Source organism: Ambystoma mexicanum, chromosome 3p, assembly GCF_040938575.1.
Source record: "Ambystoma mexicanum isolate Mex_15411 chromosome 3p, UKY_AmexF1_1, whole genome shotgun sequence".
NCBI classification, from domain to species: Eukaryota; Metazoa; Chordata; class Amphibia; order Caudata; family Ambystomatidae; genus Ambystoma; species Ambystoma mexicanum.
This window is the reverse complement of record NC_090925.1, coordinates 1,029,734,951-1,030,581,201: the sequence shown is the minus strand read 5'-3', so window position 1 is coordinate 1,030,581,201 and position 846,251 is coordinate 1,029,734,951. Positions and strand designations below refer to the sequence as shown.

Here is an 846,251-nt window from a genome sequence, read left to right as displayed (position 1 = left end):
GCGGAAGAGTTTTGCCTTGTTTTAGATGTTGGCGGGTTCTCCGTCCTGCTGTCTTGGCAGGGGCGCATTGAGCTTGGTGGGCAGCGGCGATCGAGTTGCTTCACTGATGCCAGCCCGTGTTGAGTATTTCAGGTAGGTCTTATTGCTGTGAATATTGCTGTTCTTGCATGCCTTTTAAACAATGTCTTTTTCTTCATAGATACGCAGAAGTCCAATATGTGGCAAGGCGGAATCTGTGTTTCGCCGGTAAGTATGGGCGTTTTTGGAGCGCCTTGATGCGGTGAGTAGGCGCTATGCGCTGCGCTTAAGATGCCTTGCCTTTGCTAACCTGTTATTTTTTCCTCTCCACAGGCCACGGTACTCGGCCGGAATATGGAATTTCTGTCGTGATGCTGATTGAGGAGCGGCCGGCGAGGTAATCCTTTCGGTACAGTTCGTTAATTGTACAATGTCTAATGCCTTGTTTCTTCTCTTTTATAGGTCCGTCGATCCGGGGGAGCGCTGGTTCCAGGATGATGGTCGGAAGAGCTGCGGACCGCTGGCAATGAAGTAAACTGCTGCCTTTTTCTCACAATGTCTTTCACTTTCCTTTGCAGGTGCTGTCCTTACGAGGTTCGTGGCTGAAGCTGAACACGGTGAGCATTACTTTCCAGTAATGCAAACTAACGCAAAGCGTGTCAGTCTATTCAGGTGTGGTTTAAATAGCTTCAAGAAAGAAGTCCAGGTAAAATAGTCCCCATGGTACCACACCCAAAAACACTACACTGCAAGCCTGGTTTCAAGGAGCCAGGTCATGAGGATGCCTCCACATGACTGGCATTAATGAAAAGTAGTTCCCAAGCACAAGTCCATATTCAAACATGAGCCTGGCGCCTAAGGCGCCAGGACTGGCCCCAAGAAGTCCTATGCTGCAATTTCTTGGGTTTAGTGGGGGCAGGAATCAAGACTCTCCTTGGCCCATAGGTTGGCCAGGGGGTCTTCAGAGTGTGGGTCGTGACAGCACTCCCCCCCAAGGCCCCACTCAAGGTGTTCCTTCTGTCCGGCCCAGGCTTAGTTGGGAAGTTTCGATGGTAGCTTTTGCTCAGACGCGATGCGTGAACATTTTCACAGAGTTCCCAAGATCTGTCTTGGGGTCCAAAACCTTTCCAACCTATTAGATAGTATAGTCTCCCTATTGACTACTTAGAATCCAGTATGCCTTTAACTTCGAACTCAAGGTCTCCGTCAACAAGAATGGATTTCGGAGCTGCTTCAATCCGTGTACCAGGTTGCATTGGTTTTAAAAGGGACACATGATATACCGATGGATGTGTAGATTGGATGGTAAATCTAACTTGACGGCCGCTGGACTGATAATCGTCTTGATGGTGCAGGGTCCCAAATACCTGGGTTGAAAGGTCAGGGTTCGTTTGATGGGTATAAACTTGGTGGCTAGCCAAACCTTGTCTCCTACTTGATAATCGGGGGCCTTCATCCTGTGTTGGTCGGTGAATTGTTTTTGCTTGGCTTTGGCGTGAATCAGATGTTCTCTGGCCTTTTTGAAAGCCTGAGTGATGCTGGTGTGAAGGATTTTAACCGCAGGCATTTCCAATTTGGTTGGGAGATCCAATTCTGAAATACGCGGGTGTCTACCATATAAGGTATAAAAGGTGTTTGCCCAGTACTGGAATGTAAGGAGTTGTTATATGCATACTCAGCTATCCATAGTAAGTCCTTCCAGTCTCTCAGCTCGTGATGCAACAATCACCGTAAGTATTGCTCAAGGGTCTGGTTGGTCCTTTCAGTCTGACCGTCTGTTTGGGGGTGGTGGCTAGTGGATAACCGGACGTCAATTTGCGCCATTGCACAACACTTTCTCCAAAAGTTGGAAATGAACTGACTACCTCGATCAGAGATCAGGACTGATGGGAATCCATGTAATTTAACAATATTGTCCAGAAATACCTTGGCTAGAGTGGATGCATCTGGAAGGCCTTTGAGTGGAACAAAGTGGGCCATCTTCGAGAATAGGTCTACGACTACAAGAATGGTGTTAAACCCTTGACTGGTAGGCAGATCCGTGATGAAGTTGAGGGAAAGGGTGTGCCATGGCGCTGGAGGAATGTCCAAAGGTCTCAAAAGACCAGATGGTTTATGTTTTTGCGATTTGTTTTGTGCGCAGACTCCACAAGATTGAATGTATTGGATTATATCTCTCCGCCAGGTAGGCCACCAAACGTTCTGTTTAACCTTGGCTAAGGTCTTGGTGATTCCAGGGTGCCCTACGATTAGGGAATTGTGGTAACCTGAAATGACCTGCTGTTGTAGGTCCTTGGTGGGTATGTATAGGCGGCCCTTAAAGAGGGGTAAGCGGTCTTGGATGGAATATTGTTCTCCTTGCCATGCAAGGAGGGCATCCGGATTCATGATTTGTTGAATTTCCTTTTTCAGCTCCATGTGTGTTAAGGCTGTGGTCAGGCCTAAAAGTTTGTCTTCAGGTATGATGGGAACTGGATCTGGGGCTGTAAAAACCAAGTCATCAGTTCCAGTACAAGAAAGTACGTCAGCCTTTCCATTCTTGACGCCTGGTCGAAAAGTTATGACAAAATCGTATTCAGCGAAGAAGAGAGCCCATCGCAGCTGGCGTGAAGATAGGGCCTTTGCTGTTTTAAGATACTGCAGGTTTCGATGGTCAGTAATAACTGTAATGCTGTGTCTGGCTCCCAGAAGGTAGTGTTGCCAGGCTTTGAAGGCGGATTTGACTGCCAAGAGTTCTTTGTCAGTGATGGCGTAGTTAATTTCTGGAGGTGAAAACTTCTTTGACCAGAAGGCCACTGGATGTAGCTGGCCAGTTTCGGGATCTCTTTGTGAGAGGACAGATCCCATTGCTATACTGGAAGCGTCCGTCTCTACGATATATGGGAGGTCAGGACATGGATGTCGTAAGATCGGTGCTGAGGTGAATCTTTTCTTTAGTTCCTGAAAGGCTTTTTCTGCGTCTTCGGTCCAGGTGAATTTCTTGTTATTTTTTCGTAACAACACAGTGATTGGGTGTACGATTTGGGAGAAGTCTGGTATGAACCGACGATAAAAGTTTGCAAAGCCTAACATACTTTGTACTCCCTTTATTGACGTCGGTGATGGCCATTTCAGAACGGCGTCGACCTTGTGCAGGTCCATCCTGATGCCTCCGGAAGTAAGGATGAAGCCTAGGAACTCCACTTCGGTTACATGAAAAAATAACTTTTCGAGCTTGGCAAATAAACGATGTTCGCGGAGCTTGGCGAGGACTGAACAGACGTGCTTGGTATGGTCTTGTTTAGAAGTTGAGTACACCAGGATATCTTCTATGTACACTAGAGCGCAGACATCAATTAACTCTCTCAAGACGTCATTCATGAAGTATTGGAATGCTGCCGGTGCGTTGCATAACCCAAAGGGCATGACTTGATATTCGAATAACCCATATTTAGTACGGAAATCGGTTTTCCATTTGTCGCTGCTTCTGACCCGAACCAGGTGATACGCTCCCCGAAGATCCAATTTGGTGTAAATATGAGCATCCTTGACCTGGTCCAGCATTTCCGGAATCAGTGGCAAAGGGTAACGGTTCTTCACCGTGATCTGGTTTAATGTGCGGTAATCAATACAGGTCCTTAAATCCCCTTCTTTTATTGGCACGAAGAACAAAGGACTGGCTGCCGGCGACTTCTATGGACGGATAAATCCGTTTGCGAGGTACTGGTCTAGATAGGACTTCAGGTGAAGATTTTCAGGTTCAGTCAGAGCATAGATCCTCCCAGAGGGAACTTGGGCACCAAGAACAATGTCGATTTGACAGTCGTAGGGCCTGTGGGGTGGCAGGGTATTGGCTTGGTCCTTCTGAAATACATCCTGGAAATTGCGGTATTCCTCAGGTAAGGTACTGGTTACACCTAAGATAGATGTCGTGGTTCCGGGAGTCGTAGAATTACTGAAAGCAGTCTTCTGTTCTTGATAGAAACAGGCTGGAGAGCAGTCACTGGGGAAGGTTAATTTTCTGGCTCGCCAGTTAATCGAAGGATTATGAGTGACTAACCATGGCATCCCTAGTATAAGCCGAAATTGAGGTGCCTTGATGAGGTCGAACGAAATGAGTTCCCTATGCCCGTCCTGGCACAGCATTGTTATCTCAGCTGTGCATTGGGTTACGGGTCTGGAAGCCATTTCAGTCCCATCCACTGTAGTCACCTTATCTGTAATCGGCTTGGAACATAAGGGAAGTCCCATCTCTGCAGCCAGATCTCGATCAATATAATTCCTGACTGCCCCACTGTCAATGTAAGCTTCTATGGCATGCATTCTGGACGACCGTTGGTTATTGATCAAGATCATTGATATTGCAAAGTGTGAGGTCGGTGGCTCCTTTCCCTCACTCGACAAACTGACCTCTACGTTTGCCGAGCTGGGAAGTTTTCCGATTGATGTTCTTTCTCTTGGTCTATTTCTGTGGCCCCAATGACCTTCCCAAGGGGTTTCACCGGGCAGTCCTTCAAGAAGTGCCCAGATTTTCCACAATACAGACACAGTTGTTGTCGCCTTCTTTTATCTCGCTCTTGTTTTGTTAATGGGGGTCGCACTCCTCCAAGTTGCATGGGATCAGCAGGGTTTTCTTGTGCATGAGTTACATTGTCTCTAGACCGAACATACACCGCCCGTCGATCCATTTTGGAGCAATCTGCTTTTCGGTCTTGCAGCCTGTGGTCTAATTGTACAACCAAATTTATGAACTCCGAACAGTCTCGAGGAGGGTCCACTACTTGAGCTAGAACATCTTTCAATTTGCCTCGTAAACCCCGATGAAACAACGTGGTTCTTTTGTTTTCAGGCCACCTAGCTTCAGCGACCAATCTGTTGAAAGTAGCAATGTATGTGTCCTGATTTCCCTGTCGGAGGGAAAGGAGTTAATTGTCCACTACTTGCTCTCGGGTATGACGAGCAAAAAGTTGCTCCATTTCCCTCTGAAATCCCCCAAAGTCATGTAGTAGAGGATCATCATGTGTCACCAATGGAACTGACCAGTCTGCTGCGCTACCGCTCAGGTATGACAAGACAAAGGCCACCCGAGATTGGTCATTTGGAAATGCTCCAGGCCTGTAAAGAAACTGAAGGCGGCATTGATTCATCAATGTGGCGTATTTCCGTAGATCACCCGTAAATCGCTCCGGTGGGGCCAAAGGAACAGTTCCTGGTAGCACGACTTGCACCGGAGTAGAAGAAGTGGATGGCAGGGTAGGATTCTGCATCGTTGGGTTGTTTCCCGGTAGGGGGGTCTGGCCCGCTTGTGATTGCAAGTATTGTCTGCTAATGTCTTCAGTGCGCTCCTTAGTCACTATTAAATCTCTTCTGAGAGCATTAGTTTCCTGACGGGCAGAATGAACCTCAGTGCGCAGTTCTCCTATTAGTTGGCCCAATTGGTCTAATTCTGAGGTTTCCATGGCGCCCATGTGGATTTAGTTTTGGAGGCTTTGCGTTCTGTTACGCTCACCTGGTTCCACGGGGCGCCACCCAGCAGTTGGGGTTCAGATGTCCCTCCTTGCGATGCCCAGATGCGACCAGCGGAAGAGTTTTGCCTTGTTTTAAATGTTGGCGGGTTCTCCGTCCCTGTCTTGGCAGGGGCGCGTTGAGCTTGGTGGGCAATGGCGATCGAGTTGCTTCACTGATGCCAGCCCGTGTTGAGTATTTCAGGTAGGTCTTATTGCTGTGAATATTGCTGTTCTTGCATGCCTTTTAAACAATGTCTTTTTCTTCCTAGGTATGCGGAAGTCCAATATGTGGCAAGGCAGAATTTGTGTTTCGCCGGTAAGTATGGGCGTTTTTGGAGCGCCTTGATGCGGTGAGTAGGCGCTATGCGCTGCGCTTAAGATGCCTTGCCTTTGCTAACCTGTTATTTTTTTTCCTCTCCACAGGTCACGGTACTCGGCCGGAGTATGGAATTTCTGTCCTGATGCTGATTGAGGAGCGGCCCGCGAGGTAAGCCTTTCGGCACAGTGCGTTAATTGTACAATGTCTAATGCCTTGTTTCTTCTCTTTTACAGGTCCGTCGATCCGGGGGAGCGCTGTTTCCAGGATGATGGTCGGAAGAGCTGCGGACCGCTGGCAATGAAGTTCAGGTAAGCTGCTGCCTTTTTCTCACAATGTATTCTCCTTTCCTTTGCAGGTACTGTCCGTACGAGGTTCGTGGCTGAAGCTGAACACGGTGAGCGTTACGTTGCAGTAATGCAAACTAACGCAAAGCGTGTCAGTCTATTCGGGTGTGGTTTAAATAGCTTCAAGAAAGAAGTCCAGGTAAAATAGTCCCCATGGTACCACACCCAAAAACACACACTGCAAGCCTGGTTTCAAGGAGCCAGGTTATGAGGATGCCTCCACATGACTGGCATTAATGAAAAGTAGTTCCCAAGCACAAGTCCATATTCAAACATGAGCCTGGCCCCAAAGGCGCCAGGACTGGCCCCAAGAAGGCCTATGCTGCAATTTCTTGGGTTTAGTGGGGGCAGGAATCAAGACTCTCCCTAGCCCATAGGTTGACCAGGGGGTCTTCAGAGTGTGGGTCGTGACACACTCTCAGAGACAGAGCAGCGATACTCCCAAATTGAACGGCAGGCTATGGCAGTTCTTTGGGGGTTAACAGCATTCCTCGGGAGACCGGTCACGGTAATAACTGGTCACAAACCGTTGCTGTCAGTCATGGCAGGGTCGTTCCTCAAAGCCGCCAGCATCCTGCATCGAACGATGGATGCTGGCACTGTTGGAGTATGGGGTGAGCCTGGTTTACTGGCCGGGGTCGCATAGCACTGCAGACTATCTGTCAAGTCACTGCTACCCAGCTAAGTGCAGAGCTGAGCATGGAAGTAAGTGAGGCAGAGGAGCATGTGAACCTTGTGGTGGATGAAGCCACACCCGTCTCGTTGTCAATATGAGATCTAACTGAATCCCAGAACAAGGAAAAATGTTTCTGCCTTATAAAGGAGGCAATGAAAAATGGAGAGTGGAAGGAGTTTCTGATGGGGTTGAACAAAATAATTCAAGGAGCCAGAATAGAACTTGAGCAGATGTAGAGAGTCTGACATGAATTGTCATTCAGGCAAGAAGGACTATTGCTGAGGGGAAGGACAGTTATAGTTCCACGTGTGTTGATTCCCCAGGTGGTGGAGCTAGATCACCAAGGACACCACAGATCCGCCAAAACAAAGGCCCAGATGAGACTAAAAGTGTGGCTCCCGAATCTCGAAAATTACATTGATGAATATGTGCAGAGTCACGTGTGATGGCAGGCAGCTGCGCCAGTGCACCGTGAGCCTCAAATAGAATCCATGCCAAGGAGTGAAAAGCCATGGGACACAGGAACACATAGACTTTGGGTTCACAGGGAGGGGCACCCATTTTCTGGTATTGATCGACCAATGGTCACGATATCCCGAAATAGAACTGATGGAGTCTACTTCGTTTGACCACATACTGGCAATAATGGAAAAAGTATTTGCAGCCCATGGGTTTCCAAGAGAAATATGTTCAGGCAATGGCCCTACGTTCCAAGGAGAGGTTTGCAGAGTTTCTGTGAGAGTGTGGTGTGAGACACCGGAAGATATCCCTTGTGTGGCCGAGTGCTAAAGGGGAAGCAGAGAACTTCATGCAGACACTTAACAAGGTATTTAGGGTTCCCCAGGGCCAGCGTCTGGAGCGCGCACTCTATCAATTCCTAAGGGAATACCGATCAACCCTGCACTACTTGACCAGGGTAGTGCTGGCTGTGGCACTGTTCAGAAGGTGTCCCATAGGTCTCATCCCTGACAGAGATGGGAGGGCCCCAGTTGAGATTGATGACATGAGGGTGTTCAAAGACAGAAGACTCAGGAATGAATGAGAAAATGTTAGGAGAAACCTCCAGCCACACAACATATCTCCAGATGACAAAGTGCTCATGAGAAACAGGCACCTGGAAGGAAAACTATCACTAAACTATGAACCTCAGCCATGGACGTGATCAAGGTAAAGGGGTCCATGGTCATGGCTGCATACGACAGAGGGGCAGTGACCAGAAATGTGAGTTTCTTCCGGAGATTGGGAGAAGCTACACCGTCCGACGATTCAAGCAGGGGCGCTGACATTGGGAACAATGAGAAAGAAGATCAGTGGTATCCCCAAGACCCAGTTGATCCAGGAACGGTTAGTGAGGCCGACCAGGAGAGGGAGGGACACAAGGATACCCTCAACGAGTTGGGAGGAAGAGGCCCTCTCGGTTTAATGACTATGGGCCTCATTACGACCCAGGCGGACTTCGCGGTGCTAAATGCACCGCGAAGCATGGCGGAAAGCCGCCGATAGCGCCATGGGGGTTGGCGGATTTACCGCCCCATTCCGACCTCGGCGGAGCGGTAAATCCCCAATCCCCATTCTGCCCTTCCCCATTCCCATTTCTGCCCCATAGGGTATAATGGGAGTGGGGAAGGAGTTAATTACGCCACCGTAAAATACGGTGGCGTAATTAACAACGAGGTCCCGTAGCGCCATGGTTTTCTCCGGCTGGTAAAACCAGGCGGAGAAAACCTCCATGGCGCTACGGGAACTCGTAGTATGGCGGAGAGGTACGCCATGCACTACGCTGGCGTAATACCCTCTCCGCCAGGGTCCTAATGAGGCCCAATGTCGTTAATGGGTGAATTTGAAGCCTGCAGAGTTTTGGAGTGGGTGAAAACCCTCTGGATTAATGTTGATTGTGATTACCTGTTGTGATCATTTGTTTTGGTTATCATTATGAAAAAGGAGGAATGTAATGTGTCACGTGATGGTGCGCAATGGAGTGATGTAACTCTGCCACGCGGTAATAAAAGGGGCGTTTCTGAAAAAACCAGTTAGTGCGAGCCGAAAGCTAAAGAACGCATGTGTAAGGAAGGCATGGTATCAAAGTGAGACAGACACAAGTGATCACAGTTCAAGTGTGTTTATTGAACTTTTATCAAAGGGGTGAAAACTCCTTTCTAAACCTACATCTAAGATCGGAACAAGCTACAGCCATCCAAATATGAATAATGCAGTCCTAGTGGAGTCTTCGTCGAAAAATAAAAGGGCCTATACTAAAAATCTATTGCCAATCCTTAACTCTAAGTTTACAAAGAATGTGGGGAAATGTTCATGAAAAAAAAGAAGTGTTCACAAAATGATAAGTCAGGCTGTGTAGGCCATTGGCCTCCCTTCCCCACGTTTTCAGCACGGGACAAGGCGGGTCACTCGAGCACAGCACACTCCTGGGCTTCTACACAAGGACACAGTTCTATCACATGCACCAGGGACTTGTACGCCCAAGTCTCTCATTTTATTCAAAAAAGTCTCTTGCTTCATAAGACTTGATGAATCAAAGAAACAAAAAATTCCTTCTCTGGTAGTCACATGGGGTGATTTACTCTTCACCCGGGATCCTCCTGAGGTGGTCTTCTTCCTAAGGGGAAAGGACAAAGGGAATTCCCTCCTTGCAACCCTTTCTGGTCTTGCTGCCTTTCTCCTTGTATTAAACCGCCATCTCCGAACTGCTGCTTGCTCGTGTATTTTTTGCCTTTCTCAGAGTGGACTTTCATGCTCTGCCTTTTATCTGTGTGGGGAAGTGTGATGGAAGTCAGGTGTGTGTAATTATCAGTAATTGCCTGACCCTTGTGTTGGGACATGTCAGGTATACGGTTCTAGTGTTAGTCTGTTGCTCATGATGAACTACCCGTGAGAAAGTGTTTATATTGCCAAATGGGTGGGGGAGAGGGTGCTGAGTCTCTAGATATCCCACCTGGCAGGATGGGAAAGGGTGTTATTAGTAAAGGGATACCGCGTCTCGCCCTTCGGTGTCCCACTTCCACTCCCCGAAGAACCCCCCAATCAAGGTGATCATCACGCACTGTACCACACACAGGAACTGGATCCAATAGCGATGGCCCTGTCCTGGCCACATAGATGTCAGATCCTGGGGACTAGCGAGTGAGACACCTTCAGGTTTCTCACAGTCCAGAGCAGAGCACCGTGGAGTGCGTGTGAGTGCAGACAGGCATGCAGCGAAGGCCAGGATGTCCCTTGTACAGAACAGCGTATCATTATTTTCAAATGCGGTGAGTGCAACAAAATGTATGTATAAGCTGCGCCGCAGAAAGAGGCATATAGAGTCCACGGCTAAGAAAATCAGTGCTGAGTGCCTTGAGCAAGTGCGTGCATTTCCCATTCCTGTATCCCTTGTTCTGGAGATGGTGGAGGCGGTACAGGCATTGTGTTTAAACCTACCCCTGTATCACTGCTAGAAGCCCAAACTCATAGTTTGCCAAAGTGGTGGCTACAACTAGTGGTGTTAGTAAGGAGTATTTAAATTCCAATGTGGATAATCAGCAAAAAATAACATCCTTTTCCAACACTCTGAAAAATGGGCAAAGTGTGCTGAGCCCAATTTTGGGGAGAAGACAATCCCTTACGGATTTCGAACTTCTGAATCTGACCCTAAATAATTCACAAGAGCGTGAGCATTAGAAGTCTGTGGTAGTTGGGGACGTGTTCCTGAACATACCACCAAATTTGGAAGAAGAGCTGTCTAAAGTCAATTTAAGTTCTATAGACTCGTCACCTAGATCAATGAGAAGGGAGGGCTATAACTCATTTATGAAGCAGTTTGATATAAAGGGGAGGGGCAAAACTCCTTGCCATTCATGCCTTAAATTTGATTTGATCTTAATTCGTTTGCCTATATGAAAATATTACAATGGAATTAAAGCTGCACACAGTAATTCTTGAATCAGTTAACAAAAAATTGAATACTATTTCTAAAACGGATGAACTGTGTAATCATTTTAAAAGAATCAATCGGAAGAAAATGCCCGATAAGGATGGCATGCCCCGTCGTCCTCAAACAGCCGGTAAAGAAATTGAAAAATATAAAAACAAAAACAAAGGTGTCCATTAGGTGTGGTTCAAGGAAGTTTTTAAGAATCGTGTCACGGTCCCTTTCGAGTCAAACCCCATCTTCGGCACATAATGTAGGAGTGCAAAAACAAATACGTTCATCCAAACATTCTGGTTGGTCATGATGATGCTAAGCCAAAAGCACTTGGGGTTACCTTGGAACAAGGTGAGCTAGTTAAAGGAGATCAGCGGACAAAGTCAGGTAAAGGGGCTTTAAATAGTGCTGTATTGTAGTAGTCATTTATATAGCGCCTTTTCCTATTACTATGGTCGCAATGCGCTTGTTGAGGAAATGCCCTCGGGGACCGCAGCCTGAGTATGGAACATTCTCATAAAACCTAAGGATGCGTGTGTGCATTTGGCCAAGATAAGGAGTTAGGTGGGCTGGCCGGGCTCCAGTAAGCAACTTGAGAGATCAGGCATGTGGATGGGTTCTGAGAAGGTCAGGAGAGTGTGTGAGTGCAAGAGACTCTTTATGTGTCCCCATGGACCGAATTTTGTCTTAGGTCGTCGCTACATTCTGATGGCAGTGCTGTTGAGGCTTAGTCTAGTGTAAGGAGGCGAAAGCGTTAAGTGCCCAGCTAGACCGAATTTATCATAGGTTGTCGCTGCATTCTGATGGAGGCGTGTGGGTAGCTATGCTTGTGGCCGAAGTCCACCAAAACGGTGCGTTTATATGTAACGTTAGGTTTGAATAGAGCTTTGTTATTGACGCCACTGTTTAATCTTGTTGTCCATGTGAGAAAGTCCCCTAGGCACACTAGCTGGTTTGCCGTAATAGGTCTTCTGAGCGTCATGAACAAGCAATCATAATGCATCTTCTAAGCCTGATAGACCGGTTGTCTTACTGTCTTCTAGGTGCGATATCGCGGCTACTCTCTTATCTTTAATTGCAATTCGCTGGCAATCCTCATACATATCAGCGCAGTAGAGGGGCTAAAGTCAAGGGTCTTCTAGGTGTAATGACAGAAGTAAGTGTGGAGGACAGGAGGACAGACTATCCTAATAGCTAAGGGAAGGATGTCTTAAGGATTCAAATGCGGGTGAGCTTTCCGAGATAAGCAGTTAGGAGAGCTGGCTGTGCTACAATATGCCTCCTAAGAGGTCATACATATGGTAGGGTGCTGAGGAGTGTGTGCGAAAGCAGTGGGTTCGTTTATATGTCTATTTTACTCTTGGACATATTGATAGTTTATAGACTTTAGATGGTTGATGTGCAGTGTGTATTTAGAGGAAAGCAGGTTTCCCTAGGCGGGGCCGCCGCGATAACGCCCGGCTTCCTCCTGGTGGAGCGTGACTACGTTCCTGATTGGGGCACTTGCATTAGGTCTTACCAGGTCCAGCTGGCTCGTAGACAGGTTTGTAGTCTGCGGATGACCAAAGTGATTTGTGTGATTAGTGGTCTGCAGTTGCTAGTTTGCGAATGCGGTCTTCTGCAATTACAGCCGGTTTATGCCTAGTGGACCGTGACCATATTCCTGATTGGGGCATTGCATTAGGTCTTACCAGGTCCAACTGGCTCTTAGACATGTCTGCTTATGACTGATGTGAGTTGTGTGATTAGTGGTCTGTGGTTGTCATTCTGCAAGGGTGGGCCACGCGATTATGTCTGGTGCAGCGTGGTGGTGTCATAGTCTGTACCTGGGTGGAGTTTTGCAATGGAGTTGGATGATCGACCAGACTGATCAATGTTATGCTACAGCTTGGAGAGCGTCAGGCTTGTATACATACATGGCTGTGGCTGGATGAATGATGCTATCGTGTGTCATGCCCCGTGCTCTCCCGGGCCATCCCCGTACCCGATGCTTAAGGGCTTGGCGGTTGCCATGGAGATTGGGTCAACGTCAGCCGTGACAAAGGCCCTGGACTACAAATCCCATTCACCGTAGCGCGCAGTGATGCACGTGGAACGCTGACCATCGTGCGTTCCACGCCTCACCCGGAAGCACAGTTTTTAGGGACACCCTAGCTGTTGCCTGGTGCTCCTAAACTGCTTTGGCTCCGGCGCGGTGAAGCTGCAACGCTACTTGTATCCATTGTTCCTATGTCACCTGAATTCCGACCCGGGAACTCATTCTGGCTACGGTCCTGCTTTGACCCTCTCAGTGTGTGACTGTAAGAACTCTACGATATTCCTGGTTGGAGTTCTGCTCCGGCAGTTGAACCCGTCGTGTAGCCGACAAGTTCTTTCTGCCAATGTACATCTCAGGGATGTATAGCAATCACCCGAGAAGTCTATTGACCCAAAGATGCATGGACGCCACAGGATTCCGCTGACTTGCAAAGGAATGTCAGGGTTAGTAAAAAAATGTATTTATGTGAACAAATGACAAGGCAAGATCGGGATTAGCAGGCAAAGTCCCAGTACTAAGATCAGTAATCCTGATGTAATGTTAATAGGCATATCCTATGAAGTGGATAACAGAGTATTGGAAATGGGTTAGTTAACCAAGAAGAGTAGCAGTGGCACGAACAGTATGACAAAACAAGACAACACTCTTACCATATGCCCAAGAGTAGGGTTCCGTAGAATGTAATATCCGGAAGTGGATTTGTTAGGGAATGATGTTGAAAACACCTACCAGCCGGAGAACAGTCCTTGTCCAACTGACGTGAAGAAATGCTCCTCCTAACACCTGCCGGCAAGAGGACGCCTGGCAGAGTTCCCAGAAGGCAGACCAAGTTCCACTGATGTGAAGAAATGCTTCTCCTAACACCCGCCGGCACGAGGACGCTTAACAGAGTTCCCAGAAGGCAGTCCAAGTTCCACCGATGTGAAGAAATGCTCCTCCTAACACCCGCCGGTATGAGGACGCCTAACAGTGTTCCAGGAGGCAGTCCGGGTACATGCGAGGAAGAAAGTCTCAATGAAGGTAAGAGAGCAAGGATTCCTAGGGTAATGCGGGAATGGTTATTTGAATGCGTGTGATGAACAGCAAGTTGCGAGAGCAGTATTGGTAGACAGGGAGTTCCGGGTCGAAACCCTTGCAGACAGAATGAAGTACAAAATCGGCCGACGTAGCAGGTCAAAAGTGTTCCAATGGTCATAACGTGGCTTTCATGAAGGAGACAGACAGGGAGCAAGACAAGGAGATTCTGTAAGACGTAGCCAGGTAGGTAACCAAGAAAGCAATATCACCAAATACAAAAGGCCTTAGAAAACAAATTCAGAAGCTGTGAAATCAAAAACAGGGGGAGCATAAGTAGGAACCCCTCATCACATGACAAGGTGAAACTGAACTTTACGTGAAAAGACACGTGACGAGATGAACGCGGAAGGACCTCGTTTCCATGGTAACCTCCAACGCCGCTGAACAGATACATGGCAGATAGTCACGGCTTTGGGATTACGTGGAACAGTTGCTTGAGAGTGGGGTGAGGGAGAACTAGGCAGCGGAACCCTTACTTGAATACGGGTTCTTAGTTTCTCCGAGTTTCTGGGCCGACGCAGTTTCCTGACAGTATCCTCCCCCATTGGTGACACACCCCTACCTGACGAAAGGAAACGGGACATGAGGAGCGGGGCATGAATATTAGGGGCAGGTTCCCACGTCCGATCCGCCGGACCATAGCCTTTCCAGTCCACCAGAAATAATCTAGTACCCCTGGAAACCGTGGTGTCAAGGATGGCATTGACTTCGTATTCTTCAGTGCCTTGTACCATAGATGGGGAAGGGCGAACAGGCAACCTAGTAGTCTCCACACAAGGCTTGAGTAACGATATGTGATGTGAAATACAGGATGTACTTTTGTCACAATTCCCACTCCTGTTCCCGTACGTACCGCCGTCACCCCTGGGGTTCCCCCAGCACGCCCACATCACGCTGCTTCTCCACATGTCTCTCACCTGGGTCAAGACTCACGTGTGCAGTTAGATACCCCTCAGAGACGGGCACGGCATGTTGTGTACTCCCGAATGCACCCGCATTTCCATTGGCAACTGGCCTGGCGCTTGGGACCGGCAGACGCAGACAAACACTTCCTCGTCACGTGACAGCCTCCTCTCATCCACATGATTCGACTCCCCGTTCACGTGAGGTTATTGCACGTCACATGATGAGGAAGTAACAGGTATTTAAGCGTCGATTGGCTGTATGCTTATCGCTTCACAGCTGTTCTTTTGAACTCTCTGTTTGGCGCCACGTACCTTAGTCTGCTTTGAAAACCTACGACCTCGGATTGCTACAAGGACTTCTTTTGGATCACCCTCTTGCTTCTGGTACCTTGCTTCGGACTGCTCTCTACTGCTGATGGATCTCAGGACTGTTTTTGTGGACTCCATCGGATTTTCCTCTCCTGTTCTGGTGTTTCGGTATTTGGACTTCTGCTACCTTTCAAGGGACTCCTTGGGCCTCTCTACGGACATTTAGTATTGCTCTTCAGCTCAAGTCACAGGTGGATCTTCAGTGTGAACCAACACACCACTGGGCACTACATCACTCTCGCCTTCATCTGAGGTAACTGCACACGTGCCCTTCCACGGACCCTTTGCCCCAGCCCTGTATGGGTAGCAGCGACCCTACTATCATCACCTGGTAAGCCTCTTCCCTTCTTGTACTGCACACTATTAGTTACTGTTTTTTGCCTGTTACTAATAGCTGATTCCTTTGCAGCGGCTTCGGGGTAGCCAGTGTTCCGTGGCCCCGGATCTGTCATCACCTTCCACCTGTGGCCTCAAGGACTGCACAGCGAGTGATCTTGATTTCTCTCTGTGTGTTACTTGGGGACGGAGGTCTCTTATTCCTTCACAACAATCAACTCACGACAACTTTCCATGACCTTGGCAACTCCAACCTGACCACCACCGGATTGATTAGTGCCTGTACCAAAAAAGGACCCAGAAAGCAAGGCAACAGACACTTATGGCCCGGGAGGCGGAGGTTTTTGGTGGCCAACCATACCTTGGAACCAGTGGAATACCGAGGGCCCTCCTGACGGTGTCGGTCAGCATAAGCCTTAGATTTTTCTTGGGCCTCTGTCAAATGGACACTTTCTGCTTTATGCACTACAGAAAGGTCCTGAAGGCAAGCGTGTACTGACGGGTTGGACCTGTCAGGAGTTAAGTCCATAGGAATGGTCCGTGGGTTTTGGCCATACATGGCATGGAATGGTGTGGTACCAGTAGAGGCATGGATGGAGTTGTTGTAAGCAAACTCAGCATGAACAAGAACCGAAAACCATGTTTCTTGGTATTGTAGAGTGAGACAACGCAAATACTGTTCTAAGGTAGCATTAAGACGTTCAGTCTGCCCATCAGTGTGTGGATGATAGGCAATAGAATTGTGATCTTCAATAACAATGGAAATGGTGAGGTGTTTCCAGAAACGGGAGGTGAACTGCGTCCCCCGGTCTGATACTATAACATCCGGAAGACCAAACAAACGAAATACCTTGTGCAGAAACAGATCAGCGAGAGCAGGAGCGGTAGGTAGTCCCTTACAGGGGATAAACAGAGCTAGTTTCGTAAAATAGTCAACTACCACCCATATGGTGTCATATCCCATGACTGGAGGGAGTTCCACAATGAAATCCATTGAGGTCCTGGACCACGGACGTTCAGGAACAGGAAGAGGCTGTAAGAGTCCCATCGGTTTAGCCGTAGTACCTTTACATTGGGCACATATGGAACAAGAGGATATGTAGGAGGACACATCCCTGTACATAGAGGACCACCAGTACCAACGTTGCAACAGTTCCAGGGTTTTGCATTTACCAGGATGTGCAGCCACCAATGAATCGTGACACCATTGTAAAGCCACGTGTCTTGTAACTTGATCGGGAATGTAGACAAGGCCTTGAACGTATGGCAATTTCTTGATCACATCCATGTTGTAATCCTTGATTTCACTAGGGCCTTCAGCAACCCATTCCTGGATCAATGATTTCAATGTCGGTTGTAAAGAATAGACCACCTGGTTATCAAGGAGGATGGCACCATGTCCGTGATGGAGAACCGTGGATCCGTGAAAGAGCATCCGCCTTTGAGTTAAACTGACCTGGACGGTCCGTTAACATAAAGTTGTACATAGAGAAGAATTTGTGCCATCTGGCATGACGAGCCAAGGTACATTTCAATGATTGCAATGCGAGTAGGATCTGATGGTGCCTCCATGGTGGAGAGACAGTACCGAGTAGATGGTGCCTCCATATTACGAATGCATCCCTAACAGCTAGGAGTTTGCGTTCAGTGACGGTATAGTTCTGCTCGTACTGTGCGAGTTTACGTGAGTGATAGGCCACTGGATGTAACAAACCAGTATCATTGCATAATTGAGAAAGGAGTGCACCAACCGCGACTTCTGGGGCGTCAGCCTCCACATGAAAAAGAAGTCCAGGATCAGGGTGTTGCAGGACTTGTGCGGTCGTTAAAGCCGCTTTCAAGGCCTCAAAAGCTTGTTGGGCCTCTTCACTCCATATGAACTGACGTTTGTTACTGGTTAATGCCGTCAATGGAGCGTCGGTTTCCGAAAAAGACCGGATAAACCACTGATAAAAGTTTGCAAAGCTCAGAAATGACTGCAAGGCTTTAACAGTTGTAGGGGTGGGCTACTCCAAAACGGCCTTAACTTTGATATTGCTCATCTTGATGCCCATGTTAGTGATGTCGTACCCAAGGAACTCAACCTCCTTAACATGGAACAAACATTTCTCAAGCTTGGCATACAGATGGTTTTCCCTTAAATGTTGTAGAACAGTGGACAAGTGTGTTGATATCAGATCAAGGAAGCACTTGAAATGGAGCAACTTGCCTCGTCGTGTAGATGATGAAGTCTTCCAAATAATGTACCTGTCTGGCTATTAGAATAAACAACCAGAATGGTCCATTACTGGAAAGACAGGAGACCGATGACCCAGGCGCCGTAGAAGAGTAGATACGATATACAAGGGGACACACCACCAGCTGAAAACAAGGCAAGTATCAGAATATGCGTAGACAAGTAAACCAATACAATATACCATACACAGAATACCACTAACCTGCTAATTCAGGTAAGACAGGTTGAAACGGCTGGTAATGCAGGCATCTGATGTCGTGTTGGACTCCTGTCCAATGGTAACATGGAGTTCGGATGGGCACTAGACAGTTTGTGGTAAGATCCTTCGTTGGATTTCAGAAGAAAAGCAAAGACACCCACAACGTACACCTGAAAGTCTCTAGTCCGTGTACTTGTGAATAACGAGAGCAAGGCAGTTCAAAGTTCGATGAGGAACGAAGATGAAACAAAATCCCAAAGTGATCCGAAGTGGTCCAATGTCTTTAAGGTAATGGGCGACAGACTTTAAGGTATTCCAAGGCAAAATCCAAATTCGGTCCAAGGTCGAGCAGGGAGCGCGCAGTGCAGACAAAATCAGTATCCAAGGCAAAAACAGGAGCGGTCTGCGGTCAGGAGGGAGAAGGCAACCAGATCAAAGGCGGATTTCCAAAAAGCAAAACAGAAGCAGTCCGAGGTCATAACAGGGAGGACAATGATAGGGAAACGGGGTTCAGGAATACGGGAATCAAAGTATCAGGAACAGGATAACATAATCCGTAACGCCACCGAAGAAAGTTCAGAAGTGCCGGTGGAATCACAGGGAGGAGCTTATGAAGACGGTATCATGTGACTTGGTTTGCGTGATACCGTCAGAGCAAGGCGAGTGCTCCTGCAGTGTAGAGGACGCCAGCGTTGCCAGGCTACCTTCCAGGCACCACGCTGCATCCTGGGTGAGCAGAGTATTTGTCTGCTTCGGTACAACTCTGGTTTGTGCTGAAGCATGTTTTGATCGCGGATGCGTCGGTGTTCAGCTGGCGACACCGTGCTTTCTTTCCCCGCTACCAGATTGGAATGGCAGTGAGATCTGACAGTATCCTCCCACAAAGAGGTCCTCACCCTTCAGGCAGACCAGAAACCGGACACCAGAGAAGGAGCATGAATGTTACACGCAGGTTCCCAGGTACGATCCTCCGGACCGTACCCCTTCCAATCTACTAGGTAAAACCGTCTACCTTTGCGTATCCGTGTGCCCAAAATAGCGTTCACTTCATATTCGTCAGAACCGGAAGCGGGTGAGACGGGAGCCTAGTACAAGGATGGCAGGGTTTAACAAGAGAAACATGAAACACCGGATGGATTTTCCAGGTAGGCGGGAGTTTCAACCGGACAGCCACCGGATTAATGACCTCCGAAATGACGTATGGCCCTACGAATTTAGGTATTAAAGCCTTGCGACCAGGTATTCGCAGGTTACGTGTAGACAGCCACACCTTGGCACCTGGTTTGTATTTCGGAGCCGGAGACCTATGAGTGTCCGCAGTTTCTTTCATTTTCGCCTGAGCTTGAAGTAGATGTTGTCGAACCATTCTGCGTGTTTCAGATAAATCCCTCACACAAACCAGGGCTGCGGGATTATTCAGTGGAAGTTCAAACTGTATAGGAAGAGATCTTGGATTCATCCCATACATAGCAAAGAACGGAGAAACACCTGTCGCAGTATGCAGAGAATCGTTATATGCATATTCGGCAAAGGACAGAAGCGAGACCCAAGAACCTTGATGCTGACTGATAAGGCAGCGTAGGTATTGTTCCATAGTCACGTTTACGCGTTCAGTCTGCCCATCGGTCTGTGGGTGATAAGCACTGGAGTATCTACCATCAATATCCAGGGTAGAAGTTAGTGCTTGCCAAAAAAGTGAGGTGAATTGCGTACCCCGGTCAGTAACGATGATTGACGGAAGACCAAAACGCCTGAATACGTACTTCAGAAACAGGCTCGCCAGAATAGGAGCTGTAGGAATTCCTTTGCAAGGAATGAACAAGGCCATCTTTGTGAGATAGTCAATTACAACCCATATTGTGTCATATCCTTCCACCAGTGGTAGTTCAACAACAAAGTCCATGGAAATCATAGTCCAGGGTAGTTCAGGTATGGGCATAGGTCGTAACAACCCCACTGGTTTGCCATGAAGGGTTTTGCACTGAGCGCAAACTGCACAGGTTGACAAATGATCCGCAATATCTTTCGCAATACAGGGCCACCAACACCAACGTTTCAATAAGTCCAGAGTCTTCCGGATACCTGGATGAGCGGCAATGGAGGAGTCGTGGCACCATTGCATCGCCTGTTGTCTCGTAGAAATATCGGGTAGATAGACCTTCCCATGTTTATAAGGGAGAGACTGCACTACCTCTAACCCCAGATTGACTATTTCCGTGGGAGACGTTTCCACCCAGTCTCGTAGCTTGTCTTTGAGAAACGGTTGGAGGGTACAGCCACATACCACTTGGTTAGGTAAAAGCAGAACCCCATCCATGTTACTGGGCTCAGGGTTACCGTGATTACGAGAAAGTGCATCAGCTTTAGAATGGAGGGCTCCTGGGATGATACGAGATAACAAAATTAAACATTGAGAAAAACTCGTGCCAGCGGGCATGCCGAGCTGTGGTACACTTAACCGACTGGAACGCAAGCAGGTTTCTGTGGTCGGTAAAAACCTGGAAAGGTTCTGGGGTACCCAGCAAATGGTGCCTCCATACCATGAAGGCATCTCTTACTGCCAACAACTCCCGTTCCGTGATAGTGTAATTCCTTTCATATGAGGTGAGTTTCCTTGAATGATATGCAACCGGGTGAAGACCATTGGTTTCGGGGCATAGTTGCGACAATATCGCCCCAAGGGCAATATCGGACGCATCTGCTTCCACAATGTAAGGCCGTGCCGGGTTGGGGTGCTGGAGTAGAGGCGCAGAGGTAAACGCGGTCTTAAGACTTTCAAACGCCTTTTGAGCTTCCCCATTCCAGCGAAAAGGTCTCTTGGAACTGGTCAAAACCGTGAGCGGGGCAGCAATGGCTGAGAAATCTTTTATGAAGCGTTGGTAGAAATTAGAGAACCCCAAAAAGGACTGTAGCTCTTTCAAGGTCACAGGGGTTGGCCATTGTAATACTGCGGATACCTTGGAGGAACTCATTTGCACCCCATGGTTGGTGATATTGTAACCGAGGAACTCCACCTCCTGTACATTAAATGTACACTTCTCCAATTTGGCCAATAAGTGGTTTTCTCTCAATCGCTGCAATACACTGGACACATGTGTAATGTGTGTTTCCAGAGAGGGTGAGTAGATCAGGATGTCGTCCAGATAAACCACTAGATAACGGTCAAGCATATCGTGGAAGACTTCATTGATGAAGTACTGAAAGGTAGCCAGGGCGTTGCACAGCCCGAAAGGCATCACACAATACTCAAAGAGCCCATATTTGGTTTTGAACGCGGTCTTCCATTCATCTCCCTTTCGTATTCTTACCAAGTTGTATGCTCCTCGCAAGTCCAGTTTGGTAAACACCACTGAACTTCCGAGTTGATCCAACAAAACGGAGATCAGTGGGAGCGGATATTTATTTCTTATGGTAACCGCGTTCAGAGCCCGATAATCAATACACGGGCGTAGTTCCCCCTCCCTTTTGGGGACAAAAAATAAGGGAGAGGCTGCAGGGGACTTTGAAGTGCAAATGAAGCCGTTTTTTAATGACTTCTCAATATACTGCTTCAAGATTAGGTCTTCGTTGGGTGTCAGAGAGTATATACACCCTGATGGTATCTTTGCCCCAGGTACCAATTATATCGGACAATCATAAGTCCTATGGGGTGGCAAAATGTCTGCTCCACCTGCATCAAAAACGTCCTTGTACCCTTGATATTCCTTTGGCAATAATGTGTTGATAACAGCCCCCACAATGGGAGGAGTATCAAGCCAGGAATGACTAGGTTTCGATGTGTCTGGGCAGCTTTCCAAGCATTTATTTTCACAGTGATCAGAGAGGAACATCACCTCCCCAGATTGCCAATCTATTACGGGATTATGTAGCCGTAACCAAGACAGTCCCAATATGCACCTAAGCTGTGGAGCAGCAATGAGATCAAACGTTATGTTTTCTTTATACCCACAGCTAGTGGTCATTACCAACGTCGCAGTACACTCTGTTACAGGGCCTGAAACCAGAGAGGACCCATCAACCACACTCACGGTTTCTGGAAAAGGCTTAATTACGATAGGCAATCCCAACTCTCGAGCATAAGTCTCATCCACATAACAGCCGGTGGCTTCCGAGTCTAGGACAGCCAAGACCTCTTTTAAACCACCTGTGTCAGAAGAAAGGGTAACCAAAAGGTAATATGGGGTGGACGATTTAGAGTCCATGGAGGAAATGCCCGGCAGCTGGACCCCTTCTACTGCCGAGCTTTGGCGTTTCCCTGCTTCTTAGCTGGTTTCTTGGGACATACACGCAGAAGATGATCTGAGGCCCCGCAATAGAAACACAATCCATTCTTCCGCCTGTGTTCTCTCATCTCAGCGGAGAGAGGGCCCCGTAATACCCCTATTTGCATAGGTTCCGAAGGACCAGATGTAGGAGCGGGAGGTGAAAAGGGGGTGGGAGGAACAGTTCGCTTTTCCCCTTTCCTTTCCGCTCGTCTTGAATCGATTTGTAACACTAAATCGAGAAGTTCAGGGAAGGTATTTGGTACAACCGGGACAGTGGCCAGGGTATCTTTCAGGGGTTCAGAGAGGCCTTTGTAAAACAATGATGCCTTTTTATCTTCAGGCCATCCAGTCTCTGCCACAAGCTGATTGAACTTGGCCAAATATGCAAGTAGGGACATATCCCCTTGTTTGAGGCCGAGTAACTCCAGGTCTGTTGCTTGAGTGGCATAACGTGTATCAAACATACGACTCATTGCATCGATCAAGGCGTCACAATTGTACAGTAAATGACTGCCATCCTCTAGCAATGGATTAGCCCAGGCGGCCGCTGTACCACCCAAATGGAACAGCAAAAAGGCGGCCTTAGTCGTTGAGACAGGGAAGGAAGAAGGTCTACAAAGAAAATGCAACCTACATTGATTCAGAAAGGTCCTGTAAGATTTAGGATCCCCATTGAATCGTTCTGGGGGGCCAATGGAAACTGAGCCGTCATGTACACTGGCCCAGCCCCCGGTGCCAGAGGTCCTAAACCTGACCCGGATGCCATGTCAGATGGTGGTGGTTGTGCGCCAGGGGGTTGCATAGCTCATCAATCCATCGTTGGGTGACGGAATGGGCAGCAGTCATATCATTACGAAGCTCTGCACTAATTGTAAAATAGCGGCCAAGATCTCGTTCGCGTCCATGAGAAAAATGGCTTCTGAATCTATCAGATCAAGGAAGCACTTGAAATGGAGCAACTTGCCTCATTGTGTAGATGACGAAGTCTTCCAAATAATGTACCTGTCTGGTTATTAGAATAAACTGTCATGCCGAGGCATTTCACTCCTCGTCTTTTCCACGTACCGCTCTAGGCGTTGTACGCGATCGTGACCCGGAAGTATAAAGCACTCCACTTCCGGGTCGCATACGCGTTGCAACGTTTCCGGGTTCCCTCCTGTGTTGCTGCCGCTCCCGTTACTGGTGAATTTCCTGCCTTTCTGGCTTTCGTTTGGCTGTTCCCACGCAGCTGTGTTCCACCCTTGTTTCTCTGCCTTGCACATTGCCTCGTCCTTGTTTAGCCTTCCTTTCTCCTTTTCCCCCTTCTTTTTTGCCTCTTCTTACCTCTTCCTTTACCCCCTTTTTTCCCCTTCCTTCCCAGTTTTGTCCTTCTTTCCTATCCCTTTTACCCATATTGGATCCTCTACCTGCCAGACCTGTGCCTGCCTACCGGACTCTCTGTGTTCAATCCCTTGTACCTATTTGGAACTTCCGTCTACCAGACCCGTGCCTGCTTACCGGACTGCCTGTGTTCAATCCCTTGTACCTATTTGGAACTTCCGTCTACCAGACCCGTGCCTGCTTATCAGACTGCCTGCGCTCAATCCCTTGTACCTATTTTGGAACCTCTGCCTGCCCGACCTGTGCCTGTTTATCGGATTGCTCTTCCATCAGCGAACTTACCTTCTTCAATCATCCACCTGAAATACTACTTCTAGGGTTTTTTTTGTGCCTTCCGGCTTTTTTCCCCCTGTGAGGCGCTCTCGGTAGGGTAACCCCTGTTGCCCCTATCTTAGTGGCACGGTGGCATCCTATCGAGGGCGTCCTTATCTTCACAAGAAAAAAGAGAAGCCTCCACGACATAAGGACGGAAGGATCAAGCAGAAAGAGGAAGGTGAGGAGTTGGGGAAACGGGGAGAATCTGCAATTTCATCCGAAGAAGAAGATATAACCGACATTACTGACAGTTTGCAACGCCAACAAGAAACTGAGATGGCAACCCCCCCAGCAAGTACAGGAACTTATAGCTACCGTCCAAAACCTTAATTTGGAGGTTCAGAACCTTAAGACAACCAACGCAGCATTGCAGTTAAGAATGAATGAACGGGAGCGACCCTCTGCAGACCTACCTTCGCTCCCTTTGGTTTCAGGCAAATTTGATGGATCGCCAAAACGAGTCAAGGAGTTCTTAGATGCCTGCAATCTCCACTTTTCCTTCCGTCCGCAGACCTTCACATCAGATCATGCCAAGGTCGGATTCATGATTACCCACATGACGGATAATGCCCTGGCGTGGGCCACCCCTTTGGTAAACCAACCAGATCCTGTGCTGCAGAACTATGATGATTTCAAAACGCTGCTGCAGCAAACGTTTCTACGCACAGAAAGTACTTTTCTGGCCTCTGAGGACCTCTTAGACATCCGCTAGGGAAACACAGATCTTCTCTCCTACATCACTACATTCAAGCAGATAGCCACCGAAGCTGGCTGGCAGGAACAGGCCCAATATGCCATTTTCCGTCGAGGGTTGAGAGAGGATCTCAAGGACGAACTGGCACGTATCGACCGTCCGTCCTCCTTTTCGGATCTTATCACGGCCGCTCTTCGGATTGATTTCCGGCTCTCGGAACGACGGTCAGAACGAAAAAAGAACAAACTCTACAGTCTCCCTCCCCTAGAAGCCCATTTGCCTTCTTCTCTACCACCTTCACGTCAAGGCAAAGAGGAACCGATGCAGATCGGTACTGCTCGTGCACCACTCACCCCGGAAGAACGGAAGAGACGAAGGGATGGCAACATGTGTATATATTGTGGAGCCTCCAGCCATCTGTTACGGAACTGTCCTGATGTCCCTCCGAGGCGTTCGAGAAACGAGCGCCCTCGGTGAGTGTTGGGACGCACTCCCGAGGGGCTATTCCTAGTCCTTACGCAACTCTGTCGATAGCATCTTCTGGTATACCGGAGGATTCTAGGTTGATGGTTCTGTCAGTCACTCTTATTGTGGGCAGGACCGTGGTCCCAACTCAGGCTTTACTTGACTGTGGTGCAGCCGGCAACTTCATAGATACCTTGTGGGCTAAACAAAAGGGCATAAATCGTCTGGCCAAACAGGAGGATCAGAAAGTCGAAGGAGTGGATGGTGAGCCTTTGATTTCCGGCATGATCACACACACCACTGAAGAATTACACCCAAGTATCCAGCAACATACCGAAAAGATCTCGTTTCACATCATCCGAGCAGCCCATTTCCCTATCATACTAGGGATAAGCTGGCTCCGAAAGCACAACCCTCACATTGACTGGGCAAAGAACGTACTCAGTTTTCAGTCCACCTTTTGTAGATCAGAATGTCTACCTGAACCAAAGTTTGAGACTGTACAGACTACCAGTGTTTACGACTCCAGACTCATACATTGTCTTCCACATCATCTACAGGAATACGCAGAGGTAGTGACAAAAAAGACGCCTAGCGACCTTCCTCCCCACAGACCGGAAGACTGCTGTCTGGATCTTGTTCCTGGTGCACTGGTACCTTTCTGTAGGATGTTCCCTTTATCTCTCAGAGAAAGACACTTCCTCCGGGAATATCTGGATAACAATCTGGCCAACGGGCTTATAAGACCTTCAAAATCACCGGCTGGAGCTTCACTGTTTTTCATCCCAAAGAAGGACACACAAGAGTTGAGACCCTGTATTGATTACAGGGGTCTAAACAAGGTGACCATTAAGGACAGGTATCCCATGCCTCTTATCACCGAAATCATCCAAGCTGTTCATGGCGCCACAATCTTCACAAAATTGGATCTCCGGAATGCCTACCATCTTCTCCGGATCCAAAAAGGGGATGAATGGAAGACAGCTTTCAGGACCCCCTATGGGTTGTACGAATACCAAGTGATGCCCTTTGGGCTCGTCAATGCCCCTTCGGTGTTCCAGCGTTTTATGGACCGGCTTCTTTCAGACCTGCTGTGTCAGACCACGATTGTCTATCTCGACGACATACTGGTGTATTCAAGAACTCCGGAAGAACATGTAGTCCATGTCAAAGAGGTCTTCCAGAGACTAAGAGAAAACCACCTCTCGGTCAAGTTAGACAAGTGTGTCTTTTCTGCAACCTCCATCCCATATCTGGGTTTCATATTATCCAGTCGGGGTGTCGCCATGGATCCCCGCAAAGTATCCGCCATTTTGGAATGGCCTTCACCTAAATCCATCAAGGATGTACAAAGGTTCCTAGGTCTGGCGAACTTTTACCGGAAATTCATATCCAACTTTTCCCACCGGATTGTACCTATTACCACTTTACTCAAGAAAAGCTCCAATCCATTTTCCTGGTCCAGAGAAGCTGAGGATAGTTTCCGCAATCTCAAGGAAGCCTTCTGTACCGCCCCCATCCTTCAGCAGCCAGATCAAGACCAGCCCTTCATTGTCGAGACAGATGCTTCTTCATCAGCTATGGGGGCAGTTCTTTTGCAGGAACATCAAGGAGTGGAACATCCAGTCTCCTATTTTTCCAAGACTCTCAACGACAGCCAAAGGAACTACTCAGTCATAGAACACGAATTACTGGCCATGAAGTCAGCCTGTTTGGAGTGGCGTCACCTCCTACAAGGAGGTAAACACCCATTCTCCATCAGAACCGATCACAAGAATCTACAAGTCCTGCGACAGTTCGAGTGCTACAACACACGTCAAGCACGTGGGGCTCACTTCTTTGCCCAGTTCGATTTCGACATTACCTACATCCCAGGGCAACAGAATTTGGTCGCGGACGCTCTGTCTCGCAGAGGAGACTATGTGACAAAATCCGACAGGACACACAATCTGATGTTCCCTTTGCCAAGGTGAATAGGAGTACTGTCCACTTTCTTAAAGCAAGTGAAAGAAGCTTCAAAAGTGGGTTTTGAATCTGAGAGACACCCACAAGACATCGTCTACGACGTCAAGAAGGGGCTCTACTTTGTGGAAGGCAAATTATATCTACCCACTCCGAAATTTCGGAGATTGGCGTTAAAGTGGTGTCACGACTCCAAGTTGGCAGGTCATCGAGGTACCAAGGGCATGTTGGATTATCTGCAGAGGCACTTTTATTGGCCGGAGATGAGACAAGACGTGGCCTGTTATGTACAATCCTGCGTGACCTGCCTTCACAGCAAGAGTTCCCGTCTTAGACCTTTGGGGCTTTTGGAACCTAATCCTGTTCCCGACGGTCCTTGGGAAGTTGTTTCTACCGATTTCATTGTGGACTTGCCTCCTTCTCAAGGGTTCACATGCATTATGGTGGTGATCGATTTCTTCACTAAAATGGCTCACTTCTCCCCGTTACCAGGTGTACCGACAGCAGTAGCTATGGCCGAAACATCCATCAAGGATGTCTTCCGTCTCCACGGGGTGCCTAAGAAGATCATCTCAGATCGAGGCGCCAATACACCTCTCGTTTCTGGAAGAATCTCTGCAGCCGTTTGGGTATAGAGAGAGCTCTAAAGTCTGGGTTCCACCCTCAGTCCAACGGACAGACGGAACGTCTGAATGTCACCTCAGAGCAGTACCTACGATGTTACGTGAACCTTCAACAGGATAACTGGGTTTCTCTACTACCCCTGGCAGAGTTCTCCTACAATAACTCCTTTCATACTGCTCTCGGTTTCACCCCTTTTTTCTGCAGCTATGGCTACCATCCCCAGTCTATACTGCCGGTCTCTAATGTCTCCACCACTTTACCCACAGTTGATTCCACTCTCGCCTTGTTGAGAGACGTTCACCTGCAGGCTAAACACAACCTTAGCGAAGCACAAATGAGATACAAGGGCCAAGCTGACAAACTTCGTAAACCAGTACCTGAATGGGGGGTGCGTTCTTAGGTCATGTTGTCCACAAGATACCTACCACGATGGGTACACCCTTCCAAACTCTCCCCTAAATTTCTGGGTCCATACGAAATCACCCAAGCCATCAACCTGGTAGCTTTTCGTCTAAAACTACCCAAGAGCCTTCAGAGAGTTCACCCGGTGTTTCATGCCTCTCAACTTAAACCATTCCATGCAGACATCTGGTCCCGTAAAGAGAAGAAAACTCCCTTGCCTGCCACTTCGACCCAGAAGGAATTTGAAGTAGCCCAAATCTGTGACTCCCGATACCGCCGGGGACAGCTGGAATTCCTGATACGGTGGAAGGGGTATCACTGGTCAGAAAACTCTTGGGAACCAGCCTCTCATGTACATGCCCCACTTTTGGTCCGCAGGTTTTATCGCTCTCATCCGGGTAAACCTGGGGGAGGCCTCCCTAGGAGGGGGCATACTGTCATCCCGCGGCAGGGATGGCGGGTGTGGAATCGATGGCGGTTCTGTCCGCCGTAGCATTTCACGCCTCGTCTTTTCCGCGTACCGCTCTAGTCATTGTACGCGATTGAGACCCGGAAGTATAAAGCACTCCACTTCCGGGTCGCATACGCGTTGCAACGTTTCCGGGTTCCCTCCTGTGTTGCTGCCGCTGCCGTTACTGGTGAATTTCCTGCCTTTTTGCCTTTCGTTTTGCTGTTCCCACGCAGCTTTGTTCCACCCTTGTTTCTCTGCCTTGCGCATTGCCTCGTCCTTGTTTAGCCTTCCTTTCTCCTTTTCCCCCTTCTTTTTTGCCTCTTCTTACCTCTTCCTTTACCCCCTTTTTTCCCCTTCCTTCCCAGTTTTGTCCTTCTTTCCTATCCCTTATACCCATTTTGGATCCTCCACCTGCCAGACCTGTGCCTGCCTACCGGACTGTCTGTGTTCAATCCCTTGTACCTATTTGGAACTTCCGTTTACCAGACCCGTGCCTGCTTACCGGACTGCCTGTGTTCAATCCCTTGTACCTATTTGGAACTTCCGTCTACCAGACCCGTGCCTGCTTATCGGACTGCCTGCGCTCAATCCCTTGTACCTATTCTGGAACCTCTGCCTGCCCGACCTGTGCCTGCTTATCGGATTGCTCTTCCATCAGCGAACGTACCTTCTTCGATCATCCATCTGAAATACTACTTCTAGGGGTTTTTTGTGCCTTCCGGCTTTTTTCCCCCTGTGAGGCGCTCTCGGTAGGATAACCCCCGTTGCCCCTATCTTAGTGGCACGGTGGCATCCTATCGAGGGCGTCCTTATCTTCACAAGAAAAAAGAGAAGCCTCCACAACATAAGGACGGAAAGATCAAGCAGAAAGAGGAAGGTGAGGAGTTGGGGGAAAGGGGAGAATCTGCAATTTCATCTGAAGAAGAAGATATAACCGACATTACTGACATAAACAACCAGAATGGTCCATTACTGGAAAGACAGGAGACCGATGACCCAGGCGCCGTAGAAGAGTAGATACGATATACAATGGGACACACCACCAGCTGAAAACAAGGCAAGTATCAAAATATGCGTAGACAAGTAAACCAATACAATATACCATGCACAGAATACCACTAACCTGCTAATTCAGGTAAGACAGGTTGAAACGGCTGGTAATGCAGGCATCTGATGTCGTGTTGGACTCCTGTCCAATGGTAACATGGAGTTCGGATGGGCACTAGACAGTTCGTGGTAAGATCCTTTGTTGGATTTCAGAAGAAAAGCAAAGAAACCCACAAGGTACACATGAAAGTCTCTAGTCCGTGTACTTGTGAATAATGAGAGCAAGGCAGTTCAAAGTTCGATGAGGAACGAAGATGAAACAAAATCCCAAAGTGATCCGAAGTGGTCCAATGTCTTTATGTTATGGGCAACAGAGTTTAAGGTATTCCAAGGCAAAATCCAAATTCGGTCCAAAGTCGAGCAGGGAGCGGGCAGTGCAGACAAAATCAGTATCCAAGACAAAAACAGGAGTGGTCCGCTGTCAGGAGGGAGAAGGCAACCAGATCAAAGGCGGATTTCCAAAAAGCAAAACAGAAGCAGTCCGAGGTCATAACAGAGAGGACAATGATAGGGAAACGGGTTCAGGAATACGGGAATCAAAGTATCAGGAACAGGATAACAGAATCCGTAACGCCACCGAAGAAAGTTCAGAAGCGCCGGTGGAGCCACAGGGAGGAGCTTATGAAGACGGTAACATGTGACTTGGTTTGCGTGATACCGTCAGAGCAGGGCAAGTGCTCCTGCAGTGTAGAGGATGCCAGCGTTGCCAGGCTACCTTCCAGGCACCACGCTGCATCCTGGGTGAGCAGAGTATTCGTCTGCTTCGGTACAACTCTGTTTTGTGCTGAAGCCTGTTTTGATCGCGGATGCGTCGGTGTTCAGCTGGCGACACTGTGCTTTCTTTCCCCGCTACCAGATTGGAATGGCAGAGAGATCTGACATTTGACGTGTTCTTCGTAGGAAGGAGAATATATCAGGATATCATCCAGATATACGACTACGTACCTATCGAACATGTCACTCAGTACATCATTGATGAATCTCTGGAGCAGTTGATGCGCCAGGATGCCCGCAATCTAACAGAGAGAGTGACCACAGCAGAAATGCGACTCCACAAAACTATTGAGACGACGACCGACCTGAAAGCCAAGGTTCAAGAACTGGAGAGGAAAGTGGCACAACTGGAGGCGAGGTCTGAGGATGCGGAGGGGCTCACACGCCGCAACAACATTCGCATTTTCGGAATCCCGGAGGACATGGAAGGGTTAAACCCAATGGAGTTTGTGGAGACCATGTTGCAGCAGGAAATCAGGGTTGGCCAGCTGTCTCAAGGCTTCTCGGTGGAGAGAGCCCAGAGATCACTACAAAAGAGGCCCCCGCCGGGCTCTTACCCATGCCCGATGATTGCAAAGATTTTGAATTTCTGGGAAAGAAAAATAATACTTTGTTATTCACGAGAAGGTGGAGAAATAAAAAGAAGCAACTATAAGATTGTCATCTACCCAGACTATGCGCCCGCAGTACAACAAGCCAGGAACTCTTTTGTGCCAGTCAAGGCAAGGCTCCGAAAACTAAACCTTAAATACATGCTGCTATATCCGTCACGTCTCAAGGTTCTCTGTAAGGGGAAAACAGTATTCCTGGAAACACATGCTGCAGCCAACATGTGGATGGAACATAACAGACTGGCTGGTGATGAAGAGCCCATTACATGAGCACCCTAAGGTCGAGTGGGTGAGCGGGGTCACATTTGAGTCAAAAGACAACACAAGCAGCCGCAGCCATATGACCACGGCACCAAGCACAATTGCTGCGGTGTCCCATTGATCGCTAGTTCAGACGGTGTGTTCGCTGGGCCTGTTGCCAGCACATCACCCCCGCCAAATGACCTGGACAGGTCCAGACGGCGAGGGCGCACCTGAGCGCTGTCATCCTATAGCAACTGCTGGGAGCAGTTGTTTGTTAATATTTTTTTTCATAGGTTATTGTTTGTTTTTCCTCCCATAATGGCGGGAGTTAGGACAGTTGCAGAAACTCCAGAAGAAATTGAGCGCGATGCGGGAGGGTGGGTGTCATCAGACCCGTTGGGAATGGATCCCACCAACTGGGCAGTTGGCGGGGATTGTAAAGTAGTCCCTTAGAGACATGGCGAGGGAGGCCCGCGGCTGCTCTTGTTAGGGGTTCCAACACTAACATGGCAGCGCAAGTCACAGTGCTAACCTGGAACATCCAGGGTCTGGGCACCTACCTCAGTAGGAACAGAATAAAATCATACCTAAACAGAAAGCGGGTGGGGATAGCCCTACTGCAAGAGACTCATCTGACTGGTAAGGGCACGGCCAACCTAAAGGAGCACTGGGGAGGCCAAGGATTTGGAGCGGGCTACTCCAAATTTGCATGAGGGGTGTTCACGTGGATCAGCCCCCAAATCCCCTTCAAGTTGCTCAAGGAAGAATCAGATCCAGGGGGCCGATATGTGATAGTGCAGGGATACATAGAACAGGTGGAGGTGTGCCTAGTGAAATCCTATTTTCCCAATTGCAACATCCCAGCCCATCCAAGCTACCATACACCAAAGTAACTCATCACAGAAACAGCTTTTTCATATGGGGGGGACTTCAAATGTGTCCACGACCTAGATCTAGACAGAACTGCTCCACCCCCAAATCGCGTTGCAGCAGCCTCCACCGCGCTGCACAAAGGCTAGACCTGGTAGACGTCTGGGGAGAATTACATCCGGGGAGGCAGGGCTACTCCTATTACTCATCCACGCGCAATCTATACACCAGGATAGATCACATACTTACGGGCAGGGAGTGTCTTGTCCACATACACTCGGCACAATATTTGGGGCGATCCATATCTGACCACTCGCCACTACTAGTACAATGGAATGTAACAGGTCCCAGACCCCCCCATCCTGCTGTGGAGGATGCCAACCAAGGCCCTGAAAGACCTGGCATTCAAAAGCGACTTCCAGGAATCTTTGGAGAACTATGTTGAGGAAAATGAGGGCAGTGTCGAAATGGTGGCCACTGTGTGGGAGGCCCTCAAAGTAGTAATTCGGGGGGAAGTCATTGCTAAAGCTGGCAGTAAAAGGAAACTATTGCAAATTGAATTAGAACAGTGCGAAAACAAAATCAAAAAGGTGGACTCCATCCCCCCCAGCACATACCAATATGAGGAGACACTACGTCAGCTACGAGGTAAATGCAGTGAGACATGGGGCAGACTGGCCAAGTTCGTCTACAAGGCCAGAACTGCCAGGGCACACACAGAGGCAGACAGACCGGGCCATCTCCTAGCCTGGCTCTGAAAAAAGGAACACCCAAAACACCTCACAACCTCATTAAAGGCAGCAGATGGCACCTCACTTCAAACACAGCAGGGCATCAACGACGCATTCAAAGTTTTCTACACCCAACTTTATTCACACGATACCCTCATCCCGCGGGAGAATATTCGTGACACATTAGAGGAAATTGGCCTTCAAAAATTGACACCTACACAGAGGGACGCCCTAGACATAGAAATCACAGCCGAAGATATCACAGAGGCCATAAATTCTTTAGCCACCGCCAAAACCCCAGGTACTGATGGGCTGCCCCCGGAATTTTACAAAACTTACGAATCATCACTCACACCACTACTATTTAAGGTATTCCAGGAAGCAAACGAACTAAGGACTCTCCCAGAGAGCATGAGGGAAACACTCAAGCCCAGAAAACCAGCCGATGAGTGTGACTCCTACTGCCCACTTGCAATGCTTAATTATGATGTCAAGATATTGACCACGATTCTGGCTTCAAGGCTCTCGAGACAGATCGGTAGGCTTCTACATAACGATAAAAATGGCTTCATACCCGGCCGCAACACTACAGCGAACATTCGCAGGCTCCAGCACATCATAGCCCAAACCGACCAACACGAAGGCCCTTACGCACTACTATCATTGGACGCCATAAAAGCTTCCGACTCCATCTATTGGGAATGGTTACTAGCCACGCTCAGGGAATTTGGGTTTGGGGCTGGCTTTATTAAGTGGGTGAAAATTCTATACACCAATCCCAAAGCGAGAGTGAAGACTGGCAGACTGGGATCTTCCATATGGGACATTCGCAAAGGGTACTAGACAGGGCTGCCCACTGTCCCCCATGCTGTATATATTGCGTCTGGAACCAATTGCAATCTACATTAGGAAGCAATTCTTCGATGCTGGCATTCGGCTGGGCGGGAAGTATCACATAATATCACTCTATGCGGATGATGTACTCCTCTACGTCAGAGACCACCACTTAAGTGTGCCCTGTATGCTGGAAGTCCTAGACAATTTCTCCACTGTCTCAGGCATACATTTTAGCAGACCAAAATCTTGCCTTTTCCCACTAGTAGGCCTTAAGGGTATGAACATAGAGGATCTTGCGGAGGTTGGAGTCCAGTGGCAACCAACCTCATTCAGGTACGTAGGGGTCCCCGTGATGCACTCCCCAGAGTTGATGCACAAACACAACACCGGAGCCACACTGAAAACCTTGCTCAAGTCAATTGGCTTCTCGTCCAAGCTCCCCCTGTCAGTAATGGGCAGGGCATCAATTATCAAAATGATAGTCCTCCCCAGAATTCTTTACCACTTCCCAAACGTCTACCATTACATCAAATCCTCCTTCTTTCGCACACTTGAAACAATTTTCAAAGTTTTTTTTGGGGGGGCTGGTTAGCGTTGTCCACACTAACATTACCTTATAGGGCAGGCAGCGTACAACTCCCAGATTTGGAACAGTACTACCTGGCCGCACAACATGGTTTTGTGGCCTGATGGTTGTCTGATGACACCACAGCAGAAACCAGACTGCTTCAGCATCTAATTAGTCTCCTACGCTTGAAAGAACTCATCTGGGCCCCACAAATATGCCTTAGTAATCCACCCATGTTAGTGGTCGTAGGTCAGCATTAAGAGGTACCCAACTGATCTAATAAGACAGATATGAGTGGTATAGGGTATTGATTGTATATGGTTATTGCATTGAGTTCCCGTTGATCAATAAATGGACGCAGGTCCCCTTCCTTCTTGAGTGCATAGAAGAGAGGAAAGGCAGCCGGAGAACGAGGGGGACGTATGAAACCGTTCTCAAGAGCTTTGTCCAGATATTCCTTCAGGACCGTATTCTCCTTTTGAGTAAGGGAATAAACCCCCCCTGAAGGAATCCTAGCCCCTTCCACAAGGTCAATGGGACAATCATAAGGACGATGTGGTGGTAATTTCTCCACCCCTACCTTGTCGAAAACGTCCCGAAATGCTTCATACTCCTTGGGTAGAGGAACCGAGGATATGCCCCCAATCACAGAAGCTGCATCTAACAGTGGGAAACACTTCGAACGTTGGGGCAAAGCAGCGGTTTTCACAGTGTTTAGAAGTGAACCTGACCATACCAGATTGCCAGTCCACCAAAGGGTTATGCAACACTAGCCATGGTAAACCCAGGATGACCTTGAACTGAGGTGCTGCAATAACATCAAAATGTACCTCCTCCACGTGCCCGGAGGAGAGGGTCATAACAAGGTTTACGGTACGTTCAGTGACCAGACCTGATAATAAAGTGGTACCATCCACTGTGCTGACCAACTCTGGATGGTCCTTTGGTGTGTCAGGGATGTTCCAATCATGTACATACTGAGCATCAATGTAATTCCCTGTTGCGCCGGAGTCCAAAACAGCCTGAACAGACCATGAATCTTTAGAAGGACAAGTCAGCGTGGCATGTAAGACAAAAGGTACTGATAAGCAGGAACCCTGTTGATTCTTGCTCGGCAAAGGGGTTCCCTCTATTACCGGGCCCTGGCATTTCCCTGCTTCTTAGGTTTTTTCTGGCATTCTCTTAGGAAATGTTCAGCAGAACCACAATAGAAACAGAAATTGTTCTTTTTACGGTGTTCCCTTTCCTCGAAAGACAGGGGACCCCGTGTTGCCCCGATCTGCATGGGTTCTCCATCTGCTGTGGATGGAGTATTTACAGGAGGTGGAGCAAGAAACACACCTCTTTTCTCCCCTTTCCTTTCCGACCTACGAGCGTCTATCTGCAAGACTAGGTCCAACAATTCGGGGAACGTGGAGGGCACCACCGGAACCGTGGCAAGGACATCCTTCAATGTGTCCGACAAACCCTTGTAAAACAGGGCAGCCTTCTTTTCATCAGGCCACCCTGTCTCAGCGACCAACTGATTGAAACGGGCAAGATAAGCAAACAAAGGGGTGTCCCTAGGTTGCAAGGATAAGAGTTCCAAGTCATTGGCCTGGGATTTGTATCTGGTATCGAATACACGTGACATAACAGTGATTACTGCATTACAATCATGAAGCAATTGACTCCCTTGTTCCAGCAACGGATTAGCCCAAACCGCCGCTGTACCACCTAAATAGGACTAATTGAATGCAGATTTGGTGGTAGAATCTGGGAACTACCAGTGTAGTTTACACTGATTGATTAAGGTACGAAAGTGTTTTGGATCACCATGGAAACGTTCCGGTGGAGCAAGAGGAAATTGAGCTGCCATGTAAACAGGGGTACTCTCCTGTCTGGTGGAGGAACCGCGTGAAGCGGAAGCTGAGCCCGATGCCCCCCTTGAGGTACTTGCTCCACTAGGTTGCATGCTGGCACGAAATTCGTGAAGGTCTCGTTGAGTGGCTTCATGAGCGGCTGTCATGTCAGCCCTTAGGTCTACCACGATCTGAGCCAGCGCGGCCAACGGGTCACTGGTAGCGCCCATTCAGGAAAGAGGCTTCTGAATATGTCAGAACTCTTTGATATTCCTGGTTGGAGTTTTGCTCCGGCAGTTGAACCTGTCGTGTAGCCGACAAGTTCTTTCTGCCAATGTACTTCTCAGGGATGTATAGCAATCGCCTGAGAAGTCTATTGACTCAAAGATGGATGGACGCCACAGGATTCCGCTGACCTGCAAAGGAAAGTCAGGGTTAGTAAAAAAAATGTATTTATGTGAACAAATGACAAGGCAAGATCGAGGAGTAGTATCGTTAGACTAGCAGGTAAGGTCCCAGCACTAAGATCAGTAATCTTGTAATGTTAACAGGCATATCCTATGAAGTGGATAACAGAGACAAAACAAGACAACACTTTTACCATATGCCCAAGAGTAGGGTTCCGTAGAATGTAATATCCGAAAGTGGATTTGTTAGACAATGATGTTGAAAACGCCTATCAGCCGGAAAACAGTCCTTGTCCAACTGACGTGAAGAAAGGCTCCTCCTAACACCCGCCGGCACGAGGACGCCTAGCAGAGTTCCCAGAAGGCAGTCCAAGTTCCACTAATGTGAAGAAATGCTCCTCCTAACACCCGCCGGCACGAGGACGCCTAACAGTGTTCCAGGAGGCAGTCCGGGTACACGCGAGGAAGAAAGTCTCGATGAAGGTAAGAGAGCGAGGATTCCTAGGGTAATGCGGGAATGGTTATTTGAATGTGTGTGATGGACAGCAATTTGCGAGAGCATGAATGGTATACAGGGGGGTTCCGGGTCGAAAACCGTGCAGACCGAATGAAGTACAAAATCGGCAGACGTAGCAGGTCAAAAGCGTTCCAATGGTCGTAACGTGGCTTTCATGAACAGACAGACAGGGAGCAAGACAAGGAGATTCCGTAAGACGTAGCCGGGCAGGTAACCAAGAAAGCAATATCACCAAATGCAAAATGCCATAGAAAACGAATTCCGAAGTAAGAACCCCACATCACATGACAAGGTGAAACTGAGCTTAACGTGAAAAGACACATGAACTGATGAACGTGGAAGGACCTCGTTTCAATGGTAACTTTCAACGCCGGCGAACAGATACACGGCGGATAGTCACAGCTTTGGGATTACGTGGAACAGTTGCTAGAGAATGCAGACATGAGTGAGAACTAGGGAGCGGAACCTTTACTTGAATATGGGTTCTTAGTTTCCCAGAGTTTCTGGGCCGATGCAGTTTCCTGACAGTGACGTTCGGCTCCTACAGACTGCCTCCCTTGATTTTCTCTGACGTGGACGTTTACTGGTTCTGTTTTGTCTTGCCCCTTTTTATGTCCGTTTGCCCTCAACCCTCCCCGCCACTTCTACGAGCCTCATACAGGTGAGGGGACGAATTTTCTTACCTTCCACTTAGGTCCACAGACGCTTTGCTGCTTCTTCACTGGATTTTTCTCTTCCTTGCTTCGCTTCGGATCCTTCCCCCCACAAGACCTATTGGGATACACGTTCTGGTGCATGTTTCTGGTGACTTACTCATTACCCCCAGCTGCACTCTCATTCCATCCGGGTCAGGGATTATCCTTGTGTCCTCCTGCACCTTGGAACCCCTCAACGTCCCTTGCCTGACTTGGAAGTACCCTGGACTCTCCTGCATCAACAGCAGAGCGCTGAGCTGCAAGTAGGTTTTCCAACCATCTAACATGACGACAGGTAAGACTGTGGGATTTTGGGGCCATCTGGGTGTTCGGATGGAAGTCAAGAAAAGAACCATACTTACTGGTCATTCTTGTGTTTTTCCCTTCTTAGCTCTTCTGTGTTCCCCTGCCTTTTTGCCTGACAGGTTTTTGTACCCTGCAGGCCACACTCTCGGGAGAAAAGTCTTCCTATCTTTGTCAGGAGCAGGCCCTGTTACCTTTTGGGTCTGTTGGCAGGCCCACACAGATAGTGACATTGTGATAGAGATGAGGGAGGGACTCCCTTCCACTACACGTTTCAGAATGTCACAGGAAATAGCCATGTTTTGAGGTCCTTTCTGTAGGAGAGGTAGTCTTTGGTGCAGCGGATGTGTAATGAAAGGGAGTTTCAGATGGAGGGGGCTTGGATAGAGAAGGCGGATCCTCCCATTGGGGTGGAATTGTGAGGTGGGATAATGCGAAGCCTGATCAGAGGGTTCTAGTGGGTTGGTAGCAAGCGATCTTGCTCTGGAGGAACTCTGGTCCAGTATTATGGAGGGTGCAGTTTGTGATGCACATAGCTTTAAAGGTGGCCCGTCGTCTGATAGGGAGCCAGTGTAGTACTCCGAGGGTGGGGGTGATATGTTCTCTCGGTGAGAGGGCAAGGAGGAATCTGGACGCAGAATTTTGGATTTATTGGCGTTGATGTGCTGGGAACATTGAGTGGCACTATCATGTACGGTATCACCCTGAAGAGGCGGGTTTGATTGAAGGCATGAATGGTTTGTTGAAAGAGCAATTGGGCAAATCAGGCAATGGCAAGCTGGTGTGATTGTATGTTTGATGCTGTGCACATTTTGAATAGTAGGCCATTGACTGAGATTGAAACACCAGCATTACAGATGCAACCTAATTCAGCTGAAGAGTCTCTGGGTGTCATTACGAGTTTGGCAGTAACCTGCCGGTGCTACCGGCGGGTTGGTGCCAAACTCATAACACTGTTTCCGCTGCCTGATATCCCGTGTAACATTACGAGTCCTGCCGGCCCGGGATATCAGGGGGGGGAAAGTGTAAGTCCCCATTCTCATGGAGTCCATTGGACTCCATGAGAATGGGGACAGGGAGGCACTGGCATCATTGCCTACGGTGCTGGTGCTTCCATGACAAGTCTGCCTACCGGGGCCGTTGCGTCTGGCCGGTCAGACCTGCAGGTGCAAAGGCCCCTGCAGGCAGACTTGTAGTGTGGCGGGGTGCTTTGCTACCGGCACCCTTTTTTCCGGGCCGCCACACTTGTAATGAGGCCCTCTGTTATTTTGGGAGATAACTCCATGTGCTTTAGCTCCATAACACACAACCTGTCTCGGGAGGATAGCTCATGGGCAATGCGCTCATTTTGGGAGCAAGACGATGCGGAGCAACACAGGTTAGATCCCAGGGTCCTCGCTTAGAAACCTCTGGGTATTAAGCGCATTATAAATAACTCATTATAATTACAATTACAACCCTAGAATCTGCACGGGTAGAGTTGCATGTTCATCAAGAAATCAGGTTAGAACAAAGAGGTATGATAGTAATTGAAACTGGGACTGGAGTACAGATTCCACCAGAACTCATGGGATTGATTGTCCCTAGATCTGGATTAGCATGAAAGGGCATTGAAGTACTGGGAGGAGTAATAGATGCTGATTACCAAGGAGAAATGAAAGTAATTTTAATGAACAGCAGAGACCAAGTGCTACCTAGTCATAAGGGAGGCCGAATAGCCCAACTGATTGTCATACATGTTTATTTATTTATTTTATTGTTCATTTATAACGCGCTTAATACCAGCAAGTAGTTTCTCAGCACAGGATCAGGATTCGAAGCTGTGTTGCACCACGTTGTCTTGCTTCCAAGACAAATGCGTTGTCCCTGAGCTATCCTTCCTCCCCAATTGTCCATGATCAGAAAGTGGAAGCCCCCTACAGTGTTAACTACTTGTGGGGACTGTGGTTTTGGCTCATCAGACAACAAAGGTGTGGTTTGAAAAACCAAGTGGCCCACCCGTACCCATGGATGTCATAGCATAAGGCAAGGACCAATTTGTTTTAGTAATGGAGCCTGGCGAGGAGAAATTAAACTATGTACCAGCAGACAAATGCTATTTAAAAGAATGATTATCAACATTAATGTGTCTTTTTCGGGTTTGCCTTGTAGAACCTGTGAATGGCTGATGTAATTCTGATACTAAATGGACTCCATTTGGAAGGGTCAAACGACACACTGCAACAAACGCAAGATGACGTATTTGCGGAGCCAACCAATGTGAGTCTGACAATGCTGAGAAATGATGCTGTTCTGCTTAATTTATGCTTGGTTCAAAATGGCGCGGGCGCGCAATGCATTCTGGGAGCGCTAGGAGCCATGTTGGATATTTACTTGACTCCGCAGTGAAAGGCTGCACACATTTTGCTGAAGTGTTAGATTCAGAGTGCTGAGACAAACATGCTTTTTCAAACTTGGTATGCAGTCAAGGCCATTTCTGCTGGGAAAAGCTAACGTTATTATGGCTTGCCCATGTTCTCCGTGGAGCATGTTTTTAGGCAGGGAGGCCCTGCGTTCCTTGGGGGGAGCTCTCGATTGACCCAGCTGGCAACCGACGGCTGTTCCTCAACTGCGCAGGTGCAATTCCAGAAGGTTCGAGAATGAACTCCCCTTTTGTGGAGTTCCTATATATGCGGAACCCCGGAGGGGTCAGGTGAGACTTCAGCCAGAGAAGGACGCTCTATCTGGCCTTCCTGTGAGCTGTAGCACTCTCTTCCTGGCTGCCCCCCCGAGATGAGGACAAGAATTACGCTCACGGTGATGTATTTCTTTTGACTTCTTTACTTCTTCTGTGATCTATGTCCATGTTAGTTTTATGAGTTATTTCTATGTACTTGTAATCTTTGAATAAATAGCCGTAAAGAGCTGATTATCTTCTAACGAGTGCGTGGCTGTGAGTTATTGTGTATGTCTGTTTATGGGTTGAAGTATTTGCTCTATAATTGCACTGGTGATTTATGGTAGTTCTGTGCACTTTTCAGGGGAGAGCAATACATTATGGCGCTGTGAGCAGGGTATTTGTGATGAAGTGTTCCAAATATTCCAGCATCTGTTTGAACGTAGATCGGCTTCGGTTATCTTGCAAACGAAAGTAATTTGGCAGTGAGTGTTGAACAGTCTTAAGCTGTTTTTTTCCTTGCTGGTGTGTGCATGCTTGTGGGAGTGATTGCAGTGAGAAAAGAAAACAAAATAGATATAAAGAGGTTTTGTACCATTTTGCAGTAATGAATAGTTTTTTCAGGAAAAAGAGTGTTCCCGCTGGTGGTGAATGTCCTGATGTTATCATTCCAGGCTGGACTAAGAGTCCATATGATAAATTGGCTCAGGCATGGGCCTCTGGTGCCGGGCTAAGTGAGACCTGGGATCAAGGATTGGGGGATGCCGATCCGGCTGATGTAATTGCATGCTTGCAACAAGTTTCAGTAGAACGTGGTAAAGAATGTGCGGCATTAGGCAGGCGAGGTTGGGTTCTTTTGCATGCTTATAGGAAAATACATCAGAGGCAAATGGATATGAAAAATGAGGTTTTGAGATTAGAGAGAGAGCTAGGCTGCAGAACGGCAGACTGCTTTAATACAGCAGATTCAAATGAAACTGTTTAAAGATAAGGCCGACACATATCAGGCGGTGGCCGAGGGGGCAGCAGTCAGAGTAGCTTGTTATAAATATAGGAAAAGACGGGGAGGGGTCAACAAAAGAAAGGTGGCAACTGTAATTGCTCCCGCTGGCGCAGACTGGGATCCAGACAAGTGGGATGGTGATATTTTTGATTCCACCAGTCTAGAAAGTAGTTCTGCAGAAGAGTCTGACCCCAAACCAGAGGCAAAACAGAAAATAGTGGCGGTGAAGCCTGTTAGAAGGCGGCGAGCCGGACCACACCCGCAGAATCCTCATGGTGGTATGGTGGATTTAACCACGCTGGAGGATTACAGACAACAGGAGGTTGGGGAAATTATTACCCGTTTGAGGCAAAAATCAGGGGAAGCTTTATTGACATGGATGGTGAGATTGCTAGATAGGGGTGCTGCAGGGTTGTTGGTAGATTCTACTGATTCACCGCGTTTTTTACCCCTGTCAATTGACACCAATGTACAGGAGGTCCTAAGAGCAGGACCGCCCCCTGATGCAAATGGTCAAGATACGCAGGTGTCTTTGTTGCACTTGATAGCCCAAGCATGTAACCGTAAATACCCCATTACCACAAATTGGCCTACTGAAGAAACGAAGTGGTATACATTGAGAGAAGCAATTAAAAAAGTCAGAGAGCATGCTATGAAAGAGGCGATTCACATAGATGCTCCTGATCACATGGGAGCCGTGCTGCTCTCAGTTTCAACTTGAAACATGGTGATTAGAACTGCGCCACCCGCATACAAATGTATCATTATGACTTTGCTCGTAGGCATGACGGGCAAGGCTACTGATGAGGTAGCAGATGCCATTCGGAAACTTGCAGATTTGGGGAAGTGGGACAAGAGCGATAACAAGCCACGGGAGAGAGAGGGGCGTAGTGAGAGAAGAACTGAAGGCAGGCGGCAAGATAGCAGAGACTCCCGAGTGTCCCGAAAAGATATGTTTTTGGCTTTGTTAAAAGATGGTGTGCCACATGAAGAAATTGATGGCATTGAAACCAGAGTAATGTATGAATTATACAAAAAACGAGGACTTGCAGCAAAAGAGCGCTATAAACAGGTTAAGAAACAAGTAGTCACCACACCACAGGGGGATGCCTCACCTTCTGCTCCTCCTGCGGAAGAACAAGATGAAGGGTCTATGGGGACACCTTCCCCGTACCAGCCGACATACGCTGATTTGAGAAAGGTGGTGAGTGCAATGCTAGAGGCGGAGTCAAGTCACACTCATTTGAAGTTTGACTAGGGCTACGGCCAAGCTCCGGCAGCGTCTGCCCGCATAAAAGTGGATAGGTGGCCTCATGTTGATGTTAAGATTTTTTTGGGGCCAGGAAATACACAAAGGGTTCGAGCATTGATAGACTCCGGGGAGCACAAGGACATTTCCGACACCATCGAAGAGTACGTGGAGGCGGGTGTATTACGCCCTATTACCACATCATGGAACAATCCGCTCTGGCCCGTATAAAAGGGGGATGGGTCGTGGAGGATGACGGTGGATTACAGGGAGTTGAATAAACATACTCCTCCCTTAGTGCCCGCAGTCCCAGATGCCATTATTTTGATTGAGAATGTCCAAAAGTTTGAGGGGACTTGGTATGCAGTGATAGATTTAGCTAATGCATTTTTCTCCGTGCCAATTGCTGAAGAGTGTCAAGAACAGTTTGCATTTACGTGGGGTGGACGTCAGTACACTTTCACGAGACTACCCAAGGGGTACATACACAGTCCGACTATCTGTCACCGGCTGGTGGCAGAGCACTTAGACAAGATACCGTGTAAACCTGACATACAAATCTCTCATTACATTGATGACATTTTGATTCAGGGCAAGGATGAGCACAGCGTGCAAAGTCAGTTAGATGTCCTTATGTAAGGATTGAAAAAGGAAGGGTGGGAGATTAAGCCGAGTAAACTTCAAGGTCCAGCTGAAACAGTGATATTTCCAGGGATTCAGTGGCATCATAGGCATCGAGAGATGGTGCCTAAAGCTCGACAGAAAATACTTGAATTCACCACTCCAAAGAACAAAAAGCAAGCTCAGCAGTTTATAGGACTGTTTGGGTTTTGGAGACAGCACATTCCGCATTTAGGGCAGATATTGGCCCCCCTCTATAGGTGACACGAAAGAAATATGAGTTTCAGTGGGGGGAAGAGCAGCAGAGAGCCTTTGAGATGGCGAAAGCATGTGCTTGATTTATGGCCCTTGAAGGAAGATGAAGTGGAATTAAATGTGTCTGTGCAAGACAATTATGCTAACTGCAGTGTGTGGCAGAAACAAGACAGGAAACATGTGCCATTAGGGTTTTGGAGTCGTAAGTTGCCCGATGCTGGTAACTCATATACTCCGTTTGAGAAACAATTGCTGGCATGTTATTGGGCTCTTGTTGATACTGAGCAAATGACGGTGGGCCATGATGTATTGATGAGGCCAGAAATACCAATCATGCAATGGGTACTGAGCTCTCCTAAAACACATAGAATAGGACATGCTCAAGAAGCCAGCATAATTAAATGGAAATGGTACATTCAAGACAGAGCCAAATCAGGAAAGTGTGGAGTGGCAGTAGCCAACATACGGCCCTCAGATTACATACCACCAGAGGTGCCTGAAAAACGTGAGTCTCCCGTGAAATGGGGAGTACCTTACAGCGATTTGACCGTGGAACAAACAGAGCATGCTTGGTTCACATATGGTTCAGCCCGATACGTGGGAACTGAGCGGTACTGGAAAGCAGTGTTGTACAATCCCAAAACCAAAAAGATGTTAACAACGTCAGTGAAAGGGAAGAGCAGTCAGTTCGCAGAACTTTACGCAGTTTACCAAGCATTGAAACAAGAGACCCCTGGTTAATGTTATGTGTACACAGATTCATGGTCAGTGGCGAATAGATTGGCAGTGTGGTTGCCAACTTGGCAAAAGAATGGATGGAAGATTCATTCAAAAAGTTGTGGGGAAAAGAACTGTGGCAAGTTATTGCATGAATGTTGTTACAAAGTGAAGTCACTGTATATCATGTGGACGCACATTGTGCCACATATTCATTAGAACGTTGGTTTAATTCTGTTGCAGATGAACACACCAAGATTGCCTCAGTGGATGCAGAGGCTCGGGAAGACGATATGGAGGGTTTGGCCAAATGGGCCCATCAGAAATGTGGGCACCTTGGAGAAAAGGCTACTATCAGGTGGGCACAAGCTCGAGGCATCAGTCTTCCTTTAGAAGTAGTGAAAACCATTATTTTGCAGTGTCCCGTGTGCCAACACCAATTTCATAGATCTATATCTCAAATTGTTCAAGGCACATTGAGAAGAGGAAAATTACCAGGTCAAATTTGGCGGATTGATTATATCGGTCCTATGCCAATCAGCAGAGGTTGTCAGTATGCATGCACTATTGTAGATACATACTCGGGATATTTGATGGTTTTGCCGTGCAAACGTGCAACCCAATTGAACACCATCAGATTGTTAGATCATATTACATTATGGAGTGCCTTTGCAGATTCAAAGTGACAATGGGTCACATTTCAAAGGCAAATTAGTCCAGGAATTTTGTCAGGAAAAGAGCATTGAGTGGGTATATCATATTCCCTACCACTCAGCTGTAGCAGGGCTAATTGAACGAATGAATGGGTTACTGAAAGAACAGTTGTGCAAATCTGGAGACGGCAGTTTGGCAGGCTGGCTTGATCGTGTGTTTGATGCGGTGCAAGTGTTGAACAATAGGCCTGTGTATGAACATGAAACTCCTTTAATGCGATTAATGACTCCTACTTTGCAGGTTCAACCCAATTCAGTCAGAGAAACACTATTATACTGGAAAATTACACAAGGTTCTTTAGCTCCCTATCGAGCAACTCCAGAGTCAGCAGGGGTAGACTTGCATTCTAATGAAGAAATCAGATTAGACCCAAGAGGAATAGTTGTAATTGAAACAGGGATTGGAATACAGATTCCCCCAGAGCATATGGGATGGATTGCCCCTAGATCTGGCCTAGCATTGAAGGGAGTTCAAGTGTTGGGAGGGGTAATTGATGCTGATTACCAAGGCGAGATTAAAGTCATCCTAATGAATAGTGGGGATCAATTGTTATCAATCCACAAAGGTGATCGAGTGGCCCAATTGATAGTTATTCCCATTAAGTTGTCCATGATTAAGAAAGGGGAGCCTCCTACAGTGTTAACTACCCGTGGGGATCGTGGTTTTGGCTCTTTAGACAGCATGGTGCCGGGTGCAAAGGTGTGGGTGGAACAGCCAAGTGGTCCACCAGTGCCAGCAGATATCATTGCATCAGGCAAAGATCAAGTGGTTTTAGTAATGGAGCCTGGTAGAAGGAAATGACAATATGTACCCGCAGACAAATGTTACCTAAGAGAGTGATGTACAACACTGATATCTCTTTTCTGGGTTTGCTTTGTAGATCCTGGGTCTCGTTGGTGTGACTGTGGCACAAAATGGACTCCATTGGGACAGGTTAAGAGGTCTTCTGTCACCAGCAAAAAATGTCACATCTGTGCCAGTGATCAAGCGGATACTGATAGTGATGAATAATGTTGTCCCCAAGCAACCCTATGCCAGTGCCGACAAGCCTGTCAGACCGAAGACATGGATCCGTGAATTGCGACAAACACATCAGGAGCAAGTGAAAACAACCTTGATGCCAGTTGTGCAGGAGCCCTTTGTAGGACGGAGGAAACACTCTCCTATGATTACTCAAGAAGAAAATATGTGGATCTATTTGGCACAGCAAGTACTGAATATATCACACTTTTGTTTATCTGATGTGCCCAATTCTGAAGCTTTATTGACTACATGTTTAGTAGCGGTGCCAACGCCTGTTCAGGTTTTAAAGCATATTTTCGGCGTCACACATAATGGTTCTTTAGTTCAGGACTCAGACATTAGACAATCTTTTTCAGTATACGAGTACTGCCGGTTCTGCCAAGAAACCGACAAGAAGTGGAGAAATTTGACACGTGTGATCCAAGGTGATGTGTGTTATATTATGACGTGCAAAGCACAAGAAATTGGTAAATGCAGACAAATAGAGTTGACCGATCAATACAATCATACTACATTCGAGAGGATACTGTGTTCACGAATGTCACGCAAATGCACCAGTGTAAATAACACTATGTCTTGCAATCATACAGTGATAATTGCTAGTCATTTGAATCATGTGAAACCTCCAACAGGATGGCTCTTTTCATGTGTTAACATTACATATACTTATATTCCAGCTAACATTTCTGGAGGTCCATGTGCTTTGACTCGATTAGGACTAATGATGTTTCCTTTACACTCAGCGATAACTCCAGGTAAAAGGTCAACCTATGAATCTGTAGGGCTATCTCCTGACTGTGATTCACATGTACATTTGCTATCAGAAGCTGAGGTTTTACCATTAGCCCTTTCATTAGTCAGTGTTTTTTGGTTTAGCTGCTGGAGGTTACAAATCTTTGATGAAATTAGCGTGTTTAGTAGTTAAAAGTCTTAATCATGGACTGAAGATGGCCGCCGGCACTGTGTAGACGTGCCGACGGCACTCTCCGGACCCAGCAGCATAGGGGAGCCCACCTCCCCTGTCACAGGTGTTCTTGGTGAATGAGACGCCTTACCGGAGAGGGAGGGGAGTGCGGAGAGCAATTTGGAGCCGACATAAACCCTGGGCGGCATCCCCTGGAGGCCTTGGATGTGAGGCTGTGGCGTCACACGGGCCAGCCGTGGAGGAGGTTGGAGGCCGCGGGGAGGAGCAGCAAGGTGACCAGGAGCGAGGCCGAGGGCTGAATAGAGCAGGACCCGCGATCTGGATCTCGCTCTGAGTGCTCCGTGGGGGACGAGAGAGGAGCTGCGGGGGAGTGTGTGAGCGCCCCCTCCCTCCCGCGTGTGAGGAGCAGGCGGAGAGGCGGTGGAGCGGCTCCGAGTCGGATTGGGGTGCCGTGCAGAAAAGGATTTCCAACGGTGAGACGGCGTGAAGATAAGGCGGTAGCTGCAGGGACTTTATTTTTTGATTTTGATTTTTTAAATTTTTTTAATTTCTTCTTCTTTCTCCACGTCGCGAAGAGTGGACACTGTGTAGGGGGAGCAGGCTGGGGGAAGTGCCTGCCTCCCAGTCACTGCAGAGGACCCATTTGCAGAGGGGGGGGGTTCGGAGCATTGCCCCCTGGTGGAATCACCCCCCTGGCATCAGAAGCGGCGGGTAGATGGACAGGGGCCGCCTCACAAGGAAGCTGAATCGCGGTCTGCGGTGCCGCGCGACCCACGTGGGACCCGGGGGACGGGCCTCCTGGTGATACCCTTGCCTCCCCGCAGATACAGGCGCTCCTGCTGCAAGGGACGGGCGGGAGAGCGGCTCTCCCCCAGAGGGAACTGTGAGGACTTCAGGGAGGTGCTTTTAGGAGACTGCCACGGGGGTCAGTGTAATCGGTGGTGCCCCGAGTGGATCTGCCGTCCGGCTGGAGGGGGAGCAGGGGGGCACCTCTGGCAACCGTAAGGATTTAAAGATTTGAAGGTCCTCTTGCCTATTTTTATTTATTTATTTATTTATTTTTCTTCCTTCACGACGCTGCTCCGGGTCCCCGGTGGGTTAAGAGGTGGGATCCGTGGACTCTGGCTCATCCACGAGCCCTGTTTGGGTCTGGCAACTCAGGAGGTGACAGCGGGGACTGCTACAACATGGCCTCCAAATCCAAAAACAAAGGTGGGAAGGGGGCGCCAGCCGGAGGTGATTTAGTTGGAACACTACCTGCAATTTGGCCGGCGCATACCCCAAGAGAGGTCCCTGGAGAAGCCCGGGAGAAGTCGGGCGACGATGCAGATCAGGATATGGCGGAGGGGCGCTCGATGATGACTAGAAAGGAATTCTTGGGAGAGCTCCAGGCCTTACAACTGAATTTAGCCAAGACCTTTCAAGATCAATTTCAACTAATGAGATCAGATCTGAATGAGGCCCTGGGAGAGATAAGGCAGGAAACGCGCCAATTGGGGGAAAGGACAGATACCCTTGAAAAGGGCCTCCAAGAGATAGAGGAGGAAACCACGGCCAACAGTGAAGCCATAGAACGTTTGGACATGGCTACGAGGAATCTGGAGATCCAACTCGAGGACTTAGAAAACAGATCACGTAGGGTTAACATCAGAGTGAAATCGTTACCAGAATCTGTCTCGGATAAGGATCTGAAGGAGGTTCTCCAGGGCATCTTCGCGGGCATCTTGGGCGAAGGGAACCCTGAGAAGATCGAGTTGGACCGGGTTCACAGAACCGGGCGGTTTGTCAAAAGCCAGACAGCGAGACCCAGAGACGTCCTGGCGGCGTTTGGTAGATATGCCCAAAAGGAGGCAATCCTACATGCGGCAAGAAGGAGCGAACCCCTTATGTTTGAAGGCCAGCAGATTGCATTGTTTCAAGACTTGGCAGCTAGCACTCTTGTGAAGAGGAGGCAAATGGGTCCGCTAGTGAAAGTGTTGAACGAGAAGGGCATTCGATATAAGTGGACTTTTCCATTTGGCTACTTTTTGAATGGGAGGGAGCCCAGAAGCGAGTGACAACCCTGCAGGAAGGGGCCGACGTACTTCACATTGAACTAGAGGAAACTCCGACGAGCTCAGGAGCTAGGGGAGCAATAGGACGCAATAGGCCGAAACCATGGAGCTGGTCAACTGTGGGAGAGAGGAAGAGGAAAAGTGGCAAAGATGGTATGAGGAGGCAAAACGGAAGTCCTAATGAAGAGCGGCGTAGCTCTCCCAATGTCATATAAATCTAACTCGAAAGGAGGGGCGGTGGGCCTCAAGAAGGAGAAATGAGGACTTGGGTCGGAGGAGGAGCAACCATTTTGGGTACGGTAAGGGCGGAGATGCCCGAGTTGGGAGTGATGAGTAGGCGGGAAGGGGGGGTCTTCCAGGGAGGGGGAGGGGAGGTTTGGTGGGGGAAGGTGGAAGGGGGGTGGGAAGGGGTGGGGATGGGGCGCGACATTCAAGGAGAAGGGAGGGAAGACAGTTGTCCAGAGGAAGATCTCAGTCGTAACTATTAACCTCTTAAGTGGATAACGCATAATGTGCGTGGATTAAACTCTCCCCTGAGAAGGAAAAAATTGGAACTCTTTGCGAGAAAGGAGAGGCCCGATATTATGGGACTCCAAGAAACACACTTGCTATCCAAAGACCAGGGTCGGTTGAAGCTGAGAGGCTTTGATCAGATATTGCATGCCTCAGGTCATAGTAAAGCAAAGGGGGTGGCACTGGCTATCCGGAACACAGTTAATATCAGAGTGAGAGAGGTCACGAGAGATAAGGAGGGGAGATACTTGGTGGTTAGAGGGGAATGCCAGGATACCCCTTACACAATAGCGGTGGTATACAGTCCCAACTCTGGTCAGGAGCAATATTTACTGTCGGTGTTGAAAGTGTTGGAAGAACAGTCCTGGGGGCAAATTGTCCTATTGGGAGACCTGAATATTGCATGGGATGGGGTACGAGATAGAAGTGGCTACGGATCCAGAGGTGGAGGAGCAGTCCTGTCGGCAGAATTAAAGGATAAGGTAAGGAACCTGGGGATGCGGGATGTGTGGCGGGAGATAAAGGGAAACGCGGAGGGATATACCTTTCTATCGGGGGTCCATGGATCTCAATCTAGAATAGATTATATATGGGTCTCAGCTGAGTTAGTGGGTTACATTTGGGATGTGCAGGTAGGACCGATTGGAATAGCTGACCATAAGGTAGTATCAGTGGTGATGGATTTGGATAGAAGGGGGAGGGGTGTATGGGGCTGGAAGTTTCCTAGTGCGCTTTTGAGAGACCCGGTAGTTCGGGGAGAAATTGAGGAGAAGATTAAGACCTCTTTGCTATAAATAGGCTGGAGGACACGGGGGAAGGGATACGGTGGGACGCTTTTAAAGCGACTATCAGAGGGGATATAATTGCTGCATCCGCTTTTCGAGTGAAGCAGTTTAGCGCTTTGGAGGTGCAATTGGAGGCAGAGGTTGAGGCAGCTAGGTAGATAGCAGGGGCAACTCCATCCCGGAAAGCTATGCAGGAATATAGGAAGGCGCTGGGCCAGTTAGAATTGCTACGTACCAAAAAGGCGGAAGGGGCACTCCTAGCCATGAGACAAAAGTATTATGCAAAGGCAAATAAAGCGAGTATGCTTCTAGCACGGCTACTTAGAGGAGCAAGGGCCAAAAATGCCATCACGGCCTTGAAACTGGATAATGGGGTGAGGATAACTGAGAAGGAAGAATTGAAGGAGGCCATTGCAGAGTTTTATGACTCCCTATACCCGTCCCAGAACCCCCTTAGTGAGGCGCAAGACAGGTTTCTACAATCAGTCCAGCTGCGGGAAATAGAGGGCGACTCGAGGGAAGCCTTAAACAGAGTAATCACGGAGGAGGAAGTAAGGGGGGTGGTCAGGGCTCTCCCAGTAAATAAAGCCCCCGGCCCCGACGGTTATACCGCTGCCTTTTATAAAATGTTTATTACACAATTAGCACCGCAGTTGACTTCCCTATTCAACACGTTTCGACGGACTGGTAAGATTTCCCCGTCGATGGAAGAAGCAAAGGTGACTCTCGTCCTCAAGCCGAATAAGGATCCAGAGGAGAGAACGGCTTATCGCCCCATTGCTTTGATTAATATAGATGCCAAGATTTATACTAAAATCTTGGCAAATAGGTTGAACACTATTTTGCCCTCGCTCGTACATCCCGACCAGACGGGTTTTGTCAAAGGCCGGCAGACAGCAGATAATATCAGGCGGGTGGCTCACTTAGTTGAAAAAGTCCAAAGGACATCTACCCCAGCGGTTTTGGTAGCGCTTGACGCGGAAAAGGCCTTTGACCGTGTGGAGTGGCCTTTTCTGTTTTGCGTAATGGAAAGGATGGGCATTAGGGGAGAATTTCTCAAGATGGTCCAGGCCAATTATCAAGCACTATCCGTTAGAATAATGGTTAACGGGTCAGCTACTAGAAAGATCAACTTGCAGAGAGGGACTAAGCAAGGCTGCCCACTATCCCCTATTCTCTATGCTCTGTACCTGGAACCCCTTCTGCAAGCGATCAGGGAAACACCGGATATACGAGGCATCCCGTTTGGGGGGGAACAGCAGAAGGTCGCAGCTTTTGCTGACGACATGCTGCTGATGTTGACGGTGCCCAAACAGGCGCTTCAGGTTAGCTTATCCATATTAGAAAAATTTGGGGAGGCCTCGGGTCTCAAGGTTAACGCAACCAAGTCAGAAATCCTCAATCTAACGCTTAGGGGACTAGAACTTGAGGAGATGAGGGAAAGTACTCCCCTATTGTGGAGTCCAGGTGGGATTAAATACTTCGGGGTAAAGATTACGGCAACAATCTCAGGGTGGTACTCAGCGAATTTCCCCCCGCTCATTAGAGCTTTTCACAGTGACTTTCGTAGATGGCAGAGCCTTAGAGTGTCATGGCTAGGGCGGATCGCAGCAGTGAAAATGGTTGTGCTCCCGCGGCTGCTGTATTTCTTCCAGGCTATCCCACAACCTGTCCCATCGAGCTTCTTTAGGGAGCTGGGGACTCTGACGGGGGATTTCGTGTGGGAAGGGAAAAGACCGGGAGTGCGGGGCGGCCTGTTAATGGCATCTAGACAGGAGGGGGGGCCTGGCTTTGCCGAATTTTCGGCGGTATTATGAGGCCACTCAGTTACGGATTGTCAGGGAATGGCTGCAGGGAGAGGAGAGCCAGCGAGAAAAAATCTGGGTGAGAATGGATAGAGAGGTAGCCCACCGTTGTCTCTCGGAGGTCCTATGGCTCCCGAAGGAGCATAGGCCGCGGCACCTATATGAAAGCACGATCACCAAACTACTGGTCGACATTTGGGATGCCATGGTGCGGGCCAAGGGAATTACTTCTTTCCCGTCTCCTTACGCCGCTATTCGGAAATGGCGACTTCTCCCTGGGTTTGGAGAGGGGGGCTTTTGTGTGTTGGCAGGAAGGGGGATGTGGGAAGTTATGTGACATGTTCCGGGAGGGGGCATTGTTATCATTCGAGGACTGCAAGAGGGTTTTTGCAATACAGGAGAAGGAAAGATTGCGCTATGCTCAAATAAGACATTGGGTACTACATTCGGGAGTTAGGAAAGCAGCAACTAGGGGTCCGACAAAATTTGAAAGGTTTTTGCTGACCAATGACGGTGCGAAAGGCCTTATCTCCAATATCTATAAGATCCTGAATAGTTCCGATTCCGATCTTCAGTGGCCATATATGCAGAAATGGGAAAAGGCTCTAGGGAGGGAAATCAGTAGAGGGGAGTGGGAAAGTCTTTGGAAGAAGATACCCAAATTAGCCAGAGCCTCCCAGCTCCAAGAAGCATGGTACAAACTTCTATTCCGATGGCACTACACCCCAGCCAAACTGCATAAAATGTTTCCCACGAGACCGGATGGATGTTGGAGGGGGTGTGGGCAGGTAGGCACGGCAGAACACGTTTGGTGGCAATGTCCCAAGATTGCTTCTTTTTGGGCCGAGATACAAAGGGCGCAGGAGAGGCTTTTTGGCCCAGGAGACACGCGGACCCCGATGCAGATCCTCCTGGGCGTCCGAGGGAATTCTGATGAGGGGAGGATGGGGGGGTAGGGAGAAAGCAAGAGTAATTTTGACGCTGGCAGCCCTTTTGCTGATAGCCCAAAGATGGAGGAGCCCAGAGATTCCAAAGGAACAAGACTGGCTGCGGAAAGTTTGGGACATAGTAGCCTTGGAGTGGGCAACATATGCCATGGAAAATAGAACTCAAAGTTTTGCTGCCGAATGGGGAGAGATTATGGGCCTCATTCCGAGGCTGGAGGTAAGGGTTAACGGTCACCGTTAATGGCAACGGTGACCGTTAACACTTACCACCATATTCCGAGTTCCCTTTTGCGGGTTGGCATTTAACGCCTGCTTTTAGCAGGCGTTAAAAATCCAACCCGCAAAGGGACCTTGGAGTAAATTACGGCACCGTAATTTACGGTGCCGTAATTTACTCCTTCCCCATTCCCATTGAGCCCTATGGGGGCAGGAATGGGGATGGGGAACCGGTATGGTGAATGGGGACTTACCGGTCCCTCCAACCTTGGAATGGACCGGTAATTACTCCATTCACCATGCCGGATATCCATGGAGTAAATAGCTCCATGGTTGCTTACCATGGTGCTCTTTACTTCATGGATAGCTCCAGCCTCGGAATGAGGCCCTATGTCTTTTCTCAAGGATGACTACAGAGTGATATGGTGTCCTCAGCGACTGAGACTCCTTGAGCTACAATAGGGCAAGGGAACTGTCTGGGAGAGGGACTATGAGGGATTTTGAATGCTCGTTGTCCTCGGTAGGGGGAGTGCAATTTTTCTTTCTTTATTGTTGCATTGATGTTAAAATCTGAAAAGTTCAATAAAAAGAGTTTTCAAAAAAAAAAGTCTTAATCATACTTAGCAAGCTTTAGAAGAATTACTCCTTGATAGTCAAGTTATTAGAAAAGCTACCTTGCAGAACAGAGCTGCTGTTGATTACTTATTGCTGAAACATAATTTAGGGTGTAATGCCTTTGAAGGTATGTGTTGCTTCAATTTGAGTGACCACTCACGATCCATTGAAAGTCATATTCGTGGTTTGAGGGATCTCATTTCTCAAGTGTCTCAAGATCGTAATAAGAACTGGTGGGATTGGTTATTTTCATGGATATCTGATATTGGGGTTGCACTATTATATTTTTGCTTGCATTTATATTATTCTGTCTATTATAATTGCTTGTTGTTGTTGCCTTCAATGTATTCCCAATTTAGTTTTAACATTTCGTAGGTTTCAGAGACCAGTTCCAGTGCCACCTGGCTACGGAAGATAAATATCCAAAGGGTGGAAGTGTTCTGCTTAATTTATGCTTGGTTCAAAATGGCGCGGGCGCGCAATGCATTCTGGGAGCGCTCGGAGCCATGTTGGATATTTACTTCACTCTGCAGTGAAAGGCTGCACACATTTTGCTGAAGTGTTAGATTCACAGTGCTGAGACAAACATGCTTTTTCAAACTTGGTATGCAGTCAAGGCCATTTCTGCTGGGAAAAGCTAACATTGTTATGGATTGCTCATGTTCTCCTTGGAGCATGTTTTTAGGCAGGGAGGCCCTGTGTTTTTTGGGGGGAGCTCTCGATTGACCCAGCTGGCAACCGACGGCTGTTCCTCAACTGCGCAGGTGCAATTCCAGAAGGTTTGAGAATTAACTCCCCTTTTGTGGAGTTCCTATATATGTGGAAACCCAGAGGGGTCAGGTGAGACTTCAGCCAGAGAAGGACGCTCTGTCTGGCCTTCCTGTGAGCTGTAGCACTCTCTTCCTGGCTGCCCCCCGGAGTCTTCGAGCCGCTTCTGGACGAGATGAGGACAAGAATTACGCTCACGGTGATGTATTTCTTTTGACTTCTTTACTTCTTCTGTGATCTATGTCCATGTTAGTTTTATGAGTTATTTCTATGTACTTGTAATCTTTGAATAAATAGCCGTAAAGAACTGATTATTTTCTAACGAGTGCGTGGCTGTGAGTTATTGTGTCTGTCTGTTTATGGGTTGAAGTATTTGCTCTATAATTGCATTGGTGATTTATGGTAGTTCCGTGCACTTTTCAGGGGAGAGCAATACAGATGCCTGATGCTGCAGCCGACACACCAGCCACAACAGACACGAAGAATAGAATTTGCAAATCTTTGAGAACACGGCAAGTACACGCATAAGAAACAATGACGCTGGCTGTAAGAGAAATGTCTTTAGCACGGCAAAGATATACTCTGATGAATGCCCTATCGGTGAACATGTGGGCATATCTTGCACAAAACGTTCTGAACATTTTGTATTTCAGTTTAATGGATTTGCACAAAGCAATGAACCTACTAACTACATGTCTGGTAGCGGTGGCAACGCCTGCTTCTATTTTGAGACACATATTTGGAGTTATAAACAATGGAGATCATTACGAGGTTGGCAGTGACCCGCTGGTGCGACCGGTAAGTTGCCCCCAACCCCGTAACACTGGATCCAGTGCCAGACTTCCCGGTACCACTGGGACATTACAAGTCCCAACGGCGCGGGAAGTCATGTGCCGGATTCCCATTCCCACAGAGTGCCATAGGACTCTATGGGAGTGGGCAGATGGGAGCACCAGTACTGTTGCTAATGTTGCAGGTGCATCCGTGATGATTCAACCTACTGAGGCCGATGCGCCCGGCAGGGTCAGACCTGTCGGGCGCAGAGGCCCCGGCAGGCAGACTCATAGTGTGGGGGTCCGGAAACAAGTTGCCGGTAAGTTTACCGGCACCCTTGTTTCCGGGCCGCAACACTTGTAATGAGGCTTAATGGCTCTTTATTGGAGGAGTCTGACGTGCGACACTCGTTTTTCTGTCTACAGATATTGCAAGTTCTGCCAAGAAACAAACCAAAAGTGGAAAAACCTTGCCCAGATAGTGACTTACAATATCACCCATGGTGATATCTGCTATAAAATGACCTGCTACCCAAAGGAGGCGGGCAAATGTCAACAGCTGAACATTACCAAAGAGAAAAACCAAACTGTGCTTGGGAAGCAATTGAGTTCACGGACTCCAAGCACATGCACCAACGTTAATAATACTGCTAGTCATTTGAACCATGTAAAACATCCAATAGGATGCCTTTTTTCGTGTGGTAACATTACATATACTTACATTCCAGCTAACATTTCTGGAGGACCATGTGCTTTAAAACAGCTTGGTTTAATGATGTTTCCTTTGCAGTCAGCATTACATCAAATGAGAAGATACATTATTTAATCTATAGGGCTATCGCCAGACTGTGATTCAAATGTGCATTTCTTATCAGAATCAGAAGTTTTGGCTCTTGCATATTCATTGGTGAGAGTTTGGGGATTAGCTGCTGGGGCTTTACATCTTCAATTAGGTTAGCATGCTTAGTAGTGAAAGGGTTGAATCATACCTCTCAAGCCTTAGAGGAACTGCTTCTAGATAGCCAAGCTATGAGAAAAGCAGCCTTGCGGAGTAGGTCTGCTATTGATTATTTGTTATTGAAACAGAATTTGGGGTGTAACGCTTCTGAAGGAATGTGTTGTTTAAACTTGAGTGATCATTCCCAATCTGTGGAAAACCACATCCAAAGCTTGAAGGACTTGATGAAAAAGGTAACACAATGCCTGTTTTCTTTTTTTTTTCAACAACACTTTATTGTTTTTCATATAAACATTAATAGCAAAAGTAACAATGCTTCACAATCAGCAGAAAAAGTGAAATTTACAAAAGGACTAGAGCATCATAGATAATACAGCTCAAACAAGGAATCAACCTTAGTGAAGCATAACCAGCAAGATAACCACAACCACACAAGACAGGACAAACAAACAAAAAAACAAACAAAAAAAAAACAAACAAAAAAAAACCTTTTTTCCATCTACCCATCAATCATATAGAGCCATAAAGGGACCCCAAAGATTCAAATAGTCTTCATCCTTATCTTTATTATGAAATGAAACCTTATCATACTGTGCCAAAACATGTAATTCCATCAGCCATTCATCTACATTAGGTTTCTTCCTCGATTTCCAAACCCTGAGTATTAACTTGATAGCCACCATTATGGCTCTATCAATCCAACAAGAATGTCTCATAATCCGACGACCCCTGTCCTTACGGGAAAGTAATATGATACTCACTGCCGACCTCCGCAAAAACACATCAAAAATCAAGTCAATTCTATCAATCGCTGCCGACCAAAACTCCAACACTCTCGGGCAATCCCACAATAAATGCAATAATGTACCCCTATCATTATTACAACCCCAACACAAATCATCTGACCGGAGCCCGAGTCTAAACATCCTAACCGGCGTCCAATATAATCTTCCAATAATTTTTTGTCTAATCAAACTTAACCCCATATCAGGACCCAATGTCAAATTAACCTTCAGAATTTATTTCCAATCTAACTCAGAAAGTTCAACCAGAACATCATCCGACCACACATTTCTTAATCTAGACCATGCCCCCCTGAGTTTCTCATCAATAGGCATAAATTGCATATAAGTACTTACCCCATATTCCGGACCTTCCAATAAGTACCAATCTCCGGTTTATTCCCAATAGAACCATCAGCCAATTCCAATCTATTATTTATCATATTCTAAAAAGCTAAGTACCTATGCAGTTCATTTTGCCTCAAACCGTACCTATTCGTCAATTCCGCAAAACTCAACAACCTATCTCCATCCAACACATCTGCCAATTTCAGAATACCCTTGTTAATCCAACTGAGCCAATTCAAACATTTATTATCAATCTGTAAGGTAGTATTGTACCATATAGAAGCATCCCTACTGAAACCATAACTAATTCCATTATCTCGAAACCATCTTCCAAACACCTGTCTAGTAGCCACAATCGGGCGCAACTTCAATCTATTAAGTGGCAATTTATCCATACTGTAGATGGACCTCAAGTCAAAAGGAGCACAAATGCCCCGTTCCATACGTAACCAGATTGGTTCATTCACCCCACAATCTCTAAAATAATAAGAGCTTTTTTTAAGTAAAAAAGCATTATAGTATTTTACCAAGTCAGGGAATCCAAATCCCCCATCTTCAACTTTTTGTACTAGCATGTATTTCGGAACTCTAGGCCTTTTTCCAGAACCCCACAAGAATGAAGAAAAAAGTTTTTCAATTTTAAGCAGCTGATTCTTATACAACAACAATGGGATGGACTGAAGAACATACAAGATTTTCGGCAAAAGAACTATTTTAATTGCATTGATCTTAGCCCACAGATTCAAAGTCAACCTCTCCCATCTCCTAATCAATAAAGACATTTGCCCGGTTGTCAAATCCAGATTATATTGCAGTAATTTCTTTAAGTCCCCAATAATATGAATTCCTAGATACTTAACCCCCCCTGGAGACCATTTACAATTCCACGAACTCAAAATTGAACCGTCACACCGACCATACAAGGGGAAAACCTCAGTTTTTTCCTAGTTCACCTTATGTCCCGACAGTTCACCCACTTCTTGAAATATCTTGGATTCCAGATATTGGAGGAACTTTGCGTTATGCCTTTGCTTGTATTTGTATAATTGTTATAATTTAAACATTTTGTTGCTGTTGTTTTAAATGTATTTTTAGTTTAGTTATGATGTTTTATCGGTTTCAGAAGCCGGTGTGAGTACTCACGGAAAGGTAAGTGGACCGTTGGATTGTTCTTCTCGAAACCCCAAGTCTAAATGTTACTCACCAGCTGGCTGAAATGGCCAGGGCCTTGCTCAGATCCCTGATCCACAGATTAGGGGAAGCTGCTCTGGGAAATTGTTCAGCCCAAGCTGGCATAACTTCCTAATACAGGAAGGTAACCAGAACCAGGCCTCCTCAACTCGAGGTTCTCTTTAATGCAATAAACCCCTCTGCTGTTTATGTAATAACAGACAGAGGTGTTGATTACCCAAAAGAGTGGGATACCACACAGATGCGCCAAGGCTGTAAAGGAAACAAGAAACTGATTAGCATAGCAAGGAGACAATGCCTAAAATCAGTACTCCTAATAGCGATGAGTATACCTTGAAGCCTTGAACTGGAGTACAATGGTATGGGAAATGGTAAGTACTGGAAGAACCAACCCCTGGGGAAAAGGAAGACCTATTACTAACACACAAGTAATACAGGATACCCTTATAAGCTGTTAATAAGGAAAGCTTACCCTGAAGGGAATGAAGGATGCCGTATGAATAGGGAACAACGACAGTGTAAAATAAAAAATGGGAAGGTTAGTAAGGAATTCTCCCCGGGCGACATGCAGAGCACAGCTAGAGCCGGGTTGGTGCAAGGAAACAGGAGAGCGTCCAGACTTGCACAAATGGGTCCAACACACAAACCGCTGAAACACATGTCACTGTAAAGTTAATTAAAGCAGGTTCAACAAGGTCGGTACAGGGGATGGTTCTTAGGTTGCAGCTTGGTCAACCAGTGGTAAATAACTATATGTGAGGTAAGACAGTAACCGTGAGGGTGCGTATCTATGTTGTTCAGTATGCTCGTAGAAGAGCACGCAGGCCAGGTGGAATGGCAGAAATGGGAAGAGTGCCTCCGGACAGGTGGCTCGGAAAGCGGCGTGTCTGATGTGTGATCCAAACCCTGAAATGACTGAAAGGGAGACGCACACCACGACCAGCGCCAGAAGGAGCAGTTAGAAAACAGGCAGGCTATGTACTGAGGCTTTGAGAGGAAGAAGTCTGTAAGCAATCCCAGTCGATCCAGGAGAGACGTGTAGCAAGGCAACAGGCACAGTCAGTCAGTTGAGAAGTCCGAATTCGTAAATGAAGATCTGGTAGCGAGGAATAGACTGATAGTGTAGTGCTCAATTAGAAGTGTCTTTCAGGAGCGAGAGGAGTGTTTTAATGGGCTCAGTGGGAGGCGCAGCTTGGGCGAACGTTCAACACGCAGCAAGTTTGTCACGGGACCGGGATGTAGATTCTGATTTCCGGACACAGGGATGCTTTGTCTCCAGGGCAACCGCCAACGCTGTAAGTATGGAGCAGCAAGTCTCCTGGCCATATAGAGATGCAGACGTCTAATGCACGTGAACCGTGCAAGCCGCGAGGCCGTACTTGTAACAGCATCTGCCCACAAAGGCCACTGGAACCCTCAAGCAGCATGGAAGGCCCGCAACAGGGCCGGCGAGTGGATATGAGCTAAAGGTTCCCAAGTACGGTCCTTCGGACCATATCCCTTCCAGTCCACCAGATAGAAAAGCTTGCCCCGAAACAGCTTGATATCCAAGATTTCCGAGACCTCATACCCCTCCTCCCTATCCACCATAACAGGAGTCTGCCGGCGAGGCAATCGGGTCCCGGCAGGACAGGTCTTCATCAATGAAATGTGAAATACCGGATGCATATGCCAAGCGGTAGGTAATGCCAAATGAACAGCCACAGGGTTGATGACAGCAACAACTTTGTAGGGACCAACGTATATGGGCAGGAGTGGTTTCCTCCCAGGTATACTTAGGTTCCGGTAGACAACCAAACCAACATACCAGGTCGGTACAAGGGTGCTGAAGAACGGTGTGCATCTGCATATTTTTTGGCTCTCTCCTGCGCTCGCAAGAGATGAGAACGGACATCACGATAGAGTTGATCCATCTCACGTACACAAGTAAGAGCCGCAGGATTGTCAGTGGGCAATGTAGGATCCAGCGGCAAGGAGCGTGGGTGGAAACCATACAAAGAATAGAAAGGAGAGGCCCCCATAGCTGGATGCAAGGAGTTGTTGTAAGCAAATTCGGCCTGCGGCAATGCCTCCAACCAGGAGCACTGGAACTGTAGGCATAGGCAACGCAAATACTGTTCCATGGTAGCATTTGTCGGTTCAGTTTGTCCATCTGTCAGAGGGTGGGAGGCAGATGAAAAATTGTCCTGGATACGGAGGGAAGAGGTAAGAGCTCTCCAGAACCTTGAGGTGAACTGCGTTCCCCTGTCGGTAACAATGATGGAGGGCAAACCAAAGTGTCTAAACACATGTTTTGAAAAGAGAGTAGCCAAGACAGGAGCCGAGGGCAGACCGGAATATGGGACAAAGACTGCGTACTTAGTGAAGTAATCTATTATCACCAGGATGGTGTCACTTCCTTTGACAGCTGGCAGTTCCACAACGAAGTCCATTGACGCCATCTGCCACGGTTTGATGGGGACGGGAAGCGGTTACAGAACTCCCATGGGTTTAGACCGGGTCGATTTGCACTGAGCACAGATAGTGCAAGAGGACAGATAGTCCATCACATCCCGGGAGATCGAAGGCCACCATGACCAACGCCGGAGGGACTCAAGCATCTCCTGGTGTCCGGGATGCGGCGCTATCACCGGATCATGGGCCCGCTGTCGGGCATGTGATCGTGCCCAGCTAGGAGGCACAAACACCCGGCCTTGAATGAACGGCAGGCCTCCCAAGACATTAAGATTGAGTGAAGTGACCTCAGCTGAATTTGAGAAAACCCACTTTTCTATGAGAGAACGCAGTGAGGGTTGGATCAAGCAACCACAGATGACTTTGTCAGATAATAGAGAAACAGGTGGCTTATGCTCGTGCTGGTCACTCGAGGCTTGCCTAGACAAGGCATCAGCTCGAACATGAAGTTGTGCCGGACGATAGGTGATGACAAACTGAAATTGGGAGAAAAAAAAGATGCCATCGGCTTGTCGTGCAGTGAGGCACTTCATAGACTTGAACGCCAGCAGACTTCTGTGGTCTGAATAAACAATGACAGTATGTTTGGCCCCCAAAAGATGGTGCCTCCATTCCATGAAGGCGTCCTTCACAGCCAGTGGTTCCCTCTCAGTTATGGGATAGTTCTGCTCGTAGCCAGAGAGTTTACGAGAATAATATGCAACAGGTGTATTACCGCTGTCAGCGGACAGGTTTGGGAGAGAACCGCACCTACGGCATACCCTGAAGCATCAGTCTCCACAAAAAACATCTGATCTTGATTTGGGAGCTGTAAAACCGGGGCAGACGTGAAAGCGTCTTTAAGCTGAGTAAACCTGAGTAAATGCCATCTGGGCTGCATAGTTCCATACAAACAGGGTTTTGGAGCTGATTAATGCTGTGAGAGGTTCTGCAATGACAGAAAAGGAGTGAATGAAGCGGCGATAAATATTTGCAAAGCCCAGGAAGGATTGTAAGGTTTTCACGTTCCTATGGACGGGCCATTCTGCTACAGCTTTTACCTTGGAGGAACTCATTCTAATACCCCGGTTGGTAAGATCGAACCCCAGAAATACAACCTTGTGGCGTGAAAATGCATTTTTCTACTTTGACGTACAAGTGGTTGTCTCTAAGGTGTTGCAGGACATTGGAGACCTGTTGGATGTGTTTGACCATGGACACTGAATAGATGAGTATATCGTCCAAATAAAGCACGACATATTGGTCTTGTATGTCATGAAACACGTAATTCATAAACACCTGGAAAGTGGCGGGGCGTTGCAAAGGCTGAATGGCATGACCAAATACTCGTAGAGACCAAAACTAGTTTTGAAGGCCGTTTTCCATTCGTCGCCGCTTTGGATTCATACCAAATTATAAGCACCGCTCAGGTCTGATTTAGTGAAGACTTGTGAACTACCCAATTGATCCATGAGCACCGATATCAAAGGTAGGGGGTACTGATTCTTCACCATTACCTCGTTCAGTGTGTGGTAGTCAATACAAGGGCACAAATCACCCTCTTTCTTAGGTACAAAAAAGAGTGGTGAAGCTGCTGGGGATTTAGATGGCCGAATGAATCCCATTGCAAGGACTTTGTCAAGATACTCCTTTAGTGCCTGATCCTCTTTCAGAGACAAAGAGTACACTCGACTGGTTGGTACTTTAGCACCAGGTACCAAATCAATGGGGCAATCGTAAATCCGATGAGGCGATAGGGTTTCAGCCATGCCCTTTTCGAATACATCTGCAAAGCTGGAGTATTCAGGTGAAATGGACGCAACTGGCTTATTTGACACTGCCCCAATGCAGGAAGAGACAGTAGTCAAGACCTGACTTGGTATCCCAGAGGTGACTCCCAGAGTATTGAAGCAAGTGCTGTTACAGAGGGTTGAAGGAAACTGCAGTATTCCTGACACCCAGTCTATTACTGGATTCTGGAGGCAAAGCCAAGGAATACCCAAGATCACTTTATAGTCTGGGGCCTTAATTACATTAAAGATGATGGCCCTCATTACGACCCTGGCGGATTTTTTCCGCCATCGGCGGACTTTTCCGCCATGGCGTAAAGTCCGTTTACGCCATGGCGGATGGTGGATTTACCGCCCCATTCCGAGGTCGGCGGGGCGGTAAGTCCCCATTGACCCATTTACCCTTCCCCATTCCGGCCCCATAGGGTATAATGGGAGTGGGGAAGGAGTTAATTACGCCACCGTAAATTACGGTGGCGTAATTAACACCAAGGTCCCATAGCGCCATGGATTTTTACGCCCGCAAAAAGAGGGCGGAAAAATGACCATGGCGCTCTGGGAACTCGGAATTGGCGGTAAGGGGTCGGCGCAGCTAACGCTAGCGTAAACCCCTTACCGCCAGGGTCCTAATGAGGCCCGATGTCTTCCGCATGACCGTCCAGCATGCACATTTCCAAAGACACGGTTTGTTGAGTAACCAGTCCGGACACCAGAGCAGAACCGTCCACTGCACTAACCTACTCAGGTTGTTCTTTAGGAACCAGGGTGATCTTTGAGGCGGTAGCGAAACTGTAGTCGATATAGTTTCCGGTGGCGCCTGAGTCAATAACATCAGAAATGGGAAAAAGGGTACCTGGCTTTGCCAAGAAGGTGACGGGTAGACAAAGCAAGGCTGGCTGGTAAGGGAAACGGTTTTCCCGACGTATGGACTGCGTCTACTGTCGAGATCTGGCATTTCCCGCCTTGTTTTTTGGTTTCTTGGTACACTTGGGAAGGAGGTGTTCAGAGGAGCCACAGTACATACATAAGTTCTGACTATGGCAGTATTCCCTCTGGGTCCGGGTTAGGGACCCCCAAACCGTTCCTATCTACATTGGCTGGGATTGTTGCAGTAGGGATGTCCGGGAATGGTGGAGGTGGAACAGTGGGTCTTTTCTCACCCTTCCGTTCCGCTTTACGGGCATCTATTTGGAGCACCATGTCCAGGAGTTCCCCAAAAGGGGTCGGTACTTCAGGTACCGTGGAAAGAGTGTTTTTCAATTCTTCTGATAAACCCTGATAGAAAACCACCAACTTTTTCTCCTCAGGCCAATCGGTTTCCGCTGACAGCCGGTTGAAGCAGGCTAGGTAAGTAAGGAGAAGTGTGCATCATTGTCAAAGCTTAAGCAACTCCAGGTCTGAAGCCTGGGTTGTATACCTCGCATTGAATACCCTGCTCATGGCTGTCAGCAATGCGTCGCAATTGTATAACACATGGCTGTTGAACTCCAGCAAGGGTTTGGCCCAAGCAGTGGCCGTACCCCAAGTGTGATAGGATAAAAGCTGCTTTGGTGGTAGACGTAGGAAAGGAAGTAGGCCTGCACAAGAAGTGCAGTTTACATTGGTTGACGAAGGTCCTATACTGTTTTGGATCGCCTGAAAAACACTCAGGTGGTGCCAGAGGAAACTGTGCAGAAATAACGATAGGAGTGGCTTCCTGGCTATGCGGAGGGAAGCCAGAACCAGATGCAGCGGCCTCCATGGCCTCACCTTCCTGTGGAACTGGAGTGGTAACCAAGGAGTGAATAGCGTCTATGTGCTGTTGCATCTCGTCTTTCAAAGTGGTCATGTCCACTCTGAGTTCTGCAATCAGTTGCAGGATCTGTGCCATTGGAATCTGCGGTTATTCTTTGGCTTCTAATTCTGTTACTCACCAGCTGGCTGAACTGGCCGGGGCATTGCTCAGACCCCTGATCCACAGATTAGGGGAGCTGCTCTGGGAAATTGTTCAGCCCAAGCTGGCATAACCTCCCAATACAGGAAGGTAACCAGAACCAGGTCTCCTCAACTCAAGGTTCTCTTTAATGCAATAAAACCCTCTGCTGTTTATGTAATAACAGACTGTTATCTCTGACAATAGGTATCAATAAGTATTTGTTCAACAGTATTCACTAACCTGACCAGACAGCTACTTCCCGTGGAGGAGGCAAATGCTGAAATGAAGATCTCCCGGACAGCCCTGCCCCCTCCTCACCAGAAATAACAACAAAACCAATGAGGGAAGGAGCACGACCCCCAGGGAAACCTTCGGGGGGACAAAAAAACCCTGTGTAGATGCAGCTTACAGGACGTCTGGAAGAGGTCTTGAGGTAGGTAGTAATCTTCTGGATAGTGGAAGGCTTGTGGCTGCATTGGATTCTCTACGGACAGAGACAGAACAGGTAAGTATACTGCTGTGAGAGGAAAGAAAGGTAGAGTAGGATAGGACGGGAGGCTCACACTTACTGGCCGATTCTGCCGGAAGTAACTGAAGGGCTAATGCGGACCCAAAATACTGGAGGTACAAAACCTCTCTTGAAGACGTGCAGAGTCTGTACCACTGTCTGCAGCACCGTCAATGAAATCAGCGGCCATCTTAGATGTACTAGCCCGTATCGTGCCACATAACCGTCGGCGCTGCCAAAGAGACCAGCACCGGAATGGTGTAACAGTATGCCCCCTCCTCAAGGGAGGTGAACCCGGCTTCCCTGGGTGCAACCGAAAATATTGACGTATCAGTCTTGGAGCGTGAACCCCAGAAGCCGGTTGCCAGGTCCTTTCAGCTGGGGAATACCCCTTCCAATCTATAAGAAATTGAAGGCAGCCCCTATAATAACGGGAGTCACAGATGCAGGCCACTTCGTATTCAGGACCGGTTTCCATGATCGGGGGAGGATTGTTTGCCCGTAGAAAACGGTCTTTCACTGTCAATTTGATTTGTGAAAGATGAAAGACCGGATGTACACGAGACCATGAAGTGGGTAATGCCAATCGAACAGCGGCAGTTCCCACCAACGCTTCCACTTTGAAAGGACCAAAGAATTTAGGAGATAGTTTAGAAGGGGCTAAATGCCTAGGGAGGAACCATGAGGCTAACCAGACTGAGTCTCCCACATTCAGAACTGGCATCTCACAGCGATGGCGATCTGCATATCGTTTAGCTCGATCTTGCGCAGCTTGAAGAGACAAATGAGCGATCCGATGCCCATTCTGTATATTTGTTATGAGATCGTCCACCCCAGGACAACAGGAGGAGAGTGATGTAACTGTAGGTACAAATGAAGGATGATACCCATATGAACAGTGGAAGGGACTAGTCTTCAAAGCTGAATGAGTAGCGTTGTTGTATGTGAATTCCGCTAAAGGAAGTAGGTCCACCCAATTATCCTGAGCTGCTGAGACAAAACACTGCAAATAGCACTCTAAGGTCTGATTAAAGCATTCTGTCTGCCCGTTGGTCTGGGGGTGGTAGCCCGAGCTAAGTGCTCTCTTGATTCCCAGTATGTGACAAACGTTTTTCCAATAGAGGGAGGTGTATTGGGGGCCTCAGTCTGACACTATAGTTTCTGGAAGGCCAGACTTGAAAATATGGTTCCAACACACAAACCGCTGAAACACAAGTCACTGTAAAATTAATTAAAGAAGGTTCCACAAGGTCGGTATGGGGGATGGTCCTTGGTTTGATATTTGTCGGAGAAGGCCAGACCAATACGGCAGACACTTTCTTGGGATCCATGGAGATTCCTTGAGCAGACAAGACGAATCCCAAATAGGTAACTCGTTCCTGATGAAATTCGCACTTCTCGGCCTTGCAGTATAATAGGTTGGACTGTAGGCGGTCTAGGACAATGTTGACGTGTCGGATGTGTTCTTCTTTGTTTGATGAAAAGACCAGAATGTCATCCAGATATATAACGACAAAGTGAAGGAGGATGTCTGCAAATACATGATCCATAAATCGCTGGAAATGGCATAACATGGTACTCATAATGGCCAAATGGTGTCCGAAAGGCTGTTTTCCACTCATCACCCGGAGCAATCCGTATAAGGTGGTAAGCACCTCGGAGATCCAATTTTGTGTACAGAGAAGCCCCCTGAACCGCCTCTAAAATATCAGTTATCAAAGGCATCGGATATTTGTCAGGTATAGTGATCTTGTTGAGGCCACGATAGTTCTTCCAAATCTTTCTTCGGGATGAAAAATAGAGAGGCTCCAGCCGGAGATTTGGATTCCGTTATCGACGCATCGAACTGCAGTTCTTCCATCAATATATGGAATCACGTGACCAGCAAGTAACGTCTCTTGAAGACATGCAGAGTCTGTACCGCTGTCTGCAGCACCGTCAATTAAATCAGCGGCCATCTTGGATGTACTAGCGCGTATCGTGCCACATAACCGTCGCCGCTGCCAAAGAGACTAGCGCCGGAATGGTGTAACACAGACAGAGGTGTTGATTACCCAAAAGAGCGGGATTCCACACTGCTGTGCTAAGGCTGTAAAGGAAACAAGAAACTGATTAGCGTAGCAAGGAGACAATGGGCCTCATTATGACCCTGGCGGAACGAGTTAACGGGTGCCGCAAAATGATGCGGACCCGTTAAACCCGTTCCGCCACATTACGAGGTCCCCTCGTGGGACACTGTAAGCACACCTGGCAAAACCAGGCATGCTTACCGGGTCCCTCAAGAGGAAGAGGGAGCAAACAACGGTTCACACGTAATCGGCCCGTTGTTTGCTCCCTCTCCCATTCAGCCCTACTGGGGCTGAAATGGGAATGGGGGAGGTCCGGGTCCTTGGAGGGAGGAATTACCAGGCCCTCCAAACTCGGAATGGCCCGGTAATTCCTCATTCTGGGAACCCGAACCTGGACGCGATTTCGGCGGCAGCCATGCCGCCAATAGCGGCATGGCTACCGCCGAGGTCGTAATGAGGCCCAATGCCTAAAATCAGTACTCCTAATAGCGATGAGTATACCTTAAAGCCTTGAACTGGAGTACAATGGTATGGGAAATGGTAAGTACTGGAGGAACCAACCCCTAGGGAAAAGGAAGACCTATTACTAACACACTAGTAATACAGGATACCCTTATAAGATGTTAAGGGAATGAAGGTTGCCGTATAAATAGGGAACAACGACAGTGTAAAATAAAAAATGGGAAGGTTAGTAAGGAATTCTTCCCGGTTGGCACGCGGAGCGCAGCTAGAGCCGGGGGTTGGTGCAAAGAAACAGGAGAGCGTCCAGACTTGAACAAATGGGTCCAACACACAAACCGCTGAAACACAAGTCACTGTAAAGTTAATTAAAGCAGGTTCCACAAGGTCGGTACGGGGGATGGTTCCTAGGTTGCAGCTTGGTCAACCAGTGGTTAACAACTATATGTGAAGTTAGACAGTAACAGTGAGGGTGCTTACCTATGTTGTTCAGTATGCTTGTAGGAGAGCACAGGCACCAGGTGGGATGGCAGAAATGGGTAGAGTGCCTGCGGACAGGTGGCTCGGAAAGCAGCATGTCTGACGTGTGATTCAAAACCCTGAAATGACTGAAAGGGAGACGCACACCACGACCAGCGCCAGAAGGAGCAGTTCAAAAACAGACACGCTACGTACTGGGCCGCTGAGAGGAAGAAGTCCGTAAGCAGTCTGAGTCGATCCAGGAGAGACGTGTAGCAAGGGAACAGGCAGAGGCAGTCCGTTGAGCAGTCTGAATTCGTAAATGAAGATCTGGTAATGAGGAATAGACTGATAGAGTAACGCTCAATTAGAAGCGTCTTTCAGGAGCGAGAGGAGTGTTTTAATGGGCTCAGCGGGAGGCAGAGCTTGCGCGAACGTTCAACACGCAGCAAGTTTGTCACGTGACCGGGACATAGATTATGATTTCCAGACACAGGGACGCTTCATCTTCAGGGCAACCGCCAACGTTTTAAGTATGTAGCAGCGAGTCTCCTGGCCATATAGAGACGCGAACGTCTAAAGCACGGGAAACGTGCAAGCCGCGGGCCGTAGATGTAACACTAAATATACCGGGTCTCCTCAATGAGGGCAACATTTCTCATGAAATGCTCCTCTGCCCTTGTTAATCCGACCTGCACAGTAGCTGTACAGGTGAAAGCGCAAAATATCACCAGGTATACAAGCCAGGTTGCAAAAGTAAGGATACGGTTTTAGTGCCAATCACTAAAGCAGAATAGAAAGAATTGAGTATTTAAGACAACACTAACCTGTGTAATGCTGGGCGCTGATCTGAGTCCTAAGAAGTTGTCTGGTGGCAATACTCGTTGTTCTTACTCTAAGGTCAAAAAGAACAGATAGAGATGTGGAACGTGTCCAAAGATAGGCTAAACTATTCTGTCTAAATGACGCTTACCTAAGGTGTGCAGAGTAAGAATCCTGATGAAAAGGGGATTGTAAGAAGGTAGGAGAGAGAACTATATGCAATATGAGAAGGGGGGTTAGTATGGTTAATAGGACCTGCCCCCGGGCGGAACGAGAATGCACTAACAGCAGTTACTGTGCACAGCTGTTTAAAGGCTGCATAGCGCCCGAAGTCCAGTGCACAGAGTTAGTCCAGTAATCAAGCAGTCTCTCACTTTCCAATCACTGAACAAAAGACACAAGATTGTTGATATCAGCAGGAGCAAGGAAGAAAGGTAATCCAAAAGGCAATCAGTAGAGCAGAAGCAGGGTTTGTTATCCAGGAAGTCAAGAAAAACTGTACCAGAGCATAATCCGAAAAGGTAGATCGATGAATGTTAGGGAGAATTCTCATTATATGGCTAATTTCCCTTACCTGTAGAGTCCCCCAGCAGCTTTGCTGGATTTGAAGGGTTTGTTTCTTTTTACATGCTAAGAGTGAGACTCTTTTTCGCAATTTTAGGCATTTTTGCTATGTGTGTTCTAGGCTATTTTTGTGTTTAATGCCTATGGGATTTTCTGAACCCCATAGGAACCATCTTTATTCACATGTCTTACACAGCACCCTCAGTGCAGTGACACAGGGGGGTTGTAGCAACCCCCAAACATAGACTCCATACCCTGGGACTGACTACTGTGTCCCAGGGCATGTAAAGTCCCAATTGACTTTACTAGTCAAATCCTATGAACTAAACCAGTACAACCCATCTTACTATGGAGGTACTGGAAAGGGTTAATAGTTTTTCCCTCATGTTCATTTTCTAGAGGGTACCGTACAGTCCATCTCTCAAAAGTTTCTGGCTGGTGGCATTGGTTACTACCATAAATATTCGACTGTGAATATTTCCCTATGGGATTTTCCCATTGTTCGCGGCTACCACTTTTTCTGACAGCCTCTAACATACCGCCGGTTTATTTTTATATTAACTTTACTCCGGTAGGTTTTATTTGCCAGAACTTTAATATAACTTCTTTCTCGTGTCTTTCTCTAAACTGCTAACCCAGGTCGGGGATCCTTTGTTCGTCCTTTTGGCGTGCTTTTACCGAGAAGACCTCCTTTCGGTGCCACTGAGTCTGGGGTGGGTCCATTGTGTGGGAGGGGGAGTAGGACCCCTGGACAGGGTTGCCTCCGCAACCCATGTCCCACTCTATCCTGATAGGCTGGTGGGTCTCCCGCCAAAATGACCACTCCACTGTGTGAGTGACAGCTAGGCTGTATGAATGGGGATCTTTTTGCATAAAAGCAGGGTCCTGAGGACTAGAAGAGCAAGACGTCACCACTGGAAATAAGCAGCCAAAGAGGAGAGAAGCCAAAGACATCTGCAATGACTGAACCACCGGTGAAGCCCTGCTGCAGCGTTTCACCACTTTTCTCCACACGACGAGAGAAGATCTTCATCTGCAAGAGCCTTCTTCCCTTGAACTAGTGGGGCCAATCAGTTTGCCAATCGCCTTCCCAAATCTGCCTTGGTCGAACCTCCCGTAATCTGTACTCGGAGGCCGGATAGCCAGGCACCAGTCCACTCGAACCTTCCTCCACGACGAGAGCCTCTCTTCCTCTGCTGGATCACCCGAACTGCAGGAACTACCATGGACAACCGCCACCGCAGGAGCCACTTCTTCATTTAAAGGTACATTGTTCGGCCAGGCCGCCCTTTCTTCGCGGTAGCACTAAAGGTATTTTAAATCCTTTACCTACCTGTTGGGTTGGCTGCCCCTCTCTCTTAAACCTTGTCTTTTCAACTTCTGCATCCACCTTTTCAAAATCGTTAACCAAAGACTTGACTGCAGCTACAAGAACATTTTGCTCCTGGGCCCTTGCCCTGTACCACTGACTCTGGCACAAGCCTACTGACTCTGGCTACATTTGTTAGATCTGCCTTCTTTAGATTGATTCTCCTCTAGAACTGTGTGGTGCACCTATTTCTTACAACTGCCCTTTCCTTCCTTTTTCTAAACCTTGTGAAATGCCATTTTGCTCAGTTTTCATTTAAGTATTGCCTATACTGATGCACTGTCTTGCTTACATTGGTTCACAAACTTATGGGAAGTGTTGCTGGGGTGTGTAAGAAAGTATTTCTGAACAACTTGTATTTTCTCTCCCTTGTGAGAAATTGCTAGAGTACCCCCTGTGTGTGGTTTTCACTGTGCCGTTTTGCTCAGTTTTCACTCTGGTTCACTTGGTCTACAATTTAACTAGGGAGTGTGTATATTTTTCCTTTGATTTAATTTAACTTGCTTGATGACTGTGATACATGTGTTTTATTAGAAGTGTATAAAATAAATATATTACTACTTTTTAATACAAAGCTTTGGTCAGTGTTTGCCATAGTACTGTAGGCCTATTGTGTAAACCCTGAATACTGCTCATCTGCCTCTTGAGATAAGTATGACTGCTCAGCCACAGCTACCAACTAAATCTTTGTGGTACAGACTGATACCAAAGGGGATTTATTGCTCTCACCTGTAGTCTTAATCTTCTGTAGTGCTCCCTAAGGGAACTGCGCAGGATTCTGCCTAACAATGAAGCAGAAGTGAGGTTTGTTAGCCAGGAAATCAGGAAAAAATAGTACCAAAGCGTAATCCAAATCGAGAGGTCAAAGATACAGAAGCAGGGTCGGTAGATTCAAAACACAGGAGAATGTCAGAGGTTTGAAAGCCAAATACTTCAAATCAAAGCACCAGTGCCATGGGAACACCGCCCCTTTATTCATTGCGGGTTTGATACCAACGTCCCGGCATACCAGCGTTCGTTGGGTAACCATGGCAACACATGGGGCCCCATTATGACTCTGGCGGTAGCCGTGCTGGTAAATACCGGCATGGCTGCTGCGGGAGTCATTTGTTTGTCATTCCCACATAGAGACATTACCATTGGACTCAATAGGAATGGGGAGGACGGATGCACCGGCACTGTATCCAACAGTGCCGGTGCATCCGTAAAGGTCTGCGAGCAGGTGCCGTTCTGCACTCCAGGTCAGACCTGGCGTGCTGAAAGGCACCCGCTTGCAGAACTCGTAATTTGTCAGTCCAGAAACATTGGTACCGGCAAGCTTACCTGTACTGTTATTTCCGAACCGGCAAACTTGTAAGGAGGCCCATGATGTCTTGCGGCATGGAAGCATGGTATTCAGCGTACATTGAGTATGCACATGGCGTTGGTATATGCGCCATGGTAACCGCCAGGAATGTAGGAAAGGGAACTGAATACTATGCTGTTTGCGTAGCACGCGAAAAATTCATCCCTTGAGTCGTGACAGCCGGCTTTAGTTCCACTGAGTTATGGAAGTCAAATGTCCAAGGGTGGATTGTCATGCTTTTGGCTAAAATATGGCATATGTGCACAGTGCATTTTGGGTACTCCCAGAGCCCTAATGGACATTTTCTTCAGGCCTCAGTGAAATCTGCACATTTTCTTCAGGCCTCAGTAAAAGCTGCATTTAATGTGAACTCATAACATGGTTTGGATTATTCCACTGGCAAACATGTTTTCTTGCTTCTGCATTGCTTCAAGGGCTGTTTTGAAGAAGGTGCCAGCTGGTATTTGATAACGTTGCAAGGGAATCTTGCAAAGTTGAAGAAAAGGTATGTAGCTGTTTTCATGCTTTATTGGGAAATGCATTGGGTCTGCCTCTGGGAGTCACCATGGGTCACTCCAGCCGGGGGCCCATTTGTGCTGTCCACAGATAACGAATTCGAGAGCCAGAAAGTTCTGGAGAGTGCCATGATGCATTTGCGGATGGTTTATAATGAGGGGTACCAGAGCAGTCGGACAGAAAGCTTCTCTGGAAGAGTGGAATCTCTCTGCCTGCGCCTGTTGTGGGGCTTTTCAGTGCATTTCTGGTGAGATGAGGACTTCTTTTGCAGTTGCTTCAACCGTAAAGTATTTTTAAACTTTTTACATTCCTTATATCTGTAGTAATTATTAATTCATTTAGTATTTTTACTGCATTCATTTATGTATGTTTTTTGTGAATAAAGGGCCGTAAAGAGCCATTTTCCCATTTTAGCTGAGTGTTTGTGTCCATAATCGCCCTTCAGTGTTCAAGGTTTCTTCATTTTGTGTGCTGAGGCTGTGAAATATTTTCTGTGCACTTTTGAAGCAAAACAGAGGGACGGCAGGGGGAGGGGTGGAGGAGGAATTGGTGGGTCGGGGGTGTGATGGAAGGATACACAAGGGAGAAGAATATCAGGAAGTGATCCATCCAGATTAGAGGACAAGGAGGGATGGTGAAGATTAGGTCTGATGTGCTGATTAAGGTGTCGAGGGTCTGTCCTGCGGTGTGAGTTGGGAGGCATATCAGCTTTGTCAAACAGAGAGCTTCCAAATTGTCACTGAGAGAACAGGTCATCGGGTTGGTTGGGGCGTCAAACCAGATGTTGAAGTCTCCTAAAATAGTGCAGGATGGATGCTGGATTAGGGTGGCTGATGGGGAGTCACTGAGGCAGTCGGCGAAGTTCCTGTTATAGCGGGGAGGCCTATATAGAAGTAAGACACTGTGGGTGAAGAAGGGGTGGAGGTGGATCTTTACTAGTAGTGATTGCCATTCAGTTCTACAGGGTAAATTCTCAGTGGATACGACTGAGAGGTGTTGTTTGTGGAGGAAGGCTAGTCCTCTTGCTCTGCTGGACCTATTTTGTACGATGTGAGAAATCTGAGGGCATTCTCACATTTTACCCACTCAAGAACCCACCTCAGGTAACCAAGAGAAGGGAAAAACTGTCCGATTCTGACCTCAGGAATGAGGCTGCGAAGGTGTACTACTGGGATGGATGGTCTTCGAAGAATGGAAGTGAGATGTTCGAAGATGTTTCCACGGGAGCACCTGCACCGTTATTAACTGTGCTGGTACTTCTGTGGTCTCCACGCCCATAGAATCCTATGCAACTCTATGGGAATGTGGACTTACAATATGCTGGTGCCTGACATTCCAGTCCGCCAGGGTTGTAATCCCCTGTGTTTACCGGGAAGTCAGACGCCAGTAAATCATTACAGGTCCAGCAGCAACCCGCCGGTATCACCGGCACGGTTACCGCCGGACCGGTAATGAGGCCCAGATTTCTTATGAGAAGCACCACTTTGGTACTGGGATGAAGAAAATGCAGTTAGAGGCACATCAACATCTTCATAGGCCATGTCCCACTAACAAGATCAGGCAGGGTCAGGCAATTGAAATCCACCATGCCCACCTGCAGCCTATCAAGTCTTCAGGAGAGTATAAATGAAACATAGAAATCAGCAAAGAGAGCGAGTTGGGAGAAGAGCTGAGGAGACGTGGCTGCCCAGGACCAGCCAGAATAAACAGGGATGCAGAGATGCCAAGGGTCTGTGTGAGGAAGCATCCGGGAGAAGCATGACTAACGACCACTGTTTCCAGCAAACAAGGGAAGTCTGAAGAAGGGAGCCGTGAGGCGTGCTGATCGCTTGTTACATTGGAAGAATGAAATGATTGTTCCCCTGAGCCAGGACAGGAGCCCAGGAGTTTCTGAGGAGCAGGTGGGGAGACCCTGACCCCAGATAACAAAGACGTTAACCCAAGAACCTGGGAATGTAAGATTGATTCTATACAGGGCTCAGAACTTTTGAGGGTTAAAGTATCCATTAATGCGGAAACTACCCTGAATGTTTTGGTATTATACAGAGCTCCTTCAATTGATCCTACCTTTGCAGCGTCTCTGAATAGTTTACTATTATCTTTCCTTAAGCCTAAAACTGAATTACTTCTGGTGGGTGATTCAATTTATGGTTGGGTTGTGCTACTAATGTTTTAGCCAAAAATATGGAAAATATCCTTGACTCCCTTGATATGTCTCAACATATTCGAGCCCTGACTCATATCAGGGAACATACTCTTGATTGGGTTTCCACTCTAAACCTTAGTCTTGTTAATCAACAGGTGCTTGCGTGCCCTTGGTCTGATCATTTTTGTATTCATTTTTCAATCCAGATGGATTATTACAAAAAGAGAGCTCCTCTCCCTAAAATATCTACTAAGGCGCATAACTGCAGGAAGTTAAACCTTACACACCTGGCGGAATGGGCTTTATCTCTCAATAAGCAGATTGTCTTCATTGACAATCTTGATGAAATGCCCACTACTCTCTCTGAGGCGATGGGCTCAATCACAGAGAACTTGGCACCACTGAAAAATAAATCAATACCTGCAGAGGTACATAATGCATGGTTCAGTAAAGAACTTCAAACACTCAAATCTAATAAAACTAACCTTCTACATACTTGGCGAAAAAATAAAAACTGTGTGGACCTTGATGCTTATAAAAAAGCTGCTAAAGTCTATAACACAGCTATTTATTTAGCCAAGAAAGAGTCCTTTGACACCAGGATTATAGAGGCTAAATCGGACAGCCGGGAATTATTCAAAATCCTAAAAGAACAGGCACAAGCCCCCAGATCTGCTCAAGTGACCTTTATTAAGGATGAGGCATGGTGTACGGAGATTCAATCCGCCTTATCTAATAAACTTGATAAAATTAGAGAGGGGATTGATTTGAAGAAACTTGACCTACCAATTCAAGTTGTAGTGAATAGTCCTCTGCCCCCCGCTAAAAAATTGGAGAGTCAAGCTATATTCAGCTTTCAGCCCATCTCTGAGCAAGAATTGGCCAAGGTGATCTCCAATTTAAAAAGTATGAGCTGCAAAAAAGATCCTTGCTCCTCTCTTATAATTAAGGAGTGCTCCCCTGTCCTCATTCCAGCCTTGACCAAGTTTGTTAATGCCTCTCTTTTAGCGAATGAAGTACCTGGCAACATAAAAAAGGCGTGGATTACTCCATTATTAAAAAAACCTAACCTCTGTCCCCTCACTGTTTCTAATTATAGGCCTATTACTAACACTCCTTTTCTGTTGAAGATCTTGGACAGAGTTGCCTACAATCAGATCGCCATCTTTTTGGAGCAAAACCAGATTCATCATAAATATCAATCAGGGTTTCGCTTGAATCATGGTACAGAGACGGCCTTGTTGGCCCTTAAATCTCATCTCCTGCAGAGGACGAATGGTGGTTACATCTCACTCCTTATGATTTTAGATTTGTCGGCTGCCTTTGACCTGCTGGACCATACCATACTGTCCACCAGGCTAAAGAGGAATGCCAACTTCTCTGATGAAGCGACAATCTGGGTCATCTCCTTTTTGAAGAACAGACAAAATAGAGTGGCAAGTGACATTGCCGAAGCAAAACCGACAGTACTTACGTATGGGGTCCCTCAAGGAGCCTGCGTGTCGCCTTGCTTTTATAACATATTCATGATCGCCTTTCTTCCAGATGCTGGAGACAGAGGGGATCATATTTGCAAATAATGCGGATGACACCCAATGTGTCATCCTCATATCTTGTTCCCATGTGGAAGATGAACAAAGAATTAATGAAATCTACAAAGAAATTCAGGATTGGATGGTGCTGAATGGCTTAGCCATTAATAGCTTCAAAATAGAACTTCTACTTATCGGCTCAGAGTCCAAATTAGAGAAGGTAGGACCTAGCTACAAGTCGTTTCTCATAGATAGCTGCCACATTGAAGTTATGAGCAAGGTGAAAACCCTCAGCATTTATCTTGACAAAAATCTGAATATGAATGCCCAAGCAAATAGTCTTGTTTCATCGGCCTCTTACTTCCTCAAGTCGTTTCACTGCCTTAGACCTTTTATCTCAGAATCAAACTCCGAAACCCTGGCAAGGGCCATAATTGGATCTAAGATCGACTATTGTTGTAGTCTCCTTGTGGGGTTGCCGTTATCGGACGTCCATCGGCTACAGGTCATACAGAATGGCGCAGTTATGGTAGTGAAAGGTCTATCTAGTAGAGACCATGTGTCTGAAGCACGGCATAGTTTACACTGGTTACCTGTGCAGGCCAGGGTTGTATTTAGGCTTCTCCTCATCACACACAAATGTATACATGGAATCATGCCACTCTATCTGAAAGGACTAGTCATGATAAAAAACAACATTAGATCCCTTCGATCGGACGAATCTAATACCTTGGCTATGCCGCGCTTGAAAACAAAAAGATCCAGGGACTCAGCATTCATCTCGGCAGCCCCCCTGAAGTGGAATTCGCTAGCACACTGAGGATCACCTCTTCCATGGAATTATTTAAGAAGAGGCTGAAAACCGTACTTCTCGCATAAAATACTTCTGCCTCACGCTTGTTCCTGTTCCTGATTGATTCCCTTCCGGAGTCAATCTCAGATTTAGTTTCGTTTTTCTGGCTTTGTTCTGTTTGTCTGTTTTTATGTTTTACAGTGCAGCCTTAGGGTACCTGGTTGCGCTATATAAATGTTAAACATAAACATAAGAACAAAGAAAAAAACACTGGTGAGTGAAGCGCAGTGAAAGCCCGTTATGTATTGAAGTAAGCGAGCAAAATACAATGTTGCAGCCCCGAACGTGTAGGGCTGGAGATGCGGTGGGTAAAACTGACAAATGGAATTACAAGTATACATAGTGGCAGAGAGGTTGCTTGTATGATTACATTTTCTCAAAATGAAGTGGGAGCAAAATCCCCAAAACTGACAGAAAAGTGTTCACAACAAACAAAGTGCGTTGGAAAAGCATTGGGGTGGCCACAAGGCACGAGATTGATCCAGGCTGGCCGCAGAAACCCGAGAATAGGCAAAGAGTGTTGGAAAAGCATTGGGTTGGCCACCAGGCGGGAGATGATCCATGTTGGCCGCAGAGACCCCAGTATAAGGAAAAGAAAACTTTATTAAGGATAAGACATCTGGTTGCACGACCTGTAATGGGTGGACCGTGCGGTCTGACAACTACGCCACGACCAGTGGAACCCAATTGAAAGAAAGGAGCTGCATAATAGTGTGAATCAGAGGGCTTCTGGCAACACGGAAAGGAGACCAGAGAAGCCTAAAGAATTTACCAGGAAAAGGTACAGTGAATTTCATTTGTCAAGTGAACTCTTTGCCAAGTGAAACCTGAGAGACTTGTGGAACTTTATAATCCTGAGTGCCTTAAACTTGGGGAAGGGAGCTGCAGAAAGGCTCCATTGTCACAACTTTATTTTGACCCTATTATTTTGTAGAAGTGAGGACAAACATAGGTTTTGACACAGACAGTATTTTGTTTTGGACTGACAGACTTAGACTTCCATTAGTTTTGTTTCTGTTAGGGAACATTCACTTCTTAGAGTTAGGGCAAGTTAGGCGTTACACCATCCTGACCACTGAGAATACAGGTTTTCAAACTTTGTTTCACTTGTCTGTGTCGTCTCTTGATACCATGCCTGTCTCACAACAATCAGGGTATAGTCAGGGGGAAAGCCTTGTGAGCGATGGGTTTGTAGTTGTCAGTGAATCAGGTTTCTGTGATTAATAGGAAAATCATGGTTTTCATAGGAAATATGGTCGAAAATGTATTTGTTTTTGGAGACAGATCTGGTGTTAATGAGTATGCAGGATAGCTAGTGTGGTTTCTGGTTGAGGGTAGGATTGAGGATGGGAGGAGTGGTTGGTTTATTCTCTGAATTTCACTTTTTGAATTGGATTTCATGCTTATTCTGATGGATATGAATGTGTGTATACGCATATTTATTTGGATAATTTTGATCAGTAGACAATGGAAGGCCCTGCCGAAGGACTGAGGGTACGAAATGCATAGGCCAAGAGTCTCATTTTGCTAATAAATGCATTCAGCAACAAATAAAATCTTTATTTTCTAACAACTCGAATAACAAGTGCTTCAGTGTATCATTATAATTATACCAAACCTATTACAATTTGACAACTTATGCTACAAACCCAGGTGGGTAATAGGGTGTGCGGCCCACACCGAAGGCTAATAAGCCATGGTCTCTCTTTCTCACATATACCCAGTGCCTCACACAGTGGCACTTATTAGTGGGCTACACCCACGCACTAATTAACAAGAAGTTTGAACTTCAAAGAAGATTGTTAGATATTGGAATACATAAGCAAGCAGGGCCCACTCACCCATTCAATATTGTACTTACCACTTTGGTGTACTTGCGAGTGGAGGCACGCCATCATGTCATATGATGAAATCAAACATTTAACCAAACTAAGAGCCACAATACTTGGTTTTTCAACTGACGAAGCAAACGTGATACTTAGCCTGATTAAGGAAACAAACTTGTTCACACAGCACACAGATCTTCAGAAAAGAATTAAACAACTGGAATATAACATACGGAAATCAATCAACTGGAAATTGCATACAGTAATGCTGGGTCATTACTAAAGAGTGCAACAAATACCTTGAGAGCTTAGGATCCCACTCACTGTGCAAAGAGAATAAGGAGTTCGTAAGAAAATGGGAACAGAATTTGAACAAGTGTTCTTTCAATTTGATATTACTCACAATTAAAGAACATTTGGTAAATCTTGAGACTTTTGAGAAAGAAATCAAGACCTTACCACAGAAATTACTGCATTGACGGACACAGAGACATTCACGGACGTCCTGGCAGATATTAACAATCACCTAGAAAGTTTTAAGGCAGATCTTGAAGCGAGAAAAATTAGAAAATTCTGCTGTGATACGTACAATTTCCTGAACAACAAAGTTTATACATGGGTGGATAAATATCAATTCCAGCCCCCCAGGAACAATAATCCAACTTCAGATAATACCTCTGATACTGATTCAACTAGAGGTGATATTAACTCTCAAGCATAGGCTAAGAACACTGAAACAACAAGCACAGGAGCAGGACAACCTAGCAACAGCGAAGCAGGAAACTCAAGACCTTTTTAGGAAGTGGCCAAAGGGGAAAAAAATGAGGAGGGGTGGAAAGGAAAAAGTCAGGGATTGATAACAAGATTACAGCCACAAAGAACTTAGTAGTGAATATTTCAAGCAGAACTTTAACAGCCAAGAAAACAACACACTACAAAAAGGTTTGAAATTCGTACCCACATACAGGACAAGAATGTTTAACACCAAAGTGGAACTACATAAATTGGCCCGGAAAACTGAAGTTGAAAGTATTCTTCACCGAACTACCCCCATAGGACAACAGAGAAACGTCACTAACAGAATTTGTGTAATTTAAGCCTAAAAGCACATTTGTGGCACCTATAAGTGTACCGGCCATCAAGATATTTGAGAAAATGTTGCTTGCAGATCTAAAAAAGGTGCAGTTTGGAAAACCAAGAAACAACAACTTGAGTAGAGGAGAAATGTCTATCATCCGAACACTTTATATAGATGAAAGCATCACCATAAAACATGCGGATAAAGGACTTGACGTCCTCAACACTGAGGATTACAAAAAGGAATGTAGATGACAATTAAGCGACAACACGATTTACTCAAAGACAGACCATGATCTAACTAATGACATTATGAGGGATTTGGAAGAACTACTACAGAAAGCAGAGCAAATGGAATACATCTCACACAAGACCAATATGTTTCTGCAGAACAAGCAACCTCAAATTCCACACTTTTACCTCCTTCCAAAGATTCATAAGAGTCTGACAAATCCACCAGGTCGACCAAGAAGTGTCACCAGAGGCGGTGTTCTACAGCCATTAGGAACATACATTAATTATTTCTTGCAACCACTATTCCAGCAAACATGCACTTATGTGAAAGATAATACTAATTTTCTGAACATTTTGGAGAAGATCAAGCTTACAAATGTAGACACTCTGTTTAGTAAAGTCGTAAGTAGCCTCTATAGAAGAATCCCGCATGACTTAGGTCAAGAAGCTGTGCAATGGCTTTTACTTCAGGAAGGTGATATTGAAGGAGCAAAAGAGTTTATAATGACTTTATTGACATTTATTTCTGTCAAATCTTACTTTAAATATGAAAAGGAATTCTACCTACAAACATCAGGGGCAGCAATGGGGCCATCATGGCACCCCTTATGCAAACTGCTTTATGTATCAATTGGAGAAAACACATATTTTGGACAACCCACAATGGACAGCATTAACACGTGGATCAGAAATATTGACGACATCTTCAGTATATGGCATGGAACCAAAGCAGCACTTGTACAATTCTTGAGATACATCAATACTATGGATCAAAGAATTCAAATTACTGCAGAAGTTGGGGATCCAGACATTCACTACCTTGATGTCAAGGTCAGAGTTATCAATTTGCAGGTCACGTCATCTCTATTGACCAAGCTAACTGATCGGAACAATCTATTGCACAGAATGAGCTTTCACCTGCAGAACACCCTAAGAAACCTACCATACGGACAAATGTTAAGATTGAAAATAATAATCAGCGACCCAGAAGAGTTAAAAATTAAATTGGAGAAACTACTTAAAAAACTTCATGAATAGTGGATATCCGGATGAGGATCTACATACGGCATCTGACAAGGTGACAACGAGATCAAGGGAGAGTCTTTTACAAACCACACCCAAGCCAGTAAAACCCACAGTGGTGTGCATCTCTAAATTCTCAACCCAAAGCACACAAATCAAAAGATGTAGCAACAAACACTGGCAAATACTGACCAGTGATAACAGAACAAAAGACCTTTTTGGGCACAACCAGTCTTTGCATACCAAAGAATTAGCAACCTGAGAGACCTATTGATGAATACAAGGGAGGAAAGACGACAGGTGCAAACGAACTGCAGACAAGGGACCTTTCCCTGCCTTAATTGCAGTAACTGAAACAACATAATCAACGGCGGGATTGTATCACATCCACGTACAGGAGAAAAGATCAGACTCAGATATTTGCAACATGTAACACTGAGAACACAGTATATTGTATAAGATGCCTGTGTGGCATTTATTACGTGGGCGAAACAGGAAGGAAAATCTGGATACGTATGAACGAACATAAGTCATGTGTCAGAAATCAAAACATTAACTCATCAGTAGCAAGACATTTTATGGAAAAGAACCACAGTGTGGCTCAACTGAAATTTCAGGTGCTAGAAGTTATAGAAAGATAAGATCATCAACATGACATGGAGAAGAAGAGGCAGCAACGAGAGGCATATTGGATTGACCGCTTGGACACACTTGTGCCAAATGGAATGAACGAGGAGTGGGACCTCAACTATTTTTTGTAGACACATGATACTATGGGCATCTAACACAAGACGACAGAAGAGGAAACACAACTATTTCCCTTGCTTAGGTGGCTTCTGGAACATCAATGCAGCAATGAGTGGACTAGATAAGCCAAGTGAACGTTCTTTATCCTTCATGAGAACAAAGCTACTACTTGCTAGTGGGTCATGAGCTGCACACAGTACGAAAGGAACAATGATGTGACCATACGGCATGCAAATAACAATAATGCAACTATCACTTGTTGGTTTTCTGTTAAGCAAAAGGCATATGTAAATTGAATCACATTCGGAGACACTAGCTACAAGTAGTAGCCATGAGGTCCCACTTTGTTCCAATTACAATGTTTTGTTTTCCTAGAATGTTTTGTTCTTATGTTGATGCTCATCATTTTCACGAGTACAAATAGAGAGCAACTAATTGCACACAGCGGGCATTATGATTCAGTGACATTATTATTCAGTGGCATCCATATACACACCCCATAGCTCCCTACGACTATGCTCAGGATTATTTTTATTTTTTATTATACTTTACTATTTTCGAGAGAGCATAGCAGACATGTTTTAGGAACGACACCTATGAGCAATTCATACAGATTGGCCATGAGCAATATTTGGGACAACATTGCGCACAACAGGGCATGAGCGTCATACTCTTCATCAAGTATCAGATCTCAGGCTGTTAGCTCTCCTGACAATCATTCTTGATCTGAACGCTGAGTATTAGGATTGACATGAATATCTTAATTTTTAATAGAATTATTTGAAATTAATTTCTTTTGTAGTTTCATGCGTTTATGTATTCCACATTATTTAATACACAAAACTGTAAGCTCTACACTTCCGCTATAATTTAAACATTGTATCAATTGTAGAATGCAAACACAGCAGACTACCCAGACCTCGCGTTCTTAGTATCACTGACCTAAAATGACCGCCTGGGTTACAACTGGACGGCCATCTTTTCAGGCTGACTGTCACATGATCACCTTGGCAACAAAATGGTTACAAACCCAGTAGGCACGACAGTCATGCTTGACTGCTGCCGCGCACAATGGATCATAAACCTCTGGAGACACATGCCAGGTAAGCGTCCACGATAAATGGATATTTAGGAACAACGAGGTTCCCTTGTGAAAATTGTAACTAATAGGCACACTCTGCCTTCCTTTACAGAGCGCACGATCGGCGCAATCACAGTGATCTACGTTCGCATACTGCAGGTCAGATTTTATCTATAACATCACCACGCACACCTCTAACTGTGGCACGGTGGACATACATTACAGGGGTAGAATATTATGGAGAAGTTCATACATTATCATCTAATGGCCACGATGACTAACTTTTTTTACACTATTATTTGCACAGTAAATCAGTACTAAGACTAACTGGAAATTAGCCCTACATTTACCTTATTATTTTCACATTAAATCAGAATGAAGATTAACCGGTAATGAGCCCTACCACTGGCATGCGTGTAATAGTCAAGCCGCATAGTAAGCACTAGCATGAGTGGTCCAAAGATGTCAGCTACTGCTTGCATTAAATGAACTAACCAACCAAGTACTTTAGTACTGTACTTAGGTAATGTACATTTGTTTTCTTGTTTTTTACATTTTTTTAAAAATTTATTTATTTGTTTATGACTCGCAAGACTTTACAAAATTAGTATAAAAATTAATACAACAAAAGGAAACACAATTCATAAATGTACAATCCATATTTCTCTGCATTTAAAGTTTCCAGTGTTATTTTTCCCGTGTCCTGTCTTTTTAGTTTCACCTCCAATGCTGCTTAAATGGTCACAAATGTTCTTAGGTAATAATTTCACAGATTTTTAGGACACGTACCACCGCAGATGTCGCACTACACCCTTAGAGTATTCAGTCCCCAAAGAATTCTGTGATAAGATTTTCTGTGTTTCTCATAAAACTCCTAAAATGTGCTAGGCGCAAGTTCCAGGTCCCTTCACATTCCATTAATAAATGTCTGAGTGATTGTTTTGCTGGTATAACACACACTTTACACAACTGTTTCGCTCTATCTCCCTGTTTCCGTTTTACAAGTACTTCTCCACAGTGAACCAGATTTAACCTCTTCCTTAAGAAGTTTTTACGTAATATGCTGTCCGGAAATTTCATGAGGTAGCTTGAAAGGCACATATGAGAATGGTAATGGAAGTATAAATTCAGTGCACAAATCTCCAAAAATTCTTGTTCAAGTCCATAAAACAATGAATTTGGCTTCAGATCCCAGTTTATTAGTTACTACACAGTCGACACGTGTTTCGACCTTTCAGGTCGTTTTCAAGGCTGTGAATTGATCACACCAAAAGGTAAACATGTATTAAAATATGACATCATAATCAAAGGATAAGTAATACATCCCAATCACAGTTGGAAACAAAGAAAAATAGAAAAAAGGAGAAAATAACATATCAATGTTCAGTACAAAGTTGTAGCCAATATAGGGGAAAAAGGAAAAAACAACAATAAACAATCATGAAACAAAGGATTTTCTACATTAGTTATGAGCTGCTTTGGCAGCATGGATTTTACACTGTTATTGATAATGAGCTGTGGGAAGTTGCTACGTACCGTGATTCCAAATAAGTAATGAACAGATTAATGTATGAAGCAATCAGAAAATTTCCCTGAAATGGTAATGGAATAGCCCTTATTAGTATGAACAACAACAAAGCAAATGGCTTGTTAAATTGCTAGGAGAAAAATACAAAGTAGTGGTGTAAGAGATATTAATAGGATTCATCCACACTGGCAGTGTAAGAAAAAGAGTCAAACTGACTTACCCTCCAATGGGTGTTAGACTTTAGGACTGTATGGGCGGTCTAGAAAGTAGAGTGTTATGTCAAAGTTAAATACTGCTACATAGCCTAAGGTATTTAAGGAAATCGAAAAAATTCAAAAAATGAACTGTACATGTAGCTGAATAGCTTGTGTGTATTCAGGGGTCATATCCCCATGCTTTTTACTCAGCAAACAAATTAACGCTGGCGTCGTGAGGCACCTAGTGTGTATATCACGAGAAAATGCAAAATGTGTCTGCGCGCGTGACGTCACACACACGTTTTGCGGGTGACGTCATGCGCGTACGTGATGTGAGTGACATCAGTGCGCGTCATCAAATACGGCCCATTGTTATTTTAAGACACAGATTAATGCATATACGTTGCTGAGGTAATCCTGAGGTTAAATAAAGTGTGGTCTAATTGAACGCATAATCAATGACAAGTGGGTATTAGCACGATGCACGTGTGTTTTTAAACACTTAATATGTGTATTAGGGTTTGAATACATGTATGAGAGAAGTCCTAACCCATCTGGTAGGTGCTACTTAAGCACTAGTGCCTACTGGTAAATTGGCAATTAGAAAGGAATATACAGTATATGTGCCAGTGAGCACTTATTAAATATAGTTCCCTTGCTATGTCATTGCAGATTAAATGTGCAAATTCCCACAGCACATTGAGGTTTGGCGAGAAGATTCTCTAGGCCATAAATATTGTTGAAACAAAACGAAGCAAGTCATGCAGAGGCTGCTGAGGCATGTCTAAACATCTGAAAAAATACCATAGTCCTAGTATTCTGATATCAAGCAATAACATGGGCAGTTAAACTGCAGCAAAGCTGAACTTTGCAATTATGAAATATATAGAGGGCCAGAACCTGTCAACATATGAAAAAACTAGAAATATTTGTTGTATCAATAATGTCACATCAGATATGTTACCAATCATACAATAGTAAATTAAAACTTAAAGCATATAATGTTTTTAGGCAAGGCAAAACAAATAATAAGCAGTATCATCTAATACTTCCTCATAGAAAGACATGCATTTCATGGTCCGAATTCAATCCCACTGTTGTGCATCTAAAGTGGTAAATAAGCTTACATTTCAATCTCCTGAGTTTCATGCAAAGATTGCCTCCACGTTTGTTCGTAGATGCCCTAGCCAATCCCAAAAACCGTATGTCTGATTTGCTGGCTAGTTGATGTTCTGATTGCCAGTTTAAGGCTAATGGTAAGTTGACACCGGTTTTGTTAAGACTAGAGAGATGCTCCCTTATACGAATCCTCAACTGTCTGATCGTGCTACCTGTGTATAGTTTCTTATAGACACATATGATTGCACAGACCACATATTTTGTTTTGCAATTAATAAGATCTCTGATTACAGTTTGTATCCCATTCTGATCTACATAGGTCTGACAATTAGGATGAGCATATTGACACTGGTTACAATTATCACATTTGAAAAAAACCTTTCGTATTTGTCAACCATGTTGCTTGTCTTTCTGTGCCGGGAAAATCAAGGAAAGAAGGACTAAGTCTATTACGAAGAGTGTTAGCCTTTGTGAAAATGAAGTTGGGTCTATCAGAAACATATGGTGCAAGATCTGAGACAAATTTTAACAAATGCCAATGTTTCGAAACTAGTTTGTACAAAGTTGAAGAATCACTGTTGTACTGTGTAATTAGAGAGACAGGTCTCTGTTGGGTGTTCATTTTAGGTTTGATACCCATCAGATCCACCTGTTTAGTGAGTTGATATTTGTGAGATGCCTTATGCAGTGAAAGAGGTGGGTAGCCGCGTTGTTTAAAACGAGTAGTGAGCTGTGCACATTCTGTATGAAAATCTGTATCTTTTGAACAGTTTCTCCTTGCTCTATAGAACTCACCGTAGGGAATATTATGTATAGTGGATCTTTGGTGACAGCTTTTCGCATATAGAATGGCATTAACTGATGTAGGTTTTGCGAAAAGTTCTGGTTTGTAGAGTATCATCCTCAATGAAGATCTCCAAATGTAGAAAAGTAATTATATTTGGGCTTGAGTAACCTGACAGAGTAATTCCAAAGTTATTGGTATTGATGTGTTTAACAAAGTCTTCAAATGTACTGTTAGTGCCTTGCCAAATGATTAGAACATCGTCTATGTATCTTTTCCAACATACCAGTTTGTTCCTAAATTCCAGTTTGTCAAGAACATGAGTTTCCTCAAAGTGAGACATGAACAAATTTGCCAAAGACGGTGCAAATTTGGCACCCATGGCGACACCTTTTGACTGCAAGTAATGCACATTATTGAAAAGACAGACATTATTTGAAAGTGCAAATTTGAGAAAGGATTTGACCATTGCTATGTGACTATGATAAGATGTGCTCCAGATGCTCCTTCTAAATGCACTGACTTTGTACAATTCCAAATTGATCTTTTCAAGTTCACCAGGAAATTGAAATTAAAAACGTTTTTTGCTACGCAGGTTAAAACATTTGTACCTAAACCAGAAGTACCTCAGCTCAGCCAACATACCATGATGGATATTATCATATTGAGACATTGGTATCTCTTACCTCAGATACACCCCCAGTTAGAGAACACATTTTGTCAGACCTTCATGTCCAAACTAGGCATTTAGACATTAAGGAGCTCATGTCATGATGCCTACCCCCGGGCATCCGGATCAAGCCCATCAGCCCCGGGTGTCATGCGCCCCTTTTTCATGAAGCATTGGTTTTGATGGAGGCTCGGCCGCCATTGAAATGTTCCACCACGTTACAGCAGCAACACCTGGCTGCATGCTAGTCTTCTCCAAGATGGCCGCCGCCAGGGCTATCAGGGCTCTCACTCCTCGAGCAAACTCGCGTTGCAACCTAGTTCTTTTCTGCTGGTGAATACGCTAGTGCTCTCTCTTGGCTCTGCTGAGCCCCCCTGCCCTGCCTTGGGCCCCTGCCTGACCCTTTCGTTCCTTCTGTTTCTCTCTCCGTCTCTCTCTGGCGGACGGTCCTTCTTTCTTTGGCTCCCGTATCTTTTCTCTCTGGCTCTCTGTTTCCGTATTGTTACGGATTCCGGCTTTCTCCTGCCATTCTGCCTTCCTCCCCCCTCGCTACTTACCATAGATCTCTCCCTGGATGCTTGGACCTCATTCCTTCTCGTTCATTGATCCACCTCGCCTGCAGACAACTCTGATTCCATTGCGGGTGAAGTCCGTACCTGCAGCCCGGTTCCCGTGGATCCTCGAAGACCAAACTCTTCCGCTGAAGTTATTGGGACTCTGTCCTCTGACATCAAGGAGTCTCTGGGTTTTTTGCCTACTTGGCTTTTTCCCCTCCGGTTATCGCGGATCCGGGGCCACTGGTTTCCGGTACTCTTCGGAAACCATTGTGGCGTCGTTTTGCGGTAGACCATATCTAATAAAAAAGAGGACCTACGGCAAAGAAAGAAAGGTGAAGACAACAAAGGTCCTTTCTTCAGGTGAGGAGGAGGGGGAAGATACCGATTTGGGAAGTGACCTCGACATTGCAGATAAACTGGAGATTTGTGACATCGGGAGCAGGCATCCAGACATTTACAAAAACCCAAGCTGCCGCAGCTAGGGGCTATCTGGGTTCAGTCCTGGCGCCGTAGGCACCAGGCTCATAATAAAAATCAGTCCTGGCGCCATAGGCGCCAGGCTCATAGACATTACTTACCTCATGCAGACCATGCTGCAAATAAATCCAAGCCAACGTGAGGCCTGGATGGGACTATTTTACTACAGGGACTATTTTTCACTCGGGTGTGGTCCTGGGGAACTTCTTTCCTGGGACTACTTTGGAGGCTATTTAAACCACGCCCGAACAGCAGCACATGCTTCGTGTTATTCTGCATCCAGCAGCGTGACTCTCACCGTGCCTGCAGCCAGCATCCAGTCTTCTGCCACGCCCGCATTCCTGCAGCCAGCATCCAGTTTTCTGCCACGCCCGCCTCGAATCCGGAGCTCCTAGAATAAAGTGGAAGAAAAGGACAAGGTTAGAAAACAAACTTATTTCAAATTCCTCACCTGATTCCGGATTCATTTCATCTCCCGACCTGGAAAGTACATCAGTCCTGCACGCATCGCTTTGCCAGCTCCAGCACGGCGCCATACTCACCAGTTCTCACAGCATCGTTCGATCCGGCACTGTCTCCATCATTTCTTCGGCACACTCCGGCACCTAGGGGCACAAGAATAACAAGGTGAGCCAAGGGAATCAACAAATACCTCTTACCACCATAGACTTACCTGATTTACCACCGGCGGTATTATTCTCCATATCTTCATATGCCGCATCTATCAAGAGGGAGAAAAACAACACGTTAACGCATGCAATAGTTACCGGACAGCGTTGGGTAACACAGACTCTTACCTGAACGCCAGCAGCAGCTACGAGACCTTCTTCTCACGAACTCAGTTGCAACTTAAGGAAGGAAGGGGACAAGAGTGAACATCGGGCACATTGAACTCTTTGAACTTGATACTTACCAATCCCGCCTGGGACTTCAGAGTCAATTCTTACCGGAACTCTCCCAACGCTTTCAAACCAGTGAAGTAACTGGTATCTACGCGCCCCTGCAAGACACGCAGGATGGAGAGCTCATCTTTTACAAACATAAGGTGAGGTTACTAAGGGGATATCGGAGGTGATTAGTGGGGGAGAGCGAGAACAGTTGGGAGGCCATCACTAAAACCCAGAGGTGGCTAATCCCTGTCTCCACTTGCAGGAAAATACTTCTTCGGGTCCAGCAGACAAGACTAGGCGGGCCAGTCCAGACAGTCATCTCTGCACTACGCATCACGTTGACGGAGACCGCAGCTGTCCGGGTCTGATCGACACCCCTGTGGGGTCCAGGTGAGCGTAACAGAACACAAAGCCTTTCTAAAAATACCCACCCGGGTGTTATGGAAACCTCGGAAACCGACCAACTGGCCCAATTATTGGGGGAACTTAGGGCGTAAGTACATGCCGCTCACCAAGAGACTAATGCCCTCAGGAGAGAACTGATTGTCTCAAAGGAGCGCACTGATGATCTGGCTAGGCAACTACTGCAAAACCAAGCTGGGCAAATGCCCCTACCTGGATATGGGGGAAAACCAACCCCCGTTTCATCAAGCAATCCCTTGCAAGTGGTTTTACCAGGAAATATTCCGTTAGCTCCACCCGAACGCTTTGCTGGGGTCCCCAAAAGGTTTGCCGTGTTTATGAACCAAGGCTGCTTGCACTTTTTATGCAGCCCGGGAGCCTTTCCAAATGACCACGCCAAAGTAGCCTTTGTAGCGTCATATCTTAGTGGCAGCGCAGCGGATTGGTCCATTCCGTTAGTCAACCAGGATGATCCTCTTCTCCGGGATTTTCAGGGTTTTGAAAGGAGCATGGAAAAACTATTCGCCAGACACTCACAGGGTCAAGCCCTGGACAACAAACTTTTATCCTTACGACAGGGTAACCAGGATCTGCTAACCTATATTGCAACCTTCAATAGGTTGGTGGTGGAAACCGGGTGGCCGGAGGAAAAACGAATTACATTGTTTCATCGTGGACTTCGGGGAGAACTCAAAGACGTCTTGGCTCAAGTTGTGAACCCACCTCAGGATTGCACAGAATTTATAGACTTAGTGGTCCAGCTAGACCACCGACATCAGAACCGAAAGACTGATCGAGCTAAGTTCGAGAATCGGGTATTGGTTAAACCCAAAGTTGCCCCCATAGGAACAGATGCATCTGAACCTATGCAGATCGGGGGGGTTAAAGGACCCTTAACTCAAAAGGAAAGTGAAAGAAGACGACAGATGCAGTTGTGTCTGTACTGTGGACCCTCAGGACATTTTCTACGGGATTGCCCTACAAAACCACCCACGAAAGTGGTAGGAGTTGCTGATAAAAGCCACATAGAGCCTGATTCAGGAAACGACCACGCCCGGCAAGCGTAGAGGTCCGCTTGCCGAGCTTAAAGAAGGACACTCAGACCTCGTATCTGATCATCCCAATGGTCCTACTTGATCCCAGGCAGCCATCACGTAGGCACGCAGTAAGGGCATACATAGATAGCGGGGCCATAGGAAACTATATGGACCACGAATTGGTGTCAAGGATGAATCTACCTCTTTGCAAAAAGACCACTTCGGATGTCATCACCACAGTTGATGGAACTGAGATTGCCTCGGGGCCTGTAACTTATTCCACTACAGTGATGACACTGTTGAGTCAAGATGGGCATCGAGAGACTATTGTGTTTGATCTAATCAAAGCCCCACAGTTCCAGATAATACTGGGGATGCCATGGTTGGAAACACATAATCTTTGTATAGAATGGCGAGAGAAGAGAATAACCTTCCCGGATTGTGCACACACCTGTTACCAGGAGAAAACTTTGAACAAATACCTGGCTACAGTCGTTAACCGAATCGTGCAGTTACCTCAGGAATACCAAGAATTTCAGGATGTTTTTCAAAAAGAACAGGCCAATACATTACCTCCTCAAAAATCATACGATTGTCAAATCGACCTCCTACTCGGTGCACAACCCCCATGCAGTAGAATCTACGCCCTCACAGAACCTGAAAATCTTCACCTACGGCAATACTTGGACCAATACCTTGCTAATGGCTTTATTCGTCTTTCCAAGTCTCCTGCATCCTCAGCTTTATTCTTCGTGCCAAAAAAGGAAGGTGACCTTAGAACGTGCATAGATTACCGCGCATTAAATCAGATTACGGTAAAAAACCAATACCCATTGCCTCTGATCCCCAAATTACTAGACCAAGTAAAGGATGCTTGTATCTACACTAAGTTAGATCTCCGAGGGGCATATCATCTGGTACGTGTCAAGAAAGGCGACGAATGGAAGACTGCCTTTCGCACCAAGTACGGATTATTCGAATATCAGGTGATGCCCTTCGGGTTGTGCAATGCACCAGCAGCCTTCCAGTATTTTGTGAACGATGTCCTTCGTGAACTCATTGACGTCTGTGTCGTCGTATACATAGATGATATTCTAGTGTACTCCTCAGAATCAGACCATGTTAAGCATGTGCGTGCAGTCCTTGAGAAACTACGCCAGCACAAGTTATATGCAAAATTGGAAAAATGTGTTTTTCATGCTACAGAAGTTGAATTTCTTGGATTTATCCTGACTCCAAAGGGAGTCCGAATGGACTCTCGAAAGGTGGACGCAATTCTCAAGTGGCCATCACCCAGTTCAGTCAAAGGGGTACAAAGCATGCTCGGATTTGCTAATTTCTACCGCAGATTCATTCCGGACTTCTCCCATGTTGTACACCCCAACACAGCACTTTTGCGAAAAAACAAACGCTTCTTGTGGACCGAAGAGGCTGAAAAGGCCTTCCAAGAGCTGAAAGCGAAATTCACATCAGCACCTGTCTTAAAGCATCCACGCCCTGAGCTTCCATACATAGTAGAAACTGATGCATCCAGTTTAGCCATGGGAGCTGTCCTGTCCCAGAAGGATCCTGAAACTGGTCAACTTCACCCAGTAGCGTTTTGGTCCAGAAAGTTCTCAGCCCCTGAGTCAAACTATGCGATTACCGATAAAGAGCTATTAGCTATCAAATCCGCCTTTAAGGCTTGGCAGCACTACCTTCTTGGTGCCAGGCAAACCATTACCGTAATCACTGATCATCGGAACCTGCAGTATTTAAAAACAGCCAAAGCCCAATCATCGGGACAACTTCGATGGGCATTGTTCTTTGCCGAATTCGATTTTGTGATCACTTATCGACCAGGCTGCAAAAATGACAAAGCAGATGCCTTATCCCGAATAGGGATGGGAGAAGCATATGCAAACCCGGAACCGGTGCCAATAATTCCTGAGCAAAGAATTCTTGGCATAACTACTCAACAGACACTAGAAGATGTTCATTCAAAAATCCAACAACTCTTCGATCCAGCAACCCTGCAGGACTGGGTAAAGAAAGGCCCGGACTACTCAGTCGTCAATGACCTACCTTACTATCAAGGATGACTATTTCTACCACACAAGGAAATACAAGAACTAGTCATCTCCAATTACCATGACACCCTGATGGAAGGGCACCCAGGTATCGCAAAAACTGAAGCGAAAATTAAGAGACAGTTCTGGTGGCCCACTTGGCGAAAAGACGTAAAGTCATTTGTGATGTCTTGTGGCATTTGCGCCCAAAACAAAAGCAGGAAGAAAAAACCTGCTGGCCTTTTACAACCTTTGGATATTCCACCTACACCATGGCACACCTTATCTTTAGACTTTATTACAGATCTACCTCCATGTAATGGATTTAACACCATCCTAGTTATTGTGGATCTTTTTTCCAAGATGGCCCACTTTATTCCTTTAAAAGGATTACCTTCCGCTTCAATTTTGGCCAAGGAGTTCCTCGAAAACATTGTTCGAATACATGTATTTCCTTCCGTATTGGTCTCTGACCGAGGCAGTCAATTCATTTCACAATTTTGGAAGAAATGTTGTCAATTGGCGCAAACCGACCTGAGGTTATCAACCAGTCACCATCCCCAGACCGATGGTCAGACGGAGAGGACCAACCAGACCCTTGAACAGTACCTACGTTGCATGCTGCACCAGACCGAAAGCAATTGGAAGGATATTTTATGGATTTCCGAATATGCATACAATAACTCAGTACATTCTGGAACCGGACAAAGCCCCTTCTATACCATATACGGACATCACCCTCGAACCTCAGAACTCGATTCGCCTCAGCACTTAGAAATGCCTGCAGTTAGTCATTTACACTCTACTATTACACAAGCCTTTAAGGAGGCAACAGGACATTTGAAACAAGCGAAAGAGAAATATAAGAAAAATGCTGATCACGATGGGGGATCAAGTTTGGCTGGCTACAAAACACATACCTCTAAAAGGAACTCAGACTTTTAATCCTAGGTATTTGGGACCTTACACTATTAAGGCCTTTATCAACCCGGTGGCCGTCAAGTTGGAATTACCCTCTAATATGCGGATCCATCCTGTCTTTCATGTTTCACTTCTGAAACCAGTTCATCCCGGGACAAGACTTGCCAAACCACCTGACCCCATCCTAATAGATGGAGAACCTGAATTCGAGGTAAAGAATATCCTGGACTCTAAGTTGGTTAAATCAAGACTTTTTTATTTAATCGACTGAAAAGTTTACGGACCACAGGAAAGGTCATGGGAGCCTAGTGACCACGTTCATGCACCTCGGTAGGTGAAGAAATTCCATCGGAACTTCCCAGACAAACCAGGGCCAAGGGGAAGAACAACTTTAGGAGGGGCCTTGGGGGGGGAGTGCTGTCATGATGCCTACACCCGGGCATCTGGATGAAGCCCATCAGCCCCGGGAGCAGGCATCCAGACATTTACAAAAACCCCAGCAGGCCAGCTAGGGGCTGTCTGCGTTCAGTCCTGGCGCCGTAGGCACCAGGCTCATAATAAATATCAGTCCTGGCGCCATAGGTGCCAGGCTCATAGACATTACTTACCTCGCAGGATGGAGAGCTCATCTTTTACAAACATAAGGTGAGGTTCCTAAGGGGATATCAGAGGTGATTAGTGGGGGAGAGCGAGAACAGTTGGGAGGCCATCACTAAAACCCACAGGTGGCTAATCCCTGTCTCCACTTGCAGGAAAATACTTCTTCGGGTCCAGCAGACAAGACTAGGCGGGCCAGTCCAGACAGTGATCTCTGCACTACGCATCACGTTGACAGAGACCGCAGCTGTCTGGGTCTGATCGACACCCCTGTGGGGTCCAGGTGAGCGTGACAGCTCAAACCCGCTCCTAAATTTACACCGACTTTTGGGAGTGACAACATTATTGACACTTTCCATAAGGCTATGACCAAGGACTTACATACCTTTTTGGATAACCCAATAAATAAAGCACGACACTGTAATTTAGACATACGTGAAAAATTAGCCTTAAAGCAACTAGAGGACGATTCCACCATTATCATCAAGGAAGCCGACAAAGGCGGTAACATTGTGATCTTAAACACAGAGGACTATATTCAGATGGGATTGAAGCACTTACAGACACCAGGTTGTTACACTAAACTCAGTAAGAATCCTACCAAACAAATTGTACTTGAACTACAATCTTTAATTGACCAATGCTATACATCTGGATTCTTAACAGATGACTAGAAAACATTTCTCACCATTACTGACCCTACAATGCCTACTCTGTATTTCTTGCCGAAAATACATAAGAGCTTTACCAATTTACCAGAAGTGAGGCCAATCATGAGCGGCATCGGATGGGTCACAGAAGCCATCTCTCAGTACCTTGATGAGATTTTTCAGCCCTTTGTCGTTCAAATGAGTACCTATATTAGGGACAGTGCACAAGTATTACAATATTTACAAACTGTTGTATGGCAACCCTCCTTTTGTCTGGCCACCCTTGATGTTACAGCTCTATATTCCAACATCAAACATGATTTAGCCATTCAGGCAATTGATTGTGTCTTCCATAATACATCAGCATCTTATCATAGTCACATAGTAATGGTCAAATCCTTTCTCAAATTTGCACTTTCAAATAATGTCTGTCTTTTCAATAAGGTGTATTACTTGCAGTCAAAAGGTGTAGCCATGGGTGCCAAATTTGCACCTTCTTTGGCAAATTTGTTCATGTCTCACTTTGAGGAAACTCATGTTCTTGACAAACTGGAATTTAGGAACAAACTGGTATGTTGGAAAAGATACATAGACGATGTTCTAATCATTTGGCAAGTCACTAACAGTACATTTGAAGACTTTGTTAAACACATCAATACCAATAACTTTGGAATTACTCTGTCAGGTTAATCAAGCCCAAATATGATTACTTTTCTACATTTGAAGATCTTCATTGAGGATGATACTCTACAAACCAGAACCTTTCGCAAACCTACATCAGTTAATGCCATTCTACATGCGAAAAGCTGTCACCAAAGATCCACTATACATAATAGTCCCTGCGGTGAGTTCTATAGAGCAAGGAGAAACTGTTCAAAAGATACGGATTTTCATACAGAATGTGCACAGCTCACTACTCGTTTTAAACAACGAGGCTACCCACCTCTTTCACTACATAAGGCATCTCACAAATATCAACTCACTAAACAGGTGGATCTGTTGGGTATTAAACCTAAAATGAACACCCAACAGAGACCGCTCTCTCTAATTACGCAGTACACCAGTGATTCTTCAACTTTGTACAAACTAGTTTCGAAACATTGGCATTTGTTAAAATTCGACTCAGATCTTGCACCATATGTTTCTGATAGACCCAACTTCATTTTCACAAAGGCTAACACTCTTCGTAATAGACTTAGTCCTTCTTTCCTTGATTTTCCCGGCACAGAAAGACAAGCAACATGGTTGACAAATACAAAAGGTTTTTTCAAATGTGGTAATTGTAACCAGTGTCAATATGCTCATCCTAATTGTCAGACCTATGTAGATCAGAATGGGATACAAACTGTAATCAGAGATCTCATTAATTGCAAAACAAAATTTGTGGTGTATGCAATCATATGTGTCTGTAAGAAACTATACATAGGTAGCACGATCACACAGTTGAGGATTCGTATAAGGGAGCATCTCTCTAGTCTTAACAAAACCAGTGTCAACCTACCATTAGCCTTACACTGGCAATCAGAACATCAACTAGCCAGCAAATCAGAGATACAGTTTTTGGGATTGGCTAGGGCATCTACGAACAAACGTGGAGGCAATCTTTGCATGAAACTCAGGAGAATGAAATGTAAGCTTATTTGCCACTTTAGATGCACAACAATGGGATTGAATTCGGACCATGAAATCCATGTCTTTCTATGAGGAATTATTAGATGATACTGCTTATTATTTGTTTTGCCTTGCCTAGCAACATTATATGCTTTAAGTTTTAATTTACTATTGTATGATTGGTAACGTATCTGATGTGACATTATTGATATAACATATATTTCTAGTTTTTTCATATGTTGACAGGTTCTGGCCCTCTATATATTTCATAATGGCAAAGTTCAGCTTTGTTGCAGTTTAACTGCCCATGTTATTGCTTGATATCAGAATACTAGGACTATGGTATTTTTTCAGATGTTTAGACATGCCTCAGCAGCCTCTGCATGACTTGCTTCGTTTTGTTTCACCAATATTTATGGCCTAGAGTATCTTTTCGCCAAACCTCAATGTGCTGTGGGAAATTGCACATTTAATCTGCAATGTCATAGCAAGCGAACTATATTTAATAAGTGCTCACTGGCACATATACTCTATATTCCTTTCTAATTGCCAATTTACCAGTAGGCACTAGTGCTTAAGTAGCACGTACCAGATGGGGTAGAAGTTCTCTCATACACGTATTCAAACCCTAGTACACATATTAAGTGTTTAAAAACACATGTGCATCATGCTAATACCCACTTGTCATTGATTATGCGTTCAATTAGACCACACTTTATTTAACCTCAGGATTACCTCTGCAACGTATATGCATTAATCTGTGTCTTAAAATAACAATGGGCCGTATTTGATGACGCGCACTGACGTCACTCACGTCACATACGAGCGTGACGTCACCCGCAAAACGTGCGCGTGACGTCATGCGCGGAGGCGCATTTATCATTTTCTCGTGATATACACACTAGGTGCCTCAGGACGCCATCATTAATTTGTTTGCTGACTAAAAAGCATGGGGATTTGACCCCTGAATACACAAGCCATTCAGCTACAGGTACAGTTAATTTTTTTGAATTTTTTCGATTTCCTTAAATACCTTAGGCTGTGTAGCAGTATTTAACTTTGACAGAACACTCTACTTTCTAGACCCCCCCATACAGTCCTAAAGTTTAACACCCATTGGAGGGTAAGTCAGTTTGACTCTTTTTCTTACACTGCCAGTGTGGATGAATCCTATTAATATCTCTTACACCACTACTATGTATTCTTCTCCTAGCAATTTAACAAGCCATTTGCTTTGTTGTTGTTCATACTAATAAGGGCTATTGCATTACCATTTCAGGGAAATTTTCGGATTGCTTCATACATTAATCTGTTCATTACTTATTTGGAATCACGGTACGTAGCAACTTCCCACAGCTCATTATCAATAACAGTGTAAAATCCATGCTGCCAAAGCAGCTCATAACTAATGTAGAAAATCCTTTGTTTCATGATTGTTTATTTTTGTTTTTTCCTTTTTCCCCTATATTGGCTACAACTTTGTACTGAACATTGGTATGTTATTTTCTCCTTTTTTCTATTTTTCTTTGTTTCCAACTGCGATTGGGATGTATTACTTATCCTTTGATTATCATGTCATATTTTAATACATGTTTACCTTTTGGTGTGATCAATTCACAGCCTTGAAAACGACCTGAAAGGTCGAAACACGTGTCGGCTGTGTAGTAACTAATAAACTGGGATCTGAAGCCAAATTCATTGTTTTATGGACTTGAACAAGAATTTTTGGAGATTTGAGCACTGAACTTATACTTCCATTACCATTCTCATATGTACCTTTACTGGTGTGCACTAGGGGATGCCAGTGGATGTGTTTCATTGCTGCAGGCCACACTACTTTCCTATACTTGTGGTATCAACTAGCGCACGGTCTATTAATACGACCCCTAGTCTCTTTACCCTTGTATTTATTGGTTTTATGACGGTGCTGCTGACAACCACATTTTCTCAGTTTTAAAAATGGCAGTATACTTACTCAATAGAGAACAGGATCAGGCTGCTCTGTTTGCACCTAGAGGTAGCACAGCAAATGCATTCAGGAGTAATCTTAGTTCAATAGAAGCACTAAGGCAAAAATGTATTAGATTGGAACGTCTTTCAAAGAAAGAAATTAACAAGTATTGGGAGCAAGCTTCCCTAACCAACTACTTGGAAAATGAGAAAACACCAAGAGGCTTACGCATTCTTATATTTCCAAATTTTACTAATGAAGAAGACGCTGATCTAGCTAAAAAATGGGAAGCCAATCTCACTCAAAGTTCTCAAACTATGATAGAATTACTCATAATGCATGCCCAAAGGGAGCACACTAGAGTTCTATCAGCAATAGATTCGCTCAAAGAAGAGATTAAAGCCATGCCGAATCCTGAAACTACAAAAATCAGAAATGTTGATACAATGAATGAAATTCTCAGGGAATATCAGGACGAGATTAAATTTAGAAAATTTCAAAAATATTTTAGAGATGACCAAGATTACAGGCAAGACTGAGTATACACTTTTCAAACCAAATATGTCACTGTTCCATCCAGAACAGGAGGTAGTACAGCTAATACCAGTCCCATGAGTTCAGATCCGGACTCAAATACTGATATCTCACCAACCACGTCTGAAACTCCCAAATCGGATACTGTCACTACCAGTGGCAAGGGTTTTGTAGAGCAAATCAGACGCTACAAAAAGGGCAGCCAGCCTACCAATTATAGCAAACAAGTAAGATTTCGAAATCCTCCAGTGCAAAATATGCAAACACCTATTTCCATGCCAGGTGCAGCAGGGGAGGAAAATATAAGCCTAGAATCCAGACGAACAGGAATTCTAACAAGAGCAAACGCCAAGAAACAATTGAGCAGGTGATTCAGACTAATCTAGTGGTCAACTTATCTAACCACAATTTGACAGATGATCAAATAAGTGTTCTTAATAAGGGACTTTCATTTGCTCCTTCTAAGCGCATTGACTTTGTACAATTCCAAATTGATCTTTTCAAGTTCACCAGGAAATTGAAATTAAAAAAGTTTTTTGCTATGCAGGTTAAAACATTTGTACCTAAACCACAAGTACCTCAGCTCAGCCAACATACCATGATGGATATTGATCATATTGAGACATTGGTATCTATTACCTCAGATACACCCCCAGTTAGAGAACAAATTTTGTCAGACCTTCATGTCCAAACTAGGCATTTAGACATTAAGGAGCTAAAACCCGCTTCTACATTTACACCGATTTTAGGGAGTGACACATTATTGACACTTTCCATAAGGCTATGACTAAGGACTTACATACCTTTTTTGGATAACCCAATAAATAGAGCACGACACTGTAACTTAGACATACTTGAAAAATTAGCCTTAAAACAACTAGAGGACGATTCCACCATTATCATCAAGGAAGCCGACAAAGGCGGTAACATTGTGATCTTAAACACAGAGGACTATATTCAGATGGGATTGAAGCACTTACAGACACCAGGTTGTTACACTAAACTCAGTTAGAATCCTACCAAACAAATTGTACTTGAACTACAATCTTTAATTGACCAATGCTATACATCTGGATTCTTAACAGATGACTAGAAAACATTTCTCACCATTACTGACCCTACAATGCCTACTCTGTATTTCTTGCCGAAAATACATAAGAGCTTTACCAATTTACCAGAAGTGAGGCCAATCATGAGCGGCATCGGATGGGTCACAGAAGCCATCTCTCAGTACCTTGATGAGATTTTTCAGCCCTTTGTCGTTCAAATGAGTACCTATATTAGGGACAGTGCACAAGTATTACAATATTTACAAACTGTTGTATGGCAACCCTCCTTTTGTCTGGCCACCCTTGATGTTACAGCTCTATATTCCAACATCAAACATGATTTAGCCATTCAGGCAATTGATTGTGTCTTCCATAATACATCAGCATCTTATCATAGTCACATAGTAATGGTCAAATCCTTTCTCAAATTTGCACTTTCAAATAATGTCTGTCTTTTCAATAAGGTGTATTACTTGCAGTCAAAAGGTGTAGCCATGGGTGCCAAATTTGCACCTTCTTTGGCAAATTTGTTCATGTCTCACTTTGAGGAAACTCATGTTCTTGACAAACTGGAATTTAGGAACAAACTGGTATGTTGGAAAAGATACATAGACGATGTTCTAATCATTTGGCAAGGCACTAACAGTACATTTGAAGACTTTGTTAAACACATCAATACCAATAACTTTGGAATTACTCTGTCAGGTTAATCAAGCCCAAATATGATTACTTTTCTAGATTTGGAGATCTTCATTGAGGATGATACTCTACAAACAAGAACCTTTCGCAAACCTACATCAGTTAATGCCATTCTACATGCGAAAAGCTGTCACCAAAGATCCACTATACATAATATTCCCTGCAGTGAGTTCTATAGAGCAAGGAGAAACTGTTCAAAAGATATGGGTTTTCATACAGAATGTGCACAGCTCACTACTCGTTTTAAACAATGAGGCTACCCACCTCTTTCACCACATAAGGCATCTCACAAATATCAACTCACTAAACAGGTGGATCTGTTGGGTATCAAACCTAAAATGAACACCCAACAGAGACCTGTCTCTCTAATTACGCAGTACACCAGTGATTCTTCAACTTGGTACAAACTAGCTTCGAAACATTGGCATTTGTTAAAATTGGACTCAGATCTTGCACCATATGTTTCTGATAGACCCAACTTCATTTTCACAAAGGCTAACACTCTTCGTAATAGACTTAGTCCTTCTTCCCTTGATTTTCCCGGCACAGAAAGACAAGCAACATGGTTGACAAATTGTCACCGGGGTCGGTGATATCTTCGTCCGAAAGTGTAGTTTCTGAAATCTCCCCCTCCCCCGACTCCTCACCTTCTTCTTCCTTCCAAGAACCCTTCTTTTCTTTTCTTCGAGCTGACACCTTTTTTTTATGAAGATAGGGACGACCCCGGAAGGAAGCCACCGTGCCCCCCCCCCAAGAGGGGAGACCGGGGGGCCCCACCCCCGGGATCGACCAAGAGGGGAAAAAGCCCTTAGGCACAAAAAACCCCTGTATTATAGTTGGGTGTCTTGTAGGCGTGGAAACAGGAATACTTGAAAGGTAAGAGCTGGTGGAAAGTGTCTGGAGGCAACACGTGGAGTGAATACTCCAGAACTCAGGCAGTCCAGTAAGCGGTCCGAGGATCTGGTACACAGGCTAGGAGTGGAAGTAACTAATACAGCAAGCAAAGGCAGTCCAGGGGAACAGGCCGGAGTCTGGTACACGGGAGGTCACAGCAAGCAATACAGAAGGTAGGCGAGGGAAGAGCGAATGAGCGGAACAGACAAGAGGAGAAAAAAAACGGTAAGAGAAGATGGGAAGGAGGGAGGGTAAGCAAGTTGGAAGGAGCGCAAGGGAGACAGGTGAATCAAAGCAAAACCAAGGGAGTGAGAGAAAGGCAGATAGGACTAGCGGAAGGAGGAAGGAAGAACAGAAGGGGCCGGACAGGGTACGAGGACCCGACCAGCAGACAAACGAGAGACTCGAAAGAAAGCCACAGGCAGCAAGCAACTCAGCTAACGGACGAAACCGGAAGCGTTGCGAAGCATCCATGACCCGGAAGTGGCCGGTTAAAACACCGGGCCGCGGAGCGCCCAACCAATAAGAATCAGAGGAAGGGAAACCAGGAAACAGGGGGCGTGGCCAAAGCGAACGGAGCTAAGTTCCGCATCGCCAGCGGCTCCATAGACGCCAGGAACACGGCGGTATGACAGTATGCCCCCTCCTATAAGCTCCTCCCCCTGGTTTCCTTGGATGAAAGAAGTGGTACTTGCGAAGTAGGACAGGAGCATTAATGTGTGTGATGGGTTCCCAAGAGTTTTCCGAGGAAGGGTAGCCCTTCCACTTAACCAAATATTCCAGCCTGCCCTTATGATACCTGGAGTCACAGAGTTGGGCGACCTCATATTCAGCTCGAGTGGAACCCTGAGGAATCGGGGCCTGTCTAACCTGTCGTGCCCATGTGTCAGCATGAAATGACTTGAGTTGGGAAGCATGGAAAACAGGGTGGACCCTTTTTAGGTTGTTGGGTAGCTTTAAGCGAAAAGCCACAGGATTGATTTTCTGTATGATCTCATATGGCCCTAGATACTTGGGAGATAACTTGGAGGGATGTACCCAATGAGGTAAATATCTAGTGGAGAGCATGACTTGGGTACCCACATCCCATCCTGGTACAGGTCTATGATGTTTGTTGGCTTGGATGCAATACCGGGCTTGGGCTGACTTAAGGCCTTCCTCTACCTTCTTATGTCTCTCTCTAAGGAGGGAGAGGGAAGAATCTACTGATGGTACGTTAGTAGAGAGGCCTGAGACAGGAAGAATGGAGCGAGGGTGAAAACCATAAGTACCAAAAAAAGGACTGAACCCCAGAGCGGCATGTGTGGAGTTATTGTAAGAGAATTCAGCTAGAGGGAGTAGCGTGCACCATTTGTCTTGTTGGGAGTTGATAAAGCACCTTAAGTACTGTTCCGGGGTTCCGTTCAAGCGTTCAGTTTGCCCATTGGATTGTGGATGGAATCCAGAGGTGAGAGCTCTTTCGATACCTAGTCTGATACACAGGGCCTTCCAGAACCGGGAGGTGTACTGACTACCCCGGTCTGAAATTATCTTGTTAGGTAGACCGTGTAATCGGAATATGTCTTGGAGAAACATTTCTGCCATCTTGGCTGCAGTAAGGACGCCAGACAATGGGGAGAAGTGAGCCAATTTGGTAAATGAATCCACTACTACCATGACACAGGTGCATTCTTCAGACGGGGGTAAATCTACTATGAAATCAGTAGAGATCGTGCTCCAGGGACCCTTGGGTACAGCATTTGGTTCCAGTAGTCCAATTGGACGTTTACGTGATGACTTACTCCTCAAACAGACGATACATGACTGAACATACTGCTCTACATCCCTTCTCATTGTAGGCCATTAGAAATGTCTTTGAAGATAGTCGTGAGTGCCAGCCACTCCCCTGTGTCCTCCTAGTTTGGAATCATGACACCAGACAAGTGCGGTCTTACGAAAAGCCGGAGTGGGTAGATAAAGTTTTCCTCCTACAAGGTAAAGGCCGTTCCTGATTTCATAGGCCAGATCTTTAGAGTGTCTTTCAACTTCAAAACGACCTCCAGAATCCTCCTGTACCTGCTGAAGGAATTTAGAAATAATTCCAATAGTCCTGGACTGTGGAAACATCCGTTCAAGATGCGTCTCTGACTCTGGCAGGTAATCACTCCGGCGGGAAAGAGAGTCGGCTACAACATTCGTTTTGCCAGGGATGTAGGTTATGTGGAATTCGAATTGGGCGAAGAAGTGAGCCCATTGGGCCTGTCGAGTATTGTAGCACTCGAACTATTTGAGAACCTGTAAGTTCTTATGATCGGTCCTTATGGTGAACAGGAACCTTCCTCCTTGAAGCAGATGGCGCCATTCTACACAGGCCGCTTTCATGGCTAGAAGCTCTCGCTCAATGACCGAGTAGTTCCTTTGACTGGAGTTTAGGATCTTCGAGAAATAAGCCACTGGATGTTCTGTACCCTGGATCTCTTGAAGAAGCACCGCCCCTATTGCGGCTGAAGAAGCGTCCGTCTCTAGAACGAAGGGTAGATGTTGGTTAGGTTGTTGTAAAATGGGTGCTGAACAGAAGGCTTCCTTAAGATTTCCAAAGCTGTCTTCCGCCTCCGCTGTCCATTTGAATGGAGTTGCAGACTTCTTTAAGAGCAAGGTGATGGGTAGTATCTTTTGAGAGAAATTAGGGATGAATCTCCTGTAGAAGTTTGCTAACCCCAGGAATTTCTGTATCTCTTTGACTGAGGTGAGTGAGGGCCATTCAATGATGGAAGATACCTTGTTAGGATCCATGGAGATACCGTGATCTGACAGAATGTATCCTAAATAAGGAATGGAGGAGGCTGAAAACACACATTTGGCGAGCTTAACAGACAACTGATTTCTCTGTAGCCTTCTGAATACTTCCCTGACATGTTCCACATGGTCTTCAGGTGTACGAGAGTATATAAGAATGCCATCTAAATAAACCAATGTGGTTTGGCACAGGAGATCGGAGAATAGTCTGTCCATAAATCGTTGGAATACCGACGGGGCGTTTACCAACCCGAACGGCATTACCTGGTATTCAAAAAGTCCAAAAGGAGTCCGGAATGCTGTCTTCCATTCGTCTCCTTTCTGCACCCGGAGTAAGTGATAAGCATTCCTCAGGTCGAGTTTGGTAAAGATGGTAGCACCCTGTACAGCTTGTAGGATATCGGTTATCAATGGCATAGGATACCGGTCTTTTATGGTAACCTTGTTTAGACCGTGATAATCTATACACGGCCTCAACTCCTTTGAATCCTTTTTTGAGATGAAGAACAGGGATGCCCCTGCAGGGGACTTTGAAGGTTTATGAGCCCGTTCTCCATGTTGCTGTCCAGGTACGTTCGGAGGTATTGTTTTTCTTCTAATGACAGTGGAAACATCCTACCGAAGGGTACCAATGCACCTGGGGTGAGATCAATGCAACAGTCTTCAGGCCGGTGTGGAGGGAGCTCGACGGGTATCTTTTCAGTTGCCACTTTATTGAACTCCTTTAGGTAGTGTGGGAGACAGTGCACCGTTCTGACTTCGCAGCTATTTGTGGTCTTGACGGTCTCGAATCTTGGTTCTGGCAAGCATTCCGATTTGCATAGGGAGGACTGAAAACTAAGTATGTTTCTAGACCAGTCAATACTGGGGTTGTGTCTGCGTAGCCAACAGATAGCCAGGATAAGAGGGACGTGAGCAGCCCTGATGATATTGAATGTGATACTTTTGGTGTGTTGTTGGATGGACAAAGTAAGTGCTTCAGTGGTGTGAGTGATCAAACCCGAGCTCAAAGGTTCGCCATCAACTCCTTCCACTTTTTGATCTTCTCGTTTGGCTATCCTCTTGACTCCATGTCGTTCTGCCCAATGGGTATCCATGAAGTTCCCTGCTGCTCCACAGTCGAGTAGGGCTAAAGTGGTTACTTCCTTGGGGCCTACTCTAAGAGAAACTGTGAGCACCATCAACCGGGAGTCCTCAGATGTTTCTGTAGAGGATACAGAAATTGGCGCGTAGGGACTAAGAGCAGCCCCTCGGTAATGCGTCCCAATGTTTACCGAGGGCGAGCGTTTCCCGACCTACTGGGTGGTACTTCCAGACAATCTCTTAATAAATGTAATGAAGATCCGCAGTACATACACAAGGAACCCTCCCTGCGCCTTTTCCTTTCTTCTGGTGTGAGCGGGGCTCTGGTGGTTCCAATCTGCATGGGTTCTTCTTTAGTTGTCCGTTGGAAGGGTACAGATGCAGGTGAGTGAGTCTCCACGCGAGGGGGTACACTTAGCCTGGTCTTCTTCTTTTATTGACGTCTTTCCAACATTCTGAAGTCAATTCGGAGGGTAGCTGTCAGGAGTTCGGCGAAAGACACTGGTCTTTCTATTCGGGCTAGTTCGTCCTTCAATTCCTCCCTTAAACCTCGCCGGAACATGGCATACTGAGCCTGTTCCTGCCAACCTGCCTCAGCTGCCACCTGTTTGAAAGTGGTGATGTATGTCAGTAGATCAGAATTCCCCTGACGGATGTCAAGGAGGTCCTCCGAGGCCAAGTATGTACTCTCTGTTCGCAAAAAGGTTTGTTGAATCAGGGCCTTAAAGGCATTGTAGTCCTGTAAAACCGGGTCTGGCTGGTTTACTAGAGGGGTAGCCCAAGCCAGGGCATTCCCGGTAATGTGGGTGATCATAAACCCCACCTTGGCGTGGTCTGAGGCAAAGGTTTGAGGGCGAAAGGAAAAATGAATATTGCATGCGTCCAGAAACTCCTTAACCTTCTTTGGGGATCCATCGAACTTCCCCGATACTAGGGGAAGTGGAGGTAAATTGGTTAAAGGTCTTTCTCTGTCTGTCAGACGCTGTTGAAGGGTGGCGTTAGCTGTCTTGAGGTTCTGCATCTCCAGACTTAGACTTTGTACAGCGGCTACGAGTTCTTGTACCTGCTGTGGGGTGGCCATCTCTTTTTGGCGTCGCAAACTGTCACCGGGGTCGGTGTTATCTTCGTCCGAAAGTGTAGTTTCTGAAATCTCCCCCTCCCCCGACTCCTCACCTTCTTCTTCCTTCCAAGAACCCTTCTTTTCTTTTCTTCGAGCTGACACCTTTTTTTATGAAGATAGGGACGACCCCGGAAGGAAGCCACCGTGCCCCCCCCAAAAGGGGAGAGCGGGGGGCCCCACCCCCGGGATCGACCAAGCGGGGAAAAAGCCCTTAGGCACAAAAAACCCCTGTATTATAGTTGGGTGTCTTTTAGGCGTGGAACCAGGAATACTTGAAAGGTAAGAGTTGGTGGAAAGTGTCTGGAGGCAACATGTGGAGTGAATACTCCAGAACTCAGGCAGTCCAGTAAGCGGTCCGAGGATCTGGTACACAGGCTAGGAGTGGAAGTAACTAATACAGCAAGCAAAGGCAGTCCAGGGGAACAGGCCGGAGTCTGGTACACGGGAGGTCACAGCAAGCAATACAGAAGGTAGACGAGGGAAGAGCGGAATGAGCGGAACAGACAAGAGGAGAAAAAAAACGGTAAGAGAAGATGGGAAGGAGGGAGGGTAAGCAAGTTGGAAGGAGCGCAAGGGAGACGGGTGAATGAAAGCAAAACCAAGGGAGTGAGAGAAAGGCAGATAGGACTAGCGGAAGGAGGAAGGAAGAACAGAAGGGGCCGGAGAGGGTACGAGGGCCCGACCAGCAGACAAACGAGAGACTCAAAAGAAAGCCACAGGCAGCAAGCAAATCAGCTAACGGACGAAACCGGAAGCGTTGCGACGCATCCGTGACCCGGAAGTGGCCGGTTAAAACACCGGGCCGCAGAGCGCCCAATCAATAAGAATCAGAGGAAGGGAAACCAGGAAACAGGGGGTGTGGCCAAAGCGAACGGAGCTAAGTTCCGCGTCGCCAACGGCTCCATAGATGCCAGGAACATGGCGGTATGACACAAATAAGAAAGTTTTTTCAAATGTGGTAATTGTAACCAGTGTCAATATTCTCATCCTAATTGTCAGACCTATGTAGCTCAGAATGGGATACAAACTGTAATCAGAGATCTTATTAATTGCAAAACAAAATTTGTGGTCTATGCAATCATATGTGTCTGTAAGAAACTATACATAGGTAGCACGATCAGACAGTTGAGGATTTGTATAAGGGAGCATCTCTCTAGTCTTAACAAAACCGGTGTCAACTTACCATTAGCCTTACACTGGCAATCAGGAGGCAATCTTTGCATGAAACTCAGGAGATTGGAATGTAAGCTTATTTGCCACTTTAGATGCACAACAGTGGGATTGAATTCGGACCATGAAATCCATGTCTTTCTATGAGGAATTATTAGATGATACTGCTTATTATTTGTTTTGCCTTGCCTAGCAACATTATATGCTTTAAGTTTTAATTCACTATTGTATGATTGGTAACATATCTGATGTGACATTATTGATACAACATATATTTCTAGTTTTTTCATATGTTGACAGGTTCTGGCCCTCTATATATTTCATAATGGCAAAGTTCAGCTTTGTTGCAGTTTAACTGCCCATCTTATTGCTTGATATCAGAATACTAGGACTATGGTATTTTTTCAGATGTTTAGACATGCCTCAGCAGCCTCTGCATGACTTGCTTCGTTTTGTTTCACCAATATTTATGGCCTAGAGAATCTTCTCGCCAAACCTCAATGTGCTTTGGGAATTTGCACATTTAATCTGCAATGTCATAGCAAGCGAACTATATTTAATAAGTGCTCACTGGCACATATACTGTATATTCCTTTCTAATTGCCAATTTACCAGTAGGCACTAGTGCTTAAGTAGCACGTACCAGATGGGGTAGGACTTCTCTCATACACGTATTCAAACCCTAATACACATATTAAGTGTTTAAAAACACACGTGCATCATGCTAATACCCACTTGTCATTGATTATGCGTTCAATTAGACGACACTTTATTTAACCTCAGGATTACCTCTGCAACGTATATGCATTAATCTGTGTCTTAAAATAACAATGGGCCGTATTTGATGACGCGCACTGACGTCACTCACGCATGTACGCGCATGACGTCACCCGCAAAACGTGTGCTTGATGTCACGCGTGCAGGCGCATTTCTCATTTTCTCGTGATATACACACTAGGTGCCTCACGACGCCAGCGTTCATTTGTTTGCTGACTAAAAAGCATTGGGATTTGACCCCTGAAAACACACAAGCTATTCAGCTACAGGTACAGTTCATTTTTTAAAATTTTTTCGATTTCCTTAAATACCTTAGGCTGTGTAGCAGTATTTAACTTTGACATAACACTCTACTTTCTAGATCGCCCATACAGGCCTAAAGTTTAACACCCATTGGAGGGTAAGTCAGTTTGACTCTTTTTCTTACACTGCCAGTGTGGACGAATCCTATTAATATCTCTTACACCACTACTATGTATTCTTCTCCTAGCAATTTGACAAGACATTTGTTTTGTTATTGTTCATACTAATAAGGGCTATTCCATTACCATTTCAGGGAAATTTTCTGATTGCTTCATACATTAATCTGTTCATTACTTATTTGGAATCACGGTACGTAGCAACTTCCCACAGCTCATTATCAATAATAGTGTAAAATCCATGCTGCCAAAGCAGCTCATAACTAATGTAGAAAATCCCTTGTTTCATGATTGTTTATTATTGTTTTTTCCTTTTTCCCCTATATTGGCTACAACTTTGTACTGAACATTGGTATGTTATTTTCTCCTTTTTTCTATTTTTCTTTGTTTCCAACTGTGATTGGGATGTATTACTTATCCTTTGATTATGATGTCATATTTTAATACATGTTTACCTTTTGGTGGGATCAATTCAAAGCCTTGAAAACGACCTGAAAGGTCGAAACACGTGTCGGCTGTGTAGTAACTAATAAACTGAGATCTGAAGCCAAATTCATTGTTTTATGGACTTGAATAAGAATTTTTGGAGATTTGCGCACTGAACTTATATTTCCATTACCATTCTCATATGTACCTGTACTGGTGTGCACTAGGTGACGCCAGTGGAAGTGTTTCATTGCTGCAGGCCACACTACTTTCCTATACTTGTGGTATCAACTAGTGCACAGTCTATTAATACGACCCCTTGTCTCTTTACCTTAGCTTGAAAGGCAGCATAGCTTTTTCTCACCCCTTAAAAAAGGGTTAACAGGAGAACCCATTCTCACTTTCTCAGTTGTTCTTATCCAATCCGTAGTTTCTAATTTCTTCTTAATTTTCAAGGGATTGGAGATGAGTGTGTCTATATCAAGGTCGACCATGGAAAGGCACTCTCTTACCTTGCTCTCCAATAACAGTAAGATTGCTGATTTAGAGTTTGACATATGATGCTTAATGTCACTATAAAGAGTGAATTCTTTACAAACCATAATCTCCCAGGTATAGAGAGATTAACTTCCAGTTCGCCTTGCATCCCAGAGATTTTAAACCAAGTTCAAATCTAAGACTCCAACTGGGTGTGCAGGCAGGAAGTCCTAAGGCTCTTTTCCAAAGCCGACCTTCAAATGTGTCCCAGTTAATAGACCAGAGTCGTGATCTAAACTCCAGACCGTAAAGGATGACTGGAACTACTTTTAGATAGTGTCTGACTAATGGGGAGATTGAGAATTTGCAGAATTTCTGATTTAGTTTCAACATTTGCGCTGCACTCTGCACTATTTTGGCTACTACTTCCGCCTCCACTTTATAGAGAGCTGGAGAGGCATAGATGTTATACCCCAGATATTTAATGACCTCCACTTTTTGGATCTTTAACCCATTAAGTTCCCAATTTGAAAATGTGATTTTTTGTGTGGATGTTTAAAGACAATGATGTTTGATTTGGCAGGGTTTACAGAGAGCTTATTTATCTCCGCATATTCACTCAGTTTGGTCAACAGACGCTGTAGCCCAATTGGCGTACTGTCTAGCAACACTATATCATCTGCATAGGACAGCCAAAAGATCTTTCTCCCATTCAGCACCTGGCTGACCAATGCAGATGATTCCAGAGAGAAACCCAGGTCCGAGAGGAAGAGATTGAAAAAAAGGGGGGCACCAAGACATCCTTGTCTCACCCCCCTTTTTACCTCAATGATTTCTGAGAGGTATCCCAACTCCTCCAATCGAACACTTAGGTTAGTCTCTCTGTGCAGCTCTACCAGCATTGCTAGAAGTGTTTCGGGCAAGCCCCAATGTCTCAGTTTGTTCCACAGTAAGGCCCTGTCTACTTGGTCGAAAGCTTTGGAAAGATCGACCTAAGCACCATACAGGGGCAATGAGCTATCTCCTTCTACCTGTACACTCATTAAATTTAGTATCAGGCCATTTACAGCTGTTGACATGCCTTTCCTAAAGCCTGTTTGGTAGCGGGACAGGATACCTCGATCTTCTACCCACTGTGTCACCTCCCTGAGTGCGAGCTTCATGAAGATCTTGCTTTCTATGTCGAGCAGACCTATAGGTCGATAATTAGCTGCCGCTCCACACTCTTGAAGAATTGAATAACCAACGCAGTCTCCCAAGATAATGGGTATCTCAAGAATCTCCTTGAACAAACAAGACAAAATTTGCGACCACATAACCTGTTCGTTTTTGAGTGTTTGATATGTCAGACCATTGGGGCCTGATGCTCTTGAGGCCGAAGACTTAACAATTATTTCCTCTATATCCCTCTCATTGAAGTTCAACAGCCAGGGTATATGCTGCTTCACTACGAACTAGGAATCTCTGGTGCCCCTGAAAACCTCTGATAAATAGTCCACCCAACCTTTCTCAGAGACTAGGTTACACAAAGAACTACCAGTGCCGCCCTCAAATTGGTTAATTAATGCCTAAAAGTTCTTCGCGTTTCCTTCTCTGAGTAGCTTAAGCACCTGCTCCCCATCATTCTGCAATTGGGAAGCCTTGTGAAGGGATGACCATGATTTATAATTGATCTTTACTTTGTTAGTTTCTGCTCTATAGGCCCCTGGTGAAAACCCAGCCATCTTGATTTTCCGTAGGGCTTTTCTATTCTCTTTTTTTCCTTCTCTGTATTTCTTCATTGAATACATGAGTGTGTTTTTGTTTAGCTAGACCTGCAGGTTCATTAGGAGCAGATGTGGCCCAGAGAAATTTAGTAAGACCACCTCTGCATTCTCAGCCAAAGTGTCAGTGAGCATGTTGAGTTCATCCTCGGAGAACCGCTCCTTCCGCCGCCGCAATACCCCTTTCTTTATAGCCTTTGGCATGGTGCTGGTGGTGTAGAAGATGATCTGAGTGCCTTCTAATTTCTAGAAAAAAGAGGCATCCCGGAAGCGGAAGGAGCGGTTCTCCGAGGATGAACTCAACATGCTTGCTGACACTCTGGCTGAGAATGGAGAGGTGGTCTTTGCCTCTGACCTGAAAAGAGCAGCACAGCTCAAATAGAAAGAGATATGGGAGCTATTGGCCCACAAAGTAGGTGCGGTCGGCACCACCCCCGCACAGTGAAGGACGTCAGAAAACGTTGGGACGACCTGAGCCTCAGAGTGCGCAATATCTTGTCTGCCAACCGGAGCCAGGGCCTGGCTACTCGCTGTGGCTCTAACTCACCGATCAAACTTAGCCACTGGGAAGAAACCTGCGCCAGCACAATCGGTATGGAGTCCATAGAAGGTGTGGGAGAAATGGAACATGGAGCCTCGTCATCGGCAGATGGAGGTGAGTGTTCTAAGAAAACACTGTAATGCAAAGTATGATGATAGTTCACCAAAGTGACCGTGCCATGAGGCAATGCATGGCCCATCACACACACATGGACACACCCCTGCCTAGATGCCATCCCCAGCACTGACACATCCACATGCATGCAGCATGCCAATGCCATACCTGAGACACACACCACAAACAGGGAAACGGCATTTGTCACACTGCACGCAGTCCACAACACAAAGGCATGTCACACAGCAGACACCACCTCACACTTGTGTGAACCTAACGTATGCCTGAGCAACCCCACCAAATGGCAGATGACCTGTATGCCACAACAGTAGGACAGCAAGTCATCAAATGTGTACAACTGTACTGATACCATTGTATGCATGATGCATGTACAACCATCACTGATGCCGTCCCTCTTATGGTCCCCCACAGGCCGTGATACCGACAGCGATGCAGAGGACTCTGCAGCACAGGCCACCACTCCTACGAAGAGGGCCAGGTCCAGGGAAGACACTAATAGGCCTTCCACTTCCAGGGCACTGGCAAGGCACATCAGCAACTGAGGACAAAGGCACCACTGGATGGCAGGGGACAGGAGCGTCCTAGGTCATCCACTACTCCAGAAGTTCCAACACCTGTGGAATCCACAGCTGTAGAGCCGGTGGCAGATGGGACCCTGTCTGCAGCTGGCAGATGGGACCCATCTGCAGCTACAAGTTCGGTTGGGGAGGCAGCTGCCACTGCGCCACAGAGTGGCGATGAGGTACTTTCCCAAGGCGAGGTCTGTGTCCCTGAGGAGGACAACCGCTCCATGGAATTCCTTGGCACACCTAGCCCCACCCAAGCACACCAGTACACACCCATTAGCTCACCCGATGGCACCTCGCATGTCCAGTCAGGAGGAGAGGCTGAAACAGAGGCCTGGAGCCCCACACAGGACACACCAGAATTGGGCCCCTTGCCACACCTGCCATCCACCTCCACAGGGGTCTGGGATGGGGAGTTCAGGAAGTCACAGATGGAGATACGCCAGCAGGAACTGACCAGCCTACTGAAACAATATGTCACTGATGGTGATGTGACGAGGAGGGAGGCCCGAGACAACACTGCGGCCATGAAAGGGGCCATAGAGTCGAGCACCCAGAAGATCTGTGAGGAGCTGTCGGCAGTGAGGCATGTACTTGCCAGGATTGCGGATGCCATGGAGGCTCTGCATCCTTCCCCGACAGTAGAGCATGCACCCACGGGGTCTTCGTCAAGCTCCACACAGTTGTGGACACCTATGCAGACACGAGTGGCATAACATTGCACGCCATGTGTGGGGGAGTTGTGGGGGGAGGGGATAGGGAAGGGGCTGTGTGGGGGAGTTGTGGGGCGAGGGTGTGGGGAGAGGGGGTGTGTGGGGAGTTGTGGGGGGAGGGGGAAGAGGGTGTGATTGAGGTGGAGGGTATGAGCACTTTTTTCTTTTTCCTGTTAAATACACCCGTTGTGTACCAGAAAAAATACTTGCCTAGACATTCCTTATTGTGTATATATCATTTATTGGTTTACAGTGCATAGTGTCCATGTACCCCACACCCAGTGCCCTCAGTCCCACATTCATGGCACCCTCTGCACCCATGTGTCTTAGAAATATTGGCCTATCACAGACTGGCGCACAGCACGTCACTCCTGTGCATCGCCACCGGGATGATGTACAACCCCATCTTATTCATCTTCTTCATCCTCACCTGGTGGTTGCTGTTCAATGTCAGGGGGCAAAAGCACGTTCCGTCGGATGCACATGTTGTGCAGCATGACACATGCCATGATAATCTTGGCCACCTTCTCATGCCTGTACAGGAGTGCCCCACCCGACTGGCTAAGTCAGCAAAAACGTGCCTTCAACAGGCCAAAGGTCTGCTCGATCACCATACGGGTACGGTTATGGGAAGGATTGTAGTCCTCTTCGTGCCTGTTCTGCGGGTTTCGGACAGGGATGAGGAGCCACATCTTCAAGGGATAGCCACTATCACCTGCATGGATGAAAAATAAGGTATGTGTAAGTGAATTCCTGATGGACACCTGTACTTATCACACATGCCTGCAGATATTTGTTGTTCACATGCACATGTCCAAGGTTGTATGCACACATTTTAACTTGCCACAATGTGTGCTGTGCCATGGTCTTATGGTGTGGGTTGCGTCTTCCAGATGAAACAAGGTGTCCACTCCCTTGCTGTTGTTCATGCACTGTGGTTGCATACCGCTGTGTTTGGTATCATTATGTGATGTGTAGTGATTAGTATGATATTATTACTGGCAGCGTTGGCAGAAGTCTCAGCATTATTCATCATTCAGCGCTTATTATTCCCATGGTGACATGCAACGCTACTGTGGTGGTGGTGGCCCTGTGACAAGCAGTGTATTCCCTTGGTGGGATTGATTTGTGCACTCTCATGGATGCTTGTCCTGTGTTGTGAATTGCTGCGGACATTTACATTGTGCGTACTCACAGCATGTTGCTGGATTGTGTTACGGAGGGTGAGGTCTGATGATGGGTGGTGGACGTGTTGTGGGATGTGGGCTGGTTGAAAGTTAGGCATGTTGTAATTGGTGTGCAGTTTCCATCATTGCTATGGGGATTGGTTGTCATGTTCAGTTTGGGATGCTTTGGGGCACAGTGTTTTGCGATGTGGACATTTTGCTGTCACCACAACAATGACGCGATGGTGGTGTGTGCATCTCTCCCCATTACACTGCCATGTGCCTGTCATGCGACTTACCTAGCAGCCAGGCACGTCGTCCTGCATGTCGCTCCATGTAGAGTGGTAGCGTGTAGTTCTGCAGGACCGTTGAGTCATGAGTTGATCCGGGAAATCTGGCACAACAATGTGTGATGATGTTGCTGGAGTCACATACCATCTGTACATTGATGGAGTGATATAGCTTACGATTGCGGTACACCACCTCCGTGGCATGCGGGACCACCAATTCAACATGGGTGCAGTCAAGAGCACCAATACAATTTGGCATGCCTGCCAGTGCATGAAAGCCAACTTTTGTGTCAAAGATCTCCTGGGCAGTCCATGGTAGGAATGTTACTCACCGGACGGGGAGTATAGCAAATCGGTGGCCAGAAGGCACAGGACTGAATTATTGATTGAAGAGCTAGATCGGAGCCTCCAACCAAGCCTCCTCTCTGTGAGGGCACAAGACCTTTTTAACGATATGACTCTCTGCTGGGTAGGACCAGGCAGAGAGACTGATCGCTCAAAAGGGCGGGGAGGACACGCCGCCAAGAGCCCAGCTGTAAAGGAAAAACAAGAGGTGAGCAATTGAGAATAAAGAAAGATCCCTTTCCCTCGATACTTCTTTCTAGTAGTACCTGAACTATGCCCTCCCCTTGTTTCAAGGCAACCGGAAACCACCTACAAGTAAGAGAGGAGAATGTAACCTGTCCTGACTATAATCTGATAGATTATAGATCTGTTGAATCTGTAATGTCCAAAGAGTTCATGACAACGGAAGTGCAAAATAACAAATAGGTAGGTTAGTTAGGGAAACTGAACCCGGGCGGAACGAGGGCCGCACTAGAGTCGGGTTGGTGCACTATCCGCAAAGCGTCCCTGTGCACTACTGAAGAATGTCCAATGGAAGTCTGATTGTGGAAAGAGGATGATAACAGCAACAACAAAGGACACAATTGAGTTGGAGTGTTGCAGGTGATATAGTTCAGCGGCAAGGTACAATGAGTACAGGAGATGTGCTTGTTAGCAAGTGGTGAAAAGAAGAGTCTTACCGTTGCCATGACCACAAGGTTCCAAAAGCTGCAGGCAAAAGCAGTCCGTGAAAGAAGAAACAGGTCTGGTACACGGGTAAGTAGTTTTCCAAAAGCGGCAGGCAAGAGCAGTCTGTGAATGAGGAAACAGGTCTGGTACACGGGTAAGTAGTTTTCCAAAAGCGGCAGGCAAGAGCAGTCCGTGAATGAGGAAACAGGTCTGGTACACGAGCAATTAACGGAGGATTGAAGACGGAACTTCTAAATACCGGGATGCAACTTTAATCAGAAGCAGCGTTTCGCCCGGTTCCGAGGTTTAAATTGTGAAGGAGAAGGCAGAACCGGACGAAACCGGGGCTAACGCATCATCGCCTCTGAGCTGACAGCGGGAGGCGGAAAGCTGGGAATTGTAGTCCGAACTTGCCGCAGAGTGCTGCGGAGTGAGCCGAAGCCACTATTTTCCAGGGCAGTTGCCAGTGGGTATAGAATGGGTTTGCAATATGACGCATACCCTTACGGAGGGCAATAACCTTCCTGTGGGCCTGCCGAGGCGTAACAGGAATATGTAGTTCCTTGAGTGCTTCAGGAGGGCATCCAGCACTTGGTTCAGCATGCGAGAAAATAAGGGTTGTGATATGCCATGCATGTGCCCCACTGTGTGCTGGTAGGTGGCTGTGGCCAGGAAGTGGAGCACAGACACTACCTTCAGTAGAAGTGGGATGGCGGTGCGTATTTCAATCAGGTTGACAATATCGTCGTATATCATGTCCACAATGGTTTATTTATGTTTATGTTTATTCATTTATATTGCGCGCCAGACCCGAAGGTATGAGGGCGCAGGAACAGTAAGGTTATTCTCAGCTTGGACACAGTGCTGTACAATAGTTTACAGAGTGCACATAGGTTAATACAGTTGCGATGAATACAGTGATATACAGTTTACAAGTATACATATTTACATAGTTTGCAGAGGCGAGGTCAGTTTACAACTATACATAATTACATAGTTTGCATAGGCGAGGTCAGTTATTGGTCATTATTCTTTAACCACTGAATGTAGTTACGTCTAAAGTGGGGGTAAGTTTGGGGTGTCCTTAGGGAGGGTGGTAGAGAGTTCCAGTGTTGGCCTGCTTTCACCTGGAAGCTATTACCGCCCATTTTGGTACGATTGAACCTAGGAGCTGTACCTGTAACCTGTAAGCAGGTTAGCATTGGTGGTTCCGGTGGACCTGTTAGGGGTGTATCTTATTATTCTGTCGATTAAGTAGTGGGAGGCTGCATTATTGAGGCATTTGTGTGTTAAGGAGGCTACTTTGAGCCAGATTTCGTCGGTAGTGGTAACTCAGTTATGGGTTCTCCTGATGTTAGAGATGTGTTCTCTTTTGGGGAGGCTGAGCGCTGCTCTGAGAGCATTGTTTTGCAGGGTCTGGATTGTATTAGTGACCTTTTTGTTGGCTCCCACATAAAGGGCGTTGCAATATTCCAGTTTTGAAAGTACAAGGGCTCTGGCTAGGGTGATGCAGTTCTGAGTGGATAGGAAATGTTTGGCTGCTCTTATAAGCTTACAAGTGTAGGCTGTGGAAGAGGACATGGAGCTAACCTGTTTATGGAAGGAGAGGGCGGAGTCTAGGTAGATTCCTAGGGTTTTCACTACCTTGGCTACCTTGATGGGGTTGCCGTCTATGATGAAGCTAGTGTAGTTGTGGTGCAGTTTGTTTAGGTTTGGGGTAGATTCGAGGATGAGGAGTTCAGTCTTGTCATCATTCAGGCATAGACTGTGGGAGGCCATCCATGCCTGGATGATGAGGAACACCCTGTTCACCAAGGCCAAAGGTGGTGGTGGTGATGGTGTCCCGGTCCAGATGGTACAGGGTGTGGATCTGCTCAGGGGTTAGGTTGAATGGACTGGCTCTGATGCGAGAGATTGGGGGCTGCCTGCGTGGTACCACTGGCTGCACTGGTGGGGCTTGCTGGGCCTGTCTCACCTTCCTTCTCCTCCAGCGTCTCCTCTGTGGTGCCTGTTGTTGTTGTTGCTGGTGTAGCAATGCAAGCATGCCCTCCAGCCCCAATATTGCTACTGCAAGTGGAATCATTTTGGTGTGGAAAGCGGTGTGGTGTGTGGGTGTGCTCCTTTTGTGCTGGGCCAGACTCCATTGCCTCCACCATTGCTGATTGTGTGCACCTGTGGCATTTGGGAACACTGCAAATCGCTGTTTGCGGGTGGTTAGCGATGCTGGTGATGCCGGCATCCCGGTTTCCCTTATTAACGCCTTCATGATGCCGGTATTTGCACGTCCGCGTGACTTGTGATGTCCTCCTGTTAGCGCAATCCCGGTATTGCCGGACCGAAGGGCCGCGTGCCAACGCTTGCCGGTACGGGGGTGCACGCTATCAGCAGTGGCGCTGATACCGGGTTGTTGACTTGTAATAGCCCGGAGCGGTATGCAGTGTCAGTAATCCCTTACCGGCAACGTTTTTCCATTACCGCCTACCTCGTAATGACCCCCTATGTCTCCTAAATCAAACAAATAATCCTGCATGCCTCTTGCCTTGAAAGTACTGGAACCCTGCGTGTTCCAACTCACTACATTTAAACCCTCTCTTCTAAAGCTGCTGGGTACCTACACCCAATTTCTGCAGGACCTGGGAAAGAATCTCTGGCAGGAGGGAAAGTGTGTTACCCTGTAAATTCTGCTCAGCTTTGGAGCTATGCCTTTCCTTCCCGAGCTCCAAGGAGACATCTCCCATTGCTTGACTTTTTATACTGTGTTCTAAGGACCTGCTGCACTCTTCGGGATCGCCCCTAGTCTCGCTGATTGAAACTTCTAGACCATAAGCTTCCAATTCTCTTGACATAGAATGACATTTTTTGCACTAGATGATGTAAAGATTACTTCTACCAAGAAGGGGTCTTGTGCCGTAGGGAATGTGACACTTTCAAGATCCTCTGACAAAATCAGGTACAGATTTTTAACTTTTTTAACAATTCCCAGGATCACAGAACGGCTCAAAGATTTATGTTGTCTAACTTTGTTATAAAGCCTTAACCATGCCCTTGGAATAGCGTAGTCTTCTAAATCTTTTGTTGTGATTTCCACTGTTGCTTGAGCGGCTGCCTGCGACATATGTCCATCCTTTGCTTCACTTGGTTGTACAATGTATGCCACAGATTTCCCACTGCCGTTTTGTAAGCAATTTGCTTCTATAGACTTTGTTTTACACGATTCCCCAACTTTGCCAGCTGATGAAGTTGTTCGTTCTGCCAAACGTTGTTCTGCACTTTGTTTAGTTTTTGGTAGAAAAATCAGAGCCAGCATTAAAGTGGTTGAGTATTATTGGGAACTGGGATCTCTTCTGGAGACCTGGTACCGTTCTCACTCAGTGTCACCAATCCACATTCTGCCACTCCTTGGCCTAGTGGGAAGTCCTCCTCTAAGAGGCCCACACTAATAATGGCCTACATCCACTATGGCTTGCTTAGGTAAGCCCTTGCAAGCAGTATCCCCTTTCCTATGGCCCTGCGCCTTACACATGAAACAACCTTTGGGTGGTGAGAACACAGTTGTCCCAGTGTTGCATTCTTCTTTTCGGTGTGCATGGCTGAACTAGAGTTTTGGGATTTTTGAGGACCTCACTTTGAATAGGATTGGACCTTTGTCCTTCCCATCTTTGTTTACTTTTTTGTCCGCCAATTTTTCTTCCGGTTTCAGTGTGCTCGCCTGAGCCTTTTTCTGGACTAGAGTACTCACAAACCTGTCAACAGCCTTTGCAAGCTGCTTAGGGTCTGTGATAGTCTTGTCCACAAGATGCTGGTGTAGGTCAACCTCACAACTGTTCAATACATGCTCACACGCAATCAAATTGTACATCCCTTTAAATGATATTTAAACGACAAGTGTGTCAATTCTTCAAATGTCTGCCCACGTTTCTTTCTGAGCTCTCTGAAGCTCTTGAGATACTGTTCTGGGGTTATACAGAACTTCCTGAGGAGGGCTGCCTTCATGCTCTCATAAATAGGCCTTTCCTCAGGAGTTAACTGAAGAATTGCATCAGTCCCGGGTGTTGGTAAGCCACTCATCAGGGCTACACCCCCCACAGTACCTCATCCACCTCCTATAGCTGGAAAGCCAGCTCAAGCACTTCAAACCAGTCAAAAATATCCTAACCCGTTCATAAGCCTGCACTAAGTCTTTGGGGATGTGCCGCCGGGGCTTATCCTGGGCACTCCGGTTAGAGCCACTACTGCTGCTTTCGCTATAGCTGGATCTGTTGGCCTCCTTCTTCTCGTCCTGCTGTTTCGGTTCCTCTAGTGCTAGTCTCCTCTCCTCGAGCAGGAGCTTTCTATTAATAATACTTTTTTTTAAAGCGCTCACACAGTCCGCATGTATTGAGGCGCTGTTACAGGAATTGTTTGTTTTTAGTTGCGTAGTTGTTTTTGTGTTAGTTGCGTATTTATGACGCACTTAAATACCCAGAGGTTTCTAAGCGTGGACCTGGGGATCGAACCTGTGTTGCTTTGTGTCATCTTGCTTCCAAGGCGAACACGTTGCCGCTGAGCTAACCTGCCAACCGCTACCTCATTAACAGCCGGAATAATTACTGGGCCACCTAGAGACTGTGCTGAGGCCTGGGACCTGTGGGATGCCCCTGTCCTCACTAACACTCTCGAGTGTTGAGAAACCACACTTGCCCCCCGGCGGGATGATTGGCGAGAAACTCTGCTCATGCAGTCATCCTTGTCCTTTTCTCCCTCCGGAAGGTCTTGTCCACTTGGGTACACGGGGCGTAGCCCGTCCCCTGGGGTCTTCTCCCCAACTGCCCTCGCTTCTACCCAAGCTTGGAGGCTGGTCAGCAACTCAGCTTTATTAACCTTAGTGCTGTGGGGGAAGTCCCCTCTCTTGACATAAGACGCACAGGACATCCTTGATCTTGCCTTTTACAGTCTCCATGCCAAAATCCATGACTACTACTAATACCTAGCAGTAACTAAACGTTGCCTGCAACAGTACTTTTATTGTTGGGTGACTAAGCTGTGCGCAAGTCTCCAACTGATCCGACCACTTGTAACAAATGAGAAGAATCAACTTCCAGGGCACCAGTGGTCCAGGGATGAATATCGGTTTCTAAACCATCAATCAGACCCACACCTCTAGTATGCCAGAAGGGATCCGAACAGATTGGAAAAATAATTCAATTATAAACCTCTGTGTACAATTTTGGTAACATGGACAGAACGGCAGGCTTATCTCTGCAAGGTCGTGGATCGTTGGTTAGTTGCAACACCACGAAAATACAATTATTACTCAATGATAAAAGGGACTGTCCAGTCAAGGTTGTATAAATATATAAACTTTATTATTATTAAAAAAGATAGTTCTAGCACACTACAAAATACAACCCACCCTGTAAAGGAACACAGAGGACAGACAGTTTCACAAAGGAAAGGGATGCACTCTGGTTACTGACAGGAGGGTAGTCGGTAAAGCAATCAGACTTAACTGTTCAAGGTTATTAGGTTTCAGCACCAAGGGAGCAAGGGGTCATAAATACCACCAGGGGGATTCAGAGGAGGACCAGGGGGACAGAACCACAATGTACCTGGTGCTTGAGATGCCCTGTCAAGTCCGTTCCAGGACGCTTTTCAGCTCCTGCCACAGAGTTCAAGGCGGCAAACAGCTGCAGGTATCAGGCAGCAGGCAGACTGCAAGCAAGGCTGGCTTACACGGCAGCTTGAGGACAAGAATCATTGTGTCTCTGCTAGTTGGTGGATCTGCAACGCTGGTTGAGGTGTCTCAGATGGCTTTAGTGATTGCAGCGTGACAACAGTCAGTGGGGCAGCCGGTCGCGATTCGGGGGCTCGTCTGCCTCAAAGGTTTCCTTGAAAGATGGATGGTGGTTGATGCTTGTTGTGGCACTCCTCCTAGCTTCTTTGCAGAGCTTGTGTCATTCTTTAAGGCAGACAGCCCAAAGCTGAGGAGAGCGTTTGCAGGCAACGGCCTTGTCAGAGACTCTTTGACACTTCCCACCTAGGAAGCTTGCTGGCAGAACCTAGCAGGGCACGCTGTGTGGGTATCGGTTCTGGAGCTGCTGGACTGGTCCTCTGAGTCCGGTATCTCCCTCTGTTCCCTTGGAGATGTTTTGGGGAGGGATCTTGCTTCCCTCTTGGAAATCTTAGCCTTTCTTCACTGGCGGAAGCTGTAAGACAGAGTGTACCTTCAGCCAGGGTCCAAATGAGTCCTTTTCTTACTCCTGTTGAAGTCATCAGATGATTTGCTCAGTGAGGGGCTCAGCTCTCTTTTAAATCCAAATGGGCCCCAGTGATTGGTGCAGGCTAAGCCTACCTTAAGGAACCAAAGCTGGGTCCCCACTAACAATCTTATGTTATGCGTGAGTTCGTAACCAGAGTGCTTTGCAACAGGAAAGGTAAGGGGTGACAACAGGTGCTACTAAGTCCCACCCATCTTCTTGTATGTTGTGGCTCAAAGTGTCTCTCTGGTTAATTCAGCTCTCTGTGACTCTTGATCAAAGCACAGGGCTCCCTTGAAGTTTGTGGTGAGAACTGACTTCTGTCCCCCTCAAATCACATACTTTGTCCATCTGAAAGGCGCTCCCCCAGCAGGGGGTGCCTACTATAAGTAGTTGTCCCAGACATGTCATTCACTGCCCTTCATACAGAGAGGTGGAAGCTAGCTTCAAGTTGACACATTGAATATCAAAGAGGTGTTAGTGTCCTGCCCCTTTCTGTCAGTTCTGCGCTCAGGCCTATTTCAAGTAACTCATCAGTATGCGCTGCCACCAGCAGAACTTTAGACAATAGAGAGGGCAGATCCATGGGGCCTTTGATATTTTAATTAGGCGGGCCATGGACGGAGGAAGGTGTTGTCTTCCCCCTTCCTGAGATGCTTTGATGTACCTGTTGCTTTCACATTCCAGCTAAATGTGACAGGGAGGAATATGCCTGTATGCTGTGTCCCCTGGAGTACACTTGACTATGTGTTTGTTGTGCAGTGAACAGAGGAAAATGTGTGCTGATTAGTCTCACACATTTTCTGAGGTTGATCTCCTAGCATTCATTTAAATTCTTGGGAGGATAGCTCAGGGGCAATGTACTTATCTTGGAAGCAAGATGACATGAAGCTACACAGGTTCGATCCCCGGGTTCGCACTTAGAAACCTTTGGGTATTAAGCGTGTTATAAATAAGCAATTACAATTACAAAACTTCAAAAAGTCCAAGGCGATCGCACACTATCCGTGCGGATGGTAAAATTCCTCACACCTACAGAGACACAATCCGACTCATCCAAATCCCCTCAGCAGACTGATGGACTGCAGGAATCGGAGAAGGTTGATCGGGTGAAGTGTGTCCTTTGTTGGTGCTGGAGAAACAGCGCCAAAACCGTAGACTGATCAGAAGAGCTGAAGAAATCGGTGCCAGAGGTCCCCCTCAACACTGCTGCTGAGGGGTCTCGTCCATTGCCCTGCCTTTCGTCAACAGACCAAGAAATCCGGAGGTTGGATCCCACTGCTGCCACCAGTGTTAGGATAGTTTTTCTAAGGTCCAACTAAGGACATCATAGAATCATACATCCGAGGCAGTACATTAGCTGCACTCTGAGCATAAGGCTGCACCACCTGAAGGCTGTAGCTTGGTACGGTTTTATGAAGCTGTCATACACCGCCCCTGGAAGTGCTGGCAAAAGTGTAAATACATGTAACATGGTGGTCCAGAGTTCCACAGTAACGCTCTAGTCTATTTCCAACATGGCTGCCTACTGTTAATGTACGAGCATCTGGGAGGAGGAGTGTGGGATATTCACTCAGGAGTCTGACAGTATACAACGCCAAGAACGCCAAGAAATCCAAATGGACTCCCTTGAACAGTAGCAAGAGTTGTGTAATGCCATTCAAGGTTCACGTGTCGAGATGCAGGCTGTTCACGCCGAAAATGCTGCACTGCGTCAACAGGTTTCTGCCCATGAAGAGGGCAAGGTCGACCTGCCAGTTATGCCTTTTGATGTATGGCAAATATGATGGCAACCCAAGACAATTGAAAGAATTTCTAGATGCCTGTTCGGGCTACATTTCCTTCAGAACTATAGCTTTTGAGACAGACAGGCCCGGTATGGGGTTCTTGGTGTCGAATCTGGCTGGTAGCACATTGGCATGGGCTACACCATTGGTAATTGGCAATGATGCACCGATTGGTAATTACAACCAATTTATCCAGAGTTTCAAAGACAGATTTGAGAGACCTGACGTCCAATTATCCACCTTTGAAGCAATATTGGAAGTAAAACAAGGTAATTAGGAAGTCCAGACGTATGTTTCCCAATTCCAGAGATTGGCACAGAATGCGGGATGGCCCGACACTGCTCAGCAGACCATCTTCCGGAGAGGTTTACAGGAAGAGATCAAGGATGAGTTGGCCCGGATTGCTCGCCCAAACTCCTTTCAAGAATTGGCAACGCTGTCCTTGCAGATAGAATCTCGGCTAAGTGAGAGAAGATTCAAGAAAAGGAAGAACCGTGGGTTTCCACCTCCTCTCAACATTCCAACTACTGCTAAGGAAAGACCGAACACCGAGGAACCTATGCAGATCGGTGCCACAAGGGGTCTTCTAACCTCTGAAGAGAGAAAGAGGCGAAGAGAGCTGAACCTCTGTAGGTACTGTGGTTCTTCAAAACATTTACTGCGTAATTGCTCTGATGTCCCTCCACGCCATCAGGGAAATGAACAACCTTGTACTTATGCAAGGGAAGCAACGGGGAGACAAGTACAAACCCTTGCAGTTGCACCAGAACCAGAATCCAAGGGAACAACCGCTTAATGGTCTTTCAAATTACTTTATCCACATCTACCGCGTTTGCCATGCCATCTAGGCGCTTGCCATGTTGGACTGTGGGGCCGCCAGCAACTTCATAGATGCTACTTGGGCCAAGGATCATGACATTCCTCTGGTGCGGAAGGACCAAGCCATTCCTGTAGAAGGAGTTGACGGAAGGCCTCTATCTTCTGGACCCTTAGAGATGGAGACTTATCCTGTCCAAATCGTGATGGAGGGTCACACTGAGAAAGTCACCTTTGATGTGATCAGAGCCGCTCACTTTCCGGTTATTCTCAGAATCACTTGGCTCCGTCTACACAATCCCAGGATTGACTGGAGTGCCATCCGACTCAGCTTTGATTCTGAATTTTGTGGTCAGAATTGTATGAAGGATCCTAGGAGAGAGACACACGCTGGTTGCTTGATGAATTACCAAATACTTCCATTTCCTCAATACAAGTTAATTATCAAGCTTGTTCGGAAGTCTTTGAAGATTCCTCCCACCTCACCATCTCGAAGACTGTGCCATCGATCTTAAGGAAAACGTACCTCTTCCATTTGGCAGGATGTTCCCACTTTCCCAACGAGAGAAGACTGTACTTAATGACTATCTCGAGGTCAATTTAAAGAATGGACTCATCAAAGAATCCAAATCCTCTTGTGGTGCTTCATTATTTTTTGTGTCTAAGAAAGGATCTGAAGAGTTATGTCCATGCATAGACTATAGAGGTCTTAACAGTATCACAATTCGAGACAGGTATCCCATGCCCTTGATTCATGATATTTTGGAGGCTGTACATGATGCTCGGATTTTCTCCAAACTGGATAAGAGAGGTGCTTATCATTTGCTTAGGATAAAAGATGGTGATGAATGGAAGACCGCTTTCCGCACCCCACTGGGTCTTTACGATACCGAGTGATTCTGTTTGGCTTGGTGAATGCTCCAGCAATATTTCAGAGGTTTATCGACAAAATATTCTCCAATATGCTGTATATCTCTGTAGTGATCTAGCTGGACGATATCTTAGTCTTTTCTTCAGATCTCCAGACCCATCGTGTGCATGTGAAGGAGGTTCTCCATCGGCTGAAGGCTAATCAACTGTATGCTAAACCCGAAAAATGCATTTCTGTGGCCACTGAGGTTTCTTACATAGGGTATGTTCTTTCTGCAGAGGGTGTTCGCATGGATCCGGATAAGGTTAAGGCAATACTACAAGGGCCAGAGTTAAAGTCTGTTAATGAGGTCCAAAAGTTTCTGGGGTTGGCAAACTTTTATTGTCGTTTCATTCCTGGATTCTCCAACGTGGTATTACCCTTAACCTCCTTATTGAAGAAGGACATGACATTCTCTTGGAACCTGGAAGCACAAAGAGCCTTTCAGCAGCTCAAGGAGTTGTTTACGACGGCTCCTATATTGATGCAGCCGATCAATCCAAACCATTCCTTTTGGAAGCCGACGCTTCGTATGGTGCAGTGGGTGCAGTTTTACTACAGACAGATCAAACTGGTATCGAACATCCTATCGCCTATTATTCCAGGACTTTGGCAACAAGCAAGAAGAATTATTCTGTTCTGGAGCGAGAGTTGATAGCCATCAGGTTGGCTTGTGAAGAGTGGAGGCACCTACTTCAGGGCGCTTTGAATCCTTTTGTGGTACGAACCGACCATCGAAATCTCAAGATTCTTAAACAGATGGAGTGTCGGAATGCCAGACATGCTAAATGGGCTTATTATTTCTCTGGGTTCGATTTCTCTATCACCTATATTCCTGGTTCACAGAACATAGTAGTAGATTCTTTATCTCGTTGTTGGGTGAAGGATATTGGCAAGCTACAGACATCTGAATGCTTGATACCTGAAGAAAGGATTCTGGCTCTATGCAATGTGTTTCATAAAGAGGTCAAAGAAGCAGTATCAGGTTTCAGATCGATAGAGATTCGGCGTTACGCCCTTAACCGAAAAGATGGACTTCTCTTTCACAAATCAGCACTATTTATACCTTCCCACACTTCGCGCATCCAGGCCCTACAGTTCTGTCATGATCTGCCTGCAGCAGGTCACAAGGGGGAAAGGGCGACAACTGAATTGTTATCTCGAATCTTCTGGTGGCCGTCCATGCGGCAAGATGTACAGGCATATGTATCTGCTTGTCCCATCTGTACATCCCACAAAATATCTCGACAGAGACCGTTGGGATTGTTACAAGGTGAATTGCCTTCTAGACCGTGGGAACATATTTCTATGTATTTTGTAGTCGAGCTTCCTCCTTCCGAAGGAAAGACAGCGATTATGATAACAGTAGATTCATACTCCAAACTGGCACACTTCTCAGCCCTACCTGGAGTTCCTTCTGCCTCTGAATCCTCTTCAGTCTTTTTAAGGGACATTGTTCGACTCCATGGCATTCCTGGTACTATAGTTACCGATAAAGGTACCCAATTTACCTCTCATTTTTGGTCTGCATTATGCAACCAACTTGGCATTCATAGAGCCGTGTCATCAGAATATCATCCACAGACTAACGGTCAGACCGAACGTCTCAATGCCAACCTTGAACAATATTTACAATGCTTTTGCAATAAAAGACAGACAACTGGGCAGGATTGCTTCCCATGGCTGAATTCACCTATAATAATAAGTTCCACAATGCCATAGGAATGAGTCCGTTCAAGTGCACATATGGAATTCATCCTAGTTTCATATCCATGTGAGGCCTGGCAGCTTCCAAGATCCCAGCTGTGGAAGAACTTTTGTTCGAGTTAGACAAGACACACAAAGAGGCTTGGGTCACCTTAAAAGAAAGTCGGAAGGAATATAAAAGATATGCAGATCTCAAACACAGGTACAACCCTGAATGGAAATCAGGGATGAAGGTATGGCTATCTACCGGATATCTTCCACGTTGGACTCTCTTGGGGAAGTTTTCTCCAAGATATCTGGGTCCTTTTAAGATTCTTTCTAAGATTAACCCAGTTACTTACAAGCTATTGCTGTCATGAACTTCAGATCACGCCCTTTTTGGACCTCTTGGTCCTTGTCTCAACGGGGCTTACATTCAGTACTACTTCCAACATGGCCGTTCAGAGCCATAGCCCTTGCTCGCTCCATGCGCTGAGCGCGGCGTGGTCTATTTATAGACCATGCCTTCCGCGGCTCCGCGCGTCTTAATGCTATTGCAGAGTAGCCCAGACGTGTGTTCGTAGCTCGCGGTATTGTTTCCTTTATCCCAGTCCTATTACCAACTCCTGTCCCTTTCCCCCTTCCTGGTCCCGGGCATTTCTAGCCTTTTCAGTCTCCCGGATTCCTGGACTCTGCGATCCCGGAACTAAACGCAACCTGGAACCAGACGAGACTCGAGCAGCGCTGTTCAAGACCAGGAGCGTTTGCAAGAAGGCAGCGATCGAAGACACCGGCAAACACCGGACGCAGGTGAGAAGTGGGGAACTCCTTGACAATTACTACCCAATAACATGAAAAGAATCCACCCATTGTTTCATGCTTCCCTTTTGAAGGCTTATGTGGAAGACCCCTTTAAAAGGGCTGTTCACAGAAGCCTTGTTCCCAAGCCCAAGGAGCCTGAAGAGTACGAGGTCGCCAGGTTAGTCTACTCCTGATACCACGAGGGCACCTTTCAATATCTGGTGCATTGGAAGGGCTATCCCGATTCAAAGAGGTCTTGGGAACCCAGAAGGTATATTCATGCTCCCCAACTTCTCCAACAGTTTCACAGAAGGTACCCTGGCAAGCCAGGCAGAGCCGGTTACAGAAGGGGGCATACTGTCATACACCGCCCCTGGAAGTGCTGGCAAAAGTGGAAATACACGTAACATGGTGGTCCAGAGTTCCACAGTAACGCTCTAGTCTATTTCCAACATGGCTGCCTACTGTTTATGTACGAGGATCTGGGATACAATCCTTGCATTGTATGGTCTATGGTTCCTACTCAGAGTTTCTGTGTGTTCCAGTGACTTGCTTCGGCTATCCAGCACTCTGTTGCTACATCCTTCTCTGTTTTGTTTCCCTTCGCTCTGTGTTTTCCTCCGTGCACTCGGGTGATCGTTTATCTCATTGAGGTATAGTGGTTTATATACTTTTGTTTCGCTTTGCTTACTTTTACACGATTTCTCTATTCTACTTCTCTGTTGCCTTTCCCTACAGCTACCAAAGCCTTCTGACTTTGGTGGCTGTTATTTCTGATCTTGCACGGCGTTCGAATATCCTTACCTTTAAGTTTGGTGCCGTTGTCATGTTCTGTATTTCTGTCTCTCACAACGCCTTTTCCTCCGCCTTTGCCTCCGATACGCGGCATCCACGAGAGCACTGTTTCTTTTCTTCGTTTCCTTTCTGCTCCTCGGCTCCTGTTGTTCATCTCCTTCCTCATAGCCATTTACTTCTGCTTCTTCTCTCTCAACGCCTTACCTCTGACTCATTACCTTTCACATACGGCATTCTATAGCAAGGCTCATTTCTCTCTTACCGCTTTCCCTTTATCCTTTTGGGTTTACTTACCTGTTCTTGCTGCAAGCCTTCTATCCTTCTGCAGCATAAAGAAGGCAGTCAGTAGACCTTACTTTCAGTGGGACCACGATTCCCAGAGTTCTTCACTACTTACCAAGACCCGAATTGTTACAAAGAAGGCAGTCAGCAGACCTTACTTCCTGTGGGACCACAATTCCCAAAGTTCATCTCTACTTACCAAGACCTGGATTGTCACAGTGCTTAACAACTCCACCTGAAGACAAGATTTGGAACAAACTTCCATATTCCATCTACCAGGGTTTTTTCAGCCAGGAGGCTTTTTCCCTGAGACTTTTGGGTCCTGCTCCCTGGGGTTCACCTGGTCTGGTTAAAACCTTCAGTCAGGGTGGCCTCTGAGGGAGCACGTCCTTATCTTCATCAGAAGAAGGAGATAAAACCTGCAGAACAAAGGAAACCGCGAAGAAGGAAGGCTTCAGAAGCATTGGACAGTTCAATGGGGGATACAAGTGAGGAGGAGTGTGGGGTATTCACTCAGGAGTCTGACAGAAGCCCTTAGTTGGACTTTAGAAAAAGGGTCCTAACACTACGAAACAATACGATGACAAGAAGGAAACCTTTCCAGGAACAGTGACACCAGATGCCCTTCACTAGTCCTGGCTAAGCACCTTGCTCGGCTATTAGGAGCCAGTCGTGCCAAGTCCCTTTTCCATTACTCCTTTAACATTCTCCCGATGCACATGCTATGCATATCACCCCACTAAGAATATTCTTGAAGCAACCAGACTCAGCTGTGACCTTAGGGCTAACCGCCATCTTCCTTACCTGCTAGTACATTTCTATGTCCTAAATCCTCACAAGAGACTTCCGTTGTTAAAGCACCAAGACATTGTGATGCTTTCCCAGTGCCAATGAATTTATGTGTAAAGTCAGCAATCTACGCCAACTGCCTAATGCTAAATTAACCACATAGGAAATGCATACATGTCAATCCTTCTGATTAAGGCAGGAGACACACGATTTTTCTATAAAAAATGTTGGTATTTTTTACTTTCTCCCTCTTAAAATAATCATAACCCTAATGCAATTCAATGGGAAAATTGTATTCCCCCGCTTTCTGAGACCAAATCTTCCTCCGAGCTGATCGAAAATGTTGGATAAATCAAAGTGAAACGGTCTCATAAGTTATTCATTAGTACAAATACCTTACTTTTATTTTTTTTTTATTTGCATGTAATTGAAAAAATTCTTTAGCAAAACAAAATTACATCTTACATCTCTATGTAAGAACCCCCCGATCCGTTTGCGTTCACACCAATCTCTAACCACCTCTCATCCACTGACCATCTGTCCACTCGCCCACCCCTTCCCGACTCTACCCACACCCCCCTGATATCCTCCTCTGCCAGTCTACTCTTCCCATCCCCCACTGATGTAACCCCATCCCCCGCCACTCATAATCTGCTGGCACCCTCCCCCAATACTATTCTCCTCCTCTCCCAGTCTCAACAACCCGGAATACCCCACCTTTCCTTCCCCCCGCGAAACCCTCAAGCGCCTCCTGCCCACTTCCCAATGACCTCCTCCATGACCACTGCCAAATCTGAAGTCAAATGCCTACTTTTTAATGGCTGCTCTGTAGCAAAAAACAGACACATCATCTTCGACCTTCTCTCCTCTGACAAACCTGACCTAGTCTTTATCACTGAAACCTGGTTCTCTGACGACTTAACCCTTGTTGCACACGAAGTATTCCCCCCCGGCAACTCGCTCATCCCGCTCAACAGACCTTTCAGAGGAGGTGGGGTGGCAGTCCTCTATAAATCTAATTTCTCCGTCTCACTTGTTAAATCTCAAACATGCATTCCATCATGCGAATCCCTCCCAGTTAAACTCTCACTAACCAGAACTATCTCCCATAGCTTTCTTCTTGTCTACAGACCTCCTGGCTACTACAGACATTTTTCAAACAACCTCTGTGACTCATTTTTTTTTTGTAAAGTATTTTATTAGCATTTGTGCAAATACATATACTTTAATAATGAACAGATATTAACGTAACAAACAAACAGATAACCAATGCAGTCTTCATGTTGCAGTGTGAAGTTCTTGTCGATTTGAGTGAGGAGGGGGCAGGTGTCCAGCAATTCTGACGCCAGAAGGGGTTTCCATCTCTCGGGGGGTTCTTCGCCAACTTGCTGTTAAGGGTGCATTTTCAGGGGGGTTTATGGTCCGCGGCGTACTGTATGTCGCGCAGCAGAGCTTTCCATGATTCTAGGGTGTCATTGGCATTGTCGCCGCCTGTGTTGATTCCCTCCTGCCAGGCTCTGGTCTCAGCTTCCGTCCATCTTTCTAGGTCTTTAAGCCATCGTTCATGCCTCGGACCCCCCGGGGACTTCCAAGCCATTGCTATGGATCTCTTTGCGAGAATGCACGCTAAGTCCATTAGTTTGAATAGGTGTTTGTACTTGCTCAGTCTGGGATAGGCCCCTAACAACCATTCTTTTGGGTTCCACTCATATCTGGTTAGGCCAGCGTTCGTGCAGGTGTTTTTCACCATGGACCAGAATTTTGCCGTTTTGGTGCAAGTCCAGAACATGTGGATCATGTCAGCTTTGTCGTTTCCGCACCAGGGGCATTGTGGGGATACCTGTTTGTTGAAGGTAGCCACTCTCGATGGGGTCATGTATGTTCTATATAAGACGTTTAGCTGGATCTGTTTGAATCTGGTGTTTCTTGACACTTCTTTGGGGTATAGTAATATTCGCTCCCATTCATTATCTGATAGTGTGATTTCCAGCTCGGTTTCCCATTTTTGTCTCAGTGGCGTGCTTTTCGTGTTGGGTCTGTCGATCAGTTTGTTGTATAGGCGGGACACCGGTTTCCAGCCGTCAGCTAGGTCATACATATCCTGGAGGAGGGGATCTGGCCAAATTGTCCATTGTTTTTTGGCAGTTGTCTTAAGGCGATGGTCCCACAGAAATTGGCCACTCGTGATTCCTTCGTTTGCTTGTAGCGATTCCAGTTCTCTGAATGTGCCCTCTTCATACATATCGCCTCATGTGTAGATTCCGATTCTTTCCCAGTTTCTGGCCGTCGCGAGGTCCATCTGTGTTTTGCAGGCATCGGCCAGGATGGGGTTGTTGGGAGTGTAGGGGTGTTTCAGTTGTCGGAGGAAGCAGATTCTAGCCCATATCTGCCTGCCTAGGGTTACTATCCTGGGGACGTCAGATGGTTGTTTCATCGGGTTCCAAAGTATCTACTTGGGGAATAGCTTGGAGGATGATTGCCGCAGCAGCCGCGATTCGGCAGACGGATCATCGAAGAGCCATTTAGTCACATGACTGAGTTGTGCATCTAGATAGTATCTTTGGAGGTCTGGTAGTTGTATCCCTCCCTCTTTGTACAGGAGCGTGAGTGTAACTAAGGAGAGTTTATGTCTGGATGACCCCCATATGACCTACCATCCTTGATTAAAGATTCCAGTTTTTTGAAGAAAGGAGGTCTGATGTAGTGGCAAACATTCACGAAGTAGTATAATAGTCGGGGGAAGATTATCATTTTGACAATTGCTGCTCTGCCCATCATTGCGAGCAGAAGCTTTGACCAAAACTTCATGGATTTGCAGAGGCCTTTTATCGCTTTTTCCGTGTTATGTTCGTGTGTGAGCTCGGGGGTGTGGCTCACGTCGACAATTAGGTACCTAAATACCTCTGGTTGCCACTTCACCCCGACGTCTGGTAAGTCGGAATTGTCCAAGCTCCTGAGCCTTGCTAGTGGGAACGCACAGGATTTTGGCCTGCTAAATTCGATCCCGGAGTATCGGGCGTAATTGTCTAGGATGTCTAGCGCGACTCGTGCATTGAGCTGTGGGTCCCTCGGGTATAGGAGAATATCACCCGCGTACAAGGATATTATGGAGTGATCATTGCCCAGCCTGATACCCCATCAGAGTGCTGTTTTCTGAAGTAAATGGCCACTGGATCCAGGCCTAGGATGTATAACATCGGAGATACCGGGCATCCTTGTGTAGTGCCCTGCTGTATCGCCCAGGATTCAGAGACCGTTCCTCCAGTCTTTACTCTCGCTACCGGTGAGTTGTATAGCACCTCGACCCATCGCACAAAGCCTTCGCCAAATCCAAACTCTCTTAACACCTCAATCAGCCATTCCCAGTAGATGGAATCGAAGGCTTTTATGGCATCGAGCGATACACTGCTAGGTCTTCGTCTCTGTCGTAGGTCTCCGCCACAATGTGCTGAAGTCTCCTCAGATTTGCTGTGGTGTTGCGTCCTGGAACGAAGCCATTCTGGTCTTCATGGATCAGGGTTCCCACCATCCTCGCCAGCCTCTTGGCCAGGATTGTAGTCAGGATCTTACTATCGTAGTGAAGCATTGCAATTGGGCGGTATGAATCGCACATGTTGATAGGTTTGTCGGGCTTAAGTATGGGAATGATTATTGCTTCTTTAATGGAGTTGGGTAAGATTCCATTTTCGTATGCCTCCATATACACCTCGTGCAGGACCGGGGTGAGGGTAGCTTCATACGCTTTGTAGAATTCTGCCGGAAGTCTGTCACTCCCTGGGCGTTGCATGTAGCTAGCAATCTAATCGCCTCCGTCACGTCCTCCACGGTGATCTCTGCGTCTAATAGTTCTCTTTGGTCTTCCGACAATCTTGGGAGCTCTATTTCCTCTAGGGTGGATCTTATGTCCTCCACTGGTATTATTGTGTCATGTATTATTGTGTCATGTGCGTACAGTTTAGAGTAGAAATTGGCAAATGCACGATTGATATCTTGCTGGGCCCTATGGGTTACCCCCTTTTCATCTGTAATCTCGGTTGGGAGGTGTCTTGGGAACTCGCGTTTGCAAAGCCAGGCCAACATTCTGCAAGGCTTGTCCGCTTCTTTGTGTGCCTTGGCTGTGTAAGTTGTGTAGTCGAATTTAGACAGTCTGTTCCAGGCGGAAAAGCATTCCTCCCGAGTTTCTCTTAGTTTTGTCTCAGTGTCCGGTGAGGCATCAATTTCGGATTCCAGATGCGTGATCTTAGTTTCCAGGTCTTCTAGTTCCATTTTCAAGTGTTTGCGGATGCCTCCCGCTCCAGATATCACCTCTCCCCTTGTAACTACTTTCATGGCTTCCCATAGTGTGCCCCAACTTGTCACTGAGCCTTTATAAATGTCTAGGTAGTCTTCCAGTTTGGTTCCAAGTTCCTCCTTGAATGACTGATCTGTGAGTGCTGCTGCTGGCATTCTCCATAGCGGGATTGGTGGTCTGGATCCTCTAAGTGTCCATTGCATGACCAGCGGGGAGTGATCCGAGATGGATCTGCCTAGGTACGTTGTGGATTCCACCTGTTGTGCCAGCTCTTGGTCTATTAGCAGATAATGTATTCTTGTGTGGATCTTGTGTGGGGCCGAGTAGTAGGAGTAGCTCCTCTCAGTGCGGTGGTGTTCCCTCCAGATGTCCACTAGGTCGAGGTGTGCTATTGTGCTGTTTAGTGCGTTAGCTGCGGTGTTGTTTAGGTGTGTGGGGGGTCCGATCTGTCCATAGTTCCGCTCCTGATGCAATTAAAATCGCCTCCCCATATGAAAGCTCCCTCTCTGTGGAGTATCATTTTAGCGCTTAACATTTTGAGGTGTGAGGGTATTCCGTGTTGTGGTAGGTATGAGTTTACCGGGCATACGGTCGTGCATTCGATAGTTCCCCACATTATTTGGTATCTGCCCTCTTTATCGGCTTCGTAGTCCAGTAGTTGGAATAGCACTGTTGGGTTTATCCACGTGAATACTCCTCTGGCGATCTTGGAACATGGTGCCCCTCTACTGGTTCCTCCCCATCGTTCGGACAGTTTGGGTGTGGATTCATCCGTAAGATAGGTCTCTTGAAGCATTGCAATCGAGATCTTTTCCCTTCGCAGGTAGGAATGGATCCGGTTCCTTCTCAAATATGTGCCCATTCCCCTAACATTCCACGTCATCACCCTGAGTTGAGATGCCATTGCGATGATAATTTGGTCTCTGCAATCCGGTCACCCCAGATTTCCCGGGGGAGCTGTCACCCCTGGCTGTGAGGTTCCTTGCACAGGTTTCGGTGTTCCCTCGTCTCTGGTCTCCGAGGTCAACTGGCCACATGCCTATCCCTCCTTGGTGTTTTGAAGACTGCATAACTAACAAAACAATTAACATAACTTGAACTGGTGTGCCCAGCAACTACAAGTTCCTTTCGGTGCTCAGGCGCCCCCGTGCCGTCTGGACCCATCCGGGTGTCGGGCACGAGTAAGGTCGGTCAGGCAACTGGCCTGCCCTGAACTGTTCATAGGGGTGGGGCCCTGTGTCTGGCATGGGGCCGAGCGAGGGCCACATCTATATAGCTGACAGTTGTGTGGTTTTACCTCCTTGGTTTTTGTTTGCCTTGTTCATGTGTTGGCCTTGTGAGCCATGAGCCATTCCAAGTTTTGGTCGATTGCGACGGGGGCTCGTTACTCTTCCGAAGGCTGTGTGTCTTTACCCTCTGCCAGGTTGTTGTCTTCCAGCCACATGTTGGCGGCTGCGGGGTCTCTAGAAAAATCGCACGGCCCTTGTGAATCACCTTCAGTCTTGAGGGGTATAACAGCATGTATTTCAAATTCAGGTGTCTGAGCCGCGCTTTGATCGGGACAAATGAGTTTCTCTCCCTCTTGACTTTCTGGGTGTAGTCGGGGTAGATGGATATTTTAGAGTCTCCTCGTTCAAAGGGTCCCTCTTCTCTGGAGTGCCATAGGATGATTTCTCTGTCTTGAAAATTGAGTATTTTGTCGATTATGGGGCGAGGATGTGAGTCCGGTGGAGGTCTTTTTTGTAGGGATCTATGCGCCCTTTCGACCGAGAAACCTTGTGTTAGTTTTTCAGCGCCTATCTCTTGTTGTATCAGGGACTCTATGTAGGCCGTCGGGTTCGAGCCTTCGCTTCCTTCTGGGACCGCAAGTATTCTGACATTACTACGCCTAGCCCGGCCCTCAGCCTCCTCAGCTTTGGCCTCAAGCACGGGCACCTTCCTTTCCAGGTCGACAACCTTAGCTTTCAGTTCCGTTGCGTCGTCAGATTTTTCTTTTATGGTTGTCTCAGCGCTCGTCACTCTCTCGGTTAGGTTGCGGGTATCCTGGCTCATGAGTTGTATTTCGGATTTGAACTCACCAATTCTGGAGTCCATGAATGTCCGTAAGGATGCAATGGCTTCCAACACCTGGGTTTGGTTTTTGGAGGACTCAGCTACTTTTGCTTGTACCTGTTCGGGGGTGGAGGGATGTGGTTGCGGGGGGGACTTCGTTTTGGTGGATATGTATGTGTCCATGGTGGCTATTTTCCCCTTGTTTCTGGCGGACATGATGAGGGGTGTGCAAGTACTCTGCCCCGTCTGTTCCAGGGGTGGGAGCGCCCGCACACTGCAACGACCTGGAGGGGCAGCCGTATGGTTGGGTGGGTGGACTTGGCTTGGTCCTATACACTGTGCTTTGCGCGGGTTGTTTCCAGGGTCCGGCCTGGTGAAATTAGTTTCCCGGTCTGTTCTTAGGGGAGTGTTCGTAATTATGCCAGTGGTGCATATCTATGGTCCCCTATAGTGGAAGTGTTCGGCGGCCGTGTTGATTACGAGCCCCCTCCCGCGGTTTTCCTCACCTCGAGCTCTTTGGGCTCTCTGCCGTGGAGGCGGGTGAGAGTCGGGGTTGTGTAAGGGATGGGGTCCGTGCGTCTCCTTGCGGCGTCGCTCCCTGGCGTTCCAGCTGTGCTGCTCTCCTGTAGGCCGTGGGCCAGCTACTTCTTGTCCCCTCAGTTGGTTGTAGTTCTCCGTGCGGCCAGGGGGCTACCCCGGTTATTTCAGGGGTCGGAGTCAGGGATCTGGATCCAGCTTCCCAATGCGGGAGCTTCTACTTCTTGTCTCCCCCGGCTGGATGTTTGTGTCCCCCCGCAAGGCAGGGCTACAGCAGCGTGTTGCGGTCCGCCGGTGACGAGCGTGGAATCATGCTGGAATGAGCCCGGGCGGGGGGACGGGGTCTTCTTTAAATCCCGATCCGCCTCAGAAGCGTTCACCAGTTGTGGATTGGGGCTGATGTGGGGGCGGCCGCTGTTTCTGTCGGCGCCGTTTTCACAGGGTGGCCCCCATCTTGAATCCCGCTGAAGGTAGGGGGGGATCGTTACGATGACGATCCTGCTGGTTTGGAGGCTTTGATCCCAACAAATGTTGTGGGGTCGTGTCAGGAGCCGGTTCCGCTTCACTCGGCCCACTTTTCTCAGCCTCCACTCGCCATGAGCTCCAGGTCACGCCCCCCAAACCCTGTGACTCTTAGCCACCATTCAAGTAAATCACCCCTCGCTGACTACGAGACTTCAATATCTGGCTGGACATTCCCAACAACCCCATCACCCATCCTCTGGTCGACAGTCTTGACGCGCTCAACCTCTCCCTTCATACGAACGGTCTAACCCAGGCACACACTTGATGCACTCTTCAGCTCTCATGACCTGATTCATCTACCCTCCCTTACCCCTCATCTGATCCGACCACTTTGTCATCCCTTTCTCCATCCTCACCCCTGACCCCTCCCCTACACCACCCTTGGCCTCACCCCAAGACCTAAAATGCTGGAACAAATTAAAGATCCTTCCTGACCCGGCCGAAGCCCTACTACTTAGATCCCCTACAAGGCCCCCCCCAGACAGATCCCTAACCGTCAACTTCTTCGACTCTTGGCTCAATGAATCGCTAATCCCTCTCACCCCCTCACGCCCCGCTTCCTTACGCAATGAACCATCTCCCAAATGGTTCACGCCCGAACTGAGGAACACCAAAAAACTAAATAAATCCCTATAACGCAAATTGCGAGCATCAAAAACCAACCAGGCCCGCCTTCGCCTTGCACCATCGTAACTACAAGGCTGAAATCTGGAAAGCCAAAAAAGCCTACTACAACAAACGAATTCTCAACTGTGGAAACCACAGCAAAGAACTCCATAAAATAATTTCTGAATTTATCAAACCCACTTGCACCTCTACCCAATCTGGCCCATCACAATCGCTCTGTGACTCAGTCTCCCTACACTTCTATACCACTGCTCTTGACAAAACGACCGTCCTTAACAACAAACTGTCCCTCCTCTCCCCGCCCCAACGACCGAGCAACCCATCAACCACCCCTCCCTCTGCTGACCCATCCCCCGACTTACCCACTTTCGATTCCTTCAGACACATCTCCAGCGACAGGTTTCTTGACCTACTATCTGCTAGCAAACCGTCTGGCTCACCCCTTGACTCCTGCCCCGCCTCTGTCCTGGAAGAAATATTCTCATCCACCTGCGCAGGAAAACACGCGAGAACCATATTAAATAACTCTCTCAGCTCTGGCACCTTCCCCGATGCCTTCAAAATCGCGCATGTCAAGCCTCTTCTTAAAAAACCATCCCTCAACCTTCTCGACCCCAAAAACTACAGACCCATCTCAAACACCAGATTCCTTGCAAAACTCATTGACCGGACAGCATGCTCCCAGCTAAACGCCTTTGAATCCACCAACTTCCTCAACCCGGCACAATTAGGCTTCAGTGTTCTGTCTTGATGGTTGTGCAGATTATGAGAACCTCCGTCCCCAAGTACCACACGGGGAGATAGTAATACAACTACCCGTGCGATCCTTGAGGCCACAGGTGTTCAGTGCCAAGGAACAGGAACCAGGAAAGCCGGAAACTCCCCTGACCGCTGTAAGGCAAGCAAGGGTTAAGTATAAGGTAATGGCAATGTAGTTGATACTCAGAACACAGGATGTGAACCGCAATAAGGCTTGCCTCGGCGGGAGAGGAGTGGGTGTTAACCATACCCCGAGTAGTGACAAATGGGCAGGAGCTTGAGGATATCCGGCAGCAGCAAGAGGCGTAAGAGGCCCTGTGTAGCACTCCAGATGGAACACACTATGCACCTGTAAAGGCAGTGAGGGTCAATGATCAGGTTTCAGAGTGGGGTAATCCGTGAGCAGTGCAAAGAACAATCTGAGATCAGAAACCAGAGAGTAATAACAAATCCAGGGGAAATCCGGATCAAAACCAGTTAGCAATGCCAGGAGTCGGTAGTCCAGAAGAAAAACATGAGGCAGTCTGTGATACAAGGAAGAAGAACAGGGGTCCGTTAACTTTCCGTAGTCAAGAGCTGAGAAAAGAAAGTCCAGAAAACGCCAAACACTACTCAATACGAAGCAGCTGTGAAGCACTTTGTCAGCGCATGCTCGCTGTTTTTTAATTGCACTGATGAGCCAGGTGATAGACGCTTGGCACGTTTCTCCTGATGCTTCCGCGTCACGTGCTCTGTGAAAACTGCAGGTGATCATCTCTTCCCGATCACGTGACGCAGAACCAGGTTGAGCTGGCGGCCCCGGCACACCGTTGAGCAGCACCATGGCAACTGCCAATGAAGAAACGGTCGCAACGACCTCGGGCAGCCGTCCCGGCCCGCCTTCCTCTGGGTGTGCCAAGTTTGATCACCATACTGCTGCTGTCGGGTAAGTGGGGGTGAATGGGCAGTAAGGGAGGTGCTGATATTGGAACAATGGGGTTTTGTAACAGCGTGCAAGACATTCAGACCTCGACATGGTGCTGAAACCACTCTAACCTCGATCTGGGATGATCTTAAGGCCACTGCAGACTCTGAAGGATGCGCAGCATTAATTCCCCTCGAACTCTCTGCAGCCTTTGACACGATTAACCACTCAATCCTCCTTGATCATCTCCACTCTCTTGGAATCCGTGGCACCGCTCTTGAGTGGAACGCCTCCTTCCTCAGCAACAGGAAACAAATAATGCTGCTCTCCCCTTTTGTCTCAGCCACTCACTCGGTTAATACTGGAGTACCGCAAGGCGCATGTCTATCTGCTCTCCTATTCAACCTCTATATGTCCACCCTCCCTGGAATCATCCGCCCGCACAACATCTTGTGCTACAACTACGCTGACAATACCCAAATCATCCTTAAATTCCACAATTCTGACATCAACCCCCAGCCCGACCTTGAAGCCTCTCTCCTAGATATTGACCTATGGATGACAATAAACCACCTCCTCTTAAACCCCACAGAAATTGAAATCATGGTGTGCGGCAACACAGCACTTCTACCTCATCATCTCCCTTGGCCCCCTTCCCTAGGCCAACCCACATACCCTCAGACTGTCAAAGTTAGTGGCCCAAGAACACACAGACACACGCAAACATGGGTTATCCACCCCCATACTGTTGTGGGGGCAATGCACAAAAGGCGTGTCTTGGGTGTCACCCCTACTGACACCCGTGGAATGTGGTGAAAGGCCACGTGGATCTCGCCCTGGCACCTATGGCACCAGGCTCATGGGAAGTGTAAAGAACATTGAAAGACCAACGACTTCCTGGTACTCCAACATGGTTGAGCATTGAGCCAATGTCCCTATCTACACATGCAGACCATTGTATGAGTGTGGCTGGCCTATTGGGTGTGGCTTGCTATATAAGGCAGGGGCCTTGCATCGTGTTTCGCGTTGCTCTGCTAACAAGCAGCGTAACACTCACCGCCGTGATCAGCAACCTGCAAAGAAGACAAAGAAGCGTTAGGATCTGCGATTGGCTTCAGCCGCTTCATCATATTCAGATTCTACTTACCTGAGCCTCTTCCTCGGTCTATCCCGATCTGCTGCAGCAGAATCTTCAGTCAGCTTCTGAATCATTCCACGGAGCCACGGAGCAGATCGACCGGCACCTGGAAAGAGAGAAAACAAAGTAAGCACAAGAAAGCAGCGTTTGCAAAAACATCAAACTCTTAACTATAATGCTGCACCTGATTGGGCGTACGCATACTTACCCCCGGCAATCCAGTGCACCGAATTCTCCTGTACTTGTTATCCACGCCGGAGCCGACTTGGTGCACGCACATCCGCCAAAGCAGTAAGTCCAACATCGAAACCTGCGAACAAGGAAAAGACTATTACTCGAACAAGGAAAACACTACTAATCAAGGAAAAGACCATATTCAACAAAGACTATTAACCAGACAAGGAAAGACTTCTAATCGGAGCAAGGCAAGCAAAGGGGCAGATAGAGTCATTGCCACAGCTGGACTGGGCTTGAACTCTACGGATTTATGAACCAGAGGAGCAACTTGGTTCTACAATACTGAAACTGAGCTCTTGCTGAGAGCAAGCAGGACAGATAGCTTGCCTACAAAATAAGGTGAGGGGTATTCTGGGGGGAAGAAAGAAACCCAGAACCAAAGGAACCGATACACGGGGAAGTGGGAATTAAGGAACACAGACAGTCCTCATTTATTGCTATTTCCTCGTTATAGGTGCTGGCCCCAGAGCAGAACAAACAAACATCACTGCTGATCCAACCCTGAGCAGACATCGCACGCCCAGCAACGTCTGATGCCCCCTCAGAGACAAGGTGAGCATAACACAGACACAGTAAAAAACCTAGGCTGCACTATGGATGCTGGCCTAACCCTCTCACGACAGATCAACAATGTGCCTAAATGTTGTCACTACCATCTCAAACTTCTTAGGCACATCTTTCCCTACCTCTCCCCCCCGAACAGACTTGCCGCTGTTATATCTATTGTAATGTCAAGACTGGACTATGCCAACACCCTATACCTAGGAGCGCCAGCATACCACCTTAATAAACTCCAAAGATCGCAAAACGCTGCTGCTAAACTGCTTCACGTCCTAGGTCTTAGAGTCCACACCTCTCTGGCCCTCCGAACCCTCCACTGGCTCCCAGTCGGATGAAGGGGCTCCTTCAAGACCCTCTGCATCACTCACCGTGCAGTACACAAGACCGGCCCATTATGCCTGCAAGAAAAGTTAAAACTTTACCTCCCACCCGTACCCTAAAATCAAGCACTGCCCTCCTCTAAGTGATCCCTCCCACCAACTCTGTCAGGATCGGAAAGCATCTTTCTCTACATTGGCCCTGACTTAGTGGAACTCGCTTCCCCCATATATTCGACTCACCCAAGACTATATGACATTCCGCAAAGTACTAAAAACATGGCTGTTTCCGTAACACCAACCTCAACCTTAAAAGCGACTGGATTTCCAACAACCCATTGACTAAATACACACTGGGACTCCCGCCATGTCTTCAATGAATACGACCATTAATTCAGCTATAGACAACTGCATCCCTGAATCCAGAATAATGATCTCCTTGGATCAAAACCCCTCCAATCTCCCTGTTCGACAACTTGTCTAGTCCTGTGAGGTCGCTGTGTGACCCGTATGTCGCTGTGTACCGTAGCCACCTGCTCCGGTGATGTTGCAATGTACCCCTCTCTATGCCCCTCACCTCTAGTCCCTGTGATGTTGATGCCCCACTGTGCCAGTGTAACACTGTGTACCCGGCCTCATTCCCCTTAATGTTGCTATGTATCCATCTACCCCCCGTCCTGTCGCTGTAAGTCCAGCCCTCTGGCTCAATGTGCCCCTTATGCCCCTGTGCTTCTGTGTACCCTTGCCCTCTGCTCCAGTGATGCAGCTATATATCCCTGTGTTGCAGCTATATGTCCCTGTGCTGCTGCTATATATATATCCCTCACTATTACCCGCCCCTCCAGTCCCCTTGATGTCATTGTATGCCCCACTGCGCCTGTGTATCGTTATGTGCTTTACCTCCCTGTTCCCCATGATATTGCTATGTATCCCCTACCCCCGTCCTGCTTTATAACCTCAACCCTCTGTCTCTCTGTCCCCGTCTTGTGCCTTTCCACAAAGCATATGAACTCTGATGTTTCTATGTATCCCTCTATCCCCGTACTGTCGCTGTAAGGCCAGCCCTCCGTCTCCCTGTGCCCCCCATGCCTGTATATCGCTGTGTACCCTGCCCTCCTCTTCCGGTGATGCTGCTATATATCCCTCAGTATTACCCGCCCCTCTAGTCCAGGTGATCCCACTGTGTACCCCACTATACCCACGTGTTGCTGTGTATCCCCCCTCCAATCCCTGTGATGTCGCTGCATGTCCAACTGTACCTGTGTATCGCTGTGCCCTGCCTCCTTCTTACCCATGATGTCACTATATATCCCTCTACTCCACCGTCCAGTCACTGTAAGCTCAACCTTCTGTCTCTCTGTTCCCTTTTTGTGCCCATCCACAAAGCATATACGCTCTGTGGATGAACTATCTTATCACACCATATCATACCACTATGCTTATTCTCTACTCTATACCATCACACAATTAGAGTACAGCTATAACCCTCGATAAATTCGGCCTTGCTGCTCACATATGAACACTACCCCTTAGACACCTCATCACTCTGATAAAACACAGCTATATCCCATGACAAACCGGCCTAGCTGCTCACATTACCGTCCTACAGGCCTAACGCAGCCAGAACCCAGTCTGGGTGCACACCCACCAGACTGCACACATTCAAAAGATATTGCCACCACCACTCCTAATGCTAGGATGCAGCTCACATCAGGCTATTATATCAGCTGCACATATAATTGGTGCACCCACGCACCGTACAACCCTACCCCTCTCTACTCTCTCCACTGACCTGAACTGCGGTCCCTGAGGCCGTTCAACCCACCAGCGCTTTGAGGTCATACCAATGATATATAGAGCGCTATATAAATGCCAAATAACATAACATAACATTAATACTGTAAAGAAAAAGATTACTTTGGCTAGTGAGCGAACTTGAGCAGATGCAGAGCAAAGTAACTGCAAAACCATGTAAATTACAATTATGCCCGTACAACATAGAATCGAGGACCTGTTGTTACTAATGCAAAAAAAGACACAATCCAATTACGTGATTTGGATGACATGTCTTATCATATACTTATTGGATTTGAGGGAGCACACAGGGGAAAAGCCATTTACCCAGGTCCGTTAACATATACGAAATATCATGGGTTAAAATCATCTACTAATATTTAGTTAAAACAGCACAAAAGATTCAAACTTCGAGCATGTAGTAGATTCTTTTAATCTCTACGAGTGTATTAATTTATACATTCGACCTGCATTATTACTTATTTTTAGATGTTGCTTTGCCAATGATGGCGTTAAATTGGTGAAATGAAAAAAAATCCCCAATTTGTAACATTAAAGCAATTGGCAGGGGCAATTTCGGAGTTGTTTGCTGCTTCGCATGATCTCATTCGGCATTCTTCTGAGCAGCATTATGTGCGGATGCTGGGCTTGTCAGCCAGGAACAGGGCTCCTTTAAAACAGCGAACGGCCGGGCAGGCTCAAGCCCCGGCCCCTCCTTTTCCTTAGAGCAGAAACAATTAGAAGCAGAAGGGAGAGTGCCCAGTGATACTAGACGTCATCCCTCGCCTTCTCCACAACCGTTGTATTATGTGCTGCTCCCCCAGCTAGCAACCCAGCGCCCTAGAGGAAGGCGGGAACTGGAAGCGCTAGTACAACAACAGGTGAGGCGGGGCACAACCATGTAGGACAACAGGCGAGGGAGACGAGAGAGGGGACTCCCTTCTTTTCCCAGAGGCTGGCAAGGGGAGGTTCCTGCACCCTTCCCGTGCTCCGGTGGGTTTGGCAAGTTAAACCGTCTGTTTACAATCTCGAATTAGATTTCGACCGAACCGTTGTTAAGGGCCGCTGTGCCCGTTGTCAGGGCATCCTTTTGACTTGTCAATGCCTCCTGCTGGACTGCGCGAGAACGGGAATGTGGAATCAACTCCCCATTGGTACAGTGAAGTCCCGCTTGTGATTTTTGAAAAAAGTGCGCCGACTTGTGTAGCCTGGAAATGAAATGGAGCTGGCAGATCTTCTATTGTTAATGTTAAAGGTATTTGTGCAGTGCACCGTCACCACCGGAGTGTTCCCCAGGCGCTCTGGCGGATCTGGGAAGGGAAGAGGGTAGGAACGTTAGTAGGATTGAGCGGGAGATATTGTGAGGAATTTCATTCGTTTAAAGTGTTACGCCCCTTTTTATTTATTGCAGAAACGTGCAAACGAATTGCACTGAAACAGGGATCCGAGTATAAAATAAAACGTGGTGCTGCACGATAACGTCCCCTAATTTGAAAAAAACAGACGACCTATTTTATCAAGCGTCCTGGACGCATATCCCATTTCGGTATACTTTGAAGAAAATACTGTTTACAAAGTATGGTTTGCTGCTCCTAGTAGTGTTGTTCTTTTGTTTTCCTGTCATCTAATGTATACTATTATATATGGTGTGATGTGTGAGGCTCCGATGGTGAGGAGATTCACGTGAGCGCTCAGGCATGGGCCAGTGAGGCGCATAGCAGACAAAGGAACACACGACTAGCTTGTCTAATGCATAAACCTGGACTGGTGCGAAGCGCATGGTCTGGTGATTTCCTTTAGTTAAGGCCCCACCCCCCAGCACGTGACTCAGTCTCCCGCGACACGTGACATCACATTCCTCCCAAATTTAGAATGCTTTTTCCAACAACACATAGTAAAATTTCATAACATTCTCACAGTCTATTCTAGTCCCTTAGGAGCGCGCCCTTGTCGCTCTCGACCGGTGGTAAACACATTGAACGACATACCCTTGGAGGCGGGATGACGTTCGCGGCTTCTCCCTCAGATGGTAGCAGGGATGGGTCCTCTCCGTCTCTTCCTCTTGAGGGTTCTCTGGTCTGGCATCGTCCATGCGCAGTGTCGGTTCTCGGGCTTCTTGGGGTGCATTGTGTTACTCTGTTGGCCGCGGGGCCTCTGTCGACCTGGTGATTTTGGTTCTTCTCTTTGGCTCCCCGGCCTTTCTTCCCACATAGCCGCTGGGACCTTTTCGGAAGGGAGATACGTTTCTGGTCATGGTCTCACTCTGGTGGCTGTGACCATGCTGTGGTTTGTGGTGCTTACTGTCCATGGTCGGGGCTCAAAGTTTAGTGTCATCTTCTTGGGCAGAGCCGTTTCTTGGCCAGCACAGTGTCTCCTGGCTGCAATTCCCGGTGGCTGGCGTGTCGGGTGTGGCTCTCTTGTTCATTTTGCTTTACCCGTTTTGCCTCCATGAGGGAGATGTCCGGATCTGGGGCTACCCAGTTCGGGTGTACTGGGAGTTCTGCTTGGATCGGCACCCCGAACATGAGGGCTGCGGGGCTGATGCCGGTTGATGAGTGCTGCGTCTGGCGGTGAGTCCTCGGGAAACGGTACACGGCAGTTAGCCATGAGTGGTTGCGTTCCTTTGCAATGCGGATCACTTTATTCTGCGATCCCATAAATCGTTCGGCGTATCCATTGGCTTGTGGCCAGTACAGGGTGATCTTCTTGTGCGTATGTTGAGGTCTTGGTAGAACTGCCGAAGTTCTTGACTCGTAAACCGAGGGCCATTGTGACTCCTGATTTTGGTCGGGATTTCGTGTGTCGCAAATATTTTCTTGAGTGCCTGGATCATTGTCTCTGCGTTGGTGGACGCTACATGTTCGACCTTCGGGTAGCGACTGAATTTGTCCATTAGGACCAGCAAGTATCCTTCTCCCACGATGGTGCAGTATTCTATGCTGACGGACTCGCACCTTTTGTTGCTCCTTGGGGCCCTGATGATTGGCTCAGAGGTTGCAGCTTTCCTGGTGGATTGGCAGGCTGCACAAGATTCTATGAGGTCCATGACCCGCTGTTGCATGCAGGGCATCTACATTCGGGACTTCAGGTATGAGGTTGTCTTTACAATCCATTGGTGCACACTGTTGGCTAGCTTGAGCACTCTCTCCTAGCGCTGTTGGTAATACAATTCAGTTTCCTTTTAGTATTACCCCTTCGGGGGCTACAGTGAGCTTGTGGTGGATCCCAAATATGGCTTGTAGTTTCTCCTGGGCCGCCGCAGCCAAGAAATTCTTCCAGTTCCCCCTCTGGATGGCTTGTGTGGTTTGAGTCAAGATGGTATCTGCCTTGGTCTCATCAGCCATTTCTTGCCGTGTGAGGGCCCACGGTTGGGCGCAAGCAATGACGTGACATACGTGTTCATCCGTCTGTGCAGCGTGTTGTCTCTCTTGTTCTGTAGAAATATATTATGCATCAGGGTTCAGAATGACATCTAATAGACCACGAGATGAGAGCAATGTATACTAGTAGAATGAGAATTCATGAGAATAATAATTTGGCACTTATATAGCGCTACGAACCCTCAGGTATCTGACCGCTGCTTATTATTACCCACGTGTGTGGTGCTCATTTATCGACCTCGGAAGGATGAAAGACTGAGTTTGGCCCCGCCGGGATTCGAACTTGCGTTAGCAGGCTCTGCACGGATGTCAAAGCGAGCGCTCTACTCGCTGTGCCACCTGATTGGCTGACAGCTCAGGAGAACATTGTGCTGAAAGCTACTCATCTTTTTGTGTATGGCCCCTGTGTCTGCATTTTCTACCTTTTGTGTTGTCCTCAAGGGCCAGCATTGCAGGAGGCAGAGACAGAACTATAAAATATCATTTTCCCTCTCCACAGTAACCTAGGCATGGGGGTAAAAATACTTAGGAGAGAAAACGCCACCACCTGCTGTGATGGCATATCAATTACATAATCCTTTACCCTGACTTTACAGTAGGAGAATTCAGCATTCAGAAAGGGCAATAGTTGCTAATGGGAGCTTTTCACAACATTGCAGTGATGCCTGTATTGCTTACTTAAAATAGTCATATCAGTGATAGCACACATTTAGACCTGACGTCAGAGCGGGCTTCTTCAGTACTTTCCCACGTTTGCATTTGATAACACAAATGACCTCCAACCTTGTTAACCCCCACCACACGAAATGAACTTACCTCCCCACTTCTCAATTCGGATGGGAGGATAGCTTGGGGGTGTCGTGTCCGAAAGGAGGACACGGTTAAAGAAATGTGACAGGGCTCTGTCACGTAGCAAGGACCAATGGGGGAGGAGGGGGGCATGCTCAATGAGGATCTTAGACGTGGTACGCAGCAGAACGGGGTGAGCGTAATAAAGAATAAGATTCACATCTGTTAGTCTCTATCCTTTATTATGCGCGCATTTCTCCCGCGAAGGTGTACTTCAAAGGGCCTGGCTCTCACGACGAGGAGACACGAAAACTGGTGACGAGGTTGGGATTGGGGCAGATCCATCTTTCCTCACGACAAGGACATCATTGATCTCTCACTATACCAATCAGTCAATCCCACGGCAGGGCTATTTACAGAACGACCAAGGAGGCACAGAGAAATGAAGCATCTGATGAGGAAGGACCGAGTGCAGACGCTTTTCGCCGATCACTCACATTTGACATGGGAGACCAGCACACTTTAGGACCAAGATGGGAACGAAGACTCGGGAGATTTGAAAATTATTTGGCTGCGTATGAAGAGAATGCACCAGATAAGTGTGTCAGAAGGTTGCTTTTGAATTTAGTGGGAGATGAGAAAGGACCTGATTTCCCCCCCCCCCAACTTTTGCACCTGATGAGGTAAAAACATTTGAAGGACTCAAAGGCGCATTGAGTTCCTACTTCTATCTGCAGCGCAATGTGGACCATGAGAGGCACATGTTCAACACGGCAAGTCAACTGAGTGGTGAATCCTTGGTCGCTTTTGCAACCCAGTGGTGCAAACTTGTAGCTCATTGTGACTTCCACAAGTTCATGAAAGAATAAGCCATTCTACTGCGAATTATAGGAGGATGCCTTTCGACCACTTTTAGAAAGAAACTACTGTGTGAGCCTCTCCCTCTTGCTACAATCTTACAGATGGCAAGAACAGAAGCAAGGGTTGATTCCCAGGCAGCACAAATCAAAACAAGAAAGGGGTCTATGAGAGAGCAAGAATAACAGGTCAGCTAGAGAGGGAGAATCACTTCGCCGTTAATATGCTCTCAAGGAGGTATGGGACGACTAGCCGATGCTTGAGATGTGCCCTGCCATTTCCACATGAAGAGGAAGTAAAGTGCCATGCATTTGGACATAAGTGCTCCAACTGTGGGAGAGACAACCACATGCCCAGAGTGTGCAATGCGCAAGAGTGATTTGTCACATCAAAAACTGCTTCAACTATAGTGACAGCATTCTGGCTTTCGGGAAGGACATGTATCAACACGACCATGGCCTCTAAGAGGTATGCTCAGCACTGTTGCAAGCAGGGTTGATCCTAAACCTGGAAAAGTGTGCGTTTCACAAGAGAAACCTTAAGTTCTTCGGACATGTGTTCTCACCGAAAGCAATGAGCCCAGATCCAGGAAAGGTAGATGCTATCATTGAGATTTCACCTCTGCAGGAAGTAAGTGAAGTACGTACATTCTTAGGCATGGCCAGCTATTGCAGCCGTTACTTGAAGGACTTTGCCACTGATAGCGGACCCTTGAGGGAATTTACCAAACAAGATAAAGAATTTCAGTGGGACCGCAGCTGCGACGAGGCATTCAGGCAGATCAAAAATAGGCATTGGGTCAGCAGAGTGCATGACCTATTTCGATCCGACTAAGTGCACTGAACTCACAGTTGATGCCAGCCCGGTAGGATTGGGTACCATTTTGGCACACCACAGTCCGGGAAGGGAGGGCTCAAAAGCAGTCATTGCGTATGCCTCCAAAAGTCTGTCAGAAGTGGAGACTAAATACTTGCAGCCCGAGAAAGAGGGGTTGGCTGTAGTCTGGGCATGTGAACACTTTCAGATGTTCTTACTCGGTCGTTGCAAACCACAGGCCCTCACCACCATATATGGGAATCCCAGGATCGAGAGGTGGGGGTTACGATTGCAGGACTCCAACTTTTCATTCATACACAAGCCAGGGAAAGAATACAATCCAGCAGACATCATATCGAGGAATCCCCTGGCTATGCATAGAGATGAATCACTGATAGCTGAGGAATACATCGACTTTCTCCGCGCACGAGGAATGTGGTGCGAGAACACACTTACAGGGACAGAACAATGCAGAAGTTAAGGGAGCTTGTAGCTTCTCGGAGATGGAGAGACGTTGATGCGGAGAGTGGAGGAGTGTTCAAGCACGATATGCAGGCATTCCAAAATGTGAGAGAAGAGCTCTCGATGACAGCGGATGACATCCTAATGAGAGGGAACCATATAACCATAGCAACTGACCTGCAACAGCAAGTGGTGGATTTGGCGCACAAGGATCATTGAAAAATGGTTGCCACGAAGCAACAGATAAGAGACGCCATGTGGTTCCCAGGTATAGATGCCATGGTTGAGAACACAGTGGAAAGGTGTTACCTATGCCAGTGTACAGAGGCAATCGTCCAGAACCGTTGAGGATGTCAGAGATGCCGGAAGCCCCATGGACAGATGTCGCAGTTGATTTCTTCTGACCATTTGGATGCAGCAAAGACCGGATGGTCATGATGCCTCCTCTCGTTTCCCTCTTGTGCAGATGATCACTTCCACTGCGGCTAGCACCGCCATCCCTGAGCTGGACAATATATTCTCCGCGTGGGGTATCCCTGAAATACTGTAGTCGGACAATGGGCCGCCATTCGGCATCTCAGAATTTGCAAGGTTTGTGGAGTACTTGGGTGTCGGGCATAGAAAAATAATGCTTTGGACACAAGCCAATGGAATGGTGGATACATTTGTAGGACGTCTCAATAAGGTACTGCAACAAAACAAATTGAACAAAATGTCACTAAACCAAGCCGTATGCAACATGCTCAGAGATTATAGGAACTCACTGACCGGACAACAGGGAAGTGTCGCTCGGAGATCGTTTTTCAGAGGAAAGTAAAAACAAGACTCCCCCCCCCCCCCCCAGGAAGCAATTGCAAGAAAGCATGGCTCTACAGAGAGAGGATGCAGTCAAGAAACAAGAGATGGAAAGATAGGCAGATGAGAGGAGAATAGCAAGAATGTCAACACTACACAAGGGAGATGAGGTGCTTGTGCATCGCAGGCAAGAAAGAAAAAGTGAATCCAAATTCTAGCCATCTTACCCACTAATATCTTGGATCAAACGATCGATGGTTAACTGACCTCCGGGGCGTGTAATCAATATATCATAGTTCAAACTATATTCTGAAGGAAAGGTTGGAGAACAGGAGGAGCCCAGAAGCGGGCGTTAGCGCCACTGGACCAGGCCTGGAAATACAGAAAAGGCCAAAGCGGTGTATCAAGAAACCAATAAGACTGATAGAGGAGCTATGAGATGAACTGTGAGTATATTGCATTTATTTTGTCCGCAAGAGGAAGATGTAATGTCCGGAGAGGATACGGTTAAAGAAACGGCCCGTCTCGTACCAAGCTCCTATGGTGGAAGCCGCCGGACGCATGCACAATGGGGGTCTTAGCCGCAGAACACCGAGAGCGTAATAAAGAGTAAGATGCACCTATATTAGTCTACGTATCCTCTATTTCGCGTGCATTTCTCACCGCAAAGGTGTACTTCAAAGTGCCTGGCTCTCACAACCAGGAGACGCGAAAGAGGGTAATGAGCTCCCCTTGCGAAAAAGACAATGCTGTGCAATGTGGGTTTATTCCCTTGTCCCGAGCTTTGAAGTTGGATTCTAGTTTTAAGTGTCATATAAATCAGTAATAACATATAAGAGAATTAATACTGACAACTTTGGGTGTAGGGCATGGCCGAGTTGCTTTATTTGACAGGAGTTAACTTGGAGGTGTTCCAACATTACTGCCCAGCCACAGGATTCTGACCTAAGCAGCCATTCTAACTTTATTATTCTATTCCTTTCTAGTTTGGGAGGGCTATCCAGGTTTGTTTCTAGGTCTGGTGACCTATTTCTAGCCATTTCTCTTGGGGATTCATGACCCCTCTCATTCTTGGGCTTTCCCCAAATTTGGAGGTGTGGAAGTACTTCAAGACCTCCCCTTTTTTCCTATTTAAAATGTCGTTTCTCAGTAAAAACAAGAATATGTTAAATACCATTAACAAGTGAATCCCCAAACATTAGTGTGTGTAACAGACCTATAAAGTAGCTTTTGCTTATCTGTGTGTGTGTGTGTGTGTGTGTGTGTGTGTGTATATATATATAGTTCTCATTGTATTTAGGAAAACATGCCTAGCAACCCCCTCTTAAACCCACTTCGCTCTACTGCCTCACTGAGTTCTTGTACCCCAGATCACTGTTAGTCTAAGCTTGTGGCTGCACAGTACCCTTGTGGTTCCTAGCAGTACTTTTGTTCAGTGGGTGGAGAGTGTAACTCTGTCATCGCTTCCGGGTTTATTCTTGAAGGCAGTGCTGGACATGGACAAAATATACTGGGCGGAGGAGAAGTACTGCACCACGCTTGCGTGGCGTGGATTGTCAGTGGTGTGGGCAGGAGAGAGGGCGGAGCTACGTGTTGCATGATGTATGTGCCCTTAATATAGAATGCTGCCTGCTTTGCATAGAAACAAAGTGCAGTCCCAGACTCACTGTTTGCCTGGTTCACTACCCAGCAAGGTATATTCCATTCCAAGGGCTCACTCTCTTTCATCCAAGAAATTGTCATGGGTGCCGGCTCCTGGAAGCAATGGCACAGGTATAGGTGGTGTGGCCATTAACTATCCCATCACGTCTGCCATTCATCACATGGTGGCGCTCTAGTCTTTTTCACGGCTCGGTTCGAGGTGCGGAATGGCGGGAAGCATTTAGCTCCTTCACTTCCGGTATTCCACGCGTTGCAACGTCAGAGTTTTCGCTTGTCGATTGTTGCTGTGCTTTGTTACAGCGCTACTGCTCTTTTGTCCCTTTTATACTCCCGGTGCTACCCCCTTTGTTAAGCGTCTCTCGGCAGCTTTCCTTCTCTTTTCACAATACCTTACATGCCCTTCGTTTTACGGGTGTGTGCAACTTTGTTTCCAGTCATCCGCGCTACACTTGCTTCTTTCTTCTGTTCTACCTTTCCCTTCTTCCCTCTTCCGCTATCAGAAGCTGCTTGCGCGGTCCTTCTAGCTTTATGCTCTGTTTTTGTATTTCCTTTTGGCTGTCTGCCTTTCGTGGTTGCCAGTCTCTCCCCTGTTCTCGGCAGCTAAGAAGTTGTTTACCTTTTTCCCTGTCGATCGCATCGGAGCTTGAGTTTTGCTACACCGGAACCAGAATTAATTCTGCTACCTCATTCTGCTGCGGAATTCTTATTACCTGCTCCTGCTCTTCAGCGTACTCTTCCAAGGCCTGACGCATCGGACCTAGGGGTTTTTTTTGTAGCCTAAGGCTTTTTCCCCATATATTTCTACCTGCTTCGGTGGTGGAGACACAGGTAGCCACAGCTCACCGGTGGCAACTGTGGCTTCATATCGAGGCAGGTTTCAATCATCTTCTTCACTGCAATATCGAGAACCTGTAGGATACAGTATGGAGTCCAGTTCCACAGGTGAGGAGTCGAGGAGGGTAGCCGGTCAGACGAAGGGTTTTGTGACAGAAATAATGCCTTTCCAGAATCTGGTCACTGCCCCTTTCTCCGCAAAGTTCTTTTTTACTATCAACTCCTCTTTCAAATATTGGGTCACCAACCTTTTCTTAACACTGGTTGTATTTGTATCAATGCCCTTCTTCAAGCATTGCGGCACCGACATGTTCTTCACACTATTCGTTTAAACCTCTCTAAGTATTGGATCACTGACCCTTTCTTAACATTGTTCGTATTTGTATCAATTTCTCTTTCCAAGATTTGGGTCGCCAACCCTTTCTTAAAACTGTTCATATTTGTTTCAGTTCCTCCAATTACTTTAATTGGGTTTTCTCACGCTGTTAATGGTATGCAACACTTGTTCTCAAGTGCTACGCTTACCCATTAGCTCTTTATGGGCTTACCGCGCAGCTCTGGTGGGTGTTCCTCGCACCCTTCTCTCTTCTTCGGTTCCGTGACTGGGGCACATCCCGTTAGCCGTTGGGTTCCCGCTTTATCTTCCTTTTCTTCTGGCAGCTCCAGTAATCAAGCATTGAGTTTTTCTTGGCCCTGTGTCTGCACGCCGTTCTCGTCCACCTCTGTGCTGCCTTCCACAGTGTGCTCGCCCCTGGCGTTCCAACCAGCATCCACACAATCTGCGTTCTGCTGCAGACTCTGCCTCTCTCACTTGTATTCTGTTCAGCTGTGTGTGTTTTGAACTTCTGCATTAGACACTTTCCAAAGACTAGAATGCTGTTCTCTTACCGCTCTGGTCAGCCTCATTGTTCCATCCCTCTCCTCGTCTCATGTGGTTTTTGGTCCAGAAAACTTGGGAATTCTTTATCTGCATTACAATAAGCCGTACAGTCATGCTGCAAAGGCACATGAGTGTTATCAAGAATAACATCGGAAGGTTTATTTGATTAATTGTTTTCCTGTCTCACTAGAGGTTTTTCTCCCATATGTGGTCCTGCCGCAGACAGCCACCCCCAGGGTCAGAGTCGGGTAGATTCTGCCTTTCCCTGGCCACATAAGAGAAGCTTCCCTGCAGAGAATCAGGGACGATGTTGCTAAATTCATCAAATACCTCACTGTCCATTCCTTGCCCAGAATGAATTGTGGGGTGGGATTGTATATATGGGAATGTGAGAATGGAATGCCACATCTGCATGAGCCAATTCTATAAACAAATAAAAAAAGCAACTATTTCTACAGCTCATCAGTGCCTTCCAGGAATAAAAAAAAAAAAAAGTGCATTGGCCGTGGAGAGTGGTGGCTCTGCAGGGCACTGTTCACTCAGCTCCATGCATCTAGTGATTTCCCTCTCCTCTCCCTCTGGCATCGTTTTCAAATACGTTTGTGGTATGGCTCCTTCATAACTATCTTCATTGATTTCGATACACTTGTATAGCAAACTACTACCCAGTAGTCTATAGGCGCTTGCTGCATACTGCCTACGTGAATAAGTAAGTGACCTGAACAGCATAAGGGAGGTGATGCAGCGAATAGCGAAAAGCAGCCCATTCCAAATTTGGCTGGATGAAGAGAAAAATTCCTACCATCCTTGGTGCTATGGTGAAAAGCAGGGGCTTGCCAAAGGTGTAGGGTAACACATTCAAGATTTTTGGCAGTAGATGTTGAGTCAATTTAATCAAGCCAGAGGATAGGGGCCATATTACTGATATATAAAAAGGCTTGAAAAGCATTTTAACTGTATTCCACTAGCCAATGTAATGAAGACGTAGCATCTGGCTGACATATGGTCTCAGTCTCCAAATCCGACGCACTGCAGCATTTTGGGCCCTCCTTGGTACAGATGGGGACAAGCCCTTCTAGAGTATGTTGCAGTAGTCCAATTTGGAATTCGTTTTTGGCTTTCCTTGTTTTTTCCTACACATGGGATTTATAAAGCGCAAACCTAGCTGGGAAGCAGCTAGATCGATGTACGAAGGGGGTGCACCAAAGGGTTAGAAGTGTGATGCAGGTGTAGCATGCAGTGTTAGTGGGAGGGGGAGAAACGGTTCAGGGGAGTAATCCGTGATTGGCGAGCTGTTCTTTGAAGATTAGGGTCTCTAGGTCCTACCAGAAGTGTAGCATGGATATGGCCTGTCCCTGTGTTGGTGGCTTTTCCTGTAGCATTTTCCATGTCCTCTCTCCCCCGCACCTCATCCCTTCCTACAACCCATTCTGTTCTCTTCGCTCATTATCTCTTCCCCTAAAGTGCTCATAGTTTTGCTCATGATGCTGAGCTTTCATTCTTGCTACTTTCCCATCTTTACTTAAGACCTACTTACTTTCTTCTCATTCTAATTTGATGACGTTTATGTTTTCGTTCATTGCATTTACTGTTGCTTGTATTTGTAACTGATTGTTTAAATGTGTACTGCGTTCATTATTTAAATGTGTACTGCGTTCTAGCGAAAATGCTTTATAAATTTAAATAAATAACAAACATCTAAGCACTTGAATTAGATAGCATGTGAAACAGTGAATTCTTTTTTTTTTTTAAATAAACCTTCATTGTATTTATTCATGGTAGGGCTGCTTTGGTCTGCCCTGCATCCTGTCTGGGCCATAGCAAAGCCGTCAGTGCCTGGTCTGCAAAACACCAGGGAGGAAATGCTTGCAACCCAGCTGTGTTCTTTATTGTAAACCTGTGCATTTCATTGTTGGAAACCGGCTACTTATGACTGTGACTCACATCCATCATTGGTAAAAGCACCCCACTACATAATTTTTGTCAGACGATAGGTATCGTCTACCCTTTTTTTTTTTGTTTTTAAAAAAAAGTGAAATTGCTATTTTGATGTCTCAAATCAATGTATTGTTTGATACGTGCTTGAGACCAGATTGACAACATTATTGGTGATCCCTAGAACGAGGGTCTGCTTAGAAAATAATGCCACAAGGTACCATGCCAGCCTGATGGTTATTACCAATACGTCACTTGTGACACACTACAGTTTCCTTTTATTTGTTGCTTAATAATTTGTTTGAAATGCAATATAATGCATTAACATAGGCAAATGCTCGGTATTTACAATGTTTGTTCAAGATCACAAGGTTGCCCTTCAACACCATCCCCCCTCGCACTTATGCTGACCCAGGGACTAGTGGTTGTCCAACTCCAGGCCTCAAGGACCATCAGATTTTCAGGATACCTCTCATTAATATTCTTCAGATAAATTTGCATGCAATCATTCTAAATGCATGAATATTCTTTAGGGATATCCTGAGAACCGGTCAGTATTCGGGGCCTAGAGTTGGACAACCCTGCAGGAAGCTTCAAAATCCTAATTTGAGGGGCACTGGGCATCGACCACTAATGGACACTAAATAAGTGCTGCTTAATTGCTTTTTATTACTCTGACAGTAAAAGTGTTAAATGTAGCTTTATATTTCGGTCTCTTGAGCCCAGAACCTGGAACTATTGGTGGGGCTCAAGCTCCACCCGCCAATAGTAAATGCCACGAATGCCATTGTATATTGGCCGTACGTGAAAGACTATTTTAGTGTTTTCCCATTGGAACCAAAATTCGAAATACCATTGCCTATGCTTCACCGTGCACATAATCGTGAATGCGCTCTGCACAACACTAAGCCATTGCACCTCTCTCTGTACATAATCCTGGAAGTGTCATAATGTGGGGCTGTGTAGAGATCAGCCACCCCCCCATTCCCTGCAGAAACCCATTTCGTTTGTAATAACTGACCATGACGGACCAAACTCTAAGCTGTTGCTGCCACACCTGAGCAGGCGAACGGCCTCTCAGGTTCCCCCAAAAGGATATTATATGCACCCTCTTTCTGCTAGTTTACAGAAGATGTTGCTTGTAAATATTTCCATGCCCTCTATGGATAGGTGAATCCGATCTTGATGGAAAGCTCCCTGTTCAATGATATGGCCAGTGTTTGATGAATGTGAGGCCAGTGTATTTACAGAAATATTCCAATGCTTTGTTCATTTTTTTCCCCTTGATATTTCTATTGCTTTGTTAGCATTTGCCCCAGCCAGTAGTAACTGGGCATTATTTCAGAAGGCATGATTTTGGGCTTTCTTCAGCAATCTGAAAATCTACTGAGCGAGCTGCACGTTTATGTAAAAAGTTCCTTTCTCCCCCTAGTGTCCAGTCATTCCCGCCCAGACGTAAAATGAGGAATTCTGGGGGATCCTTGCAACCTATTGGATCTACCAACCAGTCATGGAGGTCACCCCACTTCAACCCCATGTTCCCCACCGTGAGGGGATTGTCTTATTGAACTGCAACCCTTTATTTGTGTCTTCTAACCACCTTCCTGCTCGTGCCACAAATGGGTGGCCCCATTAAATCTGATCTTTTCTGATGTCACTTCTCTAAGATTCTGACTTCCAGCACCCACCCCCTTAATTGTTTTCTTGCCCAGGCCCCATCCAAGCGGAGTTTGCTGCCGCCACGCAAAAAGAATGTGACCCAAATTCTGAAGGTTCCCAGCCCGCTATTCTTATTGCTTTTCTAAATACTGTCATAAATTAAAAAATGCATAGTGACTTGCCACTCTTGTGTATCAGTAACTGGCCCTATGCATGTGGGCGGATGAGAAGGAAAGCCTTGTTTGTACCTACGGTACATTATCTGTGGTCATCGATACTATATACATTAATCCGCCTCCCTCACACCGCCTGATCTGTCTTGGACCTCCTCAGAAAAATTGTCATGCTTTCTCTTTCCATGGTAATGTCTTTGAATACTAGCCATCTGAAGTTGTGTTTTTTTTGCTATTATTTCGCTAATCCTAACTGCCCGAAAATAATTTAGTTTGAGTGCACCTCTGAATAGTGTTGTTTCTTAATCATCTGCACAGACTTTGTGTAGTGCCTCTAGCCTTTGGCATATCTAGCTAATGTGCTGTGAGTGGGATCAATCCCCCCGGCCAGCCTGACGTAGTAAGAGACTGCCGACAAATGAGATGCTGCTCATGACTTTTTCTTATTCTACTTAAACGCCCACTCCAGAAATTCGTGTATTTGCCCCCCTTTGAGGTCCTTAATTTTCTTCTTTTAAATTTGTTTTCATTTTCTTTTACAACAGTGTATGGATGTTCCATTCCACAAAAGTATAATGGGACAATTCAAGTTTGATTGTTAACTTTCATGTAACACCTAAAAACATGAACTTCCTTCTCCCCATCCCGGCCCCTTAACTAGCCTCTGTATAGTAGCTTGTTCTACTTCCTGTCACTTGTTTCTGTTCCCTTCCGCATTATAAGCATGGTCTCTCTTCCTGAGACACTGTTCCTTTGTTCTCACGTTTCCGACTTGAATAGAGTTGGTGTAAGTTCCGTCCACTGTAACATGCCCTACCCTGGATCTTGTTTTTGTACATTAATCGCCTGTTTCCATACTTCGGTCTCAGCCATTGTCCATTTTTGCAACCACCCTTCCACAGGCGGGCCTGTCCTGGTTTTCCAGTTCATAGCTATACAGCGCTTGGTCAACACATATGCTAAGTACTTCAATTTCCCCAGCGCTTTCCTATTCTTACTCCTCAGAAGAGTCCCAGTATACAGGCCGCAGGGGATTGAACGTCTATTTCCCCATTAGACAGTTTATGAGCAATGTCTTCCCAGAGCTTCCTTCTAATTGCACATCCCCAAAACAAATGTAGCATTCCCACGTTTTCCATGTTAAATTTGGGGCAACTCTGTCTAACTACCCCTTTAAATTCTGCTATTATCTTTGGTGTAAGTAGGCTCTCTGTATTACATACAATTGTAGCAGTTGCAGTCTCGCATTTCTGGAAGCCGCCTTGTGATAAGGAGTTACCTTCAACCATTCCTTGTCTGTGAAGGACTTGCCCAACTCTACTTCCCATCTAGGCCTGGTACGTAGCTCCCCGCCTGAGTTATTGTCTAATAAAACATCATACAACCTTGATAGGGCGTGCCCGCCCTCTGAAATATTTATTATCGTTTCCACTTCCTAACTTTCCATCGTGTCTTCCCCTACTAGTTGCCACCTTTCCTTAACCGTATTCACAATTGATTGGTGTAGGAGTTATTGTCTGCTATGTATTCCTGTTATTTCTTTAATTCTTGAAAACTTAATAGGGTAACATTCCCCCCTCAAATACACAATTGTATCAATCCCACACTTCTACCAATAAATTTGCACGCTGGCCCTAAGCCCTCTATTATCGGTCATAACCGCTGCTAAGGGTATGTGTGGCGATATTGTGTCTTTGATCTTGAGTTTTTCGCAGGTTCTACGCCACACTTGCATGCCCAGTTTCACCAAGCGTGGGTATTCCCGTGGTTCTGGTGGGTGTACCCACAATAAGTGTTTTGAAGGTGTTGGAGTGTTGTGTCCATTGTAGGATTGTCCGCTGGCCAGCCTACCACGTACTGCATCTGGCATGCTAGGTAGTATCGTTCAGAATTCAGGATTCTCAGCCCTCCTCTATCGTAGGGTCTTTAAAGAGTACTCGGCGCCACTCTGTGCCTACCACCTTGCCATAAGAAATTCCTACACTCTTTGTCTAGTTTTGCAAATAATTGTGTGGGGATGTTGTAGGAGATATTCTCAAAGCAGTGCAGCATCCTGGCCAGCGCCACCATTTTCAATAACGCTGCTCTCCCCATTACCGACAATGGCAATTTACTGCAGAATTTCATTGAGTTCACTAAACCCTCCAGTACCATAAGTGTTCATTGTGTGTGTTCTTGCTTTGGGGGCGGACGGGGTATGATAAATATCCAGCCACAGGTATCGGAAGTTACCTGTCACCCACAGGAGTGATGGTGTCGGTAGCTCTGCTTTACCTTTCTCAGCAAGCTTGGCTAGCGGGAATAAACTGGATTTACTTCTGTTGATCATGATTCCCGACAGCCCAGTAAAGTTATTGAGTACGTCTAATATATGTTGCAAGTTCGTCTCATGGTTTTGTAAATACAATAGCATGTTGTTCTCATGCATGGACACTACATGCCACAAACCATTTGTTCTGATTCCTGCTTCTTGGTATTCTTCCCTTAGCAATGCAGCTATTGGTTCCATTGCTATGATATAATGCATCGGGACAGCGGGCAGCCTTGTCTGGTGCCCTTTTGTAAATCCCATTTATCAGAGAATATGCTGCCCGTTCTGAGCCTAGCCATTGGTTTAGTGTAAATCAGTTTTATCCATTGCATATATTTGGACCAGAATCCAAATTTCTCCATGGTCGCATAGAGCCAATCCCAGTGGACTGAATCAAATGCTTTCATTGCATCTAGTTAGGCCACCACACTGTGCCCCTCCTAGCCTTTTGAACCCAGTCTTTTGTACTACTAATAACGTGATGTAACCTCCGTAGGTTCCAGGAAATATTCCTTCCTGGCACATATTCCATTTGGTAAGGACTTATTAGGTCAGTTATGGCTCTCATAAGCCTCTTTGCCAGTATTGCTGTGAGAATGTTGTTATCCTGATTAAATAGGGACAGGGGCCACAGTCGATTTGTATTTTTATTGGGCTTGGGCAGAGGAATGATCACAGCTTCTCTCATACTTTCCGGGAGCATTCCTGTTTCAAACGCTTCTGTGTATACTCTCAGCAGGACCAGTGCAAGACTGTCTGCATATTATTTATAGAATTCGCCCAGCAGCCTGTCCATGCCTGGTGCCTTACCTGAAGGCAGCATTCTGATTATGGCTACTACCTCTTCTCTCGTTTAAAAATAAATAAATAAATAAAAATATATATATATAGATTCTTTTATTTGTTTATTGGCATTTTGTCAAATACAGCAGTTGAGCGACATTAAGTCGTACAATTATAACATCTTACTTAATGCCTTGACAGGCCAATAAATCTGAACAGTAAAGAAAAAGCCAACAAACAAGGGAGGGAATAACCAATATTGAGAAAGGGGGAGAAATAAAGGAAACCAAGAAACCAACCAATAGTGCCACAGGGTTATGTGTTCATAGTGTTCTCAGTCAGTACTGCATTTTACTTCAGTTGAGGAATAAATCTCTGTGATTTAGTGTTCTACACAGCAAGGGGGCACCTATGTTCTGCTTCACTACTGTCAGCGCCTCAGAAGGGCTGACAAGAGACTGTCATGATGCCTGCCCCCGGGCAGCTGGACCAAACCCATCCGCCCCGGAAGCAGGCATTCAGACATTTGCTTAAACCTCAGATGCCCCGGCTAGGGGCTGTCTGGGTTTAGTCCTGGCGCCTTAGGCGCCAGGCTCATAGTTGGAATCAGTCCTGGCGCCTAAGGCGCCAGGCTCATAGTCATCACTTACCTCAGGCAGACCATGCTGCACATGCTTCCAGGCCAACGTGAGACCTGGAAGGGACTATTTTTCCACAAGGACTACTTTTCACTCGGGTGTGGTTCTAGGGACTTCTTACCTGGGACTACTTTTGAAGCTATTTAAACCACGCCCGATCTACAACACACGCTTCGCGTTATTCTGCATTTGGCAGCGTAACGCTCACCGTGCCTGCAAACCTGCATCCAGTCTTCTGCCACGCCCGTCTCGAACACGGAGCTCCTAGGAGAGAAAGGAAGATGGGAGAAGAGGTTAGATTACGGATTTTAATCTATTCCTTACCTGATTTCGGATCTTGCATCACTCTGAGCCTAAAGGGACATTCTTTCGGCACGCATCGTATTCCAGCTGCAGCGCCGCTCCATTTTCACCAGCCCATAGCATCTCCGACTCGGCGCTGCCTCCGTCATTTTCTTAGGTGATTTTCAACATCTGGGGAAAAGACAAGAAAATAGCAAAGTGAGCCTAAAGAGACTAAAAAGACAATCACTTTTATTACGAGACTCACCTGATTATCACCGGAGGCTTTATCCTTCAATACGCCGCATCTTCTTAGGCTGCATCTAGGAAAGAAGGAAAAAACAATGAGCTAAAGTCACGCAGCTTTACAGGATAGTTTGGGTGATACAGACTCTTACCTGAACGCCGCCAGCGACCTCCAGACAGGATTTGTCGCCGCAAATCAACCGGGGAGTGCAAGAGTGAACATTGGACATTTTGAACTCTTTAATCTTGGCAAACTCCGGAGTCAATAATCGTCCAGAACTCCAGCACCTAAAACCAGTGAAGCAACTGAAATCTACGCGCCCCTGCATGCCACGCAGGATGGAGAGCTCACCAATCAAAAACATAAGGTGAGGACACTGATTGGGGATATCGGAGGTGGCAAGTGGGGAAATCGGGAGCAGGGGAGGGGGTCTGCATTCACACCCATGGGGCTAAATCCCTTTCTCCATCTACAGGAGAATACTTCTAAGAGTCAAGCTTACAAGACTGAGGGGGTCCGTCCAGACGGTCATCTTTGCCCTACGCTTCACGTTGGTGGAGGCCGCAGCTGTCCGGGTTCGATCTATGCCCCTGTGGGAACCAGGTGAGCGTAACAGACTTCATTGCCCAGGGTAGTTCATGGTGGTTTGTCGTCGGAGGGATAAAGGGCAGTGCTAAACAATGCCTTCCATGCTTCGAAAAGGAGACCTACCACTCCCTCATGCACATTTATAGCGTGTCCCCATGCTTATGTTTCAGCTGCATTCCACCGCTGCATCTCTTTTAGCCATACTTCAATCTGTGGACCTCTACACGATTTCCACGTCATAGCTATACATCTCTTACCCTGTATACAGGCTAAGTCCATAAACCTAGAGACGTGTTTGTGTTTAATGGTCCTGGTGTACATTCCTAGTATGCATTCCTGTGGGGTCCATTTGTATCTGGTGATTCCTTAGTTTTCACCATGTATGTTTAATTTTAGTCCAAAACCTTTGTACAGTATTACATTCCCAGAACATATGCATCATATGGCCACCCGCCTGACTGTTGAATTTAGCAACCCTGGATGGGATCAAGTACGTGCGGTGAAGAACGTTAACCTGAAGGAGTCGGAACCTAGCATTGTGTGAGCCATTTTTACTGTGGCTAAGTGCCCACTGCCACTGTTTCTGTGAACGCTGCCCCCAGATCTGCTTCCCATCTTGACATGAGCTTAGTGTGGTCAGTGATCGTGCTTTCCATTAGGGCCTTGTATAATCGAGACACCTGTCTCAAGCCGTTTTCCAGGTCATACATAAGTGTTAGGAGCACATTCAGTTGGGGCTCAGTTGGCCAATCCAGCCAAATGTGTCTAGCAAATGTAGTTATCGGTATATATCTCAGAAACTGCCCCTTCGGGTGTCCCTCTTTCTGAGTGAGGTCTGGAAATTCTCTAAGTACCACTGTTGTACATGTCCCCCCCCCATGTTGCAATGCCCACCTCCTCCCAGCATTGTGCTACTTTCAACTCTTGGGAGTCCCACTGTGTCTTAACTAATATGGGTCTGTGCTGAGAATAGGGGTATGGAAGTTTCAGGATTTTCGTCGTTCGTGTCCAGACTTGTCTGCCCACAGACAATAGTAACGGTTGAGTAGCATGTTTACTTGGTGGGTACCAAGAGCTTCTCTCCGTCATAAGGGACGGATCAGGGATTCCAATAAGTTGTGTTATATGTTAGGTTCATAGTCCAACCATTTGGTAATAAAGCTAAGCTGAGCTGCCAGGTAATAGTATTCTAATTTCGGTAGTTGGATTCCACCTTGTTCAAAGGTGAGTGTCCGTATAGTTGTGGATCCTAGGGCCCCATAAGAAGGTTCTAAGGATGGTCTCTAGTTCTCGGAAAACGGGGGCTTTAATATAGTAAGTGACCTTTGTTTTGTAAATCCGTATAATAGACGTGGTAATATGATCATCTTCGTAATGGCCACTCTGCGCATAAGCGAGACCAAAACACCATTGATTTTTTTTTTTTTAACTCCCTCCACTGCTCTTAGCTTGTTTAGGGCATGCATCTGTTCTGGGGTGTGTGCAACCCTTATGCCTGTACCTGAAGAAATCATGTTTCCTCTTCAATCTCCAGTCCAGTGTCGGGGTTCATGTAGTGTTGTTCAGCCCAGCTAGGGGAAAAAGGCACAACTTGCCTTTATTGAATGTGATCCCAGACAGTTTCGCAAAGTTGTCTAATATTTGTAGTATAGTATCTGGGGCAAATTGTGCTGTGGGTATGATAGGTAGAGTAGCACATCATCCGCGTACAATGAGAGTAAGTGGGTAGAGCTCCCAACACGTATCCCAGCCCCGGGGAACTCTTGTCTGAGAAATGCAGCAATGGGTTCCAGTGCCAGTATATAGAGCATTGTGGAAAGAGGGTGTTAGGCAGAAACCTGTGCATTTCCCTCTGGGACCACTGCAAAAGATTTAAGACTACAGGTGTTTGGCAGTAAACCCACTTGGTAGCAGTCTGTACCACACAGATTCACTTGGTAGCTGTGGCTGAGCAGTCAGACCTCCCTCAAGGTGAGTTAGGCAGTATACAGAGTATTCACAATAGGTCAAAAGAACACAGTAGAACAAGCAAACACTGACCAGAGCTTGGTGTTAAAGAGATATAATTATTTATTTAAAAACACATCTAATAAAACGCACTGGCACTAATATCAAGCAGTTCATAAACACGGTCACTAAAAGATATACACTCCCTTCAACGATTAGTTAGACAAGTCTTAAGTAAAGCAACACTTATTTTGAGACAGCGGTGAGCGTTTAACGAAGATGGCACTCTAATCAATCGGTTTAGAAGGGAGAGAAAGGCAGAGCAAAGATAGAAACAGATCCCAACACTTTCGGAAGAACACAGTAGGAGAAGAAGGCAGGTTAAAACCGTAAAGTCAAAGTTAACGAGGCCGGACCCACTTTAAGAGACTCCGGTCGAAATATGTCCAAGGTCACACGGTTCAAAGTTCCCAAAAGTCTTGCAATAAGTTCAGAAAGAGTTGGACCAAAAAGAAAGGGACCAGTTAGATGGTCAAGATGGCCAGCCCAGTCCTGGCGGACACAGTACCTTAACATGGGGAGAATACTCCAGCGGGGGCAGTTGTTCCTGGCAACGGGTGCAAGTTGGTGCTTCGTCCGGGGGAAGAGAGGATCTCGTCGGGGAGGAAAGCGGGAGTCAGTTGCACTGCCAGGGAAGAAACCAGTCGCAGAGTTCTCAATTAAAAGGAGCGGTCCTTTTATTCGCGGTCCAGTGGTAAGTGGCTATCAGGTTGCCGGGGTGCTTGGCACAGGCAATTCGACCACAAGACGTCCTGGGATGCGAGAAAAAAAAGGTAAACTGGTTGTGCCCAACAGTCAGGGGAAGAAGACTCTCCAGCCGGGAGATCTTCTCTGTCGTTGGGAAGTGGTGAGTCGGTTCAGCAGGGCTCCACCGGTGGTGTCGTCGTAGCAGGTCGGCTCAGCTTCTCCCTCGTCGGATTTTCAGGTCCTGTGGCGACTTCTGAAGTTCCAGCCCCAAAAGCCCTGCTTTTATGCAGCACACCCCCATTCACTCAGCCTAGCTGTCAATCAAACATGCTACCACTTGGGCCAATCACACCAGAGTGCGACTTGAGTTACCAAGGTAACTCAGTCCAGGGTGCCTAAACCCCCTCCCACACCCCCTGTGGTACCCAGACAGGGTGGCACCACTTTTGGAGGCTTCTGTGGAGAAGCCTGCCAAAAGTGGAACAAAGGGCTCGACCTTTGGTTTGGAGTTACAGAGGCGAACACAAACGCCATTTTAAAACAGAGTTCTGGCAGAAAATACCGGTGAATTAATATTAAACAAATAAACCGGCGGTATGTTCGAGGCTATAAGAATTAAATAATTAAAGTTGGTAGCCTCGAACAATGGGAAAATCCAATAGAGATATATTCGCGGTCGAATATAAAAAGTGGTATCCACTGCTGAAAGGGGCCCCTAGGGGTCCCTCGTGCTATGGAAACAAGGCAATGACCATACACGAAAAGATGCGCCAGACACGAGGTTCAAATTCCCATGCTAGGGTTTATTGCAAGCAAAAATAGTATCAATTGGCCAATTCTGATCTCACGCCCCGCGACGTGAGTTTCCTAGACCTCGAGGGACGCAAGAGAGCGAATTACGTACATCAGTTACATATATACAAAATGTATATCTACAATCAGCAATGTCTTGTTTAACACCCCTCTTTATTAAGTTCCTTTGAACTCGGGATGACGATGGACATATCTGACGAGCATGACGATTATGACACTTTCGATGTCTATTCTAGTAACAATGTGCAATTAGAAAGTGCGGAGGCATCTTTTAATTGTTGAACAGAACACGGTGGTTCTGTTCTTGGAAGCAAGCGGCACACGGAGGAAGAGCCACATTCCAAGCTTTGCTATCTATGAGGTACTATTCGTGTCCTGGGAGCCGACACGTTCTAAAGGGTCTTGCGGGGGGGGGCGTAAGAAAAGCATAATTCAAGCCTTTAGCTGTATTATTCTAACATATTCTACCATCGTACGAGACTGGCTGGCAGCTGTGAAGTGATTAAATGCCCTGCAGCTCTCTCCCAAGGCTACAGAGAGGGAGCGTGGGCATTCCTCTCTGGGCTACTCATGAGGAGTTTCAACAAACTCTTCAGTCCCCCGACCTTGTCCTTTCATATTCAGACAACAATGTTAACAGTTGAGCAGAGTAAGCAGAATCCGCAAGAATTGCAAGCTGCAAAACAGTTTTTTGGACAGAAAGCAATGAGCAATGGTTAACAAGCAAAATGGCGATTCTTGCTACATTTAAAATGGTTGCTCGTTGGTCAAGCATAGCAGTTTATATTTCTATAATTCGGTGCATAAGACGGTTGGCCCACGCCCATCAAGTTACGTCTATCATTCAAATGAAGGGTATTCATTTTTCCAGATTGACACTGCCACCAGCCAAAACTCGATCGGGGGGACGGAGACGTGCCCCCTCGAACAACAGACCCCGGGGCAATCGAATTGCCTCGACCAGTACGTCCACAATATGATGGTTTGTACTGATTTCTGTTCATAATTTGGGACTAGCAAAGCCAATGGTGACTTTACATGCCCTAGGAGACAGTAGTCAGTCCCAGGGTATGGAGTCTATGTTGGGGGGGGGGGTCACTATGACACCCCTGTGTTACTGCACGGAGGGTGCTGTGTAACACACATAAGAAAAACATATGAGACCCTTTGGAGTAAAAGACCCCATAGCCCATGAAACACATTAACATTCAAAGGAAGACCATAAATCATGTCCAAGAGGGAGAGAAAAAGAGTCTCATTCTTGGCAGGAGAAAAAAAACAAACTCCAGAAATCCAGCAAAGCTGCTGGGGGACTCACTAGGTTAAGAAATTCAGCCTAAATGGAGAATTCTCCCTAACAGAGGGCATCCTTGGCGTGTCCCTCTCTGGATGTCCCACAATTTGGATATGTGTTGGCCTGTTCTGACTCTTGCGGTGGGGGAAGTGTAAAGTATTTTGACCCATCTCCTAAAATATGACCCGAAACGAAAGCTCTTCTGAGCAGCCTCTATCCACTCCCAATAAACTGAATCAAAAGCTTTAACCGCATCCAGTGATGCCACTACATAATGCTCTGGCGTAAATTCAAGGTGGTGCTGCAACGCAGTCCAGAAACGGTTTGGTCTCAGTGTATTAGTGTCGCTATACAGTGACGGAGTCGGAATGCAAGCATTGTCATCGGTAATTGAACATCACAATTTAGCATAGCCAATGGTCTGTATGAGTCGCATGTATCTGCTGGTTTGAGAATGGGACTATCTATGTTTCTCATATTGTGTCAGGGAGTTTCCCTGCTCCAAGGCCTCTTCAAAGACCTTTAAGAGTGTCAAGGCTACTATACCTTGATAGGTTTTGTAAAATTCCGCCGGGAGGCCGTTGCTTCCCATCGTCTTCCCTTGGGCGGATGCAGTGATCGCTTCCTCCAGATCTTGTACGGTTAAGGGTTGGTTTAAGAGATCGTGCTGGCTGTTGGTGAGCGAAGGTAGGTTCATTTCAGTGAAAGCCTCTGTTATGTCTTCTGTCGGGATATGGGCATTATGGCTGTATGATGTGGCATAATAGGTAGCAAATATATCATTAATTGTAGTTTGTGCCCTCCGTGTTTCTCCATGATCGGTGGTCTTGTGTGCTCCCTGCGGCATAACCAGGCAAGGAGCTTCCCGGACTTATCTCCTTCTGTGCGCATGCGTGCCGTGCTGGTGGCGTAGTCCAACTTTGACAATTGCTCCCAAGTGGCCTGATGGTCGAGCCAGGCCTCTCGCAGGGCTCGTTCCACAGCGTATTCTGGGGGTTGTATTACTTCCAATTTCCTCACTTTGCTTTCTCAAGCTTCAAACTCCGCTTTCAATTGTCTCCGAACTCCCCCAGCTCTTGCAATAACTTCTCCCCTTGTAACCACCTTCAAAGTTTCCCAGACTGGCCCATCTTTCTACACTGCCAATGTTTTCTTCGAGGAAAAAGGGCCAGTGCTTCTTGAAGTTGTTCTCGAAAGGCTGTATCTAACAGTGTGTCAGTGGGCAAGCGCCACGTTGGAACAGGGGTGCGCGTTGTCTCATAGTTCCACTCCACAATAAGGGGAGAGTGATCTGATAGTACACTGCCCATATACTCCGAGCCTGTAAAGTGCTGTAGGTGTTCAGTGCTCACAAAGACATAATCTAACCTTGTGTGGATATCCTGTTGCGAGGAGTAGTGGGAGTATTCCATCGGCCTGGGTGAATCTTGCGCCATACATTTGTTAAGGCTAGGTCAGTCAGACCAGCAGTATTGAGAACCGTTGCAGCTGGAGAGGATTTAAACCGGAGTGGTGCAGATTTATCTTGTGTGGTGTCACAAATGCAGTTAAAATCTCTTCCCCATATAAAGAAGGCATCTCTGGGGGGGGGGGGGGTATACGGACAGTCAATGTTTCGACATGAGTCGGTATAGCATGATTTGGAAAATAGGAATTATGACTACCTCCATACTACCAATGCGCCCCCTGAGGATGACATATCTGCTTTCATTGTCTCCATCACAACTTAGGAACTGGGATGGGAGCAAGCCAATGACCCACATAAGGACCCTTCTTGCATACCTAGAATATGGAGCCCCATATAGTGCCCCTCCCCAGTGTTTGACCATAGTCTCTTGCTCTTTGGCTGTCATATGGGTTTCCTGTAACAGTGCTACCGAGATCTTCCTGTGCTGAAGATATGACGTAACTCTATTTCTCAGTACATATGTACCTAGACCTCTCACATTCCATGTGATAATTTTAATCTGTGTCATGGTTCCTTACCCATTTTATTTACTAGCGAGCACTGGTGCCCTGTGTTCCAGGGCACACAGAGGTGTGAAGTTGTGAGAGGTGTCTCATACATTTCAAGCAGTAACCATGTTTGCATGCCTGCGAGTTTCATGCAGCATGAAGAGCAGGGGGTATTAAGTATCACGTTGGCTGGGTAGAACAAACAAAACATAAAGAACAATCCTCTAAACATGCAGTTCTAACTATGCCCAAAAGATAGGGTCTGCTCGGGCCTGCTAGTGCCTGCTTCTGCAAGCAGACACTTGCCAAGAACTTCGACAGGAAGGTCCCGCCGAGTGTCCATATGGATTGGGGCGGGTGCCATAAGTGCTCTCTGAACTGGGACCCCAGCTCCGGCGTGCTGGTTGCCATTTCTATGGCATCATTGGTCCATTAATTTAAGTTGTATATTGGCTATAGGAGTTCTTCCTTCAATATTGAGGCATTTCATAACTGCGAGATGCAATGGTGTGCCCTGGTTGCTGCATCTAAGTGGTCAGAGTTTCTGTCCCTTGGTGCACAGGGTCCTCGTACGTGTCCAAGTCGTCTTTCATCTGCTTCTCACTGGGAGTGAGGTCCCGTTTCTACCCTCCTGGCCATCTGTTGTTCTCCTGCACATGTGGAGTTTGTGCCTGGCTGCTGACCATTCCTTTAGGTAGGTGCACTTTCTGTGCATTACTGCACCTCTTGGGGAATTATTGAACCTGAAAAATCGAAATTCGAAAAAAAGGAAAAAGAAAAATAGAGGAAATTTGCATAATATTGTTGGAAAGGACTGTTTTATTTGGCATTTTCATCGTGCAGCCATTTTTTGAGCTTTTTAATACCTGGAGCTGCGTTGCTATTTTGAAAGCACTAGTTTTTTCCTCCTATTGCTGCTTATTTGGCTGTTTGTGGCCCTTCCAAGATGGCCGCCATGGTTTTCTTTGTTGTGTAGACAGGCTGTGCTGAATCACCTCTCCCTGTGCTGCACTCCCATTGGTTGCTGAGTGTTTTCTTCCATCCAATCAGGCACTGGCAGGCTTCAGCCGGCCCTCTCAGCAAAAGCCCACTTCCAAGGCCCCTGTCTGCTCCCTGTCCGCTTTCAGAACGCTAATTGGGGTCCTCCCTGAACCTTAACCACAATTATGCGGCCACCTCTCACCTCTAAGAAATCCGGACTGCCTTGACTTTGCCACCTCCAGAACTATGGGTTAGTTCCCTCCTCATGGACTCGCTTCTACTGACTTTGACTATCACTGTTCTTTCTGCTTGTTGCTCCCATGTTGTCATCTTGCTGCGCAGTGCTTCCTAAACCCTTTGCCAACATCCGATTCCAAGATTGAAAAAGTCAAATCTTGCTGTTTTTGCTTTGCTCTTAAGTCATATCTTGCTGCCCAGTGCGAAATTCTGTATTTTGCTTGTATACTGTTTCTTCTCTGTAACTTGCCAGCCCAGTGACCTCACCACTCTCTTTTGTCTCACACCTACCTGCCTTAGCCCCCCAGTATCTCCATCCTGTGCTTACTTCCACCGCAATGGCACTTTCTGTTTCTCCTATCTTCTACAACTGCTTCTCCATTGACTATCCTTCCCTTCTCACTACGTCTGGTAGGAAGAAGTTCAAAAAGGATATCTTGGCCTCTAGTCCTGGTCTTCCTATCGCCAACACCTACTCCAATGTTTCCGCCAGACAGACCCTTCCCGACATCCTCTTTGTCGTTCCTTCGCCAGATCTATGGACTCCCCCATATGGTCTCTGTGCTCTGCCCTATTTCCTCCGTTCCCATTAATGGTGGCACTCGCTAGGAAGTTCTCATGGCTTCCTTCGACTCCGCTAAAGTCATCATTAATGCCTACCTAAATGGCACTGTCATGGTCCAAGGCCCTCAGGCCAATCTCCTCCTCTTTGATAGGCGCTTCCCTCGCCTCATCAATTTCCTCTCATCTCCTGCTGTCCCCTCCTCTCCCCCCTTGGCTTCCTTGCCCTCTCTCTCTCCTCCTCCTCTGCCACTCCTAGGGCTCTTTCTCCTCCGCAGGACATACCTCTGATCTGTACCCCTCCCCGGAAGGTCTTTAAGGCTAGCAACCTTCTTAATATTGGCACTCTCAACTCTCGCTCTGCCGTCAAACAATCCTCTGACATCTGCCACATCCTTGAAGAACTAGACCTTGATGTCCTTGGTCTTACTGAGACATGGTTCACGGCCAGCTCTGTTACGAGCTTTTACACTCTCCTCCCTGATGGCTACAAGATCCTCTCAGCACCCAGATCTTCCCGGTCCGGTGGGGGGATAGCCCTGATCTTTCCTGAGTGGATTCCCACCTCTATCATTCCCACTCAGACCTACTTCTCTTTTGAATGCCTTGTCTGTAGGCCTTCTCTCTCGCCTACCCATTCTCTCACTGTGGTTACCATCACCGGCCTCCTGGTCAAATCACCTAATTTCTCTCTGAGTGGGCAGACCTCTCCTCCTCCCTCCTGGCCTCTACCACTCAACTCCTCCTCCTCGGTGACCTAAATATACATTTAGACTCTCCTTGCTCCTCCTCTGTACTCTTCCGTGATCTCTGCGACTCCCTCACCCTGTCCATCCTCCCCTCTGGCCCGATTCACTCTGCAGGGCACACACTCGATGTCTTGATCTCCTCTGATCTCCCCCTCTCCATCCCTCTGACCACTCCTCTTTCCTGGAGCGATCACTCCCGCCTCTCATCTCTCCCGCCCCCCCCCCCCAAGCCAAGCCTACCCCAACACTGCCACCTACCTTCTCGGACATCCGCCTCATGAAGCGTGTGTCAGTTGAGGCTTTTTCCGCCACTTTCTCTCCCCCCCACCCCTCCACCTTTTGGCTGTCTCTCATCCTGATACAGCCCTGTCTCTGCTCTACTCTTCAGTATCTGATACGCTTGATGTTCTTGCCCCTGTCATGAGGATCCGTTTGAAGTCCAAAGCCAAGTGCAATTCCTGGTATGACTCTGACCTAGCTACACTTAAACGTAAGTGTAGGGCAGCTGTGAGGAAATGGAGGACATCCTGTTCATCCTCTGACAAACTGGCCTGTCGCCTGCTACAAAGGCAATACCGACTCTCTATCCTCACCAAGAAGAGAGTCCACATTCAAGCTCGTGTCTCTGCGGCATCTAACAACTCGTCCGAACTCTTTAAAATCTGCAAGGAGCTGGCCAACCCTGCTGCAGTCTCTACCCCTCCTGTTGCCTCCCAGGCTCTTTGCAATGTCCTTGCCTCTCACTTCATTTAAAAAACCCAGGACATCCTGTCCACCCTCTCCACCCACACTTCTCCTCTTCCCTCTCCATCTGTGCTTGCTGACCCCCCTTTAGCCACCCTCCCTCCATCCTTCTCGTCCTTTCCTCTTTTCACCCCTGACGAGGTTGCTAGACAAGTCTGATCTATGAAAGCCTCTTCAAAACAGGTTCATTCCTGTTCCTCTAAAACCATCAAGGGCCACATTGACACCCGCGCTCCGGCCCTTGCTGATTATTGCAACCACTCCTTTGCCTCTGGATCCTTCCCCTCCCCTCTGAAGCACTCCTTTGTGCATCCTCTTCTCAAGAAACCCTCAGCTGATCCTTCTTGTCCAGTTAACTATCGCCCAATTTCCATTACTCCCTTTCTTGGAAACACCTGGAAAAGTTGGCCATCTCTCAGCTTAACCTTCATTCCAATTCTGTTGGCTGTCTCCATGACCACCAGTCTGGCTTCAGAGCTGCCAGAAGCACGGAAACTGCTCTCCTAAACATCCGTGAAGATCTGCTCACCAACCTTGACTCTAACATTCCCTCTGTCCTCATCCTCCTCTATCTCTCTTCTGCCTTCGACACGGTCAACCATATCATCCTGCTCAACCGTCTCCGTGAAAACTTGGGTATCACTGATCAGGCTCTGGCCTGGCTGACCTCTTTCCTCTCAGATCGACCCTCCCAGGTCCAACTTGGCTCCTTCCTTTCATCTATCTTCCTCTCTACCTGTGGTGTTCCCCAGGGGTCTAACCTCTCGCCCTGGCTTTTCAACCAATACCAGGCAACTCTCGCCCACTGCATTGCCATTTTCTGCTCAAATTTCCAGTGCTTTGCTGACGACACTCAACTCATTTTCAGGCTGCCCTCTGCCACCTCCTCTCCCTCTCTCATCTCTGATTGCCTAACTGCCATTCAAGATTGGTGTGCCGCCAATGATCTTAGTCTGAATGCCAGCAAGACGGAGATCCTCCTCATCGGCATACCTTCACCATCCTTTCGCCTGACTCTCTGGCCGGCCTCCCTTGGCCCTCCTCCTACCCCCACCTGCAAGGCTAAAAACCTCAGGGTCATCTTTGACTCCACCCTTTCCTTCTCCGCCCACATCTCTGAGGTCTCTAAAAAGTCACATTTCCTACTGCACCTCCTCAGAGGTACTCTGCCTTTCCTCTCCTTCCCCCAGAAGCTCATGGTATCTCAAGCTCTGGTTCTCCCTAGCTTGGACTATTGTAACAGCTTCTTTCTAAATCTACCTGCCTCTACTCCCCGCCCTCTGCAACTATTCCAGAACAGGACTGCGAGACTTGTCCTTGGCCTCAAGCCCTGGGATCGTATCTCTCCAGCTCTGAAATCTGTTCACTGGCTCCCAGTGGAAGCAAGGATTAAATTCAAAACCCTCTGCATTGTCCACAAGGCTTTCTAGGGCCTGGTTCCAAAATACCTTCAGCTATCCCTCCGCAAATACCTCCCCCCTCGAGCTCTTCGCTCCTCTACCTCCAACTCACTCAGGGTCAGTCTTTTTTCTAAGAAACGAGCTGGGGGTAGATCTCTGTCTTCGGCTGGGGCCTCCCTCTGGAACAGCCTCCCTGCCACTCTAAAACTTGAGGAGAACAATCTCCGGTTCCGGAAGCACTTCAAGACCTTCCTCTTTTCTTCTGCCTTCGCTCCCCCTCTCCCCTGCTGAACAGTTCTCTCTTGGCACCGTGCACCTGGCCACCCTCTGTCTTTTGGGCCCAGGTACCTGCTCATCCTGTCACCCTCCCGCACTGCCTCCGGGCCACCCCTTGCACTGGGGTCTGTATCTGTACCCATACTCCCTCCCCCCCCCCTCCTTTTTCTTTCTGCACTTATTGGACCTACCCTGTCTGCTGCCTTAAACCCAGCACTTGCAAATTGCTGGCTGCATTACCACTGTTTGTTGCCTTTATTATTTAATTATTGTTATTTATCTGTTTCTCCTCTGCTTCACACTTTCCACCTCTCCCCCCTTCCATGCACTTGCGTGTTCCCAATGTCACTGGGCCTATTAAGATCGCTGTTTTGTTCTCCCATGTTCCCCTCCCTTTCCTTGTTGCGCTCTGAAACACTTGTGTACAAGCACGATAGAAATAAAATATCAATCAATTAATCAAGTTGTTGTGTTCCAGCCACATCATTACAGCCTCAGGGCTATCAAAGAATGGTGATTTGCCTGCATGTATCACTTTGAGCCTCGCAGGGTACATGAGCATGTATCTTATCCCCTTCTTCCGGAGCCTGGCCCGGAAATGAAACGGTTTCGTTGCTGCTGTACCATGGGTGTATAATCTGGATAGATGGCCACTTTGGAACCATCACGTTCTATCACTCGCCCCTCTCTGGAGAACTGCAACAGAATCTCTCGATCCCGGAAATTCTGTATCTTGGCTATAATCGGGCGGGGGCGTGACCCAGGTGGGGGCTTCTTCTGGAGGGATCTGTGCGCCCTCTCGACTGCAAATCCTTGCATCAGTTTGCCGGCGCCAACCTCCTGTAGGAACAGATTTTCAATATAGGTTGTGGGATTTCTGCCTTATGTGTCTTCTGGTATTACAAGAACTCTGACGTTGTTCCTACAGGAACGACCCTCCGCATCTTCAGCCCTCTGTTCCAGGAAGCGGTTTTTCGTTTCCAGAGTCTTCAGCCTGGCAGCTAGGTCGGTGGTAGCTTCAGTTGTGTCTTTTAGCTGTTCCTCAGCGTTTGTGACTCGCTCAGCGAGAGACTGCACATCTTGGCGTAATAATTGTACATCTATTTTGACCTCATCTATCATGTGCTCCAGAGAGGTTCGGAGTGCAGCGATCGCCAAAAGCACGTTGTCTTCCTATGGTTCAGAACGAGCTTCTTCCTCCGCTGTTCCGGCATCACTTCCTGCTGCAGTCGGCAATTGCGTCTTTCCGAGTCCTGCAAAAGAATCCATTATGCTGCCCTTCTGCTTATTCTTGGAAGCGGGCCTATTTTTCTATCTTGTGGGTAAGCTGTCGGTAGCATCGCTGATGTGCCTTGGTAGCACACTTTGTGGGTCTCTCCTTCTGTTGCAGATGTACTTTCTGTTGTGCATGATGGCCTGTGTGGACTGTTGTGCCTGATGGCCTGTGTAGACGTAGTACAATGCCGGCTGTCTATTGGGGTAATTCAACTAGTCTAGCTGCGTTTATGACTTCTAGCCGTGGGCTGCTATCCTCTAAGGAGTGATCGGATACTCTATGCAGCTCTTCAGATTGTGATAACATGTGGTCACCTTGGACTGCCCATCTGCAGGATCGAGTCAGGAGTTCGGGGAGCAACATATCTGTAGCATAACCTCGTTCTTGTACTAAACAATGTTTCGCCTAGCAACTCGGTTTATCTCTTCAAAGTAGGCTAGGCTTCAGGACCCAGACCCAGGGAGGTTTGCTGATGCATGAGCCTTTGTGTAGAATGCACTTGCGCCAGTGGTTGTTGGGGTGGCACCAGTCTGTCCACTCTTGCGTAGGTGCCGTGTATCAGTGCTAAGGTGTTGTCCCAGTACACTCTTTAAATGTAAAATGGCCTATCAAGGGCGTCGGTCTGCGCTAAATCCAGCATTCAGTTGGGAGAAGGCAGTGAAGCCACTTACCGAATCTGCCGACTGGGCCACAGCGTCCATTTCTTGACAATCTATGATCGCCGTTCTGTGGGCGTCTTTCAGCGGCAGCAGCTGGGGGCTCCGCGGTATGTACCTATTGTGAAGATCTGGGAACTATGCTTTGCAGGTGGGAGAAGTTCATCTCTGCTGGCTCATGCACTACGTGTTCCACTCTGCATGCGCTTCCTAATGGTTTAATTGTTCGCCGCTCCTCTTCAAGGCCACTTCATATATTGAGTTAAGGTAGCGCAGTTTCCGACCTCGCGGCAAATGCCAAGCATTGGGCTGGAGTTCCGTCTGCTGTGGCCCAGGCGGGTGTCCGCCGACCACATCGTTCAGACGGAGCTAGTAGAGCGTGGGTCCCCTAGCGCAGCTCTTTTCAGTCTCCCGGATCACCTCTAGTTTCCAGTATCCACAGACATTTTCAGAGCAGGGGGACCTGTTGTCCTCTGGTCACCCGGTGCTCACTGGGGTGCAAGCTCTATTACAGCAGCTGGGCTACATTTTGAAATGTCCGTTGCACTCCGATTCAGTGCAGGATTTCGTCCCTCAACATTCGCTTCCTATAGATCTGCTCCCACCATTCCGCAACTCAACGTGTCAGCACAGCGGACTCCGGTGGCTAGTCGGACCAAACTCCAGGATGGCTACCAGGCCCCGGGGACCTTATCAGGGTTGTCGTTGGGCAGTATACCAAGTCGTGCCACCGGTACCTACCACTGAAAGTTCTTATGGCTGCGAGTAAGACCCTCGCAGCCTCGCTACTCCGTCACAGCCGTCTGGCTAACTGCTGATGTCCTGCATCGTTTTGCTGTCTTCCTCAACGCAGCTTCAGCGAAACGGAGCTGTGTGCATGTACCAACGTCTTCCCTTCGGGCGCGTCCGCAATCACCCCCCCGCTCATAACTTTGAATTATTCCCCTACCATGCCTACTGCATTAACAGTTCCTTCATCCTAAAAAATTCCTCCATGTGTTTATGCATATGTTCCTTGAACGCTGTGTCTAATAGCGTCTTGCTTCGAAGTCGGCCAGGTTGGTATTGTCGGTCTAGGTGCAGTTATAACCCACGTTAGTCTTAATGGGGCATGATCTGACAATACTCTTGCTTTTGTATTCCGCCTCCTCAAATCCCCTCATGTGTTCCTCCCCCTCAAATGAATAATAGTCCCTCTCTAGCTGGTGGAGTATTCTCCATATGTCAACCAGATTGAAGAATTGCAAGAAGGTATTCAAAACATTTTCAGGCAGTGCGGGCCCACTGGGTTTAGTGTACAATAAGTCCCTACCCCACAACAGGACTCCACTTCTGTAAGGACATAATATTGCATATAGTGATCAGAGAAATGTTGTAGCATCTTGGTTCAGTGCATAAGTATTCACTGTATATATTTCCCTATTTTCTAGGGTACCACCGATCAATACCATCCTGCCTTCATCGTCATATTTAGTACTTAGTATCTTCGGTGTGACTGTCAGGGCTACTCAAATGAGCACCCCCAGGCATATGCCAAGTATGTTTATCCCGCTACTGTCCCTCCCCATTTCTGGGCTAGTTTGTCTTTTCTGGTCTTAGTGAAGTGCGTCTCTTGTAATGGGGCAATACCTATCTTGTTCTTGCGTAGGTATGTAATTATTCTGTGTCTCTTGACATAGTTATTAAGGCCTTGGATGTTCCATGTCATTACCTTGATACTACTCGCCATTATATGCCTGTATGCTTATACTCTGCTGGTGTCTACCCACCAGATTTTCCCTTCTCATGATTGTCTCCTTGATGTCCTTAATGTTGTTTACTTTAATAATTTCGCCAACATTTGATAGGCACTTACTGTAGAGCCTGGCCGTCCTCTTGCCTCTTGGCCAGCACATTACTTGCCAAATCCATAATGATGCTTTTGGGCTCCCCTTCTGCTGTATGGCCCTACATTTCTCTTGTAGCCCCCATGCATTGTGTGCGTTCCCCCTCAGCCCCACCATATGGTTAGCTGCTTGTGCTGCCTGCCTTTTGGGGCATGGGCAATCCTCTTTTGGCTTATTTTGATTATATTTATAATATACTTGAGGGTTCTTCCGCCGTGTGTGATCCTAGGCAATCTCTGCAGCCCCCGTGAATTGGGTGCTGTTCTTTGCAGTACTGCTGTCAACTTCCTTCAGCGCACAGCCCGGTGCGTGGAAAATGCATCATCAGTAGCGCCATTCATTTTGTTGGCAATCCACCTGGCATTTAGCATAATGCTGTATTGCAATGCCCATCTTGTTATTGCCCTCAATATTGTCAGCGCCAACTGGCATGATGATTGTTATGCTTAGCCACTACCTTGCCTAATGCGTTTTTGTTAGGTGCAAGATGTGGGCTCTCTCCTTCATATCTGGACCCCGCCATATTACCTGAGTAGGGGTGTCAAGGTATTCGTTTTATAACGGTACGATAACCTTTTTGCCACATAACGGTATATCATGGTTATCGCAGTATAGCAGGTGGAGATAACTAATCTTAACAAATATTTTCTAAAAGGTCATAAATTGTCAGATTTATCATCACAAACAAAACGAGACACCCAGGGCCAGAATTGGGCTTTTCAACAAACTTTCCACTGAAATGCCACCCCTTGCTTCCACCAAACAAACACACGTGTGGAGAGGCGGAGAGGTGTGGGTGGGGGGCCCTGCTGCGATTGGCAAAGCAAACTAAATAGCTTTTCTTAAGTGGTCATTTAGGCTCGGGCCAAAAGGTGTTCAGTAATCACAGACATGTTACTCTTTGGTATGGCAGCAGGGAATAGCCACAGAGATTAGTGAATTTCGCAGTGTGACTTATTATATGTAAATTCAATGATAGAACCAGGGAAATCCCCCATTGTCATATGTTTGGAGAACATTCAAAATTATAAATATATAAACCCCAAAGCCGACAACCCAAAGTAAACCCTTTTCCTTCTTGACACTGTATCTATTCTTCCTATTGCTAACATATTGATTTTGTGTCAGGCACGTGTGGTTTATGGAATAGCATTAAAAACTGCTCCAACTGAAACTACTTGGCACATCCAACAGTGCAAGACCAAGACTGCGCAGCACTTGCTGACTGCGCAGCACTTGCTTATTGCAGCCTTTCCAAATCAGATTGAAAAGCACACTTAATGGTATACACGGTATAACGGTATAAACAATCTGACGGTTATTATTGTTCAATTAATTGGTTCACGGTATCTTTAATGGTATACCGTTATACCGTTACATCCCTATACCTGAGCAGGTGGTCCATACTGTAACCTACCAGACAGGGTTCAACACCTAACTGGCAATCCATATTAGGATTATTCCCCAAATTCTTCCTTTTTTCTCACACCTTGTAGTTCTGCCAAAACACAGTGCCTTTAAGACCAGTCTATTATACTTGAGGGCTCCACTCCCTGCATCCCCGTCAATTTGGCACTTATTGCAAAGGTAGGCCGTATTCCTGGCCAAAGCTTTTGCTGCCAGGACTATTGCTATACTGGAGGCCACTTCTGCTGCTGTGCTATTCTGACCACTCACTGCAGCCCCCCTCAATTGGGTGCCGTTATGTGCAGTAAGCCAGCAATTTCCTTCTGCACACTGTCCCGTGTGTGGAAAATGCATCAGCATTGAACCCAAGCTTCAAAACCTTTATTCATATTACTACTTTATCTATTCCAATTTAATACACCACTTAACTTGCTGCACTGTTCAGACCATCTCCGACCTAAGAAAAACGTCTGGGACATAGCCATTGGACGCCAGTTGTGAAGCCATTGTGGGGGGGGGCGTCACCCCAAGCCTGTCGTCGCACCCCCCCCCCCCACGGAAGTCCCCTTTCTACTCCTTGTAATTTCTTTCTCTATGGTTCACTTCTAGCCATTATGCAGCTCCCTTTTAACTATCTCCTATTGACCCAATTATGTCCCCAGCTATAAATTAGCCTGATATACCTTAGCCTAAATTAAGAACGCATTTGAACTCTGCCACCTGTGTACTAAAACCTTTCCGCTATTCTGTAGTGTTACTAACCTTGTACCCATTTAGTTACATTCCAAGGTTTATAGTAATAGTGTCTTATAGCGTTTACTTAACCAAACCCAAAATGCGTAATACTGCTACATGACAACATGTACAACCCCTCTCGTTATTGTGGCTTTAATTTTCACATCCTACCTGTTAACTATAAGTCCCAGAATGGAGGGTGATGTCACCTTACAATTCTTGTTAATCCCAATGTACTTTCCGTGATTTAATACCTGTAAACCGGAGCTGAGCAATATGCATCATGGATTAGCCAATTGCGATGTCGTTGCTATCCCCGATGTTGGACATATTTCATTAGTTGCTTAACGCCAATGTTTGTGCATGTCACAATGACAGACATCGTGGATCTTTTTAATGGGCGCTTTGTGCTGGGATTTGTAAGGTAACTGGTGCTTAGCGAGCTTTTTGAGTTGGCAAGATCCAATCGTGCATATGAGAGGTGCTGCCCCTGTTAAAAGAAATGTTTTCAACCTAAGCACCTTAAAGACCTTTCAGCACCCAGGGCGCTGTTTGACTGCCTCACTGCCACCTGGGAAACGGCCAGTGCCCGCATGTCCGGCCTAAGCCAAACCATTTGCTAGGGCTATGAAAATTCCCATGTTCTGTCTGTCGACGTGGTATGGTGTTCGTGTGATGCACTCGCAATGGTTTGCTTTTTGTCTATTTTTATTGCACCAATCAAAGTTGGTTCCATGGTCCGGAACCCGGATCTGAACCGGGGACCTCTTGACCTGCAGTCAATATGTGCTACATATTTTCCCTTGCAATGCTGTATTTACAACCTACAGAAACAACCCAATTTTTGTAGAAAATTCTCATCTATATTATGACACTTTAAAGACGTCTTGGGAGTTCCCGTAACCTCTACTTTTACTTTATGTAATTTATAACACGGACCAAGGACCCTGAGGTTTACGGGCGCACATATACTGTAACATATAAAAACAGAGACCCAGAAGAAAAAAAATTCCTAGGGAGAGCAAGATGCACAGTCAAATACATTAGTCAGAGGTCTTTGGATCGTAACAGTAATCAGAAGAATAACAAGGTTTTCAGCCTCTTTCTAAAAACTGCTGCTGAACACAATTTTCTAAGATCAAGGGGGAGGGCATCCCATGCCCTGGGTGCAACTGTCACAATTCAGTCTTTCTGGATTTGCATGCAGGTATCTTCAGCTGATTGGTATTGTTAGACCTGAGGAGCCTTACACTGGATTTTTCAGACAGAGCCTCACTTGGGTAAGCTGGCATAGATCCGTCACTGCATTTGTGGGTAATTAAAAGTAGATGGTAGTGAATCCTGGCCTCTGCTGGAAGCCAGTGTAAACTACGTCTGGCGTTGGAGATGTGATCTTTCTGTTCGAGGCCGGTGACAGCTCTCTCCGCATTGTTTTTGGATAACTTTAAGGCGATTGCATTCCGATTTAGGAATCCCAACTAAAAGACTGCTGTAATAATCTATCTTTGACCCCACAATGGCCCTTGCAATAATTTCAGAGTTCTTTTGAGAAATAAAAGGCCGGAGGTGTGTTAGCAGCTTTATATAGTAGGCTGAGCAGGCGACCAAACTACTCACCTGAGCTTTCATATTCCAGTTCTGGTCCACTACGATACCTATTCACTTTTTTGTTAGTCAAGATATCCCACCCAGTGATGGAAACACAATCGTAGTCTTGCCCTAATTTCCTAATTATAAACTCAGTCCCTACTACCATCTATTCAGTTTTTTCTTTATTCAGTGCTAGCCCATTCTGTATCATCCAAGTCTGAATGAGGTCATACATCTTGTTGATGTTACTTTCATCCTCCAAGTGTATTCCTGTTAGCGGGATGACACATTATGTGTCATCTGCATAGTATGTAAAAGCCACACCAGTTTCCTCAAGAAGATTAAAAAAACAGTACCCTTAAAACATTGTATAGAGAGACGGACACGCTCCCTGTGGAACACCAAATGCCAACGGCACTGGTATGGCCTCTGATTCCCTACTGCACACCCTGTACCATCTATCACTCAGGAAAGAAGTGATCCAGAGCACAGCATTATCTGAGAAGTTAGCAACTTCCTTCAACACCAGGTCGATGGCAGCAGACAAATCCAGTAGCATGAGTAAGGTGGCTCGACCTTTATCCATTGAATCCAATAGTCTGGATTTAAGGTCCAAATGCGCTGTTTCCGTACCATGGCCTTGCCTAAAACCTGGCTGCCATTTGTTTAAAATCATGTGTTAGTTCAAGTGAGCGGATATCTGGAAATAACCCACACAATCAAACATTCTTGAAAGAAATGGTGTGTTGGTAATAGACCGGCAATAGAACACAGTCCGGGTTTCTTTAATAGTGGGGTAATCCAGGCATTCTTAATCCCTACAGGCACATGGTTTTTGGCAAAGGAGGCATTAACACATTTACATAAGGCATTGATCAGGATAGGTGAACATGACTTTATAATCATTGCCAGGCAGGGTTCCCCCTTGCAACTTGTAGGTTTATGGTGGTGAATAATATTTGCTAGTTCGACTTCAGAAACTGAAGTGAAGTTAAATTGGTGATGCAGTGTTTTTTTGTACCGGCATCACCAAATCACAAACGTCGGTTACCATGTTCATATTTGCCTTTTTTACTTCAATATCTTTCTTAATCCGATCTAGCTTTTCCCCCACATGGCATCTTGAATTGAAGTTCACCAAGCGTCATCTTTCACCAATGTAGTAGTACTCTTCTGGTAAGGTGTTTCCAACTCTCAATATTTTAAAGAGTTCTTTGGCCTCTGAATGGGATTCTGGGATTCAGATATCTTATCATTAAACATATCTTTCTTGGCAGCTATGATTGCTATTTTATAATCTGGTGCTGTGCAGATGCAGCACCTTAGGATGGTGAGACGCTGCGCAAGCTGCTTGGAAGGCGGTGCTTTTATCGGCAGGACCTCATCTAGCTGGGCTCCCATGGCCTCCTCAAGCACCCATTTCCTTCCGTACGTGCCGCCCGACTCGGCACATGCACGCTGGCCGCCCATCTGTCGCTAGACTTTGACCTCGGCTGAAGAGAATGCACCAATGTCACTTTACTTCCAGGGAGCTGATCTCCCCCAGTGCTCATAGCAGGCTGAGAAATGCACATTTTACGCAATCTGCTTTTGGTCCCATCCTGCCCATGGTCGGTGCTGCAAGAGGACATGCCTACCAACACTGGTAGTTCTAAATCGTAGCTCCGTGTAGAGCCTGATCTTTAAAGAAAATTAGATCTTCAACTTGCTAGCAATCAAGAGGCATGAAAATGTGGCTGTTTTGCAATTGTTTGCTGCCTAGCAGAAATCGGCCGTGTTCATGCCCCTGCTGCAAAGCGCGCAGGCTTGCTGTGAAGGTCAATGAGCACTTCTTGGCAGATTATATGGGGCCTGTTCACGGAGTAGCCCCAGCATTCTCTGGACGCTCTTCTTACCGCTGCCGCGCAAAAAATCTCCACTCCTGGTCTGGGGCCACCTTGGCTGCACGATATGCCTGCCGTTGCTTACTCTGAGTTCCGAAAAAGGGTTACTGCTTCGCCCAGCTCTATTTCGCCCGCCCGGTGGATGTTGCACTCGGTGAAGTTGTTCCACATGCTCTCTCTGGTCTTCCCTCTCTGTGTGGAAAGGTGGTGAAGGAAAGTAGTGGCTGTGCTGCAAGCGCTTGTTCTTCTTGCTGATAGATTTTTATCCATCAGCGGTGATTTTTGGATACCGAGGCTTGAGCCTCATCACTCCATCTTCTCGGGTGTGCTGCGCATTGCCCAAAGGCTTATAGACCGTAGTTTGCCCGAAGGCATGGAAAAATGCCTCAGAGGGTGACTGAATAGACCGGTGGGGCCCAACCTGTCCAGTTGGCGGCCCTCCCTTTGGTCTTGTTTTGTTCTTTTGTTCCTGCATGCATTTCACTGGTATGTGTCTGGGCCTGTGTCCCAACCCCTCAGTGCTTGGGCACCACTGAGTCTGTCCTCCTTTTGGCTCTTCCGTACCCAGAGAAAAACAGGCAGTGAAGTGTCACATTGTTGGCACTTCCGGTGTTATTGTTGCAGCCTTCCTGCCTGCTCACATACAGGCTTAGTTTTTTTTTTTAAATAGTTTTTTCTTATTTATTGTATGCCATAACACACAACCGCAACACTACTTAATTACATGTTGTATCCGATTTTCAAATCACATACCAAACTACCACCCCCCTTCCTGTGCATACATTCCGATTATTCGTTATGTCCATTATTCCACAGTCTGCCTCTGGTACTTTGTTTTGTATTCCTACTTCGCCCCTATCTTGGTTGAAAAGGGTCACTGTCAGCTCGATCCACTGCTGGATGTCCATGCTCATTTCTTGTTTCTCCTCTCTTAGCGCCCTTTCCCATACCCCCGTTTCCAGTGCTGCCCATTTTTTTCAAGTCTTCCCACCATCTGGCCACACTTGGAACTTTAGTGTCTTTCCACCTCATGGTTATACTGTGTTTGGCCAGTATATGCATTAGGTCTTCCAACTTGTTCAAAGGTTTATTTTTCACGCTCCTCTTATATGTGCCGAGCATGCATGCCTCCGGGGATTGTATATCTAAATCAATACCCCCTCGAGCCTCCCTTTGCGCCACCCCCTCCCAAAATCCCTGCACCACTGGCCATCCCCAGAACATATGTATCAGCCCTGCCTCCTCTTCCCTGCATCTGGAAAATTCTTGTTTGCCCGCTCCCTTGAATTTTGCAATTGCCGCCTGTGTGAGGTAAGCCCTATGTGTGATGTAGAGTTGTATCAGTTGTAGTCTGGCGTTTCTGGAGACCTTTTTTATGGTATATTGTTATGGCACTCCATTCTTTATCTTCAAATCTCTTGCCCAATTCAGTTTCCCATCTCCCCTTGCACTTCAATTCTGTGCTTGAGTCTCGCTTTATCAATACTTTTTATATATCAACGAGACGGCGTGCCCACCATCTGATACTCTGAGCCGGTCCTCTATTTCCTCTTATCCTACTGTCTCGTCATTTAATGCACGGCCACCTCCCCCTCGTTACCTTCAGCACTGCACTGTGTAGAAGGAATTGCCCGAGTGTATGCCTGTGAGCTCTTGTAATTCGGCAAATGTCATCAATCCTTTTTCACTTCGTAAGTGACCCTACATATTTCCCAACTGGTTCGCACCCTGGTACTACTCCCTGGCATGTCTGCCATTATCGACGCTATTGGGGGTCTGTGGCAAGATCAGGTCTATTGTGCCAATGTTTTTGCTGGTTCTTTTCCACATTTGAATTCCCAGTTTCACTAGGTAGAGATGACTTTTCTGCTCACCCCTGGGAAGCCAAATCAGATTCCTGAAGTAGGTCTTTTTCATGTCTTGTTGCAATAAAGTCGTTTCCGTTGAATAATCCGCCATCCTTTGTACCACGTGTTGCAACTGGCACGCCAGAAAATACAACTCCAAATTTGGTATCTTCCAGCCCTCCTGTCAGTAGGGCCTTTGTAGTATATTCAGCACCACTCTATGCCTCCGTCCCTGCCATAGGAAGCGCCTACAAAGCTTCTCCAGGTCTCAAAAGAATTGCCTGGGAATGTTCTATGGGACATTACTAAAGCAGTTGTGGGCTACATTGACCCACTGAACAGAATTTCTCCAAAACCAAGCTGCGCTTCCACAGAAACAGCAAAATGGTTGCGCTGGTTCCAGTGAGCACCATGGCCTCAAAACTGCGTTGTGCAGCAAGAAAAAGATGCCTGCACCATCTTGCTAAGCACATAGTGGGCAGGATGGAACAAGGGGACACACTAAGGAAGCTTGCCAGTGTGTTCTTACACACACATAAGAAACAGTGAAAAAGCAGCGCTGTTTTGCTGCAAGCCCAAAATCCCCATGGAAAAATAACATTTTCACCTTTAAAATAATGCTGCTGACGCTATTTTCATCTGCTCTTCCTTTAAGCCACTGTGATTAATAAGGCCACGACCATGCCCATTCATTTCTCCCCTGTGCTTCAGCAAAACCAAGCATGACCCCTGAATGACGGGCTCCGTTAAGCCAAATCTGAAAACGAGGCCCAAGAAATCTCACTTTCTGCCGTGCACGGGAAACACTTTATTTTGTGATACAAAGTGTCAGGAATGAACCCTGCAAAAGAAATCCTAGCTCTGTGCACATGTCAATTTCAATGCTTCTGTGCTTCAAACAAAACTCTTGACTACATGAGAAACTTTTACTACAGGAGGAACTAACTATGGCTGTAAAACAATGTGGGAATCTAGATAGAAAAACCGGTTTTTCAAGAAAAATTCAACTTTCAGTCCCCACATGGGAAATGTACTTGTGCAAAATAAAGGAAAATATCTGTTTTTAAAGGGCATGTTGGATAAGGCCCTGCCCTTATCTAGCAATGTGAAGGGGATAGTGATGTGAAAATACAATGAAGAAAACGGTTCTATTTAGCAGATTTTCTTACAATTCAGAGCCAAAATAAATACAATTAATTCAAACTTCAGTGGCTGCTGGGGGGAAGTCAGCTACAAAAAAAAATAGGTTTCTGCTGAGAGGATGACCGAAACAAAAGTGCCTCTCAGTAGATACTAACACCTCTGTGATAATTACTAGGTTGGACAGAATCTAGTCTAGGCTGAACCCACTGACAATGGAATTTCCAGGACAAGGATATGTGAAAAGAAAGTCGCATGTCTTTGTGATTTCTACAGGAGGCTTCAGAGGAGATCTCCATGACGGCCCTGCTGTTCAGGGGGGTAGCTTGGAAGCTATCCCCAAATATGGGGGGCCAAAGGACTGCCATTGGTTTCCAAAGACTATTTATGAATAAAAATGTAAAGACTTTTATCTCTGCAAAAGGACTTTGTAAAAATGTACATTTCGCAGTTTAAAAGTGATTTTTGTGGTTTATAATTTGAGACATTGTAGAATTCACTGACTCCTTGGGGATAGAAATGGCAAAGAATCAGGGATTACAAGGAAAATGTCCATGATGCCAATGCTAATTTTCATATTTACATCCCTTATGATGATCCACACATATGTATAAAGTTATGGAATTATAGGCCGAACATTTCACACTGAAAAGCGCAAAAAACTGGTAGAAGGGCGAAACAATGTCTCACAAACTGGAGGATTGGACTGATATGTGCTGCATAAAATATGTAACCTGTTTATGTAATTTAGATGTTTCCATTTTATAAAGGTGCCATTTAGAGGCAAAACTGGATTTTTTTGTGGGAGGTTTTGGACATTGTAAAATTTACATCATAAATCTGACATCATTCCCTTGAAATCCAACCAGCTTAGAGCGAGGCAGGGACTAGCAGCCCTGACCAATCTAGTAGTTTAGAGGCGTGCTTAGCTAAACCTGCTCAGCCATATACTTTTATGATGTCACTATGCATTATAAATAAGAGTCCCTGATAAGACTCCACAGACCCTCTTCCTGAAGTTCCTGATCTGCTACATCCAGATTCCAGACCCCACCACAAGGCCAAAGCATTGCTGACCCTACTCGGAGCCCACTGCAAAACCCAAGCATAGCTGATGTCTACTCCAGCAAGATTATTGATGCAGAAAAATCCACTAAAATCCCAAATAACCAAAGGGGAAAGCTGTGGTACCTTTTTGCATCCTGAAATCAGCCTGGCTTGCTGCCCACTAACTGCATGCCCGCTGCAATCCTGCCACCCAGCTGACCTTTAGTATCCAGTGAACAGAATTGCCATTCTGCTGTCCTTGCCATCCGGTGACCAGAACGGCCCAGCTGTTTTCTTTTGCCAGGAGCGCAGCCATGTGGTGACCAGAACCTGTTGACGGTCCAAAAATCCTAAAACTAAAAGTGGACTGTGAGTATAATCCCTACCCCATAGAAACCTATAACCTATCTTGTCTTGCATTTGTCCTTCTCCCACTCTCTAAGCCATCCTGTCCTTATCCTGATAACTTGTTAAAAACTGTTCGAAATATCTGTGCACCCTGCCCGTGACTTTCTAAATTGCTAGCACCATTTCTTTTCAATTTTGTCTTGTGTAATCCTAAACCATTAGTCCTATTTCGAGTGATCGGACTGGTTTCCGCCAGGGTTGGGCGCTGGGGTGACAAGGTTGAATTCGCAAATCAACCTTGGATCTTACTGTATCCATCTTTGGTGGTCTAGTTTGAATACTCTAGTTTAGAGTAAAACTGTTCTTGTCACAACTGATTTCCTTTTCTATTTCATGGCTTCATTTTGCTCAAAGTGCACCTTTTTATATCTTGCATAACTCATCCAGTTTCATAGCTAGAGACCTAACTCTGGAATGTCTGTGTGATATATATCTATCCCCCAACCCAAAGACCGCACTCCAAATCACAGTATTTCACCCGTTTTTATTAAAAACCGTTTGGGTAATTTAAAGCGGGAATTGAAAAGAAATGCAACTTTTACATGTGTCATTTGGCTGCAATCTGTTCTAAAATGTCCACTCATTTTCGAAATGTATGCCTTTTGCTGATTCATTGCTTTGTGATTGCCAGTGATATAACCTACATGCTATTGTGAGAAAACATATGTATATTATAATTTAACCACACATTAATTCATTATTTGCCATTTCCGAGTGCTAATTTAGGCCTTTGTTAAGGGTTTAATGTCAGTTTTTGCCTCTTATTCTGTGAGGGAAGGTCGGATTTTTATTCTGTCTTCTGCCTCTTATTCCTGATTACCTTCTTTCTATCCACTCAGAATTCGATTATCTGTGGGTTGTGGGAAACTTTCCAGGGTGAAACCTTAACTTGGGTGCTATCTTTCCTAAATCAAAAAGTGCTCCTATTCAATTGTTCTGTGTATAATGTTCTAGGAGAAGGGTAACCAAGTGTCTTAATTCCATTTGCATTGTGATTATCACCCCATTGGTGATTGCTGCCCCTATTAAAAATTCTATGTTTTTTTAATGTTAAAATCAATAAATAAATATTGCATTTTACCAACCAGCCTGGTTCATGGTCCATTGTGACTCTGGGTATTTGAAAAGGGGGTGTGATACAAGTTGTGTACCATCTCAAATTGAATCTGCATAAAATAAGGAGCAAAGCATCTCAGTTGTGCGCTACATACTAGGCCGAGACCAAAGTGTGTGTCGCCTGATTGAAATCCTTAACAAACTGAATCAGTCTCGGTAGTGCCACCATCTTCAGTAATGCTGCCCTTCCCACCACGGACAGGTGTAGCTTGCTCCAGAACGCCATTGATTTCTCCAACCCCTCCTTGGCTCGTAATGTGTTGAACACATGCTCTGCTTTGGGGTCATGATATATATTCACACCTGTACCTAAACGATTCTGTGCTCCATGGCAGGGGAAAGGACTGGCAGGTCCTCTCTTTACTGTCGTCGTATTGGCCAATTGGAATAGGCAGGATTTATGAATCCCCGTTGATGCACTAGAGTTCTCGAGTACCTTCAGCACATATAGCAAATTGACCTCCGGGTTACTCAGGTACAGTAACGTGTAATCTGCGTACATAGAAAATACATGCTGCACTCCATTTATCGCAATTCCTATATCGCCATATTCCTTCCTCCGATAGGCAGCCACGGGTTCTGCTGCAATAATATATTACATGGGGGACAGCGGGCAACCTTGTCTCGTGCCCCTGTGTAGTTGCACCTCCCCGAGTATGTGTTCCCAGTCCTGACCCTGGCCACCGGTTACATGTTTATAAGCTGTACCCACTTCATGTATTTTGGCTCTATTCCCATCTTGCCCAACATGGCATACATCCAGCCCCAATGGACGGAGTCAAATGCCTTTGTCGCATCCAGCGATGCTACAGCACATTGTGCGTTGCTGTCTTTCTTGCTGTAAATTACATGGTGCAGTCCACACAGATTCTCTGCCATGTTTCTGCCCGGAACGTACCCAGTCTGGTCCCGGTGGACCAGCACGGGAATTACCCTCCTGAGTCTGTTTGCCAGGATCGCAGTTAAGATTTTGCTGTCTTGGTTTAGCAGGGACAGCGGCCTGTACGAACCGCAGTCTGTGCTCTCCTTGTTTGGTTTCAGCAGCAGGATTATTACGGCTTCTCTCCTACTATCAGGAAGGATTCCCACTTCATATACTTAGTTGAAAACCGTGGCGAGGAGCGGTGCCAAGACGTCCGCATAAGCTTTGTAAAACTACCCTGTCAGCCCATCTAGACCAGGGGCCTTCTCAGAAGGCAGCGTTCTAATAGTCATGAGGACCACCTCCGGGGTTATGGGTTCCTCTAGCATCTCCAATCGTGGCAGGTCTATGAGGTCCAGGGTATGTGTATCTCACCCTTGGCCTCAGAGTGGGGGTCAGCATACAGTGTCTCGTAGTACTTTGAGAAAACCCTGTTAATTCTCACTTGTGTGTTTACCTCAATTTGGTCCGAATTACGGATGGAGCATATCGGGGACCTGTTCTTTGTGTTTGTACAGCCAAGCTAACATTCTGCTGGGTTTGTCCCCCTGTGCGTGGCTCCTTTCTAGCTATCTAGTGTGGTTGAATTTACACAGCCTATCCCACTGCACCAGACATGCTTGCCTCAACTCGACCTCTTCCTTGACATGTTCCACATCTGCTTTAGCCTCCTTCTCCAACCCCTGCAATTTATCTTCAATGCTTGTAAGGGTATTTACTATGTACTTCTGGATTCCCCCGAGGCCGCCATCATTCCCCCTAAAACCACTTTGTATGCTTTCCAGACCGTTCCCACATGTTGTACACTCCCCTCGTTGGTAGCAATGAAATCTACAGTGCTCTTACTGATGTGTTCATTGAATGCTACATCTAGCAGCGCTACGCAATCTCCAGGTGGGCACGGGCGCCCTTTGGCCGAATACCTTCCATTTCACTGAGTGGAGAGTGATCTGACAGGACCCTGGTTAAATACTCCAAGAATTCCAACACATGTTTTTCCCCAGCGAACAAATAATAAATTCTCGTATGCACACCGTGTGGTGCTGAGTAATGGGAATATTCTCTACAAGTCGTGTGCTGTTCCCTCCACAAGTCTCTCAGCTGAAATTGCTTAAGGAGTGAGGCCAACACTTCGACTGGCGGTGACGGCCTTTTATGTTTAGCATCGGACCTGTCTTTGGTAGCATCCATTGTACTATTGAAATCTCCGCCCCATATCATTAACCCATCCCTATAAGGTCCTAGCCTTTCATATAACGATCTGAAAAAAAGGGTGGCATCGTGATTTGGTGCATACCTGTTCACAATGCATATTTCCTGGTTCTCTAACGCCCCGTGTATTAGTGCCATTCTCCCCTCATTGTCCATTTTTAGAAGTGAGTACTTTGAACGGGATGGTCGGGTCTATCCAAATCAGGACCCCTCTAGCGTATGTTGAGTACACCTACACCCCCCCCCAAGCTCCCGCCAAGTTATTTTGTTTCTGAGCATGTAGGTGTGTTCCTGTAATAGAGCAATCCCATCCCTGTTCCTTTTTAATGTGCATGCTTCTCCTCTGGCGTTTCACATAACTGTTTAGTCCTCTGACGTTCCACGTCATTTTAACACATTCAGCCATTATACCTCACAATCCAGGGTATAATATGCCTAATGTAGTCTTTGGTAGACCATGTATGCAATGTACCCTTAGGTATGGCAGGCCTCCCTCCCCAACCTCCCCAACCTCCACCTCAACACCACACTCCAACTGTCCAGCCATGCCGAGCATGCTGGCACTTCCGTTTTTGCCCCATTCGACCTGGCCCATAGACTAGTCTCTTGGCACCCTACGGGCGGGCCCTATACATCAGCCCTAAACTAACTGTGGTGGGAGTAGAGGGTCTGCTTACGGCGTTACCCCTACTGGGTTTCTGAGCCCACTTCACTTCTCCTGCTATAACTATGCATCCTGTTAGCTTCCATATATCCAGCATCCTCTTAGGCGTGGCCTAGTCATCGTCGTCCCCCTACCCATCCGACTCTCTGCTCCAGTTATCACCACCTCAGTCGGGTGCGTTGACTTTGTTCTCTAGTCGCTGGCATCTGTTCTCTGTCCATCCAGTCCTGTGCTTCCATCGGTGCCTCGAAGAAAAGTGTTTAGCCCTTGTGGATCACTTTCAACTTCACTGGATACAGTAGCATGTATTTGAACCCGCCTTGCTTTTGTATCAGTGAATTGGGCCCTACTTTTTTGGACCTGGAATGTGTATGAGCAGGTCTTCGACGTATGTAGTGGGGTCCGTCCCTTCTGTTCCCTCCGGCAGCCCAACAATTCTTATGTTTTGACATGCCCAGCCCTCCACCTTTTCAGCCCTGTCCTCAAGTAGCTTTACTTTCTCTTGGAGGACGACTGCGTCCTTCGTAGTCTGAGCCCGGACCTCGGTGTTCTTCTTGACCTGCTCCTCCAACTTCCCAGTACTTTCCGCTATGGCTCGCACATCTTGTCTGAGTAGCCCCACGTCGATGGCCACCGCATCCACCTTGCCTTCCACTATAGTTAGCAATGCCACAATGCCCTCCAGGATCTTTTGGTTCCCTGGGTCGGTCTTCTCTGATGAGAGAGGTATATGTTCCTTCGCCTTGTCCCTGATGTCCCCCTCAAGGTGGTGCTTTTGGCCCTTAGTGAAGGTTTCCATCGTGGTCTGCTTGTTTTTTGCTTTACTTCCTTTGGTTGTCATTATACGCAGCAGAACACATGTACACCCCTGCTGGCAGGTGCTGAAATGGGGGCTCACTGCTCCGGTGGTCCCCCGTCCTCGCCACTCGTCCGACTCCAGGATCCCCTTATTATTGCTCAAGTTGGGCCCCTCCTCTGTTATTTGGCTCACTGCCCCAAATGTGATGTCTTCTGCGGGAGGCACTAGCCAGTGTATGGCGCCCCCTCTTGTTTCTAGGATTTGGTGCTTGGCTCTAGTCTCCTTTCCGCCACCTCTTCCACGACTTGCTTCGTGTTGATAACCCCCGCTCCCTGATTTTGCCTGGAGCAAGTCTTACTTGCTGCGACGTTGGCGCCCCTGGTTTCCCGCTGTCTAAGTTTGTTTCGTGTGCTAGATCCAGGAGGGGGCCCCGATCCTGCGCGTGTATTTTGCTCTGCCAGTCCAGCGTGCCCCACTTCTCTCAGCACTGCACTGTTCCTTATAGGCTGGCGACCCCACGTCCCTCGCGTTGCCTCTTTAGTTTTGGCAGCCCCCACCTCTGCCGATGTTATGCTGTGTGGCTGTGCGCGGCCACCTCTCATGTACGTTATGTGGGAAGTGGGGGTCTCTGGGCACTCTATCCCTGTTCAGCCACACTCACAAATATGGCCGCACCTGATACAGCCTAATGCCTTGTGCGCCGTTTCCAGGAGGTTTCTCTTCCTTTCCTCTGAGGCCTCCTGTGTATGTATGGCTCAAAGACGCTGGCCTCCGTGGCCGCGAATGTGCTGCATTACAGCATTCACACTGAGGTGAGAGTCCTCATCCAGGGAGGCGCTGTCAGCGTACTGTGCCCCTGCCCCCCTGCGCAGTGTTCCCACCTCTCTGCACCGGAATTAGACGAGGAGCGGGTCGGGCCCTGTTTAAATCAGTGTGTTCCAGCTGCTACAACCCGGTATCAGGCCCCCCCCCCACCCTTCACTCCTTACTGCCTCTCCGGATGGATGTGGCTTACTCCTCTGGTCCCGCCGGCATGCCCGCTCTGTCTGCTCCTGGGACTAAGCCCTTTCTCTGCGCTGCTCCCAGGGCTCCGCACTGGTGGCAGCCCCTCCCGCCACTCACACTGCCACCTCTGCTGGTGGCCAGGGTCACCTACAGTCGCCTCTCAAACCTCAACAGTGTATGTGCTGGCTGCTGTTCGCCGTCTGCTGGGCTTTGCTTACTGCACCTCTGCTACAGCACGTTTCCTTTTGTTCTTGTGTGCTTCTCACATCAGCACCCAGGTTCTGCGAACTGTCTCGGGCCACAGTTTCTTTGCTCTCCGGGTCTCTCCGGGGTCAGTCTCCCACACCTGGACTAGTTGCACAGTTGTATCCCGTCCCGCCGCCACCATTTTCCCTCCTCACCACGGTGGCACTTCTTCAGCTAAATTTTTGCTTTCGTTTATGTTAAAGGACATTTGTACCGTGCACTATCACCGCCGGAGTCGTCCACTGGCGCTCTGGTGGCTCTGAAAGAGGAAGGGTGGGGCGGGGTTAGTGGGAAGAAGCTGGAAAAGTGCAAGAGAGCAGTGATGTGCTGTTGGTGGCCTCAGCCCGGTGGGTCCGTTGGCTGGGCCTGGGGTGTATTCGGTCAGAAGTCGTTGTGTACGGTTGTGCCAGTTATGTGAGTTTTTTTTATGTTGTTGCAATGTAGTGCAATGTAGTGAAGTTTGTGCCGTTTGTTGTGCTGAAGGTTTGTGGTTGTGTTTGGTTTGTTGTTTGAGAGGTGTATGCAGAGGTGGGATTGTTGGTGCAATTGGTTAATCCTGAATTGAGGCACTGGGCTTACGTAATCTCCCCAGGTGGGGTTCGGGAGCACCCTTGTGTCTCTGTTCTGATCTGGATCCATCCGGCCTTCCAGGTCCCTTTCACATCTGGTCCCCTCCTCCCTCAGCCTCCCTTGCAGCGCTACATGTCTTCCCTTCCCACTCGTAGGGCTAGTGCCCCTGTCAGTGTCCACAGCTCTGATAGTGTGGTGATTGCCAATATCCTGGTAATTCCACCACACTGTGGTACCTGGTGGCAGCTAAGGTGCTTGTGTGGGGATATGTGTGGGTTGTTGACTCTGTGTCCGTGTGTGTCTCCTGTATTCCACTCTGACCGGTGTCCATCGTCCAGGTGTCGTGGAAGTTTCTTCACATAGGGAGTTGTTCACGGTCTGTACTGGGAGTTGTCCGTGCCCACTCCAGTTTGGTCATCCCTTTTCCTTTCTTTTTCAGTTTTCAGTTTGAGTCTGTGGTGTTGAAGAGCCAGGTTTTTAGTAATTTCCTAAATTTTAGGTGATTTTTGGTGTTTCTTATTTCTTTTGGGATGTTCCAGGTTTTTGCGGCTAAGCGGTAGGAGGTGCCTCCAAGTTTCTTCTTGAGGTATGGTTTTGGTTCCAAGCGGATTTCGTTGCTCGACCTGAGGAGTCTTGTTGGCTTGTAGATTATTTTCTTTTGTAGAAATTCTGCTCCTTGTCCACCGATTGCCCTGTGCATTATGCACATTGTTTTGAAGGTGATGCAGTGTTTTACTGGGAGCAAGTGTGGTGTTTTTCCGGCAAGAGTGATGTGTTCTCTTCTTGATAATTTGAGTAGTCTTGCTGCTGCATTTTGGATCCGTTGTAGTTTCTTCAGGAGGTATTCTGGTATTCCGAGGTAGTGGCTGTTTGATTTTTGACATGATGAGGGCTACAATATACAATAGTGAGAGTTTTGTGCGTGAAGGAGAGGAAAGGTAGGATTCTTCTTGTCTTGTGGAGGAGGAAAAACATTTCTTGACTGTTGCATTTACTTGTGGTTCTAAGGTTAGGGTGTTGTCTATCAAGACTCCCAGATTTTTTACTACCTTAGATGATGATGGTGCGGTTCCCATTTCCTTTCTCGTGCAAGTAATCTGGTCTTCCTGCGCGGGCTGGGGTTTCCCAATGGTTTCACCTGCCGGTATCTTCTTTTTCAAGGTGTAATTGTAGATTTTAGTTGCTTATTGGAGCTTCTCACTAGTCGGATCTGCAGGAGCTGTCTGTGAGCTCTTCCTCCTCAAATGGCAGCTAGCCACACCCCCCCAAACACAGGCTTATTTACCTGCGACTTCCACCTCAAGGGGCTTTGCCCTCGTGGGTCCCAGGGCATGGTCATCAGAAGGATGTTTTCTTTAGAGCATGTCTGCTCTTTCTCGGAGTGACACAGGGCTACAGCAGCAGTGGCTGATTGTGTTCAACCTGGGCACTAAACCCCAAATGTGATTTCATAAGCAAGAAGGGCATTCTGATTCTTGTTTTTGTTGAATAGCCTTTGGGAAATATTAATCACCCACAGCTCTACTCTACATTGGAGTTCATTTTACAATAAATATAAGCTTTATTGATCATCTATTGCACACATAACTTGGTCCTGTCACATAAGAACTAAAGCAGTTTGACAACTAGGGCAGAAAACTTGAAACCAGTAGAGCGTGTCTTTACGTCATCTGCTGTTGAACAATCTCTGCCTCTCAATAATCGCTGTGAATGCAATGTACACACACACCTTGGTTAAATGATTATACATTCTGGCAGTGAAGTGTACATTTTAGTAGTAACGTGCAAGTTTGGGTAGAATTGCTGGAAGTATACATAGCACAGCATGCACGTAACTGCAGATGACATTTGGTGTCAGATGGTGGTAACGTGCGGGGAGTGGATTTTGACACTGGTTATACTAGAGGTTCCGTTACAGTGCAGTATATTTTTTAGGAACTATGGATTCTTGAAGATGGTTTTAAAATTTTAAATCCACTAGCTTGCCCATAAAATTACAATGAAACATGGCGCCGGCATTGGGGTAGTCTAGGGGGGAAATAGTTCTTAGAAACTGTTTTCATTTCTTATTTATTAACCCTGTTTTCAGGTCTTTTTTTTGTTTTTTTTTCTTTTCTTCTTTCTTTTAGCAAAGTCGGTAATGGGCTAATGCACTCTGCAAATAACCAGTGTAGTCTTTGTTCTATTTGACTTGTGGGTTTAGTGCTGAGGTCCAGGTTGAACTCTCATAAGCGTGAATGGTAACGTTGCAGGGCCACCCAAGTGTTACAAGTCTTGAGGAATTATAACGGGGAAATAATCCGCTGTAGCCAATGATGACCATTCCATGAGCATTTTAAGAAGCACAAGTATGTGAAGCACAAGAAAGTGAAGATTGCCTAGGCTGCAGCCTGTTTTTGCATGCAAGAAGACATTTACACCATGCAGTTAGTTAGGCCCGTAGATTGCCTAGACCTTCTGGGCAGAAGGGGGAGGCAGTCTCAGGTCAGGTTTTTAACTGGGTTTTTTAGACTGAAAATGGTCGACTGACGAACAGTCTTTAGTGGTTCCAACCATCCCAAAAGGTAGTAGATGCCCATGGCACAGAGGCATGCCCATCCAAGGTAGATATCTGGAAGTTCGTTTACTACCCAAGGAGAGATGTGGCATCCTACAAACAAATGTGCCACTTCGGTTAAGGAGGAGGTTCGCTCTTCTCCAGAAATTAGTGTATTAACATTAAATTATACATCACGTCGCCTTTTCAAAGTGGTTGTAGCTGCATGTGAACTCATTCGTTCAGTAGTGCCACTCCTTGGTCTCTAAGTAGCAGTCCCCAATGTTGGAAAAGCTTCACTCGCTGATGTCTTGGGCCATTTATACTCCAGAAGTGTTTTTACATTTGTGAAGTGTGGAACCTTGTTTAAGCGCACATATTAGAAATGTTTATCTGTTGGCTCTTTTAATTTGTTATTTACTTGTCTTTGTCTCCAGGGATGTAGATTGCTGTGCTATGGCATTTTTTTCTCCTAGGCGATTCGTTGAACACACTGTAGGAGATGTGTATGCTGACATACAAATTCCCAGTAGCCTAGTTGCCACATCACGGAAACCAGTGATTGGTTTTTGCAACAAGTCGTTTTCTAGATGCTAGTGCCAGGAAAGGCCAACAATGAATGTGTCCTGCTATTTAACTATAAAGAAGACCACTCCAAGGAGACACTGAGCCAAAGTGGTAATTACGACTGCTTTGTTTTCCCTGCTCCCCCACAATATTTAATCCAAACAGAAAACATTGCTGTACCGTGCAGAAGTCGATGCTGATTGCTTCCCACTGTGCTGTGCCTCTTTTCGCGGACTGTATTGGGTCCGGTCTCGGGGGGGGGGGGGGGGGGGTGCCCCGATCACTTGGCATGGGTGACAGGAAGCAATGGTGCTTTCTACTGTCTCGTCAATTTGGGGGAACCGCAACCTATTTCGTAGTGTGTCCTTGGTTCTGACTATCCCCTGGTGGCCTTTGTGGGCCAGCGTGATGATATGGTCCTGTAGGCTGCTGGGGATGGGAATCCGCGTGCCTTGATACACCAATTCAAAGTCATATTGTTGGCGGTGCAGCAGCCATTTTCTGATTCTCGCAGGCGGGTGCCTGGAAGATCCTGTGAATATAGGCAGTAGGTGCTTGTGATCAGTGTATGCCTTGAACATTCGCCCATATAGGTACAGGTGGAAATGTCTGCAACCCCATAGGACTGCAATGGCCTCCTTCTCAATGTGTGAGTATCTCTGTTCGGTTGGTGACGTCATCTGGTCTGTCTTGCTTCTGCCATAGGACAGGCGCCACCCAAATCCACCCCTCCCTCTCTCCCCTTCTCCCACACCGCTGCAACTCCTTCCCCTGTCCCATATCTGAATATTCTAGCTGTTAAGCGCCTCATAAATGACTAATTAAATAAAAATAAAATAAATTATACTGTCCTGCATTTGCCTTCTTAACACCTCCTGCTGCACATTCGCCTGCTTTGCATCTGCCTCCTTCTGTTGCATAACTTCATGTAGCACCTGATGGGCCTCATCCATGCTCTTGTTCCTTCGCCTGCGAAACAAGCACATTTTCACATTTCCTTCCTCCTGTTGCCCCTAAATTTTTGCCTCCCTGTGTTCCACCTCCCGCCGACCCTCCACCTCATGCAGACCTTCCGCCGTACTGGGAGGTGGCCTGTTGCTAAAGAGATAGTTATTCCATCGCTGTTGTGGGGTGCACAAAGGGAAATAATTTCACAAGTTTGCAGAGGTTTTCACAACTAGCTTCCCATGTCGAAACAATGATCTGGTATAATTAAACATTATCAGAGTTCTCTGCGCCAGAGATCCACACAAGTATGTTCTAAACAAAGTCCAACTGTCTTTCGGCCTACTTGTAGTAGGTGTCATTCCTACATAGTTTTCATCACATTCATTAACGTATGTTAATTCTTTGAGGAAATGTTCTGTGCGTGGGGCATGAACGCTTTTCCATGATTGAAGAATACATTTCTTTGCTACCACACATGCAACATTGAACAGTCTTCTAGCTTTCTCCGGTACTTTCCCTATGTCCCCACAGGTATTTTTGGGGTGTAAGGTGAGCTGTGATCTGTGTGATTTCCTCCAGTATTCCCGCAACCTCCCGCCAGAACCCATAAATCAAAGGGCATGTCCACTACATATGATATGCGTCCGCACTGGGACTCCGCATTTCTGATATTTTCCAGATATTGTGTCATAGAATTTTGACATTTTAACTTGGAGTCTATTTAGTACAGATAGAAGGCAGTACCTTGACCATTTCCCTTCTTCTATAGTTATGGTCATGTCTGTCTCGCAAGAGGTTTTGATGTTGTTCGATGGTTGTGATTGAGTTTGTATTATATTGTATAACTTTGATATGCCTGTACCGGTCTGTGTGTATAGTGACTAGAAACATGCATGCAAGGGTGGTTCCTCAGGGACTGTTGGCTATTGTTTTTTAAATGCTGATTTCATGCGGTGGTATTGTAGGGTGGCCAACTGCCCCCACCCCCCCCGTCCCCACCGTGTCTGCAAATCTTCTGGCGTGACGAACCTCCCGTTCGGGAACATGTCTCTCATTTTGATTTCATATTCCGGGACCCATGTCTTGTGTATGCTAATATCATATGTGGGTTTAATGCCTGGGAAGTTTGACAGCAGGGCCTGTGAGTCATAAGGCACGTCTATTTGTAATCTTTTACAGATCGTGGCCCAAGCTGCGATCGTGGAGGTTACCGGATCGAATCTGCATTCATCCCTGTGAGTTTTTATAAATATTGTGGAGCGCAGGTCAGTCGGCCGAACAGTGTGTCGCTCGATGTGGACATGTGGTGTTCTGTCTGTCGGGGCTTGCCAGTATTTAGCGTATTGTGCTTGAGCTACAAGGTGGTGCAGCTATGCCCCCCCCATTTCATAGGGTTCCACCAGTTTCTCCCATTTCATTCTGTTTGCTCCACTGTTCCATATGAATGTTGTCGCCCTGGATCGCAGGTTATCATAGAAAGGTCTGCCTGGCCATATTGGAACATTGCTATACACGTATAGGAGCTTGGGAAGGACTACTATCTTGAGTACTGCGATACGGCCGATGAGTGATGTGGGGAGTCTGGCCCGTATTTGTAGTTTGGCGTGAATTACCTGTAGCAGGGATTTGTAATTGTCGATGCATAGGGACGTTCTGGCTCTAGATACAAGAATTCCCAGATATCTAATATTGTTAGGAGACCATCTAAGCCCGTGAATATGAGTCGGGCAGGTGATAGCAGGTGTTCGAAATCTCGGATTTTTTATTTTATATCCCGAGTGCACAGTGAATTTTTCCATTACTTCCAGCATGGGAGCAAGATTCTTCTCTGGTTTGCGTATGTATAACACTGTGTAGTCCGCATATAACTATATGGATTGGGTATTGCAGCCATCCTTATGCCCCTCTGTTTCTGCTCTTGTCTGACCGGCGCAGGTACTGGTTCTATAGTGAGGGCAAAAAGGATGGGAGAGAAGGGGCAACCTTGCCTTGAGCCTCTGCCCAGTGTGAAGCTGCTGGACATAGTGCGGTTCGTAAGGACCTTGGCTTTTAGGGAGGCATATAGAAGTTTGACACCCTGTATGAAGTATGGGCCAAATCCCAATTTTTCTAGGACTGGGAACAGGTATGCCCAGGAGACCGAGTCGAAGGCCTTCTCGGCGTCCAGTGATTCAGCGACTGCCTGCGCATCGGGGTTTAATCTGTGCCATGACTCCAAACGGTCTGCACAAGTTTAAGGCCATAGATCTCGTTGGGATGAAGCCACATTGGTCGGGGTATATCAAGGTAGTCATCTTGGGTAGCAATCTAGTTGCGAGTACTTTTGCAAACATTTTAGCATCTGTGTTGATTAATGAAAGCAGACGATAGGAGGACATTTCATGGGAAGGACGTCTAGGTTTTAACAATACAGTGATGATGGCCTCTGTCGTGTCCGGGAGTGAGCCGCATCTCATTGCTTCCTCCCATACAAGAGTTAATACTGGGGAGAGTATCGCAGAGTATTCTTTGTATAGTTCTGTACCCAATCCGTCCGGCCCCGGGACTTTTCCAGATGCCAATGATTTGATCGCTTCAGCAATTTCTTCACTGGTTATCTGTTGTTAAAGGGCTAAGGTATTGCCTATTGAATGCTTGGGGAGAGAGTGTGATATTGCTTAGGTAACCCCTCCGGTCTGCTTCAACACATATGTCGTGGTTTGAATATAGGTAATTGTAAAATTTGGTGAATTCAGCATTTATTTATTCTTCTCCATTTACAACCTTCCCAGTTCCCGTCATAATACTTGTGATGGGGGCACGGTTTTGTTCACTTTTTAGTAAGCATGCTAGTAGATGCCCTGCTTTATTGCCTTCCCTGCACCTGCGCGCCCTGACTGGTGTAGCCATGTACTTTTGTTCTTTTATTGCCAGTTCGTTACATTTTTGGTGGTATGTGTTGATTTCGGCTAGTGTCTTGTTATGTGTATAGCGCTGTAATCGTTCTCGGGTATTTCTCAGTTTCTGTTAATTCAATTCTGACTAATTTTAGAAGTCCAGTTGTTTTAGACCCTGTTACCCCTTATCCATACCTTGAAGGATTCCCATATGGTTGACCATTTGTCCACTGAACCTCTGTTCAGCTGGAAGAATTCTAACATTTCAATATATAGTGACTCCACCACATTCGGGTCTTTAAGGATATTTGGGGGCATCCTCCATCGCCTGAATGGGGGCCCTATATTCTGGATCATCACTTCAAGGGTAACTGGGGAGTGGTCAGACAGTGTACAGGGGAGTATGTCACATTGTTTAACTGAGTTCTCCAAATGGGAGGAGATAAACCAGTAGTCTATCCTCAACTCTGTATCGTGTACTTATGAATAGAACGTATACTGTCTTTCCACCGGATGTATCCCCCTCCAGGCATCTACAAGGGCTAATTGTACCAAGGTTTGTGTAGAACAGTGGCTGATCTAGTGAGGTTTCTTTGTTTATTAGAGGATCTGTCCAGGGAAACATCAAGTATGGTGTTGAAGTCTCCTCCCCATAACACACATGTGTTCGATACCGGGCTGATTTCAGCAATCACACCGTCGTAAAAGTCGGGGTAATCTGTGTTTGGCCCATAGGTATTAACTAGGATCAATTCCTCACCCACCACATTGCCCCATACGATCACATATCTACCCTGGGGGATAATTTTACTTTTTTCGGTTACAAAACCCAGAGCGGGGTGTATCAATGTGAGGACTCGCCTGGTCTGAGATGAATATTCAGTGTAATGTCTATTGCTTACCCATTGTCGTAGAATACTATTGTTAGCATTCTGTAGTGCGTGTGTTTCTTGCAACAAAGCTATGTGTGGACGGTGTCTGATATAAACCCCGACTGGCTTTTGATCTATTGTTCAGCCCGCAGACTTTCCACGTAAGCAATTTAAGCTTCAGCCCTGTATTTTGACTTGTATGTTGTACCATTTAATCATGATCAAATAATATGTGAAAGGAGCTTTTTCCTTGTACAGTACAGCTTGTGATATGTGATCGCAACTTTTCAACATTTCAAACATGTTAACTTTGACTCCTGGTGCCCAACAGGTTGTCTATCAGGAAGTCCAATTATTCTCTCAACTGGAGAGCATGTTTCTGTATGTTCCAAGCCCGACATTCTTTTCCCCATCAAACAACAAAACAATACTCTGTGCTCTGTGCCCACCGCCACCCACACCATCAGCTCCAACATGATGATGACCCCTTATTGCTAACTTGTGGACCTTCCAAGGGGTACCGGGGGGTCGGTGTTGTAGCCACAGCCCCTGTAGTCGAGCGCGTCTCATCCGGCTCGTACTTAATTTTAGGAACTGCGCCCCCTAGTCACCATTGTTAAGTTAATAAAAGATATTGTGGAGTTGCCTTCAATCATTGGGGTTCCTCATCTCTCCCACCGGTTGCTGTAGGCCGTTTTGATCGTTGTTGCCCCTTCCCGGAGGGAGGGGGGGATAGAGGCCTCCACATAGGCCATTGCCGCAGCAGGAGTTTCGAAGAAGTGTGCACGGCCACCGTGTTGTATTTGCAGCTTTGCAGGGAACAGCAGGGCGTAGGTGACTTTCCTCACTCTGAGTTGACGCTTGATCATTTCGTATGATCGTCTTTGGGTTTGGACTCCCGCTGCAAAGTCGGGCTAGATGTGGATGTTGTCGTTGCCCTGTTGCAGGGGGCCCGTTTCTCTAGCTAATCTTAGTGCAGCATCTCTGTCTCTGTAATTTAGTAGTTTAGCAATGACCGTGCGAGAAGGGGCACCCAGTTTAGGCACCGGGGCTAGGTTGTGGTGTGCCCTTTGGACCAAGAACTGTGGGGAGAAGGAGTTTTCGCCTAACAGGGATGTCAACAGGGATTCAATATGCGACTCTATTGGGCCCTTGCAGAAGGACTCGGAGAGACCAACAATCCGTATGTTATTGTGGCGCAACCTTGATTCCAGGTCATCGCATTTGCCCCGGAGCTTAGTCCTCTCTCCTTTTTAGAAGTGTTATGTCGTGGGTATTTTGATGAATTGAGTCTTGGTTGGAGCCGATTCTGTTTTCAGCTTCCGTGATTCTGGCACTTTCTTTATCGACACAGGCTTTAAGAGAGACTATTGTTGAGACTATATTGTCCAGTTTAACATTGACCGCCAGAAATCCATTTTGCACTGTGGCAAGGAGATGGTCGAATTTAGTTTCATCTGTGGCCGCTCAGGAGGTGGCAGCTTGTGGGTCTGGGAAGTCAGTTGAGGTTTGGGAGCTTCTACAAGAATCCATTTGGCCAGTCTTCCTGCTCTTTACAACGTTTTTCCCAGGCATTTTGAAAGTGTCAATATTGTGTAACTGTCAAACCTTTCTCTCTTTCTCACCTGTTTTTCCTTGCTAGTGGACTTCTTGGATGCGAGTTCCTTCTTTCTCGCTGTTCGAGACTTGTACAGGGTGGAGCGCGTCTCTTCAGGTTCCAGCGTGGGTAGCCGGCTGTCTAAGCCGGACGGTGTTCAGTATCCAGGAAGGTAGTTGGTGATCCAGGAAGGAGGAGCACGAGCAACGCTCGTAGGAGTAAGTACACGGCACCGAAGGTAGCACGGAATTCGGGAAGAGGGGAAAATGACTACGGGGACGTAGGAATTTGAAAGAGGGTTCCAGGATGGCGACAAGAAAGGTAGAAACGTTAGATAACACAGATAGCAGATTCGAGCACACGTTTAGCAACTCCACGCAGAAGCGTTGAGACGTGCAGAGCCGCAAGGGCGTGCCTGTTTTCTAGAAGGCAGGGTGTTGCGCGTCAAGGCTAGAGCTCAGCGTTTCTGGCCCGTCTGCCATCTTGGAGGAAACACTGAGCTTAAGCCGTGGTGCATCATGGACCACGAAGTCCAAAAAGGTCGAATTCGGTGGTTCATGACAGTAACCCTGTCTAGCTGGTGAGTTAGGTCAGCCGATCTGTTCTAGGATCAAATGTACCAGAATCGGGGTCTGCGCAAGTGTGAGCAGGGGATGCGATGATGTCAGGAGAGACAGTGTAGGAATGTTATTTGCATCCTTGTCTTCGATGAATAGGTCTCCCAGTGCCGACCTTCCCCAGCTTGATGTGCCCAGCGTTTGATTTCAATCCATGAACAGTTGCAGATATCGGCTTGGATTATTTCTGGGGGTTTCGTTTCTGTTGGGCGGTAAATGTTAGTATTCTGTTTATTCGGGCCTTTAATTCTTGTCGTCTGGTTGTTCCCAAGGAAGGACTGTGTCCTCCCACGTATTTTCCCCTCCTTAATCTGCGTTTCGATAAGGATAAGTAGTACCGATGTGTGGGGCCTTTCTATGCCGTGTTGGCTCAGTTACTGGCTTGTGTTAGAGCAGGGATGTGCCCAGTCCTGAATATGGCGTGGGCGGTAAAGAGATTAGCGCGGGGCAGGTCTGAGGTCAATTTTGCGTTGATTGTGCGAGTTGCTTATCACGGTGCTTGATTATCTGTGTGGTCTGCCACTCATTAGCCTGTTTTGCGGTACTGAGGGCCGTCTCCGTGCAGTGTGCAGGTTGCGTTCAGCGCACTTATAATAACTTTCTGTCATGATGAGCCCTGCCTTCCAACCACACGGTAGGTTACGAGCATAGGTATTAGCAGCTCTTCCCTCGTCGTTCCCGAGGGCCTTCATTGGATTTCTTTACGCTTTTTCGACCCCGACCACAGGCTTATTCCCGGTCGACCCACAGAAGCCATTGACACTACGGCACCCAGAAGGCAGCATTACTTAGGGGCCACGCCTACGTCAGCTGTAGGTAGGAGAATCTCTCCTCTTCTTGCCTGGTTCCCGACATCATAGCTTCTTCTTTTCTTCCTGTTACACTATTTATCCCACTGCATTCTCTATCCCCAGCTATTCTGCCCATCTCCCAGCACCATTCTTGTTTCGAGTCCTTATTACCGAACAGAGGCTGTCTTACCTGCCTGGGGTAAGACACAGAAGATCTCTCTGGGGAGCTTTTCGTGGGCAACAGCCACTGAGGATTCTTGTTCTAATGTCCTCTTCCCATATTCACTTAGCTAAAGCCTGGAAGAAATCTGATCCTGCCAGCACCACAATAACCGATCCAGGATCTCTTTGCCACCGATCCTGATACACTGGAGGTAACGCACCCCAGCAGCACTCATAGGGTTTTCTCCCCCAAGAGGGTTTCCCTGGGAACCTCTCGGTGGTCAAGCCTTTGAGCAGGGCCACAGAGGGGTTTTCAGGAGAATTCTTACAATCAGCTGGATTCAGCAGTGGTCCTTCTCATCAGAGGTCGGTGATCTTCTGGATCTTACCTGAGCTCTTTTGCGTAAAGTTATTTTGTAGTATAACAAAGGTTCTGTCAAAAATGTATTCTCCAAGGTGGCCCTTCCTGCTCCCTGAAAAAAGAGCCAGAGAAGGTGAGTGATCCCACCACGTCTAACAAGACCAGCACGGAATCGAATAAGACTTCAACCTGTGCACCCAAAAGCCTGAGTTAGAAGGCCTCGGGAATGTTGTCTTGAGAAGCGTCGATGGTGTTGACCATGAAGACAACATCGAAGCCAAAGGGTTCTGTGCCCTCCTTGGTGATGAAATCAAAGTCGGAGGGCCCTTCGACGTCGATCTCTGATCCAACTTTGAGTTGCAAACCTCAGTCTAAGAAATATTACTTCAAATATTTTAGATCCATTTTTGAGGAATACTAGGAGGAAGACATTATTCTACCTTTTGGGTATCAATGTTTCAGAACATCTAATATTCCAGAAGAGTTGATCTCGTCTAGAAGACCTAGCTACTTGCCTGAAGGAAGCCAGTGGTCTAGATACCTCTCCTGAGGTTGAATTGAACACTCCAGATGTGGATGCAGACCCTAATCCGACCTATAGAATAGTCATGAACAGGGTAATACAATATTTGGGTTGTGGAGTCCTGCAAAGGACATAACTCGGAATGATCTTATAGACTTCCTGGATAAAGGTCCTCCTAAGGAGTCTGTTGCCCTTTCATTCATTTAAAAAAAAAAACAATCCTAGAGAATTGTCAGAAACTGGATACCACTCCCGCTGTAAACAAGGAGCTGATGAAGAAATACAGACCACCTTCTGTGGACCCTGACTTTTTTCAAGGCACCCAACACCAGCTCCTCCAGGCCCTTCAGCTCCAGGATTGGATGGTATCACTTGATCTTCAGGATGCTTATTTTCATGTGCCTATACATCCAAAGCACAAAAAGTATATGAGATACGCCATTGGCAGTTCTCGCGATCCATTTCTAGTACTTTCAGACTCGCCTCTGCCTCAAGTGTCTTCACCGAGTTGATGGCGTTGGTGGCAGCGAAGCTAAGGAGGGGTGGGATTTGCATCTTTCCCTACCTATAAGATTGGCTGATCAGAGCTTCTTCGCCTGAACAGGCTCTAGAACATCTCAACAGCAAATGCCACTACAGAAACTGGGCTTCTCCCTCAACTTCAAGAAGTCCCAAATGACACACCTTCTGAGAAGCTGCAATTTATTCTAGCGGTCCGGGACTCTTCCTCTGGGAAGCCTTCGTCTCTGAATTTGAGGGCTCAACAAATCTTGCAAATGGTGACGAGATTTCAGAATGCTCAATATCTACCGGCATTAGACTTTGTGAGGTTGCTGGGCCTCATGGCATCCTGCATTTTCCTGGTGCTGGAGGCCTGCCTAAGGATGAGGTCCCTCGAGTGGGGCCTCCGATCCCAATGATTTTGGGTGGGCCTGCGAGGAGAATGTGATAATAGGAGAACCCTTTTGGCAACCCTAGCCAGAGATAACAGTAGTCACGGTCCTTTAAAGTCTCAGGCAGGGTGGGAATTCATTTAACTCCTGCAAAGGATCATCACTGCACAGGAAGACTCATTATACTCCGTTATAAAAGCTCTTATGGAATTAGGCAAATTGACTCTATTGGAAAATGTAAATCTTCTTGTGGAAAAACTACTGTCGGATGCTGATATAGAAAGCAAATTATTAACAGAAGATCTGACGAAAGCCAAAAAGAAATGGACTGGATCCATACAATTGAGAAAATGAGATCAGGACCCAACCCAAATCCCCTTCAGGTTATAGATCGGAAACTTGAATGTCACCAAAACAGGAGAGCTCCTGACAAAAAGAGGAATGGGTGATCTGGCATTAAAGCTGTGCCAGATCTGTGAAAATCCAGAACGGCAATCCATTAAACATCTATTGCTGGTCTGTGATGGCACATTGGAGGTCAAACAGCACTTCTTTAGCAAATTCGCACACCCTGAACAATATTATACGCACGAATCCACGGTAAAGAGGGTGTGTAATGGTATGGTTTCGATTTCTCCTATTTTGGGTTAGAAAGGGTATGGTATTTGAAGCTTGATTTCATTTATAATTTTATTAGGTTTTGAATGTTATATGTTAGTTTTTTAATAACAATCTGGAATTACTTTGAACTATTTGTAAAAGGTTAATGATCACCATATGCAATAAAAATAAAGTAGCCACAGAATCTTCCCTCACAGGATGGGGAGCTCACTTGAGCAATCTCACGATCAGTGGACTTTGCTCCCCATCAGAATCAAGACTACATAAACCTGTTAAAGCTGAGGGTGATCCGACTGGCCCTGATGGCCTTTTTACCTTCCATACAGGGAAAGAACATCCTGATGATGACTAACACATTGGGCATGCATTACCTCAACATAATAGGTGGTGTAGGATCACTACCACTGTGCAGGGAGAAAATGCAGCTTTGGTTTTAGGCATTAGAAAACAGGATCTCTCTATTGGCTGTTCACCTAAATGGAGAAGCGAATACGATGGCGGATGCTCTAAGCAGGAAGAGCGTGGTCTCCCACGAGTGGAAGTTGACTCAGGAAGTCCTTCTAGATATCTTTACCCTTTGGGGAACCCCTCAATGGATCTGTTCAGGTCTAGTATCAACAGGACATGTGACCTCTCAGAGAGGAGCTATGGGGGATATGTTTGCAGTAGACTGGGAATTTCTACTCCTGTACGCGTTTCCACCAGTCAGCGTTATTCCTCGTGTCATTTGCAGGTTAAGGAAGTTCAGAAAATCCATGATCAAAATTGCTCTGGATTGGGCCAGGAGGATGTGGTACACAGACCTTCTAGACATGCCCACCTGCCCTCCATTGTGTCTTCCACAGAGAGTGTACCTTCTCTTACAAGAGGGAGGCAGTTTTCTTCACCTAGAACTCTGAACCTTCACGCCTGGTTTCTGAGAGGTTAAGATACAAAGATTGGGACCTCCTGGAAGACGTCATGGGGGTGTTGCTTTCATCCATAAATGCGGTTTCTGCTGTTAGAATATGTTTTGCAGCTGGTGTAGAGCTAAAGGTTTTGATCCTTTTACTTACAATATACCTGTAGCCCATCAAGGACTGCAGGTGATTACTGTCAAGGGATACCTGGTGGCCTTATTCATTTTTAAATGCACGCCAGAGCAAGGCTCTTACTTTAGATGCTGATTGCCATTCAATTCCCCAAAGGGTTAACAAATACTTTCCCACCAGTCCTTGTTCTGGTTCTGTCCTGGGATTTGATGCTGGAATTAACTTTTCTAATGGGAGCTCAATTTGAACCTCTTCACTCTTGTCCGCTTTGGTTATTAACCTTGAAAACATCTTTTTGGTAGCCATCACTGCCATCCCTTCTGCTCACAGAGTGAGCGAGTTACGAGTGAGCGAGTTACAAGCCCTGTCATGTAAACCACCATTTACAATATTTTCCAAGGAGAAGGTAGTTTTGAGAGTTCATTTAACAAAGAAAATAACTTCACAAGCTTTTTATCCACCCCCTCACCTTTCTAAGGATGAAGAGATGTTGCACAGCCTTTACTCAAAAAGGGCTCTTAGTTTCTGCACTTCTAGGATGGCAAATGTAAGGCAAGATGACCAACTGTTTCTTGGTTATACCAGCCATAAACTAGGCCAATTCGTGACCGAACAAACTTTATCATGTGGGATCATCCTCTGCATTTTGGAAAAATATGTCCCTTAGAAACTAAGAGCTCATTCCATCAGTTGAATGGCAACCACTTTGTGTCTCCAAAAATGTGTACCAATGGAGGACATTTGTAATGCCACAACCTGGTCCTCCCTACACACTTTCTCAAAGCATTACTGATTGGACACACTGTCGGGCCAAGACACTCAATTTGGAAGAGCTATTCTGCACAATATCTATAATCATAACATTATACAAAAATTCCACTTGTCCAACCTCCATCTACAAACCTGCTAGGGGAGCGTAGATGAGGAATCCATGGGAGGATACAATACATTAGAAGAACAAATTAGGTACCTCTGATAATGTTTTTTCTACTGGATGTTCCTCCCACTGATTCCTGGTTGGCCTCACAGGCTACCCCTCTGACTGCGGGTGATTCCTTTTTTTTTTTTAAATTATTTTTTTTTAAATTATACTTCTTTCAACGTCCATGCAGGTTATTTAATCCTCAAGTTGGCTGTGCAGAAAGAGCGCGGAAAAACTAAGAATTAAGGCAATGGGCGCAGTGGGTGCTATTTATACTGTCATTGACATTGCGTCTGGATGCAGGAATGGTAACCGTCGAGGGACATCGACTTGATGCCACACAGCACCCTTTGCTGTTGAACATGTTTCCGACTGCAAAGCAGAATATGGATATTATCTAATATGATGAATCTGTGGGTGGAACATTACCAGGGGTAAGTAATTTTCTTTTTCTTCTTTTTTTGGGTGAAAAATTGACAGTTCAGGGAAAGTGTTAAAAAATAATTAGAATGGGAGTTCATTTAGTGTTTTTCCCAAAGTGGAGGGGGCCGGGAGTGGAGTCTGACTTTATGAATTGAGTCAGAAAGGAGTGTGGGGTATATCCTCAGCCCAGAGTGAGGTAAGAGGACCCGGAGAGGAGATGGGGTCGGGGGCAGTCGAATTAATACAAGGAAAAATGTTGGCTGAACCCAAAAGGCACACGGTTCTTCTAGGAAAAATTGATTTTGACTAGATGAATGAAGAGGGGTACGGATGGGCAGACTTAAACCCTTGATTTAGGAGAAAGGCAGCCTATTAAGGGGAGTCCGGGGGAGCTGGGGAATGTGCAACGGAGTTCAACAAAATGTCAGCCAGAGTCTTAACTCCCTCTTTAGGTGAAGGAAGACGAGAGTTTAAGGACTCACTCACTGACATAAGCTCTTGGGGTAAAGTAGTGAGTTCTAGGTGTCCCCCCCCCCCTCCCCCCATTTTAAAACTAAAGAATCAAATATAAAGAAAAATAAAAACAACAAACGCCTAGCAGGCAAAGGACAGTATAAACCTACTAGGAATACATGGCGTAATTTGATTAAAGAGGACATGGTAAATTCCGAAAGTGCCTAGTTCCTCGACTCGTCAGGAGAGGGGGGAGTCTCTCTGTAGTCGTGAAGTGGGCACCTTGGCTACAGACACTATATCGGAATCTGTGAAAAATAAAAACCAAAAACAGAAGGGATCTAACAAAGGGCAGACATTTGAAAGGCTCAAGTATGGTATTAAGGGGATATATACAACTTCTTTTTGAAAAAAACATTAAATGAGAAATCGGTGGATATCTCTGCTTAGACAGGGCCTCTTTTGGAAAAAAAAGGCCGAAGAGCTACAGGCTAATGGTTCAAGCAACGAAACTGTCGACACCCTATCTAAAAGAAATGGTCCAAATAAGATTGGTGTTATTACAATAGTCACTCCCATGAAGTTTGCTAATTTGTCTGATAGAACAATACATGGGGATGAACGGCAGTCAGGCTCTCAGTTTAAAGTTTATGGGATCACAGGAAGTTCTCCCAAGCACTCCATGACTACCATGGGTCGGGGGTCTTACAGCGACCACATTGGTAACGGAGAGGGGACCCTGTAATTTAAACACACATGGATTAACTAGTGGTATAAAAATACCTGAGAAAAGGCTGGGAGAGGATCCTCGACATAGAGGGCTTGATAAAAGTGGTGAGGCAATTAATGGTGGAACAAAGTAAAATGACCGTGATAGCACAAACTACCATTACAGACACCTAAATGGCTGGAAAAAACACTAATGATGTTAAACACACATTAGTGGAGAAGCAAATTAGGCCTGTCGACTGAACGATCCCTTTTGCTCAGGGTAATTCTGGAACTGAGAGCTCTAGGATCGGCGATCAAGATGTTTCACAAAATGTGGCAAACATTGGAGAAGGGAGTACAAAAGAAATTCCATCAACTTTGTCCTGGAATTAACCTAATGAGGACATCTGTGCCAAGAGTAATAGTCAACATATTTGGAATCAGCCAGTTAGTACGAGACATTTAAATGACTTCCACTCAAATAACAGCCAGGATGAACAGGAGGGGAGACACATATTACATAAAAAGGCACGGACTAGTGATTTGAAAAATGTACACTGGAGACAACCTGCTTTTCTAGAATTCCCTAGTGTGTTGGTGTATTACTTGTTTGATCATGAGGGCCTGAGTCTTTAAATAGGCCTCGAATTTTAGGTCTATTAAATGAGATCTCCACATTGAGAATGCTGTCCTCGGCTGACATAAAGCTGGTTGATTATATAGACCCTGAACGGTATGATCATGGAAGGTTGGTACTTAATACCACTTCAGTGTATGAGGCGCTTCTACAACAATCAGAGGCGTTTAACAAACTAGTCTATGATATTCTATCATTCTCCCCAGGCTCTCTGGAAGAGCAAAATGGTAACATTGTACAAGAGAGAAGGAAAACTAGCCCAGTGAGCACTATGCCTATAACCTCGAATAACTTTCAGGGGGAGGGGGAGGATGATGCTAGCTGGCGCTGGCTAGCCCTCACACGTGGACCTCTATCCACCAGCTAAAGGATCTAAAGGCAACATTTTAGTAAATGTGAACTTTCGATTCTTTCTTGAAATGTGAAGGGTCACGCCCATCTGGTAAATTCTGTTGATCTTTGTTTTCAGTTTTCAAAATACTCACTGTTATGTTTCCAGGAGACCTGGATGACAACCTCATATTCATTGCATGGTTTTGATTGTTACTATGAGTTAGCCGAGCAAGGTCCTGTTGGGCAGCCGGCAGGTGGCCTATTGGCGGCTGTTTGGCTGGACAAGAAAAGAATGTCATCATAACTAAACTAAATGCACTAATATTGTTGAAGGCATTCTGGCTCTCAAACTGGACGTCAAAACTGATCTGTACTGTTCATATATTGTTGATAAATGTATACTGGTCACCAAAGAATAACCTGTTGTTGGTTCTGGGTATTGTGAATAATTTTATTGTGGACGAATTGTCAGACTGTATAGGTCTGCAAGTTGTAGTGGTGGGTGATCTAAATGTTCATTTGGAAACTGTCTGTGTGCCCTTTGTCCAGAGTGAAAGACACTACTTTGAGTAAAGGTAAGCCTCCAAATTTAGTAGTTTTAAGAGTGGAAAGGATACGGAACAGAAGGAACAATGGAGTACATTTTTTCAAAGTTGGGGTCTAATGTCTGCCAGAGAAACTGAACGTACTTGCCATAATATTCCAACCTGGACAAATGGGCATAAATCATCTCTAATAGATTATATATTCATGTACAAACACTTGTCTGATCTCACTCGATCATTCAGAATAGTGCCATCTTGTCTGAGTGATTATAGCAGGTTGGAACTAGTTTGGGATTTAGGTGAGAAGCGAGAAATGAACTATTGTATGACAACTAAGGTTTATGTTAATCAGGCAACAACTAGGCTCAGCTGGCACCCGGGGAACATAAAGAAGCTCAATGTACTCTTTGAAAAAGACATTGAAAAAACGACAATAGCTGAAAAAATGTGCACTGTTCACACGATTTTGGATTATATACTAATAGTCAAATATTTTTTTTTTAACTTTTATTTTTGTTGACAGAGGCATGTAGCACACACAAACATCGGAGCAATAAAAACAAATATGGTACATGTACAGATGAATACAAGGTATATAATCAACAGTAGGACTACAGTAGTTGGGGGGGGATGACACATCATGGAGCAAACAATTCTCAAACCGTTAATGAAGAGGGCTGGGGGACTCGTCCACCTAGGAAATGTCATTTAAGCTATTCAAGTAGGTGCTGAAGGCGGACCATATATTTTGGGGACGAGAGCGGACTGGGAGCATACCCAGGAACTCCTCCTTGCAATTTCTGGACCACGTAAGTAAATGTAACCATTTCTGGAATGAAGGGGCGATGGGTCTCTTCCAGCTCTGCAAGACACATTTCTTGGCTACTACACAACTCACGTTCAGGAACATCACAATGCCCTTAGCCCCCCCCAGGCTGCCACACCCCAAACAGAACCCCCATCGGGTCAGGATCAACAACAGAATCAGTAATTGCAGACAGTGTCTGTATGATCTTACTCCAGAACGTGGCCTGTTCCGGGCAATCCCGAAACATGTGTAAATGATCGGCCTCCTCCGCACCGCAGCGAGGGCAGAGCAGAGGATCAGAGCGTGTAAACCTTGAGACTCTATGCGGAGTGTAATACAGCCTGTTGAGCAGTTTATATTGTATGGTGCGTTAGCGGAAGTTCAGGGACACCCTGTTGGTATGAGAGCACATCTTCTCCCACTGTTGATCAGTGAGTTCCAGCTCGGAAGCCCAGTCATCCCGGGCCCTGTACGGCCGGGGGGAGGCAGTGGTCAGTAGGAGTTTGTATAATGAAGAAACCACCCCACGGGCACCACCCGAGTTCGCGATGGAGGCAATCCCAGGGGAGTCCTGGGGTTCATTGGGGAAGTCAGGCCATGCATTTCGGAACGCAGTGCGGAGTCTGTAGAACTGCAGGAGTTCCAGGACGGAGCCGAGTGACCTGGTCTCCACGTCTGCGGTGTTATAAACTGCCCCTCTGGGTAGAAATCTGTGAGGGTGCGGTATCCCAGTGCCTCCCAGTGTCGCGCCAGGGCGGCGTCATGTGTGGGTTCCAACCCGGGAAAGTTCCAGGCGGGGAGCCACTTGTAGTACGGGTATAGTTCGTCACAAGTTTTGAACATCTGGCCCCAGGCCTGCACCGTGGTCTGGACCGGGTCAATGGGCGAGTCTGGTTCATACTGCCGGTTTAGAATCAAGGACATTACATTGGTGTCTGCCGCTGCCAGGGCTTCTAGTTTGACGTGAGGGCGGGGAGGGGGCCCAGGGTACCAGTAAGATGCGAACTGTGCCTGCGATGCAGTCCAATATCGCAGCAAGTCTGGGGCGGTGAAGCCCCCTTTATCGTAGGGTAGTGACATGTCCGACCACTTTTTACGCACCATGCCAGAGTGCCATAAGAATTGAGCGAACAGTTTGTGCAGGTTCGTGAAGTATCTCCTACCCGGCCAGACGGGGACATTACCGAATATGTATAGCAACTTGGGGAGCAAGATCATCTTTACCAGAGAGAGTCTTCCAGCCAGTGATAGTGGAAGGGTGTGCCAGCGCATAATTTTGGCCTCAGCCTGTTCTACTACAGCCCGGTAGTTGGCTGCTAGTAGCGAATCTTTGGTCAGGGACACCTGGACTCCCAAGTACCCGATCCCATCCGGGGACCAACGGAGCGGGTATTCAGTGGTGGGTTGTAACGTGGAGCTAGTGAGGGGGAAGATCTCGGATTTAGCATAGTTTATAGTAAACCCGGAGAACGTGCCTATCCGGGTGATATCGCGTAGGATTGGGTCTAGATGAACATCTAGGTCTCTTATGAAGAGTAAAACATCATCCGCGTAGAGCAAAATAATCTCAGGGGAGTCTTTCAACCGTATCCCTTTGCGCGCGTGTCGCTCCCTGACGTAGTCGGCCATTGGCTCTATTGCCAGTGCGAACAGAATCGGGTTAAATGGGCATCCCTGTCGGGTGCCTCTGAAGAGAGGGAACATTCCGGACGTCTGGGAGTTAACTCAAACCCTGGCCATCGTGGAAGTGTACAGCAACTTAATATATGAGATCATATTAGGCCCTATACCGATTTTTTCCAAGACACCATGTCGAACGCCTTCTGGGCATCCAGCGTGACCACCACTGCGCTCGAACCTTGGTCAATGCACAACATTACATTAAGCAGCCTTCTAATGTTGTGGGAAGTTGATCTCCCAGGCACAAAGCCTGATTGATCGTCGTGGACCATGTATGACATGACCGGGAGGAAGCGGTTGGCAATCACTTTGGCGAAGATTTCGGTGTCCAAATTCATTAGCGTGAGGGGCCTATATGATCCGCACTCAACAGTAGGTTTACCGGGTTTGAGCAAGATCGTAATGACCGCCTCACGCAATTTTGGGGGGGAAGGGTGCCCAGCCGGAGTGACTCGTCCCAAACTTCAAGAAGCCTAGGGGCCAGGATGGCCACGTGCTCTTGATAGAACTCTGCTGTCAACCCGTCAGGGCCAGGTGCTTTTCCTTTGGGGAGTTTGGATATCGCCTCGACTATTTCGTCCAGCAGGATGGGGGGGGTCCAATAGGTCTCTAGTTGAGGGGGAGACGATAGTCGTAGGGATCTGCTCGAGGAAGTCATGCATATGGGACTCACTGTGCTCGGGGGTGGGGGGGTTGGGAGTACAACTCTGAGTAGAAATCCGTGAAGACTTCCGGGATTTGTTGGTCAGACCACCGTTGCGACCCCAGCTGTCCTTGACGCAAGTAATCTGTGCCTGGCCCCACTCACCCCTAGCCAATGCCGCCAGCGTCCTGCCGGGTCTCTATCCCCCTCTCCATATTTACGAGCCGCCTGCGGACGGCTGAAGTATGGGACTTCCATGGTGGCCTGCTCATTAAAGAATTGGAGTTCCTTGTTGATCAGAGAGAGAGTGGCCGGGTCAACGGATGTAGGATGAGCACTCTCTAGTTCGCGTAATTTGGCTTCGGAGCGGGCAAGGGCCGCTCTTACAGCTCTGAGAACTCCTGCCTCCCTAGATATAGACATTCCCCTGATGAAGAATGTGAAGGCCTCCCGACGAACCCCTCAGGGGGTGGAATGGGATGGATTAAGCTCGAAATAGGACTGGATGTCAGAAAGAATGTCGGCCCTAAATACTATGTCCTGTAAGGCCAAGGACTTGAAACGCCATGTGTTGATGGTGGGGGCAGGCACTCCTAATTCTAAGGATATCCAGATCGGTGAATGGTCCGATAGGGTGCAAGCCAATATTTGAGTATCCACCACCCTCCCCAGCAGTGTACTAGAGAGCAGGAACATGTCGATTCTAGAGCAGCTGTCATGCACAGAGGAATAGTGAGTGTATTCACGCGTCTGCGGATGCAGTACCCGCCAAGCGTCTCGTATGTCAAGTGTAGTGCTATGCGCCAGGAGTCTGCGCGCCGCACTGGAAAGCGGTCTGGGGGTTGTGCCTGTTCTGTCCAGTGTGATGTCTAATATAAAATTCATGTCCCCCCCCCCCAGATGATCTCCACCCCCACATAGCCCAGCAATATGGATGCCACCTGGTCGAGAAAATCGGGGGGAGTCCACATTAGGGCCATACGTATTAACCAGTAAGTATTCCCTGTTAGCTATTGCACAGTGTAGGATAATGCATCGTCCCTCTGGGTCTATATAGCTCTTGTGAAGTACAAACTTAAGTGACCTATGGATCATTGTCAATATCCCTCTGGCACGGGTCGAGTAAGAGGTGGAATATCTATGGGGACCCCATGATGGTGCCATGCACCTGGTCAGAGGGCCCTTAGAGTGCGTTTCCTGCAAGAGTAATATTTTACATCCATGCCTGTTGGCATAGGCCATCATTTTGCGGGCCTTGGTGTAGTTACTTAAACCCCGTACGTTCCAGGACATCACTGTTGTAGGCATTTCAGGAGACTAGGGTACATCCCACAACTGTCGTTGAAACTTACATGTAGAGTGAAGGAAGCCCCCGTGGGGATGCCCCGATGTCGCGCGTTCTGCCAAACTGCCCCTGTCATTTAGAATGCCGTTACCCAGATCCCCAACAATACCACCCCTTACCCTCCCTGCCCACCCCCAACTTGCAGCGGATGCAGGTGCCACCAGCTAAACCGACACTCGCTGAGAGGTAGAGGTCGGAGGGCAAAATCCAACGGGGATATGCCCCCATCCAGGGCCCAACTGGGGCCAACAAGCAGTAGCAACCAACAAAACATAGGCATTGCAATTGCAGTGACGTGCGCTGTTGCCGTGTGGGCGTCTACTTGAAAGTTGTGAAAGACAGCGTAGGCTGTCAAACGAGTTTCTGCGGAAGACGGAGTCTGTGTAGGGCCCCAAAGTCAGTAAGCTATCAGAAGCAGGGCGAGACTGAAGAGGCGTCCAAAGCCAGAGACCAGCTCCACTCCCCGCGAGGGAGAAGGAGGTCAATGACCACAGCGCCAGAGCCGGGCTGCGGCCCGGAAGTGTGTCGAGGGGGCCTAGTCCACATGGTTATTGATAGATTCTTGCCATCGTCACATATGACATGAAGGATTACCAGCCAAAATGAGCCTCGTCGGGCTGAGTCACATTTAGTTAATCATCGTTGGCGTGGTCAGCTGCCGGATTGTGAAGTGGTATGTGCGCCTCGATGAACTTCACCGCTTCACCCGGGACAGTAAAGAAGTACAGTTTGCCGTTGAGTTATTTTGAGGCGTGCCGGAAACAATATGGCGTATGGGACACCACGCTCTCTAAGCAGTTTTTTAACCCCAAGGAATTGGCGCCGTTCCTGCTGCACCGCTATTGAGCAGTCCGGGAAGATCCTGATGGTGTGGGACTCGAGGCGGAGGTCTCCCTTTTCTCGTGCCAGCTGGAGGATAAGGTCTCTGTCCCGGTAATTGAGAATCCTGGCGATGATGGGCCTTGGGTTGTCCCCCGGCCTGGGGCGTGGTGATAGGGCTCTGTGCACGCTCACAGTAAAGTACGGAGAGAGAGCCGGATTGCCTAGTAAATCCTTGAGTAGGGCTTCGACAGCGTCCTCCAGGCGCCCCTTCAGAGCGTTCTCAGTGAACCCAATTATACGTAAGTTGTTTCTACGGGAGCGCGATTCGAGGTCATCGCACTTAGCTCTCACACTCTTCATGTCGCGCGACAGTGTTCTGTAGCACATGGATCTCATCTTCATTCGTTGAAATCTTGCTTTCAGCTTCAGTAATTCCGGTGCCTGCCTGATCCAATCGGGTTTTTAGGGAGGCAACATTTGCATTTATGTCATCTAATTTCTCGTGGGAGGAGGCAAAATTCTTGGCCATGGACTCCATGAGTGTAGTCAAGTCAGGGGTCCTTCTCAGGGTCCTCCTGCAGGGATGATGTGTGGCCCGTCTCCGCTCTTGGAACAGACTTGGCAAATTTATCCATGGTTCCCCTCCCAGAAGCCCCCTTGGAACTATTTGGCATTATTGACACCGACTTGGCGTTAGTGGGGGGGCCACCAGAGCAGTCAATGAGACAAAAGGGGACAGCCAATGGACTAAAATGTCGAAGAACCACGGGCACCACACCAGTGGCAGACAGGAGACCAGCCTCCAGTAGCAGCAGAGGCGTGGTGGGTGCAGTTGGGTAGCGGGCGCCGGGCCACTCGTGCAGTGAACTGGGGGGAGGCGCTAACAAGCAGTAGCAAGTGGTAGTTATGGCGTGCAGTTATTCTCCTACATGTGGTCGGGAGGCGCTGCAGGGCACACCTCTCCAGGGGCTCGCCAGCCGTCGCAGTAGGAGGATGGGCGCTCCTTGCAGAGTATATGTGGAGGGCAACAGTCTTCAGGGCGTGCAGCAAAGAGGCGAATGAGACTTGGTAGGGTAGTGGTAGCACCGAGGAACACAGTCATCTGATGTGGAATTAAGCAGGTGAGAGCATGCACCCCCAATGAGGCAGGCGGGCACACACTTGCCAGTGGGTGCCATGCTACAGCCCTGAGAGAGCGCGGCCTGCTAGGGTAATTTTATCACAACAGTCTCGTGGGGTCAGCTGACAGGCAAGGCCACACATAACAGGCACAGTCTCCCACTCCTCACCTGCCCCGCAGTCGTTGCCCTGCAGTGTCGTTGCACAGCTGAATCCGGATGGTAGAGGGCCCTGTTGCAGGAGCGGAGAAACCAGGTGCGGGACACCTCCAGGGCCCGAGATAACAGTCCGGCCACCCAGAGCAGCGGGCGTGGATCCGGAGCACGGGGCCGGGACCGCCGCAGGCTTGGGGATCAGGAAGACGGAGGTCGAGGATGCCTCGTTCCAGGGAGCGGAGCGGCCCCTGATGTCGCAGCTACAGTGGGGGGCCCAGCGCGGGGCCGGCCAGACTTAGTCTGAGGCCCGCAACGTCAGCAGATGAAGGCGGGCCCAGCTCCAGGAGCTGCTGGAGCGCGTCTCCGCCAGGCCCAGGCCCCAGACCGCCCCACAGGGCTGCGCGCCGCTCAGGGGGGAGGCACCACAGAGGGCGAGGCCACGGCGTTCAGGCCGAGCCCCGGCCGAGGACCCGGGCAGACAACGCCGGCGGATGCACCACCCGCCGCCTCAGCGGGCCCCGTTGCCGCAGGCAGGCAGGTGCGGGAGGCCAGGCACCCAGAGGGGCCGGGGAGCCTGATGGGATCGGGCCGCCGCCACAGGCGCCGTATCTCAGTCCCCAGAGTCCCGATTCAGCCCAAAATCTCAGTGAGTCAGCAGGAGGGCATAAGCTAGCAGTCTTTAAAGAATCAGGGCGATGTAGTGCTTCAATCCGCAGATGTGGCCGGATACTTCACGATCCCACACAGAGCTTGGGAGCAAAGCAGCCATCTTGGGCTGCTCAACAGCGCCCTACTAATACTCTAATTGAAGCTGTAGCCAGTAAAATCTCTTTTAGAGGTCAACAGGAAGTTAAGCACAGATATGGGTATGACAGCCTTGTAAGAGAAAAGAAAAATGAATGTAATAGGCTGGTTAGATGGCTGAAGAATTCTGGCTTAAATATCTTTGTAATTAGAGAAAAGATCAGGAAAATCAAGTCAAAGCGTAAAAATTGGATTAAAAACCATAAGCTAACTATCACAGGAGGAGAATGAGAAAATGTTGGCTGCCCTGAAAAATGGCTCCAGTAGAGGTTTCTGGGTATTAGTTAATAGTTCGGAATCCAGTAATAACATATCCCCGACTAATCCTATGGCAGAACAAACCTGACTTGGTTATTTTGGAACAATATATGTGCAAAATACTAAACCCAAAACGTGGGACCATGTCAAGAAAATACTCTGGGATACTAAATTCACGGTCGATGAAATAGAAGCACAGATAAAGAGTGCAAGTTTCTCATGGGCTGTAGGACCTAGCAACCTATCTAATGCTTTGTTGAAAGGGGACAATACGTTATGGGCTAGGGCTATAGCATTTTTATTTGACGATATTGTAACAACTAAAATAATTCCTCTATCTTGGCATTTCTCTTATATTATCCCTATTTATAAAAAGGGTGATAGAGTTATCTCAAAATTATCGCCCTATAGCGATTTTGGAAGCTGTATCCAAAATCTTTGCGGGACTAGAGTTGTGTGATTAAAAACATACTATCGCTGCAGCAGTTTGGCTTTAGGAGGCAAACGGGAACAGACGCCGGGGGTTTGGCATTGACTGTGCTACATCGAAGGGCATGGAGAGCTGGGTCGCCCGCGCTTTATATGGCGGCGATCAACCTCTCATGGCTTTTGATTTAGTCGATCGGGATACCCTTTGGCAAAAGTTGCTAACCTTGGGGATGCCGGGAAACTTACTATCTATATTAATACACCTGCATGAAGAGTTGCATGTGCAAGTCCATTTGAACAATGAGGGCTTGCTGACGGCCCTGATTAAAAATTGCTAATGGCCTGAGACAGCGATGCATATTTGCACCGACACTTTTTTTTCTGATGCTGCTAACTGTTCAGACGGGGCCTTGTTTGTTTCTCCACAAATTGGTAGGAAGAAAATTGCATGGTGTTCCTATGCAGATGACTTCCTTCTGTTTGACCTAACCCCAAAGGGATTGCAATACATGCTGACAGCTTTTAGTGCTTATGTCTGAGTGAATCATCTTCGGATAAACGCATGCAAAACAGTTATTATGAAATTGTCTAATCGCAAATCCATGAAGGGTTATCAATAATGAGATTCTAGAAGTTAAAAACTCAATGAAATATTTGGGATACCCGTTTTTTTTTTAAATTTTATTATTTTTTTTTAATATATTTTTATTTTGTTTTTTAAGGTCAAACAAACACACTACAACTGTTTCCAAACATAGAAAGCATCATATTTCAACACATTTTCAAACTCCCCAACTCCCCCACCCCCTTTAAACTAGAGCCAGTTCTCACATATCATATACAGGAACATCACTGGGTGGCACACTACCTAGACTGCCATCAACCGGGTCCTCTGTTTCTTTGTCAGCCTGGTGAGGGTTTGCCAACGAGGCCACCAATTGCTGCCAGGCCAGCAAGGGCCCTACTTCTTCTTCGCCCCCCCTGGTGACCGCTTCAAACCAGACTACAGATTCAGCTTCCGCCCATCTCAAGAGGTCTGTCCACCACAACTCCACCCTAGGTCTATGGGCTGCCTTCCAGCCCATGGCGATCCTACGTTTGGCCAAGACATAGGCCAGGTCCTTCATTTTGCTTATGTGTTTCAAATGCCGGGGTCTAGGGAATAGTCCAAGCAAGCATGACCAGGCCGATTCCACATCCAGCACTACCCTCCCCCCGCCAGCCAGTCTCGTCTTGACCTCGTTCCAAAATCTATGCACCTCCTGGCAAGCCCAAAACATGTGTAGCAGTCCCGCGTTCACCTCCCCACACCTGGGGCATTGTTGTATAGCTGATCCCCCAAACTTTGCAATCTTCCCGGGGTTTAAATAAGCCCTGTGGGTAACATACAATTGAAGCTGTTGGAATCTCGCGTTACGGGACACCTTTTTATGGTACATCTGGGCCCGTTCCCACTGCCCATCCGTCATGGGTCCTCCCACCTCCTCCTCCCAATCTTGTCTCAATTGGAGCAACTCCTTCCCTGCCCTTGTCCGCAGGAGCTCATATATCCTCGATATTTTGTGCCCGCCGATACATCATACATGGTTTCCAGGGAGGCATCTGGATCCCCCGTGAGCACTGTCTCCGGCCATCTTTCTCTAGTCTTTTTCACCAGCCTAGTGTAGGTTATATATTGGCCACCATGTACTCCCGTCTCTTCCTGCAGTCACTGAAAGTCCACCGCCTCCCCTTCCTGCCATATGTCCCCGAGGGTGGTTCGGCCTACCTGTTCCCAGTATCTGCGGACCGATTCAAGTAGTTGGGAGTCGCTCCCACACAGAGCCGCCAAAGGGGCCTGCTGGGAGTATGGTTCCAAGTCCCCCCCAATCTTCCATGTCCTGTGCCAGATCTCCCAGCCCAACCTCAGTAACCGCCCCTTGCCCACCAGTTTATCTCTGCTCAACCACACCACTTCCATCAGAAAGTATGGGGCTGTATCTTCGCGCAGGAGCCTGGCTTCCGCCGAATCTTCAGTCGAGAGCCACCTGGCCACGTACTGCAGCTGCCCCGCCAGGTAATAGAGTTCGAAGTTGGGCAGGCCAAACCCCCCCCTGTCGCACGGGTTCTGGAGCTTCCACAGAGCCACCCTATTCCTAGAGCTGCCCCACACAAAACCCCTACACACGCTGTGAAGTTTCGCGAATAGGCTTCTGGGTATCAGAAACGGGACGTTTGTAAAAAAAGTGCAAGAGTCTAGGCAGGACCACCATCTTGAGCAAGGCCGCCCTCCCCATCATGGTCAGGGGCCGTCTGGAGCAAAATACCATATTGTTCTTAATCCCCTCTATCGCCTTTCCCGTGTTATGCTTGTGTTCTGTCTTGATCTTGTGGTAAATGTTTATTCCCAGATACCTAAATGTTACGGGCTGCCATGGTATTGGCAGAACAGGCAGCCTCTTCACCGGGACATCCCTATATCTACCCAAAGAGAACAGGCTGGACTTTCCAGGGTTCACCGATATACCGGAGAGGATGGCGTACCGTTCTATCACCTCTAGGACGTACTGTAGGTTTTCTTCTGGGTAGCGTAAATAAAGGAGCATACCATCCGCATATAATGATATCAAATGCTCTCCACTGGCCGTGTTTATGCCCACCTCCCCATATTGTTGACGCAGGCATATTGCCAGCGGCTCCAATGCCAGTGTATATATAGCATAGCTGACCAGGGACATCCCTGTCTGGTCCCCCTGCCCAGTTGCCAAGAGTCTGAGACCGTGGACCCTGGCTTGACCCTCGCCATCGGGGTGCTGTAAAACAACTGTACCCATCTGAGGTATCCAGGTCCCACTCCATACCCCTTCAGGACCGCTTTCAGCCAGGGCCATCGTACCGAGTCGAAGGCCTTGACCGCGTCTAACGACACTATAGCCAGCTCGCCCGTGTCCTCCTCAGTTTGGTCTATGACATGGTGTAGCCTCCGGTGGTTATCGGTGATGTTCCTGCCCGGAATGTATCCCGTCTGATCTGAGTGTATCAGTTTCTTAATCACTCTCTTCAGTCTATTGGCCAGCACCGCCGTGAGTATTTTGCTGTCCTGGTTGAGCATGGACAACGGTCTGTAAGACCCGCGCTCCACGGCCGGCTTGCCTGGTTTCAAGAGTGGGATGATTACAGCCTCACGGAGGGACAACGGGAGTTCTCCCTTCTCATAGGCCTCGTTGAAAGTGGCAAGCAGTGGCTGGAGCAGCTCTTGCTGGTATGTTTTGTAGAACTCGCTGGGCAGCCCATCCGAACCCCGCGCCTTGCAAGTGGGCAAGTTCCGAATCACTACCTCCAGGTCATCCGAGGTGACGGGTGCTTCCAACTCGGAGCGTTCTAGATCATCTAAGGTGGGCAGCTCAATGTCCCCCAATGTGTCTAGTATGTTTTGGCCCATATCCTCCCCCGTGTCCTCATACAAGTGCCTGTAAAACTTAAGGAATTCCTCATTTACCTCTTTCTGGGTGTTGCATATGCTACCTCCTTCGCCCTGAATCTCACTAATCACCGAGCAGGGGGTCTCACTCTTGTACAGCCAAGCCAGCAATCTTCCCGGCTTATCGCCCCCTGCGTGTATCCGCTCCGTATATTTCCTGTAGCTGAGTCTGCACAGTCTATCCCAGAGTGCACTGCAGGACAACTGTAGCTCCTCTACCTTGGTTCTGTTATCATGAGCGGTGCTCATGCAACGTGTGAGCTCCTCTAGCTCCCTTTCCGCCTCCCAGACCTCCCTTTCGACCTCCCCCTGTAGCCCTTTGACTTGGGAAATAGCTATCCCACACACCACCACCTTAAACGCTTCCCACAGTGTGCCCACAGAGCTTATGCTTCCTGTGTTTGTAACAAAATATTCTTCAATGGCGTCCCTCAGGCCCTCCCGAAACCCCTCATCCTGCAGAGGCTCGGTCCCAAGTCTCCATGTAGGGATCTGCGGGCGTGGGGGCTGGTGTCTCCAGTCTACCATCAAAGGCGAGTGGTCTAACAGCACTGGGGCCTTGTATTCTGCTCCTTCTATTTCTCTCACTATCTCGGCTGTTACAAACATGTAGTCTAACCTTGTGTACAAATCATTTGGCGCTATGTAGTGTGAGTACTGTCTATGCGTGGGATGCAGCCTCCTCCACGCATCCTCTAGGCCTAGGTCTTTCAGTAGGGTACTCAGTGCTTTAGCCGCCGGTGCTGTTTTTCCTGCCCTATCCTTGGGCCTATCCATACTGGGGTCTACGGTACAGTTGAAGTCCCCCTCCCCCACACTACCGTACCCCCCGCCAGGGGGCCAGGTTTACCGTAGAGGGTTCTAAAGTAAGCCGCTGTATCGTTATTGGGGGCGTACAAATTTATGATGTGTATTTCTCTGTTTTCCAAGAGACCCGTCACCACCACCATTCTACCCTCCGGGTCCACCGTAGAATCAAGCACTCGAAACGGCACATGGGGCGCCACCCAAGTGACGACCCCTCTGGCATACGCGAGTACGCCGCCCCCACAACGGTGCCCTTCCATTTCCTCCCGAGCACCTCCAGCCTTTCCCTAGTGAGGTGGGTCTCTTGCAGCAGGGCTATGTCCACGCGCATCCTCTTTAAATACATCATCACTTTGTTGCGTTTAAGGTAGCTGTTGAGGCCCCGTACATTCCAGGTCACAATTCTCAGATTACCCGATGCCATCTAGTCGGTCTATCTCCGTCCCATCCCTCCCCATAATGTTCCCCATGTAGGGTTGTTTCCTGGCTCCTTCCCTTCTGTTAATGAACCGTGCCCCCCTCCCGCCTTCCCCAACCTCACACCACTGCACACAATTCCCCCCCCCCCCCCACCAACCCCAACAATAGCCCAGCTCCATCCCTGGATCTCAGGCCTACCCACGTCTGGACCTATCTCGTGACCAAGAACAAGGACCCCGCGGGGTGTCACCAATCTAACAGTGACCTAACAGTGTACTGCTATCGGGTGCAGAGGTTGCTCCCCAGGAGCTCCCAGTCATCTATTTAGGAGAAGTGAATTCAACGGGACCCGCCGGCAGATGCCGTGACTTCTCCCACACAAGCACAATATCAAGCTATATTCTAGTCCCAATGTCATAGCTATGGCCTCACGGGTGCCTCTGCAGCGCGCTACTTATCTCCATCCGCTTCTGTCTGGGCATCCGATTCCTGTGGTCGACCTTGCATATCCAGCCATTCCATCGCGTCGCTCGGCGTCTCAAAGAAGAGGGATCTGTTCTTATGGATCACCTTTAACCTGGCGGGGTAAAGCAACATGTAGCGGTGGCCTGCTTCTCTGAGCCTCCTCTTCACCGTTCCAAAGTTCATTCGACTCCGTTGTACGAGCAGCGTGTAATCCGGATACGCTGTTATATTCGCTGACCCCCTTTCTATCGTGCCCCCTTTCCGGAAAAATTTGAGAATCTTCTCGCGGTCACGATAGTTCAAGATCTTTGCAATCAACGGCCGCGGGGGGGCTCCTGGGGCTGGTCTCCTGGGCAGGGCCCTGTGCGCCCTTTCGACCGCGAACCCCTGGGTCAGCTCTCCACCCGTAATCTCCTGCAAAAGCATGGTTTCAACGAAGTCCGTGGGGTTCTATCCTTCCATTCCCTCCGGTACCCCCACTATGCGAATGTTATTGCGCCTGGCGCGCCCCTCCGCCTGCTCTGTCCTCCAAATTGCCCACTCGCTGCACAAGGGCATGAAGTTCCTTGGCGTGTGTATTGCACGCCTCCACGGTCGGGGCCAACTCCTGCTCCAGTTCCCCAGTGCGCTCCGCGATCGTTCGCACATCCTGGCGCAACTGGTTCACTTCTTCTCGGACCGCTCCTATCTTGAGGTTTAGGCCCTCTAGCAACTCTTTCATGGCCAGGCCCAGCTTCGTCTCCCAGGCCACCTTCAGGTCAGCAATTGCTGCCAGCACCTCCTGGATGGTACCCGGTGGGTCCGTCGCTGCCGCAGGGGTTTCTTTGCTCTTGCCCCCTTCCGCGCCCGAGGGCGACCTGGCATAGGTCTCCATCGTGGGCTGCTTGATCCGGGGTCGCACCACCTTGGAAGACATCTTGTTGCGTCGATTGGGCCCACGCGCCCAGCTGTATCCTCGCGGGGTTCGCTCGCCGGCCCCTTCTCAGCGAGGTTTCGCTGAACCTGGGTTCACTCTGCTAGCCCGCTACAACCCATGGCCTCTGCAGTGGGGGCCCTTATGTTCTTGTTTTCAGCCCGAGGCGCATGCGACCCGTCTATCTGGTTGGGCTCGCCCACGTTCCGACCAACCTTGTCTTCCTCAGCTCGTCGGACCTTTTATGGCCCTTTGTCCACAGGCGGCCATCTTGGGTGCTCCCCTTCCTTTGCGTGACTGCCAACTTCTTCGGGGTCTAGTTCCGTGAATATGCAGTCTCGCCGTTGGGGAGGGCACGCAACGTATGCCCCCCACTTTCATACGCCATTAGATGCACCGTGGGCTCGAAAGTCCGCCAAAAACCATCACTTTTTCCCCAGGATCAAGATCGGCTCATCGGGAGCTCCTCCAAGGAACGTCCTCTCAAATAGCCATCAAGCCACGCCCCCCCGGATACCCGATTTTTGATACTCTTCGTAGAGAGACTTCTTAAATGTATCTATTGAAGAAAATATCCTTAGAAATTATTCAAATGAGAAAAGTTGATCAAAAATATGGAAGATTCTCTTTAATCCCATTAATTTGGTTCCACAAAACTGAAGGTTATGCCAAAGATTTCATATGGCTTGGAGTTATTTCCAGAGAGTCTCAGTTTTGATATTAAGACATTTGAGTCCAAGATATGAAAGACTTTACTGTTTTGGCTCCCAAAATCGATTCCGATTGAGGTATTGCGATATGATATACGGATGTTATCTTTTGAGTATCATGTTCTTTGCCGCAAATTGTCGTTGTATAGAAGGTTGGTTGTCGACTTGGGGAACAACTTGAATAGAATTCTGAGTGAGGGTCTGAAGGTAGGTCCCACACAGGATGAAACCGTAATAAAGCTGCAGGTATTATCTATTAAAATTCTAGAAGGTTTGGACCTCACCATCAGTACCCTAATTGAAAACCCGGTGCGAGTTAAGAAGTTTTTACAGTTTGCAGATTGGGCTGCAACGGCAGAGAAAGTTGCCTCAATTGCACTATTTAGGTATCTGGTTACACATCAAAAGAAACTCGGCGGTTTAGAGGCATATCTGTGCAAATTTCCTAGTAAAGGGTGGAGAAATGCTTACATGAGATTTCGGTACAATGTCTGTTTGACAGGTGAAATTGTTGAAATTAGAGCGCGTAATACAGCCTCTGGGGCACAAACCGGAATGTATAGTTGCCGATTCTGTAAAGTTAAGGAGGTTAAAGAAGCTCTTGCTCATTTACTGTTGTATTGTAAAGCATTACTTCTGGAACGGATCAATGTGTTTAAAAGGTTTGTTTCAAATTTAGAAGGTGTAAACTCTGATGCCCTATGGTGGCAGATGCTCCACAGCCCATCAGTATCGCAAAAAATCGCTTTGGTTTACTTTTTATCACCGATCTGTGGAGTTGTCTCCATTGGGGTGCCTAATGGTTCTACCGGATAAAGCCTATTGAGTCTGTTGCCATCAGGTAAACGACCATGGTAAAGTGGGAAAAAGGGAGAGGTAGTTGTGTTGGCTTTTGTATGAAACAAAAGTTTTATCAAGGAAACGGGATACATATTTTTTAGTTGGGAATGGAGATATTTTGGATTATATTTAAATTTTCAGTTGGCAGTTTTTTAAGTATTTATGAAGTGTTTTAGTTGTATTCTTGTTTGAAGTTTGCTTCTTCTCTTTTTTCTTGATAACTTGTTGTTGATTTATGAAGGGAATAATTTCAGAGCTGGAATAATATGTTTTTATATTGTAATCACATGTTTTAGTTTTGTAAAGATTTGTTTATCAAATCCTGTACAAATAATAAAAAATAAAGTCTTCAGCCCTGTGCTTCCTTCTAGCAGTCCAGCACCAACCGACGGAGATCCAGGAAGCAAGTGGGTCTTTTTATCGTTTCATCCAACTGCCTAAGCGAGTTGGTGGTTCTGACTGGCCCCTGCCTACGCTCTGTAGGACGTTCAGAGGTTGATTTGCTGATGATTGAATGTCCCAGGTTCCGAATCTCGCAATCCATTTGCGGATCTATTTTGCGCCAACGGATCCTGCGAGATCTTGGAGGACTGCCAAATGTCGAACGCGATATTCAGCTCGATCCAGCGACGGGCTTTGCCAACCCTCATTATCAAATATTTGGATGTTAGGAAATCCTCCTTTGTTTATATTGCGAGGAGGCTTGTTCATTTGGGAGGGAAAGTTTGAGCAGTTTAAACTCCCAATTTGAGCAAGTGCGTGCAAGTATCGGCATGGCAAACGCATCTTTTTTGCATTGCTTGCTCTTATTACTGGTTAATTTGTATAAAACGCCCATCCCACATTTGCAAATGCCAATTGCCCAAGTTTGTAATTCTGCACCGATTATGTCCCTGCACAACTTCGTTTGCGCATGCACACATTCATATTTTCAGAGTTCATTCACACATTTATTTCATTCTACTTGTATTTTCTTTTTTTAGATTCGATTCCTGTACTGTGCACCAGGGAGTTTAATAAGGAGTCTTCTAATTGGGGTAAGTGCCCGTAGCAATCTTTATAAAGCATGGGCTAGCGTCTGCTTGAGAATTCATTAAACGCACTGTGGTTTGGTTTTAGGTAATTTCATTGCTATGCAAGAACGCATGCTGCCAAACAAATAGTACCAATTATGCAGCATGATGGTAGCGCATTCATAATGTATACTTGTACGCATTAATTAACTCTTGGGTGCCATGATATCAATAACCGTAATTGTGGGGGGAAGGAACTTTCTATTAATGGCAATGGAACCATGTTTGTCAATGGTAATGAATGAGTCGGTCATGAAGTTTATTTTTAGCGCCAGTTTTGTCACTACACATCAGGTTGTGCAATGGTACACATGTGGTCGTGGGCGCTCATCAGGGCCTCGAATGTTGTGAAACCAATGAATTAATTATAACCAAAGTGTGCTGTACTTGTGGTTTTCCTGATTGGGCTGTTTAAAATGCTTCTCGGATGCATACTGGACAGTTACCCTGTTTCTTTTTACATATCTACCTGAGTCATACTCGTTTAATAGGTGCATAAACTTTAGTGAGTAATGCAGATGATGTAAGAGGTTGCCTTACCTGCTCAGTTATAAGTTATGCAAGCACGGCTTTACAGTGGATTACTTGTTTAACCCAGAACAAATAGGGGTGGCGGAAATGCTTGTGCAATCTCTTATAACTCCATGAGGCTACTACTTTTGCCATAATTTTTAGTTTATTTTAAACCAAGACAGGAACAGGTTACAAATAGCATGGCACGACAACATTGCTTGTTTTTAATAGTTCCCTTGAGTTCATACTCTGTCCCCTCCCACACTTCCCCTCTCCAGTCCTCTGTCTCCCTCTCCCAGTACTTTCGTTCCGCAGCTCAGGTGGACTACCTCTCAAGTGGACTCCTGATCCTTCAGAGCCCATCGGGTGTTGATCGGTCTGAATGTCCAGGCGGGGAATCGCTGGTCATAGTGCAGCACTGGGGCCCAGATGTTCTGGAAGCGGTGCAGGACTCCCGCCCTCGCCGCGGTTACCTTTTCCGCGGTGAGGACGTCCCATAATTTTCCCCACCAGTGAGAAACATGCATGGCCATCCGGGGACTTCCAGAAGCGGGCCAGCACAGTTTTGCCTGTCAGGAGGCATTGCGTTAATAGTCCCGCTCTGTTTCCGGAGCGGGGGTAGACCCCGGGGGTCGGGACCCCCAGTAGGACGGTTTCAGGTTCCAGTGGGAGCGCGCTCCCCGTAATCTGTTCGATAGTCGCCAGGCACTGGACCCAGAATTGCTGGTTCTTGGGGCAGGTCCACCACATGTGAAAGAAGGAGCCAGGCTGGGCGCTTCCCCTCCAGCAGGAGCAGTCCACTCATGGGTTCATGTGGTGTAGCCTAAGCGGGGAGTAGTACCATCGCAGCATGAGCTTGTATGCGCATTCCTTGTTGGTGACACAGGTGGATGAGGTGTGGGTGCGCGTCCAGTTGTCTACCTAGGTTTGATTGTCGATCGAGTGACCCAGGTCAGCCTCCCATTGGGCCATGCCTCGAGTTTTTGCCATTAGGAAGTCCCCCTGGAAGCGTCTGTATAGGGTTGAGGTTCTGCCTCTAGATGCTAGGTCCTTAAGCGTTAGCTCAACGGGAGTGAGGGGGCATTTGGCCGCCTGGAGTATCTGGGGGTGCGAGCACCAGTGGCGGAGCTGGCAGTAAGTGAATCTATCTCTTTCCTGGAGTTGAAACACCTCCTTGCACTGTTCGAAGGTGCGGGGGTTTGTTCCCGAAGTATAGCTGTTCCAGGGTTACGAGGCCCCGGTCTATCCAGTTCTGGAAGTTACAGGGGTTTGTCCCCAGCGAGAAGTTTGGGTTATGAAAGATTGGTGAGAGGGGACTTTGACCTCTCGGGATTCCCTTTTGTTTCAGAGCCCAGTCCCAGGAGTTTAGCGTGTGTTTGGTCGTCCGCAAGAGGTTCCTCCAGCGCTCTCTAAGGGGGGCTGGCTATGTGGGAGGAATCGCAGGGGGAGTGGAAGTTGAGCTTGCTCCAGTTCCACCCATCTGGGGCGGTCTGTACTTATCTGCCAGGCGTGGATGTGTGCCAGCTGCGCTGCTGTTTTATATGCCCGGAGATCGGGGACCCCCAGTCCAACCAGAGTCTTGTGGGGGATTCTGGCCTTCTTGCCCCTCCATATGAACTTTAGCATTTTCCTTTGTAGCTCCTGAAGGGCTGGTGCTGGGATGGCTACTGCGAGGGAGGAGCAGGCATAGAGAAATCTCAGGAGCAAGTTCATTTTGGCGGCCGTGATTTGTCCCATTAGTGAGATTTCCTGTGTGGTCCAGCACTTCAGGTCCCCTTCCAGTTCTCGGAATAGTCTGGGGAAGTTTGCCTGATGTGTGTCTTTTGGGTTTGCCGCGATGTGAACTCCCAGATAGGGGATGGACTTTTCCTGCCACCTGATCGGGCACAGCCTAGTTAGTGCCTCCCGTTCCTCCCGTTGGAGGCCGATGCCCAGGGCCACTGATTTGGAGAAGTTGACAGTGAAGCCGGTGACCTCCCCGTAGTTCTTTATTTCCGCCAAGGCGTGCCTCGCTGAGGTGCTAGCTTCCGAGAGCGTCAGCAAAACGTCGTCAGCGTATAATGCAATTTTGTGTTGGGATGAGCCAACCTGCGGGCCCTTGATAAGCTTGTTCCGCCTGATCCTCTGGTCGAAGGGTTCCATTGTTAGTGCGAAGAGAAGGGGAGACAGCGGGCAGCCCGGTCTTGTCCCACAGGTCATGGAGATCGGGGTTGAGAGGGCGCCATTGATCCTCAGGAGGGTTTTAGGGGCTTTGTAGTTGGCCAGCACCATAGACTGGAACGTTGGACCGAAGACTTTGTGCGCTCCATGAATGACTGGTCTACCCTGTCGAATGCTTTGGTGGTTTCAAGGGCCATCGGAGCGAGGGTATGGGAGTTTCAATGGGTAATGTCTACCAGGTTCAGGGTTCTCCGAATATTGTCTCCTGCAGCTCTGTTCAGAATGAAGCCCGTTTAGTCAGGGTGGATTATATCTGGAAGTATGTGTGACAGCCGGTTGGCCAGGATCTTGGAGTAGAGGTCGGCGTCTATGTTTAGAAGGACGATTGGTCTATACGAGGCTGGGTCCCTCGGGTCCTTCCCTGGCTTAGGAAGGAGGATAGTTGTGGACTCCTGCATTGAAGGGGTCACGGAGCCGGTCTCTTTGAATGAGTTGAACAGTGTCACCAGATGGGGGATCAGCTGGGGTTTGAATATTTTATAGAATCTCGAGGAGAGCTTTGATGGCTGCGTTGACCTCCTCGTCCATAATTGGTGCCTCCAGCCTCTCTCTCATTGGGTCAGGTAGGCGTGGCAAGGCTGCCCCCCCGCAGGTATTACTCTTGTTTGGACCTGTCTCATGGGGGTGCAGTCATTACGTGGGTCGGGTCAGGTGGTCCACCGCCAGTTGTTGTTTCTTTATCTCAGTGTAGTGAGTCACCCCTTGTGGGTCTCGGAGCCCTGTGATGGTATTGGTGCGTCTCGTTTTGGCCATGTTAGCTACCAGTAGCTTGTTAGCTTTGTTCTTGGCATAATGGAATTGCCTGGTCTTGGCCAATAGTTGCGCGGTATGCTCTGCGTAGTGGGACTCTAGCTTCTTTCTGTCTGTGCGGATGGCTCGTTGAGTCCTGGGGGACCACCCTTTCTTCTTTTGAGCATCTTCTGCTGTTTGCAGTTCCTCTTCCAGGGCTTGCCGGGTTTGTCTCCGGTTGCGGTAGAATGCCACCCCTTGAGCTATCAGGGCTCCCCTAATCACTGCTTTCATCGCGTCCCAATTGTTAGCAGGGGAGGTGTCCATGACCGAGTTCTCCTTGAAGAAATTCTTAATAGTGGTTGCGATCTTGTCTCTAATTAGCATGTCATTGAGGATCGGGTTGTAGAGCGACCATCTGCGTGGGGTGTTGGCTTTGGGGTCCTGGATTCGAAGCTCCATTATCATTGGAGCATGATCCGATAGAATCCTTGGACCGATGGATAGATATCCACCTCATTGGCGAAAGCGAGGGTTTGGGGCGAAGTTAGGAGGAGGTCAATTCTTGAGAAAGTTGGATGAACATGGGAGAAAAAGGAATAATCTTTCTCGGTGGGGTGGAGCACCCGCCATGTGTCCACTACTTCCAGGGTTCTGAGGAGGCGCAGGAGGCTAAGGGCTTGTGTGAAATCACCAGGAGCGGGGGGGGTGGGATTTATCTCTGGTGGGGTCTGGTACTCCATTGAAGTCTCCTCCTATTATTGTTTGGCCTTCTATGAAGCCAGAGAGGGAGGTACCCAATGAGTCGTAGAAGCTTGCCTGCCCCGGACTGGGGGCGTATGCTGATACGAAGGTATAGAGGTCTCCCAGTAAAAGGCATTTAATTGCCACGAAGCAGCCTTCTGGGCAGGTTATTGTGTCCAATATCTGGGGATTTAGGTCTTTCCTAAACAGGAATGCTGTGCCCCCTTTCTTAGAGTCTCCCGAGGTGAGGAACTGACGTGGGTATATACGGGATCGTAGGCGTCCAAAGTCTGCCGGAAGGAGATGAGTTTCTTGGAGCATCGCCACCCCAGCTTCTTCATCTTGTAGTTTCTGTAGGATCGACTTGTGCTTGGAGGGGGCGTTCAGCCCGTTAACGTTTAGCGAGAGGCACCGTAATGTCTGATGCTCACGGGCTAATGCCTCAGTCACCCTCTGATCCGGGGGGGGGAGTTGGGAGAGCACCTATTAGTTGCCATCATAGGAGTGGGTTGGATGCGCGCTGTCCTGCTCTTGGGGTTTTAACACCGGCCCCCAACGGGAAGCCAACTTTTTAACTGGAGGGGTGGTCGACATTGTGAGTGCGGCCAAACCCATGGCCAACAGGGCCATTTGAGACAGTAGGAATAACGTGTGTTTCCAAGGACACAAAGATGGAACATACCTTGGAATGGGCATGGGCCGTGGGTGAAGCCCGCCGCAATGGGTAGTAATGATCTTGTGCAGGGCCGGAACTGGCGCTTTGCAGTAGAAAAGGGTTGGGTGTCTAGTCCGATAGTGCAGCAACGGATCCTATAGTGAACTGTTTACCTCCTCCTCTTGTTTCGAGATGCCCTTGACCATGAGTACCGCCTGGGTTGCGGGGGAGGGGCTGCCTCAGGGCTCCCTGTTGCCTCCGGGTTTCGGTGAAGTGGCCTCTTTGGGGGAAGTCGGGTGCATGATCTTACTGGCATCTTCCAGGTGGCTAATTCTCTGCATAGAGCCATTAAATGAAAATTGCAGTGCCGTTGGGAAAAGCCATCTGTACCGGACTTGACCTTCCTGAAGGAAGAGGGCCAGGGGTCGGAGCGCCTTTCTCCTCTGGAAAGTCAGGAGCGAGAGATCTTGATAGATCTGGAGAGGCACGCCCTGAAAGGTGAGCTCATCTCGTAAGCGGCTGATAGCGGAGATGGCTTCTTTCGTGGAGAAGAAATGGACTCTAGTGATGACATCTGGATGGAGGTCCGAGTCTACCCCCCGGCGTGGGCGCAGTCTGTGGGTACGATCTAGCAGTAATTGGGTTTCGTCCAATTGCGGGAGGAGGGTCTGGAAGAAGTCCCCTACATATTCTGGCAGGTTTTTGTCTGGGACTGAGGATGGGATTCCCCGGATCCGAAGGTTGTTGCGGCGGGCCCTGTTCTCCAAGTCCTCCTGCTTGAACTCGAGGATTTCACATTTGTCTTGGAGAGCTCTTACTGCTTGTTGAATGTCCCCTAGTGTGGTTGCCTGGTCCTTGGAGCGGTCCTCGACCTCACCCAGCCTTTGCTCCACCTCAGTTACCCTGTGGTCGGTTTGCTCCAGTTTGGTGGGGAGTTCAGACATGCAGGACCTACATTCAGCTTTAATGTCTACCATGAACGCCAATCGGTCGCCCCTGGTAGCCGGGGTATTCCCCCCCATCCCCCCTCCTGGGAATCATGTGGGGTAGGCTTGGCAAGGTCAGGTTTTTTTCCCCCTGTCTGATGCTGTAAGCATGGTGGCCATGTCAGCGTTTTTGCTTGTTTTCGTTTGTTTGGACATAGTGCTGGATCGTGGGGCGGAGGAGGTATTAGAGAGGCTGGTTTTGCGTTCAGCTACGGGGGCGCCGGTTAAGGCTTGGGGGTGTTGGTCCTGGAGTCTGCAAGCGTGAGGCTCCCCAGGGTAGAGGGTCAGTCCCGACAGGTCTGAGGATTTTGGGTGGAGAATATGTCCCCTCTGTCTGGTGGGGAGAGGAGGTAAATCACTCCGCCACAGAGAGACATTAAATCTAATGGATCCCCTCAGGTCGCAGGTTAGGTAAAGGAGCCTGAGTGGGGAGGTGGGCCGGGGCGCCCCATGAAGTGGATAGCTGAGGTGTGCCGCTTCGGAGAACGATATGGGGTCAGAGCCTCCTCCTTGGAGCCGAAGCAGGGCAACCCGATCTAGTGCCCGCCCCTGCTGAGTGGTAGCTGTGAGTTCCAGGACTTGGGGCTGCAGGTTGGGGGGGGGCGTAGGCCTGGAGATGGGTGTAGGTGGGCCCCCAGGGCTTACTGGGTGGGGTCTGATGAGCTCACCAGACCCCAACTTCATCCAACATATTGTGGGAGAGAGTGAGGAGGTTCCTCCGCTTCTCGGGCCAGAGGAGAGGCGCTGCATATGGGTATGGGCCGGGGCGCCCCAGGAGTCGAGAGCGCGGGCTCAGTGCTGGCTGTATCTCTCCCACTGGCACTGATCCGCGTCGAAAGTGGAATGAAGAGAGTTCCAGGGGCTGCCGGGGAAGCTGCCTCTCTGCACCCCTTTGGTGCGTGTACTGTAAGCTCCTCTGGTGGAGGCCCGGGTCGGCGGTGAGAGGGCCCCCACCCCTCCCTCGCCCCTCAGCAGCCCCTACCTGATGATGCAGCGACTGTGCCGCCGTCCTCTATGGAGCCGAAGCTGTGATCCCGCATAGGAAAGGCGCTGCACCCCGCAGGTCACGGGTCGGTGCGGAGTACGCTGTGGGGGAGGGGCTCCCCCAGCCTTGAGGGGCACCGCGGACCTCGCTGTGCGGCCTGCCGGGGCCGAATGCTTCAGTGTAGCTGCAGGAGGGGATTCCGAGGGGACCTCCCACTCGGCCACGGGTCGAGAGTGATGCTGCGTGTCCTCTGCAGTCTCGGGTCCCGGGTTGGCTGCGCTGTTGCTGGGGGCCGTCCTCAGGGCTCTGGAGGATGGTAGATGCCATGGGAGCCGTCGGTGCTGCCTCTGATCTCCGGGGGTAGGTGCGGCCGCCATCTTGCATTTTTCGGCGCCGTTCAGAGTTCAGAGGCCCGGCTGAATAACTTTGTCCCAATTGAGCGTTATGCTCCCTTCTTCGGCCTAGTCACGCCTTGGGTGTTTCGACGCTCTGGGTGTTAATTGGGCCCGAGCTGGGTAGCGGGACGACGCATCTTTTTTGTTTTTGCGGCGGGCTTCATTCGGCTGGCCTTAGGGGAGCAGCCACATCGATGGCGCTCCAAGCCACGCCTCAACAAGTCTCATCATTTTTAGTTTTAGCGCCACCTATAAGCTAAAACGATTGCACTAGAATACAGTTGGGGAGAAATGGCATATGAGGATGGACACAAGGAATGTAGGTGTTTGGTTATTTAACCACCCATTGACTGTCCATGGCCATGCTAATGGCCATTCCCACCCACTTCCTGCCCCTACCACCCAAAACACATCCTTCTGGAATGTCTTTGAGCTAACTTTATTAAGCCTTACCATCTAAATTTGTCCTGAAAGTGCCTGCCAGTGTTTTTTCGAAGCAGTCTTTTGAGAGTTAATGACTTAATTGGAGTTGTAAATATGTTACTGGTGTAATAAAAATGTCTTAACCAGGTCTGCCTTCAGCTACAAGATTTATTATAATAATATCTATTTCTTACATAGCGCTATACACCCATGGGTCTCAGAGCACTGAAATAACAGATGATGATATTATCGCACAGAGTGGTACTAAATTTATCGACCTCGGAAGGATGAAAGGCTGAGTTGACCTTGCCACAAATCGAACCTATCACAGCAAGCTGCGCACAGATGTCAGGGGCGAGCATTCAACTCGCTGTGCTATCTGACCGGCTGATGTGTCCTCCACTGAAGCCCTGTTAAAAGCCAGCTCTTGCAAAACCAACACCTTTGGCTTGTGTTCAAGTATTAGGCATTTGCAAGGTACTGCTATTATATGCTCAGGTACTCGCACCATTTTGCAGCTTCTATCATCGATGTCCAGTTAATACCACTATGGCAGTGGCGACACAAAAGCAAAAACTGTTTGCATTGCTAAATGCATGTTATTTTTCCACTTAAGGTGGTGCTCATGTGCTATGTAAAAAGGCACATATTTTGCATAGCGGGTTTAGGAAAACCTGGCATTGTGTTTGCAAAAATGTCCTATGTAGCAGGCACGCTGCACTTTGCTCATGTGCAGATCCTACTTATCCGATGCGCACTGCCTTGACTATCTCTGTCTGGGACGTAGGAGGAGGCCTGTAACCAAACTAGTCCTGTTTATCAATGCCAAAATGGTTATCTTTGCTACACACAAAATAGAATGAGGATGTAATTTATAACATAAGTTATGCCGCCGTATCTGGTTAATAGTTTGTTGGAAACACATAATACACATAGGAAAATACAAATACAGTTTTATCATATAAAAACATCACAATATACATACACATAAAATATCATAAAATGCAATGTGCTAATATCCACCACCACAATCCGCTAATTGTGGGTTAATGATAGAAGAATATATATACACGCCACTAATAGGCGTGGGTCAACAATATTTGTACACCCTAGAATCTAAACCCTAAGCATAGGTGTCCTAATTGATTTGAAACAACCATAATCAATGGAAAGAACCACAGTCTACTAGGTGAGGAAGCTTTAACAACTGTCTTCCAGGTTTTAATAGCGCTTTTCCGGAGGGTCTACTTATTTTCCGCTCCTCCTAATTTCAACATCCCTTCTGTTCGAGGAAAAGGTTTTCATCAGGACAGGTGTATCCTAAACAGAACAAGGATAAAAGGAGCCATGACTAAGTCACAATGTATTCTTCTCCCATGCAACACGTCTACCAACATAATACAGACATAAATGAGTGCACTTACAAATTTCATCACAAAAATTGCGTGGATCAGGTCAGTTCTCCTGAGTTGATCAACTGAACCCTGAATCGCAAAGACAGGAAGGCAACAACCCATTACTTGTGTTGTCTGACTGCCATGTGTGCGCATCTCCTGTGGAATTTAAAGACAAACAAGATACTTGCAGTATCTCTACTACATCATGGATTAATGTTCTAAATTAAATCCTTTCATCAAGTGGTGTTCATTTGCCACTAAAGTGAAGACAACCAATCAATGGTATTCATTTGCCACTGAAAAGAAAACCAATGGGAAATCAACAAGTGCGCTAACGGCATATTAATTGCTAAACAATTCCCTGCTTTCCAATGGACACCCAAAGCGTGGGTGGCACATTCTTCCTCAATGTGGCGAAATGGCCCAAAAGTTATCTCCAGTTCGCCCAAGATAAATCCACTAATCTGTAAATCCACCACAATGAAAAGTCTTGAATACTGTGTCGCCTCACAATGCTTGGGGCTCTGTGAATGAAACATAACTATTACCTTTGCCAGTGCTTGTTGGTAACTGCACCGTTATAAAAGGGTACACTTGTTTGTCTCCTCTCTTGAAGAGAAGTAATGTACCACCAGGCACAATATTGTCTTCACTGATAACAAGCAGTCCTAGGCAGTTCTACCTACTTGGACTCCACCTTTGAATTTTAAGATATGACTCTACATTAATCCTGCAAGGCGTCCACATCTCACACTCTGCCGATGCATTGAGACCTGAACAAAATTGGGGAAATGTAAATGCTTGCCAAGCAGAGTTATTTGTGTGTGCTGTGGCGGGTCGGAAGAAGGAGTCGGACATGGAGGACCCGTTATCTTCCATTAATGAAAATATAAGAAAAAGGCCTATCTTTCCCCATTACTAGAGGGAATGCCCTATCTATCTAAATTAACTAAAGGTGCTTGTTTGTCGTCAGGAAGTCAAAAAGTATATTATGTCCTCCGTCCCAAACCTACTTCCACCTGACCCTACCACTGATATGAATTACACAAAATAGGCCAAGAGAGTATCTCCTCTCCTAGTCGTCTTTCTTCTTGTATTCGTCTCAGTGACTTTCCCTTTAAGTTTGTATCTTATCGCCTGTGGTTATTGATACACAAATGTGTCTGTTTAGACTATAGGATTCTTTAAGATATCTTTCCTGATAGTTTTTTGACGTTTTCTTTAATGAGCTCCTGTAGCTCCTCCCATAAACTTGTGGGCCTTGCACTGGATTTAATGCCTGCTTTATGACAATTTTCCTTGAAATAGGTCTCAACATACGGTCTCTACTTATATCTCTTACATTCTTTTTTTTTTTAACTTTATTTTTGGTTTGGATGTCACATCACACTCGCTTCAATTTCCCTCCAACCTAAAGATGCATGTACTTTTAATAATGATTCCCTTCCTCCCCCCTTCAGTCCATACATTGAACATATATGCTTACACAGTTACATTATTTTTAGTTACAAAGAGGTTCCGGGTTGAGAGGTTACGTGGTGCGTTGATTGATTGATATTTTATTTCTATCGCGCTCATACACAAGTTTTTCAGAGCGCGACAAGGCAATTCAGGGGCACAGGGGAGAACAAAACAGCGATCTTACTAGGCCCAGTGACATTGAGAACGCGCAAGTGCATGGGAGATGGGGGAGGGGAAAAGTGCATGGAAGGGGGAGAAGTGGAAAGTGCGAAGCAGAGGAGAAACAGATAAATAACAATAAATAAATAATAAAGGCAACAAACAGTGGTAATGCAACCAGCAATTTGCAAGTGCTATGTTTGAGGCAGCAGACAGGGTAGGTCTGATAAGTGCAGGAAGAAAAAGGGGGGGCAGTATGGGTACAGATAGAGACCCTAGTGCAAGGGGTGGCCCGGAGGCAGTGTGAGCAGGTACCTGGGCCCGAAGGACAGAGGGTGGACAGGTGCATGGTGCCAAGAGGGAACAGATCAGCAGGGGAGAGGGGGAGCGAAGGCAGAAGAACAGAGGAAGGTCTTGAGGTGCTTGCGGAACCGGAGATGGTTCTCCTCAAGTTTTAGAGTGGCAGGGAGGCTGTTCCAGAGGGAGGTCCCAGCCGAAGACCGAGATCTATCACCAGCTCGTTTCTTTGAAAAACGACTGACCCTGAGGGAGTTGGAGGTAGAGGAGCAAAGAGCTCGAGATGGGAGGTATTTGCGGAGGGATAGCTGAAGGTATTTTGGCCCCAGAAAGCCTTGTGGCAATGCAGAGGGTTTTGAATTTAATCCTTGCATCCACTGGGAGCCAGCGGAGAGATTTCAGAGCTGGAGAGATATGATCCCAAGGCTTGAGGCCAAGGACAAGTCTTGCAGTCCTGTTCTGGATTAGTTGCAGAGGGCAGAGAGTAGAGGCAGGTAGATTTAGAAAGAGGCTGTTACAATAGTCCAAACTAGAGAGAACCAGAGCTTGGGATACCATGAGCTTCTGGGGGAATGAAAGGAAAGGCAGAGTACCTCTGAGGAGGTGCAGTCGGAAATTTGACTTTGTAGAGACCTCAGAGATGAAAGGATGGTGAAAGTGTGCCGAAAAGGAGGATCTCCGTCTTGCTGGCATTCAGACAAAGATCATTGGCGGCACGCCAATCTTGAATGGCAGTTAGGCAATCAGAGATGAGAGAGGGAGAGGAGCTGGCAGAGGGCAGCCTGAAAATGAGTTGAGTGCCGTCAGCGTAGCACTGGAAATTTTAGCAGAAAGTGGCAATGCAGTGGGCGAGAATTGCCAGGTATTGGTTGAAAAGCCAGGGCGAGAGGTTAGACCCCTGGGGAACACCATAGGTAGAGAGGAAGATGAAAGGAAGGACCCAAGTTGGACCTGGGAGTGTCGATCTGAGAGGAAAGAGGTCAGCCAGGCCAGAGCCTGATCAGTGATACCCAGGTTTTCACGGAGACGGTTGAGCAGGATGGTATGGATGACCGTGTTGAAGGCAGAAGAGAGATCGAGGAGGATGAGGACAGAGGGAATGTTAAAGTCAAGGTTGGAGAGCAGATCTTCACGGATGTTCAGGAGAGCAGTTACCGTGCTTCTGGCAGCTATGAAGCCAGACTGGTGGTCATGGAGACAGCCAACAGAATTGGAATGACGGTTAAGCTGAGAGATGGCCAACTTTTCCAGGAGTTTGCCAAGAAAGGGAGTAATGGAAATTGGGCGATAGTTAGCGAAGGATCAGCTGTGGGTTTCTTGAGAAGATGATGCACAAAGGAGTGCTTCAGAGGGGAGGGGAAGGATCCAGAGGCAAAGGAGTGGTTGCAAAAATCAGCAAGGGTCGGAGTGAGGGTGTCAATGTGGTCCTTGATGGTTTTAGAGGAACAGGGATGAACCTGTTTTGAAGAGGCTTTCATAGATTGGACTTGTCTAGCGACCTTGTCAGGGGTGAAAAGAGAAAAGGATGAGAAGGATGGTGGGAGGGTGGCTAAAGGAGGGTCAGCAAGCACAGATGGAGAGGGACGAGGAGGGGTGTGGGTGGAGAGGGTGGGCAGGATATCCTGGGTTTTTTAAATGAAGAACGAGCCTGGGAGGCAACAGGAGGGGTAGAGACTGCAGCAGGGTTGGCCAGCTCCTTGCAGATTTTAGAGTTCGGCCGAGTTGTTATATGTCGCAGAGACATGAGCTTGAATGTGGACTCTCTTCTGGGTGAGGATAGAGAGTCGGTATTGCCTTGATAGCAGGCGACAGGCCAGTTTGTCAGAGGGTAAACGGGAAGTCCTCCATTTCCTCTCAGCTGCCCTACACTTACGTTTAAGTGTAGCTAGGTCAGTCATACCAGGGATTGCACTTGGCTTTGGACTTCAAACGGATCCTCATGACGGGGGCAAGAGCATCAAGCGTATCAGAAATTGAAGAGTAGAGCAGAGACAGGACTGTGTCAGGATGTGAGACAGCCAAAGGTGGCGGGGGGGGGGAGAGAAAGTGGTAGCAAAAGCCTCAACTGACACACGCTTCATGGGCCGGATGTCCGAGAAGGTCCGAGAAGGTAGGTGGCAGTGTTGGGGTAGGCTTGGCTTGGGGGGGGAAGAGAGGGAGAGATGAGATGAGAGGAGGGAGTGATCGCTCCAGGAGAGAGGAGTGGTCAGAGGGATGGAGAGGGGGAGGTCCGAGGAGATCAAGACCTAGAGTGTGTGCCCTGCAGAGTGAGTCAGGCCAGAGGGGAGGAGGGAGAGGGAGTCGCAGAGGTCACAGAAGAGTACAGAGGAGTCACTATCTGAGTTCTGTGTGTCCGGTGGGGTAGCACCCAGGTATGTTCTGAACAGAGTCCAAATGTCTTTCGGTTTGCATGGTGTGGGCACCATTCCTATATAAGTTTCCTCGCATTCGTTAACGTATGTTAAAGCCAAATTGTTCTGTGTGTGGGGCATGACTGCTCTTCCAGTTTTGAAGAATGCATTTCTTAGCTACTGCGCAGGCGACATTAGTCTTCCAGTTTTTTTCTGGGGTTTTTCCAATGTCGCCGAACAGGTATTTTTGGGGGTTGAGCTGCGCTGGGATTTGCGTCATGCCTTCCAAAATATTCACCACTTCACGCCAGAACCCATCTATCAGGGGACAGGCCCAGTACATGTGAAATGCATCCGCACGAGGGCTGCTACATTCCGGGCAATTTCCAGACAGGGTACTATGAAACTTTGCCATTTTGACTGGAGTGTAATGGAGCTTGTTCAGTATTTTGAACTGTATTAGTGTTAGGCTGCATTCAGCGAGACTTTCTTAGAGAGGAGGCAGTATATGGACCATTTCCCTGCCTCTATTGTTGTGCCCATGTCCTTCTCCCATGAAGCCTTGATGTTGTTCAGCGTTTTTGTGTGTGTTCGCACTATGTTGTATAGTTTGGAGACCCCCATGCCCGTTTGTGAATATAGTGATTGATAACATGCATGTTCGGGAGGTTCTTCTGGGTATCTTGGCCATCGTTTCTTGAATGCCGCTTTCATACAGTGATATTGTAAAGTGACAAGTTGGTTTCTCCCTACTGTGTCTGCAAAATCTTCTGGGGTTACGAATCTACCATTTGGAAACATGGTTTTCATTTTAAACTCCTACTCCGGGATCCAAGCCTTCTGTATGCTGATGTCGTATGTTGGTTTAATACCTGGGAAGTTCCATAGCGGGGCCTGTGAATCATAGGGTGTGTCTATGTGGAGCCGCTTGCTAATTGCGGCCCATGATTCGATTGTGCAGGAAGCCAGGTCAAATTTGCAATCGTCTTTGTGAGATTTTGCGAATATTATGGATCTCACGTCAGTTGGGTGGACCGAGTGTCGCTCGATGGGTACATGTGGTGTTCGATCTGTGGGGTCTTGCCAGTATTTAGCATATTGTGCCTGCGCCTCTTGATAGTACAGCTCAAAGTCTGGTGCGGCAAAGCCTCCCATTTCATAGGGTTCCACTAGTTTGTCCCATTTCAACCTACTGGCTCCACCATTCCATATGAAAGTGGTCGCCGTGGTAGGTTGTCAAAGGTTTGGCTGGCCATATTGGCACATTGTAGAAAATATAAAGGAGCTTGGGGAGTACTGCCATTTTGAGTACTGCGACGTGGTTTTAGACATTATGCTGCCCCTCACACATACCTTGAATGTTTCCCATATGGTTGACCATTTGTCTACTGACCCTTTATTCAATTGGAAGAATTCCTCCATTTCGATATATAGTGATTCTACAACATTCGGGTCCTTAAAAATATTGGGGGGCATTCTCCACCGCGTGTTGGTCGTTTAATGCTATGTAGTGATACCTCGAGTATGACCGCGGAATGATCCGAGAGCGTGCGGGGGAGTATTTCGCAGCTCTTTACTGAGTTGATCAGGGGGGGAGGAAATTAACCAGTAGTCTATTCTGGATTCTGTATCATGTACTGATGAACAGAACGTGTATTGCCTATCTTCTGGGTGTATCCCTCTCCAGGCATCGGTCAAGGCCAGTTCCTCTAAGGCTTGGTGTATGATGGTGGCCGATCTAGTGAGGTTCCTTTGTGTACTCGAGGACCTATCTAATGAGACATCAAGGATAGTGTTGAGGTCCCCTCCCCACAAGACTCATGCGTCCACTGTCGGACCAATTTTGTCGAGGAGATGGATATAAAACTCGGGGGTTTATTGGGCCATACGTGTTGACCAATATACGTTTTTCGCCTGCCACGGTGCCCCAAACCACAACATATCTACCCTGTTGGTCAATTTTGCTTTTTTCGGTGGAAAACCCCAAGGAGGGGTGTATTAGCGTGAGGACACCTCTGTTCTGGGATGAGTATTAGGTATAGTGTCTATTATTACCCCACTGCCGCAAAACACTCTCATTGGTCCCTTTCAACGCATGTGTTTCCTGGAGCATGGCGATGTGTAGGTGGTGTCTGTTGATATATGCCCCTACTTTGCTGGCTTTCGCCCTGTTGTTCAGGCAACGGATTTTCCAAGTGAGCATTTTAAGTTTTAGCCCTGCAGATGACTGTTTTCTGCGCCATTTCAGTGGATTGCAATCAAGCTTGGAGAGCGGGTCGTCTCTTGGAGGGGGTCAGCGCATGATACAGTGAATGCATTTTTAACGGCAAACAAACCAATTAACCTCTTCTCCTGGTGCCCAACTGGGGCATTCAGTGGGAGTAACAGTGTTCTTGAACAACAGAACAGTCCTGTGTTACCTGTGCCCACCCCCACCCACACCATCGGACCCAACTTGATGATGATCCCTCGTTACTAAATTGTGGTTTCTCCCGAGAGGGGGTCGGGTGCTGCAATGCCGCTTCGTTTGTCGAGCACGGCTCATCCGGCTGCATTTAAGGTTTGGAAGCTGTGATATTCCCTTCTACCACTTTATCTCCATTAATTCAGGCAAAAGACAGGAGTAAGGTAGAGCTGTAATCGGCCAGTGGGCCTTTTGAAGCTTATACAGCCTGTTGCAGGCCATTTTGATCCAATTCCTGTCTTCCGGGAGGGAGGGGAATTGAGGCCTCCACATAGGCCAGTGCCGCGGTAGGAGATTCATAGAAGTGCGCTTGCCTGCCGTGTTGTATGCGCAACTTTGCAGGGAACAGAAGAGCGTAGGGAACCTGTCTGTCGCAGTTGACGCTTAATGGACTCGTAGGATCGTCTTTGGGTTTGGACTCCTGTTTAGAATTCGGGGTATATATGGATGTCATTACTGTATTTCAGGGGCCCTTTTTCTCTCGCCAATCTCAGAACTGTGTCTTTGTCCCTGTAATTCAGTAGTTTGACGACGATGGTGCTGGGGGGAGCCCCCGGCTTGGGCGGCGGAGCAAGAGTGCGATGTGCTCGTTTGACAAGAAATTGTGGGGAGAATGTGTCTTCACCCAGGAGAGATTTCGGCAGGGTTTCGATTCGGGATTCCATTGGGCTTTTACAAAAGGTTTCTGAAGATCGACTATACGGATGTTGTTCCGTCTCGATCTCGACTCCAAGTCATCACACTTGTCCCGGAGTTTATTCATTTCCCGTTTCAGGAGTGTTATGTCATGAGTGTTTTAGTGAGTTGAATCTTCGTTCGCACTAATTCAGTTTTCGGTGTCTGTGATCCTGGCACTTTCTTTGTCCACTCGGACTTTAAGGGAGCCTATTGTTGAGACAATGGCCCTCATTACAAGTCAGGCAGTGGACCATGGTGCTATTAGCACCATGGTCCATGCCGGGTTCCGCCATGGTGTATGGCGGAATTACCACCCCATTCCAAGGTGAGTGGGGCGGTAATTCCCCATTCCCCATTCACCATTTTCCCTTCCCCATTCCCATTTTTGCCCCGTAGGGCATAATGGGGATGGGGAAGGCGCTAATTACGGCACCGTAAATTACGGTGCCGTAATTAGCACCAAGGTCGCTTAGCGCCTTGGACTTTAACGCCTGCAAAAAGCAGGCGTTATAGTGTGAATCAGGCGTTAAGGGTTAACGGTAATGAGGGCCCATGTCATCCAACTTGACATTGATCGCCAGGAACCCATTTTGCACCGTGGTTAAGAGGTGATCAAATTTTGTGTCTTCTGTAGCTGAGGATGTGGCAGCTGTCGGTGGGTACGGGCTTTCGGAGGGTGTTTGTGAATTCGTGAAGGAGTCCATCGGTCTGGTCTTCCTGCCCTTGACTACGTTTTTCCGAGGCATCGCTACGGTATTTGTGTTAATTGTACTGGTTGAAGTGGCGAGGATGAATGTCCAAGTAAGTTCGAAAATGACTGCGGCAAGGTGTAGGGCCACTTGGGTGCCAGTTGATTAGTAGTGTGGTCTCGAGGTCGACTAAGTCACAGTGCTGATTTCCGTTTCCTTCTCGTCCCTTTACTCTTCAGTGGTTGGCTGTCCGGACCTCTGTGATCAGGCTTGCTGATGGCGTATCCAGAGTAGTCTGGGCTGCGGAGTAGGGTGTTCCGGGTAGTACTGACACTGTTGTATTGGTCTATGTCGGTGGTTTGCTTGGCTTCTCCCACTAGCGCTCTCAGGAGTGGACTGTGTCTTCCCACGTTTCCACACGTTGCTAGGATTATGTTCCTGGGAAGGGCGGTGATCCCTTCGTGTGCTATTCTGTGGATTATTTTGCTGGGCTTGGGGAACAAGCCAACTCCCACTTTTGAAGTTTACAGGGGCGGAATGCTCCGCATGTGTTATTTGATGAACGGTGCTGGTGGGCTATGTGGACAAGAGCCCTTTCAGCACCTTCGCGGATAATGGCCGAGGGTGCGTTGTGGCCTTACATGAGTCCCTGAGTTCCTGCCAAATGTTGTTGTGCAAGGGCCTGATGCAATTGGTTTAGACCAGGGTCAGGGCAGTTGGTCTCCTCTCTGCCCCCCCCCCATCAGCTGTAATATCGGAGCGTCTTGTTCGGCGCAGTCCCGTCTGCAGGTCCCAGGCGTCACCCCCCCCTCCGGCGCCGGCACCCACGGCTAGCGGGCGCGAGCCGGTCTCGTGTTACTCGCATGTCTTCCGCGGTGTAAGGGGCCCCCCCCTTCCTCTTCTGCGCCTTTCCTCTCACTAGCCCACGTATGTTGCTAGGTGTGCCTGGTCCGGGCTATGCAACTGTTGTTAATTATGTGCTCCGGTAAGTGGTTGGGTCCTGGACCACGTGCATGGCGCGTATGGCTGGTGTTTCGCTGTGATGTGGGAGCTGTGTCGGCCGTGTTCTGGCCTTTGCAGTCGAGTGCCACTCCGGGGGCCGTCCCTTTCCACGTGTTTTGGGGTGATGAGGTCGCCTCAGGCTCCGACAGCACAGGGGACGTGGAGGATATTCTCCGATGAGAGGCGGACCGAGGTATGTAGCACCTGTGCCCCGCCCGGGACCGCGGTAGGGCGCAGGGGGGGCAGCACTGTTCTTACCAGCTGAGGTTCTGTCTTCGGCAAGCCGCCAAAGTATACTGGTGTCCGGGGCGGTCTGGGTTGATGGTGCCGTTACCCTCCACACACGTCGCCCGCAAGGCCGACTCCGCCCACGGGAGGCCTGCGTATGATTAGGAGACTCGGCTCTCACGTCGGTTCTTCTAGAGCCGAGGGGCGGCCTAGAGCTTTTCCTCAACGACCCCTCCTGTGTTTAGGCATACAGAGTCCGTTTTCGTCCCCTCTTTCTGTGCGCGGCCTCAGGATGTTTGCTGCGATCAGCTCTGCTGTTTTTCGTGCTTCGGGGGGAACCAGAAATAAAGTATATTTGAAAAGGATATTTCTCCAGCATGGGGTCTGGCATGGATTCACATGCTCATGAATATTCCCCGTCGTCAGGCTGGGAATCCTCGGTAAAGAAAAAACCAGTATCAGTTTCGTTTCTGATCTGTCCTTCGCAGTAATAACCAATCACTGGTCTCTGCGTCATACTGACCACAGCCAATGACTGCCCTCTACCTAAGCACCGCCTCTGGCAGCCATCTTCAGATTTTTACCGCACGTTCATGTGTTGGGATCCTCGTGCTATTGCTCTCGAGCGTTAGTGCTATTTTTTCGCGCTTTTTCACAAAAACTTCGATTCTTTCGGTCAAAAGAGCCTCAAGCTCCACCGATCCTACATCCGATCAACGGGGACCCGTGTCGGATTCATCTGTGCCCCTCAAGGGTGAAGATTTCGTCGAGCTACACTTCGGAGGACTCCAGAAGCTTCTCAGGCCCGGTCTCGGAGATGGCCCAGGAGAAGGGAAGCTCGACGCCCGGAAAGCTGTTCAGGGCCTGCCCTGGATGCCAGCTGCAGAACGTCTTCAAGGAGGACGAACACTCTTTCTGCCTTTACTGCCTTCATGGGGACAAGACGCACGTGGAGAAGGACTGTGCGTTTTGCGGCAACATGTCGGAACGGACCATGAAGGACCGCCATCAACGTCTCGCCAGCTGGCTGGAGGGTAAGAGCCCGTCTGGCGAGAAGAAGAAGAAATCTGAGCGGTCTTCTAAGACCTTTGAGGGCGCCCCGGCGACGGGGGCCCAACATAAGGCCAAGCACCGCGAGTCCGCTGGCACCGGGAGCGCCGAACGGTCGGGCTCTACGGGCGCCAGGCAGGGCGCACCCTCCCCGGCACCATCAACCACGAGCCAACGCTCTGGGTCGGGTAAGAGGAAGGCCGAGCACCCGGCGAAGCTCCTGGAGAGGCCCCGGTCGAGCTCTAAGGCAGAGGAGGAGCGTGGCAGTGCCCCCTCCCTCAAGGATAAGGCGGTGAGCGCACCTAAGGTGGTGAAGGCCTTGATCCATTCGACCAAGCCCTCTATCGAAACGGTCGCGGCGGCCCTGGCCCAGCCTGTGGAGGCTGCACCAGTGGTGGCGGCCTCGGGGCCCAGAATCTCCCTGCCTCCTCGGAGGGAGTCTTCTTTCGTGCCCATCGATAGGACCCCCGTGAAACCCTCCGTGGGGAAGAAGAAGGGGGGGCAGGGCGTCGTCGTAGATTCGGCCTCAACCTCAGAAGAGGAACTGATCGAGGTCTTAAGCCACGGCCTAGGCGTGGAACAAGACCAGCCCGTCGGAATGGGCCCCGACGCAGGTGACGACGACGACATCGTCGAGGATACCGACGGGGCCCCTGCTCGCCCGTCGGATTCCCCTCTGCCAGCGCTGCAAGACAACTCAGCGGCCATTTTGTTGGCTATACAGTCCTTATGCTCCGAGATAAGGACGAGACTACCGTTACCGACGGAGGAACCTCTCCCGTCGGGGGATCCAGAACCGGGACCTTCTGGTGTTCCCCCTACCAAGAAAAGAAGGATCCATCCACCGCCTCCTTTTCAACCGTCGCGCCCCGTCCAGCCCTCCTCCCCGTCCACCCGAGGGGATGATACGGGGACTGACACGGCAGCGACGGGTACGGACGACGAGGCATACGACGAGGATTTTCCGTCTTCGCCTCCCACCAGGGCTTCTCCGCCCGACGAGATTGGATCGTTCCACTCAATGATCGCCAGGGCATCCGAGCTTTTCCAACTCTGCCCTGAGGAGAAGAAAAAGGAAGGCTTCCTTTACCAACGGCGCGAGGCCAAGAGGAAGACGGTCCTCGCAGTGCCTCTGTTGGACGACATTTGGGATGAGGGCCTTTCCCTCCTCAAGAACCCTTCCACGACGCCAGCGAAAAGAGACCGGTACGAGAAAAAGTACCGGGTCCCGGACTCGGCCCCCCTATGCCTCCGGGCGCAGCCTACCCCGGACTCCGTCGTCTCCGCGGCAGCCAGGAAGAAAGCGGGGGGGGGTGCGGCCTCCACGTCGACTTCCCCGCCGGACGGCGAGGGAAAGAAATTGGATGCCATGGGACGCAGAGTCATCTCGTCGGTGGCGACGACGATTAAAGCGGCCAACGCCTTGGCTATCGTGGCCCGCTACGACAGGGAACTCTGGTACAAGATAGCTCCCCTGCTGGATTTTCTGCCGGACGACAAGAGGGCGGAGGCCCTTGAGATCCTGCAGGAAGGTGAGGTGGCCTCGGACCACGCCATCACCGTGGCGACGGACATCGCCGACACTGGGTTCCGCCAGATGGGCAACGGCGTTTGCCTTCGACGTCGCGGATGGCTCAAGGCTACGGACTTTCGGCAGGACGTCCAGACCAGGGTCCTGGACATGCCCTTCGACGGGAACAACCTGTTTGGGAAGACAGTGGACGATTCCCTTCAGGCCATCAAGGCGGATACTGAGACGGCCCGGGCCCTTGGAGTACTGCAGCAACGGCGGACGCCCTTTCGGAGCGGCGGAGGCAAGGGCGCCTCCAAAGGTTCCGGCGGCGGTTTCGCTTCCTACCGTCAAGCGGCCCGCTCGTCGTCGCAAGAGGCCTACAGAGGACGAGGCAAGTCTGGCGGACCCCGCCGTCGTCGCCAAGGAGGCCAAGGCGGCAAGGCCGCGTCCAAGCAGGATTGAACCGGCCGTGGGGTCGGGCCCCCACCGAAGCACCCCGGTGGGAGGCCGGCTGGCGGGCTTCGTCAGCGTGTGGGAGTCCATCTCCACCGACCGTTGGGTGCTGGACGCCCTGGCCCGGGGCCATGCGCTCGAGTTTCAAAGAAGGTGCCCGCGCGTCCCCCCCGTGGCCAGGAAAGAACTTCACGTCCATCAACTTCTCCTGGAGGTAAAGGCGATGCTCAGAAAGGGCGCCATCGAACTCGTCCCAAAGAGGCTTCGGGGCTCCGGAGTCTACTCGCGTTACTTCCTCGTGAAGAAGAAGACGGGAGGATGGCGCCCCATCCTGGACCTGCGACGCCTGAACAAGTTCATCAAGGCGCAGAAGTTCCGGATGGTCACCCTCCAGCACGTCCTGGGTCAGCTGGAGGAAGGAGACTTCCTATCGTCGTTGGATTTGGAGGATGCCTACTTCCACATTCCCATCCTAAAGGGGCACCGAAAATTCCTCAGATTCGTGGTCCAAGGGCGTCATTACCAGTTCAAAGCCCTTCCCTTCGGACTACGGTCGGCACCCAGGGTTTTCACCAAGTGCCTCGCACCGGTGGCGGCGCAGCTGCGCCGCGAGGGGATTCACGTCTACCCCTACCTGGACGACTGGCTCATCCGCGCCAAGACGAGGGAGCTCGCCGTGGTCCACACGGCAAGGACCGTCCAACTCCTCACGGACCTGGGATTCTCCGTGAACTACGCCAAATCCCACCTGGTGCCCGCGCAAGTCGCACTGTTTCTGGGAGCGAGGCTCGACACAGTGTCCCTTCTGGCCTCCCCGTCGGAGGAGAGGACCAGGACCATCTTGGGCAAGGTGCAACGGATGTTGGTGGCCGACGCGGCCAAGGTGAGGTCCATCAAGTCCCTCCTCGGGATGATGTCTTCCTGCATCTACCTCATTCCCATGTGCAGGCTCCGGATGCGCCCGTTGCAAGAGTTCCTGGATGCGCGCTGGATCCAGACGACGGGCAGCTTCGAGGAAAGGATCAAGCTCGACGAGAGTTTCCGACGAGCGATACTGTGGTGGGGCACCCGCGCGCATCTGACGGCGGGCATGGACTTCCAGACCCCAGCCCACCAGGTGACTGTGACCACGGATGCCTCCCTAGAAGGGTGGGGAGCGCACACCGAAAATCTGCACGCAAGGGGACTCTGGCTCCCGACGGAGAAGTCCCTGCATATCAACGTCCTGGAGCTCCGTGCAGTGTTTTGGGCCCTCAGGTCCTTCCTTCCGTCCCTCAAGGGCAAGGTGGTGAGGATCTTCACCGACAACACCACCACCATGTTTTACATCAGGAAACAGGGCGGAACCAGGTCCCCAGCGCTGTCCAAGGAGGCGCAGGACCTGTGGCATTGGGCCGTCGCCCAAGGGATTCTTCTGGTGCCGTTTCATCTGGCAGGGATAAAAAACACCATCGCCGACTCACTCAGCAGGGAGCTGCGCTCGTGCCACGAGTGGGAACTACGGCAGGATCTGGTGGATCGCCTCTTCCGACGGTGGGGCACACCCCAGATCGACCTGTTCGCGACGGCGACGAACACCAAGTGCCGGAGGTTCGCCAGCAGGTTTCCCCAGACGAGGAGCATGGGCGATGCTTTCTCGTTCCCCTGGGAGGGCCTGTTCCTCTACGCGTTCCCTCCCTTGCCTCTGCTAATCCGGCTCGTCAATCAGCTCAAGAGGTCACGGTGCAGGATGATCCTCGTCGCACCTGCGTGGCCGAGGCAGATATGGTTCCCGGACCTTCTGGACTTGTCAGCGTCCCCGCCGATCAAGCTGCCGGCGGACGCGGATCTACTCTCCAGGGAAGGAGGCGCCATCCTCCACCACGACCCGAAGTCGCTGAACTTGCAGGCCTGGCTCCTGCAGCGCTAGAGTTTGGAGGATACGACATACCGGCCGATTGCAGAGAGGTTCTTGCAAAGGCCAGGGCGTCCTCGACTCTTAAATGCTACGGACACAAATGGAAGAGGTTCTCTGTCTGGTGCCACGCACAGAAGATTAACCCTCTACGGATTACGGCTCCCCAAGTGCTGCCGTACCTGCTGACGCTGGCCAAAGCTGGTCTGGCACACGCGTCCATCAAGATTCATCTTGCTGCGATCTCCCGATACACCAGAACCACGGGCCGGACGTCCTTGTGGTCTCATCGTCTGGTGAAAGAGTTCATGAAGGGACTGTTCAGATCGTTCCCGCCGGTGAAGGCTCCGGCCCCGGCGTGGGAGCTCAACGTGGTGCTGACCAAGCTCATGGGACCTCCGTTCGAGCCTCTGCACTCGGCCCCGTTGAAGTTTCTATCGTGGAAAACAGCTTTTCTCGTGGCCATCACCTCCGCACGACGAGTGGGAGAGATCCAGGCCCTTTCCTGCAAGGCCCCGTACTTGACTTTCCACGACACGAGGGTAGTGCTCAGGACGCACCCCTCCTTCATGCCCAAGGTACCGTCGGACTTTCATCTCAACGAACCCTTGGTGTTACCTGTGTTCTTCCCGTCGCCTTCGTCGCCGGCTGAGAGGACTTTGCACTCGCTGGATGTAGCTAGAGCGCTGAAGTTCTACGTGGACCGCACGAAAGGTTTTCGGAAGACGTCACAACTCTTTGTGAACTTTGGACCTGTCAATCAGGGGAAGGCTCTCTCGAAGGCTTCCATCTCCAGATGGCTCTCCGGCTGTATCATGTACTGTCACCGGTTGGCAAACCGACCGCTGCCTGGCCGTCCGAGAGCCCATTCCACCAGAGCGATCGCAGCTACCACGGCGTTCCTATCTGGTGTGCCCCTGCTGGACATATGCAGGGCTGCTACGTGGAGGTCGACGCACACCTTCACGAAATTCTACTGCGTCGACCGGGATTCCAGGGAGGAGTCCAGGGTCGGCCAAGCAGTGCTGCGCAACCTGTTCGCCTGAGGTGAGCCTGGTGAGGAGGTAAGATGCTTAATGTTGAGTTGATGTGATGCTTAATGTTGAGCCTTTGCCACCTCCCGTGGTTGTGCATGTGTGTACTGCTATGTATTCTTTATTCATGAGCATGTGAATCCATGCCAGACCCCATGCTGGAGAAGGAACAAGTTACTTACCTGTAACTGTTGTTCTCCAGCATGGGTCTGGCATGGATTCACATGCGAACCCTCCCGCCTACCCCTCTGCGGCTCTTCACTTGGTCATACTGCCACTTCACGTGCTTCCAAATCTGAAGATGGCTGCCAGAGGCGGTGCTTAGGTAGAGGGCAGTCATTGGCTGTGGTCAGTATGACGCAGAGACCAGTGATTGGTTATTACTGCGAAGGACAGATCAGAAACGAAACTGATACTGGTTTTTTCTTTACCGAGGATTCCCAGCCTGACGACGGGGAATATTCATGAGCATGTGAATCCATGCCAGACCCATGCTGGAGAACAACAGTTACAGGTAAGTAACTTGTTCCTTCGCCGGAGAGGAGTTTCACACTTGGGAGGCCATCTTGTTGCGCAACAGCGCCCCCTTCCGTCTCTTACATTCTTGAGGGTTCACAAACCCTAGGTTTTGTATGACTTTATCCAAACTATGAGCCCCCCCTCTCCTGAGTTTTTTTGATTGTATTCTCTCTTTTTTATGATTCTGTTCCCTTGACAGTCTGGTTTCACAATACTTGTAACACTTCTTTGTGGTGGGCCGTTTCCTCTCTTCAAGCCTCAGTACCTCTGGACTTCTTTCTTATTCCCAGGGTATTCGCTTCTACTTTCTATCTGTTTCCCAAAGAACATTGTCTGTCATGCTTGTCTGTTCACTTAATGTTCGACTTTCATACTTGTAACATTGAGAGTTTTCTCATGCCAATACATTGCCACGGCGGGCTTCCGCCTCTCCCATTCGCCCTGTCTACAGACGCGGGCTACAGATAGCTGTCAGTACCCCCTTCTCCGGTGGTCTCAGCGTTGTTCACTGGGCGTCATTAACTACAGCCATAGTCGCACCGCGACCTTGCAGAGGTCTTTGGTCCCTGTTCGGGCAACGGTTCCCCCGTTGCAGGATTTGACTGCTCTCCAGAGTCTCACTCCGGCGTTCCTTGCCTTTCCAAAAGTCGTGACCTCCACCATTCCGTTCTGCTCTGCCTCTTCAAGGCATAACACGTCCGGGGGCTTCTCGTGCATGCGATACTCACTTCTCTCAAGAGTTACTCGTTCCAATTATATTCACGTCTCCTTTCAAAGAGACTTCTCCTTGATATGACTGTTTTGTACCCACATTGCCTGAAGCCAAACATAAGGATGACCGATTAGTCTTCATAAACTGTAGTATCATATATGCAGATATGGTATTGTGCCTAGGTTCCTCATCAAAATGTGATTCCTTGTCCCTTAAGGGGAGTCACTCCCATTAAGGTCCCAATTGGCCATACCCCTAGTATCATGAGGGAATTGGCACATCATGGCAAAAATATTGAATTCACAGTTCATAACCTACGAAATCCATTCATATCAATGTTTACTAAACACCAATATTTTAAATCTGTTAAAAAAAAAATGTTTAAACATGAAGCTATATGAGGCAAAATGGTTGTCCGATAACTTGATATGTATAAATCCCTACATATTTGCCCCGTGTCTTGTTCACTGATTTTCTTTGGGAGAAAATATATTCTCACTACATCATATAGCATTAGATTTCATGTTCAATTCACTTCCTTTAATGTTTACGTTGTCAGACCTTGAAATCTTTAAAATCCTGCTAGACCTGTTACTTACTATATCTAGTTGATCTAAGAGAAATTAACTAGCCCCATGAACCTGTTAAATATTTTTTTATTTTTCTGTTGGACAAACATTGTGACGCATGAAAAAACAATGCAAAAACAAAAGATGGGCTTACCACTGGTAAAGAAAAATTAGGCACAAATCCTATTTATGAGCTGTTGTGGCAAAGGTTGGGTTATTACTTTAGTAATACCATATTAATAAAAAGCCTGCACTGTACATCACTATAGTTTGTATCAACGGGTGCATTTTGTTGCCATATCGCATTAAGAAAATGTTTGTGAATAAAAATAATAGTATAGGATCAGACAATATTGATAGCGAATAACAATACAAATTGTTACTTTATTGCGAACAATGATTTAAAAACATTAAGCAATATAAATCAATTCCAAACATGAAAGACTGACAAACATAGACTGAAACAGTAAAGAAAAGAAAAGGAGAAGGGCATTTTCATCAGAAGTGTTGGACCCTTAGTGGGTTTCAGAACATAGAACCAAATTCTATCTGTAAAAAGACCCCCTACCTAAATTCCCTTCACTAGTCATTAAATGGCATAAATAGGAATGTGAAAGGGAGTGGAGAAAAGTTAACATCAAATCATACAAAGTGCAGATAAGTTAAGAAAGCTGCTTGTGGTCTATTGCTTGGTGTCTAATTTCTATAATGTAAAGGATGATTGTCGCTACTTCTATCGTCCCAGTGTCATTTAACAGAGGGCCCCTTGGGGTCTGTAAAAAGAACACGTTTCAAAATTATATTTGTCTTAATGCTGCACCCCTAGCACAGTGGGCGTCTTTCTTTTGGGGTTAGCTCAGAGCAAGGGCTGTCGTCTGCCAACGTGAGAAAGAAATGATTTCTGTTGTCTGACGGAGGTTAGTCGTCAATTCATGAGTTGCTCCCCCCCTACCCCTCTGTTTCCTTCAGGTTTCGGCGCAGCTCGTAGTGCAAACCGCCTTGTTCAGGGCATGATTTCGACCCTGTGGGAAACGTGTGTGTGTTAGATGTGCAAGTGCAGGTGATGGTAAGGTATAGGTAAAAGATGCCTCTGTGTAAACCGTGGGGGTCACAAACCCTCTGGTTGTCAATCCATACCTTCACCGCGGCTGGGGGAGACACTGCAGACTGCGGCGGGTAGAGATGTGTCTAGGTTCAGTCAAAAACCCTTGGAGGGGACTGGTCCGTTCCTATCGTGTCTTGGTTTAGTCAGAGACACGAAGTGAGGTGTGATCTTGAACATTCCTAAATCGATATTGGGAGCCAGCTATGGTGGTGAGCAAAATGGGGATATGTATATAGCACTAAAATGTCCACACAGTCGAGTAGTGTTGCCCTAATGTGTGGCAGGACGTGTGGAGCAGATAAACATTTTTACCTGCCTTTTTTTATGGAGCATTTTTCTAAAACCTCTACATGCAAAGGTAAGGCTACCGAATAATTATTAAAACCATCATTCAATTTGTCTCTAGATCTGGGGCTACAATGGACACACTAGATCTTGGGTTTGTGTTAATTTGGTATTCAGAGGTAAAATAGTAGATGCCTACATACCCTTGCCCAAGCTTATGTCTTTCCCTACCCGATTGTTTTTCTGTTTTCACAAACTGTAAACCCTCCACACCTCTTTGATCAGATTGGTCATTTACTGTAGTTCATGCCTCATTCCCCAGGGATTGATGAGACTGGTATGAGTGAGCAAAAAACCTCCACCTCTACAGATGCAAGGTGGATGATATAAGCACTTAATTCTATCAAAGTGGTTCTGCCATTCTGTTCTGTGATCGAACTCCCTATGCCCTAACTAAGCCCCTAACTGCTATTTTATATGGTCTTAAATAATCTCTTAATGTATAACTGTGTCCAAAATGTTCAAAAAAACAACCCATTGGCTTTCTGTAATTATCGGGGGTACATAATATCACCCAAAGTGAAGAACATGCCCACTTAAGATGCTGTGGGATTGTGTTTGCACACCATTCTTAATGTTAGTGGGCAATGTTCTGAAAGTTCTAAGCAAAGGTTGATTAACTTAATGTGACAAATGAGTAAATTTGGAATACCAAAAGTAATCCAGAAAGAAAAATGTAAAAGATGGGAAATAAACAGTGCAGTCTGTTTTTTTTTGTGTGTGTGTGAAGCTAACCCCAATAATATTTCAAATGAAGTTGTACTTAGCAATAGTAGCCTTTTCTCCAGCATGGGGTCTGGCATGGATTCACCACGTGCTCATGAATTTTCCCTGCCACCAGGCTGGGAAGCCTCAGTAAGAAAAGAAAGCAGTCTTGCTTTTAAAAGCTTGAAAACTGCCTTACTCTCTTTATCCAATCACTGGAGACGGGGTCCTACTGCACCCACCCAATGACGACTGTCTACCCGAGTAGCCCCCGGCGTTCATCTTCATTTTTTACTGCACATTTTGGTGCAGGGACTCCTCGTGAAGCTATTTTTTCATGGTTGTTGTTTTTTGATGCAAGAAATTTCCTGTTTGTGTCCTAAATCTCTTGTCCGCTGACTCGTCCGTACCGGTAGCAGCGATCCATTGCCGGTGAAGATCTACAACTACGTTGGATCTTCGTGTCAAGTATTGGAAGGCCTAGTGAGGCTGACTTTGCGCCTCACCATGTCGGAGGAAGGCAAGAGGAGTCTGTTCAGGCTCTGCTCCCGGTGTAATTTGAGGAATGTCTACATGGTGGACAGGCACATGAGGTGCCTCTATTGTCTGCATCCCGGCCATGACGAAGACTGATGCAACATCTGCCGAAATGTTTCACAGCCAAGACTAAGAGACCGTTACCGACAGTTGGTGGTGTGGCTGAAGGAAGACAGGGTAGATCCTAGATGCAGTCGACCTCTGTAGAGCTCTCCCTCGGGTAAGAGGTCGAGATCGGCTGAGGATGTATCCCCGCTGGGTGTCAGTAAGGTCAAGTGTAATGCTGCTGAGCCAACTGGAGACCCCACGGCTGCGGGTCCTAGTTCGGGGCACACTTGCTCTTCGTCGCCATGCCCATCCACGGTAAGCTTGTCGGTGGGTGGTGTATCGTCTGTGAGACCTTTGAAAAATGGCCCTTTGTCGAAGGATGAACTGAGAATGCATTCCCGTAAGGAGGCCATGTCCATGTCTACGATTTTATCGGCGGCACAAGCAGAGGGCCCGATCAACGGTTGCCCCGTCGACTGTGGGCTGCACACACCCGTCGACGGCGCCGTCTGTGACCCCGTCGAACGACTTGCCTGACAACAGCTACCTCGTAGACAGCCAGGGAGAAATCCAGGGTATCGCTGCCTCCAAGGCCCACGACTTCTTCGACCACGACTACTGCCTCATCATCTACCACTACTGTCAGTAAAGGCACCAGTGGTATCTTCTGCTTTGAAGGAAGAGGCAAGACCAATGGTTCTGCTCCCACCAACTGATTTTCTTCCCAGATTGGGGGCCGGGGAGGTTGGAAGGAGGTCGCAAGCTGTCCGATCATGGCGGTCTATACGAGTTCTGAGGAGGAAACGTTGCAGGAATGCCTGGACATGGGTGGGAACAAACAGCCTGATGGGCATAGAGTTACCAAGGCGTACTACCACGATGAGGTGCATTAGCCCTCCGTCAGTGCCCCAGCTTTTGGTACGCCCCACAGGCCTCAAGGGACATGTCAGGATATTTTCACTGTGTTGAGTTCTCTGGTCTCGGAGATACAACAGTGGCTGCCACCAATAGCAGGCCTATCTGGGAGCATGCGCATGTACAGCCCTCCAAGTCCTCCGCATAGGCATCGCTCGGCTACCCTGAGGCAACCACCAATGCCACCTTCTGCCCCAGCAGCAGGGAACACATCACAGAAGGATACTGCAATGGGCTCTGATACGGGCACCACAGACACGGATGAGTTTGACAACGTTATTCCTGCACTTAGGGACCCGATGGGTGTCGATGATACCCCAGGGCTTCTCCCCCAGATGATGGTAGGGGCATCTGCCCTCTTCAACTTAATTCCTGAGTAAAAGAGAAAGGTGGGTTTCCTTTACCAGAGGTGCACAGCAGCCAGGAAGACAATATGGTCTGTCCCTTTCTCCAGCATGGGGTCTGGCATGGATTCACATGCTCATGAATATTCCCCGTCGTCAGGCTGGGAATCCTCGCTAAAGAAAAAACCAGTATCAGTTTCGTTTCTGATCTGTCTTTCGTAGTAGTAACCAATCACTGGTCTCTGCGTCATACTGACCACAGCCAATGACTGCCCTCTACCTAAGCACCGCCTCTGGCAGCCATCTTCAGATTTTTACCGCACGTTCATGTGTTGGGATCCTTGTGCTATTGCTCTCGAGCGTTAGTGCTATTTTTTCACGTTTTTTGCTCAAAAACTTCGTTTTTTCGGTCAGAAGAGCCTCAAGCTACACCGACTCTCCATCCGATCAACGGGGACCCGTGTCGGATTCGTCTGCGCCCCTCAAGGGTGAAGATTTCGTCGAGCTACGCTTTGGAGGACTCCAGAAGCTTCTCAGGCCCGGACATGGCCCAGGAGAAGGGAAGCTCGACGCCCGGAAAGCTGTTCAGGGTCTGCCCTGGATGCCAGCTGCAGAACGTCTTTAAGGAGGACGAACACTCCTTTTGTCTCTACTGCTTACATGAGGACAAGACGCACGTGGAGAAGGACTGTGCGTCTTGCGGCAATATGTCGGAGCGGACCATGAAGGACCGCCATCAACGTCTCGCCAACTGGCTGGAAGGGAAGAGCCCGTCAGGCGAGAAGAAGAGGAAGAAATCTGAGCGGTCTTTTAAGTCCTTTGAGGACGCCCCGGCGACGGGGGTCCAACACAAGGCCAAGCACCGCGAGTCTGCTGGCACCGGGAGCGCCGAACGGTCGGGCTCTACGGGCGCCAGGCAGGGCGCACCCTCCCCGGCACCTTCAACTACGAGGCAACACTCTAGGTCGGGTAAGAGGAAGGGCGAGCACCCGGCGAAGCTCCTGGAGAGGCCCTGGTCGAGCTCGAAGACCCCATCGGAGGGGGAGCGAGGCAGTGTCCCCCCCCCCCCTCAAGGATAAGGCGGTGAGCGCACCTAAGGTGGTGAAGGCCTTAATCCATCCGGCCAAGCCCTCTATCGATACTGTCGCGGCGACCCTGGCTCAGCCTGTGGAGGCTACACCAGTGGTGGCGACCTCGGGGCTCAGAGTCTCCCTGCCACCTCGGAGGGAGTCCTCTTTTGTGCCCATCGATAGGACCCCCGTGAAATCCCCGGCGGGGAAGAAAAAGGGGGGGGCAGGGCGTCGTCGTAGATTCGGCTTCAACCTCGGAGGAAGAGCTGATCGAGGTCTTAAGCCACGGCCTTGGCGTGGAAGAAGACCGGCCCGTCGGGATGGATCCCGACGCGGGTGACGATGACGTCGTCGAGGGTGCCGACAGGGCCACTGATCGCCCGTCAGATTCCCCTCTGCCAGCGCCGCAAGACAACTCAGCGGCCATTTTGTTGGCTATACAGTCCTTATGCTCAGAGATAAGGACGAGACTACCGTTGCCGACGGAGGAACCTCTCCCGTCGGGGGATCCTGAACCGGGACCTTCTGGCGTTCCCCTGCCCAAGAAAAGAAGGATTCACCCTCCACCTCCTTTTCAGCCGTCGCGCACCGTCCAGCCCTCCTCCCCGTCCACCCGAGGGGATGATACGGGGACTGACACGGCAGCGACGGGTACGGACGACGAGGTATACGACGAGGATCTACCGTCGTCACCTCCCACCAGGGCTTCTCCACCCGACGAGATTGGTTCGTTCCACTCCATGATCGCCAGGGCATCCGAGCTTTTCCAACTCTGCCCTGAGGAGAAGAAAAAGGAAGGATTCCTTTATCAACGGCGCGAGGCCAAGAGGAAGACGGTCCTCGCGGTGTCTCTATTGGACGACATTTGGGATGATGCCTTGCCCTCCTCAAGAACCCTTCCACTACGCCAGCTAGAAGAGACCGGTACGAGAAGAAGTACCGGGTCCCGGACGCGGCCCCCCTGTGCCTCCGGGCGCAGCCTACCCCGGACTCCGTCGTCTCCGCGGCGGCCAGGAAGAAAGCGGGGGGGGTGCGGCCTCCACATCGACTTCCCCACCGGACGGCGAGCGAAAGAAATTGGACACTATGGGACGCAGGGTCATCTCGTCTGCAGCGACAACGATTAAAGCGGCCAACGCCTTGGCTATCGTGGCCCGCTACGACAGGGAGCTATGGTACAAACTGGCTCCCCTGCTGGACTTCCTACCGGACGACAAGAGGGCGGATGCCCTGGAGATCCTACAGGAAGGTGAGGTGGCGTCGGACCACGCCATCACTATTGCGACGGACATCGCCGACACTGGGTTTCGCCAGTTGGGCAACGGCGTGTGCCTTAGGCGGCGTGGATGGCTCAAGGCTACGGACTTCCGTCAAGACGTACAGACCAGAGTCCTGGACATGCCGTTCGATGGGAACAACCTGTTTGGGAAAACAGTGGACGATTCCCTTCAGGCCATTAAAGCGGACACTGAGATGGCCCGGGCCCTTGGGGTTCTGCAGCAACGACGGACGCCCTTTCGGAGCAGCGGAGGCAAGGGCGCCTCCAAAGGTTCCGGCGGCGGTTTCTCCACCTACCGTCAAGCGGCCCGCTCGTCGTCTCAGGAGGCCTACAGAGGACGAGGCAAGTCTGGCGGACCCCGCCGTCGTCGCCAAGGAGGTCAAGGCGGCAAAGCCTCGTCGAAACAGGATTGAACCGACCGTGGGGTCGGGCCCCCACCGATGCACCCCGGTGGGAGGCCGGCTGGCGAGCTTCGTCAGCGTGTGGGAGTCCATCTCCACCGACCGTTGGGTGCTGGACGCCTTAGCCCGGGGCCACGCGCTCGAGTTTCAAAGAAGGTGCCCGCGCGTCCCCCCCGTGGCCAGAAAAGAGCTTCACGTCCCTCAGCTTATCCTGGAGGTAAGGGTGATGCTCAGGAAGGGCGCCATCGAACTCGTCCCAAAGAGGCTTCGGGGCTCCGGAGTTTACTCAAGATACTTCCTCGTGAAGAAGAAGACGGGAGGATGGCGCCCCATCCTAGACCTGCGACGTCTGAACAAATTCATCAAGGCGCAGAAGTTCCGGATGGTCACCCTCCAGCACGTCCTGGGTCAGCTGGAGGAAGGAGACTTCCTGTCGTCGTTGGATTTGGAGGATGCCTACTTCCATATTCCCATCCTAAAGGGGCACCGAAAATTCCTCAGGTTTGTGGTCCAAGGGCGTCACTACCAGTTCAAAGCCCTCCCCTTCGGACTACGGTCGGCACCCAGGGTATTCACCAAGTGCCTTGCACCGGTGGCGGCGCAGCTGCGCCGCGAGGGGATCCACGTCTACCCCTACCTGGACGACTGGCTCATCCGGGCCAAGACGAGGGAGCTCGCCGTGGAGCACACGGCAAGGACCGTCCAACTTCTCACGGACCTGGGATTCTCCGTGAACTACGCCAAGTCCCACCTGGTACCCGTGCAAAACGCACTGTTTCTGGGAGCGAAGCTTGACACAGTGTCCCTTCTGGCCTCCCCGTCGGAGGAAAGGACCAGGTCCATCCTGGGCAAGGTACAGCGGATGTTGGCATCCGACGCGGCCAAGGTGAGGTTCATCAAGTCCCTCCTCGGAATGATGTCTTCTTGCATCTACCTCATTCCCATGTGCAGGCTCCGGATGCGCCCGTTGCAGGAGTTCCTGGACGCGCGCTGGATCCAAACGACGGGCGGCTTCGAGGAGAGGATCACACTCGACGAGAGTTTCCGCCGCGCGGTCCGGTGGTGGGGCACCCGCGCGCATCTGACGGCGGGCATGGACTTCCAGACCCCAGACCACCAGGAGACAGTGACCACGGATGCCTCCCTGGAAGGGTGGGGAGCGCACACCGAAAATGTGCACGCGAGAGGCCTCTGGCTCCCGACGGAGAAGTCCCTCCATATCAACGTCCTGGAGCTCCGTGCAGTGTTCTGGGCCCTCGGGTCCTTCCTTCCGTCCCTCAAGGGCAAGGTGGTGAGGATCTTCACCGACAACACCACCACCATGTTTTACATCAGGAAACAGGGCGGAACCAGGTCCCCAGCACTGTCCAAGGAGGCGCAGGACCTGTGGCATTGGGCCGTCGCCCAAAGGATGTTTCTGGTGCCGTTTCATCTGGTAGGGATAAAAAACACCATCGCCGACTCACTCAGCAGGGAGCTGCGCTCGTGCCACGAGTGGGAACTACGGCAGGATCTAGTGGATCGCCTCTTCCGACGGTGGGGCACACCCCAGATAGACCTGTTCGCGACGGCGACGAACTCCAAGTGCCGGAGGTTCGCCAGCAGGTTTCCCCAGGCGAGGAGCATGGGCGATGCTTTCTCGCTCCCCTGGGCGGGCCTGTTCCTCTACGCGTTCCCTCCTTTGCCACTGCTAATACGGCTCGTCAACCAGCTCAAGAGGTCACGGTGCAGGATGATCCTCGTAGCACCTGCGTGGCCGAGGCAGATATGGTTCCCGGACCTTCTGGACTTGTCAACGTCCCCGCCAATCAAGCTGCCAGTGGACGCGGATCTACTCTCCAGGGAAGGAGGTGCCATCCTCCACCACGACCCGAAATCGCTGAACTTGCAGGCCTGGCTCCTGCAGCGCTAGAGTTTGGAGGATACGACATACCGGCCGATTGCAGAGAGGTTCTTGCAAAGGCCAGGGCGTCCTCGACTCTTAAATGCTACGGACACAAATGGAAGAGGTTCTCTGTCTGGTGCCACGCACAGAAGATTAACCCTCTACGGATTACGGCTCCCCAGGTACTGCCGTACCTGCTGACGCTGGCCAAAGCTGGACTGGCACACGCGTCCATCAAGATTCATCTTGCTGCGATCTCCCGATACACCAGAACCACGGGGCGGACGTCCTTGTGGTCTCATCGTCTGGTGAAAGAGTTCATGAAGGGACTGTTCAGATCGTTCCCGCCGGTGAAGGCTCCGGCCCCGGCGTGGGAGCTCAACGTGGTGCTGACTAAGCTCATGGGACCTCCGTTCGAGCCTCTGCACTCGGCCCCGTTGAAGTTTCTGTCGTGGAAAACAGCGTTTCTTGTGGCCATCACCTCCGCACGACGGGTGGGAGAGATCCAGGCCCTTTCCTGCAAGGCCCCGTACTTGACTTTTCACGACACGAGGGTAGTGCTCAGGACGCACCCCTCCTTCATGCCCAAGGTACCGTCGGACTTCCATCTCAACGAACCCTTGGTGTTGCCTGTGTTCTTCCCGTCGCCTTCGTCGCCGGCTGAGAGGACTTTGCACTCGCTGGATGTGGCTAGAGCGCTGAAGTTCTACGTGGACCGCACTAAGTGTTTTCGGAAGACGTCACAACTCTTTGTGAACTTTGGACCTGTCAATCAGGGGAAGGCTCTCTCGAAGGCTTCCATTTCCAGATGGTTCTCCGGCTGCATCATGTACTGTCATCGGTTGGCAAACCGACCGCTGCCTGGCCGTCCGAGAGCCCATTCCACCAGAGCGATCGCAGCTACCACGGCGTTCCTTTCTGGTGTGCCCCTGCTGGACATATGTAGGGCTGCTACGTGGAGGTCGACGCACACCTTCACGAAATTCTACTGCGTCGATCGGGATTCCAGGGGGGAGTTCAGGGTCGGCCAAGCAGTGCTGCGCAACCTGTTCGCCTGAGGTGAGCCTGGTGAGGGGGTAAGATGCTTAATGTTGAGTTTGATGTAATGCTTAATGTTGAGCCTTTGCCACCTCCCGTGGTTGTGCATGTGTGTACTGCTATGTATTCTTTATTCATGAGCATGTGAATCCATGCCAGACCCCATGCTGGAGAAGGAACAAGTTACTTACCTGTAACTGTTGTTCTCCAGCATGGGTCTGGCATGGATTCACATGCGAACCCTCCCGCCTACCCCTCTGCGGCTCTTCACTTGGTCATACTGCCACTTCACGTGCTTCCAAATCTGAAGATGGCTGCCAGAGGCGGTGCTTAGGTAGAGGGCAGTCATTGGCTGTGGTCAGTATGACGCAGAGACCAGTGATTGGTTACTACTACGAAAGACAGATCAGAAACGAAACTGATACTGGTTTTTTCTTTACCGAGGATTCCCAGCCTGACGACGGGGAATATTCATGAGCATGTGAATCCATGCCAGACCCATGCTGGAGAACAACAGTTACAGGTAAGTAACTTGTTCCTTACATGACGAGGTATGGGAGTGAGGCCTCGCGCTAATGAAGACCCCATGCTCCGTACCAGCAAAATGGGACAGGCTTGAGAAAAAATACATGGTGCCTGTGGAAAATCAGTGGGTGTTTCACAACCTAGTCCCCGGATATCCCGTACTCGGGTTGCCCGGGAAAGGCCATTGCTTTTGGATCCCGACCGTGGGGGTGGACAAGCGAGGGAGGACCACCTTGGTAGGGGCTCATCAGGGAGTGGGGGAGAAGCACCCAATGGTGAGACATGGTAGCCCCTTTTTCCCACAACACATCTAACCCCCTATCCCTGCTTATTTTATGTGAAACTACAGCTTCCAATTTTCCTCCTTACTTTACATTGACAACAGTACTGAGCCGAGGAAGATGAGGAATGATGTCAGAAACATTACCTACATTGAATTGCATTGGGTCTGTCCCTGTAATGAGGTCAGGCAGTCAGGCACGTAGTACTAACAATGCAGCTTCCGCAGTGAGAATAAAAGGTGGCACGCATAGGCACACTCTGTGTGAGGCTTGATAGGAGAAGGAACAGCTCTTTCGGGGCAGATGCAAACCAGGCTGTGGAAGTTGGAAGGCCAACGGGCTGATCAGCAGTTGCTCGGATCGAGGGAGCCAGGAGAGAAATCCACACTTTCGGGAAGCCATAAGCGCTTCAAGCCTGAAACCGAGTGAGCGGAGGAAAGAAACCTTAAAGTTGCATGAGTGGCTCGCGACCCTCCCTGGGTGAACGGCTTAGGGAGGAGCAGAGAAGGTGTTGGTAAAGGCCTTGACTGCTGCATGAATAAGAAGAAAGAAAACCAATTAACAAGAGTTATCAAGGGCAACAAAGGTCCAGTTTATTTTAAAAGCAAAAGTGACTGTAATTTGAAAGTTGAGGGTTGTGTGTGCGCCGATAAAACTTGTATGGGAAGGACAATTGCTGCATTGTAAAAGGAAAGCATACAAATTAAGAGTGGTCCTGCGAAGCAAAGCCGCACATTCGAAGTCTCTGTGAAATATTATGAGAGTTGAAAGTTATTAAAGCAGGAACCAAAGAAATGAAAGTAACCGCGATATGGAAAAAAAGTTGAATAAAAGGAAAGGAAACTATGCAAACTTTGAAAAAGGCCAAGAGGGCAAACTAAAGAGAATACGAACTACAAGTACCAAGAGGCATTTCAAAATTGTTGAAAGAGAGGTCCAAGTGGTCATGCAGAGGTCTAAGTAAAATCCTTGCAGTTTCGAAAGTCTTCCACATTACGATAAAACGTGGGGAAGCGAACCCCCACAAAGAAGACCGGCTCGAGCCCGGCAGAGGGAAGCCTGTGCAGAACTGAAAGTGAACAGAGTATTGATGACCAGGCGGGCGAAGCCTAAGGAAGTGATTGAACTATCAGAAGTGGAAGCCCAAAATGGAACTATTGAATTGTACCAGTAAGCCAAAGTGTGCAAGACTGATAGAATTGTGCCATCGACCTATCCATTTTAAGAAACTCTCTAGACCCCGTGGGGTTAAACGTGGGGAAGGGAGTTGTTACTTAAGCCATTCTGACATTTCCTTTGAGACACTATTTTCCTTTGTATTCCGTTAACACGTTTGTCATTTTGAGAAGGAGGGCAGGGTTAGGTTTTCTTATTGTAGGCCTTTTTATTTTGAATAGACTGACTTGGACTGGTTTGTTATTTGTGTAATGGTCAAGACTACACGAATTCTAGAGTTAGGAATTCTACCAACCCAACCATAATATTAAATAAAGATTTTCAAAACTTGTATCAATTGTGTCTGTCTTCTGCTCGATATCATGCCTTCCTTACAGTGCCAAACTCAGCCCCCAAGTGTCTCTGATCACAGCCATCACCAGATTCCATAGTCTCAGCCGCATATGGTTCCACCAGACTGGGAAGGAAATAAACTGGATGCAATGGGCAAGTGTCATATACACCGCAGCGTCAACCGTAAAGGTCGCCAACGCTCTGGCCATTTTAGCCCGTCTGATAGGGAGTTGTGGTTCAGACTGGGCACAGTCCTAGATTTCTTGCCGAATGACAAGGAAGACTGAGGCTCTCGCACTTTTTCAGGAAGGAGAGGTGGCCTCCGACCACACCGTTACAGTAGCCATGGATGTCACAGATTCAGGTTTTCGTCAGATGTGTAATGGTGCGGCATTCAGGCGCCAAGGCTGGCTAAAAGCCACCAACTTGAGACCTGATGTCCAGGCCAAGGTTGTCGATATGCCCTTTTGATGGGGATAACCTCTTCAGAAATGTAGTAGATGAGACGCTGCAGGCGATTAAAGACAGATGCAGAGATGGCAAGATCCCTAGCGACCCTGCAACAGCGTTGACAGTCTTCCTTTCGACATTCAAGGGGAAAGTTCAGCAGATCTTTCAGAGGATGTGCCTCTACCTCCTACTGTCAGCTGTCCTACTCCAAGGTGCAAGAAACATACAGCTGCCGATCGAAAGCCTTCGGGGGATGGTCGCAGCATCGACTACACCTGCAAGGCATGACGCAAACACCCAAGCAAGCCTGACTCGGCCCAAGGCCAGAACCCCTACGGTTGTCTTATCAAATGTCATCATCGATTGGATGGACATCACCACCGACGAATGGGTGCTGGACATACTTCATCAGGGACGCACCCTGGAGTTCGAACACAGGTGCCCTTGTATTCCCCCTGTAGTGAGGAAGGAGCTACACATGGCCCAGCTGCTACAAGAAGGGCAAGCCATGCTGACAAAAGGGGCAATAGAACCCATCCCTCTGGGGCTCAGGAGTGTACTCCAGATACTTTCTGGTCCGAAAGAAATCAGGAGGTCGGTGCCCAATCCTGGATTTGTGACACCTCAACAAATACCTAATATTCCAAAAGTTCAGGGTGGACAAGTTGCAGCAAGTGCTCGGCCAACTGGAGGAAGGGGATTACATGACAATGCTGGACCTGAAGCATGCCTATTTTCATGTCCCCATACACCCGAAGCATTGTGTTCCTGCACTTCGTAGTTCTGGGACGTCGCTATCCGTTCAAAACTCTGTCTTTTGGCCTAAAATCGGCACCAAGGGTTTACACAAAATGCTTGGCCCCAGTGGCGGCTCCTCTACCCCTCAAGGGCATACATGTATACCCTTACCTGGATGACTGTTCTCAGGACCCGACGATACAGTACACAGAAGAAACCATACGCCTACTGACGGAGCTCGGATTCACATCAGTTACCTGAAATCCTGCAAAGTGACATCACAGGTCGCTCTGTTTCTGGGTGCCCATCCTGGTGGTGGCCATCCTGCGATAAGTACATCGGCTGTCCGTGATGGAATCCGCGACTATTTTAGCAATCCAGTCACTACTGGCCATGATGTCCTCTTGCATCCACCTGGTCCCGTTCTGCAGGCTGCAGATGAGGCAGCTACAAGAATTTCTGGACGCCAGGTGGCACCAAGCGCATGGAAACGGACAAACAAGATTTCCCTCAACCTGGAATTCAGACAGTCCATACAATGGTGGGTGGTGTGCTCACACCTCACTCAGGGTTCCCTGTTTCAAGTCCCACCTTTTGCATGCTACAGTCACCACAGATGCCTCTCGGGACGGATGGGGGGGGCTCACACCGGGTAGTTCCATGCCATGGGTCTCTGGTGGCCGGAAGAGAAGTATCTGAACATCTATGTGCTGGAATTACAGGCCGTATTCTGGGCTCTCAAGTCATTCCTTCATCTTCCGAGGGGTCTGGTATTAAGGATCCTCACAGACAAAACCACCACCATGTTCTACATCAGTGTTACACTTCGAGCTTCCTTGCAGAATACGACTCCTTTACAAGCTCCTCTGTGGACCAGATACAGGTTGCCATGGCGCCTGTACAAACTACGACAGAGTCTGTGTCAGCTGACACGTCCTGTACGTGGAAGACGTACGGCAAGACATGCCCCCATACGGTTTTAAAACCACCGTCTTTCAAGTGGCTCATTGCTGCTAATTAGCGTTACAAGCTACAGCGGTTACGTCCGTTTACTCCTTTGTGTCTTCTCCGCACGGATTCCTAATCTGCTTACCTGGTTTTGACCCTTGCCTGGTTTCTGGATTGGCTTGCCTCCTCCTTTATTCCTGTCGTGCTCGTCTGGCTTTTGACCCGGAACGTTATTGGATCCTGCTTCCTGCTGTCTCTTGCAGTACTTTATTCCAGCTAGCAGCTACTAGACGCGGAACCACTTTACCTTCCTCGCAGGTGACTTGCTATCAACCACCCGGAACTTTTCTATGCCTTATCTGGATGCGTGTGTGCTCAGGTACACACTTGTAATTGGCAATTCCACCCCTGCTATTAATTTTCTCCACAGCCTTGTTTGGATCTTTGCCTTTTGTTGGATTCTGGGACATTGAGTGACTATATTGTGAACTTGTCTTCAAGTGCATATAAACGCTTTACTGATACTGCACCAACCCGGCACTAGTGCCACCCTTGTGCCGTTCGGGGCTATTTCCCTATTTCCTGTTTGTTATTTTCTCCTTTCGTTGTCTTCTATTTCATGGACTACTTTCCATCCTCAAAATATCCATATTTCAGGTTAGTTGTTATTGGTTCGATACTTTAGGAAGTCTCTTTAGAATTATTCCCACTCATTGTGCTTATTCATATTTTTGTAGATTCACCCCAGGGAAGCTCCACTCCAATACTTACCTAGGTATATTCCTGTAAAATACTGCTGTTCTCATTACTTGGTTTATTTTCAACACTGTCTAATATCTTTGTATTCCCTTGCAGCATTGGTATTGGCGGTGTGTGTTCTCCCCGCTCTTTTATTTAATTGACACCTCTGTCTGTCCCAATCGAAACAGCAGAGAGGTACATTGTAGAAAAGAGCCCCTCTTTGAGGAAGCCTGAGTCTTGTACTCAAGGGAGCTGGGATGGAAGGCTGAATATCGATTCTTGTACAACCATCATCTCCAAGGTCACTCAGCCACATCTTGGGCCTATTTCGGAGTGGTGAGTAATAATCAGGAAGTAGGGCGGGACCCGATCCCCTGCTTTTTCGCTAGAGGCTTAGACCTTGCGGCACTGGGTGATTCTTCAAGGCATGTTACTCGTCCCGTTTCACCTGGCAGGCATTAAGAACACTATAGCGGATGCCCTCAGCAGGAAACTGCGGTCCTGCCACGAATGGGAGATTCAACTGGAACAGGTGTCTTTCCTCTTTAGCAAATGGAGCTGTCCCCAGATTGACACCTCTGCCAGATCTGGTACGCAGACCTGCTCTGCTTGTCGGTGGCTCCAGCCATCCGTCTGCCTCCTCTTTCCAACCTACTCTCTAGAGAAGGGGAGACCATTCTGCATGATGACCCAACATCATTGAATCTCACGGCTTGGCTCCTGCAGCCCTAGAGTATGTCCACTATGATCTTCCTATGGAATATAAGACGGTTCTTGTCAAGGCCAGGGCGTTGTCTACACTGTCGTGCGACAGGCACAAGTGGAAGTGCTTCAGGGTGTGGTGCAGGTCCCAGAAGATCACGCCTCTGCGCATCATAGCTGCACAGTCCCTGCCATACCTACAGTCGCTAGCCGGTGCTGCATTAGCCCACGCCTCTATCAGGGTGCATCTGCCAGCTATATCACGATACACCCACTCGCCGGGAAGACGATCCTTGTGGTCCCACAGGCTCGTCAAACAATTCATGAAGGGCCTCTTCAGCTCCTACCCTCCAATGACGGCCCCTACTCCAGCATGGGAGTTTAATGTTGTCACAAGGCTTATGGAGCCACCATTCGAGCCTTTGCATGAAGCCACCCTGAAGTTTCTTTCCTGGAAAACAGCGTTCCTGGTAGCTATCCCCTCGGCCAGGCGGGTCCGAGAGATTCAAGCTTTCTCCTGCAAACACCCATACCAGTTTCATGTTGCAAGGGTTGTGCTTCGGACCCACTCTTCCTTTATGCCCAATGTTCCGTCTGCATTTCACCTTAACGAACCCCTGGTGCTTCCAGTCTTCTTCTCGAATCCTGCTTCAGCTGCTGAACGTCCCTGCATACAGTGGACGTGGCTCGAGTCTTGAAGTTCTATGTGGCTTGCACAAAGGATTTTCAGAAGACTGCTCATCTTTTTTGTGAACTTTGGTCCTGTGAATCAAAGAATGGCTTGTCAAAGGTTCCATATCCAGGTGGCTCTCCGGCTGCATCATGCACTATCATCCTCTGGCCACCAGACCACTCCCGGGCTGGCCTAGTGCTCATTCCAGTGGAGCCATCGCTGCAACAACAGCGTTTCTCTCTGGGGTTCCCCTGCTGGACATCTGCAGGGCTGCTACGTGGAGGGCTATGCACACTTTCACGAGGTTCTACTATGTCGACCGGGATTCCAGGGAGTAGTCCAAAGTCAGTCAAGCGGTGCTATGCCACCTGTTTGCTTGAGGTGAGTATGTTCCAGGGGTAAATGTGTGTACTTCTGTTGAGCCTTGCCACCTCCCGTGATTGTGTATGTGTACTGCTGTATAACCGTATTCATGAGCATGTGAATCCATGGCAGACCCCATGCTGGAGAAGGGACAAGTTACTTACCTCTAACTGTTGTTCTCCAGCATGGGTCTGACATGGATTCACATGCAAACCCTCCCTCGTTCCTCCCTCTGTGCTTCTGGGTTCATACTGGCACCTCACTTGCTTTGAACCTGTAGATGGCCACTTGGGGGAATCAGGTAGATGGTCATCATTGGATGGGTGCAATAGGACCCAGTCTCCAGTGTAAGGGAGGCATGGTATCACAAGTATGGCACCTACAATTTTCAAAACCTTTATTAAATTCTTGGGTTTTGAAATCTCCTACTTTGCCCTGTATCTACGATGGGAGTAGTACCTACCATCAAATAATAAAGTAAGCGTTCTAACATAAAGGATCGAGGTGGTTGAGACCACTCTCCTCCTCATGTTGGACAGCACGGAGTAAGGCGGCCCACATAGACACATGACGCACTCTGGCTCAGGTTAAGGCAGTTCAAAATGTGTGTCGAGGCCCACTTGGCCTTCCACGTTAAAGTCGCTTGTTTTCAGTTCAGCAAAAGTTCTTTCACAGTTCAACAAAAGTTCATGTAAGTCTTCCTCTGTTGGGCTTGGACTTCTCAAGGCATCAACAGTTCACGTAGGTCTCCTCCTTCTTTCGGGCTCAGACCTCTCAACAAAAGTACCTGATTCATCGTAGGTCTCCCTTAGCCGGGCTTGGACCTCGCAATCATAGCACTTGCAGGGTTTCTCTTCCCTATGCATCATTCACATTTGTTAGGGGTTCCCTTCCCTTAACTTATTTCACATTCCAGCTCTCCCTCAGTCGGGTTCGGACCTTTCACTGATGTCAAAGACTTGAAGTGTATAAGGGTTTTTCACAGACCTCTGCAGGACCACTTCGACTTTCACTTCAGCTCCCCCTTATGTTATTTGCCCCAGTGTCTCTTGGTCTTGGTAGTTCCATAATACAATCAGAAAAGTTAAAAGAAATCTTTCTCTTTTAAAGCGTTCACCTTTTAATTTCCCTTTTCGTCGGTTTGGATTAATCTTGACCATTGCGCATTTCAGAGTTTCTGTAACGCTCACCTGATTCCCACGGAGGTGCCGATCTGTTCTGGACTGCTATTACCTCTTCTAAGGTGATGCGCAGGACTCGGAAGACGGACTGGACCGGACCCCCAAACCTCGCCTGTCTGGCCCGTAGAAGAATCCTTCTGTAGATGGAAAAGGGGATTAACTGTCTGCTGGATAATGTGTCGGATTCCCCCCTTCCCCCTCTCACACTCCTCGAACCCCCTCCGCGATTCCCCGTAGAGTCTCACCTTAGAGTCTGAAAGGACGAGCTCTCCATCCTGCTTCCGATGCAGGGGCGCGTTGATTTCCAGTTACTTCACTGGATCTCGGGTTTGGTGAGTATTCAACTCCGCTTGACTTTTCCGATATGAGGCCGTAAGTATTCAGTTGCAAAAGTTCAAGCCTTAATTGTCCGTTGTCCTTTTCTCTATTTCAGATGTAGGATGAAGAATCCGCGTAGAGGAATGGATTCGCCAAAGGTAACTCTGGTGAGTCTTTTTGATGGATGGTTCCCTTAGTGATCTTGCTTCACCCACTAATGCGTGTGTCTTTTTCCCCTTAGGGGCCGGGGTACGGAAGTGCCAAAGAAGCGGCGCCGACCCGAGGTGAGGAAAGATTGTCCCAACAATAATCAGGTAAGTCTTAAGGTGGAAGAATCAGGCCTTCCTCAATCTGTTCCTTCGCTCACCTTTGTTTTGTCTCTTTTTCCCCTTAGGGGCCAGGGTACAGCAGTGCCAAAGAAGCGGCGCCGACCCGAGGTGTGGAAAGATTGTCCCAACAAAAATCAGGTAAGTCTTAAGGTGGAAGAATCAGGCCTTCCTCAATCTGTTCCTTCACTCACCTTTTGTTTCGTCTCTTTTTCTCCTTAGGCGCTGAAAGGCGACGGATGGTGCCAATGGTCGCTGAAGAGCCCGAGGGCGCCTCGTGAAGGTGAGTGGAACGCGGCGCTGCAGCGAGCGATGCAATGCACTTCTAAAAATAATGTCTTTTCTCAGGATCGTCAGAGTGATGGTTCCGGACTCCGGATGGAGGTAGGTAAAGTTCAGTTATTCAGCTTTCTCTCCTTTCCTTCCTTTTCAGGTGTTCCAGGTTGCAGGCGGGCGTGGCTGGAGCCAGGATGCAGGAGCAGACACGGTGAGCATCCAGCTGCTAGATGCAGAACAACGCGAAGCGTGAGCTGCTGTCTGAGCGTGGTTTAAATAGCCCCCAAAGTAGTTCCAGGTAAGTATTCTTCCTCAGCCACGCCCGAGTGGTAAAATAGTCCCATAGGTAAAATAGTCCCTTTCAGACCTCAAGGAGGTCTGGATCCGGCAGCATGGTCTGCATCAGGTAAGTCCATCCAAGCACTCCCATAATGAGCCTGGCGCCTATGGTGCCAGGACTGATGCCTTCTATGAGCCTGGCGCCAAAGGGGTTTCTGGGTCCCTCCCTGGGGACATGTCTGCTTTCGGGGACGCTGGCCCTGAACTGGCTTCCCGGGAGTAGGCATCATGACAGCTTGGTCCCTTTGTTGCTTTATAACAGGACATCAAACATTTCGTGGAGACTTTAGATCGGGCCATTTCCTTTCGCCGTACCACTCTGCTATTCTGTATCACTGGCTTCACAGTGATCAGTAAGTTTAAAGTTCACTACTGGTTTGCTTTCTTTCGCGTCTGTGAGAAACATGAAGGTGTCTCCCTGATTAGTCCACGGGGGTTAGTCATCCAGGTGGCCAGGACACGGCCATCGCTATTGGATCTAGTTCCTGGGTATGGACCAGTGAAGGAGGATCACCTGGATGGGGTGTCCTCGGGAAGTGGAAGTGGGACACCGTCGGGTGAGATGCGGTATTCCCTTCTTATGACCACTTTTCCCCAACCTACCACGTAGGATACAGAAACCCTTTACCCTGCCCCTTTTCCAACACAAACACTTTTGCATATTACAAAGGACGATGGACTAACACTGGAGCCATTTACCTGACATGTCCCAACACCAGGGTTAGGCAAAGTCAGGGAATTGACCAGAACCGCACACACATGACAGCCCTTTTCCTTCCCCACAGAGATAAAAGGTGGAGCACAAGAGCGTAACACGAGCAAGGCAGACCGCATGACGAGAGCGCTAACTCAGCACAGCAGTTGAATAGGAGGAGAAAGACAGCGCATACCGAGAGGGTGACGAGGAGAGCAGCGACAATGCCCTTTCCGAATAATGCCTGTTTCGACCAATGCCTGTGAAACCTCAGCAGAAGGACCGTAAGACTGCAAACAATAGCCAACGTGTGTTGCAGCAGATGTCAACGGTACACAAGACCCTCCTCCTCTGAAAACCAAGCTCGGGAGAGAAGCTTGTCTCCATGCTACCAACCTTAACTCCAAAGAGAAAGAAAGTCAAGCAGTTCATCAGAACTAGTGAGTCGAGGGGAGAGTCGATAAGAAACCTAACTGTGTTTAACGAAAAGTAGCAAACAGCTAATTTTAAATGTGAAAGACTAAAAGAGCTATTGATGCAAAAAGGGGGAAAACCAGCAACTTGAGTCCGGACCACGTGGGTGTTCAATCAGGAAACTCTGGGCGATTACCCGATTGTTGAAACTACCATAACCAGAAGGCCTTGGGAAAGGTGAGAAAGGGGTCAAAGTGGTCATACAGTGGTCTTGTAAAATCCTCTGTACAGTCGAAAGTCTTTGACCGACAGATGGTTGTGAAGATCAGGGAAAAGAATTCTGCATCGTAAGAATTGAATGAGAAGGGCACGATTAACAAGATTGGCAAGAGTGAATCCGAAAGAGGGATGCTGATTAAAAAGCGGGGGCGAAGTCTAAAGTCCTGAAATATGGTGTGTTGACAAGAGTGATCCCGGCCGAGGGATGTCCCCAATGAAGTGTATAAAAAGACATTAGGATTCGCAAAGGTCACAAAAATGTTGTATTGAAAGCCATAGTGAACACGATCTAGGGAGGTGAATAATCGAGTCGGATCTGCGCCCGGAAGAGGGGGATCCAAGGGTGAGAAGCCAAACTCACTGACCTGTGAATGCAACAAAGCAAAGTACAAGAGGGAAAACCGTTTTTGAATGAGTGCCATTACCAGAGTGACTTCAGACAAAGAAAAGTTAATATTCGAGAGGGGTCTGAGCCCAGAAGAGGGGGAACTCGGAGGGGAAGATCTGTCGCCCAAATAAAAACCGATAAGAGCTATAGAATTTTTTGTTGAATCTTTTACTTTGAATCTGTCAGGCCCTCGAAAGCAAGAAACCTAGCTATCAGAAGTCCTGGTATCATTAAGGAATTTTGTAGGGATCTGCGCCTGTAAGAGGGGGATCCAAGGGTGAAAGATATCACCCAACGTGCAAGTTGAAAAGAACCTTTGTTTATTATTTCTAAACATCAGGTCTACGGAGGCAAGAGACTTGTCTGTAGCAAAGAGACTTACCACCGAAGACCCTGAATGCTGAAAGCGGAACTGTTAGCTCCTGCTGGGAAAGCTCGAACTTGTGCTGTGCTCCGAAATCCTACCTTGTCTCGTGCTGAAGGGAGACCCCGACTACCGCATCCTGACTTATTTGTGATCACGTCCTTCTTTCTTATGAACATTACCTGACATTTCTTTTTGTATTTAGCATAAGGATTGGAAATAGGTATTTTTAGTATAGGCCCTTTTATTTGACACCAGGACTGCCTTATTATTGTTTGATGGTCGAAGCCTACTCCCGTCTTAGGTTTAGACTAGGTGTTTTTCCAACAGAACTATACCGTTTAGTAAACACCCTTGAATTGTGATCACTTGTGTCTGTCTTTACTGTTGCCACCATGAGTTCCTTACATGTCTCATCAGCACACGCAGAAGGTGAGGTCTCGCATGCGGGGCTATTCTAAAGCCTTCTTGTTGCTTAGCATGCTATTGAGGCACTGTCACATCATTTAAATTGCTTTTAAACTTACAGATTGTGATTTTAATTTTCATTCTTCATTGTGTGTTGCTAGGACGCCAAATATCGCTTGTGTGGTCACCAGCAGTCCTCTCTCTGCTTCCGAGGAGGCGGGGCCATTTGCCACGTGTCATCCTCTCCGGCATTTAAGTGCCGGAGAGAATGCCCGTGCAGTGGTTGGGTGCAGTGGGCACGCCTTTGCGTGCCAAAGGCGCGCTTAAGGCAAGCCCGTCTGTGCTCATACATGCACAGGACTCACAGGGGACAGCTGTTGATGCTGATGGGAATGTTAGGAAAGGTACGCTGGAACGCAGAACCTTGCTATCTCTTGCTCCATGTAACACTATTTTGCCTATAGGCTTTGTCAAATATCCTACTCAACCTAACACTCCTTCTTTGGCAGGTCTGAAAGGTGGCCTGTTAAACACTCGTTCCCTGGTGGCCCATTCTATGGACTGCCATGACCTAGTACTATCCCACCAGTTTGTCTTTTTCTGCCTTACTGAAACATGGCTCTGTGAGTCGTCCGGGCCGGCAATTGTACAGGCCCTCCCCCACCTGAATATGAGAGAGTGCACAAAAATCGCGTGGCTTTGCATCCTGGTGGTGGAGTGGCCATTATACATAAGGCCAAATATAATACTGTTATCATCGCACTGGAACACACTCTGAAAATGGAGAGTCTTCTAGCTCGGATCTCTATATCTTCCTCTCTGACACTCACTATTTTGGTTTTCTATCGTCCCCCTGGAGTCGACGGTCTGTTCTGTATGGAGTTTCCAGCACTTGCGATGGAGTTACTGCTTAAATATTCCAACCTCCTTGCCAGCGATTTCAATCTTTTAGGAAATGCTACAAACTCTGCCCAGGTCACTAACTTTTTGTCTCTTATGGCTGACCTTGGCCTCCCCCCGCTTGTCAGTGAGCCTACTCACCAGCTAGGAAATACGCTTGATTTTATCTGTGCGCCCAAGGAGTCTATTTTTCCCCTTCTCTTCCTATAGTATGGTCGGACCATTTTCTTGTCTTTTTTAACCCATCAGGCCATGCACATTAGCCCTCCACCTAAACCTGCCATTTATTCCTAGACTCAGCTGGAAAAGGTTACAAACCATCATCTAGTGGCTTCATTGACATCTCACTGTAAGTCGGACTCTTCCTGTTATCTCGCTTCGATAGAAGCCTCATTCACTGCAGCAGTTGATCTGCTTGCTCCTCTAAAAACTGGAAAACAAAAAAAACCTTCCTTCCGAACCTTGGTTCTTGGAAGAGCTTAAAGCAGCAAAACTAAAATGTAGACAAGCTGAGAGGAAATGGCGCATTGACTATTCCCCTGAAGCTAGGCGTGTTTTCCGCCTCTCCCGATCAGCTTATCACAAAGCTGTTACTGAAGCCAAAAAAGCGTGGAATCGGCCATAAATCAGCCTAGGGCCCTGTTTGAGCTGGTGCAGTCCCGCTCTGCTCCAACCAAAACTGGGCCTCAGGCGCCACCGACTCAGGATCTGTCTGATTCGCTTTCTTCCTTTTTTCCACACAAAGATTGAGGCCATTAGGAAGAACACTGAAGAGGGGGCTGGCCTGTCAGCTGCGGCCTACACTCCTACAGACCCCACCCCCCTAGTTATATCTGGTCAGATTTCCCAGTATTCTCGGAGTTTGATGTGCTAGCAGCAATTGGGCACCTCAAATCGGCCTCTCATGCTGATGCCATCCCCTTGACCCTTCTTAAAGAAATCTCTGCTGACTGGATCCCCTTACTCACCACTGCGGTCAACACCTCTTTTCGTGAAGTCTTTATTCCCGCGACTCTCAAGCACTCAGTGGTTGTCCCTCTTCTCAAAAAACCCTCTCTTGACCCCGCTATACTTGCAAATTTCCATCCCATTTCACTCCTCCCGTTCCTCATGAAGTTGTTAGAGGCTCTGGTATCTCTGCTGCTGTCCACTTTTCTTGAGACTTCTGGGTTTTGCGACTGTTTCCAGTCTGGTTTCCGTCCGGAGAGGGGGGCCGAATCGGTCGTAAACTCAGTGATGGACGACTTGGCTCGCCTGGTGGACCAGGGGGAGTCGAAGCAGTATTGGTGTTAGACCTGTACGCTGCGTTTGACACGGTGGACCACCCCACCCTTATCTACCGTCTATCCTCGGCCGGTCTGTCCGGACAGGTTCTGAGATGGTTCACTGCTTTTCTTACTGATCGATCTCAATCTGTCTCTCTTCCCCCTTTTCGCTCAAAACCTATGCTTCTTGGATGCAGTGTCCCTCAGGGGTCCGCTCTTTCTCTGTTAATGTTCAACATTTATATCCGGCCCCTTCTTTCTCTCATCTACTCTCATGGTGTCTGTAATTATTCTTACACAGATGACACATGGATCTTGCTGCCCCTGGACCTTACCCGCCCTGACACTGCCGCCCGTTTCAGGAGGTGTCTGGAAGACATAGGGGCGTGGATAACAGCCAACTGGCTAAAGCTTAACGGAAATAAAACTGAGGTTCTGGTTGTGGGCACAAGTACCCCTTTGTTGTTTTGGACGAGTGATTTCTGACCTACATCCTTGGGCCCTTTCCCACTGCCATCTCCCTCTGTCCGGAATCTGGGGGTACAAATTACCTCATCCCTCTCGATGCATGTGCAGGTTCCGGGTCCCTTACATTACGGAAAAATTGAAGGCTCCTGTTGTGGCAGCTCTTGTGCTGAGTGCAGTTGATTACTGCAATTCTCTATATCTGGCTCGGCCACGGTTTCTTATAAAACGCCTTCAACTTCTGCAAAATGCGGCTGCCAGGGCCATTCTTCATCCTCCCCATGGGGCGCATATGTCCCCCTTGCTCAGACAGCTTCATTTGCTGCCAGTCGGAGCTGATCCTTTTTAAGTCCTTATGTCGTGTTCACCACGCGTTCTTTGGCATAGGAGCAGAATATCTTCAACAAAAATGTCCACGGTATGTGCCATCTTCGCTCACAGTCAGTCTCTGTAGTGGCAGTTCCTCTTGTTAGACTCTCCCGCATCGGCGGCTGGGCGTTTTCGGTGGCTGCCGCCAAGGCCTGGAATGTTCTTCCCTCTGCCCTGCGAACTACTGTGGATCATCTTGTCTTTCGCCGTCTGCTGAAGACGCATTTCTTCTAGCCCCTCACAACATGCTATTGCTGCCAGCGCCATGATGCCTTCTGGCAAAAGCGCGCTTAAGAAATACGGATAACATAACAGATGCACTGTTGCGGCTTCAATCTTTCCTTGACACAAACCGGCCTTTCATGTCTTCTGCTAACTCAACGGTTGTGTGCATTCCTTTCTTTTCTCTGCGTTTTTGATTCACAAGTCATGGTTGATAAGACGGGCTTGGCCTTGCCTCCCCAACTCTGCCGTTCACCCGGCAGGGTCACTGGCATCCTTGAAACACAACCAAGCTTCTTCTTGTCTGAAAATTGGCTTTCTCTGTATGCTTCACGGTTTCCCAGAGGCAACCACCTCCTGCAGGGATCTTTAGAGTTTCCCTACCACTCGCTCTGGTCCCTCGATCGATCACCCTGCTCCAGTGGGTTCGCCTTCGCCCGGGAAGATCTGCTCCTTCTCGCGTCTCACCTTGCACAGAGTGTGTCTCAATGTTCTGCCTTTTATCCGTGTGGGGGAGCTAATGGGCATCAGATCCATGTAATAAAGGTCAAGTGCTTGACTTTTCCTGACCTTATTAACGGGACATGTCCAATGAGATATGGCAGTGTTAGCCTCTTTACTCTCTCTACTCATCTTCCTCAGCCCAGTGTTTGTGTAGAAAGGGGGGGAAGGAGTTGGAACGTTGAAGAATCCTATAAAATAGGATGGGGTATGGGGAAAGGGGGAGGTCCCTCAGCCAGGTGATCCTTCTGCACTGGTACACCCCCAGGGTCTGAATCCAGAGGCGATGGCCGTGCCCTGGCCACCCGAATAGAGGATTCCCCGGGTGCCCCCGGGAGAATACCCAGAGGTTTCTCACACCAGCGATTGGATAGTTTTCAAGCTTTTAAAAGGCAAGACTGCTTCCTTTTCTTACCAAGGATTCTTGCCCTGATGGCGTGGAATATTCATGAGCATGTGGATCCATGCCAGACCCATGCTGGAAAACAAAAGTTACAGGTAACTTGTTCCTTACTACCAGAGTAGACTGTATACATATTGTTAAAGAAGTCTTTTGGCAGAGTCAAATGTGGCATTGATATAATCTCCCCTTATTAATTTTAGAACTAATAATAAACAAATAGCCTTAATCCCTGTATGTTGGTGAAATTCTGCAAAATCACCACTCTGAGTTAACATGGTCCTTGGATTTTTGGTCTAGTATAAAGCACTTGTAATATAAATCACCAAAAAATTAAGGTTCAAATATCAGTCAAATGTTAGAATTGAAAGCCCATTCTTAAGGCTGTGTGGACCTATGGAGAAAGACCAGGACACCTCCACTCATATTGCTAAATTCAGAGCTACAACACCAGGGATAAAAACAAAACTGAGCAAAACGAGGTCCTCTGCAAATATTGTCAAGAGCTGCAAAAGAAGCATCAAAAAAGAATGACCAAGTACAATATACTTAAAAATAATGTATTATTGTGCTAAGCCGATATTTGAAATTGCACATGAACACAATTACATCAACATTTAATCAAATTCAATTATTTACAATTTGATAAAACCCAATAATTTCAATGTTTCCAAAGTCAGAAAAGTCTCATGGCCAACTGAGTATCTTCTCCAAAAGGCCTCCGTGTTTATCCACTTGATTTTATCAACAAACCGGGAAAAATACTCGACGCTAAAGGTCTTAGTAGCCCAGCGTTCCGACAATGTGTCTGAGAATTTGAGTTGGCATTTCCCCAGAGAGGTTACTGTTAGCATCCTGATATTGCAGTTTATTACAGATTGTCAAGATTCTTCTTGTCAATACCAAATTGAGTCGACATGTTAAGCATTCCGTTCTCCAGTTTGGAAAGGGTTGCAAGTAGGAAGGGACTGACCCTCTTTGTTTTTCAATAATATGGAATGATTTAAAGATCACTAATTTACTAATCTCAGCTCTAGTTAGAATCCAATGCATTGTCATAACAGTTTTTTAACTTTGTTTAGATTCATTCTCAATTCCACCTCTGATGAGTCACAAGTAAACAAAATGTTTTAAAGAATCAACCTTCAGACCAGATGGTACCCTACAATGTCCTTGCTTCAGAAGTTATCCCACATCTTCATATAGTGAGTTGCTCTGAGGAACAAGTATTAATCTATAAAGTGAGACTACCTTCGAGTCCAAGAGTGTTCTTAAAGATTATAAACCCAACTCCTATCGTGATCGGGCAATGCACAGAGAAGTTGGAAGATTTAAAACCACCTTCAATATGTTCCCTTCAATTCTCGCCCAATTGACCTTCCAGGCACGAGACACAATGTCCATACCGGATAGAATTTTGGTATAATTTACGCCCTATAAAACCTTATAAGGAGCAAGGAGAATCTACAAAAATAAAATCCTCTTCAGCTGGCACATGAGTTGTACTAATTTATCTTCAATATCCAATTCAACAACTCTTATTGTCGGATTGTATAGGAGTCTAAAGCCTAAATATAAAACGCCCTTTAGTACTAGCTGGTTGCTTAACATCCACCTAAACCTTTATACCCTTTTTAAAGGATTACAAAAGGCTAAAATGTTATATTTAGCAGGATTGATTTTGAAATCATTTTTTGATGCATACCCGTCAAAGGCTGTGAAAAGAACTTGGAGGCTGATGGGCGCGTAGTACAGCAGAACCATGTCGTCAGCATAAGCCAGCCAATTAATTGACTCCAGAGACGATTTTGGGGCTTGCTAATGCATGAGTATTAAAGGTTTCTGCAAGATCTGCTAAATAGAGGTTAAACAGTCAGGGAGCAAGTATGCAACCCTGCCTCACTCCTCTTTCATTGGCTACGTGCAAGGACAGATGACCTTGAGCGTACCATCTTATTTGTATTGTAGTATTTTCATGAGGATATATAATAATCGCAAGCAAACCTTCGGGCAATCCCCAATACTTTAACTTAAGCCACAAAGGACCTATGTTAATCATTCGAAAGCCTTTGACAGTTCAATCCATGCTCCATATAAAAAAGAACCACCCCTTGACCAGAACCTGTCAAATATAATGCTCCATATCCGACCATTCAGTGCTGTGGAAAGGTCCTTCCGACAACCAATGTGATATTTAGATGGAATACTCTTTTCAGCAATCCACTCCTCTGACTCTTTCAGAATCATGGCAGATAATATTTATCGGCATCGAGAAGGGCGATTGGGTGGTAATTAGCCGGGTCTGCCCAAGCACCCTTCTTCTATATAGGGATAGTAATTACCTGTTTCCAAGAGGCGGGACGTCACCTGGCTGCCAGTATACCCTTGAATAGAAGCAATGGAACTTGAGCCAGACATCATCACTCTTAAGGGTCTGATTTGTCAGCCCATTAGGAGCAGCGGTCCTTGAGCCAGAGGCCTTGATTATTAGAGCTTCTGTGAGCTCTTGAGCTAGATCTAGTTTCTGCGATACATCATTAACTAGCTAATTTTGAATAGGATTAGACTCCCTATACAAATTCCCGAAATAATGTTGCCATGCAATCTCTGACACTACATTACCTTGTAGGTGGCTTTGAGAGTTCTGGTGTCGGCTAATCATCAACCAAAGGTTTCTAGAATTCCCTGAGCCGATTACCTCTGACATCTGGCCATCGTGGGTGCTGCGCAAATATTTGTGGCTCCTGGACCAATTTTTATAGTCATTGTATAGTTTTTTCTTTGAGAGAAGAAAGTCCAGGCTCTCAGCCATTGGATTATTAAGAACCCTGATAGATTTTTTTTAATTGTGAACGGAGGATATCTCGGGGGCAATGAGCTGGTCATGGAAGCAAGACAACGCAGAGCAACAGTTTTGATTCCCGGATCCGCTCTTAGAAATCAAACTCGGGTACGGTATTAGGCACGTTATAGCCATCTTTCACTGTGATTTCTTCTAGTGGGCTTCTTGCCCAAAATACTTCAGTCGTTAAGAAGTGAGAATCCAAAAACAAGGATAAACTGCAACACGCAGGGCTCAAATAGGGATTGAGAAACACAATTGATTGAGTGGCACAACCTACTCTGAGAAAGGCCCTCACGGCCAGAATTCCTTGGACATCTGCACTAATGAAATCTAAATCTATCATAAATGAATTACGGGCTGCTATTAATAAGCCTCTCGAGGGCCGACCGCCATTAGGATTAGTGGCTCGTTGCTCTATTAGCTGAACTCCATCGATCTTGAAACTATCCTGTAGCTAGGTTTTTAAAAATAGGATCATGTCATGATTATGAAAAATATACTCACTTATGTCCTTATTATTAAAGAACTAGAGCACTGCGTGTTGAAACTTACAAAATTCACCTGTTTGTTCACTAAAGCAAATCTTTGCTAACATTTAAATTTTGAAATACTTGTGTCAAAATGTCCGGCAACAGGGGCCAGATCTTCGTCTTAGTGCCAGCCAAAGAAGTGCTTTCACTAACTGCAATGGTTGCACCTCTATCATTTCCCAGTCTGTTACGTTCACTCTCATCCCTGCCATTCATTTCTACACATGATCTACTTTCATTGATCTCATTAGAAGGCCTTACTGGTTGATTATCTGGTTGGGAAGCCAAAATCTCAATTGCCAGCCTCCTAAATTCAGTTTCGGGATTCAAAATTGCATTTGCACCTAGCCATTTTTTAAATCCAACTTTTACTGCATGTGTTGATGCAACAAATTTAAATTGCGTGTACTCCATATCATGCGTGGAAAATAAGAATAGATCAGGTATGTCCCTCATAATGGACAAAAAAGCACTTCGGTTCAGCACTCTATGGCCATCACTGTTGTTTAGCTGCGGGGCTCAGTCACTAGATCCATTTCAGTTATACTTTCATGATCTATCACTGATCCTGAAAACCTCTCCGTAATCGTCTGGGCAGGAATAGTTGCAGACTCGGATGCCCAGCATCTAAGACATTGACAGACAGTACGGTTGCTAAAGTTAAATCTGCAGAGACTGAATTCACAAATGGAGGATTTAGGTTCAAACCAGTAGTAGCTGCATTCTTTTTTCCTCTATAAAAATGGGCTCCCACTGGATCGGTTGAGAGATTACTTTCTCTGTTTGAAGTCCCACACAAGATTGTAATAATGGAACCTCAACCACTGGAGTGGCCACTCTTTGTATAATAGTACCCGAGTCGGCTCCTATTTGCATTGAATTAGTAGGCCATAACACATATTAGTCTGTTGGCTAAAGGTCTTGGGAGAGGAGAGGTTCACACCCACTCAGGAATCTTACTTGAATTAACGAAAGAACTTAGCTGCTGTGATTCTTCTACAGTTGGCATTAAAAGTGGAATAACCATGACTCTTATGGATGCATCCATTGGCTTAAAATGATCATCTAGAGACCGGTTCGCTGTCAAAACAGAGAATCGTGATGGTTTTTTCAACATTGAGTAATGTCTCCTTTCATCGATTCCAGGCGATAGTCAATGTTGAAAAAACCATCACGATTCTCTGTTTTGACAGCGAACTGGTCTCTAGATGATCATTTTAAGCCAATGAGTGCATCCATAAGAGTCATGGTTATTCCACTTTTAATGCCAACTGTAGAAGAATCGCAGCAGCTAAGTTCTTTGGTTAATTCAAGTAAGATTCCCGAGTGGGTCTGAACCTCTCCTCGTAAGAGCTCAAACACACCACACCACTCCCGCCCCTTCCTATACTGGAACAGGAGCCCCCTGTGTTGTAGCCGCTGTGTGCTGCAGGAGCAGCACACTCAACTCAGAAGCACCATGCAGAGGAGGTAAGCGTTAGGCATTTTAACCCACTGCCTTGAAGCCCCTCACTGCACCCCGATCCGCGCTACCAGCTGTTAGGTTTTCCCTGACATCCACAATCTTCTAGTCTTTAACCGGATTGGCTGCTGCATTTGTTTTTACTTTGGCCCAATAGCCAGCAGGCTAATAGCCGGTCTAGGAAAAAAGGCCTGTGCTGACAGAGCTGACAGAGCGTCACAGGAGCCATGTGCCATGATTCCCTTTGCACTTGAACTGCCTTGCAAATACTACTGAGGTGAGTCCAGCCCATGCTCGCCACAGCGTAGATAACTACAAACTCTACCACTTAAATCCTTTATAAACTACTGATTATCATCTTGCTACACGCATAACACTCACTGCGCTATGGACATTGATAATAAATTGCCTCTCTATGCCTAATTTGGCTCATTAATTGGTGACTGTGACCACCACTCTTAGCTTTTACACATTAGCGTGTGAAAATGTGTTCACCACAATGCCTATACGATTAGCATATGTATGACATCCATAACCTGCTGTCTATCTGTAAAGACTGGTAGGGGGTGTATGTACTTCCGCTCTCTATATGGTAGAGGAGAGGCACAGAAGACCCCAGCCAAGATTCTCTATAAGGTAGCAATGGACGAGCAATCAAGGCCTAGCTTCTCAGGAGGTGATGCAGGCTGGTTCTGAAGTACAGTGTAGTCCCCAAACCCCCACAAAGGAATGTCCACACACTGTATTACTGAAAACAGCCTTTATATAATTAATATTCAAAGGTATGTACACGATCACAATAACGCACTTTGTACTTGGAAGTCAATAATGATAAATGTATACAATTCTAAAGTGGTACCACCAATGTTATCAAATCTCATTAAAGTGCATCAACTGTACGGTTAAAATGTCACACAGATTAATAACGAGGAAACCAGCAATAGAGATAGGAAGGAACGCAAGATGGTTGAAACAGTAGGCAGAATACTGGCCCCGTACCCTAGACACAGTTCTGTGTGGCGATTCCCCCCCCCAACCTGGGCAACCTGTAAAATAAGATATATCGCAAAAGCCCAGTTCATATGTTCAATAGTCTCACTTCTTCCTATTAAGGTTTTTATCCCCCCCCAATGTACCTGGTGGAGTAGAGTTCTCCGACGATGCTTCGACCGATCCTTCTCGAGTGCCTCCCTTTCAGGCGGGAGCCACGGATCGTCGAGAGGTGTCGGGGAACTTGGCGTTCGGTGTCGGTGAATCGACGGCCGTACTTGAGTGCCCTCCCTTTAAGGCAGGAGTCACGGGTCGTCGAACGTCCGACGGTGAACAGGGTGAACTACGGCAGGGAAGTGGCAGCTTTGTTCCTAGCGGTGCTCGTCGACGACAGAGCGTTGGCGTCCTGCAAGGAAGAGGCATGCGGGGCACCTCGGTGACGATAGTTCTGAGCCACAAAGATATGATGAAGAACTGTGGCCCAGCAAGGGCGTTGAGTCGTCGGCGTCTCTGCGGTCTTTAGGTGGCGGGAAACCCACCGGTGGATGCTCCTCGGCGCGTCGACGGTCGGCCCTTCTCCAGCGGGAGACAAGCGGATGACGATGCAGACGAGAGCGTCCGATGATCAATTAAAGTTCTTAGGCAAACGGGAGCATGGCGGCTCCGGTCGGCGACGGCAGTCGTCGACAGTGGCGGACAACAGTCTGGGTGCTTCTCCTTGGAGTTCCGCAGCAGTCCCCGTATCGGGTCGGCAGCCTGTCGTAGGTCTGTCTACCAGGGAGTGTTGGCAAAGATCAGCTGTGCACGATGGTCCCTCGTAGCTCGGGAAGAGGGCGCCTTACCAGGTCCTCTCTGGGTCAGTCCTTGGAAACACAGCAGCTTTCAGATTGCGAGGGAGAGCCACAGCACTCCTTCTCGTCCAGTGGGGGTTTCAAGGTCAAGCGTCAGTTACTCCAGTTACTCGTCGTAGTGAACTTCAGCTTCTGAACACGATTCCTAGCAGTGAGAGGTCCCCAGATATACTGTTGATCTCCCATTCATTCCGCTGGGTCACACTCAAGCATCCAATCACGACTACGGGCATTCATGCAGGCAGGCAGCCAATCAGGCACACGAGGTATTCAGGCCATTCACTTCTCTCCAGACACTCACAACAAGTTATGTGTATTGGGACAAGTACCGAGCCATTCAACACTCCAAGCTGCATTCATACCGGTTTCGGGCAGGGTTGTCTCAGTCATTGTGTCAACCACCAGATACTAGACACCCACAACACAGAATGCATATTCGTCACACTCTATTCACCCAGGTCCCACCCACAGGAGGTACCCACAACATACATGACCGGGAAGGCTCCAGCTAGTCTTGCCGGGCCTTCACAACAATACCATACACGGCATTTCCACCCAATAGCCATTCAGGAGGAAGGGACAGAGTCGGGGCTTCCCAGGTCTTTGGGAAAACAAGGTAATGGGTAATAGAAAGCAAGAGGCCACCGGGGCCATCTTGTTTCCCATCAGCAATCAACGGATCCCAATGGCAGGGCAGGGCTATCCCAAAATGGAGGATACGCCGCGCACCTGTCACATTCAGCATGGAGCTGCCACCAGCCCATACCCTGCTCTGCGGGTCACCCACAGGTGCCCAAAAAAATACACTAGGGGCACAGGGTTGTACCCCCACCCATGGGTGCCATAAGGGTATCCCACGGGTCCGTTCACCAAACCAAAAGAAAGAGAGCTGCACCGCCAGGAGTCACACATGAACTCCTGTGCGGAAAACATGACAGAACACACGATAAAAAGCAGTAAAGGACAAGGATACGGAGGCCCTGTCCCTCCGATGCATTTCCAGCATCACACTATCTACAGTTATTGAATGCCTGCATTTACAAATCGCATTTGTTGATTATCAATACTATTACCTATAGTTATATCTGACTCATTAATACGGGCAAACTTTACCTTCATTATCTAGCGCTACTACAATGTTCATTTTATGATAATTATACCCTGCTACTCTAGAGATCCTTTAACTCAATTGCAACTGCCTATACACTGTTCAAGTTTCTGTTTAGTTTGATCAGCCCATTGACTTAAACTAGTTTGTACCAGGTGCATGCCTGATTTACTCATTTGGTCCATGTTCACAATGTTTATTATCTTCCTTCACCTGACTGCCCTTAGGTTGATAATGTCACCCCCTAAATATGCTGAATGAAATCCCCAAATGTACTCTTAGACTAGATGTGATCTCCCTAAGCATGGAACAGACCGTAGGAAAGGAATTTACTCCTAAACTTATTATAGCTAACATTCCATGTGACCTCACACAAAGGAACTCTAAGCTACGCTCGAGATTACCCAAGATAAAAGAACTGCCTGCTAGATACCTTACTGCCAGTGCTCATAATAGGAATCATCACAAGGATACTGCTAAATTAAACTACTCCTCTGTAGATACTACTACCTACTACCAACTACAAAGATAAAACTGACAAACACTACAAACGACACACCAGCCTATCCAAACACAATAGATCTGCCTTACGCAGCCCAACCCTTAAAGGAGCACTCATTAATGCCAGGTCATTAATAGCCCATGCCACAGAAATTGATGACATTCTAGAAATAGGTAACTACGACTTCTTAGCCATTACCGAATCTTGGTTACACCAAGCAGCCGGCCTAGCCTCAATGCTCGCTGTGCCCACTAATTAGACAATTTTCAGGGAAGACAGAACTAATTCCCGTGGAGGAGGCCTAGCACTCATTGCCAAAAGTGATTTGTCAATCAGAATAGAAACACCCCTGCACACCAAATCATGTGAGTCCCTAACTGTCAAGCTTTTAACTTCCAACTCACAAACCATTAACATACACCTGATCTATAGGCCACCAGGACTCATTGGTTCTTTCTAAGAGGACATCTCTACGATACTCTCTGACAATTTAAAAAATACTTCTCAAGCCATTCTATTAGGAGACCTGAACCTGGGCTTCAATGATGTAAAAAACTCACAAGCCACAAACATTGCCAACGTCCTATCGGAGCTGGGCTATACCCAAAGAGTGACACAGCCTACCCATGAGAAAGGCCGAACACGTGACTGGGTGGCGGACCATAAATGCAACACAACTATTACGGCAACACTGGCTTTATGCAAAGATGGAAAAGTGCTCCTTTCATGTCGCAGAGGTCGGTTTCTGGGAATTGTATTGACATCACAGCGCATAAGGATGGACACCTGCCCTTCACCAACGTCTGTAAAAGGGATCCTGAGTTTTCTTGGGTTTGCTATCTTTTATTGCCGTTTTTGTTCCCGGATTCTCCCAATAAGTGCACCCAATCACATCTCTGCTTCGGAAACATGGGAGATGCGAGTGGACGCCATAAGCGGAAGACACGTTACAAGCCTTGAAAGGCAAATTCACCACGGCTCCAGTCCCGCAGCACCCATGACCCAATCTCCCTTACGTGGTCGAGACGGATGTGCTCTGTGTTGCTTCAGAGTAGTATTGTCACAGAAGAACCCAGATACCGTTTTGGTCAATGAAGTTGAATTACGCCATAACCGACTAGGAACTATTGGCTATCAAGGATGCCCTCAAGGAATGGAGGCACTATTTACTAGGAGCCAGACACACCATCAAAATCATCACTGACCATCGGAACTTGCAATATTTGCGGTCGGCAAAGACACAATCTTTGCGTCAGCTTCGCTGGGCTCTGTTTTTCGCCGAGTATGATTTTGTCTTCACATATCGACCTGGGATATGCAATGGCAAAGAAGATGTGTTGTCGCGCATAGGCAAAGGAGACAACGCTTACGTCACCCCCGAACCTGTGGATATCATCCCAGGAGAGAAACTGCTTGGGATGCTAGGAACCACAAACTCTCGATTAGAAGAATTAAAAGCAGAAATAAGACGCTGTATGCCAGCCATTGAGTTGCAAGCCTGGCCGGCCAAAGAACCCTGGTGTACTATCCAGGACAATTTACCATATTACCACGATCGTTTGTACGTTACAACACTAACCCTGCAAGACCAAGTCATAGCAGATTATCACGACTCATTGGTGGAAGGGCTTCCAGGTGTAACTAAGACTGTGGAGAAGGTCAAGCGTTCATACTGGCAGTCAACCTGGCGCAAAGACTTCATCCGGTCATATGTGATTAGTGCTCAGAACAAAGCACAAAACCAGAAACCACAGCACTCCTTCGACCTTTGGCCATCCCACCAACACCATGGATTTTATCACAAACCTACCCCCCTGCTCTGGATTCGATACTATACTAGTCGTAGTAGACCGCTTCTCAAAGATGGCTCACTTTGTGGCTCTAAAAGGGGTCCCAAAGGCCTCAACCTTGGCCAAAGTCTTCTTGGAACACATTGTGAAGCTCTATGGTTTCCCTTCTCCAGTGGTGTCAGATAGGGGAAGTCATTTTGTGTCTAAATTTTGGAAGAAGAGTTACGACCTGGCAAAGATAGAGGTGCGTCTATCGACGAGCCATCATCCCCGGATGGATGGATGGATGGATGGATGGATAGACGGACGGAATGTACTAACCAGACACTAGAGCAACACATCCAATGCATGCTCCATCAAACAGAGAGTACTTGGGTAGTTGGGCTCTGGATAGCGGAATACGCATATAACAACTCGGTGCATGCCTCCACGGGACTTAGCCCCTTCCACACTCTTTACGGGCGACATTGTCGGACCTCTGTTTGCGATCCACCAGAACCTCTGGAGATGCCAGCAGTTAAGATTCTGCACAATGACATCACTCAGGCTGTGAAGACGGCCATGATGCACCTTTCCATAGCAAAAGAGGCACACAAAATGTTTGCAGATCGCCATCGCAAGGAAGCCCCTGTGTATCAAGCTAGTGTTGCGGTATGGTTAGCCATGTTCCCTTGAGAGGGCAGAGGAAATTCCACCCCAAGTTCTTGGGCCCGTTCACCATTGAAGCTGTGATAAACCCTGTAGCTATGAAATTGACTTGACCATCCAATATGCGGTTACACCCAGTGTTTCATGTCTTTTTACTCAAACCAGTTCAACCAGGAACTCGGATTCAAACACCCCCAGCTCCAGTGACAATGGAAAGCGAACCAGAATATGAAGTCAAGGACATACTGGATTCCAAGATAGTCAGAAAGAGACTGCACTACTTGATTGATTGGAAGGGGTATGGACCGCAAGATAGAACATGGGAACCCAGTTGTAACATCCATGCACCCCGTTTACTCAAGTGATTTCATCAGAATTACCCAACCAAACCTGGACCCGGGAACCCATCGTTGAGGGGCCTTGGGGGGGTGGGAGGGGGTAGTAAGGGGGGAAACGGTCAGGATCACTAGGAAACCAACCCAGTCATAACACTCCACCCCAACCTCCTATAGGAATTCCACTCCCTTTGGCACCAGTAAGTCCAAGATCATACACATTGGGGCCACATGGTTTCTTGCTTGGCGTGCTAGGCGTTCACCTCAGTTACTCAACACAGTTAGGGCACACTAGTCCTAGCAGAGAATGGACTTCTTTATTCCACTAAGATGTTCACCCAGCAGGCCATGGTCTCGTTTAAGGGAAGTACTAGTCTCTGGGAGTGGCTGCCTATTTAAGCCACGGCCAGAGTCCAGCCTGTGCTTCGCGCTGATCTGCTCACAGAAGCGTGCCGCTTGCCGGCACTCCTGTCCGAACCGGAAAGGCAGGAAATACAACGTTAGTCACAAACAATTAAAAGCAGGTAACACCGAGCTAAAAGCTTACCAGCGGTATCTGGCACAGAGGAACCTCCATGGAACCTGCATCCGACGTTCGGCGCTCGCCTTGATCACTAACTGCCAGCGTCTCAGCATTTCCAGCATGCCGAATTCCAGCAAGTTCAGCGGCATGCCCCTGCAGAGGAGAGGAAAGAAAGGGTGAATGAACAGCTGATTTCACGCACATATTGCGCTCATACATCAAAGGCAAGCAAACCTTTATAGTATGAGCATAACCAACGCATGCACCGCAGGAGCAGAGGGGCTACGTGCGCAGCGCAGATAGACTTACCTTCAAGTACTGCAACACCCGAGCCTTTCTCAAAGCTCGTCAATGCACGCCGTGCATACTACCAGCAATCAAACCTCTGCTTCCTCATTGCCAGTTCCAAGCAGTTCTCATCTGCAAGCAGTCCTTCAGCATGCGCGCAGTGCTGGCAAACCAACAGCACAGCTAGAACCAGCACAGCTAGTCCATTGACTGTACAGACCCCAGCAACTCCTAAAGAAGGCTTTTACATACTGAACAGCACACATCTCTGCAAGAACAGTTTGGGCCTCCCAAGTCGCACCTGGACTGGACTTGGGCGCCAGTTAAGTAACTGGCTCAGCCTATCATAAGGAACAGGTCTGCCCTGCAAGACAGCAGGACCATTGTGAACACCCAGGTGAGCAGGAGCCCAAGCTGAAGACCCCGGGATCCTTTAGGGTGAGGGAGACTGAAGGGGGGACACAGCTGGAATCCACAGGGTAACCTTGTCCTCCTTGTTTTAGGCGCAGCCCAGTACACAACGCAGCCCTGATCAGCACACCCACAGCACCCATTGTCCGGAGGCTCCCTACGCTCCTGCAGAGGTCAGGTAAGCGTTAGAGATACCACGTGGGTGCTCACTCAAGAGTTACTGGTTGATTCCTCTTTTCATTGAAACTATCGATGCCAAAAGGCCTTAGGAGAGCTGGCAGGAAACGGTCAAAGTGGTCATACAGCAGGGGTCTATCAAAATCACCTGAACGGTCGAAGTCTTTGACCGGCAAATCATTGGAAACTAAGGGAAGCGAATCCCGCGTAGTGGGAAAGCAGAAGGAAGTAAAAGGTAACTGCGAGGCTAGCAAACGTGAACCCGACAGAGGGATGCCTGCAAAGCGTGGCGAAGCATGATGCCCCAATGAACATTGTGTTGAGAAGAGTGAAACCGGCAGAGGGATGTCCACAGTAGATTGTCTAATAGGAAATTAAGACACAAGACTGCATTTCCGTTCTCCGGTATCAGGACATTCGGTGGGTAAGTCCCTTTTCTACAAATAGTCTCTTGCCTCAGAAAACCTGATGTGTTCAAATTAACGAGCAAAAAAAGTTCATTTCTGTATGGACGTTGGGTGATTACTTTTCACCCCCGGGTACACCACTTCCGGGCTCAGACCCTTCTTAGATATCTGCTTCCCTCCGTCGGGTTCACTACGGCTTTTCTTCCAAAACAATTTCTCCTGTGCTCAGGAGTCCCGCCTTGTCTCGTGCTCAAAATGTGGGCAAGGGAGACCCCCGGCTACCACATCCTGACTTATTTGTGAACACTTCTTTCTTTCTTGTGAACCCTATGCCACACCCTTTTTGGTATTTAGTTGTAAAGATTGGCATTAGGTTTTTGTTCGTATAGGCCCTTTTATTTGACACAACACCACTAGGACTGTCTTATTATTTTTTGATGTTCGTAGCTTTCTCCCATCTTAGATTTAGGTTTTGATTAGGTGTTTTTCCAACATACCTATACAGTTTAAAAAACATCCTTGAACTGTGATCACTTGAGTCTGTCTTTATTGTTGCCACCACGAGTTTCTTACAATGCCCACTGCTTTATATAGGGAAAACGATAAGAAATGTCAAAACACGGTAAGCGAGCATAAGAGTTACATTCGCAATACAGTAAAAGAAGCACCTATGGTTGAACACTTCATAACAAAAGGCACAGTTGTGAAGAAATAAAGTGGACAGTGCTATTCAGAATATCCAAAAGCAAAGAAAGCAACATTGATAAAGATCGCCTTTTGAAAAAAGAACAAGAATGGATATTTCTGACAAAATGCTACCAGGTAGGACTGAAAGAAAATATCGAAAGGCACACGATAAAACTATAAAGAGCAACCCATTAGCAGTGAGACATACATGCTCACAAGAAACAAGCATTACGAGTAAAGATACAATGTCTGACCCTACGAAATACGCAGGCAGAATTCACACATGAGATACATTGCGTAAGTGAGAGCCAGGCACAAGATCAGCTAGTGCCCATAAAATGGTTGATATGTTGCAAAAAAAGGGTTACCATAGGTGTAGATGTGAATGAATGATGTTGATGTGAAGGAAAAAATGTCTAGAAAAAGATTTGGGATTTGTGGCAGCAAAGTTGTTTGACGCTGTTCCAGTGTAACATGAGGCGTTTCACGGTACAGTCTATGTTGTAGTCATTGTGACTAACAGACCAGCCAGCATGAGGTACATTGACAAGTTATAGCTACCACCTGAGCAGTGTGAGTGTTTAACTTCAAGCCCTACAAGAATTACAGCTCTTATACTAGGTATATGAGATAATGCACAAATACATAATGAACAGCAAGATGGTACACCTATGGAGGATGGAAGCCTACGACAGAGTGCATATTATATTATGTGTGTTAGAGAGGAAAGTTAGCCGTATGGGTTGCCATGCCAAACGACGTGCAGTAATCGCGCAGCATTGGAAGGGGGGGATCCGCTCCGCGATGCGTTACCCTAGCGAGATGAATACTTGATTAATCCTATGATCTTGGGATTTAGCAGAAGTAATGTTGGAATTAACCCACAACTTTATGATAAGTTCATATTCTACAACGCCACAATGGAGCGATATTAAGAATTGCGTAAAAAGAGGAGAACCTAAAGAGTAACGGTCTGAGTTTAAAATCAATACAAATGAGCTTTGACTATAATAGGGCCCGTATCAAAAGCAAGGGATCCATGCGACAAAAGAACATCAGTTATCAGAATAGAATTAAGCCTCTACAAGATGGGGCTCATGATAACTGTGTTGAAGCACTCCACAGAGAGCATGCACCTGCGTTGCCCCTGGTTATCTGTATAAACTATAGAGAACACGCTCAGCGTTGTATCAGACACAAGCGCTCAATCCGAAGCAGATGATACACACGCGATTGTATCGATAAGCAAAATCAGATGGGGCAAGGAGCCCGCTCAGCATGATACACCTCACAATGGTGCACATTTTTTACTAATAGATCAACATGATTCTTTGGCTTTCAGTACGCTGTTACAGCTCAGCAGAGACTGTATGCCGAAACGAGCACAGCCACATACTAAGGACAGATGCTGAGATACTTATCTGGCAAGTAAGTGGCGCTGTGCAATATAGACATTCGATAACGAGTAAATAGAAATAGGAAGTGTACTAAAACGGTTCAAATTTCCCTTAATTTTCTGCAAAAGGGACAAATGGTCAAGCTGCCTTAGATGGAGGAAGAATTTCTTAAACGTACATGTAAGTAAAACTAGGGAGAAGACTGTGAGTCATGCCACACCTACACCAGAGACAGCTATCCCATAAGCTTTTATTTTGTGTTTATTCATATACACATTTATAGAGATTAGAAGCTGCTCTCGTCTCCAAAGAATACAATGGAGAAATAGTAAGTACTAAGACACACAACATAATAGTTGGAAAATATTACAGCTAAAATATATGCAATATCTAATGAACATTTTATGTGATCATCCCACAGAGAGTTACGAATGGCAAGCAGTAAGATGCTGGACGGCGAGCCGAAACGTGTAATATGGTCTATAGTGTCAAGCTCTAACTAATATAAGCTGACACGAATATATTAAGTAAACTTAAGGTGACCTTAAGAGTATTGTGACTATGTATAGGAGAAGAGGGTAACTAGGCGGGCCAGTCTTGTACGGCCCTTAGAAGCATAGATTAGCGACTACTAGCCTTACCGATGAACGCAGAATGGTCATAATCATCCCAGACAATTGCTTTTTTAATGTGTAGAAGGTCAAAAAGCCCCTGAAAAATGTCCTAAGATTAAGTATGAATCAAAAGGAATGAAACCTGGCGGGCATTATAATGGGTATTAGATCTTTAATAAAATCTTTAGATTAGCTGCAATAGCTGCACAAATAGAGGTTCACAGAGACGATGGTACTGAGCACGGTGACACTTTCAGCACAATGCACTTTAAATGTTTTTTTAATATGCGTTTTAAATGTAGAGATGTATATATTGCTGGTTTGTATATTTGTGGTGCTACATTCTAGTGAATGTGATGGGTGACAGACTTTTTAAAGAATATTAAAAATGTATTTCAAAAGAATCTAAAATTGTGCAATGGTTATGCGTCAATGTTTAGTTAGACTCAACCTATACAGGCAGTCCGGGAGGGTTTGTTTATTTTAAAAGTGTCAAACCAGGGATAACCCACTTTCTGCTATACCAAATGCACCCAGGGATCTCCCCATAGTTGAAATAACTTTTTTTTACTGCCTCTACCACCCCAAGGAAAGGTGTGGGCAAAGATGACAACCTATTCAAGCCATAAGCGGGCCTGTTAATTATAGCCCTATTCTTGAGACTCTAGCTAAGACGGGGGTCTGGAGGAGCGCAACTGGAGTCCTTGCGATGATGATGCTGCTTTACATGAGAATTTATTTGCTAGCTTTTCTTCTCAGATTTCTAATATTGACCTGCAAAGGTCTTTGTTTTATGGCAGTGGTGACTAGCATAGCCAGGACTGGTTGGGGGCTGGTGAGGTACTCCCACATGACTTGGATAACTTCATTCATCAGGAACTGATCTTTCCTTCATGTGCATCATTTATCAGTTTACCCGATTGATTGTAGTTATCAGATGTATAATTGCCTGTTTGATATCGAATCGGTTGTGTCCAAGGTAAAAGTATTGCGTTAAGAGCTGTGTTTTATGATTTACTTACTGAGTAGGTTCTTAGGCCACTTCTGGCATTTACTTACTTGAAAAGATAAAAAATGCCTTTGTGGTTCAAAAACTGTTCTGTTCTCAGTAATCTGACATTGTGACTTTTAATTGACATCGTCCGCAGTTGACGCTGTAATCCTTTTTTTCTTTATCACTAAAGATATCCTTATTAGTCTTGGTCAAACACTGAAAACGTGTTGCTGTACAGAGTGTGTCAGAATATTCGACCTGTTTGAACTAATCCGCCTGGCCCTGAATGGTACAAGGACACAAAGTGCATAGAGTTCTGAACATGCAGAAATCACGGCAAGGCATACCTAGCACAGAGCAGCGACTTTTATGGAGATGTCAATTACGAGGCAACCTGTGAAGGCAAAGAAACTTGAAAGCTGGTCTGGAAATCTTGTGACCAAATTTGACATGAGTATAATTTCTTAACAAAAAAAATCAAAAATAAGAAAACCACCTTGCTTTTTCTGGCTGTCTGGAGACAACTGCATTGGAAGGTAAGTCTGGTCTCATGTTACTACATCTGTCGGGGTAAGCAGAAAAGGCTTACAAAGGTGGGCAAAGGAGAGGAAAACGGTCTGCATTCTCTTTATGCATTATGATGCTGTGTGGTGTTCAGAAAGGTTTACGTTGTCAATTTGACCGGATTACCTTTAGTAAAGCTTTGTATCTCCTGTGATCCTTGCACATCCTCTGTAGATCCAGCACAGTATTCAATCTTTCAAACTGACTGTAGAATTGTTCCTGCCGGATATCAAATTAAACTTCTTGTCCTGCTGCTCTTTGGTACAGATTTGAACTATTGAATTGGATCTTAATGATCTCTCTATACACTATTGCTTTGATATACATTACAGTGGCGGCCAATGAGTAGTTCTTGTTGGACTTGTGTAAGAAAAGGTTATTTTGTGTGGCTTGTGACTTTGGTGTCTGTGTACATAACAGCTCCAAATTGAACATAAAATATACATCCCACTCGGAATGTAGTTGGGAAGTTTTTTTCTTCAAAATCTATCCTGGAAAGGGGCAGGCCAAGTGATTTGGAAAACATTCCCATGGAATTTGCAATTACCTTAGGGTATATTCGCTATGACATTGTGCAAAAATATGTGTGTTGTGTGTGTACATGTTTTTCTATTTAACTAGCATGCTTATGTGCTGGCTTCATGTTGTTAGGTTCTAAATAAAAATGTAGATCCGACGTAACTAGAGTTTTTTTTTTATGTACTTTACAATTCGTTAAAAACCAAAAGAATTTAGGCTGAAGAAGCACATTCATTATAGCATAGAATGTACCTACACACTGAAGTGCTATTTTGTGAAATTGGGAGGGTAAATGGCGAGCCATGTTAATCCTGCGAGTTTACTTAGATGCATGTAAATACCTATTGATGTGTAATGCATACTGTAATTTATGGATCCATGCGCTGGGTATGTTTTCACACCCATAAGACTTAATCTCATTCATCGATTCACAATTTCTCAGTTTCCGTATCCATAATTGTTCCATGGATATGAATGGCAAGTTTTCTTTGCTTTAGCGATGCAGGTTTCTTAAATATACTGGTAAACAATAGGTGTATCCCTTTTCGGGTGTAATGCATCCTATAGCTTACCTAGAGAGCTGTTTCTAAGATTCCAACAACTGAGCAAAACTCTAGTTACAAGCTTTAAAACTGCACTGCAATCTTTTTTTAATACTTTTTTTAATTGTTTTATATCGCAATTAAAACAACAATAACATGTAAGAACTAGCAGGTCCATCCACAGGTAAGTAATGGTAAATGTCTCACCAGTCGCCAAAAGCATTTCTCAAAACCCTCTATGTATTTGTTCAAAGTCACACCACCATTGTCTGTGGGTTCTAGGGCACCCCCTTCTTCCCACCTCCCCCATATTTTGGAGGCTTTGGTAGCCGGCTTTCAGGCTGAAAGCACTGGACATTCTCTCCCCGACCCACTTTCAGGCACACCTTCACTGTATAATGGGGGCACCGGCAGAGGCGGATCTAACGGTCGCCAGGCAGACAAATGGCGACGGGGCCCCTGCCCCAGGCCCCACCCCTTCCACACAGCAAAAGGCCCTTTCTGTTGTGATGTCACTCCAGTTCGAGTTGTGTCGTGTGTGCGTTTGTTCTGCCCTTCTTTCACAGTGTCAAAGGTTTAGCCTAAAATTGTGAAAGAAGAGCAGAACTGTTCAGGGTGTGCATTTGTTATTTTGGGAATGGGGAGGCAGGCCACCAGGTATGAGTTACATGTTGGCTGTGTTGGAGGCAGGGAACCAAGTAGGGGCCAAGTTTCTTGTCTTATTCGCTAGCGCCGCGGTTTCCTTCCCTAGGCGCTACACTACAGTCCAAAGCCGTGAAGGGGACTACATTCTTGGTGGGCTTTTCTTGTGAAAAGCACCCTGAGCTGGGGACAGTTATGAATGAGAAAGCCTCCCACTCCCCCATCACGACCTGCACCAGTGAAGGGAAATGCCTGCCTTTGGCTGGATGGAGTGAACACAGGCTGCGGCCCCGAACAGTGCCATCTGCACTGATGTGCGCCCTGAAGTTGGGGGCTGCCCCAAAGGAAGCCCCAGGAGAGGGACCATCCCTGGCCTGGTAAGTCAGAGACTCAGGGCCCGGCGCAGAGGACCGCAGCACTGCGTATAGCAGCTGCACGGCTCCCCTGCAGCACACAGGCTGCCCTCAGGGGCCCACCTCGTTACCTCTGTGGCTCTCTAACTGAGTGTGTTTCTCTATCTTTCTTGTCCTGCCCGCCTTATTCTCCCTTCCCCTCTATCGCCCTATCTCGTTTTTCATCTGTTTCTCTAGCATTCTCTCACCTGTGTTCTTCTCTAACTCCATCGCCCTTCCCCCACGACTTCCTCTTCCATCCTATGTTCCATCTTTCTTTCTCTTTACTTACTTTATACATACTACCTCTCCCAGCCTCCCTGTCTTTACTTATATTTCTTTCTCCTTCGTTCTCATCCCTTCATCTCACTTCTCCCTTGCCCCTGTCTGTCTCCCTCGCCCCTCTTTCTCATCGTCCTGCTCTTGTGACCACACTTAACTCCGCCCACCCAAAGCTCCGCCTCCATGACCCGCCCACCTAGGGCCCACACCAGGTGCTCCCCACGGGGCCCTTTGCCTTAAATCTGCCACTGGGCACCGGGATGGTGAGGGGGCTGGAACCTAAACAGAAAAAATATAGAGCAGGCCCGATCTATCATGGACATGCCTGGAGCTGGCATCTGCCGCCGGTGTGCTTCCGGAGGTGGTGTCATTTGCAGGGCGGGATTCAAGCAGCAGGGCAGAGTAACTGGTCGTGCTGCAGGACAGACAAAGCATGGTTGGTGTCTCAAGCTAGTTGGGTCCCTCCTAACTCCCCAGTACTCGTACTCCTTCCCTCCACCACCCCAGAAGGCCCCACTCTTAACAGGATGGACTCCCCAACAGGCAAAACCCACTGCACTGCCGAGAGCCTGGAAGTCGGAAACCAGCAGATGTGCAGGGGAGTTTTCGGGTGGCTGTAGTAACCGTGCAGAGGAATGGAGGATGGATGTCTTGGAGCGGACTCTCTGGGAGCTGGATTCATAATGTGTAGAACAGGTCACTTGGACCAGAGTTTGCAGAGAGGTTTGGCTAAGCTACGGGATCATGCTAAATGAGTGACCTTGCAAAGTGTGGAAGCAGCAGAGTTCTGTATCCAGGCTGCTGGTGCAGTTGTCATTAATCATCGATGATCAGGCTCATTGGTGCAGCTTTCTGGGTTCATGCTGTGGACTTCAACAAACTGAACTCTTGTTTTGCATCTGGTAAGCATCTCGACCTTGGGAATTAAGGATCTGCTGGTGAATGATGTGAGATCCTGCCCAACGCTTATATATTAATTTATTTGGTTATTTATATAACGCACCTAACCCGGAGGTATCTGGCCGCAAGTTAATATATAATTAGTGCTGGGCGACATATTGTAATACATATACCTAAAACAGTCAACAGTGTTGTTTACAATGTGAATCTTATATGTGTCTCTATATAAGGTACTAAGAAAACAAAGAAATGGGGTCCTACAGCGATAGAGGCATGAGTATTTCTGTTGTGACCCCATGGCATGGAATCCTCAACGTTGTCACTCTTTTGCAAAGTGCCATGTTTTCAGTTTTTTGCATTGGTGGAAATCGGAGCATGTCCAGAGCATCTTTACGATCATGACTTGAAAAGGGAATTGACAAAACCTGCTATAGTACCTCTTGAAAAAAAATGCACCAGACATCCCCAGATTTGCTACAGGGAAAAACTTTGACATCAAAACAGTGTATTTTATTTTTTAATTTTATATATTTATATAGCGCCGCAGGCATCAGGGCGCATTACATATAGACGAGGACAACAAGGGGTGACAGGACAAACATGGTATCCTAACTGCGTGTCAGTGTTTAGATAAGGAGTTTCTGTCTAAGTACTCTAGAACTCAATTATTTAAAAAGCAGGGTTTTGAGCTTCTTTCTGAAACATAGATAGTTTGATTCTACTCTCAAATGGTTTGGTAGTTCGTTCCATCTGGCGATGGCTTCAGAGGAAAAGGCTCTGCTTCGTCCATTGGCTCTTTTTTGACCGGCTGACGTTTAGAAGTCCTGGGATTCTCTCAGCATCCATTACCCAAAAAACATAGCACCTAGAATCCACACTGCGAGTTCCCACCAGCAGCATTACTCAGTGAGGGCAGCTTTCAGCTGGTCTTCCTGGATGTTCTCCACTCAAACCACTCCGATGCCAGTGGGGTAAAGCTTCCCAAGCTCCCTTGTCGACGGATCAGTGCAATGAGCGCAGTACCACAGTACCTGGATCTGGCTCGCTGAAATGCCTGGGTCCATTGCTTCACCCCACTGAGCAGGCCCTCTGAACGTGCTACTGCTGCTTGCCATGAGACACCAACCTTTCGAGGGGCTCTACACGTGACTCGTTGCAGGCCGCACTCGCCACACCACCCGGATAGCGGGTCATTTTGGGGCTATAAAGGGTTGCTCCAAACATTTATCGCTGCAGACCAGGAAGCCTGTTAAGATTGTGCAGCCATCTTGTCTGGGCTCTCTAGACCCCCCCCCCCACCCCCTCCCGACAGCAGATTATTTTGATACCATATGGCAAAAAGATCATGAAGTACCCGACTTGTTAAAACTGACACTAGTGTGAAATTGGACCTTTACAACAGTACCCAAAAGCATAGTGTGGGGAAATTAGTAAGAGGCTTAGGGTAGAAGCTATAGAAACGAATATCGCCATTGGTCTAGCTGCATAGTCACTCATTGTTTGGCCATCCAGATGCTTTTGCCTTGAACTCCCATGACCCCAATCGAGCAAAGCAAGGGGTGAAGGATCATGGGAGGTGAAATCTGAAACATCTGGTTCTAGAGGGTCAGTTGGCTGGGAAATAAGTGTTATGTGCTGGTTCCTCCAAAATGCTTAACTACGTGAGCGGGCATTGCAGGGTTGTCACCCGCACCCCTAGTTCAGCAGTATTGGCTGATGGGGTTTTAGGGCTGTTCCCTGTATACATTAAAGGAAAAGCAGGGGACAAATGCATAGATTCCCAAAAGCTTGAGTTTCAAAAAATGCGAGCAAGTCGGCTTCACAATTTTGAAACTCAAGCTTTTCGGTATGCGTTTACGTAGATCCGACTACACTTGCTTGACATGATTCTGGTTGGCAGTTATACCAGAATGCAACAAGGTTTGGACTTTATGTAGTGTGAGAAACTAACACTATTATGCCACCAAAATAATAATTTCCTGCCCCTGGTCTTCCACAGAGGACATTTCCATACATTGGCAACCTGTGACTGCCAAACAAGAACAGCAAGTGCACTTGTTCACTTCTACCATGGTCTGTCCTTAAAGATTCTCTATTGCATGCATGAGTAAGTTATTGTGATGAAACCTGCAGAATCTTCACAAAAACCCTATATAAAGTCTCCTCCCAGGTGGCCATGAGATGGTAGCCGCTACCTGATCCTGACCCTGGGGGTGGTATTAGCCAGGTGGATCACCTGGAAGGAGAAGGACCCCAAAGGAACAGGAGGGTTCTGTAAGGAGAGATGCAGTAAATATCCTCTTCAGAGAAGATTTATACTAAGCCTGAATATGTAATGGCGTGTTGCCAGAGTAAGACTCCTCTACATAGTTACCCATGTTTATGGTGATGAAAGCTGATTTAAGTAAGCAAAAGAGAACAATATATATCGAAATCGGAACTTTTTAATACCCATATTTCTGATGAGCATTATTCTCCCTTAAATAGGGGTCAGCCCTTAAACCCTCTAAAACCCTTCTTTAGAGGACTATTTAATGCCCAGGATAAATCCAATAAAGTTGAAATTGGTATTCCTAAAAGAAAAGATAATCTTAACATTGGGGGATTCCTGTCCCACCGTGCCCAAAGTACTGGGACGAGGAAGAGGGACTCGGAGGCACTAGACTGCAAAATGCAGTCTAGTGGTTCTAATGACCCATACCAGAGCTGGACTTTTGAATATATAAGGCCCCCTCCGGTGCAGGCCATTAGAACATCAAGGAGTTGTAGGAGTCGCCAGCAGGAGTTGCAGTGGAGGAAGAAGGGAGACGCCGCTGCTATTGCTAATGCGCATGTCTGTCCTGAGAGGGTCTCAGAGCCTGAAGTCCTTGAATGCAGAGGCTGCGCAGTGGAAAGCAGCGCGGTTATGAGCTTTTCCCCTGGAGGGAGAGGCTCTACTAATTGTGCACTGTGTTCCGATGGCTGGCGAGCACCAGAGTGTGCTGGGAGCAAGAGAAGCTCCTTTCCTGGTCAGCACAGACCACAGGAAATGCGCAGCAGGCAGCCGTGTGAAAGGCATCAGAAGCAGAATGAAGCTTTGCGGCAGATTAAGTGGACGCATTTACAGAGACCAGTGAGTTTACCATTGACAGGCAAACCCATTACGTTCTGTGATCGATCGCTGGCCACTGAAATCACTTTTGAATATCAGACTAATGTAAGGAAGGCTACTGAAAGCACTTTTGAAAAATCATATAATAGTGACATCACTAAAAAACTGGACAGCCAACTAGATACTTCTTACATTTCAAAGCACTAAAGCAATCCCCACAAATCATTAAATGGGCATTTTCAGAACAATTTAAACCAAAACGTAAGTAGTACAGTACCTTGTTTAATTAAATACAAAATACAGTACACTGTGTAACATAGTTTGAATGCTGCAATAAATATATTTTAAAGCATCAATCAAGTTAAATAACTTTTTAATAACATTAAAACATGGCGGCTGCCATTCTGGAATGGAAAATGGCTGATAAATTCACCATATAGTAGAACATCAGCCAAAGAGTGCAAAAAGAGGAGTGTTGTGGAAAGAGATGGGTAGGAATGGGAGGAAAACCCCTATAGATTTAGCTTGCCGTTACATGGGTGGCACACCTGTCCAAACTACATAATATCCATCCTCATACGTCAACCTGCATTGAAAAGCATTACAAACGTGCATGCAAAGCCTCTATTTCAAGCTTTCATGTTAAGGCTCTTATTTTAATTACCATAGTTTCAGCTTTATAGGTATCGCTTTCAACGTCACCTAATAGCCAAAACTAACGAGGATAAGAGAATGTGGTGGTAAACATTGACGACCAAGACTGCCCGCCGCATCTTATCCACATTTGGAGTACAAACTGCAGGCAGTGGAGCACCGTGCACTGGCATCACCCCAGGACATAGCCTGGCACTGCAACATGTAGCACCTTCATCTTAAGTTTCTTCAACCCCCAGGGTCCCTTGGCAAAGATGGATGCAGGAGATTTTGACATACTTGGAAGCAACCGATGGTCACACCCATCTGCAAAAAAATGCAATTTTATTGAATTGTTTAGGTCTGAGGCACAGGAAGTCAGAAAGCAAATACCCCCTGTACAAGTACCCCCAGAAGCAGCTCCCATGTCCCCTTTTGAGGAAACATTGCAAATGTTAGACCAATATTACGTGCTCAAATGGAACACTGCTATGGAGTGACAACCGTTTTTACACACGAGAGCAGCAGCCATAGAACATTATGTAGCAGCTTTGAGAACATTGACGCATGCAAATTCGGCTTGTTCCAAGACAGTGATTCAAGATCAGCTTATGGTGCACATGAACAACCCGCATGAGGAGATTGGCTTTTATTGGCAGTGGAGCTGACACAAAAAATGTGATTAAACCCAAAAGTGTCTATTAGCCAGTGTTTGCTGGGTGGCAGCACAGTTTAGGAAACCGGGCATGCCCAGCATGGCGAAAAAGGTGTACGACGAGTGGGCAGATGAATGATTTTGCTCTAGCATGTCTGCAGCACAGATGTTCACAAACGTCAAGTAAAATGACGTTAAACGTCCACAGAATCAATGTGGCAACAAGCTATGAACGCTATCAAATATCTGTAGACGAGGAAGAGTTGACGAACCAGCTCTCAAACACCGTACTGACGATTGAAAGGCCAGAGGAGAACCGGCCCGCCCTGACCTACCATATAAGTGCAAGTGGTTGGCACCCATCTGTCCTTATTGCTAATTCGGGATCAGTACAGTGATTCCTGAGGAATTATATGCACAACAATTACCACCAGTTGCAACCCCTCTTACAGCATACCACTGTATGAAAATATTGTGTTATTTTCAAGCAGAACTGCGATACAAGAACCACGCTATTATAGGTATCATTTACATTGCAGCTAGGGGGCCACTGGTAATCGGCTAGAAGCACAAGGCAGCATTTCACCTGACCCATCAGTTGGGTGAAGATTAGCAAATCATTTCGTTGAACAAACCTCAAAGACTATGTAGTTTTATGAAACAAATGAATTGCAAGTTACAAGAAGAGGGCGATGGCTAGGCAATGCTCAATAAGTTCGTTCAGCAGTACCCCATGTTTTTCACTGACCTGATTGGCAAAATAGGTTATTTCAAACACTGCATGGTACTGAAACAGGAGGTCCAAGCAGTAAAGCATCAGGTATGCAAGGTACCGTTCAGGTTGCAGGACCATTTTGAAAAAAGAACATCGAGGCAAATGTTGAAGGCAGGCAGGCATTATACAAGTGGAAGGCACACAATGGTTAGCTCACATTGTACTTGCTAGGATCTTTGCAGTCCAAACAAGAGCATAAATGAAGACGCAAATCCTTTGCCCAAGATTTCAGGGAAGGTCTGCAGAATTAAAGGTTCAAGATTGTTCTCCGCTTTAAATCTATGATCGGCCTACCATTAAGATGCGCTTGCACAAGACTCGAAGGAGCCGACTTCCTTCATTACACTATTCGGAACATATCAATGTTTAAGAATGCCGCCAGAGTTAGCCTATCTGGCTGTATTTGAGCGATGGACACATGGAAGTAGTGCTCAACTTCCAGGATGACCTGTTGATTTGCACCAGTTCAGCTGAGAAATATGCAATTACTGCATCAAGTACGGAAGACCCTGAGACATTTTGGACCCAAAGTGACCAGATGCAGGCTATTTCTACTTGAATTGGAAAACGGTGGACATACCCTTTCATCACAAGGAGCCAAGCCAAAAGTGAAATGTCTAGAAGCCATTGCTGGAGTGCCTCTCCAAACTATGAAAGAGGATTTGACATTATTCCTTGGATATGGGAATTCTACGCCAGGTTTGCACAGAATTTTGCAGCGATTGTGGAACCGTTGCAGTGTATAAGCAAGAAAGGGGTAATATTCCATTGGGGTAAGCAACAGCAGAATGCTTTTGAATGCACAAAACTGTTCATAGTGGAAGCCACAGCCTCAAAATCTCTTTATACATTGAATACATCGATTCTCACGGTGGATGCTGACAACAAATGTTTGGGAGTCGTTCTTTCACAACTGGAGGATGCTAAGGACAGCACAGGAGCTTTTTTGTGAAGAGCGCTCAAACCGGCAAAGGTTAATTATTCCATCATAGAAAGGGAAGCTCTATCTAGTGTGCTGGCTGTCCAGCATTTCAGTCAAAGACCTTTGGGGAACATTTTTTATACTCTGAACAGATCAGACGATTGATTCAGATCCTTTCGGCATTCTGTACAACAAGAGTAATCCCTAGATTGGCTAGGTTTTCTAAACCTGGAAAGAGCAATGTTGCAGCAGACTGTCTCTCGACAATGCCGGTAGAGGAACAATTCAGAAGATCAAGTTGATGTGGCAAATATTGATGAACTGGATGCCAGTTTTGACCATGTGAGCAAGGAAGAATGGATTCAGGCTGACTACAGAAACCATTTTACAAGAAGTAGAAAGGCATGTTCGTAGTGTGTGGTGTGAGAAACCGGACAATGTTGTCCCATCTACTCCCCCGGGATGCCCTAGTCAGGTTGCCAGACAAGGGCCATCGCTTTTGCATCCTGACCCTGGGGGTGGACAAGCGAGGGAGGATCACCTGAGTGCAGGGTCAGTGTGATGAAGCAATTTCTGGGGAACCAGTGGTCAGTTTCTAAACCATCAATCATCCCCACACTTATAGTACACCAGAAGGGATCCAAACAGATTGGAACACAAGTCAATAATAAACCTGCTTGTGCAATTCTGGTAACGTGGATGGAACGGCATGCTTATCTCCGCAAAGTTATGGTGTTGGTTAGTTGCAACACAACGAAAATGCAATTATTACCCAATGATAAAAGGAACTGTCCAGTCAAGGTTGTATAACAATATCTACTTTATTATTATTATTATTATTATTACAACAACAGACAGTTCTAGCACACTACAAAATACAGCCCACCCTGTAAAGGAACACAGAGGACAGACAGTTTCACGAAGGAAAGGGATGCACTCTGAATACTGACAGAAGCGTAGTCGGTAAAGTCTTAACTCTCAAGATTATTTGGTTTCAGCACCAAGGGAGCAAGGGGTCGTAAATGTCACTAGGGGCCTTGGACAGAACCATAATGTACGTCGTTCTTGCGATGATCTAGATGTTCGACAGTTTCAAGTCGGTTCCAGGACGCTTTGCAGCCCCTATGACCGAGTTCAGGATGGGAGACAGCTGCGGGTATCAGGCGGCAGGCAGGTCAGCAAGCGAGGATGGACGGACGGCTGCAGGCTGGCCTACACAGTGGCTCAGGGTAAAGAATCGTTGTCTCTGTGCTGGTTGGCGGATCTGGAACACTGGTCGAGGCGTCTCGGACGGCTTTAGTGACTGCAGCGTGACAACAGTCGGCTCGACTGCCTCGAAAATGTCCTTAAAACATGGACACGGGTTGATGCTTGTGTGGTACTCCTCCTAGCTTCTTTGCAGGGCTTGTGACGTCCTTTCAAGGCGTCTGGCCCAAAGCTGAGAAGAGTGTTTGCAGGCAACTGCCTTGTCCTTTGTTCAGAGACTCTCTGGCACTTCCCACCTAGGAAGTGTGCTGGCAGACCCTAGCAGGGCACGCTGTGTGCTCTGGAGCTGCTGTATGGGTCCTCTGAGTCCAGTATCTCCCTTTGTTTCCTGGGAGATGTTTAGGGGAGGGATCTTGCTTCCCTCTTGGAAATACTAGCCTTCCTTCACTGGTGGAAGCTGTAAGGTAGACTGTACCTTCAGCCAGGGTCCAATGCTGAGGTCTTCTTTCCTGCTTCTGCTGAAGCCTTCAGATGATCTCCTAAATGGGGCCCAGTGATTGGTGCAGGCTAAGCCTACCTTAAGGAATCAATCGAGGGTCCCCACCAACAATCTTCCATTATGCGTGAGGTCAGGGCCTGTGTGCTTTGCAACAGGGAAGGTAAGAGATGACAACATGTACTCCTAACTACCCCCCCACATCTTCCTATATGTTGTGGCTCTTGGTTAACTGAGCCCTCTGTGGCTCTTGACCAAAGCGCAGGACTCCCTTGAAGTTTGTGGTGAGAACAGACTTCGGTCTCCCTCAAATCACATACTTCGTCCCTCTGAAAGGGGTCCGCTCTGCAGGGGTTGCCTATGATGAATAGTGGACCCAGACATGCCATTCACTGTACTTCATAAAAAGGGGTGGGAGCTAGCTTCAAGGTGACACATTGCATATCAAAGAGGTGTTAGTTTTTCTGCTCATTGGTAAGTTCTGTGACCAGGTCTATTTGCAGGCCTGCTTCAATTATCTCTCATCAGTATGCGCCGCCACCACACAGAACTTAGACAATAGAACATGGAGCCTTCAGTATTTAATTAGGCTGGCCATGGGAGGAGGAAGGTGTTGCCCTTCTCTGGATGTTTTCGTGCACCCCTCGCTGTCACCTGTCAAATGTGACTGGGAAGACTGCGCCTGTAGGTTGTGACCCCCGTAGGACACTAGACTGTTTGTTGTGCGGCGAGCATTAGAAAATGTGTGGGGATTAGCTCCACACATTTTTGGAGGTCGATCTCCCATTGTTCCATTTCCTAAAAAATCATCCAAAAAAAATGTCCAGACGAGCGCACACTCCCTGTGCGGCTGGTCGAATCCCTCACACATTGGGAGGAGAACATGAGAGGGCGAGACATGTCACTCCCCCTTTTCCCAGTTTTCATGGGGTATTTCCAAACCGATTCCATCTCGCCCTCCCAATTTCCAACAAATACTGGGACGATGAAGAGGCAACCGGGAGTAGTGAAGATTTCCTATAGGAATAACATGGGCACTGTAAGGGAAACTGGCTGTAGAAACAACTTAAGTTGTCCCATTGATAGTCAGGCGCTTATTAATTATCACTCACTCCTGACTCCACTTGACTGTTTTCACAACTATAAAAGGCGACGCTCTACACAGGTGAGAGAGCGAGCTGGGGACATTGTCTGGACTAGGGAAGCCGTGGAGCAGAGAGCAGCAGGAGCTAGTGCCCAGAGGAGAAAGGCATGCCGAGATGCTGGCCCGGTGTTGGTGAGGGGCTGCAGCGTGGCTAGAGTGCAGGTTCTCCAGAGAGCAGGAGCGAAGCACCCTGAAGGCTGCTATTGGCGGAGTGTAAAGTGTGCACGGGAAAGCTGGAAAAGGTGCCAGTGGGCACGGAAATATAAAGCGAGTGCAAGTGTGCATGGAGGAGGTTAAAGAAGGTGCCAGTGGGAACGAGAAAGTAAAAATAGGTGGGAACATGAAGGGGGTGCAGAAAGCCCCTGTAGGGAAAAGTATAAAAGAAGAAAGAGCAGGAAATTGAAGGGGTTGAAGCAGGGAGTGGGCGCGCTTAGGAGGAGCAAAGAACCTCACGTTTTCGAAAGCCTCCAATGCTATCCCTTGAAAGAATTGTTTGTGAAAGAACTTGTATTTTGCAACTCAAGAGGCCTGAGCATGGGGAAGGGAATCTTCATTATTTTGTCACTGAAGGATATATTATCCAAACTATATATGGCAATGAACGAAACCTGCCTACAGGGGAGGCAAACCTTCCAGAGATATTGGGTGGAGTTAGTAGGTGAAGCGATTTCAGAGGAGGAATGGGCTCGCATATATAAGGCGGTCTTCCAGGGAGGATTGTTCACCTCCGCAATAGAACATAACTTTAAACTGCTAATGGGATGGCACAGGGATCCAGTGAGACTGTCGCAGATGTTTGCGGGAATCATCTCTGCTGTGCCCTGGGGATTGCGGAAACCGTGGGACCCTAGCCCACATGTGGTCGTGATGCCCCAAGGTACAAATGTTCTGGAAAGAGGTGCTGAGCTGGATGGAAGAGGTGACGGGGATAGGACCGGACCTAGATCGACTGCAGTTGCTGCTAGGGCTCCCGCAAAAAGATAGGGAAGAACAGAGACTTCTGAAGATGTGGGAAGCCATGCTGAGGGCGGGGAGACTGGCCATTGCCCAATGTTGGAAAAACGATACGCTCCCCACGAAAGTGGTGTGGGAAGGGAAAGTGCAAAGCATGATGGTCATGGAAAAACTCACTGTACTGAAAGGTAAAGCGCGTGCAAGTGTGCATGGAGGAGGTGCCAGTGGGAACGAGAAAGTAAAAATATGGGGGAACAGGAAGGGTGGAGGTGTCACGCTTAGGAGGAGCAAAGAACCTCACGTTTTAGAAAGCCTCCAATGCTATTCCCTGAAAGAATTGTTTGTGAAAGAAAGATACATCCTGACAAGCTGAACTTATATTTTGCAACTCAAGAGGCCTGGGCATGGGGAAGGGAATCTTGATTATTTTGTCACTGAAGGAATTGAACCATGCAGAATGAAACCCTGAGACACTTAAAGGACTGTGTTTTTTTTTTTGTGGTTATATTTTGAACTTGGAAGGACTAAAGCTTGGGAAGGGAACTGCTAAAATCAATGAAACTGTTTGAACCATGGAAAAGGTCCTAAAAGCAGTCCCTTTTCGATTGAACTGATTTCTTTTGAAGCTGACCATCCTACACGCGGTGAGAAAACCACCTGAAACCAATCCAGGTTTCCTATTTTTGTTGAACCACCACTTTTTGCTTTCAAAAGACCTCCTAGCACACTTTGTTACAGTGAGGGCAAGCATAGGTGTAGAGACGGATTTTATTTTGAACTCTCGGACATTGACGGCACTTGGAAACATACCTTTTGGTTTTAGGGCCAGTTAGGCACTACACCAACTAAGGAACTTTAGTAAATAAAGGTTTTAAAACTAATATCTTTGAATCTGTGTTTCTCTTGACACCATGCCTGTCTCACAGCAGCCATTTCCCAGACAATGAGCGCAGCCTTCTTCCGTTCTGCAAAGTTAAAGAGGAACTGTCCTTTATATACGGGAGGAACAATGCTCTTTTGATCACAAAGGAACCCAACATAGATTAGACATCAGATTTGACAGGAAGCAGTGAGCCTCTTACAATGGGGTGAGTTCCAGTGACGTTTTCATCAGGTTGAACAGTCACTGGAGACAATACATGGGTGGACATGCATAGATTAAGGACAACCAACATTAGACATTAAGTGCAGGTAGGCAGTATGGCCATCTGTTAGGGATGTGACCATGATGGATGAAATGCTAGAGTGGAGGCAGAAAATATGAGGGACAGAGGCAGGTTAAGCAAGGGAAAAATGTTAGCTAGAAGGCAGATGAGAAGTAGGTTAATATGATATTTTGGAGACCATGAGGTAGGCTTTTAGTTTGGTCTTAGACAAATCGGTGAGGACTGTTTCTCCGATTTCTGGGGGGGGGGGAGCATTCCATGCAAGTGGCGCAAGAAGAGCGGAAGAGTGAGGAAGCAGAGGGAGAGTACTGCCTTACCGTTAACTACGAGAAAAAATGTCAATCCGGCCCCGTTTTGCATAGGCGGACATCCAGCCTGGTGACGGTACGAGACAGTAGGTGTAAAGTGAGGGAGTTCAAAGAGTCCTAGTATCGAAGTTAATGATTATGTCTAGAGGACAAAAAGCATAGTTGGGGTGACCAAAGGGGATGCTGATGCAGTAGTCCGGTTTAGAGGAGAGCTTGGTCAAAAGATGCTTGGCACTGTTGAAAGGATGGAGGTGCCTGATTTTCCTAATATTCGGGAGGTTGAGGCTAGCAGGATGTAATACAGAGTAGACAAACGTGGTGCTGCCAGTTTGTGTTCGGGTTAAGTTATTACAGTCGGCGCATCAGGGACATTTACGGATAATGATCTCAAAAATAGTGTTAAGTGAAAGCTATTGGTGGCCTGCTGTTGATTTCGACATTGCAATATATAAGAGTGTGTGCTCAATCTGACAAATATTTTGATTACAAATCCGACACCCATCACACCTATGCCCATACCAGAAGGGCCTTGGAGTAAAATAGCCATAGAAATAGTGACGCCCTACAGTACCCTCCCAGCTCACTAGAGATATGCAGTTGTGGTCATTGATCATTTCTCCAAGTGGAACAAGGTTAGATTTGTGGAGACGGTCACTACCTCATCTGCAATGACGTTTTGAGAACTGTTTGGGAGCGAGCGACTACCAGAAATATCCATATCTAACGAGGGGTACAGTTAATTTCTGTAGAAATGAAAACTTTTTCAATTCATGTGGGGTGGCTCGCCGCACAGCATCACTTTATCAACCACAAGCGATTGGCATGGTGAAGAGGTTCAATAGGGCTTTGCCCTCTCCCTTACAGTAAGCCATATCAAATGATTTAGAGCCATTACTAGCAGTTCAATGGATGCTGTCTGCATAAAGGATTACAGCAGCAAGAATAACAGAGTGGAAAAACACCCTGTAAGGCCCAGTGCTCCTCCTTGCTCCCATTAGGAAGCTAAATTCATTCCTCTGTATTTTGTAGGTTTATATTAGTATTTCAGCTCCATACTGTAAAGTTACGGTCATTCAAGCTATAGGGTTTATAAATGAGATTTCAAACACTTTCTTCATATATTTACTAATAGGTTTGTGTTTTAATCACACAGTGTTATAGGTTTGTGTTTTAATCACACAGTGTTTTACGCGAATGTGCAATTCCTCAGCTTAAAGTATCGGCTCTTGCCAATGCATTTCGGTGCCTAGCACCATCTTCAGGGCTACATTTTAACATAATGAATACCATTACATTATGAACAAAATTATGTAAATTACAAATGTACATACCATCACGTTCGTCAAAATTTTCACAGGACACATCCCATCATGCAGGTAGAAAAAGGGAAAAGTTAACGGTGCGTTCATTAGTATCCTCCCTTGAGGGGGGGGTGTGTGTATTGTTTCGCAACATTATAATAAGAATCCCTTGTACACATATTTCATGAAAAGTACACACACGTGATGTCATCAATGACATTTGTGATGTCATCTTTGATGTCCTGGGTGTTAGTCTTAGCAGTGCACGGTGGTGGCGCGAGTTATGGTTGCTTAGCTTACCATGACTGGCGAATTTAAAGGGTTTTTCGGTTTTACTTGGAACCATAACGTCCCTTTGACAAAGTTTTTTCATTGAATTTCATAGGTTTTTATGAGTGCAACTTAACGATAACGTCCCTGTAACATTTTCTTTTTACTAAATTTTGAAGAGTTTTATTAGTGCAACGTCACCTTAACATCCTTTTCAATAGATGAAGACCACTAACTTATTATGTCCTCAAAGTGGGAACGCCGGGGGTTTAAAAAAAAAAAGATATTCCTTTCTACAACGGGACGCCTGCGGCGTCCCGGTGTAGGAAGGAAAATCTTTTACCAAGATGACCACCATGGAAAGGGAAGGCGGGGTGTATAAAGAACACAACAGGGCATGAGCGGGGGTGGGGGGGAACAGGGGAGACACATGGGCATGAGCAGGGGGTGAGAGGGAACAGGGTACAAACGGGGCATGAGCAGGGGGTGGGGGGAAAGGGAAGGAAACACGGGGCATGAGCGGTGGTGGGGGGAACACGAGGGAGACATGGGGCATGAGCAGCGGGTGGGGAGGAACATGAGGGAGACACGGGGTATGAGCAGGGGGTGGGGAGGAACACGAGGGAGACACGGGGCATGAGCGGGAGGGTACAGTGCACACAAGGGACATGAGCAGGGGTGGGCGGGAAAGGAGAGAGACAAAGGGCATGAGCGGGGGGTGCGGGGAACACGAGGGAGGCACGGGGCATGAGCCAGTGGTGGGGAGAACCGACACGGGGCATGAACGGGGGGTTGGGGGCAACAGGAGACAGACACGGGGCATGAGTTTTGCCTTTGCCACGGCTCTGACAAGGCTGATTCAATTAAACATAACCAAAGCATGAACCAACTTTCCTTGTAGTCCGTATGGTGCTAATAAAGCAATGTATAAGAAGTTGAGTAGTCATGAGTATTCAGATGGAAATAATCCAAATTGGATCTCTTGGGTTGTTGAAAATGAGTTGTAATTAAAGTGTATCAATAGTAGTCATACAATAACCATAATTCATAGTTGTGAAAGCTGGATAGCCCATTAATATTGTAAACAAGGAGCCTGGGTTATTTCAGTATGAGGCACCGTTCCGCGTGGCAATGCCTAACCATGCCCCTGGGTACATGCTGCAGAGTGTTACCTTTGACTGGACGAAACAATATTTATCAAAGACTTTGTTCTCGCACTATGCTAATACATTTTTCAAACAGCTGACGCAGGTTTGCCGTTCAACCCTTAAATGTCTACTTTGTCAAACGCAGCCGAGAGTAAAAGAGGATCCATGAGGCATGGATGGCCACCATTGAGGGTGCTAAAGGCATTGTCAATCACTTTGATGGAAGCCGTTTCTGTGCTGCATCTGGATCTGACACCACATTGGCAGGGCTGGAGGAGGATGTTGGAGTTTGTGTTGGCGTTGCTTGGCTACTGCTTTCACACAGATCTTACCTAGGAATGTAAGATGAGTGGTAGGTTGGTGGATTCAGTGTTGGTTTTTTGAGAAGCATGAATATTTCTCGATTCTTGAGAGGAAGGTGCCTTGAGTGAGGAAGATGTTGATTGCCAGGGTAAAGGACTAGTGCCACAATCTGAATGGTCTTGAGTACGGTGGATGTCGTCTGTATACAATGCGGCCTTGATCGCAGTCGGGTCTTCCATGGTGAGTGTCTTCAAAGTTGCTCAGGTAGTTTTTTTTTGTTTTTTTGCTATTGATGTTTTTGTGGTGTGCTGTCTTGTCTGTGGGGCTGATGTCTGTGTTCTGATGGGTCATGCTGATCTTGTTGATGAACAAAAGTTGATGGCAGTGGATTTTTGATGGAGTGTGCTACAGGTTGGTCCCGTAGAGGGTTGAGCAGTACTTTGAAGAGGGCACTGCTTTATTGTTGGCCTGTACTATGGTGTTCTGGTAGTAGTTGGCGTTGGCAGTGGGCACCAGTCCTCTGTTGTCACGCACAGTTCCTTGAGCAGGGGAAGGTTGTATGCACTGCAGAAGTGGTGTCAAGTCTTTTCCTGTTTTCTGATGGCTCTTTTGTTGAAGTTCTTCAGTGTTCCAGGGTGCTGAAGGTTAAGACTTGAGGGTGCATTGTTTCACCGGTGCATGGTGGTTGATGTTGGTTGCGAGTGTGATGTTATCCTGGGGACGCGAGTCACAGTCCTGTTTCGTCTGAGGTAGATCAGCCCATGGGAGGAGTGCGACGGGGCCCGGGACTGGACCCTGTCCAGGGGGGTGGTGGGGCAGGCACCCCTCCAAACATGGGGGAGGGGGCCTACCGGGATGAGAGCCAGAGGCTGGTTGTCCCAGCACTGAGGAGTTGGAGTGGGGAAGGGGGGGAGGCAGCCCAGTTCATGTCATCCAGAGGGAGTCCATGCTGTGTGTGGTGATGAGGTTGGTGATGTCGGCTGCGTGATTGATTGTTGAGCAGGTTTTGGGAAGCATCAGTTTTCATGTAGTAGTGGATAATGAAGTGCTGATTGGGTCACTGGTGATGCGAATGAGGTTGATGTGATGCAGTGTCCATGATGTTGCTGGCGTGTGGCGTTGTGGCTATGGTGGGGAGGGTGTGGGCTGTTGGAAAGAGGGGTGAAACACATATTTGAGGGAGCTTCCCTGATGTTTGAGAGGCAGTGTTTCTGTTCCGGGATCCTTTGTCTAAACAGGAATTGCCCTTTTGTTCATCACGCCCTCTGCTTCCGACGCCCTGGTGTGAGCCGCCCTGTGATGTAAAAGTAAGGATATAAAGTGAAAGGAGGGTGGGGGCTAAACAGGTGGGTGGGAGAGAGGACATGTGATAAGTCAGCTGATTTAATGGCTTACCGCTGCATTCTACGGAGTCCTCCCTTTTGGGGCTTTCATTCTTAATAGTTTACCCTGCGACAGCTGGTGTGCCAGTCATCATATGTTTTTTTGTTTTTCGGCTGTCCGTCATTTGCCAAATACACATACAAATCGCATAGACATCATAACAATTATATTTGATTTTAAATACCAATGCATATCGAATTGATACAGAGGGTGTAGTTAAAAAATGGCTACACAGCAATTATAAAACGCAATGAAATAGTATCTTCACATTATCTTGGCAGTGATATGTCACTATGTTCAAGTCTGTTCTTTATTTTTTTTTACTTTATTTTATTAGCGTTTATAACGAGAAACGGACATTGTTGAGGTTCCCTATTCCGGTGTTTAGGTCGAGAAGGAGCTCTAATGTCTGTGGAGTGGCAGCAGTTTTCGTCTTGGTTTATATCACTTGGCGAGGGGTCGTGTTCGTTGATCAATCTGGGTGTTTTAGGAGCTGAGCCCATCTCGAAAATTCAGTTTCCTTTGAGATTTATCTGTTTTCCCCATTTTCTTTTTACAGAGGTGGCTGGCATCATGGGCTAGCTAGTAATTCAGGCGAGGGTTAAAGTTTATTCTCGAAGTAGTGTTTGACCTTGTGCCTGTCGCCACACTTTTGAGTATGTGTAGCTATCCTGATTAATTCTGTTGGACTCGTCGATCGTTAATCTTCCCTTATTTCGTGTCGTTTATTTCAGCGTGGTGACTGTAAGCGTCGGCAGCCTTGCTGTGTGTTTTGTGCCAGTGATTTGGAGGCTTTTCTGCGCTTGTTTCCTGTATTGCCCTCAGGGAAACACTTGTACGGTCGGAGGCTCTTGTTGGATGTGGTTGAAAAGGGGGTCTAATCAGCGCCTCTTGGAGAGCTCCGGAGGTCGGTGCTGTGGGTTGTAATGGCCAGGGAGGTGATGTTTTAATGTTCGCTTGGTGGGCGCGAGAGACTCTGCGAAGGTAGGATGTTGCGCGCTTGTCTAGTTTATTATCTTGCTGGTTTGCATGCGCTGTACCTGGGCTCCGTGGACTGCTTCGTGGTGGAAGGAGCTGCTGCGTTATTCCGCTCACCAGGCTTCCCTCCACGGCGCCTGAAGAGCACTCTTGGTGTGCCGGGACTCCGACTGCAGCTCCCAGGGCCAGAGAGGGGTGGTGGCCCGGCCGCGTCTCTGCCGCGTCTCTCCTGCCGCCGGGGGCCGCGGGTTCGGGAGGTGCCGGTTCAGAGCTGCCCGACAGTGGGGTCCACGAACCCCGCCCGGTGTGAGGTGCCCTCATTCGATCGCGGCGACTATCTCCCTGCGGCACAGGCGTGTCCAGTCTCGTGCATGCTCCGCTATTTTGTCTGATGTGGGGCTGGCGGGTTGGCGGAGGTCAGGCCGCACCCGGCCGCGAAGGGGCCGCCGGGTGTTTCCTCGGATGACTGGGAGGCCGTTTTTGGCGCCTGGACCGCCTTGTTCAGTTTTTTCTTCGCGCTTGCCAGTCTTTCACCTTTAATGTGTGAAATACCATCGGATGAATGTGGCAGTCCCAGGAAATCGGCAGGATTTTACAGAATTCATTCGGGGCCGCGCTGGAGCTCAGAGTTGCGGCCATCTTGGTCGGCTCTCTAGCGCCCTCAGATAGACATTATCAATATAACAAGAAACATGTGTAACCAACATTGGCAAAAACAGTCTAGATCTCCCAACCCCTTCAGCCTCCTCCCCTCCTCCATCTCCCCAACCACTTGTCCAAATCAACTGTTATACAATGATGTGTGTTTCCTCTGTCGTTGTCTCGGATCCAAAGGTACTCATAACGTCTGTAAATGTCCCTTGTCAGCTCCTCTCCGAGGCCCTCCCTCCACCTCCCCATTCCACACTTCCCACTGCCACTCCAAACACACACTTGACTTACCTACTGGCTGTCCTCCTCCAGCCCCTTTAAGCAGTAGGGCAGACCACTCCATATGGAATCCCTCCATTTGATCATTCACCACTGCAATGAGTTTTTCCATGACCATCATGCTTTGCACTTCCCCTTCCCACACCACTTTCGTGGGGAGCAGATCGTTTTGCCAACATTGGGCAATGGCCAGTCTCCCTGCCCTCAGCATGGCTTCCCACATCTTCAGAAGTCTGTTCTTCCCTGTTTTTTTGCGGGAGCCCTAGCAGCAACTGCAGTGGATCTAGGTCCAGTCCTTTCCCCGTCACCTCTTCCATCCAGCTCAGCACCTCTTTCCAGAACATTTTTACCTTGGGGCATCGCTACCACATGTGGGATAGGGTCCCACGGTTTCCGCAAGCCCCAGGGCACAGCAGATGATTCCCAGAAACATCTTCGACAGTCTCACCGGATCCCTGTGCCATCCCATTAGCAGTTTAAAGTTATGTTCTATTGTGAAGGTGAACAATCCTCCCTGGAAGACCCCCTTACATATGCAAGCCCATTCCTCCTCTGTTATTTCTTCACCTACTAACTCCACCCAATATCTCTGGAAGGTTTGTCTCCCCTGTAGGCAAGTTTGGTTCATTGCCTTGTATAGTTTGGATAATATACCCTTCCTTGTCACAGATTGATCTAGGAGTTTTTCTACTGGTGTTAATTCTCTTGCTGCCCCTGCCCCCCACTTTGGATCCGTCCGGATACCCTTAATGCAAAGAAATTTAAGTATAGAAATTGAGTCCCCTCCCATTATATCCTGCCCCTTATCCCATTCATGGAAGTTCCCATCCTCAAGGATTTGTCCCACTCTTTCAAGCCATGCGTCTGTCCACCTCTGCAAATTCGTAAATCCCTTGTTCCCCAGGTCAAAAGGCGGCCCCCATATTGAAGAACTAGGGGAGGGCCAGGAGGTATAACCCTGTGCATCCCTAGAGTCCTGCCAGATCGACCAAATAACTCCTAGTGTCCGGTGGGACCGCAAGCGTTCAGGTATTGATCTCGCCGGGGACCAGAAGTAGTTCCTGACCTTCAAAGGGTGCGCTATAAGATCTTCCAGGTAGGTCCAATAAGTCCTCGGATCATCCAGCATATGTTCCAGCATCCACCTAATTGGTGCCGCCGTGTAGTACAGGTGGATAGCCAGGAAATCAAATCCCCCCCCCTTTTATCCCTTGGAATGGTGAGGGTTGTCATCTTCACCCATGAAGTCTTATTTACCCAGATAGATCTACAAAGCTCTCCTGTAACGTCTAAGAAAAACCTTTCCGGGAGCTGCCTCAGGATGGATGCAAACAGGTATAGTAGTATGGGGAGGACATTTATTTTAATAGAGGTCATCCTTCCATAGCAGGTCAGTATCAACAGGAGCTACCTCTTTAGATCAGCTGTGAGTTGAGCACGGAAGGGGTTATAGTTAGCCGCCACCATCCCTCCTAAATTCCTTGTCATCCGTATGCTCGGGTAACGAATGCCCCTCTGATTAACCTTCATGCCCTGGTAGCTTTCCGTGCCTAGGATGGGGTTCTGTACCAACAGCGGCAGGATTGCAGACTTTCCCACGTTAATTTTTGAGACCCGGAAGGCGGCCATAGTCCTCTATTTGGGCCATGAGCGCTGGGAGGGAGACTTGTACATTCGTCGGGTAAGCCAGTGAGTCATCAGCAAACAGGGACATTTTGCATTCAAGCCCCCCGCCCCCACTATACCCTTAATCCGTTCATTTACTCTAATTGCAATCGCCAGCGTCTCCATTGCAAGGGCGTACAGGAGCGGAGAGAGGGGACATCCATGCCTGGTCCCTCTCGAGAGTTCAAAAGCCTCTGTAAGTGCCCCATTTATCCAGACCTTTGCCCTGGGCCTATTGTATAGTGCGGACACCCATTTCAGAAAGTTTACTTACGTTCATCATGAAAGCCAGTCAACCCTGTGCAAGGCTTTTTCTGAGTCCAATGTCACTAGACATGCGTCCAGCCCTGCCACTTGCGCCCCATGAATCAGGTTGATGGTCTTCCAAATGTTGTCTGACCTTTGCCTACCCCTAATGAATCCCACCTGATCCCCATGCACTAGGAGTGGCATACCTCCCTCCATTCTCATTCCTAAGACTTCTTCACATCACCATTAAAGAGGCAAATAGGCCTGTCGGAGGAGCAACTAGTGGGGTTGTTCCCTTCCTTCGGGGTTGCAACAAGAATTGCTGCCATCATCGTGGGTGGGAGGGGTTCACCCTCAAAGCACGCATTGAATACCTTCGCTAGATTCAGGGTTAACGGGGATCTGAATAATTTGTAGAATTTTATCGGAGACCCATCCTCCCCCGGGGCAGTTCCTGACTTCAATCCTGCAATGTCCGGCATGACTGCTTCTACGATTATGGGATTCTCTAGTGTTACCGCCATATATACGGGGAGACCTGGGAGCCTATCCAAAAATTGATCAATTTGGGACTCCTCTCCTGCCGTACCGACGGATAGAGGGTCCTATACTATTCTACAAATTCACTCCCTAATTCTCTGGACGTCGCATAGGCACCTGTTATCCTCCTTCCTAATTGCCCTGGTGTTCCTCCTCTTTTCCTCCTCCCTCAGTCTCCATGCCAGGATCTTATCCGCTCAGTCCCCCTTGCTCATGATATTTCTGTTTCAGGAACAGGAGTTTCTTTTCTGTGTCCTGTGTCAGTATGGCTTTCAATTGTGTCTTGTACCTTCGGAGCTCTATCGCTTTGAGCTATATTGACCGTGTTTCTCAAGGTTGTATCGCTTCTATTTTCCTGCGCAGCTTCACCTCCTTCTCCTCCCTCTGTCTCTTTTTCTCGGAGCCTATTCTCATCTGGGTCCCTCGTATGGTTGTCTTAAAGTCATTCCAAACCGATTGGATCCCCACCTCCCCTGTATCATTAAAGAGGATATACTCTGTTATTCCCCTGATCAGTTCCTGTTGCACCTCTTTATCTTTTAGCAGGAAGTCATTACATTTCCGGTTTCCCCGGTGGCCTTTCAGCCATCCCCTATGGATCCGGTCTGTTATCATTGTGATCCGACCTCGGGATCGGTACTACTCAGGACTGCAGGACCTGATGTTTTAGGGTTACAGCCACTAAGATCAAATCGATGCAGGAGAAGGAATCGTACGTGAATGGCATGTCCCCTTCTGGGACCGGGTGGAGGGAGTCTCATAAACCTAGCACCTCATTACCCCTTTAACCGCTCTGAATAACTCGGGTTAACCCTCTCATTTGCTCCTCCTCCATCCTCTTACAATCTCTAAGTGGGTCTAATACCATATTAAAATCCCCACCCACCACCAATTGGCCTTCCAAAAATTGAATTAGTTTGTCTCTGACCTTCTCCCAGAATTCGCATTGCTGCACATTCGGGGCATATATTGAGCCAATCATTCGCTTAACCCCCCTGTAATTGGCCCTTTGCAAACACATACCTCCCATTGGGGTTGGTTAGTACCACTTCAGTTGTAAAGATCATCTGGGTTGAGACCAAACTCGCCATCCACGTGTCTCTTTTTACATCGGACGCCATAATCGCCCCTCCCCCCCACCTCCCGGGATCTGTCTGTGTTTCCACCCCACCCCCTTCTTCCAATGTGTTTCCTGTAAGCGCATCCAGTCGAGATTTGACCTCATATCACCATGGTCAAACATCTCCTTTTACAAGAAGGAACACTCAAATTCCCCCTCCTACTGAGACCATTCCAAGTTTTGGACCCTCTTAACCGGATCTCTACACCACACCATCGATATAGAACTTTTACACCCTGAACATAGGTCACCCCCAACCCCGCATTCCCTCCTCCCTCTGCCCCCCGCCCCCCACCCCCGGCATCCAACTCTCTTTACCATTTCTGCAGTATATTTTGTGACGCCCAAGCGTTTATGCCAATGTTTGTCTAGAATCAATTTCATCAGACGTTTCCTGACGTGGATAAACCAAGGGAAAGATCTACCACCCTCAGATTCCAGGATATATAGAACTGCCTCACTGTACAGACGTTGTCCACACTCTGATCCAGTAGAGGAATGGCCTATGGGCAACATCAGCAAGAATTGGCCCAAGACCCAGCTCTAGCAAGACAGGATTGCCCGGGCACACAGGTGGCATACCAAGCCAGCATCTTTCAGTCAACCCCAATTTGCTGCTGGTTGCGTGTCCCCAGGTCTCCATGCCATACAGTGCTGCATATTGTGCCTGGGCAGCATACATCGTGGGGGCTGGCGTAATGCCCCCCCCTCCATTGGCAAGAAAAAAATCTCCAAATTGCCCCTCTGTATTTTTCTAGCGTGAGGCTAGATTTAACCAGCTGGCAAGGCCAATTGACTTGATCTTTTAATGTTACCCCCCCCCCCAAATAATCATAGCATTGGACCTGTTGTAGGACAATTCCATTGATTTTAGTAAACTTTCTAAATTTATGGAGAAATATTAAAGACTTTTTATTTTCCCTGTGTTTACCTCAAATTGAAGTTCAGTGCATTTTTCTACAAAGGCTTTGAGTGTGGTCTCCAACCCCCTTGTTTTTGGCCGAGAGCCTGTTTGTAGATGATCTACTATTCCTTCCTGGACAAACCCAAGTCTGGAGATGCTCATATATAACTCAAGTAAAAACTTTCCCCACACTATCCAGCAATGATATTGGCCTGAAGTTCCTGGGGTCTTCTCTCCCTCCTTTATTATACATTGGGATAATAGTGGCATTGTTTCAAGTGATTGGGACTTGAGACTGCCACACAGTCCATGGCAGGATCCAGAATAAATATTGAAAGACTTTGACCTGGTGCTGAACTGATGGAAGGTAACACTGACAATCGCATTGCATTTAATTGCCTCTTTATCCTTTTCCCATAGCCTTTGTGCTAGGAGTAAAGCATTGTTCCAGAAAGTTCTGGGTCGTCCTTTTTTCCTTCCTTGACCGATGCGGTCCTGGTTGTTGGTTTGAACTGCCAAGGTGCAACTCTATAGATAACCTCTGTGCTGCCTTAAACCACCTACTGAGGGTATGAGCTTGAACTGTAATGCCAGAATTCTGTATCTGATGCCTTGCGAAGGGGAACTGCCTTCACCCGTAATATGTCCCGCTGATTTTCTGCCCCTCATCAATGCCACCCTGTTGGCAGGGGTAAAAGGTTTAAGGTGCAAGCTACCAGCCATCCATAAAGTCACTCATTACCTCAATTCTTCACAAACATATCTGCACACCATTTTTTACTCACTAAGAGTCAATTAACACAAGCCAGTGGCTTGTGGTGAGAGTACATTTTGAGCCCTGTTATAAGAAAAGACTTCATTGTTTATGTGTCTCCATATACCAACCCAAAATAAAACTACAGTATTGACCCTCGTTCCGTCTAAAATAATGGTCAATGTAGTCTACTTGGGCATCCAGAAAAAAAGCCTTATTCAGTTTCTAAAAAATGCCTCTTTTGCCTCATGCCTTTGTTCTGGAGAGAAACCCTCACAATTGGGCGAAGGCGCTTGTCTGGCTTTTTGCAAACCAAGCATATCCCTCAAATCTCTCATGTACAAAGCCTTCTATACCCAGGAAAGAACACACACACGCACACCCCCTGCCCCCGAATCATGGGTCTGTTAACTTCTAATTGCCCTCCTTTCCCACACATATACACTACTCCTCTCAATTTCATGACTGTCTCTTAATGAGTATAGCCCAGCTGTGGAATAGAACTATGTGCCCCAGAAAGTCCTCAAAACCCTTCCTCTTCCCTTATTGTGCACACCATTGGTTTCTGAGCTTCATCGTGCTGAGAGACAACACACTTTATGTAATCGGAATATACATTTTTTGATTAAACGTTGAGGCAACCCTGGCCATTGTTGGCAGCACACTTCTTATGATAAGAATCAGCTGCTCACACCCCTGCGATTTTTAAACCTGGCAATTGCACAGTATCGTTGCTGGGGGGCCAGACTTTCACGGTTTGTTCCCTTCGCTCTCCTTTCTGCCACTTGGGGCCTGATTTTAGGTTTATTCCCTGTTGGCCTCTTCTTTTGAACCTTATTAGACAGTGCTGTGGTGATTTGGGAAGTCTAAATCTGAATTTTCCATTTCCCTTCCCTTCCTGATCCATTCCAGGTGTTTGGCAGTCAGTATTCTGCTTTAATCAAAAGACTATACTTACTGCTCAGAATGCCTGACCTACTGCTTCATTTTCTTTTTTTTCCCACTTTGTATTTGAGTTCATTCAGTAACAATAACAACACACATTCAATCCTAGAACGGGTCCAGTCTGGACAACATATAACACCCCATACCCCCCCCCCCCTCCCTACCCCTCCTAACACACCCACCCCCCAAACAGTGAGCTACACTGGGTTCAATAAAACAAAAGCAAAAGGTACACCATGATTGGGACAAGGACTTGTTACAAACAATGGCTGTATAACAGCATACCTCTATCTGCAAGGTCCCAGACAAACGCCAAACATCAGGTGTCACAGTTCATTCGAAGACCAACTCCCCCCCGCCCCCCTATCATCGAGCTCCATACAGGGCACAAGATCTTAAAGTCTCAATGCTCCACAGTCCGTACTCAAAAGCACAATAGTCCAATTCTGCAAAAAAGAGGACATGTTATCATTGACAATAGCTGCAAGCTTCTCATAAGTAAAGATTGACAAAGTTTGTGAAACCATTCTGCCTTCGTTGGGCTTGAGATCCTTTCCACTTCTGGGCCAAAGCCATTCTCCCCGCCCTCAGCATCGCACTCATCACCCTGGGAAAAGGGAATTCCTCACACCCAGGCCTAGGGGTGCCCAATAAAATCTCCATCGGATGAAGGGCAGGACAAGTTCCCAGGATGTCTTTGATCCAACTAAGTAACTCCGCCCAGTAGACCTGAATGACCGGACACTCCCACCACATATGGAACCAGGTTCCTCTACCATCACAAGCCAGAGGACACTAGGAGATACTACGGGAAACATCTTCGACAGAGAGGCGGGCGGACGGTGCCAAAAGTGGAGAATTTTAAAGTTATACTCCATAGCTGCAGTATAAAGCTTCCCCCCAAAGATGGACCGGTAAACAGAATCCCGATCATCTAGGGTTATGGCTAGTCTCTCCTCCCATACACCCCTGAACGCCTGTCTACCCTCTAAGTCAGCCGTAATTAAAACGTTATAGATTTTCGAGAGAGACCCCTTTCTAGAGCTGGCCTCTACAAAGACTTTTTCAAAAGAGGTCAGAGGACGAGAGAGGGAGGCCACCCAACCTGCCCAAGTAATCAAAAATGGAAGGAGGCCTTTCCGGAAGTAGTTCCAACAATTGGGAGAATTCAATAAAGCCTCCCTGGTCAAACAGTTGTGCAGCCCTCTCCATCCCCTGGTCCGGCCACACCTGCGTCCCTCGAAAACCTCTGGCCCCCAAATCGAGCGGCGGTCCCCACAAGGAAGCCAGAGGGGAGGTCCATGATGATAGTGGCTTGTTGTCTCTACTAGGTCTCCACAACTTCCAAAGGACAGCTAGAATTGGATGGGACCGAACTGCAGCGGGCAGTGAACGAGGAGGGGCCCAGAGCAAGTCCCTAACCTTATGAGGGTGAACTGCACATCTTCAATGTATGTCCAGTATGTCCTAAGGTCATCCCGCAAATGCTCTAGCATTACTCGCAGCTGGGCCGCCTTGTAATACTGCTTAAAGTCCAGTAGGCCAAATCCCCCGAACGCCTTCGGGAGGGTCAAGGTACCAAACTTTATTCTAGCCCTCTTACCACCCCACACAAAGCGAAGGAGACGCATTCGAAGAGATACAAAAAAGGAGTCCGGAAGGATACAAGGCAGAGAAGAGAAGAGAGAGAGAAGTCTGGGGAGCACCTTCATCTTCACAGATACCATACGCCCAAACCAGGAGAGCGTCAGGGGAGACCACCTATCCATGTCGTTGCAAACCTTAGCCAACAACGGGGGAAAGTTCAACTCGAACATCTTACTCAGGTCTCTGGGAATATTGACGCCAAGATACCTAGTACTGAGACTCTATATTCGCATCCCAAACACCTCTGTTTTACCAAGAAATATCTCTGTCACACATACCCATGGGCATAATACAGGATTTAGAGACATTGATCTTGAGTCCAGAGAACTTTCCAAAACCGCGTATCAGCTCCAACAACCGGGGTAGTGAGTCATTAATCCCAGACACACTAGGATGTCCTCTGCAAAAAGAGACAATTTGAAGTCAAAGTCCCCACATCGCACTCCTGCAATCACCTCCTCCCATCTGACTGCAATGGCAAAAGGCTCCATAGCCAGAGCATACAAAAAAGGAAATAGAGGGCACCCCTGGCGAGTTCCTCTTAAGAGTGAAAAGCTCGGGGAAGTAAAGCCATTAACCAGAACCCGCGCGGAGGGAGGATTACACAGTGGCGAAACCCATCCGCAGAACATGTCACCAATACCCATTTTCCGGAGCATCCTTCCCATATACGACCACTCAACGCGGTCAAAAGCTTTTTCAGAGTCCAGCGAGAGGAGATAAGCCTCAGACTCCCATTTGGACACCTCATACATTAGGTCTACTGTTTTTCTAACATTGTCAGAACCCTGGCACCCGGGAATAAAGCCCACCTGGTCTCCGTGAACAAAAGAGGGAATGAATCTAGATAACCTGGTCGCCAGGCTTCTGGCCAATAATTTCACATCAACATTTAACAATGAGATGGGCCTATAGGATTGACATAACGAAGGATCTTTCCCCTCCTTCGGGATGACCACAATGAGAGCCGACATCATGGAAGGGGGAAGAAAGCCAGTATCCAGGGCCGAGTTATACACCTTAGATAAATGCGGGGCCAACGTGGAGCAAAGTGTTTTGTAAAAGCGGACGGTGAATCCGTCATCTCCCGGTGCGGTACCATTCTTCAAAGATGCAATAGCATAGATAACCTCTTGGGGAGAGATCGGAAGCTCCAAGGAGGCTGAGCTTTGGAAGGGATTGGAAGCGACTCAAATAACCGATCCATGTCTGACCCATCTCCGGTATAGTCAGAAGCGTAAAGGCTTTCGTAGTACAATTTAAACTGTTCTGCAATTTGATCATCCCCAGCAACTTTTCACCTCCCCGGCCAGATATAAAATTGACTCGCCTACTATTACGAAGTTCCCCGAGCCTCCAAGCCAAAATCTTGTCTGCTTTTTCCCCTTTCTCCATATACTGCTGCTTCAGGAACACAAGTTTCTTCTCCGTCTGTCCCACGAGTAGGGCGGACAGTTTAGCTGTTGGGAGTTTTTCCCACTTATCCGGATCCATCTGCGAACTCAATTTAATCCCCCCCCCCCACCTGGCTGGATTGCTAGAATCTGCTCCCTCAATTTCCGTTCCTCCCTAGATCTGTCCTTCTGCCTCCTAGCTCCCATCTCCATTAAAACACCTCTGATCGTGGCTTTGAATGCATCCCACACCCCTCCAGCCCCCACCTCCCCATTGTCATTTAAGGAAATAAATTAAACGATAGAATCTAGAAGAGACTGCCGTAGTTCCCTATCCTGTAGTGGATAATCATTACATATCCACCACGACTTGCCTCGGGCCATCAGGGGAATCCCCAAACTAACACGAACCAAATCATGATCGGACCATGGGATGGACTCTACCTTGGAGTCTGAAATGTACTCCTGAATTGAGGAGTCAACCAGCACATAATCAATCTTAGAGAACGATTGATGCACGGATGAAAAATAGGTATAGTGAGGATCTCTATTACCAACATCGGGGTGAGCATCTAAAAGGCCCAAGTCCTCATTAACCTTTCGGAAAATATCTGCCAACCTCCTTTGGGATCTAAGGTCAGGGCACTGCCTAGGAGATTTCCTGACTTTATCCAGACTCAAAATCATATTAAAATCTCCCCCTACAATTATCGCCCCCTCTGCAAAATCCCTGATTTTCCCACCCATCCCCTGCCAAAACATAACCTGATCTTCATTCGGTGCATACACTCCCACAAAGGTGAACAACCTACCCTTCACCTCCCCCTTAACCATAACAAAACGCCCCTCCGGATCTGCTCTATGAGCCCTAGGAGAGAAATGCGCGTCTGATGGGACCATGAGCACGACCCCCCGTTTCTTCGCCCCATATGATGACCGAAATAGGTGCTGAATAGCCTTGGATTTGAAGGCAGGCTCCCTCCCCTTAACCCAATGGGATTCCTGCACAAAGAGAAAGTGTAGCTTTAACTGGAGAAACTCTCTGAGCACCAGCGACCTCTTCGTCGGAGAGTTCAAGCCTCGCCCATTTAGAGACCCCACACAAAGAGAATGAGCAAACTAGTTCATAAAGACAGCCATACGACCACTTGTAAGCTCTGTCCCCAGACCATGGTGCCCACCGTAAAATCAGAAAAAACATGTTGGACCCAACAATCATGGTAGCTCCAAACCCACCCCCCCCCCCCATCCTTCCCACCCAACCCCGACCCCCCACCCAACTTCTGAGCGCCTGAAAGGACTGCGACATCCAACTGTTGAGCCTTCAGACCACCAAGGATCGCCTCCACCAAGGCGAAAAGCTTCTCAAAGTCACACCATTTTCTGGGGCCCCCCAACCCGAAGAAGGAGACGATAGAAAGGATGCAAAATGGTTTCCCTCAGCAACCAACCAAGGCATGAAGAGACTAAGCTCAGGCTTCAAAGTCGCTTCATCTACACCAAACACATTTAAATAACAGAACCTTAAGGAGGTCACTGAAGGTTCCACCCACCATTCAAGTCGCCGCTTGGGACGGGGGCGCTATCTTCCTGTACTTCCTATGATCCTGAACGCGCCGCTGTCCCAGAGACTCCGAGGAATCTTTATGGGGACCCTTAGCGGGATCGTCATCCAACTTGACATGTTCCTGACATGCTCATTTATTGCTCTCCTGATGTCAGCCTTTGAGATAAGAACATGTCTATCTCCGTCGAGTTCAAAGGAGAGAGAGAGAACGGGTGCCCCCACCTATAACGCACCCCTTTAGTCTGCAACCATCTTGTTAATGGCCCACAGAGTCTCTGGCGTGCAAGTGTGAACGCAGAAAGGTCCTGGTAAATTGAGATCTTGGTGCCATTCTAGTCAATCGAACCTCTTTTACGAGCCAGCTCCAATATCTTGGTCTTCTCCCCATAGTAATGAAACTTTACCAGGACGGAGTGAGGGCCCCCAACACGGCCCCCTGCCCTGTGGGCCCTGTCAATGGTAGGGACATTGGTGTTCTCTCCTCCAAACAAAAGGCTTATGATTTCTTTGACCTTTCGCTCAATGTCCGCCTGTGCCTCTCCCTCCTGCTCCGGTATGTTAAGGAACCTCAAGTTAGAGCATCTCTCCCGGTTCTCCAAATCGTCTAGCTTGAGCGCAATCTTTTCCTCCTTTCTCTCAAGCTCTGCCAGCCGTAGGTCAAACTGAGTCTCAAAGAGATCCGCAGAGGATTGGTTAGCCTCAAGGGCTTGGACCCGGTCCTCCACATCATCCACCTTCTTATCTAGCGCATCTAGTCTCTTCCCTATGTCCGCTCGAAAACCTCGGATCTCCTCGAGGAGAGCTGCCATACTGCGCCCCATATCCTGGGTGTCTACATCTTCAGGCCGGCCAGAGTCATGCATGTTGCTGTCCTCCCTCGAACCCTGAGGCGACCTCCGGAATCGCTGCAGCGCTCTCACTCCGTGCATCCACAATCGGGCTCCAGGACAATAACTGGGGGCCAAGGACCCGGGCAAGTCTCCCTTATGAACGGAGCTGAAAAGCTAATCCAGCTCAACAGAGACCCTCCAGAAGCCCAGCTAATTTACTAATAGGAGGAGAATTAAAGAATAACGGGACCAAGGCAGACCCTCTGCGAACAATGCCAGCAGAGAGTAAGATGGCACCGGCCAGAGCCCGGAGGGACCAATACCTAAATTCTGGCCAAGTTTGTTCAGAGCCCACAGAACCGGGGCACTCCGATACTGGGGTGCCGCAAGAAAGCAGGCCTCGTCGTAGGGACACAGGAAATGCCACAATGGTTGAAAATAGGTGCCTCCCAGGGAAGGACTAGGGCTCCACTCCAACTTCCAGGCTACAGCAACTCCTCCTCAGCCAGAGCCCCACAGCCCCGCAGGCGGTCCCCCCCGTGGCTGTCACCAGAACAATGCGAGAGGGAGACAAGCACCACTGGTAATTCACTCAGGAGCTCCAGAGCGATCCACCGTGAAGAAGCCACAAGCCCCCTCGAAGCTGTGCTCCACAACGTCCGCGACCTTCACCTCCTCAGGGACCAAGACAGGGAGCGTAACCGTGGAGAGTGCTCCTCACACACTTGCCACTTCTCAGACGGAAGGCCACACTTCAACACTGCCTCTGGCCAACGTCCGTCGGGAGTCTCAAACTGCAGCTCCCTCTGCTTTCAGTCCGCCACACACGGCAGCATGTTACATCTGTCCACTAATGTGCCGCTCCGCTGAGACAAGGGGGTCAGGGGGGGTATACCAACAGTCAGTGGCCCCCCAGCTATTCTTCAGCCCGTCCCCCACCGCCGAGTCCCTGCACACCACGCGGCTCCCTGCCGCGGATCAGGCCCAGCGCAGACCACCTCCTCTCGGGTCTGTCCGTAGCCAGACTCACCCAGCACTCCGGAGCACCAGGTCCTCCCTCGCAGTCGCCTTTGCCGCTTTATATAGTGCCCAGGTGGGCTGAGGCACACTTCACACCGGGCAGGGGGGAGCACAGATCCGACCGCTGGCCCGCCAGGAACTCCTCAGCCCCTCCCCCACCGCCAAGCCGCTCCAACCTGCGCGGTTCCCTCGTCGGGGCTCGTCCTGGAACGCCTCCTCCTCACGCTGCCTCAATCTCCGCACTCCCGGCACTGCAGAACACCGGTTCAGCGCTCAATACGCTCTCCACCACCTCAGACAGCACCAGGGGGGTCGAGGCACCGTTCAAGCAGGGCAGGGGGGGCTCAGAAGCAAAAATAGGCCGCCTTGTGGAGGAGATCGGCTGAGGGAGATCAGCTCATCTCAGCGTCCCCTGGTGGCTCCGCCTACGGCTTCATTTTCATCTGTGCAGGACAAAGTTTGGTGGAGGATGAGCAGCACATGTGGCTGGCAGGTGATGGCAAACAGCACACCTGTGGCATATGCTTGTTAGTCAGCTTTAAAAGCCTGTTTTCTTCAATCCAGATCTGGTCATTGTTGGAGTGTTTCTGTCTTGTTCCTGGTTTTTCTGCTTAGTGTCTAGTTCCTAGTTTCTTATTTCTTGTTCCTGGATACCTGGATTTCGAATTTAGTATACTTATTATTTTCTGCTTTCAGGATTCCATTTATGTCTTCCTCTGTTTTGCAGTCAGCACCTTCCAGTGCTTTCTTTTCATGTGCAGCCCAGTTTCTGTGTCTTTATTCCTTTGACTTTGCCCTGTTCTGCAGTGTAACCAATGCTTTAGGCATCCATCATGGAGAGATTTCCTATTTTGTATCCTTTTCCTGTCCCTCCCTGGGTGGGGAGAAGGAGGTTTTTCCACTTGTAATGTCGTATTCCCTGCTTCTGTTACTTTACTTTCTCTAGGAGTCTGTTCCTGGTTTTCCCTTCCACTTCTCTCTTTGTTCCCTATTGATTGTTAGTTGTATTGTGCTGTTTTATTCAGATCCTGTATGTATGCCCATGTTTTTCTTGCTATTCTGTAAGCACTATACCTACTTTTCAGGAGTCTTTTGTATCAAGATATCCTCTCTTGGCTCTTATAGTTGTTATGGGCCCCTGTTTGACCAGCAGGACTTGTGGGATTTGCTGACATTCCAGGTGCTTGTTCCCATCATCCTGAGTATTGTTTTTAAGTTACCTTATATAATACCATTAAGGGTATTCGCTCACAGATCCTGTCATTGCTTGTCCGGTATGTGGTCTTAGTACTGACAGTACCTGAGACAGCATTTTTGGGTGAGGAGCTTGCCAACTTTCTTTGTGATCATAAGGGGCTTCTAAGTGCTTACCCGACATCCCTTTTCGTATATTTGTATTCTTATCACACTCTAATTGCACATCATAGGTTTTAGCGTGAATTTATCTTGGTTCCTGTATTCATGTTTGACACAAAGCTATTAATTTTGTGATCTTGTGCACGTTTCCCATGCCATATCCACTGTCCTTCGTCTCCTCATGACACAGACTGGCTGCAGGAATGAGGGGCCGTCTAGCCTCATAACGCTTATCATGCAAAAATAAGTGTAACATGGCTAGATAGGACTTGCTACAGCAATGCAGTCCTATCTGCTTGTGTTTTCTTCATCTTGAATGACCAAAGAAATATCGAGGCTTAGTACCACAAAATGAAATACGCCAATCGCAATTCGAAAGATATAAGTATCTTTATTTTCTGTACAGAATTCAAAGCAAACAGATGGCTATCTGGCTCCCAACACATCGCAGTGTGCCAGCAGACACAGTGAGGGGTGAGAGTGCTGGACATCTCAATGCAAGCTATTTTATACATTTCTTCCAATCATTGTCTAGCCCCTCTCCAAACTAATAATTTACATGTTAGGGTTCGTGCCCAGTTCACATGACAAATATTACAATATTGTACAACAGATTTAACAAGTTTACATGTCCATGAAGTTACAATGGCAGTATTGGGTTCCTGGCTCATAGTAAGCCTAGTTTCAAGAAAAAACACAATGGGCCTCATTACGACCCAGGCGGAAAACCATGGTGCTAATAGCACCATGGTCCATGCCGGTAACTTACCGACTCCGCCATGGAGAAAGGGGGAATTACCACCCAATTACAAGGTTGGCGGGCGGTAATTCCCCCTTCCTCCATGGCCCTTCCCCATTCCCATTCCCATTTTTGCCCCATAGGGCTCAATGGGAATGGGGAAGGCGCTAAGTACGGTACCGCAAATTGCGGTACCGTACTTAGCACCAAGGTCCCTTTGCGGGTCCCTACTTTAACGGCTGGTGTAGACCAGCCGTAAAGGTCGGGTCCCGCAAAGGGACCTCGTAATCAGGCGCTAATGGGTTAACGGCGCTGCAGCCTTTTACGGCGCCGTTAACCCATTAGCGCCAGGGTCGTAATGAGGCCCAATATATTACAACCAAAGCACGCGGCTTGAGTTTGCTCTATATTGTTCCGCTGTTTATATGAGGATGAGGCTTGTGAGCACAGACACCACTTGGATTGCAGTTAATGCGAGTCACAAGGTTTCTTTGCACAGAACAGACAGTCTGCTCTCGGTCAGCCTAAATGTTGACATGACTCAAAGGTCGTTCGGCTCGGCTGCAGTTGAAAACACAGTCCACCATTTTAGGACACAAACAAGAGATAAAATCAAAATGGCGGATAGTTCTTAAAATGTCGGCGAAGTTGATTAGAAATCGGAGTATTTCGAATGCGGTTTTCCGTGCAACACGAATGGGCTTAGGCCAATATTCATAACAAGGCGGTATTATACGAATACAGTTTAACAAATCTTCCTTTTGGCCGAAGCCAAGAGCATTACCCAGACATTCGCTTTACTCAAAACCCTATGCCTCAATGTCCGTACATCCCAAATCGCATTCTTCAGAAATGTCAATCGCCATAAGTTCCTTGATAGTAATATCCTTCATTACTAAAACATTAGTAGTTTTCTTGGGCGCATGTACCTTAGGTCCTAGTGTACCTTTCGTTTGTGCACAACATCCTCCTAACATCGAACATATGGCAGGGAGACATTGTACACAACGACAACAAAACAGTAGAACACCAAGAACTATCATTAGGACTGCAAAGAGTTTCCAACCCCACGTTCGTAACCAGTCCCAGAACTAAGCACTAAGATTCCAGTTTCCCTCGGGGACATGTACTTCAGTACTCAAGGTCTGCAGATTTTGCATTGCCTTGAATATGGTAGGGGAGGAGTCGGGTACAAAAATACAGCACGTGGATCCCACCAATTTTCATACCCCACCACGCTCAGCTAGGATGACATCTAACACCATCCTATTTTGGAGGGCCACTAGTCTAATTGCCTTTTGCTCCAGCGTCATGTTGTACAGAATATCGGTGGTCCTATTGATGGTTTTTTCCAGTACCCTTGCTAGCCTTCTGATAGCCTCGGAATTCATTATCTGTCCCCAAAATGGCACAAAAGATTTCGCTACATTACCCATGACTTGTGAAGGAGTATCAGCATTCTCATCCCGCCTTGGACGAGCTGTAGACACTTCAGTGCTAGTAGCCACATATACCCCTGGCAACAAGATACCCAAATAACAAATACCCTGCCAATCTCTAGGTAACCAAGGATAAGCTTCATTGACACAAAGTAAACAGGATCTCCTACATACAAAGGTCTGTGCTCACTGGTTAGATTCGCAATGTTAGTACAACCCTCAAATGTACCCATTGGCTGAGAACCTTCCCTTTGTATGCAAGAAGAAACAGAGTTGGGGCTATGATTAATGGTATAGGAAGGAGGCATGTCATCCTGGTTGCCTACGGGAGCCATCATGAAGGAAATCGGGGACTGAAAAGGTCTAGAAAGTCTATCAGAAGGCCTAATAGAAGCAACATTAAGTTTGCTTCTATTTGCGAAGAGAGGACATTCCGGAGGTGTTGACTTGTTTTTCGAATTCATTTAGATTAGTCCCATCGAAGTTCCTAGAAATACAATCATTCCAACGACCAAAGAATAGTGCCCTGAGCGAGGTATAACATGCAGTAGTTGGAGGAAGGGGATGAATATACCAGCCCAACCCCTTTTCCCTGTGTTGTGGCAAGTCTGAACACACCCAGCAATTTGTTCTATTCAGAATCGCATGGGCCACATTCATAATCATTAGGAGAGTGTTATTGTGGTAGCCCTGTCTATGTTGGGAGTCTTTAGGAGGAAGAGTGCAGATGCACGAAGGGTGGAGACACAGTGGAGTTATTTCAGTAGGTAACAAAGTCTCAAGCAGATGCACTCTTTCCATGTACCAGAACCCAAGCACAAATATAACTTTTAAACAGACCGGTACTGTGATTACAAAACAGTGGGTCCTCAAGGACCATGATCTTTGAAGAACAGATTCTTTGTCAGCCACAAGACCAATAGCTTGCTGTCATGATTCCTGCCCCTCATGTCCCCAGCCATCCAAGATGTCAGGCTGGAGCCAGGCCACGATCACCTACATGGCCCTCAAGGGCCTCTCCATCCCTCCAAAGACCCACTTGGAGTCAGACTTGGCGCTTGTGGCACCAGACTCACTCACTCCCATAGGATAACATTGGGGATTGGACTTGTAGTGCATTCAAGATGGATGCCCCCACATATTTCGGTTCCCAGAACTGCATGTGCGGTCTAGTCTTTTGGGTGTGGTTCAGCCCAGAGACACCTGGGATACCCAGAGACTATTTAAGCCACACCCAGGCAGAGAAACATGCTTTGCATTTTCTGCACCTGCAGCGTGACACCGTGTTCGGATCAGTCTCCAGTAGGCCTGCATCTTTCTTTGCGCTCAGCTCCTAGAAGAACACTGTTAGGAGCAGCCTTACCTTGCAGCGCTTCTGCCCATCATTCATCGCTCCTTCTGTTCTGTGGTCATCTTCGGCACTGTCATTCCCATCCCGGCACGCTGCTTCCTAAGGAAAAGGGAAAAGAACAAAAAAAGGCATTAGTAAGCATTCTGCAAATCTTCGCTTATTTCTAAATACTGTACGAGCTTCAAACGCTTACCTGAATCCCAGCCGCTCTGGAGGAACTCTGTCTCCGGAACTTCTCATCCATCTGCAGGAGGGAAAAGACACCCCAGGTTAGCGTGGAAACATCTAGACTCGTTGCATACCGCGCTTACCCACCGCATTTGTTCTTCATAACCGGCATCCATGCTTAAAACGTTGCGGCACCTAAAAGACACAGAAAAATAACTCGGTTCAATGCAAATACGAAAGGGGTGCATCGCGCTCTCACTCACCTTCAGCGCTACTCATCTCAGCAGCACGTCGCCATCCCCGGACGCCGGCCATCATCTAAGGAAGGAAAGGAACGAAGTTAGAGAACTGTTCAAAAGACTCATTATACTTACCTGTCAGACTCTTGCCAGTGAAGTAACTAGGCAGCGACAAGCCCGCATCAATCAACGCGCCCCTGCGCTGAAAGTAGGACGGAGAGCACACTATCCAAGAAAACAAGGTGAGCTGTGGATCAAAGGGAAGGGTTGGACCCCGGGGAATAAGGGGTTCAAGCACACAGAGACAATAGGGAGTTAAACTCTACCAATCCTGTGTTTCAGGCCCAGCCTCCTGTCGAATAGCCTCCAGGGAAGGGTTTGAGGTCGTAAGAGGTCAGAACAGGCTGAGTGACGTCCCCGTGGATATCAGGTGAGCGTTACACTTGCTCCGCACGAGTGGATTTAGGAAGGGACATTGTTTCTCAGAGTCCGTTTAGAATCCTCTCTGTTAGGCTCTTTTAGTTCATCCGTCGGTGGCTCCTGACCACATTGCCTATCTTGCTTGAAGGTAACTTTGCCGGTCCCTGCCTCTTATTTTTTATCAGCGAAAGAGTGACAAGGGACTTACTCAACGATGATTCATTGTGGGTACAACTGATGCTGTGCTGTAAGTCCAGTGTCTTGGGCGCAGATCGTACCTCAAGACTCCAGGTAAGGTGTGTTCTGCAAACAGAGTGTCGTCGCTTCCTGAAGGAAGTGATGAAAAGGAAGCAAGATTGCTCAACGGTGAAGAAAGATTCAAAAGAGAACTTGGAGGCAAAACAGCCGTCTCCCCAGTCCCCACGGGCTGAGGAAGGATTTTCATAGACAAAACAGGCTTGTGGTGAGCATCAAAGTGAGCAATTTCCTTCTCTTCCCCTTTGTCGTGGGGCAGAGGAAAACGTATCTTCTTGATGTGCGTTGCGTGGATCCAATGTCGTTTCCCTTCCACTCGTACAGCGGCCTGTGTGGCCAAGAGGACTTGATACGGTCCTCTCCAACGAGGTGCGAGACAACAGGCTCTTTCAAATGATTTAATGAGCACCCAGTTGCCAGGTCGGAGTCGATGACCTGGACCCTCATATTTTACTGGGAGGGCTTCTCGCACCTGTTGATAAATCAAATACAAGTTTTGAGTTAACTGGTCACAGTACTGAGAAAGGAGCAAATGCTACATCTTTAAGCTGCTTGGGCTTGGGTACATTCCAAATATTGGCTGGACTCCTCATGATTATCTCATGAGAGCCCTGCCCTAGATTGTGCAGTCGTCCACATGGACAATTGAGCTATCGGTAAGGCATCTGGCCACTTCAAATTGTTATTTGCACAGATCTTCGCCATCTTATTCTTTAATATACCGTTGTGGCGTTCTACAAGTCCGGCACTCTGAGCGCGTCTGGCCGAATGTAACCGTTTATCGATCTGCAATCCCGCGCATACTTGCAGGATAACAGCAGCGATAAAATGTGGACCATTGTCCGACCAAATGTCTCTCGGCAAACCAAACCTAGAAAAATATTCCTTCAGCATGGTTTTTGCCGTCGTCATTGCTGTGGTATCTTTTAAAGGAAAAGCTTCGACCCATTTACTGAAAGCGCAAATAACTATTAGGACATATTTGTAATTCTGAAAAGGTTCCATTTCAATGAAATCGAAGTATATAACTTTAAAAGGCATAGAGGGGGGACCAAAACTACCCCTCTGTGTCGATGTACCTTTCCCAGCATTATGCTGTAAGCATACCATACAACTTTGGACAAAACGCTCAGCAGTTTGAGATATTTACATTTACCCAGACAGGTTCTAACAGTTTACAAATCTTTTTAGCACATATGTGAGTTGGCCCATGAGCCATCGTATCCATAGCGGTGAGATAAGCATCGGGCAGCATCCATTTTTGTTTTGCATCATCTACCCAACAACCTTCATCGCCTAAACTTGCTGAACCCTCAGCCCACTGTTGAAGTTCGTCTGGAGTGGCATCAGCCAGAATGTCTTTTATACAACCAATTCCTACATCTATTTCACAAGTGACCTCTTTTGATATATACATTTTGGAATGCAAATCGGTGGCAGTCCGTTTGGCTATTCGGTCAGCAAAAGCGTTTCCTCTCCCCACATCATCTGTTACTTTCTGGTGTGCTGTGCACTTCATTATCGCAAGTTGAGTAGGAAGTGCAAGTGCTGAAAGTAGCCGAACTATCAGGGTACCATGTTGTATCTTAGTTCCATGCGAGGTCAAGAAAACGCTCTCTGCCCATAATCAACCGTTGTGACCCACCCCAAAGGCATACTAACTGTCTGTAAATATATTCACTCTAAGCCCTCCGGAAAGTTCACAAACTCGGGTCAATGCAATAATCTCTGCGGAGTTTTGCGGAATTCTTTTGGTTTCCACAATAGTGCTTAATGTAGTGATTGCGTAAGCAGCAGTGGATGTACCATCTGGAAGTTTGAAGCAGGAGCCATCGCAAAACAGCTCCCCTTGTGGATCTTTTAATGGTGTATCATTTAAATTAATTCTGTCTTTAGTCTCTTGTTCTGTGGTATAGAGGCAGTCATGTGACATCTCGTCACTGCAAGCAATTTCTTGCGGAAGAGGCAATATTTTGGCTGGATTTAATGAGCAACATCTCTTAATTTGGATATGCGGTACAAATAGAATCAGCTTGTAACTTGTTAATCGTGCTGATGTGAGATGTTGCGTTCTGTTTAGTAGAACGTCTACAGAGTGAGGTACCATCACGGTTAAGGAGTGACCCAGAACCATACCCTCACTTTGTTTTACAGATGCAGCAGCAACAGCTCTCAAACATCTTGGCAAAGCGCATGCAACAGGGTCAAGTGTAGAGGAAAAATAACCGCACAGTCTATTCTTCCCTCCATGCTCCTGCGTTAACACAGCCAGAGCGCATCCATCACATTCATGCACATACAAAATAAAGGCATTGTCGTAGTTTGGTGTGCCCAAAACTGGTGCTGAACACAACACAGTCTTGCAGATCAAAAGCTTTCTGGCAATCCATGTTCCACGGTAAAGGCAAAGAAATGCCCTTCTTTGTCAATGCCAACATTGGTTTTATCATTAATGAAAAGTTAGGGATCCACTGTCTACAGTATGAAGCCATGCCTATCAAGGCTCTGACCTATTTCTGTGTATTTGGGACAGACATGCTAGAGATGCTTTGTATCTGTTCAGGTGTCAGTCTTCTCCCCTCCTTTGACAGGAGATAGCCTAAATAGCGACCTCCTGTCGACAATATTGAAACTTTTTTAATGAAGCCTTATGCCCATGTTCTGCTAGATGAATAAGTCCAGCAACACGGTGCCCTCCTTGCAAGCAACTTCTGAATCTGCCGCTAAAGGATCGTCGTCAGCATACTGCAACAATGTACTGTCATGATCTCTGCTTCCAAAAGGTCAGGGTTTTCCCAACTCCCTTGCAAGCAGATCCATAACCCAGGTTCCGAGTGCCAACCAGTCCCAATTGGGACCTTTTGGACCCAGTCCTGGCGCCAGTGGCACCAGGATCATAAATATGCCCAGTCCCAGCGCTGGAAGCGCCGGGCTCATAATGCTTGGGTGGACTTACCTGCAGCAGACCATGCTGCTTACTTGCCTGCCAGTTGAGCCTCTGATCCTCTTCTGTTTGGAACTACTTTTCCTGTTGGGTGGGGCAGGAGCCACTCCCTAGGTTCAGAACACTGGAACTCTTCTGGAAAGCAGGAACTCTTTTCTTACCTAGGCGTGGCTGTGGAAGGAGACACCTAAGCACTACAGGAGGCTATTTAAACCACACCCGATGGATGAATCTTGCTTTGCGTTATTCTGCATCCTCTGCAGCAGAACGCTCATCGTGTCTTCTGCATCTGATCCTGGGCCTAAGGAAAAAGGCTTACCATCCTGAATCCAGTCTTCAGCAACACCTATAAAGACAGGAAAGAACAGGTTAGCATTACGGTCTTCAGTGACAGCGCTTCACTTACCTGGTCCATCGGCTGTCACCAACGCCTCGCGCTGCATTCCGGCATCTGAAAGACAAAGGCTTACCTACTCTTCGTGCGCTCCGGAGGTCTTCGCACTGCATTCCGGCATCTGAAAGATAAAAGCTTACCAACTCTTCGCACGCTCCGGAGGCCTTCGGCGCTGCATCCCGCATCTGAAAGACAAAACAAGGTGCGTTTAAAGACATTGGGGAACTTTAATACTCACGTGCCATTACTCCTTTCCACATCTAACCCAGTGGGTATTCCGGCACCCTGCAGCCGCTCCGAACTTGTACCTGCAAAATAAAAAGACAGTTAGAGCGCATCGTGAAGCAGGCAACAAGCGCTTACTTACGTGCTTCCAGGCGCTTCTATTCATCACACGGGCTCCATCTTCAACTCACTTCAGCCCGTCATCCGCCATCGCCGGAACCCTGCAAAACAAGAGACATCATTACTAAAGACTTTAAAGACATTAGAATTACTCGAAACTTACCGTTCGTGCAGTAAACGACGGACAGCAGTCCTCTGAAGTCAAGAGGCCTGCTCCCCTTATCCAGTGAAGAAACTGGTTACAGCACCCTGCCCCGAGGCAGATGGAGAGCACGGCGTTCACTTACCTAAGGTGAGAGCGTTGACCTTTGGGGTTCTACAGGAGAAGAGAAAGGGAAGAAGAGAGAGACATTCTATAACCCAGTTCATTAATCCCATATTTTCTATCTGCAGACATCTTACCCTTCGAGTCAGACATACAGTGCACAGAGGTCCAGCCCAAAGAGCCAGCCGTGTGTTACACATCACCTTTGAAGATACGGTATACGCCCAGTCAAGACCGGCGCCTCTACGGGAATCAGGTGAGCGTTACATGTACAGGTGGAAGGCAACTCAAGTGTATCAAGCTGTTGCTTCAGAGCTCTACTATAAATGCTTGGATTCTCAGTGTATCCTTGTGGCACACGAGTAAATGTAAACGAGCGTCCCCCTAGGGTGAACGTGAAAAGATATCTACTGTCAAGATGTACAGGAATGCTAAAAGCATTCTTTAGATCCACAACACTGAAATGAGTAGCTGAAGCTGGATTCATTGTCAATATAGTAGTCACATCAGGCACAATCGAAAATTGTGGAGCAACAAGCTTATTGATGGCGCGGAAATCAATAATAAAATGGAAAGGAATTCCATTATCCCCTTTCTTATACACTGGTAGAATCGGACTGTTACATAAACTTCCTGCAATTTCCTCAATCACTCCTTGATGTACAAAATCAGAACCTATACTCTTTGAAGCTTGTTCACCGTCAACTGAAATCTTGTACTGTGGAATACGTGGTAGTTTAACACCTGGTTTCAACACAATTTTAACAGGCTCAATGTGCAAAATACCAACGTCATTATCAACCGCCCATAAACATGCCGGAACCTAATCCAATTCAGTCGGTAAAGGCCTGGTCAAGAATTGTGAAACAGAAGTTCGTTGAGGTGAAATCGTTCAATGCACCCCATCCGGAGAACAGTAAATTACAGCATTCAATTCTTTCAACAGATTCAACCGCAAAACAAATTTTCACCACAATTCGTCATCAAAAGAAGTAGACATGAATCGGTGAATGGCCCTAGTGAAATCAGTACTGGCTGAGAAACTGGACTAACCACTGGCGTACCAGAGAACCCTACAGAAATATTGTTCTGCCCTGACAGTGAAATATCTGGAACCTGCGAATGGTCAACAGAACACTTCTGTGCTCCTGTATCTATCAAAAATAGATGCTTCCTATTCCCCACCTTCATCACAACGTAGGGCCCTTTCTGATCGACGGGAATAGGCACTGGTCCCAGACTCTGCTTCGGTCTGTCCTAACAGAACAGTACATCATCAAATGCAAGATCCTCAGAAAAATACAGTCGAAAGATTGTCAAAAAATGTTCCCATTATTAACACTATGCTGCTGACTATCCTGTGAAAACGACTGTTGATTCTGAGCGAACTGACTTCTACCAGGACCCCTTATCCCAGGACGGCCTCTATGGTACCATATGCGTTATTCGATCGCTGCTGAAGGATCGGGCATTGTGCTCGCCAATTACCTTATTGTCTGCAATAAGCACATTGGTTCATGTGTACAGGACCCATTTGCACATTACTCTGTGGTGCAAATTGACCTCTAAGGTGTGTATTCCCACCACTGGTTCCTCTTACTATTTGCTGCAACAAATCTTTTGTCTTCAAGCCTCCCTTCTTCTTTTCTATGTTCTCTTTTTCAGTATTGACCATATTCTCATAATACTGAGCCATATGCAATACTTCAGACTGCGATTTAGCTTGCCACGCACTTTCGGAAGTCATCATTTGTGATTGGATGTCAGGCAACAATCCACCACAAATTTGTCTTCTGACGGCCTTTTTTCTGACTCAGTACTTAAATTCTGACCACTAAAATTTGAAAACACTTGTTTGAACCGATTAAAAATAAATTCGGTAGCGCCCTCACATTTTCCCTGGATATAAGCTGTGTATTCTTCTCTCTGGAACCAAAGTTTTCAATTTAGTTACAACTCTGTCTGCCAGTGTCAACATCGCCTGTGGCGGTTTCTCACCAGCCTTCCTTTCTCCATCTATCCGTACCAAGTTAACCCATCTGTCACCCAGTCCTGCCTGATCATCTATACTTCTAATCTGTTTCCATAAATCAGCAGGTAGGATCACAGGGAACAGCAAGTCTATATCACCCAGCGTGAAAACTGCAGAATGCAAGACAGATTCTATTTCTTTATAAAATCCTGTTGGATTTTTCCTGATATCTGGAATCGTCTGTCTAATGGTATTCACTTCTTGTCTAGAAAATGGGACATGAACAAACTGTGAAACATAATGAGCTTCAATAGTAGCGGCTGCTGCGCCTGTCGCAGCGTAAGCTGGAATTTCTACTTTTGGGACAAATGTCAGAGGAACCTCCCCCATTGGCAATTGAGAAGTAGGCAATTCTGAACGTTTATTAAGCAACAAGTCTAAATCAAGTGACAAAGTAGCCAACGCAGTATCGGGCAAAAATGCTCTTATAAATGACCATCGAATCTGCAGGACAACAAACCTTTTTCTTCATATACTCATCCTGTAGGTACTCTACCATTACCTGTAACACTTTCTTTTGCGTTGCCGGAGCATACTGACTAAACGTGTCATATACTTCCATGGGAGAAATTGAAACATCTGAAATCCATCCAAGTGTGTGTCTTGTGCAAATACGCGTCTCTTCACTCATTGGTTTACATGAAGGAAGAAATTGATTCTGCACATATGAGGCTTCCACTCTAACATCTATTTCATCATTCTGTAACTGATCTAATTACCTCTTAAACTCAAAAACCCTCTCAACGTGCACATGTACTTTCTCTGCAGTGTCCCTTGAGTGAGCTAGGACATTCAAATCCCTCAACCCCCGTGGGACATTCATGTCCGTCAAATCTCTCCAAATATCAGCCAAATCCATTCCCATCCCCTCTATCGAAATATTCTCTTCGGGAATACTTTCTTGGTCAGATATCGTAGTTAAGACAGCTAATTTTTCACCTTCTTCCATATATTTCTTAGCCCATGCATACAATTCTCTTTTCCTAGCTTTAGATACTGTATTACGAGTCACTTCAATCGCTACAAGTGGGGCAGAACCACTTGGAAAAGAAAGTTCAGACAAACCTTGTTCAATCGGCAGTGGAGACAATACCGCTGGCGTTAAAGATGGAATTAGGGGAACAGCAACTGTCGGTAAGGGCGAGGATGCAGAAAGAGAAACAGGAAGAGGAGCAACTACTGGAGGAGGGGCAACAACGGGAGGAAGGAACAACATCGGGAGGAGGTGCAACAGCGGGAAGAGGTAAAACAGGAAAGTCACATAAGGAGGTGGTGCAGTGGCAACAGTCCTATGCTAATTCAATAACTTATTGATCAGTTCATCTGAGGTACGAAAATCCTTAGACAGATATATTTATTGTACTCCAAGTTGAAAAGCCCTATCCATACTTCTAATAGATTCTGACTGTTTCTGTTGATCATACAATAATGCTTTTTCAGTGTTAGACATATGTCGATGTTTCTCTTTACTCTTAAATTGCTGCATAGCTTCCTTTTTCCAATCCTTAATTACATCAAATGCTGCAGGCCTAGCCTTTTTCCTCAACAATATAGACTCTAAATACTCTATACAGGCAATTTCAAAACTAACATGAACTGGCCACTGAAATTCTGAAGCACGTCTAGTTTGTCTGTGCCAAATATAGTTAAATTCAACAAGGCGGTACTTACAGTACATTAAACAAGCCGGTGAGCCAACAGGTGGTGCCGGTTGACCTCGTCCCAAAGATTGTCTCTGGGGAATAAATCCCTGAAACAGGCAGACAATTTCCCAGGCATGTCAGATTACTGGTGATACCTGGCGTCGTTTGTACTTGCGAGCGCAAAACTACAACCAATATCAGGATTCTTATGAATCGGGGCACGACTCACCTGATTTCAAAGTCTGAGGTCCGATCGGATTACAAAGGATCCTCTTGGTTGGCGATTTCAGCAAAGAGCCCGCCTCGATATGGGGACCCTCGTCAAGATGCCCTCTGAAACCGCATGCTCACCGTTCAGGGATCGGATTGTGCAGTACTGTCGAGGTGTCGCGTCTCATACAAAGGGTCCCCCTTTTCTCACTCTCCGATCCCGGTCCGATAGCCCCGTCTTTTTTTCAGCGAGGAGACCTCAATCTTGAGGGTCCCTATTCGGGTGCCATCTGAAAGACCAAAGAAATATCGAGGCTTAGTACCACAAAACGAAATGCACCAATCCAGGGTCGAAAGATATAAGTATTTTTATTTTCTGTACAGAATTCAAAGCAAACATATAGCTATCTGGCTACCAAAACATTGCAGTGTGTACCAGCAGACAGTGATGGGTGAGAGTGCTGGACTTCTCAATGCAAGCTATTTTATACATTTCTTCCGCCCCTCTCCAAACTTATAATTTACATGCTAGGGTTCGTGCCCAGTTCACATGATAAATATTACAATATTGTACAACGGATTTAACAAGTTTACATATCCATGAAGTTACAATGGCAGTATTGGGTTCCCGGCTCATAGTAAGTCTAGTTTCAAGAAAGAACACAATATATTACAACCAAAGCACACAGTTTGAGTTTGCTCTACATTGTTCTGCTTTTTATATGAGGATGAGGCGTGTGAGCGCAGAGAACACTTGGATTGCAGTTCATACGAGTCACAAGGTTTTTTTGCACAGAACAGTCTGTCTGCTCTCGGTCAGCCTAAATGTTGACATAACTCAAAGGTCGTTCGGCTCGGCTGCAGTTGAAAACACAGTCCACCATTTTAGGACACAAGCAAGAGTTAAAATCAAAATGGCGGATAGTTCTTAAAATGGCGCTGAAGTTGATTAGAAATCAGAGTATTTCGACCGCGGTTCTGTGCAACGCGAATGGGCTTGGGCCAATATTCATAACAAGGCGATATTATACGAATACAGTGTAACAGTCTGTCATGGAATTTCTTTTCCCAGGGCATCATGGTTAAGCCAAACATACTAAGCAAACGCAGTTTGCTTTAAATTTGATGACCAGTAAAAAATGCCATGACAGAGACTGAACACATAACCAGACTGGCAGCAGCAACGTATGCCATTCTAGCTATACCACAAATGTTATCATGTTTGCGTTAACCATGATGCCCAACAAAAGATTCCATGCCAGAGACCTAAAACGTAACAAGCCTGGCTGCAGAAATGCAATCTAGTCTAGCCATGTAACAATTGTCATGCAAACATGAGAAGTGTTGTGACGTGGTTACACACTGGACTGCTTTGCTGCAGCCAGTCTGGTTATGCTTAATGCCCCAGGCAATGCATTTTATTACTGGGCATCATGGTTAAAGCAAACCTGATATTGTGTTTATTTTAACATTGATGCCCAGTAAAAAATTAACTCCCTCACCCCCAAATCAGAGGGCCTCTCACTTGGCTGGTGAACAGGCCTATGATTTGAGGGGGAGAGGTTGCCTTTTCACTCAAGCAACTACATAAATTAATTCAGCATTCATACAAAGTCCTTCAAGCACCCATACATAAGCATTCTTTGTTTTAACCATTCCACCTTTCAGAGTGAATAATACAAATATGCTCCTATGAAGATTGCGCATGTTCATCCTGGTCTATGTATTTTTAGACTTGATGATTTGCAAGACAACATTATTGATTAGAGTGCTTGCTTAGCAGTTGAAAGACCACTTTTCAGAAAGTATTGTACATTGGCATAAGAATAAGATGGGGGCGGGGGGAGATGTACTTTATTGCCGAACTGCAAATTATTACAACATAAAAACTCCCCTTTAATCCTGACTTGTGTCTTTGATCAAATGATGTGATCTTGAGCAAATCACTATAAACCACTGGGTCTCATTTCATAGATGCTAGCATGTAAGTATGCTATGAGTAATTATTTTAAGCGAGTCCTGGCTCCAACGTCTGCTTCATCATATTACCAAAATGGTGTGCTCTTGAATACATTACCAATAGATGTGTGCCTCGGTCCACTTAGCTGTCAAGTTTTGGCATGCATAAAACGGTGGCAGCCCTAATAATTATTCAGTGTATTGAAAACTGCCATTCCGCTCTGCTTGCCGTGTCTAGGGGCGGTCCCGAATGCGGGGCAAGATCTGTACTCCGAACAAAGCGGGCACTGAATATACATGGCTGAGGATGCCAAGCCTGGGCTAGTTGGCAATTTTCAACAGGCCCTTCTCTTGCTTTGCAGGCAACACCCCCATTGTGATGCTTTAGGTACCCCATCTTTTTCATCCTACTTAAGCCACCACTCTCCGCGCAATGTAAACCATTCAGCAGGTAGCGGTTTCTAGGCTAATAAGCCCAGCCAGAAAGAACTCTGTAAGTCCTTTGATAAAAGTTTGTACTGCCCGATGCAGTTTTTGATTGCTTTCTTCAGGTGGGGAGGAACTTTTCCATTGACTGCATTCCTTCGTTGCCACGACCTTGAAGTGGCTTTTTGCTCACCTCGGAGCCAATGCAAATCCATCAGAAGGAGAGAAACATTAGCCGACTGCCTCCTGGCTTTTCAAGCTATCCAGTCCCTGTCAGCCGTATGTTTTGCATACAAAAATATACATTAAAACAGTAGAAAATCACGTTTCAAATGCAGGTGTGTAACTATTTAATATGTAATGATGCACAGGAGCCTGGGAAACACACAAGAGGGATTGTATCATAAAAGCAGCGATTAGTCTTCTAATATGGATCCCTCGGTCTTACTTCTTGTGGCTGTACGCTACCTGCACACCATGCTCTCGCCTCACTCCACATTCCCAGCATGCTAAACATAGCTGCTGACATTTTTTGTCCTGCCTCAGGCAGACTGGTGTGAAATGAAAACGAGTTATGCAAAGCAATCTGGTTCCGAAAACTGCATTATGTTCGGTGATAAGTGAATTAGTTATTTACTTTAGTTCTTTTCTACTGTAGTAGTCGAGTTAGCCGAGAAATGAGAGGAACTTCTGGGCTTAGGTATGTTAAATTGTTGCTCTTGGAGGTTCAAATCCGATGTCGTTATATTGTGTTTCTTCTCTAATACTAACTATCTACACGATTTGCCCATCTTCCCTTTTTCTTGCGCCACCCTACCTAATATTTTACTAACCGGTCACATTGCAATGATGCACTTCTCTACAAGTAGAGTAGAGCTCAAATTAACCCCTCCCTCACAATGCTGCTTACTCTGCCAGTGCTCCTTCCCATCAGTTGCCATTCATGAATCTGTGGGCATCTCTGTTCTTGTTCCTACACATGATATTTTTTGTAATTCAAATCATTCCTACAAAGGGTTAAAAAAATCGTATAATAGTCACAGGAAAGGGACAGTGACATACGCAGGGAATATGAGAAATGCAGACTTGCATATGTACCGGAATAGTTGATTACACATTGGTAAAAGTTGAATAATGGCTTGGTATGTTGCAATTGTTTTAATATACCATAAAATCCAGCAACTTACTTTTTATTTTATTTTTTATTAAATTTAATTATGATTTGGTTTGAAATTCAGATTTGGCACAATGTCAAATTACATGTAATACAATAGAAAAATGAATATTTTTTTATTTTAAAAAAGTATTAATTTCATTTGTATTTAATTTGTATTTCATTTAATACAATAGAAAAATGAATACAATTTCACAGAACAATCAACACAAACAATCATTTCATTATGAGCACAATTACAATTCATAAAGGATTTCAACCTAGAACTTAAGCTGACAACCGTACATTTTCCTAGCGGTCCTATATCAATGGGGAATATATGCAATAAGAATCTTAATCGGTGCTAGTATTAACAATAACTGCAAACCTGCAAGTATCTTATGACAGAATTCAACCGGAGTGATTGAATTTACCCAGACATAGATTTCTACTGATTGCAAGAGCTCTACATTCTACCACCAGGTAATCCAACATTTCAAATTGGGCAGGAGCGTTACAGAACCTGCACACCATTTTGCATCGCTCAATCTTGTCTCTCGCACCGAAGATTTAATTTGTGGGGAACAGATTGATTCGAGCTCTAAAATAACCCTCTGCCGTATGAATGAGTTTTTTTTTTCCAAATAGGCAGGCACAGTATCAAGAGGTTTCTTCCGGATGATGACTTATAAGCACCTTGCAAATGCCAAATACATGAAATAAAATAATAAAATAGCTTGCATTTTTTGTATTCATCGATCGTCCTTGTCCAAGCTAATTGCCAAAGTTTCTCTTTTAGCTCCAGGGGTGTAGATAATAGTGTGTGCAGTGGCTTCTATTGAACCTAGTGCACTTTATAAAGTGGCAGTGTAAAATCCAAGTGTTAAAAACGGTATCATCCAATTCATCATGCATCATTTTAAAATGCCAAATATGGAACCCGAAGGTGCAGCCAGGATTTTCCTAAATTACGACAGAATTTTCCATTCACCAATGCTTTGCAGTGAGACTAATCCATGTTCATAGCGGATAATTGGTATCGGCACACCCTTAGGTAAATGCAGAACGTTTTTCCAAAATAGTCCTGCCAGGTTAGGCCAGCAAATAGTATTTTATGCTAGTAAAATATCTGTGCTGTAGGTTAAAGTCAGAACAACCTTAGATTTATAAAACGTTAAGACTGGTAAGAACAAAAAGGGCCCAAATCTAGAATTAATCCTTCTGGCTTGGGACGCCAACGCAATTGTTTTCTAGCACAGAATAGTAGTCGGGTTCAATGTATTACTGGCCCCTGCAATATGAAAGTCTAGATAAGCAAAAGAGGGCTAGACCACCAGGCTATCAATGTCCACTCAAAATGTATCTCATTTCTTTTTAGGCAATCTCATGATTAGGACTTTAGTTTTGATAGAATTGCAAAATCGATCATTATCTCTAAATCATATTTCTAGGGCGTTGAGTTGCTGCTGGAGTCCAATAGGCGTATAACCTAAGATCACAAAATAGTCAGTGAAGGGCAACCAATTAACTGGGAACGACCTGTGAGAAACCTGGAGGTGTGTCCCTGGTTAAACCCCGGGGATCTGTCATCCCGGTGGCCAGGACACGGCCATCGCTATTAGATCCAGTTCCTTGGGGTGGATTAGTGAGGTAGGATCACCTGGATAGGGGGCCCTGGGGGAGTGGGACACTGATGGGTGAGACACGGTATCTGACTTCTTTCAACACCTTTTCCCCTTCTTTCAACACCTTTTCCCCTTCTTTCAACACCTTTTCCCCATCCTACCAAATAGGACATTCAAAATCACTGCCCCCCCCTCTCCCCTTTCCGGCACAAACACTTTTGCACAACACACAAGAGAACAGACTAACACGAGAGCCGTTTACCTGACATGTCCCAATACTTGGGTCAGTCAAAGTCAAGCAATCGATCAGAATCCAACGCACCTGATGGCCCTTCCCCTTGGTGGAGCAAGAGAGCACAGTTTGAGCAAGGCAGACTGCACAACGAGACAGCTATCCAGACCCAGTGAATATCGAGAGGGTAACGAGGAGAGAAGCGACCTTGCCCTTTTCGACACAGACCGTGAAACCTCCACAGAAGGAAACGCAAGACCGAGGACAATAGCCCAAGTGTGTTGCAGATGTCAATGGTACACAGAGCATGTAAAAGCCGATAAGCTGCAGCGAGGGAGACTCCTGCTTCTCTCTTAGGCTGTGTTGGGTGATATTCTCGAAGATCTGGCCAATGAATGCTAGATGAGGTGGTGGGGGAATAGTTTGCTAGGTTGTCCACATCAAGTGTAGGCTTCTTTGGTAGCGGTAGGATCTGGCCATGTTAATGTATATCGGGAAAGATGACTTCCATGAGTGAGGCATTGATAGTGGGAGAAGAGGAGTGAGAACCTTTCCTCTGATTTTCTTCAGGATGGAAGCTGGGATAACGTCTTCGGAGGAGATGGCCTTGAGTGATGCAAGGATGTTTGTGAGTTCCTCTGTGTTAGGGTCTTGAATTATGACCATCTTGGGACATGGTATAGTGGTATAGCAGGGTTGTGTATGGTTGGTAGGTTTTTATCAATAAACTGGACCTTTTGGGGTTTTTGTCTATGAAGATAGTGTTGATTGCATTGCATTGCTGCATGGATTTAGGTACTTCAGGGGCTGGTAGTTGGCTGATGCAGTGTTTGACTGACTTTAAGAGGACTCTCTTCTAGTTGTGGTGTTCTCCAGATCTTTTCTTTTTGCAGATGGCTTGTTTACTGTCGATTGAGTTCTTGTGTATATCAGTGCGTAGATGGCTTGATTTTGTTGGTTCGTAGTTTCAATGGTGCATGGATGTTGGGGGGGAGGGGGGGAGTCAGAGTGCAGCTGAGCCGATTGTTGTCCAGGAGCGAGCTTCTGCTAGAAACATGTTTAAATAATGAATGAAAACGCTCATTTTACAGCACAATCTTCTGAAAATGCGGGGAGCAACCAATATAATCTACTGTGTTGAATCGAGGGAATTAGTCCCTTCTTCCCAAGGGGGAGACACCCCCCTTTGGGACTAGGGATTTGAGGCTGCTATGTAACACCCTACCTGGAGGACAGATCAAGTGAGATCCCATTGGGGTGACTCTGACCCCCCCCTCCTCCTACCCCCAGGGACATGAATGCTGGAGTAGATATTCCCTTTCACCCCATCCCCCACCCATTACCAATTACAGCCTCATGATGAAAGCCAGAACCAATGGGGGGATGCCTCTTTCCACTCCGGGAGGGTCTTACAGATGCCAGAACACAAAGAGAAAGTGTCCAGCGGAGGCATGAGCGATGCTGGCTTGCGCTGTTGCTCAAAGGAGGTAGGCCTGTCCCCTCGGTAGGCACCGAAGGGAAGAGCCATGTAGTGAGCGTGGTGGGCCGGGATTTGAAGCAGCCTGTGGAGCACTGCACTTCACCGCTGCAGAGATCCCGCCTAGCCCGCGACCGGCCGGAAAGGAAACCACTTCCCGAGATGGAAGACGTACTGATGACCTGCTCCTCCCAGACAGGAGAAAAGAACCAAGGCAGAATCCATGAATATCCTAACCGCATCATGTAGAAATTGGTGTTTGTTAAAGACCAAGAGGCACACATCGGAGGACCTAATCAGGTTCAATATATCCCCAATATATCCCTGAGGAGGGATAAACCAAGATTTGTTTGATCTAACGGATAAGACTGTATGGTATCAAAGGAACAGTAAGAGACATTTGTTTGTGTTTTTGTATCTTGTTGTTTTAACCAGACCATCAGCACATGATTTAGCCAGATGGTCGTTTTAACGATTTATAAAAATATTAAAGATGTTTTTTTGCTAATACCTATGTCTATGTGATGCATGCAAACTAAGTGTATATAGCAATCACTTATGAGCACCCTCCACCTCTCTGACAGTGTGTAGGGAAGTTGGGTAGCACTTGGTATATTTTTTGCTTGTGTTTATTGTACATTCCTCACATACCCTTGCCCCCGTTACAAAAAAAGAGGAAACAAGCCATTGTGCTCAACTTATTTACTACTGTTCACCTGAGCTGCCAGGTGAGAGTGAAAGAGACTCTGTGCTGAAAAGACATTTGTTTGTTCATTGAAACCCCCAAACCTGGACCTGGAAGAGAGAACTCTTTGTGTGGGAGTCAGAAAACCAGCCACCACCTAGAGAACCCAGGGGTAGAGCAACTCTATGCGAAGTCATAAATTTGATGATCTTTATTTCTTTGGGGGTAGGACAGATATTAGGTTAGCCTAGGTTTTGACGGAAGACAGAGTTTATTTGTTCAACATCCTGATGAGCACCAGTTTGTTGTTTTTTTAGAGCTGGGAAATCTTCATAGTGGTCGCGCTTAGAGAAGGTTTTCTTCAATTTCAAATAGAGTTGTTGAATCATGTCCTTTTGTCCGTCTCCTATATGATTTACCCCAGTGCACTCTGTTCCCGAGGGATACTGATGAAATGCTCCAATAGCTGCCAGTTCACCAACATAGGAGCATTTTACGGCACATTTTCATATTGACTGTGTCCAAAGTAAATGACAAAGCTGGTCTCAACAGTGTATGACTGGACTGCCACTGTAAAACACACTTTTATGCTCTTTGTTCAACGGTTCAGCCCCCTTTTACCTCAGTGTTGGATTCTTCCCCATTTGCCTTGCAGTGCCTAGTTCCACCTCTTATGTCTCAAGGTTAATTTCTGCACTAATTTGCCTCTGTGCTGAATTCTGCCCCAGTGGTACTTAAACCACCTTGACATTGCCCCATTGCTCTCCCTGCACCCCACACACCCACCCAACCCCATCCATGCACACAAATGCAAACGTGTGTGCTTTTGTACACACAAACTCACTTTTGTTGAAAAAAGAAATAACATATGTTTCTGTCCAGTCCGCTCCTCATGTTTGTGCAGCTGCAACCTGAGCCTGCACTGGAAAAAGGGGAGGGATGTTGATTGACAAGTTTTCTTCCTGGGCTCCTCATCATTGGTCTAGCAGGAGTCTATGAAAATGTTGGAGTTGTTAGTATGTGCTCATCTGGGGTTTCTGGGGATATGCACCTGATGCCTTTGTGGTTTCTTATGGACTGCGGCTCCTAAACTCCACCTAGTACCTGCAAGAACGCTGGCCCTGCCGGCCCTCATGTGGGACGGTAGCCATGCCTCACATGGGTATCTGCAGTGGCATTTATCCCAGCAGGCTTAAAGGCATGGTCTAGTAAAAAATGTTATTGTCCCTACGGGTCGGCCATGTTTTTTTAAGCCCAAGTGGCTCGATTTTAGAAAACTTTCCTATGGACCTTACCCGAGTTTTCGTCCATTAAACGCATGCGAAAACAAGCACCAGGGAGCCGCCATTTTCTGATAATCCTATCTTTTACCCCATCGCCCTGGCTGACCTGCTTTTGCGGCACTAAATCATATCCCCCGCCCCTGAGCCTGTCATCAGCAGACTCGTACCGTCCATTTTCCAACGCCAAAGCGCGTCTCGTGTCAACATTCGCTGCGCTTCAGCTAATGACGTGTCGCCATGGAAATGGCAGGACGCCTCTTTCCTCAATAAGTATAAACAGACCGTTTCACAACACACATCAGCAGATTTTTGATTCCATTCCTCTCTCTGTGTTACTTTGAGTATTCTATGACTCGTTTCTGTGCTCTAGTCAGCTACCTTCGCTGCTTGTAGCCCGTGTGAACAGATACCAGTACCACCGCTATAAATTATTTTAGTTTGTTTAACACACAATGGCTACAATAATGCCCTGCATGTACGAGCCCGAGTATACCGAGGGGGAACTACTGGAAAGGGAAGCATGCGAAAACAATGGGGATTCGGACGGCAGTTGGCAGGACGAATCAACAGATGAAGAGCCTGGGCCTAGTCGAATGGACGGCGTCTCCACCTGGTGCACATGCAATCAGTGCGAGCTAATGCCGACCGAGGAGGAGAACTGCTGCTGCCGAGAAAACTCGGGATGCCTGGCCTACATTTCGGAAGGCGAGCCACGACCGCAATGCATCACCGAGCTGCCAGACTTCACACGGGCCGTGTTGAGAATAATGATGCTGCTTATGCACGAACTTCGCGCAACTTCGTCCTCGTAGTCCGAGTAACGAGTAAGTATACTCTGCTTGTCATGCCACTCCTATTTCATGTTCTTCTACTATATCCAAAATTACATCTACATATCATTGTAACGCATGTAAGTCGTTCAATAGTGTGCATTGTCTAGATAGCATTTGTCCGTGCAGAATGCCATTAGTTACAAGAATTGTCATTGACAACAAACGTTTATTAAACTTATCTTGGTCATTTAAAAACAGTTTGGTTCATTCCTTTTCACAGGTGGTACAGGCTGGTGGCCTATCGTTCCTTTACATGGTGGCTCCACGGGAGGCTTGGGCACCGCGTTCGAAGAGTGATACCCGCCTGTGCCGTTCGTGCCATTAGAGAAACGTTCAGTACAGGGGATTTTCTCTCGCTGTGCTGCAACCTGAACTGTACAATGTTTAAAGTCTTGTATTTTTGTGTCATCAAAATAAGATACAAAATAAAACACCACATATATTTTAACAACGGTTGTTTCGATTTTTTTAAATGAATCAAGTGTGTCTCCATTCAAGGATGGACGTCAGACATCTGTGCTCCAAATGGGTGAAGGTCTGGTCGCTGTGAAGCAGGGTGGTCACTATCTATCTAAGCTAACATAACATATTCTCGATAATGCATGCACTAAATAACACTTGTTCAAAGTCTTTCAGTGGGTTATGTCTCTATAAAAGTCACACATATGTCTATACTAACAATTACCATTGGATTATACAGGCCTTGGGTCTTGACCACTATAAAACACTGGTTGAAGTGTGGGTCTGTGCTCCCAAGAATCTCCGGTATGTGGCATTTGTTATTGATAAGCAACGATATGCTATCATTGATTTAAAGACGATATACTATATATTGATATAAAGGCGGTTCGCGCCGGTGGATGCGCGCTGGCATGAGGGGCTGTCAGGGGCGCGAAAGGCCAAGGTGCCAAACTACATGTGCACTTCAAAAGGTGTCCCACGCCAAGGGGCCATCGGTCACATGGCCTCCTCAGACCCTGTGTCTCCAGCCAGGCCTCCCCTTGAAGCAGGCCGCCCCCTAAGACCACGACATACATACTTCATTCATTCACAAACACACCCCTGTTTCTAATACTTTATAAACCACTTGATATGTCTCATGAGAACATCTTTGTGCTTTGCAAGTCAACTCCTGAACGTGTTACCTGGCAACCACTGAGATCTACGCTAATCTGCTCGTCGTCGTGCTATCCGTGAACTTCTGTGACCGCTTAGAGCAAACCCATCAGTGGGCTACCTGTGGCCACCCACCTATTCTCCTGCAACATACTGCTCTGCTTGCTGAATCCAACTGTTTGTTGGTCAAGGCAAGGCCATGTATCCTAGTCATATTTCGCAGATTTTTAAATTTCTATCTATTTGCGAGTTGAGTACACAATAGTGCTAGGTTCATTGATCTCATTGCTATTGACTTGAGTTTCCATTGCTATGCTATCAATAGATCTATTTATTTTCATCTGTGTCTATTGTCCTCGAATTGCACCCTTCGGGGGTCCAGTCTATAATGTAAGCATGTTTCCTTCTCGTGCAATACAGACATCGAAGGGATGAGTCACATGTTCAATTTTAAGTCACATCATTTATACATTTCTGCAACTTATGCAAATACTAAGCCGCACATAATGAACTGGTATAGTTCCTGCGACCAAAACAAACCTTGCATTGATCATTGTATGATTCATTTACTTTTGTATCAAATCTTTATTCTTGAAGATTGTATAATAATGTCGATATTTACTTTTCAGATTTATCAACAATGCCTGCCTGTTCGATTAGCGGTTGCCCTTCGAAGACCCATGCTAAATCTGAAGGCACCACAATGCATTTATTCCCGAAAACTGTTGATCGAATAAGAGAATGGGTCAGACATTGCGGATATCCACTGGATGAGCTGGAAAGTAGAGTCCAACAAGTCTTACAGGACAAGAGGGGTGATCGATACAGCATCTGCAGCCGGCACTTTTCCTTGGACATGTACACAACATCTTGGGTAACAAAGAAGAATAAACGGCGAACGACACGGAAATTGCTCAAACGCTATTCCCACTCTATTCGTCCACATTCCGCCACCGGTGAGTCAAGTGTCCGGATTTAGCTTTAGGCCTTGCGGTAGTGTGTAGGTAACCGAACGGATTAATTGATATTGTAGGTGTTCTATCCCTTGTAATAATTTCGATATTGATATGAGTGTATAGTTTTTTGAATAATGACATTTACCAATATATTCTTTTTCGATTTCATAACCCACAAACGCAATGTATATATATGGGAACAGGGAACTGTGCTGTATTGAGTATTTTACAAGTATTCTGTCGCCTTACATGGCTATTTTTAATATTGGCATTTCATTATCAATCATTAATTTACCTTTACAACTTCTTGACTATCCCTTGAATCTGAAGCAAGAACATTCTACATCCTTGACGTGGTCGCAGTTATCAACCACTTCTAGCGCGTATCAGGTAATCTTACTAGGCTAATCCGCTGCAGACCTGTTTTATACATGCCAAGTAATATTTTTATTTTATCGTGTAATCATTTTACCGAATGTTTGGTTAGTGCTTTCCAATTGATGTACACCTTAGTTATCGTCCACTGGTGTTTGTTTTCAGTTATAATTGGTGTTATCCATACTAATGCAAGTACTGTCTTTCAGGGAGATGCTGAAGCGTCCGCCACATCTACAACATTTCTAGATGTTGTTCAACAGCAGGAGGTATGGATACTGACCGCTCCATCGAGCGTCATCATCAGAGCTGGAATTCTTGTCGTTTGATTGTTCTACACAATGTTTCATTCATGGTTAGCCGTTGATATGTACCTGTGCTGTCGACCCCAGGTGTGTGTTATGTTTTCACTATTGTAATCCTCACTAATGAAAGTACTATGTTTCAGGCAGTTGATAGAGCGTCAACCCCTGCACTTGATGCAGAGCCTGACATTCAAGTATTTCCAGGGGAAGTGGAAGCGGGACCATGCGTATACAAATCGGCGCAACAGCTTTCGGAAGTGCGCACTACATTTGCAACATCCATAGATATTCTTCAGCAGCACGAGGTATGGATAATGACAGCTCCATCATGCGTGATCATATAACGTGATTCCATTTGCTATACTTTCTTCCCTATTAACGCAAGTGCTGTGTTTCAGGGAGACGACGAAGCTTCCACTACAATCACAACATCCAATTTAGATGATGAAGATGTAAATAAATCGGAGAAATAAGTCGATGAAATGTGATCATATTTAGATTTTCCTTGATTCTTTTGGACAATGCATCATTTGCGGTTATCTCTTTATATGTACCTGTGCGTTCGACCCCAAGTGTGTGTTATGTTTCCAATATTGAAAACCATACTAATCCAAGTACTGTGTTTCAGGGAGACGATGAGCTTCCACCACAATCACAACATCTCATTTAGATGATGCAGATGTAAAGGAATCGTTGAAATAAGTCGATGAAATGTGATCATATTTGGATTTTCCTTGATTCTTTTGGACAATGCATCATTTGTGGTTATCTCTTTATATGTACCTGTGCCGTCGACCCCAAGTATGTGTTGTGTTTCCAATATTGAAAAGCATACTAATGCAAGTACTGTGTTTCAGGGAGATGCGGATGCCTCCTCTCCAATACAACCATTCATGGCAGTCCATGCAGAGCCAGAGGTATGGATACTGACAGTTCCATCGAAATAGATCATGACTGGTCGAATATTTGTCGTTTGATTGTTGCACACAATGTTTAAATCGTGTTTGGCTATTGAGATGTACCTGTGTGTTCGTCCTCGCGTGTGTTTTATGCTAACAATATTTTGATACATAGTAATGAAAGTACTATGTTTCAGGGAGACGATGGAGCCTCATTCCGTGCTGTCTATGCGGATACAGAAAATATAGTCGTTGCAGCGCAAGAGGAAGGGAGGACATGCGGAAACGAATCGGAGCTACAGCGTGCAGATGTTGAAGGTCGAGTCAAAAAAGTTGCAAAGAAAAAAAAACAAAAAAGGTTAGTTACAAACAGATCATAACTTTAAAAAAATGGTTGTGCTGGGGACTATTTTATGTTTTTTCCAGTCAATTCTACTACACTCCATCTTGTGTTTAAACTGAACATCCCTTTTCCAATCTCTCCTCCAGTTACCCGTGGGTGTCAGAACTATACACACACAGACAGTGAAGCGAATGAGAGATGTGGCTTGCCAGACCGTGTACACTATGGAGGAACTATTAATTGAGGCGAGGCGTGTTCAGGCTCGAGATGCTCATGTCCAATGGCCAGAACATGAATTAACTTGTGTTTGGAGACTACAGCAAAGTTGCATTGGACCATAGCTACAGTGCGACCGCACCACCACAAGAAGATGTTATTGAATGTATTGAAGATAGCTCTGAAGTAGTTGCAGATCAATTTACACCATCTACACCCGCCAAAAATTTGCCACCAAAAAACCTGTCGACATTGTTGTGTTCTCCCTTCAATGTTGAAGTAATAGATGTCGAAATGACAGAGAATGAACCAACCGCAGCATCCATAGACGCATCAGAACTTGATATCAGCGATATTACTTTCCAATGTGTTGAAATCTCCACGTCACAGGCCGAAACAACGTTGACGCAGGATGACAGTGTATTGAAAGAGAGCAAATACATTGTATTCGACAGTTGTTTGATGGAAAATATAAGTATGCTGAAATGTGTGCATTCCATTAGAGGGAAAGTATATGGGAAGGCATTGATTAATGTGACTCGTCAAATAAAAGGCAGTAACGTCAAAATAAATGCCGCCTGTAGATTAAATCATAGGTTCTCATGGTCTGCACAACCAATGCTGGGGAAACTGCCAGCAGGCAATCTACTGTGTGCAGCTGCATCACTTTTTAGTGGCTCCAGTTTTAGAAAGTTAGAGGCTTTCTTTCAGTTTGTGGGACTCCATTTCATTTCTAAAGCGCTGTACTACATATACCAACGTGATTATCTGTTTCCGGCCATTATTGATGCTTGGAAAATTGAACAACTGTCTCTAGCAAGTACATTCGAAGGCAAACGATTCAGGCTAGCCGGCGATGGACAGTGCGACAGCACCTACCTACCACTTTCAGGACATGGATAGTAAGAAAATTGTGAGTTCGGTGGTCGTGCAGGTAACACAATGTACATCGTCAGTGGCCATGGAGAAACTAGGATTTATAAAATCAGTGGAATATCTACAATCAAGGGGGAATGCACATCGACCTCATAGCCACGGATAGACATGTTTCAATTGCCAAGACAATGAGAGAGCAGTTCCCACATATTAAACATCAATTTGACGTATAGCATCTTGCTAAATCAATCAATAAGAAAATCTCGGCTGCAGGGAAAAAAAAAGGTTTTGAAAGTATTTTGCAGTGGTCACATTCTATCACCAACCATCTTTGGTGGAGCTCAAAAACTTGTGAGGGGTCAGTGGAAATACTACTTGAAAAATGGCGGTCACTGATGCACCACTGTACCAACGTTCACCGCTGGACAGCAAATGAACATTTCCACCAATGTGAACATGGCCCTTTGTCCCCAGAGGAGGCACGGAAGAAGAAGTGGTTGATTCCATCTTCACCGACACACAAAGCCATTGAGAAGATTGTTTTCGACAAAACTCTATCAAGAGATTTGAGAGGACTGACAGAATTCTGTCACACAGGAGATTTGGAGGTGTTCCACAATATGTGCCTAAAGTACAGGCCAAAGAGCTTGCATTTTAGCTTTCGGGGCATGAAACCTCGCACTCTACTAGCGGTCTTGGCCCATAACAGCAATGTCGGACGTGAACAATCTAGGACTAGGGGTAAAGTAAGGATGCCTCGCTACACTAAGGTGTTTTCAAAACGAAGTAAGCAATGGGTGATCAAAACAGTCTATGATGAAATGCAGTTCGACTTTGTGAAAGGCCTTATTGTTGCTGTGTTAGAGAAGCACAGATATGGAATTTTGGACGTTTCTGTGCAGAGCAGTGATCCATTGCCACCGAACATTGCGACTGTGCCATGCCCACCCGTAGCACAGCTGATTGTGAAGTACAAATCCCGGTTTAAATAATTGCAATACGATTGTCTTTTTGTAAATAAATGTTATTGTACAGTGTACCTGTAAACGTAACCCCTACCTTCACCATCATGGGTGGCGAACAAGCTGGGTGTCATCTTTGAATTCTCTCTATTCACCTCACATATGTGTATGTATATATTTTTCTCATGTCTCATCTCATATAAATGTAAATGCTGCGCACTGTTAACGGAGGGGAGGCTTGCGTATTGCAAATAATAAAACAAACAATAAATCTCACTTTTAACTCAACTCCTGTGGTACTTTATACTTTCCCTGACCTTCTGCAAAAAATTAAATGTCTCAATTTGGGCTGCAAAGCTCGCAGACGAAGGGGACAAAATTGGAGCACTTAGAACGCGCCAGCCAAGCGGGCCGTGGCATTTGGGAGAGAAGCCAGTTCGCATTTGCACATTGAGCCGCACTACATAGACGGATTCTAAACTTCAGGTTCTCACAGATGCCTATACTACGTGATGTTGCAAATAAAGAATGCGAAGGACAGCGCCCAGATGAGGCCCACAAGTCGCACTGGAAGTATAAGGGTCTATTGTTTTTTGACCTTGAGACAGGGACCATGCCGAAAGAACTACATTTGAAGGGAGTGTGCAATAACGTAAGACGATAAGGCAGTAAATTCAGAAACTGGACCGAGTTTCATTTTAGTTCAGTATACGAAAAATCGTTGTCAAGAGCACGGTCCGTTTTATAGACTGCATTACGAAGAGACACAATGGAAATTTCAAATATAATGTAAGTAAATCTTTACACGCTTTTATACCGGAATGAAGATTTAATGAATGGATGCATGAATAAATGAATGAACGAAGAACTAGGAAAAGCAAGTAAAACGTGTTCGTAGTGGGCACATGGGCCTGCAGGTCCACTGGTCTCGCCGATCTCGGTTCTTGCCCCAGCCACTTTTCCCTGCACTGCCTACCTGCACTACGGGACTGTCTCTGTATCCTTCAGCCCCTTCTCCTGGCATTTACCTTGCACTTGCCACCAGCTGGCCCTATTTAATTTGTATTCAACTAACCATGTACAGCCCTTCCCCATGCGCGATCAGAAAGACACCTGGCCTAGTAGGATCGTTGTCTGTCTGCCCTTGTTCCCCACCTGCCTCGTCACGCCTAGAAACACTTGAGTATAGGCGCGTTACAAATGCCATATCATATATCATATCATTCCTCACGCATGTAGACTAACTGTCGTTTATCATTGTGTGTTGGCCTCGATTTATCTTGTTACTTTTCGCATTGATTTTTAGAGACGAACATACTCCATTGAACTATCCTTGCAAGCAAATAGTTTCTGATCGGCCGTAATAAATGAAATGAGTAATATTAATGAAGTTCGGCTAGCGAGACGAATTATAATTTTTTTGTTTTCATAACAGGTATTTGATCCCATTCTGCCACTGCCATCTGTTTGAGACACCGGCGGATGGATTCTTCAGCAGACACCTGCAGCTTCGTGTCAACAACTGGAGCACGATCACCATATTATGGGACGATCGCCAAGGGCCCACATGCCCTTACGCTGTACTAGTGGCTAGAAGCAACATATCAACCTTTACACTGGCCTAGTGCCTACTTGATCGAACAGCCTTGTGGTTCACCGTGCTTCCAAAGTGATTCTTTTTACGAAAATGAACACCCTGTGTACCATAAAGGAACAGCGCGTGACTCAAGATGAAACGGAACAGTTATTGCGGATACAGATAAAAGAAAATAAATGGCTTTCGGAGTTCATATGGCAATTGCTGAACATTCTCTAAACATTTAATGTCAAATAAATGTACTTTACCAAATGTACCGTGTTGCTGTTTCATTTTAAAGTACAGTTTCATATTCCGAATTGTGGCGCGCTGTGTTGTGAGTTGATCTGTGTTGGTTTCCGGGTTCTGTGTGGAGTCGCGCAGAAGACGACTGGGCGCGTTTGCCTACGCAGCACAGTAACGTCACGGAGAGAGGCGGGGAATATGAATGTTTTGATAATGACAGGCTCAGGGGCGGGGGAATTGATTTAGTGCCGCAAAAGCAGGTCAGCCAGGGCGATCGGGGAAAAGATAGGATTATCAGAAAATGGCGGCTCCCTGGTGCTTGTTTTCGCGTGCGTTTAATGGACGAAAACTCGGGTAAGGTCCATAGGAAAGTTTTCTAAAATCGAGCCACTTAGGCTTAAAAAAACATGGCCGACCCGTAGGGACAATACAAATTTTTACTAGACCATGCCTTTAAGGTGGCATTTCATGCAAAACATTCCCCTTGTCAGGTTCACTGACTGTGGACATTATGCATGTCAGTGGTGGCTTGTGAATAATGGAAGGGCATTGTGCAGTGCTAATTATGCACAGGCTGACTTGGGTGTCTAATTGTTTTAGATTAGCCCAGTAATGTAAAAGATTGGGATAGGCTGACTGAGTGCTAGCGAGGCTCATGTTGGTATCGGAACACTTTGCCATTCAAAGGGCTTGTGCTGCAGCCCTTTGAATTGCTGCTCTTCTGGTGCAACCATCAGTATAGTGAGGTGCCCAAAAGGTATCTTGAACATGGTTTGCTGGAAACTAGAAGCAGTCTGCACCACACAACCCAACCATTATCTGTGCCACCAGTGCATACTGATTGTAGATCAGAGTGTGTAAGCCGAGCATTCCCAATGACATACGAGTATTTGAGTTGGACGCACATTGCCTCTATTGAGCCATTTCAAATTAAGCTTTTACAGTATGTAGAAAACGATGTGGGCTTACATGGTGGTTTGCATATCATCTGTGTAAATAAATCTACAAAGGGCATTCCAAAAAATAAAAGTCCTATCTTAGTCTAGAGCCAAGTGCAGTGCAACACCACACCTCAAGCTAAAGAAATCATTTCTATCATAAATAGCAATTGCAAAGTCTTAGATAATTTGGTTAATGCTAATTTCTCCTACACCAAGGTAGTTTCGTTACAGCAATCCATATGCCCAGAGTTGCTTATGTGGAGAGTGCTTTTTGGATTTTAGCCTCGGGAAGGACCGATATATCTTCCACATGCATGTATGCTATGTGTTTTCCTTTTTGTATTAACAGTTGAAGTGGTTTAGGGGGACAAGTAGGTGTATACATTATTATTTCACTGGTTTGCGTCCTCGCTGCACAGATGGACTACCTTGTCTGATGCCCCCCAAGCCCCTGACCTCCCAGCTGAAATACATTTAGTGAAAAATGGTATGACTGTGTAAGGGTGCAGAATGAGGCGACTGACACACAGGTGGCATAGTGATTGCTATAGACTTTCTTTTTTTTCTCAGTATAAAAATAACGAGAAATCCATTATGTCCCTATATATATTACTGGTTTTCCCTGTCTCAACTTAAAGTTCTAATGTGTCTGTTAGGATGTCTTTGTAACTTAGAGTCCACTGTCCTGTGTCAAAACGCCCCCAAATCTATCCCTTACACTTATAACTTAACTAAAAGGTTGTGCCGATGTTCTTGGGCCAGGAGAATGACTCTCACCTCCTGGACTGGATAGCACAGATTTAGTTGTAAGTTCCTCACCAGGGGGAATGACACCCTTCCCCTGGTTTTGATACTTTACAAACAAAAGAATTGCTGATCCTTTAACACTCTGTGTCAGAAAGTTCACTGTTTCTTTACTCCTGGGAGAATACTCCCTTCCCCTGGATCACTGGTTTGATGCTCCTTGCGAGCTCACCTACCAGGAGAATGACTCCCTTCTCCCAGCCTTCCTTGGCTTTGTTCTCACAGTTCACAACACCAGACGGAATGCCTCCCTTCCTCTGGCCTTGTTATATGCTTGGTTTCACAGTTCAACCTCCTACTAGTTTGTTCTGGCAGACCTGGTTCACTCTCCTGCTAGGTACTTCCCCAAAGAAGATAACTTATATTGATCTTCCCTTGTGGGTGCGGTTTTCAGACCTGTATTTCTCTACTACTTTGATTAGACATACCTGGGTTGCTTTCCTACCAGGCACTGCCACGAGGAGCATGAACTTGGGTTAGGTTTCTGTTCTTGGGTTCTCTACCCTTCCTGGTGGTCATTGGCTTTACTTGAACACCACCACAAGTGAGGCTCCCTCCGATTCTCTCTGGGATTCTGTGCGGGTCCCACACCCTTTCTGGTGGTCAATGGAATCTCTGTTTCCACCGGGATGAGGGAGTTTATCCATGAGGCTATGCTTGACTCTTCACTCGACCCCACTGGTTCTCCCATGTTTGCTGTTTTCCAAATGGGACGCGTCCCTGGCTCTTCCAGGGTTCGTAGTTTTTCCCGCTAGCCTCCACGGTCCTCTTCTGTTGTGACTGGCCTTCTCCAGCGGTTCCTCGAGCCCTTCCAATTTTGAACAGTTTTGGTACCGTCACTAAACCTGATGGGCCACTTCCCCCACAAATATGAAACTGTCCCGCCTTTGGCAATTCCAGTAGGAGTCAGCTTTCTGCCGGCTCCTCTGCTGTTTCAGTGACGTCTTGCCCTCTTGCTCCCTTCTCAGGAACAGTGCTTGACTAGACCTGATGTAGTCATACATGGGACTACTATCTTAGTGGTTAAATCTTCAGGCTTGCAGAGATACATGGAAATGTATTGGGGTCTACACTATAGGGAGGGTGCGAAGGGTGGTGAGGGGTGTTGTACCACATTCTCCCTAGATGGTTGTGCTTATGCCTATAGGGGGAGTCTCTCCCGATGAGATCCTCTCGCTGAGTACTACCCCCAGGGGGACTATCGTGTAGAGGCCTTGCCTCATGGGAAGGGGCTCCCCCTTGGGGAGAAGTGACGGCAACCAAGGATTTGTCACAACTGTTGAAAATAACCTAGCTTTTGATGAGTATCCCCTTGTAAATGGTCTCTGTAAGCAATATTACCTGAAATAGTGAGTTGTAGCATCTCCCAGCTTAGGTTTATTGCCTCTACTGTAGCAAGGGCCTATTTAACATATGATGAAGCCGTTACCAATTGGTATGGCCAGCTGCAAAGGGTATTATTGCTATATGCCCCATGGCAGTGATTTCATGGCCTTTGTGTCCTTATTTCTTAAAATATTCTCACAAGCAAATGTTTTAATGAAAAGAAAGTAACCCCATGCAACACTGTAATCCATCGTACGAGTACTTAAAAAATACCCTCGCTTTTATTTTTACAGTGACCGAAGAGCAGCAGTGCAGGCAAGGATTCAAGAGTGGCAAGGGGGGCACACCAGCAAAAGGGTAAGTTAGCGTATAACATTTTAAATGTATAACCAAGAGATGTAGGCAGGTGGCAGAAGGAGTGGGAAAGAGCTGCCAGCTGCCTTATTGGAACACTGGACTTTTATTGGCACATCCAGCCCGCGATAGAAGCAAGCTTCATAGATGGTGCACCCACCCTACATGCTAATTGTTTCCAGAACCCCCATTGCGCTTCAATTTACCCTCCATGGTCTGTAAAATATGAACGGCAGGCAGGGAAGAGAAATCTGTGGGAAATGGCAAATGGTGTCCGCTAGCCTGTTATACCATTTTTGGGAGCTGGATGTTATGGTCTGTGTACACAAGATGACAGCAGAGGGTAGTTTGGCAAAAGTAGATGGCGGGATGCATTGTGAGTTGGCCCTGCACCAAGACAGGTAGATTTAAGGTAATTCGCAGGAGATTAGACAAAGTCTGCAGTGGGGGGGACAGGTTGTAGCCGAGCGAGTGAGAGGCTAAGAATTATATAGAAGAGGAACAGGAGAAAGAGGTGGAGAAAGGCGGAGAGAAGGAGGTGAAACATATAAAGAGCTGAAATAGAGGAGGCATTGAAGCTTCTAACGAGAGGAGGTGCAGAGGGGAAATATCTACAAAGTGGTGTAGGAAATGAGCTGGGGAGACGTTATAAGAAGAGGGATCAGAGGAGAGTGCACACCTGCCCAGGGAGGATGGAGAGAAATTGGTGGAGATACCTATAGAGGAGATTGAGGATCTGGGAAAGGGCGAAGTGGATAAATCACAACATGCAGATGTGGGCCTGCTGGTGTTATGTGATGGCAGCCCGGTACAGCAAATGTCAATTTCAGAGTCTGTGGTCTGGTGTAATTGAGCGTCCTGATTGCCGGTCTTCAGCGAGTAACTGTCTGCTGGCTCTGTGTTTGCAGCTGAAGCTCTCTCCTGTGGGTTGAATGGTCCTTCCTTCGCCGCAAGGATCCCTTGATTTGGTAGGTCTGATATGGAAGAAAGAAAGCATGTTGTAATGCAGGCATGGGATGATTAAAGTGGTACTCATTCCATCCAGGCACATACGGGGGAGCAGACTGGGGCCCTCCCAACTCCCAGCCCCCCCCTCCCTAGGACAGGACTGGCTCTGGCAAACTCCCTGGTGGTCCTCCTGCCCAAGGTTGAAGACTAGACTACCAATGTTGGGAACTGCAACTAAGAATGATTGATCCTAAGCAATAATGGTCAGGTAGGTACAACACAAAGGGGGATCCCTGATGGAAGAAGGTCTTTTCAGTTTTCCTTCCGTTTGAAACGTAAACAAAATGCCCTATGCATTCAAGTCTCTCTCGCTCTCTCTCTCTTTTTCAAGACATCCTACGCTACAACAGTCTTTCCAAAGGATGACCAACTGAAAGTTCAAAACCAACTCTTGATCAGTTGTTAGTCGTATGTATCCTAATCTATGCGCACCAAAGTTCGAACTGATGGCCCAATACAAATATTCTTCAGCCCTACCATTACACAAAGAACAATTGTTCATGGTAGACTCTTGTAGCCGTGCAAAGTCTGACTTTTATTTTTCTACCTCGGTTTTCCCTGGATTTTTCAAGATCACACCCTTGATGCATATATCCTGGGCCTTCAGCCTCGTATGCCTCTGCAGAGTTGCACTGCCTTTTGCTCGCAGTTCACTAGCTTCTTCTTGTTTCTAGCTTATCAGCATTGACTTTCTCAGCCTTTCTGCCATTCAGGTTCGATCTGGTATCAATCAGATTGACCTTCATCCCTGTGAATTGGCTCTTTAGTTTTCGCAGGTCTCTTCTGGGCCTTAGTGCAATGCTGGTTCCTTAAGTGGATTCTACCAGGACCTTGGTTTCACTTCCTAACTTCTCATCTGGTCCCTTCGTGGACCTTCGATTCAGCATCCGTGGCAGTCTATATAATCGGAAATCCACCCTGCCATGCACTTTGTTTCCTCTCTGGCTCCTTAAGATTGCCCAAGAAGGGCAGATTAGTGACTGCCCTTCACTTTGCTCAGGCATGGGGACATTTGCCAAACATTACGGACTGCTTTGGTAGCCAAGAAGAGTATTTTATTTTTAATTACATTTCCTTATTTAGGTTTCCCTCAGGCTTACCGTGTTTCAGATCTTCCCCTCGTAGTGCAGTATTCCTCCAGACTACTCTTGTCTGGCTTCCACCTTCCTTCTGGCTCTACCCTTTGAGTAAGGAAGTGAGAGCAGGCACGTCTGCCTCCTTCTGAGCTTCCTTCAGCACAGTCGCCAAAGAATTGTTCCCCAGCAATAAGGGAGTGTAAACAGACTAGACTGCCTCCTCTTGGATTCTCTACGGTTCTGACATTTTTAACCCCTGTTTTCCTCCTTTAAAAGGGACCTGCCCCCTTGCAGGCATTCCTTTTGACTCCCTGTAATATCCGTTTCTTTTTCCCTTTGTGGTAGGGTGATTTGTAATCATTCTGTAATGCCCAAATTATGGAGACTTGTCTGCCCCCTAGGTTATTGGCTTTTGCTTTGATATGTTGATTGTCTGTCAAGTGGGTGAGACGTTAAAGGGCTGATTAGAGTTTGGGGCCATCATGTAATTCTGACCAGTTTGTTGTGTGAGGCTGTTAGTTTTTGTTCCTTGACCTGCATACTGCTGCTGGTTCCTCTGGAGGATAGCTCAGCGGCAACGTGCTCGCCTTGGAAGCAAGATGACACAGAGCAACACGGGTACGATCCCCGGGGCCGCGCTTAGAAACCTCTGGGTATTAAGCGCGTTATAAATAACCTATCATTTATCATATCGTAGTGCTCTGCACTCCCGAGACCTCTCCTGGCTGTGTTTCTACAGGAAATGTGTATCTTCTGTATCTTTGTGTCCCGCTCATTGGCAAAGCGAAAGAATCATGAACCCATTGTACACACTACTGATCTCCTGCCTCCCAGAAGTATTCCTCGCCATCTCAGGCCCATCATGAGTCTCCTTAGCCATCTCCCTACCAGGTCCTCATGGAGGGCAGCCATATTACGTATGAGGGATGGTAGGTGGCCAAAGGAAAACTCCTGCTTCTACCCTGAGGAGGCTTATCAGGCAGTGGTAGGGCAAACGCACTCCCTCGTGGTAACCCACCCACAAATAATAATATGGGGAGCGTCAGGGGTCAGCAACGCGAGGCGGACGACTGATGATTATTCAAAATATGCCATTTTAGTATAAAATAAAACTTTAGTTAAAGTATTAATGACATTACATGCCTTACTAACCCTACTCTGCTGAGGATTTCCTTGCCTACCCAAAACTAAAGGGAAGCACTTGAACACAGGATGTCTGGCCCTCACACTAAACACTGTGGGGCATGGAAAGGCCCTGTAGAAAGCTTACATCTCCAGGTGGCTCTGGCTGATCCCATGCATTGCCATCAATTGGCCAACAGAGCATTGCCAGAATGGCTGAGAGCCCATTCCAGCAGAGCCATCACTTCAACTACGGCGTTCGTTGCTGGGGTTCCCCTGCTGGATATATACAGGGCTGCTACGTGGTGGTCTACCCACACATTCACGAGGTTCTATTGTGTTGACAGGGATTCCAGGGAGCAGTCTTGTGTCAGCCAAGCAGTGATTTGCAAACCTGTTTGCATGACGTGAGTCTGCTCCAGGGGTAAGTGTACTGCTTCTCTTGAGCCTTGCCACCTCCCATGGTTGTGAAAGTGTATTGCTGTGTAATCATATTCATAGCATGTGAATCCATGTAAGACCCCATGCTGGAGAAGGAACAAATTACTTAACTGTAACTCTTGTTCTCCAACATGGGTCTTACATGGATTCACATGCAGACCCTCCCTCCCCTCTATGGCTCTTCTTGGTTCTGTGAAAAACCCAGGGATTTTTCCCAGATTATTCCCCAGGGTTCTACTACATTAAGGCCCAAAGAGAAATACCTTCTCTCTCAAGTCCTGATTCTGGAGGCAGAATAAAAAGGGACAACCAACTGAGTGGAGAATTCGGGGGAGAATGTGCAAAGGGGAGACTCGATATTCTGCCCTTTTGTAAATCCCATCATCCCCCCACCTTTTTTCTACCATCAGGGAGTATTTGAGTTCACACCCACTCTCCCCCTGCCCAATCCTGAGAAACACTGGGACGAAGAAGAGCCAGATGAGTCATGAGGATTGCACATGGGAATCCATGGGCAATGGATTCCTACGGGCTGTCTCTATCTTGTCCCAATAATGAGATCAGGCAATTACTAACATTTACTCACACCTGACTGCCATTAAACTTCCCCACACGGATAAAAGGCAGAGCACGAGAACACACACTGAGCGAGCTGAAACTGTATAGAGGAGTGGGTGAGCCCAGAGGCCGGAGCGAGCAGAAGGAACTGTCAGAAGTGTCCAGAGGAGAACAGCTGAGAAAGAAAGCACTGACCATGTGCCTGTGAGAGGCTGCATCTTAATAGGGGAGCCGTGTCTCCAGAGGACCAGCAAGGAGGACTGCAGCCTGCTGGCTGAGTTCCCTGGTGGGCTTGTTTCCCCTGGGCTCAAGAACGAAAGCCCAGGTGTAAGAGAGGCAGGCAGGAAGAACTTGACCTCGACCCAGAGAGCTGCATAGAGGTTCTTCGCCAGCGCCGCGCCAACTGTGGAAAGAGAGGAAATCCTGGTAAGCGTGTGTGTGTGGCTGGAGCAAGAATCTAAATATCGAATTTGAGGAAGAAAATGAGAACTAGGAAAAAAGGTCCATGAAAGGCATTATGGGACTTGCAGTGTTAAGTGCGTGATGAAAGACACAAGAAAAGTTAAATAGTTGAGAAGCGAGTGAACTTTTAAAGCAAAATATAATACCCTTGACAGAATGGTCCGGCCCTGCGTACCATTGACAGAGTGGTCCGGCACTGTGTGGGTGCTCAGTCTAAGGTCTCTGTAGGGTATCCAACTGAGAAGTGGCAGAATTGAAAAGTTATAGCTGTAAAAAGAAAGCGTAACTCGAAGTGGTCGTGCAATGGGTCAATCAAAATCCTGTGCACATTCGAAAGTCTTCGATTTTTGATGCAAAAAGGAAGGTTTTGAAATTGAGATGAAATGGTCAGAGCCGGCGGAGGGAGACCAATTGAGAATATTGTGTTAAGGTGGGTCTGAGCCTGGCGGAGGGGGACCCAGGGTGAATATTGAATTGGTCCAAGCCCGGCGCAGGAAGAGCATTTGAAAGCTTTGTGTTAAAGTAGACATGAGCACGGCGGAGGGGAATCCTGAGGTGAATAGTGAATCACCTGAGAAATTGAGTATGTGTGAAATCCTAAGAGAAAAAGAACTTTGTCGCATCAAGCCCTCTGGAAGAAGAGACTTTGAAAGGCAAAGAGACTTGGGCATGTTAGTCCCTGATGCTCATGTTTTAAACTGCATCCTCGTGCTAGAGAAGCCAGAGAGTGTGCTAAGCTCGAGTGTGCCGCCTTGCCCTGTGCTGAAAACATGGGGAAGGGGAGCAGACGGCTCAGATATTCTGACATATCATTTCTTGAACACTTTACTTTTGCATAACATTGTTTCCCACACTATTTGTATTTAGAGTTAAGGATTGGCAATAGGTTTATTAGTATAGGCCCTTTTATTTTGACTAGACACCACTAGGACTGAGTTTTTATTATTTGATGGTAGTAGCTTGCTCCCATCTGTAGATTTAGGTTTAGATAGGCGTTTCTCACACCCTTGTGAAAGTTCAATAAACACCCTTGAACAGTGGTCACTGTCTTACTGTTGATAATTTCTTCCTTATGCTGTAAAGCAGTGATTAGACAAACGTTAACATTGTTGTATAGGAAGCTGGTTACAGCTGAAGCAGAAAACATGGTGCATCGCCTGTGGCTAGCCTTTAACTCCTTGAATGTTCCTCTTAGAAAGGGCTTGCTGAGAAACAGTCTACTGCAGTAGGGTGAGAAATTGAGCTAATTTGTAAATCAGTTTTACGTGGTTTATTGTACTCACAGGATGGAGATCAACAAATTGCGATACTTGCATCAAAAACTAATAGTTATTTGTTTGCTATATTTTTTTTTTAATAAATCTTTTTTTATTGATTTGTTAAACAGAGAACAAAAGAAGAAAAAGAAAGGCAGCACGTACAGCCAGCGCACAAAAAGACATTAGGAGACCTATCATCGAGAACACAATAGATAGCAGTGCTTAACATATTCCCTGACATAAATCCGCACCCCCCACCCGGCAGCTGCGTAGGGCGTCGCCGATGTCCCTTGTTTTGGTCTTAGCATTTATAGTTCCCATTTTCCCCATATTTTCTGGAACTTACGGGGGGAACCCCTCGCATTATAAATTCGCCTCTCCGGGGAGGCGCATCTGTCCATTTCATTGGACCATCTGTCAATGGTTATCCTGTCCCCCGATCTCCATGTGGCTGCCGTGAGTCTCTTTCCTGCACCAAGTGCTACTCCTAGAAACAATCTCTCATACTTGTTAAGGTCAGTTTCACCTCCTATACCCAGCAGGATAAGCTTAGGGTCTCTCGGGATTGTGGAGCCAAGTATTCTGGAGAGGCGGAGTAAACACGCAGTCCAAAACTCCTGCAGCACCCCGCATTCCCACACCAAATGGTAGAAGGTGCCCTCCGCCCTTTTGCATCGACTGCATTCTGCGTTTCCATCCCCACTCCAACTGGCCATTTGCGTTCTGGAGTAGTAGGACCTGTGCAGGATTCGGAGCTGAATCAGCCGGAGTTTGGCATCTATCCCTATTTCCCTCAGGGACATCAGGGCTTCCACCCACTCCTCCGTCTCTAGTGGCCCCAGGTCCTGTTCCCATTTAGCCCTGAGGTTGTCAAGCTCCCTGGATCCAAAGGAGTTAATTGCTTGATAGAGGGTGGAGGTTACCTTGTGGGGGATGCGGTGTGGAAGTATGTTTGTTTCCAGGGGAGAGCAGGCGGGTATATCGGCCAGGTTCGGGAGTTGGGTATTAATGGCGTATGTAAGCTGGAGGTATCTGAAGCGGTCCATGGGTGACAGCCCGTGTCTCGTTCGCAGGGTTTCAAAGTCCGTTATTCGCCCCTCCTGGACAATGTCCGCCAGAGTGGATATCCCTTTCCTCTCCCAGGTTTCGAAGTGGCCCATTTTTTGTATTTCGGGAAGGTGTGCATTACGCCAAAGGGGTTGGATCAGGGTTGGTCTGTCTGCCCAGCCTAAGTATCTGTGTATCTCCCTCCAAACTCGCTGTATATGACGGGACCCGGTCGGCGCTGCTCTTAGGTTCCTTGGGCTATCATATAGTACGTGCAGGGGGGATGGCAAGCCAGTGTCCCCTGGCTCCACGCGGATATGTGGTAGCAGCGGGTCTCCGTGTAGCCATTCATTTGCCACTCCCGCTTGTGCCGCCCAATAATATGTGCGAATATTGGGCAGACCTATACCCCCATCCCACACAGAGCGATAGAGCGTTTTTAGGGCAATGCGCGGCTGTTTTCCTCCCCAGAGAAGTGTACGGAGAGTCCGGTTTATATCTGCGAATATTGTGGCCGGGATGGGGAGCGGGGCATTTTGGAGGACGTACAGAAATCTCGGGAGTGCCAGCATCTTAAACAGTGCCGCCCTCCCGAGTAATGAAAGTGGGAGGGAGTGCCAGTGGGCGACATCGTTCTCCAGTTTTTGCATTATCGGGTGTAGGTTCAGTTTGGGGAAGTCCTGTGTCTTGTTAATACGTATGCCTAGGTAGGTGAAGCCCAGAATTGAAACGGAGTATGGACAGGGATCTGGGATTGCTTCCTCCCCTCCCTGTACCGGGAAGTAAATTGTTTTCTGTGTGTTGACCCGTAGTCCCATGAAGTGTTGGTATTCCTCCAGGGTTCTGGTCACAATCGGACAGGAGATTATTGGGTTGCTCAAATATATCAGAAGGTCATCCGCGTACAGCGAGACCCGTTCCTCCCCGCCCCGTGGCCAGGCGAATCCTGTCCATCGTGTGTCAGTTCTCAACCGGATTGCCAGAGGTTCAATGGCGAGGAGAAACAGCAGGGGAGAGAAGGGGCATCCCTGCCTGGTCCCCCTACTCAGCTGGAATGTGGCGGATGATTTCCCATTGACTCTTACAGAGGCCTCGGGGAGGGAGTAAAGGAGTTTAACCCATGACATGAAGTATTGTCCAAAGCCCATGCGTTCCATTATGTCCCACAGGGCTTCCCATCCCACCGAATCGAAAGCCTTCTCGAAGTCCACCGCCAGGAGGGCTAGTGGAGACTGGATCTCGTCAGCTCGGTCGAGGGCAATCTGGACCCTGCGGAGATTCATTCGGGTGGACTTGCCGGGCATAAAACCACACTGATCTGGGTGAGTTAGGGATCCAATCACCCCCAGCAGTCTATTGACGAGGACTCTGGCTAGCGTTTTTGCCTCCCCATTTATTAAAGAAATGGGCCTGTAAGAGGCGCAGTGCTCCGGGGGTTTCCCTGCTTTGGGGATCACCACTATTGTCGTTTTCCGGAGATCTGGGGGGAGGGTGCCCTGTTCTCTGCTACGGAGGAACATGTCATGCATGTGTTTCGTTGTCGTTGCGCTCAGTTTTTTCCACAGTTCTACCGGGAACCCGTTGGGGCCAGGGGTCTTCCCTGTCTGTAGTTGTGAGAGGGCTTCCCCTACCTCATCCTCAGTGATGGCAGTGTCTAACTGTTCTGTCTGAAGTTCAGAAAGGCGGGGGATCGTGATCTCGTCCAGGAAGTTCGGGACGTTTATTGTGGGGTCTCGTATTTGTGGGGAGTATAGTTCTCTGTAGTAGTTTGCGAATTCCCCTGCGATCTCAGCGTCCCCCGTTAGTAAGTTCCCGTCCTGGGTTTGGATGGCCCGTACTTGTCCTTTGCTCTGTTCCCTGCGTTCCAGCCAGGCTAGTGTTTTGGTGGCTTTGTCTCCTCTCTCGTATATCTGGCTCCGGGCCTGCCAGTGGGCAGTTCGGGCATTATCTAAGGCCCTGTCTCTCAGGATTGTTTGGGCTGTTACCAAGGCCTCATGCGCCTCCTGGGTTCCCTCTTCGAGGAATTGCTCCTCCCACCTAGTTACCTGGACTTCTGCTTCGGAGATTGCCTCGCTATGTTGTTTGCGGTGAGCTGCCACCAAGGATATTGCTTCCCCCCGTATGACGGTCTTGTATGCCTCCCACCTTGTTATTGGGCAGTCTACTGCCTCCATATTTAAGTCGAAGTATTCCGATGTCTTGTTTGCAAGCCCTTCCAGTATTTCGGGTATCCCTAAGTAATAGGTGTTTAGGCGCCAGGTGGGTTCTTGTTTTGCTGATAGGCCCTTGAGTTTTACCAATAGGGGGGAGTGGTCAGAGATCCCTCTCGCGAGGAATTCTGCAGACAATAGTCGATGGCCCATATTCATTGGGGTGAGGATATAATCAAGTCTGGATAGGGACCGGTGTGCGTTGGAGTAGAACGAGTAGCCCCGATCTAGTGGGTGGGCTGCCCTCCATGTGTCAGATAGCCCCATAGCTTCTGCAAAGGTGTGGAGTTTGGTCGGGACGTCTACCGCTCTGCTGCCCACGCGTGTTCTGTCCCGAGCTGTCTCCATGACCTCATTGAAATCCCCCCCTATCGCCCATGAGTCCGCCCGTTCTTCCAGTATTATATCCTGGAGCTCGGCCAGGAGTTCCGCTGTGAGCGTGGGAGGTGCATACACTGCCACGAGGCCCCAAGTCTCCCCCCTCAGTTCACCCAGTACCATCACAAACCTGCCCCGAGGGTCTGCTTTAACTTTCCTCGTAGTAAACGGAAATCTCTTATGTAAGAGGATCATTACTCCCCTAGAGCCTCTGGAGAACCCAGCAAGGTATGTGTGCGGGTAATTTGATTTCCTAAAGAGCCCACAGTTGGTACCGATCAGGTGGGTTTCTGTTATGAATGCAATGTCTGGGGAGTGGCGGTTAAGGTATTGAAGTACCAGTTTACGCTTTATGCCCGACCCCAGGCCGTTCACGTTCCAGGTCAACAGGGATATTTGTTTCTTTTGTGTTATATCAGCGTGGGATTTGGATTGGGGTCATATGTAAGGATGCAGAGTGGTTCCCTTTTTCCTATCTTGCCTGCCGTTCTAGGGTTTAACTGACGCCTGAGCCCTTCTGTCGTGCTCATTTGATGATCTATGTTGTGTGCTTCATGTGCAAACTCTAGAACCCCAACCTGTGAATCGTAGGCCACGTGCGTGCAGGTGGGTATGTGCTGGCCAGTGGGGGGGGACGTGTCGGTCCCTCTCATATCTCGTATAAGGATTTCTGTGAACTACTGTGTTGCTGCCCACTATTGCTGGTGGTTGTGACATGAGGCCCGTCTCTTCCCTCTCCAAAAACCCCAAACTCCCCCCACCCCGCACTTCCCCCCAACCTGAAGTACCTGTTCCCCTAACCATTTAAACTACTAAGGAGGCGAAGGCCCCAACTCGAAGGCGGGGGGGGGGGGGGGTCAGGAGGACCCTACCCCGCAACTCGTGTGGTTCAAGAACCACTGAACTTAGAGTAAAGCTAACAGTGAAGGGTCCCCCTCCGGGGGCGCAGAGGTGGTAGCCGGCCAGGGCCGCCGGTCGCAAGGATCTCATACTGTTCCTTATTCCTGTCCCTCAGCAGCTGCACATTTTCAGGTGTGACCTGTGTCGATCGGGGGGCCGAGTCCTCCCGCCTCCCCACGTGGTGGGATGCCCTGTCCAGTAGGGCGGTTGTTGTCTCCATCGTTGCTGCGGGGTGTGTTTCCATCCGGTCTATTCGGGCGTGGAGTAGAGAGGACCTGTGTTTCCAACCAGTCCCATGCCTCGCGGGGTGTGTAGAACACCTGGACCTTGCCGTTGTGGTACACTTTGAATGTTGCCGGAAAGAAGAGTGCATATTTGATGCCCAGGGGTGACAGTTTCTTTTTGATGGAGTCGTAGGACTGACGCGACTTCTGGACCTCCCTCGTGTAGTCGGGGAAGAGCCCGATTCGGTGACCATTGTAAGTGATGGGGCCGGTCGCCCTTGCCATGTGCAGTAGTGTGTCCCGGTCCCTGTAGTTCATGAGTTTTGCGATCACCGTTCGTGGGGGGGCCCCCGGGACTGGTCTGCCCGTCGGAACTCTGTGTGCTCTTTCTATTGAGAAGAATTTTGAGAGCTGCTTGGGAGCCATCAAGTCTGCTAGCCAGTGCTCCAGAAAGAGCTCCATAGAGGGCCCTTCCTCTTTCTCGGGAAGGCTGAGTATGCGGAGGTTGTTCCGACGGGACCTCCCCTCACTATCTTCAGCTCTGTTTTCCAGTGTGGTGATTTTCCGTTCCATTTGCTCAAGCCGGCCTCCCAGGTTTTTAACCGTGTCCTCTGTGTCTGATATTCGTTGTTCTGCGTCTCCGACCCTGGTAGTGAGGTTCCTTAAGTCCTGCCTCACAAAGGACACCTCGGAGGCCAACCCGTCTATTTTGGTCTCTACCGAGGTTCTGGAGTCGTTGATTGCTGCCATGATGTCGGCGAGGGACAGCGTTTGGGCCGCACCCCCCTTCATAGCCTCATTGTCCACCCCACTAATTGGGTCCGGGAGAGCCGCCGGGGTGCTCGTCATGTATTTGTCTATTTTGTTTTGGGTCGTTCCCCTGCGGGGCTGGTCCTTGCCCATCCTGACCCTCTGGGGCGGCTCTGGGTGCGGGTATGTCTCCTTGGGCGGAGGTTCCTTCCTGGGTGGTCCTCCGCCTCCCGCTCCGTCCCTGTGGTCTCCCGTGGGCTGCCGGTTGGTGGCCCTATCACTGTTTGCGCCGCGCTGCTCAGACCTTTGTCGGGCCTTGGCCTGCGCAGTTTGGTTCCATGTCCCGTATAGTCCAGCTCTGGGCATGCTTTGTCGTATGGTTCCGGAGGTGCGGGAGGGGGGTGATTTGCAGGCAGAGGGTGGTGTTGGTCTGTGCCTGGGGGGGGGGGTGAACCCCTAGTTTCTTTCCCAGTGCGGGTGCTTTTTGGGTTGCTCGACCGTTGGCAGGGGACCTCGGTTGTAATTTGTTTGCTATATTGAGGGTTGTAGCCCCCCAACAAAATATCTCCAGGCATACCCATACTGTAAAATCGTAAGGAACTATATAGATATTCAATGTCATTCTATGCCCTCCATGGAGGTGCTGGGTGGGTGTATGGGTATCCCTAGGGGAGACAGAGTCTGCTGACTGTGCCGAGTGGGTACTGGAATTCACATGCCACCTAATAATAGAATGTACAAGTTTGGACAAGCTAGGGGGGGGGGCGGCTACCCCAGGAAATACTGTAATAATGGCACAACTGTTGATGTGCAATTACAGTGGGTGCAATTTTTAAATGGTAATGATTTTAATTTGATGTTTTATATTGAGAGATTTACTGATGTGATATTTGATTTATATAATGAGTTTTATATTGGGTGATGTAATTTATTCTTTTGGGATATTGTAAATTGTATATTTTGTGAGTTGACTTTGGTTTAATGGTTGAAGTGTGTATAATGTTGTAAGATTATATGTACACAATAAAACATGCTTTAAAACAGGCGGATTTGTGTGTGATTTATGGTTTGAAGGTTCTGCAGAGAGCTGCATAATTCTTTAGATATTTTTAAGGCAAGAAGCTTAAACCGTCCACACAAAATGCAAATATGAATGTGCAGGAGAGAACATAACTATAGTATGATAAAGTAACCTGCCCTTCTGGGGCCAGCGAGATGGTGACTCAAGGGGCAAGGTGCCACCTGTAGGCAGTTGATGTTGGATTTAGAGCTGGTATCGGGAGGATCCCCTGGCCACCTAACCTAGGCCCCCGGCATGTGGTAGGGGACAAAGAACGTTTTTTTTTTTAAAACATTTTTTTTTAAAACATTTCTTTATTGAACAGTTCACATCACTCCAACATCAGTTATGCCTCGGTATCGTACATCATAATCTGACATAATAATGTGCGCTTAGAACCAAATCAACACATATGGGCTAGTTATCCACAGTCATTGTTCTGCACTGCACCCGAGAAGGAATTCCATTAAGGCGCCATGTCCTCGTGCACCAGCCCGGGGGTGGGGGCGTTGGGGGGTTTAGGGTCACCTTGGGCCAGTAGATACGCTGTGAGGGGAGTCCAAATGTTTTTGGGCTGGTTACAGGGGGGCCAATTACAGTTCCTCACCATAGGACATTCTTTGAGGCCTGGATCCCACGCACACCAGCCCATTAGGGCAGACCAGTCCTAAGAGCCTTAACCTACCCAAATCTCTTGTGAAATCTTGCAGGGTAATAAGACGCACCCTTGAGAGAGCATAAAGCTGCCTCTGGGCAGACCCAAAGCTCGAAAATATAAATGACCATCTTTTCCTTTAAGGGATAACCTTTCTATTGACTACATAAGGGTAGTGTGTTTTTTAGTGTTGTCTGCTTCCCCCAAGACATCAAACAACTAATTTCACAAAGCTTGTGGGCCCAGTGGGGACCGCTGCAGGTCCGTAGGTACAATGTTGCCTGTCCTGCGCTTCCAGGACGCTGCAAATTCAGCTCGGGAAACATTTACAATAGTATTGTTTGCCGGCAAGACCTTTTCATGCCAGGAATAAAATGTTTGTTTCCCTACGCGCACAATGTTAAAGTAGAAACAGAGTCCACAAAGCTTACCCAGTGTGTTTCCAGCCTTTAATTCACATGCTGGAGATCAGAGACCTCCACTCAGCCCAGACAGCATCAGGTTGGGGCCATTTGAGAAAGACTAACGCCCAAGATAATGAACAGGGCAGTTCTATGCGTGATCCAGCCCACTGAGCCAAAGGCAGTCCCAGATGCACTCCAAGACCTGTGGCATCCCTAGCCCCCACTTAATTACAAGCCACAGGTGCAGACCCTCACTGGAAATCCCAATGAGGACCGAAGCTCCAGTATAAAAGCCCCAGTTTCACAGTGTGGTTTTCAGGAGCAGGAGGCTTACTTGGTGAAGGCCAGTGACTGGAGAGTAGTGGAGGATGAAGTAACTGGAGAGGCAAAAGAGGCTGCTGAGGTTTTAACAATGGGGAACTAAAGGAGGTGAAGAAAGCGAGAGTGAATGAAGGGTTAAAGGGAGGGAGGGAGGTCGAGGTCTGGAGGAGGTGAAAGTATTAAAGTAGTGACTGGTTCAGAAAACGGAGGTTAAGAGAAGACCGGGGAGGTTTTAATTGGACGGGATGGGGGGGGGGGGGTGAACAGGTGATGGTGTGCGTTAACCAGATGATGGAAGAGGGGGTGGTATTAGAAGAAGAGTTTCAGGAGTGGGGGATAACAATATGAGTGAAAGTTAAGCGAAGGTGGCAGGAATCAAGGTGCAAGAGGAAGTTGTGAAACACAAAAGGAAGGAGGAGGTATAACATGGGAGGTTGGAAGTGAACTCGCTGGGAGAAGGTGATATGGAGGAGGTGGAGGAAAAATACCACAAGGAGGTGGTGGAGGTCCTAGTGAGTGGTGATGTGGAGAGGTTTAAAAGTGTGACATCTGGGGGAGACGGGGATACTCTGGAGGAGAGAAAAGCAAGAGGATGAGCAGATTAGATCCAACAGTGAGCACATAGACCAGAGCAGACCCATTTGTAATACCCCGAGAGGTGTAATAAGATGGAACAACATCAGGTGGAGTAGGAAAGACTGAGGGGGGAGAGCGAAAAAGTATTGGGCAGAGTAGGAAGGTTCTGGTGGGACCAGCCTGTCCTAGGCAAGAGCAGGTTACGTTGTTTGGCATTGTATAGTACCTACTGTCATTGCTATGACCTTGTATCGCTGTGAGGATGAACGCCCTTTGGAAGACCATAGTCCTAGTTGAGAAGTACTGAGAGGAGTGGTAAAAAGTGCATGTGTATTTATATCCTGTTTGGAGGTTACTAGGGAATGGCTAGGTCTCTAACAGCAGCCCATATTAGGTGTGTGGATGGGTGCTGTCAGATTGTCAAGAGTCCAGCTTTGTGAGGAGCTGGGCCGATTTTTTTTTTTTGCATGGGACTCTGCTGTAGTCTATGGGTGGTGGCGCTCTGGCGGAGGGTGATGTATGTTTTAGAGTAGGGTATAAACGTATAGCGTGCAGGTCAAATGTGTGCTGCAATGTGAACAGGTGGAACAACCCCACGTGCGACTCAACTGCATTCCGTGGGGTGCAGCGCACGAGTGTCTGCAAAATACAGCAGTGGGGAGATTCACAGTGGAAAACATACCATTGGAATATTCTGTGAAAAATGCAAGTGTGACAAAATATAAATCATGGCGAAAAATCAAAGCCGCAATCTAAACTAGGAGTCTTAGGTGGGCAGAATGCAAGAGTGGTAAAATACGACCAGTGGCGAGCTTCAAAGGAGCAATATCAATTAGAAGCCCTGTTCAGGCAGAATGCAAGTGTGGAAACGTAAACTGGTGGAAGAAGGAAAGCAGTGTGGTCAGGGAGACAATTATGAGATCATAGAGGTGGAGTAAAAGATATGGGGAGGAAGACCTAGCTGCGCCACACCCAGGTTCTCCCTGCTGGTGACGTTCACTGCCCGCCTATTGGTGAGAATTTCTGCTTGAGTGAGCTGTGGGGTATCAAACCCTGGAAGTCTGCATCTACATCAGAGAAGGCGGTTTGGGGTCACCCAAAAGCCTGCAGCACCAGTGAAGGCAAACCCCAATGAACTGTATGAACTAGGACACTTGCTAGTCTAGGAACCAGCCACCAGCATGAAATTATGCAAGAGGAGGAGGTCTGACTGAGGGAATGAACCAGATCCCATCTTGTGAAAATCATCCTGACCCTTTTCCCTTGTGAAGATCCCATTTTCATTCGAGTTCCTCATTCTTGAGACATATTCCCGAAAAAGGATAACAAACTACCACATGTGGTCTTGGCATCCTTCTTAGCCCCAGGTGGAAACTTGTGACAGTTCAGTTTCACCAGCATCACTGTCTGAAGTGACCATATGATTTTTACGTTATGGGGCAAAGGCTTGCATATAGAACGACTCCTTGCGGGTCCTTGTCCAACCCATGAATGCTCTGAAACAGCAGATTGGATTGGTATGCCAAATAATAAAATGCGCACTGTTGGTAGAAGAAAAGAGCTGCCGTAAATGATGGAAATGTAATATATATACCTCTGTGAGATATGAAAATTAATTTTAAGGGGATAAATTCATCTTATTAATGATACTATTTGTCTTATTTTTTATGTTGAATATGTGATTAATTTTGACAATAAATTAGGTTTTATAAATTATGTGTAAAGTTTATATCTAAACTGTATCGGGTTATTAAATACATTTAGTAATATATCATTGGTACTGTGTGGTACAGAGTGTATCTTTAGTTCAAAGGCTCAAAAAAAGCGTCCTGGATGCTTTTCTTTCTCTTGAGCCAGCTATAGAATCAGCTGGGTCCGGACATTCAAGCACTGCCAACATGCCAAGTCACACCCAAGCATAGACACAGACACACACAGCGTCCATCCGATCCGTGCATGGCTCTGCTGCCGCCTTCGCACCTTAAACATCTTGCAAACCCATTTCTTTTATCAGCAGCACAGGCTTTCCTATGCATGATGGAACATTTCCAACTGAAATACCTCGCAAAGCACCCGTTATCTTGCAACACGAACATTGCAAACCAAAGATCAGCCCCGACCTGCCACGCACTGTGCCACCCCCAGCACTTCCTCCTCCGCCTCCCTCGTCTGTCCCGCCATCGCACTCCCACCTTTTTGGATGCAGCCAGAGTACCATTAGTTCTTTTTTCCCCACTTCCACTGCAGGCTGTCGGTTGCGTTTTGCTTTCCCTTTCCATAGTGTGGGCACCCCAGTGCCTTGTCCTCCCCCCCCCTCCTCCATGACCTGGCCCCTCCCTCCCCAATCCCCTCCTCCCCTCATACCACCCGGCATATGTCATACATCACATGTTGAAAAAACAACTCAGACACCTTGTAAAGTTGGAAGAGAAAAATGCCTCAGCAGCTTTATTTTGCATAAAGTCTTGGAGTTATCTTACAGGCGATCCGTAATTCACCACCACAGGTATACTACTCTGTGTGTGGCTACCTAGGTATCCCTTGCCGTCTCCCTGCCTCTCCCTTACCCTCCTCGTCCGGTGGACGCCTCAGGTTGAGCCCGGCCCTTGCTTTTAACCTCTCTCTACCCCTGGCCGTTTGTAGATTTCCCATGATCGACTTTTGACATAGGCCCCCCCCTTTTTCTCTAGGTCTTTGTTGGGAATCCCCTGCCCCCCCACCCCCCGACATTTCACCGTGTCCTGTGTTTGGGTCTAGGTAAAACCGGCAGCCACGCGGTGCCTCGCTAGTAATCAGGTTCCTATACCGGCACCACCACAAGTGCCCCAGCGCTACACATATCCCACATCCGTACGTTAAGGCCGACACCGCCCTCCGGTGCCGGCCCACACCTTTCTGCCTGCCTATATGGTCATCGCTTTGCGATGCCCGTCTATTTTGAGTCCTTTCTACTCTACTCTGTCCCCCCCTCCATCCCCCAAGTGCCGCTTGTACCGGAGGCCCTATCCTATCTATGCTGCCCCCCATGTCTCCCTTCCGTCTTGCCGAGCCCCTAAATCCTCCCAGTTCCCTCTCCCCAGGCCTCCCTGTGGAGTCTGGCCCAGTGCCCCCCTGCCAGCGTAATATCTCTTCGGTGTACCCTATCCCTTCTCCTTCCTTCTTTTCCCTCGCTTGCTCCTCCACTCACCCGGTCCCCAGTTTTTAGGGTCCAGCCGAACCCCCCCCCCCTCCCTGCCGTTTCTGCCCCTCCATATCCTAGCTCCATTTCCCCCCAGAGGCAGACTTCCCAGCCCTGTTCTTCCGTACCCCGTCTCCTGTCCCCCAGCTTTTGGTCCTTGCCCCCCCCCCTTTATTCCTTGGGGCTGGCTTCCCCCCCCTGTTCCCTCTATTCGCCTAGCCGCCCTATCTTGGATCCTCCACCTCCCTCCCCCTCAAGCCCCCCTCCTTCCGTGAAGACTTCCCCTTGCTGATTTTGTCACCGTTACCTGAGCCCCCCGTAGTCTCCTCTTGCTCCCCCCCCGACCGACTTCCCTCGATGGCCTTGATTGCGAGTTTATGTTGATTCCTCCCCCCGCCCCCCGCAAGTTTGGGCTTGGAATTGGCTCCCAAGTCCCCTACGTCCCTCCCCTTTTTCCCAGGGCCTCCCCTGAGCCTAGTACTCTTGGGGCGCCGTAAGATCTAAGCTGTTGGCTGAGCATTCCCCTATGGGCCTGCTAGTACTTCGCTACAGGGATCGACCTGTGACTCCTCCAAGACTCTATGCTGGTTCCCGGCGGCAGAGAGTTCCCCCAGCCTGCACAGGTCGCTCCTATAACCGACCCTTCCGCTTGCTCCCCTCGCTCCGTTGCTCCTTGGTTTGTGTATGGCCTCCTTGTCCCTCCCACCCCCGTCCTTCCAAGGCCTTGCCCGTTCCAGGTCCTACTAGGAAGTCCGCGCTTCCTGCCTTTCCTTGAACCGCCCTTAGTCCCTCCTTGTTTACCCCAGCCGAAGCTCCCTCCCCTGCCAGCCTGCGCACCCTACCCCAGGCAGCAGTGAAGTAAACGCACCGGGGGGGGGGGTGTACGAGTTGGGCTGAGGATACTCAATTTGTTGCCATTGCCGGGTTGAGGACCTAGACCTAGGTCAGGTTGGTTCGTAAATGTGAGGGGGTAGGCAAATACCTAATTTCGTTCATGCAGAGAAAGGTTAAAGAGCCCTGTATTTTTATTTATTTTTTTATATAATGCTCGATTTTGAAACTACGTTTTGGGGCAACCCTAACTTAAATACGCAACACCCTTACATGTAGTTTGTTTGCACCTTGATTGGCTTCCTTACCATGTGTACTTAACTGGTTGGTTTAATTGAACTGTCTTACCCTACAGATCATGCTTGAATGTGGTATTTGTGCTCTCACCCTTGCCCCCCCCCAATTCCTGGTGTCTGGTTCTGTACCCCTTCATACTGTGCCCCCTTACTCCCTGTTTCGCAGGACCGAGCACCCCAATCCCCAGCCACTCTCTGCCCGGGGTGAGGGGGCTCGACGCGAATGTGTGGTGCTCCGTGTGGTCTTGCTCCCAACACTGGTCAAAACTATTAGCCGCACAGTGAAGTAACTCGTCATCAGTGCCATGGAAATGGTTTAAAGTTGAATTCATATATAAAGAAATTGCGCTGTTTTAAAATATTATTTTGTACATTTCCTTTGGTTGGAGGTCAACTTAATTCAGTCTTAACACTTACCCACAAGGCATTGCAAGCTCTTTGTCCCCCCCACCTCTTACCCTCGTCTTCCCCCATGACATAACATTTTCCTACCCTCCTTGCACGTCCCTTAGCCCTCCATCCCTGGTGGGCTGGCTTTCGCCCCCCCCGCCCACGGCGGCCTGTAGCCCCCGGTGCGGCACCCTAAGCACCCCACTCCCCAGAGACTCTGCTCAGGGTGAGGGGGCTCGAAGCGTGTGGTCTTGCTTCCAACAGGGGCAACGCGTCCGCCAGCCGTGGTGTAAAAGCAGCGCGCGCCATCCCGTTAACATCCCACCACCTCGTTCCTTCCCACGGGTTTGTTGCTAACATTAAGCGTTCCTGGCCACGAAATACCGAACCATCGGCTTCCACCATAAACATACTGCCACTTGTATATAGGCGCGTTATAAATTCCCTATTGCATAAGACACGTGTGGCGTTACTAGAACCCATTGCCTTCCAAAATAAATGCCTCTTGCCACCCTGGTATGGATGTCTGCACAACTTCTTATCCCATCCAATCGCCCAAGGTGTTGCCCCATACTCGAACCACTCCCTCACCGTGTTCCACATGGGTCTTCCCCCCTACTTCAAGCAACACGACTGCCAGGTTTGTGTGGCAAGCCCCAAACCATATTGGGCGTAATTTTAGGGGGGGGGGAACAGGGATGTTTGACCCCCCCAACTTTCTTGGCACCATTTTGTCCCCCTTCATTTGGCTGAGGCACCTCTCTTTCCGATGTCCTGATCCCCCCAACGTTTTCAGCAAAGTTACTCCACTACCACATTCACTACCATAAATGGAACATTCCGTCATTCAACCCTGCAACCGCCTCGCCCCAGCGTGGGCCCAAATTCCAAAGGCCCCGCCAATGGCATTTCAGAATTGTAAAAGACAAGGCCATCCCGCACATTGAACTATAATTACAAGCCATTTGTATTTAAAGCATGGCCACAAATGCCTTCCATCACACACCCCCGAAGCAGTCTCCCAATCCCCCCCTGTAACCACTAAACATGTAATCCACGCGGCAAAGCCCCTGCGTTGGGAAAACCCAAAGCGGTATGGAAACAGCATACACTTCAACTCAGCCCAACCTTCCCCCTGCATGCCGAGTGCCACATCTTTATAACTGCATTCCGTTGACCCCAAAACAACCGCCTCCCGTCTCCCTGCCTGCTAGCATTGCGCCCTATTCCGCCCTTCTCAGCTGTGCGTGCATTGGCCAGCCATACCTTGCGATTTGTACATGTAGTCTGACTGGTATCGTGGGTGAACCATGCCACCCCCGTTCCTAGACATAAAACCATCTTTGCGTGCCGGTCCCCAGCTACTGAAACATATTGTGCTGCCTCAAGACCCGGAAAGGAGCCCCGTCCCTGTGTAGACCAAACATTTAAATAAATAAATAAATAAATAAATAAATAACTATAACAACCTGGAAGGCCTTCATCGACGTTGCACCCGACGCCTACCTTGCTTGGGACTCCCTCTCCCAGCCCCCCCATGCCCCACATGTTATCAGCACCCTGCCCCCAACCGTAACCGGAGCCCTCCTTACTGTTCGCCAGGAGGCACGCCATCTGAAAAGCTTGCATTGCCCCTCGTTCGCAGACGTCCCTCCTCTCACCAACAAAGGACTCCTCCCCCTCCCCTCAACGTGGTCGAACCGTCAAAACCCCCGTTGTCCGCTGAGCAGGTTAATGGGCCACACCGCAGTTAAGCATCCATGCCCTTAAACATGCCACTTGAGCAGGGCAGTTCCAGAAACCCCATTGTAAAGTGGTAACCACCCTCATACACATCGCACCAACATTCGTGGTTACCCCCATTTCCCGCCCAACCTGTGCCTTTACAGTTAAGCCGCCGCCATTGACCACGTGGACAGCACTGAACTGCTATGTTCCCCACCCCCCGCAACAATACATTCAGTGATATAAACCCACTTGGCCGTCCCTCCCCCGCTTTACAACCCGTGTTTTCCGGTTCCTAAACGAAAATCCCTGGACACCGATGTGCGAATGCCAGTTAACTCCCAATTTACGGCGTCTCGGGGGCTACTGTTACGAAAGCTACTGGACCCTATCCATCTAAAAACTTTATACAAACACCACGGCCGCCCCTCAATTTAACACGCGCAACACACCCGCCCCTTTACCATCCTTAAATGCTCCCCTTGACTAATGCAACTCCCTCCGCCTGTGTAAAATCTTCCATCCCCCCCTAACCGTCTGACACCATAACTTATTAAACGGCATGTCGCACGACATAAACTCCTGCGCTACGAGGCCTCTCAGCCACCTTCCATGTGCCCTGCCCCCGCCACATCCTTAATGCCCATAATACCCTGCGTGCCCTCCCCTACCTTACCCATCCCTCCATACACAGACTTTCCACCTCGAACCTCAAGCGTTTGCCATTCATCATGCAGCAAACCCACTGCGCCCTTGCTGAACAAGCACTGCGGCCTGGGGCCGCTGGCCCTACCTCCCCAGGCATCGTTCCTTTTCTATTCCTTTAGAGCTTACGCCCAAGTGCTGGAACGTACCAACCCATTCCTAGCCTGCATTCCTGACGTGCTACTCTGCCCCCCAAACCTACTCCCACAGGTGCCTGCTTTACCCAAGAAACCCGACCTAATGCACATGACTCTTTCCCACTCACCTGTGCCTTTGGTTCGCTTTCTTGCTGTGAATCGAAACCGCTGGAACCGTAACATTGACCCCAACACGCAAACTTCTCGCCAGGAACCGCCCGCACAGAACCGTAACTGGAACGGCAACTTCAACCACAACTGCAACAAACAGGAAGTGGCAACAACAAAATCCAGTATCAGGCCTAGTACCGCATTATTCGGTGTTGTTGGCTTTGACCTCACTTGCCACCCATTCCTTTCACTGGCCCCTCGGCCGTTGTTACACGCCAATGCCGAAGCTCCTCAGAAAAGCTGTCCAGATTTTCAACCGCCCCCAAAATTACAGGATGCCAGTGCGTCTGATGCTTGCTTTTGTCTACAATTGCAAGCACAATTCTCCAGCAATGTAAGCAAAAACGGGGGGGAGGGTGACCCCAACATGCCTTATGGGCCCAACCTACCCAGGAACCAGCTTGCTCCTTGCCCCTCCCCCACCAATCCTCCAACAGCCCTTTTCTACACGCCCTCGACGCCCGTCGCCACTGGAAACAGGACCCCTCTTAGCTGTACACCTCCTCAGCTGAATCACCTCCCGTACAATTCCTAGTTTCTAATGTCCTTGGAATTGACTGGCCAGAGATTATGGAATCAGAATGCCTACCGCTCATTTCTAGTGTAGTCACGTAACACTGCCTTCTTAATTGCTTTCATAAACACATTATATGTAAAATAGACAAAAAATCAGGATGACGAGATCCGACCGAAAACAGAACACTTCTGTGTGTGTGTATTTATTTTGCATCAACACAGGAAGTTTCAGGTGACTAGACAATTTATTTTACAGTTCTTTTGATAAGCACGAAAGGTAAGTGAAATATAAACGGACAAGGTTGGTGATGGGTAGTAGTAACACATATAAGTGTCTGCCTCAGAACTTTTGAGGTCAAAACTTCAATCAGATGCACGTTTCCCACAGATGGAGGGGGTATAACAACCCTAGAAAGCAGGGAAATGTGCGCCTCAGACTTGCATGGGTCCAAGGCATAGTTTACACATGGTGCACACAACAATATTTACATATAACATACACAAGGGGGGTGGAGTTGTGTCACAAGGATCGACACAAGGTGTGTTTCGGCCAAAAAGGGGGGCTTGGTTAGCGCCTGTCTTTGTGCTGGCCTTCGTCAGGAGAGGCACCTGTGGCGGTGCTGTCCGTTGTATCTGTAGATTTAAACAGACTAGTGAGGATCTCGGGTATAGATTGACTAAGTACTAAAAAGTATTCAATACAGGCAAAATGGTGCCAAGGCGATACACCATGTGGTGTATCTGGAGAACAGCATACCTACTGCTGTGGTGGCAGGAGGTTGCTGTTTGGGTAATCCTTAGAAGATGCAGGATTGCCGGTGCATTAATGGCACTTGGTGAGTCGGCTGTCTATTTGTACGGGCCGACGTCTCTCAGGGTCCCGTGCGACTGGTGTAGGCCAGGGCTGGTCCCATATCTGAGAGGAGACAGAAAAACGGGTAATGAATCCCGAACTAAGCTTGATGGACAGAATACCGTTGGTGATGGTGGTCCAAAAGTGCTCGGGAGTGCTGGAAGTAGCACGCCTATTGATTGATGTGAGGGCCGTGTCCTCGAGGTGCTGCGTGAACTATCAGTGCTGTTGTATCCAGGATGGAACTGAGAGCAGCAGGTGGCTCAAGAATTTCTAGGGTGACAATGGTGCTCACGAGGGAGTATAACCTAACGGCCTCACTGCTGACAAGATGGTGGACACTGCATGTGCAAATGCCGTGCCGGGCAATTTAGTGCTATAGTGGGCTACGTGACGGTGCCTGGAATAGAAACGTTAATTAGAGTGGAGAGAACGTGGTGCATTAGTGTTGCATTGAAAACTGCCCAGTCATCTAGCCGAGGGCAAAGTGCTCATACCGGTAACTTACCGCAGTAATAGGCTGATCGAGGACCTCTGAACGCTGTGGTTGCTGTATGGAAGGCGGAGTGGTAGTGCCTAAAAAGCTATTCTGGGGCTTGCAAACAGCCAATCTGGGGGCGCTGTGACACTGAGGCTGGACGCGAGAGCCAATCGCGTGGAGCTAGGCATGATGTCCAATGGAGTGGAAAGGAGCAGGGCCGCACAGGATGATGGGCAATGTAGTTCCTGTGGGCCAAGTCGTGTTAGCGCAGCGCTGTATGCTCCAAACTGTGGGGTGGGTCAACGTGTTTTTAACCAGTTTGTGCCGCTTACTGGAGTGGTCAAGGAGTCACCCACGGGGTCAAGGGGATGTGGCGCCCCTCTTGTGGTGTTATTAACAAATTGAAAACATATAGAGACCTTTATCAAAGAAAGGACTCAGACAGAACCCACCCGGTCTATACAGCTATAGTGCATTAAACAGTGAGACCTGCTGGCAGCAAGAGGTGTTAGTCAAATACTGTCTGGCCATGGTTCCTCGCCGTGTGGATGCAGGCTGGTTGTGTTCATAGTGCAAGCGTATGGGCATGACATGTTGGTAGATGGTGATGGATCTACAAAGCCCCTCGTATGAGTGGGTGTCTGCGTGGTGACATGCTAGAGGTGTATGTGTTTCAGAAATGTTTCCATTCGACGGTTATGTTTAAGCCGTTCCGTACTGAGTCCAATTTGTGAACCCACTTTTGCTCAAGTATTGTGAGGGCCAAATTAATGTCGCCTCCACGTCGTTGTGGCTGGAGTTGCTGGACCACCGTCCAGGAGAATTGTTCGTGGGTGTGTTTTTCCTTGATGAAATGTTCAACCAAAGGCTTGTCTTCAACTTGGTTCTTAATGCAGGACCTGTGTTCGTTAATCCTTTGTTTGATGGGTCTAATGGTTTTGCCTATGTATACCAAGTGACAGGGACACTTGATGGCGTAGATGACGAATCTACTTTCGCAACTTGTGTGGCTGTTCAATTTCCAAGTGAGATTGTTGTGGGTGAATGTTTTGCTGTTTGTGGTGAAACGGCATGCGACACATTGTCCACAGCTAAAGTGTCCCACCACTGGTGGGAGATTCCACAAGGTAGAAGCAGGTTTGGTAGGTTCCAGGAACGTATGTGCCAATGAGTCTCTTAAATTTTTGTTCTTTTTGAATGCGAACAAAGGTTTTTTGGCCAGGCTCCCGTCATTTTTAATCAGATGCCAGTGTTTATTAATGGTGTTTTTTTAATGAGATTGCTAACAGGGTTGTATGTGGTGACGCAGACAGTTCTGTTGATGGGATCTTTTTCTTTGGTGGTGAGACAGACCGAGCGGTCGGTATTAGCTGCTCTTTTTTTGGCGGTCCTGATTGATTTTCTGGGATAGCCCCTTTGTCCGAGACGTGTTTGCAGTTGTTGAGCATGGTGGTTGAATCTCTCTATGTCAGAGCAAGTCCTGCGTATACGGAGGAATTGGCCATAGGGGAGATTGTACTTCAACCCTTGAGGGTGGTAACTTGTGAAATGAAGCAGGGTATTTCTATCCGTTGGTTTTCTGAAGAGTTCTGTTTTCAGCACTTCTCCGGACCGATAGATGTGTAGATCGAGGAAGTTGATGGCTTGGTAGTCCCACTCGATGGTGAATTTAATGTGATTGTTCCGTGCGTTGAGCCATTGATGAAAGGCTAATAGTGCGTCTTTGCTGCCTTCCCAGATTAGTAGTACGTCGTCGATGTAGTGACGCCATATCTTGATGTGTGATTTGTAAGGGTTGTCGTTATGGTAGATATGGTCCTCTTCGTACTGGGCCATGTACAGGTTGGCGACATCCGGTGCGAAAGTAGCCCCCATGCTTACGCCTTTGATCTGTTGATACAGTTGTTGGCCGAATAAAAAGAAGTTTTCACCCATAGCAATGCAAATGCATTCGAGTAGGAAATTCGTCGGTACGGTGGAGACGTCAGTTCTTTTTTCGAGGCAGACGGTCAGAGCTTGTAAACCTTCTAGCTGTGGGATGGAGGTGTATAATGCCTCTACATCCATGGTGACCAGTATGGAGTTGGTCGAGAGCTGTATTGTCTCTAAGATCTTGATAGTTTCTGTACTGTCCCTGAGGTAGGATGCCAACTTACCGATGAAGGGCTTCATGAAGAAATCTGTGTACAATGAAAGGGGTTCCAACAGTGAGTCACATGCGGAGACAATGGGTCTCCCTGGTGGTTTCGTGGCGTGTTTGTGTATTTTGGGTAAAATGTAGAAGGCCGGAATCCTCGGATGGGTCTCGTTTAAAAATGCCCGTTCTTCCTGGCAGATCCATCCCTCTTCTTCGGCGTGTTTAGTGAGATTGAGAATCTCTTCTTGGAGGCGTTGTGTAGGGTCTCTGTTCAGCATTTTTTAGGAAGTTTGATCGTTGAGGAGTCGTTGGCACTCCTGGTTGTAATCTGTGGTGTTCATGATTACGATTCCTCCTCCCTTGTCTGCTGGTTTTATTGTTATAGTTGGGAACCATTTCTAGTCCTTGCCCCTCCCCCACACGTACCTCTGACTGCACATTTCTCTCTGCGATTGATGCTCCTTCACTGGGACCCCGCTCCTTCGGCGCTGGAACCACTTCACTGGAACAATCCTTTTACTGGAAAGCCACCAGAAACAGGAGCACGCCATCAAACGGGAACACGGGAAACCGAGCAAAAACAAAGTCCTCTGTTGGCAGGCGGGTGTCCCACTGCCAAGGCAGGATGCAAACGAAATCCAGGATCCGGTGGGGGCAGGAAACCGAGGGAGAATGTGTTTGTATCGGGAAAACCTGTGCCTTTATGAGGCCTGCTTCTGCCTCGGCTCCCTGCCCCACCCCTTATGTTTCGGCGCTCCCGTCTGCTTCCGGGGGCGGGCTCCCCCATCCCCGCCCCCCTGACCTGCTTGCGTAGTGGGGGGGAGGAGGCCGGCTGGGCAGCCCCCACTAAGGGGCGGCGCCCGCCATGCCACCTTCGCTGGCGCGTTCGCCCGCCATTCCCTATAATACAAGTAGTGCAAAGAAGACCACAAAAGCTTATATAGGCCTTTATGTTTGGTTATTGTGTCTGCATTTTAGGCACAGTGTTCTACAATAATGCTAAAGTTGTTCCTAAATGTATTGTACCGGCGCGTGTGCAGTCGTGCACCTCGTGACCTTTGGATTTGTTTTGAAGGTTTGCAGGCATGCACATTTAAAGTTGCAGTGTGATTGCTGCCTTTGCTTACATTTGTGCACCTCCAGTGTTTTTTTGTAGCTGTTGTGTGCATTTGGGACTGCAATGCGGAAAATCCCGGCTTGTTTACAAGTTTGGCTGGAGTGCTCAATTAAAGTTGCAGTTGGCTAAATGCTGATCGGTATAGTGTACAAATCAGTATGCCACACTAGCCATAATCTCGGAACTGTGCACATAGGTTTCAGTGTCTGGAAATGAAGATTCAATGAGCAGGAGCTAAAACCATCGTATTGACATGTGTACCAATATTTGTATTTACATTCTGTCCAGTCACAGCTAATGTTGCATGTCATGTTTATAAGGCACCATTTGCTGTGGGGAGCCAAAATGAGCTCCTGGCGACTGTTGGTTTTAAGCTAACCCAGCTCTCCTATTGTAGAAGCAGGAGCTAAATGTTAATCGCTCCAAGCAATTTTGAACCCTGATGTTGGCATACAACACAAGGCTCTGGTTCTCTTAGTGTTTTGTAGATAATGTGCTATCTGAATAGATCGGTATCGTTTTTTGTAAAAACAATGGTGCTTTGTTCTAAAAATTGAAATGTTCCGGCAATCGCTTTGGGGAGGTTTCTGGATGACTTTCACCCATTGGGGACGGTTTATGGTCATTGCATCGAATTAGTACCATCGACAGACCATTCCATCTAAAAAAAAAAAAAAGCATAGAAAAAAAATGCATCAAATGTATTTTCTTTTTTTTTAATGGGGGTTGTTCCCCCCCAAACACCTGTTTTTTACCCTTTAAAACCCATTAACCTTAAACTAAACCCTTTATCTTTAAAAAATGCATTCAATGTTTTTTTTCCGATGCAGTTTTTTAGATGTAAAGGCATTCGATGGTATTACTTTCGATGCAATGACCAGATATCATTGGGGACTTTGTTTTTTTCACACATTTTTGTGTTAAGGCACTTTAACATCCTTCATTCTTGTTCAAAGTGTATCACAGGAAGAAGTACTTATTTAAGATGGGAAGAAGTAGCCCTGGAAAGGAATACATTAACGGAGCTGCCACGGGTCTTAAATGAAGAGGCGAGCGCCTAAAACCTTGCATGGCAGTGTCGCAATGTCCTCTAGCTCAAGCCACCTTCGGAATGCTAATTGTGTACTTTTTGATGGATAACTTCCTTCAACAGTCTCTTTATCTCTTGAAATACAACTCTAGCAGCAGAATCAGTTGGAAACTTTTGATAGCCACAAAATTGCTGTGGACGGCCCTGCGCTGACTCTGGCTGGCGTCACTCGTGCTTCTACAGCAGGGGTAGTCGCACAACTTGTTTGGGGGGATAAAATGGTCAGGTCTTAGACTGGGCCTCGCATTCATCAGTGTCGCTACCAAAACCTTGAAGCCCCACCAACAAAAAAATATCGTCAGGTGTAATGGCCCTTGGAGTTTTACCGTCCCGAAAAAGAATGTACCTTTCTTAAAAATCACATTGAACCAGTAATACTGATAACACATTAAACGATTTAAATAACGCATTGACAGGTTTGGCGGTTCTGCTCAAGGGATTGTGTTTGCCAGTTGTGTCAAATGGCACATTTCAAAGCACTTTAGACCAATGCCTTGCATGTGAGTAATTAACAGTCACTTGAGTGGTTTTTGAGGCTCCAGTTGGGATATAACACATGCACACGCGAGGCAGCACAGTACCTCACACACAGTCACTTTCTGAGCTGTCTGGGTGGATAGTTCAAAAGTAAATTGCTCACCTCTCGGATGGGACCCACCTGCCCTTCTTCGAATTTCGTGGCAGGGCTGTATTAACGTTGCATTCGTTAAAGGTTGTTAAATGGAGTACCATACAATGAAGTAATAGCAAGACTTATTATGGTATTTCATCCCTTTGAGGTTGATAAATTGAGTATGATAAAATATTGTTGAATGATAACACCTATATTTAAATTGCTTAGAAGCGACACTAATTGGCATGCAGCGCTATTTAACAACACATTGTTATCCCATGCAATGAGGCCTTTACTGGAAGTGGGTGCATTTGATACTGCACTTGGCATTTGATGACTGGTGAAGGCTGAAGCTTACATATGGTGATTTAAATGAAGCATGCAAGATATTAATTAGCATGGGGTGGAATTTCATGCTGTGATGGCATTACCTAGGTGCCAAAACAAAAAACCTATTCAAATCAAAAGTAAAATGCTTACTTTTTCATCATATAAGAGTTGAAATGATACATTTTACAGCATACTTTTGTGATTGATTTGGTAAAAAGCAATGCAATTTTGAATCACTTGTGTAGAATAACACATGAAAAGTGAAAACAAATCTAACAGAAGCCTGATTACTACCAGTACACGGGCATTTTCCATCTTATTTTCATAATGCCTTATGCCCACAATATATACCAACACCAGTACGCTCTAAAGTGCATACTGTTAGTTCCACTACAAGCATTATTCATGCCAGTACTGCCACTGTCAGAAGACCTTTTAATGCTGGAGGTGACCTTTGTATGCCTGTATTGCCTCTGTAAAACATTTTAATTCTTGATGTGCCGAATATATGCCCTCATCTTTCAAACTTGCTACGCAGCTAGTGCCAAAAATATCCCATTATTGCTCTGTAGCATGTTCTCTTGCAGCCAGTACTCAAAACGCCAGGATTTCTATTGTGAAATGTGTTCTGGTGGTGCTGGTGCCTCCCCACCTATGTATGTATGTATGTATGTATTAAATTGATAAAGCGCAAACCAAGGCCTAACAGGCAGCTAGGCGCTATGCAGAGGAAACAAATGGGCAAGCTGGCTGGAAAGAAAGGATAAAGTTTAAAATAAATGAGTTTTCAAAGCCTTACGGAAACAGAAATGGTCAGTGATGTCACGCAGCTGGGAGACAATTCCACAAAGCAGGTTCAAGGTTAGGAAAAGAACAGCCTCTGGCAATCTCCTGGCGATATCGGGGGATTCATAATACATTTTTGAAGGATGAATGCAGATGTCTTACTGAGTGATAAGGAACCAATTTGGACTGCAAATAAGCAGCACCTTTTTATGGATTGCTCAGTGTGTTATACAAATTCGGTCATTCACTGGCAGCCAGTGGAGCTGACGTAGCAAAGTCTGAGAATGAGAAAATGTAGGAATTCCCACAGCTAGCTGGGCTGCTGAGTTTTGAAGAAATTGCATAGGTCGAGTTAAAAAAGCCAGTTGACCAAAATATATCCCATTACAAGAGTCCAGTGATCCCATTATAGAAAAGGTGACCACCATCGTACAACATTCCTTCGGAAGAAAAGGCAGAATATTCCTTAGAACTTTCAGTTTAGTAAAACCAGCATTACACACTGAGGATATTTGGGCTTCTCTTGATCCTGACGGTAAGAGTTTCATTACTGGGAACACGACAGCTACCCAGAGAATGCGGCCAATACTTGGTACTCCAGGCCGTATTGGAGTTTGGAGAACCGATCACCAAAACCTGTTTTTCCCCCCGTTCAGTTTCAACCAATTCCTAGCCATTCTCTCCCCTATTGCAGATAAAGAATTTCGCAATTTGGATGGTGGCTCCGCTGGTGGGGATTCAAGATGACAGTAACTGTCTGTCATCAGCGTAATTATGTAAACACACCTTATGTACAGCAATAAGGGCAGCCAGTGGACAGAGGTATAGTTGAAAAGAAGAGGGGACTGAGGGGAACCCTGTGAAACGCCACAGGGAAGAGTAGTGGGGGCAGATTGATATGAACAAAGAGATACTGTTTGTGTGCGATCCATCAGAAATGAAAAGAACCAAGCAAGAGGGGAACCCAAGGCATAAAATAGTTTTCAAAAATTGATTAGCAGATTTTGTTAATTTTTTTTGGATTAGCAAATGAACTAATTTGATTAGCAATGTTGTACTAATATTGAATGTCACCAGAATTAGTTGTACCCCAAGATATAGAATTAGCAAGAATGCAGAAATTATTTCTATGTACCTCTGAAGTATAACATCAGTGCAATGTCTGTAAAATGTAAAGGTTCACCGCATGAATGGCTAAACAAAGCTCTAAAAACATTTTTTAGTTCAAGGATGTGTGGCTGATATTTATCCCACCGAAACAAGCAGGAGAAAATTAATTCCCAGCACGGCCACCTGCATCAATAACACATCCTGCTTGCAGAAGGCCTTTGAATTACATTCAAAAGATATTTTTAGAATAAAAAGTTGGGCGAGGCTTTGCTTACCTCTTAAGGCACATTGCTAAGTCACAGTGGGAAGGTCCTCTCTCTCTAATCTTCCTCTACACTGCAGACCAATTCCTACAAAATAGGCAAAAAGTAGCTCATTACCTACAACAATGCACAATCACTCTTTGGGGGGTGTGGGGCCTCGAGAATCGATAGCGAAACAAATGCCAGTGCAGCCACTTGCCAACACCCAGCCCAGCAATCGGGGACAACGTTGGGGCCTTTCACCTTTATGCAAATTAGGAGGTTTGCATGTATTTTGCCCCAGAGCGACTGTACAGAGCTCTAAGTTTCCTAAATAAAACTGCAGAATCATTGGCTGCATCTGTAATGATTCTGAGTTTTATTTGTTTTTGTTATGTGTTAAAATGCTATCTTCCACTAATGCCAGCTGCCAAAAACGGGTGCCTGCATGAGTTATCGGCACGAGGGTTGGAGGCCAGAAGAGAGAGAGGGCATGTGTTTGGGAGTTAATCATTGTGTGCATGCCATTTGGGGAAGGGGGAGACAAACAAAAGAAATAAAGAACAGGGGTCTGGTGGAGGTAGGGGGAGTTTGCAGGTAGATGTAGGGGAGGGAGGAAGAAAGGAAGGAGCGGGCCAGGCGGCAGGGCGAAATGAACAAATAATAAATAACACAATAAATTACCTGCTCCTCGGCTTCTCAGGCCAGACAGGAAGGACTAGTCCCTGCCCTCTAGGCACACCAATATGAGTCCTATGGAAGAGGGCTTATTTTGAAATGTGCGCACTACCGCGACCACAGTGTGGCCAGGGCCTTCGCCACCAGCAGATTACTGCGTATTCAGCACCCCTGCCTCTTCTACTAGCAGCAGGCTGCGTTATTAGGGCGGGTGTTGGGTGTTGGAGAGCAGCCGCACTCTACCCAGCACCTGCCGTAATAACGCAGCCTGCTGCTTGTAGAGGAGTCCTCATATTTATTATTTTTTCATTTCACCCTGCTGCTCGTCCCGCTCCTTCCTTCCTTTCTTCCTCCACCCCCTACCTCCCTCCCATCATCCTGCAAACTCCCCCCTACCCCCACCAGACCTCTGTTCTTTATTTCTTTTGTTTGTTCATTAACTCACAGAAGTTTGCTTTGAAAAAACAAAGTGAAATGTTTGTTGGTAAGGTTTGTTTAAAGGAGCTGAAAGACCTCACGCGAGATGTGTTGGCCAGAAATTGGGTGCAAATGGCCATAGGGATTAGCATTGGCTGTCAATGGGTGGGTAAATAGCCAACACCTACAACTATTGCATTTCTCCCCATCTGCATTTTAATGCAATAGTTTTGCCTTTTAGGTAGCACTAAAGCACCACCTAATAATATAGCCCAAACTAAAAAGGAATAGAATACCAAGGAAGCCTGCTGCTCATAGAAGAGGCCTCTTCTACCAGCAGCAGGCTGCGCTATTACGGCGGGTGCTGGGTGTTAGAGGTGCTCTCTAAGATCCAGCACCCGCCGTAATAACGCACCCTGCTGCTCGTTGAAGGCCTCTTCAGGCTGCGTTATTATGGCGGGTGCTGGGTGTTAGAGAGTGGCTGCTCTCTAAGATCCAGCACCCGCCGTTATAACACAGCCTGCTTGTAAAAGGCAGCAGGCTGTGTTATTACGGCAGCAAGTGCTGAGTGTAAGTGTCTGATGATGATATTTCTCCCGCCTATCCGGGCGGGAGAAATATTATTCTCAGCCACTTTCTAACACCAGCACCTTCAGTAATAACGCACCCTGCTGCTCGTAGAAGAACTCTTCTACGAGCAGAAGATCTCTTCTACGAGCAGCAGGCTGCATTATTATAGCGGGTGCTGGGTGTGAGCAAGTGGCTGAGAATAATATTTCTCCTGCCCGAACGGGCGGGAGAAATATTATCATCAGACACTTAAACCCAGCACCCACAACATTATGAAAATGGCCCGGCTCCCACCCTGTGACCTCGCTGTGGTCCTGGAGCATAGCAAGGTCATCCAAAAAGGAAACCATGACAGACTCTGGGCCCATAAGGGGTCTGAACCCAGATTGCAAAGAATGTAAAGGGTGTCTAAACTCAAAGAATTTAGGGAGTTTGGGGGTTACGATAGCTTCCATAAGCCTCAAAAGGACCGCAAGAAGGAATATAAGATAATAGTTGGCAACTAAAGTTGGGTCCAGAAGGGGCTTATTCAAAAGAGGGGTAACCACTGTGTGTTTTAGAGGACCCGGGATTACACCAGAAGTAAGAGTGATGAAGAGCGTCTGTGAACAAAGGAATGTTTTTTGGGGGAAGAGATTGAATGACCTGAAGAGGGACAGGATCGGCCTCAGAGGCTGACTTAAGCGGACATAAAGCAGCAGATACCACCTCGTACGTAAAAGTTTAAAACTGAAAGAGATCTGAGGAATTCACCCAATTGGAAGAATTTTCTGGGTGTATGACACTCAAGGTCTTCCAACTTTCGTTAGAAATGGCTTGTCTGATCTTACCGATCTTCTCAACAAAATGTAAGCTAATAGTCACATTGAGCTTTGGAATGAGAAGAATCAATTTCTGGCAGGGGAAGAAAGGAAAGTTAGTTTGCTTCTCTGAAAAGTTGCAGAGAGAAGCAAGAAGCAGAGGTAATAAGATATTTGCATAGAAAAGAGTTTTTGTCTTTTTAATCGCATTATGATAATAAAACATCTCCTCCTGCCATTTTGTGAAATCTACACCTTTTCTCCCACTATCTAGGAATCTCAAATCTACATCTGTTTTTCTCATTGACTGCCATTTTGTGAAACCTAGTCCCCCCCACCCCCCACTATCTAGGAACCGCAAGTTTAGGTGCATTTCCCATTACCTGCCATCTGTGAATCCTAGGCCCTCCCCTTACCCAGGAACACGCAGCAACCACTGAAATTAAGTAGCGACAGCCTGGTCACTGCCCAAGTTAACTTGGAACCTGTTGTCTACTTGCCATATCCAACTGCCATACCCTCTTCCAACGCGTAGTATCCCACCAGCTTCCCGCTCAGACCGTCCATCCATAGATAGAGGAACACCAGAACCTATCCCACTAATTGGAAAACCACCCATAAAGGGCATCCAGACATCACATCGCAAGAGGATACAAATCGAAATAATCCAAACCACACAAGACCCTACAGGCGGGCTACCACCCCTGTAATTTCAATACCCAAACCATCCGACTACCGAGGACCGCAAAATGCCCCGACAGAGTTGGACGCTGCCAAAGAGAATCGGAACAAGGAACAAACGGAGCAGACTCACACGCTCACCATCCTCCAGCACAAACCGTCACAAATACAAAAAGCATCCCAACAAACACTACAGCCAACAGAACAAATATGAGAAGAGAAAAATCCCCATTTATTTTACAGTACCTCGTAACAACCGCAGCATCTCAACACTTCGACATGTCCAGTCATGCTGAGAACCTATTGGAACTGTGCGGAAAAAAAGAAGAGCATCCCAGAAGAGGAAGGTATGAAACCAAGGCCCTCAGTCCGTACATCACAAACACAAGGGCACCGCCACCAGCACCATCAAAACATAGAAAATCAAAACGTAGAAGACGATGAAGCAGAAAAATTAATCAACCCAACCATCAATCTAACAAACCACATCAATGACGAAGCAGACTCCATGGATCACTAACCAATCTACGACAACAACAAAGAAGCACTCCAACTGAACAGCTGCAAGACCAAACAAGGATCAAAAAATGAACCTAACCACGTCAAAACGATCCACTGCAACCTGATCAACGATAGATCAATGTCCAAACATGCCACAGAAATGTACGACCTCCTCCGGGGCTGAGGTATTGACATCTTATTCATAACGGAAACATGGCTAGATGACAATTACAAAATCACACTCCATAAATGCCTCCATAGCAACTTCAAGTGCTCACAAGCAAACAGGAAAAACGAGAGGAGGAGGACTGGCGATAGTATACAAGTAACACCTGAATTAAAACTGAAGAACCACTAAACGTCAAACTGTGAATTCCTAATCCTTTGCCTAACAGCAAAATCCAAAACAAACTTCGGATTCATCCAGGTATACACACCGCCAACATATGATGCAACATTCGTGGATGCTTTCACTGAAGCCATCCCCAACCTGGCCATCGAGCACGGACACCTGATCATTCTTGGAAACTTCAACATTTGGTTTGACGAAGAAACCGCTAACACACAAAAATCACTAGCCAAACAACTGAATACAATGAAACTTCATCCGCTAGTCAAAGGAGCAACTTGCACGGTGGGACACTAGACGCAATCTTCGCCAACATATACCTCATCGCCACCGTGTCACCAGTGCAGATCCTCTGGGTTGATCACCTCATCATCCCCTTCGTGATTACGCTAGCCACATCGATAGCCATACAACCAGACAAGCTGCTGACGATCATGAAAAGAAACTAGATGACCATGAAAAATAGCAACTTGGTAGAACTACTAGAAATCAACAAACCATCTGCAACGACTCTGGATGAAGTTGACATTAACAGAAAGACAGAACTACTGCACAAATGGATCACCAGAACAATAGACGAGATCTCCAGGGAAAAACCTTTCACCCCATCGCGCAAAAGACCGACAGCAAAATGGTTTACCCCACTACTCAACACCATGAAAAGAAAAAAAAAAAGGAAGCTTGGGCTAAGATGAAGGAAAAAAAAAACAGGTGAAGAAATTACAATTCCAACGACAAATCCAGTCATACAAAAAGGAAATCCATAAGGCCAAAAAGAAACACTACGACAACAGATTCACCAACGCCCTGAACATCCAAAAATAACTGTTTAAAATCATCATAAACGAAATGAGAAACCCTCCCTGGCTGCAACAACACGACGTTACCTTAACTGAAATTATGCAACAACCTAGCAGACCACTTCAAAAACAAAATCAGCGCCATCCAACAGATCATACAAAGCAGACTAAGCAACTACAACATGCAACCCACCCAGCCATCCGAGGATCGCCAGAACAAACTCCGAAGCTTCCCCCAAATATCAGCAGAGACATTATTCAAGCTGGTAAGCAATAGCAACAAAGCAGGCTGCCCCATTGATCCCTGCCCCCGACATATACAAATCATTGCTCACACAAGGAACACCCATGGAATACTAATGAAACCTTTTCAACCAATCACTTTCAACAGGGAAAGTACCAAGATCATTCAAATCGACATACATCAAGCCACTCCTCAAGGACACAGCAGGAAACGTGGAGGACCTCTCCAACTACAGACCCATCTCCAACATCCTGTACCCAGTGAAATTACTCAAAACGTACGTCTATAGAATAACACAAGAATTCATTGAAGAACACCTACTGCTGGATCAAGCACAAGTAGCCTTCAGACCGATGAGAGGAACGGAATCAGCACTGTATTTCAATCTGGGACGATCTAGAGGCTAATGCAGACTCAGACAAAAGCACAGCTCTAATACTTCTTGATCTCTCTGCAGCATTTGACAGTCAAGTATGACATTCTCATTGGTTACTGGAAGATATGGGAATCACCGGCCTAGCCCTACTATGGATTAAATCCTTCCTAACAAACAGAACAGAAAACGTATGCATAAAACCTTTCAAATCCACTCCAAGGGAATCCACCTGTGGAGTACCACAAGCATCCTCCTTACCCCCATTGCTTTTTAAACCTATTCCTGACACCACTAATCAAGCTCATTAAAAAACATGGCCTCACATGCTACAACTATGCTGATGACAAATAGATTGTGTATAAAACAGATGATACACAGGAAGGAAATGCAACGCTGGAAGGCTGCCTACAAGAACTATATGGCTGGATGAACACCGACAGCCTCAAACTCAACCCGGGCAAAACAGAAATAATGATCATATCCAAAAACGGGACAACAATTACTACATCCCATGGCCGACGGAACTAGGAACAGCACCGACTCCATCAACGATGGTAAAAAACCTGGGAGTCTTGATGGACAACCAACTAACACTTGAGCCAAAAGTAGACGCTATAATTAAGGAATGTTTCTTCCTCCTACACGTGGTAAAAAGGATCCTACCATTCCTCTCTTTCACCTACAAAACACCCATCATCGCATTTATGTCCAGAGTAGACTATGCCAACAGCCTATACCTAGGAATGCCAGAACGACTATAAAAGAAACATTCGTAGAAAGGTGTTAATCTCATAAACTAACCTCTTACCTGACAGTAGGCATTCACTGGACTTGATGTTTTCCGAAAAACGTCACCCAAGCTTCTGGAGAGGCTGTCTGCCAGAATGTTCTTGACCCCAGGGAGATGGGTGATGTAGAAATCGAACTGGGAAAAATAATATGCCCATCTGGCATGACAACTATTATGGCATTCCATCTGTTGAAGTACTCGTAGATTGCTATGATCTGTTCAGACCTCGAAAGGGTGTGTGTGTCCCCAGAGAAGATGTTGCCATGCTACACAGGTCTTCCATTCATCCCCCTTGCGAATGCATAGCAGGTGGTAAGTGCCACGTAAGTCCAGTTTAGTAAAAACTGTAGCTCCTTGTACTGCCGCCAGAATGTCCTTAATGATGGGCATTGGGTAGCGACTCTAACGGTAACTGCGTTTGAGGTCCTGATAATCGATGCACGGTGTCAATTCCTTTGAATCTTTCTGCGGAATTAAGAATAGAGAGGCCCCCAGCTGCAGACTTGGATCCTCTTATTATCCCATTCTGCTGGTTGTTAGTTAAATACTCCTTAAGGGCTTCTTTCTCGTGAAGAGGTAACAAAAAGGAACTGAAGCATTAGGTACGAAATTGATGGCAGTCTTCTTGTCTGTGTCGGTGGTAGTTCCTTGGGAGACTTGTCCTCAGACATCCTTCAAGGCTTCATATCAGGCCAGAACACATAGGACCACCAATGTAGCTAGGTTAACAGACATGAATTCCTCTGGAATCTCCGTACTCTTTGGAGTACAGTTTGAAGAGCAAAATTCCAACTGGAACAGTATGGTGTTCATGGACCAATCAATAAGGGGATTATGCCTGAGTAATGATAGTATGCCAAAATGATGGGAAAATGTGCTATATGGATGAGTCCGAAAGATAAGGTCTCCTTGTGACAATCATTGTCAATTGCAAGGGTAGGTAGGTATCCTGCATCATGGGCCCGGAAATTAGCGGTGATCTATGAACTCCTTCAGTGGGCACTAGTTCTGTCTTATTCTTTATGGGTAGAAGTCTCTCTTCAGACCCGGCAATATCCATAAAATGTCCGGCCGCCACGCAGTCCAGGAGTGCTAACACTTCGAAGGGGGCTCTTTGTGGGATCTGTAGCAAAACCCTGAACACCATATACTAATTATCACCTAGCTCTAAAGTCTTCTTGGTGGTGTAGTGGGGACTGTTGTACCTACCCCGAACCATGGTCCCTGTTAGGCCCGGGGTGGTTCGTTTCCCTGTTGGCGTGGAGGCACTTCCAGGCAATTGCGAAGGAGGTGAGTTCTTGATCCACAGTCCATACAAAGTCCAGATCTTTGTCTCTTGCGCTTAGTTGTAGATAAAGGACCAGGAGCTTTACCGATCTGCATTGGTTCTTCTGAGGGAATGCTTCACCCGGGAGGTCCAAAGTGGAAAGCACGCTTAGGGAACCTCTTGTCTTTAACTGTACCTGGATGTGCTACTCAGGATAGTTCATCCTTTATTTAGTCCCCTGCGATAAATGTTTTTTAAAGATGACTCCGGCCAACCGGCTTCAGTGGCCATTCTCTGGAAAGTGGTCACATAAGACTGTACGTCTGATGACCCTTGACGGATATCCAAAAGGGATTCATAGGATGAATAGAGCACTTCTGGACGCTCAAATATTTCCTTGTAAAGCCGAACAAAGACTGCGTAGTCCTGTAGGGCAGGATTAGCAGACATGGCCATTGGTGTTGCCCAAGCCAAAGCATTTCCTACCAAGTTGGAAATCAAGAAACCGACCTTGGCACTGTCTGAATCTTAGGCCCTTGGTCGGAAGGTGTAATACACTGTACAGGCGTCCATGAATTCATAGTTTGCAAGGGGACCCATCAAATTTCCCAAAGGAAAATGTCAACGATGGAAGGTCACCCCTCTGTTCGTCTTTGGTTGCCAAAGGTTGTTGTATGGCAGAATGTTCTGCCTGCAGGATCTGCATCACTTGAGTAAGCCCTTGTACCGCAGCAACCAGCTCTTGGTACTGCTCCGAACTAGCCCTCTTTGGGTGTTGCAAACACTCCCAAACTTCCTTATGTGAAGTAATGTCCTCACCTGAAGGGTCCGAAGATGCTACAGGAACTCTTCTGTTCTTCTTTTCCTTCTTTTCTATGGCGGTTTGTCTGCCGGTGAACAGATCGGGTCTGCCCCCGTTGGAGGCCGCCGCGCTTGGTTGAGGAGACAACTCAAGCAAGGTTGAACTTTTTGGAGACCGCCCTTGTGGGGGGAAAAGCCTCAAACCCCGGTTGCCAAGAAAGCCCTTCTCTAGGCTGCAACAGGAGGATCCCCAAAAGGTGGGAGGCAGAGATATTCTGGATGCTAATTTGCACAGTCTCAGAACGGAGGTATCACAAAGTGTAAATATGGAGAAACTGGAGCTCAGCGTGGAGATCAGAACGAGGCAGGAAGCAGAAAGGAAGGAACGGAAGACAAGCTGAGAAAATAGAGGCAATGCAGGAAATGAGAACTAGTATCTCATCCTCAACACGGAGAAAGGGTTGCAACGCAGGGAGCCACTAGCCGAGCACTGCAATAAAAGGGAGGTGGCCATCTTGGGACACAACTAGACCGCTAGTTGTTTTCCGGTACTGAATGTGATTGAACAATCCCTGTCACTCGCCGCCAGCGTCTCCAAACACTCCACCGGCGTGGCATGACAACCCTACATGGGACGAGCTGGGAGTGACCGGTACCCACTAACCCCAACTTTGCCAACCCATGGCGGGAGAACACACCCGCATCAGCCAACTACACATACCACTAGAGTAACACAGAGTAAAACTGCCACTCCTCAACGTGTCTGCCAATTAGGCGGACAAAATACAATACCAAACACACAGGATAATCATAGATGCCGAGCACAGAAATGCAAAGTTAAAGAGATAGGAAAACCTGCTAACCGAACTCTAAAACCTCACCTTTCTGCATACACTTCTCAAACAAAAACTCACACAACCACTTCTGTGCCCAGGAATCTGCACTTACAACACATAATTCGGCACAACAGCACATTGGGAAGTCGCATCGACCCAAAAACCGCACTTAAGCCCAGTGAACGGTGCAAACTTAACTGAAACGGCCAAGAGGACATCCAAACTCTCACTTTACTATTCCAACTACTGCCTACTAACCGCCCGCCCCCACTTCTGCCCTTTTCAGATCCGTCAGAGCACCTGGGGATCACTCCGGTGGTGACAGAACGCGGGAAAACACCTTTTAACATTAACATCTCCTGTTTATAGCTCTGCATACCTTCTGGATCATAGCTTATACACTATTCGCGTTCTTAATGGCGGCAAGCCTGTTGCCGTGCATAAAGATCAGGGAAAAACCATGGGCAGGACCTAAGGTTTATACCGGTCTACCCGTGTTATGAAAGCGGCGAAAGTGTCAGCTACATCCGTCAAGGCATTGAGTAGAGCAGTGCAAGGCTCTTGACCATCTGTTTTGATAAAGCTGTTTGTGCTGGCCAGTAAACAATCTGCCAAAGAGGGAAGAGAGACCTTACACCAGTGAAGACGCGCCTGGAAACATTTTGAAGGGGGATGAAAGGGTGCAGAAAGACATATAGTAAATGGGAGAAGGAGATGATCCGATGAAACCACTGTTAGTGTATTAAAAGTGGCGGTTGGAGATTTTTCTGAAAATATTAGGTCCAGAACATTTCCCAAACTATGAGTTGGACGATGACTATGTAGAAAAATAGAAATGTCTGCTAAAGTGTCAACTAGATTTTTTTGCATGCGAATATGCAGAACCATTTGATTAAAGATTGAAATCGCCCATAAGGATGAGCTTCGAGTGAGTTAAAAAAGCCAAATCTGCAACACGGCTCAGTATTTGTAACAAAGTGATATAAGTGTACCAAGGACTCTGGCCGAGGTCAACATGGAGCCATGGAGCCATGCAGCAGGCATTTGAACAGGCTAACCATCTGCGGGAGCAATACCACATCCATCAGATATTTTATAGGGAAGCAGAAATGCCTTCTTTCATGCAGTGCCTCCGATAATATTTTCAAAAACACGTTTGTAACACTTTATTCACTTGGTCAAACATTACAATATTGAGTGGTACAGGTAAATGTGTTTAGCAATTGTCATAGAAACGGTAAGAGAGGCTTGGACATTTGCATCTCACGTTAATGCACTTACAAGTGTATAAATCACATTTTCAAGAAGCATGCACCCAGGTACTATGTATAATTTTCAAATGACCAGGTTTGATAGTAGATCTACTGTCCTATCTTGAATAAGTATAATAATGAGCGTCGGATAATGGCTTGAGGTCCTTTTAGCAAGTCGTTTCTACAGTATTTCGAGATATATTTTGGCGTGGACGCTGGTGCACCCGTGTTGGCATACAGCTCTTCCTTGTTATTTGCTCACATTACATCTCTTAACGAGCTATCAATAGTGGGAGGAGCATTGCAGGCTCAATTCTTCTGTAACTATCTGTTTGGACAGGCAGAGGTCAACTAATATACTTTTGATCAACCATTCCGCCGCCCACCGCCACTGACCCCAGCCTTCGGCCGTTTCTACTGTCCACATGGCAAAAATGTGCCTAAAATCGCATGGGACTTTGGCAATGGCCACTGATCCTGTTGCACCAAATAGTTTAAAAAACTGTGGCAATTGGCCGTGGGAAAGGCCTACTGGCGCGATCCATATCCCCCTCACAATTAAATTATGCTAGCCCCATGGGCACGTACTAATGTTGGTGACCCCCCTGCCCCCCAGCATTTTATAGCGTACATTTTAAGAGGTTTTTTTTATAAACCCCCCCCCCCTTTAGTTTACAGTGTGAAATTACTGCGAAAACTGCTTCCATTGATGGAAAAAAAAGATGGCGTGTTACCACAGTAATGGGAAAACACAATTGAAGTCTTTCCCATCCCCATTGCTTAATTGACCCTTTCTTGTAACCCCCTTTCCCTCATTCGTGTGACAAATTTTGTTTAGTGCGTCTTGTGATAAACGGGCGCCCCAGCAACTCTCCCAGTAAACATGTGGACCTCTTTTCCCCCTCCCACCCTTTACCCTAATATGAAACAACCCTTTCCCTTCTCCAAATATTATTGTGAGGACTTTTCTTTTTCGGCTTCCCTCAGGATTACTTTGGAGAATGCTCACATAGAAGAGACAATCGTAGCTTTTCATTTCTGAAAATGTTCCTAGTGCAATGCACCATGGGAGATGTAGTAGTGTTTTGGAACCGGGGACCCCCTTGTCTGTTGAATCATTTGAAAAATACTGCATGGCTTTACCCCAAACCAACTAAAGGTGTCTGTGCAATGCTTTTCCGCACAAGTTGTTTCTAATTTGGTGCAGATCCATCCAGCCGGTTTCTTGCTACATGTGTTCAAGGAGGCACCTTTTTCTCTATAAGGAAATGAATGGGAGTAGACTGGGGAAAAAAATGTGTTTTCTAATAACTTCTAACCCTTTTAACAACGGTTTCCTCGAATGAACAGTTTGGAGCGGCCCGTGGCAAGCATTGGTATTGGAAGATTTCATGCAAATCTGTCCAGAGAGTCAAACATTAATAGCAATAGATATTTGGCAATAGTCAATGCAAATTGGATTTACCTTAACCATGGGGTGGCGAACACCACCACCACCCTATACTAGATATATATGGTGCACATTGTCTGGTACTGGCCTATGTTTGTGTGCGCATTAAGTATTTCATTGTAACCACGTAATTTCACTAGTCTGTTCTAAACTTTTACTGCCATATATTAATAGTTTGGTTGGTCCACAGCCAAAGTTTACTATGCTTCATAATTTGCCTTCGGTGTTTCCTTGGGTGTTTTGACTGCTGTTTCTCTGATAACCTTGCTATTGGTAATGACTCCTATAAAGGCGCTTTGGCATCAGTGCTTTATAGCTTTCGAAAGTCCTCTCCATGCCAATAATTCCTGGCTCCTGTAACCATGCAATGCTCCCAGCTCCGCCCCTGCGGCTGGTCTTATGTAATGCATGTTGTGTTCCTACTTGCGTGGAGGATGCATAGATACTGGCTCTTGCTAAACTCTTTCTGGGCGGCGACACCTTTGTCGCTTCCATACTTTCTAGATAACCGCCCAACATTGTTAAATGGGCCTGGAGCCAGGACTGTAGATTTAGGCAGTAGTAGCAGGAATGTTAAAACTCCACGTATTGGTTTTCCTCCATGTGAGCGTGAAACTTTTCGTCTCCACAGTCCACCTGTTGGGTGAGTTGTTGTAGTTTATCTTTCAATCGGACCCGAGCAGCTTACGTTACTCCTTTTGGCACCAGTGCTCTAACTTTCCTAAGTCAGTGTTGAAATGCTCCCAAGTCCTACGGTGACAAATAGGAAGTGCCTCCTCGGTGTCTAACCCGCAGTGGGAGGTACCCTTGGTGGGGAGTGTTTGTGTTCTTCTTGGACGTAGAACTCGTGGAACCAGCGCAGGTCGTCACCCTTGGCCTCTTCAGGAGCCGCCTCGGTGCAGGGACTCTGGGCAGAAGGTGAGGCAGCCCTGCTGGACGAGCGAGCAACCGGAGTCCGGACGTCTGTTAACGCACAACTGCGCTGGTGGTGACTGTCCTTGAGCATGAAAAGCATGGCGTACCACGCCCCTGGCTTTGCCACCACGCGGATCCCCCGGCCCCAGATTTTGCTGAAGCCAGCCTGGTGCCATGGACGCACGGTGGACACCCTTACAATCAGGTAGAGCGACGTTTGACTTTCTGTGGAGGTTTTAACATTGTTATGAGGAATTTCAACTACGTTCGTGAAGGGGGTCGTGGATAGGACAGGGGAGTTGTGCTCTAGTTGGACAGGTCGCTTAACTGTGAATTCCTCCCATGCAATTTAAAGTCCTGGCTTCCTTTCCTGACCAGATCACTTTGCTGTCCTGCACCCCCTTTCCGTAATGAACTAAAGTTGTAAGAGCTAAACAATATATCAAATCGTTAAGGTCTGCTATTAGTGCGTATTCACTTTCCTTGCAAAATAATGGTTTCATGTGTGATTTTTTTTTTTTATTTTTTGTTTTATTTTTTTAATTTTAGTAATTTTTTTTCTTTTTTTTTCGTAAGGTAAGACTTGCTTTTGAACATCAATAAAATGAGCATGGTATAGTTAAAAAATAAAATCATAGTCTTGTGAGATTTAAGTAAAGAATAAATTATGAATTCGGTTCGTGTGTACTCTGTGTGGCGCTGGTTTTGGTACAGTAGTGTGTGTAGTTCTCGTCTTGTGCCCCGACTCTCCTTCCAGCTAATAATAAGTCTGTAAACGTGTTCTTATATTTGTAAAAGTTTACCATTAAAAATTTAGTGGTGCACCATTGTGTTTTTTTATTAGGCGTATTAAAGCGTTTACTCTTCACCTCGCGATTCACCTGACACGGTGACAGGATAACGATTACATTGCCACTGCCTTCTGAAGACGGCTTTTTTACTTTGTACACCAGAAACAAAAAAACGTTTTCTGGTTAAAATGCTTAGGGGACTGACACCTCTTCGTTAAAAGGTTTTTAAGCGGGGTCCCTTGGTATTTAAGTTTTCATTATAAATGTATATTTTCTGTTGTGTGATTACAAATGTCTCCAAGTTATATGTAGGAGCAGAGTGCCACCTACAAGAAATATATCATTAAATAGAGCCTTTCAACAGCTAATTAGAACCTGGTAAATGGGATCATCATTATTGTCTCACAGGGGCTCTTGCAAGGTGACTACTGTGCTGGCAGCTACTCTGGAAAAGTACTGCCTTGTGTTGTACAAGAGCTTGAGGCCTCAGCACCAGGCGTTGTTCTCTTTCCTTGTTAAGTCGTTAAGCTTGGGGGCTGTGCACACCTCGAGTGTTGCCGTACAGGGGCAACTGGGTTGTGTAGCTTTCTATTAATTGTGTAGCCCATTAACCCACGTTGATTAAGGCTCAGCCTGGTCTTGTCATTACCACTTCTGGGTGGGCATGGTCAATCATGGACTTGACGTCTTTTGGGGGTAGCCAAAGTTAGCTGCGGCTACGTCTGGCATTCCCCTTGGTCCATTTGGTTCTGCCCTTGTGATCCCCCTGGCCTATTGCCCTTCATACTTGGATGCCTATTTATAAGGCACACTATACAACACAAAGTGTTTCCAGGCTCCACGAGGAAAAACAAAGGTGCGGGTGGAGGGTGACAGGAGATATAAAAACAATAAGTGGTCCTACTCGGACTTGTGACATTCGGATCGTGCAAGTGCAGATAAGAAGTGCACTTGTTGGGTAGAGGAGTGGTGTAGGGGATAAGTGCAGGGGAACAAAGTGCAGGGGAGAGGAGGAAGGACCCAGTGGCTGGGGAAGAGCTCGGGGGAGCCTGGGGTGGTGGGAACAAGTGCAAGGGGATGAAGGTGGACCACCTTCTAAGTGCGAGGGGGGGGGGTTAGACCAGAATCGAGAAGGGGTGCCTGTCCCAGGTTAGTCAGAGAGGGGTCCAGGCGGGCAGTGCTGGTGAAGACTGGTTAGGGAGGGGCCTGGTGCTCTGTGTGACTCATAGGTGAACCAGGCCACCAGTCGCAGCAGCGCCAATTAGCAAGGACGGGGAAGGAAGTAGAGAAGAGAACGGTCTTGAGAAGCTTCCAGAACTTAAGGAGGTCCGGCTCAAGTCTGAGAGGGGCAGGGAGGCCATTCCAGAGGGAGGCTCCTGCCAAAGTGGGATCTACCCCCACTCTCTGCATGGAAAACAGTCTGATCTGCAATGAGTTGGAGCTAGCGGACGAAAGGGCTCTAGCAGGGAGGTATTTAGAGAGAGAGAGTTGGATGTAACGGGGTCTGAGGCCCCAGAAGTCCATGTGGATGATGCAGAGGGTCTTGAATTTCATCCTTGCAGCCACTGGGAGCCAATGGAGAGATATAAGGACTGGAGAGATGCAGTGCCTGGGCTTGAGGCCAAGGATAAGTCTTGCTCTGGATTTGATGAAGGGGGCGAAGAGTGGAAAGAAGCAGACTGAGGAAGAGGCTGTTGCAGTAGTCCAGCCTCGAGAAAGCCAGAGCTCTGGAGAAATTGAGTTTCTGTGAAATGGTGAGGAAGGGGAGAATGCCTCTGAGGAGGTCAAGCTGAAAGTAGGCCTTCATGGCGAGGTCCATTATGTGAGGGGAGAAGGAAAGAGAGGGGTCAAAAATGACACCAAGGTTTTTTGCCTCCCAAGATGGCGAAAGGAGGGAACCAAAGGAGGGTGGTCAGAGTTGAAGGGAAGCAGGTTGCAGGGATCCCAATGAGAAGGGTCTCGGTCCTACTGGCATTAAGGCAGAGACCATTAGCCATGCACCATGCCTGAATAGCAGGCAATCTGGAATGAGAGAGGAGGTAGAGGAGGGAAGCTTGAACGAGAGCTGGGTGTCCTCAGGATAACACTGGAAATGAGGAGACAAGGTGGAAATCCAGTGGGCCAGAGGGGGAAGGTAAATGTTGAAGAGCCACAGCGATAGAATAGAACCCTGAGGGACCCGCCAGGTAGAGAGTCAGATGGAGGAAAGGACCTAGTTGCACCTGGGAAGGACGATCTGAAAGGAAGGACGTCAGCCAGTCCACTGTAAGGTCCGTGATCCCAAGGGTGTCATGGAGCCACTTTATGGGGGTGGCATGATTGGCTGTGTCCAAGGCCAGAGGAGAGATCAAGGAGGATGAGAACAGAAGAAGAGTTGGAATCAAGGTTTAAGAGCAGGTCTTCATGGGTGTTTTAGTAGAGCAGTTTCCATGCCTCTGGATGCTCTGAAGCCAGACTGGTGGTCATGGAGACAGCCAACAGATTCAGTGCGACGGGTCAGTTGGGAGTTGACCAACTTCTCCAAGAGTTTGCCCAGGAAGGGGGCAGTGGAGATAGGGCGATAATTGGCTGGGCAGGAGGGGTCAGCAGATTGCTTCCTTTAGGAGAGGGTGCACAAGGGAGTGCTTGAGGGATAGTGAGAAAGAGCCTTGCGACTGCAAGGGAGGTGTTACAGAAATCAGACCAGGCAGGAGCGAGAGCAGAGATGTCCTTGATAGTTCTGAGGGAGCAGGGTAATCGCCTGTTTGGAGGAGACTTTCATAGAGCGGGCGGCTTTAGAGACCTCATCTGGGGCTATGGGTGAGAAGGAGGAGAGTATGGGGAGGGCCAAGGGTGGCCTAAGAGCAGGTGGGGGAGTAGAAAGGGGAGTAGAGGAGAGTGAGGACAGGATGTCCTGAGTTTTGTTAGTGAAAAGGGAGGCCAATGTAGTACAGAGGGCTTGGGATGGAACAGGAGAGGTGGAGACTGCGATAGGATTGGCAAGTTCCTTACAGATTTGTAACCAATTCAGCCGTATTGTTGGTGGCCCCAGAGATACGAGCTTGGGTATGGACCCTCATCTTGGAGCGGATGGAGAAACGGTATTGCCTTTGGAGGAGGCAACAGGCCAGTTTGTCTGGATGAGTTTGAAGCCTGCCATTTCTGTTCAGCAACTCTGCACTTACGTTTCAGGGAGGCTAGGTCAGAGTTGTACTAGCTGTTGCAATTGGAGGCAGGCTTCATACAGATCCTAATGGCAGGGGCAAGGTTGTTAGAGATCGAGAGGTGAAGGTTAGCCAGGGCTGTGTCAGTGGGAGAGTCAGTAGCAGAGGTTAGAGGGGGTCTGAAGGTGGCAGCAAAAGCAACGGACATACACTTCGATTGAATGAGAAGGAGACTGGCAGTGAGTGCAGAGGCTTGGCCAGGGAACGCGAGACCTCTAGATGAGAGGAAGGAATGGGCAGACCAGGAGAGTGGTGTGGGGAGAGGGTTAGAGATGGGGATGCCTGCAGAAAGAGCTCCTCTAAGGTGGCTCCGGCTGAGTGAGTCGGGCTAGATGGAAGAATGGTGAGGGAAAGTGAGTCGGAGGTTGCGGAAGAGTACAGTAGCCGCATCAGAAGAATCGAGATGAATGTTGAAATCTCTGAGGAGGAGAAGCTTGGAAGTAGAGGACTTGAGAGAAGAGGCGAGGTCAGCCCATTCAGAAAGGGAGAGTGGGCTGGGGATCTGCAGATGGTGGCGAGAGTAAGTCAGAAGGTAGGGGAGACACCAAGCCTGCAGATGAGGCATTCGAAGGAGGAATAGGGTTGGGTGGGTATGATGGAAGCAGGGACCCATTCTGGGAAGATCAAGGCCACTCTGCCTCCAGACCGGTTTGGCTTGGGTTTGGAGAGAATCTTGTAACCCTCAGGTAGAAGAGTGTCAGAGGAGTGACCGAGCTGGCATCGAACCAAGTCTTGGTGAGGGCGAGAACATCAAGGTCAAAGTCTTCAAGAAAGAGACAGATGTCTGAGAATTGTTTAATGGCAGAGCGGGCATTGAGAGTAACTAAATGAAGCTGATTACCCCCTTTGAAGGTTTTCTGAGGAGGGATACAGGGATATGGTACTCCCGTTGGTTGTGGAGAAGGGGCCAGGGAGAGGCAGGAGAAGGAAGAAAATGAATGAGAGATGAGACTCCTATCATGAAGGAGGAGAATGGGCTGAGAGCCCTGGGCCATGACAGTGCCATTCTGGTAGACCCGATGCACCTAGAGGATGGGAAGTCTGCCAAGAGAACTTGCCATCTTGTTCCACCATTAATGGGCAAGGAAGAAAAAGGGGAGATGATGGAGACCATAAGAGGAGTCCATAGGTGAAGCGAGGGGGTAACAAAGAGGATGTCAGTGATAGTCTGCCTGGAGGGAAGCATTGACATAGGTGTCAGCAATGGTTTGGCCTGGGTTAGGGACCAGGAGTGCCTTCTTAAACATTTTCCTTGTAGTCTTCGAGAGAGCGGTAGGATAGGTGATAGAGTAGCAGTTAGCGTAGATAGGAGAGATGGAGAGCACCTTGGTTTCAGGGGTAGGGGGAGAACATATAGAGGAACTGCACAATGAACAAGGAACTCACCAGGCGGCTTAACAGCAATTCAGGCGAAGGATAAACCCAGATGTAACCGGCAATTGCAGACACAAAACAGATATGACTTTTCAAGAGAGGGATAGCGCAAATATGGGGGAAAGCGAGTAGAGTAGCATCCAGGAGGGGAAAAAGTGTCTACTTTTAGAGACACTCCTGTCCCGTGCACACCATCAAAGCTGAATAAATCAGTCTGCTGGAGTTCAAATATTATCAAAAAAGGTCAAATGTTTACTTATAAAGAAAAACCCAGTGTTCAGAATTACATTCAATGATTATCATACAACATATGATTTAACACAAAAATATGAATACAAAAAATACATAAATGAAACACAGGGGAGTGAAAAGCAAACCAGTCTCCTGTAGATCACAATGTCAACAAAGCAGAGTTCCAGATTCAATGTTGTTAGCTCTACGCATTTCGGGTTGAGTACCCCTTCTTCAGGAGCAAAATAATCTGTAAAGATATACAGGAAAAACCTTTAAATTCATATGAAAGTTCCACAAGTAGTACAATTTCTCCATAATTCATCTGATGCTCCAGTTTAACAGAACTCTTCATTTAACAACAGTGGCATGCAGAGCTCCTATTTGCCTTATCCACCCTATCTTGGAGATTTGTCAACATAGATCAATCCATAGTCAATCTTCCATATAGCCATAAACTACTGCATGGTGTTAAGAGATCAAGTGATAGTGCCAAAGATGCAAAAGTTCAGATCTCAAAAGAAGTGTGTCCTAGGGTGACAGAGTTACTCGGGTTGACTGGTAGTCAAGCAAGAGAATTCTCAAATCTAGAGAACGAAATCTAACCATTGTCAGACATGTATAAAAAGAAGACTCTGCCTGTGTCCTTGATGTATAGACACTGAGGTTCTCTTGAGACTACCGATAATTCGTCCATAGTAGATGATGAAATAAATATTCAAACACTTCTCATCACATCAGTACAGCTTTGTAAATATTCCCAGAGATTCTGAGGGATACAGATGTCAAATATTAGAATTCATGTGTAACTGGCTGTATAGACAATCTAGATGTACATGCATGGAGGAATGGCCAGGCTTACCATCCTTAAGAAACATACAAGAAGTTCTGAATCACTCATCTATTCTTTCGGTCCACTGTCTTGGAGTTGTAGAGATCAATATGCGCACGCGAAAATGTCAGTGATGCTTTCAGGTAAAGCTTTCCTACTGATATACAGTGGCTACGGCCCCAACAACGTGAGTGTCAGGTCCCGCCTAACAGTGGGTACACCCTTCACTGTGCGTCGTCACATGTATTGCCTATTTATGACACAAGAAAACTAATAGTAAATAGTAACCTGTCACGCAGCAAAAAGGTCTAATATGTCGATGTAAAGTTTGGCGTCAACTGCTCTAATTAAAGTGAAAGAAAATAGTACATGGCTTACAATATATATTTTTTTTAAAAAAAATGTTTTATTAAATCCAACCAAACAATACAAACCAAACAAACGTAACATAGGTCGTCAAAAACAACATACACTTAACATCAGTATACTGCTTCCCCCGCCCCTCCCCCCGGTCCGAGCCTAACCATCTTCGATTTCCATTACTGCATCCTGTGGGAGATGCTCCCTCCCTGGGGAGTTATCTGGGTCCGGAATTGGCCCGAACAGTTCCGCTATCAGTGACTTCCAGGCCATCAGGGACTCCGTTCCCTCCAATCCCCCGACATTACTAGCCTCCTGCCACACCATAGTTTCTGCCTCCGCCCATTTCTGCAAGTCCTGCCACCACACCTCCACCCGCGGTCTATGACATGTCTTCCATCCCATGGCTATTCTTCTTTTTGCCAGCACATATGCTAAGTCTTTCAGTTTGCTCACGTGTTTTAGTTTATCAGACCTCGGGAACACCCCTAACAAACAAGCCCACACCGTGTCCACTACCATCTTGACCCCCTTCCCTGCCAGTTTACTTTCCACTTCCCACCAAAATCGTGCAATGACCGGGCACGACCAGAACATGTGTACCATGCCCGCATTCTCCTCGTCGCACTTGGGGCATACCTGTCGAACTGTATTCGCAAACCTCGATATCCTCTGAGGTGTCATATATGCCCTATGCGTGACATACAGTTGTATCTTTTTTAATCTAGCATTTCTGGACACCTTCTTATGATACCCCTGCACCCGTTCCCACATCCTATCTTCCATCGGAGTCCCCACATCAGTTTCCCAGTCCAATCTCAGTTGGGTGATCTCTTTCCCCACTTTGAGCATCAACATCTCGTATAGTCTAGATATCTCATGTCCCCCTTCCGCTATGTCATAGATCATATCCACTGTGGCATCTGGCTCACCCTCTAGCACGGTTTCAGGCCATATTTCCTTCACTTTCTGTACCAGTCTATAGTATGTAATATACTGACCCGCATGCAACCCGGACAGGTCTCGCAACTCCTCAAAGGCAACAATTGAGCCCTCCTGCCAAATGTCCCCATGGTCACAAGCCCCACCGGCTCCCAGTGGTTCCTGATTATCTTCCTTAGCTGTACATCCACCCCCGTCAATGCAACCAGTGGTATCTGCAGGGAGCATGGAGTTGCATTGTCTAACATCTTACACGCTCTACCCCACACTTGCCATCCCAGCAACATCATCGCCGGACGCCCTTTCAGTTCAGCTCTGGGTACCCACATCATTTCCTTCAAGTAAAAAGGTGTGCAATCCCGCCCAAGCAGCCTGTGTTCAGAGGTTTCCTCGTCAGAAAGCCATTTAGCGACATACTGCAGTTGGCTTGCCACATAATACACCTCATAGTTGGGTAATTTTATCCCTCCTCTTTCGTGGAAGTTCTGTAGCTTCCACAAAGCCACTCTGTTCCGTGTGCCATGCCACAAAAAATCCCTACAAATACTGTTCAGTCTGGTGAAGAACTTCTTAGGTATCAGATATGGAATGTTCGCAAAATAGTGCAGGAGTCTAGGCAGGACCACCATCTTGAGCATCGCTGCCCTCCCCATCATAGCTAAGGGCAACCGCGCCCAAAACCGCATGCAGTTCTCAATTTTCCCCAGCGCCATCTCAGTGTTGCGCCTATACGCTTCTTCCACAGTGTGGTAGATATCTAACCCTAAGTATCGGAACGTATCAACTGCCCATGGCACCGGCAATACAGGTAACCTCTGCGCCGGGATCCCCATATACCCTCCCAACGGGAACATGCTTGACTTCTGGGGGTTCACTGCTATACCGGAAAGACCCGCATATCTATCCATTACCTCCAGGATATATTGAAGATTCTCTTCCGGGTACCTCAGGTACAGCAATATGTCATCTGCATATAGAGAGATCAAATGATTTTCCCCTTCTACCTCAATGCCTATTGTATCGTACTGTTGTCTCAGGTATATCGCTAGAGGTTCCAGGGCGAGTATGTAGAGCATTGGGGACCACGGACAACCCTGTCTGGTGCCCCAACCTAGTTGCCACCTTTCCGATACCACAGAGCCTGTCTTGACCCTGGCCAGCGGTTCCTTATACAAAATCTGCGCCCATCGTACATATCTTGGCCCCAGCCCATACCCTTCTAGGGTCGCCAACAACCATGGCCACTTAACCGAATCAAAGGCCTTTATTGCGTCCAGGGACACTATCGCCATTTCCCCGGTGTGTTTGCTGCTGCCTTCAATGATTCGCTGTAGTCGCCTGTGATTATTCGAAATATTCCTGTGTGGGACATATCCCGTCTGATCAGGGTGTATTAATCTACCAATCGCCCTCTGCAACCTGTTTGCCAATACGGCCGTCAATATCTTACTGTCTTGATTAAGCATTGACAAGGGGCGATACGAGCTACAGCTGTGCCCAGGCTTATTGGGCTTGGGAAGCGGTATTATGACTGCTTCCCTCAATGACTCTGGCAGACATCCTGTCTCAAATGCTTCATTCAACATTGCCAGCAGCGGAGGGAGAATCTCTTCCGCATATATTTTATAAAATTCACTGGGGAGTCCATCCGTCCCTGGCGTCTTACTGGTGGGTAACTGCCTCACTACCTCCCCCAGTTCCTCCAGGGTGATTGGTGCGTCCAACTCTTCTCTTTCCTCCTCACTTATCTTGGGCAGCCCGATATCCTGCACTGTCTCCACTATTGTATCTCGGCAGTTGTCCCCCTGGTCTGCATATAATATTTTATAATAGTCCACAAATTCTTGGTTAACTCCCTCTTGAGTATCTGCTATGCTACCGTCCTCCCTTATAATAGTTCTAATCATAACTCTGGGGTTCTCACTCTTATATAGCCATGCTAAAAGTCGACCTGGTTTATCCCCCCCCGCGTGCTGCCTCTCTACATATTTCCGATAATTCAGGTTACACAGTCTGTCCCAGTGCTCCGCACATTTCTGCTGCAGCATAATCACTAACTCTAATTTCTCTTTAGTATCGTCCTCACCTCTCAGGGCCTCCTCTAGTCTCTCTTCCGTCTCCCGTAGGTCAGCCAAAATGCCACCTTGCAACCCTTTAGATTTAGCAATAGCTGCCCCTCTTGTCACAACTTTAAAGGCCTCCCACAGTGTTCCCGCCGAGTCTACGCTACCTGTATTCTCCTCAAAAAAATTCCCAATCTCCTCCCTCATGTCTTCTCTAAAGATGGGGTCTTTCAGTGCCTCAGCTCGCAGGCGCCACGTCGGAATCCTTGCTCTCAAGGGGCTAAATCGCCAAGCGAGGATCAGGGGCGAGTGGTCCGAAAGGACCCGTGCTTTATATTCTATTTGTACCAACTCTGCTGTTACTTCAGACGTAGTAAAGAAATAATCCAGCCTAGTGTGCAGCTGCTGCGGGGCAGAATAATGAGAGTACTGCCTCTCTAGGGGGTGACACGCTCTCCATGCATCCACTAGCCCAAAATCATTCAACAATACTTGCAACGCTTTGGCCGCAGGAGCTGGTCTATCCATCTTCCCGTCTGACCTATCTACCCTTGGGTCCAACACGCAGTTGAAATCCCCCCCCCAAATCACGGCACTCCCCACGCACTTGCTCACGTTGGTACACAACGTCCTAATGTACGCTGCCGTATTCTGGTTCGGGGCATATGTATTTATTATGCTTATTTCCCTATTTTCCACTAGCCCCCTCAGAATGACCATTCTCCCGTCCACCTCTGCCACCTCTTGTAACCGCTGGAAAGGGACATGTGGAGCCACCCAAATGATCACACCCCTGGCATAAGCAGAGTAAGCTGAGCCCACCACCACTCCCTTCCACTTCCCGGCGATCATATCCATCTTCTCACGTGTCAGGTGAGTCTCTTGCAGCAATGCAATGTCTATTTTATGCCTGCGCAGGTAAAGCATAACCTTATTCCTTTTCAAATAACTGTTCAGCCCCCTCACATTCCATGATATTATTTTAAGGTCCCCCATAACTTCCTCCGAGTGCCTTCCGCCTCCCACAGGCGCTGTACGATTCCGAGGTCTCTACACGTCTTACATAGGCTCTTTCCCAAATACCGACTCCCTTTAACCCAAAAAAACACCCAACTCCCCGCTCCTCCCGAAACTATATACACGTCAAACTTCACACCTCCTTCCCCTCCCCCCACCCACCCCTTCCCCAACAACTCCCTCCTCAACTGTTGCCCAGCTCCATCCCTGGATCTCAGGCACCCCCACATCTAGCCCTGCCTGATACACACAGAGCTCAGTAGGGTGAAGCGCCCTAATGGCCACTTAACTATTAATACTAAATGGGGGTGTGAGGACGAGCCCTGCCAGGCCCCTTATGAAAGCAATGTCACAGTGCGCATCATACCATATCTGTTCTACTCTTGTCCCGTCTACTAACGGGCCACATCAATGACTATAATCAAGTCCCATAGTCCAGAGCCGCACCAACTGCCAGCGCTCCCGTAACACTTTACTTATCTCGTCTGCCTCCTTCGTCCGCCTGGATGTCGGGCTCCTGGGGGCCTCCCTGCATATCAAGCCATCCCATGGCCTCCTCCGGGGTGTCAAAAAACAGAGTTCTGTTTTTGTGAAAGACCTTTAATTTCGCAGGATAAAGTAACATGTATTTCTGGCCCGCTTCCCTCAATCTCCTTTTAACAGCCCCGAAGTTCATTCGACTCTGCTGCACCATCAGGGTGTAGTCTGGGTAGGCTGTTATGTTTGCCTCCCCCCGCTTAATTGTTCCACCTTTACGGAAGAATTCCAAAATCCTTTCCCGGTCTCGATAGTTGAGGATCTTGGCGATAACTGGCCTAGGCGGATTGCCCGGCGGCGGCCTCCTCGTCAGGGCCCTATGTGCCCGCTCCACAGCAAATCCCTGAGACAAAACTCCTCCGGTTATTTCCTGCAGCAACATGCTTTCGACAAACTCCATGGGGTTATGGCCCTCCATTCCCTCCGGTATACCCACAATGCGGATGTTATTCCTTCGGGCGCGTCCTTCCGCCTCCTTTGCCCCGCTCTCCAAGTTGCCCACTCTCTGCACCAAGGCGTGCAGTGCCGACTTGTGTGAGGCGCAGTCCGCTGTGTTCAAACTCCCTTCTTTCTCCAGACTCTCTGTACGCTCCGACAGGGCCCTCACGTCCTGTCGGAGTAGGTTCACTTCCTCCTGCACTTCACCAACCTTAAGGTCCAGCGCTGTTTTGAATTCAGCCACAACTATTTCGATCTTGGCCTCCCAGTCCGCTTTCAAGTCTGCTTTCAAGTCCGCAATTGCAGCCAGGACCTCATGATTAGTACCCGCAGCGGCCATCTTGCCTGCAGGAGGCTTGTCCTTGATACTGGCACCTTCCGGGCCAGGCGGCGTCCTGGCGAATTCGTCCAGAGTGGGCTGCTTCACTTTCTGCCTTGGAGGCTTAGTAGACATGACTTAGCAGCCACACGTTGTGGGTCAGCCCACCCCTTATGCTCCACGGTTAGGGGGGGAAGGGCACGCCCTCCGTTCCAGTGCACTAGGCCTTACCCAAGCGTGGGGGCCTCAGGATCTCGAAGGCTCTGCCAGCCGTCAATTGCCGCAATGGGTTGTGCCCTCCCTCGTAATAATAGCCCGCCTCAGGCCATCCGCCTCTTATCGGGGGGTCAGGCCAATGTCCGCAGCAGCTGTTTGGGGCGCCGATGCTGCGCCGCCTGTTTGGCCAAAACGGACACGTCGCAGAGACTCGTGACCTCAACTGCAACGACAGTTCCCAGTCTGGGCACCTACTCTCTCCTGGCAATCGTCCAAAGCCCCTCAATGCCACTGCTTCGCATATTAATTCCCACCACAGCAAGCGATCCTACAGTGGGCGTCTGCTACTGGTTTGTTTTCATTATGGGTCGCAGACCAGGGGGGGCATTGTCTCAAGCACCACCATACCCTCGAGTGAAGTCCTGTATCTCGCAGTTTGTTAGGGGGTTCACGCCGGTCTTATTCTGCCCCAGCGTTGCCTTTATTATTTCTCAATTTTGCCAACTACTTGCCACATGCATTGCTGAATGTGTATGCTGTGCACCCTTATGATGTATTACGATTGCTGAGGGTGTTTTGCACAGCTCTTCCGGGCAGCAGGCTTCTGTCATGTGTTTCAGGTCAAAGCACATTAATGACAACGTGCTTCACGCGCCTTCCTCGTCTGGGCTCGCAGCCTGGATCATTACGCCTAGATCTTGCTGCTGGTCCTGCATATGCCTGCCCCACGCAGCAGTGCTCACTCACGGCCGTAATCCGGTTTCCAGTCACTGAGGGCACCTGATCGTCTCGCCACTGCAGCCTCCCTCTCCACGTTGTATGTGTGCCAGCAGCCTGCACTTCCTGTGTTGCTGCATGCGGCACCAGTTACCGATGCTTTCCCCAAGGGCTCTTCTGCCCACTCGGAGCACTGTGAGAGATGCGGTCCGTGCCGCATACAGTGACTACGTCTATGGCAGCCCTCCAATGCACTCCTCGGGGTTCCCGGCTGTTGCGAAATGTCCGTGCCTTGCGCTCCGCGTTGTGTACATAACCGCGGCTGCTTATTATGAACGCTGGCCGCTCCTGAGCTGCCGGCAGTGCATATTTAAATAATTATCCCAGGGCCCGTCAGCTGCTCCTTCTTACACGGCGGGGCGCCCAGTGGTTTCAAGGGTCTCCGAAGGTTCCTTTGTTCCCGGCCGCCGCCATCTTCATATTCGTTCCTCTCTCCAAGTCCGAGATACAAAGTAGCGCAGCTATCGCTACAATGCTCCTAGCGTTCCATCAGCCGGCTCCTTCGCTCTCCAGCGTGTTCATGTGCTTTTAGTGTGCTTTTGGGACTCGAAACAGCCATGAAAAGACACGCGCTGAACGGATCAGGGTTACGGATCTCGGAGCTCACAGGAACTGCAGCCTACACCATGGCTGCCTAGCCACGCCCCATGGCTTACAATATTTAACTAGCCGCCACGTCAAGATACTATTGAAATGTGACTAATCAAGTGCTTACCTAAACCAATTGCTACTGATTTGCACGCAAGGTAAACCTTGGAAAATGCGGTTATCGGTATCCAGCATCGCCAATATGGAGCTTCCGGTCACCAGACTTGCCGTAGAGATTATCGCACAGAGTTCCCATCTATTTGCTAGTGATGGTATAGGTCACCTGATTTTATATGTGCTGGAGGCGCCGTGATGACATGAATCGCATCACGGACACGCCGACAGTAGACATCAAAGAGGTAACAACTTCAAAGTTGATCCGTAGCCAAAATATGTGTCAATGAAAGACTGAAATAATGGCAAGCGCATGGTCAAAAATATCCAAAAATCATGCATGGCATTCCATACCAACCACTGCCTATAATTGTGCACCTAATATAGCCCTAACCATTCCAAAAATGCTCAATCCCCATGGGTGTGGAAAACATGTTGATCCACCATGATACGATATTTTCAAAATGAGATTTAAAAACTGAAAAATCAGTTGCATCATGAGCATGGTGTAAACAAAAGGCATCATGAGGTTTATATAAAATTGTAAAGTTACAAAGCGGTACTGTAGGTACTAGCAGAAAAAAATAATGCTAGTTACCCTAGAAATCTAAATGAAGCAGTTTAAAGAGAACTCCTCATTGAGACCTCTAGGGTGGACAGTGTCCAAAAGATGGATGCAGAACATCTCACGTTGGGAGAGTAGTCTATTGTAGTCACCACTGTGTGGTGGCTTCCTGACAACTTCTACGATTTGAAATTGGATTTGAGCTAGGTTATGTCTATGAGCTGTGAAATGTCTTGCAACAGGAGATTTTTCATTTTTGCATCGCACATTCGATTTGTGCTCAGTCCACCTTTTGCGGGCTGAGCAGTTGTTTGGCCAATATATAGAAGGCCACATGGGCATTTAATGCTGTAGATGATACCTGGTTCTACAGGTCGCGAAATGCTTGAGTGGAATCTTTTTGCCAGTCCGGGGATGCATGATGTGATCACCCTTAATGATGTTTTTGCATTGGCTGCATGAAAGCCAGGCAAATATGCTCTTTTTCTTTGATGTTAACACCCTCTGTTCTTGTCTAGGAACTCTTTCGGCTTTAATCAATCTATCTCTCAGGTTGGTCCCCCGCCTGTAAACCATCATCAGCGGTTGTGGGAACAATTCCAAGAGTATTGGGTCATGGTGTAAGATAGACCAATTCTTATGTAGAATTTCTTTTATTTGATAACTTTTCCTGGAAAATTTAGAAATGTGTAGAATGGAGTTTACTTCCTTTTTTCTCTTGATACTCTCCTCTCATTCTGCGATTTACAGCCCTATTGAACATCTCTATTCACCACCGACCATGCCCTGCCTACTGTTCTTTTCCCATTGAAGCTACTTTGCAGTATAATTCAATACCCCTTGAAAACGAGAGAATAACCACATTACAGGGCTTCACCATCATGATGGAGATGACCAATTCAAGAAGGGGAACCTGAGACATACAACTGCCTCCACCCTCCCGCGTATTCCACCAACCTTATTCGAAATGCATATACTTCAGGCCTCCCAGAGTCGAGAAATGTTTATGAAGGTTGAGTATCATTCACGGTTCCATGTGTTAATATCCCTGAAAAAATATTGCCATATTTTTGTGCTGATATTAAGGCATGGAACCTGCTGGGGAACCCCCGCTCCCAAAACCCCCAAAAATGTCCCCCCCCCAAAAAATATCGCCTATGGCCATTCCAGACAACCATATATATATGGTGATATTTTTGGTGGGATAATATGTAGTGATACGTCATTTACTTGCTACTCGACCTTGCTGGTGAGTACAGTTCAATTCTGTGACGTTTTAAACCTTTGATCGCAAATAAATGTGTCCTTGTGCGTGGCTGGTATCTTGGTGGCAGCAGTGCAGCAACCATAAAGTGGGCCGTATGGTGGCACGCACCATTTTACTGAAAGAACTGGTAAAGGTTTTCTCACCCGTCGCCATCCAATCTCGAGTCAAATAGGTAAACTAAGTTTCTCGGCCTACAGATCTAGCTGGATTTTAAAGAATGTACAAGACCTGTAATTGTAAATGTTGTATATTATTAAACTGTCAGTCTATACTGTGCCCTGTTTGTTTCCGCACCGCTTCCAGGTTCCTGTTTTAGCCATGTTTCTTTCCTCGAAGCACTCAAACGGGAGTAATAGGTTTGCCGTTAAAACCTCGTGTGCAATGTTTCAGCGAGAAGCCCTTTCTCTCTATTTCATATACATATACTTGAAAGTCTTTGAAGTCCTGTTTTAACATTTTCATGTTCTATCATGGACTCGCCGTTTAATTGATGCCCTGTACCTCAACAATTTGTCTCATGCAGAGACACCCACACTCGTTTTCACAAAATTAATCCTGCTACTTGTTTTCTCATCCAAATTCTCAGGCACACCGACTTGACACACATTCTTTCTTTTTCCACAAATTCTTGCATATCATCTTTTCTTTTTCGTTGTCTTCCTGTATGTTTTTTGTTCTTCTCTAAGGCAGAGGTTTGCTATCCCTTCCAAAGGAATTCATCTAGCCCCCAAAATCCCCTTACTCCCTTTGATTCACCGGTCTCTCCTCTAAGCAGGAGCAAAGAACAAATTAATGTTTTTTTTATGAACTCCATTTATTCCTTTTATTTATGAAGCCAGAACTACTGTAGCGTCCAGAGTGACAAGAGCGCAGTACAGAACTACATAGTCAGGGCTCTAGTCGAGGGACCACGCGGGTGGACGGCATCCGACCACTGTTTTGAGAGGCCAGACGCAGTCCCCTATGTGTGTGTAAGATATTTTATTTTAAAAAGGAGTAACAGCAGCGTTCGGATGGGAATCGAACCCTGGCCTCACCCTCTGAAACGAGAATTTAACCTAAAGACCACAGCAATCGTTGGAAATAAAGCTGCAAAATGTCTCGCATTGCAAGGTTTTGTTACAAGTTCTCAGATTTATAAGGTGCGTACAGCAAGGTAATAGGAACATCTGTTCCCTTGGCAAATTTTGTCGTGTGCGTTTTTTTTCAATAGTGAAAGACAAGCCTGGATGAAATTTGCATTTTTCACGTTGACGGGCTTCCCAGTGCTCGTCATGGTCCGCCCACTTTAAAAAAAAAATGTTTAGTACTTGAGCCCTGCATACTCTTATGTCCAAAGAATGTATATATATCAATGAATACTCATTGAAAATTTGTAAAACCATTTAAAATCAGTCACAGGCACCAATTTCCCTAAACGATTCAAGCATGTTTACTTAACTAGCAAGAAAGCAGAGACTGACTCATTAGCCCAGGCATAAATCCATTGTTTGCGTTTTCCTAAAAACTGCTGTACCAATGAAATCATCATTGACCCAATCACCCTTTTCCCCCAAATCCTGTCTGCTCTAATCTTTGCGCGTCACCGCCTCTGGAATTGTTCTGATGTTAATTCCTACCTGTGTAGTTGGGCCTGCTTCTTCCCCCACCTGTTAACCTACTTCCCTGTGCCTTCGGCGCAGAAGTTAGTGGCCCAGACAGCAGAGCTAATAACGCAAGAGCATCCTGAAAGCTTTTTTTTCATTCATGCTTTCTGACCCACTTGTAGATTTTACTAGGCCCTTATATGCATCCCCTGAATACAAAGAACAACCATGGACTACTCTTGAAGTGGAAACACCAGCATGACCGCGTTTTCGGACATTCCATTCAAAATATGATACATATGAGGTGGTATGTTTGCAGTTCATCAAATGAACGCTATGTGGAGCACTACCCTGTGCTGTTTGATTTCGTATATATATGCATCGCCAAGCATCATTTTTTTAAAACATTGAAGTGTTCACAAGTTGCAAAATCCTTGCAGACGTTTGCCACATTAAAGGAGTTGATGGCCGCAGACTGTGGTTAACCGAACACCAGTCCCCCGATATATGTTTAAATGCATTTCATTTCCTGCCTCTTGGCCGCAGAGTAATGAAAGTCAGAAAAGCACCTTTTCACGAACGAATGGCAGAAGATTTGAACTGCGCAGGAGTTGCATGTAATGAAACGGGAAGAGGAGCCGTGTTTATGACGCAGTTACCGAACACTAGCTACAGACTTGGGGTGGTTTGGTGAGCGAGTTAATATACTCACAGAAAACTAATTTCCACCTCCCAATTTAATCTTTTGCAACTGGTGGGGCCCATCCCCACCCTGGTTGCCGCTTTTGCTGCCCATATCCTAGAAGAAAGCTATGCTGAATAACGCTGTGAGGACGAGTAACCACGGCCTGCAGAGTCGGTACTCATCTCAATATGCTGAACACGTTACAGAAGATATCCTGTTACAATGCAGTCGCCCAACAGAGTCGTGACAAATGTACTGCCAAGCATTCAGACAGTGTGAAAACCGGGAAATATTGCTGATGAGGAGCATCAAAGAACTTAACCAGTGTCTTTGTCCATTTGATCATCTGTCTTGGAGCATCAAAACCTCATTACTTCGGCTAGCACACCCCCTGTTCTGCACTCTCTTATAGCCCTTGCGCCAACTTTGACGTCCTAATGCAGAATGCCCAACAGAATACCAAAATATATGCCACCCTGAACAGCAACAATTCAAAATGTGACACGTTTCTGGCATTTTATATTCTCAACTTGGCGATGTTCAGACGTCTCCTTTTGGTTTGGGTCGGGCCTGTCTCTCACTTCCTACCTCACTACCCATTTATGGGACAAATGTGGAGACCAGTGAGGGAACGTGGATACCTCTGTGAAAAGCGTTATGTTGTATTGCTGCATTCTTACGTAATCTACAGAACAAACGTCACCTTCGAATGGATTGTGTCCTCCCACGTATTCCTCATCTTTGATATATTCCATCAGCGTTGGCTGCTTCGGAAATATTTTCACAGCAGAGGGCGCTGTGCATCATCGCATCGTGGCTCTCATGTCCCTCAGTGTCATCCATCCGCTCTAGAGTACGATGTCGGTATATATAGCACACACCGCTTCTGTTACCTCACTTCCGTTTTCTTCGGATTGGTTCATTACTGTTTTCTAATGGTTTTTCTTTAAAATGTCGAATCCTAAAACTGGCTTTCAGAGGTGTGCAGGTTGTGGGTCAAAGATATCGATCACAGACCCAGACATTATCTGCTTCTGGTGTCTTTGAATTGATCACAAGGTCGAAGATTACGGATCCTGTCAGTCTATGCTGGAAAGACCTTGAAGGAGAGGTAGAAGAAATGTCCTGGGTAGGCCCCTTTCCAAATCCTCTTTGACCGTTCCTATTAAGAGGAGGTCATCGTATGAGAGAAGTTTGAGGCGCACTTTGCCTCCTCGTAAGCGCTCAAAACATTCGAAGCGATCTCGTTCCAGAAGTGGTTACCACCATTCTTCGTCTTTTCACAAGAAATCTAAGAGACGGCACAGTTTGCGTTCTTCATCTTTAGACTCCTCGCCCGACCGCAGACGAGTGAGTTTTCCAAGTAAGTCGGCTACCAAAGCCGAATGGGAAGACTTTCGCCTTCAGATGGGCAGCTTTTCCTGCCCCTTTGAAAAAGTCTAAAGTCTTCTGACCCTATCGAGCGTTGTAGAGCCGACAAGGAGTCTGTTAAGGTTGCCGCTCGCGCGCCGTCGAGCCTGGGCAAGAATCCTCCGAAGCTTCTACAAGAAGCATCTGAGACTTTGAAGTCTTGAGACAAACTGAAGTCTAAGCCTCAAACATCTACTCCCTCAACAGGACTCGCTTAGAGTTCTTCGATGTCGAAACCATCAATGACTATGTCGAAGCCATCAGCATGTTCGAAAGAGGTCTCAAAGGTTTTCAAACCTCTGGCTAAAACAGACCTTTAAGTCTGTCCTCTATTTATGAGGAAGAAGATGTTTTTGATGAGGGCACTCCTCCTTTTGGCCTTTAATTTGGTACTCCTAATGTTCCAGAGCCATTAATTCCTGAAGAGTCCAGGATGCAACATCTGGTTGACTCATTGAGAGATGCCAGTGATTTGGATACCTCTCCAGAGGTGGACTTTACCAAACAAGAACCTTCTGCACAATTTCGATTCCCTAGCTAAGGGGGATTTCTCAGCCGGCAGTAATGCATTAAAATCCATTAATGTCACGTGTGCATTGGCCAAATTTACTCCCACTTAGTGGGAGGTGGTGGCTATCCCTGCTAAACACGTCCCGTAAGGGGAGGAAAGGGAAGAATTTTTTAACATCATATAATATGGCAAGGACATCATGTGTCAATTGTTCCAGTTTGGGTTGGATTCGGGTGATTGCGTTAGAGCAATGGCAGCTAGCACTGTGTCGGGTAGATTTGCCCGGCTCTAAGTCTGGTTTTGCACCAAATATCCAAGCAAGTCTTTTGAACATGCCTTTTTGACGGTTCCCATTTGTTTGGTGCTAAGGCGGATGAAAGCTTGGAAAAGCTCAAGTCATTGAAAGCAGTGGCAAAACCATTGGGCGCTGCAATTCGACAGCAGCAACAGACCCACACAGCTTCTCAAGGTTGGAGGGACCAGGCCTTTTTGCTACCTTTCATCAGTCGGAGCACACAAAGGGGTGGGGGGCAGGTTGTCTCGGCATCTGGAAGAATGGTGATGTATTACTTCCGATGCTTGGGTTCTGCAAACTGTAGCCCAGGGTTACTGCCTCCTGTTCATAAAAAGGCCTCCTGATTGTCCACCAGGGAGACAGTCCTTCAAGGTACCGGATTCTCTCCTTTTGCAGGAGATGTGCATACTGTTGGAGAAAGGCGCTATAGAACGAGTGCCTGTGGCGGAGAGGAACCAAGGATGGTACTCCCCTTAATTCCTAATACCAAAGAAGAACGGATGTCTGAGACCCATCTTGGATTTGAGATGCTTGAACAAGTTCTCAGGAAGGACAAGTTCAAGATGGTCACTCTTTCTCGGATCATCCAGCTCAAGGATTGGATGGTATCAGTGGACCTCCGGGATGCTTGCTTCCATGTACCTATTAATCACAAGCCCAGGAAGTACCTGAAGTTTGCCATTGTCAGTTCTCATTTTCAATTTTGGGTTCTGCCTTTCGGCTCACCTCTGCCTCGTGGGTCTTCACCAAGTTGATGGCGGTGGTGGCGGCAAGTCTGAGAAGGGGAGGGATTCTTGTCCAGCCCTATCTGGATGGTTGGCTGATCAGGGCCCGTTCGCCCAAACAGGTCCTGGAGCATCTCAGCGTCACCTGCCACTCCCTCCACAAACTGGGCTTCTCCCTCCGTTTCAAGAAGTCTCACATGATACCTTCTCAGAAGCTTCAGTTAATTGGAGCTGTCCTAGATACTTCCTCTGGAAAAGCCCTGCAACCCGAGATGTGGGCTCAGCACATTCAGCAGATGGTCATGAAGTTTCAAAATGTCTAACGTCTGCCAGCCTTGATTTTCTAAGGTTGCTCAGTCTCATGGTATCCTGCATTTTTCTGGTGCCAGAGGCCCATCTGAGAATGAGATCCCTCTAGTGGGTCCGCAGATCTCAGTGTCACAGTTCTCCGGCAGACCAAACTCATGCAGGATATCCTGTGGTGGGTCTGCAGGAAGAATATGTTGAAGGGGGAACCCCTTTGGCAACCATGGCCGTAGATAACAGTAGTTATGGACGTCTCCTTTACAGGTTGCAGAGCTCATGCCAACGATCTGGTAATCGGCGGTCCGTGGTCTCCTCTGGAGACCAAACTACACATCAACCTTTTGGAGCTGAGGCCAATCAGTCTAGCGCTGATGGCCTTTCTGCCCTGTGTACAGGGAAAGAATGTCCGGATAATGACAGACAACACAGTGGCCATGCATTACCTCAACAAGAGAGGAGGTGCAGGGTCACTACGACTGTTCCATGAGGCAGTGCAGCTCTGGTTTTGGGCACTGCAAGAAGGAATCTCTTATGGCTGTTCAACTAGCAAGACAGGAAAGGCAGAGCAGAGTCTCCCACAAGTGGGAGCTAGCTCAGGAAGTCCTTCAAGAGATCTTCACCCTTTGGGGAACCCCTCAAGTGGATCTGTGTGCGTCCAGTGTCAACAAGAAGTGCAACTTGTTCTGCTCAGGGGAATTTCCTCAGAAAAGAGCTCTGGCAGACACGTTTGTAGTGGGCTTGGAATTTCCACTTGTGTGGTTCCACCAGTCCAGGTCATTCCTCAAGTCATCAGGCGGTTGAGGAAGTTCGGGAAGCCAGTGATCCTTATTGCCCTGGATTGGGCGAGGAGAACGTGGAGAACCTGAGACTTCTAAAGTGCTATAATTCAAAGTAGAACATCTGAGATAGTTTCAAAATTGCAAGGTAAGATTTATTTAGAGCATATCATACACTCGAGCGGTCTTCAGGTTCATCCACAACCATTTTTTCATGGAGAGTGGAGAAGTGAGTATCTGAATGTTACACAGCGTCAAACCTTCTAGACATGTCTTCATCTTCCACAGAGAGGATCAAACGATCCTAGCAGGAGGCAGGTCACATTCATCACTCGGACATCAGGATCCTGAACCTTCATGCCTGGTTTCTTAGAGATCAGGAAACAAAGATTGTGACCTCTCAGAAGACATAAGGGCGGTGTTGCTTCACTCCAGAAGACCATCAACAAAGTCGCTGTACAGCTGCTGTTGGAATAGGTTTTGCAGCTGGCGGAGAGATAAGAATTTTGACCCTTTCTCTTGTGAAACACCTGAGGTGTTACCTTTCTTGCTTCATTTAGCCCATCAGGGGCTGCAAGTTACGACTGCAAAGGGATATTTGTCAGCGTTGTTTATCTTTAAGTGCTCTACAGAGCAGGGATTGTATTTTGAAGTCCCTATCATGATCCAGTTTTTTAAAGGGGTTAACTAACGTTTTCCCCACTGCCCCATTCATTGTACCGGGCTGGGATCCAAATTTGGTGCTAAAGTTTCTCATGGGAGCTCCATTTGAACCTCTCCATACATGTCCCTTAAGGCTGCTGACTTTTAAAACTGTCTTTTTAACGTCTATTGCCTTGACTCTTAGAGTCAGTAAATTGAAAGGCTTATCTTGTATTCCTCAGTTTAACACCTTTTACTCAGAAAAGGTTCTATTGAGGGACTGCAATTCCTTTCTACCGAATGTGGTTTCTTAATTTCATTTGGCTCAGAAGATTGTGCTTCCTACTTTTTACTTTCCTCTGCATCCTTCAATATAGGCGTAGAGGCTTGATCGGCTAGATCCAAAAAGGGTGTAGTTTTTCTACATCAACAGACTGGCAAAAACAGACAGGAAGATGAGCTTTTTCTGGAATGTGCTGGAGACAAGCTGGGTCTAAATAAAACCAAGCCAACTTTATCCCGTTGGATTGTTTTATGCATTCCTGAATGCTATAGCATGGCGGTCAAGGATGTCTATGTTGGCTTACAAGCTCACCATACCAGCGGTGTGGCTACTTCTTCGGCTTTGCAAGTGGGGGTACCAGAGCAGGACATATGTAGTGCTGCAACCTGCTCTTCTCTTAATACCTTCACACAGTATTAATGCCTGGATTCTGAATCTGGTCAGGAGGCGAAGTTTGGGAAAGCTGTTTTGCATAGCATTAATTAAAAGTAAATTCTGTGTTCCCACCTCCTACAACACACGGCTATGGGAGTCCATCAAAGATAAGGAATATGTGGGAGGACACAATCCATTCAAAGAACAAATTACTTACGTGTGTTAATGTTCTTTCGACTGGATGGTTCACCCTAGCTGCCCCTATGCCTTCGGGAGAATTTCAGTGTTTTACACCTTCCTCTCTTCCAATGCCGGGTCATATTCTGGCCTTAGAGATGTCTGCATACGAGAGAGGAAAAACTGAAGAACTGAGGTAATGGGCATTCTGCATGATGCATCCCGACATGGTACCCAGTGATTTTAACGAAAGAAATTCAGAGAATGATTTTTTTACGAAACAATGATAACGAAAAAACATCGAATTTCTTTTTTTTAAAAAATATATGGGGGTGGGCTAAGGGGTTAAAACGGGTGGAGAGGGAGTTGGGGTGGGGTTAAAAGCATAGGGAAGCAGGGGATTGGGGCGGAACCACCCCAAATAAAGAAATATAAAAATTCGATATTTTTTCATTATAAAATACCCCTCTGAAAATGATTTTGGTAAAATCACAGAGAACCTCCCGACGTCTTACTCTAGAGCGTACAGAGGCTGCCGAGGGACACGAGTTCCAGGACGCGACAAAAGGGCCCTCTGACGTGAACACATTTCGAAACTGCTGACGCTGGATGGAATATTATTAAAGATGAGGAATATGTTGGAGGAACAAATCCAGTCAAAAGAACATTACCAGGGTTGCGTTATTTGTTCTTCTAAATCATTTACAAGGCCATTTACCATTTCCAGGCAAAGAAAGGGCCTGGAGCCTTTTCTTCTACAAAAACACAGCAATGAACTACAGACTGAATATTGAGCATGTTTTTAAAGGGGCAACAACAGTGGCTGCTAAGCTCTGGCATGACTAGGTACCGTAGCGCAAGCAAGCTTCCAAATTTCAATATTTCCTACGTTATTAGTTATAAAGATAAACATTACCGGATTTTGCAATGAGACCATCTTTGAAGAATTATGTACAACAAGGGTGTATTTTGCATTGTAAAGGATATTTCCTTTCAGGCACCGCGTTTATTCTGCAGGATACCCTTGGACCATTTATTGCTCCAAGCACACACATGCTGTCGAACCAGAATATTTTATTTTTGCTATTTTGCATAAACTCTTGCCAAGCCCCTCCTTAAACCACTCTGGTAAAACAGGTAGTCCTTACTACGTTTTAGTTGTGGCGAGTTACTGTGACATAATATTTCTTACGTTGTTACATTGGTTTGTAAACCTTTGTGTCCGTTTTATTTAAGCATTATTGCAAGGTGCCCAGGGCAATACTGCTCGTTAACGGGCCTGAAAACAAACAAGTGGGGTTGACCGAAAAACAAGGGTGTTTCAGGAAGGCTTTGAGCTCTTACGATCAGTTAGGGCGTGGGCTATATACAATAATGCTATTGAGGTGCTAAAGGGATGCAATGCGTTTCAGGAAAAAAACAGGGAAACGCCATTGTAACTGTCACTAAGCAAAAGACGCTTGGCGCCCCGCCCATAGGAATGCTTTAAAAAAAAATGTTATGCCATGGTTCAGGCGCTCGAGGTAGCAATTGTTTCGGAGTGGTTGAGCGGGAGGCTGATGTGGGATCCGGAGGCCATGAGCAACTTCAAGGAGATGAGGATGTGGATGCAGGTAGGGGAATGAAGTTCCCTTGGGGACCACTGCAAGAAGATTAAGACTACAGGAGTAAGCAGTAAACCCAATGTGTAGCAGCCTGTACCACCCAGATTTACCTGGTAGCTGTGGCTGAGCAGTCAGACTTCTCTCAAGAAGAGTAGGGCAGTATATAGAGTATACACAATAGGGCTAAAAACACAGTAGAGCAAACAAACACTGGCCAGAGCTTTGTATCAAAAGTATATAATTAATTATTTAAAACTCACTTTAGGCATACACTAGCACTCTCAATCAAAAGCAAGTTAAAACACAGTCAGGTAAAGTATACACACCTCCCTTGATAACTATTACACAAGTCAGAGTTAAAACACCATGATTTGTTAAAACAGATGTGAGCGCGTGACCTAGATGGCACTCCAATAGTTAAGTTAAAGGGAGAGAAAAAGGCACAGTCCCAACACTTTTAGAAGTTCAACGCAATAGATTAAAGGCAGTATACACTGTAGAGCCAAAGTTCATAGGCCAGGCCCACTTTAAATGGAGCAAAGTGAAATGTGCCCAAGAACACAGTTTGACATGCACTAAAAGTCTTTGCAGAACGTACAAGAGGTTGGGGTGATTCCAGAAGTAAAGTTAGAAGGACTGGGGCTAATCCAGTTGGAAAGCCAGGGATTTAAGGGTCACCTTTAGCAATCCGTAGAAAGGGAGGCCAGGCAGAACACAGTACCTTAAAGAGAGAGGACGCTCCAGCGGTGGCAGTTCTGGCAGCGGTTGCAGTTCGTTGTTTCGACCAGGGGAAGAAAGGATCTCATCGAGGAGGAAACTTGGAGTCGATGCACTGCACAGGGATGAAACCAGCCGCGGAGTTCGTCGGTTAAAAGGTTCGTTCCTTTTATTCGCGGTCAAGTGGTGAAGCTTGGCTATCCGGTCGACGGGGTGCTTGGCACGGGCGATTCAACCAAGAGACTTCTTTGGAAGGCGAAAGTGGCGAACAGGTTGATCCCACCAGCTCAGAGGAAGAAGACTCGTCCAGCAGAAGATCTTCTCTTGTCATTGGGAAAGTGGTGAGTTCGTTGCATCAGGGTTCCACCGGTGGTGTCGTCATTGCAGATGGCTCAGCTTCTTCCCTCTTCGGATTCTTGGGGCCTGTGGAGACTTCTGAAGTTCCAGTCCCAAAGGCCCTGTTTTCATGCAGAAAACCCCCCATTCAACAGCCTAGCTGTCACTCAAACAAGCTAAGTGGCTCACCACTGGCCCAATCAGAACAGAGTGTGACTTGAGTTGCTAAGGCAACGCAGTCCTGGGTGCCAATTCCTCTCCCCACACATCCTGTGGAACCCAGACAGAGTGGCACCATTTGGAGGGCTTCTGTATAGAAGCCCGCCAAAAAGTGAAACAAAGGACTCGACCTTGGTTAGAGTTACAAAGACGGACACAAACGTCATTTTAGAAAAGAGTTCTGGCGAAAAGACCCAACCGAGGATTTAATATTAAATAAATAAACCGGCGGTATCTTTAACATTGCACCAAAAAGTGGTGCGTTTAAAATCAATAGGAAAATCCCATAGAGAATATTCCGGTGGAATATTTCTCGTGGTAACCACTGCCACCAGCCAGAAACTCGACAAGGGGGGACTGGACAGTGCCCCCTTGAAAACAGACCCAGGGGCAATCTAATTAACCTCTTCCAGTACTTCCACAATATGATGGTTTGTACTGGTTCTGTTCACAATTATGGACTAGTAAAGTCAATGGGGTCACTAGGACACCCCTGTGTTACTGCACTGAGGGTGCTGTGTAACACACATACCAAAAACAGTTCATACCCTATGGAGTAAAAAGGCTACCCGATAGCCCATGAACACATACTAAGTCAAAGTCATACCTCAAATCATGCCTAAGAGTGGGAATATAAGAGTCTCACTCTTAGCAGGAGAACAAAAAAAAACCAAACATCCAGCAAAGCTGCTGGGGGACTCACTAGGTTTGGGAAATTAGCCTTATAAGAGAATTCTCCCTAACAAGTGGGAGGCTGATGTGGGATCCGGAGGACATGAGCAACTTTAAGGAGATGAGGATGTGGATGCAGGTGGGGGAATTGAGGGGAGGATCAAGGACTGCGCGATGAGAGGAAACCGCGGCCATGTACTGGTGGGCACATGGAATTCTGAGTCATTAGGATCCATGATATACGTGGCACTTATTGCCCTGGATCCTGATTGGCTCTTAGGATCTCAGTGTTGCATGCAGGATGCTAATTCCAAATGCTTCGTCAGTCAAGTATTTTTTGGGTTCTCTTGTTTGAATTATATCATTATAATTCTCTCTCCATATTAACCTTCAGTTAGGTAGCTCTCGATTTAAGTGTTTGCCTCACATCTGTGACTAGCTGGCACTTCATAATTTGGAATCCCATGACAGGGCTGACTCACCCTGTCACCCTTACAAGGTCCATACATTGTGTACCTTTAAATTGGGTAATACGATCTGTTATTACAGTTCTTTGAAGCAGGAGGAATCCTGCATGGCTCACTATATGGGAACACACATTAACATTCCACCGCAATACGTTAAAGACAAAACACACACAATGCTCCTCAAATTGAAAATGAAACGTTTTAATGAGATGCAACCTCTTGAATGAATTATCTTCAACAGGAGTTAGTGGTAGGGATTAGACTAATGATTTCTCCTTTCAAGAGCACCATTTTCCAGCGAATACTCTAGTACAGTAGGAGGAAGGTGGGATGTGGGCTGCCCGCAGAGCCTGAACTCAGAAGGCCGCTTCTTCTTTGTCCCTCTGACAGGTGTGGAGAGACTGGGATGTGCCTGGCAAGTAGATGCTACCAGAGGTCAAGCTTTCTATCAAGAAGCTCTTCAGCAGTGGCTAGGTACACATTGTCCACTCATGATGAGCTTTGCTGATCTCCTTCCTGAGCAGTTCAGTAAGGGGTTTCACCGGATACCTGGAGAGGGTGAAAGAATAGCCTCAACAAAAACATGCCTGTGAGAAAGGATACCTTTTGATGCCTTTGCCATGAAACGTAAACCTCTTTTTTTAATCGATATGTTCAGAATGCGATTGGTCTCTCTGACCTTTATTGTGGGTGTTTATGGAGGAGGTGCTTTCGGTTGTAAGACCACAACCCCAACAGCCAAGATGTGGATCTTTTTTCCGCCCACATCCCAAACCGTTTTTATACGTTACAAAGCTTTCCCAACTGCAAGGTTAAGGAAGATTCTAAATGCAATTCGCAGACAATGGAAACAGAAGCTCTTACTCGAGAAATACACCCTCCTAGGAAAATACTGTTCTTCCCAGGTAATTTGTCAATGTATGCCTATTTCTAAGGCTTAGTTTGACATTTCTCAATGGAGGGCATCATTTCCTGAGCGCGGCAGGCATAGGCAAAACATTTTGGCACAGGTGTTGGAATCTGCTAGCACACCCCCCTAAACGTTCAGCAAAAAAGGTTTGCCCAATTCACAAAGGACGTATGAATGAGAGCATCCAAGATACACACTCTCTAATTCCTGGCACTTTTCCCCTTTACTCAATTGCACATTGGAGGAGGTGTATTTGAAAGTGTAACTAAAATCATTGTGCATTTCCAAAGGCCTATTTGAACAGGCTCAGGGATATGAACAATGCATGAGCTAATCATTTCTTTTCATGTATTTTTGTTAAGTGGAACAGATGTGATATAACTTCAGCTGTCCCAACCAATAATATATTAGTGTAGCACCCTCCTAATACTTATATGCTAGGAAGTGGGCTACCTTATCATTTGCTCTGGTGCGCAACTCTCCAGAAAGACCAGGTCATCTTTGTGAATAAGGTGGCCTGCATGGTTCCAAAAATCGTGCATCTAAAAAACCTCTTACTGGGGTATTTTTGATGCCGGGTTATTTAGAGAATTGGGCCATTTGGGCAAATCTCAAATCGTTTCAAAGGATAGCGATTCTAGTCCTGCCACACGTCAGCCCTTCGGACTAAAGCCCCTCCTGCATATTTCTCACGTTACCTTTCATATTAGTTTTGTAGAAGTTTCAGATTGTGGCCCACAATGTATCAAGGATTCAGAAAGGGTTTCATTCTATTCCTCGGGTCAGTAGGGTGCTTGTTTGTGCCATCGAACAATTTGACAGCGCCATTAGTGGAGTCTTACTTTGGACATGAGTAATCGGTTTGGGCACTACAAGTCGTTTCCTTTTGGTTTAAATAATGCTACCAGAGATGTTTTGGTAGAGGCCTTGCCAGACTGGCTCACCCCAGTGGACTTAATTAGACCATCATTTTATATGAAATCTTTATCGTGGCTTGTTGGTTTCTGTCATCTAACCAATATGTGTTGTCTTTTGGTTAGATGACAGAAACCAACAAATCACGGTAAAGGTTTCATATAAAATGATGGTCTCATGAAGTCCACTGGGATGAGCCAGCCAGCTCTCTTGGAGACCTCTGTAGAAGGGGACACATGGATAGGTTTTGAAACCACTGGGCATACTATTGCCCTCTTTCAGTCTCACAAGTGTACCTATTTAGCGGTTTGTTAAAATGAGACGTTGGATTGCAACAACAAACACGTTTCTTGTAGCACGCCACACATGACACATGTGTACAGCCTGCCGATCAGCAAGCAACTCAGTAGAGCGTAAACATTCCAGTGATGGCTTCCATAATGACAGACTGCCAACCCCACTCCACCCTCCAGCAGACGTAGTGCTCATGCACCTTGTGTATACATTACAACAGCACTCTTGCAGTTACACATATATAATTACACACTTTGCTCCACTGATGTGTTTGGAAAGAACAGATGGAGGCAAGGACGTAAGCAGAAATACTGGAGGGACAGTCCTCTCACCAGCTGTGGAGACCAAATTCAGGACATGTTGAGGTAAGTAGCCATGGCTCTATTAATCTCGACAACACGATCACAGTTATTAAACACATTGCATTTGTCATTCTTCAACAACAGCTCCTTGTGTTATGGAAAACCTAATTACCCCTTCACGCTTGCGCTTTAAAACATTTATGTTTTGAGATGCCCCTTGTTCCACTTCAACCTCCAGCAAACCCAGTTTCCACATAGAACACATTCATTACAACAGGAGCGCTTTGTGCTTACTGTAATCCTCCTCCCTTTATAACCCATCATTTGTTACATGGCCATCCTGATTGGCTCATGTTTTGAGTGTGCCTGTCTGCACACTGGACTCCATGAGGAACTACATTACAGTGCACTCCTCGGATATGCTGGGCTTAATTGTGCATAGCATGCTGATATCAATCAATATGTTTATTCGGATGAACACATCAATCGTATACGAAATACACATTCATGACATTTAACAATGTACACATTGGCACATATCAAAAATCTCATTATTGAAACGCATCACTTTGAAAGTCCTTTCCGATAAAAATAATCAGAGTACTAAGACAGAGAAAATTAGTTCACAGAACAGCAAAAACACCCTTTCTAAGATGCATAGTTCTTTTTAAAAAGGACAGCAGAGCCGCCCAAGCAACATAAGGGCAGTCAGCAGATAAAAGAAAAAATATGGGAAGGCGATATAGCCTCAGATTAAAATGTCTAAATACGGGAAGAATAGTAGCCTTTCTAATGTCCTTGCAGGCACGACAAAACAAAAATAAATTCTTTCGTTCTTCCACATAATTTTACAGCTTGCTAAATCAGAAAAGCCCTTCCAAATAGCAGTATTGACCCTCAACAAAAAACTGTTAATCCGAGCACGGGTGATAGCCAGCAATCCTCCTTTTTAAAACTCAAAATGAGATGAGGATCGATAAGACCCACCCGGCTAATAACAGCATGGACTCTATTCACTGGAATGGACATCTCCTTGCACTCCCACTTCTCAATAACTGCTGAGACAAACAGGCGCTTGTGACACTGTAAGTGCTCAGATGGCAACAGCGTGCCCAGGGGGAAGAGTGCAGAAGCAATGGATGCAGTCAAAAATTCACTTATAAAGGAGAGCCAAGGAATTTTGCACCAATTGTCCCTGGCCAGTAGACACTAATTAATGAAACAAGTTAAACTTGCATTCTCATTTGACCAAAGACGTAGCCTAAAAATGATTGGTGTTAACATCCATTGGTCCTCTAGAAAGCCCATTCCCAATTCCTTGTGGACAGTAACATTAGAAGCAGCCCCCAAAGTCCCAATAAACGTTTACAAAATGTAATTGACATTTTCGAGCAAACCCAAAGGGGGGCTCCATACAGGACTGCAGCCTTTGTCTGGATTCTATAAACCTTTTATATCGGGTCCATTGGATGACTATGGCACTGCACCATAAAAAGGGAAAGCCCTCCCAAATATTGAATCATCTTACATTTGTGCTTACTAAGATGGGCCTGGCCCGTTTCTACTGCTGAAAAGTGGATGCCTAAATAGTCCAAATCCTTGACCTTGGGAAGACCGGTCCATTGCAAACCATGGGGTTCATTTTCAGTAATTTTCCCCCTAGCACACACCATCACAGCAGACTTCACGGTACTGATCTTCAAATCCAGATTGTTCATATCCGTGCAGCTCTCAGATACTCTGAGCGTCATTTGTGCACAGCATGGTGATATCAGGAAGTCTTATCTTAAACACCTGTGCTCCTAAACGACTGTTCTTCATCGGCTTCAATGTAATGTGTCTTTGTGAGTGTTTTTTTCCTCCTTTGTTCTGTAGCGTCTCATATCTTTCCGCTGCCTCCAGTGTTGTTGGGTACGTCCTTCTGACAGGCCCCCCCCCGTTATGTGCCTTTGATTGCCTTAACTTGTTTTGCATGATTTTCAAACCTGGGATTCTTTTTTTCCTTTGTGAGAAACCGGAGTGTATTCTCACTCCTACTCCCCTTGGATCCTCAACGCAGGATCCCGACCCTGCGGCCCGAGAACCGAGGGAGGATCACCTTGGTGCAGGGTCCTTGAAGATTAGGAGTGGGGTTCCCTTGGACGAGACATGTTATCCCCCTTTTTCTAATGACAACCAACATAACCCTCCCCCAACCTTTATGGGTTGTTGTAAGCCAATTACCCTCAATCTTCCACAAATAACACTTGATAGTACTGAGACCAAGAAGAGCCCATCAAGAGCAGTGAAGATTACCTCTTTTCACCACTTTGCTACTGCAACGAGAAAGGTCCCTACTAAGCGTTGGGAGGGTCAGCCATGTCCCTGTATGTTCAGGCAGGACTAATGAGTCAGCTGCACCTGCACAATGTCAAGGAGCTGCAGGTGCATACATGGAAATCAAGCAGCCAGAGGAAGAGAGAAGGAGCATGAGATGGAGAGCAATAGGTGAAGAAGCAGCCGTGGTGCAACTTCCAGAACCTCGAGAGTTCAGCGGGAGCTGCCGTGAAGCCCAGAAGATGCTGCCTGCGTGCCGACCAAGGCACTGGAGTTGCCAGCGGGCGGAGAGAAGCACAAGGCCGGCGAGCGGGGCTCACGCCGGTAATAAACAGAACCGCAGGCGAGTGTCGGGAGGGCAGAGAGGCTCCAGGGTGCTCCAAAAAGACCGTGAAGGAACTCCGGTCTATGGTATGAAAACAACAATGTGGTTTTTGAATACCGAGCTATTTAGAAACGTTACTTTGAACCATCAAGTGCTCATTGAATACCGAGCTAAATAAAAACATTACTTGAACAACTAAAGGATTATGGATTACCAACCAAAAGGGACACTTAAACATTGAAATAAAAAGGTGCACATTGAATCCTGAACTTGAATAACTTAAGAAATGTAAACAATAAAAGTGCACCTTTTGAAGACTGTGAACCGTTTGTGAGTGAATGCAGTGTGACAAGACCCCAACTTGGAAAGGGGGAGAGGAACACATGGTGGCTGGGCCACGAGGCTAATAAGGAGAAGCCATGGAAGTGTAAGACTAACTCCAAAGCCAAGAGTCCAAACTAAAGGAGCCTGGTGAAGGTGAGTTGGCGCACAAGAGCAAGTGCCAAGTAAACCTGTGTGTGTGTTCCAAGGAGTCCTGGGCTCCTCGTCGCGTGATCCGTGATGTTTGGAACGTGTAGCCCAGCAACTGCGCCTAGACTAGAGCCCTGCATGGCAAACCATAAGAACGCTGAACCACAGCATAAGGAAACCACTGCCTCCGAGCTGGCAAAGTGGGCCATCAAGAAGGTCATGTTTTGTTAAGACGTTTTCCTTTGGAAAGACTGTAACAAGTATAGGCGGAAGAATTTAAATCTTGTGTAAGAGAACCTTGAGGCTTACAAGAACCACCTCTGTTGCCCTGAGAGCGGAGTTTCAATTTATTTTCAAATCTGTTTATTGGCATTTGTTATTATACAGTCTCACTTTTCAAACCGAACACATCTTCGGTAGCAAGGTTAACAGTGTTGCACAACAAACAATAACGTTTTTGTTTTTATAAAGGTAACGTAACAACATTCAACTGTCTCCAAGTGTTAACTTCCATTACTCAGATTATTGGGGGACAAGAGGGTAGGGGTCGGGAGCAGAGAGGGGGGGGGATCTCGGAGTCCTGGGGTCTTGGTCGTATCCATGTATGTCTCAGTTGAGGGTATCATGTTCGTGTAATTTGGTGCAGGTAAGTCCTGATTTGTTCATGGGGGCTTATCATCTGAGGGGTAAATCATAATGGTGGTAATTTCTTTCCATATCTCCAGGGTTGCGCTAGTCATCTGTTGACCTGGTAACACTATCTTCCCACGCTCTTGTCTCCGCATTGATCCATCTTTCCAGCTCGTTACGCCACGCATTGTAGTTTGGCCCTGCGGGTTTTTTCCAGGTCATGGCAATTTGTCTCTTAGCCAGTATGCAAGTGAAGTCCATACGTCTCACCCAATGTTTAAGTTTGGCTGGCCTGGTGTGTGTTCCAAGGAGGCACTCTTCAGGGATCCATCTGTAAGTGGAGGCGCCTGCCTTTTCAAACGTCTGTTTTATTTTCTTCCAGAAGGATTGCACTGGGCTACATTCCCAGAACATGTGAAGTAGATCTGCGTCATCTATTTTGCACCATGGGCAGTGGGCTCTCATTTGATTAATTTTCGCTAGTCTACAAGGAGTCAGGTATGTCCTGAATAGCATGCTTAATTGTATGAACCAGAATCTGTGGTTTCTGGACACAGCTTTAGGGTATGCCAACGCCCTATTCCATTCTGCTTCCGACAGTTCCCGTCCCAAGTCTGTCTCCCATTTCCTTTTCATGGTCTCATTCTTTGGGTTGGGGATGTCATTGAGGTGGCTGTATATCTGGGAGACCGCTCTCCGTCCCTCTCCTAGGTTATATAGCAGCGTTATGAGGGGGACTGCCTCTGGCTCTTCTGGCCAAGTGTCCCATATTCTCTTCGCCGTCTCTCGTGTTCTGTGATACCAGAGGAATTGGCCATTGTGTATGTCATCTTCCCGCTGGAGTGATTCAAACTCTCTGAAGGAGCCTTCGTCATATAGGTCCCCCCCAAGTATAAACGCCTTTCTTTTCCCAGTGTCTAAGGTGCAGTAGGTCTGCATCCGTTTTACACATGTCTCGAACCATTGGTATTTCCGGGAAATATGGGTGTTTCAGCCGGAGTTTTAACTTCACCCGTTGCCAGGTTGGCCATGAAGGGTATGTCTCTCAGTAGGTGTTCTGGTGCCCAGATAAGTTCTCTTAGCTGTATGGGGGAGATCGTGGATTGCAGCAGGGGGGGTCTCTGAAGTAGACCCGTTGGCCAACCATTTGGCCACAAAGCTAAGTTGAGCAGCTAAATAATAATTCTCAAAGTTCGGGAGTTGGATTCCGCCTTGTGCATGCGTTAGTACCAGGGCAGAATGTGCTATTTTGTGTCTGTTCTGTCCCCATAGGAAGTCACGGATAATCGACTCGAGCAGGCGGAAGAACAGGTTGTTGACGTAGTATTGCACGTTCTGGAACTTGTATAGGAACCGTGGGAGGACAATCATTTTGACCACAGAGGCTCTGCCCATCACAGAAAGGGGGAGCTTCGACCAGAAGCTCATTGATCTCCGCAATGCAGGTATTGCCGCTCTCGTGTTGTGTTCATGCATTAGTTCCGGGGTATGCATTACTTGTATTCCAAGATAGCGGAACGCTGTGGTCTGCCATTGTATTCCAAGCGCTGGGAGATGTTCCATGTCTTTGTCTTTCAGCCCTGCCAGTGGGAACAGGCAGGATTTTGCTTTGCTGAATTGTATACCTGAAACTTTGGAAAAATTGTCTTAGTCCAGCATGGTTGGAATATTAAGATACGGATCCCTGATGTACAGTAGGACATCGTCCGCATATAGCGAAATTATGTGGTCAATCCACCCAGCCTTATCCCTGCATCGAAGAATTGTTTCCTAAAATAAATGGCTATGGGCTCTAACCCAAGGATATAGAGCATGGGAGACAGCGGGCATCCCCGTCTAGTGCCTCTACATATATCCCATGCCTCTGACACATATCTCCCAGTTTTTACCTGAGCTTTTGGCCTGGTGTACAGTATTTTTACCCATCGAAAAAATCCCGGGCCAAATCCAAATTCTTTTAGGACCTCTAGCAACCATTCCCAATATATAGAATCAAATGCCTTAATGGCATCTAGCGATAACAAGGCATATGGTTCAGAGCTAGTGTTTGACAATGTGCTGGAGTCTGCGCAAATTCATAGTTGTGTTGCGTCCTGGTACAAAACCGCTTTGGTCTGTGTGGATAATGTCCCCTATAAGTCTAGACAACCTTTTAGCTAGGATTGTGGTCAGTAGTTTAACATCATAGCTAAGCATGGCCAGGGGTCGGTATGAGTCACAATGTTCAGCTGGTTTATTAGGCTTAAGAACTGGGATCACCAGGGTTTCCCTCATGCTATCGGGTAGAATGCCCCGTTCGTACGTTTCCAGGAAGACCTTGTGAAAAAGCGGGACCAGAGAGGGGCCGTATGCTTTGTAAAATTCTGGGGGCAGCCCGTCGCTGCCTGGGGCTTTACACGTAGCTTGCGACTTAATTGCTTCAGCTATATCCTCTGCAGTAATATCAGCATCTAATGCTTCAGCTTGTGCAGGGGAGAGCCTGGGTAATCCTATCTCCTCTAGGGTGTGTGCAATCTGGTCTGGGGGGACTGTGGTATCATGCGAGCATAAATGTGCATAGGTAGTCTCTAAAGGTATCGTTTATGCTGTGTTGGGTATGATGCACATCGCCATTAGTATCCTGCGGTGCGGTAATCGGGTGTCTGGGATGCTCTTTTCTGCAGAGCCAGGCTAACAGCCTGCTGGGTCTATCAGCCTCTATGTGTGCCCTGTTTGTTTTGGTGGCGTAATCAAACTTAGCCACTGTCCCAGGCTATCGTACATTCATCTTTAAGGGCTTTAAGTTCGCCCTCTCGTTGTCGTGGGTCTAAGTGACTGGTGTCAAGCCTCTCAATCTCTCTTTCCCTTTGTGTTAATTCGTCCCTCAGCTGTTTTCTCACACCCCCAGCTTTCGCTTTGACTTCTCCCCGTACCACCAATTTCAAAGTGGGGATGGGAGATTTGGGGCCCGCGTGGTTCCATTCTATCACTAATGGAGAGTGATCAGAGATCGTTCTTCCCAGATATTGTGCCTCCTCCATTTGGGGCAGATGCGGTCTATTTACAAAGATATAATCTAATCTTGTGTGGAGGCCATAAGGGGATGAATAGTAAGAGTAGTTTCGTGTGAGCGGGTGTAATTCCCTCCACACGTCAGCTAGGCCTAGTCTGTCCGTCATGGTGTTTAGTGCGGTGGTGGCTGCAGACGGGGTGTTGGGTAAGGGCAGAGACCTGTCCAGTTCTGGGTTATGGGTGCAGTTGAAGTCCCCTCCCCATATGAATAGATTATTTCTATGCAATGTGATCTTAGCGTACATTAGGTCAAGGTGGGCCGGAATGTTATTATTGGGGAGGTAGGAGTTCACTATGTATACTTCTTGTTGTTCAGTATGTCCCTGCAGTATCATGAATCTACCCTCGGGATTATTTACAGCTCTGGTTAGTCGAAATGGAAGTTGGGGATGGATCCATGTATATACCCTCTAGCGTACCTAGAGTAGGCAGTCCTGTATCCCTGTCCTCCCCAATGATGTCGACGTTTGGCCATAGATTCCTCAGTGCAGTGTGTTTCCTGTAAAAGCGCTATCATTACCCCTTTTCTGTGCAGATAGGACTTAATTCTATTTCTTCGAAGATAAGTGCCAAGGCCCCTCACATTCCATGTCATTATTTTTATTTTCATCGCCATGTCACCTTATGGGGGGTGTTGTGGTCTTCGCAGCGTTTCGGGTGGGGGACCCGGGGTTAGGAGTGCAGAGCGAGGGACTCCATCCCCTCTTCTGGGGTTCGAGGGCACCCCCCCCCGTGCCCGCCCCATCCTCCGCCACCATCGTTATGTGATATGGAGACTTACCAACTTTCTTAACTGGCATCCTATTGAATGAACTGTCTAAACGGTTTAACTGCAAACTGCTCCCAGCAGTTGCGTTTAACTTGCAACGCTCAGGGGCTCCCTGGCCTTCTGGGCCTCTCCAAGCCTTCCGGTGCGGTCGTTGTGTGGGTGTTTGACCCACACGTTTCTGGTGGGGGTGGGTCATCGGCATGTTCGTTCGTGATTCCTTATGCTTCTGCCCGATTTTGTTATCTTCTTGTTACAGTCATAGTTACAGGCCAATTGGTTAAGATATTTCTGTGTGGGAACTGCAATCCGTGTTAGTAGTTGTAGTTTCACGATTTACCTTTCATCTGCCTTTGGTAGTTCCTCGTTGTCGTCTGCTAAATTGTTGTGTTCAAGCCACATGTTTGCTGCGGCCGGGTCTCTAGAAAAATTGCTTTCCCTTTATAGAGGACTTTGAGGCGAGAGGGGTAAAGCAACATGTATTTGAGGTTAAGTTTTCGTAGCCTCGCCTTCACCGGTATGAAAGAGTTTCTGGCACGTTGTGCTGTAGGGGTATAATCGGGATACATTACTATTGTCGAGTCTTGTCTGATTTCTCCGCCTTCCCTGGAATATTTCAGTATAGTCACTCTGATGCAAAAATTTAGAATTTTAGCAATGATCGGGCGGGGGTGCGAGCTGGGTGGAGGGCACCTCTGCAGGGACCTGTGAGCACGTTCCACTGAAAACCCTTGAGAGCTTTCCTGGTCCGATTTCCTGCTGTATCAATGTTTCTATGAATTCTGTAGGGTTAGGGCCTTCCGTGTCTTCAGGAACACCTAGAATCCTAATGTTATTGCGCCGAGCGTGACCCTCCGCATCTTCAGACCGTGTTTCCAATCTCGCCACTTTTTGTTCTAGGTCCAAGACCCGTCTCTTCAGGTCTGTGGTATTCTCGACATTGTCATGTAGGGTGGTTTCATTGGCGTTCACTCTTTCAGTCAAGTTGCGTGCATCTTGATGCATAAGTTGCATGTCTGCTTTCATTGAATCTATTTTGTTTTCTATAGAAGTGAGGAGCACCGCTATGGCTTGAAGAACTTGCGTGTTGTCAGTTGCTGCTTCCGAATGTAATAGTTCTCCATCGGCCATGGATTCAGGCTGTGTCTGTTGCTTAGGTCTGACCGTCGTGTAGGAGTCCATTGTTGTTAGTTTGGGTTTGGTTTTAGGTGGAGACATTGCTTCTCTCTGTTTTGTCGAGCCGGTTTCTTTATTTGATGGGCTCTTATGTAGCCTCCGAGTTACAGTGGTGTTTGCGGGTGGAAAGTCGCTCCGCCGCACGTTTTAGTTGCGGTTCTGCCAGTGGTAGCACAGGAACTCCCCTTGTTGTACCGGGTTACACGTCCAGCTGGGGGTTGATTTTAATGCAGTTTTAGTGGCATGGCAATTACAGTACTTGAGCTGTTCCAGAGAGGCCTTGAACCAGGGATACGTGTATTGGCGACTCTCCTCCTGTGGTTAGATGTGAAGGATCTCTCTGGTCCTTCGGGGTTGTGTGCGGCCCCTTAGTACTTATTTGTATGTGGCTCTGTCAGGGATACTTAAGCTCGAGTCTACTCTCCGTGGTGCGTGAGAGTTTTAGGTGCTCCGCTCCTTTGTCAATGACTACTTGGCTTGCTGCAGACTATATGTGGTGGAGTTGCAGCAAGGTATTTGCTTTGTGGATCGTGGCTAAGGATTCCAGGACTTAGTTTTGCAATTAGTTGGAGATCACGTGCCAAAGAGTGGTGATAGTTGAATCACGGTGCTACGGTATAGCTAACCGTCTTGGGTTATTATAGCCCCCTGGGGATGCCTCACAGCAGGGGGGATTCAAAGCGGCCACTCACTGTGCAGTTGATTTTGGTCCAGCTACGGCCACTGCGCGTGGCTTCGTGTTCTAGTCAGCCGTGGCCCGATCCCTGGGGCCGCTCCCTTGTGTTTCCAGCCCCTCGCAGGGCGAGCAGCGTTAGCTCTCGCACGGCTTGTCGCCAGCCGCAGTTGGAGGGGGCCTAGTGTCGCGTTCGGGCAAGGTTAAAAAAAAAAATAAAAAAAGGGAAAAGAAAGGGGCTCTCTGCAGGCACTCAACGGCTATCTCCTTACATTTCGCCGCTAGCCTCAGTCAGTGGGCAGCACAATGGGAAAGTTTCCTAGTTCCAGCGCTGGCGGTAGGTTGAGAGTGGCCTAGCACATACGTTCTCGGGCGGCGGAGAGAGGTTCCGGTCCCCAGGGACCCCGGCGCAGGCTGAGTGATCCGCCTTTCTCTCCCCCGTTGGCAGCAGCTGCCGATCCGCAGGATTGAGCTCCGCATACTCGCGTAGAGCCTCTCTCAATCGTCTTGAGACCGAGGACGTGTCCGGGGCTGATGGGTAGACCGCCGATGCAGGGGCGGGGGAGAGCAGCACCACTCCAGTGTTCCAGCAACTGCGCTATTTACACTGGCGTCCGGAGCAGCAGCCGTCGCCGCCATATTGAATGCGCAGGGGGTGCCTCTTCACTCAGCTAGATTCAGGTGTTAGCGACTCCCGTTTTTATCGGGAGTTAGGTCGCTGCAGTGGGCAGAGGTTTTGGACGTGGACAGACTTTTAAGTTGAACTCTTTTGACTCCGATTTTCCTTAGTTTTGTTCAGGTAGGGAAATGCCACCTTAGTATAGGGCAGGTAAGATGGGAAAAAGGGAATACAATAATCATTCTTAGGCCTTGTAGATTCTGAATAATATAAATGGCAAAACTAGCATACTATGTCTGACGATATTTCTCCTAGTGCAAGTGCATGAAGTGGTACAGTTGAGATCAAGCTTGGAAGGGGGGACGGAAAAACAGTGCGCGGCGGTGGGACAGGAAAGACAGACTAACTGGCCCTAGTACATTTAGGTCATGCATGCATACAGATGGTGGTGCAGAGACAGTGGATATGGGGGGAACAAAGAGTCAGGTCCAAGTGCAGAGAGGTTGCCTCGCTCAAGGAGCGTGAGCTGAAAATGCAGTAATGTTGAACGAAGTGCAGCAGCCCGGGGGCAAGTGCAAAAAGACTGGCAGGGGAGCCTGGGACCTGTAGGCTCTGGAGGTGAACCAGGCAACCAGTCAGCAAAAACTGAACCGAGTTTGGGAGGAGAAGGAGGGTGTAGAGAAAAGGAGGTTAGCAGGAGAGAGGGAGAGAGAAGGAGGAAGAGAAGAGGAAGGTTTTGAGGAGTTTCCGGAACCGAAGGTGCTCCATTTCAAGACCGAGACATCCACAGAGGCTGTTGCACAGGGAAGCACCTGCAGAGGATAAATATCTACCCCTAAATCTGTTTGTGAAAGCGTCTCACCCGCAGAGAGCTGGAGGATGATGGGAGCCAGTGGAGCGATTTCAGTGCCAAAGAGATGCAGCCCCAGGGCTTGAGGCCAAGGATAAGTCTTGCGGTTCTGTTCTGGTTGAGTTGTAGAGGACAGAGCGTAGAAGTAGGAAGATTGAGAAAGAGGCTGTTGCAATAGTCCAGCCCAGAGAGAAGCAGGGCTCTCGAGGTGATGAGCCTCTGTGGGAAAGTGTGGACAGGTAGAATACCTCTGAGGAGGTGCAGCTGGTAGCAGGACTTTTTGGAGATGTCTGAGATATGGGAAGAGAAGGAGAGTGCTGTTGAAGATGTCCCCAAGATGTTTTCGCTCATTGGTAGGCAAGGGCGCAGGGCCAAGAGAGGCAGGCTAGTGAGAAAGTGGGAAAGCAGGAGCAGGGGTCCCAATGAGGACAATCTGTCTTAATGGCATTCAGACATAGCTCGTTAGCACCACAGCAAGCCTGAATTGCTGATAGACTATCAGGGATGAGCAAGGAGGAGGAGGAAGCCAATTCGTATCACACTGAAAGTTACAGGTAAAGGTAGAGATCCTGTGAGCTAAGGGGGCCATGTAGATAATGAAGAACCAGGGGAAAGGATAGGCCCCTTGGGGACACCACAAGTAGAGAGTGGTTGAGGAGAGAAAGGGTCAGAGTTCCACCTGGGAGGGCCAGTCAGAGAGAAAGGAGGCGAGCCACTCCAGAGCCTGAACGGTGATGTCCAGGTTAGCACGGAGACTGGTGATCAGGATGTTGTGGTTTACTGTATCGAAAGCATAAGACAGTGTGAGAAGAATGAGGACCGAGGGCGACTTGGAATCCAGAATTGAGAGCAGCTTTTCATGGGTGTTCAGAAGAGCAGTTTCCGTGCCTATGGATGGTCTAAAGCCAGACTGATGGTAATGGAGACAACCAACAGATTCAATATGGAGGGTAAGTTGAGTGATAGTCGGCCTCTCCACAAGTTTCCTCCGGAAAGGGGTGATGGAGATCGAGATCAGGCGATAGTTTGCCAGAATGGACCGGTTGGCAGAGGGTTTTTTGAGCAGAGGGTGCACAAGAGAGTGCTTGAGAGGAGAGGGCAAAACTCCAGAGGTTGCAGAGGTCGGCCACGGCTAGAACGAGTGCGTCAATAATGTCCTTGATGGTTTTGGAGTGGTAGGGTTCCACCTGTTTGGAGGAGGCTTTCATAGACCGGACTTGTCTAGAGACTTCTTTAGGTACGACAGGGGAGAGGGAGGAGAGAAGAGGGGGAAGTGTGGGGGGCGGCCGAGGGGGCCCCAAGAGATGAGGGCCCCAAGAGATGATGATGCAGGGGGGGGGGGAGCAGAAGAAGAGGACATGATGTCCTGTGTTTTGGTGGTGAAGTGTGTGGCCAGGGCTGAGCAAAGTGCCTGGGTAGGTGTGGTGGAGGATGCAAGTGCGGTAGGATTGCCCAGTTCCCTGCAGACTTTGAAGAGTTCAGCCGTGTTGATAGATGCCGCAGAGATGCAGGCTTGAATGTAGACTCTTTTCTTGGAGTGGATGCAGAGTGTATATTGCCTTTCAAGGAGGCAGCAGGCTAGATTGTCATGGGGTGCCCCTGAAGATCCCCATTTCCGTTACGTTGCTCTTCACTTGAGTTTAAGGGCATCCAGATCAGAGTCGTACCAAGAGTTTCACTTTTTGGCAGGCTTCAATCGGACCCTCCTGACGGGGCAACAATGTCAAGAGTGTTGGTTGGTTGGTTGAAGAGGGCTGTGTTAAGGTGTGTCAGCCAGAGGAGTAGAAAGCGGACGATTAATTGGAGGCAAAGGCAGCCGCTGTCACTCTTTTCACGGGCCTGATGACCTTGAAGGCAAGAGGTGGTGTAGGGTGTGCTATTCCCAAAGGAGAAGAGCGCTTCAAGTGAGAAGACAGAAGAGAATGATCAATATGAGATTGAAGTAGTGAGAGAAATAGAGAGTGGGATGTCTGTGGTGATGAGAGCATCCAAGGTATGGCCAGCAGTGTGCGTAGGACCAGAGGGTAGAATATAAAGAGAAAGGGATTCGCACAGGTTTCGTAAAGGTCCTGAAGAGTCAGGACAGTCAAGATGGATGTTAAAATCCCCCAGAAGAAGGAGTTGGGAAGAGGAGGCGAGGAGAGAAGATGCAAGGTCAGCCCATTCCGAGAGGAAGAGGGTGGACTGGCCCGGCGGCTGCTTGAAGTTAGCTGAAGTAAGAGGCGACTGGTGAGAGAGAGAGGGCCAGCAGAGCAGGCATTCAAAGGAGGAGTAGACCGGAGTGGGAATAATGGAAAATGGGATCCACTCAGGAAAGATCAAGGCTATTCCACCTCCTGGCCTGATGGGTCTGGGCACGGAGAGGATCTTGTAACCTTCAGAGAGGATTGTCAAAACTTGTGACAGAGCTGTCCTTAAACCAGGTGTCAGTAAGAGCAAGAACATCAAGGCCCAGGAGTTCCAGGAGGTGGCATATGTCGGAGTGCTTGACAGCAGAGCGAGAGTTTAGTGTGGCGACATGGAGAAGGTTGCCACTTTTGAAGGACTTAAGAGTATTATTGCCATAATACTATACTTCTGGTAAAGGTATTACCCCTACCTTTCCAATAAATGTACAAATTCAAAGAGATGACATGTATCCTTTCTTTATTTGCTTCTTTACTGCAAATACATGTGGCAATGCCTCGCTCTACCCATTTGTGTACATGACGGCTTTGTTTACTTTCTTTTTCAGTGATGTAGCACTTAAGGACACATTGCAACTAAGTGCGCTTCCCATTACGGACATCCTTTACGTTTTCACATGTACAGTATTCCTATCTTGAGCTGTGTTGAAGGAAGAAATGTCGTTCATAGGAAACTATTGCCTGCAAACTGTCGAGGAACCTGTTTGGTTACATAACAATAGCGAAAGAATGTGTGCACCTTTAACGGGATCAGTGTTTGGCCGTGGTGGAATTGTTTGTGGCAGAATTTACTGTAGTCAATTTCACTGTGAATACAATTTTACCACGCCCAAACTCTGCAAATCTATGTCCCCCCCAAATACATGCCCTCCACCCCATCCCAATACATCCCCCACCACCCCCCCACTTACCTTTTCCTCGTCCGCTGCCTCTACTGAAGTCCGTTCGAACCGTCTAACGCAGGCCAGTTCCGACGCCACAGGGTCCCATTTAATGTATTTACATTTTCGTCCCCTGTCTCCAATCTTTAGGAAGTGGGGGACACCCCCGCACTCTCCCCTCACGCCCATCCATACCGAACATGGGGGGCAGGGGACACCCCCGCCCCCATTGATCGGTATTGATTAGATTACCCAAATTAATGAAGTAAATTCGAACTAAGACCGAATTCGGTCACATCTATTTGTTCCAATATTTTAGATCAAATTGGGTAGTACTCCTTTAACATACATAGACTAGAACAGGAAGGAATGCTTCAGTGTAATAGTTATGCTATGGAATCGACTCCCTGCAGATTTCTTTGCAGACCCCTGTGCAGGGTTGAAGGAGGTGTCGGAGAAGTCTGACATTGGGCAATATTTATATTTGTTAGAAATTCTGGAAAGTGCCCATCTAGGTTTTTTCTTCACTATAATGTTTGGGGCTAAGAAGGAATGAGTCATTGTTTTTGCAGAGAATTTTTAAAAAGAACAATTCTAGTTCAGCATTAGACCATTTTTCAGATTCATGTATTTGTAATAAAGTTGAAATTGTAAGAGCATCTGCCTTTATCAAACAATTTTCCGTAGCTACGCAAGCCATGTGTAGTTCAGCATTTAGCCAATATGTTAGTAGCTGCAGGTGATTTTACAAGATCAAACACTGATACGAATTTGACAAGAGTGCTCCCAATACCCATGTGGAACTGGGACAGTTAACCCTGGACTCTAAGCAAGAACTGTTTCCTCAGGTTTAGACCAGGCTGTCCACTTTGGGACCATTAAATAAGGGTAATCATTGCTGTGGTGAGATTTAAAATGACTATAACAGAGCAAACCTCTTGCAGAGACTTGGTGAAAGAAACAGTAGTGAAAGGTGCGAGTTAAATGGCACCCAACAGTAAACCGCTGGAGTCACAGGTGTCGATTCTAAGCTTTTTGAGGATCAATCACCCCAGTGCCCACATTTCTGCAATATTTAACTCACTGTCCCAATGTAAGGAGGCTTGATGTCCTCTTAGTTTGTTTTATTTATTTCTGTTAGTAATGGGTTGTCCTGTTGAAACATCCAATTATTAAATACTTTTGAGTTTATTCATACTCGTGTGTTCGTTCAGGGCCTGTGCAGATGGGCTGGTGGTGTGAAGGCATCATGAAGCAAGACACAGAGAACAGATTTAAAATTCAAGATGAACACTTTTATTATCCTAAATCTCAGAATGGAAAAAGGCTGAACATGCCCTATGCCAAAGTGATTTCCCTCCCTAAAGAAGGAAATTCTGAGTCCAAGAGTTCAACTAAAAAATCTTTCTGTGTCCAAGACCTATACTTGCCCTCACAACTAAATCTGTACAGTGTGTAGGGATGTCCGCACAGCAAACAAAAAGAAAACCGTGTTGAACACAAAGTTCTGAGCTTCTTCCAGCTCGCAGCTTCCTTTCAGCTCCCTTCACCAATTGTAAAACAGTTGCACAAGAAATCTAAAAACGACCTTCCTTGGACTTAAGATGAAATGGTCTTAATAAGGACTCTGGGTTCCCTTCCCCAAGATTTAAGTAACCCTGTTCAAAAAGCAAGGTATCATTGTCTTCTAAATTTTAAGTTCCAAAGTTCAATCAATTTTGTTTTCAAACATTACTTGCTTTAGTTTGTTGCTTTCCCACAGGTGGACATCAATACTCCTTGTAATTTTTAAAGTTCCACTGTTAATCAAGTTTTAGCACCTTGTGTATGTATATTCTTTAAAGTCACATTCATTTTAGAATTCAGCATGTTGTGGTTTGCTTATCCTTTTAAAGTTGTATTGATCTCAGCATTTTAACATACTGTGTTTGTTTGGATTTGGGGTTTTGTTCCCTTTTTGGGTCCAAAATGTCTTAATTCTGATTAACAAGGTTTTGATTCAGTTCGGTGTTCAATAATTGAGTTTTGCTTATGGCTCAATGGCGCTTTATATTGTTCACTGTGTTTTTTTCGCTTTGTTCCGAGACCTTCGAAAACATGTTCTTGTCACACGCGTCCACTCCGATACATAGTATTCTCAGTTCTTTGGTAATTGACAATGAAGAACTGGAGACTTTCGAAAGCGTGCTCAGTTAAGGCATGTGAACACTCAGATATAAAGTATTCAGCAACTAATAAAGTTCACACACTTGTGCACCAGGTTTCCCATTCATTAGAAACTCACTGGTCGCTTTAACAGTTCTTGTTGCAGTGCGGATCACACAGCCTTCTGCTTTTAATGTCAGGGCGCCAGCTCCTACCCCTCAGACACTCTGTGTTGGTCCTCTCACACAGAGAAACAAGCACTTTGAGCAACAAGGAAAGGAGCAGCCTTCCCACACAGCTCCCTTCACCTTGTTCAGCCTGCTCCAGGGAGTCCCAGCTCCCATGCCACGCTTCCATGGACCGCCTCTCTTCCCCAGTCCCCAGCGTTTCGGCGTCCTGCTCCAGCTGCTTGCACTGGCCTCCTTGCTGCTTTTCCTGTTACCCTTGTCGCTCTTTCCACTGGGCTGGGCCTCTGTTTATACACTTGCAGCCCCTTGACATGCTGCAGGTGTGAATGTTCAATTAGCCCTACCGGACCACAATCACAGGGACATGCCTGACCTTTACAGTTCTTAGCAGGCATCATCGTCGTCCCAGTACCCAGAGTGGTAAAAGAGCATAGTCTTCATTGTGCTTAATTGCCTTTTCTTAGTCCCTGTACTGTCAAGTGTCAATTGTGAAGAAATGGGGGCGGGGGGGGGGGGGGGAACTGGCTAATAACCGCCTATGAAGGTTGGGTTGGTTGTCAGTAGGAAATGGGGGGGATACCATGTCTCACCCAAGGGCACCCCACTGCCAGTCCCCAAGGACCCTCCACCCAGGTGACCCTCCCTTGCTCCGGGATCCAATAGCGATGGCGTTTCCCTGGCCACCTGCAAAGAGGATCCAATGGGTTTTGGAGTGAGAATACCCTCAGGTTTCTTACAGTGGTCCTTGACTAATGGTGTGGACCGAGTTGGATTTGAAATCTCGGACCAGTTCTATAATCTTATCTACCCTTGTTTTTTTGGTTGCTTGGTGAGTGGCCATGGGCATATATCCAAAGCTAAGGATGGAGTCTCTTTCTCTGATGCCACCCAACAGCAGTAGCTTGGTGGGTATATGCAGGCAAGTTTTTTTGAGGCCGGAACGGGTGGGGTAGCTACACCTCTCTTCGATCGTGTCGGGGATGGGCGGGGCATAGCACTGCCCTTTGCTGGCCCGTATCGTGCCGAAAGGATGGATTTGTTTTCTGTAGATTTTAAAACTCATCCCGTATTTGAATATGGGAGGCACTTGAACATTTGCTGATCGCCCTCTGCGTTGTGCAATGGTGGTAAAAAAGGCATTTGAATGTGTGCCTTTGAGGAAAGGAGCATATTGGCACAAATTATGAGATGTGTTAGCGGATCTCATCATTTGTGGAAACCTTTTTTTTCAGAGTTTGGCTGATAGTCTGACTTTATTTCACATACAGCGTTGCAGAGTACTGGGAATCCTATTAATTTAAAATCTGTATTTGTGGCCATTATTTTATTTATTTATTGGACATTCGTGTGGCGCCTATACACAAGTGTTTCCAGGTGCCACAACACACAATGGAGGAGGGGCGGATATGGCAACCACAAAAGTACAACAACAAATGGTTATATTGGCCTTGTGACAATCCGTCCGTGCAAGTGCATGAAAAGGTGGTAAGTACAGGGGCTTGGGGGACGGGGGGGTAGAGAGAGGAGTGCAAGAAATTACACCAACTTTTTGTTTTTGACTTTAATGGGATATTTAAAAATGCTAAAACAAGCAAGGAAAAACACAAGTGGGAATTTATCCCATGAAAATGCAGAACGTCCTATATATAAAGCCAATAACATAACATGTAGGCATAATGGGAATCATTCTAGAAACATTGCACACGTTTGTCAATCTTACATTTAAATATTACATGTAATACAGGGATCAATCGGGAGCTAAAATCAGCTCCTGGGTATCCAGTATTAACCAGTGACTGGGAGCTACCACTGAAGAACCATGAGCTAGTACATAGCTTTCTGCAAATCTAACTTCTGCATAAGATGCAAACATATCACTTTGTCCATCATGTATGACCGCTTTTGCTTTAAATGTCATATAGATGTGATGTGTCATAATGCTTATTTATAGATTATCACAAATGCACAGAGTTAACTCCACATAGGTGTGTTTATTTGGCATCAGTTGGCATGGGGAGCCAAAAGTAGCTCCTGGTGTTGGTTTCAAGCTAACCAGGCTCTTAGGCCACAAGCAGGAGCCAAATAGCTCCCAGCTCCCCTCAATTTCGAACCCTGCAACACACCTACTCTTACAGAAGATGCACATTTTGTCGTAGACCCACTTAGAAATTGTAAAACACTTTACAAATGAGTTCTATGAGAGGTGATTTACTTTGCCATGATCTCTGTTTGAGCTGCAGATACAGAGGTCACTGCCACTGGCAAATGGGAGGAAACAGCTGCCACCGGAATTTACAACAAAAACAATCTTCAAATGAAAATGCCCACAATCCCTGTTTGCACTTCAGCCAAATCAAAACTCCTTTGTTCATTAATGTGTTTAGCAAGTGCACCTGTGCAAGTATACACATCTATAAATAGTCCCGACTCTAGTTGTGCAAGCTGGAAATGACAACCATAAATGCCATTGCACAGTGCCTGAATGCCATCCAAACGTAACCTATGAATGAGCAGTGCGTGTTGAGCATTCCTGGGAAGTTTTACCTTGCTTCACAGTGCCCTTTGCCAACCAGGGAGCACTGCCTTAGAATTGGGTGTGGCCCTTTCTGCTAATTGAGCTAAGAAATGTAATACCATCCAAAATGACAGCCAACATTGTATATCATGCACATCATTTTAATATGTGCAACCAGATAAGGTTTTTAGTTGGTAGTGTTTCGCTGGCTATTTTTAGGAGTTGGTAGAGAAAGGATTTTTAGATTGTAAACGTATCCTGTTGATTTGCTTTTGGGGGATACACGGTTTATTCCCAAAAGCAGGTCGAATGTATTTTTCTAATTTTAAAACACAGGTATATTTGTTTGAATTCATACTATCTTTCGGCTAGTAATTCCACACATATGGAAACACATTTTTTTAAATCCCTGATGCCCCTTTCAGGTGAGGCATCCCAATAGGAGGGCCATGTTGTTGATGCCTCTGACCTGATCACACCAGAGGAGTGATACAAGTAAGACAGCAGTGGAGTAGAACAAGTTGCATTAAAGGGCAGTCAACTAAGTATCCTTTATTCCCTTTATTGTTTCCGTTGCTACACATGTAGCTTGCAATTAACACTCAATATTTTGTTTAGCTCTGTGTACATAGCCTATTTATTCAGGATATTACTTGTTTTCCATAGCAACATGCTATAGTTAAATAAAGTTGCGCAATCTGACTGGTTCAACTGGCTCGCAGTTGCTAGAATCAAAGAGGTTCTTTAATGGTTATTGATTAGCTTTTAGGGGTAAACTCTGTGGCACGTTGCTTTTTTATAGAGATGTACATAGGACCTAATCAGGCTTGTTATTATCAGGTAGTTGGAAAGCGTTAACATATTTATAACGACATGCCAACAATAATGATCTGATATATTTTGAGTAAAACTGAAAAAACCAAAGACCATTTCTTCTGACTTTAAGGTTGTTCTGGAATCGCAGAGACCCGGGTCATTCTCTGTGAGTTACCATTAAATAATGATGATACTCGTTAAAATTAAACCGACTGTTGCAGAAGGTTTTTGTTTTGTCTCAGCATTGTCATCTTAAAAAAACAGAGCAAGCTGGGTGGAAATTGTGAGGGTTCAGTAATGAGGCGGACAACTGCTTGTGTTTTTCTCAAAATCAAACATTTTATTAAAGAAGGTTTCAAATAAATCCTTGCTAATCCTACTCTATCAGGAAATTCCCTACCTAGTCTAAAGGCTAATGGAATAACTTCTAAAATAAACAAACTGACCCTCACACTAAACAACAAAAGTAAATCATGAACAACATGAAAGAGCGAACAACATATAACCAGTAATTTGAATGACCTTCACCTGTCCTGGGTAAATTCCTTCTCCAGGATTGTCCAAAGTCAATTTCCCCAAATGTTCAAAAGGAAAAGGAAAGTCTTGAACCAGTTCTTGAAAGTTCCAAATAAAACAAATAATCATTAAACACAAACCCACTGGTAACAGTTCTTCAGCTTCCAGTTGAAAAGATCCCCTTCAATTTCCAGCCAAGAAAATAGCACCAATCGTAATCCTGGATATCCTCGTTCCAAAATTGTTTTGTCGAAATTCAAAGAATAGGTTAACAACTTCTCCCTCTACAACTTTACAAGTGGTTATGACTTCTGCAATGTATTTGGTATAATTGTGTTAGGCAAGGTTGGGTTCAGTACCCGTTGGGAGACTACAGCAACCTTGACCTCCTGGCAATAGGAACCCAACCTTTGGCATAAGTCTGTACTACAAAGGTTGTCAGCGTGGCTGAGCAGCCAGGCTTTTTTCAAGAGGGGTCAGTGTGAGCAGTAGAGTGGTTACACAGAGATTCACAGTGGCAACTATTCAAATAAACTCTTACACTCAAGGTTTCTTGATTAAACTATTATTAATTTATGTAACAGTCAGTTCTATTAGCCTTCTTCAGAAGGAGCAAAACACTTCAAAATACACTCTGCTTTTCTAAATCCGATGATACCCGTTGGGGATGGCACACAGGTACTTCCTACACTCTCAGGTGACTTGTATAGCTAGGACACTGTGGACTTTGATTTATCACTGGTAGATTTAGAGCAATACTGAGTTTGGTGCAAAGGTTAGGGAATCAAACAAATGTTAACAAATACTTAATAAAACTGGTAAGTACTTTTTCACCCCTCCAATGCAAAGTAAATTGACCTTTTCCTGTAACACAAAGTCAGAGGTAGGAAGAGTCTCTCCAGGGAGCCAGAACAGCCAATGTTAGTTGAGCAAAGTCTAGGGGAGCTGAAGATCTTCTTTGCAAGTAAGTAAAAGTCTTGAACAATGTTTTTAGAAATGTTTATAGAAATAAAATCACTTGAAGGGCCACAAGCTGGGAGGTTTGTGAGGGGCAAAGCTATAAGCAACTCTGCAAGGTTAACCAAGACAAGTCTCAACTGAGAACAAGTAAGGCTACACCACAAGAGGTAAGTCCTCTTAACTTTACAGTACCTTTGATTAGAAGAAATGGTTCCAGCTGGCTTCTGTTCCTGTACAGATATGCAGATCCTTGTGTTCTTGGGCCTCAGTCGTGGGGACAAGAGGGAGGATGTCTTGGGACTACTGCACTGCAATGGGAAGGTCGGTGGCAGCAGCAATGGGAAAACTTCAATTCAGCGGCACTTCGCGGTTTCAGCTCCTCGCATCTGACATCAAATAGCAACACTTTGGTTCTCGGATAGCACTTCAGGCTTTCCTCGCATCTGGGGTTCAGCACTCTGTTGAGGTGGCTCAGTCTTGGCCAGTCCTGCTTCAGGGAAGTCCAGAGGATCTTCCTGGCACTCTGGTTCGACTTAAAAGCGATCCACTTGATTTGGTTTTCCTCTCCCTGGCACTTCGGTTGCAGCAGCAGTGGAAGTACAGCTAGCTCCGAGATGATGTCCAAACGAGTTCACTTTGGGGTTGATTGGGCATACCAACCCAAGAGGAGAAGTCGTCCTTGCAGTGCTTCTCTAGTCAAAACTAATTCGGAGCTTCAGCACAGCAGCAGAGCTTCACTGGGCAAACCAACGGTCCAGGAGTTGCAGCAGGCGTCTCTACCAAGTTCTTTGTCGGATTCCTTCGTTCAGTGGTTGACTCTGCCTTCAAATCCAAAAAGCCTCGCCTTTTATGCAGGTTTCTCCCATTCATTGCAGCCTAGGTGTCAATCACACAGCAGGGCAGCTGTCCTTCAAGGACAGCCAGCCGGCCAATCCCCTTTGGGTGCATTCCTGTAACGAAGGGTATTAAGCACAGGGAGTTTCGGGCACCTCCCTCACTTCCTGCCCCTGCCAGACATACTGGAGCCAGAGGCGGGCTTCACTCGTGAATCCTGCCAAAGACAAAACGAACAAAGGGACAAACCTGGTTTGGCGCGCAGGGTAAATCCCAAGAAGGATTTTTCAATAAGAAATGGCAAAAAAAGAAGACCGAGGCCATTTTGACAAAATAGGCACCCATGGGTGGCTCACTGCAGCTGCAATTGCAGCCCGCGGTAAAAACACACAATGGTAGTAAAAAGTAAACCTCTGCAACCAGCCATAAATTGTAGAAAGGGTAACATACAATTGTTACATGAGAAATTAGACAACAGGGATACTAAGTAACCCCTCCAGCACCCTATGGTAAGATAGTGTGTGCTGGGGCAAGAAAGTTAAGAAATGTAAGTAAAGTCAATTTCACTTCATTGCTCTTGGAAAAAGTAGTTTCACCAAGAGAAGGTATTTACACCTTTGGGAAATCTGAGACTTCACTGTGCCACTGCACTGAAGGTGCTGTGTGTCACAATGCAAAGATGATGCCTATGGCGTTTGTCAGACTCCGAAGTCAAAAGAAACAGAGTCCAAATAACAGAAAAATACATGAGAGAGTGGGAACGGTGTCTCACTCTCTCCAGGTTAGAGATAAAAAGTCCTAAAGTCCAGCAAAAGCTGGGGGTCTCTTAAGGTAGAGAGGAATTAGCACATTTCTGAGAATTCTCCGTAACAAAATGTCAGGATGTCTCTTCTTGGGTTGTAGCTTTGCTCGTAACCCCCTTATATTACTGTGACTGTGGGAACAGACTCCTTTGTTGCACAGTATCCCACTACATCAACCAATATAACATTCACTGACCGTATTATACACAACCACAGTTCTGGTATTTCTGCTTGAACTTTATACATATAAAAACAAGACTCTTTGACCTCTACAGGTAGCCAAGGAACTGTTTGTCCTATGCTGCAAGAAAGGGGCAGCCTCTTCTGTCTGTCTCATTGCCACATGAACAACCTGCTTCTGCTTGAAGACTGACTTTCTCTCAGCTTCAGCAGTCTCAGAATTACAGATGATTTGCTCAATCTTTTTACAAGCACCCATCTCCCTTACCCAGCCCTATTCACACCTTCTTGATTCCAGTAGCTGCTGTGAAGCTGTATTGCCACACTTTCAACTTCAGATAACAATGTCACACTTGTATCAGAGGAAACTGTACCTCTAACAACTTCGCAAATCAGGTGAACAGATTTAAACAGGGCTTGCTTCACCATATAAAGGGTTTGCCTCTTGGTTTGGGTAATGCTTGTTTTTTCGGCAGTACAACAGATTCTGGGTTTAAGCAATACTTGTTCTTAATGTTACAAGGTTCAGTCTTCAAAGGAGAAACAGATTTAGGCTCACGTGACCACTCTTTTAGGTAGATCTGTAACCTTAAATAAATGTAAGTGCTTGTATCACAGAGACACTTTCTAACTCCTGTCAGGAATCTCAATTGGCCACACGTGACCTTCCTTTGATGCTGTAAGTACTTATAACAATTGTGAAAGTCTATGTTGGGGTTTTCAGAATGTTTTAGCAAGCGTTCTCTCTTTAATTAGAGAAATGCGACAACTCTGGCAACATTAATAGTTCAACCATGGGAAATGAAATGCTTTTCTTCTAACTTGCGCACTACAACTTTCACAAGAAGTGCCCTTGATACATTTCCATTGTTAGCAAGACTTTTCACAACGGCGAACAGTTTATATTTGCTTCTACTCTTATGCAAGTCACATTAGAGCTGGTAACCGTTACCAGCAAGGTTTTCCTAGTGAACCTGAAAGTCAAGCTTCACTCACCGACTTTAGGAACACTGCGTTTGCGGGCTGATTCACCTTCCGGATTTATTCCACTTCTGCTATAGCTTTGGGCACATCTGGGACCCACACCCTTCTGCAGCATGGGTGTCTCAGATCCTAACACATGATTTGAGTCTCCTTCACTGCTCTCTCCCTCAGCTTGCTCTCTGCTTTGGGCCTCAGGCTTCAGCCCAGTCACGGCTCTGCAATTACAGCCACTAGGCGCACCTGGGAAATCCTTCACTCTCAGCACGCCTTTCTCGGTGCAGCCACAGCAAAGAACAGAGGACCCTGTCAGAACTTGCAGGTGAAATCTGCTGTCTCCACACTCGGGCGTACTTTAGGTGATCACACTTGCGAACTACCAACCCCGTGCTCTTTTACTTCTGCTACTACTGGCAGCCTTCCAGCTCCTTCATTCTTCCCTCTCCTGCTGCAGCCTTTTATGCCTCATCGGTGGGGTAGTTGGTTTCAGGTGCAAGCCATTAATGTTAATTGCCTGACCCTTGCATAGGCTGCTATGCCAAATTGGCTGTCTTCTATATCTACATGCCTCTTCAGCACTCTTCTTCGTCTCAGTCCCTAAGGGATTCTGGGACATGTAGTTTACTTTCAGAAAGTTCGATTTTTTTTTATTTATTTTTTTTTCTACTTCTCATGTATCTTTAAGGGTAAATTAAATCCCCTAAGTAATTTTAACAGAGGTGCAGTAGGTTTTAACGGTATTGGAGGAAAATGATTTAGAGAAGGCAATATTTCCGCCATTCCTTGTAGTGCATCATTGGTATTGAGGGGGGCATTTGATTTTAGGGATAAAAAAGATTCTTTCTTTTGGTATAATACGCTTTGGTGTTACAACCTTAGGGTTTACACCCTAGATGTCCTATGAGGTTGAGAGACATTAAAATGACAGTAAGCCATAACCTCTTTAGGTACAGTGGTAACAATCTTCCTGTCAGAGGAATTATTCGGTGTCTCATCCCATGGAATCTCCTCACTACCCTGGGCACTGTCTCCACCCAGGTGATCCTCCCGTAGTGAAACACCCACAGGTTTGGGATAAGGAAGCTTCTTCCCTTCCCTGACAGGGACATCATTTATGGGTCCTTTGCTACTGCTAAAAATAATATTTTAAAACCACTTTTTTTAAATTTCTTTTAATTGAGGCTCCTGGGCTGTGCCTAGCAGCATGTGGCTCTCTGTAAATGGAATGGCTGGGTTTCTGGTAGTAGTGGGTTGAGCACTCGCTGCTGCAATGTGTGTATGAACTGCAGGTTCGACTCCTGGCAAGTTCAACTAAGCCTTTCTTCCCGCTGAGTTTGATAAATGAGTATAAACACAGGTTGGATGATCTTGTATGTATATTTATTCTATATGAAGCGCTTAACAGAAGTACTATATAATAACACATGATTATCGTTTAGCCTTGGACGTTTGCTTGCGTTCACATTAATTTGGTAATATGGGCCTATAGACACTGATATTAATGATCCGTGGTTGATCCATTCCTGTGTGAAATGTAGATCATATTACAGTGATATTGTAACCAAGGTTTTTGTAGTGTACTTGGAAACCGTGCTATGTGATGCTACTTTGTGTTTTGCGAAGGGGTGGAAGGTCGTGTTCCATTGCTTCCCGTGATGTCACTTCGGTGTGGGGTCAAATGACATAACTTCTGTGATGTCATCAGAGGTCAAGGGTTGTGTTTTGTTACTTCCACTACTCCTGGCATTTTGGTGAAATTAAATCCCTGTTCCCCGGCCACCTGAGAGGCAACTTTAAAGATGGTTTCAGTGAGGGATCTGCGGGATTCTCCATAAAATCCACTGACAAATGGAGGCTGATTGATAGGTGCTAGTGTGTGGCTATTGGAAGCCATTGAATGGAGAAGAGATTGATGCATAGAGGAGGGGGGAAGGCCTTTTACAGCAGTGCGTAGAAGAATCATTTGCCATCCTATGAAAAAACAATGACATTAGTAATAGTGGTAATTTTATAGAGCATGCCATAAACTTGAATGTTCTCGTTGCATATTAAAAGGCATGTTATCTTTCAGGTTTAGAACCATTACAGTTGTGATTCAATTTTTTTTATTTGGTTCCAAATTCAAAAGTAGGTTGGGATTACCCATTTTATCCCGTTTAATTTGAGGTCATTGTTACATAGCTGAAGCCTATGAATTGATCTTCTTTGGATTTGCTCACATTCAAAGCATAGTTAACCGGAAGCAGCAATACATTTCAGACCTCTTCTTGCAAACACCCTCTTTTTTTAATAATATATGTCGGGTACTAACAACAAGCTGGCCAATAGTTGTTTAGAAATGTGTGCGGATCCAAAAGGAGACAGACTCAGGAATGATAGATTAAATGTGTTAATGTTAACTAAAAGAAAGATGCCTCTCAGTCCCTTTTTCTAAGAGAGGTTTCCCTACCTATAAAAGCAAACTTGCTTGTCAGTCATTAACAAAAAAAGGCAGACGTCGGTCCGAAACCTATCTGCTATCTCGCCCTACCACTAAATTCAAATAACATAAAATGAGCCCAGGTGTGATGGCCTTCTCACTCAGACTTTCTTGGACTAATGTTCAGAGAATCCCGCTCTGAAGATATTTTTCACAAACAGTTCAGGATCAATAAGGTGTCCACTCTCCTTTTAAACTCTTCATTTAAAATGGCAACTCTTTAAATTAAATGTCTCTAGTCCTTTGTTTGGGAATGATTTCCTTAACCTTTTCCCACTACCTTCGTCTTGTTCTCTTCCTTGTCTTTGTTTTGATTCACTTGCTTGAACCCTCCAGGTTCACTTGGATTTACCAAATGTCTCTTTAGGGTTATATCATGCCCCCCCTTGGTGGTATCCTCCAGATTCCCTTCTCTTTGGGGTTTCCCAAATGTCTCTGATCTCTCTTGGGCCGTCCAAACTCCTTTGGCTTTCTGTGCTTCTTAAGCGCTGTTTGTTTCAATATTTCTATTACATATTCATCTCTTGGGTTTCTCCGGCTCCGTTAATCCTCTTTCTCCCAATCCGTGGGGCTCCACTCGCCTCCCTCCGCCCCTGGAAACCCAGTTACCTTCTGTGTCTCTGGTCGTGCTCCAGTGGGTTGGCGTCCCAGTGGGGCCATGGCTGTTGGCCTCCCTTCTCGGCCCGTTAGTGCCTGCTTTTTTAATGCTGCCTGGTACAGAAAACTCCTGGCTTCTCGTATTTGGAACAGAGGATTCTTTCCTCTGTTCCCTCCTGGTCTCTGTGCCGTTTCTTGGGTCCCTAACCCACCACGGCTGCACCGTGGTCGCACTACTAAAGAAGACAGTTTTCCTGTCTCAGTTTCTCGCTCGGCTGTGTCGCCTCTCTCGGCGCTGGCCTTCTGGCATTTTCTCGCTTCTCTCCACGCTACCGCAGGCTCTGCGCTCTAGTGTGGCTCCGCCCATCCAGGACGTCGCTACGCTAGGGAATTGCCTCCGTGTAGGATTCTCTTTCCCATTCACGATTCTTCGTCTCCATACTCACGCTCGCATACATAAAAAGGGCATGTTGCTGTACATCCATAGCATGCTTCAACTGGCCTCCAGCATTGCCTTGAGCCAATAGTGTGAAAGTGGTCTCACTCTTGGTTGTCGGCCATATAATCGTAACATTAGTCTCTTCTATTCCCATATGGCAGAAATGATGTCCCTTGGAGGGAGTTCCTTAAAGGAATTGGGAGTCCTTGTCCCACAGAGGAGAGTCGCTCCCAGTGAGGGCCGCTTTCCCTGACCCCTAGGGAGGGAATGTACCCATTTTAAATTGTCTTCCAGCCCATTCCACCATAGGAACAGCTGCAACGTTTCTCATCAACGTCCCTTTAATGAAGAAAAGCAATACTCCTACATCTTCCTCTGCTCACACATTCCGTACATGCTATTGTGTGTTGTGCAACACAGAAGCCAATGCCAAGTGGACGAGGTTATGGTTCAAGAGTTCTTAATCCTACTTTTTTCTTTTTGCTATTCTTTCCCTTAATCGGCATGAGCAAGGAATTGAGTGAACAGTGAGATTGCCTTTTCCACTGTAGATCAAAACTACACAACACCACACCTTAAAACAGCAAATACAGAGATATTTACTAATTCAGCTGAGGGGGGGAATAGTGCTTGTGGTTTGACTGTGCAAACGCTCACGCTGGGTGTTTTAACTGGTAAGACAAATCGGTAGTCCTTGGTATTTTAGGCCAAATGTGGTCCATCCTTTGCTGCTTAACTTTCGCATGCTGTTCTCCCAACTTCTTAACTGGTTGGGAACTTTTGCTGTCGCAGGCAGTGCTAGGCCCAACAACAAAAGCTACACTATATTTTAAAATCTGAATAGAGTGCCCCTGCAAGATGTGCTTTCCTGGCTCCTCCCTGTGCCAGCTGCCTTCCCGTATTCACCAACCGAAACGCTCACATCCTCGCCCAAAAGTCTGGAATTACATGTTCCTGCTTTCAGTTCTCCTTAATACTGGACCACACTGACCATTTATTTTACATTGCCTGCATTGTTTACTACTGAACACAATTGTTAAGCAGTACAGCATGCACAAACGTCTGCCCACTGCTCAGTGTATCATGCTTGTTTTGACTTTTCAAAAATGCATAACTCTTTAAGTTCATCACCCCCTTTGTCCCTGTGAGCCCATATTACGAGTCTACTACTAGAGGGAAAGCACCAGCCATAACTGTTCATTCCAGATATGGTCATAGGACCAGTCGCACGCATCTAAATACCATTTTTATAATTGTGTAGGTTTCAATAACATGTTGCATTCGAATGATGGCAACACTCCGCTGGATGAAGCTCTGTATTTTTGGAATCGATCTCCACATTTTGTCCTGGAATAGCTTCGAGTAATAGTACTAACGAAGTGCTCCCTCTAGTGATAAAGCCGGTCAGATAGCACAGCCATCTGGTGCTCGTTCTGACATGTATGCACTGCTTGCTGATGCGGGTTCGAATACCAACAGTGCCAACTCAGCCCTTCTTTTTTCAAAGGTCGATAAATTGAGTACCACGCTGTGGGATAATAATATCAACTGTTATTTCAGCGAGGTTTCTAGCGCTATATAAAAACAACTAGATAAAGCCCCTAAATCACAAAGTAATCTGCTTTAACTGGAGGCCAAGAATACGTGACAAGCTTGACGAAATAATCACTTAACTAAATCTCAAACTAACTTCTTTTGGTGAAGTTTTGTGTGGTAATGTCAGGGTGGGCTCTTGTCCGCGTAGTGTGTCAGGCTGGTCAGATCGAGCGTATGACTGACATTCCTCAGGAGTCAAGATGCATAACTACCCTTTACCCAAGGAAATATGCCCCACTGATTGGTAAACAACATGTGAGATAAATTACCCCAGGCAGGAGTGCTACGTGACATGCCACTCAGGAAGTAAGCGATGATGGATTCAGGAGCTACAGAGCAGACATGATATTTATTATTAATGCAGATAAATTAAAGTGCAAAAGATACACCCAATGCCAGACAGCATTGTAGCAATATCCTTACCTGTGGGTGAGTGGCTCCTAACCAGGAGCACCAATGAATAATCCAGGCCCCAAGATAATTACCTACTAATAAATACCTGAAAATACAAAATACTGGATGCATGGGTTTGGGTCATCAAGAATAACGGCCATTGCGATAACGGCCTCCAAGACTTTGTAGCGCGGTTCGCGCCCAAGGACGATATAATATATTAGAGGAATGGACCCCAGCAAAACGTGGTAAGTCACATGACTTGCGGCGTCTCCACATTCGAGAAGACCGAGATTGTGATTCCTAGGGATGCCTACTGGCATCCTGCAGCCACCAATGCAAGCGGTACCATCGTAGAAAGGTACCTGGAATCCTGTTACGTTGACGTGACACCGTCGGAGGAGCAGGTAAGAGCGGGGGCGGGGACCGACATGGCGATTCTGTCCCCGATCCTAACAGTGTCAAGACTTAACTAGGGTTCACTTGAGTATTTTTAAGAATTATATTTCCCAAGAATCAGCTTGTATTGTATGCCTTTACAGTTTTTTCTTGTGACACTGCAGGAGTTGCAGCTCCTAGTTGCAGCACATACACTATTACAACAATGGCCTCCTTAATGTCTTGTAGGAACTAACTGTTGGGGAGAATTCTCCAGAATGGCTAATTTCCCTTACCTACTGAGTCCCTCAGCAGCTTTACTGGATTTCTAGGATTTATTTTCTTCACCTGGTAAGAGTGTGAGCCTTTTTTCCCGCTCTTATGTGTGTTTTGCTGTGTGTGTTTAACATTTTCTTGTGTTCCTAGACTGTGGAGCCCACCTACTCCATAGGCATCATCCTTTTATTGTTACACAGCACCCTCAGTGCAGTAATTCAGGGTTGTCTTTTAGACTTTGACTCCATTTTTCTGGGAGTGACTACTGTCTCCCAGAAACATGTAAAGTTGCCATTGCTTTATTAGTCTCTTTTAAAACTCACAGACCCAGTACAATCTATCTTAAATAGAGTTCTGGAAAGGTATAATACTTATCCCTTGTTGTCTGATTCTCTTGGAGTATTGTTTCGCTCCCTTTTCATTAAGACTTGGCTGGTGGCAGTGGTAACTACCCTATTTTTCCTTGCGCGGTTATCTTAAATAACCCTGGTATTGTTTTAGGCTATCTTGGTAGCCTTGAACTTAAACCCGCTAGACAATATATGTTTTTATACAATTTACAGTTGGGTTTATTCACCATTTGTTTTTGTAAAAGTCTTTCTCGTGTTTTACTCTGTGCACCAAACCAGGTTTGGTTCCTTTGTTCGCCAATCTTTTGCAGGCTTCTACACAGAAGCGCCTGTATGTCTGGGGGGGACAGGATGTGAGGGAGGGGTTTAGGACTCTGTGCACAGGGTCTCCTTGGAGACCCATGTCGCACTCTGATCTGATTGGCTGTGGTGACTGTCCCGGCGGGACAGCCACCCTGCTGTGTGATTGGTAGCCAGGCTCTGTGAATGGGGGAAAACTGCATAAAAAGCAGGTATCTGGGGCTGGAAAGGCAGAGTCGCCACTGGAACGAGAGAACCGAAGAGGAGCTGACAGAAGAGGACTCCTACAACGACTGAACCGCCCGGTTAAGTCCTGCTGCAGGTCTGAATCTTCATACTCCGATGACAGGGAAGATCTGCAAGGAATCTTCTCCCCTTGAGCTGGTGGGACCAACCAGTTCACCCAAAGTCCAAGCAAGGCTCCCTTCTCTGGTCGAATTTGCTGTACAAAGCTACAGTGAACCGGATAGCCAGGAGGAACGGACCCTGCTTGCGTTTTAAGGAGTGCAGCTTTTATTTGTTGCTTTGTTCTGCTGCTAGTTTCTTCCCTGGACAGTGCAGGACCCGCCAGTCTTCCTACTTCGTGTCAGTCCGACAGTTGCTTCAGGAATCGTGAGCCTGCAGGACCTGCTAGGAACGTTCGCCTCAGCTACAGCCTTCTTCTCCATTTCCAAAGTATTGTTCAAATCCGGTTGTTTGTTTCGTCCAGCCGCCGTGAAAGTGCATGAAACCTTTTGCCAATCTGAGGGCTTGTCCTTCTCCATTCTTTAAACAAACTTTTCTGCCGACTAACTTCGTCCGGAACTCTTTGCAAAGACTTAACCGCGAACTAACCTGAACTATGTGCTCTTGAGCAAAAGACTCTGACCCATTGACTTTGCGCCAGGCCCTGTTTGAATCTGATTTCCTCACTGTAGTTCCTTTTTCTAGATTGCTCTGCTTGCTTACTTGTTGGTGTTACTCAATGTCTGCCTAACTTTGTCATTCCCTCCCTTTTAAATTGCTTGAGTTCCTTTTTGCTCACACTTCATTTTGAGCCTAACTTGTCCAGAATCTATTGGGTGTGGTGTAGCGTATTAAGAGTGTGATTTTTCAACTGATTTACTTTAGTGAGATGTTATACAACTGATATGCAAAAAATGTATATTCTTTTACTCAGAAACCTTGAGTCAGTGTTTGTTTGAATCATAGTAATTGCTGTCCTTTCTGTAACTATTGATACTGCTCACTTACTCTTGAGATAAGTCTGGCTGCTCAGCCATCGCTACCACTTTACTGTGTACTACAGGCTTGTACCAAAGGTGAATTTGTACTGTCACTTGTAGTCTTAATTGTGTGTGGTGTTCCCAAAGGGTACTGCATATAATTCTGCCTAACACTAACACTCGAGCTCCTAGTGTGCATCATTGTGTTTTTTTTTTTTAATCCACCCGATAATATAAAATCATGAGTGACGATTTTGTTTAATGTTTTTATGTAATGATTTTTGTAAAGCTTGAAATTGGGGTCATCGTATGTCCTACAGGCATGGTTCTGGTGTCATTCCCTTCCACATTTAGCCCACTTTAATGGTATACTGTCCAAAGTGCAATTCCTAAGGAGTTTGAAGTTTATTAACTGACATTAACTGATGAAGTTGTGTGATGAACTTGTGTAAGTGGTAATTGACTGTACCGTAAATCTTTGAATTGGGGTCATTGCATGCCCTAAAGATATGGGTCTGCTGTCATTCCTTCCCACATTTCTCCAACTTTCCTTGTATACTGTCGAACTTTCGAATTCTCCAAAGGGGGCAGGGAGTGGACGAGGCAAGCTCTTGGTGGGAGTATCCCTACAAGCGACCAAGCCAGGGCAGCGGAGCCCCCCTAGTGAAGTATGATATGGTTTACACAAAGGCTCTTTTGCTAAATTAATCAAGACAACCAAAAGAGAGAAAATAAAAATGATGTGCATCAAATGAATGTCATTTCCAAACCAGAAACCCAACAATACATACGAGAATTCAGATATCAAATGTCCGAAACTCTTAAGGATCTTTTGTCCTCAGCCATTTTTCTCATGATTTCTGGTAGACATTTATTGGCTCCTAAAGCCTAAATGAAAATCATTGACATTTTCCAAGAGTTTTTTTATTTGCCCCCAAAAATGAATACCCACAATTATTAAAGCATTTACTTCACCTTTTAGTCCAACCAAAACAATGTTGGCGTTCTATTTTCTTCGAATGCCTGCATCTGGCAGCTGAGCTTCTCCAATTCCCACATTCCACAAATAAAAATGACATTGCTTGAACCCTATTTGATAAACAATACAACCTACGTACTTTACACTTGGTTGGGAGCTGCCTAAACCTTTAAATCTATTGCAGATTTACATGTACCTTCATACAAGTCCTTACTGGGATGCGTAGTGTCTCCACAGGTCTCCATGTCTAGTCCATTACTGGACTCTGCTTTTTCTACATCTGCCATCTTGTTTTCTGGTCTGCTCTCCTTCTTTGGTCCCCATTTCGGGACTCATTCTGGGTTTTTTTTTTTGGCCCAATGCTTTGCATGTCTGGCCCTTCTGGCTCTCAATCGTCTGCATTGCCCTGGTGCTCTTGTGCACAGTTGTTCTTTTCTCAGCCTTGCGCTTATTGTTGAGTAAGCTTGTGTCAGACATCTACCAATCACATAAAACCCAGCCTATCACTCTTCCACGGACCAGCTGAAGGCTTTTATAGCTTAGTGTTACCTTGGCAACTGCCCCATTGGTCAGTGAGCCCTCCAACGCAAACCACACACCTGCAAAAAGACACATTCCTCTCCCCAGACATGGTCTTGGTAGCTAACTGTTGACCTAGCACCTTTTGGCCTTGGCATTTTGGCATTTTGGCATGTGTAGAAGGCACATTACGCCATTACACAGGCCATGTTTTAAAATTGTGTCAGTCACAACTATTTAAAATGTTCACATATTTAGTTGAAGATGTATAATATCCTCAGACTGTGGGAACAAATGCGGGGGTAAACATTTCAAGTTAGAAACTATTTGCCAGGTATACAAACTTGCTCAACCTCTCAATTCTCTACATGCACACAGCACACCATTTCTTATGTTTGTTTGTTGAATTTATATAGCGCTTTAAGCCAAATCGCTTTACAATATAACAGGTACAAAATGTGAGAGAAGCTTATTTACAAACATGAAACAGGTAATTAGAACAATATGTAGAACAATTTACAAGGGGAGGAGAGCGGGGGAAGGTAGAGGAGGGGGTAGGTGAAGTGAGTTACGGTGTCAGATTTGAGATCGCGGGGAAGGAGGGAGGGAGGGAAGGGGGAAGGGAATGGGAAGGGGGAGTGATCTGGTGTGCTCAATGCCCCTAAGTGGTATTTGTTACCAATTTGGGGAAGGCAAGAGGATGGAGGGGAAGGCAGGGGGACAAGGGTAGAAGGGGAGAGGGGTAGGGAAGGGAAGTCGGGGAGGAGTGAAGAAGATGGGCTTTCAGGGAGTGGCAGAAGGATGAGTAGGTAGGGGTGGAGTGGATGGAGAGCGGGAGGGTGTTCCAGTGTAGGGGGGGCAATAGTTGGAAGGAGCGGAAGCGTGAGGAGGCACATGGGTCTAGGGGTACAGTGAGGAGGTAGAGGTTTGCTGAGCGGAGAGAGCGGGAGGGGGAGTAAAATGAGAGGAGGGAGGAGAGATAGGGGGGGCCAGGTCATGGAGAGATTTGTAGACAAGACAGAGGAATTGAAATTTCAGTTGTGAGAGGAAGGGAAGCCAGTCAAGTTGAGAGAGAGATGAAGAAAGAGTCTCGAGGGCCGAGGAGACAGAGTACGAATAGAGGAGTGGTATATGGATTTTAGGGGAGTTAGGTGAGAGACAGGGAGTCCAAAGAGCAGAGAGGAGCAGTAGAAGAGGCGGGAGAAAGTAAGGGAGGAGATTAGGAGTTTGGAAGCATGGAATGTGAGTGAGGAGCGGATCTTGCGGTTGTTGTAGAGGTGGTGGCGACAGGCTCGAGAGGTTAGAGAGATGTGGTTGGAGAAGGAGAGGGAGGAGACTAGGTTAAGGCCGAGATTGCGGGCATGGGAAGATATTGGAAGGTTGGAAGGTGGAAAGTGGATGAAGGGAGGTGGAGAACGGGCGAGAGTTTTAGGAGGGAAGAAAAGCACCTCAGTCTTGTCAGTATTGAGGGAAAGAAAGTGGGATGACATCCAATCTTTTATGGCCGTGAGGCAGGAAGAAAGAGTGAGGTGGAGGTCAGATGTGAAGGAAGAGAAGGAAAGAAAGGGTTGCGTGTCATCAGCGTAGAAGTTGTTACTCACCAAGAGTCCATTATCACTTGCCATTGCCTAGCAGCCAGGTCAAATTGTGAGCTCTGAAAATTGGGTAACATGTCTTTACGTCTCCTGCATTTACATCTCTATGCCTTTCTGTCTACTGCATTTATATCTATTTTGCTCATTTTTCAGAGTTAAACATGTTTTCAGTCTTCAATTGTTCACGTGGCTGCTCTGCGATATTCGGTTGATCTTAGATGCTGGTGGTGTTATGTGCTTGGTCATGCTATGCCTCTCAGCAGCCTTCAACTCTGTTATACACCGGACCTTACTGCCTTACTGAGATGCCTGGCTAAAAGTAGCATCCTGGGCTACTTTCCTTCCTGTCCCCTAGTTCTCCATCCATCTTCCTCTCCCCATTTTATTTGCTAAACATAGGCCTTTGGTGTGCAGAGCTCCTCGGGGCTCTTTGTTGCCCCCCCTCACTCTATCTAATTTGTATGTTCAACTTTTGGCTGCAATGGTGTCATCTATGGATTTTCATTATTTACATAAGCCGATGATACTAAGCACCTCATACGTCTTGATGTTTTGCTGGGTGTGACAGCTTCTGGTTTTCAATCATGTTTGAATTGCATTTCAGGCTGGACGAATACTTGACATGGAGCCAAGTGGCCTCCACTTATGTAACATGTTTGGTAACTCCAAAAGGAGTCATAATGGTAAAACATCTTCTTGGTAGACGATTTTCCAAACAGATTGGCATTGTAAAGTTACCTTGCCGCTATTTCAGTGTTCAAGAGGTCCAGGGAACAGGACTTGTTGTTCAGTCCTCACTGTTATGCAGTCTGAGCCCCTTCACTCCTGTTCCATTAGATTGCCCTCCCTTAAGGTGATTTTCCTGGTTGCCATCACTATCGCGAGACAGGTAAGTGCGTTCCAGGTGTTGTCTGTTTTACCTCTTTGTTTTTTTCTAAAGAGAAGTTGACTTTGAGAGTGAGGCCACCCGCCCCCATACTGCCGAACTTGGCCTTGGACTCTCATCTCTCTCAGAAGATCCATATTCATGTGTTTTTTCCTTTGCCTTGCCCTTCAAAGGCAGAGCAATGATTCCATCGGCTGGACGCGGTGCATGCCCTGAAGTTCTATGTCTCTCAAACAAGAGGCACTAGGAAAGATTACCTGCTTTTTGTGAGTTACACTGGGGCTTCTTCTGGCAGGGCTGTCCCCAAATGGACTCTGTCAAGGTTGATAATTATTTGCATTTCAGAATGGCAAGATCTGGCTGGAAAGGATGTGCATGAGTGTCTCAGAGCCCGTTCTACCAGAGGTGTGGCTGCCACCTCTGCCCTGCAGAGAGGTGTCCCTGTGCTGGACATCTGCCAGGCTGCGACATGGGCTTGTTTGCAAATGTTTGTGAAGCACTACGGCTTGGATTCCCTTGTGGGCCAGGGTGCACGTTTTGGTAGGACAGTCCTCCAGAGTTGTCTTGTTTAGGACGTGTCCTTTCTTCCTCCCCTCTCCATATTTACATACTGCTTTGGGTGTCCATCATAGATGAGTCACCGTGGGAAGAAATAATCTCTTACAAGAACAAATGACTTGCCTCTCAATAATGTTCTTGCTGATAGATGTTCCTATGGATTCCTCATCGCCCTCCCTACCTGCCCCTTATGACATTAAAATCAGATGTTTAATGTCTGCTTGCTGCCAAGGTTTGAATACAGGGCCTTGCGGGACCCAGAGATGGAGTTCCCATGGATGGGCCAGAGATTTGATCTGTGCCCTGTGAGAAATCTGAGGGCACCCTCACTTCTTTCCCCCAACATATCCTCCTCCCAGGTGGCCAGAGAAAGACTCCCTATCAGATCTTGACCCTGGGGTGGATATGCAAGGGAGGATACTTGGTGGAGGAGACTTTGGGAGTGGGTATGAGGCACCCTTGAGTGAGACACAGTATACAGCATTTTCTTTTTCTAGGGAGATTGATATCTCTCTACAATTAGATGTGAGGGCATGTATGTTTTGGACACAGACATTTGCTTTGGACTTCCTGACACAGACTATTGTTAGTTTTATTTAGAAAGGGAAATCCCACCTTAGCAAAGGGCAAGTTAGGCCTTTTCCAACCCTCCCTTTTTAGTTCATAAATGTTTATAGCCCAAATTCTATTTGTGTGTCTGTCTACTTCATGATGCCTTCACAGTCCGGAAATGAAAACATTCTTTAGGAGTCTGGAGACCTGGTCTGTCATCTGGATCTCTTCTCTTTGGCCTGGAAAGCTTGGATGGTCGCCCACTGAAATCCAGATGGACGCTGTCTTGCAAGAATCTGGCTATCTCTGTGGAACCACAGCTGAAGGGAACCAGATTTTTCCTGCAGCACCATGTTACTTGGGTACCCCAGTGTCTGTCGTAAGGGCAGAGGTTAAGTTTCTCATGAATGCTTAAAATGCTATGGGAGGGGAAGTAGAGAGGCTCTGATGCCTAAGGCCTTCTCTCTCCATGTTCAAGTTCCCCATTGCCAGCTGTAGATTAAGGTTCCTTCTGCCAGATCGGAGGGGGGAATCTCTGAAGAGGATCGGCTGCTACCTGCTGGTGCAGGAGAGGTTCACACGTTCTTCTCCTGGTCCAGAAACAGGTTATTAGTAATCATGCCTGCCTGAGTCCGATTTGCCTAAACATCATGGGAATCCGAGGGATGGGAGGGATCTGGAAAGCCAGGGAATTGCAAGTGTGTGGATTGCCCAGCTCCCTTCTACTGGACACCTGAAGCAAAACAAAGTCAGTCTGTGGTTGAGCTGGGTGGCATACATGACCACGTCTAGTCGGCTTAAGTGGTGAGTGACTAAGCTGAATGTTGGCAAACTGATGGCCATCTGACGAGATGGGAGTCTGCCAGGGTGTTGTGGACTCACCTGTTGTGTGAAGAACGTGTTGCTCTCTGGCCAGGAACTCAACCGGTGCGAGATAGTGGCATAGTGGGAGAACCCATCGCCTTTTGTTAAGACTCACGCTGACTGTGACCTGATCCGAGACGCAATCCCATCACAGCCTGCTGGATGACTTCCAGTTGGAAAAGTGGTGAGACTGTTGGGGACCATTGCCTCTGTCCCAAGGAATGCACACGACCCTGAGCACTTGAATCGATGGTGATGACTGCTGGCAAGGTCAAATTGAGGGGAAGACCCTTAAGAAGATCGGCCTGGTTTAACCATGACTGGAGAGGGGCCGCCAACTGAGGAGAGGTCTTTTGAAGTTTGGCTACTCTGGAAACGGGAACGATGTACATGTCACAGAGGGGTTGCAGGTGTGTGTACATGTGCCCAATGTGTGGCTGATGCCACCGTCGAAGATCCAAGGATCTGACACAGACGTGATCTTGGTATCCCCAAAGAGACTGAATCCACCCTCCCACCTCTGCTCACGTGGATCGTATGCAGGGGTGCTGTGCTAGTCCAGAGCGAGAAGTCTTGGAAAAGAGGACATTCTAACTTTCTCAGCTAGTGCACATCTCCTGCCTCCGAAACACAATAGGCAGAGGGCTGAACTCTGGGGATTGAGGAGGAAAAGGGAGAAAAGGAACAGCAGGTGGAGGAGGGTCTAAAATTATTGGACTGTATATGTTGCTTTTGCCTGAGGATCCGAAGAGCAAGGGGGTGGGCAGAGGAGGTGGGCGGGGCGCATCGCCACAGAACTGCTTACCTACTGCCACGTGTTCCAAACCTTTACCAATAGTGGCCTGATCCAGGTATTTGCCCTTGGCGACAACCCTGGATTCAGTCACTGAGCCTCTTGGAGCCCTCCATCTGACCATAGAAGTTGCAGCTCCCCGTTCTTCCCTCAAGGACCTCTCTAATTAGTGCTTGTAACTGCCTCTTTCTGCTGGCAGAGGCTCGAGGGAGAGTTTGATGAGCCAAAAGAGAAGGGCTCCCTGTACTTGGGCCAATTACAAAGGAGGAATCATTCCTATACAGTGGGCAGTCGGTGTTTACGCTCCCTGCTGGCTCGCCGTCTCGTGATAACTGGCTGCTATTAACCTTATCTCCATTATAATGAATGCCCCCCACGGGTTCCTCAAGCATGTTGAAAAGGGGCCCTGGCTACCACCTGTGTTTTACCACTCTACCCCGGGCTGAGATCACAGAAGCCACCTTTCCCCACAATGCTGTGTGCACTCCACTTCTCTGGTTGCACTCCCTCAAATTGTGCTACTGCCGCGGCCTTGAGTCGGTTGTTTTGTGCATCGTGTGCATTACGGGATAAACCTCTAAGCGCTTGCTCACATTAAATCGTGGATTTGGAGCACGATCAGTTTAACCGGTTCAAGGTACACGGTGGAAGAGGAAGTCGCAGCCGCGAGCGGTCCTCGGGTTGCTCGAGCCGGGCCAGGCGCCCACAAAGGGGACCTACGGCTTCTGTTTACGGACACTTGTCTCCTAGTGGGAGGAGAGAGCCCAGCATGCAGAGGAGGACCGAGGGGGAAGAACCGTGCGAAGGACTCCACAAGGTGGAAGTGCGTCGCAGCAGACAGGACCTCAGCCAGCCAGCCCGCCCGCCGTATTTTACCGAGCAGCGGATGCACAGGGGACAGCGGCTCACACTGCGTCATGGAGCCGAGGAAGCTGAAGCACAGGCACGCGTTCAGAATGTAAGCCCCCGCCCTCCTCGCTTTTCTTTACTTTATTAGATAGTACTTCATTTGAAAGGTACTCAAACAAGTGGCTAGGGATGCTATTTTCCCACAACCCAGGCTACGAGGTATTTGATTATCCCGGCACCTGGCCTGCCTGAGTTCTAATCATTTTTATTCACAGCTAAATTGAATACATGTTTACATTGCATTGTTAAAATCAAATGTTCGAGTAAATGACCCCAGTCTCGGTATCCGTTGGGATGGCTAATAGCTGATGCATATTGCTTCTAAGTGCTCGACCGAAATGCGGGATCTTGGGAGCTGTAGTCCAAAACATCTGGAGACCCATATGTTAAGGGGTCTAAGACGAGCAGGTTGCCCCAGAACTATTCTCCCGACTCCCTAGTGCCCCAGAGACTCTAGAATGTTGAGATGGTTATATTCCTTTGGATCATTTAGCACACTTTGAAAAAAAGTGATGGTCATTGGAAGATACTGAAGACTTGTGCATCATACACGCACTGGATCAGACATGAATTGCCATCAGTATAGCACAGAAGGACACTACCCATCCTCTGGGAAAACGGTGCCATGCATGTGATAGAAAGAGAAGAAGGGACTTCATTTACTCTAAATAGCACATCTCTGTTTCTGTCCTGCTTTCCCCATCTTCTCTCAATGTGTCCTTGTTCCCAAAGACCACACCATGGTTATTCTAGGACGGGCTGCAATACACCACTATCTGGATCAGCCTCTGCACGGCAAGATCTCTGCAGTGGTTAGTGGCGCAGTATATGAGGTGATTAACAGCATAATATTGCATACATAGAAATGAGGCCCTCTCGGCTCTCATAGTAACACTGTAGGGTTTTAGTTTACAGTGTCCATGTGGCACCAAAAGCAAACTGAAGTTGACATGGTGCTGCAAAAATGAAACCATCAAACTGAAAAGGACGCCTAGACCAGAAACCAAACTGTATGGCCTAGTATTGTGCATAGAAATCATCAGTTTTCACGGTTAAATGTATGTGTATATATAATGTACCTTTTCACTCTGGGATAAGTGGGGCGTATGCATGTTGCATCATAGCCCTTTGCCTGGAACTCCGATGTTTGGTGTATAACCTTGCCTTTTGATGCAATCCTAGGTGTTTTATTTTTGTTATTTCGGTGACTTAAAGCAATATATACAAGGTTACCCAACCAAAAAAGTGTTATGATCTGAAACTGAAAACTGGAATAAAGCCCACCCTAATCTTCAAATGTGGGGCGCATTACATAATTTTTAATGAGTGGAGTATTCACACGAAGGCACATATTTGTGATAAAGCATGGACTTAGACAATAAAAAAAAATACATGAAAAGGGCTCTTGATGTTTACTATGACATGACTTTGTGTGGCTTTTGAATACTTGCTTAGAAAGCATGCCATTATAAAGATGCACAGTTAGTACAAATTGAGTGGCAGCCCATAGTCGCTCTGATAAAACAGAAACAGAGTTGTAAGATAACTATTCACAGCGAGTACATAACGGATGTATATATTATACATAGGAAGATGGCACCTATTCTCGCAACATGTAATAGGGCACATGCTAAACTTCCTAAGAAGATAGCTAGTCATCCTGATATGATCATCCTATGCGGATCGTTTTGAGGAACCTGCTTTTCTTGTTTGCTCACTGTCATTGTGGAAGCTATGAAAATGTTATGGCATGCCATACACATAGTATTTTTGTTTAATGTACAAATTGATATTTCGCAAATGTACACCACACTCTGGACTGGTGCACAAAATACATGCCTTGTATGACCCCCTCCATGTCATACAAGTTGTATCTGTTGTACATGATGGCAGAGGGAAGAAGACGATTGTCTAAGACACTCAAAAGGTGTCTGTTGTGGCAGGGTCATGCATAGTTTAATCCATTAATCCGCAGGCTTGCATGTGCCAAGCTGTTCTCTTGCAGTAATCATATTTTTGTATTCCTTCCTATCCTTCGTAGTTTCGCTCTTGTCCAAATGTGTGTTCCTCTGACAAGCTCTTGCTTCTTTGAGACTTTTAGAGGAACGGCCTTAGTTTGTAGTATGTGGTTTACAGGTGGTTGTTGAGGGCAGGATTTTCTCCGGATCCGAGCACTTTACTCAAGAAAGGACCATTTTCATATCTGCTGTAACATCAGTTTTCTTGTTATTGTTTTAATACTGAACATTTATTCGGTGCAGACCACAAACTGAATTGTGTTGTGACACTTGGAAATGGGCAACACTCCCTACTCTTTGTGGTATTGATTGGAAGTATCATATGAGGATGAATGGTTACTTTGCCCCCTCCTCGATTGAACCTGTGGTCTCCAGTGTATTTGGTTCTCGGCTGACACAGAAGCCACTGGGCTGTTCCATTGGGGTAGCTGCCTTCCCCCCTACCCCCCGTAGCGTGTGTATGCATAGATCTAGGTTCTATAGAAGCCCATTAGTGTTCATGAATTAGCGTTTGCGCATTCCTGGAGAAGTTAGCCGTTGGGTGCCACTGCCACGGAGTAAACTACTCTCTGAAACACATGGTCCGCTATCTTTCATTAACGGTAGTACTCACCACAGCTGGTTTACAAGGCGAAAGTCCGAACCCTTTCATAGGGGTGAAACGTGTCTTCACCTAACCACCACATTGTTCCAGGGGGCAAGGACGCGGTTATCCCTTGCAGCCCTTTGACCCCCATAATAGCAGCTCCAGGCAGCAGGCCGCCCTGGGAAGCCTGGCTCTAATAGTCATCTCCAGCATGAAGATAGCCTAGGCCCCCCGGGAGAGGCGGGTCCAATCCACTGATGATTCTTTCACTGCCCCCATGGCGCGACTCTAACCAGGACCGTCTGAAGGGGAGCAGGGACCCATTTCAAAGGCCTTCTTGGGGGCTTTATAAAAAAAAAAAAAACACTATTTTCAAATAGTGTGTGTGGGGGCACTAGGTCTACCCGCGGGCAGCTCTATTTGAGCCCTGTATCTCCAGGCGGCCACCCAGCAGGTAGCTGAAACACTAAATGTCTACTCAAAAGCTATTCATGCTTCTTTGTCAGCAAGGGGCGGACGTAGAGAAACCGGAGTAAAAGGGCAACGAGGCGATAAACCCACTAATACCCTGATGAACGGGACAGCACAAGGAATGCTTGTAACACGCACCCTGCAACGCCGACATTTAAAGCAATACATGAAAAGAAATGGATATGTGGACGTGCCACAAGACTGATGACTGCCAACACGTGGGGACGTTGTGTCCTTTCCATTGAAAAGGCTGAGCTGCCCTGAAGCCGTACTGATGGTAACCAGTCAGCGGAATAATTCCATATCCATCATCCTGCCTGGTTGGAAGTGCACTCGGCCCTTTACGTGGCAAATGATTCCTGCACTGAGGATCGGTCGCCTGGGCCCCACGAGCCTGCCCTCAGGCCCAATCATCCTAAAAAATATACCCCGTACAATAAACATAGATGTCCTGCTTTGCTTATCCTCTAAGGCTAAGGCTTAACTACCATCTCTTTCAAAGGGGCGCTTACGTGTGGCCGAACCGTAATCCACCGAGCGCCCATGACGTGGATGGCGGGGCATGAATAGACCATCCGCCCCAGTGGAGTGAATCTAAACGTCTTTACAGGCAGAACAATCCCCGCGTCACCCACTTCCCTCCCAGGATGGTCTTATATATTTGTATAATTGCTGCTGTTACTGAAAGCTATTGATGCCATAGAGCTGTGAAGGGTGAAAGGCTACGTCCTCTGTGGTCCGTAGGTTAAATTCGGAACCCTGCAACGTGCACACAACACATCAAGCTATCCTAAATGGCCCATTTAGTGCAAGTGATCTCAATTTGACCACCCGTCGCGCGACCTTTGCAAACACAGGTAACACCAGCTCAAAAGTACATCCTCCCATTTCCGTAAAGATCTGTGGCAAAATGGTTTGTAATAAACAAGCTGCAATGGTAGGCCTTTGGTGTTCTTCTCCTTGTGCGTGCACGACTGATTCCGGGTTACGTCGTCGCCATGAAATGTAGGAAAGCGAATGTTCTGTTAACCCGGCCTGGGCGCCTGCACAGTTTGCGCGAGTGAGGGGATTAAAGGCTGATCCCATCCCCGTCCTATTCCCAGGCTATGGTTCGCTTTGTAATCACCGTCGCAGCAACAGACCCCCCCCCCCTCCCCCGATTCACGAAGTAAAGCTGGCAGTGACGGAGCCTACCAACAGTGGTTTACGTGACATTAAGCAGGGATCCTCCCCCTTTCTGAGGTTAAGTTACAATCGTGTGAAGGTTGTGTGCTCACCTCACGTATTTGTTTTTGATGCTTGGGGGCTCCCAAGTATGCGCATCACCTGGACAGCGTTACCTTATAATGCACATATGCCACAGAGTAAACCCAAATCTAGATGCGTGGGATGAATATTGCAAACAGTTTTATGTAACCGGGCATTCACAGATTATTACGTCCTTCCATGAATACGTGTACCCACTCCAGGGCTTCGGGTGTTCACATCCGATGTAATCTCTTCCAGGTTGAGCCATTACTTCCAGTTGCATTACCTAAATGTCAGTTGCTACTCTTTCGTAGCATAAAGTCTGGTTTCAGTCCGGATCCTTATATATTCTGTGAACATTACAGGGCATGTTTACGCTGGCGAACAGTCGCTTAGCTCCTGGTGACACCACCATAGAGACTGTGGTTCTCCCAGGCAAGTCACAATCAACTACCTTCAGTTTCAAGGGAAATACCTAATTACCGACTGGTCATTTCATTACGCAGTGATCATCTTCCGTGTCCTGGTCGTAAAGAAGTGAGTGGTGCCAGCCCCAAGACCGACATCTGCTACCAAGCATAGCGGTGCCCTCCCCCACTTTGCCCCGCCACCCCTGTTCCTCAGACACAGACAATAATTACTTTCCCAATAATAACCACAGAGACAATATATACTTTTTGGAAACAAAAGATCACATTTATTGGCGTCAAGCAAACTCCCAGCCTCTGTTAGCACACTGTACTACAAAACCTTTTATGGTAGCCCTTTTGATTTCCTGTGCTTGCAGCTATATTTATTGGCTTTGGGTGACCCATTATACTTCCGGTTCGTAAAGTAGCTGATGTCCGTCTCTGGTTACAACTTCCAGGCAGTAATGAACACAGGACCGCTGCATTCAGTTGAAGAGGACTCTCAACTGTCCGTAAGGGAGTCGGTGCCAGTCGAACTGGGAACCTGGCTCCAGTGTGGCCATCGGGTACCGCTCACACCCGAAAAAGCAACTCCAAATTTCTCTCCTGGTAGGACCGCCCCGTAACTCTGCCAAGCTTTGGGGTGGCTACCCCGCTGACCCAATGCCTCCAAAACAGTAAGTCATACTCACCAAGGAACCTACTCGCGCCCAGCCTTTCTTAATGACAGAATTATTTGTATGAGGACTACATCTAGCCCTTTGCCGGATGGATGCACACCATCATGCTCAAGATGGTCCAGAAACTGGTCCTGTACCCTATGCCTAATAAATCCCATGCCCCCAGATTTTGCAAATTTTTCCATGCTCTGGTTTACTCTCCTCCTAGATTTTTCTAGCGCTGCAAAGGCTCTGCGCCTCTGCTGCCGGGTCGCAATTTCAGACCAAAAAATGTCTGTGCCCGGCAGCTCTTTTACCAAGATCCACCTGCATCTGTGCCAACAAGAGTCCCCTTCCTAAAGTGGCGAGGTTGTTCCAGCTCAAGTGCAAGACCGTAATTTGGGGTGCCTGCCTCCATCGCAGCTGCCTGTGCACCGTGGGCAACCATGAATGCCATCTCATGGCCAACGTGTCCAGCCAAACCACTTCTGGCTTTTTCAATCCCATGTTGGCATCTATATTCCACCGTTGTGCCCCTTTCTCGGCCTGACCCACAAACGAATGCCCCATAAACCACACTGCGTCACCTGCCAATACACGGAAACGTGTCACAAATTATTAAACACCACAGACAATGAACAGTACATCAATTCATCTGCCAGGGCAACCTCCAACATTATTTAGAAATTCAGCAGGACCTCCCTTTGTTGCTTTTTCCAATGGTGGGTGGGGCTGCCTTCTGGCTTCACATATAGTCGATAGTGGTCCGAATCCCATCTACCTATCCTCTTTATTGCAGGTGCAGGCATCCCTTGCAAGAAGGCCGTGGTGGCGGGCCCTATCCTAAAGCTGTGGGAGGACCAGCCCTTGCCGTGTATTACCACTTTCCCCAGGGTGGTATTTTCGGAACCAGTAAATGGTCATGGGGCTCCACTGTCATGTACTAATGGCCTGATTGCCAGGTAAAGCTTCATTAACTGGACAGGGCAGCAGTCCTTGCCGCGGGACCTGAGCAAGTTGACCCACTTTCCTTTCCCCTCCTGATCGGTCTTAGATTTTCTCAACCTGATCCTTAACCCCTCTCCAGTGCCGTTGGTGACAAAGACCACATCACCTGCTAAGATGGCCGTGACCAGTTCGCTGACCCGGAAAGTATCCAAAAACCCCAAGGCTAAAGCGACCTTGAATACTGAAACCTCATGAGTATTGAGACATTCTTCGGACACGTCTTTGAGTAGTTTCTACAATAACTCATAATCAGTTAGCTTGCACACATCCTTCCTGGGCTCTTCTATCCGGCTCCATCCTTTCAAGGCCGCCCGTACTATAAAACATTTTGTAGGGTCCCCTTTAGCCAGGAACTTGCTGCAAAAGGCTATCACTGCCAGGTGCCCTGCGGCCCAGCTCCTGGTCCTCCCTTCACTGTGGGCCCACAACACAGATGCGCACACCTGTTCTTTGAGTGTCCTTTCTCAACTGCCCAATGTACGTGATACACTGAGAAATTTACTGTAGCCCTGCTGGTACCTGCACCTAACTCTGGGTGTGAGCGACTGCTCCCTGAGGTCCCAGAGCGTCCGGTCCACGACACCAGCTGCCACCAATCTCTCTTGAACTGTGCCCCCTTCTCCCTGGTTGCCACATGGGCCTTCCGGAACTTGTCCCACTGAAATGAGAGAGCGTCTGCTGCAATGTTAACAACCGCCTGTACATGGCAGGCCTTGAACTCTATATTTAGGTTTAGTTTATTATTTGTATAGTGCACCTAACCCTGAGGTATCTGGGCACTTGAGCAAAAATGAATTGTTACCAGTACAGTAGCATGGGAATGACAAAGGCAAGAGGACCAGGTTACAGAATGGTCCCCTTGGCAATAGGGCAACAACCGTCATCAAGAAAAATGGTAATCTGGGGAACATTACTCCCTAAGATGATGCGCAGATGTAATAAGCACAGTTCTCCAGCATGGGGTCTGGCATGGATTCACATGCTCATGAATATTCACTGTCGTCAGGCTGGGAATCCTCGGTAAAGAAAAAATCAGTATCAGTTTCGTTTCTGGTCAGTCTTTATTAGTAGTAACCAATCACTGATTTCTGGGTCATACTGCCCCCAGCCAATGACTGTAATCTCCCTAAGCCTCGCCTCTGGCAGCCATCCTCAGATTTTTACCACACGCTCAAGCGTTGGGAGTCCTCGTGTTTAGCTCTCCAGTTTTTTTGCTGCGTTTTCACGCTTTTTCAGGAGATTTTCTCATTTTTTCAGTTTAATCGAGCCTCAAGCTCCACCGTTTCTACTTCCGACAACGGGGACCCGTTTCGGAATTCTTCTATGCCCCTCAAGGATAAAGTTTTCGTTGAGTTTACACTTCTTGGAGGATTCCGGAAGATCTGCGGCCTACCTCAGCGGACATGGCCCAGGACAAGGGAAGCTCGACGCCCGGATCCAAGCTGTTCAGGTGCTGCCCTGGATGCGGATTACAGAACGTTTTCAAGGAGGACGAGCATTTGCGATGTCTCTACTGCCTTCATGAGGACAAGACGCACGTGGAGAGACGCCTCTCTGGAGGGTTGGGGAGATCTCCACGCAAGAGGCCTTTGGCTCCCGGAGGAGAGGTCTCTCCACATCAACATTCTGGAGCTCCGAGCAGTGTTCTGGGTGCTCAAGTCGTTCCCTTCCACTTGGCAGGAATAAAAAACACCATCGCCGACTCGCTCAGCAGGGAGCTGCGCTCGTGCCACGAGTGGGAACTGCGACAGGATCAAGTGGATCAGCTCTTCCAACGATGGGGAAAACCCCAGATCGACCTGACGGCGACGAACTCCAAGTGCCAGAGGTTCGCCAGCAGGTTCCCACACCCGAGGGGCATGGGCGATGCTTTCTCGTTCCCCTGGGACGGCCTGTTTCTCTGTGTTCCCTCCGTTGCCATTGCTGCTCCGCCTCATCAACCAGCTCAAGAGGTACAGGTGCAGGATCATCCTCGTCACACCGGCGTGGTCGAGGCAGATCTGGTTCCCGGACCTTCTGGACTTGTCAACGTCCCCACCAGTCAAGCTGCCGGCAGACGCGGATCTTATCTCCAGAGAAGGAGGCGCCATTCCCCATCACGACCCACAGTCGCTGAACTTGCAGGCCTGGCTCCTGCGGCTCTAGAGTTTGGAGGGTACGACATACCGGCTGATTGCAGAGAGGTTCTTGCAAAAGCCAGGGCATCCTCAACTCTCAAGTTTTACGGTCATAAATGGAAGAGGTTCTCTGTCTGGTGCTGTGCACAGAAGATTAACCCTCTGTGGATTACGGCCCCTCAAGTACTGCCGTACCTACTGTCGCTGGCCAAAGCTGGACTGGCTCACGCCTCCATCAAAATACATCTGGCTGCTATCTCCCGATATACCAGGACTACGGGACGGGCGTCCTTGTGGTCTCATCGCCTGGTGAAGGAATTCATGAAGGGACTATTCTGATCATTCCCGCCGGTGAAGGCTCCGGCCCCGGTGTGGGAGCTTAATGTGGTGCTGACCAGGCTCATGGGGGCCCCATTCGAGCCTATGCATTCGGCGCCTTTGAAGTTCCTGTCATGGAAGACAGCGCTCCTCGTGGCCATCACCTCCGCACGACGAGTGGGAGAGATTCAGGCCCTATCTTGCAAGCCTCCATACTTGACTTTTCATGACACGAGGGTGGTGCTGAGGACGCACCCCTCCTTTATGCCCAAGGTGCCATCGGACTTCCACCTCAACGAGCCCTTGGTGTTACCAGTTTTCTTCCCGTCGCCTTCGACGCCGGACGAGAGGACCTTGCACTCGCTGGATGTAGCTAGAGCGCTGAAGTTCTACGTGGACCGCACGTAGATTTTCGGAAGACGTCACAACTGTTTGTGAACTTTGGGTCTGTGCATCAAGGGAAGGCTCTCTCTCTAAGACTTACATTTCCAGATGGCTCTCCGGCTGCATCATGCACTGTCACCGGTTGGCAAACCGACCGCTGCCCAGCCGTCCGAGAGCCCATTCGACCAGAGCGATCGCTGCTACCACAGCGTTCCTGTCTGGCGTGCCCCTGCTGGACATCTGTAGGGCTGCTACGTGGAGGTCGACGCACACCTTCACAAGATTCTACTGCGTCGATCGGGACTCCAGGGAGGAGTCCAGGGTCGGCTAAGCAGTGCTGCGCAACCTGTTCGCCTAAGGTGAGCCTGGTGAGGAGGTAAGAATTGCTTAATGTTGAGTTTTGGATGTAATGCTTATTTTTGAGCCTTTGCCACCTCCTGTGGTTGTGCATGTGTATACTGCAATTTATTCTTTATTCATGAGCCTGTGAATCCATGCCAGACCCCATGCTGGAGAAGGAACAAGCTACTTACCTGTAACTGTTGTTCTCCAGCATGGGTCTGGCATGGATTCACATGCAAACCCTCCCACCTACCCCTCTGTGGCTCTTCACTTGGTCATACTGCCACTTGGCGTGCTACCAAATCTGAGGATGGCTGCCAGAGGCGGGGCTTAGGGAGAGGGCAGTCATTAGCTGGGGGCAGTATGACCCAGAGATCAGTGATTGGTTACTACTAAGAAAGACAGATCAGAAACGAAACTGATGCTGATTTTTTCTTTACCGAGGATTCCCAGCCTGACAACGGGGAATATTCATGAGCATGTGAATCCATGCCAGACCCATGCTGGAGAACAACAGTTACAGGTAAGTAACGTGTTCTTAGTGATGGTACAGCAATTGCCTGATCTGAGGGATGGGAAAAACTGGTTTCACAAAGGTCAGAGAAAGTTGCAATAGGATCATCGGTCCGACATTGGTAGTGGTTGATACAGTTCAGGGTGTCTGAGGGGTAAGCTAGTGTTGCTGGGCACAGTGTCATGACTCGCCACTTACGCCCCTTCTGGACTTCCTGGTCCATGGTGCACCGTACCGCTGGAGCCGTTCTCCTCTCAACATGGCCGGCGCATCAGCCACGGTGCGGTCTAGCGTTTACGCCGGAGCCCTGGCTTCCTAGAACACAGGCACGCCCTCGCGGCGCTGTGCGTCTCAACGCTCCTTTTCGAGTTTGCAGCTAGTGTGTTCATCGTTCCCTTCCTTTCCTCGTATCATTGTCCGATACCATCCATATTTTCTTTTCTTCATTCCTGGATTATTGAAGCGGCCTGTTGCCTTCTCCGAGGCCGTACGCGCATTCCTTCCAGGGCCCACCTTCCATGCTTCCGCGCTCGCAAATCCATCTCAAATTCTTGCGAGTAGTGCTTCCCTTCCCTGGTTCTGCGCTTATTCACGGACACTGACTGCTCTTGCCTTCCTGGAATCCTGAACTCTTGTCTTCCTCTGAGTCTGCTCTCGTTCCACGCTGGATACAGAGGACCACCGGCCTTACCTGTACAAGTCGCGGACATCCCGGAAGACAGAGAAACCTTCAAAGAAGAAAGCAACAAAGGACAAACGGGTAAGACCGGGGGTAGAGTGTGACAGTTTGAGACGCCCAGAACTTGATACTGAGCTCAATATGGAGGCTGCAGTCCAGGACCTAATGAGAGGAATGCAGGAATTAACAGAGGTTGAAAGCCGAAAATGTAGCGTTAAAACAACTCCTGCTTTCCCAGGATTCGGCCTTACAGGAAAGTGCTCTGGTAGGGGGCATAGTGGACAAGTATGATGGTTCCTCCAAAACACTGCGATCCTTCCTTGATTCCTGTTTGGTGCATTTCAAATTTAAAACCTACTATTTTTCCATGCCCCGAGCCAAGGTGGGGTTTATAATTGCTCATCTCTCGGGCAATGCCTTAGCCTGGGCAACTCCTTTGGTCAATGTTGCAGATCCACTCCTGGACAATTATGACGGATTTGTGGAAGCCTTCAAAACCGTGGTGTTCGATCGTCCTGAACAGGTTTACAGTGCTCAGGAAAGGTTCCTGGAATTCCAACAAGGGAGTCAAGACATGCTTTCTTATGTAACCCGCTTTAAGCAGTTGGTTAAAGAGGCTGATTGGTCTCAGGAAGCAAGTTTTACCCTGTTTCGCAGAGGCTTAAATGACGAAATTAAGGACGAACTTGCCAGAGTAGCCCGTCCAAGTTCCTTCCAGGCTCTGATGGACCTGTCCCTCCAAATAGACTTTCGAATCCAGGAAAGAAAGGCAGAAAAGAGAAAAACCAAAACAGCTTCTCCAAAGGTTTCCATGGAATTTCCTAGCCCCAAGGAAGCAACCAAATCCACTCTCCTGATCCCGAGCCTATGCAATTGGGCTCCATACGGGGTCCAATATCTGCACAAGAAAGGAAGCGTAGGATCAACACTGGGCTCTGTATGTATTGTGCCTCGGATAAACATCTTGTACGGAATTGTCCTATAGCTCCACCCAGGCGTTCGGGAAACGCCAGCTCCCGATCTTGAGCGGAGCCCAGCTTCGGGAGAAAGATACTTGCTCAGCCTCTGCTCCTTGCTTAAATTGCCCCCGATTGAATACCTTGGTGGTCCTGCAAACATCCTTATCTTCCGCCAATCAGGAGACTCATTCCATCCTGGCCCTAGTGGACTGTGGTGCCATGGGAATCTTCTTGGACCATGAATGGGCCTTGAAACACAACATTCCCAGAGAAACTAAGGGAACAATCCAAGCTGTCGAAGGAATTGATGGGAAACCACTGTCTTCGGGACCCATAACCCAATAAACCACAGAACTGTTGCTCTCAATCAACAATCATCAGGAGATGCTTTGTTTTGACATCATCAAGGCAGCACACTACCCCATGGTTCTGGGAATTCCCTGGCTACAAAAACATACCCCATACATCAATTGGGCAGCCGGATCCTTATTTCTAGGCTCCAAATTCTGCCTGTCCCATTGTTTATCCCAAAACATGGTAGAGAACGTATCTATGGAACCCTAGATCCTCGAACGACCGACCATCTGTGTCTCCAATATTTCCCAAGTCCCTGAGATTTACCAACAATACTCGGATGTGTTTTCAACAGCTATTGTTCAATCACTACCACCCCATCGACCAGAAGATTGCGCAATCAACACAGAAGATTCTGCAGTGATACCATTTGGAAGAATGTTTATTCTTTCCGAACCTGAAAAAAGGGCATTGCGCGAGTATCTGGACACCAACCTTGCCAATGGAAGATTTCGACCTTCCAAGTCTCCAGCCGGTGCCTCTTTGTTTTTTCGTGCCCAAGAAGGACACTAAGGAACTTCGACCCTGCCTGGACTATCGGGGACTTAACCAATGCACCCTTAAGCATCGTTACCCTCTACCGCTCATTTCCAACATATTGGAAGCCATTCAGGGAGCTGTAATCTTTACTAAACTCTACCTTTGAGGCGCCTACCATCTCATCCGGATAAGGGAAGGCGATGAGTGGAAGACCGCTTTCAGGAACACCTTTGGACATTTTGAATACCTGGTAATGCCATTTGGTCTTGCAAATGCCCCTGCGGTGTTTCAGCGATTCATGGACAGAGTCTTTTTGGATATGTTGTTCCTCTTTGTCATAGTGTACTTGGACGACATATTGAGCTATTCCAATGATTTCCAGTTACACCAGGAACATGTGACATCGGTCTTGCAACGCCTATGAGAGAGCAAACTCCTGGTTAAACCAGAGAAATGCATATTTCACACCCAAACAGTTCATTACCTCGGGTTCATTCTGAGTGCAAGGGGAATCGAAATGGACCCCTCCAAGATTGAGTATCTTTTCTTGGCCAGCCCCTACAACAGTAAAACAGATTCAATCCTTCCTGGGACTTGCCAACTTTTACCAGAAATTCATTCCCACCTTCTCTGACATTGTACAGCCGATAGTCGCATTGTTGAAGAAGGACATTCCCTTCATTTGGTCCGAAGCTCAAGAGGCGGCCTTCCAGGAGCTAAAACTGAGATTTACTCAAGGTCCCATCCTGGCTCAACCGGATATCAATAAACCCTTCCTGGTAGAATCAGATGCCTCAGATCATGCAATAGGTGCTGTCCTAAAACAAGAATCCGAGGAAGTGGAACATCCCATCGCCTATCTATCCCAAACTTTAACTTCCAGTGAGACCCACTATTCAGTTCTGGAGAAAGAATTGCTCGCCATCCAGCAAGCCTTTACTGAGTGGCGCCATTTACTCCAAGGTGCCAAATTTCTTGTTCAAGTGCGAACCGATCATAGAAATCTACAGATTCTACAATCCCTGAAATACAGAAACAGTCGCCAAGCTCGTTGGGCCTATTTTTTCACCCAGTATCAGTTTCACATACATCATGTCCCAGGAACTAACAACGTAATTGGCGATGCATTATCCAGGCGCCCCGATTATGAGCCAGTGGAGTCACGCGCCTTTCCGAAGATGTTCCCTGACAGTGTTCGTGGCTCAAGCCAATTCCTTATTGGAAAAGGTCCGTGCTGAAACATCATCTTCTGATCCCTGGAAGGATTACATCAGGAAAAACCAATGGTCCTTAGTCACGAAAGATGGTTACCTCTTCAAAGATAAAAGTCTGGCAGTACCCACGAACAAGTTGAGAACCAAGATCATAAACCTCTGTCATGATACCTTCCATTCCGGGCATCTAGGCGTTACTGCTACTCTTCGCCATATTCAGAGACAATTCTGGTGGCCTAACATGATTGATGGAGTAAGGGCGTATGTCCAAGCCTGCCCTTTCTGCAGCCAGAATAAGTCAGATGATAAGAAACCTGCAGGTCTTCATCAACCCACATTGCCAGAACGTCCTTGGGAAGTAATCACTAACTATTTAATCGTGGAATTGCCCCCTTCCAAACGGTTTACTACCATTATGGTTACCATCGATCTATTCACCCACATGGCTCATTTTACCCCATTGTACAAGTTGCCTTCAGTACAAGAAATGGCAGGAATATTTCTGAAGCACATCTTCAGACTACATGGCCTGCTTTCCAAGATAATTTCAGACCGTGGTCCTCAATATATTTCACAATTCTGGAAACGCCTATGCCACATGCTGCGCATCCAACGTGCCTTGTCTTCTGGATACCACCCCCAGACCAGTGGGATAACAGAGCGAGCAAATCAGACCCTATAACAATACTTGCAGTGTTTTTCAGCCAAGGTCCAGGATGATTGGTCGATTTTAATTCCAGTACTTGAATTCGCCTATAACAATTCTGATCATTCTGCTATTAAGACAAGCCCCTTCTTCTGTAGCCAAGGTTTCCATCCATCTGTTCTGCCAACAATCCTACCTCATTCCACCCTGGTTTCATCGGTCGATTCCTGGATTGAAAGACTGGTCACGACACATAGGGATGCTAAGGAACATTTAGAAAAGGCCAGAATGGATGTCAAAAGACATGCTGATGCTAAACGGAGACCTGCTCCTGTCTATGGAATTGGTGACAAGGTCTGGTTGTCTTCTAAACTCCTGCCTCAATCTCTGCATCCTAATAAACTGGCACCCAAATTCTATGGGCCTTTTCCTATTTGAGGTTTGCAGGATTTGCGACTCTAGATATAGGAGAGGTCGGCTACAGTAATTAGTGGAATGGAAAGGATATCCTCCAAGCGAACGAACATGGGATCCACTCTCCAACATGAATGACCCTCGCTTAGTGCGGTAATTCCATCTAGCTTATCCGGGCAAACCCAGTGGATTGGTTTTTAGGAGGGGGCATGCTGTCATGACTCGCCATTTACGCCCCTTCTGGACTTCCTGGTCCATGGTGCACCGTACCGCTGGAGCCGTTCTCCTCTCAACATGGCCGGTGCATCAGCCACGCTGCGGCCTAGCGTTTACGCCCACGCGGCGCTGTGCGTCTCAACGCTCCTTTTCGAGTTTGCAGCTAGTGTGTTCATCATTCCCTTCCTTGCCTCGTATCGTTGTCCGATACCATCCATATTCCCTTTTCTTCATTCCTGGATTATTGAAGCGGCCTGTTGCCTTCTCCGAGGCCGTCCGCGCATTCCTTCCTGGGGCCACCTTCCATGCTTCCGCGCTCGCAACTCCATCTCAATACTTGCGAGTAGTGCTTCCCTTCCCTGGTTCCGCGCTTATTCACGGACATTGACTGCTCTTACCTTCCTGGAATCCTGAACTCTTGTCTTCCTCTGAGTCTGCTCTCGTTCCACGCTGGATACGGAGGACCACCGGCCTTACCTGTACAAGTCCCGGACATCCCGGAAGACAGAGAAACCTTCAAAGAAGAAAGCAACAAAGGACAAACAGGTAAGACCGGGGGTAGAGTGTGACACACAGAGTCATTCTTTCACTTTGGATCTGAAAGTCCAGAAGGATGGTTCAGCTCTAATGGCCTTGGGGATGGCGTTCCAGCATTTGGCCGCTAACACCAGGAAACTAGACCCCCTGCAGTTTTCAGTTTGTACTTTGGGATATTGAGACGGTGTAGGTATGATGATCTAGTGGGTCAGGATGATTGGTATCTCGAGAATGTCAGATATTTTGGGGCTGTATTTGACAAGCATTTGTGTGATGACAAGAGTGCGCAGCACGATTCTGTCACATATTGGTAACCAGTGTGTGTGTCCCGTCTGATGGCAGAGATATGGCTAAGAGGGTGGTATATTCAGGACGGATCTAAGAGCGTTGCTCTTAAGGACTTGTACTCTCTTAAGATTACAATCCGTAGAACCTAAGAATAGGGTGTTAACAATAGTCCAACTTGGACAACACCAAAGCCTTGACTAGTGTAAGGCAACTATTCGTGGACAAAAAGGGTTTTCAAGCGTTGATTAGTTTGTTGGTGTATGCTGTGGTGGAGGCTGTAGTGTTGACTTGTTTTATAAGGGAGAAGGCGGAAGTCTAAGTAAACGTCTAGAGTTTTAACCTCTTTGGCGACTTTGATGATATTCCCATTAATGTTGATGGTATTGTAACGTGGGTCAAGTTTGTTCAAACAGACTTGGGAGTCTACGATCAGAAGTTCTGTCTTGTCGTCGTTTAGACAGACTGTGGGTAGCCATGCAGGTCTGTATTTCACGGTAGATTTTGTTTAGCTTTTTGGAATCTTTCTCTTAGCAACCAGTGAGTGTAATGAGGACTAAGTGTCATCCGCATAGTTTGTGTAGGTGACACCCAGGTTATCAAGACGATCAAAGAGTAGCTTTGTGAAGATATTATAAAGCGTTGGTAAAACACAGGATCCCTGAGGGACTCCACAGTGGATAGGAACTGGATCAGCAGACGCTGTGGGTGCAAAGACCCTAGTTGTTCTATTTGAGAGGAAGGATTGGATCCAGCCAGAAGCGTTCGGTGAAAAGGCTGCAGCAGTGGATAGATGTTCGGTCAAGATTTGATGGTCGATAAGATCAAATGCTGCCGATAGGTCCAGCAGTAGAAGGATGGCCAAATTACCCTTTGGCTTCGTCCATTTGGATTTTTAAATCCAGGAGGGCTGTCTTAGTGCCGTGCCTGGGTCTGAAGCTGGACTGTCGCAGGCCGAGAAGGTTGTTGTCTTCGAGATGTTTTAGAATTTGGAGGTAGGCTGCTCTAGCTAGTATCTTAAGGAGGAATGGGACTGTTATGGTTCTGAAGTTGGTGGGTATGTTAGGGTCTAAGTTGGGTTTTTTGAGTAGTGGCATGATCCATGCCTCTTTAAGATTGTTGGGGACTGAGCAGCTTTTAAAGGATAATCAAGGCATTGATGAATGGAGCTAAATCTTTTGCTCCATCCTTGATAATTGAAGCTGGAAAGGTGTCTCCCTGGCAGCTTGAGGGTTTGAGCCCCAAAACGATATTTTCTACTTCTTCCGTGGTGACTGGGGAAAAGTAGAATGGGTTGCATGAGGGAGAATGTGGGACAGGCAGATTGCGTGAGTTTGCACTGGGGGCTAGGCTATTCTTTTGGTCTCGATTTTGGCTTGCAGTAAGGCTATTTTGTCTGATAAGGCTTTTTGGATATTAGCACACCAGGCCTTGTCCTTGGTGCAGTCTTCTGTAGGCAGAGCAGGAGACTCCAGTTCCCTTAGAAAAGAAAAGAGCTCTTTAGTACCAGATTTTGTATTTTGAATTCTGCCATTGTAGATCTCTCTTGGTAATGGCAGCTTTGTAGGTAGCAGCGGCAGTAGAGAACTTTAACTTATTCAGGATTGAAGGAGACTTTTTCCAGTTGGCTTCGGATGATCTTTTAGCATTGGATAGTGCTTTTAGATCGGCAGAGAACCATTTATTTAAATGAGCAGCCGGTTTAGACTTTTAGTTTTAGTGGTGCAATTTTGTTAAGGGCTTGTTCTATGGTGCCGTTTTACAGGTCAACCACGGAGGATGGGTCCATGTCTGAGTTATGGGGAAAATCTGGGATGGGCTGTAGCAGGGATAATAGGTTGTCTAGGGTCATATTGCGTTTATTTCTGGACATGGATTGTGCGACAAAAGCAGTGTTGGTGTTAGTGGGCTCCATTCAGTATGAAGGTGATGCTGTGGTTGTCTGATCAGGCACAAGGCGCGTTGTTAAGGATTGTAGTGGAGGAGTTGAGGTCTGCCAGCCAGTCCAGTGTTTTCCCTTTGGTATGGGTAGGTTTGTTAATACTTTGTTTGAAGCCGAGCTGTGAGCTGACGTTGTCTAGAGTGGCAGTGTTAGGATCATTAGAGTCATGAAGGCCTAGATTGAGATCTCCCAGCAAAATGATTTGCAAACCCGGTTTAGTATTTTGTGTCAAAAGGTGGGTGATATCTTCCTCGAAGGAGGAGATGGCCCCAGGGGGGTCGATAGATAAGATGAAGTAAGAGGGTACCGGTGGCTGAGAGCGGGAGTTTAACAGAAGTTCTGCAGATGGGAGGCCTGCGTTCGGGAATTCTCTAGGCCACTCCGCCACCTTTGTCAGTGACTCTGTCCGAATGATTTTATAGTTGTCAGGGATGGCTAGTGATAGGGTGGGTCCTGCTGCTGGGTGTAGCCAGGTTTGTTATGGCGACAAAGCCCAATTGGTTAGTAGTTATGAGGTTGGCAATGTCGAGGGCGACCAGGGAGTGTGCATTGATAAGAGCTCCTTTGATAGTTGGGAGGACAGTGCCTGGATCTCCAGGTAGTGTAGAAGAGTGAGCAGGAGAGCAGGCGTTACTGCGAGAATCGGTGGACCCAGAAGGAGGGAGGGTAGTCTGGGAGTTGATTGTCCTGCAGGTGTCGGGAGGAGCCGGGGAACTGTGTGTCATCTTGTTACGGGGGATGCGAGAACCTAGTCTTGCGTTCCTCAAGTTGAGTGGACCAGTGGTGTGGGTGGGTAGGCGAAGCGGATGATGCATTCAGCCAGTGAGAGAGGACAGTTCGCACTGGAGATTGGGGCTGAGTAGGGGCCAACAGGATGTGGGTGAGGCTGCAAGATTGATAGAAATTCAGTGGGTGCTATGGAGTAGAACACCGATAAGAAGGTGGCCATAGTGAGTGTTACTCTACGTAGGGTGGCCATGTAGAGGGAGTGGGAGGCTTAGAAACGCGTTTGGTTGGTTAGGTGAGGCGCAAATTGTAGGCTTAATGGGGTATAAGGTGCAGTGCAGGGAGCACAAGGTGGCACTAAAGGAAGCGCAGTGAGCAGCTGGGCAAGAGTGTACGGGTCAACTGAGGGTCTGCTAACACAATAGTTTAAATGCAGTCCTGTGGCTAAGATTGAGGAGTGCTAGGCAAAACACAATGTGCGGAGTGCAGGCAGTCAAATGCTAGGCAAGGCAGGTAGGTTAGGCAAAACATAATGGGCTGAAAGTAGGCAGTGAAATGCTAAGCAAAACAATGTAGGCTGGGCGTAACACAATGGCTGAATGGAGGTAGTCAAGTGCTAGGCAGGACTATGTAGGCTAGGCATAACACAATGACAGGCTAAGCCAGTGGTAGAAGTGTACAAAAAGAAGTAGTGGAATTATGCTCCCTACTGGCCTGCACCGCTCACCACAAATCCCATTGCCACACACACTGCCACGCACAATACAAACCCCAGAACACATGCTCCTGCTCTTTAGGGGAACGTTCAGTGCAGTGCACTGAAAGAGAAAGTTTCAGCTTCTTCCTTCACTTTTATTTTAAAACAAAACCATTCCGGAACAGTTTCTTTTTAAAATAAAAGTATCGGAACAGTAAAACTGAATTAAAAGAAGTAGAGGAGCACCGCTCCCGACTGCTCCCACCCACTTCGACCACTGGGCTAGGCATAACACAATGGTAGGCTAGGCATAACACAATGGTAGGCTAGGCATAACACAATGGTAGGCTAGGCATAACACAATGGTAGGCTAGGCATAACACAATGGTAGGCTAGGCATAACACAATGGAAGGCTAGGCAAAATACAATGGTAGGCTGGGCCTAACACAATGGGATGAAAGGAGGCAGTGTAATACTAGGCAAAACAAGGTAGGTTGGATGCGGAACTGTGAGCTTTGCAGTGAGTAGTAAGGCAGAGCCCAGTGGGCTGTGTGAGGTATGCCGTAGTTGCTACGTGAGCATTCAGATGAGGTGCGATAATGACAATGTTCAGTAGAGGATCTGAGAGCTACACATAGTGCTCTAAGCTGAGGCTAGGTGCATGCCGGTAGTGGGGACACGTGGTGGCTCGTTAGCAGGGAGGTGAGTAACCTCAGAGTTAAGTTCGGAGAAAGTCTTCATGTTAGACATGATGATGTCGGTGGAGTGTTACAATAGGGGGCATGGCTGTGCAACTATCGGACGTCGCATAGGGATTGCAAGCCAGCTCTGAGGAAGTAAAAGTCCAGCGATTGAAAGTGGGGGCATGCGAGATCGTGGAGGAGGAGAGAGGATTGCTTGGGCGCTTACCTTGCAGTGAGACCTGGAAAAGGGTGTTCCAGACCCTGGCAACGAGCTCTGATACGCAAACAGGGCCTTATTCGCGTGCCTTTTTTGAAAGGGCCGGCTTCTGGCAGCAGTGATTGGTCGGATAAAGGACACGTTGCTAGGCAACACACTCGACGCAACGGTTTGCCCTGAATGCTGGTAGCGTGACATCCATTTTAGAATCAGGCGGCCTCTGAGGACGAAATGGGATCAGTGGACGAGATGCACTCGAAATCAAGCTAGTAGGTGATCGGCATAGATGCAGGCTTCCTAGGAGGCATGTGCTCACCGTAGTGGGTGACGTTGTTAATACAGCTGATCTGAAGTCGGACGCATGAAGGAGAACGGCGCATGGCACGTGGATGAAGATCCCAGCTGCTCCTGCAGCTATAGGTGAGGTGGGGAAAGGGCTCCTGCCCTCTCCGCTTCCAGGGAGAAATGTGTAAAGGTATAAGCAGATCTCTACCAACTTCCTCAAGAGGCTCCGTAAAGCCGGGCAAGATGCTGTTTGTAAGTTTATGGCTTGAACCACTGCCTTATTGTCTTACTAAAAGCGCACAAGTAACTTGTTCTTCGAATGGATTGTGTCCTCCAACGTATTCCTCTCCTATGACAGACTCCCAAAGCAGTAATCATGATTGGAGTAGGGAAATCAAATGGCAGAGTAAAGCACTGCCTTACCAAATGCAACATCCTGAGCATGGGAAGTATCCAGGGAGTAATGCTTAACAAACGTGTGTATGGAAGACCACGTTGCAGCGTCACATATATTGTTCACCGGCAGACCCCTCTGTAGGACTGTCGAAGTAGCAATGCCCCGGGTGGAATGAGTCCGCAAACACTCAGGAGGGTCCTTACAAGCCAACCGGTAGCATTCCAGAATAGTGAGTATAATCCACCTAGACAAGGTCTGCTTAGAAACAGCCTGTCCTAAACTGTGTCCAGTATACCCCACAAAGAGCTGGTCATCCACTGATTCTGCCATTCCAGAGAGATAAAAGCTCAAGGCTCTTCTATGTTCCAACCTATGGAGCCATTCCTCTTCCTTACTAGGATGAGGAGGAGGATAGAAAGCGGGGAATACCACCTTCTGACTCAAATGAAATTCTGACAAAACCTTACGTAGAAAGGACAGATGTACTCTCAATACAACCCTGTCCTTGTGGAACAAAGTAAAGGGTGGCTTAGAAGAAAGTGCCTGCAACTTGTTCACTCCTCGAGCAGACGTAACTGCAACTAAGAAAACAAACTTAAATGCCAACAATCTTAATGGACAAGGGTGCAAAGGTTCAAACGGAGCACCCATCAGAAATTTCAGAACCAAATTAAGGTCCCAGACTGGCACCTGAAGCAGCGACGGCGGGAACACATTCATGAGCCCCTTCAAAAACTAAGTGATCAGTGGAATTTTAAAATACGATCATTCTTTGCAAGAGTGCTTAAAGATAGACAGCGCTGCCAGATAACCTTTAATGGTGCCCACCTGAAGACCCCTGTGGGCCAAAGAAAGCAAGAAGGAGAGAACCTCCGGAATAGAGCACTGAAAAGGATCAACATTCTTTCCTCTGCACCAGTCACAAAACATACGGCAACGGTACAGGGGAGCCGGCCACGTAGCCGAAAGCAACACCTCCATCACGTCATCCGGGAGGTCCCAATTCTTATATCTCAACCTTTCAGAAACCATGAGTGATGGTTGAGAGTCTTGACCTCTGGATGGAGAACCCAACCTCTCTCTCGCAAGAGTAGATCCTCTTTGAGGCAGACGCATTGGAGGACAGAGGCATAAGGTCCGGGTACCACGCTCTCCTGGCCCAATCCGATGCAATGAGGATCATGCGAGTCCCGAACCGTTGCAACCTCCTGAGAACTTGAGGAATGACGGGGATTGGAGGAAGCGCGTACAGTAGCGGGAAGAGCCACGCCGCAATGAATGTGTCTCCAATAGCTCTTCTCAGGGGTAATTCCCTCGAGCACTTCCGGTTGGCACCGGTCGCGAACAGGTCCACCTTCGGGGTTCCCCAAAAGGCAAGGATCTTTTGAAAAACTTCCTGTGCTAGTTCCCACTCATGGAAGACTGCGCTGTGCCTGCTCAGAGCGTCCGCCACCATGTACTCCTTTCTGGCTAGATGAACCGCCGAGAGGGAGATTCCTTCGTGAATTGCCCAGAAACAAAGCTGCATTGCCTCCCTGCACAGAGGTAGTGACCCTAAACCTCCTCTCTTGTTGAGGTAATGCTTCGCCACTGTGTTGTCCGTCATTTTCAGGACATTCTTCCCCCATACAGATGGCAGGCAAGCCTTCAGGGCCAGTCTGGTGGCTGTCGGCTCCAAAAGATTGATGTGAAGTCTGGACTCTGATGGAGACACACGACCGCTGATGGACAGATAGTTGGCATGAGCTCCCCACCCTGTAAGGGAAGCGTCCGTCACTACCGTGACCTCTGGCCATGGCTGGCAAAAAGGCTCTCCTTTCATTAGATTTTTCTCGTCGGCCCACCACAGAAGCTCCTGCGAGACGGAGATCGGAACATGAACGAGATCCGATATCCTTCCCGAGAACTGGGACCATTGAGTCCGTAGAGCCCACTGAAGGGATCTTATTATCAATCAGGCCTCTGGCACCAGAAAAATGCAGGATGCCATGAGGCCGAGCAACCTTAAGAATTTGAAAGCCGGAAGATTCTGGGCTTGTTGAAATTTTGTGACCATCTGAAGGATGTGATGAGCCCTCGCCTTGGGTGGCGAGCACATCCCCAAGGACATGTCCAAAACCGCTCCTCTGTACTGAAGCTGTTGGGAAGATGTCATATGCAACTTCTTGAAGTTGAGGGAGAAGCCCAGCTTGTGAAGGAAGTGGCAGGTAATGCTGAAATGATCCAAGGCTTGTTTGGGAGAACGTGCCCTGGTCAGCCAATCGTCCAGGTAGGGGTAGATGTGAATTCCCCCCCCCCCTCTCCTGAGATGCGCTGCAACTACCACCATGAGCTTGGTGAAGACACTCGGGCAGAGGTGAGCCCGAAGAGCAGGACCCGAAACTGATACCTGCGGTTCGCAGTTGGCGGCTCGCACTATTTCCTGTGCTAGAGATAGATTGGCACATGAAAATAAGCATCCTGCAGGTCCAATGACACCAACCAATCCTGAAGTTGGAGGGCCTGAAGGATCTGAGAAAGAGTGACCATCTTGAACTTGTCCTTCCTGAGGAACTTGTTCAAGTATTTCAAGTCGAAGATGGGTCTCAGTCCCCCATCCTTCTTGGGAGTAAAAAAAATAAGGGGAATACCAACCCTTGTTCCTCTCTGCCACAGACCCTGGTTCTATAGCTCCTTTCTCCAGCAGGGTTAAAATCTCCTGCACAAGGAGCGGATCCGGAACCTTCAAAGAGTGTTTCCCCGGTGGATTGTCGTGAGGCTGGCCGAGAAAAGGGAGGCAGTAACTGTGGGCTATTGTATCCAGAGCCCACGCATCTGAAGTAATGGCTCGCAACTCTTCGAGATGCTGCGACAATCTGTCCCCTCTCCCCCCACCGGTGAACAATGACTCGAGGCCTCAGAGCCGTTTGGAAGCGGCTGCGGCAGTTCCTGATGGGGGAAGAAGAAAGAGGATGGCCACTCCTGAGGGAGGCGGAAGCGGAGTTCCCTTGGGATGGCCGAAACCAGCTCTGGGCCCATGGTAATGCTTATAGGTCCGGGGGTTGCTGGGACAGCACCACTTTTTTTTACTGGGGCAGGGTAGCACTACTGGCCAAAGTAGACCTAGAATCTGCATTCCGGCTACTGTTGGTGCACCCCGACAATTTCCACCTGCTGGGATTCCAGTGGGAGGGCATGTTTTACATTGACAAGTGTATGCCCATGGGCTGCTCAGTGCCTTGCACACTATTTGAGTCTTTAAGTACTTTTGGGAATGGGCAGTGCGCAGGGAGGGGCAGCGGGGATCATCCACTACCTAGATGATATCCTTTTCATAGGAAGGAAAGGGTCCGGGATTGCGTGCACGCGCTGTCTTCCTTTCAGAACCTGATGGCCAGGATGGGCATCCCGCAGGCATCAGAAAAAACACAGGGCCCCACGGATCGGATAACAGTTTTGGGAATCGAAATGGAAATGAGAAAGGGCACTTGCGGGTTACCCTGTGATAAAGTGCAGGGACTGATTTCCAAAATAGAGAACAACCTATCTAAAGCCAGGACCACATTGGAAAAGGTCCCGCAGCTGCTTGGCAAGTTGAATTTTGCCTCCAGAGTTATCCCCGGCGGGCAGGGTGTTTGCACGAGGGTTGGCACGGCAAACAGCAGCGGTTATGCAGAAACACCACCATGTCTAGCTCAGTTCTGCCCTAAAAGAGGACCTGCAAATGTGGCGGTCGTTCCTGCTGGGTTTTAACCTGGTTCAGTTATGGAGGACCCTGTGGGGAACAAGTGGGGAGCTACAAATGTACTCGGATGCATCAGGAAATGAAGATTTCTGGGTCATCCTTGGGCAGAAATGGTGTGCGAAGAAATGGCTGACCCGATGCGCAAGAAGGGTAGGACCAAGAATGTCATGGCACTAGAGCTCTTCCCTATTATGGTGGCACTCATGTTATGGCCAAAGGAGTTGTGTGGGTGCGCTTGTATTTGTTTGTCCAGTTTTTAATTGCATTTCTTTTTTTAGTTTGTTGCAAAAACTTTGAGCATTTAAAATGTTGCCTCCATTCTCAACTACCCCATACCAAACATTGAAAGGAAGCTTACTTTGGTCATACATGGATGCCAATTTTGGAGATTCTGAAAGTAATCCAAGGATGACATGTATTCTAGCGGCCATTAACAGAAAGAATCTCTGATATGCTTGGCCTTGTCTCCAGTATATATACTCAAGAAAACAGCGCATCTGTTCATTCTTAGTCCCACGGGAGGAGGGAAATGAGGTTGATGAATTAGCGAGGTTGAGTTTAATGGTAAAGGGGAGGCAACGGTGGGTTTAATTTGGTAAGGTGTGCTGCTGGGTGGCCTCAGTGGCATGAGGCAAGGTTTAAAAAAGGGAACATTTTGTGAACGGGTGTGATGAGTGTGTGAATAGTTGATTAAAAGGCAAATGGAGAAAATGTGTAATTAGATTGTGTTTTATGGGTTATGAGTGGGAGTGCAGGTGTAACTTCTGAGAGCCTAATCAACTAGATAAAGAACATTGGATTGTTCTGGGAAGAGTGAATGGGGATGGAGGAATGGGTTGAGTTTTATTTATTGAATTGTTTTATAAAGCCCCAATTTATAATAATGTAATTTTAAAGTGTTGGAAGCAGATAATTGATGGGGGGAGCAGGTAAGTGCAGATCAAGCAATGGTGGTACAGTACTGAGTAGCGTATGTTCCTGTTTTACAGGCATATGTACACAAATTAAACAGCAAAGCACAAATACTAAATGGTGGGTGGCACCGGGGAGGAGGCAGGAGGTGAAAAGCTGTAGGTTAAAGTCCATCACTGATTGGTATACAGAGGTCCTGGGAGGCAATGACTAGCTAGGGAAGATGGAGAGGGAGCCGTTTCAGTGCTGGTGATGGTTTTTATCTTGCAGTGGTTTACTAGCAGTCTCTCAGCTCGGTTTTGGATGACGTTGGGTTGGTGGATCTTGTGTTAGCGAGACCTACATTTATGGAGTTACAGTACTCTAGAGTTGATAGAAGAAGTGCCCTGGCCATTTTTCTTCTTGGCCATATCCAGATAAAGAATTATTTTCAGCTGTACATGATGTTTGATGTGGGCTTTGTTGGAGATTTGTCAATTTGCAGGTTGTCAGACATCTGCATCTTGGACAAAGACTAGATCTTAGAGATTTGGCAGGAGTTCGGAGGGGTGGGGAGGCCTAAGATATCTAGCCATTTAAGGGCAGAGGTGATGATCAGGGCACCCAAACATGAGGATTTCAGTCTTCGTGCTATTGGTCTGATGGAGGTTGTATAAGCACAGGTATTCATGTACCGCCCTGTGGCAGTAAGAAATCTTGTCATGTCATGTGGTATTTGTTTTAAAGTTAGGTTAAAGGCTAATGATATGGCATCAGCATAGAGCAGGAATAGTTGATGATCAATGCCAGTTTTATGATGTACCTGTTGAACAATGGAATGGATAGATCAGAACTCAACTACTTTAACACAGGTGATGTAATCCGCGAGGAATGCCAAGATCCACTTTAGGGTGAGTTCTTGGATGCCCATGTTGGAGTTAAGTCAATTAATGATTGCTGTGATCCATGGTATTCTGAGTTCCAGAGAGGTATAGCAAAATGAGAACTCGCAGTTGTTGCAAGCTTGATGCCTTCTGTCATAAACATGTGCGTTATAGTTGGTCGGGTTGTTGCAGGCAAGAGAGGTTTTTTTGTTTAGCAAAGGGGAGGGGGTTTCTTATTTGAGGGGTCTTGGAATATTGCCTGTCCTGAAAGATATGGCAGATGATCACTGAAACATAAAGGTTGTTTATGTCAGCTGCCTGTGTCTGAATTGTTTGAGGGGAAATTCCAGGCAGAAGTTCTGAACCCAGTGTAACCAACAAGGGACATTGGACTGACATGCTCATGGTAATCTCATTTCCCTTTTTTGATTTCTTGTTGTCAATTTAAGAGAGGCTGTCTGCCTTTCAGTTCCCATTGTGTTTTCCATAAACGTTTTCAAACTGATAATATACCCTTATAAGTTCAAAACGCATGTCTGTTTTATAAATGTCATAAAGGTCGACTTGCCTGTTATCCTATGTATACCTGTAACGTTCTCAAGTTTTTTTTCCAGTGCCCAGTTACCTCAGGGTTAGGCGCGTGCTATAAATAATAAACAAACAAACAAGGAAGGTTTGGTATGCAGATGAATTTGTCAAGCCAATTAGCTATAACATTGAACAGAATGCAGCTAGTCAGTTCGTGTTGATCCAAAATACTACATAAATAGGTAGGCAATGGCTCTGTGTAATCGAGCAAGATTGCCCAATGCCCCTGTTTTCATTGGCTCATTTAAACGTTTTCCTTGGATATTCAGATGTTAGGTTTCTAAATGTAAGTTGATTATTGTGGCACACGATACTGGGTGGACGAATCTGCATCTCTTCCAAGACCACCTTCATATTGAGACACCAGGAAGCATTTCTCTTGATGACCATGATGATTTGCAAGACACTGTTAGAACCATTTAGTGCTGGGGAAGTGTTGAAAAAAGTTATTGGCCTTTGGTGTCCTAATATAAAGTTAGTATAAATTCTATTAACCGAGTACTTGGGCCACAGTCTTGCAAGTGACTGCTGTCAAGTTTTACCTTTTTTTCTAGTGTGCCATTTTGTCATTTGACAGAAAACAAACTCAATCAATATCAACTCCTCAGTTTCACCGGGCTTGGCCTGGGTAGCTGCTATGTGCCTATAGTGTTTTAAAGTGGCTGGGAGACTATGTAGTGTGAGAAACCTGAGGGTGTCTTAACATATACATCCTTTGGATCCCCTCCTCAGGTGGCCAGGGAAAGGCCATCACTCTTGGATCACGCCCCTGGGGGTGGAGAAGCGAGGGAGGATCACCTGCGCGGAGGGTCCTCTGAGATTTGAAGTGGGGCACCTGCAGGCGAGACATGGTATCCCCCTTTCTCTACTGATGACCAGCCTAACCCTCCCACGGCCTTTATGGGGGTATTGCAAAACTGGTTCTTCATTTGCTCACATTTGACAGTTGAAAGTACTGGGACGAAGAAGAGGGGACGAAGAGTAATGAACACTACTCCTACATTTTACTGCTCTGGTACTGGGATGAGAAAGATGTCTGCCGAGTATGGTGAGTGTCACCTTAATCATAGTGAGGCAAACCTAATGAAGGGTCCACAGCTGCAACTTGTTAGACGGCTGCAGGTGTATTAAAAGAGAGCCAGAGAACAGTACAGCGAAGGGAAGCAGTCTCTGGGAGCAAGACCAGCAGGAAACCCTGTCAGGAGGCGGCGGCCGTGGTGGGAACTGTGGAGGAGTCAGGACGCCGGCCAGCAGCCCAGAGAATTCATGTTGTGGAACTGTGCAGAAGGAAAGACGCTGCCGTACACGTCTCCATTGAGGCAGCAGAGCTACCAGCGTGCGGGAGGCCAGCCCTGGAATGCGAGTGGGTCTTGCAGGAGCTTTTCCACTGACCTACAAGGAAGAAAGAAGCAGCGGGAGCTGTTGGGGAACAAAGCCAAGTACTGGTAAGTATCGGGGAGAGACACTCGATAACAGGGGCGTTCCTAAGCGGGCTGCGAGTGGGGAAATGAATGCATTCCAATTAACGAACTGCACGGATACTTGAAAATAAGCACAAAGAATACTTATTGAATACTGAACTGAATAACAACTTGACGTTAAACCATATTGCGTACATATTGAATACCAAATTGAAGGAAACTTTAAACAATGCATACTTATTGAATATTGACCCGAAAAACATATTGAGTGCATATTTAGACATCAAGGTGAAGAAAACTTGAAATCAAGCATAACAAATGCACATTAAATATGAAACCGGATGAAAGCTTGAACATAAATAAAGTGAATATTTTCTGGGTGCCGAACTGAATGAAACCTAGCAATTTCACTTATTGAATATGAACTGAATAACATTTTTTATGGGCAACGAAGAGGACCGCCAAAGAGAAAGTGCCCATGGGAAAACAGCGCATAGAAAGAGTGCAAGTGTAAAAGAGTGCTATAGGAAGGTGGGACTTGTGCAAGATCACCTTACAGTGAACTTTACAAATAATTAGTGTCAAAAGGCCAACGACTGGCAAGAACTGTGTGACACTTTGGGCCAGAGCCAAGGGGCTAATCAAGAGAATCCACGGTAGTGTGAATATTGCACATAAGCCAAGAGACTAACCAAGAGAGACAACAAGAGCGCACAACTCTGTACATAGGGACAAGTCTGGAAAACCTGTGTGGGCTGAGGAGACTAGGGATCCTGGTTGGACAACCTGTGAAGGGTGGACTGTGCAGTCGGTCAACTGCGCTTAGACCAGTGAGCCTGGAACTGGGAAAAAAAGACATTGTGTAAACCAAAGACTTGGGGAAGGGCACCCTGAGATTCAAGGAATTGTGAACCTTGAGAACAAAGACGCTTGGGACCCTTTTGCTCTGAACTTTGTTGCTTGGAACCTGGGGAAGGGGGAGCTGAAGGAGAAGCTCTGAACTTTGTTGATCACCATAACTTGTATAATTGACATCCCTACACATTGTTTAGCTTTAGTTGTGAGGACAAGGGTAGGTTTTGGACACAGACTTTTAAGTCGAACTCTTTTACTCAGACTTTCCTTAATTTCGTTCAGGTACGGAAATCCCACCTTAGCACAGGGCAAGTCAGGCCTTCAACTATCCTGACATTTAAGTTCATAAACACCTTTTGTTTGAACTTTGTCTGTTGTCTGTGTGTTACTTCATGATGCCTTCACAGTAGCTGGCCTCGAGATGATCCCTACAGGAGAGCACAACTGTTACGCTCACCTGATTCCCACGGGGGCGTCGATCTGGACTGGCCCGCTGTTGCTTCCACCAGAGTAACACGTAGAGCCGAGATGACAGACTGGACAGACCCACTTAACTTCGTTTGTTGGATTCGTACGAATATCTTTCTGCAATGGAGAAAGGGAATTAACCTCCCGTAATCTGAGCGTTAACCCGCCTTCCCACTCCCCTTGTCTGCCCACAGAACACTCCTGAAGTTCCCTCTAAATCTCACCTGAAGATTTGGAAAGATGAGCTCTCCATCCTGCGTCGAGCGCAGGGGCGCGTAGACAACCAGTTACTTCACTGGCGTGGAGGAATTGGTGAGTTCCAGTATTGACTCTTAAGTCCAATTGTTCGTAAGAGTTCAAAAGTCTGATCTTCACTCTGCCAGATTACTTGCAGGTTGCGGATTTAAACCACCAGAAGAGTTCCAAGTGGCAATTGGTAAGATCCTGCTAAGTCTATTGTGGTTCTCCCCTTTGTGGCCGGGGTACAGCGATGATGCAGAATTCACTGCGCCGACCCGAAATGAGGTGAGTACCCCCCCTGTGGTAAATCAGGTAAGTCTTTGGGGGTAGGTTGTATTGTCTTTGTTTTTTCCCCTTAGGGGCCAGGGTGCGGCGGTGATGCGGAATCGACTGCGCCGACCCGAGATGAGGTGGGTACCCCCCCCCCTATGGTAATCAGGTAAGTCTTTGGGGGTGATTTGTATTGTCCTTGTTTTCCCCTTGGGGGCCGGGGTGCGGCAGTGATGCAGAATTGACTGCGCCGACCAGAGATGAGGTGAGTACCCCCCTGTGGTAAATCAGGTAAGTCTTTGGGGGTGGTTTGTATTGCCCTTGCTCACCTATCTGTTCTTGTCTCCCCCAGGTGTTGAAGAATGGCCTGGAGATGCTGGATTTGCGATGGAGTAAAGGAATGCAGCCCCGGTTGGTGAGTTCAGCGCGGCTCTGCGAGGTGCGTGGCAATACACCTGAGAAGGCTTCTCTCTTCCAGATCGACGATGTGCTGGATCAAGGATTCAGGTAAGGGTTTTGTTCTGACCTCTTCTCCTTCTCCTTTTCTTGTTCCAGGTGTTTCATGGCTGAAGCGGGCGTGGCTGAAGACTGGAGCTGCTGAAGACACGGTGAGCGTTGCGCTGCAGCAAGCAGAATAACGCGAAGCACGTGTGGCTGTCCGGGTGTGGCTTAAATAGCCTTGGAAGAAGTCCCAGGTAAGTATTCTTCCACAGCACCACCCGACAGGAAAGGAGTCCCTGAGGTAAAGTAGTCCCTTTAAGCCTCATTTGGCTTGTGGCTTCGTGCAGCATGGTCTGCATCAGGTAGGTATTCAGCATGGTCTGCAACAGGTAAGATTTCTGTAATGAGCCTGGCGCCCATGGCGCCAGGACTGACTTTATTCTTATGAGCCTGGCGCCATAGGCGCCAGGACTGTAGCCAAAGAGCCCCTAACTGGGGTTTTTGTGCATGCTTCAAGTGGCATGATGCCTGCTTCTGGGGTTGCTGGGCCTGGTCTGGCTTTCCGGGGGCAGGCATCATGACAACACTGGTGGTATGTGGTGCAACAGTTTACCACAAAAATAAACTTCAACACTAAAAAACATAACAGCAATACTACTGCTCGGGTTCTATAGCAGGGAACACACGTCCAGCATAAAGAAGTCGCCTCTGGCTACTGGTTAAAAGAAATTAAGTTCATAGCACTCTGCATCGCCCACAGAGCTCTTCATGGCTCTGGAGCAGAATTAATCAGAGCAAATATTGCCCAATACCAAGCAGAAACGATTTTGGGATGCAGCAACAGTGTACTGTTTGAGTCCACGCACTACACCAGAGATTTACAAGGAGGATCAGCCTTCTCCAACATCACCGTCGAACGCTGGAGCACTCTACCAAAAGAAAGCCACAAATCCAAGAACATCTCAGATTGAGGAAAAAGTTAAAGACCTGGCTTTTCCATGCCCAGTCAACCAAGAAACCACCCTTCAACAAGATGCCCACTGGCATTCTGCAGCAACCGACAGGACAAAGGAGGACCAAGCCATCCACCTTGGCCCCTCCATCAAATTTTCAAGGGAAGCTCGCACGGCCCCCCCTGCACACTGCAACACTTCAGGGAATGGAATATTGGCTCCCCCTTACCACTTTTCAACTCGCCCAGCAATGTGGCTTTCTCTTGGCTGTGCAATGCATACCTGAGTTCACTGAACTGCGACGGTTGGTAACATAATGATGCCCTCTCCTCACACACTAGAGATGCTCAAGTGGCCTTTCCATTACCGGACTTGCACCTGGTGACCCATGGAATACCAAAAAAAGATACCACACGCACTTTTGTGAGACTCATTTCGACCTATTTTTTTTAAGCTTTTTTTTTTTCTTTTTTCCACTTTGTGTTTATTAAATGTATTCAACATCAATAACACTCATATAATCAAAGAAAGGTCGCAAACTAGACAACATACAATACCCCTTCCCCTCCTCCCCCCACCTACCGCTCCCAATACACCACCCCCTCGAACAGTGAGCTACACAGGGTTCAACAGAACAGAAGCAAAAGGTACAACAGGACCGGGACAAAGACCCAGAACCAATTAAGGCTGTTTAGCAACATATCTCTATCTGCAAAGTCCCAGATAAACACAAAACATCAGGTGTCACATTCCATTTGAAGACCAAATCCCACTCCACCCTCCCATCATCAAGCTCTGTGCAGGGCCCAAGATCTTAGAGCCTCAAGGCTTCACAGTCCGCACTCAAAAGCACAATAGTCCAATCCTGCAAAAAGAGGACATGTTATCATTGACAATGGCTGCAAGTTTCTCATAAGTAAAGATTGCCAAAAGTTTATTGAACCATTCCGATTTAGTTGGGGCCTGAGAACTTTTCCACTTCTGGGCCAGAGCCATTCTCCCCACCCTCAACATCGCACTCACCACCCTAGAAAAAGGGAATTCCTCGCACTCAGGCCTAGGGGTACCCAATAAGATCTCCATGGGATAAAGGGAAGGACAGGTTCTCAGGATATCCTTGATCCAACTCAGCAACTCCGCCCAGTGGACCTGAATAACCGGACACTCCCACCACATGTGGAACCAGGTTCCTCTACTAGCACAAGCCCTAGGACACCTAGGAGATACACCGGGAAACATTTTGGACAAGGAAACGGGCGGCCGGTGCCAAAAGTGGAGAATCTTAAAGTTGTGCTCCATGGCTGTAGTATAGAGCTTTCCCCCCAAAAATTGACTTGAAAACAGAGTCCCACGCACGATCATCAAGGGTTGTGCCCAGTCTCTCCTCCCATGCACCCCTAAACGTCTGCCTACTCTCCAAATCAGCCGTAATTAGCACATTGTAGATTTTAGAGAGAGACCCCTTCCTAGACTTGGCCTCCACAAATACTTTTTCAAAAGAGGTCAAAGGACGAGAGAGGGAAGCCACCCAGTCTGCTTGAGTAAGAAGACCCTTAAGCCGCAAGTAATCAAAGATAGAAGGAGGCTTCTCTCGAAGCATTTCTGATAATCGGGCAAATTCAATAAAACCTCCCTGGTTAAACAATTGTGCGTCCCTCTCAATTTCCTGGTCTGACCACGACTGCGTCCCTCAAACCTCTGGTCCTCAAATCGAGCGGAGGACCCCACAAGGAAGACGGGGGAGGGCCATGATGAGAATAACTTGTTGTCCCTGCTTGGTCTCCACAGCGCCCAAAGAACCGATAGGATCGGATGGGACCTAGCTGCAGTAGGTAGAGAACGAGGAGGGGCCCAGAGCAAATCCCTAACCTTATGAGGGTGAACCTGTACATCTTCAACGTACGTCCAGTATGTCCTGAGGTCATCCCGCATATGCTCTAGCATCACCCGCAACTGAGCCGCCTTGTAATACTGCTTGAAGTGCGGCAGGCCAAATCCTCTGAACGCCTTTGGGAGGGACAAGGTATCAAATTTCATTCTAGCCCTCTTGCCATCCCACACAAAGCGAAGAAGATGCATTCGAAGAGACGCAAAGAAATTGTCCGGAATGATAGAAGGAAGAGAAGAGATAAAGAAGTCTGGGAGCACATTCATCTCCATAAGCTCAAACCAAGAAAGCATGAGGGGAGACCCCCCTATCCAGATCACCACCAACCTTAGCCAACAGGGGAGGAAAATTCAACTCGAAAATCCTGCTCAGATCCCTAGGAATAATGGCACCCAGATACCTAGTACTGACACTCTATTCACATCCTGAACACCTCAGTCTTACCCCTAATATCATTGTCCAACTTGCCCATGGGCATAATACAGGATTTGGAAATGTTGATTCTGAGCCCGGAGAACCTTCCAAAACCGCGAATCAGCTCTAACAACCGAGGAAGGGAGTCATTAATCCCAGACAGATACACTAGGATGTCATCTGCGAAGAGACAATTTAAATTCAAAGACCCCACACCGCACTCCAGAAATCGCCTCATCGCGTCTGACCGCGATGGCAAAGGGCTCCATAGCCAGAGCATACAAAAGGGGAGATAGAGGGCACCCTTGACGAGTTCCTCTCGAAAGCGAGAAGCCCACAGAGGTAAAACCATTAACTAGAACCCGCACGCAGGGAGCATTATACAAGGCCGAAACCCATCCACAGAATTGATCACTGATACCCATCTTACGGAGCACCTTTCCCATATATGACCACTCTACGCGGTCAAAAGCTTTTTCAGAGTTCAGCAAGAGTAGATAAGCCTCAGACTCCCACTTGGACACCTCATACATCAGGTCCACCGTTTTTCTAATATTGTCAGACCCCTGGCGTCTGGGGGCAAAGCCCACCTGGTCTCCGTGAACCAAAGAGGGAATGAATCTTAAACAGCCTGGTCGCCAGGAGTCTGGCCAATATTTACACATCAACATTTAATGAGATGGGCCTATAAGACTGACATAACGAAGGGTCCTTCCCCTCCTTCGGGATGACCACAATGAGAGCCGACATCATGGAAGGGGGAAGACAGCCAGTATCCAAGGCCGAGTTATAAACCCTAGCCAAGAACGGAGCCAAGGTGGAGCGAAATGTTTTGAAAAAACGGACGGTGAATCCGTCATCCCCTGGAGCAGTACCATTCTTCAGAGATGTAATAGCATCAATAACCTCCTGGGGAGAGATGGGAAGCTCCAAGGAGGCTGAACTCTCTCTCGCTAGGCAGGGGATTGGAAGCTACTCAAAAAACCGATCCACTTCGGATCCATCCCCGGTGTACTCAGAAGCGTAAAGGTTTTCGTAGTACAACTTAAATTGTTCCGAAATTTAATCATCCCCAAGAAGTGTTTCACCCCCCCCCCCGGCCAGAAATAGAATTAACTTGCCTACAGTTATGAAGTTCCCTGAGCCTCCAAGCCAGAATCTTGTCCACCTTTTCCCCTTTCTCCATATAACGCTGTTTCAGGAACGTAAGTTTCTTCTCCGTCTGACCAACCAGGAGGGCGGACAGTTTCGCTCTAAGCAGTTGGAGTTTTTCGCGCTTGCCTGGATCCATCTGCGATCTCAACTTAGCCCCTGGTTGGATAGCTAGAATCTGCTCCCTCAATTTCCGCTCCTCCCTAGACCTGTCTTTCTTCCTCCTAGCTTACATTTCCATTAGAACACCTCTGATTGTGGCTTTGAACGCATCCCACACCCCTCTAACCTCCACCTCCCCATTGACATTTAAACAAAAAAATTCAGTGATAGAATCCAGAAGAGACTGCCGTAATTCCCTATCCATTAGGAGAGAGTCGTTACATATCCACCGTGACTTGCTATGGGCCACCGGGGGAATCCCCTGGCTGATACGAACCAGATCGTTGTCAGACCATGGGATGGACTCTACATTGAAAGTAGAAATGTATTCATGGATCGAGGAGTCAACCAGCACATAATCGATCCTGGAGAACGACTGATGTACTGAGGAAAAATAGGTGTAGAGAGGGTCCCGATTGCCATCAGCGGGGTGGGTATCAACAAGGCCCAAGTCCTCATTAAACGACTGGAAGGAATCCACCAATTTCATTTGAGATCTAAGGTCAGGGCACGGGTTAGGCGATTTCCTATCTCTGTCTGGGCTCAAAACCTTATTAAAATCTCCCCCTACTATTATCGCTCCCTCTGCAAAATCTCTGATTTTCCCTCCTATCCCCTGCCACAACACATCTTGATCTTCATTTGGAGCATACAGTCCCACAAAAGTGAACAACCTACCCTTCACCTCCCCCTTAACCATGACATAACGCCCCTCCGGATCTGCTCTGAGCCCTAGGAGAAAAATGTGCGTCCGAAGAGACTATGAGCACAACCCCCCGCCTCTTTGCCACATATGATGACCGAAATATTTGCTGAATAGCCCTGGATTTGAAAGCGGGCTCCCTCCCCTTAATCCAGTGGGACTCCTGCACAAAGAGAAAATGAAGTTTTAACCTGAGAAACTCTCTGAGCACTAAAGACCTCTTTGTTGGAGAGTTCAAGCCTTGCCCATTTAGGGACCCCACAGACAGAGGATGGACAAACTCATTCATTAGGACAGCCGGGTGATTCATTCGCCTCTGGCCAAAGGCCTTCATACAAGCCCTGTCCCAAGTCTGTTATATTCATAAAAAAACCAGGAAAAAACAAGTTGAACCCAACAACCATGGTAGCTCCAAACACCGCCCCCCCACCCAACTCCGACCCTCCCCCTCCACCACACCCCAACCCAACTCTTGAGCGCCTGAGAGGACTGCAGCATCAAACTGCCGAGCCTTCAGACCACCATGGATCGCCTCCACCAGGGGGCGAAAAACTTCTCCAAATCACACCATATTCTGGGCCCCTTCAACACATGAAAAAAAGAAAATAGGATAAGAAATAGTTTGTTTCCAGCAATCAAACGGGTCATCAGAAAACTGAGTTCAAACTTCAAGCCTGCCTCATCAACCACAGGCTCATTCCAGGAGCAAAACCACAAAAAGGTCAATGAGGGCTCTACCCCCCATTCAAGTCGCCCACTGTCCCGGGGATGGGGACGCTATCCTCCTGTACTTCCTGTGACCCCGAACACGACGCCGCCCCAGAGACTCCGTGGACTCTTTATGTGGATCCTTATCATGTCCATAGTCCATCGCCCAACTTGATATGTTCCTGGGGGGGGTAACTCAACAGCTCACTCATCGCTCTCCTAATGTCGGCCTCTGAAATAAGAACAGACTTATCTCCGTTGAATTCAAAGGGGAGCGAGATCGGATGCCCCCACCTATAGCGCACTCCTTTAGCCTGTAGCCATTTCGTTAATGGCCCACAGAGTCTCCGGCGTGCAAGCGTGAACGCGGAAAGGTCCTGGTAGATGGAGATCTTGGTGCCATTCCAGTCAATCAGAGTCTGTTTACGAGCCAACTCCAATATCTTGGTCTTCTCCACAAAATAATGAAACTTCACCAGGACGGAGCGAGGGCCACCGACGCAGCCTCCCGCTCTGTGGGCCCTGTCAATGGTAGGGACATTGGTGTTCTCTCCCCCAAACAAAAGACTTATAATTTCCTTGACCTTTCTCACAATGTCTGCCTGCGTCTCCCCCTCCTGCTCCGGTATGCCAAGGAATCTCAGGTTAGAGTGTCGCTCTCCCGATTCTCCAAATCGTCCAATTTGAGCGCAATCTTTTCCTCGCTCCTCTCCAGCTCTGCCAGACGCAAGTCGAACTGAGTTTCAAAGAGATCAGCAGAGGATTGGTTAGCCTCAAGGGCCTGGACGCGGTCCTCCACATCATCCACCTTCTTATCCAGGGAATCTAGCCTCTTCCCTATGTCCGCCCGAAAACCTTGGATCTCCTCGAGCAAAGCTGCCATACTGCGGCTCATATCTTGGGTTTCTGCCGCCTCGGGCTGGCTAGAGTCGTGCATAGTGATGTCCTCCCCCGAATGCTGAGGCGACCTCCGGAATTTTTGCAGCGCCCGCACTCCGTGCATCCACAACCAGGCTCTGGGGCAAAGACTGGGGGCCAGTGACCCAGGTAGATCTCACCGAAGAGCGCAACTTAAAAGATAGCCCTCCACCAGTTTGTCACAGGACATGCGAAAGCCTAGTTGTTTCTCCAAAGGGAAGTTGGTTGAGGGACAAGAGGGCGAAGACAGACCCTCTCCTCTCAATACCAGGTTGTAAGGGCGTGTCCCACGGGGGCGCCAGCGTGTCCTTCAAAGTTAAGATGGCACAAACAGGATCCCGGAAGAGCAAGTATACTCCGGCAAAGGGAAGCCGCAGGAAAGCAGGCCAAGACTGAGGGACACAAGGAACAACCCAAACATTAAAAGTAACTGTCACCAGGAGAAGCACCAGGGGTCCACTCCAACATCCAGGCGCCACACCAATTCCCCCCGAACCAGAGCACCGCAGGAGGTCCCTCAAGTGGCTGTCACCAGAGTTATATGATGGGGAGACCAACACCAATGAAAGTGCACACGGGAGCTCCAGAAAGATCCACAGCAAAGACTCCACGGGACACAAGCCTTCCCGGAGCTGTGCCCCGCAGCGTCCTCAAGCCCTACCTTCTCAGGCACCGGGATAGGGAGCGTAGCCTCAGAGAGCGCCCCTCTCGCACTCTCCACCTCCCGGACGCATGTCCGCACATCAATACTGCATCGGGCTGACGTCCGCCATGGTCCTCCCTCTCCGATCTGCAGCAGTCAGGCTGCTCCCTCTACTTCAAGTCCGCCCTATGTAAGAGCCTAATGCGGCTGCTCACCAGAGCACTGTCCCGCCTGATGGGGCAGAGGGGTGTCACAGACCCGGCTGATGGACCGCCAAATACTCCTCAGCCGCCCCCCCCGCCAAGCATCTCCAAACTGCGCAGTTCCCTCGCCGGGGATCAGACCTGGCACAGAACGCCTCCTCCTGGGGCTGCCTCGAGCCACGCGTTCCCGGCACTTCGGGACACTGGGTCTTCACTCGTTCCACTCTCCACAATGTCGGACAGCACCAGGGGGGCCGGGGCACAGTTTGAACAGGGCAGGGGGGCCCAGAAACGAAAATAAGGTGCCCTGGGGAGGAGATCGGTTGAGAGACTTCAGCACATCTCAGCTCCTCCTTGTGGCTCCCATTTTGACCTCTTTTAACCCTACCAACAAACGAGTACAATTTCTGTGCTTACACTGTGCACATGCATGCCAACTATGCTACTCATGCATGGCTTCTTATTAATCGTATCACAAGACGGCAAACGGAACATTACTTCTCTTCAACCAGCTTGCCATACTACAACCCCTGAAAATGCATCACAGCACTATGTGCAAACAGATTTTCCTTTCCGGGCCCAAACTTCTTAATGCCCTTAACACAAAACCTCTCATATTTCTCAATGCACTGGCTGTACTCATCAACAGTAGAGCACAATAGTCTTGCATTTTACCACTCCTCCCAACTAACCAAGCCCCACTCCTACTTTTAGAGCTGCCTAGGTCCATGCAAATGGCAGTGATGAGCAATGCAAATCTTAATGATATAACGTGTTAGAGATGCATTCGCAGAGTTTTAGTTACTCTATTAAGGGCTGTTATTGAGCACATATATGCTGCAAAGTCTTCAGTAAAGCTATTCCTCTGTGCTCTGTGTTCTGTGCAATGGGTTCTGAAGGAATTGTCAGGGATCCAGAGCCTTCCATGCCTGGATCAGGTGATTTGACAAACTATAATAGCCCAAGCAGCAACAGTAGCTTAGCTCAGATATCTGTTGCCACGGCAATTCCTGTTTGGACCTGTTCAGACCAGAAGGATCCAGGGCCCGAACCCCTGTTCAGACAGCAGGTAAGCATGCACCAACATATGTTTACTCCCTCTGTCCCCACAGGCCATCCCTCACCCCTCTGGTCCCCCAGTGATGTTCCCTTGTGCCCCCCCTTCTCGCACACAGGTGTTGCCCGTTTTGCTTGATTCTTTACCCTGCCTCCCCCAACCCACTCCAGCCTACTTCTGCAGGATTCTGTCCTGATACGTTCTGGTTTCACCATCACCGTCTTGTGGCCAATACTGGATTTGACTTTTATAGTCTTCATTGATTCACAGTGCATCGCCCTTTCTCATGGTGGCCCTGAATCATGCTGTTCCCATCTTCATCTTGTATCCAGGCTTGCAACATTATGTGTTACTACGGACTTCTGCAATTGTATTTGTTCTTCCCTCTTGCTTCTCCACTCTTTTTGACTGCTTACTCTCTGTTCTCTCCTCTCCCTTTTCCTATCTCCTCCCCTCTTCTCCCTTCCTTTCTTCTATGCACTTACTCCATCCGAATTGCCCCTCGACCCAGTATGATAGCAACTTTATCTGTCTCCTCCTCCCGCCCCTTACTTGTCGTTCCCCCCTGTCCCCCCAGCATTATCTGAAATGTTGTGAGGCCTAGTAAGATAGTCGCATGTTTTGTTCCTCCCTTCCCTTTTTACACCCCTCTCCCTCACTTTTTGTTTTCTCCAGCTCTACCAGAAAGGTTGTCAGGCCTAGCACGGTAGTCGTCTGTTTCCATTTCCTTCCCACTCTCCCCCTCCCTTCCTTATCTATGTCTTAGCTCTTGCACTATCTGAAATGTCGTGAGGCCGAGTACGATAGTTAATTTCACATCCTTACTGTTCATGGACTGTAAGAATGTCATTGTATTTTCCCTTGTTCCCTCCCTTGCCTTGAAGCGCTTTGAAACAGTCTGTATAGGCGCTATATAAATAAACTATCACATCAATTTTTTCAGTACACTTTGAGAGAGAGCCTTGCTGTTCAATAAAGTGAACTATTGAGGTGTGATCTCAAGGTTGACGCTAATGTTATTAAACCAGCTGACTTTAGACCACATTGAGATTTGTGCTTCCGCTTCAAACCAGCAACACGGTTGACACTTTCTTTAGATTAGTTGTTCCAGACCTGGCTTAATTGTGTAACTCACTACAAAATAAACCATAATATAATTTGTCTTCTCAGTATATTGATCTTAAATATGTGAGAAGCCTGAAGGCGTCTCCCTGACCAGTCCCCGGGGATCTGTCATCCAGGTGGCCATGACACAGCCATCTCTATTGGATCCAGTTCCTGGTGGTGGACCTGTGAGGGAGGTTCACCTGAATAGTTGGTCCTCGGGGAGTGGAAGTGGGACACCAACGGGTGAGAAACAGTATTCTTCTAACATCTCTTCCCCATCCTGCCATGTAGGACACTCGGACAATATAACCCCCACCCCCTTTTGCGACACGAACACTTTCGCACAGTACGAAAGACAACGGAATAACACCAGAGCCGTTTACCTAACATGTCCCAATACAAGGGTCCAGCAAAGTCGGGCAATTGACCCGAGTCACACACCTGACCGCCTTTTCCCTTCCCCAAAGGGATAAAAGGTGGAGCACGGGAGCACACTACGAGCAAGGTAAACCGCACCACGAGACAGCTATCCAAGTACAGAAGTTCAAGAGGAGGAGAAAGACGGTGAAAACCGAAGTGGCGACAAAGAGAGAAGTGACCTTGCCTTTTCTGACCTCGGCCCGCAAAGCCTCCATGATAGGAACCGTAAGACTGCAAACAATAGCCAGCTTGTGTTGCAGCAAATGTCAACTGTACACAGAGCCCTCCTACTCTGATAATCAGGACATGGAGAGACACTTGCTACCAAGGTACCTTCCTTGACCCCAGAAGAAAGAAAAACCAAGCGGTTCATCAGAGCCGGTTAGTCGAGGGGAGAACTGATAAGAAACCGAACTGTGTTGAACGAAAGTTGCAAATAGCAAAGTAAAAGGGAAATTAAAGAACTGTTAACTCTTCAAGGGGAAACCATCTTCAGAGGGGTCTGGCACCACGTGGGTACTCACTCGGGAGACTCTGGTTGACCCTCTGTCCCCCACTGTTGAAAATGCCGAAACCAGAAGGCCGTAAGAGAGCCGCAAGAGAATGGTCAAAGTGGTTATACAGGGGTCTAGCAAAATCCTCTGTGCATTTGAAAGTCTTTGCCGGGCAAAATATATATTTTATTTTTGTCTATTGAAATTTTCCAAACACAAAAGGTACCAGATCATACTATACAGTACAGTGAGAGAGGTGAGAGGAATAAAGCAGGGAAGGAGGGCAAAGGAGGTATTGACCGGCAAACTATTGGAAAGTTAAGGGAAGCGAATCCTGCATAGCGGGAAGGTAAAAGGAACTGTAAGATTGGGAAAAGTGACCCCGACGGAGGGATAACTGCAGAACGGGGTGAAGCATGATGCCCGATGAACATTATGTTAACAAAGAGTGAACCCGACAGAGGGATGTCCATGAGAAAGGTGAAAATATCTTTGAATAGAAGCCATAGTGAACCCGACGGAGGGAGGCTGACATTCAATATGGATCTGAGCCCGGAAGAGGGGAACACAGGGGTGAAGAAGCATCACCCAAAGAGAGGCAAATAGACCAGAAGGATCTGAGGGGGGGGGGGGGGATCAAGGCGTGAAAAGTCATTGCCCAACATGCATACGGAAAGGAACCTTTTTGTTTATTGTTTTGAACACATCCGGTCCTCCGAGGCAAGAGCCTTTTTGTCGAAAAGAGTTAACCAACGGGGGTCCTGATACCTGAGAACAGAACTGTAGCCTCGTGCTGGGAAAGCTAGAGCGCGTGCTGTGCTCCGGAGTCCCGACTTGTCCCGTGCTCAAACATGGGGAAGGGAGACCCCCCGACTACCATATCCTGACTTATCACTTGTGAACACTTCTTTCTTTCTTGTGAACCCTATCCCACATTCTTTTTGTATTTAGTTGTAAGGATTGGCAATAGTATTTTGTTTTTAGTATTGGCCCTTTTATTTGACAAGACGCCACTAGGACTGCATTATTATTATTTGATGGTCTAGCTTGCTCCCATCTTAGATTTAAGTCTAGTTTAGGCGTCTTTCCAACCTTTCTATAAAGATAACCCTTGAACTATGATGACTTGTGTCCGTCTATTCTTGATACCATATCCTTCCTAACAAATATTGGAAAGCTGACCGCTTTGTTACAGATGGCCATGAGAAAATACCAACTCAAACAGTTTAATGATTTTAAATAAAATTAGGGCCACCTCTTTCTCTTTGACTCCCCCTATAGGTCAGGTATCCCTCAAACCCAGTGTGGTCTCTTGAAGAGATCGGTAACCCAGGCTTTGAAATTGCTTGGAGCTATTTGGCTCCTGCTTCTACCCTAGGAGAGCCTGTTTAGCTTAAAATAAACTGCTACCAGGAACTAATTTTGGCTGCCCAAGCCAACTGGTGCATTTCTTTTGAAGAAAAGAAAACATTCTTCATAAGACAGTCTATGTGATCACTACGACCCCCAGAATTCTGAAGGCCGAAAATGCAGACTTTTTTTTTGGGTTGTTTTTTAAACCACCTTTACAGTATTAGTTTGTTTTTCGAAACCCGAAAAGGGGCATCGAACTAGGGCGTGCCAGTAATACTATCCCTAGTGTGACGTCCACTGTACCCATGATCCCTCACACGTGTAGGACCCTCAGATTGTTTTTTCCACCATTCTTGTCGGAAGCATATTGCAGCGTTTCCTTGGCTTTAAGCCATTTATGTTTATAATTACAAAAATTCCCGTTCTCCAACCCTGCGTCGAAGATCGCCGAAAATCGACGTCGGTACATGCGACCGAGGAAGAACAGCCGTCGAGACTATACGACGGACTTTGGGCCTCGGAAGGGAGAGTGGGGGGTGGTCTCACACACACACACACACACACACACTCGTTTCCTATATATACCCGCCTGGTGCCAATTAGTAACATATGGAGAGTACTCCCTTTAAATTCTGCCCAAAGTGTAACCGTAAGTTTCCCTGGGTAGACCAACACAATACGTGTAATTTGTATCTCCCATGGGACCATCCCAAGGCTAATTGTAGGGCTTGTAAGCTCTTCAAGGCCAAGACACTCACGGACCGCTCGACGAAGCGCTGGGCCCACTATGCCAGGCAGCTAGAGGCCATGGACGCAGTGGGTTCCTTCAGCGATGGCAGCGACGCCGCCTTCTCGGACGGCGAGGGCACAGGGGTGTCGTCAGGCGCCCCCGACCTCGGAGGACTGACCGGCGGTTCAGTTATGGGTACAACACCCGGCGGCAAGAGCGCAGCACACACCTCTTCCATCCAGGAACACTAACCCCAGCCGAGATTCGCACGTATGTCGAGCGATCAGCAAAAGAAGGCATCAAGAGAGCGGTCAGCCGAATCAGTGTCCTCTGGGCGTTCCAGGTCACAGTCGCCTCACGTCCACGGTTGCTAAGGGTGCCACATTACCTAAAGTCATTGAGGCCCGGTCGTCAGAAGACGAATCCTACCTCTTCCCCCAAGTAGCACGTTCGACGTCTGCTTCTGAGATTCAATGCCCCTCTTCCAAGACTCCTGAATCTCTTGACACCACCTCCGAATCTCGACGCCAAGCGTCGAAACATTCCAAGACCCCTAAGTGTTCAGGTAAACATTCCTCCAGTCATGGGAAAGGGGAAAAACAAAATTATAGAGCCTCAGAACATCAGGTTTAGAAGGAAAAACACAAAGGAAAGCCCAAGGTCCCTGACCCTGTCACCAAGGGAAAGACTGTTCCTCCCATTCCTCAGAATATAGACATGGAGGAGGCACCACAGCAGGAGAGGGTTATCCCCAGTTCCAAGCAATAGAACTCTGAGGCCATTGATGGAGTAATGAGGAGGATGTCCTTTTTTGTAGGTTTCTACGAAAAAGACCCACATTACTTTCATAGCTGTCGGAGTACTCCAGCTACCTCTTCCCCTTTGGGATCCAAAGACCCTCAAACTCCTCTAAGAGGCTCCGTTCTGAGACTCCAGTTCAGGGTTTGATTTCAAACCCTTCTATAATTGAGCCTTACCAGCCATATGGTGAGGAGTCAGAAGTAAAATTGCTGGAAGACCAGGCAGAGGTCGATTACTATGGGGACGATGAGGACCAGGAAGAGGAAGAGGAAGACGAGGCGGAGGCCTATAGTCTTGACTCCCCTATTCCCAAAGATCCCTCTGTGAATGACTCACCGGTTGATAGTCAGCCATTACTTAATGAGCTATTAGCTAAAGCTGCAGCCCATTTTCAAATTGACACACAGGGTGTCCAAGAAGAGATTTTGCAGAAGAAATTCTGGGGGACAGGAAATCCATTGCCCAAACTATCCCCATTTTAAAATCAATTCAGCGCAGAATCGATCCTTCTCTGGTAACCCCTAATCTTACTCGGGCGGTTAATCCACGAGTAGAAAAATTATTTAGGGCTGCTCCCTCCGATCCACTATACATGCATAAGGGGCCAGTTAAAACCCGACTCATTTGTGGTTACAACCACCAGAAAGAGGGCAGGAACACCACTAGCTTCTTCTGAAGCACCCCCGGACAAAGAGAACAAGGGAATATATGCTCTGTGGAGGAAGTTGGCATCCACGTCAGCATACCAAGGACGCATTGCCTACACCACCACTCTGTTAGCAAGCTACAACTGCCATCAATGGCAACAGGTAGCTGCCCTCATTGTCTCTGCACCCGAACCTCTAAAGAGCCAGTTGGCCCAAATTGCATCAGACGGAAGATCAGTGTCTTGATGCATTCTTAAGGCAAACTTCGATACAGCAGATAATGCAGGGAGACTAATAGCAGAAGGCACAGTTATTAAACGCCATGCTTGGTTAAGACAATCGGGGTTTAAGCCCGAGACCCAAGCAACCCTCGTAGACATGCCGGTAGAACCAAACGTCCCATTTGGGAAAGCAGTGGAGGAAGCACTGAAGACAGCTAAGAACAAATACAAAACCTTATAGTCCCTTGGCCAACTAACAAATAAGCCCTCAGGTCAAAGGGGGAAATAATAATTTTCGTCGCTCTCGCGGCCAAAACTCCCAAAGAGGGTCCAGTTACTATCAGAGTCATGGAGCCTCATGGGGCGGTAATCAACAACTACCCAAGGTTTCGCCAGAGGTCAAAAATGGGGCCGCGGTAGGGGGAGAGGCAGCCCAGGTAGAGTCACTACGCCACCCAATAAACAGGAGTGACGTTCCGCTCCGGGTCCCTTCCCATGCATCCCCAGTAGGGGGGCGCATTTCCACCTTCACCCACGCATGGGAAGGGATCACTTCGGACAGATGGGTGCTGTCCACACTGTCCGCGGGATACTGTATAGAGCTACTAGAGCATCCCCGCAACCATCCTCCAAGGCAGAAGATACACTCCTTGGAGCACCAAAGAATCCTCCTTGAGGAGATCGTCGTTCTTCTTGCAAAGGACGCAATAGAACTCGTCCCCGGCAACCAGGTAAAAAAGGGTATCTATTCAACCTACTTCCTTGTGCCAAAAAAAATCTAACGATGCGCCCATTATTAGACTTGCGCCCTGCAAACAAGTATGTCAAGCCACAAAAATTCTGCATGACTACACTCCAGGAAGTAATGCCCCTACTAAAAAAAGGGGATTACATGGCAACATTGTATATGAAGATGCCTATTTTCATATTTCCATGTTCCCAGCGCACAGAAGATTCTTGCGCTTCAAGGTGGACAGCCAGCATTACCAGTTCATGGTGCTGTCCTTCGGAATAGCCTCGGCCCCAAGGGTATTCACCAAGGTACTGACAGCGCACCTACGTAGGGAGGCAATCCCGGTGTACCCTTACCTGGAAGACTGGCTCATCACAGGGGAACCACCCGTAATTTGCAGATCCAACATTGAAAGAACAATCGACCCCCTCTTCCAGTTGGGCTTCTCAATCAACGAGAAAAAATCAAGCCTGGTCGCAAGCACCTCAAAACAGTTCTTAGGAGCTGTCCTAGACACACAAGAAGGGTTGGCCTTCCATAAGAGGAAAGAATTTGAAATCTGTTGCTGCAAATTCCTCAATATCAGTCCGGTCACAAGATAAGGGAGCGCAAAGCGATGTGTTTGCTAGGCATGATGGCATCTTGCATTTACCTGATTCCCCACGTGCACCAGCGCATGCGACCCATGCAAGAATGGTTGGCGAAACAATGGTCTCAGGCAAGTGGTCAGTGGGACGATCTAGTGGTTGTTTCGCCAACACTAGTACAAAGCCTTCGCTGGTGGACAAGAAAGAATCTTACGAAGGGGAAAACCTTTTACGATCCAGAAATGCAAGCCATCGTCGCAACAGACGCATCCCTGGCAGGGTGGGGAGCTCACCACCTTCACTACACAGCTCAGGGTCTCTGGTCTCACACAGTGGCTCAGAATCACATCAATCTACTAGAACTTCTGGCAGTCTTCAGAGCGCTTCGGGTATTCAAACCCCTCCTATCCAACCTGTCAGTGCAGATCCTAACAGACAGCAGGACGGCAATGTTTTACTTAAACAAACAAGGGGGCACTCGTTCGCCAAATCTGTCCAAACTTGCCCAGAAAATTTGGAAATGGGCACTCAGACAGAACATTTACCTGTCATCACAACGTGTTCCAGGGGATCTCAATTCACTAGCAGACGCTCTGAGAAGAGATCCCCTCCCAAAGGAACACGAATGGCGACTACACGAAGAAGTCATAGAAAACCTCTTCTCTCAGTGGGGTTTCCCCACCATAGACCTATTGGCCACAGGTGAAAACACAGTGCCCAGACTTCGCATCCAGGTTCCCCCAGACATGCTCCAAGGGGAACGCTCTAGGGATGATTTGGTCAGGGATGTTTGCATACGCCTTTCCACCAACACCTCTAATGAGGAAGGTGGTCAACAAGATACACAGGGAATCGATGACGCTCATCCTAGTTCCTCCTATGTGGGCGAGACCACCATGGGTCCACACCTACGCAAACTGGCGGTGTGCGACCCCATCAAGCTCCCAAGCTGGTACAATCTACTCTCGCAGCACGAAGGTCTAACAGGTGCATTCTCAACCCAACTCGATGAACTTGGCAGCATGGCTCCTGAAGTCAGAGTTCGGCCATCTCAATTCACCCCAGAGATGCATGGACATCTTAAGAGTCTAGAAAACCTAACACAAGGCACTGTTACTTTGATAGGTGGAAAATATTCGTTATTTGGTGCCAGAATAAACAAATTAACCCAATTGATTGTACTCCTTCCAATATTGTCACCTATATGCTCCACCTACTGGATGCAGGGTTAGTATTTAATTCACTCAAGGTACACATGGCGGCGCTGTCAGCCTACACCACCTCCCATAACAAGGTGTCATGGTGGAAAGTACCAGTGGTCAAGGCCTTTAAGGAAGGGGTAAAGAGACTCCACCCTCCAATTTCTAACCCACCACCAGGTTGGGACCTTAATGTGGTGCTTGCTAAACTCATGGGACCTCCCTTCGAACCCATGCATAAAGCTAGTCTCAAACACCTGACTTATAAAACAGCCTTCTTAGTAGCCATTACATCCATAAGAAGGGTCAGTGAAATTCAGGCTCTGTCAGTGGAGGATCCTTTCTTTACTATTCATAATGATAAACTGGTTTTACGTACTCACCCTAGGTTTTCACCTAAGTTCATTTCAAAATTCCATATTAACCAGTCCATTGAGCTACCAGCCTTCTTCCAAGAACACAAGTTCTGCTGAGGTGAAACTCCACACACTAAATGTGAGGAGAGAGGTCCTCTACTACGTGTACAAGACCAGACCGCTAAGAAAGACAGATCAACTGTTTGTCTCCGTAGCTCTAGGCAGAGAAGGAGATCGCGTCTCTAAAGGTGCCATCTCTAAATGGATAGTCGGATGTATCCAACTGTGCTACTCCCTTTCAGATACAACACTGCCTTTTACGCCAAGGACCCACTCTAAAAGAGGTACTGGGGCAACTCTGGCTTTCATTGCAAATGTACCCCTGGACACCATTTGCAAAGCAGCTACATGGAGCTCTATTCACACCTGTACTCAGCACTACTGCATTGACACTCATTCCAAGACAGATACTCAAGTGGGACAAGCGGTTCTAAGACATTTGTTCGCTCATGACCCTTCTCACATCCCACCTCCTTCTTCTAACACTGCTTGCTAATCTATGCACAGCCTGTGATCTAAGCAGATTCCACAAGCCTGAGAAGGGATACATTACTCACCCTAATTGTATTTCTGATGCTTGGATCTACTCAGATTCATATGCTCCCTCCTTTCCTCCCCTCTGATAGAAGGTGCATGGATGCTTGTAGTATTATCTATCTTATCTGCTTGGATACTCTGTACTCACGCTACTCCTCATGCTACCTCATGTCAGAAAAAATACAATCTGAGGGTCCTACACGCGTGAGGGATCATGGGTACTGTGGACGTCACACTAGGGATATTACTGGCACGCCCTAGTTCGACGCCCCTTTTCGAGTTTCGAAAAACAAACTGTAATACTCCGCAGCTTCCACTAGATGTCGGCCTATGCACAGCATGTGAATCTTAGCAGATACAAGCTTCAGAAATACGATAAGTATGAACAGTATACAGCCAGACACATTTAGTCAGCAGTCCCAAAATCATTGTTGTCCCCACTCCCTGTAGCTAGTTCACTGGAGTCTGTGATCATTAAATCGCTTGAGTGGGCTCCAAATGTCCTTTGGTTATCTGACAGATGTCACAGTTCCTACATAGTTCTCCTCTAGGTCATTAACCCTGATCAGTGAGCGCAACCACTCAGTGACCCCAGGGGCATGGCTCAACTTCCAGTACCTCAAGATGTTTATTTTGGCGACTATATTAGCCAAATTAAACAGATGTCGAGAAGTTTCAGGTATCTTCCCTATATCTCCCAGGAGGTATTTAATCGGAGAAGGGGATGTTGGGATGTGCAACATAACATCAAGTATCTGTGCAACATCATTCCAGAACTTTAAAACGGGGGCAAGCCCAATACATATGAAACGAGTCAGCTGGATTCTGTCCACATTTAGGACAGCCAGAACTAGTGCCTGGGGAAAACCTAGCAAGTCTCCCTGGCGTGTAATGTAAATTGTATCAGCCGGAGGGCGGCACTCACGGTTTTAGTCAGCCGACAAACTGGTGCCTTTCAAACATGCATATGTGACATTAACTTTGAGTGTTTGAGAATGTTAATAAAGAAGAATTAGGACACGTCTAGGTCACATTTAAGCATATTGAATAATACATAATGGCCAAAAGGTTAATGTGTATATTTCATGTGTAAGATAGATTTCTAGGTGATTGGGTCCTCCGACGTATTCCATATCTATAACATGTATTCGGAAACTTTTTTCGGCGTCTGCGTCCTGCGTCGATGTCGTTGATGTGCCGTCGAGGACCTCCTCCGACGTCATCCGATGTGATAAGTAGGACGCACGACACCCGTAGCCTCAGTTCCGTTTTTTCCGCGAACGTGTTGCTTCGTGAATCTTGGTTAACGCCTCGACTCTTTGGAGTTCTGTTCTTCTCGGTTCTTCAAACCTGTTCGTTTTTGTGAAAATCCTTTGTGTGAAGATGTCTTCTACTTCGTCTTCGACCCCGCGTCCGGGCTTCAAGAAGTGCGGGGAGTGTGGGTCCAAGATGTCGGTGACGGACTCGCACAACGCCTGCCTCTGGTGCCTCGGGGAGGCCCACGACACAGATGACTGTATCGACTGCCAGTCGCTCACGTCCAAAGCCTTACGTGAACATAAGAAGAAGTTGTCGGTAGGTCGGGTGTCCAAGCCCCGGGGCTTTCGACGGATGATTCGAGAGGAGACGGATGATTCGAGAGGAGACTCTCCACGTCATCGTCGGAAGTCTCGTAGGTCTCCTTCTAGGAGTCGGTCCTGCCACTCCTCAGCCTCTTCGAGGCATTCTCGGAAGCGCCAACACCGGTCGTCTTCCAGGTCCTCTTCGGAGGACTCTGCCCGGCACGTCGCTTACCACACCAGCAGTGCGACGCCGGAGGAATGGGCTTCCTTCGGGAAGAAAATCCTGGCGATTCTCGAGTCGCAGGGTACTAAGCCGTCCGCGCCCCCGAGTGGGGTCGGTCGTGAGAGGTCGAGAGACACCGCTCGCAAGAGTGGTCGGCACGAGTCACGGGAGAGGTCCCGTTCGGACATGGTGACTCGTTCTCGACATACCCGTTCCAGGTCCCGGTCCTCGACGCGTTCGAGACCGTGTGCACCTGTGATGTCTTCGAGGAAGACATCGACGTCTGAGGCGTCGAGGGCGTCGACAGGCTTTCTCGAGGCTCCGGCTCCGAGGAAGTCGTCGAAGCCGTCGACGCTCAAGTCGTCGAAGGACACGCACGGAGCTCCGGCTTCAAGGACTGTCGACGCCGCCGATGCTGGCGGCGCTGCATCTGACGTCGATTTACTCGACGTCGACCCTCTCGGCGCCGATGCCTGTTCTCTCGACGCCGGCGCCGATTCACTCGACGTCCTCGACACCTTTCGTGTCGGAGGTACCCCGTGGCACGGGGGAACCCCCTAGGAAGGCTCTGGTTAAGAGCAAGCACTCTCGGGTGCCTTCTTTTCGCCACCTGGAGTATATTTCAGAGGCGGATGAGGATTCTGATGGCCTTGTTCCTAGTCAGGTTCCAGATGAAATTATCTCGGGCCATAGTCAGTTTGACGATTTGAGGCAGTCACTGCATGATGCCAGTGGACTGGACACCTCTCTGGAGGTGGAGTTTTGTAGGCCTGAGCCTGGCTCACATGCCGATTGCTCGTACCGACGCCTTATGGCTAGGGTTTCTGAGTACTTGGGATGGTCTGCTCCCCCAGGGGGGTTTGTGCAGGATGATCTCACGGACATCCTTGATGTTGGTCCCCCCACTGACCCGGTACTGCCGTTCCATATGGCTTTACAGAGAAGGGTGGCGGCAGCTTGGACTGCTCCGGAGAGTCTCCCGGCGGTTGGCAGGTCCTTGTTGCGAAAATACCGTCCAGCCAGTAGCGACCCCTGCTACTTGACCAGGGACCCCACTCCGGAGAGTTTGGTGGTGCAGGCGGCCCCGGCCCCGGCAAAGCAGGCGTCGTACCCTACCATCCCTCCTGATAGGGACGACAAACATTTTGATGGCTGGGCGAAGAAAGTGTTTTCTTCTGGTGGTATGGCGCTTCAGGCGGCCAACTCCATTTGTGCCTTGTCTCGTTTCACACACACTCTGTGGAACTGTGTTGCGTTAGCGGGTGAACGGATTCCCGAAGGGGACGAACGGGATGGTTTCCTTGCTATGGTCCAGGATGGTAAGGATGCCATGTGTGAGTCCGTTCAGTCGCGTTTGGACTTGGCTGAATGCGTCAGCAGGTCCATGGTGGCGAGCACCGTGATACGCAGGTTTGCGTGGTTGCGGAAGTCGGGGTTTGCTCCTGATGTGCAGTCCCGGCTCCTCAACATGCCCTTTGACGGTGAACACCTTTTTGGCAGCAAGGCTGACGAGATCCTTGAGAGGTTGCAAACCTCAAAAGCTGCAGCGAAGTCGTTGGGCGCTGCAGTTCGCCAACCTCTGCCTTTTCGTCCTAGGGGACAGCAATGTAGGGGTGGTTCCTTTCGCTATTACTCGTCCTTCAGTAAAGCGAGAGGAGCTGGCAGTCAAAGAGGCCAACGCAGGGGTACCAGGGGTGGACGACAGGGTACCCGTGGTGCCAACGCCGCTCGGGCAGTTGCCTCTTTGCCCTCAGGTAACGCCACAGCCGCTACCACTCAGTCATGAAGCCATGCCCCATGGTTTGCCGGTTGGGGGAAGGCTGGCGCAGCATCTTGTAGAGTGGCGTGCCATTACTTCAGATATGTGAGTTCTGGAGATCATAACCCACGGCTACTGTCTTCCCTTTCGGCACAGGCCTCGCGACAATCCACCGGGGAACCTCTCTTTGCAGAGTCCGGATCCGCTCCTTGCGCAGGAAATTCAAGCCCTGCTGGAGAAAGGCGCCATAGAACTGGTGCCTGTAGCGGAGAGGAACAAGGGATGGACGATTGGTTGATCAGGGGGAGTTCTCCCGAGCAGGTCCTGGATCATCTGTCCGTCACCTGCCACTCCCTTCACAGGCTGGGCTTCTCCCTCAATTTAAAGAAGTCCCATTTGACGCCAACACAGCGGCTCCAGTACATCGAAGCAGTGCTCGACACTTCCCTGGGGCAGTGTTTTCCTCCCCAGGTGAGGGCTCTTCACATTCAGCAGATGGTGCACAAGTTTCAGCATGCCCAGACGCTCCCAGCGTTCGAGTTCTTGAGGTTGCTCGGCCTCATGGCATCCTGCATTCTTCTGGTGCCAGAGGCTCGCCTGCGGATGAGATGTTTGCAGTGGGCACTCAAGATGCAATGGTCGCAGTCCTCCGGCAGGATGTTGGACCCGGTTCAGGTGCCGCCCTCGGTCGCCCGGGCCCTTCTGTGGTGGGCCGTCGAAGGCAACTTGATGAAGGGGGCTCCATTTTGGCTTCCCTGGCCAGAGGTGACGATCGTGACGGATGCATCCCTCACGGGATGGGGAGCTCATGCCAACGGGCTGACAGCGGTCGTTGGTCTCTGTCGGAGTCCAGACTCCATATCAATCTGTTGGAGCTGAGGGCCGTCAGGCTAGCCCTGAAGGCTTTTCTGCCGACTGTGCGAGGAAAGAGTGTCCTGATCCTGACGGACAACACAGTGGCCATGCACTACCTCAACAAAAAGGGGGGGCAGGGTCACTTCCTCTGTGCAGGGAGGCGATGCAACTCGAGTTCTGGGCCATCCAGCAGGAAGTTTCGATCTCGTGACGGCGGACGCTCTGAGCAGGCAGAGCACGATCTCTCACGAGTGGGAGTTGGCTCAGGAGATTCTCCTGGAGATCTTCACCCTTTGGGGGACCCCTCAAGTGGATCTCTTCGCCTCCAGTGTCAACCGGAAGTGCGAAAGGTTTTGCTCGCGGGAATTTCCTCCAAAAGGAGCCTTAGGAGACGCGTTTGTGGTGGAGTGGTCATTCCCGCTGCTGTACGCGTTTCCTCCAGTCCCCGTCATCCCGCAAGTGCTGCGGAGGTTACGGAAGTTCGGTTCCCGGATGATCCTCATTGCTCCGGCATGGGCTCGGAGGACGTGGTACCCGGACCTTCTCGACTTGTCCATCTGCCCTCCACGTCGTCTTCACTACCAAGACGATCTGCTCTCACGGGAGGGGGGTCAGGTTCTCCATCCAGAGGTCAGATCCCTCAACCTTCACGCTTGGCTTCTGAAAGGTTGAGGTATAAGGATTGGGACCTCCCTGAAGACGTGATGGAGGTGTTGCTTTCGGCCCGAAGGCAAGCAACAAAGTCTCTGTACCGTTGGCGTAAGTTCTGCGACTGGTGCAGAGTTCAGAATGTGGATCCTTTTGCATGCGACATCCCCATGGTTCTGTCCTTTTTACTTTCTTTGGCCCACAGGGGCTTGCAAGTGGGTACCATTAAAGGTTACCTGGCGGCACTGTCCATCTTTAAGCGCTCGTCTGAAGAGTGTTCTTACTTTAAAATCCCTTTAATTTCACAGTGTCTGAAAGGGCTCACTAATGTATTCCCTCCGTCACCTTTCCTGGTGCCCGGCTGGGATTTAAACCTTGTTCTTAAGTTTCTTATGGGTGCTCCGTTTGAGCCTTTACATTCTTGCCCTTTGAGACTGTTAACCCTGAAAACTGTGTTTTTAGTTGTGGTTACTTCCGCTCGCAGAGTGAGTGAGTTACAGGCACTTTCAGTTAAGCCACTCTTCACTTTATTTCACAAGGACAGGGTTGTCCTTAGAGTTCGTCCTTCTTTTCTTCCGAAGGTAGTAACGGAATTTCATTTGGCCCAGAAGGTTGTTCTTACGGCATTCTATCCTCCTCCGCATCCTGGTAAGGAAGAGGAGAGGCTCCATAGGCTTGATCCTAGGAGAGCTTTAAGCTTTTATGTTTCACGCATGTCCCGGGTCAGAGTGGACGATCAACTCTTTATTGGTTACGCTGGAAAGCGTTTGGGGCAAGCTGTGACAAAACAGACTGTCTCGCTGGATTATTTTGGCAATCTCGGAGTGTTACCGCTTGGCGGTAAGGACCCACCGGCTGGCTTGCGTACCCATTCTACCAGGGGTATGGCTGCATCTACTGCCCTGCAGTCGGATGGTCCGACGATGCATTCCATATCGCTCCCTCCCTGCCTTCCCCGCTGCAGAATTTCTTTTGCGATTGCAGCTTACGTTCCGCAAGGCTTTGTGTCTGACTGGCAGTTGACTAATGTCACACGTTCTGGGGGAAAAAACTACGACTGAGGCTACGGGCGTTGTGCGTCCTACTTATCACATCGGATGACGTCTGACGTCGGAGGAGGTCCTCAACAACGACGCAGACGCCAAAAAAAGTTTCCGAAGTAACACAGTTGTGGTGATTACATGTCATAGATATGGAATACGTCGTCGGACCATCCCATCGAAAGAACGTTACCAGGTAAGAAAGAAACTTGTTCTTTTTGAGCTTTGTGTGCTCGCCCCTCGTTCCCCAATGCTATCTCCTCCTTACTGGGTGAAGCCCAAAACCCATGAGCTTGTTTTAGCTCCTGCTCTTCGAACCTTAATTTCGAACTCTGATTGTACAAACTGCAAGCATACTGGGAATCTGAAAACTGGGAATGTTCTAGCGGTGGACAAATGGGGACTTTAGCCCGGGGTGAAAATGGTCTGTTTTGTCTTCTAGCCAGTCATTGAAGCCACTTCCCCTCTAGCATGAATGCCAGTAAACCACATAACGCACAGCACACCATTTCTTACTCACCAAGAGTGCATACCACTCGCCAGTGGAAAATGCACATTTTTTGGTATATTATAATGGGGAGGTTAGTCAAAACTGATCATCCGTTAGCTTTGTCTAGACTGAAACTGCCAAACTGGGAGTATACCGTCATTGCCAATTGAATTGTGCAAACTGAAAATGTCAAACTGAAGGCATAATGGTATTTGGAAAACGAAGTATAATGGATTTGTAAAACTGGGAATATACAGGCATGCTGCACCATGGTAATATAGCGTGTTTGTCAATCTGAGTGTTCAATGGGATTGTGTAAACCTGGTCTATATTGTTGTCAAATCTGGAGTATGCTGCGATTATCAAAGTGTGTGCATGCTGTTGTTGTCAAACAAGGGTACACTGGGATTGCCAGAGTAGGAGTACACTTGTCTTCTGCATGCTGGAAGTCTGTTCTGGTTTTCGCTCTGGGTGTTTACTGGGAATTTACTAAGGTTGTAAAAATCTAAATTATGACGATTGCAAAACCCAAAGTATGCCGGTGTTGTGAACCAAGAATATGCTAGGTTTGTAAAAACTCAATTACAATGGTGTTTGACAACTCCAAATATACCAGGATTGTACAAACTGAAAGTGCACTAGATTGTCAAACAAAGTTTACTATAATTGTGTAAGCTGGTGATGTGCTGCTATTATCAAACGCTACTAATGAATGCAATCTGGAGTATACTGAGATGGGTCAAGCAGTGAAAATAATAGTCAAACTGGATATTTATAGTGGGATTGTCCGAGACCTTACTGTGAATGTGTGGACTACATATTTAATAGAATTGTGGAAAGTGGACCTATTCTGTGGCTCTCAACCTGGGCATTTGAAAATCCCATTATTTTCCAAGTTTGACAATCCAAGAAGACTGAATCTCCTTTGGTCTGGCAAGCTAGTAGCTAGTAACATAACGGAATAGACTACATTTTTTAAACATTTTTTTTTAATTTGTTTATAGTTACATAGTAATTTTTACAAATGACAACAGCATAATTAATACAAGTTTTACATAACATATTTTCATCCATACAAAAATTCATATTTCCCACCTATGATTCAGTTTTTACAACACTGTACAGTTAAAAGAAAAAAAGATAAAATTTGTTTACCCAAATTCTGAATGTCCCTTATAACATATCCTGATACTTTCCATTCATAAAAATTGCACTAAATGCTTGATCGCTTGCCCTGTGGAATAGGCCATTTACCCTTTATTTAAAGACAACAATAGTTCTGTAAGAACCGGACTACGGCAATCTGTAGTTTGATTCTTTTACCGTGTAACATATCGAGCCACAAAAGATCTAAATCAACACATTCTGTATTTGGTACATACATGCGAAAGTGACTAATACGTTCGTTCCTAAATCCGTTACACCTGGTCAGTAGATGCTCCAAGGTCTCCAGATTTTCCTTTTGTTTACAAAATCTACAAAAGGAATATCCCTTACTCTGACCACTTCTTATATCTACTATTTGTCCCGTACCTAGCACATTGAAACAAAATCTCATATACTCATGTCTCCAGGTTTTATCGGGAAATTTTAATAGATATGGTGCAAGCTCCCCCATTTTTTTATATTCCGAGACCATATGGTTATATAAATGAGTCATCTTAACCACTTGGACAGTTGAATTCCAATCGGAATGAAGCAAGAGTTTTTTATTTTCATTGGGTTCGTAATAAGTGTATCTCCATGGATCCCTAGTTTGTCCAGAATTTCATTTGCTTCTTCCAACATGTCCCTGAGGTACTTTGATGTAGGAGCGCCACTCCTAATGCCTCTGCCCATTATATCATATAGAGTAGTATCTTTGCTAATTAACAGCTTCCTGAATAGGGCCATTCTGCGCCATTCTATGGTACTTCTAATCGAATGCAAGCCAAGCTCATATCTTAATGCTACCAAAGGCACGCATTTTGGCAAGCAACGTACCATAGTTTTTACGATTTTGGATTCAAATGCAGTTACTTCCATCCGGCACCATAACGGTGCAAGTTCTAGTCCATGGCACAGTTGAGGCACTATTCTGTTTTTATACAGGCGAACGCAATAAAGAGAATTTTACCATATTTTCCATCAACTTTACGTAGTTGAGAAACCATAGGAGTGAATTTTGATTCCAATAAAGCCCTAAAGTTGCCTTGTTCTTGTTTCCAAAAACTGGGTAGCCTAGATATCTTATTACGTTCTGGTCGGTAATTTTTCATGATTTAGAAATAGTGTTCATTTTTTGTTTTTTATTATTTGACAAACAATCGTTGTTTTTGAATAATTATTTTTTAGTGCATTTTTGATAATGTATTCTTTAAAAGCAGTTAAGAGTCGTAGGAGGCCTATGGGGGTGTGATCATAGAGAGTCACGTCATCTGCATAGGAGGTCCACTGGATCTTAGTTCCTTCCAGTTTAGGTGAATTTACAACCAATTTTTTAAAACTAAAGTTGGAGCATATATGCAGCCCTGCCTAAATCCTTTTTTAACCCTTATTTCTTGGGACAAATTTCCTTCCATACTAAGTCGGATCTTAATTATAGAGTCCTGGTGCACGTTGTATACAATTGACAATAGAGAATCAGGCATCCCAAGGTGTGTTAATTTTGTCCACAATATTGATCTATCGACTAAATCGAAAGCAGATGTTAAATCGATTGACGCCAAATAGATAGGAAGATTTCCGGGGGTCCATGCCGCTCTTTGCATAATATTTATTAAAAGACCTCCTGCATCAGTACCTACATTCCTTCTAAAGCCAAACTGAAAGGGCGACAGAATATTACGCAGATCCATCTAGTTCCGAATACGCTCTAAAACTAGGCTTGCAAATATTTTGGAGTCAACATCCAAAAGGGCTATTGGCCTATAGCTAGTTGGTAAAGCCCTGTCCCCTTTCTTATAAATTGGGACTACGTAAGACATTCTCCAGCTATTTGGAATTAGATGTTTCTTTATGATGTTTTTAAAAAAGAAAAATAGCATTTTGGCCCATAAATTAGCTTTTTCTTTCATAACCCTGTTGCAGAGCAAGTTTGGCCCGGGGGCCCTGGATGGAGAGCTTTTCACAATGATATATTCAATATCTTTAACACAAAAGGGAATATTCCATGTGGCATCTTCAGTCTCTGGTAACGGGACCTATACCACAGTTGGTGGCGGATACAGGCTACTAAAGTGTCCTTCCCACTTCTCCGCATTAACACAAGTTGTCAGAACTTTTGTTTGAGCTTGCCCTCCATTGTTAACCAGTGCCCAGAATCTATGGGTATTTACATCGTACAACGCTCTTAGCATAGCCTCTGCATCTCCCTGAAGGAGCTTTGCGCGCATACACCTTAACTTCGATTTCCATTTATTTTTTATTTCGTGAAGTTCCTGGACTTCCTCCATTGTAGGAGGGCTTGCACAATGCCTACGAAAACCAGAGACTTCACGATTTCTTCCCTGCTTAAGTGTTCTCATTTCGACAGAGTATGCATGCTTGTGCCCTCCCGTACTTTTTACCTTATATTTGATTCCCGCTTTATCTCCGATTACAGATTTGATGTAATATCCAAAGGAGTCGTGACAGTACATTTTTTTTTGGGCATACACATTATTTTCAAAATCTGCCTGGAATAGTAGATTTACTTTCTCGATGTTTGTTTTATGCCAGGAGATTCTGTTCAAATTGGTATTCGTTTCCACTCTTATGTTATAGTATTTAACACCCCCTTCATACGTGTCTACCCACAATGTCATTATTAACATTTTATGATCACTCTCCTTTGTACCAATCAAAGCAAAATCCTGGGCAACATTAAAAATGTTGGTACTAACAAAGATATAATCTATAGTGGATGCCCATTTATCATTGGACCATGTTGTTTTGTCCATTGAGTCTTCCATTAAGTCATTTACTCCTTGCAGGCCCAAACCTCCCAGGAAGACGTTCCATATGTCCCCCTGTTGACATTTCCGCAAGTCAACTCTTTCACCAATTTTACGACCAGACGTGTACTCATTTCTACCTTCGTCCAATCATATTTCAGAATTATAATCCCCACACATGATTATGTGTAATTCCTCATTCATATCCTGACATTCTTGTATTGCAGTGTCTATGGCATCGATAAATGCCTTTAGATCACCTTCAGATTGCCAGTATATATTTAAAATTAGGAGTATGGGTTGCTTCATGCAACGTATTTTAATGAGGGTGGCTATACATCCTTTACTTATATTAAAACATTTTAAGGTTTTAAAGTCAATATTGTTCTTCAAAGCAATTAAGAGACCCCCTTAAGGTCTTCCCTTTAGCTTTTTCTGTGCTAGTTCCTGAAATACAGTAAAACCATCTAATACTATTGGGGTAACCGCCCACGTTTCTTGTATACATAGGACAGAATAGGTAGAGAGCACCGAACATGTATCATAAGAGTATAGCAAGGCTTGCGATCCCCTGGAATTCCATGATAGGAAGCTGAGTTTTGCCATACTCTAGGTTGAATCTTTCATGCCTTGAATTTTGGAGATTGATTCTTGCAGAGTCAGTGCAAGCCGCCTTAACTCAGCCATCTCATTTAAATGAGTCTCTACTGTCTAGCTTCTTTCTTCTTCTCGATTTTTCCTCCCTTGGGTCTCACTGGGATATCCTCCCATCTCTTCCCTGTTTTTTCCCAGAGCCCTGACTGAAGTCTACTATGTCGTACCCAAATCGTTGAAGTGCCACTCCTTCCCTAAGTGCCAGTTCATATGTGGCTCTTGAGTAGAACACAATCCTAACACAATCGTATCGTGTAGGGTGTATGTAATCAATGAGCTTAATATCACTTGATGTAATTAAGGAGAGCCGGGGTATCTCATTGAACAGGAAGAGTATCTGTCCTCTGTGTAATGAAGAGGGACCTCCTATGTGAGCATGAAATTTAATGACGCTAGGGTCCTGCACAAATTTCAGCTCTCTCCATTCTCTTTGATCTTCTGGCCAAGCACTATATAGAGTTTGCTCTTGCTCCTCTATCCTTGAGTTTCTACTAGTTTCCCCCTCCCTATTCTTCCCTCTCTCGTTGTCCCTTTTCCCTTCCTTATCACAATTGTACTCCCTGCCTTGTTCATTGCCCTGCTTTATGTTCCACATTTCGGCTATTTCCCTAATCCGGTCTTCAAAATCCTTAGGCTTATTTCTAGATTTATTTACTATTGGCCCCCCGTCCTTACATTCCGCTCCCTGGTCCCTCCCACCTTCCTGTGTGTTTATCGGAACCGTCCCTTGTTTCTGTACGATCTCTCGTGTATCAGGACCAGCTTCATTCATTTGGGCCCTGTGTCCCTGCTAATGATTTTTATTTTCTTCCACAACTCCTTGCAAAACAAATCTCTGCTGTTGTCTCTCAAAACCTTTATGAGCAAATGACGATGGTCCAGAGTAGATCCCAACGTAGAGGGGTTCTGCAGAATTCTGATAAGAGCCTCTTGTACCAATGTTTTAATATCTTCACTAGGTGTTATTTGCAGCTCACTTCTATTTGTATCCTCACTACCATGCTCGCCCGCTGATTTCGTCTCCTCAGACTGTTTAGAGCTAATAAGATATTTTTGGCTATCTACTGCCTTACTGGGTATTTTGACTTCTTCTGCTTTTTCCACCTTATTGGGGACTCTGTCTGCTATAGGCTCTTGCTTATTTTTTACACCAAAAAATTGCTGAATGATCCTTTTCTCCTTAATAATTTCGACTTTAATTCCGTTCTGTTTCTTTTGTATTTTTCTATAATTTATTTTATTTTCCTTGGACCCTTTATTTTTAGAATTAGCTTTTCTCATTTTCCCTTTATGATTCATAGCTTCTGATAGTGTATTTGTGGCTTCTCCATATTCCTTACTGTTCTTCTCCGATTAGGTTCCCACAGAAGTGTCCATTTCATTCTTCCTGAAATATTCTTGTTTATCCCGTATTTCCTTCACCTCCAAAGCTATTTTGCTTTCTTCATTTAACTGGGTGAAGTCTAGTTGGCCTCCCTCTACTGATAGGCTACATATATCTTAAATGTTAGAGGAGGTATTTTTCATTTTAGGAGAAGGTTGATTAAGTACTCCCCTTCTCACTCTTGGCTCTTCTCTTCAGGCCCTTGCTCTTATTTTCTTTTCTCTGCATGAAACGACAGACACATACGGTGTCTCTTCTTCCTGATTCTGATCACCTCCATTTTCCTGATTTTGTACTTACGTTTAGGCATCCTCATCCTCCATCACCTTCAGTAGTGCTGATGGACTATCCAGCATTTTTCCTACTTTCTGCTCTGTGGTTATTGCTGTATTAATTTCTGTTTTCCCCCGCAGCCTCTCGCCTTGTTGCTCCAGTTTTAATTTTATCTTGGTTAATTAGTATCATTCTTTTCAATTCATTAGCATCTTCCCAAATTATTTTCCCATTACATTCATTCTCGCAAGGTTCTTTTTCTGTTTGGGAGCCTTTATTAAGCATTATCTTATTACTCTTAGGGGAGTCTGTAGAAGTTTCCTTTTTACTCATATTTAAGGCATCTACAAATCCCTCCAGCCTACTCATTTTTTCTGTACACTCTACCATCATGTATCTTAACTCATGTCTCTCGCCATGTGTCCTTTCGTGCCCCTTATCCAGGAGGTTGAGTATCCTGGTTAGGACTGGAAAAGACTCAATTTCTGACATGATTTCACCCCCTTCTAGTTCCTTGCTGGGCTGGGTATACATCAGTTCCTCAGTCTCTTGACTCCTAGGGGGGAACAGAGTTGGTCAGGCTAGAGCATTTGTTTGGAGTTGACTTGCCATCGCCCATTTCCCCACCTACAAAAATGGCCATTGTTTCACCCATTTTGCTCTCATAATGGTCATGTTTTTTTTAAATCTCGTACTCATCCATTATTCCAATAGTGGATTTTTGTAGGTGTACATTTTTAAGTCCACCTCCCCTAGCCCTCGCAGGAGTGGAAGGGACAGTAGATAGCCTGACCCTTCTGTCTAACTCCGCACTTACTGCTGGGGCCAGGAGGGACCTGTCCGGCTGAAGTGTGGAGGGCAGGGAATCATCCATATTTAGTACCGACGGTCTTATCGGTATTTCTTGCATGCTTAAACTTTTCTGCGCTGTCTGTTCAAGGAGGTCTGTCTTCTTGAATGATTCCATTTGTGCCATTATCCGATCACTAACTACATTTGTTAGCGGCGGAAAGTCTATACCACTTAGTTCCCATTTGTCCATCTCAACCACCCCCAGAGCACCCCTAGTATCTTCATTCATTTTAGTGGGGAGGGGACTTATCACTAAGGGATTTATTGTCTGTGTAAATACAAAAGACCCACTTGCAATGATTGTATTTTGCCTCGTCAATTTGCCTCTTGTGTTTTGCTTCTCCACTTTTTTATGGGCCCCACACTGCGTTGGTATTGTGCCACTCCTTAGGGTTCCCACCATACTCCCCGTACAGAAACACCCTCTCCCTGGGGCAGTTTTTTTTTTTTTTTGTTTTTATTTTTTTTTACAGTTCTTACCTTCCTGCCGTTTTCTTTTAGCCCAATTGAGTCATTTATAAGATATCCGCTTAATTTTGCGTGCATAAATTGGAGAATCCACACTGACAATGTCTCCCTTACCTATGTCACCCAAACAGAATTTAACAATCAAAAATCAAAACCTTTCTGCCACCACAGATTACAAATGTTTAGTTAGTGCCAATGTAGAATGCAACACGTTTGAAGTCCTTCACATCAAAATAGCACACTGCCCTTATTTCTCCCGGACTCAAACCTTTCCGGGGAACAAATACAAGGTGCAATGCACCAAGAGCACCATGATTTGCAAAATCCTCAGAGTCAATTAAATTCCCGGCCGAACCCTTTCTTGCCGGCTTTCTTTTCCAGTCCCGCAGCAACCCACAGGGCGTTTGCTTACTTCTTTGTACAGAAGCTGGATTTAAGGGACGTGTGATGGACATGTAACACAGCCCTTACTATCGGAAATCACTATCAAAGTGCACGTCATTGTGCTACTGTAGCAACATATTCACCAGAGAGGACACAGGACTTTTTTTGCCGCCTGCTACTATGGGGCAAAGTGAACAAGCCCTTCGACGGAGCCCGAGATACTGAATATTTCAATCGCAATACCTCTTGTTCTACCTCTATGACGAAGACCAATTACAACCTCTCTCACCTCTCTCACTCGATGCTCGTAATTACACGAACAGCATTTCGTGGCCCCGGACCCCCAGGACAAACAGGCGAAACCGGCACTTCCGGGCAGTTCTTGGTGCGCACGGCAGTGCCTATTTGTCAACCTTTCTGGGTTTGTGGGCGGGGCTTGTCTCTAAAAGAGATATATATATAAATATTTAGGGGACTTAATGTATACTTGAAAAGTATATATGCATATTCAGATATTCAGGTACTAAGTGCCTCACCCTTAGCAACAGAAAAAGCTTAAATCAGTCCATGAAAGTCCACATGAAAATCCACAAAAACACGGTGATCACAAGCACGGCAGGCACAGCAGGCTCTCCCCAGGCGAAACGGGCACTTCCGGGCACTTCTCGGTGCGCGCGGCAGTGGCTATTTGTCAATGTTTCCGGGTTTGTGGGCGGGGCTTGTCTTCTTAGCAACAGAAAAAGCTTAAATCCGTCCATGAAAATCCACAAAAATACGGTGATCACAAGCATGGCAGGCACAGCAGGCTCTCCCCAGGCGAAACAGGCACTTCCAGGCACTTCTCGAATAGACTAAATGAGAATATACTTGAATTGCGCTAACAGGGAATACAATGATGATGTGAATACTTGAAGCATACTGCAATTGTGTATACGAGAACGTTGTGCAACACTGGCAGATGTCTGGATTGTTATATAATATAATTTGCCAAAGTAGAACTTTACCCATGCCATGAAACCTGGAATAAACTGTCTGGCATAGTGCACACTGGCTATACTGAGATTGTAACACTGGGAAAATACCCAGTTGCAAAAAATGGGTTGATATTGGGTATAGTAATGTCAGAATATACTGGGATTGTACAACTCTGAATATACTATTGTTGGACAACTAGGAAATATACTTGGTTGTTACAGCCGGGAATCTAGGCGGCTTATACAGATATCTATGTTAAAGTGAGAATAAACCACCCTTTTGCTATCTGAAAGTATACTGATAGTCGCACCTGAAATACACTTGACCTGTCCAAACTAGGAAAATAGGAGGATTGCCAAACTAAGAATATACTGGGTTAGTCAATGTGAGTGTATGTTGTATTTGTGCAGATTGCACATATACCCTTGTTGTAAAACAGTGTGTTTTGGGGAGATATATAATGGGAATGGGAAGGGATTTTCAAAACCTGAATATGCTGGATCTGGAGAAACTGTGAATATATACTGAATGATGTTTAAATAATCACATTGAAGTATGATGTTTATACTGGGAGATTTCTGGGGCTGTGCAAATTGTAAATATACTGGGATTTTACATACTAGGCATAAAGTAACAGTTTTGGCTTTTCTTCTGATTTGGCATTCTCTGTTCTCTTGTAAGGTTCTGGATACTCAGTTTTAGACTGGAAGATATTTGGACTGTAGAGCTTACAGGTGTTAATCTATTGTTGAGCTTCAATTCCGGATCTCGAAACCGGTTTACAGGAACACGTTTTTTTTCCAATTTCAAAGTTGAGTATGGCAGATAATATTGTGCTAAAATCTCAAGTGTGTGGACCAAGCAGTTTGTTTTCTTTCTTGGGAGAATATCCTTATTCGATCGTACAACCTATGCGCTCTAGGGAATAATAGTGGCTGGAATTGTTGGATGTATTTGCTGTTCATGAATTCTAAAGACCTCTTCAATGAAGCTGCTTTTCTCCTGTCTTCCTCAGCCCCAGACGTTGTCCTTGCAAGATGAGCCGAACTCCAAGGAAGAACTCCCTAGACTCGCCATCTTCTGACTGCTCAAGCTCCAGTGCTGACCCACTAGATACCTTGTCCATGGATGATTTTTGGACAGAGGTGGAGAACATTAATCAGAGCAACGACTCCGACCCCGAGGATGGGAGCTCCCCAGACTCCAAAACTCCTGAAGGTAGGCTATGTAGAGGTGTTGTCAGGCAAGCTAGAATATGTTCTTCCCTTTCGTTCTTTTCTCATTTGGCCATTTTGATTTTATCTGAGAGATAATATGTTGAAAGTTCTTGTGATTTTCTTTCCTCAGTATCTTTTAAAAGCAGCTACTGCTGAAAGCTCTAGCAATCTGTCCCTTCCACAGCCTAACTGTTCCTGTAAACTCCTCATCAGCAGAGCAATTGCACACACCGTTACCTGGAAAAGACTGGGGCTGATTGTAATAGCTGAAACCATCTGATGATCAGATGCAACACCTTCTGCAAATGCAAGGGAGAATATGCTTCACGCTTTGTTATTTGGAGACGGTGTGACGTCTATTTTCAAAGGATAAACTCTGTAATCTTAGGGACCAAGGCTTACGTTTTTGTATCCCTTTTTACAGTGGGAATAATTTCAAGTTGCAAGCTACTGACCAGGCATGAAAAGGCACTTGCCCCCACAGTTCTACATATGCACGTAGCACACAATTTTTCCTCATTGGGAGTCAATTTTCACGTGCCAGAAGAGCTAGTGATGAGTGCACATTTTGGGGCTGGTCATTATATGATGGGTTCAATGTCTCAATCGTTTTCTCCCAATTCACTATCTTTTACTCTTTTGGAGTGTCTCAGACTTGGCGCTTTTTTATGTCTAGTCAGAAAGAGATTTTACTCTCTTTCAGAGTTATATAGAAGGACCCTGGTGTCTAATAAATGAGCTGATTTGCGATGGTGAACGTGCTGTACCGGTGTAAGCTATTTTGTAGCAGCTGGTTCGGCCTGGTAAGTGGGGAGAGTGTAGTCAAATGTTATTTTAAGAGCGCTTTTTTTCTATGCAACTTGGTACATTTATCTGTTTTGACGCTTTTTTTGCTGCATCACAGTGTAGATTAAAAATATGAAAATAAATATGCTACCCATAGCAATGAGCTGTATCTGATGCATAGAGAGCCTTCCATTCGGATATTACATCTTCACTAAAGGAGTGTCTTCACAGGCACCATCTTGGAATGGTAGAAGATATTGTTTACTTGTGTTTTCCCTGCATGTTAATGATTCTGCGTGTAACATCTTTAAGCTGCACTTTGTAACGTACATTAGCACACATTGGATGACAATCCCTTCCTTGGAAGTGGAGTCCATGATTACATGGTATTTCACTACTGTTCCCTCAAGTGGTACTGCCAAACCTTCCAGTGTCTTACTGATGGCGATTGTCTTGATTAAATGCGAGGCTCCCAATGAACAATCAAAGCATACTTCCTTAAAATGCCTCTTCAAACACACGTCTCAAGCTTCGAAATTTGCGCAAGCTTTCCTCTCATCACAGTCCACCCGATAGTAAGCCTTTGAACTCTTGTGGGGAGTGTGGGGACTGCGTGTATCTGAATGGAAACGTCGTTCGCATTGCCCTCCCACAAACACTCCCACATAATGCTGTTCTCTGTAACTGTGAGCTAGTCGATAAAAATAAAATGGAAACGCTGACCCACGGCATAAACGGCGCAAACACTGTAAATGTCAACACCTTATTGCTACATGTTGCAAATCAAGTGGGCACATTTTTCTGTACAATGTTTTACTTTTGACATTTTACTGGTATAAACCTCTTTCATTTGCCAACTGCTTTGACCTTGATGTATTAAAGGCTTCATGTTTTGTTGTTAATTTTATCATGACTTTGTTTCTCAGGCGACCATTCATACCCATCTTTTCGAATCATTTTAATATAATAAAAAATGATTTATTGTGAGCGGTCTCGCCTTACCTTACACTCTATAATGCCAGGCTGGTAGTTGGGGTGACCATGTTTGTTGCTGCCCCACTATCCATCTACTCCTCTCTGGCCACTCAACCCTTTTCTTTGTCACATAGGATAGGCGTACAGTGTCTAATGGAAACTACAGAGCTTCATAGCTGTGCAAGTAAAACCTGCGTAATTCCGGAACCCATCCTGGTTGGTGCTGATCAAGGGAATGAAGAAAAAAAAGCATTTCCATCCATGTTTGTGCGATGGAAATGCAAGTGTGGCAGCCGAGGTTCAACATGTGGCTGTCGCACTTCAAAAACAAATCATGACCGGATCAGAAATGATCCTGCCATGATGTATGCCTCCCCTCGCTCCTGTTTCAGGAGGCGAACCCATTTCAGGGCATTTGAAAGCGCATCCAGTTTGTGAATTCCGTGAAATCTCTCCACCCTCAACCCTTCATTTGCACAAATACTAAAGGGCGGAAAAAGGACATTTAAATGTGCGCATCTAAGATGGGCTCATTCTGATGCTTCGAGTGAATTTGTCTTTCTTTTAGCGCAAGTGAGGAGATTCACTTGGCCCCAAAAAGCTTCGAGAACTCTCGGAATAATACAACAATGTTGCCCCGAAATTTGTGACATGTGGATTACTGCGCCTTTGAACGATAATAGCATGCCGACCCACCACTACACCGGCTAATGGGAGCAAGGGTTTCGGCGTGTCCCCCGCTCACCTTTCACAGTGTAGTGGGGGTCGGGGGTGTCCCCTGCTTCCCTCAGATGGTAGCAGGGAGACAAAGAGAAAAAAGAATGAAAAAAGGACACTGAGGTCAGTTCAGACCCACGTTAGTGGGCGAGAACTGACACTGCAGGGTCGGAGCAGAGACGATGGCACACTTCACGGTGTGCCGCCAAAAAGGTAAGTGGGTAGGAGGAGGCGGTTATGGGCATGCAGGGCACAGTGATCTATGTGATCACCACGCCGCACCATAATGGGGAGTCAGCAATTTAATTGTCGACATTATGTGTGGTGCAGTGATCACATAGATTCAAGAATCTGGCCAAATCGGTGTCATGCACTGGGTAAAACGGAGACAAAACATTAAAGTAAAAGTGAGTTCTAAATGATACCCAAGTGAAACAAGCTTCAGTAACACTGATTAGCCTGCTTTGTAAATGTAAGGGTATGTTTTTGCAAAATCCCCAAGAGCGAACACCAGGTTTAACCTGAGCATTTGCAGAGCCTGACCAATTGGCTTTTAGAGTGTGTTATTGAAGATTTGAAGCGCATGACCAATGCTACCACCACTCCATAATGTCTGCTTGTTTAGGCTATTAGGTGGTGCTTTACCTATAAGCCGAAACTATTACATTGGAGTACACCTAGGGAGAAATGGCATATAAGGGACACAAAGCTTTTAGGTGTTTGGTTATTTATCCACCCATTGACTGGCCATGGCCATGCTAATCCCAATGGCCGTTTCCACTCACTACCTGCTAGGTCAAAAATCAGTATGCCTTTATGGGGTCATAACTCAACACATCAATACAAATAATGGGATTGATGTTGTAATGTTGGGACCAATCACACGATACCTGCTTCCCTTAGTAGGCTGCTTATTTAGGTGGTTTTGTGAAGGATGCAGGCGAAGCAGTGAGAGCCCTACTACAAACACTGCCTCCTGTCAGCAATCAGAAACTACACGAATCTGCTAAGCAGCTGCCTCACATGCTAACCTTCAACTTGTCACTTTCGCGGTCATCGTTACAAGGACCTGGAAATGATATCTGGCCCATTAAGGCCCCAAATACTCGTTTTGGAGACCTTCTGACAGCCCAAACAAATGGGGACTATATGCCTCGAAATACCACTTCTCGCAGAGGAATAACAAGTACTACAGAGTCCCACCCCGAAAGGGACAGTTATGAGAGACCGACATCTTTCTTGTGTCCCTTGCACAACAACCAGATACACACAGCAACGACTCCATCCCTTCCCCACGCAAAAGGGATTCTTGAGGAAAGGGAACTCCATGTATACTACAGCAACAATCTGGGAGAAAGAGTCTACTTGGGCCAGATCATCCATCAAAATCTAATGAGAGAAACACGCAAAACAGAAAACAAAATACAGTACGGACAGTTTTTAACCTGCCATTACCACAAACACTTTGACAGACTACCTACCACTTTGGACCCCATGAATGGAAGCCAGAAGTGGAGTGACAGGACAGAAGCACCAACCTAACAGCTTGCAGTAACATACAGGAAAGAAATCCAAAATGACTGACATATTTGTAGGCGTGTACCCAAGACTCGGAACTACAATGAATCCCTTCAAACTGTGCATGCTCAGAAAAGTCTCCTACTCGTGAAGGAGAACCTTGATGCAAGGGAGCTGGAGTGAAAGAGGCAACCTGGAGAAATGTGGAGTATAAAAGAAAACCCAGAGAGCAAAGGAAGGTGAAGTGAAGCAGAAAAACCAGACAGCAAAGGAAGGTAGAGTGAAAGAAAAAAACAGAAGAAAAGTGAAGTGTAAGAGGAAACCCTGAGACCGGAGGAAGGTGGAGTGAAAGAGAAAACCTGCAAAAATGTGGCATGAAAAAGGAAACCCGGAGAGCAAAGGAAGTGGAGTGAAGGTGAAAACCTAGAGACTGGACGATGGAGGAGTGCAAGAGAAAACCCCGGAGATTGGGGAAGGATGGTGCAGTGAAAAAGGAAACCCAGAGACTGGGCAAAAACCTGATGAGTGGAAGATAGTGGTGTGAAAGAGGATACCCGAAGACTGAAGGATTGTGGCATGAACAAGAAATCCTGGCGACCAGAAGATGGAGGCATGTAAGATGAAAACTGGAGAAAAGTGTTATGAAAGTTGGAAGCCAGAGGCTAAAGGATGGGGGTGTGAAAGAGAACACCTGGATACTGGTGAAAGGGACAACACAGAAAAGGGAGAAGTGACAGAAGAAACCCACAGAAAGGTGGAGTGAAAGATTAAACCGTAGAAAGGTGGAGTTAAACAAAGCCTGGAGACTGGAGGAAGGTGGGGTGACCTGATAACCAGAGGATGGTGGCATGAAAGAGGAAACCTGGAGCCTGCACAAATATGGAGTTAAAGGGGCAACACAGAGACTGATGGAATGAAAGAGGACACCCGGAAAACAGTCGCGCAAAAGATGAAAGCAGAGAAAAGTGGAGTGAAACAAGACAGTCTGGAGGAAGGTGGGGTCAAAGGATACCCGGAGACCCGAGGATGATGGTGTGAAAGAGGAAACCTGGAGTCTGGCAAAAGTAGGGAGTGATGGGTGCAACAGAGAGACGGGTGAAGTGAAAGGTGCAATGCAGAGAACGGTGGAGTGAAAGAGGAAATGCAGAGACGGGTGGAGTGAAAGAGTAAACCTGGAGAAAGGTAAACTCAAAGATGAAACCGAGAGACTGAGGAAAGGTGGCGTGGAAGAGAAAGCCCCAAGAGCAGAGAAATGAGGAGAGCGACAGAGGGAGAGAGACAGACCCATAAGAGTGGAGTAAAGTATGGGAGAAAAACAAGAGGAGCAGAAGAGGATGAGTGGGGCAGTTTATACCCTGGGCAGAAAGGGGGAGGCTGTGGCTCATGAACAATCAAGGTTGTATCCTTTGGAAAAGCCGAGAAAGGCGAACCGCAGGCTACAGATAGAGAGGGGATGAAATTAAAATAATGTAAAAGCACTGACCAAAGAGAGAGAAAAGGCAGAACTACCAGCCAAGGAGAAGGCAGGATAAAGCATAGGCTGAGACCCGGACCGGGGAACTGAGACAAGATGGAAGTTTTGCCAGGGTACAAACCCCGCGGACAAGAAAATAAACTTGTAGCACCCACAACCTTATGAACCATCCTAGCAAAACGCATATATTGCTTAAACTTAAGTTTGTTGTATGCTTCATTTGTAATGCTTTCTTACAGTAGCCTTCAGGCTAGCTCAATTAGTCACATCACTTGCATTTATGCATTGTCCATTGTTCCACTTTCAAGGATGTAGGTAATCACCCCCGCCTTACCCCAGTAGTGGCAATGCCCCTGCCAAAAAAATATATAGGCTGCAGAAAGCACAAAATGCAGCAGTCATACTGGTGTTTGAAGTGGAGAAGTCCACACCAATTTCAGGGCTTTGTCGATCAATTTATTGGCTGGCTTTGGAGGACAGGATTAAGTTTAAGAACAGATGCATCATTTTTAAATGCCTGAATAACTTGGCTCCCTCCTACTTGTGCAACAAGTTACATTGCTACCAACCATCACGGCCCCTAAGGTCAAAGCATAAATTCTGGCTCACTATCGCTCAATCACGCTGTGTATCTAGAGGAGACTAGATTTTCAGTTTATAGACCAAAGTTATGGAACAGTCTACCACTGGAGATCAGGACAATCGAGTCCATGCCCAGGTTTAGAAAAAAAACGTAAAACCTATCTGTTTAATAAATAAAGCTGAGGATGTGTGGCTAGGGACATCATAGTAACTTCCCCTGACTGGGAAATGTACTGCTGATATAGTTGTAACATCTGCGCCTTGATAGGATTGGGTTTGTCACAGCCACACAGTACAAATATCTCAATCATTCAATAGGAAAAGGTAACTCCGCCCAGGAATACACATGAAGAAAAACAAATAGATGCCTGGCTTGTTAGAACATTTTGTAGAGGTACAGTATGAGCAAACAATGAAATCATGCTAGTATTACCACTGCAAGAACATTCATGGTGGCTTTGCCCCAAAATGCCAGTATTTGTCCCAGTAAAAACACACCTGCGATGGCTTTACCACAACATGCCAGCAGTTGCCCTTGTAAGAACAGACCTTTGATGGCTTTGCCACAAAATGCCAGCATTAGCCCATGTAAGAATATGCAATGTCTTATATTAAGCCATAATTAGGGTAACATCAGAGTACAAGTGTGCTTTGGTACCGCTCTATTCAATTTGGTGCTGATTTCAGGGTAGTCATTGAAAGATCAAGCTTACCTGAATTTGAATGGAAATACTAGTTTTGGGCAGCACAGACAGCGTACAAACATTTTGCTCAATTGAACCGACCCAAAAAAAAGAACAATTATAATAGAACTCGATATAATATCATAAGTGAATTATGGAAGGAGCATGGAATTATTGAAAGTGTCTTAATTAGAGTAACCGTCTTGAGAAAGACCTAGGGGTCGAAACACCTGTCAAATAGAAACTTTATGGGAACATAATCAGTCAAATGTATATGATAATTAGCGGAGAATCATAAAAGATACTGTATTTAGTGTATTGATTTGTTCACTTCATTGTAAAATTGAATTAAAAATCCAAGAATCACAATCAATGGATTAGCGTAATCATTACAGCTGATTACCTTGATGTTTATCTCAGTCTGTTGTATATATTTTTGGATGTTATATCTATTAATCTGTGGTATTTTGTATTATGGTGATATTTGGTGGTATTTTATAATCCTTGGCATTATATTGTGGTAACATGTTGGGGTATTTTTATGGTGGCGAGACTGATTTCAGAATACTGCCTAATAATTATTTTTACCAGGATTACAAACAACAAACAAAATAATGGATTTGATACACTCTGGATAGATGGCTCGTGCTCCCCTGTGGTACTTCATGTACAATACCAGACTACTCCCTTTTGGCAGAGTTTCAACAATTGTAAAGCATGCAATTGAAATACTGCACATTTATTCAATCTCTCTAGATCATGGGTGCACAACATACGGCCCGCGGGCCAAGTGCGGCCCGTGATGCTGCTGGATGCGGCCCGGCAGGGTTGAAGACTTTCCTAATGGAAGGCGGCCCGCAAGCAGCAAAGGTCGCCCTCCATTAAGAAAGTCTTTGTTTTCCTTGCCGGGCCATGAGTCACGCAGTGTGTGTGTGTATGCTGCCAGGGAAGCTGGGGCTCAGTGACCTAATCTGCCCTGGCAGGGGTGCAGAATAGGGGGGGCTACGGGCCCTCCTCCCCCCCACACCCCTGGCAGAATGAAGTCGGGGCTGAGCAATCCCCACCCCCCCACGGGCCGCACAGAAGAGGGGCCGTATGGAAGGCCCTTTCTTCCATCCATACTGTCTCTCTCTGGCGGCCCGGGTAAAAGCCGGAGAAAAAAGATGTTTAAAAATGGAGGGACGGATGCAAAGCAAGAGGCTCTTGTTTTGCATCTGTCCCTCCATTTCTAAAAATCGTTTTGGGTTGGGTATACTTCTACATCTGTGCACCGGGGTGCACAGATGTAGAGGTACACCCAACCCAAAACGATTTGGGCAGTGCCAGAAGCCTCGCCAGCGTTCCAGGACGTCTGGGTAAGTACATGGTGGGGGGGCTGTATGTTTGTGTGTGTGTCTGTCTCGGCTCCGTCCTGTGTTTTTTGTTTTTGTATGTATGTTGAGATGCGGAGGTGGGGGTGTGTGTCGGGTGTGTTTGTATTTGTATGTCTGCATTGTATGTTGAGATGCGGAGGTGGGGGGTGTCGGGTGTCTATGGGTGAGTTTGTATTTGTATGTCTGCAGTGTATGTTGAGATGCGGGGGTGGGGTGTGTCGGGTCTGCCTGAATGTGTTTGTGTGCAAGTGCAGTGTATGTTGAGATGCGGGGGTGGGGTGTGTGTCGGGTCTGCTTGAATGTGTTTGTGTGCAAGTGCAGTGTATGTTGAGATGCGGGGGTGGGTTGTGTCGGGTCTGCCTGAATGTGTTTGTGTGCAAGTGCAGTGTATGTTGAGATGCTGGGAGGGTGGGGGTGGGGGGGGTTGGGGGGGGTGGGGTCGGGTCTGCCTGCACGTTCTGTGTATGTTGAGATGTGGGGGGTCAGAGTCTGTATGCGTGCATGCTTGCGAGTTTGTGTGCTGAGTTGGGGGGGGGGCTCGAGTTTGTATGGGTGTATGGTGTATGCTTGTGGGTTTGTGTGCTGAGTTGGGGGTGGGGGGTTCGGGTCTGTATGGGTGCATGGTGTATGCTTGTGGGTTTGTATGCAGGGGTGGGGGGGTTGGGGTCTGTATGAGTATGGGGCATAGTGTTTGCATGAGGGGTGGGTGTTATGGGGCATAGTGTTTGGTTGAGGGGTGGGTGTCTTGGGGCATTGTGTTTGCATGAGGGGTGGGTGTCTTGGGGCATAGTGTTTGCATGAGGGGTGGGTGTCTTGGGGCATAGTGTTTGCATGATGGGTGGGGGCCATGGGGCATAGTGTTTGCTTGAGGGGTGGGTGTCTTGGGGCATAGTGTTTGCTTGATGGGTGGGGGCCATGGGGCATAGTGTTTGCTTGAGGGGTGGGTGTCTTGGGGCATAGTGTTTGCATGAGGGGTGGGTGTCTTGGGGCATAGTGTTTGCATGAGGGGTGGGTGTCTTGGGGCATAGTGTTTGGTTGAGGGGTGGGAGCCATGGGGCATAGTGTTTGCTTGAGGGGTGGGTGTCTTGGGGCATAGTGTTTGCATGAGGGGTGGGTGCCTTGGGGCATAGTGTTTGCATGAGGGGTGGGTGCCTTGGGGCATAGTGTTTGCATGAGGGGTGGGTGTCATGGGGCATAGTGTTTGGTTGAGGGGTGGGAGCCATGGGGCATAGTGTTTGCTTGAGGGGTGGGTGTCTTGGGGCATAGTGTTTGCATGAGGGGTGGGTGCCTTGGGGCATAGTGTTTGCATGAGGGGTGGGTGCCTTGGGGCATAGTGTTTGCATGAGGGGTGGGTGCCTTGGGGCATTGTGTTTGCATGAGGGGTGGGTGCCTTGGGGCATTGTGTTTGCATGAGGGGTGGGTGTCATGGGGCATAGTGTTTGCATGAGGGGTGGGTGTCTTGGGGCATAGTGTTTGCATGAGGGGTGGGTGTCTTGGGGCATAGTGTTTGCATGATGGGTGGGGGCCATGGGGCATAGTGTTTGGTTGAGGGGTGGGAGCCATGGGGCATAGTGTTTGCTTGAGGGGTGGGTGTCTTGGGGCATAGTGTTTGCATGAGGGGTGGGTGCCTTGGGGCATAGTGTTTGCATGAGGGGTGGGTGCCTTGGGGCATAGTGTTTGCATGAGGGGTGGGTGCCTTGAGGCATAGTGTTTGCATGATGGGTGGGGGCCATGGGGCATAGTGTTTGCTTGAGGGGTGGGAGCCATGGGGCATAGTGTTTAATAAAAATAGGGGTTGAAAAAGCCTCCTGCCACACCACGCCCCACCGCGCCTACCGCCCCACCCACATTTACTTTTTGGCCCACTATAGCCATCATGTAAGGTACTTTCGGCCCTCTGTCAAAATCAGTTGTGCACCCCTGCTCTAGATAAACAGCTCACGCGGGCTACTTTACTTTGAGATATTTCTTACTGCACATCTGTCTCCCTAAGCATGTCAAATGAATGGGACTGAATGCGGAATATATACCACGAGACAAGTTGCATTTGAATCTGTTTTTTTATTGTACAATAGAAATTCCAAATTACACAGAGAGACTCTTATGCTCTCATTGTACTTCAAAGTGCAAGTACATTTCTTCTTGTAATAGCTTTCAGTGTTTTATCTGTGCAAAACCCTGCCAACTGCCCTTGGCATCGTAAAACTTGACAAGAGAAATGCATTTTTTTAAAAACATAGTAAGACTTTGAGAAATATAAACGCAGGATTACATGCACGTTAAAAAGGAGACAGCACCTGAAAGGAAATTATTTATTTCTCCTAAACTATCTGTTATCACTCAAATCAGAAGCTCCTCACTTAACTTCATATTTACCTAGATTTGTTGTCGGTATTTTCGACTCAATTTGGCTGGGGAATCTTCCCCCGTCTTTCTGCCTACCTCGCACAGGGTCAACCCAGATCATGACGGCTTCAGCACCAATCACTTTGCCAGCACTGAACACTGTCTGCCCAGCCAGAACTCTGCTCCTTTGTCTCCCAGTGCCCCAAGAGGAACTGCCTGCTAGTCTGTTCTAAAACCCTTTTTGTCAAACTCCTTTGTCAATCGAGGAAAACACCTCCTCTTGAGCAGATCATTCCACTGCAATGGCACATGATTTCATTGCTGGAGAGCAAAAGATACATCTCTCCTGCGCTTCCTGTTCTAATACAATGCCCTGTTTTCAGTAGAACGGATCTTCACATTTTTTATCACCCATCACAGATTCAGCCTGCACGTTTAAATTCCCATTTCCAAAGCATCATGCATTTTCCCAATCTGCATTCAGCTTTTTTCATCATGACTAATTTGCACTGAATGTTATTAAGGGATTCAGTTACATGTTATCTGGGGCTGTGTTTTAGTATGTTAGATTATATTAGTATTATATTAATGCAGCTCAGTTCATTGAAATATCATCCTGAAGCAAAGTGCAATTTCAAGCATGTGCTCTGTGCATTGGCATCTATTTAATTCTGCCTCAGACTTGAGTTCAGTGACAAGTTTCACACCCTGTGCCCCAGTTGCAGTTTTTTATTTTGCACTTTTAAAGCGCTCAGACAGCTCGCGGGCATCGATGCGCTGTTACAGGAATTGTTTTTTTTTTTTAGTTGCGTAATAGTTTTTTTTTGTTTTTGTCTTAGTTGTATTTATAACGCACTTAAACACCCAGAGGTATCTAAGCGCGGACCGAACCTGTGTTGCTTCGTGTCGTCTTGCTTCCAAGGCGCGCACGTTGCCGTTAAGCTATCCTCCTGGTAGTTCAAACCCACGCAACCTGTGCATGCTACAATGCTGTTAGAATTTGGAGCCCATACTCCTACAAGTCTTATATTAAGCATAGATATATGTGAGGGGTCAGTAATGCGAGGCGGACAACTGCTTGTGGGTTTATCAAAATATGCCATTTTTATTAAAGAAAATATATGAAACCAAAGGCTTCCTTGCCCTACTCTACTGAGGAATTCCCTCCCAAGTCTATAAGCTAAGGGGACATTCTCTAGCATGGGATAATTCTCCGTCACACTAAATATATACAAAATAGATATAGCAACACAATATAAAAAAAACAATATTAACGCAATGTCTGAAGGGCCTTCTACTGTCGTGGGTAACTTCCCGTCCCCAGGAATCAAAGTCAACTAAAAAATGTTCAACAAAAAAAAAAAAGAGGTTCTGAACCAGCTCTTGATATTTCTCAATCAAATAAAAAGTTCATCAAACAAAAATCCACTGGTCACAAGTCTTTGTTCCTGGATGAAAGATCGACTTCCAACTTCCAGAAAAGAAATGGCACCAATGGTAATCCTGGTTATGATAAATTCTCTTCTTCCAGATAGTTTGCGACAGTCGCGCTTTGAAACTCTTGTGTATAGGCGCGTTACAAATGCCATATCATATCATATCAGTTCAAAAGAAGGTGTAATACTCCCCAATGTCAATAAAACACAACTTTACATTGGCATATTTGTCAGGATGTTTTCTTTTTGCTGCTGCTTCCGCTTCAACAACCACACTTCTATTGTTGGTACTATGACAATTGTCCCACAGTACGTTACTGGTTCAGACCACTTCAATGTTAAATCTGCTGACAACTTAGTATACCACCACAGTTTAAGTACTACTACCGCAGCTCAGTACTTGGAATTGTTAGACAGGCTTAAACGAGATAAACTACAATCTCTTTAGGTAGGTAAGGCACTCTTCCTTTCAATTACTTTCTCAAAAGTGGCAGCCTCTTTGCTTCTCCTATCTGTCTGCCACCATAACAACTGGGTTCTGCCCACAAGACTAATTTCCCCGTGGTTTCCGCAGTCTTTAGTACCACAGGTTGTCTCTACTTCAGAAAATTCTTCACAACCAATTTGGTCCCCATCCCTAGATTTACCCGCACCTTTCTGCCAGTTAGCCCAGATATGATATGATAGGTTATTTATAACGCGCTTAATACCCAGAGATTTCTAAGCGCGGACCTGGGGATCATACCTGTGTTGCTGTGTCGTCTTGCTTCCAAGGCGAGCATGTTGCCGCTGAGCTATCCAATCAGAAGCCTTGATGCCACTCTCTCAGCTTCAGGTAATACTGGCACACTTGTATCTTAGGCCACTTGGGAGTTAACAACGTCACAGTGCAGTTGGATGGCTCTTTAATGTTTGCTCTTCTCTTTAATAGTTTACACTCTTTACTTCGTAGAAATTAAAAGGAATGTCACTTCTAGATACAGTATAACATTCAGTCTTTCAGTTGAAAACACAATTAGGCACATGTGACCTCACATTAAAGTAGATTTCAAGTTTTAAATATTAGTGGAGAATTGTATTTCATGCAACGTTAAAGGATAGAGTTCTGGCTTCTTTTGGGAATCACAATTAGGCATACGTGACCTCTTTTTGCTGTAGTTTTCACACTTCATTACTTGTAACTGGGATATTGTCAAGATTAGGTCTTTGGTAATGGTTTAGAGAGCGTATCCTCTTCTTAATTAGTGACATGCGACCACTTTGTTAGACAGCAAAAGTCTTTAAATCATTGAACAATAGATTTCAGCAACATTAGCTTCTCACGCGAGTGTTAGGTCTTTCACGATAGACTTGAGTGCTGCTCTTTTTCCATTGTTAATAATACAGTGAATGCAACAGGCAACTTCGAATGGATTGTGTCCTCCCACGTATTCCTCATCGTATGATAATGCATCTCCCAGCTTTGCTGCTTTGAAATTTTTTTTCACCAGAGGGCGCTGTGTTCGAGGCAGCAGAGTCGTAGTCCCTCGAGGGCCGCCGTCGAGCGTCGGCGTCATCTGCTGTATAACGGGCTCGAGCAGCACCCGTTACCTCAGTTCTGTTTTTCCAACGCAACTGCTTCATGTTACGAACGGCGCATCAGAGTTTTCCTCGACGATGTCCTCGTCATCTACTCCCACCACACCCAAGACGGGGTTAAAAAAAATTCAAAAGTGTGGTAGGAAAATGCCTATAACTGACCCCCATCGGAAGCACCTCTGGTGCCTCAGCCCAGACCATTGGGTTGACAAGTGCGGTTCCTGCCAGCCCATGTCCATTAAGGCTCTTAGGGAACGTAGAGGTAAGCTGGCGGTGGGGGAGGAAACCTACAAGTCTTCTAAAAGACAAAAAGATTCGGATGAATCTAGTCGAAAATCTCGACATGGGTCAAGGAGGTCGAGACCAAAGAGTCGCTCGGGGAAATCCTCCTCGTCTTCGACTACGAAGTCAAAAAAGTGACGTCACAGGTCTTCTTCCTCCTCTTCCTCTTCTGAGGGGAGAGTAACTTATCCATCAAAGTACGATTCCCCATAAAAATGGGAGACCTTTAGGTATTTGATGTTTAAAATATTTAAGAAAGCGGCCCAGACCCCTTCGAAGTTGCCGCGTGGTGGTCATGCCTCTACCCACTCTATAAGTGACAGAGGGAAATCAAAATCTAAACACGAGAGAGCCGAAAGAGAGTCGAGAGTGTCATCAAGGGGGAAGTTCCCCAGCGTCTCGTACTAAGTGAAAACCTCCGGTGCATAAATTGGTATAAGCGGAATCGACATTGGCGTCGAAACTCGACTCGAAACAGCGACAACTACTGCGTCAAACGCCAATGGAAATGGCGTCAACACCTTTGACTTTATCGAAGCCTTCTTCGACAGTATCGAAGCCAGCTTCGAAAACGTCGGAGCCAGCATCTTCTTTATCGACGCCTTTGACGATGCATTCATTAATCCCGATACCCAAGTCGACGCCATTATCCGTGCCTAAGTCAATACCACCCTCTTTACCTGAAAAAGCTTTCCATTCTCATCCCAGACAGGAATTTTTCAGATCCATGTCATCCATTTTTGAAGAACACTCCTCTGAAGAGGATGTCACTTCAGCTGGAGTTAGGTTTGGAGCCAGGGAGGTCCCTGAAGAGCTAGTGGACCCGAATTTCAAAATAACAGATCTTTGACTGTCTTCAAAATGCCAGAGGCCTAGACACTTCACTTGAAGTGGAATTTGAAAGACCAGACCCCACAGATCATGCTGATCCTAGTTATAGGAATATTATGGGAAGGGTCATTGATTTTATGGGTTGGAAGGCAGCTTCCCCAGATTTCGACCAGGATGACATGACGGACATCCTGAGTGAAGGTCCTCTAAAAGATCCTGTTCTTCCATTCCATAAAGCACTTCAGAAGAGGGTGATGGTAAATTGGAATACTCCTGATTTTATTTCAGCAGTAAACAAGACATTTGTCCCAAAATACAGGCCATCTTTATCAGATCCGGGATATCTATCTAAACATCCCTCCCCTGAAAGTCTAGTTGTTCAAGCTGCAACCTCCATTAGGCAATCAGCTTACCCATCAATACCACCAGATAGGTATGATAAAAAAAGTTGGGCCCAGAAAGTTTTTTCTTCGGGCAGCGTGGCCCTTAAATCGACTAATGTCACTTGCACTTTAGCAAGATTTACATATACCCTGTGGGACTGCATGACATCAGCAGCTGAACGCATCCCGGAAGGTGAGGAACGGGATGGTTTCCTGGCTATTGTAAAAGATGCTAAAGAGGCTATGGAGGAATGGCTTCAGTCAGGACTGTGGATAGTGTAAGCAGGTCCATGGCATCTAGCATGGCCCTACGGAGGTTTGCATGGCTAAGGAAATCTGGCTTTGCACCTGATGTGGCGTCTAGATTACTTAATATGCCCTTTGACAGCTTGAGGTTGTTTGGCAGCAAGGAGGACGAGAGTTTGGAGAAGCTGCAGACCTCCAAAGCGGCAGCAAAATCAGTTAGCGTCACTATAAGGCAGCCTCAACAACACTCTTACACAGGCTCCTCTTCCTGGAAGAGTCTCCCCTTTTGCTTCTACTCCTCTTTTGGAAAAGGGAGCGGGCAGGCCAGTCAGAGGCCAACAGAGAAAACTCTTTCGTGGTGGAAAAGGTGCTAGATCAGCCACAGCAGCAGCTACTTCCTACTCAGCCACTGCTGCAGCCGCTGCAAAACCACTTTGACGTCTTCAACCACAAAACCCCAGTGGGAGGCAGAATCATTCGGTATCTGGACGAATGGCGGGGCATTACGTCAGATGCCTGGGCACTAGAGATAGTGACCCATGGTTACTGCCTTCCTTTTCATCAAAGACCTCAAGATCATCCACCGGGAGCCAACTCTGTAAAAATTCCAGACCTGCTCCTTGTGCAGGAGATTTTAACCCTGCTAGAGAAAGGTGCAATGGAACATGTACCTGTAGCGGAGAGGAACAAGGGTTGGTACTCCCCTTATTTTCTCACCCCCAAAAAGGTCAGAGGATTGAGACGCATCCTGGACTTAAGAAACTTGAAAAAGTTCCTCAGGAAGGACAAGTTCAAGATGGGCAGCCTTTCTCAGATCTTTCAGGCTCTTCAGCTTCAGGACTGGCTGTTTTCATTGGACCTTCAGGATGCTTACTTTCATGTGCCAATCCACCTCAAGCACAGAAAGTACCTGCAGTTCGCAATTGGTGGTTCTCATTATCAGTTTCCGGTTCTACCATTTGGGCTGACCTCCGCCCAAGGGTTTTCACCAAACTGATGGCGGTGGTGGCAGCGAGGAAGAAGGGGGATTCACGTCTACCCTCATCTGGACGATTGGGTAATTAGGGCAAGTTCATCGGAACGGGCCCAGGAACATCTGACCTTGACCTGCCACTTCTTACACAGACTGGGCTTCTCCCTCAATTACAAGAAGTCACAAATGATTCCAAGCCAAAGACTCCAATTCATCGGAGCAATCCTGGAAACTTCCCCAGGGAAAGCCTCGCCTCCCGAGGAGAGAGCTCACCACATTCTGCAGATGGTAACGAAGTTTCAAAATGCCCAACATCTACCAGCATTAAACTTTCTAAGGTTGTTAGGCCTCATGGCATCCTGCATTTTTCTGGTGCCAGAGGCCAGATTGACGATGAGATCCCTTCAATGGGCCCTCAGGACTCAATGGTCCCTATTTTCGCTGGAGATGTCAGATCTTCTGCAAGTCTCGACCAAAGTAGCTCAAGATCTCCTATGGTGGGCTTGCAAGGAGAATATCCTCAAGGGGGAACCTTTTTGGCAATCATGGCCAGAGATAACGGTAGTGACGGACGCCTCATTCACGGGGTGGGGAGCCCACACCAACGATCTGACAATCAGCGGTCGTTTGGTCTCCATCAGAGTCCAAACTACACATCAACCTTTTGGAGCTGAGGGCAATCAGACTATCGCTGAAGGCCTTTCTGTCCTCTGTACAGGGAAAGAATGTCCTAATAATGACGGACAACACAGTGGCCATGTACTACCTCAACAAAAGAGGAGGCGTAGGATCACTCCCACTGTGCAGAGAGGCAATGCAGCTCTGGTTCTGGGCAATGCAAGAAGGAATCTCTCTATCAGCGGTTCATCTAGCTGGAGAGTTGAATACAGCGGCGGACTCTCTGAACAGGCAGAGCACAGTCTCCCACGAATGGGAGCTAGCTCAGGAAGTCCTTCAAGAGATCTTCGCCCTTTGGGGAAACCCTCAAGTGGATCGGTTTGCAACCGGTGGTGACCGGAAGTGCGAACTGTACGGTTCAAGGGAATTTCCCCCTAGAGGAGCTCTAGGGGACGCGTTCGTAGTGGACTGGGTATTTCCACCTCTTTGTGTTTCCTCCTGTCCCTGTGATTCCTCAGGTGATCAGGAGGTTGAGAAAGTTCAGGAAAACCATGATCCCAATTGCCCCGGATTGGGCCAGCAGGACGTGGTACTCGGACCTTCTGGACATGTCCATATGCCCTCCAATACGTCTTCCACAAAGAGAGGATTTTCTCTCGCAAGAGGAAGGTCGGTTTCTCCATCCAGAGGTCAAGACACTCAGCGTTCACGTATGGTTTCTGAGAGGCTGAGATATAAGCATTGGGAACTCCCAGATGACCTAATGGAGAATTTGCTTTCGGCCAGAAGGCCACCAACAAAATCCCTGTAGCATTGTCGTTGGAACAAGTTCAGTAACTGGTGCAGGGATAAAGAATGTGGATCCATTCCTTTGTAATACTCCAACAGAACTTTCTTTTCTCTTACACTTAGCCAATTTGGGGCTCCAAGTTGGCACTATAAAAGGATATTTGGCAGTGCTATCTATCTTTAAACATTCCTCGGAAGAAGTGTCCTATTTTAAAATGCCCTTATTAATTCAGTTCTTGAAAGGGCTAACAAATGTGTACCCCTCCACCCCCCCAACACCTTTTCAGGTGCCTATTTGGGATTAGAATTTAGTCTTAAAATTTCTCATGTGTGCCTCTTTCGAACCTTTACATTCTTGCCTGTTAAGACTTCTCACTCTTAAAACAATTCTGTTAGTGGCTATAACATCAGCCCGCAGGGTAAGTGAGTTGCAGGCACTGTCTTGTAAGCCTCCTCACACCATTTTCCATAGGGTCAAAGTCATTCTGAAAGTCAAACAATCTTTCTTGCCTAAAATAGTTTGATTTTCATCTGTCACAAAAAATGACCCACCTTCTTTTCTATCCTCCGCCTCACGCTAGTAAGGAAGAGGAAAGATTGCATAGACAGGACCCAGAAAGGGTTCTCATTTTCTACATTTCCAGATTGGCATATCTTTGATAATGTGACCAACTATTTGTTGGGTATACTGGGCACAAATTGGGCCTCGGAGTGTCTAAACAAACTCTATCCAGATGGATAATTCTAGCAATCTCTGAATGCTATAAATTAGCTGGAAAAGAGCCTCCAGATGGATTAAGGGCTCATTAAACCAGAGGCATGGCAACTTCCATGGCTCTTCAGAGGGGTGTCTCGTTCAGGATATTTGTGCTGCGGCCACCTGGTCATCAATGCACACCTTTGTAAAGCATTACTGCTTGGACTCTACTTCATATCAAGGAGGACTATTTGCAAAAGATGCCCTTCATTCAGTCCATAATTAAAATTTCTAGTACTCCCACCTCCAAAATTACCACTGCTATGGGAGTCTGTCATAAGATGAGGAATACGTGGGAGGACACAATCCATTCGAAGAACAAGTTACCAACTGTAACATTCTTTCGTTTGGATGTTCCTCCTACATATTCCTCATTGACCCTCCCAACTTTCCCCTCTGTACAGTTTACGCCAGTTGCACTCGAACTTCCTTAAGAGCCTGAGGACTTAAAGCCTGATCAGCTGATGCGACCATGAACACTGTAAAAACAGAACTGAGGTAACGGGTGCTGCTCAAGCCCTATATACAGCGGATCATGTTGACGCTCAACGGCGTCTCTCGAGGGAATACGACTCTGCAGCCTCGAACAGCACCCTCTGGTGGTGAAAAATTGCCAAAGCAGCAAAGCTGGGAGATGCATTGTCATAAGATGAGGAATACGTGGGAGGAACATCCAATCGAAAGAACTTTACAGTTGGTAAGTAACTTGTTCTTCTGCTCGCATGAAGCCATATGCGAGTTAACAGGGAGATGGATACTATTACTGGCAAAGCTCGTGCAAAGTGTTAGAATGTCGTGCTTCACTCACCGGTTTCTCAGACACATGCTTTGTGGGTTGCACTGCTTTCCCGACTTACAATTCAACTTTACTGCTTTTGGCTCGCTGGGGACCCACACCGGTCTCTTGAACAGGTATCTCCGGTCCGGCCATTTGTATTGGTAGTTCCTTCTGCTCCCGGGACCCTCGGCTTGCCTCTTACCGCTTGCTTCTTGCCTTAGTCTCCTGCATGTCCGTAAATCGGTGACTACTGCAATCAGGCTCACATGGGGAAAACCGTATGTACTGCAAATCTTCCCCTGCACAGCCTCTGTACTTCGGACTTGGGCAGAACAGGCCTCTCTCAGAACTTGCAGGTGAAATCTGCTGTTTCCATGTTGCGGCTGCCCTTTTTTTCTCCCACTATTGCATGGTTTGCCAGGCTTGTGACTACTGTCTGCTTTAACTGCTACAGCCTGCACTCCAGCTCACGTTCCAGCTCGTTCTACTCCTTCCTTCCTGTAATAGGCTTCAAGTGTGGGCTATTAGCCTTGAGTGCCTGACTTCTAGGCTTAATTGCCTGACTGCTACATCTGTATGCCTTTTCAGCCCTCTTCCTGATCTCAGAACCTCTACGATTCTGGGACTTGTAGTTACTTTCAATAAAGTGAGGGTTTTCCACTTCTACAGTTTGGCAAATAGCCATCAAAAGTGTGGGATTATGAGGAAAGTTAGATGGGGGGGGGGTTGTCCCAGTCTTCTGGTCTGTCAATCCCCCCCATGTAATCATCCCGCAGTACACCACACCGAGGGACGCGATCAGGAAGTGTCTGCCTTTCCCATGCCACATGAGGATGGTCCCAGAGTTGTCACCGATTCATCACATAGTGCAACGAAATCAGTTCTAAACGGGAAGACTTTTGTTTTGAACTAAATTCTTTCTACTAAGTCTATGCTCATTGTAATTGTGTGTAAACCCTAACTTGCACATGGTTTTCAGAGTTAACAGGTATTTACTGTGTACTTGGGGTTTATTTGATTACACTTTGTCAAATTACAGCGTATTCTGAGAGGGTGCCATCACCATCTCAAAAGGCACTCATTTTCACACTTAAATGATGCCCATATATGTATGAAACACCTTTGAAGGCTGAAAGTGGGCACTTTAATGTTTGCACAGTATGGGTCTGGTTTACAAAGTGTTTTTTAATGGTAACATCCCGTTTTAAAACACATTTTAAATCATGCTCCATTATATTAAGCATAGACCTAGTAAAAAAGCCATTCAACATAGTTAATCAATGTCTTTTTGCTGTTTATGGAATTGTGTTAAAGCACTAACTTTGTTGTGTACCTTTCTCCTTCCATGACTCTTACTTGCCTCTACCAGCAGGTCCAGGGCACACAGCAGCACCTCCTTCTGCCCCCCGCCCCATTTGACACTGCCTTCTCACTCTGCTCATTGAATACAATGGGAGCTGTGATTTTCCCATTTACTTGAGTAGCTGACTGGTTTTCCACATCCGTTGGCAGGTGATATGTGGAGGTTCCATGGCTGCCTCCACCATGTCACCTGAGAGAGGCAAGTGATTGTCACAGGGCACTGTTATGTGCTGTTGTCCTTTTTAAAGAAGCTTGAAAATGTACTGCAGAGGTTTGTTCCAGCCCTCAATGGGGTGAACATTGTTCCTTAACTGAACAATAACATATTCGTACATAAACAGTCTGGAGGGAAAGACCTTATGGGCTGATTCAGAAAGCAAGTGCCATGAGCAGGAGATGTTTCCTACCAACTGGTGTGATTTGCATAACTTGGCATTGAGTGGGAGCAGTAGGTGGATGTGAGGAGGGAGCTGCGCCGAAGTGCTGAAGCTGCATCCAGGCGGTGCGCATGCACTCCTCCATGCCAGCAAAGTGGAGAACAAAACCAACAAAAGGAAAATTCCATAAGTTATTTGCAACAGAATACAACCTTACAGAAGATGTGTCAAGGGAGTAATTGTAAGGTCTTTTCTTCCTCTGCTGTGGCAATTCCTTTGGTGTTGTGCCATTGATTCTCCAATACTCCCTCCTCCTTTTGATATTCATCCCGATGAGGTACGTATCCTCAACACTTAGGAAAGACACCCCCACCGAATTTCAGCACAGTATAGATTGGAATACCCTTCTTTGCCAATAATGTGGTGTTGATAATCATGATCTCTTCTGGTTTGCAGCTCAAATTGGACACTAGTGACAACCTGTGTACCTTCAGGGGATTGGAGAACAACACAGCAAAAACTAAATCTTTAGCCTGGCACCCAAACATTGTGGAAATCTTCCAGATCAAGCCGAGAGGAGCCTGCATAGAAAGGATTGTTTCCTTTGACTTGTTAAGGGTGTGGGTCTGTGAAAATTGCCTACCTATTTAAAGGTTCTCTTATTGCCAAACAAACAGGGGCTATTCATTTCTCGCTGTAAAATGGAGGGAGTGTTACTGGACCATCGTGGGGAATTTATCGTGCCCAATATTTAGCAGCAGAAACCAGTGACGCTGAGATACGAGGAATAGGGAAGCTGGGCACCATGGCATTAGTCGAAAATACATTCTGAATATTTGTATTAGTTCTCCTACATAGCAGCCTGAACATCCCACTCCTTTTGGAGTTGGTAATAAAGGGGATTTTATACGAGGTGAGACTTGTAACCATTATTATACTGGCTGAGAATTTGGAGGAACCCCACATTTAGGACATTTGAAATAGCCTTTGGTAGAAGTCTTGTTTCAGGTAGGAGCTTTTTCTTTTACCTCAGTAAAATATGTTCTTCAGATGATTCCAAATGTGTACATGGAAGGTAGTTGGCGTAAGCAGAAGAGAACATTGTTGCCCACAAAAAAAACATGCTAACACCCTCTGACATGTTTTTTTGTTCTAATCGTCTGGCTGATTGACAATCTGTTAGTCCATTTTTTGGACAGAAAACACATTTAAGGCATATTCCATTTTCTAGAACAGTGGTTACCCAAACTATTGTATTTGAAACTTTACCTGTTACTGCCTTAGCATCTGAATGGTCTGGAAGCGCCGTAGAGTCTTGCCGTCACAGTGGGACTGCTAGAGAAGATTTTCAACGCCTTGTGTTATTTTACTTTGCTTATTCAGCACCAATGAAGATCTGGCTACACCTATTTAGATGCTATAATATCCATGAAATACAATCTGCTTTTGAGTTTTGCTATCAGGCGAGTAACCGCTTAGTTTCCGCGGGCGGAGCCACTTAGCTAAAGTCTGGGCATTTCAGTCTTGAAAGCCAGCCACAAATTAGTAGACTAAGGTATCACATTTGGAGGTTCACATGTTTTGTATATGCCATGCGTTGTTTAAATATTATGTCTTTGATTAATTCTTTGGAACCACCAGGAAATCATGGTGGTTATGTTTTGTGATCTCGTCTAGTAATAGATTTCAGGAACATGGTTATTTTAGTAGCTTGGAGGTCCTCGGAGTAATGTAAGAGCAGGGTTCTTAATTGAGGGGCGCTGGGAGCTATTTAGCTCCTGCTTATAGCCTTGGAAGAGCCTGGTTAGGTGGACACCAACAGACACCAGGAGCTACTTTTGGCTTTCCAGGGCAACCAATGCTGAACAAACATATCTATGTGAATTAAACTTGGTGTATTTGGCACAATCTATAAATACACATTAGAACCCCTCTGTGTCATTTAAAGTATAAGGGGTCAAAAACCATCGGCAAAATGACAGGCTTCCATATTCTGTGGAAGTTAGATTAGCGGGCCACTATGTATTGGCTCCTCGTTCCCCAGTGGTAACTCCTGGTGGTTACTTGTTAATGCTGAATACCCAACAGCTAATTTGAGCTCCTGATTATCCAGTCTTAAGTTCGACCCCTGAAGATTGTCTCAATTTTAGGAACATGGTTTTAACTACTTTTGTTAGACTTTTGTTTTATTTCATTGTATTCTATTGCTGAAAAACAGGTCAGAGATTTACATTGGATGTTTTTAAGGGCATTTTGCCCAAAATAAATTAAATTTTGACTTGAATTTAAAACCAAGAGCATAGCTTTGTATCCCGATTCCACGGGTGGATGTCCTGCGCCATTGCCCACAAACAGGATCCTTTCATTTTGAGGCATGAATAAGTGAAACCACATACAATCCACAATACTAACCTAGCCAGAGGATAAAAGGGGCTGACTTGGAGTAGTGAGTTTGGATGTTTGGAGAAGCATCAAGGAGAGAGGATGTTGCAGACTGAAGAAGACAGGTGGCTGGTGGAGAGAGACCAGAGGCTGGCAGAGAGAGGTAGGAGAGATGGGTCTGTAGAGAGAAGTAGACTGCAGAAAAAAGGTGGTTTATAGCAGAGGAGTAGGGGGTTAAAAGCAGAGCGAAGGTGACAGATTATGGAAAATAACAGGTAGAGGTTAGAGGGGAGTGTCCGGTGAAAGGTGGAGTTGAAGGGGAACATCAGGATCGAGGAAGTAAAAAGTAGGAGCGAGGAGATGAAAAGACATTGGTGAAGAAGGCCAGAAGGCAAACATTTAGGTGGAAGAGAGAGAGAGAGAAATAGGGAGATGGACAGAGAAAGCTATTTGGAAGGGAGAGAGCAACCTGAGGAAAGAGTGGGACAAAGACTGTCAAACAGGACAAACACAGGGTGAATGAAGGAAAACGCCTAGCGTGAAACACCAGGGAGGGTATGAGAAGCCAGTGGCTAGATAAGAGGTAGGAGAAGGACACCATTGCTCGGATATGAGCATGTGTCGAGACATAGAGGAGGGTTGAGAGTGGGCTGGTTGATGATCGACCAGATCCCTAAACTAGAGTATTGGTGGGAGGTCTAGTTTGGAACTAGAGTAAGCCAGTAGGTTCCACTGGAAACCAATGAAACCTCTACTCATTAAAAATGTTCCTTTAAAGTTATCTCTCTGGCTGGTATGGAGAAGATACCTGGAAAGATGCACCCCACCTCCTGCCCTGGTGACATTATTCCATCCAAACTCATCTGAGGGAATATAGAAATCTTTGCCCCTTTCTCACACGGTTTGCAAATGCGTCTTTTGTACATAATATTGTCCCAGATTCCATAAATGAGGTCATGGATCCCCCCTCCTAAAAAGAAAAGTGGGTTTAAATCCCAGCGAGGCTGCTAACTTGAGACCTATTACGAATGCCACCTTTTCTTGTAAAAGTCATTGATTAAATAGCCAGTATGCAGTTCCAGGAACACCTGGACCTCTGTTCTTTTCTTCACCTATTCTACGCCAATCTGGCTTTCGCCCGAATCATGGCACAGATAGTGCCTTGTTAGATCTGCGCACCCACATGTTGGACATTGTGGACAGGGACAAGACTGGGCTATTGGTATAGCTATATCTAGTGGCAGCGTTCGACCGTTTAGCTCATGAGTGTCTCCTGACCATGAGAACTACGGCGTGAAAATGCTCAGAAAACACTGCAGTGGATTTGCTCCTTAGATCCACGGTAGATTGGGATGATGGTTCTTTGAACCTGGCCCCCTCTATACTGTGCAGTCCCCCAGGGCACATGTTTACATTAAACCCCTTTGCTCACACAAATGGGAGTGCAGTTTACGAAGTATGTGGCTGATACCCAGTAGTTGTGGGAATTGAATGATAATTATGCTATAGATTCAGACAGAATAACCTGCATACACAAGTCTATCCAACACTGGCTGTCCATGCACTGGATGTCTCTTAAAAAGTTCCAAAACAGAATTTATATTGTTTGGATCAATCCAGGCTACAGCTAATCTTTTGTCACTGCAGGACTGCAATATTCTTGTCCTCGACAAAGTAAAGATACTTGGAATCCACTTAGAATCGTCTCTGGGTGAGGAGGTACATATTAAAACTATTGTTTAAACGTCCCAGTATCATCTGAGGCTCCTTAGGCAGATTAAGCCTTTTGTCTCTTATAAAAACTGTGACCCATAGGTCCGATCCATTATTCTGCCTAGAATTGACTACTGCAATGCTCTTTTGGCATGTGCTGTTAAAGGCAACATTCATAAACTCCAAATTGTGCAGAATGAGGCTGTTCGTATTGTGAGAAACATCTCTCGGTAGAGCCCATATGTCTGAATCTAGGAACCAACTGCACTGGCTGCCTGTGGCTGCCAGATTGCAGTTCAAGATGATTACCCTGACACGTAAATGCCTATGGTATGGCACCCCTTTATCTCAAGCAAAGCTTGGTGATATATGAGCAAAGGAGAGCACTGCGGTTCTAGTAACACTAATCTTTTTTCCTGTCCTAGAGTTGGACGCATGAATGGAAATGGCATATCGTACAGGCAGCTTATTCTTGGAACACTTTGCCTTTATGTTTGTTTATTTTGTTTGTTTATTTATTTATATGGTGCACCGGACTAGAAGGTATGAGGGCTCAAGCAATACAAGAATATTCTCAACTTAATTACAATACTGTACATTATTTACATGATTATGCATAGTGAGTAGATGCAGTTACAGTGAGTAGAAACCGTTACAAGGATACAGAGTAACATTACGACATAGTTACAAGTTGAACAAATGTGTAGTAGTTGTAGGGTGTCGTTATTGGCTGTCATTATTGGTCTTTGTTCTTAAAGCACTGGAAGTAGTTACGCCTAAATTGGTGGTAGGTTTGAGGTGCTCTGACAGAGGGTGGTAGTGTGTTCCAGTGTTGGGCTGCTTTTTCCTGGAAGCTGTTGCCACCCATTTTCGTGCGCTTGAATCTGGGAACAGCAAGCAGGTTAGCATTGCTTTTTCTGGTGTCTGTTGGGCGTGTATCTGGTTATTCTGTCTGAGAGATAACGGGGAGCTGCGTTGTTAAGGCATTTGTGGGTGAGGGAGGCTACCTTAAGCAGAATTTTGTCCGAGGTAGTGAACCAGTTGTGGGTTCTCCTAGTATTCGAGATGTGTTCTCTTTTAGGGAAGCTAAGCGCTGCTCTAAGGGCATTGTTCTGTAGGATCTGGATTTTATTGGTGATCTGTTTGTTGGCGCCTACATAGAGGGAGTTACAATAGTCCAGTTTAGATAGTATGAGAGCTCTGGCTAGAGTAATGCAACTTTGGGTGGAGAGGAAGGGTTTGGTAGAGCGTATAAGCTTGCATGTGTAGGCTGTAGTGGATGCCATGGAGCTGACCTGTTTATGGAAGGAGACGGTGGAATCGAGATAGATGCCAAGGGTTTTCACTTTCTTAGCTACCTTTATAGGGTTGCCGTCAATGGTGAAGCTGGAGTAGTTGAGGTCCAGTTTTAGGTTCGTGGCTGATCCCAGGATGATGAGTTCGGTCTTGTCATCATTCAGGCATAGACTTTAGATATACGGCAGGAAAGACATTTGCTCCCATTTTAGGAAACATGTGAAAACTTGTTTATTTGAATGAATGATTTAATTTTGCTTTTGATGGTCATTTTATTTTGTGTCTTGTCTTTTGGTTTGCATCTTGTGTGTTTGTGTGCACTGATGCTTGTGGGCTCTGGCATGAAATAAACAAATGAATTAGCCTGTCTCCTTCCCAATGCGCTGGGCCTTCGTGTGGGAGATGGCCAGGACTCTTGTTGCACAGCCTTGTGGGCGACCAATCCGTGGATCCAGAGACCGCAGGACATCTCAACATCAGACCCAAGAAGACCCAAAGAGGCCCCACGTGTGGGGGAAGCCGGATACTTACTTAATTTTTGGACTTTACGTTTTTATTATTGGTCATCCCTTTGTTTCTATGATTGATGCAGACCTACAGGCAAGGAGGAAAACCCAGACTTGACAGGAAACTGGAGAAAGTATTGCATCGTTTCCGAGTACCAGAAACATTTATTTAGCCTAACCTCCTAAACTCCCAAAAAATGGGCAGAGGGGAAGGAGAAAAGGGGAGGAAGGTTGGGGTATACGTCATGAGATCTAAAACCAACAGTGTGTTGAAGTGTGAATCTTACGTTATGTTCCTGGGTTTGAATAAAGAATAGCTAGACACAGAGTGGATCCATCCACTTTTTGATTCCATGGTCATTTCGAGACCAGGAACATGCTCAAGTTAAATTTATTTATTACGATCTTACCATTGGGGTAGCAGGAAACAATTAACTTATACGGTTAGTGAGGAGCTTGTTAACAGTGCTAAACAATGTGTGAGGCTGGAACAGGGGAGTTGCTTTTACTGGGTGGTAGTCTCTAGCGATATTGGACTTGGTGGAGATGGGAGTGCGGGGGTGTATCTTACAGAGTTTGAAGATGGTGATCACTGAAAATGAGGGTCTTGATTTTGTTTTGTCCGAGAGCAGGAGAAAGTCTGACGTTGATTGATGTGTGGTTCCACAATCTTCAGGCATAGTTTCAGAATTCTTGTGTCCTGGCTCTTCCTCTTTTGTATTTCTGCTGCTGGCCATGTTCTGATTTCTGGTGAAGTGTCGGCTGCTAAAGTTGAAGATTTTATTTGCCAGGTAGGAAGGGACATTCATGGTGACAAATGTGAATGATGCAGATGGTTTCAGATGTGTGCTTGTAGGGTAAGCCAATGAGGTCCGATGAGTGTTTGTTAGTTATACATATGGTCATATGTGTGGCACCTTCTCTCTCATAGGTTGCTATGGTGGTGGTGGATAGGACAGTGAGCAGGGAGTTTCCTTCATTCAGGAGAGTTAAGACCAGGGCCTGTATGGTAAATCTGAAGATGTCTGGTTTGGAGGGTGTGATTTTCAGGAGGGATAGTTGATGCCATGGTTTCTAGGTATTCTTATTCTTGTGAGTTTGAAGGATAGGTGGCTGTGTATGGGGAATCCAAGGGCCATGGGGCAGGATATCGACTGCAAAAGAAAGCCTTTGGGGGTCATGGTGGACACCATGTCTGGGTGAGGGTGTGGTTGATTTTGTCAGTCATGATGGGATATTTTAATGGAAGTGCTGGACATTATGTCTAGATTAGGTAGTTGAGTTATTGGATGCCTTAAGTAGATGATATTTTCTCATGTAAAGTTGTCTCTTGTCTATGTATTGGTGAATGTGGATGTTGTGAGTAGCAAGGAGAGTTCCAGTGGCTCCATGTAGAGGTTGAACATTGTGGGTAAAAGAATGCGTTTCTGGTCGACTCACAAGGTGATGGGTAGAGGTGGGGCTCTGACAGTGCTTTTCAAATGGATTGTGTCCTCCAACGTATTCCAGATCTTTGACATCTTTGACATGTAATGTCCACAGCTTTGTACTTCGGAATTTTTTCGGCAGAGGGCATCCTGCGTCGATGGCGTCGGGTCGATATCCCCGGAAGGCCTCCGTCGAGGGCGACGTCACTGGATGTTATAAATAGGACGCACGGCGCCCATATCCTCAATTCTGTTTTTTCCGCAAACGTGTTTGCTTCGGAGACTTGGCGTACCTTGTTTATTCATCGTGAATGGCTTCAAGACTTGCCGGGACTGCAAGTCTAAGATGTCGATAACGCACCTGCATCACATTTGTTTGTGGTGTCTGCGCGAGAGTCATGACACCGACGACTGTTCCAAATGTCAGTCGCTGACTGCTAAGGCCTTGTGGGAGCGTAAGGGGAAGTTACAGGTAGGAAACCCAGTAAGTCGCATAAAGCTGCTAAGGGGATGTCCACTGACGTTTCAAGGGGTGAATCCTCTCGTTGGAAGGAGTCCTGGGGATCTCAGTCCTGGAGTGGTTCCTGCCATTTGTCCTCCTCTCGGCATTCCCGGAAGCGCCGTCACCGGTTGCTTTCCCCGTCCTCCTCGGATGATGGCGCTACAAGGAAAGTGGCTTGTCCTACGAAGTCCTCGGGAATGGGCAGCCTTCTGGGAGCATATGCTGGTGATTTTCCAATCCCAGGGCACAGTTCCGTCCGTGCCTTCGAAAGAAGCCGGCAGGAAACTGTCTCGGTCGGTGGCTCGTGCGCCTTCAGGCTCGGGTCCTAGGCGCGATTTTCATCGGGAACCTTAGAGGTCCCGTTCAGACAAGGTTCATGTTGATCGCCAGAGACGTGCTGCCAGATCTTGGTCCACGTCCCCAGCAAAACCGCAGAAGTCTGTTAAGGGCTCGAGGTCGGTGCTGTGTCCATCGGATATGGATGTTGAAGCTTTGCCTTCACACCAGCCCTCAGCGCCATCAGCGCAGTTGTCAACGCCGAAGCCTTCAACGCCCTCGAGGCGGAAGCAGTCGGCTCCCTCGACGAATTTGCTGATGTAGGTCCCTGGGGTTCTGTGGATCCTCCAAGGAAGGCTACTTCCAAGTCTGTTCAGGATTTCAGACCCTCTTCTGTCCCGAGGCAGGAGTTTTTTCTCCCTCTGTATGATAACGATGAGGAGAGGTCCGATTTGGAGTTTGGCCCTGTTGAGCCTGATGTGGCTCCTGTCTTTTCCGGGGACAGTCAGTTGGAAGAGTTACGTCAATCTCTTCATGATGCCAGTGGCTTGGACACTTCTCCTGAGGTGGAATTTGGCAGACGTGAGCCTGGGGCTCATGCAGTGTCATCCTACAGGAGGCTGATGACTAGGGTCACTGAGTATCTTGGTTGGTTTAGTCCTCCGGAAGCTTTTGTTAAGGATGACTTAACTGATATTTTGGATCAAGGTCCATCCTCTGACCCGGTGTTAGCTTTTCATTTGACATTGCATAAAAGGGTTGCGGCTGCTCGGCAGTCACCGGAATCTCTTCCGGCGGTTAACAAATCATTAACTAAAAAATACCGCCCTTCCTGTAGCGACCCCAGCTATCTTTCATCTCACCCCACTCTCGAGAGTTTGGTGGTTCAGGCGGCTATGGCCACCTCGAGGCAAGCGGCGTACCTTACCATCCTTCCTGATAGGGACGACAAACTCTTAGATGGTTGGGCATGCAAGGTGTTTTCTGCGGGGAGTATGGCGCTGAAGTCAGCCAACTCCACTTGTGCCTTAGCAAGATTTTCACACAATCTGTGGAATTGTTTCTCTAGCGGCTGAGCATATTGCCAATGGGGAAGAAAGGGATGGGTTCCTTTCTCTCGTGCAAGATGGCAAGGATGCCATGTGTGAATCCCTTGAGTCGGGATTGGACACGGCCAACAGTGTTAGACGGTCCATGGCTGCGAGCACCGTTATACGCAGATTTGCGTGGTTGCGGAAGTCGTGTTTTGCTCTTTGCCTTTGATGGTGAATATTTGTTTGGCAGCAAGGCTGACGAAATCCTTGAGAGGTTGCAGACCTCAAAAGCTGTGGCTAAATCTTTGAGCGCAGCTGTGCGTCAACCTCTGCCTTTTGGTCCTAGGGGACAGCAGTGGAGGGGAGGTTCTTTTCGTTGCTACTCCTCTTTTGGTAGGACGAAAGGAGCCGCGAGTCAAAGGGGCCAGCGAAAAAGTACCCGTGGTGGTCAGGGAAATGGGGGTGCCAAAGTCCCTCAGGCAGCTGGCTCTTTGCCTTCAGGCGCTGCCGCAGCTGCTCCAAAACAGTCATGAGGCCATGTTCCATTGTCCGCCGGTTGGGGGCAAACGGTCTCAGCATCTCGAAGAATGGCGAACTATTACTTCGGATGCGTGGGTTCTGGATACAATATCCCTCGGCTACTGCCTTCCCTTCCTAAAGCGGCCTCATGCCAATCCACCGGGGACTCTCTTTGAAGCTTCCAGATCCGCTCCTTGTGCAGGAAATCTTGACCCTGCTGGAGAAAGGCCCTATAGAACTGGTGCCAGTAGCGGAGAGGAACAAGGGATGGTATTCCCCATATTTTTTGATTCCAAAGAAATTGACACCCGTCTTGGACTTGCGTTGGTTGAACAAACTTCTTAGGAAGGACAGATGCAAGATGGCCACTCTTTCTCAGGTCCTCCAGGCCCTTCGACTTCAGGGGTGATTGGTGTCTGTGGACCTATGCTTACTTTAATGTGCCAATTCATCCAAAGCACAGAAAGTACCTGAGGTTTACGGCTGGCAGCTCGCCTTTCAGTTTCGGGTCCTGCAATTCGGATTGACCTCCGCCCGAGGGTCTTCACCAAGCTAATGGTGGTAGCAGCATATCTCAGACGAGGCAGGATTCACGTCTACCCCTACATGGACGACTGACTGATCCGTGCGCATTCTCCCAAGCAAGCAGCGGATCATCTCAGTCTTACCTGCCGCTTCCTCCACAAGCTGGGCTTCTCCCTCAATTTCAAGAAGTCACATCTGACACCTTCCCAACAGCTGCAGTACATCGGGGTTGTGTTGGACACGTCCTTGGGGGAAGTGCTCGCCTCCCAGGGTGGACAAGTTGCAACATATCCAGTGTCTCCCGGATTTCGAATTCTTAAGGTTGCTCGGCCTCATGGCATCATGCATTTTTCTGGTGCCAGAGGCCAGGCTGAGGATGAGATCCCTGCAATGGGTCCTCAAGATGCAGTGGTCACAATTCTCAGGCAAGACAAGCCATCAAAACCAAGCTGTTTGTATGACCTCATCTATTGCCTTATCTATGTGCCTATAGATACGCTTCTGAAACCAATGTAACCTGTATCAAGAACTGTTGGTGTGGGGACACACCCTGTGACCCTGAATTAAGCCTTCTTAAGCTCACAGCGCCTCGATGCCTTAGGGCTGCACTGCGCGCTACATATGTTAAAATAAAAAAAGATGTCGGATCCTGTTCCACTCTCGGTCTCCCAGGATCTTCTGTGGTGGGCCAAAGAGTGGAACCTGATGAAGGGGGAGCCGTTTTGGCAACCGTGGCCGGAAGCGACAGTAGTGAGGGACGCTTCCCTCACAGGGAAGCTCATGCCAACGAGTTGACCCGGTTGGGGGGGGGGGGTGGGTTCTCCATCCAGAGGATGGAAGGACTCTCAACCTTCACACTTGGTATCTGAAAGGTTGAGATATAAGGATTGGGACCTCCCGGATGACGTTATGGAGGTGTTGCTTTCGGCCAGGCGGCCGGCAACCAAATCCCTGTACCGTTGGCGTATGTTTTGCAACTGGTGCAGAGGACACAATGTTGATCCTTTTCAGTGTTCCATTCCCATGGTTCTATCTTTTTTGCTTTCTTTGGCCCACAGGGGCCTTCAAGTCGGTACCATTAAAGGTTACCTGGCGGCGCTGTCTATCTTCAAGCACTCGTCTGAAGAATGTTCTTATTTTAAGATTACTTTGATTTCCCAATTTCTTAAAGGGCTCACTAATGTGTTCCCGCCGTCTCCGTTTCAGGTGCTGGTTTGGGATCTGATGTTGGTCTTGAAATGCCTAATGGGTTCACCATTTGAACCTTTGCACTCTTGTCCTTTGAGACTGTTGTTTTTCAAGATGGTGTGCTTGGTTGCAGTTACATCCGCTCGCAGAGTGAGTGAATTGAAGGCACTTTCATCTAAGCCACCCTTTACTGTGTTCCACAAGGATAGGGTTGTACTGAGGGTACATACTTCCTTTCTACATAAGGTATTATCTGAGTTTCATTTAAACCAGAAAGTGGTACTTCCTTCTTTCTATCCTCCTCCTCATCTTGGTAAGGAAGAGGAGCAACTCCATAGGTTAGACCCTAGGAGAGCTCTGAGCTTTTATATTTGTAGGACGTCCAGGGTCAGAGTGGACGATCAACTCTTTGTGGGGTATGCTGGACACCGATTGGGCCAGGTTTTTACCAAACGGACCTTGTCCAGGTGAATTATCCTCACCATTACTGAAAGTTATAGATTGGCAGGCAAAGACCCTCCAGAAGGGTTGCGAGCTCATTCCACTAGGGCCGTGGCTACCTCCACAGCCGTGCAGCGGGGAGTTCCTATTAGGAATATTTGTGACGCAGCTACATGGGCTTCTAGCCACAACTTTGTCAAACATTACTCCCTGGATACACTCCATGGTCAAGATATGGCTTTTGGTAAAGCGGTTCTTTATTCTGCCATCTGATTGGGTATTCTAAATTCTTCTCCCTCCTCCATTTTCTGGTACTGCTTTCGGAGTCTTGTCAAAGATGTTTATTACGTTGGAGGACACAATTCATTCGAAGAACAAGTTACTCACCAACTGGTAACATTCTTTCGACTGGATGTTCCTCCCAACGTATTCCACATCGCCCTCCCAGCCTGCCCCTCTGGAGAATTTCCTATGCTATTGCAGCTTAAGTTTCCTCAAGGCTATGTGCAGTCAAGCTGGCATTGTGTATGAGCATGTCGCACGCTATTGAGGAAAAAACATAAACTGAGGTTACGGGCGCCGTGCGTCCTATTTATAATATCCGAATAAGTCACCCTCGACAGAGGCCTTCGAGGGACATCGACCCGATGCCATCGACGCTGGAAGCCCTCTGCCGAATTTTTTTTTCCGAAGTACACAGCTGTGGACATTACATGTCAAAGATGTGGAATACATTGGAGGAACATCCAGTCCAAAGAACGTTACCAGTTGGTAAGTAACTTGTTCATCTGGGCAAGCTGATGGTAGCTTTCTATGTAGTTGGGTGAACCAGCAGAGGATTTTCTCTCCGATGTCCATGCTCTTGTGCATCATGTCGATGAAGGCTTGGGGAGAGATCTACTGATTTGAAGGTTGTAGAGAGATCAAGAAGTACCAGGATGAAGTGGAGTCAGAGTGCACCACATACCCCTTGGATGCTGGCTGTCGACACATCTGGGTCTGAAGCCTACTTTGTAGGATACACCTCTTTCAGGTAATTAAAACAATTCATTGATAAGCAATCGAAAGAACATGGCAAGTTCTAAAATGTTGAAAGACTGCGGGTCATCAGAAATAGTGATTTATTGATTGGCAAGAATCTATCAGTAATCTCCAATTGTCAGGCCCAGGGTCTACCTTCCCCTTCTCACCTGATTCCTCGGAAGTGAGATCCTTAAGAACCGCTTCAGTCTTTTTCCGATACTTCTTCCTTTTGGGAGTCTGAACCTTGAGTTTCTGTCCCTTTCGCTCGTGTAAATAAGGTCTGGCCCCTCCGGAGGCCACCTTGGCAGAAATGAGAATCTGCCCTCGGGGGACCCTGGGGGGCCAGCCTCGCTCCCAGGGAAAAAGCCGGAAGGCAGAAAAAACCCTGGAGATGATGGTGGTTTTCAGTGATGGTGCATGTATCCAAAGACCAAAGTCCAGCAAAAGAAATACTGTCCAACTGGATGACTAGACTTCAAATCAGGTATAGAGGATCCCGGGTAAGAAAAAAACAGAGGAAGGACAGAAGGAAAAATATCAGGAGGAAGGGATACCGAGAACAGGTAAGAGAAAGCCTCAAGGAACAGACAGTTGTTAAAGAATACACAGGCCCAGTCACTTGGAAGAAATAGTAATGGAAATGATAGCGGGTGCACCCTAGACGTGAGCAGGCTCTATGCAAAAAGGTAGCCAGAATATGCAGGTGGACCGAATTGCCGTCCACGTATAAGGTGTGCAGGGGCAGCGAAGCAAAAATGGACAGGCGCCGTGAAAGGGAAGTCGAAGAAAAGAATAGGAAAGCAAACTCTGCTTACGCAGAGCACGAACGGACAGGCGCCGTGAAAGAATAGATACCGAAAAAGGAGCAAGAAAGGCAGAAAGCAGAATTCAGAAAGAGTAGACAAGGAAGGCAGAAAGAAACAGACGGTTGTTAAAGAATACACAGGCAGTCACGTAGGAAGAAATATTAATGGAAATGATAGCGGGTGCACCCTAGACGTGAGCAGGCTCTATGCAAAAAGGTAGCCACAGTTTGCAGGTGGAACGAATTGCTGTCCACATCTAAAGTGTGCAGGGGCAGCGGAGCTAGAACGGACAGGCGCCGTGAAAGGGAAGTCGAAGAAAAGAATAGGAAAGCAAACTCTGCTTACGTCCAAGGCGGGCGAGGGCAGCGGAGCCCGAGTGGCTAGGCGCCGTGAACGGAAATACTAAGTAAACAAAAAGGAAAGAAAATGCTGCTTACGTCCAAGGCGGGCGAGGGGAGCGGAGCATGAACGGACAGGCGCCGTGAAAGAATAGATACCGAAAAAGGAGCAAGAAAGGCAGAAAGCAGAATTCAGAGAGTGTAGACACGGAAGGCAGAAAGAACGGAAAAAGCTAAGGAGGGATGACAAAAACCAGAGAAGGAAGAGTGTTAATACAAGATTATCGCAACTAGAGTAACGGAGCGTAGTAACCGGAAGAAAACAGATACAAAGCACCGGCTGGGGGGGGGGGGCGGAGTCGGAACTTATAGGGCAGGACACTGTTTGTTGAGGACTAGTGCGTACCATGTGTAAGTCAATGCCTCACGGGAACTATGTGGCGGGTTTAGCAAACACTCCATCTTAATATTTGAAGGGGTGAGCACTATAGACTGGGTTGGACCATCCAAACCCTAATTAGCCTTCCAGCGGGTAGAGCGAGTGGGATCCCGCAGGCTAACCACCCCCACAAAGGCCTTAAAAATGTGGAGGTCTTGCAGATCACTCTTCTCACACCCTTTAGGGAACTATCTTCTGGGATTCTTAGCCAAAAAGTGCTACAAGACAATCATGGAAACGTTCATGATCTCTCTCTAAAATCTGAACTACAACTGGAATTCTCTGTTGGTTCCAATGTTAAAAACCCCTACTGGTAAGGAGAGAAAGTGGTTCGACCTGCCTGGTACAGCATTTCGGAATGGGATTCGAAGTATGTGCAATGTAAACAAAGGAGCTTGTCCTGAGCCGCGCGCACCGAAGTAAGTACCGCTTGGCCGCGTTACTTCCTCTCTTCTGCTCGGAATTCCAATTAAGCATTGCCTCGTTTCTTCAGTTTCTACAGTGAAATTCATTATCCAGAAGGTGAACACTCTATTTGAACTACATCCAAAGCCTTATAGTACTGGACTTGAGTATGTTTATACTTGTTTTGCTTGTTTATTTAGGCTCCTGTACAAGCCGTCTGTGTTTGCAATGCCTTTTGGAGGCGTGATTGTAAATATCAGAACGCGCATGCGCACCGAAGCAAGTACTGTGAAAGTACTACTTGGCCGCGGGCCACGGTACTGCGGTACGGAAAAACGCTAAGGTAAAGCTTCTGTGCATATTATATTGGTTTTCCAGTTGTCATTCAGTCGCTGATTGTCTGGAATTTGTAAGTGGCATTAAGCTTGGGCGGGTGTCCTGAGCCGCTGGTCACATATTTGCATTAAGAGAGTTTAGAGACAAATGCAAGCATGCACGTTAAAATCTAATATGCCTGATATGCCTGAAATGCCTCTATCCCCTATAAAAATGCCACCAAAAACAGGAGCCAAGCAAAATTTGCATCTCGTATCTCGCGGAAAGTGATCACTCGAACACCAGTGACACGCTCACCTATAAACAGTAAAGATATACGAACGTTCTTTGTGAAACGTAAGGATATTCCTGTAATGCCTTTTAAGGGGTAAAGAAATCATTGATTTGCTCATAGAAGGTCATTCTTGTGTGAATGACCCTCAAATGTCTGATTCTCAAGTGGTGTCTGACAACACCATCTCAAACGTTTCAAAATTTCACAACCAAGACATAGAAGTGCATACTCCCATGAATACAGTTGAAGAGGTGACAGAAAATGATGAGGCGTTTTGTGATATTTCGATCCATAAGAGTATCAGTGAGGGGCCAATCTCACATTGTGATGATTTGCCTGATTATCATGCTTGCTGTTCCATGGATACATCGAGCCCCTCTATGGTAGCCTTGTACATACAACCAACTCCCAGGCGGCGCCTATCATCAATTGTCAAGCAAATCCCCAAAATGCCTTGATTGAAATCACGTTGGCGGCATTTTGCAAGGATATTTAAACTTTTTGAGACTCTTGATTCAAAGATTGCGCTCCAATCCATACAGATACAACAAATAGTTGAATGGATTGCAAAAATCCCACACACTTCTAGTACACTAGAAACGCACTTCAAACCTACCGAGACAATTGATCTAGAAAATGACCCAAACGGTATGGCTCAGGTGATAACAGAGAGTCCCTTAGTTTCAGCATTGCCTACATTCATGGATATAATTAGACCGGCTGAATGTAAAGATGCATTAGCCTCACAAGTTAATACTTTATGGACCAGTGTGGACCCACAATCCGATAATCACCACCAGAACCCTAAGTCTCTTCCTCATGACGTTCTATCACAACGGCCTTGCAACAGAGGATGGGCGAGGCTTCTCCTTACTAAACGTTTTCAAACAATGTACAAGACAAACAAATCGTCAAATTCTCACACACGACCACTCCTTGCAAATACTATTAAGAGTCAGAAAACACCACTGCAGTACGCTCCAGTGACAGCAGACATTATTATATTGGAAAAACCAAATGCTCAAGGGTCTGAGCCACACCGGGAAACATGACAAAGCTGTTCTGTGGCAGATCACACTCCAGTCCCACTAGCCAAGCTAGTGAATCATCCCTCTTTAAATGAGCTAATATCACTTATCGAAGGAGATGCCCCAGCTAAACAAAGAGTGCCAAAAACAGTACCAATTCAGTCTATTCTTGAAAGTTTTGTACAACTGCTAACAGCCATTTCTTCACAGACTAACACCAACAATACAGTCCAAATGCAGAGCATAGAGGAAAGGACAACTGCAATTAAAGAAGCAGTTGATGCTTATCTGCTTCAGTGCATGACAGAGGCTAGAACAAGTTCAACAACGGCGGCTCCAATTGCTTCTAAAAGAACTGATCTGTGGCAGGAGGTTGAAATAACAGACTGCTTGAAAAGGAACTTGAATGAGGAGGGGGGAGGGGGAGAAATACCTGTTAAAGGCATACTGGCGGTTGAAGGCAAGGCTGACACACTACCGGTATTCAGGAAACAAATTGAGACTCTTCTCTTCTTCTGATTTACTCAATGGTTTCGTAGTTTGGCCCCGTGATTGACATCCGCGCTCAGACATAAGTTCTCCTATCTAGTTCATAAGGATTAGCGCAATACAAATAAAACATTCTGAGAAACCCAAGCTCTGGGAGGGACCTACAGTTCGCAAAGGAGGGTTGCAGATAACCAAGTACATGTTGAAGAAACCAGAGGCTGAGGGAAAGCCTGAGAGAGAGATGGATTCTGAGAAAAGGAACTGGAAATCCTAAAGTGTGGGAGAGGTCTTTAAAGACATGGCGGAATCAGGAAGACGAGGAGGGGACCACAATGCGTAAACTTTTTTTAAGGGCCTTCCCAGGAGAACTTAAATGCTCCGTGTTCGCTTATAATTGGACACTTGAGATTACTATTTCTGAACCAAAACATGCTACATTTTTGGGTAGCCAGGATGCTAAAAGACTTGTTAGGATTAGGGATGCAAACTTTCAGTTGGGCACATCGTTTTAACATTATTTATAGAATTGCTTGTATGCTCCAGGGAGGGGCAAGGATTTGAATGAGTTGAAAACTTTGTTGTACACTGATCTTTAATTGTGTTTGGCACTTCAGTGAAGCCCCACTTTGTTGCCCCATCTCAGACACTGTTTGCCTTGGGAACAACCTTTTTTCTTGTAGACCTATCCCTAAACGCTATAGGATTATGTATTGTTCAGTCGACCCACATTTATGTTGTCATATGCGTGTTACGCTCACCTGGCTCCCACAGGGGCGTCGGTCGGACCCGGACAGCTGCGGTCTCCACCCACGTGATGCGCAGTGCAGCGATGACTGACTGGATCTGCCCTCCTAATCTTGTCTGCTTAATCCGTAGAAATATTCTCCTGCAAGTGGAGAGATGGATTTAGCAACTTGTGGATTCAAGTGATGGCACCCCCACAGTCCTCCCCAACTAATCACCTCCGAAATGCTCTCACAGCAATCTCACCTTATATCCTTGAAAGATGAGCTCGCCATCCTGCGTGGATTTGCAGGGGCGCATCCATTCCAGTTACTTCACTGGTTTGAAGGCTCGGGAGAGTTCCGGAGAGTATTGACTCTGAGGTTCCTGGTGAGGACCAGTAAATATTAAGTTCATAGAGTTCAATATGTCCGATGTTCACTCTTGTTCCCCCCTTCCTTTCTTGTCTTGCAGCTGGCTCGTGAAAAGATGCTCTTGTGGCAGCTGGTGGCGCTCAGGTAAGAGTCTGTATTACCCGGCGCTGTCCAGTAAATGTTGCACGAGGAAAACGTGTTGTTTTGTCTCTCTTTACAGATGCGGCATGTGAAAATATGGAGAGTCACAAAAGGATGGCTCTGGTGGTAAATCAGGTAAGTCTATGGTGGTAAGAATTATATTTGTTGGTTCCCTCGGCTCACCTTGTGGTTTTCTTTTGTCTCCTAGGTGCCGAAGTTCGGCGAAGAAATGATGGAGGCAGCGCCGACCCGAAGGATCCTGTGAAGACTGGCGAGTATGGCGTGGCGCTGCAGCTGGAGGTGCGGCCTGTGCAGAAATGATGTTCTTTACAGGTCGGAAGACGAGATGGATCCAGAATCAGGTGTGGAATAGAAATAAGTTTGTTTTCTAACCTTGTCCCTTTCTTTCCTCTTTGTTTTAGGAGCTCCGGATTCGAGGCAGGCGTGGCAGAAGACTGGATGCAGGCACGGTGAGTGTTACGCTCCTGGATGCAGAATAACGCGAAGCGTGTGTTGCTGGTCGGATGTGGTTTAAATAGCCTCAAAAGTAGTCCCAGGTAAGAAGTCCCTAGAACCACACCCGAGTAAAAAATAGTCCCTGTAGAAAAATAGTCCCTTTCAGGCTTCATGTTGGATTGGAGTCATTTGCAGCATGGTCTGCCTGAGGTAAGTAATGACTATGAGCCTGGCGCCTTAGGCGCCAGGACTGATTCCTACTATGAGCCTGGCGCCTAAGGCGCCAGGACTGAACCCAGATAGCCCCTAGGCTGCTGAGGTTTTATCAAATGCCTAGGTGCCTGCTTCCAGGGCTGATGGGCTTGGTCCGGATGCCTGAGGGTAGGCATCATGACAATGTGTCGTTGCTTGGCCTTACCACAAGTGGTGTAACAATATAATATCACGTAGCTTGGCCCAACCCCAAAGATAAGGATAGGCCCTAGACAGCTATTAAATGCATATACATAAAGTATCAATATACTGGAAAAATGAAAATCAATAGTACAATACTAGACATATGTTTAAATATTAAACAGTGTACCTCTGTGTCCTGGAGAATCGTCATCTATAGCTAGAGCATGGATCAAGAACTTTATATTAAAAAAAACAACTGATGGGAATAGTTGTTATATTTCAATAGTTATCACCCCATTCTTAAATTGACAGCCTAGATTATATACAATTTATGAAACTAACATTTGACGATCAAGGTCAATCCGTTGAGAATATGTTTAATACTACTAAGGCTTTTGCACAAGCAGACCTGTTAATCCCTTAACGTCCAAATACATTTCCCTCTTTGAATTTTAGTACAACATATTCCCAACAGAGTTGTCAAATTGCAATGATTTTACATAGAAATTGGAATATATTGCAGCTTGACAAATTTACAGCTACATTTCCTTTTTACGATTTTCCTACTTGTACATTCATCTTGCTTCACAAATGTGCTGATTCAAGTTCTACCATGAAACAGAGGTTACTGTCCTCTAAACATGTTGGCATCATTCGTTGCTTAGAGCGCTACAATTGTCATATTATTAACGGCCCTGTTGTCTTCCATTCATATTGTTGTAAGGAGATTACTTTAAAATGCTTTGAGGCAATGGACCGTTACAATGTTAATATTATAAAATGCCTGTGACCTAAATTATGTCAGATCAGTTTCTTGAAATTTGAGGACCCAATGGATTTACACAAATCTGCTTTGCGTAAGAGACGCACATTCTTCCTTGGTAGGTCACACTGCTTCTCTGTTGAACTACATTTTTTGATTCTTGATATAGTTTATTCCATAAAAAATAAGGTGGAGGCATCCAACATATAGTTTTAGGAGAGCCAGTGGTATGGACAGAAAGACTTTAGGGCCATTCATACTGTGACCATGCTCGTTGCAATACAGCCAGAAGCGAGCAATCGCTGTAGTGCTTGAATGTGGATCATTTGAATCAACTTAATGAATGAGAAACCTTACTTTACTAGTTAAACACTGTTGTTCTCCTTATACAATTGTAAAAAAGCAGTCTGTGAGCCCTTGAGAGATCTTCTGGCGAATATGACATTTCTGATCAGTCTTACTTTTGTGTCATTTTTTTTTCTCTTGATCGCATGATTTGCTTACTCACTATGCCCTTCCTGACTTTTTCTGCAGAAGGAGAGACTGAGGAGGAATGGCTTCAGGATGCCGGCCTTTCAAATCTGCTCACCGACCGTACCTCCGACTGCGACAACTATCTGCTGCTGTCCACGCTGACCAAGACTCAGGCAGCAGCTGTGCAGCGGCGGCTGGATACCTACTCCCTCTCTATCAGGAAAAAGAGCAAACATCCAGTGCGGGACGTCCGGGATGTGTTTGGTGGGGGTCCTTGCATGGTAAGCTAGCATCTCTGTTTAAATCATGATTCATTAATACATTGGCGTCCACGCTGATTACTGCCAAGTGTGAAGTTTCAGAAATGCGAGAGGGACAAACAGCTGCAGTTTTCTCATATGTTGTCATTTTATTTAAATAAAAAGGGGTTAGACAAATGCCTATCTTTCCCTAACCTAACCAGGATACCCCTACCTAACCAAAGGCTAAAGAAAAAAGGACCTAGTCTCCAAAAGTATCTGATCCTCGCTCTAACACACACAACAAAATCATATAGGAATTGCTTGGCGATATCAAAATAAATATAAATTAAAACTTAAAGGGTACAACCATTAATCCTTGTGACCAGGATGGATTCCATTCCCGTCGATCAATTCAGGATGCTTTGGAATAAAGTTCAATTTCAAAAAAGTTTGATTCAGTAACAAAGTTCACCTAATGTAGTATATGAAGTCTTTTCCATTCAATATTTATATCCTTTCGCTGGCCGTGGTAACTTTCTCACTTCCAAAGTTTTCTTCACAGTTCAGAACAATTAATAACACTATCACAATCCTCTGCTCGGTAAATCAAAAGTATTTTCCTTCAAACACCATTTCAGAAATCAAATACAAATGTTCTTTTCTCCAAACGCCAATAACTTGTTAGCACATCATACTTCTTTCTGTGAAATGTTTTTGTCAAGATAGCTCTTTCAAAAACTATTTAAATTAGGATATTTCAACAGTCACTTTAGGTTATGCAACAGTTCATCAAAGCAAGGTGGTGGAATTGACACTTCTTTTCCACCACACCCTTTTACCGCAACCACTACTTTAAATGATCATTTTACTGGTCCACTCGCCTGCCAGGACAAAGCATTATTCGTCCAATTCATGGTTTACTTGCCTGCCAGGGCAAAACGCCTACTACTAGAACTTGTACTCTGTGGTAAGGCTTGCTCCAAATTCTCCACACTATAATCGTCAAAATGGAGATTTGAACCAACAACTGCATCTCTGGTCACCCTTTTAACATCAAAGAGAAGTGGCTTACATCTTCTTCCAAATGTATATTCACGAAAGGTCAATGATTCTATTGTTTGTCTATTGTTTGTCTATTTCCCGTAGGTAATGCAGGTTACAGTTCTCCCCCTCTTGACTCCTTTTACAAGGAAGGCTTTGCTCATGCAGTTTTTGCTTCCTGCCTATGCAACCTTTTGTCGGCAGGTAATGGGTTTACAACTTTCTCTTGACATATTTCTATGAGAGCCAAATTGTCTTGAAACCACTCTTCTGTTACTTTTTCAACGTAAGTCATAGGAATCTCCTAATTGATATCTCTGCTTAGGGGAGTTGAGTCCATTGGGTTTACTTATCAGATTTCTCTGGATGTGGCTGTCAGGATTACAATGTCCTCCTTAAGAGAGTTATTTCCACTTTGCTTTCTTATCACTTCTCTTTGGCAATGCAGGTTACAATGGTGGTCTATTCGAAATCCCTCAGTAGGAGATTTGCCTTTCTTCAATTGTGTCGGTATTCAAAATAACAGTTGTTACCTAACGGTCTCCCTCGCAGCGGCCTGGGGTTCCCCGTTTCAGGCCAACTCCCTGGTTTATCCTGGCGTCTCCTTCTGACTCACCGTTAAACCTCCTGCTTCAGTCTGCGGGACTTCCTCTGCCTTTGACAGCTCCAGTTGGTCTGCTGCCACTTGCGCTGACTTCCGATGGAGCTTCTGCAGCTCTGTGTGCTTCCCGGTATGGATCCATTATGGGAGTAGTTCAGTGTCTAGAGCGCCTCTCTCTGCCATGGGCTGTACGTCCTCTGCATATATCAGGAGTCTCAGCTTCTGCATAGTCCTGCTGCTGCCACAAAATGGCCCAATGGCATTTTCTGTTTGCCCCTGCTGCTTCGCGCTCTTACATACCTGAAGGGTCTTTAAATGTTTAAAATTCCCGCTCAGGTGTTGATTATTGCAACAACTAGACCACTCACTTGGCCCCTCTTCATCTCAGTACCAAGAGCATTATATTTATGAAAACTTGGTTCTTCAACCAATACTAAACTGAACTAAGACCCTTCATCCCTCCTGACTAGACCTCCACCATCCATTTGTATATACAATGTATGCAACATTATCATTGTTTTATTGTATTCTTCTGTTATTTTATAAAGATTGTACTTACCCATTGTCTGTAACTACGCCGTGATACCGCCAGGTCTGGGCGTATAATAAATGTAATAAATAAAATAATGAATAAATAAATGATGGGACTTCAAGTGCATAATGTTGTTTGTTTTTTTATTAACAAATCCATTCTGTTTAGGTGATTGAGAAAATGTACAGTTAAGGGAGGATTGTAAAGGATTCAATGCTTTTTCTTTGAACTTAAGATTTAAACCTGAAGTAGAGGCATATCCACAGGAAGTTCTAACATTAACACCCCGACTCCCTTATATACATTTTACCTGTTTACTACAAAGATCTTCATACTTGGCATTTTGGGTTATTCGGGGAGAGGAAGTTTCACAGTGACAACCTGGCATTAAATATTCAGGCATTATGGAAATCTCCTCCTCGAATGAGGATAAATACTGTGTTCCTCCTAATGGAGTCAACACTTTCCCTTGACAGTCGTCTCCTCCCACGTGATCCTCCCTCCTGATACCACACCCATGGTTTGGATCAGGCAGCAGCTCCCTTTCCCTGGCTACAAGGGACGGGACTCATTACACAAGTGATGAGAATATTTGTCCCATTTGTGGATGTCTTTCCCCCTAGCCTTTTAACGTTCTTTTGTGCTACCAGAAGTGGTGCGAGTGTGACCAAATTCTTATAAAAACGAATTGCAACCTTTAAACAAGTTCTGATTTACTTGATTTAATTATAAGAATTTCTTCAAAGGGGCAGCCTAAGAAGTTCTTTGAATTAACACGAGAGGTTCTTTACACTTTCGGTGCAAAAGGATTTGGCAAGCTCAGATACGCGGGAAGTCACTTGTGCTAGCACAATACAATTTGTTTGATTATAAGAGGTAGAATCCCAATGCTCTGAACACCACCTGCCCTGATCTCCATAGGCTGGATGTGCTGTCCCAGAAGGTGTGCATTTCCTGCTGAATGCAAGGATCAATATTTCTAACTTGTTCCCTGTAATTCAGGGACGCTAGCATCCCTCTCGATATGTACTCCTGTGAGTGCCATACACCTTTACCCGGCCAAGCGTACATGACACAGGACGAGCAGAGAGAAACACAGGGAGCCCACTGGCATGCAACTGCTTTGTCTAGGAGTTTAGAGACAAATTTAATTTAAGAACATTTCTGCTTTCTTGCAGACTGTGAAACATTACTCTATCAAGTGAAATAATTGTGCTTGTAATGTGAAATATTTTGTTTGGTGTTCAAAAAGGACAATAATCACCCATCCTTGCCAAAGAAGTACAGTCAAGACGGATGTCATGGCTACCCATCACCCTTGTGTTGGTCTTTCAGTGGCAACTTTCATTTTGAGAACAGGATCCAGTATAAACTAGAAATAGAAGTTTCTCGGAGTAAATGCACACTCAACTGATTTTGGCGCATATATTTAGATCTGTCCAGAAATGTTACTGAAAACATGTCTAATTCAGTCTTGCCAAAGAGAAGTATCTTCTTCAAATATATAATCATTCAATTTCTGCACGTTTTATGCATATTGTGGACTGCATGGGCTTTCTCGTTTTTTGAAAATCACGACTGCAGTGTGTTGGCCTCACTTATTTTTAGCAGCCTTTGCTACACTGCTGTACAGATATCTTCCCTCACTACATGTAGCAACTTGAGGATGTAGCTTACCTCGTTTCTTGTTGCAGGGAATTGACGAGACAGTTGAGCACAGCCTGGAATGCACAGAAAACGGTTTGGTAGATGAGGCTCGGAAAGGTAAGATTTGACTAATGCTGAAGTGTAGATTCTACAGACTGCACAGTTTATTTCAGCAGAAATATTCTGTCAAAATCATGGTAATTCTTCATCAGAATTAATTGTCATAAGGATATGCACTCCATGAAAGCACAGTTGATTTTAAAACGGTTATTCAGGTAGAATAATTCGAATTGGCAGAGAAAAACTGTGACATAACTTAAATTTAAGTAATGCAGTCCCATATTTATACAAAAAAAATTGTTAGATATTAAATAATGTACATAATTTAAAGCGAAGATGCATTGGTTCACTGCATTTTGGTCTTATACAATCAATGGGTGTGTCAAACTAGGAAAATTAGTAATAGAAGTAGTAAAAAATACTTATGTACAGCCCGGCGGACGGAATTATTTTCACCATGCAAATTACTAATAGAATGTGTCTGCTAACACTGTCATGCAGGCATGTTTGGATCTTTTAAAATAAATACTGGGAATTTAGGGCACATGTATTGACTACATTTGTTACTGAGTTTATGGGATTCTTTTTAATGTCTTTTACTAATGGTATATTTCTACAAACGCTAAAATGTGGACATGTTTGGAACATACATACTGGGTATGGGGTTCCCAAATAATTCCTTCCTTCATGCCTATAGATGTAAAATGCGATTTGAAAATACTAAACATCTCAACTTTGCCAATGCTTGTTTTCTTTCATTAGGTGTGCAATGGGTGCACACACTGCTAAAAGATGACATGGCCATGTGATCCGAAAATGATTGTTTGTGGTTGCTTTTGTCAGCTGGTTGGACATCTAGGAAATTATCTTGTTTGTGATGCCTACTGCAGAGCAAAACCCATTCTTGGAACACTAACTGTAAATACTCATATGTCCCGTCCCCTTTCCTCCATCCTTGTGGGTGTCCCCCAACATAGGGACGGTATCGGAACCTTTGGCTGTGAAAACTTGATCTGCCCCTTTAAATTTAGTATAGCGTGCAGGGTCGTGGCCCTGGCATGGGTACAACCACTCCTCCCCCCCACCCTCTGAGGCCCGCTCTCCGGTGCCTCACCTTAGTCCCTTTCCCCCGCACAGACAGTGTCGGATCTGGCAGCTAGGCGCAGAGACTTTTAAAAAAACATTCTGCTTGCTCTCGGTTGTTTTGTTTTTCAATCGACTTCACCTCCCTTCGGTGCCTCGCGTGCCCCAGTGTATGTCGGCTGCAGGAAGATTCACAAGATCTGTGTCCGCTCGTTCCTGGCCTCGGACCCCCATGCACTCTGTCTTGAGTGCTTGGGGCCTGACCACCACTGGAACACATGCACGGCTTGCAGCGCTCTTTGTCACCGGGCATTGAAAAATCGGTTGTCGCGTCTTCCACACAGTCTTCCACACTTCTCTTCCAGCTCACCTTAAGGACACCCCAGGACCTCCCGTCAGGACAAGATAGGCCCTATGTTTACTACGGCTCCTCAGTGCAGAGACTCCTTCCCAGGGGTTACTTCGGGCAAGGGTTCCTTGGATTTGGGTTCTGGCAGGCCTGAGGTTGCTAAGGCTACCGGCTCCCAAGCTGAGGCGCCCGGGGGCTCTTCCAGGGATTCCCTGAACAGAGCCGAGGCCGTCGAGGGTACCGGCACCCAAGCCAAGGGCTGTCCTCGGAGGGGGAGATCAGGTTCCTCCTCCTTATCGACCCCAAGGGGCAAAGGACCGCATGCTCTACCTCCAGGAGTCCGTCCTTAGCACGATCCAGCACGACTCCAGGTGCAGGTGCTGAGAGCGCAGAGCGCGACAGAGCTCACTCTGAGGTTGTGGGTCAGGGCGATTCAACTACCGGCCGGCCGAGGGCTCAGCGCCTACCAGAGTGATCTCTGAGGTTGACGCTTCTGTTTTGGGTTCAGGGCCCAAGGCATGTCCTCCCATGTCTGAGCCAGCATGTGGCTCAGGGCCTTTGCGCCCTCCCAGCCAGGGTGTGCCGCAAGGCACCAGTATGGTGGATCAGCACATGGCAGAGCCTTCTAGGCCTATGGCCATCTTGGATTCGAGTCAGGGCCTGCTCGTGCTCTCGCCCATTGAATGGGCCTTGCACAAAGGTCCCAGTTCCCCTTCCCTCTGGAAGTGGTGGCGGACTGTATGGTACAGGTGGCTGGTCTCCCCAGGGATATATCTACCCATCGCAGCCTTATGGCTACAAGCCATATGCGCCTCAGCGTTCAATCAGGAGCGGAGACACAACGCTTCGGTGGGCCAGCCCCCTAGAGACCAGGTGGCTTGCGAGGACCGCTTCTTAGAGTGCTTCCTCCCCCCTTATGTGTTCCCCACAGATGACGGGGCTCCTCAAGGACATAGTGAGGAGGTGATCCCTCAGGTTATGCCTCATATGGGCCCTCCGCTTGTTCCTCTAGCGCTGCCGGTGCTTGTCCCTCCCCGGTCCAGGTCTTGTTGGTTATCCAGACCCCTCTGCCGCCTCCTGTACCACCAACACCTCCCCTTCAACAACCGTTGGACCTCTTTTTGGTTCTCCAAGGGGGGATCCCGCCAGCATCTGTGTCCCAGGGCCTGAACTCCCCTCAGTCTGTAAAAAAAAAAGGGGGGAGGGTGCGGGGGGCGATGACGGCAGTGATGATGACGCCCAGGACGATGAACCCTCGGCATCTGTTAAGGCCTTTCATGACCACCTTCATGGCCTTGCAGAGTTCTTGGGGGAGTGCCTGCCTGAGAGAGCCCCCCAGGATTCGGGAGTGCTAGCAGAGGTTTTCAGCAAACTTAACACAAACCGTTCTGGTATTGCGCCTCCAGAAAGATGTCCTGCAGGTGGCGAGAAGGTCTGGGAGAAGCCCAGGGCCAACGCACAGATGAACACAAAGTCGGACTGCAGGTTCAGGCTGATGGATGGGGAGCCGGTCCTCCTGTCCGTCTACCCTCAGTCTCACTCTTCAGTGGTGGCCTTGCTCTATTCTAAACCATCGTCTTCATTGTCTTCCTCCTCTGGAGCCTCCTCCAGTTGTCTGTCCAAAGAGGACCAGGTCCTTGAGTCTTTGGGCAAACAATGCTACGCTATATCAGGGCTGCATTTGGGGCAGGCCAATCCTGAGGCCCTTTTTAGCTGCAGCTAACCAGAAGCTGTGGTGGGAGCTAAGGAAGTTTCTGCCTGACCTCCCTCTGGAGAGCCAAGCCTCCTTCAAGTGTGGGGCCTGGCGGATGCCCGGCCCGTTGTGTAGGAATTCATGGAGTCTTCGGTCTCCCACATTGACACAGCCAGCAGGGCTGTGCCTAGGGATCGAGATGAGGACGACGGCGTGGATGCATGCTGCTAAGCTTTCATCTGACTTGCAAGAGCAGATCCTAGATCTTCCCTTTGAGGGCGTGCACCTCCTTCATTCGTACACCGATGATGAGTGGACAAAGAACACCTCCAAGCAAACCGCCTAACTGAGCCAGGGCAGAAGTCCTTCCCTCAATCTCAGGGCAGGGCCGACTTCAAACCCTGTGCTTTCACCGGCTTCCAGGGGTTCCCGGACCACGGTACGCAAGGGCCTGACAGGTCGCCAATCGACAACAGGAGGAAGCAGCAGTGGTCTTTGCACCTTTTTTTTCTACTCCCCCCTCCTCTGCTCCCGCCTCAGGCGCCAAAAAGCGGGGTTGTTGTAGTCGGGGAACACTACTCCCCAATAGGAGGCTGGCTGGCTCTCTTCCAGGACAGCAGGAAGTGTTATTTCGAGAGTCCTTGTATCCTTTCTATAGTTTCCAGGGGCTTCAGTCTTCCTCTACCATCCTCTCCTCCTCTAGGTCAGATAGGTCTGTGGCCCTTTTATGGGAGATCCTTTCTCTTCTGGAGATGCAGGCTGTGGAACCGATTCCTCAGTCAGACAGGGGTACCGGCTTCTACTCCAGGATTTTCGCAGTACCCAAGAAAATCCAGGCTGACCTGAGGCTAGTCCTCGACCTGTCACTCCTCAACTTGTCTTTCGCGCTCGAACACTTAAAGATGATTACTCCTGCGCACATAGAGGAACCTCTGTGCGCAGGGGATTGGATGGGTTTCCTAGACCTCAAGGATGCGTACCTTCATGTCCCGATTTACCAAAACATCGGAAGTTTCTGCAGTTCATGATTATTTCGTACCACTTCCAGTACAAGGTGCTGCTCTTCAGCCTCCATTCGGCCCCTCGTGTGTTCACGAAACTGATGAATGCGGTGTTGGGTCTTCACTGCCTGGAGGGCCATCACTTATACCCTTATCTGAATGACTGGCTTGTCAGGGCAAGCTCGCCCGAGGGGGTGGTACACTCCTGCCAACTGCCCTACGCAAGGCTGTTGGTCACTTTCTGGCCAACTCGACCACTTCAGCATGGTGGTTCCAGCACCTTCTGGGACTGATAGCATCTTGCATGCTCACGATCCAGCATGCCCGCCTCAAGATGAGGTGCCTACAGCTCCACCTGGCGTCCAATTGGGGCCAGGGTCTGTCAGACAGGATCCCAATTCCCCCACTCTTCCTATATTTTCACTGGTGGCTGATGAACTGCAATATGGTAGTGGGAGCCCCCTTGACTCGACCGGAGCCCACGCTGGTGGTGTTGACGGATTCCTGCCTGTTGGGTTGGGGGGCTACTGTGGAGGGCTACTCCATTCATGGTGCATGGTCGAGGGAGGAGGCCCTCCTGCATGTCAATCTGCTCGAGCTGAGGGGGGTGGGCCTGGCACTCGAGACTTTTCTGCCCCTCATCAGGGGCACTTGCAGTTCTGGTGAGGACCGACAACTCCACGACAATGCCTGAACCAGCAGGCTGGCACCCGTCTGTCCCCCCACCTCTCCTCCTGTGTATGTTAACTGTGGCGATCTGGGAATGGGCCCTTACAGAAGGAATTCAGATTTCAGCAGTCCACCTCCTGGGGGACAGCAACGCAGAAGCGGACCAGCTCAGACGCTTGGGGTTCAACACCTTCGAGTGGAAGTTACACATCAACTCCTTGTTGTCCCTGTTCCAGAGATGGTGGTTTGGTTTCCGGAACTGGACTTGTTTGCATCTCCTCCGAATTCCAAGTGCCTCTTGGGTGGGCCGGGTCAGCGGTCTCTGGAGGATGCGTTCCAGCTCTGCTGGCACAGCCGCTGGTGCTATGTCCTCCGCCACTATTGCTACAGCGGACCGTCTGCAAGTTCTGGACTTAAGTGGGATGCAGTCTCATCCTGATCGCCCCACACTGGCCTGTTGAGAGCATGGATTTTGGACCTACTTCAGTTGTGCTCCCAGTGGCCTGGTTCCTGGTCAGCTGAGACTGCAGCATGCTCAATTTTCAGATGACATCTGGGGCATCATAATGGAGGCAGTCTACTCGATCCCAGTATAAAAGCAAGTGGACCAGATTTTGCCATTGGATCCCATCACCTGCGTCCAGGATGATGGGCTGGCCTTTTCTGCGAATTTGGTTCATTCTAGCGCAGATGGATACCTGCTGCACATATTTGATGGCCATTGCCAACCCGGTGGTTAAGGCCCACCTCTAGGGGTTGTCGAGACCTTTTCCTCCGGTGCTCAGGCCTCATCCAGTCTGTGACCTTAATGTGGTTCTTGCGGCTTTGCAGGGCAAGCCCTTTGAGCCGATGGCCTTAGTGGACATCCAGCTGGTGACATTGAGCTGCAGGCGCTGTCATCTTGCAAATCCTTCACGTTTTATAACGACAAGGTCATCTTGCACACTCCCTCCCAAGAGAAGCCTCACCTGTGAGTGGTGAGAGAAAGTCCATCACTTTTCCCCTCCTTCCTTTTATGTTATAACCCATCAAACTTCATTGTCACTCCCATAGTTTAGGTCTTTGCTCATCTTTCCGTTCCATTTCCTGCATTTATGGAAATAAATTATACATTTGATTTCTCAGAGGACAGTACAGTTGAAGAAAGCCTGTGCAACCTGGTCCAAAAAACAGTTTCCATCATTTTATGAACATAACACGAGTTAAGCGAGTCCACCAGTTACCCATGTGGATTGAGAGCAAAAAAGTTGATAGATGTCTTATTGATTCAGTAGGTTTAGAGCATAGTCCTCGGTGACCTACTGCCTTATCAACAAATTTAGCTTGACCCTCTATCTGAAAAAACAGTCTGTGTAAATAAAATTTCTTATTGTACTTCAGATGTACCATAAAGTGACACACATCCTGGAGAAATTTGAATTCCTGAATAAATGGCAGACACAATTGTGGTAAATATTAACATTGCAGCCTTCAAGTGAGAGCACAAAAGGAGTGAACATTTTACCATATGAGTGAATATTTCTGTAAATGATAAACCACTGCAGGCATAAGTTTACATTACATTGAAGGCCACGAACCAACCTTCTAGTGATGGGGAACGGGTCTAGTGCAATACAATTCTAGACATGATCAAGTTTGTAACAAATGATAAACTCAGTTACTGTAAAGTACTGACAAAATACCATGGAAAATCTCTTGCACCCATCCCAGTCAAGTGCCAGATTTGATGTCTAATTTATCAGTTACGGTAGAGGTGGGCAAGTTAGTTCATTTTCAGAATAGTAGATGTGCTGTGAGATTCCATCTTACGTTTGATTCTCTGCCATCTACGCTGAGGGTAGAAGTTGAATTTGAAGGCTACTGTTTTCCAAGGGGAAGTTGTTGCAGGATTTGCTCGAGCTATCAACAGAAGGTTTCCAGAGTGAGTTATTGTTGGCCTTCCTTGGGCCTCTGTCAGATGGTATATAAATTAGGTTGACGCAGAAAAGATCTGGCTGCTTCAGCAGCGTCAAAGGTATTGATATTGATATTTTATTTCTATCGCGCTCGTACACAAGTGTTTCAGAGTGCGACAAGGCAAGGGAGGTGAACAGGGGAGAACAAAACAGCGATCTTACTAGGCCCAGTGACATTGAGAACACGCAAGTGCATGGGAGAGGGGGAGGGGAAATGTGCATGGAAGGGGGTAGAAGTGGAAAGTGCTAAGCAGAGGAGAAACCGATAAATAACAATAAATAAATAAAGGCAACAAACAGTCGTAGTGCAGCCAGCAATTTGCAAGTGCTCGGTTTAAGGCAGCAGACAGGGTAGGTCTGTTGAGTGCAGGAAGAAAAAGGGGGGGCTGTATGGGTACAGATACAGACCCCAGTGCAAGGGGTGGCCTGGAGGCAGTGTGGGAGGGTGGCAGGGTGAGCAGGTACCTGGGCCCAAAAGACAGAGGGTGGCCAGGTGCACGGTGCCAAGAGAGAACAGATCAGCAGGAGAGGGGGGGAGCGAAGGCAGAAGAAAAGAGGAAGGCCTTGCTTCCGGAACCTCAAGTTTTAGGGTGGCAGGGAGGCTGTTCCAGAGGGAGGCCCCAGCCGAAGACAGAGATCTACTCCCAGCTCGTTTCTTTGAAAAACGACTGACCCTGAGGGAGTTGGAGGTAGAGGAGCAAACAGCTTGAGAGGGGAGGTATTTGCGGAGGGATAGCTGAAGGTATTTTGGATCCAGGCCCCAGAAAGCCTTGTGGACAATGCAGAGGGTTTTGAATTTAATCCTTGAATCCACTGGGAGCCAATGGAAAGATTTCAGAGCTGGAGAGATACAATCCCAGGGCTTGATGCCAAGGACAAGTCTTGCAGTCCTGTTCTGGATTAGTTGCAGAGGGCGGAGAGTAGAGGCTGGTAGATTTAGAAAGAGGCTGTTACAATAGTCCAAGCTAGAGAGAACCAGAGCTTGAGATACCATGAGCTTCTGGGGGAAGGAGAGGAAAGGCAGAGTACCTCTGAGGAGGTGCAGTAGGAAATGTGACTTTTTAGAGACCTCCGAGATTTGGGCGGAGAAGGAAAGGGTGGAGTCAAAGATGACCCCAAGGTTCTTAGCCTCGCAGGTTGGGTAGGAGGAGGGCCAATGGAGGCCGGCCAGAGAGTGAGGGGAAAGGATGGTGAAGGTGTGCCGATGAGGAGGATCTGTCTTGCTGGCATTCAGACAAAGATCATTGGCGGCACACCAATCTTGAATGGCAGTTAGGCAATCAGAGATGAGAGAGGGAGAGGAGGTGGCAGAGGGCAGCCTGAAAATGAGGTGAGTGTCGTCAGCGTAGCACTGGAAATTTGAGCAGAAAGTGGCCATGCAGTGGGCGAGAGTTGCCAGGTATTGGTTGAAAAGCCAGGGCGAGAGGTTTAGACCCCTGGGGAACACCACAGGTAGATAGGAAGATAGATGAAAGGAAGGACCCAAGTTGGACCTGGGAGTGTCTATTTGAGAGGAAAGAGGTCAGCCAGGCCAGAGCCTGATCAGTGATACCCAGGTTTTCATGGAGATGGTTGAGTAGGATGGTATGGTTGACCGTGTGTCATTCATTTTGGTAAAATTGGAATCTGGCTGGAAATTGGAGATACAAATCTTGACCTGAGCCAGTTAGAGCCAATTCAAATAGTGGGTGGAATATTTTTTGTCATTTATACGCTTCCAGAGAGAAATCGTTGAAGCGGTTAATAGCCCCATCTTCCATAATTTCTCCTCGACTGCAAAATGCTTTCATGGCAGTTACTTTCTGATTAAAGATCAAGAACTGCATTATTATAATGCAGACTCTTTCACCTTAAATTGGCTTTTAGGATCGGGTCAGGGTGTGTACACTCTATAGTGAAGTCACTTGCATTTGCGATGTAGAACTCAGTTTGGAGAAGTTTAAAATCCATATTCATCCAAATTCAACACTTTCATATTTCCACACAAACACTAATTTTCCTTAAACATTTTCCTGGTCTTTCACTTTCACTTTAAGATGCTGAATATCTTTTGTGGCCATATCCAGCTCATTGTATGGCGTGTCATAATTGTCATAGTTGTCTTCTATTTCGCGTATGCATCTTTTATTTTTGGCAATGCGCACTGATTGTTGATGAACAGGACCATTAAGCTGTTCATATCTTGTAGACTTTTGCATTGATTGATTTTAGAGTGTTGATTTCAATTATTATCGCTTGAGCTGTGTTCCCTGATCAATTGTGGCTTTACATCTGGCTGACTTATCAAACAATCAAGCAGATGTGCTTTTCCTAGATACACTGCTTAAGTCTGATTTGGTGTATGAGGAGGCATTTTATTAGCTTTGATTTGCGAGTCCGATCAATAAGCCTCTTATAATACAAATCAGGCAAACAATAATAGTTCTCAAATGTCTCTGCACAAATAGGGCTCTTGTAAGTAGTTCATCAGCAACTATAGCCACGTACAAACTTGTATTTCCATAGGTGATTATAATTTTGTGCCTGAAGTTTTCCCAAATAGAATACCTTCAGAGAAAGCCTCATAACAACTGGACAGCTGTGACACTCCCTGTGTGACTAGCACCATAACTGTGATAATTGTGATTCTTGGTTGAATGCTCACTTTGCTTCCCAGTTGCTCAGCTCTTTAAAATGTATGGTCTGGATTTAATATTTCTTTTAGTTTTAATAATTCATAAAAGAAAGTTTGCTCTTCTGTTCCCATGTGCAAAGGTTGGTCACAACCAGGCGGTACAGGAAGGCCTCAAAGCTTGACCAACACTGAGCCAAAGCTATTCTAGCAAAACCGGGACATTTCACTAAAAAGGGTGCCATGTTGTCACTGAATACAAACCTATGCAATAATTTTACAACCTTCCATCTACAATTTTATCTCCCCGTAAATTTCGTTGCATCCATCGAGGAGTGTAATTAAATGGGCCATGCATTACTACCTCACCCAAGGTAACGATGACGGCTCATGGAAGCATCGCAAACATGATGCACTGACATCAAACCGTTATCACACCTCACACTGATCTCATTAATAGATTCCCTTTCATGGTTATGCGACGCACATATGGTTTTTGCAGGGTAGTTTTCACTTCCTTGTCCCCATTTTCTCCCTTCTCCTGTGGGTTTCACGCGTTCATCTTTGTTACACAGCCAGTATTTGGCTCATTTTCTTCTGACATTTGGCCTTACTGTCCCTGTGTTATGGAAGGGTACTTAAAAATCGCTATCGGACACTCATGGCCTCCACACCTCAAAGACTTCCCAACCACACCTCTGGGCCATCCTACAATAATGCTTCCCTAATTGTAGTACTTCCTTCCAAGGTAATATAAAATGCAATCACTAGAAAACTGCTCACTACTATGAGGTTCCTTATTTTTCCTCTTTCATGATTAGCTTTCTGTTTCATCCACTGTATACTGTGAAAAATCCAGGGAATTTGTCCCCTCTCTTCAAGGCAGTCCTTGAGGATCAAGTGGGATCCCATGGTCCGTTCAAGCCAGCCCCCTCCCCTCCCCCTGCTTCTCCGCCGCCCCACTTGGAGGACTGGAGGTCCCTAGAAAGGGATATTAGTTATCCTCCCTATTCCCAAAATTGTATTCCAATACTGCCTTTATTGTGTTCATGGGAGTTGAAATATATGATGACTGAAACATTTCTATAAGGGTGGTTGGGGATGGGTATGGGTATGGTTCCTGACTCTGTGTGCACATAAGTTGCTGGTAAAGGGAGAGCTGTGGGAGTCCCACCCCTCACAGAGGGATAAAGAGCCAATCAACTTTGGAGCAGGGAGAGAGACATCATGTGCAGAGCTCAACCCATCTCCCTTGGGAGGTGTGGCAGGAAGAGTAGCATATACGCCAGGCGTGGTCGGCCGACCAAGTCCAAACCCACATAACGTTGACAGCTCTACTCAAAGGAGACCTGGGAATGCTCAGTCTAGAAATGCTCAGCCTAGATGAACAACTTAGAGCACTAGCTGCCTAGCCAGAGATGAGTTGAGGAACCAACACCGCAGACCCATCCGCAGTCCATGGGAGCAAGTCACAAGCAAAGTGGCAGTGTGCAACCAAGATGACGCAGAGGGACCGGCAATGCCTGTACCGCCCTCCTGCAGTGAGACTAAGTATGCGGTCACTCCAGGAAACGGGGAAGGGGGAGGCAAGGCCGAGCTGTACCCAAAGATGGGTAATGATGAAAGCAAGACCCTCAAGGCAGGGTAAGAAACTCCCAACCCCTAGACTGGGTGAACAAAACCATACCCCAAGAAGGGGTGAGGTAACGAAGACCAGAAGGTGGGTACAAGAAACAAGACCTCTAGACGGGGTGAACAAAACCATACCCCAAGGTGGGGTGAAGGAAGCAAGACTCCTAGGTGGGGCTAGTGAAACCATACCTCAGGGTGCGGGGGGGGAGGAGGGTCCGAATCCCAATGCGGCGGGGAAACAAAGAGCTTCCCTGAGGGCAAGAGAGCCCAGATTTGTTTTGGTAACAAATACCCGGGATAGCCTTACTGTAGTGGGAAGGGTATGGACCAGGCAGGCTCCAAAAAGGATGAAAAGGGGACCAGAGAGACATTTGTTGTGGATTTAATGGAACTGCGTAGAAGAAAGATTGATTAAAAGACATTCAGGCTGAGCCAACATGTATATATCCCTGTAACCTCTGCACTCAGATGCAGCTTGATCTGCCAGGAATTTGCGTTGTTAGGGAGAATTCTCAGAACTGTGCTAATTACTCTCTACCTTAGAGACCCCCTGCAACTTTGCTGGATTGTGAGGACTTGAATGTTTGACCTGGGGTGAGACCCTTTTTTTCCCCACTCTTATGTATTTTCAATGTGATTTAAACTCTGTTTCTTTTGGTTGTGGAGTCTGACAAACTCGATAGGCAGCCTCTTTTACATTGTCACACAGCACCTTTATTGCGGTGGCACAGGGAAGTCCTTCAGATTTTCCAAAGGTTTAAATACCTTCTCTTGGATAAACTACTGTCTCCAAGAGAAGTGAAGTGAAATGGACTTTAGTTACATTGTAACTTTCTAGACCCAACACACAGTATCTTACAATAGGGTGCTGGAGGGGTTACTTAGTATCGCCTTCGTCTAGCTTCTCATGTAACATTTTTATGTTACCCTTTCCTCGATGAATGGCTGGTGGCAGTGGTGTACTTTTAACTACTGTGGTGTGCATTTACCGCAGGCTGCGTTCGCAGCTGCAGTAAAGCACCCAAGGGTGCCTTTTTTGTCAAAATGGCCCCGGTCTTCTTTTTTCGCCATTTCTTTGTGGAAAGGTCCTTCTTGAAGATTTACTCTGTGCGCCAAACCAGGTTTGGCCCCTTTGTTTGCTTTCTTTTGGCAGGATTCACGAGTGAAGCACGCCTCTGGCTTCAGGGTGTCTGGCAGGGGCAGGAAGCGAGGGAGGTGCCCGAAACTCCCTGTGCTTAGGAGACAGAAATGCACTCTTAGGTGATTGGCCGGCTGGCTGTCCGGTAAGGCAGCCACCCTGCTGGGTGACTGATAGCTAGGCTGGAATGAATGGGAGAAACTTGCATAAATGGTGTGGCTTTTTGGCTTGGAAGGCAGAGTCGACCACTGGATGAAGGAATCCAAAGAAGAACTTGGCAGAGACGCCTGCTGCAACTCCTGGACCGTTGGTTTGCCCGGTTGAAGCCCTGCTGCTGTGCTCAAACACCGAATTCGCCTCGACCCCTTGAGTTGGTGTGACCAATCAACTCCAAAGTAAGCCACCTGGACATCCTCTCGGAGCTGGTTGAAATTCCACTGCAGCTGCTGCTGAAACCGAATAGCCAGGGAGAGGAACACCAGATCACGTGCGTTGCTTTTAAGTTGGCCAAGAGCTCCAGGAAGATCCTACGGACTACCAGGAAGTAGGAATGACCGAGCCTGAGCCACTTCAACAGAGTGCTGGAGCCAAGATGCAAGGAAAGCCTGTCTCAACAGCCAAGTGTCTGCGGTGGTGCTATTTGCTTAGACGCGAGGAGCTGAAACCGCAAAGTGCCACTGAATAGAAGTGGGTCCTTTTCTGTTGCTGATCGTCCCGTTGCAGTGCAGGAGTCCACCAGATGTCCTCCCTCTTGTCCCCACGACTGAGGCCCAGGAACACCGGATCTGCAGAGCTGCACAGGAACAGAGGCCAGCCAAAGCCCTTTTTCTTCTAACCAAAGGTACTGTACAGTCTACCAGATTTTACCTCTTGTCGTGTAACCTCACTTTCTCTCTGCTTAGACCTGTCTTGGTTACTCTGTAGAGTTGCTAACAGCTTCTTTACTTGACAAGCCTAAACAGCTTGTGACCCTACTTTGATTTCTTCTTTTCTTCGAAGACTTCTAAAAACATTGTGCAAGAAGTTTCACCTACCTCTGAGAAGTGCTGCAGCTCACCTAGACTTTTGCCCAATTAACTTTGGCCTAGCCTGGCTCCCTGAATTACTCTTCTTCCCTCTTTTATTGTGTTTGGTCTTCCTCCCAGGAAGGGGTTAACTAACTTTGCATTGGGGGTTTTTCAAAAGTACTTACCTGCTTTCAGAATATTTGTGAGATCTCTTGTACTCTTAAGACTAATTCTAAATGCTAACAGTGATATATTAATGTTCATAGCGTCCTAGTTACTAAAGTCACCTGAGGGTGTAGGAAGTGTCTGTGTGCCATCCCAAAAGGGTACTTACTGATTTTGAAGTGTATCTGTGTGTTACCATCATATTGCCCCTTCAGAAGGAGGCTTATTCAACTGACTAATAAATAAACTAATAATTGTTTAATCAAGAAGAACAAGTTACTTATCTTACCTGGTAACGTTTTTTCGATGGGATGTTCCTCCGACGTATTCCACATCTTTGACAGTAATGACCACAGCTGTGCTGCTTCGGAAAACTTTTTCGGAGTAGTTGTCCTGCATCAATGACGTCGATACGCTGTCCCTCGAGGGCCTCTGGCGATGGTCGACGTCACCGGATGTTATATCTAGGACACACGACACACAACGCCCGTAGCCTCAGTTGTAGTTTTGTCCCCCAGAACGCGTGGCACCAATCTCCTGCAAGTATGACTACAGAAGGTCTTGCGGAAACATAAGCTGCAATCGCATAAGAAATTCTGTAGAGGGGCAGGGAGGGTAACGATGTGGAATACGTCGGAGGAACATCCCATCGAAAGAACGTTACCAGGTAAGATAAGTAACTTCTTCTTCGAAGGGATTGTGTCCTCCGACGTATTCCACATCTTTGACAGACTCCCAAAGCAGTACCAACGTATGGAGGTGGGAAAAGAATTTTCAATTGCATCAATTTAGAATGCCCAATTAAATTGCAGAATAGAGGACTGCCTTACCAAAGGCCAAATCCTGCCATTGGATAGAGTCCAAGAAATAATGTTTCACAAAAGTATGGACAGAGGCCCATGTGGCTGCTTCGCTAATATTACGATTTGGAACCCCCCTCTGTAGGGCAGTGGAGGCAGCCACACCCCTAGTAGAGTGAGCCCGTAAGCCTACTGGAGGGTCCTTTCCTGCCAAACGGTAACACTCAGAGATCGTCAAAATGATCCATCTGGACAAGGTCTGCTTGGAAACAGCCTGACCTAAACGCCTTCCAGCATAACCAACAAAGAGCTGATCGTCCACTCTGACCCGGGATATCCGTGAGAGATAAACTCAAAGCTCTCATAGGATCCAACCTATGGAGGCTCCCCTCTTCCTTGTCAGGATGCGGAGGAGGATAAAACACCGGAAGAATTACCTTCTGGCTCAAGTGGAATTCCGACACAACCTTCGGAAGAAAAGAAGACCGCACCCTAAGGACAACCCTATCCTTATGGAACACAGTGAAGTGTGGTTTGGCGGAAAGTGCCTGCAACTCACTCACTCACTCTGCGTGCAGAAGTAACCGCAACTAAAAATATAGTTTTAAAGGACAACAGTCGCAACGGACAAGAATGTAAGGGCTCAAACGGAGCTCCCATTGGGAACTTTAAAACCAAATTCAAATCCTATCCCGGCACCTGGAAAGGCGATGGTGGAAACACATTAGTTAGCCCTTTTAGAAACTGCGAGATCAAAAGGGATCTTAAAATAAGAACATTCCTCAGACGAGCGCTTTAATATGGACAGCACCGCCAGGTAACCCTTAATGGTACCTACTTGCAGGCCCCTGTGGGCTAAAGAAAGCAAAAAAGAGAAAACCAAAGGAATGGAACATTAGAAAGGATCCACATTCTGTACCCTGCACCAGTTGCATAACTTTCTCCAACGGCAACGTTACAGAGTTTTCGTTGCAGGCCTCCTGGCCGAAAGCAACACCTCCATCATGTCTTCGTGGAGGTCACAATCCTTATACCTCAACCTTTCAGATACCAAGTGTGAAGGCTGAGTGACTTGACCTCTGGATGGGGAACCCCACCCGCCTCCCCTGAGAGCAGATCGTCTTGGTAGGGAAGATGTCATGGAGGACAGATGGACATGTCGAGAAGGTCCAGGTACCACGCTCTTCTGGCCCATGCCAGCGCAATGAGGATCATCTGGGAACCGAACCTCCGCAACACTTGCGGAATGACAGGGACTGGGGGAACCGCGTACAGCAGTGGGAAGGACCACTCCACTACAAACACATCCCCTAAGGCTCCTCTTGGAGGAAATTCCCACGAGCAGAATCTTTCGCGCTTCCGGTTGACACTGGTGGCGAAGAGATCCACCTGCGGGGTTCCCCAAAGGGCGAAGATCTCTAACAGAACTTCCTGAGCCAGCTCCCACGTGAGAGACCGTGCTCTGCCTGCTCAGAACGTCTGCCGCCGCATTTTCGTCTCCGGCCAGATGAACTGCCGAGATCGAAATGTCCTGCTGAATGGCCCAGAACCAGAGCTGCATCGCATCCCTGCACAACGGGGGTGACCCGTTGAGGTAGGGCATGGCCACTGTGTTGTCCATCATAATCAGGACATTCTTCCCCCACACAGACGGCAGAAAAGCCTTCAGGGCTAGCCTGACAGCCCGCAGCTCTAACAGATTGATGTGGAGTCTGGACTCCGACAGAGACCAACGGCCGCTGGCCGTCAACTCGTTGGCATGAACTCCCCAACCCGTGAGGGATGCGTCCCTCACGATCGTAACCTCTTGCCACGGTTGCCAAAATGGTGCACCCTTCATCAGATTGCCTTCGACGGCCCACCACAGAAGATCCTGTGCGACCGAGGGCGGAATCTGAACAGGATCCGACATCCTGCCAGAGAACTGTGACCACTGCATCTTGAGAGCCCACTGCAGAGATCTCATCTGCAGCCTGGCCTCTGGCATCAGGTAAATGCAGGATGCCATGAGGCCGAGCAACCTCAAGAACCCGAATGCCGGGAGACTCTGGGCACGTTGAAATTTGTCCACCATCTGCAGAATGCGTAGAGCCCTCACCTGGGGAGGCTTACACAGCCCCAGGGATGTGTCGAGCACTGCTCCGATGTACTGGAGCCGCTGGGTAGGTGTCAAATGGGACTTCTTTAAATTGAGGGAGAAGCCCAGCTTGTGAAAGGAGTGGCAGGTGACGGACAGATGATCCAGTGCTTGCTCTGGAGAACGCGCCCTCATCAACCGATCGTCCAGGTAGGAGTTGATGTGAATCCCCCCTATCCTGAGATACGCTGCCACCACCTGCTTGGTGAAGACCCTCGGGGCGGAGATCAATTCGAACGGCAGGACCCGAAACTGAAAATGTGAGTCGCCAACCGCAAACCTCAACACCAATCAATCTTGCAGTTGAAGGGCCTGAAGGACTTGAGCAAGAGTTACCTTCTTGAATTTGTCCTTCCTGAGGAGCTTGTTCAGCCCACGCAAGTCCATGATGGGTCCCAATCCCCGTCTTTTTTTGGGATAAAAAAATAAGGGGAATACCATCCTTTGTTCCTCTCCGCCACAGGCACCAGTTCTATGCTGCCTTTCTCCAGTAGGGATAGGATTTCCTGCGCAAGGAGCGGATCCGGACGCTTCAAAGAGAGCTTCTCCGGTGGATTGTCGTGAGACCTCTGCCGAAAGGGGAGAGAGTAGCCATGGGTAATGATCTCCAGAACTCACATATCTGATGTAATGGCACGCCATTCTCCAAGATGCTGCGCCAGTCTGCCCCCAACCGGCGAACCATGGGACATGGCCTCATGACTGAGCCGACGCTGCTGCGTCACTGTTTGAGGGCAAAGAGGCAACTGCCCGAGCGGCTTTGGCACCTCGAGTACCCTGCTTTCCACCTCTGGTACTCCTACGGTGGCCCCTTCGACTAGCAGCTCCTCTCAATCTACCAAAGGAAGAGTAGTACTGAAAGGAACCTCCCCTCCATTGCTGTCCCCTAGGACGAAAAGGCAGAGGTTGACATACTGCAGCTCTCAAAGACTACTCTGCAGCTTTGGAGGTCTGCAACCTCTCAAGGCTCTTGTCAGCCTTGCTGCCAAAAAGATAGACACCATCAAATGGCATGTTGAGAAGCCGGGATTGTACATCTGGAGCAAACCCCGGCTTGCGCAACCACGCAAATCTGTGTATCACGGTGCTCTCCGCCATGGACCGGGTGACAGTCTGCCATGTCCAGACCCGACTGAACGGATTCACACATGGCATCCTTGCCGTCTTGCACGAGGGCTAGAAAACCATCCCGTTCCTCCCCTTTGGGGATATGCTCAGCTGCCAAAGATGCACAATTCCACAGAGTGTGAGTGAATCTTGCCAAGGCACAAACTGAGTTGGATGCCTTTTTGAAGCCGTACCCCCAGAAGAAAATGCCTTCTTCGCCCAACCATCAAAGTGCTTGTCCTACCTATCAGGAGGGATGGTAGGGTACGCAGCCTGCTTCGCTGGGGCCGTAGCCACCTGCACCACCAAACTCTCCGGAGTAGGGTGCATTGACCAGTAACAGGGGTCACCACTGGCTGGGCGGTATTTATTCTGAAGCGACTTATTCACTGCCGGGAGACTCTCCGGAGCAGTCCAAGGCACTGCCACCCTTCTTTGCAATGCCATATGAAATGTCAACACCGGGTCAGTGGGTGGACCTTGCTCCAAGATGTCTGTCGGATCATTCTAAAGAAAATCAACAGATGGAGCAGACCTCCCCAAGTACTCAGTCACCCTCGAAATGAGACTATACAAGAATTTGGCATGCATACCAGGGTCAGGCCTGCCAAACACAACCTCTGGAGAGGTGTCAAGGCCACTGGCGTCATGTAAGGACTGACACAGGTCTTCCATTTGACTATGACCAGACAACAGGTTATCAGGAACCTCACGAGGAACAACCCTCTCCTCATCAGACCCTTCTTTCACCTCTGAAATATACTCCAAAGGTTGGAATAAATCCAATCTGGATGTAGGAGCAGAGAAGGGCTCAAAACAGGCCTCACTGACTTACAGGGAGCCTTCCTCAGAGTATCCGCAGCCCTTCGGGGCACCTCCGGAAAATTGTCCTCAAAAGGCATCGAGGGCACAGATGGAATCGACGTCGACCGAGGCGCCGATGACTTCGACAACTGCTTCGAGGCCGGAGCTCTGAGAGTGTCCTTCGACGGCCTCGTAGCCGATGGCGTCAACGACTTCTTCGAAGCCTTCAGAGAGTCCCTCGAAGGACACGGCACTGATGGCTTCGATGCCTTCTTGGAAGGCGTGCGTGTGGTGGCCCTAGCTTGTTCCTTGCCGGCTTCTCTCGAAGGCGCAGACAGAACGGTGCCTTGCGATTCGAAAATCGTCCTCATCTGCTGACGGAATGCGTTCCATTCGGCCGGCGACGAATACTTGGTGGGACAAGATACCCGCAGTCTGGCGGAGTCCTCCAATGAGGACGGGGAAGGCAACCGGTGACAGCGCTTCCAAGAATTCCTAGAAGAGGCAGAGGAATGGCGGGAACCAATCCGAGACTTGCGTGTCCGTGATGGACATTTTGGAACCGCAGTCCCGACACTTTTGAAAGCCCAACTTTGGGGTAGAAGAGGATGAAGACATGTCAATACAACGTAGAAGAACCGCTACAAAGCAGAAGAACCGAGCGTGCTGAGATTCCGAAGCGAACACGTTCCTGGAAATAATGGAATTGAGGCTATGGGCGTTGTGCGTCCTAGATATAACATCTGGTGATGTCGACCATCCATGGAGGCCCTCGAGGGACAGCGTATCGACATCGACGCAGGATGCCTACACCAAAAAAGTTTTCCGAAGCAGCACAGCTGTGGTCATTACTGTCAAAGATGTGGAATACGTCGGAGGACACAATCCCTTCGAAACCTTGTGTGTAAGAGTTTATTTGAATACTTGTCATTGTAAATCTCTGTGGAACTCCCCTACAGCTCACATATGAACCCTCTTGAGATAAGCCTGGCTGCTCATTCACGCTACCAACCTGTGTAGTACAGACTTATATCAAAAGTTGGGTTCCTATTGCCAGGAGGTCGGGGCTGTTGTAGTGCACCCAAAGGGTACTGCATACGATCTTGCCTAACATGCGCAATACCAATAATTCAAAAGTAAAACAAAGTGCAGACTGCATTAGGGACAAGAAGCCCTGTTGAGAAGACAGTACTGGGGTGGGGATCAGAAACCAGCAGACATTCGGTTTCGAGGGGCCGAAGTGTACCTTTTTGTTGAATTTATTTTGTTAATAGATGTAGGGACAGAGCTTAGGTTAGGATTCGGATGGAGGACTTTCCTTGGTTTTTGTAAAAAATATCCTGATGAGCACCTTTTGACATTTCCTTTTTAGAGTAGAACGATGCATATAGGGACAGCTCAGGGTTCTGGTAAATAAACAAAAGAAACTCTAATACTGTGCCACCATGTCAGTCTGCTGACTCTGACCTACCACAATACCTGTACACACGCACCCTTATCCAGCCGCATTCCCTTTTTCTCAATGCCATCATATATTTCCAATTTGTTTGTTGTTTGCGCCCCTTTCCTATTTTTGCTACATCCTACTTCTTACCCCTACCCTTTTTCCGCGGTCCATTCTCCATAGACTTCCATCTGGTTACCGCATGCAGGGACACAATACGCTGATTTCTCTGATTGTTACTGGCACCATAACAGTGCTATATTTGGTATTGGCACAGTGTAAAGGTTTTATAACATCAGCATATTTTATTCTTGTATTAAGTATTATTCTGTCCTGTGTGGGATGGCTTCCTGTTGTACTACTGACTATCGCTATATAGTTAGGTGAGTGGTTATATTCTTTTAAAGTTTCATTTGGCTTAATTGTTGTTCCCAGCTGTGACAGAAACAAGAGGCCCTCCCTATTTCACCAGTCCACCACGGGGACCTGGCGCAGAAGAAGAATTTTGCATGGACGTTGCCTACTCTGAACAAGCCTTGGCTCATTTGAAAGTGACGGGGCAGCTGGAAAACAGGAGGATAACGCCTGAGGGCTCCTTGCCGGTGAGCTTTACCAATGAGTGGTTGAAAGGCAACATAAACATATTGGTGTTTGCATTGCAAAACAGGAACATTCTCCTCCATTGTTGTATTTGTTGGAGGGAGGGGTGATGTGTGTTTACACAACTGTTACTGTGTGCTCCAGTGCACCAGCATTCTGCTTATGTCTCTTCTGTGCAATTTATACACAGGCTAAGGAGAAGAGCAGAGGGACTGTGCCCCTCATGGGCAGACATTCTCTGCTCTGATTGTCCTGCACTCACTCAGATTGTTGCTGTGTGTCTTATTGAGATACAGTTTATACTTTTCCAGACATTTATTGCTCTTCTCTTCAAAATCTGTCTCCTGCCGTAAGTCCCTTTACAGTCCTTTTTCCATTCAGTCTTAAATCTGCAGGGTCGATTTCTCTGATGTTTTTCTTTCTCCACTTGAGCTCACTCTCTCCACTGAGGCATGGCTGTGCAGTTTACTTTTCCCATCAGTACTCTCAATGCCCATGCACCGTCACTCTCCCACTGCAGCCTGCCTCCTTCCCATAAAGTCTCTTTAGGGAAGAGGGGGAAATATACAATAACTTGATGGCGAACCGCTGATTAAATAATATTGGATGTTACTTCTCCTCTGTGCTTATTAAGGTCTCTGGAATGAGCCACAGGAAGGTAAGGATGGTGAGGGAGTGGGTAAAATGGGCTTGGGGCAAGTGTGCTTGTCGGGTGGGGCATGGCCTGTGTCGTTTCCTAAGCAAAATATTGTGATAATGAATCAAGTTGAAAAAAGGATAGAAAAATATCTTGGGGCTCATTCTAATACGATCAGAAGGGGGAGTGGTTCACTAGTATATGACAAATCATTTGACTTTCGTGAATGACATACACAGAATTATGGTATCTTTGTTGAAGTCTGCATCTGCATCCAAAGCCACTCTATGTATGAAATGCCCATACATATCTGCCTGCATTGAATTTTCATGGGCGGCAATGCTACCAATCCCCATGGAATTGTGCCTAATGATGCACCTGCAAAAATTAGAAAGACTCTATAGAGCTGTATGTAAATACTGTCCACAATATTTGTGTATGACTTTAATGTTCTCAGACAATAGGCTTTGGCTGACAATTGAGCATAGAATGTGGAAATCCTACATCCAATCATAAACCAGTAACATTAAATAGTACATTTTCTATGCAAAAGAACTCTCAAAGGAGATTTAAAGCGGAGGGGGGCAAGGAAATAATATGGTATCATTACACTTTGGCATTGCTTATACATCAAATTTCAAGGCACTCGGACAATGAAAACTTCCAGGGCCATAACCAGTCAATCGGAGTTTACTGCTTGGACTTTTATGCACCCTAACTTCCTCTCGTTCCTTCTGTCTGCAGAAGTTTGGAATCCCCAAAGGAAGGCTGGGAGTGACGCGCATTGGAGATTTGTCCTCTCTGGATATGAAGAAGGTTCCCACGCTGGCTCTGATTGAGCTTACCGCTCTCTGCGACATCCTTGATTTGGATTTGAAAAGGAACAAAGCTGTGAAAAGGAAAGCCTCTGGTATTAAATTCTCTCACTGAACTACATATGCTGCAATGTTGGCACTGCACTGTCAGACATATCCCAACATGCCTACGCAAAAGCATATATTGATACAGTAATGCCAGTTCTGCAGTCGTGGCACTGCTTGATGGCTTTCTGTAGTCTGTTAATTGATTTTTAACTATCCCAAAAACAGATCCCCTATTTTTCGTGTGCATAATGGAATCATTAGATCTGTAAAGTATGTGATATTTTTTTTTTTCCTGTGCCTGTATTGCTTGATGATTTTTTTTATAGGCAGCTCTCTCTCAAAGCCTTTGATATCATGGTTATAAAGAGTATCTTATGCCAAACGACTGTTAAAACTCTGCCATCTTGATCAGTGTTTTTGTCACTCAAGTTTGTTGTGCTCCTTCATGGAAAGTACTATATGATGGTCTAAATATGCTGAAAACATCAAGCCTCTCGTTCTGGGGAAAAATGATCAGACTGCCATTTTTGCAATAGTTCTCTGGGTCGGTTCGGCAATCGGGACGTAATGTTAGCTGAGAACCCAGTGTTTGGTTGAGCTCTCTGCTTCTCTAATAAGAGACTTCAGTTGTCTGTATGTATCTCCCTCTATCTCTTCCCCTGGTATTTATAGAAGGGGGTGACGGAGATCTGAGGGCACCAGTATTATAAAAGAGTCCTTTCTTGGGTAGGGGCTGCTGTAAGTCAGATAAATGCAATGTTGAAGGTGGTGAATTGATGGGATTGGAATAGTTCCACCAAGGTTTAATGCCTGACAAGGGTGTTTTAGGGAAAAACATATAAACTGGGCATTGGCCAGCACTCCTTAGCACATGCCATCATTAGGCAGAGAGCATTCAAGAGTGGAACTGGGAATAACCTTGATCACCTTAATCTAAAAGCATTTTCAGCTATGACAGTGAACATTGTTAATTTTATGTTAACTGGTTTACATTTTTTATATATTTAGAGAATCATCTGTTCGGTGTTCCGCTAAGCCTCTTATTGGAAAACGATCAGAAAATCCTCCCCAACACACAAGTGCCATTGATTCTTCAAAAGGTAGGTTTGGTGCGAGTTATTCTTGACAGATGCGCGAGTTGATTGCATGGGTGAAGGAGTGTGTTGCTGTGAGTGATCACATACCGATATGAGCAAATAGCACAATTGTAGTCTCAGAATCTGTCTACGATCACCAGGTTTCTTGTAGGGGCGATCTCAATTGCTGCTAGAAACAGATTGATGAGGAACCTGGGAGCTATTCAGTTGCTCTGAAGGACCTTCTTGTTCTGCTTTTAGGGCATCTCGAAAACATGACTTCGTTAAATTAACTTATGCTGCTATAGAGCACTGCCTATCATTTGGGGGAGATAGGGTAATTATGGGCTATAGCAGTTCACCTTTTTCCTTTTTTTTGGAGTGCATGCATGCATACATGCGCTGTACCTTAGTTCAAGTTGTACCTCAGGACTCGTCACAATTTTAAATTCAAAAACATTTCTCAACTTCCTAACATTTCTAAAATATACAGAAAGTAGTACCAACTTTCATGACAAAAAAGATTCACTGTGATAATCAGTACAAGTTTTGGCATTAATGCACCTTAGATTTCTTGTAGTTTTTGAATCAATAAGTTGAAGATACACTTGAAACACTTGTGTATAGGCCCGTTATAAATGCCATATCATATCATATATCATATAGCATTTCAATTTCCAGAAGTATACACCAGCCCTCTTTATATCTCACCAAAGCCTGTCTTGTTTTATTTAGAGGTTTTGTTAAGTGTTTTCTGACACATTTCCGTCTCCCCAGAGTGCCCAGTAGACATCCCAGGATATGGTGGCATTACATTTAATGTTTAGCAGCAAGGAAAGGGATATTTTCAGCACAAAGTGTATATTTTGGGCAGATTATGCTTCACTAAACTTGAGTAGAAACAAATAAACGTACATAATTCAAAAGTTGTATTTATTGTGCTATGGCCTTGATGTGTTCATTGGGCTAGAGAGATCATCTACTGATTGCTCCTTCTGACTAATGAACGACTGACTCTTGGATGGAATGCTAAATATGTGAAGTAAATCCAGAGGTCTTGGCTTTTTGGAAAGGTACCCATTTTCCATGTGCCATTGCAAGTGCAAGAAAATGCTAAAAGCTGCAGGGTCTACCTTGGAATGGATAGCTTGTAAGAGGAAGATGGTGGCCATTGGAGTTAACTTGCCAGTTTTGATCAGTCAAACCATGTAGCCGTGTATTTAAGTACTGTGTGAGCCGGACCAAAAGACATTGTTTCACCAGTTTTATTAAAGGAAAAGAAACCTCAACTGACCCTTCAGCTATGATTGTGGTTCCTTACCTTTGAAAGAAAATAATAAAATGTTCCTCATCAGGATGTCTCACAAACATTCTGTCCTCTTTTCAAAATATAGTAAATAAATCCTCACACAAGCTTAATTCGGATATTAAACCATCAAAGGAAAATATACTCTATCTTGTCTTCCTTTACACCAAAACTAAAAAAAGGTTTGCCTAAGTAATTTTCACTCCCCTTGTTCTTGGGCTCCTGGTGGCTGGTTTCTGACCCCCACCTGTAGAGTTCTCAGTGTCTTTTCTGGTCCTGGGCGAGAACTTATCATTTAAAAGAAGATGATGTCTTGTTTTTCCTTGTGGTAATAGTTCTCTATAGTGAGTTCAAATGGTTCAACAACTATTCCGTATCTCCGGATCAATTCTCCTCAGTGTAATTTATAGGTTCTCCTGACCGATGTTGGTCGGTATTCACAATACTCAAATGATGTTCTCATCTCAATTGGCAATGTCTGTGTTGTTGGCGTACCTTTCTTGTTCCCTATTGCTCAAGTTGTGGGATTTCCTATCCTGTTGTGGGCTTTGACTTGTTCTAGCCTTGCCTGGGCTAGGCACCTCTTCATCTTTGCTGGGTAAAGTTATTTTCTTATCCCCTCGTGGGGTCTTCTGACTCAGTCCGACCTGGACTCTAGGCCTGCTCAGTTTTCCTGTGTGTATCACTTTCTTCAGCACTTCATGGGTTGTTTGGACTCTCAGACCTGTGTGGGCTTGTGGCTTTCACAGCCTTCATTTTATCCGTTTTGTTACCCCTTCATGGGTTATTTTGACTCTCAGCCCTATTTGGGCTTGTGGCTTTCTTAGCCCGTTCACTCCCATGTGGGGGTATAAAGATTCTTAGCCCTTTATGGGTGCTGCTGTGACCTCACCACCCTTCACCCACTCTTAGTACAAGTTGCGTACCTTTCTTGCAGTGGCGATCCTCATTCGGGGATTCAGTGTCTCTGGCCAGCAGGTTTATGCTTCTCAGAGCTGGCTTCGGTCTGCACGGTCAGGCTTCTCTTAGCGGTTTCTCTCTTTCGGGATTAGCAGGTTCTGGACCTCACTTTGGCAGGATGCCGACCTTTTGCTTCACTTCCTTCTGCTTCAGCGATACTGGGGTCTCCGGGTTCTCCACCTTGCACCAATGAGCAGCGCTCTGCAGGCTTCCTAGATTCTCTGCCCACCACGTTGATGACTTGGTTCCTTCTTCTCGTTCTTTCTTGCTCTCCGGCTGCTTCCCGCTTTCAATTTTGAAGTCCATGGTCCTTTGTGTTCCTCCTGGGAACCAAAGGTGAAAGTTCATTGGTTCCGCTCTCTACAAACCGTCAACAAGAAGTCTGGGCCAGAAGTCAAACCTTCCACTCTTAAAGGGCACTATACCTTACTGTCTTGCTCAACCCCATTCAGCCAAGAAAAACTTGGAATTAAACTGTTACTTGGGCATTACTTGTCGCCAAATGTGGGTACCACCAGTGGGCTCCCACTTGGCCTGTCCCCTAGGGAGGGTTTTGCGTAGCAGGTTCACCTCCCTAGTCCTAAAGGGGATTGCTCCCTCTACGGGAGAAGGGACCAAAAACCTGAATTCGTCACAACTGATACCATGAGAACACTCCCCAAGTAAAGCATAATTCATGAAAAAGCCTTGAGTGTGAAGGGGCGCTGTGTCTTTGATATTTGACATGCAGATGATGGTGCACAGAATGATGATTTGAATGGATTGTGTCCTCCCACGTATTCCTCATCTTAGATATACCCTTAACCTTCAGCTTTGCTGCTTCGGAAAAAAATGTTCTCTCTCTCTACCAGAGGGCGCTCCTCTCGAGGCCGCGGCGTCGATGTCCCTCGGCGGCATCCGTCGAGCACTGACATCACCCGCTGTATAAATGCCTCGAGCACGCCCGTTGGCCTCAGTTCCGTTTTTCATTTAGCTTCGCTTCGGATCATTACAAACGGCGCTTCAGTTTTTTGTGAGAAAAATGTCATCTTCATCAAACCCTTCCACACTGAAGACAGGATTTATTTATTTATTTATTTATTTATTGTGCGATAGCCAAAATTTGACTTTTCGCACATTTCAACAAACAGTACACAAAGATAAAACAGATACAATTCATCCATCACTAGACATACTCTGAATATCAAAACAAAACATACATCATTAGAAATCGAGAAGGGAAAAAAGCGAGAAAAATAAGCGAGAAAAATAAAAAGGGAGAAAAAGAAATTCCAATCAGCCCTAACAATTCAGTCTGTTATTAACACTAATTCCTTTAGACATCTTCCCACCTCAATCGAAAGAGCCATCTCATTACCAGAAGATAATCTTGCCCAAAAATCATCGGTATTAAGATGAGACTCATCATGAACAAATCTACTAAAGTGTCTGGCGCTGATACTCCAGGTCCCAAGACAATTAGTCTGCCGTTTGCTGTGGACACCTATTGGAACCACAAGGGAAGGAGTCCCGCACTCCGGAACTACCCCACACACTCGCAAAAAGGCGAGACCGTCTACGCATACGTACTCTACCTAGCGTATTGGTCACTCTGCCCACCCCCACAAATGCACGCAATGCACGACTTCAGTCGAGAACCTTAGCTACAACTAACCGAAAGGCCACCTCCCCAGAACTGCATCTATACCATAAACTAAGCCACACATCGAAGCTGAGCCCACTTATCAAGCACCACCGTGAGCCATTTGCATTGGCTACAATGTCTAAGACTCTTGTTAATGTGTCACTCACACGTATGAATGAAATTACCGCTATCTGCAATTCTTCTACCACTGCCTTGCTACCTAATGATGCAAATGCCACTTTATCTGTGTCTATGACCCCAGAAAACATGCCCCCACCGGTTTGAATGAAATTACCGCTATTTGCAATTCTTCTACCACTGCCTTGCTACCTAATGATGCAAATGCCACTTTATCTGTGTCTATGACCCCAGAAAACATGCCCCCCACTGGTTTGAATGAAATTACCGCTATTTGCAATTCTTCTACCACTGCCTTGCTACCTAATGATGCAAATGCCACTTTATCTGTGTCTATGACCCCAGAAAACATGCCCCCACTGGTTTGAATGAAATTACCGCTATTTGCAATTCTTCTACCACAGCCTTGCTACCTAATGATGCAAATGTCACTTTATCTGTGTCTATGACCCCAGGAAACATGCCTCCCACCGGTTCTGATGTGCCACCCTCGACCATCAATGTCACCCCTGAACCACACCTCAAATGTGCCCTCATCAACGCCCGCTCCATCAATGCGCATGCACTAGACATCCACGATCTTATTACCACCCTAGATCTAGATCTTCTAATGGTCACCGAAACTTGGCTACATGAAGCCTCAGGCCCCGCCCTATCCCTCGCTCTCCCACCTGGCTATGCCATCACGAGACAAGATCGCATGACCACTGGAGGCGGTGTCGCACTTATAGCCAAAGACTCAATCACCATCAGAAAGGCTGACAAAACTATCAACAATAACAGCGACTACCTTCAATTAAAACTCACCATCTCGCACCAATGCACCATCACCCTACACCTCATCTATCGACCACCAGGCCCCCTAGGAGACTTCCAGGCCTCCATCACCCACCTCCTGGCGGACAACCTCAAAAAGTCATCCAAAGCCATTCTCCTTGGAGACATCAACCTTGGCCTGAATGACGCCAAAGACCCCACAGCCAAAGCACTTGACACAGCTCTAGCCACCCTAGGATTCGTCAACACCCAACACCATCAATAACCCCACACACGCCCTAGGCAGATCACTAGACTGGATCGCCCACCACAATTGCCCCATCACAGTCACGGGCAACACCCCCACCCCATGGTCCGACCACCACACCATCACCTTTAACATCCCCACCACTACAACCACATCCCACCCCCCTCCTCCCTTGCCTCCTGCCCTTACAAGGAGTGCCCGTCAACTGACCAAAGAAAGACTCCTACCCTTCTTACTGGGACCTGCCTTCACAGCCCCATTCTCCAACGACCCAGAAACTCTGGCAAAAAATTATGATACGGCCATCACAGCAGCAATCAATACCATCGCCCCACTTAAACCTCGGAAAACCAAACCCACTAGACACGCTAATGCGTGGTTCACCCAAGACCTTCTAAAACTACGCTCCGACAAAAGGGCAGCATTAGCTCTTTGGCAAACATCCCGGCATGAGAAAGACAAACTCAACTTCAAATCCCTTGCAACTAATTACAAGAAAGCCATCATTAAAGCCAAAGCTAAATCCTTCGAAGAGAGAATTACTGAGGCCAAGTCGAACACCAAGGAAATGTTCGCCATTTTCAGGGAACTTGAGAACCCCACACCCACCCCCCAAAACTTCATTAAGGACAAAGAATGGTGTGACAACATCCAAACAGCCATGTGCAATAAGATCAGCTCTCTCCAAGCCAAAATCTTGAACACCAAACTAACACTATCCACCCACACTACACCCTCCCCACCACCACTGCCCCCATCACCCACTGAGGCCCCACCCACCTTCTCGTTTAAAACAATCCAAGAAAACGACATGATCAACATTATGAAAAACATAAAACCCTCCAATTGCAAAGGCGACCCCTGTCCTGCCTCCATCATCAAAGACTGCGCAGACACCCTGGCCCCTTTCCTAACAGCCTTCGTCAACGCCTCTTTCACCACAGGGAGAGTCCCCGCCTGCCTAAAGGAAGCATGGGTCCGACCCCTCATAAAGAAACCCACACTTGACCCCACCTCCCCTAATAACAACCGCCCCATCACCACTGTCCCTTTCCTCCTCAAGATTCTAGACAAAGCAGCTTACCTGCAGGTCCAGCACTTCCTCGAAGAACGGAACCTCCTTGGACTGAGACAATCCGGCTTTCGCCCTAGGCATGGGACAGAGACCGCCCTACTCGACCTAAAAAACCAAATGGACGACGCAAGGGACCAAGGCAAACCTGCCTTGCTCCTTCTCCTGGATCTGTCGGCAGATTTTGATCTTGTAGACCACGACATCCTCTGCCACCACCTCTCCTCCACAGCCAACTTCTCTCAAGAAGCCATTACATGGATCACCTCCTTCCTCCAAGGCAGGACCATGCAGGTCTTCTCTGACCTAGCCACTGCATCACCCTCTATCATGCTATGTGGGGTGCCCCAAGGCTCCTGCCTCTCCCCCACCCTCTACAACATCTTCACCCGCCCCCTCTTCCCCATCCTTGACGCCATGGGCATCTCTTACACCAACTACGCCGACGACACACAGATCCTTCTCACTCTGACAGGCGACTATGACACGGACTCCGCTATCCTCAACAACATCTACAACACAATTCAAATGTGGATGGCTATCAACGGCCTCTGCCTTAACTCTGACAAAACTGAGCTCCTACTCGTAGGCTCCCCTGACACCATCAAGAAAAGGGACTTCTTTAAATAGGCCGGCACAAATGATAACTGTTTATCGAGCACTATGAAAGAGGCTGATCTTTTGGCTTTTCGCATATTATCAATCGTGCCTATCCAATAACCCAATTTCAGTTTTTCTTTCACTTTTAGTGGGTTCTGAAGAAGCAATTCAACATCACAGTCACAACCAGACAATATTTCCAAAAATGTTTGCCCAAATCTATACAGAAAACCATTGTTCCCCAGTTGCAGCTCTGTAGCTGTTTCCTCAAAGAGGGAATTCTTTGGACGATCTAGGATTAATCTGTAAAGAGCCAACCACTTCCATTCCAACCATGATCCAAGTGATGAAAGACCAAGTTCATATCGCAAGCAAACAATAGGAGCACAGTCTGGCAGACCCAAAGTACGTTTCCATAACCTAGCTTCTATTACGTCCCAATATATCTCCATAGCTACAGAGTTGTAGTCCAAACCATATAAAATGATGGGAACTACCTTCCCTAGGTAGAATCTTAGGAGGGGAAGGATAGAAAATTTGCCAAACTTAGAATTGATTTTTTTCATCTGTGCAACTAATTTCACTAGTTTTAGTTCAGTAGATAACAGCAAGCTATTCTTTGTTGGAAAAGATCTTAATGTGGCTCCCAGATAAGTTAATTCTGAGACAACCTCTACCGGAGACTGATCCAAGTTCCAAGCAAAATTCTTTGCTATTTTATTTGGTCTCTTGAATAGTAGAATCTTGGATTTTAAGGGGTCAATGTTTAACTTATTGCTCCTGGCATAAGATTCTATAGCGGACAACAGACGTTGCAGCCCCACTTGCGAATAGTCCAGGACTACTACGTCATCCGCATAGGCTAACCAGTTTATTTTTGCATTGCCAATAGAAGGAGATATTAAACCAAGATCCTTCAACCAGTTAGCTACATCCGCCATAAAAAGGATGAAAAGCAGAGGGGCTAATAAACAACCTTGTCGAACCCCTCTAGCTATCCTGATTGGGTTAAAGAGCAAGCCCGATCTACCAAGTCTGACCCGCATGTAATTATTGGAGTGCAGTTCTCTCAGAATGGAGAGTAGACCTGGGGGGATTCCCCAAGCATCGAGTTTTTCCCACAGAAAGTTCCTATCGACCGTATCAAACGCCTGGGATAAGTCAATCCAGGCTCCAAAAAGGACATGGCATCCCTTGGTAAATGACTTTGCAGCAAGGTAGTTCAAGACAAGCCCATTCAATGAAGTAGATAGGCCCTTTCTAAAGCCTTGATTGCTGCTTTGGGATAATTCCCTTTGTTTTTGCCCAGGCTTCTAATTCCCCTAAAATGATGCCCGAAAAGATTTTACTATCGGCATCTAGTGGGGAAATAGAGCGATAATTAGAAGCCAGTGACCTATCGCCCTTCTTATTGATAGGTATAACTATGGATTGTTTCCAAGAGTCTGGAATTCTCTTCTGGATAATGATGTTATCAAAAAGTAACTTTAAAACCTTCGCCCAGGTAAATGGGTCCAATTTCAGAATCGAATTGCTAAAACCATTCGGACCAGACGCTCTTGAAGCTGAGGATTTCTTAATTAACAATTCAAGGTCCATGACACTAAATTCAAGAAACCAGTTGGACACTATATCCACAACCAAGCACACTGGAACCTCAGAGTCATAAACATTGGCAAATTGGTCAATCCACACCCACTCCTGGATAACAGAATCCTGTTTCTGGTGATGAGTTACCTCATTCATTCCCACCATTGACCAAAAGTTTCAAGAATTCCTAAGAGATAAAGCACAAAGCATTCTCTCAGCATCCTGCTGAAGCACCAGATGCCAATGAGCACGAAGCCAGTTCCTATAGTTGTTTTTTAGTTTTGTTACTCCATCCCTATAGGCTTTCACGCATATTCCTGATCTCTTTAGCTTAGATCTCTGGCGCCTCAATTCATTCTTTTGGGCTATAATTTGATCGTTAAAGGAATGTTTGTGGATCTTGTGGGATTTCTGCATGGAGTGCTCCACCGGAGCCAAGTCCGACAGAAAATTCAAAAAGACCCCAAGAGTACAGGACTCGGACAATTGCTGGACAGATAAATAACTCATCCTATTTCTCAGCTCCTTATTTAATAGTTGTCCCCCCTTGGCAAACTTTCTGATAGCATTACCTGCATTATTAGTAGAGAGCCCTTGACCATAGCGAGGGGCCACTGGATCACAATCATAAGACAAGGCCACCTTCAGCATAGCATGGTCATCATTGTTCCCATCCCCCACAAGCAAACTGCAGCAACTCTCAAAGATATTTCTTGAGGCAAAGAGGTAGTCAATCGTAGAGAAAGAGGTACCTCTGTACCAGGAAGGGGAATTCTGGATGTCCCCCCCGGATGTTTCCATTCAGCATGAAGAGATTCCAATCCCGCATGAAATCTACCCACATTTTACCATTGCTGGACTTCTGTTTAAAACTTCCCGACCTTGGATCCAGTGTGGAAATACATTGAGAGTTGAAATCCCCGGCAATGAAAATATCATCTGCCGGGAATCGCAAAGAGCATTCAACTAAACCATCAGAGAGGGCATGCAAAAACTCACATAATAGAAGAGCACCAGGGTTCCAATACAAATGTACTACTATCCAACTTGAGCATTCTATAGAACCTCTTCTTGACAGTCTCACCATAAGGATCCCCTGGGTACGGCTTGAAATAAGAGGTTTTAAAGACTTCATTACTAGAAGCCACCAAGAGACCCCCCCCATTGGTCTACCTACCCCTGAGCCCAAGGCCAACTGCTGAAAAATAGAGTACCCATCCATACTCACCAGACAAGTTAACCAGGTTTCCTGGAAAAGAATTAGGTCAAATGTTTTAAAAATTTCTGATCTTCTGGGCTCCTCAGTAAATGAGGCATAACCTCTAGTATTCCACGATAAGACAGGATTTAAGAAATGTCAGAAATGTGGAAAGAAAATGTCTTTGGCTGATCCACACACAAACTGCCTCTGGTGCCTTGGTTCCGACCACCGTATTGATGACTGCGGTTCTTGCCATTCGATGACCCATAAGGCCTTAAAAGAACGTAGAGGTAAACTAGTGATGGGGGAGGGTTCATCGAAGTCTTCTTCGAAGGGGAGGAAAGACTCGGCCGAGTCTTCGGTGAAACACCATAAAAAATATAGGTTGAGGAGCAGATCTGGGAAGTCTTCTTCTTCGTCCCCCAAAAAGACAATGAAAAGACGGCACCAATATCCCTCTTCCTCTTCTTCCTCGACGTCATCTGAGGAAGTGATAACATGCCCTTCAAAACATGACTCCCCGAGGAAATGAGAAGCATTTAGAGTTTCTATGTTAACATTTTTTGAGAACGCGGCCCAGACTCCCTCAAAAAAGTCTAAAGAAGACCATGCCCCTGCTCACGAGAAACGTGACAGGGGAAGATCTAATACAAGAAAGCCCGACAAAAAGTTGTGGAGGGTGTCACCCAGGGACTCTTCCCGGACACCTCATGAAAAAACCTACCTGTGCAAAAATCGGAGGTAGAAGGAAACAAGATGGCGCCAGGCTCTCATGCGTCATCGAGGTTGACATCGAAAACGCCCTCGAAGTCATCGAAGGTAATCAAGTACAAGGCGTCGACATCTCATCCTAAAAAGGTCACGCTGAGTATACAGTTGACATCTTCGAAGGCTCCGTCGACAGTGTCGATGGTTTCCACAATTCCCTCATCGATTCCTTCGAGGACATCAAAAGCTACCTCGACAATATCGAAGGTTGTAGTGACAACATCAATGCCATCAAAGTTTTTGTCGACGCCCACACCTGAAAAGGTTTTTCATCCTGAAAGTAGGCAGGATTTTTTTAGGACCATGTCATCAATATATGAGGGAGAGTCATCATCAGATGAAGAAGTTATCTGCTGGTGTTAAATTTGGCACAAGACCTGTCCCTGAGGAGTTAGTTGACCCTCAGTCTAAGATACAAGATTTACATGAATGCTTGCAATCAGCAAGTGGTCTGGATACCTCTCCAGAGTATGAATTTGATAAACCAGACCCAGCAGAACATGCTGATGCGAGCTACAGAAAATTAATAGGTAGAGTCACTGAATTTATGGGATGGGGTAGAAATTCACTGGTCTATCAAGATGATGACATGACTGATATCTGGATTTCAGGAGGACCTCAGCAAGCCCCCATACTTACCTTTCATATTGCCTTACAAAGGAGGGTTAATTCTGCATGGGAACATCCTGAAGCCATTCCAGCAGTTAATAAAAAGTTTGTGTCGAAATATAGACCCTGTAATTCTGACCCAGAGTACTTAAGCAAACACCCATCTCCTGAAAGTCTGGTAGTTCAAGCAGCCACCTCTACTAGAAATGCTTCATACCGCACAATCCCCCCGGATAGGGATGATAGAAAGGTTGATGCATGGTCCAGGAAGACTTTTTTTTTTAAACCTTTATTTATTTGACTTGACAACGCACAAACATACATAGGTAGTCACAGAGCAGCATCAGTATACACTAAGTACAATACATATTCTACAGTACACTGTAAGGATTCTGTACAAAGCACAGGGGTCAGGTTCTAGGTAATGTATTGGCCTCTGGATCAAAGGAGACACAGTTCACAGAGCGACAAAGCTGCAGGGAACGGGCGGGGGAAGAGGATTCAGAGTCCGAGGTTGAAGTCATGGCGGACATGTAATCGCGGAACTTTCGCCAAATATATCTTGGCCTCGAATGTGGATATTGCAGTGCACTCCAGGCCTCTTCGGTATCATGCGCCCAAGTGATTCTCCTGAGCCACTGTGCATAGGTGGGCGCTCTAGGGCGAAGCCAACACATCAATATGCAGCGTAGAGCCAATACCATACAAAGACCCGCAAGTCTTAGAATCGCGCCCCAACTGGGGGAAGTCATGGAAGAGACAACGCAGTAGGGTGGGTTCAATAGAGTGATCTAGTATGTCCTATAATGTGGAACACATTTCGGTCCAAAATTGAGTGAGATGAGGGCAATTCCGAATCATATGAATGTAGGATGCTTGGTCGGTGCCACATCTGTATTAATTTGAACTTAGTTATAGGACACATCATGGGTACGAGCACACATTCGGGACCGCCGTTCATCGGTAATCTCGACTTCAAGATCCTCCTCCCACCTGAGTTTGTTTAATGAAGGAGGGGCAGCTCTAGCCTGTAATAGGGTGTAAAGCCTTGATACCTTCCCCCTGAAGGAGTCAAAGGAACAGAGCTCCGCAATTATGGGTTTGTCAGGTGGTAGCATGGGGAAATCGGGGTATCTGGTTTTGAGATTATTCCGGAGAGAGGAGTATTGTAGCCATGCTGAAGGCTTCCGCTTGAGGGAGATCAGTCCACTCAAGGAAGTTGCCCTGTTCATAGGCATCACAGAGTGTCAGGAAGCCAGCATCAGCCCAGCAAGATACAATGGATTGTGGAATGTATGGGACATCAGGGAAGAAGTTCCAGAGTGGAAGGTCCCCATGGAATGGGTGAGGTGTATCGACCATTGCCCAGAATTTGGCAAGTGTTAAGGATGTGCTAACCACAGGGTCTGCTGACTCTGGGTCAGGTGGAACAGGTTTGAGGATAAGGGAGCCAGTCAGTTGGTCGCTGACCGTTCGTTTCTCTAACCGGACATGAGGGGGGGGGTCTATGGTGTTAAACCAATGGGAAGCAAATTTAGATTGGGCCACCACCCAGTACCTAATGAAGTCTGGGGCGTGAAATCCGCCCAATTTCTTAGGGGTGGTCAGTGTTGTCAGCTTGAGCCGGGCTGCGCCTGAATGCCACAGAAAGGTGTTGCTTATGCGGCATAGCGACATGAAGAATTTGTCACCTGGCCATGTAGGGAGATTAGTGAATCGATAGAGGAGTTGAGGTAACGCTACCATTTTAAGTATTCCAATCCTATCTGCTAGGGAAATGGGGAGTCTAGTCCAGCTGGTAATTTTAGTAGCCAGGTTTGTTAGGTAATTCTGGTAGTTGTCTTCGCGCAGCTTTGCCGTGTGTTGGGAAACTGCCACCCCCAGGTAAGTGATGCTGGATTGAGACCAAGTGAATCCTCCTAAATCAGAGGGGAGTCTGTAAGTGGGAATAGAGCAGATTTGGAACAATTTACTTTCAACCCAGGTATGTGTCCAAATCGGGCAACATCGATCAGAATCGGGGCGAGATTGGTTTCTGGGGAGCGGATGTACAGGAGAGCGCTGTCGGCATATAAGGAACCTATATCGGATTGGCCCGCCGTGCGCAAGCCTCTATGAGAGTGTAACTTGCGAATCATGTCGGCAAAGGTTTCTATGGCTATGGTGAAAATTAACGGGGAGAACGGGCATCCCTGTCGTGTCCCTCTGGCTATGTGGAAGGGGGTGGAGCACCTGTCCTCAGTGCGAACTCTGGCTGATGGGGCTGTGTAGAGCAGCTTAACCCAGGTCCGGAAGTTAGGACCAACTTACATTTCTCGAGAACTCGCCATAAGTATTCCCATGAGACCAAGTCGAATGCCTTCTGCATATCCAATGTGGCTGCCACCGTCTGGGTATTCGGGTTCCTACTGATCCACATTGAAGAGCCTTCTTAGATTCAGGAATGTGGACCTCCCCGGGACAAATCTCACCTGGTCAGGGTGGATGATGTGGGGCATGTATGAGGCTAAGCGATTGGCCAGTAGTTTAGCGTATATTTTAACGTCACAGTTAATCAACGAAAGGGGTCGGTATGAGCCGCACTGGTTAGGGGGTTTGCCAGGTTTGAGGAGAACTGTTATCATTGCCTCCCGGAGAGAGGGGGCGGGGGGAAGTATGCCCCTTTCGCACAAATCCTCCCATAGAGCCAGTAAATGTGGGACCAGGTGAGATTTGTATTGCTTATAAAAGTCCATGGGGAGACCATCCGGACCAGGGGCCTTTCCCGATGACAACGACTCAATGGTCTCAGTGAGTTCTTCTGGAGTAAAAGGCCTCTCCAGGGAGATGCTGTTGTCAGCGGACAGGACCGAGAGAGGAAGGTTTTCTAGATAGGAGTCTATTTCTGATATATGGGACCATCCACTTCCGAATACAGGGAGGTATAGAATGATAGAAATTCAGAGTTGATGTCTTGTGGTGAGGTAGCCATTGAGCCATCGGGCCTCTCTATTGCCGGTATGTTGGGGGCTCCGAATTCTCGGCGTAGCAGCCTGGCTAGAATACAGCCTGGCCGCTCTCCCTCACCATATTTCCTTACCGACTGGGGGCTGTCCAGGAATTTGACTTCTCGTTCTGCAAGGCTGTGGAACCTGTCCAGTTCCGACCCCAATGCTGCTAGAGTGGCTGGGGAGTGAACTTGAGCGTATTGGGTCTCAAGGTTAGCCAGGGTTGATTCGGTACCAGCGGTATCCGCTCGGATTCCCTTCAGAATACCACACCCCTTGGAGATGGCGATGCCCCTCGTGTATGCTTTAAAGGACTCCCAGAGGGTGGCTTGTGTTGTCACAGAGTTTGTTGATCTCAAAGAATTCTTCGATGGAGGATTAGAGTTCAGCGGCGAAGACCTGATCAAGAAGCGCATGGGGTCTCATTCTCCACTGTCTCGTTTTATCAGCGTCCTGACCCCAGTTCAATGAGATGAACACCGGTGAATGGTCTGATAGTGTTCTGGGGAGGATAGCCAGATGGGACAGGCATCTGACCAGTATGTCTGATATGAGCCATCTGTCTTCTAGAATATGAATCGTGAACTGAGGAATAATAAGAGTATGTGAGAATCGGGGTTCATTAGTCGCCAGGCATCCACTACCGCTAGTTGAGGGAGCATTGTAAGAATAGTGTGGGCTGCTCTGGAGAGGTCCAGAGCCCGACCTGTCTAGGGTGACTAGTATCGTATTGAAATCGCCTCCCCATATAATCGGGACCAGGGGGTAACTTTCCAAGACAGAGACTAGGTGCAGGTAGAAGTCGGGATCATCGATATTCGGGCCATATGTGTTCAAGATGGCTACCTCCTGGTTTTGCAGTTTGCCGATGATTAATACATATCTACCAAGTGGGTCTATAAGCAAGTGGCTACATGCGAACTTCAGATTCCTGTGTATTAAAGTAAGGGTACCTCGGCTTTGGGTGGAATAGTTAGTGTAATACCTTTGGGGTCCCCACTGTTTAGCAAATCTTTCGCATTGTTCAGAGCGGGCATGGGTCTCTTGTAAGCATAACATTTTAACACTGTGGCGTTCAGCATATAGTTGTATCTGACGCATCTTTTTGTGATTACCCAAACCCCGAACATTCCAGCTCAAAAAGGTTAAGTCGCTACCTGCCATTTGTGTAGGGGTATTGATTGAGTTTCTGTCCATGGGTTAACAGTGGAGAGGAACCAATCAATCTGGATGAATACATCTCCCTATCTATGTGTTTGTGATGTACTACTGTGGTGTATGTGGCACCTCTGGTGGTTGTCAAGACTTTTTTTTAACATAACATCCCACCACCCCCACCAACAGCACTCCCCCAACCAGAGGGATGATACCCAAACAAAACCATAACAGCAGCAAACTTCTCTGCATCTGCGCCTGAGGGCCTGTTAGCTGGCCTGGCGATGGCGCAACGGACTGGGGAGAGTGTGAGGAGTTTTCGCAATACAGCAGTATTAACCAGTGTGTTCAGTATAGGCACGCAGGTGCGGAGGGTGCGTGGTTTAAGAGATGAAACAACTACAGACAAAGGGAAGCAACCACAAACTGTTAATGCACTCCCGCGGGAACATGATGATAACCCAGTGTGACTGTAGGCATAACCAGAACCCTGGCATCTACAACCGGAGGCATGTAAGTCGGTATAGGATAATTGTTTTCAGACTAGGGACTTATTAGGATATCAATTGTTCCTAAACACAATGAGGCTGTGTGGCAAGCGAGGAGCACATAATGGAGGATCGATTGAGCAAAAAGGAACAAAATTAACAACTAATGCGCTTCCTACGAAGTGTAGCTGTCACAGAGAGCACTGCAGAAGATGGGCCCATTATTGGTATAGGCTCGATCGGTAACAAGTCAACGCGGAGATCGCCGCAGCGATGAGGGTTCAGCCAGGAAAGTGTTCGTCAATAAATTTCGATGCTGCTTCTGGAATAGTGAAGAAGAATGTTTGGTTAGAATATTCGACCCTTAACTTTGCGGGGAATAGCATGAAGTATTTAATTCCTATGTCTCGGAGTCTCTTTTTCACAGCCAGAAAGGTTTTGCGTTCTTGCTGCACAGCGACTGAGAAATCCAGGTAGAGATGGGTCCTTGCCGACCCAAGAAGCAACTCCCCCTTAATTCTAGCTGCCCGCAGAAGGGCATCACGGTCCCGGAAATGTAAGATTCTGGCTATAATGGGACGTGGAGGTGCTCCTGGTTTGGGTTTTGCGGTCAGGGAGCGATGTGCACTTTCAACTGCGAACTGCGAGGACAGTTTCGGTGTTTCCAGTAGTATTAAAAGAATGCGTTCCACGTAGTCCTCCATGGGTTCCTTGATAATGTCCTCGGGTATTCAGACAATACGCAGATTATTCCATCTAGAGCGAGATTCGAGCTCATCATTTTTCTTTTCAACTGCCGAAACTCCACTGGTGAGTGTGGAAACTGCGGCGGGAAGGGAGCCCAGGTCATCTTCCGCAGCCCCGACCCTTGTTTCAATTTCGGCCACCCGGCTGTCTGTCTTTTCGATATGGGCTTTTATGGACGAGATGGTGCCATTCATATTGTCCAATTTAGTATGCAGTGTAGTGAATCCTTCACGCATATACTCCAGCATCTTCTGCGAGTCATCTGGGATTGAAGGTGTCGAGGTAGTAGGTGCGTCTGGACGGTGTCTTAGTAAACATATTCAGCGAACCTTGCTTTTTTCCTGCACCAGCTCCCTTGGTCATGTTGATGGCAAGAGAAAGGTTCCAGGAACCAGAGAGTGTGCGTGATCAGAGGTGTTAGATTTCTTTGGTAACGATTGCCAAAACAGGGGCAGCCAGGATGTCTATGTAGCTAACCGTGTCTAAGCTATGCTCTCAGAGTACTTCTTGCGCTTGTAGGGGTGTACCGCTCTAATGGTGCTTCAGGTCTGATTCTCCACGGGATCAGTGCAGATGGGGATGTCACCGGTGGGGGTCAACCTATGTCCGCACCAGCAGCGGTGGGGATTTCCTAGGATAGGTCTAGTGAGAGTCAAATTGCAGTCGATGTAATCGCCAGTGCCAGTTGTGTGCGGGGTAGGTTCAGATGATCAGGTTCGGCCTATGTCCACAGCCGGGGCAATGTGGACCGTACAGAGAGTTCGCCGCTATTCAAGGTTTGTAAGGCTGACCCAGCAGAGTCCAGACCCCAGCCTAGTATGGCCACGGATACCTTCCTGGATCTTATATCCGCCGATTACATCAATTTCTGTTGGTAGCAGCAGGGGCCCCTCAGGGGAGACCCAGTTGCATTCATTGTCAGTGGCAGTGGCGGCATCCAGGGGGGACCAAAAGTTTATTGTCCTGATGATAGAGGTGTACAATGGAGGTGTACACAGGTTGGCTACTCAGCACAGGCCTAGAGAGCCCACATCAAGCCCCGAGTATCCCGGAGGAATGGGCAGCAGGCACTGGAGGCCCTAGTGCGGCGCCGCCTGGAGAGGACCGCAGCAAGTATCATTACAGCCCCCCAGGGGGAGGGGGGCAGTATTCAGGCAGTCCGATGTGCCCGGGCCCAGCGCCAGCCTCCGCCAACCAGATCGGGCCAATGGCGCCCTCCGGCGCCATGGGTATAATATATGGCGGTCTGCTAGGCAAGCCTGGGGCCGCAGCCCGGAGATATGTATTTATCTGTATCTGAAGGGAAATATTGGAGTCTATATGCTCTCCCAGTCCAGAGCTCAGCACTTAGGCAGCCATCTTGCTTCGGCGCAACAGTGCCCCCCCCGTCCAGGAAGATTTTTACGACAGGGTGCATGGCTTTAACATCCACTAATGTAACTTGCACCCTGGCAAGGTTTACATATACCCTGTGGGACTGCATGTCAGCGGCAGCTGAACACATCCCAGAAGGTGAGGAATGTGATGGGTTTCTAGCCTTAATAAGGGATGGAAAGGTGGCTTCGCGAGAATGCCTTCAATCAGGTTTGGACACAGCTGACAGTATCAGTAGGTCCATGGCGTCTAGCACGGTGCTACGTAGATTTGCGTGGCTAAGAAAGTCAGGTTTTGCACCGGATGTGCAATCCAGGCTTCTTAATATGCCATTTGACGGCTTGAGGTTGTTTGGCAGCAAGGCGGATGAAAGTTTGGAGAAGCTGCAGACCTCCAAAGCGGTTGCAAAATCACAGGCTCATCTTCCTGGAGGGGGCGTCCTTTTCGATTTTATTCCTCAATTGGAAGAGGGAGAGGACGGGCCAGTCAGAGAGGCCAATGAAAATTTCCTCGGTGCGAGGAAAAGGTGCTAGACCTGCCTCAGCAGCGGCATCTGTCCCTTCAGCCGCTGCTGCAGCTGCTGCAAAACCACTATGCGGTTTTGACCCACAAGAACCCAGTGGGAGGAAGGATCTCGCAGCATCTGGAAGAATGGCGGGGCATTAATTCAGATGCTTAGGCACTGGAAACAGTATCCCAAGGTTACTGCCTTCCTTTTCAAAAGAAACCTCAGAATCACCCACCGGGATACAGTTCTGTCAAACATCCAGATCCGCTCCTGTTGCAGGAAGTCTTAACCCTGCTACAGAAAGCTGCAATAGAACATGTAGCTGTAGCGAAGAGAGACAAGGGTTGGTATTCCCCATATTTCCTCATCCCAAAGAAAGACGGGGGAATGAGACCCATCTTGGACTTGAGAAACTTGAACAAGTTGCTAAGGAAGGAAAAGTTCAAGATGGTCACACTTTCTCAGATCCTTCAGGCTCTACAACTCCAGGATTGGTTGTTATCATTGGACCTTCGGGATGCTTACTTTCATGTGCCAATCCATCTCAAGCACAGAAAGTACTTGAGGTTTGCGATTGGCAATTCTCACTATCATTTTTGAGTTCTTCCATTCGGGTTAACCTCCGCCCCAAGAGTTTTTACCAAGTTGATGGCGGTAGTGGCAGTGAGTCTCGGGAGTGCTGGGGGGTTCGTGTCTACTTCTATCTTGATGATTGGATGATCAGGGCACGTTCTCCAGAACAAGCCCAGGATCATCGGTCCAAGACTTGACCCTTCTTTCACAAACTAGGGTTTTCTCTGAATTTAAAAAAGTCAAACATGATACCATCACAGAAACTCCAGTTTATTGGAGCAGTCCTGGATACTTGCTCGGGCAAAGCCTTGCCTCCCGAAGAGAGAGCTCACCACATTCTGCAGATGGTACCAAAATTCCAGAATGCCCAGTATCTTCCGGCTTTCGATTTTCTCAGGTTGCTCGCCCTGATGGCATCCTGCATTTTTCTGGTGCCAGAAGCCAGATTGAGAATGAGATCCCTTCAATGGGCTCTCAGGACTCAATGGTCCCAATTATCAGGGAAAATGTCAGATCTGTTGCAGGTTCCAGCCAAAGTAGCACAGGATCTACAATGGTGGGCTTGCAGACATCATATCCTCAGAGGAAAATCTTTTTGGCAACCATGGCCGGAGATAACCGTAGTAATGGACACCTCACTCATGGGGTGGGGAGCTCACACCAGCGGGTTGACAATCAGCGGTCGCTGGCTCCATCGGAGTCCAAACTGCACATCAACCTTTTGGAGCTAAGGGCGATCAGACTAGCGCTGAAGGCCTTCCCGCCCTCTGTACGGGGAAAGAAATGTCCTGATAATGACGGACAACATGGTGGACATGTACTACCTCAACAAAAGAGGAGGAGTGGGGTCACTACCACTGTGCAGAGAGGTGATGCAGCTGTGGTGCTGGGCAATACAAGAACGGATCTCTCTATCTGCAGGTCATCTAGCCGGAGAGCAAAACACAGCGGCTGATGCTCTGAGCAGCCGAGCACAGTCTCCCACGAGTGGGAGCTAGCTCAGGAAGTCATTCAGGAGATCTTCACCCTTTGGGGAACCCCCCCAAGTGGATCTGTTCGCGACCGGTACCAACCGCAAGTGCGAACTGTACTGCTCAAGGGAATTTCCCCCGAAAGGAGCTCTAGGGGACGCGTTCGTGATGGATTGGGAGTTTCCAATTCTATACGCATTCCCTACAGTCCCTGTGATCCCTCAAGTAATAAGGAGGTTGAGAAAGTTCAGGAAAACCATGATCCTAATTGCACCGAATTGGGCCAGGAGAACGTGGTACCCGGACCTTATGAACATTTCCATCTGCCCTCCACGTCTTATAAAAAGAGAGGATCTTCTCTCGCGAGAGGAAGGTCATGTTCTCCATCCGGAGGTCAACACACTCAACCTTCACGCATGGCTTCTGAGAGGTTGAGATATAAGGATTTGGACGTTGCAGATGACGTGATGGAGATTTTGCTTTTGGCCAGAAGACCAGCAACCACATCTCTGTATCGGTGTCGTTGGAAGAAGTTCAGTAACTGGTGCAGGGAAAAGAATGTGGACCCGTTTCAATGTAATATTCACACAATTTTATCTTTTTGATTACACTTAGCTAATTTGGAGCTCCAGGTTGGTACGATAAAGGGATACTTAGCAGCGCTGTCCATTTTCAAGCTCTCCTTAGAGGAAGAATCTTATTTTAAGATAGCTTTAATAATTCAATTCTTAAAAGGTCTAAATAATGTGTTTCCACCAATACCTTTTCAAGTTTCTGTGTGGTATTTAAACTTAGTCTGAAATTTCTCACATGCATTCCATTTGAGCATTTACACTCTTGTCCACTAAGGCTCCTTACTTTGAAAACAATACTTCTTGTAGCATTGACATCAGCCCACAGGGTAAGTAAGTTACAGGCGCTTTCTAGCGGCCCTCCTCAGACCATCTTTTATAAAGACAAAGTAGTGCTTAGAGTTAAACCATCTTTTTTGCCAAAAATTGTTTCAGATTTTCACCTGTCACAAAAAATAACATTACCTACTTTTTACCTTCCTCCTCACGCAAGTAAGGAAGAGGAACGGCTACATAGACTAGATCCCAGAAGAGCTCTTAGCTTCTATATTTCAAGACTGGCAAAAATATGTCAGTGTGATCAACTTTTTGTGGGGTACACTGGCCGCAAATTAGGACTGGGTTAACTAAACAAACATTATCTAGATGGATAATTTTGGCTATAACAGAATGTTATAGATTGGCTGGGAAAGAACCACCAGATGGGCTGAGGGCTCATTCGACCAGGGGCATGGCAACTTCGACAGCACTAAAAAGGGGTGTCCCTGTACAGGATGTTTGTGCAGCAGCCAAATGGTCATCCGTGCATACGTTAATAAAACATTATGCTCTAGACTCAACTTCTTATCAATGAGGTCTATTTGCTAAATCTGTACTCCATTCTGTACATGACTAGACCAATTCTGTACTCCCACCTCCAATACAAACTCCTTTGGGAGTCTATCTAAGATGCTAAAATGAAGAATACGTGGGAGGGCACAATCCTTTCAAGGAACAAGTTACTTAACAACTGTGACATTCTTTCGATTGGATGTTCCTCCCACGTATTCCTCATCAACCCTCCCAGCCAACCCCACAGTACAGTTTACATGATTTACACTCTTAATTTCTTTTAAGGCTTGGGTCAAAAGAGGCACGCCATTAACTACAATACATTGGTTACAATATACGAAAAAACAGAACTGAGGCCAACGGGCGCGCTCAAGGCATTTATACAGAGGATGACCTTCGTGCTCGACCGATGCCTCCGGGGGACATTGACGCTGCGGCCTCGAGAGGAGCGCCCTCTGGTGGAGAGAGGGAGAACATTTTTTTCCAAAGCAGCAAAGCTGAGGGTAAGGATGTATCTAAGATGAGGAATATGTGGGAGGAACATCCAATCGAAAGAACGTTACAGTTGGTAAGTAACTTGTTGTTCTCCCTGGATTTGGGCATTCCCTAAAGTCAGCACTGTGGATGAAGATAGTCTTTAGGTGCTCTGCAGAGAGCCCTGTACATTGGGCTGTTGGGGTCTGTCCATAGACTGTGGTTGATAAATTATAACCAACAAATCAGATGGTTGGAAGGTTTTGAATTAAACTTAACTTGCATTGCTTTAGGCAACTTTCCACACCATTGTTTTTTCAGCCCTTCTGCCCATTGCAGATTGGGACTGCCATATGCAAATCAGTCTTGGTTCTGCCATCAATGGGAGCAGCCCAGCTCGAACTGCTAGACTATGCCCTATCTTCACATGAACACAAGCAACCCTAGACGTGTTTCTGGCCTGTTTGGGCTTCATCTCTGCAGTACAGCTAGGGTGTAGTGAACTAGCGAACCGTGGCAGAGCATAACACAAACGCAGCACTTGATGGTATGTAGAACCTGCTTTTTTCTTTGTTGAAATATTTTCTTCTTTTCCACATTCCTGTAGATATCTTCTGAGTTTCTCTTCACTGTGTGGAGTGGAGTTTAAGTCCCATATTTGAGACGGCAATCGCCAAGTGCTCTCTAGAGGGGCAGGTTAATATGCTTCGGTATAACTAGTGATATAAAGCAAGAATGTGGTGTGAGGTAAACTTCCAATTGGCTGGTTGGCTTACACTTCCCCTTTTGTATGTAAGGAAGGCATGGTATCAAGGTAAGATCGACACAAGTGATCACAGTTCAAGGGTGTTTATTAAACTGTACAATGGGTGAGGTAAACGCCTAATCTAAATCTAGGATGGTAGCAAGCTACGACCATCAAATTATAATAATAATACAGTCCTAGTGGAGTTTAGTCATATAAAAAGGGCCTATACCAGGGGTGTACAACTGATTTTGACAGAGGGCCGAAAGTACCTTACATGAGGGCTATAGTGGGCCGAAAAGTAAAAGTGGGCGGGGCGGTAGGCGGGACATGTCAGGAGGCTTTTTCAACCCCCAATTTGTATTAAACACATGGAAAAAGATATGTTTTTGAGGGGTAACGATTTTTATTGCATTTCAAACTTACATTTTGTACTACACATTTTCCATTGCTATCATTTATTTTGATTTAGTTATTGTATATCGTCTGTTTAATTAAATTATATATATTTTATTGACCCTTGATTGGACATTCCGTTATTTTGGACTGCTATAGTTTGCTGTTTGGGTTACCCAAGAGGAGTATGGCCTTCGTTGAGTCAGGTTTCCTCAAAAAAGCAAAGGATGTACATCTCCTAACTGTGCCTGTTTTAGCTTTATTATTGAATTCACTCTTGGAGTGCAACACTATGCCCCATGGGCCCCTCACCCCCAACCAAACACTATGCCCCATGGGCCCCTCACCCCCAACCAAACACTATGCCCCATGGCCCCCTCACCCCCAACCAAACACTATGCCCCATGGGCCCCACCAAACACTATGCCCCCTGTCCCTCACCCCCCAAGCAAACACTATGCCCCCTGTCCCTCACCCCCAACCAAACACTATGCCCCATGGCCCCCTCACCCCCAACTAAACACTATGCCCCCTGTCCCTCACCGCCAACCAAACACTATGCCCCATGGCTCCCAACCCCAAACAAACACTATGCCCCATGGCCCCCTCACCCTCAACCAAACACTATGCCCCATGGCCCCCTCAGCCCCAACCAAACACTATGCCCCATGGCCCTCACCGCCAACCAAACACTATGCCCCATGGCCCCCTCACCCCCAACCAAACACTATGCCCCCTGTCCCTCACCGCCAACCAAACACTATGCCCCATGGCTCCCAACCCCAACCAAACACTATGCCCCGTGGCCCCCTCACCCCCAACCAAACACTATGCCCCATGGCCCCCTCACCCCCAACCAAACACTATGCCCCAAACACACTCAAGCATGCACCCATACAGACCTGAACTCCCTACCCCCCAAATCAGCACACACACAAACATGCACCCATACAGACCCGAACCCCCCACCCCCCAAATCAGCACACATACAAACATGCACCCATACAGACCCGAACCCCCCACCCCCCAAATCAACACACATACAAACATGCACCCATACAGACCCGAACCCCCCCACCCCCCCAAATCGGCAAACTCTCAAACAAGCACCCATACAGATCCGAACCCCTACAAACATTCATAAACATCCGACACACCCCCACCTCAACATACACTCAAAATACATTCAAACACAAACATTCAAACACATCCGACACACCCCCCCACCCCCGCATCTCAACATACACTCAAAATACATTAAAACACAAACATTCAAACACATCCGACACACCCCCCCACCCCCGCATCTCAACATACACTCAAAATACATTAAAACACAAACATTCAAACACATCCGACACACCCCCCCACCCCCGCATCTCAACATACACTCAAAATACATTAAAACACAAACATTCAAACACATCCGACACACCCCCCCACCCCCGCATCTCAACATACACTCAAAATACATTAAAACACAAACATTCAAACACATCCGACACACCCCCCCACCCCAGCATCTCAACATACTCAAAATACATTAAAACACAAACATTCAAACACATCCGACACACCCCCCCACCCCCGCATCTCAACATACACTCAAAATACATTAAAACACAAACATTCAAACACATCCGACACACCCCCCCACCCCCGCATCTCAACATACACTCAAAATACATTAAAACACAAACATTCAAACACATCCGACACACCCCCCCACCCCCGCATCTCAACATACACTCAAAATACATTAAAACACAAACATTCATACACACAAACATAAAGCAAAACAAACCCGACACACAAACACAAACAGACCACTTACCGGAGACGTACTGGAAGGCAGGCAGGTAAGCTGGAATCGCACTACGGCTGGCATGGTCCAAGGCTGAAATGCCTTCCGGCATCAAGCCTTATGGGCCACGCCAGCCGTAGTGCTGCTGGCCCTCCATTGGTGCCGCACACACGCATTACGTGGCTCGTAGGAGCGACGTGATGCGTGTGTGTGCTAGCCAATGAGGGCCAGTGTTTTCACCGGCCCGGAAGACAACAAAGACTTTCCTAATGGAGGGCGGCCGCGGGTCGCCCTCCATTAGGAAAGTCTTTGTGCCTCGCGGGCCGGTCAAAAGGGCATGGCGGGCCGCAACTGGCCCGCGGGCCGTATGTTGTGCACCCATGGCCTATACTAAGAAAAACCTATTGCCAATCCTTACTGCTATGCTACAAAAGAATGAGATAATGTTCACAAGAAAAGAAAGCAGTGTTCACAAAATGAAGTGTCGGGATGTTATGACCGGGGGTCTCCCTTCCACACGTTTTAGCACGGGACAAGGTGGGATTCTTGAGCACATCACACCCCTGGGCTTCTCCAGCATGAGGTTACAGTTCCTTTTCTCAGTATCGGGGCCTTCTGTGTCCAAGTCACTTTCATGCAAAGTCTCTTGCTTTAGAGGGCCTGATGCATCATAAGCAACAAAACAAAAGTTCCTTCTATTATTCTTCACGTCGGGTGATTGCTCTCCACCCTTGGCTCCCCCTCAACCGCATTCCGATCCTTCTCTCAGCGTTAGCCTCCCTCAGTTGTGCTCAGACCAACCACCCACGGTGGACATCCCTCAGACGGGTTCATACTTTTCATCACAATGTTCACAGGTGTATTACTGCTCACCCTAATTAGCAGGCTTCCCTCAGTCGGGTTCACATTTGCCTCCACAACGTGTGAAAGAGTTTCGACAGTGCAAGGGGTTTGGCTTGACCCTCGTATGACGACTTTGACACCTCATGCCGGGCCTCCCCTAGGGCCTCTTGGTACTTGTAGTTTCTACGACAACCAAAGACTTTCGACTATGCACAGGATTTAACATAACCTGCTGCAGGACCTCTTCGATTCAACACATTCTCCTTTTCAGGAGTGAGGCACTAGTCAGAGTCCTTCGAATGAGCGCCCATGTGGCACCGGACCACTCTAACTCTGATACCAATTTGGGCTTACAAAGGACCTTTGTCCATTATTATTCTTTCTTCATAAAATGTTGCTCTTCGCAACCTTGAGCCCCATACAGTGTAGTTTATTATCAGTTCTTTCTGACCCACCGGCTGGGCCGAACTCTGTTGGTGTCTCCTGCCTCCGGAGTGAAGGACGGTACCATGATGGCAACCGCTTCTCCCCGCCCTGGCTATCAGTGCGGGATGGTCCCATTTACAGCTGTCATCCTTCGCACCATTCGCCAGTTGCAATTCCTGATCTTGCATTTCCCTTCTCAGAGGTTCAGCGGGACTGGGATGAAAAGGGCAAGGGCAATTCTTTCCTCCTCGTCCTTTCAGGTCTCGCCGCCTTTCTCCTTTGTTTGAACTGCCGTCCTGGAATAGCTGCATCCTCATATGTTTGACCTCGACCATAGTGTGCTTTCATGCTCTGCCTTTTATCCCTATGGGGAAAGGGAAGGGAAGTCTGGTGTGTGTAATTATTAGCAATTGCCCGACTCTGCCTGACCCTTGTGTTGGGATATGTCAGGTATACGGCTCTGGTGTTAGTCTGTTGTCTTTCATGGTAATCGGTCTGTGAGAAAGTGTTTGTGTCAAGAAAGGGGCCGGGGGGTGGGGTTTGAGTTTCTAGATATCCTATGGGGTAGGATGGTGAAAAGGTGTCATAAGGAAGGGGGTACCACGTCTCATCTTTCAGTGCCTCACTTCCACTCCCTGAAGACCCCTCACCCAGGTGATCCTCCTGCACTGGTCCACCCTCAGGAACTGGATCCAATAGCGATGGCTGTGTCCTGGCCACCTGGATGACAGATCCCCGGGGACTAGCTAGTGAGACACCTTCAGGTTTCTCACAGTCCTCCAATGGGACTCTCATGCCTTTCTTGTGCTTTTCCCTTTTGGCTTAGCCCCCATTTCGGGTTCCATCTGTCTCTCTGCTGCTGCCCATAGCTATCCTCCCTGGGTTCACCAAGACACTCTACGTTGAGTTCAGGTGCTCTTCCGATTGGGGCTGTTTCTCCAAAGTGATGCTGTGAAGTAAGGCTCTCCTCCCGATTTCTGTCTTCCATACTGGATGGAGGGAGAAGAGAGCATGCAGGAGAGAGAGCCTGACCTCTGCTGTTAAGCTGTCAATAATATTTTTGATGTTTAGTTCATTGTTTTATTTGTGTTTGTATTTGTTTTTTTTAGTTTATTTGTATAGCGCTCCAAGTCCTATTGTGTGGCTGTAAATGAGATTGAAAATCATTCACTAACCCATTAGGTCTCCAAGTGTGTGGCCCTGATTCACAGAAGCGTTTTATCAGGACGCAATCCCGTAGGAAAATGCTCTGTGAATCATGCCATGTGTCTTTTAGCTTTGACAAAATGGTCTTAGGGCATTTTCTCCCTTGAGTGGAGCAAAGGCAGAGATCATCATTCTCCTAGGTGTCAAACATAGGGCTGCTCTACAGGGAAAAACATTCACACAACAGCGTCCTTTGGCCAGCCACTTCCCCATTCAGCAGCAGTTAGAAACCTAGGGATTTACTTTGAACAAGACATTTCCTCAGCTCATCAGATCAACTCATTGGTGAGCAACTATTTTTTCTGTGGACTGTAGTTTCATCAAAATAAATGACTGCGTGGTAATTAACTATGTGGCAATTTACTGAGGGTAAAATAGGTATATGTAGGGGTATAGAGAGTAAAGTGTGCTTGTGGGACAGGGGCTGGTGCAGGTGGTATGGGAAGGAAACCCCATAAATAGAAAAAAATCTAATTATGGAAATTACCACAAAGTACATTACATTACCACATAGTAGTTTAGTGTGCTGAAACCGCATAGAACCGTTTTTTTCAACTGAGAAAATGTAAAAAAAAGATGTCACCTTTTTGTTTCTTAGCAAACATACAGACTTAATTGTGGTAGCACCTATAAACCCCCTCCTTGTTGATGCCAACTGCTTGTATGCCAGCATCCCAGCCTCTCATCATCTGACAGCAGAGAGTTCAGCATTCTTTTGTGGTTCTGGTTTGTGACCTTCAAAGAATGGGAACTTATCTGTGGCAAGAAACACCTTTCACAGATTAAAAGGCAAATTTAATCAAATCCATTGCCTCCCTTGTATAGAAGGCCTACTCCCGTCTTATCTCTTCTCCAAAATGGAGTGCACACCTTCCTGGATGTTGCAAGGCACTGACCACCATATGTTGGTATGGCCCAAAGCTACACTTTCCTCTAAAAGGGAAATGCACCTTATTTTCTGGGCTGCAATTATGTGGAAAATCCTCCCATTGGAATTGTGGAATACTACCCCCAGCCTTCCTTGGCAGCAGAGCTTAGGTCATCGGTTCCAGTAGACCCTTCAGACTAGTGTGCACCATCTAAATGCAGTCAGTCCGATGTGAAGTAAGTTGCGTATTGACCACTGTTAGGCAAGAATTGATGTAGTAAGACTGAGACTACACAACCCTTGTCTACTTAGTATTCGGTAACCCACCTTTTGGTATAGGCCTGTACTACACAAGTTGGTAGTCTGACTGAGCAGCCAGGCCTATCTCAAGAGGGGTAAATGTGAGCTGAAGCAATGAAATTCGCAAATACAAGTAACACTTACACTCATGGTATCAGTTATAAATAGTTATTTATTTAACATCATTGTTTAAATAACCATTCTTTACGTAACAATCAGCATATACTTTTCCAGAATCCGCACACGTTAGTGGATACTCTTTGGATATGATTATTACACAATTCCGACACCCTGGGGTGACTTCATTCACAAGGACAGTAATTACATTTATATATCACTAGTTATAGTTTGCAGATTCTGAGGTTGGAGAAAGGAAAGGTTAAAGGAAGGAAAAGGGTTAAACAGGTTCTCAGGGCATGTGAATACACTTCTTCCAATGACGTCTAGACATGCCTTTCCCAGCAATAACAGTTTAAAACAGGTTACCACTTATGAGGGACAGAAATATCAAAGTCACTCGACTCGAAGAGTCCTCAGGGAGCCAGGACAGCCAAAGTCAATTGGAACACAGTTTATGAAGCTGAGGCAATTCTTGGGTAATAAAAGTCTTGCACAAAGTTAGAGAGTTTGTAAAAATCACTTGTAAGGTCACAACCTGTTAAGCCTATGAAAATCAGAGTTTGACTCGGTTAGCCAAGATTGTATGTAGTAACCCTGTGGGAGACTACACCAGCCTTGTCCTCTTGGCAATAGGTAACCCAACTTTTGGCATAGGTCTGTACTACACAAGTTGGTAGTGACTGGGCAGCCACGCTGATCTCAATGGGGGTCAATGTGAGCTGTAGAGATGCAACATAAAGAGACACAGTGACGAGTATGCAAATAATACTTCTACTCAAGGTTTCTTGTTAAAATAATTTATTTTACAGTCAGTTTTAAAGTAAGCCTTCTTTAGAAAGGGCAATATGCAACAATAAAATTCACTTAAAAAATACTCTCCTTCAGTTTCAGTTCGGTAGATCCTTTTTTGGGATGTCACACACACACTTCCTTCACCCACATGTGACTTCAATAGTTAGGACACTGTGGACATTAATATATCACTTGGACACTGTTAGGCATAAACCTGTGCAGTTCCCTCTGGGACCACTGCAAAAGATTTAAGTCTACAGGTGTTTGGCAGTAAACCCACTTGGTAGCAGTCTGTATCACACAGATTCACTTGGTAGCTGTGGCTGAGCAGTCAGACTTCCCTCAAGAAGAGTTAGGCAGTATACAGAGTATTCACAATAAGTCAGAAGAACACAGTAGAACAAGTAAACACTGACCAGAGCTTGGTGTAAAAGAGATATTATTATTTATTTAAAACCACATCTAGTAAAACACACAGGCACTAAGGTTAAGCAGTTAAGAAACACGGTCACTAAAAGATATACACTCCCTTAAAAGAATATTAGACAAGTCTAAGTAAAGCCCCACTTATTTTCAGACAGCGGTGAGCGCTTAACGCAGATGGCACTCTAATAATTCGTTTTAAAAAGGGAGAGAAGAGCAGAGTATAATTTGAAACAGATCCCAACACTTTCACAAGAACACAACAAGCGAGGAAGGCAAAGTAAAACCGTGAAGTTAGAGTTCAGAAAGCCGGATCCACTTTAAGAGGATCAGAACGAAATGTGTCCAAAGTCACACGGTTGCAGTGCACAAAAGTCTTGAAAAGGTTCAGAAAGAGTTGGACCAAAGAACGGGACCAGTTAGATGGTCAAGGCGGCCAGCCCAGCCCAGTCCAGAAGGTTAAGGGATTATTATTACCTTGTAGCAATCTTTATAAAGGGAGGCCTGGCGGACACAGTACCTTAAAGCCGGCTCACCACTTGGGCCAATCACACAAGAGTGCGACTTGAGTTACCAAGGTAAATCAGTCCAGGGTGCCTAAACCCCCTCCCACACCCCCTGTGGTACCCAGACAGAGTGGCACCACTTTTGGAGGCTTCTGTGGAGAAGCCCGCCAAAAAGTGGAACAAAGAGCTCGACTTGGGTTGGAGTCACAGAATAGAACACAAACACCATTTTAGAATCAAGTCCTGGCAAAAAATACCAACCGGCAAATTAATATTAAATAAATAAACCGGTGGTATGTTCGAGGCTATGAGAATTAAATAATTAAAGTTGGTAGCCTCGAACAATGGGAAAATCCCATAGGGATATATTGGCGGTCGAATATAAAAAGTAGTATCCTCTGCCATGAGCCAAAACTCGATCAGGGGGGACGGAGACGTGTCCCCTCGACTAACAGACCCCGGGGCAATCGAATTGCCCCGACCAGTACGTCCACAATATGATGGTTTGTACCGCTTTCTGTTAATAATTTGGGACTAGTAAAGCCAATGGTGACTTTACATGCCCTGGGAGACAGTAGTCAGTCCCAGGGTATGGAGTCTATGGTGGGGTGTCACTATGACACCCCTGTGTCACTGCACGGAGGGTGCTGTGTAACACACATAGTAAAAACACATGACGTCACTGGATGTTATAAGTAGGACGCACGACGCCCGTAGCCTCAGTTCCGTTTTTTCCGCAAACGTGTTTGCTTCGGAGATCTCAGCGCGCCTCGACTCTTTGGAGTTTCTGTTCTTTATCGGTTCTTCGAACCTGTTTGTTTGTGAAGTATATTCTTCATGAGATGTCTACCTCGTCTTCCACCCCGCATCCAGGCTTTAAGAAGTGTGGGGACTGTGGGTCCAAGATGTCGGTGACGGACTCGCATGACGCCTGCCTCTGGTGCCTCGGGGAGGCCTATGACACGGATGACTGTTGACTGCCAGTCGCTTACGTCCAAAGCCTTGCGGGAGTGCAAGAAGTTGTTGTCGGTAGGTAAGGTGTCCAAGCCACAGAAGTAGAGGTCTGCAGGGCTTTCGACGGACGATTTGAGGGGCGACTTTCCGCATAGTTGTCGGAAGTCCAGTGGGTCTCGGTCCAGGAGTAGGTCCCGCCACTCCTCTGCCTCTTTGAGGCACTCCCAGAAGCGCCGTCATCAGTCGTCTTCCCCATCTTCATCCGAGGACTCCGCCCGACGGTGGGTCGCTTATCCCACCAAGCATGCAACGCCGGAGGAATGGGCTTCCTTCGGGAAGAAAATGTTGGCGATTCTCGAATTGCAGGGCACTGGTCCGTCCGCGCCTCTGAGTGGGGAAGGTCGTGATCGGTCGAGAGACACCGATCGCATGCCTTTGGACTCAGGTGGTCGGCACGATTCGCCGGAAAGGTCCCGCTCAGACAAGGGGAATTGTTCTCATCATGCCCGTTCCAGGTCCCGGTCCTCGACGCGCTCGAGACCGCGTGCACCTGTGGTGTCTTCGAGGAAAACGCTGGTGGCGCCGAGGTCGTCGACGGACTCTTTCGAGGCCCCGCCTCCGAAGAAGTCGTCGATGCCATCGGCGCCCAGGCTGTCGAGGGACACGCTCAGGGCTCTGCCCTCGAGGCCTGTGTCGACGCCGTCGATGCTGTCGGCGCCGCGTTCGGCGTCAACGCTGATTCATTCGACACCTTTCAAGGCTGTTTCGACGTGGGTACCCCGGGGTTCGGTGGAACCCCCTAGAAAGGCTCTGGCCAAGATCAAGCATGGCTTTGTTCCACATTCTGTGCCTTCATACCACCATCTTGAGTTTATTTCAGAGGTGGATGAGGGCTCTGATGATGGCATGGTTCCTGATACGGTGCCAGATGAGATTCTCTCGGGCCATAGCCAAATTGAGGACCTCCGTCAGTCCCTGCACGATGCCAGTGGGCTGGACACCTCTCCAGAGGTGGAGTTTTGTAGGCCTGAGCCTGGCACTCATGCCGACTCCTCGTACTGGCGCCTTATGTCCAGGGTCACTAAGTACTTTGGGTGGTCTGCTCCCCCAGTGGATTTTCTTCAGGATGACCTTACGGATATCCTTGACCAAGGTCCACCAACTGACCTGGTACTGCCGTTTCATATGGCTCTACAGAGGAGGCTGGCGGCGGCTTGGACTGCTCCGGAGAGTCTCCCGGCACTGGGCAAGTCTTTGCCGCGAAAATACTGCCCAGCCGGTAGCGACCCCTGCTGCTTGACCAAGCACCCCACTCCGGAGAGTTTGGTGGTGCAGGCGGCTACGGCCTCGGCAAAGCAGGCGTCGTATCCGACCATCCCTCCTGATAGGGACGACAAGCGTTTTGACGGCTGGGCAAAGAAAGTGTTTTCTTCAGGGGTGTATGGCGCTTCTGGCGGCCATCTCCATATGTGCCTTGTCACATTTCACGGACACTATGTGGAACTGTTTTCTTAGCGGCTGAACATATTCCCGAAGGGGACGAACGGGATGGTTTCCTTGCCATGGTTAAGGATGGCAAGGATGCCATGTGCGAGGCCGTTCAGTCGGGTTTGGACATGGCAGATTGCGTCAGCCGGTCCATGGCGGCGAGCACCGTAATACGCAGGTTTGCGTGGTTGCGGAAGTCGGGGTTTGCGCCTGATGTGCAGGCCGGCTCCTCAACATGCCCTTTGACGGGGAACATCTTTTTGGCAGCAAGGCCGACGAGAGACTTGAGAGGTTGCAGACCTCCAAAGCTGCAGCAAAGTCATTGGGAGCTGCAGTTAGTCAACCTACGCCTTTTCGTCCTAGGGGACAGCAATGGAGGGGAGGTTCCTTTCGTTATTACTCATCCTTTGGTAAAGCGAGAGGAGCTGCCAGTCAAAGGGGCCACCGTAGGAGTGCCAGAGGTGGAAAACAAGGTACTCGAGGTGCCAAGGCCGCTCGGGCAGTTGCCTCTTTGCCCTCAGGCAACGCCGCAGCCGCTTCAGCTCAGTCATGAGGCCATGTCCCATGGTTCGCCGGTTGGGGGAAGGGTGGCGCAGCATCTTGTAGAGTGGCGTGCCATTACTTCAGATGTGTGGGTTCTGGAGATCATAGCCCACAGCTACTGTCTTCCTTTCCGGCAGAGGCCTTGAGACAATCCACCGGGGAATCTCTTTGAAGAGTCCGGATCCGCTCCTTGCTCAGGAAATTCAATCCCTGCTGGAGAAAGGCGCCATAGAACTGGTGCCTGTAGCGGAGAGGAACAAGGGTCGGTATTCCCCTTATTTTTTGATTTCCAAGAAAGACGGGGGATTGAGACCCATCATGGACTTGCGCGGTTTGAACAAACTCCTCAGGAAGGACAAGTTCAAGATGGTTACTCTTAAGTCCTCCAGGCCCTTCAACTTCATGACTGGTTGGTGTCTCTCGACCTCAAGGACGCTTATTTTCATGTGCCGATACATCCAAAGCACAAGCAGTACCTGAGGTTCGCGATTGGCGAGTGGCACTTTCAGTTTCGGGTCCTGCCGTTCGGATTGACCTATGCCCCGAGGGTCTTCACCAAGCTCATGGTAGTGGTGGCAGCGCACCTCAGGAAAGGGGGGATTCACGTCTACCCCTACCTGGACGATTGGTTGATCAGGGTGCGCTCTCCCGACCAAGTCCTGGATCACCTGTCAGTCACCTGCCACTCCCTCCACAAGCTGGGCTTCTTCGTCAACTGAAAGTCCCATTTGACACCAACTCAGAGGCTCCAGTACATCGGAGCAGTGCTCGACACGTCCCTGGGGCAGTGTTTTCCTCCCCAGGTGAGGGCTCATCACATTCAGCAGATGTTGCACAAGTTTCAGCTTGCCCAGAGTCTCCCAGCGTTCGAGTTCTTGAGATTGCTCAGCCTCATGGCATCCTGCATTCTTCTGGTGCCAGAGGCCAGGTTGCGGAGGAGATCGTTGCAATGGGCACTCAAGCTCCAGTTGTCTCAGTCCTCCGGCAGGATGTCGGACCCTGTTCAGGTGCCGTCCTCGGTCGCCCAGGACCTACTGTGGTGGGCCGTCGAAGACAATCTGATGAAGGGGGCTCCATTTTGGCTACCCTGGCCGGAGGTGACGATCGTGACGGACGCATCCCTCACGGGATGGGGAGCTCATGACAACGAGTTGACAGTCAGCGGTTGTTGGTCTCCGTCGGAGTCCAGACTCCATATCAATCTGTTGGAGCTTAGGGCCGTCAGGCTAGCCCTGAAGGCTTTTCTGCCGACTGTGCGAGGGAAGAATGTCCTGATCCTGACTGACAACACAGTGGCCATGCACTACCTTAACAAAAAGGGGGGGGTCACTTCCTCTCTGCAGGGAGGCGATGCAGCTCTGGTTCTGGGCAATCCAGCAGGAAGTTTCGATCTCGGCAGTTCATCTGGCCAGAGACGAAAACGAGACGGCGGATGCTCTGAGCAGGTAGAGCGCAATCTCTCACGAGTGGGAGTTGGCTCAGGAGATTCTCCTGGAGATCTTTGCCCTTTGGGGGACCCCTCAAGTGGATCTCTTCGCCTTCAGTGTCAACCGGAAGTGCGAAAGGTTCTGCTCGCGGGAAATTCCTCCAAAAGGAGCCTTAGGAGACACGTTCGTGGTGGAGTGGTCATTCCCACCGCTGTATGAGTTTCCTCCAGTCCCTGCCATCCCGCAGGTGCTGCGGAGGTTATGAAGTTTCGGTTCCCGGATGATCCTCATTGCTCCGGCGTGGGCCCGGAGGACGTGGTACCCGGACCTTCTCGACTTGTCCATCTGTCCTGCATGTCGTCTTCCCTACCGAGACGATCTGCTCTCACGGGAGAGGGGTCAGGTTCTCCATCCAGAGGTCAGATCCCTCAACCTTCACGCTTGGTTTCTGGAAGGTAGAGGTATAAGGATTGGGACCTCCCTGAAGACGTGATGGAGGTGTTGCTTTCGGCCAGAAGGCCCGCAAAGAAATCCCTGTACCGTTGTCGTTGGTGAAAATTCTGCGACTGGTGCAGGGTTAAGAATGTTGATCCTTTTGCATGTTTGTATCTTTTTTGCTTTCTTTGGCCCACAGGGGCTTGCAAGTGGTTACCGTTAAAGGTTACCTGGCGGTGCTGTCCATATTTAAGCACTCGTCTGAAGAGTGTTCCTATTTAAAATTCATTTAATTTCTCAGTTTCTGAAAGGTCTCACTAATGTGTTCCCTCTGTCACCTTTCCTGGTGCCCGGTTGGGATTTGAACCTTGTTCTCAAGTTTCTGATAGGTGCTCCGTTTGAGCCTTTGCATTCATGCCCTTTGGGACTGTTAACTCTTAAAACTGTATTTTTGGTGCAGTCCCTTCTGCTCGCAGAGTGAGTGAGTTACAGGCACTTTCAGTTAAGCCACCCTTCACTGTATTTCAGAAGGACAGGGTTGTCCTTAGAGTTCGTCCTTCTTTTCTTCCGAAAGTGGTGTCGGAATTTCATTTAGGCCAGAAGGTTGTTCTGGCGTTTTATCCTCCTCCACATCCTGGTAAGGAAGAGGAGAGGCTCCATAGGCTCGATTCTAGGCGAGCTTTAAGCTTTTATATTTCACGCATGTCCCGGGTCAGAGTGGACGATCAACTCTTCATTGGTTACGCTGGAAGGCGTTTGGGACAAGCTGTGACGAAACAGACTTTGTCTCGCTGGATTATTTTGGCCATCTCGGAGTGCTACCGCTTGGCAGGTAAGGACCCACCGGCTGGCTTGCGGGCCCATTCTACCAGGGGTATGGCTGCGTCTACTGCCCTGCAGAGGGGTGTTCCTATTCGCAACATAAGTGATGCAGCCACCTGGGCTTCAGTACATACATTTGTACGTCACTATTCCCTCGATTCCATCCGAGCACAGGATCTGGCCTTTGGCAAGGCGGTCCTTTGCTCTGCTATTTGATTGGCTATTCTAAATTTTGATTCTAAATTCTTTCCCTCCTCCTTGCTCTGGTACTGCTTTGGGAGTCTGTCATAGATATGGAATACGTCGGAGGACCCAATCCCCTCGAAGAACAAGTTACTTTCTTACCTTGTTACGTTCTTTCGATGGGATGGTCCGACGACGTATTCCATATCGCTCCCGCCCTGCCTTCCCCGCGGCAGAATTTCTTTTGCGATTGCAGCTTACGTTCCGCAAGGCTTTGTGTCTGACTGGCAGTTGACTTGTGTCACACGTTCTGGGGGAAAAAACTGAGGCTACGGGTGTCGTGCGTCCTACTTATCACATCGGATGACGTCGGACGTCGGAGGAGGCCCTCGACGACGGCGCATCGACGTCATCGACGCAGGAAAAAGTTTCCGAAGCAGCACAGCTGTGGTGATTACATGTCATAGATATGGAATACGTCGTCGGACCATCCCATCGAAAGAACGTTACCAGGTAAGAAAGTAACTTGTTCTTTTATTGTATATGTTTTTTTTTTAAAAGAAACCTTTGCATTATTAAGCAAGAACAGCTGTGGACCCGTTTAAACAACATCATTTATTACACCAATAAATATATAAAATTAATAAAAACATAACAATGAATACAACATATACAAGAGTAATAAGAACAGATATATTTCTGAGGCTTTTGGAATCTGCTTGGATCACATCCTGTGCATATGCCGACATCTAGTGGAAGCTGCAGAGTATTACAGTTGTTTTCGAAACTCGAAAAGGGACGTCGACAGGGCGTGCCAGTAATACCATCCCTAGTGTGACGTCCACTTTAACCATGATCCCTCCCGCGTTGCGGTCCCTCAGATTGTTTTTTTTCCGCCATGCTAGACGAACGCGTATAGCGGAGTTCCTTTCGGCGATAAGCCATTGACTTTATACAATTACGATAGTTTTTCTTTCTATCCTTTCATTGACTGCCGTAACACAGCGCAGAGGAAGGAGAAAGAAAATTGCTCGTCGGAGACCATCGCGACGGACCGTACAGCCTTGGAAGTCCCCCCACCCCCGGGCCTCGGCCCAGACAGTAGGGAGAGAGTGGGGAGGCCCTTTTAGGAGGCCATTTTAAAATGCATAGTCTCCCCTTCCTACACTTTGTTTACCCAGCTGCCATTTCCATAACCCACAATTGTGGAAAATACACTATTTAAATGTTGGCGTAAGTGTAACCGCAAATTCCCCATGGTCGACAAACACTTAGTTTGCAATTTGTGTCTCCCGAGAGACCACGTGGAGACGTCTTGTCGAGCGTGTAAGCTCTTCAAGCCTAAGACGTTGAAGGACCGCTCTACCAAGCGTTGGGTACACTATGCCAGGCAACTGGAGGCCATGGAAATAGAGGGAGCTTTTAGCGATGGCAGTGATGCCACACTTTCGGACTGCGAGGGCATCGGAGCAGCTTCGGCTACGCAAGCACAGACCTCCGACCCCGTAGGACAGGCCGGCGGCCATGTTGTGGGGACTAAACCCGGCGGCGGCAGCGCTACAAAAGCATACACCACCAAGCACATAAACCCCAGTCGACATTCGGCAGATGACTCGAATATTCGACAATGTTCGACACCCCGTGAAAGGTCCACCAAGTGCCGGTCCTCTGGGCAATCTCGTTCAAGATCACCACATGACGGGGCTCAACGTTGAAAGACGGAAAGGGGTTTGCACAAAAAATGCCCTCTGAAGGCCAGTCGTCCACGGACGAAGCCTCGTCTCCCACACCCGAAGTTCGATGTTCATCATCTGATAAAACGGCAGGCCCCAAGAAGTCTGTTAAACACTCATCTGGGCACCAGGGTGGGGAAAAACATCATAAAAAGTCATCTAAGGACCCCTCATAGGGAGAAGAGTTCTACTAGGGACAAGTCTTCACAAAAGGGTATGTTGCCCAAGCCCATACAGAAATCTAAAGACTCTAGGCCAAAGGTTAGAACCCACTAATCCCACTAATGAGGATGGCTAATTTCTATGAAAAGAACCCAGATTACTTTGAAAGTTTTCACTCCACTCCTTCCACCTCAGCTCCTTCCGGTTCTCAAGCCTCTGCCTTACCCTCTCAACCTCCTACTAAGAGGTCTCGCCCTAATGTTCCCGTACAAAGCAGGGTTATAGACCTATATGACCCGGCGATGGATCCAGAAGACCAAGATGACCTTTCATTCGTCGAAACATCTGACCCTCATCTTAATGAGGAGGAGACAGATGAACTTTATTATGGGAATGATGAAGAGCCAGACGAAGACCAAGAGGCGAACATGTATTCCATAGATTCTCCTATTAATCAAGACCCTCCCAGTGGTAGATTCCCCTGTCGACAATCAACCCCTACCCCCCCTGCACCTTCAGACCCCTTATACATAAGAGGCCAGTTGAAACCAGACTTGTCGGTGGTCACCACCACAAGAAAGAGAGGAGACACCCCCCTTGCTGCTTCCGAGGCACCACCGGATAAGGAAAGCAAGAAAATATATGCAATGGGTAGAAAGGTCGCCTCTTCAGCGGCCTAGCAGACGAGAATAGCCAACAACGCTACCCTTTTGGCAAGTTAGAACTGCCATAAGTGGGAGGAGGTTTCTGCGTTACTTTCGTCTGCCCCGGAGCCACTTAAATCGCAACTAGCTCAAGTCGCAGCAGACGGAAGGGCCGTGTCTACTTGTCTGCTCAAGTCAAATTTCAATGCAGCTGACAATGCCGGGAGGGTCATTGCAGATAGGACTATTATAAAAAGACATGCATGGCTTTGCCAGTCAGGCTTTAGGCCAGAATCTCAAGCCACTCTCATTAATATGCCAGTGGAACCTAATGTGCTCTTCGTAAGGCTGTAGAAGATGCACTCAAGACAGCAAAGGATGAGTATGACACTCTAAAATGGTTAGGTCAACTCCCAAACAAACCGACTGGTCAAAGGGGTAATGGTAATTTTCGCCGTTTTCCGGGCCAAAACTCAGAGGATCCGGCTACAGTCAAGGCCATGGTTCCTTTGGCAACAAACAAGGACAAGCCTTCCAAGGCTATCCAGGAGGACAACTCAGAGTTGGTCGGGGTAGAGGCCCAGCTGGAGGTGGCACCCCACCTCAGAGTAAGTGGCATTCTGCTTCAGGTACCCTCCCATGCATCTCCAGCAGGAGGACGTATTTCCAATTTCACCCACGCATGGGAGGGTATCACCTCGGACAGACGGGTGCTGTCCACGGTATTAGGGGGCTACTGCATAGAACTTCTTCAACGTCCTCACGACCACCCCCCACGATAAAAGGTCCACTCTGGGGAACATCAGCGGATCCTACTAGAAGAAATAACAGCGCTTCTATTAAAGGACGCCATAGAAGTGGTCCCCCTCAACCAGGTAAACGGGGGTATTTATTCAACTTATTTCCTTATTCCAAAAAAACATCTAACAATGCGCCCTCTGTATTAGATTTGCGCCCTGCACACAAGTATGTCAAGCCACAAAAGTTCTGCATGACTACGCTACAAGAGGTAATCCCCCCTACTAAAAAGGAATATGAAAATAGGCATCTTTCATATTCCAATGTTCCCAGCGCACAGAAGATTCTTGCGTTTCAAGATAGGATAGAGAACAAGCACTACCAATTCAAGGTGCTCCCCTTTGGAATAGCCTCGGCTCCAATGGTATTCACAAAGGTGCTGGAGGTAGTGGCAGCGCACCTGCGCAGGGGAGCAATCCCAATGTACCCTTACTTGGACGACTGGCTCATAACGGGGGAATCGCCTCTGATTTGCAGACAAAACATCCAAACAACAATCAACCTCCTCTTTCAATTGGGCTTCTCAATCAACGAGAAAAAAATCAAGCCTAGTGACAAGCACTTCCAAACAGTTCATAGGAGCTATCCTAAAAACAGAGGAAGGATTGGTCTTTCCCTCAGAGGAAAGAGTAAAAAATGTGTTACTGCAAATACCACATTATCAGGCCGGCCGCCAGATAAGGGTGCGCAAAGCAATGCGTTTAATTGGCATGATGGCATCTTGCATATACCTGGTTCCTCACTCGTGCCTGCGCATGGATCCCATACAGGAGTGGTTGGCGAAACGGTGGTCTCAGGCAAGCGGTCAGTCGGACGTTCTTGTGGTCGTTTCGCCAACACTGGTACAAAATCTTGTTTGGTGGACGAGAGAAAATCTGACGAAGGGGAAACCCTTCTACGACCCACAGATACAGGCAGTGGTCACAACACAGCTCCAGCTCTGTGGTCTCAGACTGCAGCTCAGAACCACATCAATGTGCTGGAACTCCTGGCAGTATTGAAAGCCCTTCAGGCATTCGAACCCCATTTAACAAACCTGTCGCTGCAGATCCTAACGGACAGCACCACAGCAATGTTTTATATCAATGAACAGGGGGGTACACGCTATCCAAATCTATCTAGACTCGCTCAGAAAATTAGGAAATTGGCACTCAGACGGAAAATGTTCCTGTCATCACGACATGTTCCACAGGAACTCAACGCTATAGCAGACTCATTGAGCAGAGATCCCCTACTAGAGGAAGACGAGTGGCGTCTACAAGAAGAAGTCATAGAACACCTCTTCTCTCAGTGGGGTTTCCCAACTATTGACCTATTCGCCACAAGTGAAAATCGGCAATGCCCAGACTTTGCATCTAGGTTCCCCCAGCCAGACTCCAAGGGGAACGCCCTATGGATGAACTGGTCAGGGAAGTTTACGTACGCTCCCCCTTTCACCCCCTCACCCCTCCCTAACTCCTCTCATGAGGAAGGTGGTGAACAAGTTACATAAGGAACCGATGACGCTGATCCTTGTTGCTCCTATGTGGGCAAGACAACCGTGGTATCCACGTCTGCGCAGACTGGCGATGTGCGATCCCATCAAACTCCTGTGCCAGTACAACCTACTCACCCAGCATGGAGGACTAACAGTGCACCCACAGCCACACTCTATGAACTTGGCAGCATGGCTCCTGAAGTCATAGAGTTCGGACATCTCAGTCTACCACAGAGATGCATGGATATCTTAAAAGAATCAAGAAAACCAAACACTACGCACTGTTACTGTGATAAATGGAAACGATTTGTAATTTGGTGCCAGAATAAGAAAACCAACCCCATTGATTGTACTCCTTCTAACATTCGAACCTATATGCTCCACTTACTAGATGCAGGGTTAGTGTTCAACTCCCTAAAAGTCCACCTGGCGGCTTTGTAAGCCTACACCACTTCCCATAACAAGGTCTCATGGTGGAAGGTACCAGTCATCAAAGCTTTTGTGGAAGGGGTAGAGAGACTCCACCCTCCGATTTCTAACCCACAACCAGGTTGGGACCTTAATGTGGTACTCGCTAAGCTCATGGGACCCCCCCTTGGAGCCTGTGCACAAGTCTAGTCTCAAACATCTGACTTATAAAACTGCCTTCTTAGTAGCCATTACTTCCATAAGAAGGGTCTGTGAAATCTAAGCTCTGTCACTGCAAGATCCTTTCTTTACTTTACATAAGGACGAACTGGTTTTATGCACTCACCCTAGGTTCTCACCTACATTCATCTCCAAATTTCATGTAAACCAGTCTATTGAGCTACCGGCTTTCTTCCAGGAACCCAAAAGCTCTGCTGAGGTAAAACCCCACACACTAGATGTGAGGAGAGTGGTCCTCTACTACGTAGACAAGACCACACGCTAAGAAAGACAGATCAACTGTTTGTCTCCATAGCGCCAGGCAGAGAAGGAGATCGCATCTCTAAGAACGGCCATCTCTAGGTGGATAGTCCGATGTATCCAACTGTGTTATTCCCTATCTAATAAAATACTGCCTTTTATGCCAAGGGCCCACTCCACAAGAGGTACCAGAGCCACTCTGGCTTTCATTGCAAATGTCCCCCTAGACAGTATTTGCAAAGCAGCTACATGGAGCTCAATACATACTTTCACTCGGCACTACTGCTTTGACGCACATTCCAAGACAGATGCACAAGTGGAACAAGCGTTTTTAAGACATTTATTCGCTCTTGAACCTTCTCACAACCCACCTCCTTCTTCCACTGCTCGCTAATCTATGTACAGCATGTGATCTAAGCAGATTCCACAAGCCTCAGAAGGGATACATTACTCACCATAGGAATATATATATGTAAAAGTTAATCATATAACGACCAATTCTAAAGAATTCAAAAGGCCCACAAAGGCTATAACTACTGAATTCAAATGCCCATTCAATAAATAAATACATAAAGCTTCGCAATCAGTAAAATCTGTTCTATAAATGAAGCATCTAAAATGTACGGACGTTTATATCTTAAAACAGGGCAATGAATACCAACATGTTTCAAAGTTTCAGTAGTAGCATGATCTTTGCAAAACCTACAACTGACTTGTTCTTTGGGTAGCAACTTCCTTCTAACTAGGATCTCACTGGTAGACCAAAAGTTGTAACGAAATCTCAAAAAGGCCCCAACAATTAGTATAAGTCTATACTAACCAAAGGTTTGGTAGAATAGCAGAGCAGTCATGCTTATCTTATGAGGAGGATGTTAGCTGTAGGTTTATAGTAAAATATACATGTATTTGATATAAGCAAGGTAAGTAAATACTATTTTAGACTAACCAACACATAATAGAAACTAATAGCAACACTTTTTCAGGTGCCTGCTTAAATAGTAGTGGCTTGCGCCCACAATTGTTAGAGAAATCACAGTAATGACAGTTTGGCTTGCACCAACACTTGTTACAAAAACATTTAGTTATAAAGTCACTCAGACAAGTATCTGAGGGAAGGAAACAGGGTTATTCAACACTAATGCCAGCAATGCATACCTTAGTAAGACTTTTCAAGGATTCTAGCACTTAAGCAGTCCTTCCCTAACTAGGTTTAGAGTTCCCCAAAGTCAGTTGAGGAGGGAGGCAAAACTCATGTAACAGTAGAAAAGGCAAAAGGTTCCTCAGGATATTTTGTTACTTTTAAGGGAAACGCTGTAGTGGAATAAAGGTTAGTAGGGACCGTGTAATGGACTCCATATGGGCGCACACGCTGTTAAGCCTGGGCAAAGGATATGGGTGAACACCCAGACACCTAGTATCGCACTCCAGTCACACTGGAGCGACTATTCAGTTTGAGGCAAGTCCTACCTTTAGCCCCACAGTACCTTAGGTGATTTGAAGAAAATGCAGCTGGCTTCTTTCCGGTGCAGCAGTGACGGACCCAGTCTCCTGCTTCCTTGGTCTGGTGATGAAAGGTGGGATGTCACAGCAGCAAAGGACCCCTAGCACAGACTTCTTCGATCTCCAACGTTGGTGTGCGGTTTTGGTGCCTTTTTACCAGCTCCAACAGTGAACGGTTACCGCCTGGTGGATCCATTTCGATTCTGCAGTACTGCACTCTGGTTAGGGGGCTTTGAGTGGAATAGTCTCCCGGGAGGTGCAACTGGAGCTCAGACCAAAGTTCTGGGAGGATTTGTGCATTGGAAGACGATGCACTGCAATTGGGTCCCCTGGTATTCGCGGTTTGTAGCCCTGGAAGGTCATAGCATGCTGGGGATGGCTCAAACTGCAGTTAGTTTTGTGGCTAGTTGGTCCCATCAGCCAAAGGGAAGGAGTCATCCTCTTCAGAGCTCTTCTGTCAATAAGAAAACTGAGTCAGGACAGTAGTGGTCTCTCCACGGTTCTTGTAACGGTCTGCTGGCGTCTGTCTGTCTTCAGCTCCGGATCTTCTATTCCAGTGGTCGACTTGCCTTCTGTCTCAGGTACCTCAACTTTTATTAGGATTTCCAATTCACTCCTCCTGCAAACTCTCCCTGCAGTTTACAGAAAGGGGTGGGTGGCTGTCCGATCAGCTCAGCCAGCCGCCCAGTGGGAACTGGTTCCATTCAGGCACATCAGCAGATAAAGGATAGGGGAGTTTCTAACTCCTCCCCTACTTCCTGTTCTCAGACACACTGGAGCCTAGGCCGGGACACAAAGGGTTCTCGTCAAAGGCAAAACTCACACACAAACCTCCCCCTTCCAGAATGGTAGAAGGGCTAACAGAGGACAACGACACAAGAAATGGCGATAAAAGAAAGGAACCACCTCTTTAGACCATAGATGACCCTTCTGTGCATAACCAAGGCTGTGAATACAGTCTGTGGTAGAAAATAGCCCAAAAGTTGGTAGAACACGTCCACTGCCACCAGTCCCAACTTTAGGGTTGTCATAGGAGCAGAGAGATACTAGGTATCCCCTTAGCACTCCACATAAGGTGGTGTGCGCTAATCTCTCATAAGTTAAAGTTTTTTTTATTTGTATTGGTTTATATAAACCTTAAAAAAAATTAAAAGAAATGAAAAAAACAAAACATTACGACATTACAAAACACAAATCCAACAACGTCTGCAATTCTTGTTATTCGTCGCAAGGATCCACATCTTAAGAGTGTCCAACTTAATATTTTCAAAAATACATATATATTTTACTTAAACATGTTACCTCTCTAATTTACCAAGAGTCAAGCATGCCTGTAATTCACCAAGAAAATTTACCAAGGCGAACATTAGTTTCTGATCCAGCACGTTGAACATACAGTACACCATTCATCAGCACTTGAGCGTAGGATGTTTGCAAATTACAGTACCCAGACTCCGAGTATGCAAATTATGCAATTTTGTGCAGAATAAAGTTAGATGCTTCAGTGTCTCGGTGCTTTGCTCACAGAACCGACGGGTTAAGTCTTCAGTTTTTTTAGACCGAAATCCTGTACGCACTTTGGTTAAATATAGGTTCAATTTGAATTTCATGTATAAGGATCGCGATTTCCAATCTGGAAACTGTTGTAAATATGGTTGTAACTTGCCAAAGGACATTGCTTCAAAGGGCACTTCACTCATTGATTGGGATCTATCTCTTAGATCGCATGTTTGGCACCAATCTGATCTCCAAAGCTGTCTTTTGGCTAAATCAGGATTATCCAACAATGTAGATACCGAAATGTCGTGAGATCTTAAAACATCCGTACATTGATGTTTCCACAGATTCAACATCGTATTTTTACTGACTCTGAGTCTTTCAATATTTTATACTGTAACGACGGAACAGCACTGATGATCTTTCTAAATATGGATAATGGATTGCAACATATTGTAGCATGAATCAATGTTAGGCCAAGTTCATGTCTTATGCACACAGTTAACGTTCCTTTCGGTAATTGTAACACCTTGGTCCAGAATGTTCTCCAATGTATCCCATAGGTCATAAGAGCATCCAAAAGCATTTTCATTGCCACAGATCATTGCAGGTACCGCCATTTGAAGGTAAAAGGCGATAATTGGTTTCAATGAGAAGTTCCCATATTGTTTATTAAAGATTGCAGCTTGACAAGCTAGCATCCGACATTTAGACTTTGACTGTGCCCAAGGATCATCATTTAAGTTAGTGTTCAGCCACGTTCCTAAATATTTAGCACTGCAAGTCGTTGGCAACCTAGTTTTTTACAAGTGACAAGCGTGTTTACGTTGATTCTTATTTACAGTTGTCAGGTTTTGAAACACAAATATTTTGCACTTCTTTTTGTTGATTTGGAAACCGTTGTTTGACACATAAGTTTCAAGTGCATCGAGTTTCCATTGCAGGCCAATTGGGGAGGAGTATCAGGTCATCAGCATACAGGAGCCACCCCACATGAGCTCCATTTATCTTTGGTGAAAATGGCGAGGTACCGCTGAATGCCTCTCCTATATCAGATAGGAATAAATTGAAGATAATTGCTGCTAAAGGGCAGCCTTGCTTAACACCTTTAAAAGTTTGTATAGGGGCAGATAAGATTCCACTACTATCCAATCTGATAATAGATGTGTTAGTGTGGAGTTCTCTAATTACCTCTATTAGACTTGGAGGACATTGCCAATCAGACAGTAGTTTTTTCCACAAAATACCTCTGTCAATACTGTTGAAAGCGAGCCAAAATTCAATCGGGGCTAAATAAACTTTGTTTGTCCTTATGGCTTCCATCTTGAGTAAATTTAAGAGGAAAAGATTGAGGTGCCATCCAACACGCCTAACGAAGCCTGCTTGTCTTGGCTCTACATGCTTAGTGTCGACAGATCATTTCAACAATTTACGTTGTAACTGGGTAGCATAAATCTTGCCCACCACATCAAGAAGTGCAATAGGCCTATAATCTCTCGGATTGGCCCTATTCCCCTTCTTGAAAACAGGAACGATTATAGCGTTCTTCCATGATATAGGAGTAGTACGTTGTGCTATTATTCTGTCAAAGTGTTGTGCAAAATTCTGCCCATGCTTCGGGGTTTTTCTTGATAGTATAGTTGGTTAACCCGTCAGGTCCTGGAGGTCTTGACGCTTTCACGCTGTTTATTGTGTTCCGTATGTCGTTGTAATCGAACTCCAGCTCCCAAGTTAAAGTTTTAGGAAGGATACAAAGAATCTCTCTATCCTTAAGAACAGTAGTTCTTAGGGAAAATAAAAGAAAACGAAACAAAATGAAAGGAGAACCCAAAGGGTTCCCACCAACACTGCACACAGGGTGCTGTGTGTTGCAAAAGTGTAACACAGATGCCTTTTAAGAGATATAGAGGAAAGGAAGACTCCATAAAATAAGCTAAAACATAAAAAACAAAGTTCCCATGGTTAGAGCAAGTACAGCAAAATGTGCTGAGGGTATCACTAGAAGAGATGATTAAGCTTAACATTGATAAATCTCCCTACCACCGTCTGCATCCAGGATCATTAAGGGTATAGTTAAATGGGTTACTACGGTCTCCCAGTTTTAAAATGGGAAGAACGAAAGAAGTTTGCCAATAAGTGAACCTTTATATTTGCTCACATGAAGTTTTACTTCCAGCTACCATGCCATACTGTACACTTGTCAAATTACTTTGTGCGTGGAATTGCAGTATACATTTTCTGTGTTCAAATATTAGATGACCATGTGAATTGGCACTGGAAAGCACCTGGGTAAATTAGAGATTTCATGAAAACCCATCCTGTTTCCATTGGGCAAAAATGCCACCAAGTGATTAGTTCCCTATAAAAATATAGAAAAGCTACTGCTCGTATGCATCGTGCCATCTTGAATGTTACTTGCAACATGCTTTATTTCTATGTTCGATTCTTTTTTCTCCATACTCATTGGAATGCTGTCCATGGGAAGGGGGCACCAAATCAGTCACTAAGTCTAATCGGCAGTACAATATGTGACTAGGATCTGAAAGTGCACTAAGGGGTCTGGACCTAATCCTCATGGACCCTGTTTTGTTTGCATGTGGTGTTCAAAAAAGTAACCATACAAACCTGACAGGCACCTTCTGAATGGTCTTGGGGAATGTCTCAGCTTTTTTTATTTTCAGATTTTGTATATAAGCTCATCAGTGGAGAGTAAATCTGCTACTGTGTACCACATTTAACCTCTGTCGGAAAATATTTTTTGGGGGGTGGGGCTGTTTCAATTTAATACCAGTTCTTTAAATATGTATGCACTCTTTTCTCCATTTATCTATAGATGCTGACCTGTTTGGAAAAAAAAGGACTGGAGAATGAAGGTATCCTAAGAATATCTGGCTCTCAGACCAGGATAAAGGTACTTTAATTGTATACCTGCTCTGACTTCTCCTCGACTGTTAACCACCCAGTCACAGAATACATTCCCACCTGTTATGTGTGATACTGCAGACCTGGTAAAGCAGAGTATCCGCTAGAATAATGTTTCTCTCTGAGATTAAAGTTCTTTGTGCAAAAATATATGGAATTGTTTTGATCTTGTACCATGCCTTCTAATGATGCTAGAGCCTAGTCTCATCCCGTCAATTTTAATCTAAGACATGTTGCCCCTCCTCCACCTTTCACTTTTCTCTGTATTTGAGATTGGCACCCAGGAGAGGGTGCAAAGAGTTAATATTTATCATTGTGTGTTAGGAAGAATTTTCAGTTGAGTGCTAAATTCCTCCCACCTCAGAGACCCCCAGCTCTTTTAATGAACTTTGGGACTTTGTACTTTTAATTCTATGTTTTTTTGTGTTCTTAAGTATGGAGTCTGACAAACTCCATAGGCATCATCTTTACATTGTGTCACACAGCACCTTCAGCACAGTGGCACAGGGAAGTCTTTCAGAATTTTCCAAGGTTTAAATACCTTCTCTTGGATCAAGTACAGTTTCCAAGAGCAGTGAAGTGAAATTGACTTTGCTTACATTTGTAACTTTCTAGACCCAGCACACACTATCTTAAAATAGGGTGCTATCATCCCAAGGGGCTTGGTCTATGGTGTAAAGAATCTGCTTTAGCTCAGGCTGTCGATCTAACCCTGATATCCTTCCTCCTTCCTCCTTCCTCCTTCTGACCCCTCTAACACAATGTACTACATAAAGAAGCAGGGAGGAATGAGATGGAGGATTCCCCTGAGAGATGCTCAACAGTTTTGGTGCCGGGTCATTCCAAGGTGGATCAGCCTGAGTGTGGTCACCTTCCCTGAAAAAACAACAAAACTGACACCCTCAGTTGAATTGTTCCAGAAAAGCATGAAGGTGTTATCAACGACTAAGTATTACACAGCATCTTCAAAGAATGGGGGCCACTTAATATAGATCAGTTTACAACAGCGGCAAATGCAAAATAGCTATACTTTGCCTCCAGGTTTTATGAACCCAAGTCTCTTGGCAGTTCCCTTTTGATACCCTGGTCAATAAATGTCCTGTTTGTCTTCACTCTGTTGCCCCCCTGATTCTGCATACCATTGTGAAGTCAGCGCAATAATGATTCTAATAGCTCTGACCTGGTTGACTCAATGGTGGTACACAGACTTGTTTCAAATGTAAATGTTGCCACACAGAATGCTGCCGGCTGAACAGAATTTGTTGACAAAGTTGGGAGGGCCAGCTTCTTCATCCAAACCATCCATAATTGAACTTGTCGCTTGCCTCTCCAGACCCTTAATTGAATCTACCTCAGGACTACATCAACCTTCTAAAAAAACGTTCTTCCGCAAAGACGTGCAACCGCTGAAATGGAAAAGATTTTGCATTTGGTGCCTATAGCTATAGGGAAAAGTGGATCCATGATCATGTGTGAAAATGAATTCCGTCTTATTTGCTACTTTAGCTAAACATGGCTTCTAATATTCCTCTGTAAGAGGTAATCTGTCTGCCATTACGGCATACAGGAAGAGTAATTCCTAGGCCTCTGCTTTTACAATTCCAGTATAAGATTGTTTTAGAGGATTTCAAGAAGGTATATTCTCTTGTTAGGCATTCTCGCCCAGTGTAGCTTAACCTAGTTTTGTCTAAATTAAGTGGTCTTCCTTTTGAGCATTTCCGTAGAATAGACTTGCAACATCTTACTCCTAGTGGCCATCACTTTGTGAAGAGTGAGTGCAATGCACACTGTGTTTTTACCAGTCCTTCTTGGTATTTTGCAAAGATAGGTGATCTTAAGGATGCATTCTCCTTTCCTTCCTATTGTGGTTTCAGATTTCCATGGGAATCGCACCATATCTCTTCCTTCTTGATTTTCAAACGCTACCTCCCAGGCGGAGTCGACTTGGCATACTTAGGATGTGAAGAGGGCTCCAAAACGATATCTTTACAAAACCGAGGATATTAAGAAAACAGAGCTATTATTTCTAAGTTACTGACCATTCAACAGTCTTTCAATGTCACAGGGGGTCATGCCTATGGGGATGAAACTGCTGGGAGTGGGCGGCGGTTATATTGGGAGAAGGGGTGCTACTGTGAGCAGGTAAGGAGGCTTCACTGAGGAAAGGTGTAGCAACTCCCCCACTGAGAAGATAGAGGAGTAGTTGGGAGAGGCAGCATTCTATAGAAAGAACCTATTTAATTGATTATATTCCTACTCTCTAAAACATTCCTGCATAATACTGTCTGAATCCTGGTAGAATTCAGAACATGTTCTTGCTAAGGTGAAAAGAAATAGGAAAAGATTGTGTTACTCATTGTCTTGCTTCGCCTTTTGTTGCATTTTGATAATAAATTGCCTCTGTTGCTGGATAACCATATGGTCAACATTATTAGTTTAATATTTCTCTTAAATCAATCAATTAAACAAAACAAAAACAGCCTTGCATTTTTATGTTTCTTTCATATGCAGATAACCAGCTATTCCTCTCTCAGACTTGCTACTGAATTTCAATGGACCTTTGAATGTCTTTTTCCTGTAGGGCCTCCAACAGAAGCTAGAGAGCCATTTCTATGCTGGTCTGTTTAGCTGGGAAGATGTTCACCAGAACGATGTAGTTGGACTGCTGAAGAAGTTCATCCGGGAGCTCCCTGCACCCTTGCTGACCACAGAATACCTTTCTGCTTTTGCAGCAGTACAAGGTATGCTTTCTTTGAAACCATCTCAGTGTGCTAATCAGTCATAAGCAATTCTTCACATACACCAAACAGTTTGTTGTACATTAGTAGATAAAGTCTAGTTGTAAATTGCCAATACCAGTTTAACCCTTGCTTACAAACTGCATGGATTTCCACTAGTTGGGCTAAGCTGAATTCAGGGGAGTAATGGAATGGCACTTACCCAACATTTAAAAAAATGAATAAACAAAGAAGAGGTTATTGCAACAAGATGAAAATGTGCTGTTTGCATAGTAAAAGCTATATCTTTTGCGTTATGGACCCCGTGTAGAATGCCCACATGCCAGGTGTTCCCTACCTAGATATGCAGTCACAATCCGCAAACTGCCAGTTTGATTTCCAGCCTAGCAGTTTATGAACTGATCTCATCTTCCATCTATTTTAAGTTATTTTTGTGGATGTAGTTTTTGTATTCCCCATTTCTATCCCCTGCATGTTTTGTTTCGTAGCTGCTGATGCATGGAGACTCAGCATTATTTGTCTAGGCAATCTACATCCACTGCCTATTTATGTTTTGAATGCAACAATTCTTGCCTCGGCTCCTTAAATGCTGCCCCCAGCACTTGAAGCCTAAGGTCAGGATCAATTCTCAGTGCTACACTGAGCATAATTAATTTGTACTTACCCAGACATATTGGGTCGTACTAAATTGGATATGATGCAACAAAAGTCAAATACAGATTTGATCGTTTGAGTCCTTGACCCACACCAATGAGAGGACTAAACCGATCTTCTCTTCTCTGAATTTTGCAAGGGTACTATTCAGAAGCGACTCCATCCATAAGAAAAACCTCAAAATATGTCTTCATTAGATTTCTTCAAAAAGACAGCTTGAAACCGAGCTTCATATTGCTTTTAGTATGCCCATGTTGTTGGCAGTAGGCATGATAAGTAGGCATAATATGCTTGGTCAACTGTTCACTAGTAGGTGATTTCAAAGTATATTTTTCTCCTAGCTGTTAATTCCCAGAATCTGATCAACTTAGAAGCAGACAAACTAGGTTAATTTTGTAATTCACCTCCTGATTTGGTACTGAATCAGGACGTTCAATAGAGATGTCTTTGTTAGGGCCTTCCTTAATAATTGCTACCAAGTAGAATGTGGTATCAGTTGTAAATTGCTCCTGGATGGGGGAAGGTAAATAATCACTGGGGGAAACCATACCTCCAAACTGGATTGGCATGTTCCTTTATTGCTTTACGTAATGAAAATAATCCCCATCTGTGACCATGACCACATTTCCTGGAAGATTGCATTTTATATTGCAGTCATGTCTGCCAGGAAAGTCAGTGAGCATTAATCCTTACCCTGTAAAAAGCCTTATACTATGTATAAGAGCGGTCCCTAAAGGTTGACCCAATTTCAATTTGAAACAGGAAATTATTCTACCATTTGTATAGCATAGACCTGAGTTTCTCAAGTTAAAACAGCTTTGAATGTTGCTAAGACTTTTAAAATTTTATTTAGACCAAAGACCCATGTGTAGATCTCATAATCTGTTACGGTGGTATTTCATCTGGGCACAAGACGGCATTGTCCACTGTTTCTAATTGGCTGTGGCGAGCCTTTCTGAGGCCGACATTTTACATGGTGCTTTGCTTCTGGAGCGACTTCATCCAGAGTCCACCAGAGCCAAGTTCGCATTTGTAGCTTTCTAGGCATAGATATGTAGGGTGGCAACATGGGTTGTGCTGCATGTCTTTTTTTCCCCCTAAACATCTGTTATAAGGCAAAGATCATTGTGGACATTACTTATGGCTTGGAAATGTTGAAGGGAATCGAAGAGAAACATTTGAGTCTTTTGGAAGGGCAAATATGGAAGAAAGCCTTGAATGTACCTGGGGCTATTCCAATTGCTCTGCTTTGTGTTGTTGGGCATCCAATGTATTAATTAATTGGTGACGTTTAAAAAAAACGGATAATTTTGTACAAAATTGTAAACCCTATGAGGGGATCTCTTTTTGAGGTCCTGGATGTCATCCTGAGGAAGACTAACTCCCCTGCACTATGACAATTTTTTTTCAGAAAGCCTGAACATATTAGATTAAATTGGGGTTTCTAAAGAGCTCCCGATTAATAATCCTGGAAAGGTCAAATGGGCTATTTAGGAATAGGCGAAACAGAATGATCTTCTGAATAAATATAAATTGTGCCGAATATCGCAATATTAGAAGAAGATTTAATACTGTGCCTGTATATGTAAAAAAAAAAAATGCTAGATCTAGGATTTAGATAGATTTTTCTGCGATTCACAATGAATGTGCTAAATACATTAAAGGTATTGAGACCCCGTAGAGGCATACCCAAGGCGGTAAGATGTCACTTGTGCAAACAAGAGGACAAAACAGAAACCTGGAAACATCCAATCATGGGTTGTCAGGAAACGGGAGCTCTAAGTGCAATTGATAGGACCTTTTGTTCATGACATGGGTTACATATTTTCGGAAAGATTACGTTATTGCATTTTGATTGGCGATTCTACACGCTGGTTTTAGCTACAGTGTATTTTATCAGAACTATATATGAGCTTTTAGGTGGAACTGTTAATTTTTGATACTATGTGATTGATTGTTTATTCATTTGTATTATAAATGAGTATAAAGGTTCATTGTACACATAAATAAAAAAATAAATCATTACTAGATGTATACTCTACATAGGATTCTTAATTTCGCCAGGAGGTTCTGCATACCATGCTTGTTGAAAACCTGTTGGCATGTTCTGTCATATCCTCACCATCACTTCTATTCTGTGTAACCTGTCAAATGTTATGGAGGAGGGAACACTGCAGTCTACAAAATGTCTTGTATGCTTCAACCACAAGTTTCCCATGAGGAGACGTCTATCTGGGAGGCCGGTACTGATATGATCGAGTAGGTAGTTACAGGTATAAGCTAGAGCCACTCGTAGTAAAAGTTCATATAGTATGCGCCTAGCGTTTGTTACAGATGGCTTCTAACATCCACAGACAAGGACAGTGTTGTTTCTTTAAATGTGCTTAGTATTCTCTGGAAGGTTGTGGTAGGTCTGGAATAAGGGCTTTCCTAGGACTTTCTCAACCACCATGTGGGCTCCCTCCACTCTAGCCCGGGCATCCCTACTCCCCCACAATTTTCCAGAGATTTGGATAATGCAAGATAACCCAGACTATCTAAACTAGTCTATTTCTAAGTGAGAGCCTCAATGCTGTAGCCTTCTGTATCGATCTCCCTCTGGGACTTTCCAAAGGAATCTTGCTATATTTGATGTTATTACTTAAGGGTTCTGATGTTTTTTCTCATCTCTCCTCTCTTCTCACCTTCTTTACTACTCATCTTGCTATCTCCACACACCCCTTCGATCTTAATGGTCTTCCTATCTTCTCCCTTCTCCCACCTACCTTCCTCTGCTTTCAACCCTCTCCATTCCGATCTTCTTCCACTCTCTACTCGCTCTCTCTCTCGCCTCCTCTCTCCTTCTACCACTTCCTTCCTTCTACTCTTACCTCCCCTCTGCCACTGCCCTCTTTCACTCTCTTCAACACCTCCACTCCCTCACTGTTTACACTGACTAACCCAATCTCTTTCCCCTTTTACTCCTACACTTGCCTCTCTATCTTTCTCGCTTTCTGTACTAGTCACTCTTTCATACTCATTACACTCTCTACTCATTTAATTTCTACCACTCTGTCTAACACACAGTACTTTACCTGCATTCTCTTACACCTCTACAGCAGTCTTCACAACACTCCTCTCCACCATCTGGTCTTATGATTCACCAACTCCACGTCCACCTTCAACAGAGTATCTTTCATCAATTGTCTCTGTGGCTGGATGTTTATAGCCCAGCCTTTACTGCACTTTTACTCCTCATGGTTCCCATTGGTCTCCTTGTTCACATGCTCTATCTGTCCCTTTACTTTACCTAGAAGGCTGGGTTTTCAGGACACATGTTTGAAAAATCCAGGAAAGCCCTGTCCCCTTTCTGTCTCGGTTGTCTCCGAACAAAACCTTATTCACCACATAGTTTCCCTTCATCATGTAAGATTGTTTATCGTTCCACGTTTTTCTTCTTCAGCAGCAACGGGTTGGGGGATTCAAAATGATGTGCTGCAAATTGGGTCATGGGTCTTCTGGCTCTTCTGTGTTTTCATTGTGGCAATCTAGAAACATCTGTGATATGTAGTTCTGGAAAGGAAACAAGAAACCTGGCGAGAGGGAGAGAGGCTGACAGCCTTTGTGGATGTGACAGCAGTTCCCATAGTTTTAAACAGCAGGCACTCTGGGTAGTCAGGCACTGGGGTCCCCTTCAACTCCCTCACCCCCAATTTTTGGTAGAATTGGCTCCGGCAATGCCCTGGTAAGGCACCTACTCCAGGTTAACTGTGGTTCCTGAAGCCCTGTAAGAGGATCATGACCCTGGCCCTGTCACACCTTTTTGGATTTCATAATTGTGTAAATAAAACAATCGCACATTTTGCATCATACTGCATGCCTGTCCCTCAAACATAGAGGCACATTAGTGCTACCTCACAGACTGGCTAACTAGCACTAATTTCCTGTGTACACAAGAGGTTTTATTTATCAGTGATATCATTAAATAATATCTCCAATGTATTTAGCCACAGCCTAGAGCAGATCGTTTAGGTCCAAACAAACCAACAAACAAAAAATCATAAAAGTAGTTTTGTCTATTTCTTTTCAAGTGAGTTCATCATCCTACAGTTATAACACAAGCTCACTAACATTCACTTTACTGTGGTCCAAGGCCCAGAAGAGGATTTACGGTCTGGAGTTATCTTTCACTTAACACCCCATTCCCCGGTGAACACTCTTTTTCTCTCAATAGATATTCCAGATCTGAGGCAGAGGTTGCAAGCCCTCAATTTGCTCATCCTTATTCTTCCAGAGTCCAACAGAAACACGCTAAAGGTAAGAACTGCAGCATCCGTTTTATATACCATAAGTGACAAATTTGAAGCTCTGCCAATATTGTAATTTAACTGGCGCTGTACACGTTTCTAAGCAATTTGATTTCTATGCAAATTGATTTGAGAGTAAGCCATGAGCAATTTGCCTGTTTAAGTGCTAGATGATCATCGGTTGTAGGTCATATGGTCGAAAACAAAAGGATCGAATGCCTTTTGATCGACAGTAAAATGATCAATAAAAAGGGTCGGTTTTTTATTTTTGTGGGGGGGTTCCCCTGTTACCCCTCCGTTTTCTTTATTAAAAACATGTTTCTACCAACCCAAACTAAAAAATATATATAAATAAATAAAAAAATTTGATCTTTTTTTTCCCGACCATTTGACTGTCGATCAAATGGTCATTCGATCCTTTGTTTTCGACCATTTGACTGGACACTATGATCATCCACATGTGGTAGGATATAGCACTATTATTTGTGCTCAGCACTGTAGCCATACACATGCTTGTGTTGTAACTACGTACAACTATTTCACCACATTTTATATACCTCTCCATCTGTCCATCTGGAGTGAATCCACAATTCTCATCCGCCACCTATGTACTACAGTTTGGATAATATAGCATTCATAGCTAAAGCATACATTCCTATATGAAAAATTGTAATTTGATAAACAGTTTACTTCAAACGTGGTCCTGTCTTTTTCCCCATTTTGTACATTTTGATTGATTTTTACCATTAAAAAGAACCCATCAACACATAATTACATCCTGATAGTTTTAGAATGCACAGCTGAGAGCATAAATACAGTGTTGTTGACTTTATAAAGTTGCTATAAAAATGCATTTGTGACTTCAGAACTTGCATTAACGCTAGTTATTGGCTTTACTCCTCAGAGGTGGCACAGGTGAGAGATCAACAGATGAGTCTTTAGCCACATTTCAAGATCCAAGCCCTTTGCCATAACAGAAAAGTAAGGGATCAGATTATCTGAGGTCAATGGAAACAAAACAAAAACCACCAAACCTCTTTCTAGCACTGTCCTGCTCAGTCCTTGCCTCTCTCGCTTAACCTCCTCACTCATGGCGATGAAGAAAGTCACTCAAGGTGTCATGGGTTTCAAGTGCCTTGCCCTTTTATTTTGGCTGAGGTGTTTTCATGTCAGGAAATCACTTGTCAACTTCTCATCCTAGATTCCTTTGGCAGCTCCTCAGCCTCCTGGGCCAGTCTACTAACAATTTATGATCATGGGAAGGATTGTGTTGGACCATGGGTTTGTTGCGCATAACCTCTTCTCAGATTGCCAGAGACTGTCATGGCTCATTCTCAGTCAAGTCAGGATTCTTCATAGAAACCTAGCTCCAGGCTAACCCCCTCTTTTCTAATTCTTTCTTATCACTCCTCCTTTACCCCTCTGTATGAGGTAGTCTTTCTCCTTCTCTCCTCCATTTGACTAGCTCTCCTTTCCGCATGGACAGTTTGCCACACTCTAGTCTGGATTTTTTACTCCCCTCCTGACTGCTTTTCCACTTGCTCTTTCTTCTCATTTCCTCCTCCTCTCTGCTATTCTCCACCTCTGCCTTGATGTTCTTCTTTATCACAATTCACACCTCCTCCACGCCTCCTTTCTCCGATAGTCTCCTTACCACCTCCACTCCTCTAATCTTGACTGCTCTCCTTCCATCTCAAATGTTCAACACCACCTCATCTCCACTCCTGGCCCGGTGTATAATCTCCTGCTCCTTGCTGCTTCTTTCCTCCTCACTGCCCCAAAACGGTTCAATGTAATAATGCCCCTGTCCCCATAGATATGGTCACGTAAATAATATCGCCACAACATTTTCCTGGCGATATTTTTTACGGCGACCATATATATATGGGGATATTATTACCTGATACCCCCAAAACACACTATTTGCAACACTTTCTTCTAACTCCAACACTTCTCTGTAGCGTTTGCTCCCGTTTGACTTTGTAATTGCAGGATTATCTTCAGCTAGGGAAGTTGGTAATGAGGGAGCTCTGTGGTTTGTCAGCTTACAGATGAACTAGCAACCTCCCAGCTGAGGGTACTTGATATGCGCACATTAGTGTAGGTCCACTGCCCAAGGATTTAAAATGTGTGGCCACAATCTTGCAGAGGCTTGAGCTTCATTTTCAAGGAAGCTGGTCTTCTGACTGCCTCGTCGAACACTCCTCAACTGTGCTTAAGAGCCAGTTCGTGACCATGTCACTTTTGTAATGCTCAGGTCATAGGAGTCCATGAAACACATTTCTCCTCGCATCTAACTAAGTCTACCTTTGTTCTTGTCTTTGTTCATTGTCCATCACTGACACATTAGTGAGGTATTTTCCTTTACTACAAAGACTCACCACTCACCAAATCTAACAGGGCCTTCTTGTCTGAGGGGAAAGTGTCTTCACCCTGGCTTGCAAAGGGAATTCTGGACCTCTAAGATTAAAGAGTACAGAAGGGTAGGGTTTGTACTCTCCACTTAGGCAGATGGTATTCTGGCTTACCCCCTATCTTTCCCTTTGGACCAGAGGGACTCTGTGGGGTTTTATAAACTCAAGGAGTTTCCAAGCACTATTTCTGTTATTTTTAGGCGGGTCACCAAGGTTTCATTATTATTCTGGTCTTTATTGGGTGCAGATCTGGCTTTTGGAAGCTTTACACGTCATAGGAGGAAGTACACGGTGAAGGAGGCAGATCACAAGGAGTCACTCCAAGGGAGTGGGGTGCTAACCTCGGTGATGGGGAGGGCGGCAATAAGGGATCTACAAGTAACCAAAGGAGGAAACCAGGGGGAGCAGACCGCCCAGTCTCAGATTAATGGGGAGTGGTGTGGACCTAGCTGTTAAGGAGGCTCTTGAGCTCTTTCCTTATAAGCGAGAATGTGTGTCTATTGTTGATGGGAAGGAGGTTCCAGAGTCTGGGGGTGTAGAATGAGAAGGCATTTCTTTTGATTATTTCCTTCCTGCACCAGCAAAGTTCAAATCTGCATATGTCCTTGCTTCTGGTGGATCATACTCCTATGGAGATACCTCGCTTCTCAGCGAGGTAGCTTTTGGACTGGAGGGCGACTGCCTTGTAGATGATGTAGCCAGATTTTAAGGCAATACGTGTTTGCAGTGGCGCACAGTGCAGTGTGTTGAGGGTTGAGTGATGTGGTTGAATATGCAGAATTCCTTGAGTCATGCCGCAGCATGTAGGACACATCTCAGAAGTGCTAAGATTGTTGTCCGAAGGCCTACCATGAGGGCATTGTCACCATACAGGTAGAGGAGGAGCAAGGATTGAACATCAGATGTGAAGTTGTGTGCTGGCATGAAGAGCTTGATTTTCTGCAAGTGGGAAAGTTGGTACCCCAGCTGTTTGTTCTTGCTATGTGCTCCTTGATAGAGAGTTGTCTGTTGATGGAGAATCCAAGGGACGTGGCACAGGTGGTTAGCTGGGGTGTGAAAACCTTAAGGTTCATAGTGAAGAGCCATGTCTGGTGTCCAGCCTGCGAAGGGCTCTTCCCTACGTCTGACCCCCACGTTCTTTGCCTCCGCTGCCTTGGCCCAGAACATGGCTGGGAAGGTTGTACCGTGTGCGATGCGCTTACAGCGCGCGCTCTGAAGAACAGTCTAGCTCGGTGGAGGGAGCTCTTATCGAGGTCGCCTCCAGAGGACTTTAACTTCATCAGACACAAGTCAAGGCCCAAGGTAGGGCTGCTTTTTTCCACCACACCCCGCAAGGGCAACTCCTTTCCTAGAAAACATCAGAGTGGGAGGGACCGTTCAGGTTCTCGCACCAGCACCGGTACCGAGGCTGTTTGAGGGGTCACTAGATTCTTCCGGAGACAATGCTGAGGGACCTCAAGGTTCTTTTACCGGGTGTCCACCCGAGGGGTTACGCCCTACTTCCAGAAAAATGTCTGAGGGGGCGCCTGTATGCAGCACTACCGGAGACACAGCAGAAGGCACTACGCCTACCAGGCCTAGTCCTGAAGTGCAGGGTAGGTTTCAAGCTCCACCACCAGTTCTGGAGGAGGATGGGCCCTGCGCGGCAAGCACTGCGATGCAGGCACGTGGCATGCAGCCCGACAAAATGACTGCTTGTCCGACACCGCCCCGTTCGGGTATCCAGTCGGAGAACGTGTGTCCAGGTGGGACTGTTCTTCACCAGGTACATAGCCTACAGCTTATCCTTCAGCGTTGCAGGGCCGATACACCCCACAACCAGCTAGGCAGAGTACGCACAGGCCCCAGCAGCCTCCCACTACTCTGTCAGTACCACTTACCACACTTCTAGCCTTTGAGGACAGGTTTTTTGAGAAGTTCCTCACGCACACTTATGAGGTCCCCTCAGATAGGTGCCATCCTTCGCGATGTGATCAGGGACATGCTACCACCAGTCATGCCACAAGCGCCTATATTCATTCCTCCTATGGCTCCAGCGCCTCAGGCCCCCCGCGCAAACCCAGCTGCCCACGCCAGGTCCTTCGATTCCGGCTTCCCTGCCACCTACAGTTCAGGCGGTTCCACACCAGCCTCCACAGCAGCCTCCGGCTCCTGTCTCCACACCTCAGTCTTCGGAGCTTGGCACTCCTCCACTAGCTCCGGTCTAGTCGGACACCCTAGTGGACACTGATGAGGCAGAGGACCCCGACACACCATCTTCAGCCAAGGCTTTCCATGAACGACTCATAGGTTTGGCAGAATACTTGGGGCTTCCTCAACCCGAGGTTGAACAACCGGAGGCGGGGTTCCTGGCCGAGGTCCTCACTCTACACCCCGTGGCTAGAACGGGGATCCCGATGCAGCAGGATGTTGTTGACTTGGCCAAAAAGGGATGGCTTAACCACCATTTGGCCCAGCCTACTAATCGGCGCCTCAACGCCAAGTACAGGCAATTGGAGGGGGATCCACTCTTGCTGTCGGCGCACCCCCTTTTTTTTTCTTGACATCACGATTACATTGGATGATACTAATAATCAACTTTATGTGAAACCCTTCAACCAACCCACGATAAGAACGCGCTTCTCCATTATACTAGTTTCCATCCGCGGCACCTGAGAGACAACCTGCCACTGGGCCAATTCCTGAGACTAAAAAGAAACAGCACTAAGAGGGCAGACTTTAAAGCCGAGGCCGATGGAATGCATGCAAACACACCTGATCAACAGAGGCTATCCCGTCCAAGTAACTACCAATGCCAGTAAGCGAGCCCACAACAACAATAGTTAAGGCCTATTGGAATACAAAGAACAAAGAATGGCGAAAAAAAGAAGCAAAAAAATTTTGTTTTTGTCCATACATATGGTAATATGTCCAACATTATCAAAAACATCATTGGTAAGCATTGTGCTATTATGGAAAAAAGTGACCAGCCCATCTCCAGACCCATTATCGCTTTCAAATGAAGCAGGAACATTAAAGATCTGACTACCCGGAATGACATTAACCTTAGACCCATTAAACAACCAACATTACCCCAGTAATGAGGTTTACTGGACATGGTAGGACATTACCCGTGTGGTCACTGCTCATGCTGCTCAGGAACCAAAAAGAGCCTCACAATAGATCTAGGACTACCTAGAGCATGGCAACAGAAAACTTTCACCAATTGCAATTCACCAATGGTGATCCAAGCAATTTGGAGCCTGTGTACAAAATTCTACATGGGCAAAGTAGAACGGAAAATGAAAACGAGGATTAGTGAACAAAAAAGTTGCTTAAACCGTAAATGTAATGCACCTCTCATTGATCATTGGACAGAATTCCAACGTAAGATTGAAGACATCAGTTGTTTACAAACTAAAACCAGGTGTGGACAGCAATTAAGACAAAAAACTACTCTTGAAAAAAGAACAAGAAATATTTTTTCTAACTAAGAGCATGCTGACATGGCTCAATGAAAAAATTGAATGGAATACCTAGAAGATGCCCTCTGCAACCAAGACACTTCAGTATTTCGGGACATTGGTCATTTCAATCCTCCATACCGGATAACCACTGAAATTTTGCCCAACTACCTTGTTTTAGTGAACTGGTGATAGTGATAATTATGATTCAAGTCACAGACTACGAGTTTTAGCATGCGCTAAAAGCAGTGGAACTTCATTTGCAACACGAAGCCCGTTCAATACGATTCCTGTTAAGCATATAACGAAAGATGGACATCAAAAGCGGACTAGTTGCGTATTACTGAAGCCCAATGTTGCTATGGCAACTTAAGACACTAAGAAGGACTCGCTCGGCAGCACTCCACTGACATCGGTGCGCATGCGACAATGAAGTCCGGTGGAGTAGTACGCACGATCAAACCGGGAGAACAAATATGAAAGTTAAGCTTATCCCGCGCTACCCCCATCAGTTTTCTTAACTACTTTCCTAAATATTTATTGAACACATTGTGTGTATTCAGGAACATGTATATTTTGTCGTCCTGAATATAGTCTTTTCCGCGCCATTCAAGTATGCTTAAAGACCAGACGTGGTGATATTTCAACAAAGTTCCTCCTTTTGACTGCACCTGCGGACCAACAAGTATTGGTAGACGCCGGACATACAGCCAGCAACAGTCTGCAAATATAAGTTGACCGTGGAGGTAAGACCTCCGAGTACGCGAACAGTTTAACATGCATTAATAGCGTAGAGTAACTGCAAGAATAAACAAGTAACATCAAGCAGTGCGGTGTGCCACGTTCCATGCTTTCCGGTGTTCTAAGTAAATCGTAGCAACATTTGTAACACTTCCAGCATAGTCAAGATAAACTGTCATAGATCTTTGCAACTTGACATAGTGGGGACTCCTTGTTTTGTTTCCCCAGGCCAACAGACCAGCTGTTTATCTTGGACAGTTTCAGTCACGTTCGATATCAACACCTACCAGTCAGATAGCTACTGATTTTAAGGTGCTACTGAGCGCTGTAGCTCTTTTGTAGAGACCACAGCAATGCAGCGAGCAAGCCAAGAACAACAGTTCTCTACTGTGCAAGGTATAACCGCAGGACCCAGCCTAATTATACCAGCTGGTCTAAATGCTTTAAGCAGGAAACTAAACTTCTAATCCCGAATCCTTTCTTTTCCTATAGGCCAGTGTACTGTGAGAAAGCAATCTCGAGGAGCTGTTTTGTGATGCCTGCAGTAACTGACGTTATACCACCTTAAACCAAGAGCTGTTATTCAGCAAATCTTTTCCCAGCAGGAACCCTGGCCTGGTAAGATCATGTAACCAGCCTCTAATGGGTCAGAAAGATGGGGGCAACCGAATATAATATACATAATTTTCATGATGGTCATTCTTAGCAAATAATCGATCTGGTGGAAGATGACAACAGTAGATGTAACAACCTATGCAGGAAGCGAAAATGTTGAGAGTTAAGGGGTCCATCGCGTGATGCCCCCCCTAGAGAATGGTGGTGCAGGATGTTACATGCTAATAGCATTGATTGATTCAAAGAATCTATTGGCTATGATGAGATTGATACTCATTTGACATAAGGATTTTCAACAACCAATGTATTTTTTATGTTTTTGTGCTGTAGAGGAAGACACCCAGGGTGGTGACATTCGGTTGAAACAATATTCCCCGGTGAATCAAGACCGGCGATACCAACACTTGTGGTGTTTCTTGAAATTGAATAATGTGTTATTCTGTTGTGTCCTTTATGAAGAGTGTAATTCCCAATATTAACACAAAACCCTGATGAATGTCTCACACTGATTAACAGGGAAAGAAACATGTTGGGCAGCATGAACACAAATATGAAAGAATGAAGATGTGTTTGTAGTTTTTATGGATGTGTTTTTGAGAATGAATGCAGAAGTTTGAATGAATTGCATTGATGTTTGATGTCAAATGAATACACAGCATTAGACACTAAGTGGGGGTTACTAAAATATAATTCCTTCCTTTTATGTACTGTTGTGTTTTTTGCTCGCTGTTTGAATTTATTTATGTATTATAGGGAAACAGGCTTATGTATTTCGGTGTCCCTGTGCTTCTTGGAAGCTTTTAGATATCCAGTAACTATTAAAATGTTTTTTTAAACATATATCCATACTAGTATTTAATGTGAGAGTACAGTGCTGAATGTTGTTCTTCCCTTGAATGGCGACAAACTCTAGTAGACCGCAGGCAGTTGTTGTATGCAAAAGTTAAGGTTGATAACCTTGTTGAAGGGTTTGCATGCTGGTAGCGTGTCCTTCATACATCCTTTGGTTGTTTTGGTGCACCCTCAACCACACTAGTCTGAGATTGCCGCGGCCTCACTCTACTCCAAGCCTCCATCGTCCTTGGCTACCTCGTCTTTGGCACATCTAGGCAAGGAGGACAAGATCTGAGAAGCTTACGGAAAGAAGGTCTACTCCAACGCTTCACTGCACCTTTGTTAGTCTAATGCAGACGCCATGCTTGCAGCCGTTAATCAACCGACTTTCTTCCAGAACTTCAGGTGCACAGTCAGGCACGTTTCAAGGCAGGGCTGGCAGAAGCTAAAATGGTGGCCCAGGACATCATAGAGTCCACCGTTGCGCACATAGACACCTCCGGCCGTGCCATCTGCATCGCCATGGACATGAGAAGGATGGCCTGGCTACGGGCTACCAAGTTCAACCCAGATGTCCAGGAATGTATATTGGACCTGCCATTCGAGGGTGGTGACCTTTTTAATTCCACCATCGATGAGGAGCTTGATAAGAACAACAATTCCCAGACTGCAAAATCCTTATCTATCCTAGTCAGCACTGGCGTAAACAACACAAGGGGGAGAGCAAGGGCTTCTTTCAGTCCCCCTCCTCGGCCCCAGAGGGATAGAAGGCATTACACGCCCCTCCGGGTCCACGTGTCTCCGGTGGGGCGTTTGGGGGCGGGGCGGGCCTTTGGGGCGGCAGGCAGGCTTGCCCTTCACGTGCATTTTTGGCGCGCAAGGTTTGCGGTCCCCTGGATACTTTCAGTGGTATCCACGGGCTACCGTATACCGGTTCCTCACTCTCCCCCCTCCACTCGCGCAGATTGGTACAGCAACTCTGCTGGCGGAAAATTCAGTTGCTCGTAGAGAACCAGGCAGTGGAAGAACTCCCAGCGGGGCATGGGCTTCTACTCCAGGATTTTCACCATAAACAAGAAGAACCAGGCTGGCCTGAGAGTTGTGTTAGACCTTTCCACCTTGAACCTCTCCCTCCCTCTTCAAAAGTTCAAGATGGTTACCCCAGCGCTTTTTGTAGAGACACTTTGCAGGGGAGACTGGATGTGCTCCCTCGATCTGAAGGTCGCGAACCTACATGTCCCAATTTGGCAGCCTCATCGGTCCTTCCTGAGGTCCAGGATCATGGGCTTTCATTTCCAATACAAGGTTCTACCCTTTGGCCTCAACTCAGCCCTGCTCAGGGCCCAGGGGTCACCATGTCTATCTATACCTAGACGACTGGCTCTTCAGAGCGAATTCTCTGGAGGCGGTCGAGCACACCTCTTCCGTCCTCATGTATATGCTGCACGAGGTTACCAGTCAAATGGTCGAAAACATTTGGTCGAATGCCAAATGGTCGAATGTTTTTTTTTTTTTTTACCCATTTTTTTTTTTTTTTTGGGGGGGTCCCCCCCCAACCCCCTTTTTTTTTCTTTTTTTTCCCCACAAGAAAACCCACAAAACACATATATATATATATATATATATATATATAAAAAAAAAAAAAAATTCGACCATTTGGCATTCGACCAAATGGTGTCGACCAAATTGCAGTCGACCAGTTTGTTGTCGACCAGTTGACTGGACACCGCTGCACGAATTAGGATTTTCCATCAATCTCAAGAAATCACAGCTGGACCCTACGCAGAACCTAACGTTCCTGGGCCTCATCTGGGATACAAGCACTGAAAGAGTATTTCCCTCGGAGGACAAGATCACAGCAGCAAAGAGGGCCCAGTGTCATTTTCTCAGCAGGGAAGTGACCTCAGCATGGTGGTACCAACACCTCATGAGTATCGTGGCGGCATGTCTACTGCCAGTGCATACATAAGGCTCAAAATGAGACGATTGCAGATGCATTTCGCAGCCTCATGGAATCAGGAGCGGGGTTCCCAGGCGGAACGTGTCAGTATTCCTCCGTTTCTCCACCAGGACCTCGGCTGGTGGAGCATGGACTGCAACCTGAGGATATGGAGACCTTTCAGGCATCGGCCCCTACAGGTTACCATCACCATGGACTCTTCCCTAGAAGGTTGTGGAGCCACACCAGACGGCCACAGCGTCCACAGAGTTTTGGCTCTCCAAGAACAGGAGGCCCATATCAATTGGCTGGAGCAGAAGGCTATCTGGCTTGCTCTCAAAGCCTTCCTTCCTGTGATCAGGGCCAAGATGATCCTCATTCAGATGGACAATTCCACCAGCATATTCTACATCAACAAGCAGGGTGGCACAAGGTCTCTGTCCCTATGCTTCTTTGAAATCAACATCTGGGAATGGGCTCTGGATAACAGCATGCACTTAGTGGCAGTCCACTTCCCGGGGAGTCCAACCTGGAAGCTGACACTCAGCTGACTTGGTGCGGACAACTACGAGTGGCAGTTGAAAGAACAGGTCCTGCAGGGGATCTTAAACAAATGGGGTCACCCTCAGGTGGATCTCGTCGCCACCTGGTCCAACAGGAGGCGCCCTCAGTTTGCATCCTGGCAGGGACAGGGCTGGGGATCTCTGGGCGACGCCATGCAGATACAATGGGACAACATGAACGCTTATGTCTTTCCTCCCACTTCCAGTCAATCTACTGTGCGATTAGCAGGGGTCAGAGGGAGGGAGAGAGAGAGGGAAGGAAGAGGTAAAGAGGGAGGTCATGAGACTTTTCCGGAAGTTAAGGAGTTCCTCCTCAAGACAAAGAAGAGAGCCATCTGAGATAAATGATCAACCACCTGCTCTTTGTTTAGCAAACCGCTTCACATGCAAGGAGTTGGTGCCAGAGGAGAGCAGGTGTCTAGAGAGAGAGTATTTGGTCAGCAAGACTTGCAGATAGTGGTCCCGGCCCCAGGCAGCCTTGTGGATGATACAGAGGGATTTGAATTTAATCTGCGCTGGGGTCGGGATCCAGTGAAGACTTTGTAGGGCAGGAGAAATGCGCTCACAGGGCTTGAGGCCAAGGATTAGTCTTGCTGCCCTTTTCTGGATTAGCTGGAGGGGTCCCAGAGTGGACGAAGGTAGTTTAAGGAGAAGGCTATTGCAGTAGTCAAGCCTAGAGTGAACCAGAGGCCGGGAAATATTTAGTCTCTGGGGGAAGGTGAGGAAAGGTATAATTCCTTTCAGAAGGAAAAGATGACAGTGGGACTTCTTGGCAATGTCCTGAGTATGAGGGACGAAGGAGAGAGAGGAGTCGAAGATGGCTCAGAGGTTTCTGGCTTCCGAGGAGGGAGCAGGGGGAGAGCTATGGAAGGTCCGCGTGAAGGGAAGAAGTAGCAATACAGACTAGAGAGTTATTACAACAATTCGGAGAAGGGAAGAAAACAAGGGGGAAAACTACACCGTTATTGGACGCCACAGAACAAATCTCTCTCAAAGGTTCAGTACCACTGACCCTGTGCCCCTTTTAACTCCCAAATCGCTAGGGGCCCAAAAGGTTAAGGTTTGCCCCAGACAGAAATCCATTGCCAGTGGAGATATCAGGGAGGGCCCCAAGATAGGAATTGGGGAATGGGCTAGCTACAATCCTACTTCTTAGGGTCTGCCCACACCACTTACATTTTCTCAAAACATCCCTTGCCATAGGTTTGTCCCTAAAGACCAATTTGACGGAGTCAGCAGGATTTTCATTAGTCAATCTGGTGCACTCCACCACGGCGTCCTTGGTCATAAAAGCACAGTCCCCTACAGAATGCAGCCAATGGAGGCATTTGTTCAGAAGGGCATCCCTTGGTTCTCTTATATCATGGGGCAATTTTGGTACCCCATGAAGAAACACGGTGGCTCTTCTAGGCCCTTCATGGGCATTATGCTTGAGCAGAAGCCTCCCATGGCAAGGGTTCTGTGCATTTGTTGCCCTCCCAACGGAACGCTAAATAGCCAGGTTCCGCAGGGCATGGTCCTCCAAAGCTGGGGACCCAAACCCCAGAATAGGGACCTTAGGGGGCTCTCAGAGTACATTTGGATTTGGAGATTGATCAGCCTCTGGTTGCCGCGTCAAGGTTGGAGCGTTCGGGGCACAAGAAGCAAAGGACGGTCGAGGGCACAGGGGATATGACCCCATGTCAGCAGTTGGGCCTAAGCCCATCCCCCGATAGACTCTCTCCAACCCCCCAACACCCTTCCCTCCCCCTTGGTCTCTGTCGAAACCTTAGTCAAAGCCAATCGTTGTTATTTGATGTCGGCCAGTTCAGAAAGCACTCGATCACAGGAGCAGCCCCGGATAGTGTTGGGTTCTGTAGGTAATGAGGCTGGGGGTCAGATTCCCTTGGGTAGGGGGCTTGGATGCCTATAGGGGGGATAAGTGTAGGAAGGAGCTGGCCCCTGAAAGTGCAGCTGACATAGACTCGCTCCAAGTGTTGGAGGGAGGACTGAAAGGGGGCTTTCCCTCGCAAGATCCTTCCAAGGCCAGGTCCATTAGATCCACTGCAGGGGGGGACAGAAGAAGATGGATGGTGGACAACATCAGTGGCCAATGCCATCCATGGGTCCGGGACCAAGCAAGTAGTTCCAAGGGCGGGCCTTAATGACAGCCCATGGGATGTAAAGGGCGCAATGGGTGCCAGAGATGAGGCCGATAGATCACAGCACCTAGTGAGTTTGACTATGCCCAAACTGATCCTCTCGCAACCACTACCCAAAATATCAAGGAAATCAGCAGTGGCCATGCGGTCTAGGCTCCGTCCAAGGGTTGTCAGATTAGCGTTGGGCACATGTTCATCTTGTTTCATACTTACATGGGTAATGTCAGGCAAAGAGTTGAGAGCAGGGCTTTGAATAGTTGCATGTGGTCGTGGGAAAGACTCCCCATGGAGGCTGTGGGTGCTGCTCCTCCCAATCAGCCCCCCCCCGACCCCCACAGGTTCACAAATAGGTTCAACAATAACTGGGGCAGGTACTCTGTCAAGTTGGAATCCACAGACTGAGCTCCACTTCCCCTGGCACTTTGCATGGCAACTCCGCCCTTTCTTCATAACACTATAAACTTATGGTTCGCTTTAAAGTCTGTGGGGCTTTTCAGGTTGGACAGAAGAACAGACTTGGAGAGGGGTGGGGGAAGGGGCAAGGGGGAAAGGAGTTCCTCCACTGCTACAACTCCAGCCATTCCTTCAGCAATGTCCAGTCCAGACCAAACCTCCAGTACAAGAGAAACAAGGGGCTCAGATCACATGCGCTTATCTCACCTGACCACAATCCAAATCCATGCGACACTCTGGGACCTTCTGAACTTTTGCCGTTGATGCTCCCCTGGCAGATCCCGAAGACCCAGGCGGGAGCAAACACCCACACCCTTGCTTCCTGCGGGCTTTAATATTCTGTTTTGACTTTGATTTGAATGAATCTAAATGATTTAATTGTTGTGATGTGTTTCCTTTTTTAGGTGTTGTTGGAATTCCTTCGAAAAGTTGTTGCACAAGAGAAGAAGAACAAAATGAACTTGTGGAATGTTTCTACTGTCATGGCCCCAAACCTATTCATGCATCGTGGGGTTTCCAGCAAGATCCCTGAAGGAAAGGAGAAACAACTTGCCGAAGGTGCAGCAGATGTTGTCCGCCTGATGATTCACTATCAGGATCTGTTGTGGACTGTAAGTTGGGGGATGCTATCTGCCAATTATTTTGTTGTTGTTTGTGCAGTTAATTGGCTAAAATGTAACATAGTTTATACTAAAGATCACTCTGGTAACAGAATATGGGTTTCAGCTTTATATCTTGCCTGAAAGGTGCACAAATCACGCTTTGCTTTTGATTAAAAGGCACCAATGGTTTTACCTTGTCTCACATAAATATGAGACCTAATGCTTCTGTCGTGCTAAATAGGAAAATGTTTCCTTATTTTCATGAGTTCCCAGGTCTTTTCCTACATTCCAACTGCCGATCAGGTTTTAAGTAATTTTCATGTTTCTGATTCCTGTATTGTGTAAAAAAAGGACATGACTTTTCATCTTGCTTCACAGGTGCCCAGTTTTTCGATCTTGCTTAGCGAAGTACACAGTGTTTCCATCTTCTTTAAAAAGAAGGCTCAAGCTTTCCATTGATATTAAATGTTAAATACATTTATAGCACTCACTGCCACCATGAATCGACTCTTAACACTAGGGGGAAGATATAGTACAGTACAAATAGCATGGATTTACTAAAGAAAGAGACGGTTTTCAGTTTTCCTTTAACTCTATGGTTTTCAAGTGTCTGATGTAAATGGCAATTGGTCCACATGGTTGGGGGGTAAGATGCACAAAGGCTGAATAGGGGCTGATGAAACTGTAGGAGTGAAATCAGTACTGAAGGTACATGGGTGGTGTGTATTTAGCGAGTGGATTGAAGAGTATACCCAATGCACCAAGAAAAATGCACAGCGCTCTCCTGGAAGCCAGTGAGAGCATGCAACATTATTAATTTGGTATGTCACTTCTCACTAAATGACGTACATAAGAGGCAACGCTGATAACGGTGGCACCGTCTGTGTACAATATATTTATTTAGAGGAGGTGGATGTCTGAGTGAGGGATGGAGACAGATACATTAATGCCTGAGCATCCAAGAATTTTGTACGTATTTAAATAGATTATTCCATACAGAAGTGTGGTATTCACTGGAGGGTGGACTGACGTTAGTTGACAAGCAGTGGGATGTGCCCCTTTGCTAGCTAGCAGGTGATGTTTGTCTGGTTTTGAATAATTCAACTGATGGGCTAGTTGTAATGTCCAAGGCGATTGCATTCCAGTGGAGAAGGGCAAGCAGAGAGAAGGAGCAGAAGCCGGAAGAGGTGCAGCAGGTGCAGGGACAGAAAGGTTGCAGAGGTGGCACGAATTCAGAGTTTATGATGGAGAGTAGAGTGAGATGAAGTTGGCAATAGATTTGTTGATGAGCAGTAGGAGCAGAGAAAGCGATTTTTGTATGGGGATCCATACATCATGGTGCTGGTGTCTACGCGTCTGAGAGGCTCTTGGTAGGTTGAGGGTGTGTAGGTAGCAACACAGAACTTTATTGTGAGGGGAGGAGGAGTAGAGGGGGAGGCAAAACACTGATTAGCAGTAGTTAATTTGCTCTGCACAGACGTGAGATTGGGCTTTTGGACCAATTAAGGGTGTGATGGCGGCACATTTTCCGTAGGTTGAGTAGGTTTATCATGACTGCAATGGTAGAAGTCACGGCTAATTGCTAGTCTTGGGTTGCTGCCAAAGAAGACCACAAGGTTGCCAGCCTTGGCTGATGGAGTAAGGCAGTCAGGGGGGTAAATAGTTGGGAGAAAGATTATCTGGCATTAGAGGAATGGAGGAAGATGGCAAGCATAAGGCCATCCAGTGATGTATTGCGGTGAGGCAGCTGGTAATGCTTTATAGATAGCAGGGGGTGAAAGAGGGAATGCGATGATGATTTGGGTGTCGACAGGCAGGAGGTAGTAGTGAAAGCCCAAGGATGAGATGTGTTTTCCTATGGAATGGGGAGTAGAGAGTAAACATTGGACTGAGGACTGATCCTTGGGTAACTCCCATGGAGAGAGGCATGGGGTGCAACTGTCTGCTACCTAACTCTGCGAACTGCTGGGAAAGAGGCTCAGGTGGCAAGGCACCACTCAAAGCCAGTGGATGTTAGTTCAAGGGGCAGAATAGGGAGGCTACATGGGCCCTCTTGGCTTAGCAGGGGTATGTCCTGGGAGTCTGGACACTCCCCAATACATCAGTTCACAAGGCAGCCGCATTTTAGAAACCATGCACTTGCCCAAGCCCTTGAAGAAACCCTGGGGGTAATGAGAAGTCACTTCCACTCCCAAATTGAGAGAGCTTACAGCCCTTCTCATACAGACCTCCAGCTCTAGTGAAGAAGAAAGTGATTTTCCCGTTTATGGGAAAATAGTTCCCTTTACCAGACACAGCTAGCGTGCACAGTGGTGTTTTTGTTGATACTTCCTTCAGAACATCAGGCAAGTCATTTTCCCAACCTCCCATGAATCATTCAGTCACTCTGATTCAACATCTGCCCAGTGTTTGCAATGGCTGTAAAACCAAGTTAAAAAAAAAGCATTGTGCTTCGGCAGAGAAGTTTCTCAATCACACAGACTATTTAGTGAACTGAAGAGTGTAGAAACACACTGTTCGGAAACACTCGTAAGCTGGGAAAAGAGCAGATAGCTCAGTCCAGGAATCCTGATAGAAACGGTGGTAGATCAGAATCGGGAGACGGACAAAGTGGCATTTTTAGTGGGCCTTCCTTTATTTCCACTCACAAAACCTAACCTTTCCCTAAAGCTAAGAATGTTGCCCTGTTCTGTAAAGGAAACTCAAAGAAAAGGTGTTCATCAAGATTTCTTTACAAAATGAAAGTGCTCCATCCAGAATCCTACCCTACCCAGAGTCTGTCCTTACCATTGTAAACAAAAGCATATAACTGCAACAAAAAAGATACAATTAGGCCTTTTGGCCCTGTCAAGTGATTGGTGGCTATTTTCTGACCACCACCCTTATTTCTTTCATATGAGGGCTCCTCCCCCTAGCCCACTGTCTTAGCGGGTCACTACAAGTCTGTTTCATCAAGTTCATATAAGAAAGGACCCCTGTCCCCCTTTCCTTTGGGTCCTGGCTCTTTCCTCCGCTTTGGACTTTTATTTCTCTCACACTGCATTGGGGCCTGGTTTCCTTCACCCTGCCTTTGGGTCTTGTCTCCCACACCCCGCCTAGAGGTGTTGCTTCTCTTGTCCCACCTGGGGTTCTTATTAGGCCTCTCCTCCCTGTTTGGAATATCCAATCCGAGTGTAACACAAAAGAATACAAAGTATTTGTCTCGGAAGGTTTTTGCAGTAGTTTGCCAGGCCTTTGCTGTCACCTAATTTCTCGCAGACTCCACAGCTTTCTATTCTCAGACCTTTGCTCAGCTTCAAAGCATTCACATGTAGGCTTCTCTCAGACCTTTGTTTTCTCAACATTCACTTCAGATCTCTCTCAGACCTTGAGTATTCAAAGTATTCCTATCGGGCTTCTCCCAGCCATGGGTTTCTCAACATTTCTTTCAGGTCTCTCCTAGATCTTGGGGTTTCTCAACCTTTCTTCTCCAGATTCTTTTCAGTCGCGGAACATTCACTTGTAAGCTTTTCGCAGCCCTTGGTTTTTCTCAGCGTTCTTTTTCGGCTTCTACTAGATTTGGCATTGTCAGCATTTACATCAGGTAAACTAGACGATGATTTCTCAGTCTCCACATCAGCCCTCTCCTAGACCTGGAGTTTTTCAGCATTCACACAGGGTCTTCCATAGACCACGTCAGGCCAAAGAGGCATTGCTCCCCCTCTCATTGAAGGGTATTTTCAGGCAGACATTATCTTACCCTTCTGCCAGGGGGTACTCTTTCTTTGGTTCTTCAGGTAAGGACTTGCTCCTCAAGCCTTTCTGTATGAATGCACTGCTCTCGAGAGGACCTTGCACTACAATTCTCTGCTCAATGCAAAACCTTACCAGGTGGCCAGGTTCTTGGGGTTCTTTAACCGCAGGATCCTCTTTGCAGACTCCAGAATCTTGACTACCTCGGCACAATTAGTATACCTGTGTCCAGGTATCTCTACGCGCATCTATTTCTTTCCAGTCTTCTCCCCCACCCTCTGAGGCTTCCCTGCCTCTTTTATTTACTGGATCAAACTTAATATACCCTTTGGAAGACTCCTCTTGTGGTGGCCAGCCTAAGTCAGTCTCCAATAGATTGCTCCCCTTGTCAAAAGTGGCAGAGTTCCTCCCACTCACCACAGGCTTTAAATGAACTTGTATTGCACACTTGACAGTCTTGCATCGTCTTGCTTGGCTTAGTAGGTTCTGCCCAGGTTTCCGCCTTGCTTTCCTTTGGCTAAAGCAAAAACCAGGCACCATGTCACTTAGTGCCTTGTGTCGTCTTGATGGCGTTGTCAGGGTCAGACTCTTAAGCAAACATTTGAATCCCAGATGTCTCCTCCAGCCTTTATGGGGCACATGTCTGACTCAGCTGTTTTTGTTCTAGGCCTTCAGTAGACTGACAAACCTCCTCAACTGGATGATGTTTTGGGTGATAAAATCTCTGGGAGCATTATTACCCACTTAACATCTTCTTCCTTTGTCTCACTACTTCCTTTGACATTCCTCTCTTCTCTACCTTCCTCACCTATAACCTCCTCATTCTCCCACCTCACCTTTCTTCCCCACTACATCTTCTCTCATCCTCTCCCCTCTTCACTCTACATTTTTAGTATCTTCCCGTCTTCCTCTCCTCCATAAAACTATCACACTTTTACTTCTCTCCTTCACTAGTCTCTATCTCTGCTCCCCACTTCTCCTTCCACCATCTTTCTCCACTGCCTCTCCAGCACAAACTCCTCTTTCTGCCTCTTTCTTCCACTCCACTCCCCTGGTCACCTTCTTACTCCACTGCCCTCCTTCCCCCCTCCTGTTTAACAGAATGAGGCCTTCAGCTATGTAGAACTTTAAACCATGTTCTGTAATGGGGTACTGGGTATCAGGGCTACAGATGTGACAGTGGGAGGAATGAGCCGGCAGACTGCCTAGTAGTTCTGCAAGCCGAGAATATTTTGGCTTCAACCTCTAAGTTGGATTTAGTTCTAAGGCTGTGGTTATTGTCCACTAATGAAGCAGGCTTCTGTTCCCTGTATGATTTTGTAAGACTTCTCATCACAAATTAAAGCATTGTGCTGTAAACTTCGGCAGGTGGGGCTTGCAATTAGTGCTGCAAGGATTAATCTTGTTTCAAAATCTTAGAACAAACCAATTGCTCTTACAGGTCGCACTTGCTTGCAGGCTACCCGCAGTAGGTGGTCCATAGATTGCTTCCGGTTCATCTGCTCTTTTCCCCAATCCTAAACTTTCAGAATGGTTCTTTTCGTTCTTTATCTTTTCGAAGAGATTTGTAGGGTACGTATATAAGGCTAGAGAAGGGTTGGGGTGCTTTTGGGATCCAATATATACCTCAACCAAGGCCTTCATATAGAGCGTGTGGTGATCCTTAGCCCCATTGTAAACCCACCCCATTTTACAGACTAAGACATTGGGCTTCATCACAGTTTCACAGGCTCTGATAAAATTGCACAGTGATTAATAAATATTGTTTTACTTTTCTAAAACATTTGTGTATAGCTTGCAATGCATTGTGCTACCTAGAAGACTACAGTATTTATTCCGATGATCTGTATGCTTCTGTATCTGTTCGAAAGTTAAGAAAATGTTTGACATACAAAAAGACTTGTTTTTTTCATTAAGACTTGTGTGATATGGCACATGCTGTCCAGTTAGGTTCACCTTAAATGATTATATTGCTACTTTTTCTGCCTACTGTGACAGTCATATGCTGTAGGCTGGGTGATAAGACATGGATGACCGCGGAGGCCTGGTATTGCCTCACACTCAATGATGCAGTACCCAGGGGAAGCTTCCCGTGCCACTGCTAGTTTTGTGAATAGGACCAGCCATACAAACAGGTAGCGTTCCTCCACTATTCTTCTTTCACCCTGCTTCTCTCATTGTCTCCAACCTCCCCCTCCTACACCACTTGAGTACTTCTTTTCATTCTTCAGCCTTGCTGTTTATACTCTTTCCAACCTCCTCCTATCTTCCCCCGTTCTGCTCCTTTCCACCATCACCGATTTTCCTCTTACTCTCCAACCTCGTTCTCTCCTCCTTCATTCTGGTTCTTTCGTCCTTGCTGCCCTGATGCACATATCCTCAACCTCTCGCCTCCAACTTCTGACTCCCAAATCTCTCTGGGGTTTTCTTTTTATACCTGTGCTTGGTGTCAGCACAATAAATAATTATGAAAATGAATTCAGCCAGGGATTGAGTCGGTAATTGGTCCACATGTTTCCCAGCTGTATTGTCTTTTGGGTGGATCTTTGGGGTGTCTCTGCAGTTATTTCAATGTAATCCGCCATCTTTGTTTATTTTCATTCGGGTCACTTTTGGTTGCCAAAAATGCTGTTGTTTTTGGAGCTTGTCGTTTGCGTTGGGGACTTCCTTGCTGATGTGAACGATTGTGACCACCTGCTTTCCAGGTCTCCATGAGCATGTGTTCTCAACACGGATGGTAGAGTGTCCGAGCCCTGGAATTCCACGGAAATTTGCAAAAAGTGGGCGTGTTTATATTGATGCTTGTGAATCTGCTTAGAATCACATGCTTTGCATATAGTCCGACATCTAGTCGTTATCGCAGAGTATTGCATCTTTTTTTCAAAGATCGAAAAGGGACGTCGACATCGGCGTGACTGTAACACTATGCCTAATGTGACGTGTAGAGTACCCAAAATCTTTCACGCGTCGAGGTCCCACAGATTGTTTTTTCCCACCTATCTAGTTGGTTTTATTTATTTGTAACGTGCACCAGACTCAAGGGTATCGGGCGCGAGGACAAGGACATTTTCAGCTTACATCGTTACAAAGGTCTGATATAGAATACAGCGTAATTTACAGGGTTACAAGGGTGCAATACAATAATACAATCTAGGGTACAGTAGAGGTCCCCGCAAGCATGTGAGGCCGAGTGAGAGGTACCAGATGCTGCACTGCTAGTTAGGCGTGTAGCAGATGGGCAACAGTTATATACAATAATGGCTATAGACAGTGCATACAGCTAGGTGGTCTTCATGAGATGAGAGGTATGAGGGAAAGGAGGGTCATACTGAGTTACAGGTCATTTTCTTTAAGCCAGTTGATGATTTTTAGTCTAAAGTGTGGGTTAGCTTGGTCCGCCCTAAGGGTAGTTGGGAGGGAGTTACAAAGTTGGGCGGCTTTGACCGGGAAGCTGTTGCCGCCTATTGGCATCCTTTTGAAGGACGGGACCGTCGTGAAGTTTGTGTATGCCGCTCTGGTAGGTCGGATCGAGGGTTTTCTCTTGAACCTCAATGTCAAGTAGCGAGGTGCTGCATTATTGAGGCACTTGAATGTTAGAGAAGCAGTTTTTAGTTTAATTTTGTCGATGGTGGAAAGCCAGTTAAACTGTCTCCTTGCTGCCAAAAATGTGTTCTCTTTTGGTCATTCCTAGCGCTGCTCTCAGGGCGTTATTTTGAAGTGTTTGAATTTTCTTAGTGATATGTTTTTTGGATCCAATTTATAAGACGTTACAGTAGTCCAACTTGGACAGCACAAGTGCTCTTGCCAAAGTGGTACAGCTACTTGTTGAAAGGAAGGGTTTAGCCGCTCTGATCAGCTTGCAAGTGTAGGCTGTGGATGATGCCATTGCATTCACTTGTTTCGCCCGAGTAAGGTTAGCGTCGAGGTAAAAACCTCAAAACCTAAGGTTTTTACCTCCTTGGCAACCTTAATCGTGTTGCCGTCTATATCAAAGGAATTGTAATTAAGGCTGAGTTTGTTGATGTTGGGTGTGTTCCCCAGAATGAGTTCCGTCTTGTCATCATTCAGGCATAGACCATGAAGTGCCATCCATGCCTGGATGATGAGGTATGTCCTATTCACCAAGGCCAAATCCTGTAAGTGGGATGAGAATCTGGGTTTCATCTGCATAGTTAGTGTAGGTGACACAGAGACAGTCCGGATCATCAAAGAGGGGCTTGGTGAATATGTTATACATGGTAGGGGAAACACGGTACCCTGAGGAACACCACAGGTGATGGGAATGGGATTTGCTGCTTCTGAGGTGGAGAAGACTCATGGTTCTCTCGCTTAAAGATTGAATCCAAGCTATGGCTTGTTGCGAGAAGTGAGCTGCTGACTCTAGGTGGTTACAGAGTACCTTGTGGTCCACCAGGTCAAACACAGCTGAAAGATCCAGAAGAAGTAGCAGGGCACACTTTCCTTGGTCTCTCAACTCATCGACCTGAGCCTTAAGGTCGAAGAGCGCTGTTTCGGTCCCATGCTGTGGTCTAAAACCTGATTGCCGGGTGCCGAGGAGGTGGTTCTGCTCCAGGAATTTCTGAATCTGAAGGTAAGCCACCCTATCGAGTATCTTTAGGATGAATGGCACTGTTCTGATTGGTCTATAGTTCGTGGGTATAGCTGGGACCAGAGATTGTTTCTTAAGGAGAGGGAGGACCCAGGATTCCTTAAGGTTAGTTGGGATAGTGCCCAAGGGGAATAACGCGTTGATAAGCTTGGAGATTAAAGGTGATGGGTCCCTTGCAGCGTCTTTTATGATTTGGGCAGGGCATTTATCTCCTCGACAGTTAATGGTTTAAGTGAGAGTATTATTTCAACCTCAAGTATAGAAACTTTAGTGAAGTTGGTGCGCAGAGCTGGTTTAGGTGGAGTAGGAAGTTTGCCAGTTTGTGGGATTGAGGTTGGTAGATTTGCTCTTTTCTTGGCAATTTTAACTTGGAGAGTGGCGATTTTATCGGTGAGTGCCTTCTGTATGTCAGTGCACCAGATTTAGTCTTTAACACAGTTATCAGGCACAGGGATTGGGTTCTCCAACTCCTTTAGTATTACGAAAAGTTCATTGGTACCTGATTTAGCTTACAATATCCTATTATCAAAGCTTTCCCTTTTGGAGAGCCGTATTTCAGTTTTATATTTTGTAGAGATGTTGATATGGTTAGCTTTGTTTGCCTCAGATGGTGCTAGCCTCCAGATAGATTCACTTTTACGTATTTCTATCCTTAGTGATTTTAGGTGTGGAGTAAACAAGGTATTTAGGTGTGCATTTGATTTGCTATTCCTCATTTTGAGGGGTGCAATAGTGTCAAGGGCTTCTGTCATAACTTTATTATTAAATTCATTAACTAATGTAGATGGATCTAGTGTGTCTAGCAGTGCGTTTAAGGTGGGGAGTATCAATGGTAGGAGTCTATCAGAGGTTATATTATTCTTATTTCTGGTTAGCGTAGGAGGTGCTATAGAATTATTTTCGGTCAAGTTGATTTTAGCATCTAGTGTGAAATCTATAAGTGAATGGTCTGTCCATACCAGTCTGCTTTTGGAGGTAATGGTAGTGTTACAGCTGTAGTCACCCACCCAGTCGAGTGTTCTACCCTTCTCGTGGGTTGGCTGTGTAATTTTTGGGTGAAGCCTAGCTCCGAGAGGACATTGGCAATGGAAGTTGCTTGTGCATTGTTAGGATCATTGAAGCCCAAGTTCATGTCGCCTAGTAGGAGTGCCTGTGATGAGTTTTTTAAGTTGTCCGAGAGGATCAAGGAAAAGTCCTCCTCGGAGGAGCTGATGGGGCCTGGTTACACAAATGTGGAGCTCGTAAGAGTTAATATGCAGATCTATCCTTAAGCGGTTTGTGCTCATCTTCTTGACGGCTGAACCTGCCTTGCCAATGATCCTTCCTCAGTGACTGATTTCCACGCGTCCTTGGCACCTCTGGCCCGTCCTCACAGTAGGGAGAGTGGGGCACTGTTACTATTGACTTTCTCTCGAGAATGCCTCTTCTTTGCCCCTCCTCTTCGGTCTGACTGATGTTTCTCTCTGCTATGGAGCGAACACCTTTTAAATTCTGCCTGTCTTTTAACAGCAAATTTCCCTGGAAAGATGGGTACATCGCCAGTGCAATCTGTGCCTCCTTTGGGACCACGACGAGCAGGATGGAAGGCTTGTACACTTTTTTCAGCCCAAAAAGACAGGTGCAAGAAGCTGTGGAGTCACTTCTCCACCGTCGCCTCGGACGAGCAGTCAGCCGCGACTACTATTCAGAGGCTGTTGACCTAACAGTGGAAACTTTGCGTTCACTTTTGTCCATCCCCAGCCATGACAAGCATGCCACCAGCAGTGCAAAGGAAAAGTCACACCCCGGCAACAAGAGCACACACGCAATACCTGCTCCAAAGCACACAACCCCTAAGCTTTCCTCGACTGATCCACAGAGAAAGCTGTTGACGCCCACAGGCCAGTTGGAAACTTCGGCAGGACCCCCTTAACCTCACTTAACGCACACAGTGATAAGTCTTCTGTTTTAGCGGGCGCTCATGCTAAATTCCTGGCCATTGATGCAGTAGCGTCGAAAGACACGGCGAAGCAGGCCGATTCATAGAAAAGGCTCTTTTTCTAACCCCCGTTTACACGGCTCTGACCCCAAACAGGCATCCTTTTACCAGAAGGCTATTCTCCCGCTTCTCCTCCTCTATCTAGTGCATTGCTCCAACTGTCCAGCCCTTTCCTCCTACTGATGATTCAGGCTTCTTTGGGCGGACTAGAGATACACTTGAGGCATGCATCGATAAAATGGCCTAGTTCATCAACTTTTCAGGCCAGTTTGATGATCTTCTCAAACACCATAGGCCTGTTGGTTCCTGTCCTGCCCCTCAGAATACCCAGAGACTCCTTTCACCAGGTGCAGTTTGCTTCCTTGGATAAGCACGGTCTACAGGATCCCCAGTTGGATGTATTTCTGGACTACCAGGACGACCCTGACTAGGACATCTACTATGTTCCTGACCCAAGCCACACCGCTCAGGACTCTGTCTCTCTAGTCCCAGACTGTGACCCTGCTGATGATCAGGGCCCGTGGCACTCTAAGCCTCCCCATGACCCTGACCTTGTGAATATCTTTTTGGATGCTCTTCCTGTTGCTCAACCCAGGGACCTGTCGCTCATCGATGATCAGTTGCTTTTTAACAGCCTTCTTAAGAAGGTGGCTGATCATTTTAAAATCACCACTTGGGAATCCATCCTTGACTCAGACTTCATGGAGAACATCCTTAAGGAAAATGTCCCGGTCAGCCAGGCTATCCCCACTTAAACTCTGTCAAACGCCTCGCTCCCTCTCTGACACCCTCGCTCACTCGTGCGGTCAACCCTCTAGTGGAGATGTTCCACCCAGCTCCATCATTCCCTCTGTATATAAGGAATCATGCCGTCCCGGATTCCCTAGTCGACACAACAACGAAAAGTGCAGTTTTCTTAGTCAGTCTCCTCCAGACAAGGATTGCAAAAAACGGTACGCTCTCGGCAAACGTGTCACCACCTCTGCTGCCTTCTGTACCCGTATTGCTAACAACACCATGCTCCTTGCTAGCAATAGCGATGTACAATGGGGACTCATTTAAGAGGGTCTTCAGAGTGTCCCTGAACCAACCAGCACCCAACTGCTAGCCGTGGTCGCTGAAGGACGACCGGTCACGCAGAATATCCCCAAAAATACCCTGGAATCTGCTGAGACAGCAGGATGCATCCTCGCACAAAGGTTTCTTCTAAAACACCACGCCTGGCTAAAAAATTTAATTAATTTAAGCCAGAAAACCAGGCTTCCCAAGTCAATACCCCGGTGGAGGAAGCTGCTCTTTTCAGCAAGGTGGTCGATGAGGCTTTGAAGGCCTCGGAGAAGGGGCATGAGACCTTAAAATCACATAATCATATCTCAGCCAAACACTTTGCCCAGCTAGGGGCCGTTGGTCCTTTCATGGGCAGTCTTTCTCCTGCTCCCCACAGGGACAGTACGGATCGGGAGGAACCTCTTGGGCTTCTGGTCAGCATTACTCCAGTGGTTTTCAGTCCCCACAACAGCAGGGATGTCAACGAGGGAAGGGTAGAGGGGAGAACTCTGCTTCCAGCCTCAACCAATAAGTGACTCAGCATGACCCCCATGTTTCCCTTGTAAGGGGATGTCTAACATCTTTTACCCACGTAGGGGAGGGCATCACTTCAGATCAATGTGTACTCAAGACAAACACCCACAGGTACTGCATCGAATTCTGCCAGCCACCCCGCTACCATCCACGCAGGAGCAGACATCTGTCACCAGAGCATCTGCGAATCCTGCTGGAAGGGTTCCAGGGCCTTCCATCAAAGTTGTCCCTCATCTCCAGGTAAACAAGGGTATTTATTCAATATACTTCCTTGTACACAAAGGATCTAACAGTTTGACCTGTTTTAGATCTGCGTCGTGCAAACAAATATGTCGAGCCTCAAAAGTTCAGGATGACAACTCTTCAGCAAGTAATTCCACTGTTGCAACGTGGGGTTTGCATGGCCAGATTGTACATGAAAGATGCGTACTTTCATATTTCAATGTTGCCAACGCACAGAAAGTACCTCAGGCTCAAGATAGAGGACACTCCCTATCAGTTCAAACTGCTCCCCTTCGGCATTGCCTCAGCCCCAAGAACGTTTACAAAAAGGTACTAGCGGCAGCTGTGGCTCACCTGCGCAGGCAATCCATCCCAGTGTATCCTTACCTCCACGACTGGCTCGTAACCGGAGACTCATACGGAACATGTCTGGAGAATACCCAGAAGATAGATCTCCTTAATCTTATGTCCCGTCCCCTTTCCGCCATACTGCATGGGCGTCCCTTCCTAGGGATGGGAGATGGAACCTTTTTTACCAGAAAAAAACCTTCTTCCCCTTTAAATACAGAAGCGCGCGGGGGTGCGGTCCTGGGAGCATGCTCTGCCCTGATTCCGCCCTACGGCGCCACACCTCAGTCCCCTTTTCTGCGTCGACGGGAACGGGCCGAATTCATCAGCGCTCCTGGGTTTGGCTTCAGACATGTAATTCCACATGCGGATACTTCTTCTCTTCTGTCTTTTTGTCTTTTTATCATTCAGGTACTCGGTCCTCAGGCGTCGCACTCCTCCCTGGCGCATGTCAATTTCTACAGGGTTCAGCAGGTGTCCATCCTACGAGGGGCTCTTTCCAACTTCAGACCCCTACGCCCTCTGCCTACGTTGCCTTGGCCCAGACCATGGCTGGCAAGCTTGTACCGCGTGCAACGCGCTTTCCTCAAGGTCTCGGAAGAACAGACTTGCCAGGTGGAGGGAGCTCTTCCAGAGATCACCTCCAGAGCACCTGAAGGACTTTGTCAATCATCGATCCAGGCCCAAGGTAGGGCCACTCTTTTTCCAGCGCACCCCGCAAGGGAGACTCCTTTCCAGGGACTCGCCTGCGCGGGAGTAACCGCTCAGGTTCTCATACCAGCATGAGTACCAAGGCAAAGTTAGCTACCGGCCGGCAGGCCGGGGGGGGGGGGTCTTTGGATCCTCTTGGTGACAGTGCTGAGGGACCGGAAGGTTCTTTTACCAGGTCTTCACCGAGAGGGTGCCTATATGCAGTGCTACCGGCAGATCTGCAGAGGGCGAAATGTGTACCAGGTCTCGGCCTGAAGAGCAGGGTAGGCCTCATGAGCCACACTCAAGAGTCCTGGACGAGGCTGGGCCCAGAGAGCCAAGCAACACGATGCAGGCTTGTGGAAGGCAGCTCGACAAGATGGCTGCCATGCCGCACATTACGGACACCCGCCTGATACCGCACCAGGAAGGGAGCAGGTTGAGGAACGAGTGTCAAAGTGGGACTGGTGTCAACCAGGTATGTGGCCTTTAGCCTATCCTTTTACGCAGGGCAGGTTCCCTCTGCTAGCAACAAAAAGTCAGTGGCAGTAAGGGCTTTTTCCAGTCCCCCCTCCTCCGCAACAGCCTCAGAGGGAAAGAAGGCATGAAACGCCCATCTGGGTGCACGTTTGTCTCCAGTGGAGGGCAGGCTTGCTCTCAATGCACACTTCTGGCGCCAGATTTTTGCGGACCCCTGGATCCTCTCTCTAGTATCCACGGGGTACCGGATACCCATCCCCAGCCTCTCCGCTCTCTTCCCCTCCACTCCCACAGATTTGGAGAGCAACTCTTTTGGCAGAGATCCAGTAGTTTGTTGAGAGCCAGGCGGTGGATGAAGTCCCAGCGAGGCTTGGGCTTCTACTCCAGGATTTACACCATTCAGAAAAAGAACCAGGTGGAGTTGTGCTGGACCTTTCCACCCTCAATCTCTCCCTACCTCTACAAAAATTCAAGATGGTTACGCCAGCTTTAATAGCGGAGACATTTTGCAAGGGAGACTGGATGTGCCCCCTGGATCTGAAGGATGCATACTTACACGTCCCAATTTGGCAGCCTCATCATTCTTTTCTACGATTCAGGATCACAGGCTGCCATTTCCAATACAAGGTGCTTCACTTCGGCCTCAACTCGGCCCCCAGGGTTTTTACCAGGCTGATTAATACAGTGGCGCCCCTCCTCTGGGCTCAGGACCACCACATTTACCCCTACCTCGACGACTGGCTCATCAGGGCTACATCTCCGGATGCGGTGCACCGCACTTCCAATGCTCTTATGAACACACTGCACGATCTGGGGTTTTCGCTCAATCTCAAGAAGTGTCTGCTGCAGCCCACGCAGAGCCTGACCTTCTTGGGGCTCATCTGGGACACGTGCTCCAAGAGAGTTTTTCCTTTGGAGGACAAGATCACAGCCATCAAGAGGGCCACTGCGTACTTCCTCAGCAGGGAAGTGACCTTGGCCTGGTGGTACCAACACCTACTGTGCAGGCTGGCTGTCAGCATGTGGGACTGGGCCCTGGAGAACAACATCTACCTCACGGCTGTCCACCTTCTGGGGGAATCCAATCTGGAGGTGGACAGGCTCAGCAGACTGGGAGCGGACAATTACGAGTGGCAATTAAACAACCTTGTGTTGCAGGAGATGTTCAGCAGATGGGGCACACCCCGGTGGACCGCTTTGCCACCTGGGACAACAGGAAGTGCCAACAGTTCACCTCCTGGCAGGGACAGGGCCCCAGCTCCCTGGGTGTCGCATTTCAGATTCAGTGGAACGCCGGGACGGCATATGCCTTCCCGCTTACTCTGCTGATACACAGGGTGATATGTAAGATCAAGGAGTCTTGCCACCTCAGCGTCATTCTAATAGCTCCTTGGTGGCCAGCCAGCCCATGGTTCTCGGAGCTGCTCAGGCTCTCTGAGAGACCACCCATTCGCCTTCCGACGGCCCAGCACATCTTTTGGTGCAGCAGGTGGGGCAGGGTCATCCACACCGCACCACAGAAACTGGCCCTCACAGCGTGGTTCCTAAGCACATCATGCTAGGTCACCTCACCCTTTCCCAGGCTAATCTAGAGATCATACAGGGGGCTAGGAGCAAAGCTACCAGGTCCCACTATAAGAGCAAGTGGACCAGCGTCTGCCACTGGTCAGACTCGAATGATATCAACCCACTTGCATGTACATTGGATGACGTGCTCTCCTTCTCGGCGCACTTTGCCCACTCGGGCGTGCAGGTTGACACTTGCCGCATGAACTTGACGGCCATTGGGGCCTACAGAAACGCAGAGGAAGAGGTGTTCTCCTCTTCCAACCCGATTGTCAAGAAGCATTTGACGGGACTCGCCAGACTCTACCCACCCATCAAGAGTCCACACCCTGGCGCAGAAAACCATTTGAGCCAATGGTGTCTGCAGACATCAGGCTGGTCACCATTAAGGCTGCCTTACTAGTCGGCCTCACCTCGGGTCGCAGTCTGCGTAATCCAGGCGCTAGTCGCCTCGGAGCCCTATACTACGTTTCAAAAGGATAAAGTAGTCCTGCAGACACACCCAGCATTCCTACCTAAAGTGCCTTCTGCATTCCATCTGAACGAATAAATAGTGCTGCCTATGTTTTTTGCTGAGCCGAAGGACGAGGCACAGAGAGTTCTGCACTGCCTCGATTTCAGGCATGCCCTGAAATTCTACTTGGACAGGACCAAGGGCTTCCGCAAGTCGGACACACTGTCACCTTTGGCGGATCAAGACTGAGGTATCAGGACTCCATAGGCCGTTGTATGATCTTGGCCATCAAAGAAGCTTATGAGGGACAGGATAAGCCACTACCGACCAACATGCACGCCGATGTGGTCAGAGCCAAGGCAACAGCCATCGCATTCCAGCGGAATGTCCCCTGGCAAGTCATAAGCAGGGCAGCCACATGGGCCACCCCTTCAGCTTTCTGCAAGCCCTACTGTTTTGACGCCGGCTCTAGATCAGTTGCGGCTTTCGGACAGGCGGTTCTTAGAAACCTATTTGCTTAAGGAGGGTCTCCTCTCAACCCTGGGGCTACACTCAGTTGTAATCACCCATGCAGCATGGAGGAAAGGGGACGGGACGTAAGTAAGTTACTCACCGTAGTGACTAACATACTCTTGGTCCTTAGTCCCCTTTCCTCCATACGTCCCACCATCCTCCCCCCTAATAAAACTGGTGTCATTAGGCAATGTTCCTCTATTGTCGACGCGTTTATGGGGACTAAGGTGTTGCGCCGGAGGGCAGAGTCAGGGCAGTGCATGCTCCCAGTGCCGCACCCCTCTAAATTTAAAGGGGAAGAAGGTTTTTTCTGGTTAAAAAAGGTTCCGTCTCCCGTCTCTAGGGACGCCCATGCAGTATGCAGGAAAGGGGACTAAGGACTTAGAGTACGTTAGTCACTACGATCATTTTCAATGTAGGGTTCTCTAGCATTGAGAAAAATCATGTCTAGTTCCCAGCCAAGTCAAACAGTTTCTGGGGACCGTGATTTGGACAGAAGACGTCCTAGTCTTTCCCTCCAGCAAAAGGATTCAAAACGTGTTCCAGATCCCCCATTATGTAGCCAGTCACTGGGTAATCGTACGCAAAGCCATGCAGCTGCTAGGAATGATGGCATCCTGCGTCTTCCTAGTTCCAAACGGCCGTCTGTCCATGTGCTGCATGCATGAGTGGCTCTTCGAGCCAATGGTGTCAGGCCAGCGGGACACTCTAGTGGTTTTCTCGACATCCCACTTTCAGTCTCTGTATTGGTGGTCAAAGGAGATCCTTCTTCGGGGGAAACATTCTACCACCCCTGCATTAGAGGCCACTCATCACGGACTCATCTCTGTTGGGGTGGGGAGCTCACCTCCTTCAGACAGCACACGGTATGCGGTTCCCATCAGTAGCATCCAATCATATCAATATGTTGGAACTACTCGGTTTTCAAAGCCCTAAAAGCCTTCCTAGCGCACCTACAATGGAAAACAGTTATGTTCCTTACAAACAGCACCACAGCCATGTACTATCTGAACAAACAGGGTGGGCGCACACTCTCCAGGGCTTTCCAAACTGTGCCAGAACATTTGGAAATGGGCACTCAAACACATGTTCCTACTACCACAACTTTTTCCAGGGGAACACAATCTTCTGGCAGACATGCTCAGCAGAGATTTGCACTGACCCATAGAACACGAGTGGGGTTTTCAAGAGCACATTCTACTCAACATCTTTGCAGAATGGGGTTTTACAGATACCGACTTCTTTGCGACTCTTGAGAATGCCCAGTGCCCAGACTACGCCTCCAGGTACACTCGGAGACGGTCCAAGGGGAACGGTCTCTTGATGACATGGTCCGGGAAATTTGCCAATGATTCATCCACTAATTACCTATACAACCTAACACCAGGCATTGTTACTGCAACAAATGGAAGTGTTCTGCCACTTGGTACAACACCAAAAACATCAACCATATTGACTGTTCTCCTAAAGAAATAGTCCTTTATCGAACACACCTTTTAGACTCAGGACTTGTTTTTAATTCCCTAAAGGTCCACCTTGCCGCCCTCTATGCGTATACCACATCTCAGAGCAAGGTTTCATGGTGGAAGATCCCTGTGATTAAGGCTTTCATGGAAGGGATAAAGAGACTTCACCCTCTTATTTCCAACCCAACTTTTGGATGGGACTTGAATGTTGTTCTCACAAGATTAATGGGACCTCGTTTTGATCCAATGCATGAGGCTAGTCTGAAGGCCCTTAACTATAAGACTGCCTTCTTGGTGGTCATTACCTCTATAAGGCGAGTTAGTGAACTGCAGGCTCTCTCAGTTCAGGACCCATTTGTTGCTATTCAGAAAGATTTGCACACACACCCTCGTTTTGTGCCTAAATTCATCTCAAAGCTCCATGTGAACCAATCCGTCGAACTTCTTACTTTCTTTCAGAACCCTACTAACTCAGCTGAAAGAAGCCTCCATACACAAGATGTTCGGACAGCAGTCGTATAATACCTTGAAAAGACTACACCGCTGAGAAAGACAACCCAATTCTTTGTGTCTGTGGCTGCTGGTAGGGAAGGACATCCTGTCTATTAATGCATTGCACTGTGTTACTCTCTTGCCAAGAGAGACCTACGCTTTACACCTAGCGCTCACTCTACTGTGGGCACAGGGGCTACCATAGCATTCATTGCAAATGTTCCGCTATATTCTGTTTGCAAAGCAGCAACTCGGAGTTCTGTTTGTACATTCAACTAACACTACTGCTTAGACACACACTCTTTGTCTGATTCTCAGGTGTGTGAGAAACCTGAAGGTGTCTCACTTGCTAGTCCCCAGGGATCTGTCATCCAGGTGACCAAGACACGGCCATCGCTATTGGATCCACTTCCTGGGGGTGGACCAATGCAGGAGGATCACCTGGATGGAGGGTTCTCGGGGAGTGGAAGTGGGACGCCGACGGATGAGATGCAGTACTCCCCTTCTTACAGCACCTTTTCCCCATCCTACCATGTAGGTGTAGGATACTCAAACACTCTATCCCGCCTCCCCCTTTTCTGACACAAACACTTTCGCACACCACGAAAGACGACAGACCAACACCAGAGCCGTTAACACACAAGGGTCAGGCAAAGTCAGGCAAGAAACCAGAATCGTGCACACCTGACGGCCCTTTCCCTTCCCCACAAGGATAAAAGGTGGAGCACGAGAACACAATACGAGCAAGGCAGACCACACAAGGAGAGAGCTAACTCAGCACGGGAGTTCAAAGGAGGAGAAAGGCGGCCACAACCGAAAGGGTGATGAGGAGAGACGCAACCTTGCCCTTTCCAAAACAGGCCTGCACAACCTGCGTGGAAGGAATCGTAAGCCCACGAACAATAGCCGACGTGGGTTGCAGCAGATGTCAGCGGTACACAGGGCCCTCCTCCGCTGATAACCAGGTCTGGGAGAGACACTTGCCACCGTGGTACCGTCCATGACTCCAGAGACCAGAAAAGCCAAGTGGTTCATCATAGCCGATGAGTTGAGGTGAGAGCCAATAAGAAACCGAACTGTGTTGGAAAAAAAGTATCAGGCGGCTAATTAAAGAAAGCAAATAGAACTGTTACTAAGAGAGGGGAAATCAGCTACAGAGGAGTCGGGTCCAACGTGGATGCTCACTCGGGAAAGTCTGGGCGATTACCCTATTGTTGAAGCTACCGTTACCAAAAGGCCTTGGGAGAGCCGCAAGAAAGGGGTACCCCATCAGGAATTTACGATATGGATGTCGCACGGATTAACGAAGTCTTCACCATCATTCAGGCATGGATGGCCACACATGGCCTCTGCCTGAATGATAAGACTGAGTTACTCCTAGTCGGCTCAACTAACAACTTGCTCAAAACTTAGTCCTTGCTATAAAAGTATCCTCATTGATGGGAACAATATACCGTAGCCAAACATGTAAAAACGTTAGGTTTCTACCTCGATGCACAACCTAACCTAACAAAACAGATAAACATGACCTCATCTGCCACTGCCTACACTGGCAAACTGATTAGAGCATGCAGACCTTTTCTCTCACCCACTAGTACCCGGACACTGGCGAGAGCGCTCATACAATCCAAATTGGATTACTGTAACAGTCTCTACCTTGGTGCCAATAAAGCCATTCTAAATAAACTGCAGATCATGCAAAATAATGCGCTCAGAGTAGCGTTAAATCTTCCCAAAAGAGAGCATATATCAGAAACTAGAAAGCAATACAAGTGGCTCTCTATACAGAATAAAATTGACTTAAAAACTATTTGCCTCACTCACAAAGCACTTAACCACCAAGCCCCCCCTTATCTCACAGACAAGTTCACATGGAAAGTGCCCATCAGAACCACTAGATCATCCAACAGACCTTGTCTGGTGGTGCCTAGATTTAATTTAAAAAGAGCTGGTGGCACTAGCTTCCCGGTATTAGCTGCCCAGCTACGGAACCCCCTCCCTCAGAATATTCAAATGATTCAAGCTTTTAACATATTCAGAAGCCATGTTATCAACTGGCTACTTAACAAAAAATAATTTCCATAGCTGTAAATACGAGTGACCTTTGTTGGACTATACTATTGCCTATACGTTGCCCTGTACCTTTGATATGACCTCGAACTTCTGATTGTACAAATGTATTATACGCATAATATGTATATATTTTCACTGCTGTAATTGTACCATGACTGCTCATTGTAACCTTTGTAACGTCCTCACAGTGCCCAATTACCTCTGGGTCAGGTGCGCTTTATAAATAAAATAAACAAACAAACAAACAAAGCGGTCATACAGGGGTCTGGTAAAATCCTCTGTACAGTTGAAAGTCTTTGGCCGGCAGTTGATTGTAAATCTAAGGGACGTGAATCCTGTATCGTAAGAAAGTAGAAGGAATTGTGTGATTGGTAAAGAATTGGCAAGAGTGAACGCGGCAGAGGGATGCCTATAGAAGTGGGTGAAGCCCAAAAGTCCCGATGAATAGTGTGTTGACAAAAGTGAACCCAACGGAGGGATGTCCACAGTGAACTGTTTAAAAGGACATTAAGATTTGTGAATGCAAGAAGTGATATTGGTTTGAAAAGCCGTAGTGAACCAGATGGAGGGAGGCAAACAGCCGAGAAGGGTCTGAGCCTGGAAGAGAGGGGATCCAGAGGTGAAAGCCATCACCCAACGACACGTGAACCACTGCAAATGAAATCTTTTTTAATACAAGCCAGAGTGAACCGGACAGAGGCAAGCTGAGATTTGAGGGGGGTCAATTATCACCCCAAGTGCAATCAGAAAGGATTTTTTGTTTATTATTTTGAACCCACTAGGCCCTCGGAAGCAAGAAACATAACTACTGAAGGACCTTTTATTGCTAAGAACTTTCTGTGGATCTGAGCCCGGAAGAAGGGGATGCCGGGGTTAAAGGGCATCACCCAGCATACCAATGGAAAGGACCCTTCGTTTATTATTTGGAACACATCAGGTCCTCGGAGGCAAGAGACTTTTTTGTAAAAAAAAAGAGACTTGACCACCGACGATCCTGATAACGGAGAGCAGATCTGTAGACTTGTGCTGGGAAAGCTCGAGCATGTGCCCTGCTCCGGAGTCCCACCTTGTCCTGTGCTCAAAACATGGGGGAAGGAGACCCCCGGGTCCCACATGCTGTTTTATTATTAGTGTACACTTCTTCTTTCTTGTGATCATTATCCCACACTTTTTTGTTTTTGTATTTAGCGTAAGGATTGGCAATAGGTTTTTCTTAGTATAGTCCCTTTTATTTGACCAGAAGCCACTAGGACTGCTTTATTATTATTTGATGGTCGTAGCTTGCTCCCATCTTAGATTTAGGTTTGATTAAGCGTTTTTCCAACCCACATATACAGTTTAATAAACACCCTTCAACTGTGGTCCCTTGTCTGTCTTTACTGTTGCCACCATGAGTTCCTTACAAGTGGGACAAGCAGGGCTAAAACATCTTTTCGCTACTCTTCCTTCACACATCCCACCACCATCTCTTGGCACTGCTCGCTAGCCTATGCATAGCATCTGATTCTAAGCAGATTCACAAGCATCAGAAGACATACATTATTCACCCTAATAGTATTTATGATGATTTTATCTGCTTAGATTCACATGCACCCACCCTTCCTCCGCTCTTGGAATAGAAGGAAAATAGGCATCTTACACCTTCTTCTTTTGTACTCAGTCACACTTTTGTAAGGCTCCCTTACGGCAGAACAAAAACAACCGGTGGGATCTCGATTCATGAAGGATATCGGGTACACTACACGTCACGTTAGAGATGGTGTTAGTCACGCCCATGTCAACGTCCCTTTTCGTTCTTGTGAATCTAAGCCGATACAATCATCGGAAATAGGATTATGGTGAGTAATGTATGTCTTTCTTGATTTTTGTTCGTTACTATTCCCCAAAACATTCAGAGTACTCTTTTCACATGATGGGATACTTTTTGAGTACAGCGATTAACAGAACCTTAAGGACAAATATATGGGTGTATGATCTTAACTGGCCAGGGGTCTTTTGGGAGGCTTTGCTTGTAGGTCTACTCTCCCTTCCTGGGTGTATATTGGGTGTGTCTTGTTGTTCTGAACTCCTGACCACTTTTTTCTACTATTGTTGGGGAGAATTCTCATAAATATGCTAATTCCCTCTACCTTAAAGCCCTCCAGCTCTTTTGCTAAACTTTGGGGCTTTGCACTTTTTAATTCTGTTTGTTTTCTGTGTTTGTTTCTTTTGGTTATGGAGTTTTAGACAACTCCATAGGCATCATCTTTTTTTTGTGTGTCACACAGCTCTCAGTGCAGTGACACAGGGATGTCTTTTTAGACTTCCAAAAGGTTTAAATACCTTCTCTGGGATAAACTACTTTTTCTCAGAGAATGTAAGGTTAAATTGACTTTACAAGTCTTTTTAAATTCCTAGACGTAGCACACACCATCTTCCTATAGAGTGCTGGAGGGGTTATCTAGTATCCCCTGTGTCTAGAAACTCATGTAGCAGTCAAATGCTACTCTTTCCTATTGAAATGGCTGACAGCAGTAGTTTTACAACAAACGACCTTGATTTTTCCCCCCGCGAACACCGGTGGCTAAAAACTGCTGGCACCAAGTTTTTCAAGATGGCGCCTTAACCCCCTTTGTTTAAACAGGTCTCGGTCTTCTTTTTTCACCGTTTCTTTTTGGAAATGTCCTTTTAGAGTTTGTCTCTGTGCGCCAAACGAGGTTTGGTCCCTTTGTTCATACGCCTTTGGCAGGCTTCAGGACTGAAGACCGCCTCTAGCTCCTGAGTATCTGGGGTGGGCAGGAAGTGAGGGAGGTGCCCAAAATCCCTGTGCTTGGTCTCCTATGAGATCCAAATGCACTCTGGCGTATTTGGCTGGCTGACTGAACAGCAAGGACAGCCACCCTGCTGGGTGAGTGACAGCTAGGCTGGAATGAAAGGGAGAAAACTGTTTAAAAGGAGAGTCTCTTGGACTGGAAAGCAGAGTCGACCACTGGAACAAAAGAACCGAAGACGAGCTGGAAGAGGACGGCTGCTGCAACTCCTGGACCGTTGATTTTCCCGGTTAAGCCCTGCTGCAGGTCCGAATTGCCAAGTTCATCTCGACAGAGAAGCCCCTTCAGGGATGACTTCTTCCTTTGAGTTGGTGGGACCAATCAACTCGTAAGCCACCTGGATACCATTCTCGGAGCTGGTTAGGTTTAACCAGGGGGACGGACACCAGCTTGTATGCTTGAAGACAGCTACTCGAACCAAAGATCTTCCATTTGCCAGGTTGTTTTACCAGTCCAAGTGCAGTGCAGAAGTCCCCTGACGTCCTCCCTCTTGTCCCCACGACTGAGGCTCAGGAACAGCGAGATCTGCTAGGATCCAACGTCTTCAGCTGCATCATTTTCTTCTTATTAAGGTACTGTGCCATCCCGATTGAGAGAACTTACCTCTCGCGGTGAAAGTTTGTGGAACTTTCCCAATTTGCAGGCCTAAGTAGCTTGTGACCCAACATATGATTCTTTGTCGTACAAACTACTTCTGAGAACATTGGCAAAGACTTCACCGTTTAGTACAAGAACTGATCTTTCCTATCCAAGACACTAGCCCATTGACTTTGGCCTAGGCCTATTGAACTGAATCGAGTCCTCTAGTGAACTGAAACTATTTGCACCGCCTAAGAAAGTTTTTGTGATCTATTTTATTAACTTGTGCCTTTTTACTCCCATTCAAAGTAACTGAAATGCCATTTTGCTCCTATTTCAGGGGAGCCTAATTTACTTAGAAACTTATTGGTTTGGTATTGAAATGTGTTTGTGCATAATATTAAGTTGCCTCCTTCTAGTGAATGTTTTCTAAATGACTGTGTAATAAATTAATAAGTGTTTTCCCAATAAATCTTGAGTGTAAGTGTCTACTTGAACCACTGTGATTGTAAGACCTCTGTGTAACATTCTTGTACTGCTCACATTCCCTCTTGAGATGAGCCTGGCTGCTCAGCTCGCTACCAAAAACTGTGTATTACAGACTTATACCAAAGGTTGGTTTTGCTTGCACCTGTAGTCCTAATTTTATGTGGTGGTCCCAGAGGGGTACTGCATGCAATTCTGTCTAACAACTATACCTTGACCCACTTTTACACTGTCACAGGGTCTCCCGGACAGGTATATATTAGGACCTAATCTTCTTGTTCTCGCTATCCTCTTAGGTTACTGGAACAGAACTATGGGCCGAGGCTAGTGTTCAACTGGGGAAACTGGAATTCTCCTTTTACAGTACCTCATATGGGGCCTACATCACAGAGAAGGTTGTCACTTAAGGTCGCCCCACTTCCAACACTGCACTTTTTCACAGTCAACTTGAAAAGAGGAAGGAAAGAGTGGGGACAAATTGAGACAAGTGGAAAAAAAGGAAAGCCAGAGACAGTCCTCAGAACCTCTGCGCTAGGAAAGTTAAGCCAGTGGTGGAGATACCTAATTGTACACCTGCAAACCTTGGGGAGGTTAGCCATTCCCTAAAGGGGACGCGAATGCTGAATAACCTCAAAGGTCCATACTGATGAAAAATTAGGCCTGGTACCATCAAGACTATGTACCATGAGTAGTAATGCAAGGTAAACTACCATTACTGTGTACAACATCCTGACAAGTCCATTGATAACCAAAAAGACTATCAACAAAAGCCAAGAAAGTAGTGTGGTAAACTATAAATCCCTGAGACGGTAAGCGACTTTTTTTCCCTTAAAGAATGGGAACCTGCCTTAGTGGAGTGATGGCAGGATTGCGGACCATGGCCCAAAAGAAATCATAACTTATTTTGTTAGAATCCTAGGACACGCACCCCATGGAACCAGCTATACCTGATACTGGATAGCCAAACTAAAAGGAGAAAGTAAGCTTAGTTTAGTTTATTATTTGATAATGCGCTCAAAACCCTGTGGTAGCCGGGCGCAGCGGTAACAGGAATACTTAGGCTTGGTTACATACAGTGAATGCAATACAGTATTTACAGTGCAAGAATACGAACTGTCAGTACATCACATCACATGTACATCACATCACACTAGTCTATAGTACAGGTTTTAAGGTAGTACAGGTTTCAGGTATTTACATGCAGAAATCCAGTGTCTAGTGCAGGGGAGCAGTTTGGTGGGTGTTGGTGGTCCAGAGCCAGCTTTTCACTTTACATCTGAATCTAGACTAGGGCTGATCATCTCTTAGTGCAGAAGGGGGTACATTCCAAGCATGGGCAGCTCTACATAGGCTTATACTTGGACTTTGACTCGTCTATTGATCCTTTAGTTGCAACACTATCTGAAGTCCCACAAAATACTTGAATAGTTTGAGTATCAGGTAATGAGTGTACATTTGAGATGGATGCAAGTTGATTGCAAATCATTGTACTAGATGCGTGCATAATTTGCTTTGACAAAATCACATGTTTTTTAATTCCATCTTTTCAGGAGACATTTTAGACACTCAAGGGGTTAAGTTTCAGTTGTCGCGCTTCAAACATTTAGACCCCCTTTCTACTCTGCCCTGCTTCCTCAAGTCAAACATGCTTCCAATGCAAGTATTGATTCTCCAAATAAATGTTTAAGGTTCACATTCCAGACAAGCCTCTTCCTGAAGTGTTCTTGATTTGTTTAGCCTTTCTTACCTCAATAAATTGGTGTCTTAAATTGTTGTTCTTTGGTTATTTTTCATTTACTAGGACATACTAGAGTGAACTTTCCAGTATTCAGCTCCATGGTGATAACGCCCTTTCCTCTTTTTTGTCAGATTTCCTCTTTTCTGGTGGCCCAAGTTAGGAAACTGAATGAGAGCAGTGCACGTAGGTACCAGTTCTGCGACCGACGGATCAAAAACCTCCTCCGGAAGATTCATACCGACAAGGACCGGCCTGAGAAGAAGCAGGCAGAGGTAAGTGTACTCCACTCGGCCAACCCTTCCTGTGTTCCCTGTTTCTCATTTGCCCAACAGATCATAAAAACGGCCTTCATGCTCCCATTTGTCAAACCGATTCAAGGTGAAAGATCAAAATATTTTGTGGCAAATAGAGGGCCCTCATAAGCTATGCAATAATAAGTAAGATAAGATGAAGAGTCCAAATCATTTAGGATTATGAGATAAAGTTGCATATTGGGTGATGTTCAGAGACTCCCCTGTGAATGCTGCACCATCTGTGATTTAAAAAAAAAAAAGAATCTGAAAAAGTTGCTGTTCAAAGTAAAAGGAAATTGAAATTAATAGTACATTTCTTATAGTTTGTTACAAACCTTTATAAAAGGAATGGACGAAAAAGAAAAGTAAAAAAAAAAGCATGCATCAACTTCAGAGCCCTAAGCATTGCGCATATATCATTGCACGGAAAAGGAACCAAATTTACCCAAGCAAAAATCACCCGATATCAACCGAGAAGAAACTTGAAATCTAGCACCAACCTCCAAATAGAAACAAGACACTATGAGAAAAGAAAATTCAGAGGAACCAGCTTCTTCTATCTGATAGCCAAACTATGGAACTCAATCCCAAAGGAAATGAGAACGACCGAAGGCCACGTAATCTTCAGGAAACCACCAAAAACCTGGCTATTCAACTTGCCAAGATACACATAGACCAACTATAGAAAACCCACTCTCACAAGCAGTCCGCTCACCCCATACAATGACTGCTGCAATAAACCATAAGCCAGAAACCAGAGATAAATACAGAATGTAAGACAATAACATAGCTACAAATGCCCAGAGATCCCCCAAACTCCACTAATCATGTCTTCCCTCTTCCACACATGGTGAACCAACCCACCAAATCAGGCTAACCACACATCACTCTGTAACCAAATGGCAATTTCAATAAAGTCTGACAACCAACAACTCAAACACTGGACACCGACCTTAAAGACACAACTTGCCCAGTGCACAAAACAAAACACATCCAGAAACTTCAAACACAGACTCCAGTTCCTCCTGGTTCTGCACACATCAACTGATAAGCACAACATCTACCCTATCCCACTCTCCAACTCTAAGCAACCCAACCCACTTTTCCTTACAAATCCACGTGAGGGCCTGGATACCATAGAATGACAGCAGTGCATGGTATAAATCAACTTAACATAACATTCAAACACAGACACTTACAATATTAATTAACATTTCAATATCATGATTTACAAGCTTTTTTTAAAAATAAAACTAGACAATTCATATCAATAAATATTTTCTTATAAGTCATCCCCACCACTTAAAATCACTTAAAATTTCTTTTATATGGAAAATAGCAGCTATTGTGAGCGAGGTATGTTTCTTATTTAGAATTCTGTACCGAGAATGACTTGTATCCGAGTTATGAACATACTTGGAGAAATACTTTTCCCCTTTGATCAACACATTTTTTTTTGTTGAAAACTTTATTGAATTTTGCAACAAGTGAAACAGAAAAGCAAGAACCATTCCCCCCTCCCTCCCACACCCGTCCCCCCAGACAACGAGCTTCCGCTTTCCAGATCACCATTCCACTGAGTAGACATATCACGATCATTGTAGGTCCAACAGTCTCAGGCGCTGCGGGCACCACATCACCCTAAAATCATCTATAAGAAAATCCAACATTTTGCCCCAGTCCGCCGCAAAGCTCTGTAGTTTGTTTTGCATGGTATAAGTCGACCATTCCAGAGCTACTATTTCCCACATCTTCCTGAGCCAGTCCTGGCACACAGGGACCTCAGGGCTCTTCCACCTCCGTGCTATTAGCATCATAGCTGCCAACGTCAGTATCACCCTTGCTTTTTCCGTCCCTCTAGGTTCACCCGCTGCCTCTTTTGTCTGAAAACCTAAGAGAATCTGCATCGGTGTTCTGTAACCCCCGGGCCAAAGACCAGATCTTGTGCTTTCCGTATCTCCGCCCAGAATGGTGCGATCTTTGGGCATGACCACAAAATATGCTCTGCGGTGCCTACCAGGCCACATCCCCTCCAACACTTCTCTGAAACCTCTGGATACATCCTATGAAGCCGAGCAGGAGTATAATGCCACCCATACAGTATCTTGTACCAAGTTTCTTGCAGTTGAGATGCCTTAGCCAATTTAGGTACTTTTCTCCATAGACTCTCCCGCTTTGGTCTATCAATCTCCCTCCCCAATATCCGTTCCCATTCCCGCATATAGGGCCACTGGGTGCCCGCACTGGCCCTGCTCAAAATCTTGTAAATGTTAGAAATTAGGCCTTTCGATCCATCGTTGGTGAGGAGAAACTTCTCAAATAGCGTTGGGTCTCGGGTGGCCGCGTTTTTAACCCCTGGGTGCATAACCCAATGCCGAATTTGTGCATACCGCAATCTATCATTTTCATGGATTGTGAATTCCCTCTTACAATCTTGAAAAGTCAGCAATTCCCCCTCCCGGAACATATCTGCCAGTGTCCCGCAACCACCTTCCTGCCACTGAACAAATGCCCCTTTCTCCATTCCCGGGGTGAAGTCCCATTACCAAAGATGGGAGTGAAGGGGGATGGAAATGTAGTTATGCCCCCAGAGCCCGCCAGTTTATCCCAGGTATCCGCCATAAGCTTAGTAATAGCGCTCTCGTAAAAGGTGCCGGGCCTAAACTGTTTGGGAAGCCATAGAATTTCTGCTAGGTTGCGATGCGCTACCGCCCTGTCCATCCTCACCCACAGTTTATCTGGGAACCCCTCGTCGCCCAACAGCCATTCCCTGATGACACGAAGCTGCGCAGCTTCATAATATCGCCGAAAATTTGGCAGTGCCAGCCCCCCCCTCACCCTTGGCTGCTGTCAGGAGCCTAAAGGCCACCCTACCCCTTTTCCCTTCCCAGATGAACCCTTTGGTGAGCGAATCTAACTCTTTAAAGAAAGTTGATGGGATAGGCAGCGGGATAGCCTGGAAAAGATAAAGCAGCCTTGGTAACGTGACCATCTTCACGGCGGCTATCCGCCCCACCCAAGACACTCGGAGCTCTCTCCACTTTTGGAAGTCCTTTTTTACCGTTTTGAGGAGCGGGGGGAAGTTAGCCGCATACCACCCTGCTAAAGCTGCTGTGATTTTCACCCCCAGGTATCTGATCCCTCCCTGGCTCCACATAAACTGCAATCCCTCCCTTAACCTGTCCTGTTCCTCAGCCCTTGACGTCAGAATCAGCACTTCTGACTTGTTGGTGTTAATCTTCAAACCCGATGCCTCCCCAAAAGCCTCCAATAAAGTCCCACTCGCTTGAAGCAATTCTCTCGGTGCGGTCAACATCAACAACATATCGTCCGCGAAAGCCGCAACCTTCTGCTGCTCTCCCCCGAAAGGGATGCCCTGAATCTCCCTAGTCTCCCTGATTGCCTGGAGGAGTGGTTCCAGGTAAATCGCGTAGAGTATTGGGGAGAGTGGACAGCCTTGCTTAGTTCCTTGTCGCAAATTTATTCGCCTGGAGGCCTTACCGTTAACCATCACTCTGATGCTGGGGTCCTGATAGTTAGCTCGAACCATCCTCATAAAGTCCCCCCAAAGCCCATCCTTTCCATTACTCGAAACAGAAAAGACCACTCCACACGGTCAAAAGCCTTTTCCGCATCCAGTGCCACCAAGACCGAGGGAGTGTTTGTCTTTTGGACTTTTTCGACTATGTGGGCCACACGCCTGATGTTGTCGGCCGTTTGTCTACCTCTAATGAACCCGGCCTGGTCAGGATGGATCAAGCGCGGGAGGATGGACTCGAGACGGCTCGCCAGGATCTTAGTGTATATCTTCGCGTCGGTTTTAATGAAGGCTATCGGGCGATATGAGGATCTGTCCTCCGGGTTTTTATTAGGTTTGAGGTAGGGAGACCTTTGCCTCCTCCATGGAAGGGGAGACCCTACCCGCTTGCCTAAAAGAGTTAAACAGGGAAGTCAATTGCGGGGCTAGCTGCGTAATAAACAATTTATAAAATGCAGCGGTATAGCCGTCTGGGCCAGGAGTTTTGTGCGCCAGGAGAGCCCTGATCACCTTTCTCACCTCCTCTTCCGAGATTTCTTGATTCAGGGTGTCCCTCGTATTCCTACTAATTTCCGTCAGATTCACCTTTTGTAGGAATTTCTCTTGAGTCTCGCTCCGGGGGTCCTGAGAGGCATACAGGGAGTACTCCGCAATAACCTGCAAGTCCTCTTGCCTTGTAACCCGAGTACCCGATTTCAGCACTGTGATCGCATTTCTTGCCCTTTTACCCCTTACTAGGCGGGCTAATAGTGCATCCGGCTTATTAGCTTTCATGTAGTATTTTAGCCTCACAGCCAGCAGGGCACCCTCAGCCTTCTTAGTGCGCAAGAGTTCCAACTGACCCACAGCTTTTCTGTAAACCCACATAGCTGCCTGGGAGGGGGTATCGCCCGCCGCTTGCCTAGCAACCTCCACTTAATCTTCTAACTGGGCCTCTAGTAGCTTCAAAAGCTTTGCTCGGTGAGCCGCCGCTGCAATCAGTTCCCCCCTTAGGGTGGCTTTAAAAGCATCCCACCTTATCCCCTCCCCGGTATCCTCCTTCCTATTGGTATCGAAGAATAATTTGATCTTCTCTTCGATACCCCCCCTAACCTCCGGATCCCTCACTATGACCTCTGAAAATTTCCAACCCCACAGACCCTTTGCCCTCCGGCCTATGTCCAACACCATGGAAACCATTTTATGATGCGCTATTCTTATCGGCCCAGTATGTACCTCACGAATGCTACCCACCAGGCCTGCCGAGACCCAAATATAATCAATTCTGGACTGTGAGCCATTAACCCCCGATAGAAAAGTGTGGCCTTCCTCATCCCCCTTGCATTCCCTCCAAACATCGCGCAGCCCCACCCTACCAATCCTGCCCTTCAGCTCCGCGGACATTACTTCTCCTCCCCCGTATACCCATCTTCCACCCTGTCCCTCTTCCTGTCCCATGGAATATTGAGATCGCCCATAAGGATGATCTGACCCCATGCTTCATCCTCCAACACCTTCAGGACTCGATGCAGAAATTGCTCCTGACCCGAGTTAGGGGCATACACTACTCCAACTGTGTATTGGGCCTCTTGGTACTTCCCCTGGCTATTATATACTTCCCTTCTTTATCCCTAATAACTTTGCAGACTCTAAAATCCACCGTATTCCGAATGGCCAGGGCCACCCCCCTTGCTTTGCTAGGGCCTGAGGCATGGAGGATCCGGTCAAAGCCGCGTAATTTTAGTCTGCTCTGGTCCCTGTGTACCAAGTGCGTTTCCTGAAGCCCCATAATGTCCGGCCCCACCTTCTGCGTGAAATGCTCCAGCTTCTTCCTTTTAAGAGGGGTATTCAACCCCCCTCACGTTATGTGTTAGCCACTTAAGCAGACCCCTAGTAATGTTTGGTCGCCACGCTTGGTAACCTATTCCCTGTCCCCCGCCCCCAGTTGCCTGTTCGTTGCCCCTTCCCCCCCAAACACTCCCCTTTGTCCCTCCCCCCTCAAACCTCCCTGAAGGATAACACCTTCCCGCACTCTCTCCACTCCTAATTCGGGCATCTTGCCCTTTCCTTTCTCAAAATGGCTGCTCCGCCAGTAACCCCAACGCTTTCATCCACCTTTTAGAGGCCCACCACCCCTATTGCTGTCCATTCTGCATAGGGAGTCGTTCACTTCTGTGCCCTCCCTTCGCTGAGTTTTCCTGGATGCTACAATTCTTTATCCTTTGGTTCTTTCCTTCGTTTGTCCCCTACAGTCGTCCACTCCCAAGACATTGATCTGGCTCGGCCAGTCGTGTTTCTTGGCTTCGAGCTCGAAGGGGCGTCCTCCAGGTCCACGCGAACAGGTCAGCTCCTTCTTGAAGTGATGTGATCCGCCTCGGGGCACCGTCCCACTCAAAGAGCAGACCAAACGGAAAGGTCCATTTGTATCGTATTGCTTTATCATTTAATATCTTCAGTAACGGGCTTATCTGCCTCCTCTTCAGAAGTGTACTGCTCGCCAGATCTTGAAACTGAGCGATCTGTTAACCCTGAAACATAATGGGTTCCTTTAGTCTTGCCGCCCTGAGAACCGCCTCTTTCTGAGCGTACCTAGCGAATGCTGCCAAGACGTCCCTCGGCCTCGCTGACTGACCCTTGGTCAGACGCCCCGTTCTGTGCACACGATCTAGCTCGAGCTTTCCAGGCTCGCTCTCGCCCAGGATCTCAGCAAAGATGCCTTGGAGTACTTATTTCAAGTTCTTATCCTGCACCGTTTCTGGCAACATTTTCACTCTGATGTTAATTCTGCGGGATCGGTTTTCTAAATCCTCCATCTGCATTTCTAAGTTTCTGGTGGCGGTGTCCAACCTTTCAATTGCTTCGCTATTGGCAGTGGTGTCCTTATCCACTTCTTGGAGGCCTCTCTCTAGGGTATCTGTTTTTTCGCCCAGTTGACGCATTTCTTGTTTCATTTCTCCTAGGGCTTCATTAAGGTCTGCTCTCATCAACTGGAATTGCTCCTGAAAAGTCTTTGCTAAGCTATTTTGTAGAGCTTGCAACTCCCCTAGGAATTCTTGCCTTTGCATTATTGCCAGGTCCTCTGCATTCCCCTGGAAGGTGCCCTCCCCCACCGTCTCCCTGGGGGGTCCTCTTCCTTCCTTCGAGGCCTGCGCCGGCCACAGTTCGTGCAGGGTGCCATGATTATCTTCTGGGGCCTGAGGCGCCTTGCCCCCCCCCTCCCCTTGTTCTTCGTGGTCATTCCGCCCGCCTCGTCTCTCCCTGAGGCCATGATGAAGCCCCTGCAGGGGCCGCGGACCAACTGGGCACTGCCGTGAACTCTCCGCAACCAGGAGGATGAGGCTCTTTGTAGCGTGGGTCTGCCCCCTCTGTATAGCGGGCCCAGGTAGATGTTTCTCCCCAGGAGCCTCCTTGGATGCTCCGCCAGAAACCGTCCCTTAACCACTGGCCCCACTCAATAAACAGGGGTGGCCCCACCTCGTCCTCAGCCCGGGGGCAAACGCCGTTGTGGCTATACTCCTCTGGCAAAACTCAATGTCCCCTCCAGGCTCGGGCCAGTTTCCCGCTGCGACTATACTCCTCAGACCCGATGGCCCAGTGACACAAACTCTTTCACACCCTCGAGCGCATACCAAGTTCGAGCTGCGCTTAGAAAAGTTAGGGAGAGTTGGGGCCCTCACTCCCGCCCAGGTTTCACTGCTCGGTGGACGGATAGGGGCCCCCCCCTCCAAGATGGCTTCCTACCTTCTCCTGCTCCTCGAAGCAGCCAGTGCGCCACTACCAGCCGTGCTTCCTCGTCCGCAGCCTACTGTGGGCCGCCTCTCCTTCACTGGCTTGCGGGCTCTCCCGGCGTCACAGCAGGCAGCCGCCTCCTCACCCCTCCGTATCACAGTGCCAGCAGGGTGCGGGTGAGACTCTGCAGGCTCGCCGTCCTCAGGCGGTTGCTGCCAGTGCTTTTCCTCGATCCGAGGCTCCGGCGGTCACTCGGCCCCCGGACTTGCTCTAATTTTGACTCCGTCAACAAGGACGGGACGCCTCCCGGTGAGACCTTGCTGCCGTGACTGCCTTTGCTCCTGATGGCCTCAAAACCTCTGCGGGACGCTTGGTGGGCTGCGTCCCGCTCCCGCCCACTGCTCCACACACCAGGCCTCTCCCTCCGATTCTCTGCTCCGTGCCTCCTCTGTGGCCACACATGCTGCGGCACCCCGGCAAATTGTTCAGGAGGGCCGCACGGCACACAAAGCCCTCCCGGCGTCACTGCAGTCAGTCGCCTCCTCACTCCTCCGTATCTCAATGCCAGCGGCGTGCGGATGATGCTCCTCAGGCGTGCCGTCCTCGAGCGACCGCTGCCGGCCGCTTTGCTTCGTTCCGGGGCTCCGGCGCTCACTCGGCTCCTGGTCGCAAAATGGGCTCCGTCAACAAGGACGGCTGCCTCCCGATGAGTCCCTGCCGCAGCCGCCGCCTTCGCTTTTGATGGTCTCCAAACCTCTGTGGGACCCTTGGTGGGCTGCGTCCCGCTCCCGCCAGCTGCGCCACACACCAGGCCTCTCCCGCCGATCCTCCGCTCCGCGCCTCTTCAGTGGTCACACACGCCGCGGCACCCCGGCAGACCGTTCAAGGGGGCCCCCGCATGGCTTTGCCACTTTTTGGATCGCTATCTCGAGGGTCCAGAAGGCCCCGAGCTGCCGGCACCCCAGCAGCTGCCGAGCAGAAGGGTCCGGGGAGCGCCGTCGGCACATCTACACAGTGCCGGCGGCCATCTTGGAATCGATCAACACATTTTGACACTCAACAAATAGATGCATCAAGATACCTACTTATTGCTCTTTCTTGCATAAACAACAATTTCTTGAATTGGACGGCCACCTGTTTCTAGCACCAAGAACTTTCCTAGTTGGGAGAAGATTAAATCTTATTCTCATGAAAGACTTTATTTGGGAACAGTTGTAAATAATTAGGCAGTTGAATCAACTTTTATAGTATCCTATTTCAATTGGGAATATAGATTATACTTACTTTACGCCACAATAGTATTCTTCCAAGCCATAACTTATTTTTTTACATTTAGGGGATGCAGGATTAGATCTTGTGCTGCATTTATTTGGCCCAATAATTCCTTACAACAAAGAGTCTAGTGGTTCAGGACAAAACATGTGTCCTATCCTACTAGTTCAGACTGATCTAAAAAAAATAGGAATTTTGAAGCCGGGGATAGGATTTTACTATAAAGGGAAAGAGTCTTCCGTTCCACTAAAGTCTGCATGGATACAAGAGCGAGTTCACATCTTGTTCAACAGGAACTAGTTTATTGAACAGCACTTTTGTAAAACTGGACTTTAACGCCAGAATTTTACATCATCATTATGAATTCCACATCAGAGTGCTAATAAAGAGGAAAATGTTTGAGCTAAAGAGCAGGAAGATAAACTGTTAAAACACAATTCTTGAAAAGATGAAAGGTGACAACTGAATAAGTCCCTTTGTGCTCTAAAAGAATGCTGCCCACTACAGTTGCTGCTTTCAGTTTTTGCATCATCCATTTTTAGTTTTGCCCTTTGACGATGTGTATGATTTGGCTTTTAGGTAAAGTTTATTGACGGGCAGGAAAGCGTATTGTTGCTGCTAAATGGCCATCCTGCTTTGCCATTAATACTTGGTGGCGTTTGGAATCCCCTGCTTGGTTTTTCTTTTTCTTCTGCGAAAGTGATGGCCTTTAGTTTGTAACTCTAACAGTTTTTGGCTGGTCTAATTTTACAATCCAGTCTTTTTATAATTTAAGGACTATTTTGATGGGCATGTTATACTGATCAACACTAGTCACTTTCTTTGATCCACTGTGGGGGGGTTGCTTTTCCAGCATCCATCCACTATTTAGTCCAGATCTTTCAGCCATCAAGTCTGTATTCCATTTAGGATCTTGAAATCATCCCCTCTCCCTGCTCCTGGTCCTATTTTATCGGTCAAGCATAGTTTTTGTTTGAGTGCCTCCATGGGTCTTTGGGACATTTGTGAGTATGACATTTCTATCATCTTCTAGTTTATTGCCTTTGCCTAAGGTAATATCTTCATCATGTACAGATATATCATATGCCCACCGGTTATGACCTCCCAGAGTTTTATTGGAACAGTTCCTTAAAGGAATATGGAATGGCAAGAACCCTCTTCATCAGAGGTGACAACCACATTTTTCAATGACACAAACAATATGTGAACCCATCGTCCTCTCTCTTGGACAACTAACACACCTTACACTACTCACCCAATAAACCCTTGCACATGGCAACAAGCTACCTACAATACTACTACATTAACAGAGCAACGTCACTGCTCACATCTTTAATCTCATCACCCTTTTCTCCACCCAAAATGCCAGAAGCTAACCAGATCCTTGCAGCGCTGACCTCAACTGATCAATCTTGGGCTCACTTCACTAGATAAACCCCCCCCACCCCTGAAATGCCTTTGCAACTACCCACTTAGAATCACACTGACACTCTGGACTCTGGCACCTCTGTCCTTCATGCAACACCACACAGGATTCACATATGCCTTCCCCTACACCCCGCTAATTGCCCCACTCCCACCTGTTTTCAGTTCCATGTGTTAATATCTCTGCAAAAATATCGCCATAAAAAATATTGCCATATGTTTGCGACAATATTAAGGCATGGAACCTGCGGGGACACCCCCGCAACCCCTGCATTATTTTTAAAGGAGCGGGGGACCCCAAAAATATTGCCTATGGCCGTTCCAACGAACCATATATACGGCAATATTTTTGGTGGGGATAATATGTAGTGTTACCCTGTTTTCTTACAAGGCCACATTACATACTCCAACACTTGTCATTTTATGACCAAGGTGGGAACGACTGACTGAGGGACCATCTGCGTGGCATTAGGGCACCCATTTTGGTGGCGTTTTCCCTCCATTTACATGGTGTTAGGGAGTTTTACTTAAAGTCCACCAAGAGTAGGACTTTAGAAGGCTCACACCTAGGACAAAGGGCTCCAGCTTTTATTACAGGCCTTAACCTTTTATTTTAGGAGGGAGAAAGGGCTGTAGGTGGCATAAATAACTTAAGAATATACACATAGGCCCAAAGAAACACTGGCACACTAAAGTTATATAAAAATAATGGTTCATTTTATATATACACTAAGGTAAAAAGTAAGTACTATCACACACAATAAGTAACTTTAGAAAAAACAATGCATTATTCACAATAAGTAATCCCTTTTGTACTACTCAGTTCACCCAGCCCCCCATTTGGAACTGGTTCCAGGCAGGCACAGCAGAAGACCAAGAACAGCAGAGTTTCCTGTCCTCGCAGACGCACTGTGTGGACTTCACATTCGGATTCCGCTGAAGACAAAGGTCAAACCCGGACCTCCCGCACCAAGCATGCAGAAGGACCAAGAAAGGGACAAGCAAACAAGACATTTCGAAAAAAGTACACTGTCACCATATGGGGCCAATGCTGACCCTTTTGTGCACTACTGTGGCTGTGAGACAGCCTGGGAGTAGAAATTGCACTAATGTAGGTAGGATAAAACCGCTGCCACCAGCCATTCAGGTTAGCTTGTCACTGTAACCAAAAAGTTACATGAGCAGTGAGAAAGGGGATACAGTGTAACCCCTCTGCACTCCACATAAGGTGGGTTGTGCTGATCTCCCAATATCATAGTTGGTAAGGATATTAAATATCCCCCTGCCCTTGGGAACATGAGTTCTCATAAGGAAAAGAACAGAAAATAAAACCGGAAGCCTACAGTGCTCCCAGTCACACTGCAAGGAGAGTGATGTGTGTAGCAAAATTCAATGACAGATGCCATAGAACTTGAAGGAAAGCATTTCTCCAACCAAAAGGTATAAAAAGAAATATCAAAGTTTCTGATGTTTGTTAATCTGCTTAGAATCACATGCTGTGCATAGGTCCGACATCCAGTGGTCACTGCTCATCCCAAAGATAGGGTAAAAGAATAAGTGAGTGTAGAAAAAGTTTCCCACTCTCTCCGGAGAACTGACAGAAAATCCACAAGTCCAGCAGAAAGTGCTGGGGGTCTCACAGGTGAAAGTGATTCTGCATAAAAATGAACATCTACCTAACACATGGATAGTTGTAACTCAGTCAGAGAGTGTATTTGTTTTGGAATCTAGGTTGCTTTGTTCTTTTCTTTTTTGGATGTGAGAGGACTTGTAAACATTCTGTGGCTATTGCATTAGAAGGCTGACTGGCTCTCTATGTGGCCAAAATCTTACCTTTAACTTCCACAGATTTTTTTTAGCTGATTTGTTGTAATTGTCTCTTTAGCGTGACTACGCAGACTTCGTTGACTTTGCTTCGGATGGTAATTGGAGGGCGGTCTGTCTGAGGCAGATTGTTCATTTCTGTGTTTTGTATATGCCATTGATGGCTCTAATTGTTCCTCTCTACCCCATGCTTTTCTTCCAGACATGGGTTGGGTCATCCCCTGTGGGAGTCATTCTGCTGCTTTGGAGATTTGAGTGTTCTATTCTCTTTCCTGATTAATATCCTCTGAGGTGTTGGCTGAAAGTTCCAAATGTTCCTCCTTCTCTGTCAATGGATACTGTATACTGGAAACCCTCTGCCCTTTTTCAGTTTTGGTGGGAAGCTGGATGGGCTTTTGAAAGATGCTTTATTTTTAGTGGAACCGGGCGGGGGAGGCGGGGCAGATTTTCCCTGGGGTTGGCAAGGGTAATTTCTTTAGAAAGGGTGTTTTTTAAAGAACTGAAAGGCTTCCGTGTGGGTCTGAGCAACTCGAATAGCAGTTTCCAACGTTTGCTGGAAATTTGTAGCACGTCTTTCTGGAGAGGAGGTGGGAGCGAGTTTATAAATTACTCAAATGTCGGTCTCCAGAATCTCTGGTCAAGTCTTTTTCCCCCAACTATTGGTTTATAAGATTTTGAATCTGGCCAGCTAACTCCATGGGGGTTTGATTTGGGAGTAAATGGGTTGCTTGCAACCTATGCTGAAAAAAAGATTGTCTGACCCACATTGTGTAAAAGGGTCCTCTTAATTTCATCAAAGGGTGTTGTCCCATTGGCATTGATGGCCTGATATGCCAGTTGCAATTCCCCCGATAGTAACAGGGCCAGATAACAACAGGTTTTCAGAATATCGTCCCATTGAAAGTAGGCGGCAAGGCGTTCAAAGTTGACAAAAATGCCACTCGATTTTCTCCTTCACAATAGGGCCTCTGGGGAATAGAACAGCCACCAGAGAACCGTGATCTTATCTAGGGTCTCTAGCTATCTCCTATTGACCCTCTCCTGCCTGTCAATGATCTCTCCAGGAGGGGTCTCAAGAGATGAAGTAGCCATTTTTAATTTGGCAATACCCTGCTTTAATGAAAAGGTTTCAGCAGTAGGTGATGCATAAGATGCATACTTTCATATTTTAATGTTCCCAGCACACAGAAGATTCTTGCGCTTCAAAATAGCGAACCAACACTACCAATTCAAGGTGCTACACTTCGGCATAGCCTCCGCCACAAGGGTATTCACCACGGTACTAGCGGTAGTGGCAGCTCATCTACACATAGAATCAATCACAGTGTACCCTTATCTGGACCACTGGCTGATAACAGGGGAATTCCCCCAAATTTGCAAGCAAAATACCCAGAGAACAATCAGTCTCCTGTTCCAATTGGGACTCTCAATCAATGAGAAAAAATCAAGTCTTGTTCCAAGCATAACCAAACAGTTCTTAGGGGCTGTTATAAAAACAGAAGAGGGTCTAGTCTTTCCATCAAACGACCTACTACTGCAAATACCTCAGTATCTAGCCAGTCGCCAAATAACCGTACGCAAAGCAATGCACTTGCTCGTGATGATGGCATCATGCCTTTACCTGGTTCCGCACGCACGGCTGCGCATGCGTCCAATGCAAGAGTGGTTAGCGAAACAGTGGTCTCAGGCAAGCAGTCAGCGGGACGATCTAGTGGTTGTTTCGCTAACCCTAGTTCAAGTGCTACGCTGGTGGACAAAGAAAAATCTGTTGAACGGCAAACCTTTTCACAACCCTATAGTGCAATCGGTTGTAACAACAGATGCATCTATCACAGGGTGAGGAGCCCATAACCTTCACCACGCAGCACATAGACTATGGACTTAGACCACAGCCCAAAATCACATAAACCTGTTGGAGCTGCTAGCAGTGCTCAAAGCCCTGCAAACATTTGAAGTGCACCTGTCTGGTCAGACAATACAAATCCTCATGGACAGCACCACTGCCATGTTTAACATGAACATACAAAGGGGCACCGGCTCTCCAAGTCTGTCCAGCCAGATTAGCACAAAAAAGTTGGAAGTGGGCACTCAAGAGGGGCATGTTCCTAACATCGCAACATGTTCCAGGGGAATTCAATTCTCTGGCAGACTCATTGAGCAGAGATCCTCTACCCGAAGAGCACAAGTGGCAGCTAGAAAGAATCATCCTAAACAATATCTTCTCCCTATGGGGTTATCCCCCTTTAGACATGTTCGCCACAAGCCAAAACACGCAATGCCTAGACTTCGCATCCAGGTTTCCCCAACACCGGTCCAAGGAGAACGCCCTGTGGATTAACTGGTCAGGGAAATTTGCCTATGCTTTTCCTGCAACACTGCTACTGAGCAGGTTGGTGAACAAGATGCACCAGGAACAAATCCTAGTTGCTCCTATGTGGGCGAGACAACCTTGGTTTCCACGTCTGCACAAACTGGCGATGTGCGATCCAGTTAAACTCCTGTGCCCCTCCAACATGCTCACACAGCATGGGGGACAACGTTCCACCCACACCTCCAGTCTATGAACTTGGCAGCTTGGCTCCTGAAGTCATAGAATTTTGACATTTAAAACTACCTCAAAGGTGTATGGAAATCCTCAAGGAGGCACGAAAACCAAACACCATACACTGTTATTTTAATAAATGGAAAAGATTTGTAATATGGTGCCAGTCAGAGAATATAAACACAATAAAATGTACTCCATGCTCCACTTACTTCGCTCCGGTCTAGTATTTAACTCCATCAAGGTTCACATGACGGCTCGATCAGCGTACGACACGTCTCAAAGTGTCCAGGTGGAAAGTCCCGGTCATTAAGGCATTCGTGGAAGGAGTAAAAAGACTTTACCCTCCCATTTCAAACCCACCTCCGGGGCTCTCCCTAAATACAGTACTTGCAAAGCTCATGGAACCCCGCCCTTTGAGCCTATGCACAAATCCAGCCTTAAACACCTCACATATAAAACGGCTTTTCTGGTGGCTGTCACCTCCATAAGAAGAGTCGGTGAACTGCAAGCTTTCTCAGTGCAAGACCCTTTCTTTGTTATCCACAAAGACAAATTCGTACTAAGAACACACCCTAGGTTTTCACCTAAATTCCATGTCAACCAGTCCATCGAACTACCAGCTTTCTTTCAAAACCCTTCAAGCTCAGCTGAGAAGAAACTCCATACAGTAGATGTAAGGAGGGTAGTCCTTTACTGTGTAAACAAGACAAGACCGCTACGAAAAAACAGACCAACTGTTTGTCTCGATAGCACCTGGAAGGGAAGGTGATCACGTTTCCAAAAACGCCATCTCCAAATGGATAATGAAATGCATACAGCTCTGCGCAACACTCTGCCTTTCACACCAAGAGCTCACTCTACCAGGGGTACAGGAGCTACTTCGGCCTTTTTTTGCAAACGTCTCCATGGACGCCATTTGCAAAGCAGCTACACAGAGCTCTATTCATACCTTTACTCAGCATTACTGCATTGGCACACATTCTAAAGCAGATGCACAGGTGGGACAAGCGGTGCCAAAACATCTATTTGCCGCTGTACCTTCTCACAACCCACCACCTTTTCCAGACACTGTTCGCTAATCTATGCATAGCATGTGATCTAAGCAGATCCACAAGCCTCAGAAGGGATACATTAGTCACCGTTGTTAGGGAGAATTCTCAGAAATGTGCTAATTCCCTTCTACCTTAGAGACCCCAGCACTTTTTGCTGGACTTTAGGACTTTTCATTTCTAACATGGAGAGAGTGAGACCTTTTTCCCACTCTCTCATGTATTTTTCTTTAATCTGAACACTGTTTCTCTTTTGGTTTTGGAGGCTAACAAACTCCATAGGCATCATCTTTTTACATTGTGTCACACAGCACCTTCAGTGCAGTGGCACAGGGAAGTCTCTGTGATTTCCCCAAGGTTTAAATACCTTCTCTTGGATTAACCGTTTCCAAGAACAGTGAAGGGAAATTGACTTTACTTACATTGTAACTTTCTAGACCCAGCACACACAATCTTAAAATAGGGTTCTGGAGGGTTAATTAGTATCCCCTTTGTCTAGTTTTTCATCTAACATTTTTATGTTACCTTTTCTACAATTAATGGCTGGTGGCAGTGGTTTACATTTTCCTACCATTGTGTGTTTATACCGTGGGCTGCAATTGCAGCTGCAGTAAAGCACCCATTGGTGCCCATTTTGTCAAAATGGCCCAGGTCTTCTTTTTCGCCATTTCTTGTTGGAAAGGTCCTTCTTGAAATTTACTCTGCGTGCCAAACCAGGTTTGGTCCCTTTGTTCGTTTTATCTTTGGCGGGTTTCACTGCTGAAGCCCGCCTCTGGCTCCAGCATGTCTGGCAAGGCAGGATGTAAGGGAGGTGCCCGAAACTCCCAGTGCTTAATCCCCTTGGTTACAGGAAAGCACCCAAAGGTGAATGGCCGGCTAGGTGTCCTTGGAGGCCAGCCACCCTGCTGTGCGAGTAACAGCTAGTCTGCGAATGAATGGGAAAACTCTGCATAAAAGGCAACATCTTTTGCTTGGAAGGCAGAGTCGACCACTGGACGAAGGAATCCGAAGAAGAACTTGGAAGAGACACTTGCTGCAACTCCTGGACCATTGGTTTGCCCCCTGAAGCCCTGCTGCATTGCTGAAGCTCCATATTCGCCTCGACTAGAGAAGCCTTGCAACGGACGACTTCTCCCCTTGGGTTGGTGGGACCAATCAAACCCAAAGCAAACTCATCTGGACATGCTCTCAGAGCTGGCTGTGCTTCCATTGCTGCTGCTGGATATCGATTGCCAGGGAGAGGAACACCAGAATCGAGTGCATCATTTTTAAGCCGGACCCGAGTTCCAGGAACATCAACTGGACTCCCATGAAGCAGGACTGACCAAGCCTGAGCCACCTCAGCAGAGTGCTGGACCCCAAATGCGAGGAAAGTCCATTAAGGTATCAGAGAACCGTGGTGGTGCTGTTTGCGAGAGCCGTGAGAGGCTGAAACCGCAAAGTGCAGCTGATCTGAAGTTTGGCCATTGCTGCAGCCGACCTTCAATTCGTAGTGCAGGAGTCCCGAGACGTCCTCCCTCTTGTCCCCACAACAAAGTCTCAGGAACACCGGATCTGCAGACCTACAACTGGAACAGTAGCCAGCTGGAACCAAACCAAAGGTACTTTAAAACTAAGGGGTTGCTTACCTCTTGTTGTGTAGCCTTGCTAGCTCTCAGTTGAGAATTGTCTTGCTTGCTTTCGCAGAGTTGCTTGCAGCTTTGCCCCTCACAAGCCTTCCAGCTTGTGGCCTACAGTGATTTCATTTCCTACAAAGATTTCTAAAACACTGTGCAAGACTTTTTACCTACCTGCAAGAAGTGCTTCAGCTCACCTAGACTTTTGCTCAATTGACATTGGGTGTCCTGGCTCCCTGAAAGACTCTTCTTACCTCCGACGTTGTGCCTTAACCATCCCTCAACAAAAGTCACGCATTCGATAACTTGTGTAGCTGGGAAAGGGTTCATTTACTTTGCATTGGAGGGTTCAAAAAGTACTCGCCTGCTGAAGAATATTTGTTAACCACCGTTTTATTCCCTCATCTTTTCCTTTTGACACTAACCTCAGTATTGCTCTAAATGTGCCAGTGATAGATCAATGTCTAGTTATTTAAGTCACCTCAGGGTGTAGGAAGTGTCTGTGTGTCATCCCAAATGGGTATCTACTGATTTATTGAAACTGAGAGTGTGTATTTTTGAAGTATATTATTGTGTTACATATTTGTGCTCCCTTCTAAAGAAGGCTTATTCAACTCACTGTTAAATTAATAAATAATTGTTTAATCAATAAACAGAGAGTTGGATACTTGTCACTGCGAATCTCTGTGTAATAACCCTAAAGCTCACATTGACCCCTCTTGAGATAAGCCTGGCTGCTCAGTCACTCTACCAACTTGTGTAGTACATGCTTATACCAAAGGTTGGGTTAACTATTGCTAAGAGGACAAGGCTGGTGCAGTCCCCAACAGGGTACTGCATACACTCCTGCCTATCAACCGTAATCGTATTTGATGCTTGTATCTGCTTAGATTCACATGCGCCCACCCTTCCTCCCCTGTGGAGTAGAAGGTGCATAGATGTTTTCTGGCTTATCTACTCTTATCTGCATTAGTACAACTGTACTCGCACTGCACTTCATTCTACCTCATGTCAGAAACAAAAGAATCTGAGGGACCTCGACACGTGAAGGACCATGGGTACAGTAGACGTCACACTAGGGATAGTATCACTAGCATGCCCTGTCGACGTCCCTTTTCGAGTTTTGTAAACAAAAAATGTAATACTTCGCGGCTACCACTAGATGTCGGCCTATGCATAGCATGTGAATCTAAGCAGATACAAGCATCAGAAATGCGATTACAGTGAGTAATGTTTCCCATATATTTATTTTCTCATCCTTTCCAAGCAAAGAAATATCAAAGTGACATAATTTGATGTGATCTATTCTGAATTGTTGCAATAGGTTTGGTTAATTGGCTGCATAGTGTCTCTCTAGGGAGGGACTTTATCCGATTTCAAGATATTTAATATGCTGCATTGCCCACTTAGCGTGTCAGTTATTGTGTGCCCTGTGCTGTGTTCTCTGGAAGAGTCCGGCTCAGCTTTTCTGATTTCTGCTGGATTACTTCATACCTCTCAAAATTATTGAAATTATTTAAGCATAGCGTTTAGTGAGTACATGGGTTTAACAAGGGCTAATAATATATCGGAAAAATAATTTAAGTTTTGTTCCCTACCCCCAAAGTGCATCCCCTTTATTTCATGATTTATTCCCAAAAGGTTAATGGTTCCAAGGCTCTTACAGATAGCAACAGGGATCAATCAAATACCACACGATAGAAGCAAGGGCACCATTTATTAATAGTCTTGATGATGGTCATCTGTAGGATGCTTGCACAATTCAAATACATCTTCCCTCAAAGCTCATGTTTGTAATTGTCAAACAAAAAAGGCTGCTCAACTCTATCAAATGCTTTCTTTGCGTCTAATGATATCATTGAAACAAGTATCCTGTTATAATTTTCTCAATTTATCAAATGTTTCCCTGCCTAGCCACAAGAACTGTATTGGTCCATCTCTATCAATTATGGTAGGAGTCTTACCAATCTATTAGCCATGATCTTGGTTTATAATTTCGTGGCTAGATTAATAAGAGCAGTCGGTTTGTACGCGCCACATTTCTCAACTTTCTTCCCAGGTGTAGGTATGAGAAGTATCTTGGCTTCCACCATCGTAGGAATAATTGTCTGCCCTCTCAAAGTATTGAATAGAGCCATCAACTTGGGAATCCAGGGAGAAGTGAAGGCCTTCTAAAAGGAGCCTATGCATTCAACTAGGACAGACCCTATTTATTTTCAAGGATCTAATGGCTAATTTTATACACTGAGCCTCGGGGAGCCAGGGCAGCGAAGTGTCACATAGATAATTGGCTATAGTGTTAGTACGAACATGCTCGGCTGTCTAGAGACCAGTAAAACATTGTTATACCTTTGCTTCAATGTGAATTTTTTTTGTGAGCAAATAGCCTCTGTCCTTTCTGATCGCTGTTATGAATTGTTTAGATACTTTTCTTTACTGGCAAGCAGTCTGTCTGATTTGTTTGTCTTTATATAGAAATTTGGTCTCGCATACAATAGAGGTTTGTCTGCTGCCTTAATACTAAGCAACTCAACTGTTTCCTAACAGCCCTTAAATGTCATAGACTGTTCCTAGTTGAAATTCCCGTTTAGGGTATATCAACCATCTTCACCTCTTCCAAGAGTTTTTTTTTCCATAACTTTAGCAACCCTATGACATTCATCCACCAGTGTTATTAATTCCCCTCGCAAAACCGCTTTGAAAGCGTTCCATGTGGTAGCTTCTGTTGTCACTTGGTGGCTTTAACTCAAAGTAGTTAGCAATCTTGGCATGAATTTCCTTTTTAAGGACTGGGTCCTTTAATAATTCTCTAGGAAAAGTGCATATCTGCCTTTTGTAATATCAAGGGTGACCGCTTAAGTGTGATGTGGTGAATGAAGGTTTTTCATCGACTCACACAAATAACAGATCGCTGAATCCCTGTGGCAGCGAAGGAAGAGGAATGCCTGGTCAAGCCGGCAGCATGCAGCGAGATACGCTGCCAGAATGGAGAGGAAAATCACTCAGCTGCAAGGAACAGGCTTCCGGCCTCATCACGAGTTGGGCGGTAACCCTTAAATGCGGCGGTTCGCTATAACTGCCGCATTTAAGGGTTCGCCCAATCACGAGTCTGGCAGCATTTACCCCCAGCTAACAGCTGAGGGTAAATGCTGCCAGCTCACAGCTGGGGGTAAATGTGCCGGGAAAAGTCCAATTTTCTGGCACAATTAGCGCACACTATAATCCCCCAATGGGGAATGGGGAATTAGTTACCGCCCAACCGGTTGGTGGTAAAGCTATTAGCGCGGGCGGTATCGCAGCGGAAATACCTCCGGGATACAGCCCAACTCGTGATGAGGCCCCTTAGCTTCCCTCACAACTGAATAGCAGCACGGCTGAAATGGCACAGTGGTAGAACTGGTACCTCCCATGTAGAAGACCTGGGTTCTATTACCCATTAAGGACCATGGGTAAACTGAATCTAAATTAATGAAATTACATCTGTGTTAGGCAGAAACCTGTGCAGTTCCCTCTGGGACCACTGCAAAAGATTTAAGTCTACAGGTGTTGGCAGTAAACCCACTTGGTAGCAGTCTGTACCACACAGATTCACTGTGGTAGCTGTGGCTGAGCAGTCAGACTTCCCTCAAGAAGAGTTAGGCAGTATACAGAGGATACATAATAGGTATAGAGGTACAATAGCACAAGCAAACACTGACCAGAGCTAGGTGTAAAAGTATGAACTTATTTATTAAAGGTACACTCATAAATTACACTAGCACATTAGAAAAGATAAGAAAGTCAAACACAGTTACTATTACTCATATGTACATCCCTACTCGTTTGTTGGACAATTCTAAGTTAACACCACTTATTTCCAACCAGAGGTGAGCGCTTAACGTTAGATGGTACTCCAACAAGTATTACCAAAAGGGAGGGAAAAAGGCAAAAATAAAGAGAGCAGTAAGGTAAAACACTTTTCACATAAGGTTAGCAAAGACAGTCAATAGTGGAACAAGGAGAATTAGTTTGGGGCCCGCATTAGAGGGAGCCAGGCGAAAATGTGCCCAAGATCACACAACGTCACAAGTCTTTGCAGGTGAGTAGAAAACGGTTTTAGTATGGTTCTGAAAAGTTTAGTTAGGGTGTCCCAGACCTACCCAGGTTCGAGAGCCGAGGGCTAAATCTACCCTGAACAATCGGTGGCAAGGGTGGCCGGGCGGAACACAGTACCTTTTAAAAGTGGAAAGATTCCTCCAGCGGTGGTAGTCGTTCCTGGTAGTGGGTGCAAGTCGCGGCGGCGTCCCGAGGAAGAGGTAATCTCGACGGGGAGGAAGGCTGCAGGTCGTTGCACTACCAGGGATGAGGCCAGCCGTGGAGTTCTCCGGTCACAAAGGATTTTTACCCCTCTTTCGCGGTTGAGGTAAAAAGTGGTAGCCCGCTGGCCGGGGTGCTTGGCACAGGCAAGGCGGCCACGAGATGCTTCGGGACGGCGAGAAGAAGGCAGCAACTGGTTGTCCCCACCAGTTAAGGGAAGAAGACTCTCCGGCGGGAGATCTCCTCTGTCGTCGGGAAAAGTGGTGAGACGATTCTGCAGGGCTTCACCGGTGGTGTCGTCTTGGCAGGTCGGCTCGGCTTCTCCCTCTTCGGCTTCTTAGGTCCTGTGGCGACTTCTGAAGAACCAGTCCCAAAAAGCCTGCTTTTATGCAGCAAACCCCCATTCATACAGTCTAGCTGTCACTCAAACATGCTAAGTGGTGAGCGGGGTGGCTCACCACTTGGGCCAATCACACTAGAGTGCGACCTGAGTTGGCAAGGCAACTCGGTCCAGGGTGCCTAAACCCCCTCCCACACCCCCTGTGGTACCCAGACAGAATGGCACCACTTTGGAGGGCTTCTGTGCAGAAGCCCGCCAAAAGTGGAACAAAGGCTCGACTCGGGTTCAGGGTTACTGAAGTGAACCTAGACGCCATTTTGGCGGCGAGTTCCGGCAAAAAGTCCCAACCGGTGAATTTATATTAATTAAATAAACCGGCGGTATCTTTAACATTGCACCAAAAAGTGGTGCATCAAAAACCAATGGGAAATCCCATTGGGAAATATTCCGGTGGAATATTTCCGTGGTATCCACTGCCACCAGCCAGAACTCGGCGAGGGGGGACGGGACAGTACCCCCTCGACAACAGACCCAGGGGCAATCTAATTGCCCCTACCAGTACTTCCACAGTAAGATGGTTTGTACTGGTTAAGTTCCTAAGTTAAGACTAGTAAAGTCAATGGTAACTTTACTGACCCAGGGAGACAGTAGTCAGTCCCAGGGTGTGGAGTCTATGTTTGGGGGTCTCTAAGACACCCCTGTGCTACTGCACTGAGGGTGCTGTGTAACACACATTCAAAAACCAATGATGGCCTATGGGGAAAATTACCCCCTAAGCCCATAAGCACATAGCAAGTCACAGAGAACACTCTCAAGTCATGTCCAAGAGTGAGGGTAAAAGAGTCTCACTCTTGGCAGGAGAAAAAAATAAACCCCAAAAATCCAGCAAAGCTGCTGGGGGACTCACTAGGTTAGGAAATTCAGCCTAAACAGAGAATTCTTCCTAACAATCTACAACACCACAAAGGCATATGGAAATAAAATCTTTCCTTCGTAAAGCAAGAGGAACACAGGGAGCCAAACCTAACTTCTACCCAGGAGCAGCAAACCAGAAAAACTGCAGCAGAGCTCTTATATAAGGCAGTTAATTGGAACTCCTGATGAACTCAGCTGTTAATCGAACTGACCAGGAGTCTGATGTAAGCACATCTCTCAACTGGGGACTGGTTCCCTGTCCCATTGGTTTGAGGAAAACAGTTGAGATGAAGCCTGAAGCAGGGGGTAGGAAAGCTGCCTTGTGCCTGGTAGCTACCCTGGTATGTTGAAGAGCCATAGAGAGCCCAGCTGAACCCAGAGGCCAGAGGAGCTGGATGAAAGGCAGCATGTGTGGAAGGGGCTAGGCAACCTAAGTTCCCCAATGAAGAAAGGACTGTGGGCAGCCCGACTACTCCTGGAAGTGACTTCTTGTGAGCCGCCTGTATGCCTAACTATGCTCTCTTGTTATGGTTAGGTAGGTCCAGTTAGTACTCTGACTGCATGGGGGACCTTGGATCTCTTCCACCCTTCAGGTCACACTTGCTGCCCACTCCAGCCCAAGTTTAGGGGAGGGGCACCGCTGCAGACTCAGGCCCCTGAAGGAGCATTGCAGCTGAGTGAGACCCTTTACATGGATCGAGCAAGTGGTTAGTAAGAAAGAAGCCCAGAGTAGGGGGAGACTGAAAGGACTCTCGCGTGGGAGAGTGAGAAGGGGGTAGGAGCACCCCACAGAAGGGCGAGATGGAAGAGATGTGTATTGTTGTGTAGGAGTATGGATGGATGCTAGGAGTATGTCATTAAGAATGTGGATGAAGGGAGATGCTTAACTTGTATGAGGATTGCTGGTGGATGAGATGTGAGGGTGCACATGTAGGGTTGTAGATGGGAGGGTTGTGGCATTTGAAAGTTTAACTGTGCATATCATAGGTCTGTGGCGGATAGATGGAGGGCATGGATGAGCCTTTAGGTTGTGAGAATAAAGGGTGTGGCTGTCTATCTGATGGTATTGCGGTATAAAGGGTTGGAGATTATGTTTTTGCCTGTTTGAAGGTTTGAGAGAGGTGCATATGTGGCTATTTTCTGAAAAACTGTCTCACCATTGTTGTATTCGTATGGGAATGTTAGATGGGTTTTGTTTGATAATGCACTTCAGAAAAATGTACTTTAACATGGAACATTTGTGAACAATTGAACAATTAAACAATTTGTGGGTGACTGAAGGGGACTTGAGTGTCTGTACGTAAAATATTTTACTGTGATACTGTGTAGCACATTTTTAACTTGAGGTGATTTTCCGGAGGCGCTTCAAGCATAGTTTTTGCTTCAGCTGCAATACATAAAGTGAAAGATTCTGTCCAACATACTATTTCATATTTGTAGATGTATGCTCTGGGTTATTGACCTTCAAATTGTAGTGATTACAATACAACGGTTTCTCAATTACCTATTTTATTATGTTTTATGCAAATTAGCCCTCCAAAACTGTGAAGATTCAGGCATCTCTATTCCTCAAAGATACCCTGGAAGTACCCTTGAACAATGGGATTCGAGCCGCTGATGTCCTGAGCATGTTTCAGAAATACCTGTGTCAGAGGAGCTGTAACCTAGTGAACATGGTTGGACTCTTAAAATTGTAAGTATCATACTTTATACCAGTGAGTCAACTTAAGGGGTCTGTGAAACAGAGTAAACCTCTATTTGGCATCTGAAGTTCCTACGGCAAGCTGTTTAATGATATATAATTATCTCACTCCGAACCTGTCCAAATGATCAAAGGTACTTTAACACCCTGTCAATTGTGACATTCTAAGTCCGCATCAGCCCTCAATGCCCAATTAACTAATCAAAGCATTAGGCTGTCCAGATGACCGCTTTGTGCAGTTTAAGATCATAAGTCAAACTGGGACTGTTATCGCACCATCATTTTGCCATTTTAGTTTGTGGTATGTTACAAAGCCAAATAGGGTGAAAACCAGGAAGACACAGAGATAGGCTAATAACATGGGTTATTCAGGGTAGTTGCAGCATTAATCCAAAATAAATAAATGCTTTTGAACCACATCCTAGATATCTGGGGCACATCCCTTGGGTAACTAACACTTAAATCAATAGGATTGATTTCTTTGGATAAAACTCCATAATAATAAACACGTGGACTTTTCTGTAAGTTTAAGCCAAAAATATGAGTTTGTAAACCTCACTCTGGGGGTCCCTTCATGTTGTATATGAACACTTCTCAGTTCCTCACAGTTCTTGGGGTTTTGAGTGTCCCCCCATTTCTTTCTTGGCTCCTTGATCTTTAGAATTGGGTCCTTTGCTTCTTTTCCTTGACTCCTGACAAGCCACTTGTTCCGATCCCGGGGGCCCACATGCACTTGCACTTTTGCTCTGGACAATCTTGTACGTGTGGGCCGGGTGAATAGGGGAATAGCCCCCAGAGCTTTCACCAAGTGGATTGCCACGCAAGTTTCTACAAAGGTTTGGCCAGGATCTTGGCTCGAGTCCCCAATGCCCAGCCCTAGTCTATGTCCTTGACAAGTCACAATAGTCTTGTGCCAAAATAGAACTTTGCACCTGCACCTCCTTTTCTCTGCTAGCTCGCCTCCACCTCCTTCATCCTTTATCCACATGTCCATACGTCCTTCCCACCTTCCCTCTTCACTCACACCCCTCAGCCTTAGGGAGTGTATAATCTTCTCAAACCTACTCACTGGTAGTCCTCGACTCCTTAACTCTTCTATTTTCTGAGCAGACTTCTCTGATGGGGTCCCCAACCTCCTCCTCAACATGCCTCCACTCTTATTCCTCACTCTTTCTCCTAACTTCCTGAGCACACTCCTCCGCCCCCCCCCCCTCCCTCCCTCCATAAACTCCTACCTCCTTTTAGGGCAGGGCTTAGTAAATACTTCATGCCCAGTAGCCATAGGGATTCTTTGCCTGGGCTTATGAATGGGGGTGGGGGGATGGACCACTGCCTCCATTGCGCTCAACTTGCAGGAGATTAGGCTGCTGCGCTATTGCATGTGTCAATTTCTGGCATCGGTTATATTACAGGAGTGCTTGGATGTTCTGCATAGGTTTGGATCTTCCATTAAAGGGTCAGTTGCATGGCCCCACAGCATACAATGTACATCTGCTAGGGAAAGGGGAGAAGGTAAGAGCGGGATAGGGTGTGACCGTTGGAAAAGGGATTAATTAAAATGGTAACCGCTAAGAGTGCTTCATATGCTTTGTATAGCGACCTTATGTAAGTACAGAAAGGGATCATCATTAATCTTGTAAATAGTGATTGACGCAGAATAAAGGCCAAGTAGTATGTAAAAATATAAGATAACATTTGACAGCTCACGAGGTAGCCCTACACTGTCAACAAAGTATACCAGTGAGTAATGGCACCTTCAAAGTGTGATTGAAAGTAGTTTGACATTTACATTAAAAACGGAGTAACACAACTTAAAATAAATAATACCTAAACATCTAGCAAATTTAAATTTTAGAGGTCCAGCAGTGTCTCCCACATCAAGGGGAGAGTTAGTTCTACTACAGAGTCTCCCCTCCAAGGAGGAGAGTGTATACTGATACAGGGTTTCTTCAATCAAGGAGGATCTCTATCAGTGAATGATACTGATGCGAAATGACACCTTAAAAGGATGTTTTAGTAAGTTTGGCATTGCATTAAAGCAGAGTAATGTAAAATAACATAAATATTGCCTAAAACTCTACAACACGTGTGGCGTGCTGGAGTAAGGAGTCAGTCAAAAGGGTGGCATTTTCACTGAAATCTTTATTGAAATAATTATGAAAAAGGCCTACGTTTCCCTATCTGTAAACGGTTTTCTCTACCTAACTAAAGAATAACTTGGGAGCTCGTCGTCAGGGTGGTTTTTCAACTTTAAGTGCCTGCCCTCTGTCCAAACTAGCCTATTCTAGCCCTACCACTAACAAAAGACATTAACATAAATAGCTCCAGGAGAATGACTCACTATGGGCGCATTTCTGTTGGTGTCTGATAATAGTTGAACCTCTGCGATACCAGGAGAATGACTCCCTTCTCCTGGTCAAACAGTTCAGCAATTGCCATCTTCTCCTGCTCAACTTGGTCAGCCTCAAGGCTCGTGTTTGGTAACCTTTTACCTTAGTTTCTGATTCAACAATTATGTGACAAACCAGGAGAATGACCCCCTTCTCCTGGTTCAGTTGGCTCAGCCTTTGGATAACTTTCTGCAACCGTTGTTTTTGCAATTCTTCTCACGCTTCTCTCAGGGTTTGTTTAAATGTCATACACTCCTGTTTCCAATACACAGTTATTCTCCAGCATGGGGTCTGGCATGTATTCACATGCTCATTCTCCGTCGTCAGGCCGGGAATCCTCGGTAAAGAAAAAAATCAGTATCAGTTTCGTTTCTGATCTGTCTTTCTCAGTAGTAACCAATCACTGGTCTCTGGGTCATACTGCCCCCAGCCAATGACTGCCCTCTCCCTAAGCCCCGCCTCCGGCAGCCATCCTCAGATGTTTACCGCACGCTCAAGTGTTGGGAGTCCTCGTGTTTAGCTCTCGAGCTTTTGCTCCGTTTTCGCGCTTTTTCAAAGAGAATTTCTCATTTTTCGGTCAAATAGAGTCTCGAGCTCCACCGTCTCTACATCCGATTAACAGGGATCCGTGTCGGATTTTTTCTATGCCCCTCAAGGGTGAAGATTTCGTCGAGTAACGCTTCTTGGAGGATTCCAGAAGTTTCTGCGGCCTACCCGAACATGGCCCAGGAGAAAGGAAGCTCGACGCCCGGAAAGCTGTTCAGGGTTTGTCCTGGATGCCAGCTGCAGAATGTGTTCAAGGAGGACGAGCACTCGAAATGTCTCTACTGCCTTCATGAGGACAAAACGCACGTGGAGAAGGACTGTGCGTTTTGCAGGAACATGTCGGAACGGACCATCAGGGACTGACACCTTCGTCTCTCCAACTGGCTGGAAGGAAAGAGCCCGTCAGGTGAGAAGAAGAAGTCTGAGCGGTCTTCTGAGTCCTGTGAGGGCGCCCAGGGAGGACAAATCCCCCCCACAATTTTAAGTGGGGGGGGGTGTAATGTGATTTAACCCCCCCAGAGTATGTGTTTGGTGTGTGGTGCAGGGATCAGTTTTTGAAGTGGGGGCAGGGGCTGCTTACTATGTAAGCTGCCCTCTCCCCCTAGCCCCCAAAGCATGGGAGCAATACTCTGGGGGCAGATGGGTGATCATCTGCCCCAGGGAAGGGGGCCAAAAAAAAATATACTTTTTAACGTCGTTTTGGGTGGGGTGGGTGCAGGTGGGACCACTAGCCACCAGGTATTTTTGCAAGGGGGGTGGCCCTCTCCCCCCCACCCTAAGTGGAGGGGGGCACCTTATGTAGCCCTCCCTGGGGCAGATTTCTGCCCCTAGGAAGGAGTACATGAGATGCCCTCCATCTATTTGGGGTGAGGGGAGAGGCCACTGCAAATATTGGCAGAGCAACCCCGCCCTCCAAGCCTGGGGCTTTGTTGTGCCACCCCCTGGGGACAGATGGTCACACACATGTGCCCATCTGCCCCTAGGGAAGGGCAAAACAAAAATATATATATTTTAACTTGTTTTGGGTTGGGGGCCCACTAGACCACCAGGATTTTTTGTGTTTGAAAGGGGGGGTGGCTCTCTCCCCCCACCCTAAGTGGATGGGAGCACCTTATATAGCCTACCCTGGGGGCAGATTTCTGCCCCTAGGAAGGGGTACATGGGCTGCCCTCATCCATGTGGGGTGAGGGGGAGGCCACTGCAAATATTGGCAGAGCCACCCCGCAAGCCTGGGGCAGTACGTTTCCCCCTCCCAGGGGCAGATGGCCACACACATGTGCCCATCTGCCCCTAGGAAAGGGGCAAAACAAAAATAAAACCCATTATAACTTGTTTTGGGCCGGTGTGGGGCCACTGAACCACCATGGATGTTTTTAGTGGAAAGGGGGGTGGCCCTCTCATCTCCACACCAAATGGATGGGGGGCATCGCATGTAGCCCTCCCTGGGGGCAGATTGCTAGCACAATCTGCCCCTAGGAAAGAGACAAAACAAAAAAATCATAACTTGTTTTGGGTGGGTGTGAGGGTCACTAAACCACCATAGATGTTTTTAGTGGAAAGGGGGGTGCCCACGGGTGTCTTCTTTTCAGAAATGCATGGGGTTCTCCGTTTTCCTTGGTGGCTTCGACACCCTAGGCTCAAATCTGTAGGTTGTCCACATGAGCAAAATCTGCTTTGCCGAAAGGCTTGGGATTATCAGTGGGTTAGCCTTTTCCCTTTTTGCCGAGGTAGGTGCATCCACACATGTGAGGTACCGTTTTCGTCGGGACACCTGTGGGAACGCGGGTAGGTAGGACATCTCTTGTTGGCGGCGTGTTTCGGTGGGTGGGCAGAGGGAAATGTCTCTGAAATTTGGTGGAAAAAAGCACAATTCTTAGACATTTCACTTTGGCCACCCACTGAAACACGCCGCCAACATTACATGTCCTACCATCCTGCATTCCCACAGGTGTCCTGACGAAAACGGTACCTCACATGTGTGGGTGCACCTAACTGGGCGCAAAGGGAAAAGGCTAACCCACTGGTAACCTCAAACCTTTCGGCAGAGCAGATTTTGCTCATGTGGTCAACATACAGATTTGGGACTAGGGTGTCGAAGCCACCAAGGAAAACAGGGAACCCCATGTATTTCCAAAAAGAGAAAACCCGTGGGAATCCACAGAGGTCTGACTTGCGCAAATCGCCCCAGAATGTATTACCCACAATCCCCGGCAAAGTCTGAAATTTGGTGAAAAAACTACAATTTTCAGATATTTTCTTCTTGCCACCCACCGAAACACGCAGCCAACACCACATGCCCTACCTTCCCGCATTCCCACAGGTGTCCTGATGTAAACGGTACCTCACATGTGTGGGTGCACCTACCTGGGCGCAAAGGGAAAAGGCTAAACCACTGGTAACCCTCAAAGGGTTTGGGGAGACAACCTACAGATGTGGGCATAGGGTGTCGAAGCCACGAAGGAAAACAGGGTACCCCATGCATTTCCCAACAGAAGACACCCGTGGGAATCCACAGAGGTCTGACTTGCGTGAATCGCCCCAGAATTTATGACCCACAATCCCAGACAAAGTGAAAATTGTGTTTTTTCCACCCAATGTCAGACTTTGTCAGGGATTGTGGGTCATAAATTATGGGGCGATTCGCGCAAGTCAGACCTCTGTGGATTCCCACGGGTGTCTTCCTTTTGGAAATACAAGGGGTTCCCTGTTTTCCTTTGTGGCTTCAACACCCTAGGCCCAAATCTGTAGGTTGTCCACATGACCAAAATTCCTGAAAATCTGCTGTGCGAAAAGATTTTGGGTTACCAGTGTTTTAGGCTTTTCCCTTTGCACATGTGAGCTACCATTTTTATCGGGAAACCTGTGGAAACCTGTGGAAACACAGGAAGGTAGGCCATGTGTTGGCTGCGTGTTTCGGTGGGTGACCAGAGTGAAATGTGCAGAAATTGTGTTTTTTTTTCTGTCATTTCCCGATTTCCCCCAAACTATGGAATCTTTCCCTACATAGTTGTTACCTGGCCTGCGCAAATCACCCCTTCCTAAACTTGGAATATTGTCTACTTTTCAGAAATGTATGCCTTTATGGCTTCCCATTCAGCTTTTCTTCCATTCCATCCACGCATGTCCTTTTGGACAAAAAAACACCAAAATCGCCTACCTCTTACAAAACGGCTGATTAGCACATCAAAATATGTTCTTTTGGTTTCCAAATATGTTCTTGAAAGCCTGGAAAATGGCAAATCCAGCACAGCAAATCATTTGTTCCTAGCTCTTACAAGGAAAACACCACAGGCTTCTTTGTACAACATTTTATTGGCATTTTCTGGAAAAAAAAAAACAAATGTTCTCCTTTTTGGTCATTTTCTTTCACCTGCCTACAGCAAACTAGGATTCCTGGGTGGCGTTACGACCACCGACTTGTGGGAAAAAAGGGGCCATCTTTGGCCGAGATATCTCATGTAACAAAGAAGTTACAAGGGATTGAATGGCAACATACCGAAATCACAAAAAACGGCCTTGGCAATGGGGGGGAAATACCCATGGCAGTTAAGGGGTTAAAACGGTAAAGCCCCAGAGGAGATATCATTTGTTAAGGTAGCTCAGTTAGTTAATACTCCAAATGCAGATTGTGCACAGGAATATGTAACACCTGTGTTCAGCACCTGGCTTAATCTTCTGGTGGGATAATAGGCAGAGTGAATGCATTCATCTTACGATGCAACACAGTATTTTCCAGGTCAATTGGTTCAGAAAAAGTGGTGGAAAACACTATTACTGTCGCTTTTTCTTTTAAACCTATTTTTATTAAGAGAGCAGTTCATAAGCACGACAGTAATTTATACAGTTCCATTAACATACAGAGAAGGAGCATTCAGAAATAAGACGCCACAGCATCCAAATTGTAAGTACAAAAACATCACTTGCAAGATAAGCAGATATCACAGATCAAGGTGTATGTTCAGATGCTACGTCTGAGTCCAGGTCACACAGATAGAAGCGCAACAATAGCCAGATGTCCTTGGGACGAGAGGGCGATGGCACTGACAGTATGAATAATTCCTCATCGTCATTTACCATACAAAGTTCCTTCAAGAAGGAGGCCCTGGTTGGGGCGGTGGGGGATTTCCAGCATTTAAGAATACAACGTTTTGCGATGATGCATGATATATTGAATAACCTCCTCGTGGTTTCCTTTACCTTCCCTATGTCGCCCAAAAGATATTTCGGGGGCGAGAGATCTGCCGGAATGGCTGTGATGTCCTCAAGGAGTACTGCCACTTCCCTCCAGAATTCAGTAACCCTAGGACACGTCCAGTACATATGATAAGGCCCTGCGTCAGGGGAATCGCATTTAGGGCAGGAGCCCGTGCAAGTATTCACAAATTTAGCTACCTTGGAGGGGGAATAGTGGAATTGGTTCAGTACTTTAAACTGGATTAGTCGTAACCCAGAGTTCATAGACACCGATCGGGTTAATTGACAGTACCGGGCCCAACGGACCTCATCTATCTGGGTGCCTGTGTCTCGTTCCCAGACCTCTCTCATCGTGTTGCGTGACGGGGAGTGGGCCTGAACCAGGGTGTATAGCATGGAGACCCCCTTGCCGCAACTATCCGTGGACACCATTGACCTAATACATTCATGGGATTGGGGTTCTTGTGGGAATGTTGGCCATCTCGCCAAAAAGGCCGCCCTGATTCTATAGTATTGAAGGTGTTTAAGTTGACCCCTGCCCACCACTGCAATGAAATCAGTGAGATCACAGAACTCCCCATCAGGGAACATGTCGCCCAGTGTAAAAAGCTTATTAGGATCCCAGGATTGCTGAAGGGCCCGATCAAATGTGGGGGAAATGCCAGAGAAGTCCCATAAGGGAACCTCCGGGTCATAGGGGGATTCCACGCCGATTCTTCCATATATCTTGGCCCATGCTTGAGTGGTTGTATATACTGGGTCAAATGGGCATATGCCACCATAGCGCGGGTTAAGGAGGACTGAACGTATGTCGTTTGGGCGGACCGAGTGTCTTTCAATCAGTATGGGTGGGGCTGTGTCCTCAGGATCAAAGCAGTGTTTTACGAATTGTGCTTGTGCACATAAATAATATAACTCAAAGTCCGGTGCAGCAATGCCACCCTTAACAAAAGGTTCCATCATTTTATCCCAACCCATCCTAGCTGTTTTCCCATTCCAAATGAACGAGGAAGCAAGAGATTTAAGTTTAACGAAGAAAGGTTCACCAGGCCAGAGAGGGATATTATTGAAATAATAAAGGAGCTTGGGGAGAACCATCATTTTTAGTAACGCCACTCTCCCGTATAATGATAGTGGCAGGTTAGCCCACATCTGAAGCTTAGTCACCAGAGTTGACAGCAATTCCCCATGGTTGTGTACGTATAGCAGGTCCCTATTTCTAGCCACTAGTATCCCCAGGTATCTCACCTTGGAGGGGGCAAAACGAAATCCCTCTTCACCAGCTAGGTCCCCTGTGCTATCCGTAAGGGGGAATATTTCAGACTTGGGCACATTAATTCTGTATCCAGAATGTTCCGAGAATTCCTGTATGTCTGCCATGATGTGTTTTACGTTCTCAATGGGGTCTCGGACGTATAACAGGGTATCGTCCGCATATAGCGAGATTATCTGAGGCCCAGACATCCTAAGCCCTCTATGTGCGTGGTGTTGGCGTATGTATTCCGCCATTGGTTCAATAGTTAGAGCAAAAAGTATGGGTGAAAAGGGGCATCCCTGCCTAGTCCCCCTGTATAGGCGGAAAGCGGGGGAGAGAGTGGTGTTAGTCAAAACCCTAGTTGTCGGCTGTGTGTACAATAAACGCACACAGTTGATGTAGTAGTGACCCAGGCCAAACCGCTCCAACACCAGAAAAAGATAGGTCCAGGACACTGAATCAAACGCCTTCTCGGCATCTAATGCGACCACAGCCGCCTTGGCATCCGGGTCTAACTGTGCCATAACATTAAAGAGGCGCCTCAGATTGAGAGCAGTAGATCGAGCTGGAATAAAGCCCGCCTGGTCGGGGTGGACGAGGATCGACATGTACGGGAGAAGTCTAGTGGCCAGCACTTTTGCAAAAATGTTTGCATCTGTATTAATTAGGGATAAGGGTCTGTAAGACGCCATGTCTTGTGCCGGTCTGCGAGGTTTCAAAAGGACAGTGATAATTGCCTCCCTCATTGACTCCGGAAGCACCTGCCGGTCCATCGCCTCCCCCCAGACCTTCAACACCAGCGGGGCCAATTCATCACTGAACTCCTTATATAGTTCCGCAGGCAGGCCATCAGAGCCAGGAGAGCGACCATTCGATAAAGCTTTTATGGACTCAACAATCTCTTCCACAGTGATAGGTCTATCTAGCGCCCCCCGGGTCGCAGTAGTCAGTGTGGGAAGGTCAAGGTTGTCCAGGTATCGGAATGTATCCTCTTTATTTTTCTGATCGTGATTAGAATAGAGAGAGGAGTAAAACTCCATGAATGCAGAGTTGATATCCCGTTCTCCATTCACCAGTGTACCATTAGGGTTGTGTATATTCGGGATCGGGTTGTGGTGCCTGTCAGTTCTAAGCATGTTGGCGAGGAATCTCCCAGCCTTATTACTCTCCCCGTATCGTCGCGCTCTGGCCGGTGCGGCCATGTACAGGACTTCTCTGTGAGCCAGTTTATGGAATTCTCCCAGTGTTGTGTGCAGTTGTGAAAGGGTTTCCTTGTTCTGTGTAATACTGTACTCAGTCTGTAGTAGATCAAGCTTCACCTCAGTAGAGCCCAGTTCCTCCCGCTCCGACCTCAACATACCCGTCGACTTGCCCAGGATATTACCCCTGACCCAGACCTTAAATGCATCCCACAGAGTCGCATAAGATGGAACTGAACCCTCGTTTATTTCTAAAAATTCTGCGATCTCAACATGCAGCGACTCACATACATTAGGGTCTCTTAGGATTGTGGATGGCATCCTCCATCTTCTCGCCGGGGGGAGAGCGTCCCTCAAGTTTATGTCAAGTATTATCGGTGAGTGATCAGAAAGGGTACGGGGGTGTATTTCACACCTAGAGATAGCCCCAGCTAGGGATTGACTAATGTTCCAGTAATCAATGAGCGAGTGAAAGTATATTTCTTCTCCCTCGGGTGTAGTACCCGCCATGCGTCAAACATGCCCATCTGTTCCATCAATTGTTTAACCATTAGTGCCGCCCTGGTGGGAGTCCTGGGTACCGTCGACGATCGGTCTAAGGATTGGTCTAGTATCATATTGAAATCCCCACCCCAGATGACCCGCACCTCCCCAAATGAGGTTAACATCTCCGTTAGGGCATAATAGAACTGTGGATCGTCTAAATTAGGGCCATATGTGTTTATCAGGACCGTCTGGTGCCCCGCCAACTCCCCCAATACCAACACGTATCTACCTTGTGGGTCTATTTTGCTGGACTTATATTTAAAACACAGTTTAGGGTGTATAAGAGTCAACACTCCCCTGGATTGTGTCGAATAGTCAGTGTAATACCTGTGGGATCCCCATCTAGGCAAAAATTTAACATTGACCTGTCCAAGCGCATGTGTTTCCTGCATAAACAGTATTTGGGGGTTGTCGTACCACATACGCTGAGATCTTTCTTGCCTTAATTGGGTTATTTAACCCCCGGATGTTCCAAGAAAGGAGCTTGACGTCTAGTCCTTTATTGCCCCGTGTCATGTTCATACCACAAATCAAGTGGAAGCCCACACTCGTCCCCCCGCAAGAGAAACGGAACTGCTGTAGAACTGCTCTCAGGTTTAATCATAACAACTCTGAACGTACATTCCTCAAGCAGGACCGGCATAAACGCCGGCCTAACCATACCAATTTTCCACCCCCACCCGCATCATCAACCCCAACTGGACGATGTACCCTTACAACCATAACCTAGGAACACTCCTGGGGGGTATGAGCGACACTCACACGGCCTCCAGCCCAAGAGATCTGCATAGCTTCGTTAAACCAAACATTAACATTCAGGGCCGCCCAATGGCCAACAAGCTGCAACATTATAATGGTGCAACATCAGGGGAACCACATCAACCCTCGGGACATTGGGTTCCGCTACGCCCCAGGGCGGCAGTTCGCGACCCCCAGCCCGGTCCCGAGCCGGCAACGGGATGGAGGCCTCAACATACAACATGGCTTCAGTTGGATTCTCAAAAAAGTGAGCCCGGCCACCATGCTGTATTCTCATTTTCGCCGGATAAACAAGTGAATACGGGACCTGGCGCAGCCTTAATTGCCTCTTGACGGGTTCATAAGATCTTCTTAGTGTTTGGACATTCGTGGAAAAGTCCGGATATATGTGTATCCTGTTATTCTCATGTAGTAAGGTGCCCTTTTCCCTGGACATTCGCAGGATAGCGTCTCTGTCCCTGTAGTTTAGGAGGCGGGCGATTATTGTACGAGGCGGAGCGCCCTGTTTGGGTGGAGGTGCCGATGTGCGGTGTACTCGCTCAACCAGAAAGTGGTCCGAGAATGCATCCGGGCCCAGCAGATCTTTCAAAAGGGCTTCTACTTGGCGCTCCATAGCTCCTTTACCAAAGGTTTCGGCCACCCCGACCAACCGTATGTTATTCCTCCTTGAACGAGATTCCAAATCTTCACACTTATCAAGGGTTTTTCGGAGGTCCCCCTTCAGTTGGGCAATATCGCAGTCATGTTGCGCTATCGCGTCTTCAATGGTAGCGATTCTACCCTCGGCCTCAGTAGTGCGAGCACTCTCCTTGTCCACCCTCGCCTTAAGGGAACTAATTGTTGCCCCAATGTCATCCAGTTTTGTGTTCACCGCCAAGAAGCCACTCTGGACCATAGCCATTAGTCTATCCACCCTCTCCTCCATTGGCAGCTCGGGTGAGCCAACTGCCCGCTGTGACGGTGGATCTGCGGACCCACTGGGCTGAGCACTTGCAAAGGAGTCCATTGGGCCGGTTTTCTTGGAGCGTACTCCCTTCTGATCGTGGCGGCCCATATGCAAGAGGGGGTGGGCCGGAATCTCTACTACCTCCAGTGTCTCCTGTATCTGCGTGTTGTAGAGGCGCTTTATAGGGTAGGTAGTGTGTTAATCTCAGTCGCCGTGTGACAATTCAGGAGGGTGAGTCCAACGGGGCCGCAATGGGCACCAGCTAGGCAAGGTGGCAGTGGCCCCTATAGGGAGGAGTTGTGGGTAGGCGACCAGACCTTCAGGGTCAACAGTACAGTGTATGCCATTGTGTGCAACCACCAAGTTCAGGCACATGGATAATATTGTGGCGCGTAGTCTAGTGCCCCAGCTGCCTAAGGCCTCAAGCCCGCACCAAGGAAGCAATCTGTGGTGAGCAGGCCTGGCCCCAAAGTGTCACGCTATGTACGTGGCGGCAGCCGGGCCCCGCGATTTCCAAAAGAGTTATTGTCCGGGGGAGGCCTCCCCGAAAGTGATCACACCCTCCAGTGCCAGTTCCTTATTAAGGACGGTCTTCCCCCCCCACCAGCCATCACACCCGACCTTACTTGTGGCGGGATTCCTCTGGGGAGGGGGCCCCTCGCCCAACCAGAAACAGCAGATGTCGCCGCGGGTGTCTTCCACGGGTTCTGGGCCCCACGCAGTCTCAGGGAAGGCAGGGGAGGCAATCGTCCGGTAGGGCCGGCACAGCCGCGGGCTATCTCGTGTGGCGTCGCGGTCGCCTCCTTCCCGCGAAACCGCCAGCAGCGCCCACCGCCGCCTCAGACCCCCCGTCCGCAGGGTCGAGACTCGGCGCTAGCAGGGAGCACCCGCGTCCGCCAGGCCCCGCCAGGTCCTCCCGTCGTGCCGGCGCCGGCGCTCCGTGCAAACAGGATGGGTAGCCACGTGAGGCTCCTCCCCCCGCGGCTCCGAATGGATTATGTATGGAGCCCGCAGGCGGCCAGCGATGCAGGTCCAAGCCGCCGGATTTCCTGGGCGGTATATCTACCGCACGGTCCAGTGCCCAAGCCCCAGATTTGGATGAGTGGGGGCCACGACCGTCCGCCACACAACGGTGTGCTGGTTGTACTGCTAGGGCGGCCCTGAGCAAGGATGGTCGGTCTTCAGGATTGATCGAAGCCGGAGCTCACGAGCTAGTTGGCCATCTTGTCGTGCGCAACAGCGCCCCCCATACTGTCGCTTTTTCTAATTGGCCAGATTTTCGTTCATTTTCTGGGTGGAATTCGGGAGCTGATTGGACACACCATGACCCCTTGTATTTCCCGCTCCACCAGACAAATGTGGCCTTAATGCCAGCATGGATTCTCATGCTGGAAATAAGGAAAGGGATTACTCTGGGATCTGCTTGGAAATTAAACCTGGTACAAACGGGCAGAGTCCAGAGGAAGTCATTGTCAATTCCGCCAGCAATCGCTAATTGCGCAAGGTATTTACACTCTTCCAAAGTGGAAAATCAATGTGATTTCACCTGCCTTTTACAATAAAATCTTCCATTTTGTGGCAGAACAGTAAAAACGTGCGCCAATGGATGTGGTCCACTCCATGCAGTTTACTTTGCGCCTTGATCTTGGGGGTTTTGCGTGATGCTACACATGTAATAAATAAATACATTTAACATGATCCCAGATAAATGGCAATTTGTGATCAGAATGAGTGAGCATGGCATGTCGCTGATAAGAGGGTGTCCTGTGCTTCTTGAGTGAGTTGGCAAATGCCCTTTATTGCCATCTCGTGTTAAGCAGCTGCTTAAACTCATCAATGTGGATTGCGCAATAATAAGTCGACAGAGGTATTTCAAATGACCAATTTCGCTCTTTGGGTGACATTGTAAAAGTGGGAGAATGTTGCCTAGCATGTGCTCTTTCTCTGCAGAGTGAATTGTGCCCGCCCTGAGGAGGAAGTGTGAAAAACCGACAAGGGCACTGTGCCCTGCTCTTTCTGTGTGTGTGTCTTCCCCACAGGGCGACAGCTTTGGGTAAGTCTCAGGTGGAAAACCTGTACCCTAGTTGATGTGGCAAAGGTTTCCAGACTTCTGAGGCTGATAACATTAGTAGCATTGAGTTACATTCCATCTGACAGGTTTGTTTGATAAAGTTGCAAAGCAGAGCTGTTAGTGGGCTAAAGCAGGAGGCAATGTCTCCCACCCTCAAAGGGTACGTACAACCAAAAGTAATAGGCCCCTCCCCCATCATGGCTGTAGGGGCCAGGCTCCAAACCAGGGCAAGAATGCATGCCCACGAGTGGGGTACCCCTCATGCTCCAGGAACCCTGTTGAGCAACCTCTGTGCTTTCCAGGTGATACTAAAGTTATTTAAAGCCAGAAGTCTAAAAGGTAATCGCTTAATTGCAGCTGGAAAGTAGCTCCTGGCGTGATCAAATTGCCTTAACCAAGTGTGACATCATCCCCTTCATTTATAAGCAATATGTGTGTTCTCGCATTTCTTCATCCACTGAATTACTGTTAGAAACAAAGGCAAGCGTTGTGTCCCTTGTCTAGGCATTAGGAAGGCAGTTGCCAGCCTCTGGCATAATATGCCCATGTTCTTCCAATATTGGCTAGCTGCCCTCTTATGGCCAGGTAGAACCACTGTGGCAGTGACTGGCAAATGCCTTTCCCCTGCAGCCAGAAAAGCAGAAATAAGAGGCCAATTCAAGACACGGAACAAATAGAAGTTAAGACAGACTGCAGCTGCCATTGCTGTGTTAGGGAGAATATGTTAGTGTTCAAGCAAGGAGGTATGTATTAAGCAAACAATGAGACAAGGGAGAGGCAAAGAAAGGCCAGGGGGGCTCTTTGAATATGTAACAGGGCAGAGGACCTATGCTCTGCCGTCCTAGTAACATATGAGAGAATCAAATAGATCAGGCTTTGCAGCAAATGTTAAACGAGAAAGGAAAAGAGTCCAGCTCTGCATTCAGAATAACAAAGGCAAAGAAAGGCTAGGCTCCAAAGCCAGCATGAGGTGGTATAAGAGGGACCAGACTCATCGTGAGAGGCTGGCCCAGCCCTCGCAGGGGCGCTAGAGGGACAGCCCTCATAGCGGGCTGCCCCTCTGGCCACCCCACTGGTTCCACATACACCCCACCTACTAGGCATCCTCGGGTCCGACACATCCAGCCGCGGACCTGGGGAGTGCTTATAAGGGGGTGAGCTTGCGATCGCTCATCCTCCTCGTTTGCTGTACACCCACCTCTACCCCCTAGGAGGACAGTCAAAGCAGCAACATCACACACCTGGTCCCTCTACTCCCATAACAGGGCTTACTCAGAGGTACAAACAAGATTTCCTCTTTCTTTGAAACACCCATCCTTCCTTTCCAAGAGACACACACACGTCTCCTTGCCCCACACAAAAAAGGAGCAACTTGCAGTTGGTAGAAAAAGCTGCAACTCCTTTATTTGGCAGGAGTCCACTTACAGATGATCTGCCTCTTAACGAGCTGGCATCCTAGCTGTGGCCCACTGGAGGTAATTTCTATTTCCTCTCTCTTACCATGAGCTCATAGTCAGATGAAAAATCTAGAAATGCAACATACAAAGACATGTTTTTGCTGCTGCATCCTTACATTTTCTTAGGTTTTCTTTTCTTCTTTTCTCTTGTTTTATACAGTGATATTTGCAAATTAATACGTACTGCTATTTTAATTGTAATTTTGTGAAAAGTCGAGTTCTTTGACTAAAACACAATAAATAAATAAATAAAGCAAAGTCCCCGAGATGTCCCCTGTCCCCCCCCCAGATTTTGTGTCTCCTACACCCCTGGACGGGGGCCCAACAGAAGGCAAAGCACCACAAGTCCGCGGGCACAGGGAGCGCCGAACGGTCGAGCTCCTCGGCTGCCAGGCAGGGCGTACCTTCTCCAGCGCCATCAACCACGAGCCAACGCTCTGGCTCAGGGAAGAGGAAGGCCGAGAACCCGGCAAAGCTTCTGGAGAGGCCCCGCACAAGCTCGAAGGATCCGGCAGAGGGGGAGCGAGGCGGTGACCCTCCCCCCAAGGTATAGCCAACAGGCCCACACAAGGTGCTAAAGGCCTTGATTCACCCGGCCAGGGCCTCTATCGAGGAAGTCGCGGCGGCACTGTCGCAGCCTGTGGAGGCGACCTCTGGGCCCAGAGTCTCCCTGCCTCCGCGGAGGGAAGCCTCTTTCAGACCCATCGAAAAGACCCCCGTGAAGACCCCGGCGGAAAAAGGGGGGGGCGGTGGCCATTGTGGACACGGACACAGCATCCGAGGAGGAGCTGATACAAGTCTTAGAGGGCCTCAACGAGGGTGTCGAAGAGGCCCGTCCCCACGGGAGGGATCCCGACGAAGGTGACGACGAGAGTGACGGCGGCACCGGCGAGGGTCCTAGTCACCAGTCGCTCCGGTCGCTTCCGGAGCCGCAGGATAACTCGGCGGCCATTTTGTTGGCAATACAATCCTTATGTTCGAAGATGAGGACGAGATCGCCCTTACCACCGACGGAGGATCCGGAACCAGGCTCGACAGAGGAGCCAGAACCAGGCCCGGCAGGAAGCCCCCTGAACAAGAGAAGACGGATCCATCCAGCCCTGCCTTTTCAGCCCTTGCGGCCTGCTCAGCCTTTACCCACGTCCCCCGTCCCTGGGGATGACACAGGAACGGACACGGCCATGACGGGTCCCGACGACTGACGACGGGACAGAGCTCCCATCGCCCCCAGCCTGGGCCTCCCCGCCCGACGAGATCAGATCTTTCCATGCAATGATCGCCAGGGCATCCAGGCCTTTTCAGCTCTGCCCCAAAGAGAAGAAGGAAAGTTTCCTTTACCAATGGCGCGAGGCCAAGAGGTAGACAGTCCTCGCCGTGCCTCTGCTGGATGACATCTGGGACGAGGGTCTCACCCTTCTCAAGAACCCGTCTACGACGCCTGCCAAGAGGGATCGGTACAAGAAGAAGTACCGGGTCCCTGACACGGCCCCTTTGTGCCTTAGGGCACAACCGACGCCTGACTCGGTCGTCTCAGCGGCGGCCAAGAAGAAAGCGGGGGGCGGGGGGCAACGGCCTCAACGTCAACTTCCCTTCCGGACGGTGAAAGAAAGAAGGTGGATGCGATGGGACGACGAGTTATCTCGTCAGCGGCAGCAACAACGATTAAGGCGGCCAACGCCCTCGCGATCGTGGCCCGCTACGACAGGGAGTTATGGTACAAGATCGCCCCACTGTTGGACTTCCTACCGGATGACAAGATAGCCGAAGCCCTGGAGATCTTGCAAGAAGGCGAAGTGGCGTCGGATCACGCCATTACGGTGGCTACGGACATTGCCGACACCTGTTTCCGCCAGCTAGGCAACAGCGTTTGCCTTAGACGACGAGGATGGCTCAAGGTGACGGATTTCCGCCAGGACGTACAAGCCAAGGTTTTGGACATGCCGTTTGACGGGAACAATCTGTTTGGGAAAACAGCCATCAAGGCGTACACGGAGACAGCTAAGGCCCTAGGCGTTCTCCAGCAACGAAGGCCGTCCTTTCGGAGCACCGGAGGCAAGCAGGGTGGCGCGTCTGGCCTCGCCGTCGGAGGAAAGGACGAAGGCCATCCTGGGCAAGGTGCAGCGTCTGCTGGCCACGGACGTGGCCAGGGTGAGGGCCATCAAGTCCCTCCTCGGGAGGATGTCCTCCTGATTATATCTCGTGCGCCTGTGCAGGCTTCGGATGCGCCCTCTGCAAGAGTTCCTCGACGCCTGCTGGATCCAAGCGACGGGCAGCTTCGAGGACAGGATCCCACTCAACGAGACCTTCGGACGAGCGATCCGGTGGTGGGGCACCCGTGCTCATCTGACGGCAGGCACAGACTTTCAGACCCCATCCGACCAGATAACGGTGACGACAGATGCCTCCCTGGAAGGGTGGGGAGCGCACACCAGAGAACTTCACGCGAGAGGCCTTTGGCTCCCGGAGGAGAAACCGCTTCACATCAACATCCTGGAGCTCCATGCAGTGTTCTGGGCCCTCAGGTCCTTTCTCCCGTCCCTCAAGGGCAAGGTGGTGAGAATCTTCATCGACAACACCACCACGATGTTTTATATCTGGAAGCAGGGAGGAACCAGATCCCCAGCCCTCTAAGGAAGCCCAGGATCTGTGGCATTGGGCCGTCGCCCAAGGGATGTTTCTGCTGCCCTTTGATCTGGCAGGGATAAAGAACACCATCGCCGACTCACTCAGCAGGGAGCTGCGCTCGTGCCACGAGTGGGAACTACGTCAGGATCAAGTGGATCGACTCTTCCGACGATGGGGAAGACCGCAGATCGACCTGTTCGCGATGGCGACAAACTCCAAGTGCCAGAGGTTCGCCCGCAGGTTTCCCCAGCCGAGGAGCATGGGCGATGCCTTCTCGTTCCCATGGGACGGCCTGTTCCTATATGCGTTCCCACTGTTGCCGTTGCTGCTCCGACTCGTCAACCAGCTCAAGAGGTCCAGGTGCAGGATGATCCTCGTCGCACCGGTGTGGCCGAGGCAGATCTGGTTCCCAGACCTTCTGGACTTGTCAGCAACCCCACCAGTCAAGCTGCCGACGGACGCAGATCTCCTCTTCAGAGAAGGAGGCGCCATACTTCATCACCCGGAGTCGCTGAACTTGCAGGCCTGGCTCCTGCAGCACTAGAGTTTGGAGGGTACGATATCCCGGCTGACTGCAGAGAGGTCCTTGCAAAGGCCAGGGCGTCCTCAACTCTCAAGTGCTACGGACATAAGTGGAAGAGGTTCTCTGTTTGGTGCCGTGCACAGAAGATTAACCCTCTACGGATTACGGCCCCTCAAGTGCTGCCGTACCTACTGTCGCTGGCCAAGGCTGGACTGGCTCACGCCTCCATCAAGATACATCTGGCTGCGATCTCCCGATACACCAGAACCACAGGACGGGCGTCCTTGTGGTCCCATTCCCTGGTGAAGGAATTTATGAAGGGACTGTTCCGATTGTTCCCGCCGGTGAAGGCCCCTACCCCGGCGTGGGAGCTCAACGTGGTGCTGACAAGGCTCATGGGGGCGCCATTCGAGCCCCTGCATTCGGCACCGTTGAAGTTCCTGTTGTGGAAGACTGCGTTTCTTGTGGCCATCACCTCTGCACGACGAGTGGGAGAAATCCAGGCCCTATCCTGCAAGCCTCCATACTTGACTTTTCATGACACGAGGGCGGTGCTGAGGACGCACCCCTCCTTTATGCCCAAGGTGCCGTCCGACTTCCATCTCAACGAGCCCTTGGTGTTACCCGTTTTCTTCCCGTCGCCTTCGTCACCGGCCGAGAGGACTTTCCACTCGCTGGATGTGGCTAGAGCGCTGAAGTTCTACGTGGACCGCAAATGAACTTTGGACCTGTGAACCAAGGGAAGGCTCTCTCGAAGGCTTCCATTTCAAGATGGCTCTCCGGCTGCATCATGCACTGTCATCGGTTGGCAAACCGACTGTTGCCTGGCCGTCCGAGAGCCCATTCGACCAGTGATATCGCTGCTACCACGGCGTTCTTGTCTGGTGTGCCCCTGCTGGACATCTGCAGGGCTGCTACGTGGAGGTCGACGCACACCTTCACGAGATTCTACTGCGTCGACCGGGATTCCAGGGAGGAGTCCAGGGTCGGCCAAGTAGTGCTGCGCAACCTGTTCGCCTAAGGTGAGCCTGGTGAGGAGGTAAGAATTGCTTAATGTTGAGTTTTTGATGTAATGCTTAATATTGAGCCTTTGCCACCTCCCGTTGGTTGTGCATGTGTGTACTGCTATGTATTCTTGTATTCATGAGCATGTGAATCCATGCCAGACCCTACGCTGGAGAAGGAACAAGTTACTTACCTGTAACTGTTGTTCTCCAGCATGGGTCTGGCATGGATTCACATGCAAACCCTCCCTCCTACCCCTCTGCGGCTCTTCACTTGGTCATACTGCTACTTTGCGTGCTACCAAATCTGAGGATGGCTGCCGGAGGCGGGGCTTAGAGGGCAGTCATTGGCTGGGGGGAGTATGACCCAGAGACCAGCAATTGGTTACTACTGAGAAAGACAGATCAGAAACGAAACTGATACTGATTTTTTCTTTACCGAGGATTCCCGGCCTGACGACGGGGAATGAGCATGTGAATCCATGTCAGACCCATGCTGGAGAACAACAGTTACAGGTAAGTAACATGTTCCTTCCTTCCTCTTGGTGAGAATAAGGGGAACTGTTCCCATGGTGCCCTTGGTTCCGTCTAACATTTTGACAAAGGAGATTGTTCTCCTAGCACTCTCTAGCCTTAGTGTCTCTCTTGAGTATAGAGCCTTGAGCCAGACTACCCCGATACGTTCTTCCTTTTAGACTTTTTGACAGAACAACTGAGATGAGGAAGATCACTTGGGATGTAATTGCGACACTCGCTACTTTTTTCACAACTCTGGAGTCGAGGGAGATTACTCCTGAGGCTTTTGTTCCATTTGATACTCTTGACACAACTACTGAGACAAGGGAGATTACTCTCGATGTCTTCTTTCCATTTGGTACTCTTGAAACAATTACTGAGATGAGGGAGATTACTCCTGATGCTCTCGTTACATTCGACACCGTTCCGCAATCCCCTACCGGATCTCCTGTGACTCTCATGACCTTGAGTCTGCACCGGTCTGTGAAAGACTCCTGCAACCTGCTGTCACCGTCCTCATGACTGTAGGTTTGCTTCTCCAGCAAACTTGCTTGTTTCCAGGTTTAAACTTCCTGGCTCTGCCATGCTTTGCGCTTGCTCTGTGTTTGAGAAACCTAAAGGTGCCTCACCCGCTAATACCCGGGGATCTGTCGTCAAGGTGGCCAGGACATGCCCATCTCTATTGGATCCAGTTCCTGGGGTGGTCCAGTGCGGGAGGATCACCTGGAGGGAGGGGGGTCCTCGGGGAGTGGAAATGGGACACCAACGGGTGAGATGCGATACCCACTTCCTTATAACATCTTTTCCCCATCCTACCCCGTAGGATATTCAGAAGTTCTATACCCCGCATACCCCACCGCCCCGCCACCCCCCACTTTCGGGCACACTTTCTTATACAGTGAAAGACAACAGCCTTTTTGCTTCGTTTGTTGGAACTATGAGAACTAAGAGGCCTGGGAAATTGGCAGATGTGAACCCGATTGAGGGATGCCTGCAAAGTAGGTGTAAACAGTGATATAACCATGAACATTGTGGCAAAAAGTGTGAACCCGGCCGAGGGATGTCCACAGTGAATAGTTGTTTAAGAAGACATTGAGACTTTGGAATGTTACGTTTTGAGTTAAAGACCGTAGTGAACACGACTGAGGAAGGCTAATGTTGCAAGAAGGATCAGAGTCTGGGTCAGGGAATTCAAGGAGAGAAGAACAATCACCCAACGTGAAAGATTACCAAAGGAACTTTTGTTTGTTTATTTTTTATGGTCCATCAGGTCTTTTCTGCAAGAGACTTTGCAAAAAAGAGACTTGGCCCTAGAAGGTCGTGGTATCGTTGAAAGGAACTGCAACCGTGTGCTGTGCTCGAGTCCCGCCTTGTGGAAGGGAGACCGCAGCCAGCCATACCATCCTGACTTATCATTTGGTGAACACTTTTCTTTTCTTGTGAACATTATCCCACACTATTTTGTAACTTGGTGGTAAGGATTGGCAATAGTTTGTTTTAGTATAGACCCTTTTTATTTGATAAGACGCCACTAGGACTGCCTTATTATTTGCTGGTCGTAGCTTGCTACCATCTTAGATTTTGGTTTAGATGAGGCTTTTTTCTCACCCATTATACAGTTTAACAAACACCCTTGAACTGTGATCACGTGTCTTTCTTTACTGTTGCCACCTTGTGTTCCTTACATTCGCCTCTCATTGAGGCCTTGCTCCATTTTTATGTCATGTAGCTGGGCCCTCCCAACAGAGTGTCAATCGTCCTTTGTTTATCTCTATTTTGTATTCTTCATACCTCCCCCGGGCCACCTCTTCCCAGTACCTGCTATACTTGGCAAAGGAGTAGTTTGTTTAATAAATCCATCAAGCTTCTTCTCTGTACTCTTGGAAGATGAATTGAGATCAGACTGTATGTCTAAGTTAGCCTTCCTTGACTTGGTGGTATCAATTCTTACAGGAAGAAAGGAATGAGTATTGCAATAACATACAGTAGTGCTTTTAGATTGTTTCTCAGCAGACTTTACGGGTTTCATGTTCTCAAGGGCAAGAGGGTTAGCGACTTGCATCATGGAACGGGAGTCCTTGTCCCATGAGGGGCGTCTCTCCCTGTGAGGTCTCGCTTTCCACCATCCCTACGGGGGTTGTTGCATAGTGGGCTCATCTCCCTAGCCTCACAAGGAAGGGTTCCCCTCTGGGGATAAGTGACGAGATGCCATGTATCATCACACTTGATTTTAGAGTTCCAAAAAGTAGTCATTGTCCAATTCACATAATAAATGAAGAGGCAGAGTTATTATACAATAGAACTTACAACTTCCTCCAAATGGATCAGGCAAACTATTTTCTTCTTAAGGAATTTAGAACTGCCTTTTCTTTTTTTTCCATTTACATTTTATTGAACATTTTTCAACAAAGAAGCAAAGCCATCAACCTTTGATAACTTCAAATGAAACATATCCAAACAAACACGCTCCCTCCCGCACACCCCGCTCATATACAACCGAACCCATGAAGGGCATGGAGACTCAATTACCAACCAGACAGGGACCAAACAAGCAACCGAAGCGGACAGTGTGGGCTCAACCAAAACAGGAGGAGACAGAAAGTAAACTGATGTTGGAAGGCTTGTACAAAGCAAAATTCACACCACACCCCAAATATCTTAGTCATTGTTTCACAGTCCTCATGAAGCAAAACTACCATGCAATCTTGAAGAAAAGACTTCATGGTATCGTGGGTTAAAGCTGAAAGTTTCTCTTATGTAAATCTTGTCCAGAGTTTGGCGAGCCATTCTGATTTGGAGGGCACCAGGCCGTTTTTCCACCTTTGAGCTAGGGCAAGTCTCCCTGGACCACCCTTGGCAAGGTGGGCACAACCGCCTCCGGGGACGGGATGCCAAAGAGAAGTTTGAAGGGGAGCAGCAGCAGGTCGGCACCTAAGATCTCATCTCTTTAATCCAACTCAGCAGCTCTGACCAATATATCTGTATTGCGGGGCACTCCCACCAAAGATGGAACCATGATCCACGCTGGCTACAGTTCCTCGGGCAGAGGGGGGGGACACACCGGGTACATTTTAGCAAGTCTCTGGTGTGAGGTGCCATGCGTGGAGTATCTTAAAGTTGTGTTCCATCGCTGCTGTGTACAAGGAGCCCGAGAAAAGAAGAAAAATAGTAGCCCACGTGGGTTCCTCCACCACCCCTCCTACTGTTTCCTCCCACTGCTTCTTGAAGCCCTGTCTGTTCTCAACATCCGCCGTAATTAAGGCATTATAGAATTTGGAGAGGGACCCTCTCCTCGTCTTGTATTCCACAATCAAATTTTCAAGAGGCGTTAGGGGGCGGACCAGGTTGTCAACCCAAGAGTCCACCCCGGCCCTATCAGACTTCCGGTCACGAACTAGGTCACGAACCATATTAAAATCTCCCCCACCACAAGAGCACCCTCAGCAAACGTTATGATTTTGGGTTTCACCTCTGACCAAAAGCGATCCTGGGCCTCATTAGGAGCGTATATGGAGACCAGGGTCACCTTGGAACCCCTAATTTCACCCTTGACCAGTATGTAACGACCCTCTGGGTCCCTACATTGGGCTCTTGGGGCAAAGTGCGCTTTCGAGGAAACCACTATCGCCACCCCTCTCTTCTTAGCCTGGTAAGACACATAAATTAAAAACTTTTTGTATTGAGTTAGCTTTCAGAGACGGCTCGCCACCCCTCACCCAATGAGTTTCTTGAAGAAAGAGAATCCAGCTTCAACCTATTAAGCTCCTTCACTACTAGGGACCTCTTATAAGGAGAGTTGAGGCCCCATGCATTCAGAGAACCCAACGTCAGCGCATGACTAAATTCAGCCATTGGGAGTGCACAGTTCAAGCCCTGAACCCCCAGGAACACAAGCTCCTTCGAGGGACCTCTACCGACTGAATCCCCATGGTCTCCTATCAAAAGTACCACCCACCCAAAGAATAGAGACTCCAATCGGTTGATGCAGACAGATATACCCAACCAGGCCACTAAAGCCCGCCTCCACCAGGGTGGCTAACAAGAAATAGGCCCACAACCTTCTGAGCCCCCACCCCAATACAGAGATAGAAGTCAACTGTTATTTCCACCCCCCCCCTCCAGTAAGACCCGCAAAATGTATTAACACCACCTCCCTAACAGGGATCTGTAAATCAGGGCGCCTCCAAATCAACCCAGGAGGAATCCCCTGTTCAGCTCCCCACTTCAGCTCCCTTCAGGGCAAAACAAACACATTATCCAGTCAGGTCGCAGACTGCTCTGGGGTGGCCGGAGCCACTCTTCTAAACTTTCTATGGTCCCTAACACGGCGCCTTTCTGCAAAACCATTAGACTTGTGAGGCTCAACCACCTCCTTTCCTCCGCTCTCTCTCCCAATTCCCCGAGGAGGAATCCCCCAGAAGTTTGCCAGTCACTCTCTGAATATCGTCCCCCGTAACTAGGGAGTACTTGTATCCTTCAACTTCAAACGAGAGAGAAAATGGGTGACCCCCACCTGTATCTGACCCCTTTAGCTTGAAGACACTTCGTTAAGGGACCGCATTGCTGCCGGCGCGACAGCGTGAGAGCAGAGAGGTCTTGGTAAATCGCTACTTAGAGCCTTCCCAATCAATGGAGCCGCTTTGACGACCCTTGTAATGTCCACCTGCGACTCACCTTCCTGCTCGGGAACACCAAGGAACCTCAGGTTGCAGAGCCGCTCTGTTTTCCAAGTCATCGAGCTTAAGGGTAACTTACTCCTCTCTCCTCTCCAGCTCAGATAGCCGCATGTCAAATTAAGTTTCAAGGAGGTCGACTGAGTTTTGATTGGCCTCCAGGGCTTGGACTCAGTCATCAACAGAGTCTACCTTTTTATCCGAGTCCAGTCTTTTGCTAATGTCCGCCCCAAATCCACGTATCTCCTTCAGCAGGGCCACCATACTTCTGCTCATAGATTGGGCATCCATAGCTTCTGGCTGGTCTCCAGCCTGCATAGTACACCTTTCCCTTACCGTCTCAGAGGAGTGCCGGAACCTCTGCAGGGATTGCGTCCAGTCCATCAGAGAGTAGGGGGGAGACCCTCGGTACCGCCCTCTCCCAACGGGGCTAGAAAACGCCCAGAAGGAAAGCCGCCACCGACGCCCCGCAGGTCTCGGAGGCGCCTCAAGGGAGGCCACGGAACAGGCCCGCGAGCAATCTGGACCCCAAGGCCTAGTTGTAGCTTGAGGATACTGATTGTTCCAGGGATCGTAGAGATGTTCATACTGACTCCTTCTCTGGTCACCACACAATAAAACACTCACTCCCCCTTCCTCTCGCTACTAGCTTTCGTTGGAGAAACCTGGGTCAGGATCCAGCAGGCGGCTATCCGACCAGCCCTTCCGAGGAATGCCAAGAGGGCCCAGCTCAGCAACAGACAGACGTGATAAGGGGAGATAGCTCTCTAACCCACTCGAGAGAGCGCTAGACAAAGCACTGCAAGTCATTAAAAGGATGAGATCGCCAGACGGCCCAGACCCTGGGCATATGGGAGGGAAAAAATGGGCACGAAGCCAATGGCAAAGGCAGACCAGCAGTGTGCCCAGACCGGAGAGGCACAGAGAAAATTAGAGCAGGGACACCCCCAATACAGTAGACTGGTGTTCCAAACAGACTCCCTCCCTCTGAAATCCCAGCCCAGAGGGGGGAGAACACGCATGCAGCAGATAACCCGAGGGGGGGCGGGCCAGGGCCTCTAATGTACCCAGAAAGTAGCTTAGGCTAAGGACTTGAGTTTGCTAAGCTACATATGCGCAGTATGAAGGGTCCACAGTGGAGAAAATAATGCTAATGATCCTCCAAGGCAATGGACTCGCAACCACTATGTCCAGGCTGGGGGATTTCCTTCACTCAGTTGATAGGCCGGCGCCCCCACCCCACCGGGGTATGCTGTAACGATGAGTACCAGAGTTCTATTTCCCCCGGGGGGGGTGTTGGGAAGGGGGCTCAAGCCACCAACCTTTACACTGATGGGGAGCGAGGGACGACTCCGCGCTCTTCGTGTGCAGCCAGAAGCACCTTTCTGCCCCTCCGTTGCAGCCCCTCTGATCAGAAGGGGGCCGTTGTCGCCCTCCTCATAGCCTGCCTCCTCCAAGGGCACCGTCGCCGGACGCCCTCCGGGGCCAGCTGCCTCCACTGGGATCCTGAGTCAGCGGGGGCCGGCCACCTCAGGGGTCTGAGGGCCTCCGAGGCCTCTACCTAGGCGCCGCCTCCAGTGGACACCCAGCAACAACAAAATCCACTGACGATGAGGATCCTTGCAAATTGGCAGTGGCAAGGACGATCCGCTCGAGCCACCTCCACTGGGATCCCGCGTCTGCGGAGGCTGGCCACTACAAGGATCTCCGGGCCTCAGAGGCCTCACCACGGGCACTGCCTTAAGGGGACATCCAGCCCCACCAATGTGCACTGACGACTTGGAGCCCTGCAAATGAGCCGCAGCAGGGACGATCTTCTCGTTCGGGGGAGGCAGCCGTCACACAGCCAAAGCATGCCAGGAGCAGCAGGGAGGGCACGGACCCCCTCCAACACCTCGAGGACAGCAGAGTCGCCGCAACTCCACAGACGGGAACTGGCCCACACACTGCTCTCGCCGCTCACCAAACTGGGTCCAAATTCACTCTTCTCCATACCTCCAACTATCAGGGTTGCGCTCACCAGCCACCAGGAGGGTTCACACAGCCTCTGGCGGGGTCGGGGCTCCTGTCTTATAGGGTTAGGGGGGGCTCAGACCCCTATTTTAGGTGCCCTGGGGAGGAGACCGACAGAGATGCTTTAGCATATCTCGGCGCCCCCTGGTGGCCCTGTCCACAACTGCCTTTTCTATGGATTAGGCATCCTATGTATTCTTGGAATCGAAACAAAGAATCACAAGGCTTGAGGAATGGCTTAACGTTAGATTCATATTTTCAAGGCACAAGGCTGTCAACCCTGACTGTCTCTTTCCTTCACGGTTGTTAGGTAAGAATTGATGAAGCACACTGTGTGAGACTACACAACACTTACCTGCTTGGTATTAGGTAACCCACCTTTTGGTACAAGTCTGTAAGTCTGTGCTACACAAGTTGGTAGTGTGACTGAGCAGCCAGGCCTATCTCAAGAGGGGTAAATGTAAGCTGTAGAGATCTACAAATGAAATCTGTAAATGCAAGTAGCCAAGTAACACTTACACTCAAGGCTTCAATTAAAAATGGTTATATATTTAACATCATTTTTTAAATAAGCGTTCTTTAAAAGGGCAATTCATATAACAATGTAAATACACTTCAAAATTACTTTTCAGAATCGGAACATGTTAGTGGATAATCTTTGGCTATGCTTCTTACACGATTCCTACACCCTGAGGTGACTTGAATCACAAGGACAGTAATGGCATTTATATATCACACTGGTTATACTTTGCAGATTCTGAGGTTGCAGAAAGAAGAGGTTTAGGGAAGGAAAAGGTTAAACAGGTTCTCAGTAAATGTGAGGACAACTAAATCTTCAAATTAAATCTAGACACGCCTTTCCCAGCAGTAACAGTTTGAGTTACCACCTATGAGGGACAAACAATATCAAAGTCACTGGACTAGAAGAGTCTTCAGGGAGCCAGGACAGCCAAAGTCAATTTGAAACATTCTATGGAGCTGAGGCACTTCTTGGAATCAAAGTCTTGCAGAAAGTTAGTTTGTTCGAAAATCACTTGTAGGGTCACAAGCTGTTAAGCCTGTGAGAAACCGAGTTGGAATCAACTCTAAAAGTAAGCCAATGCAATTCCCAACCGAGAAAAGCATTGCTAAAAAGTACCTCTGGTTTGAAGAAGAGTGGACCAGCTGGATTCTGTCTTGCTGCAGCTGTGCAGGCCCCTTTTCCTGAGCCTCAGTTGTGGGGACAAGAGGGAAGATGTCTGGAGGTCGTCGGTAGCTTCGAGCTCTTTACGGTTCAGCAGCACTTTGCGGTTTCAGTGCTTAGCAAACCGCACTGTTGCAGATCTCGGATACCAGTTGGGCTTCCTTCACTCCTTTGCACTCTGGTGAGGGGACTCAGGATCTAGTCGTCCTGCTTCTGGAGAGTCCTTGGGAGACCTGGAGCTTTTGTCCGGATTCTTTACCAGCCAGTCATGGAAGATGGTCCAGTGGCGTTCGTCTCCGGGTTAGTTGGTCCCACTAACCCAAGGGGAAAAGTCGTCCCTTCCGGAGCTTCTCTGTCAAATTGAAAAGGGTGTTTCAGCACAACAGCAGGGCTTCACTGGGCAATTCAAAGGTCCAGGAGGATGCAGCAAGCTTCGTTCAGTTTCTTCATTGGGTGTTCCTCCCAGTCGTCGGCTCTGCCTCTAGTCCCAACACCCTCGCCTTTTAAGCTGGTTTCTCCCATTCATGCACAGCAGGATGACTGTCCTCAAAGAACAGCCAGCCAATCGGGACTGGTTGCATTCAAGCATTCCTAGAGACAAAGCACAGGGGATTTTCAGGACCCTCCCTCACATCCTGTCCTTCCAGACACACTGGAGCCAGAGGCAGGCTTCAGGGCTCAAGCCCGCCAAAGGCAAGACAAACAAAGCACTTGCATCTGTATCGACGCACAGAGTAAAACCCAAGAAAGACTGCCTAAAGCGAAAATGGCAACAAAAGAAGATGGCCGCCATTTTGACAAAATGGTCACCAATGTTTGTTTTTATATTCATTTATAATGCGCACCAGACCCGAGGGAATCAGGGCGCTGTACTGCAGCTGAGGGTTCAGCCTGCGGTAGAAAGCACAATGGTAGGAAAAATTAAACCACTGCCACTAGCCATTTAACGTAGTGAGGGTAACATAAAAATGTTACATGAGAATGCAGGATAAGGGGCTACTAGGTAAACTCCCCGTCCCCCCTAGCACTCAAAGAGAAAAGGTAAGTGAAGTCAATTTCACTTTACTATTGTTGGGAACCGTAGTTCACACAAGAAAAGGTATTTAAACCTTATCGGAAATCTAAAAGATTTCTCCGTGACACTGCACTGAAGGTGCTGTGTGTCACCAGACAAAAAGTAGATGCCTATGGCGTTTGCCAGACTCCAAAAAGAGTAAAAACACATAATCCAAATCAGTTCAAAACACATGAGAGGGTGAGAAAAAGGGCTCATTCACTCCAGGGTTAAAATTAAAAAGTCCTAAGTCCAGCAAAAGAGCTGGGGGTCTCTAAGGTGGGAGGAATTTAGCACTAACATGAAAATTCTCCCTAACAGTCTATTTCTGACTACTCTACACTTGATGATCAAAATTGGTAGTCCCTGAATAACATTCTGGGGTTTGGCTTGCAGTATAATTTAAAGGTATGCTCTGTGAAATAACCCACCAAATCTATTAGGATTGCCCCGGCACATTTCAAGCCCCTCCGGCACTCAAATATCAGTGTGCACAAATATTTCTATTCCCCATATCTGCCTTGTAACACAACCCTATACATATTAGAATATACACATCTTTTCTATGCCAGGAATTCTGTGGTCCACTTTACAGGATTAATATGCACACACACTATTACAAAACATCCCCTCCCACACTTCAGACTCCCCCTTTTGTCTGTGGCACCTGGCCTCTCTTTTGCATTCTATTGCCTTTCCCGTGCTCCTTTTTTTCCTGCAGATTAAGGTATGGATACCCCATGTGGGGGCACAAAACGGCAACCTCGAGACCACTTTGCATTCTAAGACCATTTTGGTTGTGATTTGGCACAGTATAAATGCTTTGTTACTTAACATGTTTCCCCATCAGTGTGACTGGCCTCTACCAAAAGACTGGGGCATGGTAGGTTAGGCCAGGGCATCCCTAGCACACATCCCCTGGGTCCAGCATCATGCAGTGGTAAGGTGGCACTCAGCCTCCATGGCTGCTACACATTTTACCCCAAGGTACAGGCAGGAGACTAGATCTACGTTTGAGGAAAAATTAACTTCTCATTTGCCCTTTTTGCTTTGTGAGCAGATGTCAGTTTTTGGTGGAAACTACCTTTTAATTATCTTTTTAATATGCATGAGTTTGGAAAAAGAGTTAACACAGCTTTAGTAAGGAAAGTAGATGTGAAAGCTACTCTGCTTGCTGAAGCAGCTGTGGGTGCATGTGTGCATATAAATTATAGTGGTGTTATGAAGCTGAACTAGTCAACTCTGGGGATCAGGGGGCAGAGGAAGGCTCCCAGGGTGTAATGTGACTAGTGGAGGTGGTAGAAGACTAATCTACATAGCCCGACACCTGTCTTGCTTCCATCTCTAGTGGGTCCACAGATATTCACCTAAAGAAACCCTGCCTCCTGAACTTGGCATAGGATGCATCACATAAATCAAAGAAAATGGTTCTCCGCAGTAAGATTCTAGAAAAGGTGAGATGTCCAGTGACAGACAATCATGGCGGGGCAAGTCAAGTGTATATCCAACAGAAAACATTTACCATCAGTGCTCTCCTGCTCTTGCCCAGCGTAATCTCCAGATCTGCTCAAGTAGCAGGAGAGTCTCAGACCTAGGGAAGGCAGTCATGAACCAGAGCACAGACGCCATCAGGAGCACAACAACCTGCTGGGTTGAAAACTGGTAGCAGATGGAGAATTGAAAGCAGACCAGGGTCTGTGATAGGCTCAAACTCAGTAGGTTGCAGCTTGCACGCAAGATTATAATCCCAGCATACTGAAAAGTTGGGAATGGGAGAAAATCCTAGCGAATGAGCCCACTGGGGAAAGGGCAGAATCAGTTCTCTCCCATTAGGAGTGTGTCCACATCACAGCTACAGATATGAGCAGAGCTACTCCTCTTCTGAGAAAGCTAAAAAAGACATGTCCCTGAGGCTGTGAATTACCTGAAGAATGCTGCCAGGGTGCGACAACCCTGAGATCTTGATGGAGAAGGGAGCTTAATTTTGGATTAGAACCGTAGAATATCCCTATGCAGATTTATTTATACCTGTATTCTGACATTGTAAATCTTAGGTTTCCTTTTTATGCTGTAGCTGGTAAGTACCAGGCCCTGGAAGGTAAAGCTAACCCTAAGACAAAGTACAGGAATCTAACCAGTGAAGGCCAGATGCACATTATTGAGTAAGTGTCCCTTTTTGGTGCTGTTTCTGTTTCCTCTGAACCAGCAGTTAGTGTTGCAAAGTAGACCTTTGTTTGTAGTACAATCCTTTTTTACATCCACCCTCAACCTTGTTTTTATTAAGAATAGAAACTGTTAATAGTGGCCTTTTGACAGTCTGAAGTCTGAAGTATAAAGGATACATGAAAGAATGGAGGACTGGAGGCTCTGTACGGCAGCTGGGTACACATTGGGATACCTTTGATAGACCTTTTATTAGAGCTGCAATTCGAGGAATGGAATACTAACAGGAAGCATGCAGACAGTGGCACGCTGGGCTGGGACTTAGCATGACTTTGCTTTGACACTTGGCAATTGCATGTTTGGGATGCAAGTCCCCACTACGTAGAACATTGACAATTTTACAGAGTCTGGAAAGCTCATTGGGTGTGATAGACAATCCTATATGTTAGAGGGCTAGTAATTTGGAGGTAATGTACTTTACTTGTGACAAATTCTGCAAGGCCTCACTGCCACCTGTTCTGAGCCTGAGAGTCCTGTAGCAAGAGCTGTGGTGGATGCTTGTTCTGTTGTGTTGAGATACATCATAGTCTGCAATATTGCTGTACCATTGTTCTATCATCGCCCATCTCTCTGTCAAAACTGGCTTATTTCTCGCACCATTGCTGTTCCTCGATGCATCGCATTCATCCTCCATTGCTCTACTTACTAATCACTCAATCCACCCTTCTCTCTCTACACACTTGACCTTCCCCACCCATCTTAACCACCCTTTCAACTATGTTTGGTTTTCTCTCATTCTTTCCCCCTCGTGTGCCCCTCATAATTTCTTCTCTGTCCTTAAGTCTACATTTCCGATTCCATCACCTGCTTTAATGTCAGAAACCTCCCTTTCTCGATCTTGGAGTGAATGGTCAGTATGCCGTCTGCTATGCGATGACAGGCTGCGGGCTGGATATGAAGAATCTCTTGATTTACCCCACTGCACCCTAGTCGCTTGGCAGGGACTTCTCCTATTCGCACATACATAGTCCTGTCCCTGTTAGGAAGAATTCTCAGATTTGTGCTAATTCCCTTCTACCTTAGAGACCCCAGCTCTTTTGCTGGAATTTAGGACTTTTAATTTTTATCCTGGAGAGAGTGAGACCTTTTTCCCAATCTCATGTATTTTTCATTGATTTGAACACTGTTTTATTTTTGGTTTTGGAGTCTGACATACTCTATAGGCATCATCTTTTTACCTTGAGACACGCAGCACCTTCAGTGCAGAGACACAGGACGTCTTTCAGATGTCCCAAGGGTTTAAATACCTTCTCTTGGTTAACCTACTGTTTCCAAGAGCAGTAAAGTGAAATTGACTTTACTTACCTTTTGTAACTTTGTAGACCCAGCACCCACTATCTTACATGGAGTGCTGGAGGGGTACTTGGTATCCCCTTTGTCTCGTTTCTCATGTAACATTTTTGTTACCCTTTCTACAATTAATGGCTGGTGGCAGTGGTTTACTTTTTCCTACCATTGTGTGTTTTTACCGTGGGCTGAAATTGCAGCTGCAGTAAAGCACCCATGGGTGCCCATTTTGTCAAAATGGCCCGGTCTTCTTTTTTCACCCTTTCTTATTGGAAAGGTCCTTCTTGAGATTTACTCTGCGCGCCAAACCAGGTTTGGTCTCTTTGCTCGTTTTGCCTTTGGCAGGGTTCACTGGCGCATCCCTCCTCTGGCTCCAGCGTGTCTGGCAGGGCAGGAAGCAAGGGAGGTTCCCGAAACTCCCTGTGCTTAGCCTCCTTGGTTACAGGAATGCACCCAAAGGTGATTGGCCAGCTGGCTGTTCTTGGAGGACAGCCACCCTGCTGTGCGAGTGACAGCTAGGCTGTGAACGAATGGGAGAGACTTGCATAAAAGGCCAGGTCCTTCGTAAGGCAGGCAGAGTCGACCACTGGACAAAGGAATCCGAAGAAGAACTTGGAAGAGATGCTTGCTGCAAATCCTGGACCGTTGGTTTATCCAGTAAAGCCTTGCTGCAGTGCTGAAGCTCCGAATTCACCTTGCCTAGAGAAGCCCTGCAAAAGAGGACTTCTCCCTTTGGGTTGGTGGGACCAATCGGCACCAAGACAACCTCATCTGAAATCCTCTTGTTGCTGGCTGTACTTCCATTTGCGCTACAGGAACCAAGTGCCAGGGAGAGAAACACCAGATTCGAGTGCATCATTTTAAGCCTGATCTGAGCTCCAGGAAGATCCTTCGGACTCCATCGAAGAAGTCCTGACCAAGCCTGAGCCACCTCAACAGAGTGCTGGACCCCAGAAGCAAAGCAAGCTTACAAGGTGTCAAAGAACTGCGGTGGTGCTATTCGCAAAAAGCTGAAACCGCGAAGTGCCGGTGATCTGAAGTTTCCCCATTGCTCCCGCTGACCTTCAAATCGTAGTGCAGGAATCCCCAGATGTGGTCCCTCTTGTCCCCACGACTGAGGCTCAGGAACAACAGGATCTGCCATACTACAACAGGAACAGAAGCCAGCTGGAACCAATCTCTTCAGACCTAAGGTTCTGTGAACTAAGGGGTACTTACCTCTTGTTGTGTAGCTTGCTTGCTCTCAGTTGAAACTTGCATTTGCTGCCTTTTGCAGAGTTGCTTGCAGCTTTGCCCATAACAAGCCTCCCAGCTGGTGACCCAACAGTGATTCCATTTTCTACAAAGCTCTCTAAAAACATTGTGCAATACTTTCTACTTACCTTCAAGAATTGCCTCAGCTCAAGTAACATTGGCTGTCCTGGCTCCCTCAAGACTCTTCTAACCTCTCGCTTTGTGTTTTGATCTGTCCCTTCAAAAGTCATATCTTCTTTACTTGTATAGCTGAGAAAAGGTTAATCTACATTGCATTGGGGGGTTCAAAATTGTTACCTGTTTGAGAAACTTGTTAACCATTGTTTCATTCCCTACCCTTTTCCTTTTGACATCAAACTCACTATTGCTCTAAATGTACTAGTGATGTATCAATGTCCACAGTGTCCTAGTTATTGAAGTCACTTCAGGGTGTGGGAAGTGTCTGTGTGCCATCACAAATGGGTATCTACTGATTTATTGAAACTTAGAGAGTGCATTTTGAATTATATTTAAGTGTTACATATTTGCTCCCTTCTAAATAAGGCTTACTGACCTGACTGTTAAATGAATACATAATTGTTTAATCAAGAAACCTAGAGTGTAAGTGTTATTTGGATACTTGTCACTGTGAAACTCTGTTGCAACCCTACAGCTCACATCGACCCCTCTTGAGATAAGCCTGGCTGCTCAGTCACTCTACCAACTTGTGTAATACATGCTTATACCAAAGGTTGGGTTAACTATTGCCAGGAGGACAAGGCTGGTGCAGTCCCCAACAGGGTACTGCATACAATCTTGCCTAACAGTCCCTTTAATGGATTGTATTTAATATATAGACCATGTGATAATGGAATCTCCCCTGTGGGTATTGACCCACAGGTCACCCCTTTTCACAAATTTGTGAACCCGTCACAAGCCTGGAGCAGATTAGTAGAAACACTTGATGTAAGCGTGCAGGTGACAGAAATTCCCAGAAGCAGTGAAGTGAAACCCCAATTCAAACCACGGTGCACTTAGCCCTGCTGCACTTATTGCTTCCCATGCATGGTAGAAAGGAATGAGATTGTGGCAATATGCCTTGAAAGCTCAGTCCTGGCTCTTGCTGCAAGGAGACGTCGGAGCAGTGGGAAGATCTCAGTCCAGTCAAGAGTAGCCAATCATGTTTCCACATTCAAATCTACACACTCCTGACCCAGGTGTTCAAGTAAGTGATGTCCTTGAAGGCAGAGCCAAGCCCATACTTAAGTTCCAAGAGTCGTCAATGGGTGCATGTGTGATTGGTGAGAGAGGGCTGGTGATGGTTCTCTTCTACCCAGCCTCCTCCGAGAAAAGGCTGTGAGAATGGACAGGAGAGAAGGAGGTTGGAGAGAGGAGGATGTGACGCTGGGAAAGGAGGAAGAGGACGCTAGAGAATTGAGGACAGTGGGAAGGGAGTGAAGCTGGGAAGAGGAGGGTGCTGGAGAATGGAGGGCAAAGGGGGAGTGAATCTAGAAGAGAAGGAAGGTGAAGAATAGGAAGACAAGAGAAGGAAGCTTGGAAATGCAGGATAAAGAGGTGAAGCTGGAGAGAAGAAAGAAGGTTGGAGAGCAGTCAAAGTAGGGGGAGGGAGGAGAAAAAGATGCATCAACAGAGGTGATAACTAGGGAGGAGTGGAAGAAATAAAAAATCAACCAGGAGAACGGTGGAAGTGATAAGGGGTAGAAAGAACAAAGAACAGGAGGGGAACCCGAACAGGTTTTTGAATGAGAGGGAGCCTGCGATAGGAGAGGCAGGGAGACTTTCCAGGAAGGGCTAGATTAGATCAAGAATCTGGAACGTTACTTGTGTAAGTAAGGAGGCAGGAGGGACAGGCTTGTGATGGATTGTCGATGAGGCGATAGACCAAGTGAGTGAGACCACAGGAGAGCTCATCAGAGAGGCAAAGAAACAGTCCCCCGCCCCTCCTTAGGTCAGAGACTGTCCCAATGCATTGAAGCAGAGGAATGAGTGGTGTCTGGGAACAGAGCTAGATGTCTCTAAACCAAGGTGAAGAGCTGCAAAGTGCATCCAGCCTCCAGACCAGCATAAGTGACATTAGCCTTTTAGAAGCTCTGGGGTTTCGTCTGGCGGGGCACAATCCCCACTTTCCACTGCCTACACACAATGTGCAAGTGCACTTGGGCCCTGAAATCCAGGGGGAAGGCTAGAAGAGCTAATCTGAAGAGTGAAGAAACTAGGAACTAGGAAGAACTAGGAAGCACAAAAGGAGTGAAAACAGCTAAACACTGTATTGCTTAAATACTTGTGTAAATACTCTTATGGAGCATCTGTGTGTTGATAATCCCACTTGGCTTCGACGCTTTCAAACACACTTTTTCTCTGACCCACTATTCTACCTTCCTAGCTATGTATTGACAGTTTATTTTTCCTCATTTGACATATACATTTTCTTATCTGCCCCTAGCAATGGCTCCATTGATTCTCCGAACCTGCTGCTTTATGAAGTTGGCGGAAATATAAGTAAGTTAAGAGAGAATTGCATTGTTTTGAAAACAGAAACTAGTTACAGTATATTTGGATGTAGATCTGCCTGAAAATGTAAGTCTTGTGTTATATTCTTATGCACAGGCTAATTTTCTCCATTCCCACTGGTTTTTGAAGGGCAATGAAACCCGTTTTCAACAAAAAGGCGTCCTTTAAAAACATGCTACTGTCCTCCCCCACTTAACATGTCATATTGCTCTCATGAGAGTCTTTAATCGGCGCTGGTGCGTTTCTTCCCCAACTCGTGCATTTCCTTTTAGCAGCCTTTCAATATCCAGCAGCTGACTTGTTTTCTTGCACTCAGCTTTTGGGCTTTATTTTTTTGTTACAGGCCATTGGATTAAAAAAGGCCAGTTCTAAAGTTTTCAGTTCAGACTCTGAGCCCACCATTTCTTTCTTCAATGACTGGGGCCTCAGCACCCCATGCACTCATACATTTTTTCCTGCTGGCATTCAGATACATGTGTTGCACATGTGGTCAGTTAAATTCTGTACTCTCCTCCAGAGTTCTGGGAGTGTTTTGCATGGACGCAGAATGCAAATATAACACTTTTATTTTCCTTCGCTCTCAATTCCATGGAATCTGTTCTTCCCAGACATACCTACCAGACCACAGAAAGACTCGAGAGTCCACAGATGCATGCATAAGATACCCTGGTGAGGGACCACCTGGGTTTGTCTATAGGTGCAAGTGGTGCGCAGTGTTGAGCTGGATTTCTAAATTTTGGCAGGTGCGCAGAAGTTTAGGAGGCCACCCTAGTTTAGTGAAACATGGGAACCTTCTAGACAAGCCCGACCAATCAAGGTAGCTTGGCAGCGGTCAAGACTAGGTCTCGGGAGCGGTGAGAGTGATTGGAAGCCCACCATGAGCACACACAGGAACGAGTCACAGAATACTCTTCGACAGGTGTATATAAAAAATACGATATGCCATGATTATAATGAATACCAAAATAACTAATACCATTATAACAAACCTAAAATAGCGAATTCCAAAATAACGAATTCGGAAAAAAACTAAAAAGGGGTTGGGAGAGGGAATAGTGGTTTTGGGGGTGGGGGAAAGTATTAACAAAAAAATGGGGGGGTTTCGGGGGATACCCCTGAAACCCACCTAAACAACAAAAAAAATAATTCATTATTTTGGAAATTGTTATTATGGTATTAGTTATTTTGGATTCGTTATAATCACATGTAACCCAAAAATACATATACATTTATTATAGGCCTTATAATCAAACACGAAGAACCACAGTAATAGAGAAACAATTACCACACAAGCGTATCAATATTTAACATATACAATCACTTTTAGCCTAATGCAAGATGGGGGGAAAACGCATCCACAATTATTGCATTGGCAGACTTCAAAATCCAAACCCTAACATAAGCAGTCCAACCCTATGAATTGAGGAGCCTTGTGCTCAAAAGTACAGCAGTTTAGTTTGGTTTATTATTTTAGTTTATTATTTGATGATGCGCATCAAAACCCAGGGGTAGCCGGGCACAGCAGTTACAAGAATACTTAAGCTTAGTTACATACAATAGTGCATACAGAAGATACAGTACAAATGTTATTAACAATTTAGCAAGCATGTATAAGGAGTACAGGAGGTAGGGGGTTCCTATACCACGAGGAAGTCAGGTCAGGGATCAGAAATGACATGGTGGTTATTCACCGTGGGTAGCCAATGGTGAATCCAGGCCAAGAGAGTTAGTTGGCGTTTACAAATCACGGTCGTGCTTAAGGAGAGAAAACTCCCCTTCAGGGGGCTGTAGCAGTTCAGGAAGGGGCTTGAGGTGTTGAAGAATAAAGTCCTAATTTTCGAGGAGGGTCTGCCCTTGCAGGCAGGGTGACTTTCGAGGTTCAGGAATAGCTAGGGAGCGCAGGCTATTCCAGCCAAAGTGAGGATCTTTAAGAAATCCTTGTGCGTAAAAGTACAATGGATGTGCCAGGGGCCACCGGTAAGTTAAGCAAGTACTCACCAACCTTTGGCACTCTCCGGACCAAACTTCGCCAGCCTAGTCGAGGTCACTGGTAGGTTCAAACAATGCAGTTGCTTGTCGTTCTGACTAAGGGGCTGCGGGACAGGACGGTGGTACGTGATGGAACAGTAGCATTTACTATGCTCACAAAGGGAAGACGAAGACAATTCCAGAGCAGCAGGACTCTGGGCATAGGAGAGCAGGCAAGCAAAGCACCCACAGCGACCTTCACCACAGCGTAGTTAAGCAGGGACAGCAACGGCTTGCAGTGCGGTCCGGCACACTCTTAATTCGCGACCCAGGGGAGCCAGGCCTTTAAAATTTGGGCAAGAGGGCCGAGGATCCAGGCTAACGAGTACCCAAATTTAGAGTCGCAACTCGGAATGGCAGCGCTCCTTTGCAATATCCCGTGGTAGAGCTGGTCAGTTCACTGGACAGCCTAGGAACACTTCTGAGAATACTCTTTTTGCAGGCGATCAGGAGGTGCAGAGAGTAGTTGTTTCCACTACTCCAGAGGGTCAAAGCGCCCTTGCAGGCCTTCTAAGATCGATAACAAAGCAGGGGTCTGGCAGGCCAACAGCGGGATCAGGGTACCAAACCTTCCAGCGCGTCTACAGCGGGTCCACGGGTCTGCTTTGGTTTACAGGATACTTGGCTCCTTTTGTAGTTTGGTGCGAATAACTGTAGATCGACCTGGAATGGATGCAGAGCCCCTTCTCTTATCCAAGATTCGTTGCGCACTCGAATCTGGGACACCCAATGGAACATCAGCTCTCTTGCATGCACACCAGGCGTGTACCAAACATGGTCCACAGTGTTCCCAGTCATTCAAGCACACCAAATATACTGGCACCAGTAGTGTAGATTGGGACCAGACAGTCCCAACCCTCTTCCTGGGCGCTAGCACACGTGACATGCAGGAACCCGCAAAAGATGCGGTTTTCATGGGAGGCTGCATCCCCAAATAAGGAAGTCCCAGGTCAGCCCGACCTGGGGGAAGGTTCAGGGACAAGATGTCCTCAGGACAGAACAAAACACTTTGTGGCATGGCCATTTTCGGCACTGGCCACCGTCGTGGACTAAAAGCGATAAACGTAGTATGGTGCGATAAAAAAGTAAAAATACCTGTAAGGTTAATTGCTGCCACCAGTTCTTCCTAGGCCTACTTGTCTCACCACCAACAATTCCTTAGAGGGTTGTCTACGACCATAAAATGAAAAGAACCTTGTGCATGGTCTATTAAGGTACTTGGCGCACAGATAAAAAGTTCCCAAGAAACATAGTCGAAGACTAAGGGAAACCTAGCAAAAGCCCAGGGACGTGCAGTTGAAGGCTGTGTTCCACTGGAAAAGTCAGGTTAGGTCAGTGAAACAAAAGCAAAAAAGTTTGGGGGTGGGGGGTCTGTAATATGGAGGGAAAAGTGAACTTAGAGAAATCTTTCCCAACACCCAACACTAGGCTTTGCCAAGATGCACAAGCATTCTAATACCATTGTTCACCCTGAGGTATTGGAATTACCCTAAACTGGCCAGTTGCCAGAGGTTCTCTCAAATAATCTGCACATGAATTTGTGAAATAAAGCCAATACCTCTTCTGGTATCCTACCTAAAATCAGCACTCGCACCACACAGGGCCAAAGGTCCAGGCTTCTGTGCCACTAGTAGCACATATGAGTGTCTGCTTCTCGTGCAGGAGGCTCATTTGAAGTTGCTGTGTAGGATAACCAGAGTTTTTCGAGAAGGGACCGAAATAAAAGGGCATATTTTTTTCTTCCACTCACATCTGATTTGGAGGGCCTCTCGCCCCTGGAGGGAGCTAATAATTCCTCTCAGCACACCCCAACAGTGCCTGCAGGACGACTCTGGACCATGACTTGCACTAATAAATCGAGGGAGTTGGCGATTGACTCTGGCGTGTTAGATGTTTCTGGACCTTTGGTGTCTTTCATTCCTATGGGAATTCGACAAAGGGTTGTCAATTCACTCTGGGTTTACGACAAGTTATTTAGGGATCTTTTTGATCCCTTCGGATCCATGCAATGAATTTATTTATTTGCGCAGCGCTTAAGCCCATGGGCGTCAAAGCGTTCCAACATAAAAAGAAAAAGTCAAACAAATAAAGGACATCAGTCCGACAGATGGGTTCATAGAGCGTAGTGCAACTAGGTAAAGGATTCAGAGAAAAGGAACGTTTTCAGACTTTTCCTGAAAGATGTAAGAGTGGGAGCCTGACACACAGTGGTGTGTTCCATATAGAGGGTGCAAGAAACTGAAATTATTGTATTGTGCTATTTATATCCCTGTGTGCAGTGGTGGGAGACATAACTAAGTTTCTCCCATGAAGCAAATGGACCTTTATCGCCTTGTTCATCTTCCTATTGCACTTAATCCCTCCTGTCAACACAATTGCATCAGCAGGGTGAGACACGACTTTGCCCGGGTAAGCTGATGAACTTTCCTTGGCACGGTTTCCTCAGCTTCATTACTGGATCTGACAAAAGGGCATTTTTCAAGAACATCATGGAGGTGGTGCCCTAGGGACCTACGAAGCAAATGATATCGGAACCCACCATGCCAACCACCACAAGCGTAGACACAGCCAACTCTCACGAGCGTGGAAAGTCAAGGTAACAATGCTCCTTCAAGTGTACTAATTCCTGTTCCCTGTTCAACACCTTCCATAGGGGGTATAGAGCCGCTCAGTGCGAACTGCTGCAGATGACACCATAGATGGACTCAGAGGATAGGGAGAAAGCACCCCATTCAGTGGGCGTCTTTCGTGAAAGGCTTATGAATGTCATGGAGTTCCTCCAGCTTCAAATGCCAGATGCTCCTCCATCGGAAACTGTCAGTCTCACAGATGTGCGCACCCAAAAAGCAGACCAACACACAAATTCCTCTCCACATGGATGTAGAGGAGTCCAAAAGGATCTGGTAACCCCTTCAGAATCTTCACCCAGTGAATATAAAATCTTGTGCAATGTTCCAGAAGTTTGACGGAAATGTGTCTCAGCACCAACCTAGCAACCCATTTGATTGTAGAATCAGCTTCCCTAGCTCAGTGCAAACCTCCATGATCGTAATCTGCTTCAGAGCAACCATTGCTGAAAAGACGAACTAATGGGCAGGAACGTTTACGCCAACTTCGCCCTCCGCTTAAGTTGGGCCAATGCAGATGCAATTTATGACTGTCTTCAATAGCACAGTGAAGAAGGTGAAGGACTCTCCAGTGGTTCTTACCCGAGTACAATGAGCAGTTTGTCTCAGATCTTCTACATGTCACCAGATCCCAACTCTCTGCAGCCATTTCCCTACATGTTTTGAAGCATTTTCATGGGGGTCACACCTTCCATACCCCTCTTATACGCCCCCACCGCTTCCCCAACCACCCCAGTATATCAATTGAAATATACCTTAACCCTGCACACCCCTTAAAATCTGGCTAAAACATGCAGTCAAAACGGCCACAGTAAGTTGGGCCAGTAACTTTGTATGTGGATTTAGGGAAGCAATAACAATGGTGCACGATGTGCTGGAGTCTGCAGCAGGGCATGTGGACACTGCAGTCAGAGGCATGTGTCTGGGACAAGACATGAGGCAAGTGGCATTGTTCAGGAATACCAAGCTCATACCAGATGCCCAAGAGAAGATCGGGGCCCTCCCCTATGAAAGCTTCACATGCTTTCATCCCTCTGTAGACTAGGAGTTAAATAAGGGATAAACTCATATCTTCATGGCAAATCACTTGTAGGCCATTTACAAACCCTTGGCACCCTTTCAACAGTCCAATCAGCGTAGGTTTTAAGACTTCCTAACCAGACTGCAACACATGGGCAAACTAGGTCAGACCAGTTGAGCTCAGCTCCACCCATGGTGTTTTCTGGCGCTACCCCATCCCTGCCAGAAAAGCTGAATCTTTGAGGCCACACAGGCCCAGCTGCACTGTACACTAGTTCAGGTGAATCTGTGTTCAATGTGCCGCTCGTAACTGTGCCAGTGAAAATGTCGACAGCAATTACAGTGCGGCGCAGTGATCAGATAGATCAACTTTGCCTGAAATCCTCCAACCCCCACTTACCTTTACGGCAGTGCACTTATGTGTGCGCCACCGAATCCCTTGTGCTACTGCGGCGTCAGCTCCTCCCACTTACGTGGGGTGGTGCTGACGCTGCGGGGTCCTTTTCCCTGCTTACCATAATGGTAAACTGGGGACATCCCTGCAACCCCCGACTCCCGTTACTGTGAGCAAGGAGAGCAGGGGACCAACCCCCGCAACACCAGCTCTGCTTGGGCGCAGTAATGGGGGTCGGACTTTTTGAAGTGCGCAAAGGTGCAGTTTTCGTACCGGGCAACATTGTGGTGTCGCAGTAATGGTACGATTCCGTTCAGAGCAGAATCTCTCTCCACTCAACATTCTGGAGACTTATAATACTGGATCCTTAGAGAATGTCCATATGGTGCAGTGGATAAAGTATTCCTCTCCGACTGTTCCCCCTCAAGCCCATACCCCCTAAGAATATTCACTTACACACCAGGGAGCATGGGGAAAGAGTGGGTGGACTAGATGGAGAGGGTGCCTCTGAGCCACTTGGATCAGAATTACTTCTCTCGCTTCTTAGCATTACCTCTGAAGGACGAGGCTGGGTGGAGGATGGTCATGGTTTTTTCAGACTTCAATGAGTTTCTACCCATGGGAAGATTCAAGATGGTCACCCGATACAAATCTTTTCAGCATTAGTGGAACAGGATTGGCTGCATTCCTTGAACTTCCAGGAAGCATAAAAAGACCAGACTTTTTGGAAGCCTCATAGGAAGTACCCGTGTTAGGAATTACCTGTCCTTTACCATTCTGGAAGCTCATTACCAGTTCACGATACTCTCCTTTGGGCACAACTCACTCCTGAGGGTGTTCACCAAAGTAATGGCATCTATAATGTTGTATTCACATTTACCCCTATTTAGACTTGAGGCACAGATCAGACAATAGTCTAATGTCAATTGTATTTTTCAGCTGCTTTATGCCATTTATGCTGAATGCCTCACTATCAGCAAAGAGAAATCAACATTGGTCCCCTCTCAGGATCCAATACATTGGACTAATCTCGGATTGCGGAGTGGAGAAAGTCTTTCCTTCCACAAAGAAGATTCAGGGCTTATTTATAATTATTTTGATTCTCCAGCATGGGTCTGGCCTGCATTCACATGCTCATGAATATTCCCTGTCGTCAGGCTGGGAATCCTCGGTAAAGGAAAAATCAGTTTCAGTTTCACTTCTGAACTGTCTTTATCCTAACCAATCACTGGTCTCTGGGTCATACTGCCCCCAGCCAATGACCGCCCTCTACCTAAGCCCCTTCTCTGGCAGCCGTATTCAGATTTTTACAGCATGTTCAAGTGTTTGAGTCCTTGTGCTTAGATCTCGAGCTTTTACTGCGTTTTTTCTAAGAGTTCTACTCTATTTTTCCAGTCAATCGAGCCTCGAGCTCCATCGATCCATCAATTAACAGGGACCCGTTTTTGGATTCTTATTTTTTTTTTTTGTCGAGTTTCTTCTTGGAAGATTCCAGAAGCTTCTTCAAGGCCTACCCCACGTGGAGATGGCAGAGGAGAAGGAAGACTCGACACCTGTTCAGGATTTGTCCAGGATGCAGCCTACGGAACATCTACTTGGACGATGGGCACTCTGTGTGCCTCTACTGCCTGAATTCGGACCAAACGCACATGGAAGACAGCTGTGCATTTTTCCAGGATATGGTCCCCCACACCATGAAGGACTGGCGCAGGTCACTCACCGAGTGGCTCCAGGCCAAGGCCCCTGCTATGGGTGGGTCCCGGCAACATGCCTCCCCCAGCCGCAAAAAGTCTGAGCGGTCTTCTAAGACCTTTGAGGGCGCCCCGGCGATGGGGGCCCAACATAAGGCCAAGCACTGCAAGTCCGCGGGCACCAGGAGTGCCGTTGCGACTGGCTCCCGACGGCCGGGGCGGGCACAGCGTCTCCGACACTGTCAACCACGAGCCAACGCTCTGGTTCGGCAAAGAAGAGGAAGTCGGATCACCCGGGTAAGCTTCTGGAGAAGCCCCGGACGGACCAGTCGCAGAAGGACAAGGGGGCGTGGGGCACTGACCCTCCCCACAAGGTGACGGCCCCTATCTCGACCATGGTCGTGCAGGCCCAGATTCACCCGGCGAAACCTTCCATTGAAGGAGTGGTGGCGTCCCTAGCAAAGGCCGCTGATGGGGGTTCAGCCCATAGAGAAGACGCCGAAGAAGGTGATGCCCATCATCTCCCCGAAACAGTTTCCCCTGGTCGAGAAGAAGGGGGGGGGGCACGGTAGCCCTACAGGGCACGGACAACTCCTCTGAGGAGGAGCTTTCTACTCTCCAGACCATTTTGGAGAAGAAATTTGTCGAGGCCAAGGCCTACGGGAGGGACCCCGACGAGGGAGATGTCGAGAGTGGCGATGAGACTGACAAAGAGCAGGCCGTAGAGGAGTTGGAGGTCCCTACACCGCTGCCTCTGTCGCTCCCACCTCCGCCACCTCAGCAACCACCTCAACCCCCAGCTGACATTTCGGTGGACATTCTACAGGCACTTCACACCTTGTGTACGGAGATTCGGATGAGCATGCCCCTTCCGCCGACTGAGAATCCTGCGGCACCAGTAGATCCTGTGGCACCAGGGCCATCAGGTGCGCCCCTACCAAGAAGAGGAGAGTTCACCCTCCACTGCCTTTTCACCCTTTGCCCCCCTCCACCGAGGGAGGATACGGACCCGGACACAGCAACGATGGGAACGGGCACGAACGATGACGGCGGCGGGTTAGGAGACCTCCCGTCTCCGCCACGCAGATCCTCACTGCCCGACGAGATCGGCTCATTCCATGCCATGATCTCTAGGGCCTCAGACCGGTTCCAGCTGACCCCCGAAGAAAGAGGGGTTCCTGTACCAGCACCACGAAGCAAAGAGGAAGACCATGCTGTCAATTCCTCTGTTGGACGACATTTGGGACGAGGGGCTGTCCTTTATGAAGAACCCGTCCTCGGCCTGGCGAAGAGGGACCGGTATGAAAAGTAGTACAGGGTGCTGGACTCTGCACCCAAGTGTTTGAGGTCCCAGCCTTCCCCGGATTCAGTAGTCTTGACTGCGGCGAGGAAGAAATCCTCTGGCTCAGCTACGTCAGCGTCTCTCCCCCCCCCCCACCCGGACAACGAGGGGAAGAAGTTGGATGCCATGGGACGAGTCATTCCCATCGGCAGTGACTATCATCAAGCCGGCCAATGCCCTCGCCCGCCATAGTAGCGCGCTACGACCGGGAGCTCTGGTTTAAGATCGCTCCCCTCCTGGCCTTCCTTCCGGACGACAAGAGATCGGAAGTGCTGGAGATCCTGCAGGAGGGCAAGATGGCATCAGACCATGCCATTACAGTGGCCACGGACATTGCCGACACAGGATTCCGCCAAATGCGTTTGCCTTCGTCGGCGGGGATGGCTGAAGGCCACCAACTTTTGCCAGGAGGTGCAGTCGATGGTATTGGACATGCCCTTCGACTGGGATAATTAGTTCAGAAAGACCGTGGACGAGTACCTTCAGGCCATCCAGGCAGATGCAACAGCGACAGCCGTCCTTTCGGACCTCTGGAGGGAAATCCCAAGGTTACTTCAAGGGCTTCAGCGGAAGCTCATCGTCTTACTGTCAACCGTCCTGCTCTTCGGCCCAGGAGGCCTACAGGGTCCACAGCAAGTCCGGAGGAGGTCGTCGTCCAGGTCCCCAAGACGGCGCCTCCGAGATGAAGCAAGATTGAACCGGCCGTGTCGTCAGGCCCCCCACCTGCACACCCTGGTGGGAGGCTGGCTGGCAAACTTCGTCAGCGTGTGCAAGTCTATCTCCACCGACCGTTGGGTGCTGGATGCTCTGGCCCACGGACACACCCTGGAAATCCAACGAGTGTGTCCTCGCATACCACCAGTGGCCAGGCAGGAAAACCACGTCCCCCAGCTTCTGCTGGAGGTGCGGGCCATGCTGAAGAAAGGTGCCATAGAGCTCATTCCAAAGACACTCCAGGGCTCTGGAGTGGACTCTCGGTACTTCCTCGTCAAGAAGACGACAGTCGGGTGGAGACCCATTTTGGACCTCCGCTGTCTGAACAAGTACATCAGGTCTCAAAAGTTTCGGATGGTCACCCTTCAGCACATGCTTGGACAGCTGGAAGAAGGGCATTTCCTATTGTCGCTGGACTTGGAGGATGCCTACTTTCACATCCCCATTCACAAGGGACACCGCAAGTTTCTGCGCTTTGTGGTTCAAGGGCAACATTATCAGATCAAGGCCCTTCGCTTCAAACTTAAGTCAGCGCCAACGGTTTTCACCAAGTGCCTGGCGCCACTGGCGGCACAGCTGCGTCTACGAGGGATCCACGTTTACCCCTACCTGGATGAGTGGCTCATCCGAGCGAAATCGAGGGAGACTGCCGATGGAGCTGGGGTTCTCAGTGAACTATGCAAAGTCTTGCTTGGTGCCATCTCAAGACGCACGGTTCCTGGGGTCTCGACTCAACACGGTGTCATGTCTGGGGTCTCCGTCGGAGGAGAGGATAGCGGCCATAATGGGCAAGGTACAACGGCTGTTGACCCTGAAGATCGCACGGGTGAGGTCCATCAAGTCCCTTCTCGGCATGATTTCATGCATATACCTCATCCGGTTGTGCAGGCTGCGGATGCGGTCTCTGCAGGAGTTCCTCGACGCCCGTTGGATCCAGGTATCAGGGAGCTTCGAGGACCAGATCGATCTTGACGAGGATTTCCCTTGAGCGATACGGTGGCGGGGGTCTGCGCACATCTGTCGGCGGGCGCAGACTACCAGACCCCACCTCATCGGGAGACGGTCACGACGGACTCCTCCCTGGAAGGATGGGGCCCGCACACTGGAGGTCTCCACGCAAGAGGCCTCTGAGGAGAAGTCGTTGTATAGCAACATACTGGAGCTATGGGCAGTGTTTTGGGCCCTCAAGTCTTTCCTTCCGTCCCTCAAGGGCAAGGTGATACAGGTCTTCACGGATAACACCACCACAATGTTCTACATCCGGAAGCAGGGGCGCACCAGATCCCCAGCGTTCTCCAGAAAGGCGCAGGACCTATGGCACTGGGTGGTTGTCCAGGGGACGTTCCTCGTCCCGTTGCATCTAGCAGGAGTGAAGAACACCATCGACGACTCCCTGTGCTCTTGCCATGAGTGGGAGCTTCGGCAGGACCAAGTGGATCTTCTGTTCCGTCGATGGGGCAATCCCCAGATCGATCTGTTTGCAATAGCGACGAACACCAAGTGCCGGAGGTTCGCCAGCAGGTTTCCCCAGCCGAGAAGCATGGGGGATGCATTCTCCTTCCCTTTGGGCAGCCTGTTTCTGTAGGCGTTCCCTCCGTTGCCGTTGCTTCTTCGACTAGTCAGTCAACTCAGATAGTCCCGGTGAAGGATGATCCTTGTCGCACCGGTATGGCCGAGACAGATATGGTACCTGGACCTTCTGGACTTGTCAGCGTCCCCTCCAGTCAAGCTTCTGGCGGCCGCAGATCTTCTCACCAGAGAAGGAGGCGCGATTCTGCACCACGACCCAGGGTTGCTGAACTTGCAGGCCTGGCTCCTGCAGCACTAGAGTTTGGCGGATACGATATCCCGGGGACTGCAAGGAGGTGCTTGCCAAGGCCAGGGCTTTGTATACACTGAAATGCTACAGACATAAGTGGAAGAGGTTCGCCGTCTGGTGTCGTGCACAGAAGATCGACCCTCTATTGATTACGGCTCCGCAGGTGCTGCCGTATTTGCTATCGCTGGCCAAAGCGGGGCTGGCTCATGCCTCCATCAAGGTTCATCTGGTGGCTATCTCCCGCTACACCAGAACTCTGGGACGGTCGTCGTTATGGTCACACCTCCTGGTCAAGGAGTTCATCAAAGGACTTTTCCGTTCTTTCCCACCGGTGAAGGCTCCGGCCCCGGCGTGGAGCTCAATGTGGTGCTGACTAGGCTCATGGGTCCACTGTTTGACCCTATGCATTCTGCGCCGCTGAAGTTTTTGTTGTGGAAAACAGCATTTCTTGTGGCCATCACCTCCGCACGATGAGTGGGAGAGATCCAGGCCCTCTTGTAAACCACCTTACATGACATTCCACGAAACGAGGGTGGTGCTACGGACGCACCCCTCCTTCATGCCCAAGGTGCCGTCAGACTTTCGTCTAAACGAGCCCTTGGTGTTACCTGTGTTTTTTCCGACGCCTTCGTCGCCGGCTGAAAGGACTTTGCACTCGCTGGATGTGGCTAGAGCGCTGAAGTTCTATGTGGACTGCACAAATGGTTTCCGGAGACATCGCAACTTTTTGTGAACTTTGGACCTGTGAACCATGGGAAGGCCCTCTCCAAGACTTCCATTTCCAGGTGGCTCTCCGGCTGCATTACCCACTGTCATCGGTTGGCAAACCAACCGTTGCCTGGCCATCCGAGAGCCCATTCGACCAGAGCGATCACTGCAACTATGGCGTTCCTGTCTGGTGTGCCCCTGCTGGACATCTGCAGGGCTGCTATGTGGAGTTAGACGCACACCTTCACGAAGTTCTACTGCGTCGACAGGGATTCCAGGGAGGAGTCGAGAGTCGGCCAGGCAGTGCTAGGCAACCTGTTTGGTTGAAGGTTAGCCTGGTGAGGAGGTAAGAGATGCTTAATGTTGAGATGCTTAATGTTGAGCCTTGCCACCTCCCATGGTGGTGCGTGTGTGTACTGCTATGTATTCTTTATTCATGAGCATGTGAATCCATGCCAGACCCCATGCTGGAGAACAACAGTTACAGGTAAGTAACTTGTTCCAAAGTCTACATAAAGGAACAAGTTACTTACCTGTAACTGTTGTTCTCCAGCATGGGTCTGGCATGGATTCACATGCAAACCCTCCCACCTACCCCTCTCTCTTGGTCCTACTGCCACGTTGCCTGCTACCAAATCTGAATATGGCTGCCAGAGGAAGGGCTTAGGTAGAGGACAGTCATTGGCTGGGGGCAGTATGCCCAGAGACCAGTGATTGGTTGTTAGGAGAAAGACAGTTCAGAAGTGAAACTGAAACAGATTTTTTCTTTAGCGAGGATTCCCAGCCCTACGACGGGGAATATTCATGAGCATGTGAATCCATACCAGACCCATGCTGGAGAACAACAGTTACAGGTAAGTAACTTGTTCCAAAGTCTACATAACACTTCAATGCTTGCACTTCATTTTCAGAGACTGTTGGGACTGATGGACTCTTGCATTCTGGTGGGGTTTATGCAAGGCTGCACATCAGAGGCACCAAATTACAACTGGCCAACGGATGGATTCCAGACTCTCGCATCAATAAGAGTTAGTCTTCTCCATAGATGCTATCAAATCTGATGATGGATGAAGGCTCAAAGTCTGACCGGCTGAATCTCCTCCTCAACTCTGCCATCCCTACAAGGATCCTTTGCACAAACTCCTCCTTGATGGCCTAGGAAGCAGTAATGGAGTCCTACAAAATCTGTAGCAAGGAGGAATCACTCAGTAGTTGGAATTTGAAGCAATTTGGCTGGCAATGAGAGCATTTCTGCTTGCTTTCTGAGGGCAACTGGTGTTGATTTACAAACTTGTTCTATATGAACAAACAAGGAGAATTGAAGTCACGAGACCTCTGCCTTCTGGCCTTGAGTTGTGCCCAATTCATTCCATTTCGCCTTAAGTCTCATGTAGCAGGAGAGGAGAATATGCGGGGAGAGTCCTTGAGCAGGCCAATCCCTCACAAATGGGAACTTCACAGGGAAGTACTTGGTCTGATTTTTTGAATCCCAGAGAAGGCCTCTTCTAGATTTTTTTGCTAACAAAAAGAGCATGAAAGGCCCCCTTCATACGTCTTGGAAGGAGAAGAGCTGGGAATCCTTAGGTGATACGTTCCTTTTAGAGCTGAGACCTCAATGCACCCCCGCCCATATTCTGCTTCGACCAAAGGATGTATATAAATTGAAGCAGTCTTCAGGGTGTTGCGTCTTCCTGATTACACCAAACTGGCCCAAGAGGTTTTGGCTTCGGACCTGCAGAACCCGACGGGCAGCCATCTCCGCCCAGATTTACTCTTGCAACAGGGCGGGTGGTCTAACACGCTTCACACCCAGTGCCTTACTTTAGAGGCCTGGTTATTGAGGTGTTAGTCTGTGGACAGCCTGGTCCTTCAGGGAACAATTTAAAAAAATAGAGTTGGTCTCTACCTTAGAAAGCTCAATACCAAAGGATTTAACCCCTCGCAAGCCAACCAAAAAAAACTAAACTAAACAAAGTTCATGAGGAAAGGTCTTCCTTTTGTAAAAAAAAACTGTTGACACGTTATACACAAAAACATTTTTAAAAATCATTAAGGCTGCAACCAAAGACGCATTCAGAGCAGTATGTGGGCAAATGGACTAGTTTCTGTCATTGACTGCCATCAGTGGATAATGTCCTATCCATACCGTTGTCACTGAAACAGGGGTCTTGGTGGACATCTGCAGGTCATGTCTACAGGTTATCGGGTTTACCTGAATGCTAGATTGTGGATGGTGACCCTTTCAAATCCAAACGTTAAAAGACATTTTAGCAGCCCCACAGTTTTTTTTGGTAATGATGTTTATTTTTTTTAAATTGTATTGGGGATTTATAATGCGCCTATACACAATCTGTTTCAAGACACAAGAAGACAAGGGGGGCAGGAGGGAAGGGTGTAAATAGGGATGACAAAACAGAAACAGTCTTACCAGGCCTTGTGACATTCGGATAGTGCAAGTGCAGTAAAAGAAGTGTAGGGGGGGCGGGGACTGCCGGAGGATTAAGTGAGTGCCAGTGGACAGAGCCCAGGGAGAAGAGCGTGCAGGGGCAGAGAAGTGCACGTGCTAAGTGTGGGGAACGAGCTGCAAGGGCTAAGGGGGTGCAGGCTCAACCAGGCTAGTGCATGGGGGAGCCCAGAATGGCAACTGCAGGTTGGGGGGGGGGTGAAAGCAGGCCAAGTGCAAGGGTAGACTGTTAGCGTGGGGGAGGGGGGTTGGTGCTCTGTAAGAATCTGAAGGAACCAGACAGCCAGTAAGGAGAAAATGGGAGAAATATTAGCAGGGGAGAGGGAAGGAGGAAGAGAAAAGGAGGGTCTTGAGAAGCTTCCGGAAATTAAGTAGTTCCGGGGCTCAAACCTGAGGGGGGCAGGGAGACCATTCTAAAGGGAGGCTCCTTTGGAGGAGAGGGATCTACCCTTCACTCTGCTTGGAGAAGAGTCTGATCCACGGAGAGTTGGAGCTGGAAGACTGAAGGACTCTAGCAGGGAAGTATTTAGGGAGAGGGAGTTGTATGTAGTTGGGTCCCAGGCCCCAGAAAGCCTGTGGAGGATGCAGAGGGTTTTGAACTTGATCCTCGCAGCAACCGGGAGCCAGTGGTGAACCAAGACATCTCTATTGCTTGTTTTTTTTCCGAAATGCTTCCTCTGAGGCAGAAAATAACTTTTTCACTCCCTGGTTGTGACCAGGGTGCTGATGGCAAAAACAGTCAGGAAAGCAACTCTGTCATCATTTGTGGTGGGTGCCCAGGCACAGAAGCATCAAAATCTACCACCTAACTCAGTTTCTGGTAACAAGCATCTTGGAAGCCTACAAGGAACCGACTAAAGCTCATCTCCTGTGTTTGTATGTACACCTTTCAAAAGGCACGTTCCTCTATTGGAGATTTGGAAGGCTGCAACCTCGATGGTGCCTCACACCTTCTGAAAACACTTATTTTCAGCTCAAGAGCGAATGCCACATCGGACAGGCGATAACGTGCAACCTTTTTGGCAATACTCATTAATATTCAGCCACCGAGTTTGTTTAGAGATACCTGGGATCTCTCATAAATTGGCGTCATTAGAAGAGGTAATAAAACAGAAGACCACATTTTCCTGGTATGCAACCTGTTTCTTAAACAAGTTACCAATTCAGATAAGAACTGTCCTTTCATACACTTCAGGAACATTTTGCCAATCGTTGATCCACCCACCAAACTCCTCTCCCTCTGGAATTTCCCTGCTCCCATATCCATCTCAGAACCTCTGCTGTCCCTGCACCTATTTGTAACCACATGGTGCATCCCCTTTATACAGTGCTCTGTTGCTTCCCACGTCGGATTCTGCTTTAGAAATCCAATACGTACATACAATCGGGAGGACAGGATAGAAGAGTACGAAAAAGGTTACTCGCCATAATGACAACTGTATTATTAGTCCAAAGTCTCCTTTCCTGCATATTGGAAGGACCTGAGCGAGGAGCTGCCTATACGCACAAGGCATGAAAAGATCTAGAATTTAAATGAATCTGTAGGAAAGCATTTGTATAACTAGAAATAAGAACGTCTATGGGGAGTAACATCTCTTGTTGATAACTTGTGGACCCTGCTATTAATCTTCTGCTGTTATCAATGTATTTTTTGCTACTCTTTTTCTCTGCTGGACTGATTCAGATGATTCAGCTTGGCATGGCGAAGTGGCTTGTAGGTTTACAGTCTTAAATAAAAAAAAAACATACCTTTAATAAAAACATGTCAACAAAGTAAAAAGCACAATACACTTCTCGGTTTCAGGCTGTACTGTTTCATTTTTTCGTACTTTGTCATCTTTGCTGTATATCACATGCACATGCATATGGCATTAATGCGTTCCCAGCCCCCTTCCCCCACCTGTCTCAATTTTATTTTTGGCCACAAAATTGTATTTAAATGGATTGGGAACATTTTGTGTGGATTTGACACCCTGTTCCCACTCCTGTGGAATGAATGCCGTAACAGCACAAAGTGCAGTAGCAGTCATGGGGCAAAAGCGCAGTGGAATGCATTTTTCATGAGTGCTACAAACGACTAGATTTTAATTGCGCCTCTTAGGTTCTAAGCTGTGCCATTTCTTGGTTCTATGTGAAATTCTCGAATACTCGAGTATATAAAATACCGTTTTTTTTCCAGTCGATTTTGGTGCAACCTTCAATATTCCGAAATTTCCCTTTTCTTTACCCCAACCTCTTTCCCTGCCTATCCCGCTCCTTTACTCTTTATTTCAGAGCGAGTGTGGGGTTCACCCCCTATGCTCCCCATCGTTCATTTCAGTACCCGTCTCCTCCCCACTCCCGTCACAAGCACCAACAGAAACATACATGGCCATGCACACGCACACACTTACACCACTTACCCACGTAATCAATGGCTTCTGTCAGACCTGGACGTGCCCGTCAGCACTCGTGTGCAGCAGGGGCATGACAGTTTGCTTTAGAAATACCGTGCTGAGCGGTCTCAGAGCAGTCTTTCTAAAGAGAGATTTTTTCTGGAGAGGAGCGCCTGCTACTTTCTTTGAAATGAGCGATTTTTTTAGTCTGAAATAAAAAATAAATGTTCACTCTATACCCATTTTTCTTCCCTCTCCAGCTCCCGCAGCAAATGATCCTTGCCTGATGAATTGGTTGCGCTTTGCCCTTATTGCCATTAACATTTTGTGAACCTAGAATTGCCATCAAATTATGATCTTGCAGGGTCCACATACCTTGATCACTACACACAGTGGCATTCCTTCCTATTCACCATCTCCCAGAATGGAACCTCTCCATGTCCCATGAATTATGTAGCTAATCCATTTGTTTGTCAGAACATATCTTCAGTGCATGTAGAACATTTGGGGAGCTGGTCCAAACTGGTATATAAACGCTGTTACAGGGGAGCAAGCTCTACAATCATCCAGACCAGAGAAACCCAGCTAGGCTGCTCCCTGCAGTCATGTAACAGCAGAAAGAGGAAGAGAGCCCAAGCCTTGCAGCTCATGCAACAAGGGAGATGAGTTTAGAGCCCAGGTTCTGCTGGGCTTATAGGTCAGGGTATAATACAACTGAGAATAATAGCTTGGGAAACAGTGTGGTATTAGTCCGTACATTCAGACTGCTAGTATCCTCCATCTTTTTCTAGCTTCAATTTCACTGACCAACACTGGAAGCAGACATCAATTAACAGTTTTGTAAAACCCTCTAATATTACATTTTAATAGCAAGAACAGCCCCTGCTGTATGAAAGATCTCTTCATGCCGTTATGCAGTAGTGATGCAGCTAGAGTTTGCAGAGTAGCATTTACTGAAGGCTGGAAATGTGTCTTGTTTATAATTCTGGATTGAGCTTGCTGGTACTTGTGGTTTGTTAGGAAAACATACCTAAGTGGTAAACAATCTTTCCTTGTTCCACATTCTTGCCTGTTTTAAGTGGCCAAGCCAGTTCCTTCTTACCAAGGGCCACCAGGATAGGAGGCTTGGCACCTGCTTAGAGCATGACGTATCCTTGAAGAAGTGTCCATTTAATGATTGGAAGACACAAATTCCTTGTGGTGCTTATGGTGTAAAGGCATTTATTGAGGCAAGTTGATATTGTGACGTCAGGTAAAATTGATTAGCGACTCTCTCACATTTTAATAATTTGTCTTCTATCCAACAGGTGAACACTGCCTGGATCCGGACACATATCTCTTGGACTTGTACAACATCAATCCCACTGGGGAATGGATAATAAAGCAGAGCCCCTCCTTGCCACCTGTATTGTAGAGGGTAAATGAAGGACATTAAAAGTTAGGAAACGTTGCTTAGAAACTTCAGCAAAGGTCCCCCTGCATCATACGAAGATTGTGGCAACCCTTGATTCATAATGGAAACAGGCTCATCTCTCTGGTCTTCAGGAAACAGTTTGGAGTCTTGGTTCTGGTGCAGGGATGACAATTGGCTAATGACCATAGATTGCCGGTTCTGGAAAGCCCTGTGGAATAATATTTTTGCTATGACAGAAGAATGTACAGTAATATTACAGGTGCCCTGGTAGGTTCTTCTGTGTTACCGAGGATTGTCTTTGAAGTTGATGCCAGGATGCAGTTTATTTTGCCTCTTTGGGATATTCAGATCTCAGCGACAAATTGTGAAATGCCTTCTGGGTCTGCTGAACTCATCTTTTGATCGCCTTACTATGGCAGGGAAGGAGTAGACAACAGACGTAAGCTCTTTTTATGCTGCATCAGACAACAATTTGAAGATTCCTTTTTTTGTAGTCATCAGTGAGAAAAGAAAACAAGACGAACAGTCCAATGGAAGCCAGAAAAGCAGCTAAAGCCTTTTCAGAAATAGCCATATACAGTGAAATAAAGCAGATATTTTGTGTGTACTGTAAAAAAAAGACACATGTAGGTCAGGACCGTTATAGACTGTTACCTTTTAGAGGTCTTGCCAATGACTGGAGTGTCCCCACCCTGCTTCTTTCAGTTGGACCTTTCGGCACAAAACAGAGGCAAACACCCATTGATGTGAAATTTGGCAGCTCTTTTTTTTTTTTTAGTGCTATTGTGACAGTTTTTGCTGATAGCACTGATATGTTATAATTGTTCAGTATGTAACAGTACCTTTTATAAAAGTGGAAGCAAATGGCTTTCTGCAAGAATGTGAAGAGACTTGTATGTTTATGAATGTGAATTACAGTGACATTATTTGATGTATGTGACACTGTAAAAGCCTGCTAGTTTCTGGCATCTCAATTTCTGGGCAAACGTACATGCCAATTGTTGTCATGGTACTGAAGCAACTGAAAATAAGTGTCTCTGGGATGCGATGTAGCACTGACTGTCGCTTTCATGCTTTCCATGACAGTGTTTGATCGGAAGCAGGAGTAAGGGTCGAAGAGGTGTCAGTAGTGTTCACATATGGCTGAACATTGGCATTGAGGAGCAGCTATGGAGATTGGTCACTCAGAATGCCAGTGACAAAACAGGATTTGTCATGGTACAAATTACTGATGCCACCTGTACTTCATGGAACTTTCAATGAATTCCCCTGATATTGGTCTCAGTGGCAGTATTGACACTCCGGAGAGAAAGCACTCCAGCCCAGCAGAAGCCTAGACAAATATGAAGGCACATTTTCTAGGGTTGAATAAAGCATATACCGCCAATATTTTTCAAAAGTGTCCTATGTTTTTAAACATAGCTTTGCAGATGGCTACAAATACAACTGAACACGTTTTAGGAACAACAGCGACATCTTTTGATACTAAATCCAAGTCCAGAGGATTATATGTGATAAGAAGGTGTGGATGAAGGGGATTGCCACTGTCTATCTCCTACACCAGCTTAGTCTGAGAACCTAATTTTGTTAGTTGGGCAATGTTGTTTGGAGACATTAGACCCACTAACTATATTGGCGTCAGTAGTAGTTTCCTCATTCTTTTTGATCCATTTGCATTTGATATCCATGGCCACCTTCAAAATCGTGATGTTTGATGCCCTTAATACAAACAGGCTGGCACTCCTACACTATTTACCCTATAGTTCTAGGATGTGGGAACACTACTAATTAATGGATGGTACTGGAACATGTTTCAAAACCACACAATGTTGGGGCCAAGGATGTTATGTCCTATCCTCCCCCATGTACCATAGCTCACCCATATGTGTGTCCTCATTTATTTGCTTTCTATAATCATGATAAAGTGGGCTATTCTCGTACCTTTAGTTATAGGGAGGACTACATAGTATTTCTCCAAGTTAATATTTGTGTTATGTGGCTTTTCTCTTCACTGGCTAAGCTCTGTACTTGTTTAATGCCAGTGAGGTATGTGATGGAGACAGTGATATTGGATACTCACAGGGAATGTGGCAATTGCCTCAGAGGCTGGACTCACAGCTTTTTATACATACATCCGTGGAGTCTCTCTGGAGCTAGATTCAGCACGTAAGGGAAACTGCCCACCGCTGTGTTCAAAAAGAGGCCTTATCGTACAGTGATAAGGGCATGGTAGCCAGGTGACCAATGCACAGGTAATGTTTGTCAAAATGTACTGTTTCTTGTGTTCGAGTACAATGACAGTCGGCAACCAGTGAAAACACCCCACCACCTAATTCCTGAACTAAGCCTCTCATTAAACACCCTTTATGATCTGTCAGGATTAAAACACTACGTTGTAAATATCACATCTGTCTTTGACGTTTGAATTTGGCTGCTAAGCACATTGTTCTGCCTAGTGTTGTGTGAACCACAGCAGTAAAAGACTAGATAAGTCCTCCATACATTAACTTTAAATCCACTTACTGATACCTATTAATATTCAGGTCTATCTTGCTACATCAGGTTTATGGTTGTCCTCATAGTTGCTTAGTGTACCACAACTTCTTTTCTGCAGCATAGAGCTAAAACATTGCTGCAAGCTGGGCTTCATTCATACACGGAGGCGCTGCTCGCTCTCATTGGCTCTCCACGTCAGCACTTTTCTTCCTCTCATTTCGAATGGCCCTCTTTTTCTACTTTTGTGGTGGGCCTAAAGAAGGCTGTGGACACTCTGAGGACATTCTCCAAGACATGTTTATTAAAGAATAAGAATAAGGCCTAACTTTCCCTATTGCTATGGGGTGGTCCCTACCTATATTACTAATTAGGGTGCGCATCAGTAAATGTCCAAAGGAATAAGTCAGCTGTCCACAACTAATCCTTTTATTTCTTTAACCACTTTTATTGTTTTTCTTTCAGTAATTCAATCACATGCGTATTGTCAGTTACATTGTTTCATCATCCACATATTCGTTCCCTTAACGTCTCTCCCCCTATCCCCATCCCTCCCTAATCCAACTCCCCAAACTGCAACCAACATTCTAAATGGCTTGTATATTGTCAGAAGTAAATTTTTTGCTCCGGCTTTGCCTTTTCTCCCATCAATCAATACCCCTCCTTGTTATGATGCTTCCTCTTCTCGTATTCTGTTGTTGTGGGGGCCTACGGGGGCTTATCATCTGAGCAGCTGAACAGAGCACTAATCAGGGCGTTCCAGGTTGTGTTCTCTATTTCGTCCCCCCTCCCTGTCTGAATCGCCTCTTAACACACTACTGTTTCAGCCATGGACCATCTTTTCAAGTCTTTCCACCACCTCTCTATGCTTGGGCCCGCCTGGAATTTCCATGCCATGATGATCCATCTCTTCGCCAGTACCCTTGCAAGACCTATCGGTCTGTTTTTGGGTAGTGCATTTTTTGGTAATCTAAACACTCCCAGCAGGCAGGTTTTGGAGGTCCATGTGTAGGTGGGGAGTTCTGCCCTCCGAAGCCGTACTTCTATCTCTCACCAGAACCCTTGTATCACTGGGCACATCCAGAACATGTGTATCATATTAGCCTTGTCTCCCTTACATCTTGGACACTTCTTATCCCGTGCCCCTGGGAATTGCAAGATGTGATGTAGTGTCATGAATGCTCTATGGTGCATATATAATTGGGTCTATTTTAGCCTTGCATTTCTCAAGACTTTGTAATATATCATTGCTCGGGTCCACTCAGTTTCCGTGAATTCTCTACCTCTGTCTAGCTCCCACTTGCTCTTCCTTTTAGGCACCCCTCCCGATATGGCTTCCAGCATTCCCTGATACACCCTGGACACGCCATGCCCTTCCTCGGAAACAACAAACATCTCAAGTGTGCTATCCTCCTCTGGGAGTTTGGGGGGTTGGGTGGTCGCCCATCTGTTCTGTATTTCATGTAACATCCTGGAGTGTGCCAAATATTGTTCTCTAGTCTCCTCCACTAGTTCCTGGAACCCCTGGAGCCCCTGAGATGTGTATACGTCTCCCATCGTCACCAGTCTTCATCTCCCAATGTGTCCTGATCTGTGCTAGATCCTCCGTGTTTCTCCCATATATTGCTGCTAGAGGGATATGGGGAGAATTTGTCTCTTTCAGCTACAACAATGTCTTAGACCTTCTTATCTAACCTTATGAGCTGCAGCGGTTGGGAAAGGGGGGTTGTCACCCGTCCTACCCTCTTTTAACCACAGCACATCCCTCACGAGGTAGAGGGTCAGCACTGTGCTCAACAGGCTTTGCTCTACTGTTTCTGTTTCAGCTAACCATCCGGCAATGTGTTGAAACTTTCCTGCCAGATAGTACAATTCAAAATCTGGGAGTCTCAGCGGAAATATGCATGATTTAACTCTGCTGACCGCTATCCCCGATAATCTTGCAGAATTATCTAGTACCTCCAGGTAGGATTCCAAATTGTCTTCTGGGCTGCGGATGTACAGCAACACATCGTCTGCGTATAGCGACAGAATGGTTCCATGTGTTAAAATCGTGGCAAAAATGGCTGTTTACACAAATAATTGCGGCAAAAAGGCTGTGGTTTTGGACCGCAACCCTGAGACCCGTTCAACCCCCGCTCCCCTTAACCGGGTCAAACCACAGTATTTATGCAGTGATTTTTTGCACAGGTGACATTTTTGCCACGATTTTATTACTGCATACCAACAGAACATGGTGAACTCCATCTACCAGGAGGCCTGCGTTTCTGAACTCCTTTCTTAAGAACACGCTAGGGCATCCCTGCTTGGTACCTCTCTGAATGGGAAATGGCTCCGACAGGTGCCTGTCCATGCGCACTCTCGCTAATGGGCTAGAATAAAGCATCTTGATCCATTTCATTAATCCTTCTCCAATACCAAAACTTCTCAGAGAGGCGAGTAACCATTCCCATTTAACCGAGTCGAGGGCTTTAATTGCGTCCAATGCTACTACAGCGCACCCCTCTTCCTGTTCTGTCATTCGGTCTTTGATCGCATGGCGTCTCCTTAGTCTAGTTGCCAAGACCGCCGGAAGTATCTTTGTGTCCTGATTGATCAGGATATCAGGCGGTATGACTGTTTCCCCTCTTTTCCAGGTTTTAGTAAAGAATTGGGATTATGGTGGACTCCTCCATACTGTTGGGCAGGGTGCCTTCTTTGTATGCCCCTTCAAATGTTTGTAGTCACTTCGAGGCTAGTTCCTCAACAAATTCTTTATAAAATTCGGCCAGCAGGCTGTCACCTCCTGGCATCTTGCCTGTGGGTAATGTGGTAATAACATCTCTCACTTCCATTGTAAGTGGGGCTTCTAGTTCTTCTCCCTGTTCTATGGGTTAGGGTTTTGGTGAGGTCCTGGCAAATGATGTCTTCCCTCTCTTCGTATAGCCCTCATAGAATCTCTTAAAGGCGTTATTAATCTCACTTTGTGACTGCCATAGTTCCCCACACTCGTCCTCTATTTCAGTGATTGCCTCTCAGCTGTCAGCGCTCCTGCACAGCCACGCTAACATCCTTCCGGCTTATTCCCTTGCCTGTGTTACTGCTCTGTGTATCTGGCGTAGCTATACCTGCCCAGTCTTTACCAGTGTTCCAGGCACTCCTGCCTTCATTGAATAAGATTTTCCTCAGACTTTTCGCTCCCAGCGGGTTGCTTTCCTCTAATTTCTTTTCTGATCCCTCCCGCCTTGGTTATGGTAGCTCCCTTACCACTACTTTGAAGGCGTCCCATAGGGTCCCTTTATTGTCTACGCTGCCCTCACTGATGGTAAAGTATTCTTCTATTTGTTGTGCTATGTTTTCTCGGAATGGTCCATCCCGCAGGGTCTCAGCTCTGTCTCCACGTAGGTGTGGCGCCGGTCTATTCCTCAATACCCATTCTACAATTAAAGGAGAGCGATCCGATGGTGCTCTACCTTCATATGAGACGGTTACAACCCCCCCAGCCTGTTTAGGCCCATGAAAACACAATCAATACATGTGTAGACTTTGTGTACGCTTGAATAGTTGGAGAACTCTCTTTTTGGTCCTATTAACCAACGCCATATGTCTTGCAATCCTCAGGGCCCTTGTGGGTGGTGAGGAGCTTACCTTTGTCTCATCTGACCTGTCCAATGTCGGGTTCAGGGTGCAATTAAAATCCTGCCCCCCAGATCCACATTGTCCCCCAGTGAGGGGCAGACCTTTTGTACACAGAGTTGAAAAAGTGGTGGCGCCTTGGTTGGGAGCATATGTATTAATCATGCAGACTTCTGTCCTTCCCAGGAAGCCATGTATCATTACCATCGTCCCCTCAGTGTCTGCGTGTACCCCGATCATCTGGAATGGGACAGTCTGGGAAATCCAGACTACCACCCCTCTGGTGTAACTGGAATAGACGATCCATACCCTCTCCCGCCCCATTTCTGCAGGATCTTAGCCTGCCTTGCTGCTGTGAGGTGTGTCTCCTGCAGTACTGCTACTTGGATCCCTTTTCACCTCATATATGATGCTACCCTTATCCGTTTAACATAGTCATTTAGGCCCCGGACATTCCAGGACATTATTCTCAGTACTTCTGCCATTTTGGTTGCCACTGCTCTCTGTCCCCATTGCTTCCCACATTTTGACAAATTAAAGCCCTTTGTACTTGACTACCCTTCTCTGCCTTGGACTTTCCAGTGTCATAAGTATGTTCCTTCAAGCCATGTTTTAACAAGAACAGCCTAAACAAAACTGTAACAAACCACCCATCAGAGCTCTTCTGTAGAGGCATAGTCACCAATTAGTCCTAGTCAACTAGGAACCTGGTGGGTTGAGACCAGCGGGTGCTCAAGAAAACCAAAATTGCCCGAATTCCTGGAGCAGCATATTTTCGATATGTCATGGGATCTCTGCCTTCTGCTCCTTTCGGCAGACCTAGGACTGTGATGTTACTCCTTTGTGCCCTTCCCTCCGTCTGATCTTGTGGTATCTATACCTTCTTTGTCACCTGCAGGTCCTTCGTGGTGGTCTCACTGACCCTGCCTACCAGGTTCCGCACATCTTGTCGCAGGAGACTCACATCACACTTAATTTTGTCTATGCAGGATTCTAGGGATGATCTCAGGGCTGCAATTGCGTCTAGGACTATGATGTCTGCTTCCACCGCTGGGGTTCAGTGACATAATTCCGTATTTGCCCTCAGTGGGGACGAGTGGGGACGTGACCAACAGTGTGCCACTCCAGAGTCTGTCATAGAAACCAGAATTCCTTGCTATAACATCCTGGTACCTACCAGTAGGATTCAACCTTTGGATATCTGAATCAGCTTAGTCTCCCTGAAGATTTCTGAGGCATGAAAGAGCGGGTTAGGAGAACATCACTGGACTGTGAGCTGATTGCAGCTGGGACAAACGATACAATAAAGGAGAAAGAATACAATCTCTCACTGTTGGTACACAAGGTACTTTAATAAATCCCCTCAGCCCAGGGTACTGAAAAAGAATCACAGTTAATGTGAATCTCGCTACTCACACCTAGTTTGTTCACATACAAATTTCACAGGCAATTCTATCTTCATGCCACCACTATGGTTCCCCTCTGAAGTTACCGCAGTCCTTTGTTTATGTTGGTGCCAGAATGTATTGAGCTCCCAACATGGAGAAACATGTTGGCCAATGTTAAATTACCCATTAATCTCATTGCTTTCATTCGAGATCTTGGAGTTGGTGAAAGTGTACTCACAATTATATACTGGATACATACTATTGCTTGTTTCACCATCCCACCCATCTTATTATTGAGAGAACAAATGTAGAAATATTCTTGTAAACAATATGAACACAGAATATAACAAGGCGGCAATGCACATTTACAACAGAAGATGTTACACCCATGACACATTCTTTTTTTTCTATATATATTTTATTGATTTTTTTAACAACATTGATAAACATATGAACCATACACTCATACATATAACAAAAACATCACACCCACTCCACTACCCCCCCCCCCCCCCCCCCAAGCTAACTCTACATCGATCCCTGTCTCGCCCTCTAAGGGCGTGCACACCTCTGCACCACCTGAGGAGTCTTCATCTCCGGAGTCATTCCCCGCCGACTCAAACAGTGTGGCCACTAAGTGTCCCCAAGCCATCAATGACTCTCCCGAATCATCCCCTCCTCTATTAGCTGTTTCGCTCCACAACGCTGTCGCCGCTTCTACCCATTTTTGAAGGTGTCACCACCACACCTCCACCCTTGGCCTGTAGACAGCCTTCCAGCCCATGGCGATCCTGTGTTTGGCCAGAATATAAGCCAAGTCCTTTAGTTTACTCACATGTTTTATCTTACGTGGCCTGGGAAACCCTCCCACCATGCACGCCCACAGGGTATCCACTTCTAGTTTAATGCCTTTCCATTCAAGCAGTGAGCCACCTCTCTCCAATATCTCATTATCTCAGGGCATGCCCAAAACATATGTATAATGCCTGCATTCACTTCCCCACATTTAGGGCATTTCTGCGTCCTTGCATCCTTAAATTGCACGATCTTCTGGGGAGTCATATATGCCCTATGGGCGATATACAACTGAATTTGTTGCAGTCTCACATTTCTAGAGACTTCTTGTGATACCTGTGGGCCTGCACCCACAACCCGTCCCCATTGGTTCTCTGGCTTCTTCCTCCCAGTCCTTCCTCAACCGGGTCACCTCCTTCCCAACTTTAGACATTAATAGTTCATAAATCTGGGAGACCTCATGCCCCCCCCCACCCTCCTGATATGTCAAATAGTTTCTATGGCTGCGTCTGGCTCACTCTCCAATAATTCTTCCCCCCACGTACTTCTGATCATCTGGGTCAGCCTAGCATAAGCAATATATTGTCCCCGACCCAGACCGGTGCTTCCAACTAACGTGTCAAAATCCAAAACCTCCCCGTCCTGCCACACGTCTCACAACGTCGCAACACCCTTCGGTTCCCAGTGTCTTCGGATCACCTTCCGCAACTGGTCATCCACCCCAGTCAGCACAACCAGTGGCATCTGTGGGGAGCTCGCCCGCTGCCAAACCCTGCTTCCAAATCCCAGCATATTCGTGCATTCCCTTAGTCGCAATTTAAGCAGCCAGATCCATTCCTTCAAAAAATATGGGGTGCATTCCGCTTTCAATAACCTAGACCCCTGTGTTGAGTCATCTGATAACCACCTGGCTACGTGTTGCAACTGACTAGCGAGGAAGTACATCTCGAAGTTAGGCAATTTAATGCCTCCCGCCACCCACAACCCCCTATCATATGCGTTTTGCAATTTCCATAGTGCAATCCTATTCCTTGCGTTGTGCCATATAAACCCCCTACACAAGCTTTGGAGCTTAACAAAGAACCTCTTAGGTATCATGTAGGGTATGTTCCCGAAGAAATGCAATAAGCAATGCCACCCTTCCCATCATAGTCAAAGGGAGCTTGGCCCAAAACCTCATACTGTGTTCAATGTTCGTCATCGACTTCACTGTGTTATGTGCATACTAGACCTCAGTCGTGTGATCGACATCAATCCCAAGGTACCTAAAGGTCACCGTCTCCCATGGTATCTGGAGTTACCAGTAGCTTCTCTCGCGATATTCCTCTATACCTAGCAAGGGGAAATATACAAGACTTCTTGGGATTCACCGTTATCCCAGAAAATGCGGCATATCTGTCCAGCACCTCCAATACATATTCTAAGTTCTCCTCGGGATACTTCAAATACAACAGCATATCATCCACGTACAGCGATATTAAATGCTGCCCTCCTCTTGTGTGGATCCCCACCTCCTCGTAATGTTTCCTCAGATATATGGCCAGGGGCTCCAGGGAGAGGATAAACAGCATCAGGGGTGACCACGGGCATCCCTGTTTGGTGCCCCTACCCAATTGCCATCGGTCAGAGATTATCGTACCCATCTTGACCCGAGACAGTGGCGCGCTGTATAACAGATGCACCCATCTCAAATCCACTGGCCCATCCCGTAACTCTTTAGGACCGCTATCAGCCAAGTTCCCTTGACTGAGTCAAAGGCCTTTACCGCATCTAGTGATACGATCGCAACCTCCTGTGAGTCCTCTTCCGCCTGTTCCATAATATAATGGAGCCTCCTAAGGCTCATGGATGTGTTCCTATGTGGTACATACCCAGTCTGATCAGGATGGACAAGTATATCTATGACTGGGTTCAGCCTGTTTGCCAACACTGCAGTCAGGATCTTGCTAGCCTGGTTAAGCATGGATAGTGGTCTGTACGACCCGCAGTCCATGCTAGGTTTGCCTGGCTTAAGGAGTGGAATAATTATCGCCTCTCTGAGATTCCGGCAAAACCCCATTCTCGAGTGTCTCGTTCAACATTGCCAGCATCGGAGGATTAAGAAGTTCCGCCCTGTATGTTTTATAAAACTCACTAGGGAGTCCATCTGTCCCCGACGTCTTATTGGTGGGCAGGGGGGTAATCACTGCCTCCAATTCCTCTACAGTGATTGGGGTTTCTAGTACCTCTCTGACGCCTCTATCTGGGGAAGGCCAATTTCCTCCAGTGTATCTGCGATATCTGTATCCGACTCCCCACCAGCATCTGCATATAACTGTTGGTAGAACCCTACAAAACCCTCATTCACTCCTCATTTGGTGTCCAGTATTTGCCCCTGTTCGTCCCATATCGCTCTAATAGGCTGCCTGGGCGTTTCACATTTGTATAACCAGGCCAACAGCCTGCCTGGCTTGTCTCCTCCTGCATGCTGCCGCTCCACATATTTTTTATAATTCAGGTTATACAGCCTCCCCCAGTGAGTCTCGATTTCCTGTTGCAAACGGCTGACAGTCCCAATCTCCTCCCGTGAGTGCCCACCCTTGTTCATAATCTCCAGTTTTTCCTCCGCCATGCATAGCTCTCTAGTAATCTTACCCAGCAATCCCTTGGATTTTGATATTGCCGCCCCTCTCGCCACCACCTTAAATGCCTCCCACAACGTGCCTGCCGACGCCACACTCCCTGTGTTGTGCTTAAAATATTCAACTCTCTCTTTTCTCAAGTCCTCCCTGAACATAACATCCTTCAAGGCCTTCGCTCTAAGTTTCCACGTCGGAATCCTCGCCCTGGGTGGAGAATACTGCCATTGTATAATCAATGCCAAGTGATCCGAAAAGACTGTAGCGTTATACTCCGAACGCACTAATTCACTCAACAAGTCTTCCGAGGCAAACACATAATCCAGCTGCGTATGTAAATCCTGTGGCGCTGCATAGTGAGAGTAATGCCTGTCTTGTGGGTGACGTTACCTCCATATGTCTACCAAATGAAAGTCTGCCAACAAGGTCCAGAGGACCATAGCTGCTGGTCCTGGATGCCGTACCTTCTCATCCGACCTATCAATCCGGGGATCTAATGTGTAATTCAAGTCTCCTCCCCATATAACCGCTCCCCCCATATACGGGCTGAGTTTGTCACATAGGGCCCTGTAATAGTCCACTGTGTCCTGGTTCGGGGAATACATGTTTATCATACTCAATTCTCTGTTCTCCACAGGCCCTTTATCAACACCATCCTCCCGTCGTGTTCTATGGTAGACTGCAGAAGTTGAAAGGGGACATGTGGTGCTTTCCAAGTGATAACTCCCCTTGCATATGCCTAGTTGTTGCTCCTATAGTAATGCCTCCCCAATTCCTCCCCACTGTTTCTTGATTCTCCTTTAAGTGTGTTTCTTGCAATAGGGCGATATCAATCCTTTGTCGTCTCAAATACATCATGACCTTATTCCTCTTCAAATAACTATTGAGTCCCCTGACATTCCAGGTAACTATCTGAAGGTCCCCCATCTCAACCATATCCCACCACGTTCTCACTTGCAATCCTCCGGCGCATTAGTATGTAAACATAAGCTCGGTCCCCAACCAGCTCTACCACACCAAACTTCCCAACTCCCTTCCCCCTCCGCACCCGCCTCCTACCTAACACACTCCCCAACTACTAGTCCTCCCCCACCCTTCTCCAACTCAAACTGATACCCAGCTCCATCCCAGGATCTCAGGCCACCCTGCATCTAGCCCTTTTCCTCGGCAAATGTCAGTACTCGGGACACAGCAGGGGATATTGCCCTACTGGCGATTCAACTACTCTACTGGGTTTAGGTTGTGCTCCTTATGTGCCTCCTGCCTCAGTTCCATTGCACACTCTCTGCACATGTCTAACGTTGCACACATCTATATTCCAGTCCAACAAGTCCACATAATCAGTGTGCCAATTTGACTATATCAACACCTGCTGCTATGCCCACTACACCACCTCTAGTTAACACTACCACATTAACCCTCAATCTGAACAATCAGCAATATGGCGCCGGTTCACATCCTGTCCGCCCTGCACCGGTCGGTCCACATCCTCTCGGCAGCCTTGGGCGTCCAGCCAATTCGATGCATCCTGTGTGTCTTCCCCTGGTGTTGTACTTTAAGCTTCGCAGGATACAAAAGCATATATTTGAAGACGGCTGCTCTCAGTCTTCTCTTCACTGCCACGTAGCTGAAGCGCTGTCTCTGCACCAACATGGTGTAATCCGGGTACACAGTGACAGTCGCGATGCTCGGTTTATCGTACCGCCCTCACGCAAGTACTCCAAGATCTTTTCCGTATGCCTGTAGTTCAAAATCTTGGCAATAACTGCACGGGGCTGAGGCCTCCTCGTCTGGGCCCTATGTGCCCATTCAACCGCAAAGCCTTGGGAAAGTTTACCAGCCCTTATTTCTTGGATCAACATATTCTCCACGTAGTCCGTAGGGTCCGAGTCCTCTTCAACTTCAGGCAGCCCCACCGCTCGGATATTGTTGAGTCTAGCTTGCCCTTCCGCCTCCTCCGCTCGGTTCTCTAAGTTGCGCAACTGTTGTTTCAATATGTGGACCTCCTTGGCATTGTCAGTGCTGATCTCTGTATTGGTTTTCACCGCGCTTTCCAGGTTACTTTTGCGTTCCATCAGGGTTCTCACATCCTGTCTCAGGAGGTTGACGTCCAAGCCCACCGCATCGATCTTGGATTCCAGTGCCGCTTTCAGATCCACTATCGTGGTCCCCCATGAGGATTTCAGCTCCGTCATAGCATCCAGGATCAGATGATCATCCCGCGGTAAGGCGGCCGTGTCGTGTGTGTTACCTTTAGACTATGCAGGCGCGGTCAGGGACTGCGGCGGTTTGGCAAAAATATCCATCGTCGCTGTTTAACTTTACCTTTGCCACTCTTAAGTACCATTGCTTCTTTCATGACCGGCTCCGCCTGCTGTCTGCAACCTGTCACAAGGCACCAATGTAATATCAGTTCCAATGCTGAATGACAGCCCTCTCACAGGGGGCGCCAGGGGCTCTCAACAATCCAGTCTCACACACACTACTTCTGTGTAACTGGCGGGGCCACCATGTTCAGGATCTGTGTCACCCCTGTCGGGTCATCGGGTCCGTGCAGTCACTGTCACCACAGTAGGGGTTCCTCAGCCCTTCCTCAGTCTCAAGTCTGTATACCTGCCAGCTGCTGTAGCAGTGTTTACTCAAATGTTCACTGCCTCAATGCGTCCAACATATGGCTTCATGAATTGCACCGTCATTGGGGAGGGCCACTGCAGACATCAAGCGGTGGGTTTGGGGTGTCCACCCCCCTCTTGCACGGTCTGCCCTTCAGGGGCGTCAGTGTACTGCATCCAAAGCGGCCTGTTATGTGCTGTGCCCTAAAAAATTCCCTCTTGCCGGTGTGCTCCTGCGCTCTTGACCTCATCATCATCCCAGGGGGGCGACCCTCATATGGTATGCACACATCAGCAGTGCACAGTCAGTGCTGTTCTGGCTTCTTCTCCAGCTGGCTCCCCCCCTGAGGCTTAGGCCAGTTATGTCTTCCTCAACTTTTCCCTCTCCAGCAGAGCCCACAGGGCCACTAGGGCAGTGATGCTCCAGGACCACAGGGGTTACTTGCATCACAGAGGCATCCGTGTCTTTCTCATGCATCTCATTATGGCATGTGGGTGTGCATCTATGTCCAATACATGGGCTCACAGCCGCACTTCTGCAGCAATTTCCCAGCGTCTTCCACTATCCTTGCTGCTCGGCGGGTTCCACCTAAACGCTGCACTGTTCTTAAGCGTGCTACAATGTTGCACGCACCGGAGCGCTCACCAGTCACCCAGTCTTCACGACCTTGCCTGGCGAGTGTGTTCCACATCTCCACGGCTTCCCAGGAACACTTACTGCTGTTCGATCAGCTGGGGAGTGGCCGCCTTCAGACAGGGCCTCCTGCTGGCAACATTTCGTGGAGTGGGGACAAAAAGGGAAAAGAGCTCCCGCTCGCGTATTATTGTACGCGACTCATTTCGCTCCGGGATGCCTTCAGCAAAGCTTCAGTATTGTAGGTCTTGCAAAAACAGTGTCCACCATTGTATCGCAGTAGACAATCTCTGCGTCAGCTACAAAGCCTGGCACAGCAGCCTCAAATTATCATGAAGGGGCTGCCTTCTCACACTCTCTGTTTCGGCACCGGGGCCCAGCGCACTCTCAGGCCCCTGCTCCTCACAGGGTTCCCTCTGCTCATCTTCCCACAGTAGTGCAACCCCTCACAGCCACTTGCCACAACAAAAGCAGTCCCCAGCCGAAGACCGCTCCGGCTTCATGCAAGGAGTCCCTTTGTCCTGTAATGTTTATGCAGGCGCCATTTTGTATGCCGCACTGGAGCCTCCTCCGAATGAATTCCTTCAAAAATGACAGCATTCGTCTTGCCCTTCAGCCGCAGAGTGTGCTCAGTCCATGCACCACATGTTCATACAACAGCAGCTGGGTTTATGGGTCAAAGACAGCAGATTTCACGAGTGCCGATAAGGAGCAGCGCGGATGCACGACTCAGTCCATGGCTCCCTGGCCACGCACCCACCCATGACACATTCTTAATATCAATATAAGAGAAATTCATTTGTATTAATAAAAATAATTTCTTTAAAGTGCACATTGCTGTAAACATGAAATGCACAATAGAATTCTCGTCCATGTGCAAGCTTGCTAATTTGGTTCAAGAGTCCATATGTCTCTAGTTGCAATAATTTGCAAACTAAAGTGGATATTGCTGAACCATAAAATGTCTCATCCTAAAAAATACATTCTGTTACAATACATATTATTTTCCTTAAAACTAAGCATATGGGTAATCCTAATACTGAGCACACAGATAAAATAAAAAAATCACATGACACTTATGTATGAATATCAATCAAATTAAAAGTTCCATAAAGTGCTTGGTGCTGTAAACTTCATCTGGACATTAGAATAAGTGTTTGGTGCAAACAATGAGAAAACTGGCTTTTCCACACATACCAGAACCAAATGCTAATGTATATTGCATTATAACGGCTTACATTCCATAACATATGAAACCCATCACAATATATTCCCTCTGTGAATATGTATAAAATAAAAATCTATAAAAAACAACTTGCTCCAACAATACCATGAAATTAAATCTCCAGACAAAAACGTGAAATATTAAATATATTTAAAAAAAATATACTAAATATATAAAGAGAGTATGAGATAATACCAAACATCAAAAAGAAATCAGGAAGAGATCAGAGTAAAATATATTAAAAAGTGTGTTTGTAGATATGTACCTCAAAAAGGAAAAAAACACAGGATTGAAGAAATGGGAAAAGGAATCAATCAACAGTCAGAGGGGTGTATGTGTGTGCATATATATATGTGTGTCTATATATATATATATATATATATATATATATATATGTATATATTTAAAAAAAAATTGGTTTCTGTATCAATGACCGATTCTTGTATCTACAGAGCCAAGTAGATTCTGACATCCAGCACTACAAAAATGTATATAGTTCTTCATCTATATTGTGTCCATTGGGGAACTGTGTTACAAAATCTAATATAGTTCTTGTCTCATGCTGGCGTTGAAACAATTCTCAATTTCCACCACTTGGACACTTCGGAATGCTCAGTAGGCCAAAAAACCTAAAACCAGTTAATTCACTATTACGTATTTCTCCAGCATGGATTCACATGCTCATGAATATTCCCAGTCGTCAGACGGGGAATCTTTGGTAAAAGAAAAAAGGTTTCAATTTCACTTGCAAACTGTAATTCTCCTCTAAACCAATCACTGTCCTCTGGGTTATACTACTTCCATCCAATGACAGTCCTCTCCCTAAGCCCCTCCACTGGCAGCCATCTTCAGGTTTGTACTGCATGTTTCAGTGTTGGGCGCGCTAGAGTTTTTCTCTGTGAGCTACTTCTAAATTGTTTTTGTTTTTCAACAGAAAAAGTTTCTATTTTTGTCCCAAAAGAGCCTGTGTGTTGTTCTCTCCATCTGCCGACAGCAGGGATCTGTTTGTCTATGACTTTCAGTGCCTCTCAAGGGCAAGGATCGTCAAAGTTTTCAGAAGGCCATCAGGCCTACCCCGCACCTCCAGCCATGACTGAGGAGAAGGAAGGAAGATCCTGAAGAGGGGAGGAAAAAATCTACTCCTGCTCCCCTTTCCACCAGATGCATGAACAGGAAGAAGAGCAGAAAGGATAAGGAACATGTAAAGCTCTGGGTTCTCTTGATGTTCTAGTTGTTCCTTTAATGAGGTTCCAGTACATCTTTTATGTTTATTATGTCAAATTCATCAGAGCTCCAAGCAAACATGCACCGGAATCCTCCCAGGTAGGCTACATCTCACCAACTCTGTCACTCAGAACTCTCAGATCTATCTTTACAAAGGTCTACCGTTCCCCTTATTTTAACATTCCCTCTCTCTCACGGTTAGGGGATAACCAACATTTTCATCATATAAAGGAGACAGAAAATACATTCCCCACTCAACACTGATCTTTACATATCGTGTGATGCTGAAAGACCCTCTTTATACCAATAGTCTTGAAAAAATAGACCTAGTACTTATTTGTTTTTTTATAATATCAAAAATAGTTTATTTTAATAGGTTGAATCACAACCCAACTTGTTCTTTTATAAAACTAACTCTAAAACAGAATTTTCAGTAAAAAGGACCCCACAACATACAGTGGATACATCTACAATACAAATTACTAGTTTCACTCACATCCATTCCTGTAACATGACAATACAATACATCAACATACAAAATTTATATAATGATTTAAACATTTCCAATCACTGAGTGTTATTAACTCAGAATAAACAGTCCCGACATGTTTCAGTTCCTCGTGGCGCTAAATGCATGAACCTTCTTCAGGGGAAGAACACTTAATTTTTTCCTCCACCATGTAATCCAGGGCCCCAACAGTGCTGTTCAAACCGTACTCCTCACAAGTAGGATTACTGCAGTGTAGGTGTGCCACAGTGCACCCGAATGCCCTCCGACCTCTTTCAATAAGTCTGATACTGTTCTCTAAATGGTTCTTTGGTAACCAGGAACCTGATTTCAGCTATTACGCCATGCCAATACTCCTGCGTGGATGAAGAGATTGTTTACATATTCTTCGTCGCTGTTAAATTGTCCAAAAAATTGCAACTTGTAGGAATTTCAGATGTTGTTTATTCATGCCGGCCATTTGTGCTTTGTAGAGTGCCCGAGCAATCTCACTGTGTAGACAAATAAGTACTAGGTCTATTTTTTCAAGACTATTGGTATAAAGAGGGTCTTTCAGCATCACACGATATGTAAAGATCAGTGTTGAGTGGGGACTCAGAACTCTCAACCATACAACAACATTCTCACCAGCAAGATTCCATGTCACTCACTCAGCATTCTACTCATTCTGCAAAGACAACATGGAAACCTAAATCACTACATATCTCCCTTTCTTACACAACAACGCCTACCAAAATCGGTCACACTCACAACACACAGTACACTCCAAGACATGCGCGTGCATCTCAACCACATGAACTATCACCACATTCATACAACCTGAACGCGTCACCAGTTCAAATGGTAGCATAACACAATACTAACGATGCCCCTCCCCTTTTCTGCACAGTAAAGGAAGGACACCTACCAATGAAAATTGTACCACTAGCAATCAATCTTCAACAGCTCAGGTATCTAACGCACCTCTCTCCTCCTTTACCACACAAACTATAACCAATACTAAACTCAAAGCCACACCACACACACAACTATGAGCTGTGCACCACACACACACACACCAAAGAACAAGGCTGGGCATTCCCAACACCCGAGGGAAACAACACAATAACACGTTGCACCCTAAGGTACCTATGCCGCCACACCCACTTCATCACCTGTGTCCTAAAGATCCACCTAAAGACCAAACACAACTATGAGAAAGCATCGTCACACACAACATATACGCATCACTTTCACCAGACCAACAGTACTCTTGTTACACTCAACCACACAACTTAACAGCCAAATAAATACACACTACTATGATGTGCACCTCACACTCAAAGAACCAGGTTGGACGTTCTAAACGTCTGAGTGAAACAACATCCAAACAGCACAAACAGTGCGATATTGCCACCCCTTATCTGTCACCTGTGTTCCTTAAAACAAACAAAACCAACACCACTGCTGCGAAGAACCACTTAAAACACACCATACAGTAGGCCACCAAGCAAACAACTACAAAAATCACCAAAATGCTAAAACTCTAGAACACCACAAAGATTCCCACATGAAGATCACCACATGCAACAAGCTAACACTGCTTAAAATTAATAACATTTCTGCAAAACTCTAACAAATCTTAAAGCTCTAACTAAACTTCTTAGCTCTCATCAAACTTATAGTCCCACCTGCAAAGGAGAACATTTGTAAGCATGCTCCATTTATCACATTTTCGGTGCCATGTACTATAACTATATCAGTCCACTTTGCCTATTGGATTGAAAAGTCATCTGTGGAAAGAACATGCGTTAAACACAACTGCTTCAAAAAACTAACATTGCTCACATCAAATATATGCCTCTCAACAAAGGCCACGACACCACACTCTCCCATCCAGTGTACATTCTCTCTGAAATGTTCATGTTGCAATTATAGTGTCAAAATATCACCACTATCACAGGCCTCACATGACAATTAAAACACAACATGTTAACTTAAACTCTGCTGCATGGTATCTAATGCACCCATATAACCAAAAGTAATTCTGTATCCATGCCCCTTCTCCTGCCATCTCCACCCATAGGAAAAAGTACCTTAGGGGACACGGCTCCAATTTGCAATGGGCTCTAAACTCCACCAAAGTCACTTTTGACTCTCATAGAAACACAGTTCTCATTGTGGGCACCTAGCCCCTTTTCTAGAGAGCAGTGGTCCCCTAGTCACACCTAGGTGCAGCTCAGGCTCAAAGCCTCTCCCAATGCTGCTGTCTTGGGCTCCAAACCCCTCAGTTTCACAGCATGGCTTCAAAATTTCTAAGGCACAACTCAGGCTCCAAGCCTCTTCAAATGCTGCTGCCATGGGCTACAAGCCCCTCCATGCCGCACCTTTGGGTTCCAAACCCCACCAAACAGTCAACGGGCCCTCAGCCTTGCCAAAGTTCCTTTGCCAGTCTTTTGGCCCTCACTGTGCTTAACCTGCCCAACTGTTGGCAGATCATCTGGCCCCCTGCCCTGGCGCTGCTCACAATCTCCTGCGCCTGGGCCCTTCTGCGCCTACTGACATGAAGCGCTTGCCCTACACCTGAGAGGATCTTCTTAGGTTGGGGGCGGTGCATGTGCCCTCCTTAGTTTTTGTCCCCCCAGCACAGCCAGCAACCTTGTCGCCAATGTAAAGCTCTGGGTTCCCAATGATGACCCTGACTTCTCGATGTTCTAGTTGTTCCTTTAATGAGGTTCCAGTACATCTTTTATGTTTATTATGTCAAATTCATCAGAGTTCCAGACAAACATACCCCGGCATCCTCCCAGGTAGGCTCATCTCACCAACTCTCTCACTCAGAACTTTCAACCACACAACAACATTCTCACCAGCAAGATTCCATGTCACTCACTCAGCATTCTACTCATTCTGCAAAGACAACATGGAAACCTAAATCACTACAGAACACGCTTGCCACTCTGCATCAATCCCACGTGCATCCATGGGTGACAGGTATGCTGAACATACCCACTCCACTGGCCTTTCAGCCCAAAAGCAACACAAACCTTGCCCAGCGTGAATGAAAAGCTTCTGGATGTTGTCAGAGACACTTCAATTGACAGTCTTGACTAAAGCGCTAAGAAGACATGCTCAGTGCCATTAGGGCCCTCATGACATAGCCACATTAGACATGAAAAACACATACCATCCGCACACTGAACCACTCACACACGTGATTACATGAAGAACACAGATGCGCAGTTCTGTAGTTGGAGAACAGAAACATATACATTCTGCAATTCCTTTTATTATTTTGTCAATAGGTTAAATGTATACTGCCATGCAGGAAACCACAAGGTGCAAGAGTTGCAGTTTCTAAGCTTGCAGATGCTTACATGCAAATAACTCCATGGAAATGTATTAGGACCACCTAAGAGCGCTACAACGAACTAATCCATGCATTATAAAATGGCACAGTGCAAGCCATGCCTGGCTTCAGGAAATTACAGCCAAATACACTTGTCTCAGTGGAGTGGTGCTGGGACTGCGTTAACAATGGAATGCGACCTGCAAATCCAGGCTCTCAACCAAGGTCTTGTGCTGAGATAACATTCCCCATGTTGAATGACAGTGAACTTTGGCAGACAAACATTATTCATTCTTCTAGATTCTAAAGCCCAGAGCATGGTGTCATCCCAAGACTGTCTCTGGGAATGAAGGACAATTTTGCAAAGCCTAGACATGATTTGAAACACAATTGTAACAGCAGGCCTGCATGTTGCATTAGAAGCGAGTGTACTCAAATGCAGTGGTGGTTCACACATAATTATGATGCAAGACAACAGTTATTCTTCTGCCTAGAAAGATACATGTCGCGCTGAGAACAAATTATGTCCCAGACCTGTGCATCAGCTCTAAAACCGATGGGAAGACATTCACACTGCAACATTGTAGAAAGTAGATAATTGGGTAACAGCCAGGCCAGCCTCTGACACAGTAGGACCAATGAAAATAATTTCTATAAGAGAGCTATATGTGGCCAATTACTCGGCACCCAATCACAGGGTCAGATAGGTTCTGGGAACTGGCCCAAGCTCTTTCATCAAGACACTGTTGTCTTAGAAAAGAGCCTGCAGCCAGACTCTCTGCGAGTGTGGCTGGACTTTTCTTCCGTGCAAAGATCCCTGTGTGTTTTTCGCCAAAATAAAACACAGTTTGAAACATTACTGTTTGTTTGGGCCTCTGCATTTCTTTTTGGCAAAGGGAAGGTGTTGGGCCTTCCATGAGTTCTGGATCCATGGACTCCCAGTAGCCCTACCCTACCTGGGGTTTCTCACCTACCCAACAAATTGGTGGAGAAAATGCGGGCACTGCCTACGCAAGCTCTGCATTGAACCAGTCTCTTTGCCGCCGACCCAAAAAGCTGTGGGACCCTTGCATGCACCTAAAGACCACTGGGACACGGGTAACTGGATACAGGCTTCGGGAGCCACTTGTAAATCATCGCGCTTGAGGGCAGGTGAAGGCCCTGCAGAAGAAGAGCGGAGGCGAGTTCCTTGACAGTGGGATCCATTAGCCAAGCAAGTGTCAGTGCAGCACAGGAATGTAAGTACTGGTCCAAACAACCAGCAACAAGGGGCATGAGGGAGGGTATGGAATTTTGTGAGCGTAAAAGTGGGCAAAAGTATTAGTAAAGTATTGTTCATCAGTACGTTGCAAAATTGTTAAGTGGTAGGAGTAGGAAATGGAGTGGAGGTAGAAGTGCCTTTTCTATGTCTAGCGAACATTCGGTCTTTAAAGTAAAAAGTTCCGTTGGTAAACCGGGACTATAGACTTGCCAGGCTTGGACTACAGAAGTATTTAAATAAAGTATCCAATGAATTGAGGGTTTTAGTTCAGAGCATAGATATGGTATCCCGTAAGGGTTAGCCGGAGCTATCCTAGTTTGCGGAAGGTGTATTAGCTGGTTAAGTCTCCTGGAGAGTGGCGTTTCATACGTTAGGTGATGCAACAGATGCAGTTAGTCACAAGAAAATAGAAGTATACTCTGCCCTGGAGAGGCTGGAAGACAGCTGTGGGGTTTTCTGTGGGATTGGAAGCAACGGGTCATTGTTTGTCTGTTAATTTGCATTGTGATTTTAGTTTGGTGACATCACACTCAGGTTGGTGTATAGGACAGAGTGTTGTAACAGTGAGGAGCTAGTGTTGTGGACTTGAGATTGGTCGATGAGGTGAACCAATGGCAGTGTGCAGAAGGCACATGTGCAAGATTGTGGCGGTGTGCCGGAGAAGCCAGTGATTTGGTGAAGAGGGGCTGTATGTGGAGTACACTGGCTAAGGTGCAGAGCCAAGAAGGCTTGTAGAAATTGAAAGGTGTTAAATTACCTTCTAACTTTTGTTCCCTGAACAGCGCATTATCGAATTCATCAACTTGAGGTCAGGTAAAAGTGGTACACAATGTATTTAGGGAGTAGGAATGACTCCCCTTCAACTGGTAAGCAAGACGCTGCCATCCTATAAAGAAAAGTTAGCCACATACAGTGTGGAATGGTCCAAAGGTACAGAGAGCAAATTAATAAGACCTTGGCCGCCATGCGGCAGCTTCTCCAGAGATTTGCAGCAATTACTACTGACTCACATACAGAGTACAAAGGCAAGAAACTGACCAAGCAACTGGCAATATTTGGATTGTGGCGTATGTTTCACGAGGGGGAAGGGGAAGTGGCGAGGCGTCCGTGGAAGTTGAACCAGCATGAGGCGAGGGAAGAGGGGTCTCACCCTTCCCCACCTCCCTCTGCTCCGGGTGTGTAACCTCTGATGACACAGATGATGAGCAAGGAATGTACACCCTGAAAGAACTGAGGGCAGCAGGATAGTCAAACCCTACATACAAGCCACCACCATACACTAAAGAGAAAAAAAGCAAAAGGTGCAGAACAACCCACTAGCAGCACAGGAACAAGCGCGGAAGGGCTGCAGAACACGAAAGCAGAGTTTGAAGGCATAGGTACAGAGGAATGGATAGCAACGCACATACTTCTGAAACTCAAGGGAAAGACAGAAGGAGCAACCACAGCAATAGAGAGAAGGATCTGGAAATTAAAGTGCAGCACGGGGGAGGAGAGCAGAGGAACTGGAACGGCAGGACAGGGACGGGAGGAGCAAGGAACAGAGGGAACTCGTGGAAAAGCAGTGTGAAGAAAGGATAGATAGGGAACTAAAAGGAAAGGAATAGGATAGAGAGGGAGTTGAGAGAGAAGAGGGAAAGGGAACTATTGGAGGAAGCGAGGAGAGAAATAGAGCGAGAAAACGCAAGTTAGCAGAAAGGGAACAGAGACGTTGCAACTAAATAGACTGGCAAGGGAACGGGCACAAAAGCAGGCGGATGAGCGGGCCATAAAAGCGGTCAGCAAGCGGGTTGCACTGGAATGGGAAAGGAAGAAACGGGAGGAGGAAAGAAGGACACAATCAGACAGCACAGACGGACATGAAAGAGGCTCATTAGGGACTGGTGCAGCACGTATGGGGTTATGGAAGGGAGACAATAAGTATAATCTGGTGAACATTGATCTTGAGTTAAACCCTGATGCTGATCCAACATCTAGGAGATTAGATTTCTCTGATGGTTTCTGCAGTAACATGGATGTAGGATCTGACAAGGACGACAGACATAGCAGTGACGAGATGGAGGGGCACAGCAGACTCTACACCTCACAAGGGGTGGGGATGGAAGCAAAGGGATGGCCAGAGATACAGCTCACAATTATACACCATTGTAGATTGTGGCAGGAGAAGGCTAAACAAAAGGCAAAGGAGGGAATAGCAGATGAGGCCAAACTAGTGCAAAGGAAATGATCAAAGTATGCAATGGAAGGGGCGGTGATAACCAGCCCCACCTCACAAGCACCAGCACCACAACAGCAGTATCAACAACCACCCACCACAATATGCACCGGCCATGGGGGGAGCATACATGGGGCGGGTCTGGTTCTAGCAGGGATTCAGAGGAAGGGGAGGATTCCAAAAGGGGCATGGCTATGGACCACAGATGCACCAGAATCCGGGAGGTTTTCAGGGATATGGACAGCAGGGACCACAGAATTCAGTTTTATCGGGAGGCTTCCAGGGACAGGGAAGGGAGCCACCACAGTCAGGGGCCTGGGAGACCCATAAAATCTGGCGGGGGACAGGGGACACCTTGGGGAGTTAGCTACAGACCATCACTGCACTACTTTAATTATTTAGCGCCTGAGATGATTCTTTACTGTCCCCGCCGTCCTGGTCACCTATCCCTCCTAAGAGATGGTGCGTTCTGGACTGGCTCTGTGTGGACCATTCTCCTTTTCAGCCACCCTTAAGCAGAGGGTGGCAGAAAAGTATAGGGCATAAGGTAGTACCCCAGTGGTGCTTTCCGTTTAACACAGTACCTCGCAGGCTTGCACACAATCATGTTTGTGCTGGGTATGTGAGGGAGCTGAGCATCTCTGCTTCCTCCCCAATATCCTCTCTCTTCATTTATTCAATTCCCCACTTGTCTCCCCACCTCCCTGCTTGCACATGCCACCCAAGGTAACCTTGAGTTACAGAAGGAGTCCCACTGCTGTTGACCTCTTTCATCCATATTGCTGCTTGGGTCTTGCCACAATATGGCTGTTGTAGGCGCGGCAGCCACCTAGAATGCCACAAGGATCCGGGCTCCAAAACCGCAACTGTGGTTCCAAGGGGATGCCAAACTGGCACTTCACTTTAGCTGGCATAAATGATTGCATAGGCGCTCAGCCCATGCCTCTTTTTACCATAAGTAGATCACCAATGTTCTGATCTAGCACATAGATGAGTGAAATAGCTTCTGTTGATGAACACAGGGCACATGTGTTACATTGTCTGTGAAATGCCAAGTCGCCAGATTTGTGGGAAGATCTCTGCCACCTGGTACCATGTTGTAGTTATTTTTCTTTCTACCACCAGCACTTTTCCTGCTGGGATTTGGAGGCCGATACACCTATAATGTAAATGTGGTAGTACACAGGATTAGTCAAATTAAATCTCCACAACTTTAAGTTCCTTAAGTCTAGAAAATGATAACCTCATGGTCTAAAGACTGACATTGTGGGTCCCTACTAGGATGGGTGAGAGTGATTGATGGATGATATCAAAGTCAACAGCCAGAGCCTGTTCCACAACAGAAAATTTATTTAGGCCTTCCCTGATAATCTTTTTTTGATGCCTTCTCTTTATTGATTCAAGAGCAGAGAAGGTTTGTTTAATTCTATGCCCACTTAATATGCTTTACAGCCTCCCTTCCCCTCTGATGGCCGTTTGCTATTCATGAGGTTCTGCAAGCACATACATCCACAAAGCTTCACTAACAAGGTGCAGGTCAGGTGCCAAAACAAAATAATAGCCTGGGCGCTATTAAATATTAATGCCCCCCCTTCCTCCTCGTGACATGTGTTGGAAGTGCACAATCATAAAGCAAGATGATACATTTTCCGTGCACGAGAGCAGGGCGCATACTGCCATGCTCAAACCCTCAGGCCGCATATATATGTTTTTTCTTCTTCCCCAGGCAGCAGCATGGCGATTGCTGGTGACCAGGCGTGGCAGCCCCCGTGAGTTATGGTATGTGTGCCCTGCGAGCGCTGCTGAGGAGAATGCAGCATTTATGCTGGGGCTCGTGTCGGACTCTGAGTCTTGCATGATACATGCAGCATGAGCTGGGGGTAGCGGGTAATTTATTTAAGGGTATGTTTAGTGTGCATGTTGGGCTGTCGGTCCATTGATCTATAGCCTATGTGCATGCACATGGACATATTCACCGGCGGTGCAGCCTCAGGCTTTTTTCCTCCACATTGTATGTTAGTGCAAATTGTGCTGCTCTCCATGCATGGCTGTAAAGTCAGGCACTCGTCTCCCGATATTCTAAAGCCCTACTCGCTTACCCTGTAGATATCGTCGCGAACGCAGTCAAAATTAATTGAGCAATTTTCACTATATTTAGATTTAAATATGGAAAGTATCATAGAGGGGTCGGGTTTCGGCAGGTGCTTCCTTGAAGGAGGTGCTGTGCTGTGCTGAAGGAGATACGAGTATATTTGCAGTAGGTGATAAACACACAAACCAAGGTGGATAAAAGTAGCAATTTTACAAGACTTTCTCAGTGTTGCATAGTAGTGAATTTTATAACCTTGGGGTAACTGTCAATTGTTTTGGAATCGGTGGACAGTTTGTTGTATGACAAATGTAATGTGTTAATGCTTTGGGCTTTCAGATGCGTCTCCCGTAGATGTATGTGCATAGGGGAACTGCTTCCATAGAAGGTTTTTGTGATTTGCTGCCAACTGCACGCGTCTGATTTCTAACGCGCTTTGCGGTTCTATATCAACCTGTATGGCTTTAATGAGCACCGGTGGTCTTCAGTTAAGCGCAGGATTGGAGTCAGCGTTTTGTAGAGGGCAGTATTACGGCAAGCACCCGCTGGCTCACAAAAGGATGTGTTCATTTAGCCTGTTTAAATTGCCAGCAGTATGTGCATAGTCTGGACTAGTGCACATGCTGCCTGCAGAGCAGACTCCAGGACACACAAACTGGGGGGATAAATGCCATTGCATCCCCCGCACTTAAGATTGTGGGGGGGATTTGTCCCCTCCATGTCCTACGCCCATGACCACAGTGTTGGACCTGCGGGCAGCTAGGACATATTTCAAGAACTTGTCAATTTAGGGGATTTCAACAGAATTGGCGGGGGTCAGGAACAGTAAGACAGGGAGACTACTGCGCTCAGAACCAGTAACAGCAAGGGCAGATGCTGGGCTCATTTCAGCAGACACCACAAGCACCAACACAGGCACCATCACAGGTACAGACACCTCAAATGACAGCACCACTACCTCAGTACTTGCAGGCATCACAACCCAAAGGGATGGCACAGCAGTTAGCACAAATACAGAATACTGACACAACAAAGCCTATGGACACCGTAGCAATGGTACCAGTCAGATAACTGGGAGGGGTCACCATGTTGGGGAACAACCCTTTCCCAGGAAATGGATTGTCAGTATACCCTTAATAGGACAGTTCACAGACAAACTTGATGTGTCCCATCCTGTCAGTCGCATCCAATCCTGCGGAGGAACCTCGCATAGGGGTGACGATAGGTGACAAAACTTTTTCCCTTCTTGTTGACACTGGGGCAACTAGGTCATGCTTCAGGGAAGGGACAATTGTGACATCATGAGCAGACTGAACATGAGCATTTCATTCACAGAAAAAGCCATAACTTGCTTAATACCAGGCATCCGCATGTTGAATGTAAGGCAGATGGGATATTGTGGGAGGACAGAACAGAGGGGGATGCCTGAAAATAGTGAGTTGCAAGATAATTAACCTAGCTACATTCTTGGCAGATGTCCACCAACCAGAGGACTGGGCTCATGACTGCACAAGGAATATAGAGCAATTCAGTGAGACATGTTTGGTGGAGGAAGGTGCCCTTGAGAGGGGAGGCGTGCTGAATTGTTATAGTGAGACTGAGGGAAGACTGGACAAGTGAGGTGGCTGTGGGTGCACAATTGCCATCTCATTACTCAGCACAAGCAGCAGAACTAGTGGCTCTCATACTAGCACTAGAACACAGTGTAGACAACTGAAGGAGAGACAACGCCCCGGGAGGAGTGAGGAACGTGGTGATGAGGGAAGGGTATAACCATCTGCTAGAGAATCAAATAATGGAATTGCAGGGAGCTGCACCACAGGAGAGAGAACTCTAGGTAAAGAGAAGATGTTCCATATCCTCTACAGACGCCTTCTGGTGACAGTATAACGCAGGGAAAGTAGTCCTGCCACTAGCACTTTTGAACACAGCACTGGCTCAAATGCATTATCCAACACACACTGGGAAAGAAGTCATTGCTGCACAAATTGGAGAATAATGGTTCTGTTAAAATTTGAACGAAAATGTAGAACATTTCATTAGTACCTGCCTTATGTGCCAGCAGTCACAGCTGGACACACCCTGAGAGTTTTGAGAGGAGCCATACCTAGAACCAAAGGCCCATCCCTACATCTCCACTTAGACTATGTGTATGATCAAAGCGTGTCAATAGTAATGCTATATGATAGTGGTTGTCTGCACATTTTCCAGGTGGATTTAAAATTTTGCAGCAAGCCAAGGTCCGACCACCATTTAATGCCCTACAAGGTGGTGACAGGGTGGTGCATGCATCTACCTCTGGTTCCTCCCATTAGGGCACTCACAGATTGTGTGAGTAGCGCAGAGATTTTAGGGCAAGAAATGTAACAATATACATATAAATTCTCAGGTCTCAAGCGCTTTTTTTCATCTCTCGCCAGATACAAAGGACCCAGGGCAGGCCTGAAAACAACGAACAAGTGAATTCCAATTTCTAAGAACTAGAGACTGCACCAACATTTAGTGTAAGTGGGAGACTTGACTCTTCTAACAGACTTTGATAGATTCTAAAGACGTCTAGCCCTATAAAGCGTTGGCCACCCTGGCAACGAGGGAGCAACAATCGACAGGGCCAATGCAACACATCTCGATGGACACCAGAGTGCACTGAGGCAACAGAGTTAGGGGCACCTGGCCATCCTATGGTCCGACGCTCCCAAGCAGTTAGACTAGAGACAGACACACACTTGTGTGCATTGACAGCTGAAACACATTTTATGTGACTTAACCCTTTTTTCGCCCCCGCAGTTTGTGAAGAAGGAACTGATATTTTGTGCACCTGACAGCTGTGACACCGTTTTGTTCGCTCTTTTCCTCATACATGCAGGTTGTTGCGTATGTTGTTAGAATTGTGTAGGGAATTTCCTTGATGTTACCTCCCATTAATAACCCCGAAGCATTTTCCAACCAATTTGTCCACTCTGAAGACCCAGACAGTTAAGAACACGATCCCCTGAAGTATATTTCTTTGCTTTCATTGAATATCTAGCCCAAACATTTCCCCAACTTTAACACAGTGCGTACCCCGTCCTACCCACATTGAGAGATACCTCAATAAGAAAGGTCTGGGAGGATATCTTTATCTTTGCAGTTAGTGATTATTTAGTTTGCTGAGCTCGAGGGTACTGACAAGTACTAACCTATTAACGCCTTTCTTGCGATTTTCAGGCAGGCAACTTTCTCCTCTTCAGGCCCTGCACCAAGTGCGGGCTATGGAATGTGTTTGTGGTGGACAAGCACCTTCAATGCCTCTACTGTCTTATTCTGGTCCACAAAGAAGGAGAATGCGAGATCTGCCCCGGCTTCTCTAAGAAGATGCTGAAGTATCAAAACAGTAGACTTGCAGCGTGGCTGAACGCCAAGGCCTCTGTCCCGTGCTCTGAGCAGGGCCATGTCTCACCAAGGGCCGGCCAGTCAGATGAGCCGGCTTCTAAATCCTTTGAGGGCGCCTCCCCGATGAGGGCCCAAGACAAGGCCAAGCACTGCAAGTCCATTTCCACCGGGGTCACCGAGCAAGCAGGTCCCGCGGTGGGCAGGGCGCGTTCGACATCACCATCTGCCTCCATTGCCAGTCAATGATTGAGCTCCTCCTCCAAGCATAAGTCACCCAACCGGCTAAGCTGCAGGAGAGGCCCGAGAAGCAAGGGACAGAGAAGAAGATGGCCAAACTGTCCAGGAAAGCCCAGTCGGCTCAAGAGAAGTCTTCGTCGACCATAGAGCTGGTGGGGCTGCTCTCACGAAGGCACAAGGGGCTGACCCCATAAAGGTAGCCCCCACAATGCAGAAGATGTTCCTGAGGTGAGAAACCGATGCAGTGACTTTGGCGAAGTCTGCTGGCATGCCGGAGAAGAGGATGCCGTCTCTGAGCCCGGCCCCAACCCCTCAGGATGGGAAGGGGGGGGGCAAGGAGGCCCTGGTCCAACACCAGGCCGTGTCCCAGGCCATGGATGTTTCGTCCATGGACGATGAGGACCTGGAGTCCTTACACATGGTCCACGAGGATGTGGAGGAGGAGGATGATGGCGCGGGGCCTAGTGCTCTGAGCACACCAGCTGAGCCAAGATATGCATCTCTGGACATCCTGTCGACCCTAAACACATGATCCAGAAGAGGATGCCGCAGGGCCCAGTTCCTATGGCTCCCCAGGCCCCAGGGCAGCCTCCAGCAAAGAAGAGGAAGTGTCATCCGACGCTCCCGTTTCAGCCTCCACATCCGCGTCGGGCGCTTTCTTCCCTGGTGGACCCGGACACAGGGATGGATATGGCCATGGCGACAACTGCCAATGATATCGTCAAAGCATGCAGGTCTGTACAGCCAAGGGCGTCCCCACCAGATGAGATGGTGTCGTTCCATTCCATGGTCGTTAAAGCCTCCAAACCTTTCCAGCTTACGCCCGGTGAAACCAAGGAGGGTTTCCTGTACCGGAGGCGCAAGGCCAAAAGAAAGACCATCATGGCAGTATCCCTTTTGGACGACGTGTGAGAGGAGGGTCTGGCCCTCTTGAAGAACCCTTGCATGGCTCCGGCCAAACGGGATAGGCTGTAGAAGAAATACTGGGTGCTAGCATTGGTCTTCCTTTTGCTCCAGTGGGAAGTCGAGCAGGTCGTCAAAAGGGTTTTCCTCATCCTACCGTCAGCCCTCCTGGTCCACAACCCAGGAAGACTACAGAGGCAGTTCCCAGGCCTACGGTGGAGGAGGCCATCGCCGCCGTCGCCCACAAGGCAGGACGCCAATGGCAAAGCAAGCCTGAACCGGGCAGGATGTTGGGGCCCCACTCGTGCACCCCGGTGGGAGGATGGCTGACTGGATTCATCAGCGAGTGGGAAAAGATCACCACCGACAGATGGGTGCTGGATGCCCTCGCCTAAGGAAATACCCTGGAGTTTCAGCACAGGTGTCCATGGCCCGGCAGGAGTAGCACATCCCTCAGTTCTTGGAGGAGGTATAGTCCATGCTACAAAAAGGGGCAATGAAGCTGGCTCCCTGACGACTCTGGGCTCCTGAGTCTATTCCAGATCGGTGGCTGGAGGCCCATCACGTCCCAAAAATTCAGGATGGTCATATTGCAGCATGTGCTCGGCCAACTGGAAAAAGGAGACTCGCTGGACCTGGAAGCCGCCTACTTCCACGTCCCCATTCACATGAACCCACCGAAAGTGTCTACGCTTCGTGGTGCAGGGACGGCACTACCAGTTCAAGGCCCTTCCTTTAGGCTTGAAGTCGGCCCGCAGAGTGTTCACAAAGTGCCTGGCGCCAGTGGCAGCCCATCTGCGTCTACGGGGGATACATGTGTACATGTACCTCTTCGACTGGCTCATCCGGACAGCTCGCGACAGTCAGCCGTTGGGCACACGGACACCGCCATCCAGCTGCTGACAGATCTGGGATTCTCAATCAATTATCCGAAGTCTGCTTGATGCAATTGCAGAAGGCGCTGTTCCTAGGAGCCAGACACAGCAGGGTCTCCTTCCTACTGTCGCCCTCAGAGGAGAGGGTAGCGGCCATTCAGGGGACAGTGCAACACCTGTTGTCAATGAAGACCGCCACATTGCGATTAAGCAAATCGCTGCTTGGCATAATATTGTCTTGCATCTACCTTATCCAGCTTTGCAGGTTACGGATGCAACCTCTTCAGGTGTTCCTGGATGCTCTCTGGATACAGGTGTCCAGGAGCTTTGCGAACAAGATCCCGCTGATGTGGAGTTCCGTCGGACGATACAGCGGTGGGGCGTTCACTCCCACATCGCCCGGGGCACAGAGTTTCAGAACCCTACATACCAGGAAACGGTCACCACGGACACTTCCCTGGAATGCTGGGAAGCCCACTCCGGATGTCTGCACGCCAGAGTCCTGTGGCTGCTGGAGGAGAAGGACCGCCACATCAATATCCTGGAGCTGCAGGCGGTGTTCTGGTCCCTCAAGTCATTCCTTCCATCTCTGGAGGGCAAGCTGGTGAAGATCTAGACGGACAACACCACCACAATGTTCTACATCAGGAAACAGGGGGGCCCTCGATCCCCAGCACTCTCCAAGGAGTCACAGAACTTGTGGCACTGGCTGTCAGACAAGGGATGTTCCTCGTTCCGCTTCACCTAGCGGGAGTCAAGCACACCATCGCAGACTCCCTGAGCAGGGAATTGCGCTCCTGCCACGAGTGGGAACTTTGGCAGGACCAGGTGGACTGCATCTTCATCAAGTGGGGCAGGCCCCAGATCGATCTGTTTGTGACAGCGGCTACTCCAAGTGCCAGAGATTTGCCAGCAGTTTCCACCAACCAAGGAGCTTGGGGGACAAGTTCTTCTTTCCGTGTTAAGGCCTGTTTGTGTACACATTTTTCTCAGTTGCCTCTCCTGCTATGAGTCATGAATATACTCAGACAGTGCTGATGCTGGATGATACTCCTCGCTCCGGCGTGGCCGAGGCAGATTTGGTGCCTGGACCTTCTCAACATGTCAGCGTCGCTTCCGGTCAAGCTGCCAGTGGTTCCGGATCTTCTCACCAGAGAAAGAGACGCAATCCTTCACTGAGAAGCAGGATCACTTAATCTGAGGCCTTGGCTTCTGCAGCCATAGAGTTTGGAGGATATGAGTTGCCTGCAGACTGTAGGAAGATCCTTGCCAGGGCGTCATAGTCTTTGAAATGCTACGGTCACAGGTGGAAGCGTTTCGCCACATGGTGCCAGTCGGAGAAGATCACCCTTCTGAGGGTCACGGCCCCACAGATTCTTCCATTCTTGCTATCCTTGGCCAAGGCCGGACTGGCACACGCCTCTGTCATGGTGCATCTGGCTGCTATCTCCCGCTACACGTGGTCTCCAGGAATATCTTTACTTTGGTCTCATCGACTCGTCAAGGAGTTCTTCAAAGGATTATTTCGGTCTTTCCCACCAGTGAAGGCTCCTGTCCTGGCATGGGAACTCAGCGTGGTGCTGACGAGACTCATGGGGGCCCCCCTTTAAGCCTATGCATCGGGCCCTGCTCAAGTTACTCTGGTCGAAAAAGGCTTTCCTTGTGGCCATCACCTCTGCCAAGAGAGTGGGTGAAAACCAGGCCTACTTTCCACAAGTCGAGGGTGGTGCTGCAGACGCACCCCTCTTTCATGCCGAAGGTTCCATCAGAATTCCCCCTCAACAAGCCTTTGGTGTTACCTGTGTTTTTTCTGAAGCCTTTATCACTGGCTGAAAGGGCCTTGCACTCGCTGTACGTTGCTCGTGCCATGAAGTTCAACGTGACACGCACGAAGAGTTTTAGGAAGACTTCACAACTGTTCATGAACTTTGGTCCTGTGAACCATGTGAAGGCCTTGTCCAAGGCTTCCATCTGAAGGTGACTCTCCGGCTGAATCATGCACTTTCATCGGTTGGCGAACCGACCACTGCCCAGCCGTCCGAGAGCCCACTCCACCAGAGTGATCGCTGCAACAACAGCATTCCTGTCTGGTGTGCCCCTACTGGACATCTGCAGGGCTGCTACGCGGAGGTCCAAGCACACCTTCACTAAGATCCACTCCGTTGACAGGGATTCCAAGGAGGAGTCCAGAGTTGGCCAAGCAGTGCAATGCAACCTGTTTACTTGAGGTGAGTCTGTTCCAGAGGTAAGGATTGAATACTTCTGTTGAGCCTTGCTGCCTCCTGTGGTTGTGTAATGTTCTACTGCTATGTATTCATTATTTATGAGCATGTGAATCCATGTCAGACCCCATGTTGGAGAAGGAACAAGTTACTTACCTGTAACTATTGTTCTCCATCATGGGTCTGGCATGGATTCACATGCGAACCCTCCCTCCGACCTTTCTGCGACTCTTCTTGGTCATACTGCCACTTTACATGCTTACCAAATCTGAAGATGGCTGCCAGAGAAGGGTCTTAGGGAGAGGACCGTCATTGGATGGGGGCAGTATGACACAGAGGTCAGTGAATGGTTTAGAGGAGAAATACAGTTTGTAAGTGAAAGTGAAACTGTTTTTCTTTTACCGAGGATTCCCGGCCTGACGACAGGGAATATTTATGAGCATGTGAATCCATGCCAGACACATGCTGGAGAACATTAGTTACAGCTAAGTAACTTATTCCTTCTGTTAAATGCTTGGCCATAGGATAGAATTAATTATTCTTTGTAGCACGAATGTGTTCTAATATATCTAACTTCAATTTACACATTGTGCTGCCCACATACCACTTACTGCAAGCACACATCAATACATACTCATGTTATATTGTCCTTGATCTTACTCTTATGTTTCAACACCAGATGTTCGTATGTGGTGCAGTTAATTGCCAATTGTCGAGCTTTGCATTTCTTGCACTTATGGAAACTCAGGCCAGAGACCTCCATCCACTGTGCCCCAGAATTTGTGCATTTTTTTCTTCAAAAAGCTGGACGCAAGTAAGTCTTTGCAAGATGTCGACTGCCTAAATGTGATGCTGTGGTTGTTGGACAAGTCTTTCACCAGATTTCTATCAAGCCTTAGCACATGCCAGTGTCGACTCATGATTCTTCTAATACTTTTAGGACAACAATCAAAAGCAATGATGAGCAGACTTATTTTCTTTAACTGGAATTGTATTTTTGGTGGAAAGAAGTTCCCCTCACTGCATTTTTCGAATTTTAAAGGAATAGCCGCTAAATATTTTTTTTCGGGTCTGCTTGGTCAATAAATTCCCTCCCCGTAATTTTACATTGTTTCTCAAAGAAATTCGTGGGAGAACAATTTCTGCGTGATCTTAAAAATTCACCATACACAATACTCCAGATGAGACTTTTAGGATGGCTGCTAGAAACATGTAATAGTGCATTCGATCATGTGGGTTTTCTGTAAAGATCAGTCTCAATCTGGCCTTGATGTTGTTTCACTAGCACATCCAAAATGATGACCCCTTTGTGGCTGTGGGACTCTATCAATTTCAAATTATGTGTATTATTGTTAAGAATTCCAATGAATTTCAACCACTCACGCTCTATCCCTTTCCAAATAATAAATAAATCTATAAAAACGCAGCCGCAATATGATAGTTAGTATATACAGTATTCTCATCTGTCCAAACCAAGGATTGCTCAAACCAGCCCATTGCAACATTAGCATAAGGAGGGGCAAATGGTGAGCTCATTGCAATTCCTTGCAGTTGTCTGTAAAATTTGCCATAAGATAAAAAAACATTATTAGTGAGACACAGTTCTATCATCTTAAGAATCATTTCTGTATGCTTTAAAAAGTTGAAAGTTATTAAGAAAAAATTGACCTGCTTTCAAACTATGTCGAATAGACGTATCTAAAGATAACATGTCCACTGTGGCCAATAGATAGTCATCTTCCCAAGGAATTTGATTGATTTGACTAAAAAATCTGTATTGTCATGTACAAATTAGGGCAATGTCAAATCAAAAGGCTAAAGTACTTCATCAATCAACTTAGAAACATTTTCCAATCAAGAATCTACAAGTGTCACTATATATATATATATTTTTTTTCCTCAGGCTTGTGGAGTTGCTTAGAAATTCTTCAGATGTGGATGTGCGGTTGGGTGCATCTGCTCTGCAGCAGATTTTACCCGTGCAGTGAACACCAAACACATTTAGCATGAGGCTGATTCCTCTGGGTTTGTTCCGCATTGCACTATTTGTGACACCTGGGTAGAAACTGGCCTTTCTTCCTCTCCAGCCGCTAGACATTTTTGTCTCTGGCTGACATGATGGTTATGGGTAAGAGTTGAACACGTATTGGGGGTGATTTTTACTACTTCTAAGAGAAGGTGACACTATAGGTGTTCTGGCGCTGTCAGTAAGCAGGCCCTCTGCCTGCTTTGAGGCACGTTGTCCAGGTGGGTGGGGCTGGCTAGGTAAATTCCTTTTTTCTAGAGTCCCCTTTTTCCCCATTCTGGGACCACCTGATCATGCCCCCCTGTAATGGGGGGGACACATGGCTCCACATGTCTCGTTTGCCTCCCCTTGAACCGTGGCTGCCTATTAGGAACGTAGGGGAGTGTAGAGGGCTAGACTAACTCTAGGAGGGTTAGATCAGAGGTCCTGCGTAAATAAGCTGGGGGGGGTGTAAAGGAATCTGATAAATTGGGTAGCTTTGGTTTGGTGTTGAGTGTGCAATGGTTAGGTACTTAATACTAATAATAGGTAGCTGAAATGCTGGAATGTAAGCTAGAACAATAGGTGCTTTAGGGGAGCTCGGTCTGAAATGGAGTAGCTTGTGCTATTGTAACCCACCTTTTTACTGCAAAATCCAGTAAAGGAGGCTTTTCTCCCTCATCCTTGAAGCTGGTCCTCCAATCCTTGGGTAGGGCCTTCCTAAACCGTAGAATTTAATATAACCTCGGAGACATCTGAAGGTTAGAAAGTGAAAGATTCAGTATGACTAACGCGCATGTGCGAGTCAGATGACTGTAATTTCAGAAGGACATTGTCTCAGCTTGCCTGTGCTGAGCATTACCTCAAGTAAGACCCACCCTATCCCAGGGCTGTCAGAAGATGTGGTGAGGCCCGGGGCAAAACATTTGGTGAGGCCCCCTTACAATTTTTTGCACTCGGCCAGCGGCGGCATATCCGCACACAGGAGACTTGAGAAATCTACCCTTGAGTTTGTGTGCAGGATCCCAAATATGGTTTATTACTACTTTATCTACTGAAGAAAGGTTCATGCCAGACTAACTTTTTTATTACATGAATAAATATATATAAGATGGCTTGAGCTCTCCACTGCGCCACCTCCAATTCTCTGAGGGTCAATCACTTTTCCAAGCAAAGAGTTGAGGGCAGATCTCTTTCTTCGGGTGGGGCCTCCCTCTGGAAACAGCTCCCTGCCTCGCTGAAACTTGAGGAGAACCATCTCAAGACTTGTCTCTTTGCTTCTGCCTTCCCTCTTCCTCTCCGTTGCTGATCACCTGCCTGATCCATGCACTGGTCACCTGGTCAAGCTCTGAATTCGGGCCCAGGTCCCTGCCTGTCCTGTTGCAATCCCGCACTGCCTCTTGGCTCCCCTGCACTTGTGGTCTGTATCTGTAACCCCTACAGTCCCTGCTATTGCTCTTATTCTCCACCCGTTGGCTGCAGTTATGAGTACTCACACTTGCCACCAGTTGGCTGCACTCTTGTTTCTCCTTTGTTCCTGCACTTCTGCATCCTACCCCACCCTCGGCACTTCTTCCCTCCCCCATTCCATGCTCTTGCACGATCTGAATGACACAAGGCCTAGTAAGATCTGTGTTTTGTCCTACTCTTTTGTTTCTCCCTCCTTGCCTTGTCGCGCCTAGAAACACTTGCGTACAGGCACGTTATAAATGCCATATCATATCATTAAGGAGCACATCATACACAGTGACAAATGATGTACAGTGGAGGCCGGTACATTTCTGAACTTAAGAGGCTTAAATGTTTGTTCCAATTAGTCAAGATCAACAGAGCACAGTGAGGGAGCCCAAACCAAACAAGGGTGGCTTGGGGGGGGGGGGAAGGGGTGTTCTCACTCCCAAGAAAATGTTTGAAACATTGGGTTAAAAGTATGCATTTTACAGCACTTTCTTTGCAAAATTGGGTAGAAATCCACGCAGTTTGCAATTGGTTTTGTATGGAAGCACATGGAAATTCCCAATAGTTGCAAATCACAAATTGTGCATAGGAACATTTTCCAATACATTTCATGCCGCCTTTCCACGCGAGATTTGCTAGTATAAACATATATTCATGCTGGCTGTTCTAATTATGTTGATGCAGGCTGCATCAATACTTGCCATTATTACCATATACGGATTCCCAACCAGTAAAAATGCCATGCCACAGAAAGTATATCCAGGCTGACTGTGTACCATAACTGTTATTACTGGCTAGATTGGCCTACATTCAAAGTGGGCCAATTTAGCCAGGTAGTATGTTTGCTTTAACCTTGATGCATAGTCCTGTGCATCAAGGGTAAAGCAAAAAGAGCACTGGCAATGGTAACAGTTTGGGCATTCGTGTAGGCATGGGAAAGCCACTTCTGTATTGGTATTAGCTGGCCATTGATAGTGCCAGTGCAAAATGGTTTGAGTACCTGAGCAGCTAATAGCAGTGCCTCGTAAATGCCTAATACTTATACACAAGCCAAAACTGTTGGCATTGCCAATGCTTATTTTTAAAAGAATTTCAGCGAAAGACATGCAGGGTGTTTTTAAATTGAGTGGCTAAAGGCAGACCTGATAAAGACATTTTTATTACACCAGTTACGTGTTTACAACTCCAATGAAGTCAGGAACTCTCAGAGGACTCCTTTGAGGAACACTTGCAGGCACATTGAGGGCTAGGTTTGATGGCAAGGCATGTTTAAAACTAGCTCAGTGTTCCAGTGAGGAGGTGTTTTGGGAGGGGAGGGCAGGAACTGGGTGAGAATTGCCATAGGGATTAGCATGGCCATGAGAAGTCACTTCACTGTTAGCACCTGCATTCCTATCCATACATTTTTAGGTAATTGAAATCGTGATGTGGGGTTAGCACTTGCATGCTATGGGAGTGATTAGAAGGGAAGTGGTGACTTGAGACATCTCATTCTCACAGCAGTCCTTAAGTGTGATGTTTCAGAAATGAAGGCAAGAGGTAGCTGCTTGTAACATTGAAGCTTCACCAGAATAGTCTCATTTGAAAAGTGGAAAGATTTTAGGTGCCCCCACACAAGGAAGTTTGCCCCTTCCTCACAGCTACTGACTTTAGCACATCTCCCAACATTTGAAGTATTAGTCCCCTTTGCCCCCTGACATTTTAGCCTAGGTGCACCTCTGATGCCATGAACCCACCCCTTAATGAAGTGGCCCCCAGGGCGGCTACATTTAGGGGTGGTGCTGAACACACACTCACAAAAAACACTTTCACCCATGCATTCAACCACCAGTTACACAACTCCATACATGCATGTATACATAAAACCAAACACAGCATTGACACAAACCTCAACATGCACGCATGCATTCATACATACACATATACATACTAATTTAATTTAAATACACATATACACTTTTAATTTAAAATAGAAAACACTTACCTTACCTCCATGCACCCTTAAAAAGCATCCATGCAGCCGACACGTAGACATGCTGCCTGACAAGAGAGAACTCCTCTCCCATCAGTCAGCGTGGTCTCGCTGAGCAACGTGAACACACTGATTGACAAGCGAGGAGTCCTCTCTAATGAACATGAACACACTGAGTGACAGGAGAACTCCTCTCCTGTCAGTCAGCATGGTCATGCTGAGCAACGTGAACACACTGACTGACGATAGAGAACTCCTAACTCATCAGTCAGTGTGGTCACACTGACAACATGAACACACTGACTGACAAGAGAGAACTCCTCTCCTGTCAGTCAGCGTGGTCATGCTGAGCAACGTGAACACACTGACTGACAAGAGAGAACTCCTCTCCTGTCAGTCAGCATGATCACGCTGACATGACCACACTGACTGACAGGAGAGGAGTCCTCTCCCATCAGTCAGTGTGGTCAAACTGACAACATGAACAGACTGACTGACAAGAGAGAACTCCTCTCCTGTCAGTCAGTGTGGTCACGCTGAGCAACGTGAACACACTGACTGACAGGAGAGGAGTCCTCTCTTGTCATTCAGCATGTCCACGTTTTCAGCTGAATGACGGGAGGCAGCAGAGCTCACTTCTGAGCCCTGCTGTCTCCCATTATTTTGCTGTTTGTTGCGGAGCCAAACGGCTTCACAAGAAACAGCAACATCATTGCAGGGGCAGCACAGTCCCCCGTGTGAATAAAGGACACGGGAAACTGTGCTGCCTTCCACTTAGGAGGGGGCCGCGAGGCCCCCAGCAAGCGCGAGGCCCGGGGCAATTTGCCCCCCCTGAACCCCCCTCGTGACGGCCCTGCCCTATCCGGAACCTTGTGTCTCATCGTGCAGCATGAGGGAGAAAGCAAGAACCAGGAGAAATCCCCAGTGTATGGTAGGCAAAGTTGTGATGCTACATTGATGAACTAAAGGTCACCTAAATGGAAAACAAGAACAGGTACAGTGACTCAAGCGTGGATGGCTAAAAGGCAAAACACATGAGACAAAAGGACTAAAGAGTGTGATATCCTAATGAGAATCATTATGTTCCTTAGACTGCGCAAAGAAATTGCGAGTGAACTTTCTTTTAACATTAGGTTGTTATAGGTGTGGAGAGTCATGGTTTAAGTAAGAAATGTCTAGGAATTAAGTGAAGACACCAGTAACTGAGGAGGCATGCATATATAGGCAGAAAGTAGTTCTAGTCCTTTCCGTATGCATGGTTAAGAAGACGTTTAATTCAAGCTAAAAATGATTAACAGGCGCGCCTGAATGTTGAAAGATTTCTGGTCTCCAAGCTTTCAGCAAAGGTCATCCGAACATGTAAGGAAGTTGAAACGGGGAGAAAAAGAAGAAATTCACAGCCCCCTAGTGGGTTAACTGTGTTTATGCCGAGAGAGCCTGACGCTGGAATCTTTTTACTTTGTCACAATCCACTTTTCTGACGGGGGGATTAAATCTGGGCACTGATTTGGAGTACACCTGTTGAGGCACTAGTGGGGCTGACAACTCCTGCTGAGTCATCTGAACCCAACAGATGAATGGCCTAAGTGGAAAGGGGCCAAGCCTGATTTGCATATGGTCTTTCCCCTTCTGTAAGGGCTTGGCAGGCGAAGAACAGTGGTCTGGTGGGCTGCCCAGAGCAATACCAGTGGTTAAGATTCATTCTAAACCTTCAAGCCATCACCTCTTTGTTTTTGCTTCGTCACCCTGAGTGGGACGGGTATGCCCAGACGTGGGTTCCGTGCCTGCTGGGCCTAGAGACCCAAGCTACTCCTCACTGATGAGCCCAAACAAGGGCTAAACATGTTTGGGGATGCTTGTGGTCTCGTGCAGAAGGGATGTGGCCTAGCAGTTCGGGCTGCACTGCCCCTTTTGGGGTGGGGCCAAGCCTGATTTGCATATGGTCTTTCTCCTTCTGTAATGGCTTGGCAGGCGAAGAACGGTGGTCTGGAAGGTTGCCGAGAGCATTGCCAGTGGTTAAGATTCATTCTAAACCTTCCAGCCATCACCTCTTTGGTTTTGCTAAGTGGAAAGGTCTGCCTGAGCTGGTTATGATGTCTAAGGCAATTTCTTTGGTCATGTTAGCCTGTTTTTTTTTTTTGCAGGACCTTATAAGTAAAGTCCTGGTTGCTAGGGCTGACCATCTCACTTTAGTTACCTAGTTTGAAGGGCAGGACTGAAAGGTTATCAAGTGTGAGTAACCCAATGCTCCCAATCTCACCCTAAAGGTCAGGACCTACGCTGGGGGATTTCGGAAGTGGAGGTGCTCGTGAATTTGAGGAGATAGACGTTGTTGAGGCTGCGGAAGCAAGTTACTTAAAGAGAAATCTACTACCAGTCCCATTGACGCCTAGAGAGAGGGACAATAGGACTCCAAAAAATGTAATCCGTTATGGCTTGGTGTGGGTTGCGTTTTATTTGTAGGTCTGACATGTTTTCCCACTCCCGCCGCCTTTGTTTTGTCATATTTAATGGGGAATGCCCAAGCTAGGTCATATCCCTTAGTTACACAAGACCACCCCATTCTATAGGATTTCACATTTTTCAAGAGTGGGTTTACAAATGTGTTTGGCCGTTGCTTGGTGTTGGATCTCAAACGGAGAAATTAAGAGCATGCTACATAGCGCTATTTTACTCCCTAGTCTTGAAAATTAAGTTATTGGAGGTTGCAAAGTTGTATTTGGGACTCAGGGCTGACTTAAAGGATGGTGTAGTGGGGGTGCCTGAAAGATGCACACATTGCACAGAGATGGACCTAAATGTGAGGCTAGATTTTTACTTGAATGAGCACAGGAAAGAAAAGTGAAGACTTCACAGAGGTAATGGGCCAGAGGAGGCAGAATGTCCTATGGTAGAGCGGATTTGTAGTCAGTATGTAAGTGTCAGGGGAGCAGTCGGCCACCTTTTATTAAATAAAGTGGGAGTAAAAAAGAAATCAGAATGGGTAAATATGCTGTGGAAAGGCAGGCCGCTTTGAGTGATAGGGACTCATTATGTGTGAGCTAGTCCGGTAACAATGCCAGGAAAAATGCTGGGACTACCAGCTCTGACACTGTTACTGGACTGGCTCACTCTGAGTCTGCTGATAGGGCAGTGAACTACCAGCAGGTTTGACCCGCCGGGAGTTCAGGACCCATACCGGCAGAGAAATCACAGGCACAGTTGGCATCAGTGCCAGTGATTTAGTAGTTCCGATCCCATGGAGTCCTATGGGAACTTACTGCTGTTGCCAGCACTCGTAAAATCCTGGTAACACTAGGATATCATGCGCCGGTAACATGAAGTCGAATATTCCGGTAACCCGCCGGTAGCACTGACAGACTTGTAATGAGGGCCATAGCCTCTGTAGATCCAGCCATGGTTTTAGAATGCCTGAACAATCAGCTGATGGGGATCTGCAGGTGGCTTATTCTTTGCAGGCGGCAGTGGTTCACATTACTGTAAACATATCCTTACAATGTGAAGATCTGTGGGAGAAAAGGGTGGTGTGGGCAACGTTTTTGTTTGGACCTGTGCTAGGGAGTTGGGTATCTTGTTGGTGCAAAAGGAGTTAGGGGAACAGGTTAGAGCGGTTGTCCTCACTCCAGTTCCTTGAGGTTCAAATAAGAAAAGAATGGTGGATCTGTTTATAGTGTGTGAAGGGGAGGCACATGACTATTAGAAGCTTTGACATGATGGATGGCTGCCAATTAAATACCATTATGGGAATGTCTTGGCTTGAACCGCTCAACTGTCAGGTCCGTGGGTTGGAGAGGTATACTCAGTGATCGCAGACAGATGGTCCGTAGTAGTTACGGTGCACAAAAGGTAGTGCAAAATTATGTTTTAGTTCTGGGTGGTGAGCCTGAAGTCTGGGGCATGCGAGTGTAGTGATCACCAGTTATTTATATTCTGTAATATATACTCTGTGTTCTGGGAAAGTCTAACATGGTGGCACAGAACAATAGGGGACACAGAATGGTGCACAACCTCTGGATTGCAATCTTTTGGCCAGTGGACTGGATACCGGAGTGAGGAAGGAGCGGGGACCCTGAAGTAAGTGACTGGGTGGGGGAATGCAGGGGAGAGGGGCAAGGGCTGCGAGGGACATAAAGCCAGAAGGGAGATGCAGGGAAATGGACAAGGGGAATGAGGGGAAGGTAAAGAGCGATATTGCGAGGGTCGGCCTTCACCGGGTGGCCATTCGCAATGTTGCTGTTTTGCATACAACATTTGTACCCAGATCCCAGTCACTCAGACTTGGGAGAGCTCATGGAATTGGTTTCGTATAACTTTATTTTGGCCTAATCAGACCATATGTCACATACAACATTTTGATACATGTAAAACACTTGAATCAGTCAGTACAAGTAGATAAAAAAAACAGCATATTTACAATTAACATCAATGCTGAAGGTGAAGGATATTCCTCCTTCCATTGAGGCACCAGCAGCAGATACTCCAACTATAATGGACATCAGTGGTTTAAAAACCACTTTAAAGATGGCCGCGGCCATACCCTCCATGCCTGCCTGCCCTCTCCGAATTACATGGAGAGGCACTCTGCAGGACCATGCGCACTGATTGGCCATCACCTGCAGCAAATTCCGAACCCCATCTGAGCCGGGAAATGAAGCCGGGCCCAGACCGAAGGCCCTGGTCTAAGGCTGTCTTTCCCTGTCTTCCTTGGGCGGTCCGGAATGCTCCTGATCATGAGCCCTGCAATGATCGGAAGATTTGTCCAAGCCTCTCCAGCTCGCTGCTGGTCCCATCTACAGCATGGATTTATCTGCCACAACAAGCTAAGAGGTGCATCCAGCCCTCGACGTTATATCCTTTGGCCCGGTGGTCAAGCCCCCCATTGCAATGGCAACATGTGCACCTTCCGATACTCTGAACTGCCTCTCACCATGCAATATTGTGACTGAGCTGCAGCACTCGTCTATAAACCCACACCTCACCAAGTGCCACCGATTCACTGGCGCACAAAGCTTTGAACGCCCTCGATTGCCGCAGCCCACCCAGCTCCTCCGAATATATCTGCCAACACCCTACATTGGGCCCCTGTTACCCACGTCGATCGGCATGGTAACAAAAATTACTTCCTAAATGACACGTTTTTCCTGCAGTGCCCTCAAGTCTGTGAGTCCAAACAAAATGACCCGCGCCAACGAGATCAACCCATGCAATGTTGATAAAACCTTGCCGCCAATCACCCTGCCTGTGCTCTTGCTACCGCCAACTATAATTCCTGCAAAGGCTGATACCAGTTCCTCTACTGTGAGCAAATGCTTTTGGCCCATGTTTTGTTTGCTAAACCTTGCACACAATTGCCATGCCCTGGGCAAATGTTAAAATCCCTTGTGATGTGCGCCACCTCCAACATTAGGTGCACAATATACACCTATATAATGTCGCATCTTACCTACGTTTACCTGTACACTTGATGTAGCCCGCTGCACCATGAGGTGAGGCTTTCCTAATCTGTGTACCTTTATTATGTCACATCTTACCCATTTGTTCTGGCACACTTGATGTAGACCCCCCCCCCCCCGTACAGGAGGAGAGGCTTCGTTAGTCTGTACAAACTCACCTATTCTGTCTGGAATCATTATGCGTATTATTGCACTTCTCCAATGTACTATGCACTTTCTGTAAGTAGCGCCTAGATGGAGTAACACTCATGATTACAATTAGCAAAATACATTGCCTTCAATTTACATAATGCTTAGGGATTAATAATCATGATTAAGATTGAAACGAGCTAAAATGAATAAAATACCAATTTCAGTAAATTATAGTCAAAGTTAAAAGACCTTAGAAATAATGGCACAACACAATGAGACAATTGTACACCTCAATACACGTTCTACCATGTGGGAGGTTAAAAATTATTGGGATACTACAAGCCTTAGCCGTCTCCTCCATGCCTGCTGCACATAGTGCCACATGCATTGAGTGGCCAATTGATTCTCTCCTGCCAAACACAGTAGAAGGGCATAATTAACTCTCCTTATGCAATGTTGGTTAAAAAGAGGTTTCAAGTACTTCCTTCTAATATCCGAATACCTTGGACAAAATAAAATAAAATTGACTACACTTTCCACGGTGTCTGGGCAAATCGGGCATTCAAATGAGTTGCCCGTTTTCCATTTGTTTCTCCAGCTTGCGTGTGGGAGGGTGCCTATGCGCAATTTCAAATAAAGTGCTCTCATGTGTTTTGGCTGCATCACATCCAGATAAAGTACAAAGCCATGATTTTTCCTCAAGAGTGAGTAACTAGTTAAGCTAGTTGAGTGTGCTAACTAGTCGAGAATTTCCCTTTGCCATCTTTTGGCATATGCAATTTTCTATTTCATTTTGAAATTAATGGGAATTGATTCAGGATAATACTACACATTGTCCCATCCCACTGAGAATAATTCATTCTTTATGGCTGCAAACCAGGCAAGGTTCTGATCATCAGCCTGGGATAGTAGGTCCCTAATTGCCTCTCTGAATTTACCAAGGTTACAATTCGCCCACATACGGCCCAAAGATGCACTTGTTTCATGCGACAAATATATCCAATACTTTGTATATTGGTGTCCATAAAGATTGGGAAGTTTGGTGCATTCGCTGGCAGCCCTAAGGTAGATTTTAAAAATGTCTGCTCACCGACCTGCAATTTTCCAGAGCTCTGCTGCATATAGTGCAACCGGATGGCTTGGCCCTTACAGACTTTCATGGTGACACTCACCAGCCCTTCACCATGTTCCTGTGCAAATCTAGAAATAGCACCACAATATCTAGTTTGCTTGAGTGCAACACGCTCAATCTGGTCCTCCCAGGTACGGTTGGCTTTCACTATAACCCTTAGATAATTGTACCAGGAAACCTGGTCAATGGACCCCTCTTTAAAGTAAATCACACTCGGAATTTTCTTTTGTCTATACCTGCTGAAAACCATTGATTTCGTTTTCTGTTTGTTTATGACCAAGCCATTATCCGCAAAAAAATCTTCACATATATTTAACTGATTGCGAAGGCACATAGGAGTTTGTGAGAGCAAAACCGCATCATCGGCCAACAAGAAAATCGTGATTTCCTCATCCGCCAGCGTGGGAGCATCTGTTGGCCTGGATAAGAGATTGGGAATTACCCTAAATAAGCAAAATATGCTAGGGGCCAAAATACACCCCTGTCTTACACCAACTTCAACATTTGCCCTACGAGTTGATTGCCCATCAAGGGAATGCCTAATTACAGCACCATAGTCTGTATATAATAACTGGACAGCTCACGCGATGCATGACGGCATACCTAGATCTTTTAATGGTATTAGGTCAATAGATTTTTTTTATTTAAACGAGAAAAAAACACATTTAGAAAGACCGCTCTCTGACCGCAAAGAGCGGTTTTTCTGAATCCAACTGTCTGCTCCTGTGCCGCACACAAGTGCGCGCAGGGACTGACAGGCATGCTAGGACCCGGAAGCTGCCAAGAAGGAGAACGTGTAAGTGTACGTGTTTGCGTGCGTGTTTGTGTGTATGTCGGTTGGGGCGGTTTTGGGAGTGGTTGGAGGCGGTGGGACTGAGGGAGAGGAGTGCCGGGGTGAAACCCCCCGATTTAAAGTAAAAACGGCAAGAGAGAGGGTAGGTGGTGGGTGGGGCTAGAGGGACAAAGAAATGTAATTATTTCCATTTTTGCAGGCTGCCTAAAATCAGCCGGAAAAAACTGTCTTTTGGTTAGGCGACCTACACAAATGGAAATAATGACATATAACCATTTTGATACCGTCCATAGTTTAGTCCGCGGAACACTGTTGAAAGCTGTTCTTAGGTCGAAATAAATTGCATATACATTCGTGTTCCTTAGCGTAACATATTTCTCTGTGATGAAATGTAATGGGATGTCATTTGGGGGTCACCAGGGGTCACAAATGCGAACCCTGGGGGCCACAGTTGCATCCCCTGGTTGACTCCCTTGTGACCCACACTTTAAATAAAAGATTTTTTTTTGTTGCACAAACAAAATGGGTGCTCGTGGTGTAGCAGGCCTGCCCTGGCGTGGGGGTCCCACCACACCAGGTCTGGTGGGTCCCCAGCCCAGTCTTCACCCTTTAGGGTGAAGGCAGGGCCGGCAAGGCATTCAATAGGGGTTGGAGCTGACTGCGACATGTGGCACATGTCACATGCCACGTTCAGCTCCAACCCCTTCTCCCTTGGCTTCCTTGCAGGTCACATACAGGAACCGGGAAGCTCTCGCAGCTTCCTGGTTCCTGTTTGTGAGCAGCACGGAGGAGCCGAGGGGGCCTGGAAGGACGGACGCAAGCTGCAAGAAAAAGGTAAGAAGGATTTTTAAAAAATATATGTCGTCTGTTTTGCATGTGTGAAGTGCGTGTCAGGTGTATGTATGTAAATGGTGGTTGAATGAGAAGAGATGTGGTGTGATGTATGTTTTTGAATGTCTGGGTGGGTGGGTGCCTGTGTAGAGAATACAATGAGAGGATCTAAGAGAAGGTATGAGTGAATGGTGAGTGAATGAGAAGTGATGTGAGTTTTGGAATGTTCTGGGTGGGTGGGTGTGTGCCTGTGCACAGAGAATGTAATGAGTGGATGTGACAAAGTGTGAGTGACTGGTCGGTGAATGAGAAGTGATGTGAAGTGTGTTTTTGAATGTACTGGGTAGGTGTGTGCCTGTCTACACAATGTAATGAGTGGATGTAACAGACGGTGTGAGTGACTGATGGGTGGGTGAATGCGCAGCAATGAGATATGTGTTTTTGAGTTTTCTGGATGGGTGAGTGGGTGTGTGCCGGTGCAGAGAATGCAATGAGTGCTTGTAAGAGAAGGTGTGAGTGACTGGTGGGTGAATGAGCATACATGTGGTAGTGTGTGTTTGAATGATCTGGTTGGGGTTTGGTGTGTGCCTGTGTGGTGAATCCAGTGTGCGTGTGAGAGGAGATATATAGATGAGTGACCGGTGGGTGAAAGCGGATGCATGTGTGTGTAAGGCCCTGGGGGACTGGGGATCACTGGAGCATTTTTGCCACATCCTTTATTGACTTTACATGTTTTACTGGTATTGTTGGGCAAAGGCAAGTTCATGTGTGCCATTCCCTGGCTAGACTGGCATTTTGGTGCAGTCAGTCTAGCCATTGCTTACTGTGGCATGACATGTATTACTCAGCATCTTTTAAAAAAGTAAGCATGATAAGCAGTGTTACCTTGATAGAAAGTTTTGGTGTAGAGACCTGTATATTCTTCACTGTAGCACAGCCTTTTATTAACTGAGCATCTATGGTCAATCAAGCAATTTTAGTGTTCTTATGGGTCTAGACTGGCTTACATTGGAACCAGTTTGGACAGGTTTTCCTATTGTGAGATGTCACTTTTAATGGCCAAACCAACAGTAATATGTACTTATATAGGAGTACTGGCATATATTGGCAGAGCAATTTTTGTGCCCAGTGCCAGTAATGATAGTATAGAAAAACGTCTTAAAGCGAACACAGGTGTGCTCTTAAATGAGAATACTAGCTCATGTTGTTGGAGCCAGCATGGAAAAGTATGGGCACAGCCAGCATACAAATGTTTATACTGGCCTATATTGCAGGGACCGAGGTGATAATGCATTGGGAAATGCCCTGTGCACTTTTGGTGACTTGCATCTATTGTACTTTTTTTTTCATGATTTACCCTACAAAACAGATTGTTGGCCTTTTACCTAAATGTTTCCAAGAAGTGTGCTGCGTAATGCACCATTTTAACCCATTATTCAAAACATTTACTCTGGGGAGGGAGAAGAATTCCCCTTGACCCCCCCCCCCCCCACCCCATTTTCGTTAGTTTGGGCTCCCTCACTACTCTCAGTTGTAATCACATACTTGTGGCAAATATTTACACCCTCCAAAAACACATCTCACCAGCCACCAATGGTGTCTGATATATTTGTGGACCAGGCATGCCCCCTTCTTTCTTTTACGTTAAGGTATTAGGCTTTGATTGAAAAACATATTTACTTCTTTAACTTGCAGTAGTGCATGCTCCTGCAACGGCATAATCATCACGGACATTGTGCACACATGGTGGTCTGGACCGGCTTGGGTGCGGTGTGCCCTGTGCTTTGTTAAGGAGCTTGGGGGCGGGGGGCACAGCATGGCTTGCAGGGGAGCTGCCAAATGTTGTGCTTCGCCATTGGGCACCACTGGGTCTGACATAGGGGTTGTGTGCAGTGCCTGCCTTCAGGTCTGCCAGTGAGTCCCCAGTTGAGAAGTAACTTGTGGGTGTTTTCAATTTTAAATAACTGTGTGGTGCTATGAATTTATGTGTGCAGCAATAATACTACATTAAATGGAGTTTTATTTTTTTTTTTAAAGTCCTCTGGCACCCAGTCATAGTCGTAGATAATACAAACTATGGGGGATCTTGGGAATATGAAATAACCTTTCCCAGGTATTATACTCCAGCAAAGATAACATTATCAGGTTCACTCTGTTCTGTGCATGCAGACTGGTATAATAGGTTTCTTCCATCGTAGTATTCGCTGAATCGTATATACATTTGGTCAATGATCTAGTTTTCAGACCTTGCTTGTGCAGCGTTTTTCTCCTGGTTAAACAGCCGCACACGCCTCCCCACGTCAGTGCTTTTTTTGGCTTATTTAACACAGCAACGCCACAGATAACACTTACTTCTGAGCGTCCTGAGACCTATGGGCGAGAAGCGCTACATAAAAGATCCTTAGATAGATAGTATTCTGTGTCCATTGATCTATGGATGTTTCATATACTAGCTGTAGCCTGCGTTACAGATTTCGTTTACCCTGTTAAAAATACTGCATTATGTATGTTTTACATATAGACGCCATGTCGAATCTGGAAAATGGCATTCCCCCAAATGTGTAATCGTGGACAAATCATGGCTCTCCCTGAACCTCAGGTCTTATATCGGGCTGAAATGAGGGCACCTGTAAACACAGGTGCTAGATGGATCTAAAAAATCTGATGGTCGTTTGCCATCACTTCCTGTGATGTCACTTTGGGGGGGGGTCAAATCACTTCACTTCCTGTGATGTGATTAGGGGGTCAAGAGTCGTGGGATGTCACTTCCGCTACCCCATGCATTGATATTGATACTGATATTTTATTTCTATCGCGCTCATACACAAGTGTTTCAGAGCGCGACAAGGCAAGGGAATGGGAACAGGGCAGAACAAAAACACGATCTTACTAGGCCCAATGACACTGACAGCGCGCAAGTGCAGGGTAGAGGGGGAGGGGGAGAAGTGCATGGAAGGGGGAACAAAAGGAGCCGGAGGCAGTGCATGAGGGTGGCAAGATGAGCAGGTACCTGTGCCCGGAGGAGAGAGGGTGGCCAGGTACATGGTGCCGAGGGAGAGTAGAATCAGCAGGGGAGAGGAGGGCAGAAGGCAGAACCAAAGAGGAAGGTCTTGAGGTGCTTCCGGAACTGGAGATGGTTCTTCTCAAGTTTTAGAGTGGCAGGGAGGCTGTTCCAGAGGGAGGCCCCAGCCAAAGACAGATCTACCCCCAGCTCCTTTCTTTGAGAAACGACTGACCCTGAGGGAATTAGAGGTAGAGGAGCGGAGTGCTCGAGATGCATGCATGTTGGTAAAACAACGTCCATGACCTAAAGCATGGTCCATAGTGCTAACATTTTGCCAGAACCCAGCCTGCAGATGACTAAGGGCCCCCTCCCCCAGGATCCAATCCTCCAGACGTCCTATCCCCCTTCTTGAATATGGGCACATGGACAGCTTGGGTTCAGGACAGTGGCACCACGCCTTCTGAGAACACCACATTAAAAGGTTTGTGAACATGTGCATCCATATAGTCATCTCATAGTTAAACATGTCAATTGGGACCATATCTGGCCATGGGGCTTTCCCAGATTTTTATGACATATGCGCATCCCTGACTTCATTCAGAGTGAAGGATAGATGGAATCCATCTCCATGGGTTGCACTCCTCATTTGGACCTTCTCACTCTTGCTAAAAACAGTTCTTGTTTCTTTATAAAGATTTTCAAAATGATCAATCCACATTGCTTCTAGTATACTGTTCTGTATAACATTTTGCTCACTTGATTTTCTCACCCCATTAGAGTCCCGAAAGCTGTTTGAATCATTTGATTTGGAAACCATGAGGAGACCATCCCATATACCCTCTGAACATTTCAAATTCTTTTTTTTTAATAATTTACGATATCCACTTCTGGCCAATGCTAAAGCAACTGAGCCCCCGCCCTGAACTCCTTTAGCTCTTACATGCTCAATTAACATAGTTTTTGCCTGGTGACATTCCTCATTATACCAAGCTCACGGAATTCTAACAGCCTTTCAACTGAAGCCTTTAAAGGATGCAGTGGCCTTGCATACTGCTTTGTGTGAAGCCCTGTGAGGGCCAATTTTCACCCATCAATCTGGTATTGCAGACCTGCCCTTATTGTGTTATTGAGAACTGCTCAACTCTCACTCGCTGCGTAGACGCCAATTTTTGAGAGTAGCGATCTGGGTTACAGTAGGCAACATCAACATGCAGATTTGAAATACCTCTTTCCCTTATTAATAGTATCTTCAGGATTGTACTGCCAACAAAACTAGTGGACTCACTAGCCGATAAAGTGTCTTCCTTGGTCAGCTGTGTGGGAGCGAGTTTAGGGAACATTTCTGACAAGGCATGCCCAACGCGAGCATGTCAACACATACGAGAATCAGGCTGGACAAGTTGTGAAACTTGCAGCAAACAAGAACTCCATGAACGCAAACCATTAGGAAGGATGGATTTAAAAGCACAAGAGATCTTGAAATTGTACAAGGTCATAAAGAGACTCTCATGGTGATGGAACCCTTAATTTGTATGTAGTATAGTTAGTATAGGGTGAACGTAGGATGAATGACTTGGGTAGTCTTGTAGGCACAACTGAAAAACTTCAAGATGCATTCAAGTAAAGAAGAAAGAAAAGGACAACAAGAAGGCATCAGCTCAAAATATGCCTTTTGTTCAATGCAAAATACTTTTCACATTCTACGACTCATTTTGGAATACCTTCAACTGAGTGGGATTCAGTTTTCTAGTTAATCGAGGAGGCTACAAAGGTACATTGGGGCAAACAATCTGATGTTTTTACAGTTCTGTGGTCAGGTCAGAGAAGAAGAAATAGCAAACGTTGTGTTTGGGCATTGCTGCAGGGTCTGAGGAATCATACAGAAAGAGATGCTGGATTCTTTGTTTATTTTGTCCCATTCCCCTATCCCCCTCCTCTAGGGTGCGCCTCTAATAGGCATACACTTATTTTTGTGTTGTGGTAGGAGGATTAGTGGGACCAGCAGTTCCTGTGTTACCATCTGATCCTGACTGATTGTAAAAGGCCCAAGTGGAGAGAAAAAGGCCCAAATGGAGAGGCCTGTGTGACCTGTATGAATTTAGAGGCATTTTCACTGCACACTATGCTACATCCTTCGGGATCTTACAAACGCGGTCACAGCAGCAAAGGCTGAGAAGCAAGCCCTAGTCAGTCGAGTGGTGGTGTAAGGTAAATGAACCACAGGAGCGTAGCTCAACCACCTCTCCCATAAACACCAGTAAGGTTACAACCAGCAACCTGTGGTACAGCAAAGGACAGACATGGAGCAGGCAAATCTTGACAATTTTGAATAAAATATAGAGAGCAACTCTACTGAGATCTCCATCCTGTCCCATGCCCCCCACACATAGAGATACAAGGGGTAAACCAAAAGGTTCAATCACTTTATGACATAGGGTTGCCCTCACTTGATTTGTTATGAACTGTTCCCTACTTCCTGAACTAAAGTTCCTTTTGAGTTTTTTTTTATTATTAAACTTTCATTTTTTATTAAAGAAGACCAGTTTTACATATCACAGTGCAGCAATACAGGCCTTCAATTTAGACACCCCCTCTGCCGGACAAAACAAAGAAAAGTGGTTTTGTGCATCAATCTTATGTGGGCCAAGTGTCTATTTCCCAATTAGGAACAATAATCCTATTCTAGTTCCAAAGTGGATCAGGATCAAGTCTGTTTTGCCCTTCCAGTGGGGAATTCCCCCAGTCTCCTCACACTACACAAGTGTTGCTGGTCCGTCGTATTCCTGTTCTTTCCCCCACATCGTTTTGTGTTTAATCCTTTTTCTCCCCTCACTTCTTCCATACACTCGCCCAATCGGGATGCTAAGGCTTCCAACACCCTCTAGTGTATGTCCCATCCCCATGTGCATATGGCAGAGTCCCACTCCACCATGAACAAACTTATCTCGTCATGCACCATAGCCGTCGACTTATCCATCAAATACATGTCTCTTAGTTTTTGCAACCAGTTGTTTTTGTGTGGTACTGTTTCACCCTTCATTTTCTGAGCCAATCCTACCCTGCCCGCCCTTAACATAGTTTCCCACATTCTCTGGCATCTGTAGGTGTCTGAGTCCCTCAGGGGGAGCCCCAGTATCATCTGAAGTGGGTCATCTGTAAGGACTTCACATATGATCTGTTGTGCCAGGAAATCCTCTATATGGGATTCATCTCTGTCAAATTCTGACCTACATAACAGTTTGTAATATTGTTTAAAGGCTGTCCCTTTACTCGTAGTAACATAGTGCATTGTCTCTCTGTCGGTCCTCACGGCCCTAACCATCTTACTTTTCTGGGATTGCCTCAATTTCCAGGCCAATAATTTGACCGGCTTGTCACCCATATCATAATATTTTTGTTTTAGAAACAGTAAATTCTTTTCAGTCTTGCTCAGCAACAGGTCTTTTAGTTGGGCTTTATAGTGCTCTAGTGTCTTCGTCTGGTCCAGGGAGATGGAACCTCCCGAGACTCGTCCAGGCTGGAGCTCGGCAATTTTTCCCCTAAGGAAGTCTTCCTGTTTCTTCCCCTCCCTCTTCATTTGGGACCCTATCCATATTAAAACGCCATGAATCGTGGCCTTAAATACATCCGATAGGGTGTGGGACCCACCACCCTGTTGTCGTTTATTTCAAAGTATTCTAGTATATTGGTGAGTACCGTACGGGCTATCCCCTTATCTTTCAGGAGGGAGTCATTACAATACCATCTCCCTCTTTGCCGAAATCCCGAGCCCTCTCCCATGGTTACACACACAAGATTGCGATCCGACCACGGAACGGGGTCCACTCAGGACTCCTCCACGTAGCCAGTTAAAGAGCTGTCAACTAGGATTGATTGAGATTTGTGAACTCTCGAATAGTACGTGAAGAGAGGGTCTCCCAAGGGTGGATGGTGCGGGGTGGGGGCGGCGAGGGGGGAGGGTCAGGGAATCAACCAAACTCAAGTCTGAGTTAATCCTGGGAAATTTCATGATGTAACTTCGTCTAGCGGGGTCCGGGGGGTTATGCGCAGCCACCCTCATCCTATCTTTGGAGGGGTCCAAGATCATGCTGAAATCTCCTTCCACCGTGAGGTGCCTCCCACAAAGAGTTGCAGCTTATCCCTAGCTTTCTCCCAAACGGGTATCTGACCTTCGTTCGGGCAGTAGACCATTCCTAGCATTAGTCGGGGTTCCCTGGATATCACCTCTAATGAATCGGTAGCGGCCCCCTGGGTCCCTAAGTGTTGCGTCCATCTTAAATCCCAGTGTGTTAGACATGACGTTTGCCACCCCTCTTTTTTTAGACTTGAACAAGGCTTGCTAGACCTCCCCCTATCTCACCCCCATGGAGGGTTGGCTCCTTCCCCCTCACCTAAAGTGTTTCCTGTAGGAAGAGCAAGTTTAGATTAGCACAAGAGCATTCTCGAGCCAGGAGAGATCTTTTTGTCGGTGAGTTGACTCCCCTAGCATTCAAGGAGCCAACCACCAGGGTTGGTAACATATCAGCCATTAGGTCGTAGGAGACTATCTCTTCCCCCGGACACCATGCAAATCCCATAGTTGTTCCAGAATCTGTCCATTTCTGCTTAAGGCCCCAAATATGGACCATTCCATGTGCTAGAAACCACTAAAACTATAACCCCCAATACCGCACCCAATCCCTGTAAACCTGTATCACCCATAGGGAGGGGAAACCCCCAACCTCTCCCTGATTCCTCTCCAACAACTCCCTGAATTCCCTTCTCCCACACCCCCATTGTCTTCCCCCCTCCCCAGGAGGCCAGTCAGGAAATCGAACCATTCCTGGTACCCGGTTGTACCACCAACCCTCCCTGTCCCCCGGGTCATTCCTCACCAATGCGCTATGGGTTGTGGCCCCCCCAAAACATCCTGGTAACCATTAAACCTCCCATCATCCCCTGCACTGTCCCACAGGTCACTCCCCTCTGGTCCCTAGTTCCAGCACTCAGCGTACCCCCAGGGTTGTCACAAGTGAGGGGGAACACCCTAATCCCCAGCACCCATTCGACTGAGAATTGACAGGACAAAGCCAAAAGTGACATCCTCCCTTCGAAGGTATCAGCGGCCACCATCGTGTGGTGGGGTGGGGTGTTCAATTTCTTAAATTTTCTTGAGCCTAGGAACAGTTTCCTGTCCCTCAGCGGCCCCCTCCCGGTCCACCCTTCGGCAGCTTCTCCAGAGGGCAGTCTCTGTTTGTCCGTGGTATCCACATATTCTTGGATTTCTCCTTTGATATCTTCTTTAGAGACCAGTCTGGACTGCTGGCCCATGTATGCAAATGTGAGTGAAAAGGGAAAGCTCCAACGATAATGTATCCCCTTTTCTCGTAAGCACTGGTTCAATGGGGCACACATCCTCCTCTGGACCATGGTGAACGAGGTGAGGTCCTAAAGGTTCGTGACTGCTGCATTGTTGTAGGTAATAGTGGCAGATTTCCTGGCTTCCGCCAAGATCTTTACTTTTTTGGCATAGTAATGGAAGCGGACCAGGACAGAGCGTGGCCCACTGGCTCTACCTCCAGCCCTGTGTGCTCTATTTATAGTGGGCTAATTTGTTGCCTCATCGCCGAACAGTAGGCGGACCACACCCTTAACAGCATGGCAGATGTCTCCGTCTTTCTCTCTGCCTCTGGAAGACCAAAGAACTTGAGATTGTTTCTCCGTTCCCTGTTCTCGAAATCGTCCATTTGTAGGGTCTTTACCTCATCCCTCTTCTCCAAGGCGAACAGTCTGGTGTTGATCTGTGCCTCTAATAGGTCCACCAAGGATTGGTTGGATTCCAAACTCTGTATTCTGTCCTCCATCTCCGTCCACTTTTAGGTCAGTCTTTTCCAGTCAGTGGCAAATGTCAGCGTGCATCTCCCGGATTTCTTGCATTAGTGCTTCAATGTCCCTCTTTGTGAACATGGTGTTGTCTGCTTTGTCTGCCATTTTGCAGGCGGTCGCCCTCCTGGTCTCTCCAGGGTTTCTTGGAAGTGAAATTCCTGCAGGGCTTCCTTTCAGCTCATCCAGGTGGCCCAGGGGGGTTGTGGGTGCTATCCCTTATGGGGGGTGGGAGGCTATTTGTATTTGTATTTTATTTATTTGTATAGCGCGCTAGGCCCGAGGGCAACCAGGCACATAGTTTAAGGCACAGGGTACACATATGGCATTGATACAGTTACAGTGTCACGATCCCTGCCCTAAGCCTGGATAGCCAGGCCAGGGGGGCTACTTCTACCCCCATCAGGCCCTCAAGGGCCCTGACATTTGCCCCCAGACTCTCTTGGAGTCAGCCTTGGCACCTTTGGCGCCAGGCTCATATGCTAGAGCAGTAATCAGGGCCCATAAGGGCATTGCGCAACAACATGGATGCCTCCAGGTGGCTCAGTTCCTAAACTGAACCATGCAGTCTAGCATTTTGGGTGTGGCAGGCCCAGTGATACCTGGGATGCCTGCAGGCTATATAAACCACACCCGAACTCCAGTCCACGCTTCGCGTTACTTTGCATTCCAGCAACTTGACGCTCATCGTGTTCTGCAGCATCTTCGAACCTCAAAGTCCGCACCTGCAAAACAAAGGGACATCGTTATTTTCAGCAGTTTACCTGAGATTCCACCGCAGACTGCAATCAGCAGCTAAGGAACAGCAAGCTTCTTGGATCTTCGAACCTGCAAAAAGAGAGAAAAGAGACAGACATTTACATCAGAGCCGTCAACTTACCTCTCAAGTCCCCCATCGACCAGCACCGCTTAGGAGCCTCTTGCTTCGGTGAATGCAGTGCCCAAAGGGAATAAAAGTCAACAGGTTAGCAGAAGCACGGCACCATAGCACTACGTATAGCGCCCACTTACCGCATCGAGGCGCTCCCGAAACACCATCACTCGCCGGTGGGC

At 47.2% G+C, this 846,251-nt stretch overlaps 1 protein-coding gene across 4 annotated transcripts; it reads left to right on the top strand.

The window, feature by feature from the left end:
• The first annotated feature begins 145,291 nt into the window (after nt 1–145,291).
• ARHGAP40 (Rho GTPase activating protein 40) lies at nt 145,292–790,331 on the top strand. Of its 4 annotated transcripts, XM_069652367.1 has the most exons (18): nt 145,292–145,445; nt 230,851–230,904; nt 299,521–299,866; nt 368,177–368,240; nt 546,647–546,849; nt 588,047–588,267; nt 592,097–592,166; nt 612,140–612,306; nt 613,686–613,851; nt 614,813–614,904; nt 662,266–662,343; nt 664,936–665,095; nt 669,960–670,042; nt 683,580–683,786; nt 709,726–709,866; nt 733,948–734,108; nt 770,279–770,334; nt 788,836–790,331. In XM_069652367.1, exons 5-18 carry the CDS (start codon nt 546,669–546,671, stop codon nt 788,940–788,942), a joined length of 1,890 nt encoding a protein of 629 aa, XP_069508468.1. In that variant the 5' UTR covers nt 145,292–145,445; nt 230,851–230,904; nt 299,521–299,866; nt 368,177–368,240; nt 546,647–546,668; the 3' UTR covers nt 788,943–790,331. The 4 variants fall into 4 exon arrangements, with proteins under 4 accessions (XP_069508468.1, XP_069508469.1, XP_069508467.1 ...); XM_069652368.1 differs by lacking the exon at nt 299,521–299,866 and having other exon boundaries at nt 145,315–145,445; XM_069652366.1 differs by lacking the exons at nt 145,292–145,445; nt 299,521–299,866 and adding an exon at nt 145,682–145,718.
• The last annotated feature ends 55,920 nt before the right edge of the window (nt 790,332–846,251 follow it).

What these genes read in the sequence shown, in the direction of transcription:
- ARHGAP40 (XM_069652366.1), top strand. Translation starts at nt 145,697, where the DNA reads ATGTGGAATCAACTCCCCATTG. An exon ending in GTGGAATCAACTCCCCATTG is followed by an intron (nt 145,719 to 230,850) that starts GTACAGTGAAGT and finishes TTCTTTTTTTAG; the next exon opens with ATTCGATTCCTGTACTGTGC. An exon ending in AGACTCCAAAACTCCTGAAG is followed by an intron (nt 546,850 to 588,046) that starts GTAGGCTATGTA and finishes CTTTTTCTGCAG; the next exon opens with AAGGAGAGACTGAGGAGGAA.